Here is a 1153433-nt window from a genome sequence, read left to right on the forward strand (position 1 = left end):
GTCTAAGCGGTAAATGTAATTGGTGAGGGTTTCATTTGGCTCTTGATAAGTTTGATTTAATCTAGATAGAAGGTCCCCTACATCTTCCAGAGTTCCAAAAGAATAGTCCAATGCTTCAAAATAATCTTTCAAAGTTGATTTAGGGTTACTTATCCTGGTAGCATGAATTATTCCCATAGCGGGTCCCCTTAAACTTTCCACGATTCTTTGTTGTTTAATATGCTCTGGACATCTCCACTCCTCTGAATGTTGTACCACTGCCTCTCTCCAGACTTCATAACTCTCTTCTCCGGTAGGAATGGGAGTTACTCCCGAAAAGATTCTCAGGGGGAAATTTACTAAGCTCCCGATTTTGACCGAGATGCCGTTTTTTCATCAAAGTGTCATCTCGGTAATTTACTAAACACTAATCACGGCAGAGATGAGGGCATTCGTAATTTTTTGCAAGTCCAAGTAAAAAATTACGAATGAATACACCATCGGTCAAAACGCGGCTGTTTAAGTATGAATCTTGGTCATTTACTAAGAAGTGCAAAGCAAAAAACAAACAAACACTGCCGTGAAAAATTACAACTCGTAAAAAAGTGCTAAAAAAAACAGACCTTTTTTTTTTATTCGTGATTGGATAGGCATGCACGGATCCATGAGATCCGTGCATGTATATCAGTGGGAAGGGGTGGGTAAGTGCTTATTTTTTCAAAAAAAATTGCGTGGGGTCCCCCCTCCTAAGCATAACCAGCCTCGGGCTCTTTGAGCCGATCCTGGTTGCAGAAATATGGGGAAAAAAATGACAGGGGTTCCCCCATATTTAAGCAACCAGCATCGGGCTCTGCGCCTGGTCCTGGTCCCAAAAATACGGGGGACAAAAAGAGTAGGGGTCCCCCGTATTTTTAAAACCAGCACCGGGCTCCACTAGCTGGACAGATAATGCCACAGCCGGGGGTCACTTTTATATAGTGCCCTGCGGCCGTGGCATCAAAAATCCAACTAGTCACTCCTGGCCGGGGTACCCTGGGGGAGTGGGGACCCCTTCAATCAAGGGGTCGTCCCCCCAGCCACCCAAGGGCCAGGGGTGAAGCCCGAGGCTGTCCCCCCCCCCATCCAATGGGCTGCGGATGGGGAGGCTGATAGCCTTTGTTGTAAAAGAAAAGATATTGTTTTTAGTAGCAGTACTACAAGGCCCAGCAAGCCTCCCCCGCATGCTGGTACTTGGAGAACCACAAGTACCAGCATGCGACGGAAAAACGGGCCCGCTGGTACCTGTAGTACTACTACTAAAAAAATACCCAAAAAAACACAAGACACACACACCGTGAAAGTATAATTTTATTACATACATACACACATACATACATACTTACCTTAAGTTCCCACGCAGGTCGGTCCTCTTCTCCAGTAGAATCCAAGGGGTACCTGTTGAAGAAATTATACTCACGAGATCCAGGGGTCCAGGCTCCTCGGGAAATCCAGGGGTAATCCACGTACTTGAAAAAAATAACAAAACGGTGTCCCGACCACGAACTGAAAGGGGACCCATGTTTGCACATGGGTCACCTTTCCACGAATGCCAGAAACCCACTTTGACTTCTGTCTAAGTGGGTTTCTTCAGCCAATCAGGGAGCGCCACGTTGTAGCACTCTCCTGATCAGCTGTGTGCTCCTGTCCTCACTGACAGGCAGCACACGGCAGTGTTACAATGTAGCGCCTATGCGCTACATTGTAACCAATGATGGGAACTTTCTGCCCTGCGGTTGACCTAAAGTGACGTCACCGCTGAGCAAGAAAGTTCCCAGCATTGGTTACAATGGAGCGCATAGGCGCTACATTGTAACACTGCCGTGTGCTGCCTGTCAGTTAGGACAGGAGCACACAGCCGATCAGGAGAGTGCTACAACGTGGCACTCCCTGATTGGCTGTAGAAACCCACTTAGACATCAGTCAGATTGGGTTTCTGGCAGTCGGGAAAAGGGGATCCATGTGCAAACATGGGTCCCCTTTTAGTGCGTGGCTCGAGTGTCCGTTTTGTTATTTTTTTCAAGTACGTGGATTACCCCTGGATTTCCCGAGGAGCCTGGATCCCTGGATCTCGTGAGTATAATTTCTTCAACAGGTACCCCTTGGATTCTACTGGAGAAGAGGACCGACCTGCGTGGGAACTTAAGGTAAGTATGTATGTATGTGTGTATGTATGTAATAAAATTATACTTTCACGGTGTGTGTGTCTTGTGTTTTTTTGGGTATTTTTTTAGTAGTAGTACTACAGGTACCAGCGGGCCCGTTTTTCCGTCGCATGCTGGTACTTGTGGTTCTCCAAGTACCAGCATGCGGGGGAGGCTTGCTGGGCCTTGTAGTACTGCTACTAAAAACAATATCTTTTCTTTTACAACAAAGGCTATCAGCCTCCCCATCCGCAGCCCATTGGATGGGGGGGGACAGCCTCGGGCTTCACCCCTGGCCCTTGGGTGGCTGGGGGGGGGACCCCTTGATTGAAGGGGTCCCCACTCCCCCAGGGTACCCCGGCCAGGAGTGACTAGTTGGATTTTTGATGCCACGGCCGCAGGGCACTATATAAAAGTGACCCCCGGCTGTGGCATTATCTGTCCAGCTAGTGGAGCCCGGTGCTGGTTTTAAAAATACGGGGGACCCCTACTCTTTTTGTCCCCCGTATTTTTGGAACCAGGACCAGGCGCAGAGCCCGATGCTGGTTGCTTAAATATGGGGGAACCCCTGTCAATTTTTTTCCCATATTTCGGCAACCAGGATCGGCTCAAAGAGCCCGAGGCTGGTTATGCTTAGGAGGGGGGACCCCACGCAATTTTTTTTTAAAATTTTACAGTGTTTAATTAAAAAAAAAAAAAAATAGAACCCCAGCACGGATCACACAGATCCGGCCGAGATTAATTGTAAAAAAGTCGGCAGTGTTTTGCTAATCACTGCCGTAAAAAACACAAAAAAAACACGAATGACATCGACATCGGAAGAAAAGAAAAACCCGAATACGACAGCTTAGTAAATCCATCGTAACAAATTCAAAAAGTTGCAGTTTTACACTTTCGATGTCATTCGTGATTGAACTTTGACCTGACACGGGAAAATACGAATCTTAGTAAATTTACCCCTCAGTCTCCTATATCCCCCCTCATAATGCCAGCGTTCAAAATGACTAACCACTTTATCCATCACATTCTCAACTTGGGGATCTATTTTATCAATACTTAAGGAATCTTCTTCAGATGTATGACTATTGTTAGGATAACGTCCTGCACTAGCACTCTCTACTTTACTATCTTCTTTAATTATAGCCTTCTCCCCTCCTTCCGCAAACCTCTCCACAGGCCACATTATTTTCCATTCCTTACCAGGGGCCTTTTCAATTAAAATTTTAGCTGGGATTACAGTAGGATCAAGTTGATTATCATTACTAATTAAAATGGCTCATATTTAATCATTAACTCCTCTCCATTTATCTACAATATATGGTTGTTTGATTCCATACATTTTCTTTACTTCACTGACAATATCTTCATCTAGTATCTCCATAAAATTTCCCAAAATGCTTACACTTTTCTGTGCATCTACACCTTTGCTTCTACACCAGCTATATATATCTTCTCCTTTTATAAACTCCATTTCTATTTATTGTTTCGGATCTCAGTTGCAGTTCCTCCAAATGTAACCCTTATCTCTGGGGTGATTATGCTAATTTGTGTAAATCTTAAGGTTGTGCCTCCACCCAATCTTTATCCTATTCACTTACAGTAATTAGGCTCAGGGTAGATTTGGGAATACCCTGTATTACCAATGAAGATATATATATATATATATATATATATATATATATTAGTGATGTGCACCGGACATTTTTCGGGTTTTCTGTTTTGGTTTTGGGTTCGGTTCCGCCGCCGTGTTTTGGGTTCGAACGCGTTTTGGCAAAACCTCACTGAATTTTTTTTGTCGGATTCGGGTGTGTTTTGGATTCGGGTGTTTTTTTCAAAAAACCCTAAAAAACAGCTTAAATCATTGAATTTGGGGGTCATTTTTATCCCATAGTATTATTAACCTCATTAACCACAATTTACACTCATTTTCAGTCTATTCTGAACACCTCACACCTCACAATATTATTTTTAGTCCTAAAATTTGCACCGAGGTCGCTGGATGGCTAAGCTAAGCGACACAAGTGGCCGACACAAACACCTGGCCCATCTAGGAGTGGCACTGCAGTGTCAGGCAGGATGGCCCTTCCAAAAAATACTCCCCAAACAGCACATGACGCAATGAAAAAAAGAGGCGCAATGAGGTAGCTGTGTGAGTAAGCTAAGCGACCCTAGTGGCCGACACAAACACCTGGCCCATCTAGGAGTGGCACTGCAGTGTCAGGCAGGATGGCCCTTCCAAAAAATACTCCCCAAACAGCACATGACGCAAAGAAGAAGAAAAAGAGGCGCAATGAGGTAGCTGTGTGAGTAAGCTAAGCGACCCTAGTAGCCGACACAAACACCTGGCCCATCTAGGAGTGGCACTGCAGTGTCAGGCAGGATGGCCCTTCCAAAAAATACTCCCCAAACAGCACATGACGCAAAGAAGAAAAAAAAGAGGCGCAATGAGGTAGCTGTGTGAGTAAGCTAAGCGACCCTAGTGGCCGACACAAACACCTGGCCCATCTAGGAGTGGCACTGCAGTGTCATGCAGGATGGCCCTTCCAAAAAATACTCCCCAAACAGCACATGACGCAAAGAAGAAGAAAAAGAGGCGCAATGAGGTAGCTGTGTGAGTAAGCTAAGCGACCCTAGTGGCCGACACAAACACCTGGCCCATCTAGGAGTGGCACTGCAGTGTCACGCAGGATGGCCCTTCCAAAAAATACTCCCCAAACAGCACATGACGCAAAGAAAAATGAAAGAAAAAAGAGGTACAAGATGGAATTGTCCTTCGGCCCTCCCACCCACCCTTATGTTGTATAAACAGGACATGCACACTTTAACCAACTTATCATTTCAGCGACAGGGTCTGCCACACGACTGTGACTGAAATGACTGGTTGGTTTGGGCCCCCACCAAAAAAGAAGCAATCAATCTCTCCTTGCACAAACTGGCTCTACAGAGGCAAGATGTCCACCTCATCATCATCGTCCGATTCATCACCCCTTTTACTGTGTACATCCCCCTCCTCACAGATTACTAATTAGTTCCCACTGGAATCCACCATCTCAGATCCCCGTGTACTTTCTGGAGGCAATTGCTGCTGGTGAATGTCTCCATGAAGGAAATGATTATAATTCATTTTAATGAACATCATCTTCCCCACATTTTCTGGAAGTAACCTCGTACGCCGATTGCTGACAAGGTGAGCGGCGGCACTAAACACTCTTTCGGAGTACACACTGGAGGGAGGGCAACTTAGGTAGAATAAAGCCAGTTTGTGCAAGGGCCTCCAAATTGCCTCTTTTCCCTGCCAGTATACGTACGGACTGTCTGACGTGCCTACTTGGATGCGGTCACTCATATAATCCTCCACCATTCTTTCAATGGTGAGAGAATCATATGCAGTGACAGTAGACGACATGTCAGTAATCGTTGGCAGGTCCTTCAGTCCGGACCAGATGTCAGCATCAGTAGTCGCTCCAGACTGCCCTGCATCACCGCCAGCGGGTGGGCTTGGAATTCGTAGCCTTTTCCTCGCACCTCCAGTTGCGGGAGAATGTGAAGGAGGAGATGTTGACAGGTCGCGTTCCGCTTGACTTGACAATTTTCTCACCAGCAGTTCTTTGAACCCCTGCAGATTTGTGTCTGCCGGAAAGAGAGATCCAACGTAGGTTTTAAATCTAGGATCGAGCGCGGTGGCCAAAATGTAGTGCTCTGATTTCAACAGATTGACCACACGTGAATCCTGGTTAAGCGAATGAAGGGCTCCATCCACAAGTCCCACATGCCTAGCGGAATCGCTCTGTTTTAGCTCCTCCTTCAATGCCTCCAGCTTCTTCTGCAAAAGCCTGATGAGGGGAATGACCTGACTCAGGCTGGCAGTGTCTGAACTGACTTCAAGTGTGGCAAGTTCAAAGGGAAGCAGAACCTTGCACAACGTTGAAATCATTCTCCACTGCGCTTGAGACAGGTGCATTCCACCTCCTTTGCCTATATCGTGGGCAGATGTATAGGCTTGAATGGCCTTTTGCTGCTCCTCCATCCTCTGAAGCATATAGAGGGTTGAATTCCACCTCGTTACCACCTCTTGCTTCAGATGATGGCAGGGCAGGTTCAGGTTTTTTTGGTGGTGCTCCAGTCTTCTGTACGCAGTGCCTGCATGCCGAAAGTGGCCCGCAATTCTTCTGGCCACCGACAGCATCTCTCGCACGCCCCTGTCGTTTTTTAAATAATTCTACACCACCAAATTCAAGGTATGTGCAAAACATGGGACGTGCTGGAATTTGCCCAGATGTAATGCATGCACAATATTGCTGGCGTTGTCCGATGCCACAAATCCCCAGGAGAGTCCAATTGGGGTAAGCCATTCTGCGACGATCTTCCTCAGTTGCCGTAAGAGGTTTTCAGCTGTGTGCGTATTCTGGAAAGCGGTGATACAAAGCGTAGCCTGCCTAGGAACGAGTTGGCGTTTGCGAGATGCTGCTACTGGTGCCGCCGCTGCTGTTCTTGCAGCGGGAGGCAATACATCTACCCAGTGGGCTGTCACAGTCATGTAGTCCTGAGTCTGCCCTGAGTCTGTCCACATGTCCGTGGTTAAGTGGACATTGGGTACAACTGCATTTTTTAGGACACTGGTGAGTCTTTTTCTGACGTCCGTGTACATTCTCGGTATCGCCTGCCTAGAGAAGTGGAACCTAGATGGTATTTGGTAACGGGGGGCACACTACCTCAAGAAATTGTCTAGTTCACTGTGAACTAACGGTGGATACCGGACGCACGTCTAACACCAACATAGTTGTCAAGGCCTCAGTTATCCGCTTTGCAACAGGATGACTGCTGTGATATTTCATCTTCCTCGCAAAGGACTGTTGGACAGTCAATTGCTTACTGGAAGTAGTACAAGTGGTCTTCCGACTTCCCCTCTGGGATGACGATCGACTCCCAGCAGCGCCAGCAGCAGTAGGCGTTACACTCAAGGATGCATCAGAGGAATACCAGGCAGGAGAGGACTCGTCAGACTTGCCAGTGACATGGCCTGCGGGACTATTGGCTTTCCTGGGTAAGGAGGAAATTGACACTGAGGGAGTTGGTGGTGTGGTTTGCGCGAGCTTGGTTACAAGAGGAAGGGATTTACTGGTCAGTGGACTGCTTCCGCTGTCGCCCGAAGTTTTTGAACTTGCCACTGACTTATTATGAATGCGCTGCAGGTGACGTATAAGGGAGGATGTTCCGAGGTGGTTAACGTCCTTACCCCTACTTATTACAGCTTGACAAAGGCAACACACGGCTTGACACCTGTTGTCCGCATTTCTGTTGAAATACTTCCACACTGAAGAGCTGATTTTTTTGGTATTTTCACCAGGCATGTCAATGGCCCTATTCCTCCCACGGACAACAGGTGTCTCCCCGGGTGCCTGACTTAAACAAACCACCTCACCATCAGAATCCTTCTTGTCAATTTCCTCCCCAGCCCAAGCAACACCCATATCCTCATCCTGGTGTACTTCAACACTGACATCTTCAATTTCACTATCAGGAACTGGACTGCGGGTGCTCCTTTCAACACTTGCAGGGGGCGTGCAAATGGTGGAAGGCGCAAGCTCTTCCCGTCCAGTGTTGGGAAGGTCAGGCATCGCAACCGACACAATTGGACTCTCCTTTGGGATTTGGGATTTCGAAGAACGCACAGTTCTTTGCTGTGCTTTTGCCGCAAGTCTTTTCTTTTTTCTAGCGAGAGGATGAGTGCTTCCATCCTCATGTGAAGCTGAACCACTAGCCATGAACATAGGCCAGGGCCTCAGCCGTTCCTTGCCACTCCGTGTCGTAATTGGCATATTGGCAAGTTTACGCTTCTCCTCAGACGCTTTTAATTTTGATTTTTGGGTCATTTTTTTACTGATCTTTTGTGTTTTGGATTTTACATGTTCTCTACTATGACATTGGGCATCGGCCTTGGCAGACGACATTGATGGCATTTCATCGTCTCGGCCATAACTAGTGGCAGCAGCTTCAGCACGAGGTGGAAGTGGATCTTGATCTTTCCCTATTTTTTTAACCTCCACATTTTTGTTCTCCATATTTTGCGCACAACTAAAAGCCACCACAGGTATACAATGTAGATGGGTGGATAGTATACTATTATTACTTATACTTATGGACGACGAGTGATGACACAGAGTTATGTACAGCCATGGCCTACCGTACTGCTGCTTATATATATATAATATACTGTATAACGGACCTGGTGGACACCGTCAGCAGACTGCTAAACTAGTATGAAGAAAAAAAAAAAAACACCACAGGTATACAATGTAGATGGATGGATAGTATAGTATTATATTACTTATGGACGACCAGTGACGACACAGAGGTAGGTACAGCCGTGGCCTACCGTACTGCTGCTTATATATATATAATATACTGTATAATGGACCTGGTGGACACTGTCAGCAGACTGCTAAACTAGTATGAAGAAAGAAAAAAAAACACCACAGGTATACAATGTAGATGGATGGATAGTATAGTATTACTTATACTTATGGACGACGAGTGCACTGACGACACAGAGGTAGGTACAGCCGTGGCCTACCGTACTGCTGCTTAGTGCTTATATATATAATATACTGTATAACGGACCTGGTGGACACTGTCAGCAGACTGCTAAACTAGTATGAAGAAAGAAAAAAAAACACCACAGGTATACAATGTAGATGGATGGATAGTATAGTATTACTTATACTTATGGACGACGAGTGCACTGACGACGGAGAGGTAGGTACAGCCGTGGCCTACCGTACTGCTGCTTAGTGCTTATATATATAATATACTGTATAACGGACCTGGTGGACACTGTCAGCAGACTGCTAAACTAGTATGAAGAAAGAAAAAAAAACACCACAGGTATACAATGTAGATGGATGGATAGTATAGTATTATATTACTTATGGATGACGAGTGCACTGACGACACAGAGGTAGGTACAGCCGTGGCCTACCGTACTGCTGCTTAGTGCTTATATATATAATATACTGTATAACGGACCTGGTGGACACTGTCAGCAGACTGCTAAACTAGTATGAAGAAAGAAAAAAAACACCACAGGTATACAATGTAGATGGATGGATAGTATAGTATTATATTACTTATGGACGACGAGTGCACTGACGACACAGAGGTAGGTACAGCCGTGGCCTACCGTACTGCTGCTTAGTGCTTATATATATAATATACTGTATAACGGACCTGATGGACACTGTCAGTAGACTGCTAAACTAGTATGAAGAAAGAAAAAAAAACACCACAGGTATACAATGTAGATGGATGGATAAGTATAGTATTATATTACTTATGGACGACGAGTGCACTGACGACACAGAGGTAGGTACAGCCGTGGCCTACCGTACTGCTGCTTAGTGCTTATATATATAATATACTGTATAACGGACCTGGTGGACACTGTCAGCAGACTGCTAAACTAGTATGAAGAAAGAAAAAAAAAAACACCACAGGTATACAATGTAGATGGATGGATAGTATAGTATTATATTACTTATGGACGACGAGTGCACTGACGACACAGAGGTAGGTACAGCCGTGGCCTACCGTACTGCTGCTTAGTGCTTATATATATAATATACTGTATAACGGACCTGGTGGACACTGTCAGCAGACTGCTAAACAAACTAGCATGAAGAAAGAAAAAAAAAAACACCACAGTGTTTTTCAGGCAGACAAACGTATACTGGACTGGTGGTCACTGTCAGCAAAACTGTGCACTGTACTCCTGCTATAACTGCTCCCCAGTCCCCACAATTAGGCAGTGTGAGCAGAGCAGTGCACTCAGCACAGATATATCATGCAGCAGTGCAGCACACTGAGTGAGCACAGCCACAGATATGGTGTAGCGTTTTTTTCAGGCAGAGAAACAAAGGATTAAAATCACTGGTGGTATAATCAAAACCCTGCACTGTACTCCCTAACAGCTGCTCCCCGTCCCCAATCCTCCCCACAATTATAACAATGTCACTCTTAGTCTTTTCTATTACGGAGAGGACGCCAGCCATGTCCTCTCCCTACCAATCTCAATGCACGTGTGAAAATGGCGGCGACGCGCGGCTCCTTATATAGAATCCGAGTCTCGCGAGAATCCCACAGCGGGATGATGACGTTCAGGCGCGCTCGGGTTAACCGAGCAAGGCGGGAGGATCCGAGTCGCTCGGACCCGTGTAAAAAAAGGTGAAGTTCGGGCGGGTTCGGATTCCGAGGAACCGAACCCGCTCATCACTAATATATATATATATATACATATTGCTATCCTAGGTTACAATATTCCCTCCTAATATTTTATACCTCTCTTCTTTTCTTTACAGATTACCTGCTTCTCTGAAGGGGATCGACTCCTCTCCACTTTACAGACCAAGGTAAGTAATGTACTAGACAACATATGTTTTTTAGAGTTTACTGAAATACCTTAGCAATACATTTCATATGGATAAAAAGATTATCCTATAATGCATACAAACCCCAATGGGTAGTTAACTCATATTAGCTGATACACTTGAAATAACATCATTAATAACCATACTCTATTATTTATAGCTATAAAGAATTATATATTACAACAATTAAAATATACAGCTCTACCAATACAGAAATATATGTCAGTCCCATAGTAAACTATAGTTCACAATAGTTATGTTGAATCCACCCTTGAACCAGCTGGAGTTATCCTCTGCAATTATCCGTTGAGTGCGTAGGTTATTAAATATATATGCATATATATTCTACAGGTTTCGGTACAGAGCAAAGTTGTTTTATTTTCTTATGAGTTAAACTTTCAGAAACTCGGTAATGACTAACTCTCCTTTTTATGATACCGTAATACTGCTGGTACTCATTGGAAGTAGAGGCCTAGATCCACTGTGTATATTGTCAAACTGCATCAAGAATAGTAAACTAGATAGCATCCCCCTGCCGCTGGCCCACACTTTGTGCCATCATCTGCACCCTGCCTCCCTGCCCTGCCGGGCCCGCTACTGGGGGCACTTTTCAGAGAACTGGGGACCGTTTGGGGAGCTCCGGAGCCCGGCGGCCTACATCGCCTCCACAGGCCGGGACCTAAAGTTTTGCCGCGACCCGCCGCGGACTTCCAGGGCGGCGGAGCGGAAGATCCGGCTTCGCCCGCGACGGACTCACACACGCGCTGTACCCCCTGGGAAGGCGGCCACTGACCTGTCAGGTCCCCCTCTGGCGATCCCTGGGCGCTGGGTGGCCCGGAGGAATACTCTTCTCCTGCTGCAACACATCTCCCCCCGAACCCGGCGGCCATCTTGGAGGAGGCGAGCAGGAGAGCCTGAGATCCCTAGCATAGGCAGTCGGCTGTGGTCACTGGCAGGTCCGTGATCTCTGCTGGCTGTCCTCTCTAGCCTAGCTGGAACCCACTAAAAGGGACCTGGGATCTCAATCCCTTTTCTTATCCTGCCTCCGGTATTTATATTTATATTTTATTTCTTGAAGGAATATTATTCAGTCATATTACATCTAATATTCCAATTCATCTGCCGAACTACCTCTACTGGTGGAACTTTATATTGCGACTCATATTATTATATATCTCCAGCTATCTACTGCTGCACTCACTGCTGTTATTATCTCACTATCCCGATGGATAAATTTGCGGCCAAGCAGGAGCGGGGTACTCGTGGCAATCAGTCGGGAAGAGGCCGAGGCCGTGATAACTCCTCGGTCGATAGCCCTACTTCACCTCCATTGGGCTCGCATGCCAGTCCCCGTGCCCGATCTGAGTCTGCATCTGCAATGGATTCTGCAAAATCCTGCACGACGAACGAGATAACAGATATCCTATCCCAGTTATTGGACCAAAAACTGGCTCCTCTAAAGGATTCGCTTGACTCCGCTCTTACTCAATTGAACCAACATGCTCAGCGACTCACTGAGGCAGAACAGAGAATTTCCGACCTAGAGGATGATCTCACCACGGCTAAGACGGCTCTTTCTGACCAAGAAAAATTTACGGCATCTATTCAGGATAAGCTTGAGGACCTTGAAAACCGAAATAGGAGAAATAATGTGCGCCTCATCGGCCTACCGGAGTCGGTGAAACCCCGTGACCTCATGACGCTCGTTTCTCAGTGGATGCCCCGGGAGCTGGGCTGTGTTTCGAGTTCAGGATCCATTGTAGTGGAACGTGTACACCGTATAGGCCCGGAGCGGCAATCCACAAATGATAGACCCCGGCCCGTCATACTGAGAGTCCTTAACTACGCTGACAAGGTCATGCTACTGGATGCCTACAGAAAATGTGCCGACTTGAAATACCAAGATGCTAAATTGTTGCTTTTCCAGGATTTTTCCTATATGGTGGCTTTTCAACGGAGAGAATTCTCGCCCATCTGCAAGAGACTTTTCGAACTGGGCCACCGCTTTGCGCTTCTTTATCCGGCCAAATTGAGAGTCAATCATGCGGGAAAGGCCTACTTCTTTGAGAATCCGAAGACGGCCAAGAACTTTGTAGACTCACTATTCCCACACTCCTCTGCCGGGATGGACGATGATGACTGATACCTCATGGCCTTGTTTCTCCTCATCTTCTTGAATAGTACACATTCAGGTTCTTAGTAATTACTAAGAGTGGGTCCTACCACTGGTTGATATATATTTTGCCTATAGTATATGTGGGTATATTGTCATCTATACCGTATTGTATTTACCGAATCATTCCTTCTTTCTATGACCACGTATCTTACTGTTCTCAACTCTTCTCGAACTGCTCTCCTCCCTCTCTGACCCTCTCTCTTCCTCCCCCTCTCCGACTTAACCCCACCCCCCCCTTTTCTCTTTACTTATTTGTTATTGTTATGTTTGATTGTTGTATGGTCTTTTGGCACGGTTCCCCGCTACACGCATGTGTTCAGTTGGAATCTATTTGGCGTCTTGGTGGACCGGCCCATAGACCCGTACGCTTTGGTTCGTATAATATTTAAAATATTTTTGAGTAGGGATTTTGATTTAGAAGCTGTTCAAATTTTTTATATGTCATTGTCACTGCTGCTCCTTTTATCCTTAAGCTGCTTAGGTACAGGCATCAGGCTCACTAGCCCGCTCGCTGGGACGGGCTGGCTGGGTTTCTCCTTATTAGTTAAATGGGAATCTTGGCCTAGAGCAGGTATAGGCTAAATGTCATTGAATGTTGCCACTTCCACTAGAGTACAGTCCCATATCAAATTAGTAACCTGGAATGTTGAGGGCCTCAACACCCCAGTCAAAAGAAGAAAGATCCTCTCCTATCTTAAACGTCTAAAACCTGACATAGCCCTCTTGCAAGAGACTCATTGGAAAAATACGGATCCTAATGTTGTGAGAGATTCTTGGATAGGGGAATTTAAATCGGCCTCTTACACAGCCAAACGAAGAGGTGTACTGATTCTTTTTAGTAAACATCTCACGTACCAAATAAATGATAGTCTTAGTGACCCTGAAGGTCGCTATTTATTCATTAAAATCACTATTTTTGGTGTTCTTTACACCTTAGCCACTATATACGCGCTCAATGGTCCCAACTCACTCTTTTTCTCTAACATTTACAACAAGCTGCAAAAATGGGCGGAGGGGGAGATTATTTTAGGCGGAGACTTCAATACTGTCCAGTCTTCATGTTTGGATAGATCCACCTCTGCTAGATCGCATATTTCTACACCGCCCCAATCCCTATCCCTATTGACTGATTCGCTGCGACTCTGCGACCCCTGGAGATGCCAACACCCTGACTCCCGGGAGTACACATTTTACTCCCATCCACATCACTCCTCCTCTCGCCTTGACTATTGGTTAATAGCTGACACCCTATTACAGCGTGTGGCTGATACTAAAATAGAACCCATATCATTGTCTGACCATGCCCCAGTGTGGTTTACCCTTAACCTACAGTCCCCAGTCTCTCAATCATACAATTGGAGATTTCCAGCGTATCTCACGAAATCCTCTGATTTTTGCACCCACCTGGAACAAACATTCCAGAACTATGTAGCAGATAATAGTACACATATGGAGGATATCAATTTGTTTTGGTCGGCTTCGAAGCCAGTGATCCGAGGACATATTATGGAATATGTCTCTAGGAGACGCAAGCGGCTCGCGACCCAAATACAGGACCTCGCTTGTAACCTGACCAAAACCTATGACACACTTTTGTTGCAGGACTCACCCGGCAACAGGCAGGCCTATCTTGCTGCTAAGCAAATGTACGACTCACTATGTACGGAGCGGGCGAGATTCTCGTATGATCTACAACAGAATAGATTTTTTCGAGGGGGAAATAAATCCGGGAGGTTATTGGCGAACCTGGTACGGTCATACTCCGCTCCTTCTCGTATCCCCCAACTAATCACAGACTCGTCTACAACCATCTTTGATACCCCCTCAATATCTGAGGCCTTCTTACAATATTATAACACTCTCTATGAAGCCCCCCCGGATCATCCGACTCTTGGAACGCAATTCCTTTAGAGGGCAAAACTACCTGTTTTAACGGAAGAGGAAAGACAATCCTTAACTGAACCGGTCACAGAACCGGAACTACTTTCCCTGATTAACTCATTACTCAATGGTAAGTCCCCTGGCCCGGATGGATTTGGGGCGGAGTATTATCGAATTCTGGCCCCCCATCTGGCACCTCATTTATTATCCCTTTTCAATGCACTGTTGGAGGGAAAACCTCCCCCTATGGGATTTGGAGATGCCAGAATTGTGTTGTTTACGAAACCGGGAAGAGATCCCCGATATACTCAATCTTACAGACCAATATCATTATTGAATCAGGACCTGAAGCTTTTCACAAAACTAATTTCAATGAGACTTCAACCAATCCTGAATAGGGTCCTACATCCTGCCCAAACAGGGTTTGTCAAAGGTAGAACCTCAGTTCATAATATCCACACACTCAGACCCGGCCTTAGGCATAGGCAAACTAGGCAAATGCCTAGGGCATTTGGTATGCTTAGGGGCACCAGCAGCTTCTGCTGATTAAAATGATATGCAGCATGCCTATATTCTGTGTGTGACTGCGGCTGTATCTACATACGAAATGCTACGTTGCAGTGTGATCCAGGAAATCACTGTAATGTAGTATTTCGTATGCAGATACAGCTCCATACAGAATATAGGCATGCTGCATATCATTTTAATCAGCAGAAGCTGCTTGTGCATCCTAGCCACATAGCAATGCAAATAATATGATGCATTTTCATAAACAAAAGGCGCCCAACGTTAGCAGAGCTGCCAGCTGACTCATACCAGGCATCTCCTGCAGAACTAGCGGCGGTGCTAGGGGGCACCAGCCAAAATTTTGCCTAGGGCATCATAATGGTTAGGGCCGGCTCTGCGCACACTGATTGCAGCAATGTATAGTGCACAACATACTGCCTGCCCCGACGCCCTTATTGTTAGTTGTGACGCCGATAAGGCGTTTGATCGTGTCTCTTGGTCTCATTTGCTTCGTATTTTTCATGCCCAACAATTCGGTGAGGAGTTCATTCATCTGTTCAAAATGTTATATACACTACCTCAGGCACATCTGACTGTAAATGGCTTAAACTCGTCTGCCTTTACGTTAGGTAGAGGGACCCGTCAGGGATGCCCTCTTTCCCCCCTGCTATTCAATCTAGCCTTAGACCCATTGATACGTCATTTTATACAAGATCCTACTTGGCAAGGTATTAGGGTAGGTAACAACGAAGTTAAGGTATCTGCTTTTGCAGACGACCTGTTATTATATTTTGCTGACCCCAAACAGGCATTTCCATCGTTACTGACCAAACTGCATGACTTTAATTTAATTTCTGGATTTCTTATAAATTTTGATAAGACAGAGGCGCTGGCGTTGGGAGGGGAGGCGGCACGGGATTGGGGCGATTTATTTCCCTTCAAATGGGCCCACAGTTACTTAAAATATTTGGGTCTTCGCATCCCGCCACTCCTCACTGACCTATATACGGTGAACTTTTCTTACCACATTACCCAAATGACGAATGATTTTTTGAAATGGCAACATCTCCCTATTTCTTATCTGGGTCGGTGTCATCTATATAAGATGATCTCCTTCCCTCGACTACTCTACCCAATCCAGATGCTCCCATTTATATTGTCCAAACAAGATGTCCATTCTATTAACAAAGCCCTTACTAAATTTATTTGGGCAAACAAACGTCCCCGCATCTCACTTATTAAACTAAAACAACCCCTCTCACTTGGTGGTATTAATCTCCCCTGTCCTGAAGACTATTCCCTAGCCGCCAACTATAGATATGCTCTGGATTGGATATGGGATTGTGACAATTTCGTTAATAGAGCTTTGGAACAGGCTCTCTCACCTCAACACACTCTAGTACACTTGTTGCATTTTGCTGCTATTCCCCATCAACATGACAGACTTCATAATCCATTAATATATACGCCATGTATAGCTTGGCGTAAACTCAGGAAACGCCTAGGCCTATCCCTAACGGATTCTTTATTTCAGCCTTTGTGGTGTAATCCGCGCTTTCAGGTTGGAGAAGATAATAGGATTGTTCACGGTTGGCATCTCCAGGGCCTCTCCCTTCTATATCAATTTTTGAATACAGAATGCTCCGCAATATTGACTATAGCACAACTAAAAGAAAAATTCCCCACTCTTCATTTTCCCCTGTTTGCCTTTTTCCAAATCCGTAGTTTCGCCACTAGCATAATATCACGACTACACCCTCCTGATCGCACCTTTCCCCTGGATGGTCTGGTACGACAGTCCCCAGGAGCACCGTATAACACTTCTTTAATATATTCTCACACTAGGCGGAGGTTGGATCTATCTAAGCTCACAACAGGGATGGCCAAATGGATAGACGACTTCCCAGACACCGATCTTCTGACGGTGATTCAGTGGTATGGTTTACTAAATAAGCAACTAGTCTCATCTTCCTATGCAGAGATGCACTTTAAGACATTACATAGAGCCTACTACACCCCTAGACTTAGGTTCCTCACTGGAGTATCTGACAACTCTTTATGTTTTAAATGTAACTCCCCCGATGCCGATATTATTCATTGTCTCTGGACATGCCCGGTAGTACAGTCATTTTGGATGGCAGTCCAAACCTATATTAATATGGAACTTCGCATCTCCTTTAATATCACTATGGCCTGGGCTTTCTGGAACTCCGTGCAGACTCAGGATCCCTCACATTCCAAAGGAATGAAATTACTGTTGGCTCGTGTGGCCGCTGCAGCAAAGAAAACTATTCTATCCCAATGGATAAATTCGGAGCCGATACCCCTTTCCCTCATGCTACCACGTTTAACGTATCTCTATCAAATGGACTGGGTTGATTGTTCCCTGGATGCGGAGTCCCGCGCCCCAAAATTTTCTGCCATTTGGTTACCCTACTTACATACGCTGCCAACTGCTACCAGGGATATGTGCGCAGAGTAGTTAGGTTAACAACGTGGTATAATACGGAATCTCTCATTCAAGGCTCACTCCCCTTTTAAATCTGTCAACTGTTATTGCATTCCCCCGTTTGATATGTATATGGTTGATTGTCCTCTTAACCTTGCCTATACTGACTAAAGTTTTGGCTCAGCTTTTTGATTGATAATATCTGTACACCGCAGTGATTGATGCATTCTCGCAAACATTGTGACATATGACCTGTATTTTATTACATGTTCCCTTCTCAATAAATATATATATTAAAAAAAAAAAAAGAATAGTAAACTGAGAGCAGAAAGATGATTCATCCACCCATATCACTTTGATACTTTTGCTAGAATATGTATCCAGTAAATGATGCACTGCACTAATACTGCTACAAATAATGCAACTGTATCCTTTTAGTCTATGCTGAAAGAATTCCCTTAGTTGAATTCCTATTTTTATGCTTGTCAGTAACTTAAATCCTCACATGTAGTACTCTCCTGTGGATCTCTAGTAGGTTGTAGCAGAGGTAACTATAGACAGCCAATAATAATGCTTAGCTGATAAAGATAATCTCCATAATGTTCCACGGTAAGCTTTGTTTTGTCCACAGCCAGTATTTTTCTATAGCTTCCTATTAACAGTTAAATAAACTTGGCTGTAAGCAGGTAGTGTATGATATCTAATAGACAGTATATATATAGCTGCCACTACCGTACTCTGTGTGCATATATGGGAAGGCTATAGTGAAGAGGTGCACAATATAAATAGAGTTACAGACCTTCGATGTCTTCGGTGAGTGCCTCCTGACACTCACTAAATTAATGGTTTAGCCCCGCCCACCTGGTGTTGTATTGGTGGGCAGTGGATCGGCTTTACTATACTTGACAGCATTGACTTGAATGGGGATCAGCGGCGTTGCTGGGTTTGGCTGTTACACTGACCTCGGCCAGCACGGAATAGATGATGCTATCTGCCATGCCTTGATGCCGGTAACTACTGCTTTGATCTTCACGGCTCCCGCTGATCTCCGCTGGCCGCGCCGGTCTCCGCTTCCCCGGCTGTCACTCCCACTGATCACCGCTGGCCGCACCTGGATCTTCTCCGACTTTCAGCTCGTCACGGCTCCCGCTGATCAACGCTATCCGCGCCGGTCTCCGCTTCACTGACTCTCCTCAGCACTCGGCTCCCGCTGATAGAGGGTGATCGCGCCGAGCTCCGATCCCCCGGCTCACTTATAGCTCACGGCTGAGGGCTGAGGGCTCCGATCTCCGCTTCTCTCTCTGGCTATATGCTGTACCGGCTTCCTGTAGCTCACCGCTGATAGCGCCGAGCTCCGCTTCTCTGGCTCTCCGCTGCTCCGGCTCCGGCTTCTTGCCAGCAGCCGCAGGTATCTTCAGTAAGTTCAGTGTGCTATCGTTCGTTTAGAGAAATCCCTCATCTCCCCTGCACCGCCAATGTCTACAGCACAGCTCTTTGAGGCGGGCAGGGAGAGATAGGAGCATCTCCCTCAGAGGCGCACACAGTAGTCCCGCTCAACGCTTCAGCTCCCCTTTTTATACAGGAGCCCCAGGGGCCACGAGAGCATTTTCTGTCCTCGTGAATGCTCCTTTTTCCCGCCGACAGCACGAGCTGTTTCTAAATGTTCCTCGTGCCCTCCTGTTTACTAATTTACCTCCATATTCAGAGGGGTCTTTATACGGTCAACAAAGACATCATATAACACAGCATATTAATGTGAACAACAAAGGTGGTCATTCCAATTAATGTGAACATTTAACACCCTCAGTTAGTAATCAAAAACGGGTCCTTCAATTACCTCATGACTTTCTCATATTTACACCATTACTGACAATAATATCATGTTAGTATAGCGGACACTATTATACCCACGATTATTATACATATATATAAATATATGCTTATATAAATGTGGTCTTTACATCTAGCTATACAACTAGAGCCGGATATCCACACATTTTGGGTTACAATCATAAACAAAAGGTTACATTTCTCCCCCTGGTGATCTGAATTACTTATTTCTAGAAACTCAGAGCACCACTTTTTAAACCTTTATACTATAACATTTAAAACATAGGGAGTGATTTACTTCCCATATAACCAAAGTAAGGCCAAGTATATATTATGCTAGGATAAACCACTCTAGGTTCATTGCAAGACTGTCCCAGCTGATCATAAGTGAGAATCAAAGGTGGTCTTCGTTCTCTTTGAGGTCTGAAGTGTTCATTAAGGTCCACATTACTCGAAGGAGTAGGTACTTCAACTTCAGGGCTGAGATAGGATGATGTATCCTCCCAGGGAGGATCATTAGGTTCATTTATATTCCATGGTTCTGTTCTTAATTCAGTTATAGAATCAGATTGTTGAGAAGGATTGTCTACTGGCTCATCTAGGTCCCCAGTTGTGCTAGTTGGAACTTCTTTATAGAAAAATCCCAGATCGATTCTTTTTGCTTCAGAACAATCAGGTTGGGGATGATCTGGAGACTTGGAAATGTTTGTATTTGAATTTCCATCTATGTTGTTACACAAACTATCATTTTCCACCATGAAAGAAATATCTTGACTTATGGGCAACAAATGTGTTATGATACCAGTACGTCTGACCAGAGGTGATCTTATGACGGAGGTCAGAGTACTGGAATGGAATGCTGGTTACGGGAGCAGGATAGCCTAGTAACCCCTGGCGCCCTAACTCCGTTGTCTCGCCCGTGTTATCAGAAATCCCCTGCGAGACTATGGTTGCTTGAGCCCATGGCAGCCGCGTTTGAAGGGCGGATTATGTCTGCCCAACTCCGATGCCCCCTCAGGTCTTAATGGGAGACAAAGGGAAATCCGAGACAGGGTGATAACAAGGGGCCCTCTGACTAAGCAACCAGGCCAGGGGCTACAAGCTAACTAACTTAAACCAGAAGTATGTGCGGACAAACCGCCAGGGAAAAGGACAACCAAAAATCCACGAATCCGTTACTCCTATCCAGCACCGCTGGATACCAGAGTGGATTTGTGGGAGCGGAATCCTCCGCAAAAGCTCCGAAACACAATATAACCAAATAATAAATAGTAAGCGGTCAAGCCGCAACACACGGCTACGCCGCGACTCACGAACACCACAGGATGTTAAAGGTGCTCGGTCAGGACTCCAGGAAAAGATGACAACTTCCGAGTATTGGACCACTGAGGACAAGAACGACCGGATAGACAGGACTGGAAAACTCTCTGCAACAGACACAGCAAACAGGAAGCTATTACCGGCGTCTGTGAGAAGTCCAGAGAGTGCTTTTAACTGGGAGCTCTCCAATCAGGAGCCAGACAGGGTAATTAACAATCATGCCGTGCAGCTGCATGCTGCACGGCCAGGATACCAATGAGGTGATTAATCTAGACCCAGCAACGGGGAACGCGGTCCGACAGTGGCGTCCCCGTTGCTAGGGTCTGAGCGGCTCCGTGCGCCCGGCGTCTAACGTTGCTAGGGAGCCGGCGGCTGTCCGCATGCGGCGTCCCTAGTTGCTAGGCGCCGGGCCGCACTGACGGGCGGACCCTCGGCGCCTAACAAAATGTTGGCGGTGGTATGTTAGTATGGGCCCATCTTTATCCTCAGGTACCAGTTGATAAACAGGAATGTCAGGTAATTGCTTTAGTACTCTATAGGGAATTTCTTTCCATCGATTAGATAATTTTTTGTCTTCTAGGAGTCCCAAGTCGTCTCAATAGAACTCGATCACCAGGAAGTAACACGTGTTCTTTGACTTTAGCATCATACCGCTGTTTATTCTTTTCACCATGTCGTTCGGATGCTCTCTTAGCAACTTCATGAGCAGCTTTTAGTTCCTTCCTCAAATTGTTGACATAGGTATTATAAGTGGAAGGCTTTTTAGGGGAAACAGAAAGGCCCAAAGAAACGTCTATAGGCAGTCGTGCTTCTCGTCCAAACATAAGTGAATAAGGTGAGTAACCAGTCGACTCATTTCGAGTACAATTGTTAGCATGAACAAGTTGATTGATGTAACGTTTCCATTGGAGCTTGTGCTTGGGATCCAAAGTTCCTAACATATCGAGCAGAGTTCTATTAAATCGCTCAGGTTGCGGGTCCCCCTGTGGATGATAAGGTGAGGTTCGTGACTTCTTTATCCCGCAACAAATGCACAGCTCTTTAATCAACTTGCTTTCAAAGTCTCTTCCTTGATCTGTATGAATGCGGGCGGGAAGTCCATAATGTACAAAGAAATGATCCCAAAGGGTCTTAGCTACTGTCAAAGCTTTTTGGTCCCGAGTGACATAGGCTTGTGCGTAACGTGTGAAATGATCAGTGATCACCAAAATATTACTTTCCCTCCCATTGGGCCCTTCTAATTATAGAAAATCAATGCAGATCAATTCCATAGGCCCAGAGCTACTTAAATTGACCATGGTGGCTGTAGGAGTGGGTAATTTTTTCCTAAGAACACAATTCTTACAAGTTTTACAATAGTATTCAATATCCTTACTCATATAAGGCCAGTATACTCTCTCTTGTATTAGGTGTAATGTCTTCTCCACACCCAAATGTCCATGTTTATCAAGCAGAGAATGGAGAATCATAGGAATATGAATATTTGGAAGAACAAGTTGATATTTATCATGCCCCTCTCTTGTAGTAGTTTTTCTAAACAGTATTCCTTGCTTGAATACCAATCTCTTTCTCTGCCGCAGAAAACTTTGCTTGTGAAAGAAACATTGCATCCCATAGCTCTTTTAGAATCTCTTAAATATTCCATTACAATAGCAATCTCTGGGTCCTGGTGTTGATCTTCTCTCAATTGATCTTTAGAAATGAGGGGTAAGTCTTCTAACTCCGGAGTGTTAATCCAACAATACATGGAAGGAATTGAGGTTTCAGTGGCTCCCAACGAGTGTACTGCTCCAGAGGAACTACTAGGTAGCAATCTAATTTGATGACACAATCCTTGAAAAGCAGGAGCCGGTATTTCCACCCAATCATCATTTGGACTCACAAAAAGAGGATGGGGGAGTCTGGATAGAGCATCAGCATTTATATTCTGCGCGCCAGGCTTATATTTTAATGAGAACTGGTAATTGGAAAGGGCGGCTAACCACCTATGTCTGGTGGCATCCAATTTAGCTATAGTATTAATGTATGTTAAAGGATTATTGTCCGTGAGCACAGTGAAATGTACACCATACAAATAATCATGGAACTTATCCACTACCGCCCACTTTAGTGCTAAAAACTCTAATTTATGGACAGCATAGTTTTTCTCACTTGTGGATAGACCTCGGCTAACATAGGCAATGGGTTTTAACTCAGTTTCTTGTTGTTGGTATAAGACTCCCCCTATTCCTTCAAATGAGGCATCGATATGTAGTTCATAAGGAATTTCAGGATTCGCATAGGCCAGAACTGGAGAATGAGTTAGATGAAATTTTAATTTTTCAAAAGCCTCCTCACAGGTTGGCGTCCATCTATCACTGAAAGCTTCTTGTGGCTTATGATAGTCTTTCAGATTGTTTTTTAGATTCTTTAGTTGTCTATGTTGGTTAGAAGGGTATCCTTTCGTTAAATCATTTAAAGGACGGGCAATTCTGGAATACTGTGGCACAAACCTCCGATAGTACCCACAGAAGCCTAGAAATGATCGAAGGTCCTTCAAAGTATTGGGGCGTGGCCAATTCTGTACAGCCGCAACCTTATCAGGATCAGTAGAGATTCCATCTCGACTAACAACATGGCCCAGATATTGCACAGTGGTTTGGCAAAATTTGCATTTGTCAACAGATAGTTTTAATCCTTTTTTCTGTAGCCTGTCCAAAACTTTCAACAATCGGTTGTTATGTTCTTCCAGAGTTTGTCCAAATACAATAAGGTCATCTAGATATACTAGGACTTCTCTATAGCACATGTCCCCTACCGTTTGTTCCATGGTTCTCTGAAAAGTGGACGGGGCTCCTTTTATCCCTTGAGGCATCTTGAGAAACTGAAAGAATCCAATAGGACAAATAAAAGCCGTCTTAGGTCGGTCATCAGGATGCATTGGTATCTGATAATAACCACTTCGCATATCCAGAACAGAAAACCATATACTGCCCTGCAAACAATCCAAGGCTTCCTCCACTTTGGGTACCGTGTACTGATCAGGAAGGGTACGATTGTTTAACGTACGATAATCCACACATAATCTGATATCTCCATTCTTTTTTCTAGCTACTACGATGGGAGATGCGTAAGGACTATCTGAATCAGCAATGACTTGATTTTCCAATAAACCTTTCAAATGCTGCCGGACATCATCAAAATCGGCGGGAGCCAGATGGCGAGATCTTTCTCTAAAAGGGGCCTCATTGGTCAGTTGTATGCGATGTTCAATTCCAATGGCTGTGCCCAAATCCCATTCATGTAAAGAAAAAACAGGCTTTCTAGTCATTAATTGGGAAATTAATTGATTTTTCTCATCCATAGTAATATCGCTGTTCTGAAAACACTCGAATACTCTAGTAATAAATTCAGTTTCAGGGTCATAGGTATTAATGAGGTGGTGGTGTTTTCATCACACTCTACCCGGTTTACTTTCCCCTAATCTAGCTCCTGGACACAAGTGGATGCTGGGGTATATATCTTTTGTTGTTCCAAACACCAATCAGATAGCATCTTAAACAAATTTGAATTAGTGCCTACAATTACTGATAATACTCCTTTATCTCCAGGGGAGTCAGGGCATACCAATGCCAAAAAAGGTAATGGGTCATGAGATCCAGATGGTTGTTGAGGAAATTCTATCTGAGTAATTACATATCCTAGATAGGGATACTTCTGCTCACTTAATCCCCAAATAGTTAATCCATCAAAGGGCATTAAGGGAACATCAGACAGATATTGAGTATACCAGCTTTCAAAAATAATGGAAACTTGAGATCCACTATCAAGCAAAGCGGTACACAGTTGTCCATTTATTAACACAGGCATCAAAGGGGCCTGCCCCATCATTCCATTTGGAATAATAGTAGGCCACTGGGTACTCCCCATTGTGCAGACAATTATGGGTTGGGAGTCGGTGCGGGGTTCATCGACCTCCCTTCTACGTTTTCCGACTGTCCAGGCTGACGTCTATCAATGGTAGCTGGGAGTGAAGTGAAACTTCTTCATTGACTACACTCAAAGGACCTATGTCCTAATTGTCCACATTTGAAACAGGTGATATTAGAATTATCCACGGGTCTCCTACTGAATCCTCTGCCCCGACCAGAAGAGGATACTCTTGACGTGGCAGATGGTGTATTTTGTAGAGAAATAAGCTGATCTAATTTCTTAGTTTGTTCCTCGATTAGCTTTAGCAATTGATCATTTACTGAAGGAACGTCAGGGGTAGGAACAATCACTTTAACCCGTTTTAAGTTTTTCTCTCGGTTTTCAATTTGTACCTCTTCTAGTTTTACTTCTTTTATTAAGTCACCTAAAGTAGGAGCAGGCACCCTGGGCAAACTACACCTTAAACGTTGAGCTACGGGGTTAGTAGTCAAAGCCCCTCTCAAAATATGCTTTAATCGCCTCTCATCAATTTTGTGTGGATTAATCCCTCCTTTGTCCAGAAGCTTGTATAGAATTTTGTCTAAGCGGTAAATATAATTGGTGAGGGTTTCATTTGGCTCTTGATAAGTTTGATTTAATCTAGATAGAAGGTCCCCTACATCTTCCAGAGTTCCAAAAGAATAGTCCAATGCTTCAAAATAATCTTTCAAATTTGATTTAGGGTTACTTCTCCTGGTAGCATGAATTATTCCCATAGCAGGTCCCCTCAAACTTTCCACGATTCTTTGTTGTTTAATATGCTCTGGACATCTCCACTCCTCTGAATGTTGTACCGCTGCCTCTCTCCAGACTTCATAACTCTCTTCTCCGGTAGGAATGGGAGTTACTCCCGAAAAGATTCTCAGTCTCCTATATCCCCCCTCATAATGCCAGCGTTCAAAATGACTAACCACTTTATCCATCACATTCTCAACTTGGGGATCTATTTTATCATTACTTAAGGAATCTTCTTCAGATGTATGACTATTGTTAGGATAACATCCTGCACTAGCACTCTCTACTTTATTATCTTCTTTAATTATAGCCTTCTCCCCTCCTTCCGCAAACCTCTCCACAGGCCACATTACTTTCCATTTCTTACCAGGGGCCTTTTCAATTAAAATATTAGCTGGGATTACAGAAGCATCAAGTTGATTATCATTACTAATTAAAATGGCTCATATGTCATCATTAACTCCTCTCCATTTATCTACAATATATGGTTGTTTGATTCCATACATTTTCTTTACTTCACTGACAATATCTTCATCTAGTATCTCCATAAAATTTCCCAAAATGCTTACACTTTTCTGTGCATCTACACCTTTGCTTCTACACCAGCTATATATATCTTCTCCTTTTATAAACTCCATTTCTATTTATTGTTTCGGATCTCAGTTGCAGTTCCTCCAAATGTAACCCTTAACTCTGGGGTGATTATGCTAATTTGTGTAACTCTTAAGGTTGTGCCTCCACCCAAATCTTTATCCTATTCACTTACAGTAATTAGGCTCAGGGTAGGTTTGGGAATACCCTGTTTTACCGATCTAGATATATATATATATATATATATATATATATATATTGCTATCCTAGGTTACAATATTCCCTCCTAATATTTTATACCTCTCTACTTTTCTTTACAGGTTACCTGCTTCTCTGAAGGGGATCGACTCCTCTCCGCTTTACAGACCAAGGTAAGTAATGTACTTTACAACATATGTTTTTTAGAGTTTACTGAAATAACTGTTAGGGTCTCCTGCCCTGTGCTGCCACGTCGTCATGGCAACCGGGAGACAAGTGCTAGTGGAGTGGCCTGAGCGCAGCTGATACTCCGGTTCGGGTCTTTTGCTGTGCAGTGGTTACAGGCTTTGTGCACGGCAGGGGATCCGGTGCTGGTTTTTGTGCTCACAGTCTGTGAGGTCTGAGTGGGGCGTGGACAGCACCTGCTAAATAAGGCCTCTTCTCAGGTTAAGCAGATGCTGCTGAATCTTTGTTGGTTAGTCAGTTCCTGAAAGTTAGCCAGTACTGTGTAGCTTTGTATTTGTTTGTTGCTTACTGCAAATAGGCCTTGGGATTTGGTACTACACTCTGCCAATCCAGACCGAGCAGTAAGACTGGAGTCAGTCGTTTAACTTGCTGGGGTTCTTTTGCTACTCTGTGAACTTAGCAAGTTTGCGGCTGTATTCTCCGACTTGCCTGCCAAAATCCTTTCTCACTGTGCAAGGTGTTCTGGTGTCAGTTTAGTGGCAGTAAGCTGAACCAGTGCACTGCAAGTGAGGACTAGGATTGTGGAGACTCTCCTTGTGTCTATTATTCCATCTCTGACCAAGGAGTTTACTGCCACACCCGTTGGTAACCCTTTAGGGTTTTGCTGTTGCCCTTAGCAACAGCATTTCGGGTTCTCTACGTATTAAAACACAACATCTTGCTTCTTTCCATCTGAGCACTCCTAATACTAGGGAGACACCCAGTTTCTTAGCCTCTGGGCTTCTCTGTTCACTTTGTGTTTATTTTATTACCCTATCACCTTCTGTGTACGTAATGTCATATTCCCCAGTCTGTCTGTGAGTTAATTTGTTTTGCATCCCTATCCGTTCAGACACCAGTACATTCCTGCAGGCACTGGTGTGCATAACATATTCAGCAGCCCAATACTCCTGTTGAAATTTTGTGGGAATATGGAGCATACCCCTCAAAATACTTTGCAACAGGTGGTCGATCAGGTGCAGGTCTTGACTCGAGAATTTAATGATTTGTCCATTAAAATGCACACCTCCCAGGCCGCTGGCGGAGCTTCCGCAGCAGCAGCACCTTCAGGGGTTAAGGAGCCGAAAGTAAATCTCCCGGATCGTTTTTCTGGAGATCGCTCGCAGTTCTTTTGTTTCAAGGAGAGCTGCAAGCTATATTTCCAGCTTAGGCCTCAGTCTTCTGGGTCAGAGATTCAGCGGGTGGGCATAGTGATTTCCTTGCTACAAGGAGACCCACAGGTCTGGGCATATGGGTTGCAGCCTGACTGTCCGTCGCTTAAAAGTGTTGATGTTTTTTTTTTACGGCACTGGGCATGTTGAATGATGACCCTGACAAGACGGCCTTAGCCGAGGCTCAGATTTCGATCCTTAAGCAAGGGCGAAGGCCAGTTGAGGTTTACTGTACGGAGTTTCGGAGGTTGGCCCATGATACCCAGTGGAATGACCCAGCCCTGAGACACCAGTACCGAAGAGGTCTTTCTAACCAGATAAAAGACCAACTGGTACAATATCCCTTGCCTGATAGCTTGGATCAGCTCATGCAGTTATCCATCCGGGTGGATAGACGGCTGAGAGAGCGTAGGCTTGAAAGGGAGACCGAGGTTTCCTTCTTTCCCAAGGGAACCTCAGACTCTGAGGAATTTTCCGAGGAGCCTATGCAGATTGGGGCTACCCGCCTCTCCTCGCGTGAGAAGACGCGGAGGAGACAGCAGGGGTTGTGTTTGTACTGTGGGAATAAAGGTCATGTGGTAGTATCATGCCCAGAAAAGCCAGAAAACTTCAGGGCCTGAGGGTGATGGGAAATATCCTGTCAGGCCAGAAGTCAGAATTTCCCAAGAAGACTTTTATCATTCCGGTGACCTTGAAGATCCTCGGTCAAACTGTCAAGACTGAGGCCTTTGTGGACAGTGGGGCCGACGGGGTTTTTATGGACCGCCAATTCGCCCTGAAACACTCTGTTCCCTTAGTACCCTTGGCATCGGAAATTGAGATCTGTGGGTTAAACGGGGAACCATTATCCCAGGGTAAAATTACCTCTTGCACTAGCCAGATTTCTTTGTTTATTGGAGCCACACACTCTGAAAAATTGTCCTTTTATGTGACTGTCTGTACTTTTGCCCCATTGGTGTTGGGGTTACCCTGGTTAAGGGCCCACAATCCTCAATTTGACTGGGTCTCTGGGGAGATTCTTAGTTGGGGTACTGATTGTTTCAGGAGTTGCTTGAGCCTTCCAGTCAGGCTTTCGCAGCTAAGTTTGCCAGGATTGCCAGGATGTTATGCAGATTTTGCGGACGTGTTCTCCAAAAAAGTTGCAGAGGTACTACCTCCCCATCGCCCCTATGACTGTGCCATTGATTTGTTGCCGAATGCTAAGCTTCCCAAGAGAAGGTTGTACTCCCTGTCACGTCCTGAGACTCAGGCTATGGCAGAGTACATTCAGGAGAACTTGGCTAAAGGATTTATCAGACCTTCACAGTCTCCAGTTGGGTCGGGGTTCTTCTTCGTGGGTAAAAAGGACGGTTCGTTGCGACCCTGCATCGACTTCAGGGTATTGAACCGTATCACGATTAAAAACTCATACCCACTGCCTCTCATTTCGGTCTTGTTTGACCAGCTTCGTACTGCCACCATTTTTTCTAAGATTGACCTACGCGGTGCGTACAATCTAATCCGAATAAGAGAGGGGGATGAATGGAAGACTGCCTTTAATACCCACTCAGGGCATTATGAATATTTGGTGATGCCTTTTGGGCTCTGTAATGCTCCGGCAGTCTTCCAGGATTTCATGAACGATGTGCTCAGGGAATATTTGGATAGATTCTTAGTTGTATACTTAGATGACATCCTAATCTTCTCCCATTCCCTGGAGGAACATCGGAAGCATGTACGCTTAGTCCTCCAGAAACTCAGAGACCACCGACTTGGGGCGAAGCTGGAGAAGTGCGAATTTGAAGTTCAGCAAATCGCATTTCTAGGATATATTATCTACCCAGAAGGTTTCCAAATGGAGGGTTCCAAGGTACAGGCAATCCTGGATTGGGTGCAGCCCACTAGTTTGAAGGCGCTTCAGCTTTTCCTGGGCTTTGCGAATTTTTATAGACGATTTATCGCTGGATTTTCGTCAATAGTGGCGCCCTTGGTGGCACTCACTAAGAAAGGGGCGGATGTTGCTCACTGGTCTTGTGAGGCCAAAGTGGCTTTTGCCCGTCTCAAAAGGGCATTTGTCTCGGCCAAGGTGCTGCGACACCCAGATCCAGAGCGTCCTTTTGTGGTGGAGGTGGATGCCTCTGAGATGGGTATTGGGGCAGTGCTCTCTCAGATGGGAGTGTCTGATAATCGCCTTCATCCCTGTGCTTACTTTTCCCGTAAATTTTCGCCTGCCGAGATGAATTATGACGTGGGTAACCGGGAATTGTTGGCTATTAAGGATGCACTCGAGGAGTGGAGACACTGGCTTGAGGGGGCTAAGTTTGTGGTCTCAATTCTCACCGACCATAAGAATTTGGCATATTTAGAGTCAGCGAAGCGTCTCAATGCCAGACAGGCACGATGGGCTTTGTTTTTTGCTCGCTTTAATTTTTTGATAACATATCGCCCTGGGTCAAAAAGCATCAAGGCTGATGCGCTCTCGCAGAGTTTTGCTCCAATCCAGGAGACCACCGAGGAGCCATTGCCCATTGTGTCCCCATCATGTATTAAAGTGGGCATTACCCAGGACCTCTTGTCATTAGTCCTTAGAGCACAGGAGCAGGCTCCTCCAGACCTTCTGGTAGGTCTTTTGTTTGTGCCTCCTAGGTTAAGACAGCGAGTGTTCCTGGAATTCGATGCCAAGAAGTCGGCAGGTCACCCGGGTATTGCCAGAACTCGGGAGTTGCTATCTAGGGCGGTGTGGTGGCCCTCGGTGGCTAGGGATGTGGATCAGTGGGTTCGGGCATGTGACATCTGTGCCCGAAATAAGACTCCTAGAGGGGTTCCTGTTGGCCCATTACATCCACTCTCTATTCCATCTAAGCCATGGACCCACATTTCAATGGATTTTGTGGTGGATTTGCCCAAATCCTCGGGGATGACAGCCATCTGGGTTGTCGTGACAGGTTTTCGAAGATGGCGCACTTCGTTCCACTGGTTGGGCTGCCATCGGCCAGACGCCTGTCTGAATTATTTATGCTGCATGTTGTGCGCCTCCACGGGTTGCCACTTGATGTGGTCTCTGACCGCGGATCCCAGTTTGTGGCCAAATTCTGGAGGGCATTTTGTTCCGATCTCCAGATTTCTGTCAGCTTATCGTCAGGCTACCATCCGCAGTCTAATGGGCAGACTGAAAGGGTGAACCAGTCCTTGGAGCAGTTCCTCAGGTGTTATGTCTCCAAGTGTCAGACTGACTGGGTTGCTCATCTGTCCATGGCGGAGTTTGCCTATAACAACGCGGCTCACTCTGCTACTGGGATCTCTCCCTTCCTTTGTGTGTATGGGCATCATCCTAAGGCCAATTCTTTTGACCCCCTGGACTCCACGCCTGGTGGTTCCTCTGTGGTTTCGGTCCTTAGGGGTATTTGGAGGAAAGTGAAGAAAGCCCTTGTGTCTGTGTCATTAGTGACCAAAAGGGTTTTTGATAAGCGGAAAAGACCCTGCAGCTTCAAATTAGGAGACTTCGTCTGGTTGTCTACCAAGAATTTGAAGTTGAGACAGCCATCTCATAAGTTAGGCCCCCGGTTCATCGGCCCTTATAAGATCACTAGGGTTATCAATCCGGTGGCATTTCAGTTAGATCTGCCCCGTTCTTTGGGTATCAATAAAACATTTCATTGTTCCCTTTTAAAACGGGCGATTAGTAATCCTTCTTCCAGTGGAAGACCTTCTCCTCTTCTGATACGTGGCCAGAGGGAGTTTGTTGTTGAAAGGATTCTTGACTCCAAGATGGTTCGGGGTCGGCTGTCATTTTTGGTGCACTGGAAGGGGTATGGCCCGGAGGAGCGGTCGTGGGTGCGCAGTTGTGATCTTCATGCCCCCAGACTGATACGCTCTTTCTTCTCGCAGTTCCCCGATAAACCCGGTGGTAGGGGTTCTTTGACCCCTCGTCAGTGGGGGGGTACTGTTAGGGTCTCCTGCCCTGTGCTGCCACGTCGTCATGGCAACCGGGAGACAAGTGCTAGTGGAGTGGCCTGAGCGCAGCTGATACTCCGGTTCGGGTCTTTTGCTGTGCAGTGGTTACAGGCTTTGTGCACGGCAGGGGATCCGGTGCTGGTTTTTGTGCTCACAGTCTGTGAGGTCTGAGTGGGGCGTGGACAGCACCTGCTATATAAGGCCTCTTCTCAGGTTAAGCAGATGCTGCTGAATCTTTGTTGGTTAGTCAGTTCCTGAAAGTTAGCCAGTACTGTGTAGCTTTGTATTTGTTTGTTGCTTACTGCAAATAGGCCTTGGGATTTGGTACTACAATCCAGACCTAGCAGTAAGACTGGAGTCAGTCGTTTAACTTGCTGGGGTTCTTTTGCTACTCTGTTAACTTAGCAAGTTTGCGGCTGTATTCTCAGACTTGCCTGCCAAAATCCTTTCTCACTGTGCAAGGTGTTCTGGTGTCAGTTTAGTGGCAGTAAGCTGAACCAGTGCACTGCAAGTGAGGACTAGGATTGTGGAGACTCTCCTTGTGTCTATTATTCCATCTCTGACCAAGGAGTTTACTGCCACACCCGTTGGTAACTCTTTAGGGTTTTGCTGTTGCCCTTAGCAACAGCATTTCGGGTTCTCTACGTATTAAAACACAACATCTTGCTTCTTTCCATCTGAGCACTCCTAATACTAGGGAGACACCCAGTTTCTTAGCCTCTGGGCTTCTCTGTTCACTTTGTGTTTATTTTGTTACCCTATCACCTTCTGTGTACGTAATGTCATATTCCCCAGTCTGTCTGTGAGTTCATTTGTTTTGCATCCCTATCCGTTCAGACACCAGTACATTCCTGCAGGCACTGGTGTGCATAACAATAACTTAGCAATACATTTCATATGGATAAAAAGATTATCCTATAATGCATACAAACCCCAATGGGTAGTTAACTCATATTAGCTGATACACTTGAAATAACATCATTAATAACTATACTCCGATTATTATTTATAGCTATAAAGAATTATATATTACAACAATTAAAATATACAGCTCTACCAATACAGAAATATATGTCAGTCCCATAGTTAACTATAGTTCACATTCACAATAGTTATGTTGAATCCACCCTTGAACCAGCTGGAGTTATCCTCTGCAATTATCCGTTGAGTGCGTAGGTTATTAAATATATATGCATATATATTCTACAGGTTTCGGTACAGAGCAAAGTTGTTTTATTTTCTTATGAGTTAAAGTTTCAGAAACTCGGTAATGACTAACTCTCCTTTTTATGATACCGTAATACTGCTGGTACTCATTGGAAGTAGAGGCCTAGATCCACTGTGTATATTGTCAAACTGCAATAAGAATAGTAAACTGAGAGCAGAAAGATGATTTATCCACCCATATCACTTTGATACTTTTGCTAGAATATGTATCCAGTAAATGATGCACTGCACTAATACTGCTACAAATAATGCAACTGTATCCTTTTAGTCTATGCTGAAAGAATTCCCTTAGTTGAATTCCTATTTTTATGCTTGTCAGTAACTTAAATCCTCACATGTAGTACTCTCCTGTGGATCTCTAGTAGGTTGTAGCAGAGGTAACTATAGACAGCCAATAATAATGCTTAGCTGATAAAGATAATCTCCATAATGTTCCACGGTAAGCTTTGTTTTGTCCACAGCCAGTATTTTCCTATAGCTTCCTATTAACAGTTAAATAAACTTGGCTGTAAGCAGGTAGTGTATGATATCTAATAGACAGTATATATATAGCTGTCACTACCGTACTCTGTGTGCATATATGGGAAGGCTATAGTGAAGAGGTGCACAATATAAATAGAGTTACAGACCTTCGATGTCTTCGGTGAGTGCCTCCTGACACTCACTATATTAATGGTTTAGCCCCGCCCACCTGGTGTTGTATTGGTGGGCAGTGGATCGGCTTTACTATACTTGACAGCATTGACTTGAATGGGGATCAGCGGCGTTGCTGGGTTTGGCTGTTACACTGACCTCGGCCAGCACGGAATAGATGATGCTATCTGCCATGCCTTGATGCCGGTAACTACTGCTTTGATCTTCACGGCTCCCGCTGATCTCCGCTGGCCGCGCCGGTCTCTGCTTCCTCGGCTGTCACTCCCGCTGATCACCGCTGGCTGCACCTGGATCTGCTCCTCCGACTTTCAGCTCGTCACGGCTCCCACTGATTACCGCTAGCCGCGCCGGTCTCCGCTTCACTGACTCTCCTCAGCACTCGGCTCCTGCTGATAGAGGGTGATCGCGCCGAGCTCCGCTCCCCCGGCTCACTGCTGTCCGGCTTCTTACAGCTCACGGCTGAGGGCTCCGATCTCCGCTTCTCTCTCTGGCTATATGCTGTACCGACTTCCCTTAGCTCACCGCTGATAGCGCCGAGCTCCGCTTCTCTGGCTCTCCGCTGCTCTGGCTCCGGCTTCTTGCCAGCAGCCGCAGGTATCTTCAGTAAGTTCAGTGTGCTATCGCTCGTTTAGAGAAATCCCTCATCTCCCCTGCACCGCCAATGTCTACAGCACAGCTCTTTGAGGCGGGCAGGGAGAGATAGGAGCATCTCCCTCAGAGGCGCACACAGTAGTCCCGCTCAACGCTTCAGCTCCCCTTTTTATACAGGAGCCCCAGGGGCCACGAGAGCATTTTCTGTCCTCGTGAATGCTCCTTTTTCCCGCCGACAGCACGAGCTGTTTCTAAATGTTCCTTGTGCCCTCCTATTTACTAATTTACCTCCATATTCAGAGGGGTCTTTATACGGTCAACAAAGACATCATATAACACAGCATATTAATGTGAACAACAAAGGTGGTCATTCCAATTAATGTGAACATTTAACACCCTCAGTTAGTAATAAAAAAAGGGTCCTACAATTACCTCATGACTTTCTCATATTTACACCATTACTGACAATAATATCATGTTAGTATAGCGGTCACTATTATACCCACCGATTATTTTATATTTATATATATATATATATATATATATATATATATGTATATATATAAATATATGCTTATATAAATGTGGTCTTTACATCTAGCTATACAACTAGAGCTGGATATCCACACATTTTGGGTTACAATCATAAACAAAAGGAAACATTTCTCCCCCTGGTGATCTGAATTACTTATTTCTAGAAACTCAGAGCACCACTTTTTAAACCTTGATACTATAACATTTTAAACATAGGGAGTGATTTACTTCCCATATAACCAAAGTAAGGCCAAGTATATATTATGCTAGGATAAACCACTCTAGGTTCATTGCAAGACTGTCCCAGCTGATCATAAGTGAGAATCAAAGGTGGTCTTCGTTCTCTTTGAGGTCTGAAGTGTTCATTAAGGTCCACATTACTCAAAGGAGTAGGTACTTCAACCTCAGGGCTGAGATAGGATGATGTATCCTCCCAGGGAGGATCATTAGGTTCATTTATATTCCATGGTTCTGTTCTTAATTCAGTTATAGAATCAGATTGTTGAGAAGGATTGTCTACTGGCTCATCTAGGTCCCCAGTTGTGCTAGTTGGTACTTCTTTATAGAAAAATCCCCGATCGATTCTTTTTGCTTCAGAACAATCAGGTTGGGGATGATCTGGAGTCTTGGAAATGTTTGTATTTGAATTTCCATCTATGTTGTTACACAAACTATCATTTTCCACCATGAAAGAAATATCTTGACTTATGGGCAACAAATGTTGGCGGTGGTATGTTAGTATGGGCCCATCTTTATCCTCAGGTACCAGTTGATAAACAGGAATGTCAGGTAATTGCTTTAGTACTCTATAGGGAATTTCTTTCCATCGATTAGATAATTTTTGTTTTCTAGGAGTCCCAAGTCATCTCAATAGAACTCGATCACCAGGAAGTAACACGTGTTCTTTGACTTTAGCATCATACCGCTGTTTATTCTTTTCACCATGTCGTTCGGATGCTCTCTTAGCAACTTCATGAGCAGCTTTTAGTTCCTTCCTCAAATTGTTGACATAGGTATTATAAGTGGAAGGCTTTTTAGGGGAAACAGAAAGGCCCAAAGAAACGTCTATAGACAGTCGTGCTTCTCGTCCAAACATAAGTGAATAAGGTGAGTAACCAGTCGACTCATTTCGAGTACAATTGTTAGCATGAACAAGTTGATTGATGTAACGTTTCCATTGGAGCTTGTGCTTGGGATCCAAAGTTCCTAACATATCGAGCAGAGTTCTATTAAATCGCTCAGGTTGCGGGTCCCCCTGTGGATGATAAGGTGAGGTTCGTGACTTCTTTATCCCGCAACAAATGCACAGCTCTTTAATCAACTTGCTTTCAAAGTCTCTTCCTTGATCTGTATGAATGCGGGCGGGAAGTCCATAATGTACAAAGAAATGATCCCAAAGGGTCTTAGCTACTGTCAAAGCTTTTTGGTCCCGAGTGACATAGGCTTGTGCGTAACGTGTGAAATGATCAGTGATCACCAAAATATTACTTTCCCTCCCATTGGGCCCTTCTAATTATAGAAAATCAATGCAGATCAATTCCATAGGCCCAGAGCTACTTAAATTGACCATGGTGGCTGTAGGAGTGGGTAATTTTTTCCTAAGAACACAATTCTTACAAGTTTTACAATAGTATTCAATATCCTTACTCATATAAGGCCAGTATACTCTCTCCTGTATTAGGTGTAATGTCTTCTCCACACCCAAATGTCCATGTTTATCAAGCAGAGAATGGAGAATCATAGGAATATGAATATTTGGAAGAACAAGTTGATATTTATCATGCCCCTCTCTTGTAGTAGTTTTTCTAAACAGTATTCCTTGCTTGAATACCAATTTCTTTCTCTGCCGCAGTAAAGCTTTGCTTGTGAAAGAAACATTGCATCCCATAGCTCTTTTAGAATCTCTTAAATATTCCATTACAATAGCAATCTCTGGGTCCTGGTGTTGATCTTCTCTCAGTTGATCTTTAGAAATGAGGGGTAAGTCTTCTAACTCCGGAGTGTTAATCCAACAATACATGGAAGGAATTGAGGTTTCAGTGGCTCCCAACGAGTGTACTGCTCCAGAGGAACTACTAGGTAGCAATCTAATTTGATGACACAATCCTTGAAAAGCAGGAGCCGGTATTTCCACCCAATCATCATTTGGACTCACAAAAAGAGGATGGGGGAGTCTGGATAGAGCATCAGCATTTATATTCTGCGCGCCAGGCTTATATTTTAATGAGAACTGGTAATTGGAAAGGGCGGCTAACCACCTATGTCCGGTGGCATCCAATTTATCTGTAGTATTAATGTATGTTAAAGGATTATTGTCCGTGAGCACAGTGAAATGTACACCATACAAATAATCATGGAACTTATCCACTACCGCCCACTTTAGTGCTAAAAACTCTAATTTATGGACAGCATAGTTTTTCTCACTTGTGGATAGACCTCGGTTAACATAGGCAACGGGTTTTAACTCAGTTTCTTGTTGTTGGTATAAGACTCCCCCTATTCCTTCAAATGAGGCATCGATATGTAGTTCATAAGGAATTTCAGGATTCGCATAGGCCAGAACTGGAGAATGAGTTAGATGAAATTTTAATTTTTCAAAAGCCTCCTCACAGGTTGGCGTCCATCTATCACCGAAAGCTTCTTGTGGCTTATGATAGTCTTTCAGATTGTTTTTTAGATTCTTTAGTTGTCTATGTTGGTGAGAAGGGTATCCTTTCGTTAAATCATTTAAAGGACGGGCAATTCTGGAATACTGTGGCACAAACCTCCGATAGTACCCACAGAAGCCTAGAAATGATCGAAGGTCCTTCAAAATATTGGGGCGTGGCCAATTCTGTACAACCGCAACCTTATCAGGATCAGTAGAGATTCCATCTCGACTAACAACATGGCCCAGATATTGCACAGTGGTTTGGCAAAATTTGCATTTGTCAACAGATAGTTTTAATCCTTTTTTCTGTAGCCTGTCCAAAACTTTCAACAATCGGTTGTTATGTTCTTCCAGAGTTCGTCCAAATACAATAAGGTCATCTAGATATACTAGGACTTCTCTATAGCACATGTCCCCTACCGTTTGTTCCATGGTTCTCTGAAAAGTGGACGGGGCTCCTTTTATCCCTTGAGGCATCTTGAGAAACTCAAAGAATCCAATAGGACAAATAAAAGCCGTCTTAGGTCGGTCATCAGGATGCATTGGAATCTGATAATAACCACTTCGCATATCCAGAACTGAAAACCATCTACTGCCCTGCAAACAATCCAAGGCTTCCTCCACTTTGGGTACCGTGTACTGATCAGGAAGGGTACGATTGTTTAACGTACGATAATCAACACATAATCTGATATCTCCATTCTTTTTTCTAGCTACTACGATGGGAGATGCGTAAGGACTATCTGAATCAGCAATGACTTGATTTTCCAATAAACCTTTCAAATGCTGCCGGACGTCATCAAAATCGGCGGGAGCCAGACGGCGAGATCTTTCTCTAAAAGGGGCCTCATTGGTCAGTTGTATGCGATGTTCAATTCCAATGGCTGTGCCCAAATCCCATTCATGTAAAGAAAAAACAGGCTTTCTAGTCATTAATTGGGAAATTAATTGATTTTTCTCATCCATAGTAATATCGCTGTTCTGAAAACACTCGGATACTCTAGTAATAAATTCAGTTTCAGGGTCACAGGTAGTAATAGGTACTAATGAGGTGGTGGTGTTTTCATCACACTCTACCCGGTTTACTTTCCCCGAATCTAGCTCCTGGACACAAGTGGATGCTGGGGTATATATCTTTTGTTGTTCCAAACACCAATCAAATAGCATCTTAAACAAATTTGAATTAGTGCCTACAATTACTGATAATACTCCTTTATCTCCAGGGGAGTCAGGGCATACCAATGCCAAAAAAGGTAATGGGTCATGAGATCCAGATGGTTGTTTAGGAAATTCTATCTGAGTAATTACATATCCTAGATAGGGATACTTCTGCTCACTTAATCCCCAAATAGTTAATCCATCAAAGGGCATTAAGGGAACATCAGACAGATATTGAGTATACCAGCTTTAAGAAACAATGGAAACTTGAGATCCACTATCAAGCAAAGCGGTACACAGTTGTCCATTTATTAACACAGGCATCAAAGGGGCCTGCCCCATCATTCCATTTGGAATAATAGTAGGCCACTGGGTACTCCCCATTGTGCAGACAATTATGAGTTGGGAGTCGGTGCGGGGTTCATCGACCTCCCTTCTACGTTTTCCGACTGTCCAGGCTGACGTCTATCAATGGTAGCTGGGAGTGAAGTGAAACTTCTTCCTTGACTACACTCAAAGGACCTATGTCCTAATTGTCCACTTTTGAAACAGGTGATATTAGAATTATCCACGGGTCTCCTACTGAATCCTCTGCCCCGACCAGAAGAGGATACTCTTGACGTGGCAGATGGTGTATTTTGTAGAGAAATAAGCTGATCTAATTTCTTAGTTTGTTCCTCGATTAGCTTTAGCAATTGATAATTTACTGAAGGAACGTCAGGGGTAGGAACAATCACTTTAACCCATTTTAAGTTTTTCTCTCGGTTTTCAATTCGTACCTTTTCTAGTTTTACTTCTTTTATTAAGTCACCTAAAGTAGGAACAGGCACCCTGGGCAAACTACACCTTAAACGTTGAACTACGGGGTTAGTAGTCAAAGCCCCTCTCAAAATATGCTTTAATCGCCTCTCATCAATTTCGTGTGGATTAATCCCTCCTTTGTCCAGAAGCTTGTATAGAATTTTGTCTAAGCGGTAAATATAATTGGTGAGGGTTTCATTTGGCTCTTGATAAGTTTGATTTAATCTAGATAGAAGGTCCCCTACATCTTCCAGAGTTCCAAAAGAATAGTCCAATGCTTCAAAATAATCTTTCAAATTTGATTTAGGGTTACTTCTCCTGGTAGCATGAATTATTCCCATAGCGGGTCCCCTCAAACTTTCCACGATTCTTTGTTGTTTAATATGCTCTGGACATCTCCACTCCTCTGAATGTTGTACCGCTGCCTCTCTCCAGACTTCATAACTCTCTTCTCCGGTAGGAACGGGAGTTACTCCCGAAAAGATTCTCAGTCTCCTATATCCCCCCTCATAATGCCAGCGTTCAAAATGACTAACCACTTTATCCATCACATTCTCAACTTGGGGATCTATTTTATCATTACTTAAGGAATCTTCTTCAGATGTATGACTATTGTTAGGATAACATCCTGCACTAGCACTCTCTACTTTACTATCTTCTTTAATTATAGCCTTCTCCCCTCCTTCCGCAAACCTCTCCACAGGCCACATTACTTTCCATTTCTTACCAGGGGCCTTTTCAATTAAAATATTAGCTGGGATTACAGAAGCATCAAGCTGATTATCATTACTAATTAAAATGGCTCATATGTCATCATTAACCCCTCTCCATTTATCTACAATATATGGTTGTTTGATTCCATACATTTTCTTTACTTCACTGACAATATCTTCATCTAGTATCTCCATAAAATTTCCCAAAATGCTTACACTTTTCTGTGCATCTACACCTTTGCTTCTACACCAGCTATATATATCTTCTCCTTTTATAAACTCCATTTCTATTTATTGTTTCGGATCTCAGTTGCAGTTCCTCCAAATGTAACCCTTATCTCTGGGGTGATTATGCTAATTTGTGTAACTCTTAAGGTTGTGCCTCCACCCAAATCTTTATCCTATTCACTTACAGTAATTAGGCTCAGGGTAGATTTGGGAATACCCTGTATTACCGATGAAGAGATATATATATATATATATATATATATATATATTGCTATCCTAGGTTACAATATTCCCTCCTAATATTTTATACCTCTCTTCTTTTCTTTACAGGTTACCTGCTTCTCTGAAGGGGATCGACTCCTCTCCGCTTTACAGACCAAGGTAAGTAATGTACTAGACAACATATGTTTTTTAGAGTTTACTGAAATACCTTAGCAATACATTTCATATGGATAAAAAGATTATCCTATAATGCATACAAACCCTAATGGGTAGTTAACTCATATTAGCTGATACACTTGAAATAACATCATTAATAACCATACTCCGATTATTATTTATAGCTATAAAGAATTATATATTACAACAATTAAAATATACAGCTCTACCAATACAGAAATATATGTCAGTCCCATAGTTAACTATAGTTCACAATAGTTATGTTGAATCTACCCTTGAACCAGCTGGAGTTATCCTCTGCAATTATCCATTGAGTGCGTAGGTTATTAAATATATATGCATATATATTCTACAGGTTTCGGTACAGAGCAAAGTTGTTTTATTTTCTTATGAGTTTGGTACTAACAAACAATGGGGATTTGGTATCAGGTATTATAGTAGGGGAACCCATAGGAAACAGCGACCACAATATGGTCACATTCAATATCAGTTTCTACAAACAGCCCTATACTGGCTCAACTAGGACTTTAAACTTTAGCAAAGCAAATTTTGAAAAGATGAGGGTATTTTTCAGGGATATTGAATGGGAAGGTTTGTTTTTAGGAAAAAATACTACGGAGAAATGGGAGGTACTAAAATTCCTGCTAGCTAAAAATACACTCAAATATATTCCTATGAGTAGCAAAAAAGGGAATAAAAATCATAAACCGATGTGGCTTAACAAAAAGATTAAGGAACTTATGGGCAAGAAAAGGCGAGCATTTAAAAAATACAAATCTGACGGGGAAGCAGAGTCATTTCAGCACTATAAGGAATGTAACAAAATTTGCAAAAAGGAAATAAGAGCGGCTAAAGTAGAAACTGAAAAACTAGTAGCAAAGGAAAGCAAAGCGAATCCCAAAAAAATCTTTAAATACATTAATAGCAAGAGATTAAAGAAGGAGAGTATAGGCCCTTTAAAAGACAAGTTGGGAGTCTTAAGCAAAAATGATAATGACATAGCGGACACACTAAATTAGTTTTTTTCAACAGTATTCACTAGAGAGGACCCAATTCAGGGACTGACACACAATCTCAATAATGAGAATATCACACTGATAGGTACTTATTTAAGCGAGGAAGTAGTCTGTGACCGATTAAAACATTTAAAGATTAATAAATCACCAGGGCCCGATGGTATTCATCCAAGGGTTCTAATGGAGCTTCACTCTGAACTGGCAAAACCGCTATCTTTGATCTTTGAGGATTCAGTTATATCAGGTATGGTTCCCAAAGACTGGTGTATAGCGGAAGTAGTGCCTATATTCAAAAAGGGAAGTAAAGCTGAACCAGGTAATTATAGACCAGTTAGTCTTACATCTATAGTGGGGAAAGTATTGGAAGGTATTCTAAGAGATAGTATTCAGAAGTTCCTTGAAACCAATAATGTCATTAAAAGGAATCAACATGGGTTTATGAAGGACAGATCCTGTCAAACCAACTTACTTGGCTTTTATGAAACAGTAAGCGCAAACCTAGATCAGGGTAAAGACGTGGATGTAATCTTTTTAGACTTTGCCAAAGCGTTCGATACTGTACCACACATGAGACTTATCTACAAGCTACAAGAATCAGGGCTAGGAAGCACAATATGCACTTGGGTCAAACACTGGTTAGATAATAGGAAGCAGCGCGGTGTGGGTAATGGATCTTTTTCAACTTGGACTGAAGTGCTAAGTGGTGTGCCTCAAGGCTCAGTATTAGGACCGCTATTGTTCAATATTTTCATTAACGACCTAACAGAAGGTCTAGAGAGCATGGTGTCAATTTTTGCAGATGCTACCAAATTGTGTAAGGCTATAAATACAGAGGAGGATGCCGAGTCTCTTCAGAACAACTTAGTTAAATTAGAAGCATGGGCAGCCAAATGGAGAATGCGCTTCAACACAGACAAGTGTAAGGTAATGCACTGTGGTAACAAGAACAAAAATTACACCTACCTACTAAATGGGGTAAAATTAGGGGATTCTGTACTGGAAAGGGACTTAGGTGTCCTCATAGATAGCAAGCTAAGCAGTAGTACCCAAAGCAGGACTGCAGCAAAGAAGGCTAATAAGATATTAGCATGCATAAAACGGGGTATTGATGCTAGGGACGAGAGTATTATACTCCCGTTATATAAATCACTAGTGAGGCCACACCTTGAATACTGTGTACAATTCTGGGCACCGTACTACAAAAAGGATATCCTGGAGCTTGAAAAGGTACAGAGGAGGGCGACCAAACTAATTAAGGGCATGGAGACGATGGAATACAAGGAAAGGCTTGAAAGACTAGGCATGTTTACATTGGAAAAGCGGAGACTACGAGGGGATATGATTAACATCTACAAATATATAAGGGGACAATACACAGAGCTTGCGCCGGACCTGTTTTTGGTTAGATCAACACAGAGGACTCGTGGACACTCGCTCAGGTTAGAGGAGAGGAGATTCCGCACAATACGGCGTAAAGGCTTTTTCACGGTAAGGACAATACGTGTTTGGAATTCCCTGCCCGAGGGAGTTGTAATGGCAGAATCTGTCAACACCTTTAAGAATGGGTTAGATAAATTCCTATTGGATAAGGATATCCAGGGGTATGGTGCATAGTCATGCATTATAGTTACTATAAATAGGGATAAAATGCAATGGCTGACAGCAGCATCAGTCAGAAATTTTAGTCAAATCATCATGCATAGGACACCACAAATAGATTGAACTCGATGGACAATTGTCTTTTTTCAACCTCAGATACTATGTTACTATGTTACTTTCAGAAACTCGGTAATGACTAACTCTCCTTTTTATGATACCGTAACACTGCTGGTACTCATTGGAAGTAGAGGCCTTGATCCACTGTGTATATTGTCAAACTGCATCAAGAATAGTAAACTGAGAGCAGAAAGATGATTCATCCACCCATATCACTTTGATACTTTTGCTAGAATATGTATCCAGTTATACCCCTTTTACACTCGCACTCCCGGGTCACTCCCGGGTTTCTTCCCGGGATGCGTCCCAGGATGCCTTCCCGGGACTGACCCCTTTCACATTGCACTAAGACCTGGGATCGACCCGGGACAGCCCCATTTACACTGATCCCGGGATATTCCTGCAAATGCACATGTATGTCATTAGAAATTGCCTTTTCTGGCTCACATAGATGAGGTCACACTAGTCAACAAAGGGAGGGGTGGTGCCTGCTCACACCATTGCTGCAGTCATGGTCGACGGAGTACCAGTGTGTATGCCTGAGCTCATGATTCTTTCTGGTTTGCAGATGTTTCATACAGCCACTGACAGCATGATGCAGCTTGTCACACTGTGCAGTATACTGCACATATATTTTATGAGGAGGAGGAGGGCGCAATTTATGCTGGATAGGGCTGCTAGTCGCCACCAATATTTGCGCAGGAGGAGAGCCCTCATATCATCCAGGATGAGTACCATACCGAGCGTGACTATGGGCCCTAACAGCTCATTTTGGTCCAGAGATCGCCGGCACGGAGAAGCCTTTATGAGGATCGTGGAAGCTTACCAGGATGAGGAGTGGATGGCTAACTTCCGTGTGTCTCGTGCAACCTTTAACTACATCCTGGAATTACTTACCCCAGCACTTGACATGCAGACCACCAGGCTTAGGAGACCCATCGAGGCACGCAGGAGATTAGCTATTGCATTGTGGTGGTATGCTACCCCAGGAGAGTACCGCTCAGTCTCATGCTTGTTCGGTGTTGCGATCTCCACCTGCTGTGTCATAGTCCACCAGGTGACTAAAGCAATTGTATCTACCTTATACAAGCGCTTCATATCTCTACCACAAGGACAGCGCTTACAGGATACCATCATTGGATTTGTAAAGCGAGGCTATCCACAGTGTGGAGGAGCGATTGATGGGACACACATCCCCATTATTGCCCCATGTGACAACCATGCTGACTATTTTAATAGGAAGGGCTGGTACTCCATCATATTACAGGCTGTTGTGGACCACAAATATTGGTAAGTGTTTATTTTTGGGGTGGTGGAATGAGTTGCATGTGTGAGTTTTACATTCTAACTTTTTTCAATTTTACTGTTCTTTAGTTTCCTAGATGTGTTTATTGGCTGGCCAGGCCGATCTCATGACTCCCGAGTTCTTGCCAATTCTGACCTGTACAACATCGTAGAGGAGAAGCAGGGAGGCTGGCTGTACCCCAAAGAGTGTGCAAAGATTGTGAATGGGGTGGAGATCCCTGTCTACATCATCGGGGATGCTGCATACCCTTTACGCCCCTGGATTATGAAAGGCTACACCCAACAGGTCCAGTTAACCCTAGAGCAACAAACCTATACTCACACCCTGAGTTCAGCAAGGATGGTGGTTGAGAACGCCTTTGGCAGGTTAAAAGGAAGATGGCGTTGTTTGATGAAGCGCAATAATGTGGACCTAAAGAATATGCCTAATGTAGTAGCTGCGTGCTGTATACTGCACAACATCTGTGAACTGAAAAATGAGCTATTCCTTCCTGAGTGGACTGTGCAGGACCCTGAGGTTATAAACCCACATGTGGAAGGTGCTTTGTTTGTGACTGCCTCAAACTCCGCTGCAGAACAAATACGCCACACTATTACGTCCAACCTTGCAGCACTGGTACAATAGTGTTCAGCACAACATGTTTGGTGAATTAAAATTTTTTTATTTTGTATTCCACCTTTGATCTTTGGTTTCAATATTTATGTTTTTCCAAAAAAACCACATTGCCACAAACTTTGTATATATGCAGAAACAATGTAGAAAACACTGAAAACATGGTCTACTGTTACGCACAAATGGGAATGTTATGCATAGATTTGCAAACAAGTTTTGATTGGCATAAAAAAAAAAACACTGGTAGGCTTGTAGATACAACACCATAATCCACAGTGTCCCTGCAGTATATTATTACTGTGTAAAAAATAAATAAAAAGTGCTTTAATGTAGACACTATACAAAACAGAACATAGAAAAAAAATTAAAGAAGGCACAAACAGTTGTGCATAAACAATGACCACACTGTGGTTATTTAACAACAAATAACAACAATAAGAAATTCACTGTGTTTCACGGCAAATTGCGCAATACAGTAAACTCTGTGCTTTGCGCACTAGATGGTGCAGTATTTGGGGCATAGTATGGGCCAGGATTAAATGATGAAAAACCCTGCTCAGGGTATTGTGAGTTGTGGTTTTGGATTGGTGCTCTAGAGGTATTGGTCATACGCTCATAGAACGCCATGTTCATTTGGTGCAATTCCCTGTGGCGGTCATACTGCTCTCTACTCATGCGTTCCTGCATTGTCATGACTTGGGAAAGAAATGCATCATGCATTTGGCGTTCTGCCTCTAGAAACCTGTCGAGCCTTGCATCCTCCTGTGCGGACATTGTAGCTTCCATCTCTCGGAGTTGGTCGACAAAGACATTTGACATGGCTTTAGCCACTTGCTCTGCTCTGTTCAATATCTTCCTTCTAGGCGGTACGGTGTAAACTGTGAAGAGAAGAAATACAAAATGAGCGTATATAAAAATAGCAGCGTTAGCAAACATGTGTTTGTGGCATTAATCCACCTACACACTAGCTACTCTGCAACATTGAACTATTTATAAAAATGCAAAGCACCCCTGGGTGGGGGCAGAAATTGCAAAGCGTGCCACCGTGCCAGCAGCGTGCTGAGCGCAGTGATCCTGCAAGGGGCTCATTTGCACTCGCCACGCTGCCGCCACACTGGCCACTCATACTACACACATAACCGGAAGATTAACAATTGTGGATTTGTGCTATGAGTGTTAATTTCTAAACATGTACTTACGGTTTTTCTGTAAAGTTGGGGTGATGGTGACTGCACTTTGTACAGTCCCACTGTCACTGGTCTGAGCATCCACGACGTCTTCAATGGTTGCAGTTATGCTGTCGTCGTTTCTGGATGTGTTTATGGATGGCTGGGAGGATGTGTCACTGTCCTCAGGTGTGTCGTCAATTAACAACGGGGATGACGGACAGACGTCACTGCTTGTCTGGGTCTCTTCTGGAGTGCCTTCTGTAGCAGTGTACTGTGAACTGGAAGACAGACTCACCGGACTGCATATAGCTGTGTTTCCAAAGATATTGGCACAGATGTCATAGTACTGCCAGTCGATACGGCCAACACCGCTTTTTTTCTGTTGTTGTCATGCACCTTCAGGAACTGCTTTTTAAGAGTTTTCATTTTGTTTAACACTTGCTGCTGTGTGCGGATGATTCCCCTGGCTTCCAGCATCTTGGAGATGTTTTTATAAATCACTGCATCTTTAACTGTGCCTGTGATCTGCCTCATTATTTCCTCCTCTCCCCTAATGCTCAGCAACTCTCTAACCTCCTGGTCTGTCCAGGTCGCCATGCTGCCTTCCTCACACGCATCAAGGACGCTCCCCAGGGCTCTGAAAGATGACATCATCTTTTCTGAGCCCATGAAAGCTCCAATCGGAGGCCTTTTAACAGCCCCGGGTAGTGAATCCTGGGACGGGCCCTTTCACACTACCCAGCTTCCCGGGACCAACCCTGGTCGAGACCAGGGTTGAAATCCCGTGATGCTCGACCCGGGAAATTGTCCCTGTACCCTTTCACACTGACAGAAATCCCGGGATGATGCGCGTTCACGTGCAATATCCCGGGATTTTCATGCGAGTGTAAAAGGGGTATAAATGATGCACTGCACTAATACTGCTACAAATAATGCAACTGTATCCTTTTAGTCTATGCTGAAAGAATTCCCTTAGTTGAATTCCTATTTTTATGCTTGTCAGTAACTTAAATCCTCACATGTAGTACTCTCCTGTGGATCTCTAGTAGGTTGTAGCAGAGGTAACTATAGACAGCCAATAATAATGCTTAGCTGATAAAGATAATCTCCATAATGTTCCACGGTAAGCTTTGTTTTGTCCACAGCCAGTATTTTTCTATAGCTTCCTATTAACAGTTAAATAAACTTGGCTGTAAGCAGGTAGTGTATGATATCTAATAGACAGTATATATATAGCTGCCACTACCGTACTCTGTGTGCATATATGGGAAGGCTATAGTGAAGAGGTGCACAATATAAATAGAGTTACAGACCTTCGATGTCTTCGGTGAGTGCCTCCTGACACTCACTATATTAATGGTTTAGCCCCGCCCACCTGGTGTTGTTTTGGTGGGCAGTGGATCGGCTTTACTATACTTGACAGCATTGACTTGAATGGGGATCAGCGGCGTTGCTGGGTTTGGCTGTTACACTGACCTCGGCCAGCGCGGAATAGATGATGCTATCTGCCATGCCTTGATGCCGGTAACTACTGCTTTGATCTTCACGGCTCCCGCTGATCTCCGCTGGCCGCACCGGTCTCTGCTTCCTCGGCTGTCACTCCTGCTGATCACCGCTGGCTGCACCTGGATCTGCTCCTCCGTCTCTCCACTCTTCACGGCTCCCGCTGATCACTGCTAGCCGCGCCGGTCTCCGCTCCTCCGTCTCTCAGCTTCTTCACGGCTCACGCTGATCTCCGCTGGCCGCGCCGGTCTCCGCTTCCCCGGCTGTCACTCCCGCTGATCACCGCTGGCCGCACCTGGATCTTCTCCTCAGACTTTCAGCTCGTCACGGCTCCCGCTGATTACCGCTAGCCGCGCCGGTCTCCGCTTCACTGACTCTCCTCAGCACTCGGCTCCCGCTGATAGAGGGTGATCGCGCCGAGCTCCGCTCCCCCGGCTCACTGCTGTCCGGCTTCTTACAGCTCACGGCTGAGGGCTCCGATCTCCGCTTCTCTCTCTGGCTATATGCTGTACCGGCTTCCTGTAGCTCACCGCTGATAGCGCCGAGCTCCGCTTCTCTGGCTCTCCGCTGCTCCGGCTCCGGCTTCTTGCCAGCAGCCGCAGGTATCTTCAGTAAGTTCAGTGTGCTATCGCTCGTTTAGAGAAATCCCTCATCTCCCCTGCACCGCCAATGTCTACAGCACAGCTCTTTGAGGCGGGCAGGGAGAGATAGGAGCATCTCCCTCAGAGGCGCACACAGTAGTCCCGCTCAACGCTTCAGCTCCCCTTTTTATACAGGAGCCCCAGCAGCAGCTTACTTACAAGTCAGTCACTCACTGACACTGACAGTCGCAGACTAGTACTGCTGCTGGAAAAATGAGTGACGGGTCAATGCTGCTGCCGGCCGTCTGCCAGTATTGAATTTGTCTTCCTAAGAGGAACGCTGGCTGCATGCTGATCCTCATCAGTGGCTGGTGTTGGCATAACATACAATGAGAGAGTTGTATATGTGGCGGGTGTGACGGGTGAGCATGACGTAATCACGTCACATCACACTGTTTTTGTACATGGAGGTGGAGCTATGAATTTGAAAGCCGGTGGCAGTGGCACCCTTGATTAACCCAGGCGTCCCGTCAGTAATGCGGTTCTGACAGGGTGCAGCGCAGAGGGGAGAGTAATCAGCCTGCTCGGCGATCACTGCATCAGGCATGTGAGATCGGGGTGTCAGACATTAGGGGGTGCCTGTGCGCACCAAGCACCCCCCCTGCGCACACCTATGGACTTGCTGTATAACATCAGTGCCGTTTCTAGCGGCGGGCGAGCCGTGCAACCGCACGGGGCGCCTGCCGCGGCACTTTGTGACTACTCCTCTCCTTTCTCTCTCTCCCCCAGAGCGCTCCTGCTCGGCGGGCGGGGCTTCGCGGAATGACGCGTTTGCGTTGTGACGTCACGAAGCAAATGAGGGAGGAGAGGACTGGAGATAACCATCGAAGGAGGAGGCGGCCGGCGCGAGGGACGTGAGTTGGCGGGACCCGAAGAGCGGCAAGATGTAAGTATTCTCTCTCTCTCTCTCTCTCTCTCTCTCCCCCTCTCCCTCCCCCTCCCCCCCCACTTGACACCTGCCGCACTGTGTAAAATGGAGATACCTGCCGCACTGTGTAAAATGGGAATACCTGCCGCACTGTGTAAAATGGGGATACCTGCCGCACTGTGTAAAATGGGGATACCTGCTGCACTGTGTAAAATGGGGATACCTGCCGCACTGTGTAAAATGGGGATACCTGCCGCACTGTGTAAAATGGGGACACCTGCCTGCGTACTGTGTAAAATGGGGATACCTTCCGCACTGTGTAAAATGGGGATACCTGCCGCACTGTGTAAAATGGGGATATCTACCGCACTGTGTAAAATGGGGACACATGCCTGTGTACTGTGTAAAATGGGGATACCTACCGCACTGTGTAAAATGGGGACACATGCCTGCGTACTGTGTAAAATGGGGGCACGTGCCTGCGTACTGTGTAAAATGGGGACACCTGCCTGCGTACTGTGTAAAATGGGGATATCTGCCTGCGTACTGTGTAAAATGGGGATACCTGCCTGCCGTACTGTGTAAAATGGGGACACCTGCCTGCCGCACTTTGTTAAATGGGGACACCTGCCTGCCGCACTTTGTTAAATGGGGACACCTGCCTGCCGCACTTTGTAAAATGGGGACACCTGCCTGCCGCGCTGTGTAATATGGGGACACTTGCCTGGTGTAATGTGTAAAAAGGGGACTTTTTTATTTTTATTTTTTTCCCCTGTGGTGGGTGTGATATCAGACGAGGCCACGCCCACTGTAATGAGACCACGCCCATTTTAATCAGGCCACACAGCCTTGTTGGGAGCGCGCGCGCCTTCGACGCGCGCATGCTTTTTTTCTGGCTATATGGGGGGGGCACGCAATTTTTTTTAAAGCAATGGGGGGGGGGGGCATTTTAAAATCTCGCACTGGGAGCCAAATTGTCTAGAAACGCCCCTGTATACCATAGACAATTTTTTGAAAAAACAAAACACTTCATCTAACTGTGATTGTGCTGTTCATTAAATCATGTTTTTCATACTGTATTGTACTGTAGGAGAGTGCAACAAATTGTGGAGGAACTAACTCGTGAGGATGATGAGCGTACTGCTTTGCACATAAAACAAATTCTCCATTCCAAGTATGACCTGGACATATCGGCCACCAGCGTCAGAAGGATGCCACGGAAAATGGGATGGACCTTTAGCGCAACAAGGTAAAATACTGAAAGCAGTATAAACCATACAGTAGATGCACACTTATTCACTGTTAATAATCCCTTGATAAGTGATATAACAATGCCATAAATCATTATACAGAGTGTGTACTTTATACTATATACAGTATGTGTGTGTGTGTGTGTGTGTGTGTGTGTGTGTGTGTGTGTGTGTGTGTGTGTGTATGTATGTATGTATGTGTATAGAGGAAGGGGAATAATACCCCGAAACGTTACTAATAAAGTGGCCCACTGGGGTCTTTTTTTGCACTTTAAAACTTTGGTTGCAAGTCTCTGAGTGCCGCCCATATAAAGGATTTATGTGTGTATATATATATATATATATATATATCCCAAAAGAGATACCTACTGTATAGGCACTCAGAGACAGCGATGAAGCATTGCCGGCTTATTGTGATGATTACATACTGTATACTGTGTTTGTGTGTGTGTATGTATGTATATATATATATATATATATATATATATATATATTACTCTGTATATACTGTAATGTATGTACAGTTTAATGTATACAGTAGGTATATAATACAGTATACTGCACCTACAGTCTAATGTATATACAGTAATCTGTAAATCAGTAATTTCATTACTGTATCTGATTTCCTTATTTTTGGCTCTTCACAGGATATCTCCCATGATAAGAGATGTGAATAAAGAAAAGAGAGTGGAACAGGCACGGCGATGGATTGAGAGTGGTGAAACATTTCATGATGTCATTTTCACAGATGAATCGTCTGTTGCCCTTGAGCGGTTCTCCAGAATGTCATTCCAGAAACGTAACCATATCTCATTAAAACCACGCCCAAAGCATCCATTGAAAGTCCATGTACAGTATGGGGAGGCATAACACGATTAGGAGCTGATCCCCTATTATTTTTCGAAGGTACAGTACTATACTTTATTCTGTGCCTGTGTTCTGTAAAAATACATGCTGTACTGTAGAGTACATGTAACTGCACAATAAAATGAGTTGCTTATTAATGAACAATTTTTTTTTATTTCTGTAGGGATCATGGATAAGACATTTTTCCAATAAACAATAGTAGAGGGATGTATGGTGCCATTTGTGAATAAATATTACCCAACTCACCATAGGATATTCCAAGACAATGATCCTAAACACTCCGCCTCAGCCAAATTTATGGAAGAGAAAGGTATGAATTGGGAACGCACACCACCAGAGTGAGTATTCTTTCAACAGTGTACAAGTAAAATTTTGGATAGCACTCTAGTACTGTAAATATATTTTTTGGTTTAATAAACAGTACAATACCGTATGTTTAATTTTCTCTATTTAATGTCATTAATTGACTAACTTTTTTTCTATACTCTTTTTATTTTATTTTTTTATAGATCACCAGACATGAATCCAATTGAATTAGTGTTAGGCGCCGGGGTCCGCTCGTCGGTGCGGCCCGGAGCCTAGCAACCAGGGACGCCGTACGCAGACAGCCGCCGGCTCCCTGGCAACGCTGGACGCCGGGCGCACTGAGCCGCACGGACCCTAGCAACGGGGACGCCACTGACGGACCGCGTTCCCCGTTGCTGGGTCCAGGGTTTAATGAACCTACACCTGTTTCCTGGCCGTGCAGCAAGGCAGCTGCACGGCATGTAGGTAATTAGCCCTGTCAGCACCTGATTGGAGGACTCCTGTTCATATGCACTCTCAGGGCTTCTCACAGACGCCGGTAATAGCTTCCTGCATGCTGTCTCTGTTGCTGAGAGTCTGTTCCAGTCTTGCTGTATCCGGTCATTCCAGTATTCGGAAGTCCTGAACTCGGAAGTTGTCATCTTATTCCTGGAGTCCTGACTAATCACCGTATAACATCCAGTGGTGTTCGTGAGTCGCAGCTTTGCCGTGTGTTGCGGCTTGTCCGCTTTATTATTTATTATTTGTGTTTTGGAGCATTTCGCGGAGGGTTCCGCTTCCACAGGTCCACTCTGGTATCCAGCGGTGCTGGGTAGGAGTATTGGACAAGTGGATTTTGGTTGTCCTTTTCCCTGGCGGGTTTCCGCACATACTTCAGGTTTTGTTAGTTAGCTTGTTGCCCCTGGCCTGTTGTCAGTCAGAGGTCCTCTTGTTATCATCCTGCCTCGGATTTCCCTTTGTCTCTCACTAAGACCGGGGGGCACCGGAGTTGGGCAGACATAATCCGCCCTTCAAACGTGGCTGCCAGGGGCTCAAGAAACCATAGTCTCGCAGGGGATTTCCGATAGCACGGGTGAGACAATAGAGTTAGGGCGCCAGGGGCAACTAGTCTTTCCTGCTCCCGTTACCTGCATTCCATTCCAGCTCTCTGGTCCTTGTCATAAAATCTCCTCCGGTCAGGAGTGCTGGAATCATAACATTATTACCGGCCATACCAAAACTTAAAATTAAACGGAGTTTAATTTTTTCTTATTCAGTTTTTGTAAGAAATTGTCGGCCTCATGAATCCAACAGGGTTAGGACCAAATCCTGGTCAGCTCTTAGTCAGTCAGATTCAAGAACTTACTCAGATGGTTCAGGATCTTTCCCTTCGGGTGAAGTCGCAGGAAGATCTTTTACGAACTTCCCCGAGGGTAGTTCCTGAACCAAAAATGCATTTGCCTGACCGTTTTTCTGGTGATAGAAAAGAGTTTTTTTAATTTTAAAGAATCCTGTAAACTTTATTTTCGTTTAAGACCGATCTCCTCGGGTACTGAATCTCAGCGGGTCGGGATTATTATTTCTTTGCTCCAGGGGGATCCCCAGACTTGGGCATTTGGTTTAAAAGCAGATGATCCGGTGTTTTTGTCAGTAGACGCTTTTTTGGGGTCTTTAGGACTGTTATATGATGACCCTGATAGAGAGGCATCCGCTGAAGGTCAATTGCGCGCTCTCAGACAGGGTAGGAATCCTGCAGAGGTTTATTGTACGGAGTTTCGCCGGTGGTCGAACGACTGTGGCTGGAATGACCCAGCCCTGCGCAGTCAGTTTCGCCTCGGCTTATCAGAATCTATTAAAGACAGTCTCCTCTAGTATCCCGCTCCTGAGACTCTCGATAAACTCATGGAGCTTTCTATTAAGATTGATCGTCGTCTCAGAGAGCGGAAGGCTGAAAAAGGAGCATCGGTCAGGTCATCTCCATGTGTATATTCCATCCCTGAGGACATAGAGGAGCCCATGCAGATGGGTCTCTCCCGGTTGTCTCCTGAAGAGAGAGCCAGAAGGCAAAACTCTGGTCTTTGTTTGTACTGTGGGGGTAAGGGACATTTTGCTCGTAATTGTCCGAATAAGTCGGGAAACGCCTTGACCAGGTGAATTGTGAGGGGGTTCACCTAGGTCTGCAGCTTATCTCCTCGAATAACTCCCTTTTAGTCCCAGCTAAGGTTTCCTTTGGCAGCCTCAGTTCCTCGGTGACGGCTTTTGTCGACAGTGGAGCCGCAGGAAACTTTATGGATTTAACTTGGGCTAAGGCCTTAGGCATTCCTCAGTTATCTTTGGGTAGGTGTGTTACCATGCATGGCTTAGATGGGAGTCCACTGTCCAATGGGGTTATTTCCCTCTGTACACCCCCTGTACTACTTACGGTAGGAGCTCTTCATTCTGAAAAAATCGAGTTCTTCCTTACCCATTGCCCAGCAGTTCCAGTGGTTCTGGGTCACCCTTGGCTGGCCTTTCACAATCCCACCATTGATTGGCGGTCAGGGGAGATTTCTCAATGGGGTGCCTTCTGTGATAAGGAATGTATTTCGTTTCCAGTCAGAATAGCTGCTGCCATTCCTGAACTCATTCCCGTGGAGTACCAGGAGTTTGCTGATGTGTTCTCCAAGGGCAATGCAGACATTCTGCCTCCCCATCGGCCTTATGATTGCGCCATTGAGCTAATTCCTGGTGCCGCATTGCCAAAGGGAAGGTTATATGCTTTATCCGGGCTAGAAACTGCGGCCATGAATGACTATGTTAAAGAGAGCCTAGGGAAAGGATTTATTAGGCCATCTAAATCTCCTTTAAGTGCAGGCTTCTTCTTTGTGGAGAAAAAGGATGGCTCGCTCAGACCTTGCATTGACTATAGAGCCCTAAATAAAATCTCAGTTAAAAATACTTATCCTCTGCCGCTGATTTCTGTCCTCTTTGATCAGCTGCGTTCGGCTGTGATTTTTTCCAAAATTGATCTAAGAGGAGCGTATAACCTCATCCGAATCAGGTCCGGAGATGAGTGGAAGACAGCCTTCAGTACTCAGTCGGGTCACTACGAGTACCTAGTGATGCCGTTCGGCTTGTCTAACGCTCCAGCAGTTTTCCAGGACCTCATTAACGATGTGCTCCGTGACTTCCTAGGGAAATTCGTGGTCGTTTACTTAGACGACATCCTGATTTATTCTGACTCTATTGAACAACATGTTACCCAGGTGCGTCAGGTTCTTCAAAAGTTACGTGAGAATCATCTATATGCCAAACTGGAAAAATGCGAGTTTCATGTCACGGAGGTATCTTTTTTAGGGTACATTATTTCCCCTCGGGATTTTTCATGGAACCAAAGAAGCTCCAGGCCATCCTTAGTTGGGCGCAACCCACCAATTTAAAAGCAATTCAGCGCTTTTTAGGGTTTGCGAATTATTACAGGAGGTTCATTCATTCTTTTTCCCAACTGGTTGCTCCCATTGTGGCCCTGACAAAGAAAGGAGCGGATCCTACCAACTGGTCGCGTGAAGCGGAGTTGTCCTTTCGGGCCTTGAAACAAGCTTTTGTCTCGGCTCCAGTCCTCAGACATCCCAATCCAGGATTGCCCTTCGTTGTGGAGGTTGATGCCTCGGAGGTTGGAGTAGGGGCTATACTATCTCAAAAGGATCCAGAGTCTCTGGAACTACATCCTTGTGCCTTTATGTCCAGGAAATTCTCCTCCGCTGAATCCAACTATGACGTTGGTAACCGGGAATTACTGGCAATAAAATGGGCTTTCGAGGAGTGGAGGCATTGGCTGGAGGGAGCAACACATACCATTTCAGTATTGACTGACCATAAGAATCTGCAATACATCGAATCAGCTAAGCGGCTGAATGCCCGGCAGGCTCGTTGGGCTTTGTTCTTTACTCGTTTCAAATTTATTATAACTTTCAGGCCAGGTTCCAAGAATACCAAGGCAGATGCTCTGTCACGCAGTTTTCTTCCGGTTCATGATAACAGTCCTGTTACTCCCATACTTCCATCTTCAGTCATTTGGGCAGGCCTCACACAAGATTTATTTACCCAGTTAAAACAGCTTCAACACCAAACTCCTGGAAATACTCCTGCTGGTCGTCTTTACGTCCCTGAGTTCTTGAGAGCTACTGTTTTGACTGAGTTCCATGATAACAAAGTATCCGGGCATCCAGGGATCTCTAAGACATTGGAGTTAGTCTCCCGCTCAGTATAGTGGCCTGGTCTTTCTAAAGACGTTAAGGAGTTTGTTTCTTCATGTCAGGTTTGTGCACAGCATAAGGTTCCCCGTTCCTTGCCTATCGGGCAACTTATGCCCTTGAATGTCCCTCTCAGGCCATGGTCTCATATTTCCATGGATTTTGTGGTGGACCTTCCCCTTTCAGCTGGATGCAGAGTCATTTGGGTGGTAGTAGACCGTTTTAGCAAGATGGCTCATTTCATTGCCCTTCCCTGACTGCCATGTGCCCAAGGATTGGCAGTGTTGTTTCTCCGCCATGTTTTCAGACTTCATGGGTTGCCCACTGATATTGTTTCTGATCGGGGTCCACAATTCATTGCACAATTCTGGAAGTGTTTTTGTGCTTCATTAAAGATGAGATTGTCATTAACATCTGGTTACCACCCACAGTCCAACGGGCAAACCGAGCGAGTTAACCAATCATTGAAACAGTATTTGCGTTTGTACTCAGCCAAACTCCAGAATGATTGGTCCGAGTTTCTTCCATTGGCGGAGTTTGCTTACAATAATTCTTGTCATTCCTCCACCAACGTGTCTCCATTCTTTTCAGTTTTTGGTTTTCACCCCAGAGCTAATTCTTTTTTTCAACATTCCTCAGTTTCCTCGCTAACCTTAACCTCCCATCTCAGAGCCATTTGGAAAAAAGTGCACCTTGCTCTCAGAAAAGCGGCCTTTCGAGAGAAAAATTTTTCTGACCGGCTCCGACGTCCTTGCAATTTTAAGGTGGGAGATAGGGTATGGTTGTCGACTCGTAACATTAGACTTCGACAATCTTCAGCTAGGTTGGGACCCAAATTTATTGGACCATTTCATATCATTAAAAAAGTTAACCCAGTTGCTTTCCGGTTACGTTTACCAACATCTCTTCGGATTGGTAATACGTTTCATTGCTCCCTGTTGAAGCCATACATTTCTTCCAATAAATTTCCTCGGAAGATCTCTCAGGGAAGATCTCCAGTGGATGTACAGGGACAACAGGAGTTCCTGGTGGAGAAGGTTCTCGATTCCAAGTTGTCCAGGGGCCGGCTTTATTTTCTGGTTCACTGGAGAGGTTATGGTCCAGAGGAAAGGTCCTGGGTCCTGGATAAGGATCTTCATGCCCCAAGGCTCAAGAGGGCATTTTTTCGGGAATTTCCTTGGAAGCCTGGCTTTAGGGGTTCCTTGACCCCTCCTCAAGGGGGGGGTACTGTTAGGCGTCGGGGTCCGCTCGTCGGTGCGGCCCGGCGCCTAGCAACCAGGGACGCCATACGCGGACAGCCGCCGGCTCCCTGGCAACGCTGGACGCCGGGCGCACTGAGCCGCACGGACCCTAGCAACGGGGACGCCACTGACGGACCGCGTTCCCCGTTGCTGGGTCCAGGGTTTAATGAACCTACACCTGTTTCCTGGCCGTGCAGCAAGGCAGCTGCACGGCATGTAGGTAATTAGCCTGTCAGCACCTGATTAGAGGACTCCTGTTCATATGCACTCTCAGGGCTTCTCACAGACGCCGGTAATAGCTTCCTGCATGCTGTCTCTGTTGCTGAGAGTCTGTTCCAGTCTTGCTGTATCCGGTCATTCCAGTATTCGGAAGTCCTGAACTCGGAAGTTGTCATCTTATTCCTGGAGTCCTGACTAATCACCGTATAACATCCAGTGGTGTTCGTGAGTCGCGGCTTTGCCGTGTGTTGCGATTTGTCCGCTTTATTATTTATTATTTGTGTTTTGGAGCATTTCGCGGAGAGTTCCGCTTCCACAGGTCCACTCTGGTATCCAGCGGTGCTGGGTAGGAGTATTGGACAAGTGGATTTTGGTTGTCCTTTTCCCTGGCGGGTTTCCGCACATACTTCAGGTTTTGTTAGTTAGCTTGTTGCCCCTGGCCTGTTGTCAGTCAGAGGTCCTCTTGTTATCATCCTGCCTCGGATTTCCCTTTGTCTCTCACTAAGACCGGGGGGCACCGGAGTTGGGCAGACATAATCCGCCCTTCAAACGTGGCTGCCAGGGGCTCAAGAAACCATAGTCTCGCAGGGGATTTCCGATAGCACGGGTGAGACAATAGAGTTAGGGCGCCAGGGGCAACTAGTCTTTCCTGCTCCCGTTACCTGCATTCCATTCCAGCGCTCTGGTCCTTGTCATAAAATCTCCTCCGGTCAGGAGTGCTGGAATCATAACAATTAGTGTGAGCTCAATTGAAGAGGTACATTAGGAGTGTTGCGAAGCCAACAACAAAACAGCAGCTGTTGGATGGGATAAATAAATTTTGGCTAGAAGTACTCACACCTGAGCATTGTAATAATTATATAAATCACCTGTATAAAGTATTACCTGTTATAGTCGAAAGAAATGGTCAAGCCACAAATATGTAGTTCTGTACTGTATTTTCTGTTTAAAATTTTTAATTGGTGCATTATTAAAAATGTTTATAAAATTGCCTTTGATTATTGCATAAACTAATGTAGAATATTATACAGTAGTAATGTTATTGATGTGTATGAACAGTTATTTTCTGTTTTATAAGTCCTGAATAAGAGTACTGTACATTTTGATCAGTACAGTACATGCAATCGGATGTTGTAATAAATACTTTTTTTTACATTAATATTGATTTTTTTTCCAATAAATATTACCTTATACAGTATGGTACGGTACAGTACATGGGGGTAACTGTACAGTATGATGTGCCGTTATGGGGGAGAAATACTGTATCCACTAAATGTACAGTCAAATGTTTTTTTTTTATTACAAAAACACAAATGCATCCCAGATGGAAATCTGCTATACACAGCAGACAGCTTATGGTGACAGAACTTACCTACTGTATCCCCACCCATAGTTATGGTATATTTTAGATTGCCTAATGAGACCCTCCTGCAGCATTGCCAATGATTCATGTAAAACCTGTGTGCAAACAGTATCTCTATTGAATGCAAAGTACAGTATTACCAGTGCCGTCCCTAACCAACATGATGCCCTAGGCTACATTTTGGCTGATGCCCTCTTGCACAGATGCTAGTTCCGCCTCTAACCCTGCACCCCTTTCCCAGCACCATCACCCATTTTGGCGCCATCACCCCCTATAATTTAAATACTGTAGGAACAATGTGCACATTTAGTGCCAGCCCAAAACAGCGCATGTTCTTGCTGGGAAGGGGCATGGTAACACAATAATACCCCCAGATGAAATGACACAACACAGTACTGCAACTTTATTCACATTATATCATGCAGTAGTGTCTCTTATTCTCGTTACATCATATGATAGTACCACATTACTCCTAACAGTATTGCCCCTTATTCACATTACACCCCACCACATTGATCTTTATTTACATTAGACCACAGGTTCTCAAACTCAGTCCTCAGGACCCCACACAGTGCATGTTTTGCAGGTCTCACAGAATCACAAGTGAAATAATTAGCTCCACCTAATGTATGGACCTTTTAAAATGTGTCAGTGAGTAATTAATACAGTACACCCAGAGCCGGCCTTAGCTATAGGCAGGCTAGGCATTTGCCTAGGGCATTCAAGCATGTCTAGGGGCATCCAAGCATGTCCCTGCAGCATCTCATGCTGAGAGGGACAGTCTGCAAACTAACTGTTACTTTCCAAATGTATTCAATCAGTACTTGTATACACTGCTGTTTACATTTGTCAAAAAAAATGCACACTGTGCCTTAAACTTCCTCTGACATGCTTGAATGCCCCTGACTTGTGAGACCTCAGACAGACAGCAGAAGCCCAGTAAATGCAATTCCTGGACCTGTGACATTTTTACTGACTATATAAGGTTATTACTGGATGGCTTCTTATGATAACACATGTGTATTTTGGAAGACTGCTTCACAGAAACCTGACATCACCTATACTGCTTGTGCACATGGGGGAGGGGGACCCTGCCATCCTGTGTGTGTCCCTTATCCCTGTGCAAACCCCAGGTGTCTGCACTGCAGGGACATAACATGGGCAGTGTTCTCCCCACACTTTATTTCCTAGTCAGTCCATGCCGTAAAATTCCCCTGCCATCTAGCACTGTAACGTGGTCAGTAAGTTGCGTTGTGCTATTTCTATATGAAACATCAGTGCAGCGTGACTTTCGGACACATCAGACTGGAGGGCAGAGCATTTAGCTCCCACAGTATAAAGTAAAGGGCATGCAGTTAACGGGAGTAACAGACACCAGCAAACACACTGAATAGTGAAGAGAATGGACAGTTTCTACATGTTTGATACTGATCTTTTTGTATAACCAGCAAGTGTGGCCGTATCTGTGGCAGTATATGTGTATTATGGGCATTACTAATGTGGGGCATATGTGTAAGGTGCATTACTGTGTGGCATTATGTGTATTATGGGCATTACTAATGTGGGGCATATGTGTAAGGTTCCTTTACTGTGTGGAATTATATGTATTATGGTCATTACTGTGTGGCATTGTGCAGAGTTGAACTGGCCCACAGGGTAACCCCCCGGTGGGCCCCACTACCTGAGCGTTGCAGGTACAGATGCAGAACTAGCGGCGGAGCTAGGGGGCACCAATAGGGCATCAAATTGGCTAGGGCCGGCTCTGAGTACACCTGTGCACTTGCTGGTTTACCTGCAAAACATGCATTGTGTGGGGTCCTGAGGACCGAGTTTGAGAACCACTGCATTGATCCATGCAGTAGTGCCCTTTCCTCATGTTACGCCAGAAAATATTGTAGCTCACCTTATACACATAATGCTGCACATTAGTAATGCATTTCATATTTACATTTTCAGATTTAATTTCATATAGCCGCAGTCACACACAGAATATAGGCATGTACTGTAGCATCTCATTTTATTCAGCAGAAGCTGATTATTCCCGTTTGGCTAGTTTGCCGCCTCTGTATATTACAATAGAAAAAAATAATAGTGTCAGTGAAATAAACACCTCATGACAGATACTGTACACAAGCTCATGTCACATGGTATATGCAATTGCGGTCGAATTCCGGCTGGAATTCGACCATTTTTAAATTCGACGGAATTCAACAGTCGAATTCCGTCCCCCGGGGCCAGAATTCAACATATTACATAAAAAACGGATTCGACAGTCCCGCTGTCGAAAAACGGACCAATTGACGGATATGTGCGTCCTGGATTCGACTTTTTGGACGGCAGAAAGGTATTTTTGGCACCAGGACCGGACGCAGAGCCCGGTGCTGGTTCTAAAAATACGGGGGATCTCCTGTCATTTTTTTCCCCGTATTTTGGCAACCAAGACCGGCTCAGAGCCCAAGGCTGGTTATGCTTAGGAGGGGGGACCCCACACATTTTTTTTTCTGATTTTTAACCCATTCCATAAAAAAAATATATATATATTTAAAAAAATATATAAATAATACCTGTGCCTCCTAAATAGACAAACCAAGTACCTAATCCCTTCTGATATAAATAGATATGCTATTACCAATAAAAAAACACAAAACAAAATGTTTTTAAAAAATGTGATTAGATTCCGCCAGCAAAGTGAGGCGGATTGAAAATGAAGAATTTACTGTCTAAAAGCACTGTTGCGAATTTACAATCTTCAATTGAATATACTTTTGTCGAAATGCCGAATTTGTACCATTGCAGAAATGTCGAATTTGTCAAATGTCGAATTTCAAAAAGTCGAATTTGGAAAGTCCGGTTTTTTGATGGAAAAGTACTGAATTGCATTGTCAAATTTTTTCCAGTTTTTCGACATTTTCGGGAATTCGACCGCCTGCCACGTGGTGGGAGTTTAGGGGCGACGGCCATTTTGACAGTGGATCGAGTCTGGTGTACCGTAATGATAGACCTCGCTTATCCCTATCGCTTTAGCGAGGGGATTGTGACACTTCTTCAGCATTGCCCCGTAGCATTCAAGACTACTGCTATCTCTCACTCTACAACTATCTCTCACTCCATCTCCGAGCTCTGGTTGCCACGTAGTGGGGGTTCAGGGGCGACGGCCATTTTGACAGTGTGCTATGCGATCAAGTCCGGTGTACCGTAATGATAGACCTCGCTTATCCCTATCGCTTTGGCGAGGGGATTGTGACGCTTCTTCAGCATTGCCCCGTAGCCCTCATGACTACTGCTATCTCTCACTCTACTGCTATCTCTCACTCCATCTCCGAGCTCTGGCTGCCACGTAGTGCAACGGCCATTTTGACAGTGTGCTATGCGATCAAGTCCGGTGTACCGTAATGTGCATAGACCTCGCTTATTCCTATCGCCCCTATGTATTGTAGCGAGGGGATTGTGACGCACCTTCAGCACTGCCCCATTGTCCGCAAAATCTATGTCAGCACTCGCTCCATAGCTGAGGGCCTCCATGGAGTCACAGGCAGTAGCCATTTCAATTGAGTCTGCCCTGCTACAGAATTGTATGTGTACCGTATGGTGCATAGAACCTTAACAGTACATCTGCTGCAGCTTTGCCCTGGTTTATGTGAATAAAAAAAATTATAAAGTGTCTGGAAAAAACTAACATGCGTTCGTACTGTACTTTAGGAATCGAACACGAGACTCTAAGTATAGGAAGCGGAACACTTCACCACTTCGCCGCAGACAGATTAATAAATCCATTAGTTTTGATTAAGCCTAATGGCTACGGGATTAGGATGCTAACATACTGTACAATATTCCTAATATCATTAGGCAATAATGAACTTCTAACACGTCCATTTGCGTCAGTGTACACTACTGGTTTTAGGTTTCTTTGGCTGCGGGATGCAGCGTAACGAGACGCACTAGTAAAGTAGTCCTTACTATACAGTATACAGTATTTCAGTATTATATTTTACGGGAGCCCACACGCATGCGCAGTGGTGATTGTAAAAAGCGACATCTGGTGGATGATCGCAGGTATTACACGTACAGGTAATGTCAAACGTCTGTCTCTGTGCGATTAGATAACCTCTCTGTGACTAGGCGCGCCTCCCTACGCCCCAGTACGCTGCGTATGCTCGAACGGGACAAACGCCTCAGCCACTCAAGATAAAGGTGGCTACATCTGTATAGCACAACTTGATACCCCTTTACAAGTTTTTGCATAAAATCGCGGTATCATTAGCACTGTGTAGAGCATACGCAAGCGTGATTTGTGTAAGTCAAAAAGGGAAGTTTTCGCTGGTCTCTCAGGAAAATCTTCAACGGTGGATATTCACTGGAAAAGGTAAATTATTCCTAAAACTTCCAGTAAATAGAAGCCAGTTAGTGCCTCACTGGGTACGCAATGGTCACTATTGGAGTGAGTCGTGGTACGTCAGCGGAGAAGGAGCGAGTGAAAGCGTTAGCTGTCTTTCACCGTCTACTGTGTTGTGCATTTGGGGATTGCGTTTATAGGCAAAAAGTCTGCGATGGGATCCAATTGCACAAGCAGTGGGCGTTTGGTAACTAGGGTTCAGGCTGAAGAGTTGGGACCGAGAAGGTCAGAATTGCAGCCAAGAGGGTCAGCGAGGTTTATTAATGTGTGAGAAATATGGCTCACACACGGAGGCTTTTTGCAATGAATGGGTACCTATGACTGCTAATGATAGGGCATCATTCCCAAGGATGGGCAGCTTTGAACCAGAGGTACTGCAGAATGTAGGTAGTAGAATATGCCTGATCAAATCTAGAAAACAAAGGGTCAGACATACAAATTGTTTAAACCTGTGACAGCAAGAGGAGTTGGTGAGTTTGATACTAAGGTATTGCAGGTGGCATGTCTAACCAAAGTCATGTAAGACAAGAATGGGAATATAAGAACTGTTTGAACTTGTAGCAACATAAAATAAGTAGGAAGAAAAAGAGAAAGCAAGTATACCGCCATATGTAGATGTGGAAGCAGTTACGGCCAGCATACAAACTATAGAAAATAATAAAGCAATAAGGTATTGAGGGTCAGGGTGCAGACTTCTTTGCCAAATTGGAAAGTGGTCACAGTAGCTAATCTTAGAGAGTGCGCTATTGAACATCACAAGAATATTGCTAGGCGCAGAGAACAACAGGTGGAGAGGTTGAAGACGGTAAGTATACAGGCACATACAGGAAAGACCCATCAGTCCAAACCCCAGATCCCTAATGGTAAGTCAAGGTCAATAATATGTTACACTTGTAGGAAGGAAGGGCATTTTGCCAGAGATTGTAGGAGTAGTAGGACACATAGTCAATATAGACCCCCTAGACAGAAAACACAAGCCACATTATTAAACACATAGACGGGACCAAGGGACATATAGTAAGGAATCACAAGCCATATAGAAAACACAGATTCGGCTAATGGGAAGAACAAAATAAATGCAACATTACCCTTTGACAAAACTTGCTGGGGTTAAGATGGGGCCTCTAAACTTTTGCTTCTTTTTCCTAGCAGAAATGGCCCCTGATTAACTTTATAGGAGCTCCCGCTCAGGAAGTACAAAGTATGTTAGACACCCACGAAGACTAATGTTACATTTCACTGTTCTAGATGCATGTCCATCACAGGTAGAGGAAATTATCTCACAGATACCGTGTTCCCTATGAACTTAGGATGGGCAGGACACTGGATTGATGGCTGGGATAGCCCCAATAGCGATACAACAAACACAGAATTTTTTTAAGGGGAGTAGACCAAGTAGAGAATCACCTCCCCGTAGTGCCCAATCCAGTTGTACAATTTTAATAAAATCTTCTCCACCTCTACAAACTTATCTGTCACCAACCTCTATTCTGTTTCTCCACAGTTTCCTCTTCATCTTTTGCGTTCACACAGGGTGGTACAATACATGGACCCGATTACAGTTCAAACACTACATCCCTAATTGGTCCTTCAGAGTTCTGCCCGAACCCAGTATATCTCACCAGCTTGATAACACCAGTATTATTGCAGTGTGCCTTGTCATGCACAAAGGGTGGAGGAAGGATGAGTATACTGGTGAAGGGAAATTTTGTATAGACACTGATATGCCTGTTGGTGAATGGCAAACCTGACATTTTTCTTTTTCATTCTCTCCTTCTTTCTCTCCTCTAGAGATGTTTTTTTTTTGAGTTATGCTCATCATACTCTACATTGCAAACACACAACAGTTTCGTACAGTTAACACCCTTTAGGAATTATTGTTATGTATTGGTGTGCACTGATGTTTTCTCAAACTGGGTAGAGGCATTTCCTGCCGCCACGGATGCTGCTGTGTTTAGCGCAAAGAAAAATTGCGCAGAAATTTGTGTGTAGATAATGGTACCCCTAGAAGTAGGAGCAAAGCTTGGAATTGGACTATTGTGATCATAGATACTGCCACTAGTATTATGTAGCATCGGAACCACTCCCAGATCTTCACTTAATGAATCACTCTCTTCGAAATTTGTTTTTGTTTTGGTATTTGTGTCTTTTTTTTTTGGAAGATAACCTAATGTCATGATTGATCCGCACAATGATCAGAAATACACCAATGAGGTGACAGTACAGTACCTTATTGAGATGAGACAGCATTTGAGAACTTGACAAAAGAACTTGAAACTGTTGATTCCTGGTATGCCAAATACTGTCTTGATTGTGGACTAAGATTGTGTGATTGTTCTTATGCTCAGGTTGCCTAATAGAAGGACCATACCAAGTTTTGTTGACAGCACTATCCCAGGGAAAGTAGCCGAGAGAGAGACTTGGGTCCATGATTCCCATTGCAGGAAAGTCGGTAGTCCGGAAGGAACTCGTAAATGGAGTGAGATCGCAAAAGTATCACCAGAGAGTCTGTTCCGTGAAGACTGGGAGGCGGCACTGTTGAACACTACCTGAACATACTAAAGGATTGCAGAAAGACCAGTCATTGTAATTGACTTGCTATGAACAAGAGTTGTTTTGTTCTATTTCTCTTTTCTCTCGTTCCCGCTGACAAACATTTTTTTTCAGGACCTTCTATTTTTGCAAGGTTTTTCATGAGGAGTCAAGTGTGGGACTGGGACTGGTTCTGGAGGAAGGAGTGATTTCCTTATAGGATCCCAGGATTAGCCGATCAGTTTGTTATAGCCAGAGAAAAATAAAAGGACTAGTAGTTACGGAGTTCAGAGGTAACGTGATAGGCTATTGTCTGAGGAATACTGTATTTTGTAGTTATTGTGACCCCATATTTGAAGATGAGAGCATCCAGAGATGTCAGTCTAGCAATAAGGTGACAGACATCCCTTGAGTGATTACCACTCACTAGTAGGGTAAAGGTCTTAAACCAAAAGGAATGTTGGATGTGCTCACAGGTACCTCTAAGACGAAAAGATGCAGGATTAGTGCCATATTTTTTTTTGAGTTAGCTGAGGTACTTGAATTACATGGAAGGGGGAGGGGACCAGTGGACAAAGAATATAATATAACTAGACCCCCTAGCCTTAAGATCCACCAGTACCAAAGATAAATCCTTGGAATGTTTAAATCTCACCAATTTCAGGAAATTGGGAGGTAATCAGGAAAAATCAGACAATGGCTATTCACACATTGATGAGTGGCTCTCCCCGAACTCCGAAGGTTTATGTTATTTAGGAAGGACACTACTTATAACCCTTGTTCAATGATTAAACAGACCTAGCATATGTACCAGAAATGGAAACAATGTTCATAAAATGATAGGAATATGTAAATCATGAGAATTTTATATGTCACTTTCACGATTTGTTTGTGTCTTCTTCCTCTACCCAGCAGAACCTCAATCGAATCCAAACATCAGTGTACAAAGATGTAGGTACATGTATGTGTGAAATGTTCATCCAATTCAGACATTATAGGCCAAAGCACTGTCCCAGCATACTCTATAGGCTGAATGTTGTCCCACACCCAACCAGTGGTCCTGTGCCCGCCAAGTGCATATAGAGGATGTCTCGTCCTCCTCCCTGTCTTCCCCAAATATAGCCAAATGTCTGATTTGCAAAATGAATACATACGTTTGTCTAGGTCACCGATTATTGTCTGAAATATTTTTTCTTATGTTAATAATTGATGGCAGTTATTGTTTACTGCCAAAGGGTGGACTGTCGAAGTCAAAAATATTATATAGAGAGAACATACAGACTCCACACAAATGAGTCACTATGCTTGCAAATACACGCAGCAAGCACAGCAATATACTGTACCGTACGCATTTACACAGACATGTGTTATGAACCACAGGTTCATTCCTATTTTATGTTTATAAAGTTGTCTTGCATGCCAGGATTTCCTGTTGCTCTGTTTTAGAATACTCTTGTCTGCTGCCGCTGGTGAGTCTGTGTAATTGCAGCTTGTTCCCTTGTGTTCAGCCTCACCTGGCTGCTAATTGCATCTGGTCAGTTTGGAATCATGCAACAAGGCAGCTGCATGGGATTATTAATTAGGCCTCTCTGTTATATGCTGGCTGTTTGCAATTCACAGATGCTGGTGATATTCCTTGGTTTGCAGTCTGCTTGAGTTCTGAGCTTGGTTCCTGCTAGTTCCTGAGCTTCCTGTGTCGATTCCTGTGTCAGTCCCTGTGTCGATTCCTTTGTCTGATCCCGTGTCCTGCCGTGAGGCGTTCCTGTCCTGAGGTCCAGTACCGTTGCCTGTGCAAGTTTCTGGCTTCTTGGTGTCCACCGGTCTGTCATTTGGGATTCTGCCTGTCCTCCAGTTCTGAGAGTCTGTGTCAGCAGCATTGGGAGTTCCTGTCCGTTTGCCAGTATTCGTACCGGTTCCGTGAGTAGCGGCACGGCCGCGTCCGTCGGCCTAGGCCGCTGTATTCCCTTATTATTTCTGTCACTGGTGTTTTGCAGAGGGTTCTGCTTATGCTGTCACCGCCTGTACACAAAAGTATTGTGTCGGCGTGTGGTCAGCATTTCCTTTGTTGTTCTTTTCCTTTGGTGGCAAGCCGCACATACTTTGGTTTTAGGTTTGTTAGTAGCCCCTGGCCTTGTTGTTTAGTCAGAGGGCCCCTTGTTATCACCCTGTCTCGGTTCACTCTTTGTCTCTCATTAAGACCTGAGGGGGCATCGAAGTTGGGCAGACGTAATCCGCCCTTCAAACGCGGCTGCCATGGGCTCAAGCAACCATAGTCTCGCAAGAGTGTACTGACAGCACGGGTGAGACAACGGAGATAGGGCGCCAGGGGCTATTCCCTTTCCATTCCCCTTTCCCAGCATTACGTCCTGGTGCTTTGGACTCACTTCATAACATCTCCCTTGTTCTGAGCACCAGGAACCTAACAACATGCCACAGAGATAGATTCAACACATATTTCATACAGCACATAATTTGAACATATCAAGCGCCAGACATCATAATGTTTTAAATGTATTTAATGGAGTAACGTCATGTATGTGTCTTATTGGAACAAAGGAAGATAGACATGTCGTGTTTGGTATGAAAGCTACCAGATTAATGTGTATATCAATTTGATGCCTGTTATTAAGTTGTAGCTCATTGCAACAAGTAGATATGATTAAATGTATGAAAGCTAAAGGCTCTCTTATTAGAACAATGGATTTCCTGGAAGACAGCATGCTTGACCAGTGGCTATCTCCTGTAATTTGTCCATCAAGGCTGAACCTTGTTTGCATATGAATTGACCAGTGACTCATCATGAATGAGAATGTTCCCTCCCTTAGACTAGTCTGTGCACTTCCCCAAACTACATAATATATTGCCGAAGAGACACACAGAAGTCTCTGTCCTTTTTCTCCTGGGTCCTGAGCGAGATGGAGTGTTGGCAATATTTTGCTTCTGTTAGCTGGAGTTGAGAGCTAAAGATAGAGAAACTGGAGCGTAGAAAGCATTGACCAAAATATGGTAATTGTATCGCTGGCCTGTAACTGTATGTATTTGATTTAGTTTGTATTAACTGCTTACTGTATAAATTGTAACCATGTAACTATATATATATATATATATATATATATATATACTGTACATTGTTATATACTGAATACATATCCTTTTAATAACAAATATATACATCAATGAGCTTTGGAACTCAGACAATGTGTGGGTGTATTGTTTTGCGACGTACAGCACACTTTTATAGTATATGGTAATAAGATGCACCTGGCGACCGCAGTATATATTAGAGCGGGCATTTTAAATATTTGTTAGAAAGCAATTTGGCATTTACACTGGTAAACCCCACCCGGCTTAGAAATATGGTGTACCCATGCTACTGGGTAGACTCCAGCTGCTTGATGGTTGGAGAACTCACCACCCGACTGACAGAGTATACACATGCCTATTGGCAGCCCACGGATCCCTATTTAGAATTGACTATGTTCTAGTCTCGGCCTCTCTGTTTTCTAAAATGAAAGAGGTAGAGATCTCCCCTATCTGTATATCAGACCATGCCATGGTGTGGCTGACACTACGCACTACTATAGATTTAGACCCCTACATTCAATGGTGCTACCCCACTTCTTTTGCCTCATCCATCAAATTTTGTAGTAAGGTTCAGGCCGCATGGGCAGATTATGAATTAGTCAATATAGATTCCCTATCCATTGATCCCTCATTATTCTGGCAAGCATCCAAGTCAGTCCTTAGAGGAACAATCATAGCTTATGTCCATTCTTTCAAAAAGAAAATAGCAACTGATTACCTATCTCAACAATCTCATCTCACTACCTCTTATCAGCTCTTCATGTCTGATCCCTCCCCCACCATTACATCAACCTATTCCCTCGCTAAAACCCATTTCTCATACGTCCTAGAGGATGCTGGGGTCACCAATAGAACGATGGGGTATAGACGGGATCCGCAGGAGACATGGGCACTTTAAGACTTTAAGGGTGTGAACTGGCTCCTCCCTCTATGCCCCTCCTCCAGACTCCAGTTTTAGAATTGTGCCCAGGCAGACTGGATGCACTCTGAGGAGCTCTACTGAGTTTCTCTGAAAAAGGCTATTGTTAGGTTTTTTATTTTCATGGAGACTGCTGGCAACAGTCTCCCTGCTTCGTGGGAGTAAGTGGAGAGAAGTATGACCTACTTCCAGTGAGTTCAAAGGCTCTGCCTCTGGCTACAGGACACCATTAGCTACTGAGGGTTTGATCGCTAGGTACGCCTAGATGCTCGTTCCCAGAGCCAGCCGTTACCCCCCTTACAGAGCCTGAAGTCAGAAGACAGGTGAGTAGAAGAAGATCAAGAAGACTTCAGTGACGGCATTCGGAGGTACTGCACAGTGATCGCACGCTGCGCGCCATGCTTCCACACACACAGCAGCACTACAGGGTGAAGGGCGCGGGGGGGGGGGGGGGGGCCCTGGGCAGCAGAAAAGCCTCAAAATAAACTGTCAAGAGGGGACACTAGGCACTGTCCTAACCCCCGCCAGTATAAATATATATTTAAAAAAAGCGGGACTGAAGCGCGCCATTAAGGTGGCGGAGCTTCGTCCTCACAGCTCACACAGCTCAGCGCCATTTTCCTCTACACAGGCTGCAGAGACGCTGGTCCTTCCTCACACTTCTGAATAAGTATCAGGGTGCAAAACGGGGGGGGGGGGGGGGCACATAAATATTGGTGCAATATATATTTAATATAAAAGCGCTGCAGGTCTGGGGCATTCTTTAGTGTTTCAGAACCCGTGATTAGGCGCTGGGTTGTGAGCTGGCAAACTCCCTCTGTGTCTCTCTGACAGACTTTACTGTGGATCTGTACCCTATATGACCGGTGTGTCTGTGAGTGTTTTGCAGGGACGTGCAGTCAGGGGAGGCAGGGGAGGCAGGGCCTCCCCTGTCATAACGATTAAAATACTATAAAGAAGATGCTTATGACACATATTCTGTCTCATAAGTATCTGCATTACACTTTATATTATTTTAATCATCTCTACACGGTATAAAAACTGTTTTAAAAGCATTTCGGAGGCACCGCTCTGGGGTGCCTCCCGCTGTCTGTGTGAAAGGGCCGGAAGAGGGGGGCGGGGCCAAATGTCGGGCAGGAAAAAGCCATTGAAAAAGTCCCAATAAGCGGCACTGTTAGAAGTGCCTCTTTGGCAGGGGCGTGCTTTCAGCCCATATGAAAGCACGCCCCTGTCTCTGTGATTGTGCAGTAGCTGTTCGGTGTGGGGAGAGGAAGGGGTAAGCGGCCACCAAGGGTGTAAAACCCTATCTGTTATCTAGGATATTTTTTTATTAGAAATATTTAAATGTATTTACAGGGTCCCTGCCCGCCCGCCCGTCCTCTAGCCCATCTAGCAGTCCGCAACCCCCCCCCCTCCTTTGTACCAGGTAGAAGTGGGAGCCGCTGGTCAGGAGAGTCTGCAGGACTTGGGGGTTACCGCTGCCTGGGAGACCTGTCGCCGCAGCCTCCGCCGTGTCTCCCCCGGGCCTGGCCGGTGACAGCAGCGAATCAGCGCCAGCTGCCCGGGCTTCGTGTGCAGCAATCAGTGAAGGAAGAGCCGGAGCCGGATGCGAGGTGAGCAGCAGCTGGCTCAGGGCTGTGGGTGAGGACTGCTCCCGGGCCATCAGTAGCGCACGCAGGGGTGGGGGGGTGGGGGGTTCGGGCCCTGATGGACCAAATTCTATTTTTTAATGATGGAGACAGACGGGTGTCCGTCTTAAACATAGCCGCGTTCGCGTTCGCAGCTCCCGCTGCACAGAGCTCTTGCGGTCAAAGCTCTGTGCTGGCCTAAATAGTGTCCGGCTCCTGGAAATGTCTTCTCTGCAGCTCAGGTGCAGTGTGTATCTATATCTATATATCTATATATCTATATATCTATATATCTAGATAGATAGATAGATAGATAGATATCTATATATATATATATATATATATCTATATATATATATATATATATATATCTATGTGGTTATGTATGTGTGTATAGTCTGTGTCTGTATTCTTTTATACACACACACAGACACAATATATATATTTTATTTTTATTATCTGTTACAAATACTGCTCCAGTGCAAAAATCAGTGTTTAAACAATGTTTGCAGTGTATCCTGATGACGGGGAGACAGTACCTGAAACATTGATAATTAAACACTGATTATTTTTTTTTACAGTGCCGCCTAACATTATATGTATATATATATATATTGTAACACTGTAGGGGTGCAAGGTGCCTTTTCCTGGGGAATATGGCAGCCCGCAGCAGCTGAGGAACAACACAAGTCCAGTTTCTGGTACAACTGACCCCGGCCAGTTTTATTGAAACAGAAAATAAAACAAACCCCAAAATAAAAATACCTTGCCTGTCCGGCACTAACTAAACATAAGATGTTCCTAACTGTCACTAAACAAAACACAGAGTTCTTCAGTACATACTGTATAGCTTACTTGCATCAGAAAGCGTGTCTCTCACACACAGATCCTGCAGCCTTCCCAGGCAGTCTGCCCATACTAATCAGGTTAGAAGCACTATATCACTCTTACACAGCTGAAACCCTGATTAGCCCTCTGTGAGGCCAAAGACCCGAACTGGGCCCAATGTCTAGAACTCGCCTTATCTCTCTCTCAGAGCCTTTACCCAGCTTTTACAGCAAACTGAAAAGGTTCAGACAAAACAAAAAGCATTTTTCCTAGAAGTTAACATTTTCTAAAACATGTAAGACAAGAACCTGGGACAAATATACCTGCCCTCAAACACTATCCCAGTGTTCTTGTCACATATCCCCCTCCCCTGTTTCGACCTAGGGGCCGGAACACTTGTAGCCCCCAAACAGAAGATGCGAGACAATGCATCTGCGTTGGCCAATTGTGTTCCCGGTCTATGTTCGACAGTAAACTTAAAGTCCTGCAACGCTAGAAACCATCTAGTTACACGAGCATTCTTGCCTCTATTTACATACATCCATTTTAAAGGGGCATGGTCTGTCACTAGTCTGAATTGTCTACCCAAGAGGTAATATCTCAAGGTATCTAGTGCCCACTTAATGGCCAAAGCCTCCTTTTCCACAATGGCATACCTTTTTTCATGCTCATTGAGTTTCCTACTCAAATAAATGATAGGGTGTTCGTCCCCATCTCTGGTTTGGGACAGCACAGCACCTATCCCAACCTCTGAGGCATCTGTCTGTACCACAAATTCTTTTGAAAAATCTGGTGTTATCAACACCGGTTGTGAACACAAAGCCACTTTTAACGCTTGGAACGCCTTTTCTGCATCAGGGTTCCATTTCACCACATTTGACTGCTTCCCTTTGGTAAGGTCTGACAACGGCACCGCTGTTGTCGCAAAATTAGGAATAAACCGTCTATAGTACCCAGTAATTCCCAAAAAAGCCCTTACCTGTTTTTTATTCACTGGACGAGGCCAGTTTTGAATAGCATCAACTTTATTCAATTGGGGCCTAATCAGACCTCTGCCTATGGTGAAGCCCAAGTATTTGACCTCCTCCATTGCGAGGCAGCACTTCTTTGGGTTAGCAGTTAACCCTGCCTCTCTGATTGAGTCCAGTACTGCTTGTACTTTAACCAAATGTGACCCCCAGTCTGTACTGTGAATTACCACATCATCCAAATAGGCAGCTGCATATTTTCTATGGGGCCTCAAAATTTTATCCATCGCCCGTTGAAAGGTTGCTGGAGCCCCATGCAACCCAAAGGGTAACATCTTATACTGGTACAGCCCCTCCGGAACCGAAAAGGCTGTTTTTTCTTTGGCGCTATCAGATAAAGGTATTTGCCAGTAACCTTTGGTCAGGTCCAATGTGGTGAGAAACCTGGCTGTTCCCAGCCTTTCTACAAGCTCATCCACACGGGGCATGGGGTATGCGTCAAACTTGGACACCTCATTTAACTTACGAAAGTCATTACAGAAGCGTATGCTACCGTCGGGCTTCGGGATGAGCACTATGGGACTGGACCACTCACTGTTAGACTCCTCTATGACTCCAAGTTCTAACATGGTTTTAACTTCCTTAGAAATAGCTTCTCGCTGAGCTTCAGGAATCCTATATGGCTTTAAATGAACCCTGACCCCTGGTTCTGTGACAATGTCATGTTTTATTATGGTCGTTCGGCCAGGCAGTTCTGAAAATACCTCCCTATTTTGGATGAGAAATTCTTTAACCTGATTGTTCTGATCAGCTGATAATGTCTCTGACACCTTCACTGCGGGAAGCAACCGGGGTGAAGACACCGAAGGGCAAGGCTCCGCTGACAGAGACAACCTATCTTTCCAGGGTTTGATTAAGTTAACATGGTAGATCTGTTCGGGTTTTCTCTTTCCCGGCTGGTATACTTTGTAATTAACCTCATTCACTTTTTCCCTAATCTCAAATGGACCCTGCCATTTAGCTAGGAATTTGCTTTCCACAGTGGGTACCAAAACAAGAACTCTATCTCCAGGAGCAAATTCCCGTATCTTGGCACTCCGGTTATAGACCCTCTGTTGAGCACTTTGGGCCTGTTCCATGTGCTCTCTGACAACAGGTACCACGGCTGCAATCCTATCCTGCATTTGTGTTACATGCTCAATAACGCTTCTATAAGGAGTGGGCTGTCCTTCCCACGTCTCTTTGGCAACATCCAACAGCCCTCTGGGGTGTCTACCATACAACAAATCAAATGGAGAAAACCCCGTAGAGGACTGAGGAACTTCTCTGATGGCCATTAACAAGTAGGGCAACAAACAATCCCAGTTTTTCCCATCTCTCTCAACAACCTTTTTTAACATACTTTTTAATGTTTTATTAAACCTTTCCACCAACCCGTCAGTTTGGGGATGGTAGATGGACGTCCTGAGGTGAGTGACCTTAAATAACTTGCACAATTCTTTCATGATCCTTGACATAAATGGAGTACCTTGGTCAGTCAAAATTTCTTTTGGTATTCCCACTCTACTAAATACCTGCACCAGCTCCCTAGCTATCGCCTTGGTTGTGATAGTGCGTAAAGGGACAGCCTCAGGATATCGAGTGGCATAGTCCATAATTACCAGGATATACTGATGGCCCCGAGCAGACTTTAACAAGGGCCCCACGAGATCCATGGCTATTCTGTCAAACGGGACCTCTATAATAGGCATGGGAACTAGTGGGCTCCTGAAATGGGGTCTAGGGGCATGATACTGGCATTCAGGACAGGAAGAACAATATTCAGACACTTCTTTATAAACCCCTGGCCAAAAGAACCTTTGTAAAACTCTTTCAGTGTTTTTTTCTGCCCCTAAATGTCCTGCGGTAACGTGACTGTGAGCTAAATCTAGTACCGTTCTCCGATAAGGCTGGGGAACTACCAGCTGTTCCACCACATCCTCACCCCTTTTGACAATGTGGTACAAGAGCTCATTACAGATGGCCATGTGGGGATACGTAACCCTGTCACCTGGTACCACAGGTTCCCCATTAACAATCTTAACATTCTCTCTAGCCTTTATTAAGGTAGGATCCTTTAACTGTTCAGACGCAAACAGATCCTTCTTTACCTCCAGGTCAGGCACGCTTTCAGTTCTAACTACTATGTCTCTGTTCCCGGCAAGAGGGTCCTCACTGGACTCCCCATCTGTCACTTCCCCAGCCAAACTAGCAAAAGGCAAAGGGCCAGAAAGTTCCGAAGACCCACGTACATCCATAAAATCACCGGTATTATCAACTGGCTTTTTACTTCTCACATCTGTTGATAACCGTGATTCCCACAGTTTCCAAAAATGAGGAAAATCCCTCCCTATTATGGCCTCATGCACCAAGGTAGGGACCAGTCCCACTTTAACCATTGCTGACCCACAACAAGTTTCTATATTCACCTCAGCAGTGGCATAATATTGGGTATCCCCATGTATGCAAGTTACCCCAATAGGTATTTGCTGGACCTTTAAGGGGTTCACTAACCCAGCTTTCACGAGGGTAACTAAACTTCCTGAATCTAGCAAGGCCTCTACCCGGTTACCTTCTAAGAACACATCACACATTTGTTTTTCCAGCTCAGGTGAAGGTACCACAGTACAGGCTAACCTAGCAAAGAAAGACATTCTGCGACATTCAAAGGCAGCATCACATTGCGTGGGTTCTTGCGTGACTGGGCAATTGGCAATAACATGACCTGGCATACCACACCTAAAACATTTAACCACACGATTATCAACCCATTTGGGCAGCATAGACCGTCCTAGCCCCATTGGCCTGTTTCCAGGGCCAGTGTTTACAGTCTCTCCAGCCTTGCGTTCTCTTAACCGCCCAGCAACGTTTTCCCACGGAACAGTCTTACCAGTCTTTACTGAAGGGCGCTGTCGAGGATCTATGGGTTGCTGGGTGGTCATCAGTAGTTCCTCTGCTGCCAAATACCTCTCTACCATGTCCACTAATTGGTCAGCAGTACCCGGGTTTCCATGGCTCACCCACTTGCGCAGGACCATGGGCAAAGATCTCAAGTAGCGGTCCATGACGACTCTTTCCACCATCTGGGGACCAGTTAATGTCTCTGGCTGCAGCCATTTTTTTGTTAGCTGAATAAGGTCGTGCATCTGGGAGCGCGGAGGCATCTCCATGGCGTACAGCCAACGGTGCACCCGTTGTGCTCGTACTGACAGCGTGACTCCCAGGCGGGTCAGGATCTCAGTCTTTAGTTTATCATAGTCCCGAGCCTCAGCAGGGCTTAAATCAAAGTAAGCTTTTTGGGGCTCACCTGACAGGAAAGGTGCCAGCAGACTGGCCCACTGTGCTTTCGGCCAGTTCTCACGCTCGGCAGTCCTTTCAAACGTGGTCAGATAGGCCTCCACATCATCAGCCTCTGTCATTTTCTGCAGGAAGTGACTGGCTCGTATAGAACTAGAGCTGGTTGGAGCACTGACGGCCACATCTCCAACCCGAGCTGCAAGTCTCTGCACCACTTCTGCTAAGGCCTCTCTATCCTGACGCTGTTGCCTGTAAAGTTCATCAACAACTGCCTGCTGTTGTCTCTTATTTTCCTCCATTGCCACCTGCTGCTGCTGTCTGTTGGCCTCCTGCTGTAGTCTCCAATTTTCCTCCATTGCCACCTGCTGTTGTCTCCTATTTTCCTCCATTGCCACCTGCTGCTGTCGGTTGGCCTCCTGCTGAGCCGCTGTAGCTTGCAGCAAGGCTTTAAGCAGATCCTCCATGTCAACAGATTTTTCAGGCGGCTTTGCAGCTGCTTTCACCCAGGACATATATCAAACCCTCAGGGGTGAGTCTCAGTAACTTCACACTGGGCTGTATCTGCATAAACCACCGTTTTCTGCAGGCCTCACAAAGCTGCTGCTTTCACTTATGCGCAGAACGGCCTGCTCGCATTCTCCACCAAGTTGTAACACTGTAGGGGTGCAAGGTGCCTTTTCCTGGGGAATATGGCAGCCCGCAGCAGCTGAGGAACAACACAAGTCCAGTTTCTGGTACAACTGACCCCGGCCAGTTTTATTGAAACAGAAAATAAAACAAACCCCAAAATAAAAATACCTTGCCTGTCCGGCACTAACTAAACATAAGATGTTCCTAACTGTCACTAAACAAAACACAGAGTTCTTCAGTACATACTGTATAGCTTACTTGCATCAGAAAGCGTGTCTCTCACACACAGATCCTGCAGCCTTCCCAGGCAGTCTGCCCATACTAATCAGGTTAGAAGCACTATATCACTCTTACACAGCTGAAACCCTGATTAGCCCTCTGTGAGGCCAAAGACCCGAACTGGGCCCAATGTCTAGAACTCGCCTTATCTCTCTCTCAGAGCCTTTACCCAGCTTTTACAGCAAACTGAAAAGGTTCAGACAAAACAAAAAGCATTTTTCCTAGAAGTTAACATTTTCTAAAACATGTAAGACAAGAACCTGGGACAAATATACCTGCCCTCAAACACTATCCCAGTGTTCTTGTCACAATATATATATATATATATATATATATATATATATATTATATATATAAATATATAAATATGCAGCTGCTCCGGCACTCCAAAGATCCCCTTTGGGACGGTGTCCTCCCCAGGGAAGAGCCCCTATGTAAATTTGCAGCAATGAGAGGCGGCCGTCGAAGACTTACAAAATCAGTAAACGTGTATTAAAGTGCTACACTTTAATACACGCTTGTTGATTTCCGAAGTCTCCGAGTGCCGCCTCTCATTCCTGCAAATATATATATATACGCAAACCAGTGGACGGGACTTGGAGGCTCATGTGGTACAAAATACACTGAAACTGCAAGTTTAAATGACGTTTCATAACTGTGGCCCTTTTATTACGATGATGGGCCACAGCTCTGAAACTTTGTCATTTAGACTTGCTGTGTCAGCGTATTTTGTACCACATGAGCCTCCAAGTGCCATCCACTGGTTTGCGGTTACTACTATTTACAGAAGGGGCGCAGATGGTTGCTGCTACATTACTGGGAAGACCCCCCCCCCCCCCCCCCCCCCCCCCAGTAAATCCTGCGTTTGCCCCTGACAGGACTGTAAGTGGGAAGAGTAATGAGTATAGAGGGGAGGAATCTGTATTCATTCTTAAACTGCCCCCCCCCTTAAAAGTAAAGTCTAGATCCGCTACTGCTCTGACTTACTATGGTCACTCTGAGTGCAGTCTGTGCAGAGGAGCCGCGCTGCAGTTCTAGGACCAAGACCTGGTAAATAAAAAGCAATATCATTGTCATTCACTGTCTGTTCCCATCACCCTTTCCTTCTCTCTGTCACACTCTCACCAACTGCTACTGCTGTCACCCTATCCCTGGCGTCACGGTCTTCCTGTCACCCTCAACCTTGTGTCACCCTCTCTCTGGCGTCACTCTCTCCCTGGCATCACCCTCTTCCTGTCACCCTCTCCCTGACATCAGGTTCTTCCTGTCACCCTCTTCCTTGTGTCACCCTCTCTCTGGCGTCACATTCTTCCTGTCACCCTCTCCCTTGTATCACCCTCTTCCTGTCATCAGCTCCCTGACATCACGCTCTTCCTGTCACCCTCTTCCGTGTGTCACCCTCTTCCTGGCATCACATTCTTCCTGTCACCCTCTCCCTTGTATCACCCTCTTCCTGTCACCAGCTCCCTGGCATCACACTCTTCCTGCCACCCTCTGTTGGCTATTTTGTTGTCCAGGACTTTCATTAACTTAATATTTCATTAATATTTATTTTTTATTTGATAAAAATTGACAATGTATTAGTCGTCAGCTCATCACAAGTTTAATGAGCAGGAAGGCTGCGTGTATTGGCAGTATTGGACTGAGATGCAAATTAGTGGTGGGGGGTCGGGGTAGTTGATGGCGATTTTGTAAGCCATTGGTGGATGCAGTGAACTTTAGTGGCAGGAGCAGCGGGCATAAGGGGCGGCGGTAGCTGGCATTGGCTCAGGTGCAGTAGTGGACGGTGGTAGGGGTCATCGACGGAACTCAGTGTACATTATGGCTGCAGTGCCTCACCAGCCACTGAGCTCACCGCACGCCACTGGTGTTTTGTACAAGTGTGTTGGCATGTCTGAGGCTGAAGACTCTTCCCAGGAGGAGACTGCCAACTCCTGATTGGGTAAATATTTTGAATGCTTTGAATGCAAATGTGGCTCTTATTTATTAGTAAGAGATTAGATAAATCTGAATCTCAGAACCAGGCATGGAAGAAATCTGTGGAGGATGTGTTATTACAAGTCCAGACCCCATCAGGGTCACAAAAACGTTTGTTTGCCCAGTTGGTAGACACTGATACTGATACGGACACTGACTCCAGGGTCGACTATAGTGATGCCAGACTGGATCCAAAATTAGCAAAGAGCATTCAGTACATGATTGTGGCGATAAAAGACGTATTACATATCTCCGAGGACCCTGCTGTTTCTGATAAAAGGGTCTGTATGTATAAGGAAAAGTAACCTGTGGTAACGTTTCCTCCCTCTCATGAACTGAACACTCTTTTTAAAAAGGTTTGGGAAAGCCCTGATAAAAAGTTTCAGATTCCCAAAAGGATTTAGGTGGTGTATCCGTTTCCCTCTGGGGATAGGGAAAAGTGTGAGTCTCCCCCCATTGTGGACAAGGCCCTATCTCGGTTGTCTAAAAAGGTGGCTCTCCCGTCTCCTGACACGGCAGCCCTTAAGTACCCTGCAGATCGTAAGCAGGAAAATACATTAAAATCCATTTATGCCACCACGGGTACGCTGCTCAGACCAGCCATTGCATCAGCGTGGGTGAGTAGTGCTATCGAACAGTGGCCAGATAACTTGTCATCTGACATAGATACCCTAGATAGGGATAGCGTCCTTATGACACTGGGTTATATCAGAGATGCTGCGGCTTACCTAAAGGAAACAGCGAGAGATATTGGCCTTTTGGGGTCAAAGGCCAATGCTATGGCAGTTTCAGCTAGGCGAGCATTGTGGATCCATCAATGGAATGCTGAGGCTGACTCCAGGAAGAATATGGAAGCTCTGCCATATAAAGGTGGTGTCTTGTTTGGTGACAGTCTCGCTGATTTGGTATCTACGGCTACCGCGGGTAAGTCATAATTTTTGCCTTACGTTCCTTCACAACAGAAGAAAACACACCACTATCAGATGCAGTCCTTTCGGCCCAATAAATACAGGAAAGGCCGAGGTTCTTCCTTCCTTTCTACTAGAGGAAGGGGAAGGGGTAAAAGATCACCGGCCTTGGCAGGTTCCCAGGAGCAGAAGTCCTCCCCGGCTTCTGCCAAATCCACCGCATGACGCTGGGGCTTCTCTGCAGGAGTCCGCACCGGTGGGGGCACGTCTCAAACTCTTCAGTCAGTTCTGGGTTCGTACGGACCTGGACCCATGGATTTTAGAAATAGTGTCCCAGGGGTACAAACTAGAGTTTCAGGACGTTCCCCCTCGCCGATTTTTCAAATCGGCCTTACCAGCTTCTCTTCCAGACAGGGAGGTAGTATGCAACGCAATACAAAAGTTGTGTCAAAATCAGGTCATTATCAGGGTTCCCCCGTCACAACAGGGAGAAGGCTTTTATTCCAACCTGTTTGTGGTTCCGAAGCCGGACAGCTCGGTCAGACCAATTCTGAACCTAAAATCCCTCAATTTCTACCTAAGAAAATTCAAATTCAAGATGGAGTCTCTCCGAGCAGTGAACTCCAGTTTGGAGAAAGGGGATTTTATGGTGTCGGTGGACATAAAGGATGCCTACTTTCATGTTCCCATTTATCCTCCGCATCAGGCTTACCTGAGGTTTTCAATTCAGGATTGTCATTACCAATTTAAGACGTTGCCGTTTGGTCTGTCCATGGCTCCGAGAACTTTCACCAAAGTGATGGCAGAAATGATGGTTCTCCTTCGCAAGCAAGGAGTCACAATTATACCATACTTGGACGATCTCCTGATAAAGGCGAGGTCCAGGGACCAACTGGTGCAGAACGTTACACTCTCCCTGGCAGTTCTGAAACTAAATGGTTGGCTTCTAAACTTGCCAAAATCACAGTTGATTCTGACGACACGGCTGTCATTTTTGGGAATGATTCTGGACACCGAATTACAGAGAGTTTTTCTTCCAGTGGAAAAGGCTCTGGAAATTCAGAGCCTGGTCAAACAAATTCTGAAACCAGCAAGAGTGTCAGTCCATCAATGCACTCGTTTGCTGGGGAAGATGGTGGCGGCCTACGAGGCTATTCAGTTTGGCAGGTTCCATGCCAGAGTGTTCCAGTGGTCCAGATCCCACCTGCACATGCACTGAAGAATAATTCTGTCTGCCAAGTCCAGAATCTCACTCCTGTGGTGGCTGCACAGCTCTCACCTCCTAGAGGGGAGCAGGTTCGGGATCCAGGACTGGATCCTAGTAACCACGGATGCGAGTCTCCGAGGCTGGGGGGCAGTCACACAGGGGGGAAACTTCCAGGGAAGATGGTCAAGCCAGGAGACTTGTCTACACATAAACGTTCTGGAGTTAAGGGCCATTTACAACAGCCTTTTTCAAGCGGAACATCTACTTCGCAATCTGCCCGTCCTGATCCAGTCGGACAATATAACAGCAGTAGCGTACATAAACCGCCAGGGCGGAACAAAAAGCAGAGCGGCAATGGCGGAGGCCACGAAGGTTCTCCGCTAGACGGAAAGACATACAAGCGCCCTGTCAGTGATTTTCATTCCAGGAGTGGACAACTGGGAAGCAGACTTCCTCAGCATACACGATCTCCATCCAGGAGAGTGGGGTCTTCATCAAGAGTTTTTGGGGGAATTTCTCAAATAGACATGATGGCGTCTCATCTCAACAAGAAACTTCAGAGATATTGTTCCAGGTCGAGGGACCCTCAAGCAATAGCAGTGGACACCCTAGTGACACCATGGGTGTTTCAGTCAGTGTATGTATTCCCTCCACTTCCTCTCATTCCAAAGGTACTAAAGATCATAAGAACAAAGGTTTAGGCGATCCCCATTGTTCCAGACTGGCCAAGGAGGGCTTGGTATCCAGATCTTCAGGAGTTACTCATAGGAAATCCCTGGCCTATTCCTCTACGAGAGGATCTGTTACAGCAGGGGCCATGCGTGTATCCAGACTTACCGCGGCTGCGTTTGATGGATTGGTGGTTGAACGCCAGATCCTATCCCTAAAGGGTATTCCCAGTGAAGTCATTCCCACACTTCTTCAGGCTAGGAAAGAAGTATCCTGTGCAAGTCATGAGTATCCAGGTTTGAAGGGATAGTGTGGTAAGCCTAAATAGGTGTACAAATCGGAGGAAGACCCAGTGGGCACCTAACAAGTGCAACCAATAATAGAGTTTGTGCAGTGCATGAATACTACCAAAACACAGGCAATTCACACTACATATACAATTGTAGTCTCCACTGGATGATCATGAGCATGTAGAATAAGCGCAATTGTTCAGTAACTTCCACAGCCAGTTGGATCACCCATCTTCAGTACTGGGCCGACACGACCGTTACATCGTGGAGAGTACCATATGTGGAGGGTGCTGCCGCTGCCTTCTCATTACCTCCCGAGGTGTTCTCACACCCCTGCTGCATTGCCCAAAGAGAGAGCCTGGATCACAGGGTGAGATCCATCTGGTAGAAGATCCATCTACGACGAGTCTTGGGAAGACTGTACATCGCCTTGATATATAAAAGCTAAGGAAAGTCTCCACCATTCACTTACATAGTTAGCGCCTGTGCACAAATTGCTCACTATACATTTATATACCTACAATTCAGGAGTTTTGGAGAAATTCTCCTACTAGCAATTGTCGAAGTAAAAAAAATATTACATAAAGAGAACATACAAACTACACACATATAAATTGCTATACTTGCAAATACGCGCAGCAAGCACAGCCATATATGGTAACACACGCATTTACACGGACATGCCACAGAGATGGATTCGACACTTATTTCATACAGTACATAATTATAATAATATCAAGCGCCAGACATCATAGTGATTTAAAATTATATATATTGAAGTAATGTCATGTATGTGTATTATTTGAAACCAGAAACCAGATGGACCAGTCATATTTGCTATTGAAGCAACCGGATTGATGTGTAGATTCATTTGATGCTTGTTGTTAAGTTGTGGGACATTGCAGCGGATAGTTATGATTGAATGTATAAAAGCTAAAATCACTCTTATTAGGACAGTGTACAGGAAACTCAGGCCAGCCCTTTGGATGTCTTCAGGGCTGAATCTGATTAGCATATACAACGGGACTGGTGACTCATCGTGAACCCCTCCCCCCAGAAACTATATAACACATTGACCACACAGGAGCTCAGTTCCTGTTTTGGTCTCAGAGGATGATGGACTTGCTGCCAGTTCAGTTCCTGTATTTTTTTACAGAGAGAGAGAGACATAAGATGCATTGGAGGGAATGGTAATTGCATCGCTGGCCTGTAACTGTATGTAATTGTATGTAACTGTATGTTTTAACTGCTTACTGTGTGAGTGTAACCCTGTAACCATAGGTATACTGTACTTTGTAATATATATTGAATCCATATCCTTTTTAATAACAAATATATACATCAATGAGCTTTGGAACTCAGATAATGTGTGGGTGTATTGTTTTCTCTTATGGGATGCAGTGTTGTGCGATGTATAGCGCACATTCATGGGATATGGTAATAAGAGGTGCAGGCGTTTACAATATATATTAGAGAGGGCATTTTAAATATTTGTGAGAAATCAATTTGGCATTCTTACAATCATTTACGGGCTGCTAACAATAGCGCACATTAGGACACACTAACACTCTTTTACAGGAAAGGAGTAACGTCTAAACATTAGCACCGTATTTAGAGAAAATATGTGTCTTGGTGTGAATCTAAGAAGGCTCCTACGTAAGAATTTCAGTTAGGACGTTTTCTCCATTTTCTACAAGCTGATGTGGATGCGGGCTTAAAGTTGGGCTCAATTAAAGTACAAATTTCAGCCTTATCGGTTTTCTTTCAAAAATAATTGGCCTCCCTTCCAGAAGTTCAGACTTTTGGTGCACCCAGTGGCACCATGGGATCTTAACGTGGTGTTGCAGTTCCTTCAATCACATTGGCTTGAACCTTTAGAGAAGGTGGAGTTGAAATTCGTCACTTGGAAAGTGGTCGTGCTGTTGGCATTGGCATCCGCAAGGCGGGTATCGGAGTTAGCGGCTTTGTCCCACAAGAGCCCTTATTTGATCTTCCATGAAGACAGAGCAGAGTTGAGGACTCGTCAGCAATTTCTGCCGAAGGTGGTTTCATCGTTCCACATAAACCAACCTATTGTGGTGCCAGTGGGTACTGACGCCTTAATGGAGTCGAAGTTTCTCGATGTGGTCAGAGCTTTAAAAGTTTATGTCGCCAGAACAGCTCAGATTAGGAAAACGGAGGCTCTGTTTATCCTGTATGATCCCAACAAGATTGGGGCTCCTGCTTCCAAGCAGACTATTGCACGCTGGATCTGTGGTACAATTCAGCAGGCTCATTCTACGGCTGAATTGCCGGTATAGAAATCGGTGAAGTCCTATTTTACCAGAAAGGTGGGCGCGTCCTTTGCCGAGCAGCTACTTGGTCGGGTTCAAACACTTTTGCAAAGTTTTACAAGTTTGATACTCTGGCCGAGGAGGACCTCATGTTTTGTCAATCGGTGCTGCAGAGTCATCCACACTCTCCCGCCCGTCCTAGAGCTTTGGTATAAACCCTATGGTTCTATTAGTGACCCCAGTATCCTCTAGGACGTATGAGAAAATAGGATTTTGGTACTTACCAGGTAAATCCTTTTCTTTGAATCCATAGGGGGCACTGGAGTACTCTTGGGATATGGAAGGCTTCCACAGGAAGAAGGCACTGAATAAATTAATTTTGAAACTACTCCTCCCCTCCATATCCCAGAGTACCTCAGTGTTTTTTACTGAGCCGAACAGGAGCTATAGAGAGGTTGAAAATGGAGAATTACATATAACATAACGGACAACAAAAAAGTTGACACAACATTACTGACAACTAACAGTTGACACCATAACCGATTAGAACTTGTTAATTTGAACCAGTCGGTGAGAATGTGTTACCATAAGATCTACTGAACTTACCCCAAACCAGGTAAAAACTGCTCTGGGTGGGCGTCCAGTGCACCCTATGGATTCAAAGAAAAGGATTTACCTGGTAAGTACCAAAATCCTATTTTCTTTTTCATCCACTAGGGGTCACTGGAGTACTCTTGGGACGTACCAAAGTTTCCCCCGTGGGCGGGAGAGCTGTTTGGCACCTGTAACACCAGGCGGACAAAGCTAGATGCTGATGCCGCAAATGTATCAAACTTGTAAAAGCGCACACACGTGTGCACCGAAGACCATGTAGCCGCACGGCAAAGCTGTGTCGTAGAAGCTCCACGACTCGCTGCCCATGACGTTCCCACAGCACGTGTGGAATGAGCTGTTACTGATGAAGGCGGCTGTAACCTAGCATGAAGGTAAGCCTGACGTATGGTCAGTTTAATCCATCTGGATAAGGTCTGCTTAGAAGCTGGCCAACCCATCTTGGCAGCATCATAGAGAACAAACAACGTATCCGTCTTACGAACTGTCGACGTTCAGGATACATAAACGCGTAATGCGCGTTCCACATCCAACGTTCCAGAATCTTCTGTTAACACAGGAACTACTATTGGTTGATTGATGTGAAAAGATGACACTACCTTTTGCAGGAAAGCGGGATTCGTCCGAAGTTCCGCTCTGTCATCATGAAACACCAAATATGGTGGCTTGCACGACAAGGCACCCAAATCTGAAACACGCCTTGCTGAAGCTAAGGCTAAGAGAGAGATTGTTTTCCAAGTGAGAAATTTAATATCCACTTGTTGTAAGGGTTCAAAGTATGACTGTAAGAAATCTAAAACTAGATTCAAGTCCCATGGCGCTGTAGGTGGAATGAATGGAGGCTCTACTTTGAGGACACCCTGCAGAAACGTGTGTACCGATAGCAATAGAGCCAATTTTCTTTGAAAGTAAATTGACAACGCAGATATCTGCACTTTTAGTGTGGATAGACGCAGTCCTCCATCTAACCCCATCTGTAGAAATAACAAAAGACGAGATAACTTGAAAGATGATGTCGGAAACTTTCGAGCCTCACACCAACCTATATAGGCACGCCAGATTCTGTAATAATGAGCTGCCGTAACCGGCTTCCTAGCACGTAACATGGTTGGTATAACCGATTCTGGAATGCCCTCTCTTCTTAAGAGGGCGGTCTCAACAGCCACCGCGTCAAACGCAGCCGCGCTAAATTGGGGTAAAGGAACGGACCCTGTTGTAATAGGTCTGGATGTAGTGGGAGTGGCCAAGGATCGTCTGCGAGTAGTCCACGGAGATCCGAGAACCAAGCTCTCTGAGGCCAATGAGGCGCCACTAGTATGACTGTGACGGACTCTCTCTTGATCCGTTTTAGTAACAGAGGGAGCAGCGGAAATGGTGGAAACAGATACACAAGGCTGTACGGCCACGCGATTGTGAGAACATCCACCGCCACCGCCTTTGGATCTCTCGTTCTGGACACATACTGGGGCATTTGGTGATTGTGGCGAGATGCCATCAGATCCACCTGAGGGTAACCCCACCTCTGGACCAACATGTGAAACACTTCTGGATTTAATGCCCATTCTCCTGAATGAAAATCCCGACGGCTGAGATAATCCGCCTCCCAGTTGTCTACTCCCGGAATGAACACTGCCGACGATATCACTTGATGATACTCGGCCCACCTGAGGATCCGAGCTACTTCCCGCATTGCCATGCGGCTTCTCGTTCCTCCTTGCTTGTTGATGTATGCGACCGCCGTCGCATTGTCTGACTGCACCTGAACAGTCTAAAACCGAAACATGTGCACTGCTTGTCGTAGCGCATTGTAAATTGCCCGGAGTTCCAGGACTTTTATAGACAGCAATCTTTTGTGATCTGCCCAGAGACCCTGGAGCCGATAACTTTGAACTACATCCCCAGCATCTGAGACTTGCGTCTGTCGATAGAATTATCCAATTCCAGGCGCCGAATCGTTTCCCTGTGGTTAGATTGTGTACTTTGAGCCACCAGAGAAGAGACTTTGGCCTGTGGCGACAACTTCACCCTGTGGTGAATCTGCAGATGCGAGCCCTACCACTGTGCTAGCATCTAGTTGAAAAGGACGTGAGTGAATCTTCCGAACTGAAGCGCTTCGAAAGCCGCCACCATTGTGCCTAAGAGGCGAATGCACAAATGTACCGAGACTGTGCGTGGCTTGAGCACTAATTGTACTAGGTGACGAATGACCTGTACTTTCTGTTCTGGTAGGTAAATTCTTTGATTTACCGTATCGAAAATCATACCTAGGAATTGAAGTTGTTGAGATGGAATCAGATGTGATTTCTTGAAATTGACTATGCAACCGTGCCGAACTAGTACATTGAATGTTAGCAACGCCTGTTGGAGAAGCATCTGTTGAGACGGAGCCTTGATGACCAAATCGTCCAAATATGGAACAATTATTACTCCCAGGGATCTGAGATGAGCTATCATCACAGACATCACATTGGTGAATACTCGAGGCGCTAACGATAGGCCAAACGGTAGAGCCTGAAACTGGTAATGGCCTTGCCATATTGCAAACCGCAAGAACCTCTGATGAGGAGGCCAAATCGGAATGTGTAGGTACGCATCTTTGAGATCCAGTGCAATCATGAATTCCTGTAGCTCTAAACCTGCAATTACTGACCGCAGAGATTCCATCTTGAATCTGTAGTAAGTGACGTACTGATTGAGACCTTTTAAGTTCAATATTGGCCTGACCGAGCCATCCGGCTTTGGTACCACAAATAGACTGGAATAATAACCCTGACCCTGTTGTTGTACAGGGACCGGAATCAAAACTGATGCATTCAGCAGAGACTGAATGGCAATCTGCAGAACCGCCTTCTTGTCGTCCGACACAGGCAGACCTGTCTTGAAAAACCGCATTGGCGGAAGACAATCGAACTCTATTTTGTAACCCTTTAACACTAAATTGCGGATCCACCCATCTGTGGACATCTGAAGCCACGCCCCCTGGAACGTCTGAAGGCGTGCTCCCACAATTGGAGATCCGGGATGGGCTGGGAGCTACTGGCTTGTTGGCGACCTTAGCATCCTGACGACTTGTGTTGGTTTGTTGGAAACCACGTCCCCGACCTCTTCTACCAAGTGTGGCCGCTCCTCTGCCGCGCCCACAAATGGACTGAGGTCTAAAGGATTTGAACGCCGGACCAGAGTATTTGCGTCTAGGTACCGTTGGAGGCAATGGTAAGAAAACAGACTTTCCTCCAGTGGCCTCAGAAATCCATCTGTCCAATTCAGGACCGAACAGCTTCTCGCCCCCGTAAGGTAACGCCTCTATACCTTTTTTGATCTCCGCTTTCGCTTGCCAAGAACGCAGCCAGAGTGCTCGTCGTGCTGTAACTAGCAATGATGAAAGGCGAGAAGTGAGCTGACAGACGTCAGTAGAAGCTGTACATAGATAATCAGCAGCTTCCCAGATTTGATCAGCGAGAAGTATAAGATGATCGTCCTGTAGAGCAGACTTTAGCTCTTTTATCCATACCATTAGCGCCTTAGTTACCCAAATGCCAACCAACCCAGGTCTCAGCAGCACTCCTGCTGCTATATACATGGACTTTAGCATAGCTTCTATTTTACGGTCTGAAGGGTCTTTAAGCGTAGTTGCAGCTGGTACTGGTATGGTTAATTTCTTTGTAAGTTTAGATACGGACGAATCCACCAATGGCGGATTCTCCCATGTAGCTGTCATGGACTCTGTAAACGGGTAACTCGATTTAAATCTGCGAGGTATAGAAAACCGTTTATCCGGATTCTTTCATGTTTCTAGTAACATTTTATTAAGAGATTCCGAAACAGTAAAACACATCGGAGATCTCTGTCATTTAGTAAAGACGACTTCATCATTTGTTAGAGGCTCCTCAGTTTCTGTAAACTTCAGAGACTGACGCACCGCTCTGATGAGATTATCAATGCCTGGGCTGTCAAAATCATCACTATCTGACTGCTGGTCTATTTCGCCCTCCTCACCCTCATCCGCAGTGAGGTCTAGCATAGCAGAAACTGGCAAATCATAAGACAAAAGAAACCTATCCTTTCCACCCGAGGTGGACTTGGACTTTTTGTAAGATTGAGACCCCTCCGGTAACTCTAGCGATCTCATCTTAGACTCGGATCTTGCCGCTTCCCGTTCTTGATGAGTAGCGGCCAATTCTGATTGCAATCCAACCAGGACATTTGCAAGCATAGCCCATGGAGGGTCCGGAGATGAAACTGGCTTTAAAACCGGAGTGGAAATTGTATTTGTAGCTGAATTCACAAAACATACTGTGCATGTGGTAGATCCATCAGGCAACACACTTTTACAGACATGGCAGGGAAATTGCTTTTTAGTCTTTGCAGGTGCCTTACTCATTATGCAGACAGACAATACAAACTACAAACACAGACAATTTGCATGACTCAGTAAATAGCACTAAGGTTCTAGTATATATATATATATATATATATATATATCTGGCTAAGTGCAGTGCACGCCAGCAATATGAAAAACCTGATCCCAAATTCCCCTAACACCCCTGCGCCTTTAGTGAAGTAGAGATGTAGTATAGAAACTCTGGAAACAGACAGGAAAAACAAACAGGAAGCATGGTTAAATATGCAAAATCTCCAGTATCACACAAAATGCAGATTATTCCACACTAAACTGCATATTCCTGTAGCCAAGGCTTAATAGCCTAAAAAACCCCTGCAGCGCTGCTACTGCTAAGGGCATTCTACTGCCTTCCCTCTATGTGCCCCCCCCCCCCCCCCCCGTGCTCCGTGTACCGCTCTCTGTACACGGAGCCGGGCTTACTTGCCGAGAAGAGGCCGAGAGGCGGCTAGCGGGAGCCAGGGAGCGCACAGCATAGAGCCGTGGAGCGGCCTATGCATGCGGCTCAGGGCAGCGGCGGGTACTTGAAAGTGGCGGCGGCGCTGGATGCGGCGGCCGGGAGGCGGCTAGCGGGAGCCGGAGAGCGCACAGCATAGAGCCATGGAGCGGCCTGTGCACGCGGCTCAGGGCATCGGCGGGGACTTGTAAGCGGCGGCGCGGGCAGCTCTCCCCAATACAGTTCCCCACACAGCGGGGCGGCAGCATGAGCTGACCGCCCCAACCCAACATACCTGGACTCCCTGTAGTGAGGGCTATGACGGGGCTTCTTGTTCAAGCTCCGTCCAGCTTTCTGCAGGCAGCCTGCACGTGGTGTGAGGGAGCTCTTTTTAGAGAGGCCCGACACCCACAGCTGCTAGTAGCAGCTTCCACTCCCGGACCCACGCCTATTGGAAGGGGGGAAGGGATGTGGCAATTGTTGAAAAAACTTAGAAAAAAATCCAATGAATGTGGACAAACTCCCCAAGCCTTCTTGCTGCGATGAGCACAGAAAAAACACTGAGGTACTCTGGGATATGGAGGGGAGGAGTAGTTTCAAAATTAATTTATTCAGTGCCTTGTTCCTGTGGAAGCCGTCCATATCCCAAGAGTACTCCAGTGACCCCTAGTGGATGAAAAAGAAAATAGGATTTTAATACCTACCGGTAAATCCTTTTCTCTTAGTCCGTAGAGGATGCTGGGCGCCCGTCCCAGTGCGTACTGTATCTGCAGTTATTAGTTATGGTTACACACAGGTTGTGTTACATTTATAGTCAGCCTGTTGCTGACATTGTTCATGTCGTTGACTTGAGTTCTGTCGAATGCCACGTTGTATGGCGTGTTTGAGGTGTGAGCTGGTATATATCTCACCTTAGTTTAACAATAAATCTTTTCCTCGAAATGTCTGTCTCCCTGGGCATAGTTCCTATAACTGGAGTCTGGAGGAGAGGCATAGAGGGAGGAGCCAGTTCACACCCCTTTCAAAGTCTTAAAGTGTCCATGTCTCCTGCGGATCCCGTCTATACACCATGGTTCTATTGGTGACCCCAGCATCTTCTACGGACTAAGAGAAAAAGGATTTACCGGTAAATATTAAAATCCGATTTTTGATGCCTTACTTACTAAATTAGAATCCACATACTCTTTCCGCAAAGATCACCTTTTCGTTTAGTTCGGTAACAAAGTTGGTAAACTACTGACAAATCTCTTGCGTAGCCAATCCCCACCTATGGTGATCCATCCAATAAAACTCCCTGATGGTTCATTGGAATCCCATAGTGCGCACATTGTCAATATTATGACAGACTTCTACACCTCTTTATACTCTGCCCCCTCACATAACACCATGATCGATGATTCCTTCTGGGAAAATCTGACTGTTTCATTGCTCCCATCCTCCGCTACTGATTTTCTCACAGCTCCGATAACTGAATTGGAAGTTAAGAATACTATCTCTAATTTAAAATCAGTTAAGGCCCCAGGACCAGATGGCCTGACGACCCAATATTACAAACTCTTAGCCCCTTCCATAATTCCTGTTTTAACAGATCTGTACAACCAAATTACCACCCACACCCTCCCCAAATATTTTAATTCAGCCCTAATTAAACCGATTCCTAAACCAAGAAAAGACCATAGCAACCCCTCCTCTTATCGACCAATATCACTTCTTAACCTGGATTATAAAATCTTGGCTGATAGACTAAAAATATTTCTCCCTTCTATAATCCACAAGGACCAATCTGGATTTGTTGCTGGTCGACATTCTGTCACTAATGTTCAAAGAGTCTTCTCGGCTATCTTTTCTGTTTCCCAATCAGACTCCCAATTGCCTAGCGCCATACTCTCCCTTGATGCTGAGAAGGCCTTTGACATGGTGCTCTGGAATCATCTTTTCTACACCATGTCCAAATTTGGTTTCCCTGAAAGTTTTATTATGATTATAAAAACTCTGTATTTTTCCTCTGTCTCCCAAATATAATGTAATGGCTACCTACCAAACCCTATCCCCATACTGAGAGGTACCAGGCAGGGCTGCCACCTATCCTCCCTGCTTTTTGATATTGCACTGGAGCCGTTAGCAATAACATTGCGTAACTCACCCCTTTATCAAGGCATCCGCATAGGATCGTTTGACCTACGAATTTCCTTATTTGCAGGCGACATGCTTTTGTTTTTATCCCATCCTGAACATTCCCTATCAGTAGTGATGGTCATTATTGCCCGATTCAGCACTTTTTCAGGGTACAAAATAAATATAGACAATTCGGAAATTATGCCCCTGTCAGGTTCCCTGGACTTTATGCGCTCTGACCCATCTCTACATGCCATGACTATCGTCCCCTCACATTATATATTCAGGCATCCAAATCCCAGCTAAACTTTCAGATCTATATGGTCTAAATTTCACCCCTTTAATATCACACATTTCCAATCTCTAGAAGGACGGAATTCCCTTCCTCTATCCTTACTGGGTAGAGTGGTGGTTAAAAAACATATTATTTTTCCTAAATTACTTTATTTAATGCAGATGCTCCCAATACGCATGTCTCACAAGGACATCTCTTCTTTAAATACCATTTTCCAAAAATTTCTTTGGAAAGCTGGGAAATCCCGTATTGCAAGGAAAAAACTACAAATGTCTCGCAAGCATGGTGGTTTGGGCCTCCCTGACATATTGCTTTACACTTACTCAATTTTCTTCCGCTATGCCTCTGACTGGCTCTTAGAAAAAAAGCGTATACACTGACTACGAGTTAGACTCGTTATTTCAACCACTGTCCCCTAATGCCCTTCTCCATACTCCAAGAGCAAAAATACCCCCCAAACTGTTACTCAATCCACTCTTTATGGACACTTAAATATCCTGGCTGTCTATTAATAAAAAATGTAAATGTAACCATAGATACACTAAGCATATCTCTTTTTGGGGCAACCCCCTTTTTGAGCCGGGAAGGGACACTTCTATATTTCAGACTTTTTCTGAAGGGCATCAGAGCTACCTCGGATGTGTTTGACCCGGGAGGCAAATTATATACTTTTACCTCTCTTCAGGAAAAGTTTGGACTCACCCCGCAGTATATCTATCCCTATATGCAGATTCAGCATTTTGTTTCCTCTTTAACCCAATTCAAGTCATCCAGATCCCCCCCCTGACAAGATAGATGCATTGTTGCATTAACTAGGTCAACATACTTACAGATTGAAGTTCCTCTACCTTCCTTTACTAACCCTTTACAAAGATAAGATCTGTACCTCAGTAGAATCCCAGTGGTCTACAGACCTCCCTATGAGAGGAACGACTGCAACTATTTTTCAACATTATGACCGATCCATGAAATTGCTGCGTTCCTCCTTGCTACAAGAGGTTCATACCAAGACGATACATAGAGCTTATATCACACAAATGCAACGTAAGCACTACATACCCTCTGAACTCAAATGTTGTTTGAAATGTTCTATTGCTTCTGCGACATTTATACACTGTATGGCACTGTCATAAAGTCCGATAATTTTGGAACAAGGTTGTATATTTTATTAATAATACTTTAAAATTACAGCTGCAATTGGACCCAATCCCTTGTCTTTTTGCTAACTTTCAATCTTGGATACGTCAGGGCATGCTACCAAGCATGATCCCTTTACTCACGATCCTGATATCCGTAGCGAAAACCGTTATTATGAGGCATTGGATTTCGTCAACTTCTCCCTCGCTATGTGAGGTGAAAACCCTACTTCTCAAGATTCTCTATTTCGATAGAGAATCAACTATTCCTGATCTAGAAAATGGTGTTGTCCACTTTTATCGAAAATGGGGTATATATATTGACACACTTGATGAGGTGACTTATTCCAACATTTTCAAGCTTTATGAAAACACTGACTTGGTGGCACTACAAACGGTTGACAGATCTTATCTAGCCAAAATATTCTTTCTGGTCATCTTATGTGATACTTTGTCCCCTTATTCTTCTGACCCCTGCCCCTGCTCTATTCAGTCTTAAGGTATTCATACTAATTACTACACCCCCTTCTCGATTTGAATTATAGCCTCAATGCTGAGCCTGTCTTTTGATATTAACACCCCCCCTCCCTCACCCTCACCCTATATCCTTGTTAGATTGTATGCTAAGTTTTTATGAGAGAGAAATTTCTATGATATTGGAGTTCTTTATATACACCAAAGAAGACAGCCACAATTTTCGTTCGCTGAAATGTTTGTTTTTGTTGTTTATTTTGTATACTAGTATGGTGTATTTTGCTATGTCATTTTCTTTTTTTTTTACTTAATGTCATGTTCATGAATACTATCATCTCATAACACTCAGTGTTATGTCCGGTTGTCTGATATTTAGACAGACTTGTATGATGACTATGCGCAGTGTACAACGATGGCTTCTTCTCTGATTTAACTTTCTCTCTCTTTTTCTGTCATGATTATTATTGTTGTTATCCTGAAAGAAAACCCAATAAAAATATGTTATAAAAAATGTTTTTCAAAAAGGATTTTAAATACAGAAATGTCAGCCCTCTGAAAAGTATAATCATGAATATGTACTCAGTACTTGGTTTGGGCCCCTTTTGCATGAATTACTGCCTCAATGCGATGTGGCATGGATTCTATCAGCCTGTGGCACTGCTGAGGTGTTATGGAAGACCAGGATATTTCAATAGCGGCCTTCAGCTCTTCTGTATTGTTCGGTCTCATGGCTCTCATCTAGTCAGATTGCTTAGATTTTAAGCACGGATCGTTCTGTGTGTACCCCCTTAAGGAATTACATATCTTACGTGCTTTCTTTTGCTGCAGAGCTGAACTATGGGGGTCATTCAGACCCGATCGCAAGCTGCAGTTTTTTTAAGCCGTATGATCAGGTCTGAGCAGCGCATGCGTACGGGCCACAATGCACAGGTGCGGCGCTGGCCGTCACAAGGCAGCGCCAAAAAGAACAAAGAAAGCGTTCGCAGCGGCGAACGCAAGAAGATTCACAGGAAGAGGCCATCCGGGGGTGTCAACTCACCGCTTTCTGGGAGAGTCAAGGAAAACGCAGGCGTGCCCGGCCATTTCCAGGGAGGGATCCTGACGTCGGCTCCAGCAAGGATCATCGCAGTGGCTGAGAAAGTCTTGAGCTGTGCAGAGACTGCTCAAACTGTTTGTTTGTACAGCTCTCTGCATAAGCGAACGCATCACTGCAAAGGCATAAAACCCTCCCCTGTAGGCGGTGATTACCTGGTTGCAGCAGTGCAAAAAATAGCCTGCATGAGACCAGGTCTGAATTAGGCCCTATGTGCACACCGTTTATCTGCTACTAACTGTGCTTAACAAATTGCTGTTATCTTATTGCAATGTGATAGTATATGCCTTTCCAGCTGTTACTGCATTTCATTATTTAACCTAAGTTAAATCCACAGCGGTTATCTTTCCAGTTAAAAACATATTCAGTCACCGTCCTAACGTGGTGATTATTTGGAGGTTATTTCTTTAGGTTCCTGATCCTTCTGCCTGAAGCTGGTAAATGGGATCTGGAGGAAGCCGATATCGTCGGGGAATCAGGTATGACAAACGACCAACATCTGCACAGTCACTCTAGTTCCCTTACCTGTCATTACATTCTCTTACCCAATCTGGCACCTATGGACACACGGGCACTCGTTGGAAAGAGGGGAGTCCTGTTTATCATATTATTTGCACCTTACAGGTTACATTCTGGTGATCACCTGCATCATTTATGATCTGTGGAAATTACCTATGCCTACCACAACACTGATTTCTTGTCTCTGGAGGTACGGAGTCCAATTAGCCCCTTAGTGTTCACCAAAAACTGCTGCGGGGTGGACTTCATGGCAAATTAGCGGATGAGATTGGTGAGGGATGTAGAAACGCTTGCAAACTTGAGAGATGAAGTGAAGGTACACTCACACAAGAGGGACTGTACAACAGAGCAAGGATTAATGCCCAGATTATGCTGCAGGACTGCTGGAGTGGTGTGAGACTGCATAGGAGATGCTGAGAGGCGAAAGTGGAAACTAGCAGCAGTTTGGCTCTAAGGTGCTTAGTCAGAATTGGCTGCAACCACTCTGACAATTGTAGATCTAGGAATGAGATTGGCCTGAGGGGAAGCAAATTCAAGATGGTGTCACTTATGAACGGAGGTTACGGAGACAGGCGATGCTGCAGCTTTGCAAGAGCAGTGTGAGACTATGCACAGGAGATGCTGTAGCCAAGACACTGAGATATCCACAGAGAGATTCCAGGAAGAGACACAAATGCAACTGAAAATCAGGAAAGCCAGTAACTGTATACTGCACCGAAGTTGCAGAGTCATCCAGGAGGAGACGCAGGAACAATGAAGCACTAAGCTATCCAGGAATCTGGGAGCTGTAGATCTGCTGACCATAAAGGTTAGATGAAGCCCAGGCAAAGTAGTGTATTGGAATAATCTAAATAGACTTTCTCTAAGGTGCTTAGTAAGGATTGGCTGGCACCACTAAGGTGATCGCAGAGGGCAAGTGAATCCAAGATGGTGGTACCCATGAACCAGCGCCGTTACACAGGATACTGACAGACACCACTGAGAGGTGCCAGTGGGGAGGAGCTGCAATGGAGAGGAGGGACCAGTGACTGACACGGTGGTTTGCAACTCTAATTTCCTGTGCATTAAAGTCTGCTAACTCTGCGATAATATACCATATTTAACACTAACAACACTGTACCTATCCAGGGCCGTCTTTTCGTATGGGCTCAATGGGCTCTTGCCCAAGGGCCCCAGGAGTAAAAGGGCCCTAGGCTGATAGCTGAGGGTCCCCTCTTTCCAGGGGTACCAGATTTTTGAAAATCGGCCTTGGGGAACCAGAGATATTTGACTTCAAAGCAGTGGTCCCCATCCAAGCCTGTTAATTGCTTTTCCCAGCCAGATATCTCAGGTTCTGTCTAACTTAGAGTTTTTCTGAGGGTATGTTCCAAAAGATTGGACTCTCCCCTTTCGGTGGACACTCACAGCTTGTCTCTACTATGCCCAGAACCAGAGATATCAGCCTTCAAGCAGCTGGTCCCTGCTCCAGCTCCACATGCCTAATGTGCAGTTTTATATTTTTGTTGGTGGATTGCTCTGGCTTCTGAAATCTGATACCCAAGTCCCCAGTATCTCCTGAAATGTGGGACTTTCTAGTGTTTTTTTTAAAAATCCCATTAAAGCTAAGAAATCTATTTCCAGGAACTGGAGATATCTACAGACAAGCAAGCTGGCCTCCCACCTTAAAATTATGAATTATAAGCCCACACCATACTTGCCTACTTTTGAAAAAGCATTTCAGGGAGATTGTGAAAGTAACAACTAAAAGCGCGGACGCGTACTGCTACATCGGGGAGGCGTGTTATGAAAATTACTTAGATCCAAATGTAAATGAGCCCCAAATTTAGTAAGATTTATTTGCTGAAGAAAAGACACTGACATTTTTCAGGATTTGTCTGTGTATTGTGATTTACAAGAGGTTCCAATGTAGGGAAATGGCACTGATGTTCCCATTTGAATGTATTTATCTCTTTTTTCTTTTTCCCCCCAAGAATGTAATAGCTACAATGAGGATAACGTGCAATCAGGGAGATTGATGGACTATTCAGGGAGTGAGGGAGATTGCTTCTATTTCAGGGAGTCTCCTGCAGAATGAGGGAGGGTAGGCAACTATGGCCCACACTACTATTGACCCCTCCCCTACGCATTAAACACCCCCTACCACCCTGGAAGTCATGTACCAGGGCCCCTTATTTCAGCCCAATGTCCCCTTCTACAGTTTAGTGTTCTCCTTCCCGCCCCATCTGTGCAGTAAAGGAGTAATTAGCAGAAATTACTGCTCCAGGTTCTACATGCTGAGCAAAAGATAGAACCCCCCCTACCGCCCGCGGGACATCAAAGCTGCCGCTGAATGCACCCTCCACCCCTACCACTGATGGGTGGGTAGGGGCCCCAGTGCATTGCTGTGCCCAGGGGCCCACACTGCTGTTAATATGGCTCTGTACCTATCCCCACAATTTTTATCCTTATCCTAATCCTTTATGCTTTGCTGAAATTGTTGTTATCCATGCTTTCTCTCACATACATTTTATTAAATGTACAGATAGGAATCATTGATATTACACTTGCACCCATTCTTTCCATTTTATGCTTACCACTTGCACTTATAATTATATACACAGAAAATAAACCCTGGAACTATATACAGTACACAACAGTAATTAATTAAGGGATGTGGTCACGATGCCGCCAGACGGAATCCCGGCGGTCGAAATACTGACGCCGGAATCCCGACCGCCACATTCCCGGCATATTCTCCCTCGGTGGGTGTCCACGACACCCATAGAGGGAGAATATAATAGTGTCCGCAAGGGACTGCGTTCCGCTCGCCACCCCTGTTGGGATTGTGTGGTCGGGATTCCGGCGTCGGTATTTCGACCTCCGGGATTCTGGCCGGCGGCATTTAGTACTGATCCCTTAATTAAACCAAAGCAAATATAACATAGGAACAGAAAATGGTTAACATTACTGCATATAAAGTGAATTGGTGGCAGTGTACATCCTACTACAGTATGATTTATATAGACCATCTGTGAGAATGAAGTTATCTTTGTGAAGTAAAAGATATTGTAACTGAATCAGAGTTGGATGCAAATTCCGCCGCCGTGTTCAAACTATACTTTTCCTAGTGTCCATTTACATCTCATTATAAATCTTTTAAATTGATGCTGTCAACCTTCAAATGGACATTAATAAAACAAACTTTTGGCTGAGCGACTTGCATGTAAGTCAGGAATTTAAAGGCTCTAGCATAGGGAAGTTTCCAGCGGTTTCACTGTACTTTCAGTATTTGACCATATTAGTTATTGCCCATGACTAAACAAGTAAAAACTACTCCTCTCACTGAATAAATCAGTGGCCACATTTATAATACTTTCTAATTTGATATCAGACCGTACAAACAATAGCAGATACACTCTGCTTCTGTCACGGTCTTGGATTTCTGTAGATCTGTTTTGGGATCTTTGGGCTTAACAGGAACAAAAGGTGAAAAGTGGAGACTAAGCAATTCTTGCTCATGGAATAATTATAGGTACTCAAGAAACAGTGGTGATGCAGTAAGGAAACCACAGACTGGAGTAATGCTGGGATACGGAACTGGAACCTATGGATGTCAACCTGGGCCGTCTGTAAGAAACTTTGCCCATTGACTCAATATTGGTTGGCAGAGCCAAGTACCCACTATAGGGACTCAGGAATCTTACCAAGGAACTCAGCACAATACAGTACTGGGATAGAGTTGAAACAGAATTCAGGCAAGAGATCAGAGTCTTATGTATCCAAGACTGAGGCTGTTGCAGCTAACTAACCTGGACTGGAACACGGATTTAGAACTCAATGGGTGGAATTCAATTGTTTGAAAAGTCAGTTGGGTGTCCGTTTTTTTCCTAACAATTGAATACCCCCCAATAACTGAAAAATAGTAGCTGTCGATCACGTAGGTTCACAGCCCTGGAACCAGGACCAGCCCTAGATATAAACACACAGTGCAGGGAGACCTGTTCCAGCCAACAAGATAGTGGTATAGATGTATAAACTGGTATAGATGTAATGTCATGGTCCGGGTTGCAGGGACGCTCCCGTGTCTGGACTTACCGGTTTGGGCGCTCTGGCAGGTGGCACCTGGAGGTGGCTTGTGGTACTGGCGACGGGCGAGAGTGGCTGTCAAGGGTCTCTGGACTCAGTAGGGGGATCCGTTTTGAAAACCGGAAGTGCCGCAGTCGCTAGAGTATCTTGGATTTGGGCCAAGGGTCTGTTTTAAAACCAGAAGTGCTGTGCCCACCATTTTGGATTTTCCTCAGGTGACTTGTTTGCTCCAATCGTCTGTTGACTGCTGCTTCCACTAGACAATCAGGAAGTATTTTGCTGGCCTCTGCTCAAGCAGCAAGTGCATGGTCTACCCTAAGGAGCTGTGTCCTAGTCCCTTTGCAGTCTTGTGCTTCAAAGCTCATCCCAGCAGCTGATACTACTTCCACAAATCTTAGTTCAGCCTCACTTCCTGAGAGGATTCCGTACTGCTGTGAGACCTACAGCTTGCCTTCTGTCTCGTTGCCATACCGCTTGCACCCTCCGTACTCCTGTAAGAGACCGGATCTCTGTATTTGTGACACAAGCGCTCCAGCCTGTCGACCTTCGGTGCTTTTCCAGTTGTGCCTGGCTATTGTATTTCTCATTAATAAATCTATGAAAAGGACGTTTATACGACCGGATCGGCTATTGTTTAGAAGCACCACCGACTCCTTATCTCACAACTCGGATTCACTGCAAACCTCAGTCTTGAAATGTATGAAACAGTAAGGCGCATGTGCAGAAACTGCAGAAGCAAACATCAGAGACAGAAATAATAGGAGTGAGGGAGAATGTGGTTCACACACACAGGTGAGTTAACACTCTCCCTCAGCAGAAAAAATAGGATTTTAATACCTACCGGTAAATCCTTTTCTCTTAGTCCGTAGAGGATGCTGGGGTCACATCAAGAATCATGGGGTATAGACGGGATCCGCAGGAGACATGGGCACTTTAAGACTTTGGATGGGTGTGATCTGGCTCCTCCCACTATGCCCCTCCTCCAGACTCCAGTTATAGGAACTGTGCCCAGGGAGACGGCCATTTAGGAGGAAAGGATTTAATGTTAAACCACGGTGAGCATCTTACCAGCTCACACCTCAAGCATGCCGCAGAACGTGGCATTCCACAGAATACAAGCCAACGGCATGAACAATTGCAGCACCTGGCTGACAAGAAACGTAACACAACATGTGTGTAACCACAACTAATAACTGCAGATACAGTACACACTGGGACGGGCGCCCAGCATCCTCTACGGACTAATAGAAAAGGATTTACCAGTAGGTATTAAAATCCTATTTTCTCTTACGTCCTAGAGGATGCTGGGGACTCCGTAAACACCATGGAGTATAGACGGGCTCCGCAGGAGACATGGGCACTATAAAGAACTTTAGAATGGGTGTGCACTGGCTCCTCCCTCTATGCCCCTCCTCCAGACCTCAGTTAGATCCTGTGCCCAGAAGAGACTGGGTGCTTTCAGGGGAGCTCTCCTGAGTTTCTCTGTAATAAAGAATTTTCTTAGGTTTTTTATTTTCAGGGAGTCCTGCTGGCAACAGGCTCCCTGCACCGTGGGACTGAGGAGAGAGAAACAGACCCTAGAGATGTGCGGCTGGCACTTTTCGTGTTTTGTGTTTTGGTTCTAATTCCATTTTCGTGTTTTGGTTTTGGCTTGGTTTTGCCAAAACCACCCTTTCGTGTTTTGGTTTTGGGTCTGGATGATTTTTGGAAAAAAACATAAAAACAGCTAAAATCACAGAATTTGGGGGTAATTTTGCTCCTACGGTATTATTAACCTCAATAACATTCATTTCCACTCATTTCCAGTCTATTCTGAACACCTCACAATATTGTTTTTAGGCCTAAAAGTTGCACCGAGGTGTCTGTATGACTAAGCTAAGCGACACAAGTGTGCGGCACAAACACCTGGCCCGTCTAGGAGTGGCACTGCAGTTGCAGACAAGATGGCACTATTCAAAAACTAGTCCCCAAACAGCACATGATGCAAAGAAGAAAAAGCGGCGCAATGAGGTAGCTGTATGACTATTCTAAGCGACACAAGTGTGCGGCACAAACACCTGGCCCATCTAGGAGTGGCACTGCAGTTGCAGACAAGATGGCACTATTCAAAAACTAGTCCCCAAACAGCACATGATGCAAAGAAGAAAAAGTGACGCAATGAGGTAGCTGTATGACTATTCTAAGCGACACAAGTGTGCGGCACAAACACTTGGGCCATCTAGGAGTGGCACTGCAGTGGCAGACAGGATGGTAGATTTAAAAAATAGGCACCAAACCGCACATGATGCAAAGAAGAAAAAGAGGTGCAATGAGGTAGCTGGATGGCCAAGCTAAGCGACACAAGTGGCCGACACAAACACCTGGCCCATCTAGGAGTGGCACTGCAGTTACAGACAGAATGGCACTTAAAATAACTAGTCCCCAAACAGCACATGATGCAAAGAAGAAAAAGAGGTGCAAGATAGACTTGTCCTTGGGCCCTCCCACCCGCCCTTATATTGTATAAACAGGACATACACACTTTAACAAACCCATAATTTCAGCTACATTGTCTGCCATACAACTGTGGCTGAAATGACTGGTTTGTTTGGGACCCCACCAAAAAAGAAGCAATCAATCTCTCCTTGCACAAACTGGCTCTACAGATGCAAGATGTCCACCTCATCATCATCCTCCGATTCCTCACCCCTTTCACAGTGTAAATCCTCCTCACTGAGTATTAATTTGTCCCCACTTGCAGGGGTTGTGCAAATGGTGGAAGGAGCCACCTCTTACCGTCCAGTGTTGGGAAGGTCAGGCATCGCAACCTCTGACACACTTGGACGCTCCTTGGGGATTTGTGATACCATCTCAGAGCACACAGTTCTTTTCTGTGCTCTTTCCAGCTTAACTATTTTCATTTTTCTAGCGGGAGGATGAGGGCTTCCATAGTCATGTGAAGTTGAACCACTAGCCATGAACATAGGCCAGGGCCTCAGCCGTTCCTTGCCACTCCGTGTGGTAAATGGCATATTGGCAAGTTTACGCTTCTCCGACAACGATTTTAATTTAGATTTTTGAGTCCTTTTTTTACTGATCTTTTGTGTTTTGGATTTTACATGCTCTGTACTATGACATTGGGCATCGGCCTTGGCAGACGACGTTGATGGAATTTCATCGTCTCGGCCATGACTAGTGGCAGCAGCTTCAGCACGAGGTGGAAGTGGATCTTGATCTTTCCCTATTTTTGGAACCTCAACATTTTTGTTCTCCATATTTTAATAGGCACAACTAAAAGGCACCTCAGGTAAACAATGGAGATGGATGGATACTAGTATACTTATGGATGACGAGTGACTGACGACACAGAGGTAGCTACAGCCGTGGACTACCGTACTGCGTCTGCTAGTATAGAGATGATAATGATATAAAAAATATATATATATCACTACTGCAGGTATATATAATATAATGACGGACCTGCTGGACACTGTCAGCAGACTCCTAAACTACTAGTATGAAGAAGATAGAAAAAAAAACCCCACCACAGGTAGGTATACAATTATGGACGAGCACTGACGACACAGAGGTAGCTACAGCCGTGGACTACCGTACTGCGTCTGCTAGTATAGAGATGATAATGATATAAAAAATATATATATATCACTACTGCAGGTATATATAATATAATGACGGACCTGCTGGACACTGTCAGTAGACTCCTAAACTACTAGTATGAAGAAGATAGAAAAAAAAAACCCCACCACAGGTAGGTATACAATTATGGACGAGCACTGACGACACAGAGGTAGCTACAGCCGTGGACTACCGTACTGCGTCTGCTAATATAGAGATGATAATGATATAAAAAATATATATATATCACTACTGCAGGTATATATAATATAATGACGGACCTGCTGGACACTGTCAGTAGACTCCTAAACTACTAGTATGAAGAAGATAGAAAAAAAAAACCCCACCACAGGTAGGTATACAATTATGGACGAGCACTGACGACACAGAGGTAGCTACAGCCGTGGACTGCCGTACTGCGTCTGCTAGTATAGAGATGATAATGATATAAAAAATATATATATCACTACTGCAGGTATATATATAATATAATGACGGACCTGCTGGACACTGTCAGCAGACTCCTAAACTACTAGTATGAAGAAGATAGAAAAAAAAACCCCACCACAGGTAGGTATACAATTATGGACGAGCACTGACGACACAGAGGTAGCTACAGCCGTGGACTACCGTACTGCGTCTACTAGTATAGAGATGATAATGATATAAAAAATATATATATATCACTACTGCAGGTATATATAATATAATGACGGACCTGCTGGACACTGTCAGTAGACTCCTAAACTACTAGTATGAAGAAGATAGAAAAAAAAAACCCCACCACAGGTAGGTATACAATTATGGACGAGCACTGACGACACAGAGGTAGCTACAGCCGTGGACTGCCGTACTGCGTCTGCTAGTATAGAGATGATAATGATATAAAAAATATATATATCACTACTGCAGGTATATATATAATATAATGACGGACCTGCTGGACACTGTCAGCAGACTCCTAAACTACTAGTATGAAGAAGATAGAAAAAAAAACCCCACCACAGGTAGGTATACAATTATGGACGAGCACTGACGACACAGAGGTAGCTACAGCCGTGGACTACCGTACTGCGTCTACTAGTATAGAGATGATAATGATATAAAATATATATATATATATATATCACTACTGCAGGTATATATAACATAATGAATGACGGACCTGCTGGACACTGTCAGCAGAATGCGTTTATAGAATTAAAAAAAAAAAGACCCCAGTAGCAGACACTGATACCGACACGGATTCTGACTCCAGTGTCGACTATGATGATGCGAGGTTGCAGCCGAAATTGACAAAAAGTATTCATTATGTGATTATTGCTATAAAAGATGTGTTGCATATCACAGATGACCCCTCGGTCCCGGACACGAGGGTGCGCATGTATAAGGAAAAGAAACCTGAGGTTACTTTTTCCCCTTCACATGAGCTAAATGAGTTGTTTGGAGTTTCCCAAGCCTTTTCAGACACGAAACTGCAGATTCCCAAAAGGATTCTTATGGCGTATCATTTCCCGGCTAAGGACAGGACACGAGTGTTTAACTTTTTCAGGCAGACAATATACTGGTGGTCACTGGTCAGTCACACTGGCAGCAAAAGTGTGCACTGTTATGTACTCCTGCTATAACTGCTCCCCAGTCTCCCCCACAATTAAGCTGTGTGAGCAGTGAGCACTCAGCACAGTCAGATATATATAGATGATATTATCATCATGCAGCACACTGAGGCTGAGCACAGATATGGTATGTGACTGTGTATCGTTTTTTTTCAGGCAGAGAACGGATTATATTAAATAATAAATAAAACTGGTGGTGGTCACTACTAACTATCAGCAAAACTCTGCACTCTGAGTACTCCTAATGCTCCCCAAAATTACTAAGTTAGTACTGTAGTAAATCAACTCAAGTGTCTCTATCTAAACGGAGAGGACGCCAGCCACGTCCTCTCCCTATCAATCTCAATGCACTTGTGAAAATGGCGGCGACGCAGGGCTCCTTATATAGAATCCGAGTCTCGCGAGAATCCGACAGCGGGATCTTCCAAGGCTGGAAGATCCGAGTCTGCCTCGGACCCGTGTAAAAAGGCTGAAGTTCGGGGGGGGTTCGGATTCCGAGGAACCGAACCCGCTCATCTCTAACTTCAGTGATAGGCTCTGTTTCTTAGGCTACTGGACACCATTAGCTCCAGAGGGATCAGAACGCAGGTCTCACCCTTGCCGTTCGTCCCAGAGCTGTGCTGCCGTCCTCCTTGCAGAGCCGGAAGATTGGAGCCGGGTGAGTATACGAAGAAAGAAGACTTCATAGGCGGCAGAAGACTTCGGATCTTCACTGAGGTAATGCTGCGCGCCATTGCTCCCGCACACACACACACACGGATGGGTGCATGGCGCAGGGTGGGCGCCCTGGGCAGCAATAATCCTCTTGGCTGGCATTATAGGTATAATCAAGCTATGGCAGTATGATATACAACCCCCGCCAGGTTATTTGGTATTTTGAGCGGGATCGAAGCCTGCCGCTGAGGGGGCGGAGATTGATCCCACAGCACTAACCAGCGCCATTTTCTCCACAGCACGATGCTGAGAAGCTGGCTCCCCGGACTCTCCCCTGCTGAACACGGTGAGAGGGCTTTGAAGGAGGGGGGGCGGCACATAATTTGAGCGCAGTCAATATATTTATATATAAAACAAAAAAGCGCTGTGTATTGCTGGTACTTGTGTTTCCAGGGTCATTGGCGCTGGGTGTGTGCTGGCATACGCTTTCTCTGTCTCTCCAAAGGGCCTGGTTGGGGGAACGGTCTCCAGATTAGAGATTTCCCTGAGTGTGTGGGGTGTCGGTACACGTGTGGCGGCATGTCTGAAGCGGAAGGCTCTTCTCCGCCGACACCTGATTGGTTGGATATGTGGAATGTTTTAAATGCAAATGTGAATTTATTGCACAAAAGGTTGGACAATGCAGAGTTCAGGGGAAACACAGGGAGTCAATCCCTGCCTTTTACTATGTCCTTCTGGGTCTCAAAAGCGCCCATTATCCCCAGTAGCAGACACTGATACCGACACGGATTCTGACTCCAGTGTCGACTATGATGATGCGAGGTTGCAGCCGAAATTGACAAAAAGTATTCATTATGTGATTATTGCTATAAAAGATGTGTTGCATATCACAGATGACCCCTCGGTCCCGGACACGAGGGTGCGCATGTATAAGGAAAAGAAACCTGAGGTTACTTTTTCCCCTTCACATGAGCTAAATGAGTTGTTTGGAGTTTCCCAAGCCTTTTCAGACACGAAACTGCAGATTCCCAAAAGGATTCTTATGGCGTATCATTTCCCGGCTAAGGACAGGATACGGTGGGAATTCTCTCCCAGAGTGGACAAAGCGTTGACGCGCTTATCCAAGAAGGTGGCGCTGCCGTCTCAAGATACCGCAACCCTCAAGGATCCTGCTGATCGCAGACAAGAGACTACGTAAGTCAATTTACACACATACTGGTACATTACTCAGACCGGCGATAGCGTCGGCTTGGGTTTGTAGTGCTGTAGCAGCGTGGACAGATACCTTGTCTGCTGAAATTGATACAATGGATAAGGATACCATTTTATTGACCTTGGGTCATATTAAGGATGCTATCCTATATATGAGAGACGCTCAGAGAGACGTTGGCCTACTGTGTTCCAGAGCCAACGCCATGGCGATTTGTGCTAGACGAGCCCTGTGGACGTGACAATGGACGGGTGATGACGACTCAAAGAATCATATGGAGGTTTTGCCTTACAAGGGTGAGGATTTATTTGGGGACTGTCTCACGGACCTGGTTTCCACAGCTACTGCAGGTAAATCCACTTTTTTACCTTATATTTCCTCACAGCAAAAGAAAACGCCACATTATCAGATGCAGTCCTTTCGGTCGCATAAGTCCAGAAGAGGTAGGGGTTCTTCCTTCCTCGCCAGAGGTAAGGGTAGAGGGAAAAGAATGCCTGCTACGGCCAGTTCCCAGGAACAGAAGTCCTCCCCGGCTTCTACTAAATCCACCGCATGACGCTGGGGCTCCACTGAGAGAGTCCTCTCCGGTGGGGGCACGTATTCGACTCTTCAGCCACATCTGGGTGCAGTCGGACGTGGATCCTTGGGCGATAGAAATTGTATCCCAAGGCTACAAGCTGAAATTCGAAGAGGTGCATCCCCGCCGATTCTTCAAATCGCCTTTACCAACGTCTCCCCCAGAGAGGGAAATAGTTTTAGCTGCAATTCAAAAGCTGTGTCTACAGCAAGTGATTATCAATGTTCCCTTAATACAACAGGGAAAAGGGTACTATTCAACCCTATTTGTGGTCCCGAAACCGGATGGCTCGGTCAGACCAATTCTAAACTTAAAATCCCTGAACCTGTACTTAAAAAGGTTCAAGTTCAAGATGAAATCGCTCAGGGCAGTGATCTCCAGCCTGGAAGGGGGGGATTTTATGGTGTCACTAGACATAAAGGATGCATACCTTCATGTCCCCATTTATCCTCCTCATCAGGCGTACCCGAGATTTGCTGTACAGGACTGTCGTTACCAATTTCAGACGTTGCCATTTGGGCTTTCCACGGCCCCGGAAAGCCCCAATGGTTTTCTCCAAGGTAATGGCGGAAATGATGGTACTCCTGCGCAGGCAAGGAGTCACAATTATCCCATACTTGGACGGTCTCCTGATAAAAGCGAGATTAAAGGAACAGTTGCAGAAAAGCGTGTCGCTCTCCCTGGGAGTGCTGCAGCAACATGGCTGGATTCTAAATCTACCAAAGTCACAGTTGGTTCAAACAACTCGACTGTCTTTCTTAGGCATGATTCTGGACACAGAACAAAAGAGGGTTTTTCTCCCGATGGAAAAAGCCCAGGAACTCCAGAACATGGTCAGAGACCTGTTAAAACCAAAAAGAGTGTCAGTCCATCAATGCACTCGAGTACTGGGGAAAATGGTGGCGACCTACGAGGCCATCCCCTTCGGCAGGTTTCATGCGAGGACTTTTCAGTGGGACCTTCTGGACAAGTGGTCCGGGTCCCACCTTCAAATTAATCAGAAAATAACCCTGTCCCCCGGGGCCAGGGTGTCTCTCCTGTGGTGGCTGCAGAGTGCTCACCTTCTAGAAGGTCGCAGGTTCGGCATTCAGGACTGGGTTCTGGTGACCACGGACGCGAGCCTCCGAGGATGGGGAGCAGTCACACAAGGAAGACATTTTCAGGGACTGTGGTCAAGCCAGGAGGCTTGGAATTAAGGGCCATATACAACGGCCTACGACAAGCGGAGAATCATCTTCGCGACCTACCGGTTCTGATTCAATCAGACAACGTCACAGCCGTGGCTCATGTAAACCGCCAAGGCGGGACAAGGAGCAGAGTGGCAATGGCAGAGGCCACCAGGATTCTTCGCTGGGCAGAAAATCCCGTAAGCGCTCTGTCAGCGGTATTCATTCCGGGAGTGGACAACTGGGAAGCAGACTTCCTCAGCAGACACGATCTCCATCCAGGAGAGTGGGGACTTCATCAAGAAGTCTTTGCAGAGATAACAAGTCTTTGGGGAATTTCTCAAATAGACATGATAGCATCACGCCTCAACAAGAAGCTTCGGAGGTATTGTGCCAGGTCAAGGGACCCTCAGGCAGTAGCGGTGGACGCCCTGGTGACACCATGGGTGTTTCAGTCGGTCTATGTGTTCCCTCCTCTTCCGCTCATTTTAAAAATATCGAGAATAAAAGACGAAAAAGAGTACAGACAATACTCATTGTTCCAGATTGGCCTCGAAGGGCCTGGTATTCAGATCTTCAGGAGATGCTCACAGAAGATCCGTGGCCTCTTCCTCTCAGGGAGGACCTGTTGCAGCAGGGACCCTGCGTTTTCCAAGACTTACCGCGGTTACGTTTGACGGCATGGTGGTTGAACACCGAATCCTAGCGGGGAAGGGTATTCCGGAAGAAGTCATCCCTACTCTGATAAAGGCTAGGAAGGAAGTGACGGCGAAACATTATCATCAAATCTGGAGGAAGTATGTATCTTGGTGTGAAGCCAAGAATGCTCCTACAGAAGATTTCCACTTGGGCCGTTTTCTTCACTTTCTACAGACAGGAGTGGATATGGGCCTAAAGTTAGGCTCCATTAAGGTATAGATTTCGGCCCTATCTATATTCATCCAGAAGGAATTGGCTTCTCTCCCAGAAGTCCAAACTTTTGTAAAGGGAGTGCTACACATCCAGCCTCCTTTTGTGCCCCCAGTGGCACCATGGGACCTTAACGTGGTGTTACAGTTACTAAAATCTCACTGGTTTGAACCTCTTCAAACAGTTGAATTAAAGTTTCTCACTTGGAAAGTGGTCATGTTGTTGGCCTTGGCATCTGCAAGGCGGGTGTCCGAATTGGCGGCCTTATATCATAAGAGCCCCTATCTCATTTTCCATGAGGATAGAGCAGAGTTGAGGACTCGTCCTCAATTTTTGCCGAAGGTGGTGTCATCGTTTCATATGAACCAACCTATTGTGGTGCCTGTGACTACGGGAGACTTGGAGGATTCCAAATCCCTTGATGTAGTAAGGGCCTTAAAAATTTACGTAGCCAGGATGGCTCGGGTTAGGAAAACAGAGGCACTGTTTGTCCTGTATGCAGCCAACAAAGTTGGCACTCCTGCTTCTAAGCAGACTATTGCTCGCTGGATCTGTAACACGATTCAGCAGGCTCATTCTATGGCTGGATTGCTATTACCAAATTCAGTAAACGCCCATTCCACTAGGAAGGTGGGCTCTTCTTGGGCGGCAGCCCGAGGTGTCTCGGCCTTACAGCTTCGCCGAGCAACTACTTGGTCAGGTTCAAACACTTTTGCAAAATTCTACAAGTTTGATACCCTGGCTGAGGAGGACCTCGTTTGCTCAATCGGTGCTGCAGAGTCTTCCGCACTCTCCCGCCCGGTTTGGAGCTTTGGTATAATCCCCATGGTCCTTATGGAGTAGTCCCCAGCATCCTCTAGGACGTAAGAGAAAATAAGATTTTAAACCTACCGGTAAATCTTTTTCTCCTAGTCCGTAGAGGATGCTGGGCGCCCGTCCCAGTGCGGACATATTTCTGCATGACTTGTATATAGTTATTGCTTACATAAGGGTTATGTTACAGTTAAGATCAGTTGTTAGCTGATGCTGTTTTGTTCATACTGTTAACTGGTTGCGTATATTCCAGGTTATACGGTGTGAGCTGGTATGAATCTTGCCCTTGGATTAACAAAAATCCTTTCCTCGTACTGTCCGTCTCACTCATACTCTAGTTTTCCAGTCACATATGAGGATTTTATGCTGCCAGGGCACCCCGCCCCCCACAGTGCCGCTGTGTGTGGGAGCATGGCGCGCAGCGCGATCGCTGTGCGGTACCTCAGAAGCCATCACTGAAGTCTTTTCTTCTTCTACTCACCTGCCTTCTGACTTTGCAAGTGGGGTGACGGCGGGCTCTGGGAATGAACCCCTTGGTGTACCTAGTGTTAGAAACCCTCAGGAGCTAATGGTGTCCTGTAGCCAAAGAAGCAGAGCCTTTAAACTCACTAGACGTAGGTCTGACTTCTCTCCCCTAAGTCCCACGAAGCAGGGAGACTGTTGCCAGCAGTCTCCCTGAAAATAAAAAACCTAACAAAAGTATTTTTCCGAGAAACTCAGTAGAGCTCCTCAGAGTGCATCCAGTCTGCCTGGGCACAGATCTAAACTGGAGTCTGGAGGAGGGTCATAGAGGGAGGAGCCAGTTCACACCCATTCAAAGTCTTAAAGTGCCCATGTCTCCTGCAGATCCCGTCTATACCCCATGGTTCTTGATGTGAACCAAGCATCCTCTAGGACGTATGAGAAACATCTTATAATACATTCTGCCGATGTCTAGACCTGCTTCATCATGATGATTGCAGCAGGTCCATACAAGTAACAAACTTTAAGCACACAATCATACATCTAACCCTAATGTAACTGGCAGCCTGTATGAACTCTCGGCAAGCAGTCTGGTGGCCGATGTACAGAATAGCCAGTAAGCCAAGAGTCTGCTGGATAAACCGGATACCTTAGATGCTGAGAGATACAAGCGGAGCAGTGGTTAAAGGTTACAGCATCTGTATAATACAGATACTGGAGGTGAAGACAGGCACAAACAGCAGTGGTGACTGGTGAGGCTCACAGCGTCAGGTAGTAAGCAGGCTCACGGATGTAATAGCAGCATCAGAGGGCACTGGAGACATATGATTAAAGGTACAGGAGAACACGGATGATATAGAGGTTACAATAGCAAACAGTATACTGTAAGGATAGAGACCTGGAGCCCAAAACAATCCCTGGTAGGCATGTATTGTTCTATCTCCAGGTGCAGGTTTAAATAAGGAGTAGTTCAGGCTCATTGGTACAGCATCACCTGACTGAGTCCAACATGGCTGCACCCATGTTTTGTTTGTTTACATTTTGGAAGTTTAGCGGATGCTTTGAGAGCAGAGATGTATGACCACTGCACTTGTGATGCTAAGACCCCAATGTGTGAGTATTTTTTTTTCCAGAGTAAAGTCTCTTATACACCTAAAGCCCATTTCCCCCGTCCCGACCTGTACTGCCGATCGGGAAAACGGGTTATTCTTAGTTTTAGAAATCCACGATTTGATAATCGTTTTTGGTCAGGATTGCGGAATCGAGATTTTTATTTTATTTTTATACATCTTTCATTTTCCCAATTCCCTGACCAAGCCGTAGGGAGGATCGGGACATTGCAGCAATTTGTCAGTAATGTATGGGGGCCTTTAATCAAATGCTGTGCGTGTATCTAAGGGTCCGAGCGCCCCTGGCAGAGTAAGGGGCTGGCGCCCCCCCTACACACATTTGGAATAAGGTGTGAGTATTGGAAATGGGGCATGGTCTTGTGGGGGAAGGGCGTGGACACAATATTACTTCCAATTCAAATTATGCCACACAGTAGTGTCCCTCATTCACATTACACTGCACAGTAGTGTCTCATATTCACGTTACACCATCCCTCCCCCCTAACCCACCTTTCCCACAGCCTGACCTTAACCTGCCCCCCTCCCCCAAAAGCTTCTTCAGTGGTGCCTAACCCCAACCCACCCTTCCTAATCTCCCTCCCTGCAGCCTAACCCTAGCCCTCCTGCCCTCGCAGCCTAACCCTAACCCTCCCACGTGCCTTGCCAGTACAGACTTTGGCACCAACTCAATCCGGATTTTGCCATTCTGCATCACTATCTATGTTGGGATGCCAGCATCAGCATTCCGAGCAGTTTAGGGATGCTGGCGTCAGCTTTCCGATCGCCAGGATGCCAAATGCCGGCATCTTGACTGCATCCTGAATGAAATGCTAATGAGCTGCAGTGAGATGAGCCTCAACTTAACCCAGCCATTAACCAAACACCATTAGTTGGATGGTAGAAGTACTTCCTGTTAGAAAAAACATCAGGGTGCCATCACTTCCAAGATAACATGATACAATTAACTGATATACATTTCCTTGAACCTGGCATTAAAATAGGTAAGATATGTATTTTCTTTATTACACTCAACAAGTTAAAGTTTTCACTTACTTACTACTTACATACATCCAACATGCATGAAAATCGTGTAGATTTCCAGATTCTACAGTCCCTTCTCCCAAACACTGACACTTTTTTATTATTGTCAACAACAAATAGATCTATAGCACTGTGCTATATAACAATTGCTGTGTACCTGGTGAGAGTCTGTTACTGCCGCCACCGCGCCAGTGGTCAGCACCGCACTGCACTAGTGATCAGACTAGTGTCCGGCAGCACCGCATTTGTAATCAGACTCACAATAAACTACAGTTCCCAGCAGCCCTTGCTGCCAGGAGCTCCCAGCAACAAGGGCTGCTGGGAGCTGTAGTTTATTTTGAGTCTGTTTACAAGTGCGGTGCTGCCGGACACCGGTGCCGCTCCAGCAGTAACAGACTCTCTCCAGGTACAGTCTGACAGTACTGCTTTTCTATCTTTTGGCTGCGGGTGGCACAGCCTGGTGGCGCCCCCTCCTTGCCTGGCGCGTGCCATCCTGGCCAATAGGTAGATACACCCCTGTCTGCAGTATAAGTGTGGTTGCCCATATTGAGTCCGTGCAGCTGCACACAGGGCCCAAGCACCCTCTTTTTTTTGTTTCCAGTTATAAACTTCTCTATCCCTCTAGTGCAGTGATGGGTTACAAGCAGCCCTCAATGCCTTCACTTGCATGCCCTGCCCCTTCCAGATTTGTTGTTTCCTGTACTGCTTGTTTGAAAGGTTTGCTATAGGTGTTTCTTTCATTGATTAATAGTATCAGTTTAACTGTCTGCCCTATAACCTCAAAAAGGGCTGCACATTACTCTTAAGCTCAAAGGTGGTCCCAAATTATATCCAGGTGCATATCAACGGGTAGTCATCAGCAGCAAGGAGACTCATCACTTCTACCCAGAAAGCTCCCATTACAATATGTGGATATTGTCCAGAAACTCAGGAATAATATCCAGCAACATGCCAGATGTTGAGTCATCCATATCTGAAATGCTTGGGCCAAAATGTATTTGGGATTTTTCCATATTTTCATACCATACTGATATATCTTGGGGATGGGATCAAAGTCTAAACGGTAGGCAGTCATTGGGTCGACATGTAAAAGGTCTACATGAGTTTTTCACAATTTTCTTTTCATTTTTCACCTTTTTCATACTTAACGATCCACGTGGACTACAATTGGGAATGGTAACCTGCTTGCCTGAAGCATGGCGAGCGAAGTGAACCATGCAAGGGAACGCGGTGTTCTAATTGGGGTTCCCAGTCATTTTACGAAGAAACCACCACCAAAAACAGTCAAAAGCCTCATGATTTCTCTGAATAGCGATCCTTGCTGAATTAGGCCAATAGCCTGAAGGCAATCTTATACAATATTTTCATCATTTTGTGTATGAAACAATGTTTGTGTACCCTGAACCATCAGAAAGCAAATGTGTCAATATCTTAGTCATGCTTAAACAAAAAAAATCCATATTTCATATTTTGGAGATGGATGACTCAGCCTGTAATAAGAGCAATAGCTTGAACAGCTGGTTGTAAATTTTCCCTGGTAATTTTGACAAGCAATTACAATAATTATCTAAATATACACAGCATCGTCTCCTTATGTATTTCAGTCCCAACTGTTTATCCAGTATTCCAAATCTAATGGTGCCCATACACTTGTGAGATTATTGGTACCAGCCTTCACTTTCGACCACATCTGAGAGAGAAATCGAAGGATTGTATGCACATTTTAGGTACCTTGAGATGCGACGCGCGGGCACGCCGCTCGAATATCACGTCTCAAGATATTATGTGCGGCACTTAATATTTCTCGCATCGCAGTGCGATCGCGTGGTTTTAAACCCACATGAGATATATCACACTGCGATGTGCAGCCATCGCATGGTAGTCACTTTGGCAGTTCAGGTGCGATTTCATTGCACCTGAACTGCCGGTGCGATGCGTCGTGATGTCCCGTCACGGGGCATCGCACAAGTGTATGGCCAGCATAACAGACATCCTCATAATCTTATCTCAAATAACAGGGTGTTTAAGGGCTGCAAATGTCTCCTTATTCTTATTTTAGCCTAAAATAATGTGAAGATAAACAGGTTTTGTTTGTTTATTAAATGGAAAGGTTTATTTAAGGGTTGCTATTATACCGGCAATTTGGTTATCGTACTGTATTTTGCTCTCCATCAGAATGTCCTGATCAATAGCAGATCTTCGAGAGAGGGGTTTGTGGGAGCCGCACCGGTCATACAATAATTTTTGTATGAATAGAAATATGAGTAATGTCCTCTGAGAAACTGAAATTTATATTATAGAATTGCTTCAGATTAAGGTAACTGTGCATATAGAAAGATACTGTATCTTTTCAGGTGCACTATGTTTAGTTACCATTCAGTGGTGCTCCCATGAGTAAGACGTATATTGAAGAAAATACCAAATAAGAAAAATGGAAAAAGAAGTAGACTCTATTTTGGGAGCACTCTACCTCAGAGGAACTAAAAAGTATCAATGTCTTATACTGGTAAAATCATGATTTTAACAGATTATTAATAAAATATGTAGAATTGTCGGAGTTCAAAAAATATATGTGATTCAAGACTATTATGCAAAAATATTTATATCAATTAAAGTGAATAATTAGCAAAAATCGCTATAGTATAGTGTAAGCCGGAGAAGCTTTAAAATTATCAAAAAGGAAGTCACCTTCTAGTCTCAGTAGTGTCCGTCAAATGAGTATATGACCATCATTCATACTGCAAGAATCCCAAGTGGAAAAAGTGGTTGCAGAGAATTAAATCATAGGTCATATGGGTCCGAGTACCTATCTGTGACTTAAGATTAGGCAGCAAAATTTGTTTGCAGTACCAGGATGTTCCAAGGTGGTCTCCCATCCAAGTACTGGTCCAGCCCTCCACTGCTTAGCTCGGAAGAGATTGGGCATCTCCAGTGGGGTATGTCTGCAATTTTTTAAGCTGGCCTTTTCATTTGTCTCCTTGATTTGGAAAAGGCATTGGTCATATTTTCAACAAGAAAAAGGGGACGGACACACGTGACAAGCAGGCTCAAAAAATGTACAGATTGGATATAACAATTATATGGCAAGAAATTATCAAGGCCATAGATATCCAATCAAGGTAAATCCTTCCTTATTTGTATTATACTGTGCACCAGTCAATAATGAATAGATAATAAACTCATTCTTGGTTGTGCTGTCTAAATAAGACAAAAATAGACATGAATTTATCACCAAGAAAGATCCCAAAACTGCTACAAAGATTCCTTTATAGTTATTGGGTTAACATCTCTATCTTTCTTACAACCATAGATCCACCATTGGTATATATATCTCTGAAGTATACAAATGAAAGCAAATGTTGCAGTAATAGGGTGTTCCAAATTGGTCTCCCATCCAAGTACCGGCCCTGTACACCACTATATAGCAGTCATGCTCAGATGCAATTATGCACCATTAGTGGGGTACATCCGCAATTATATGCTTATCACTGATTGGTATAATCACCTTCAATTGGTGAGTGACCAGGTAGCTCATTAATGATTTCTGCAGAGATGGATTAGGTGCATTTGATACCTAGTATACAGATTTAAACTGGGTGTTTCTCAACACAATTTATGGTTTCAAAAAAACATATATTTTGACAGCAAGTAGTAAATGGATAAGTAAACCATCTATGTATGCAGCTGGTTTGTTACCGCAGCATATAGCGTCTTTTCTTGCAAAAGAGTGTATGGTCAAAATGCAACAGGTGTCAGCTTATAAGGCAAAGAGATCATCAGTCATTCTGTAATGATCAAAAACCATGGGTACAAGCCTGACAGGCTTAGTGATATATCAATTTGAAATAGCATTACCACTAAACAGTAATATGGCAGAAAACGATTTGCTAATCATCCTAGGTAAGGTTACTAGATATTTAAACGTGACAAATGCTGTTATATTTAACCAGGTACTCTGGTATTTCATACGATACCAAGCTGTAGAATTTTGGTGTCCCCAGGTTTTCTGGTGCGGGTGGTGAGAGTATGGGTAGCGGGATAGATGCAGCTAATCCCCGCTGCTCCTGCCCAAGATCGGGCTCCAGCAGGTGGGGGGGAAAGCCGCTACGTCCCGCCGTGTATACCCGCAAACGGGTTCCAGACGATAGGGGATAATTCGGGTGAGTACCCGCCACTCTTGTGCCCGTGGTTGAGCTCCGGCGAGTGAGGGGAGCCGCTGACTTCCACGGGTTCTGTGGTTGCCTGGTGACAGGCTGTGATGATCCGGCTTCCAGGTCACGTGTGCGCACGTGACCATGTAGGTCCTGACGTACGTTTCGCTGATAGGCTTGATCACAGGACGTGAGCCGTCACTGTGAGTTTTAGTTTATAATGGAAAGTCTGATTGCTGATAGGAGATTCAGATCTGATGGACAGTTCCCTGGATCTATCCAATTGATTCATTTTTCTTATAGTGACGAAAGCTTTGTAGATTAACTTATTTTTAAAGAAAATGCAATTGCGTTGCAATTCCATTGTTAGGTATTACTGCTGATGCATTTAATGTGCTTATTAAAATCCCATGATTGGATATATAATAGAGGTATGTAATTTACAGGAATTGAAAGTGGGGGAGTAATAAATACTTAATAGAAGAGAGGAGGGACAGTGGAAAAGGCATTAATTTTATATGTAGAGGATCTTTTATATTCATTACATATGGGTAGTGCAAATAATACTGGTATACTAAAGATAGCAAAATTAAGTGAAGATTGTGTAGTTAATAATAACCTGATTAGTGAAATTCAATAGAATAATTAAACCATGATGAATAATGAAATGTGAAATAAGAGTGAAAGGAGAGACTGTGATAGGTGATAAAAAGAAAGTGACAACGGTGAAGATATAAAATATGAATGTGTGGACACAATAGAGGGCAGAGTATGAAGAAATATATGAAATTAAGAGCCCATGGTGAAAACTATATAGTAGTGGCAGGTGTAAGTATATCTTATATACAGCTAGGTAGACTTTCCAATTAGAGAGTAACATTAAATCAATGAATTATATTCACAGCGAGTGAGCCTTCCAAGTGTAAAAATAATATAAATAAATGTGAAAAGGAGAATTACTAAAAAGTGAAAGGAATTATAAAGTGGGTTGCCGTTAACAGGAAAATACCGGGACCCTACTGAGTGTTGACCGGGCAAGTATTAATCCAAGACGTTAGCCAGCAATCTAATTCAGAAAGGCCCCATAATTTATATTTTCATTCATACCGGCGGGGTAAATGGATCCTATTTTAAAAATCCATTCACTCTCTTTTTGCAGAAGGACATTTGTAAGTTTTCCTCCTCGTATACCAAATTTAATCTTTTCCAGGCCAAACACTTTTAATTCTTCCCATCTGTTGTTATGGTGAGTGTGGAAGTGGCGAGCGACTGATGTCAGTTGCTTCATTTTTGCTTTATCCGAAATAGCATTGCGTATTGATCCTATGTGTTCTAGGATCCGCTGTTTTAATGGGCGAGTGGTCATGCCGATGTATTTCTGGTTACAACTACATTTGATGCAATAGATGACACCTTCCGTCTGACAGTTCATGTAGTCTGAAATTTTGTGTTTTTTTTCCCAAACTTATCCTCTATTTCCTTGGTTGGGTCAATGAATTTACAGGCTTTACACTTGCCGGAGGGGTATGTTCCAGTTGTTATTGGTTTCTTATTCGGCAGTCTTTGGAAATGGCTCTGTACAAGTTGGTCTTTCAAATTTCTAGACCTACGCCAGCTCATGGAGACTTTGGGGCCTAGTTTGGCTGATAGAGTAGAGTCTACAAGCAGAATATGCCAGTGTTTTTGTATGGCATCATTAACTTTTCTCCATTCCTGACAGAAATTGCCAACAAATCGGATGGTTGTGTTGGCATTTGTACGAATCAGAACTTTTTTGAAGATTATGTCGTCTCTGTTGGTAATTTTGGCAAATGTCATAGCTTTCTTCACTGAGGTGTTGCTTTATCCCCTAGTTCGTAATCTCTGGGCTAACTCCAAACTCTGTCTCAAATTTCTTGTTGTCTGAGCAGTTTCTGCGGAGACGGAGAAATTCCCCCTTAGGAATGTTTTCTATGGTAGGGGGGAAATGGGAGCTGGTTTGGTGTAGGAGTGTATTAGTTGCTGTGGTTTTCCGATATAGACTTGTTGCCACCATTCCCTCGGAGTCTTTGTAAATCATGAGATCTAGGAATGGTAGTTCTAGCAGACTGATGCTGTGGGTAAGGCGAATGTTCAGATCGTTTGTATTGAGATGTTCTATAAATTGATGTACTAGCTGTAAATCGCTCTCCCATATCAGGAAGATGTCATCTATATATCAATTCCACATAATGACATGTGATGTATATAAGTCATTGCCATTATTAAAGACAACCTCTTTTTCCCACCAACCAAGAAATATGTTGGCATACGTGGGCGCACAAGCAGCCCCCATTGCGGTGCCCCTTGTTTGGAGAAAAAAACTTGTCATTAAATGTGAAAAAGTTGTAATGTAATACAAAATGAAGTAGTCGAAGAAGGAAAAGATGGAACTCGTCCATTCCTTCTGTGTGTAGAAAATATTCTACTGCTGCTATTCCATCTTTATGGCCTATGGAGGTATATAGCGCCTCTACGTCTAGTGACACTAGATATTATCCTCTAGTTTTATGTCATGTAGTTTCCTCAGGATATCTGTTGTGTCCTGAACGTATGAGGGGAGGTCTAGAACAAAGTGTCTTAGATGTAGGTCTAGAAAGATACTCGCCTTTTCGGTCAGTCCCCCTATGCCGGACACTAAAGGTCTTCCGGGTGGAGTCTGAATGTTCTTGTGTACCTTCGGCAATAGGTAATATGTGGGAACTTTTGGATATTGAGTATGTAGATAATCAAATTCCTGTTTTGTGATTATACCTTGTGAAAATGCTTGATTTATTATATTGTAAAAGATTGTACTATAATTTTGTAATGGATTCAGCAGTCTCTTATAGCATTCTACAAACAAGAATAACCAAAATAAGACAGCGCTGACTGAGATGGATTGTCAAAAAAATTAGTTATTTAATGATTAAAATTACAATAAAATAGGAAATAAAATAAAACTCACTGCACTGATGAGCTCATAGTCACCATACATATGTTATTCACTTGCCGCTTGGTCAAATGTCCCTTATCCTGGGGTTGTGGCACAATCCCCGGGCCGAAAAATTTGTAATAATGCTGGAGGAATAGCTGTCCCAGTAGTGTGGCAATACAACAGGAAGGTCCTCACCAGTAATGCGTAGTAATCATAGTATTCGGTCCTTGTTAGTGGATGTGGGTGCAAATCGCGCTATTTTGCGGAGTCCTTAGAGGTCCAAGCGGTGGTAGATATCCAGTGAAGGTGACACAGGCTCACACTTGACGCGTTTCACAGCTGACTGCTGCTTTATCAAAGGTGACTGGTCTTTACTGGCAGTGTATTTATATCTAAGTTAATTACTCTATTCATTACAGCTGATTAGGCAATCCATCTCATAACATGTGTATAAAATATTAAAAACATCATTATATGTGGATAGACTCAAGGCAATATAGGAAATTCAGTATAATCCATGAACCTTATTAGTTTAAAAACTGTACTTAAATTCAGTTTGCTGGTGCTGGAACGCACGCGGACTACCGGCTAATGACCCGCATTCGTTACCATGGGGACGGATCTTCTCCAATTGTGTATCTCGGACAAGATTATGTTCCGGTCCGTGACGCACACGAGTTGCCGTGGAGATAGAGTCCGTCTCCCCTCCAATTAAAAAGTGAGTGTAAGGTCACGTGACCGGCGCTCAGTGGGGCGCATAGTGTATTAAATTATTTCTGGTCTGTGACTCGCACAGGTTGCTATGGAGAGAGTATCCCTCCCTCCTCCAATCGTATTGCGTGCACACTGCCACGTGATCGGCACCAGTGGAACGCATAATATACTGAGAAGCCCATTCATATTAGTCTTATTGGTAACTTAATGCAGTTTAGATCAATTACAAATCAATTATATTAACAGAAGGAGTTTTATTTGGTAAAATATAAAGAGAACGATCCTATCTGGCTAATAACATTATATAATTAAATAGATTATCTATTTCCCATCATTATTGTAAGTGTGGGAAATTATCTTATCAGTCCTCCAATGATTTAGCCATTGATATAAACAAAGTGCAGATACTTCATACACTGATCAAGTGAATATCTATGCATAATAATCTTAAAGCATATCGGTATACAGACATATCATGAAGAACATATCTAATTACCAATTAGTGTGTAGTTCCTAGAGGGCATAGGGCAGATGGTTCTTATTTCAATTATGTTTAGAGGAAAACTCATAGGTTATAGCAGTAGATTCTATTCTATCAATGAAACCTGTTAATATATCGGTTGTAATTATTAGCACTGAGAGAACATGGGATGTGAATAAGGGAGGGGTGGAAAGAGAAGATGGTGGAAAAAGAAATAAGGAGTTGATTGCATATCGGGCAGATATCTATGGTTTAAATCACACAGTTGAGTTCTACCGACTCGTTTAAACCTGCTGGAAAAAAACTATTCATTTTAAGCATCCAGAATACTTCTTGTTTACAGAGGGTCTTATATCGATCACCCCCTCTTGTCGTCTTACTAATAAATTCTAAGCCTGTCAGCCTCAAACATTTGGGGTTTCCTTTATGGAAATCCGCATAGTGTTTTGATACACTATGTGTTAGCACTTTTTTCAGGATATTCCTGCGGTGTTCAAGGAATCTTACTTTTAAGGGACGTGTAGTCCTACCAATGTATTTTAGATTACAACCGCAGGTCAACATATAGATTACATAAGATGTATTACAGTTCATATGTTTTTATTTCATATGGTTTCTCTTCCCCATCTGTGTTAACCATTATAGTACGGTCAGCTGTAAAATTGCAGGTTAGGCATCTATTCCTACCACATTTGAAGAACCCTTTGGTTTTATTTCCCAACTGTGTGAGCCAATCTGTTCTTTATGTGTTTCTTTTAAGGTTATTCTTCTCCTCAATTCTTTTAAGGTGGCTGGGGGCAAATATATTTTTGATAGATTTTTTTCTTTCGAAAGATAAAGTTTGGTGCTTTCGGAAGAATATTGTATACCACAACTATATGCCAATAAAGAAAACATCTTTCCTGAAGCACAAAGAAATACAGATAGAATGGAAATTACAACACCCACTACCCCAAGAACATCATCAAGAGTAGAAGAAACAATATCAACACATCTGGACTTCTCTCTGGCTGAACAAGAAGCCCTTAGTGCTTTACAAGAACTTGAACAGGAACAAAACACCTCAGCAGATAGGTCTAGTAGGAAATCTAGATTCCATATGTGTAAAAAGAAATCCACATACTTTCCTCAGGAAAACATATGCCCAGAAGTACAGGTCTTCATGAAACTTGTGGCTAATGAATTTGATCAAATTCATAAGAACAAAGACAAATATTTCAGACAATCCAATCTCACACGGCATGAAATACTGGCTTTGAGAGAAATACGATCATGGCAAGATGTCGTAATAAAGCCATCGGACAAAGGGGGTAATGTCATAATCTGGTCCAAAACAGATTATATCAAAGAAGCTCAACAACAACTACATACAACAGAATGCTATAAGAGACTGCTTCTGAATCCATTACAAAATTATAGAACAATCTTTTACAATATAATAAATTAAGCATTTTCACAAGGGATAATCACAAAACAGGAATTTGATTATCTACATACTCAAAATCCAAAAGTTCCCACATATTACTTATTGCCGAAGGAACACAAGAACATTCAGACTCCACCCGGGAGACCTATAATGCCCGGCATAGGGGGACTGACAGAAAAGGCGAGTATCTTTCTAGACCTACATCTAAGACACTTTGTTCTAGACCTCCCCTCATACGTTCAGGACACGACAGATATCCTGAGGAAACTACATGACATAAAACTAGAGGATAATCAATATCTAGTGTCACTAGACGTAGAGGCGCTATATACCTCCATAGGCCATAAAGATGGAATAGCAGCAGTAGAATATTTTCTACACACAGAAGGAATGGACGAGTTCCATCTTTTCCTTATACGACTACTTCATTTTGTATTACATTACAACTTTTTCACATTTAATGGCAAGTTTTTTCTCCAAACAAGGGGCACCGCAATGGGGGCTGCTTGTGCGCCCACGTATGCCAACATATTTCTTGGATGGTGGGAAAAAGAGGTTGTCTTTAATGATGGCAATGACTTATATACATCACATGTCATTATGTTGATTTGATATATAGATGACATCTTCCTGATATGGGAGGGCGATTTACAGCTAGTACATCAATTTATAGAACATCTCAATACAAACGATCTGAACATTCGCCTTACCCACAGCATCAGTCAGCTAGAACTACCATTCCTAGATCTCATGATTTACAAAGACTCAGAGGGAATGGTGGCAACAAGTCTATATCGGAAAACCACAGCAACTAATACACTCCTACACCAAACCAGCTCCCATTTCCCCCCTACCATAGAAAACATACCTAAGGGGGAATTTCTCCGTCTCCGCAGAAACTGCTCAGACAACAAGAAATTTGAGAGACAGAGTTTGGAGTTAGCCCAGAGACTACGAACTAGGGGATACAGCAACACCTCAGTGAAGAAAGCTATGACATTTGCCAAAATTACCAACAGAGACGACATAATCTTCAAAAAAGTTCCGAATCGTACAAAAGCCAACACAATCATCCGATTTGTTGGCAATTTCTGTCAGGAATGGAGAAAAGTTAACGATGCCATACAAAAACACTGGCATATTCTGCATGTAGACTCTACTCTATCAGCCAAACTAGGCCCCAAAGTCTCCATGAGCTGGCGTAGGTCTAGAAATTTGAAAGACCAACTTGTACAGAGCCATTTCCAAAGACTGCCGAATAAGAAACCAACAACAACTGGAACATACCCCTGCGGCAAGTGTAAAGGCTGTAAATTCATTGACCCAACCAAGGAAATAGAGGATAAGTTTGGGAAAAAAACACAAAATTTCAGACTACATGAACTGTCAGACGGAAGGTGTCATCTATTGCATCAAATGTAGTTGTAACCAGAAATACATCGGCATGACCACTCGCCCATTAAAACAGCGGATCCTAGAACACATAGGATCAATACGCAATGCTATTTCGGATAAAGCAAAAATGAAGCAACTGACATCAGTCGCTCGCCACTTCCACACTCACCATAACAACAGATGGGAAGAATTAAAAGTGTTTGGCCTGGAAAAGATTAAATTAGGTATACGAGGAGAAAATCTTACAAATGTCCTTCTGCAAAAAGAGAGTGAATGGATTTTTAAAATAGGATCCATTTACCCTGCCGGTATGAATGAAAATATAAATTATGGGGCCTTTCTGAATTAGATTGCTGGCTAACGTCTTGGATTAATACTTGCCCGGTCAACACTCAGTAGGGTCCCGGTATTTTCCTATTAACGGCAACCCACTTTATAATTCCTTTCACTTTTTAGTAATTCTCCTTTTCACATTTATTTATATTATTTTTACACTTGGAAGGCTCACTCACTGTGAATATAATTCATGGATTTAATGTTACTCTCTAATCGGAAAGTCTACCTAGCTGTATATAAGATATACTTACACCTGCCACTACTATATAGTTTTCACCATGGGCTCTTAATTTCATATATTTCTTCATACTCTGCCCTCTATTGTGTCCACACATTCATATTTTATATCTTCACCGTTGTCACTTTCTTTTTATCACCTATCACAGTCTCTCCTTTCACTCTTATTTCACATTTCATTATTCATCATGGTTTAATTATTCTATTGAATTTCACTAATCAGGTTATTATTAACTACACAATCTTCACTTAATTTTGCTATCTTTAGTATACCAGTATTATTTGCACTACCCATATGTAATGAATATAAAAGATCCTCTACATGTAAAATTAATGCCTTTTCCACTGTCCCTCCTCTCTTCTATTAAGTTTTTATTATTACTCCCCCACTTTCAATTCCTGTAAATTACATACCTCTATTATATATCCAATCATGGGATTTTAATAAGCACATTAAATGCATCAGCAGTAATACCTAACAATGGAATTGCATTTTCTTTAAAAAGAAGTTAATCTACAAAGCTTTCGTCACTATAAGAAAAATGAATCAATTGGATAGATCCAGGGAACTGTCCATCAAATCTGAATCTCCTATCAGCAATCAGACTTTCCTTTATAAACTAAAACTCACAGTGACGACTCGCGTCCTGTGATCAAGCCTAACAGCGAAACGTACGTCAGGACCTACATGGTCACGTGGTGCGCACACGTGACCTGGAAGCTGGATCATCACAGCCTGTCACCAGGCAACCACAGAAGCTGCGGAAGTCAGCGGCTCCCCTCACTCGCCAGAGCTCAACCACGGGCACAAGAGTGGCAGGTACTCACCCGAATTATCCCCCATCATCTGGAACCCGTTTGCGGGTATACACGGCGGGACGTAGCGGCTTTTCCCCCCACCTGCTGGAGCCCGATCTTGGGCAGGAGCAGCGGGGATTAGCTGCATCTATCCCGCTACCCATACTCTCACCACCCGCACCAGAAAACCTGGGGACACCAAAATTCTACAGCTTGGTATCGTATGAAATACCCGAGTACCTGGTTTAAATATAACAGCATTTGTCACGTTTAAATATCTAGTAACCTTACCTAGGGTGATTAGCAAATCGTTTTCTGCCATATTACTGTTTAGTGGTAATGCTATTTCAAATTGATATATCACTAAGCCTGTCAGGCTTGTACCCATGGTTTTTGATCATTACAGAATGACTGATGATCTCTTTGCCTTATAAGCTGACACCTGTTGCATTTTGACCATACACTCTTTTGCAAGAAAATATGCTATATGCTGCGGTAACAAACCAGCTGCATACATAGATGGTTTACTTATCCATTTACTACTTGCTGTCAAAATATATGTTTTTTTGAAACCATAAATTGTGTTGAGAAACACCCAGTTTAAATCTGTATACTAGGTATCAAATGCACCTAATCCATCTCTGCAGAAATCATTAATGAGCTACCTGATCACTCACCAATTGAAGGTGATTATACCAATCAGTGATAAGCATATAATTGCGGATGTACCCCACTAATGGTGCATAATTGCATCTGAGCATGACTGCTATATAGTGGTGTACAGGGCCGGTACTTGGATGGGAGACCAATTTGGAACACCCTATTACTGCAACATTTGCTTTCATTCGTATACTTCAGAGATATATATACCAATGGTGGATCTTTGGTTGTAAGAAAGATATAGATGTTAACCCATTAACTATAAAGGAATCTTTGTAGCAGTTTTGAGATCTTTCTTGGTGATAAATTCATGTCTATTTTTGTCTTATTTAGACAGCACAACCAAGAATGAGTTTATTATCTATTCATTATTGACTGGTGCACAGTATAATACAAATAAGGAAGGATTTACCTTGATTGGATATCTATGGCCTTGATAATTTCTTGCCATATAATTGTTATATCCAATCTGTACATTTTTTGAGCCTGCTTGTCACGTGTGTCCGTCCCCTTTTTCTTGTTGAAAATATGACCAATGCCTTTTCCAAATCAAGGAGACAAATGAAAAGGCCAGCTTAAAAAATTGCAGACATACCCCACTGGAGATGCCCAATCTCTTCCGAGCTAAGCAGTGGAGGGCTGGACCAGTACTTGGATGGGAGACCACCTTGGAACATCCTGGTACTGCAAACAAATTTTGCTGCCTAATCTTAAGTCACAGATAGGTACTCGGACCCATATGACCTATGATTTAATTCTCTGCAACCACTTTTTCCACTTGGGATTCTTGCAGTATGAATGATGGTCATATACTCATTTGACGGACACTACTGAGACTAGAAGGTGACTTCCTTTTTGATAATTTTAAAGCTTCTCCGGCTTACACTATACTATAGCGATTTTTGCTAATTATTCACTTTAATTGATATAAATATTTTTGCATAATAGTCTTGAATCACATATATTTTTTGAACTCCGACAATTCTACATATTTTATTAAGAATCTATTAAAATCATGATTTTACCAGTATAAGACATTGATACTTTTTAGTTCCTCTGAGGTAGAGTGCTCCCAAAAAAGAGTCTACTTCTTTTTCCATTTTTCTTATTTGGTATTTTCTTCAATAGCAGATCTCCAAGGGGATTGAAAATTATTTTTGAGAACAGAAGGAAGGACAATGGTACACTGTAGAGCCAAGGGAGAAGAATGCATATTATTTGTGATATACTAATCACATGACCTCCGATTAGGCCTTTCCTCATACTGAGGAAGTGATCCCAGGGCTGCCATCAGAAATGATGGGTCCCGGGACTGACAAATTTGGAAGGCCCCCCAACCCGTAGCTCCCCCAAAGCTTACCAGAGGGGCCCAGTGTGGCAGCAATGCAGATCGCCAGGACAGGCCAGCTGCCTGCACATGGGCAGGTAGCCAAGGAGGCACGCAGAGCAGCAGTGTGCATTCTTTCTATTGAGCCGGCTGTGAGCCAATCGGAGCTCCTAATTGGCTGCCGGTCCGTGAGCTCCGATTGGCTCACGGCCAGCTGAATAGAAAGAATACACACTGCTGCTCTGTGCATCCATGGCTGCCTGCCCTGCTGGTGCGCACTGCACAGGCAGCTAGCCTGTCCCTGCAATCCTCGTTGATGCCACCCGGGCCGCCTCTCAGCCAGGGCCCAGTACTGTAGTCCCCACCGTGCCCCCTTGATGGCAGGCCTGGGTGATCCCATTGAACATCAGTTCACATTCATCTGCCTCACGTGCTATAAGAAAAAAAATACATAAAAGTAGTTTCAAGGTGCTCTAATGAGTACTAGTAACCTCAGTGTGTGCAGGTGCTAGGCCAGGCATGGCCAACCTGTGGCTCTCCAGCTATTGTAAAACTACAAGTCCCATCATGCTTTGCTACAGTTTCGCGATTAGGAAATGCTAAAACTGTGGCAGGGCACACTGGGATGTGTAGTTTCACATCATCTGGAGAGCCACAGGTTGACCAGGCCTGTGCTAGGAGTATTCAGTGTTTACACATTGAGGATGATCTGTGTAGTGAACCTGGTTTTGGCTTATGCGACAGCTAATTGTGACTTTTTGTAACACTACATTTCCATAGTCACCGTTCAAGGAGGATCAGTCGAATTAAATGGATGTAACTTTTACTTCATTTTTTTTTACCATTAGATACAGTAGTGAAACCATAACACCTTTATAAGAGCTGTCGTCTTATTTTCCAACTGCACCCGCTGCATCCCTATAGGCAAGCTAAACAAATGCCTTCAATGTACAAACCATATGGAGATGCAAAACAGTACGTTCTAATTCTGTTACTAAGATGTTCAGCACAGACTTACTCACGGTTGAATGAAATGAGGGACATATGCTCCAAGGCTTATAAGAAAGTTGCTGTGCCTGCAGGTTTCACATTCAGTTCCCAATGCTATGGAGGCTCCACTATAAGATGCATCCTGCTTTGTGTAATCGCCACTTGAGTTAGGTTGTATTGAAATATGACAGTGCAGCTAAGAGGTGGTCAGCACTGACATAGTACGGTTTTTGTGGTAGCTAAAGTAAGGCTGCTTCTTAATCAATAACCTCCATCCACTTGGATCGACAATGTGAAGAAAGTTTCTGTGTTTTCAATCTACAAACCTATTATCTATCATGGAATCAATTAGCTACAAATTAATAATCCTGGCATAGTAGCGGATGACAGATGTATGACTGTCTGTTATACCAAAACAAAAAAACAAAAAGAAGACACAAATTTGACAATCTTTATTTGAATAAAAGTCTCCAGACTCTCCAAACTGAATTATTTTTTTTATTGTACTTGTAACAACACGAGATCTGTGAATTTAGGACCAACACTAGGGTTAGGGGAAGGAATGGATCGTTTGCACTAATTATAGTGATAGCATACAATTACTAAACATTTTGTAGCCAAAATGTAGCAAATAATTCCTGGAGTTTAAACTACCTCTAGATAACACAGCTTTACCCAGCAGCCAAATATCTGTAAATGTGGCGCTAATGGATATAATATAATGGTATGGTGATGTAATTCTGGTGTCACAGCATATGGTACAGTATATCAGCACTTACGCATTATTTCTGATAACTTTCTTGATATACACAATGATCTTTGCATATTTCCTCAAACATTAGGATAAAAGTCTTCCCTTGTCTCAGCATCATGAGATAACAATACAAGTTATAAAAAAAAAAAAAATATTTCCCCATAGATGGGAGTGAGAAATTTAGGTTTATGATCATTACTGGAGTGCAAGTTCATTGGACAGCTCTGTAAAGTATTTGTGCGTTGGTCGGTCCCTCCTGTAACACTGTCAGTCTCCATTGATACATTACACAGACATTTTAGTGATGCTTCAAATAAATCCCCCTATTTGCTCCCCTTATGCTATCCATTGCAGGGTTCTTTAACAAAAGGTCCATTAACTCTTAAGTACTAACAACTTCTGTGTTTACTCCTTTATTTAGGACTATAGAAAATGGTGAAATTGTTTCTTCTGCATGTCACCCACTGCATATATTGCTGCATGCCACCTGAAGATCACAGAACAGAAAAAACATTCAGTATGTCATTAGCGGATAGGCAGATTCCGGGAGGCAAGTAGTGTTATTTGCAGAAAATGGTAAACAGAAAAAGTGATTTCCAATACAGAAAATTAAGATAATCTTAAAGTGGGTTCACACTTAGCGATATAGTGAACTATATCGCTCATTTTCCCCCTCCTGATTGCCCAGTGTGCATGCCACCACTGCCGAGCTCAATTTGTACTCCTTGTCCAAAGCTGCATGCTCCGGCTGGCTGCGGCATGACGTCACTGTGCAATATCATTAGTGATATCACACAGTGTGTATGCCCGGGAAGGAAAACACCAGGCAATGTCTCACACCGAGCACATCGCCTAGGTGTGTACCCACCTTTAGTTTAACATGATCAACATAGTAAATGAAAACACAAACCAAAAAATAGGATTTTGGTAACCTACCGGTAAATCCTTTTCTCGTAGTCCGTAGAGGATGCTGGGGTCCATATTAGTACCATGGGGTATAGACAGGTCCACCAGAAGCCATTAGCACTTTAAGAGTTTAATAGTGTGCGCTGACTCCTCCCTCTATGCCCCTCCTACCAGACTCAGTCTAGAAACTGTGCCCGAGGAGACAGCATACTTCGAGAGAAGGAATTACACAGATAGTGGCGAGATTCATACCAGCTCACACAACAGGCAAATCCGGCCAACATGCCGGAACAACTCAGCAACAGCTGAAACAGTACTGAAACCGTAAACAACGCAGAACTTACCTAGGAACCAGACAGTACTGAACTATAAAAACCAATGCAGGAAAACGAAGCGGTGGGCGGGCGCCCAGCATCCTCTACGGACTACGAGAAAAGGATTTACCGGTAGGTAATTAAAATCCTATTTTCTCTTACGTCCTAGAGGATTCTGGGGTCCATATTAGTACCATGGGGATATACCAAAGCTCCCAGTACGGGAGGGAGAGCGCGGAGGCTCCTGCAAGACTGCTTGACCAAACTTGAGGTCATCAGAGGCCAAAGTATCAAACTTGTAAAACTTGGCAAAGTTGTACAGCCGAGACACCCCGGGTAGCCGCCCAGGAAGAGCCCACTTTACGAGTAGAATGGGCCTTTACAGATTTTGGACACTGCAATCCTGCCGTAGAATATACATGCTGGATGGTGAACCTGATCCAGCGTGAAATCTACTGCTTTGAAGCAGGACAACCAATTTTCTTGGGATCATAGAGGACAAACAAGGAGTCAGTCTTTCGATGACGAGCTATCCTCTTCATATAAATCTTCAAAGCCCTCACAACATCCAAGGCCTTTGATGCAATTGAGGAGTCAAAAGCCACTGGCAACACAATAGGCTGGTTGATATGGAAAGCCGATACAACCTTAGGCAGGAACTGTGGACGAGTCCTAAGTTCCGCCCTATCTTCATGGAAGATCAGATAGGGACTCTTAGAAGACAGAGCCCCCAATTCTGACACGCGTCGAGCAGAAGCCAAGGCCAACAAAGTGACCGCCTTCCACGTGAGAAACTTGATATCAGCCTCCAGCAGAGGGTCAAACCCCAGCAGATTGCAGGAACTGCAGCACTACGTCCAGATCCCTGGGAGCCGTAGGCGCTACAAAGGGAGGCTGGATGTGCAGAACCCCTTTTAAAAAGGTCTGAACCTCAGGGAGGACAGCAAATTGCTTTTGGAAGAAGTTGGACAAAGCAGACATCTGGACCTTGATGAAGCCCAATCTCAGGCCCATATCCACACCTGCAGGAAAAGGAGCAAACGTCCAAATTGAAACTCCACCGCAGAAAATTTCTTGGATTCACACCAAGAAACATTTTTTTACAAATACGATGGTAATGTTTAGACGTTACCCTCTACCTAGCCTGTATCAGGGTAGGAAAAACCTCACTCGGGATACCTTTCATAGCTAAGATCTGGTGTTCAACTGCCATCACGTCAAACGTAGCCGTGGTAAGTCTTGATAAGCGAACGCCCCCTGCAGTAGCAGATCCTCCTGAAGAAGTAAGCGCCTTGGATCTTCTAACAGAAGATCCAGCAGATCCGCGTACCAAGCCCTCCTAGATTAGTCCGGAGCAATGAGGATTGCCAGAACACATACACTGACTTGAACACCCACAGTGTTACCAATGCGTCCACAGCCACTGCCTGCAGGTCTCTCGACCTGGAACAGTACCTCCCCAGCTTGTTGAGGCGGGAGGCCATCATGTCTATGTGAGGAACCCCCGACCAACCGGTAACCTCCTTGAACACATCCGGGTGGAGGCCCCTCTCTCCCGGATGGAGATCATGGCGGCTGAGGAAGTCTGCTTCCCAGTTGTCTACTCCCGGAATGAAGATTGCTGACATCGCCACCGCGTGTCTTTCTGCCCAGAGGAGAATTCTTGACACCTCTGGCATGGCAGCCCTGCTCTTCGTTCTGCCTTGTTGGTTTATGTAGGCCACTGTGGTCACGTTGTCCGACCGCACTTGAACAGCCCGATCCTGTAGAAGGTGTGCTGCTTGTAGAAGGGCGTTGTACATGGCCCTTAACTCCAGGATGTTTATTGGGAGAAGAGAATCTTGATTCGACCACCTTCCCTGGAAGGTATCCCCTAGTGCGACTGCCCCCCAACCTCTTAGACTTGCATCTATAATTAGAAGGATCCAGTCTTGAATTCTGAACCTTCTCCCTTCCAGAAGGTGTGGAAGTTGCAGCCACCAGAGGAGTGAAATCCTGGCTTTCGGAGACAGGCGTATCCTCTTGTGCATGTGTAGGTGAGAGCCCGACCACTGGCCCAATAGGTCCAGCTGAAAGGGTCGAGCATGAAACCTGCCGTACTGCAGAGCTTCGTAGGCAGCAACCATCTTCCGCAGAAGGTGTATGCATTGATGAACAGATACCCGGGCAGGCTTTAGGACCTCCCGGGACCATTGCTTGAATCACCAACGCTTTCTCCACCAGGAGAAATACCCTCTGCACTTCCGTGTCGAGGATCACTCCCAGGAAAGACAGCCGCCTTGTCGGCTCCAGATGAGATTTTGGAAGGTTCAGGATCCAACCGTGCCTCCTGAGCAGCCGTGTCGTGAGTGCGATGGAACACAAGAGCCATGGAACCCAGGTCCTTCATGGAATCCACCAGGAACCCTGCAGAATCCTGAATATTATGTAAAAATTAATCAACGTCACCTTTATCCAGCGTAGTCGATCCCTCCTGCAGAGTGATTGACCACCTGGCAATAGCTTTAGCAATCCAAGCACAGGCAATAGTAGGCCGCAATATAATTTATAAAAAAATTGATACACCAATAAGACTTTGTACACAATATCTAAAAATAAATTTATAAATTTGTATATACTCTGAAAAAACCGTACATATTTTCAATAGGCAAATAACAGTATCCACAAAATGAATTTGTTATTAAATCTGTGCAATTTAAATTGGTGATGCTGTTAAGAATTGTAACATTCGTGTAACATTAAAGTAACTACTCACAAGAAATGTATCACTCCAGGAATTGATCTGTATTGATCTGTTAGGCTCCTCCCACTTTATACTCTGATCACCAATCTTATTATACCGGCACTGCTCACCAACGGGGACGATCCCCGTCACTCATCAGAGGACTCTGCTAATCACCAGAGGCTGTCCCGGCTAGCGCTTTCATTCAGCGCCTTTTCTCCGATGCCAGCGGCTGTCATCACTTATGTGGAAGCTCCTGCCTCTGGTGAGAGGACTTTCCCTGTAATTAACGGCGGCTCCAGCTGGCGTCACTGCACGGTGCCTCCAGCTATTAGCGGCCATCAGCGGCACTCCTGACTGGCGATACCGGACAGCACATCCCTCTCCTGATTCTAGTGGGCACACTAAAGGATTTCCACCAGCCCTCTGGAGACCGGAGGAAAGCCTCGGTAATTGACATAAAGACGCCGGTTACTACATAAGAACAGCCCCTGTTAGATCAATTGTGCTCATTTCCTCTCCCTCACCAACACTATTAGCGGGCTATAATGGACTGCACCGAGGACACTCGGTGTTAATAGCCCAGGAGAGGTAATTATTTACTTTTCTTTCATCAATCTACTTGCTGCCGGGATTTTCATTAACTTAGCTACCAAGTGCATGTTGCCTCTGCACTTACAGAAAGCTTGCAGATTCTTTATTATCTATATACAGATCAATTCCTGGAGTGATACATTTCTTGTGAGCCGTTACATGAATGTTACAATTCTTAACAGCATCACCAATTTAAATTGCACTGGTTTAATAACAAACTCCTTTTGTGGATACTGTTATTTGCCTATTGAAAATATGTACGTTTTTTTCAGAGTAAAAAGTCCCCGTCCCCCCCATTCTACAACCCCCTGGTACCGTACAGATAGCTGGAGTTGAGCAGGAGGGACCAGGCATCCACTTGAGCTGCAGGCTGGAAAATGGCACTAAACGCTGCTGGGTCCGCTCTGAGTAGAAGCTCCACCCCCTCAATGGTGCTGTCTTCCCGCTCTATGCAGATTATACTGGCCGGAGGAGTTCAAGTTGGCTTGGATCCTTAGACCCCGACAGGCTGCTTGTGGTAAGTTTTGGGTCCGGAGTTGGCCCAGGGTGCCCCCCTCCCTAGCGTCGCACTGCAGTACCGCTGGGCCTTCCAGGAGCGTGGTAAAGACCACGGTCCTACCCTCTAGCCGCCTACATTCACACTGTCCCCCGCTTGCAAGGGAGAGAAAGTGACTCGCTCGCCTATTTTCAGCATCCTGAGGGAGTGGCAGCTGGCTGCCAAGGCGAGCTTTCCCCTGCGGCGGGACGCAATCAGACCCCTCTGGAGCTCAACGTCCAGTCAGCGGGGGCAGTGGCTCAAGACCCCGCAGGGCGGACACTGCTCCCCCCTCAGCTCCACGCTGCAGGGAGGCTGTCGCCAGCAGCCTACCTGTAAAAAAACAAACTCTGAAATAAAGAAACTAAACTATGTAGAGCTCCCCTAGCTGTGACCGGCTCCTCCGAGCACATTTTCTAAACTGAGTCTGGTAGGAGGGGCATAGAGGGAGGAGCCAGCCCACACTCTTAAACTCTTAAAGTGCCAATGGCTACTGGTGGACCAGTCTATAACCCACGGTACTAATGTGGACCCCAGCATCCTCTAGGACGTAAGATAAATTTCAATATACAGTAGTCCCATTGATAAAAACATATTACAAGCATACCAAAAATATAACATTTATGAGCTTAAGCTGGGTACACACACACACATTTATATATATTTTTTTTTATTACCACAAGGCCATGTGACTACCATGGCAACCAGTGCCGAAGCCACAACAAAAAAAAAAAAAAAAAAAAAAAAGAGGGGGGTGGGTCAGTGTGTCTGAGGGGATGTGGCCATACAGCTGTATTTGCCTTGCTGCCGCTGGGGAGTACGTATGCTGTTCTGGCAGTCCATACAATTGCTGGGTTAATCAAAACAGAATACTTGACTGTACTGTTCTGGTGCATAAAGATAAAGTTATAGGGACCCCTACCCTAAAATTATATTGTAAGATAAAGGATTATACCAAAAGCATATTGTAGATTAAATGGCACAATTGTAACTTTGTTCCTCTTGCACAGCCTTCACGTGTGACATACTGGTGTTCACAATGATGATCAGTACAGAGAGCACCACAATGGCTGGCATACAGTACAGAAAGCATCAAAATGACCACCATATCACACAAAGTATCCCAGTGATCACCATGATACGCACACGGCATACCAGTGAATGCCATTCAACGCAAACAGCATGCCACTGCCATGTGCCTTTTATTATGACTCAAAAATTGCCATTTATATTTAAAGAAAATACATTTACACTGCAGCCTTTACAGTGTTTCTTTGCATTTTTTTTTTTTTTACTTTTTAGTTATCACTGTGTATTCAACTTGAAGCTTACAATTTAGCCTTCATGCCCACTGCCTGATGTTCGTATGTACAACTCAGATTTTAAAGGTACATTCTGAGCAGTGTATTTGTTGGCACAATTATTTTTGCCAGTCTTACTACTATTTTTTGTCATTGTGAATGCTTTTATAAGGACTTTCCATCATGTTTTTTTTTTTTTTTTTTTACCGATTGAGGGACTTTTTAAACATCCATGAGAATATTTATGGACAATATGCAAATAGGATACAGTACTGTGTAGTTTAAGGCAGGTGTGGAAAAAACACTGCAAAGTAAGAATGCTTACAAAAATAGAAGTGTTAATAGTTTATTTTTACCAATTAACAAAATGCAAAGTGAATGAACAGAAGAGAAATTTAAATCAAATCAATATTTGGTGCGACAACCCTTTGCCTTCAAAACAGTATCATTTCTTCTAGGTACACTTGCACAAAGTCAGGGATTTTGTAGGATTATAGTCAGGTGTATGATTAACCAATCATACCAAACAGGTGATAATGATCATTTTAATATGTAGGTTGAAACACAGTCATTAACTGAAACAACTGTGTAAGAGGCTGGGTGAGGAACAGCCAATCTCTGATACAAAAGGTGAGTTTGTGGAAGACCGCTTTATGTCACAGGTCATGCACCATGGCAAGACTGACCACTGCAACAAGACAAAAGGTAGTTATATCAGAAAGGTCTCTCCCAGGCAAGTGATATGTTCCCGACATAGGGGTATATTCAATAATAGTCGGATTCATTCCGACATGCAGTTGTCGGAATGGATCCAACAACCGCTATTCAATGGACGGCCAAATCCAACTGTCGGATTTGGCCGTACACAGGGTCCCGTGCTGCTGCTGTCAGCGGCTGCGCTGACAGCAGCGGCTAGGGGTGCAGATGGCGGACATGAGCGGGACGGCGGCGGGGGAAGGCGCTGCAGGGAGAGAGGTGTGGCAGGCACCTCTCTCCCTGCAGCGCCTCCCCGCGCCGCTGCAGACATGTCCCCCCGCAGCCAGCTCCTCCCGCCAGGTCGCAGATCTCAGCTCCCCCAGCCGCCTACAGCACCGCTCATCTCCTCACCTCAATCTGACTTGTTTTCAAGTCAGATTGAGTTTGTCGGAAAGGGGGCCAAAACCTGTCGGATTTGGCCCCATTTCCCACAGAAGCACACGGATCGATGGCTATTCCGCCGATCCCCGTGTTTTCCGAGAAGTCGAGAATTCCCTTATGGAATAGGTCGGAAACCCTTCAGACCTATTTCTGATGGAAGCTGCAGTCTTTCCGACAAGACGGCAGCTTCCGATAGTTATTGAATACACCCCATAGCCCTGATCTCAACATCATCAAGTCTGTATGGGATTACATGAATAGCCAGAAGGATTTGAGTAAGAAAATCTGTGGTTAGTTCTCAAAGAAGTTTGGAACAGCTTCCCTGCTGAATTCCTTCAAAAACTGTGTGCAAGTGTACCTAGAAGAACTGATGCTGTTTTGAAGGCAAAGGGTGGTCACACGAAATATTGATTTAGATATTTCTGTTCATTCACTTTGCATTTTAATAAATAAGAAAAATAAACACTTCTATTTTTGAAAGCATTCTAAAGGTCCGTACACACTTAACGATTAAATGAGCGACGTCGCTCATTTTCAACCCTCCTTGAGTGACGTCGCTCATTTTATCGTTAAGTGTGTATGCCGCCAGCGACGAACGATGCGCTGCCCCGCGGGTCGGCAACGATCGTCGCTGTCGGTAGGGCATGCATGAAGGATGTGGACTGTCGTCCACGACATTCATGCAGGGCTGGCGGGGGCGTGACGTCACTGAGCGATATGAGCTGTCATATCGCTCAGTGTGCATAGTCGGCCGCCGGCCCGGGAGGGGGAAACATTAGACGATGTCGCTCACAGAGCGACATCGTCTAATGTGTATGGGCCTTTACTTTGCATCGTTTTTTTTCCACAGCTGCTTAAAACTTTTGCACAGTACTGTATCCTATTTGCATATTGCCCATAAATAGTCACATTTGTGTTTAAAATGTTCTACAAGAGCTACAAAAAAATATGGGGGGGGGGGGGGGGGGGGAATTCCTTGTAAAAGCATTCACAATGACAGAAAATAGTAATAACACAGGCAAAAATAATTGTGCCAAACAAATTAACTGCTGAGATGTACCCTTATAATCTGAATTGTACACACAAACAGCAGGCAGTGGGCATCAAGGCTAATTGTAAGCCTCAAGTGAAATGCCAAATTATTACCAAAAAGTAAAATTAATTGCTAAAGAAACACTGTAAAGGCTGCAGTGTAAATTATTTCCTTTAAATATAAATGGCAATTTTTGAAAACATAAAAAAGGTACATACATGGCAGTGGCATGCTGTTTGCACTGAATGGTGGTCACTGGTATGCCGTTTGCACATTATGGTGCTCTCTGCACTTCATGATGGCTCTTGGGATGCTCTCTGTACCTATCATCATTGTGAACACCAGTATGTCACACGTAAAGGCTGTGCAAAGGGAACAAAATAAAAAAAAATTGTAATAATTTACAATATCCTTTTTGTGTGCTCATTTATCCTACAATATCCTTTTAGGGTAGGAGTCCGTATACCATTAGCTATATGCACCAAGACAGTACAGTTAAGTATTCTGTTTTGAATTACTACAAGATTCACCAAGCAATTGTATAAACTGCCAAAACAGCATACTCCCCAGAAGCGGCACAGCAAATACAGCTGTATGGCCACATCCCCTCAGACACTTTGCCACAAACAACCACCCCAGACCCTCCAACATGACCCGCCCCACAAGGTACAAAATGCTCTGCTCCTGGACTTCCCTCTTAATTTATGATTTCCATCACCTGTGCTGAACTAGTTACATGATAAGAAAGCTGTTTCTTCACAGGTGATGGCAATAATAAATGAAGAGGGAAGTCCAGAAACAGAGCATTCTGTACCTAGTGGGGCGGGTCATGTTGGAGGGTCTGCCACCCATCACAACAGTGCCCCCTCTCATATCTCTGTGGCTGCGGCACTGGTTGCCATGGTAGTCACATGACCCTGTGGTAACACAGCAGAATTAAAAATCATTAGCAAGAAAAAATAATTACAAAGTTGTTTCTTATAGCCTGCCGTCTTATCATGGGATTGTCTATATCAGTGGTTCTCAAACTCGGTCCTCAGGACCCCACACTGTGCATGTTTTGCAGATAACCCAGCAGGTGCACAGGTGTATTAGTTACTCACTGACACATTTTAAAAGGTCCACAGGTGGAGCTAAGTATTTCACTTGAGATTCTGTGAGGAGACCTGCAAAACATGCACTTTGTGGGGTCCTGAGGACCGAGTTTGAGAACCTGTGGTCTATATTGAAATTTTACTAAATAATATTAACATGTTGAAACCATTCAAAGAAAGCGTAAAAATGTTACATTACTGAAAAATGTAAAACATCTTACTCATTGCTTGAACTGTGTGGTACTGGATGACTTCAGCTTCCCTGTTTCTGTTAAATGCTGCACAAGGCTTGGAACGTTAACTCCTAAAAAAATAAATAAGAGAGAAGTGTTTAATCTTAAACATATAGAATTACAAATAGTTCACATTTCATTACTAGTACAGTTGCAGCAATGCAACTACAGTATATGCATGCATTTTTCACCCATGCAAGTCACAATTTTACATTCAATTTTAGTATTAGTTTTCAATGTTTTAAATATACAAAAAAATAAAATCTTTTTTTTTTTTTTTTAAAGGGTAAAGCTAATAAACTGGTCAAAAACTGAAAATAAATTGTGCATTATTACAGGCATCACAAAGAATTATCTACAGGGTGATGCAGAATTAAAAATAGGATTTTAATTACCTACCGGTAAATCCTTTTCTCATAGTCCGTAGAGGATGCTGGGGTCCATATTAGTACCATGGGGTATAGACAGGTCCACCAGGAGCCATTGGCACTTTAAGAGTTTAATAGTGTGGGCTGGCTCCTCCCTCTATGCCCCTCCTACCAGACTCAGTCTAGTAACTGTGCCCGTGGAGAAAACATACTTTGAGAGAAGGAATTACAGAGATAGTGGCGAGATTCATACCAGCTCACACAACAGGCAAATCCGGCCAACATGCCAGAACAACTCAGCAACAGCTGAAACAGTACTGAAACCGTAAACAACGCAGAACTTACCTAGGAACCAGACAGTACTGAACTATAAAAACCAATGCAGGAAAACGAAGCGGTGGGCGGGCGCCCAGCATCCTCTACGGACTACGAGAAAAGGATTTACCGGTAGGTAATTAAAATCCTATTTTCTCTTACGTCCTAGAGGATTCTGGGGTCCATATTAGTACCATGGGGATGTACCAAAGCTCCCAGTACGGGAGGGAGAGTGCGGAGGCTCCTGCAAGACTGCTTGACCAAACTTGAGGTCATCAGAGGCCAAAGTATCAAACCTGTAAAACTTGGCAAAGTTGTACAGCCGAGACACCCCGGGTAGCCGCCCAGGAAGAGCCCACTTTAAGAGTAGAATGGGACTTTACAGATTTTGGACACGGCAATCCTGCCGTAGAATATACATGCTGGATGGTGAACTTGATCCAGCGTGAAATCTACTGCTTTGAAGCAGGACAACCAATTTTCTTGGGATCATAGAGGACAAACAAGGAGTCAGTCTTTCGATGACGAACTGTCCTCTTCATATAAATTTTCAAAGCCCTCACAACATCCAAGGCCTTTGAAGCAATTGAGGAGTCAAAAGCCACTGGCAACACAATAGGCTGGTTGATATGGAAAGCCGATACAACCTTAGGCAGGAACTGTGGACGAGTCCTAAGTTCCGCCCTATCTTCATGGAAGATCAGATAGGGACTCTTAGAAGACAGAGCCCCCAATTCTGACACGCGTCGAGCAGAAGCCAAGGCCAACAAAGTGACCGCCTTCCACGTGAGAAACTTGATATCAGCCTCCAGCAGAGGGTCAAACCCCAGCAGATTGCAGGAACTGCAGCACTACGTCCAGATCCCAGGGAGCCGTAGGCGCCACAAAGGGAGGCTGGATGTGCTGAACCCCTTTCAAAAAGGGCTGAACCCCAGGGAGGACAGCAAATTGCTTTTGGAAGAAGATGGACAAAGCAGAGATCTGGACCTTGATGGAGCCCAATCTCAGGCCAATATCCACACCTGCAGGAAAAGGAGCAAACGTCCAAATTGAAACTCCACCGCAGGAAATGTCTTGGATTCACACCAAGAAACATTTTTTACAAATACGATGGTAATGTTTAGACGTTACCCTCTACCTAGCCTGTATCAGGGTCACTCGGGATACCTTTCAGAGCTAAGATCTGGTGTTCAACTGCCATGCCGTCAAACGTAGCCGTGGTAAGTCTTGATAAGCGAACGGCCCCTGCAGTAGCAGATCCTCCTGAAGTAGTAAGCGCCTTGGATCTTCTAACAGAAGATCCAGCAGATCCGCGTACCAAGCCCTCCTTGGTTAGTCCGGAGCAATGAGGATTGCCAGAACCTTTGTTCTTCTTACCAGCTGAAGAACCCTTGGTATCAGAGGAAGTGGAGGGAACACATACACTGACTTGAACACCCACGGTGTTACCAGTGCGTCCACAGCCACTGCCTGCAGGTCTCTCAACCTGGAACAGTAGCTCCCCAGCTTGTTGAGGCGGGAGGCCATCATGTCTATGTGAGGAACCCCCCACCAACCGGTAACCTCCTTGAACACATCAGGGTGGAGGCCCCTCTCTCCCGGATGGAGATCGTTGCGGCTGAGGAAGTCTGCTTCCCAGTTGTCTACTCCCGGAATGAAGATTGCTGACATCGCCACTGCGTGTCTTTCTGCCCAGAGGAGAATTCTTGACACCTCTGACATGGCAGCCCTGCTCTTCGTTCCGCCTTGTCGGTTTATGTAGGCCACTGTGGTCATGTGGTCTGACTGCACTTGAACAGCCCGATCCTGTAGAAGGTGTGCTGCCTGCAGAAGGGCGTTGTACACGGCCCTTAACTCCAGGATGTTTATTGGGAGAAGAGAATCTTGATTCGACCACCTTCCCTGGAAGGTATCCCCTAGAGCGACTGCTCCCCAACCTCTTAGACTTGCATCTGTGGATCCTTCTAACCAGTCCTGAATTCCAAACCTTTGGCCTTCCATAAGGTGAGGAAGTTGTAGCCACCAGAGGAGCGAAATCCTGGCTTTTGGAGACAGGCGTATCCTCTAGTGCATGTGTAGGTGAGAGCCCGATCACTGGTCCAAGAGATCCAGCTGAAAAGGTTGAGCATGACACCTGCTGTACTGCAGAGCGTCGTAAGCGGCAACCATCTTCCCTAGTAGGTGGATATACTGATGAACTGATACCCGGGTAGGCTTTAACACCTACCGGCACATTGTTTGAATCACCAATGCTTTCTCCACCGGGAGAAATACCCTCTGCACTTCCATGTCGAGCACCATTCCCAGGAAAGACAGCCGCCTTGTCGGCTCCAAATAAGACTGTGGAAGGTTCAGGATCCAACCGTGCTTCCTTAGCAGCTGTGTCGTGAGCGCGATGGATCGCCCAGATATGGAATTATGTACACCCTCTGCTTGCGGAGGAGAACCATCATCTCCGCCATCACCTTGGTGAAGATCCTTGGTGCTGTGGAGAGGCCAAACGGCAGCGCCTGGAACTGATGGTGATCGTCCAACAGTGCAAAACGGAGATATGCCTGATTGGCTACCAAATGGGAATGTGGAGGTATGCATCCTTGATGTCCAGAGACACCAGGAACTCCCCCTCCATCAGTCCTGAGATGACAGCTCTCAGAGATTCGATCTTGAATTTGAACTCCCTGAGATAAGAGTTCAAAGATTTTAAGTTCAGAATAGGCCGTACCGAACTACCCGGTTTTGTTACCACAAAAAGGTTTGAATAATAACCTTTGTTCCACTGTTGAGGTGGAACTGGAACAATAAACACTGACAGCACCAATTTTCTGATGGCCTCCAGAAGAACTGTTCTGTCTGCCAGAACCCAGACGTGGCTGAACTGCCGGAGTCTTGCCCCCACCTGACCTTCCCCCAGGCCTAGCAGTCCACCGTCATGCAGAGGACTTAGGGGTATCAGAAGCGGGCTTCCGGGCTTGGGAACTTGCGGGAGCAGGTTTCTTTCCTTTGGCATGACCACCTCCGAAGAAGGTGTTCGAAGACTTGTTCTTTCTAGACCTCGCGCGCCGAAAGGACTGTGACATGGCTGGTGTGAAAGGCTTCTTCGTAGCTGGTGCAGCTGATGGGAGAAAAGTAAACTTACCCACGGTAGCCGTGGCAATCTATGCATCCAGCGCCTCCCCAAAGAGAGCCTGACCTGTATTCCGCGTCTGCAGACCATTGACGCAGCCAGAGACCTCTGCGAGCCGAGACGGACATGGAGGAGATCCCCGCAGCCATGGAACCCAGGTCCTTCATGGAATCTACCAGGAATCCTGCAGAATCCTGAATATGGCGTAAAAACAAATAAACGTCACCTCTATCCATCGTAGTCGATGCCTCCTGCAGAGCAATTGACCACCTGGCAATAGCTTTTGCAATCCAAGCACAGGCTACAGTAGGCCGTAATATAGCCCCGGAAGATGTGTAAATGGATTTTAGCGTAGCATCCACCTTGCAATCTGCCGGGTCCTTCAACGTGGTAGATCCCGGGACTGGCAACACCACCTGTTTAGACAGCCTGGAGACAGAGGTGTCGACTATCGGCGGGGACTCCCATTTCTTTCTATCTTCCTCTGGGAAGGGAAAAGCAACCAAGACCCTCCTAGGGATCTGAAATTTCTTTTCCGGAGTTTCCCAGGCCATTTCAAAGATAGCGTTTAATTCTTTGGATGCCGGAAAGGTGAGGGGGGGCTTCTTATTACTGTAAAAAAGACCTCCTCCACCTGTTCAGGAGCTGTGTCAGAAATATGTAAAATATCCCTCACAGCTTCAATCAGCAACTGCACCCCCTTAGCAAGTGATGCTGTCCCCCTCGACACATCCCCGTCACCGTCTGCAGTGTCAGAGTCGGTGTCCGTGTCATCCTGTGTAAGCAATGCAAGTGCACGTTTTTGAGAATGTACCGTAGGGGACCCCGAGGAAGCAGTATCAGACCACACAACCATAGAGGATTGTAGGATCTGAGTGGCATGCTCAGTCCTAGCAACCCTGTCAGAAATCTGAGAAATAGTCCCCCTCAGAGAGACTAACCATTCTGGCTCTCTAGCAGGGATCTGCACTACAAAAGTGCAATCCTGATTACATGGTATGGAGTGTTCCTGGGAAGACAAATCCTCTGCAGCATATGAAACAGTGTCCCTAGACATGTTGTCACACACACCAAACACCCCACAAACACACAGGGTATTTACTAGACAGAGTTTCCCCCCAAGAATGGCAGAGACACACAGAGATTGGAGCCAACCCACACACAGCGCTATTAGAGGTATAGGGAGACCCCAACACGCGCTGACTGTGTCCCTTAATAGGTGACACAGCCTATAACACAGCCTTACCCCCCTTCTACAACCCCCTGGTACTGTACAGATAAGATGGAGTTGCACTGGAGGGACCTGGACACCCACTAGTAGTGATTGCAGGCAGGAAAAATGGCGCTGAACGCTGCTGGGTCCGCTCTGAGGAGAAGCTCGGCCCCTTCAATGGCGCTGTATTTCCGCTCTTAGAAGATTATACTGGCCTGAGGAATTTTGTGCTGGCTGAGATCCGCGGACCCAGACGGGCTGGAGTTGGTCAGTGTAGGGTACCTTGCTGGCTCAGGGCGCCCCTCACAGCGCCGCACTGCAGTACCGCTGAGACATCCGGGAGCATGGTTAATACCGCGCTCCCACCCATAAGCCGCCCTCTACACACTGACCCCCCGCTTGTAAGGGGGTAAAGTGACTAACTCGACACACTTCAGCTTATTGAGGGGGTGGCGGCTGGCTGCCGGGGTGAGCGTTTACCTGTGGCGGGGCGCAATCTCTCCCCTCTGGAGCTCAATGTCCAGTCAGCGGAGGCAGTGGCTCAAGACCCCGCAGGGCGGACGCTGCCCCCCCTCAGTCCCTCGATGTAGGGAGGCTGTTGCCCACAGCCTCCCTGTAAAAAAACAAACTTTTCTAAAGAAGATCTGTAGAGCTCCCCTAGCTGTGACCGGCTCCTCCGGGCACATTTTCTAAACTGAGTGTGGTAGGAGGGGCATAGAGGGAGGAGCCAGCCCACACTATTAAACTCTTAAAGTGCCAATGGCTCCTGGTGGACCTATCTATACCCCATGGTACTAATATGGACCCCAGCATCCTCTAGGAAGTAAGAGAAAATCCCCTTATATTTTTCATCTGGATGACACTGAACCGTGGGACATTCAAAAATTGTCTCCAGGGGAGGAAACGCTCAAGCTGCCCGACAGGAAAACTGTATGCCCAAAGTGGGTATCGCCGGAGGTAAAAACATGAAATTGATAATAACGAGCCATGCTATGCAAGGTAGCTACAGAGGTAGCCATACTCATCTTATTGTGATGCAGCATGCTGCAACATGGACTGCTGCATGGCTTGCCAGGCTGCGACTATTCTCAACCGGCAAACGTTTCATTAATTCCTTTAGCAATTGCTGGCTGTGAATAGTTTCAACCTGGCACGCCATGCAGCATGCTGTGATGAAGTATCGCAGTAAGAAGAGCATGGCAACATCTGTAGCTGTCTTGCATGGCTGATCCGCAGAAGTTCCTTGCTGTGCCACCCAGGAGGTTGCCACTGCCCTGATATGTGCCAACACCTGGTTTGGTGCCGGTCACCCTGCATTAGAGTAACGGTAATTGAACAGATCTACCTTGCAATGATCTGCTTTGTAGGAGGAAAACCACTTTTCTGAGAATCAGAAAACCAAAAGAGAATCCATACGACAAATGTAACTTGTCCTGTTCAAGTACATCAGCAGTGCTTGGACTACGTCCAACTAAGCCAGACCTTCCCGAGCCTAGTATGTCAGTGAAGGTCAGTCAACCTGAGGTTGGAAGGAAGAAACGTACGCAAAACCGCCCTATCATCTTGAAAGCTAAGAAAAAGGCAGCTTGCAAGACAAAGCACCCAACTTGGAAACCTGAAGAGCTGAGGCAATGACCATAAGGAATACCAGCTACCAAGTGACAAAGTTTAGTTCCAAAGCATCCAACCATTCAAAAGAGAAGCAGAGTACCAGATTAAGATCCCATGGAACTACCGGCGGGCAAAACAGTGGCTGAACTCGCAAACAACTTGCAAAAAAGTACAAAGTTCTGGAATAAAGGCCAGACGCTGCTGAAAATAAATCGTGAGAGATGAAATTTGTGTTTTTAAAGAACGCAGCCGTAAAACTCTCCTTCAAACCTCCCTGAATCAAGGAAAATTATGATTTTCATACCATACAGTGTAAATCCTCCATACCCTGTAGTAATTACAAGATAAAACTGTTTTCCAGGCCTGCAACATAGTTTATAGCACTGACCGAGAAAACCTCCTAGACAAAGATAACAAAAGGATGTACACACCTTTTACCGCGTAGTGAGGGGGATACAGAGCTGCCTCATATATACCATGAAGGAAAGAGCACTCAATTCCACATCTGGTTCAAAAAAATACAAAGTAGGTATATATGTTGGAGCTAGTATTTCAAATCAGAGTACCCATGTAAATTAAAAATACACTTTATTTAATACAATAGTCATACAATCCAGAACAAACGATTACATTTATAAAGTGACACAGTGCAGTCTGGTGAATCACAGTACCATGATAAAGTGACAGTGCATGGGGATCATCAATTATGCATCAGTCTCTCACCCTAAGAAGGAGTCAATCACCCTAAGAAGGAGTCAACGCACCTTGGACAAACACAGGAGGGGAAGGCTTCAGATTAGTCTGAATAAACTTCCTGCGGTGGTGCCGAGATTTTCAGCCCGGGACCTGCATTGCCTTACAGCTAGCCCACCGCAGCATCTTCTTTGGGTGAGAGACTGATGCATAATTGATGATCCCCATGCACTGTGTCACCTTATTATGGTACTGTGATTCATTGCACAGTGTCACTTTATCAATATAATCGTTTGTCCTGGATTGTATGACTATTGTATAAAATAAAAAGTGTAATTTAATTTACATGGGTACCCTGATTTGAGACACCTAGGGGAGAAAAACTCCTAGCCGTTAAAAGCTCTGTTTCAGAAGCCAGGACGTTAATGTTAAGCGAGGGAGGTCTTCGCGTAGAAACAGACCCTGCTGGAGTAGTTCTGGTAGTAGTGGAAGATGCCACCCTGGGCCTACTTACAGTTTGAGAACAGTGGGGTATCAGGACCTGCACGGCCAGTCTGAAGTTGCTAGGATTACCGCCAACCATTGATGCTTGATCACCCGAAGCAACATTGGGATCGGTTGAAAAAAATACACCAGACGGAAGTCCCATAGTCATGGCATCCAACTCAAAAGCCAGTGACCTGGACCTGGCACAAAACTGGGGAACCTTAAAGACCCCACCTCTGAACAAACAGTTGGTTCAACCCAAATGTGAACGTGAGGGAATGATGACCATTCCAAATAGGAACGCAAAGTATGCGTCCTTGACATCAAATTACACCAAGAATTTGTTGGCCTCCATGCCGTAGATCACCGATTGAACAGATTTCACGTGAAAATAATATGCCCAATGTCTGGTTTTCAAGGCGCTAAGAAAAAAAACTGTCAGTAGGTGCTGTTTGGTTTTCTGAAAAAGGAATAGTTTGAAGTAAAATCTTGGTTTTCCTTAAGACACTGGAACTGCAGCAATCACCCTGACCGAAAGAAGGAAATTTAAAGCGTGGTCTAAGGCCAATCTCTTTCCCGCATCCCTGGAAAGAACGGAGGCGAAGCAACGTTGTGGTGGGCGACCTCTGAGGTCAATCATGTAACCCCTGAAAGCAATGCCCAGCAAACAGGCTTCTGAAGACAATTTCAACCGCCGGTCTTGTAACTGCAGCAAGTGGCCACCCACTTGCGAATGGCTTGGATGGGGAAAGACCATGTCAGGCACTAGGTTTCTCAGGAACTTTGGCCCCCAAATGTTATTAGCTTCAATAAACCTGCCTTGTGGTGCTGAACCATTTCCGGGGAACAACAGGCCTCTGGTTGAATGACTGCTAGCAGATAACCCTCCCCGAAAGGAAGTGTGGAAAGCCTTAAACCACAGCCCCAGCGGTTTTGTGGCACCAGTAAAAAAAAAAAAAAAAAAGAAGTGCTTATCCCACTAGTAGCCTGGGTACTAACAGTATCCAGGATGGGCCCAAAAAGAACACCCCCACCAAAGTAAGGACAGGAAGATATTCCAAGGAACATTTGGACTCAGCATCCCAGTCACAGAGCCCTCCGAGCCGAAACAGTCGCAGCAGAGACCTTAGATGCCATCTGAGCTCTACCCTGAACGGCCTCACAAACATACTCTGCTGTGACATGGAGTTTCTCCACTAAATCTCTGACAAATCACTCTGGAACCCTGCGACAAGTTTGTTAGTCCATGACTCCATTGCTTGGGCAACCCATGCAGAGGCCAGTAAGTGGTGGATAACCACGCACAAACCCATAAAGACAGAAGACAAACCCTTCAGTTTCTTCTCTAAAGGGGCCGCACCATTTACTGAAAGCGCAATGTGCCTAGCCAAGCAAAGCACTTGGGCAACCAACTTGGGAGACTGTTCACAGTTGGACACATGCTCTGCGGGAAATGCCTACAGAGATGAAAACTTGTAAACTACAGAAAATGGCTCTCTTTTTCCAGGCATCCTCAATGAGATCAGAGAGACCCGAAGAAGAATGGGAAGTGACAACTCTCCTGTGCTTGAAAGGACTCACTGCTTCTGATTGGGCATCCAAATCTAAGCAGTCCAGAGTCTGACGGACTACCATAATAAAGGTCTTCAACACCTTGCCCTGAGTAAGACACTAACTGGGAAAAAATTTTAAAGGTTAATTTTATTTTTTGCGAAAAAGATGCAAATTGCTATTTTACTAAGGCTTCATTTGCATAAAATTTGCATGTTAAATGCACTTTATATTCCAAGTCGCGGCAAATCACCACTGGCGCAGACACCAACCAAATAACATTAGTATCATTGGAAATCAAAACGCTCCACTCCAAAATCACGTCAAAGCGCTAAATCAATGCACTGGATTTCTTTGAGCACGTTCACATGGAACAACCATTTTCTTACCTAAGACCAATCAAAAGCACCAACGTCGCATCAAATTTGCATCAATGCACCTGCAACATAAGCATGTTTGACAGAAGCATGCACGGATCTCACTGAACTATTCATACTGTAAAAGTAAAGAAAGCATTAAAAATAAAAAATAATAAAAAAATAATCTGGAAACCCTTTCAAATCCAGATGCCGTGCGCGCCACAGTATAGTACCAAAGAGGATCCGATACCGGTGGAAGCAGGGAAGCTAGCCCTTGTGCTGAGGAAGAAGTCACGACTAAGGCCCGAATCTGATCTTCTCACTGTTGTGCCATTAACTTATCCAAATCTAATACCGACCGGCCAAGGGACTGAGGGCAAGCCGTTTCCACCATGGCAGACACAGCACCCTCCTTACACCTGCACATCACTTGGCCCTGCCTAACAAGTTGTGCACAGTGTCCCAGAGTCCAGCTGTCCGTATGACAATTTAACGCGCATTGAGCACAAGTAAACACCACCATAGTAGTGCTGTTAGACTTAACAGCCTTTGCTCAGTGCAGTGGTGGGAAAGCAAACTTTTTACAGATAAGACTCGGATTTACTGAAACACTGAAAAACAAGAAAACGTAATAAAATAAAACAGGGTACTTAGTCTTCCAGGAGAGGCTCACACCCGGAGCCACAGAGGAGAAGAGCTGATGTTATGTCCCCGCAGCAGAGATACCACTGGCTATCAAGCAGAAGCTGTGCAAGAAGCCAGTGAGTTATGCTTGCACAACATGGATGTTTGCCACAGAGTCCTGCGCTGCAAGCAGCACTCACACACAGTGGGAGAAAGGCCAGCCATGAAAAGCTCCAGCCCACCCCATTTGCGCTCCCCCCACCCCACCCCACCTCAGTGCATCCACTCTCCCTAGCCCTGGGCACTTCCTCTTGTCACGGGGAAAGCCCAGGGACTGGCCGCTGACACGGCTATCTGGCGCATGCACACTCCTGTGAAGGAGCCACGACTGTCGAATCGCAGTAGAAAGGAAAATAGGATTTTAATACCTACCGGTAAATCCTTTTCTCTTAGTCCGTAGAGGATGCTGGGGTCATCATAGAACCATGGGGTATAGACAGGATCCGCAGGAGACATGGGCACTTTAAGACTTTGAAAGGGTGTGAACTGGCTCCTCCCTCTATGCCCCTCCTCCAGACTCCAGTTATAGGAACTGTGCCCAGGGAGATGGACATTTCGAGGAAAGGATTTATTGTTAAACTAAGGTGAGATTTATACCAGATCACACCTCAAGCATGCCGCACAACGTGGCAGTCAACAGAACACAAGCCAACGGCATGAACAATAACGTAACACAACATGTGTGTAACCACAACTAATAACTGCAGATACAGTACGCACTGGGACGGGCGCCCAGCATCCTCTACTGACTAAGAGGATGCTGGGGTCATCATAGGACCATGGGGTTATACCAAAGCTCTAGAACGGGCAGGAGAGTGCGGATGACTCTACAGCACCGATTGACCAAACTTAAGGTCTTCATCGGCAAGGTGTCAAAATTGTAGAACTTTGCAAATGTGTTTGACCCCAACCAAGTAGCTGCTCGGCAAAGTTGCAATGCCGAGACCCCCCCGGGCAGCCGCCCAGGATGAGCCCACCTTTCTAGTAGAATGGATTGCCGTTACCGGAATCGGTGAAGGCCCAGCCATGGAATGAGCATGCTGAATCGTGTTACAGATCCAGAGTGCAATGGTCTGCTTGGAAGAAGGACACCCAACCTTGTTGGGGGCATACAGGACAAAAAGAGCCTCTGTTTTCCTAATCTGAGCCGTTCTGGCGACATATATCTTCAAAGATCTGACCACATCCAGAGATTTTGACTCAGCGAAGGCGTCAGTAGCCACAGGTACCACAATAGGTTGGTTTATGTGGAAAGAGGAAACCACCTTCGGTAAAAATTGCTGACGTGTCCTCAATTCAGCTCTATCTTCATGGAAGATCAAATAAGGGCTCTTGTGAGACAAGGCCGCTAACTCAGACACCCACCTTGCAGATGCCAAGGCCAATAGGATGACCACTTTCCAAGTGAGGAATTTCAACTCCACCTTCCGTAAAGGTTCAAACCAATGTGATTGAAGGAACTGCAACACCACTGGAGGCACAAATGGAGGTTGGATGTGCAACATGCCTTTCAAGAAAGTCTGAACTTCTGGAAGGGAGGCCAATTGTTTCTGAAAGAAAACCGATCAGGTTGAAATCTGTACCTTAATTGAACCCAATTTTAGGCCCGCATCCACACCTGCTTGTAGAAAATGGAGAAAACGTCCTAGGAGAAACTCTTCCGTAGGAGCCCCCATGGATTCACACCAAGAAACATATTTTCTCCAAATACAGTGGTAATGTTTAGACGTTACCCCCTTTCTGGCCTGAATAAGTGTGGGAATGACTTCACTGGGAATACCTTTACGGGCTAGGATTTTGCGCTCAACCGCCATGCTGTGAAACGTAGCCGCAGTAAGTCCTGATACATGCACGGCCCCTGTTGTAACAGGTCCTCACGCAGAGGCAGGGGCCAGGGATCTCCCATGAGTAATTCCTGGAGATCTGGATACCAGGCCCTCCTTGGCCAGTCTGGGACAATGAGGATCGCCCGGATCTTTGTTCTTCTTATGATCTTTAGAACTTTTGGAATGAGAGCAAGTGGAGGGAATATACACCGACTGAAACACCCACGGTGTCACCAGTGCATCCACTGCATTTGCTTGAGGGTCCCTTGACCTGGAACAATATCTCTGAAGCATCTTGTTGAGATGAGATGCCATCATGTCTATTTGAGGAACTCCCCAACGACTTGTCACCTCTGCGAAGACTTCTTGGTGGAGGACCCCACTCTCCTGGATGGAGATAGTGTCTGCTGAGGAAGTCTGCTTCCCAGTTGTCCACTCCTGGAATGAATATTGCTGTCAGGGCGCTTGTATGTTTTTCGGCCCAGCGGAAAATCCTTGAGGCTTCTGCCATTGCTGCTCTGCTTTTCGTTCCGCACTGACGGTTTATGTACGCTACTGCTGTTACATTGTCCGACTGGATCAGTACAGGCAGATCTCGAAGATGATGTTCAGCTTGCAGAAGGCCGTTGTAAATGGCCCTTAACTCCAGAACATTAATGTGTAGACAAGTTTCCTGACTTGACCATCTTCCTTGGAAGTTTTCTCCCATTGTGACTGCCCACCCAGCCTCGGAGGCTTGCATCCGTGGTCACTAGGATCCAGTCCTATATCCCAAACCTGCGCCCCTCTAGGAGGTGAGAGCTGTGCAGCCACCACAGGAGCGAGACCCTGGTCTTGGAAGACAGGATTATCCTCCGGTGCATGTGTAGGTGGGACCCGGACCACTTGTCCAACAGGTCCCACTGGAACACTCTGGCATGGGACCTGCCAAACTGAATGGCCTCGTAGGCAGCAACCAAATGCATTGCTGGTTTCAGAATTTGTTTGACCAGACTCTGAAGTTCCAGAGCCTTTTCCACTGGAAGATAGACTCTCTGTAGTTCTGTGTCCAATATCATCCCCAAAAACGACAACCGCGTTGTCGGAATCAACTGTGATTTTGGCAAGTTTAGGAGCCAACCATGTTGCTGTAGAACTGTCAGGGAGAGTGCAATGTTTTGCACCAACTGGTCCCTGGATCTCGCCTTTATCAGGAGATCGTCTAAGTATGAGATAATTGTGACTCCTTGTTTGTGAAGGAGAACCATCATCTCCGCCATCACTTTGGTGAAAATCCTCAGAGCCGTGGACAGACCAAACGGCAACGTTTGAAATTGGTAATGACAATCCCGAATTGCAAACCTCAGGTAAGCCTGATGTGGAGGATAAATGGGAACATGTAGGTAGGCATCTTTTATGTCCACCAACACCATAAAATCCCCTTCCTCCAGACTGGAGATCACTGCTCGGAGAGACTCCATCTTGAATTTTAATTTCTTTAGGTAGAAATTTAGGGATTTCAGGTTTAGGATTGGTCTGACCGAGCCGTTCAGCTTCGGGACCACAAACAGGCTCGAATAAAAGCCTTCTCCCTGTTGCGACAGAGGAACCCTGATGATAACTTGATTTTGACACAACTTTTGTATTGCATCGCAAACTACCTCCCTGTCCAGAAGAGAAGCTGGTAAGGCCGATTTGAAAAAACGGCGAGAGGGAAAGTCTTGAAACTCCAACTTGTACCCTTGGGAAACTATTTGTAAAACCCATGGGTCTAGGTCCGAACGAACCCAAAACGGACTGAAGAGTTTGAGACGTGCCCCCACCGGTGCAAACTCCCGCATAGGAGCCTCAACATCATGCGGTGGAATTGGCAGAAGCCTGGGAGGACTTCTAACCCTGGGAGTCTGACACGGCTGGTGAACGTTTACCTCTTCCCCTTCCTTTAGTAGCAAGGAAGGAAGAGCCTCGGCCCTTTCTGTATTTATTGGGCCGAAAGGACTGCATCTGATAGTGGGGCGTTTTATTTTGTTGTGGAGGAACATAAGGCAAGAAGGATGACTTACCCGCGGTAGCTGTAGATACCAAATCATCAAGGCCGTCACCAAACAAGGCCTTACCTTTATATGGTAGAGATTCCATACTTTTCTTGGAATCCACATCAGCATTCCATTGGTGAATCCACAACGCTCGCCTAGCTGAGACTGCCTTTGACCCCAAAAGACCAATATCTCTAGCAGCTTCCTTAAGGTATGCGGCAGCGTCCTTAATATAACCCAGCGTCAAGAGGATGCTATCCCTATCTAGGGTATCTATTTCATAAGACAAGTTGTCTGCCCACTTTTCAATAGCACTACTTACCCACGCATACGCAATGACAGGTCTGAGTAGCGTACCTGTGGTCGCATAAATGGACTTTAACATAGTTTCTTGTTTACGATCCGCAGGATCCTTAAGGGCCGCCGTGTCAGGTGACGGGAGAGCCACATTTTTAGACAAACGTGACAGGGCCTTGTCTACAGTGGGGGGTGATTCCCACTTTCCCCTATCCGCCGAGGGAAACGGATAAGCTACCGTAATTCTCTTGGGAATCTGAAACATTTTGTCTGGACCTTCCCAGACTTTTTCACATAGTGCGTTCAGTTCATGAGAGGGAGGAAACGTTATCACAGGTTTCCTTTCCTTATACATGCAGACCCTTTTATCAGGGACAGGCGGGTTCCTCAGTGTATTTAATACCTCTTTCACTGCCACAATTATGTACTGAATGCTTTTTGCCAATTTTGGATCTAATCTGGAATCGCTAAAGTCGACACTGGAATCAGAGTCCGTGTCGGTAGCAGTGTCTGTCAACTGGGCCAACGCACGTTTCTGTGACCCTGAGGGAACCTGACTTTGCAATAACATATCTTCCACAGATTTCTTCCATGCCTGGGTCTGAGACTCAGACTTATCTAGCCTCTTACTAATAAGGGCCACATTAGCATTTAAGGAGTTCAACACATTTACCCAATCAGGCGTCGGCTGTGTCGACAGGGTTACCCCCCCCGCAGCCGTTTGTGTCCCTAATACAGCCTCCTCCTGGGAAGAGCCTTCAGCCTCAGACATGTCAACACACGTGTACCATACACCCACAGACACACTGGGCATATAGGGGACAGACACACAGTAAAGTCTGTCAGAGAGACACAGAGGGGATTTGCCAGCTCACAACCCAGCGCTAAAACTACGGGTCTGAAATCACCAATAAATTGCCTCAGACCTATAGCGCTTTTTCTATCACACATATTGCACCAATTGATATGCCTCCCCCTGTTTAGCAACCCTGGTACTTGTCAGTGTGAGGAGGACCAGCGTCTCTGCAGCTTGTAGAGAGGAAATGGCGCCGTGAGCTGTGAGGAAGAAGCTCCGCCCCCCTAATGGCGTGCTTCTCCCGCTTTTTCTAATATTTATACTGGCAGGGGTTAGGACAGTGCCGTGGCACTAATGTCCCCTCTTGCCAGTTTAATAATGAGGATGATTTTTAGCTGCCCAGGGCACCCCCCCCCCTCCCCCTCCCCCTGTAGTCCTGTAGTGCTGTGTGTGGGAGCTTGGCGCGCAGCATCTGCCCGCTGCATGGAAAATGCAGTCACTGAAGAAGAAGTCTTCTTTTCTTTGGTTACTCACCTGTCTTCTGACTTCTGGCTCCGTAAGAGGGTGACGGCCGGCTGCGGGAGTGAGCATCTAGGCGTACCTAGCGATCAGCACCCTCAGGAGCTAATGGTGTCCTGTAGCCAGAAGCAGAGCCCTTGAACTCACTGGAAGTGGGTCATACTTCTCTCCCCTAAGTCCCACGAAGCAGGGAGAGTGTTGCCAGCAGCCTCTCTGAACATAAAAAAAACCTAACAAAAAGTATTTTTTCAGAGAAACTCAGTAGAGCTCCCTGTAGTGCGTCCAGTCTCACTGGGCACAATTCTAAAACTGGAGTCTGGAGGAGTGGCATAGAGGGAGGAGCCAGTTCACACCCTTTCAAAGTCTTAAAGTGCCCATGTCTCCTGCGGATCCCGTCTATACCCCATGGTTCTATGATGACCCCAGCATCCTCTAGGACGTATGAGAAAATAAATGTAATTACAAATAAACACAAAATACTATATAAAACCGGAGCTGCCCAACAGCTCCTACAAAACATGCCCACTCCCACAGGAACCTAAGAAACATTGGCCTTCTTTGTGTTGCAGAGGGAGGAGCTAATGTTTTAAAATAAGATTTTAAACCTACCGGTAAATCTTTTTCTCCTAGTCCGTAGAGGATGCTGGGGACTCAGTAAGGACCATGGGGTATAGACAGGCTCCGCAGGAGACATGGGCACCTAAAATAACTTTTAGTATGGGTGTGCACTGGCTCCTCCCTCTATGCCCCTCCTCCAGACCTCAGTTACAGAACTGTGCCCAGAGGAGAAGGACAATAAGAGGAAAGGATTTTGTTAATCTAAGGGCAAGATTCATAACAGCCCACATCAATCATACCATATAACCTGGGATGCACATAACCAGTTAACAGTATGAACAAAATAACAGCATCGGTCCAAGACCGATTCTAACTGTAACATAACCCTTATGTAAGCAACAGCTATATACAAGTCTTGCAGATTTATCCGCACTGGGACGGGCGCCCGGCATCCTCTACGGACTAGGAGAAAAAGATTTACCGGTAGGTTTAAAATCTTATTTTCACTTACGTCCTAGAGGATGCTGGGGACTCCGTAAGGACCATGGGGTTTATACTAAAGCTCCCAATCGGGCGGGAGAGAACGGATGACTGAGCAAATGCTAGGTCCTCATTAGCCAGGGTATCAAACTTGTAGAATTTAGCAAACGTGTTTGAACCCGACCAAGTTGCTGCTCGGCAAAGCTGCAATGCCGAGACGCCCCGGGCAGCCGCCCAAGAAGAGCCCACCTTCCTAGTGGAATGGACCTTTACTGAATACGGTAACGGCAATCCAGCCGTAACATAAGCCTGCTGAATCGTGTTACAGATCCAGCGCACAATAGTCTGCTTCGAAGCAGGTGCGCCAATCTTGTTGGCAGCATACAGGACAAACAATGCTTCTGTGTTCCTAATTCAGCCGTCCTGGCTACATACATTTTTAAGGCCCTGACTACATCCAGGGACATGGAATCCTCCAAGTCACTCGTAGCCACAGGCACCACTATAGGTTGGTTCATATGAAATGAAGACACCACCTTAGGTAAAAATTGTGGACGAGTCCTCAATTCCGCTCTATCCACATGAAAAAGCAATTAAGGGCTCGTGATACAAGGCCACCAATTCTGACACACGCCTCGCAGATGGCCAAGGCTAACAACATGACCACCTTCCAGGTGAGAAATTTCAACTCCACCGTTTTAAGGGGTTCAAACCAGTGTGATTTAAGGAACTGCAACACCACGTTCAGGTCCCATGGTGCCACAAAAGGAGGCTGGATGTGTAGCACTCCTTTTACAAAAGTCTGGACTTCTAGAAGAGAAGGCAATTCCTTCTGAAAGAATATCGACATGGCCGTAATCTGTACTTTAACGGAGCCTAACTTTAGGCCCATATCCACTCCTGTCTGTAGGAAGTGGAGAAAACGACCCAGATGGAAGTCTTCCGTAGGAGCATTCTTGGTTTCACATATTTCCGCCAGATACGGTGATAATGTTTTGCCGTCACCTCCTTCCTAGCCTTTATTAGAGTAGGTATGACCTCCTCCGGAATACCTTTCTCAGCTAGGATCCGGCCTTCAACCGCCATGCCGTCAAACGTAACCGCGGTAAGTCTTGGAACATACAGGGCCCCTGCTGTAACAGGTCCTCTCTAAGAGGAAGAGGCCAAGGATCTTCTGTGAGCATCTCCTGAAGATCTCAGTACCAGGCCCTTCGAGGCCAGTTTGGAACAATGAGAATTGTCTGTACTCTTTTGCGTCTTATGATCCTCAATATTTTTGGGATGAGAGGAAGAGGAGGAAACACATAGACCAACTGGAATACCCATGGTGTTACCAGAGCGTCTACCGCTTTTGACTGAGGGTCCCGGGACCTGGCACAATACCTCCGCAGATTCTTGTTGAGGCGTGACACCATCATGTCTATTTGAGGAACTCCCCAGAAACTCGTTATCTCTACAAAGACTTCTTGATGAAGTCCCCACTCTCCTGGATGGAGATCGTGTCTGCTGAGGAAGTCTGCTTCCCAGTTGTCCACTCCCGGAATGAAGACAGCTGACAGAGCGCTAACGTGATTTTCCGCCCAGCGAAGAAGCCTGGTGGCTTCCGCCATCACGACTCTGCTTCTTGTCTCGCCATGGCGGTTCACATGAGTCACTGCTGTGACATTGTCGGATTGAATCAGAACCGGTAGGTTGCGAAGAAGACTCTCCGCTTGTCGAAGGCCGTAGTATATGGCCCTTAGTTCCAACACGTTGATGTGTAGACAGGACTCCTGGTCTGACCACAGTCCCTGAAAATTTCTTCCTTGGTTGACCGCTCCCCATCCTCGGAGGCTCACGTCCGTGGTTACCAGGATCCAGTCCTGAATGCCGAACCTGCGACCCTCTAGAACAGGGCTGGCCAAACCAGTCCTCGAGATCTACCAACAGTACACATTTTCCAGACCACCTAGCTGGTGCACAGGTGTAGTCATTACTAATTAAGATGTGCTGCATTCATTCCTAACTGACAATTCTACAGATCTCCAGGAGGCCATGAACATGAACTGTTGGTAGATCTCGAGGACCGGTTTGGCCAGCCCTGCTCTAGAAGGTGAGCACTTTGCAGCCACCATAGTAGAGACACCCTGGCCCTGGGGAACAGTGTTTTTTTTTTTTTAATGTAATTCAAGATGGGACCCGGACCATTTGTCCAGAAGATCCCATTGAAACGTTCTTGCATGGAACCTGCCGAAGGGAATGGTCTCGTAAGCTGCCACCATTTTCCCCAGAACTCGAGTGCATTAATAAACTGACACTCTTTTTGGCTTTAGCAGGTCTCGGACCATGTTCTGGAGGTCCTGGACTTTTTCCAACGGGAGGAAAACTTTCTTTTGTTCCGTGTCCAGCATCATGCCTAGGAACGCTAGTCGAGTTGTCGGAACCAACTGTGACTTTGGCAGATTGAGAATCCAACCATGTTGCTGAAGCACTCTCCGAGAGCGACACGTTCTCCAGGAATTGCTCTCTTGATCTCGCTTTTATCAGGAGATCGTCCAAGTATGGGATAATTGTGATTCCTTGCTTACGCAGGATCACCATCATTTCCGCCATTATCTTGATGAAAATCCTCGGGGCCGTTGAAAGCCCAAACGGCAACGTCTGAAACGGATAATGACAATCCTGTACCGCGAATCTCAGGTGCTCCTAATGAGAGGGATATATGGGGACATGAAGGTAAGCATCCTTTATGTCCAGTGACACCATAAAATCCCCCTCTTCCAGGCAGGCTATCACCGCTCGGAGCGATTCCATCTTGAATTTGAATCTTTTCAAATACAGGTTCAGGGATTTTAGATTTAAAATGGGCCTTACCGAACCATCCAGCTTCAGGACCACAAATAGGGTTGAATAATACCCTTTTCCCTGTTGGCTCAGGGGAACCCTGATAATGACTCGCTGTTGACACAGTGTTTGAATTGCATTTAACACTACTTCCCGCTCTGGGGTAGAAGCTGGTAAGGCCGACTTGAAAAATCGGCGTGGGGGCACCTCTTCGAACTCCAGCTTGTAGCCCTGGGAGACTATTTCAATCACCCAAGGGTCCACGTCTGACTGAACCAAGACTAGGCTGAATAGTCGAAGGCATGCCCCCACCGGTGTGGACTCCCGCAGGGGAGCCCCAGCGTCATGAGGTGGACTTAGCGGAAGCCGGGGAGGACTTCTGCTCTTGGGAACTAGCTGCAGCAGGTGTTCTCTTGCCTCTACCCTTACCTCTGGCGTGGAAAGAGGAGCCCCAACCTCTTCTGGATTTATGCGACCGAAAGGACTGCATCTGATATTGTGGAGGTTTCTTTTGCTGTTGGGGTACAAAAGGTAAAAAGGTAGACTTACCCGCGGTAGCTGTGGAAACCAGGTCCGCGAGACCGTCCCCAAACAATACATCACCTTTATAAGGTAAAACCTCCATATGCTTTTTTGAGTCCGCATCCCTCGTCCATTGGCGGATCCATAAGGCTCTTCTCGCCGATATAGCCATAGCATTGGCTCTTGAACCCAGTAATCCAATGTCTCTTTGAGCATCCCTCATATAATAAGAATTTACTTACCGATAATTCTATTTCTCGGAGTCCGTAGTGGATGCTGGGGTTCCTGAAAGGACCATGGGGAATAGCGGCTCCGCAGGAGACAGGGCACAAAAGTAAAGCTTTTACAGGTCAGGTGGTGTGTACTGGCTCCTCCCCCTATGACCCTCCTCCAGACTCCAGTTAGGTACTGTGCCCGGACGAGCGTACACAATAAGGGAGGATTTTGAATCCCGGGTAAGACTCATACCAGCCACACCAATCACACCGTACAACTTGTGATCTAAACCCAGTTAACAGTATGATAACAGAGGAGCCTCTGAAAGATGGCTTCCTAAACAATAACCCGAATTAGTTAACAATAACTATGTACAAGTATTGCAGATAATCCGCACTTGGGATGGGCGCCCAGCATCCACTACGGACTCCGAGAAATAGAATTATCGGTAAGTAAATTCTTATTTTCTCTATCGTCCTAAGTGGATGCTGGGGTTCCTGAAAGGACCATGGGGATTATACCAAAGCTCCCAAACGGGCGGGAGAGTGCGGATGACTCTGCAGCACCGAATGAGAGAACTCCAGGTCCTCCTTTGCCAGGGTATCAAATTTGTAAAAATTTACAAACGTGTTCTCCCCTGACCACGTAGCTGCTCGGCAGAGTTGTAATGCCGAGACCCCTCGGGCAGCCGCCCAAGATGAGCCCACCTTCCTTGCGGAATGGGCCTTAACAGATTTAGGCTGTGGCAGGCCTGCCACAGAATGTACAAGTTGAATTTTGTTACAAATCCAACGAGCAATCGACTGCTTAGAAGCAGGTGCACCCAACTTGTTGGGTGCATACAGTATAAACAGCGAGTCAGATTTTCTGACTCCAGCCGTCCTTTAAATGTATATTTTTAAGGCTCTGACAACGTCCAACAACTTGGAGTCCTTCAAGTCGTCTGTAGCCGCAGGCACTACAATAGGCTGGTTCAGGTGAAACGCTGATACCACCTTAGGGAGAAAATGCGGACGCGTCCGCAGCTCTGCCCTATGTCGAATGGAAAATTAAATAAGGGCTTTTATAAAACAAAGCCGCCAGTTCAGATACTCTCCCGGCCGAAGCCAGGGCCAGTAACATAGTCACTTTCCATGTGAGATATTTCAAATCCACATTCTTTAGTGGTTCAAACCAATTGGATTTGAGGAAATCTAAAACTACATTTAGATCCCACGGTGCCACCTTAGGCACCACAGGAGGCTGTATATGCAGTACTCCTTTGATAAAAATCTGGACCTCAGGGACTGAGGCCAATTCTTTTTGGAAGAATATTGATAGGGCCGAAATTTGAACCTTAATAGATCCCAATTTGAGACCCATAGACAATCCTGATTGCAGGAAATGTAGGAAAACGACCCAGTTGAAATTCCTCCATCGGAGCACTCCGCTGCTCGCACCACGCAACACATTTTCGCCAAATACGGCGATAATGCTTCGCGGTGACTTCCTTCCTTGCCTTTATCAAGGTAGGAATGACTTCTTCTGGAATGCCTTTTCCTTTTAGGATCTGGCATTCAAACGCCATGCCGTCAAACGCAGCCGCGGTAATTCTTGAAAAAGACAAGTACCCTGCTGAAGCAGGTCCCTTCTCAGAAGTAGAGGCCACGGATCGTCCGTGACCATCTCTTGAAGTTCCGGGTACCAAGTCCTTCTTGGCCAATCCGGAGCCACTAGTCTTACTCCTCTTTGCCGTATAATCCTCAATACCTTTGGTATGAGAGGCAGAGGAGGAAACACATATACCGACTGGTACACCCAAGGTGTTACCAGCGCGTCCACAGCTATTGCCTGCGAATCTCTTGACCTGGCGCAATACCTGTCCAGTGTTTTGTTGAGGCGAGACGCCATCATGTCCACCATTGGTTTTACCCAACGGTTTAATAGCATGTGGAAAACTTCTGGATGAAGTCCCCACTCTCCCGGGTGAAGGTCGTGTCTGCTGAGGAAGTCTGCTTCCCAGTTGTCCACGCCCGGGATGAATACTGCTGACAGTGCTATCACGTGATTCTCCGCCCAGCGAAGGATCCTGGCAGCTTCTGCCATTGCCCTCCTGCTTCTTGTGCCGCCCTGTCTGTTTACATGGGCGACTGCCGTGATGTTGTCCGACTTGATCAACACCGGTCTTCCTTGAAGCAGAGGTTCCGCCTGGCTTAGAGCATTGTAGATTGCTCTTAGTTCCAGAATGCTTATGTGAAGAGACTTTTTCAGGCTCGACCACACTCCCTGGAAATTTCTTCCCTGTGTGACTGCTCCCCAGCCTCTCAGGCTGGCCTCCGTGGTCACCAGGATCCAATCCTGCATGCCGAATCTGCGGCCCTCCAATAGATGAGCCTCCTGCAACCACCACAGAAGGGATACCCTTGTCCTCGGCGACAGGGTTATCCGCAGGTGCATCTGAAGATGCGACCCTGACCATTTGTCCAACAGATCCCTTTGCATGGAATCTGCCGAAAGGGATTGCTTCGTAAGAAGCTACCATTTTTTCCCAGGACTCTTGTGCATTGATGTACAGACACCTTTCCTGGTTTTAGGAGGTTCCTGACCAGGTCAGATAACTCCTTGGCTTTTTCTTCGGGAAGAAAAACCTTTTTCTGAACTGTGTCCAGAATCATCCCCAGGAACAGCAGACGAGTTGTCGGCATTAATTGGGATTTTGGAATATTCAGAATCCATCCGTGCTGCTTTAGCACCTCTTGATGCTAAACCCATCTCTAGCTGTTCTCTGGACCTTGCCCTTATTAGGAGATCGTCCAAGTATGGGATAATTAATACGCCTTTTCTTCGAAGAAGAAATATTATCTCGGCCATTACCTTTGTAAAGACCCGAGGTGCCGTGGACAAACCAAACGGCAGCGTCTGAAACTGATAGTGACAGTTTTGTACAACGAACCTGAGGTACCCCTGGTGTGAGGGGTAATTGGAACGTGGAGATACGCATCCTTGATGTCCAAGGATACCATAAAGTCCCCTTCTTCCAGGTTCGCTATCACTGCTCTGAGTGACTCCACCTTGAACTTGGACTTCTTTATGTACAGGTTCAAGGACTTCAGATTTAGAATAGGCCTTACCGAGCCATCCGGCTTCGGTACCACAAAAAGAGTGGAATAATACCCCTTCCCTTGTTGTAGAAGAGGTACCTTGACTATCACCTGCTGAGAATACAGCTTGTGAATGGCTTCCAAAACCGTCTCCCTTTCTGAGGGGGACGTTGGTAAAGCAGACTTCAGGAAACGGCGAGGTGGCTCTGTCTCTAATTTCAACCTGTACCCCTGAGATATTATCTGCAGGATCCAGGGATTTACCTGCGAGTGAGCCCACTGCGCGCTGTAATTCTTGAGACGACCGCCTACCGCCCCCGAGTCCGCTTGCGAAGCCCCAGCGTCATGCTGAGGCTTTTGTAGAAGCCGGGGAGGGCTTCTGTTCCTGGGAAGGAGCTGCCTGTTGCTGTCTCTTCCCTCGTCCTCTGCCTCGTGGCAGATATGAATAGCCCTTTGCTCTCTTATTTTTAAAGGAACGAAAGGGCTGCGTTGAAAGGTCGGTGCCTTTTTCAGTTGGGGAGTGACTTGAGGTAGAAAGGTGGATTTCCCGGCCGTAGCCGTGGCCACCAAATCCGATAGACCGACCCCAAATAACTCCTCTACGCATCGCCTGTCCACTGTCGTGTCCATAAAGCTCTTCTGGCCGAAATGGACATAGCACTTACCCGTGATGCCAGTGTGCAGATATCTCTCTGTGCATCACGCATATAAAGAAATGCATCCTTTATTTGTTCTAACGACAGTAAAATATTGTCCCTGTCCAGGGTATCAATATTTTCGATCAGGGACTCTGACCAAACTACCCCAGCACTGCACATCCAGGCAGTCGCAATAGCTGGTCGTAGTATAACACCTGCATGTGTGTATATACCTTTTTGGATATTTTCCATCCTCCTATCTGATGGATCTTTAAGTGCGGCCGTCTCAGGAGAGGGTAACGCCACTTGTTTTGATGAGCGTGTTAGCGCTTTGTCCACCCTAGGAGGTGTTTCCCAGCGCTCCCTAACCTCTGGCGGGAAAGGGTATAAAGCCAATAACTTCTTTGAAATTAGCAGTTTTTTATCGGGGCACCCCACGCTTCATCACACACGTCATTTAATTCTTCTGATTCGGTAAAAACTACTGGTAGTTTTTTCACACCCCACATAATACCCTGTTTAGTGGTACCTGTAGTATCAGCTAAATGTAACATCTCCTTTATTGCCAAAATCATATAACGTGTGGCCCTACTGGAAAATACGGTTGATTCGTCACCTTCACCACCGGAATCAGTGCCTGTGTCTGGGTCTGTGTCGACCGACTGAGGCAAGGGGCGTTTTACAGCCCCTGACGGTGTTTGAGGCGCCTGGACAGGCACTAATTGAGTGTCCGGCCGCCTCATGTCGGCAAACGACTGCTTAAGCGAGTTGACGCTATCCCGTAATTCCACAAATAAAGGCATCCATTCTGGTGTCGACCCCCTAGAAGGTGACATCCTCATATTTGGCAATTGCTCCGCCTCCACACCAATAACGTCCTCATACATGTCGACACACACGTACCGACACACAGCAGACACACAGGGAATGCTCTATACGAAGACAGGACCCACTAGCCCTTTGGGGAGACAGGAGGGAGAGTCTGCCAGCACACACCAAAAAGCGCTATATATGACAGGGATAGCCTTATGATTAAGTGCTCCCTTATAGCTGCTTTTATATTTATATATTGCCATTTATTTTGCCCCCCCTCTCTGTTATACCCTGTTTCTGTAGTGCAGTGCAGGGGAGAGACCTGGGAGCCTTCCTGACCAGCGGAGCTGTGACAGAAAATGGCGCCGTGTGCTGAGGAGATAGGCCCCGCCCCTTTTCCGGCGGGCTCGTCTCCCGCTATTTAGTACATTTAGGCAGGGGTAAATATCTCCATATAGCCTCTGGGGCTATATGTGAGGTATTTTTAGCCTTTTTAAAGGTTTTCATTTGCCTCCCAGGGCGCCCCCCCCCCAGCGCCCTGCACCCTCAGTGACTGCCGTGTGAAGTGTGCTGAGAGGAAAATGGCGCACAGCTGCAGTGCTGTGCGCTACCTTAAGAAGACTGCAGGAGTCTTCAGCCGCCGATTCTGGACCTCTTCTTGCTTCAGCATCTGTGAGGGGGCCGGCGGCGTGGCTCCGGTGACCATCCAGGCTGCATCTGTGAGGGGGCCGGCGGCGTGGCTCCGGTGACCATCCAGGCTGTACCTGTGATCGTCCCTCTGGAGCTTCATGTCCAGTAGCCAAGAAGCCAATCCATCCTGCACGCAGGTGAGTTCACTTCTTCTCCCCTCTGTCCCTCGTTGCAGTGATCCTGTTGCCAGCAGGAATCACTGTAAAATAAAAAACCTAAGCTAAACTCTCTAAGCAGCTCTTTATGAGAGCCACCTAGAATTGCACCCTTCTCGGCCGGGCACAAAATCTAACTGGAGTCTGGAGGAGGGTCATAGGGGGAGGAGCCAGTACACACCACCTGACCTGTAAAAGCTTTACTTTTGTGCCCTGTCTCCTGCGGAGCCGCTATTCCCCATGGTCCTTTCAGGAACCCCAGCATCCACTTAGGACGATAGAGAAATAAGACTGCATCTTTAATATGAGCTAATGTTAACAAAATGGTATCCATATCAAGGTCAGCTGACAGGGTATCTGTCCAAGCTACTTCTGCACTACATACCCATGCCGACGCAATTGCCGGTCTCAGTAAAGTACCAGTATGTGTGTAAATCGACTTTAATGTAGTCTCCTGCCTGCCGTCCGCAGGGTCCTTGAGGGCCGCTGTGTCAGGGGACGGTAGCGCCACCTTCTTGGACAGGAGTGTTAAGGCCTTGTCCACTGTGGGAGAGGATTCCCAACGTACCCTGTCCTGTGTAGGGAAAGGGTACGCCATAAGAATCCTTTTGGGAATCTGCAGCTTCTTATCTGGAGTTTCCCAAGCTTCTTCACATATCTCATTAAGTTCATGGGAAGGAGGAAAGTTTATAACCTGTTTCTTCTCCTTAAACGTGTTTATCCTCGTGTCGGGCACCAAGGGTACATCAGTGATATGTAAAACATCTTTTATTGCAAGAATCATGCACTGAATACTTTTTGTTCCCCTAGGGTGCAATCTTACTTCATCATATTCGACACTGGAATCAGAGTCCGTGTCGGTATCTGTGTCCCTTATTTGTGAGAAGGGACGTTTCTGAGACCCCGATGGGTCCTGTGAGTCGGTGAAATACGTAGATTGACCACCTGTTGACACCCTGGACTCTGCTTTGTCCAGCCTCTTATGCTGTGAAGCTACACTTGTATTCAACATATGCCACATATCCATCCAATCCTGAGTTGGCACCGCCGACTGGGACACACCACTCATCTGTTCCACCTCCTCTTTGGATAAGCCTTCCGCTTCAGACATGCCGACACACACGTACCGACACCCCATACACCGGGATATAGCTATAAGGGGACAATTCCCTAAAGCAGGCCCTTTGGAGAGACAGAGAGAGTATGCCAGCACACACCCAGCGCCAAACTGACCCTGGAGAAAAAACCCCAGATAGCGCTTTTATATAATATATATATTGCTTTCCCAACTCACTGCGCCAATAATGTGCCCCCCTCTCCTTTTTCCAGCCCTCTGATGTGTTCAGCAGGGGAGTGTCCTGGGAGCCAGCGTTCTCTGCAGCCTCTGTGAAGAAAATGGCGCTGGTTAGTGCTGAGGGATCAAGCTCCGCCCCCTCCAGCGCCAGGCTTCGGTCCCGCTTCTATATTTGAAATAATGGCGGGGGATCGTTCATTTACTGCCTCCGCAGCCTAACAACATAGTTTTGTGCCAAAACGAGGTTTATTGCTGCCCAGGGCGCCCCCCCTGCGCCCTGCACCCATCAGTGCCATGTGTGTGTGTGTGTTGTGTGGGAGCAATGGCGCGTAGCTTACTGCTGCGCGCTTACCTCAGGAAGATCTGAAGTCTTCTGCCGCCTGACGTCTTCTTATTTTTCTCATACTCTCCCGGCTTCTTTTTTCCGGCATCTGTGAGGAGGATGGCGGCGCGGCTCCGGTACGAACCCCAGGGTGAGACCTGTGTTACGACTCCCTATGGAGCTAATGGTGTCCAGTAGATAAGGAAGCAGAGCCCTTAACTCTTAAGAAGTGGGTCTGCTTCTCTCCCCTCAGTCCCACGATGCAGGGAGTCTGTTGCCAGCAGAGCTCCCTGAAAATAAAAAAACCTAACAAAATTCTTTTACAGAAAACTCAGGAGAGCTCCCTGTAATGCACCCTATCTCCTCTGGGCACAAGATCTAACTGAGGTCTGGAGGAGGGGCATAGAGGGAGGAGCCAGTGCACACCCATACTAAAAGTTCTTTTAGGTGCCCATGTCTCCTGCGGAGCACGTCTATACCCCATGGTCCTTACGAAGTCCCCAGCATCCTCTAGGACGTAAAAGAAATATATATTGCAATTCAAGTGCCATCTCCTACACACCCATCAGCAATTGAACTACAAATGCGCAAGCGTAGTAGTAAATATTGATTTTTACTTTTTTTTTTTAAATCATTTTGGTCATACGTGACCTCTGAATAGGGCTGCCCATTAGCATCAGTGGTCTATGGCCAATGGCATGTGATTTTTGCAATGATGCTGCACCATCAATGGTGGCTCCCGTTGCTGAGGGAAAACATTGGTGGCACAGTGCCGATGGACAAAGTCTGCACATGTGCAGCACTCAACCATCGATGGCTGATCATAAATGGTTTTCTGTCGATGGATTGAATAAGCTACCAAATGATGGTAGAGCCTCTGATGGCCATCACTAGTTTAAATTTCAAGTCCATGCACAGTATACCATAAAAAATGTGTTGCGTTAGTTTTGAATAGATGTTCTTTGTTGTTTAGTCAACAGTTAAACTAATCTATAGAGCCCCGCCAGTGCAAGGTTACGTGATTGGAAAAAGGTAAAGTGATTTATCTAATGACCACTGGACAATTGTAGTGGCTAGCCATGCTTTCAAGTTTTGGCAGACAAGGTAAGGCTGAAATTACATAGCTTATTATATCTACTTTTATCTTCTATTTTAATAAAGCTTTGCTAATACTAAATCGCTACAACAAGTGGTACATACTGTTACACATTAATAATGGCTGCAGATTTTACTGGCTGGCCATTTTAAAACTGAAAATAACAAGATTTTAATACCTACCGGTAAATTCTTTTCTCCTACTTCGTAGAGGATGCTGGGGTCCACTTCAGTACCATGGGGTATAGACGGTTCCGCAGGAGCCATGGGCACTTTAAGACTTTTCAAGGGTGTGAACTGGCTCCTCCCTCTATGCCCTTCCTCCAGACCTCAGTATAGGAACTGTGCCAAGGGAGACGGACATTTCGAGGAAAGGATTTACTTTTAAACTAATGGTGAGATTCATACCAGCTCACACCTCAACCATGCCGCACAACATGGCATTCAACTTAACACATGCCAACGGGCATGACCAATTTCGGCAACATGCTGAAAATAATCTTAACACAACACTCGTGTAACTACAAAACTAACAACTGCAGGTAAAGTACGCACTGGGTCAGGTGCCCAGCATCCTCTACGGCAAGGGGAGGGGAAATTTTTTTCTACCAAGGGCCATTTGGATATTTATAAAATCCTTCGAGGGACATACAAAAATCATCAACTTAAAAATTAGCCTGCCCCCAGTCAGTAGTTATGCCCATTAGATATGCCCACTGTCAGTTGTTTTGGCCTATTAGATATGCCCCGTCAGTTGTTAGGCCCCATTAAATATGCCCCCTGTAGTTATGCCCCATTAGATATGCCCCCTGTAGTTATGCCCCATTAAATATGCCCCCTAGTAGTGCCGCTTACCACACACACACACACACACACACACACACACACACACACACACACATACAAAGAAAGAAAAAAAAACACAATGCTCACCAGCCCTGCTCCTGCTTCCGGACCGTTGGCCCCCCTCTCCTCGAAACTATGGGAGATGTCATGACGTCTCTCCCATAGCGCCGCACAGCCACACATGTACACTGCCTGAGCAAGAAGCTGGAGCTCAGGAGTGAGCTCCTGCCTCTGGCTGCTGCTGAGGAGCCGGGCGCCCGCTGGTGGTAAAATCTCAGCAGGCGCTCTGCATCTCCTCTTGTTTAGGTGAGCCTGGCTAGGCCGGATCAAATGGCTTTGAGGGCCTTATACGGCCCTCGGGCCTGAGGTTCCCCACCCCTGCTCTACGGACTAGGAGAAAAGGATTTACCGGTAGGTATTAAAATCCTGTTTTCTCATACGTCCTAGAGCAGTGGTTTCCAAACTTTTGAATCACTGCGCCCTAGAATATCAGAATTTTTTCACGGCACCCCAAGGTCAAAAATTTCTTATTGAGAAATTTAGAAAGAAATATTAAATTAAGTAGATCGCGTTTATATGTCATCCTTAGGGTCAGTTCTGTGGGACAAGATTTGCTTCTGTTTGGCCAGATATTTTATGACTGGCAGCCACCAGCACTGGTTTTGCCTATTATATAGACCACAGGTTCTCAAACTTGGTCCTCAGGACCCCGCACAGTTCATGTTTTGCAGATCACCTGTAGATTTTTAAAATGTGACAGTTGGTGATGCACAGTGCACCTGCTGGGTGACATGGAAAACATGAACCGTGTGGGGTCCTGAGGACAGAGTTTGAGAACCACTGATATAGGCGATGAATAATTTGAATTGGTCCAGGACCACCAACCGAGGGTACGGCACACCGTTTGGGAACCTCTGTCCTAGAGGATGCTGGGGTCCACTTCAGTACCATGGGGTTATACCAAAGCTCCAGTACGGGCCGGAGAGTGCGGATGACCCTGCAGCACCGATTGACCAAACCTGAGGTCCTCATCGGCCAAGGTGTCAAACTTGTAAAACTTTGCAAACGTGTTTGCTCCTGCTCGGCAAAGTTGTAACGCCGAGACCCCCTGGGCAGCCGCCCAGGATGAGCCCACATTTCTAATAGAATGGGCATTTACTGACTTCGGTATCGGCAATCCTGCCGTGGAATGAGCGTGCTGAATAGTCAATCTGATCCAGCGCGCAATGGTCTGCTTAGAACCAGGACACCCAATCTTGTTGGGAGCATACAGGATAAACAGAGCCTCTGTTTTCCAAATCCTAGCTGTTCTTGCGACAAATTTTCAAAGCTCTAACCACATCAAGATGCAGTGAAGGTGTCAGTAGTGTCAAAGTCAGAAAAATATCGCGCTGCACGTTGCCATATATTCACCTCATGCGCGTGCTCGCTGCACATGCACTTTCACTGGCGTGCGTGCACATACTCGCAGATGCGTGACGACGCTTCTATGAGCGTACGCTCGAGCGCATGGTATGTGCACTTACGGTAGAGTTTGTGCGCGTCTAGCGAGCGACTCAATCGCTCGTAAATAAATTCATATAGCAGGTTTTGTTGGTAATGTTCCCTTTAGTGATAAATGTAAGTTTGGTTAATGTAACTTGTTCACGGACTTGGGAATCCCTCTTTACGTGGTACAAAGGGTCTGATTAAGGTAGAACAGTTGTGTCTGGTACCTAACCGAAGAGTATTTTAATAGCAATAATCCGGTGTTGGTTAGGTACAGATTAATCGCTCCTGCATATAGTTATGGCCATTAGTAGTTTCTGGACATTTCATATATTTGCAGTTCATTATCCATGCGGCGGTAATTCGGAGATTCCCTCCCACCTGAGCTGATTGTAATAGCCACAGCCCACCTGTTCAAACTAACCTATGACCTTTTGTTATGATGCGAGGAGACATTCCTGTGTCCAATGAACAATGAGATTATAGGTCCCTTTGTAGTATACTGTATGCAGTGTATATAAGGACAAGCCGACCTGGGCCAGCTCCATTCTCTACTCTATTCAACGGTTCTCATCACTGATAATCGGGAGCTGGATATCCGGGAAGGCGCATGCGATTGTTCCCCTTTGTGCGCAAGTTCTCTGCAACCATTTTACCTCATGTTTATTGTAAGCCACTCTCTCTCTCTCCTTTCCCTTAAATGTAATTGTGCCACAACTGTATATTTCTGTCTAGATAACCTGTTAGAATTATATGTTAGTGTGTAGTGTATGACTTGTTAACTGTTTCTCTTTTAATATAACTTAAAACTCTTGTTAGTAAAGGCGTTGGAAACCTTAGCACGGTATTGTGTGTTCAATATATTGCAAAGGGTAATAAGAGCGTCTTGATCGCTCAAACAGCTTTAGTGTTATTAAGGTTAAGCAGCGTTATATCGCTACAGTGTTTCAGAACAAGGTTTACAGCATAAGAGTGTCCTTTCTGTGTGTTACATTCAAGGTTTACTGATTGGTATATTGTGAGCGTCTGCGCCGCTTGTGATCTCCTCGTGGTCTCGAGCGTCCGCTACGCTGGTAGCGTATAATTACGTTAGTCAGCAGCCTATAGCGTGCTTACGCATTTAGCCGTGAGTGAACGTGCCGCTCGTGCGTCTCGACCTCAGATAAGTGTCCGCTACGCTAAGTGCGTACCCTTACGGTATCTCTTACGCCAATTGCGCATTTAGTCTCTTACCCATATAGTGAAGGTTATAAGGTAATCAATATCAGCATTATCAATTGGGGCCTCATCCGTCCTCCACACATCCATCTGCGCTAGCGAACACAGACTTTATCTGTCAGCAAAGGGCGGGAACGCAGTATCCTTTCGTATCCGTATTGGTGGTGAGGGATACAGTGGTGCTGACTAGATAAGCGTCTGTTTCGCTACGTCGTAGTAGTGCTGGTGGAATCCGGACCCGGAGGTAAGAACGGTACGCTATTGTCTTTTTAAACCTGTTTCATTTCTGTCTTGCGTACGCACGCACGCACGCACGCATACATCTGCATTTCTTTTCATTAGTGTAATTTCACATCTCACTCTCCTGGTTGCCATTTCACAATTGATAACGTGCTAAGAAAAATTTGTGGCTATTGGTAGTTAAAGAGTAAAAATAATACATTAAGGGGTAATTTGTAAAACACGCACACAGCTTTGCCTAAAGACATAAGGAAAGACCTGCGTGGTGCTCGGTAGATGATTACAGTTAAAGATCATCTACATTGATATAAACGTGTTAATTGTGTTTCTGTGGACATATCCGGCTGGCATACACGTGTCTCTAACAAAAGGGTGAGACTAGTGTACGCAACACAAGGGCCGACGCACGGAGCGTATATTACGCAACGGAGCGTCTGGGTACGCCCACATAATACAAATCACACGATAGTATTATTTTAAATAGGCGAAAAGGAGGTAACGCGAGAATAGCGCAAGTCAATTTTAGTGTCCAAAATTTTAAGCTAATAGATCCTTCTCTAATTTGCGACTCATCTGGTCTAGACTGTGGTACTGAATGAAAGGGATTTCTGCGCAGAAATAAAAGTAAAAAAGTGTACATGTGGTGAGAGTGTGTATATATATATATATATATATATATATATATATATATAAGTTTCTACAATTTTTGGGTTGAACCACAGGAAATCGAGTTCTCGTGAGGTACATACGTGTAAGTGACATGCATGGTGGCTTGGGAGGCATCCCTTGTTAAACATACAAAGAGCATTAGAGTATAGCAGACCAGGAGGTCTACTGTAGAACAGACCAGGAGGTCCAGACAGACCAGGAGGTCTAGGTACAGCAGACTAAGAAGTCTGCTATAGATAAAAACAGCACAACACCAGAAAGGGTTGGTGCGGAACCCATATAGGCCATTAAAGCTCAGGCTGAAGGAATTCGCAGCCGCAATTTTCGATTCCACTGGTCGCTCCGCACATAAGATTAGTTGCTTATGTGCCGAACGATTGTACCGCACGTAATTGTGTGCATTAGTTAGTAATTTGACCCAGTACCATTTGCGTACGCTAGAGGGGTCATAAACGCTATTTGTACATTCTAACGTGATTTGTGTAATTTTTTTTATTTTAAGGGAGGTTCGCTGGTCACTCAGGAGCTATCCAACAACCAATAGTTACTGGAAAGGGTTAAGTGCTCTGCGGATCACACTCACATGTTCCAGTAAATAGAGGTTCAGGTCGCAGGGGCCCTAGGTCGAGTACGCCAGCGCTAAGGCAGTGTGTGGGCGTATTGGTCGGCGTGGGCGAGTGAGTGGAGTACTCGGTAAACTTCGCCGCCGGCCTATCTCGAACATCTTGGTTTTTGTAAGGTTTAGCTGAAGACCCTGATTTGAAGGTCAGAGGTAGTGAAAGCAACACCTGCAAGAGATGGGGGCCAGTTGTTCAGGTAGGGGGCGATCAACCTCGGTTCGGGTTGATTTAGTAAACCGACCAATCGGGTCGGCAAGGTATGTAATGTGTGAGAAATACGGTCCACACACAGAGGTTTTATGTGATGAATGGGGAAAGAATGACTGTGCATGACGGGGAGAAGTTCCCAAGAGTGGGCAGTTTTAGCCCAGATGTGTTACAAAATCTAAGGAGAAGGATATGTCTCATTAAATCTACAAAGAGACGGATCAAACATTATGACTATTTACAGTTATGGCAACAGGAGGGTGAAATACAGAGAGGATTGGCTCAGGCGGCCGGATCTAACCCTATCAGGAAACTGATAGCCACCGCGCCGCCGCCACCATACATAACAGGGGAGAGAGTGGTTGCAGAGAAAGACACACTGGGGTATGATAAACAGGCACTTAGTAACTGTGTAAATGTTAAGAATAATGTAACCAAGATTATAGATGCAAATACTAACCCGTGCAAGCTGTACCCTGTTTTAAACTTTCCCCAGGAGTGTGATCAAGAGGACGAATCAACAACAATATCGGCGCCCTCTCTAGCAGCCACCATAGCAGAAACAACAGTGGGCACGGCCCAACCCGTAAGATTAGCATCAAAGGCCCCTAGCGGAGGGACAGGTGAGGTCGTATCAACTGGTAAGTACGGCACCATACACTATGCTGAAACCATTTCACCACATGCTGTAGAATCTACTCAGAATGATGTTATTGGACTTAATCCCGTTAGGGTAATAGCAGTGCCAAATGGGAAAACTGACGCTTCAGGAGCCACTCCTATCAGAAACATCGCCATGCACTGTCCTTTTACCCGAATGGAATTAAGAGCAATAGTGTCTGAATTCCCTGATCCTAGAAAAGATCTAGTTGCTAGCCAGAAGTACATTAGAGAACTAGGAAATACTGTAGAGCCCAATAACAAAGACTGGCAGATAGTGCTGAGGGCATGTTTACCTTCCAATGTCGACTCAGCAAGATTTTTAGCCGACTGTAAATTAGATGAAGATGTACCCCTTACGGATGTGTACAACCAAGACAATGTAAAGAGGATAAATTTACAGTTAAAAGAGTATTTTCCAACTGTTGCCAAATGGAACAAAATTTTCTTCATTAAACAAAAAGAGGCAGAAACCGCTGCTGATTATTTCCATCGGGCACTACAGGAAATGGCTAAATATACAGGTATAGAAGACATTAAGACAAATGTAAACCATAAAGAAGTAGCAGTATCTGTGTTAATGGATGGCTTAAAAGAAGTATTGAGGACGAGGGTACAGACCACGCAACCATGTTGGTGAGGTCTGTCGGTGGCTACTTTGAGAGAGGCTGCTATTGATCACGATCGGAATATCACCAGACACAGGGAGTCACAAAGTGATAAGTTAATGGCCGTAAGTATACAGGCCCTGACCACAAGGCAACCTCTGTATAAATCTCCGACCCCTGTGGGTAAGTCAAATGTGGTAACTTGTTATTTCTGTCATAAAGAGGGACATTTTGCACGAGACTGTAGAGTGAAAAATGCACAAAAATCATATCAACCCCCTATACAACGGCATGACACACGAAATTGGGATCAGGGACCGCAGAAACGGAGTTATGAGCCACATGCAGGGGAAACAAGAAGGTATCCCCCAAAACGAGACTGGCAAGTCTCTGGTATTCCCCATTTACCCCCTTCACAGGTAATAGCGGCCACTGCAATACAGGGAGGTAACCACACACCATAGGGGTGTGGCCATACCTGTAATCTGCAGCCAGTGAAATTAATTGCGAATCTTGGAAGTGAACCCGAGGTTACAATTGATGTAGCTGGTAAATCTTTAAATTTCCTTGTAGATACGGGGGCGGCCAAGTCAGTGATAAATTCGACCGTGGGCATGAGAACCACTGGTAAAACAATTCCAGCCATGGGAGTAACAGGAGTAGTACGACAATACCCTTTAAGCAAACCAACAGAGGTTACGATAGGGCCTTTGCATACCAAGCATTCTTTCCTGCTGGCTGCATCGGCTCCGACTAATCTCTTAGGGAGAGATATACTGTGCAAAATGGGATGCGTCATATACTGTACTCCTGAAGGTGTGTTCTTGGACATACCCGAAAACCACGCTCAGGAAGCACAAGATATGCTAGACTCCCCAACAAGATTAATGTCACACACTGTTATTGTAAATAGGTGTCCGTCCAAGATTATCGAAATGACGTCCCAGATACCAGATTCACTGTGGACCAAGGACGGACAAGACACTGGATTGATGGCAAATGTAGCCCCAGTAGTTGTGCAAGTAAAAGATGGTAGGATAGCTCCAAAAATCCCACAGTACCCTCTGAAGCCAGAGGTGGAGTTAGGAGTTTACCCTGTAATAGAGCGCTTGCTACAACAGGGCATTCTGGTAAGAACGTCCAGCACTGCCAATAGCCCCATCTTCCCTGTTAAAAAGAGTGGGGGGAGGGGTTACAGATTAGTGTAGGATCTAAGGGGGGTCAACAAAATAGTTGAGAGTCAATTCCCCGTAGTGCCAAATCCAGCTGTTATCCTAATGCAAATCCCTCCCACTGCCAAATTTTTCACTGTGATTGACCTCTGCTCCGATTTCTTCTCGGTACCCCTGCACCCTGACAGTCAATACTTATTTGCATTTACATACAGAGGAGTCCAATATACATGGACTCGCTTACCACAAGGTTTCATAGACAGTCCAAGTATCTTTTCACAGGCTTTGCATGATTGTTTACAGTCTTTCCAACCAGAGAGTGGATCAGTATTGATACAGTATGTAGACGATTTACTACTGTGTTCAGATTCACTGGAAGCGTCCCTGAAAGATACGAAACAGCTCCTGTTTCATCTTTCAGACACAGGACACAAGGTTTCCAAGGACAAATTACAATTATGCCAGGCCCGGGTGAAGTATTTGGGACACTGTCTGACACAAGGACTGAGACACCTTACCGCTGATAGAATTCAAGCAATTCGTGACATGACACGGCCACAAACCCACCAACAGATTAGAACGTTTTTAGGAATGTGTGGGTATTGCCGTAACTGGATCCCAGGTTTTTCCATACTAGCCCTACCTTTGCAGGAAATGGTCTCATCAAGTAAACCTGACCGGATTTCGCACACAGACGAATCTGAAATGGCATTTGAGAGACTAAAGCAGTGCCTAACGCAGGCACCAGCATTAGGTATGCCTGACTATGGGAAACCCTTTGAGCTATACGGAACAGAGAGTGCTGGGTGCGCAGCAGGTGTCTTAACCCAGAAGCATGGTGATGCCAGCAGGCCGGTAGCTTACTACAGCGCTCAGCTAGATACAGTAGCGCGATCCCTCCCCACATGCTTGCGAAGTGTTGCAGCGATAGCATTGCTAGTTACAAAAAGCGAAGATGTAGTGCTAGGACACAACCTCACAATTCATACGCCACATGCAGTGTCAGCCTTGCTGAATTCTGCCCAAACCAGGCACGTCTCATCAGCGCGGTTTACAAGATGGGAATTGGCATTAATGGCCCCCGTAAACATCACCATAAAGAGATGCAGTGCATTAAATCCTGCAACGTATCTCCCAGGTGTGCCTGGACAGGCACAAAGGGTGGAGGATGAGAGTGATGGGGAAGGAGGATTTAATACAGGAGATGACATGCATGATTGTATGGAATATTTGACCCAAAATTTCACGGCAAGGCCTGACATCAGTGACAACCCACTGGAAGATGTAGATTTTACTTTCTACACTGACGGTAGTTGTCACAGACAGACGGACTCGGGAGACTTGTGTACTGGATACGCAGTCGTAGATGACCAAGGCACCATAGAAGCAGAACCGCTAGGCCCACCTCACTCAGCACAAATTGCTGAACTGGTTGCCCTAACCAGAGCATGTGAATTGGCTAAGGGCAAGTCAGCCAATATCTACACAGATTCTAGGTACGCCTTCGGAGTAGTCCATGATTTCGGAGCCCTATGGCGCCTCAGAAATTTCATGACGGCAGCTGGTACACCCGTAGCGCATGCAGCCCACATGAAAAGACTTCTAACAGCGATACAGGAACCCGACAGAGTGGCTGTTATCAAGTGTAAAGCACACACATATAGCCAAGACCCGGTATCACTTGGTAACAGCCGAGCAGATGAAGCTGCTAAGTTAGCAGCCGGTACCCCCAGACAGACAGACATCACACAACTGATGGTATTCAATACTGTAAACACACAGAAATTGTGTGAAATGCAAAACTTGTGTTCCCCACAGGAAAAGGCAGTCTGGAGGTCAAAAGGATATAGCCAGGAGTCCTCAGGACTCTGGACAGATGGACAAGGTAAACCAGTGGCACCAAGAGCATACCTTCCAAGTCTAGCGGAAGCAGCACACGGGCTGACTCATCTGGGCAAAGAAGGGATGTGTAAGCTAGTAAGAGCTTATTGGTGCGCCCCAGGATTTTCCTCCCATGCGGGTAAGAGAGCAATGACATGTCTTACCTGCTTGAGGAAGAATATCGGAAAGGCAATACCGACAGAACCATCTCATATCCCTCCGACAGATGGCCCTTTCCAAGTAATACAAATTGATTTCATACAATTGCCACCTTGTAGGAATTTGAAGTATGTTTTGGTCTGTATTGATGTGTTCTCAAATTGGGTCGAAGCATTTCCCGCGGCCACAAATACCGCTGTATTTACTGCAAAGAAAATTGTGCAGGAATTTGTGTGTAGGTACGGTATCCCTAGAATAATTGAAAGTGATAGGGGTACCCACTTTACAGGTGAAGTTTTTCAAACAATGTGTAAGTTAATGGGAATCAATAGTAAGCTGCACACTCCGTACCGCCCCCAGGCGAGTGCGAAGGTGGAAAGAGTAAACAGCACTATTAAAAATAAATTGAGCAAGGTAATGACCGAGACAGGATTGTTGTGGCCTGAAGCTTTGCCAATTGTATTATACAGCATCAGAACCACTCCCAGGTCCCCTCTTAATCTGTCTCCTTTTGAAATTCTGTTTGGTCGACAACCGCATGTTATGATTAACCCTCAGGATGATTTGAAGTGTAACAATGAAGTAACTGTAAAGTACTTGGTTAAAATGAGTAAACAGCTAAGAAATCAGAATGACAATTTGAAGTTGGTGATTCCTGATCTGCCAGATAGTAATTGTCATGACATTGAACCTGGGTATTATGTAATGATACGGAATTTTCTACGCTCAGGTTGCCTTATTGACAGATGGGAAGGACCTTATCAAGTCTTATTGACCAGCACAACTGCTTTGAAGGTTGCCGAGAGAGAGACTTGGGTCCATACGTCTCATTGTAAAAAGGTTGCGGATCCAGAGAGGTCCCGTGACAAAGAACAGACGGTAGAGGTTGTATCACTAGAGTGTCTGTTCGGGGAAGATTGAGACGACACCTGAACGTAGAGGATAATAAGACCTGAAGCTTGTCGAGCCAGATTTCTTTCTCCCATTTGTTATTTTCTCCAGTTCCCACCTCCCTCATATTTCCCTTCCCCCTTCTTATTTTCTCCTTTTACTCCTCTAAGATGGACTTGCCCCAAGAGATTGTGATATGGATTTTCCTGTTAACCATGATGTTGACCAGAGCAGTCTGTTTCGGTGAGAGTACCATGGAAGTCGAGAGAGGATCTGGAATGGGTTCAGATGACCAGAATGGAGGCGTAGTTTTCCAAGAACAACATAAAGGCGAGTATCAGAAAACGATCTGATAGCATTGACCATAAAAGGAATTGTGAAGGATTGTTAGCTGAAGAAAACTGCATCTGTAGACATTGTAATAACGTAGTTGAGGATGGGTGCATCAAGAAATGTCAATCCAGTTTTAATATCCATATGGATAGGCATCCATTGAGTGACTATCACTCCTTAGTGGGTAAAGTACTAAATCAGACAGACTGTTGGGTATGCTCTCAAGTACCTCAAGGCCATAGCAAATCAGGGCTAGTGCCATTCCCTTTAACGGTAGGAGAGGTACTTGAGCTAAGTGGTGGGAGGCCGGTGGACAGGAGGTTTAATATCTCCAGTCCTCCTAGTTTGAAGCTCCACCAATATCATGTGGATAGGTCCTTAGTGTGCTTTAACATTTCCAATCCCCGAAAGCCGGGAAATTGGGAAGTGTCATGGAGTAATCAGACCATGACATTCTCACATAGAGCTGACAGATTGCCAATAGACACAGAACTTATACGCCAGATAGCTGACCATGGAAGATTCTTCCGGTATAGGTACACCTTAGGAAGTAGGACCATGCGAGTTGGAGAAGTATCACCAGGATACTGTGCACATGTCGTACAAACAGATATGTGTACTAAACAGATGGGAGAATTAGGGTTAGGAGATTTCATATGGAAAATTTGTAATATGGTTATGTCACACTCCGTCCCATATGTTCTCCCCGATGATGCATATTTCATATGCGGGAGGAAGGCGTATAAGTGGCTTGCCCCAAACTCAGAAGGGTTATGTTATATTGGAAAAGTACTGCCTGAGGCAATGACTGTATCCCACACTAAAATGAAAGATATTCACCGTGGTGCCCAAGCTCCTTACACTCACACTCATTACGAGCACGTCGTTAAACGGCACTTGATAGAAAGAACAGAGCATCCGGCCTCTGACCTGATCCATGAATCCACCGGGATTCAAATACTACTCGCGTTAGATATCACTCGTACCGCCAGAGGAGTGATGAATTATAGATATATATCTGCGCTTGCAAATTTATTAGACAATATCACTGAAATGTATGATGACACATTCAGGTATACTGGGAGAGCGTTACAAGCCTACAAAACAGAACTGGTTCAGCATAGGATGATTCTCAATTATCTCACGGCTGTGACGGGCGGGTATTGTGTTACCCTAGCGACTCAGTATGGAATAAAGTGTTGCACGTATATTACAAACAGCACTGAGGACCCGGTCGAGGTCATAGATCAAAAGATGGATGACATTTTGCAATTAAAGTGGGAGTTCCGAAGGAATCACAATCTCACCCTCGCCGCTGTGGGTAATGAGCTGACCGGTTGGGTGTCATGGTTGAACCCACGAAATTGGTTCTCTGGTTTAGGAGAATGGGCCCAAGGTATTATCATGGATGTAGGGAAATTTCTTTTGTGTATTCTGGGTGTCATCATATTGGTCGGTCTGATATTTAGATGCGTTCGGGTTTTAACGAAGTGTAAACGTAGTGCCCGAGTGATGAGTTTAAGAAGTGAGGACACTGTAATAACAACGACTAATGTGATTTATGACCCAACGATAGAGACAATGTTGTGATGAAAATGTGATTCCACGGTCCGTTTCTTTCACCCGTTTCTCCTTTGTTTTCCTCCAAGGAACAAAGACATCCGCTTGGAAGAAGAATTTGACAACCTTTTATACAGACTACTGATGGACAATGCCATAGACCCCCCAATATCCCTAGTGACTTTTACACTTTACGATAGCCCAACACTTTAAAGATTGTAAGTCTATGGACATTGAGAAAGCTTTTTGCACACCGTTTATAGCAAAAGCATCGGGAGACTACAGTCAACATGTACATCGAGACAAGACACAAGACAAGACTTCAATCAACAAATGTATATTAAACTCACATAGTTTATCACTGCATTTACCATAATTGTTTCTTATCTTCATCTCTACAACCTTCAGGTAATGACACACATAGTCGGTAGGGAATATAGGCACAGATATCAGCAATCACATACCCCCCCATTCATGTATCATCAACTAAAATGTGCTCCCCCATTTTGTTACAACCAAAAGCCGAAGAGAGCTCGGTAAAGTTTGACAGCCCATCCACAGACCCTTAATACGGGATAAGAAGGAATTCAAATGTATACTTCGCAATACCTCGAAGCTTGATCTACAACACGTACGGCACGATGATACATGACCCCTCAAACATGGACTCATACATACATACTTCTACTATCTCACTAGGTCATACCTTTTTCCCACCTTCCTCTCTCCTCCCTTACCCAATCATAGAAATGTATTCACATATGACATATATTTTTCTATTTTTGAACTGTTTTAGGAAGTGGCAGTTATTGGTGACTGCCAAAGGGTGGACTGTCAAAGTCAGAAAAATATCGCGCTGCACGTTGCCATATATTCACCTCATGCGCGTGCTCGCTGCACATGCACTTTCACTGGCGTGCGTGCACATACTCGCAGATGCGTGACGACGCTTCTATGAGCGTACGCTCGAGCGCATGGTATGTGCACTTACGGTAGAGTTTGTGCGCGTCTAGCGAGCGACTCAAACGCTCGTAAATAAATTCATATAGCAGGTTTTGTTGGTAATGTTCCCTTTAGTGATAAATGTAAGTTTGGTTAATGTAACTTGTTCACGGACTTGGGAATCCCTCTTTATGTGGTACAAAGGGTCTGATTAAGGTAGAACAGTTGTGTCTGGTACCTAACCGAAGAGTATTTTAATAGCAATAATCCGGTGTTGGTTAGGTACAGATTAATCGCTCCTGCATATAGTTATGGCCATTAGTAGATTCTGGACATTTCATATATTTGCAGTTCATTATCCATGCGGCGGGAATTCGGAGATTCCCTCCCACCTGAGCTGATTGTAATAGCCACAGCCCACCTGTTCAAACTAACCTATGACCTTTTGTTATGATGCGAGGAGACATTCCTGTGTCCAATGAACAATGAGATTATAGGTCCCTTTGTAGTATACTGTATGCAGTGTATATAAGGACAAGCCGACCTGGGCCAGCTCCATTCTCTACTCTATTCAACGGTTCTCATCACTGATAATCGGGAGCTGGATATCCGGGAAGGCGCATGCGATTGTTCCCCTTTGTGCGTAAGTTCTCTGCAACCATTTTACCTCATGTTTATTGTAAGCCACTCTCTCTCTCTCCTTTCCCTTAAATGTAATTGTGCCACAATTGTATATTTCTGTCTAGATAAACTGTTAGAATTATGTTAGTGTGTAGTGTATGACTTGTTAACTGTTTCTCTTTTAATATAACTTAAAACTCTTGTTAGTAAAGGCGTTGGAAACCTTAGCACGGTATTGTGTGTTCAATATATTGCAAAGGGTAATAAGAGCGTCTCGATCGCTCAAACAGCTTTAGTGTTATTAAGGTTAAGCAGCGTTATATCGCTACAGTGTTTCAGAACAAGGTTTACAGCATAAGAGTGTCCTTTCTGTGTGTTACATTCAAGGTTTACTGATTGGTATATTGTGAGCGTCTGCGCCGCTCGTGATCTCCTCGTGGTCTCGAGCGTCCGCTACGCTGGTAGCGTATAATTACGTTAGTCAGCAGCCTATAGCGTCCTTACGCATTTAGCCGTGAGTGAATGTGCCGCTCGTGCGTCTCGACCTCAGATAAGTGTCCGCTACGCTAAGTGCGTACCCTTACGGTATCTCTTACGCCAATTGCGTATTTAGTCTCTTACCCATATAGTGAAGGTTATAAGGTAATCAATATCAGCATTATCAGTAGCCACTGGCACCACAATAGGCTGGTCTATATATGGAAAGACGAAACCACCTTCGGAAGAAATTGTTGGCGAGTTCTCAACTCTGCCCTATCTTTATGAAAGATCAGGTAAGGGCTCTTGTGAGACAAGGCCCCCAACTCAGACACCCGCCGTGCGGATGCCAAGAGCCAATAGCATGACCACTTTCCAAGTGAGAAACTTCAATTTTATCTCCTGTAGAGGTTCAAACCAATCCGATTGAAGGAATTGCAACACCACATTAAAGGTCCCAAAGGGCACAAATAGGAGGTTGGATGTGCAGCACCCCTTTTACGAACGTCTGAACTTCTGGAAGAGAGGCCAATTGTTTTTGAAAGAAAACCAATAAGGCCGAAATCTGGACCTTGATTGAACCCAATCTTAGGCCCGCATCCACACCCGCCTGCAGAAAATGGAGAAAACGTCCAAGTGAAACTCTTCCGTAGGAGCCTTCTTGGATTCACACCAAGACACATTTTCTCAAATACGGTGGTAATGTCTAGACGTTACTCCTTTCCTGGCCTGAATAAGAGTGGGGGTGACTTCTTTGGGAATACCCTTACGGGCTAGTACCGGCGCTCAACAGCCATGCCGTCAAAATGTAGCCGCGGTAAGTCTTGATACACGCACGGCCCCTGCAGCAGCAGGTCCTCAGGAAGAGGCCGAGGATCTTCTACGAGCAACTCCTGAAGATCTGGATACCACGCCCTCCTTGGCCAGTATGGGACAATGAGGATCGCTCGAACCCTTGTTCTTCTTATGAGCTTGAGAACTTTTGGTATCAGTGGAAGTGGAGGGAAGACGTACACCGACCGACACCCACTGTGACACCAGTGCATTCACTGCTATTGCTTGAGGGTCTCTCGACATGGAACAATATCTCTGAAGCTTCTTGTTGAGACAAGATGCCATCATGTCTACTTGAGGAACTCCCCAAAGACTTGTCACCTCTGCAAAGACTTCTTGGTGGAGGCCCCACTCTCCTGGATGGAGATATTGTCTGCTGATGAAGTCTGCTTCCCAGTTGTCCTCTCCCAGAATGAAAATTGCTGACAGAGCTTTTGCATGTCTTTCTGCCCAGAGTAGGATCTTTGTCACCTCTGCCATTGCCGCTCTGCTTTTCATTCCGCACTGACGGTTTATGTACGCGACCGCTGTTACATTGTCCGACTGGATCTGCACGGGTTGATCTTGAAGAAGATGCCCTGCTTGTAGAAGGCCGTTTAAATGGCTCTCAATTCCAGAACATTTATGTGAAGACAGGATTCCTGACTTGACCATTTTCCTTGGAAGCTTTTTCCATGTGTGACTGCTCCCCAGCCTCGAAGACTTGCATCCGTGGTTACTAGGACCCAGTCCTGAATCCCGAACCTGCGTCCCTCTAATAGGTGAGAACTGTGTAGCCACCACAGGAGCGAAATCCTGGCTTTTGAGGACAGGATTATCTTCTGGTGTAGGTGGGATCCGGACCACTTGTCCAACAGGTCCCACTGGAATACTCTGGCATGGAATCGGCCAAACTGTATGTCCTCGTAGGCCGCTACCATCTTTCCCAACAACCGAATGCATTGATGGATCGACACTTTTGTTGGCTTCAGAATCTGTTTGACCATTCTCTGAATTTCCAGAGCCTTTTCTACTGGAAGAAATACCCTCTGTACTTCTGTGTCCAGTATCATCCCCAGAAAGGACAATCTTGTCGTCGGTTCCAACTGCGACTTCGGAAAATTCATGATCCACCATGTTGTTGGAGTATTGACAGGGAGAGTGCAATGTTCTGTACCAACCGTTCCCTGGATCTTGCTTTTATCAGGAGATCGTCCAGGTAAGGAATGATATTGACTCCTTGTTGTCGAAGGAGGACCATCATCTCTGCCATCACCTTGGTGAATACCCTCGGTGCCGTGGAGAGTTCGAACGACGTCGTCTGGAACTGGTAATGGCAATCCTGTACTGCGAATCTCAGATAAGCTTGATGAGGAGGATAAATGGGAACATGCAAGTAAGCATCTTTTATGTCTACTGACATGAAGTCCCCTTCCTCCAGACTGGAAATCACTGCCCTCAGAGATTCCATTTTTAACTTGAATCTTTTCAGGTAGAGATTCAGAGATTTCAGGTTTAAAATTGGTCTGACCGAGCCGTCCGGCTTCGGAACTACGAAGAGGCTCGAATAAAAACCTTCTCCCTGTTGTGACAAGGGTACCAGGACAATGACCTGATGCTGACATAATTTTTGAATTGCAGCTGTTACTACTTTTCTGTCCGGAAGAGAAGCTGGCAAGGTCGATTTGAAAAATCGGCATGGGGGGGGGGGTGTCTTGAAACTCCAGTTTGTATCCATGGGACACTATTTGCAAGACCCATGGGTCCAGGCCAGATTGAACCCAGAGCTGACTGAAAAGTTTCAGACGTGCTCCTACCCGAGCGGACTCCCGCACGGGAGCCCCAGCGTCATGCTGCCGATTTGGCAGAAGCAGGGGTTGATTTCTGCTCCTGCGTTCCTGGAGACACTGTGGACTTTTTTCCTCTTCCCCTCCCTCTACCTGCAAAGAAAGGGGAACCTTTACCCTTTTTGTATTTGTTGGGCCGAAAGGACTGCATCTGAGAGTGATGTGTCTTTTTTGCCGGCGCAGAAGCATAAGGCAAGACTGTCGACTTACATGCGGTAGCCGCAGAGACTAAAGCATCCAGCCCATCTCCAAACAAGGCCTCACCTTTATATGGGAGAGCATCCATATTTCTCTTGGAATCTGCGTCAGCATTACATTGGCGAATCCACAACGCCCTCCGAGCTGAGACTGCCATAGTAGCGGCTTTTGAACCCAAGAGCCCAATATCTTTCATGGCTTCTAGCATGTATGCAGCAGCGTCTTTAATATGACCTAAGGTTAGGAGTATCTCGTCTCTATCTATCATGTCAATTTCAGATGACAAGTTGCCTGATCATTTTTTGGTAGCTCAGGCCCACAATGGTGGGCCTGAGTAGCGTACCATTGGACACGTAAATAGATTTCAACGTAGTCTCCAACTTGCGGTCTGCCGGCTCCTTTAGTGAAGTTGTCCCAGGTGCAGGGAGAATCACCTTTTTAGTTAAACGTGACAGGGCACTGTCTAGAACGGGAGGCGACTCCCATCTTTTCCTGCCCTCTGCCGGGAAGCGATAAGCAACCTGAATTCTTTTGGGAATCTGAAATGTATTTTCAGGGTTTGCCCAAACTTCCTCAAAGAGTATTTAGCACGTGAGAAGGAGGGAAAGTTATGTTAATTTTCTTTTCCTTATAAAAATAAGCCCTGAGACTCAGACTTATCCAATCTCTTACTGATATGATTCATACTATTACGTAATTCTTTCACCCATTCAGGCTCGTGGTGTGCCGGCAGCGCCACAACATTACAACTCTGTGTCCCTAAAATGGCTCCCTCAGGGGAAGAGCTCCCTGCCTCAGACATGTCACACACGTGCACAACCACACCACAGACACTCCGGGACTTATAGGGGACAGACCCACAGTAAAATCTGTAAGAAGGACACAGAAAAGATTTGCCAGCTCAGAACCCAGCGCTAGTGATAAAAACCCTGTGTAACACAAAACTGCCCACAATCCTGTAGTGCTTTTATAATGATAAATTCACAATACAGCACCAATTTATACTGTGCTCAACCCTGTTTTGCACCGATACTTGTTCAGAAGTGGAGGAGGACCAGCATTCTTCCCTGCAGCTTGCTTGGAGAAAATGGCGCTGAGCAGTGTGCTGGCTGACTGAGGAGGAAGCCCCGCCCCCCTGCAATGGCACGTTTCTCCTCAGCAATTTCAATACTAATTTTTATACTGGCGGGGGTAGGACTGTGCCTCAGCAACTTATGCCCCCTTATTAGCCAGGTTTTATTAGGTTTCATGCTGCCCAGGGTGTCACACCCTTGAAAAGTCTTAAAGTGCCCAGCCCATGGCTCCTGCGGAACAGTCTATACCCCGTGGTACTGAAGTGGACCCCAGCATCTTCTAGGACAGGCCTGGCCAACCTGTGGCTCTCCAGATGTTGTGAAACTACACATCCCAGCATGCCGTGCCACAGTTTTAGCATTCCCTAATAGCAAAACTGTGGCAAAGCATGATGGGACATGCGGTTTTACAACAGCTGGAGAGCCACAGGTTGGCCAGGCCTGTTCTAGGACGTATGAGAAAATATGATAATAATACACACACCATAATAAAATAAAAGCAATTAATCTTCCTACGCTTTAATCAAGAAATCAAGAGAATTATTACCTTTAAAAGCTGGGTTTGTAGTAGTTATTTTGTTCAGTGTTGAAACTACTTCTGAAACATCCATGGTCTTGATGCTTTCAAAGAATTGAGAAGTAATCTCATCCTGTGCCACAGGCAATCTCGGTTGTACAGCTCTTGATGCAGTTTGATTTATCAGCATATGTGGAAATGGAACTCTGGGAGGGGCAGAACCAGTTCTTTTAGGCTGTGCCACGACATTGGACTGCTGGTGTTGAGACATGTGTTGTGACTGTCCACTCGGAAAAGGATACCTTGGTTGTGTGGTGGGAGCACCTCTGTTTACCTTGAGAGATGAAAAACTCTGTTGCTTAAGCTCTGTAAAAAAAACAAAAACCAACACGTATGAATACAGGTATTTCAGAAGTATGCTTAATGTTATAAAACACAGGTAATTCATTATAGTAAAAGAACTCAGAAGTTCATGCCCCCTGCCATTTCCTTTCCCTCTAACACTAATTCGAGTCTTGGGGCTAGATGCATCATCGCTTCAAAAGTGGTAAAATGGAAGACTAAAAAGTACCAGCCAATCAGGTCCTACCTGCCATGCCACAGGTGTACTTTTTCACTCTTCATTTTATCACTTTCCAAGCGATGATGCATCTAGCCCTCATCATACTGAAGCATCTCTCTTAATGCCTATACAACAGAATTAAGGAGTGATTTTTCCAGTGATAGCCAAAGGTCGGTTACTTGAAAACTGCTGGGGTTCTGTACACGGCAACACTGTAGTTCCGCCAGATTGGGTGAGATCTGATCTACAAAGCATAGTTCTCATTTATAAGGTGAGCTCATGGAGAACAAACACCTCCCGTACAGCAGAATCAGTGAATAGGAATTCATCTAAGGGCTGCCATTACCAATGCACAGATAAGAATGTCACCATCAAAAAAGTCAACACAAGACTAATTTGCACTTTCAACCAACTTACATGAGGGATAGCATAAGAACACATGTGGCATTTTAATTGTGAATAGTCTAAAAAATAAAAAAATAAATGAAAACAAAAAAATTATGCAAGAAGCAGAAGTGCTTAAAATTAGATATTGCCTGATATTACCATAGTTTATGGTCAATCGTTTTAATTGTATTGAATGTCCTGCTTTTCCTGGGCAAAGCAATATACACACACACAGAAACAGAAAATTAAGCACTCATCATAGCAAGCTCGCTTCTCCTCACATCATCAATAAATAAATGATGGGGGTTTAGTTAGTGAATTGGCCAATGCACGGAAGCCTGCAAATGTATCGCCAAGGTACCCCACCTTCTTGCAGGTCCTACACTATCACAGATTCTTAAAAATTAAAACCTGGCAACTGTATCACACATAATATAACTGCAAATATGCTCACTTTATTCAATGTGCACCTGCCACATACCCTATGGCTTTTAAAGGTACACTAGTCACCTGACACTGGCTGATAAATTACTAAGTAACAGCTGACACAGGTTTAGGACAATTGAGTTTACATAGGGGTGCATGAAAAAACTTGTGGCCACAGTTAATAAGGGTTAACCAAAGATTGGTGGGGTACCTTGGTGATCGGTTTGCAGGCTTCTGTGCACTGGCCAACTAAACCCCCATCATTTATTTATTGATGTTGTGAGGATAAGTGAGCTTGCTATGGTGAGTGCTGAATTTTCTGTTTGTATATAGTTAAGTAGATGGCCATGGGCTACATGCACTCCACCCTGAGTGGTGAGTGCAGACAATTGCACCCCGCTTCTGGGGTGGCGAGTGCTGTGGTTTTGTATTTGTTTGTATATTATATATTTTATAAATATTCTAGAACAATATAGACAGGTTTGTCTGCTTCTTTTGTTTTCTACATCCAGTATAGACAATTGCCCCCTCATGTCTGAAATGTTTCTTTTCTTTAATAGTAAGCTCAACAGGCAAAGCATATAAACACAATTCAATTTTGTTTAATGTGAATGTTATCTTCCCTTGATAAGAAATGTAATTATACCCAGAGGTTTTGCTGATGCTGGCAAAGAGGAAGTATGTGATCCGGAAATATACTCTTTGTTACCAAACCAAGGGAACTTCTGGTTTTCGTAGTAGTTGTTAGCATATAGGTTTATTATTAAAAAACAGCAATTCATTATTTTTTGATAATTTATTTTTATCCTACTAAATATATATTTAAATTATTACATTATTTAAAATAGCATAAGTTAATGGTTATCTGTGTGCCGTGGCACCTTGGGGTGCTTCAAGACACTTGGAGCAGTGCCTTGAATTGGTGGTCCAGGAACAATTACATTTATTTATGGTGACATATATATAGCGCACACATATTCTGCAGCGCTTTACAGAGAATATTTTGCCATTCACATCAGTCCCTGCCCCAGAGGAGCTTACAATCTATATTCCCTATCACATGTACACACATTCACACTAGGACTAATTTTTGTTTTTAAGCCAATTAACCTACCAGTATATTTTTAGATTGTGGGAGGAAACCGGAGTACACAGAGGAATCCCACCCAAGTACGGGGAGAATATACAAACTCCACACAGTTAGGGCCATGGTGGAAATCGAACCCATGACCTCAGTGCTGTGAGGCAGTAATGCTAACCATTACACCATCTGTGCTGCCCATGTAATGTAATAGGCAGAACCAGTGCTGGTGGCTGTAAATCAAAGTATGTGGACGAACAAATCTCATCCCTTACCACACAATTGAACCTAAGGATGACATATAAACACAATTTACTTAATTTATATTTCTTTCTAAATTTCACAATAAGAAACTTTTGGCCGATCTTCTGCTATATATCTCGGATCCGGAGGCTTCATTGACACATATATTTAATCTACTACAGGCTTACGGTCAAGTTTCAGGCTTTAATGTTAACTGGGCAAAATCGATGGCACTCAGATTGGGGAATGGTTCATTTTTGAGGCAGGGGGCGATGAATCTACCATTACAATGGAGTTCGGATCACATAACATATTTAGGGATTCGAATATCGAGAAAGCCTGAGCGACTATACGCCCTAAATTTTACCTCGGCCATTCGAACAATTGAAACAGAACTTGAGACTTGGAAAGCTATGCCTTTATCATACTTGGGGAGGGCTAGCTTGATCAAGATGATATCATTCCCCCATCTGATGTATTTCATTCAAGCCATGCCACACATACTTCTACCTAGAGACGTTCAACGTCTCAATTTTCTCTTTAGGAGATTCATCTGGCAGGGAGGGAGACCGCGTATAGCGCTAATCAAACTACAGCAGACTGTAGGGAATGGGGGAATTAATTTCCCTAATATCTTATGGTACTCCCAGGCGGCCCAACTACGTTACCTACACGACTGGATGCAAAACAATAACACATACACAAATACAGACATAGATAGAGAATTTATACAAGAGGGGGATCTCATTACATTTCTACATCTGCATGATCAAGAGGTGTCCGAGGAGCTGAGGGTAAACCCTTTACTGTGGAACGTAAAAAAACTATGGAAGGAAATGCGACATAAACTAAATCTGAATGCCCACAAATCATTACACCTTCCTTTCGTGGTTAATCCTGACTTCCAAGAGGGTCAGGCACATTACCCGTTTACTATATGGAGGCTGGGGGGGGTCTAGAATCGGTGATTTAGTGGACATGCGGGGCTCGAGGCCGCTCACGTTCCAGGAGGCCACTACTAAATACCCAACTCTGAGGGCCTTTCCTGTAGCCTTTCTTCTGACGCAACACTATATTTTATCCACTATCAGATGTTTTTCAACTGGGGATTGGGATAATCCGATGGATAGAATGTTGAAACAAACCCCTAGTGTTAAGAAAGCAATCTCGAATGCGTATGGGTACTTTCGGAACGTCCTGGACTATTCGAGAGGTCCGGGAGGGGTCATGTCTTGGAAAGAATGTCTTCCGACCGTTGAAATCACTGACCTACTGGCGGCACATGTTAAAACATGCAAATTAAAGAAATTTCTCTCAATATTTTGCATAGGACTTATCTATCGCCCCATAGACGACACTTGATAGGACTTGCTGACACACATACTTGTTGGAAATGTGGCACTCCTCAGGCAGATATGTTTCACTGTCTGTGGACATGTCCCTTAATCAGACAATTTTGGATTCAGATACGAAATTACTTGACGGCCAATCTGGTAAATTATTGGAGCTTGTCTCCGGAGTGGGCGCTCTTTGGTATTATACCACCGAATCAGCGCCTCTCGTTGGGCAGTGAAAAACTGTTGCTGGCAGTTAGTTTGGCGGCTAGAAAAGCCATCCTGCAGGTGTGGATAGCGAAGGATCCACCAACTCTGTCATTATTTAAAGCCAAATTATTATACCTTTTTAGAATGGAGTGGATAAGTGTCCTGCTAGAAAAAGACACCAAGATACACAATTTCTTTGAGGTTTGGGAGAGTTATATAACGACCCTGTCAACAGCGGTTAGGAAACAGCTCCACGACTCGTTGTCCAACACAGAATGGTTTCTCACTAGAATGGCTGCGGGGGACCCGCCGATTGTACTTTAAAAGTTAATTGACGAACAGGGCGCTGTGGGCGGGTTGGGGGGGAAATCGGGTACGGCACGGGTATTGCGCATACGTGTAAATACATGTGTGTGTATATTTGTTTTATTTTTTTTTCTTATTGTAATTTCCTTTTATTATATTCGAAAGTACAAATATGGGTCAGTCGACTGAGTTGGATTTCAGATCAGTAAGATAGATGATCTTCAGAGGTCTTGTTACATATCATTGTGATGCTGTTGACTGCTTATAACAGATTTATCTCTTGACTAAGGACTCAAAAGTATTCTTCTTGCTCTGTTTTCTTATAATACCCTTATATCAAAGATTTGAAACACACTGAACATCTATGCATGTATAACATGTATTGCTTCAATAAAAAAATTTATGTTAAAAAAAAGAAACTTTTGGCCTAGGGGTGCCGTGAAAATAATTCTGATACTCTAGGGTGCTGTGATTCAAAAGAGTTTGGGAACTACTGGCCTAAATAATTTAATCTCCACTGCAAAAGTTTGACATTACTCTCACAGAAATACTTTTTCCTTTATGTGCGATGCCAGGTGCCACCATTGGCGAGCAAGCACAGGTGATCAGCGTACATAATCAGTAATTCTTGATCCACAATTAGGGAAATAAGGGCAGGGAAGCCACCTCATACCCCTATCAGATATAAGACCTGGGAAATACATGGGTACAACCCAGGTTTATAAACCCAAAATTTCCCAAATCTCAGTCTGAGTCCCTCATTCAATTTCCTGGGTCAGATGCATTCACACTGAACCCAGGTCTGCCCTGGAGTTTGATGGGGATGCTTTTATTATTGCAAATATTTATAAGTCGCCACAAGTATTTTGCAGCGCCATACATTCAATACACATTAGAACAATACAGGGTATACAGATCATCTGGAAAGTGTTCACATGCGCTTCACCTTTTCCACATTTTATGTTACAGCCTTATTCCAAACTGGAATAATTTATTTTTTTCCCTCAAAATTGTACACACAAAACCCCATAATGGCCACGTGAAAAAAGTTTTTAAAAAAATAAAAAAACTAAGAAATGACATGTACATAAGTATTCACAGCCTTTACTCAATACTTGTTGATGCACCTTTAGTAGCAATTACAGCCTCAAGTATTTTTTAATTATGATGCCACAAGCTTGGCACACCTATCTTTGTGCAGTTTCGCCCATTTCTCTTTGCAGCACCTCTCAAGCTCCATCAGGTTGGATGGGAAGTGTCAGTGCACAGCCATTTTCAGATCTCTCCAGAGATGTTCAATCGGATCCAAGTCTGTGCTCTGGCTGGGCCATTCAAAGAGTTGTCCTGAAGTCACTCCTTTGATATCTTGGCTTAGGGTCTTTGTCCTGCTGAAATATGAACCTTCGGCCCAGTCTGAGGTCAAGAGTGCTCTGGAGCAGGTTTTCATCCAGGATGTCTCTGTACAGTGCTGCATTCATATTTCCCTCTATCATGACTAGTCTCCCAGTTGCTGCCACTGAAAAACATCCCCTCACCATACTTCACTGTAGAGATAGTATTGGCCTGGTGATGAGCGGTGCCTGGTTTGCTCCAAACATGACGCCTGGCATTCACACCAAAGAGATCAATCTTTGTCTCATCATACCAGAGATATAGTTTCTCATGGCCTGAGAGTCCGTCAGGTGCATTTCGGCAAACTCCAGGCGACTGTAATGTGCTTTTTTTTTTTTTAAACTAAGGAATGGCTTCCATCTGGCCATTCTACCATACAGGCCTGATAGGTGGATTGCTGCAGAGATGGTTGTCTTTCTGGAAGGTTCTCCTCTCTCCACAGAGGAATGCTTGTAACTCCGACAGAGTGATCATCGGGTTCATGGTCACCTCCCTGACTACGGCCCATCTCCCCCGATCACTCAGTTTAGACGGCAGCTCAGCTCTAGGAAGAACTCTGGTAGTACCAAACTTCTTCCATGTACGGATGATGGAGGCCACTGTGCTCATTTGGAGCTTCAAAGCAGCAGATACTTTTCTGTACCCTTCCCCAGATTTGCGCCTCAAGACAATCCTGTCTCAGCGGTCTACAGACAATTAATTTGACTTCATGCATGGTTTGTGCTCAGACATGCACTGTCAAGTGTGGTACCTTATATAGGCAGGTGTGTTCCTTTCCAAATCATGTCCAATCAACTGAATTTAGCACAGGTGGACTACAATTAAGCTGTAGAAACATCTCAAGGATGATCAGTGGAAGCAGGGTGCACCTGAGCTCAATTTTGAGATTCATGGCAAAGGCTGTGAATACTTATGTACATGTGATTTCTTAGTTTATTATTTAAAAAAAAATTGCAAAAACTTCAAAATAACTTTTTTCACATTGTCATTATGGGGTATTGTGTGTGAATTTTGAGGGGAAAAAAATTAATTTATTCCATTTTAGAATACGGCAATAACATAACAAAATGTGGAAAAAGTGAAGCGCTGTGAATACTTTCTGGATGCACTGTATAGAACAAACAATGGTTCCCTAATGCACACTGAGTGAATAATATTCCTACATAATAGTCAGATAATACGGAGATCTTGGTTGCGTATATCTGCAGATATAGGGTTAAGCCCCCAGGCCGATCGACAAGGCCTCTCCGTCACTGGGGGTCCCTAATATTAGGTATGGGTCCGGGGTGCAGGACCCCATAATGTCGGCACAGGTCGGCTACCCCAGGTCAGCACACAGGTGAGAGTTAATAGGGTTAATAAGAAGCACAGAAGTGCTATGTGAGTGGTGTGATTAAAATAATACAAAAATATATACAAAGTGATAGGGAAACTCATAAGTGTTAATAAAGTGTTAGGGTGTGCCGACCTGAAGCAGCCCAGCGATACCGACACAGGGGCCACCACACCCCACACCCACCCCACAAATAATTCCAAATATGTCTGGGTTGAATTCCCAGTGTAAGGCCACATGGTAATGGCTCCTACAGCATCTGAGAGCCAGCTTACCTGGGGATACCCCTGACTTCCCCCTATGGCAGTCTAGAGTCAGCAATCCCTCCTAATGCTGACCCGTTCATGCCTCTCAATAAAATGCAAAAAAATGGTGAACTGCTCAATCAGATAGTGATGTCACTCAGGTGCTAAAAGGGAGGGGTAATTCTGTGAAGGAAAAAACAATGGTTCCCTAATGCACACTGAGTGAATAATATTCCTACATAATAGTCAGATAATACGGAGATCTTGGTTGCGTATATCTGCAGATATAGGGTTAAGCCCCCAGGCCGATCGACAAGGCCTCTCCGTCACTGGGGGTCCCTAATATTAGGTATGGGTCCGGGGTGCAGGACCCCATAATGTCGGCACAGGTCGGCTACCCCAGGTTATTTTATTATTTTAATCACACCACTCACATAGCACTTCTGTGCTTCTTATTAACCCTATTAACTCTCACCTGTGTGCTGACCTGGGGTAGCCGACCTGTGCCGACATTATGGGGTCCTGCACCCCGGACCCATACCTAATATTAGGGACCCCCAGTGACGGAGAGGCCTTGTCGATCGGCCTGGGGGCTTAACCCTATATCTGCAGATATACGCAACCAAGATCTCCGTATTATCTGACTATTATGTAGGAATATTATTCACTCAGTGTGCATTAGGGAACCATTGTTTTTTCCTTCACAGAATTACCCCTCCCTTTTAGCACCTGAGTGACATCACTATCTGATTGAGCAGTTCACCATTTTTTTGCACTGTATAGAACTTAACACCACAGAAAACTAAAACCGCACAGGTATCAATTAGTACCACAGTTCTCTGTACACAATACAGCTGAGATAAAGGAAGCAAAGGAGTAATCGGCATACTACTGGGGGAGGGAAACTGTTGGAAGAGATGAACAGTCACAAGCAAGAGGAAATGCAGGTATAGACTGTCACTGAGTGGGAGAGAGCTGTAATTGAAGTGAAAGAGAGGGCTGTGAGAATGGCAGGGAAGAGGGCCCTGCTCTAAGAAGCTTACAATCTAGGGGGAGAGGGAGACCGGTGACATGATGTACAAACAAAGTGGAAGGTGGCCTGGTGTCAGGAAGTAAGCGAGGCAGAGATGGCCAAGGCATGAGGATGGGAGAGCAGCCTCAAGACTAGGTTATGCAGAAGGGTACGCTTTGATGAACAGGTGAGTTTTCAGTGCCCATTTGAAGCTTTGCAAGATCGGGGAGAGACTAATAGAGCAAGGGAGCTTGTTCCAGTGAAGAAGGGCAGTGCGGGCAAATAACGAGATTTATGGTAAGAAATCACCGTTGTTAAATCTTTCTGCGAGGTACACTAGGCTCCACAGGGAATGACATTGGTGTGTACAGTAGGATCCTGATCCTAGGCACCAACAGGCTAAAAGCTTTGACTGTTCCCAGAATGCATAGCGCCGCCTCCTCTATAACCCCGCCTCTGTGTACAGGAGTTCAGTTTTTTTTAAACCAGTCCAATGCAGCAGCAGGTAAAAGAGACGACAACCGTTAGTAGCCACATACACCACATTCTCTCAACAGGAAAAAGTGTCAGCGGCTAATACCATACCAACCCAAAGAAGCTAAGTGCGTCAGGGAGGGCGCCCTGTGGAACCCAGTGTACCTCGCAGAAAGATTTAACAACTGAAAGTTCTTACCATAAATCTCGTTATCTGCTGCGGGGTACACTGGGCTCCACAGGGAATTACATTGGGGATGTCCTAGAGCAGTTCCTTATGGGAGGGGATGCACTGTAGCGGGCACAAGAACCCGGCGTCCAAAGGAAGCATCCTGGGAGGCGGAAGTATCAAAGGCATAGAATCTTATGAACGTGTTCACAGAGGACCAAGTAGACGCCTTGCACAATTGTTCAAGGGTCGCACCACGGTGGGCCGCCCAAGAAGGTCCAACCGACCGAGTAGAATGGGCCTTTATGGTAGCAGGAGCTGGATGACCAGCCTGTACATAAGTATGTGCAATCACCATTCTAATCCATCTGGCCAGGGTCTGCTTTTGAGCAGGCCAGCTACGTTTGTGAAAACCAAACAGTACAAAAGAGAGAATCCGCTTCCGAAGGGATGCAGTTCTCTTCACATAGATACGGAGAGCCCGTACCACATCCAAAGACCGCTCTTTGGAAGACAATTCAGGAGAGGCAAAGGCTGGAACCACAATCTCCTGATTAAGGTGGAAAGGCGGCATCATCTTAGGTAAATACCCGGGACATGTTCTAAGAACCGCCCGATCACGGTGAAAAATCAGATATGGTGACCTACAAGACAAGGCACCCAAATCCGACACCCGTCTAGCAGAAGCAATAGCCAGCAGAAACAATACCTTAAGAGAAAGCCACTTAAAGTCTGCAGATTCAAGAGGCTCAAACGGAGACCCTTGCAATGCTTCCAGAACCACCGACAAGTCCCAAGGAGCCACAGGCGGGACATAAGGAGGTTGAATCCGCAACACACCCTGAGTGAACGTATGCACATCAGGTAAAGTCGCAATTTTTCTGTGGAACCAAACCGACAAGGCAGAAATTTGAACCTTGATGGAGGCCAGATGAAGGCCCAAGTCCAGGCCCTGTTGTAGAAAAACCAAAAGTTTGGCCGTACCAAACTTGTAAGCGTCATGATTGTTAGATACGCACCAAGCAAAGTAAGAATTCCAGACCCTATGGTAAATCCGAGCAGAAGCCGGTATCCGGGCCTTCAACATGGTTTGAATGACCGCCTCAGAAAATCCTTTGGCCCTCAAGACGGAAGCTTCAAGAGCCACGCCGTCAAAGCCAACTGGGCTAAATCCTGATATACACAGGGGCCCTGATCGAGGAAATCTGTTGCCCGTGGAAGTAGAAGGGGACGCTCTATCGAGAGACCCTGAGGGTCTAAGAAGCAATGCCGTCTGGGCCACGTGGGAGCGATCAGAAGTAAGATTCCTATTTCTTGCTTGAACTTCCTTATTACTCTGGGCAGGAGTGACACCGGAGGGAACACGTATGGCAGCTGAAAGTTCCATGGAATTGCCAGTGCATCCACGAACGCTGATTGAGGATCCCTTGTCCTTGCTCCGAAGACCGGAAACTTGTGATTGTGCTGAGACGCCATCAGGTCCACATCTGGAAGGCCCCACCTGTCCACGAGGAGTTGAAACACTTCTGGATGGAGGCTCCACTGTCCGGCGTGTTCGTCCTGACGACTGAGGAAGTCCGCTTCCCAGTTTAGGACCCCCGGATTGAATACTGCCGATATGGCTGGCAGATTGCGTTCCGCCCACTGAAGAATACTTCCCTCATTGCCATGCGGCTTCGAGTGCCGCCTTGATGATTTATGTATTGCCACCGTGGTGGCGTTGTCAGACTGTACTTGAACAGGTCTGTTCAGTATTAAATGCTGGGCCAAGTTCAGTGAGTTGAACACCGCCCGCAGTTCCAGAATGTTTATTGGGAGGAGAGACTTCTCCCTGGTCCACCGACCCTGAAGGGAGTGTTTCTCAAAAACCGCGCCCCAACCTCTCAGACTGGCATCCATCGTCAGAAGGACCCAGTTGGAGACCCAGAAGGGACGACCCCTGCTCAATCGTTGGTCCTGAAGCCACCAGCTCAGTGACAGACGGACCTCCGGAGACAAGGAGATCATATGAGACCTGATCCGGTGAGGCAGGCCATTCCACTTGGAAAGAATCAGCTTCTGCAGAGGACGTGAATGGAACGGAGCGTACTCCACCATGTCGAAGGCCAACACCATGAGACCTAGCACTTGCATCGCCGAATGTATCGACACTTGCGGACGAGATTGGAAGCATCGAATCCTGTCCTGAAGCTTCAGGGCCTTCTCCTGAGACAAGAATAACTGCTGATTGTGAGTGTCCAACAACACCCCCTGGTGCACCATTCTCTGAGCAGGGACCAGGGAAGATTTCTTCCAGTTGATGAGCCACCCGTGGGCTTGCAAGAATTGGATAGTCAGATGGCTTAGGAGAATTTCTGGGGAATTCGCAAGGATCAACAAGTCGTCCAGATACGGTAGGATCCTGACCCCTTGACGGCAGAGCACAGCCGTCATTACCGACATGACCTTGGTGAAGACTCACAGAGCCGTGGTCAAACCAAAAGGTAACGCCTGAAATTGGTAATGAAGAATGCCAACCGCAAACCTCAGGTACTGCTGATGCGACATTGCAATGGGAATATACAGGTAAGCATCCTGTATGTCCACAATAGAGCTAATAGTTTCCATATGAAACTTACAGACCCTCACAAATCTGTTCAATGACTTGAGGTTGAGAATGGGCCGAGAGGACCCATTTGGTTTCGGGACTAGGAACAGCGGTGAATAGTACCCCTTGCCTCTCTGAGCCAGAGGCACCTGTACTACCACTCCTGTGTCCAGGAGGGACTGTACCACCGACTGAAGAGTATTTGCCTTCACCTGATCCAAAGGGACGTCTGTCAGGCAAAATCGATGAGGGGGACAATTCTTGAAGGATACGGCATAACCGCGAGTGACAACTTCCCGTACCCAGGCATCGGAAGTGGTCTTCAACCATTCCTGGGTAAAGCCTAGAAGTCAGCCCCCCACCCTGGGATCCCCCAGAGGGAGGCCCGCCCCGTCATGAGGAAGGCTTGTCAGTCTTGGAAGCAGGCTGACTGGCAGCCCAGGCCTGTTTGGGTTTAGGCTTAGTAGGTTTGGAAGTGCGAGCCTGTTTCGGGTACGTCTGACATTTTGCTTTCCCTGAATGACAAAAGGAGCGAAAGGAAGTACTCTTAACCTTCTGTACCGAAGGAGCAGTACTAAGTAGACATGCTGTTTTAGCAGAAGCTAAGTCAGCCACTATCTTGTTGAGGTTTTCTCCGCAAAGAACGTCTCCCTTAAAAGGGAGCACCTCCAGCGTTTTCTTAAGAGTCCAGATCCACAGACCAGGAACGAAACCATAGAATCCGGCAAGCCAAAATGGACGTAGTAGAAGCCTTGGCCGCCAGAATAACGGCATCAGAAGCCGCCTCCTTAATGTAATGAGAGGCTGTGACAATATAAGAGAGACATTGTCTAACATTATCAGAAAAGTTGGAAGGCAGCCCCGCTTCCACCTCCTGAGCCCACGCTTCAATAGCCTCTGCAGCCCAAGTTGCTGCAATAGTGGGCAGATGCACAGCTCCTCCTAGGGTGTAAATCGGCTTTCAGCAACCCTCCACATGCTTATCAGCCAGTTCCTTCAGAGAAGTGACGGTAGTTACAGGCAGAGCTGAGGATACCACCAGCTGCACCACATATGCAAATCCACTTTGGGGGGGGGGGGGGTGTGTTCCCCAATTTTTACTTAGCTCCGCAGCGAGGGGATAGCGAGCCAGCATTTTCTTGTGAGGTGTGAATTTCTTTCCAGGATTTTCCCAGGATTCATGACGTATGTCAACTAAATGGTCAGAGTGAGGTAAAACTTGTTTAACTATCTTCTGACGTTTAAATCTGTCCAGTTTCTTAGAGGTAGCATCAGGCTCCGGGTCACCAGTAATTTGAATTATTAGCCTGATTGTCTCACAGGTGGATGTTTCCAACTTATTGGAGGCTGATTCCCCATCAGAAGTATCTGGATCAGAGTGTGTGGGGTCAGTATACACGCCATCCTCATCAGATGAAGTGTCTGGGACGTGGGTGGATTGTGAGGAAGTAATGGCCCGCTTAGAAAAACCCTTGGTCTTAGGCGGGCGAGGGTTAGATTTCTGTTTAGTCAGTGAGTGGTTCAATTGCTGTAACTGAGTGGACAGGAGATCTGGCCATGGCGAATTAACCGCAGGAACAATGTGTGGCTGTACCGACACGCGAGATCCCATAGGGTGCGTTTGGTCTAGTTACCAGCGAATTCAGTAAAGTAGAGAAAGTAGCCCAAGGTGGATCATTGTGAACCCCCGTTGCTACGGCCCTACTGGGGGGCAAAGAACCCCCAAGAACCTGAACCCTCCGCTGCTATGTTTTCCTCAAATGTGTCTGTAGCGTCACCACCACGTGTTGTGGGATCAGCCGCAGGCCCATTGCCCTGAGAAGATGACATAATATCAGAGTGAACCACGGGCAACACAGTACAATATCAGCAGAATAATACCTGACCAAGAACTCCCTGTGCAGTGAAAGCACAAACAGAAGATTCAAGAGGTATATGCTGACTGAAAATCACAGGGAAAAATACACAAAGAGTATATCCTGTGAGACACCTATATTAACTAGAAACCCTGAGGCACTTAGTCCCCTCAGGGTTAAGAATATAGGGATAGCAATCTGAGTGAGATACACAGAATGGAAGTCACGCAGCAGCTGTATATGCACACACACACAGTCACATGTACAATGCAGAAATTATGACCGGCAATAAAACTGCACTGGACTAGCAATACGAAGTAACACTAAGTAAAGCTATACAGATTAACAGATATATCAATGCACAGTAAAACACTGGATGTATATCACAGGCAGGGCCGAAACTAGGGGGGGGCTAGGGGGGCAGGCGACCTGGGCGCCAGATTGGAGGGGGCGCCGAGACCCCCTAACACCCGCCGCGGCACTTTTAAACCCCCTTCTCCCGAGTGCCCAGCTCGGGGGGCGGGGTTTCGCGGAATGACGCGATTGCGTCGTGACGTCACGGCGCAAACGCGTCATTCCACGAAACCCCGCCGGAGGAGGGAGAAGGGGGAGCCCGGAGCCGCGCAGACGAGGAGGGAGAGGCGGCTGAAGAGCGGCGAGAACCGCTTCAAATGTAAGTCAGCCCCTCTCCCTTCCTCTCACTCTCTCTCTCCCTCCACCACCTGCCGCAATGTGTAAAATGGGGACCTGTGCCTGCCGCTATGTGTAAAATGGGGACACTTGCCAGCGTAGTGTGTAAAATGGGGACCTGTGCCTGCCGCAATGTGTAAAATGGGGACACTTGCCAGCGTACTGTGTAAAATGGGGACCTGTGCCTGCCGCAATGTGTAAAATGGGGACCTGTGCCTGCCGCAATGTGTAAAATGGGGACACTTGCCAGCGTACTGTGTAAAATGGGGACCTGTGCCTGCCGCTATGTGTAAAATGGGGACACTTGCCAGCGTACTGTGTAAAATGGGGACCTGTGCCTGCCGCTATGTGTAAAATGGGGACACTTGCCAGCGTACTGTGTAAAATGGGGACCTGTGCCTGCCGCTATGTGTAAAATGGGGACACTTGCCAGCGTACTGTGTAAAATGGGGACCTGTGCCTGCCGCTATGTGTAAAATGGGGACACTTGCCAGCGTACTGTGTAAAATGGGGACCTGTGCCTGCCGCTATGTGTAAAATGGGGACACTTGCCAGCGTACTGTGTAAAATGGGGACCTGTGCCTGCCGCTATGTGTAAAATGGGGACACACTTTCCTGCCGCAATGTGTAAAATGGGGACACCTGTCTGCCGCAATGTGTAAAATGGGGACACCTGTCTGCCGCAATGTGTAAAATGGGGTCACCTGTCTGCCGCAATGTGTAAAATGGGGAATGGGGACACTTGCCTGTCGTACTGTGTAAAATGGGGACACTTTTTCCTGGATATGAAATTTATGTTAGAAAAGGCAGTTTTTCAGGTAAAAAAGTTCTGAAAGATATATAAATATTTTTATTCATTTATTTTTTTATTTATTTTTATTTTATTTTATTATTTTTATTTATTTATTGTAAAATATTTTTTTTATTTTTTTTGCGGGGGGGGGGGGGGGGGGGGGGGGTGTCAAATGACTACCTTGCCCCGGGTGACAAATATCCTAGTTTCGGCCCTGTCACAGGGCACTTGCACTACATTACCCTGAATAAATGCACTGTTTCTTTACTAACACTGTCAACAGACATGTAGAATACTGAAGTGTCCTGTAAAATGCACAGCGCTGACATGCAGGCGGCTTTACAGAGGAGGATTTGCCCAAGCAGTTCCAGCAACAGCTCAGCATGTGAAAATGGTGCCCAAACGCTGACAGCGACTGAGGGAGACAGAGATGCATCTCCAGGGCGGGAACATTTACTCTAAATGGCGCCCTGGGGCTGCAGGTCAAAGCCTTATCCCCTTGCTGGACTTCATCACCGGGTACTGTGGGCCATATAACAAAGTTTTTTGCCAAAACCGACCTATGCCCTTGCCCTGGTGGTCTAGTGGGGTCCCTGTACTGCCACAGTGTCGATGCCAGCGCGCGCGTACCGCCTCCCACCGGACGCGCCAGATCGCGATTTCCAGCGGGTCTCGCCTGGGGGCCCCTCTTACCTCCTCCCTGATTGCGGCCACGCGATTCTTGGAGACTGCGGTGGTGTGCCTGTATGTTGAAACAGGAGCCTCCACTGTAAGTACCCGGCAACCAGGGCGTGGGAATATACAGCACCGCTGGGGGAGATGATGGAGCTGCAGTAGGAGATGTCTGACTGACATCTATCACTCACAGTGTCTCTGCTGCAGCCCTTGAAGTCTTCAATTTTCACTTAAAAAAAACTCTTCTGAGGGCTACTTGGAGCAGCCCTGCCTGTTGTCTGCCTGCACTACAGGCACCAACTACAAAACTGAGTTCCTGTGCACGGAGGCGGGGATATAGAGGAGGCGGTGCAGTGCATCCTCGGAACAGTAAAAGCTTTTAGCCTGTTGGTGCCTCGGATCAAGATCCTACTCTACACCCCTCGATGTTATTCCCTGTGGAACCCAGTGTACCCCGCTGCAGAAAACCCTGGTAAAAAACAGGGTCGTGGACCCGGGTCGTTTCTGTTCACATATTGCAAAAACCCAGGTCGATGCTCATTCACGGGTAAATAAAACAAGTTTTTGCTTTGCTGCTCCACAACAGTACACAATGAGATGAGGTTCTTGCATCCTCTCTATGTTTTACATTAGGTCAGAGCACTTTGTACCATATTTTTCTAATATACATATCAGATGCAAAATGTATACATACAAAATGGAAACTATCCACGGGTATGTTCAACTGGATTAAGATCAATAATTATTTTTTTCTTTGAATGGAACCATATATTCTTATCCAAAGTGATCTCTCTCATGCTTCGACCTACAAGGTGTATTTTAATTAAGCTCACAATTCTGGTATTCAAGTAGCACAGTGGACAGGGTCTGACAAGCGTATGCTTTACACATTCCAACAAAAAAGCAAATTAAACACCATAAAAATATAAACTGTACCTTGAGGCTGTCTTATAGCAGAGCTAAATAAAGGTCTGGGATTATTAAACGCTCTTCTGTCCTCAAACTTGTTGTCGCGATTCTGCTGAATTGGTTGTTGTGATGCAGAAGCTGTAAAAAAAAACAAAAACACACACATACATTTATGCATAAATTGTTCTTGAAAAAAAATCCCCATTTTAGACACTCCATCCAGGGAATTTAGGTGTCAATATAACAGAAGAAAATATGCTCTTTACAAACTTACTCTCATGTACACAAACATTAGCATATCTCCGTATCATGCTTTGTTTGTCTCTAATACCCCTTTTCCACTAACGAGCACGGGTCGCAGCCGGGAGCCTGACACGGGAGCTGCCCCCTGCTGCGACCCGTGCTCGGTCCCTTTCCCATTAGCAGTCACAACCCGGCAAATGCCGGGTTGGTGACGCTTCTAGTGACACGGCAGGGGCGGCGCAGGGAGATCACATGATCTCCCAGCGCCGCCTTCCCTATGCACTGTGAACGGGAGCCGTGTCACCTCGACACGGCTCCCGTTCACACTAGACAGCTAGCCGGGTTGAACACGTGTTCAACCCGGCTAGCTACCAGGGTAGGATTCCCGGATCACTTGATCCGGGTTTACCCTTTTCCACTTGCAAAAAACACGGGTAAATGCGCGCCCGCGTGCATTTACCCGTGTTTTTTGAGCTAGTGGAAAAGGGGTATTACTAAACTCAAGTTAATCAGAGAGCAAAGGAAAATCATTGTGTACTCTTGAAGAACTGTGGGGTCAGATAGGAATGGACAGAGAAAACAGTAACTAACACTTCAAAGTACTACATATATCATTCACATTTTCAAATTATCCTCTGCAAATACTGCTTATTCCAATCTAGGTCTTATGATGTATTTATATGCTTTTAAAGTAATTATAACTATATTTATAACTTGTCCCTTCTGTATTTTAATTGCATGAGGAATTGTGTGGTTAACAGCTATAGTGGTAGAACAGAATGTTTGTTTGGATGACCACACATCAAATAAGCTCTAAGCTACCTGGGCTGGACCATACACAGTATAAAAAAACCTGAACAATATAAATGATGTAGTGTTAATGGCAAATTTGTGGTTCTATTTCCTTTTTAAATACATTTTACTTTAAAGCTGATCTGCTTACTAGATAATTATATTTTGCTACTAAGGTGCCCCCACTCACATTCCCCCTCCGGCACACAGCTATCAGCCAGTATTACCATTCCTCAGTTTCAGATCTGCCCTTTTCATGTATGAACTTCTAGTAAGTATACAGAATTTGCATAGTCTACTGTGTAATAGTCTAAACTTAGCCGGGTTATGTTATAGCAATTAGCTGAACAGCCAATCAGGCACTTTACTTCCAACTCAAGTCTAAAAACCCAGGTTGTATGTGTTCACACAACGGGTGACCTGGGTTACACCCAGGAAAAACCCTGGTAAAAAGCAAGGTCGTGTACCCAGGTAATTTCTGTTCACGCATAGCGAAAACCCGGGTCGATGCCATGTTCACTGGCAAAAAAAAATAAGAATTTACTTACCGATAATTCTATTTCTCATAGTCCGTAGTGGATGCTGGGGACTCCGTCAGGACCATGGGGATAGCGGCTCCGCAGGAGACAGGGCACATCTAAAGAAAGCTTTTAGGATCACATGGTGTGTACTGGCTCCTCCCCCCATGACCCTCCTCCAAGCCTCAGTTAGGTACTGTGCCCGGACGAGCGTACACAATAAGGAAGGATCTTGAATCCCGGGTAAGACTCATACCAGCCACACCAATCACACTGTACAACTTGTGATCTGAACCCAGTTAACAGTATGATAACAAACGAAGTAGCCTCTGAAAAGATGGCTCACAACAATAATAATAACCCGATTTTTGTAACAATAACTATGTACAAGTATTGCAGACAATCCGCACTTGGGATGGGCGCCCAGCATCCACTACGGACTATGAGAAATAGAATTATCGGTAAGTAAATTCTTATTTTCTCTAACGTCCTAGTGGATGCTGGGGACTCCGTCAGGACCATGGGGATTATACCAAAGCTCCCAAACGGGCGGGAGAGTGCGGATGACTCTGCAGCACCGAATGAGAGAACTCCAGGTCCTCCTTAGCCAGAGTATCAAATTTGTAAAATTTTACAAACGTGCTCTCCCCTGACCACGTAGCTGCTCGGCAAAGTTGTAATGCCGAGACCCCTCGGGCAGCCGCCCAAGATGAGCCCACCTTCCTTGTGGAGTGGGCCTTTACAGATTTAGGCTGTGGCAGGCCTGCCACAGAATGTGCAAGTTGGATTGTGCTACAGATCCAATGCGCAATCGTCTGCTTAGACGCAGGAGCACCCATCTTGTTGGGTGCATACAATATAAACAACGAGTCAGATTTTCTGACTCCAGCTGTCCTTGAAATATATATTTTTAATGCTCTGACAACGTCCAGTAACTTGGAGTCCTCCAAGTCGCTAGTAGCCGCAGGCACCACAATAGGCTGGTTCAAGTGAAAAGCCGAAACCACCTTAGGGAGAAAATGAGGACGTGTCCGCAGTTCTGCCCTGTCCGAATGGAAAATCAGATATGGGCTTTTGTACGATAAAGCCGCCAACTCTGAAACTCTCCTGGCTGAAGCCAGGGCCAGTAGCATGGTTACTTTCCATGTAAGATACTTCAAATCATTGGTTTGAGAGGCTCAAACCAATGAGATTTGAGAAAATCCAAAACTACGTTTAGATCCCACGGTGCCACTGGGGGCACAATCGGGGGCTGTATATGTAGTACACCCTTGACAAAAGTTTGTACTTCAGGCACTGAAGCCAATTCCTTCTGGAAGAAGATTGATAAGGCCGAAATTTGAACTTTAATAGACCCCAATTTTAGGCCCATAGACAATCCTGCCTGCAGGAAATGTAAGAATCGACCCAATTGAAATTCTTCCGTTGGGGCGTTCTTGGCTTCACACCACGCAACATATTTTCTCCAAATGCGGTGATAATGTTGTGCGGTCACTTCCTTCCTAGCCTTAATCAAGGTAGGAATAACTTCCTCTGGAATGCCCTTTTCTTTTAGAATCCGGCGTTCAACCGCCATGCCGTCAAACGCAGTCGCGGTAAGTCTTGGAACATACAAGGTCCCTGCTGAAGCAGATCCCTTCTTAGAGGTAGAGGCCACGGATCCTCCGTGAGCATCTCTTGAAGTTCCGGATACCAAGTTCTTCTTGGCCAATCCGGAGCCACTAGTATTGTTCTTACTTTCCTTTTCCGAATAATTCTCAGTACCTTTGGTATGAGAGGCAGAGGAGGAAACACATACACTGACTGGTACACCCATGGTGTTACCAGAGCGTCCACAGCTATTGCCTGAGGGTCTCTTGACCTGGCGCAATATCTGTCCAGTTTTTTGTTGAGGCGAGACGCCATCATATCCACCTTTGGTTTTTCCCAACGGTTCACAATCATGTGGAAAACTTCCGGATGAAGTCTCCACTCTCCCGGGTGAAGGTCGTGTCTGCTGAGGAAGTCTGCTTCCCAGTTGTCCACTCCCGGGATGAACACTGCTGACAGTGCTATGACATGATTTTCCGCCCAGCGAAGAATCCTTGCAGCTTCTGTCATTGCTCTTCTGCTTCTCGTGCCGCCTTGTCTGTTTACGTGGGCGACTGCCGTGATGTTGTCCGACTGGATCAACACCGGCTGAAGCAGCGGTTTTGCCAAGCTTAGAGCATTGTATATCGCTCTTAGCTCCAGTATATTTATGTGAAGAGACGTCTCCAGGTCTGACCATACACCCTGGAAGTTTCTTCCCTGTGTGACTGCTCCCCAGCCCCGTAGGCTGGCATCCGTAGTCACCAGGACCCAGTCCTGTATGCCGAACCTGCGGCCCTCTAACAGATGGGCACTCTGCAACCACCACAGGAGAGACAACCTTGTTCTTGGTGACAGTGTTATCCGCTGATGCATGTGCAGATGCGATCCGGACCATTTGTCCAGCAGATCCCACTGAAATGTTCGTGCATGGAATCTGCCGAATGGAATTGCTTCGTAAGAAGCCACCATCTTTCCCAGGACTCTTGTGCATTGATGTACTGACACAGTTCCTGGTTTTAGGAGGTTCCTGACCAGTTCGGATAACTCCCTTGCTTTCTCCTCCGGGAGAAACACCTTTTTCTGAACCGTGTCCAGAATCATTCCCAGGAACAGCAGACGTGTTGTCGGGGTCAATTGAGATTTTGGAAGATTCAGAATCCACCCGTGTTGCTGAAGCACTACTTGGGTTAGTGCTACACCGACTTCCAGCTGTTCTCTGGACTTTGCCCTTATCAGGAGATCGTCCAAGTAAGGGATAATTAATACGCCTTTTCTTCGTAGAAGAACCATCATTTCGGTCATTACCTTGGTAAAGACCCGAGGGGCCGTGGACAAACCAAACGGCAGCGTTTGAAACTGATAATGACAGTCTTGTATCACGAACCTGAGATACCCTTGGTGTGAGGGGTAAATTGGGACATGCAGATAAGCATCTTTTATGTCCAGGGACACCATGAAGTCCCCTTCTTCCAGATTCGCTATCACTGCTCTGAGTGACTCCATCTTGAACTTGAATTTCTGTATGTACAGGTTCAAGGATTTCAGATTTAGAATAGGTCTTACCGAACCGTCCGGCTTCGGTACCACAAATAGTGTGGAATAATACCCCTTTCCCTGTTGTAGGAGGGGTACCTTGACTATCACCTGCTGCGAATACAGCTTGTGAATGGCTTCCAATACCGTCGTCCTTTCTGAGGGAGACGTTGGTAAAGCAGACTTTAGGAACCGGCGAGGGGGAGACCTTTCGAACTCCAACATGTAACCCTGAGATACTATCTGCAGGATCCACGGGTCCACCTGTGAGCGAGCCCACTGATTGCTGAAAATCTTTAGTCGACCCCCCACCGCTCCTGAGTCCGCTTGTAAAGCCCCAGCGTCATGCTGATGGCTTTGTAGAACCCGGGGCGGGCTTCTGGTCCTGGGCAGGGGCTGCTTGCTGCCCTCTCTTACCCTTTCCTCTGCCTCGCGGCAGATAAGACTGTCCTTTTGCTCGCTTGTTTTTATAGGAGCGAAAGGACTGCGGCTGAAAAGACGGTGTCTTTTTCTGTTGGGAGGGGGTCTGAGGTAAAAAAGTGGATTTGCCGGCAGTTGCCGTGGCCACCAGATCCGATAGACCGACCCCAAATAATTCCTCTCCTTTATATGGCAACACTTCCATATGCCTTTTGGAATCCGCATCACCTGACCACTGTCGCGTCCATAAACTTCTTCTGGCAGATATGGACATCGCACTTACTCTTGATGCTAGAGTACAAATATCCCTCTGAGCATCTCGCATATAAAGAAACGCATCCTTTAATTGCTCTAGAGTCAATAAAATACTGTCCCTATCCAGGGTATCAATATTTTCAGTCAGGGAATCCAACCACACTACCCCAGCACTGCACATCCAGGCTGAGGCTATTGCCGGTCGCAGTATAACACCAGTATGAGTGTATATACTTTTCAGGTTAGTTTCCAGCCTCCTATCCGCTGGATCCTTGAGGGCGGCCGTATCAGGAGACGGCAACGCCACTTGCTTTGATAAACGTGTGAGCGCCTTATCCACCCTAGGGGGTGTTTCCCAGCGCGTCCTAACCTCTGGTGGGAAAGGGTATAATGCCAATAACTTCTTAGAAATTAGCAGTTTTCTATCTGGGTTAACCCACGCTTCATCACACACGTCATTCAATTCCTCTGATTCTGGAAAAGCTACAGGTAGTTTTTTCACCCCCCACATAATACCCCTTTTTGAGGTACCAGCAGTATCAGAGATCTGCAAAGCCTCCTTCATTGCCGTGATCATATAACGTGTGGCCCTGTTGGAAAATACGTTTGTTTCTTCACCGTCGACACTAGATTCATCTGTGTCGGTACCCGTGTCGACTGACTGAGGTAAGGGACGTTTTACAGCCCCTGACGGTGTCTGAGACGCCTGAGCCGGTACTGACTGGTTTTCAGGCCGTCTCATTTCGTCTACTGACTTTTGTAATGTACTAACATTATCACGTAATTCCATAACTAAAGCCATCCATTCCGGTGTCGACTCCCTAGGGGGTGACATCACCATTACCGGCAATTGCTCTGCCTCCACACCAACATCGTCCTCATACATGTCGACACACACGTACCGACACACAGCAGCCACACAGGGAATGCTCTAATCGAAGACAGGACCCCCTTAGCCCTTTGGGGAGACAGAGGGAGAGTTTGCCAGCACACACCAAAAGCGCTATAAATGTATATAAACAACCCTAAAAGGTGTTGTTTTTGTTATAAGCGCTTTTAATATATAAATATCGCCAATTTATGCCCCCCTTCTCTTTGTTACCCTGTTTCTGTAGTGCAGTGCAGGGGAGAGTCCTGGGAGCCTTCCTCACAGCGGAGCTGAGCAGGAAAATGGCGCTGAGTGCTGAGGAGAATAAGCTCCGCCCCTTTTCCGGTGGGCTTTTCTCCCGGGTTTTGAGAAATCTGGCCTGGGTTAAATACATACATATAGCCTTAATGGCTATATGTGATGTATTCTTTGCCACTAAAGGTATTTAATATTGCTGCCCAGGGCGCCCCCAGCAGCGCCCTGCACCCTCCGTGACTGGTCAGTGAGAAGTGTGTAGCAACAATGGCGCACAGCTGCCGTGCTGTGCGCTACCTTCATGAAGACTGAAGAGTCTTCTGCCGCCTGTTTCCGGACCTCCGATCTTCAGCATCTGTAAGGGGGATCGGCGGCGCGGCTCCGGGACGAACCCCAGGATGACCTGTGTTCCGACTCCCTCTGAAGCTATGTCCAGTAGCCTAAGACTCCAATCCATCCTGCACGCAGGTGAGTTGAAAATCTCTCCCCTAAGTCCCTCGATGCAGTGAGCCTGTTGCCAGCAGGACTCACTGAGATTTAAAACCTAAAAAAACTTTTTCTAAGCAGCTCTTTAAGAGAGCCACCTAGATTGCACCCTGCTCGGACGGGCACAAAAACCTAACTGAGGCTTGGAGGAGGGTCATGGGGGGAGGAGCCAGTACACACCATGTGATCCTAAAAGCTTTCTTTAGATGTGCCCTGTCTCCTGCGGAGCCGCTATCCCCATGGTCCTGACGGAGTCCCCAGCATCCACTAGGACGTTAGAGAAATAAGATTTTACTTACCGGTAAATCTATTTCTCGTAGTCCGTAGTGGATGCTGGGGACACCGTAAGGACCATGGGGAATAGACGGGCTCCGCAGGAGATAGGGCACTTTAAGAAAGCTTTGAATTCTGGGTGTGCGCTGGCTCCTCTCTCTATGTCCCTCCTCTAGACCTCAGTTAGAGAAACTGTGCCCAGAGGATATGAACAGTACGAGGAAAGGATTTTTGTAATCTAAGGGCGAGATTCATACCAGCCACACCAATCACACCGTATAACATGTGATAAACTACCCAGTTAACAGTATGAACAATTAACATAGCCTCGGTTCAAGACCGACCAACTATAATATAACCCTTATTGAAGCAATAACTATATACAAGTCTTGCAGAAGAAGTCCACACTTGGGACGGGCGCCCAGCATCCACTACGGACTACGAGAAATAGATTTACCGGTAAGTAAAATCTTATTTTCTCTAACGTCCTAGTGTATGCTGGGGACTCCGTAAGGACCATGGGGATTATACCAAAGCTCCCAAACGGGCGGGAGAGTGCGGATGACTCTGCAGCACCGAATGAGCAAACACAAGGTCCTCCTCAGCCAGGGTATCAAACTTATAGAACTTCGCAAAAGTGTTGGAACCTGACCAAGTAGCCGCTCGGCAAAGCTGTAATGCCGAGACCCCTCGGGCAGCCACCCAAGAAGAGCCCACCTTCCTAGTGGAATGGGCCTTAACAGATTTAGGTAATGGCAATCCTGCCGTAGAATGCGCCTGCTGAATCGTGTTACAGATCCAGCGAGCAATAGTCTGCTTTGAAGCAGGAGCGCCAACCTTGTTGGCCGCATACAGAACAAACAGAGCTTCCGTTTTCCTGATCCTAGCTGTTCTGGTCACATAAATCTTCAAAGCCCTGACCACATCCAGGGACTCAGAGTCTTCCAAGTCCCGAGTAGCTACAGGCACGACAATAGGTTGGTTCATATGAAAAGATGAGACCACCTTGGGCAGAAATTGAGGCAGAGTCCTCAACTCTGCCCTATCCACGTGAAAAATTAGGTATGGGCTTTTATATGAAAGCCGCTAATTCTGAAACACGCCTTGCAGAAGCTAAGGCCAACAACATGACCACTTTCCAAGTGAGGTATTTCAACTCCACTGTTTTGAGTGGTTCAAACCAAGGTGACTTGAGGAAACTTAATACCACGTTAAGATCCCAAGGCGCCACCGGAGGCACAAAGGGAGGCTGAATATGCAGCACGCCATTCACAAAAGTCTGTACTTCAGGAAGAGAAGCCAATTCTCTGTGAAAGAAAATGGATAAGGCCGAAATTTGGACCTTTATGGACCCTAATTTTAGGCCCAAATTCACTCCCGTTTGAAGGAAGTGAAGCAAACGGCCCAAATGGAACTCCTCCGTAGGAGCAGCTCTGGCCTCACACCAAGAAACATATTTCCGCCATATACGGGGATAATGTTTCGATGTCACATCCTTCCTAGCCTTGGTCAGTGTAGGAATGACCTCCTCTGGAATCCCTTTTTCCGCTAGGATCCGGCGTTCAACCGCCATGCCGTCAAACGCAGCCGCGGTAAGTCTTGGAACAGACAGGGCCCCTGCTGCAGCAGGTCCTGCCTTAGAGGAAGAGGCCACGGATCTTCTGTGAGCAACTCTTGCAGATCCGGATACCAAGCCCTCCTTGGCCAATCTGGAACAATGAGAATTGCTATGACCCTTCTTAGTCTTATTAATCTCAACACCTTGGGTATGAGAGGTAGAGGAGGAAACACAGACCGATCTGAACACCCATGGTGTCACCAGAGCGTCTACCGCTACCGCCTGAGGGTCTCTTGACCTGGCGCAATACCTCTTTAGCTTTTTGTTGAGACGAGACGCCATCATGTCTATTTGAGGCAGTTCCCACCGATCCACAATCTGTGTGAAGACTTCTTGATGAAGTCCCCATTCTCCCGGATGCAGGTCGTGCCTGCTGAGGAAGTTCGCCTCCCAGTTGTCCACCCCCGGGATGAACACTGCTGATAACGCGCTTACATGGCCTTCCATCCAGCGCAGAATCCTGGACGCCTCTGCCATGGCCACTCTGCACCTTGTGCCGCCCTGGCGGTTTACATGAGCCACTCCCGTGACATTGTCCGACTGAATCAGAACCGGTTTATTCTGAAGCCATTCCTCTGCCTGGCGTAGGGCGTTGTAAATGGCCCTTAACTCCAGGACATTGATGTGGTGACCTTGGAAATTTCTTCCCAGTGCGACAGCTCCCCAACCTCGAAGGCTCACATCCGTGGTCACCAGGATCCAGTCCTGAATGCCGAACCTGCGACCCTCTAGGAGGTGAGCACTGTGCAGCCACCACAGGAGAGATACCCTGGCACTGGGAGACAGGGTGATCCGTTTCTGCAAATGTAGATGGGACCCGGACCATTTGTCCAATAGGTCCCATTGGAAGGTCCTCGCATGGAACCTGCCGAAGGGGATGGCCTCGTATGAAGCCACCATCTTCCCCAGAACTTTTGTGCAATGATGCACAGAAACCTTTTTTGGCTTTAAAAGGTTCCTGACCAGGGCTATGAGCTCCTGAGCCTTCTCCACCGGAAGAAAAACTCTTTTGGTCTGTGTCTAGAATCAAGCACAAAAATGTCAGACGCATTGCAGGTACTAGCTGGGATTTCGGTAAATTGAGAATCCAACCGTGCCTCTGCAACGTCTTCACGGACAGAGACACGCTGTCCAGCAACTTCTCCCGAGATCTCGCCTTTATAAGGAGATCGTCCAAGTACGGGATAATTGTGACTCCCTGCTTGCGCAGGAGCACCATCATTTCCGCCATTACCTTGGTGAAAATTCTCGGGGCCGTGGAAAGACCAAACGGCAACGTCTGAAATTGGTAGTGACAATCCCGTACTGCAAATCTCAGAAACGCCTGGTGAGGGGGGAAAATCGGAACATGAAGGTACGCATCCTTTATGTCCAGGGACACCATCCAATCCCCTCCCTCCAGGCTGGCGATGACCATTCTTAGCGATTCCATCTTGAACTTGAACCTCTTCAAGTACAGGTTCAGGGATTTTAGATTTAGAATGGGTCTGACCGAACTGTCCGGTTTCGGTACCACAAACAGGAATGAATAATAACCCTCTCCTTGCTGGAGATGAGGAACCTTGATTATCACCTGTTGAATGTACAATTTGTGAATTGCCGCTAACACTAGCACCCTCTCTGACGGGGAAGCTGGCAGAGCCGTTTTGAAAAACTGGCGAGGGGGCATGTCTTCGAATTCCAGTCTGTATCCCTGGGAAACAATCTCTATTGCCCAGGTATCCACCTGCGATTTAACCCAGACGTGGCTGAAAAGACGAAGACGTGCCCCCACTTGGTCTGACAACCCCCACTTGATCTGACAAACCCCCCCCCCCCCCCCCCCCCCGGAAAGCCCCAGCATCTGTGGACTTTGCGGAAGCAGGGGAGGACTTCTGCTCCTGGGAACTAGCTGAGTGCAGCCGTTTTCCCTTGTCTTTACCTCTGGCAACGAAGGACGATCCACGTACCTTCTTGTTTTTATTGGAACGAAAGGACTGCATTTGATAATGCGGTACCTTCTTAGAATGCTGCGGGGGAACATAAGCTAAAAAAATAAGATTTTACTCACCGGTAAATCTATTTCTCGTAGTCCGTAGTGGATGCTGGGAACTCCGTAAGGACCATGGGGAATAGCGGCTCCGCAGGAGACTGGGCACAACTAAAATAGGATTTTGGTACTTACCAGGTAAATCCTTTTCTTTGAATCCATAGGGGTATGGACGGCTTTAGCAGAACAAAGGCACTGAATATTTAAATTTAGAACTCTCCACCCCTCCATATCCCCGAGTACCTCAGTGTTTTTTACTGAGCCGAACAGGAACTATAGAGAGGTTGACAATGGAGAATTACCTATAACATAACGGACAACAACAAAGTTGACACATAACGTTACTGACAACGTAACAGTTGACACCATAACCGATAGAACCTTATAATTTGAACCAGTCGGTGAAAATGTGTTACCATAAGATCCCCTGAGCTTAATACAACCCAGGTAAAACTTCTCTGGGTGGGCGTCCAGTGCCCCCTATGGATTCAAAGAAAAGGATTTACCTGGTAAGTACCAAAATCCTATTTTCTTTTTCATCCACTAGGGGTCACTGGAGTACTCTTGGGACGTACCAAAGCTTCCCCCTTGGGCGGGAGAGCTGTTTGACACCTGTAACACTAGGCGGCAAAAGCTAGATGCTGATGCCGCAAACGTATCAAACTTGTAAAAGCGCACAAACGTGTGCACTGAAGACCATGTAGCCGCACGGTCAAGCTGCGTCGTAGAAGCTCCACGACCAGCTGCCCATGACGTTCCCACAGAACCTGTGGGATGAGCTATTACTGATGTTGGCGACTGTAACCTAGCCTTAAGGTAAGCCTGACGTATAGTCAGTTTTATCCATCTGGATAAGGTCTGCTGAGAAGCTGGCCAACCCCACTTGGCAGCATCAGAGAACAAACAACGTATCCGTATTACGAACTGTAGACGTTCGGGACACATAAACGCGTAATGCGCGTGCCACATTCAGAGTTCCAGAATGTGCTGTCAACACAGGAACTACTATTGGTTGATTGATGTGAAACGATGACACTAGCTTTGGTAAGAAATCGGGATTCGTCCGAAGTTCCGCTCTGTCATCAGGAAACACCAAATACGGTGGCTTGCATGACAAGGCACCCAAATTTGAAAAACGCCTTGCCGAAGCTAAGGCTAGAAGAAAAATCGTTTTCCAAGTGAGAAACTTAATATCCACTTGCTGTAAGGGTTCAAAATATGAAGACTGTAAGAAATCTAAAACCAGATTCAAGTCCCATGGCGCTGTAGCTGGAATAACTGGAGGCTGTACTCTGAGGACACCCTGCAGAAAAGTGTGTACCGACGGCAATAGAGCCAATCGTCTTTGAAAATAAATTGACAACGCAGATACCTGCACCTTTAGTGTAGACAAACGCAGTCCTCCATCCAACCCCGTCTGTAAAAATAACAGAAGACGGGATAACTTGAAAGATGATGTCGGAAACTTCCGAGCTTCACACCAACCTATATAGGCACGCCAAATTCTGTAATAATGAGCGGCCGTAACTGGCTTCCTAGCACGTAACATGGTTGGTATAACTGATTCTGGAATGCCCTCTCTTCTTAAGAGGGCGGTCTCAACAGCCACCCCGTCAAACGCAGCCGCGCTAAATCGGGGTAAAGGAATGGACCCTTTTGTAACAGGTCCGGACGAAGCGGGAGCGGCCAAGGATAGTCTGCGAGTAGTCTGCGGAGATCCGTGAACCAAGCTCTCCGAGGCCAATGAGGCGCCACTAGTATGACTGTGGCGGACTCTCGTTTGATCCGTTTTAGCAACAGAGGGAGCAGCGGAAACGGTGGAAACAGATACACGAGGCTGTACGGCCACGCGATTGTGAGAGCATCCACCGCCACTGCCCTTGGATCTGTCGTTTTGGACACATACTGGGGCGTTTGTAATTGTGGCGAGATGCCATCAGGTCCACCTGAGGGAAACCCCACCTGTGGACCAACATGTGAAACACCTCTGGATTTAATGCCCAGTCTCCTGGATGAAAATCCCGACGGCTGAGATCATCCGTCTAGCAGTTGTCCACTCCCGGAATGAACCCAGTCGACAATATCACCTTGTGGTATTCTGGGCAATTGAGGATTCGAGCTACTTCCCGCATTGCCATGCGGCTTCTCGTTCCTCCCTGGTTGTTGTGTATGCGACTGCCGTCGCGTTGTCTGACTGCACTTGGACAGTTTGAGAGCGAAGCATGTAGTGCATTGTAAATTGCACGGAGTTTCAGGACATTTATAGACAGCAATCTGTCGTGATCCGTCTAGAGACCCTGTCGCTGACCATTTTAAACTACAACTCCCCAACCTCTGAGACTCTCGCCCAGAGTAGAGACACCCTCGCCCCCCTGTGGGGAATCTGCCTATGTGAGGGCGACCACTGCTGTTGAAATGGACGCGAGTGAAAACCTCCGAACTGAAGCGCTTCGAAAGCCCATCATTGTTCCTAATAGGCGAATACACAAATGTACCGATAGTGTGCGTGGCTTGAGTACTAATTGTACCAGATGGCGTATAATCTGTACTTTCTGGTGTAGTAGGTAAATTCTTTGATTTACCGTATCTGGAATCATACCTAGGAATTGAAGTCGTTGAGACGGAATTACATGCTATTGTTTTTGAAGTTGACACTGCAACCGTGGTGTACGTTAGCAGCGCAAGTAGGAGGAGCATCTGTTGAGAAGGAGCTCTTATGAGCAGATCGTCTAAGTATGGAACGATTGTCACTGCCAGGGATCTGAGATGAGCTATCATCACAAACATCACTTTGGTGAATACCCGAGGCGCTGACAAGAGGCCAAACGGTAGAGCCTGAAACTGTTAATGGTTGTGGCGTATTGCAAAACGCAAGAACCTGTGATGAGGTGACCAAACCGGAATGTGTAAGTACGCATCCTGGAGATAAAGCGCAATCATGCAATCTTGTGGCTCCAAATATGCAAATACTGACTGCAGAAATTCCATCTTCAATCTGTAGTAAGTGACTTACTAATTGAGACTGTGACGGAGCCTTCCGGCTTCGGTACCACAAACAGACGTGAATAATAACCCTGACCTTGTTGGTGTACCAGGCCTGGAATTAAAAACTGCTGAATCCAGCAGAGACTGAATGGCAACCTGCCAAAACGCCTTCTTGTCGTCCGACAGAGGCAGTCCTGTCTTGAAAAACCGCAGTGGCGGGAGACAGCTTTCTTTTAACCCTAAATAGCGGATACATCCATGAGTGGATGTCTGGAAACCCGGCAAATGTAACGTGTAAAGGCGCGCTCCCATAATTGGAAATCCGAGATGGGCTGGGAGCCCGTCAAGCCACTGGCTTGTTGGTAATTGTAGCGCCCTGGCGTTACAAGGCGTGACTGTTTTTGTACCACAGCCTTGAAAAGACTGAAGTCTAAAGGCTTTAAACGCCGGACCAGAGTATTTCCGTCTTGATACCGGAGGAGGCAATGGCGGGAAACTAGACTCCCCCCCCCCCCCTCCTCCTCCTCCTCCTCCCCCCCCCCCCTCCTCCTCCTCCTCCCCCCCCCCCCCCCCCGTCTTGGCCTGAAAAATGCATTTGTCAGATTTAGGACCAAACAACTTCTGGCTTTGTCGTGCTGAAACTAGCGACGATGAAAAGCGAGAAGCGAGCTAACAGGCGGCAGGAGAAGCTGTACAGAGATACTCAACAGCTTCTCAGATGTGATCGTCATTGTTTCCATACATAGAGCGCCCTAGTGACCCAAATGTATCTTGGGTCTTTATAAGGTTTGACACAGACGAATTCACCAATAGCGGATTCTCCAATTTAGATGTCACTGTGTGGAAACGGGTAAATAGACTTAAATCTTAGTAAGATATCCTAAATAAGAAGCCCATTGAAGATCTGTCGTTTAGTAAATACGACAGATTAGATGTTAGAGGCTCCTTAGTCTCTGTAAATTTCAGAGACTGACTCACTGGTCATTAGCAATGTATGGTTGTCAAAACCCGCACTATCTGACTGCTGGTCTAATGTGCCCTCCTCACTCGTATTTAGCGCTGTGAGGTTTGACATAGAATTGTCAGACTGCAACATAGCAGAAATGTTTAAATTATAAGACCAGTTAAATTAACACCCTGGTACCCAAAGTGAAGTTGGACCTTTGGAAAGGCTGAGACTCCTCCGTTAGAGCTGGCGGAGTAACTTCCGAGACTCCGATCTTACCGCTCCTGTCGAGCGGAGTCAATTTGAATTGCCAATGCTTAACATAGGATCTGGGAATGAACCGGCTTCCGGAGTGGAAACCTACAAAACATACTGAACATGTGGCAGATTTATGTACAGACATTGTAGTAAAACTTATTTTTAGTCTGTGCTGGAGCCTTACTCCTTATGCAGACAGACAACACAATAGCCAAAGAACAGACACTTGCACGACTCAGTAAAATTTTTACTTAAGGTGTGTATATATATATATATATATATATATATATATATATATATATATTTATGGCCGAAATACAGTTCACAAGGCCAGCCTATGTGAAACCTGAACCAAAATTCCCACTAACACCCCTGCGCCTCCGGTGGAGTAGAGATGTAGGGCAGGAATGTTCTGGAATTACAAACTGGAAGAAACAGGAAGCATGGTTAAAATGGCCCCCATGCCATGCTTACACTGATAATCACAGGACAGGTTACAATACCTGCTGCAGTGTTAATATAGGCTCAATAGTCTATTATACAGTGATAATCACAGTCTAGTATACAGTGATAATCACAGGCAGGTTACAATACATGCCTCCAGTGTTAATATAGGCTCTGCCTGCAGTTTAATATAGACTCTCTATTAATACCACCTATAGATATGGCAGCCTTTCATGCTATTCTTTCCCTTTATATTTTCCCCCTTGCAGCCGCGCTGTAGTCAGCCAGGTGCCCCTCCCCTTCCCCCTGTACTCCCTGTAGCGCTGTGTCTCAGCGGGGAGCGCAGGGAAGCTCATTGCAGGGAAGCGAGGGACACGTATTACAGAGCAGCGGAGGTCGGCTGGCCGGAGCAGCGCGTAGCAGCTTCCGGCGTCGCTAGCCGAGCTGCGGCGGTTCTCCCCCTCTCAGCGCTGGCACTTGCAATACAGCGCTGACGGAGAGTCTGGGTCGGGCGGACGGAGCGGCCGGACGGAGCGGCTGGTTGCGGGCTGGCTGTATGAGCGGCGGGAGCGGGTGGCATTACAACACGGACCCCACACAGCGGGGCGGCAGCCTGCGCTGACCGCCCCCTTTCCCCAGCATACCTTGTTGTAGGGAGGCCTGCGACGGGCTTCTATCTGTAAGCTCCGATCTCTTCAGTTTATGGCTGCGACGGGGCTTCTATCTGTAAGCTCCGTCCAGCTGTTGCAGTAGGCAGTGGGCTGCCTGTGGCTGTGAGGGTGCTCTTTGTGAGGACCGACACGCCATGCGCTGCTCCGTGCAGCGGCACTATCCCGGACCCATGTTTTTACAGAAACTGGGAAGGGATGTGCTAAGTGAAAAAGTAAAAATTTAATTAATAAAATCTTCAACCAAGTGTGGGAACTCCACACAAGCCTTGTTAGTGCTGTGAGCACAGAAAAAACACTGAGGTACTCGGGGATATGGAGTGGTGGAGAGTTCTAAATTTAAATATTCAGTGCCTTTGTTCTGCTAAAGCCGTCCATATCCCAAGAGTACTCCAGTCAGGGCCGGCGCTACCCGCTCAGCAAGGTCTGCAAAGCAGGGAGGCGCTGGGGTAGAGAGGCGCTGTCCCTGCTCCGCAACCATGCTGACGCGCAGCGCGTGTCACACTGTAGTATTGTATCTGGCTGCGGCGCCGCCAGGCTGCCAGCCGTACACAGAGGCTCTTAATCTCCTCCTGCGTTCGGGCCCTCCCCCCTTCCTGCTTGCTCCTCCCCACTGCACTTGTGTTGCCCACTTCTCTTCCCTCCCGTCTATGACTGAAGACACAGCACAGTCTTCAGCACCGCCCACCTCTCTCAACTCCCTGTCCGTCAGTGGTGGAATTTAGTCTGGGCTGTGCAACCACTACACAGGAAGACGTGATGCACACTGACCTGTGTGTAGGGGAGGAGCAAGCAGCCATGAGAAGAGAAACAGCACTAACAGCCAGCCACACGAGGAGCCAAGGCTCAGGTTAGTGCTGCTGCAGATAAACAAAGGGGGGAGAAACTGTCCTATTTATGTGTGCTTGGGAGTGGGAGGGGTGTTCTATTAACCTGTGCTTAGGAAGGGGGAGGGGGGTGTCCTATTACTGAGTGCTGGGGAGGGGGGTGTCCTATTAACCTGTGCTTAGGAAGGGGGGGGGGGGGGGGTCCTATTACTGTGTGCTGGGGAGGGGGGTGTCCTATTAACCTGTGCTTAGGAAGGGGGGGTGGGGTGTCCTATTACTGTGTGCTCGGGGGGGAGGGGTGTCCTATTACTGCGTGCTGGGGAGGGGGGAAGGGGTGTCCTATTACTGTGTGCTGGGGAGGGGGGGGGGGTCCAATTAACCTGTGCTTGGGGAGGGGGGGGGGGTCCTATTACTGTGTGCTGGGGAGGGGTGTTCAATTAATCTGTGCTTGGGGGGGGGGAGGGTGTCCTATTAACCTGTGCTTAGGAAGGGGGGGGGGGGTCCTATTACTGTGTGCTGGGGAGGGGTGTCCTATTACTGAGTGCTGGGGAGGGGGGTGTCCTATTGACCTGTGCTTAGGAAGGGGGGGTGGGGTGTCCTATTACTGTGTGCTTGGGGGGGGGGGGGGGGAGGGGTGTCCTATTACTGTGTGCTGGGGAGGGGGGAAGGGGTGTCCTGTTACTGTGTGCTGGGGAGGGGGGGTGTCCAATTAACCTGTGCTTGGGGAGGGGGGGTCCTATTACTGTGTGCTGGGGAGGGGTGTTCAATTAATCTGTGCTTGGGGGGGGGAGGGTGTCCTATTAACCTGTGCTTGGGGAGGGGGGGTCCTATTACTGTGGGAGGGGGAGGGGTGTTCTATTAATGTGTGCTTGGAGAGGGGGTCCTATTAATGTGTTCTAGGGAGGGGGAGGGTGTCCTATTAATCTGAGCTTGGGGAGGGGGTCCTATTAATGTGGGAGGGGGAGGGGTGCCCTATTACTCTGTGCTTGGGGATGGGTGTCATTAATGTTTGCTGGGGAAAGGGGTCATACTAATGTGTGCTGGGAAGGGAGGGGGTGTCCTATTAATGTGTGCTGAAGGAGAGCTGTCATTGTAATGGGGAGGGGGTTCATATTAATGTGTGCGGGGAGGGGGATACAGGCTAGCAGCGATGTAGTGTGTGGGGTGCAGGGTAGCGGTGGGAGTTTCGTGTGTGAGGGGAGGGGGATGCGGGGTAGTGGCAATGTAGTGTGTGGGGAGTGTGGTTCAGGGTAACAGCTACAGTGTAATATGCGTGGAAGGGGGGCAGGGGTAGTACCAAGGCCGGCGCTACCCGCTCAGCAAGGTCTGCAATGCAGGGAAGCGCCGTGCTGGATAGGCACTCTCCCTGCTCTACAGACCTTGCTGATGTGCGATGGTGCTGCCTTTTGCCGCTGCACCTATCACTCTGTGTGACAGGCAGCGGTGCCGGCAGAATGGAGAGCGGCTCCCCTCCCTGCCTCTGGAGCCTTGCGTGAGGGCAGCTTCATGACATGCAGTGCAGTGGTAAGGAGGCAGGGAGGGGGAGCCGCTCTCCATTCTGCTGGTGGAGCCTTGCTTGAGGACAGGTTGCGCTGTCAACTAGACCCTAACAATCCGGCAGATGGGGGTGGGGCCTGCGGCACTCACAGCCGGGTGCAACTGCTGGGGAACACAGGCACGGCGTCCCAGGGCTGCATCATTTACAGGGTGCCTCAGGCTAATCATGCGGTGACACAGGGGGCTGATAAGGGGCTGAGTCTTGGGACAGATTATGGAATGACACAGGGGACAGATTATGAGGTAACACTGGGGACAAATAATGAGGTAACACTGGGGACAAATTATGGGGTGACAGTGGGGACAAATAATCAGGTGGCACAAGCGCCAGGGCTGGTTACAGGTAATGTGGTAGCACAGGTGCCAGGACTGGGGACAGATAATATAATATTCTGTAGTCACGCCCCTTCCCATGAAGCCACACCCCTAAATTTTCGGTGCGTGCCTGCGGCACGCATCTGTCCCTATTAGATGTATGTGAGGAAGGGCGCAAATTCATTTTTTTGCAGGAGGGCGCCGAACACCCTAGCACCGGCCCTGACTCCAGTGACCCCTAGTGGATGAAAAAGAAAAGAAAGCTTTTAGACTACCTGGTGTGCACTGGCTCCTCCCACTATGACCCTCCTCCAGACCTCAGTTAGGATACTGTGCCCGGAAGAGCTGACACTATAAGGAAGGATTTTGAATCCCGGGTAAGACTCATACCAGCCACACCAATCACACCGTATAACTCGTTATACTATACCCAGTTAACAGTATGAACTATAACCTGAGCCTCTCAATAGATGGCTCACAACAATAACCCTTTAGTTAGGCAATAACTATATACAAGTATTGCAGACAATCCGCACTTGGGATGGGCGCCCAGCATCCACTACGGACTACGAGAAATAGAATTACCGGTGAGTAAAATCTTATTTTCTCTGACGTCCTAGTGGATGCTGGGAACTCCGTAAGGACCATGGGGATTATACCAAAGCTCCCAAACGGGTGGGAGAGTGCGGATGACTCTGCAGCACCGAATGAGAGAACTCAAGGTCCTCCTCAGCCAGGGTATCAAATTTGTAGAATTTAGCAAACGTGTTTGCCCCTGACCAAGTAGCAGCTCGGCAAAGTTGTAAAGCCGAGACCCCTCGGGCAGCCGCCCAAGATGAGCCCACTTTCCTCGTGGAATGGGCTTTTACTGACTTAGGATGCGGCAGTCCAGCCACAGAATGCCCAGCTGAATTGTGCTACAAATCCAGCGAGCAATAGTCTGCTTAGAAGCAGGAGCACCCAGTTTGTTGGGTGCATACAGGATAAAAAGCGAGTCAGTTTTCCTGACTCCAGCCGTCCTGGAAACATAAATTTTCAGGGCCCTGACTACGTCCAGCAACTTGGAAACCTCCAAGTCCCTAGTAGCCGCAGGCACTACAATAGGTTGGTTCAAGTGAAAAGTCCTCAATTCTGCCCTATCCATATGGAAAATCAGATAAGGGCTTTTACATGACAAAGCCGCCAATTCTGACACACGCCTGGCCGAAGCCAAGGCCAACAACATGACCACTTTCCACGTGAGATATTTCAGATCCACGGTTTTAAGTGGCTCAAACCAATGTGATTTTAGGAAACTCAACACCACGTTGAGATCCCAAGGTGCCACTGGAGGCACAAAAGGGGGCTGAATATGCAGCACTCCCTTTACAAATGTCTGAACTTCAGGCAGTGAAGCCAGTTCTTTCTGGAAGAAAATCGACAGAGCCGAAATCTGGACCTTAATGGAACCCAATTTTAGGCCCATAGTCACTCCTGACTGTAGGAAGTGCAGAGATCGACCCAGCTGAAATTCCTTTGTTGGGGCCTTCCTGGCCTCACACCACGCAACATATTTTCGCCAAATACGGTGATAATGCTTTGCGGTTACGTCTTTCCTGGCTTTAATCAGCGTAGGAATGACTTCATCCGGAATGCCCTTTTCCTTTAGGATCCGGTGTTCAACCGCCATGCCATCAAACGCAGCCGCGGTAAGTCTGGAAACAGACAGGGCCCCTGCTGTAGCAGATCCTGTCTGAGCGGTAGAGGCCATGGGTCCTCTGATATCATCTCTTGAAGTTCTGGGTACCAAGCTCTTCTTGGCCAATCCGGAACCACGAGTATCGTTCTTACTCCTCGTCTTCTTATTATTCTCAGTACCTTTGGTATGAGAGGCAGAGGAGGGAACATGTAAACCGACTGGTACACCCACGGTGTCACTAGAGCGTCCACAGCTATTGCCTGAGGGTCCCTTGACCTGGCGCGATATCTCTCTAGTTTTTTGTTTAGGCGGGACGCCATCATGTCCACCTGTGGCCTTTCCCAACGGTTTACCATCAGTTGGAAGACTTCTGGATGAAGTCCCCACTCTCCCGGGTGTAGGTCGTGTCTGCTGAGGAAGTCTGCTTCCCAGTTGTCCACTCCCGGAATGAACACTGCTGACAGTGCTAAGACTAGATTTTCCGCCCATCGGAGAATCCTTGTGGCTTAGGCCATCGCCATCCTGCTTCATGTGCTGCCCTGTCGGTTTACATGGGCGACTGCCGTGATGTTGTCTAATTGGATCAGTACCGGCAGGTTTTGAAGCAGGGGCCTTGCCTGACTTAGGGCATTGTAAAAGGCCCGCAGTTCTAGAATATTTATGTGTACCTGTTTTGGTTTCAGGAGGTCTCTGACTAGAGATGACAGCTCCTTGGCCTTCTCCTGCGGGAGAAACACTTTTTTCTGTTCTGTGTCCAGAACCCTCCCCAGGAACAGTAGGCGTGTGGTAGGAACCAGCTGTGACTTTGGAATGTTTAGAATCCATCCGTGCTGTTGTAGCACTTCCCGAGATAGTGCTACTCCGACCAACAACTGCTCCTTGGACCTCGCCTTTATAAGGAGATCGTCCAAGTACGGGATAATTAAAACTCCCTTTTTTCGAAGGAGTATCATCATTTTTGCCATACCTTGGTAAACACCCTCGGTGCCGTGGACAGTCCAAACGGCAGTGTCTGGAATTGGTAATGGCAATCCTGTACCACAAATCTGAGGTACTCCTGGTGAGGATGGTAAATGGGGACATGCAGGTAAGCATCCTTGATGTCCAGGGATACCGTGTAATCCCCCTCGTCTCGCTTGCAATAACCGCCCTGAGTGATTCCATCTTGAACTTGAATTTTTTTTATGTATGTGTTCAAGTATTTCAAATTTCAAATGGGTCTCACCGAACCGTCCGGTTTCGGTACCACAAACAGTGTGGAATAGTAACCCCGTCCTTGTTGAAGTAGGGGCACCTTGACTATCACCTGCTGGGAATACAGCTTGTGAATTGCCTCTAGCACAGCCTCCCTGCCTGAGGGAGTTGTCGGCAAGGCAGATTTGAGGAAACGGCGGGGGGGAGACATCTCGAATTCCAGCTTGTACCCCTGAGATACTTCTTGAAGGACCCAGGGATCCACCTGTGAGCGAGCCCACTGATCGCTGAAATTTTTGAGGCGGCCCCCCACCGTACCTGGCTACGCCTGTGGAGCCCCCGCGTCATGCGGTGGACTCAGAGGAAGTGGGGGAAGAATTTTGATTCTGGGAACTGGCTGACTGGTGCAGCTTTTTCCCTCTTCCCTTGTCTCTGTGCAGAAAGGCAGCGCCTTTGACCCGCTTGCTTTTCTGAAGCCGAAAGGACTGTACCTGATAACACAGTGCTTTCTTAGGCTGTGAGGAAACCTGAGGTAAAAAATTTTCTTCCCAGCTGTTGCTGTGGATACGAGGTCCCAGAGACCATCCCCAAACAATTCCTCACCCTTATAAGGCAGAATCTCTATGTGCCTTTTAAAGTCAGCATCACCTGTCTAGTGTCGGGTCTCTAATACCCTCCTGACAGCATGGACATTACATTAATTCTGGATGCCAGCCGGAAAAATATCCCCCTGTGCATCCCTCATATATAAGACGACGTCTTTAATATGCTCTTATGTTAGCAAACTAGTATCCCTGTTTGACAGGGTCACAGACCACGCTGCAGCAGCACTATCCATGCTGAAGCAATTGCAGGTCTCAATCTAGTACCTGAGTGTGTAAATACAGACTACAGGATAGCCTCCTGCTTTTTATCAACAGGTACCTTCAAAGTGGCCGTATCCTAAGACGGCAGTGCCACCTTTTTTGACAAACGTGTGAGCGCCTTATCCACCCTAGGGGATATCTCCCAACGTGAGCTATCCTCTGGCAGGAAAGGGTACGCCATCAGTAACTTTTTAGAAATTACCAGTTTCTTATCGGGGGAGCCCACGCTTTTTCACACACTTCATTCACTCATCTGATGGGGGAACAAAACACTGCCTGCTTTTTCTCCCCAAATATAAAACCCTTTTTTAGTGGTACTTGGATTAATGTCAGAAATGTGTAACACATTTTTTTTATTGCCGGGATCAAGTCACGGATGTTCCTAGTGGATTGTGTATATGTCTCAACCTCGTCGACACTGGAGTCAGACTCTGTGTCAACATCTTTGTCTGCCATCTGAGGGAGCGGGCGTTTTTGAGCCCCTGATGGCCTTTGAGACGCCTGGGCAGGCGCGGGCTGAGAAGCCGGCTGTCCCACAGCTGTTTTGTCATCCAGCCTTTTATGTAAGGAGTTGACACTGTCGGTTAATACCTTCCACCTATCCATCCACTCTGGTGTCGGCCCCACAGGGGGCGACATCACATTTATCGGCATCTGCTCCGTCACCACATAAGCCTCATCAAACATGTCGACACAGCCATACCGACACACCGCACACACACAGGGAATGCTCTGACTGAGGACAGGACCCCACAAAGCCCTTTGGGGAGACAGAGAGAGAGTATGCCAGTACACACCAGAGCGCTATATAATGTGGGGATTAACACTATAACTGAGTGAATTTTCCCCAATAGCTGCTTGTATATACAATATTGCGCCTAAATTTAGTTCCCCCCCTCTCTTTTTAACCCTTTGAGCCTGAAAACTACAGGGGAGAGCCTGGGGAGCTGTCTTCCAGCTGCACTGTGAAGAGAAAATGGCGCCAGTGTGCTGAGGGAGATAGCTCCGCCCCTTTTTCGCGGACTTTTCTCCCGCTTTTTTATGGATTCTGGCAGGGGTATTTATCACATATATAGCCTCTGGGGCTATATATTGTGATTATTTTGCCAGCCAAGGTGTTTATATTGCCATCAGGGCGCGCCCCCCCCCCCCTCCCCCCCCCCAGCGCCCTGCACCCATCAGTGACCGGAGTGTGAGGTGTACATGAGGAGCAATGGCGCACAGCTGCAGTGCTGTGCGCTACCTTGGTGAAGACTGAAGTCTTCTGCCGCCGATTTTCCGGACCTCTTCTTGCTTCTGGCTCTGTAAGGGGGACGGTGGCGCGGCTCCGGGACCGAACATCAAGGATGGGTCCTGCGGTCGATCCCTCTGGAGCTAATGGTGTCCAGTAGCCTAAGAAGCCCAAGCTAGCTGCAAGCAGGTAGGTTCGCTTCTTCTCCCCTTAGTCCCTCGTTGCAGTGAGCCTGTTGCCAGCAGGTCTCACTGTAAAATAAAAAACCTAAAATATACTTTCTTTCTAGGAGCTCAGGAGAGCCCCTAGTGTGCATCCAGCTCGGCCAGGCACAAAGATCTAACTGAGGTCTGGAGGAGGGTCATAGTGGGAAGTGCCAGTGCACACCAGGTAGTCTAAAAGCTTTCTTTTAGTTGTGCCCAGTCTCCTGCGGAGCCGCTATTCCCCATGGTCCTTACGGAGTTCCCAGCATCCACTAGGATGTCAGAGAAATGCGATTTACCAGCCGTAGCAGTAGAGACTAGGTCAGAGAAGCCTTCTCCAAACAACTCCTCCCCCTTGTACGGCAATGACTCCATATGCCACTTCGAGTCGGCGTCTCCCGTCCACCGTCGGGTCCACAAGAACCGCCTAGCAGAAATAGACAGCATTTATTCTAGACTCGAGCTTAGTAAACAAATGTCTCTGAGCATCCCTCATATACAAGGCAGCATCTCTGATATGCACCATGGTCATTTGGATGGTATCCCTTTCTAAGGTGTCAATCTCCGTAGATAAGGAGTCTGCCCATGCCACGACAGCACTACAAACCCAGGCCGACGCCATGGCCGTCCTAACTATAGTTCCTGAATGTGTGTAAATGTGCTTCAGGGTGATTTCTTGCTTGCGATCAGCAGGATCCTTGAGGGAAGCTGTATCCGGAGAAGGCAGTGCCACCTTCTTGGATAAGCGTGTCAGCGCCTTGTCTACATTAGGCGCAGATTCCCATCGTATCCGATCCTTCTGTGGAAAAGGATACGCCATGAGAATCCTTCTGGGAACTTGTAGTCTCCTATCCGGAGATTCCCAAGCCTTTTCGCATAATTCGCTTAGCTCAAATGAGGACAGAAACGTGACCTCAGGCCTTTTCCCTTTATACATGTGAACGCTCGTGTCAGGGACAGGGGGTTCCTCCGTGATATGCAAAACCTTCTTTATGGCAATAATCATGTACCTAATACCTTTTGCCACCTTCAGCTGTAATTTTGCATCTTCATAGTCGACACTAGAGTCAGTATCCGTGTCAGCGACCTGGGATATGGGGCGCTTTTGAGACCCTGAAGGTCCTGGCTCCCCAGGGACAGGCACGGGCTGGCTACCTGACTGATTCCTAGCTTCAGAATTGTCTAATATTTTATGCAGCAGATTTACATTTGCATTCAAGACATTTAGCATATCCACCCAGTTCGGTGTCGGCGTTGCCGACGGCGACCTGACATTCAAGCACTCCCCCTCCACATTTAGCGAGCCTTCCTCATCAAACATGTCGACACACCGGAACCGACACTGCACACACCCAGGGAAACTTTTTCTGAAGACAGTATCCCTTGTAAGGCCCTTTGGAGAGACAGAGAGAGTGTATGCCAGCACACACCCCAGCGCAACAACCTGGAGACCAACACAGAATGTTTTTCCCCAGTAGCGCTGTATTATATTGTATCCGCCAATTACGTGCCCCCCCCCCCTCTCTTTTTAAACCCCCTTTACCGTGTGTAAGCAGGGGGAGGAGTCCGGGGAGCTTCCTCTCAGCGTTCTGTGGAGAGAGAAATGGCGCTGGTGAGTGCTGAGGGAGAAGCCCCGCCCCCTCGGCGGCGGGCTTCTATCCCGCTCAAAATCGTGAAAAAATGGCGGGGGCTCAAATATATACATGTACAGTGCCCAGCTGTACATGTATATACCTATTTGCCATCCAAGAGGTGTTACTATTGCTGCCCAGGGCGCCCCATCCTGCGCCCTGCACCCATACAGTGACCGGAGTGTGTGAGGTGATGTGGAGCAATGACGCACAGCTGCAGTGCTGTGCGTTACCTCTGTGAAGCTGAAGGCTTCAGCCGCCTGAGACGTCTTCTTGCTTCTGCTCTTCTGGCTCTGTGAGGAGAACGGCGGCGCGGCTCCGGGGGTGGACGCCCAGGACGAACCTGTGTTCACCCCCTCTGAAGCTAATGGTGTTCAGTAGCCGAGGCAGCAGATCCTATCAGTAAAGTAGGTCTGCCCCTCTCTCCTCAGTCCCTCGATGCAGGGAGCCTGTTGCCAGCAGCGCTCCCTGTAAAAAAGTGAAAATCCAAAACAAAAATGCTTTCTATAGCAAAGAACTCAAGAGAGCTCCCTGCAGTGCGCCCTTCATCCTCTGGGCACAGGATCTAACTGAGGTCTAGAGGAGGGACATAGAGGGAGGAGCCAGTGCACACCCAGAATCCAAAGCTTTCTTAAAGTGCCCCATCCCCATGTCCTTACGGAGTCCCCAGCATCCACTAGGACATTAGAGAAAAACAAGTTTTTGCTGTATGTCTGATACCCCTTTTACACCGCCGCTATAAACCTGAGTTATTACTGTGATTACCCGGGAGTGGCTAGGTGTAAAAGGGTTTACCCGGATCCAGTTACCCAGGAATCTAACCCTGCTACCTTTGAGTGTTGGTCCTGGGAATGACCCGGGTCGCAGCAGTGTTAATGGGCTAGCCAGGTCGATGCATAGAGAAGATGTGGCTCTGATCTCCAAGTGCCAATTCCGCACTCATCAGCGGTGACATGACCAACCCAGTATATTGCCGGGTAGTGTCACCTGTCTGTAAGAGAGCTCACGAGTCGCAAGCGGGAAGAAGCCATGCACAAATCCCGAGTGCTATTCGGACGTTAGGCATAAAATCAGTATTAAAGGAGTATGAGAGTTGGGAGGCGAGATTCATTTTTTTGCTACTCCACAACAGTACACAATGAGATGAGGTTCTTACATCCTCTCTATGTTTTACATTAGGTCAGAGCACTTTGTATAAAATGTATACATACAAAATGGAAAATATCCACGGGTATGTCCAACTGGATTAAGAATAATTCTTTTTTGTTTTGAATAGAACCATATATTCTTATCCAAAGTGATCTCTCTCATGCTTCGACCTACAAGGTGTATTTTAATTAAGCTCACAATTCTGGTATTCAAGGTAGCACAGTGGACAGGGTCTGACAAGCGTATGCTTTACACATTCCAACAAAAAAGCAAATTAAACACCTTAAAAACTATAAACAACTGTACCTTGAGGCTGGTTTATAGCAGAGCTAAATAAAGGTCTGGGTTTATTAAACGTTCTTCTGTCCTCAAACCTGTTGTCGCGATTCTGCTGAATTGGTTGCTGTGATGCAGAATCTGTAAAAAAAAAAAAAAAAACACACACACATACATTTATGCATAAATTATGTATAAATTGTTCTTGAAAAAAATCCCCATTTTAGACACTCCATCCAGGGAATTTAGGTGTCAATATAACAGAAGAAAATATGCTCTTTACAAACTTACTCTCATGTACACAAACATTAGCATATCTGCGTATCATGCTTTGTTTGTCTCTAACTAAACTCAACTCAATCAGAGAGCAAAGGAAAATCATTGTGTACTCTTGAAGAACTGTGGGGTCAGATAGGAATGGACAGAGAAAACAGTAACTGTAACACTTCAAAGTACTACATATATCATTTACATTTTCAAATTATCCTCTGCAAATACTGCTTATTCCAATCTAGGTCTTATGATGTATTTATATGCTTTTAAGTACCGTATATACTCGAGTATAAGCCGACTTTTTCAGCACCTTTTTTTGTGCTGAAAAAGCCTCTTCGGCTTAAACACGAGTGAGTATTTAGGAGGAACATGGGAGGGCACAGTGCGCGGCTCTCCTGTGTCCCTCCGGCGGCAGCGGCGTGTGTGTGTTAAAGGAGGGACACGGAGGGCACAGCGCGCGGCTCTCCTGTGTCTCCGGCGGCAGCGGCGTGTGTGTGTTAAAGGAAGTGCCGGAAACCGGCTGGACCATACACAGTATAAAAACTCCTGAACAATATAAATGATGTAGTGTTAATGGCAAATTTGTGGTTCTATTTCCTTTTTAAATACATTTTACTTTAAAGCTGATCTGCTTACTAGATAATTATATTTTGTTACTAAGGTGCCCCCACTCACATTCCCCCTCCGGCACCCAGCTATCAGCCAGTATTACCATTCCTCAGTTTCAGATCTGCCCTTTTCATGTATGAACTTCTAGTAAGTATACAGAATTTGCATAGTCTACTGTGTAATAGTCTAAACTTAGTCGGGTTATGTTATAGCAATTAGCTGAACAGCCAATCAGACACTTCTTCCAAACCAGGTCTAAAAACCCAGGTTGTATGTGTTCACACTAGGGGTGACCTGGGTTACACCCAGGAAAAACCCTGGTAAAAAGCAAGGTCGTGGACCCAGGTCGTTTCTGTTCACGCATAGCAAAAACCCGGGTCGATGCATGTTCACAGGCAAAAAACCCCCAAGTTTTTGCTGTATGTCTGGTACCCCTTTTACACCGCCGCTATAAACCTGGGTTATTACCGTGATTACCCGGGAGTGGCTAGGTGTAAAAGGGTATACCTGGATCCAGTTACCCAGAAATCTTACCCTGCTACCTTTGAGGGTTGGTCCTGGGAATGACCCGGGTCGCAGCAGTGTTAATGGGTTAGCCAGGTCGATGCGACGCGGTACCCGCTCACTGCATAGAGAAGAGGTGGCTCTGATCTCCAAGTGCCAATTCCGCACTCGTCAGCGGTGACATGACCAACCCGGTATATTGCCGGGTTGTGTCGCCTGTCTGGAAGAGAGCTCACGAGTTGCACCCGGGAAGAAGCCATGCACAAATCCAGAGTGCTATTCGGAAGTTAGGCATAAAATCAGTATTAAAGGGGTATGAGAGTTGGGAGGCGAGAGTAATTTCTTTGCTGCTCCACAACAGTACACAATGAGATGAGGTTCTTACATCCTCTCTATGTTTTACATTAGGTCAGAGCACTTTGTACCATGTTTTCTAGTATACATATCAGATGTAAAATGTATACATACAAAATTTAAAATATCCACGGGTATGTTCAACTGGATTAAGAATACCGTATATACTCGATTATAAGCCGACTTTTTCAGCACGTTTTTTTGTGCTGAAAAAGCCACCTCGGCTTATAATCGAGTCAGCGTTGAGGGACACAGAGAGCGCAGCGCGCGGCTCTCCTGTGTCCCTCCTGCATCTCCAGCAGCAGCGGCGTCTGAGTGTTAAAGGAAGTGCACGAACCGGCACTTCCTTTAACACACGCCGCTGCCGCCCGAGATGCAGGAGGGACACAGGAGAGCCGCGCGCTGCGCTCTCCGTGTCCCTCATTCAGAAGACAGCGCGGGAGCGACGGAGGGTAAGTATCTGGCACTGTGGGGCATATCAGGTACTGTGGGGCATATCAGGCACTGTAGGGCATATCAGGCACATCTGGCACTGTGGGGCATATCAGGCACTGTGGGGCATATCAGGCACATCTGGCACTGTGGGGCATATCAGGCACTGTGGGGCATATCAGGCACATCTGGCACTGTGGGGCATATCAGGCACATCTGGCACTGTGGGGCATATCAGGCACATCTGGCACTGTGGGGCATATCAGGCACATCTGGCACTGTGGGGCATATCAGGCACATCTGGCACTGTGGGGCATATCAGGCACATCTGGCACTGTGGGGCATATCAGGCACATCTGGCACTGTGGGGCATATCAGGCACATCTGGCACTGTGGGGCATATCAGGCACTGTGGGGCATATCAGGCACATCTGGCACTGTGGGGCATATCAGGCACATCTGGCACTGTGGGGCATATCAGGCACTGTGGGGCATATCAGGCACTGTGGGGCATATCAGGCACTGTGGGGCATATCAGGCACTGTGGGGCATATCAGGCACATCTGGCACTGTGGGGCACATCTGGCACTGTGGGGCACATCAGGCACTGTGGGGCACATCAGGCACTGTGGGGCACATCAGGCACTGTGGGGCACATCAGGCACTGTGGGGCACATCAGGCACTGTGGGGCACATCAGGCACTGTGGGGCACATCAGGCACTGTGGGGCACATCAGGCACTGTGGGGCACATCAGGCACTGTGGGGCACATCAGGCACTGTGGGGCATATCAGGCATATCTGGCACTGTGGGGGCATATCAGGCATATCTGGCACTGTGGGGGCATATCTGGCAGTATGAGGGCATATCTGGCAGTATGAGGGCATATCTGGCACTGAGGGCTGTGTACGGCTAGAGCTGCATTTCCCACCCTAGGCTTATACTCGAGTGAATAAGTTTTCCCAGCTTTTTGGGGTAAAATTAGGTGCCTCGGCTTATATACGGGTCGACCTATACTCGAGTATATACGGTAATTCTTTTTTGTTCTGAATGGAACCATATATTCTTATCCAAAGTGATCTCTCTCATGCTTCGACCTACAAGGTGCATTTTAATTAAGCTCACAATTCTGGTATTCAAGGTAGCACAGTGGACAGGGTCTGACATGCGTATGCTTTACACATTCCAACAAAAAAGCAAATTAAACACCTTAAAAACTATAAACAACTGTACCTTGAGGCTGGTTTATAGCAGAGCTAAATAAAGGTCTGGGATTATTAAATGCTCTTCTGTCCTCAAACCTGTTGTCGCGATTCTGCTGAATTGGTTGCTGTGATGCAGAATCTGTAAAAAAACCACATATTTATGCATAAATTGTTCTTGAAAAAAATCCCCATTTTAGACACTCCATCCAGGGAATTTAGGTGTCAATATAACAGAAGAAAATATGCTCTTTACAAATTTACTCTCATGTACACAAAAATAAGAATTTACTTACCGATAATTCTATTTCTCGTAGTCCGTAGTGGATGCTGGGGACTCCGTCAGGACCATGGGGAATAGCGGCTCCGCAGGAGACAGGGCACAAAAGTAAAAGCTTTAGGATCAGGTGGTGTGCACTGGCTCCTCCCCCTATGACCCTCCTCCAAGCCTCAGTTAGGATACTGTGCCCGGACGAGCGTACACAATAAGGAAGGATTTTGAATCCCGGGTAAGACTCATACCAGCCACACCAATCACACTGTACAACCTGTGATCTGAACCCAGTTAACAGCATGATAACAGCGGAGCCTCTGAAAAGATGGCTCACAACAATAATAACCCGATTTTTGTAACAATAACTATGTACAAGTATTGCAGACAATCCGCACTTGGGATGGGCGCCCAGCATCCACTACGGACTACGAGAAATAGAATTATCGGTAAGTAAATTCTTATTTTCTCTGACGTCCAAGATGAGCCGCCCAAGATGAGCCCACCTTCCTTGTGGAATGGGCATTTACATATTTTGGCTGTGGCAGGCCTGCCACAGAATGTGCAAGCTGAATTGTACTACACATCCAACTAGCAGTCGTCTGCTTAGAAGCAAGAGCACCCAGTTTGTTGGGTGCATACAGGATAACAGCAAGTCAGTTTTCCTGACTCCAGCCGTCCTGGAAACCTATATTTTCAGGGCCCTGACAACATCTAGCAACTTGGAGTCCTCCAAGTCCCTAGTAGCCGCAGGTACCACAATAAGCTGGTTCAGGTGAAACGCTGACACCACCTTAGGGAGAAACTGGGGACGAGTCCGCAGCTCTGCCCTGTCCGAATGGACAATCAGATATGGGCTTTTGTGAGACAAAGCCGCCAATTCTGACACTCGCCTGGCCGAGGCCAGGGCCAACATCATGGTCACTTTCCATGTGAGATATTTCAAATCCACAGATTTGAGCGGTTTAAACCAATGTGATTTGAGGAATCCCAGAACTACGTTGAGATCCCACAGTGCCACTGGAGGCACAAAAGGGGGTTGTATATGCAGTACTCCCTTGACAAACTTCTGGACTTCAGGAACTGAAGCCAATTCTTTCTGGAAGAAAATCGACAGGGCCGAAATTTGAACCTTAATGGACCCCAATTTGAGGCCCATAGACACTCCTGTTTGCAGGAAATGCAGGAATCGACCGAGTTGAAATTTCTTCGTGGGGCCTTCCTGGCCTCACACCACGCAACATATTTTCGCCACATGTGGTGATAATGTTGTGCGGTCACCTCCTTCCTGGCTTTGACCAGGGTAGGAATGACCTCTTCCGGAATGCCTTTTTCCCTTAGGATCCGGCGTTCAACCGCCATGCCGTCAAACGCAGCAGCGGTAAGTCTTGGAACAGACATGGTACTTGCTGAAGCAAGTCCCTTCTTAGCGGCAGAGGCCATGAGTCCTCTGTGAGCATCTCTTGAAGTTCCGGGTACCAAGTCCTTCTTGGCCAATCCGGAGCCACGAGTATAGTTCTTACTCCTCTACGTCTTATAATTCTCAGTACCTTAGGTATGAGAAGCAGAGGAGGGAACACATACACCGACTGGTACACCCACGGTGTTACCAGAACGTCCACAGCTATTGCCTGAGGGTCTCTTGACCTGGCGCAATACCTGTCCAGTTTTTTGTTCAGGCGGGACGCCATCATGTCCACCTTTGGTCTTTCCCAACGGTTCACAATCATGTGGAAGACTTCCCGATGAAGTCCCCACTCTCCCGGGTGGAGGTCGTGCTGAGGAAGTCTGCTTCCCAGTTGTCCACTCCCGGAATGAACACTGCTGACAGTGCTATCACATGATTTTCCGCCCAGCGAAGAATCCTTGCAGTTTCTGCCATTGCCCTCCTGCTTCTTGTGCCGCCCTGTCTGTTTACGTGGGCGACTGCCGTGATGTTGTCCCACTGGATCAATACCGGCTGACCTTGAAGCAGAGGTCTTGCTAAGCTTAGAGCATTGTAAATTGCTCTTAGCTCCAGTATATTTATGTGGAGAGAAGTCTCCAGACTTGATCACACTCCCTGGAAATTTTTTCCTTGTGTGACTGCTCCCCAGCCTTTCAGGCTGGCATCCGTGGTCACCAGGACCCAGTCCTGAATGCCGAATCTGTGGCCCTTTAGTAGATGAGCACTCTGCAGCCACCACAGGAGAGACACCCTTGTCCTTGGAGACAGGGTTATCCGCTGATGCATCTGAAGATGCGATCCGGACCATTTTTCCAGCAGATCCCACTGAAAAGTTCTTGCGTGAAATCTGCCGAATGGAATCGCTTCGTAAGAAGCCACCATTTTTCCCAGGACCCTTGTGCAATGATGCACTGACACTTTTCCTGGTTTTAGGAGGTTCCTGACTAGCTCGGATAACTCCCTGGCTTTCTCCTCCGGGAGAAACACCTTTTTCTGGACTGTGTCCAGAATCATCCCTAGGAACAGCAGACGTGTCGTCGGAGACAGCTGCGATTTTGGAATATTTAGAATCCACCCGTGCTGTCGTAGAACTACTTGAGATAGTGCTACTCCGACCTCCAACTGTTCTCTGGACCTTGCCCTTATCAAGAGATCGTCCAAGTAAGGGATAATTAAGACGTCTTTTCTTTGAAGAAGAATCATCATTTCGGCCATTACCTTGGTAAAGACCCGGGGTGCCGTGGACAATCCAAACGGCAGCGTCTGAAACTGATAGTGACAGTTTTGTACCACGAACCTGAGGTACCCTTGGTGAGAAGGGAAAATTGGGACATGGAGGTAAGCATCCTTGATGTCCAGGGACACCATATAGTCCCCTTCTTCCTGGTTCGCTATCACTGCTCTGAGTGACTCCATCTTGATTTGAACCTTTGTATGTAAGTGTTCAAATATTTCAGATTTAGAATAGGTCTCACCGAGCCGTCTGGCTTCAGTACCACAATATAGTGTAGAATAATACCCCTTTCCTTGTTGTAGGAGGGGTACTTTGATTATCACCTGCTGGGAATACAGCTTGTGAATTGTTTCCAATACTGCCTCCCTGTCGGAGGGAGACGTTGGTAAAGCAGACTTCAGGAACCTGCGAGGGGGAGACGTCTCGAATTTCCAATCTGTACCCCTGGGATACTACTTGTAGGATCCAGGGGTACACTTGCGAGTGAGCCCACTGCGCGCTGAAACTCTTGAGACGACCCCCCACCGCACCTGAGTCTGCTTGTACGGCCCAAGCGTCATGCTGAGGACTTGGCAAAAGCGGTGGAGGGCTTCTGTTCCTGGGAATGGGCTGCCTGCTGCAGTCTTCTTCCCTTTCCTCTATCCCTGGGCAGATATGACTGGCCTTTTGCCTGCTTGCCCTTATGGGGACGAAAGGACTGAGGCTGAAAAGACGGTGTCTTTTTCTGCTGAGATGTGACTTGGGGTAAAAAAGGTGGATTTTCCAGCTGTTGCCGTGGCCACCAGGTCCGATGGACCGACCCCAAATCGACCCCAAATAACTCCTCCCCTTTATACGGCAATACTTCCATGTGCCGTTTGGAATCTGCATCACCTGACCACTGTCGTGTCCATAAACATCTTCTGGCAGATATGGACATCGCACTTACTCTTGATGCCAGAGTGCAAATATCCCTCTGTGCATCTCGCATATATAGAAATGCATCCTTTAAATGCTCTATAGTCAATAAAATACTGTCCCTGTCAAGGGTATCAATATTTTCAGTCAGGGAATCCGACCAAGCCACCCCAGCGCTGCACATCCAGGCTGAGGCGATCGCTGGTCGCAGTATAACACCAGTATGTGTGTATATACTTTTTAGGATATTTTCCAGCCTCCTATCAGCTGGCTCCTTGAGGGCGGCCGTATCTGGAGACGGTAACGCCACTTGTTTTGATAAGCGTGTGAGCGCCTTATCCACCCTAAGGGGTGTTTCCCAACGCGCCCTAACTTCTGGCGGGAAAGGGTATAACGCCAATAATTTTCTATCGGGGGAAACCCACGCATCATCACACACTTCATTTAATTTATCTGATTCAGGAAAAACTACAGGTAGTTTTTTCACACCCCACATAATACCCTCTTTTGTGGTACTTGTAGTATCAGAAATATGTAACACCTCCTTCATTGCCCTTAACATGTAACGTGTGGCCCAAATGGAAAATACGTTTGTTTCTTCACCGTCGACACTGGAGTCAGTGTCCGTGTCTGTGTCGACCGACTGAGGTAAATGGGCGTTTTAAAGCCCCTGACGGTGTTTGAGACGCCTGGACAGGTACTAATTGGTTTGCCGGCCGTCTCATGTCGTCAACCGACCTTGCAGCGTGTTGACATTATCACGTAATTCCCTAAATAAGCCATCCATTCCGGTGTCGACTCCCTAGAGAGTGACATCACCAATACAGGCAATTGCTCCGCCTCCTCACCAACATCGTCCTCATACATGTCGACACACACGTACCGACACACAGCACACACACAGGGAATGCTCTGATAGAGGACAGGACCCCACTAGCCCTTTGGGGAGACAGAGGGAGAGTTTGCCAGCACACACCAAAACGCTATATTATACAGGGACAACCTTATATAAGTGTTTTCCCTTATAGCATCTTAATATATAATAATATCGCCAAATAAGTGCCCCCCCTCTCTGTTTTAACCCTGTTTCTGTAGTGCAGTGCAGGGGAGAGCCTGGGAGCCTTCCTAGCAGCGGAGCTGTGTAGGAAAATGGCGCTGTGTGCTGAGGAGAATAGGCTCCGCCCCCTTTTCGGCGGGCTTCTTCTCCCGTTTTTCTGACAACCTGGCAGGGGTTAAATACATCCATATAGCCCCAGGGGCTATATGTGATGTATTTTTAGCCAGCATAGGTACTTTCATTGCTGCCCAGGGCGCCCCCCCAAGCGCCCTGCACCCTCAGTGACCGTTGGTGTGAAGTGTGCTGAGAGCAATGGCGCACAGCTGCAGTGCTGTGCGCTACCTCATGAAGACTGAGAAGTCTTCAGCCGCCGATTTCTGGACCTCTTCTCTCTTCAGCATCTGCAAGGGGGTCGGCGGCGCGGCTCCGGTGACCCATCCAGGCTGTACCTGTGATCGTCCCTCTGGAGCTAGTGTCCAGTAGCCTAAGAAGCCAATCCATCCTGCACGCAGGTGAGTTCACTTCTTCTCCCCTAAGTCCCTCGCTGCAGTGAGCCTGTTGCCAGCAGGACTCACTGAAAATAAAAAACCTAACAAAACTTTTACTCTAAGCAGAAAGCTTTTACTCTTAGGAGAGCCACCTAGATTGCACCCTTCACGGCCGGGCACAAAAACCTAACTGAGGCTTGGAGGAGGGTCATAGGGGGAGGAGCCAGTGCACACCACCTGATCCTAAAGCTTTTACTTTTGTGCCCTGTCTCCTGCGGAGCCGCTATTCCCCATGGTCCTGACGGAGTCCCCAGCATCCACTTAGGACGTCAGAGAAATAGGATTTTGGTACTTACCAGGTAAATCCTTTTCTTTGAATCCATAGGGGGCACTGGAGTACTCTTGGGATATGGACGGCTTTAGCAGAACAGGCACTGAATATTTAAATTTAGTAACTCTCCTTCCCTCCATATTCCCAGAGTACCTCAGTGTTTTTTACTGAGCAGAACAGGAGCGGTAGAGAGGATGAACAATGGAAAATTACATATAACATTATAACTAGAGATGAGCGGATTCGGTTTTACTCGTTTCTCAAAACCGAATCTTATTGGCTATCCAAAACACGTGACATCCGTGAGCCAATAATATGTCGTTTTGAGAACAGAGTAAAACCGAGTAAAACCGAATCCGCTCATCTCTAATTATAACACAACGGACAACAAAAAAGTTGACACATAACGTTACTGACAACTAAACAGTTGACACCATAACTGATAGAACTTGAAAATTTGAACAAATCGGTGAGAATGTGTTACCATAAGAACCACTGAACTTACCACAAACCAGGTTAAACTGCTCTGGGTGGGCGTCCAGTGCCCCCTATGGATTCAAAGAAAAGGATTTACCTGGTAAGTACCAAAATCCTATTTTCTTTTTCATCCACTAGGGGTCACTGGAGTACTCTTGGGACGTACCAAAGTACCACTAGGCGGCCAAAGCTAGATGCTGATGCCGCAAACGTATCAAACTTGTAAAAGCGCACAAACATGTGCACTGATGACCATGTAGCCGCACGGCAAAGCTGCGTCGTAGAAGCCCCACGACCAGCTGCCCATGAAGTTCCCACAGAACGTGTGGAATGAGCTGTTACTGATGTAGGCGGCTGTAACCGAGCATGAAGGTAAGCCTGACGTATCGTCAGTTTAATCCATCTGGATAAGGTCTGCTTAGAAGCTGGCCAACCCATCTTGGTAGCATCATAGAGAACAAACAACGTATCCGTCTTATTAACTGTAGACGTTCGGGATACATAAACTCGTAATGCGCGTACCACATCCAAGGTTCCAGAATCTTCTGTTAACACAGGAACTACTATTGGTTGATTAACGTGAAAAGCCGACACTAACTTTGGCAAGAAAGCGGGATTCGTCCGAAGTTCCGCTCTGTCATCATGAAACACCAAATATGGTGGCTTGCATGACAAGGCACCGAAATCTGAAACACGCCTTGCCGAAGCTAAGGCTAGGAGAAAAAAATTTTCAAGTGAGAAACTTAATATCCACCAAATGGTTCAAAATATGAAGACTGTAAAAAATCAAAAACCAGATTCAAGTCCCATGGCACTGCAGGTGGAATGAATGGAGGCTGTACTCTGAGGACACCTTGCAGAAAGGCGTGTACAGACGGCAATAGAGCCAAACGTCTTTGAAAGTAAATTGACAAGGCAGAGACCTGCACCTTTAGTGTAGATAAACGCAGTCCTCCATCCAACCCCGTCTGTAGAAATAACAAAAGATGGGATAACTTGAAAGATGATATCGGAAACTTCTGAGCTTCACACCAACCTATATAGGCACGCCAAATTCTGTAATAATGAGCGGCCGTAACTGGCTTCCTAGCACGTAACATGGTTGGTATAACTGATTCTGGAATGCCCTCTCTTCTTAAGAGGGCGGTCTCAACAGCCACCCCGTCAAACGCAGCCGCGCTAAATCGGGGTAAAGGAATGGACCCTTTTGTAACAGGTCCGGACGAAGCGGGAGCGGCCAAGGATAGTCTGCGAGTAGTCTGCGGAGATCCGTGAACCAAGCTCTCCGAGGCCAATGAGGCGCCACTAGTATGACTGTGGCGGACTCTCGTTTGATCCGTTTTAGCAACAGAGGGAGCAGCGGAAACGGTGGAAACAGATACACGAGGCTGTACGGCCACACGATTGTGAGAGCATCCACCGCCACTGCCTTTGGATCTCGCGTTCTGGACACATACTGGGGCGTTTGGTGATAGTGGCGCGATGCCATCAGACCCACTTGTGGGTAACCCCACCTCTGGACCAACATGTGTAACACATCTGGATTTAATGCCCATTCTTCTGGATCAAAATCCCGACGGCTGAGATAATCCACTTCCCAGTTGTCCACTCCCGGAATGAACACTGCCGACAATATCACTTGGTGATGCTCGGCCCAATTGAGGATTCGAGCTACTTCCCGCATGGCCATGCGGCTTCTCGTTCCTCCTTGTTTGTTGATGTACGTGACCGACGTCGCATTGTCTGACTGCACCTGAACAGTCTGAGACCGAAGCATGTGCACTGCTTGTCGTAGCGCATTGTAAATTGCCCGGAGTTCCAGGACATTTATAGACAGCAATCTTTCGTAATCCGCCCAGAGACCCAGGAGCTGACAATTTTGAACCACAGCTCCCCAACCTCTGAGACTCGCGTCCGTCATTAGAATTATCCAATTCCAGACGCCGAACCGTTTCCCTGCGGTTAGATTGTATACTTTGAGCCACCAGAGTAGAGACACTCTGGCCCGTGGAGACAGCCTCACCCTCTGGTGAATCTGCAGATGCGAGCCCGACCACTGTGCGAGTACATCCAGTTGAAAAGGACGTGAGTGAAATCTTCCGAACTGAAGCACTTCGAAAGCCGCCACCATTTTGCCTAACAGTCGAATGCACAAATCAAATGTACAGAGACTGTGCGTGGCTTGAGCACTAATTGTACCAGATAACAAATACTCTGTACTTTCTGTTCTGGTAGGTAAATTCTTTGATTCACCGTATCGAGAATCATTCCTAGGAATTGAAGTCGTTGAGACGGAATCAGATGTGATTTCTTGAAGTTGACAATCCAACCGTGCTGAACTAGCACACTGTATGTCAGCAAGGCATGTTGTAGGAGCATCTGTTGAGACAGAGTTTTGATGAGCAGGTCGTCCAAGTACGGAACTATTATCACTCCCAGGGATCTGAGATGAGCTATCATCACAGACATCACTTTGGTGAATACCCGAGGCGCCGACGAGAGGCCAAACGGTAGAGCATGAAACTGGTAATGGTTTTGCCGTATCGCAAACCGCAAGAACCTCTGATGAGGTGGCCAAATCGGAATATGTAAGTACGAATCCTTGAGATCCAACGCAATCATGAATTCCCGTGGCTCTAAACCTGCAATTACTGACCTCAGGGATTCCATCTTGAATCTGTAGTAAGTGACGTACTGATTGAGCCCCTTTAAGTTCAATATTGGCCTGACCGAGCCATCCGGCTTTGGTACTACAAACAGACTGGAATAATAACCCTGACCTTGTTGGTGTACAGGGACCGGAATCAAAACTGCTGAATCCAGCAGAGACTGAATGGCAATTTGCAGAACCGCCCTCTTGTCGTCCGACACAGGCAGTCCTGTCTTGAAAAAACGCAGTGGAGGGAGACAGTCGAACTCTATCTTGTAACCTTTTAACACTAAATTACGGATTCACCCATCTGTGGATGTCTGGAACCACACCAAATGGAACGTCTGAAGGCGTGCCCCCACAACTGGAGATCCGAGATGGGCTGGCAGCCGGTCATGCCACTGGCTTGTTGGTGACCTTAGTGTCCTGACGACTGGTGGTGGTTTGTTGAAAACCACGTCCTCGACCTCGTCTACCAGGCGTGGCTGTTCCTCTACCACGGCCTCGAAAGGGCTGAGGTCTAAAGGACTCAACGCCGCCTCAGAGTATTTCCGTCTAGGTACCGTTGGAGGCAATGGTAGGAAAACAGACTTCCCTCCCGTGGACTCAGAAATCCATTTGTCCAATTCAGTACCAAACAACTTCTCGCCACCGTAAGGTAACGCCTCAATACCTCTCTTAACCTCTGCCTCCGCTTGCCAAGAACGCAGCCAGAGTGCTCGTCGTGCCGTAACTAGCGACAATGAAAGTCGAGACCTGAGCTGACAGACGTCAGTAGAAGCTGTACAAAGATCATCAGCAGCTTCACAGATTTGATCAGCGAGAAGTATAAGGTGATCGTCATGTAGGCCAGACTTGAGTTCTGTTATCCATACAATTAGAGCCTTAGTAACCCAAATGCCAACCAACCCAGGTCTAAGCAACACTCCTGCTGCTATATACATGGACTTTAGCATAGCTTCTATTTTACGGTCTGAAGGGTCTTTAAGCGTAGTAGCAGTTGGTACTAGTATGATTAATTTTTTTGTAAGTTTTGACACATACGAATCCACCATTGGCGGATTCTCCCATGTAGATGTCACAGACTCTGGAAACGGGTAACTAGACTTAAATCTGCGAGGTATAGAAAACCGTTTTTCCGGATTCTTCAGTGTTTCTACTAACATCTTATTGAGATTCCGAAACAGGAACACACACTGGAGATGTCTGACGTTTAGTAAATACCACCTCATCATTTGTCAGAGGTTCTTCAATCTCTTTAAACTTCAGAGACTGACGCACCGCCCTGATTAGATTATCAATGCCTGGGCTGTCAAAATCATCACTATCTTACTGCTGGTCCAATTCGCCCTCCTCACCCTCATCTTGCGCAGTGAGGTCTGGCATAGAATCGTCAGAATGCAACATAGCAGATACTGGTAAATCATAAGACAAATGAAATGTATCCCTTCTACCCAAAGTGGACCTTTGCAAAGGCTGAGACCCCCGTGGTAGTTCTGGCGGTCTCACCCAAGACTCAGATGTTGCCGCTTCCCGTTCGTGTCGAGCGGCGGGCAATTCTAATTGCAACCTAGCCATTAAATCTGCTAGCATTGCCCATGGCGGGTCCGGGGACGAAACCGGATTCGAAACCAGAGCAGAAATTGTATTTGTAGCTGAATTCACAAAACATACTGTACATGTGGTAGAACCATCCGGTAACACACTCTTACAGACATTGCAGTGAAACTGCTTTTTTGTTTTTGCTGGTGCCTTACTCATTATGCAGACAGACAATACAATAGACAAGGACAGACAACTTGCATGACTCAGTAAAATTGTTACTAAGGTGTGTCTATATATGGCCGAAGTGCAGTGCACGTGGCCAGTACTATATGAAACCTGATCCCAAATTCCCACTAACACCCATGCGCTATCCGGTGGAGTAGTGTTGTAGGACAGGAATGTTCTGGAATCAGAAACAGAAAGAAACAGGAAGCATGGTTACAAATGGCCCCCATGCCATGCTTACAGTTAGAATCATAGTCTAGGTTATTTACAATGATAGCCTGTAACTAACCCCCTGTTTAAATAAGCTGAATAGCCTATTACTTATTAACCCATGCAGCCTTGCTATATGGTGCTGCTATGGGCATTTACTCCCCCTCACCCCCCCTGCAGCTGCGCTGCTTGTGAGAATAGCTTCTCCCCCCTACTGCTCCCCCCGTGTACCTCCAGCGGACGGGAGCGGGTGCAGGGAGCCGGGGAGCGCTGTGCATAGCGATGGGGAGCTGCGGTCCGGAAGAGCAGCCGGCGTCTCTGAGTGACGTGCGGCCGCTCCGAGCGGTCTCCCCGTATACAGCGGCGGTGTAGAGCGGCTGGATCGGGCGGCCTCGTAACAGCGGCGGCCGGGTAATCAGCGGCGGGAGCGGGCGGCCTGTAATCAGTGGCGGAAGCGGGCGGCGGTAAAGGAGCACTTTCCCCACACAGCGGGGCGGCAGCGTGAGCTGGCCGCCCTGTTCCCCCAGCATACCTGGTCTCCTGTAGTGAGGGGCTATGACGGAGCTTCTTCTGTAAGCTCCGTCCAGCCTTTCCAGCAGGTCTGAGGTGCGGGTGGCTGTGAGGGTGCTCTTTGTGAGGGCCGAGACGCCATGCGCTGCTTCTGTGCAGCGGGCACTATCCCGGACCCAAGTTTCTTGATAAACTGGGAAGGGACGTGCATAAGTCGAAAAAGTGAAAAGTAAAAATAAAAATAGCAAAGTAAGTGTGGAGACTCCATACAAGCGTGTCACTGCTGTGAGCACAGAAAAAACACTGAGCTACTCTGGGAATATGGAGTGCCTGTTCTGCTAAAGCCGTCCATTATCCCAATAGTACTCCCGTGACCCTCTAGTGGATGAAAAAGAAATAACATTAAAAAATAAGGGACAACAATAAAGTTGACACCTAACATAACTGACAACTAGAAAGTTGTTACAGGTTGAGTCTCCCTTATCCAAAATGCTTGGGACCAGAGGTATTTTGGATATGGGATTTTTCCGTATTTTGGAATAATTGCATACCATAATGAGATATCATGGTGATGGGACCTAAATCTAAGCACAGAATGCATTTATGTTACATATACACCTTATACACAGAGCCTGAAGGTCATTTTAGCCAATATTTTTTATAACTTTGTGCATTAAACAAAGTGTGTCTACATTCACACAATTCATTTATGTTTCATATACACCTTATACACACAGCCTGAGGGTCATTTAATACAATATTTGTAATAACTTTGTGTATTAAACAAAGATTGTGTACATTGAGCCATCAAAAAACAAAGGTTTCACTATCTCACTCTCACTCAAAAAAGTCCGTATTTCGGAATATTCCGTATTTCGGAATATTTGGATATGGGATACTCAACCTGTACTACCATAGATAACAATCACTATAACATCAGAATGAGTTGGTGATAATGTGTTACCATAAGGTTTCTTGAACTTACCACAAGCTAGTGAAAAACTGCTCTGGGTGGGCGTCAAGTGCCCCCTATGGATTCAAAGAGAAGGATTTAACTGGTAAGGACCAAAATCCTATTTTCTTTTTCATCCACTAGGGGTCACTTGAGTACTCTTGGAACGTACCAAAGTTTCCCCCGTTGGCGGGAGAGCTGTTTGGCACCTGTAACACTAGACGGCCAAAGCTAGATGCTGATGCCGCAAATATAGTAAACTTGTAAAAGCGCACAACGTGTGCACTGATGACCATGTAGCCGCACGGCAAAGTTGAGTCGTAGAAGCTCCACGACCTGCTGCCCATGACGTTCCCACAGAACATGTGGCATGAGCTGAAAAACTGATGTAGGTGGTTGTAGCCTAGCACGAAGGCAAGCGTAACCCACCTGACTAAGGTCTGTTTGGGAACTGGCCAACCCAACTTGACTAGATCACAGGGAACAATGTATCCGTTTTACGTACTGCTGATGTTCGGGCTATCTAAACGCGTAGTGCGCGTACCACCTCCAAAGTAGCTGTTCCTGCACTTTCTGATAATACTGGTACTACGATTGGCTGATTGATGTGAAAAGATGATACTACCTTTGGTAGGAAAGTGGAATTAGTCTGAAATTCCGCTGTTACTCATGAAACATTAAAAATTATGGCTTCAAAATCAAGGCACCCAATTGTGAAACATGCCTTGTCAAAGCTAAGGCTAGGAGAAACTGTTTCCCAAGTTAGAACTTAATCTACACGTGTTATAAGGGTTCAACTTTTGAAGACTGTATGAAATCTAAAACCAGATTGAAGTTTCCCCAAAACGAGAAACCTAAAAGAAATCAGCCACTTCTGAACTTCACACCACCCTATATAAGCTCGCCAAGTACTGATAATGAACTGCTGTAACTGGCTTCCAAGCACGTAACCTGGTTGGTATAACCGATATTGGAAAGCCCTCTCGTCTAAACCGCGACTGTCAAACTCCGCCGCGCTAAATTTGGCAAAAGGAACGGACCATGTTGTATTAGGTGTGGACGTAGCGGCAGCAGCCACAGATGGGCTGCGAGTAAACCACAGAGATCCCAAACCACGCTTTGTAAGGGCAATGAAGTACCACTAGCATGACAGTTGTTGTCTATCGTTTGATCAGTCTCAGCCACCTAAAGTAGCAGCGTAAGAGGTGGAACAGATACCCAAGGCTGTACGGCTTCGCTATTGTTAGAGCATTCATTGCCACTGCCTTTGTTGTTTTGAACACATATTGAGTGTTTAATGATGGTGAGAAGCCACTAGATCCAGCTGTGGGTTGCACCGTTGGACTAACATTTGTAAAACCTGTGAATTTTTCGCCCATTCCGGTGGATGAAAATCCTGAAGGTTGAGATAAACCGTTTTTGAGTAGTCAGCTTCTGGAATGAACACTGCCGACAATATCACTTGGTGATGCTCGGCACAATTTAGGATTACAACAACTTGTTGCATAGCCATGTGACGTCAAGTACCTTTTGTTTGGTGATTTATGCGACTGCCGTCGTGCTGTCTGACTGAAGAACCACCTGAGACTGGAAAATGTGAACTTCCTGTCACTGTGTATTGTAGATTGACTTGAGTTCTAGGACATTTATTGTCAGGAATCTTTCCCGGTGTGATGATACACTATGCAGTATCACTACTCCCCAACTGAATGAGGTAAATCTAGACTCGGAACAGTATCTCCACGGTGAGATTGAGTATGTGGTGCCACGAGAATAGCGATACACTGCTCTTAAATATAAGCACACTATGTGATGAATATCTGACCACAGTGCGAGAAGATTCAGTTGAAGAGAACGTGAGTGCAACTTCCGAAAGAGTGCTTCTAAAAACGTCCGTATGTTTTCTAACAGTCGCAAGCACAAGTGCACAGAGACTTCCTTTGGATCGAGCACAAATTGTACTAGCGAACTAATACTTTGTGCTTTTTGTATCTTAGGAATGTAATTCCTTGACACGAAACCTGGCTTGATTTGCAGAAGTTGACCATCCAATCGTGCTGAACTAGCACATTGTACGTTAGGTGAGCTATTTTGAAGGAGTATCCCGTGAGACAGAGTTTTGATGAGAAGGTTGTCCAAGCACAGAAGTATCACTACCAGGGATCTGAGAATAGATATTATCACAGACATCTCCCGTGTGACTACCCGAGGCGCTAACAAGAGGCCAAATAGTAGTGTCTGAAAATGATAATGGTTTTGTTGTACTGCAAACCTTGAAGTATGCCTGATGTGACAAAAAAATTGAATGCGTAAGTACGCGTCCTTGAGCTTCAGTGAAAGGACGATTTCTGTTGTAACTCGCAATCACTGACCGCAGGAATTCCCTTTTAACTATGTAGTAAGGCACATACTGATTAAGCCTCTTTAGGTTCAATATGGTTATGACCGAGCAGTCCGGCTGTGGTACTACAAAAAAAACACAAAAAAAAACATTGTAATAATAACAACATTGAATGTACAAGAGACTGAATTGCGGTCTACAGGACTGCCTTTGTGTGTTCTGACACAGGCAAGCTTGTTTTGGATGTTGCCTTGGAAAAACCACTGCAAAAGGTGGTAAACAATGGAACTCTATTTTAAGCGCTAAATTGTGGATCCACAGCTCTGTGGATTTCCGCAATCACGTGAAATGCAACATCTAAAGATAAGTACCACAAAAGGCGAATCAAGACAGTTGAAAGCTCACCATGCCACTGGCTTGGCAGACCGAAGGACATTTAGTGGTTCATTGAAAACCACATCCTCTAGGATAGCCCCGAAAAGGCTGAGACCTAAAAGATTTGAACGCTGATGTTTCCATTAGGAACTGGTATGTAAATGGTTGGAAACAGACTTTCACGCCGTAGGCTGAGTATTAACTTTCCTAATTTAGGAGTAAATAACATATTGCCCGTGCATGGCAATGTTTCTGTTTTTTTTTTGTTTTGATTCCGTGTCCACCTGTGTAGGCAAAGTGCTTGCCAACCACAATGATTGATGCTGAAATCAGAGACTAACCTGGCTGACATCTATAGCAGCCATGCGTAAATACTCCGCCGTAATTAGCGAGAAGTAGAAAACTCTTCAAAGGCAATATCCGGCTACCAACTACGTTGCCCATGCAACTATAACGTCGTTAATCCAACCCCCAACTGCATCACGCTATGGGCAGTATAAAAGGAGGGAGTACCTTGCAGGAAAGTGTAACCTGTTGGCCAAAGGCCAAATGCCTTGAAAGTAAATCGACAAGGCAGCGACCTGCACTCTTAGTGTCGATAAACGTAGTCCTCCATCGCACCTAGTCTGTAATCATAGTGTATATGGCCTGTAGCATAGCTTGAAAGTACGCTTTGACGGTTCATTAAGTGTAGTCGCAGCTGGGACCGAATAGTTAACGTATTGGAAGGTTTTGACACTGAGGAATGCACTCTTGGTGTATTCTCCCCCTGAATTGTCATATACTGTGGAATAGAGAATGGCTTAATTAGCTAATTGGAAAAAAGAAAAAACACACACCCGCACAGGTGCTCGCTGCGTTTTATCCAATAAAAACTCCAGTATTTGAAATAGGTTCCGTAGTAAAAATCCAGAACCTTGCGCTGGCCTTTGAGCATTCTGAATAACTTCACTGTGTGACTCGTGGCCTTGTGTGGGTGAAAGATATAAGATCTGGCATTGAATCGTCAGGTTGCAACATAGTTGAAACTGTTAACCTGCGCCCAATGATGGCTACTGTTAGGAATAGGGCAAGACTTGGACTTTGGTAAACCTTGCAAAGTCCTTGACATAACATGCGCTCACTCTAGCAGCTCAGACGGTCATATATAGAGTTAGATATAGCCGCCGTACTACTTTTCAAATGAAATCCGGGTAGATGTCCGTATGCGGACTGGTATTCACACTGTGTTCGTGGATGCCATTAGGTAACACTCACACAGACATTGACTAAAGTGTGTATAAACCAGAATCTGACACACCGTAAGAAATTCCTAACACCACCCTTGCACCCTCCAGTGGCAGAGTGTTGTAGGCTACATGAAATTCCTGGAAGAAGAACCAGGAAGTTGCTGATAAAATGTCCCCCAGCCATGTGGCTAATTATATAGAAGTTCAGTGCAATAAAGAAATTTGTTTATATACACACACATTACACACATATATATGCACAAAAGTAAAGCTTTAGAACTACCTGGTGTGCACTGGCTCCTCCCCCTATGACCCTCCTCCAAGCCTCAGTTAGGATACTGTGCCCGGACGAGCGTACACAATAAGGAAGGATTTTGAATCCCGGGTAAGACTCATACCAGCCACACCAATCACACCGTATAACTTGTGATCTAAACCCAGTTAACAGCATGATAACAGAGGAGCCTCTAGAAAAGATGGCTCACTACAGCAATAACCCGATTTTTTTGGTAACAATAACTATGTACCAGTATTGCAGACAATCCGCACTTGGGATGGGCGCCCAGCATCCACTACGGACTACGAGAAATAGAATTATCGGTAAGTAAATTCTTATTTTCTCTAACGTCCTAAGTGGATGCTGGGGACTCCGTAAGGACCATGGGGATTATACCAAAGCTCCCAAACGGGCGGGAGAGTGCGGATGACTCTGCAGCACCAAATGAGAGAACTCCAGGTCCTCCTCAGCCAGGGTATCAATTTTGTAGAATTTTACAAACGTATTTGCTCCTGACCAAGTAGCTGCTCGGCAAAGTTGTAAAGCCGAGACCCCTCGGGCAGCCGCCCAAGATGAGCCCATCTTCCTTGTGGAGTGGGCATTTACAGATTTTTGGCTGTGGCAGGCCTGCCACAGAATGTGCAAGCTGAATTGTACTACAAATCCAACGAGCAATAGTCTGCTTAGAAGCAGGAGCACCCAGCCTGTTGGGTGCATACAGGATAAACAGCGAGTCAGATTTTCTGACTCCAGCCGTCCTGGAAACATATATTTTCAGGGCCCTGACAACGTCTAGCACTTGGAGTCCTCCAAGTCCCTAGTAGCCGCAGGCACCACAATAGATTGGTTCAGGTGAAACGCTGAAACCACCTTAGGGAGAAACTGAGGACGAGTCCTCAATTCCGCCCTGTCCGAATGGAAAATCAGATAAGGGCTTTTACAGGATAAAAGCGCCAATTCTGACACGCGCCTGGCCCAGGCCAGGGCCAACAGCATGACCACTTTCCATGTGAGATATTTTAACTCCACAGATTTAAGTGGTTCAAACCAATGTGACTTTTGGAACCCAAAAATTACATTGAGATCCCAAGGTGCCACTGGAGGCACAAAAGGAGGCTGTATATGCAGTACCCCTTTTACAAACGTCTGAACTTCAGGGACTGAAGCTAGTTCTTTTTGGAAGAAAATTGACAGGGCTGAAATTTGAACCTTAATGGACCCCAATTTCAGGCCCATAGACACTCCTGTTTGCAGGAAATGTAGGAATCGACCCAGTTGAATTTCCTCCGTCGGGCCTTACTGGCCTCGCACCACGCAACATATTTTCGCCAAATGCGGTGATAATGTTTTGCGGTTACATCCTTCCTGGCTTTGATCAGGATAGGGATGACTTCATCCGGAATGCCTTTTTTCCTTCAGGATCCGGCGTTCAACCGCCATGCCGTCAAACGCCGCCGCGGTAAGTCTTGGAACAGACAGGGTCCTTGCTGGAGCAGGTCCCTTCTTAGAGGTAGAGGCCACGGATCCTCCGTGAGCATCTCTTGAAGTTCCGGTTACCAAGTCCTTCTTGGCCAATCCGGAGCCACGAATATAGTGCTTACTCCTCTCCATCTTATCAATCTCAGTACCTTGGGTATGAGAGGCAGAGGAGGGAACACATACACTGACTGGTACACCCACGGTGTTACCAGAGCGTCTACAGCTATTGCTTGAGGGTCCCTTGACCTGGCGCAAAACCTGTCGAGTTTTTCCCAACGGTTTATAATCATGTGGAAGACTTCTGGGTGAAGTCCCCACTCTCCCGGGTGGAGGTCGTGTCTGCTGAGGAAGTCTGCTTCCCAGTTGTCCACTCCCGGAATTGCTGACAGTGCTATCACATGATTTTCCGCCCAGCGAAGAATCCTTGCAGCTTCTGCCATTGCCCTCCTGCTACTTGTGCCACCCTGTCTGTTTACGTGGGTGACTGCCGTGATGTTGTCCGACTGGATCAACACCGGCTGACCTTGAAGCAGAGGTCTTGCTAAGCTTAGAGCATTGTAAATGGCCCTTAGCTTCAGGATATTTATGTGAAGTGATGTCTCCAGGCTTGACCATAAGCCCTGGAAATTCCTTCCCTGTGTGACTGCTCCCCAGCCTCGCAGGCTGGCATCCGTGGTCACCAGGACCCAGTCCTGAATGCCGAATCTGCGGCCCTCTAGAAGATGAGCACTCTGCAACCACCACAGGAGGGACACCCTTGTCCTTGGTGACAGGGTTATCCGCTGATGCATCTGAAGATGCGACCCGGACCATTTGTCCAGCAGGTCCCACTGAAAAGTTCTTGCGTGGAATCTGCCGAATGGGATTGCTTCGTAGGAAGCCACCATTTTACCCAGAACCCTTGTGCATTGATGCACTGAGACTTGGCTCGGTTTTAGGAGGTTCCTGACTAGCTCGGATAACTCCCTGGCTTTCTCCTCCGGGAGAAACACCTTTTTCTGGACTGTGTCCAGGATCATCCCTAGGAACAGAAGACGAGTCGTCGGAACCAGCTGCGATTTTGGAATATTGAGAATCCAATCGTGCTGCCGCAACACTACCTGAGATAGTGCTACACCGACCTCCAACTGTTCCCTGGATCTTACCTTTATCAGGGAATCGTCCAAGTAAGGGATAACTAAAATTCCCTTCTTTCGAAGGAATATCATCATTTCGGCCATTACCTTGGTAAAGACCCGGGGTGCCGTTGACCATCCATACGGCAGCGTCTGAACTGATAGTGACAGTTCTGTACCATAAACCTGAGGTACCCTTGGTGAGAAGGGTAAATTTGGACATGAATGTAAGCATCCTTGATGTCCCGAGACATCATGTAGTCCCCTTATTCCAGGTTTCTTAATCACTGCTCTGAGTGACCCAATCTTGAATTTGAACCTCTGTATGTAAGTGTTCAAAAATTTTAGATTTAGAATCGGTCTCACCGAGCCGTCCGGCTTCGGTACCACAACAGTGTGGAATAATACCCCGTTCCCTGTTGCAGGAGGGGTACCTTGATTATCACCTGCTGGGAATACAGCTTGTGAATGGCTTCCAAAACTGTCTCCCTGTCAGAAGGAGACATCGGTAAAGCCGACTTTAGGAAACGGCGAGGGGGAGACGTCTCGAATTCCAATTTGTACCCCTGAGATATCACCTGAAGGATCCAGGGGTCTACTTGCGAGTGAGCCCACTGCGCGCTGAAATTCATTGAGACGGGCCCCCCACCGTGCCTGATTCTGCTTGTAAAGCCCCAGCGTCATACTGAGGGCTTGGCAGAGGCGGGAGAGGGTTTCTGTTCCTGGGAACTGGCTGATTTCTGCAGCCTTTTTCCTCTCCCTCTGTCACGGGGCAGAAATGAGGAACCTTTTGCCCGCTTGTCCACGAAAAGACTGCGCCTGATAATACTGCGTCTTCTCATGTTGAGAGGCAACCTAGGGTACAAACGTGGATTTCCCAGCTGTTGCCGTGGCCACCAGGTCTGAAAGACCGACCCCAAATAACTCCTCCTTAATAAGGCAATACTTCCAAATGCCGTTTGGAATCCGCATCACCTGACCACTGTCGTGTCCATAACCCTCTACTGGTAGAAATGGACAACACACTTATACTTGATGCCAGTCGGCAAATATTCCGCTGTGCATCACGCATATATAGAAATGCATCTTTTAAATGCTCTATAGGCAAAAATATACTGTCCCTATCTAGGGTATCAATATTTTCAGTCAGGGAATCCGACCACGCCAATCCAGCACTGCACATCCAGGCTGAGGCGATTGCTGGTCGCAGTATAACACCAGTATGTGTGTAAATACATTTTAGGATACCCTCCTGCTTTCTATCAGCAGGATACTTAAGGGCGGCCATCTCAGGAGAGGGTAGAGCCCTTACAAACGTGTGAGCGCTTTATCCACCCTAGGGGGTGTTTCCCAACGCACCCTAACCTCTGGCGGGAAAGGATATAATGCCAATAACATTTTAGAAATTATCAGTTGTTATCGGGGGAAACCCACGCATCATCACACACCTCATTTAATTTCTCAGATTCAGGAAAACTACAGGTAGTTTTTCCTCACCGAACATAATACCCCTTTTTGGTGGTACTCGTATTATCAGAAATGTGTAAAACATTTTTCATTGCCTCAATCATGTAACGTGTGGCCCTACTGGAAGTCACATTTGTCTCTTCACCGTCGACACTGGAGTCAGTATCCGTGTCGGCGTCTATATCTGCCATCTGAGGTAACGGGCGCTTTAGAGCCCCTGACGGCCTATGAGACGTCTGGACAGGCACAAGCTGAGTAGCCGGCTGTCTCATGTCAACCACTGTCTTTTATACAGAGCTGACACTGTCACGTAATTCCTTCCAACAGTTCATCCACTCAGGTGTCGACCCCCTAGGGGGTGACATCACTATTACAGGCAATCTGCTCCGTCTCCACATCATTTTTCTCATCATACATGTCGACACAAACGTACCGACACACAGCACACACACAGGGAATGCTCTGATAGAGGACAGGACCCCACTAGCCCTTTGGGGAGACAGAGGGAGAGTTTGCCAGCACACACCAGAGCGCTATATATATACAGGGATAACCTTATATAAGTGTTTTTCCCCTTATAGCTGCTGTATTGTTAATACTGCGCGTAATTAGTGCCCCCCTCTCTTTTTTAACCCTTTCTGTAGTGTAGTGACTGCAGGGGAGAGCCAGGGGAGCTTCCCCTCCAACTGAGCTGTGAGGGAAAATGGCGCCAGTGTGCTGAGGAGATAGGCTCCGCCCCTTTTTTGCGGACTTTTCTCCTGCTTTTTTATGGATTCTGGCAGGGGTTAAAATTGATCCATATAGCCCTGGGGGCTATATGTGATGTATTTTCGCCAGCCAAGGTGTTTTTATTGCTGCTCAGGGCGCCCCCCCCCCCTAGCGCCCTGCACCCTCAGTGACCGAAGTGTGAAGTGTGCTGAGGAGCAATGGCGCACAGCTGCAGTGCTGTGCGCTACCTTGGTGAAGACAGGACGTCTTCTGCCGCCGATTTTCCGGACCTCTTCTGTCTTCTGGCTCTGTAAGGGGGCCGGCGGCGCGGCTCTGGGACCCATCCATGGCTGGGCCTGTGATCGTCCCTCTGGAGCTAATGTCCAGTAGCCTAAGAAGCCCAATCCACTCTGCACGCAGGTGAGTTCGCTTCTTCTCCCCTTAGTCCCTCGATGCAGTGAGCCTGTTGCCAGCAGGTCTCACTGAAAATAAAAAACCTAAAACTAAACTTTCACTAAGCAGCTCAGGAGAGCCACCTAGTGTGCACCCTTCTCGTTCGGGCACAAAAATCTAACTGAGGCTTGGAGGAGGGTCATAGGGGGAGGAGCCAGTGCACACCAGGTAGTTCTAAAGCTTTACTTTTGTGCCCAGTCTCCTGCGGAGCCGCTATTCCCCATGGTCCTTACGGAGTCCCCAGCATCCACTTAGGACGTTAGAGAAATATATATATACATATACACACCCACATGTACACACAGATTACTGTATCAAATTTTAGGGAGCTTATACAGTAAGTATCTTGTTTAGAAATATGCTCCCTGCACCCTCTGTGCGTCTCACCACAAACATAGGCTGTACCAAGGTGATAAGAGTGTACAAGAAAGACCACGCTCCATGCACCCCTCGCGTGCCGGGAGCGGCGGCTCTGTTTGTATTCAGCTTATGTGAACTTAATATTGAATACACTCGCTGCACCGTCAGTACTGGGAGCGCTTACCTAGAGCAGGCTCCCTGCCCTTTGTGCTCTGTGAGCGACGTGCTGGGAGCTGCGTGTGAGAGCGGATGGCAGTGCGCTGGTATGCCCTAAAGAACACGCTCCCTGCACCTGCTGTGTGCTGGGAGCGGCCGGCGGTGCGCCCTATAGAACACGCTACCTGCACCTGCTGTGTGCTGGGAGCAGTGTGTGGGAGCGGCCGGCGGTGCGCTGGAAGCGGCGCTGCGATGCCCTATATAACACGCTCCCTGCACCTGCTGTGTCTGGGAGTGACGGGCGCTTCTGTATGCCGGGAGCAGTGCACTAACCTTGCGGCAGCTGGTGGAAGCTAACCGTATGCGGCTTCCCCGCTCTGTTCTCCAGTCGGCAGCGGCGCTTTAAAGCACAGTTTTTTTTAGAAAAACACTCCCCTTTGAAGATGGGCCGCTCAATCCCGGACCCTCACTTCTCAGCAAGTGGGGAAGGGATCGTATGCTGCCTGGCTGACACGGCCGTGCTTCTCCTGCAAGAGCCCACGTGTCAGCAGTGGCTGAAGGCAGTACAATCCCGGACCCACACTTTTTAGTAAGTGGGGAAGGGATTGCCTGTAAAATAAAAATTAAAAAGGTAAAAGTAAAATAAAATGGGGCCTTGAGCCCATGACGTGCTTCCCTGAGGCACATAAAAAACACTGAGGTTCTTGGGAGTATTGAAGAGGGAAGAGGAGGGTTACACATTTAAATTTTTAAATGTGCCTTCCCTGCTAATGCACCGTCCATATCCCAAGAGTACTCCAGTGGCACCTAGTGGATGAAAAAGAACATTAGCATATCTGCGAATCATGCTTTGTTTGTGGTCCTATTTCCTTTTTAAATACATTTTACTTTAAAGCTGATCTGCTAACTAGATAATTATATTTCTCTTACGTCCTAGAGGATGCTGGGGACTCCGTAAGGACCATGGGGTATAGACGGGCTCCGCGGGAGACATGGGCACTCTAAGACTTTAGATGGGTGTGACCTGGCTCCTCCCTCTATGCCCCTCCATCAGACCTCAGTTAGATCCTGTGCCCAGAGGAGACTGGATGCACTGCAGGGGAGCTCTACTGAGTTTCTTCGAAAAAGACTTGTTAAACTGAGGGGAGAGAAGCAGACCCACTTTCCTGTACTACTACTTAGGCTACTGGACACCATTAGCTCCAGAGGGTCAGAACACAGGTGTCGTCCTCGCCGCCGTCCTCCTCACAGAGCCGGAAGATAGTAGCCGGGTGAGTATATGAAGAAAGAAAACTTCAAAGGCGGCAGAAGACTTCAGATCTTCAGAGAGGTACCGCGCAGCGCGCCACTGCTCCCACACACACACACACAAGGCACAGCAAGGGTGCAGGGCAAGCGCCCTGGGCAGCAATAATTACCTCAAATAAGACTGGTACCAGTATCAGATACTGCGGAGGCAGTATATTATAAAACCCCCGCCAGTATAAAAAATGAGCGGGACCGAAGCCCGCCGTCGAGGGGGCAGCGCTTGAACCTCCAGCACTAACCAGCGCCATTTTCTCCACAGGCAAGCTGCAGAGTAGCTGCTCCCGGACTCTCCCCTGCTGTACATGTAACAGAGGGCAAAAACAAGAGGGGGGGGGGGGGCACATTTAGTTGGCGCAAAGTATATTATATATATATATATATATATAGTTAGATATATATATATATATATATATATATATATATGTTATAAATAAATAAATAGAGCGTTGTACAGGATGGGATTTTGTTTCCAGTGGCGCTGGGTGTGTGCTGGCATACTCTCACTCTGTCTCTCCAAAGGGTCTTATTGGGGGGGGCTGTCCCATATTCATATATCCCAGTGTGTGTGGGGGTGTCAGTACGTGTGTATCGGCATGTCTGTAGCGGAAGGCTCGTCTAGGGAGGATGCAGAGCAGATGGCGGTGGTGTCTCCGTCGGCACAGCCGACACCAGATTGGTTGGATATGTGGAATGTTTTAAATGCAAATGTGACTATTACATAAAAGATTGGACAAAGCAGAGTCCAGGGAAAAAGTAGGGAGTCAAGCCACGGCTTTGACTGTGTCACAAGACCCTTCGGGGTCTCAAACGTCCCCTTTCCTAGATAGCAGACACTGATACCGACACAGATTCCGACTCCAGTGTCGACTATGAAGAGTATTCATTATATGATTATTGCAATAAAAGTTGTTTTTGCATATCACAAAGGACCCCTCTGTCCCTGATACGAGGGTCTGCATGTTTAAGGAAAAGAAACATGAGCTGAACGCTTTATTTGAAAAAGCTTGGGAAACTCCAGACAAGAGACTGCAGGTTCCCAAGAAAATTATTATGGCGTATCCTTTCCCCTCACAGAACAGGTTACGGTGGGAATCCTCGCCCACGGTGGACAAGGCTTTGACTCACTTGTCCAAAAAGGTTGCACTACCGTCCCTGGACACGGCAGTCCTCAAGGATCCTGCTGATCGCCGAAAACTACCTTAAAATCAATTTATACGCATACGGGTGCCCTGCTCAGACCGGCAGTAGCGTCGGCATGGGTGGGTAGCGCGATTGCAGCGTGGGCAGATAACTTGTCATCTGACACCCTAGATAAAGATAGTATTTTGTTGACCTTGGGTCACATTAAGGACGCAGCGTTATATATGAGAGAGGCTGCGAGAGATATTGGGCTGTTGGGTTCAAGAGCCAATGCCATGGCAGTTTCTGCTAGAAGGTCCCTGCGGACCAGTCAATGGACAGGTGATGCTGATTCAAAGAGACATAAGGAGGCTTTACCTTACGCGGGTGAAGTTTTATTTGGGGAGGACCCCGCGGATCTGGTTTCCACAGCTACCGCGGGTAAGTTTTCTTTTTTGCCTTACGTTCCCCCGCAGCAAAAGAAAACACCTCAATACCAGATGCAGTCCTTTCGGTCGCATAAGTTCAGAAAGGGTCGGGGCTCTTCCTTCCTCGCCAGAGGTAGAGGGAAAAGAAAGTCAGCTATGGTTAGTTCCCAGGAACAAAAGTCCTCCCCGGCCTCTACAAAATACACCGCATGATGCTGGGACTCCGCTGAGGGAGTCCGCACCGGTGGGGGCACGTCTTCGACTCTTCAGCCAGGTCTGGGTTCAGTCGGATTTGGATCCTTGGACGGTAGAAATTGTATCCCAAGGCTACAAACTGGAGTTTGAAGAGGTGCCTCCTCACCGATTTTTCAAATCGGCTTTGCCAGCTTCTCCCCCAGAGAGGGAAATAGTTTCAGCTGCCATACAAAAGCTGTGTCAACAGCAAGTGATTATCGAGGTTCCCCTAATGCAACAGGGAAAGGGGTTTTATTCAACCCTATTGTGGTCCCGAAGCCGGATGGCTCGGCCAGACCGATTCTGAATCTAAAATCCCTGGACCTATATTTGAAAAGGTTCAAATTAAAGATGGAATCTCTCCGGGCAGTGATCTCCAGCCTTGAAGGGGGGGGGGGGGGGATTTTATGGTGTCACTAGACATAAAGGATGCATACCTTCATGTCCCCATATATCCGCCTCATCAGGCGTACCTGAGATTTGCTGTACAGGATTGTCATTACCAGTTTCAGACGTTGCCGTCTGGGCTTTCAACGGCCCCGAGAATTTTCACCAAGGTAATGGCGGAAAATAAGAATTTACTTACCGATAATTCTATTTCTCGTAGTCCGTAGTGGATGCTGGGGACTCCGTCAGGACCATGGGGAATAGCGGGCTCCGCAGGAGACAGGGCACATCTAAAAAAGCTTTTTGGTCACATGGTGTGTACTGGCTCCTCCCCCTATGACCCTCCTCCAAGCCTCAGTTAGGTACTGTGCCCGGACGAGCGTACACAATAAGGAAGGATCTTGAATCCCGGGTAAGACTCATACCAGCCACACCAATCACACCGTACAACTTGTGATCTGAACCCAGTTAACAGTATGATAACAAAACGAAGTAGCCTCTGAAAAGATGGCTCACAACAATAGTAATAACCCGATTTTTGTAACAATAACTATGTACAAGCATTGCAGACAATCCGCACTTGGGATGGGCGCCCAGCATCCACTACGGACTACGAGAAATAGAATTATCGGTAAGTAAATTCTTATTTTCTCTAACGTCCTAGTGGATGCTGGGGACTCCGTCAGGACCATGGGGATTATACCAAAGCTCCCAAACGGGCGGGAGAGTGCGGATGACTCTGCAGCACCGAATGAGAGAACTCCAGGTCCTCCTTAGCCAGAGTATCAAATTTGTAAAATTTTACAAACGTGTTCTCCCCTGACCACGTAGCTGCTCGGCAAAGTTGTAATGCCGAGACTCCTCGGGCAGCCGCCCAGGATGAGCCCACCTTCCTTGTGGAATGGGCATCTACATATTTCGGCTGTGGCAGGCCTGCCACAGAATGTGCAAGCTGAATTGTACTACAAATCCAGCGTGCAATAGACTGCTTAGAAGCAGGAGCACCCAGCTTGTTGGGTGCATACAATATAAACAGCAAGTCAGACTTTCTGACTCCAGCCGTCCTAACTATATATTTTTTTAGGGCCCTGACAACGTCTAGCAACTTGGAGTCCTCCAAGTCCCCAGTAGCCGCAGGCACCACAACAGGTTGTTTCAGGTGAAAACGCTGACACCCCTTTAGGAAGAAACTGGAGACGAGTCCCAGTTCTGCCCTGTTCAAATGGAAAATTTTAATATGGGCTTTTGTAAGACAAAGCCGCCCATTCTGACAATCGCCTGGCCGAGGCCAGGGCTAACACATGGTCACTTCCCATGTGAGATATTGGTCAACAGCATGGTCACTTTCCATGTGAGATATTTCAAATCCACAGATTTGAGCTGTTCAAACCAATATGATTTTAAGAAATCCCAACACTATGTTGAAACCTCACGGTGCCCCTAGAGGCACAAAAAAGCTGTATATGCAATACACCCTTTACAATCTGGACTTCAGGAACTGAAGTCAATTCTTTCTGGAAGAAAATCTACAGGGCCGAAATTTAAATGTTAATGAACCCCAATTTGAGGCCCAAAACACTCCTGTTTTCAGGAAGTGTAGAAATCGACCTAGTTGAATTTCCGTCGTGGAGCCTTCCTGGCCTCACCCACGCAACATATTTTCACCACATGTGGTGATGACGTTGTGCGGTCACCTCCTTCCTGGCTTTGACCAGGGTAGGTATGACCTCTTATGGAATGCCTTTTCCCTTCAGGATCCGGCATTCAACCGCCATGCCGTCAAACGCAGCCGCGGTAAGTCTTGGAATAGACATGGTACTTGCTGAAGCAAGTCCCTTCTTAGCTCCCCAGGCCCTTAGTCCTCTGTGAGCATTTCTTGAAGTTCCGGGTACCAAGTCCCTCTTGGCCAATCCGGAGCCACTAGTATAGTTCATACTCCTCTATGTCTTATAATTCTCAATACCTTGGTTATGAGAAACAGAGGAGGGAACACATACACTGACTGGTACACCCACGGTGTTACCAGAACATCCACAGCTATCGCCTGAAGGTCTCATGACCTGGCGGAATACCTGTCCCGTTTTTTGTTCGGGCGGGACGCCATCATGTCCACCTTTGTACTTTGCCAACGGTCCACAATCATGTTGAAAAACTTCCCTATGAAGTTTCCACTCTCCCGGGTGGAGGTCATGCCTGCTGAGGAAGTCTGCTTCCCAGTCGTCCACTCCCGGAAAGAACACTGCTGACAGTGCTATCACATGATTTTCCGCCTAGCGAAAAATCCTTGCAGTTTTGTCACTGCCCTCCTGCTTCTTGTGCCGCCCTATCTGTTTACGTGGGCGACTGCCGTGATGTTATCCCACTGGATCAATACCGGCTGACCTTGAAGCAGAGGTCTAGCTAAGTTTAGAACATTATAAATTTGCTCTAAGCTTATTTATGCGGAGAGAATTCTCCAGACTTAATCACACTTCCCTGGAAATTTTTTCCCTGTGTGACTGTTCCCCAGCCTCTCAGGCTGGCCTCCGTGGTCACCGGCATCCAATCCTGAATGCCGAATTTTCGGCCCTCTAGAAGATGAGCACTCTGTAATCACCACAGGAGAGACACCCTTGTCCTTGGATATAGGGTTATCCGCTGATGCATCTGAGGATGCGATCCGGACCATTTGTCCAGCAGATCCCACTGAAGAGTTCTTGCGGGAAATCTGCCGAATGGAATTGCTTCGTAATAAGCCACCATTTTTACCAGGACTCTTGTGCAATGATGCACTGACACTTGTCCTGGTTTTAGGAGGATCCCGATTAGCTCGGATAACTCCCTGGCTTTCTCCACTGGGAGAAACACGTTTTTCTGGACTGTGTCCAGAATCATCCCTAGGAACAGTAGACGTGTCGTCGGAAAAAGCTGCGATTTTGGAATATTTAGAATCCCCTCGTGCTGTCGTAGAACTACTTAAGATAGTGCTACTCCGACCTCCAACTGTTCTCTGGACCTTGCCCTTATCAGGAAAGCGTCCATGTTTCTTTTAAGTAAAATCATCATTCCTGTCATTACCTTGGTAAAGACCCGGGGCGCCGTGGACAATCCAAACGGCCGCGTCTGAACTGATAGTGACAGTTCTGTACCAGGAACCTGAAGTACCCTTGGTGAGAAGGGCAAATTTGGACCTGTAGGTAAGCGTCCCTGATATCCAGTGACACCATATCGTCCCCTACTTCCTGGTTCGCTATCACTGCTCCGAGTGACTCCATCTTGATTTGAACGCTTGTATGTAAGTGTTCAAATATTTCAGATCTCACCGAGCCGGTTGGCTTCAGTACCACAATATAGTGTGGAATACTACCCCCTTCCTTGTTGTAAGAAGGGTACTTTGATTATCACCTGCTGGGAATACAGCCTGTGAATTGTGTGAGGGGGAGACGTCTCGAATTTCCAATGTACACCTGGGATATTACATGTAGGATCCCGGAGTTCCTTTGCGAGTGTTGCTGAAACTCTTGAGATGACCCCCTACCGCACCTGAGTCCGCTTGTACGGCCCCAGCGTTATGCTGCGGACTTGGCAGAAGCCGTGAGGAGCTTCTGTTCCTGGGAATGAGCTGCTTGCTGCAGTCTTCTTCCCTTTCCTCTACCCCTGGGCAGATATGACTGGCCTTTGCCCGCCTGCCCGTATGAGGACGAAAGGACTGAGACTGAAAGACTGTGTCCTTTTCTGCCAATATGTGACTCGGGGTAACAAAAGGTGGATTTTTCAGCTGTTGCCATGGCCACCAGGTCCAATGGACCGCCCCTTTATACGGCAATACTTCCATATGCCGTCTGGAATCTGCCTCACCTGACCACTGTCGTGTCTTCGTCTGGCAGATATGTACATCACATTTACTCTTGATGCCAGAATGCAAATATGCCTCTGCGCATCACGCATATATAGAAATGCATCCTTAAAATGCTCTATAGACAATAAAATCCTGTCCCTGTCAAGGGTATCAAAATTTTCAGTCAGGAAATCCGACCAAGCCCCCTCAGCGCTGCACATCCAGGCTGAGGCGATTGCTGGTCGTAGTATAACACCAGTATGTGTGTATATACTGTTATGATATTTTCCAGCTTCCTATCAGCTGGCTCCTTGAGGGCGGCCGTATCTGGAAACGGTAACGCCATGTTTTTTATAAGCGTGTGAGCGCCTTATCCACCCTAAGGTGTGTTTTCCAACTCGCCCTTACTTCTGGCGGGAAAAAGGGTATACCGCCCATAACTTTCTATCGGAGGAACCCCACGTATCATCACACACTTCATTTAATTTATCTGATTCAGGCAAAACTACAAGTAGTTTATTCCCACCCTACAAAATACCCTTATTTGTGGTACTTGTGGTATCAGAAATATGTAACACCTCCTTCATTGCCCTTAACATGTAACTTGTGGCCCTAAAGGAAAAATACGTTTGTTTCTTCACCGTCGACACTGGGGTCAGTGTCCGTGTCAGTGTCTGTCGACCGACTGAGGTAAATGGGCGTTTTTACAAGCCCCTGACGGTGTCTGAGACGCCTGGACCGATACTAATTTGTCCGCCGGCTGTCTCATGTCGTCAACCGGCTTGCAGCGTGTTGACATTATCACGTAATTCCCTAAATAAGCCATCCATTCCGGTGTCGACTCCCTAGAGAGTGACATCACCATTACAGGCAATTTTCTCCGTCTCCTCACCAACATTTTCCTCATACATGTCGACACACACGTACCGACCTACTGCACACACACAGGGAATGCTCTGATAGAGGACAGGACCCACTAGCCCTTTGGGGAGACAGAGGGAGAGTTTGCCAGCACACACCAAAAGCGCCATAATGTATATAACAACCCTAGAAGGTGTTGTTTCTATATATATACGCTCTTAATATATAATTATATCGCCAATTTATGCCCCCCTTCTCTTTAACCCTGTTTCTGTAGTGCAGGGGAGAGTGGGAGCCTTCCTCACCAGCGGAGCTGGTCAGGAAAATGGCGCTGAGTGCTGAGGAGAATAAGCTCCGCCCCTTTCTCGGCGGGTTTTTCTCCCGGTTATTAGGAAAACTGGCCTGGGTTAAATACATACATATAGCCTTAATGGCTATATGTGATGTATTTATTTGCCTCTAAGGTAATCTATATTGCTGCCCAGGGCGCCCCCAGCAGCGCCCTGCACCCTCCGTGACCGAGATCAGTGAGCCGTGTAGCAACAATGGCGCACAGCTGCAGTGCTGTGCGCTACCTTCATGAAGACTGAGGAGTCTTCTGCCGCCTGTTTCCGGACCTCCGTTCTGCCGTTCTTCAGCGTCTGTAAGGGGGATCGGCGGCGCGGCTCCGGGACGAACCCCAGGCTGACCTGTGTTCCGACTCCCTCTGGAGCTCAGTGTCCAGTAGCCTAAGACTTCAATCCTCCTGCACGCAGGTGAGTTGCAAGTCTCTCCCCTAAGTCCCTCGTTGCAGTGATCCTGTCGCCAGCAGGAATCACTGATTAGAAACCTAAAAAAAAACTTTTCTAAACAGCTCTTTAAGAGAGCCACCTAGATTGCACCCTCTCGGACGGGCACAAAAACCTAACTGAGGCTTGGAGGAGGGTCATAGGGGGAGGAGCCAGTACACACCATGTGACCAAAAAGCTTTTTTAGATGTGCCCTGTCTCCTGCGGAGCCCGCTATTCCCCATGGTCCTGACGGAGTCCCCAGCATCCACTAGGACGTTAGAGAAATGATGGTGCTCCTGCGCAAGCAAGGAGTCACAATTATCCCATACTTGGACGATCTCCAGATAAAGGCAAGTTCAAGAGTTCAGTTACTGAAGAGCGTGTCTCTCTCCCTGAGAGTACTACAACACCACGGCTGGATTCTAAATCTACCAAAGTCGCAGTTGGTTTCCGACAACTCGGCTGTTATTTTTGGGCATGGTTCTGGACACGGAAAAAAAAGTGCGTCTTTCTCCCTACGGAAGAGGCCCAGGAACTCCAGAACATGGTCAGGGACCTGCTAAAACCAAAAAGTGTCAGTTCATCAATAATCTCAAGTATTGGGAAAGATGGTGGCGGCCTACGAGGCCATTCGGTTCGACAGGTTTCATGCGAGAACTTTTCAGTGGGACTTTCTGGACAAGTGGTCAGGGTCCCATCTACAAATACATCAGAGAGTAAGCCTGTACCCCAGGGCAAGGGTATCTCTCCTGTGGTGGCTCCAGAGTGCTCACCTTCTAGAGGGTCGCAGGTTCGGCATTCAAGACTGGGTTCTGGTGACCACGGACGCGAGCCTCCGAGGATGGGGAGATGTCACACAAGGAAGAAATTTTCAAGGAATATGGTCAAGCCAGGAGGCTTGTCTACACATCAATGTGCTGGAATTAAGGGCCATATACAACGGCCTACAACAAGCGGAGAATCTTCTTCGCAACCTACCCGTTCTGATTCAGTCAGACAACGTCACAGCCGTGGCGCATGTAAACCGCCAGGGCGGGACAAGGAGCAGAGCAGCAATGGCAGAGGCCAGCAGGATTCTTTGCTGGGCGGAAAATCATGTAAGCGCTCTCTCAGCAGTCTTCATTCCGGGAGTAGAAAACTGGGAAGCAGACTTCCTCAGCAGACACGATCTCCATCCAGGAGAGTGGGGTCTTCATCAAGAGGTCTTTGCAGAGGTAACAAGTCGTTGGGGACTTCCTCAAATAGACATGATGGTGCCACGCGTCAACAAAAAGCTTCAGACGTATTGTTCCAGGTCGAGGGACCCTCAGGCTGTAGCTATGTGTTCCCTCCACTTCCACTCAGCTCAAATATTGAGAATCATAAGACGAACAAGAGTGCAGACAATACTCATTGTCCCAGATGGGCCTCGAAGGGCCTGGTATTCAGATCTTCAGGAAATGCTAATAGAAGATCCGTGGCCTTTTCCTCCCAGGGAGGACCTGTTGCAACAGGGGCCCTGTGTGTTCCAATACTTACCGCGGTTACGTTTGGCGGCATGGCGGTTGAACACCAAATCCTAGCTCGGAAAGGTATTCAGAGGGAAGTCATCCCTACTCTGATCAATGCTAGGAAGGAAGTAACGGCGAAACATTATCACCGTATCTGGAGAAAATGGGTGTCTTGGTGTGAAGCCAAGAATGCTCCTACGGAAGATTTTCAGCTGGGTCATTTTCTCCACTTTCTACAGACAGGAGTGGATATGGGCCTAAAGTTAGGCTCCATTAAGGTGCAGATTGCGGCCTTATCTATATTCTTTCAGAAGGAATTGGCTTCTCTCCCAGAAGCCCAGACTTTTGCACATTTGTGCCCCCAGTGGCACCTTAACGTGGTGTTACAGTTCCTTAAATCACACTGGTTTGAACCTCTTCAAACAGCTGAATTAAAATTTCTCACTTGGAAGGTGGTCATGTTGCTGGCCTTGGAATCCGCGAGGCGGGTGTCAGAATTGGCGGCTTTGTCTCACAAGAGCCCCTATCTGATTTCCATGTGGATCGATCAGAGTTGAGGACTCGTCCTCAATTTCTACCTAAAGTGGTTTCGTTGTTTCATATGATCCAACCTATTGTGGTGTCTGTGGCTACGGGTGACTTGGTGGATTCCAAGTCCCTTGATGTGGTCAGGGCCTTAAAAATGTATGTAGCCAGGACGGCTCGGGTTAGGAAAACAGAGGAACTGTTTGTCCTGTATGCGGCCAACAAGGTTTGCGCTCCTGCTTCTAAGCAGACTATTGCTCGCTGGATCTGTAACACTATTCAGCAGGCTCATTCTACGGCTGGATTGCCGTTACCAAATTCAGTAAAGGCCCATTCCACTAGGAAGGTGGGCTCTTCTTGGGCGGCTCCCCGAGGCGTCTCGGCATTACAGCTTTGCCGAGCAGCTACTTGGTCGGGTTCAAACACTTTTGCAAAATTCTACAAGTTTGATACCCTGGCTGATGAGGACCTCATGTGTGCTCAATCGGTGCTGCAGAGTCATCCGCACTCTCCCGCCCGGTCTGGAGCTTCGGTATTATCCCCATGGTCCTTACAGAGTCCCCAGCATCCTCTAGGATGTAAGAGAAAATAAGATTTTAAACCTACCGGTAAATCTTTTTCTCCTAGTCCGTAGAGGATGCTGGGCGCCCGTCCCAGTGCGGACTATTTCTGCAAAGCTTGTATATAGTTGTTGCTTACATAAGGGTTATGTTACAGTTGAGATCAGTCTCTGGCTGATGCTGTTTTGTTCATACTGTTAACTGGTTTGCTATATTCCATGTTGTACGGTGTGTACGGTGTAGCCCGGTGTGTATGTCGCCCTTAGATTAACAAAAATCCTTTCCTCGTACTATCCTTCTCCTCTGGGCACAGTTCTTTAACTGAGGTCTGGAGGAGGGGCATAGAGGGAGGAGCAAGTTCACCCATCTAAAGTCTTAGAGTGCCCATGTATCCTGCGGAGCCCGTCTATACCCCATGGTCCTTACAGAGTCCCCAGCATCATCTACGGACTAGGAGAAAAAGATTTACCGGTAGGTTTAAAATAAGAATTTACTTACCGATAATTCTATTTCTCGTAGTCCGTAGTGGATGCTGGGGACTCCGTAAGGACCATGGGGAATAGCGGCTCCGCAGGAGACTGGGCACATCTAAAGAAAGCTTTAGGACTATGTGGTGTGCACTGGCTCCTCCCCCTATGACCCTCTTCCAAGCCTCAGTTAGGATACTGTGCCCGGACGAGCGTACACAATAAGGAAGGATTTTGAATCCCGGGTAAGACTCATACCAGCCACACCCATCACACTGTACAACTTGTGATCTGAACCCAGTTAACAGCATGATAACAGAGGAGCCTCTAGAAAAGATGGCTCACTACAGTAACAACCCGATTTTTTTGGTAACAATAACTATGTACCAGTATTGCAGACAATCCGCACTTGGGATGGGCGCCCAGCATCCACTACGGACTACGAGAAATAGAATTATCGGTAAGTAAATTCTTATTTTCTCTAACGTCCTAAGTGGATGCTGGGGACTCCGTAAGGACCATGGGGATTATACCAAAGCTCCCAAACGGGCGGGAGAGTGCGGATGACTCTGCAGCACCAATAAGAGAACTCCCGGTCCTCCTCAGCCAGGGTATCAAATTTGTAGAATTTTACAAACGTATTTGCTCCTGACCAAGTAGCTGCTCGGCAAAGTTGTAAAGCCGAGACCCCTCGGGCAGCCGCCCAAGCTGAGCCCACCTTCCTTGTGGAGTGGGCATTTACAGATTTTTGGCTGTGGCAGGCCTGCCACAGAATGTGCAAGCTGAATTGTACTACAAATCCAACGAGCAATAGTCTGCTTAGAAGCAGGAGCACCCAGCTTGTTGGGTGCATACAGGATAACAGCGAGTCAGATTTCCTGACTCCAGTCGTCCTGGAAACATATATTTTCAGGGCCCTGACAACGTCTAGCAACTTGGAGTCCTCCAAGTCCCTAGTAGCCGCAGGCACCACAATAGGTTGGTTCAGGTGAAACGCTGAAAACCACCTTAGGGAGAAACTGAGGACGAGTCCTCAATTCTGCCTTGTCCAAATGGAAAATCAGATAAGGGCTTTTACAGGATAAAGCCGCCAATTCTGACACGCGCCTGGCCCAGGCCAGGGCCCAAAGCATGACCACTTTCCATGTGAGATATTTTAACTCCACAGATTTAAGTGGTTCAAACCAATGTGACTTTTGGAACCCAAAACTACACTGAGATCCCAAAGTGCCACTGGAGGCACAAAAGGAGGCTGTATATGCAGTACCCCTTTTACAAACGTCTGAACTTCAGGGACTGAAGCTAGTTCTTTTTGGAAGAAAATTGACAGGGCCGAAATTTGAACCTTAATGGACCCCAATTTCAGGCCCATAGACACTCCTGTTTGCAGGAAATGTAGGAATCGACCCAGTTGAATTTCCTCCGTCGGGCCTTACTGGCCTCGCACCACGCAACATATTTTCGCCAAATGCGGTGATAATGTTTTGCGGTTACATCCTTCCTGGCTTTGATCAGGATAGGGATGACTTCATCCGGAATGCCTTTTTCCTTCAGGATCCGGCGTTCAACCGCCATGCCGTCAAACGCAGCCGCGGTAAGTCTTGGAACAGACAGGGTCCTTGCTGGAGCAGGTCCCTTCTTAGAGGTAGAGGCCACGGATCCTCCGTGAGCATCTCTTGAAGTTCCGGTTACCAAGTCCTTCTTGGCCAATCCGGAGCCACGAATATAGTGCTTACTCCTCTCCATCTTATCAATCTCAGTACCATGGGTATGAGAGGCAGAAGAGGGAACACATACACTGACTGGTACACCCACGGTGTTACCAGAGCGTCCACAGCTATTGCCTGAGGGTCCCTTGACCTGGCGCAATACCCGTCGAGTTTTTCCCAACGGTTTATAATCATGTGGAAGACTTCTGGGTGAAGTCCCCACTCTCCCGGGTGGAGGTCGTGCTGAGGAAGTCTGCTTCCCAGTTGTCCACTCTCGGAATGAATACTGCTGACAGTGCTATCACATGATTTTCCGCCCAGCGAAGAATCCTTGCAGCTTCTGCCATTGCCCTCCTGCTTCTTGTGCCACCCTGTCTGTTTACGTGGGTGACTGCCGTGATGTTGTCCGACTGGATCAACACCGGCTGACCTTGAAGCAGAGGTCTTGCTAAGCTTAGAGCATTGTAAATGGCCCTTAGCTTCAGGATATTTATGTGAAGTGATGTCTCCAGGCTTGACCATAAGCCCTGGATATTCCTTCCCTGTGTGTCTGCTCCCCAGCCTCGCAGGCTGGTATCCGTGGTCACCAGGACCCAGTCCTGAATGCCGAATCTGCGGCCCTCTAGAAGATGAGCACTCTGCAACCACCACAGGAGGGACACCCTTGTCCTTGGTGACAGGGTTATCCGCTGATGCATCTGAAGATGCGACCCGGACCATTTGTCCAGCAGGTCCCACTGGAAAGTTCTTGCGTGGAATCTGCCGAATGGGATTGCTTCGTAGGAAGCCACCATTTTACCCAACCCTTGTGCATTGATGCACTGAGACGTGGCTCGGTTTTAGGAGGTTCCTGACTAGCTCGGATAACTCCCTGGCTTTCTCCTCCGGGAGAAACACCTTTTTCTGGATTGTGTCCAGGATCATTCCTAGGAACAGAAGACAAGTCGTCGGAACCAGCTGCGATTTTGGAATATTGAGAATCCAATCGTGCTGCCGCAACACTACCTGAGATAGTGCTACACCGACCTCCAACTGTTCCCTGGATCTTACCCTTATCAGGGAATCGTCCAAGTAAGGGATAACTAAAATTCCCTTCCTTCGAAGGAATATCATTTCGGCCATTACCTTGGTAAAGACCCGGGGTGCCGTGGACCATCCATACGGCAGCGTCTGAACTGATAGTGACAGTTCTGTACCATAAACCTGAGGTACCCTTGGTGAGAAGGGTAAATTTTGACATGAAGGTAAGCATCCTTGATGTCCCGAGACATCATGTAGTCCCCTTCTTCCAGGTTCGCAATCACTGCTCTGAGTGACTCAATCTTGAATTTGAACCTCTGTAAGTAAGTGTTCAAAGATTTTAGATTTAGAATCGGTCTCACCGAGCCGTCCGGATTCGGTACCACAACAGTGTGGAATAATACCCCGTTCCCTGTTGCAGGAGGGGTACCTTGTTATCACCTGCTGGGAATACAGCTTGTGAATGGCTTCCAAAACAGTCTCCCTGTCAGAAGGAGACATTGGTAAAGCCGACTTTAGGAAACGGCGAGGGGGAGACGTCTCGAATTCTAATTTGTACCCCTGAGATATCACCTGAAGGATCCAGGGGTCTACTTGCGAGTGAGCCCACTGCGCGCTGAAATTCATTGAGACGGGCCCCCCACCGTGCCTGATTCTGCTTGTAAAGCCCCAGCGTCATACTGAGGGCTTGGCAGAGGCGGGAGCGGGTTTCTGTTCCTGGGAACTGGCTGATTTCTGCAGCCTTTTTCCTCTCCCTCTGTCACGGGGCAGAAATGAGGAATCTTTTGCCCGCTTGTCCATGAAAAGACTGCGCCTGATAATACTGCGTCTTCTCATGTTGAGAGGCGACCTGGGGTACAAACGTGGATTTCCCAGCTGTTGCCGTGGCCACCAGGTCTGAAAGACCGACCCCAAATAACTCCTCCCTTTAATAAAGGCAATACTTCCAAATGCCGTTTGGAATACGCATCACCTGACCACTGACGTGTCCATAACCCTCTACTGGTAGAAATGAACAACGCACTTAGACTTGATGCCAGTTGGCAAATATTCCGCTGTGCATCACGCATATATAGAAATGCATCTTTTAAATGCTCTATAGGCAATAATATACTGTCCCTATCTAGGGTATCAATATTTTCAGTCAGGGAATCCGACCATGCCAACCCAGCACTGCACATCCAGGCTGAGGCGATTGCTGGTTGCAGTATAACACCAGTATGTGTGTAAATACATTTTAGGATACCCTCCTGCTTTCTATCAGCAGGATCCTTAAGGGCGGCCATCTCAGGAGAGGGTAGAGCCCTTACAAGCGTGTGAGCGCTTTATCCCCCCTAGGGGGTGTTTCCCAACGCACCATAATGCCAATAACATTTTAGAAATTATCAGTTGTTATCGGGGGAAAACCACGCATCATCACACACCTCATTTAATTTCTCAGATTCAGGAAAACTACAGGTAGTTTTTCCTCACCGAACATAATACCCCCTTTTGGTGGTACTCGTATTATCAGAAATGTGTAAAACATTTTTCATTGCCTCAATCATGTAACGTGTGGCCCTACTGGAAGTCACATTTGTCTCTTCACCGTCGACACTGGAGTCAGTATCCTTGTCGGCGTCTATAACTGCCATCTGAGGTAACGGGCGCTTTAGAGCCCCTGACGGCCTATGAGACGTCTGGACAGGCACAAGCTGAGTAGCCGGCTGTCTCATGTCAACCACTGTCTTTTATACAGAGCTGACACTGTCATGTAATTCCTTCCAACAGTTCATCCACTCAGGTGTCGACCCCCTAGGGGGTGACATCACTATTACAGGCAATCTGCTCCGTCTCCACATCATTTTTCTCCTCATACATGTCGACACAAATGTACCGACATACAGCACACACACAGGGAATGCTCTGATAGAGGACAGGACCCCACTAGCCCTTTGGGGAGACAGAGGGAGAGTTTGCCAGCACACACCAGAGCGCTATATATATACAGGGATAACCTTATATAAGTGTTTTTCCCCTTATAGCTGCTGTTTTATTTAATACTGCGCGTAATTAGTGCCCCCCCCCCCCCTCTTTTTTAACCCTTTCTGTAGTGTAGTGACTGCAGGGGAGAGACAGGGAGCTTCCCTCCAACGGAGCTGTGAGGGAAAATGGCCCCATTGTGCTGAGGAGATAAGGCCGCCGATAAGGGGGCGGAGCCTATCTCCCGTTTTTCTATGTATTTTGGCATGGGTTAAATGCATCCATATAGCCCAGGAGCTATATGTGATGCATTCTTTTGCCATCCAAGGTGTTTATTATTATTGCGTCTCAGGGCGCTCCCCCCCAGCGCCCTGCACCCTCAGTGACCGGAGTGTGAAGTGTGCTGAGAGCAATGGCGCACAGCTGCAGTGCTGTGCGCTACCTTGTTGAAGACAGGACGTCTTCTGCCGCCGATTTTCCGGACCTCTTCTGCCTTCTGGCTCTGTAAGGGGGCCGGCGGCGCGGCTCTGGGACCCATCCAGGCTGGGCCTGTGATCGTCCCTCTGGAGCTAATGTCCAGTAGCCTAAGAAGCCCAATCCACTCTGCACGCAGGTGAGTTCGCTCCTTCTCCCCTTAGTACCTCGATGCAGTGAGCCTGTTGCCAGCAGGATTTTACTGAAAATAAAAAACCTAAACTAAAACTTTCACTAAGAAGCTCAGGAGAGCCCCTAGTGTGCACCCTTCTCGTTCGGGCACAGAGATCTAACTGAGGCTTGGAGGAGGGTCATAGGGGGAGGAGCCAGTGCACACCACATAGTCCTAAAGCTTTCTTTAGATGTGCCCAGTCTCCTGCGGAGCCGCTATTCCCCATGGTCCTTACGGAGTCCCCAGCATCCACTTAGGACGTTAGAGAAAATCTTATTTTTTTTTACTAAAGGTACCCCCACTCACATTCCCCCTCCAGCACCTAGCTATCAGCCAGAATTACCATTCCTCAGTTTCAGATCTGCCCTTTTCATGTGTGAACTTCCAGTAAGTATACAGAATTTGCATAGTCTACTGTTTAATAGACTAAACTTAGCTAGGTTATGTTATAGCAATTAGCTGAACAGCCAATCAGACACTTTTCTTCCAACCCAGGTCTAAAAACCCATGTTGTATGTGTTCACACTAGAGGCGACCTGGGTCACACCCGGGATAAACCCTGGTAAAAAGCAAGGTCGTGGACCAGGGTCGTTTCTGTTCACACACAGCAAAAACACGGGTCGATGCACGTTCACGGGCAAAAAAAAATAAGATTTAAACCTACCGGTAAATCTTTTCTCCTAGTCCGTAGAGGATGCTGGGAATCGACGGGCTCCGCAGGAGACATGGGCACTAAGAAAGAACTTTAGGTATGGGTGTGCACTGGCTCCTTTCTCTATGCCCCTCCTCCTTTCTCTATGCCCCTCCTCCAGACCTCAGTTAGAGAAACTGTGCCCAGAGGAGACGGACAGTACGAGGAAAGGATTTTGTTAATCCAAGGGCAAGATTCATACCAGCCCACACCATTAACACCATATAACTAGGGATATATACGAACCAGTTAACAGTATGAAACAACACAGCATCAGACCGATACTGATGAAACTGTAACATAAGCCTTATGTAAGCAAAAACTATATACAAGTCTTGCAGAAGCAGTACGCACTTGGGACGGGCGCCCAGCATCCTCTACGGACTAGGAAAAAAAGAAATTACCGGTAGGTTTAAAATCTTATTTTCTCTTACGTCCTAGGGGATGCTGGGGACTCCCTAAGGACCATGGGGATTATACCAAAGCTCCCAAACGGGTGGGAGAGTGCAGATGACTGCAGCACCGACTGAGCAAACATGAGGTCCTCCTCAGCCAGGGTAATAACTTGTAGAACTTTGCAAAGGTGTTTGACCCCGACCAAGTAGCAGCTCGGCACAATTGCAGTGCCGAGACCCCTCGGGCAGCCGCCCAAGAAGAGCCCACCTTCCTAGTGGAATGGGCCTTAATCGATTTTGGTAACGCCAATCCAGCCGTTGAATGAGCCTGCTGAATCGTGTTACAGATCCAGCGAGCAATAGTCTGCTTTGAAGCAGGAGCGCCAACTTTGTTGGCAGCATACAGGACAAACAATACCTCTGTTTTTCTGACCCTAGCCGTTCTGGCTACGTAAATTTTCAAAGCCCTGACCACATCAAGGGACTCTGAATCCTCCAAGTCTCGTGTAGCCACAAGCACCACAATAGGTTGGTTCATATGAAAAGATGAAACCACCTTAGGCAAGAATTGAGGACCGGTCCGCAATTCCGCTCTATCCATATGGAAAACCAGATAGGGGCTTTTATGAGACAAAGCCGCCAATTCCGACACTCGCCTAGCCGAAGCCAAGGCTAACAACATGACCACTTTCCAAGGGAGATATTTTAATTCCACTGTTTTAAGTGGTTCAAACCAGTGCGACTTAAGGAAACTCAACACTACGTTAAGGTCCCAAGGCACCACCGGAGGTACAAAAGGAGGTTGAATATGCAGCACTCCCTTCACAAAAGTCTGTAATTCTGGGAGAGAAGCCAATTCCTTCTGAAAGAAAATGGATAGGGCCGAAATCTGAACCTTAATGGAGCCTAATTTTAGGCCCAAATCCACTCCAGTTTGTAGGAAGTGAAGGAAACGGCCCAGATGGAATTCTTCCGTAGGAGCATTCCTGGCCTCACACCAAGAAACATACTTTCGCCATATACGGTGATAATGTTTAGCTGTCACGTCCTTCCTAGCCTTTATCAGAGTAGGAATGACCTCAACCGGAATGCCCTTTTCTGCTAGGATCCGGCATTCAACCGCCATGCCGTCAAACGCAGCCGTGGTAAGTCTTGGAATAGACAGGGCCCCTGTTGTAACAGGTCCTGTCTTAGAGGAAGAGGCCACGGATCTTCTGTGAGCATTTCCTGCAGTCCGGATACCAGGCCCTTCACGGCAAATCTGGAACAATGCAAATTGTCTGTACTCATCTCATTCTTATTATTCTCAACACCTTGGGGATGAGAGGAAGGAGGAGGAAACACATAGACCGACTGGAACACCCACGGTGTCACTAGGGCGTCCACTGCCACCGCCTGAGGGTCTCTTGACATGGCACAATACCTCTGTAGTTTTTTGTTTAGGCGGGACGCCATCATGTCTATCTGGGGCAGGCCCCACTGACTTGCAATCTGTGCGAAGACTTCCTGATGAAGTCCCCACTCTCCTGGATGTAGATCGTGTCTGCTGAGGAAGTCTGCTTCCCAGTTGTCCACTCCCGGAATGAACACTGCTGACAGTGCGCCTACATGATTTTCCGTCCAGCGAAGATTCCTGGTGGCTTCCGCCATTGCCACTCTGCTCCTTGTGCTGCCTTGGCGGTTTACATGAGCTACTGCGGTGATGTTGTCTGACTGGATCAGAACCGGTAAGTCGCGAAGCAAAGTGTCCGCTTGACGAAGGGCGTTGTGTATGGCCCTCAGTTCCAGGACGTTGATGTGGAGACAAGTCTCTTGACTTGACCAAAGACCTTGGAAGTTTCTTCCCTGTATGACTGCACCCCAACCTCGGAGGCTTGCGTCCGTGGTCACCAGAACCCAGTCCTGAATGCCGAATCTGTGACCCTCCAGAAGGTGAGCACTCTGCAGCCACCACAGGAGAGACACCCTGGAACTGGGGGACAGGGTGATCAACTGATGAATTTGTAGATGTGACCTGGACCACTTGTCCAGTAGGTCCCATTGGAAGGTCCTCGCATGGAACCTGCGAAAGGAATGGCCTCGTAAGATGCCACCATTTTTCCCAGGACTCGAGTGCAGTGATGCACCGACACCTGTTTTGGCTTCAATAGGTCCCTGACCAGAGTCATGAGTTCCTGGGCCTTTTCTATTGGAAGATAAACCCTTTTCTGGTCCGTATCCAGAATCATGCCTAAGAAGGTCAAACGGGTTGTAGGAACCAACTGTCACTTCGGGATATTGAGAATCCAGCCGTGTTGCACCTTCAGTGAAAGTGACACGCTGTTCTTGAACTTGAACCTTTTCAAGTATAGGTTCAAGGATTTTAAATTTAAAATTGGTCTGACCGAACCGTCCGGTTTCAGGACTACAAATAGGGTTGAGTAATACTCCCTCCCTTGTTGAAGGAGGGGAACTTTGACCACCACCTGTTGAAGACACAATTTTTGAATTGTAATTAAAACTACCTACCTTTCTGGGGGAGAAGCTGGTAGGGCCAATTTGAAAAACCGGCGAGGATGCATCTCTCCGAATTCCAGCTTGTAACCCTGGGAAACAAATTTCTATTGCCCAGGGATCCACCTGTGAGTGAACCCAGATGTGGCTGAAAAGTCGAAGACGTGCCCCCACTGGGGCGGACTCTATCAGTGGAGCCCCAGCGTCATGTGGTGGATTTTGTAGAGACCGGGGAGGACTTCTGCTCCTGGGAACTAGCGGTTGGCAGCTTTATCCCTCTGCCCTTACCTCTGGCAAGAAAGGACGATCCTCGTGCTCTCTTGTTTTTATTTGACCAAAAGGACTGCATTTGATAATGTGGCGCTTTCTTAGGTTGTGAGGGAATATAAGGCAAAAAATGTGATTTACCTGCCGTAGCAGTGGAGACCAGGTCCGAGAGACCTTCCCCAAACAATTCCTCACCCCTGTAAGGCAAAATCTCCATATGCCTCTGAGTTGGCATAACCTGTCCATTGTCGGGTTCATAGGACTCGTCTAGCAGAAATCGACATAGCATTGACTCTAGAACCCAGCAGGACAATGTCTATTTGAGCATCTCTCATATAAAAGACAGCATCTTTAATATGACCCAGGGTTAATAAAATGGTATCCTTATCCAGGGTATCCAAATCCGCCAATAAGGTATCTGTCCACGCTGCTACAGCGCTACAAATCCATGCCGACGCTATCGCCGGTCTGAGTAAAGTACCAGAATGTGTGTAAATGGACTTTAAAGTCACCTCCTACTTGCGATCAGCAGGATCCCTGAGGGTAGCCGTATCTTGGGATGGCAGCGCTACCTTTTTGAAAAAGTGTGTCAACGCTTGGTCCACCCTAGGGGAGGATTCCCACCGTATCCTGTCCTTAGCCGGGAAAAAATACGCCATAAGAACCCTTTTGGGAATCTGCAGTTTCTTGTCAGGAGATTCCCAAGCTTTTTCACATAACTCGTTAAGCTCATGAGAGGGGGGAAAGGTTACCTCAGCTTTCTTTCCCTTAAACATGAGTACCCTCGTGTCAGGGACAGAGGGCTCATCAGTGATATGCAGTACATCCTTTATTGCAATAATCATATATTGAATATTTTTAGCCAATTTTGGCTGTAACATTGCATCTTCATAGTCGACACTGGAGTCAGAATCCGTGTCGGTATCAGTGTCTACTATTTGGGATAGTGGGCACTTTTGAGATCCCGAAGGTCCCTGCGACATAGGGGCAGGCAGGGGTTGAATCCCTGCCTATTCCCTGGCTTCAGCTTTGTCCAACCTTTTGTACAATAAATTCACATTAACACTTAAAACATTCCACATATCCACCCAGTCAGGTGTCGGTGTTGCCGACGGAGACACCACATTCATTTGCTCCACCTCCTCACTAGGAAAGCCTTCTACCTCAGACATGCCGACACACGCGTACAGACACACCACACACTCAGGGAAACCTTTATCTGAAAACAGTTCCCTCACAAAGGCTCTTTGGAGAGAGAGAGAAAGAGAGAGAGTATGCCAGCACACACCCAGCGCTGATGACCCAGGAAAAAAAAACACTATATGTTTTACCCAGATAGCGCTGTAATAATAAGAATTTACTTACCGATAATTCTATTTCTCATAGTCCGTAGTGGATGCTGGGGACTCCGAAAGGACCATGGGGAATAGCGGCTCCGCAGGAGACTGGGCACAAAGTAAAAGCTTTAGGACTAGCTGGTGTGCACTGGCTCCTCCCCCTATGACCCTCCTCCAAGCCTCAGTTAGGATACTGTGCCCGGACGAGCGTACACAATAAGGAAGGATTTTGAATCCCGGGTAAGACTCATACCAGCCACACCAATCACACCGTACAACTTGTGATCTGAACCCAGTTAACAGCATGATAACAGAAGGAGCCTCTGAAAAGATGGCTCACAACAACAATAACCCGATTTTTGTAACAATAACTATGTACAAGTAATGCAGACAATCCGCACTTGGGATGGGCGCCCAGCATCCACTACGGACTATGAGAAATAGAATTATCGGTAAGTAAATTCTTATTTTCTCTAACGTCCTAGTGGATGCTGGGGACTCCGAAAGGACCATGGGGATTATACCAAAGCTCCCAAACGGGCGGGTGAGTGCGGATGACTCTGCAGCACCGAATGAGAGAACTCCAGGTCCTCCTCAGCCAGGGTATCAAATTTGTAGAATTTAGCAAACGTGTTTGCCCCTGACCAAGTAGCTGCTCGGCAAAGTTGTAAAGCCGAGACCCCTCGGGCAGCCGCCCAAGATGAGCCCACTTTCCGTGTGGAATGGGCTTTTACAGATTTTGGCTGTGGTAGGCCTGCCACAGAATGTGCAAGCTGAATTGTACTACAAATCCAACGAGCAATCGTCTGCTTAGAAGCAGGAGCACCCAGCTTGTTGGGTGCATACAGGATAAACAGCGAGTCAGATTTTCTGACTCCAGCCGTCCTGGAAACATATATTTTCAGGGCCCTGACTACGTCCAGCAACTTGGAATCCTCCAAGTCCCTAGTAGCCGCAGGCACCACAATAGGTTGGTTTAAGTGAAATGCTGAAACCACCTTAGGGAGAAATTGAGGACGAGTCCTCAATTCTGCCCTGTCCGTATGAAAAATTAGGTAAGGGCTTTTATAGGATAAAGCCGCCAATTCTGATACACGCCTGGCTGAAGCCAGGGCTAACAGCATTACCACTTTCCATGTGAGATATTTCAAGTCCACAGTGGTGAGTGGTTCAAACCAATGTGATTTTAGGAATCCCAACACTACATTGAGATCCCAAGGTGCCACTGGAGGCACAAAAGGAGGCTGTATATGCAGTACTCCCTTGACAAACGTCTGAACTTCAGGAACAGAAGCTAATTCTTTTTGGAAGAATATCGACAGGGCCGAAATTTGAACCTTAATGGACCCTAATTTGAGGCCCATATACAGTCCTGTTTGCAGGAAATGCAGGAATCGGAAAAGATGTATAGGGTGGGCAGCGCTATAGTTGAAGTGATTGAAATAAACAGTTTTTTACAATACAGGTTGAGTATCCCATATCCAAATATTCCGAAATACGGAATATTCCGAAATACGGACTTTTTTGAGTGAGATTAAGATAGTGAAACCTTTGTTTTCTGATGGCTCAATGTACACAAACTTTGTTTAATACTCAGTTATTAAAAATATTGTATTAAATGACCTTCAGGCTGTGTGTATAAGGTGTATATGAAACATAAATGATTTGAGTGAATGTAGACACACTTTGTTTAATGCACAAAGTTATAAAAAATATTGGCTAAAATTACCTTCAGGCTGTGTGTATAAGGTATATATGAAACATAAATGCATTCTGTGCTTAGATTTAGGTCCCATCACCATGATATCTCATTATGGTATGCAATTATTCCAAAATACGGAAAAATCCGATATCCAAAATTGCTCTGGTCCCAAGCATTTTGGTTAAGGGATACTCAACCTGTATATGTTAAAAATTCTTTGTCAATTTATTAAAAAACAAATAAAATATGAATATTATTCACTCCTCAAAATTATTGGTAAAAATACAAAATGTGCACCTGGATCAGTTCCTTCTGCACCACTTCAGTTCTCCAAGACCGCCACTTTGTGTCTGAACCAGCCCGGAACCCACCAGCAAAACTTCCACCTACCCTAATGAGGACAACCACAGCAATCACCATCTAAATGAGGACATCCATTTCCAGCATGGAAGCACCATCATGGAAGCCTTTCCACCTCTAATACGGTGATCGGTAACTATCTAATAACCGAACTGTGTCAATTTGTGAACAAACCTCTAAAGGGACTTGTGGACTTACCAGGGCATTAACTCAGGAACAGACACTTATGGTCTAACATATAGATGGAGATGAACTGATCCAGGTGCACATTTGTATTTTTACCAATAATTTTGAGGAGTGAATAATATTCATATTTTATTTGTTTTTTAATAAATTGACAAAGAATTTTTAACATATATTGTAAAAAACTGTTTATTTCAATCACTTCAACTATAGCGCTGCCCACCCTATACATCTTTTCCGTTACCCTCAGGAGTGACTCTCCTGTCCATTGGCAGCAGCTTGGTGCAGCAACTCTTACTGAGCGCCTGTTCTTCTTTTTAGAAGTTACTCCTTGCAAATGCAGGAATCGACCCAGTTGAAATTCCTCTGTAGGGGCCTTCCTGGCCTCGCACCACGCAACATATTTACGCCAAATACGGTGATAATGTTGTACGGTTACATCCTTCCTGGCTTTGATCAGGGTAGGGATGACTTCATCCGGAATGCCTTTTTCCTTCAGGATCCGGCGTTCAACCGCCATGCCGTCAAACGCAGCCGCGGTAAGTCTTGGAACAGACATGGTCCCTGCTGGAGCAGGTCCTGTCTTAGAGGTAGAGGCCACGTGTCTTCCGTGAGCATCTCTTGAATTTCCGGGTACCAAGTCCTTCTTGGCCAATCCGGAGCCACGAGTATAGTCTTTACTCCTCTCCTTCTTATGATTCTCAGTACTTTTGGTATGAGAGGAAGAGGAGGGAACACATACACTGACCGGTACACCCACGGTGTTACCAGAGCGTCCACAGCTATTGCCTGAGGGTCCCTTGACCTGGAGCAATATCTGTCCAGTTTTTTGTTGAGGCGAGACGCCATCATGTCCACCTTTGGTTTTTCCCAACGGTTTACAATCATGTGGAAGACTTCTGGGTGAAGTCCCCACTCCCCCGGGTGAAGATCGTGTCTGCTGAGGAAGTCTGCTTCCCAGTTGTCCACTCCCGGAATGAACACTGCTGACAGTGCTATCACATGATTTTCCGCCCAGCGAAGAATCCTTGCCACTTCCGTCATTGCCCTCCTGCATCTTGTGCCGCCCTGTCTGTTTACGTGGGCGACTGCCGTGATGTTGTCCGACTGGATCAATACTGGCTGACCCTGAAGCAGAGGCCTTGCCTGACTTAGGGCATTGTAAATGGCCCTTAGTTCCAGGATATTTATGTGAAGTGACGTTTCCGTGCTTGACCACAAGCCCTGGAAATTTTTTCCCTGTGTGACTGCTCCCCAGCCTCTCAGGCTGGCATCCGTGGTCACCAGGACCCAATCCTGAATGCCGAATCTGCAGCCCTCTAGGAGATGAGCACTCTGTAACCACCACAGGAGAGACACCCTTGTCCTTGGAGACAGGGTTATCCGCTGATGCATTTGAAGATGCAATCCGGACCATTTGTCTAGCAGATCCAACTGAAAAGTTCTTGCATGGAATCTGCCGAATGGAATCGCTTCGTAAGAAGCAACCATCTTTCGCAGGACCCTTGTGCACTGATGCACTGACACCTGGCCTGGTCTTAGGAGTTTCCTTACTAGGTCGGATAACTCCCTGGCTTTCTCTTCCGGAAGAAACACCTTTTTCTGTACTGTGTCCAGAATCATCCCTAGGAACAGCAGACGTGTCGTCGGAATCAGCTGCGATTTTGGAATATTTAGAATCCATCCGTGCTGTCTTAGTACTATTTGAGATAGTGCTACTCCGACCTCTAACTGTTCTCTGGACCTTGCCCTTATCAGGAGATCGTCCAAGTAAGGGATAATTAAGACGCCTTTTCTTCGAAGAAGAATCATCATTTCGGCCATTACCTTGGTAAAGACCCGGGGTGCCGTGGACAATCCAAACGGCAGCGTCTGAAACTGATAGTGACAGTTCTGTACCACAAACCTGAGGTACCCTTGGTGAGAAGGGCAAATTGGGACATGGAGGTAAGCATCCTTGATGTCCAGAGACACCATGTAGTCCCCTTCTTCCAGGTTCGCTATCACTGCTCTGAGTGACTCCATCTTGAACTTGAACCTTTTTATGTAAGTGTTCAAGGCTTTCAGATTTAAAATGGGTCTCACCGAGCCGTCCGGCTTCGGTACCACAAACAACGTGGAGTAATACCCCTTTCCCTGTTGTAGGAGGGGTACCTTGATTATCACTTGCTGGGAATACAGCTTGTGAATGGCTTTCAATACCGCCTCCCTGTCGGGGGTAGACGTTGGTAAAGCAGACTTCAGGAACCGGCGAGGGGGAGACGTCTCGAATTCCAATTTGTACCCCTGAGATACTACCTGCAGGATCCAGGGGTCCACTTGCGAGTGAGCCCACTGCGCGCTGAAAATCTTGAGACGGGCCCCCACCGTGCCTGAGTCCGCTTGTAAGGCCCCAGCGTCATGCTGAGGACTTGGCAGAAGCGGGGGAGGGCTTCTGTTCGTGGGAAGAAGCTGTCTGTTGCAGTCTTTTTCCCCTTCCTCTGCCCCGGGGCAGATATGAGTGGCCTTTTGCCCGCTTGCCCTTATGGGGACGAAAGGACTGAGCCTGAAAAGACGGTATCTTTTTCTGCTGCGAGGTGACTTGGGGTAAAAAGGTGGATTTTCCAGCCGTTGCCGTGGCCACCAGGTCCGATAGACCGCCCCCAAATAACTCCTCCCCTTTATACGGCAATACTTCCATATGCCGTTTGGAATCCGCATCCCCTGACCACTGTCGCGTCCATAATCCTCTTCTGGCAGAAATGGACATCGCACTTACTCTTGATGCCAGAGTGCAAATGTCTCTCTGTGCATCTCGCATATATAGGAATGCATCCTTTAAATGCTCTATAGTCAATAATATATTGTCCCTGTCCAGGGTATCAATATTTTCAGTCAGGGAATCCGACCAAGCCACCCCAGCACTGCACATCCAGGCTGAGGCGATTGCTGGTCGTAGTATAATACCAGTATGTGTGTATATACTCTTAAGGATATTTTCCAGCTTTCTATCAGCTGGTTCCTTTAGGGCGGCCGTATCAGGAGACGGTAACGCCACTTGTTTTGATAAGCGTGTGAGCGCCTTATCCACTCTAGGGGGTGTTTCCCAACGCGCCCTAACCTCTGGCGGGAAAGGGTATAATGCCAATAATTTTTTAGAAATTAGCAGTTTCTTATCGGGGGAAACCCACGCTTCATCACACACCTCATTCAATTCATCTGATTCGGGAAAAACTACGGGTAGTTTTTTTCACACCCCACATAATACCCTTTTTTGTGGTACTTGTAGTATCAGAAATGTTCAAAACCTCCTTCATTGCCGTGATCATGTAACGTGTGGCCCTACTGGAAAATACGTTTGTTTCCTCACCGTCGACACTGGAGTCAGTGTCCGTGTCAGTATCGACCTGAGGTAACGGGCGTTTTATAGCCCCTGACGGTGTTTGAGACGCCTGTACAGGTATCAACTGATTTGCCGGCTGTCTCATGTCGTCAACAGTCTTTTGTAAAGTGCCGACACTATCACGTAATTCTTTCCATAAGACCATCCAGTCAGGTGTCGACTCCCTAGGGGGTGACATCACTAACACAGGCAATTGCTCCGCCTCCACACCATTTTCCTCCTCATACATGTCGACACAGCGTACCGACACACAGCACACACACAGGGAATGCTCTGATAGAGGACAGGACCCCACTAGCCCTTTGGGGAGACAGAGGGAGAGTTTGCCAGCACACACCAGAGCGCTATATATATATATATATATATATATATATATATATATATACACATATATAGGGATAACCTTATATAAGTGTTTTTCCCTAATATAGCTGCTGTATATATTAATATGCCAATTTAGTGCCCCCCCTCTCTTGTTTTACCCTGTTTCTGTTGTGCAGGACTGCAGGGGAGAGTCAGGGAGCCTTCCTCCAACGGAGCTGTGAGGAAAAAATGGCGCTTGTGTGCTGAGGAGATAGGCTCCGCCCCTTTTTCGGCGGCCTTTCTCCCGCTTTTTTATGGAAAACTGGCAGGGGTTAAATACATCCATATAGCCCAGGAGCTATATGTGATGTATTTTTAGCCATTTAAGGTATTTTCATTGCGTCCCAGGGCGCCCCCCCCCCCAGCGCCCTGCACCCTCAGTGACCGGAGTGTGAAGTGTGCTGAGAGCAATGGCGCACAGCTGCGGTGCTGTGCGCTACCTTATTGAAGACAGGACGTCTTCTGCCGCCGATTTTCCGGACCTCTTCACTCTTCTGGCTCTGTAAGGGGGCCGGCGGCGCGGCTCCGGGACCCATCCATGGCTGGGCCTGTGATCGTCCCTCTGGAGCTAATGTCCAGTAGCCTAAGAAGCCCAATCCACTCTGCATGCAGGTGAGTTCGCTTCTCTCCCCTTAGTCCCTCGATGCAGTGAGCCTGTTGCCAGCAGGTCTCACTGAAAATAAAAAAAACCTATTTAAACTTTTACTCTAAGCAGCTCAGGAGAGCCACCTAGATTGCACCCTTCTCGTTCGGGCACAAAATCCTAACTGAGGCTTGGAGGAGGGTCATAGGGGGAGGAGCCAGTGCACACCAGCTAGTCCTAAAGCTTTTACTTTGTACCCAGTCTCCTGCGGAGCCGCTATTCCCCATGGTCCTTTCGGAGTCCCCAGCATCCACTAGGACGTTAGAGAAATCTGTTTTGCACCAAATTATGTGCCCCTCCTTCTTTAAAACCCTCTTTCACCGTGGTTAAGCAGGGGAGAGTCCAGGGAGCTTCCTCTCAGCGGTGTGCTGTGGAGAAAATGGCTTTGGTGAGTGCTGAGAAACAAGCCCCGCCCCCTCATCGGCGTGCTTCGGTCCCGCTTAAAATTTAAAGACATGGCTGGGGATCTCTTTTATATACAGTGTCCAGCCTGTATATAAGTTTATTGCCATCTGTGGAGGTCCATATTGCTGCCCAGGGCGCCCCCTGCACCCTTACAGTGACTGCTGTGTGTGTGTGCTGTGTGGGAGCAATGGCGCACAGCGCTATCGCTGCGCGTTACCTCAGTGAAGATCTGAAGTCTTCTGCCGCCTTTGAAGTGTTCTTTCTTCACATACTAACCCGGCTTCTATCTTCCGGCTCTGCAAGGAGGACGGCGGTGCGGCTCTGGGACGAACTGCGCGGTGAGACCTGCGTTCCGTTCCCTCTGGAGCTAATGGTGTCCAGTAGCCTAAGAAACAGAGCCTAACGTTAAAGTAGGTCTGTTTCTCTCCCCTCAGTCCCTCGCTGCAGGGAGTCTGTTGCCAGCAGTGCTCCCTGAAAATAAAAATACTTTCTTTTTCAGTAAACTCAGGAGAGCTCCCTGTAATGCACCCAGTCTCCTCTGGGCACAGTAATAAACCGAGGTCTGGAGGAGGGGCATAGAGGGAGGAGCCAGTGCATACCCATACCCAAAGTTCTTTCTTAGTGCCCATGTCTCCTGCGGAGCCCGTCTATCCCCATGGTCCTTACGGATTCCCCAGCATCCTCTAGGACGTAAGAGAAAACAAGTTTTTGCTGTATGTCTGATACTCCTTTTACACCGCCACTATAAACCCGAGTTATTACTGTGAATACCCGGATCCAGTTACCCAGGAATCTAACCCTGCTACCTTTGAGGGTTGGTCCTGGGAATGACCGGGTCGCAGCAGTGTTAATGGGTTAGCCAGGTCGATGTGGCTCTGATCTCCAAGTGCCAATTCCGCACTCATCAGCGGTGACATAACCAACCCGGTATATTGCCGGGTAGTGTCACCTGTCTGGAAGAGAGCTCACGAGTCGCACGCAGGAAGAAGCCATGCACAAATCCAGAGTGCTATTCGGACGGTAGGCATAAAATCAGTATTAAAGGGGTATGAGAGGTGGGAGGTGAGATTCATTACTTTGCTGCTCCAAAACAGTACACAATGAGATGAGGTTCTTACATCCTCTCTGTTTTACATTAGGTCAGAGCACTTTGTACCATGTTTTCTAATATACATATCAGATGCAAAATGTATACATACAAAATGGAAAATATCCACGGGTATGTTCAACTGGATTAAGAATAATTCTTTTTTGTTTTGAATGGAACCATATATTCTTATCCAAAGTGATCTCTCTCATGCTTCGACCTACAAGGTGTATTTTAATTAAGCTCACAATTCTGGTATTCAAGGTAGCACAGTGGACCGGGTCTGACAAGCGTATGCTTTACACATTCCAACAAAAAAGCAAATTAAACACCTTAAAAACTATAAACAACCGTACCTTGAGGCTGGTTAATAGCAGAGCTAAATAAAGGTCTGGGTTTATTAAACGGTCTTCTGTCCTCAAACCTGTTGTCGCGATTCTGCTGAATTGGTTGCTGTGATGCAGAATCTGTAAAAAAAAAATCCCCATTTTAGACACTCCTTCCAGGGAATTTAGGTGTCAATATAACAGAAGAAAATATGCTCTTTACAAACTTACTCTCATGTACACAAACATTAGCATATCTGCGTATCATGCTTTGTTTGTCTCTAATACCCCTTTTCCACTAGCTCAAAAAACACGGGTAAATGCACGGAGCGCGCATTTACCCGTGTTTTTTGCAAGTGGAAAAGGGTAAACCCGGATCAAGTGATCCGGGAATCCTACCCTGGTAGCTAGCCGGGTTGAACACGTGTTCAACCCGGCTAGCTGTCTAGTGTGAACGGGAGCCGTGTCGAGGTGACACGGCTCCCGTTCACAGTGCATAGGGAAGGCGGCGCTGGGAGATCATGTGATCTCCCTGCGCCGCCCCTGCCGTGTCACTAGAAGCGTCACCAACCCGGCATTTGCCGGGTTGTGACTGCTAATGGGAAAGGGACCGAGCACGGGTCGCAGCAGGGGGCAGCTCCCGTGTCAGGCTCCCGGCTGCGACCCGTGCTCGTTAGTGGAAAAGGGGTATAACTAAACTCAACTCAATCAGAGAGCAAAGGAAAATCATTGTGTACTCTTGAAGAACTGTGGGGTCAGATAGGAATGGACAGAGAAAACAGTAACTAACACTTCAAAGTACTACATATATCTTTTACATGTTCAAATTATCCTCTGCAAATACTGCTTATTCCAATCTAGGTCTTATGATGTATTTATATGCTTTAAGTAATTATAACTATATTTAGAATATGTCCCTTCTGTATTTTAATTGCATGAGGATTTGTGTGGTTAACAGCTGTTGTGGTAGAACAGAATGTTTGTTTGGATGACCACACATCAAATAAGCTCTAAGCTACCTGGGCTGGACCATACACAGTATAAAAACTCCTGAACAATATAAATGATGTAGTGTTAATGGCAAATTTGTGGTTCTATTTCCTTTTTAAATACATTTTACTTTAAAGCTGATCTGCTTACTAGATAATTATATTTTGCTACTAAGGTGCCCCCACTCACATTCCCCCTCCGGCACCCAGCTATCAGCCAGTATTACCATTCCTCAGTTTCAGATCTGCCCTTTTCATGTATGAACTTCTAGTAAGTATACAGAATTTGCATAGTCTACTGTGTAATAGTCTAAACTTATCCGGGTTATGTTATAGCAATCAGATGAACAGCCAGACACTTCTTCCAACCCAGGTCTAAAAACCCAGGTTGTATGTGTTCACACTATGGGTGACCTGGGTTACACCCAGGAAAAACCCTGGTAAAAAGCAAGGTCGTGGACCCAGGTCGTTTCTGTTCACGCATAGCGAAAACCCGGGTCGATGCATGTTCACAGGCAAAAAAAAAAAATAAGAATTTACTTACCGATAATTCTATTTCTCGTAGTCCGTAGTGGATGCTGGGGACTCCGTCAAGACCATGGGGAATAGCGGCTCCGCAGGAGACAGGGCACAAAAGTAAAAGCTTTAGGATCAGGTGGTGTGCACTGGCTCCTCCCCCTATGAACCTCCTCCAAGCCTCAGTTAGGATACTGTGCCCGGACGAGCGTACACAATAAGGAAGGATTTTGAATCCCGGGTAAGACTCATACCAGCCACACCAATCACACTGTACAACTTGTGATCTGAACCCAGTTAACAGCATGATAACAGCGGAGCCTCTGAAAAGATGGCTCACAACAATAATAACCCGATTTTTGTAACAATAACTATGTACAAGTATTGCAGACAATCCGCACTTGGGATGGGCGCCCAGCATCCACTACGGACTACGAGAAAGAATTATCGGTAAGTAAATTCTTATTTTCTCTGACGTCCTAACTAAGTGGATGCTGGGGACTCCGTAAGGACCATGGGGATTATATCAAAGCTCCCAAACGGGCGGGAGAGTGCGGATGACTCTGCAGCACCGAGTGAGAGAACTCCAGGTCCTCCTCAGCCAGGGTGTGCCCCTGACCAAGTAGCAGCTCGGCAAAGTTGTAAAGCCGAGACCCCTCGGGCAGCCGCCCAAGATGAGCCCACCTTCCTTGTGGAATGGGCATTTACATATTTTGGCTGTGGCAGGCCTGCCACAGAATGTGCAAGCTGAATTGTACTACACATCCAACTAGCAATCGTCTGCTTAGAAGCAAGAGCACCCAGTTTGTTGGGTGCATACAGGATAACAGCAAGTCCGTTTTCCTGACTCCAGCCGTCCTGGAAACCTATATTTTCAGGGCCCTGACAACATCTAGCAACTTGGAGTCCTCCAAGTCCCTAGTAGCCGCAGGTACCACAATAAGCTGGTTCAGGTGAAACGCTGACACCACCTTAGGGAGAAACTGGGGACGAGTCCGCAGCTCTGCCCTGTCCGAATGGACAATCAGATATGGGCTTTTGTGAGACAAAGCCGCCAATTCTGACACTCGCCTGGCCGAGGCCAGGGCCAACATCATGGTCACTTTCCATGTGAGATATTTCAAATCCACAGATTTGAGCGGTTTAAACCAATGTGATTTGAGGAATCCCAGAACTACGTTGAGATCCCACAGTGCCACTGGAGGCACAAAAGGGGGTTGTATATGCAGTACTCCCTTGACAAACTTCTGGACTTCAGGAACTGAAGCCAATTCTTTCTGGAAGAAAATCGACAGGGCCGAAATTTGAACCTTAATGGACCCCAATTTGAGGCCCATAGACACTCCTGTTTGCAGGAAATGCAGGAATCGACCGAGTTGAAATTTCTTTGTGGGGCCTTCCTGGCCTCACACCACGCAACATATTTTCGCCACATGTGGTGATAATGTTGTGCGGTCACCTCCTTCCTGGCTTTGACCAGGGTAGGAATGACCTCTTCCGGAATGCCTTTTTCCCTTAGGATCCGGCGTTCAACCGCCATGCCGTCAAATGCAGCCGCGGTAAGTCTTGGAACAGACATGGTACTTGCTGAAGCAAGTCCCTTCTTAGCGGCAGAGGCCATGAGTCCTCTGTGAGCATCTCTTGAAGTTCCGGGTACCAAGTCCTTCTTGGCCAATCCGGAGCCACGAGTATAGTTCTTACTCCTCTACGTCTTATAATTCTCAGTACCTTAGGTATGAGAAGCAGAGGAGGGAACACATACACCGACTGGTACACCCACGGTGTTACCAGAACGTCCACAGCTATTGCCTGAGGGTCTCTTGACCTGGCGCAAAACCTGTCCAGTTTTTTGTTCAGGCGGGACGCCATCATGTCCACCTTTGGTCTTTCCCAACGGTTCACAATCATGTGGAAGACTTCCCGATGAAGTCCCCACTCTCCCGGGTGGAGGTCGTGCTGAGGAAGTCTGCTTCCCAGTTGTCCACTCCCGGAATGAACACTGCTGACAGTGCTATCACATGATTCTCCGCCCAGCGAAGAATCCTTGCAGTTTCTGCCATTGCCCTCCTGCTTCTTGTGCCGCCCTGTCTGTTTACGTGGGCGACTGCCGTGATGTTGTCCCACTGGATCAATACCGGCTGACCTTGAAGCAGAGATCTTGCTAAGCTTAGAGCATTGTAAATTGCTCTTAGCTCCAGTATATTTATGTGGAGAGAAGTCTCCAGACTTGATCACACTCCCTGGAAATTTTTTCCTTGTGTGACTGCTCCCCAGCCTTTCAGGCTGGCATCCGTGGTCACCAGGACCCAGTCCTGAATGCCGAATCTGTGGCCCTTTAGTAGATGAGCACTCTGCAGCCACCACAGAAGAGACACCCTAGTCCTTGGAGACAGGGTTATCCGCTGATGCATCTAAAGATGCGATCCGGACCATTTTTCCAGCAGATCCCACTGAAAATTTCTTGCGTGAAATCTGCCGAATGGAATCGCTTCGTAAGAAGCCACCATTTTTCCCAGGACCCTTGTGCAATGATGCAGTGACACTTTTCCTGGTTTTAGGAGGTTCCTGACTAGCTCGGATAACTCCCTGGCTTTCTCCTCCGGGAGAAACACCTTTTTCTGGACTGTGTCCAGAATCATCCCTAGGAACAGCAGACGTGTCGTCGGAGACAGCTGCGATTTTGGAATATTTAGAATCCACCCGTGCTGTCGTAGAACTACTTGAGATAGTGCGACTCCGACCTCCAACTGTTCTCTGGACCTTGCCCTTATCAGGAGATCGTCCAAGTAAGGGATAATTAAGACGCCTTTTCTTTGAAGAAGAATCATCATTTCGGCCATTACCTTGGTAAAGACCCGGGGTGCCGTGGACAATCCAAACGGCAGCGTCTGAAACTGATAGTGACAGTTTTGTACCACGAACCTGAGGTACCCTTGGTGAGAAGGGCAAATTGGGACATGGAGGTAAGCATCCTTGATGTCCAAGGACACCATATAGTCCCCTTCTTCCTGGTTCGCTATCACTGCTCTGAGTGACTCCATCTTGATTTGAACCTTTGTATGTAAGTGTTCAAATATTTCAGATTTAGAATAGGTCTCACCGAGCCGTCTGGCTTCAGTACCACAATATAGTGTGGAATAATACCCCTTTCCTTGTTGTAGGAGGGGTACTTTGATTATCACCTGCTGGGAATACAGCTTGTGAATTGTTTCCAATACTGCCTCCCTGTCGGAGGGAGACGTTGGTAAAGCAGACTTCAGGAACCTGCGAGGGGGAGACGTCTCGAATTTCCAATCTGTACCCCTGGGATACTACTTGTAGGATCCAGGGGTCCACTTGCGAGTGAGCCCACTGCGCGCTGAAACTCTAGAGACGACCCCCCACCGCACCTGAGTCCGCTTGTACGGCCCCAGCGTCATGCTGAGGACTTGGCAAAAGCGGTGGAGGGCTTCTGTTCCTGGGAATGGGCTGCCTGCTGCAGTCTTCTTCCCTTTCCTCTATCCCTGTGCAGATATGACTGGCCTTTTGCCTGCTTGCCCTTATGGGGACGAAAGGACTGAGGCTGAAAAGACGGTGTCTTTTTCCGCTGAGATGTGACTTGGGGTAAAAAAGGTGGATTTTCCAGCTGTTGCCGTGGCCACCAGGTCCGATGGACCGACCCCAAATAACTCCTCCCCTTTTTACGGCAATACTTCCATGTGCCGTTTGGAATCTGCATCACCTGACCACTGTCGTGTCCATAAACATCTTCTGGCAGATATGGACATCGCACTTACTCTTGATGCCAGAGTGCAAATATCCCTCTGTGCATCTCGCATATATAGAAATGCATCCTTTAAATGCTCTATAGTCAATAAAATACTGTCCCTGTCAAGGGTATCAATATTTTCAGTCAGGGAATCCGACCAAGCCACCCCAGCGCTGCACATCCAGGCTGAGGCGATCGCTGGTCGCAGTAAAACACCAGTATGTGTGTATATACTTTTTAGGATATTTTCCAGCCTCCTATCAGCTGGCTCCTTGAGGGCGGCCGTATCTGGAGACGGTAACGCCACTTGTTTTGATAAGCGTGTGAGCGCCTTATCCACCCTAAGGGGTGTTTCCCAACGCGCCCTAACTTCTGGCGGGAAAGGGTATAACGCCAATAATTTTCTATCGGGGGAAACCCACGCATCATCACACACTTCATTTAATTTATCTGATTCAGGAAAAACTACAGGTAGTTTTTTCACACCCCACATAATACCCTCTTTTGTGGTACTTGTAGTATCAGAAATATGTAACACCTCCTTCATTGCCCTTAACATGTAACGTGTGGCCCAAATGGAAAATACGTTTGTTTCTTCACCGTCGACACTGGAGTCAGTGTCCGTGTCTGTGTCGACCGACTGAGGTAAATGGGCGTTTTAAAGCCCCTGACGGTGTTTGAGACGCCTGAACAGGTACTAATTGGTTTGCCGGCAGTCTCATGTCGTCAACCGACCTTGCAGCGTGTTGACATTATCACGTAATTCCCTAAATAAGCCATCCATTCCGGTGTCGACTCCCTAGAGAGTGACATCACCATTACAGGCAATTGCTCCGCCTCCTCACCAACATCGTCCTCATACATGTCGACACACACGTACCGACACACAGCACACACACAGGGAATGCTCTGATAGAGGACAGGACCCCACTAGCCCTTTGGGGAGACAGAGGGAGAGTTTGCCAGCACACACCAAAACGCTATATTATACAGGGACAACCTTATATAAGTGTTTTCCCTTATAGCATCTGAATATATAATATCGCCAAATAAGTGCCCCCCCTCTCTGTTTTAACCCTGTTTCTGTAGTGCAGTGCAGGGGAGAGCCTGGGAGCCTTCCTAGCAGCGGAGCTGTGTAGGAAAATGGCGCTGTGTGCCGAGGAGAATAGGCCCCGCCCCCTTTTCGGCGGGCTTCTTCTCCCGTTTTTCTGACAACCTGGCAGGGGTTAAATACATCCATATAGCCCCAGGGGCTATATGTGATGTATTTTTAGCCAGCATAGGTGCTTTCATTGCTGCCCAGGGCGCCCCCCCAAGCGCCCTGCACCCTCAGTGACCGTTGGTGTGAAGTGTGCTGAGAGCAATGGCGCACAGCTGCAGTGCTGTGCGCTACCTCATGAAGACTGAGAAGTCTTCAGCCGCCGATTTCTGGACCTCTTCTCTCTTCAGCATCTGCAAGGGGGTCGGCGGCGCGGCTCCGGTGACCCATCCAGGCTGTACCTGTGATCGTCCCTCTAGAGCTAGTGTCCAGTAGCCTAAGAAGCAAATCCATCCTGCACGCAGGTGAGTTCACTTCTTCTCCCCTAAGTCCCTCGTTGCAGTGAGCCTGTTGCCAGCAGGACTCACTGAAAATAAAAAACCTAACAAAACTTTTACTCTAAGCAGCTCTTTAGGAGAGCCACCTAGATTGCACCCTTCTCGGCCGGGCACAAAAACCTAACTGAGGCTTGGAGGAGGGTCATAGGGGGAGGAGCCAGTGCACACCACCTGATCCTAAAGCTTTTACTTTTGTGCCCTGTCTCCTGCGGAGCCGCTATTCCCCATGGTCCTGACGGAGTCCCCAGCATCCACTTAGGACGTCAGAGAAAACCAAGTTTTTGCTGTACGTCGGGTACCCCTTTTATACCGCCGCTATAAACCTGGGTTATTACCGTGATTAACCGGGAGTGGCTAGGTGTAAATAAGAATTTACTCACCGGTAATTCTATTTCTCGTAGTCCGTAGTGGATGCTGGGTACTCCGTAAGGACCATGGGGTATAGACGGGCTCCGCAGGAGACTGGGCACTCTTAAAAGAAAGATTAGGTACTATATCTGGGGTGCACTGGCACCTCCCTCTATGCCCCTCCTCCAGACCTCAGTTAGGGAAACTGTGCCCGGAAGAGCTGACATTACTAGGAAAGGATTTGGAATCCAGGGTAAGACTCATACCAGCCACACCAATCACACCGTACAACTTGTGATAACCATACCCAGTTAACAGTATGAACAATAACTGAGCCTCATTTAACAGATGGCTCATAACAATAACCCATTAGTTAAGCAATAACTATATACATGTATTGCAGAGAGTCCGTACTTGGGATGGGCGCCCAGCATCCACTATGGACTACAAGTAATAGAATTACCGGTGAGTAAATTCTTATTTTCTCTGACGTCCTAGTGGATGCTGGGTACTCCGTAAGGACCATGGGGATTATACCAAAGATCCCAAACGGGGGGGGGAGAGTGCGGATGACTCTGCAGAACCGAATGAGCAAACTCAAGGTCCTCCTCAGCCAGGGTATCAAACCTGTAGAATTTTGCAAAAGTGTTTGAACCCGACCAAGTAGCAGCTCGGCAAAGTTGTAAAGCCGAGACCCCTCGGGCAGCCGCACAAGAAGAGCCCACCTTCCTCGTGGAATGGGCTTTCACTGATTTAGGATGCGGCAGTCCAGCCGCAGAATGTGCCAGCTGAATCGTGCTACAGATCCAGCGAGCTATAGTCTGCTTTGAAGCAGGAGCACCCAGCTTGTTGGGTGCATGCAGGATAAATAGCAAGTCCGTTTTTCTGACTCCAGCCGTTCTGGAAACATATTTTCAGGGCCCGGACTACATCCAGCAACTTGGAATCCTCCAAGTCCCGAGTAGCCGCAGGCACCACAATAGCTTGATTCAAATGAAACGCTGATACCACCTTAGGAAGAAATTGGGGACGAGTCCTCAATTCTGCCCTGTCCATATGGAAAATCAGATATGGGCTTTTACACGACAAAGCCGCCAATTCTGACACCCGCCTGGCCGAAGCCAAGGCCAACAGCATGACCACCTTCCACGTGAGATATTTTAACTCCACGGTCTTAAGTGGCTCAAACCAATGTGATTTTAGGAAATCCAACACCACGTTGAGATCCCAAGGTGCCACTGGGGGCAGGATATGCAGCACTCCCTTAACAAACGTCTGAACTTCAGGCAGTGAAGCCAGTTCTTTTTGAAAGAAAATAGACAGGGCCGAAATCTGGACTTTTATGGATTTTAATTTTAGGCCCATAGTCACTGCTGACTGTAGGAAGTGCAGAAATCGACCCAGCTGAAATTCCTCTGTAGGGGCCTTCCTGGCCTCACACCAAGCAATATATTTTCGCCATATGCGGTGATAATGTTGTGCTGTCACATCCTTCCTAGCTTTTATCAGCGTAGGAATGACTTCATCCGGAATGCCCTTTTCCATTAGGATCCGGCGTTCAACCGCCATGCCGTCAAACGCAGCCGCCGTATGTCTTGGAACAGACATGTCCCCTGCTGTAGCAGGTCCTGTCGGAGCGGCAGAGGCCATGGGTCCTCTGAGATCATTTCTTGAAGTTTCGGGTACCAAGTTCTTCTTGGCCAGTTCAGAACGATGAGTATAGTTCTTACTCCTCTCTTTCTTATTATCCTCAGTACCTTGGGTATGAGAGGAAGAGGAGGGAACACATAAATCGACTGGTACACCCACGGTGTCACTAGGGCGTCCACAGCTATCGCCTGAGGGTCCCTTGACCTGGCACAATATCTTTTTAGCTTTTTGTTGAGGCGGGACGCCATCATGTCCACTTGTGGTCGTTCCCAGCGGCTTACAATCAGCTTGAAGACTTCTGGATGAAGTCCCCACTCTCCCGGGTGGAGGTCGTGTCTGCTGAGGAAGTCTGCTTCCCAGTTGTCCACTCCCGGAATGAACACTGCTGACAGTGCTAGCACGTGATTCTCCGCCCATCGAAGAATCCTTGTGGCTTCTGCCATTGCCATCCTGCTTCTTGTGCCGCCCTGGCGGTTTACATGGGCGACCGCCGTGATGTTGTCTAACTGATCAGCACCGGTTGATTTTGAAGCAGAAATACTGCTTGACTCAGGGCATTGTAAATGGCCCTTAGTTCCAGAATATTTATGTGTAGGGAAGTTTCCTGACTCGACCATTGTCCTTGGAAGTTTCTTCCCTGAGTGACTGCCCCCCAACCTCGGAGGCTTGCATCCGTGGTCACCAGGACCCAGTCCTGTATGCCGAATCTGCGGCCTTCGAGCAGATGAGCACTCTGCAGCCACCACAGCAGAGACACCCTGGCCCTCGGGGACAGGGTGATCAACCGATGCATCTGAAGATGCGATCCGGACCACTTGTCCAATAGATCCCACTGGAAGATCCTTGCATGGAACCTGCCGAAGGGAATTGCTTCGTAAGAAGCTACCATCTTTCCCAGGATTCGCGTGCAGTGATGCACCGACACCTGTTTTGGTTTCAGGAGGTCTCTGACCAGAGATGATAATTCCTGGGCCTTCTCCTCCGGGAGAAACCCCTTCTTCTGTTCTGTGTCCAGAATCATGCCCAGGAACAGCAGACGCGTTGCAGGAATCAGCTGTGACTTTGGGATATTCAGAATACAGCCGTGCTGATGCAGCACTTCCTGAGATAGTGCTACGCTGACTAGCAACTGCTCTTTGGACCTCGCCTTTATCAGGAGATCGTCCAAGTACGGGATAATTATAACTCCCTTCTTTCTGAGGATTATCATCATTTCGGCCATTACCTTGGTAAATACCCTCGGTGCCGTGGACAGACCAAACGGCAGCGTCTGGAATTGGTAATGACAGTCCTGTACCACGAACCTGAGGTACTCCTGGTGAGGTGGGTAAATGGGGACATACAGGTACGCATCCATGATGTCCAATGACACCATAAAATCCCCCTCTTCCAGGCTTGCAATAACCACCCTGTGCGATTCCATCTTGAACTTCCTTATATAAGTGTTCAAGGATTTTAAATTTAGGATGGGTCTCACCGAACCGTCCGGTTTCGGTACCACAAACATTGTGGAATAGTAACCCCGTCCCTGTTGAAAGGGGGGTACCTTGATTATCACCTGCTGGAGATACAGCTTGTGAATAGCTGCCAGTATTACCTCCCTTTCTTTGGGAGCAGCTGGCAAGGCTGATTTGAGGTAACTGCGAGGGGGAGTCGCCTCGAAATCCAGCTTGTATCCCACCTGTGAGCGAACCCACTGGTCGCTGAAGTTCCGGAGACGCGCCCCCACCGCACCTGGCTCCGCCTGTGGAGCCCCAGCGTCATGCGGTGGACTTAGAGGAAGCGGGGGAGGATTTATGTTCCTGGGAACTGGCTGTCTGGTGCAGCTTTTTCCATCTTCCCTTGCCTCTGGGCAGAAAGGAAGCCCCTCTGACCCGCTTGCCTTTTTGGGGCCGAAAGGACTGTACCTGATAATACGGTGCTTTCTTAGGCTGTGAGGAAACCTGAGGTAAAAATGTCGACTTCCCAGCTGTTGCTGTGGATACGAGGTCCAAGAGACCATCCCCAAACAGTTCCTCACCCTTATAAGGCAAAACCTCCATGTGCCTTTTAGAATCAGCATCACCTGTCCACTGCCGGGTCCATAATACTCTCCTGGCAGAAATGGACATTGCATTAATTCTAGATGCCAGCCGGCAAATATCCCTCTGTGCATCCCTCATATATAAGACGTCTCTAATATGCTCTATGGTTAGCAAAATAGTATCCCTGTTGAGGGTATCAATATTATCGTACAGGGTATCGGACCAAGCTGCTGCAGCACTACACATCCATGCTGAAGCAATTGCAGGTCTCAGTATAGTACCTGAGTGTGTATATACAGACTTGAGGATAGCCTCCTGCTTTCTATCAGCAGGCTCCTTTAAGGCGGCCGTATCCTGAGACGGCAGTGCCACCTTTTTTGACAAGCGTGTGAGCGCCCTATCCACCCTAGGGGATGTCTCCCAACGTAACCTGTCCTCTGGCGGGAAGGGGTACGCCATCAGTAACCTCTTAGAAATCACAAATTTCTTATCGGGGGAACCCCACGCTTCTTCACACTTCATTCAACTCATCCGATGGGGGAAAAACCACTGGTTGCTTTTTCTCCCCAAACATAATACCCTTTTTTGTGGTAGCCGGGTTAATGTCAGAAATGTGTAACATTTTTCATTGCCGTAATCATGCAACGGATGGCCCTTGTGGATTGTACATTTGTCTCATCGTCGTCTACACTGGAGTCAGACTCCGTGTCGACATCTGTGTCTGCCATCTGAGGTAGCGGGCGTTTTTGAGCCCCTGATGGCCTTTGAGACGCCTGGGCAGGCACGGGCTGAGCAGCCGGCTGTCCCACTGCTGTTACGTCATCTAACCTTTATGTAAGGAGTTGACACTGTCGGTTAATACCTTCCACATATCCACCCACTCTGGTGTCGGCCCCGCAGGGGGTGACATCACACTTATCAGCACCTGCTCCGCCTCCACATAAGCTTCCTCATCAAACATGTCGACACAGCCGTACCGACACACCGCACACACACAGGGAATGCTCTGACTGAGGACAGGACCCCAAAGTCCTTTGGGGAGACAGATAGAGAGTATGCCAGCACACACCACAGCGCTATATAATGCAGGGATGTACACTATACAGAGTGATTCTTCCCTTATAGCAGCTTATATACACAGAATTGGGCCTGAATTTATGTGCCCCCCTCTCTTTTTTACCCTAGAAGTCTGGAACTGCAGGGCAGAGCCTGGGGAGCGTCCTTCCAGCGGAGCTGTGAAGAGAAAATGGCGCTGGTGTGCTGGTGAAGATAGCCCCGCCCCTTCATCGGCGGGCTTCTCCCACGTTTTTAAATGTATAATGGTGGGGGTTAATGCACATATACAGTTTATTAGACTGTATTATGTGCTTTTTGCCAAGTAAGATACTCTAACTGCTGCCCAGAGCACCCCCCCTAGCGCCCTGCACCCATCAGTGACCGGAGTGTGTGGTGTGCTAAGGGAGCAATGGCGCACAGCTGCAGTGCTGTGCGCTACCTTAATGAAGACCGGATTCTTCAGCCGCCGATTTTCAACTTCTCTTCGTTCTTCTGGCTCTGCAAGGTGGACGGCGGCGCGGCTCCGGGACCGGACGACCGAGGCTGGGCCTGTGTTCGATCCCTCTGGAGCCAATGGTGTCCAGTAGCCTTAGAAGCCCAAGCTAGCTGCACGCAGGTAGGTTCGCTTCTCTCCCCTCAGTACCACGAAGCAGTCTGTTGCCAGCAGATCTCACTGAAAATAAAAAACCTAATACTTTCTTTTCTAGGAAGCTCAGGAGAGCCCCTAGAGTGCATCCAGCTCTGGCCGGGCACAGGTATTAACTGAGGTCTGGAGCAGGGGCATAGAGGGAGGAGCCAGTGCACACCAGATATAGTACCTAATCTTTCTTTTAAGAGTGCCCAGTCTCCTGCGGAGCCCGTCTATACCCCATGGTCCTTACGGAGTACCCAGCATCCACTAGGACGTCAGAGAAAAAGGGTTTACCCGTATCCAGTTACCCAGGAATCTAACCCTGCTACCTTTGAGGGTTGGTCCCGGGAATGACCCGGGTCGCAGTGATGGTTAATGGGTTAGCCGTGTCGATGCGATGCGGTACCCGCTCACTGCATAGAGAAGAGGTGGCTCTGATCTCCAAGTGCCAATTCCGCATTAGTCAGCGGTGACATGACCAACACGGTATATTGCCGGGTTGTGTCGCCTGTCTGGAAGAGATCTCACGAGTTGCACGCGGGAAGAAGCCATGCACAAATCCCGAGTGCTATTAGGACGTTAGGCATAAAATCAGTATTAAAGGGGTATGAGAGGTGGGAGGTGAGATTAATTTCTTTGCTGCTCCACAACAGTACACAATGAGATGAGGTTCTTGCATCCTCTCTGTGTTTTACATTAGGTCAGAGCACTTTGTACCATGTTTTCTAGTATACATATCAGATGTAAAATGTTTACATACAAAATGGAAAATATCCACGGGTATGTTCAACTGGATTAAGAATAATTCTTTTTTGTTTTGAATGGAACCATATATTCTTATCCAAAGTGATCTCTCTCATGCTTCGACCTAAAAGGTGTATTTTAATTAAGCTCACAATTCTGGTATTCAAGGTAGCACAGTGGACAGGGTCTGACAAGCGTATTCTTTACACATTCCAACAAAAAAGCAAATTAAACACCTTAAAAATATAAACAACTGTACCTTGAGGCTGTCTTATAGCAGAGCTAAATAAAGGTCTGGGATTATTAAACGCTCTTCTCTCCTCGAACCTGTTGTCGCGATTCTGCTGAATTGGTTGCTGTGATGCAGAATCTGTAAAAAAAAAAACACACACACATATACATTTATGCATAAATTGTTCTTGAAAAAAATCCCCATTTTAGACACTCCATCCAGGGAATTTAGGTGTCAATATAACAGAAGAAAATATGCTCTTTACAAACTTACTCTCATGTACACAAACATTAGCATATCTGCGTATCATGCTTTGTTTGTCTCTAACTAAACTCAAGTTAATCAGAGAGCAAAGGAAAATCATTGTGTACTCTTGAAGAACTGTGGGGTCAGATAGGAATGGACAGAGAAAACAGTAACTGTGACACTTCAAAGTACTACATATATCATTCACATTTTCAAATTATCCTCTGCAAATACTGCTTATTCCAATCTAGGTCTTATGATGTATTTATATGCTTTTAAGTAATTATAACTATATTTAGAACATGTACCTTCTGTATTTTAATTGCATGAGGATTTGTGTGGTTAACAGCTATAGGGGTATATGCAATTGCGGTCGAATTCCCGAAATTGTCGAATTTCGGGTCATTTTCGACCAAAAAAAAAAATCGCCTATGCAATTCAGTGCTTTCCGACCAAAAAACGGACTTTCAAAATTCGACTTTTTGAAATTCGAATTTTTGCAAATTCGACTTTTCTGCAATGATACAAGTGCTGCAATTCGACCAAAGCATATTCAATTCAAGTTTGGAAATTCGACAGCAGTGCTTTTAGACAGCAAATTCGTCATTTTCAATCCGCCACACTTTGGAGGGTGAAAACAAATAAAAAAATTTTAAACATGTTTTTTTTTGTGTTTTTTTTTGGGGGGAATAGCAGATCTATTTATATTAGAAGGGATTAGGTACTTTTTTTTTTTTTTTTGGAGGCACAAATATTATTTATATATTTTTTAAAATATTATTATTATTTTATTTTTTATTTTTTTGCTGGAACGGTGAAATCATAAAAAAAAATGGCGTGGGGTCCCCCCTCCAAAGCATAACCAGCCTCGGGCTCTTCGAGCTGGTCCTGGTTCTAAAAATGCGGGGAAAAAATTGACAGGTGATCCCCCGTATTTTTAAAACCAGCACCGGGCTCTGCGCCTGGTGCTGGTGCCAAAAATACGGGGGACAAAAAGAGTAGGGGTCCCCCGTATTTTTAACACCAGCATCGGGCTCCACTAGCTGGACAGATAATGCCACAGCCGGGGGTCACTTTTATGCCGTGCCCTGCGGCCGTGGCATTAAATATCCAACTAGTCACCCCTGGCCGGGGTACCCTGGGGGAGTGGGGACCCCTTCAATCAAGGGGTCCCCCCCCCAGCCACCCAAGGGCCAGGGGTGAAGCCCGAGGCTGTCCCCCCCCATCCAATGGGCTGCGGATGGGGGGGCTGATAGCCTTTTGTGATAATAAAAAGATATTGTTTTTTCCAGTAGTACTACAAGTCCCAGCAAGCCTCCCCCGCAAGCTGGTACTTGGAGAACCACAAGTACCAGCATGCGGGAGAAAAACGGGCCCGCTGGTACCTGTAGTACTACTGGGAAAAAAATACCCAAATAAAAACAGGACACACACCGTCGACAGTAAAACTTTATTTCATACGTCGACACACACATACTTACCTATGTTCACACGCCGACATCGGTCCTCTTCTCCATGTAGAATCCACGGATACCTGAAAAGAAAAGATCAATATACTCACCTCAGCCATGGTCCAGAGATAAATCCACGTACTTGGCAAAAAAACAAACCGAACACCCGCTCCATGCCGGACTGAAAGGGGTCCCATGCTGACACATGGGACACCTTTCCACGAATGAGACCTGTCAGTGACAGCTGTCACAGAAAGGTCTCTAAGCCAATCAGGAAGCGCAACTTCGTTGCGCTCACCTGATTGGCTGTGCGCTGTCTGTACTGTGACAGCACATCGCAAAGCCGCTCCATTACTTTCAATGGTGGGAACTTAGCGGCTAGCGGTAAGGTCACCCGCCGGTCAGCGGTACCAAGTACCAGCTTGCGGGGGAGGCTTGCTGGGACTTGTAGTACTACTGGAAAAAACAATATCTTTTTATTATCACAAAAGGCTATCAGCCCCCCCATCCGCAGCCCATTGGATGGGGGGGGACAGCCTCGGGCTTCACCCCTGGCCCTTGGGTGGCTGGGGGGGGGGACCCCTTGATTGAAGGGGTCCCCACTCCCCCAGGGTACCCCGGCCAGGGGTGACTAGTTGGATATTTAATGCCACGGCCGCAGGGCACGGCATAAAAGTGACCCGCCGGCTGTGGCATTATCTGTCCAGCTAGTGGAGCCCGATGCTGGTGTTAAAAATACGGGGGACCCCTACTCTTTTTGTCCCCCGTATTTTTGGCACCAGCACCAGGCGCAGAGCCCGGTGCTGGTTTTAAAAATACGGGGGATCCCTGGCCAATTTTTCCCCGGATTTTTAGAACCAGGACCAGCTCGATGAGCCCGAGGCTGGTTATGCTTTGGAGGGGGGACCCCACGCCATTTTTTCCCCCGGGTTTTTCCCGTTTTTTACCGTTTTTTAAAATCGCGGCAAAATCCGCCAAATCGGCCGATTTTCGCCCGCGACTCTGGCGAATCCGTTTTTCATTGAATATGGTGAATTCCGGAAGCCACCTTCCGGAATTCACCTGGCGAATTTAGTCGAATTAAAAAACGGCGAAAAATTGCCGCGATCCGCCGTGAATTGCATATACCCCATAGTGGTAGAACAGAATGTTTGTTTGGATGACCACACATCAAATAAGCTCTAAGCTACCTGGGCTGGACCATACACAGTATAAAAACTCCTGAATAATATAAATGATGTAGTGTTATTTTATATGGATGGTGGGCAGCAGCGCAACTACCATATCAACATGCTGAAGGCATACCACAAGCATGTGGAATAGGTGGTTTGCTGCTTACCAGAGAAAAAACCAGATCGTGATTCCCAACTTTACCTCCTCAAGGAAGGCAAAAGGTGACAGTGCTCTAGAGGAAGTGCTTTGTGATGAGTCATTTGGTACACAATAAAAGGCCGCCACTAGAGTCACTGGAAAATGGTGAGAATAGGTCAATAAAACAGCCCACTTGCTGGGTCACTCTAGAGGAGAATGAGAAAATACACATCGTTCAGCTGATGGTAGAATACACAAAACTGTGTTTTCATGTTCCTCTTTGGAACTAACTCAGTGGAGGATTCTTTTGGGTGCAAAGTGCCTGGATATCTTTTACTTTGCAGTGTGCAGTTTTGAAGAAATTTTCTGCCAGAAAAAGCCTTTTCAGGGTTGCCCAGTGCAGCCAACCTGTTAAGTGACCTGCTGCTGCAGACACCAACTGAAACTGAGCTATCAGTGCCTGGAGGTGGGTTTATAGAGGAGGCTCAAATGCATCCTGGGACAATCTAAAGCTTTAGGCTGTTGGTGCCTTTGGATCAAGATCCACTCTACACCACTGATTTCTCCCTGTGGAAACCAATGTTTCCATAGAAATGAACACACTGTATGAATGTTAACTTCCCTTGATAAGAAATAATAACAAGACAGTATATCCAGAGGTTTTGTTGAGGAAGTATGTGATCCAGAAATATACTCTGTTACCAAACCAGGAGGACCCAGGGAACTTCTGATTTTTGTTGTAGTTGTTAGGGGATTTGTTTACATGAAAACCCCACAGGAGTTGGCACTTAACCTAAAATGTAAATTCTATTCATGACCTTTTCATTGCAGAACAACTCAATATGCTAGCTATAAAAGAAACATGGCTCACACAATTAGATACACAAAAGAAAGAAGGAAAGGGCCGTATTGTCGGTGCACATAAGGAAGACTAGATCTGGTTATCACATCTGCCTATATTTAATTAAAATGTAACTTTTATTGGTATCTATTTAAATAGACGACGTCTTTTATATGTTCTAAGGTTAGCAAAATAGTATCCCTGTCGAGGGAATCAATGTTGTCTGACAGGGTATCAGTCCATGCTGCTGCAGCACTACACATCCAGGCTGAAGCAATAGCAGGTCTCAGTCGAGTACCAGAGTGTGTATACACGGACTTCAGGATAGCTTCCTGCTTTCTATCCGCAGGCTCCTTTAGGGCGGCCGTATCCTGAGACGACAGTGCCACCCTTTTCGATAAGCGTGTGAGCACCTTGTCCACCCTAGGGGATGTTTCCCAACGTAACCTATCCGTTGACGGGAAAGAGTACGCCATCAGTAACCTCTTAGAAATCACTAGTTTCTTATCAGGGGAACTCCACGCTTCTTCACACAATTCATTTAATTAATCAGATGGGGGAAAAGTCACTGGCTGCTTTTTCTCCACAAACATAATACACCTCTTGGTAGTAACCGGGTTAACGTCAGAAATGTGCTATACATCTTTCATTGCAGTAATCATGCATCGGATGGCCTTTGTAGACTGTACATTTGTCTCATCCTCATCTACACTGGAGTCAGACTACGTGTCGACATCTGTGTCCACCATCTGAGCTAGCGGGCGTTTATGAGCTCCTGAAGGCTTCAGAGTCGCCTGGGCAGGCGCGGGCTGAGACCCCGGCTGTCCCAAGGCTGCTGCGTCATCGAACCTTTTATGTAAGGAGTTGACACTGTCGGTTAAGACCTTCCACATATCCATCCAATCAGGTGTCGGCCCCGTCGGGGGCGACACCACACTTATCTGCTCTTGCTCCGCCTCCACGTAACCCTCCTCATCAAACATGTCGACACAGCCGTACCGACACACACAGGGAATGCTCTGACTGAGGACAGGACCCCACAAAGTCCTTTGGGTAGACAGAGAGAGTATGCCAGCACACACCACAGAGCTATATAACACAGGGATTTACACTATAATAAGATTTAACTCACCGGTAAATCTATTTCTCGTAGTCCGTAGTGGATGCTGGGAACTCTGTAAGGACCATGGGGAATAGCTGCTCCGCAGGAGACTGGGCACAACTAAAGAAAGATTTAGGACTACCTGGTGTGCACTGGCTCCTCCCACTATGACCCTCCTCCAGACCTCAGTTAGGATACTGTGCCCGGAAGAGCTGACACAATAAGGAAGGATTTTGAATCCCGGGTAAGACTCATACCAGCCACACCAATCACACCGAATAACTCGTGATATTATACCCAGTTAACAGTATGAAATATAACTGAGCCTCACTACAGATGGCTCATAACAATAACCCTTTAGTTAGGCAATAACTATATGCAAGTATTGCAGACAATCCACACTTGGGATGGGCGCCCAGCATCCACTACGGACTACGAGAAATAGATTTACCGGTGAGTAAAATCTTATTTTCTCTGACGTTCTAGTGGATGCTGGGAACTCCGTAAGGACCATGGGGATTAGACCAAAGCTCCCAAACGGGCGGGAGAGTGCGGATGACTCTGCAGCACCGAATGAGCAAACTCAAGGTCCTCCTCAGCCAGGGTATCAAACTTGTAGACTCTTGCAAAAGTGTTTGAACCCGACCAAGTAGCAGCTCGGCAAAGTTGTAAAGCCGAGACCCCTCGGGCAGTCGCCCAAGAAGAGCCCACTTTCCTCGTGGAATGGGCTTTTACAGATTTAGGGTGCGGCAGTCCAGCCGCAGAATGCGCAAGTTGAATCGTGCTACAGATCCAGCGAGCATTAGTCTGCTTAGAAGCAGGAGCACCTAGCTTGTTGGGTGCATACAGGATAAATAGCGAGTCAGTTTTCCTGACTTCAGCAGTCCTGGAAACACATATTTTCAGGGCCCTGACTACGTCCAGTAACTTGGAGTCCTCCAAGTCCTAAGTAGCCGCAGGCACCACAATAGGTTGGTTCACATGAAAAGCTGATACCACCTTAGGAAGGAATTGGGAATGAGTCCTCAATTCCGCCCTATCCATATGAAAAATCAGATAAGGGCTTTTGCATGACAAAGCCGCCAATTCTGATACACGCCTGGCCGACGCCAAGGCCAACAGCATGACCACTTTCCACGTGAGGTATTTTAGCTCTACGGATTTAAGTGGCTCAAACCAATGTGACTTCAGGGAGTCCAACACCACGTTGAGATCCCACAGTGCCACTGGAGGCACAAACGGGGGCTGAATATGCAGCTCTCCCTTAACAAAAGTCTGAACTTCAGGCAGTGAAGCCAGTTCTTTTTGGAAGAAAATGTACAGAGCCGAAATCTGGACCTTAATGGAACCCAATTTTAGGCCCATAGTCACTCCTGACTGTAGGAAGTGCAGAAATCGACCCAGTTGAAATTCCTCCGTTGGGGCCTTCCTGGCCTCACACCAAGCAACATATTTTCGCCATATGTGGTGATAATGTTTTTGGTCACATCTTTCCTAGCCTTAATCAGCGTAGGAATGACTTCCTCCGGAATGCCTTTTTCCTTTAGGATCCGGTGTTCAACCGCCATGCCGTCAAACGCAGCCACGGCAAGTCTTGGAACAGACAGGGCCCCTGCTGCAGCAGGTCCTGTCTGAGCGGCAGAGGCCATGGGTCCTCTGAGATCATTTCATGAAGTTCTGGGTACCAAGCTCTTCTTGGCCAAACCGGAACCACGAGTATAGTTCTTACTCCTCTCCTTCTTATTATTCTCAGTACCTTGGGTATGAGAGGCAGAGGAAGGAACACATACATCGACTGGTACACCCACGGTGTTACCAGAGCGTCCACAGCTATCGCCTGAGGGTCCCTTGACCTGGCGCAATATCTTTTTAGCTTTTTGTTGAGGCGGGACGCCATCATTTCCACCTGTGGCCTTTCCCAACGGTGTACAATCATTTGGAAGACTTCTGGATGAAGTCCCCACTCTCCCGGGTGGCGGTCGTGCCTGCTGAGAAAGTCTGCTTCCCAGTTGTCCACTCCGGGAATGAACACTGCTGACAGTGCTAACACATGATTTTCCGCCCATCGGAAAATCCTTGTGGCTTCTGCCATCGCCATCCTGCTTCTTGTGCCGCCCTGTTGGTTTACATGGGCGACCGCCGTGATGTTGTCTGACTGGATCAGCACCGGTTGGTGTTGAAGCAGGGGTCTTGCCTGACTTAGGGCATTGTAAATGGCCCTTAGTTCCAGAACATTTATGTGTAGGGAAGTCTCCTGACTCGACCATAGTCCTTGGAAGTTTCTTCCCTGTGTGACTGCCCCCCAGCCTCGAAGGCTGGCATACGTGGTCACCAGGACCCAGTCCTGTATGCCGAATCTGCGGCCCTCTAGAAGATGAGCACTCTGCAGCCACCACAACAGCGACACCCTGGCCCTTGGAGACAGGGTTATCTGCCGATGCATCCGAAGATGCGACCCGGACCACTTGTCCAACAGATCCCACTGGAAGATCCTTGCATGGAACCTACCGAATGGAATTTCTTGGTAAGAAGCTACCATCTTTCCCAGGACTCGCGTGCATTGATGCACCGACACCTGTATTTGTTGTAGGAGGTCTCTGACTAGAGATGACATCTCCTTGGCCTTCTCCTCCGGGAGAAACACTTTTTTCTGTTCTGTGTCCAGAACTATACCCAGGAACAGTAGACGCGTCGTAGGAACCAGCTGCGACTTTGGAATATTCAGAATCCAGCCGTGCTGTTGTAGCACTTCCCGAGATAGTGCTACTCCGACCAACAACTGCTCCCTGGACCTCGCCTTTATAAGGAGATCATCCAAGTACGGGATAATTATAACTCCCTTTTTTCGAAGGAGTATCATGATTTCGGCCATTACCTTGGTAAATACCCTCGGTGCCGGGGACAGACCAACGGCAACGTCTGGATTTGGTAATGACAGTCCTGTACCACAATTTTGAGGTACTCCTGGTGAGGAGGGTAAATGGGGACATGCAGGTAAACATCCTTGATGTCCAGTGATACCATGTAATCCCCTTCGTCCAGGCTTGCAATAACCGCCCAAAGCGATTCCATTTTGAACTTGAACCTTCGTATATAAGTGTTCAAGGATTTCAATTTTAGAATGAGGCACACCGAACAGTCTGGTTTCGGTACCACAAACATTGTGGAATAGTAACCCCGGCCTTGTTGAAGGAGGGGTACCTTGATTATCACCTGCTGGAAGTACAGCTTGTGAATTGCCGCCAGTACTACCTTCCCTCTCTCCGAGGGCAGCAGGCAAGGCTGATTTGAGGTAACGGCGAGGGGGATTCGCCTCGAACTCCAGCTTGTATCCCTGTGATACTACTTGCAGAACCCAGGGATCTACCTGTGAGCGAACCCACTGATCGCTGAAGTTCCCGAGACGCGCCCCCACCGCACCTGGCTCCACCTGTGGAGCCCCCGCGTCATGCGGTGGACTCAGAGGAAGCGGGGGAAGATTTTTGATCCTGGGAACTGGCTGTCTGGTGCAGCTTTCCCTCTTCCCTTGTCTCTGTGCAGAAAGGAAGCGCCTTTGACCCGCTTGCTTTTCTGAAGCCGAAAGGACAGTACCTGATAATACAGTGTTTTCTTAGGCTGTGAGGAAACATCAGGTAAAAAAATTTCTTCCCAGCTGTTGCTGTGGATACGAGGTCCCAAAGACCATCCCCAAACAATTCCTCATCCTTATAAGGCAAAATCTCCATGTGCCTTTTAAAGTCAGCATCACCTGTCCACTGCCGGGTCCCTAATACCCTCCTGGCAGAATGGACATTGCATTAATTCTGGATGCCAGCCGGCAAATATCCCTCTGTGCATCCCTCATATATAAGACAACGTCTTTTAATATGCTCTATGGTTAGCAAAATAGTAGCCCTGTCCTGACAGGGTAACAGACCCCGCTGCAGCAGCACTATCCATGCTGAGGCAATTTCAGGTCTCAGTATAGTACCCGAGTGTGTGAATATAGACTTCAGGATCACCTCCTACTTTTTATCAGCAGGCTCCTTCAAAGTGGCCGTATCCTAAGACGGCAGTGCCACCTTTTTTTTGACAAACGTGTGAGCGCCTTATCCACCCTAGGGGATATCTCCCAACGTGACCTATCCTCTGGCGGGAAAGGGTACGCCATCAGTAACTTTTTAGAAATTACCAGTTTCTTATCGGGGGAACCCACGCTTCTTCACACACTTCATTCACTCATCGGATGGGGGAACAAAACACTGGCTGCTTTTTCTCCCCAAACATAAAACCCTTTTTTAGTGGTACTTGGGTTAATGTCAGAAATGTGTAACATTTTTTTATTGCCGAGATCATGCTACGGATGTTCCTAGTGGATTGTGTATATGTCTCAACCTCGTCGACACTGGAGTCAGACTCCGTGTCGACATCTGTGTCTGCCATCTGAGGTAGCGGGCGTTTTTGAGCCCCTGATGACTTTTGAGACGCCTGGGCAGGCCCACAGCTGTTACGTCATCCAGCCTTTTATGTAAGGAGTTGACACTGTCTGTTAATACCTTCCACCTATCCATCCACTCTGGTGTCGGCCCCACAGGGGGCGACATCACATTTATCGGCATCTGCTCCGCCTCCACATAACCTCTCTCCTCAAACATGTCGACACAGCCGTACCGACACACCGCACACACACAGGGAATGCTCTGACTGAGGACAGGACCCCCACAAAGTCCTTTGGGGAGAGAGAGAGTATGCCAGCACACACCACAGGGATTAACACTATAACGGAGTGATTTTCCCAATAGCTGCTTGTATACACAATATTGCGCCTAAATTTAGTGCCCCCCCTCTCTTTTTAACCCATTGAGCCTGAAAACTACAGGGGAGAGCCTGGGGAGCTGTCTTCCAGCTGCACTGTGAAGAGAAAATGGCGCCAGTGTGCTGAGGGAGATAGCCCCACCCCTTTTTCGGCGGACTTCTCCCGCTTTTTAATGGAATTCTGGCAGGGGTATTTTTCACATATATAGCCTCTGGGACTATATATTGTGATTTTTTGCCAGCCAAGGTGTTAATATTGCTGCTCAGGGTAAGGTAAGTAAGGTTGCTTGACGCAGGGCGCCCAGCATCCACTACGGACTACGAGAAATAGAATTATCGGTAAGTAAATTCTTACTTTCTCTAACGTCCTAAGTGGATGCTGGGGACTCCGTAAGGACCATGGGGATTATACCAAAGCTCCCAAACGGGCGGGAGAGTGCGGATGACTCTGCAGCACCAAATGAGAGAACTCCAGGTCCTCCTCAGCCAGGGTATCAATTTTGTAGAATTTTACAAACGTATTTGCTCCTGACCAAGTAGCTGCTCGGCAAAGTTGTAGAGCCGAGACCCCTCGGGCAGCCGCCCAAGATGAGCCCACCTTCCTTGTGGAATGGGCTTTTACAGATTTTGGCTGTGGCAGGCCTGCCACAGAATGTGCAAGCTGAATTGTACTACAATTCCAACGAGCAATAGTCTGCTTAGAAGCAGGAGCACCCAGCTTGTTGGGTGCATACAGGATAAACAGCGAGTCAGATTTCCTGACTCCAGCCGTCCTGGAAACATATTTTTAGGGCCCTGACTACGTCCAGCAACTTGGAGTCCTCCAAGTCCCTAGTAGCCGCAGGCACCACAATAGGTTGGTTCAGGTGAAACGCTGAAACCACCTTAGGGAGAAACTGAGGACGAGTCCTCAATTCCGCCCTGTCCGAATGGAAAATCAGATAAGGGCTTTTACAGGATAAAGCCGCCAAATCTGACACGCGCCTGGCCCAGGCCAGAGCCAACAGCATGACCACATTCCATGTGAGATATTTTAACTCCACAGATTTAAGTGGTTCAAACCCATGTGACTTTTGGAACCCAAAAACTACATTGAGATCCCAAAGTGCCACTGAAGGCACAAAAGGAGGCTGTATATGCAGTACCCCTTTTACAAACGTCTGAACTTCAGGAACTGAAGCTAGTTCTTTTTGGAAGAAAATTGACAGGGCCGAAATTTGAACCTTAATGGACCCCAATTTCAGGCCCATAGACACTCCTGTTTGCAGGAAATGTAGGAAACGACCCAGTTGAATTTCCTCCGTCGGGCCTTACTGGCCTCGCACCACGCAACATATTTTTGCCAAATGCGGTGATAATGTTTTGCGGTTACATCCTTCCTGGCTTTGATCAGGATAGGGATGACTTCATCCGGAATGCCTTTTCAGGATCCGGCGTTCAACCGCCATGCCGTCAAACGCAGCCGCGGTAAGTCTTGGAACAGACAGGGTCCTTGCTGGAGCAGGTCCCTTCTTAGAGGTAGAGGCCACGGATCCTCCGTGAGCATCTCTTGAAGTTCCGGTTACCAAGTCCTTCTTGGCCAATCCGGAGCCACGAATATAGTGCTTACTCCTCTCCATCTTATCAATCTCAGTACCTTGGGTATGAGAGGCAGAGGAGGGAACACATACACTGACTTGTACACCCACGGTGTTACCAGAACGTCTACAGCTATTGCCTGAGGGTCCCTTGACCTGGCGCAATACCTGTCGAGTTTTTCCCAACGGTTTATAATCATGTGGAAGACTTCTGGGTGAAGTCCCCACTCTCCCTGGTGGAGGTCGTGCTGAGGCAGTCTGCTTCCCAGTTGTCCACTCCCGGAATGAATACTGCTGACAGTGCTATCACATGATTTTCCGCCCGGCGAAGAATCCTTGCAGCTTCTGCCATTGCCCTCCTGCTTCTTGTGCCACCCTGTCTGTTTACGTGGGTGACTGCCGTGATGTTGTCCGACTGGATCAACACCGGCTGACCTTGAAGCAGAGGTCTTGCTAAGCTTAGAGCATTGTAAATGGCCCTTAGCTTCAGGATATTTATGTGAAGTTATGTCTCCAGGCTTGACCATAAGCCCTGGATATTCCTTCCCTGTGTGACTGCTCCCCAGCCTCGCAGGCTGGCATCCGTGGTCACCAGGACCCAGTCCTGAATGCCGAATCTGCGGCCCTCTAGAAGATGAGCACTCTGCAACCACCACAGGAGGGACACCCTTGTCCTTGGTGACAGGGTTATCCGCTGATGCATCTGAAGATGCGACCCGGACCATTTGTCCAGCAGGTCCCACTGGAAAGTTCTTGCGTGGAATCTGCCGAATGGGATTGCTTCGTAGGAAGCCACCATTTTACCCAGAACCCTTGTGCATTGATGCACTGAGACTTGGCTCGGTTTTAGGAGGTTCCTGACTAGCTCGGATAACTCCCTGGCTTTCTCCTCCGGGAGAAAAGCCTTTTTCTGGACTGTGTCCAGGATCATCCCTAGGAACAGAAGACAAGTCGTCGGAACCAGCTGCGATTTTGGAATATTGAGAATCCAATCGTGCTGCCGCAACACTACCTGAAATAGTGCTACACCGACCTCCAACTGTTCCCTGGATCTTACCCTTATCAGGGAATCGTCCAAGTAAAGGATAACTAAAATTCCCTTCCTTCGAAGGAATATCATCATTTCGGTCATTACCTTGGTAAAGACCTGGGGTGCCGTGGACCATCCCTACGGCAGCGTCTGAACTGATAGTGACAGTTCTGTACCATAAACCTGAGGTACCCTTGATGAGAAGGGTAAATTCTTGACATGAAGGTAAGCATCCTTGATGTCCCAAGACATCATGTAGTCCCCTTCTTCCAGGTTCGCAATCACTGCTCTGAGTGACTCAATCTTGAATTTGAACCTCTGTAAGTAAGTGTTCAAAGATTTTAGATTTAGAATCGGTCTCACCGAGCCGTCCGGCTTCGGTACCACAACAGTGTGGAATAATACCCCGTTCCCTGTTGCAGGAGGGGTACCTTGTTATCACCTGCTGGGAATACAGCTTGTGAATGGCTTCCAAAACAGTCTCCCTGTCAGAAGGAGACATTGGTAAAGCCGACTTTAAGACGTCTCGAATTCTAATTTGTACCCGAGATATCACCTGAAGGATCCAGGGGTCTACTTGCGAGTGAGCCCACTGCGCGCTGAAATTCATTGAGACGGGCCCCCCACCGTGCCTGATTCTGCTTGTAAAGCCCCAGCGTCATACTGAGGGCTTGGCAGAGGCGGGAGAGGGTTTCTGTTCCTGGGAACTGGCTGATTTCTGCAGCCTTTTTCCTCTCCCTCTGTCACGGGGCAGAAATGAGGAATCTTTTGCCCGCTTGTCCACGAAAAGACTGCGCCTGATAATACGGCGTCTTCTCATGTTGAGAGGCGACCTGGGGTACAAACGTGGATTTCCCAGCTGTTGCCGTGGCCACCAGGTCTGAAAGACCGACCCCAAATAACTCCTCCCTTTAATAAGGCAATACTTCCAAATGCCGTTTGGAATACACATCACCTGACCACTGACGTGTCCATAACCCTCTACTGGTAGAAATGAACAACGCACTTAGACTTGATGCCAGTCGGCAAATATTCCGCTGTGCATCACGCATATATAGAAATGCATCTTTTAAATGCTCTATAGGCAATAATATACTGTCCCTATCTAGGGTATCAATATTTTCAGTCAGGGAATCCGACCACGCCAACCCAGCACTGCACATCCAGGCTGAGGCGATTGCTGGTCGCAGTATAACACCAGTATGTGTGTAAATAAATTTTAGGATACCCTCCTGCTTTCTATCAGCAGGATCCTTAAGGGCGGCCATCTCAGGAGAGGGTAGAGCCCTTACAAGCGTGTGAGCGCTTTATCCCCCCTAGGGGGTGTTTCCCAACGCACCCTAACCTCTGGCGGGAAAGGATATAATGCCAATAACATTTAGAAATTATCAGTTGTTATCGGGGGAAAACCACGCATCATCACACACCTCATTTAATTTCTCAGATTCAGGAAAACTACAGGTAGTTTTTCCTCACCGAACATAATACCCCTTTTTGGTGGTACTCGTATTATCAGAAATGTGTAAAAACATTTTTCATTGCCTCAATCATGTAACGTGTGGACCTACTGGAAGTCACATTTGTCTCTTCAACGTCGACACTGGAGTCAGTATCCGTGTCGGCGTCTATAACTGCCATCTGAGGTAACGGGCGCTTTAAAGCCCCTGACGGCCTATGAGACGTCTGGACAGGCACAAGCTGAGTAGCCGGCTGTCTCATGTCAACCACTGTCTTTTATACAGAGCTGACACTGTCATGTAATTCCTTCCAACAGTTCATCCACTCAGGTGTCGACCCCCTAGGGGGTGACATCACTATTACAGGCAATCTGCTCCGTCTCCACATCATTTTTCTCCTCATACATGTCGACACAAATGTACCGACCTACAGCACACACACAGGGAATGCTCTGATAGAGGACAGGACCCCACTAGCCCTTTGGGGAGACAGAGGGAGAGTTTGCCAGCACACACCAGAGCGCTATATATATATACAGGGATAACCTTATATAAGTGTTTTTCCCCTTATAGCTGCTGTTTTATTTAATACTGCGCGTAATTAGTGCCCCCCCTCTCTTTTTTAACCCTTTCTGTAGTGTAGTGACTGCAGGGGAGAGACAGGGAGCTTCCCTCCAACGGAGCTGTGAGGGAAAATGGCGCCAGTGTGCTGAGGAGATAGGCTCCGCCCCCTTATCGGCGGCCTTATCTCCCGTTTTTCTATGTATTTTGGCAGGGGTTAAATGCATCCATATAGCCCAGGAGCTATATGTGATGCATTCTTTTGCCATCCAAGGTGTTTATTATTATTGCGTCTCAGGGCGCTCCCCCCCAGCGCCCTGCACCCTCAGTGACCGGAGTGTGAAGTGTGCTGAGAGCAATGGCGCACAGCTGCAGTGCTGTGCGCTACCTTGTTGAAGACAGGACGTCTTCTGCCGCCGATTTTCCGGACCTCTTCTGCCTTCTGGCTCTGTAAGGGGGCCGGCGGCGCGGCTCTGGGACCCATCCAGGCTGGGCCTGTGATCGTCCCTCTGGAGCTAATGTCCAGTAGCCTAAGAAGCCCAATCCACTCTGCACGCAGGTGAGTTCGCTTCTTCTCCCCTTAGTCCCTCGATGCAGTGAGCCTGTTGCCAGCAGGTCTCACTGAAAATAAAAAACCTAAACAAACTTTCACTAAGAAGTTCAGGAGAGCCCCTAGTGTGCACCCTTCTCGTTCGGGCACAGAGATCTAACTGAGGCTTGGAGGAGGGTCATAGGGGGAGGAGCCAGTGCACACCACATAGTCCTAAAGCTTTCTTTAGATGTGCCCAGTCTCCTGCGGAGCCGCTATTCCCCATGGTCCTTACGGAGTCCCCAGCATCCACTTAGGACGTTAGAGAAAATAACCTTTGTTGTGTAGGTGAAGAGGAACTGGAACAATGACTTGAGTATGTACCAGTTTTTGAATTGCTGCCTGTAAGGTCAAACTTGCTTCCGGAGAAGCTGGTAAGCCTGATTTGAAGAATCTGGGAGGTTGGAGTTTCAGGAACTCCCGTCGGTATCCCTGGGTGATAAGATCTTTTACCCAGGGATCTTGGCAAGATTTTGCCCATATGTGACTGAAGTAACCGGACTCCCACATGCCTGTCTTCCAGGCAGTGTGCGCCACCGTCATGCTGAGGGTTTGGAGGAAGCAGTCGCCTAGGCCTGATCCTGACAACCTGCAGCTGCAGGTTTTCTGGGTTTACCTCTTACCTTTGAAGGTTGTAGCAGATCCCTTGGATTTGCCTTTACATTTTGCTGTTAAAAGGACTGCAGTGTTGGGGCTGAGTAGATTTTCCTAGCTGGCGCTGCTGCGGAAGGAAGGAACGTAGACTTACCCGCCGTAGCTTTGAATATCCACGTATCCAGTTCATCTCCAAACAGAGCCTCACCCTTAAACGGCAAGCTTTCCACGCTCAGTCAGGAATCCCCAGTCAACTGGCGTAGCCATAGGCCCCTGCGTGACGACACTGCCATGACAGTGGTGCATGCGTTGAGTAGACCAATTTCTATGATGGCTTCAACCATAAACCTAGCAGAATCCTGGATATGTTGCAGGAGTAAAACAACGTCATCCCTAGGTAAGGAATCTAAATAATCAATTAGAATACCTTACCATTTTGCAATGGCCCTAGTGATCCATGCACAATCAATAGTGTGTCTCTGGGCCACCCCAGTCGAAGTGTATAAAGATTTGAGAGTGGTCTCAATCTTGCGGTCTTTTAAGGACACTGCCCCAGGAACCGGTAAGACCACCTTACGCGCCAACCTGGATACAGATGCATCCACAATCGGTGGGCTTTCCCATTTCTTCCTATCCTCTGCAGGAAAGGGAAAGGAAGAAATCAGTCTCTTAGGGATTTGAAACTTCTTTTCAGGGTTTACCAATGTTTCTTCAAAGAGGGCATTTAATTCCTTTGAAGCTGGGAAAGTAACAGAGGATTTCTTTTTTGTATTAAAGTAAGATTCCCCTTCAGCCTCCTCAGACTTGTCCGGGATGTGTAACACAATTCTGACAGCTTCAATAAAAGCCTGAATACCCTTTGACAAGACGGCATCACCCCCACTTGCATCTATTTCCCCCTACTCATGATCTGATGTATTCTGTCACCCTGTATGATTTGGGCCAGGTTACATTTTTGTGGGCAAATGGCTGGAGTGTGGGGTGCAGGTATGGGAGCTGAATCTCTATTTATCAGGTCATCCATAGACTGCCTTAAGAATTGTGTTTCCTTTTCATTATTAAACAGCTTTGTGGAAATATTTGAAATCATCCCTTTAATGGAAGCCAACCACGGGGATTCAGCCCCACTGGACTGGGAGTGCACACTATCCCGAGTACAGGGTAGTGAGTCTCCAGGAGATGAGACATTCAGCTGTACAGAGACATTCAGCTGTACAGAAACAGTCGCAAGTTGGGTCGCAATATATGTGCACCAGTGTAGTGTTAATAACAACCACACTGCTCCCCTCCCTTAACTACGACCCCCTGGTACCACAGTGAAACGTAGGGTCCGGTCAGAGGAGCTGCGCGTCTGCAGCAGTGCTGCCTTACTCAGGGCTGCAGAGAAAATGGCGCCGGAGCCCCGCTGGAACCGCTCAGTAGGAAGCCCCGGCCCTTAATATGGCACGCAGCTAACTACATGTCCAAACACTGTTAGCCCTGCATGTTGTTGCCAGTGTGGGTAAAGTGGGAGATCCAGTGCGCCCCTCACAGCGGGACCCCGCCGCAGCGTGTCCGTCTGAAGCTCCCCTGGTGCAGAGCCTGTAATGAGAGCTGCACTCCTACCCTACTGCTGCCATACCCGCCGACGACCCTTACCGGGACGCCAGCATTGTACTAGCCACTCTTCTTTCTTCAGGCTCTGTTAGGGGGTGGTGGCCTGCTGCGGAAGGGTACGCTGCACCATGGTGTGGCTTGCTAATAGTTCCCTCAAGACCTCAGTGTCCTTCCAGCATGAGAAACGGGACCATTAACTCTTCAAGAAGTTGGCCCGTTATCCCCCCTAAGTCCCACGTAGCAGTCAGGAGCTCTCCAAAGCGTGACCGGCTCCTCCGGGCACATTTTCTAAACAGAGTTTGGTAGGAGGGGCATAGAGGAAGGAGCCAGCCCACAAAATTAATTTCTTAAAGTGCCCATGGCTCCTAGTGGACCAGTCTATACCCCATGGTACTAATGGACCCCAGTATCCTCTAGGACGTAAGAGAAAGAGATAGGTCTGCAAACGCGGTCCTCAGTGCATGTTTTGCAGGTAACCCAGCAAGTGCACAGGTGTATTAATTACTCATAGACACATTTTAAAAGGTCTGCAGGTGGAGTTAATTATTTCACTTGTGATTCTGTGAGGAGACCTGCAAAACATGCACCGTGTGGGGTAATGTGGACTGAGATTACAGACCTATGCTCTAGGACAGTGATGGCGAACCTTGACACTCCAGCTGTTGATGCCCTGCATCAGTTTTAGCATGGACAAATAGCAAAACTGTAGCAGGGCATGCTGGGATATGTAGTTCAACAACAGCTGGAGTGTCAAGGTTAACCATCACTGCTCTAGGACATAACAGAAATATGGTTTTATAACTATTGTGCAACCTTAATTGTATGTACAATTAATTTTTGTTTTAGGCTTTATTGGGCTAATTAAGCCACCATTTCTTGCACTGTCTAAAGAAAATTGTATAGATCAGTTGTGTATATCTCACTGATTACACTTGGTATGTATAAAAGATGCAATATTATTACTGCTCCTTTTTATGTACAGTACATATCTTTCACCCTCAGCCTACTTGTTCACCATATCACTCAACGCGTAGGATGTTCCAGGTGTTTGTATTCATAAGCTATCTGTAAGGCTCCTGCCTGTGAGCTCACACCCGTAAGCGTGAAGGCGGGGTAAACGCCTCATCTGCTTACCTGCCAATGGATAAGCATACACGTTGCATGTAAGCAAGTTTATGTATTATTATTGTAAATGTATGTCATTGTATCAAAATTAAAAATACTGATATATTTTGTTGGGTGAATCCTTCTTGGTGAGTGGGTATATTTGTAGGTCATACAACTTCATTCTATTGGTGTATTACTGCCATCAACACAGAAGATTGACCCCAAATGATAAAGTCATTCCACTGTGTGTGAACCCTGGAATCTATATATGGATACTTGTTTTCCATCTGGACACTGTTCATGTCCTCCAATATTATTTTTGTCAATACACATATATTTGTCTATTTTCTACTTTAAAATTTTATGTTATACGCATATATTGTTTGATGTTATAGATTTATAACTTTAAATAAATCTATATTCCACTAATTGAACGCCAGAACCCACGCACATTTATGCATCACACTTGCATGGGTTTCTTAAAAATAAGATTTTAAACCTACCGGTAAATCTTTTTCTCGTAGTCCGTAGAGGATGCTGGGGACTCCGTAAGGACCATGGTGAATAGACGGGCTCCGCAGGAGACATGTGCACTTTAAGAAAGAATTTGGTTTTGGGTGTGCACTGGCTCCTCCCTCTATGCCCCTCCTCCAGACCTCAGTTAGAGAAACTGTGCCCAGAGGAGACTGACAGTACGAGGAAAGGATATTGTTAATCCAGGGCAAGATTCATACCAGCCACACCAATCACACCGTGTAACTTGTGATAACAACCCAGTTAACAGTATGATAAAACAACATAGCATCAGTACAGGACCGATGCAACTATAACATAACCCTTATTGAAGCAATAACTATATATAAGTATTGCAGAAGTAGTCCGCACTTGGGACGGGCACCCAGCATCCTCTACAGACTACGAGAAAAAGATTTACCGGTAGGTTAAAAATCTTATTTTCTCTAACGTCAAAGAGGATGCTGGGGACTCCGTAAGGACCATGGGGATTATACCAAAGCTCCCAAACGGGCGAGAGAGTGCGGATGACTCTGCAGCACCGATTGAGCAAACATGAGGTCCTCCTCATCCAAACTTATAGAATTTTGCAAAGGTGTTTGAACCCGACCAAGTAGCAGCTCGACACAGCTGTAGTGCCGAGACCCCTCGGGCAGCCGCCCAAGAAGAGCCCACCTTACTAGTGGAATGGGCCTTAACCGATTTTGGAAACGGCAATTCAGCCTTGAATAAGCTTGCTGAATTGTGTTACAAATCCAGCGAGCAATAGCTTGCTTTGAAGCAGGGGCACCAATCTTGTTGGATGCATACAGGACAAACAGCGCTTCAGTTTTCCTGACCCTAGCCGTTCTGGCCACGTAAATTTTCAAAGCCCTGACTACATCAAGTAACTCTGAATCCTCCAAGTCAGTTGTAGCCACAGGCACCACAATAGGTTGGTTCATATGAAAAGATGATACCACTTTTGGCAGAAATTGAGGACGGGACCGCAATTCCGCTCTATCTATATGGAAAACCAGATAGGGGCTTTTATGTGACAAAGCCGCCAATCCTGACACTCGCCTAGCCGAAGCCAAGGCTAATAACATGACCACAATTCCACGTGAGATATTTCAATTCCACCGTTTTAAGTGGTTCAAACCAGTGTGACTTTAGGAAACTTAACACCACGTTAAGGTCCTAAGGTGCCACCAGAGGCACAAAAGGAGGCTGAATATGCAGTACTCCCTTCACAAAAGTCTGTACTTCTGGGAGAGAAGCCAATTCTTTTTGAAAGAAAATGGATAGGGCCGAAATCTGGACCTTAATGGAGCCTAATTTTAGGCCCAAATTCACCCCAGTTTGTAGGAAGTGAAGGAAACGGCCCAGGTGGAATTCTTCCGTTGGAGCATTCCTGGCCTCACACCAAGAAACATATTTTCACCATATACGGTGATAATGTTTTGACGTTACGTCCTTCCTAGCCTTTATCAGCGTAGGGATAACCTCAACCGGAATACCTTTCTCTGCTAGGATCCGGCGTTCAACCGCCATGCCGTCAAACGCAGCCGCGGTAAGTCTTGGAACAGACAGGGCCCCTGCTGCAACAGGTCCTGTCTTAGAGGAAGAGGCCACGGATCTTCTGTGAGCATCTCCTGCAGATCCGAATACCAGGTCCTTCGTGGCCAATCTGGAACAATGAGGATGTTCTCCCTCCTTTTCTTCTTATTATCCTCAACACCTTGGGTATGAGAGGAAGAGGAGGAAATACATAGACTGACTGGAACACCCACGGTGTCACGAGGGCATCTACAGCTACTGCCTGCGGGTCTCTTGACCTGGCGCAATACCGCTGTAGCTTTTTGTTGAGTTGGGACGCCATCATGTCCACCTGTGGCCGTCCCCACCGACTTGTAATCTGTGTGAAGACTTCCTGATGAAGTCCCCACTTTCCCGGGTGTAGGTCGTGTCTGCTGAGGAAGTCTGCTTCCCAGTTGTCCACTCCCGGAATGAACACTGCTGACAGTGCGCTTACATGATTCTCCGCCCAGCGAAGAATTCTGGTGGTTTCCGCCATCGCCACTCTGCTCCTTGTGTCACCTTGGCGGTTTACATGAGACACTGCGGTGATGTTGTCTGACTGGACCAGAACCGGTTGGTCGCGAAGTAAGGTAAGTAAGGTTGCTTGACGCAGGGCGTTGTATATGGCCCTTAGCTCCAGGATGTTGTAAGTGAAGACAAGTCTCTTGACTTGACCAAAGACCTTGGAAATTTCTTCCCTGTGTGACTGCTCCCCAACCTCGGAGGCTTGCGTCCGAGGTCACCAGGATCCAGTGCTGAATGACGAATCAGCTGCCCTCGAGAAGGTGAGCACTCTGCAGCCACCACAGGAGTGACACCCTGGCCCTGGGGGACAGGGAGATCAACCGATGTATCTGTAGATGTGACCCGGACCACTTGGCCAGTAGGTCCCATTGGAAAGTCCTCACATGGAACCTGCCGAAGGGAATGGCCTCGTATGATGCCACCATCTTTCCCAGGACTAGAGTGCAGTGATGCACAGACCTGTTTTGGTTTCAATAGGTTCCTGACCAGGAGTTCCTGGGCTTTTTCTATCGGGAGATAAACCCTCTTCTGGTTCGTGTCTAGAATCATGCCCAAGGAAGGCAGACGAGTCGTAGGAACCAACTGCGACTTTGGTATATTGAGAATCCTGCCGTGCTGCTGTAGCACTTCCACGCTGTTCAGCAACTGCTCTCTTGTTCTCGCTTTTATGAGGAGATCATCCAAGTACGGGATAATCGTGACACCTTGCTTCCACAGGAGCACCATCATTTCCGCCATTACCTTGGTGAAAATCCTCGGGGCCGTGGAGAGACCAAACGGCAACGTCTGAAATTGGTAATGACAATCGTGTACTGCAAATCTGAGGTACGCCTGATGTGGTGGATAAATGGGGACATGAAGGTATGCATCCTTTATGTCCAGGGACACCATAAAATCCCCCCCTTCCAGGCTTGCGATGACCGCTCTTAGCGATTCCATCTTGAACTTGAACCCTTTCAAGTATAGGTTCAGGGATTTTAAATTTAATATGGGTCTGACCGAACCGTCCGGTTTTCGGGACTACAAACATGGTCGAGTAATAACCCTTTCCTTGTTGAAGGAGGGGAACCTTGACCACCACCTGTTGAAGATACAATTTTTGCATTGCATTTAACACTATCTCCCTTTCTTGGGGAGAAGCTGGTAGGGCCGATTTGAAAAATTGGCGAGGAGGCATCTCTTCGAATTCAAGCTTGTAACCCTGAGAAAAATTTCTATTGCCCAGGGATCCACCTGGGAGTGAACCCATATGTGGCTGAAAATCCGAAGACGTGCCCCCACTGGGCAGGACTCCGCCAATGGAGCCCCAGCGTCATGCAGTGAATTTTGTAGAGGCCGGGGAGGACTTCTGTTCCTGGGAACTAGCTGTGTTGTGCAGCTACTTTCCTCTGCCCCTACCTCTGGCAAGAAAGGACGCACCTCACACTTTCTTGTTTCTTTGTGAACTAAAGGACTGCATTTGATAATGCGGTGCTCTCTTAGGCTGTGAGGGAATATAAGGCAAAAAAATTGATTTTCCAGCTGTAGCTGTGGAGACTAGGTCCGTGAGACCTTCCCCGAACAATTCCTCACCCCTGTAAGGTAAAACCTCCATATGCCTTTTTGAGTCGGCATCTCCTGTCCATTGCCGTGTCCATAGGACTCTTCTGGCAGAAATCGACATAGCGTTTATTCTAGAACCCAGTAGACTGTCTCTTTGAGCATCTCTCATATATAGGACAGCCTCTTTAATATGCCCCAGGGTCAATAAAATAGTATCCTTATCTAGGGTATCAATCTCCTCAGATAAGGTATCCATCCATGCCGCTACAGCACTACACACCCAGGCCGACGCAATTGCCGGTCTCAGTAAGGTACCTGAATGTGTATAAATGGACTTCAGGGTAACCTCTTGTTTGCGGTCAGCAGCATCTTTGAGGGTAGCCGTATCCTGGGACGGTAGGGCTACCTTCTTGGATAAGCGTGTTAATGCTTTGTCCACCCTAGGGGAGGATTCCCATCGTAACCTATCCGTTGGTGGGAAAGGATAAGAATCCGTTTGGAAATCTGTAGTCTTTTATCCGGAGATTCCCAAGCCTTTTCACATAACTCGTTCAGCTCGTGTGAGGTGGGGAAAGGTTACCTCAGGCTTCTTTCACTTATACATATGCAACCTCGTGTCAGGGACAGGGGGTTCCTCTGTGATGTGCAAAACATCCTTTATTGCTATAATTATATATCGAATGGTTTTAGCTAGTTTTGGTTGTAACTTTGCATCATCGTAATCGACATTGGAGTCAGAATCCATGTCGGTATCTGTGTCAACAATTTGGGATAGTGAATGCTTATGAGACCCTGACGGTCCCTGCGACATAGGATCAGGCCTGGGTTGAGACCCTGACTGTCCCAAGGCTTCTGCCTTGTCTAATCTTTTATGAAATGAGTTTACACTAGCATTTAAAACCTTCCACATATCCATCCAGTCAGGTGTCGGCGCCGACACCCCATTCATTTGCTCCCGCTCCTCCCCAACATAGCCTTCCTCAGACATGTCGACACACGCGTACCGACACACCACACACACAGGAAATGCTCTTCCTGAAGACAGTTCCCCCACCAGGCCCTTTGGAGAGACAGAGAGAGAGTATGCCAGCACACACCCCAGCGCTATATAACCCAGGAATAACACAGTAACTTAATGTTAACCCAGTAGCTGCTGTATGTACTTTTTTGCGCCGAATTATGTGCCCCCCCCCCCTCTCTTTTTCAACCCTCTTCTACCGTGTATAAGCAGGGGAGAGTCCAGGTGGCTTCCTCTCAGCGGTGCTGTGGAGAAAAAATGGCGCTGGTGAGTGCTGAGGGAGAAGCCCTGCCCCCTCGGCGGCGGGCTTCTGTCCCGCTTAAACTGTAAATTTGGCGCGGGCTCATACATATATACAGTGCCCAGCTGTATATATGTTACACTTTTGCCAAAAAGATGTCTAAATTGCTGCCCAGGGCGCCACCCCTGCGCCCTGCACCCTTACAGTGACCGGAGTATGTGTGGAAGCAATGGCGCACAGCTGCAGTGCTGTGCATTACCTCAATAAAGATCATGCAGTCTTCTGCCGCCTCTGAAGTCTTCTTTTCTCCTCATACTCACCCGGCTTCTATCTTCCGGCTCTGCGAGGGGGACGGCGGCGCAGCTCCGGGACGGACTGCTAGGGTGAGATCCTGCATACCAATCCCTCTGGAGCTAATGGTGTCCAGTAGCCTAAGAAGCAGGACCTAGCACTCAGAGTAGGGCTGCTTCTCTCCCCTCAGTCCCTCGATGCAGGGAGTCTGTTGCCAGCAGAGCTCCCTGAAAATAAAAAACCTAACAAAATACTCTCTCTCAGCAAGCTCAGGAGAGCTCCTGAATAGCACCCAGTCTCCACTGGGCACAGTATCAAACTGAGGTCTGGAGGAGGGGCATAGAGGGAGGAGCCAGTGCACACCCAGAACTAAATTCTTTCTTAAAGTGCCCATGTCTCCTGCGGAGCCAGTCTATTCACCATGGTCCTTACGGAGTCCCCAGCATCCTCTAGGACGTTAGAGAAATTACAGTTTAAGTGCCAACTCCTGTGGACCTCATCGCAACCTTATTGTTCCCAAACCTTGCTGGCACAGAAAGATACAGTGCATCCGGAAAGTATTCACAGCGCTTCACTTTTTCCACATTTTGTTATGCTACAGCCTTATTCCAAAATGGAAAACATTCTTTTTTTTCCATCAAAATTTTACACACAATACCCCATAATGACAATGTAAAAAAACAAGTGTTTTTTTCTTAGATTTTTGCACATTTATAAAAAAAAGAAAAAAAAAAAAAAAAAAGTATTTGGATACCTACCGGTAAATCCTTTTCTCCTAGTTTGTAGAGGATGCTGAGGACGACATTAGGACCATGGGGTATAGACGGGATCCGCAGGAGACATGGGCACTCTAAAGACTATTTATTGGGTGTGAACTGGCTCCTCCTTCTATGCCCCTCCTCCAGACCCCAGTTGTAGTAACTGTGCCCAGGGAGACTGGCATTTCGAGGGAAAGAATTACTTAAACTAGTGGTGAGATATCTACCAGCTCACACCCTCAACCATGCTGCACACATGGCTTTCAACATAACACGCCAACAGGCATAAACCAATTGCAGTAACATGCTGAAAACTAAGATAACACATTTTGTATAATTCTAATAACTAAACTGCAGGTAAAGTACGCACTGGGACGGGCACCCAGCATCCTCTACGGACTACGAGAAAAGGATTTACCGGTAGGTATCAAAATCCTATTTTCTCATACGTTCTAGAGGATGCTAGGCACGACATCAAGACCATGGTGTCTATACCAAAGCTCCAGTACGGGCGGGAGAGTGCGGATGACCCTGCAGCACGGATTGACCGAACTTGAGGTCTTCATCGGCCAAGGAGTCAAACTTGTAGAATTTAGCAAATGTGTTTGACCCTGACCAAGTAGCTGCTCGGCAAAGTTGCAATGTCGAGAACCCCCGGGCAACCGCCCAGGATGAACCCACCTTCCTAGTGGAATGAGCCTTCACCGACGTCGGTAATGGCAATCCAGCCGTAGTATGAGTGTGCTGAATCGTACTTCTGATCCATCGCGCAATAGTCTGCTTGGAAGCAAAACACCCAATCTTGTTGGGAGCATACAGGACAAACAATGACTCCGTGTCCGTATTCGAGCTGTTCTAGTGACATAAATCTTCAAAGCCCTAACCACATCTAGAGATTTTGACTTCGTGAACGTGCCAGTAACTACTAGCACCACAACGATTGATCCCAATTGTAGGCACGCCTCCACACCAGCCTGCAGAAAATGGAGAAAACGTCCCAACTCAAACTCTTCCGTAGGAGCCTTCTTGGATCCACACGAAGACACATATTTTCTCCAAATACAGTGGTAATGTTTCAACGTTACTCCTTTCCTGGCCTGAAAAAGGGTGGGGATGACTTCCTTGGGAATACCCTTTCGGGCTAGGATCCGGCGCACAGTAGCCATGCTGTCAAACGTAACCGCGGTAAGTCTGGATACACGCACGGCCCCTGCTGCAGCAGGTCCTCGCGAAGAGGCCGAGGATCTTCTATGAGCAACTCCTGAAGATCTGGGTACCAAGCCCTCCTTGTCCAGTATGGGGCAATGAAGATTGCTCGAACTCTTGTTCTTCTTATGATCCTGAGCACTTTTGGGATCAGCGGAAGTGGAGGGAAGACATACACCGACCAGAACACCCACTGGGTCACCAGCGCATCCACTACTATTGCTTGAGGGTCTCTCGACCTGGAACAATATTTCTGAAGCTTCTTGCTGAGATGAGATGCCATCATGTCTACTTGAGGAACTCCCCAAAGACTTGTCACCTCTGCGAAGACTTCTTGGTGTAGGCCCCACTCTCCTGGATGGAGATCGTGTCTGCTGAGGAAGTCTGCTTCCTGGTTGTCTACTCCCAGAATGAAAATTGCGGACAGAGCCTTTACATGTCTTTCTGCCCAGAGGAGGATCTTCGTCACCTCTGCCATTGCCGCTCTGTTTTTCGTGCCGCCCTGCCTGTTTATGTACGCGACTGTTGTTACATTGTCCGACTGGATCTGCACGGGATGATCTTGAAGATGATGTACCGCTTGTTGAAGGCCGTTGTAAATGGCTCTCAATTCCAGCACGTTTATGTGAAGGCAGGCTTCCTGACTTGACCATTTTCCCTGGAAGCTTTCTCCTTGAGTGACAGCTCCCCAGCCTCGGAGACTTGCATCCGTGGTTACCAGGAGCCAGTCCTGAATCCCGAACCTGCATCCCTCTAGTACAGGGATTGGGAACCTTCGGCCCTCCAGCTGTTGTTGAACTACACATACCAGCATGCCTTGCTACAGTTTTGCTATTTGGCTGGGCAAAAACTGTTGCAGGGCATGCTGGGATGTGTAGTTCAACAACAGCTGGAGGGCCGAAGGTTCCCCATTTCTGTTCTAGTAGGTGAGAACTGTGTAGCCACCACAGGAGCGAAATCCTGGCTTTTGACGACAGGATTATCTTCCGGTGCCTGTGTAGGTGGGATCCCGACCACTTGTCCAATATGTCCCACTGGAATACCTTGGCATGGAACCTGCAAAACTGTATGGCCTTGTAGGCCGCCACCATCTTCCCCAACAGCCGAATGCACTGATGGATCGACACACTCGATGGTTTCAATATCTGTTTTACCATTTTCTGGTTTTCCAGAGCCTTTTCTACCGGAAGAAATACCCTCTGTACTTTTGTGTCCAGAATCATCCCGAGAAAAGACAATCTTGTCGTCTGTTCCAACTGTCACTTTGGATAATTTATGATCCAACCGTGTTGTTAGCGAGTATTGACAGGGTGTGTGAGATGTTTTGTAACAACTGCTCCCTGGATCTCGCCTTTATCAGGAGATAGTCTAGAAAAGGAATTATATTGACTCTTGACGCAGGAGAACCATCATCTCCGCCATCACTTTGGTGAATACCCTCGGCGCCGTGGAGCGACTGAAAGGTAACGTCTGGAATTGGTAATGGCAATCCTGAACCGCGAATCTCAGATAAGCCTGGTGAGAAGGATAAATGGGAACATGCAGGTAAGCATCTTGAATGTCTACCGACACCATGTAGTCCCCCTCCTCCAGACTGGAAATCACTGCCCTCAGTGATTCCATTTTGAACTTGAATCGTTTCAAGTAGAAATTCAGATTTTTCAGGTTTAAGATCGGTCTAACCGAGCCATCCGGCTTCGGAACTACAAAAAAGGTTTGAATAAAACCCCTCCCTTTTTGTGACAAAGGTACCAGGACTATGACCTGATCCTGATATAATTTTTGGATTGCCGCTGTTACTGCTTCCCTTTCTGGAAGAGAAGCTGACAAGGTCGATTTGAAAAATCGGCATGGGGAAACGTCTTGAAACTCCAGCTTGTATCCCTGGGACACTATTTGCAACACCCAGGAATCCAGGTCAGACAGAATCCAACCTTGGCTGAACAGTTTCAGACGTGCCCCCACCCGAGCGGCCTCCTGCAAAGGAGCCCCAGCGTCATGCTGAAGATTTGGCAGAAGTAGGGGTAGACTTCTGCTCCTGGAAACTTGAAGCTGCTGTGGACTTCTTTCCCTTTCCCCTTCCCCTACCGGCAAAGAAGGGGGAACCACTCGCTTTTTTGTATTTATTGGGCCGAAAGGACTGCATGTTCGGGTGATACGTTTTTTGCCGGTGCAGGCGCAGAGGGCAAAAATGTTGACTTACCTGCGGTAGCCAACCAGACTAACGCATCCAGTCCTTTGCCAAATAATGCCTCACCTTTATATGGGAGAGCCTCCATATTTCTTTTGTAATCTGCATCCGCGTTCCACTGGCGAATCCACAACGCCCGTCGAGCAGATACTGCCATGGTAGCGGCTGTGAACTCAAGAGTCCAATATCTTTAATCGCTTCCAGCATGTATGCGGCAGCGTCTTTGGATATTTCCTAACTAAAGGAGTATCACCTCTTTATCAATCGTGTCAATTTCTGATTAAACGCTTTCTGACCATTTTTCAATAGCGCGACTCACCCACGCGCAAGCAATTGTGGGCCTGAGCAGCGTACCATTGGCAACATAAATTTCAATGTAGTTACCATCTTTCGGTCTGCCGGCTCTTTTAGTGAAGCCGTGCCAGGTGCAGGGAGAATTACCTTCTTTGTCAACCTGGACAGTGCACTGTCTAAAACAGGGGGTGACTCCCATTTTTTCCTGTCCTCCACCGGGAAAGGATAAGCTATCTGAATTCTCTTGGGAATACAAAATTTAGGAGATTTAAGAGTGTATTAAGCTCGTGGGAAGGAGGGAAAGTGACCTTAGATTTATTTTCTTTATAGAAATAAGCCTTTTCCTGAGGTACAGGAGTGGCTTCCGTGACTTCCAGAATTTCCCTTATAGCCACAATCATTTATTGTATATTTTTTGCCAATTTATGATCTATTTCCCTGGAGTCACTATCGTTGACACAAGAATCAGTGTCAGTGTCGGTATCAGTATTCACAATATTTGCAAATGGTCTCTTATGTGACCCAGAGGGGTCGCCTGCGGATGGAAGAACAGAACACTGAAAAATCACATCCTCCACAGATTTTCTCCAGCACTCAGCATGAGATTCAGACTTATCTAATCTCCCATTGATATGATGCATACTATCACGTATTTCTTTCACCCATGCAGGCTCTTGGTGTGCCGGCAGCGTCACCACATTACACTTCCGTGTCCCTAAAATGATTTCCTCCGGGGAGGAACTCCCTTTCTCTGCAGCCTGAGGAGAGAGAACATGGCACTTAGCACTGAGGAAGAAGCTCCACCCTTTTTACCTCAGAAACTTTTCATAATATTTATACTGGCGGGGGTAGGGCTGTGCATGGGCATCTTATGCCCCCTTTTTGGCAGTTTATAGAGGTGTTTTTTATACTCACCTGTCTTCTGGCTCTGAGAGGGGGGTGACGGCGTTCTGTGGGAGTGAGCATCTAGGCACGGCTAGCGTTCAGTACCCTTCAGGAGCAAATGGTGTCCTGTCAGCCAGAAGCAGAGCCATGAAACTCTTCAGGAAGTTGGTTCCTACTTCTGCCCCCTCAGTCCCACGAAGCAGAGAGTCTGTTGCCAGCAGTTCTCCCTGAAAATAACAAACCTAACAGAAGTCTTTTCAGAGAAACTCAGTAGAGCTCCTCAGAGTGCATCCAGTCGACCTGGGCACATGTCTAAAACTGGTGTCTGGAGGAGGGGCATAGAGGGAGGAGCCAGTTCAAACCCAATGAAAAGTCTTTAGAGTGCCCATGTCTCCTGCGGATCCAGTCTGTACCCCATGGTCTTGATGTCACCCCCAGCATCCTCTAGGACGTATGAGAAAAGAAAAAAAAAGAAATCACATGTACATAAGTATTCACAGCCTTTGCTCAATACTTTGCTGATGCACCTTTGGCAGAAATTACAGCCTCAAGCCTTTTTGAATATGATGCCACAAGCTTGGCACATCTATCTTTGGTCAGTTTCACCCCTTCCTCTTTGCAGCCACACTCAAGCTCCATCAGGTTGGATGGAAGTGTCGGTGCACAGCCATTTTCAGGTATCTCCAGAGATGTTCAATCGCATTCAAGTTTGTGCTCTCGCTGGGCCACTCAAGGACATTTACAGAGTTGTCCTGAAGCCACTCCTTTGATATCTTGGCTGCGTGCTTAAGGTCGTTGTGTCCTGCCGACAGATGAACAGTTACCCCAGTCTGATGTCAAACGCGCTCTAGAGCAGGTTTTAATCCAGGATGTCTCTGTACATTGCTGCATTTATCTTTCCCTCTATCCTGACTAGTCTATCCAAGTTACTTTTGCTGAAAAAAAACACCCCCACAGCATAATTGCTGCCACCACCATGTTTCACTGTAGGGATGGTATTGGCCTGGTGATGAGCGGTGCATGGTTTCGTCCAGACATGATGCCTGGCATTTACGCCAAAGAGTTCAATCTTCATCTCATCAGACCAGAGTATTTTGTTTCTCATAGTGTAAGAGTTCTTCAGGTGCATTTTGGCAAACCGTAGGTGGGCTGCCATATGCTTTTTACTAAGGAGCGGCTTCCATCTGACCACTCTGCTATACTGGCCTGAATGGTGGATTGCGACCGATATGGTTGACCCTGTGGTAGGTTCTCCTCTCTCCACAGAAGAATGCTGTAGCTCTGAAAGAGTGACCATCGGGTTCTTGGTCACCTCCCTCACTAGGGCCTTATTCCCCGATCACTCAGTTTAGACGGCCGGCCTGCTCTATGAAGAGTCCTGGTGGTTCCGAACTTCTTTCCTTTATGGATGATTGAGGCCACTGTGCTCATTAGGACCTTCAAAGCAGCAGATATTTTTCTGTACCCTTCACCATATTTGTGCCTCGAAAAAAATCCTGTCTCGGAGGTCTACAGACAATTCCTTTGACTTCATGCTTGGTTGGTGCTCACACATGCACTGTCAAGTGTGGGACCTTATTTAAACAGGTGTGTACATTTCCAAATTCATGACCAATCAACTGAATTTAGCACAGGTGGACTCCAATTAAGCTGTAGGTACATCTCAAGGATCAGTGGAAACATGCACCTTAACTCAATTTTGAGCTTCATGGCAAAGGCGGTGAATACTTATGTACATGTGATTTCTTAGTTTTTTTATTTTTAATAAATGTGCAAAAATCTTTTAAAAAAACAAGAAAACAACAACTTTTTTCATGTTGTCATTATGGGGTATTGTGTGTAGAATTTGGAGGGTAAAAAATAAGATTTTACTCACCGGTAAATCTATTTCTCGTAGTCCGTAGTGGATGCTGGGAACTCCGTAAGGACCACGGGGAATAGCGGCTAAAGAAAGCTTTAGGACTACCTGGTGTGCACTGGCTCCTCCCACTATGACCCTCCTCCAGACCTCAGTTAGGATACCGTGCCCGGAAGAGCTGACACAATAAGGAAGGATTTTGAATCCCGGGTAAGACTCATACCAGCCACACCAATCACACCGTATAGCTCGTGATACTATACCCAGTTAACAGTATGAAATATAACTGAGCCTCTCAACAGATGGCTCAACAATAACCCTTTAGTTAGGCAATAACTATATACAAGTATTGCAGACAATCCGCACTTGGGATGGGCGCCCAGCATCCACTACGGACTACGAGAAATAGATTTACCGGTGAGTAAAATCTTATTTTCTCTGACGTCCTAGTGGATGCTGGGAACTCCGTAAGGACCATGGGGATTATACCAAAGCTCCCAAACGGGCGGGAGAGTGCGGATGACTCTGCAACACCAAATGAGAGAACTCAAGGTCCTCCCCAGCCAAGGTGTCAAATTTGTAGAATTTTGCAAACGTATTTGACCCTGACCAAGTAGCAGCTCGGCAAAGTTGTAAAGACGAGACCCCTCGGGCAGCCGCCCAAGAAGAGCCCACCTTCCTTGTGGAGTGGGCCTTTACAGATTTAGGATGCGGCAGTCCAGCCGCAGAATGCGCCAGCTGAATTGTGCTACAAATCCAGCGAGCAATAGTCTGCTTAGAAGCAGGAGCACCCAGCTTGTTGGGTGCATACAGGATAAAAAGCGAGTTAGTTTTCCTGACTCCAGCCGTCCTGGAAATATAAATTTTCAAGGCCCTGACTACGTCCAGCAACTTGGAATCCTCCAAGTCCCTAGTAGCCGCAGGCACTACAATAGGTTGGTTCAAGTGAAAAGCTGATACCACCTTAGGGAGAAACTGGGGGCGAGTCCTCAATTCTGCCCTATCCATATGGAAAATCAGATAAGGGCTTTTACACGACAAAGCCGCCAATTCTGACACACGCCTGGCCGAAGCAAAGGCCAATAGCATGACCACTTTCCACGTGAGATATTTTAGATCCACGGTTTTAAGTGGCTCAAACCATTGTGATTTTAGGAAACTCAACACCACGTTGAGGCACATAAGGGGGCTAAATATGCAGCACTCCCTTTACAAATGTCTGAACTTCAGGCAGTGAAGCCAGTTCTTTTTGGAAGAAAATCGACAGAGCCGAAATCTGGACCTTAATGGAACCCAATTTTAGGCCCATAGTCACTCCTGACTGTAGGAAGTGCAGAAATCGACCCAGCTGGAATTCCTCTGTTGGGGCCTTCCTGGCCTCACACCACGCAACATATTTTCGCCAAATACAGTGATAATGGTTTGCGGTTACTTTTTTCCTGGCTTTAATCAGCGTAGGAATGACTTCCTCCGGAATGCCCTTTTCTTTTAGGATCCGGTGTTCAACCGCCATGCCGTCAAACGCAGCCGCGGTAAGTCTTGGAACAGACAGGGCCCCTGCTGAAGCAGATCCTGTCTGAGCGGCAGAGGCCATGGGTCCTCTGATATCATTTCTTGAAGTTCTGGGTAGCAAGCCCTTCTTGGCCAATCCGGAACCACGAGTATCGTTCTTACTCCTCGTCTTCTTATTCTCAGTACCTTTGGTATGAGAAGCAGAGGAGGGAACACATAAAACCGACTGGTACACCCACGGTGTCACTAGAGTTCCCACAGCTATCGCCTGAGGGTCCCTTGACCTGGCGCAATATCTTTGTAACTTTTTGTTGAAGCGAGACGCCATCATGTCCACCTGTGGCCTTTCCCAACGGTTTACCAGCATTTGGAAGACTTCTGGATGAAGTCCCCACTCTCCCGGGTGGAGGTCGTGCCTGCTGAGGAAGTCTGCTTCCCAGTTGTCCACTCCTGGAATGAACACTGCTGACAGTGCTAACACGTGATTTTCCGCCCATTGGAGAATCTTTGTGGCTTCTGCCATCGCCATCCTGCTTCTTGTGCCGCCCTGTCGATTTACATGGGCGACTGCCGTGATGTTGTCTGATTGAATCAGTACCGGCTGGTTTTGAAGCAGGGGTCTTGCTTGACTTAAGGCATTGTAAATGGCCCTTAGTTCCAGAATATTTATGTGTAGAGAAATCTCCTGATTTGACCATAGTCCCTGGAAGTTTCTTCCCTGTGTGACTGCCCCCCAGACTCGAAGGCTGGCATCCGTGGTCACCAGATGAGCACTCTGCAGCCACCACAGCAGAAACACCCTGGTCCTTGGAGACAGGGTTATCAGCCGATGCATCTGAAGATGTGATCCGGACCACTTGTCCAACAGGTCCCGCTGAAAAGTTCTTGCATGGAACCTGCCGAATGGAATTGCTTCGTAGGAAGCTACCATTTTTCCCAGGACTCGCGTGTAGTGATGCACCGATACCTGTTTTGGTTTCAGGAGGCCTCTGACTAGAGATGACAGCTCCTTGGCTTTCTCCTCCGGGAGAAACACTTTTTTCTGTTCTGTGTCCAGAACCATCCCCAGGAACAGTAGACGTGTCGTAGGAACCAGCTGTGACTTTGGAATGTTTCGAATCCAACCATGCTGTTGTAGCACTATCCGAGATAGTGCTACCCCGACCAACAACTGCTCCCTGGACCTCGCCTTTATCAGGAGATCGTCCAAGTACGGGATAATTATAACTCCCTTTTTTCGAAGGAGTATCATCATTTCGGCCATTACCTTGGTAAATACCCTCGGTGCCGTGGATAGACCAAACGGCAGCGTCTGGAATTGGTAATGACAATCCTGTACCACAATTCTGAGGTACTCCTGGTGAGGATGGTAAATGGGGACATGCAGGTAAGCATCCTTGATGTCCAGGGATACCATGTAATCCCCCTCGTCCAGGCTTGCAATAACCGCCCTGAGCGATTCCATCTTGAACTTTTTTATATATGTGTTCAAGGATTTCAAATTTAAAATGGGTCTCACCGAACCGTCCGGTTTCGGTACCACAACATTGTAGAATAGTAACCCCTTCCTTGTTGAAGTAGGGGCACCTTGACTATCACCTGCTGGGAATACAGCTTGTGAATTGCCTCTAGCACAGCCTCCCTGCCTGAGGGAGTTATCGGCAAGGCAGATTTGAGGAAACGGGGGGGTCGACGTCTCGAATTTCAGCTTGTACCCCTGAGATACTACTTGAAGGATCCAGGGATCCACCTGTGAGCGAGGCCACTGATCGCTGAAATTTTTTGAGGTGGCCCCCCACCGTACCTGGCTCCACCTGTGGAGCCCCACCGTCATGCGGCGGACTTGGAGGAAGCGGGGGAGGACTTTTGCTCCTGGGAACCGGCTGTTTGTTGCAGCTTTTTTCCCCCTACCTCTGCCTCTGGGCAGAAAGGACGCGCCTTTTCCCCGCCTGCTTTTCCTGGCAGAAATGGACATTGCACTTATTTTAGATGCCAGCCGGCAGATATCCCTCTGTGCATCTCTCATGTATAAGACTGCGTCTTTTATATGCTCTATGGTTAGCAATATAGTGTCCCTGTCTATGTCAATATTTTCCGACAGGGAATCTGACCACGCAGCTGCAGCACTGCATGCTGAAGCAATAGCTGGTCTCAGTATAATGCCTGAGTGTGTATATACAGACTTCAGGATAGCCTCCTGCTTTCTATCAGCAGGCTCCTTTAGGGCGGCCGTATCCGGAGACGGTAGTGCCACCTTCTTTGACAAGCGTGTGAGCGTTTTATCCACCCTAGGGGGTGTCTCCCAACGTGACCTATCCTCTGGCGGGAAAGGGTACGCCATTAGTAACCTTTTAGAAATTACCAATTTTTTATCGGGGGAAGCCCCGCTACTTCACACACTTCATTTAATTCTTCAGAAGGGGGAAAAACCACTGGTAGTTTTTTTTCTCCCCAAACATAATACCCTTTTTTGTGGTACCTGGGGTAATATCAGAAATGTGTAACACATTTTTCATTGCCTCAATCATGTAACGAGTGGCCCTATTGGACATTACATTAGTCGCTTCGTCGTCGACACTGGTATCCGTGTCGACATCTGTGTCTGCCATCTGAGGTAGCGGCCGTTTTAGAGCCCCTGATGGCCTTTGAGACGCCTAGGCAGGCACGAGCTGAGAAGCCGGCTGTCCCGCATTTGGCATGTCGTCAAATTTTTTTATGTAAGGAGTCGACACTTTCACGTAATTCCTTCCATAAGTCCATCCACTCAGGTGTCCGCCCCGCAAAGGGTGACATCACATTTATAGGCATCTGCTCCGCCTCCACATAAGCCTCATCAAACATGTCGACACAGCCGTACCGACATCGCACACACACAGGGAATGCTCTGACAGAGGACAGGACCCCACAAAGCCCTTTGGGGAGACAGAGAGAGTATGCCAGCACACACCACAGCGCTTTATAATACAGGGACTAACTGAATTATATCCCCTATAGCTGCTATATATATATATATATATATATATATATATATATATATATACTGCACCTAAATTTAGTGCCCCCCCCTCTCTCTTTAACCCTTCTGTAGCTTATAGACTGCAGGGGAGAGCCAGGGAGCTTCCTTCCAGCAGAGCTGTGAGGGAGAAATGGCGCCAGTGTGCTGAGGGAGATAGCCCCGCCCCTTGTTCAGCTGACTTCTCCCGCGTTTTTGAAACTCTGGCAGGGGTATTAATTTACACCTATATAGCCCCCCCCAGCGCCCTGCACCCATCAGTGACCGGAGTGTGAGGTGTACATGAGGAGCAATGGCGCACAGCTGAAGTGCTGTGCGCTACCTTGGTGAAGACTGAAGTCTTCTGCCGACGATTTTCCGGACCATCTTCATGCTTCTGGCTCTGTAAGGGGGACGGCGGCGCGGCTCCGGGAACGAACACCAAGGACGGGTCTTGCGGTCGATCCCTCTGGAGCTAATGGTGTCCAGTAGCCTAAGAAGCCCAAGCTAGCTGCAAGCAGGTAGGTTTGCTTCTTCTCCCCTTAGTCCCTCGCTGCAGTGAGTCTGTTGCCAGCAGATCTCACTGTAAAATAAAAAACCTAAAATACACTTTCTTTCTAGGAGCTCAGGAGAGCCCCTAGTGTGCATCCAGCTCGGCCGGGCACAAGATTCTAACTGAGGTCTGGAGGAGGGTCATAGTGGGAGGAGCCAGTGCACACCAGGTAGTCCTAAAGCTTTCTTTAGTTGTGCCCAGTCTCCTGCGGAGCAGCTATTCCCCATGGTCCTTACGGAGTTCCCAGCATCCACTAGGACGTCAGAGAAATTAATTTATTCCATTTTGGAATAAAGTTGTAACATAACAAAATGTGGAAAAAGTGAAGCGCTGTGAATGCTTTCCGGAAGCACTGTATATGCTGTTCAAATAAGAGCAATTCATTATGTGATAATTAACTTTCATTCTATAACTATACTAGTCAAGAGGGTTGTTAAACTTTCTGAGGGAATTCAATTAGTTGAGGGGTTTACCCTGCAGCTAATTGATAATGGTGTCTGAATAAATTAGCTGTGGGAACCTCGCACGCTAATCCCTGGGAGACAGTTTTTTCCCCTCAAGGCCTCAGGAGCTGCAAAGAAAAATCTGAGTTAAATGAAACCTTCTGCATTTAATATGTGGGGAAACGCACTTGATTACACAGGTTACGTGGAATCAGTTTGTTTCCGCGCATCAAACCATTGTTTAGCACATGGGGAAAAGGCTAATTGAATAGCTTTTCCCTGTGTGTTGTGATCTATTAGCTGTGAGTAAACCCTGCAGCTAACTAAATTACTGCTTTATTTTTCCTTTGATAATTAATATTGACAAACTAAATTATACCTAGAGGTTTTGTTGATGCTGACAAAGAAGTAGCATGTGATCCGGAATTATGGCCTTTGTCACCAAACCAGGAGGACCCAGGGAACTTCTGATTTTGGTTGTAGTTCTTGGGAGACTCTGCAAAGAAAAAAAAAGAAAGAAAGAGCAGTTAGGAGCAGCAATTATATAAGAGCGGCAATTCATTATTTTCGGATGATAAACTTTCATCCTACGCAAGACTTTATTTTGAAAGTACTATATTAGGATTTTAATTACCTACCGGTAAATCCTTTTCTCGTAGTCCGTAGAGGATACTGAGGTCCACATTAGTACCATGGGGGTATAGACGGGTCCACTAGTAGCTATGGGCACTTTAAGAAATTAATAGTGTGGGTTGGTTCCTCCCTCTATGCCCCTTCTACCAGACTCAGTCTAGAAACTGTGCTCGCGGAGTAGGACATACTTTGAGAGGATTTAACTGAATAGTGGTGAGATTCGAACCAGCACACACAAACTAGAGGAAAGCCAAGCTAACCAAAACTTTAACATGAACAGCAACAGCTGAACCAATACCTAACCAGGTAACAGTGCAGAAAAAAGAAATACCGGGTGGGTGCCCAGTATTCTCTACGGACTACGAAAAAAGGATTTACCAGTAGGTAATTAAAATCCTATTTTCTCTCACGTCCTGGAGGATACTTGGGTCCACATTAGTACCATGGGGATGTACCAAAGCTCCCAAACCAGGTGTGAGAGTGCGGAGGTTCCTGCGGAACTGATTGACTAAATTGAAGGTCCTCAGCGGCCAAAGTGTCAAACTTGTAGAACTTCGCAAATGTGTTCGAACCCGACCAAGTAGCTGCTCGGCAGAGCTGTAAAGCCGAGACACCCCGGGCAGCCGCCCTCAGGAAGAACCCACAGACCTAGTAGAGTGGGCCTGTACTTTCAAAACCGGCAATCCTGCTGATGAATAAGCCTGCTGGATAGTAAGTCTGATCCAGCGAGCAATAGACTGCTTTGAAGCAGGACACCCCATTTTCTTGGGATCATGGAGAACAGCGAGTCAGAATTTCTGTGACCAGCCTCTTCACGTAGATCCTCAAAGCCCTTACCACATCCATGTATTTAGAGGTAGCAGAGGTGTCCGTAAACATCGGAACCACAATAGGTTGGTTGATATGAAAAGCAGACACCACCTTCGGAAGAAACTGCTGACTAGTTCTGAGTTCAGCACGATCTTTATGAAAAATAAAGTAGGGGCTCTTGTGAGACAATACCCCCAGTTCAGACACACGCCTGGCCGAAGCCAGAGCCAATAGTGTAACCAACTGTCTTCCACGTAAGAAACTTTACATCCACTGCCTGTATGGGCTCAAACCAATCCGACTGGAGAAACTGCAACACCACACTGAGATACCAAGGTGTTGTAGGAGGCACAAAGGGCAGTTGGATGTCCAGAACACCTTTCAAAAAAGTCTGAACCTCAGGAAGAGACGCCAATTGCTTCTGGAAGAAAATGGACAAGGCCAAAATATGGACCTTCAAGGAGCCCAAACGTAGGCCCACATCCACTCCAGCCTGCAGAAAAAGGAGAAAACGCCCCAGCTTAAATTCCGCCGCAGGAAGTTTCCTGGTCTCACACCAAGAGACGTACTTCTTCCAAATACGGTGGTAATGCTTTGACGTTACCCCTTTCCTGGCTTGGATCAAGGTTGGAATAACCCTATCCGGAATCCATTTTCCGGGCTACAATCTAACGCTCAACCTCCATGCCGTCAAACGTAGCCGCAGTAAGTATTGATATACAAACAGACCCCGTTGTAGAAGATCCTTGCGAAGAGGTAGAGACCACAGGTCCCCCAGGAGCAACTCCAGTAGATCCGCGTACCAGGAACGTCTTGACCAGTCCGGAGCAATGAGAATTGCTTGAACCTTTTCCCTTTTTAGAATCCTTGGGATTAATGGAAGAGGTGGAAACACGTACACCATCTCGCTTCACCAGAGCGTCCACCGCCACTGCTTGTGGGTCTCTCGACTTGGAACAATAGCGCTTGAGCTTTTTGAGACGAGAGGTGGTCATGTCGATTTGAGGAATTCCCCACCGACGTGTCAAGGAATCTAACACCTGTGGGCGAAGGCTCCACTCTCCTGGATGGAGGTCGTGTCTGCTGAGGAAGTCTGTTTCCCAGTTGTCTACTCCCGAAATGAAGATTGCCGACAACGCCACCATGCGCCTTTCCGCCCAGAGGAGAATTCTTGTGACCTCTCACATTGCTGCTCTGCTCTTCGTTCCGCCCTGATGGCTTATGTAAGACACCGCCGTCACGTTGTCCGACTGGACCTGAATGGCTCAATCTTGAAGAAGATGAGACGCCAGCAGGAGAGCGTTGTATATCGCCCTTCGTTCCAGAATGTTGGGAATAGGAAGGATAGCTTCCTGACTTGACCACTTTCCTTGGAACTGTACCCCTTGGGTGACTGCTCCCCAACCTCTAAGGCGTGCCCTACAACAGTTTTAGCATGTGCAAATAGCAAAACTGTAGCAAGATATGCTGGTATGTATAGTTCAACAACAGCTGGAGGGCCGAAGGTTCCCCATCCCTGCTCTAAGGCTTGCGTCTGTGGTTAGCAGAATCCAATTTTGAATTCCGAACCTCCGGCCTTCGGTCAGGTAATATGTCTGAAGACACCACAGAAGTGAGATTCTAGCTTTTGGGGACAGATGAGTCCTCTGGTGCATGTGAAGAGGCGATCCGGACCACTTGTCCAATAGATCTAGCTGGAAGGGCCTTGCGTGAAACCTTCTGTACTGTAGTGCCTCGTAAGAGGCCACTATCTTTCCTAGGAAGCGACTGCAAAGATATACCGATATCCGGGACAGTTTTAGGACATCACGCACCATGGACTGGATTACCAATGCCTTTTCCATTGGAAGGAACACCTTCTGTGCCTCCGTATCCAGAATCACCCCCAAAAAATCGAAGCCTCCGAGTTGGTTCCAGGTGAGATTTCGGCAGGTTCAGAATCCACCCGTGATCCTGGAGTAAACGAGTCGACAGGGCAATGCTGTGCAACAGCTTCTCTCTGGACGGCGCCTTGAGCAGCAGATTGTCCAGGTACGGTATTATGTTCACTCCCTGCATGCGGCGAGAAACATAATTTCTGCCATTACCTTGGTGAACACCCTCGGTGCCGTGGAGAGGCTAAATGGCAGGGCCTGGGACTGGTAGCGACAGTCCTGTAACGCAATCCCTAGATAAGCCTGGTGAGGCGGCCAGATTGGAACATGAAGGTACGCATCCTTGATGTCTAGAGACACCAGGAACTCCCCTTCCTCCAGACCAGAGATCACCGCTCTAAGAGATTCCATCTTGAATTTGAACACCCGTAAGAACGGGTTCTGTGACTTGAGATTTAAAATGGGCTTTACCGAACCGTCCGGTTTCGGTACTACAAATAGGTTGGAATAATAACCTTTGTTGTGTAGGTGAAGAGGAACTGGAACAATGACTTGAGTATGTACCAGTTTTTGAATTGCTGCCTGTAAGGTCAAACTTGGTTCCGGAGAAGCTGGTAAGCCTGATTTGAAGAATCTGGGAGGTTGGAGTTTAAGGAACTCCCGTCGGTATCCCTGGGTGATCAGATCTTTTACCCAGGGATCTTGGCAAGACGTTGCCTATGTGACTGAAGTAACCGGGCTCCCACCTGCCTGTCTTCCAGGCAGTGTGCGCCACCATCATGCTGAGGGTTTGGAGGAAGCAGTCCCGGAGGCCTGATCCCGAGAACGTGCAGCTGCATGTTTTCTGGGTTTATCTTTATTACCTTTGAAGGTTGTAGCAGAACCCTTGGATTTGCCTTTAAATTTTGCTGTTCGAAAGGACTGCAATGTTGGGGCCGAGTAGCTTTTTCTAGCTGGCGCTGCTGCGGAAGGAAGGAACGTAGACTTACCTGTCATAGCTTTGAATATCCACGTATCCAGTTCATCTCCAAACAGAGCCTCACCCTTAAACGGCAGGCTTTCCACGCTCCATCTGGAATCCGCATCCGCAGTCCACTGGCGTAGCCATAGGCTCCTGCGTGCCGACACTGCCATGGTAGTGGTGCGTACGTTGAGTAGACCAATTTCTTTGATGGCTTCAACCATAAACTTAGCAGAATCCTGGATATGCTTGCAGGTGTAAAACAACATCATCCCTAGGTAAGGAATCTAAATCATCAATTAGAATACCTTACCATTTTGCAATGGCCCTAGTGATCCATGCACAAGCAATAGTGTGTCTCTGGGCCACCCCAGCAGAAGTATATAAAGATTTGAGAGTGGTCTCAATCTTGCGGTCTTTTAAGGACACTGCCCCAGGAACCGGTAAGACCACGTTACGTGACAACCTGGATACAGATGCATCCACAATCGGTGGGATTTCCCATTTCTTCCTATCCTCTGCAGGAAAGGGAAAGGAAGAAATCAGTCTCTTAGGGATTTGAAATTCCTTTGAAGCTGGGAAAGTAACAGAGGATTTCTTTTTTGTATTAAAGTAAGATTCCCCTTCAGCCTCCTCAGACTTGTCCGGGATGTGTAACACAATTCTGACAGCTTCAATAAAAGCCTGAATACCCTTTGACAAGACGGCATCACCCCCACTTGCATCTATTTCACCCTACTCATGATCTGATGTATCAGGATCTGTGTCACCCTGTATGATTTGGGCCAGGTTACATTTTCGTGGGCAAATAGCTGGAGTGTGGGGTGCAGGTATGGGAGCTGAATCTCTACTTATCAGGTCATCCATAGACTGCCTTAAGAATTGTGTTTCCTTTTCATTATTAGACAGCTTTGTGGAAATATTTGAAATCATCCCTCTAATGGAAGCCAACCACGGGGGTCCAGCCCCACTGGACTGGGAGTGCACACTATCCTGAGTACAGGGTAATGAGTCTCCAGGAGATGAGACATTCAGCTGTACAAGAAACAGTCCCTGGACATTGTAAGGGACACCTACACACACACCCACACATCAATGGGGAAAAACAGTATATGCAGGCAGAGTCTACGAGAGACACAGAGCTTAGAGCCAGCCACACAGCGTTCTGTCAGCAGTAGTAAACTAAGCTGGGTCACAATATATGTGCACCAGTGTAGTGTTAACAACAACCACACTGCTCCCCCTCCCTTAACTATGACCCCCTGGTACCACAGTGAAACGTAGGGCCCAGTCAGAGGAGCTGCGCATCTTCAACAGTGCTGTCTTACTCAGGGCTGCAAAGGATATGGCATCGGAGAGCCACTGGAACCGCTCAGTAGGAACCCCCGCCCCCTAAAATGGCGCGCAGCTAACTAGATGTCCAAACACTGTTAGCCCTGCGTGTTGTTGCCAGTGTGGGTAAATTGGGAGATACAGTGTGCCCATCACAGCGGGACCCCGCCGCAGCGTGTCCGTCTGAACCTCCCCTGGAGCACAGCCTGTAATGAGAGTTGCGCTCCGACCCTAGTGCTGCCATACCCGCCGGCGACCCGCTTACCGGGGCGCCGGCATTGTACTAACCACTCTACTTTCTTCAGGCTCCGTTAGGGGGTGGCGGCCTGCTGCGGGAGGGTACGCTGCACCATGGTGTGGTTTGCGATTAGCTCCCTCAGGAGCTCAGTGTCCTGCCAGCATGAGAAACGGGACCATTAACTCTTCAAGAAGTTGGCCCGTTCTTCCACCTAAGTCCCACGAAGCAGTCAGGCTGTTGCCTAAACAGCCCTGACTGAAAATAACAAAAAATCCTCCGGGCACATTTTCTAAACGGAGTTTGGTAGGAGGGGCATAGAGGGATGAGCCAGCCCACACTATTAATTTCTTAAAGTGCCCATGGCACCTAGTGGACCTGTCTATACCCCATGGTACTAATGTGGACCCCAGTATCCTCTAGGACGTAAGAGAAAGAGACATAATTCTGCAAACGCGGTCATCATTACCACACACAGTGCATGTTTTGCAGGTAACCCAGCAGGTGCACAGGTGTATTAATTACTCACAGACACATTTTAAAAGTTCTGCAGGTGGAGTTAATTATTTCACTTGCGATTCTGTGAGGAGACCTGCAAAACATGCACCATGTGGGGTAATGAGGACCGAGATTGCAGACCTATGCTCCAGGACGTAAGAGAAAATAAGAATTTACTTACCGGTAATTCTATTTCTCGTAGTCCATAGTGGATGCTGGGGACTCCGTAAGGAGCATGCGGAATAGACGGGCTCCGCAGGAGACTGGGCACTCTAAAGAAAGATTAGGTACTAGCTGGTGTGCACTGGCTCCTCCCTCTATGCCCCTCCTCCAGACCTCAGTTAAGGAAACTGTGCCCGGAAGAGCTGACATTACAAGGAAAGGATTTTGGAATCCAGGGTAAGACTCATACCAGCCACACCAATCACACCGTACAACTAGTGATAACATTTTTCCCAGTTAACAGTATGAACAACCACCGAGCATCACTCAACGGATGGCTCATAACAATAACCCTTTATTAAGCAATAACTATATACACGTATTGCAGAAAGTCCGCACTTGGGACGAGCGCCCAGCATCCACTACGGACTACGAGAAATAGAATTACCGGTGAGTAAATTCTTATTTTCTCTAACGTCCTAGTGGATGCTGGGGACTCCGTAAGGACCATGGGGATTATACCAAAGCTCCCAAACGGGCGGGAGAGTGTGGATGACTCTGCAGCACCGAGTGGGCAAACACAAGGTCCTCCTCAGCCAGGGTATTAAACTTGTAGAACTTAGCAAAGGTGTTTGAACCCGACCAAGTAGCTGCTCGGCAAAGCTGTAAAGCCGAGACCCCTCGGGCAGCCGCCCAAGAAGAGCCCACCTTCCTTGTGGAATGGGCTTTTACTGATTTAGGATGTGGCAATCCAGCCACAGAATGAGCCTGCTGAATCGTGCTACAGATCCAGCGAGCAAGTTTGCTTTGAAGCAGGAGCACCCAGCTTATTGGGTGCATACAGAATAAACAGCGAGTCAGTCTTCCTGACTCCAGCCGTTCTGTTTACATAACTCTTCAATACCTGGACTACGTCCAGCAACTTGGAGTCCTCCAAGTCCCGAGTAGCCGCAGGCACCACAATAGGTTGGTTCAAATGAAAAGATGACACCACCTTTGGCAGAAACTGCGGACGAGTCCGCAATTCTGCCCTGTCCATATGGAAAACCAGATCGGGGCTTCTACATGATAAAGCCGCCAATTCTGACACCCGCCTAGCCGAAGCTAAAGCCAACAGCATGACCACTTTCCACGTGAGATACTTTAGCTCCACAGCCTTAAGTGGCTCAAACCAGTGGGATTTCAGGAAACCCAACACCACGTTGAGATCCCAAGGTGCCACTGGTGGCACAAAAGGGGGCTAAAATATGCAGTACTCCCTTAACAAATGTCTGAACCTCAGGCAGTGAAGCCAGTTCTTTTTGGAAGAAAATAGATAGGGCCGAAATCTGGACCTTTATGGACCCTAATTTTAGGCCCATAGTCACACCTGACTGTAGGAAGTGCAGGAATCGACCCAGCTGGAATTCCTCTGTAGGGGCCTTCCTGGCCTCACACCAAGCAACATATTTTCGCCATATACGGTGATAATGTTTTGCTGTCACGTCCTTCCTAGCCTTTATCAGCGTAGGAATACCTTCATCCGGAATGCCCTTTTCTGTTAGGCTCCGGCGTTCAACCGCCATGCCGTCAAACGCAGCCGCGGTAAGTCTTGGAACAGACAGGGAACCTGTTGCAACAGGTCCTGTCTGAGGGGTCCTCTGTGAGCATTTCTTGTAGTTCTGGGCACCAAGTCCTTCTTGGCCAATCCGGAACAATGAGTATTGTCCTCACTCCTCTTTTTCTTACTATTCTCAGACCCTTGGGTATGAGAGGAAGAGGAGGAAACACATAGACCGACTGGAAAACCCACGGTGTCACTAGTGTGTCCACAGCTATCGCCTGAGGGTCCCTTGACCTGGCGCAATATCTTTTTAGCTTTTTGTTTAGGCGGGACGCCATCATGTCCACCCTTGGCAGTTCCCACCGATTGACAATCTGGTCGAAGACTTCTTGATGAAGTCCCCACTCTCCCGGGTGGAGGTCGTGTATATGGCCCTTAGCTCCAGCATATTTATGTGCAGACAAGTCTCCTGACTTGACCACAACCCTTGGAAGTTTCTTCCCTGAGTGACTGCCCCCCATCCTCGGAGGATTGCATCCGTGGTCACCAGGACCCAGTCCTGTATGCCGATCCTGCGGCCCTCGAGAAGGTGGGCCCTCTGCAGCCACCATAGTAGGGACACCCTGATCCTGGAGGACAGGGTGATCAAGCGATGTATCAAAAGATGCGATCCGGACCACTGGTCCAGCAGATCCCACTGAAAGATCCTCGCATGGAACCTGCCGAAGGGAATGGCCTCGTATGACGCTACCATGCAGTGATGCACCGATACCCGCTTTGGTTTCAGGAGATCTCTGACCAGCGTCAGGAGCTCCTGAGCCTTCTCCTCCGGGAGAAACACCTTCTTCTGTTCTGTGTCTAGAATCATGCCCGGGAAGGGCAGACGCGTCGCAGGAATCAGCTGCGACTTTGGAAAATTCAGAATCCAGCCGTGCTGTTGCAACACTGCCTGAGAGTGTGCTACGCTGATCAACAACTGCTCCCTGGACCTCGCCTTTATGAGGAGATCGTCCAAGTATGGGATAATTGTAACTCCTCGCTTCCGAAGGAGTACCATCATCTCCGCCATCACCTTGGTAAATATTCTCGGTGCCGTGGACAGGCCAAACGGCAACGTATGGAACTGGTAATGACAGTCTTGTACCACGATTCTGAGGTACTGCTGACGAGTGGGATAAATGGGGACATGCAAGTAAGCATCCTTGATGTCCAGAGATACCATAAAATACCCCTCTTCCAGGCTTGCAATGACCGCTCTGAGCGATACCATTTTAAACTTGAATCTCTTGAGATAGATCAGGCATGTCCAAACTGAGGCCCTCCAGCTGTTGTGAAACTACATATCCCAGCATGGCCTGACACAGTTTTGCTGTCAGAGAATGCTAAAGCTGTGTCAGGGCATGCTGGGATGTGTAGTTTCTCACCAGCTGGGGGGCCGCAGTTTGGACATGTCTGAGATAGATGTTCAGGGAATTTAAATTCAGAATGGGTCTTGCCGAACCGTCCGGTTTCGGTACTACAAACATAGTGGAATAGTAACCCCTTCCTGGAGGGGAACCTTTACTATCACCTGCTGTAGGTATACCTTGTGAATTGCCGCCAGTACTACCTCTCTTTCCATGGGGGAAGCTGGCAAGGCCGATTTTAAGTAACGTTGAGGGGGCGCCACCTCGAATTCCGGCTTGTATCGCTGAGATACAATTTTTATAACCCAAGGATCCACCCGTGAGCGCACCCACTGGTTGCTGAACTTTCGGAGACGTGCCCCCACCGCTCCTGGCTCCGCCTGTGGAGTCCCAGCGTCATGCGGTGGATTTAGTGGAAGCTGGGGAGGACTTTTGGTCCTGGGAACTGGCTGCGCGGTGCAGCTTTTTCCCTCTACCCCTGCCTCTGGCAAGAAAGGGTGCACCTCTGACTTTCTTGTTCCTTTGTGAATGAAAGGACTGCATTTGGTAATACGGTGCTTTCTTAGGCTGTGGAGGTACATAAGGCAAGAAATTTGACTTCCCAGCCGTAGCAGTGGAAACTAGGTCCGAGAGGCCGTCCCCAAACAATTCCTCACCCTTATAAGGTAAAACCTCCATGTGTTTTTTAGAGTCGGCATCCCCTGTCCATTGCAGAGTCCATAAGACCCTTCTGGCAGAGATGGACATAGCATTTACTCTAGAGCCCAGCATGCAAATGTCCCTATGGGCATCCCGCATATATAGGACCGTGTCCTTGATATTTGCCAGGGTCAGCAAAAAGGCGTCCCTGTCCAGGGTATCAATCTCCTCAAAAAGGTATCCGTCCATGCCGCTACGGCACTACACATCCATGCCGAAGCAGTGGCTGGCCTCGGCAGTGTACCAGAATGCGAGTAAACAGACTCCAGGATAGCTTCCTGCTTTCTATCTGCAGGATCCTGAAGGGAGGCCGTATCCTGAGACGGTAGGGCGTCAAAGCGCGTCAACGCCTTGTCAACTCTAGGCGAGGATTCCCAGCGTAACCTGTCCGTCGGCGGAAAGGGATACGCCATCAATAATCTTTTGGAAATCATTTGCTTCCTATCCGGGGCATCCCACGCCTTTTCACACAATTCATTCAATTAATGCGACGGGGGAAAAGTCACTTCTCTCTTTTTCTCCCCATACATATAAATCCTTTTGTCAGGGACAGGATTTTCCTCAGAAATGTGCAATATTTCCTTCATTGCCACAATCATGTAGCGGATAGCCTTAGTCATTTTAGGCTGCAATTTTTCCTCATCGTCGTCGACACTGGAATCAGAGTCCATGTCGACATCTGTGTCAACTAACTGGGATATTGGGCGCTTTTGAGACCCTGACGGCCTCTGTGCTGTGGGAAAAGGCATGGGTGGAGACCCTGACTGTCCCAAGGCAACAGCTGTATCCAGTCTGTTATGTAAGGAGTTTACATTATCATTCAACACCTTCCACATATCCATCCAATCCTGTGTCGGCACCGTCGGGGGCGACACCACATCTGTTTGCACTTGCTCTGCCTCCACGTATCCTTCCTCCTCAAACATGTCGATACAGGCGTACCGACACACCGCACACACACAGGGAATGCTCAGCTGAGGACAGGACCCCACAAGGGCTTTTGGGGAGACAGAGAGAGAGTATGCCAGCACACACCCCAGCGCTATATAACCCAGGAATTACACAGCACTTTAGTGTTGACCCGGTAGCTGCCGTTTTGTATATATATATGTATGCGCCTAAATTTATGTGCCCCCCCTTTCCTTTTTATCTAAAGACACCTGTATACAGCAGGGGAGAGCCTGGGGAGCGTCCTTCCAGCGGAGCTGTGAAGAGGAAATGGCGCTGGTGTGCTGATGAAGAAGGCCCCGCCCCCTCAGCGGCAGGCTTCTGTCCCGCGTTTCTTGTGTAGAAATGGCGGGGGCTCGCACATATATACAGTGCCCCCCCCCCCCTGCACCCAACAGTGACCGGAGTGTGCGGGTGTGCTGTGGGAGCAATGGCGCACAGCTGCAGTGCTGTGCGCTACCTGTAGTGAAGACAGGAGTCTTCTGCCGCCGATTTCAACGTCTTCTTGCTTCTGCACTTCAGGCTCTGCGAGGGGGACGGCGGCGCGGCTCCGGGAACGGACGATCAAGGTTAGGGTCCTGTGTTCGATCCCTCTGGAGCCAATGGTGTCCAGTAGCCGAAGAAGCGCAACCTAGCCACAGTTAGTAGGTTTGCTTCTCTTCCCTCAGTCCCACGTAGCAGAGAGTCTGTTGCCAGCAGATCTCACTGAAAATAAAAAACCTAACTAAAATACTTTCTTTACTAGTAACTCAGGAGAGCCCACTAGGAGCACCCAGCTCTGGCCGGGCACAGATTCTAACTGAGGTCTGGAAGAGGGGCATAGAGGGAGGAGCCAGTGCACACCAGATAGTACCTAATCTTTCTTTAGAGTGCCCAGTCTCCTGCGGAGCCCGTCTTTTCCCCATGGTCCTTACGGAGTCCCCAGCATCCACTAGGACAATAGAGAAATATGGTTTTAAAACTATTGTGCAGCCTCAATTGTATGTACAATTAATTTTTGTTTTAGGCTTTACTGGGCTAATTAAGCCACCATTTCTTGCACTGTCTAAAGAAAATTGTATAGATCAGTTTTGTTTATCTCACTGATTACACTTGGTATGTATAAAAGATGCAATATTATTACTGCTCCTTTTTATGTACAGTACATATCTTTCACCCTCAGCCTACTTGTTCACCATATCACTCAACGCGTAGGATGTTCCAGGTGTTTGTATTCATAAGCTATCTGTAAGGCTCCTGCCTGTGAGCTCACACCCGTAAGCGTGAAGGTGGGGTAAACGTATCATCTACTTACCTGCCAATGGATAAGCATACACGTTGTATGTAAGCAAGTTTATGTATTATTGTAAATGTATGTCATTGTATTAAAATTAAAAATACTGATATATTTTGTTGGGTGATTCCTTCTTGGTGAGTGGGTATATCTGTAGGTCATACAACTTCATTCTATTGGTGTATTCCTGCCATCAACACAGAAGATTGACCCCAAATGATAAAGTCATCCCATTGTGTGTGAACCCTGGACTCTATAGGGTGTAGTATGGTATGCCGGCGGTCAGGCTCCCGGCGACCAGCATACTGGCGCCGGGAGCCCGACCGCCGGCATACCGACAGTGTGGCGCTTGCCACGCTGCGGGCACGGTGGCGTGCAACGCTATTTTATTCTCCCTCCAGGGGGGTCGTGGACTCCCACGAGGGAGAATAAGTGTCGGTATGCCCGCTGTCGGGATTCCGGCGCCGGCATACTGTGCGCCGGGATACAGACAGCCGGCATACTGAAGAACACCCACTCTATATATGGATACTTGTTTTCCATCTGGACACTGTTAGTGTCCTCCAATAATGTTTTTGTCTATTTTCTACTTTAACATTTGATGTTATACGCATATACTGTTTGATGTTATAGATTTATAGCTTTAAATAAATCTATATTCCACTAATTGCACAGCAGAACCCACACACATTAATGCATCACACTTAATTCTACACACAATACCCAATAATGACAATGTGAAAAAAAGTGATTTTTTTTGAGATTATTGCACATTTATTAAAAATAAAAGAATTCACATGTACATAAGTATTCACAGCCTTTGCGCAATACTTTGCTGATGCACCTTTGGCAGAAATTACAGCCTCAAGCCTTTTTGAATACGATGCCACAAGCTTGGCACACCTATCGTTGGTCAGTTTCACCCCTTCCTCTTTGCAGCCACTCTCAAGCTCCATCAGGTTGGATGGGAAGTGTCGGTGCACAGCCATTTTCGGGTATCCCCATAGATGTTCAATCACAATCAAGTTTGTGCTCTGGCTGGGCCACTCAAGGACATTCACAGAGTTGTCCTGAAGCCACTCCTTTGATATCTTGGCTGTGTGCTTAGGACCGGTGCGTCCTGCCGAAAGATGAACCGTTACCCCAGTCTGATGTCAAACGCGCTCTAGAGCAGGTTTTAATCCAGGATGTCTCTGTACATTGCTGCATTTATCTTTCCCTCTATCCTGACTAGTCTCCCAGTTCTTGTCGCTGAAAAAAACACCCCCACAGTATAATGCTGCCACCACCATGCTTCACTGTAGGGATGGTATTGGCCTGGTGATGAGCAGTGCATGGTTTCCGCCAGACATGATGCCTGGCATTCACGTCAAAGAGTTCAATCTGTCTCATCAGACCAGAGAATTTTGTTTCGCATGGTCTAAGAGTCCTTCAGGTGCATTTTGGCAAACTGAATGGTGGATTGCTGCAGAGATGGTTGACCTTCTGGAAGGTTCTCCTCTCTCAGAGAGGAATGCTGTAGCTCTGAAAAGAGTGACCATCGGGTTCTTGGTCACCTCCCTCACTAGGGCCCTTCTCCCCCGATCGCTCAGTTTAGACGGCCGGCCTGCTCTAGGAAGAGTCCTGGTTGCTCCGAACGTCTTTCCTTTATGGATGATTGAGGCCACTGTGCTCATTGGAACCTTCAAAGCAGCAGATTTTTCTGTACCCTACCCAGGATGTGTGCCTAGAAACAATCCTGTCTCAGAGGTCTACAGACAATTCCTTTGACTTCATGCTTGGTTTGTGCTCAGACATGCACTGTCAAGTGTGGGACTTTATATAGACAGGTTTGTACCTTTCCAAATCATGTCCAATCAACTGAATTTAGCACAGGTGGACTCCAATTAAGCTGTAGGTACATCTCAAGGATTATCAGTTGAAACATTCACCTGAGCTCAATTTTGAGCTTCATGGCAAAGGCTGTGAATACTTATGTACATGTGATTTCTTAGTTTTTTTATTTTTAAAAAATGTGCAAAAATCTTTAAAAAAAAAAAAAAAAAAACAATAACTTTTTATCATGTTGCCATTATGGGGTATTGTGTGTAGAATTTGGAAGGAAAAAATTAATTTATTCCATTTTGGAATAAAGTTGTAACATAACAAAATGTGGAAAAAGTGAAGCGCTGTGAATGCTTTCCGGAAGCACTGTATATGCTTTTCAAATAAGAGCAATTCATTATGTGATAATTAACTTTCATTCTATAACTATACTAGTCAAGAGGGTTGTTAAACTTTCTGAGGGAATTCAATTAGTTGAGCGGTTTACCCAGCAGCTAATTGATAATGGTGTCTGAATAAATTAGCTGTGGGAACCTCGCACGCTAATCCCTGGGAGACAGTTTTTTCCCCTCAAGGCCTCAGGAGCTGCAAAGAAAAATCTGAGTTAAATGAAACCTTCTGCATTTAATATGTCGGGAAACGCACTTGATTACACAGGTTACGTGGAATCAGTTTGCTTCCGCGCATCAAACCATTGTTTATCACATGGGGAAAAGCCTAATTGAATAGCTTTTCTCTGTGTGTTATGATCTATTAGCTGTGGGTAAACCCTGCAGCTAACTAAATTCCTGCTTTATTTTTCCTTTGATAATTAATAATGACAACTAAATTATACCTAGAGGTTTTGTTGATGCTGACAAAGAAGTAGCATGTGATCCAGAATTATGGCCTTTGTTACCAAACCAGGAGGACCCAGGGAACTTCTGATTTTGGTTGTAGTCCTTGGGAGACTCTGCAAAGGAAAAAAAAAAAAAAAAAGAGCAGTTAGGAGCAGCAATTATATAAGAGCAGCAATTCATTTTTTTCGGATGATAAACTTTCATCCTACGTAAGGCATTACTTTGAAAGCATTATACAGGTCGAGTATCCCATATCCAAATATTCCGAAGTACGGAATATTCCGAAATACAGACTTTTTTGAGTGAGATAGTGAAATCTTTGTTTTTGATGACCCAATGTACACAAACTTTGTTTAATACACAAAGTTATTAAAAATATTGTATTAAATGACCTTCAGGCTGTGTGTATAAGGTGTATATAAAACATAAATGAATTGTGTGAATGTACACACTTTGTTTAATGTACAAAGTTATACTTTTTTTGGCTAAAATGACCTTCAGGCTGTGTGTATAAGGTGTATATGAAATATAAATGCATTCTGTGCTTATATTTAGGTCCCATCACCATGATATCTCAGTATGGTATGCAATTATTCAAAAATACGGAAAAACCCGATATCCAAAATATCTCTGGTCCCAAGCATTTTGGATAAGGGATACTCAACCTGTATTAGGATTTTAATTACCTACCGGTAAATCCTTTTCTCGTAGTCTGTAGAGGATGCTGGGGTTCCATTTAGTACCATGGGGGTATATATGGGTCCACTATGAGCTATGGGCACTTTAAGATATTAAGTGTGGGCTGGCTCCTCCCTCTATGCCCCTCCTACCAGACCCAGTCTAGAGGCTGTGCCCGAGGAGACTGACAACTTGGAGAGAAGGATTTTACACAGGTAGGGGCGAGATTCACACCAGCTCACACAAACAAGGCAAACCAAGCTAACTATCTTGAAGACTCAACAATAGCTGAACATTACTGAACCAAGCAACAACGCAGTACTTAACTAAGAACAAAGCAGTACTAAACCAAGTAACCAATGCAGGAAAACGACGCGCAGGGCGGGCGCCCCAGCATCCTCTACGGACTGCAAGAAAATAAGATTTTACTCACAGGTAAATCTATTTCTCGTAGTCCGTAGTGGATGCTGGGACTCCGTAAGGACCATGGGGAATAGCGGCTCCGCAGGAGACTGGGCACAAAAAAATTTTTTTTTAGTACTACCTGGTGTGCACTGGCTCCTCCCACTATGACCCTCCTCCAGACCTCAGTTAGGATACTGTGCCCGGAAGAGCTGACACAAAAAGGAAGGATTTTGAATCCCGGGTAAGACTCATACCAGCCACACCAATCACACCGTATAACGCGTGATACTATAACCAGTTAACAGTATGAAATATAACTGAGCCTCTCAACAGATGGCTCAACAATAACCCTTTAGTTAACAATAACTATATACAAGTATTGCAGACAATCTGCACTTGGGATGGGCGCCCAGCATCCACTACGGACTACGAGAAATAGATTTACCGGTGAGTAAAATCTTATTTTCTCTGACGTCGTAAGTGGATGCTGGGACTCCGTAAGGACCATGGGGATTATACCAAAGCTCCCAAACGGGCGGGAGAGTGCGGATGACTCTGCAGCACCGAATGAGCAAACTCAAGGTCCTCCTCAGCCAGGGTATCAAATTTGTAGTATTTTGCAAAAGTGTTAGACACTGACCAAGTAGCAGCTCGGCTAAGTTGTAAAGCAGAGACCCCTCGGGCAGCCGCCCAAGAAGAGCCCACCTTCCTCGTGGAATGGGCTTTTACAGATTTAGGATGCGGCAGTCCAGCCGCAGGATGCGCAAGCTGAATTGTGCTACAGATCCAGCGAGCAATAGTCTGCTTCGAAGCAGGAGCACCCAGCTTGTTGGGTGCATACAGGATAAATAGCGAGTCAGTTTTCCTGACTCCAGCCGTCCTGGAAATATATTTTCAAGGCCCTGACTACGTCCAGTAACTTGGAATCCTCCAAGTCCCTAGTAGCCGCAGGCACCACAATAGGTTGGTTCAATGAATAACTGATACCACCTTAGGGAGAAACTGGGGACGAGTCCTCAATTCTGCCCTATCCATATGGAAAATCAGATAAGGGCTTTTACATGACAAAGCCGCCAATTCTGACACACGCCTGGCCGAAGCCAAGGCCAACAGCATGACCACTTTCCACGTGAGATATTTCAAATCCACGGTTTTAAGTGACTCAACCAATGTGACTTTAGGAAACCCAACACCACGTTGAGATCCCAAGGTGCCACTGGAGGCACAAAAAAGGGGCTGAATATGCAGCACTCCCTTAACAAATGTCTGAACTTCAGGTAGTGAAGCCAGTTCTTTCTGGAAGAAAATCGACAGAGCCGAAATCTGGACCTTAATGGAACCCAATTTTAGGCCCATAGTCACCCCTGACTGTAGGAAGTGCAGAAATCGACCCAGCTGAAACTCCTCCGTTGGGGCCTTCCTGGCCTCACACCAAGCAACATTTTTCCACCATATGCGGTGATAATGTTTTGCGGTTACATCTTTCCTGGCTTTAATCAGCGTAGGAATGACTTTCTCCGGAATGCCCTTTCCTTTTAGGATCCGTTGTTCAACCGTCATGCCGTCAAACTCAGCCGCGGTAAGTCTTGGAACAGACAGGGCCCCTGCTGCAGCAGGTCCTGTCTGAGCGGCAGAGGCCATGGGTCCTCTGAGATAATTTCTTGAAGTTCTGGGTACCAAGCTCTTCTTGGCCAATCCGGAACCACAAGTATAGTTCTTACTCCTCTCCTTTTTATTATTCTCAGTACCTTGGGTATGAGAGGCAGAAGAGGGAACACATAAACAGACTGGTACACCCATGGTGTCACTAGAGCGTCCACAGCTATCGCCTGAGGGTCCCTTGACCTGGCGCAATATCTTTTAGCTTTTTGTTGAGGCGGGACGCCATCATGACCACCTGTGGCCTTTCCCAACGGTTTACAATCATTTGGAAGACTTCTGGATGAAGTCCCCACTCTCCCGGGTGGAGGTCGTGCCTGCTGAGGAAGTCTGCTTCCCAGTTGTCCACTCCCGGAACACTGCTGACAGTGCTAACACGTGATTTTACGCCCATCTGAGAATCCTTGTGGCTTCTGCCATCGCCACCCTGCTTCTTGTGCCGCCCTGTCGGTTTACATGGGCGACCGCCGTGATGTTGTCTGACTGAATCAGTACCGGCTGGTTTTGAAGTAGGGATCTTGCTTGACTTAGGGCATTGTAAATGGCTCTCAGTTACAGAATATTTATGTGTAGGGAAATCTCCTGGTTTGACCATAGTCCCTGGAAGTTTCTTCCCTGTGTGACTGCCCCCAGCCTCGAAGGCTGGCATCCGTGGTCACCAGGACCCAGTCCTGTATGCCGAATCTGCGGCCCTCTTGAAAATGAGCACTCTGCAGCCACCACAGCAGAGACACCCTGGTCCTTGGAGACAGGGTTATCAGCCGATGCATCTGAAGATGCGATCCGGACCACTTGTCCAACAGGTCCCACTGAAAGGTTCTTGCATGTAACCTGCCGAATGGAATTGCTTTGTAGGAAGCTACCATTTTCCCCAGGACTCGCGTGCAGTGATGCACCGACACCTGTTTTGGTTTCAGGAGGCCTCTGACTAGAGATGACAGCTCCTTGGCTTTCTCCTCCGGGAGAAACTTTTTTCTGGTCTGTGTCCAGAACCATTCCCAGGAACAGTAGACATGTTGTAGGGACCAGCTGTGACTTTGGAATATTTCGAATCCAACCGTGCTGTTGTAGCACTTCCCGAGATAGTGCTACCCCGACCAACAACTGCTCCCTGGACCTCGCCTTTATCAGGAGATCGTCCAAGCATGGGATAATTAAAACTCCCTTTTTTCGAAGGAGTATCATTATTTCGGCCATTACCTTGGTAAATACCCTCGGTGCCGTGGACAGACCGAACGGCAACGTCTGGAATTGGTAATGACAATCCTGTACCACAAATCTGAGGTACTCCTGGTGAGGATGGTAAATGGGGACATGCAGGTAAGCATCCTTGATGTCCAGAGATACCAAGTAATCTCACTCGTCCAGGCTTGCAATAACCGCCCTGAGCGATTCCATCTTGAACTTGAATTTTTTTATATATGTGTTCAAGGATTTCAATTTTAAAATGGGTCTCACCGAACCGTCCGGTTTCGGTACCACAAACATTGTGGAATAGTAACCCCGGCCTTGCTGAAGGAGGTGTACCTTGATTATCACCTGCTGGAAGTACAGCTTGTGAATTGCCGCCAGTACTACCTCCCCTTTCTCCGAGGGCAGCAGGCAAGGCTGATTTGAGGTAACGGCGAGGGGGAGTCGCCTCGAACTCCAGCTTGTATCCCTGTGATACTACTTGCAGAACCCAGGGATCTACCTGTGAGCGAGCCCACTGGTCGCTGAAGTTCCCGAGACGCGCCCCCACCGCACCTGGCTCCACCTGTGGAGCCCCCGCGTCATGCGGTGGACTCAGAGGAAGCGGGGGAAGATTTTTGATCCTGGGAACTGGCTGTCTGGTGCAGCTTTTCCCTCTTCCCTGGTCTCTGTGCAGAAAGTAAGCGCCTTTGACCTGCTTGCTTTTCTGAAGCCGAAACGACTGTACCTGATAATACAGTGTTTTTTTAGGCTGTGAGGAAACCTGAGGTAAAAAAAATTCTTCCCAGCTGTTGCTGTGGATACAAGGTCCCAGAGACCATCCCCAAACAATTCCTCACCCTTATAAAGGCAGAATCTTTTTAAAGTCCGCATCACCTGTCCACTGCCGGGTCCCTAATACCCTCCTGGCAGAATGGACATTGCATTAATTCTGGATGCCAGCCGGCAATATCCCTCTGTGCAGCCCTGATATACAAGACGACGTCTTTTAATATGCTCTATGGTTAGCAAAATAGTATCCCTGTCCTGACAGGGTAACAGACCACGCTGCAGCAGCACTATCCATGCTGAGGCAATTTCAGGTCTCAGTATAGTACCTGAGTGTGTATATACAGACTTCAGGATAGCCTCCTGCTTTTTATCAGCAGGCTCCTTCAAAGTGGCCGTATCCTAAGACGGCAGTGCCACCTTTTTTGACAAACGTGCAAGCGCCTTATCCACCCTAGGGGATATCTCCCAACGTGACCTATCCTCTGGCGGGATAGGGTACGCCATCAGTAACTTTTTAGAATTTACCAGTTTCTTATCGGGGGAACCCGCGCTTCTTCACACACTTCATTCACTCATCGGATGGGGGAACAAAACACTGGCTGCTTTTTCTCCCCAAACATAAAACCCCTTTTTTAGTGGTACTTGGGTTAATGTCAGAAATGTGTAACACATTTTTTATTACCGAGATCATGCTACGGATGTTCCTAGTGGATTGTGTATATGTCTCAACCTCATCGACACTGGAGTCAGACTCCGTGTCGACATCTGTGTCTGCCATCTGAGGTAGCGGGCGTTTTTGAGCCCCTGATGACCTTTGAGACGCCTGGGCAGGCGCGGGCTGAGAAGCCGGCTGTCCCACAGCTGCTACGTCATCCAGCCTTTTATGTAAGGAGTTGACACTGTCGGTTAACCTTCCACCTATCCATATTGCCGTGTCAACACGGGTCAGTGTGCGATGTGAAAGCACTCTGCCGGAATTAGCGGGTCGCCGGACCAGGTATAAAAGAAGGATTATACCCGGGTTGAATACCGGGTGCGGTGCAGTGTGAATGGGAGCCGCGTCGATGCGACACGGTTCCCATTCACAGCGTAGGGAGAGACGGCGCAGGAGATGAGCTCATCTCCCAGCGCCGCCTCCACCCCCTGCTGCTATGGCAACCGACCCGGTATATTGCCGGGTCGGAAAGCCAGCAGAGGGGAGCAAATGCCGGATCCCACCCGGTAAGTACACATTTCTTTTACCGGGTGGGATCCGGCATTTGCGATCTGAATGCGGTATAACTGACTTGGCTACGTCCAAGATTGCGTGTCTCCCAAAAACTAATCCTCCTGCTCCGAAGGCTAAAATCACCACCTTTCGTTCCTTTCGACCTCCAGGGAAAGCAAAGGGTCAAGCATATCCGCGACAGGCTCGTGCTTCCAACACCACTAAGCCTAAATCTAAACAATCCTGGGCTGCTCGTCAGCCTGCTTCTAAACAAGACAAGCCTGCTGCATGACGGGGAGAGCCTCCCCCTGGGAAACCCCAGGGTGGGAGGCCGACATCGCAAGTTCGCCCAGGCCTGGTTAAAAACCACTTCAGATGCCTGGGTGCGTGAAGTTGTCCCTCACAGGTACGCAATCTCTTTCAAGAGCCATCCCCATCGCCAGTTCTGTTCAACGGTAATCCCCTTGGATCAGCTGAAAGCGCAAGCTCTATACCTGGTTGTACAATCCCTCCTGGAAACAGGATTGCTAGTGCCGGTATCTCTGTCCCAGAGAGGCAGGGGTTACTATTCGACCCTATTTCTTGTTCCGAAACCAAAGGGGTCTTTCCGGCCTATCCTCTACCTCAAATCATTGAACAAGTTTGTGGGTGTGTCCAAATTTTGTACGGAAACCCTGCACTCTTGTGCTGGCCATATAACCCGAGGACAATATGGTATCCCTGGACATACAGGATGCTTACCTGCACATACCTATTGCCATTTCGCATCAGCAATATCTGTGGTTTGCTATTGGCAACCTTAATTTTCAATTCCAGGCTCTGCCATTTGGACTGGCCACGGCTTTTCACCAAGGTCACGGCCTTGATGACGGCTTTCCTCCGTCGTCAGGGAATCAGGATCCTGACGATTCTGCCGAACTCCCAAGATGTCCTCCTCAGTGAACTGGAGTTGTCGGTCCAATTCCTACAAGCCCACGGGTGGCTCATCAATTGGAAGTCCTCGCTGGTCACTGCTTGATGCATGGTGCACCTGGGGGCGCTGCTCGCCACACAGCCAAAGACTGTTTGTCTCCAGAGAAGGTCCTGAAACTTCAGGACAAGATCAGATACTTCCTCTATCGCCACAGGGTGTCGATACACTCGGCGATGCAAGTACTAGGCCTCATGGTGTCGGTTTTCGACATGGTAGGGTACACACAATTTCATTTCCGCCCACTGCAGCGGTTAATCCTTTCCAAGTGGGACGACCTGCCTCATCGGATAAGGTCTCAAATGATTTCCTTGACTCCGGAGGTTCATCTGTCACTGAGCTGGTGGCTACAGAACCAACAGTTGAACAGGGGCCGTCCCTTCTGGATCTCCAACTAGGTTCTCCTGACAACGGACGCCAGTCTGCGAGGTTGGGCTGCGGTGTTGGAGCAACACTCCCTCCAGGGTCAGTGGACCAGGGAGGAATCTCTCCTCCTGATAAACATTCTGGAATTGTGGGCAGTATTCAATGCGTTGACACTGGTCCTGCCTCTGGTACAGAACAGGCCTGTTCAAGTACAATCCGACAACGCCACGGTGGCGTACATAAATCATCAAGGCGGCATTCGAAGCCGCATGGCAATGATCCAAGTGTCAAAAATCCTCCAATGGGTGGAACACCATCTACCAGCCTTATCGGCAGTGTTCATTCTAGGAGTCCTCAATAAGATGTTACAAAACATAGCAGAAAAATATATAGAAACAGTATACAGGGTTTGTATAGTAAGCTCTGCAAAATGGTAAAGAACTACAAACCATTTCCTTTTCTTAGCCTTGTCTTCTGGTTTTCCTTATTTCTATTTTTCCCTGTAATGATTCCTAACCACAGCTACCTTCTTATACTTTATCTTTAGTCCTTTTGTTGCCCTGCCCTTTTTCAGTTATTCTCCTCATATTTTATATTTTTAATATTAAATCTACTCCACTTCCAAGAATCATTATCCTCCTTCCACAATATCCTTTACCTCCAGATGATTAATCACAATATGCACTTTCCTCTTATATTCTGTTACCTTGTAGCCTCTCTGGACTTGATGCATTAGTAGGTGTTTTGTCATTCACTTTAAAAGCTGGAAACTTCTGGCTTTGGTCACCCTTTGTTACAGAGGGGCAGATGTTTTAACCTGGAGAAGGCATAAGGAAGTGATAAACCAGTGATAAGGCAAAGGTGATAAAGGCACCAGCCAATCAGATCCTGTTAATTTGCATATTGGAAATGATTGGCTGGTGCCTTTATCACCTTGCACATATCACTGGTTTATCACTTCCATATGCCTTCTACAGGTTAATACATCTGCCCCAGAGTCTGTAAATATTTTCCAAAACACTTAATAATGTAGTATAAAAACAAAACAAAATAAAAAAACAGAACTTCATAAACAGATTTCTTTCAAAGTACCTTGGGGAATATGTGATGGTGTACCACTAGGCACCAGCTGTTTTTTTGCAATGAGGGATCCCATTTTATTCAACTGTTCTGCTGGAAATAACGGTTTTGTGCTTCTCCTCTCAGGAACTGTGGATTAAACCACAAATTTAAATGTGAAATTATTCAGTATTACAGGGTCTGCTTTAAAACAAATTCTTTAAACTAAAAAAAAAGTAAATTGGTCTTATTTAAAACATTTTTTCTCTATCTGAAACCAGATACCTGGATGTATCTTGTCTGTGGCGTGTGTTGGGAAGTAAGTTGATTGAGTGGTTGAGTCTGGAACCTGTATCTGGCAGTAAGTTGTGGTTTCTGCAACAGAGTAATTCAGTAAGCAAAATGTTAAAACTAAAATTTCAAATAAGTCTTTCACATTTGAAGATGGATAAGAAAAATAATCTGAATAAGATTCTGGGTAGCAGGTGTCAAACTATTTTTACTTAATATTAGGCTTAATGAATTAGCCACTAAAAATGAATTTATGAAATTGAACTCATTCGTTTAGTCTCACTACTCTCCTGCACTAAAATTTGGGAGCAGGAGAAAAACGAGATTTATGGTAAGAACTTACCATTGTTAAATCTCTTTCTGCGAGGTACACTGGGCTCCACAAGGAATGACATTGGGGTGTAGAGTAGGATCTTAATCCGAGGCACCAACAGGCTCAAAGCTTTGACCTTCTTCCCAATATGCATAGAGCCGCCTCTTATATCACCCCGCCTCCGTGCACAGAAGCTCAGTTTTGTTAACCAGCCCAATGCAGTAGCAGGTAAGAGAGACGACAACCGCTAGTAGCCACATATACCACACTCTCACGACAGGAGAAAGTGTCAGTGGCTAATGCCATACCAACCCAAAAAAGTGAAGTGTGTCAGGGCGGGCACCTTGTGGAGCCCAGTGTACCTCACAGAAAGAGAATTAACAATGGCAAGTTCTTATCATGAATCTTTGCTGCTGCGGGGGTACACTGGGCTCCACAAGAAAAGACATTGGGCATGTCCTAATGCAGTTCCTTATGGGAGGGGACGCACTGTAGCGGGCACAGGAACCCGGCGTCCAAATGAAGCATCCTGGGAGGCGGAAGTATCTAAGGCATAGAACCTTATGAACATGTTCACTGAGGATCACGTAGCTGCCTTGCACAATTGTTCAAGGGTCACACCACGGCGGGCCGCCCAAGAAGGTCCAACCGACCAAGTAGAATGGGCCTTGATGGTAGCAGGAGCTGGAAGTCCAGCCTGTACATAAGCACGTGCAATCACTATTCAAATCCATCTGGCCAGGTCTGCTTGTGAGCAGGCCAGCCACATTTGTGAAAACCAAACAGAACAAAGAGAATCTGACTTCCTAATGGAGGCAGTTCTCTTCACGTAGATACAGAGAGTCCGTACCACATCCAAAGACCGTTCTTTGGAAGACAAATCAGGAGGACAAAGGCTGGAACGACAAGCTCCTGATTAAGGTGGAAAGAAGACACCACCTAAGGTAAATACCTGGGACGTGTTCTAAGAATCGCAGATCACTGTGAAAAATCAGATATGGTGACCCACAAGAGAAGGCACCCAAATCTGACACCCGTCAAGCAGAGGCAATAGCTAGCAAAAACAATACCTTAAGAAAAATCCACTTAAGGTCTGCATATTCAAGAGCTCAAATGGAGACCCTTGCAATGCCTCCAGAACCACCGGAGCCAAGGAGCCACCGGCGGTACATAAGGAGGTTGAATCCGCAACACACCCTGAGTGAACGTATGCATATCAGGTAATGTCACAATATTTCTTTGAAACCATACCGACAAGGCAGAAATATGAACCTTGATGGAGGCCAGACGAAGGCCCAAGTCCACGCCTTGTTGTAAAAAGGCCAAACGTTTGGGCATACTAAACTTGTAAGCGTCATGATTGTTAGATGCGCACCAAGCAAAGTAAGAATTCAAGACCCTATGATAAATCAGAGCAGAAGCCTGTTTCCGGGCCTTCAACATGGTTTGAATGACCGCCTCAGAAAATCCTTTGGCCTTAAGACGGAAGCTTCAAGAGCCATGCCGTCAAAGCTAATCGGGCTAAATCCTGAAACGATTCAGGGGCCCTGAACGATGAGATCTGGGAGCTGCGGAAGTAGAAGGACACACTATCGAGAGACCCTGAAGGTCTGAGAACCAGTGCCGTCTGGACCACGCTGGAGCGTTCAGAAGTAGGATTCTGCCTTCTTGCTTGAACTTCCTTATTACTCTGGGTAGGAGTGACACCGGAGGGAACAAGTATGGCAGCCGAAAGTTCCATGGAATTGCCAGTGCGTCCACGAACGCTGCTTGAGGATCCCTTGTCCTTGCTCCGAAGACCGGAACCTTGTGATAGTGTCGAGACATCAGGTCCACATCTGGAAGACCCCACTTGTCCACTAGGAGTTGAAACACTTCTGGATGGAGGCTCCATTCTCCGGCATGTACGTCCCGACGACTGAGAAAGTCTGCTTCCCAGTTTAGGACCCCCGGAATGAACACTGCCGATATGGCTGGCAGATGGCATTTTTCCCACTGAAGAATCCGTGATACTTCCCTCATTGCCATGCGGCTTCGAGTGCCGCCTTGATTTATGTACGCCGACTATACTTGAACAGGTCTGTTCTGTATCACAACGCTGGGCCAAGTTCAATGAGTTGAACACCGCCTGAAACTACAGAATGTTTATCGGGAGGAGACACGCCCCCTTGGTCCACCGACCCGGAAGGGAGTGTTGCTCCAACACCACGCCCCAAACCCTCAGACTGGCGTCCGTTGTCAGAAGAACTCAGTTGGAGATCCAGAAGGGACAACCCCTGCTCAAGTCGTTGGTCCTGAAGCCACCAGCTCAGTGACAGACGGACCTCCGGAGACAATGAGATCATATGAGACCTGATCCGGTGAGGCAGGCCATCCCACTTGGCAAGAACCAGCCTTTGGAGAGGGTGGAAATGGAATTGAGCGTACTCCACCATGTTGAAAGCAGACACCATGAGACCAAGCACTTGCACTGCCGAATGTATCGACACTTGCAGACGAGATAGGAAGCATCGAATCCTGAAGCTTCAGGACTTTCTCCTGAGACAAGAACAACCGCTGGTTGTGATTGTCAAACAACGCTCCCAGGTGCACCATGCTCTGAGCAGGGACCAGGAAGGATTTCTTCCAGTTGACGAGCCACCCGTGGGCTTAGAGAAACTGGATAGTCAGACTCAGATGACGTAGGAGAATCTCTGGTGAATTTGCCAGGATCAACAAGTCGTCCAAATACGGTAGGATCCTGACCCCTTGACGACAGAGTAGAGCCGTCATTACCGCCATAACCTTGGTGAAGACTCGCAGAGCCGTGGTCAAACCAAAAGGTAACGCCCGAAACTGGTAATTGGAGGTTACCAACCGCAAACCTCAGGTACTGCTGATACGACACTGCAATGGGAATATGCAGGTTAGCATTCAGTATGTCCAGAGAGACCATATAGTCACCTGGCTCCAAGGCCAGAACAATAGAGCGAAGAGTTTCCATACGAAACTTGGAGACATTCACAAATTTGTTCAAGGACTTGAGATTGAGAATGGGCCACGAAGACCCATTTGGTTTCGGGACTAGGAACAGCGGTGAATAGTACCCCTTGCCTCACTGAGCCACCTGTACTACCAACTCCTGTGTCCAGGAGGGACTGTACCACCGAATGAAGAGTATTTGCCTTCACCTGATCCGAAGGGACGTCTGTCAGGCAAAATCGATGAGGGGGATGATTCTTGAAGGATACGGCGTAACCTTGAGTGACGACTTCCCGTACCCAGGCATCGGAAGTGGTCTTCAACCATTCGAGGGTAAACCCTAGAAGTCGGCCCCCCACCCTGGGTTCCCCCAGACGGAGGAACACCCCGTCATGCGGCAGGCTTGTCAGTTTTGGAAGCAGGCTGACGGGCAGCTCAGGCCCGTTTGGGTTTGAGCTTATTGGATTTGGAAGAGCGAACCTGTTTTGGGTACGCCTGACCTTTTACTTTTCCTGAAGGACGAAAGGAAGTACTCTTAGCCTACGGCACCAAAGGAGCAGTAATAGGAAGACATGCTGTTTTAGTAGATGCTAAGTCATCCACTATCTTGTCAAGATTTCCTCCAAAAAGAATGTCTCCTTTGAAGGGGAGTACCTCCAGGGTTTTCTTAGAGTCCATGTCCACAGACCAGGACTGTAACCAGAGAATTCGGTGAGCCAAAATGGACGTAGTAGAAGCCATGGCCGCTAAAATACCAGCATCAGAAGCCGCCTCTTTAATGTAATAAGACGCTGTAACAATATACGACAGGCATTGTCTAGCATGATCAGAAGCATTGGAAGGCAACTCCGCCTCCAGCTCTTGAGCTCACGCTTCCAAAGCTTCTGCAGCCCATGTTGCTGCAATAGTGGGCCTATGCACCACACAGTTTAGGGTGTAGATTGCCTTCAAACAACCCTCCACACACTTGTCCGTCGGCTCTCTCAAGGACGTGTCGGCAGAGCTGAGGATACTACCAGCCGCGCCACTTGCGTAACCACTGGCGTAACCACTGGCGGAGGGTGTTTACCAATTTTTACTAAGCTCCTCAGTGAGGGGGTAGCGAGCCAGCATCTTCTTGTGAGGCGTGAACTTCTTTCCTGGATTATCCCAGGACTCCTGACAAATGTCAACTAAATGGTCAGAGTGAGGTAAAACTTGTTTAACAACCTACTGACGTTTAAACCTGTCCGGTTTCTTAGGGGCAGTTTCAGGCTCCGGTTCATCATCAACCTGAAGAATGAGCCTGATAGCCTCTAACAAGTCAGGAACATCCACCTGAGAAACAACTTCCCCCATCAGAAGAATCAGTATCAGAATCTGTGGGGTCCGTATAAGCGCCATCCTCATCAGACGAGGTGTCTGGGATGTGGGTGGATTGTGAGGAAGTAATTGTCCGCTTAAAGAACCCATTGGTCTTAGGCTGGTGAGGGTTAGACTTTTGAACAGTCAGTGATTGGTTCAATTGCTGTAACTGATTGGACAGTTGATCTGCCCATGGTGGGTTAACCGCAGGGACCATAAGCGATTGTACTGGTACAGGAGGGTCCATAGGGGGCTTTAGACTAGTTACCAGCGTATTCAATAGCGCGGAGAAGGTAGCTCAAGGTGGGTCATTTTGCATCCTCGTTGCTACAGTCCCACTGGAGGGTAATGAACCCCCAGAACCTGAACCCTCAGCTGCTATGTTATCCTCAAAGTGTCTGCAGCGTCAACACCACGCAATGTGGGATCAGCCCCAGCTCCGTTGCCCTTTGTAGCGGACATAATCAAAAGCTAAATGCAAGGCAACATAGTACAATATCAGCAGCACAATATCTGGCAAGAACCCCCTGTTCAGTGTATTAGCACAAACAGGGAATTCGAGAGGTGTATGGTGACTAAAAATCACAGAGGAAAATACACACTGAGTATATCCTGTGAACTGCCTATATTATGATAAACCTGACACACTTAGCCCACTCGGGTTATAAAATATAGGTATAGCAATCTGAGTGAGAGACACAAAATGGAGGTCACACAGCAGCTATATGAACACACAGTCAGAGTTTGTACAATGAAGAAATTATGAAATGCAATAAAACTGCACTGGATTAGCAATACAGAGTAGTAATATGTATACCTATACACTTAATAGATATAACAATACACAGTAGAGACTGGATGTATATCACAGGGTACTTGTAGTAAATAACTGACTAAATGCACTTTTTCTTAACTAATACTGTCAGTAGACATGTAGAATACTTAAGTGTCTTGTAAAATGCACAGCACTGACAGGCAGCCGGCTTTACAGAGGAGGATTTGCCCAAACAGTCCAAGGATTAGCTCTGCTTGCTATAATGGCGCCCAAACGCTGACAGGGAGTGAGGGAGAGAGAGAGATATGCAGTTCCAGGGCGGGATCATTTACTCTAAATGGCACCCTGGCGCTGAAGGAGGGGCTACAGGTCAAAGCCTTATACACCTGCTGGACTTCTCCACCGGGTACTGGGGGCATAGCAAAATGGTTTTATGAGAGAAAACCGACCTGTACCCATGCCCTGGTGGTCTAGTAGGGTCCCTGTACTACCAGTGTCCACGCTGGCGTGGAATCCAATTTTCAGCGGGTCCCGTTGAGGGCACCCCTTATCTCCTCCCTGTAGTGCGGCTACGCGATCCCGTAGAGCAGCGGTCGTGTGTGTGACTAACAATGAAGAAAGCCGGAGCCTCCGCTGTAGGTACCAGGGCGCGGGAGTGTACAGCGCCGCTGGGGGAGGTGATGGAGCTGCAGCAGGAGATGTCTGACTAACATCTAACACTGTCAGTGTCTCTGCTGCAGCCTTGAAGTCTTCAAAATTATTTAAAAGCTTCTCTAAGGGCTGCTGGAGCAGCCCCGTTAAGTGCCTGCTCACTGCATGGCACCAACTACAAAACTGAGCTCCTGTGCATGAAGGTAGGGGTGATATAGGAGGCGGCGCTTTGCATCTTGGGAAGAAGGTCAAAGCTTTTAGCCCGGTGGTGCCACGGATCAAGATCCTACTCTACACCCCAATGTCATTCCATGTGGAGCCCAGTGTACCCCGCAGCAGAAATAGGATTTTAATTACCTACCGGTAAAACCTTTTATCGTAGTCCTTAGGGGATACCGCAAATCCACTTAGTACCATGGGGTATAGACTGGTCCACTAGGAGCCATGGGCACTTAAAGAATTTGATAGTGTGTGCTGGGTCCTCCCTCTATGCCCCTCCCACCAGACTCCGTTCAGAAACTGTGCCCGAGAAAATGGACATACGTTGAGAAAAGATAGATAAGAAAAGTGGTAAGATTACGAACAAGCATACACAGAACAATAGGAAAGCCATGCTAACCAAACTTGAAACCAGGAACAGCAACAGATGAACCACACAACATTACTGAACCAAGTAACAGTGCAGGGCGCCCAGTATCCCCTATGGACTACGAGAAAAGGAATTATCGGTAGGTAATTAAAATCCTATTTTCTCTTACGTCCTGGGGGATACTGGTAAATCCATTTAGTACCATGGGGAAGTACTAAGGCTCACCAACTGGGTGGGAGAGTGCCGAGGTTCCTGCAGAACTGATTGACCAAACTGAAGGTCCTTAGAGGCCAAAGTATCAAACTTGTAAAACTTAGCAAACGTGTTTGAACCTGACCAAGTACCTGCTCGGCAGAGCTGTAAGGCAGAGACACCCCGGGCAGCTGCCCGAGAAAAACCCACCGACCTAGTAGAGTGGGCCTGTACAGATTTTGGGACCGATAAGCCTGCTGGATATAGTGAGCCTGATCCAGCGAGCAAATTGACTGCTTCGAAGCAGGACACCCAATTTTACTGGGATCATAGAGAACAAACAGCGAGCACGATTTCCTGTGACGAGCTCTGCTCTTTACATACACTTCAAAGCCTTAACAACATCCAAAGACTTTGAAGTAGCAAAGGTGTCTGTAACAACCGGAACCACAAAAGGTTGGTTGATGTAAAATGCAGACACCACCTTAGAAAGAAATTGCTGACGAGTTCGGAGTTCAGCTCTGTCCTCATGGAAAATCAAATATGGACTTTTGCGAGACAAAGTTCCCAGCTCCGACACACGTCTTGCTGAAGCCAAGGCCAACAGTGTGACGGTCTTCCATGTAAGATATTTTACGTCCACCTCCTGCAGAGCCTAAAACCAGTTCGATTGGAGGAAATGCAGTACCACATCGAGATCCAAAGGTGCCGTGGGAGGCACGAAGAGGGGTTGGATGTGCAGAACACCTTTCAAGAACGTCTGGACCTCAGGGAGAGAAGCCAACTGTTTCTGAAAGAAAATGGATAAGGTCAAAATCTGTACTTTTATGGAGCCCAGACACAGGCCCACATCCACTCCAGCTTGTTGAAAAAGCAGGAAACGTCCTAGATGGAAATCTACTGCAGAAAAATTTCTGCTCTCAGACCAAGAGACGTAATTCTTCCAAATGCTTAGACATTACCACCTTTCTGGCTTGGATCATAATCGGGATAACCTTGTTAGGGATCCCTCTCCTGGCTAGAATCAGCCGTTCAACATGCCATTAAATGTAGCCACGGTAAGTCCTGATAGACGAACGGGCCCTGTTGCAGAAAATCCTTGCGAAGAGGTAGAGGCAACGGATCTTCAAGGAGCATCTCCAGAAGATCCGCGTACCAGGCCCTTCTTGGCCAGTCCAGAGTAATTGGAATTGCTTGAACCTTTTCCCTTTTTATTCTTTTTAGAATTCTTGGATGCAGAGGAAGTGGAGGAAACACATACACCATCTGATAGACCCATGGAGTCGTCAGGGTGTCTACCGCCACCGCCTGTGGGTCTCTTGACCTGGAACTATACCGCTTGAGCTTCTTGTTGAGATGAGGCCATCATGTCGATCTGTGGATATCCCCATCGACTTGTCAAGCACCTGAACACCTCCGGGTGCAGGTTGTGTCTGTGGAGTTGGTCTGCTTCCCAGTTGTCTACTCCCCGAATGAAGACAGCTGACAACGCCACAACATTTTTTTCTGCCCAGAGGAAAATTCTTGACACCTCCGACATTGCCGCTGTGCTTTTTCGTTCCGCCCTATCTGTTAATGTACGTCACATTGTCCGACTGGACCTGAATGGCCCGATCTTAAAGAAGATGTGAGGCCTACAGAAGGGCGTTGTATACGGCCATGAGTTCCAGAATATGGATTGGAAGGACGACTTCCTGACTTGACCAACTTCCTTGAAACTGCACCCCGAGTGACTGCTCCCCCAACCACTGAGGCTTGCGTCTGTGGTTAGCAGAATCCAGTTCTGAATTTCGAACCTCTACGAGGTGAGAAGTCTGTAGCCACCACAGAAGGGAGATCCTGGATTTTGGAGACAGACGGATCCTCTGGTGCATGTGAAGATGCGATCCGGATCATTTGTCCAACAGATCGAGCTTGAAGGGCCTTGCGTGAAACCTTCCGTATTGAAGATCCTCGGAAGAGGCACCATTTTCACCAGAAGACAAATGCACAGATGCACCGATATCCGGGTTGGCTTCAGGACATACCGAACCATCGACTGGATTACCAATGCTTTTTCCAACGGAAGGAACACCTTCTGCGACTTCATATCCAGTATCATTCCCAGGAATGGAAGCCTCAGTGTTGGCTCTAGGTGAGATTTCGGAAGATTCAGAATCCACCCATGATCCTGGGGAAGTTGGCGGAGAGAGCAATGCTGTCCAGCAACCTTTCCCTGGACGGTGCTTTTATCAGGAGATCGTCCAGGTACGGAATTATGTTCATCCCCTGCTTGCGGAGGAGAAACATCATCTCTGCCATCACCTTGGTGAACACCCTCAGTGCCGTGGAGAGACCAAATGGCAGGGCGTGGAACTAGTAGTGACAGTCCTGCAGTGCAAACCGTAGATAAGCCTGATAAGGCGGCCAGATCGGAATGTCAACGTATGCATCCTTGATATCCAGAGAGACTAGGAATTCCCCTTCCTCCAGACCTGAGATCACCGCTCTCAGAGACTCCATCTTGAATTTGAACACTCGTAAATACAGGTTCAACGACTTCAGGTTAAAAATCGGTCTTACCGAACCGTCCGGATTCGGTACTACAAACAAGTTGGAATAGTACCCCTTGTTTAACTGATGAGATGGAACTGGAACAATGACGTGAGTCTGTTCCAGTTTCTGGATGGCATGTTGTAAACTGGCAAGCCTGACTTGAAGAATCTGTGAGGTGGGAGCTCTAGGAACTCAAGCCTGTAGCCCTGGGAAAAAAGATTTACGACCCAGGGACCCTGCCACGAATTTGAAAAGATCCGACTGAAGAATAGCTGGCGTGCTCCCCCTGACAGCCTTCCAGGCATTGCGGTCCACCGTCATGCTGAAATCTTTGAGGAAGCATAGCCTGAGCTCTGTTCCTAAGCACCTGCTGTTGCTGGTTTGCGTGGTTTACCTCTTGCGCCGCTGGAGGACGCAGAAGCACCTCTGGATTTGCTCTTGAACTTGGCCGTCCGAAAGTACTGTAACTTAGAAGCTGAATAAGTCTTCTTTGTTGGGGGGCTACGGAAGGAAAATACGTAGACTTAACCGCAGTAACAGCGGAGATCTTAGTTATCGTGTTGAGCCAATAAAGAAAAGTGGGTCCCAGTGACCCCTAACTTTTAAAAATTGGGGTCCTACCTGTGCATTTCTGGGTCCCATCAATGAAGGTTCTTATTAATCTTATTACTGATTCAAATATAAAAATACAGACTTTATTTGGACATTAAAAAAAAGTGTTGCAAGGGGAGGGGGGAGACATTGCTGCTGGGCTGTGTAGCATACAGCACCAAAGCTGCACAGTAACTATACATTTTGGTGCCCTACGTCAGAAAGTGAATTGGTGCTCCCCCTCTAAGACGGCAAAGCACGGATAGTGCACGCCAAAGGCGTGCTACAAAAATTTAGGGGCATGGCTTCGTGAGGAGGGGGTGTGGCCCCATAAAAATGCCAATTCACATTACAACACAGTAGTGCCGCTTATACACACTGCGCCAGGTGGAACCTCCTATACACACTGTGTCAGATAGAGCACATTATACTGTACATATTGCGCCAGATATAGCATGTTCTACACTTTGCGCCAGGTAGAGCACACTAGACACACTGCACCAGCTAGAGCACGCTAGACACACTGCACCAGCTAGAGCACGCTAGACACACTGCACCAGCTAGAGCACGCTAGACACACTGCACCAGGTAGAGCACGCTAGACACACTGCACCAGGTAGAGCACGCTAGACACACTGCACCAGGTAGAGCACGCTAGACACACTGCACCAGGTAGAGCACGCTAGACACACTGCACCAGGTAGAGCACGCTAGACACACTGCACCAGGTAGAGCACGCTAGACACACTGCACCAGGTAGAGCACGCTAGACACACTGCACCAGGTAGAGCACGCTATACACACTGCACCAGGTAGAGCACGCTATACACACTGCACCAGGTAGAGCACGCTATACACACTGCACCAGGTAGAGCACGCTATACACACTGCACCAGGTAGAGCACGCTATACACACTGCACCAGGTAGAGCACGCTATACACACTGCACCAGGTAGAGCACGCTATACACACTGCACCAGGTAGAGCACGCTAGACACATGGCACAAGGTAGAGCACAGACTGGCGGGCAATAAAGGGAGACACCGCAGGCTATTACTGGCTGGAAAGTGTTCTAGAAAAGGAGTGTGACCTTGCTAAGAGGAGGAGTGGCCTCAAGACATGTATGTATCCCTTTCCATCACTCAAACAGAAAAGGCGACAGATAATTATTGAATTATTAAAAATGAGCCATAAACATACAATAATGTGGGCCCAGTGTGACCTCACATACTAAAGAAATGCAAGAGAACACAGGAAACACAGTAAGGCTACCCACATTCATGGCATGGCACACAGTAGGATACTAAATAGCAACCTCCTGTAGCATACAGAATAAGAGTTCTGTTGCAGGGAAGGGCCACTTACATCAGCTGCAAATTTAGGTGTAATCTGTGTGGGGACACTCCTGGATAAACCAGATGTTACAGGAGTTTGGAGGTGGGAGCAGAGCTGGGACAATAAGTAATGACTCAGCCTGTTGCAGGAGGTGGGAGACCTTATGGGTAACCCCCGGGTACAGGACACTAAACAAGAGGCTGTTGCAGTTAGCAGGCTGGGGGACAGCCAGATCACAGCACTGTGTGATGGAAGAGACTGTCACTCAGAGCCTACGGCTGCCAGAGGGTAAGTGTTAGAATGCAGCTTAGCAGGGCAACGTGTTGGTGTGCTGAGCAGCCTCCGCTATGCAGTTGTACAGGCCAGTGTCCAGTGGGGTTGGTTGCGGAACTTCTGTTGAGCTGTGGCGGGATGTGAAGCAGGGATCGCGAGGTGCAACAGCGGAAAGTCAACACCAGTTACAGAAGAGGGACTGCAGTGACGGGGTTATGTCCGGCTGATCCCCCAGAGGACTGCGGGTCAGCCGGGCAGGTGAATGAGAAGAAACTGCTGGAATTGGTGTCAGGCAGTGGAGAATCTCTCGTGGGCTGATGCAGAAAACTACATGAAGACGCGCACTTCTGTATCCAGGCCACGCCCCCTCCCTTTATTCTAATAGTGCCTTTCATTTTCTGAACAGTGTGTGCCGGCCCTGCCTCCTGTGGGCTGGGTTGTGGCCAGGCACCTAGCCCTTCTCTATGCCTTCCCCCTGTTTGTCGGCTTGCCTAGCTCCGCTTAAGTGCAGATGCACGCAAGGCGCACCGGCATTTCAAAAACGGCAAGGTGGATATCAACGTGTAAAAATCAGATTCAGATGAGCGCGTCCTGTGGGACCTGCTCATCTTGTAAATGTGAGGCCCAGGTGGCTGTTTTGGGGTAAAATACGCACCATAGCGCGTTTTTGCGATCCCTGGATCCATTTGTCTAATTCATCTCCGAACCAGGCCTCTCCTGTGAATGGCAGGACTTCCGCGCCTTTCCTAGAATCCGCATCAGCAGTCCACTGGAGTAGCCACAGACCCCTACGTGCCGACACCGCCATAGCAATAGTGCGTGCGTTAAGCAAGCCTATTTCCTTTATGGCTTCCACTATAAAGTTCGCAGAGTCCTGTATATGCTGCAGGAGTAAGACGACATCCCCCCTAGATAAGGAATCTAACCCCTCAATTAGCTTACCTGACCATTTAGCAATAACTTTAGTGATCCACGCACATGCAATAGTGTGTCTTTGGGCAGCTGTGTACAATGATTTGAGAGTAGTCTCAATTTACAATCAGCCATGTCTCTCAGGGAGGCTGCACCAGGAACAGGCAATACAATTTTACGTGACAGCCTAGACAATGATGCGTCCACTATAGGTGGATTTTACCATTTTTTCCTATCCTCCAGAGGAAAAGGAAAAGATGAGAGCAACCTTTTAGGGATCTGAAACTTCTTATAAGGATTAACCCATGGCTCTTTGAACAGGGTATTCAATTCCTTTGACGTAGAAAAAGGGACTGAGGACTTCTTTTTTACATTAAAATAAGATTCCTCACACTCCACCGACACCTTATCAGGAATATGCAGAACATCTCTGATAGCCTCTATTCCTTGTGACAGAGCTGCATTCCCCCCCCCCCCCCTCCCCCTCCACCATGTCTGACCTGTCAGTCAGACTGCAGGATATGGGTCAGAGACCGATTTTGCAGACAAATGGGAGGGGACCGAGTCTCTATTCATAAACTCAACCACGGTTTGTTCTAAGTCTTCTTTCTCACTGCGGGACAATTTTGAAGAAAGAGTTGAGATCATTCCCTTAAGAGAATTAACCAATTCCGGTTCAGCCCGGCTAGTCTGTGAACCCTGAGTACCCAGTAGTGAGCCCCCTGGTGAAGAGGAAAACTCTGAGGTACAAGACACACACTCTCTGCCTGACATAATGTAATGCGACAGTACATACACAGGAAAGGTTAAGCACAATTAACCCACAAAGCGCCCTTCAGGGGGAGACATGTTTGGAGCCAGCCCCCACCGCGCCCTTATCGCTAATGCCAAGCTTAGCCGGGTCGCAGACTAAGTACCCCGATAGGGGACTTGGTACACTAATAGTCGCTCCCCCCTTCTATGACCCCCTGGTACCACTAAGGTAATCTTGAGTCACACAGGAGGAGCTGCTAGTCCCTGTCCTGTCAGCGTGTGTCCACTGCAGAGTAAAATGGTGCTGGTGAGCTGCTGGATCCTCTCGTAGTGAAGCCCCGCCCCTTCAATGGCGCACGGTCTTCCCGCATTTTTTATACTGGCTGAGGAATCTGGTGCTTAAAATGGAGAAAACTATTTCAAGGCTGTAGTGCCAGTGTGGGTACTGGTACAGTGTACGGGGACGCAGTCGTGTACTGTGTCCGGAGACGTATTCCGCCCCATGTAGAAGCCGTGCGTCTCCGTACTCTCATGCCGCCATAATGGCCGGCGTCCCGCTAGCCGGGTTGCCGGCTTATTACTCACCACTCTTCATTCTTCTGGCTCTGTTAGGGGCGGCGGCAAGCTGCGGGACTGTGCGCTCGCCGTGGTGGGACTTGCCAATAGGTCCCTCAGGAGCTCAGTGTCCTGTCAGCGGGGAACGGGACCATTAACCCCCCCTAAGTCCCACGAAGCAGGCAGGCTGGTGCCAACCAGCCCTACCTGAAAACAACAAACAAAAAGAAATGCAGAAAACTCTTCAGGAGCTTCCTTCGGCGTGACCAGATCCTCCAGGCACATTTTCTAAACTGAGTCTGGTAGGAGGGGCATAGAGGGAGTAGCCAGCCCACACTATCAAATTCTTAAAGTGCCCATGGCTCCTAATTGACCAGTCTATACCCCATGGTAATAAATGGACCCCAGTATCCTCTAGGACAGTGTTTCCCAACAGCGGTCCTCAACACTAACAGTGCAGGTTTTAGTGATAATCAGGCTTGAACACAGGTGACTTAATTAGTAGCTCATTTATTTTGATTTAACCATCTGTGCTGAAGCCTGGAAATCACTACAACCTGCACTGTTGGTGTGCCTTGAGGACCGCGGTTGGGAATGCCTGCTCTAGGACATAAGAAAAATATATACGTTATGGTAATAACTTACCGTTGATAATTGTATATAGGTTCAACAGGATAACAATGGGATATGATGGAGCGACAGCGGATTGGCACAAGTTTTCAGGCCTCCCAGGATGAAACGGGCCCGTCCATATATCCCTGCCCACTGGCTCAGGCAAATCAGTTGGATTCCAAAGCATCTAGGCAGAAGCATCATGTAGAGCCCTAATCAGGCGAGGAAAACACACATGCACACCATTCCGTACATGAAGGAAGAGGTTAGTGAATAGTAAGATCCTCAAATCAGGTGCGTCAGGGTGGGATCCCTGTGGTACCTGTGGACATAGGAAAAATACCGTTATCAATGGTAAGTTCTTACCATAACGTATATTTCTCCGGTAGGGTCCACAGGTTATCCACAGGATAACAATGGAATTTCCCAAAGCAATTTTATTGGTGGGGACGCTCCTGATTGGACAGGAGAACCATGTGCCCGAATTCAGCATCATGAGAGGCAAAAGTATCCAAGCATAATGTCTAATGAGTGAACAGAGACATTAGCCAAAATAGGGAGATCTGCTTGAGAGTATGCTTTCGAAATCGACATTCGAAGCCCTCTAGCGTCTATTTAGTAGCAGGCCATCCTCTCTTGTGAATTCCGTAGAAAATTAAGAGAATCTGTCTTTCTGATGGCACTTGTGCGATCCACGTAGATCCTTAATGCTTGGACTACGTCCCGCGATGCATCTCCCACAGAAAGTCCCGATACCTGAAAAGCCGGGACTACATTTCCTTCATTAAGGTGGAATTTAGACACCACCTTAGGAAGATACCCAGACACAGTTCTGAGAACTGCTTTATCTGGATAAAAAAACAGAAATGGAGAACATGACAGCGCTCCTAAATCTGACATTCTTCTAGCTGATGCCATAGTCAGTAGAAAGAGAACTTAAGCTGTGAACCATTTACTGCTCTCATTAATTCAGCTATATTCACTGAGCTGATACCTTCTACACGAAGAAGAGTATATAGAGCTTTCATCGTCTGATGAATCATCCTGTGTAGCCTGTGCAGTTGATTTCTCAGCTTGTTTTATTGGAGAAGCTGTTGGGGATACCGTAGGTAGAGAGCTGCCTGTATAGGTTAATAATGAACCATATTCCTGGTATCGAAGCAGTAGGAATAAACCTTTCAGCTATACTGGACAAGGTCTGTGCAAACATCGCCCCAAAGGGGATTTATCTGTACTTGACGTAGATCAGGGACCTGCCTTGTATTATGCGGACAAGCAAACTATTTTACACATCAATCATCCTGTACCAGATCAGAGAGGATAATACAGTTTTGCAAGACAACATGATATGAGTGTTGGTGTTACTGTAAGTGTACTCTCGTCACCTTTGCCGCTCTTAGACATGATAAATAATCAGCACTTTTACAGTGTACTACACAATTTGTGACTCTAACCACTTTATCGTTCTAAAGTGATATCCATCTGACCCCTACCCATGCACCAGCATTGAGGATCAGAAGACCAACTGACACATATATTAAAGTCAGCAATAAACTATAGCAGTCAGTCACATGTTATATATTAGTCATATGAGCAAATCAACTACAAACACATTTTAAAGTATGTAGGAGTACATATTACTGAATTCTGTTTTATACAGATCTTAACGTATTCAGACGCATTGTGAAGAAAACCACAGTAATGTACACAGACTCATATGCAATAGGCACTTAAACTTAACTATTCATACTGACAAAAGTAGATAGAAATTTAGTGCTGTATAACCCGTACTCTGTAGAGTGGGATACAGGGAGACTCACCTCACTTCCAAGATCGATCAATACATTAGCGAAATCTGAGTGGATCCAGACGCTACTAGTGTACACTGCCGCTCCGGGAACTTTAAGTGAACACAGACGCACTGTGCAAACAGACGAACCGGCCATACAGACGCCTGTACTGAGACCGGGTCTCCTCACGGTAGCGCTTAGTGAACACAGACGCAGCGGCCTATGCTGCGACCGAGACTCCTCGTGGTAGCGTCTGAGATGGAAGCGAGGCAACAGTTCATGGCGGGAGACTCGCAGAAACTGGTCATGAACTGGGGGAGGAGCGACCAGGAGAGCGTCTAACTCCCCACCACTGACATCAACCGTAGGGATCGCAGCCTCATACTATTCCTGGTGCCTTATTATCCCTAAGGCCTAGCGCTGGAGCACCCGTGGTGGCGGCGCGTCAGCTACTGTTTGGTAGTCTCCTTCCAATACAGTGTGGCTGTGTCCGTATTCCCCGACTACGGGAAACCGATGCCTTACCTTCTCCCCGTGCTCCGGCCACAGCCCGATAACGTCTGCTGGACCTGCTAGTATATCCAACACAGACGCCCACCAAGACAGCACTGTACACATGGGTAAGCGTTGTTGCGACCCGGCGGAGAGTTGTTGGAGCGACTTTCCAATATGCGTATAAGACGCTGTTAAGAAAGATCGCTCAAAAACATGGTAAGACTATAAAAATAAAATGAGAAAGCTTAGGGCTGCCATAGAACCGCAGCCCTCTGACCATGGTCCGGCTCCTGCCGAACGAAACAAAAAACTGATTTGCCTGAGCCAGTGGGTGGGGATATATGGACGGGCCCGTTGCATCCTGGTAGGTTTGAAAGCTTGTGATCGTTTGGTGCCAATCCGCTGTCGCTCCATCATATCCCATTGTTATCCTGTGGACCCTGCCGGAGAAATTATTAATTCCTACAGATCAGTCATTGTCAACAGTCCTTTTCCCTCTACGTTATTGACTGCAACCCCCCTTCCCCCGCATACCTTGCTACTTACACTACAAGGGTACACATCGCTAGGTGGCACAATTGTATTATTTTTGAGAAAAGGTGGGTACACACTAGATGATTTTGATATAATAAAAATAAGGATTTCCCTTGAAATGTCCCAGGCAGCAGAATTAATTATATAGAGCACGATACCCTCCCATTCCTGAACATGCAATCATGAAAGATATAGCCTAAATTGGACTACTTTATCAGTTGATAAAGAGAAACTATAACAATCCACTGGACCGCGCATTGTTATAGTGCATACACACTTGACGATATGCATGATAAGATCCGTTTCGTGCATATCGTCCACTGTGTATGCCCCTTAAGTCACTTTGCGACTCCTTTTCTAGTTTAAATGGGAGATGGGTCTCTAGGTCACGCGGAATCATAGTGATTGGGAATATCTCTTCCTAGGAGGTTTTAAACATGTAAACATGTTCATTAAAATCCTCCACGGGATGTACAATGTGTGGTTATTAAAAAACGAGACTGATGCTATAATGTGTTTAATTATATTCAGTGATCGCAAAAACGCGCTATAGCGCGTATTTTACCCCATAATGAGAATCGGGGACTCGCTTTTACAAAATGAGTGCGTCCCTGGGGACGCGCTCCGTTGTTAGCAGTCCTGTAGCTCCTTTGATCTCTCCGCCCGGTCCCGCTGCCAATCTTGTGGCTTCTTTGAAGTTTCTGGGTCCAGCGGCCAATCCTGTGGTGCCTTTTAGGTCTCCTGGTCCAGCGGCCAATCACAATAGTCTCCCTCTCATACCCCTCCAATAGCGAGGCTTCCAGGAGGACTGTTTGTTAGACGGGGAGGAGGAGCTGTTGCTACCTTTCACTCCCATATGCAGCTGCGGCACCCGGCGTACTCAGAAGGCTGACCGAACTGCAGCGTTAACAGGCTTTATCGGCGGCCACCTGTCTCATCCCCATCCCGGCGCTGCTATGCACTTCTACCCCTCACCGCCGCGGCCACTCAGAACTCGGCGTTGTGGATGCCGCGCCTAGCCTTGGAATTTACTGGCGCATGCCCCCGCATCCTGAGTGGCCGTGAGGGGGAGAAGTGCATAGCAGCGCCGGGATGGGGAGGAGACAGGTGGCCACCGAGAAAGCCTATTAACGCTGCAGTTCGGTACGCCGGGTGCCGCAGCTGCATACGGGAGTGAAAGGCACCAACAGCTCCTCCTCCCCGTCTAACAGTCCTCTGTCATTGACCACCTCTCTCTCTTGTGGAGGGACAACATGCTCCAAGTGCTAGCAGAACTCAGGGGCAGCCCTTGTTGGGAGAGAAATGACACTGTCAGTGATAACCGGGCTATTGGAGGGGTTTGAGAGGGATGGTGAGAGCAGTGCCCAGCATTCACCAACACATATTGACCAGCATAGTTACCCCACCCCCATATACCCACACCCTCCAAAGCCACACAGTGCCATCACATGCACCCCACCAACCACACAGTGCCCATTACACACACCCCCAATACCCACACAGTGCCCATTACACACTCTCACAGTGCCAATCATACGCACTCCCCACAACGTGTTCCCGTGATCACTGTGTCTGGGGACGACAACTGGGGGTCCGAGATGGTGGCTATAGTGTGTAACGTGCTCTGCCTGGCGCAACGTGTGTAACGTGCTCTGCCGGGCGCAACGTGTGTAACGCGCTCTGCCGGGCGCAACGTGTGTAACGCGCTCTGCCGGGCGCAACGTGTGTAGCGTGCTCTACCGGGCGCAACGTGTGTAACGTGCTCTACCGGGCGCAACGTGCTCTACCTTGTGCAATGTTTATATTTGCTTTACCTGGTGCAATGTGTCTTAAGTGTTCTACCTGGTGCAATGTATATAACGTGCTCTACCTGGTGCAATGTATATAACGTGCTCTACCGGGCGCATTGTGTGTAACGTGCTCTACCGGGCGCATTGTGTGTAACGTGCTCTACCGGGCGCATTGTGTGTAACGTGCTCTACCGGGCGCATTGTGTGTAACGTGCTCTACCGGGCGCATTGTGTGTAACGTGCTCTACCGGGCGCATTGTGTGTAACGTGCTCTACCGGGCGCATTGTGTGTAACGTGCTCTACCGGGCGCATTGTGTGTAACGTGCTCTACCGGGCGCATTGTGTGTAACGTGCTCTACCGGGCGCATTGTGTGTAACGTGCTCTACCGGGCGCAGTGTGTATAACGAGCTCTACTGGGCGCAATGTGTATAATAATGTGCTCTAACTGGCGCAATGTGTATAAAGTGCTCTACCTGGCATAATGTGTATAACGTGCTCTGCCTGGCGCAATGTGAATAACGTGTTCTACCTGGCACAATGTGTATAATGTGCTCTACTTGGAGTAAAGTTTATGACGTGCTGTACCTGGTGCAATGTGTATAACGTGCTGTACCTGGTGCAATGTGTATAACGTGCTGTACCTGGCGTAGTGTGTATAGGAGGTTCTACATGGTGCAATCTGTATAAGCGGCACTACTGTGTGGTGTAATGTCAATTGGCACTAATATGTGGCCACACCCTTTCCCCATGAAGCCACGCCCCTCAAATTTTGAAGCGCGCCTTCGGCGCGCACTGCCTCTGCTTTATGGTCTAGTAAGGTGGAACACCAATTCACTTTCTACCTAAGGGCACCAAAATGTCTAGTTACAGCTCTGGTGCAGGGTGTCCTGCATGCTACACAGCCCAGCAGCACTGTCACCCCATCCCCCCCATCTTGCAACACTTTTGTAGTGTCCAAACAAGATTAAGATTAATAAGAACCTTCTTTCCGATGGGACCCAGAAAAACACCGGTAGGACCCCAATTTTTGAAAGTGAGGGGTCCCTGGGACCCACTATTTTTTGGGATCAGCGCGATCACTGATATTAAGTATAGTACATTTTCATTCCGTTCACTTTCTATGTACTCCCCCTTCTGCATCCACAAACCGCTGCATTCTTATTTTCCATTGGTCAGAGCAACGGTGTAGCTAATTATCTGCCAGCTGTCTCAACAATTCCGTTGTTTTCTTCTGTACCTCAGTAAGTAAAGCAAACCAGGTTTCCTTGAACACAGATCTGGAAAAGAAAGAGGTCACTCTGCGCTAGGTCTGGTGAGTATGGAGGGTCTTCTAGCACTGCAATCTGTTCCCCGACCAAAATATGCTGTGCAGAGAGCTCAGTGGCTGGTGTGTTGTCCTGATGGAGTATTTCCACAACTCGGGCCTCTTTCTTTTGATTCTTTCCCGCAAAATTGCTAGAACATTTTTTATAGTAAAGTTGATTACCATTGTGCCTTCTGGTAACCAGTTTTCCAAAAGAACACCCTTGATATCCAAGAAAACAATTAACATGGCTTTGAAATTGGATTTGCTTTCATGTGCTTTCTTCATTCATGGTGATGATGGTGTTTTCAAGTGCATGGACTGACGTTTTGTCTCGGGATCGTACAGGAAGATCCATGTTTCATCACAGGTAATGTACATTTATCTAAAAATGTGAATCCGCTTGAAAAGTGTTCCAAAATGTCAGTACAAACTCATTTTCGATTTTATTTCTTCTAGGTAGTAAGAAGCCTTGAAACCATCTTAGTTTCTTTATTAAAGTTTACCATTTTGGCTATCATTCGGATGAGTCAACTGTAAATTCGAACAATTTTCTTAATGTTTTCCACAATTTCATTTGGTTTTTAAAGCGCAAGCCCTTCCGGGACGTTCATCTTCAACATCTCCCAGACATCATTAAATCTTTTGTGCCACTCAAACACACGTGCATGTGACAGACAATCTGCTTCATAAGCTTCGGTTAACATGCAGAAAGATTTGGTGGTCATTCTGTTCAATTGAACTAAATATTTTAAGTTAACATCTTGCTCTACTTTTGAACTAAACATTTCTATGACTCACGGGTGAAACACAACTTCTTTAACCACGATGACAGCAAACTATATGTGAGAGGGGTAAAACTTGCAAAAGTGTTTTGGGATAGTCCAAGCTCAATGTTCCCTCACTCCCTTTTAACTCACGCAGTATGATTTATTTATTACAAATACAGTCTCGTTATTTTAAAGCCACGTCTTGTACTTCACTCTAGAGTAATAAAAGATGTGTCTAGTTCAATCAAAAGTTTCTTAGCAAAACTATGGAGTTGTTGATATCTTACATATTTTCTGGCCTTGCCCTGGGGATTGGCATTTCCGGAGTGTACTGCAGAACCCAATCCTCCACAATGTGGACCCCCCATACCTGGTTCTGACTGCAGTAGCTCTCCTCCACTTATATGTGCCTTCTGTCCCATCTCACAATATACATCTACTGGGACACATCCTTGTTGCTGCAAATGCTACTATTGCCAAAATGTGGAAGCAACCCTCTCCCCCCTTCAATTTCATTAGTTGCACTCAAGGCCCACAAAAAAATTGGTCTAAAAACAAATAAGTGCCTTTATTTCACTTCCTCCTCTTCTTCACTTATGAAATGGTTTAGGTGGCATGGGTTTGAGACGGACGACTCAGGGAAACATCTCTAACCTAGAGACAGGGGTTTCTGTGTGTCAAATGTCCTTTACCATCTTTATGATTTGTCTTATTTATTTAGTAGTTACCACAACATAAAAATTACAGATCATAACAGTAATGTCAGCGCAGACGTTTGTATACGCCCAAATAGATCAACACTTCAATTGTTTCCTTGGGTGTCATCTAGTGGCTGCTGGGGTGCAACCAAAGGCGGATTGGGCATAGGGTTCACAGGGAAGATTACCGGTGGGCCGACGCACACGAGGGGCCTGTTTTGTTTGAGGACATGTGGGCCTTTTTATAGACATAATGAATAAGATGCAAAATAATTTGCATATATGAAAATGACTTTGCCACTTAGCCTGTGATTGCAGATGATCTAGTGCACAGGTTCTCAAACTCGGTCCTCAGGACCCCACACGGTGCATGTTTTGCAGGTCTCCTCACAGAATCGCAACTGAAATCATTTGCTCCACCTGTGGTCCTTTTAAAATGTGTCAGTGAATAATGAATACACCTGTGCACCTGCTGGGTTACCTACAAAACATGCACTGTGTGGGGTCCTGAGGACCGAGTTTGAGAACCACTGATCTAGTGTATGCTCTGTCTGCCTGCTTGGCTGACATATAAGATTGAGTGAATATTGATTGAGATACGGTTGGTGTAATAAGCAAGAAAATATATCTTTCTAAAGAATGATATAGTTTCCTAAATTCTGAAGGTGTATCATATAATGTGCTCATAATATTTATTTTTATATCTTTTTAACTTCCCTCTTGATGCTGGACATGCCCACTATCTGGAAAGTCTTGGGGGGAGGGTGCTGCTGCCATGGCCCATGGCTAGACCTTACACCTCTGGTGCTGCCCATGTGGGGCCACTAGTACAAATTTTTCCAGGGCCGCTTTTTGTTCCCAATCCGCCCCTGGGTGCAACACACGAACTACCCCCATAGAGGTGAGGAGCAGCGTTAGCCTTTTAATATATAGGATTTTTTTTCAACCCTACAGTCTCAACACCTTTCCTATTGTCAGATTAATTTTTATGTTAACTGTATTTGTTGTGCCAAATGTTGCTGCTTTTAATGACTGTACTGCATTTGCATATCCCAGCCCCGTTTGATCACCTTCCCTTTGTCCTGTACCCTTCCTGTTTTTTTCTGCTTAAAATGTAATAAATTACCAAAAAACAACCAAACATACATATACAGTTATATGGTGTACTCCTGTACAATGCATAATACAAAAAGGGCAGTTATAAATCACTTAAGAAATTCAGAGTCTTCACAAAACAAAAGCAAAAACAATTATGAGGTGAAGCAGAATGGTTCTGAGAAAATAGGATTTTAATTACCTACCGGTTTATCCTTTTCTCCTAGTCCGTAGAGGATACTGGGATCTATATTAGTACCATGGGGTATAGACGGGTCCACCAGGAGCCATTGTCACTTTAAGAGTTTAATAGTGTGGGCTGGCTCCTCCCTCTATGCCCCTCCTACCAGACTAGTCTAGAAACTGTGCCCGAGGAGACGACATACTTCGAGAGAAGGAATTACACAAATAGTGGCGAGATTCATACCAGCTCACACAAAAGGCAAATCCGGCTAACATGCCGGAAAAACTCAGCAACACCTGAAACGGTAAATAACGCAGAACTTACCTAGGAACCAGGCAGTACTGAACTATAAAACCAATGCAGGAGAACGCAGCGCTGGGCGGACGCCCAGCATCCTCTACGGACTAGGAGAAAATAAGAATTTACTCACCGGTAATTATATTTCTCGTAGTCCGTAGTGGATGCTGGGGACTCCGTAAGGACCATGGGGAATAGCGGGCTCCGCAGGAGACTGGGCACTCTAAAAGAAAGATTAGGTACTATCTGGTGTGCACTGGCTCCTCCCTCTATGCCCCTCCTTCAGACCTCAGTTAGGGAAACTGTGCCCGGAAGAGCTGACATTACTAGGAAAGGATTTGGAATCCAGGGTAAGACTCATACCAGCCACACCAATCATACCGTACAACTTGTGATAACTATACCCAGTTAACAGTATGAAACAACAAATGAGCCTCAGTAACAGATGGCTCATAATAAAAACCCTTTAGTTAAGCAATAACTATATACATGTATTGCAGAGTGTCCGCACGTGGGACGGGCTCCCAGCATCCACTACGGACTACGAGAAATAGAATTACCGGTGAGTAAATTCTTATTTTCTCTGACGTCCTAGTGGATGCTGGGGACTCCGTAAGGACCCTAGGGATTATACCAAAGCTCCCAAACGGGCGGGAGAGTGCGGATGACTCTGCAGAACCGAATGAGCAAACTCAAGGTCCTCCTCAGCCAGGGTATCAAACCTGTAGAATTTTGCAAAAGTGTTTGAACCCGACCAAGTAGCAGCTCGGCAAAGTTGTAAAGCCGAGACCCCTCGGGCAGCCGCCCAAGAAGAGCCCACCTTCCTCGTGGAATGGGCTTTCACTGATTTAGGATGCGGCAGTCCAGCCGCAGAATGTGTAAGTTGAATCGTGCTACAGATCCAGCGAGCAATAGTCTGCTTTGAAGCAGGAGCACCCAGCTTGTTGGGTGCATGCAGGATAAATAGCGAGTCAGTTTTCCTGACTCTAGCCGTCCTGGAAACATAGATTTTCAGGGCCCTGACTACGTCCAGCAACTTGGAATCCTCCAAGTCCCGAGTAGCCGCAGGCACCACAATAGGTTGGTTCAAATGAAACGCTGATACCACCTTAGGAAGAAATTGGGGACGAGTCCTCAATTCCGCCCTATCCATATGGACAATCAGATAAGGGCTTTTACATGACAAAGCCGCCAATTCTGACACAAGCCTGGCCAAAGCCAAGGCCAACAGCATGACCACTTTCCACGTGAGATATTTTAGCTCCACAGTTTTAAGTGGCTCAAACTAATGCGACTTTAGGAAATCCTAAACCACGTTGAGATCCCAAGGTGCCACTGGAGGCACAAAAGGGGGCTGAATATGCAGCACTCCTTTAACAAATGTCTGAACTTCAGGCAGTGAAGCCAGATCTTTTTGAAAGAAAATCGACAGAGCCGAAATCTGGACCTTAATGGAACCCAATTTGAGGCCCATAGTCACCCCTGACTGTAGGAAGTGCAGAAATCGACCCAGCTGAAATTCCTCCGTTGGGGCCTTCCTGGCCTCACACCAAGCAACATATTTCCGCCATATGTGGTGATAATGATTTGCGGTCACATCCTTCCCAGCTTTAATCAGCGTAGGAATGACTTCCTCCGGAATGCCCTTTTCCTTTAGGATCCGGTATTCAAACCGCTATGCCGTCAAACGCAGCCGCGGTAAGTCTTGGAACAGACAGGGCCCCTGCTGCAGCAGGTCCTGTCTGAGCGGCAGAGGCCATGGGTCCTCTGAGATCATTTCTTGAAGTTCTGGGTACCAAGCTCTTCTTGGCCAATCCGGAACAATGAGTATAGTTCTTACTCCTCTCCTGCTAATTATCCTCAGTACCTTGGGTATGAGAGGAAGAGGAGGGAACACCTAAACCGACTGGTACACCCACGGTGTCACTAGAGCGTCCACAGCTATCGCCTGAGGGTCCCTTGACCTGGCGCAATATCTTTTTAGCTTTTTGTTGAGGCGGGACGCCATCATGTCCACCTGTGGCCGTTCCCAACGATTTACAATCAGCTGGAAGACCTCTGGATGAAGTCCCCACTCTCCCGGGTGGAGGTCGTGCCTGCTGAGGAAGTCTGCTTCCCAGTTGTCCACTCCCGGAATGAACACTGCTGACAGTGCTATCACGTGATTCTCCGCCCATCGAAGAATCCTTGTGGCTTCTGCCATTGCCACCCTGCTTCTTGTGCCGCCCTGTCGGTTTACATGGGCGACCGCTGTGATGTTGTCAGACTGAATCAAAACCGGTTGGTTTTGAAGCAGGGGTTCTGCTTGACTCAAGGCATTGTAAATGGCCCTTAGTTCCAGAATATTTATGTGTAGGGAAGTTTCCTGACTCGACCATTGTACTTGGAAGTTTCTTCCCCGGGTGACTGCCCCCCAACCTCGGAGGCTTGCATCCGTGGTCACCAGGACCCAGTCCTGTATGCCGAATCTGCGGCCTTCGAGAAGGTGCGCACTCTGCAGCCACCACAGCAGAGACACCCTGGCCCTCGGGGACAGGGCGATCAATCGATGCATCTGAAGATGCGATCCGGACCACTTGTCTAACAGATCCCATTGAAAGGTCCTCGTATGGAACCTGCCGAAGGGAATTGCTTCGTAAGAAGCTACCATCTTTCCCAGGACTCGCATGCAGTGATGCACCGACACCTGCTTTGGTTTCAGGAGGTCCCTGACCAGAGATGATAATTCCTCGGCCTTCTCCTCCGGGAGAAACACTTTATTCTGTTCTGTGTCCAGAATCATGCCCAAGAACAGCAGACGCGTCGCAGGAATCAGCTGTGACTTTGGGATATTTAGAATCCAGCCGTGCTGAAGTAGCACGTCCTGAGATAGTGCTACGCCTGAGCGATTCCATCTTGAACTTGAACTTCCTCATATAAGTGTTCAAAGCTTTCAAATTTAGAATGGGTCTCACCGAACCGTCTGGTTTCGGTACCACAAACATTGTGGAATAGTAACCCCGTCCCTGTTGAAGGAGGGGTACTTTGATTATCACCTGCTGAAGGTACAGCTTGTGAATAGCCGCCAGTACTACCTCCCTTTCTCTGGGAGCAGCTGGCAAGGCTGATTTGAGGTAACGTCGAGGGGGAGTAGCCTCGAACTCCAGCTTGTATCCCTGAGATACCACTTGCAGAACCCAGGGATCCACCTGTGAGCGAACCCACTGGTAGCTGAAGTTCCGGAGACGCGCCCCCACCGCACCTGGCTCCGTCTGTGGAGCCCCAGCGTCATGCGGTGGACTTAGTAGAAGCAGGGGAGGATTCTTGTTCCTGGGAACTGGCTGTCTGGTGCAGCTTTTTCCCTCTCCCCCTGCCTCTGGGCAGAAAGGAAGCGCCTTTGATCCGCTTGCCTTTCTGAGGCCGAAAGGACTGTACCTGATAGTACGGTGCTTTCTTAGGTTGTGAGGGAGCCTGAGGTAAAAAAGTCGATTTCCCAGCTGTTGCTGTGGATACGAGGTCCGAGAGACCATCCCAAAACAATTCCTCACCCTTATAAGGCAAAACCTCCATGTGCCTTTTAGAATCAGCATCACCTGTCCACTGCCGGGTCCATAATACCCTCCTGGCAGAAATGGACATTGCATTAATTCTAGATGCCAGCCGGCAAATATCCCTCTGTGCATCCCTCATATATAAGACAACGTCTTTAATATGCTCTATGGTTAGCAAAATAGTATCCCTGTCGAGGGTATCAATATTATCTGACAGGGTATCAGACCACGCTGCAGCAGCACTACACATCCATGCTGAAGCAATTGCAGGTCTCAGTATAGTACCGGAGTGTGTATATACAGACTTCAGGATAGCCTCCTGCTTTCTATCAGCAGGCTCCTTTAAGGCGGCCGTATCCTGAGACGGCAGTGCCACCTTTTTTGACGAGTGTTAGCGCCTTATCCACCCTAGGGGATGTCTCCCAACGTGACCTGTCCTCTGGCGGGAAAGGGTACGCCATCAGTAACTTTTTAGAAATTACCAGTTTCTTATCGGGGGAACCCTACGCTTCTTCACACACTTCATTCAACTCATCTGATGGGGGAAAGAACACTGGCTGCTTTTTCTCCCCAAACATAATACCCTTTTTAGTGGTACCTGGGTTAATGTCAGAAATGTGTAACACATTTTTCATTGCCGTAATCATGCAAAGGATGCCCCTGGTGGATTGTGTATATGTCTCATCCTCGTCGACACTGGAGTCAGACTCCGTGTCGACATCTATGTCTGCCATCTGATATAGCGGGCGTTTGTGAGCCCCTGATGGTCTTTGAGACGCCTGGGCAGGTACGGGCTGAGAAGCCGGCTGTCCCACGGCTGTTACGTAATCTAGCCTTTTATGTAAGGAGTTGACACTGTCTGTTAATACCTTCCACATATCCACCCACTCTGGTGTCGACCCCGCAGGGGGTGACATCACACTTATCGGCACCTGCTCCGCCTCCACGTAAGCCTCCTCATCAAACATGTCGACACAGCCGTACCGACACACCGCACACACACAGGGAATGCTCTGACCGAGGACAGGACCCCACAAAGTCCTTTGGGGAGACAGAGAGAGAGTATGCCAGCACACACCACAGCGCTATTTAATCAGGGATTTACACTAACACAAAGTGATTTATCCCTATAGCTGCTTTACATATACAGTTTGCGCCTAAATTTAGTGCCCCCCCTCTCTTTTTTACCCTTTGAGCCTGGAAACTGCAGGGGAGAGCCTGGGGAGCTGTCTTCCAGCGGAGCTGTGAAGAGGAAATGGCGCCAGTGTGCTGAGGGAGATAGCCCCGCCCCTTTCTCGGCGGACTTCTCCCGCTCTTATATTTATATTATGGCAGGGGATTTTTGCACATATATAGTTTTTTAGACTATATTATGTGCTGTTTGCCAATGTAAGGTACTCTAATTGCAGCCCAGGGCGCCCCCACCCCCAGCGCCCTGCACCCATCAGTGACCGGAGTATGTGGTGTGCATAGGGAGCAATGGCGCACAGCTGCAGTGCTGTGCGCTACCTTAATGAATACCGGAGTCTTCAGCCGCCGAATTTCAGGATGTTCTTCTTGCTTCTGGCTCTGCAAGGGGGACGGCGGCGCGCTCCGGGACCAGACGACCGAGGCTGGGCCTGTGTTCGATCCCTCTGGAGCTAATGGTGTCCAGTAGCCAAAAAAGCACAAGCTAGCTGCAAGCAGGTAGGTTCGCTTCTCTCCCCTTAGTCCCTCGTAGCAATGAGTCTGTTGCCAGCAGATCTCACTGAAAATAAAAAACCTAACAAATACTTTCTTTACTAGAAGCTCAGGAGAGCCCCTACTGTGCAACCAGCTCGGGCCGGGCACAGATTCTGAGGTCTGGAGGAGGGGCATAGAGGGAGGAGCCAGTGCACACCAGATAGTACCTAATCTTTCTTTTAGAGTGCCCAGTCTCCTGCGGAGCCCGCTATTCCCCATGGTCCTTACGGAGTACCCAGCATCCACTAGGACGTCAGAGAAAAGGATTTACCGGTAGGTAATTAAATTCCTACACTGCTCAAAACAATAAAGGGAACACTTAAACAACACAATGTAACTCCAAGTCAATCACACTTCTGTGAAATCAAACTGTCCACTTAGGAAGCAATACTGATTGACAATCAATTTTACATGCTGTTGTGCAAATGGAATAGACAACAGGGGGGAATTATAGGCAATTAGCAAGACACCCCCAATAAAGGAGTTGTTCTGCAGGTGGTGACCACAGACCACTTCTCAGCTCCCATGCTTTCTGGCTGATGTTTTGGTCACTTTTGGGAGCTGGTGGTGCTTTCACTCTAGTGGTCTACAACCAACACAAGTGGCTCAGGTAGTGCAGCTCATCCAGGATGGCACATCAATGCGAGCTGTGGCAAGAAGGTTTGCTGTGTATGTCAGCGTAGTGTACAGAGCATGGAGGTGCTACCAGGAGACAAGTCAGTACATCGGGAGACGTGGAGGAGGCCATAGGAGGGCAACAACCCAGCAGCAGGACCGCTACCTCCGCCTTTGTGCATGGAGGAACAGGAGGAGCACTACCAGAACCATGCAAAATGACCTCCAGCAAGCCACATATGTGCATGTGTCTACTCAAACGATCAGAAACAGACTCCATGAGGGTGGGATGAGGGCCCGACGTCCACAGGTGGGGGTTGTGCTTACAGCCCAACACCGTGTAGGACGTTTGGCATTTGCCAGAGAACACCAAGACTGGCAAATTCGCCACTGGCGCCCTGTGCTCTTCACAGATGAAAGCAGGTTCTCATTGAGCACCTGTGACAGACGTGACAGAGTCTGGAGACGCCAAGGAGAACGTTCTGCTGCCTGCAACATCCTCCAGCATGACCGGTTTGGCAGTGGGTCAGTAATGGTGTGGGGTGGCATTTCTTTGGGGGGGCCGCACAGCCCTCCATGTGCTCGCCAGAGGTAGCCTGACTGCCATTAGGTACCGAGATGAGATCCTCAGACCCCTTGTGAGACCATATGCTGGTGCGGTTGGCCCTGGGTTCCTCCTAATGCAAGACAATGCTAGACCTCATGTGGCTGGCGTGTGTCGGCAGTTCCTGCAAGACGAAGGCATTGATGCTATGGACTGGCCCCGCCCATTCCCCAGACCTGAATCCAATTGAGCACATCTGGGACATCATGTCTCGCTCAATCCACCAACGCCACGTTGCACCACAGACTGTCCAGGAGTTGGTGGATGCTCTAGTCCAGATCTGGGAGGAGATCTCTCAGTAGACCATCCGCCACCTCATCAGGAGCATGCCCAGGCGTTGTAGGGAAGTCATACAGGCACGTGGAGGCCAAACACACTACTGAGCCTCATTTTGACTTGTTTTAAGGACATTACATCAAAGTTGGATCAGCCTGTAGTGTGTTTTTCCACTTTAATTTTGAGTGTGACTCCAAATCCAGACCTCCAGGAGTTAATAAATTTGATTTCCATTGATAATTTTTGTGTGATTTTGTTGTCAGCACATTAAACTATGTAAAGAACAAAGTATTTAATAAGGATATTTCATTCATTCAGATCTAGGATGTGTTATTTTAGTGTTCTTTATTTTTTTGAGCAGTGCATTTTCTCTTACGTCTTAGAGCAGGCCTGGCCAACCTGTGGCTCTCCAGATGTTGTGAAACTACACATCCCAGCATGCCCTGCCACAGTTTGAGCCTTCCGTAATAGCAAAACTGTGGCAAAGCATGATGGGACTTGTAGTTTTACAACAGCTGGAGAGCCACAGGTTGGCCAGGCCTGTCTTAGAGGATGCTGGGGTCCATATTAGTACCATGGGGATGTACCAAAGCTCCCAGTATGGGAGGGAGAACGCGGAGGCTCCTGCAATACTGCTTGACCAAACTTGGAGGTTATCAGCAGCCAAACTATCGAACCTGTAAAACTTGGCAAACGTGTTCGACCCAGACCAAGTAACTGATCGGCAAAGTTGTACAGCTGAGGCAGCTGCCCAGGTAGAGCCCACTTTACAGATCTTGGACACGGCACTCCGGCCGTAGAATAAGCATGCTGGATAGTGAACCTGATCCAGCGTGAGATCAACTGCTTAGAAGCAGGACACCCAATTTTCTTGGTATCAGAGGACAAACAGAGAGTCACTTTTCCTATGACGAGCCGTCCTCTTCACATATATCTTCAAGGCTCTAACAACATCCAAGGCCTTTGAAGCAATTGAGGAGTCAGTAGCCACTGGCACCACAATGGGTTGGTTGATATGGAAGGCCGATACAACCTTAGGCAGAAACTGTGGACGAGCCCTAAGTTCCGCCCTGTCTTCATGGAAGATCAGATAGGTAATTTTACAAGATAAAGCCCCCAATTCCGACACACGTCATGCAGAAGCCAAGGCCAACAAAGTGACCGCCTTCCATGTGAGAAACTTGATATCAGCCTCTTGTAGAGGCTCAAACCAAGCTGATTGCAGGAACTGCAACACCACATCAAGATCCCAGGGAGCCGTTGGCACCACAAAGGGAGGCTGGATGTGCAGAACCCCTTTCAAAAAGGTCTTAACCTCAGGGAGGACAGCCAATTGTTTTTGGAAGAAGATGGACAAAGCAGAGATCTGGACCTTGATGGAGCCCAATCTCAGTCCCATATCCACCCCTGCTTGCAGGAAAAGGAGAAAACGTCCAAGTTTAAACTCCAAACGCAGGAAACTTCTTGGACACGCACCAAGAAACATTTTTTCCAAATGCGATGGTAATGTTTAGACGTTACCCCCTTCCTAGCCTGTATCAGGGTAGGAATGACCTCACTCGGGATACCCTTCCGAGCTAAGATCTGGCGTTCAACCTCCATGCCATCAAACGTAGCCGTGGTAAGTCTTGAGCAGTGCATTTTCTCTTACGTCCTAGAGGATGCTGGAGTCCATATTAGTACCATGGGGATGTACCAAAGCTCCCAGTATGGGAGGGAGAACGCGGAGGCTCCTGCAATACAGCTTGACCAAACTCGGAGGTTATCAGCAGCCAAACTATCGAACCTGTAAAACTTGGCAAACGTGTTCGACCCAGACCAAGTAAGATCCTCCCGAAGCAGATCCTCCCGAAGAGGTAAGGGCTTTGGAACCTCCAGCAGAAGGTCCGCGTACTAAGCCCTTCTTGGCCAGTCCGGAGCAATGAGGATTGCCAGAACCTTTGTTCTTCTTATCTGTTGAAGAACTCTTGGTATCAGAGGAAGTGGAGGGAACACATACACTGACTTGAACACCCACGGTGTTACCAGTGCGTCCACCACCACTGCCTGTGGGTCTCTCGACCTGGAACAGTACCTCAGCAGCTTCTTGTTGAGGTGGGAGGCCATCATGTCTATGTGAGGTACCCCCCACCAACCGGTTACCTCCTCGAACACCTCCGGACGGAGGCCCCACTCTCCTGGATGGAGATCGTGTCTGCTGAGGAAGTCTGCTTCCCAGTTGTCTACACCCGGAATGAAGATTGCCGACATCGCCACCACGTGTCTTTCTGCCCTGCTCTTCATTCCGCCTTGTCGGTTTATGTAGGCCACTGTGGTCACGTTGTACGACTGCACATGAACAGCTCGATCCTGTAGAAGGTGTGCTGCTTGCAGAAGGCCGTTGTACACGGCTCTTAGTTCCAGAATGTTTATTGGGAGAAGGGATTCTTGATCCGACCACCTTCCTTGGAAGGTTTCTCCCTGAGCGACTGCTCCCCAACCTCTTAGACTTGCATCTGTCGTTAGAAGGATCCAGTCCTCAACTAAGAAACCTTCGGCCTTCCAGAAGGTGTGGTAGTTGTAGCCACCAGAGGAGCGTAATCCTGGCTTTCGGTGACAGACGTATCCTTTGGTGCATGTGTAGGCGAGATCCCGACCACTGGTCCAAGAGATCCAGCTGAAAGGATCGAGCATGAAACCTTCCGTACTGTAGAGCCTCGTAGGAGGCATCCATCTTCCCCAGAAGTCAGAAGCACTGATGAACTGAAACCCGGGAAGGCTGTAAGACATCCCGGACCATTGACTGTATCACCAATGCTTTCTCCACCGGCAGAAACACCCTCTGCACCTCCGTGTCTAGGATCATCCCCAGGAAAGACAGCCTCCTTGTCGGCTCCAGATGATACTTTGTAAGGTTCAGGATCCAACCGTGCTCCTTGAGCAGATGTGTCGGTAGAGCAATGGATTGCAACTTCTCCCTGGACGACTCCTTGATCAGGAGATCATCCAGAAACGGAATTATGTTCACCCCTTGCTTGCGGAGAACCATCATCTCCGCCATCAACTTGGTGAAGACCCTTGGTGCTGCGGGGAGGCCAAATGGCAGCGCCTGAAACTGATAGTAATCGTACAACAGTGCAAACCTGAGATATGCCTGATGCGGTGACCAGATGGGAATGTGGAGGTATGCATCCTTGATGTCCAGGGACACTAGGAACTCCCCATCCATCAGACCGGAGATGACAGCTCTTAGAGATTCCATCTTGAATTTGAACTCCCTGAGGTAGAGGTTCAGAGATTTTAAGTTCAGAATTGGCCGTACCGAACCATCCGGCTTCGGTACCATGAAAAGGTTTGAATAGTAACCTTTGTTCCACTGATGAGGTGGAACTGGAACAATGACCCTGGACACCACCAATTTTTGGATAGCTTCCAGAAGAATTGTTCTGTCTGCCGGCAGAGCTGGCAAGCTCGACGTGAAGAAACGGGTGAGGTGGGGGATCTTGAAACTCCAACCTGTACCCTCTGGACACTATATCCAGTAGCCAGGGGTCCAGTCCAGACAACACCCAAACGTGGCTGATATGCTGGAGTCTTGACCCTGCCTGACCTTCCTCCAGGCCTAGCTGGACACCGTCATGCAGAGGACTTAGGGGTATCAGAAGCAGGCTTCTGGTTCTGGGAGCAGGTTTTTTTCCTTTAGCAAGACCACCTCTGAAGGTGGTGTTCGAAGGCTTGTTCTTTCTAGGCCTCGCGGGCCGAAAGGGCTGTGACGTAGCTGATGCAAAAGGCTTCTTCGTACCCGGTGCAGCTGAGGGGAGAAAAGAAGACTTACCCACGGTAGCCGTGGCAATCCACGCATCCAGCGCCTCCCCAAAGAGAGCCTGACCTGTATATGGTAGGCCCTCCACACACTTCCTGGATTCAGTGTCCGCAGACCATTGGTGCAGTCAGAGACCCCTGCTAGCCGAGACGGACATGGAGGAGATCCCCGCAGCCATGGAACCCAGATCCTTAATGGAATCTACCAGGAACCCTGCAGAATTCTGAATAATGCGTAAAAATAAATCAACGTCACCTTTATCCATTGTAGTCGATTCCTCCTGCAGAGTGATTGACCACCTGGCAATAGCTTTAGAAATCCAAGAACAGGCTATAGTAGGCCGCAGTATAGCCCCTGACGCTGTGTAAATGGATTTAAGCGTAGCGCCCACCTTGCGATTTGCCGGGTCCTTCAACGAGGTAGATCCCGGGACTGGTAATACCACCTGTTTGGACAGCCTAGAGACAAAGGCGTCGACTATCGGCGGAGACTCACACTTTTTTGTATCTTGCTCTGGGAAGGGAAAAGCAACCAAGACCCTCTTAAGGATCTGGAATTTTTTCTCCAGGTTTTTTCCCAGGCTTTTTCAAAGATAGCATTTAATTCCTTAGATGCAGGGAAGGTGAGGGGGGTGGGGGGGGTGTCTTTTTACGGTCCGTGAAAAAGGCCTCCTCAACCTGCTCACTAGTTGTGTCAGTAATGTGTAACACCATCCCTCACGGCTTCAATCATCAACTGCACCCCCTTAGCAAGTGATGCCGTCCCCCTCGACACATCTCCATTGCCGTCTGCAGTGTCAGAATCAGGGTCCGTGTCATCCTGCATAATCTTGGCAAGTGCACGCTTGTGAGAATGTACCGCAGGGGACCATACAACCATAGACGATTGCAGGACCTGAGTTGCATGCTCAGTTCTAGCAATCCTATCTGAAATCTGAGAAATAGTCCCCCTAAGAGAGGCTAACCATTCCGGCTCTCTAGCAGGGATCTGCGCTTCAACAGTGCAATCCTGATTACATGGGATGGGATCTTCATGGGAAGATAAATACTCTTCAGCATATGAAACAGTCTCTAGACATGTTTGAAAATACACACCAATCACCCCACATACACACAGGGTACTGGGTAGACAGAGTTTCCCCCCCAAGAATGGCAAAGAGACAGAGAGATTGGAGCCAACCCACACACAGCACTATTATAGGTATAGTGAGACCCTAAACCAGCAGTGACTGTGTCTCTTAATAGGTGACACAGTCTTTACACAGCCTCCCCTCCCTTCTACAACCCCCTGGTACCGTACAGATAGCTGGAGGGGCTCTGGAGGGACCTGTTCTTCCACTGGCAGTGTGCTGCAGGCAGGAAAATGGCACTGAACGCTGCTGGGACCGCTCAAAGGAGAAGCTCCGCCCCCTTAATGGTGCTGTCTTCCCGGTCTTCTGAGATTATACTGGCCTGAGGATTTTTTTGCTGGCTGAGAACCGCAGACCCCGATAGGCTTGATTTGGTCAGTGTAGGGTCAGGTGCTGGCTCAGGGCGCCCCTCACAGCGCCGCACCGAAGTACCGCTGAGCCGTCCTGGAGCGCAGGTAAAACTGCGTTCCTACCCTTAAGCCGCCATCTTCACACTGAACCCCGGCTGGCTGCTGGGGCGAGCATTCCAGTGTGGCGGGGCGCAATCAGACCCCACTGGAGCTCAATGTCCAGTCAGCGGAGACAGTGGCTCAGACCCCACAGGCTGGGCATTGCTCTCCCCCTCAGTCCCTCGTTGCAGGCAGGCTGTTGACCTTTGATAAAGCTGCCAAACGCCAGCGAAACGCGTAAGAAACCAGCCCTGACCCAGACACCCTAAAGCCACCTTCAGGATACCATTGCAGTCATCACCATCTTGGACATTCTTCAATCTATGGACGTGGAAAATTAATAGAGGGAAAACCACCAAACATCTGCGTCGGATCGGAGACAGCCTCTGGACCCTGGCTAGGTGGGATACCCGGCCAATCCACTGTAAGTCCGGTAATTATACCACAAGATTGGACATACCTGCATATTTCAAACTAAGGATTCTGTTGATATTGTGACCGGTCACAGGGACATTACTGATACCAAGAGGTGTGCATATTTATATCAAAACGTCGGTGGTCAGAGACTGGCTTTACAGGCTCTATCATTTATGGTTCACATTTGTGAAAGCATTTTTTATATGTATGTTGAATAACATTAAAACGTATGTGATTTATTTTAAGGAAACACCTGTTTTTTAGATTATTAGCGCTGTTTTTATGTTTTACATGTTGCCAACAGCCCCCTGTAAAAAAATAAACTCTAAATTTAACCTTTTCTAAGAAAGCTCTGTAGAGCTCCCTTAGCTGTGACCGGCTCCTCCGGGCACATTTTCAAAACTGAGTGATAGGAGGGGCATAGAGGGAGGAGCCAGCCCACACTATTAAACTCTTAAAGTGCCAATGGCTCCTGATGGACCCCTCTATACCCCATGGTACTAATATGGACCCCAGCATCCTCTAGGACGTAAGAGAAAAAAAGGTAATTTCAATATAGTCCAATGGTTCCCAAACTTAGTCTACAAGGATCCCTAACAGTCCATGTTTTAAGGATACTCATGGCTGAGCACAGGTAGTTAAATCAAATTGACTAAGGTACTAATTAAGTCAATTGTGCCCACGGTTGGCCTTAAAACCCGGACCGTTCGGGTGCCTTGAAAACAGAGCTTGGGAACCTCTGCTATAGTCTATTAAGTGCAGTGCTAGCAAGTACGAACATTTTGAGTATACTACAGATGTGTCCACATACATCTAGCTTACTGGCACGATAAACAGCCCTTGTAGTGACGACACACAGTGGAGTGACTCGACAGCGTCTTAACGTGCCAATTTTTTCATTAAAATGTGTCTTATTCACTTCGCTATGCAAATGGGACGCAAGAGCAGCTTATGCTTTAAATGCATATGAAATGCTACGCTACAGTGTTTTCTATACCATTTTGTATGCAGATACCACAATAACACAGATTATAAGCATGCCGCATATAATTTTGATCAGCATAAGCTGCTTGTTCATCTTATTCACATAGCCAAGAGAATAATATGCATTTTAAGTAAAAAAAAGTCACCATACGCTAATGGAGCTGCACAGGACCTGTCAACTCACTCACGCAAGGCATTTCCGGCTGAGTGGCGTATTGAGGCAAGATGTAAGGGGTGCATAAAGTATGACATTGATTGAGCTAAAAATCAGTATTTTTAAATACCGTAATTGAACCAGATGAAAACAATGGTGAAGCATTCCAATTTTCCTGATAAAATTTACACTTCATGATGATTCTACAAGAAAATACAGAGATGTCCTCTCACATCCTTGCTGCAGTCACGCTAAACAGCCCTTGAAGTCACACCAAGTCGTGGTGGGACTCGGTAGAGCTGAGCATCTTTTTTTCCATTTTTCCCCACGAAAATGCGTCTCAGTCGTAAAAGTAATACAGTAGGACGCATTACTGAATCTGAAATGCCGCATTACAGTATTTTCCAGGAAAACAATGTAGCATAGCATTTTGAATGCAAATACAGACACAATTACACATTGAATATAAGCATGCTGCATATCATTGCGTGCGTCCTATTGCATTACTTTGCGACTAAGACGCATTTTTGTGGATAAAATGCAAACGGAAAAAAAGACACTTGGCGCTACCGAGTCACACGGCACTCATGCGTTACGTCGACTTGCAGCACACGGAGCAAAGATGTAAGAGGACAAATCTGTAGGACAACCTACGATTACACAAAAAATCAAACAGCTGTGGACCATGAATGCCGACTACTGTCAATTACCTTGATCTGCATAGGTGTGCCGCAGTGAAGGCAATTCATCCATGTTCATATGCATTTCTTCTTCATCATCGACAGCTTGGACATCATCGACAGCTTGGACATCATCGAGAGCTTGGACATCATCGAGAGCTTGGACATCATCGACAGCTTGGACATCATCGACAGCTTGGACATCATCGACAGCTTGGACATCATCGACAGCTTGGACATCATCGACAGCTTGGACATCATCGACAGCTTGGACATCATCGACAGCTTGGACATCATCGACAGCTTGGACATCATCGACAGCTTGGACATCATCGACAGCTTGGACATCATCGACAGCTTGGACATCATCGACAGCTTGGACATCGACAGCTTGGACATCATCGACAGCTTGGACATCATCGACAGCTTGGACATCATCGACATAGTCAACAGCTTCGACATAGTCAACAGCTTCGACATAGTCAACAGCTTCGACAACATCAACAGCTTCGACAACATCAACAGCTTCGACATCATCAACAGCTTCGACATCATCAACAGCTTCGACATCATCAACAGCTTCGACATCATCAACAGCTTCGACATCATCAACAGCTTCGACATCATCAACAGCTTCGACATCATCAACAGCTTCGACATCATCAACAGCTTCGACATCATCAACAGCTTCGACATCATCAATAAATGCAGAATTAGATACATTCTACAGGGAGAAAGGAATTATACAAGTCATAACAAGTTTTATTTGCAACAATGTTCAAAATAATAGTATTTTAATTACCTACCGGTGAATCCTTTTCTCGTAGTCCGTAAAGGATGCTGGGGTCCACATTAGTACTATGGGGGTATAGACGAGTCCACTAGGAGCCACTGGCACTTTAAGAGTTTGAGAGTGTGAGCTGGCTACTCCCTCTATGCCCCTCCTACCAGACTCAGTCTAGAAACTGTGCCCGAGGAGATGGACAACTTTGAGATAAGGATTTTACACATGGCTCACACATACAAGGCAAGCCAAGCTAACTAGCTTGAAAACACAGCAACGGCTGAACAAGTTTACTTAACCAAGTAACAAAACAGTACTTAACCAAGAACTAAGCAGTACTGAACTAAGTAACCACTGCAGGATCAGGAAGCGCTGGGCGGGCACCCAGCATCCTCTATGGACTACGAGAAAAGGATTTACCGGTAGGTAATTAAAATACTATTTTCTCTTATGTCCTAGAGGATGCTGGGGTCCACATTGGTACCATGGGGATGTACCAAAGCTCCTAGAACAGGAGGGAGAGTGCGGAGGCTCCTGCAGAACTGACTGACCAAACTGATTGACCAAACTTCAGGTCCTCAGAGGCCAAAGTATCGAACTTGTAGAACTTAGCAAACGTGTTCAACCCAGACAAAGTAGCCGCTCGACAAAGCTGTAAAGCAGAGACACACCGGGCAGCCGCCAAGAAAGAACCAACCTTACGAGTAGTGGGCCTTAACACATGTAGGACACGGCAATCGTGCCGTAGAATACGCATGCTGGATAGTGAACTTGATCCAGCGAGAGATAGTCTGCTTAGAAGCAGGACACCCAAGTTTATTGGGATCATACAGGACAAACAGAGTCCGATTATCTGTGACGAGCAGTCCTCTTCACATAGAGTTTCAGAGTCCTTACAAAATCCAAGGACTTTGATGAAATTGAGGAGCCAGTAGTAACTGGCACCACAATAGGTTGGTTGTTATGAAATGCCGACACAACCTTCGGAAGGAACTAATGGAGGCTGGATGTGCAGAACCCCTTTCAAAAAAGTCTGAACTTCAGGGAGGGAAGCCAATTGTTTCTGCAAGAAAATGGATAGGGCCGAAATCTGGACCTTTACGGGTCCCAACCGCAGGCCCATAGACCAAATCTGCTTGCAGGAAGAGGAGAAAACGTCCCAGTTGAAACTCCACAGTAGGAAACTTCTTGGACTCACACCAAGATACATACTTTTTCCAAACGAGATGGTAATGTTTAGACGTTACTCCTTTCCTAGTCTGTATCAGGGTAGGAATAACCTTGTTTGGAATGCCCTTCCGAACTAAGATCTGGCGTTCAACCATCATGCCGTCAAACGTATCCACGGTAAGACTTGATAAGCGAACGGTTCCTGCTGCAACAGGTCCTCCCGAAGAGGAAGAGGCCTCGGCTCTTCCAGCAATAGATACAGAAGATCCGCGTACCAAGCCCTTCTTGGCCAGTCCAGAGCAATGAGGATTGCTTGAATTCTTGTTCTTCTAATGAGCTTTAGAATTCTTGGAATTAGTGGAAGTGGAGGAAACACGTACACTGACTGGAACACCCACGGACTTACCAGGGCGTCCACCGCCACTGCTTGTGGGTCTCTTGACCTTGCAAAATACCTCCGAAGTTGGTTGAGGCGGGAGGCCATCATGTCTATTTGAGTAACCCCCCAAAGATTTGTCACCTCCATGCTTTTCCACCCAGAGGATGATTCATGTCACCTGACACTGCAGCTCTGCTCTTTGTTCCGCCTTGATGGTTTATGTAGGCCACTATCGTTACATTGTCCGACTGCACTTGAATGGGTCGATCTCGCAGAAGGTGAGTCGCTTGGAGAAAACCGTTGTATTCGGTTCTTAGTTCCAGAATGTTTATCGGAAGACTGGATTCCAGACTTGACCACCTTCCATGGTAGGTTTCCCCTTGAGTTACTGCGCCCCAGCCTCTGAGAATTTCATCCGTGGTTAAACGGATCCAGAACTGAATCCCGAACCTGCGGCCCTCCAGAAGGTGAGGCTACTGTAGCCACCAGAGGAGTGAAATTCTTGCTTTCGGCGACAGCCATATCCTCAGGTGCATATGTAGATGAGAACCCGACCACTTGTCTAGGAGATCCAACTGGAAGGATCGAGCATGAAATCTTACGAATTGTAGAGCCTCGTAGGAAGCAACCATCTTCCCCAGAATGTGAATGCACTGATGAGCCGAAACCCGGGCTGGCTTCAGGACATCTCAGACCATTGTTTGTATGACCAAACGCTTTCTCCTCCGGTAGAAACACCCTCTGCACTTCCATGTCGAGGATCATCCCCAGGAAAGAATCTCCTTGTCGGCTCCAAATGTGACTGTAGAGCGTTCGGGATCCAACCATGGACCCTGAGCAGATTAGTCGTGAGAGCAATGGACTGCAACAACTTCACCCTGCACGACACCTTTATCAGCAGATCGTTCAGGTATGGAATTATGTTCACTCCCTGTCTGCGGAGGAGAACCATCATCTCTGCCATCACCTTGGTGAACACCCTCGGTGCCGTGGAGAGCCCGACAGGCAGTGCCTGAAACTGATAGTGACTGTCTAACAGTGCAAATTATGAGATAAGCCTGGTGCGGAGGCCAAATCAGAATGTGGAGATACGCATCCTTGATATCTAGGGATACCAGAAACTCCCCCTCCTCCAGACCTGAGATCACCGCTCTCAGAGACTCCATTTTGAATTTGAACTCCCTTAGATAAGGGTTTAGCAATTTCAAGTTCAAAATTAGTCTGACCGAATCCATCCGGTTTCGGTACCATGAAGAGGTTTGAATAGTAACCCTCGTTGTGCATATGAGGTGGAAATGGAACAATGACCTCTGACTCTTCCAATTTTTGGATAGCTTCCAGTTGGACATTTCTGTCTGTCAGTAAATCTGGCAAGCCTGATTTGAAGAATCGGTGAGGTGGGTTTTCTTGAAACTCCAGTTTGTACCCCGGGGACACAATATCCTGTACCCAGGGGTCCAGGCCAGACAACACCCAGACGTGGCTGAAACATCTGAGTCTCACACCCACCAGCCCATCCTCCAGGCTGTGTGGTCCACCATCAGTGGTGTCTGTCAGGCAGCACACGGCACAGATACAATGTAGCGCCTATGCGCTCCATTGTAGCCAATGGTGGGAACTTTGCGGTCAGAGGTTGACCGAAAGTAACCTCACCGCTGACCGCAAAGTTCCCACCATTGGCTACAATGGAGCGCATAGGCGCTACATTGTATCTGTGCCGTGTGCTGCCTGACAGACACTACAGGAGCACACAGCCAATCAGGAGAGTGCCACGACGTGGCGCTGCATGATTGGCTGAAGGGACCCTCTTTGACAGGAGTCAGGGGGGGGTCCTGGCAGTCGGGGAAAGGGGTCCCATGTGTAAACATGGGACCCCTTTCAGTGCGTGGTCGGGTTTCCGTTTTATTTTTTTGCCAAGTACGTGGATTATTCAAAGGTCGGATTCTACACTGGATTATGCGAGTATAATTTTTTTCACAGGTTCCCCAAGGATTCTACATGGAGAAGAGGACCGAGCCTTGTGGGAACATAGGTAAGTATGTGTGTATGGAGGTGTGAATGTATGTAATAAACTTATACTTTCACGGTGTGTGTCCTGTTTTTTTGGGGGTATTTTTTTAGTAGTACTACTACTACTACTGGTACCAGAGGACCCGGTTTTCCACTGCATGCTGGTACTTGTGGTTCTCCAAGTACCAGCTTGCGGGGGAGGCTTGCTGGGACTAAAAATAATATTCACATTTTTTCACAAGGCTATCAGCCCCCCATCCGCCGCCCGTGGATGGTGGGGGGGGGCAGCCTCGGGCTTCACCCCTGGCCTTTGGGTGGCTGGAGGGGGGGACCCCTTGATTTACACTCCTCCAGAGTACCCCGGCCAGGGGTGACTAGTATGGTATGTAATGCCAGGGCCGCAGGGACCAGTATAAAAGTGTCCCCCGACTGTGGCATTATGTACCTGGCTAGTGGAGCCCGGTGCTGGTTTAAAAAATACGTGGGACCCCTACGCTTTTTGTCCCCCGTATTTTTGGAACCAGGACCAGGCGCAGAGCCCGGTGCTGGTTGATTTAATATGGGGGAACCCCTGTCATTTTTCCCCCCATATTTTTTCAACCAGGACCGGCTCAATGAGCCAGAGGCTGGTTGTGCTTAGGAGGGGGGACCCCACACAATTTTTTTCAGATTTTTTTAGACTTTAATCAACTTTTTAAGGTACACAATGAAGCCCTGCACGGATCTCACAGATCCGGCCGGGATTCCTTGTGTTTTGTCAGGCAGTGTTTTACTCATCACTCCCGTAAAAAACTGCCTGATATTACGAATCACATCGACATCGGAAAAAACGATTGTGAAAAACTCGGCAGCTTAGTGAATGATCGTATCAGGATTCAAAAAGTTGCAGTAAAATGCACCCGATACCATTCGAGTTCAAACACCCTTCAAAACGGACAAAACACGAATCTTTGTAAATATACCCCTCTGTCTGCAACTTCAAAACTAAACTCATGGAAAGCATGAACAAAACATGGTCTGTTATATATATTAAGGTTATATTGCTGTTTTCCAAAACTTTATAATACACTGTCTGCAAGTGAGAATTTTGTATCATTTAGCTGCCTGTTTGTCAGTAAATTATTGTTATCGCATTATCCCATGGGAGTCCCAAAGTGAAATTTGGTACATGTTTAAATGAAATATGGGAGAACTCAAAAATAAATTATAAAAAAAAAAAATCCCTTTGTAAAAAAAATTGAGGTCAAAGGTCATGGTCAAAGGTTATTAAACTTTTAGTACTACCATACTAAATTAAAATTGAAGTAAAAAGATCTAGTCATAATCAAGTTATAGGCAAACGAAAAGACCCCAGCGGCAGTAAAATTGCATATTTTGTTCATTTTTAAATGTCTCCACCTCCAAACATATCCAACCTATGATGTTGAAATTTGGTGTAAAATAGTTTCTCGTCAGACCTAACAATCACAGCAAATTTCATTGAAATCGGTGATGGTCATGAAAATGGCTGTGTTGATTTGATGTGGAATGACCCCAATGAGTTGTGTGCAGGTGTTGATTAGGCACACACCACTTATGTGGTATAACTGGTTTGTGCCTAATCAACACCTGCACACAACTCATTTCCAATAATGGTAACACAGCGACCACTGCCCTGTCTGTGAGAAGACTCCATTTCTGGTGCTTTCCTCAGGTTCAGCACTTGGTCTAGGAGGCTCTGACAGGTCAATTACACTGGCCATGAGCGGACTTTAAAGGAAGTACGCATCTAGGTGGCAAACTGATGCGGCTGCGCACACACACACACACGGTAAAACCCACCTACCTGAGGTAAGGGGCAGGTTCCCCAGGCAGTGGGGCCCACCTTGCTCCCTTTGCTGAGCAAGACGTCTGACTTATTTAAAATGGCTGTGCGATAGCCTATGGGAAAACTTACTGCTAGTCATAGGGGTCTATTTACTAAGCCTTAGAGAGAAAAACTGGACAGAGAAAAAGTACCAGCCAATCAGCTCCTAACTGTCATGTTACAGGCTGCGTTTGAAAAATTACAATTTGGTTGATATTTTACCTCCATCAACTCTATCTCTTTGCAAGGATTAGTAAATAGATTCCTTAGTCCCCAGGTTTATCCTGGATTAAAGGGACAACCCTTGTCAAAGTGAGAGCTTTGGAGCCACCACAGCAAGGATTGACACATCTCCTGGCATAGTATGATTGTCTGAGACCTGAGTTGAAGGTGGGAGCGTTTCCAGCTGGATAGGAGCTCCAACTGAGGAGGTCTGGAATGAAACTGGGCATAATCCGCCATGTCAAAGGTGGATACTAGCTTGCCCAGAACATGCAAACGTAAGTGGATCGACACATGTTGTTGATGAAGAAAGAACAAATCATGATCTGCAGCAAGACCAGCTTGTCTCTGGGCAGAAACACCTATCAGAGCACTTCTTAAAATGGAGAAAGGCTGGATTTGCGCCATTTGATCAGCCACTCATGGATCTGTAGTAACTCCACAATAAACCATAGATGTTCATGAAGAGCGTCCGGAGATTGAGCAATAAAGAGAAATGAATCCAGATACAGAATAATGTGGATCACATTGCACATTAAAGGCTTGCTGCCATTAGACATGACTTTCGTGAGCAGAAAAGAAGCCATTGAAAGACTAAACCGCATTACTCAAAAATGGAAGTGATCTGCCTGCACCACAAATCTGAGATTATACAAGTAGGCATCCTAGATATCTGAGGTCATGAAAGCCCCCAGCATCAGGGTTTGGATCATCAAAGGAAATGATTTCATACTAAACCAGAGAACCTTGAGTAATAGGTTAAGAATAGGGTGGAAGAAGCCATCTGGTTTCAGAAATAGAGACATTCTCTGCTCAGAGAGGAAGTCTCCATCCTAAACAGCTTACTCTTGGCTAGACTATCAGAGTACCAGGCCCTTGTTGGTTAATCAGGAGCTACTATGATAACCCCTCCCCCTTTATCTTTTTCCGATCCTGTAGGAGCATTGGAATAGGAGGAAACAAATATCCCAGTTGAACAGTTCATGGAACTGACATGGCATCTACTACAGCTGCCAATGGGTCCTGTAACCAGGAACAAAAGTGGGTCACTGTGATTTGACTTGATGCCATCAGGTCTTAACCTGGCAGTCTCCCTTTACACTAAATTACTTAAAATTGCTTTTAATTCCAAAAATAGGATTTTAATTACCTACCGGTAAATCCTTTTCTCGTAGTCCGCAGAGGATGCTGGGGCCCAGCATCCTCTACGGACTACGAGAAAAGGGTTTACCGGTAGGTAATTAAAAGCCTATTTTCTCTTACATCCTAGAGCAGAGGTTCTCAAACTAGGTCCTCGGGGGCCCACACAGTGCATGTTTTGCAGGTCTCCTCACAGAATCACAAGTGAAATAATTAGCTCCACCTGTGGACCTTTTAAAATGTGTCAGTGAGTAATTAATACACCTGTGCACCTGCTGGGTTACCTGCAAAACATGCACTGTGTGGGCCCCCGAGGACCGAGTTTGAGAACCTCTGTCCTAGAGGATGCTGGGGTCCATATTAGTACCATGGGGATGTACCAAAGCTCCCAGTACAGGAGGGAAAGCACGGAGGATCCTTCAACACTGCTTGACCAAACTTGAGGTCATCAGAGGCCAAAGTATCGAACTTTTAAAACTTGGCAAACGAGTTCGACCCAGACCAAGTAGCCGCACGGCAGAGTTGTACAGCCGAGACACCCCGGGCAGCCGACCAGGAAGAACCCACTTTACGAGTAAAGTGGGCCTTTACAGATTTTGCACACGGCAATCCTGCCATGGAATAAGCATGCTGAATAGTGAACCTGATCCAGCGCAAAATCGACTGCTTAGAAGCAGGACACCCAATTTTCTTTGGATCATAGAGGACAAACAGTCACACTTTTCCTATGACAAGCTGTCCTCTTCACATAAATCTTCAAAGTCCTCACTACATCCAAGGACTTTGAAGCAATTGAGTCAGTAGCCACTAGCCCCATGTTGTCCGACTGCACCTGAAATGCTCGATCCTGTAGAAGGTGTCCTGCTTTCAGAAGGGCGTTGTACACGGTCCTTGGCTCCAGGATGTTTATTGGGAGAAGGGATTCTTGATCCGACCACCTTCCCTGAAAGGTTTCCCCCAGAGCGACTGCTCCCCAACCTCTTAGACTTGCATCTGTGGTTAAAAGGATCCAGTCCTGAATTCCGAACCTTCGGCCTTCCAGAAGGTGCGGAAGTGGCAGCCACCAGAGGAGTGAAATCCTGGCTTTCGGAGACAGCCGTATCCTCTTGTGCATGTGTAGGTGAGAGTCCGACCACTGGTCCAATAGGTCCAGCTAAAAAGGTCGAGCATGAACCCTGCCGCACTGCAGAGCCTCTTAGACGGCAACCATCTTCCCCAGAAGGCGGATGCATTGATGAACGATACCCGGGCAGGCTTTAAGACATCCCGGACCATTGTTTGAATCACCAATGCTTTCTCCACCGGGAGAAAAACCCTCTGCACTTCCGTGTCGAAGATCATTCCCCGGGAATAGCCTCCTTGTCGGCTCCAGATGAGACTTCAGAAGGTTCAGGATCCAACCGTGCTTCCTGAGCAGCTGTGTCATGAGCGCGATGGATCGCAACAACCTCTCCCTGGACGACGCCTTAATCAGGAGATCGTCCAGATACGGAATTATGTTCACCCCCTGCTTGCGGATGAGAATCATCATCTCCGCCATCACCTTGGTGAAGATCCTTGGTGCTGTGGAGAGGCCAAATGGCAGCGCCTGGAACTGAAAGTGATCGTCCAACAGTGCAAACCTGAGATATGTCTGATGCAGCGACCGAATGGGAATGTGGAGGTAAGCATCCATGATGTCCAACGACACCAGGAACTCCCCCTCCGTTAGACCTGAGATGACAGCTCTCAGAGATTCCATCTTGAATTTGAACTCCCTGAGATAAGGATTCAAAGACTAAGTTTAGAATAGCTTGTACCGAACCATCCGGTTTTGGTACCATGAGAAGGTTCGAATGATAACCCATGTTCCACTGCTGAGGTGCAACTGGGACAATGACCTCTGACACCATCAATTTTCTGATGGCCTCCAGAAGAATTGTCCTGTCCGCCAGCAGGCAAGCTTGACTTGAAGAAACTGTGAGGTGGGGGATCCTGAAACTCCAGTCTGTACCCCCTGGACCCTATATCCAGAACCCAGGGGTCCAGGCCAGACGACACCCAGACATGGCTGAACTGCCAGAGTCCGGCCCCCACCTGACCTTCCTCCAGGCCTAGCTGTCCACCGTCATGCGGAGGACTTAGGGGTATGAGAAGCGGGCTTCTGGGCTTGGGAACCTGCAGGTTTCCTTCCTTAGGCACGACCACCTCTGAAGAAGGTGTTCGAAGGCTTGTTCTGTCTACACCTCGCGGGCCAAAAGTACTGAGACGTGGCGAGCGTAAAAGGCTTCTTTGAAGCCGGTGCAGCTGAGGAGAGAAAAGGAAACTTACCCGCGGTAGCCATGGCAATCCACGCATCCAGCACCTCCACAAAGAGCCTGACATGTACAGGGTAGGCCCTTCACACACTTCCTGGATTCCGCGTCCGCAGACCATTGGCGCAGCCAGAGACCCCTGCGAGCAGAGATGGACATGGAGGAGATCCCCGCAGCCATGGAACCCAGGTCCTTCATGGAATCTACCAAGAATCCTGCAGAATCCTGAATATGGCGTAAAAATAAATCAACGTGCCTGTCACGGACCCCGGCCGCCTCACTCTCCGGATACACCAATCCGAGAGTTGCGCCAGCGCCGTGCGAATCTCCGCTGCCACCAGCAAAGACTGTATCGCTGGATACAAATTAATGTCCCATTTGCCACATTCCCGCCAGTAAATTGAAGCATATGGGGACTAGTGACACACGTCACAGTCCTACTTGTGCGCCACTGACCACCTGCTCATTTTGGCGTGAAAGCCCATCAGCATTTCCGTGCTGTGCACCCTTCCTATGCTGAATAGTGAAGTTGAATTGTTGGAGCACCAGACTCCATCTTAGGAGTTTGCCATTATCTCCGGAAACTCTGTTCAACCAAACGAGTGGATTGTGGCAAATGGGACATTAATTTGTATCCAGCGATATAAGAATTGTATGTAATGTCTACATGTATATTGTAATGGAGTCTGTGACACAAAATGGTTTCCAACCTGTCCTTTAAATGAACCCATAGTTACATAGATATGGGAGTGGAGGACACTGATGTATAGTGGGAGAGTCAGAGGTTAGTTTATGGCTCTTACCTTATCTAAGAAGCTATAAACAACATTACCACAAGCCAGGCCAGGCCAAGAAACCTGACCTCTTGAAACTTAAAAGGAAGACAGTTGTTGAAAGTGAAACCAAATGAAGTCTGGTTGTTACTGCCCAGGTACCCAGCATTGAGAGTTAAAGAAAGGGTGGGAGGCCTGCAGCTATGAGGGGGCTATATCTGTCCCTCACACACACACACACACTGTCTTGTTCATTCTCTGAGGGAAGCAGCCAGGAGCTGGGAATGCACCATATATATCTTCCATTGTGAGATCCCTCCACACAAAAAGCTAACTGAGGTTGAGTAAGTTAGGCTTCTGAAATTATTCTCTTTTTGTTTATTGAGACTGCTAGTAACCTGTATATCTTTTCTAAACTCCTTATATTCTTTGTAATCTTTTTACCATTGTAAACCCGAAGATATTTCTTGATTATAATAAACATATAATTAGATCTGACTGCTGTGTTCTTGAACCCAAGTCAAGCCAAGTGAAGTACGTTACCTATGGTTTTCATGAGATATTGAGATTGGTGATCACAGGTGAAGCTAAAGACACCTGCAACGTCCGCAATACGTTGAAAAGTCTTTGCTGGTGGCAGCGGAGATTCGCACGGCGCTGGCGCAACTCTCGGATTGGTGTATACGGAGAGTGAGGCGGCCGGGGTCCGTGACAAAGTGGTGGTGCTCCCCGCAGCCATGGAACCCAGGTCCTTCATGGAATCTACCAAGAATCCTGCAGAATCCTAAATATGGCGTAAAAATAAATCAACGTGCCTTTTATCCATCGCAGTCGATTCCTCCTGCAGAGCGATTGACCACCTGGCAATAGCTTTTGCAATCCAAGCACAGGCTATAGTAGGCCGTAATATAGCCCCGGAAGCCGTGTAAATGGATTTAAGTGTAGCATCCATCTTGCGATTTGCCGGGTCCTTCAACGCGGTAGATCCCGGGACTGGAAACACCACCTGTTTAGGCAGCCTGGAGACAGAGGCGTCAACTATCGGCGTGGACTCCCATCTCTTCCTATCTTGCTCTGGGAAGGGAAAAGCAACCAATACCCTCTTAGGGATCTGAAATTTCTTTTCCGGAGTATCCCAGGCATTTTCAAAGATAGCATTAATTCATTGGATGCCAGGAAGGTGAGGGGGGCTTCTTGTTATCTGTAAAAAAAGGCCTCCTCCACCTGCTCAGGAGCTGTGTCAGAAATATGTAAAATATCCTTCACAGCTTCAATCATCAACTGCACCCCCTTAGCAAGTGATGCTGTCCCCCTCGACACATCCCCGTCACCGTCTGCAGTGTCAAGAGTCGTGTCCCTGTCATCCTTCGTCAGCAATGCAAGCGCACATTTATGAGAATGTACCGCAGGGGACCCCGAGGAAGCAGTATCAGACCACACAACCATAGAGGATTGTAGGATCTGAGTGGCATGCTCAGTCCTAGCAACCCTGTCAGAAATCTGAGAAATATAGTCCCCCTCAGAGAGACCAACCATTCTGGCTCTCTAGCAGGGATCTGCGCTACAACAGTGCAATCCTGATTACATGGTATGGAGTCATCCTGGGAAGACAAATCCTCTGCAGCATATGAAACATTGTCCCTAGACATGTTGTCACACATACCAAACACCCCACAAACACACAGGTATTGGGTAGATAGAGTTTCCCCCCAAGAATGGCAGAGAGACAGACTGGAGCAAACCCACATGCAGCGCTATCAAAGGTATAGGGAGACCCCAAACCGCGCTGTGTCCCTTCATAGGTGTGACAGCCTATAAACAGCATCACCCCCCCTCCCCCATTCTACAACCCCCTGGTACCGTACAGATAGCTGGAATTGCACTGGAGGGACCTGGACATCCACTAGTAGTAATTGCAGGAAGGAAAATGGGGAACACTGCTGGGTCCGCTCTGAGGAGAAGCTCCGCCCCTTCAATGGAGCGGTCTACCCACTCTTAGAAGATTATACTGACCTGAGTATTTCATGCTAGCTTGGATCCGCAGACGCCGACAGGCTTGATGTGGTCAGTGTAGGGTCAGGTGCTGGCTCAGGGCGCCCCTCACAGCGCCGCACCGCTGAGCCGTCCAGGTATTAACCGCGCTCCTACCCTTAAGCCGCCTTCTTCACACTGCCCCCCCCCCCCGCTTGTAAGGGGGGACAGTGACTAACTCGCCATACTTCAGCTCATTGAGGGGGTGGCGGCTGGCTATCGGGGTGAGGGTGGCGGCTGGCTGCCGGGGTGAGCGAACCCCAGTGGAGGGGCGCGATCTGTCCCCTCTGGAGCTCAATGTCCAGTCAGCGGAGGTAGTGGCTCAAAATCCCGCAGGGCGGACACTGCTCCCCCCCCCCTCCCCGCCCCTCAGTCCCTCGATGCAGTGAGGCGGTTGCCAGCAGCCTCCCTGTAAAATAAACTAAAAAAACTTTTACTAGAGAAGCCCTGTAGAGCTCCCCTAGCTGTGACCGGTTCCTCCGGGCACATTTTCTAAACTGAGTCTGGTAGGAGGGGCATAGAGGGAGGAGCCAGCCCACACTATTAAACTCTTAAAGTGCCAATAGCTCCTGGTGGACCAGTCTATACCCCATGGTACTAATATGGACCCCAGTATCCATTAGGACTGAAGAGAAATATTAATTAACCAGCAAAGAAAAATAGGATTTTGGTACTTACCAGGTAAATCCTTTTCTTTGAATCCACAGGGGGCACTGGAGTGCTCTTGGGATATAAACGGTTTCCGTAGGAACAAGGCACTGAATATTAAAATTTAGAACTCTCCTCCCCTCCATATCCCAGAGTACCTCAGTGTTTTTTACTGAGCCGAACAGGAGCGATAGAGAGGTTGACAATGGAGAATTACATATAACAGAACGGACAACAATAAAGTTGACACATAACGTGACGGACAACTAAACAGTTTGCACAATAACAGATAGAACTTGAAACTTGAACCAGTCGGTGAGAATGTGTTACCATACGATTCCCTGAACTTACCGCAAACTAGGTAAAACTGCTCTGGGTGGGCGTCCAGTGCCCCCTATGGATTCAAAGAAAAGGATTTACCTGGTAAGTACCAAAATCCTATTTTCTTGTTCATCCACTAGGTGTCACTGGAGTACTCTTGGGACGTACCAAAGCTTCCCCCGTGGGCGGGAGAGCAGTTTGGCACCTGTAACACTAGGCGGCCAAAGCTAGATGCTCATGCCGCAAACGTATCAAACTTGTAAAAGCGCACAAACGTGTGCACTGATGACCAGGTAGCCGCACGGCAAAGCACCGTCGTAGAAGCCCCACGACCAGCTGCCCATGAAGTTCCCACAGAACGTGTGGAATGAGCTGTTACTGATGTAGGCGGCTGTAACCTAGCATGAAGGTAAGCCTGACGTATGGTCAGTTTAATCCATCTGGATAAGGTCTGCTTAGAAGCTGGCCAACCCATCTTGGCAGCATCATACAGAACAAACAACGTATCCGTCTTACGAACTGTAGACGTTCGGGACACAAACGCGTAATGCGCGTACCACATCCAAGGTTCCAGAATTTCCTGTCAACACAGGAACTACTATTGGTTGATTGATGTGAAAGAATGACACTACCTTTGGTAGGAAAGCGGGATTCGTCCGAAGTTCCGCTCTGTCATCATGAAACACCAAATACGGTGGCTTGCATGACAAGGCACCCAAATCGGAAACACGCCTTGCCGAAGCCAAGGCTAGTACGAAAATTGTTTTCCAAGTGAGAAACTTAATATCCACTTGGTGTAAGGGTTCAAATATGAAGACTGTAAGAAATCTAAAACCAGATTCAAGTCCCATGGCGCTGTAGGTGGAATGAATGGAGGCTGTACTCTGAGGACAGCTTGCAGAAAAGTGTGTACAGACGGCAATAGAGCCAATCGTCTTTGAAAGTAAATTGACAAAGCAGATACCTGCACCTTTAGTGTAGATAAACGCAGTCCTCCATCTAACCCCGTCTGTAGAAATAACAAAAGACGGGATAACTTGAAAGATGATGTCGGAAACTTCCGATCCTCACACCAACCTATATAGGCACGCCAAATTCTGTAATAATGAGCTGCCGTAACTGGCTTCCTAGCACGTAACATGGTTGGTATAACCGATTCTGGAATGCCCTCTCTCCTTAAGAGGGCGGTCTCAACAGCCACCCCGTCAAACGCAGCCGCGCTAAATCAGGGTAAAGGAACGGACCCTGTTGTAACAGGTCCGGACGAAGTGGGAGCGGCCAAGGCTCGTCTGCGAGTAGTCCTCGGAGATCCGAGAACCAAGCTCTCCAAGGCCAATGAGGCGCCACTAGTAGGACTGACGGACTCTCTTTTGATCCGTTGATCCGTTTTAGCAACAGAGGGAGCAGCGGAAACGGTGGAAACAGGTACACGAGGCTGTACGGCCACGCGACGGTGAGAGCATCCACCGCCACTGCCTTTGGATCTCGCGTTCTGGACACATACTGGGGCGTTTGGTGATTTTGGCGAGATGTCATCGGGTCCACTTGAGGGTAACCCCACCTCTCTGGGCCAACATGTGAAACACTTCTGGATGTAATGCCCATTCTCCTGGATGAAAATCCCGACGGCTGAGATAATCCGCCTCCCAGTTGTCCACTCCCGGAATGAACACTGCCGACAACATCACTTGGTGACGCTCGGCCCAATTGAGGATTCGAGCTACTTCTCGCATTGCCATGCGGCTTCTCGTTCCTCCTTGTTTGTTGATGTATGCGACCGCCGTCGCATTGTCCGACTGCACCTGGACAGGCTGAGACCGAAGAATGTGCACTGCTTGTCGTAGCGCATTGTAAATTGCCCGGAGTTCCAGGACATTTATAGACAGCAATCTTTCGTGAGCCGCCCAGAGACCCTGGAGCTGACAATTTTGAACTACAGCTCCCCAACCTCTGAGACTCGCGTCCGTCGTTAGAATTATCCAATTCCAGGCGCCAGTTTCCCTGCGGTCAGATTGTGTACATTGAGCCACCAGAGTAGAGATACCGTGGCCCGTGGCGACAACCTCACTCTGTGGTAAATCTGCAGATGCGAGCCCAACCACTGTGCGAGCACATCCAGTTGAAAAGAACGTGAGTGAAGTCTCCCGAACTGAAGCGATTCGAAAGCCGCCAACATTGTGCCTAAAGGCGAATGCACAAATGTAACGAGACTGTGCGTGGCTTGAGCACCAACCGAACCAGATGACGAATGATCTGTACTTTCTGTTCTGGTAGGTAAATTCTTTGATTTACCGTATCGAGAATCATACCTAGGAATTGCAGTCGTTGAGACGGAATCAGATGTGATTTCTTGAAGTTGACAATCCAACCGTGCTGAACTAGGACATCGTACGTTAGCAACGCATGTTGGAGGAGCATCTGTTGAGACGGAGCTTTAATGAGCAGATCGTCCAAGTACGGAACTATTATCACTCCCAGGGATCTGAGATGAGCTATCATCACAGACATAACTTTGGTGAATACCCGAGGCGCTGACGAGAGGCCAAACGGTAGAGCCTGAAACTGGTAATGGTTCTGCCGGATTGCAAACCGCAAGAACTTCTGATGAGGTGGCCAAATCGGAATGTGTAAATACGCATCTTTGAGATCCAGCGCAATCATTAATTCCTGTGTCTCTAAACCTGCAATTACCGACCGCAGAGATTCCATCTTGAATCTGTAGTAAGTGACGTACTGATTGAGGCCCTTTAAGTTCAATATTGGCCTGACCGAGCCATCCGGCTTCGGTACCACAGACTGGAATAATACACCTCTGCCCTTGTTGGTGTACAGGGACCGGAATCAAAACTGCTGACTCCAGCAGAGACTGAATGGCAAGTTGCAGAACCGCCCTTTTGTCGTCCAACACAGGCAGTCCTGTCTTGAAAAACCGCAGTGGCGGGAGACAGTCGAACTCTATTTTGTAACCTTTTAACACTAAATTGCGGATCCACCCATCTGTGGACGTTTGGAACCACGCCAAATGAAACGTCTGAAGGCGTGCTCCCACAACTGGAGATCCAAGATGGGCTGGGAGTCCGTCATGCCACTGGCTTGTCGGTGACCTTAGCGTCTTGACGACTGGCGTTGGTTTGTTGGAAACCACGCCCTCGACCTCGTCTACCGGCCGTGGCTGGTCCCCTACCACGGCATCGAAAGGGCTGAGGCCGAAAGGATTTGAACGCCGGGCCCGAGTATTTCCGTCTATTGGAGGCAATGGTAAGAAAACAGACTTACCACCCGTGGCCTCAGCAATCCATTTGTCCAATTCAGGACCAAACAACTTCTCGCCACCGTAAGGTAACGCCTCTATACCTCTTTTGACCTCTGTCTCCGCTTGCCAAGAGCGCAGCCAGAGTGCTCGTCTTGCTGCAACTAGCGACGATGAAAGGCGAGATGTGAGCTGACAGACGTCAGTAGAAGCTGTACATAGATAATCAGCAGCTTCCCAGATTTGATCAGCGAGAAGTATAAGGTGATCGATATGTAGGGCAGACTTGAGTTCTGTTATCCATACCATGAGCGCCTTAGTTACCCAAATGCCAACCAACCCAGGTCTAAGCAACACTCCTGCTGCTATATACATGGATTTTAGCATAGCTTCAATTTTACGGTCTGAAGGGTCTTTAAGCGTAGTAGCCGTTGGTACTGGTATGGTTAATTTCTTTGTAAGTTTAGACACAGACGAATCCACCAATGGCGGATTCTCCCATGTAGCGGTCACAGACTCCGGAAACGGGTAACTAGACTTAAATCTGCGAGGTATAGAAAACCGTTTATCCGGATTCTTTCGTGTTTCCAGTAACATCTTATTAAGAGATTCCGAAACCGGAAAACACATTGTAGTCCTCTGTCGTTTAGCAAAGACGACTTCATCATTTGTCAGAGGCTCCTCAGATTCTGTAAACCTCAGAGACTGACGCACCGCTCTGATGAGATTATCAATGCCTGGGCTGTCAAAATCGTCACTATCGGACTGCTGGTCTACTTCGCCCTCCTCACCGTCATCTTGCGCAGTGAGGTCTGGCATAGAATCATCAGACTGTAACATAGCAGAAACTGGTAAATCATAAGACAAAGTAAATTTATCCCTACTACCCAAAATGGACTTTGACTGTTGGCAAGGCTGAGACCCCTCTGGTAGTCCTAGCGGTCTCACCCTAGACTCAGATCTTGCCGCTTCCCGCTCCTGTCGAGCGGCAGCCAATTCTGATTGCAATCCAGCCATGACATCTGCTAGCATAGCCCATGGAGGGTCCGGGGATGAAACCAGCTTAGACAGCGGAGCAGAGATTGTATTCGTAGCTGAATCCACAAAACATACTGTACATGTGGTAGATCCATCCGGTAACACTCTGACAGACATGGCAGTGCTTTTTTGGTTTTGCCGGTGCCTTACTCATTATGCAGACAGACAATACAACATACAAAGACAACCTGCACGACTCAGTAAATAGTACTAAGGTGTCTCTCTCTCTCTATATATATATATATATATATATATATATATATACATATACATACATATATCTGGCAAAGTGTAGTGCACGTGGCCAGTACTATATGAAACTGATCCCAAATTCCCACCAACACCCCTGCGCCTCCGGTGGAGTAGAGATATAGTACAGGAACGTTCTGGAATCACAAACTGAAAGACAGGAAGCAAGATTAAAATGGCCACCATGCCTCACAGTGCAGGGTATATGTAACAAGTGCAGCCAACCCTGTAATATAGACTTAACAGCCTATTTCATCAATGTCACCCCCCTTATGCAGCCCTCCGCTAATGTCATCTCCCCCCCCCCCCCCCCCTTCTGCTCCCTCCCCCGTGGCCCGTGTACCGCTGTCTGAGCGGGAATTACCGGGGCGCGGGTATCTCACTCCCAGCGCAATCAGGGCGCAGGAAGCGCTGTAATGGAGCGCGGTCCTACAGCGGCGGCCGGCGGATCTCAGCGATGGAGGCGGCGCTGCTCGGAGCGGTTGCCGGGGCGGCCTGTCAGGAGAGGCGGGTGCAGTGAGAGCGGCGCCAGTGAACAGTGTCCCCACACAGCGGGGCGGCAGCGCCCGTACCCCAAGCATACCTGACTCCAGAGGCGAAGGCTGTGACGGGGCTTCTATCTGTAAGCTCCGTCCAGCTCTAGCAGCAGTCAATGAGTGAGCTGCGTGTGGCTGTGAGGGTGCTCTTTGTGAGGACCGACACGCCATGCGCTGCTCCGTGCAGCGGCACTATCCCGGACCCACGTTTTTACAGAAACTGGAAAGGGATGTGCTGTGAGCAAAAAATGTAAAAGTAGAAAGAAAATTTTTTTTAAATAAAAATATTCAAAGTAGTGTGGTTAAGCTCCACACAAGCCCTGTTGCTACGAGAAGCACAGAAAAAACACTGAGGTACTCTGGGATATGGAGGGGAGGAGAGTTCTAAATTTTAATATTCAGTGCCTTGTTCATACGGAAACCGTCCATATCCCAAGAGTACTCCAGTGACCCCTAGTGGATGAACAAGAAATAGTTAGAACCAAATCCTCTAATAAGAATGAACACATATATACAGTATAAGGACATTAAATATAGAGTCCCATATGTAAGCGCATATTGGGTTATAACTAACCCATGAAGCAGTGTCTCAGTGCAAGTGCTGCCATGAACACAAAACAACAAAGGCACCCCACATACACACACAAACTATTCTAAATCTGCAGACAGGAGTCTGTCTCACTCACAAAAATAGAGAAGAAAATTACGCTGACTATACTCAACCTTGCTATCCTTGCAGCAATTAAATAAAACTGAGATGGGGGTATACAGGATCAGGTTGTATGCCATCATAACTAACTCAAAGTTTTTTTTAATGCCCTTACCTATCCTCTTTGGTGTTCAGTGTTCCCCATAGGAGAAGACTATCAAATGTTGTATACGAATAAAGACCTACCTTTTCCTCCATTTCTTCACAGCATTTCTGGTATCGGACTAAAGCATTTGCCATTTTCTCAATCGCTTTCAAAAGAAATGAAACATCATCTTGTTTACGAATCTTAATACTACCCTGCAAGATATAATAGAGCGACATTTGTAATTAATAGACAAACATGGATACAAATTTATATACTATCTTTTTAAAAAGTAGAAAAAAAAATAAACAGGAAAAAAAGGAGATTTATGGTAAGACTGGGTACCACAGGGATAACATCAGGGTGTAGAGTTGGATCTTGATCCTCCGTGCACAGCAGCTCAGTTTTGCCAACCAGTCCAATGCAGTAGCAGGCAATAGAGACTACAACCGTTAGTAGCCACACATACCACATTATTGCGACAGGAGAAAGTACCAGCAGGTAAAGGCCATACAAACCCAAAGAAGCTAAGTGCTTCAGGGTGGGCGCCCTGTGAAACCCAGTGTACCTCGCAGAAAGATTTAACAAAAGGTAAGTACTTACCATAAATCTTTTTTTCTGCAGCGGGGTAGCATGGGGTTCCACAGGGATAATATCGGGGATGTCCTAAAGCAGTTCCTTATGGGAGGGGACGCACTGTAGCGTGCACAAGAACGTAGCGTCCAAAGGAGGCATCCTGGGAGGCGGAAGTATCGAAGGCATAGAACCTTATAAACTTGTTCACTGAGGACCACGTAGCCGCCTTGCACAATTGTTCAAGGGTCGCCCCACGGCGGGCCGCCCAAGAAGGTCCAACAGACCGAGTGGAATGGGCTTTGATGGTAGCAGGAGCTGGAAGTCCAGCCTGTACATAAGCTTGTGCAATCACCATTCTAATCCATCTGGCCAAGGTCTGCTTATTAGCAGGCCAGCCACATTTGTGAAAACCAAAAATGACAGAGGGAATCAGATCTCCTAGGAGAAGCTGTCCTCTTCACATAAATACGGAAAGCCGGGACCACATCCAAAGACCGCTCTTTGGAGGATAAACCTGTAGAGGTAAATGCCGGAACCACAATTTACTGGTTAAGGTAGAAATACGACACCACCTTAGGCAAATAAGCAGGACGAGTTTTAAGAACTGCCCGGTCACTGAAAAATCAGAAAGGGAGACCTACAGGATAAGGCACCCAAGTCTGAAACTAGTCTAGCAGAGGCAATAACCATCAAGAACAAGACCTTTAAGAGTAAGCCACTTAAGGTCCACAGACTCAAGAGGTTCAAACGGAGACTCTTGTAAGGCGTCCAGAACAACCGACAAATCCCAAGGAGCCACAGGCGGGACATAGGGAGGTTGAATCCGTAAAACACCCTGAGTGAATGTATGAACATCAAGCAGAGTCGCAATCTTTCTCTGAAACCATATCGACAAGGCAGAAATATGAACCTTGAGAGAGGCCAGACGAAGGCCTAAGTCCAGGCCCTGTTGCAGGAAATCCAAAAGCTTGCCAGTACTGAACTTGTATGCGTTGTAATGGTTAGTCGCACACCAGGCAAAGTAAGAATTCCAGACCCTATAATAAATCCGAGCAGATGCCAGTTTACGGGTCTTCAACATAGTTTGAACGACCTCCTCAGAAAATCCTTTGGCCCTCAGTGCGGAAGCTTCAAGAGCCACGCCGTCAAAGCCAGCCGGGCCAAATCCTGGTAGACACAACGGCCCTGAACGAGGAGGTCTGGGCGCTTTGGAAGTAGAAGAGGACGCTCTATCGAGAGACCATGCAGGTCTGAGAACCAATGCAGTCTGGGCCACACTGGAGCGATTAGAAGTAGTATTCCTCATCCTTGCTTGAACTTCCTTATCAACCTGGGCAGAAGCGACACCGAGGGGAACACGTACTGCAGCCGAAAGTTCCATGGAGTTGCCAGTGCGTCCACGAATGCTGCTTGAGGATCCCTTGTCCTTACTCCAAAGACCGGAACCTTGTGATTGTGTCGAGACGCCATCAGGTCTACATCTGGTAGGCCCCACTTTTCCACTAGGAGTTGAAAGACTTACGGATTTCCGGATGAAGACTCCACTCTCCGGCATGTACGTCTTGACGACTGAGGAAGTCCGCTTCCCAGTTGAGGACTCCCGGAATGAACACTGCAGATATAGCTGGCAGATGACGTTCCGCCCAACAAAGGATTTTTGACACTTCCATCACTGCCATGTGGCTTCGAGTGCCGCCTTGATGATTTATGTACGCCACCGTGTTGGCGTTGTCCGACTGTACTTGAATAGGCCTGTTCTGTACTAGAGGCAGGGCTAGTGTCAAATGCATTGAACACTGTCCGCAATTCCAGAATATTTATAGGGAGGAGAGATTCCTCCCTGGTCCGCCGACCCTGAAGAGAGTGTTGCTCCAACACCACGCCCCAGCCCCGCAGACGGGCATCTGTCGTCAAAAGGACCCAGATGGAGATCCAGAAGGGACGACCCCTGCTCAGTTGCTGGTCCTGTAGCCATCAGCTCAGTGACAAGCGGACCTACGGAGTCAAGGAGTTCACTTGAGTCCTGATCCAGTGAGGCAGGCCATCCCACTTGGAGAGTATCAACCTCTGCCGAGGGCGGGAATGAAATGGAGCGTACCCTACCATGTAAAAAGCAGACACCATGAGGCCTAGTACTTGCATCACCAAGTTTATAGACACACGTGGGCGAGAGAGGAAGCATCTTATCCTATCCTGAAGTTTCAGTACCTTCTCCGGAGACAAAAACAATTGTTGGTTGTGGGTGTCCAATAGTGATCCCAGGTGCACCATGCTCTGAGCAGGGACCAGGGAAGATTTCTTCCAGTTGATGAGCCACCCCGTGGGCTTGCAGGAATTGAACAGTCAGTTCCAGATGACAGAGGAGAACCTCTGGAGAGTTCGCCAGGATCAACAAGTCGTCCAGATACGGCAGGATCCTGATACTCTGACGGCAGAGTAGAGCTGTCATGACCGCCATTACCTTGGTGAAAATTCTTAGAGCCGTGGTCAGGCTGAAAAGTAAGGCCTGGAATTGAACACGTAGGTTGCCAATAGCAAACCGCAGGTGTTGCTGATGCGACACTGCAATTGGAAAAATGCAGGTAAGCATCCTGTATGTCCAGGGATACCATATAGTCCTTGGGCTCCAAAGCCAGAACAATAGAGCAAAGTGTTTCCATACGGAATTTGGAAACTTTCACAAATTTGTTCAAAGACTTGCGGTTGAGAATGGGCCGAGAGGAACCATTTGGTTTCGGGACTAGGAACAGCGTGGAATAATACCCCCCTGACTCTCTGAGCCAGAGGCACCGGCACTATCACTCCCGTATCCAGGAGAGATTGTAGCACCAAATGGAGAGTTTTTGCTTTTACCTGATCCGAAGGGATGTTTGTTGAGCAAAACCGGCGAGGGGGACGTTTCTTGAAAGAGATGGCATATCCGTGAGTGACGACTTTCCTTACCCAGACGTCCGAAGTGGTCTGTAACCATGCCTGAGCAAACCGTAGAAGTCTGCCTCCCATCCTGGGATTCCCCAGGGGGAGGCCCGCCCCGTCATACAGCAGGCTTGTCTGTTTTGGAAGCAGGCTGACGGGCAGCCTAGCCACGTTTAGGTTTGGGCTTAGAGGTCTTGGAAGTGCAAGCCTGTTTCGGGCACGCCTGTCCCTATGCTTTATCTGGAGGTCGAAAGAAATGAAAGGAAGTACTCAGCCTTCGGAGCCGAAGGAGAAGTACTAGGCAGACATGCCGTCTTAGCTGATGCCAAGTCAGCAACAATTTTGTTGAGATTTTCCCCAAAAAGAATGTTTCCCTTAAAAGGGATCACCTCCAAGGTCTTTTTAAAGTCCAGATTGACAGACCAGGACCGCAACCAGAGAATTCTGCGAGCCAGAATGGACGTAGTAGACGCCTTGGCTGCCAGGACACCAGCATCAGATGCCGCCTCCTGAATATAATGAGAGGCTGTAATAATATGTGAAAGACATTGTCTAGCATTATCAGGGAAATCCGACGGTAGTTCTGCTTCAACTTCCTAAACCCAGGCTTCAATAGCTTTTGCCGCCCGAGAAGCCGCAACAGTGGGCCTATGCACAGCTCCAGCAAGAGTGTAAATGGACTTCAAGCAACCCTCCACACGCTTATCCATCGGTTCCTTCAGCGAGGTGACGGGAGTGACAGGCAGAGCAGTGGGCACCACCAGACACGCGACTTGAGAATCCACCGGTGGAGGTGTTTCCAAATTTTTACTCAACTCTGCAGCGAGGGGATAACAAGCTAGCATCTTTTTAGACAGGTAATATTTCTTTCCTGGATTTTCCCAGGATTCCTGACGAATGTCAACCAAGTGGTCAGAATGAGGTAAAATTAATTTAGCAACCTTCTGATGTTTAAACTTATCTGGTTTCTTAGAGGTAGCTGGAGGCTCTTCGTCATCATCGATTTGAAGAATCAGCCTGATAGCTGCCAAGAGGTCAGGAACATCCACCCATGTCAGAGATTCCCCATCAGAAGCATGTGCATCAGTGTCTAAAGGGTCAGTGTCAACGCCATCTTCAGCGGATGAGATATCCTAAACATGTGTGGATTGTGAGGAAGTAATGGCCCGTTTAGATGACCCCTTGATCTTAAGCGGGCAAGAGTCAGGATTTAGCTTAGCCAAAGACTGATTTAATTGCTGTAATTTAGAGGACAGTGCATCTACCCGTGGCGGATTAACTGCAGGTACAATATGTGGCTGTAATGGCACAGGAGGTCCCATAGGGGGCGCAAGTCTAGTTACTAGCGTAGTCAGCAAATTAGAGAAAGCAGCCCAAGGTGGGTCTTGATTTGCCCCGGTTGTTGCAGACTGACCATGGGGTATAGAACCCCCAGTACCTGAACCCTCAGCTGCTATGTTTTCCTCCGAGTAGTCCGTGGCAGCAGCACTGCATGGTGCAGGATCAGCCATGGATCTACCACCCTGTTTAGCAGACATTATATGTAAGCGTAACCTTAGGGTGTAATAGCACAATATAAGTAGATAAATTACCTGACAAAAAAACCCTGTATAGTGTGACTGCAAAGCAGAGCAGAAACAGAGGATTTAAGATGTATGTGGTGACTGTAAAACGCAGAGAAAAATACCAAAGTAGTATATCCTGTGAAACACTATTAAATGAGAACCGTGACGTACTTAGCCCCCCCTCTGGGTACAGAATATAGGGATAGCAATATGTGTGAGATGCACATAATAGAGATAACAGAGCAGCTATTGGCACACAGTCACATATACAATGCAGCAGAAATTATTACAAACAATAAAACTGCACTGGACTAGCAATACTAAGTACAAACTGTACCACTAAGTAAAGCTATATAGGTATATAGCTATAACAATGGACAGTAAAGACTGGATGTATATCACAGGGTACTCGTACTAAATATCCCTAAAGTAATGCACTTGCTCTTAACTAACCCTGTCTAAAGGACATGTAGTATACTTAAGTGTCCTGTAAATGCACAGCGCTGATGATGCAGGCGGCTTTACAGAGGAGACATTGCCCAGCAGTCCCAGAATCAGCTCAGCATGTGTGTAATGGCACCCAAACGCTGACAGGGAGTGAGGGAGACAGAGAGATGCAGCTCCAGGCCAGGAACATTAGCAGTAAATGGCACCTGGGGCTGGGGGAAGGGCTAAAGGTCAGAGCCTGATCTCCTGCTGGACTTCACCACCAGGTACTGCGGGGCCTATTAAAGTGGATTATGAGGTAATCCGACCTATGCCCCTTGCCCTGGTGGTCTAGTAGGGTCCCTGTACGGCCAGTGTCCACGCCAGCGCGCCCGACCCATCTCCTAGAGACTGCGACGGATCACGATTTTCAGCGGGTCCCATCTGGGGGACCCTCTTACCTCCACCCTGTAATGAGGCCACATGATCCTGGAGAGCAGGGGCGCATGTGTGTGCCTGAAGAGAAACCGGAGCCCTCCGCTGTAAGTACCTGGCAACCAGGGCGCGGGAGTATACAGCGCCGCTGGGGGAGGTGAGGGAGCAGCAACACGATATGTCAGAATGATATGTAGCACTTTTAACTGCCTGTGCTGCGGCCCTTGAAGTCTTCAGTCTTCTGAAAAAGATCTTTTCAGGGCTGCCTAGTGCAGCCCTCTCTGTTAGCTGCCTGCACTGCAGGCACCAACTTACAAACTGAGCTCCTCTGTACAGAGGCAGGGTTATAGAGGAGGCAGCAGTGCATCTTGGGAACAGTCAAAGCTTTTAGCCTATTGGTGCCTCGGATCAAGATTCAACTCTACACCCCGATGTTATCCCTGTGGAACCCCAGTGTACAATGCTGCAGAAAAAGCCAAATCTTTCACATTTGTTATGTGTAATATAGACGCCGGAATCACAAACTCGTGTAGCGTGTCTATTCGGCACGCTTTGGGCCCTGTGGCGACCGATCTTTTCCCCTCGGGTAGTAGCACGTACCACCACCCCAGTGAGGATTATGGCAACACCGACCACCGGCATTGGAACGGGTGTCGGGATTCTGGCGCCGGTCCATCTTTATGACATCAGCCAAATTATTTCTGAAATCGTACTGTAGCTTGGTCACATTACCAGCAAAACAGTACAACACTATTTTACTCATAATCCATTTTAGAAGCTCCTTGTAAGAAAACACAGTTTGCTCTTCATACACCAAGTCTCATTGTATTTTCTGTTTAATAACTAGTGTTGGCTTCAATCCTTAACATTTGCAAACATGTACGTATGTATACGAAGCACAAAAAACACAGACCGAGCAAGCACATCATGGTACAAAATATATTAGTAAGGAGATATTTCAGTTATTGCAGTAAATTATATTAGAGACTGCTTGTTAATTTGTTGGGTTGTAATTCATAGTTGCAATTTTTTCATAAAGTTAGGCTATGTACACACTAGTACGATGTGCGGCCCATACGAAATTGTAAACAAATTACCCGACATACGATATTATTTCTCGTAGTCCGTAGAGGATGCTGGGGTCCACATTAGTACCATGGGCTATAGACTGGTCCACTAGGAGCCATTGGCACTTTAAGAGTTTGTGGACTGTGGGCTGGCTCCTCCCTCTATGCCCCTCCTACCAGACTCAGTTTAGAAACTGTGCCAGAGGAGACGGACAACTTCGAGAGAAGGATAATACACAGACAGTGGTGAGATTCACACCAGCTCACACAAACAAGGCAAACCAAGCTAACGAGCCTGAAAATTCAGCAATAGCTGAAAACATTACTGAAGTTATAACGCAGTACTTAACTAAGAACAAAGCAGTACTGCACCAAGTAACCACTGCAGGATAACAAAACGCGGACTACGAGAAAATCCTATTTTCTCTTACGTCTTAGAGATGCTGGGGTCCACATTAGTACCATGGGGATGTACCAAAGCTCCCAGAACGGGAGGGAGAGCGCGGAGGTTCCTGCAGAACTGCGACCAAACTTAAGGTCCTCAGAGGCCAAAGTAGCGAACTTGTAGAACATAGCAAACGTGTTCGACCCAGACCAAGTAGCCGCTCGGCAAAGCCGAGACACCCCGGGCAGCAGCCCAGAAAGAACCCACCTTACGAGTAGAGTGGGCCTTAACAGATGTAGGACACGGCAATCCTACCGTAGAATATGCATGCTGAATAGTGAACCTGATCCAGCGAGAAATCGTCTGCTTAGAAGCAGGACACCCAATTTTCTTGGGATCATACAGGACAAACAGAGTCCGATTTTCTCTGACGAGCCGTCCTCTTCACATAGAGCTGCAAAGCCCTCACAACATCCAAGGACTTTGATGTAATTGAGGAGTCAGTAGCTACAGGCACCACAATAGGTTGGTTGATATGAAAAGCCGACACAACCTTTGGAAGGAACTGCTGATGCATACTGAGCTCAGCTCTATCTTCACGGAAGATTAAGTAGAGGCTTTTACAGGACAAAGCCCCAATTCCGACACACGTCGAGCAGAAGCTAAGGCCAACAAAGTGACAGCCTTCCACGTGAGAAACTTGACCTCAGCCTCCTGTAAAGGCTTAAACAAATACGATTGCAGGAAATGCAACACCACGTTAAAATCCCAGGGTGCCATCGGCGCCACAAAGGGAGGCTGTATGTGCAGAACCCCTTTCAAAAAAGTCTGAACGTCAGGGAGGGCAGCCAATTGTTTCTGGAAGAAAATGGATTAAGCCGAAATCTGGACCTTTATGGATCTCAAACGCAGGCCCATATCCACACCTGCTTGCAGGAAGAGGAGAAATCGCCCCAGTTGAAACTACACCGTAGCAAATTTCTTGGATTCACACCAAGATATTTTTTCCAAATGTGATAATGTTTAGACGTTACACCCTTCCTAGCCTGTAACAGGGTAGGAATAACATTGCTCGGAATACCCTTGGCGTTGAACCTCCATGCTGTCAAACTTAGCCGCGGTAAGTCTTGATAAGCGAACGGCCCCTGTTGCAGAAGGTCCTCTTGAAGAAGAAGAGGCCTCGAATCTTCCAGCAATAACTCCAGAAGATCCGCGTACTAAGCCCTTGTTGACCAGTCCAGAGCAATGAGGATCGCCAGAACGCTTGTTCTTTTTATTAGTTTGAGAATCCTTGGGATGACTGGAAGTGGGGGGAACATGTACACTGACTTGAACACCTACGGAGATACCAGGACGTCCACCGCCACTGCCTGAGGGTCTCTCGACCTGGAACAGTACCTCCGCACCTTCTTGTTGAGAAGGGAGGCCATCATGTCTATTTGAGATACACCCCAAAGACTTATCACCTCTGCGAACACCTCCAGACGAAGGCCCCACTCTCCTGGATGGATATCGTGCCTGAGGAAGTCCGCATCCCAGTTGTCCACTCCCGGAATGAAGATTGCTGTCAGCGCCACTGCGAGCCTTTCTGCCCAAAGGAGGATTCTGGTCACCTCTGACATCGCCGCTCTGCTGTTCTTTCCGCCCTGTCGGTTTATGTAGGCCACCGTCGTGACATTGTCCAAATGCACTTGTATGGGCTGATCTTGCAGAAGGTGTGCTACTTGTAGAAGACCGTTGTACACGGTTCTTAGTTACAGGATGTTTATTGGAAGAAGGGATTCCTGACTAGACCACCTTCCTTGGAAGGATTCCTCTTGGGAGACTTGCATCCGTGGTTAGAAGGATCCAGTTCTGAACCCCCGAACCTGCGTCCCTCCAGAAGGCGAGGCATTTGCAGCCACCAGAGGAGTGAAATCCTTGCTTTCGGCGACAGACGTATCCTCTGGTACATGTGCAGGCGAGATCCCGACCACTTGTCTAGGAGATCCAGTTGGAATGACAGAGCATGAAATCTTCCGTACTGTAGAGCCTCGTAGGAGGCAACTATCTTCCCCAGAAGGCGAATGCACTGATAAACCGATACCCGGGCTGGCTTCAAGACATCCCGGACCATCGATTGCATCACCAAACGATTTTAACACCGTCAGAAACCACCTCTGCATGTCCGTGTCGAGGATCATCCCCAGGAAAGAATCTCTTTGTCGGCTACAAATGTGACTTTGGAAGGTTCAGGATCCAACCATGTTCCCTGAGCAGATGAGTCGTGAGAGCAATGGACTAACAACGTCTCCCTGGATGATGCCTTTATCAGCAGTTCGTCCATATATGGAATTATGTTCACTCCCTGTCTGCGGCGGCGAATCATAATCTCTGCCATCACCTTCGTAAACCCCCTCCATGCCGTGGAGAGACCGAAAGGCAGTGCCTGGAACAGATAGTGACTGTCTAACAGTGCAAATCTGAGATAAGCCTGGTGAGGCAGCCAAAACGGAATGTGGAGGTACGCATCCTTCATATCCAGGGATATCAGAACTCTTCCTCCTCCAGACCTGAGGTCACCGCTCTCAGACTCTTTTTGAATTACGATCAGCCGGTTCTTTTAACGCAGTAGAACCAGGGACAGGTAACACCACCTATTTTGACAGTCTGGAGACAGATGCGTCAACTATGGGTGGGGTTTCCCATTTTTTTCTATCCTCCTCACGGAAGGGAAAAGCAACCAGAACACTTTTCGGGACCTGGAATTTTTTCTCCGGGGTTTCCCAGGACTTTTCAAATAATGCGTTTAATTCCTTAGACGCAGGGAAGGTTAGCGACGCAATCTTATCGTCTGTGAAGTAAGCCTCCTCAACCTGCTCAGGTGGTTTGTCAGTAATGTGTAACACATCCCTAATCGCCTCAATCATGAGCTGCACTCCCTTTGCAAGGGATGCCGACCCCTCAGCACGTCCCCATCACCGTCCGCCATGTCAGAATCGGTATCAGTGTCAGCTAGCATAATCTGGGCAAGTGCACGTTTCTTTGGGTAAATGCCAGGGGACTTAGAAGTAACAGGGACAGAACCTGACCAAACTTCCATAGATTTCTATAAAACCTGAGTTTCAGCCTCAGTATGGGCTACCCTAGTAGAAATCTGAGATATCATTCCCTTAATGGAAGCCAGCCACTATGGCTCAGATTCAGGAGTACATGGAATGGATTCCTCTGCAGCATAAGACACAGAGTCTCTGGACATGGCTATGTGAGAAACTCGCGTACACCCACATACACACAGGAAAATGTCAGACAGTTTCCCCCAAGTACCTTCAAAGGAACATAGAGTTTGGAGCCAGCACACAGACAGCGCTATATCAGGCAGTTATAAATTAATACCTGGCGCTGACTGTGCACCCTTAATAGACACAATAAACTACCGCCTCCACCCCCCCACCCCCCTTCAACAACCCCCGGTACCGCACAGGGTAGTTGGGAATCGTGTGGAGGTACAGCGCTCCCTGTCAGCGTCTCAGTCTACAGATCTGTAGGGAGAAAATGGCGCTGGTGAGCTGCTAGGTCCGCTCTGAGGAGAAGCTCCGCCCACCAAACATGGCCCGTCTTCCCGCACTTTGAAATCTTTATGCTGGACGGAGATATGGTGCTAGCAGCGTTACAGAGGTCCCTGATAGGGTATGTGCGCTGGCTCAGGGCACCCCTCCTAGCGCCGCACTGTGTACTGCTGAGCCTCGGGAGCGCAGTGTCAGTACTGCGCTCCCACCCTGTTGCCACCATCACAATCGTCACCAGAATTTTCTGGCACTGTTAGGGGGTGGCGGCATGCTGCGGGAGTGAGCGGTCGCCTCGGGCGGCTAACTATCATCACCCTCAGGAGCTCAGTGTCCTGTCAGCGGAGATAGTGGCCATTAACCTCTCTGGGTTGGACAATACTCCCCCCCCCCCCCCCCCCTAAGTCTAGGAGATCCCTTAGCTGTGATCGGCTACTCTGGGCACATTATCTAAATGGAGTCTGGTAGGAGGAGCATAGAGGGAGGAGCCAGCCCACACTATTAAACTCTTAAAGTGCCAATGGCTCCTAGTGGACCAGTCTATACCCTATGAGACTAATGTGGACCCCAGCATCCTCTAGGACGCAAGGGAAATCAGGCATACACACTATATGATAAAACAATAAGAGAAGATGAAATGATCTCATGGGGCTGGAGTTGTTTTTTTATAAGCTCTTAAGATAACATTATTACATGCCAGCCTGGCCCCTCCTCTTCCTTGCTGTGTGACAGGACATCTGTAGAGAAGAGCAGAAAGTACAGGAAGCCAGCCAGTGTTTCTTAAAATATATATATATAAACCTTTGAAGAATGTTTTCGGTATGTTTTTAACTTATAAAAAAAGTATTTTGCTGCTGCTTACTAATGTAATGTTTGTAATGTTTTTCTGTCCAGGTCTGTGCATGCATTGTTTGCGCATCTGCTGTAAAACTACAAGTTCCAGCATGATCTGACACAGATGTGCTGTCAGGGAAAGCACATCTGAGGCAGGGCTTGCTGGCATGTTTAGTTTCACTTTTTATGATTTTTAAAAGTTGAGGAAGTCCAGGGGGTATTTATCACTTATCTGCATCAGCAGCGGCATATGCGATTAAGTATATCTCTTTAGGAGCCAGTCCTTTGTCCAACCCGACCTTCTCGCTCTTTTACAACTATGCGTACTCTCCATATTTTCATATTCCACTAACACAGCAGCAACAGCATAACATACTGCTACTTGTTGATTGAAGGAAATCATCAAAGCAGTATGTGAACACCAAGGCCAATCAAGACACTGAGCAGTTCTGTGGAGAGTTCAGCTAAGCCTCACTTGCCACACAGCACAACTACACAGACCTAAAATGGTGGACAATTCATATAACATAATAGTCCAGCCCCTTACATGAAAAATTCTAGCCCCCTATTTTAATTAGTATATGGTTGTTTTGTTTTTTTGTACAGGGTATACGACGTAAGATACATAGTATAGTGTGTACATAAGAAATCACATGTCCGGTAGAGCAAGGGAAATTATATACAATATCTTATCACATCCCATCGTTCTAATGTGTACATAGCCTAACGTAGCCCGTAAACTTGTGAGATATCAGGTACAACCCTTCGATTTCAACCGCATCTGAGATAAATTGAAGGGTTGTATGCACATTTTAGGTACCTTGCGATGCAATGCGCGTGCACGCCAGTCGAATCTCTTGTCTCAAGATAGTATGGGCTGCACTTAATATTTATCTAATCGCGGTGCGATTGCATGCTGGTTTTTACCACTTTCGATTTATCACACTGCGATATGAGAAGATAGGAGCCGACTTCCTGGACACTCCCCTTCCCCCAAATGTGCACATGACTGGAGAGGAGGCTGCAAGCACGCTGCTGAGCTCCCAAACAGCGGACAAGGTAGGCAGGCAACACCACTGGCCACCAATGACTATTATGATGTTTTACCACCACTGCCCACCATTGTGCTGCTCTACCCATAATTATACTGGCCCACTGCCATGCCATGCATGCTATGCGCTCGCATTCGATCATACGATTCACCTGATTTCTGGTCGTAAGGGGCATGCGATAAATCGCAGGATTGTATGAACATCGAATGCACCAAAAAAGCACTTTTGATGCGATTTATCTCAAGGTGAGCTTCAATGGAAATCGAGCCCGATATCGCATCGAATGCAGTCGCACAAGTATATGAGGAGCATAAGGGAGCACAAGCAGAAGGAGGAGGAGAATGGTCCAGGCTGATGTCAACACCCTAAAATCATATGGTATGTACACACTACAAAAAAAGCTCATGATATTGGCCCTCATTCTGAGTTGATCGCTCGCTAGCTACTTTTAGCAGCCGTGCAAACACATAGTCGCCGCCCACGGGAAAGTGTATTTTCGCTTTGCAGGAGTTCAAACCCCTGTGCAGCAGAGCGGCTGCAAACACATTTTGTGCAGAACAAGACCAGCCCTGTAGTTACTTATTCTGTGCGATGAAGGTCCCGGTATTGACGTCAGATACACGCCCGGCCACGCCTGCGTTTTTCCAAACACTCCCAGAAAACGGTCAGTTGACACCCAGAAACTTCCACTTTCTGTTAATCTCCATGCGATTTGCTGTGCGACTGAAAGCGTCGCTAGAACCTGTGTGCAAAACCACAGTGCAGTTTTGCCATTTTTTTAACTAATCGCTACGCAGCGAACAGCAGCAGCTAGCGATCAACTCGGAATGAGGGCCATTGTACAATCCAGACTGCATGCAGGTCAAATGTTGGATGTCCACGGGAGCGCGCATCATATGATAAATCGTGTGTACACACTATGCGATATTGTATGCAATCATACAATATCAGCAATATTGCATGCAATATCTCAGTGTGTATGCAGTTTTAGGTCAGATGTCTTGTTACAGTATACTTAACAAGTTTAATGACAGAAAGATAATTTTGATAAAAGAAAGTAGAGATTTACCATGAAATCAATAATCTCCTTGATGTTTGTAAATTCCTCAGGGTCACGATAAGCAAGTTCCTACAGTGAAGAACAGAAGTTATATCACATATTAGTAACAGGACTATAAATTATATTTATAGTGTCCAGATATTTACCATGCTGCACACTTCTTTGTTTTTGCCATTATTTTCCTCTTTCCCACCATCTCCAGGTATTTCTTTATTGTTCTGGTCTTCTTCCTTAAAAACATATAAAAAGTAATGTTTTAACTAGGAGTCTACCAGCATAAATTAGACTGTAATGTAGAATATGAAGAAACAACATTACTGTAAAAACTATGGAAAGCCGGGAACACCCACAATGAACAGGTAATATACCATGTGGATGGGTCTCATGGGCATTACAATGGTCATATTAGGAGGTCGGAGGGTGCATGCAGGGGTCTGATGGGCATTTTTCAAGGCACATGAGGAGGACAGCGCATTAAGGGGGGGGGGGTGCCTAAAGGGCATTAACTGGTGCGTGGGGAGGTCTGAGTGCATGGGGGGGGGGGAGACGTCATAAAAACATTATGTGAAAAGACCTGAAATCTTGTGGAAGATTTGATGGGCAAATAAATGCATGTGTGAAGATCTGAGGAAATGCTGGATGTGATCTGTTGAGCATACAAATGGTCTGAAGGTATGGGGGGGGGGGGGGGAAAGAGAGCCATGTATCATCTCATCCACACCATAACCAGCAATACAGGCTTCATACCAGTATGGCAGGAGGATGAGGATGATACATACACAGAGTCTGTACAAGACAAACAAACTGGCTGGACAGGCAAAAAGAGAGGGAGACTTAAGCACATGGAGGCAATACATGAGAAAAGAGGGGGAAGCAGGAAAGCGGGGGGAGAGAGAGAGGGAGAGGAGATAAACATGTTATAGAAGGGACAAAAAAAGAATAAGGTGAGAGAGATGGGAGAAAGAGGGGAAATATTCCTCAGATACAGTCCCCACCACATGCTGTGAACAAAACAATACTGTCAATGGTGTTACCACATATGTAATCAAATCTGAAAAACATCATTTAATCGGTACTAGATTTGGATCACATATGTAATCAAATCTGAAAAACATCATTTAATCGGTACTAGATTTGGATCAAAATTCTAACGAATATAATAAGTGTGATATTCAACCATGATTAGGATTGTACATATATTTTGTAGTAAGGGAATAGATAAAATAGGCTAGTATATATCAGTTGAATGTTTAGACAATTTAGTCACTTCAAAGGCACACAGGTAATGACATGCGCAAGGAAGTGCCTAAGACTACAATCAGGAATCTGCATATCCTGAGCAATGTATGTTATTCGGCCTTCTGCTTTGAGACAATGACTCCTAGGATCAATTGAATTAACGAAGTCTCAAATGTTGATGAACACTAGCAGTATTTACACTCCAAAATAACCAAAGGAAAACCTTGATAGACAAACAAATATCAGACGCTATGACTCCAGAATTCACCCCCTGCTCGTCACTGTTGAACAAATTATCTGATATGTTTTACAACACCTTTGAATATGTAAATTGGGATTGTTAAAGTTGGGATATAAGACAGACAGGGTTTGGAGCAGTCTTTAGTTAGTGCAGAGGGAAAGAGACAAGGAAGGATCCTAAGACATCAGAAGAAGGTAGCTATGCATTTAACCCTCAATAATTCTTGCAAGTGTACAGTATGTGTGTTAATTGTTTAAGTTTGTAATATTGTTTGTGTTTGTTTAATATGTACTGCAGTTAATAATAATTATAGGATTTATTATCATTGTGTTTTTCATATCTTGTATTTTGTATACCTAGAATAAAGTGTTATTGAAATAGAGCTATTATTCCATGGTTCAAACTCATTTTTTGGAATCTCTAAATCATACAAATCTGCATATATTATATAAGGCTCTGCAAAGTTGGACAATATATTTATACCCCTAAGGTATAGAGCATTGATATATCAAATGAGCCAGAAGGATACATCCCTGCATAAAGTATATTTACCATGTGCACAGATGTATTGCTTGGACAGTAATTGTTTTCAGTAGCTATATTCATACCCACATAGTCAATGAGCCAGGATTATATATCTCTGTAAAGTATAATTACACTTTACCTTGACATATCTCTTGGACAAGTAGATATATAATTCCTAAACCCAAATGAGCCAATCACATGCATATGTATAGGAATGTTCATATAATGTACATTGCTGTGTGATTGGACTAGTGCTAATCTCTGCCCCTTTAGCTATGAGCCAACCTAATTTGTAAGCCTATTATAATATATTTGCAGATGTAAGATACATAAAGCATAAATCAATATATGATATAATAAATATATATTATATAAGATTCCACACTTCAATAATTGGCACCCCAGATGGGACCATGGAATAATTTGGTATCTATTTTAAACTAACATAATATCTATTAGGAAGCAGCACCAATGGCTATAAGCCTGCTGGCAAAGTACAAGATCACAGTGGAATAGGTTACAAATGAGAATAAAGAATTTAAAGGCCTAGAATAGAAAATGTGCACAGTGGAAATGAGTATTTCCAAATAAATGTACCAGGTATTAGAGTTTAACCTTAAGACACCGGTCAATCTTAAGGAGAGGATACCTTCAGTACTAAAAACAAAGAATATATAAATTTAGCATTGTAATGTTAAATATGCAAAAAGTTGCAGCAGCATTAAGAAAAATGCGCAAAACTGCGGCTTTAGAAGCCAAACAGAAATGTAAAGAAGAATCAGGTTCACGTCTTCGTAAGGCGTGCCTGACCATTAATGCAAAAATGCATTCATTATTTAAGTCCCTTAAACAGAAAAATAAACAGAAAAAGTTTGGGGCAGAAGCAAAAAGCCTGGCAGATTGTAAGCAAACTGTCATGACCTCTCAGGAGGAGATAAAAGAAAGTACAAGGGAGAACATTGTAGATGTAGGTGAGACTCAGGACAGCATTGTCCATGTGCAGCACACAGAGTCTGCTATGGTCACACAGACCACCAGCAGAACAGCCTCTTTGGTAAAGGAAGAAAGTAGCAATGTGCAGGATGTGTCTATCATCAGACAGCACATTAATGTAAAGGAGGTAGCAGCAATAGGAGATGTCCCCTATACTGTGTCTAGTAAGGGGGAAGATCAGTGTAATTCAGATTATGAGTATTCTGCTGAATACACTCTCAGAGTTCCCAATGTAAATGAAGAATTTGTTATGCCTTTAGGCAAAGGTGAATTGTCAGCAGATTTAAACACTGATAGCAGCAGTACAGTGCACACAGGGGTGGGGAAGTTCCCCATGGTGAAAACTCCCATGGCAACCAGAGTTGCAAACTTTGAAATGTATTCACCTGGAAACACGTTTAAAGGGAAAATCCATGAAATTAATTCAGGAATGCATGTTTACAAACAAAGTTCCCAAACCTTTGTAACCCCGACACAACACTCAGAGAAATCTAGTGATGGTGCAAATGTTTGCATGCTCTCAGAGAGACCACATGCAGAGTGTCATTCTGCAACCCACACACCAATTAACAATGACAAAAAGGATCACCAGGATGAAAATGTTTTTATGCCCTGGTGCCATAACCATTTTATTACAGGTGTGGAAAGACAGAAAGCCCTGGGACCTGCAATACATATTTGGCAAAGTCTAACAAGTTTCTCTCCCCACAAAAGTAGGTTTTTTCAGAAGCTCCAAGTTTCTTCCAGACTAAGGAGCCACAGCAAGCAGCAAACGCTATGGTTGGGGACAGCCTGGGCCCAGGCTGCATCACAAGGGAGTATGGTCACAAGTGAATACGGTAGTATCATTCCTTTACTTGTTAGATCCAATGTAGCCATTGTTTGCTTTGATGTTCAAACAGCCACAGTTTCCAAATTAAACCTGCATCATATCTGCAGCGACAATTGTGCTGTCATTGACACACAATGTGACAGGAAAGATTGGCACAGGCCAGAAACAATTGTTTGTTTGTTTGTTCTTCAATCTCTAAAGACACATTTGTAAATTCTGTACCTGATAACATGCAGCAGATAGGACAGAATGCATAGCAAGCTATGTTAAATCACTGTATAAATATCTGTGATATTCATTGTATGTATTTTTGTTTGATTCATAGTAATCCTGGCAACCTGTATACAGAATGGTGCAAGACTCCAAAAAGACTCCAATTTACAAGGGAAAAGGTCTTCATTAACCCTTTCATCGCTGCTATCCAGCAAATTCTACATAGCATCCCTAAAGACTGATATATGGACAAATCCTCAAGGAGTTTTCCAGTTTCACAAGAAAGGGGAAGGTTTTCATTAACCCTTTCATCACAAGTAATCATTACTTGTCTTTCAAACTACATGTACACCCCCACAACAGTGTACAGCACATCTCATCACTGTGATTATACAGAACTGTCTCATCCCTTCATATACCTTAATCAAATATATGTAAACATTTGTCTGATATATATATATATATATATATATATATATATATATTATATCATGGTATTATATACCTTGTAAATATTTTATGTTTTTTTTTATATTACACAGTAGATACTACCTATGCTTCCTTCGTAAAAGCTTCAAAAGTAATTAAATATCTAATACTGGATGGAATTAGATTTAGTCAAAGCCATTCCTAAATGATATTTAATATCTGTTTGAAGCAAAATTGTATTCATTTATTGTATTGATAGGATGTTACTATATACACATCAAAAGCATTTTAAATAATTATTAGTCAAAATATAGGTAGGATAGAAAACGCCTTTATATGGGTTAAACTGGTATAGGGTTATTTAAGATTGAGATGTATAAATAGGTTCAAGGTAGAATAAGGAGACTTAAGACTGCATGGTAATTTATTCAGTGAGGAAATACAGAACAGAGTAGGTGTACTACTCACAGCCATTTGTGGTACTATTGCCCGAAGACAATTAAGACCTACTATTAACAAGCAAAGAAAGAAAGAAAGAAAGAAAGAAAGAAAGAAAGAAAGAAAGAAAGAAAGAAAGAAAGAAAGAAAGAAAGAAAGAAAGAAAGAAAGAAAGAGAAAAAAAAAAAGACTGTTTCATATATGCCTGTTCTATTCAAAATCACAACCTGTTTGTGCAAAAGCAATATGGACACTTGTCACAACTGCGGCATTGGAAAAACATTTAAAGGACGCACAAGGCTAAAGACCATTACTGAGGGTCGTCACAAGTACTGAATGTTCAAGACACAGCACTCGACGTACACAGCCCTCTGCCTCAAACAGCGAAATGGCAAGCAAAGGAGCAGCTGCTATGAAGAATTCTACTTCAACTGCCTTCATGATGCAAACGTAATACGTCTCCAATGGCAAGCAAACCACGCAGATGACATTACTCTCCCAGTAAATTGCTACAGCCAAGAACAGCAAAAATGTCCAAACGTACTGATCCAGATACAGAAAAAAAAAAAAAAAGGTCTACAATTGGGCTATGGTATTCCAAATGTCTGTAGAAATTAGTTTTCCTCATGAATACTGAATAAAAACCTCAGTCTTGTCTGCTTTAGTTAAAAAGTAGAATAAGGTTAGGTAAGCTAAGAATTTTTATAGATTTTTAAAATCATAATGGTTATTATTATTACACTTATGGTATATATTATGGTTACAACAAAAGTTATGTTTTGAAGAAATTTTGAAATGTATTTGGAAGCAATTACGCTAGTTTAATGTGTGGCCAATCAAAATAATTTCTCATGGCCACAAGGGGGCGACTGTTACCACATATGTAATCAAATCTGAAAAACATCATTTAATCGGTACTAGATTTGGATCACATATGTAATCAAATCTGAAAAACATCATTTAATCGGTACTAGATTTGGATCAAAATTCTAACGAATATAATAAGTGTGATATTCAACCATGATTAGGATTGTACATATATTTTGTAGTAAGGGAATAGATAAAATAGGCTAGTATATATCAGTTGAATGTTTAGACAATTTAGTCACTTCAAAGGCACACAGGTAATGACATGCGCAAGGAAGTGCCTAAGACTACAATCAGGAATCTGCATATCCTGAGCAATGTATGTTATTCGGCCTTCTGCTTTGAGACAATGACTCCTAGGATCAATTGAATTAACGAAGTCTCAAATGTTGATGAACACTAGCAGTATTTACACTCCAAAATAACCAAAGGAAAACCTTGATAGACAAACAAATATCAGACGCTATGACTCCAGAATTCACCCCCTGCTCGTCACTGTTGAACAAATTATCTGATATGTTTTACAACACCTTTGAATATGTAAATTGGGATTGTTAAAGTTGGGATATAAGACAGGGTTTGGAGCAGTCTTTAGTTAGTGCAGAGGGAAAGAGACAAGGAAGGATCCTAAGACATCAGAAGAAGGTAGCTATGCATTTAACCCTCAATAATTCTTGCAAGTGTACAGTATGTGTGTTAATTGTTTAAGTTTGTAATATTGTTTGTGTTTGTTTAATATGTACTGCAGTTAATAATAATTATAGGATTTATTATCATTGTGTTTTTCATATCTTGTATTTTGTATACCTAGAATAAAGTGTTATTGAAATAGAGCTATTATTCCATGGTTCAAACTCATTTTTTGGAATCTCTAAATCATACAAATCTGCATATATTATATAAGGCTCTGCAAAGTTGGACAATATATTTATACCCCTAAGGTATAGAGCATTGATATATCAAATGAGCCAGAAGGATACATCCCTGCATAAAGTATATTTACCATGTGCACAGATGTATTGCTTGGACAGTAATTGTTTTCAGTAGCTATATTCATACCCACATAGTCAATGAGCCAGGATTATATATCTCTGTAAAGTATAATTACACTTTACCTTGACATATCTCTTGGACAAGTAGATATATAATTCCTAAACCCAAATGAGCCAATCACATGCATATGTATAGGAATGTTCATATAATGTACATTGCTGTGTGATTGGACTAGTGCTAATCTCTGCCCCTTTAGCTATGAGCCAACCTAATTTGTAAGCCTATTATAATATATTTGCAGATGTAAGATACATAAAGCATAAATCAATATATGATATAATAAATATATATTATATAAGATTCCACACTTCAATAATGGCAATGCTAGGAGGAAAGAAAGACTCTGTGTTGAGTTGGCATGTCCTCACAGGGGCATTGTAGGTGATGTAGTTGGCATCTCGACATTTGTAATACAGTCAGCTGACATCCCGAACGTAAGTATTCTGGGGAGGGTTAGGCAGCAGGGAGAGGTGGTGTGGTTAGGCTGTAGGTAGGGTAGGTTAGGGCTAGGCTGCAAGAAGGGAGGGTAGGGATTAGTATACCCACCTACTAGGTGTCGGGATTCTAAGTGTTGGAATGCCACTGCCAGTCATCTGGCATTCTGAGCTCCAGGTCACCTATACCCAGTCCCATTGTAGCTCTGCCCACCTCAAGATGCTGTCATTATAGTGGTTTCTACTAATAATCACATCTCTAGATTAGTGATAGATTATTCCTAGAACTATCACTGGTAGTGTGTGGGAGGCACAAAAGGAGGTTGGATGTGCAGAACACCTTTCAAGAACGTCTGGACATCAGGGAAAGAAGCCAATTGTTTCTGAAAGAAAATGGACAAAGCCAAAATCTGGACATTTAAGAAGCCCAGACACAGGCCCACATCCACACCTGCCTGTAGAAAAAGCAGGAAATTTACCAGATGAAATTTCACCGCAGAATAATTTCTGCTCTTACACCAAGAGACGTATTTCTTCCAAATACGATGGTAATGCTCAGACGTTACCTCCTTCATCACTTGGCTCGTAGTCGGGATAACCTTGTTAGGGATCCCTCTCCTGGCTAGAATCAGCCGTTCAACTTCCATGCCATCAAATGTAGAAGCGTAAGTACTGATAGACGAACGGGCCCTGTTGCAGAACATCCTCGCGAAGAGGTAGAGGCCACGGATCTTCAAGGAGCATCTCCAGAAGGTCCACATACCAGGACTTTCTAGGCCAGTCCGGAGCAATGAGAATTGCTTGAACCTTTTCCCTTTTTATTCTCTTTAGAAATATTGGGATCAGAGGAAGTAAAAACACGTACACCATCTGATAAACCCATGGATTCGTCAGGGTGTCTACCGCCACCGCCTGTGGGTTTCTCGACCTGGAACAATACCGCTTGAGCTTCTTGTTGAGCCGAGGCGCCATCATGTCGATCTGTGGATATCCCCATCGACTTGTCAAGCACCTGAACAATTCCGGGTGAAGGCCCCACTCCCCCGGGTGTAGGTCGTGTCTGCTGAGGAAGTCTGCTTCCCAGTTGTCTACTCCCTGAATGAAGACCGCTGACAACAGCACAGAGTTTCTTTATACCCAGAGGAGAATTCTTGACACCTCTGACTTCGCTGCTCTGCGCTTCGTTCCGCCCTGTCGGTTTATGTACGTCACTGCTGTCACATTGTCCGATTGGACCTGAATGGCCCGATCGTGAAGATGTGAGGCCTGCAGAAGGGCGTTGTATATGACCCCGAGTTCCAGAATGTTGATTGGAAGGACGACTTTCTAACTTGACCATCTTCCTTGAAACTGCACCCCCTGAGTGACTGCTCCCTAACCTCTGAGGCTTGCGTCTGTGGTTAACAGAATCCAGTTCTGAATAACGAAACCTCCAACGAAGTGAGAAGTCTGTAGCCACCACAGAAGGGAGATCCTGGCTTTTGGCAACAGACGGATCCTCCGGCGCATGTGAAGATGCGATTCGGACCACTTGTCCAACAGATCGAGCTGGAACGGTCTTGCATGAAACCTTCCGTATTGAAGAGCCTCGTAAGAGGCCACCATTGTTCCCAGAAGGCGAATGCAAAGATGCACAGATACCCGGGTTGGCTTCAGGACATCCCGAACCATCGACTGGATTAACAATGCCTCTTCCAAAGGATGGAACACTTTCTGAGACTCCGTGTCCAGTATCATTCCCAGGAATGGGAGCTTCCGTGTTGGCTCTAGATGAGATTTCGTAAGGTTCAGAATCCACCCGTGATCCTGGAGGAGTTTGGTTAAGAGACCAATGCTGTCCAGCAACCTTTCCCTGGACAGTGCTTTTAATCAGGAGATCGTCCAGGTACGGAATTATGTTCACTCCCTGTTTGCTGAGAAGAAACATCTCGGTCATCACCCTGGTGAACACCCTCGGTGCTGTGGAGACACCAAATGGCAGGGCCTGGAACTGGTAGTGACAGTCCTGCAGTGCAAACCGTAGATAAGCCTGATGAGGCGGCCAGATTGAAATGTGGAGGTGCACATCCTTGATATCCAGAGACACTAGGAATTCCCCTTCTCCAGACCTGAGATCACTGTTCTCAGAGACTCCAACTTGAATTTGAACACTCATAAGTACGGGTTCAACGACTTGAGGTTCAAAATTGTTCTTACAGAACCGCCCGGTTTCGGTGCTACAAACAAGTTGGAATAATATCCCTTGTTTTGCAGATGAGATGGAACTGGAACAATGACTTGAGTCTGTACCAGCTTTTGGATGGCATGCTGTAAACTTATACAGTACTTGCCTCTTGCGAAACTGGGAAGTCTGATTTGAAGAATCTGTGAAGTGGGAGCTCTTAGAACTCCAGTCTGTAGCCCTGGGAAATAAGATCTATGACCCAGGGATCCTGGCACGAACTTGACCAGATCTGACTGAAGAATCGTAGTCAGGCTCCCACCTTACAGCCATTGAGGTCCACAGTCATGCTGAAGGCTTTGAGGAAGCAGAGCATGAGCTCTGTTCCTGAGCACTGGCAGTTGCTGGTTTGCATGTTTTACCTCTTGTGCCGCTGGAGGACATAGAAGCAAGGATTTGCCCTTGAACTTGGCAGCCCTAAAGGACTGCAACTTTGAAGCTGAATAAGTCTTCTTGGTTGGGGGGTCTGCGGAAGGAAGATACGTAAACTTACGCGCAGTAGCTGTGGAGATCCATCTTTCTAATTTATCTCCAAATATGGCCTCTCCTGTGAATGGAAGGCCTTCCACATCTTTCCTGGAGTCCGCGTCAGCAGTCCACTGGCGTAGCCACAAGCCCCTGCGTGACAACACTGCCATAGTGGTGGTGCGTGCATTAAGCAAGCCTATTTCTTTTATGGCTTCCCCCATAATGTTTGCAGAGTCCTGTATATGCTGCAGGAGTAAAAGAACTTCCCATCTAGACAAGGAATCTAATTCCTCAATTAGGTTACCTGACCGTTTTGCAATGGCTTTTGTGATCCACGCACATAGTGGGTCTTTGGGCCACCCCAGCAGCTGTGTACAATGATTTGAGTGTAGTCTCAATTTTACGATCAGCCGTGTCTTTCAGGAAGGCTGCACCAAGAAGAGGCAATACAATTTTACGTGACAATCTAGAGACTGATGCATCCACTATCGGGGAATTTTCCCATTTTTTCTTATCCTCCAGAGGAAAAGGAAAGGATGAAAGCAACCTTTTAGGGATCTGACATTTACCCGTGTTTTTACCTAGTGGAAAAGGGTCCCCCGGGCAAATTCCCGGATCAAGTGATCCGGGAATCCTACCCGGCTAGCTGTCTAGTGTGAATGGGAGCCGTGTCGAGGCGACACGGCTCCCGTTCACAGTGTATGGGAGGGCGGCGCCCATTGCCGGGTTGGTGAGCGCTGCCTGAAGAGGGCTGTAGCAGGGGTCACAGCCGTGTCAGGCGACACACGGCTGCGACCCGTGCTACAGTGGTGGAAAAGGGGAATTAGCTAGCACTTCAGTTCTTCTGGCTCCTATAAGGAGGACAAAAAGATACTGTACTCCATTGTTGGTCCTTAATTCTACGTAATCAGGAAAGATACTAATCAAAGGGTTCCTTTACCTATAAAGCTTGTAGCTCGCTTACTGCCTTGTCAGATCTAGCTGAGAGAACAAAATTTCACGAATGTAAGGGGAGACTAATGGTTCAGAGGGGAAGACATCAGGTAATCTAGAATTAAGATTCAAATCACACGGGGAAATAAAGCATCCATCTGAGAATGGATTCTTTTAACCGCCTAAAAAAAAAGATCAAATTACTTATTTGTCTGTAAATAGTTATTTATTTATTCTTTCTATAAACCAAAGAGCAGAACCTAAATTGGAAGTTCAATATTGCAGTACTTGGTGATAGTGAGGTTTGTTTGTTTTTTTAATTTTGTTTTTTTAAAACAGGACTTTTCCCCAAACCAAGATATAAACTTGTTCCAGATTTTACAATAAGCTTCAGAAGAAACTTGCTTTCTTGTCTGTAACTAGATTTTTATCACTTGTACTAATATCTTTATTTCTCAAACACACCAGCATTAAATTTAAACCTGTCAGGGGTGGATGGATTACTAGCCCTTGATGTAATAGATATTGATGGAATGGCAGAATCCAGAGGGCACCTGGGCCAAAATGGTAATCATTATAATGTATGCCTTTCTTTTCTGGATTGGAATGGTGGTGGGGGAAGGTGAATATATTTGCCAGGTGGGAGTTCCATAGTACTAAGAGGGCATCTACTCTTCAGCTCCTAGATTTTTGTGTGGGAAAATATAGGTAGTTTCACACTTTGTTTGGATGCCATTAGATCCAACTGTGGGCAATTGAAACTTTTTATTAACAGCTGTGGCAGGATCAGCTTCTGGCTGAGGATATCTGCCAGGAAATTATGTTCAGCTGAGTCATGGCGAGCTGAAAGTTAGCACAAGTTTTTCTCTGCCCAATTCCGCCATCATGGGTTGTCCAACTGCCGTCATGTTGTTGGACAACACCTAGAGCTGTCTGCAATGTAACTTTGTTTGGCCTATTATTAATTTGGCAGTCAAGATGCTTTAGACAGCTTCATTTCCAACATGAATAACTACTCTTGAGTTCACAACGACATACAGCAAAAGTGTGGTGGTATTCCATGACCTCGAAATCTACAAAAAATAAAATTAAAATTCAAACAAGAACCCACATCAAAATAATGAGCAGCAATCACCACAGAAACTAGATTGAATATATTCCAGGAGCCCAGTTCAGATGGATATGGAGAAATTGCACAAAAAAATTAAATCTTCACCAAGCAAAATGAAGAGATGGAGATAGAGTCATTGAAAAGGATACAAAGACAATAGCATTACAGGAACTGGTAAAAATAATAACCCTGGAAAGGAAAGACTTTATAACATATACAGAAAACAACATATGGCACCATCCTTTACAACCTTGTGGAGACCATGCACCCTGATAAAGAAAGAATACTAAACAATCATTGCCACATACTCTTGCTACATGAAGAACTAAAGAAGGCCATACCAAACAGACGAAAAATCATATATAGAAGGGCAAAAAATTTGACACAACGACTAACTAGGAGCTATATCCCCACACATCCCATACATACCGAATCACATGAATTCCAATACTGCACAGATTGCAAGGGATGTAATACAAAAGCAGGAACCAAAACATTTGTATCAAACATAACCAAAGAAGAATTAAAAAAAAAAAAAAAAAACAGCTATCGTAACAGTAAAGGAGTTCTCTAATAGAAAGTCCATGTGGGCCAAACAAAGAAAAATAAAAGTAAGAATTTCAGAGCATTTTTATATCAACAAAAGAGGACTTAAGACCCACAGTCTATCAGACACTTTCTAGAAAAACATATGAAAGACCCAAATGAACTCAGATTCATCAGCATTCAAAAAGTGAAAGACTGGAGAGGAGGAGACTTTCGTAAACCTACTCAAAAAATAAGATTTTACTCACCGGTAAATCTATTTCTCGTAGTCCGTAGTGGATGCTGGGGACTCCGTAAGGACCATGGGGAATAGACGGGCTCCGCAGGAGACTGGGCACTCTAAACAAAGATTTAGTACTACCTGGTGTGCACTGGCTCCTCCCTCTATGCCCCTCCTCCAGACTTAAGTTAAGGAAACTGTGCCCGGAAGAGCTGACATTACAAGGAAAGGATTTTGGAATCCAGGGTAAGACTCATACCAGCCACACCGTATAACTTGTGATAACATACCCAGTTAACAGTATGAACAATAACAGTGCATCAACCAATGGATGCCAACATAAAATAACCCTTTATTAAGCAATAACTATATACACGTATTGCAGAAAGTCCGCACTTGGGACGGGCGCCCAGCATCCACTACGGACTACGAGAAATAGATTTACCGGTGAGTAAAATCTTATTTTCTCTAACGTCCTAGTGGATGCTGGGGACTCTGTAAGGACCATGGGGATTATACCAAATCTCCCAAACGGGCGGGAGTGTGTGGATGACTCTGCAGCACCGAATGGGCAAACACAAGGTCCTCCTCAGCCAGGGTATCAAACTTGTAGAATTTTGCAAATGTGTTTGAACCCGACCAAGTAGCAGCTCGGCAAAGCTGTAATGCCGAGACCCCTCGGGCAGCCGCCCAAGAAGAGCCCACCTTTCTTGTGGAATGGGCTTTCACTGATTTTGGATGCGGCAAACCAGCCGCAGAATGAGCCTGCTGAATCGTGCCACAGATCCAGCGAGCAATAGTTTGCTTTGAAGCAGGAGCACCCTCTTGTTGGATGCATACAGGACAAACAGCGAGTCAGTCTTCCTGACTCCAGCCGTTCTGGTCACATAAATCTTCAAAGCCCGGACTAAGTCAAGCAACTTGGAATCCTCCAAGTCACAAGTAGCCGCAGGCACCACAATAGGTTGGTTCAAATGAAAGGATGACACCACCTTTGGCATAAATTGCGGACGAGTCCGCAATTCTGCCCTATCCATATGGAAAACCAGATAAGGGCTTTTACATGACAAAGCCGCCAATTCTGACACACGCCTAGCCGAAGCTAAGGCCTACAGCATAACCACTTTCCACGTGAGATACTTTAGCTCCACAGTTTTAAGTGGCTCAAACCAGTAGGATTTCAGGAAACTCAACACCACATTAAGATCCCAAGGTGCCACTGGTGGCACAAAAGGGGGTTGAATATGCAGCACTCCCTTAACAAACGTCTGAACCTCCGGTAGTGAAGCCAATTCTTTTTGAAAGAAAATGGATAGGGCTGAAATCTGGACCTTTATGGACCCTAATTTTAGGGCCATAGTCACTCCTGACTGTAGGAAGTGCAGGAACCGACCCAGCTGGAATTCCTCTGTAGGGGCCTCCCTGGCCTCACACCAAGCAACATATTTTCGCCATATACGGTGATAATGCTTTGCTGTCACGTCCTTCCTAGCCTTTATTAGCGTAGGAATAACTTCATCCGGAATGCCCCTTTCCGCTAGGATCCGGCGTTCAACCGCCATGGCGTCAAACGCAGCCGCGGTAAGTCTTGGAACAGACAGGGCCCCTGTTGTAACAGGTCCTGTCTGAGAGGCAGAGGCCATGGGTCCTCTGTGAGCATTTCTTGCAATTCCAGGTACCAAGTCCTTCTTGGCCAATCCGGAACAATGAGTATTGTTCTCACTCCTCTTTTTCTTACAATTCTCAGCACCTTTGGTATGAGAGGAAGAGGAGGAAACACATAGACCGACTGGAACACCCACGGTGTTACTAGTGCGTCCACCGCTATCGCCTGAGGGTCCCTTGACCTTGCGCAATACTTTTGTAGCTTTTTGTTGAGACGGGACGCCATCATGTCCACCTGTGGCAGTTCACTTCGATTTGCAATCTGCGTGAAGACTTCTTGATGAAGTCCCCACTCTCCCGGGTGGAGGTCGTGCCTGCTGAGGAAGTCTGCTTCCCAGTTGTCCACTCCCGGAATGAACACTGCTGACAGTGCTAGTACGTGATTCTCCGCCCAACGAAGAATCCTGGTGGCTTCTGCCATTGCCACCCTGCTTCTTGTGCCGCCCTGGCTGTTTACATGGGCCACTGCAGTGATGTTGTCTGACTGAATCAGCACTGGTTGGTTTCGAAGCAGAGGCTCCGCTTGACTCAGGGCGTTGTATATGGCCCTTAGCTCCAGGATATTGATGTGCAGACAAGTCTCCTGACTTGACCACAGCCCCTGGAAGTTTCTTCCCTGAGTGACTGCCCCCCATCCTCGGAGGCTTGCATCCGTGGTCACCAGGACCCAGTCCTGTATGCCGAACCTGCGGCCCTCGAGGAGGTGAGCACTTTGCAGCCACCACAGAAGAGACACCCTGGCCCTGGGGGACAGGGTGATCAGCCGATGCATCTGAAGATGCGATCCGGACCACTTGTCCAACAGACCCCACTGAAAGATCCTCGCATGGAACCTGCCGAAGGGAATGGCTTCGTATGACGCCACCATCTTTCCCAGGACTCGCGTGCAGTGATGCACCGATACCTGTTTTGGTTTTAGGAGGTCTCTGACGAGAGTCACGAGCTCCTGAGCCTTCTCCTCCGGGAGAAACACCTTTTTCTGGTTTGTGTCCAGAATCATGCCCAGGAAGGGCAGACGCGTCATAGGAATCAGCTGCGACTTTGGAATATTCAGAATCCAGCCGTGCTGTTGCAACACTTCCTGAGAGTGTGCTACGCTGATCAGCAACCGCTCCCTGGACCTCGCCTTTATGAGGAGATCGTCCAAGTATGGGATAATTGTAACCCCTTGCTTCCGAAGGAGCACCATCATTTCCGCCATCACCTTGGTAAATATTCTCGGTGCCGTGGACAAGCCAAACGGCAACGTCTGGAATTGGTAATGACAGTCCTGTACCACAAACCTGAGGTACTCCTGATGAGGTGGATAAATGGGGACATGCAAGTACGCATCCTTGATGTCCAGAGACACCATAAAATCCCCTTCCTCCAGGCTTGCAATGACCGCTCTGAGCGATTCCATCTTGAACTTGAATTTCTTCAGATAAATATTCAGGGATTTTAAATTCAAAATGGGTCTGACCGAACCGTCCGGTTTCGGTACCACAAACATGGTGGAATAGTAACCCCTGCCCTGTTGAAGGAGGGGGAACCTTCATTACCACCTGCTGGAGATATAGTTTGTGAATTGCTGCCAACACTACCTCCCTTTCCATGGGGGAAGCTGGCAAGGCCGATTTTAGGTAACGGTGAGGGGGCGTCACCTCGAATTCCAGCTTGTATCCCTGAGACAATTTCTATAGCCCAAGGATCCACCCGTGAGCGAACCCACTGGTGGCCGAAATTTCGGAGACACGCCCCCACCGTTCCTGGCTCCGCCTGTGGAGCCCCAGCGTCATGCGGTGGATTTTGTGGAAGCCGGGGAGGACTTATGTTCCTGGGAACTAGCTGCATGGTTCAGCTTTTTTCCTCTACCCTTGCCTCTGGCAAGAAAGGATGCCCCTCTGACTTTCTTGCTTTTTTGTGAACGAAAGGACTGCATTTGGTAATACGGTGCTTTCTTTGGCTGTAAGGGAATATATGGCAAGAAATTTGACTTCCCAGCCGTAGCTGTGAAAACTAGGTCCGAGAGACCGTCCCCAAACAATTCCTCACCCTTATAAGGTAACACCTCCATGTGTTTTTTTTTAGAGTCGGCATCACCTGTCCATTGCCGAGTCCATAGGACCATTCTGGCAGAAATCGACATTGCGTTTATTCTAGAGCCCAGTAGGCAAATGTCCCTCTGGGCATCCCGCATATATAGGACAGCGTCTTTAATATGTCCTAGGGTCAGTAAAATAGTCTCCCTGTCCATGGTATCTAACTCCTCAGACAGAGTATCTGTCCATGCTGCTAGAGCACTACACATCCCGGCCGAAGCAATTGCTGGCCTCAGAAGAGTACCAGAATGTGTATAGACAGACTTCAGGATACCTTCCTGCTTTCTATCCGCAGGATCCTTTAGGGCGGCCGTATCATGTGACGGCAGGGCCACCTTCTTAGATAAGCGTGTCAACGCTTTGTCTACCCTAGGGGAGGATTCCCAGTGCAACCTATCCGTTGGCGGGAAAGGATACGCCATAAGTAATCTTTTGGAAATCAGTACTTTCCTATCAGGGGAATCCCACGCTTTTTCACATAACTCATTTAATTCATGTGAAGGGGGAAAAGTCACTTCTTGCTTTTTCTCCCCAAACATATAAACCCTCTTGTCCTCCGATATGTGCAATACATCCTTCATTGCTATAATCATGTATCGGATGGCTTTAGACATTTTAGGCTGCAACTTTGCATCATCGTCATAGACACTGGAGTCAGAATCCGTGTCGACATCTGTGTCAACCAACTGGGATAGTGGGCGCTTCTGAGACCCTGACGGCCTCTGAGCTGCAGCATCAGACATGGGTTGAGACCCTGACTGATTATCCAACCTTTTATGCAAGGAGCTTACGTTATCATTTAACACCTTCCACATATCCATCCAATCAGGTGTCAGTGGCGACACCACATTCACTTGCACTTGTTCTGCCTCCACGTAACCGTCCTCGTCAAACATGTCGACACAAACGTACCGACACACCGCACACACACAGGGAATGCTCTAATTGAGGACAGGACCCCACAAGGCCTTTTGGGGAGACAGAGAGAGACAGTATGCCAGCAAACACCCCAGCGCTATATAACCCAGGGATTACACAGTAACTTAAGTGTTTACCCAGTAGCTGCTGTATTATGATAATTTGTGCCTAAATTTATGTGCCCCCCCTCTCTTTTTTACCCTTTTTATACCTTGATACTGCAGGGGAGAGCCTGGGGAGCTTCCTCTCAGCGGAGCTGTGGAGAGAAAATGGCGCTGGTTAGTGCTGAGGAAGAAGGCCCCGCCGCCCCCTCAGCGGCGGGCTTCTGTCCCGGGTCTGTCAGTGCCCAGCTGTATATATGTGTCCTTTTGCCAAGAGGTATCCTAATTGCTGCCCAGGGCGCCCCCCACTGCACCCTACAGTGACCGGAGTGTGCGGGTAGTGTGGGCGCAATGGCGCACAGCTGCAGTGCTGTGCGCTACCTCATGTGAAGACAGGAGTCTTCTGCCGCCGATTTCGATGTCTTCTTGCTTCTGCCGGCTTCTGACTTCTGGCTCTGCGAGGGGGACGGCGGCGCGGCTCCGGGAACGGACGACCAAGGTTAAGATCCTGTGTTCGAACCCTCTGGAGCTAATGGTGTCCAGTAGCCTAAGAAGCACTACCTAGCCGCAGTTAGTAGGTTTGCTTCTCTCCCCTCAGTCCCACGTAGCAGAGAGTCTGTTGCCAGCAGAAGCTCTCTGAAAATAAAAAAACTAACTAAAATACTTTCTTAAAAGCAAGCTCAGGAGAGCTCACTAAAAGCACCCAGCTCTGGCCGGGCACAGATTCTAACTGAGGTCTGGAGGAGGGGCATAGAGGGAGGAGCCAGTGCACACCAGGTAGTACTAAATCTTTCTTTAGAGTGCCCAGTCTCCTGCGGAGCCAGTCTGTTCCCCATGGTCCTTACGGAGTCCCCAGCATCCACTAGGACGTTAGAGAAAATAATGAAGCACAGTGGAATTCTAAACTAAAAACACTAACCTGTGGGATCGAATATCGATATCGAGCTGAAAGCATTCTTACACTAAACCATGCATCTTACACGTATCCCTAAAACTGCCCCCCCCCCCCCCATTTTTATTTATTTTAGCTTTTTTTTATTTTGCTTATTATTTTATATATTTGATTTAATTTACTTATTTTATCCATTACACATTTTTTTCTATTTTGCTTTAACACTTTTTTGTTTGCATACTGAAAATCAGTTGCCAAGTATTATTATTAAGAATGAAAGGAACATGCGACCGCCGTCAAAAGGCGGACTTCCGGATTTGGCCAGTTCCGGTTTTAGCAATAAAGAACATAGTATTTAAACAGCACCAAATGAGCCACCCCCATAATGAGCACACCCCCATTCTTAAAATAGAATCCCTTTGGGATTTCAAACACGCTGGGGAGAAGGGCAGCACAAGGACCCGCTAACAGCCAAACATTGATCAGTAAAGATTATTCCCAACGGCATCTGACATCAACTAGATAGCTGCCAAACGTGCTGTATGTGAATCAGCTTTCGAACCACATGTGGTGGAAGTGAACAAGGATCTTGTTCTGTTTTTCATTCTTGGCTCTCCAATTGAGATCTTTTTAGGCTGGAATCTTTCAAATAAATCTAGGTGATCTAAATTTTTCTTCTGGTGTCTTCTCATGCACAATTGTAGCTATACCACTGTGCCCCCCCCCCCCCCCCCTTAAAAAAAAAAGACCTGTCAGGAGAGGAGTTCTGAGCTGTATATGGGCCATAATTTACATTTCCAGTGATCCTACCATGTTTTGTAGTGTATCAAATTGTACCCCAATAAACTTTAACTGCTATATTGGATTTGATTGACTTTTCCTAGTTTAGGAATCATCCATAATGTTAAAGGAAATGCACATGATTTACTTTAGCATGCACCAGTTGTTTTGTTTCCCTGCAGTGAAAAGATACAGTAATATTGTTAGGTCTAGTCTGCACAATTCCGCTATGAAAGTTACAAGCATCTTGGTGAATGTTCTCTGTGCTGTTGCCAATCCGAAGGTGACGCAGGTGCACGGATTGTGATTGCCCAGTGCATAGAATATGAGAAACGTTGGATTGCTTTCTATTATGGGAATATAGAAACAGGCATCCTGGAGATCTATTGACACCAGGATATCCACCTTGCTAAGGCCATCGGGAACTGTCTTCAGTGCCTCTTTCCTGAAGTCTCTTATGTGGATATGCTTTTTTTTTTAATGGTCTGATAGCAAATATTGTTCTGAAGGACATCAACAACAAAAAATGTTTATTTATTTTTTTTACAAGGAACAGACCTTAATAATATCATGTTCTCTCTTTTGTAGGAGGTACACATAATGTCTGCTCCGGTTTTGTACAATTTTTGCAGACTGTCGATACTTTTTCTTGAATACAAATTGTGGATCCTCTGACATCTCTTGTGGGTGTCTTATTTTGTATCCACTTGAGAATTTCCAACAACTAGTTGTCCACTACTGAAGACTTGGCAAAGTCAGTTAGATAACATTCTACATACTATTGTATTGGCAAAATGACTGTCTGGACAGACCTACCATACAGATACTGTATTAGTGTTCACTCTAGGATTTTTTTAGGGCAGGGTGCTGACCTTGGGGAGGGCACATTTTTGATTCGGGGAGGGCACATTTTTGATTCGGGGAGGGCACATTTTTGATTCGGGGAGGGCACATTTTAATTTAGAAGGGCAAAATGGTGTACATACTGTAATATGTATGCAGGTGTCTTAAACTTGCAGCACATTGTAGCTTATAAACCATCCTGGGACACCTTCGCTTCAATCTGACAGCACATTTTAAGTTTAAATGTGCCGTCAGATTGAAGTGAAGGTGTCCCAGAATGGTTTATATATCATTAATGTGCTGCCAGTTTATTTCTGAAGTGTCTCAATAGGGTTTATATAGTTTATTAAACTATATAAATCCTATTGAGACACTTCAGAGTTAAACTGGCAGCACATGTTTCTATATAAACCCTATTGAGACACTTCAGAAAAAAAACTGCCAGCACGTGTTGCTATATAAACCCTATTGAGACACTTAAAAAAAACCTGCAGCACATATTGCTATATAAACCCTATTGATACACTTCAGAGTGAAATTGGCAGCACGTGTTGCTATATAAACCTGATTGAGACACTTCAGAAATAAACTAGCGCACATCGTATTTTAAATGTGCTGTCAGATTGAAGCGAAGGTGCCCCAGGTTGGTTTATATAACATTCATGTGCTGCCAGTTTATTTCTGAAGTGTCACAATAGGGTTTATATAGTTCATTAAACTATAAGATTAGTTGAATGCTGCCAGATTAAAACTAAAGGGGCACCAGGCGACCCATATACAGTAGGATAAATAGCTTAGTGTGGCAGCACTAGTCTTAGATGATGTTTGTGTGTCAATTCAACTTACTGGGGGCTGATGCTGCAGGAGTGATCGCGCTGGTCCCCCGTCACACACCGCGGAGCTGGAAGAAAATGCCCGCCACACTGATCCTACCCGGCATCCTCTTTTATTGGGTCATGTGCACAGAGGAGGGCTGGGTTTGCCTCGGCAGGAGAGGCAAACCCAGCCCTCCTCATCTCACCAGCAGCCTACAGTATTGCCGAGACCCGAGTGCTGTGAGCGCATTAGCGCGACAAGCCTGAGGCAGCGGCAGGGAGGCGTGGCAGCATGGCGGGAGCAGTGGCAGCGTAGCGGGAGGAGTGACGGCGCTGACAGCGATGCGAGAGGAGTGGCAGTGCGGAGAGAGGAGTTTCAGTGCGGCCCGGCGCAGCAGTCCTTTAGTAATCAGCAGGGCGGCAGGGCGGGCACAAACGGGCAGGGCGCATTCTGACACTTGGAAAAGGGGCAGGGCGCAGCGCCCCGCGAAAGAAGGCTAGAGTGAACACTACTGTATGCCATAATTATGTCCTTATCTATAACGTCTAGCTTCTTGTTTAGATTACACAGAATCTAGAATTTGTACTTTATCAATGAACAGAAAATAATCTTAAAAACGTAAAGAAGCTAGCCTATTTCTATATGTATCTGCTGCCCAACGATGGAATCATGGGGCTCTTTGTGTTACTGTTGCAAAATGTAGAGTAGAGCTACATACTCTAAGCCAGGCATGTGGGCCGCAAGAAGAAAAAAAAAACCCAAAACACATTTCTTAGATATATACATGTCGAGTATTCCTTATCCAAAATGCTTGGGACCAGAAACATTTTGGATAACGGATTATTCCGTATTTCGGAATATTTTTATGTCCTCAGTTACACATAATGTCCCCCATATAGTACCAGTTACACGTAATGCTTCCAGTATAGTGTCAGTTACACATAATGTCCCCAACTATAGTGCCAGTAACACAATGTCAACCAGTACAGTGCCAGTTACAGATTATGTCCCCTAGTATAGTGCTTGCTACACATAATGACCCCCAGTATAGCGCCTGCTACACATGTCACCCAATGCACCGCCATCCCCTATGCAGCATGCCCCAGAGACTTACATTAGCAAGATAGTCCTTCGTGGGCATGCTGCTTCAGGGGTCAGGGCTCCAACTGGAAGGGCTTCAGCTTTAAGGGCACCAGCGGTCATGGCTGTGGCTTGAAGTGCTGTGGCTGTCTGTCAGGGCTCCCTGCTTAACACCGCCGCATGGGTGCCAGTGGGCGAAGCAGGCAGCAGGCCAATGTAACCACAGGCAGACGGAGGTGGAATGCCAAGGACACAGATCCACTCTTTCCAATGTGCCGCAAAAGGACACCTGCCCACAGGCTGCCAAAGGATGCGATAGGGGCCGTGAGTTTGACAATCCCTGCTCTAAGCACATAGGGTTTTGTTTTCTCACTCTACATATCTGGAGAACCAGTTTACCCAGGCATGGGCTTAGTCAAACATGTAGTTCCAAGTATGCCGCAGATTTTTGACCATTTTTTAACTTCATAGAGAGGATACAACTTTATGGATATCTCCCTTACTTGTGAGTGCCTTCAGTTTGCAATTCTCCAAGACTGCTATTATTCCCATCACTGGTGCTGTGTTCATTAAGGATAGTGCAGATTGGAGGTTGAGACAACTTTAGTACATTTTGCGATGGAGTCTTAGCATGCATGGTTCCTGTGTGCTTGATTGAGGCGGTGGACAAGTCTAGAGACTTACAGTCTAGACCAGAAGCAGAGTTGTTTATCTTGGTGTCACATCCTGTAGTTTTAGGTGCTAGTCATGTGGGAACATTTTTTTTAAATCTTTTTTGTTGTTGTTGCTTGACATTTCAGTGCCTTCATTCTCTTTGCTCATTCTGCACTATCCATCCCTGCAGAGCATGGCTAACCATAACTGAAGTGCTCTGGGCAGGTATGGTTTGTAGCACATACAAGTAATCTAGATTTAAAGTGCCCACACTCCTCTTGTATCCAGTTTTCCCCCCACCCGATGATGGGTAAGAAATGGCGACAGTTGATATGGACATTAAAATGTCAACATGGTCGTTTTGGCCATGTTGACATTCATCATGTAGACATTGATGAAATGTTGACATCTTAGACCCAGCGGTGACTTTCCATCTCCTGGCAACTGCAGCCGGCTCTTCCGTCATGTCATGTGAACTTCTCTTTCGGGTCAGACCTGAGAGCCTCTGGCATTCAGGTATTTCTTTTCTGTCACGAATCCCTACCATAAACTTCCCCTCCGGATCCTATTGTTACCAACCTTCCACATCCTAACTCTAACCTCCCTCTGCAGCCTAACCCTATAACCATCCCTACAGTAGTCAAACCCTAATGTCAACATTATGTAAATGTTGGCATTTTATCTGTCGGCAATCGCAGAATGTTGACATGTTGCCAGTCAGCATTGTGGTATCAACATTTTGAATGCCAACAGTGTTATTGTTGACCTTTTGACTACATTTCCCATACCCCAACATTACCCCAGTGCAGTGGTTCCCAAACTCTGTGCCTAGGCACCTTGAGATGCCGCAAAGCTCTTGCAGGGGTGCCTTGGTGTTGGTGGTCCAGTACCAACTCAAATTATTTATGGTCAAAGTGATTGGCAGCACTAGCACTGGTGTTGCCTATCATAAAATATGCGGACAATCAGAATCACAGCTGTACACCACTACATAACTGAACCTAAGGAACAATTTACTTAGTTTAATATTTTTTTCCAAATTTATCAACACTAAGAAGTATATTCAATTGAAGATGGCAATTTTCAACTTTTTTAGGTCGGAAGGGGTTCCGACCTATTTAATATAACCACAAATTTTTCGACAAGTGGAGGAATTCGACTTGTCGAAAAGCACGTGGACCGGCGGAATAGCTGCCGATCCACGTGCTTGTGTCCAAAACGGGGCCAAAACCTTTTCGACCATCTCAATTCGACTTTAAAAAATGTAAACGTGAGATGGGGAGAGCAGCGCCGGAGACGCGGTGAGCAGCTTTGGAGGATGTCACAGCAGCGTACACCCGGTTTCAGCAAGCGAGTCCTCGCGGCTCTCCCCGTCTCCCCTCCAGCATCTCAGTTCGACTTTTTTAAAAGTCGAAATTGCGATTTCATTGAATAGCCCAGGTTGGATCCATTCCGACAAATGAACGTCAGAATGGATCAGACTTCAATTGCATATACCCCTAAACCTTTATTCTCTGAGTTCTGTGGAAAAAAAAATAGGATTTTGGTACTCACCGATAAATCCTTTTCTCCAAGTCCGTAGAGGATGCTGGGGACTCCAAAAGGACCATTGGGGGGGTATAGACGGGATCCGCAGGAGCTTGGGCACACTGAAAAGACTTAATCTGGGTGTGTACTGGCTCCTCCCTCTATGCCCCTCCTCCAGACCTCAGTTATAGGAACTGTGCCCAGGAGAGACGGACATTTCGAGGAAAGATTTTTGTTTAAACTAAGGGCTACCAACCTACCAGCCCACACCACAAACATACCGTACAACCAGAGTAACCTTAAACCAGATAACAGTATGAATTAACAACAGCAACAAGCTGAAACAAGAAATACACAACCCGTGTATAAACTAGTTAAACTAGCAAGAAAAAACTGCAAGTAACAGTCCGCACTGGGATGGGCGCCCAGCATCCTCTACGGACTAAGAAAAGGATTTATCGGTGAGTACCAAAATCCGATTTTCTCTTGCGTCCTAGAGGATGCTGGGGACTACAAAAGGACCATGGGGTTTATACCAAAGCTCCAGAACGGGCGGGAGAGTGTGGACGACTCTGCAGCACTGAGCAAACGCAAGGTCCTCATCAGCCAAGGTATCAAACTTGTAGAACTTAGCAAAAGTGTTTGAACCCGACCAAGTAGCTGCTCGGCAAAGCTGTAACGCCGAGACGCCTCGGGCAGCAGCCCAAGATGAGCCCACTTTTCTGGTAGAAAGGGCTTTTACTGACTTTGGCACCGGTAGTCCGGCCGAAGAATGAGCCTGCTGAATCGTACTACAAATCCAGCGTGCAATAGTCTGTTTTGAAGCAGGATGACCAATTTTGTTGGACGCATACAAGACAAAAAGCGCCTCAGTTTTTCTGGCAACAGCTGTCCTATTGACGTAGATCTTCAACGCTCTTACAACATCCAGAGATTTTGGAATCGCCACAGCCTCCGTAGCCACCGGGACCACAATAGGTTGGTTAATGTGAAATTAAGAAACCACCTTAGGCAGAAATTGTTGACGAGTCCTCAATTCCGCCCTATCCGAATGAAAAATCAAGTACGGGCTCTTATGAGACAAGGCCGCCAACTCTGACACCCGCCTGGCAGACGCCAGCGCCAACAGCATAACTACCTTCCAAGTGAGAAATTTAAATTCAACCTTACGCAAAGGTTCAAACCAGGAAGACATGAGAAACCGTAAGACCACATCCAGCTCCCATGGAGCTACAGGAGGCACAAACGGAGGATTGATATGCATTACTCCTTTCACAAAAGTCTGAACCTCTGGGAGGACAGCTAATTATTTTTGAAAGAAAATAGACAAAGCCGAAATCTGCACTTTGATGGAACCTAATTTCAGGCCTGCATCTACTCCCGCCTGTAAAAAGTGGAGAAAGCGCCCCAAGTGAAAATCTTCTGCAGGAGCCATTTTAGACTCACACCAGGAAACATACTTCCTCCAAATACGGTGATAATGTTTCGCCGTAACCTCCTTCCTAGCCTTAAAGAGAATTGGAATGACCTCCCTGGGGATACCCTTAACTAGCTAAGATCTGGCGCTCAACCTCCATGCCGTCAAACGCAGCAGCGGTAAGTCTGGAAACACGCATGGACCCTGCAACAACAGGTCCTCTCTTAGGGGAAGCGGCCAAGGATCTTCCACCAGTAATTCCTGAAGATCCGGGTACCAGGCCCTTCTTGGCCAATCTGGGACGACGAGCCTGAACCCTTGCTCGTCGAATGATCCTCAGTACCTTTGGAATGAGAGGAAGTGGAGCGAACACATACACCGACTGGAACACCCACGGAGACACCAGGGCATCCACTGCACTGGCTTGGGGGTCCCTTGACCTGGAACAATACCTCGGGAGCTTCTTGTTGACACGCGACACCATCATGTCTATCAACGGAATTCCCCAACGTTTTGTCACCTCTGCAAATACCTCTTGGTGAAGAGCCCACTCTCCCGGATGGAGATCGTGTCTGCTGAGGAAATCTGCTTCCCAGTTGTCCACTCCAGGTAGGAAGACTGCTGACAGGGTGCTCACGTGTTGTTCCGCCCAGCAAAGGATTCTTGTGGCCTCCGCCATTGCCGCTCTGCTCCTTGTTCCGCCTTGACGGTTTATATGTGCCACCGCTGTGATGTTGTCTGACTGTACCAGGACAGGTCGACCCTGAAGAAGGCTTCTTGCTTGCAGCAGGCCGTTGTAAATGGCTCTTAACTCGAGAACATTTATGTGGAGACAAGCTTCCTGGAGCTACCATTTCCCCTGGAAGTTCCTTCCTTGGGTGACTGCGCCCCAGCCCCGGAGACTTGCATCTGTTGTCAGAAGCACCCAATCCTGGATACCGAACCGGTGTCCCCCTAGGAGGTGAGGACTGTGTAGCCACCACACGAGAGAAATTCTGGCTCTGGGAGATAGACTTATCTTCCGGTGCATGTGCAGGTGAGACCCAGACCATTTGCTTAGCAAGTCCCACTGAAACACCCGGGCATGAAACCTGCCAAATGGAATGGCTTCGTACGCCGCAACCATTTTCCCCAGAACCTGAGTACAGTGATGGATCGACACACTCGTCGGCCTCAGAAGTTCCCTGACCATCGTCTGCAGTTCTTTCTTCTGGAAGAAACTTTCTGTAACTTCGTGTCCAGAATCATGCCCAGAAAAGGCAGCCGAGTGGTCGGAATCAACTGAGATTTTGGCAAATTGAGTACCCAACCGTGCTGTCGCAGAACCGACAGTGACAAATTTACACTTCTCAGTAACCGTTCCTTGGACCTCGCCTTTATCAGGAGATCGTCCAAGTACGGGATAATTGTAACCATCATTTCCGCAATGACTTTGGTGAAAATCCCCGGAGCCGTGGAAAGCCCAAACGGCAACGTCTGAAATTGGTAATGAGAATCCTGTATCGCAAACCTGAGGAAGGCCTGATGTGAAGGACATATCGGGACATGTAAGTAGGCATCCTTTATGTCGACTGACGCCATAAAATCCCCTTCAAGGCTGGCAATTACCGCTCGAAGAGATTCCATCTTGAACTTGAAAACTTTCAAGTATGGATTGAGGGATTTTAGATTTAGAATTGGTCTGACCGAACCGTCCGGTTTCGGCATAACAAAGAGGCTCGAGTAGAACCCCTCCCCCCGTTGGGACGAGGGAACGGTAACAATGACGCTCTGTAGACACAATTTTTGTATCGCTGCCAGCACCACCTCCCTGTCCGGAAGAGCTACTGGTAACGCCGAAATGAATAACCGGTGAGGGGGTATCTCCCGAAACTCCAGCTTGTATCCCTGAGACACAATCTCTAGGACCCAAGGATCCATGTCTGATTGAATCCAGACCTGACTGAATATTTGTAGACGGCCCCCCACCGGTCCGGATTCCCCCAGGGAAGCCCCAGCGTCATGCGGTGGACTTGGTAGAAGCAGGGGAGGACTTTTGGTCCTGGGCACCTGACACTGCAGGTGGTTTCCTTCCCCTTCCTCTACCTTTTGAAGCGAGGAAGGACGAACCTTTTCCACGCCTGTATTTATTGTGACGAAAGGACTGCATTTGCTGATGTGGTGCCCTTTTTTGTTGTGTGGGAACATAAGGAAGAAAAGAGGACTTACCCGCAGTCGCGGTCGAGACCAAGTCAGCCAAGCCGTCCCCAAACAAGACAGTACCTTGAAGGGTAACGCTTCTATCGCCCTCTTGGAGTCGGCATCAGCATTCCATTGATGGATCCACAACGCCCTCCTGGCTGATAGCGACATGGCATTGGCTCTTGATCCCAAGAGACAGACATCCCTCGCCGCATCCTTCAGGTAATCTGCAGCGTCCTTGATATAACCAAGAGTCAAAAGAACATTATCTTTATCAAGGGTATCCATATCATTAGCTAAATTCTCAGCCCATTTAGCAATAGCACTACTCACCCATACCGACGCCACAGTAGGTCTGAGCAATGCACCCGAATAAGTGAAAATGGACTTCAGAGACGTCTCCAGCTTGCGATCCGCCGGATCTTTGAGAGCTGCCGTATCAGGAGATGGAAGCGCCACTTTCTTAGACAAGCGAGAGAGAGCTTTATCAACATTTGGAGACACCTCCCATTTTTCCCTGTCATCAGAGGGGAAAGGATATGCCATGTAAATCCTCTTGGGAATCTGCCACCTCTTATCCGGCGACTCCCAAGCCTTTTCACAAAGAGTATTCATTTCATGAGAGGAGGGAAACTTCACCTCAGGTTTTTTTCCCTTAAACAAGCAAATCCTTGTTTCCTGTACCGCAGGTTCATCAGAAATGTGTAAAACATCTTTTATAGCCACAATCATGTACTGAATACTCTTAACTAATCGTGGATGTAAAACAGCCTCAGTGAAATCGACTTCGGAATCAGAGTCCGTGTCGGTATCCGTATCTACCACTTGAGTAAATGGCCGCTTTTGCAACCCCGATGGGGTCTGTACCCGAGACAAAGCCTCTTCCATGGACTTTTTCCACAGCTGTGTCTGTGACTCAGACTTATCTAACCTCTTTGATAAAGAAGCTACATTCGAATTTATCGTACTAAGCAATGCGAGTAAATCAGGTGTCGGCTGCGACAGTCCCAAATCTAGCCCCGCATCCGCTCACCCAATAACCTCCTCTGGTGAATAACATTCAGCCTCAGACATGCCGACACGTAGTACCGACACTCAGATACACACCAAACGTCCCAGCTAGGTGACAGGCCCACAATGAAGCCCAGATAGAGGACACAGAGGGAGTATGCCAGCTCACACCCCAGCGCGCATATATCCTGACAAAAGATATATGTACCCAGCGCTGCTTTTATAATGACAATAACCACCACACTGCGGCCACCCCCACTTCTGAATATGTCCCCGTTACTTGATAGAGGAATTGTGGAGGTCCCGGCAGCGTCTCCTTCAGCCGCGTGTTGGAGGAGAAATGGCGCATGTGAGCTGCGGGACGAAGCTCCGCCCCCTTCCCGGCGCGCTTCGGCCCGCCAAATTTGAAAAGCAAAAGATGCCAGCGGGGGTTTAGAAACGGTGCCAAGGCACCGAAAGCCTTCTGCTGGTCGTCCAACTTCAGTAACATGCTGCCTACCCCCCCCCCCAGCACCCTGTAACTAGCGTTGGTGAAGTGTGTGGGAGCATGGAGCACAGCGTTACTGCTGTGCTGTACCTTCCGTCACTGAAGTCTTCTGCTGTCCTGAAGTCTTCTGATCTTCTCATACTCACTCGACTTCTGTCTTCTGGCTTCTGTGAGGGGGCGACGGCGTGGCTCCGGGAACAAGCAGCTAGGCGCACCAAGTGATCGAACCCTCTGGAGCTAATGGTGTCCAGTAGCCGAGAAGCAGAGCCCTTAACTAAGAAGAAGTAGGTCTGACTTCTCTCCCCTCAGTCCCACGAAGCAGGGAGCCTGTAGCCAGCAGGTCTCCCTGAAAATAAAAAACCTAACCAAAAGTCTTTTCAGAGAAACTCAGGAGAGCTCCCCTGTGAGTGTCCAGTCAGTCCTTGGCACAAAGTCTAACTGAGGTCTGGAGGAGGGGCATAGAGGGAGGAGCCAGTTCACACCCAGATTAAATCTTTTCAGTGTGCCCAAGCTCCTGCGGATCCCGTCTATACCCCCCCCCCCCCATGGTCCTTTTGGAGTCCCCAGCATCCTCTAGGACGTAAGAGAAAAAGTGATTCAAGAAAGTTTGGGAACCACTGCCCCATTGTCTTAAACAAAAGGATTTATTGAAAGTAAAATCTTTACTTTTTTATTTATTATTTATTTCTATTATGTGTTTATAAATCCAGGAAGAGCTTACTACCATGGTGTCCAGAGTTTCCGGAAAACGAGGTCCACGACTGTCGAAAGAACAAAAATTAAATAAAATGTAGTTACTGACAAAAACAGTATTTTTTTTTAGAGTGCTTTAGCAATTTCAAAACACAGACAGTGTAGATACAGGTTGAGTATCCCATATCCAAATATTCCGAAATACGGAATAATCCGAAATACGGAATTTTTTGAGTGAGTGCGAGATAGTGAAACCTTTGTTTTCTTATGGCTCAATGTACACACACTTTGTTTAATAAACAAAGTTATTAAAACTATTGTATTAAATGACCTTCAGGCTGTGAGTATAAGGTGTATATGAAACAAATGAATTGTGTGAATTTACACACACTTTGTTTAATGCACAAAGTTATTAAAAAATATTGGCTAAAATTACCTCAGGCTGTGTGTATAAGGTGTATATGAAACAAATACATTCCTGTGCTTAGACTTAGGTCCCATCACCATGATATCTCATTATGGTATAGAATTATTCCAAAATACGGAAAAATCCGATATCCAAAATAATTCTGGTCCCAAGCATTTTGGATAAGGGATACTCAACCTGTACTACTAATTACTAATGAATGATCAACTTCCCAACTTTTAACAAAAAGTTACTATAATTGTTATTTTTTTTTAAACTAAAACATCCAATAATTATTACAATTCCTTATTAGAATGTACAAGGTCATCACCCAAACTTACCAAGGTCCTATCATCATCAGATCTGCCTTGGCTGCCTTTATTTCTGCAAGTAATAAAATGCACACAAGCATGTTTCCAGAGGCAAGTATAGTTGGTCATTTTGCAAAAAGCACTGTTTATTTATTTTTAGCTGTAATAGCTATGAATAAAATTGTTAGCTTACTACTAATACTAAATAGAAAATAGCGAACAGTGAAGTCCCAAGGAGAGGATCATTTTTTTTTTTTTTTTTTTTTTAACTTTTTAGCAACGGTATCCAGTCCAGCAACTTTTATAGATATGTCCTCATACATCTAGACTCAATATGCCAAACAACGCAAGATGCCTGGTGCGAGTGAGGCAACAGGTCTCAAGCAACTCTGTTAGCTTCAGGGAGACTGCTGATTAATTTGATATGCAATATGAGGCCCAAGGTACCTGAAGCAGCTTCTGATTCCATACTGCCCCACTCAATTACTGCGATCTGTAGATGAAGGACTTTTAACAGTACCTAGAATCTCCCATTTTTCATCTGGGAGTCAAGCATTTAGTCATGCGCTCCGACTCTATGGAACTCAACTTCCCCGCACAGTGCGAGAGGCCCCAACTTTAGAATCCTTAAAAAATAGACTCAAGACGTTCCTATTTTCTCAAGCACTTCCATAATGTCCCTTTAGTATCTACAGGTTTCTGTATTTTATGTAAAGCTGTTCTGTAGTTCATTGTTTCTATACTATATTATGCTATGCATCTGTTAAGCACCTTGAGTCTTATTGGGCAAAGAGAGCTATATAAATAGAAATATTATTACTACTTATACAGTATACAATATCTGTGTGCAGCTGAGTTTGTGAACAAAGCACAACAGAACTACAGATTCAGAAGCTCAGTCGCTCAATGATAAATCAGCGCATTCTCCTGGTGAGTCCTAATCTTATCGCACTGCAACTATAACCCTTTTCACACTACTATGCCGGATCATACCCAGGATTTTGTAAACAGGTCCTTTAATGGGTGTTACTCGACTGAGACCACTTTCAGACTGGCGGCCTGACCCAGCTTATTGCCAGGTTGGTGATGTCACCACTGACGAGACCCAAGCGCCGTCTCTTCCTATGGTGTGAACGGGTCTAGGGTCGCATAGACCCGGTTTACGCGTTCACACTACGAGACAGGCTGAACCAGTGTTAAACCCTGCTCGCTCTCCGGTTTCAACAAAGTGTTTTCACACTGCACAATATTCCGGGGTTGCTGCGCATTCATGTGTAAAAACCCAGTATACGTATGGCAATGTGAAAGGAGTATAAGACGCATTTTTTACAGAAAAGACGCTAGCAGAATCTCAAAGGGCCTAGAGTACCAAGAGAGGCCCAACTCCAGCCATGATGTATGAGAACACATCTGTATATTATATAGCATGAAAGTTAAACAACTTATGAAACCTGACTATGCAGACCAACTTTTAGAATTAACATGGGCTTTAGATACAGTGCTGCCCCACTGTTGACTAAGAAATCATAATTTCGTTAAAACTAATTTGATGATAGTAAGGAACTTTTGCGATTGAAGAATACATATGTTCAAAGAAAGTACCTAGGTAAGTTAAAAAACGTTCCGAGTCTTTGGGTTTGCCATCTGTTCCAATTAAATCCTCATTGGTGAAGTCTATTTTCTGCAGATTGCTGTCTGGTCCGTAATTTATACTAGGAGGAGGGCCGGTTTCTAGGAACATAAAAAAAAAAAATTAAAGTTTGTTCAGTATATTACTAATGTACAGAAAGATATATGCTACCTGCTCACATTATGGATAATCCCATTAGAAAAAGAGGGGTAGATGTATGAAGTGGTGCACCGATATCGCTTACCCCCCTTTATTAATGCAGCAGTGTGCGCTCAGTGACGGGGCTCTATGCGCCCGTCATTATCGGCACGGCTATCTTTTAGTTAGCACGCCAATACGCAGAGCAATGTAAGAACAGTCAATGGCACCAACCATTCCGACACTTGTAGCTATTGATTTCGACAACTGCAAGTATCGTTGCCCTTACACCAAGCCAGGGACAGCGCTGTCCCTATCTTTGGTGGGTACAAGCTCCGGGCTGCTTGTGAGATCTCACATGAGTAGCAAAATCTCTAAAAATGCACCCTGGAGTCACAGCGCATCGGCACTAAGCTGATGGGCTGGGGTCTCGAGCAGGGATCACCAGAAGGGGGAGTGTTCACTTCCCCGCTTCAGCAGGAAGTGTTATAGTGGCATGATATTTGCTGCTATAAACCCCCCAACCTCTGAATATTTTACAACCTTGTTACTGAGGTCTGGCCTCAGTAACAAGTGGGGGAGATATATCAAATCTTGGAGAACTACAAACCAATAAGCATCTGTCATTTTACAGTCTGTGTTTGAAAAACGAAAGAAGCAGACTGCTTGGTTACTTTCTCTCTCTCTCCAAAATATGATAAATTTTCCCCTAATATTTGCTACTCTCACACCCTAATTATTCCAGTCTGCAGTGTGTTGTCAATGACTTGAAAAGATGAGGTCAACAAAAGTAGTAATGGGAGGAATTCAACTGCTAGTAAATGCCTTGGCCTAGCTAAATTAGCTCGGCAGCGTATCGCGCACAAAAGTGTTCGCTTTCAACAGGGTAGAAAGCACTTTTATCCGAACCAGGCATTTGAACAGCCAGGCAAAGTGTGCGGGAAAGGGTGCTGTTGCTCGCGTTTAAACACCGTGGCAACAGCAGTCCGCACCCCAAGTCTAGAACTGAATTGCCGCCAATGTCTTCCTAGTTCTTCGTAGAACCCCACCAGGCAAATTACTATTTGGGACTGAATTAGTTTGTATATTCAACCCAAAACTTGATTTTTGAAGGAACCACCCCTAAATGTCTACCATTAACAAGGGTTTGGCTATCTGGGCCAAGGTAAGTATATTTAATAAAGGTTATCCTCATAGCATATGTGCAAGATTCCTTGTGTACAATATCACATTACAGGTACTTACGGTATGTAGTCATGTGACCGGCGGTCAGGAGACAGCCGTTCACAATATAACCCCCTACATCCCGCTCCCTTAGAATCCAACAGTCGGCATAGAGTTGGTATAGAACCTGTGGCGAGTGCAGCGTGCCCACAAGAGGCTTGTTCCCGCACACGTCGGCTATCTCGCATACCCAACCCGTACTAGCAACATAAATGTAAAGGTCTGCTACCCAAGGTCACATTAGAAAAGAAAACACAGTAACAATGAGTTGAAGATTTATCAAAGCTTGGGGAATGAAAATGGAAAGAAATAAAGTACCAACCAATTCAGCTTCTGTCATTTTACAGGCTGAATTTGAAAAAGGACAGTTAGAAGCAGATTCATTGGTACTTTGTCTCTCTCCAAGCTTTGATAAATCTCCCCTAAATCAAATATAAGAAAATAAAATTAAAAGTATCTTTGTACCGATCTCATTAGTATCCCAGAAGAACCAGATTGGATTATAGTATAGCATATGTACATTCATTAAAAAAGGATTTATAAACTTCTATATACTGTAAATTGTGTAATATATTACAATCTGCAATAATATAGTTACAAGTAACAAAGCTTAACTTACAATCTTTCTTTTTTATATTATATATATATTTAAGCAAAGCCACGTTGACTCTGTCTGAACAGCAGCTATTTATGTAACAACTGTGGATATCAGACCAGTAAGATTTCTTTATAATTGAATCACCTTTATTTTAATTTAAAAAATGTAACCCGTAGTTTTTCAAACCGACATTGTAGATGGCAATGGGCATATGGTTTAGCACAAACGCCAGAAAATCTACAGTATATGGGCATGTGTGTGGGATGGCCCATTTGGGTTGATCTTGGTTTTCCGGTCCTTACAAAAAACAAAAATTATCCTTCTAAAAAGAACTAGAGGATAAGAAAGAGAACTGTTTTGGGGTACACTGTGTGCTCCCCCCCCCTTCCCAAAATCCAAAATGAGTCATCTTTCTTAAACTCTAGATCTTTTTAGAAGGATCACTTTGTTGTAACCAAATTCTAGACTCTTAGAAACATCACCAACCCAGATATTATATAGGAAATTTACGCACGAGAGAGAGAGAGAGAGAGAGAGAGAGAGAGAGAGAGAGAGAGAGAGAGAGAGAGTGTATGTATGTATATATATATATATATATATATATATATATATATATATATATATGTATACATACATACACGTCCACAGTTAGGGCAGCACTCCCATTAAAACATACATCTGCTCCGGTGCCCTCCTAGAAGCCCAAATAGGCCCACGACATACTTCCCGGTACGGCGGCACTCGGATATCAATCACGTCTTAAAGGCAGAAGTTACAACGTTTCGGAGAACTTTATTCACACTCCGTCATCAGGTAGTGATGACGGAGTGTGAATAAAGTTCTCCGAAACGTTGTAACTTCTGCCTTTAAGACGTGATTGATATCCGAGTGCCGCCGTACCGGGATATATATATATATATATATATATATATATATATATATATATATATATATAATAAGATTTTACTTACCGATAAATCTATTTCTCGTAGACCGTAGTGGATGCTGGGCTCCGACAGGACCATGGGGATTAGCGGCTCCGCAGGAGACGGGGCACAAAAATAAAAGCTTTAGGACTAGGTGGTGTGCACTGGCTCCTCCCCCTATGACCCTCCTCCAAGCCTCAGTTAGGATACTGTGCCCGGACGAGCGTACACAATAAGGAAGGATTTTGAATCCCGGGTAAGACTCATACCAGCCACACCAATCACACCGTACAACCTGTGATCTGAACCCAGTTAACAGTATGACAAACGTAGGAGCCTCTGAACAGACGGCTCACAACAATAACAACCCAATTTTTTTGTAACAATAACTATGTACAAGTATTGCAGACAATCCGCACTTGGGATGGGCGCCCAGCATCCACTACGGACTACGAGAAATAGATTTATCGGTAAGTAAAATCTTATTTTCTCTGACGTCCTAGTGGATGCTGGGACTCCGTCAGGACCATGGGGATTATACCAAAGCTCCCAAACGGGCGGGAGAGTGCGGATGACTCTGCAGCACCGAATGAGAGAACTCCAGGTCCTCCTCAGCCAGGGTATCAAATTTGTAGAATTTAGCAAATGTGTTTGCCCCTGACCAAGTAGCCGCTCGGCAAAGTTGTAAAGCCGAGACCCCTCGGGCAGCCGCCCAAGATGAGCCCACCTTCCGTGTGGAATGGGCTTTTACAGATTTTGGCTGTGGCAGGCCTGCCACAGAATGTGCAAGCTGAATTGTACTACAAATCCAACGAGCAATCGTCTGCTTAGAAGCAGGAGCACCCAGCTTGTTGGGTGCATACAGGATAAACAGCGAGTCAGATTTTCTGACTCCAGCCGTCCTGGAAACATATTTTCAGGGCCCTGACTACGTCCAGCAACTTGGAATCCTCCAAGTCCCTAGTAGCCGCAGGCACCACAATAGGTTGGTTTAAGTGAAATGCTGAAACCACCTTAGGGAGAAATTGAGGACGAGTCCTCAATTCTGCCCTGTCCGTATGAAAAATTAGGTAAGGGCTTTTATAGGATAAAGCCGCCAATTCTGATACACGCCTGGCTGAAGCCAGGGCTAACAGCATTACCACTTTCCATGTGAGATATTTCAAGTCCACAGTGGTGAGTGGTTCAAACCAATGTGATTTTAGGAATCCCAACACTACATTGAGATCCCAAGGTGCCACTGGAGGCACAAAAGGAGGCTGTATATGCAGTACTCCCTTGACAAACGTCTGAACTTCAGGAACAGAAGCTAGTTCTTTTTGGAAGAATATAGACAGGGCCGAAATTTGAACCTTAATGGACCCTAATTTGAGGCCCATAGACAGTCCTGTTTGCAGGAAATGCAGGAATCGACCCAGTTGAAATTCCTCCGTAGGGGCCTTCCTGGCCTCGCACCACGCAACATATTTACGCCAAATACGGTGATAATGTTGTACGGTTACATTCTTCCTGGCTTTGATCAGGATAGGGATGACTTCATCCGGAATGCCTTTTTCCTTCAGGATCCGGCGTTCAACCGCCATGCCGTCAAACGCAGCCGCGGTAAGTCTTGGAACAGACATGGTCCCTGCTGGAGCAGGTCCTGTCTTAGAGGTAGAGGCCACGGGTCTTCCGTGAGCATCTCTTGAATTTCCGGGTACCAAGTCCTTCTTGGCCAATCCGGAGCCACGAGTATAGTCTTTACTCCTCTCCTTCTTATGATTCTCAGTACTTTTGGTATGAGAGGAAGAGGAGGGAACACATACACTGACCGGTACACCCACGGTGTTACCAGAGCATCCACAGCTATTGCCTGAGGGTCCCTTGACCTGGAGCAATATCTGTCCAGTTTTTTGTTGAGGCGAGACGCCATCATGTCCACCTTTGGTTTTTCCCAACGGTTTACAATCATGTGGAAGACTTCTGGGTGAAGTCCCCACTCCCCCGGGTGAAGATCGTGTCTGCTGAGGAAGTCTGCTTCCCAGTTGTCCACTCCCGGAATGAACACTGCTGACAGTGCTATCACATGATTTTCCGCCCAGCGAAGAATCCTTGCCACTTCCGTCATTGCCCTCCTGCTTCTTGTGCCGCCCTGTCTGTTTACGTGGGCGACTGCCGTGATGTTGTCCGACTGGATCAATACTGGCTGACCCTGAAGCAGAGGCCTTGCCTGACTTAGGGCATTGTAAATGGCCCTTAGCTTCAGGATATTTATGTGAAGTGACGTTTCCATGCTTGACCACAAGCCCTGGAAATGTTTTCCCTGTGTGACTGCTCCCCAGCCTCTCAGGCTGGCATCCGTGGTCACCAGGACCCAATCCTGAATGCCGAATCTGCGGCCCTCCAGGAGATGAGCACTCTGTAACCACCACAGGAGAGACACCCTTGTCCTTGGAGACGGGGTTATCCGCTGATGCATTTGAAGATGCGATCCGGACCATTTGTCTAGCAGATCCAACTGAAAAGTTCTTGCGTGGAATCTGCCGAATGGAATCGCTTCGTAAGAAGCCACCATCTTTCCCAGGACCCTTGTGCACTGATGCACTGACACCTGGCCTGGTCTTAGGAGTTTCCTGACTAGGTCGGATAACTCCCTGGCTTTCTCTTCCGGGAGAAACACCTTTTTCTGTACTGTGTCCAGAATCATCCCTAGGAACAGCAGACGTGTCGTCGGAATCAGCTGCGATTTTGGAATATTTAGAATCCATCCGTGCTGTTGTAGTACTATTTGAGATAGTGCTACTCCGACCTCTAACTGTTCTCTGGACCGTGCCCTTATCAGGAGATCGTCCAAGTAAGGGATAATTAAGACGCCTTTTCTTCGAAGAAGAATCATCATTTCGGCCATTACCTTGGTAAAGACCCGGGGTGCCGTGGACAATCCAAACGGCAGCGTCTGAAACTGATAGTGACAGTTCTGTACCACAAACCTGAGGTACCCTTGGTGAGAAGGGCAAATTGGGACATGGAGGTAAGCATCCTTGATGTCCAGAGACACCATGTAGTCCCCTTCTTCCAGGTTCGCTATCACTGCTCTGAGTGACTCCATCTTGAACTTGAACCTTTTTATGTAAGTGTTCAAGGCTTTCAGATTTAAAATGGGTCTCACCGAGCCGTCCGGCTTCGGCACCACAAACAGCGTGGAGTAATACTCCTTTCCCTGTTGTAGGAGGGGTACCTTGATTATCACTTGCTGGGAATACAGCTTGTGAATGGCTTCCAATACCGCCTCCCTGTCGGGGGTAGACGTTGGTAAAGCAGACTTCAGGAACCGGCGAGGGGGAGACGTCTCGAATTCCAATTTGTACCCCTGAGATACTACCTGCAGGATCCAGGGGTCCACTTGCGAGTGAGCCCACTGCGCGCTGAAAATCTTGAGACGGGCCCCCACCGTGCCTGAGTTCGCTTGTAAGGCCCCAGCATCATGCTGAGGACTTGGCAGAAGCGGGGGAGGGCTTCTGTTCGTGGGAAGAAGCTGTCTGTTGCAGTCTTTTTCCCCTTCCTCTGCCCCGGGGCAGATATGAGTGGCCTTTTGCCCGCTTGCCCTTATGGGGACGAAAGGACTGAGCCTGAAAAGACGGTATCTTTTTCTGCTGCGAGGTGACTTGGGGTAAAAAGGTGGATTTTCCAGCCGTTGCCGTGGCCACCAGGTCCGATAGACCGCCCCCAAATAACTCCTCCCCTTTATACGGCAATACTTCCATATGCCGTTTGGAATCCGCATCCCCTGACCACTGTCGCGTCCATAATCCTCTTCTGGCAGAAATGGACATCGTACTTACTCTTGATGCCAGAGTGCAAATGTCTCTCTGTGCATCTCGCATATATAGGAATGCATCCTTTAAATGCTCTATAGTCAATAATATATTGTCCCTGTCCAGGGTATCAATATTTTCAGTCAGGGAATCCGACCAAGCCACCCCAGCACTGCACATCCATGCTGAGGCGATTGCTGGTCGCAGTATAACACCAGTATGTGTGTATATACTTTTAAGGATATTTTCCAGCCTCCTATCTGCTGGCTCCTTAAGGGCGGCCGTTTCTGGAGACGGTAACGCCACTTGTTTTGATAAGCGTGTGAGCGCCTTATCTACCCTAGGGGGTGTTTCCCAACGAGCCCTAACCTCTGGTGGGAAGGGATATAGTGGCAATAATTTTTTAGAAATTAGCAGTTTTTTGTCAGGGGTAACCCACGCTTCATCACACACTTCATTCAATTCATCTGATTCAGGAAAAACTACGGGTAGTTTTTTCACACCCCACATAATACCCCTTTTCGTGGTACTTGCAGTATCAGAGATGTGCAAAACCTCCTTCATTGCCGTGATCATGTAACGTGTGGCCCTACTGGAAAATACGTTTGTTTCTTCACCGTCGACACTGGAGTCAGTGTCTGTCTGGGTCCGTGTCGACCCACTGAGGTAACGGGCGTTTTATAGCCCCTGACGGTGTTTGAGACGCCTGGACAGGCACTAACTGAGCTGCCGGCTGTCTCATGTCGTCAACAGTTTTCTGTAACGTGCCGACACTGTCACGTAATTCCTTAATTACGGCCATCCATTCAGGTGTCGACTCCCTAGGGGGTGACATCACCATTATAGGCAATTGCTCCGCCTCCACATCATTTTCCTCCTCATACATGTCGACACACACGTACCGACACCCAGCACACACACAGGGAATGCTCTGATAGAGGACAGGACCCCACTTAGCCCCTTGGGGAGACAGAGGGAGAGTTTGCCAGCACACACCAGAGCGCTATATATGTATAGGGACAACCTTACAATAAGTGTCTATCCCTTATAGCTGCTTATATCTGTTATTTCGCCAAATAAGTGCCCCCCTCTCTTTTTTTTTTTACCCTGTTTCTGTAGTGCAGGATGCAGGAGAGATTCTGGGAGCCTTCCTACCAGCGGAGCTGTGTGGGAAAAATGGCGCTGTGTGCTGAGGAGATAGGCCCCGCCCCCTTCACGGCGGGCTCTTCTCCCGCTTTTTTCTGGAAAACTGGCAGGGGTTAAATACATCCATATAGCCCAGGAGCTATATGTGATGTATTTTTTGCCAAATAAGGTAAATTCATTGCTTCCCAGGGCGCCCCCCTTCAGCGCCCTGCACCCTCAGTGACCGAAGTGTGAAGTGTGCCGAGAGCAGTGGCGCACAGCTGCAGTGCTGTGCGCTACCTTATGAAGACAGGAAAGTCTTCTGCCGCCGATTTATGGACCTCTTCTTGCTTCAGCATCTGTAAGGGGGCCGGTGGCGCGGCTCCGGGACCCATCCATGGCTGGGCCTGTGATCGTCCCTCTGGAGCTTATGTCCAGTAGCCAAGAAGCCCAATCCACTCTGCACGCAGGTGAGTTCGCTTCTTCTCCCCTTAGTCCCACGCTGCAGTGAGCCTGTTGCCAGCAGAACTCACTGAAAATAAAAAACCTAAGTATACTTTTACTTCTAAGCAGCTCAGGAGAGCCACCTAGATTGCACCCTTCTCGGCCGGGCACAAAGATCTAACTGAGGCTTGGAGGAGGGTCATAGGGGGAGGAGCCAGTGCACACCAGCTAGTCCTAAAGCTTTTACTTTGTGCCCAGTCTCCTGCGGAGCCGCTGTTCCCCATGGTCCTTTCGGAGTCCCCAGCATCCACTAGGACGTTAGAGAAATAAGAATTTACTTACCGATAATTCTATTTCTCATAGTCCGTAGTGGATGCTGGGGACTCCGTAAGGACCATGGGGAATAGCGGCTACGCAGGAGACTGGGCACATCTAAAGAAAGCTTTAGGACTATCTGGTGTGCACTGGCTCCTCCCCCTATGACCCTCCTCCAAGCCTCAGTTAGGATACTGTGCCCGGACGAGCGTACACAATAAGGAAGGATTTTGAATCCCGGGTAAGACTCATACCAGCCACACCAATCACACCGTACAACTTGTGATCTGAACCCAGTTAACAGCATGATAACAGAGGAGCCTCTAGAAAAGATGGCTCACTACAGCAATAACCCGATTTTTTTTTTTGGTAACAATAACTATGTACCAGTATTGCAGACAATCCGCACTTGGGATGGGCGCCCAGCATCCACTACGGACTATGAGAAATAGAATTATCGGTAAGTAAATTCTTATTTTCTCTAACGTCCTAAGTGGATGCTGGGGACTCCGTAAGGACCATGGGGATTATACCAAAGCTCCCAAACGGGCGCGAGAGTGCGGATGACTCTGCAGCACCAAATGAGAGAACTCCAGGTCCTCCTCAGCCAGGATATCAATTTTGTAGAATTTTACAAACGTATTTGCTCCTGACCAAGTAGCTGCTCGGCAAAGTTGTAAAGCCGAGACCCCTCGGGCAGCCGCCCAAGATGAGCCCACCTTCCTTGTGGAGTGGGTATTTACAGATTTTTTGGCTGTGGCAGGCCTGCCACAGAATGTGCAAGCTGAATTGTACTACAAATCCAACGAGCAATAGTCTGCTTAGAAGCAGGAGCACCCAGCTTGTTGGGTGCATACAGGATAAACAGCGAGTCAGATTTCCTGACTCCAGCCGTCCTGGAAACATATATTTTCAGGGCCCTGACAACGTCTAGCAACTTGGAGTCCTCCAAGTCCCTAGTAGCCGCAGGCACCACAAATAGGTTGGTTCAGGTGAAACGCTGAAACCACCTTAGGGAGAAACTTAGGACGAGTCCTCAATTCCGCCCTGTCCGAATGGAAAATCAGATAAGGGCTTTTACAGGATAAAGCCGCCAATCCTGACACGCGCCTGGCCCAGGCCAGGGCTAACAGCATGACCACTTTCCATGTGAGATATTTTAACTCCACAGATTTAAGTGGTTCAAACCAATGTGACTTTTGGAACCAAAAACTACATTGAGATCCCAAAGTGCCACTGGAGGCACAAAAGGAGGCTGTATATGCAGTACCCCTTTTACAAACGTCTGAACTTCAGGGACTGAAGCTAGTTCTTTTTGGAAGAAAATTTGACAGGGCCGAAATTTGAACCTTAATGGACCCTAATTTCAGGCCCATAGACACTCCTGTTTGCAGGAAATGTAGGAATCGACCCAGTTGAATTTCCTCCGTCGGGCCTTACTGGCCTCGCACCACGCAACATATTTTCGCCAATTGCGGTGATAATGTTTTTGCGGTTACATCCTTCCTGGCTTTGATCAGGATAGGGATGACTTCATCCGGAATGCCTTTTTTTTTTTTTCAGGATCCGGCGTTCAACCGCCATGCCGTCAAACGCAGCCGCGGTAAGTCTTGGAACAGACCAGGGTCCTTGCTGGAGCAGGTCCCTTCTTAGAGGTAGAGGCCACGGATCCTCCGTGAGCATCTCTTGAAGTTCCGGTTACCAAGTCCTTCTTGGCCAATCCGGAGCCACGAATATAGTGCTTACTCCTCTCCATCTTATCAATCTCAGTACCTTGGGTATGAGAGGCAAAGGAGGGAACACATACACTGACTGGTACACCCACGGTGTTACCAGAGCGTCTACAGCTATTGCTTGAGGGTCCCTGGACCTGGCGCAATACCTGTCGATTTTTTCCCAACGGTTTATAATCATGTGGAAGACTTCTGGGTGAAGTCCCCACTCTCCCGGGTGGAGGTCGTGCTGAGGAAGTCTGCTTCCCAGTTGTCCACTCCCAGAATGAATACTGCCGACAGTGCTATCACATGATTTTCCGCCCAGCGAAGAATCCTTGCAGCTTCTGCCATTGCCCTCCTGCTTCTTGTGCCACCCTGTCTGTTTACGTGGGTGACTGCCGTGATGTTGTCCGACTGGATCAACACCGGCTGACCTTGAAGCAGAGGTCTTGCTAAGCTTAGAGCATTGTAAATGTCCCTTAGCTTCAGGATATTTATGTGAAGTGATGTCTCCAGGCTTGACCATAAGCCCTGGATATTCCTTCCCTGTGTGACTGCTCCCCAGCCTCGCAGGCTGGCATCCGTGGTCACCAGGACCCAGTCCTGAATGCCGAATCTGCGGCCCTCTAGAAGATGAGCACTCTGCAACCACCACAGGAGGGACACCCTTGTCCTTGGTGACAGGGTTATCCGCTGATGCATCTGAAGATGCGACCCGGACCATTTGTCCAGCAGGTCCCACTGGAAAGTTCTTGTGTGGAATCTGCCGAATGGGATTGCTTCGTAGGAAGCCACCATTTTACCCAGAACCCTTGTGCATTGATGCACTGAGACTTGGCTCGGTTTTAGGAGGTTCCTGACTAGCTCGGATAACTCCCTGGCTTTCTCCTCCGGGAGAAACACCTTTTTCTGGACTGTGTCCAGGATCATCCCTAGGAACAGAAGACAAGTCGTCGGAACCAGCTGCGATTTTGGAATATTGAGAATCCAATCGTGCTGCCGCAACACTACCTGAGATAGTGCTACACCGACCTCCAACTGTTCCCTGGATCTTACCCTTATCAGGGAATTGTCCAAGTAAGGGATAACTAAAATTCCCTTCCTTCGAAGGAATATCATTTCGGCCATTACCTTGGTAAAGACCCGGGGTGCCGTGGACCATCCATACGGCAGCGTCTGAACTGATAGTGACAGTTCTGTACCATAAACCTGAGGTACCCTTGGTGAGAAGGGTAAATTTTGACATGAAGGTAAGCATCCTTGATGTCCCGAGACATCATGTAGTCCCCTTCTTCCAGGTTCGCAATCACTGCTCTGAGTGACTCAATCTTGAATTTGAACCTCTGTATGTAAGTGTTCAAAGATTTTAGATTTAGAATCGGTCTCACCGAGCCGTCCGGCTTCGGTACCACCACAGTGTGGAATAATACCCCGTTCCCTGTTGCAGGAGGGGTATCTTGATTATCACCTGCTGGGAATACAGCTTGTGAATGGCTTCCAAAACTGTCTCCCTGTCAGAAGGAGACATCGGTAAAACCGACTTTAGGAAACGGCGAGGGGGAGACGTCTCGAATTCTAATTTGTACCCCTGAGATATCACCTGAAGGATCCAGGGGTCTACTTGCGAGTGAGCCCACTGCGCGCTGAAATTCATTGAGACGGGCCCCCCACCGTGCCTGATTCTGCTTGTAAAGCCCCAGCGAATACTGAGGGCTTGGCAGAGGCGGGAGAGGGTTTCTGTTCCTGGGAACTGGCTGATTTCTGCAGCCTTTTTCCTCTCCCTCTGTCACGGGGCAGAAATGAGGAACCTTTTGCCCGCTTGTCCACGAAAAGACTGCGCCTGATAATACGGCGTCTTCTCATGTTGAGAGGCGACCTGGGGTACAAACGTGGATTTCCCAGCTGTTGCCGTGGCCACCAGGTCTAAAAGACCAACCCCCAAATAACTCCTCCCCTTAATAAGGCAATACTTCCAAATGCCATTTGGAATACGCATCACCTGACCACTGACGTGTCCATAACCCTCTACTGGTAGAAATGGACAACGCACTTAGACTTGATGCCAGTCGGCAAATATTCCGCTGTGCATCACGCATATATAGAAATGCATCTTTCAAATGCTCTATAGGCAAAAATATACTGTCCCTATCTAGGGTATCAATATTTTCAGTCAGGGAATCCGACCACGCCGACCCAGCACTGCACATCCAGGCTGAGGCGATTGCTGGTCGCAGTATAACACCAGTATGTGTGTAAATACATTTTAGGATACCCTCCTGCTTTCTATCAGCAGAATCGTTAAGGGCGGCCATCTCAGGAGAGGTTAGAGCCCTTACAAGCGTGTGAGCGTTTATCCACCCTAGGGGGTGTTTCCCAACGCACCCTAACCTCTGGCGGGAAAGGATATAATGCCAATAACATTTTAGAAATTATCAGTTGTTATCGGGGGAAACCCACGCATCATCACACACCTCATTTAATTTCTCAGATTCAGGAAAACTACAGGTAGTTTTTCCTCACCGAACATAATACCCCTTTTTGGTGGTACTCGTATTATCAGAAATGTGTAAAACATTTTTCATTGCCTCAATCATGTAACGTGTGGCCCTACTGGAAGTCACATTTGTCTCTTCACCGTCGACACTGGAGTCAGTATCCGTGTCGGCGTCTATATCTGCCATCTGAGGTAACGGGCGCTTTAGAGCCCCCGACGGCCTATGAGACGTCTGGACAGGCACAAGCTGAGTAGCCAGCTGTCTCATGTCAACCACTGTCTTTTATACAGAGCTGACACTGTCACGTAATTTCTTCCAACAGTTCATCCACTCAGGTGTCGACCCCCTACGGGGTGACATCACTATTACAGGCAATCTGCTCCGTCTCCACATAATTTTTCTCCTCATACATGTCGACACAAAAGTACCGACATACAGCACACACACAGGGAATGCTCTGATAGAGGACAGGACCCCACTAGCCCTTTGGGGAGACAGAGGGAGAGTTTGCCAGCACACACCAGAGCGCTATATATATATATATATATATACAGGGATAACCTTATATAAGTGTTTTTCCCCTTATAGCTGCTGTATAGTTAATACTGCGCCTAATTAGTGCCCCCCTCTCTTTTTTAACCCTTTCTGTAGTGTAGTGACTGCAGGGGAGAGCCAGGGAGCTTCCCTCCAACGGAGTTGTGAGGGAAAATGGCGCCAGTGTGCTGAGGAGATAGGCTCCGCCCCCTTATCGGCGGCCTTATTGTCCCGTTTTTCTGTGTATTCTGGCAGGGGTTAAATGCATCCATATAGCCCAGGAGCTATATGTGATGCATTTTTTTGCCATCCAAGGTGTTTTTTATTGCGTCTCAGGGCGCCCCCCCCCCAGCGCCCTGCACCCTCAGTGACCGGAGTGTGAAGTGTGCTGAGAGCAATGGCGCACAGCTGCAGTGCTGTGCGCTACCTTGTTGAAGACAGGACGTCTTCTGCCGCCGATTTTCCGGACCTCTTCTGCCTTCTGGCTCTGTAAGGGGGCCGGCGGCGCGGCTCTGGGACCCATCCAAGCTGGGCCTGTGATCGTCCCTCTGGAGCTAATGTCCAGTAGCCTAAGAAGCCCAATCCACTCTGCACGCAGGTGAGTTCGCTTCTTCTCCCCTTAGTCCCTCGATGCAGTGAGCCTGTTGCCAGCAGGTCTCACTGAAAATAAAAAACCTAAACTAAAACTTTCACTAAGAAGCTCAGGAGAGCCCCTAGTGTGCACCCTTCTCGTTCGGGCACAGAGATCTAACTGAGGCTTGGAGGAGGGTCATAGGGGGAGGAGCCAGTGCACACCAGATAGTCCTAAAGCTTTCTTTAGATGTGCCCAGTCTCCTGTGGAGCCGCTATTCCCCATGGTCCTTACGGAGTCCCCAGCATCCACTTAGGACGTTAGAGAAATATATAAATATATAAAAATAAATAAAAACACAGGATGAGTTATTGTGAGATTATATACTAATACACCAAATGTACATAAAACTTTTTATAAAAAAAAATAAAATATTCAGAAATTAATTTTGGTATGCTCTTTCTTATTACTCCAAACAGATGTCAACAATTGGAGGGCTTGCAAGCCGCTATTACACGCGTGTGTGTGTGTGTGTGTGTGTGTGTGTGTGTGTGTGTGTGTGTGTGTGTGTGTGTGTGTGTGTGTATATATATATATATATATATATATATATATATATATATATATATATATATATATATATATATATATATATATATATACCGTATTTGCCGGCGTATAAGACGACTGGGCTTATAAGACGACCCCCAACATTTCCACTCAAAATATAGAGTTTGTTATATACTCACCGTATAAGACTACCCCCTTCCACACACCAAATAAAACGTAAAAGAACATCAGATTTGTGACATACTGTATATTATGACCTTATAAGAGATTTGGATAGGGAGTATTTATCAAGGTATGCATAAGAAGGGGGGAGGGGGCGAGGAGAAAGTTGTAAAATGTATAAAAGTATACCCCTGTGTGCATTTAGTGTTACCGGTTTCACATGAGTGCCATTAGTATTAGTATTCGTGCCATTACAGTACCTGTCATTGTCACCATTGTACGGCCACAACGCGACTGCAGCGCCTCCGGCCAGTCCCTGCATCTCCCTGTAATTGGCACTAGTGACCCGCCGCGGCCGCACTGGATATCGCACGATACTGGATGGTGAGTAGAATGAGGTGGGCGGGCATCGGGAGGCCACTATGGGCACCGGGCGAGTATCGGAAGGCCACTATGGCAGCTATGTCTATCCCAACTGAAGTGCACCCGGCGTATAAGACGACCCCCCCACTTGGAGGCATGTTTTTCAGGGCAAAAAAGTAGTCTTATACGCCAGCAAATACTGTATATATATATATATATATATACACACACACACACACACATACACACACACACACACACACATATATTCATAAATATACACACACATAGTGTACATACACACAGTCAGTTTATATACATATACAGACACTATACTATATTATATAAATGATACTTCGGCGCTAGCTGTACTATACTATTATTTTTCTGTGACACTGCCAGTCAGACTGCAGTAGTCATACACGTATTGAATTTGTGACACTGTAGGTTAAATTAAACCACAGTGTTGGATCACTATTTCTGACTCATACAAGTATGTGACACTGTAGGTGAAAGTGAACCACAGTGTAATATATATTCTGACTCGTACACATATTGTGTGACACTGTAGGTGGTAAATGTTTTTAACAAATTGTGGTGTGTGTTTCCAGGAAAACAGTGTAACAGCATTTTGTTGCAGATACAGCTGAAGTTGCACATAGAATATAGGCATGCTGCACATAATGTCATCAGCAGAGTCCCCTTGTGCGTCTTATCCGTATAGCAATGTGAATTTATTGTATTTCCGGAGAAAGAAAGAAAAAAAAAAAAAAAAAGCACAAAACGTTGCTCGGTAGAAAACACGCTCACAACTAGGCATTACTAGAAGAACTGTTTAAAGTGAATACAACAACGAGGGAGGACACATCTGTAGATGCTGGGTGAAGCTGGGCACTAAAATAAGAATTTACTTACCGATAATTCTATTTCTCGGAGTCCGTAGTGGATGCTGGGGTTCCTGAAAGGACCATGGGGAATAGCGGCTCCGCAGGAGACAGGGCACAAAAAGTAAAGCTTTAGGATCAGGTGGTGTGCACTGGCTCCTCCCCCTATGACCCTCCTCCAAGCCTCAGTTAGGATACTGTGCCCGGACGAGCGTACACAATAAGGAAGTTTTTATGAATCCCGGGTAAGACTCATACCAGCCACACCAATCACACTGTACAACCTGTGATCTGAACCCAGTTAACAGTATGATAACAGCGGAGCCTCTGAAAGATGGCTCACAACAATAATAACCCGATTTTTGTAACTATGTACAAGTATTGCAGATAATCCGCACTTGGGATGGGCGCCCAGCATCCACTACGGACTCCGAGAAATAGAATTATCGGTAAGTAAATTCTTATTTTCTCTATCGTCCTAGTGGATGCTGGGGTTCCTGAAAGGACCATGGGGATTATACCAAAGCTCCCAAACGGGCGGGAGAGTGCGGATGACTCTGCAGCACCGAATGAGAGAACTCCAGGTCCTCCTTAGCCAGGTTATCAAATTTGTAGGAGTTTACAAACGTGTTTGCCCCTGACTAAATAGCCGCTCGGCAAAGTTGTAAAGCCGAGACCCCTCGGGCAGCCGCCCAAGATGAGCCCACCTTCCTTGTGGAATGGGCATTTACATATTTTGGCTGTGGCAGGCCTGCCACAGAATGTGCAAGCTGAATTGTATTACACATCCAACTAGCAAAAGTCTGCTTAGAAGCAAGAGCACCCAGTTTGTTGGGTGCATACAGGATAACAGCAAGTCAGTTTTCCTGACTCCAGCCGTCCTGGAACCTATATTTTCAGGGCCCTGACCACATCTAGCAACTTGGAGTCCTCCAAGTCCCTAGTAGGCGCAAGACACCACAATAAGCTGGTTCAGGTGAAACACTGACACCACCTTAGGGAGAGAACTGGGGACGAGTCCGCAGCTCTGCCCTGTCCGAATGGACAAACAGATATGGGCTTTTTTTGAGAAAAAAACCACCAATTTTACACTCGCCTGGTCCAGGCCAGGTCCAAGAGCATGTTCACTTTTCATGTGAGATGCTTCAAATCCACAGATTTGACTGGTTTTAAACCAATGTGTTTTGAGGAATCCCAGAACTACGTTGAGATCCCACAGTGCCACTGGAGGCACAAAAGGGGGTTGTATATGCAATACTCCCTTGACAAACTTCTGGACTTCAGGAACTGAAGCCAATTCTTTCTGGAAGAAAAATCGACAGGGCCGAAATTTGAACCTTAATGGACCCCAATTTGAGGCCCATAGACACCCCTGTTTGCAGGAAATGCAGGAATCGACCGAGTTGAAATTTCTTCGTGGGGCCTTCCTGGCCTCACACCACGCAACATATTTTCGCCACATGTGGTGATAATGTTGTGCGGTCACCTCCTTTCTGGCTTTGACCAGGGTAGGAATGACCTCTTCCTGAATGCCTTTTCCCTTAGGATCCGGCGTTCCACCGCCATGCCGTCAAACGCAGCTGCGGTAAGTCTTGGAACAGACATGGTACTTGCTGAAACAAGTCCCTTCTTAGCGGCAGAGGCCATAAGTCCTCTGTGAGCATCTCTTGAAGTTCCGGGTACCAAGTCCTTCTTGGCCAATCCGGAGCCATGAGTATAGTTCTTACTCCTCTACGTCTTATAATTCTCAGTACCTTAGGTATGAAAAGCAGAGGATGGAACACATACACCGACTGGTACACCCACGGTGTTACCAGAACGTCCACAGCTATTGCCTGAGGGTCTCTTAACCTGGCGCAATACCTGTCCCGTTTTTTGTTCAGACGGGACGCCATCATGTCCACCTTTGGTAATTCCCAACGGTTTACAATCATGTGGAAAACTTCCCCATGAAGTTCCCACTCTGCCGGGTGGAGGTCGTGCCTACTGAGGAAGTCTGCTTCCCAGTTTCCATTCCCGGAATGAAACACTGCTGACAGTGCTATCACATGATTTTCCGCCCAGCGAAAAGTCCTTGCAGTTTTTGCCACTGCCCTCCTGCTTCTTGTGCCGCCCTGTCTATTTACGTGGGCGACTGCCGTGATGTTTTATCCCACTGGATCAATACCGGCTGACCTTGAAGCAGAGGTCTTGCTAAGCGTAGAGCATTATAAATTTACCCTTAGCTATATTTATGTGGAGAAAAGTCTCCAGACTTGATCACACTCCCTGGAAATTTTTTCCTTGTGTGACTGCTCCCCAGCCTCTCGGGCTGGCCTCCGTGGTCACCAACATCCAAAACTGAATGCCGAATCTGCGGCCCTCTAGAAGATGAGCACTCTGTAACCACCACAGGAGAGACACCCTTGTCCTTGGATATAGGGTTATCCGCTGATGCATCTGAAGATGCGATCCGGACCATTTGTCCAGCAGATCCCACTGAAAAGTTCTTGCATGAAATCTGCCGACTGGAATTGCTTCAAAGGAAGTCACCATTTTTTTTACCATGGCCCTTGTGCAATGATGCACTGATTTTAGGAGGTTCCTGACTAGCTCGGATAACTCCCTGGCTTTCTCTTCCGGGAGAAACACCTTTTTCTGGACTGTGTCCAGAATCATCCCTAAGCACAGGAGACTTGTTGTCGGGATCAGCTGCGAATTTGGAATATTTAGAATCCACCCCTGCTGTTGTAACAGTATCCGAGATAGTGCTACTCCGACCTCCAACTGTTCCCTGGACTTTGCCCTTATCAGGAGATCGTCCAAGTAAGGGATAATTAAGACGCCTTTTCTTCGAAGAAGAACCATCATTTCGGCCATTACCTTGGTAAAGACCCGGGGTGCCGTGGACAATCCAAACGGCAGCGTCTGAAACTGATAGTGACAGTTCTGTACCACGAACCTGAGGTACCCTTAGTGATAAGGGCAAATTTGGGACATGGAGGTTTTAGATTTAGAATAGGTCTCACCTAGCCTTCTGGCTTCAGTACCACAATATAGTGTGGAATAATACCCCTTTTCTAGTTGTAGGAGGGGTAATTTAATTATCACCTGCTGGGAATACAGCTCGTGAATTGTTTCCCATACTGCCTCCTTGTCGGAGGGAGACCTTGGTAAAGCAGACTTCAGGAGCCTGCGCAGGGGAAACGTCTCGACATTTCAATCTGTACCCCTGGGATACTACTTGTAGGATCCAGGGGTCCTGTACGGTCTCAGCGTCCTGCTGAGAGCTTGTCAGAAGCGGTGGAACGCTTCTGTTCCTGGGAATGGGCTGCCTGCTGCAGTCTTCTTCCCTTTCCTCTATCCCTGGGCAGATATGACTCTTATAGGGACGAAAGGACTGAAGCTGAAAAGACGGTGTCTTTTTCTGCAGAGATGTGACTTAGGGTAAAAACGGTGGATTTTCCAGCAGTTGCCGTGGCCACCAGGTCCGATGGACCGACCCCAAATAACTCCTCTTCCTTTATACGGCAATACACCTTTGTGCCGTTTGGAATCTGCATCACCTGACCACTGTCGTGTCCATAAACATCTTCTGGCAGATATGGACATCGCACTTACTCTTGATGCCAGAGTGCAAATATCCCTCTGTGCATCTCGCATATATAGAAATGCATCCTTTAAATGCTCTATAGTCAATAAAATACTGTCCCTGTCAAGGGTATCAATATTTTTAGTCAGGGAATCCGACCAAGCCACCCCAGCTCTGCACATCCAGGCTGAGGCGATCGCTGGTCGCAGTATAACACCAGTATGTGTGTATATACTTTTTATGATATTTTCCAGCCTCCTGTCAGCTGGCTCCTTGAGGACGGCCCTATCTATAGACGGTACCGCCACTTGTTCTGATAAGCGTGTGAGCGCCTTATCCACCCTAAGGGGTGTTTCCCAACGCGCCCTAACTTCTGGCGGGAAAGGGTATACCGCCCATATTTTCTATCGGGGGGAACCCACGCATCATCACACACTTCATTTAATTTATCTGATTCAGGAAAAACTACGGTAGTTTTTTCACATCCCACATAATACCCTCTTTTGTGGTACTTGTAGTATCAGAAATATGTAACACCTCCTTCATTGCCCTTAACGTGTGGCCCTAATAAGGAATACGTTTGTTTATTCACCGTCGACACTGGATTCAGTGTCCCTGTCTGTGTCTGTGTCGACCGACTAAAGTAAACGGGCGTTTTAAAACCCCTGACGGTGTTTTTGAGACGTCTGGACCGGTACTAATTGTTTGTCGGCCGTCTCATGTCGTCAACCGACCTTGCCGCGTGTTGACATTATCACGTAATTCCCTAAATAAGCCATCCATTCCGGTGTCGACTCCCTAGAGAGTGACATCACCATTACAGGCAATTTCTCCGCCTCCTCACCAACATCGTCCTCATACATGTCGACACACACGTACCGACACACAGCACACACACAGGGAATGCTCTGATAGAGGACAGGACCTACTAGCCCTTTGGAGAGACAGAGGGAGAGTTTGCCAGCACACACCAAAAACGCTATAATTATATAGGGACAACCTTATATAAGTGTTTTCCCTTATAGCATCTTTTTTATATATTTCTAACGCCAAATTAGTGCCCCCCCTCTCTGTTTTAACCCTGTTTCTGTAGTGCAGTGCAGGGGAGAGCCTGGGAGCCTTCCCTCCAGCCTTTCTGTGAGGGAAAATGGCGCTGTGTGCTGAGGAGATAGGCCCCGCCCCTTTTTCGGCGGCCTCGTCTCCCGCTCTTAACGGATTCTGGCAGGGGTTAAATATCTCCATATAGCCCCCGGAGGCTATATGTGAGGTATTTTTAGCCAAAAATAGGTTTTCATTGCCTCCCAGGGCGCCCCCCTCCCAGCGCCCTGCACCCTCAGTGACTGCCGTGTGAAGTGTGCTGAGAGGAAATGGCGCACAGCTGCAGTGCTGTGCGCTACCTTAAGAAGACTGAGGAGTCTTCATGCCGCCGATTCTGGACCTTCTTCTTGTTTCAGCATCTGCAAGGGGGCCGGCGGCGAGGCTCCGGTGACCATCCAGGCTGTACCTGTGATCGTCCCTCTGGAGCTAATGTCCAGTAGCCAAAGAAGCCAATCCATCCTGCACGCAGGTGAGTTCACTTCTTCTCCCCTAAGTCCCTCGTTGCAGTGATCCTGTTGCCAGCAGGACTCACTGTAAAATAAAAAACCTAAGCTAAACTTTTCTAAGCAGCTCTTTAGGAGAGCCACCTAGATTGCACCCTTCTCGGCCGGGCACAAAAATCTAACTGAGGCTTGGAGGAGGGTCATAGGGGGAGGAGCCAGTGCACACCACCTGATCCTAAAGCTTTACTTTTTGTGCCCTGTCTCCTGCGGAGCCGCTATTCCCCATGGTCCTTTCAGGAACCCCAGCATCCACTAGGACGATAGAGAAAACATTTAACTTTTTAGGGCAGATCAGACTCTTCCCTTCCCCATATCCCGCCCACTGCTGAGGCCAGTCAGTCTCTTAGTGCCCCAAGAGCAGGGCACATTTTTTTGAGCTATGCAGCAATTATCTACTTTCTGTATTTCTCAGGTCTGCCCCTATTGAATATTTGTGGGCTTTACATTAGATACTCCATATTGTTTTACTTTGCAGCCTTGTTTGTTACAACTTTTTGGGGGACAGTTTATTACTTTTTGTTTGCAATTTTGTACCTCTACCGTGTGCTATTTTATTAAAATGTGACTAAAGGCTAGCTCTATTCTTTCACAGAGTTTCTGATTACTCCAATTATTGCCCTTTTTCACACTGGCCATGAAAGTGTTCAGTTAGGTCGTATTTTGTAGTACTCTGTTATGTCGCAAAAAGGGGGTTCCAGAGCAGTTTCAAAGAAGTATGATTCATGCAAGTTCTTTTCCTGTAAAACATGTACGGATATGTTTGTGCCTTAAGCTACAGATCATGGGAGCTTGTGTGGTTCCTGCTCCACTGCACTCTTGTTCTCAGGTAATGGAGCTTCCCACCAGAACCAGCATGGGCATCAAACCTTTACCAAACAATGGCAGATTAACTTAAGCAGTTGTGTCCAGACAGCCTCCACATGGTCCTCACACTGAGTCTCACATCGGCTAAGCATGCGTTACCCACACCCCTACAGTCTATAAATCAGAAAAATGAACCCCACACAAAAGCGCAGACAACACTTCGTATGATTACAGCCCTTCAACAATTTCGAAGGTCTCTGTTGTTGTCCTAGGTGTTCCTCAATACCTCAGAATAGAGCAAACATATGGAAAATAGTGCAATACTGATAAATTAATTCAGCTTAACATATATAGAATCAATGACTTGTACCAGAACACACAGTCTACTAACAGTTGACAAAGTCCAGGGAGCTACGGAAGCACAACAGAATTTGCTGTGTTATATAAAAAAAACTGTTAGTAAATAAATAAGGTATTGATGAACACTCAGGAACAACAGAGACCTTCGAGATTACTAGAGGACTGTAATCATACGAAGTATTGTGTGGTGGTCCCTTTTCTGGACAACAAATTTTTCCAGAGAGTGTCGGTGACGCTTTATCCACATTAGCAGCCTTGTGCAATTGTGAGATTCCATCCTTTGTATGAGTCTACAAATCAGACTCCAACACGGTCTCTGTCAGATGAATATTTCCAGGAGGCGTCGGACCCGGGACTGTTCAAGAGGAGGAACACACCAGTTCCGTGGTCATGAAGTCCCTAATATCAGCGGTTCGAGCGGTGTTGCTCATTCAGGATGTCAAGGATACTTCCTCTCCAGATACATCCTTATTCAAGCGCAAGATGACCTTTCCTTCTTTAGTACAATTAAAGGATCGTCTCTCAGAACAATGGACCTTTCTACACAGAAGTTACAAATATCCAGGTGCCTTTTGACCTTGCATCCCCTGATGGTGTCCGATCAATCCAGATGGGAAACTATGCCGCTGGTGGATGCTCCCATAGCTCAGATTGCTAACCCACCACTCTTCCCCTTCCTAACATGGCCTCCTTAAAGCATACAATGTATAGGAAGTTTGAAGATTTTCTTAAAGCTATATTCTCTGCTGCTGGAGCATCCATGAATCCTGCAATGGTGGCAGCTTGGGTATCCAAAGCTTTGGAAAAAATGGGCTGACTCTACGTGGGTATTCATTCTGGAACATCAAATTCGGTATTGCCATCTTCTGTGGTGTATGCTGGAAAAGCAGCAACCTGTCTGGGAGACCGGTCCATAGTTTTGAGTATCCTATCAGCCCCTATTTCAGCTTTGGCGGTGGCAACCAGGAGAGTCTTCTGGCTTTGCACGTAGAAAGCAGACAATAAATCCAAAAAAGCCTTGGAATCTCTCAATGGCGAGATCATGTTTGGTCTTAAATTGGATAAAGATCTATGCTTCAGTGGCAGCCTCCATTGTCTGCATTTCTGCCGTCCACAGATATCAAACCTAAACTTCTACCCTTCCAGACCTTTTGTTCTCAAGGGCAACCAAGGTTCCATCCATCCTTTTGGGGTCACACGTCCTCCTCCCATGCTGGAAAACACACAGGAAAAGCAGCAATGGACAGCTACATAGCCTGCCCCCAAAGCCACCGACAAACCAGCAACATGAGGGGTCGGACATCCGCCCATGGAGATCCCAGGGTGGTAAGCTGTCTGCAGTTGTTCTGTGAGGTATGGTAGAAGGTGGTAAGCTGTCTGCAGTTATTCTGTGAGGTATGGTAGAATGCAACATATGAACATATGATCTTGGGTTCAGAGTGTGGTGAGTCAGGACTATGGGACTAATTCAGCAAGGATTGTAGTTGTGCGAAAAATCACACAACTACAACCCTTTACACTTACATGAGGGGGGGGGGGGCTCTGTAGTCTTCCATGCCCAAACCCCTATTTGTGCCCCAAGTTGGGATTTGCCCTTTGGCCTTTACAACATCGCTGTTTGCGAGTTTGGAGTCGGTCAACCTCAAATGGCTCACTTGGAAAATGTTTGTTCTGATGGCCCTTTCTTTGGCCCACTGGGTCTCAGAACTGAGTGCACCATTTCATAGATCTCCTTTAATTCTACATCTGGACTGGGCTGTGTTACACATTACTGGTTCTTGCCTATCAGAAGTTGTTTCCAAGTTCCATATTAACCAAGTAAAGAAAGTTATAGTAAAACCACAGCCCTGGAAAAACCTTTGTCCATTAGGAGGGTTGTCTCCAGAGCCACGCCTTGAAAGACAAGGTAGGCAGGTCCGGATGTAGGCAGGGAACCAGAGAGCAGGTCCGGACGAAGTAGCAGAGGGAAGGGCCCGACTATGGAGAGACACTGAAAATCCATGAACCAGTGGTGTCTGGGCCATGCCAGAGCTAAGAGGATAAGGGCGCCGCCGTCCTCCTTGAACTTGCAAATTACTCTGGGAATAAGAGATATGAGAGGTAAGATATAGGACAGATGAAAGGTCCATTGATCTGTGAGCGCATCCATATAGCTCTCTTCCCAATCGCGTGTCCTGGCCCTGTACACTAGGACTCTGTGGTTGCGTCTGGAGGCCATGACATCTACATCTGGAAGATCCCATTTGTGTACCAGATGCTGAATGACGTCTGGATGGAGAGACCACTCTTTGGCGTGAACATCCTGTTGACTGTGTAAGTCTGCTGCCCAGTTGAGGACTCCCGGAATGAATATTACAGATACAGCTGGAAGATGGATTTCTGCCCAGGCGAGAATCAGAGATACTTCCTGCATTGCTGCCGGACTGTGATTGCCTCCCTGGTCATTTATATAAGCCACTGCCGTGGCGTTGTCTGCAGATATGCAACTGTACTGCTGCCACCTTGACCTGAGGAAGGAACATGTGTTGTACATGGACATCCAGCATTGCAACTAGGTAGAGCATTCTTTGAGACAGGATAAGTAAGGATATGGTCCAACTGATCAGCCATCTGTGATTCTGCAGGAACAACATTGTCACCTGTAGGTGACATTACAGTACCTCCGGGGTTTGCACCAAAAGGAGGTGGTCATCTAGGTAATGGAGTATACGAATTCTCTGTCGCCGGAGATGAGCCGTCATCACAGCCATGAGCTTGGTGAACACCCTGGGAGCTGTGGACAGGTTGAAGGTTAGGGCTTGGAATTGGAGATACTGTAGGTGACAGGGTGCTATAGGTACATGTAGGTACGCATCCTGTATATCCAGGGAAACCATATAATCCCCAGGCTGCATAGCTAGAACAATGAAACAGAGATTCTATATACAGAATTTGGGTACCTTGAGGAATTTGTTGAGTAATTCCAGAATTAGAATGGGGCGGTATGACTCATTTGGTCTCTGAACCAAGAAGAGTGTAGAATAGAAACCCTAGCCCTGTTGAGACAGGGGAATAAGAATAATGACACCTGACATCTGTCGATGGAGTGGTAGGAAAGTACTGATTAGGGGGAAACCTCATTAAGGAGCGAGTGGACCTGTGAGAGACCACTTCATGGATTCATGTGTCTGTGGTGATTTGACACCATGCATGGGCGAAATGAAGTCGGCCTCCCTCCCTGGTAGGCCCATCCTGCAGTACTCAATGCAACAATGCAGTACTCAACTAAAACAAAGTTGTACTGAACCCAATAACAGCAGGAAACTAAGCGCTGGGCTGGCGCCCAGCATCCTCTATGGACTACGAGAAAACAATTTACCTGTAGGTACCAAAATCCTATTTTCTCTTACGCCCTAGAGGATGCAGTGGTCCACATTAGTACCATGGGGATGTACCAAAGCTCCCAGAACGGGAGGGAGAGCGCGGAGGCTCCTGCAGAACTGATTGACTGAACTTCAGATCATCAGAGGCCAAAGTATCGAACTTGTAGAACTTTGCAAACGTGTTCGATCCAGACCAAGTTGCAATGCCGAGACACTCCGGGCAGCCACCCAGGAAGACCCCACCTTACGAGTAGAGTGGGCCTTAACAGATTTTGGACACGGCAGTCCTGCCGTAGAATAAGTGTGCTAGATAGTGAACCTAATCCAGCGAGAAATAGTCTGCTTAGAAGCAGTACACCCAATTTTCTTGGGATCATATAGGACAAACAGAGAGTCCGACTTCCTGTGACGAAAAAAGTTCTCTTCAGATATATCTTCAGAGCCCTCACGACATCCAAGGACTTTGAAGTAATTGAGGAATCAGTAGCCACTGGCACCACAGTAGGTTGGCTGATATGAAATGCCGACACAATCTTTGGAAGGAACTGCTGACGAGTCCAGAGCTACGCTCTATCCTCATGGAAGATCAAGTAAGGGCTTTTGCATGATAAAGCCCCCAGCTTAGAGACACGCCTAGCAGAAGCTAAGGCCAACAAGGTGACTGCCTTCCATGTAAGAAATTTGAGCTCCACCTCCTGCTCAAAACAATCCGACTGGAGAAACTGCAACACCACGTTAAGGTCCAAAGGCACCATATGCGGTAGAAAGGGAGGTTGGATATGCAGAACTCCCTTCAAAAAGGTCTGAACCTCAGGGAGGGCAGCCAATTGTTTCTGAAAGAAATAGACAGGGCTGAATTCTGGACCTTTACAGATCCCAATCTCAGTCCCATATCTACTCCTGCCTGCAGGAAGAGTCGGAAATGTCCCAGTTGAAATTCCACCGCAGGAAATTTCTTGGACTCGCACCAAGAAACATATTTCTTTCAAATACGATGGTTATGTTTTGACGTTACCCCTTTCCTAACCTGTAGGAGGGTAGGAATAACTTTGTTCGGAATGCCTTGCCGAGCAAGAATCAGGCGCTCAACTTCCATGCCGTCAAACGTAGCCGTTGTAAGTCTTGATAGGCGAACGGCCCCTGCTGCAGCAGGTCCTCCCGAGGAGGAAGAGGACTCGGCTCTTCTTGCAGTAGATTCAGAAGGTCCACGTAACAAGCCCTTCTTGGACAATCTGGGGCAATGAGAATCGCTTGAACCCTTGTTCTCCTTATGAGCTTTAGGATTCTTGGGATGAGTGGGGGTGGTGGAAACACGTACACTGACTGGAACACCCACGGAGAGACCAGGGCATCCACTGCCACTGCCTGTGGGTCCCTCGACCTGGAACAATAACGCCGAAGCTTCTTGTCGAGACGAGAGGCCATCATGTCTATTTGGGGCAGTCCCCAAAGATCTGTTACCTCCTTGAACACCTCCGGATGGAGGTCCCACTCTCCCGGATGGAGATTGTTTCTGCTGAGGAAGTCCGCTTCCCAGTTGTCTACTCCCGGAACGAAGATGGCCGACTGTGCCAGCGCGTGCTTTTCCGTCCAGAGGAGTATTCTTGTGACCTCGGACATTGCCGCTCTGCTCTTCGTTCCGCCCTGTCGGTTTATGTAAGCCACTGTTACGTTGTCCGACTGCACTTGCATGGACGGGTTTTTTTAGAAGAGGGGCCGCCTGAAGAAGACCGTTGTAGACGGCTTAGTTCCAGAATGTTGATGGGCAGGCCTGCTTCCAGGCTTGACCACCGTCCTTGGAAGGTCACCCCTTGTGTGACTGCTCCCAAGCCCCGGAGGCTCGCATCAGTTGTTAGAAGGACCCAGTTCTGAAACCCGAACCTGCGGCCTTCCAGGAGGCGAGGCAATTGGAGCCACCAGAGGAGTGAAATTCTTGCCCTTGGTGACAGACGAATTCTCTGATGCATGTGGAGGTGAGATCCCGACCACTTGTCCAGGAGGTCCAGTTGGAAGGTCCGAGCATGAAACCTCCCGTACTGAAGAGCCTCGTAAGAGCCCACCATTTTTCCCAATAGGCGAACGCATTGATGTACCGACACCTGAAGTGGCTTCTAGACATCCCGTACCATGGATTGGATCACCAACACCTTGTACCGCGGAAGAAACACTCGCTGCACTTCCGTATCCAGGATCATTCCCAGAAATGACAATCTCCGGGTTGGTTCCAAATGTGACTTCGGAAAATTCAGAATCCACCCGCGACTCTGAAGCAGCCGCATTGTGAGAACAATGGACTGCAGCAGCTTCTCCCTGGACGATGCCTTTATCAGGAGATCGTCCTGATAAGGAATGATGTTCACACCTTGCTTGCGAAGTAGCATCATCATTTCCGCCATCACCTTGGTAAACAGCCTCGGTGCTGTTGAGAGCCCGAATGGCAGGGCCTGGAACTGAAAATGACAGTCCAGCAGTGCGAAGCGGAGATAAGCCTGATGAGGCAGCCAGATCGGAATGTGAAGGTACGCATCCTGGATATCCAGTGATACCAGGAATTCCCCCTCTTCCAGACCTGATATCACCACCCTGCGAGACTCCATCTTGAACTCCTTTAGAAAGGGATTCAATGATTTTAGGTTCAGAATGAGCCTGACCGAACCATCCGGTTTCGGTACCACAAAAAGGTTCGAATAGTAACCATTTGTCAGCATGTGCGGTGGTACCGGCACAATGACCTGTGCCTCCACCAGCCTTTGGACACGTCCTGAAGCACAGTGCCGTCCTCCAACAGAGTTGGTATGCCCGACCTGAAATAACGGTGAGGAGGTAGACTTTGAAATTCCAGCCTGTATCCCTGAGACACAATAGCTATTACCCCGGGATCCAGGCCGGACGATACCCAGCCTTTCTGGACTTGTTGGCCCTAAAGGACTACTGCGTAGCTGGGGAGAAGGATCTCTTCGGAGCAGGTGTTGCTGAGGGAAGATACGGAGACTTGCACGCTGTAGCAGTAGATATCGACGCGTCTAGGGCTTCCCCAAAGAGAGCCTGGCCTGTATAGGACAGCGACTCCACGCTCCTTCTGGATTCCGCGTCGGACGACCACTGGCGGAGCCACAGTCCCCGACGAGCTGAAACAGACATGGAAGAAACTCCCGCAGCCACGGAACCGAAGTCCTTCATGGATTCAACCATAAAACCTGCAGAATCGTGAATGTTGCGCAAGTACAATGCAACGTCATCCTTATCCAGTAATATGGTCCCTGAAGCAGAGTACCCGGATTTCAGAGTATTATCAATTTTCCTATCTGCCGACTCCTTTAAGGCGGTAGATCCCAGCACCGGTAAAACCACCTTCCAGGAGAGTCTGGATTCAGATAAGTCAATTGGCGGGTTTTCCCACTTTTTCCTATCCTCCTCCGGGAAAGGAAACGCTACCAGAATCCTCTTAGGAATCTGAAACTTCTTTTCAGGATTCACCCAGGCCTTTTCAAATATAGCATTCAGCTCTTGATGCAGGGAAGGTTAGCGAGGCTTTCTTGTTTTCAGTGAAGAAAGCCTCCTCAACCTGCTCAGGTGTGGTATCATTAACATTTAACACATACCTGATAGCCTCTATCAACAACTGTACCCCCCTTGCAAGAGATGCAGACCCCCGCAAAACATCCCCATCACCATCCGTAGTGTCAGAATCGGTATCCATGTCATTTTGTGTTACCTGCAAAAGCGCACGTTTGTGGGGGAATATAGTGGGGTGACCCGAGGTACCAGACAAGGGCCATATAGCCATAGAGGACTGCAATACCTGGGTTGCAAACTCATTATTGGTAACCCTGTCAGATATCTGAGAAATCCAAGTTTGATAGAGGAAAACTACTCTGGTTCCCTTGCTGGAATCTGTGCCAAACCAGTGCTAACCTGATTACATAGAATGGGATCATCCTGTGAGGATAAATCCTCTGCAGCATATGACACTGTATCCCTGGACATTGCTGCTGGTGACCATCAAACACACCACACACACAGGATTGGGTAAGACAGAGTTTCCCCACCAAGAATGGCAAGAGAGAGACAGACACCAGTGCTTAACACAAGGAGAAAACCCCTCATCAGCGCTGACTTGTGCTCCTTAATAGGACACAGTCAAACAATCAGCCTCCCCTCCCTTCTCCAACCCCCCGGTACTGTATTACAGTAAACTGGAGCTGCTGCGGAGGGACCAGGATCTTCCTTCAACTACAGCATGCAGGAAAATGGCGCTGGAACCCTGCAGGGTCCGCTCTGAGAAGCTCCGCCCCCTTCATGGCGCTGTCTTCAGAATTTGAAACTGGCCTGAGGATTAGTGCTGGCTGGGATTACGGGGGCCCGACAGGCTTGCTGACCAGTGTGAGGGGCAAGCGCTGGCCCAGGGCTCCCCTCACAGCGCCTGCACAGTGTGCCTCTGGTACCGTCCTGGAGCGCGGTTAATACCGCGCTCCCTCCCCTGTGACTAACTCACCACTTGCTTCAGCTCTGTAAGGGGTCGGCGGCATGCTGCTGGGGTGAGCGGTTCCCCTGCAGCAGAGACCGATCAGCCCCTCTGGAGCTCAGTGTCCAGTCAGCGGAGTCAGTGGCTCAGATCCCGCAGGGCGGACATTGCTCCCCCCCCCTTAGTCCCACGCTGCAGGGAGGCTGTTGCCAGCAGCCTCCCTGTAAAATAAAAAACTCTAAACTAAACTTCATTAGGAAAGCTCAGGAGAGCTCCCCTAGCTGTGACCAGCTCCTCCGGGCACATTATTTAAACGGAGTCTGGTAGGAGGGGTATAGAGGGAGGAGCCAGCCCACACTCTTAAACTCTTAAAGTGCCAATGGCTCCTGGTGGACCAGTCTATACCCCATGGTACTAATGTGGACCCCAGCATCCTCTAGGACGTAAGAGAAACAGAGTTAATAGTAAGTCTACCATAACTCCTATTTTCTCCTTCAGGGTCCACAGTAGTATCGACAGGATATACATTGGGATGACCCAAAGCAGTAATTAAGGGAGGGGATGCTCCTGATTGGACAGGAGAATCCTACACCCAAACGCAGCATCCGGAGAGGTAAGCGTGTCAAAGGCATGATGTCTAATAAATATATTTATGTAAGACCATGGGGTAAATTTACTAAGATGGGAGTTCTATTTAAGATGGGATGTTGCCCATAGCAACCAATCAGATTCTACTTCTCATTTATCTAGCACCTTCTAGACGATAATACCTGGAATCCGATAGGTTGCTATGGGCAGAGTTGCTCAGCTGAGGCATCACGGTGGACTGCCCATGGAGGACCTACTGAAAGGGTAGAATTGGCAGAGACATTATCCAGGATAGGGAGGAGATCAGCTTGAGAGTATGCTTCTGAGATAGTCATCGAAAGCCATCTAGCCAATGTTTACTTATTGGCAGGCCATTCTCTCCTGTGAAATCCGTATAGAAGAGAGTCTGTTCTTCAGAAGGCACTGCTACGATCCAAGTAGATCCTTAGCGCACAAACTACGACCAATGATGCATCTCCAACAGAGATCCAGCTATTGGAAGGCCAAAACTATTTCTTCATTAAGATGGAGCCTTGGAGACTGGCGTCTGTTGTCAGAAGCACCCAGTCTGAGATCCAAAATGGTCTGTAGCCACCAGGACAAATTTTCTGTGAAAGGGTCTTTGTCTGACTTTTTATTGTCTGATGCCATCCAACCCATGAGGAGAAAATCAGATGTTGAAAGGGTCTGAATGGAACTGGGCGAATTCTACCATGTCGATTGCAGAGACCATTGATCACAGATTCCGCATTGCTGCACGAATGGATACTCTCCGATTGTGCAGCAACCTGTGAATTCTCATCTGTATCATGGATATTTTGTCCAGAGGTAGAAAGATTCTCTGAATCTTTCTACCTCTAAATCCAATACAGCCTCTAGATGCATCCAATTTATGAGCCAACCATGAGCCTGTAGGAAGGCTATTGTCACTTGTAGATGGCAGTTGAGAGAGTTTCCTGGGATTGTGCCAGGATTAACAGGTTGTCTAGGTAATGGAAAATCCTTATTCCCGGACAACATAGGTGAGCTGCCATCACCACCATAATTTTGGTAAACACTTGTGGAGTGTGGCAAGTGGCAAAGGGTAGTGCCAGAAACTGAAAATGTTGCTGGAGGATTCAAACCTGAGATAGCACAGATGGGAAGGTGCTATTGGTACATGTAGGTAAGCATCCTGTATATCCAGGGACACCATGAAATCCCCCGTCTCCATAGCCAGGATAATGGTACATAATGTTTCCATATGGAATCGAGGCACCCAAATATATTTGTTCAGAGCCTTGAGACTGAGAATGGGCCGGTGAGACCAATTTGGTTTCTGAACCAGGAACAGGGTTGAAAAGAAACCTAGTCCTCGTTGTGCTGAAGGAACTGGTATTATCACTCCCGATTGTAGCAACTTCTGAATTGCATCTTGTAGAGCCCTGGCCTTCGTTGCCACTGTCAGCGAGCTGGTACAAAAGAACTGTTGAGAAGGACGCTTCTCGAAGAAGGCAGTGTACCCGTGAGACACAGCTTCCTGCACCCAGGTATCTGTGGTGGACTGCTGCCAACCTGTGCAAATTGAAGAAGTCGGCCTCCCACCCTGCGGTCCCCTAGGTGGAGGCCCGCGCCAACAGGTAGACTGCTTGTCTTCTGCTTTAGAAGCCTGGTTTTTTGTTGACCAAACTTTTTGGCCTTAGTCCTGACAGTTTTATCTGATTTGGACTGTGTACATAAGCCATTCCCTTTGCTTTAACTTGAGACCAAAAAGCAGGGAATCTAAGTTTTGAAGTAGATGTCGAAGGAAACCCAGCTTATCATAGAGTTTGAATCAGACAATAGAATATTGCCCAATTCTGTACCAAACAGAATATTTCAGAGAAAAGGTAGAGATTCAAATACCTTCCAGGATTCCGTGTCAGCCTTCCATGAACGTAGCCGTCATGACCACCGGCCAATTCTCCAGATACGCCTGAGAATCGCCATGCGTGACTACTGGATTACTTTAAACCTGAAACTGCAACCAGCAAATCCGTCTTCGCTTCAGCCTATAACCCAATTAACACGTCACAAAATGATAGTATGGCCATGAGGCCTTTGGGCATAAGAACACAGACCAGAACTAAAAATTAGATGTTTAATTTCAAGAATATTTTCAGAGCTTTTAGTTACAAAAAAAGTTACAAAAGATAAGTAATATTTAAAAGTACACACAGATCAGGATACAATTTCATATAAAAACAAAAGGGAGGATAATTTCAGAAAACCTAACTTACTCAACAGCAGATAAGCCTTCTGTGTGGAGGGATTTCACAATGAGATACATGGTGCATTCCCAGCTTTTGGCTGTTCCCTCGGAAATGAACAAACTACTGTAGTGTGTGTGTGAGAAGGGCAGATATAACCTCCTCACAGCTGCGGCCCCCACCTTTTCCTTAACTCTCTCAATGCTGTGTACCTGGGCAGTGAGAAACCAGACTTCCTTTTTAAACAGCTGTATTCTTAAGTTTCAATAGGTCAGGTTTCTTGACCTGGCCTGGCTTTTCTGTAATGTTTATTCTAACTATAGTTTATAGCTTCTTAGATAAGGTAAGGGCCATAATCTAACCTCTGACTCCTCACTATACATCAAGTGTCCTCTACTCCATTATATCTGTTTACCTAGAGAACAGTTTCAATGCAAAAAATAATGAAAAATTTATATCGACTTTTTGACCTGTCGACATTTTAAATGATGGTATTTTGACCTTGTCGGTATTTTAAATCAGTATTTTGACCATGTCCAGATTTTGTCCGTTGGTCAGTGATTGTCGGGATTTTGATTGCAGGTAAATTGAGCGCATACCCTTAAGATAACCATACATTTTTCTGTCTGTTGCATCATTTAATGATCTTGAAGGCAGAAGTAATGTAGAATTGCACACCAGTCGAACTACATGAGCATCGACCGTGGAATATACTTACCTCTTTACACAGTACACAGGTGGGAGAGGATAGTAAGAAACCAATCTTTTCGGGATCTTAAATTTTTCACTGGGTGTTAGCCATGCCTCTTGCATGATTTCAGTCAGCTGATCTGAGTTTGAAAATTCAGTTTTAACTGTTTTTGGACATTTAAAGATTGGAGCCATAGACTTTAGTACAGGCTCTACTACCTGTTCTATTCACAAAATGGATTTTACAGCACAAGATAACTTGGGTATATCTACTGAGGTACAGCATTCCTCTTCTCTTGAGGTAGACTCAGAGAGAGAGGACCCAGCTTTATTATCTGAAGTATCCTCGGATTCTGAAAACTGCGTAGATTGTGAGGGTGGCGGCCCATGGCCATCTGTTTTCAGATCCCTGGGCCTATCTGCCTGTAACAACTGCTGAAAGACAGCCGAGGTCTGGGCCAAATCTTGGACTTAGTGACAGCACATTCATTCATGGGGGTTGTATAGATGTAGTAAGATTATGTGGTTACCCCATCCCAGGAGATATAGCCGGAGCCGCCAAGCAATCTGCTACATTTGATAAAACCTGTGCAAAAGATGCCCAAAGGGGTTCTTGTGCTTGAACAGGTTCCTGGCCTAAGGCCTTGTTTGTTAACAAGTTGAAGGTTATTCACGTAACTGTAACAGTTTGCACATAAACCATCCTGCACCAAGCCCTGAGGGGTTAACCCTGCATTGCAGGACATATATATATTAATATGGACGCTGCATCGTTAACCTTGCCTCGTGAGGACATAGCAACAAAATTTTACACACAACAGTGTAACATTTCGCAGCAATGCGACAGCCTTCACTTAGTATGTTTAAAGTGAAGTACAATCAGAACCTACCATGCATTGCACCAGCACTGAGGGTATGAAACCAAGAGAGATAGAGAAAGACTGACAGAAAAAAGTTTTAAAGTCAGGCAGCAGCACTAGCAAACAGTCACATGCAGTAGCATACATATGCAAAATGAGCACATTTTCAACTACACAATACACTAAGGTAGGTAGGAAAAACAATACTGTATTACCTGGCTCTAGGGAGCGGGATACAGGGAGAGTAGTGTATCTAGACGCACAATGAATAATACGGTAATATATGTACACAGTTGCTCATTTGCATTAGGCACTTATTCAACTACGCAATACCCAGAGGCGTAGCTAGGGTATTTGGAGCCCAGGGGTAAGATGGAAAATGGTGCTGGCAGCGGCGGTGAGGGGAGGGAGACACGATGCGCTCTCCTCCCCTCACATTTCGGCGTGACAGGAGCGAGTGGGGCATGATGCCCTGGCCACCACCACCGCCCCTCCCGCCTCTCCTGGGCCTGCCAAGGCGCCCAGGGCACGTACCCCACTCGCCCTACCCTAGTTACGCCTCTGGCAATACCACAGATGTAGGTAGGAAATTAGCGCTGTATCACCTGCCTCCGGAGATTAGAACTCCACTTCCTTATTCAATAAAACCTCTAAAAAATTGCTATCAGTAACTGCCACATCAATAAAACACAGCCACACAGCCTCTCTGGAGTTCTAAGTGTACTAAATCTCAATGTGTCTTAGACGGAAGCAGGTAAATGCAGTTCATGGCGGAAAACTCTGAGGAAACTGGTCTTGAAATGGGGGGGTGGGGAGGAGACCAGGGCAGCGCCTTACTGAGGTTATAAGGAGGATAGACCGATGCATGCTGGGAGCTCCAATAGCTTTAAGAGTTTGCTGCCCGATCCTTTGACGCCACCTACAACCCAATGTATATCTTGTGGATACCACTGTGGACCCTGAAGGAGAAATGAACGTTATGGTAAGAACGTGATTTCTCTTATGTCCACAGGTATCCACAGGATAACATTGGGATGTTGTCGAGCGACAGCGAAAATGGCACCAACACGGTCACAAGCTTTCTGGCCTCCCAGGATGCATTGGGGCCTCCACTATATAGTCCCGTCCACTGACTCAGTCAGATCAGTTCTTTCCACAGCGACTTTAGGCAGGAACATTAGGTAGAGACCTGTACAGGCAATAAGAACACACATGCACACCCTTCCATACAAGAAGGAAGAGGTTTTAGTGATGTCTAAATCCTCAAGTCAGATGAGTCAGGGTGGGATCCCTGTGGAAACCTGTGGAAATAAGAGAAATCACGTTATCAACGGTAAGTTCTTACCATAACGTTCATTTCTCTGGCTGGGTCCACAGGATTATCCACAGGATAACATTGGGATTCCCAAAGCCATTTTAGTGGCACGGGAGGACCTTTTGCCCGAAGTCTGCGTCATGAGAGGCAAAAGTATCCAAGGCATAATGTCTGATGAATGTGTTTATGGAAGACCATGTGGCTGCCCTACATATCTATTCTGCTGGAGCACCCTGTTGTGCTGCCCAAGAAGGACCTACCTTACGTGTAGTGTGCGCAAAGACATTAGCCGGAATAGGGACATCTGCATGAGAATAAGCGTCAGATATTACCATTCGGAGCCATCTCGCCAACGTCTGTTTACTAGCAGGCCAACCTCACCTATGGAATCCGTAGAGCATGAAGAGGGAATCTGTTTTCCTGATGGCACTAGTACGATCTATGTAGATTTTTAAAGCCCGGACCATGTCCAGCGACGCTTCTCCCACAGATAGTCCCGATACCTGAAAAGCTGGGACTACAATTTCTTCATTCAGGTGAAACTTTGATACCACCTTTGGAAGATAACTAGATCTCGTTCTGAGAACTGCTCTGTCTGGAAAAAACTTAGGAAAGGAGACTTACAAGATAATTATCCTAAATCTGACACTCTTCTGGCTGACGCCATTGCCAGTAAAAAAAGAACTTTAACTGTTAACCACTTAAGATCTGCTCTCTCAAGTGGTTCAAACAGAGGACCCTGGAGAAATTTTAGAACTAAATTCAAATCCCAGGGAGCTGCAGGAGGAACAAATGGAGGTTGAATATGTACTACTCCTTGGAAAAACGTACGTACATCCTGTAGGTCATCAATCTTCTGCTGAAACCATACAGTCAACGCTGAGACTTGCACCCTCAAGGAAGCAACCTTCAACCCTTTATCCAATCCTGCCTGAAGGAAATCCAAAATCCTAGCTACTTTAAAAGATCTTGGATTGTAATTTTTTCCAGAACACCAATGAATATAGGCTTGCCATATTCTATGATATATACGGGACGAAGAAGGCTTTCTTGCTCTAAGCATGGTTTGGATTACTTGCTTTGAAAATCATTTAGCCTCTAAGATAGAGGTTTCAACAGCCATGCCGTCAAAGACAGACGATCCAGATGACTGACAACAAGGACACTGCATTAACAGATCTGGACGTTGAGGGAGCAGTATCGGTGCTTCCACGGACTTTCTCAACAGATCTGAGTAGCAATGCCTTCTTGGCCAAGCTGGAGCTATTAGAATGATTGCTCCTTTTGCCTGTTTTATCTTTCTCACTACTCTGGGTAACAGAGATATTGGAGGGAACAGATATAATAATAATAATAATAATAATAATAATAATTTTATTTATATAGCGCTCTTTCTCCAACAGGACTCAAGGCGCTTTATGCCAGCTGAAGCCTCCATTCTACTGACAGTGCGTCTACCAGGACCGCTCCTGGGTCCCTTGTTCTTGATCCGTACCTCAGAACTTTGTTGTTTAGACGAGACGCCATAAGGTCTATCTCCGGTAGACCCCATCTGTTCACCAGTGTCTGAAACACTTCTGGGTGTAGTGCCCATTCGGTTTCCTGAATGGTGTGCCGACTGAGAAAATCCGCTTCCCAATTTAGTACACCCGGGACAAATACTGCTGACAATGCCGGGAGATGGAGTTCCGCCCATTTTAGAATGGGAGTTACTTCCTCCATCAGACTCTTGCTGTGAGTTCCTCCTTGATGATTGAGGTATGCTACTGCCGTCGCATTGTCTGAGCGGATCTGGACTGGTCTTCCTTGTAGATTGTCCTTTGCCTGAACTAGGGCCAAGTAAATGGCTCTTATTTCTAACAGATTTATCGGCAGGCAACTTTCCCTTGCGGACCATTTTCCCTGGATCCATAGGCTTCCGAGTACCGCCCCCCAGCCTTGCAGGCTGGCATCTGTCGTCAGGACTTGCCACTCTTTTATCCAAAAGGGTCTCCCCTTGTTTAAATGGTCTGTCTGTAGCCACCACGCTAGAGACCTTTTTACATTTACTGGAATCTTTATCATCTGTTTCTTTATCGTTTGATGATTTCCGTTCCATTTGGTTAAAATGAGATGCTGCAACGGTCTAGAGTGGAATTGCGCATATTCCACCATGTCGAACGTTGATACCATCAGACCCAACAGTCGCATTGCTGCATGGACTGACATTGTCTGGGCTTGCAACGCTTCCTGAGCCATGACCTGCACCTCGACTATTTTTTTCTCTGATAAGAGAACTTTCTGTAGGTCTGAATCCAATATGGCCCCCAAATGTACCATCCGCTGTGATGGATTCAGGGACGACTTCTCCCAATTTATGAGCCACCCGTGTCTCTGTAAGCAAACTATCGTCTGTTGGAGATGGCTCAACAGTAAATCTTGCGACTGTGCTAAGATTAATAGGTCGTCTAGGTATGGGAATATTCTTATCCCTTGTTTGCAGAGACAAGCTGCCATAACCACCATAATCTTGGTAAACACCCTGGGTGCTGTAGCTAGCCCGAAGGGCAGAGCTTGGAACTGAAAGTGTTCCTTGAGGATGGCAGACCTGATGTAACACTGATGTGATAGTGCTATAGGCACATGTAGGTAAGCATCCAGTTCATCCAGAGATACCATATAGTCTCCCGGTTCCATAGCCAACATTATGGAGCGTAACGTCTATATGTGGAACTCGGGATCCATATGTAGTTGTTCAACATCTTCAGATTTAGAATTGGTCGATATGACCCATTTGGTTTCTGGATTAGAAACAGATTGGAGTAATACCCCTGTCCCTTTTGTCATGTACGTACTGGGACAATCACACCTGACTGCAGTAATTTTTGGACTGTTCTTGCAGGGCATTGGCCTTCGACCCTATACGAGACAGGCTGGTGCAAAAAAATCTTTGAGGAGGCTGCCTCCTGAATGGGAACCCATACCCCTGAGATACTACCTTCTGCACCCAGGCATCTGTTGTTGACTGTTGCCATATGTGTGCAAATTGCAGGAGTCGGCCCCCAACCCTGGAATCCTCCAGGCGGAGGCCCGTCTCTTCAGGCTGAGGGTTTCTGTTCAGGTTTGGAAGCTGGCTTCTTGCTAGCCCACTGCTTCCTACCCCTGGATTTAAACTGGGGTTGCTTAGGCTCCTCTTTAGCTTTCGCTTTACTTTGCCAACGAAAAGAGCAAAATTTTAAACCCTTGGACTTAGGGTTATAAGCAGCCGGAAATCTGACCTTTTTCGATTTAGCCTCTGATTCTAGGATATCCGATAAAGGTTTTCCAATTATATTACCCACAAAAGGCAATGCTTCCAATTCCTTCTTGGATTCCGCATCTGCCTTCCAGGTCCGTAGCCAAACTGCTCTGCGAGCGACTACTCTCAAGGCTGAAGCTTTAGAAGCAACAGTGCCTACATCGATTGCTGCTTCTTCTAAATACTGGGCAGATTGTCTTAAATGGCAAAAACGATCCTCTTGCTCCGTAGTAGGAGAGGGGATGCCATTCTCTAGTTCCTCTATCCATTCGCCCATTGCCTTTGCTACCCAGGCCGAAGCCATAGCAGGTCTTACCACTGCTCCTACAAGAGAAAAAATATTTTTCAATAGGCTCTCTACCCTTCTGTCTGTGACATCATTCAAAGAGGTAGATGACAGTGGTAAAGCAGATTTATGCACGAGTCGCAGAACATGTGCATCTACTTTTGGAGTAACTTCTCTCTTCGAACAATCCCCAGCAGGAAATGGATAATAAGAATCCCATCTCTTAGGAATCTTCTACTTTTTACTGGGCGCTGCCCAAGACTCATCCATCATTTCCGTCAACTCATCTGACGCTGGAAATTCAGCTTTCACTGACTTTGTTCGTTTGAAAACAGGTTCTTTTGCTATTAACGCTGTCTTAGCTGGTTCTTCCAGAGAAAGTACAGCCTTAACTGCATTAATAAGTTCAGCTACATCTTCTGAACTAAAGCTCTGCGACTGATCATCATACGGAGTTGAATCTATTGTTTCCGCATCATCATCATCCGATGTATCATCTTGTGTAGTCTGCCATACAGATGTATCTGTCTTAGTCTTACCTGCCCCTTGGTTGCTTGTAGAGGCTACTGGAACCAAACCATAGGAAGGGAGCTGAATGTATGGGTTCATAGTGTAACCTAACCCTTGAGGTGGTGCTACCGGAGCTAACCTGTCCGCTATTGAAGACAGAGTCTTTGCGAACATATTCCATGGTGGCTCTACTGGAGGTTGAACTAACTCCTGTTTTTTACTTAGCTGAAAAGCGAAACAGTTTGCACACAAATCCTCATAAGTGACCAATTGATTCATATCAATTACCCCTGACTTACAAGATAAGCATGTTAGGGCTATGGGAGTGCTTGACAAATTCTCCTCATCACTTTTGCCGCTCACAGACATTTTATCTGATATTGACTACACAATTTTGTGACTGAAAACACCCTATAATCGGTATATAGAGGTGAAATCAATCTGACCACAGTGCACCTGATTTGAGGGTCAAAACAGGACTGACATTACACAGAAAAGTCAGCACACATACTAGCAGTCAGTCACATGTTAAAGCATTAGACATTGTCATATGAGAATACAACCTCCATAATAACTTATACATAAGTAAGAAAATTGTACTTCGGTTTAACTGGTTCTTTTTTCAACATAACATGCAGAAAACACAGTAATTAATATACAGGTCTCATATGCAATAGGTACTAAAAATTAACAATGCATACTAAGAAGTAGAAGGAATTTTTAGTACTGTATACCCTGCCTCCAGAGAGCGGGATACAGGGAGACTCACCACACTTCCATATCCAAGCAAAGACGCTCGTTAGACGCTGAGTGGATTCAGACGCTACTGGTGTACACTGCCGCTCTTGGTAACCGATAACGGACACGGACGCTGAACGACTCCACGTGCATGCAGACGCTAAAGGCCTGCGACTCGGTCTGGGCGGGTTTATATCCAGTGTACACAACCGCAGCGTCTAAGCTGCGACAGAGTACCCTCGTGGTAGCGTCTGACCGGAAGTGAGGTCATTCAGTTCATGAAACGAGAGACACGCGGGAACTGGCCATAAACTCGGAGGAGGGGCGGCCAGGAGAGCGTCTGAAACCCCCTGTTGACTTAAACTCCCAGGATCGCGGCCTCTACCTAGTCCTGGTGCCTATGATCCCCGGAGCGTAGCGCTGTCACACACGAGATGTTCGGCGCATCAACACACTGTTTGTAGTCTCCACCAAATCAGTGTAGCTGTGTCCTGACCCCTCTAGTAAGAGGAAGTCCAAAGACTCACCGTCTCCCCATGCTCCGGCCACAGCCTGGTTACGTCTGCTGGACCTGCTAGAACATCCGACACAGACACCCGTCGAGACAGCACTGTACCGCGGAGGTAAGCGTTGTTGCGACCCGGTGGGGAGTTGTTGGAGCGACTCTTTCTAATATGCGTTTAAGACGCTGTTAAGAGAAGTCGCTCTAAAAAACATTATAGTAAGTCTATAAAAATAAAGTAATGAAAACTTGAGGCTGCTTTCACAGCAGCCCTGTGACCATGCGGCTTCCTGCCGCACCAAGCAAAAAACTGATCTGACTGAGTCAGTGGGCGGGACTATATAGTGGAGGCCCAAATGCATCTTGGGAGGCCAGAAAGCTTGTGACCATGTTGGTGCCATTTTCGCTGTCGCTCAACAATATCCAATGTTATCCTGTGGACCCAGCCAGAGAAAATAAGAATTTACTTACCGATAATTCTATTTCTCGTAGTCCGTAGTGGATGCTGGGGACTCCGTAAGGACCATGGGGAATAGCGGCTCCGCAGGAGACTGGGCACATCTAAAGAAACTTTAGGACTAACTGGTGTGCACTGGCTCCTCCCCCTATGACCCTCCTCCAAGCCTCAGTTAGGAAACTGTGCCCGGACGAGCGTACACAATAAGGAAGGATTTTGAATCCCGGGTAAGACTCATACCAGCCACACCAATCATAACTTGTGATCTGAACCCAGTTAACAGTATGATAACAGAGGAGCCTCTGAAAAGATGGCTCCAAACAATAATAACCCGATTTTTGTAACAATAACTATGTACAAGTATTGCAGACAATCCGCACTTGGGATGGGCGCCCAGCATCCACTACGGACTACGAGAAATAGAATTATCGGTAAGTAAATTCTTATTTTCTCTAACGTCCTAAGTGGATGCTGGGGACTCCGTAAGGACCATGGGGATTATACCAAAGCTCCCAAACGGGCGGGAGAGTGCGGATGACTCTGCAGCACCGAATGAGAGAACTCCAGGTCCTCCTCAGCCAGGGTATCAAATTTGTAGAATTTAGCAAACGTGTTTGCCCCTGACCAAGTAGCTGCTCGGCAAAGTTGTAAAGCCGAGACCCCTCGGGCAGCCGCCCAAGATGAGCCCACTTTCCTTGTGGAACGGGCTTTTACAGATTTTAGCTGTGGCAGGCCTGCCACAGAATGTGCAAGCTGAATTGTACTACAAATCCAACGAGCAATAGCCTGCTTAGAAGCAGGAGCACCCAGCATGTTGGGTACATACAGGATAAACAGCGAGTCAGATTTCCTGACTCCAGCCGTCCTGGAACATATTTTCAGGGCCCTGACAACATCCAGCAACTTGGATTCCTCCAAGTCCCTAGTAGCCGCAGGCACCACAATAGGTTGGTTCAGGTGAAAACGCTGGAACCACCTTAGGGAGAAACTGAGGACGAGTCCTCAATTCCGCCCTGTCCGAATGGAAAATCAGATAAGGGCTTTTACAGGATAAAGCCGCCAATCCTGACACGCGCCTGGCCCAGGCCAGGGCTAACAGCATGACCACTTTCCATGTGAGATATTTTAACTCCACAGATTTAAGTGGTTCAAACCAATGTGACTTTTGGAACCTAAACTACATTGAGATCCCAAATTGCCACTGGAGGCACAAAAGGAGGCTGTATATGCAGTACCCCTTTTACAAACGTCTAAACTTCAGGGACTGAAGCTAGTTCTTTTTTTGGAAGAAAATTGACAGGGCCGAAATCTGAACCTTAATGGACCCCAATTTCAGGCCCATAGACACTCCTGTTTGCAGGAAATGTAGGAATCGACCCAGTTGAATTTCCTCCGTCGGGCCTTACTGGCCTCGCACTACGCAACATATTTTCGCCAATTGCGGTGATAATGTTTTTGCGGTTACATCCTTCCTGGCTTTTGATCAGGATAGGGATGACTTCATCCGGAATGCCTTTTTTCCTTCAGGATCCGGTGTTCAACCGCCATGCCGTCAAATGCAGCCGCGGTAAGTCTTGGAACAGACAGGGTCCTTGCTGGAGCAGGTCCCATCTTAGAGGTAGAGGTCACAGATCCTCCGTGAGCCTCTCTTGAAGTTCCGGTTACCAAGTCCTTTTTGGCCCATCCGGAGTCACGAATATAGTGCTTACTCCTCTCCATCTTATCAATCTCAGTACCTTGGGTATGAGAGGCAGAGGAGGGAACACATACACTGACTGGTACACCCACGGTGTTACCAGAGCGTCTACAACTATTGCCTGAGGGTCTCTTGACCTGGCGCAATACCTGTCGAGTTTTTTAATCATGTGGACGACTTCTGGGTGAAGTCCCCACTCTCCCGGGTGGAGGTCATGCTGAGGAAGTCTGCTTCCCAGTTGTCCACTCCCGGAATGAATACTGTTGACAGTGCTATTACATGATTTTCCGCCCAGCGGAGAATCCTTGCAGCTTCTGCTATTGCCCTCCTGCTTCTTGTGCCACCCTGTCTGTTTACGTGGGTGACTGCCATGATGTTGTCCGACTGGATCAACACCGGCTGACCTTGAAGCAGAGGTCTCGCTAAGCTTAGAGCATTGTAAATGGCCCTTAGCTTCAGGATATTTATGTGTAGTGATGTATCCAGGCTTGACCCTAAGCCCTGGATATTCCTTCCCTGTGTGACTGCTCCCCAGCCTCGCAGGCTGGCATCCGTGGTCACCAGGACCCAGTCCTGAATGCCGAATCTGCGGCCCTCTAGAAGATGAGCACTCTGCAACCACCACAGGATGGATACCCTTGTCCTTGGTGACAGGGTTATCCGCTGATGCATCTGAAAATGCGACCCGGACCATTTGTCCAGTAGGTTCCACTGGAAAGTTCTTGCGTGGAATCTAACGAATGGGATTGCTTCGTAGGAAGCCACCATTTTTTCCCAGAACCCTTGTGCATTGATGCACTGAGACTTGGTTCGGTTTTAGGAGGTTCCTGATTAGCTCGGATAACTCCCTGGCTTTCTCTTCCGGGAGAAACACCTTTTTTTTTTTTCTGGACTGTGTCCAGGATCATCCCTAGGAAACAGAAGACAAGTTGTCGGAACCAGCTGCGATTTTGGAATATTGAGAACCCAATCGTGCTGCCGCAACACTACCTGAGATAGTGCTACACCGACCTCCAACTGTTCCCTGGATCTTACCCTTATCAGGGAATTGTCCAAGTAAGGAATAACTAAAATTTCCTTCCTTCGAAGGGATATAATTTCGTCCATTACCTTGGTAAAGACCCGGGGTGCCGTGGACCATCCCTACGGCAGCGTCTGAACTGATAGTGACAGTTCAGTACCATAACCTGAGGTACCCTTGGTGAGAAGGGTAAATTTTGACATGAAGGTAAGCATCCTTGATGTCCCGAGACATCATGTAGTCCCCTTCTTCCAGGTTCGCAATCACTGCTCTGAGTGACTCAATCTTGAATTTGAACCTCTGTATGTACGTGTTCAAAGATTTTAGAATCGGTCTCACCGAGCCGTCTGGCTTCGGTACCACAATAGTGTGGAATAATACCCCGTTCCCTGTTGCAGGAGGGGTACCTTGATTATCACCTGCTGGGAATACAGCTTGTGAATGGCTTCCAAAACTGCCTCCCTGTCAGAGGGAGACGTCGGTAAAGTCGACTTTTGGAAACGGCGAGGGGGAGACGTCTCGAATTCCAGTATGTACCCCTGAGATATTACCTGAAGGATCCAGGGGTCTACTTGCGAGTGAGCCCACTGCGCACTGAAATTCATTGAGAACGGGCCCCCACCGTGCCTGAGCTTGTAAAGCCCTAGCGTCATACTGAGGGCTTGGCAGAGGCGGGAAAGGGTTTCTGTTCCTGGGAACTGGCTGATCTCTGCAGCCTTTTTCCTCTCCCTCTGTCACGAGCAGAAAAGAGGAACCTTTTGTCCGCTTGCCAACAAAGGACTGCGCCTGATAATACGGCGTCTTATTTTGAGAGGCGACCTGGGGTACAAACGTGGATTTCCCAGCTGTTGCCGTGGCCACCAGGTCTAAAAGACCGACCCCAAATGTCCCCTTTCAAAGGCAATACTTCCAAATGCCGTTTGGAATCCGCATCACCTGACCATTTTACTGGTAGAATTGGACAACGCACTTATACTTGATGCCAGTCGGCAATTATTCCGCTGTGCATCATGCATATATAGAAATGCATCTTTTAAATGCTCTATAGGCCATAATATACTATCCTTATCTAGGATATCAATATTTCCAGTCAGGGAATCCGACCATGCCAACCCAGCACTGCACCTCCAGGCTGAGGCGATAGCTGGTCGCAGTATAACACCAGTATGTGTGTAAATACCTTTTTTGGATACCCTCCTGCTTTCTATCAGCAGGATCCTTAAGGGCGGCCATCTCATGAGAGGGTAGAGCCCTTGTTCTTACAAGCGTGTGAGCGCCTTATCCCCCCTAGGGGGTGTTTCCCAATGCATCCTAACCTCTGGCGGGAAAGGGTATGCAGCCAATACTTTAAGAAATTATTAATTGTTATCGGGGGGAAACCCACGCATCATCACACACCTCATTTTATTTCTCAGATTCAGGAAAACTACAGGTAGTTTTTCCCTCACCGAACATAATACCCCTTTTTTGGTGGTACTCGTATTATCAGAAATGTATAAAAACATTTTCCATTGTCTCAATCATGTAACGTGTGGTCCTACTGGAAATCACGGTCGTCTCTTCACCGTCGACACAGGAGTCAGTATCCGTGTCGGCGTCTGTATCTGCCATCTGAGGTAACGGCCGCTTTAGAGCCCCTGACGGCTTATGAGACGTCTGGACAGGCACAAGCTGAGTAGCCGGCTGTCTCATGTCAACCACTGTTTTTTTATATAGAGCTGACACTCACGTAATTTTCAACAGTACATCCACTCAGGTGTCGACCCCCTAGGGGGTGACATCACTGTTACAGACACTCTGCTCCGTCTCCACATCATTTTTCTCCTCATACATGTCGACACAAACGTACCGACACACAGCACACACACAGGGAATGCTCTGATAGAGGACAGGACCCCACTAGCCCTTTGGGGAGACAGAGGGAGAGTATGCCAGCACACACCAGAGCGCTATATATATATACACAGGGATAACCTTATAGAAGTGTTTTTCCCCTTATAGCTGCTGTATGTTTTAATACTGCGCCTAATTAGTGCCCCCCTCTCTTTTTTTAACCCTTTCTGTCTGCAGGGAAGAGCCAGGGAGCTTCCCTCCAACTGAGCTGTGAGGGAAAATGGCGCCAGTGTGCTGAGGAGATAGGCTCCGCCCCCTTTTCGGCGGCCTTATCTCCCGGTTTTTTGTATATTCTGGCAGCGGTTAAATGCATCCATATAGCCCAGGAGCTATATGTGATGCATTTTTTGCCATGTAAGGTATTTCTGTAATGTTTTATTGCGTCTCAGGGCGCCCCCCCCCAGCGCCCTGCACCCTCAGTGACCGGAGTATGAAGTGTGCTGAGAGCAATGGCGCACAGCTGCAGTGCTGTGCGCTACCTTATTGAAGACAGGAACGTCTTCTGCCGCCGATTTTTCTGGACCTCTTCGCTCTTCTGGCTCTGTAAGGGGGCCGGCGGCGCGGCTCTGGGACCCATCCAGGCTGGACCTGTGATCGTCCCTCTGGAGCTAATGTCCAGTAGCCAAGAAGCCCAATCCACTCTGCACGCAGGTGAGTTCGCTTCTTCTCCCCTTAGTCCCTCGATGCAGTGAGCCTGTTGCCAGCAGGACTCACTGAAAATAACAAACCTAAACTAAAACTTTCACTAAGAAGCTCAGGAGAGCCCCTAGTGTGCACCCTTCTCGTCGGGCACAGAAATCTAACTGAGGCTTGGAGGAGGGTCATAGGGGGAGGAGCCAGTGCACACCAGTTAGTCCTAAAGCTTTCTTTAGATGTGCCCAGTCTCCTGCGGAGCCGCTATTCCCCATGGTCCTTACGGAGTCCCCAGCATCCACTTAGGACGTTAGAGAAATACAATTTTAACCGCAATGGGCACTTAACTACTCAGCCATGTGGAGAAGGTTGGTAGGATGCAGCGCTGTATACAACCTGACAGTGAGGAGAGGTATACAGGTAGACTAAGCTCACAACTGGAGACCTGCAGTGCTTTCAGCTATGGCTGCCCAGCATCTCTGTGAAAGAGGATGAGGGAGGAGCAGACCAGGGTGGGAAGACCGCAGTGGAATGGCACCCTGGACTGGGGTAGGGGCTGCTGGTGAAGCACTAACCTCCCCTGTGCAGACTTCAACCACCTGTACTCCTGGTCTATAAAAAGTGTCCCCAGCACCAGTAAATATTAATGCCATGATGGACTAGTGCGCCACATGGCGCACCATGGTCCGGGAGCAAGTCAGCACTGCTAGTCCAATAAGGACTGCTCATCGTGTTGGTCGGGCAAGCACAAACTCATCTTACCTGTACCCCTATGCGTCTAATGCAGTCGCTTGGGGGTCCCGTGTCTCCTGCTAGTAGAAGTATGCCATGGGGCTCCGCCGAAATCACTAAACCAGTCGTGGTGTCGCAGCCCAGAGGGGGTGTAGGAGCATCAGCGCTGGTGTCCCTTGGACTGCCAAAAAAAAAATGTTGCAGCCACTGTTCAGTGGTGACCAGCTCCTGCTGTCACCGAAAAAAAACCCTGAAGTGCCTGAGCATGGGTGTGGGTTATAAGGGGAGAAGAGTCCAGTGCATTCCAGGAAGCTTACACGCTTAAGCTGTTCGGTGATAGTGCTGGTCCCCACCAGCCGTAACCAAGGTACTCCCCATTTAGACCATGAACCCCAAAGAAGAAATCATCGATCCGTCATTCCAGCAGGCCAGCAACTCGCAGTCATCCCTCAAGTGCTTGGATGTCGTATTGGCTCTCCGCATTTATGAGGAAAGATCTAACGATTTAATCCAATCAGACTCAGTTTTTGTTCTCTAAACAGTACACAAGCAGGGTTGGCTTGCCTCCAAACAGACCAGAGCTCATTGGATATGGAAAGTCATCTATCATACTTATTCTTAGTTGGGGTCTACTGGTACCTCACTTGGTTGCCACCCACTATCGGATTGGTCTGGTCTTTGTGGGCAGTTAGAGATGGTGCTTCGGCAGCGCAGATTTGCAGGGCCGATCCCTGGTCCTCAGCACACACTTTCATTTCGCTTTTACCGTTTCGACTCATTTGGACAGCTTTGGGACATCCAACTGTATTACTATGTGTCCCCCATCGCTGTAGGAGAGAACAAGATTTTGGTTCTTACCTAATCAAACCTGTTTCTCCGATGCCATGGGGGACATTGGACACCCTGCTGTTCACTCCTGGTTACACCAGGCTTTTACTCGATCTCAGGTTACTTATCCTATTGCATGCCTGGTTCCTCCTCCTCTTCCTGCTTCCTTGGGCTTTGGTAAGCGAAAACTACCTGGCTTCTACAAGTGGCTTGATATAGGGTAGGAGGAGCATGGACTGCCCTAAAAAGTTAACTCTTAATGCTCCGCCTCCTCCAGCACCTACTATACCACAGTGCACTCCTCCAGTGTCCCCGATGGCATTGGTGAAACTGATTTAACGTGTTAGAACTAAAATCTTGTTTTCTACACTATTCAATAAAATTAGAATTAAAATTAGTTTAGAATGAATAAAGTAATCCGTTTATAGTAAGGCATTTGTATTTACTGTGATTAGTAATTAGAAGCATATTCTTAAAATAATGTTATGCTATATTAATGTGTTGGGGTTATGTCCTAGTTATTTAATACAATGTACTTTATAAATGATAGCTACAGTAGTAGCTGATTGGTTGCAATGGACTTAATATATGTACATTAATAAATATAATGCTATGCCCATCATTTTTACATAAGGTTATTCTACTATATTAGATAGACAGGATGCATTCTTCTGTTGTACTGCATATTTAAAGGGGCACTTGGCATGGTTATTGAAATAACTTGTGACTTATAGCCTCAAAACATTTTTATCTTAAGCAAATTTACACTGTATAAATATATTATATATATATATATATATATATATAAATAAATAAATAAATAAAACACAGCTTACCATTTCCAAAATCCAAGGGCATGCATGGTCCATTCACAACCTGACCAATTAATGGGGGGAAAAAATGATAGTCAGAAATGAATACTTTTAAGGAACAAAAATGCAGAATTAAACAGAACACTGTTACACATAATTGAGAAATACATACCAAACTGCCATTGTTTGGCAGCAAACTAAAGAGACAATTAGAAAAAATGTTGCTAAAATTATGCACTGTTAAAAACGTATAATATCTATATCGCACGTCATGAATTATCTGGAGCGGATGCTAGATTAATTCATCACAATTAAATGCTTAGTATTTTTATTTTTGTTGTGTGATCCACGCTGTGTGTATCTGTGTAATATAACGTCACTGTGGTGAAGCTGTTCCCGTTACATGTTTAAACAAGGAAGTGCAGGGTGTTAACAGTCTATTGTTCATATTTGAGCAAACTGAAGTGACAATCTAGTAATACTAAAATTACAATTGCTGTACTATCATTTCAAATGTAATTTTTTTTCTAGCATTAGATAGTCATTATTAGTATGTGTGTACACACTGTATGACAATACAAATCTGAAAAACTCAAAACGCATTTAAAATATACTGGAAATAAATGACACCTTTTCATGACTACAGGCCGGATATAATGCTGTCCGAGTTGGCCGGAGGTGCTGGTTGCGGCCGAACGCGGACACTTTTTTTTAAGCAGCAATCAATTACAAGCCATGGTTTTCCCACACTTCCAGCCAACTCGTGCGGCATTACATCCGACACTATCTCTATTTAAAGAGAGCTGCTGTATCGCTGCTGGAAAATTAGAAATACTACATAAAAAAGATTTACACACACAAATCATGCAAGTATTTGGACGGTATCCAATTAGCTGCGGTGGATGGATCCGAAGCAGGCTATCCAATTAGCCCCAATAGCCAGTATTTATTGGGGATTATACTTTGCGTGCCTCAGGCACAGGAATCCTAATCCCAGATAACCAGCCCCCAGAGCCGCGATAACACATGGGTCCTGATATTTATCCCAGATCCCATGTGTTATCGTCCAAAATTGGGACATTCTCCAGAAAAAATAAGAATTTACTTACCGATAATTCTATTTCTCATAGTCCGTAGTGGATGCTGGGACTCCGTAAGGACCATGGGGAATAGCAGCTCCGCAGGAGACTGGGCACAAAAGTAAAAGCTTGAACTAGCTGGTGTGCACTGGCTCCTCCCCCTATGACCCTCCTCCAAGCCTCAGTTAGGATACTGTGCCCGGACGAGCGTACATAATAAGGAAGGATAGTGAATCCCGGGTAAGACTCATACCAGCCACACCAATCACACCGTACAACCTGTGATCTGAACCCAGTTAACAGTATGATAAACGAAGGAGCCTCTGAAAAGATGGCTCACAACAATAATAACCCGAATTTTGTAACAATAACTATATACAAGTATTGCAGACAATCCGCACTTGGGATGGGCGCCCAGCATCCACTACGGACTATGAGAAATAGAATTATCGGTAAGTAAATTCTTATTTTCTCTAACGTCCTAAGTGGATGCTGGGACTCCGTAAGGACCATGGGGATTATACCAAAGCTCCCAAACGGGCGGGAGAGTGCACCGAATGAGAGAACTCCAGGTCCTCCTCAGCCAGGGTATCAAATTTGTAGAATTTAGCAAACGTGTTTGCCCCTGACCAAGTAGCTGCTCGGCAAAGTTGTAAAGCCGAGACCCCTCGGGCAGCCGCCCAAGATGAGCCCACCTTCCTTGTGGAATGGGCTTTTACAGATTTTGGCTGTGGCAGGCCTGCCACAGAATGCGCAAGCTGAATTGTACTACAAATCCAACGAGCAATCGTCTGCTTAGAAGCAGGAGCACCCAGCTTGTTGGGTGCATACAGGATAAACAGCGAGTCAGATTTCCTGACTCCAGCCGTCCTGGAAATATATATTTTGAGGGCCCTGACTACGTCCAGTAACTTGGAGTCCTCCAAGTCCCTAGTAGCCGCAGGCACCACAATAGGCTGGTTCACGTGAAACGCTGAAACCACCTTTGGGAGAAATTGAGGACGAGTCCTCAATTCTGCCCTATCCGTGTGAAAAATCAGGTAAGGGCTTTTATAAGATAAATCCGCCAATTCTGAGACACGCCTGGCTGAAGCCAGGGCTAACAGCATTACCACCTTCCATGTGAGATATTTTAATTCCACAGTGGTGAGTGGTTCAAACCAATGTGATTTTAGGAACCCCAAAACCACATTGAGATCCCAAGGTGCCACCGGGGGCACAAAAGGAGGCTGTATATGCAGTACCCCTTTGACAAACGTCTGGACTTCAGGCACTGAAGCCAGTTCTTTTTGGAAGAAAATCGACAGGGCCGAAATTTGAACTTTAATGGACCCTAATTTTAGGCCCATAGACAGTCCTGTTTGCAGGAAATGTAGGAAGCGACCCAGTTGAAATTCCTCTGTAGGGGCCTCATTGGCCTCACACCACGCAACATATTTTCGCCAAATGCGGTGATAATGTTTTGCGGTTACATCCTTCCTGGCCTTTATCAGGGTAGGGATGACTTCTTCTGGAATGCCTTTTTTATTCAGGATCCGGCGTTCAACCGCCATGCCGTCAAACGCAGCCGCGGTAAGTCTTGGAACAGACAAGGTCCCTGCTGGAGCAGGTCCTTTCTTAGAGGTAGAGGCCACGGGTCCTCCGTGAGCATCTCTTGAAGTTCCGGGTACCAAGTCCTTCTTGGCCAATCCGGAACCACGAGTATAGTTCTTACTCCTCTCCTTTTTATGATTCTCAGTACTTTTGGTATGAGAGGCAGAGGAGGGAACACATACACTGACTGGTACACCCATGGTGTTACCAGAGCGTCCACCGCTATTGCCTGAGGGTCCCTTGACCTGGCGCAATATCTGTCCAGTTTTTTGTTGAGACGGGACGCCATCATGTCCACCTTTGGTTTTTCCCAACGGTTTACCATCTCTTGGAAGACTTCTGGATGAAGTCCCCACTCCCCCGGGTGAAGGTCGTGTCTGCTGAGGAAGTCCGCTTCCCAGTTGTCCACTCCCGGAATGAACACTGCTGACAGTGCTATCACATGATTCTCCGCCCAGCGAAGAATCCTTGCAGCTTCTGCCATCGCCCTCCTGCTTCTCGTGCCGCCCTGTCTGTTTACGTGGGCGACTGACGTGATGTTGTCCGATTGGATCAATACCGCCTGACCCTGAAGCAGGGGTTTTGCTTGACTTAGGGCATTGTAAATGGCCCTTAGTTTCAGAATGTTTATATGAAGAGATGTTTCCATGCTTAACCACAAGCCCTGGAAATTTTGTCCCTGTGTGACTGCTCCCCAGCCTCTCAGGCTGGCATCTGTGGTCACCAGGATCCAATCCTGAATGCGAGCACTCTGCAGCCACCACAGAAGAGACACCCTTGTCCTTGGCGACAGGGTTATCCGCTGATGCATCTGAAGATGCGATCCGCACCATTTGTCCAGAAGATCCCACTGAAACGTTCTTGCATGGAATCTTCCAAATGGAATCGCTTCGTAAGAAGCCACCATTTTTCCCAGGACCCTCGTGCACTGATGCACTGACACCTGGCCTGGTTTTAGGAGATTCCTGACTAGCTCGGATAACTCTCTGGCCTTCTCCTCTGGGAGAAACACCTTTTTCTGGACTGTGTCCAGAATCATTCCTAGGAACAGGAGACGTGTCGTTGGAATCAGCTGCGATTTTGGAATATTTAGGATCCACCCGTGCTGACGTAACACTAACTGAGATAGTGCTACTCCGACTTCTAACTGTTCCCTGGACCTTGCCCTTATCAGGAGATCGTCCAAGTAAGGGATAATTAAAACGCCTTTTCTTCGAAGAAGAATCATCATTTCGGCCATTACCTTGGTAAAGACCCGAGGTGCCGTGGACAACCCAAACGGCAGCGTCTGAAACTGATAATGACAGTTTTGTACTACAAACCTGAGGTACCCTTGGTGAGAAGGGTAGATTGGGACGTGGAGATAAGCATCTTTGATGTCCAGAGACACCATATAGTCCCCTTCTTCCAGGTTTGCTATCACTGCTCTGAGTGACTCCATCTTGAATTTGAACCTCTTTATGTAAGTGTTCAAGGATTTTAGATTTAAAATTGGTCTCACCGAGCCGTCCGGCTTCGGTACCACAAACAGCGTGGAATAATACCCCTCTTTCCCTGTTGTAGGAGAGGTACCTTGATTATCACCTGCTGGGAATACAGCTTGTGAATGGCTTCCAAAACTGCCTCCCTGTCAGAGGGAGACTTTGGTAGAGCAGACTTCAGGAACCGGCGAGGGGGAGACGTCTCGAATTCCAGTTTGTACCCCTGTGATACTACCTGCAGAATCCAGGGGTCCACTTGCGAGTGAGCCCCCTGCGCGTTGAAATTTTTGAGACGGGCCCCCACCGTGTCCGAGTCCGCTTGTAAAGCCCCAGCGTCATGCTGAAGACTTGGCAGAAGCAGAGGAGGGCTTCTGCTCCTGGGAAGAGGCTGCCTGGTGCAGTCTTTTTCCTCTTCCTCTGCCCCGGGGCAGAAATGAGTGGCCTTTTGCCCGCCTGTACTTATGGGAACGAAAGGACTGAGTTTGAAAAGACGGTGTCTTTTTCTGCTGAGAGGTGACCTGGGGTAAAAAGGTGGACTTTCCGGCCGTTGCCGTGGCCACCAGGTCCGATAGACCGGCCCCAAATAACTCCTCTCCTTTAAACGGCAATACTTCCATATGTCGTTTGGAATCCGCATCCCCTGACCACTGTCGCGTCCATAACGCTCTTCTGGCAGAAATGGACATAGCACTCACTCTTGATGCCAGGGTGCAAATATCCCTCTGTGCATCACGCATATATAGTAATGCATCCTTCAAATGCTCTATAGTTAGTAATATACTGTCCCTATCCAGGGTATCAATATTTTCAGTCAGGGAATCCGACCACGCCACTCCAGCACTGCACATCCAGGCTGATGCGATTGCTGGTCGCAGTATAACACCAGTATGTGTGTATATACCCTTCAGGATATTTTCCAGCCTTCTATCCGCTGGTTCTTTGAGGGCGGCCATATCAGGAGACGGTAACGCTACTTGTTTAGATAAACGTGTGAGCGCTTTATCTACTTTAGGGGGTGTTTCCCAACGCGCCCTAACCTCTGGCGGGAAAGGGTATAGTGCCAATAATTTATTAGAGATTAGCACTTTTTTATCGGGGGAAACCCACGCTTTATCACACACCTCATTTAATTCATCTGACTCAGGAAAAGCTACTGGTAGTTTTTTCACTCCCCACATAATACCCTTCTTTGTGGTACTTGTAGTGTCAGAAATGTTCAATGCCTCCTTCATTGTCGTGATCATGTAACGTGTGGCCCTACTGGACATTACGTTTGTCTCCTCACCGTCGACACTGGACTCAGTATCCGTGTCTGGGTCTGTGTCGACCCACTGAGGTAACGGGCGTTTTATCGCCCCTGACGGTGTCTGAGACGCCTGGACAGGCACTAATTGATTTGTCGGCTGTCTCATGTCGTCAACAGTTTTTTGTAAAGTGCTGACATTGTCACGTAGTTCTTTAAATACAACCATCCAGTCAGGTGTCGACTCCCTAGGGGGTGACATCACTAATACAGGCAATTGCTCTGCTTCCACATCATTTTCCTCCTCATACATGTCGACACAATCGTACCGACACCCAGCACACACACAGGGAATGCTCTGATAGAGGACAGGACCCCACTAGCCCTTTGGGGAGACAGAGGGAGAGTTTGCCAGCACACACCAGAGCGCTATATATATATATAGGGATAACCTTATATAAGTGTTACTCCCTTTTATAGCTGCTGTTTATAATTTAGCTGCCAATAGTGCCCCCCCTCTCTCGTTTTTACCCTGATTCTGTAGGGACTGCAGGGGAGAGTCAGGGAGCCGTCCTTCCAGCGGAACTGTGAGGGAAAATGGCGCTTGTGTGCTGAGGAGATAGGCTCCGCCCCTTCACGACAGCCTTATCTCCCGCTTTTTTCTGGAAAACTGGCAGGGGTTAAATACATCCATATAGCCCAGGAGCTATATGTGATGTATTTCTTTTGCCATCCTAAGGTATTTCTGTTTTTTATTGCGTCTCAGGGCGCTCCCCCCCAGCGCCCTGCACCCTCAGTGACCGGAGTGTGAAGTGTGCCGAGAGCAATGGCGCACAGCTGCAGTGCTGTGCGCTACCTTAGTTGAAGACAGGAACGTCTTCTGCCGCCGATTTCACCGGACCTCTTCGTTCTTCTGGCTCTGTAAGGGGGCCGGCGGCGCGGCTCCGGGACCCATCCAGGCTGAACCTGTGATCGTCCCTCTGGAGCTAATGTCCAGTAGCCTAAGAAACCCAATCCACTCTGCACGCAGGTGAGTTCGTTTCTTCTCCCCTTAGTCCCACGATGCAGTGAGCCTGTTGCCAGCAGGACTCACTGAAAATAAAAAACCTAAAATAAACTTTTACTCTAAGCAGCTCAGGAGAGCCACCTAGCATGCACCCTTCTCGTTCGGGCACAAAAATCTAACTAACTGAGGCTTGGAGGAGGGTCATAGGGGGAGGAGCCAGTGCACACCAGCTAGTTCAAGCTTTTACTTTTGTGCCCAGTCTCCTGCGGAGCCGCTATTCCCCATGGTCCTTACGGAGTCCCAGCATCCACTTAGGACGTTAGAGAAACATGGGCTTTAATTGGATAGCATGATAATGACCATAAACTTCTTTTTTTTTTTTCGGCCAAAAAGCTAGCACATCTACTCGGATACCCCCTTGTCTAAATTTTAAATAAAAGGAACAGTACTGTTATTTTTCTTCTTCCAGAGTTCTTATCAACTGCCATGCAGGTTTGCTTTAATCTTTTTAGCCTTCTTGGACCTTTTGGACCTTTCACTTTAAAATCGCTTGATATACCCAATGTAGGATGATGTTTACTCTATAAAAAAAAGAAAAGAAAATAGATAAATAAATATTATATATATATATATATATATATATATATATATATATATATATATATATATATATATACACACACACACACAGGTTGAGTATCCATTATCCAAAATGCTTGGGACCACAAGTATTTTGGATATCGGATTTTTCCGTACTTTAGAATAATTGCATACCATAATGAGATATCAAGTCTAAGCACAGAATGCTTTTATGTTTCATGTACATCTTATAGACACAACCTGAAGGTTATTTTAGCCAATATTTTTTATAACTTTTTGCATTAAGCAAAGTTTGTGTACATTCACACAATTCATTTATGTTTTATATATACCTTATACACACACAGCCTGAAGGTCTTATAATACAATATTTTTAATAACTTTGTGTATTAAACAAAGTTTGTGTAGATTGAGCCATCAGAAAACAAAGGTTTTACTATCTCACTCAAAAAATTCCGTATTTCAGAATATTTGGATATGGGATACTCAACTATATATATATATATATATATATATATATATATATATATATATATATATATATATATATATATATATATATATACATACATACATACACATACACACACCTAAATATATATACATATATATATATATATACACATATATATATATATATACATATATACACACGCACACACACATATATACACACACACATACACACTATCTATATATATATATATATATATATATATATATATATATATATATATACATACACATACATATACATACACACACACACATATACATATATATATATATATTAAAGCAGCATACATTGGTATTCTTCTTATCCTGAGACACCTTGAGTTGCTGTGTGATCAATCCCTCAACTATTTAGATAGGAGTGTTTAAACGCAACTCCTGAGAAATTTTTTAAAATAATTGGCAGAGATTTAAATAACTACCTAATCATCTACCTACTGAGAGTGATACTTGCTATACGATGAAGTGAAAATGTATGATATAATCTAACTATTTGAAATCTATCGCTGTTTTAAACCTGGCAAGAACAACAGACATATCATAGTGTGTACCATATCCATTTTCTGCTTCCGAGAATAATAAACTCTAAATTATTTGAATAGCAGGTCTAACAACTGTTCAATAATTGCCATACTCCTGGCACTAGTAGCTCTATACTACACTTGATAAATTATAATAAATACCCCTTTCATATCTAGAATATTTATAAGCTATATACTGCCTACATATACACAGAGCATGGTCTCTAGTACGACTTCTATTCCCCTTGGAATCATTGAGAATACCCCAATGAATAATATAAAACAACTCTGTAGGAGGAAAACATTACCAATAAAGTATCTGGGATAGGCAACGTTATATTGAATGAATAATAATAATAATAATAATAATAATAATAATAAAAGACAGACACAATTGGATGCGCTGTTGAGTTTAACACAGAACTTTTTTCTTTATTCACTTGATTATTTATTAACCAATATTTTGCACTTTTCATTTATGAGGATACATGAAATAATTTTAACATTGAATAAAAGGTAAATGTTAAACAAATTTATTCTGTTCAGTTCACCAGAATCAGATGCAATTTTCTTCTTTATCAACCTCAGAATTATGTACAAAGTACGTGAGTGAGATACGAGTTATGGTAGACTTCCCATTGTTATCTCTGTTTCTTCAAGGTCCCTAGGCTTCACAGGAATTACCATGGGGTATAGGTGGTTTGGAGAGAACCAGGCACCAAATAGTTAAACTTTCAGGTCCCAGAATGTACTGGGCCTTCCTCCCTTATACACCACCCCGAGTCACAGGCTATCCAGGTTAATGCTAAAAGCCCAAGGCAGGAGCAGTACAGATGAGAAGGAAGAATGAAACACTTAAGAAACACACTCTAATAATAAAAATAATAATAAATAATATTTTGAATACCTAACAGTAAATTATTTTATCGTAGTCCATTAGGGATATTGGGGACAGAATTAATACGATGGGGTATAGACAGGTCCAAAGGAGCCAGTGCACTTTAAATTTTTTCCACTGGGTGTGCTGGCTCCTCCCCTCTATGCCTCCTCCTACGGCTCAGTTAAAGGTAAAACATTGCCCAAAGGAGAATTACATACTTGAGAGAAGGAACATAACAGGTGTGGTGAGATTTGAACACCAGCACACCAATACATAACTTACCCAGCAAAGTCTGGCAACATTAACAGCAACAGCTGAACAGGACCACCTAACTGAGAACCTGCAGTAAGTCACCGCACAGGGGGCGCTCAATATCCCTTATGGACTACGAGAAAAGGATTTACCGGTAGGCATTCAAATTCCTATTTTCTCTAGCATCCATAAGGGATACTGGCGACAGAATTAGTACGATGGGGATGTCCCAAAGCTTCCAGAATGGGCGGGAATGTGCGGAGACAACTGCTGCCTCGCCTGCCCAAACTGGGTATCCTCTTTGGCCAGGGTATCAAACTTGTAGAACTTGACAAAGGTGTTCGTCCCCGACCAGGTAGCAGCTCTGCATAGTTGCAGGGCCGAGACTCCACGGGCAGCTGCCCAGGAAGAACCCATCGATCTAGTAGAGTGAGCCTTCAGACACTGTGAAACCGGTAAGGCTGGAGACGCATAGGCTTGTTGGATAGTAAGATTAATCCAACGAGCAATGGTCTGCTTTGAAGCAGGGCAACCCTCTTTCCGCGCATCATACAGCACAAACAAGGAATCAGTCTTTCTGATCCGAGCTGTCCTCTTGAAATAGATTTTCAAGGCTCGCACTGCATTCAATGCCTCCGGAAGAGCAGAAGTGTCATAATCGGACGGAATCACAATAGGCTGATTGAAGTGAAATGCGGAGACCTCTTTTGGCAGGAACCGCTGTCTAGGCCTGAGCTCCGCTCTGTTCTCGTAAAAGATCTTGTATGGACTTTTGCTCGACAAGGCCCCCAATTCTGAGACACGCCTAGCAGAAGCCAGGGCCAGTAACATTACCGTTTTCCACGTGAGGTACTTATCTTCGACAGTCATCAGAGGTTCAAACCAGGAGGACTGTAAAAAGCTTAACACTACATCCAGATCCCAAGGTGCCGAAGGCAGCACGAAAGGAGGTTGTATATGAAGCACCCCTTGCAAGAAGGTCTAAATTTCCGGCAAGAGAGCCATCTTCTTCTGAAAGAATATGGAAAGAGATTAAATCTGGACCTTAATGGATCCCAGACGTAAGCCTTTATCCACTGCAGCCTGCAAAAAAGGAGGAACCTTCCCAAGTGGAATTCCGCAGAGGGATATTTGCGTTCCTCGCACCATGAGACATATCTCCACCAGATATGATGATAGTGTTTTGACGTCACAGGTTATCTGGCTTGCACCTTAGTGGCAATGACCTTTTTGGAAAGCCCTTTGTGAACTAGGATGATGTTCCGCTCAACTTCCATGCTGTAAGTCCAGGTAGACAAACGGTCCTTGTTGAAGATCCCTTCTTAGTGGTAGAGGCCAAGGGTCCTCTATGGACAAGTCCAAGAGAGCCGTGTACCACACTCTTCGGGCCAATACGGGGCGATCAAGATTGCTTCCACTCTTTGATGTCTGATCTTTGATGCCCTTGCAGCTTGCACTATCCCGGACCTAAGCTTCTTATCTAAGCTGGGAAGGGAATGTGATTGGAAGTGAAGAAAAAGTATTAAAAAAATAAAAATAAAAAATGTGTGAAAGAATTCACTAGTGCTTTTATCCTGTGAGGCACCGAAAAAAAAACACTGAGATACTATGGGAGTATGGAGGGGAGGAGAGTTACTAATTTAAATATTCAATGCCTGTCCTGCTAACGCCCGTCCATATCCCTAAGAGTACTCCAGTGACACAGTGGATGAAAAAGAAAGGGAGGTTTTCCACGCCTTTCCTGGAATCCACGGTCCACTGGCGTAGCCATAGAATCCTGCGTGCAGACACTGCCATAGCCGTAGTGTGTGCATTAAGCAAGCCAATTTCTTTTATGGCTTCCACCACAAAACTTGCAGAGTCCTGTATATGCTGTAAGAACAAGATAACCTCCTCCTGAGGCTAGGTGTCTAACCCTTCAATCAGGTTACCCAACCATTTGACACTGGCTCTTGTAATCCACCCACATGCTATAGTGGGTCTCTGGGCCTCCCCAGCAGCTGTATACAAGGATTTGAAGGTAGTCTCAATTTTGCAGTCAGCCATGTCTTTTAGGAAGGCTGCACCCGGGACAGGCAATACAATTTTTCGTGAAAGCCTGGATACTGATGCATCCACTATTGGTGGATTTTCCCATTTTTCCTATCCTCAGGAGGAAAATGAAAGGATGATAACAGTTTAGGGATTTGAAATTTCCTATCAGGACTAACCCACGGTTCTTCAAACAGGGTATTTAGTTCTTTTGACACAGGAAAAGTGGCTGAGGATTTTTTTTTTATATTAAAATAAGATTCCTCACTCTACTCTGTCACCTTATCAGGGATATCTAGAACTTCTCTGATAGCTTCTATGAGAGCTTCTATTCCCTGCGACATAGTACCCTCCCCCACCTCCAAGTCCACCTCACCTTCCTCCATTTCTGACCCCTCATCGTTCGAGTCAGACTGCAGGATATGGGCCAAAGTGTGTTTATGCAGACAAATGGCAGAGGACTGAGGCGCTGGTTTGGGTACGGAGTCTTTTTTTATAAACTCAGTCATAGATTGTCTTAAGTATTGCTTCTCTTTCTCGGTCCGAGATATCTTAGTAGAGATTGTGTAAATCATTCCCCTAGTGGAGTCTGGCCATGCTGGTTCTGCCCCACTAGCCTGGGAGTCTATCGCCTTGTAACATTTGCTAAAAACCAAAAGACATTTGAGCCAAACTCTGTACAGAGTGGGAGATTCCATCCAGAGAGGATGTATAGGAGACATTTACCAAGCAGGTTATAATTGCTGAGGAAACCCCATTGCAGGAGAGAGTAAGAGCTGGAATCATGCAATCAACTAGCTGCATCATAACCTGAGAAAAGGAAGACACCCAAGGGGGTTCCTGTACAGGTGCTGGTGGGATGGCGTCTTTGTACATAACATTTCTAAAACAGAGACCATCCAATACAGAGACCCTCGCCTGCCTGAATGATAAACCAGCTGAGCAGATTTTTCAACAGTAGCTAGCAACAAGTCACATACAATGTATAAACAACTGGGAACAGAATCAACTACACAAGAATCAAAGGCTGTTAGGATAAGCACTGGATAATACACATGTAATTAGTGTAGGAGTACAAGCCTCCTTATTAGCTTTGCCTTTAGAAGACATAGTAATAAAGGCCATATAAGCACACAGTGTGTGTATAGGGTTCATCTTTCAAACAATGCAATGTGTCGCACGTTTTTCATACACGTTTTTCATACAATGCCTTTTCAATTGGGCACTGAATCAACTACACAAGCCTCAAAGGCTGTTAAGGTAAGTGCTGTATTCTTTTCATGTAAACAATGTAGGAGCCCCAGCCTCCTTATAAGCTTTGCCTTTGGAAGACATAGTAATACAGGCAGTATTAGCGCACAGTGCGTGTATAAGCCAAACAACAAAATGTGACACCTCACAAGTACAAATAAATGTGAGGCACAAAACCCTAAAACACCTGGAATGGGTTATAGATATAAAGTATAGCATGATTTAAAAGCACAAACAGCAGTAGCTAGCAACTAATCACATACAATGCATATACACTGGGCACTGAATCAGCTACATAAACCTTAGAGGCTGGTAAGATACAGTAAGTGCTGTATAACCTGGCCCACGGGAGAGGTATACAGGGGAGGGGTCCTGGGGTGCACACCGGTAATGAGAGGTGCGACCCTGCGGAGACCTTTCAGTAGAACTGCATACAAAGAAAAAGGTTGCAGGTGCACAATTCAAACATTACCAATTTATTAATAATAATAATTGCAATAAAATTTTGCATTTTAAGCGAGGTTCTTCGCATAGTTATGGCCATAAGTAACGGCTTGCCCACCGCGTCCAGGTGACCTCATTAGTTGGGCAAGTCCCACGGGAGAGGTACACAGAGAGGCTACACTAGGCTACTGATGCTTGCTGTGGCAATGGCTGCTGAGCATCTCACTGGGGGAGGGCAGAAGTAACCGCTCAAAAGGCAAGAAAATCCTCAGAGGAATCACACCCTGGGCTGGTGGAGGGGCTAATGGGGAGAGCCACCTCCCCTATGCTAACATCACCCCCAGAGCTGACCCAGCCTTCACAAGTGTCTCACGATACCAGATACATATTATAGTCTTGGTGGTTTAGCTGTGGTCTCCCGCACCAGAGGCTAATGGCCGTTGTGTACTGTAATACACGCGATTCACCGCAATCGCATAACCTGATTCCCTGTACATCCGGTTGCGGCCTGGGTCAAGGAGGAGCTGTTTGTTGGAAAGAGCCGCCGAGATCACTGGCCCAATCATCAGAGTCGCAGCGCCGGCAGGGATTGCTGGAGCAGTAGCACAGACGTCCTATGAGACGTGCCTGTACTTGCTCTGCTGATCAAATAAATAAAGATTAAAGAAGATGATAAAAGAAAGCTTGGAGCTGCTTAACAGCAGCTCCCTTGTCTAAAGATGCATCTGGCTCCTGCCGACACCAAACGAAAACTGGATAGACTGTTGCTGGAGGCGGAATATAAGGGAGGAAGGCCCAGCAAATCCCGGGACCTGAAAGTTTAACTGTTTGGGGCCTGATTCTCTCTAAACCACCTATACCCCATGGTAATTCTTGTGGAGCCTATGGACCCTGAAGAAGAAAAACGAATTACATTAAAGTGCTTTATTTCATATGCACATTCTTTTGAAAATAAATAAAAAATAAATAAAAAGTCTAGTTATAGAACAGAAAAAAATATAAAGCGGGAGTAATAGTTATATATGTAATCATAGTAAGTCAGTGGCTCCAGTATATTCTTGCAACATTTGTTATAAATTTAGACCATTCACCCTTTGCATGTAAAACAATGATGTTCAGTCATAGACTGTATGATAGTGGCTAAATAAATATCTTACCAAGTAATTAATTCTGTGTTTAGCTCCAACAATATGCAAGAATATGTGTGCTAGTGGTAGCCTTTCAGTGTCGCATAGAGTGCACGCAAATATGCTAAAGTCACCTTTTTGAAACTCATAAATGTACTGAAGACCTGGAAAATGAAAGAAAACAGTGTCAACATTATACAAATTTGATATTCCATGGATTGGAGGGTAGATCAAGTTCAGGGAGAGGCCAGTTGGAGTAAAATGCTTAGAAAGAGTTCTAAAATGGGACTTAATAAACTGAACAATAAGCATATATGTTGGGCCTATAAAAATAAAAAATAGCATATATCAGAAAGTAGTATTGGAGGTAAGTTTAAGCTTCTGTTCTCCAAATGCTCTCTTATTAGTATACTGACTACAGTATAGTTAAGCCTCTAACGTACCAGAGTATAACCAACCTGTAAGACAACTGGTATGCACAGCAACTGGCAAATTTAGTTAATTCAGCGTTAAGAATTAAAACAAAATCCAAGATAAAGCAGCTTAAAAAAATTTAAGATTTTAAACCTACCGGTAAGACTTTTTCTCCTAGTCCGTAGAGGATGCTGGGGACTCCGTAAGGACCATGGGGTATAGACGGGCTCCGCAGGAGACATGGGCACTAAAAAGAACTTTAGATATGGGTGTGCACTGGCTCCTCCCGCTATGCCCCTCCTCCAGACCTCAGTTAGAGAAACTGTACCCAGAGGAGATGGACAGTACGAGGAAAGGATTTTTGTTAACCTAAGGGCAAGATTCATACCAACCCACACCGTATAACATGGATATACGAACCAGTCAACAGTATGAAACAAAACAGCATCAGCCCAAGACTGATCAAAACTGTAACATAACCCTTATGTAAGCAAAAACTATATACAAGTCTTGCAGAATGTAGTCCGCACTGGGACGGGCGCCCAGCATCCTCTACGGACTAGTAGAAAAAGATTTACCGGTAGGTTTAAATTCCTATTTTCTCTTACGTCCTAGAGGATGCTGGGGACTCCGTAAGAACCATGGGGATTATACCAAAGCTCCAAAACGGGTGGGAGAGTGCGGATGACTCTGCAGAACCGATTGAGCAAACATGAGGTCCTATTCAGCCATGGTATCAAACTTGTAGAACTTTGCAAAGGTGTTTGAACCCGACCAAGTCGTTGCTCGGTAAAGCGGTAATGCCGAGACACCTCGGGCAGCCGCCCAAGAAGAGCCCACCTTCCTAGTGGAATGGGCCTTTACCAAATTTGGTAACTGCAATCCAGCCGTAGAATGAGCCTGCTGAATCGTGTTACAGATCCAGCGAGCAATAGTCTGCTTTGAAGCAGTAGCGCCAACCTTGTTGGCTGCATACAGGACAAACAGTGCCTCTGTTTTCCTCACCCGAGCCGTTCTGGCCACATAAATTTTCAATGCCCTGACCACATCAAGGGACTCGGAATCCTCCAAGTCCCGCGTAGCCACAGGCACCACAATAGGTTGGTTCATATGAAAAGATGAAACCACCTTGGGCAAAAATTGAGGACGAGTCCGCAACTCCGCTTTATCCACATGGAAAACCAGATAGGGGCTTTTGTGAGATAAAGCCGCCAATTTCGACACTCGCCTTGCCGATGCCAAGGCTAACAACATGACCACTTTCCAAGTGAGATACTTTAATTCCATCGTTTTAAGAGGCTCAAACCAGTGAGACTTAAGGAACCGCAACACCACGTTAAGGTCCCAGGGTGCCACCAAAGGTACAAAAGGAGGCTGGATATGCAGCACTCCCTTCACAAAAGTCTGTACTTTCGGAAGAGAAGCCAATTCCTTCTGAAAGAAAATGGATAGGGCCAAAATCTGAACCTTAATGGAGCCTAATTTTAGCCCAAATTCACTCCAGTCTGTAGGAAGTGAAGGAAACGGCCCAGATGGAATTCTTCCGGAGGAGCATTCCTGGACTCACGCCAAGAGACATACGTCCTCCAAATACGGTGATAATGTTTGGATGTCACGTCCTTCCTAGCCTTTATCAGAGTAGGAATGACCTCATCCGGAATGCCTTTTTCCGGTAGGATCCGGCGTTCAACCGCCATGCCGTCAAACGCAGCCGCGGTAAGTCTTAGAACAGACAGGGCCCCTGTTGTAACAGGCCCTCTCTGAGAGGAAGAGGCCACGGATCTTCTGTGAGCATTTCCTGCAGATTCGGATACCAGGCCCTTCAAGGCCAATCTGGAACAATGAGAATTGTCTGTACTCCTCTTCGTCTTATGATTCTCAATATCTTGGAGATGAGAGGAAGAGGAGGAAACACATAGACCGACTGGAACACCCACGGTGTCACCAGGGCGTCCACTGCTACCGCCTGAGGGTCCCTTGACCTGGCGCAATACCTTGGTAGCTTTTTGTGGAGTCGGGACGCCATCATGTCTATCTGAGGCAGTCCCCACTGACTTGCTATCTCTGCGAAGACTTCCTGATGAAGTCCCCACTCTCCTGGATGGAGATCGTGTCTGCTGAGGAAGTCTGCTTCCCAGTTGTCCACTCCCGGAATGAAGACTGCTGTCAGAGCGCTTACATGATTTTCCGCCCAGCGAAGAAACCTGGTGGCTTCTGCCATTGCCACTCTGTTCTTTGTTCCGCCTTGGCTGTTTACATGAGCCACTGTGGTGATGTCTGACTGAATCAGAACCGGTAGGTCGCGAAGCAAAGTCTCCGCTTGCCGAAGGCCGTTGTATATGGCCCTTAATTCCAGTACGTTGATGTGAAGACAAGCCTCCTGGCTTGACCAGAGACCTTGGAAGTTTCTGCCCTGTGTGACTGCTCCCCAACCTCGGAGGCTCACATCCGTGGTTATCAGAACCCAGTCCTGAATGCCGAACCTACGACCCTCTAGAAGGTGAGCACTTTGCAGCCACCACAGGAGAGATACCCTGGCCCTGGGGGACAGGCTGATCATCTGATGAATCTGTAGATGTGACCCGGACCACTTGTCCAGAAGGTCCCACTGAAAAGTCCTCGCATGGAACCTGCCGAACGGAATGGCCTCGTAAGACGCCACCATCTTTCCCAGAACTCGAGTGCAGTGATGCACCGACACCCTTTTTGGCTTCAAGAGGTCCCTGACCAAACTCATGAGTTCTTGGGCCTTTTCCATTGGGAGATCAACCCTTTTCTGGTCTGTATCCAGAATCATGCCTAAGAAAGGCAAACAGGTCGTCGGAACCAACTGTGACTTCGGAATATTGAGAATCCAGCCGTGCTGCTGCAACACCCTCAGTGAGAACGATCCGCTGTTCAGCAACTGATCTCTTGATCTCGCTTTTATTAGGAGATCATCCAAGTACGGGATAATTGTGACACCCTGCTGTCGCAGGAGCACCATAATTTCCGCCATTACCTTGGTGAAAATCCTCGGGGCCGTGGAAAGCCCAAACGGCAACGTCTGAAATTGGTAATGACAATCCTGTACAGCAAATCTCAGGAACGCCTGATGAGGCGGTTATATGGGGACATGAAGGTATGCATCCTTTATGTCCAGGGACCCCCTATAATCCCCCCCTCCCAGGCTGGCTATGACCACCCTGAGCGATTCCATCTTGAACGTGAACCTTTTTAAGTTTAGGTTTAAGGATTTTAAATTTAAAATGGGTCTGACCGAACCGTCCGGTTTCGGGACCACAAACAGGGTTGAGTAATACCCCATCCCCTGCTGAAGCAGGGGAACCTTGACCACCACTTGTTGAAGACACTATTTTTGAATTGCATTTAAAAAACTATCTCCCTCTCTGGGGAAGAAGCCGGTAGGGCCGATTTGAAAAACCGGCGAGCGGGCACCTCTTCAAATTCCAGCTTGTAACCCTGGGAAACAATTTCTATTGCCCAGGGATCTACCTGCGAGTGAACCCAGAAGTGGCTGAAAAGTCGAAGACGTGCCCCCACTGAGGCGGACTCACTCAGCGGAGCCCCAGCGTCATGCGGTGGATTTTGTAGAGGGCGGGGAGGACTTCTGCTACTGGGAACTAGCCGTAGTTGGCAGCTTTTTCCCCCTGCCCTTACCTCTGGCAAGAAAGGAAGATCCCCGTACTCTCTTGGTTTTACGCGATCGAAAGGACTGCATCTGATAATGTGGCGTTTTCTTAGGTTGTGAGGAAACATAAGGCAGAAAAGTTGATTTACCTGCAGTAGCTGTGGAAACCAGGTCCGTGAGACCTTCCCCAAACAATTCCTCACCCTTGTAAGGCAAAACCTCCATATGCCTCTTCAAGTCGGCATCACCCGTCCATTGTCGGGTCCATAGGGCTCGTCTAGCAGAAATCGCCATAGCGTTGGCTCTGGACCCCAGTAGGCCAACATCTCTCTGAGCATCTCTCATATATAAGACAGCATCCTTAATATAACCCAGGGTCAATAAAATGGTTTCCTTATCCAGCATATGTATATCAGCAGATAAGGTATCTGTCCACGCTGCTACAGCGCTACAAACCCAAGCCGACGCTATCGCCGGTCTGAGTAATGTACCAGTATGTGTGTAAATAGACTTCAAGGTAGTCTCCTGCCTGCGATCAGCAGGATCCTTGAGGGTTGCGGTATCTTGAGATGGCAGCGCTACCTTTTTGGATAAGTGTGTCAACGCTTTGTCCACCCTTGGGGAGGATTCCCACTGTATCCTGTCCTTAGCCGGGAAAGGATATGCCATAAGAATCCTTTTGGGAATCTGCAGTTTTTTGTCCGGAGATTCCCAAGCCTTTTCAAATAACTCGTTCAGCTCATGAGAAGGGGGAAAGGTTACCTCAGGTTTCTTTTCCTTATACATGCGCACCCTCGTGTCAGGGACAGAGGGGTCATCTGTGGTATGCAACACCTCTTATTGCAATAATCATATAATGAATACTTTTAGCCAATTTTGGCTGTAACTTCGCATCATCATAGTCGACACTGGAGTCAGAATCCGTGTCGGTATCCGTGTCTACAACCAGGGATAGTGGGCGCTTTTGAGACCCAGAAAACCCCTGCGACATAGTAAAAGTACATTCCCTGGACTCTGCTTTGTCCAACCTCTTGTGTAATAAATTCACATTTGCATTTAAAACATTCCACATATCCACCCAGTCAGGTGTCGGCGTTGCTGACGGAGACACCACACTCATTTGCTCCACCTCCTCCCTAGAAGAGCCTTCCGCTTCAGACATGCCGACACCCCATACACACAGGGAATCTCTAATTTGGAGACAGTTCCCCCACAAGGCCCTTAGGAGAGAGAGAGTATGCCAGCACACACCCAGCGCTAATAACTTTGGAAACCAAAATTCCCAGACAGCGCTATATATATATATATACCAAGAGATTGAAGAAGCAGGGAGCGCCAATAGTGCATTAAAAGAGTACAGCAATTTTATTTAAAAAATCCAGATCGGTCACAAGTAAAAAAAAACCCGTACCATAAAAGGCGGTCAAACCACCGCTCGTATAACCAGCATATGATTTTACCCCACTGTGCAAACCAGCATTCTCAGTTCCAAATCCAAAACGTCAGACCACGCCCATACGCGTTTCGTCATTCGACTTCGTCAGTAGGCTTGGTCTCAACTGACTGATACAAGCAGTCATTAATCAAATTAAAATGACTTGGCAAATCGTTCCTATATGCTTGAAAGAAAAACCCGTATGTCACTAGGGTTTACTGGTGGGCAAACGATCTGGCCTTCTGTGAATCTGCAGTGGAAGCTCAGTACCTGTGCGCATATATATATATATATATATATATATATATATATATATATATATATATATATATATATTTCCAAGAAGAGAGACGGCACTCATAGGATTTTGCAACAAACATATTGTATTCCAATAAAAGAAAGTTCCAGAGATTACAACAACGTTTCGGTGTAGAACACCGTCATCAGGATGTACAGAAATCACATACACGAACAATGGTGAACATACATATAACAGCAACTTACCACCCTTATAAAGACCAGTAAATGACAATATTACTAACACATGTGCCGCCGCGCCAGCATAGTGGGACGCATGCCAAAGACGTCATCCTCATGCACGCCCAGTCCGCGTCCCGCCGCCGTCATGACAGCGGTAGCGGTTACCATGGAAGCCCAAGACGCAGCCGCGTCATTGAGCTTAACGGCCCGCGTCACGCCGTCTTCAGAACTGGGAGCATGGCTAAGCCACGTCCCGACGCCGTCATGGCAACGGTCGCGGTTATCATAGAAGCCCAAGATGCAGCCGCGTCATTGAGCTGAACGGCCCGCGTCACACCGTCGTCAGAGCTGTGGGCATGGCCAAAGCGCGTCACCCATATAAACAGAAAAAGTTTAAAAACAACACTGGATCACCAGTGTGTAAAAGCAGAGAATCATGGAATCCACCGTAGGCACAGGACAGCCAGGACAACGTTTAAATCCCAGTACACATGTATTATATCGCAAATCACATGTTGATTTTAATTACCTAATCCAAAACCTCTAAAGGCTGATTATAAATTAGCAATCACATATATCAGAAAAGAAGATACATTATAAACACAACAGATGCAAATGGTATCAAGTAAGGCTGTTCCAACAAATTTTTTCATTTAAGCCCCGTGGGGCGACAGTGTCCAGCCGGACAATCCATCTTGCTTCCATAATAAGTAACTGTTTGTTTCTATCTCCACCACGTTTGAACTCAGGGAGATGATCGATGATCATGTACTTGAGACTAGCCAGGCTGTGCTTTCTATCAGCGAAATGTTGAGCTACCGGTTGTTCACTCTTACCAGAAATTAATGCTGCACGAATGGCTGACCGATGTTGATTGGCCCGTTCCTTGAATTGGCGGATGGTTTTTCCTACATAATAGTACCCGCAGGGGCACCGTATTATGTAGATGACAAATGTGGTTGCACATGTTACCACATGTCTAATTGGGATATATTTACCGCTGTGCAGATGTCTAAATGAACTTCCAACATCAAGATGATTACAGGTAGCACAATTGATGCATCTATAACATCCGGCCTTACGTCTGGACAACATTCTGGTAGATTCGTTTTTAAACCTAGAAATGTCGGTACGCACAACCAAGTCGCGAATATTTCTCCCACGGCAATAACAAGCCATAGGGGACTTGTTTATCAACCCACTTAACTCAGTGTCCGTTCTAATAATAGGCCATAACGCTTTAGGCCACATGATTCTGTTAGACTGATGTTTTTTACGGTTACTGGGAAGGAATAGGGTTTCACGAGGGATGTCAAGCACTTTCTTTTTCTGTTGTAACAGTAGTTTCTCCGGATATCCCCGACAAATTTTGAAACCATGTCATCTAGTTGCAGTTCTAACATTGCTCTATCACTATTAATTCTGGCCACACGCAACATTTGCGAATAGGGCAATCCTGCTCTCAACGCTGATGGATGATGGCTGGAAAATCTGAGCAGGGTGTTACGGTCTGTGGGTTTGGAGTAAACTGATGTCACCAAATGACCCTCCTGGTTGGTCAGTTTGACATCCAGAAATTCAATTTCCTGGTAGCTTGTTCTGTAGGTGAATTTAATAGAACCCTGAGCAGTGTTGATGCTGTCCATGACGCGGCTGCGTCTTGGGCTTCCATGGTAACCGCTACCGTTGTCATGACGGCGGCGGGACGCCTGGGCGTGCATGAGGAGGACTTTTTTGGCATGCTTCCCGCTATGCTGGCGGGCTGGCGCGGCGGCACAGGTGTTAGTAATATTGTCATTTACTGGTCTTTATAAGGGTGGTAAGTTGCTGTTATATGTATGTTCACCATTGTTCGTGTATGTGATTTCTGTACATCCTGATGATGGTGTTCTACACCGAAACGTAGATGTAATCTCTGGAACTTTCTTTTATTGGAATACAATATGTTTGTTGCAAAATCCTATGAGTGCCGTCCCTCTTCTTGGAACGATCTAATCATGGCTACCCCATGATAGGACTGGATCACAAAGGTATTTGTGTCTTTTTTTCGAGTGCCGATATACATGGTTATATATATATAAATCTTGATTGAGCCAAATGATGTGCCCCCCCCCCCCCTTCTTTAAAGCCCTCTGTCACCGTGTTCAGCAGGGGAAAGTCCGGGAGCCAGCTTCTCAGCGTGTGCTGTGGAGAAAAATGGCGCTGGTGAGTGCTGAGGATCAAGCTCCGCCCCATCAGCGGTGGGCTTCGGTCCTGCTCGAATCCGTTCAAAAACTGGTGGGGGATAACCATATACAGCCCACAGAGCCAATATATATATATAGTTTTACCAGTCCAAGAGGTGTAAATTGCTGCCCAGGGCGCCCCCCCTGCACCCTTACAGTGCCTGCCGTGTGTGTTTTGTGTGGGAGCAATGGCGCGCAGCGTTACCGCTGTGCGTTACCTCAGTGAAGATCTGAAGTCTTCTGCCGCCTCTGAAGTCTTCTATCTTCTTATACTCACCCGGCTTCTCTATCTTCCGGCTCTGTGAGGAGGACGGCGGCGCGGCTACGGGACGAACAGCTAGGAGAGACCTGCGTTCCGACTCCCTCTGGAGCTAATGGTGTCCAGTAGCCTAAGAAGCAGAGCCTAGCATTTAAGTAGGTCTGCTTCTCTCTCCTCAGTCCCTCGATGCAGGGAGCCTGTTGCCAGCAGGCTCCCTGAAAATAAAAAACCTAACTAAAATACTTTATTTCAGGAAACTCAGGAGAGCTCCCTGTAATGTACCCAGTCTCCTCTGGGCACAGTATCAAACTGAGGTCTGGAGGAGGGGCATAGAGGGAGGAGCCATTGCACACCCATATCTAGTTCTTTTTAGTGCCCATGTCTCCTGCGGAGCCCGTCTATTCCCCATGGTCCTTACGGAGTTGCCCAGCATCCTCTAGGACGTAAGAGAAATAAAAATAAAATAAGAAGTGAAGTGATTTCTCGGATTTCTTTCCGATTAGAACTTCAGCTGCATTAAAGACTGGCATAAAGGTAGTACAATATTTAATAAAGCTATTGAGAATAGGTATGACCCTCCGCATGCTAATTTTATCCAGCTCGTATCATGAACTGTGCTACCAATATAATGGTCAACAGTAATAAATGATCAGTCTTACAATGAATCACTTATTTTTATGAGCAACAGCATTCACAGATAGACCTTCGATTCTGCATCACAAAGTAATCAAATTCAGGGTGCAGAATGCAGGGTCTATTTTTTAAAACTTATGCGGCTACAAAGACATCTTTAATGAAACTGTCCATTTAAAAACTGTTTATACTTAATCTGCTTACCTACTGCAGGCTCAGTGTCTTTACATGCATTTAATTGATCCTCTAAGGATTCAGCAGGCTTTGTTGGAGTCTGTTCATTACCTAAACAAAATATTACATACAGAGCTATAAATGACACTCAAAACAGTCAAAAGATATGGTAAATATTAATTAGAAATTATTCTACTCAGCTGCTTTCAAGAGAAGTTATGAATGAGTTCTGAGACTGACACAACTACTCTTGCTGAAAGAAGGATAAAGGCCCATATAAACGGGCCGATGCAGGAGAGATGTGTGCTGAGCGAACCGCTCAGCACACATCTCTCCCGCCGCTCAGCACAGTGCAATCTGTGCTGAGCGTGTGTGGGTAGACGGGGTAGGGGGGCGCTCATTTCACCCAGCGGGTGAAATGAGCGACCCGCTAGATTGGTCTGCACGGCAGGCCAATCTAGCAGCAGCGATAGGGGGTACACACAGAGCGATAATGCTCAAATTCTAAGCAATCTAGTCAGATTGCTTAGAATATCGCTCCGTGAGTACCCCCCTTTAGGAAGGCTTTGCTTTCCTTAGGGCAAAATGTTTTATTTGTCTCCAGGAACACCACTGGTGAAAAAACAAAAGACTTTAGGAGGTCTATGGTGAGTCCTGGACTTACAATGTCTATCACCCCCAGGTTCTGTTGCGAGTCAAAGCACTAGTCCTGAAAAATAAGAGGCCGCCACCACAGGAGAAACTAGGCAGACAGCCAACCTGTCATACAAAGTGCTTGACAGAAAGCTTGGGAGCTAGACACCTGGCAGCCCAAGCCTGATTACATCTTTGCAGCCTTCAGAGGAGGACAGAGTACTGACCCCTGGAGATATGATTCCATGGTTGTCTGTTAGGAATGAAAAGAAAGAAACCTAGGACCCTCCGGTATAGGGTAACTGATCAAGAAAATCAATATTTTCACTGTGCGCTGAAAAATGACAGAGACAGACCTAAGGGGATAGATTGTGAGAGAAGGGGGAACAAAGATGAAAGAGGGAGACACTATGGAATCCGGTAAAGACAGGGACAGAGTAAAGTAGGGGGTATAGAGGGCAGATGGATGGAAAGGCGAGGGAATAGAAAGGGAGGGGGGGGGGGGGGGGGGGAGGGGACTGTAACCTGAGGGATACTTGAAACATGTGATCAGGTTTGCACACATTTCGTTAAGCATATCCTCCCCAGTTCAGTGTAATAGGATAGAGAAACCATCCATTTCTTTCATTTTAAACAGCAAAATGTCCAATTCCTCATAGTCTCAGAACTCTAGTGTTTGCAGACCCCAGAATATTCACTCCCACATTCCTATTAGAATCCTCACCAGTACACTAGGAAAGCCTTCTGTGACCACTGCTTCCTCCTTTGCGTTTCCCCTACAGCGATAGCGATGTGTGGCCCCGCACGTCATCGTCGCTGGTGCTAGATTGGCCTGCATGTAGGCACCATCTAGCAGGTCGCTCATTTCACCGCTGGGTGAAATCAGGGCGCCATTAGGGAGGCCAATCCCGGGGCATTTTTTCAATCCCGGGATTCGGGATTGAAAAATGCTCAATCCCAGGATTCCCGGGATCCCGGGATTGCAGTAGGGATCAGTGTAGGGAGCAGTGTAAGGAGCAGGGAAAGTATATGTGGAGGGCAGCAAGGCAGGGTGGATGTAGGGAGCAAAGGAGGGTGGGTGCAGGGAGCATATAAGGAACTGGAAGGGAGGGTGGGTGTAGGGAGCAGCGGGAGAGTGAGAGTAGGGAGCAGCGGGAGAGTGGGAGTATGGAGCAGCGGGAGAGTGGGAGTATGGAGCAGCGGGAGTATGGAGCAGCGGGAGAGTGCGAGTATGGAGCAGTGGGAGTAGGGAGCAGCGGGAGAGTGGGTGTATCGAGCAGAGGGAGGATGTCAGGAGCAGAGAGTGTGGGTGTAGGTAGTGATAGTACTTACTACTTGCGGGCACCAGCTAAGGACACACGTACTACTACTGACCGCGCTGGCAGCATTTCAAACGTAGCGCCGGCCGCCAGCCAGTCAGAACTGGCAGTCCGGCAGCCAATCAGGGGCCGCGGCTGCTGCCGCTTCCCTGATTGGCTGCCGGTGTCTGCCAGCTCTGATTGGCTGGCGGTCGGCGCTACGTTTGAAATGCCGCCAGCGCGGTCAGTACATGTGTCCTTAGCTGGTGCCCGCAAGTAGTAAGTACTATCACTACCTTAGCTGACAGCCGGGCAGCGCTGAGCTATAGTGCTCAGCGCTGTCCGGCAAAACTGCGCATGCGCACTGTAATCCCGTGAATCCCGGGATTGGAGGCTCCCATCCCGGGATTCAAATCCCGGCATTTTTGGGCCCAAATCCCGGGATCCCGCCGATCCCGGGATTGGCCTCCCTAGGCGCCATCACACCCCATCCACCCCACTCGCTCAGCACACGTCGCACTGTGCTGAGCGGGGGGAGAGATGTGTGCTGAGCAGTTACTGATTGATCTCTCAGCACACATCTCTCACAGTGTGTACGGGGCATAAGTCAAACTCTACAAAAGTCTTGGTAACCCCTGGAAACTATTGCTTTTGTGGTCTAGAAGTGTTGATGTCAGTAATAATAATCCTATCCAAAGAATAGGACTCCCGAAGATGACCCTGAACTAATTATGCAAAGCAAAAATGATCTGTTGCAGCCATAGGGCACTGGTAGGCGACACATGGAGGAGCAAGGTCACTTCCTGTGGCTCCCATGGGGGAAATAGACGAGGGAAAACCCCTGCTTCATAGTGTGTGACAAGCTGTGTCAGCTCTTCAACAGCCTTTGCCAGAGACTAGACCCAGGCTGGTGGCTGCAGCCACAAGCCAGCTGCATCACATGCATCCACCATACACTGGGCACAAGACAATTTGTAAGAACATCTGGAGCAGACAAACATTTTTGAAACTGATGCTCCTCCAGATTTAGCACTGAACATACTTACCTTTCCAGACAAAAGAAATGAAGGAAGAAAAGGGAAGGACAGCTGCAGTTGAAAAACCCAAGAAGAAACTACAAAAGCCAGGGCATATACAGGGAAGAGCCCACCGAAAACACGACACACTAATGCATCTCATCACTACCTCCACGCAGATACGAAAGCAGATGCGGAGTAGAAGAGCTATGTAAGTGGGCTGTTCCTTAAGATGGCCACTGTATCCATTTAATTACACAGTCAAAAAATTAGATTTATGGTAGACTGACAATAGTTAAATCTCTTTCTGCGAGGTATACTGGGTTCCACAAGGAATACATCGGGGTGTAGAGTTGGATCTTGATCCAGAGGCACCAACAGGCTAAAGCTTTGACTGTTCCTAGGATGCATTGCGGGGCTTCCTCTATAACCCCGCCTCCGGGCACTGGAGCTCAGATTTGTTAACCAATCCAATGCAGTAGCAGGTAAAAGAGAAGGCAGATGTTAGTCACATAGAACTACGTTCTCACGACAGGAGAAGGGACCAGCGGCAAATGCCATACAAACCCAAAGAAGCTAAGTGCGTCAGGGTGAGCACCCTGTGGAACCCAGTGTACCTCGCAAGAAGAGATTTAACTATGGTAAGTCTATCATAAATCTCCTTTTCTGCAGCGGGGTACACGGTGTTCCACAGGGAATACATCTGGGATGTCCTAAAGCAGTTCCCCATGGGAGGGGATGCACCACAGCGGGCACAAGAACCCAGCGTCCAAAGGAAGTATCCTGGGATGCGGAAGTAACAAAGGCATAGAACCTAATGAACATGTTCACCGAGGACCACGTAGCCGCCTTGCACAATCATTCAGCGGACGCGCCTCGGCGGGCCACCCAAGAAGGTCCGACAGACCAAGTAGAATGGGCTTTAATAGCAGCAGGAGCTGGAAGACCTGCCTGTGCATATGCTTGTGTAATCACCATTCTAATCCATCTGGCCAATGTTTGCTCACTCGCAGGCCAGTCACGTTTGTGAAAACCAAAAAGTACACAAAAAGGGTATCGGAGCTCCTGAGAGAGGCATTCAAAGACCGCTCTTTGGAGGACAAACCTGAAGAGATTAAAGCCAGAACCCCAAGCTCTTGGTTAAGATGGAAAAATTACACCACCTTAGGTAGATAACTAGGGCGAGTTCTAATAACTGCCTGGTCACAGTGAATAATCAGAAAGGCTGGACGGCAGGACAAAGCGCCTAAGTCAGTCAGCCTTCTTGCAGAGGCAATAGCCAGAAGAAACACGACCTTAAGCGTAAAGGCATTTAAAGTCCACAGACTCAAGAGGCTCAAATGGACACTCCTGCAGGGCATTCAAGACAACAGACAGATCCCATGGAGCCACAGGAGGGACATAGGGAGGCTGAATCCGTAAAAACACCCTGGGTGAAAGTATGAACGCCAAGAATAGACGCAATTTCCTCTGAAACCCCATAAACAAGGCAGATATATGAACCTTGAGGGAGGCCAGACGAAGGCCTATGTCTAGGCCTAGTTGCAGAAAAGCCAAAAGTCTGAAAGTCCTGAATACGTATGCATTGGAATTCTTTGCAGCACACCAGGTGAAGTAAAAATTCCAGACCCTATAATAAATCCGAGCAGAAGCCGGTTTGCGGGCCTTCACCATAGTTTGGATAACCGCCTCCGAGAATCCTTTGGCCCTCAGAAGTGAAGCTTCAAGAGCCACGCAGCCAAAGCCAGCCTGGTCAGGTCCGGGTAGACACAAGGGCCCTGAACGAGGAGGTATTGGCATTGAGGAAGTAGAAGAGGACGCTCTATCGATAGACCCTGCAGGTCTGAGAACCAATGCCGTCTGGGTCACGCTGGAGCTACTAGAAGTAGTATTCTTCCTTTCTAGCTTGAACTTCCGTAGTACCCTGGGCAGGAGCGACACTGGAGGGAACACATATGGCAACCGAAAGTTCTATGGAATTGCCAGTGTGTCCATGAACGCTGCTTGAGGATCTCTTGTTCTTGATCCGAAGACCGGAACTTTGTGATTGTGTCGAGACGCCATCAGGTCCACATCTGGGAGACCCCACTTGTCCACTAAGAGTTTAAATACTTCCTGATGAAGACTCCACTCTCCGGCGTGGACGTCCTGACGACTGAGGAAGTCCGCTTCGCAGTTGAGGACTTCGGGAATGAACACTGCCAATAACACTGGCAGATGGCGTTCCGCCCAACGAAGGATTTTTGACACTTCCATCATTGCCATGCGCGCTTTGAGTGCCGCCTTGACGATTTATGTATGCCACCGTGGTACCGCTGTCTGATTGTACTTGAACAGGCCTGTTCTTTATCAGAGGCAGGGCAAGAGTCAAAGCACTGAACACTGCCCGCAATTCCAAAATGTTTATTGGGAGGAGAGATTCCTCCTTGGTCCACCGACCCTGAAGAGAGTGTTGCTCTAGCACCAGGCCCCAACCCGAACACTGGCGTCCGTAGTCAGTAGTACCCAGTTGGGGATCCAGAAGGGACGGCCCTTGCTCAACTGGTGGTCCTGTAGCCACCAGCTCAGTGACAGACAAAGCTCCGGAGTCAAGGAGATCATTTGAGACCTGATCCGATGAGGCAAGCCATCCCACTTGGCAAGGATTAACCCCTGTAGAGGGCGGGAAGGAAATTGAGCATACTCTATCATGTCAAAAGCAGACACCATGAAGCCTAGTACTTGCATCACCGAGTGTATCGACACTCTTGGGCGAGAAAAGTAGTATCTATTCCTGTCCTGAAGTTTCAGGACTTTCTCTGGAGACAGAAACAGTCTTTGTCCAGCCGTGCCCCCAGGTGCACCATGTTCTGAGCAGGAACCAGCGAGGATTTCTTCCAGTTGATGAGCCACCCGTGAGCTTGTAGGAATTGGACAGTCAGCTCTAGTTGACTGAACATTTTTGGAGGTCGCCAGGATTAGCAAGTCGTCCAGTTAAGGCAAAATCCTGATTCCCTGATGGCGAAGGGCCATCATCACGGCCATGCCTTTTGTTAAGATCCGAGGGGCCGTGGCCAGTCCAAATGGCAGAATATAGATAGTGTAGGTTGCCAATTGCATACCGTAGATATTGCTGATGCGATATGGCAATAGGTATATGCAGGTAAGCATCCTGTATGTCCAGGGATACCATATGGTCTTCGGGTTCCATGGAAAGTACAATGGAGCACAAAGTTTGCACACAGAATTAGGACACACTCAAACTTGTTCAGTGATTTGAGGTTGAGTATAGGCCGGAAAGACCCATTGGGTTTCGGGACTAGAAACAGGGTTGAATAGTATCCCATGCCTTTCTGGGACAGAGGTACCGGCACTGATAGCACAACCAGGTGTACAACTTGCGCTTTCAATGGATCCGAAGGAATAATCATTGTGCAGAACTGGCGAGGAAAACGTTTATTGAAAGAAACTATGTACCCGTGAGAGACAACTTCTCAAACACAGGCGTCTGAAGTGGTCCTTAACCAGACCTGGGCAAATTTCAGAAGTCGGCCTCCCACCCTGGGATCCCCCAGGGGGAGGCCCGCCCCATCATGCAGCAGGCTTGTTTGAAAGCAGGCGGACGGGCAGCCCAGGACTGTTTTGGTTTGGGATTAGTGGTTTTGGAAGCACAAGCCTGTCTCGGGTTTGCATGACCCTTCGCTTTCCCTGGAGGCTGAAAGGAACAAAAAGCAGTACTCTTTGCCTTCGGTGCAGAAGGATTACTATTTGGGAGGAAAGTAGTCTTAGCAGCGGCTAAATTAGTCACAATCTTATTAAGATCTTCCCCAAACAGTATGTCGCCCTTAAAAGGGAGTACCTCCCAAGTCTTCTTGGAGTCCAGATACACCTTACATGACCTCAACCACAGAATACGGCGAGCCAGGATGGATATAGTCAACGCCTTAGCCACCATCACACCTGCCTCGGAGGACGCCTTCTGCATATAATGGGAGGCTGTGGCAATATAAGACAGATACAGTCTGGCAGTATCAGATATACTGAGGCAGCGCTTCCTCTAGAGCCTGAACCCATGCTTCGATACCTTTTGCGGTCCAGGAGGCTGCTATAGTGGGTCTATGTACCTTACCCATAAGGGAGTAAATAGACTTCAGGCATCCCTCCACGCACTTATCTGTCGGTTCCTTCAATGAAGTGACAGTGGTGACAGGCAGAGTAAATGACACCACAAGTCGGGTGACATGGGAATCCACCAGCGGTGATTTTCCCACTTGTTAAACAACTCAGCAGGGAAAGGATAACAAGCTAGCATCTCTTTAGGCAGGGAAAATTTATTTCCTGGAGTAGACATGGGGGCCTGACGTATATCAACTAAGTGGTCAGAATGCAGCAAGACTACTTTAGTTACCTTCTCACGTTTACATTTATCAGGTTTTTTAGACATACTAGTGGCATCTACATCATCATCGATTTGTAGAATCAGCTTAATAGCCTCCACTAAGTCAGGTACATCAACCTAGTTGCAGGTTCCTCGTCAGAAGCAACTGTATCAGTGTCTGACGGGTCAGTAAATTTCCCATCCTCATCAGAAGTAACATCTGAGATATTAGTAGATTGTGAGAAGGAAGCGGCCCGCTTAGATGACCCCTTGGCCCCAGAAGGACGTAAGGTATATTTTTGACTAAACAAAGATTGATTCAATTGCTGAATCTGGAGAGAGAGCGTATCTGCCCATGGCGGATTTACCACAAGGACAACATGTGGCTGTAATGGCACAGGAGGTCCCATAAGGGGCGTAAGGTGTGTATAAAGCATAGTTGAAAAAGACGCCCAAGGTGGCTCCTGATTGGCTACCAGAGCAGTGGGCTGAATGGGAGATGTATGGCACCAAGTACAGAGACCATCAGTCAAAACTTCCCCTTCAGGTGAATCCTTGGTGCAAGCACTGCAGGATGCAGGAGCATCTGCGGATTTCCCGCCCTTTGTGGCAGACATCACAGAGAATGTAGCCGCAGAGCGTGTCAGTGCAATAAAGCCAGACAAATACAATTACTACAAATAACTCCTTGATCTATGTGACACAAAACAGAATAAATGCGGTATGAGGTGACTTAAATACACAGTAAAAATAGGATTTTAATTACCTGAAACGGTAAATCCTTTTCTCGTAGTCCGTAGAGGATGCTGGGGTCCATATTAGTACCATGGGGTGTAGATGGGTCCACCAGGAGCCATTGGCACTTTAAGAGTTTAAGAGTGTGGGCTGGCTCCTCCCTTCATGCCCCTCCTACCAGACTCAGTCTAGAAACTGTGCCCCAGGAGACGACATACTTCGAGAGAAGGAATTACACAGATAGTGGCGAGATTCATACCAGCTCACACAAACATGAAAATCCGGCTAACATGCCAGAACAACTCAGCAACAGCTGAAACATTAAATAACGCAGAACTTACCTAGGAACCAGGTAACACTGAACCATAACCAATGCAGGAAAACAAAGCGCTCGGCGGGCGTCCAGCATCCTCTATGGACTACGAGAAAACGATTTACCGTTTCAGGTAATTAAAATCCTATTTTCTCTTACGTCCTAGAGGATGCTGGGGTCCATATTAGAACCATGGGGATGTACCAAAGCTCCCAGTACGGGAGGGAGAGCGCGGAGGCTCCTGCAACACTGCTTGACCAAACTGGAGGTCAGCAGAGGCCAAAGTATCGAACTTGTAAAACTTGGCAAACGTGTTCGACCCAGACCAAGTAGCTGCTCGGCAGAGTTGTATCACCGAGACACCCTGGGCAGCCGCCCAGGAAGAGCCCACCTTACGAGTAGAGTGGGCCTTTACGGATTTCGGACACGGCAATCCTGCCGTGAATAAGCATGCTGGATAGTGAACCTGATCCAGCGTGAAATCGACTGCTTAGAAGCAGGACATCCAATTTTCTTTGGATCATACATGACAAACAAGGAGTCACTTTTCCTGTGACGAGCCGTCCTCTTCACATAAATCTTCAAAGTCCTCACTACATCCAAGGCCTTTGAAGGAATTGAGTCAGTAGCCACTGGCACCACAATTGGTTGGTTGGTGTGGAAAGCCGACACAACCTTAGGTAGGAACTGTGGACAAGTCCTAAATTCAGCCCTGTCCTCATGGAAGATCAGATAGGTGCTTTTACAAGATAAAGCCCCCAATTCCGACACGCGTCGTGCAGAAGCCAAGGCCAACAAGGTGACCGCCTTCCACGTGAGAAACTTGAGATCAGCCTCCTGTAGAGGCTCAAACCAAGCAGATTGTAGGAACTGCAGCACCACATCAAGATCCCATGTAGCCCTAGGCGCCACAAAGGGAGGCTGGATGTGCAGAACCCCTTTCAAAAAGGTCTGACCCTCAGGAAGAACATCAAAAGAAGATGATGTGATTCTGCACCAGTCAGGTTCAAACAATATCGTAAGGTACCAGAATTATATCGGTATATAGGAATAATTCCTGATGATTATACCTGGTGGTGCACCCAGAGTCAGGAGGGACTAAGAGAAAAAATGGCTTGCAGAAGACTCTTGTGTGGGCGCACTCTTGTATTTCTATAGTTATACGACTAATTATTAAAACTTAACTTTTATTAGATAATCATTGTAAAATGAATCCACACTCTTATTCCACCCCCTTTTTTTCGTTTTACTCACCATTTGCTACACACATGGGTCTCCCAAGTAATTTTCCGGTTGATAATCACTAGGTTGATCATGAGCACATAATTTGAGGATTTGGTATGTTCACTTGACCCACACATGATTTCTCCTACTAACTGTCCTATAAGGGAATTTATTACTCACACAACCCATTTATATATGGGATTAATCAATCCATAAAAAAGTTGGATACAATACGAATGAGCCGACCATCCATCAATAAGAGGCATCCTCTCAAAGAGACAGGTTTTTTTCTCTCTCCTTTCCCTTTTTTTCTTCCTGATATCATGACTTTAACCTATAGATTTAAACTTGGTTGCACTTTGTGGTATATCCCTAGCCAATGTTTTAACATACTCATTATTGATTTATTTAACATTGGCTCAGACTAATTTATTATCCTAATACGTACTAAGTACAATTATCCCGCACGTATACGCAAACATACCCGGGTGCGGGATAACCTAAACAATTACCCCCAAACCCAGAATGATCAGTGGCTGAGCAACAGGACGCAAATGTGTCACGATAGGACACCATGCGACTGTTTCTGGCCAGCCACTCTGAGGACGGCGTATACAATGCCATCATGACTACCGGATGACAGGGTGCAGCACCTAGGATAGAGAGTGCAGCTGCCCGCACCGGCCTATCTCGTCCTAGCCCACTCCATATTAATGACCCCTGATAGCATTCATGCAACAACCATCCCTTACTCCTGGGTTACCTCTGAGATACGAGTGTCCAGTATTGAGACATATGATACCCAATACCGGACACTAGATTTCCAACACAGCCGAGACATTGATAATAATTTCGGCAATATTATGGGTACGGGTGGCTGGAAACACTCACTGATTGGCCCAATTACAATCATTATCTATACTCATCGCCATATGATCATGTCTCGCCTGATATATTGATTAGCCCCAACAATTTCCCAGACCCACTGTGGAGCAGGTAACAAACCCTCAGACTGGGAGATCGGGGTACCTTACAATGAAATGTAAGGTGTGGATTCGCCCCCAAATATAGAAGGGCATAGAAAGCAATCGGTTGCTTAGCAACGGAACGCATAGGTTCCAGCCGGACGTGACCGTCTCTGCCCTGGCCGGACGTGACGTGTCGTTTCTGCCCGGGTAGTGAGGGCAACGGCACGGACCTCACACCGGTACACTGGCCGACAGGCGACAGATCAGCGGCGGTGGGGAAATCCAGTAAACGGCCAGCACATGCGAGGCAATACAGCCAATCTGGGTTAGTACTTATTCTCTTTCCCCAGGGCCACTGCACGATAACCAGGGTTGCTTAGCAACCGGATATACAGCCCTACTTCCGCTGATCACAGTGGAGCCTCTGAAATCAATCTATCTAATCAATTAGACAACAGTGATTGGTTGTTTGGTACCTAACAGGTATTTAAATCTGGCTCATCACTCAAATGAAGTGAACAAGCCCGCAGGACGGGTGAAACGCGTTTTCCATCCTTTTATCTGGGACCAGGGACACTAGGAGTATCACTCAGATCCTGCTAACCCCAAACTGACCCAGGGACCTGGGCAGGGACCGGTATCTTTTGATTTTCCAGACTGGCACACCAATTGTAGTAAACAGTAATACATGTAATACTCTGCAGACAACAGTATTACATAACTGCACAGGGGTCTATCTTTCTATCTGGGACCAGGGACACTAAGAGTATCACTCAGATCCTGCTAATCCCAAACTGACCGAGGGACCGGTATCTTTTTGATTTTCCAGATTGGCACACCAATTGTAGTAACAGTAATACATGTAATAATCTGTAGACAACAGTATTACTTAACTGCACAGGGCATCTTAAATTAAAATCCCTATGAAATCGACAGGTTTCAGGGACACCGATATATTTTTCTGGACACATCCCGTCCTTTAGTGGCTGCCCATCCTAATACAAATAGCCCTGCATTGTGATTTGTCTATGCCTGCATGTGGGAACAGTGGTGCAATTGTGTCTGTGTGCTTCTGCAATAGATTTGTATTGAAGGTAGAATGTCAGAATACTGAATCTTCACACACGCCCCATGGAATGGTTTCCCGGAGGGTGTATCTAAATACAAAATCCAACCTCCATGCCTGTGTAAAAACAGGGTTCGGGGACACGAACAGTTTCTGGTTCTAACCTTTCACAGTGGCTGTCCATTATAATACAAACAGCCCTGCTTTGTGACTCTATTGACTTTGTGCCTGCATGTAGGAATAGTTGGTGCAAAAGAGCACCTACCTTTGTCTGTGTACCTCTGTAAATGATTTGTAATAAAGGTAGATTGTCAGAATATTGAATCTTCACACACTCCATGAAATGGTTTTTCAGTATAATATAGCATTGTGAATTGCTAGAGTGTGTTTTTAAATATAACATCTGAAGGCAAGTGCCTGCATAAAGCCCTAGGTATATACCCGATTTAGCTCTACCTTTGATCCTGTGTATTCTAATATTTTCCTATATCTGCAGACTCATCTATGATTCACAGGTTAACCCTGTGTCTAACGTAGACAGCAGATCTGCAACTTGTCTCTCTTTCCTCTTGAATCCTTACTAGGTGCACTCTCATGGTGAGTCGACCAATTTGTGTCTATTAATTACTACCATACCCCACCGACAGAGCCCGATCTCGTCCGATCTTGGAAGCAAAACGGTGGTGTGCTGGGTCAGTATCTGTGAGGGGTACCCCCAGAGAATACCTGGTGTGGTAAATGGTGACCTATCTCGACCGTATACCAACAGCAGGATCACCACATTTTGTATTTACTTTTCCTTCCATTTTCCTTTCCTTCTCCCCCCTTTTTCTTTGTCTATTTCCTCCATTTTGCCCCCTTCCCCCCTCCTCCACCTTCCCCCATAATTTCATCTTTGTTCCCCGTGGCTTTATTCTCCCATATCCAGGATAAATCCTTAAAGCCCGATATATACAACCACGAGGCACGATAGAAGACACCTCCCCAAGCATATGTAATTTATTAAGATTCATACCTTTGACAATATCTGTCCGGTTAATCATGACCCATTGAGGTCCTATTAAAACAAGCTCTGCTTGTGCTGGTTGGATAGGATTTGGGTGCAGAACCATAGTGTCTACATCTCCCTATAAGTCTATAAGGATAGACTAACCAGAACATTTCCAATTTTTATATGAATTTTTATATTAATTTTTCATTTCTTTAATCTTTATACTTATAGAAGTGTTTTCTGTTCCATTAATTAACTGTGGTGGAATAAGAGAGTGTGGATTCATTTTACAATGATTATCTAATAAAAGTAAAGTTTTAATAATTTGTCATATAACTATATAAATACAAGAGTGCGGCCACACAAGAGTCTTCTGCAAGCCATTTTCCCTCAGGAAGAACAGCAAATTGTTTTTGGAAGAAGATGGACAAAGCAGAGATCAGGACCTTGATGGAGCCCAGTCTTAGTCCCATATCCACCCTGCTTGGAGGAAAAGGAGAAACGTCCCAGTTGAAACTCCACCACCGGGAACTTCTTGGCCTCACACCAAGAGACATATTTCTTCCAAATGCGATGGTAATGCTTGGACGTTACCCCCTTCCTGGCCTGTATCAGGGTAGGAATAACTTTACTCCGGATATCCTTCCGCGAGATCTAAGATCTCACGTTCAACCGCCATGCCGTCAAACGAAGCCGCGGTAAGTCTTGATAAGCAAACGGCCCCTGCAGAAGCAGATCCTCCCGAAGAGGCAAAGGCCGCGGATCTTCCAGTAGAAGATCCAGCAGATCTGCGTACCAAGCCCTCCTTGGCCAATCCGGAGCAATGAGGATTGCCAGAACCTTTGTTCTTCTCACGAGTTGAAGAACCTTTAGTATCAGAGGTTGTGGAGGGAACACACATACTGACTTGAACACCCAAGGTGTTACCAGTGCGTCCACAGCCACTGCCTGTGGGTCTCTTGACCTGGAACAGTACCTCCGTAGCTTCTTGTTGAGGCAGGAGGCCATCATGTCTATGTGAGGGACCCCCCACCAACCGGTTACTTCCTCGAACACCTATGGATGGAGGCCTCACTCCCCTGGATGGAGATCGTGTCTGCTGAAGAAGTCTGATTCCCAGTTGTCTACTCCTGGAATGAAGATCGCCGACATCGCCATTGCGTGCCTTTCTGCCTAGATGAGGATTTTTGACACCTCTGCCATGGCAGCTCTGCTCTTCGTTCAGCTTTGTCGGTTTATGTAGGCTACTGTGGTCACATTGTCCGACTGCACCTGAACAGCCCGATCCTGTAGAAGGTGTGCTGCTTGCAGAAGGGCGTTGCAAACGGCCCTGAGTTCCAGGATGTTTATTTGGAGAAGTGACTCTTGATCCGACCATCGTCCTTGAAAGGTTTCCCCCAGAGCGATCGCTCCCCAACCTCTTAGACTTGCATCTGTGGTCAGAAGGATCCAGTCTTGAATTCCAAACCTTCGCCCTTACAGAAAGTGTGGAAGTTGCAGCCAGGCTTTTGGAGACAGGCGTATCCTCTTGTGCATGTGTAGGTGAGATCCCGACCACTGGTCCAAGAGGTCCAGTTGAAAAGGTCGAGCATGAAACCTGCCGTACTGCAGAGCCTCGTAGGCGGCACCCATCTTCCCCAAAAGGCGTATGCATTGATGAAAAGATACCCGGGTAGGCCGTAGGACATCCCGGACCATTGTTTGAATCACCAACGCTTTCTCTGCCGGGAGAAATACCCTCTGCACTTCCGGGTTGAGGATCATTTCCAGGAATGACAGCCGCCTTGTCGGCTCCAGATGAGACTTCGGAAGGTTCAGGATTCAACCGTGCTTCCTGAGCAGCTGTGTCGTGAGCGCGATGGACCGCAACAACCTCTCCCTGGATGACGCCTTGATCAGGAGATCGTCCAGATAAGGAATGATGTTTCCACCCTGCATGCGGAGTAGCATCATAATTTCTGCCATCACCTTGGTAAACACCCTCGGTGCTGTGTAGAGGCCAAATGGCAGGGCCTGGAACTGAAAATTACAGTCCAGCAATGCGAAGCGGAGATAAGCCTGATACGGCAACCAGATCGGAATGTGAAGGTACGCATCCTTGATATCCAATGACACCAGGAATTCCCCCTCTTCCAGACCAGATATCACCGCCCTGAGAGACTCCATCTTGAACTTGAACTCTTTTAAAAAGGGGTTCAATGATTTTAGCTTCAGAATGGGCCTGACCGAACCATCCGGTTTCGGTACCACGAAAAGGTTCAAATAGTAACCTTTCGTCAGCATGTGCGGTGGAACCGACACAATAACCTGTGCCTCCACCAGCCTTTGGACAGCGTCCTGAAGCACAGTGTCGTCCTCAAACAGAGTTGGTAAGCCCGACCAGGAATAACGGTGAGGAGGTAGACTTTGAAGTTCCACCCTGTATCCCTGAGACACAACAGCTATTACCCCGGGATCCAGGCCGGACGATACCCAGCCTTTCAGGACTTGTTGGCCCGAAAGGACTGCTGCGTAGCTGAGAAGAAGGATCTCTTCGGAGCAGGTGTTGCTGAGGGAAGATACAGAGACTTACACGCTGTAGCAGTAGATATCGACGCGTCTAGGGCTTCCCCTCCTCTCAGCCTTCAAATCTTCACACACATCCTCACATCTGAGTGCGCTGACCATATCCAATTCATCATTCCCCAAAGAGAGCCTGGCCTGTATAGGACAGCGACTCCACGCTCCTTCTGGATTCCGTGTCGGACGACCACTGGCGGAGCCATGGTCCCCAACGAGCTGAAACAGACATGGAAGAAATTCCTGCAGCCACGGAACTTCATGGATTCAACCATAAAACCTGCAGAATCGTGAATGCTGCGCAAGTACAATGCAACGTCATCCTTATCCAGTAATATGGTCCCCGAAGCAGTGTACACTGATTTCAGAGTATTATCAATTTTCCTATCTGCCGACTCCTTTAAGGCGGTAGATCCCAGCACCGGTAAAACCACCTTCCAGGAGAGTCTGGATTCAGATGCGTCAACAATTGGCGGGTTTTCCCACTTTTTCCTATCCTCCTCCGGGAAAGGAAACGCTACCAGAATCCTCTTAGGAATCTGAAACTTCTTCTCAGGATTCACCCAGGCCTTTTCAAATATAGCATTCAGCTCTTGATGCAGGGAAGGTTAGCGAGGCTTTCTTGTTTTCAGTGAAGAAAGCCTCCTCAACCTGCTCAGGTGTGGTATCATTAATATTTAACACATACCTGATAGCCTCTATCAACAACTGTACCCCCCTTGCAAGAGATCCGGACCCCCGCAAAAAACATCCCCATCACCATCCGTAGTGTCAGAATCGGTATCCGTGTCGTCTTGTGTTACCTGCAAAAGCGCACGTTTGTGGGGGAATATAGTGGGGTGACCCTAGGTACCAGACAAGGGCCATACAGCCATAGAGGACTGCAATACCTGGGTTGCAGACTCATTATTGCTAACCCTGTCATATCTGAGAAATTCAAGTCTTGATAGAGGAAAACCACTCTGGTTCCCTTGCTGGAATCTGTGCCAAACCAGTGCTAACCTGATTACATGGAATGGGATCATCCTGTGAGGATAAATCCTCTGCAGCATATGACACTGTATCCCCGGACATTGCTGCTGGTGACCACCAAACACACAGGATGGGGTAAGACAGTTTCCCCCCAAGAATGGCAAGAGAGAGACAGAGATTGGAGCCAACCCACACCAGTGCTTAGGACAAGGAGAATCCCCCTCATCAGCGCTGACTTGTGCTCCTTAATAGGAAACACAGTCAAACAATCAGCCTCCCCTCCCTTCTACAACCCCCTGGTACCGTATTACAGTAAACTGGAGCTGCTGTGGAGGGACCAGGATCTTCCTTCAGCTACAGCATGCAGGAAAATGGCGCTGGAACGCTGCAGGGTCCGCTCTGAGGAGAAGCTCCGCCCCCTTCATGGCACTGTCTTTCCGCTCTTCTGAATTTGAAACTGGCCTGAGGAGTTGTGCTGGCTGGGATCCCGACAGTCTTGCTGACCAGTGTGATGGGTAAGCGCTAGCCCAGGGCACCCCTCACAGCGCCGCACAGTGTGTCTCTGGTACCGTCCTGGAGCGCGGTTTATATCGCGCTCCGTCCCATGTTGCAGCCAGCTTGCTAGGGGGGGGGGGGGGGGGGGGGGTGACTCTCACCACTTGTTTCAGCTCTGTAAGGGGTAGGCGGCATGCTGCTGGGGTGAGCGGTTCCCCTGCGGCGGACACCGATCAGACCCTCTGGAGCTCAGTGTCCAGTCAGCGGAGTCAGTGGCTCAGACCACGCAAGCGGGCATTGCTCCCCCCCTTAGTCCCACGCTGCAGGGAGGCTGTTGCCAGCAGCCTCCCTGTAAAATAAAAAAAACTCTAAACTAAACTTCACTAGGAAATCTCAGGAGAGCTCCCCTAGCTGTGACCGGCTCCTCCGGGCACATTTTCTAAACTGAGTCTGGTAGGAGGGGCATAGAGGGAGGAGCCAGCCCACACTCTCAAACTCTTAAAGTACCAATGGCTCCTGGTAGACCCATCTATACCCCATGGTACTAATGTGGACCCCAGCATCCTTTAGGACATTAGAGAAAACAGTGAATAGTATATAAAACGTAGCACTATATAGGAGTCCCTGACACACCTAGCCCCCACAGGGTACAGAACACAGTGATAGCTATAGTTGGGATACACTGAAAGTGAGATCCACATAGCAGATGCAGGCACACACAGTCACAGTGACAATGCAGAAATGATTTCAGATAAACAATAAAACTGCACTGGACTAGTAAAAATACATGTATATATCAGAATACTTGTACTAAATATTAAGGTAGAGAGACAGACACTTGTTCTTAACCAACATGGTCTACTAAAATGATATGTAAAACACTTAAAGGACTGTAAATGCACAGCGCTGAGAAAGCAGGCGGATTTACAGAGGAGACCTTGCCCTTCAGTCCCGGAGACCAGACGAAGCTACTTGTGAAAAGATGGCGCCCAAATCTCAGTCAGGGAGTGAGGGAGAGCGAGAAGCAGCTCCAGGGCGAGAACACCAGCAGTAGATTGGGGGGGAGGCAGTTGTTGAACAATTTTATTAATGTGGGGCCCCCCACCATCCTTAATCCGGCCCTGGCCTTTGCAGATCTGATTACTTTCTTAGTCTCCTTCTAACAAGATATATCTGTTTGTCTTCATTATTTTGTGTCTGCTTATATTTCCTAAAAGCAATCTTTTTTTGCTTTCACAATACTTGCTTCTTTTCGCAAACCACACTGGCTTCCTTTTCCTTCTATTTTTCATAACCCTTTTTATACAAAGGTCTGTTGCCTTTAGTATTGCAGTTTTTCATTTTTCCAGCCTCTCCTGTACTCCATCCAAGTTCCTCCATTCTGCCAAAGAATCACTTACACATTTTCCCATCCCTACAAAATCAGCCTTCCTAAAATCTAACAACTTTGCTTTTGTATGGGATGAGTCAGTCTCTGTCTTTATATGCATCTTTCTGAGTGGGCTCTCTCACCATACTGCTCGATGATCACTGGACCCAAGGTTTTCACCCACATTTGTGTCAGATATTCCATCTCCATTTGTAAGTCTAATATTGCATCTTTCCAAATGGGTTGCATCACCAATTGGTGGAGGGATGCTCCCTGCAAGGAATTAATGTCCCTACTTCTAGTGGGAACTAGCAACAGACACCTTCCAGAAGATTAAAGTATCCAATGATTATTACCTCTCCTTTTAATACCATTTTAGTGATGTCCTGCAATAGGCTCTTGTCCAGTTCCTCTTCCTGACCCTGTGACCTGTATATCAGCCCAATACAAAAAAAAATCGACTTCTACCCTGTTTCTATGGTCACCTAAAGATGCTCCGTTTTTTCTTCAATTCTTATTAAGGTAGTTATGTCCCAGTCATTTTCACTGCACCATGACTCTGTAGTAGCCACAATATCAAGAATATCCATTGTCATTATTGCAATTAAGTCTAGGATTTTCTTTCCTTTGCTCCTAGCATTTGCACATATAGCTTTTAGAGTTTTGTTTCTTTTTTCCTGTTAGCTATGTTCATATCCCTGCCTATGTTCATTTTGTTTTGATCTGAATTATCTTCTGTTGCTGTGGATATGCTTCCTATTCCCTTTGCCTGCAGAAACAATACCTCAGGGTTGGGGTAGCAGATTGCTTTATTCATATTTGGTACCCTTCCCCCCCTTGATAGTTTTAATAGTTATTTATGAAGAATCCAAACTGTTCCGTTAGTATTCTCATTACCCTTGAAGATGGGTACAGGCCATTACTTTTGTATAAGCTATCTTGCCATATAGGGTAACTATGGTCTATAAAACAAAATCTCACCACGTCTTCAGCCACACATTGAAGTTTCTGATGCTATGAGTTCTATCTTCCCCTTTGTGTACTGGCAATATTTCTGAAAAAGTAACAGTGGTTGCCACCTGCTTCAGAGCAGTCCCTAACTTTCTAAATTTATCTTTTACAGCCATGACTTCAGCATTAGCCAGATCATTTGTCCCTAGATACTAGCCACACGCAACATGCCAGACGCCGTCAGCCGCACTCCGGCTTTCACTAGGCAGCATCGATTCACACTGGCCAGGGTAACTCCGCGACCAAACAGGAAACTGGGAAATCAGGAGGATCAGCACTCAATATACAGTCTTACACCAGAGTCCTAGCTATCTCCTGTGGATAACCTGTGGACCCTGCCGGAGAAACGTGGAATTTCAGCCGGGTTTATGTCTTTCCAGCACTCCCAATGATATACAAGAAACTCAAAAAGAAAAGGGAGGAGCAAGCAGATGTAATAGCAATCTTACCATATTGGCCAAGGAGGGCATGGTTTTCAATGGCATAAAAAATGTAGAGGAGCCTTGGATGTTACCCATACAATCAAATATGTTGACTCAGGATCCTACAATCAATAATCAGAACCCAGAATTTCTAAATTTAATGGCCTGGAGACTGAGCGGGAAAAATTGAAGCGAAAAGGACTTTCAGAACAAGTGATTCAGATCTTAATACAAGCAAGAAAGGAGATTATTCGCAAATATATTATAAGGTTTGGAAGACATTTATCGCATTCACTGGAGACCAGATGAAAGCTAAAGAAGCAGATATTGCGCAAGTATTGCAGTTTCTGCATGAACAATTCATTAAAGGTTTAGCAGTTTCTACTCTTAAGGTACACATATCAGCTCTAAGTGTACTTCTGGATGTGAAATTAGCAGAATTCAATCTAGTAAATACATTTTGTCAAACAATCAAAAGATTAAAGGCCACAGATTAGATTGGCTATGGCTCCGTGGGATCTTAATTTAATTCTAAAAGCTTTAATAGCTGCTCCTTTTGAACCTTTGGAGCAATCCAGCCTGAAGCATCTAACATGGAAAGTGGTCTTTTTATAGTGATTACATCTGCTAAGAGAGCGAGTTGGATACAGGCTTTAAAGCCATACATAAATTTAAGGCAGACAGAACAATACTAAGAACAAATCCGGAGATTGCTCCAAAGGTGGTGTCTATGTTCCATCTTAAATCAAGATAATACATTACCAGCACTCTTTCCAGAACCGAAAGATAAGGGCAATTTCCATATATTTGTCCAGGGTGAAAGACGTCAGAAAAACAAAATACCTAATTGTATTACCAGCTGGAGTTAAAGGACTGGTGCATACATGAGTGGAGGAGGAGACGCGTTGTGATGGATTGACGCTGCAATAGAGTGATGCATTGTGCTGACGCGACCCGGAACCAGAAGTGATGGGTGCCAGAGGCTCATGCGGGACGTGCACGGGCGGGAAGTAGGAACTGGGAGCCGGGTGGTACTGGGAGCCAGGAGCAGGGCAGAGGTGCTAGAGCCGGGAACAAGTTCAGCAAGTTCAGGACGGAGGTGCCGGGTGCACATGCATGACGGAGGTGCCGGGCCGGGAAGCCGTTGAACCGAGTACATGTGCAGGATGGAGGAAGTAGAGAGCAGGTACTGGTTACTCCTGAGGGTAAGCAGTGACCTGTGAGCAGGTGCTGCTGCAGGAGGTCCAGATACTTTCCGGACATGCAAGTATCAACTGTTATACACTGTTACACATTCCTTATAGGAGGACTGTAGTACTATACTGTACAGGAGGATTGTAGTGCTATAAGGGGTTTGTAGTGTCTTGGATGGTCTCTACACAAAGACATACATCAATTAAAGGTTAACTTCAGGTTAAAGGGAATTAGTTAATCCTTTTAGAGTAAGTGGGAACAAGATTGATGGCCTCACCCAACACGTCTTGTCAGATGTATGCATACCTGGAGCAATAGTTTCAGGGTGAGTACCTTTGCACAAGATGTAAGCAAATGGTATCTTCGGGAAGGCAAATAACTGATCTAAAGCAAACCATTGTAACACTGAGCGATATTGCCAATCATGTGCAAAGTTTTCAACTCACTGTGGATGCACTGGGGAGGGTAGAGTGGGTCTAACGAAGAGGAGAAGAACAGGTAGGTAGTTGGATTACAAGTAGAAGGGCTAGAGCAGGCATGTCCAAACTGCGGCCCTCCAGCTGTTGAGAAACTACACATGCCAGCATGCCCTGACATAGCTTTAGCATTCTCTGACAGCAAAACTGTGTCAAGGCATGCTGGGATATGTTGTTTCACAACAGTTGGAGGGCCGCAGTTTGGACATGCCTGGGCTAGAGGTTGGAAGAAGAGACCGGCCAGCACCGAGATGCCAAATCCCAGCAGCTACACCCGATTGAATGAAGATACTGTGAATGGCAGTACTGATCTGGCAGAACTGGCAGAGACTGTTTCCTCTAGCAATCAGAGGAACGGTCACTCCGGCACAGAGTGGAAAGTTGCTAGCAAGGTACCTAGTCAGATTGTGGTGGTAGGGGATTCAATTATTAGAAAGGCAGATAAAGTAATCTGCTAACGGGACTGAGATCGCCGTAAAAGTATGTAGTCTTCGGGTGCTTGGGTACAACACATTGCAGATCGGGTAGACAGACTGTTGGGAGGGGCTGGAAAAGACCTGGTGGTCTTGGTACACGTTGGCACCAATGACAAAGTTAGAAGCAGATGGGAATTCCTTAAAAACAATTATAGAAACCTAGGTCACAAACTTAGGGCAAAGACATCTAATGTAATATTCTCCGAAATATTACCTGCACCAAGCGCTAGCCCAGGGAGGCAGGGGGAGATTATGGAATTAAATGCATGGCTAAGAAATTGGTGCAGGAAGGAGGGATGTATTTGCTAGGAACATTGGGCAGATTTTCGATCAGGCACCATCTTTTTTTGTTGCGATGGATTGCAAATGAATGAGGGAGGGGCAGCAGTGCTTGGGGGAAGGATGGCTTGAAGGTTAGAGGGGATTTTTAATGAGGTGTCTTGGGGGGGGGGTGGGGGGGGGGGGGGGATTAGGAAGAATTAATAGGACGATCAGAGAGCAGAAAAAAAAGGAATGTATTAATTATAATTGGGGAAGAGAGAGGGAGGGGGACAGTCAGCACCCCCTTTCCACCCCAAGAGAGTGATATCAACAAAACATACAGATCAAGTAATTACAGGTTGAACTCTATGAACAATTTGTCTTTTTTCTGAGACTGATACCTTTATCCTCAGCAAAAAACAGCCAAACAAAAAAAATATTCTAGCTGTACCCCTAGTATTATCACAACTGTAAAAGCCATGCATTAGCAGAATATGTCAGTCTATAATTTTTTCAAACAGGCATAATTTTGAATAATATTCCAAACCTTCCCAACCTCTTCACACACACATACAATTTCCATCACCACATATGATCTCCATCTGTTTTCCAATTTCTCTCCGTCTCTGCTCATTTTGACACCCCTATTTGGTAGTCACAGCAAGCTGAAAGTCCTCGACAATTGAGGGAAACGCAGAAGAGTGAGCAGCATGAAGACCTCAGCCTTGGTGTAGTCATAAACAGGTCACGACCTATTCCCCGGATACCTCAGAGCAGTGAGGGGAGGTAAATGGCTGAGGCGGCACTGGCTAGTAACAGAGACAGATTTACAAACAAAACAGATGTAGGTGCGACTAGGTTGCCACGATGTGTGCGTACGACGGCATGCACGTGCGTATATACCTGCGATCCATATGCATTGTAGTGACGGGTCGCAGGCGCGAATGGGTGCAGCTAAATGTTGCCGCGATGCGCATGCACGTGCCTACACATCATGGCAACGATGAGCCTGGCTACATCTGTATATGAGCCCGAGTGTTCACGTGGGCATTATACAAAGAAGCAGCAGTACAGTATATACTGCTGACAATTTGGTCAGCTTTGATCAGAAATGTGCGGAAAAGATAGTCAGGTGAGACAGATATTTATAATATATTTGTTGTATTGTTCCTATAATTTATATAGTCAAAACTCTGGTGTATACAGAGTGTGACAGGAAAGGCTAAGCCTCACCTCACTGCATGCCACTGCAACTTCCCCAGAGACATGGACTCAAAAATGGGAGGCACTGGAAGGATGCTCCGTCAATCTGTTTGCATTCTATTGGCAGTCCCAGTGGGAACAGAGCAAGACATTAAGCAATGCCTTGGCCCAGATTCTCGTCAGAGCACATGCCTGCATCACACAGGCATGGATTCAAATACAGAATTCAAAGGGAGAGAGAGTTTTCCCCCAACATGGAGAAGATCCTCACATCATAATTTACTATGGTGGATGGGTACACGGCAGTAGAGACTTCCCAAAGTAATCTATATCCCTTCTTGAATTAATCAAATGTTTATTTTAGGCAATTCATAAAGTCTACAGGGGTATTCAATTAGCGCCAAATTTTCCGTCAGGCGGAAAATCTGCACTTTTCGGCCATTTTTAGGGCAAATTACATTTGCGCTATTCAATGCCCGTGCCGATTTTTCAACTGGTCGAAAAATGCAGCACTGGCATGAACCATGTGTATCGGGCGAATTCGCCGCAGATACACGTGTTTTGTCAAATTTGCGGGCGTTTGCACCCATTATACAATGCAAAAAAAGCTAAGTCTCTACTCTGCTACATTATAAATATCTTAAGGAAAACTATTTGTATATGTTTTAGAATTAAATCCTTCCAGAAATAATCAAATGCTAAATAAAAAACAAAGCCACAGCAGGCGTCAACAAAATGCAGGAAAACTAAATAGAGATTATAGACACTAACAATTGTACATTTAAAGAATTTTGTACTTACTATCATCTTCAGTTTGGAGTAGCTCCTCGGCCTAAAAAGCAAAAGACAAAATATAAAAGAATGCCCACGCTTTGACCATCATGTAAAACAAATACTAAAATGAACTGTGAAATGTGTAATATTGAACAATGACTTGTGGCTGCTCTGTATATCCTGTCACAAATATCACAAGTTACAGAATAAACAGTAAATAGGTCAGATGGGTTGATATTTTTGGCTGGTTTTCTGGTCTTAGGATCAATATGTTTAAGTCCTATATATATTTAATCTTCATGGATCAATCCTGACCCAGCTGTACCCACTCTGCCCTCTCCAATGGACTATAAGGTTTCCCTTGGGGGTCTGGGTGACACCTAAATCCACTGATTATCTTGAGTAAAAATATTGACATCATCACAACATATTTCAAACTTAAGGCACAGACCTGGAAAAAGCTAGCAATCCTGTTACTGGCCGAATCAATCTTGCTGATTATGCTACACTATTGCGTAAACAACTTCTAGTAAATTGAATAGCTCAAATTATTGTTTTATTAAAACCAAAGACCAACAACAAGTTACATGTTATTGTATAGTCTTACAACTTAAAACGTGACACTACAATTTTTACAAAAATGAACGCAACAGGATACACAGCTGGCTGCTTTCTTCTCAGCAAGATTTTACAAAAGGTAGATTGTCAATACAAAATACAAACATTTAAAAGGAGCTAAAGTTAATTTGCATAAAAAAAATGTCTAAAAATAATTATGCCACGGCATTTTTGACAAGTACCTAAAAACAGGAAGAATTAGGTCAGGCAGAGGGACAAGATAAGGGCATACTCTTTTCGCAGTAACCTTTTAATATAGGCTTGGACCTTTTTCTGTGTCATCTGAATAAAAATAAGGAATGGTCTAGAATATTGGTGGGAAAAGTTGAACTTAAAGTTTATGTATATAATCTTTTGTTTTATGTATATTATAAAAAAAATTAAAAAAACTCCCCCCATGCAGAGACTTATTCCATCCGACCCCACTCTCCTTGCTCATTGGGACAAGGAGAGGGGTTTTCTATTTCGAAATATCAGTTTATATACACTCCCTTGCTTATGTATCGGCTAATCAGAGTTTAGATCCCTTATCTACCGCCTCTACAAGTGTTTAATCACAGCTTAAGGTGGTCTCTTGGAACGTTGGCGGTCTCAACTTTCCCATAAAGCGCAAAAGAGTGGTTAAGCATTTAAAAACAATTAATCCCCCAAATTATATTTTTTACAAGAAACTCGCTGGCTAAAGGGTTAAGGGTCTGCTCCGAAGGCTCCTTGGACAGATGACTTTTTATCAGCCGACTATAAGAATAGATAGACTGTGCAGGCAAGTCAATCCTTGCTAGATCGGTGTACTATCTAGTTCATCTCACATGTCAATGACATCTCACATAAGCCAAAATCGTAAGCACACATGGTCCATATCTCAAGAAAAATCTGTGCTATCTGGGCTCCAGGGAGTTCAAGGGAAATCGCAAGTGAAAATCGGGCATAGCAAGGATCTCACCGTGTGTACACACCCTAAAAAAGATTTGACCTTTTCTCGCTACAAGTATCAGTTGGAAAACAAGACAGGACGTCCTTTAACGACTATGGTGAGGAGAAAGCAATGTAAACGCTTTATAACGGTTCTGAAGCATAGGCAGACTGGCCAGCTAATCACTGACACTCGTGCAATTGTGAATCATTTTGAATCGTATTTTACCGACCTGTATTCTGATCTACCCTTTGACAGAGAGGTGCAGGAGCTATTGATGAGAAAGGCAAATAAACCCTCCCTAACTACTACTCAAGCAGTTTCATCGATAGAACCAATCACTGCTCTAGACGTTGACAATGCAATATCAAAACTTCATCCGCACAAGTCTCCGGGACTGGATAGTCTATTGAATGAATTCTACAACATCTTACACCCACATATTGCCCTTACTTTACTTGAATTATTTAACGATATACTACGGCATCACACTACTTTTCATCACTTTAATACTGCACATACTATTCTGATCCCAAAACCTAATCAGGACCCTCAGCTGGTTGGATCCCATAGACCAGGGGTGGGGAAACCTCCGGCCCGTGAGCCGTATAAGGCCCGCAAAGCCGTTTGTTCCGGCCCACCTGCTTGTGGCCTCATCTATATTACACCCTGCTAATGCAGAACTTTCATCAAGATTTCTTTTCAATCTGACAACAGACCCACTGATTTGTATTTTATAAAATTATACCCAATTCAAAGGGATTATTATTGGACGTAAATAAAACTAACTGCGTTCGCTGATATCTAACTATATATATTGCAGACCCATCTAACTCATTGACCCATATATTTGTAATCTTTTACAATCATTTGGGTATCCAGTTATTGTATAAATTGGTCAAAATCAGTAGAGCTTCATTTGGGTCCTAATAATTAATAAATAATAAGAGCTGAAGATCTGAAGTACCTCGCCGCTGAGGCCAATTCGGGGCCACCAGAACCACAATTGCTGTTTCGAGCTTGATGCATTTCAGAACCAGAGGCAGAAGCGGATAGGTGAAAACAGATACACAAGACTAAACTTCCATGGCATGGACAGAGCGTCGGTCGCCTCTGCCCCCTGATTCCGTGACCTGGAATAATACCTGGGAAGCTTGTGGTTGTGCCGTGACGACATGAGATCAATTTCAGGCCTGCTCCAATACCAGACCAACTGCTGGAACAGCTCCAGGTGAAGGGCCCACTCCCCAGGAAATTCAGTTGATTCCAAAGCTCAAGGCAGGAGCAGATTTATCGAGAGGGAGAACTATTCAGGAAAGAAGAACATGCACACACTTCCATACCAGAAGGAAAGTGTAAAGATTCTCAAATCAGGCGTGTCAGGGTGAGACCCCTGTGGATACTGTGGACTTCAGAGAAACAGAGTTACAGTCATCGACAGTAAGTCTACCATAACTTTGGCTTTCTCCTTCAAGGAGAACAGCGATATCCTTAGGATATACCTTGGGATGTCCCAAAGCAGAAACTAAGGAAGGAGATTGCTCCTGATTGGACTGGAGAATCATTTGCCCGAAAGCAGCGTCCTGAGGCACAAAGGTGTCAAAGGCATAATGTCTAATTAATGTGTTAATTGATGACCATGTGCTGCCTTACATAGTTGCTCAGCTGAGGCGACACGGTGGGCTGGCCATGACAGACCTACCAAATGGGTAGAATGGGCAGATATATTATCCAGAATTGGGAGATCAGCTTGAGTATGCTTCTGAGATAGTCATCCAAAGCAATCTAGCCAGTGTTTGCTTATTGCCATTCCCTCTTGTGAAATCCATACAGGACAAAGTGTCTGACTTTCGGATGGCACTGGTACGATCCACGTAGATCCTTACAGCAAAAACTACATCCAATGGGTACGATCCACGTAGATCCTTAGAGCAAAAACTACGTCCAATGGTGCATCTCCCGCAGAAAGGTCCGGTACCTGAAAAGCCAGAACTACAAATTCTTCATTAAGGTGGAACTATAGAGACCACATTATGAAGATATCCAGATTAAGTTCGGATAACTGCTCAAGAATAAAACAGCAGAAATGGAGGACAACAGGATAACTCCACTAAATCAGATACTCTTCTAACTAGAAGAAAAATAACTAACTGTAAACCATTTGAGATCCAGATTATTCAGCATTTCAAATTGGGCAACTTAAAGTAGCCTGAGGACTATTTTTACACCCCGAAGGACTGTAGGGGTACTAAAGGAGGTTGCATGTGGAGCATTCCTTGGAAAAAAGTGCGAACATCCTGTAGGTTACCAATTTTCTTTTGGAACCATAAAGACAATGCTGACACTTGTACCTTCAACGAAACTAAGTGGAGACCTTTGTCCATTCCTGCTTGAAGGAATGCTAGAATTCTTGAAACTGAGCCATATTTTCTATGACAGTGCCCCTTTCCTGTTTGATTTTTCAAATCACCCTGGAGGAGATTGGTGGAAAAACATATGCCAGATGAAATTCCCATATCACCGACAGGGCATCCATGAAGATTGCTTTGGGATCCTTTGTTCATGACCTGTATGCTGGTACTTTGTTGTTCTGACGAGAGGTCTTGAGTCTTGCACCTTGAAAGACTTCTGGATGCAAATTCCATTTGCTTGCATGAATGTAGTTCCAGCTGAGAAAATCCGCTTTCCAATTTACGACTCCCAGTATGAATACTGAAGACACGGCAGGATGTTGAAGTTCTGCCGACCTTAACATGCAGCTTATCTTCTTCACTGCACACTCGGCTGCGAATGCATCCTTGGTGATTGAGGTAAGCTACTGCCGTAGCATTGTTCGAGTGAATCTATCTGAATCGGCTTGCCATGAAATATTTCTTTTGCCTGGGTGAGTGCCATGTATATGTCCTAAAGTTCCAGAACGTTGATTGGCAGGCAACTTTCTTTCTTGGTCCAATGTCCCCGGAAGTAGTACTGTTCTGACACGGCTCCCCAGCCCTGAAGACTAGCGCCTGTTGTCAGAACCCACCAATCTGAGATCCAGAAGGGTTGACCTTTTTCTGAACTAGAAACAGGTTGGAATAGACACCTCGTCCCTCATATGCTGAGGGAACCTGTACTATCACTCCTGATTGTATCAACTTCTGAACTGCCTCTTGTAGCACCTTGGCTTTTGTTTCCACCAGAGACAGGCTGGTACGGAAGAATTTTTGAGAAGAGTATTTCTTGAAGGAAAAAGCGTAACCATGGGACATCGCTTCTTGCACCCATCTGTGGTGGACTGCTGCCAAACCTATGCAAATAGAAGTCAGTCTCCCACCCGGAGGTCCCCTAGGAGGAGGCATGTGACTTCAGGCCAACTGCTTATCTTCTGGTTTAGAAGCCAGGCGTCTGTTTGCCCAAGCCTTGTTGGTCTTATCAGATTAATTTGATTGAGACTGGTTGCTGAAAACCTTTCCCTTTGCTTTACCTTGGGTCCGAAAGGACAGCAAGTCAGGGTTTAGCTGTATACTGTATGCCGAAGGAAACTTCACTTTTTTGGAGTCTGCTTCAGACACAAGAATGTTGTCTAATTCTGTACCAAAAAGAACATTTCCAACAAAAGGCAGAGATTCTAATACCTTCTTGGATTCTGAGTCAGCCTTCCATGTACGTAGCCAAACAGCTCTGCAAGCTGCTACTGAGGAAGCAGACACTTGAGAAGCTACTATACCCATAACCCTCTAGCTGCTTCTTCCATAAAAACAGCTGCCTGCTTTATATAAGCAATATGGGATAACTGTTCTTTCGCTGCCATGGAAAGATCATCTTCCAGTGATTCTGCCCACCCTGCCACTGCTTTAGCCACCCAAGCTGTGGCCATAGCTGGCCTAATAACTGCCCCCGTCAAGGAGAAAATAGTTTTAAGAAAATCATCCATCTTTGTCTGTTACATCATTTAATGATGTTGAAGGGAGAGGTAGTGTACATTTGCGCACTAGTCGAACTACGTCTGCACCTAGTTTGGGAGGAACGTCCGTTTTGAAACAGTCCACAGCAGGTAGAGGATAAAAAGAACCCCATTTCTTAGGAATCAAATTTCTTCCCTAGTGTAACCCATGCCGCTTGCATTATTTCCGTGAGATGCTCTGAATCTGGAAATTCTGCTTCAACAGTTTTTGGACGTCTAAACACAGGAGCCTTCAATTTTAACACGGGGTCTACTGCCTCCTCTAAAGACAGAATGGATTTACATGCATGAATTAACTCAGGTATATCTACTGAGGTAAGATATTTCTCATCTCTAAATGCAGACTCAGAATGGGAGGAAGCAGCTTCATTATCTGAAGTGTCCCCTGATTCTGAAACGTGTAGATTGTTAAGATGTTGCTTCAGGTCTATGTGATTTCAATTCCTTGGGCCTGTCAGCCTGTTTTTGCTGAAAGGCAGTGGATTCCTTAACTGGATATGACAATCCAGGGGGAATGTTGCATGAAAGGGTTAATTGGGTACCCCATACCTGGTAACGTAACTGGTGTCATTTGATCAGCTAAATTGGATAACATCTGTGCAAAAGATGCCCAAGGAGGTTCTGGTGTCGGAACTGGTGCCTGGCTTAAAATCTGATTATTAAGAAGGGTTTTATGGAAATCATAACAAATTTTCACATAACACATTTTGTACCAGATCTTGAGAGATTAACCCCACTTTGCAGAACAAACATGATGTTAATGAAGGGGCTGCCTGTTCACCCTTGCCTTTCTTGGACATAGCAACAATTTAATCAATGTGACAGTCCTCACTTTATATGATTTGTAAAGTACAATCAGATCCCATCCTGCTTTGCACCACCATTGAGGATCAGAATCAAGAGAAAAAGCAAAACTGACAGAAAATAAAGCAGCCGCACTAGCAATCAGTAACATAATTTGCATTAGTATACATTTGCAAAATTACCATATTTTTAACTACACAATACATTCAGTAGGTTGGAAAAAATATTACTGCATTTACATTATACCGGAGTAATAGCATATTCAGATGCACAGCAAATAATACAGCAGTAAATGTTCACAAACGCTCATTTGCATCAGGCACTTATTCAACTACTCAAAACCGCTAGGGTAGGTAGGACCTCAGTGCTGTATCACCTGCCTCAGGAGAGCTGGATACAGGGAGACTTAAATCCCGCTTCCGTATTCAACCATGCCACTAACAAACGGCTGAGAAGACACGGACACACCAGTAAACACTGCCGCACAGCCACTCAGCGAACTGTATAGTAAAAAGCATCTGAGACGGTAGCGGAAATATCAGTTCATGGCGGGAAACTCTGAGGAAACTGGCCATTAACTTGGGGGAAGGGGGGGCACACGACCAGGGGAGCGTCTTACACCACACTGCTGACATCAACCCCAGGGATCGCGTTCGCTGCCGTTCCCCAGAACCTATGAACCCTGCAGCCTAGCGCAGGTACACCCGAGGTGGCAACCGCATCAGCTCCACCCGAGACCGTAAGGCTGCGTTATACGAGTCTTAAACCACTAACTGGAAACAGAGGCCTTAGCTTCTCTCCGTTCTTGGGCCACACCCTAGGACCGTCAGCATGGACTTGCTAGCACATCCAGCTGGTGCCCGCTGAAACATCAGTGTACTCAAAGGTAATAGTTGTCGTGATGCGGCAGAGATGTTGAAGCGACTATCATTAAGTGTTTAAGATGCATAGAAAGTGCACTCAAAAAACAAAACCACACCTAAAAAACAACAAAGCTTGTGGCAGTAAAAACATTAGCAGCCCAACCGTTCTCAGTGGTCCGGCTCCTGCCGCACCAAACAAAAATGAGAATTATGGTAAGAACTTACCGTTGTTAAATCTCTTTCTGCGAGGTACACTGGGCTCCACTGGGGTAACATAGTATCTGAGGTTGAAAAAAGACAATTGTCCATCGAGTTCAACCTATTTGTGGTCTCCTATGCATGATGATTTGACTAAAATTTCTGACTGATGCTGCTGTCAGCCGTTGCATTTTATCCCTATTTATAGTAACTATAATGCATGACTATGCACCATACCCCTGGATATCCTTATCCATTAGGAATTTATCTAACCCATTCTTAAAGGTGTTGACAGATTCCGCCATTACAACTCCCTCGGGCAGGGAATTCCAAACACGTATTGTCCTTACCGTGAAAAAGCCTTTACGCCGTATTGTGCGGAATCTCCTCTCCTCTAACCTGAGCGAGTGTCCACGAATCCTCTGTGTTGATCTAACCAAAAACAGGTCCCGCGCAAGCTCTGTGTATTTTCCCCTTATATATTTGTAGATGTTGATCATATCCCCTCTTAGTCTCCGCTTTTCCAATGTAAACATGCCTAGTCTTTCAAGCCTTTCCTTGTATTCCATCGTCTCCATGCCCTTAATTAGTTTGGTCGCCCTCCTCTGTACCTTTTCAAGCTCCAGGATATCCTGGTGTAGAGCAGGATCTTGATCCGAGGGACCAACAGGCTCAAAGCTTTGACTGTACCCACGCTGCACAGCGCCGCCTCCTCTATAACCCCGCCTCCGTGCACAGGAGCTCAGTTTTTGTTAACCAGTCCAATGCAGTAGCAGGCAAAGAGATGACAACTGTTAGTAGCCACATACACCACATTCTCACGACAGGAGAAAGTGTCAGCAGCTAATGCCATACCAACCCAAAGAAGCAAAGTGCATCAGGGTGGGTGCGCTGTGCAGCCCAGTATACCTCGCAGAAAGATTTAATAACGGCAAGTTCTTACCATAAATCTCGATTTCTGCTGTGGGGTACACTGGGCTCCACAGGGAATGACACTGGGGATGTCCTAAAGCAGTTCCTTATGGGAGGGGACGCACTGTAGCGGGCACAAGAACCTGGAGTACAAAGGAAGCATCCTGGGAGGCGGAAGTATCGAAGGCATAGAACCTTATGAACGTGTTCACTGAGGACCACGTAGCCGCCTTGCACAGTTGTTCAAGGATCGCACCACGGCTGCCCGCTCAAGAAGGTCCAACAGACAGAGTAGAATGGGCTTTTGAAGTAGCAGGAGCTGGACGACCAGCCTGTACATAAGCATGTGCAATCACCATTCTAATCCACCTGGCCAAGGTCTGCTTGTGAGCAGGCCAGCCACGTTTGTGAAAACCAAAAGTACAAAAGAGAATCAGACTTCCTGATAGGAGCTGTCCTCTTCACATAGATACGGCAAGCCCGTACCACATCCAAAGACCGCTCTTTGGAAGACAATTCAGGAGAGGTAAAGGCCGGAACCACAATCACCCTGATTAAGGTGGAAAGAAGACACCACCTTAGGTAGGTACCCGGGACGTGTTTCAAGAACCGCCCGGTCACGGTGAAAAAATAAGAATTTACTTACCGATAATTCTATTTCTCGGAGTCCGTAGTGGATGCTGGGGTTCCTGAAAGGACCATGGGGATTAGCGGCTCCGCAGGAGACAGGGCACAAAAAGTAAAGCTTTAGGATCAGGTGGTGTGCACTGGCTCCTCCCCCTATGACCCTCCTCCAAGCCTCAGTTAGGATACTGTGCCCGGACGAGCGTACACAATAAGGAAGGATTTTGAATCCCGGGTAAGACTCATACCAGCCACACCAATCACACTGCACAACCTGTGATCTGAACCCAGTTAACAGTATGATAACAGCGGAGCCTCTGAAAAGATGGCTCACAACAATAATAACCCGATTTTTGTAACTATGTACAAGTATTGCAGATAATCCGCACTTGGGATGGGCGCCCAGCATCCACTACGGACTCCGAGACATAGAATTATCGGTAAGTAAATTCTTATTTTCTCTATCGTCCTAGTGGATGCTGGGGTTCCTGAAAGGACCATGGGGATAATACCAAAGCTCCCAAACGGGCGGGAGAGTGCGGATGACTCTGCAGCACCGAATGAGAGAACTCCAGGTCCTCCTTAGCCAGGGTATCAAATTTGTAGGATTTTACCAACGTGTTTGCCCCTGACTAAATAGCCGCTCGGCAAAGTTGTAAAGCCGAGACCCCTCGGGCAGCCGCCCAAGATAAGCCCACCTTCCTTGTGGAATGGGCATTTACATATTTTGGCTGTGGCAGGCCTGCCACAGAATGTGCAAGCTGAATTGTATTACACATCCAACTAGCAATAGTCTGCTTAGAAGCAAGAGCACCCAGTTTGTTGGGTGCATACAGGATAACAGCAAGTCAGTTTTCCTGACTCCAGCCGTCCTGGAACCTATATTTACAGGGCCCTGACAACATCTAGCAACCTGGAGTCCTCCAAGTCCCTAGTAGGCGCAAGGCACCAAAATAAGCTGGTTCAGGTGAAACACTGACACCACCTTAGGGAGAGAACTGGGGACGAGTCCGCAGCTCTGCCCTGTCCAAATGGACAAACAGATATGGGCTTTTTTTGAGAAAAAAACCACCAATTTGACACTCGCCTGGTCCAGGCCAGGGCCAAGAGCATGGTCACTTTTCATGTGAGATGCTTCAAATCCACAGATTTGACTGGTTTTAAACCAATGTGATTTGAGGAATCCCAGAACTACGTTGAGATCCCACAGTGCCACTGGAGGCACAAAAGGGGGTTGTATATGCAATACTCCCTTGACAAACTTCTGGACTTCAGGAACTGAAGCCACTTCTTTCTGGAAGAAAATCGACAGGGCCGAAATTTGAACCTTAATGGACCCCAATTTGAGGCCCATAGACACTCCTGTTTGCAGGAAATGCAGGAATCGACAGAGTTGAAATTTCTTCGTGGGGCCTTTCTGGCCTCACACCACGCAACATATTTTTGCCACCTGTGGTGATAATGTTGTGCGGTCACCTCCTTTCTGGCTTTGACCAGGGTAGGAATGACCTCTTCCGGAATGCCTTTTTCCCTTAGGATCCGGCGTTCCACCGCCATGCCGTCAAACGCAGCTGCGGTAAGTCTTGGAAACAGACATGGTACTTGCGGAAACAAGTCCCTTCTTAGCGGCAGAGGCCATAAGTCCTCTGTGAGCATCTCTTGAAGTTCCGGGTACCAAGTCCTTCTTGGCCAATCCGGAGCCATGAGTATAGTTCTTACTCCTCTACGTCTTATAAGTCTCAGTACCTTAGGTATGAGAAGCAGAGGATGGAACACATACACCGACTGGTACATCCATGGTGTTACCAGAACGTCCACAGCTATTGCCTCAGGGTCTCTTAACCTGGCGCAATACCTGTCCCGTTTTTTGTTCAGACGGGACGCCATCATGTCCACCTTTGGTATTTCCCAACGGTTTACAATCATGTGGAAAACTTCCCGATGAAGTTTCCACTCTGCCGGGTGGAGGTCGTGCCTGCTGAGGAAGTCTGCTTCCCAGTTTCCATTCCCGGAATGAAACACTGCTGACAGTGCTATCACATGATTTTCCGCCCAGCGAAAAGTCCTTGCAGTTTTTGCCATTGCCCTCCTGCTTCTTGTGCCGCCCTGTCTATTTACGTGGGCGACTGCCGTGATGTTTTTCCCACTGGATCAATACCGGCTGACCTTGAAGCAGAGGTCTTGCTAAGCTTAGAGTATTATAAATTTACCCTTAGCTCCAGTATATTTATGTGGAGAAAAGTCTCCAGACTTGATCACACTCCCTGGAAATTTTTTCCTTGTGTGACTGCTCCCCAGCCTCTCGGGCTGGCCTCCGTGGTCACCAGCATCCAATCCTGAATGCCGAATCTGCGGCCCTCTAGAAGATGAGCACTCTGTAACCACCACAGGAGAGACACCCTTGTCCTTGGATATAGGGTTATCCGCTGATGCATCTGAAGATGCGATCCGGACCATTTGTCCAGCAGATCCCACTGAAAAATTCTTGCGTGAAATCTGCCGAATGGAATTGCTTCGTAGGAAGTCACCATCTTTACCAGGACCCTTGTGCAATGATGCACTGATTTTAGGAGGTTCCTGACTAGCTCTGATAACTCCCTGGCTCTCTCTTCCGGGAGAAACACCTTTTTCTGGACTGTGTCCAGAATCATCCCTAGGCACAGCAGACTTGTCGTCGGGATCAGCTGCGATTTTGGAATATTTAGAATCCACCCGTGCTGTTGTAGCAGTATCCGAGATAGTGCTACTCCGACCTCCAACTGTTCCCTGGACTTTGCCCTTATCAGGAGATCGTCCAAGTAAGGGATAATTAAGACGCCTTTTCTTCGAAGAAGAATCATCATTTCGGCCATTACCTTGGTAAAGACCCGGGGTGCCGTGGACAATCCAAACGGCAGCGTCTGAAACTGATAGTGACAGTTCTGTACCACGAACCTGAGGTACCCTTAGTGAGAAGGGCAAATTTTGGACATGGAGGTAAGCATCCCTGATGTCTCGGGACACTATATAGTCCCCTTCTTCCTGGTTCGTTATCACTGCTCTGAGTGACTCCATCTTGATTTGAACCTTTGTAAGTGTTCAAATTTTTTTAGATTTAGAATAGGTCTCACCTAGCCTTCTGGCTTCAGTACCACAATATAATGTGGAATAATACCCCTTTTCTTGTTGTAGGAGGGGTAATTTGATTATCACCTGCTGGGAATACAGCTTGTGAATTGTTTCCCATACTGCCTCCTTGTCGGAGGGAGACCTTGGTAAAGCAGACTTCAGGAGCCTGCGAAGGGGAAACGTCTCGACATTCCAATCTGTACCCCTGGGATACTACATGTAGGATCCAGGGGTCCTGTACGGTCCCAGCGTCATGCTGAGAGCTTGGCAGAAGCGGTGGAACGCTTCTGTTCCTGGGAATGGGCTGCCTGCTGCAGTCTTCTTCCCTTTCCTCTATCCCTGGGCAGATATGACTCTTATAGGGACGAAAGGACTGAGGCTGAAAAGACGGTGTCTTTTTCTGCAGAGATGTGACTTAGGGTAAAAACGGTGGATTTTCCAGCAGTTGCCGTGGCCACCAGGTCCGATGGACCGACCCCAAATAACTCCTCTTCCTTTATACGGCAATACACCTTTGTGCCGTTTGGAATCTGCATCACCTGACCACTGTCGTGTCCATAAACATCTTCTGGCAGATATGGACATCGCACTTACTCTTGATGCCAGAGTGCAAATATCCCTCTGTGCATCTCGCATATATAGAAAATGCATCCTTTAAATGCTCTATAGTCAATAAAATACTGTCCCTGTCAAGGGTATCAATATTTTTAGTCAGGGAATCCGACCAAGCCACCCCAGCTCTGCACATCCAGGCTGAGGCGATCGCTGGTCGCAGTATAACACCAGTATGTGTGTATATACTTTTTATGATATTTTCCAGCCTCCTGTCAGCTGGCTCCTTGAGGACGGCCCTATCTATAGACGGTACCGCCACTTGTTTTGATAAGCGTGTGAGCGCCTTATCCACCCTAAGGGGTGTTTCCCAACGCGCCCTAACTTCTGGCGGGAAAGGGTATACCGCCCATAATTTTCTATCGGGGGGAACCCACGCATCATCACACACTTCATTTAATTTATCTGATTCAGGAAAAACTACGGTAGTTTTTTTCACATCCCACATAATACCCTCTTTTGTGGTACTTGTAGTATCAGAAATATGTAACACCTCCTTCATTGCCCTTAACGTGTGGCCCTAATAAGGAATACGTTTGTTTATTCACCGTCGACACTGGATTCAGTGTCCGTGTCTGTGTCTGTGTCGACCGACTAAAGTAAACGGGCGTTTTAAAACCCCTGACGGTGTTTCTGAGACGTCTGGACCGGTACTAATTGTTTGTCGGCCGTCTCATGTCGTCAACCGACCTTGCAGCGTGTTGACATTATCACGTAATTCCCTAAATAAGCCATCCATTCCGGTGTCGACTCCCTAGAGAGTGACATCACCATTACAGGCAATTGCTCCGCCTCCTCACCAACATCGTCCTCATACATGTCGACACACACGTACCGACACACAGCACACACACAGGGAATGCTCTGATAGAGGACAGGACCCACTAGCCCTTTGGAGAGACAGAGGGAGAGTTTGCCAGCACACACCAAAAACGCTATAATTATATAGGGACAACCTTATATAAGTGTTTTCCCTTATAGCATCTTTTATATATTTCTAACGCCAAATTAGTGCCCCCCCTCTCTGTTTTAACCCTGTTTCTGTAGTGCAGTGCAGGGGAGAGCCTGGGAGCCTTCCCTCCAGCCTTTCTGTGAGGGAAAATGGCGCTGTGTGCTGAGGAGATAGGCCCCGCCCCTTTTTCGGCGGGCTCGTCTCCCGCTCTTTAATGGATTCTGGCAGGGGTTAAATATCTCCATATAGCCCCCGGAGGCTATATGTGAGGTATTTTTAGCCAAAAAAGGTTTTCATTTGCCTCCCAGGGCGCCCCCCTCCCAGCGCCCTGCACCCTCAGTGACTGCCGTGTGAAGTGTGCTGAGAGGAAATGGCGCACAGCTGCAGTGCTGTGCGCTACCTTAAGAAGACTGAGGAGTCTTCTGCCGCCGATTCTGGACCTCTTCTCGTTTCAGCATCTGCAAGGGGGCCGGCGGCGAGGCTCCGGTGACCATCCAGGCTGTACCTGTGATCGTCCCTCTGGAGCTAATGTCCAGTAGCCAAAGAAGCCAATCCATCCTGCACGCAGGTGAGTTCACTTCTTCTCCCCTAAGTCCCTCGTTGCAGTGATCCTGTTGCCAGCAGGACTCACTGTAAAATAAAAAACCTAAGCTAAACTTTTCTAAGCAGCTCTTTAGGAGAGCCACCTAGATTGCACCCTTCTCGGCCGGGCACAAAAATCTAACTGAGGCTTGGAGGAGGGTCATAGGGGGAGGAGCCAGTGCACACCACCTGATCCTAAAGCTTTACTTTTTGTGCCCTGTCTCCTGAGGAGCCGCTAATCCCCATGGTCCTTTCAGGAACCCCAGCATCCACTAGGACGATAGAGAAATTAGATATGGTGACCTACAGGACAAGGCACCCAAATACGACACACGTCTAGCAGAGGCAATAGCCAGCAGAAACAAAACCTTTAGAGAAAGCCACTTCAGGTCTGCCGATACAAGAGGCTCAAACGGAGACCCCTGTAACGCCTCCAGAACCACAGACAAGTCCCAAGGAGACAAAGGCGGGATATGAGGAGGTTGAATCCGTAACACACCCTTAGTGAATGTATGAACATCAGGTAAAGTTGAAATTTTTCTCTGGAACCAAACCGACAAGGCAGAAATATGAACCTTGATGGAGGCCAGACGAAGGCCCAAGTCCAGGTCCTGTTGTAGAAAGGCCAAAAGTTTGGCCGAACTAAACTTGTAAGCGTCATGATTGTTAGATGCACACCAAGCAAAGTAAGGATTCCAGACCCTATGATAAATCCGAGCAGAAGCTGCCAAAGCCAATCGGGCTAAATCCTGATCTAAACAGGGGCCCTGAATGAGGAGGAGATCTGGGCGCTGCGGAAGTAGAGGGGGACGCTCTATCGAGAGACCCTGAGGGTCTGAGAACCAATGCCGTCTGGGCCACGCTGGAGCAATCAGAAGTAGGATTCCTCCTTCTTGCTTGAACTTCTTTATTACTCTGGGCAGGAGTGACACCGGAGGGAACACATATGGCAGCCGAAAGTTCCATGGATTTGCCAGTGCGTCCACGAACGCTGCTTGAGGATCCCTTGTCCTTGCTCTTAGGACCGGAACCTTGTGATTGTGTCGAGATGCCATCAGGTCCACATCTGGAAGGCCCCACTTGTCCATCCAGGAGGAGTTGAAACACTTCTGGATGGAGGCTCCACTCTCCGGTGTGTACGTCCTGACCACTGAGGAAGTCCGCTTCCCAGTTTAGGACCCCCGGAATGAACACTGCATATATGGCTGGCAGATGGCGTTCCACCCACTGAAGACTCCGTGATACTTCCCTCATTGTCATGCGGCTTCGAGTGCCGCCTTGATGATTGATGTACGCCACCGTGGTGGCGTTGTCCGACTGTACTTGAACAGGTCTGTTCAGTATTAAATGCTGGGCCAAGTTCAAAGAGTTGAACACCGCCTGCAATTCCAGAATGTATAATCGGGAGGAGAGATTCCTCCTTGGTCCACCAAACCTGAAGGGAGTGTTGCTCCAACACCGCGTCCCAACCCCTCAGACTGGCGTCCGTCGTCAGAAGGATCCAGTTGGAGATCCAGAAGGGACGACCCCTGCTCAATCAATGGTCCTGAAACCACCAGCTCAGTGATAAATGGACCTCCGGAGACCAGGAGATAATTTGAGACCTGATCCGGTGAGGCAGGCCATCCCACTTGGCAAGAATCAGCTTCTGCAGAGGGCGGGAATGGAATTGAGCGTACTCCACCATGTCGAAAGCAGACACCATGAGACCTAGCACTTGCATTGACGAATGTATCGACACGTGCGGACGAGATAGGAAGCATCGAATCCTATCCTGAAACTTCATGACTTCCTCCTGAGACAAGAACAGCCGCTGGTTGTGAGTGTCCAACAACGCGCCCAGGTGTACCATGCTCTGAGCAGGGACCAGGGAAGATTTCTTCCAGTTGATGAGCCACCCGTGGGCTTGCAGAAACTGGATAGTCAGATCCAGATGGCGTACGAGAATTTCTGGGGAATTTGCCAGGATCAACAAGTCGTCCAGGTACGGTAGGATCCCGACCCCTTGAAGGCGGTCATTACCGCCATGACCTTGCTGAAGACTTGCAGAGCCGTGGTTAAACCCAAAAGGTAACGCCCGAAATTGGTAATGGAGATTGCCAACCGCAAACCTCAGGTACTGCTGATGCGACACTGCAATGGGAATATGCAGGTAAGCATCCTGTATGTCCAGTGAGACCATATAATCCCCAGGTTCCAAGGCCAAAACAAAAAAGAGCGAAGAGTTTCCATACGAAACTTGGAGTCCCTCACAAATTTGTTCAAGGACTTGAGGTTGAGAATGGGCTGGGTGGACCAATTTAGTTTCGGGACTAGGAACAGCGGTGAATAGTACCCCTTGCCTCTCTGAGCCAGAGGCACCTGTACTACCACTGCTGTGTCCAGGAGGGACTGTACCACCGAATGAAGAGTTTTTGCCTTCACCTGATCCGAAGGGACGTCTGTCAGGCAAAATCGATGAGGGGGACGATTCTTGAAGGATACAGCGTAACCTCGAGTGATGACTTCCCGTACCCAGGCATCGGAAGTGGTCCTCAACCATTCCTGCGTATACCCTAGAAGTCGGCCCCCCACCCTAGGATACCCCAGAGGGAGGCGCGCCCTGTCATGTGGCAGGCTTGTCGGTTTTGGAAGCAGGCTGACGGGCAGCCCTGGTCCGTTTGGGTTCGGGCTTACTGGGTTTGGAAGTGCGAACCTGTTTCGGGTACGCCTGACCTTTTACTTTCCCTGAAGGACGAAAGGAGCGAAATGGAGTACTCTTAGACTTCGGCACCAAAGGAGCAGTACTAGGTAGATATGCTGTTTTAGCAGAAGCTAAGTAAGCCACAAATCTTGTTGAGGTCTTTTCTGAAAAGAATGTCTCCCTTAAAAGGGAGTACCTCCAGGGTTTTCCAGATCCACAGACCAGGACCGTAACCAGAGAATCCGGCGAGCCAAAATGGACGTAGTAGAAGCCTTGGCCGCCAGAATACCGGCATCAGAAGCCGCCTGTTTAATGTATTGAGATGCTGTGACAATATACGAGACACATTGTCTAGCATGATCAGAAGCGTTGGAAGGAAACTGCTTCCAGCTCCTGAGCCCACGCTTCAATAGCCCATGTCACTGCAATGGTGGGCCTATGCGCAGCACCAGTTAGTGTGGAAATTGCCTTTAAACAACCCTCCAGGCGCTTATCCATCGGTTATTTCAGAGACGTGACGGTAGTTACCGGCAGAGCTAAGGATACCACCAGCCACGCCACCTGCAAACCCACTGGCAGGGGGTGTTTCCCAATTTTTACTTAGTTCCGCTGCGAGGGGGTGCGAGCCAGCATCTTCTTGTGAGGTGTGAATTTCTTTCCTGGATTTTCCCAGGACTCCTGACGTATGTCACAACTAAATGGTCAAAATTAGGAAAAACCTGTTTAACCACTTTCTGAGGTTTAAACCTGTCCGGTTTCTTAGGGGTAGCATCAGGCTCCGGGTCATCAGGAATTTGAAGAATGAGCCTGACAGCCTCCAACAAGTCGGGAACATCCACCTGTGAAACAGATTCCCTATCAAAAGCGTCGGGATCAGAATCTGTGGGGTCAGTATAAACGCCATCCTCATCAGACGAGGTGTCTGGGACATTGGTGGATTGTGAGAAAGTAATGGCCCGCGTAGGGGACCCCTTGGTCTTAGGCAGGCGAGAGTTCGACTTCTGAGTAGTCAGTGATTGGTTCAATTGCTGTAACTGAGCGGACAGTTGATCTGCCCATGGCGGGTTAACCGCGGGGACCATAAGCGGTTGTACCGGCACAGGAGGTCCCATAGGGGGCGTTAGTCTAGTTGCCAGCGTATTCAATAGCATAGAGAAGGTAGCCCAAGGTGGGTCATTTTGAACCCCCATTGCTGAGGTCCCACTTGGGGGTAAGGATACCCCAGAACCTGACCCTCAGCTGCTATGTGATCCTCAAATGTGTCTGCAAAGTCACCACCACGCAATGTGGGATCAGCCCCAGCACCATTTCCCTTTGTAGCTGACATATCCGAAAGCTCAATGCAAGGCAACACAGTACAAGATCAGCAGCACAATACCCGACAAGAACCCCCTGAGCAGTATCAGCACAAACAGGGAAATCAAGAGGTATATGGTAACAAACTCCCAGAGAAAAATACACCCCGAGTATAACCTGTGAACTACCTATAATAAATTATAAACCTGACGCACTAAACCCCCTCAGGTTATAGAATATATGGATGGCAATCTGAGTGAGATACATGAAATGGAGGTCACACAGCAGCTATATGCACACACACAGTCACATTATACAATGCAGAAATTATGACATGCAATAAAACTGCACTGGACTAGCAATACAGAGTAGTACTATGTATAGCTATACACTCAATAGATATAACAATGCACAGTAAAGACTGGATGTATATCACAGGGTACTTGTACTACATAGCCCTAACTAAATGCACTCTTAACACTGTCAGCAGACATGTAGAATATTGAAGTGTCCTGCAAAATGCACAGAGCTGACATGCAAGCAGCTTTACAGAGGAGGATTTGCCCAAATAGTCCCAGGATCAGCTCAGCTTGTCCTAATGGCGCCCAAACGCTGAAAGGGAGTGAAGGAGAGAGAGATATGCAGCTCCAGTGCGGGAGCATTTACTCTAAATGGCGCCCTGGGGGAGGGGCTATAGGTCAAAGCCTTACCATCCTGCTGGACTTCACCACCGGGTACTGTGGGCTTATATAAACGGTTTATGAGAGAAAACCGACCTGTGCCCTTGCCCTGGTGGTCTAGTGGGGTAGCTGTACTACCACAGTGTCCACACCAGCGCGTGATTTACAGCGGGTCACGCCGGGGGGGGGCCCACTTACCTCCTCCCTGAGTGCGGCCACGCGATCCTGGAGAACAGCGGTGGTGTGTGTGACTAACTAGAAGAAAACCGGAGCCTCCGCTGTAAGTACCCAGCAACCAGGGTGCGGGAGTATACAGCGCCGCTGGGGGAGGTGATTGTGCTGCAGCAGGAGATGTCAGACTGACACCTAACACAGATAGTGCCTCTGCTGCAGCCCTTGAAGTCTTAATTTTTCTTATAAAAGCTCCTTCTCAGGGTTGCTGGAGAAAGCCCCCCTGTTGTATGCCTGCTTTCTACATTGCACCAACTACAAAACTGAGCTCCTGTGCACGGAGGCAGGGTTATAGAGGAGGCGGAGCTACGCATTCTGGGAACAGTCAAAGCTTTGAGCCTGTTGGTGCCTCGGATCAAGATCCTACTCTACACCCCAATGTTATTCCCTGTGGAGCCCAGTGTACCCCACAGCAGAAAAAATTGAATTTCCTGAGACGGGAGGCAGCGATATAGGGGGTTAGCCTATTGCAACCTGGGAGTCTTTAAAGCTTAGCTCGCTTTGTGCCCATTTCACTGTCGTTACCTAATATTCCAAGGTATATCCTGTGGATACCACTGGGGACCATGAAGGAGAAACATGCTTTTCTACCCACTCAAGGATGCAGGCAGATTCGCGCATAGCTAGACAGCTCCCCCTTGGCGATGTCAGATTACACTCGAATCGGACGTCCCTGAAGAAAGTTACATGCTGATGAGAGCACGTTGAAAACTGTCCTCAGCTTCAGAACATTTATTGGTAGAAGAGCCTCCTGTTGAGACAACAGACCCTAAAATTGAGTGTGTACCACCACCGCACACCAGCCTCTAAACCATGGTCACAAGACATCAACCCCATATTCTGAACAGATGATCCGCCCCGAGATGATAGAAGTTCAACCACCAAAGAAGGGAGAAACGGGTCAGAGGAGATAGACAAAACTCTGTGCATCTGAAGGTGGGACTTCGTCCACTGTGATATTAAGTTCAACTAAAAGGTTCCTGAGTTCCCTAAGCACTCAGAATCTTTCACCCTATAAGATGTTTGCACCGACCCCCTAGGTCCCACGAAGCAGGCAGGCTGTTGCCAATCAGCCTGCCTGAAAATAAGAAACAAAAAGTAAACTGAAGAAAAAAAATTCTGGAGCTCCAGAGGATGTTACTGGCTCCTTCGGAGATAGATAGATAGATAGATAGATAGATAGATAGATAGATAGATAGATAGATAGATAGATAGATAGATAGATAGATAGATAGATAGATAGACACACACAGTGCAGCTTTATTGTAATAATAATTTCTTGCATCTGCTGTGAGTTTCGCTTTCCGTGTGTCCCTGATGTAACTAATTATCACTATATTCTGTACCTTGGGCTAGGTGCGTTTCTTACAATATGGTTATACACAGTGTTTATCCATCTATCTATAGATAATAGGATTTTAATACTTTTCTCTTAGTCCGTAGAGGATGCTGGGGACACCATTAGAACCATGGGGCTATAGACGGGCTCCGCAGGAGACATGGGCACTTTAGGACTTTGAAAGGGTGTGAAGTGGCTCCTCCCTCTATGCCCCTCCTCCAGACTCCAGTTATAGGAACTGTGCCCAGGGAGACGTACATTTTGAGGAAAGGATTTATTGTTAAATTAAGGTGAGATTCATACCAGCTCACCCCTCAAGCATGCCGCACAACGTGGCATTCAACAGAACACAAGCCAACAGCATGAACAATTGCAGCAACCTGCTGACAATAAACGTAACACAACATGTGTGTAACCACAACTAATAACTGCAGATGCAGTACGTACTGGGACGGGCGCCCAGCATCCTCTACGGACTAAGAGAAAAAGGATTTACCGGTAGGTATTAAAATCCTATTTTCTCATACGTCCTAGAGGATGCTGGGGACACCATTAAAACCATGTGGTTATACCAAAGCTCTAGAACGGGCAGGAAAGTGCGGATGACTCTGCAGCACCGATTGACCGAACTTAAGGTCTTCATCGGCCAAGGTGTCAAACTTGTAGAACTTTGCAAATGTGTTTGACCCCGACCAAATAGCTGCTCGGCAAAGTTGCAACGCCGAGACCCCCCGGGCAGCCGCCCAGGATGAGCCCACCTTTCTAGTAGAATGGGCCTTCCCCGATTCCGGTAACGGCAATCCAGCAGTGAAATGAGCATGCTGAATTGTGTTATAGATCCAGCGTGCAATGGTCTGCTTGGAAGCAGGACACCCAACCTTGTTGGGAGCATACAGGACAAACAGAGCCTCTGTTTTCCTAATCTGAGCCGTTCTGGCGACATAAATCTCAAAGCTCTGACCACATCCAGAGATTTTGACTCAGCGAAGGCGTCAGTAGCCACAGGCACCACAATAGGTTGGTTCATGTGGAAAGAGGAAACCACCTTCGCTAGAAATAGTTGACGTGTCCTCAATTCAGCTCTATCTTCATGGAAGATCAAATAAGGGCTCTTGTGAGACAAGGCCGCCAAGTCAGCCACCCGCCTTGCAGATGCCAAGGCCAACAGGATGACCACTTTCCAAGTGAGGAATTTAAACTCCACCTTCCGTAAAGGTTCAAACCAATGTGATTGAAGGAATTGCAACACCACATTAAGATCCCATGGTGCCACTGGAGGCAAAAATGGAGGTTGAATGGAAGTCTGAACTTCTGTAAGGGAGGCCAATTGTTTATGAAAGAAAACTGATCAGGCTGAAATCTGTACCTTAATTGAGCCCAATTTTAGGCCCGCATCCACACCTGCTTGTAGAAAATGAAGAAAACGTCCTAGCTGAAACTCTTCCGTAGGAGCCTTCTTGGATTCACACCAAGAAACATATTTTCTCCAAATACGATGGTAATGTTTAGACGTTACCCCTTTTCTGGCCTGAATAAGTGTGGGAATGACTTCACTGGGAAAACCCTTACGGGCTAGGATTTTGCTCTTAACCGCCATGCCGTCAAACGCAGCCACGGTAAGTCCTGATACGCGCACGGCCCCTGTTGTAACAGGTCCTCGTGCAGAGGAAGAGGCCAGGGATCTCCCATGAGTAATTCCTGAAGATCTGGATACCAAGCCCTCCTTGGCCAGTCTAGGACAATGAGGATCGCCCGGATCCTTGTTCTTATGATTTTTGGAATGAGAGGAAGTGGAGGGAATACATACACCGACTGACACCCCCACGGTGTCACCAGAGCACCACTGCAATTGCTTGAGGGTCCTTTGACCTGGAACAATATCTCTGAAGCTTCTTGTTGAGACGAGATGCCATCATGTCTACTTGAGGAACTCCCCAACGACCTGTCACCTCTGCGAAGACTTCTTGGTGAAGGCCCCACTCTCCTGGATGGAGATCGTGTCTGCTGAGGAAGTCTGCTTCCCAGTTGTCGACGCCTGGAATGAAGATCGCTGACAGAGCGCTTGTATGCTTTTCCGCTCAACGGAAAATCCTTGTAGCTTCTGCCATTGCCGCTCTGCTTTTCGTTCCGCCCTGACTGTTTATGTACGCTACTGCTGTTACATTGTCCGACTGGATCAGTACAGGCATATCTTGGAGATGATGTTCCGCTTGCAGAAGGCCGATGTAAATGGCCCTTAACTCCAGAACATTTATGTGGAGACAAGTTTCCTGACATGACCATCTTCCTTGGAAGTTTACTACCATTGTGACTGCCCCCCAGCCTCTGAGGCTTGCATCCGTGGTGACTAGGATCCAGTCCTGTATCCCGAATCTGTGCCCCTCTAGGAGGAGAGAGCTGTGCAGCCACCACAGGAGTGATACCCCGGTCTTGGAAGACAGGATTATCCTACGGTGCGCATGTGTAGGTTAGGTGGGACTGGACCACTTGTCCAACAGGTCCCACTGGAACACTCTGGCATGGAACCTGCCAAACCGAATGCATTGATGGATTGACACTCTTGCTGGTTTCAGAATTTGTTTGACCAGACTCTGAAGTTCCAGAGCCTTTTCCACTGGAAGAAAGACACTGTAGTTCTGTGTCCAATATCATTCCCAAAAACGACAACCGCGTCGTCGGAATCAACTGTGATTATGGCAAGTTTAGGAGCCAACCATGTTGCTGAAGAACTGTCAGGGAGAGTGCAGCGTTTTGCACCAACTGGTCCCTGGATCTCGCCTTTATCAGGAGATCGTCCAAGTACGGGATAATCGTGACTCCTTGCTTGCAAAGGAGAACCATCATCTCCGCCATTACTTTGGTGAAAACCCTCGGAGCTGTGGACAGAACAAATGTCAACGTTTGAAATTGGTAATGACATTCCTGTATTGCAAACCTCAGGTAAGCCTGATGCGGAGGATAAATGGGAACATGTAAGTAGGCATCCATAAAATTCCTTTTCTCCAGACTGGAGATCACTGCTCGAGCTTGAATTTGAATTTCTTTAGGAAGAAATTTAGGGATTTCAGGTTTAGGATTGGTCTGACCGAGCAGTCCAGCTTCGGGACCATAAACAGGCTCGAATAAAAACCTTCTCCCTGTTTTGACTGGGGAACCCCGACGATAACCTGATTTTGACATAACTTTTGTATTGCGTCGCAAACTACCTCCCTGTCCGGAAGAGAAGCTGGTAAGGACGATTTGAAAAAACGGAGAGGGGGAAAGTCTTGAAACTCTAGCTTGTACCCTTGGGAAACTATTTGTAAAACCCATGGGTCTAGGTCCGAACGAACCCAAAACTGACTGAAGAGTTTGAGACGTGCCCCCACCGATGCAGACTCCCGCATAGGAGCCCCAACGTCATGCGGTGGAATTGGCAGAAGCCTGGGAGGACTGACAAGGCTGGTGATCGTTTACCTCTTCCTCTAGTAGCAAGGAAGGAAGAACCTCGGCCCTTTCTGTATTTATTGGGCCGAAAGGACTGCATCTGATAGTGGTGCGTTTTCTTTTGTTGTGGAGGAACATAAGGCAAAAAGGATGACTTACCCGCGGTAGCTGTAGATACCAAATCATCAAGGCCGTCGCCAAATAAGGCCTTACCTTTATATGGTAGAGATTCCATACTTTTCTTGGAATCAGCATCAGCATTCCATTTGGTGAATCCACAACGCTCGTCTAGCTGAGACTGCCATGGCACTGGCCTTTGATCCCAAAAGACCAATATCTCTCGCAGCTTCCTTAAGATATGCTGCAGCGCCCTTGATATAACCCAGCGTCAAGAGGATCCTTTCCCTATCTAGGGTATCTATTTCAGAAGACAAGTTGTCTGCCCACTTTTCGATAGCACTACTTACCCACGCAGATGCAATGACAGGTCTGTACCCGTGGTCACATAAATGGACTTTAACGTAGTTTCTTGTTTACGATCCGCAGGATCCTTGAGGTCCGCCGTGTCAGGTGACGGGAGAGCCACCTATTTAGACAAACGTGACAGGGCCTTGTCCACATTGGGGAGTGACTCCCACTTTTCCCTATCCGCCGAGGGAACCGGATAAGCTACCGTAATTATTTTGGGAATCTGAAACTTTCTGTCAGAACCTTCCCAGACTTTTTCAAATAGCGTGTTCAGTTCATGAGAGGGAGGCAACGTTATCTCAGGTTTCTTTTCCTTATACATACAGACCCTTTTATCAGGGACAGCCGGGTCCCCAGTGATATGTAATACCTCTTTGACCGCTACAATCATGTACTGAATGCTTTTTTGCCAATTTTGGATCTAATCTGGAATCGCTGTAGTCGACACTGGAATCAGAGTCCGTGTCCGTAGCAGTGTCTGCCAACTGGGCCAACGTACGTTTTTGTTACCATGAGGGAACCTGACTTTGCAATAACATATCTTCCACAGATTTCTACCAGGCCTAGGTCTGAGACTCAGACTTATCCAGCCTCTTACTAATAAGAGCCACATTAGCATTCAAGGCGTTCAACACATTTACCCAATCAGGCGTCGGCTGTGCCAACATGGTCACCCGCACATCCTTTTGTGTCCCTAATACAGGCTCCTCCTGGGAAGAGCCTTCAGCCTCAGACATGTCGACACACGTGCACCAAACACCCACAGACACACTGGGCATATAGGGGACAGACCCACAGTAAAACCTGTCAGATACACAGAGGGGATTTGCCAGCTCACACCCCAGCGCTCAATCAGTGGTTTTTGAAGCGCCCAATAAATGCCCCAGACCTGTAGTGCTTTTAATATAAAGCATATTGCACCAAATTAGCCAGTGCCCCCCCCCCCCCCCCCATTTTGCACCCTGATGCTTGTCAGTGAGAAGGAGGGACCAGCGTCTCTGCAGCCTGATGGGGAGGAAATGGCACAGAGTGAGTTGTGAGGACGAAGCTCCGCCCCCCTTAATGGCGCGTTTCTGTCCTGCTTCTTTTGCTATATGATTATACTGGCGGGGGTTAGGACAGTGCCTCGGCACTAATGTCCCCTCTTGCCAGTGTCCACTGAGGATTTTTTAGCTGCCCAGGGCGCCCTGCACCCTGCAGTGCTGTGTGTATGTGGGAGCTTGGGGCGCAGCATCCGCGTACTGTGCGGTACCTCCAAGAATGCCATCACTGAAGTCTTCTTTTCTTCAGCTACTCACCTGTCTTCTGACTTCTGGCTCTGTAAGGGGGTGACGGCCGGCTGCGGGAGTAAGCGGGAGTAAGCATCTAGGCGTGCCCAGCGATCAGCACAGTCAGGAGCTAATGGTGTCCTGTAGCCAGAAGGAGAGCCCTTGAACTCACTGGAAGTGGGTCATACTTCTCGCCCCTAAGTCCCACGAAGTAGGGAGACTGTTGCCAGCAGTGTCCAATTGGACACTATGAAACCGCTGACGTAAGCAAGGAGGCGGAGAAACGCGTCTGTCAGGATCTCTGGACACGGTGCGCAGCTGTCGGGATCTCCCTATACGGGGCACAGCTTGTTACACAGCACGACTATACCGGCCGGCCGGTGAGAGCATCGGAAAACCCCAGTGCTAAGGGTTTACTGGTGAGCGTCTATCCCCAAGTACCCACGGGACACCAGATAAGGCTAGAATTAAAAGTAATAGCCGGGAGGGGAACGGAGGTTTGCCCAGAGAAAATACGGGCAGAGAGACATTGCTACAAGGTAGCTATAACAACAAGTTATATGGTGCAGTGAAACAAAGATCGAGTTTTGTATAAGAGTTTTACAAGGCTGCATAAACATCATTATATGTGAATGGAAACTCACAGGTGTGAGAAAGCACGGACTTCCATATGTGCATAGGAATGCCTTAATTGCTTAATGAAATATAGAAATACACGGACTGCCTTAACATTGGTCATTTAAATAGGTTTTATTCCTGAAAGAATACATTTTAAGTGAATATATACCCTGAATTGCATTTGTGTATAGCAATTGTTTTTTAGATTTAAGATACTGGCCGGTATCAATGTGATGTATAATAAGAATTTACTTACCGATAATTCTATTTCTCGTAGTCCGTAGTGGATGCTGGGAACTCCGTAAGGACCATGGGGAATAGCGGCTCCGCAGGAGACTGGGCACAAAAGTAAAAGCTTTATGACTAGCTGGTGTGCACTGGCTCCTCCCCCTATGACCCTCCTCCAAGCCTCAGTTAGGATACTGTGCCCGGACGAGCGTACACAATAAGGAAGGATTTTGAATCCCGGGTAAGACTCATACCAGCCACACCAATCACACCGTACAACTTGTGATCTGAACCCAGTTAACAGTATGATAAACGTAGGAGCCTCTGAAAAGATGGCTCACAACAATAAACAACCCGATTTTTGTAACAATAACTATATACAAGTATTGCAGACAATCCGCACTTGGGATGGGCGCCCAGCATCCACTACGGACTACGAGAAATAGAATTATCGGTAAGTAAATTCTTATTTTCTCGGACGTCCTAGTGGATGCTGGGAACTCCGTAAGGACCATGGGGATTATACCAAAGCTCCCAAATGGGCGGGAGAGTGCGGATGACTCTGCAGCACCGAATGAGAGAACTCCAGGTCCTCCTCAGCCAGGGTATCGAATTTGTAAAATTTAGCAAACGTGTTTGCCCCTGACCAAGTAGCTGCTCGGCAAAGTTGTAAAGCCGAGACCCCTCGGGCAGCCGCCCAAGATGAGCCCACCTTCCTTGTGGAATGGGCTTTTACAGATTTTGGCTGTGGCAGGCCTGCCACAGAATGTGCAAGCTGAATCGTACTACAAATCCAACGAGCAATCGTCTGCTTAGAAGCAGGAGCACCCAGCTTGTTGGGTGCATACAGGATAAACAGCGAGTCAGATTTTCTGACTCCAGCCGTCCTGGAAACATATTTTCAGGGCCCTGACTACGTCCAGCAACTTGGAGTCCTCCAAGTCCCTAGTAGCCGCAGGCACCACAATAGGCTGGTTCATGTGAAACGCTGAAACCACCTTAGGGAGAAATTGAGGGCGAGTCCTCAGTTCTGCCCTGTCTGAATGAAAAATTAGGTAAGGGCTTTTATATGATAAAGCCGCCAATTCTGAGACATGCCTGGCTGAAGCCAGGGCTAACAGCATGACCACTTACCATGTGAGATATTTTAATTCCACAGTGGTGAGTGGTTCAAACCAATGTGACTTTAGGAGACTCAACACTACATTGAGATCCCAAGGTGCCACTGGAGGCACAAAAGGAGGCTGTATATGCAGTACCCCTTTGACAAACGTCTGAACTTCAGGCACTGAAGCCAGTTCTTTTTGGAAGAATATTGACAGGGCCGAAATTTGAACCTTAATGGACCCTAATTTTAGGCCCATAGATAGTCCTGTTTGCAGGAAATGCAGGAAACGACCCAGTTGAAACTCCTCTGTAGGGGCCTTCTTGGCCTCACAGCACGCAACATATTATCGCCAAATGCGGTGATAATGTTTCGCAGTTACATCCTTCCTGGCCTTGATCAGGGTAGGGATGACTTCATCTGGAATGCCTTTTTCCTTCAGGATCCGGCGTTCAACCTCCATGCCATCAAACGCAGCCGCGGTAAGTCTTGGAACAGACAAGGTCCCTGCTGGAGCAGGTCCTTTCTTAGAGGTAGAGGCCACGGGTCCTCCGTGAGCATCTCTTGAAGTTCCGGGTACCAAGTCCTCCTTGGCCAATCCGGAGCCACGAGTATAGTTCTTACTCCTCTCCTTCTTATGATTCTCAATACTTTGGGTATGAGAGGCAGAGGAGGGAACACATACACTGACTGGTACACCCACGGTGTTACCAGAGCGTCCACCGCTATCGCCTGAGGGTCCCTTGACCTGGCGCAATATCTGTCTAGTTTCTTGTTGAGACGAGACGCCATCATGTCCACCTTTGGTTTTTCCCAACGGTTTACAATCACGTGGAAGACTTCTGGGTGAAGTCCCCACTCCCCCGGGTGGAGGTCGTGTCTGCTGAGGAAGTCTGCTTCCCAGTTGTGCTTGACTTAGGGCATTGTAAATTGTCCTTAGTTCCAGGATATTTATGTGAAGAGACGTTTCCATGCTTGACCACAAGCCCTGGAAATTTCTTCCCTGTGTGACTGCTCCCCAGCCTCTCAGGCTGGCATCCGTGGTCACCAGAATCCAGTCCTGAATGCCGAATCTGCGGCCCTCTAGAAGATGAGCACTCTGCAACCACCACAGGAGAGACACCCTTGTCCTTGGAGATAGGGTTATCCGCTGATGCATCTGAAGATGCGATCCGGACCATTTGTCCAGCAGATCCCACTGAAAAGTTCTTGCATGGAATCTTCCGAATGAAATCGCTTCGTAAGAAGCCACCATCTTTCCCAGGACCCTTGTGCATTGATGCACTGACACTTGTCCTGGTTTCAGGAGGTTCCTGACTAGCTCGGATAACTCCCTGGCCTTCTCCTCCGGGAGAAACACCTTTTTCTGGACTGTGTCCAGAATCATCCCTAGGAACAGTAGACGTGTCGTTGGAATCAGCTGCGATTTTGGAATATTTAGAATCCACCCGTGCTGACGTAGCACTACCTGAGATAGTGCTACTCCGACCTCTAACTGTTCCCTGGACCTTGCCCTTATCAGGAGATCGTCCAAGTAAGGGATAATTAAGACGCCTTTTCTTCGAAGAAGAATCATCATTTCGGCCATTACCTTGGTAAAGACCCGTGGTGCCGTGGACAATCCAAACGGCAGCGTCTGAAACTGATAATGACAGTTTTGTACCACAAACCTGAGGTACCCTTGGTGAGAAGGGTAGATTGGGACATGGAGATAAGCATCTTTGATGTCCAGAGACACCATATAGTCCCCTTCTTCCAGGTTCGCTATCACTGCTCTGAGTGACTCCATCTTGAATTTGAACCTTTTTATGTAAGTGTTCAACGATTTCAGATTTAAAATCGGTCTCACCGAGCCGTCCGGCTTTGGTACCACAAACAGCGTGGAGTAATACCCCTTTCCCTGTTGTAGGAGGGGTACCTTGATTATCACCTGCTGGGAATACAGCTTGTGAATAGCTTCCAATACTGCCTCCCTGTCGGAGGGAGACGTTGGTAGAGCAGACTTCAGGAACCGGCGAGGAGGAGACGTCTCGAATTCCAATTTGTACCCCTGTGATACTACCTGCAGGATCCAGGGGTCCACTTGCGAGTGAGCCCACTGCGCGTTGAAATTTTTGAGACGGGCCCCCACCGTGCCTGAGTCCGCTTGTAAAGCCCCAGCGTCATGCTGAAGACTTGGCAGAAGCGGGGGAGGGCTTCTGATCCTGGGAAGAGGCTGCCTGCTGCAGTCTTTTTCCCCTTCCTCTGCCCCGGGGCAGAAATGAGTGGCCTTTTGCCCGCTTGCCCTTATGGGGATGAAAGGACTGAGTCTGAAAAGACAGTGTCTTTTTCTGCTGAGAGGTGACCTGGGGTAAAAAGGTGGATTTCCCAGCCGTCGCCGGGGACACCAGGTCCGATAGACCAACCCCAAATAACTCCTCCCCTTTATACGGCAAAACTTCCATATGCCGTTTGGAATCCGCATCACCTGACCACTGTCGTGTCCATAAACTTCTTCTGGCAGAAATGGACAGCGCACTTACTCTTGATGCCAGGGTGCAAATATCCCTCTGTGCATCTCGCATATATAGTAATGCATCCTTTAAATGCTCTATAGTCAATAATATACTGTCCCTATCCAGGGTATCAATATTTTCAGTCAGGGAATCCGACCAAGCCACTCCAGCGCTGCACATCCAGGCTGAGGCGATTGCTGGTCGTAGTATAACACCAGTATGTGTGTATATACCCTTTAGGATATTTTCCAGCTTTCTATCAGCTGGTTCCTTGAGGGCGGCCGTATCAGGAGACGGCAACGCCACTTGTTTTGATAAGCGTGTGAGCGCCTTATCTACCCTAGAGGGTGTTTCCCAACGCGCCCTAACCTCTGGCGGGAAAGGGTATAATGCCAATAATTTATTAGAAATCAGCAGTTTTTTATCGGGGGAAACCCACGCTTTGTCACACACCTCATTTAATTCATCTGATTCAGGAAAAACTATGGGTAGTTTTTTCACACCCCACATAATACCCCTTTTTTGTGGTACTTGTAGTATCAGAAATGTTCAAAGCCTCCTTCATTGCCGTGATCATGTAACGTGTGGCCCTACTGGACATTACGTTTGTCTCGTCACCGTCGACGCTGGAGTCAGTATCCGTGTCTGGGTCTGTGTCGACCATCTGAGGTAACGGGCGCTTTAGAGCCCCTGACGGTGTTTGAGACGCCTGGACAGGCACTAACTGATTTGCCGGCTGTCTCATGTCGTCAACAGTTTTTTGCAAAGTGCTGACACGGTCACGTAATTCCTTCCATACGACCATCCAGTCAGGTGTCGACTCCCTAGGGGGTGACATCACTATTACAGGCAATTGCTCCGCCTCCACATCATTTTCCTCCTCATACATGTCGACACAATCGTACAGACACACAGCACACACACAGGGAATGCTCTGATAGAGGACAGGACCCCACGAGCCCTTTGGGGAGACAGAGGGAGAGTTTGCCAGCACACACCAGAGCGCTATATATATATACAGGGATAACCTTATATAAGTGTTTCTCCCTTCTATAGCTGCTGTATTTGTATTATCTGCCAATTAGTGCCCCCCCTCTCTTGTTTTACCCTGATTCTGTAGCAGGACTGCAGGGGAGAGTCAGGGAGCCGTCCTTCCAGCGGAGCTGTGAGGGAAAATGGCGCTTGTGTGCTGAGGAGATAGGCTCCGCCCCCTTTTCGGCTGCCTTTTCTCCCGCTTTTTTTAGGAAAACTGGCAGGGGTTAAATGCATCCATATAGCCCAGGAGCTATATGTGATGCATTTCTTTAGCCATATAAGGTTTAAAACGTGTTTTATTGCGTCTCAGGGCGCTCCCCCCCAGCGCCCTGCACCCTCAGTGACCGGAGTGTGAAGTGTGCTGAGAGCAATGGCGCACAGCTGCAGTGCTGTGCGCTACCTTATTGAAGACAGGAACGTCTTCTGCCGCCGATTTTTCCGGACCTCTTCGCTCTTCTGGCTCTGTAAGGGGGCCGGCGGCGCGGCTCCGGGACCCATCCAAGCTGAGCCTGTGATCGTCCCTCTGGAGCTAATGTCCAGTAGCCAAGAAGCCCAATCCACTCTGCATGCAGGTGAGTTCGCTTCTTCTCCCCTTAGTCCCACGATGCAGTGAGCCTGTTGCCAGCAGGTCTCACTGAAAATAAAAAACCTATTTAAACTTTTACTCTAAGCAGCTCAGGAGAGCTACCTAGCATGCACCCTTCTCGGCCGGGCACAAAAATCTAACTGAGGCTTGGAGGAGGGTCATAGGGGGAGGAGCCAGTGCACACCAGCTAGTCAAAGCTTTTACTTTTGTGCCCAGTCTCCTGCGGAGCCGCTATTCCCCATGGTCCTTACGGAGTTCCCAGCATCCACTAGGACGTCAGAGAAATTGTTTTATATAATTATTAAAAATCATATCAGATTGAGGTAGCGCATTCTCATTTGTTTTTGTAAAAAAACATATTTCTCTTCTTTAAGACTCATACCAGCCACACCAATCACACCGTACAACTCGTGATACTATACCCAGTTAACAGTATGAATAACAACTGAGCCTCACGAACAGATGGCTCAGAACAATAACCCTTTAGTTAGGCAATAACTATATACAAGTATTGCAGACAATCCGCACTTGGGATGGGCGCCCAGCATCCACTACGGACTACGAGAAATAAAATTACCGGTGAGTAAATTCTTATTTTCTCTGACGTCCTAGTGGATGCTGGGAACTCCGTAAGGACCATGGGGATTATACCAAAGCTCCCAAACGGGCGGGAGAGTGCGGATGACTCTGCAGCACCGAATGAGCAAACTCAAGGTCCTCCTCAGCCAGGGTATCAAACTTGTAGAATTTTGCAAATGTGTTTGAACCCGACCAAGTAGTAGCTCGGCAAAGTTGTAAAACCGAGCCCCCTCGGGCAGCCGCCCAAGAAGAGCCCCTTTCCTCGTGGAATGGGCTTCTACAGATTTAGGATGCGGCAGTTCAGCCGCAGAATGTGCAAGTTGAATCGTGCTACAGATCCAGCGAGCAATAGTCTGCTTTGAAGCAGGAGCACCCAGCTTGTTGGGTGCATACAGGATAATAGCGAGTCAGTTTTCCTGACTCTAGCCATCCTGGAAATACAGATTTTCAGGGCCCTGACTACGTCCGGCAACTTGGAATCCTCCAAGTCCCGAGTAGCCGCAGGCACCACAATAGGTTGGTTCAAATGAAACGCTGATACCACCTTAGGAAGAAATTGGGAAAGAGTCCTCAATTCCGCCCTATCCATATGAAAAACAGATAAGGCTTTTACATGACAAAGCCGCCAATTCTGACACACGCCTGGCCGAAGCCAAGGCCAACAGCATGACCACTTTCCACGTGAGATAATTTTGCTCCACGGTTTTAAGTGGCTCAAACCAATGCGACTTTAGGAAATCCAACACCACGTTGAGATCCCAAGGTGCCACTGGAGGCACAAAATGGGGCTGAGTACGCAGCACTCCTTTTAACAAAAGTCTGAACTTCAGGCAGTGACGCCAGTTCTTTTTGGAAGAAAATCGACGGAGCCGAAATCTGGACCTTAATGGAACCCAATTTGAGGCCCATAGTCCGTGGGGCCTTCCTGGCCTCACACCAAGCAACATATTTTCGCCATATGCGGTGATAATGTTTTGCGGTCACATCCTTCGTAGCTTAAATCAGCGTAGGAATGACTTCCTCCGGAATGCCCTTTTCCTTTAGGATCCGGTGTTCAACCGCCATGCCGTCAAACGCAGCCGTGGTAAGTCTTGGAACAGACAGGGCCCCTGCAGTAGCAGGTCCTGTCTGAGCGGCAGAGGCCATGGGTCCTCTGAGATCATTTCTTGAAGTTCTGGGTACCAAGCTCTTCTTGGCCAATCCGGAACAATGAGTATAGTTCTTACTCCTCTCCTACTTATTATCCTCAGTACCTTGGGTATGAGAGGAAGAGGAAGGAACACAAGCTAACTGGTACACCCACGGTGTCACTAGAGCGTCCACAGCTATCGCCTGAGGGTCCCTTGACCTGGCGCAATATTTAAGCTTTTTGTTGAGGCAGGACGCCATCATGTCCACCTGTGGCCGTTCCCAACGGTTCACAATCAGCTGGAAAACTTCTGGATGAAGTCCCCACTCTCCCGGGTGGAAGTCGTGCTTGCTGAGGAAGTCTGCTTCCCAGTTGTCCACTCCCGGAATGAACACTGCTGACAGTGCTATCACTTGATTCTCCGCCATCGAAGAATCCTTGTGGCTTCTGCCATTGCCACCCTGCTTCTTGTACCGCCCTGGTGGTTTACATGGGCGACCACTGTGATGTTGTCTGACTGAATCCGAACCGATTGGTTTTGAAGCAGGGGTTCCGCTTGACTCAGGGCGTTGTAAACGGCCCTTAGTTCCAGAATATTTATGTGTAGGGAAGTTTCCTGACTCGACCATTGTCCTTGGAAGTTTCTTCCCTGGGTGACTGCCCTCCAACCTCGGAGGCTTGCATCCGTGGTCCCCAGGACCCAGTCCTGTATGCCAACTCTGCGGCCTTCGAGCAGAGGGGCACTCTGCAGCCGCCACAGCAGAGACACCCTGGCCCTCGGGGACAGGGTGATTAACCCATGCATCTGGAGATGCGATCCGGACCACTTGCCCAACAGATCCCACTGGAAGATTCTTGCATGGAATCTGCCGAAGGGAATTGCTTCGTAAGAAGCTACCATCTTTCCCAGGACTCGCGTGCAGTGATGCACCGACACCTGCTTCGGTTTCAGGAGGTCCCTGACCAGAGATGATAATTCCTGGGCCTTCTCCTCCAGGAGAAATATTCTGTTCTGTGTACAGAATCACACCCAAGAACAGCAGACGCGTCGCAGGAATCAGCTGCGACTTTGGGATATTCAGAATCCAGCCCTGCTGATGCTGCACTTCCTAAGATAGTGCTATGCTGACTAGCAACTGCTCTTTGGACCTCACCTTTATAAGGAGATCGTCCAAGTATGGAATAACCATGACTCCCCTCTTTCGGAGGAGCATCATCATTTTGGTCATTACTTTGGTAAATACCCGCGGTGCCGTGGACATACCAACGGCAACGTCTGGAATTGGTAATGACATTCCTGTACCACAAACTTGAGGTACTCCTGGTGGGTTGGATAAATGGGGACATGCAGGTAGGCATCCTTGATGTCCCATGACATCATAAAATCCCCCTCTTCCAGGCTTGCAATAACCGCTCTGAGCGATTCCATCTTGAACTTGAACTTTTTTATATATATGTTCAAGGACTTTAATTTTAGAATGGGTCTCACCGAACCGTCTGGTTTCGGTACCACAACATTGTGGCATAGTAACCCCGTCCCTGTTGAAGGAGGGGTACCTTGATTATCACCTGCTGAAGAAACAGCTTGTGAATTGCCGCCAGTACTACCTCCCTTTCTCCGAGGGCAGCAGGCAAGGCTGATTTGAGGTAACGGCGAGGGGGAGTCGCCTCGAACTCCAGCTTGTATCCCTGTGATACTATTTGCAGAACCCAGGGATCCACCTGTGAGCGAGCCCACTGGTCGCTGAGGTTCCGGAGACGCGCCCCCACCGCACCTGGCTCCGCCTGTGGAGCCCCATCGTCATGCGGTGGACTTAGAGGAAGCGGGGGAAGATTTTTGATCCTGGGAACTGGCTGTCTGGTGCAGCTTTTTCCCTCTTCCCTTGTCTATGTGCAGAAAGGAAGCGCCTTTGACCCGCTTGCTTTTCAGAGGCCGAAAGGACTGTACCTGATAATACAGTGCTTTCTTAGGCTGTGAGGGAACTTGAGGTAAAAAAAATTTTACTTCCCAGCTGTTGCTGTGGATACGAGGTCCGAGAGACCATCCCCAAACAATTCCTCACCCTTATAAGGCTCTCCATGTGCCTTTTAGAATCAGCATCACCTGTCCACTGCCGGGTCCGTAATACCCTCCTGGCAGAAATGGACATTGCCTTAATTTTGGATGCCAGCCGTCAAATATCCCTCTGTGCATCCCTCATATATAAGACGACGTCTTTAATATGCTCTATAGTTAGCAAAATAGTATCCCTGTCGAGGGTCAATATTATCTGACAGGGTATCAGACCACGCTGCAGCAGCACTACTGCAGGTCTCAGTATAGTACCTGAGTGTGTATATACAGACTTCAGGATAGCCTCCTGCTTTCTATCAGCAGGCTCCTTCAAGGTGGCCGTATCCTGAGACGGCAGTGCCACCTTTTTTGACAAACGTGTGAGCGCCTTATCCACCCTAGGGGATATCTCCCAACGTGACCTATCCTCTGGCGGGAAAGGGTACGCCATCAGTAACTTTTTAGAAATTACCAGTTTCTTATCGGGGGAAACCCACGCTTCTTCACACACTTCATTCAACTCATCTGATGGGGGAACAAAACACTGGCTGCTTTTTCTCCCCAAACATAAAACCCCTTTTTAGTGGTACTTGGGTTAATGTCAGAAATGTGTAACACATTTTTCATTGCCGAAATCATGCAACGGATGTCCCTAGTGGATTGTGTATATGTCTCAACCTCGTCGACACTGGAGTCAGACTCCGTGTCAACATCTGTGTCTGCCATCTGAGGTAGCGGGCGTTTTTGAGCCCTGATGGCCTTTGAGACGCCTGGGCAGGCGCGGGCCGAGAAGCCGGCTGTCCCACGGCTGTTACGTCATCCAGCCTTTTATGTAAGGAGTTGACACTGTCGGTTAATACCTTCCACATATCCATCCACTCTGGTGTCGGCCCCGCAGGAGGCGACATCACATTTATCGGCACCTGCTCCGCCTCCACGTAACCTTCCTCATCAAACATGTCGACCCAGCCGTACCGACACACCGCACACACACAGGGGATGCTCTGACTGAGGACAGGACCCTACAAAGTCCTTTGGGGAGACAGAGAGAGTATGCCAGCACACACCACAGCGCTATATAATCAAGGATTTACACTAACAAAAGTGCATTTTTCCCTATAGCTGATATATATATATATATATATATATATATATAAGAATTTACTTACCGATAATTCTATTTCTCATAGTCCGTAGTGGATGCTGGGGACTCCGTAAGGACCATGGGGAATAGCGGCTCCGCAGGAGACTGGGCACATCTAAAGAAAGCTTTAGGACTATCTGGTGTGCACTGGCTCCTCCCCCTATGACCCTCCTCCAAGCCTCAGTTAGGATACTGTGCCCGGACGAGCGTACACAATAAGGAAGGATTTTGAATCCCGGGTAAGACTCATACCAGCCACACCAATCACACCGTACAACTTGTGATCTGAACCCAGTTAACAGCATGATAACAGAGGAGCCTCTAGAAAAGATGGCTCACTACAGCAATAACCCGATTTTTTGGTAACAATAACTATGTACCAGTATTGCAGACAATCCGCACTTGGGATGGGCGCCCAGCATCCACTACGGACTATGAGAAATAGAATTATCGGTAAGTAAATTCTTATTTTCTCTAACGTCCTAAGTGGATGCTGGGGACTCCGTAAGGACCATGGGGATTATACCAAAGCTCCCAAACGGGCGGGAGAGTGCGGATGACTCTGCAGCACCAAATGAGAGAACTCCAGGTCCTCCTCAGCCAGGATATCAATTTTGTAGAATTTTACAAACGAATTTGCTCCTGACCAAGTAGCTGCTCGGCAAAGTTGTAAAGCCGAGACCCCTCGGGCAGCCGCCCAAGATGAGCCCACCTTCCTTGTGGAGTGGGCATTTACAGATTTTTGGCTGTGGCAGGCCTGCCACAGAATGTGCAAGCTGAATTGTACTACAAATCCAACGAGCAATAGTCTGCTTAGAAGCAGGAGCACCCAGCTTGTTGGGTGCATACAGGATAAACAGCGAGTCAGATTTCCTGACTCCAGCCGTCCTGGAAACATATATTTTCAGGGCCCTGACAACGTCTAGCAACTTGGAGTCCTCCAAGTCCCTAGTAGCCGCAGGCACCACAAATAGGTTGGTTCAGGTGAAACGCTGAAACCACCTTAGGGAGAAACTTAGGACGAGTCCTCAATTCCGCCCTGTCCGAATGGAAAATCAGATAAGGGCTTTTTTAGGATAAAGCCGCCAATTCTGACACGCGCCTGGCCCAGGCCAGGGCCAACAGCATGACCACTTTCCATGTGAGATATTTTAACTCCACAGATTTAAGTGGTTCAAACCAATGTGACTTTTGGAACCCAAAACTACATTGAGATCCCAAAGTGCCACTGGAGGCACAAAAGGAGGCTGTATATGCAGTACCCCTTTTACAAACGTCTGAACTTCAGGGACTGAAGCTAGTTCTTTTTGGAAGAAAATTGACAGGGCCGAAATTTGAATCTTAATGGACCCTAATTTCAGGCCCATAGACACTCCTGTTTGCAGGAAATGTAGGAATCGACCCAGTTGAATTTCCTCCGTCGGGCCTTACTGGCCTCGCACCACGCAACATTTTCGCCAATTGCGGTGATAATGTTTTTTGCGGTTACATCCTTCCTGGCTTTGATCAGGATAGGGATGACTTCATCCGGAATGCCTTTTTTCCTTCAGGATCCGGCGTTCAACCGCCATGCCGTCAAACGCAGCCGCGGTAAGTCTTGGAACAGACAGGGTCCTTGCTGGAGCAGGTCCCTTCTTAGAGGTAGAGGCCACGGATCCTCCGTGAGCATCTCTTGAAGTTCCGGTTACCAAGTCCTTCTTGGCCAATCCGGAGCCACGAATATAGTGCTTACTCCTCTCCATCTTATCAATCTCAGTACCTTGGGTATGAGAGGCAGAGGAGGGAACACATACCCTGACTGGTACACCCACGGTGTTACCAGAGCGTCTACAGCTATTGCCTGAGGGTCCCTGGACCTGGCGCAATACCTGTCGAGTTTTTCCCAACGTTTTATAATCATGTGGAAGACTTCTGGGTGAAGTCCCCACTCTCCCGGGTGGAGGTCGTGCTGAGGAAGTCTGCTTCCCAGTTGTCCACTCTCGGAATGAATACTGCCGACAGTGCTATCACATGATTTTCCGCCCAGCGAAGAATCCCTGCAGCTTCTGCCATTGCCCTCCTGCTTCTTGTGCCACCCTGTCTGTTTACGTGGGTGACTGCCGTGAGGTTGTCCGACTGGATCAACACCGGCTGACCTTGAAGCAGAGGTCTTGCTAAGCTTAGAGCATTGTAAATCTCCCTTAGCTTCAGGATATTTATGTGAAGTGATGTCTCCAGGCTTGACCCTAAGCCCTGGATATTCCTTCCCTGTGTGACTGCTCCCCAGCCTCGCAGGCTGGCATCCGTGGTCACCAGGACCCAGTCCTGAATGCCGAATCTGCGGCCCTCTAGAAGATGAGCACTCTGCAACCACCACAGGACGGACACCCTTGTCCTTGGTGACAGGGTTATCCGCTGATGCATCTGAAGATGCGACCCGGACCATTTGTCCAGCAGGTCCCACTGGAAAGTTCTTGCGTGGAATCTGCCGAATGGGATTGCTTCGTAGGAAGCCACCATTTTACCCAGAACCCTTGTGCATTGATGCACTGAGACTTGGCTCGGTTTTAGGAGGTTCCTGACTAGCTCGGATAACTCCCTGGCTTTCTCCTCCGGGAGAAACACCTTTTTCTGGACTGTGTCCAGGATCATCCCTAGGAACAGAAGACAAGTCGTCGGAACCAGCTGCGATTTTGGAATATTGAGAATCCAATCGTGCTGCCGCAACACTACCTGAGATAGTGCTACACCGACCTCCAACTGTTCCCTGGATCTTACCCTTATCAGGGAATTGTCCAAGTAAGGGATAACTAAAATTCCCTTCCTTCGAAGGAATATCATTTCGGCCATTACCTTGGTAAAGACCCGGGGTGCCGTGGACCATCCATACGGCAGCGTCTGAACTGATAGTGACAGTTCTGTACCATAAACCTGAGGTACCCTTGGTGAGAAGGGTAAATTTTGACATGAAGGTAAGCATCCTTGATGTCCCGAAACATCATGTAGTCCCCTTCTTCCAGGTTCGCAATCACTGCTCTGAGTGACTCAATCTTGAATTTGAACCTCTGTATGTAAGTGTTCAAAGATTTTAGATTTAGAATCTGTCTCACCGAGCCGTCCGGCTTCGGTACCACCACAGTGTGGAATAATACCCCGTTCCCTGTTGCAGGAGGGGTATCTTGATTATCACCTGCTGGGAATACAGCTTGTGAATGGCTTCCAAAACTGTCTCCCTGTCAGAAGGAGACATCGGTAAAGCCGACTTTAGGAAACGGCGAGGGGGAGACGTCTCGAATTCTAATTTGTACCCCTGAGATATCACCTGAAGGATCCAGGGGTCTACTTGCGAGTGAGCCCACTGCGCGCTGAAATTCATTGAGACGGGCCCCCCACCGTGCCTGATTCTGCTTGTAAAGCCCCAGCGTATACTGAGGGCTTGGCAGAGGCGGGAGAGGGTTTCTGTTCCTGGGAACTGGCTGATTTCTGCAGCCTTTTTCCTCTCCCTCTGTCACGGGGCAGAAAAGAGGAACCTTTTGCCCGCTTGTCCACGAAAAGACTGCGCCTGATAATACGGCGTCTTCTCATGTTGAGAGGCGACCTGGGGTACAAACGTGGATTTCCCAGCTGTTGCCGTGGCCACCAGGTCTAAAAGACCGACCCCAAATAACTCCTCCCCTTAATAAAGCAATACTTCCAAATGCCATTTGGAATACGCATCACCTGACCACTGACGTGTCCATAACCCTCTACTGGTAGAAATGGACAACGCACTTACTCTTGATGCCAGTCGGCAAATATTCCGCTGTGCATCACGCATATATAGAAATGCATCTTTCAAATGCTCTATAGGCAAAAATATACTGTCCCTATCTAGGGTATCAATATTTTCAGTCAGGGAATCCGACCACGCCGACCCAGCACTGCACATCCAGGCTGAGGCGATTGCTGGTCGCAGTATAACACCAGTATGTGTGTAAATACATTTTAGGATACCCTCCTGCTTTCTATCAGCAGGATCCTTAAGGGCGGCCATCTCAGGAGAGGTTAGAGCCCTTACAAGCGTGTGAGCGTTTATCCACCCTAGGGGGTGTTTCCCAACGCACCCTAACCTCTGGCGGGAAAGGATATAATGCCAATAACATTTTAGAAATTATCAGTTGTTATCGGGGGAAACCCACGCATTCATCACACACCTCATTTAATTTCTCAGATTCAGGAAAACTACAGGTAGTTTTTCCTCACCGAACATAATACCCCTTTTTGGTGGTACTCGTATTATCAGAAATGTGTAAAACATTTTTCATTGCCTCAATCATGTAACGTGTGGCCCTACTGGAAGTCACATTTGTCTCTTCACCGTCGACACTGGAGTCAGTATCCGTGTCGGCGTCTATATCTGCCATCTGAGGTAACGGGCGCTTTATAGCCCCCGACGGCCTATGAGACGTCTGGACAGGCACAAGCTGAGTAGCCGGCTGTCTCATGTCAACCACTGTCTTTTATACAAAGCTGACACTGTCACGTAATTTCTTCCAACAGTTCATCCACTCAGGTGTCGACCCCCTAGGGGGTGACATCACTATCACAGGCAATCTGCTCCGTCTCCACATCATTTTTCTCCTCATACATGTCGACACAAAAGTACCGACATACAGCACACACACAGGGAATGCTCTGATAGAGGACAGGACCCCACTAGCCCTTTGGGGAGACAGAGGGAGAGTTTTCCAGCACACACCAGAGCGCTATATATATACAGGGATAACCTTATATAAGTGTTTTTCCCCTTATAGCTGCTGTATTGTTTATACTGCGCCTAATTAGTGCCCCCCTCTCTTTTTTAACCCTTTCTGTAGTGTAGTGACTGCAGGGGAGAGCCAGGGAGCTTCCCTCCAACGGAGCTGTGAGGGAAAATGGCGCCAGTGTGCTGAGGAGATAAGGCCGCCGATAAGGGGGCGGAGCCTATCTTCCCGTTTTTCTGTATATTCTGGCAGGGGTTAAATGCATCCATATAGCCCAGGAGCTATATGTGATGCATTTTTTGCCATCCAAGGTGTTTTTTATTGCGTCTCAGGGCGCCCCCCCCCAGCGCCCTGCACCCTCAGTGACCGGAGTGTGAAGTGCTGAGAGCAATGGCGCACAGCTGCAGTGCTGTGCGCTACCTTGTTGAAGACAGGACGTCTTCTGCAGCCGATTTTCCGGACCTCTTCTGCCTTCTGGCTCTGTAAGGGGGCCGGCGGCGCGGCTCTGGGACCCATCCAAGCTGGGCCTGTGATCGTCCCTCTGGAGCTAATGTCCAGTAGCCTAAGAAGCCCAATCCACTCTGCACGCAGGTGAGTTCGCTTCTTCTCCCCTTAGTCCCTCGATGCAGTGAGCCTGTTGCCAGCAGGTCTCACTGAAAATAAAAAACCTAAACTAAAACTTTCACTAAGAAGCTCAGGAGAGGGGGCGTGGCCTGGCTAGCAGTGGGAGAAGCTGCACTTCATACTAGCTCCTGCTACCCAAGTGATTTAAACTTGGAATTACCCTCCATAAAGTGCCCTGGTGCCCCCAGCACTTGTTTCACTGCCTCCCCCGTCGGTGGCCTGACCTGGGGAAGCGAGCTGCGGAGTCGGGAGGCAGCCAGGCTGCCTTTGCGGACTGCGGCCTTCCCCCCCTCGTGAATCCGGGGCCTTGATTTTGGCGCCCTGCGGGACTGGGCTCCGGAGCCGCCTGCGGGAGCCGGGACTCTCTCTCCCCCCCTTCCAGACCGCCCGTCCCTGGCTGCGGCGACCTCGTCCCCCCCTGTCGGTCCCCCCAGCGGAGCTGTGTGGCTGGCGAGCCGGCCCTGCAGCCCTCAACTACCTCCGGCCGTTGAGGCCTACCCCGCGCCCCGCAGCCGGGACCTGGATTTTGGAGATACCCCGGCCGGGAGCTCCGGGACCGGAGCGCGGCCGCGACAGACCCACCAGGACATCGGATCTTACCCCCATAGTGTGGCTGGACACCCCCTGACGCCAGCAGAGAACCCACACGTCTCAACCGGCTCCACAGAAGATAGAAGAAGAATATCAGCAGCCCTGTCTGTGCTGCGGCGGCCATATTGGATCTCGGGGACTCTGCTGGAGAGGGTTGTGCAAATCTACAGGCAACCCTGAAAGGCTCTATAAATAACCAAGCCCGCTGAATTGTCTTCAGGGTCCAATCCACCTGGAATGTGGTGAGTACCTGCTGCTGCCATAGCCCCCAACCCTGATCTGTACTCCTGCTCCATAGAATTTTGTGACACGAGTCCAGAGCCGCCATTTTGCTTTCTGGCACGCAACCAGGGTGAAGATAACCTGCATTATACCACACACCCCTCACCCGTATAGGCCCATAAATTCTGCCCGCATCACTGCCTGCAGTGACGCTATGAAAGTGCTTTAATATCTACCGTGTGTGCCAGGGCCACAGGATGAAGGGTCGAGCTGCACTCTACCCCGACTACGGGATCGGTGCCTAGGAGGGTCAAGGCTTCGGCGTTATGACGCTCAGATTCATACGCCCCCGACCCAGCCTCAGGATGATTTAACACAAAATAATAAAACGCTACAAGTGCCATAACTAAGTAACTGGACTCTATTTATAACACTCTGGCGCATTATCCTCAACCCCGCGGCTAGCACACCTGAAGACGACAAATTTATCCTCCTCTGGAAGCCGCTACGGAGAGCTATTTGACCCACAAAAACAAGCGTCAGGAACACGTTATAATCTTGAATACCGATCAGCCTCTGCGCGGCAACCTGACCTCCTCGGACTATCCGATCATTATACGGACCCCGACCTGTGTCCATTCAGCAATAATTTTTCAATCCCCTATCTTTTTCACCTCCACCGTCATCCTCCCCCCCCCCCTTTTTTTTGTTTTTTTTCCTTTTGTTTTTTTTTATTGGTACATATATACCACTATGTCCAAAAACAAAAAAGCAGCACAAGTCCCGACTAACTTCTTTGGTTCCAAATCTAAAGGCCCGCAGAACTCCAACATGTCCGCAGGCTCCCCCCCCTCTCCGTGTGCCTCGGAAGCAGGAATTGACCCTCAGATACAGGCGGTCATGTCGAGCCTGCTGGAGGGGGTACAATCAGCATTCAAGCAGGAACTCTCGAACGCCATAGCTGATTTTAAATCGGACCTTACAGCCCTTGGCAATCGAACGGACACGTTGGAAACCAAGACGGATGATCTCTGCCGCTCCCAACACCGCCTAGACAGTGAGCTCACTAGACTACACGAGGAAATGGAGTCCCTCAAAGAGCGACAAGAGGACCAAGAAAATCGCTCGCGTAGAAATAATATACGCATACGCGGCGTTCCAGAATCGGTCCTCAGCCCATCGCTGCCGACATTCCTGAGAGAATTCTTCACGCATATAGTACCAGACCTCACAGACGAAGAATGCCTCTGCGACAGGGCACATAGGGCACTTCGTACAAAACCGTCTCCTGCCCAACCACCCAGGGATGTTATTGTCCGTCTCCATTATTTCCGTTCGAAAGAGAAAATTCTGTCCTCCGTTCGAGACACATCGGAAATTCTGTTTAAGGGTATGCAACTGCAGATCTATCAGGACCTGGCCCCCTCCACGATTCAGAAGCGTCGGGACCTACAGCCGGTCACCCGGATCCTGCGTCAGCATCAGATCAGATACAGATGGGGATTTCCCTTTCAACTTCACGTCTCGGTCAATAACTTTGTCCACTCAGTCAAGACCTTAAACCAAGGACAGGAACTATTGGCAAAGTTAGATCTCCTCCCAGCATCATCCGTAGTCGACACGGCGACTTCCTCTTCTAAACCAATGCACCCTCAGCCACCCCATCCCGACTGGACGAGGGTGACTCGACAGCGCAATGTGGACAAGGACCTTCCCTGACCTGGGGAGCCCCCCACTGTGGATTATATGCGTAATGTTGGCGCAACATCTCCGCGCCTCGAACTGAGCCAGTGACGTGGAGGCTCCGACCTCCACTTATACACCACTGTCGTAACTATCCTCTGTTATTGTTGTTACAATTTAGTCATGCTTGTTTGCATTTCTGTGGTATCTCCCCCTCTCTCCCTCCCCTCCCCTCAATAATTGTTTTTTTTTTCTTTTCTTGAATTTATGTTTAAGGTTCTTGTTGTCTGGACACAGTTCTTAATGTCCTAAATGGTACTATGTCCGATATAGAGGAAATAACGGCCAAGACCACTCTCGTCCCTTGTGGCCCGGGTGCCCCACGCCCTCCCACATGGTGCCATGGTTACCCCCCCACAATCCCTTACTGTTGCTTATAATGTTATTGATGCAATGCTTTCTCCCTGGCGGCCCCCGAATGGGACCCACACTCTTAGGGATGTTTCCCCGATTGGGGTATTTTTTCTTCTTCTCTATGTTTTTCCTTTTCTCTCTCTCCTGGTGGCCCCTGTTTGACCTTTCGCTCCTTTTCTTGCTCGGCCCAGAGGGGTGGCCCTCTCCTGGCGCGGATGGTGCGCTATTGGACCTTTTGGGCAACATGCCATATTCCCCCACGTAAATAGCCATGTCCCTTAAAATATTCTCGGCCAATGTTAATGGCCTAAACTCCCCTAGGAAACGTACCATGTTCCTGAACGCCTGCAGACGTGAGAAAGTCGACATTGCATTCCTCCAGGAAACTCACCTCACCGGTCCCCACACCCAGCTTAAGGGCAAATGGTTTTCCCAATCCTACTTCGCCTCGGCAGACTGTAAAAAACGGGGTGTGGCCATATTAATCCGCCGCAACATCCCGTTTACTTACTCTAGGACAGTGCAAGATCCAGAAGGACGGTTCCTTATGGTAATGGGTACCCTCCGATCTATGACTCTCACTCTGGTCTCCACCTATGCCCCCAACCAAGAACAGTCCTTTTTTTTCGACTCCCTCTCTAAACGCTTATCAAGAGAAGCACAGGGAAGCATTATTATAGGTGGCGATTTTAACACTATAATCGACCCGTTGCTAGATAGATCCGGCCCCCCTCCTCACGCCTCTATAACAACCCTTCCTCGGGCCTCTCGCACACTAACCGCCATCATGAAACATCACGGCCTCTGTGACACATGGCGTTCCCAACACCCTCATACCAAAGATTTCACGCATTTTTCAGCTCCACACCAACACTACTCCAGGATCGATATGATCCACATCTCCTCTGCCCTTATACCACTGATCTCGGACACTGGCATTACACCTCTATCATGGACGGACCACGCTGGGGTTTATCTCCTTATAGATATATACCGCGCGCCGCGTAGGAGATTTAAATGGCGTCTGGACGACTCACTTCTACAACATCCCTCAGCACTAGAGGAAACTAGACTAGCAATCACACACTACTTCACCGAAAATACATCTCCCGACATCTCACTCAATGTTCTCTGGGAGGCCCACAAAGCTACGATCCGTGGAGCCCTACTGGCAAAATCGTCAGCTCTTAGGAAAAAAGCTACACAGGAGATATCCTCCCTCGAATCAGAAATAGCCACCCTACTATCCCAACATAAAGCATCCCCCAATCCCTCCTTGCTCACCCAAATAGACTCCCTTCGGGGACAACTTAACACCCTTCTCTCCAACCGCGCGGCACTAATCCTTCGGAAACTGCAACAACGTTTCTATGATAAAATGGATAAAATAGATTCCTTACTGGCCAACAAACTACGCCGCAAGCAAGCGTTGGGGGCCATAGATAAACTGTATTCGTCACGAAGGGGAACCTATACATATGACCCTGAAGTGATGGCCGAAGACTTCCGTCTGTTTTATAGCTCCCTTTATAACCTACCCGTCCCACCCCAGCAGTCCCCTGACGATGCTGGGGGGGTGCGCTCATACTTATCTGATACCCCCCTCTCAACCCTTTCGGAAGCTCAGTTAGAAGCCCTTAATTGTCGAATCTCGGAGGAGGAGACAATAGCCGCCATACGATCTATGCGCTCGTCGGCCGCTCCAGGTCCGGACGGTTTCACAGCCCAATATTATAAACTATTTGTGAAGGAGCTGACCCCACATCTAACCTCCCTATTTAACGGTATCTTTGAGGGAGCCTCCTTCCTGCCAGAGACCACCCGGGCTGACATAGTGGTAATCCCAAAGCCCGACAAAGACCCGACTAGCTGCCAAAACTACAGACCGATCTCACTACTGAATGTCGACCTGAAGATATACGCGAAAATACTAGCTAACCGTCTGGGTCCTTTGATGCCCGGCCTGGTCCACCCGGACCAGGTCGGCTTCATCCCTGGACGCCAGGCACCTGACAACACTAGAAGGGCCATAGATCTAATATACTCAATTCAAAAAAGGAAATCTCCCTCTCTCATTCTAGCTCTCGACGCGGAAAAGGCCTTTGACCGTATATCGTGGTCCTTTGCCTTTGCAGTCCTTGATAAAATGGGATTCTCTGGAGAATTCTTGGAAGGGATCAAAGCACTTTACCGCTCCCCATCGGCCCAGGTTATGGTTAACGGTGTCTCCTCCTCCAGTTTTGGGATTGCCAACGGTACCAGGCAGGGATGCCCCCTCTCCCCTTTAATCTTCGCACTAGTCATGGAGCCCCTAGCAGCAAGAATCCGTAAAAACAACACTATCCGTGGAATATCCACAGGTCTATCTGAACACAAGATAGCGCTATATGCCGATGATGTCTTGATCTCCCTCTCAGACCCAGCCCAATCTCTCCCCGCCCTCTTATCCGAGATCAGCTTATATTCCCAATTCTCTGGATATAAGATTAACGTTAACAAAACAGAGGTCCTCAACTTTTACATCCCAGCAGCTCTCAAACAAGACCTTCAAAATACCCTCCCCTGTAACTGGTATACAAAGAAAATCAAATACCTCGGTGTGTACCTGACCCATCACCACCACCAACTTTTCCAAGCAAATTATCCCCGTCTGTTGCAGACAATTAAGGAGAATCTGGTGGAATGGTCCAGCTACTTTATATCATGGATAGGCAGAATTAACTCCGTCAAGATGAGCGTACTCCCCCGGCTTCTGTACTTATTTCAGACCCTCCCGATTTATGTCCCTCCCTATGTGTTTAAGACTCTGCAACGCCAATCCTCCCTTTTTATCTGGAATCATAAGCGCCCCCGCGTTAGACTTAAACTGCTTCAACGCCCCTCCAGAGGTGGAGGCCTGGGTATTCCGGACTTCAAGAAATATTTCTATGCCGCACAACTTGCTCAATGCGCACAATGGTGCAACGAGGGTGGGACACGAAAAGTCTGGGTGGGGATAGAGGCAGAGGAGTCGGGCCTAGCTACATTATCTTCCCTATTATGGCTTCACCGGAACCAGCGCCCGCGCGCGGCCCTCTTGCATCCCGTAGTAAGTCGCTCATTAGCGACCAGACAAATAGACGGTTCAGCTTAGCCCCATACCCGTCCCCACTAATTCCGTTATTTCATAACCCTGCCTTCCCGCCAGGCATGAGTAAAGCCTCGCACATATCTTGGCGCTTGAGTGGTATACTATATGTTAACGATATCACCACCGACGCTACCTTCCCACAATTCACAGATCTCCGTGAAGGAACAGTAATCCCCTCTTCGGACTTCTTCCGTTATCTGCAAATCAGACACTTCCACTCAACCATTACCACTACCCTCCTCCACAGACATTTATCCCCCTTCGAATACATTAGCTGGAAGCGCACCAACACTAGGAGCCTCATATCAGATATTTACACCTTACTTGACGACTACCCCAATACATCCAAGGCCCCCCACGAAGCGGCGTGGGAGGGGGAATTGGGAGTAACAATAGATAACGAGGATTGGGTAGATATATGGGACAATGCGGCTTCTAGTTCTATATGTGTGAGGATTAAAGAAAACATCTATAAATTACTCTACCGTTGGTACTATGTCCCTGCCCGTCTACACACTATGTTCCCTGACACTCCAGACTGTTGCTGGAGGGGTTGCTCAGACAGTGGTTCGTTCTTACACATATGGTGGGCCTGCCCCAAAATTCACAAAATATGGGGTGAACTCATTACATTGCTTTCGCGCTTATTCGACATCTCCATCCCCCCTGACCCCCAATACTTCTTGCTCCCCATGTCTCTTCCTTCCCTTAATAGACACCAAAACAAACTGTTCCGACATGTAGTTTCGGCAATGACGTGCCAAATTGCCACAGACTGGAAGAACCCGACCCCTTCACCAATACCGGTGATAATATCCCGGATTTGGTATGTCCACAAAATGGAATATATGACCGCAATCATACGTAACACCTCGAAACAATTTGATAAGGTATGGTCTCCGTGGCTAAACCTACAACAGGCCTCCTCCCCATTTATAACCTGACGCGGTAAGCCACAGTCCAACCCACCTCCTACCCCAGAGGGTCACCCCTCCACCCCCCCCCCCCCACCCCCCATTGCTTCTTTCTCTAACTGGAGGCGTCGAGCCTCGCCTGCTTTTCTGTCCCCTCTTACTCGACTTCCGAGTATTCTTTTCTTCTTATTGCCTCCACTGACTCTCCATGACGGACGGCTTCCCCGTTGCCGAGAGTCCCCCACCGTATACATTTTAACCTTACTCTCTCAAAATTAGGGGAAAACAAAAACAAAAAAAGGATCAATTATTTTCTGTTGTTGTAACAATTTATTGTAACTACATTTGTTTATATAACACCCAAAATGTTCGGGTGTTCCGTTACCAATGCAATCTTATTGTGATCCACCCAATAAAATGTGTTTAAAAAAAAAAAAAGAAGCTCAGGAGAGCCCCTAGTGTGCACCCTTCTCGTTCGGGCACAGAGATCTAACTGAGGCTTGGAGGAGGGTCATAGGGGGAGGAGCCAGTGCACACCAGATAGTCCTAAAGCTTTCTGTAGATGTGCCCAGTCTCCTGCGGAGCCGCTATTCTCCATGGTCCTTACGGAGTCCCCAGCATCCACTTAGGACGTTAGAGAAATATATATATATATATATATATATATATATATATATATATATATATATATATATATATATATATATATATATATATATATATATATATATATATATAGAGTTTGCGCCTAAATTTAGTGCCCCCCCCACTCTCTTTTTAACCCTTTGAGCCTGAAAACTACAGGGGAGAGCCTGGGGAGCTGTCTTCCAGCTGCACTGTGAAGAAAACATGGCGCCAGTGTGCTGAGGGAGATAGCCCCGCCCCCTTCACGGCGGACTTCTCCCGCTTTTTTGAGGATATTTCTGGAAGGGGATTTTACACATATGTAGTCCTACTGACTATATTATGTGTTTTATGCCAGTTAAGGTACTCTTATTGCTGCCCAGGGCGCCCCCCCCGCCCCCCCCAGCGCCCTGCACCCATCAGTGACCGGAGTGTGTGGTGTGCAGAGGGAGCAATGGCGCACAGCTGCAGTGCTGTGCGCTACCTTAATGAAGACCGGAGTCTTCTGCCGCCGATTTCCTGGACGTTCTTCTTGCTTCTGGCTCTGCAAGGGGGACCTCGGCGTGGCTCCGGGACCGGACGACCTAGGCTGGGCCCGTGTTCGATCCCTCTGGAGCTAATGGTGTCCAGTAGCCTAGAAGCCCAAGCTAGCTGCAAGCAGGTAGGTTCGCTTTTCTCCCCTCAGTCCCTCGTAGCAGTGAGTCTGTTGCCAGCAGATCTCACTGAAAATAAAAAACCTAACAAATACTTTCTTTTCTAGGAGCTCAGGAGAGCCCCTAGTGTGCAACCAGCTCGGGCCGGGCACAGATTCTAACTGAGGTCTGGAGGAGGGTCATAGAGGGAGGAGCCAGTGCACACCAGATAGTACCTAATCTTTCTTTTAGAGTGCCCAGTCTCCTTCGGAGCCCGCTATTCCCCATGGTCCTTACGGAGTTCCCAGCATCCACTAGGACGTCAGAGAAATGCCTTTTTTTTCTTGCTTAGAAATACCCCTCCCTTTCAAGCACATGAATGATATCACTAAGCTAATTGAGCATCTGCCACACTATATAGGATTGTATGTTATAGCACAGAATTTATAGAACAATGGACATTTTAGATATATCAGCTACTCTGACATGTCCCATAATTTAGTACATTATAGAAGTAATGGATATATAAATTGTTGCCATTTCTCACCTCCTTATGCTTCCGACCAATAAAATGACTTTGAAGATTGGTTGCAGACGCGCAGATAATTTTACAAAGCTGTAAAAGAAAAAGAAAACAATTATTTGTACATTAAACAATACAGATCATGCGCTATGAGAGAGCAAGTGCGAGCAAGCAAGTAGGTACAACACTTTAGACATAAACAGCATGAATCTTCAGACAGGAATAGCTTCTACTGTTTCAGCATTTATTTACTACGTTAGGGAAGACGGGTCTACTTGCTCTAAATTATTGGATTTGTTTATCATGTGAAGGCACCTGGCAAAGATAAATTTGCTACCATACCTACCAATCTCCGGTACATATGTACCGGGGATAGGATCACATATGATCCTGTCTGACTAATATTATGTGCACACTGGAAGATATATCATAATGATCAGCAGGATGTATACAAACTATATGTCTGAACAATGTATTTAACAGACATATCTAGTTGGTTGTGCAGCACAGCGGATTACCAATATATCTGAAAATATATTGGTGCATTGTGCTCTGTGTTTGGCCAAACCCACGATCATGTGATTGGTCGGTCATTCAGCACGTCACCAGAATGTTCTAGATTATTAAAATAACGTTCCTAGAGTCCTTGTGGGAGCAGCAGCTTCTGCACTGCAGCTGGTACACCGTGGAGTTGGCGTTGGTGCTCTGAACATGGGGTGGGGTTGATTTGTAGAAGACTGCGGGTGCTAAGTGCTTTGAGCACAAGGTTCCTTATTTCCGTGGCACCTGGAACCCCATTTCTGCTCAGGCTCCTACCCCCAGCACCTGAAAACTGCTTGCTGCTGTACATGCGTCAAACCGCTTTTGCCATACCTCCTGTCCAGTGTCAGTTGACCCCCACTAGAACTAGACCAGATCCAGTATGGTAGCCTAACAGTGCTGAACTTCGAGACACTAGGTTTACCCTGGACAGCCAGAGAACGGGACTGTTATTGGGCATTCTTGGGTGTCAGAAGATGGAAGGCAAACTATGTTTATTTGCGAAATAGTTCCAAAGAGAACTCCTCTGTTGCTAGGGGAAACAGCATACAATAGGATGCTCACATCAGAATGATGTAAGATGGTATACCCCACACAGGGCTCACAGCCCTTTTTATTTATTAAAAACACACTGTACCTCAGGAGGTGGTTCTGCCCTGGGTTCTTTTCCATCCAATCAGGATATCTTACAAAATATAAACAAATAAATTTCAAAAGTAGATAACTGCATTAATCAATTTCCTCCTTCCTCTCACACAAAGTTCTGTGTCATTTAAACTTATATCTGCATCCTAAATAATGCAGCCTAGGAAATCTTAAACCAAAATTGTTATTACATGAAACCTACTGGGCAGATGCCCTAGCTTGCATTTGTAAAACACAATTTCATTTAGCATCCACTTCGGTCTTTCACATCTCCATGCAAAACCAGTTTTGGCTTATCACACAGTAGGAGATTGTAAGAAGCACCAACGGTCTGCTCTCCAAACCTTAGTTTGTATCTCAAAGAAACTGTTTGCACGCCAAAAAGCCTGCTTATCGCCACATATCCCCTGCTGATAATGGAACTGATAATGAAAGTTGCCAATAGCAAACCGCAGATAATGCTGATGCGATATGGCAGATAGGTATATGCAGATAGGCATCTTGTATATCCAGTGATTCCATGGAACCCAGAGATTATATGGTAAGTACAATCGAACGCAGCGTTTCCATACGGAACTTGGACACTCACAAATTTGTTCAGTGATTTGAAGTGGAGTATAGGCCGGAAAGACCTATTGGGTTTCCGGACTAGAAACAGGGTCGAGTAGTAGCCTCCACCTCTCTGGGACACGAGTACCGGCACTACCACTCCTGTATCTAGGAGGGAAAGCACAACCAGGTGTAGAGCTTGCGCCTTCAACGGGTCTGAAGGGATAAATGTTGTTAGGAACTGGCGAGGGGGAAGTCTCTTGAAAGAGACTGCGTACCCGTGAGAGACGACTTCTCGTACCAATGCGTCTGAAGTAGTCTTTAACCAGGCTTGGGTGAATTGCAGAAGTCGGCCTCCCACCCTAGGATCCCCCAGGGTAAAGGCCCGCCCCGCAGCAGGCTTGTCTGGTTTGAAAGCAGGCTGACGGGCAGCCCAGGATTGTTTTGCTTTGCACTTAGTGGTTTTGGGAGCACGAGCTTGTCTCGGGTATGCCTGACCTTTTGCTTTCCCTTGAGGTCGAAAGGAACGAAAAGTGGTACTCTTTGCATTCTGTGCAGAAGGATTAGTATTTGTTAGAAACGCAGTCTTAGCAGCCGCTAAGTCGGTTGCAATCTTATTCAGATCCTCCGCAAATAGAATGTCTCCCTTAAAAGGGAGCACCTCCAAGGTCTTTTTGGAGTCCAGGTCCACTTTCCATGACCTCAACCACAGAATTTGGCAAGCCAGGATAGACGTAATAGACACCTACTGGAACTGGAAATGACAGCCCAGTAATGCGGAACAGAGATAAGCTTGAAACGGCAGCCAGATCAGAATGTGGAGGTAAGCATCCTTGATATCCAGTGATACCAGGAATTCTCCCTCTTCCAGACCTGATATCACCGCCCTGAGATACTCCATCCTGAACTCCTTTAGAAAAGGGTTCAATAATTTCAAGTTCAGAATGGGCCTGAACGAACCATCCGGTTTCGGTACCACGAAAGGGTTTGAATAGTAACCTTTGTTCTGCATGTGAGGTGGTACTGGCACAATGACCTGTGCCTCCACCAGTTTTTGGAAAGTGTCCTGTAGTACAGTGCTGTCTGACAGAGTTGGTAAGCCTGATTTGAAAATAGGATTTTACTTACCGGTAAATCTATTTCTCGTAGTCCGTAGTGGATGCTGGGGACTCCGTAAGTACCATGGGGAATAGACGGGCTCCGCAGGAGACAGGGCACTCTAAGAAAGAATTAGGACTACTGGTGTGCACTGGCTCCTCCCTCTATGCCCCTCCTCCAGACCTCAGTTAAGGAAACTGTGCCCGGAAGAGCGGACATTACAAGGAAAGGATTTTGGAATCCAGGGTAAGACTCATACCAGCCACACCGTATAACTCGTGATAACCTTACCCAGTTAACAGTATGAACAAAACAGAGCATCAGATAAACTTGATGCAACCATAAAATAGCCCTTATATAAGCAATAACTATATACCAGTATTGCAGAAGAAGTCCGCACTTGGGACGGTCGCCCAGCATCCACTACGGACTACGAGAAATAGATTTACCGGTAAGTAAAATCTTATTTTCTGTAACGTTCTAGTGGTTGCTGGAGACTCCGTAAGGACCATGGGGATTATACCAAAGCTCCCAAACGGGCGGGAGAGCGCGGATGACTCTGCAGCACCGAATGAGCAAACACAAGGTCCTCCTCAGCCAGGATATCAAACTTGTAGAACTTTGCAAAAAAGTGTTTGAACCCGACCAAGTAGCTGCTCGGCAAAGCTGTAATACCGAGACCCCTCGGGCAGCCGCCCAAGAAGAGCCCACCTTCCTTGTGGAATGGGCCTTTACTGATTTTGGTTGCAGCATTCCAGCCGCAGAATGAGCCTGCTAAATCGTGTTACCGATCCAGCGAGCAATAGTTTGCTTTGAAGCAAGAGCACCCAGCTTGTTGGATGCATACATGATAAACAGCGACTCAGTTTTCCTGACTCTAGCCGTTCTGGCTACATAAACCTTCAAAGCCCTGACTACATCTAGTAACTCGGAATCCTCCAAGTCACGAGTAGCCACAGGCACCACAATAGGTTGGTTCATATGAAAAGATGACACTACTTTTGGCAGCAATTGCGGACGAGTCCGCAATTCTGCCCTGTCCATATGGAAAACCAGATAGGGGCTTTTATGTGATAAAGCCGCCAATTCTGACACACGCCTAGCTGAAGCCAAGGCTAACAGCATGACCACCTTCCACGTGAGAAATTTTAACTCCACGGTTTTACGTGGCTCAAACCAGTGTGATTTCAGGAAACTCAACACCACGTTAAGATCCCAAGGTGCCACTGGAGGCACAAACGGGGGCTGAATATGCAGCACTCCCTTTACAAAAGTCTGAACTTCAGGAAGAGAAGCCAGTTCTTTCTGAAAGAAAAATAAGAATTTACTCACCGGTAATTCTATTTCTCGTAGTCCGTAGTGGATGCTGGGTACTCCGTAAGGACCATGGGGAATAGCGGGCTCCACAGGAGACTGGGCACTCTAAAAGAAAGATTAGGTACTATCTGGTGTGCACTGGCTCCTCCCTCTATGCCCCTCCTCCAGACCTCAGTTAGGGAAACTGTGCCCGGAAGAGCTGACATTACTAGGAAAGGATTTGGAATCCAGGGTAAGACTCATACCAGCCACACCAATCACACTGTACAACTCGTGATAACTATACCCAGTTAACAGTATGAAAACAATGAGCCTCATGAACAGATGGCTCATAACAAAACCCTTTAGTTACGCAATAACTATATACATTTATTGCAGAGAGTCCGCACTTGGGACGGGCGCCCAGCATCCACTACGGACTACGAGAAATAGAATTACCGGTGAGTAAATTCTTATTTTCTCTGACGTCCTAGTGGATGCTGGGAACTCCGTAAGGACCATGGGGATTATACCAAAGCTCCCAAACGGGCGGGAGAGTGCGGATGACTCTGCAGCACCGAATGAGCAAACTCAAGGTCCTCCTCAGCCAGGGTATCAAACTTGTAGAATTTTGCAAATGTGTTTGAACCCGACCAAGTAGCAACTCGGCAAAGTTGTAAAGCCGAGACCCCTTGGGCAGTCGCCCAAGAAGAGCCCACTTTCCTCGTGGAATGGGCTTTTACAGATTTAGGATGCGGCAGTCCAGCCGCAGAATGTGCAAGTTGAATCGTGCTACAGATCTAGCGAGCAATAGTCTGCTTTGAAGCAGGAGCACCCAGCTTGTTGGGTGCATACAGGATAATAGCGAGTCAGTTTTCCTGACTCTAGCTGTCCTGGAAACATTGATTCTCAGGGCCCTGACTACGTCCAGCAACTTGGAATCCTCCAAGTCCTGAGTAGCCGCAGGCACCACAATAGGTTGGTTCAAATGAAACGCTGATACCACCTTAAGAAGAAATTGGGAACGAGTCCTCAATTCCGTACTATCCATATGGAAAATCAGATAAGGCTTTTACATGACAAAGCCACCAATTCTGATACACGCCTAGCCGAAGCCAAGGCCAACAGCATGACCACTTTCCACGTGAGATATTTTAGCTCCACGGTTTTAAGTGGCTCAAACCAATGTGACATTAGGAAATCTAACACCACGTTGAGATCCCAAGGTGCCACTGGAGGCACAAAAAGGGGGCTGAATATGCAGCACTCCTTTAACAAATGTCTGAACTTCAGGCAGTGAAGCCAGTTCTTTTTGGAAGAAAATCTACAGAGCCGAAAACTGGACCTTAATGGAACCCAATTTGAGGCCCATAGTCACCCCTGACTGTAGGAAGTGCAGAAATCGACCCAGCTGAAATTCCTCCGTTGGGGCCTTCCTGGCCTCACACCAAGCAACATATTTCCGCCATATGCGGTGATAATGTTTTGCGGTCACATCCTTCCTAGCTTTAATCAGCGGAGGAATGACTTCCTCCGGAATGCCCTTTTCCTTTAGGATCCGGTGTTCAACCGCCATGCCGTCAAACGCAGCCGCGGTAAGTCTTGGAACAGACAGGGCCCCTGCTGCAGCAGGTCCTGTCTGAGCGGCAGAGGCCATGGGTCCTCTGAGATCATTTCTTGAAGTTCTGGGTACCAAGCTCTTCTTGGCCAATCCAGAACAATGAGTATAGTTCTTACTCCTCTCCTCCTTATTATCCTCAGTACCTTGGGTATGAGAGGAAGAGGAGGGAACACATAAACCGACTGGTACACCCAAGGTGTCACTAGAGCGTCCACAGCTATCGCCTGAGGGTCCCTTGACCTGGCGCAATATCTTTTTAGCTTTTTGTTGAGGCGGGACGCCATCATGTCCACCTGTGGTCGTTCCCAACGGTTTACAATCAGCTGGAAGACGTCTGGATGAAGTCCCCACTCTCCCGGGTGGAGGTCGTGCCTGCTGAGGAAGTCTGCTTCCCAGTTGTCCACTCCCGGAATGAACACTGCTGACAGTGCTATCACGTGATTCTCCGCCCATCGAAGAATCCTTGTGGCTTCTGCCATTGCAATCCTGCTTCTTGTGCCGCCCTGGCGGTTTACATGGGCGATCGCTGTGATGTTGTCTGACTGAATCAGAACCGGTTGTTTTTGAAGCAGGGGTTCTGCTCGACTCAGGGCGTTGTAAATGGCCCGTAGTTCCAGAATATTTATGTGTAGGGAAGTTTCCTGACTCGACCATTGTCCTTGGAAGTTTCTTTCCTGGGTGACTGCCCCCCAACCTCGGAGGCTTGCATCCGTGGCCACCAGGACCCAGTCCTGTATGCCGAATCTGCGGCCTTCGAGCAGATGAGCACTCTGCAGCCACCACAGCAGAGACACCCTGGCCCTCTGGGACAGGATGATTAACCGATGCATCTGGAGATGCGATCCGGACCACTTGTCCAATAGATCCCACTGGAAGATCCTCGCATGGAACCTGCCGAAGGGAATTGCTTCGTAAGAAGCTACCATCTTTCCCAGGACTCGCGTGCAGTGATGCACCGACACCTGCTTTTGGTTTCAGGAGGTCCCCAACCAGAGATGATAATTCCTGGGCCTTCTCCTCCGGGAGAAATATCTTCTTCTGTTCTGTGTCCAGAATCATGCCCAAGAACAGCAGACGCGTCGCAGGAATCAGCTGCGACTTTGGGATATTCAGAATCCAGCCGTGCTGATGCAGCACTTCTTGAGATAGTGCTACGCTGACTAGCAACTGCTCTTTGTACCTCGCCTTTATAAGGAGATCGTCCAAGTACGGAATAATAATGACTCCCTTCTTTCGGAGGAGCATCATCATTTCGGCCATTACCTTGGTAAAAACCCGCGGTGCCGTAGACAGACCAAACAGCAACGTCTGGAATTGGTAATGACAGTCCTGTACCACGAACCTGAGGTACTCCTGGTGAGGTGGGTAAATGGGGACATGCAAGTAAGCATCCTTGATGTCCAGCGACACTATAAAATCCCCCTCTTCCAGGCTTGCAATAACCGCCCTGAGCGATTCCATTTTGAACTTGAACTTCCTTATATAAGTGTTCAAGGATTTTAAATTTAGAATGGGTCTCACCGAACAGTCTGGTTTCGGTACCACAAACATTGTGGAATAATAACCCCATCCCTGTTGAAGGAGGGGTACCCTGATTATCACCTGCTGAAGATACAGCTTGTGAATTGCCGCCAGCACTACCTCCCTTTCCCTGGGAGCAGTTGGCAAAGCTGATTTGAGGTAACGGCGAGGGGGAGTCGCCTCGAACTCCAACATGTATCCCTGAGATACCACTTGTAGGGCCCAGGGATCCACCTGTGAGCGAACCCACTGGTTGCTGAAGTTCCGGAGACAGGCCCCCACCGCACCGGGCTCCGCCTGTGGAGCCCCAGCGTCATGCGGTGGACTTAGAGGAAGCGGGGGAGGACTTTTGTTCCTGGGAACTGGCTGTCTGATGCAGCTTCTTTCCTCTACCCCTGCCTCTGGGCAGAAAGGAAGCGCCTCTGACACGCTTGCCTTTCTGAGGCCGAAAGGACTGTAGTTGATAATACGGTGCTTTCTTTGGTTGTGAGGGAACGTGGGGTAGAAAAGTCGATTTTCCAGCTGTTGCTGTGGATACCAGGTCCGAGAGACCGTCCCCAAACAATTCCTCACCCTTATAAGGCAAAACCTCCATGTGCCTTTTAGAATCAGCATCACCTGTCCACTGCCGAGTCCATAACACTCTCCTGGCAGAAATGGACATTGCATTAATTCCCGATGCCAGTAGGCAAATATCCCTCTGTGCATCTCTCATATATAAGACTACGTCCTTTATATGGTCTATGGTTAGCAAAATAGTATCCCTGTCGAGTGTATCAATGTTATCTGACAGGGTGTCGGACCAAGCTGCTGCAGCACTACACATCCATGCTGACGCAATTGCAGGTCTCAGTATAGTACCGGAGTGTGTATATACAGACTTCAGGATAGCCTCCTGCTTTCTATCTGCAGGCTCCTTTAAGGCGGCCGTATCCTGAGACGGCAGTGTCACCTTTTTTGATAAGCGTGTGAGCGCTTTGTCCACCCTAGGGGATGTTTCCCAACGTAGCCTATCCATTGGCGGGAAAGGGTACGCCATCAGTAACTTCTTAGGAATTACCAGTTTCTTATCAGGGGAACACCACGCTTCTTCACACAATTCATTTAACTCATCAGATGGGGGAAAAGTCACTGGTAGCTTTTTCTCCCCAAACATAATACCCTTTTTAACGGTAACGGGGTTAATGTCAGAAATGTTCAATACATTTTTCATTGCCGTAATCATGCATCGGATGGCCCTTGTGGACTGTACATTTGTCTCATCCTCGTCGACACTGGAGTCAGACTCCGTGTCGACATCTGTGTCCGCCATCTGAAGTAGCGGGCGTTTTTGAGCCCCTGATGGCCTCTGAGACGCCTGGGCAGGTGCGGGCTGAGATGCCGGCTGTCCCAAGGCTGTCACGTCATCCAACCTTTTATGTATGGAGTTGACACTGTCGGTTAAAACCTTCCACATATCCATCCACTCCGGTGTCGGCCCCGTAGGGGGCGACATCACGCTTATCGGCTCTTGCTCCGCCTCCACGTAACCCTCCTCATCAAACATGTCGACACAGCCGTACCGACACACCGCACACACACAGGGAATGCTCTGACTGAGGACAGGACCTCACAAAGGGGAGACAGAGAGAGAGTATGCCAGCACACACCACAGCGCTATATAACACAGGGATGTACACTATAATGAGTGATTTTTCCCCTATAGCAGCTTATTTACACAGTATTGCGCCTAAATTTATGTGCCCCCCCCCCCTCTCTTTTTTACCCTTAAAGTCTGGAACTGCAGGGGAGAATCTGGGGAGCGTCCCTCCAGCGGAGCTGTGAAGAGAAAATGGCGCTGGTGTGCTGAGGAAGATAGCCCCGCCCCCTCAGCGGCGGGCTCCTCCCGCGTTTTTAAATGTATAATGGCGGGGGTTAATGCACATATACAGTTTATTAGACTGTATTATGTGCTTTTCGCCAATAAGGTAATCTAATTGCTGCCCAGGGTGCCGCCCCCCCCTCCCCCATGCACCCATCAGTGACCGGAGTGTGTGGTGTGCAGAGGGAGCAATGGCACACAGCTGCAGTGCTGTGCGCTACCTTAATGAAGACCGGAGTCTTCAGCCGCCGATATTCAACTTCTCTTCCGTTCTTCTGGCTCTGCAAGGGGGACGGCGGTGCGGCTCTGGGACCGGACGACCGAGGACGGGGCCTGTGTTCGATCCCTCTGGAGCTAATGGTGTCCAGTAGCCTTAGAAGCCCAAGCTAGCTGCAAGCAGGTAGGTTCGCTTCTCTCTCCTCAGTCCCACGTACCAGTGAGTCTGTTGCCAACAGATCTCACTGAAAATAAAAAACCTAACAAATACTTTCTTTTCTAGGAAGCTCAGGAGAGCCCCTAGGGAGCATCAAGCTCTGGCCGGGCACAGATTCTAACTGAGGTCTGGAGGAGGGGCATAGAGGGAGGAGCCAGTGCACACCAGATATAGTACCTAATCTTTCTTATAAGAGTGCCCAGTCTCCTGCGGAGCCCGTCTATTCCCCATGGTCCTTACGGAGTACCCAGCATCCACTAGGACGTCAGAGAAAATGGATAGGGCCAAAATCTGGACCTTTACGGACCCCAATTTTAGGCCCAAAGTCACTCCCGACTGTAGGAAGTGAAGGAAACGGCCCAGCTGGAATTCCTCTGTAGGAGCATTCCTGGCCTCACACCAACCAACATATTTTCGCCATATACGGTGATAATGTTTAGCCGTCACGTCCTTCCTAGCCTTTATTAGCGTAGGAATAACCTCATCCGGAATCCCTCTTTCTGCTAGGATCCGGCGTTCAACCGCCATGCCATCAAACGCAGCCGCGGTAAGTCTTGGAACAGACAGGGCCCCTGTTGCAACAGATCCTGTCTGAGAGGCAGAGGCCATGGGCCCTCTGCGAGCATTTCTTGCAGTTCCGGATACCAAGTCCTTCTTGGCCAATCCAGAACAATAAGTATTGTTCTCACTCCTCTTTTCCTTACGATTCTCAGCACCTTGAGTATGAGAGGAAGAGGAGGAAACATATAAACCGACTGGAACACCCACGGTGTCACTAGTGCGTCTACAGCTATCGCCTGAGAGTCTCTTGACCTGGCGCAATATCTCTGTAGCGTTTTGTTGTGGCGGGATGCCATCATGCCCACCTGTGGCAGTTCCCACTGCCGTGCAATCTGCGTGAAGACTTCTTGATGAAGTCCCCACTCTCCCGGGTGGAGGTCGTGCCAGCTGAGGAAGTCTGCTTCCCAGTCGTCCACTCCCGGAATGAACACTGCTGACAGTGCTCTTACGTGATTCTCCGCCCAGCGAAGAATTCTGGTGGCCTCCGCCATCACCACTATGCTCCTTGTGCCGCCTTGGCGGTTTACATGAGCCACTGCTGTGATGTTGTCTGACTGAATCGGCACAGTGTTTTTGCGAAGCAAGTTCTCCGCTTGACTTAGGGCGTTGTGTATGGCCCTTAATTCCAGGATATTTACGTGAAGGCAAGTCTCCTGACTTGACCTCCTCCCTTGGAAATTGTTTTCCTTGTGTGACCGCCCCCCACCCTCGGAGGCTTGCATCCGTGGTCACCAGGACGCAGTCCTGAATGCCGAATCTGCGACCTTCGAGAAGATGAGCACTCTGCAGCCACCACAGGAGAGACACCCTGGCCCTGGGGGATAGGGTGATTAACCTATGCATCTGAAGATGTGATCCGGACCACTCGTCCAGTAAGTCATAGAAACATAGAAACATAGAATTTGTCGGCAGATAAGAACCACTTGGCCCATCTAGTCTGCCCCTTATTTTTTTTTATATTATTTTTTATCACTAACCTTATTTGATCCTTATTTCTTTGTAAGGATATCCTTAGGTCTATCCCATGCATGTTTAAATTGCTCTACTGTCTTAGCCTCTATCACCTCTGATGGGAGGCTATTCCACTTGTCCACTACCCTTTCTGTGAAATAATTTTTCCGCAAATTTCCCCTGAACCTCCCCCCCTCCAGTCTCAGTGCATGTCCTCGTGTCCTATTGCTTCTCTTCATTTGGAGAATGTTTCCCTCCTGAACTTTGTTAAAACCCTTCATATATTTGAAAGTTTCTATCATGTCCCCCCTTTCCCTTCTCTGCTCCAAACTATACATATTGAGATTTCTTAGTCTTTCTGGGTACGTTTTGTGATGTAGGCCATGCACCATTTTAGTTGCCCTCCTTTGTACAGTTTCTAATGTATTAATATCCTTTTGAAGATATGGCCTCCAGAACTGAATACAGTGTTCTAGATGAGGCCGTACCAATGACCTATACAGTGGCATTATTACTTCTTTCTTTCTGCTGCTGATTCCTCTCCCAATGCAGCCAAGCATCTGACTAGCCTTCCTCATTGCCTTGTTACATTGCTTACCTGCTTTTAAGTCATCTGAAATAGTGACTCCTAGATCCCTTTCCTCCTCAGTAGTTTCCAGTATAGTGCCATTAATACTGTATTTAGCTTTAGGATTTTTGAGACCCAAGTGCATGATTTTGCATTTTTTGGCATTAAACTGTAATTGCCAGACTCTTGACCATTCCTCTAGTCTACCTAGATCCTCAATCATTTGTTTTACCCCACCTGGTGTGTCTACCCTGTTGCATACCTTTGTGTCATCTGCAAAAAGGCATACTTTCCCTTTAATGCCATTTGCAATGTCACCAATAAAGATATTAAAAAGCACTGGTCCAAGTACAGATCCCTGGGGTACTCCACTGGTAACATTTCCCTCCTGTGAATGCACTCCATTTACCACAACTCTGTTTTCTATCCTTCAACCAAGATCTTATCCATTCAATAATCCTAATATCCAATCCCAAACTTTCAAGTTTATTTAGCAGTCTGCGATGTGGAACTGTGTCAAAAGCCTTACTAAAGTCTAGATAAGCTATATCCATGGCTCCACCTTTATCCATCACTTTAGTCACACAATCAAAAAAGTCAATAAGATTTGTTTGACATGATCTCCCCCCAGTGAATCCATGCTGTTTGGGATCCAGTAAATTGCCGGATTTGAGATAATCTATAACTCTTTCTTTTAAGAGTGTTTCCATCAATTTCCCTACTACTGATGTAAGACTCACTGGTCTGTAGTTGTTTGCCTCTTCCTTGCTTCCACTTTTGTGCAGTGGGACTACGTTTGCTCTTTTCCAGTCCCCTGGAATTTCTCCTGTAGCTAATGACTGGTTGAATAATTCTGTCAATGGTGCTACCAGCACCTCTAAGTTCTTTTAGTATCCTTGGATGTATCCCATCTGGCCCCATAGATTTGTCCACTTTCAGCTTTGAGAGTTCTGTTAGGACCTTCTCCTCTGTAAATGTACTTGTTTCATTTTCCAGAATATCCCTGCAACTTAACTGTGGCCCCTTCCCCTCTCTTTCAGTAGTAAATACTGAGCAAAAATAATCATTAAGATGATCTGCTATTAAATTGTCTCCTTCAACAAGACTCCCAGTGTCCGTCTTTAGTTTTATAATTCCGCCTTTTGTTTTTCTCTTTTCGCTTATATACCTAAAAAAAGTTTTGCCTCCTTTACCCACTGACTGGGCCATTTTCTCCTCAGCTTGTGCCTTTGCACATCTGATTACCTTCTTTGTCTCCTGTCTAACAAGATATATCTTTTTGTCTTCATTATTTTGTGTCTGCTTATATTTCCTAAAAGCCATCTTTTTTGCTCTCACAATATTTGCTACTTCTTTTGCAAACCACACTGGCTTCCTTTTCCTTGTGTTTTTCCTAACAGTTTTGATACAAAGGTCTGTTGCCTTCAATATTGCACATTTGAATGTTTCCCACCTCTCCTGCACTGTTTCCAAGTTCCTCCACTCTGCCAAAGAATCGCTTACACATTTTCCCATCCCTACAAAATCAGCCTTCCTAAAATCCAACACCTTTGTTTTTGTATGGGACGAGTCAGTCTCTGTCTTAATGCTGAACCATACTGCTTGATGATCACTGGATCCCAGGTTTTCACCCACTTTTACGTCCGATAATCTGTCTCCATTTGTAAGTATTAAGTCTAATATTGCGTCTTTCCGAGTGGGCTCCCTCACCAATTGGTGGAGGGATGCTCCCTGAAGGGAATTTAAAATGTTCCTACTTCTAGTGGAACTAGCAACAGACACCTCCCAGTTTACATCAGGAAGATTAAAGTCTCCCATGATTATTACCTCTCCTTTTAATGCCATTTTAGTTATGTCCTGCAATAGGTTCTTGTCAAGTTCCTCTTCCTGACCTGGTGGCCTGTATATCACGCCAATACGAATAATCAACTTTTCCCCTGTTTCTATGGTCACCCAAAGGGCCTCAGTTTTTTCTTCAATACTTTGTATTAATGTAGTATTTATGGCATTTTTTACATACATTGCTACCCCTCCTCCGATTTTTCCAATTCTGTCCTTCCTAAATAAAGTATATCCCAGTATAGCTATGTCCCAGTCATGATTTTCATTGTACCATGACTCTAATTGCCACAATGTCTAGATCATCCCTTGTCATTATTGCAGTTAGTTCTGGGATTTTATTTCCTAAGCTCCTAGCATTTGCACACATAGCTTTTAGAGTTTTGTTTGTGCTTTTTCTGTTCCTAGCTATGTTCTTCTCTCTGCCTATTTTTATTTGGTTTTGATCTGAATTATCTTCTGTTGCTGTGGATATGCTTCCTATTCCCTTTGCCTGCAGAAACAATACCTCTGTGTTGGGGGAGCAGATTTCTTTATTCCTATTTGGTTCACTGCCCCCCTTTGTTAGTTTAAATAGTTCTTGATGAAGCATCCAAACTGTTCAGTTAGTATTCTCGTTCCCCTTGAAGATGGGTGCAGGCCGTCACTTTTGTATAAGCTCCTATCTTGCCAGATGGTGTGACTATGGCCTATAAATCCAAATCTCTCCTCATTGCACCATGTCCTTAGCCAAACATTGAAGTTTCTGATGCAATGAGTTCTGTCTTCGCCTCTGTGTACTGGCAATACTTCTGAAAAAGATACAGTGGTTGCCACCTGCTTCAGAGCAGTCCCTAACTTCCTAAATTCATCTTTTACAGCCATGAGTTCAGCATTTGCCAGGTCATTTGTCCCTAGGTGGACAATGACATCCACCTCCCCATCTTTTCTTGCTGCCTTTACAATTCTTAGCATGCGCTCTTTATCCCTTGGAGCTGTGGCTCCAGGTAAGCACCTTACTTGTTTCTCTACTTCATTTGCATTTCCCAGATGTATTCCTCTAATAATGGAATCTCCCAAGAGAAGTGCAGTCCTTTTTGGAGATTCAATTTTCCTGTTCCATTTCCTGTTCCTATAGTTGGTAGATATCCCCATATCCTCCTGTTCTGTAGTGCCTCTCTTAGTTGTATCTTCCAGCCCTGCAAGAGTAGCATACGAGTTTTTCAGTGTCACCGCTTGCGGGAGGTGTCTGTGTCCCTCTGAAAAATCTCTGCCCTTGAGAGCCCACAGTAGTCCAGGCAGAATGTCTTCTGGTGGTTCTCTGAGGCAGTGGAGGCTTCAAAGACACAGACATCCTACAAATCTCAGCATGCAGTTTTGCTATCTCCTCCTTCCCATTGGAAGGTCCTCGCATGGAACCTGCCGAAGGGAATGGCCTCGTATGATGCCACCATCCTTCCCAGGACTCGAGTGCAGTGATGCACTGACACCAGTTTTGGTTTCAATAGATTCCTGACCAGTGTCACGAGCTCCTGAGCTCTCTATATCGGGAGATAAACCCTTTTCTGGTCTGTGCCTAGGATCATGCCTAGGAGAGGCAGATGAGCTGTAGGAACCAACTGCGACTCTGGAATACATAGAATCCAGCCGTGTTGCCGTTACACTTCCAGAGAAAGTGATACGCTGTTCAGCAACTGCTCTCTCAATCTTGCTCTTATGAGGAGATCGACCAAGAACGTGATAATAGTGACACCTTGCTTCCGCAGGAGCACCATCATTTCCGCCATTACCTTGGTGAATATTCTCGGGGCCGTGGAGAGACCAACCGACCACGTCAGAAATTGGTAATGACAATTCCGTACCGCAATTCTGAGGTACACCGGATGAGGTGGATAAATGGGGACATGAAGGTATGCATCCCTTTTGCCCCGAGACACCATAAAATCTCCCCCTTTTTAGGCTTGCAATGACCGCTCTCAGCGATTTCATCTTGCACTTGAACCTTTCAAGGTATATGTTCAGGGATTTTAAATTCAATATGGGTCTGACCGAACCGTCCGGTTTCGGGACTACAACATGGTCGAATAATAACCCCTTCCTTGTTGAAGGAGGGGAACCTTGACCACCACCTGTTGAGGATACAACTTGTGAATTGCAGTTAACCATGTTTCCCTCTCGCAAGGGGAAGCCGGCAGGGCCGACAGTGAGGAGGCATCTTCTCCCAGTCCAGCTTGTATCCAGGAGACACAATATCTATTGCCCAGGGATATAATAGGGAGTGAACCCACTTGTGGCTGAACTTACAAAAGTGTGCCCCCACCAGGCCTAGCTCCGCCTGTGGAGCCCCAGCGACATGCGGTGGATTTTTGTAGAGGCCGGGGAGGACCTCTGTTCCTGGGAACTAGCTGTGTTGTGCAGCTTCTTTCCCCTGCCCCCGCCTCTGGCAAGAAAGGACGCACCTCGGACTTTGTTTCTTTGTTCGAAAGGCTGCATTTGATAATGACGTGCTTTCCTAGGCTGTGCAGGAATATAAGGCAAAATATCAGAATTACCAGCTATAGCTGTGGAGACCAGGTCCGAGAACCCTTCTCCACACAATCCTCAGCCTTCTATATGCCTCTTATGTCGGCATCCTCTGTCCATTGCATACTCTACAGGACACGTCAAGCAGAAATCCCCCACAAGGCCATTTGGAGAGACAGAAAGAGAGTATGCCAGCACACACCCCAGCGTTATATGACCCAGGAATCACACAGTAACTTAGTGTTAACCCAGTAGCTGCTGTGCGCCAATTTATGTGCCCCTCTTTTACTCTCTTCTATCGTCTATCGTGTGCAGGAGAGAGCCTGGGAAGCTTCTCTCAGCGGATCTGTGGAGAGAAAATGGAGCTGGTGAATGCTGAGGAAGAAGCCCCGACCCCTCAGCGGCGGGCTTCTGTCCCGCGATTTTGTGTAAAAATAATGGCGGGGGGCTCATGCATATATACAGTGCCCAGCTGTATATATGCCCTATTTTGCCAGGAGGTAATCAATTGCTGCCCAGGGCCCCCCCCCCTCTACACCCTACAGTGACCGGAGTGTGCGGGTTTATGTCGGAGCAATGGCACACAGCTGCAGTGCTGTGCGCTACCTCATATGAAGACAGGAGTCTTCTGCCGCCGATTTTGACGTCTTCTTGCTTCTCTCGCCGGCTTCAGTCTTCTGGCTCTGCGATGGGGACGGCGGCGCGGCTCCGGGAACGGACGACCAAGGGTGAGTTCCTGTGTTCAATCCCTCTGGAGCTAATGGTGTCAAGTAGCCTAAGAAGCACAACCTAGCCGCAGTTAGTAGGTTTGCTTCTCTCCCCTCAGTCCCACGTAGCAGAGAGTCTGTTGTCAGCAGAAGCTCTCTGAAAATAAAAAACCTAACAAAATACTTTCTTATTAGCAAGCTCAGGAGAGCTCACTAAAATGTACCCAGCTCCGTCCGGGCACAGATTCTAACTGAGGTCTGGAGGAGGGGCATAGAGGGAGGAGCCAGTGCACACCAGTAGTCCTAATTCTTTCTTAGAGTGCCCTGTCTCCTGCGGAGCCCGTCTATTCCCCATGGTCCTTACGGAGTCCCCAGCATCCACTAGGACGTTAGAGAAAAAACGATGAGGAGGGAGACTTTAAAATTCCAGCCAGTATCCCTGGGATACAATATCTATCACCCAGAGATCCAGGCCGGACGCTACCTAGACGTGACTGAAGTGTCTGCGTCTGGATCCCCCTGGCCCCATCTCCAGGCCGCGCGGTCCACTGTCATGCGGAGGACTTTGGCGTACCTGAAGCAGGCTTTTGCTCCTGGGAACCTGCAGGTTTCTTGGGCTTAACTCGACCTCCCCTAAAGAAGGTATTGGACGTTCTGGCCTTTCTAGGCCTGTTAGGCCAAAAGGACTGCGTTGCAGATGAAGAGAAGGACTTCTTCGGAGCAGGTGCTGCTGAGGGAAGAAACGGAGACTTACCCGTTGTAGCCGTGGATATCCACGCATCTAGAGCTTCCCCAAAGAGAGCCTGACCTGTATAGGGTAGGGCCTCCACACTTTGCCTGGATTCCGCGTCGGCCGACCACTGGCGCAGCCCCAGTCCCCGACGAGCTGAAACAGACATGGAAGATATTCCCGCAGCCATGGAACCCAGGTCTTTCATGGATTCTACCATAAAACCTGCAGAATCATGTATGTTGCGTAAATATAAAGCAACATCATCCCTATCCATCATATCCAAGTCCTCAAGTAAGGTAGCCGACCACTTTACTATTGCCTTTGCAATCCATGCAGTAGCAATAGTTGGACGGAATATGGCCACTGAAGCAGTATACATTGATTTAAGCGTGTTATCAATTTTTCCCATCAGCCTGCTCCTTTAAGGCAGTAGATCCTGGAACAGGCAAAACCACCTTTTTTGAGAGTCTGGACACAGATGCGTCAACAATAGGCGGGTTCTCTCATTTTTTCCTATCCTCCTCAGGGAAAGGAAACGCCACCTGGACCCTTTTAGGGACCTGGAATTTTTTATCAGGGTTTACCCATGCTTTCTCAAATATAGCATTCAATTCCTTTGACACAGGGAAGTTTAGCGAGGCTTTTTTATTTTCAGTGAAAAAGGCCTCCTCAACCTGCTCAGGTGGGGTATCATTAACATTCAACACATCCCTGATAGCCTCTATCAACAATTGCACCCCCTTTGCAAGAGATGCAGACCCCCGCAACACATCCCCATCACCGTCTGTGGTGTCAGAATCGGTATCCGTGACGTCTTGTGTGACCTGTACAAGCACCCGTTTGTGGGGGTATATAGCGGAGCGTCCTGAGGTACCAGAAACTGGCCATACTGCCATAGAGTTCTGTAATACCTGGGTTGAAGATTCATTATTTGCAACCCTGTCAGAAATTGGAGAAATCCAAGAGATGATGGAGAAAAACCACTCCGGTTCCCTTGCTGGTATCTGTGCTAAACCAGTGCTATCCTGATTACATGGAATGGGATCATCCTGGGAGGATAAATCCTCTGCAGCATATGACACAGTGTCCCTGGACATAGCTAAAGGAGACCACCAAACACTCCACACACACAGGTGAGGGCAGACAGAGTTTCCCCCCAAGAACGGCAAGAGACACACAGATTGGAGCCAACCCACACACAGCGCTTTTAGCAAAGGGAGACCCCTTGTCAGCGCTGACTGTGCACCTTAATGGGACACACAGTCTTATTACAGCCTCCCCTCCCTTCTACAACCCCCTGGTACCGTGTACAGATAGCTGGAGTTGCTGTGGAGGGACCTGTTCTTCCTCTCAGCGCTGTGCAGGCAAGAAAATGGGGCTGGAACACTGCTGGGTACGCTCTGAGAAACTCCGCCCCCTTAATGGCGCGGTCTTCCCACTCTTCATGGATTATACTGGCCTGAGGAAATTGTGCTGGCTAAGATCTGAGGACCCCGACAGGCTTGTGGACCAGTGTAGGGGGTAAGCGCTGGCCCAGGGCGCCGCACCATGTGCCGCTGAGCCTTTCCAGGAGCGCAGTTAATACTCCGCTCCCTCTCTGCTGCCGCCATCTTCACACTGGCCCCCCGCTTGCTAGGGGTGTCGGTGTCTCACTCACCACTTCTTCAGCTCTGTAAGGGGTTGGCGGCATGCTGCTAGGGTGAGCGGTCCCCCGCAAGGCGGACACTGTTCCCCCCCTTAGTCCCTCGCTGCAGGGAGGCTATTGCCAGCAGCCTCCCTCTAAAATAAACTCTAAAAATAAACTTTTCTAGAAAAGCTCTGTAGAGCTCCCCTAGCTGTGACCAGCTCCTCCGGGCACATTTTCTAAACTGAGTCTGGTAGGAGGGGCATAGAGGGAGGAGCCAGCCCTCATCCTCAAATTCTTAAAGTGCCAATGGCTTCTGGTGGACCCGTCTATACCCCATGGTACTAATGTGGACCCCAGCATCCTCTAGGACGTGAGAGAAAGTCCATGGTTTGCACGCCCTAACCAGAACTTTAGACAGGTTTAGTCGCTGTACACGGCTGAACCCAGTTTATTTGGCCATGATAAGCCTGATAATTGACAGGCTCCTGGAATAATTCAATTACTCTGTAGGACACCCATTAATTAAATTTGCTCACAAAAGGATTGAATTCCCCCCTAAGAGTCCAGATCATCTTTGGAATTTGTTTAGACTATTATTTAAGAAACACTGATAATTATTTACATTTCATATATTACCATAATTCTTGTTCTAGTTACATTAATTTATGAATATATATCAAACTTATTTAGAAGAAAATGTGTAAAGCATTACTTTGTGACATTATCAGCATTATAATGTATTTATTCTGTTCACTTAGTAGCAGCAGGGATTTTTTTATTTTGAGAGTTAAAGTAATACAAGTACCCTTTGATTTCTTGGTTTTGTTGTAATCCGACTTACTGTAGCACAATTTTGCCTGATAAATAATAAATGCCCTTGCGTTCAATGAAAACCAAAATTCTAAATAAGTAACTATTTCGGAATAATTATTAATACTTACATTGCAATAAAATGGTGTTAGTGCAGTCACATCTAGGGCTGGTACATCTTCCATCCTAATTTTTCTCAACTAAAAAGAGAACAAGCACAATCAAATGTCATGTCACAGAAATTTACTTTGTGCTATGTAAAACGCACATAATGCACAATTGAGTACATCTGCAACTATCGCCATTAAAAAGAGATGGCTATTCAAGTGATAATCGGATTATCAGCAAATATTTGCTTCATGCTAAACCTATTACAGGTTGAGTATCCCTTATCCAAAATGCTTGGGACGAGAGGTATTTTGGATATGGGATTTTTCCGTATTTTGGAATAATTGCATACCATAATGAGATATCATGGTGATGGGACCTAAATCTAAGCACATAATGCATTTATGTTTCATATACACCTTATACACACAGCCTGAAGGTAATTTTAGCCAATATTTTTTATAACTTTGTGCATTAAACAAAGTGTGTGTACATTCACACAATTCAGTTATGTTTCATATACACCTTATACACAAAGCCTAAAGGTCATTTAATACAATATTTTTAATAACTTTGTGTATTAAACAAAGTTTGTGTACATTGAGCCATCAAAAAACAAAGGTTTCACTTTCTCACTCTCACTCAAAAAAGTCCGTATTTCGGAATATTTGGATATGGGATACTCAACCTGTACATTATGTACAGAGACCAGCAACATTGCTGAAACAAAACAAAAAAAAGGGGTGATGGTTGACTACTCTTCTATAGCACTGAACAGGGAAAAGTAGGGTTGTGAAAGCTGGAACCACAATATTTTCAAACTGAAATACTTGTAGATATAGGTAAATATATGCAGCTACGAAGATATCTCCAAAAAAACATAAAATGAAATATACCAAAGGTCTTTAACAAAATTGCTACAGGATTAAATGGTAGTGTCCACGCTAGGCTGTTTTAGCAGGATGCCACACCCTGCCCTTTCAAACAGCCGCCCGCTTCCTGCCCTCCCAGCGTGTAAAGATGCTGCGCACATGCGCGTGGCATCCATTCCCACTGTGGGAGAAAGTTTGGGGGAAGCCCCCAACAGCGACGCCGCCGGCCGCACCGCCCACTTAAATGACGTGGCATGGTCACAACCCTTATTTTGCATGGCCATGTCTGTTTCGGCCGCACGCGCACACACATGCCCCCGGCGTCCTGCCCTCTACAATTTCTAGAGGTAACACTACGTATGTATAAACAAGAATAAACTGACCCGACAGCACAAGCTGTAACTATGGAGCTGTTACATGTAGAGGTGTAGCAATGCGCAATAGTGACACATGGGTCTATGTACAAAGGGGGTATACAATTAGCAGCGATAACACGGTTTAAAAATAAATTATCGCATTTGCGATAACTTGATATCAAATTAGCTGTGAAAAGTTATTGCAGAAGTCTCCATAGGGTTAATCACAAATCTTTCACCATCTGAGCAGAGAAGTAGTGAAAAATCCCTATTTTAAAAAGGTACAAATGTGGGGATTTGGTTAAGAACACCTGGGACAAACCCCTGAATGACTAATTAGACACTTAGATGTTTTTAATTGGCCAATAATAAGAATTTACTTACCGATAATTCTATTTCTCGTAGTCCGTAGTGGATGCTGGGGACTCCGTCAGGACCATGGGGGATAGCGGGCTCCGCAGGAGACAGGGCACATCTAAAAAGCTTTTTAGGTCACATGGTGTGTACTGGCTCCTCCCCCTATGACCCTCCTCCAAGCCTCAGTTAGGTACTGTGCCCGGACGAGCGTACACAATAAGGAAGGATCTTGAATCCCGGGTAAGACTCATACCAGCCACACCAATCACACCGTACAACTTGTGATCTGAACCCAGTTAACAGTATGATAACAAAACGAAGTAGCCTCCGAAAAGATGGCTCACAACAATAGTAATAACCCGATTTTTTGTAACAATAACTATGTACAAGCATTGCAGACAATCCGCACTTGGGATGGGCGCCCAGCATCCACTACGGACTACGAGAAATAGAATTATCGGTAAGTAAATTCTTATTTTCTCTAACGTCCTAGTGGATGCTGGGGACTCCGTCAGGACCATGGGGATTATACCAAAGCTCCCAAACGGGCGGGAGAGTGCGGATGACTCTGCAGCACCGAATGAGAGAACTCCAGGTCCTCCTTAGCCAGAGTATCAAAATTTGTAAAATTTTACAAACGTGTTCTCCCCTGACCACGTAGCTGCTCGGCAAAGTTGTAATGCCGAGACTCCTCGGGCAGCCGCCCAGGATGAGCCCACCTTCCTTGTGGAATGGGCATCTACATATTTCGTCTGTGGCAGGCCTGCCACAGAATGTGCAAGCTGAATTGTACTACAAATCCAGCGTGCAATAGACTGCTTAGAAGCATGAGCACCCAGCTTGTTGGGTGTATACAGTATAAACAGCAAGTCAGACTTTCTGACTCCAGCCGTCCTAACTATATATATATATATTTTTAGGGCCCTGACCACGTCTAGTAACTTGGAGTCCTCCAAGTCCCTAGTAGCCGCAGGCACCACAAGAGGTTGTTTCAGGTGAAAACGCTGACACCCCTTTATGAAGAAACTGGAGACGAGTCCCAGTTCTGTCCTGTTCAAATGGAAAATTTTAATATGGGCTTTTGTAAGACAAAGCCGCCCATTCTGACAATCGCCTGGCCGAGGCCAGGGCTAACAACATGGTCACTTCCCATGTGAGATATTTGTCAACAGCATGGTCACTTTCCATGTGAGATATTTCAAATCCACAGATTTGAGCGGTTAAAACCAATATGATTTTAAGAAATCCCAACACTATGTTGAGATCTCACGGTGCCCCTAGGGGCACAAAAAAGCTGTATATGCAATACATCCTTTACAATCTGGACTTCAGGAACTGAAGTCAATTCTTTCTGGAAGAAAATCTACAGGGCCGAAATTTAAATGTTAATGAACCCCAATTTGAGGTCCAAAACACTCCTGTTTTCAGGAAGTGTAGAAATCGACCTAGTTGAATTTCCGTCGTGGAGCCTTCCTGGCCTCACCCACGCAACATATTTTCACCACATGTGGTGATGACGTTGTGCGGTCACCTCCTTCCTGGCTTTGACCAGGGTAGGTATGACCTCTTATGGAATGCCTTTTCCCCTCAGGATCCGGCATTCAACCGCCATGCCGTCAAACGCAGCCGCGGTAAGTCTTGGAATAGACATGGTACTTGCTGAATCAAGTCCCTTCTTAGCTCCCCAGGCCCTTAGTCCTCTGTGAGCATTTCTTGAAGTTCCGGGTACCAAGTCCCTCTTGGCCAATCCGGAGCCACTAGTATAGTTCCTACTCCTCTATGTCTTATAATTCTCAATACCCTGGTTATGAGAAACAGAGGAGGGAACACATACACAGACTGGTACACCCACGGTGTTACCAGAACATCCACAGCTATCGCCTGAAGGTCTCATGACCTGGCGGAATACCTGTCCCGTTTTTTGTTCGGGCGGGACGCCATCATGTCCACCTTTGGTCTTTGCCAACGGTCCACAATCATGTTGAAAAACTTCCCTATGAAGTTTCCACTCTCCCGGGTGGAGGTCATGCCTGCTGAGGAAGTCTGCTTCCCAGTCGTCCACTCCCGGAAAGAACACTGCTGACAGTGCTATCACATGATTTTCCGCCTAGCGAAAAATCCTTGCAGTTTTCACTGCCCTCCTGCTTCTTGTGCCGCCCTTCTGTTTACGTGGGCGACTGCCGTGATGTTATCCCACTGGATCAATACCGGCTGACCTTGAAGCAGAGGTCTAGCTAAGTTTAGAGCATTATAAATTTGCTCTAAGCTTATTTATGCGGAGAGAATTCTCCAGACTTAATCACACTTCCCTGGAAATTTTTTCCCTGTGTGACTGTTCCCCAGCCTCTCAGGCTGGCCTCCGTGGTCACCGGCATCCAATCCTGAATGCCGAATCTGCGGCCCTCTAGAAGATGAGCACTCTGTAATCACCACAGGAGAGACACCCTTTTCCTTGGATATAGGGTTATCCGCTGATGCATCTGAGGATGCGATCCGGACCATTTGTCCAGCAGATCCCACTGAAGAGTTCTTGCGGGAAATCTGCCGAATGGAATTGCTTCGTAATAAGCCACCATTTTTACCAGGACTCTTGTGCAATGATGCACTGACACTTTTCCTGGTTTTAGGAGGATCCCGATTAGCTCGGATAACTCCCTGGTTTTCTCCACTGGGAGAAACACGTTTTTCTGGACTGTGTCCAGAATCTTCCCTAGGAACAGTAGACGTGTCGTCGGAAAAAGCTGCGATTTTGGAATATTTAGAATCCACTCGTGCTGTCGTAGAACTACTTAAGATAGTGCTACTCCGACCTCCAACTGTTCTCTGGACCTTGCCCTTATCAGGAAAGCGTCCATGTTTCTTTTAAGAAAAATCATCATTCCGGCCATTACCTTGGTAAAGACCCGGGGCGCCGTGGACAATCCAAACGGCAGCGTCTGAACTGATAGTGACAGTTCTGTACCAGGAACCTGAAGTACCCTTGGTGAGAAGGGCAAATTTGGACCTGTAGGTAAACGTCCCTGATATCCAGTGACATCATATCGTCCCCTTCTTCCTGGTTCGCTATCACTGCTCCGAGTGACTCCATCTTGATTTGAACGCTTGTAAGTGTTCAAATATTTCAGATCTCACCGAGCCGGTTGGCTTCAGTACCACAATATAGTGTGGAATACTACCCCCTTCCTTGTTGTAAGAAGGGTACTTTGATTATCACCTGCTGGGAATACAGCCTGTGAATTGTGTGAGGGGGAGACGTCTCGAATTTCCAATGTACACCTGGGATATTACATGTAGGATCCCGGAGTTCCCTTGCGAGTGTTGCTGAAACTCTTGAGATGACCCCCTACCGCACCTGAGTCCGCTTGTACGGCCCCAGCGTTATGCTGCGGACTTGGCAGAAGCCGTGAGGAGCTTCTGTTCCTGGGAATGAGCTGCTTGCTGCAGTCTTCTTCCCTTTCCTCTCCCCCTGGGCAGATATGACTGGCCTTCGCCCGCCTGCCCGTATGGGGACGAAAGGATTGAGACTGAAAAGACTGTGTCCTTTTCTGCCAATATGTGACTCGGGGTAACCAAAGGTGGATTTTTCAGCTGTTGCCATGGCCACCAGGTCCAATGGACCGCCCCTTTATACGGCAATACTTCCATATGCCGTCTGGAATCTGCCTCACCTGACCACTGTCGTGTCTTCGTCTGGCAGATATGTACATCACATTTACTCTTGATGCCAGAATGCAAATATGCCTCTGCGCATCACACATATATAGAAATGCATCCTTAAAATGCTCTATAGACAATAAAATCCTGTCCCTGTCAAGGGTATCAAAATTTTCAGTCAGGAAATCCGACCAAGCCCCCTCAGCGCTGCACATCCAGGCTGAGGCGATTGCTGGTCGTAGTATAACACCAGTATGTGTGTATATACTGTTATGATATTTTCCAGCTTCCTATCAGCTGGCTCCTTGAGGGCGGCCGTATCTGGAAACGGTAACGCCATGTTTTTTATAAGCGTGTGAGCGCCTTGTCCACCCTAAGGTGTGTTTTCCAACTCGCCCTTACTACTGGCGGGAAAAAAGGGTATACCGCCCATAACTTTCTGTCGGAGGAACCCCACGTATCATCACACACTTCATTTAATTTATCTGATTCAGGCAAAACTACAAGTAGTTTTTTCCCACCCTACAAAATACCCTTATTTGTGGTACTTGTGGTATCAGAAATACGTAACACCTCCTTCATTGCCCTTAACATGTAACTTGTGGCCCTAAAGGAAAAATACGTTTGTTTCTTCACCGTCGACACTGGGGTCAGTGTCCGTGTCAGTGTCTGTCGACCGACTGAGGTAATTGGGCGTTTTTACAAGCCCCTGACGGTGTCTGAGACGCCTGGACCGATACTAATTTGTCCGCCGGCTGTCTCATGTCGTCAACCGGCTTGCAGCGTGTTGACATTATCACGTAATTCCATAAGTAAGCCATCCATTCTGGTGTCGACTCCCTAGAGAGTGACATCACCATTACAGGCAATTTTCTCCGTCTCCTCACCAACATTTTCCTCATACATGTCGACACACACGTACCGACCTACAGCACACACATACAGGGAATGCTCTGATAGAGGACAGGACCCACTAGCCCTTTGGGGAGACAGAGGGAGAGTTTGCCAGCACACACCAAAAGCGCCATAATGTATATAACAACCCTAGAAGGTGTTGCTTCTATATATGGGCTCTTAATATATAATTATATCGCCAATTTATGCCCCCCTTCTCTTTAACCCTGTTTCTGTAGTGCAGGGGAGAGTGGGAGCCTTCCTCACCAGCGGAGCTGGTCAGGAAAATGGCGCTGAGTGCTGAGGAGAATAAGCTCCGCCCCTTTCACGGCGGGCTTTTCTCCCGGTTATTAGGAAAACTGGCCTGGGTTAAATACATACATATAGCCTTAATGGCTATATGTGATGTATTTATTTGCCAAATAGGTATTTATATTGCTGCCCAGGGCGCCCCCAGCAGCGCCCTGCACCCTCCGTGACCGTGTCAGTGAGCCGTGTAGCAACAATGGCGCACAGCTGCAGTGCTGTGCGCTACCTCTCTGAAGACTGTGAAGTCTTCTGCCGCCTGTTTCCGGACCTCCGTTCCGCCGTCTTTCTTCAGCGTCTGTAAGGGGGATCGGCGGCGCGGCTCCGGGACGAACCCCAGGCTGACCTGTGTTCCGACTCCCTCTGGAGCTCAGTGTCCAGTAGCCTAAAACTTCAATCCTCCTGCACGCAGGTGAGTTGCAAGTCTCTCCCCTAAGTCCCTCGTTGCAGTGATCCTGTCGCCAGCAGGAATCACTGATTAGAAACCTAAAAAAAAAACTTTACTAAACAGCTCCTTAAGAGAGCCATCCAGTTTGCACCCTTCTCGGACGGGCACAAAAACCTAACTGAGGCTTGGAGGAGGGTCATAGGGGGAGGAGCCAGTACACACCATGTGACCTAAAAAGCTTTTTAGATGTGCCCTGTCTCCTGCGGAGCCCGCTATCCCCCATGGTCCTGACGGAGTCCCCAGCATCCACTAGGACGTTAGAGAAAATGACATTATTTTGGGGGTCAAACATTGCAAAGTAATGGATATTGGGGTACATGGTATGGGACAGATATATTGGGAAGCTTTATGAGTGAGACAAGTGTTTTTAGATGGAAGTAATCGGTCTATTTACACTTTCCCTAAAATGATCCAAATATATACTGCTACCCATTTTTATGTACCCCGATTTTATATCCCTTTCAGAGCGCCTGAGGCGGGTCGCACCAGGGAGCCTGACACGGGAGCTCCCAGTGTGCGGCTCACCTCAGGAGCCCCGCTGCCTGTAATCCGGCATATTGCCGGGTTGGTGACTTCAGCGGTGACAGTGCTTGGAGATCACATGATCTCCAAGCGCCGCCCGTACACGGTGAACGGAACAGTTCACATCGACTCGGCTCCTGTTCACACCGCACAGTGTGCCGGGTTGAACACAATTTCAACGCTGCTCGCGACCAGGGTTGAAATAACGGGCCGCTAGACCTGGTATTTCAATCCTGGCACCTTTCAGACCACACCTGAAAACAGGTTATGCACACTCATGTGCCATTAACCCATGTTCATAGGTTGCTGTCTGACAGAGGTATTAATAAGAGCACTTATTTTGCTGAAAAAATAGCTTTCTATCATTTTTTAAATGAAATACAGTCATTTTACCCAATTTAAATACACCAAAGTTGTATTATGGCCACTAATAGATGGGGGGGGGGGGGGAGGGCGGTGCAGGCAGATTTCCCCATCTTCTCCTAAACTTATCTTTGGTTTTGCAAGCTATAATTATCAAGCAAATCCCGTTATCGCCATTTTGGAATAGTATAGGTGCGGAAAACAGGAGCACAGTCTCCAACCAGTTGTGCAATAACTTTAGTCGGGATCGCAGATCGTGTTATCGCTGCTAACTGCATACCCCTCTAAAACCGGGTAATGACGGGAGAGATGTGTGCTGAGCGATCTTAACACAGACCGCTCAGCACACTTGCTGAGCAAGGGGGGGCCGCTCACTTCACACAGCGCTGAAGTGAGCGACCCACTAGATTGAGCCTGTATGCTCAATTTAGCACCGGCGATAGCGATGCACGGCTATCGCTGGGGGGCATGCAAAAGGCAAATCCGTGCTTAAAATCTAAGCAATCTAGTCACATTGCTTAGATTTTAAAAACACAGATCTCTCCGTGTGTACCCCCTTAAGCCTTTGAGAGAGAGATAAACTGGATGGAGATGAAGTACCAGCCAAGCTGACCAGCTCCTATCATTTTTCAATGTAACATAGCAGTTAGGATCGGATTGGCAGGTACTTTATTATTGTCCACTTTATCTCTCTCAAAAATTAGTTCTTAAACCCCACTGTAAGCAGGGGTAGCGCTTGTCTGCTACAGGTGCTGCTTTATGGCGGCAGTACTGTCGGGAGCAGGCGACTATACAGGCGGGTGTACATAGCAGTAGGAGCATAGTACAGGGGGACAGGGCAGCAAGGGGACATAGTATAACACAGCAACGTGTGATTACACATAACATAAACACAGAACGTACCGCAGCTGCGTGTATCTGGCGACTGAGCTGGAATCACCAGGTCTTTATCTACAGGAGACACTCAGGGCTCACACAGCGCTGTGTAATTACTATCTGACGGTTCGAATACAATGCTCCCCGGCTCTCCTTGTAAGATCCCGCGGACTATGTGGCGTCAAGAACGGCAAGTGATCCACAAGCGGAAACGGAAGTGCAAAACAACAGGGCACGTCCACGTGCAGCGACACAGGAAGCAAATGCTGCGGCTGCTTCTCACACCTCCTGTGACGTCATTAGCCCGCAACACCATGTAACAATATCGCCATAAGGGTCTGCGGTTGAGTATATTTTCTCTTCGCCATAAGGACGTGGTCTTTATGATGAAGACAAATTATCTCAATCTATGCAGAGCAGTCTACTTTACCTTCGTGATAAGGACCTTTTTGCCACCTAGTGGTCAGGTCCTGCATATGAAAGTAAATCAACCACTTCTACTGACACTTGGCTATTTTCTCTTCGTAAAGGATCTTATTAGCCCTCTGATGGTCATGTCCTTACGGCGAAGAGAAACTAGCTAGATAATCCTAAAAACAGCTATTTTCTCTTCGCCATAAGGACATTATGGTCACGTTCTTATCCGAAAGGACCTTATTAGCCCTCTCATGGTTATGTCCTTACAGTGAAGAGAAACTATTCATATCTTTGAGGGAATACCGCACCGGTATGTAATAGATATCACAAATCAATATAATAACCAAAATAGAACGATATAAAGAAAACCCTGTTTTCTTATTTCTCTGACGTCCTAGTGGATGCTGGGAACTCCGTAAGGACCATGGGGAATAGCGGCTCCGCAGGAGACTGGGCACAACTAAAGAAAGCTTTAGGACTACCTGGTGTGCACTGGCTCCTCCCTCTATGACCCTCCTCCAGACCTCAGTTAGAATCTTGTGCCCGGCTGAGCTGGATGCACACTAGGGGCTCTCCTGAGCTCCTAGAAAAGAAAGTATATTTTAGGTTTTTTATTTTCAGTGAGGTCTGCTGGCAACAGACTCACTGCTACGAGGGACTAAGGGGAGAAGAAGCGAACCTACCTGCTTGCAGCTAGCTTGGGCTTCTTAGGCTACTGGACACCATTAGCTCCAGAGGGATCGAACACAGGGCCCGACCTCGATCGTCCGGTCCCGGAGCCGCGCCGCCGCCCCCCTTATAAAGCCAGAAGCATGAAGATGGTCCTGAAAATCGGCGGCAGAAGACTTCGGTCTTCAACAAGGTAGCGCACAGCACTGCAGCTGTGCGCCATTGCTCCTCATGCACACCTCACACTCCGGTCACTGATGGGTGCAGGGTGCTGGGAGGGGGGCGCCCTGAGCAGCAATATTAACACCTTGGCTGGCAAAATAATCACAATATATAGTCCCAGAGGCTATATATGTGAAAAATACCCCTGCCAGGATCCATAAAAAAGCGGGAGAAAGTCAGCCGAAAAAGGGGCGGGGCTATCTCCCTCAGCACACTGGCGCCATTTTCTCTTCACAGTGCAGCTGGAAGACAGCTCCCCAGGCTCTCCCCTGTAGTTTTCAAGCTCAAAGGGTTAAAAAGAGAAGGGGGGCACTAAATGTAGGCGCAAATATGTGTATTATAGCAGCTATAAGGGAAAAATCACTGTGGGTAGTGTGAATCCCTGCATTATATAGCGCTCTGGTGTGTGCTGGCATACTCTCTCTCTGTCTCCCCAAAGGACTTTGTGGGGTCCTGTCCTCAGTCAGAGCATTCCCTGTGTGTGTGCGGTGTGTCGGTACGGCTGTGTCGACATGGTTGATGAGGAGGCTTATGTGGAGGCGGAGCAGATGCCGATAAATGTGATGTCGCCCCCTGTGGGGCCGACACCAGAGTGGATGGATAGGTGGAAGGTATTAACCGACAGTGTCAACTCCTTACATAAAAGGCTTACATTCTCAGCCCGCGTCTGCCCAGGCGTCTCAAAGGCCATCAGGGGCTCAAAAACGCCCGCTACCTCAGATGGCAGACACAGATGTCGACACGGAGTCTGACTCCAGTGTCGACGAGGTTGAAACATATACACAATCCTCTAGGAACATCCGTTGCATGATCTCGGCAATGAAAAATGTGTTACACATTTCTGACATTAACCGAGGTACCACCAAAAAAAAAAAAGGGGGGGTTTTATGTTTGGGGAGAAAAAGCAGCCAGTGTTTTGTTCTCCCATCAGATGAGTGAATGAAGTGTGTGAAGAAGCGTGGGTTCCCCCGATAAGAAACTGGTAATTTCTATAAAGTTACTGACGGCGTACCCTTTCCCGCCAGAGGATAGGTCACGTTGGGAGATATCCCCTAGGGTGGATAAGGCGCTCACACGTTTGTCAAAAAAGGTGGCACTGCCGTCTTAGTATACGGCCACTTTGAAGGAGCCTGCTGATAAAAAGTAGGAGGCTATCCTGAAGTCTGTATATACACACTCAGGTACTATACTGAGACCTGCAATTGCCTCGGCATGGATAGTGCTGCTGCAGCGTGGTCTATTACCGTGTCAGGACAGGGATACTATTTGCTAACCATAGAGCATATTAAAGAGGTCGTCTTATATATGAGGGATGCACAGAGGGATATTTGCCGGCTGGCATCCAGAATTAATGCAATGTCCATTCTGCCAGGAGGGTATTAGGGACCCGGCAGTGGACAGGTGATGCTGACTTTAGAAGGCACATGAAGATTCTGCCTTATAAGGGTGAGGAATTGTTTGGGGATGGTCTCTGGGACCTCGTATCCACAGCAACAGCTGGGAAGGAAAAAAAAATTTACCTCAAGTTTCCTCACAGCCTAAGAAAGCACCGTATTATAAGGTACAGTCCTTTCGGCTTCAGAAAAGCAAGCGGGTTAAAGGCGCTTCCTTTCTGCACAGAGACAAGGGAAGAGGGAAAAAGCTGCACCAGACAGCCAGTTCCCAGGATCAAAAATCTTCCCCCGCTTCCTCTGAGTCCACCGCATGACTCTGGGGCTCCACAGGTGGAGCCAGGTGCGGTGGGGACGCGTCTCGGGAACTTCAGCGACTAGTGGACTCGCTCACAGGTGGATCCCTGGGTTCTGCAAGTAGTATCACAGGGATACAAGCTGGAGTTTCGGGGCGACTTCCCCTCGCCGTTACCTCAAATCAGCCTTGCCTACTGCCCTCGAGGAGAGGTAGTACTGGCGGCAATTCACAAGCTGTACTTCCAGCAGGTGATAATCACGGTACCCCTCCTTCAACAAGGCCGGGGTTACTATTCCACAATGTTTGTGGTACCGAAACCAGACGGTTCGGTGAGACCCATTCTAAAATTGAAATCCTTGAACACTTATATACGAAGGTTCAAGTTCAAAATGGAATCGCTCAGGGCGGTTATTCCAAGCCTGGACGAAGGGGATTACATGGTATCACTGGACATCAAGGATGCTTACCTGCATGTCCACATTTACCCTCCTCACCAGGAGTACCTCAAAATTGTGGTACAGGACTGTCATTACCAATTCCAGACGTTGCCGTTGGTCTGTCCCAGGCACCGAGGGTATTTACCAAGGTAATGGCCGAAATGATGAGGCTCCTTCGAAAAAAGGGAGTTATAATTATCCCGTACTTGGACGATCTCCTTATAAAGGCGCGGTCCAGGGAGCAGTTGTTCGTCAGAGTAGCACTATCTCGGGAAGTGCTACAACAGCACGGCTGGATTCTGAATAGTCCAAAATCGCAGCTGGTTCCTATGACGCGTCTACTGTTCCTGGGTATGGTTCTGGACACAGAACAGGAAAAAGGGTTTCTCCCGGAGGAGAAGGCCAAGGAGTTGTCATCTCTAGTCAGAGACCTCCCACAGGTGGACATGATGGCGTCCCGCCTCAACATAAAGCTAAAAAGATATTGCGCCAGGTCAAGGGACCCTCAGGCGATAGCTGTGGACGCTCTGGTAAACACCGTGGGTGTACCAGTCGGTGTAGGTGTTCCTTCCTTTGCCTCTCATACCCAAGGTATTGAGAATACTAAGAAGGAGAGGAGTAAGAACAATACTCGTGGTTCCGGATTGGCCAAGAAGAGCTTGGTACCCAGAAATTCAAGAAATGATCTCAGAGGACCCATGGCCTCTGCCGCTCAGACAGGACCTGCTGCAGCAGGGGCCCTGCCTGTTCCAAGACTTACCACGGCTGTGTTTGACGGCATGGCGGTTGAACACCAGATCCTAAAGGAAAAAGGCATTCCGGAGGAAGTCATTCCTACGCTGATTAAGGCTAGGAAAGATGTGATCGCAAAATATTATCACCGCATATGGCAAAAATATGTTGCTTGGTGTGAGGCCAGGAAGGCCCCAACGGAGGAATTTCAACTGGGTTGATTTCTGCACTTCCTACAGTCAGGAGTGACTACGGGCCTAAAATTGGGTTACGTTAAGGTCCAGATTTCGGCTCTGTGTGAGGCGGCGGGCGGCAGCGCGCCGGAGTCCGGAGGAACGAGGATCCGAAGGGATCCAAGTTCCTCCAATCAGCGGCGCCGGATTTGAAAAGAGCGCCGGACGCGAGCCAATCGCTGCTCGCGGCCCGGCGCCCAATGAGGAGTCGCCGCGGCGGACCAATGGGAGTCCGTCGCGTCATGGCCCCGCCTCCTCCCGGCGCCTTATATCAGGCGCTGGGCGGCGGCGGAGGTCATTAGTGAGCCGGAGACGGAGCGGAGAAGAGCTCCCGACGACGACGCCAGGAGGCCAGCGGCGACGAAGGAAGCGGCGCCGGAAGAGGCAGAAGACGACGCCAGAAGACGGGACGGAGGTGGCGGCGGCCCAGCAGCAACTGGAGATCAGCGGAGAGTGCTGTGTAGAGCGGGAAGCAAAAGAGCTAACGAAGCTCCCCTCCACAGCCTCTCCCACCGGTACTGGTAAGAGGCCTTGGGCCTGTACCACCCTCTTATGATCTCTCCTCCCTAGACCACCAGGTGTTCGGGCGCTAGGCCCGTGGGCACGTTCAGGCCCTCCCGGCCTGTGGGTATTTAGTCGGGCCCTCCCGGCCCGTGGGGCAAGCAAGTCGGTGTGTCTGGGCCGAGGCCACGCGCCGTCGGGGTTCCCCTCGGCCCGTGGCCTGAAGGCCCAGACCCGACCACTATCCTCCGGGGGTTCGGGCGTTAGGTCCGAATCACCCCCTTCCACACCGTAGGCGGGCACTAGGCCCGGGGGGTACAATCAGGCAATAGGCCTGTGGGATCGTTAGGGGGCATTAGGCCCAAGTGTGTGTTGCCATCAGAGGTACATCAAGGTGACCCTGGGTACTAGGCTCGTGGGTGAAGTCAGGCCTCCGGCCTGGGTACAGTTAGGGGGCACTAGGCCCAGGGGATAAGTCCCCGAGGTGAATAAGGTGGCACCGGGCACCAGGCCCGGACCACTCTGAGTTATTTGGGTAGGTAGGCCTGAGGCCCGTACAAGGGAAGGCGCAGGAGGTGGGTAGGCCGTGCGGTACTCACCCCCTTTATCCGGCGGGTAGGTATTTCAAAGGATAGCACCGTGTTATGTTCTATTCCGATGTGTGTTGTTACCGTGCATGGCGAATTGCTGTTATAATGTTTGTGCATAGTTATGTCGCACCACACCCACAGAGCTAGTTTGAGGGCTCTGCCGTTATAGTTAGTATAAGGTGTGACACTAGGTCTAGTTAGGCCCTGCACGGCTGTTTCTTTCTTTTGCCTCCTTACAGGGACCTGTACTGGAGAAGATCGGAGTACCGGAGTGTAAGACGGTGAGTAACCACGGTCTGAGTGTTTGGTTGTGTTTCTTTCTATCTCCCTTCCTTCAGGGCAACGGTGAGCCTTGCACGGCTGTGCAAGGCGGAATTTCCACCTGGTGCGAAAGTGCCGATAGGTGAAATTCGGGCTCTGAGGCGGACGCCGGTGATGACCCCCACCTAGCCCGAAGGCGCATTTCCCTCAGCCACATAGGGTATTGCGGTCCACGGTTGGGGGAACGGTATTCAACGGTCTTCTTCCTCTTAGGTCGTTGGTGCCCGGGTCGTCCAGAAGCGTTTCCAGGACTGTCGAGATTTCCGGCACCTGCGAGTGAGAGCGTGCGGCGTCCGGTAAGTGGTACGCCTACACCTGCACGGCAGCAGGCCCTATACGCCCCGACGTTGCCCTCTCACATTTGGCGTAGTCGGCAGGATGTCGAACGCAGAGAACGTCGCTCCTCCGTGGGCGGGAAACGACGCCCCTCCGGGAGTAGAGAGGAGATTCAATTTTGGACCGGCCTTGACACATACCCCTCGGTATGATGGTCAGAACATGCCGTTGGCAGACTGGAAGAAAAGACTGGAGGGGATCATCCAGCTGTATGGGGTGCCTCCAGAAATGCAGCTACACTTGGCCTTGAATACGCTGGATGGAGATGCCTGGCGATCGGTGATCCTTGTTCCGGAAGAGGAACGTAAGACGTTGGACGAGGTACTCTCGATCCTCGAGGGTACCTATGGGAACACTGCGTCGGCAGGAACCTTGCGTCAGCAACTGTTCAATCGGTTTCAGAGGGAGGACGAATCCATACCCCAATTTGCTAACGCGCTGCAGGACATGCTGAGCGAAATTACACGGCGTGATCCGGAAGGTCTGGGGTCCTTGGTCAACCCCAGCCTGATGCTGAGGGACCAGTTTGCGTTGGGCCTCCGGAGTATCCCCATCCGACAGATTCTGTTGGATAAAATCGCCAGCGATAAGACAATGACCTTCCGTCAGGTCCAAGTGGAGGCGGTCGCTAGAGACCGTAATGCTAATTTCGGACCTTACGCCATGGCCCCACAATGGTTGGCACCGGTGTCCGCGGTGACCAGCCGAGAACCCAGTCCCATGGAAGCCTGTGTCCAAGATCTGAAGGCGGCATTCGCCAAAGTCACTCTGGAAATGAAGGCAGAAATCTCCCAGTTGCGGGATGAGGTGCACAGGCAGAGAGGTCCGGAGGGGTCCGAGGATCGGGCACCGCATCGGCTGCCCAAGGAATCACGGCTCCATGTAGGAGGCGCCCGCCCCAGGGAAGGTAGGGGTCCCCGTTGTTACCGCTGCAATCGGTTTGGACATATTGCCCGGGACTGTAACGAGCCTGGGCAGGGTCCTTCGTTAAACTAGAGTCCCTCGCGGTAGCGGGACCACCCGCGGGGGAGGTGGTCGGGGGAGAAACCACTATAGTGGATTCCGCCGACATAGTGGGGGAGTGTCCCGTTGTGATTGGGTGTCTTGGGGGAAAGGAGCAGAAATGCCTGCTGGATACTGGCTCGCAGGTCACCACCATGTCGGAGGTTTGTTTCCTGGAACATTATTCTCATTTGAAGGATTCCATGTTGGAAAGCTGGGTCACCCTCACGGCGGCCAACAATCTTCCTATTCCGGTTGTCGGAGTTGTGTGGATGGAGATCTCGATCTGCGGACAGGCGTTGGGTAAGAAAGGAATACTGGTCATGGGGAGATTGGGCTTGAGTCACGGGCCCGTGATTGTGGGCATGAACGTCCTCCAGGATCTCAATCAGCTTTTGTTTCGGGAGAAGGGTCCGCAATACTGGAAGGAGATGGGTGTTCAGCGGCCGGTACAACAGGCATTTCAGCAGGTAGGGAGAATATGTGAAGCTGAACATCGAGAGGAGTCCCTGGGAGCGATTCGGACCGGTGGTCGGCAACAGATCGAGTTACCTCCCCGCCAGGAGATGGTCCTCCCCCTCGAGGTGCGGACTCACCAACATCTGGAGGAGTTAGAGGTCATGGTGGAACCCAATGGATACTTCGGAATGGACTCGGGGGTCATCCTGGCCCGAACCCTGGCAATAGTGAGGGACGGCCGGGTGTTGGTACGGCTGTGCAATCTTCTGGACGAAAGAAAAAAAATTCCGGCGGGAGCAACAATTGCCAACATAACGGCTGTCACCAGGGACGGGGTGTCCGGGGGGCGGCAGGTCTTGCTGCATGCGGACGAACCAGGGTCCTGGTCCATGGCGGTGAGCCTGGATAAGGAGGAAGAACCCAGTACGGATTGGTGCGGTCGGACTATTAGGGAGCAGATGGATGTCTGCCTGGACGAATGTAGCCCCAGCATGGTGCTGAAGTTGGAGCAGATGCTGTGGGAACGACGGAAGGCGTTCTCCCGTTATGAAGAGGATTTCGGATATACGGAAGATGTGAAACATGAGATACGCACTGGAGAGAGCCCTCCAATCCGTGAGAGATATCACCCCATCCCACCCAAACTCTACCAGGAGGTCAAGAAAATGTTGCAGCAGATGTTGGATAATCAGGTCATTCGGGAGAGCAAAAGTCCATGGGCTGCGCCCATCGTGTTGGTGCTGAAGAAGGATGGTTCCATTCGGTTCTGCGTGGATTATTGGCGGTTGAATAGCAGTACCGTGAGAGATGCTTACCCGTTGCCCAGGATAGAGGAATCTTTGGCGGCCCTGGGGAATGCTCGGTATTTCTCCACGCTGGACTTGGCCAGTGGGTATTGGCAGGTGGCGGTTAGCCCATCTGATCAAGAGAAGACCGCCTTCACAACTCCTATGGGACTGTTTGAATTCCTGCGCATGCCCTTCGGGCTCACCAATGCCCCGGCTACGTTCCAACGGATGATGGAAAGGTGTCTGGGAGATTTGAACTTCGAAGCCCTGCTGATATACCTGGACGATATCATAGTATTCGCCCCCACTCTGGAGGAACATTTGGCGCGCCTGGATGTGGTGTTGCAGCGCCTGGAGAAATATGGGCTCAAGCTCAAGCCCCGCAAGTGTCATCTTTTGCAACCAAGTTTGGAATACCTGGGACATGTGGTGTCCCGAGAAGGAGTCTGCCCGACGCCGAGCAAGATTTCAGCAGTCCAGGACTGGGAGACACCCACTACTACCACCGAACTGCGCGCGTTTCTGGGGTTGGTTGGATACTATCGGCGGTTTATCAAGGACTTCGCAAAAATCGCGGAACCCTTGCATGCCCTGCTGCGAGGGTTACCCACTACTAAGAAAACGCAGGTAGTGGCCTGGGGTGAGGCACAGGAGACGGCATTTCGGCGCCTGAAAGAGATGCTCACGGAGGCTCCGGTGCTGGGATATGCGGATTTCGAGAAGCCATTCCTGCTCTATACCGATGGCAGCCTACAGGGATTGGGAGCCGTTCTCTCCCAAATACAGGATGGCCGAGAACGAGTGATCGCCTATGGGAGTCGGAGTTTGAGGGAAACTGAGCGGAACCCGGACAACTACAGTTCCTTCAAGTTGGAGTTGTTGGCTGTGGTCTGGGCCGTGACTGAGAAGTTCGCCGAGTACCTGACCGCTACCCATGTGGAAATATACACGGATAACAACCCCCTGGCCTATCTGGAGACTGCGAAACTGGGCGCCCTGGAGCAGCGTTGGGTAGCCCGGTTGGCAAAGTTCAACTATAAAATACACTATCGCCCAGGGAAGAGTAACGGGAATGCGGATGCGCTGTCGCGACACCCTGTGTCAATGCCCCCGACTTCGAGGTACAGTGAGGACGAGGATACGGAGGTCCCAGACTTGACCAGGATTGAGTGTCCAGGTACACTGGAAGGGTCACGAGTGCTCGAATGCGCTGCCCTGCTCCAGAATACTGAACTAGAGTGGGCTTCTCTACAGCAGAGTGACCCAGGGTTGAGCGTCATTCGGCGATGGAAGCAGAAGGAACATTGGCCTAGCCAATGGGAGAGGAGTCGGCTGACCCCCTACTGCCGGAAGGTCCTGCGGAGTTGGGACCGATTACTCGTCCGCGACGGAACGCTGCGTCGACAGCTGTATCTCCGACACGAACTCAGGAGGGTGGAACAGATTGTGGTGCCGGAAGTATCCCTCCAGGCACTGGTGATGGAGGCGCACGATGGCAGAGCCCATTTAGGGGTAGCAAAGACCTTTCAGTGGATACAGCGCCAGTTTTTCGCCCCATAGCTATGGACATTGGTGGAGAAGGTGTGCAGGGAATGTCGGAGGTGCGGGGTGGTCAAACCGAACGAACAGCATGCGCCAGTACATACCGTTCAGACGAGTCGTCCCCTGGAGTTGTTGATGATTGATTACGTTCTGATTGGGGAGTCCGTTAGTGGCCATCAATATGCCCTGGTCATGACTGATCATTTCACTAAGTTCACGGTAGTGGTCCCCACCAGGGATCAGACGGCGGAGTCCGCAACCAAAGCCATTGTTGAGCATTTTGTCCGGCAGTTTGGGTGCCCTGAGAGGATTCATTCCGATCAAGGGGCTTGCTTCCAGGGGAAGTTGATGGAACAGCTTTGTCGACTCTACGGGATGCAGAAGTCCCGCACTACGCCGTATCATCCTCAGGGAAATGGTGCCTGCGAACGTTTCAATCGGACTTTGCTCCAAATGTTGCGGGTCTTGGAGGACACCAAAAGACGGAGGTGGCCCGAGTATGTGGCCGAGCTGGTATGGGCCTATAACAACCGGGTCCACAGCACCACTGGATACTCCCCCTTCTTTTTGATGTTTGGTCGTCCAGGGCGGGAAGCACAGGATTTGCACTTGACCGAGTTTCGGGAGGAAGGAGGGTTGCGGCCAACCGATTGGGTCACCGAACACCAGCAGCGGTTAAAAGTGGCTCACGAAGTGACTCGGAAGAGGATAGCCCACCACGCTCATACGCCCCATAGGACTCGAGGAGCAGAGCCTTTTGACGTGGGACAGCGGGTGCTGGTCCGCATGACGCGAAGCAACAGATGGATCGGGTCGGTTGAGCAACAGATGGATCGGGTCGGTTGAGAACCCTTCACCGGGATATGCTGCGTCCTTGTAGGTTCCCCGAAGACGTGGAAGTTGAAGGTGCCCCCGGTGTGAACACGGCTTCGTTGCCTGGGGATGACACTGTATTGGCATCCTTGCCCGGAGGGACTGACCCGGATGAAGATTGGTGGATCCCAGTGGTTCCGTCTCATGACAATAGCCTCCTGGATGCTGGGCCCCCCCGGCCTGGGTTATCTCCTTTGCCTCGGCGATCTCAGCGCTCCAACCGCGGTGTGCCTGGTCCCCGGTATGCGGACCCGGAGTATATTTGGTCTCAGTCTACCTTTGTCGGGACTACAAAGGACAAACGGGGGGGAAATGTGAGGCGGCGGGCGGCAGCGCGCCGGAGTCCGGAGGAACGAGGATCTGAAGGGATCCAAGTTCCTCCAATCAGCGGCGCCGGATTTGAAAAGGGCGCCGGACGCGAGCCAATCGCTGCTCGCGGCCCGGCGCCCAATGAGGAGTCGCCGCGGCGGACCAATGGGAGTCCGTCGCGTCATGGCCCCGCCTCCTCTCGGCGCCTTATATCAGGTGCTGGGCGGCGGCGGAGGTCATTAGTGAGCCGGAGACGGAGCGGAGAAGAGCTCCCGACGACGACGCCAGGAGGCCAGCGGCGACGAAGGAAGCGGCGCCGGAAGAGGCAGAAGACGACGCCAGAAGACGGGACGGAGGCGGCGGCGGCCCAGCAGCAACTGGAGATCGGCGGAGAGTGCTGTGTAGAGCGGGAAGCAAAAGAGCTAACGAAGCTCCCCTCCACAGCCTCTCCCACCGGTACTGGTAAGAGGCCTTGGGCCTGTACCACCCTCTTATGATCTCTCCTCCCTAGACCACCAGGTGTTCGGGCGCTAGGCCCGTGGGCACGTTCAGGCCCTCCCGGCCTGTGGGTATTTAGTCGGGCCCTCCCGGCCCGTGGGGCAAGCAAGTCGGTGTGTCTGGGCCGAGGCCACGCGCAGTCGGGGTTCCCCTCGGCCCGTGGCCCGAAGGCCCAGACCCGACCACTATCCTCCGGGGGTTCGGGCGTTAGGCCCGAATCACCCCCTTCCACACCGTAGGCGGGCACTAGGCCCGGGTGGTACAATCAGGCAATAGGCCTGTGGGATCGTTAGGGGGCATTAGGCCCAAGTGTGTGTTGCCATCAGAGGTACATCAAGGTGACCCTGGGTACTAGGCTCGTGGGTGAAGTCAGGCCTCCGGCCTGGGTACAGATAGGGGGCACTAGGCCCAGGGGATAAGTCCCCGAGGTGAATAAGGGGGCACCGGGCACCAGGCCCGGACCACTCTGAGTTATTTGGGTAGGTAGGCCTGAGGCCCGTACAAGGGAAGGCGCAGGAGGTGGGTAGGCCGTGCGGTACTCACCCCCTTTATCCGGCGGGTAGGTATTTCAAAGGATAGCACCGTGTTATGTTCTATTCCGATGTGTGTTGTTACCGTGCAGGGCGAATTGCTGTTATAATGTTTGTGCATAGTTATGTCGCACCACACCCACAGAGCTAGTTTGAGGGCTCTGCCGTTATAGTTAGTATAAGGTGTGACACTAGGTCTAGTTAGGCCCTGCACGGCTGTTTCTTTCTTTTTCCTCCTTACAGGGACCTGTACTGGAGAAGATCGGAGTACCGGAGTGTAAGACGGTGAGTAACCACGGTCTGAGTGTTTGGTTGTGTTTCTTTCTATCTCCCTTCCTTCAGGGCAACGGTGAGCCTTGCACGGCTGTGCAAGGCGGAATTTCCACCTGGTGCGAAAGTGCCGATAGGTGAAATTCGGGCTCTGAGGCGGACGCCGGTGATGACCCCCACCTAGCCCGAAGGCGCATTTCCCTCAGCCACATAGGGTATTGCGGTCCACGGTTGGGGGAACGGTATTCAACGGTCTTCTTCCTCTTAGGTTGTTGGTGCCCGGGTTGTCCAGAAGCGTTTCCAGGACTGTCGAGAGTTCCGGCACCTGCGAGTGAGAGCGTGCGGCGTCCGGTAAGTGGTACGCCTACACCTGCACGGCAGCAGGCCCTATACGCCCCGACATTGCCCTCTCACATCTGTACATTTTCTTCCAAAAAGAACTGGCTTCACTGCCTGAAGTTCAGACTTTTGTTAAGGGAGTGCTGCATATTCAGCCCCCGTTTGTGCCTCTAGTGGTACCGTGGGATCTCAACGTGGTGTTGGATTTCCTGAAGTCGCATTGGGTTGAGCTACTTAAATCCGTAGAGCTAAAATACCTCACGTGGAAAGTGGTCATGCGGTTGGCCTTGGCGTCGGCCAGGCGTGTATCAGAATTGGCGGTTTTGTCATGCAAAAGCCCTTATCTGATTTTAATATGGATAGGGCGAAATTGAGGACTCGTTCCCAATTCCTTCCTAAGGTGGTATCAGCTTTTCATGTGAACCAACCTATTGTGGTGCCTGCGGCTGCGTGGGACTTGGAGGACTCCAAGTTACTGGACGTAGTCAGTGCCCTGAAAATATATGTTTCCAGGACATCTGGAGTCAGGAAAACTGACTCGCTATTTATCCTGTATGCACCCAACAAGCTGGGTGCTCCTGCTTCTAAGCAGACTATTGCTCGCTGGATCTGTAGCACGATTCAACTTGCACATTCTGCGGCTGGACTGCCGCACCCTAAATCTGTAAAAGCCCATTCCACGAGGAAAGTGGGCTCTTCTTGGGCGGCTGCCCGAGGGGTCTCGGCTTTACAACTTTGCCGAGCTGTTACTTGGTCGGGTTCAAACATTTTTGCAAAAGTCTACAAGTTTGATACCCTGGCTGAGGAGGACCGTGAGTTTGCTCTTTCGGTGCTGCAGAGTCAACCGCACTCTCCCGCCCGTTTGGGAGCTTTGGTATAATCCCCATGGTCCTTACGGAGTTCCCAGCATCCACTAGGACGTCAGAGAAAATAAGGTTTTACTCACCGGTAAATCTATTTCTCGTAGTCCGTAGTGGATGCTGGGCGCCCGTCCCAAGTGCGGATTGTCTGCAATACTTGTATATAGTTATTGCCTAACTAAAGGGTTATTGTTATGAGCCATCTGTTAGTGAGGTTCAGATATATTTCATACTGTTAACTGGGTATAATATCACGAGTTATACGGTGTGATTGGTGTGGCTGGTATGAGTCTTACCCGGGATTCCGAATCCTTTTCCTTATTGTGTCAGCTCTTCCGGGCACAGTATCCTAACTGAGGTCTGGAGGAGGGTCATAGAGGGAGGAGCCAGTGCACACCAGGTAGTCCTAAAGCTTTCTTTAGTTGTGCCCAGTCTCCTGCGGAGCCGCTATTCCCCATGGTCCTTACGGAGTTCCCAGCATCCACTACGGACTACGAGAAATAGATTTACCGGTGAGTAAAATCTTATTTTTTTGATTTGGTGGTGCACCCTGAGTCAATGGCAACTTGAGACAACAGAAGGATAAAAAAGAGACTATTTTGTGGGCGCACTCTTAACTTGAATTAATATATGGAAAATTGATCTAAAAATGAACTTTTATTAGTATTACAACAATAAAATGTGTTCAGTGGTCAATGGCATCAAAATAGTAATCAAACAAGTGAACTTAGTAGCAGTAAGTTTGCTGATACTAGATAGAATAGTGCAGTACTATAATATAATCAATAATAATTGGATGCTAATTCTAGCATGATAAATTCCGGCTGCCGGTGTCCAAAGTCTTTATGGGGGATTAACCCAACCAGTTTAAGTGACAGATAAGACAATTAAATGCACTAGCCCAATATTAGTATGGTAAAGATGCCTGATGGCGTAATGTACCCAGCTGTCATAGGGAAAGAAAGGGAAAAGTAAGAAATGAGATGGCAGAGTGAATCTGCTGTCAGTGTTAGACTCTGAGCGTAATAGGCCAGTCTTTTCTCTACTAAACTGAGTATTCCTCAAGGGTCGCCCACTTGAGTACTGACCCAGCCCTACACAGATTAGCTTCCAAGATCGGACGGTTTTGGGCGTTACCAGTGTGGTATGATAGTAGAGACGAAAATGAATGATGATCCAATGCTTCTGGAATCACTGATGAGAGTTCACGAATTACATAGTATCCAAAGAGTATCAGAGATAAGATAGATCTGCTGCCAATGATAGACAGGGGCGAACCCTGAATCAGTGGTGAGAGTCCATGAAAGATAGAAAAGACTGAAACACATGAAAGAAAAGTATGCTCTATAATGCTATATAGAGAAACTATATCAGATCTGATTTGGAAATAACAGTTTATCGGCCGCTATAATCAAGCAAAATATAATGACATTCTTAGATGAGCTGGATAAGTTAATATCTGATATTATCTGGGGCAGTTGGTTCTGAAGCCAGATACAGAAGTCCAGCAAGTGGAAAACAATGATATATGCCCAAAATTGGAAAAAAAATAACAGTGTAGCAATTAAATAAAGCTGACTTTAAGCCTATAGTATTCTGTGCTGGGAGGTTTCAACAATAATGATACTTATGTAGCATGTAGCTGATAGTAATAAACATTGTAACAAATGCACAGACTGCCACTCAGAGGCTGAGATTGCATAAGGACAATATAAATAAATGTCTGAATAGGTGAATATAATCAAACATTAATTAAACAGATAGCTGCACACAGAGCACATATTTTTCTTAATAATTAAGTGGTGATAGGTACATAGGCATATATAAAAGAGTAATAATATTGCATGAGCTGACAAAAGCTACACAAATAATGATGAAATATGAGAAAATCCTGTCACAGTGAGCTGGATAGATTAAGAATGTGGGAAAAAGATGGTAAGGAAATACTGATATTACCAGTGGTGATTAACAGAAGAAATATCCTGAGTCCTGTTAAATTGAGTCACCATCGGTGAGAGGAGTAAATCTGGCGGCCGTGCTTGAGAAGTGCAGAACACGGGCGGGTGTGGACATCTCCTGCCGCGATCAGTCTGTGGCAGTTATTAGCCGGTGAGAAAAGTCCTAATTCCAAAGGCAGTAAGTCCAAGAGTAGGATACAGTAGATTGGCCACAAAGCAGTGTGGCGCCGTCCGTAGAGGACGGTACGTGGCCGCCCGGTGAACGTGCACAAGCCAGCGGGCTGATGTGGGCGTCTGGAACCAAAGCTGTGCAGTCTCTAAACACGGACGGGCGCAGGCGTCCCGTGGTGAAGTTGATGACAGACGTTCGGAGGATGAAATGTTGCTGGGCTGGAGAGGTGTCGGGCAGCGATAAGTGTGTAAGACCGAGAACGGGGATGCTTCAGGCAGCCGGAAAGAAAAGATTTGGAAGACGCATTTCACCCGTGTACCGGGCTTGATCACTTCCTGTCACGGGCTGGGTCCCTGCTGGTATTGATACGGTCTGAGCTAATACGTGTCCAATCAGTGAGTTGATGTGTTGCTCAGCAGCTGAATCCATTAGTATAATGCAGCCTAAATAGGCTGTATATTTAAGCCAAAAGGAATAGGACTCCGCAGGGAAACCCGTGTAGTTGTATGGCAAAAGTCATGAAAAAGGAAGAAAAATACATGGTTAAAAACCGAGTTCAAAACACAGCCATAATTTAAAACAAAAGGTATATAAATGCAAGACTATGAATACCTCGATGATAGAGGAAAATTAGAGGAAAGCATATAAGTTTAAGCAGTATATTAGTATGCCAAATATAACAAGGTGAGGGGTCAAAGTCACAATTACCAGCAGTAATTGCTTAATCGATTAGTGCTAAATTAGCCCTCTGTCAAAATTAGATAGATTGACACTACTTTGTAAAAGATTAAATTTATGAAACAAGTAAGATATTTAACAGATCTCATGGGAGTCCAGTAGCGGGTCTGATATGCAAGTAGTCAACTAGTAGGTGTAAAGATACTGTCATGCGGGGAATAGAAAACTACATGGCAAAATGAGTAGTTAGTAGAAAAGTATACTGGATCAGGGGTAATGGGCACGAGTAATTAAAATCTAGGTAACTGAATAAGAAAAATAAAAGAAAGTGGTTTGGTAACAAAGAAACCTGATGTAATGCCTGTGTTGTCAGGTAAGTATCATGGCAAAAATTAGTAGTTAGTAGAAAAGTATACTGAATCAGGGGAAATGGGCGCGAGGAATTAAAATCTAGGTAACTGAGTAAGAAAAATAAAGGAAAGTAGTTTAGTAACAAAGAGACCTGATGTAATGCCTGTGTTGTAAGGTAAGTATCAATGTCTGGAGCGTTTAACACACAGTAATAGGAAATTAGATGAACAAGTGTGAGACATAGGGGTAAATTTACTAACATTCGTAATTTTCCGTTTGAGGTCACAGTTCAATCACGAATGACATCGAAAGTGTAAATATGCAACTTTTTGAATTGATTACGACTAATTTACTAAACTGCCGTATTCTGCATTTTCGTTTTTTCCGATGTCGATGTCATTCGTTTTTTTAGGCAGTGTTTTACGTGAGTGACTTGTAAAACACTGCCGACTTTAATACAATGAATCTCGGCCGGATCTGAGAGATCCGTGCTGGGCTTCATTGTGCACCTTGTAAAAAAAAAAAAAAAGTTTAAACTTAAAAAAAATTGCGTGGGGTCCCCCCTCCTAAGCCAAACCAGCCTCGGGCTCTTTGAGCCGGTCCTGGTTGCAAAAATATGGGGAAAAAATTGACAGGGGTTCCCCCATATTTAAACAACCAGCACCGGGCTCTGCGCCTGGTCCTGGTTCCAAAAATACGGGGGACAAAAAGCGTAGGGGTCCCCCGTATTTTTGAAACCAGCACCGGGCTCCACTAGCTGGACAGATAATGCCACAGCCGGGGGTCACTTTTATACAGCGCCCTGCGGCCGTGGCATTAAATACCCAACTAGTCACCCCTGGCCGGGGTACCCTGGAGGAGTGGGAACCCCTTCAATCAAGGGGTCCCCCCCCTCCAGCCACCCAAGGGCCAGGGGTTAAGCCCGAGGCTGTCCCCCCCCCCCATCCAATGGGCTGCGGATGGGGGGCTGATAGCCTTTGTTGAAAGTTATGAATATTGTTTTTAGTAGCAGTACTACAAGTCCCAGCAAGCCTCCCCCGCAAGCTGGTACTTGGAGAACCACAAGTACCAGCATGCGGCGGAAAACCGGGGCCGCTGGTACCTGTAGTACTACTACTAAAAAAATACCCCAATAAAGACATAACACACACACCTTGAAAGTATAACTTTAATGCATACATACACACCACCATATACACATACTTAACTTATGTTCACACGAGGGTCGGTCCTCTTCTCCATGTAGAATCCATGGTGTACCTGTTGAAAAAATTCTACTCACCAAATCCAGTGTAGAGGGCTCCTCGGGTAATCTATTTGTAATCCACGTACTTGTAAAAATAAAAAAACGGACACCCGACCACGAACTGAAAGGGGCCCCATGTTTTCACATGGGACCCCTTTCCCCGAATGCCAGAAACACCCTCTGACTTATGTCTAAGAGGGTTTCCTCAGCCAATCATGGAGCGCCACGTTGTGGCACCCTCCTGATCGGCTGTGTGCTCCTGTACTGTCTGACAGGCGGCACACGGCAGTGTTACAATGTAGCGCCTATGCGCTCCATTGTAACCAATGGTGGGAACTTTGTGGTCAGCGGGTGACCGAAAGTAACCTCACCGCTAACCACAGAGTTCCCACCATTGGTTATAATGGAGCGCATAGGCGCTACATTGTAACACTGCCGTGTGCCGCCTGTCAGACAGTACAGGAGCACAGAGCCGATCAGGAGGGTGCCACAACGTGGCGCTCCCTGATTGGCTGAAGAAACCCTCTTAGACATAAGTCAGAGGGGGTTTCTGGCATTCGGGGAAAGGGGTCCCATGTGAAAACATGGGTCCCCTTTCAGTTCGTGGTCGGTTGTCCGTTTTTTTTATTTTTACAAGTACGTGGATTACAAATGGATTACCCGAGGAGCCCTCTACACTGGATTTGGTGAGTAGAATTTTTTCAACAGGTACACCATGGATTCTACATGGAGAAGAGGACCGACCCTCGTGTGAACATAAGGTAAGTATGTGTATATGGTGGTGTGTATGTATGCATTAAAGTTATACTTTCAAGGTGTGTGTGTTATGTCTTTATTGGGGTATTTTTTTAGTAGTAGTACTACAGGTACCAGCGGGCCCGGTTTTCCGCCGCATGCTGGTACTTGTGGTTCACCAAGTACCAGCTTGCGGGGAGGCTTGCTGGGACTTGTAGTACTGCTACTAAAAACAATATTCATAACTTACAACAAAGGCTATCAGCCCCCCATCCGCAGCCCATTGGATGGAGGGGACAGCCTCGGGCAGTGCCGTAACTAGACATTTCAGCGCTGTGTGCAAGAAACAGCATCGGCGCCCCCCCCCCCCCCATATACAAAAACAGGGCCAGTGCGCTCAAAATATAGGGGGCGTGGCTTCATGGGGAAGGAGCATGGCCACAGAGCTCCCTTTTACACATTACGGCAGGTATAGTACCCTTTTTACACATTACGGCAGGCAGTCCCCGTTTTACACATTACGGCTGCAGAGTCCCCCTTTTACACATTGAGGCAGCAGTCCCCCTTTTTACACATTATGGGAGATACAAGGAGGGTGAGTATAAGGGTGCTGAGGGGGAGACACAGGGAGGGTGAGGATCAAGGTGTTGAGGGGGAGACACAGGGAGGGTGAGGATCAGGGTGCTGAGGGGGAGACACAGGGAGGGTGAGGATCAGGGTGCTGAGGGGGAGACACAGGGAGGGTGAAGATCAGGGTGCTGAGGGGGAGACACAGGGAGGGTGAAGATCAGGGTGCTGAGGGGGAGATACAAGGAGGGTGAGGATAAGGGTGCTGAGGGGGAGACACAGGGAGGGTGAGGATCAGGGTGCTGAGGGGGAGACACAAGGTGGGTGAGGATCAGGGTGCTGAGGGGGAGACACAGGGAGGGTGAGGATCAGGGTGCTGAGGGGGAGACACAGGGAGGGTGAGGATCAGGGTGCTGAGGGGGAGACACAAGGTGGGTGAGGATCAGGGTGCTGAGGGGGAGACACAGGGAGGGTGAGGATCAGGGTGCTGAGGGGGAGACACAGGGAGGGTGAGGATCAGGGTGTTGAGGGGGAGACACAGGGAGGGTGAGGATCAGGGTGCTGAGGGGGAGACACAGGGAGGGTGAGGATCAGGGTGCTGAGGGGGAGACACAGGGAGGGTGAGGATCAGGATGCTGAGGGGGAGACACAGGGAGGGTGAGGATCAGGGTGCTGAGGGGGAGACACAGGGAGGGTGAGGATCAGGGTGCTGAGGGGGAGACACAGGGAGGGTGAGGATCAGGGTGTTGAGGGGGAGATGCAGGGAGGGTGAGGATCAGGGTGCTGAGGGGGAGACACAAGGTGGGTGAGGATCAGGGTGCTGAGGGGGATACACAAGGTGGGTGAGGATCAGGGTGCTGAGGGGGCGACACAGGGAGGGTGAGGAACAGGGTGCTGAGGGGGAGACAGAGGGAGGGTGAGGATCAGGGTGCTGAGGGGGAGACACAGGGAGGGTGAGGATCAGGGTGTTGAGGGGGAGACACAGGGAGGGTGAGGATCAGGGTGCTGAGGGGGAGACACAAGGTGGGTGAGGATCAGGGTGCTGAGGGGGATACACAAGGTGGGTGAGGATCAGGGTGCTGAGGGGGCGACACAGGGAGGGTGAGGATCAGGGTGCTGAGGGGGAGACACAGGGAGGGTGAGGATAAGGGTGCTGGGGGGAGACACAGGGAGGGTGAGGATCAGGGTGCTGAGGGGGAGGCACAGGGAGGGTGAGGATCAGGGTGCTGAGGGGGAGACACAGGGAGGGTGAGGATCAGGGTGTTAAGGGGGAGACACAGGGAGGGTGAGGATCAGGGTGCTGAGGGGGAGACACAAGGTGGGTGAGGATCAGGGTGCTGAGGGGGATACACAAGGTGGGTGAGGATCAGGGTGCTGAGGGGGCGACACAGGGAGGGTGAGGATCAGGGTGCTGAGGGGGAGACACAGGGAGGGTGAGGATAAGGGTGCTGGGGGGAGACACAGGGAGGGTGAGGATCAGGGTGCTGAGGGGGAGGCACAGGGAGGGTGAGGATCAGGGTGGTGATGGGCAGACACAGGGAGGGTGAGGATAAGGGTGCTGGGGGGAGACACAGGGAGGGTGAGGATAAGGGTGCTGGGGGGAGACACAGGGAGGGTGAGGATCAGGGTGCTGAGGTGGAGACACAGGGAGGGTGAGGATCAGGGTGCTGAGGTGGAGACACAGGGAGGGTGAGGATCAGGGTGCTGAGGGGGAGACACAAGGTGGGTGAGGATCAGGGTGCTGAGGGGGCGACACAGGGAGGGTGAGGATCAGGGTGCTGAGGGGGAGACACATGGAGGGTGAGGATCAGGGTGCTGGGGGGAGACACAGGGAGGGTGAGGATCAGGGTGCTGAGAGGGAGGCACAGGGAGGGTGAGGATCAGGGTGGTGATGGGGAGGCACAGGGAGGGTGAGGATAAGGGTGCTGGGGGGAGACACAGGGAGGGTGAGGATCAGGGTGCTGAGGGGGAGACACAGGGAGGGTGAGGATCAGGGTGCTGAGGGGGAGATGCAGGGTAATAGGAGGCAGGAGGAAACGGAGCGCAGCATCAGCGGCTGTGTGTATGTGCTGTCAGTGGGGACTCGGACTTTACTAACCAGAGTCGACAGCAGCACACAGGCTCTTCCAAGTTCCACGTTCTATAGGCTCCAGGGCTCCTCGCTGTGCAGCAGGAGAGTCACGGCGCAGGGCAGTGTGGGAGAGACGTCTGACATCATCACGTGACGTCTCTCCCGAATTGCAGGGGAGGGGGGCCGGGCTGCCGCTGGGCCATCTCTTATACTGACGCCGCAGCGCTGCACTGAGCTTACAGCAGCAGCAGCGGCTTGAAAACCTCCTTTGAAATGAAGTTGAAGCTGAAGCCGCCGCCGTCCGCCTGCCCGCCCGCCTGTGTCTAGCTGAAGCCGGCGGCTTCAGCTAGACACAGGCGGGCGGGCAGGCGGACGGCAGCGGATTCGGCTTCAACTTCAGTTTAAAGGAGGTTTTCAGAGGAAGTTGCGGGCGGGTGAGCGGGCAGTGGCTGCAGAGCGACACGGGTGGGCGGCGGCGGCAACTTCAGCAGGATCATGCAGGCGGCGCCGCCGTCCGCGGGACACAGGCGGCGCCGCCACCATCAGCAGTCAGTCGGAGCTAGCGGGTGTGATGGCCGATGGTGCGCCCTCAGTGCATTTGCGCTGTGGGCAAGGCACCATCGGCACACACCTAGTTACGGCTCTGGCCTCGGGCTTCACCCCTGGCCCTTGGGTGGCTGGAGGGGGGGACCCCTTGATTGAAGGGGTTCCCACTCCTCCAGGGTACCCCGGCCAGGGGTGACTAGTTGGGTATTTAATGCCACGGCCGCAGGGCGCTGTATAAAAGTGACTTCCGGCTGTGGCATTATCTGTCCAGCTAGTGGAGCCCGGTGCTGGTTTCAAAAATACGGGGGACCCCTACGCTTTTTGTCCCCCGTATTTTTCGAACCAGGACCAGGCGCAGAGCCCGGTGCTGGTTGTTAAAATATGGGGGAACCCCTGTCAATTTTTTCCCCATATTTTTGCAACCAGGGCCGGCTCAAAGAGCCCGAGGCTGGTTTGGTTTAGGAGGGGGGACCCCACGCATTTTTTTTTTTTAATTAAAACATTTCCCACCAAACACGGGATAAAAAAGCAGGTCTGTTTTTTTTTTAGCACTTTTTCACGATTTGTATTTCATCACGGCAGTGTTTGGCTATTGTCGGCAGTGTTTGTGTTTTGCACTTTTTAGTAAATGAACGATTTCTACCAAATTGCAGGCGTATTTGACCGATGGTGTATTGATTCGTGATTTTTTCCTAGGACTTCCAAAATATTACGAATGCCCTCATCACTGCCGTGATTTTTGCTTAGTAAATTACCGAGATGACACTTTGATGAAAAAACGGCATCTCGGTCAAAATCGGGACCTTAGTAAATATACCCCATAGTGGTATACGGGCATGAAGAAAGTATAAGGTAAAATCTACAATCAGGGGAGCTCTAAGTCCCTGAGTCAGAAACAATATGTATAAATATATATGTAGAAAAATAAATAATAATGTTGGGGGAGCAGGGAAGAAAAAGAGAAAGGTAAAAGGGAAAATGGACAAATGTGTTAGGGAAATTATATATATATATATATATATATATATATATATATGTAAATAATTAACTGAGTTAATTAAATGCCGATAGTGATGCACATGTGATGGTGATGATGAGATAAATACTGGGTGGGGAATAGGGTGGGTTGTGCTAGGGAAAATAGTAAGAGTATTAAACAATGGTGAAGTGAATAGGTAAAATAAATGAAAAATAAATAACAGAAGATAAGAGGTGGTGTGGTAATGGTATGTAATATAGCCTATGCGTATGAAAATAAAACCATAAAGTGACAGGAAGGTATGAGATGCAGTCTAGTGCTGCATTAAATAAGGAAAATGTAAATTATAAAGATGTACAGGTTGAGTATACCATATCCAAATATCCGAAATACGGAATATTCTGAAATACAGACTTTTTTGAGCGAGAGTGAGATAGTGAAACTTTTGTTTTCTGATGGCTCAATGTACACAAACTTTGTTTAATACACACAGTTATTAAAAATATTGTATTAAATGACCTTCAGGCTGTGTGTATAAGGTGTATATGAAACATAAATGAATTGTGTGAATGTAGACACACTTTGTTTAATGCACAAAGTTATAAAAAATATTGGCTAAAATTACCTTCAGGCTGTGTATATAAGGTGCATATAAAATATAAATGCATTCTGTGCTTAGATTTAGGTCCCATTGCCATGATATCTCATTATGGTATGCAATTATTCCAAAATACGGAAAAATCCCATATCCAAAATACCTCTGGTCCCAAGCATTTTGGATAAGGGATACTCAACTTGTATTAGTGAATCGTAGGTGTGTCAGATGTAGACAGGGTAATCATCTAAAATAGGAATGTCTAAGACAAATGTAGGGGAAAAAGAAGTGTTATGGAGATATAGAATAACGATGGGTTATTAACATGTGACGACTCCATATGTGAAGCTGGAAAACGAGATAACAAAAATGGGAAGAGGCAGGAAATAAGATAAGAGAATACTGGCATTATTTAGATTGTGGTGTACCAACATGGTGCTGGTGAAGAGAAACTAGCCAGATAATGCTAAAAACAGCTATTTTCTCTTCACCATAAGGATATTGCGGTCAGGTCCTTATTAGTAAGGAATTTCTTAGTCCTCTGATGGTCATGTCCTTACGGCGAAGAGAAACTAGCTAGATAATCCTAAAAACAGCTATTTTCTCTTCGCCATCAGGACATTATGGTCACGTTCTTATCCGAAAGGACCTTATTAGCCCTCTCATGGTTATGTCCTTACGGCGACGAGAAACTAGCCAGATAATCCTAAAAACAGCTATTTTCTCTTCACCATCAGGACATTATGGTCACGTTCTTATCCGAAAGGACCTTATTATCCCTCTCATGGTTATGTCCTTACGGCGAAGAGAAACTAGCCAGATAATGCTAAAAACAGCTATTTTCTCTTCACCATCAGGACATTATGGTCACGTTCTTATCCAAAAGGACCTTATTAGCCCTCTCATGGTTATGTCCTTACGGCGAAGAGAAACTAGCCAGATAATCCTAAAAACAGCTATTTTCTCTTCACCATCAGGACATTATGGTCACGTTCTTATCCAAAAGGACCTTATTAGCCCTCTCATGGTTATGTCCTTACGGCGAAGAGAAACTAGCCAGATAATCCTAAAAACAGCTATTTTCTCTTCGCCATAAGGACATTATGGTCACGTTCTTATCCGAAAGAACAATGGGGCAGATGTATTAACCTGGAGAAGGCATAAGGAAGTGATAAACCAGTGATATGTGTAAGGTGATAAAGGCACCAGCCAATCAGATCCTAACTGTTAATTTACATATTGGAGCTGATTGGCTGGTGCCTTTATCACCTTGCACATATCACTGGTTTATTACTTCCTTATGCCTTCTCCAGGTTAATACATCTGCCCCCTTATTAGCCCTCTCATGGTTATGTCCTTACGGCGAAGAGAAACTAGCCAGATAATGCTAAAAACAGATATTTTCTCTTCGCCATAAGTACATTATGGTCACGTTCTTATCCGAAAGGACCTTATTAGCCCTCTCATGGTTATGTCCTTACGGTGAAGAGAAACTAGCCAGATAATGCTAAAAACAGCTATTTTCTCTTCACCATAAGGACATTGCGGTCAGGTCCTTATCAGAAAGGAAGTTCTTAGTCCTCTGATGGTCATGTCTTTACGGCAAAGAGAAACTAGCTAGATATTCCTAAAGACAGCTATTTTCTCTTCGCCATCAGGACATTATGGTCACGTTCTTATCCGAAAGGAGCTTATTAGCCCTCTCATGGTTATGTCCTTACGGTGAAGAGAAACTAGCCAGATAATCCTAAAAACAGCTATTTTCTCTTCACCATCAGGACATTATGGTCACGTTCTTATCCGAAAGGACCTTATTATCCCTCTCATGGTTATGTCCTTACGGCAAAGAGAAACTAGCCAGATAATGCTAAAAACAGCTATTTTCTCTTCGCCATAAGGACATTATGGTCACGTTCTTATCCGACAGGACCTTATTAGCCCTCTCATGGTTATGTCCTTATGGCGAAGAGAAACTAGCCAGATAATCGTAAAAACAGCTATTTTCTCTTCGCCATAAGGACATTATGGTCACGTTCTTATCCGAAAGAACCTTATTAGCCCTCTCATGGTTATGTCCTTACGGCGAAGAGAAACTAGCCAGATAATGCTAAAAACAGCTATTTTCTCTTCGCCATAAGGACATTATGGTCACGTTCTTATCCGAAAGGACCTTATTAGCCCTTTCATGGTTATGTCCTTACGGCGAAGAGAAACTAGCCAGATATTCCTAAAAACAGCTATTTTCTCTTCACCATAAGGACATTGCAGTCAGGTCCTTATCAGAAAGGAATTTCTTAGTCCTCTGATGGTCATGTCCTTACGGCGAAGAGAAACTAGCCAGATAATTCTAAAAATAGCTATTTTCTCTTTGCCATAAGGACATTATGGTCACGTTCTTATCCGAAAGGACCTTATTAGCCCTCTCATGGTCATGTCCTTACGGCGAAAAGAAACTAGCCAGATAATCCTAAAAATAGCTATTTTCTCTTCGCCATAAGGACATTGTGGTCAGGTCCTTATCAGAAAGGAAGTTCTTAGTCCACTGATGGTCATGTCCTTACGGAGAAGAGAAACTAGCCAGATAATCCTAAAAACAGCTATTTTCTCTTCGCCATAAGGACATTATGGTCACGTTCTTATCCGAAAGGACCTTATTAGCCCTCTCATGGTCATGTCCTTACGGCGAAGAGAAACTAGCCAGATAATCCTAAAAACAGCTATTTTCTCTTCACCATCAGGACATTATGGTCACGTTCTTATCCGAATGGACCTTATTATCCCTCTCATGGTTATGTCCTTACGGCAAAGAGAAACTAGCCAGATTAATCAAAATAATGATATTTTCTCTTCACCATAAGGACCTCTTTGCTACTTATACCTCTTTCAGACATGCTCTAAATTCCCGGGGTTTTGCACATGAACGCGCATCAACCCGGGAATTTGGTATGTCTGAAAGGCACCGACCCAGGAACGTGATCCAGGTCGCCAACCCTGCAATTAACTGTGGTTTGTTTTTTTGTGTCCCGGGAAGACAACCCAGTTTAGGTCTGAAAAGTGCTCCCAGGTCGCACCTGATTGGCGTGGCTGCCTATAGGAGGCCAGAGTGAAGAGAGGGCGTGCGCCGGCTGCTGGAGTCCGTGCTGCTGTGAATAGTTGAAGCAGCCGGCGCAACCAAAAACAGGCCTGTTGGAGTGAGTGAGTGAGTGAGTGAGTGAGAGTGTGTGTGTGATTGAGTGTCAGTTTGTGTGTATATATGAATTTGGCATGTGTGTATGTATTACATGTATGTGTGTTTGAGTGTGACATGTTAACCACCTAGGAACATCCTCCCTTATACGTCACCTGCTGCGCATTCATCAGAAGTCAGTGTCAAGTTGTGAAACTTTGGTTAAGAGCGTAAGCCGTCCACTGACACCTAAATCCCTTCTTCCTCCTGTACCCAAGCTCCTGCAAGCTATACCACCAACTCCCTCAATGTAAACTTACTCCTCAGTCAGGAACGTCAGTAGTCCTGCAAGCCATGTCACTGTCAAGACTAAGGAGTCCTCCCCCAACCGGGATTCCTCTGGAAGATCTTTGAGTGTAACGCCTACTGCTGCTGGCGCTGCTGTTGTTGCTGCTGGGTGTCGATCGTCATCCCAGAGAGGAAGTCGGAAGACCACTTGTACTACTTCCAGTAAGCAATTGACTGTCCAACAGTCCTTTGTGAGGAAGATGAAATATGACAGCAGTCATCCTTTTGCAAAGCGGATAACTCAGGCCTTGACAGCTATGTTTGTGTTAGACGTGCATCCGGTATCAACCATTAGTTCAGTGGGTCTTAGAGAATTGTTTGGAGGTACTGTGTCCCTGGTATCAAAAACAATCTAGGCAGGCGATGCAGAGAATCTACACAGACATAAGAAAAAGAGTCACCAGTGTCCTACAAAATGCGGTTGTATCCAGTGTCCATTTAACCACGGACATGTGGACAAGTGGAACAGGGCAGACTAAGGACTATATGACTGTGACAGCCCACTGGGTAGATGTATGGCCTCCGGCAGCAACAACAGCAGCGGCACCAGTAGCAGCATATCGCAAACGCCAACTTGTTCCTAGGCAGGCTACGCTATGTATCATCGCTTTCCATAAGAGGCACACAGCTGACAACCTCTTACGGAAACTGAGGAACATCATCACAGAATGGCTTACCCCAATCGGACTCTCCTGAGGATTTTTGATATCGGACAACGCCACCAATATTGTGCGTGATTTACATCTGGCCAAATTCCAGCATGTCCCATGTTTTGCACATACAATTAATTTGGTGGGGCAGATTTTTTTGAAAAATGACAGGGGTGTGCAGGAAATGCTGTCAGTGGCCCGAAAAATTGCGGGACACTTTCAGTATTCTGCCACTGCGTACCGAAGACTGGAGCGCCAGCAAACACTCCTGAACCTGCGCCGCCATCAACTGAAGCAAGAGGTGGTAAAGAGGTGGAATTCAACACTCTATATGCTCCAGAGGATGGAGGAGCAGCAAAAGGCCATTGAAGCCTATACATCCACCTATGATATAGGCCAGGAGTTTGGGAACCTCAGGCCCAAGGGCCATATAAGGCCCGCAGAGACACTTGATCCGGCCCGGCCAGGCTCACCTAGCTGGGCGCCCGCTGAAATTGTGTTACTAGTGGGCGCCTGGCTTCTTACCCTCAGTACCAGCCGGAGGCAGGAGCTCACTCCTGAGCTCCGGCTTCTGGCTCTGGCAGTGTGCGTGTGCTGCCGTGCATTGTTATGGGAGAGATGTCATGACGTCTCTCCTATAGTTCTGAGGAGTGAGTGGCCAGGCGGAGGGCAGCGGTCCAGAAGCAGGAGCGGGGCTGGCGAGTATTGTGTTTTTTCTTTTAATGTGTGTGTGTAAGCATCGCTACTAGGGGGCATATCTAATGGGGCATAACAAGTGACTCGGGGCATATCTAATGGGGCATAACAAGTGACTGGTGGCATATCTAATGGGGCATAACAAGTGACTGGTGGCATATCTAATGGGGCATAACAAGTGACTGGTGGCATATCTTATGGGACATAACAACTGACTGGTGGCATATCTAATAAGGCATAATAACTGACTGGTGGCATATCTAATGGACCATAACAAGTGACTGGGGGCATATCTAATGGGGCATAACAAGTGACTGGGGGCATATCTAATGGGGCGTAACAAGTGACTGGGGGCATATCTAATGGGGCGTAACAAGTGACTGGGGGCATATCTAATGGGGCGTAACAAGTGACTGGTGGCATATCTAATAGGGCGTAACAAGTGACTGGGGGCATATCTTATGGGGCGTAACAAGTGACTGGGGCATATCTAATGGGGCGTAACAAGTGACTGGGGGCATATCTAATGGGGCGTAACAAGTGACTGGGGGCATATCTAATGGGGCATAACAACTGACAGGGGGCATATCTAATGGGGCATAACAACTGACTGGGGGCATATCTAATGGGGCGTAACAAGTGACGGGGCATATCTAATGGGGCATGACAAGTGACTGGTGGCATATCTAATGGGGTGTAACAAGTGACTGAGGGCACATCTAATGGGACATAACAAGTGACTGAGGGCACATCTAATGGGGCGTAACAAGTGACTGGTGGCATATCTAATGGGGCGTAACAAGTGACTGGTGGCATATCTAATGGGGCATAACAACTGACTGGTGGCATAACTACTGGGGGCATAACAACTGACTGGGGGCATATCTAATGGGGCATAACAATTGACTGGGGCATATCTAATGGGGCATAACAACTGACTGGGGGCATATCTAATAGGGCATAACAAGTGACTGAGGGCACATCTAATGGGGCATAACAAGTGACTAAGGGCACATCTAATAGGGCGTAACAAGTGACTGGTGGCATATCTAATGGGGTGTAACAAGTGACTGGTGGCATATCTAATGGGGCATAACAACTGACTGGTGGCATAACAACTGGGGGCATAACAACTGACTGGGGGCATATCTAATAGGGCATAACAATTGACTGGGGCATATCTAATGGGGCATAACTACTGACTGGTGGCATATCTAATGGGCATAACAACTGACTGGTGGCATATCTAATGGGGCATAATAACTGACTGGTGGCATATCTAATGGAGCATAACAAGTGACTGGGGGCATATCTAATGGGGCATAACAAGTGACTGGGGGCATATCTAGTGGGGCGTAACAAGTGACGGGGGCATATCTAATGGGGCGTAACAAGTGACTGGGGGCATATCTAATGGGGCGTAACAAGTGACTGGGGGCATATCTAATGGGGCGTAACAAGTGACTGGTGGCATATCTAATGGGGTGTAACAAGTGACTGGGGGCATATCTAATGGGGCGTAACAAGTGACTGGGGCATATCTAATGGGGCGTAACAAGTGACTGCGGGCATATCTAATGGGGCGTAACAACTGACTAGGGGCATATCTAATGGGGCATAACAACTGACTGGGGGCATATCTAATGGGGCATAACAAGTGACGGGGCATATCTTATGGGGCGTAACAAGTGACTGTTGGCATATCTAATGGGGTGTAACAAGTGACTGAGGGCACATCTAATGGTGCATAACAAGTGACTGGGGGTATATCTAATGGGGCGTAACAACTGACTGGGGGCCTATCTAATGGGGCATAATAACTGACTGGAGGCATATCTAATGGGGCATAACAAGTGACGGGGCATATCTAATGGGGCGTAACAAGTGACTGGTGGCATATCTAATGGGGTGTAAAAAGTGACTGAGGGCACATCTAATGGGGCATAACAAGTGACTGAGGGCACATCTAATGGGGCGTAACAAGTGACTGGTGGCATATCTAATGGGGTGTAACAAGTAACTGGTGGCATATCTAATGGGGCATAACAACTGACTGGTGGCATAACTACTGGGGGCATAACAACTGACTGGGGGTATATCTAATGGGGCATAACAATTGACTGGGGGCATATCTAATGGAGCATAACAACTGACTGGTGGCATATCTAATGGGGCATAACAACTGACTGGGGGCATATCTAATGGGGCATAACAACTGACTGGGGGCATATCTAATGGGGCATAACAACTGACTGGTGGCATATCTAATGGAGCCTAACAAGTGACTGGGGGCATATCTAATGGGGCGTAACAAGTGACTGGGGGCATATCTAATGGGGCGTAACAAGTGACTGGGGGCATATCTAATGGGGCATAACAACTGACTGGTGGCATATCTAATGGAACATAACAACTGACTGCTGGCATATCTAATGGACCATAACAAGTGACTGGGGGCATATCTAATGGGGCATAACAAGTGACTGGGGGCATATCTAATGGGGCGTAACAAGTGACTGGTGGCATATCTAATAGGGCGTAACAAGTGACTGGGGGCATATCTTATGGGGCGTAACAAGTGACTGGGGCATATCTAATGGGGCGTAACAAGTGACTGGGGGCATATCTAATGGGGCGTAACAAGTGACTGGGGGCATATCTAATGGGGCATAACAACTGACAGGGGGCATATCTAATGGGGCATAACAACTGACTGGGGGCATATCTAATGGGGCGTAACAAGTGACGGGGCATATCTAATGGGGCATAACAAGTGACTGGTGGCATATCTAATGGGGTGTAACAAGTGACTGAGGGCACATCTAATGGGACATAACAAGTGACTGAGGGCACATCTAATGGGGCGTAACAAGTGACTTGTGGCATATCTAATGGGGCGTAACAAGTGACTGGTGGCATATCTAATGGGGCATAACAACTGACTGGTGGCATAACTACTGGGGGCATAACAACTGACTGGGGGCATATCTAATGGGGCATAACAATGGACTGGGGGCATATCTAATGGGGCATAACAACTGACTGGGGGCATATCTAATAGGGCATAACAAGTGACTGAGGGCACATCTAATGGGGCATAACAAGTGACTGGGGGCATATCTAATGGGGCGTAACAAGTGACTGGGGGCATATCTAATGGGGCATAACAACTGACAGGGAGCATATCTAATGGGGCATAACAACTGACTGGGGGCATATCTAATGGGACGTAACAAGTGACGGGGCATATCTAATGGGGCATAACAAGTGACTGGTGGCATATCTAATGGGGTGTAACAAGTGACTGAGGGCACATCTAATGGGACATAACAAGTGACTGAGGGCACATCTAATGGGGCGTAACAAGTGACTGGTGGCATATCTAATGTGGCGTAACAAGTGACTGGTGGCATATCTAATGGGGCATAACAACTGACTGGTGGCATAACTACTGGGGGCATAACAACTGACTGGGGGCATATCTAATGGGGCATAACAATTGACTGGGGGCATATCTAATGGGGCATAACAACTGACTGGGGGCATATCTAATAGGGCATAACAAGTGACTGAGGGCACATCTAATGGGGCATAACAAGTGACTAAGGGCACATCTAATGGGGCGTAACAAGTGACTGGTGGCATATCTAATGGGGTGTAACAAGTGACTGGTGGCATATCTAATGGGGCATAACAATTGACTGGGGCATTTCTAATGGGGCATAACTACTGACTGGTGGCATATCTAATGGGCATAACAACTGACTGGTGGCATATCTAATGGGGCATAATAACTGACTGGTGGCATATCTAATGGAGCATAACAAGTGACTGGGGGCATATCTAATGGGGCATAACAAGTGACTGGGGGCATATCTAGTGGGGCGTAACAAGTGACTGGGGGCATATCTAATGGGGTGTAACAAGTGACTGGGGGCATATCTAATGGGGCGTAACAAGTGACTGGGGGCATATCTAATGGGGCGTAACAAGTGACTGGTGGCATATCTAATGGGGCGTAACAAGTGACTGGGGGCATATCTAAAGGGGCGTAACAAGTGACTGGGGCATATCTAATGGGGCGTAACAAGTGACTGGGGGCATATCTAATGGGGCGTAACAAGTGACTGCGGGCATATCTAATGGGGCGTAACAACTGACTGGGGGCATATCTAATGGGGCATAACAACTGACTGGGGGCATATCTAATGGGGCATAACAAGTGACGGGGCATATCTAATGGGGCGTAACAAGTGACTGGTGGCATATCTAATGGGGTGTAAAAAGTGACTGAGGGCACATCTAATGGGGCATAACAAGTGACTGAGGGCACATCTAATGGGGCGTAACAAGTGACTGGTGGCATATCTAATGGGGTGTAACAAGTAACTGGTGGCATATCTAATGGGGCATAACAACTGACTGGTGGCATAACTACTGGGGGCATAACAGCTGACTGGGGGTATATCTAATGGGGCATAACAATTGACTGGGGGCATATCTAATGGAGCATAACAACTGACTGGTGGCATATCTAATGGGGCATAACAACTGACTGGGGGCATATCTAATGGGGCATAACAACTGACTGGGGGCATATCTAATGGGGCATAACAACTGACTGGTGGCATATCTAATGGAGCATAACAAGTGACTGGGGGCATATCTAATGGGGCGTAACAAGTGACTGGGGGCATATCTAATGGGGCGTAACAAATGACTGGGGGCATATCTAATGGGGCATAACAAGTGACTGGTGGCATATCTAATGGGGTGTAACAAGTGACTGAGGGCACATCTAATGGGACATAACAAGTGACTGAGGGCACATCTAATGGGGCGTAACAAGTGACTGGTGGCATATCTAATGTGGCGTAACAAGTGACTGGTGGCATATCTAATGGGGCATAACAACTGACTGGTGGCATAACTACTGGGGGCATAACAACTGACTGGGGGCATATCTAATGGGGCATAACAATTGACTGGGGGCATATCTAATGGGGCATAACAACTGACTGGGGGCATATCTAATAGGGCATAACAAGTGACTGAGGGCACATCTAATGGGGCATAACAAGTGACTAAGGGCACATCTAATGGGGCGTAACAAGTGACTGGTGGCATATCTAATGGGGTGTAACAAGTGACTGGTGGCATATCTAATGGGGCATAACAATTGACTGGGGCATATCTAATGGGGCATAACTACTGACTGGTGGCATATCTAATGGGCATAACAACTGACTGGTGGCATATCTAATGGGGCATAATAACTGACTGGTGGCATATCTAATGGAGCATAACAAGTGACTGGGGACATATCTAATGGGGCATAACAAGTGACTGGGGGCATATCTAGTGGGGCGTAACAAGTGACTGGGGGCATATCTAATGGGGCGTAACAAGTGACTGGGGGCATATCTAATGGGGCGTAACAAGTGACTGGGGGCATATCTAATGGGGCGTAACAAGTGACTGGTGGCATATCTAATGGGGCGTAACAAGTGACTGGGGGCATATCTAATGGGGCGTAACAAGTGACTGGGGCATATCTAATGGGGCGTAACAAGTGACTTGGGGCATATCTAATGGGGCGTAACAAGTGACTGCGGGCATATCTAATGGGGCGTAACAACTGACTGGGGGCATATCTAATGGGGCATAACAACTGACTGGGGGCATATCTAATGGGGCATAACAAGTGACGGGGCATATCTAATGGGGCGTAACAAGTGACTGGTGGCATATCTAATGGGGTGTAAAAAGTGACTGAGGGCACATCTAATGGGGCATAACAAGTGACTGAGGGCACATCTAATGGGGCGTAACAAGTGACTGGTGGCATATCTAATGGGGTGTAACAAGTAACTGGTGGCATATCTAATGGGGCATAACAACTGACTGGTGGCATAACTGCTGGGGGCATAACAACTGACTGGGGGTATATCTAATGGGGCATAACAATTGACTGGGGGCATATCTAATGGAGCATAACAACTGACTGGTGGCATATCTAATGGGGCATAACAACTGACTGGGGGCATATCTAATGGGGCATAACAACTGACTGGGGGCATATCTAATGGGGCATAACAACTGACTGGTGGCATATCTAATGGAGCATAACAAGTGACTGGGGGCATATCTAATGGGGCGTAACAAGTGACTGGGGGCATATCTAATGGGGCGTAACAAGTGACTGGGGGCATATCTAATGGGGCATAACAACTGACTGGTGGCATATCTAATGGAACATAACAACTGACTGGTGGCATATCTAATGGACCATAACAAGTGACTGGGGGCATATCTAATGGGGCATAACAAGTGACTGGGGGCATATCTAATGGGGCGTAACAAGTGACTGGGGGCATATCTAATGGGGCGTAACAAGTGACTGGTGGCATATCTAATGGGGCGTAACAAGTGACTGGGGGCATATCTTATGGGGCGTAACAAGTGACTGGGGCATATCTAATGGGGCGTAACAAGTGACTGGGGGCATATCTAATTGGGCGTAACAAGTGACTGGGGGCATATCTAATGGGGCATAACAACTGACCGGGGGCATATCTAATGGGGCATAACAACTGACTGGGGGCAGATCTAATGGGGCGTAACAAGTGACGGGGCATATCTAATGGGGCATAACAAGTGACTGGTGGCATATCTAATGGGGTGTAACAAGTGACTGAGGGCACATCTAATGGGACATAACAAGTGACTGAGGGCACATCTAATGGGGCGTAACAAGTGACTGGTGGCATATCTAATGGGGCGTAACAAGTGACTGGTGGCATATCTAATGGGGCATAACAACTGACTGGTGGCATAACTACTGGGGGCATAACAACTGACTGGGGGCATATCTAATGGGGCATAACAATTGACTGGGGGCATATCTAATGGGGCATAGCAACTGACTGGGGGCATATCTAATAGGGCATAACAAGTGACTGAGGGCACATCTAATGGGGCATAACAAGTGACTGGTGGCATATCTAATGGGGTGTAACAAGTGACTGGTGGCATATCTAATGGGGCATAACAACTGACTGGTGGCATAACAACTGGGGGCATAACAACTGACTGGGGGCATATCTAATAGGGCATAACAATTGACTGGGGCATATCTAATGGGGCATAACAAGTGACGGGGCATATCTAATGGGGCGTAACAAGTGACTGGTTGCATATCTAATGGGGTGTAAAAAGTGACTGAGGGCACATCTAATGGGGCATAACAAGTGACTGAGGGCACATCTAATGGGGCGTAACAAGTGACTGGTGGCATATCTAATGGAGTGTAACAAGTGACTGCTGGCATATGTAATGGGGCATGACAACTGACTGGGGGCATATCTAATGGGGCGTAACAACTGACTGGTGGCATAACAACTGGGGGCATAACAACTGACAGGGTACATATCTAATGGGGCATAACAATTGACTGGGGGCATATCTAATGGAGCATAACAACTGACTGGTGGCATATCTAATGGGGCATAACAACTGACTGGGGGCTTATCTAATGGGGCATAACAACTGACTGGTGGCATATCTAATTGGGCATAACAAGTGACTGGGGGCACATCTAATGGGACATAGCAACTGACTGGGGGCATATCTAATGGGGCATAACAATTGACTCGGGGCATATCTAATGGGGCGTAACAAGTGACAGGGCATATCTAATGGGGCATAACAAGTGACTGGTGGCATATCTAATGGGGTGTAACAAGTGACTGAGGGCACATCTAATAGGGCATAACAAGTGACTGAGGGCACATCTAATGGGGCGTAACAAGTGACTGGTGGCATATCTAATGGGGTGTAACAAGTGACTGGTGGCATAACTACTGGGGGCATAACAACTGACTGGGGGCATATCTAATGGGGCATAACAATTGACTGGGGGCATATCTAATGGAGCATAACATCTGACTGGTGGCATATCTAATGGGGCATAACAACTGACTGGGGGCATATCTAATGGGGCATAACAACTGACTGGTGGCATATCTAATGGGGCATAACAACTGACTGGTGGCATATCTAATGGGGCATAACAACTTACTGGTGGCATATCTAATGGGGCATAACAAGTGATGGGGCATATCTAATTGGGCATAACAAGTGACTGGGGGCATATCTAATGGGACATATCAAATGACAGGGGGCATATCTAATGGGGCATAACAATTGACTGGGGGCATATCTAATGGGGCATAACAACTGACTGGTGGCATATCTAATGGGCATAACAACTGACTAGGGGCATATCTAATGGGGCATAACAACTGACTGGGGACAGATCTAATGGGGCATAACAACTGACTGGTGGCATATCTAATGGGGCATAACAACTGACTGGTGGCATATCTAATGGGGCATAACAAGTGACTGGGGGCATATCTAATGGGGTATAACAAATGACTGGTGGCATTTCTAATCGGGCATAACAACTGGCTGGGGGCATATCTAATGGGGCGTAACAAGTGACTGGTGGCATATCTAATGGGGCGTAACAACTGACTGGGGGCATACTTACTGGGGGCATATCTACTGGGGCATAACAACGGACTGGTGGCATATCTAATTGGGCATAACAAGTGACTGGGGGCACATCTAAAGGGACATAGCAACTGACTGGGGGCATATCTAATGGGGCATAACAATTGACTGGGGGCATATCTAATGGGGCGTAACAAGTGACAGGGCATATCTAATGGGGCGTTACAAGTGACTGGTGGCATATCTAATGGGGTGTAACAAGTGACTGAGGGCACATCTAATAGGGCATAACAAGTGACTGAGGGCACATCTAATGGGGCGTAACAAGTGACTGGTGGCATATCTAATGGGGTGTAACAAGTGACTGGTGGCATAACTACTGGGGGCATAACAACTGACTGGGGGCATATCTAATGGGGTATAACAATTGACTGGGGGCATATCTAATGGAGCATAACATCTGACTGGTGGCATATCTAATGGGGCATAACAACTGACTGGGGGCATATCTAATGGGGCATAACAACTGACTGGTTGCATATCTAATGGGGCATAACAACTTACTGGTGGCATATCTAATGGGGCATAACAAGTGACGGGGCATATCTAATGGGGCATAACAAGTGACTGGGGGCATATCTAATTGAACATATCAACTGACTGGGGGCATATGTAATGGGGCATAACAAGTGACTGAGGGCATATCTAATGGGGTATAACAAATGACTGGTGGCATATATAATGGGCATAACAACTGGCTGGGGGCATATCTAATGGAGCGTAACAAGTGACTGGTGGCATATCTAATGGGGCGTAACAACTGACTGGGGGCATACTTACTGGGGGCATATCTACTGGGGCATAACAACTGACTGGGGGTATATCTACTGGGGGCATAACTACTGACTGGGGGCATAACTAATGACTGGGGGCATATCTACTGGGGCATAACAACTAACTGGGGCATATCTAATGGAGCATAACAACTGACTGGTGGCATATCTAATGGGGCATAACAACTGACTGGGGGCATATCTAATGGGGCATAACAACTGACTGGGGGCATATCTAATGGGGCATAACAACTGACTGGTGGCATATCTAATGGGGCATAACAACTGACTGGTGGCATAACTACTGGGGGCATAACAACTGACTGGGGGCATATCTAATGGGGCATAACAATGGACTGGGGGCATATCTAATGGGGCATAACAACTGACTGGGGGCATATCTAATAGGGCATAACAAGTGACTGAGGGCACATCTAATGGGGCATAACAAGTGACTGGGGGCATATCTAATGGGGCGTAACAAGTGACTGGGGGCATATCTAATGGGGCATAACACCTGACAGGGAGCATATCTAATGGGGCATAACAACTGACTGGGGGCATATCTAATGGGACGTAACAAGTGACGGGGCATATCTAATGGGGCATAACAAGTGACTGGTGGCATATCTAATGGGGTGTAACAAGTGACTGAGGGCACATCTAATGGGACATAACAAGTGACTGAGGGCACATCTAATGGGGCGTAACAAGTGACTGGTGGCATATCTAATGTGGCGTAACAAGTGACTGGTGGCATATCTAATGGGGCATAACAACTGACTGGTGGCATAACTACTGGGGGCATAACAACTGACTGGGGGCATATCTAATGGGGCATAACAATTGACTGGGGGCATATCTAATGGGGCATAACAACTGACTGGGGGCATATCTAATAGGGCATAACAAGTGACTGAGGGCACATCTAATGGGGCATAACAAGTGACTAAGGGCACATCTAATGGGGCGTAACAAGTGACTGGTGGCATATCTAATGGGGTGTAACAAGTGACTGGTGGCATATCTAATGGGGCATAACAATTGACTGGGGCATTTCTAATGGGGCATAACTACTGACTGGTGGCATATCTAATGGGCATAACAACTGACTGGTGGCATATCTAATGGGGCATAATAACTGACTGGTGGCATATCTAATGGAGCATAACAAGTGACTGGGGGCATATCTAATGGGGCATAACAAGTGACTGGGGGCATATCTAGTGGGGCGTAACAAGTGACTGGGGGCATATCTAATGGGGCGTAACAAGTGACTGGGGGCATATCTAATGGGGCGTAACAAGTGACTGGGGGCATATCTAATGGGGCGTAACAAGTGACTGGTGGCATATCTAATGGGGCGTAACAAGTGACTGGGGGCATATCTAATGGGGCGTAACAAGTGACTGGGGCATATCTAATGGGGCGTAACAAGTGACTGGGGGCATATCTAATGGGGCGTAACAAGTGACTGCGGGCATATCTAATGGGGCGTAACAACTGACTGGGGGCATATCTAATGGGGCATAACAACTGACTGGGGGCATATCTAATGGGGCATAACAACTGACTGGGGGCATATCTAATGGGGCATAACAAGTGACGGGGCATATCTAATGGGGCGTAACAAGTGACTGGTGGCATATCTAATGGGGTGTAAAAAGTGACTGAGGGCACATCTAATGGGGCATAACAAGTGACTGAGGGCACATCTAATGGGGCGTAACAAGTGACTGGTGGCATATCTAATGGGGTGTAACAAGTAACTGGTGGCATATCTAATGGGGCATAACAACTGACTGGTGGCATAACTGCTGGGGGCATAACAGCTGACTGGGGGTATATCTAATGGGGCATAACAATTGACTGGGGGCATATCTAATGGAGCATAACAACTGACTGGTGGCATATCTAATGGGGCATAACAACTGACTGGGGGCATATCTAATGGGGCATAACAACTGACTGGGGGCATATCTAATGGGGCATAACAACTGACTGGGGGCATATCTAATGGGGCATAACAAGTGACTAAGGGCACATCTAATGGGGCGTAACAAGTGACTGGTGGCATATCTAATGGGGTGTAACAAGTGACTGGTGGCATATCTAATGGGGCATAACAATTGACTGGGGCATATCTAATGGGGCATAACTACTGACTGGTGGCATATCTAATGGGCATAAAAACTGACTGGTGGCATATCTAATGGGGCATAATAACTGACTGGTGGCATATCTAATGGAGCATAACAAGTGACTGGGGACATATCTAATGGGGCATAACAAGTGACTGGGGGCATATCTAGTGGGGCGTAACAAGTGACTGGGGGCATATCTAATGGGGCGTAACAAGTGACTGGGGGCATATCTAATGGGGCGTAACAAGTGACTGGGGGCATATCTAATGGGGCGTAACAAGTGACTGGTGGCATATCTAATGGGGCGTAACAAGTGACTGGGGGCATATCTAATGGGGCGTAACAAGTGACTGGGGCATATCTAATGGGGCTAACAAGTGACTGGGGGCATATCTAATGGGGCGTAACAAGTGACTGCGGGCATATCTAATGGGGCGTAACAACTGACTGGGGGCATATCTAATGGGGCATAACAACTGACTGGGGGCATATCTAATGGGGCATAACAAGTGACGGGGCATATCTAATGGGGCGTAACAAGTGACTGGTGGCATATCTAATGGGGTGTAAAAAGTGACTGAGGGCACATCTAATGGGGCATAACAAGTGACTGAGGGCACATCTAATGGGGCGTAACAAGTGACTGGTGGCATATCTAAAGGGGTGTAACAAGTAACTGGTGGCATATCTAATGGGGCATAACAACTGACTGGTGGCATAACTGCTGGGGGCATAACAACTGACTGGGGGTATATCTAATGGGGCATAACAATTGACTGGGGGCATATCTAATGGAGCATAACAACTGACTGGTGGCATATCTAATGGGGCATAACAACTGACTGGGGGCATATCTAATGGGGCATAACAACTGACTGGGGTCATATCTAATGGGGCATAACAACTGACTGGTGGCATATCTAATGGAGCATAACAAGTGACTGGGGGCATATCTAATGGGGCGTAACAAGTGACTGGGGGCATATCTAATGGGGCGTAACAAGTGACTGGGGGCATATCTAAAGGGGTGTAACAAGTAACTGGTGGCATATCTAATGGGGCATAACAACTGACTGGTGGCATAACTACTGGGGGCATAACAACTGACTGGGGGCATATCTAATGGGGTATAACAATTGACTGGGGGCATATCTAATGGAGCATAACATCTGACTGGTGGCATATCTAATGGGGCATAACAACTGACTGGGGGCATATCTAATGGGGCATAACAACTGACTGGTTGCATATCTAATGGGGCATAACAACTTACTGGTGGCATATCTAATGGGGCATAACAAGTGACGGGGCATATCTAATGGGGCATAACAAGTGACTGGGGGCATATCTAATTGAACATATCAACTGACTGGGGGCATATGTAATGGGTCATAACAAGTGACTGAGGGCATATCTAATGGGGTATAACAAATGACTGGTGGCATATATAATGGGCATAACAACTGGCTGGGGGCATATCTAATGGAGCGTAACAAGTGACTGGTGGCATATCTAATGGGGCGTAACAACTGACTGGGGGCATACTTACTGGGGGCATATCTACTGGGGCATAACAACTGACTGGGGGTATATCTACTGGGGGCATAACTACTGACTGGGGGCATAACTAATGACTGGGGGCATATCTACTGGGGCATAACAACTAACTGGGGCATATCTAATGGAGCATAACAACTGACTGGTGGCATATCTAATGGGGCATAACAACTGACTGGGGGCATATCTAATAGGGCATAACAACTGACTGGGGGCATATCTAATGGGGCATAACAACTGACTGGTGGCATATCTAATGGGGCATAACAACTGACTGGTGGCATAACTACTGGGGGCATAACAACTGACTGGGGGCATATCTAATGGGGCATAACAATGGACTGGGGGCATATCTAATGGGGCATAACAACTGACTGGGGGCATATCTAATAGGGCATAACAAGTGACTGAGGGCACATCTAATGGGGCATAACAAGTGACTGGGGGCATATCTAATGGGGCGTAACAAGTGACTGGGGGCATATCTAATGGGGCATAACAACTGACAGGGAGCATATCTAATGGGGCATAACAACTGACTGGGGGCATATCTAATGGGACGTAACAAGTGACGGGGCATATCTAATGGGGCCTAACAAGTGACTGGTGGCATATCTAATGGGGTGTAACAAGTGACTGAGGGCACATCTAATGGGACATAACAAGTGACTGAGGGCACATCTAATGGGGCGTAACAAGTGACTGGTGGCATATCTAATGTGGCGTAACAAGTGACTGGTGGCATATCTAATGGGGCATAACAACTGACTGGTGGCATAACTACTGGGGGCATAACAACTGACTGGGGGCATATCTAATGGGGCATAACAATTGACTGGGGGCATATCTAATGGGGCATAACAACTGACTGGGGGCATATCTAATAGGGCATAACAAGTGACTGAGGGCACATCTAATGGGGCATAACAAGTGACTAAGGGCACATCTAATGGGGCGTAACAAGTGACTGGTGGCATATCTAATGGGGTGTAACAAGTGACTGGTGGCATATCTAATGGGGCATAACAATTGACTGGGGCATATCTAATGGGGCATAACTACTGACTGGTGGCATATCTAATGGGCATAACATCTGACTGGTGGCATATCTAATGGGGCATAATAACTGACTGGTGGCATATCTAATGGAGCATAACAAGTGACTGGGGACATATCTAATGGGGCATAACAAGTGACTGGGGGCATATCTAGTGGGGCGTAACAAGTGACTGGGGGCATATCTAATGGGGCGTAACAAGTGACTGGGGGCATATCTAATGGGGCGTAACAAGTGACTGGGGGCATATCTAATGGGGCGTAACAAGTGACTGGTGGCATATCTAATGGGGCGTAACAAGTGACTGGGGGCATATCTAATGGGGCGTAACAAGTGACTGGGGCATATCTAATGGGGCGTAACAAGTGACTGGGGGCATATCTAATGGGGCGTAACAAGTGACTGCGGGCATATCTAATGGGGCGTAACAACTGACTGGGGGCATATCTAATGGGGCATAACAACTGACTGGGGGCATATCTAATGGGGCATAACAAGTGACGGGGCATATCTAATGGGGCGTAACAAGTGACTGGTGGCATATCTAATGGGGTGTAAAAAGTGACTGAGGGCACATCTAATGGGGCATAACAAGTGACTGAGGGCACATCTAATGGGGCGTAACAAGTGACTGGTGGCATATCTAAAGGGGTGTAACAAGTAACTGGTGGCATATCTAATGGGGCATAACAACTGACTGGTGGCATAACTGCTGGGGGCATAACAACTGACTGGGGGTATATCTAATGGGGCATAACAATTGACTGGGGGCATATCTAATGGAGCATAACAACTGACTGGTGGCATATCTAATGGGGCATAACAACTGACTGGGGGCATATCTAATGGGGCATAACAACTGACTGGGGGCATATCTAATGGGGCATAACAACTGACTGGTGGCATATCTAATGGAGCATAACAAGTGACTGGGGGCATATCTAATGGGGCGTAACAAGTGACTGGGGGCATATCTAATGGGGCGTAACAAGTGACTGGGGGCATATCTAATGGGGCATAACAACTGACTGGTGGCATATCTAATGGAACATAACAACTGACTGGTGGCATATCTAATGGACCATAACAAGTGACTGGGGGCATATCTAATGGGGCATAACAAGTGACTGGGGGCATATCTAATGGGGCGTAACAAGTGACTGGGGGCATATCTAATGGGGCGTAACAAGTGACTGGTGGCATATCTAATGGGGCGTAACAAGTGACTGGGGGCATATCTTATGGGGCGTAACAAGTGACTGGGGCATATCTAATGGGGCGTAACAAGTGACTGGGGGCATATCTAATTGGGCGTAACAAGTGACTGGGGGCATATCTAATGGGGCATAACAACTGACCGGGGGCATATCTAATGGGGCATAACAACTGACGGGGGGCATATCTAATGGGGCGTAACAAGTGACGGGGCATATCTAATGGGGCATAACAAGTGACTGGTGGCATATCTAATGGGGTGTAACAAGTGACTGAGGGCACATCTAATGGGACATAACAAGTGACTGAGGGCACATCTAATGGGGCGTAACAAGTGACTGGTGGCATATCTAATGGGGCGTAACAAGTGACTGGTGGCATATCTAATGGGGCATAACAACTGACTGGTGGCATAACTACTGGGGGCATAACAACTGACTGGGGGCATATCTAATGGGGCATAACAATTGACTGGGGGCATATCTAATGGGGCATAGCAACTGACTGGGGGCATATCTAATAGGGCATAACAAGTGACTGAGGGCACATCTAATGGGGCATAACAAGTGACTGGTGGCATATCTAATGGGGTGTAACAAGTGACTGGTGGCATATCTAATGGGGCATAACAACTGACTGGTGGCATAACAACTGGGGGCATAACAACTGACTGGGGGCATATCTAATAGGGCATAACAATTGACTGGGGCATATCTAATGGGGCATAACAAGTGACGGGGCATATCTAATGGGGCGTAACAAGTGACTGGTTGCATATCTAATGGGGTGTAAAAAGTGACTGAGGGCACATCTAATGGGGCATAACAAGTGACTGAGGGCACATCTAATGGGGCGTAACAAGTGACTGGTGGCATATCTAATGGAGTGTAACAAGTGACTGCTGGCATATGTAATGGGGCATGACAACTGACTGGGGGCATATCTAATGGGGCGTAACAACTGACTGGTGGCATAACAACTGGGGGCATAACAACTGACAGGGTACATATCTAATGGGGCATAACAATTGACTGGGGGCATATCTAATGGAGCATAACAACTGACTGGTGGCATATCTAATGGGGCATAACAACTGACTGGGGGCTTATCTAATGGGGCATAACAACTGACTGGTGGCATATCTAATTGGGCATAACAAGTGACTGGGGGCACATCTAATGGGACATAGCAACTGACTGGGGGCATATCTAATGGGGCATAACAATTGACTCGGGGCATATCTAATGGGGCGTAACAAGTGACAGGGCATATCTAATGGGGCATAACAAGTGACTGGTGGCATATCTAATGGGGTGTAACAAGTGACTGAGGGCACATCTAATAGGGCATAACAAGTGACTGAGGGCACATCTAATGGGGCGTAACAAGTGACTGGTGGCATATCTAATGGGGTGTAACAAGTGACTGGTGGCATAACTACTGGGGGCATAACAACTGACTGGGGGCATATCTAATGGGGCATAACAATTGACTGGGGGCATATCTAATGGAGCATAACATCTGACTGGTGGCATATCTAATGGGGCATAACAACTGACTGGGGGCATATCTAATGGGGCATAACAACTGACTGGTGGCATATCTAATGGGGCATAACAACTGACTGGTGGCATATCTAATGGGGCATAACAACTTACTGATGGCATATCTAATGGGGCATAACAAGTGACGGGGCATATCTAATTGGGCATAACAAGTGACTGGGGGCATATCTAATGGGACATATCAAATGACAGGGGGCATATCTAATGGGGCATAACAATTGACTGGGGGCATATCTAATGGGGCATAACAACTGACTGGTGGCATATCTAATGGGCATAACAACTGACTAGGGGCATATCTAATGGGGCATAACAACTGACTGGGGGCAGATCTAATGGGGCATAACAACTGACTGGTGGCATATCTAATGGGGCATAACAACTGACTGGTGGCATATCTAATGGGGCATAACAAGTGACTGGGGGCATATCTAATGGGGTATAACAAATGACTGGTGGCATTTCTAATCGGGCATAACAACTGGCTGGGGGCATATCTAATGGGGGGTAACAAGTGACTGGTGGCATATCTAATGGGGCGTAACAACTGACTGGGGGCATACTTACTGGGGGCATATCTACTGGGGCATAACAACGGACTGGTGGCATATCTAATTGGGCATAACAAGTGACTGGGGGCACATCTAAAGGGACATAGCAACTGACTGGGGGCATATCTAATGGGGCATAACAATTGACTGGGGGCATATCTAATGGGGCGTAACAAGTGACAGGGCATATCTAATGGGGCGTTACAAGTGACTGGTGGCATATCTAATGGGGTGTAACAAGTGACTGAGGGCACATCTAATAGGGCATAACAAGTGACTGAGGGCACATCTAATGGGGCGTAACAAGTGACTGGTGGCATATCTAATGGGGTGTAACAAGTGACTGGTGGCATAACTACTGGGGGCATAACAACTGACTGGGGGCATATCTAATGGGGTATAACAATTGACTGGGGGCATATCTAATGGAGCATAACATCTGACTGGTGGCATATCTAATGGGGCATAACAACTGACTGGGGGCATATCTAATGGGGCATAACAACTGACTGGTTGCATATCTAATGGGGCATAACAACTTACTGGTGGCATATCTAATGGGGCATAACAAGTGACGGGGCATATCTAATGGGGCATAACAAGTGACTGGGGGCATATCTAATGGAACATATCAACTGACTGGGGGCATATGTAATGGGGCATAACAAGTGACTGAGGGCATATCTAATGGGGTATAACAAATGACTGGTGGCATATATAATGGGCATAACAACTGGCTGGGGGCATATCTAATGGAGCGTAACAAGTGACTGGTGGCATATCTAATGGGGCGTAACAACTGACTGGGGGCATACTTACTGGGGGCATATCTACTGGGGCATAACAACTGACTGGGGGTATATCTACTGGGGGCATAACTACTGACTGGGGGCATAACTAATGACTGGGGGCATATCTACTGGGGCATAACAACTGACTGGGGCATATCTAATGGAGCATAACAACTGACTGGTGGCATATCTAATGGGGCATAACAACTGACTGGGGACATATCTAATGGGGCATAACAACTGACTGGGGGCATATCTAATGGGGCATAACAACTGACTGGTGGCATATCTAATGGGGCATAACAACTGACTGGTGGCATATCTAATGGAGCATAACAAGTGACTGGGGGCATATCTAATGCGGCGTAACAAGTGACTGGGGGCATATCTAATGGGGCGTAACAAGTGACTGGGGGCATATCTAATGGGGCATAACAACTGACTGGTGGCATATCTAATGGGGCATAACAACTGACTGGGGGCATATCTAATGGGGCGTAACAAGTGACAGGGCATATCTAATGGGGCGTAACAAGTGACTGGTGGCATATCTAATGGGGTGTAACAAGTGACTGAGGGCACATCTAATGGGGCGTAACAAGTGACTGGTGGCATATCTAATGGGGTGTAACAAGTGACTGGTGGTATATCTAATGGGGCATAACAACTGACTGGTGGCATATCTACTGGGGGCATAACAACTGACTGGGGGCATATCTAATGGGGCATAACAATTGACTGGGGGCATATCTAATGGAGCATAACAACTGACTGGTGGCATATCTAATGGGGCGTAACAAGTGACTGGTGGCATATCTAATGGGGTGTAACAAGTGACTGGTGGCATATCTAATGGGGCATAACAACTGACTGGTGGCATAACTACTGGGGGCATAACAGCTGACTGGGGGCATATCTAATGGGGCATAACAATTGACTGGGGGCATATCTAATGGAGCATAACAACTGACTGGTGGCATATCTAATGGGGCATAACTTGTGATGGGGCATACCTAATTGGGCATAACAAGTGACTGGGGGCACATCTAATGGAACATAGCAACTGACTGGGGGCATATCTAATAGGGCATAACAATTAACTGGGGGCATATCTAATGGGGCTTAACAACTGACTGGTGGCATATCTAATGGGTATAACAACTGACTAGGGGCATATCTAATGGGGCATAACAACTAACTGGGGGCATATCTAATGGGGCATAACAACTGACTGGTGGCATATCTAATGGGGCATAACAACTGACTGGTGGCATATCTCATGGGGCATAACAGGTGACTGGGGGCATATGTAATGGGGTATAACAAATGACTGGTGGCATATCTAATGGGGCATAACAACTGACTGGGGGCATATCTAATGGGGCGTAACAAGTGACTGGTGCATATCTAATGGGGCGTAACAACTGACTGGGGGCATACTTACTGGGGGCATATCTACTGGGGCATAACAACTGACTGGGGGTATATCTACTGGGGGCATAACTACTGACTGGGGGCATAACTACTGACTGGGGGCATATCTACTGGGGGCAGGCTCATTTTGAAGTTGAAAATTTTTGTATGTGCCCCGAAGGATTTTATAAATATGCAAATGGCCCTTGGTAGAAAAATGGTTCCCCACCCCTGATATAGGCAAAGGAGGGATAATGCAACTGTCTTGTGCAAGGTTCTACAACCCTTCGAACTTGCCACACGTGAAGTCAGTTCAGACACTGCCAGCTTGAGTCAGGTCATTCCCCTCATCAGGCTTTTGCAGGTGCAGCTGGAGAGATTGAAGGAGGAGCTAAGATAGAGCGATTCCGCTAGGCATGTGGGACTTGTGGATGGAGCCCTTCATTCGCTTAACCAGGATTGACGGGTGGTCAATCTGTTGAAATCAGAGCACTACATCTTGGCCACCGTGCTCGATCCTAGGTTTAAAGCCTACTGTGTATCTCTCTTTCCAGCAGACACAAGTCTGCAGATGTTCAACGACCTGCTGGTGAGACAATTGTCAAGTCAAGCGGAACGTGACCCGCCAACAGCTCCTCCTTCATTTTCTACCGCCACTGGAGCTGCCAGGAAAAGGATAAAATTTCCAAAAACCACCCGCTGGCGGTGATGCAGGGCAGTCAGGAGCAAGTGCTGACATCTGGTCCGGACTGAAGGACCTGCCAACGATTACTGACATGTCGTCTACTGTCACTGCATATGATTATGTCACCATTGAACAAATGGTGGAGGATTTTATGAGTGACAGCATCACTGTAGGCATGTGTTATGCACACCAGTGCCAGCAGGAATGTTCTGGTGTCTGAACGGTGAGGGATGCAAAACAAATGAACTCACAGACAGACTGGGGAATATAACATAACATACACAGAAGGTGATAGGGTAACAAAATAAACACAAAGTGAACAGAGAAGCCCAAAGGCTAAGAAACTGGGTGTCTCCCTAGTATTAGGAATGCTCAGATGGAAAGAAGCGAGATGTAGTGATTTAATACGTAGAGAACCCGAAATGCTGTTGCTAAGGGCAACAGCAAAACCCTAAAGGGTTACCAACGGGTATGGCAGTAAACTCCTTGGTCAGAGATGGGATAATAGACACAAGGAGAGTCTCCACAATCCTAGTCCTCACTTGCAGTGCACTGGTTCAGCTTACTGCCACTAAACTGACACCTGAACACCTTGCACAGTGAGAAAGGATTTTGGCAGGCAAGTCTGAGAATACAGCCGCAAACTTGCTAGGTTCACAGAGTAGCAAAAGAACCCCAGCAGGTTAAACGACTAACTCCAGTCTTACTGCTAGGTCTGGATTGGCAGAGTGTAATACCAAATCCCAAGGCCTATTTGCAGTAAGCAACAAACAAATACAAAGTTTACACAGTACTAGCTAGCTTTCAGGAACTGACTAACCAACAAAGATTCAGCAGCATCTGCCTAACCTGAGAAGAGGGTTTATATAGCAGGTGCTGTCCATACCCCACTCAGACCTCACAGACTGTGAGCACAAAAACCAGCACCGGATCCCCTGCCGTGCACAGAGCCTGTAACCACTGCACAGCAAAAGACCCGAACCGGAGTATCAGCTACCCTCAGGTTATTCCGCTAGCACTTGTCTCCCGGTTGCCATGACGACGTGGCAGCACAGAGCAGGAGACCCTAACAGTACCCCCCTCTGACGAGGGGTCAAAGAACCCCTACCACCGGGTTTATCGGGGAACTGTGAGAAGAAAGAGCGTAACAGTCTGGGGGCATGAAGATCACAACTGCGCACCCACGACCGCTCCTCCGGGCCATACCCCTTCCAGTGCACCAAAAATGACAGCCGACCCCGAACCATCTTGGAGTCAAGAATCCTTTCAACAACAAACTCCCTCTGGCCACGTATCAGAAGAGGGGAAGGACTTCCACTGGAAGAAGGATTACTAATCGCCCGTTTTAAAAGGGAACAATGAAATGTTTTATTGATACCCAAAGAACGGGGTAGATCTAACTGAAATGCCACCGGATTGATAACCCTAGTGATCTTATAAGGACCGATGAACCGGGGGCCTAACTTATGAGATGGCTGTCTCAACTTCAAATTCTTGGTAGACAACCAGACGAAGTCTCCTAATTTGAAGCTGCAGGGTCTTTTCCGCTTATCAAAAACCCTTTTGGTCACTAATGACACAGACACAAGGGCTTTCTTCACTTTCCTCCAAATACCTCTAAGGACCGAAACCACAGAGGAACCACCAGGCGTGGAGTCCAGGGGGTCAAAAGAATTGGCCTTAGGATGATGCCCATACACACAAAGGAAGGGAGAGATCCCTGTAGCAGAGTGAGCCGCGTTGTTATAGGCAAACTCCGCCATGGACAGATGAGCCACCCAGTCAGTCTGACACTTGGAGACATAACACCTGAGGAACTGCTCCAAGGACTGGTTCACCCTTTCAGTCTGCCCATTAGACTGCGGATGGTAGCCTGACGACAAGCTGACAGAAATCTGGAGATCGGAACAAAATGCCCTCCAGAATTTGGCCACAAACTGGGATCCGCGGTCAGAGACCACATCAAGTGGCAACCCGTGGAGGCGCACAACATGCAGCATAAATAATTCAGACAGGCGTCTGGCCGATGGCAGCCCAACCAATGGAACGAAGTGCGCCATCTTCGAAAACCTGTCAACGACAACCCAGATGGCTGTCATCCCCGAGGATTTGGGCAAGTCCACCACAAAATCCATTGAAATGTGGGTCCATGGCTTAGATGGAATAGAGAGTGGATGTAATGGGCCAACAGGAACCCCTCTAGGAGACTTATTTCGGGCACAGATGTCACATGCCCAAACCCACTGATCCACATCCCTAGCCACCAAGGGCCACCACACCGCCCTAGATAGCAACTCCCGAGTTCTGGCAATACCCGGGTGACCTGCCGACTTCTTGGCATGGAATTCCAGGAACACTCGCTGTCTTAACCTAGGAGGCACAAACAAAAGACCTACCGGAAGGTCTGGAGGAGCCTGCTCCTGTGCTCTAAGGACTAATGACAAGAGGTCCTGGGTAATGCCCACTTTAATACATGATGGGGACACAATGGGCAATGGCTCCTCGGTGGTCTCCTGGATTGGAGCAAAACTCAGCGAGAGCGCATCAGCCTTGATGTTTTTTGACCCAGGGCGATATGTTATCAAAAAATTAAAGCGAGCAAAAAACAAAGCCCATTGTGCCTGCCTGGCATTGAGGCGTTTCGCTGACTCTAAATATGCCAAATTCTTATGGTCGGTGAGAATTGAGACCACAAACTTAGCCCCCTCAAGCCAGTGTCTCCACTCCTCGAGTGCATCCTTAATAGCCAACAATTCCCGGTTACCCACGTCATAATTCATCTCGGCAGGCGAAAATTTACGGGAAAAGTAAGCACAGGGATGAAGGCGATTATCAGACACCCCCATCGGAGAGAGCACTGCCCCAATACCCATCTCAGAGGCATCCACCTCCACCACAAAAGGACGCTCTGGATCTGGGTGTCGCAGCACCTTGGCCGAGACAAATGCCCTTTTGAGACGGGCAAAAGCCGCTTTGACCTCACAAGACCAGTGAGCAACATCCGCCCCTTTCTTAGTGAGTGCCACCAAGGGCGCCACTATAGATGAAAATCCAGCGATAAATCGTCTATAAAAATTTGCAAAGCCCAGAAAACGCTGAAGCGCCTTCAAACTAGTGGGCTGCACCCAATCCAGGACTGCCTGTACCTTGGAACCTCCATTTGGAAACCTTCTGGGGAGATAATATATCCTAGAAATGCGATTTGCTGAACTTCAAATTCGCACTTCTCCAGCTTCGCCCCAAGCCGGTGGTCTCTGAGTTTCTGGAGGACTAAGCGTACATGCTTCCGATGTTCCTCCAGGGAATGGGAGAAGATTAGGATGTCATCTAAGTATACAACTAAGAATCTATCCAAATATTCCCTGAGCACATCGTTCATGAAGTCCTGGAAGACTGCCATGGCATTACAGAGCCCAAAAGGCATCACCAAATATTCATAATGCCCTGAGTGGGTATTGAAGGCGGTCTTCCATTCATCCCCCTCTCTTATTCGGATTAGATTGTACGCACCGCGTAGGTCAATCTTAGAAAAAATGGTGGCAGTACGAAGCTGGTCAAACAAGACCGAAATGAGAGGCAGTGGGTATGAGTTTTTAATCGTGATACGGTTCAATTCCCTGAAGTCGATGCAGGGTCGCAACGAACCGTCCTTTTTACCCACGAAGAAGAACCCCGACCCAACTGGAGACTGTGAAGGTCTGATAAATCCCTTAGCCAAGTTCTCCTGAATGTACTCTGCCATAGCCTGAGTCTCAGGACGTGACAGGGAGTACAACCTGCTCTTGGGAAGCTTAGCATTTGGCAACAAATCAATGGCACAGTCATAGGGGCGATGGGGAGGTAGTACCTCTGCAACTCTTTTGGAGAACACGTCCGCAAAATCTGCATAACATCCTGGCAATCCTGGCAAACTTAGCTGCGAAAGCCTGACTGGAAGGCTCAAGCAACTCCTGAAACAATCAGTACCCCAACTAAGAATCTCCCCAGAGACCCAGTCAAATTGAGGATTGTGGGCCCTTAACCAGGGTAACCCCAACACCAATGGGGCAAAAGTACAGACAGTCACATAAAAGGACAATTTTTCAGAGTGTGTGGCTCCAATAAACAAAGAAATCTGGCTAGTGCAAGAGGTAATTTTACCCTGGGATAATGGTTCCCCGTTTAACCCACAAATCTCAATTTCCGATGCCAAGGGTACTAAGGGAACAGAGTGTTTCAGGGCGAATTGGCGGTCCATAAAAACCCAGTCGGCCCCACTGTCCACAAAGGCCTCAGTCTTGACAGTTTGACCGAGGATCTTCAAGGTCACCGGAATGATAAAAGTCTTCTTGGGAAATTCCGACTTCTGACCTGACAGGATATTTCCCATCACCCTCAGGCCCTGAAGTTTTCCGGCTTTTCTGGGCATGATACTACCACATGACCTTTATTCCCACAGTACAAACATAACCCCTGCTGTCTCCTCCGCGTCTTCTCACGCGAGGAGAGGCGGGTAGCCCCAATCTGCATAGGCTCCTCGGAAAATTCCTCAGAGTCTGAGGTTCCCTTGGGAAAGAAGGAAACCTCGGTCTCCCTTTCAAGCCTGCGCTCTCTCAGCCGTCTATCCACCCGAATGGATAACTGCATGAGCTGATCCAAGCTATCAGGCAAGGGATATTGTACCAGTTGGTCTTTTAACTGGTTAGAAAGACCTCTTCGGTACTGGTGTCTCAGGGCTGGGTCATTCCACTGGGTATCATGGGCCAACCTCCGAAACTCCGTACAATAAACCTCAACTGGCCTTCGCCCTTGCTTAAGGATCGAAATCTGAGCCTCGGCTGAGGCCGTCTTGTCAGGGTCATCATACAACATGCCCAGTGCCGTAAAAAAAGCATCAACACTTTTAAGCGACGGACAGTCAGGCTGCAACCCATATGCCCAGACCTGTGGGTCTCCTTGTAGCAAGGAAATCACTATGCCCACCCGCTGAATCTCCGACCCAGAAGACTGAGGCCTAAGCTCGAAATATAGCTTGCAGCTCTCCTTGAAACAAAAGAACTGCGAGCGATCTCCACAAAAACGATCCGGGAGATTTACTTTCGGCTCCTTAACCCCTGAAGGTACTGCTGCTGCGGGAGCTCCGCCAGCGGCCTGCGAGGTGTGCATTTTAATGGACAAATCATTAAATTGTCGAGTCAGGACTTGCACCTGATCGACCACCTGTTGCAAAGTATTTTGAGGGGTATGCTCCATATTCCCACAAAATTTCAACAGGAGTATTGGGCTGCTGAATATGTTATGCACACCAGTGCCAGCAGGAATGTTCTGGTGTCTGAACGGTGAGGGATGCAAAACAAATGAACTCACAGACAGACTGGGGAATATGACATAACATACACAGAAGGTGATAGGGTAACAAAATAAACACAAAGTGAACAGAGAAGCCCAAAGGCTAAGAAACTGGGTGTCTCCCTAGTATTAGGAATGCTCAGATGGAAAGAAGCGAGATGTAGTGATTTAATACGTAGAGAACCCGAAATGCTGTTGCTAAGGGCAACAGCAAAACCCTAAAGGGTTACCAACGGGTGTGGCAGTAAACTCCTTGGTCAGAGATGGGATAATAGACACAAGGAGAGTCTCCACAATCCTAGTCCTCACTTGCAGTGCACTGGTTCAGCTTACTGCCACTAAACTGACACCTGAACACCTTGCACAGTGAGAAAGGATTTTGGCAGGCAAGTCTGAGAATACAGCCGCAAACTTGCTAGGTTCACAGAGTAGCAAAAGAACCCCAGCAGGTTAAACGACTGACTCCAGTCTTACTGCTAGGTCTGGATTGGCAGAGTGTAATACCAAATCCCAAGGCCTATTTGCAGTAAGCAACAAACAAATACAAAGTTTACACAGTACTAGCTAGCTTTCAGGAACTGACTAACCAACAAAGATTCAGCAGCATCTGCCTAACCTGAGAAGAGGGTTTATATAGCAGGTGCTGTCCATACCCCACTCAGACCTCACAGACTGTGAGCACAAAAACCAGCACCGGATCCCCTGCCGTGCACAGAGCCTGTAACCACTGCACAGCAAAAGACCCGAACCGGAGTATCAGCTACGCTCAGGTTACTCCGCTAGCACTTGTCTCCCGGTTGCCATGACGACGTGGCAGCACAGAGCAGGAGACCCTAACAGCATGTCAGACAGTCCGTATGTATACTGGCAGGAAAGAGGCAATTCGGATGCCCTTGCACAAACTGGCTTTATTTTTCCTAAGTTGCCCCCCCTCCAGTGTGTACTCTGAAAGAGTGTTTAGTGCAGACGGTAACCTTGTCAGCGATCGGCGTAGGAGGTTACTTCCACTAAATGTGCAGAAGATGATGTTCATCAAAATGAATTATAAATTCCTCCGGGAAGATCTTTGCCAGCAATTGCCTCCAGAAAGTACACAGGAACCTGTGATGGTGGATTCCAGTGGGGACGAATTAATACTCTGTGAGGAGGAGGATGTGGGTAAAAGGGCACAAGGACAATTCCATCTTGCACTTCTTTTTCTTCTTATCATCATGTGCTGTTTGGGGACTAGTTTTTTAATAGTGCCATCCTGTCTGACACTGCAGTGCCACTCCTAGATGGGCCAGGTGTTTGTGCCACACACTTGTGTCGCTTAGCTTAGTCATACAGCCACCTCGGTGCAACTTTTGTGCCTAAAAACAATATTGTGAGGTGTTCAGAATAGACTGGAAATGAGTGGAAATGAATGTTATGGGGGTTCATAATACCGTAGGTGCAAATTTACCCCCAAATTCTGTGATTTTAGCTGTTTTATGTTTTTTTCAAAAATCATCCAGATCCAAAATACGAAAGGGTGGTTTTCCCAAAACCAAGCCAAAACACGAAAGTGGAATTTGGAACCAAAACACCAAAAGTGTCCACCGGACATCTATAGCAGGGACGTGCAGTCAGGGGAGGCAGTGCCTCCCCTGTCATTAATGATTAAGATAATAGAAGGAAGATACTTATGACACATATTCTGTGTCATAAGTATTTTCATTGTATTATTATATTCATTGTAAGCCCTGAAAGTAGGTTAGAAGGCACCGATAACAGTGCCTCCCGTTGTGAATGAGAATGAGGATAAAGTGGGGGGCGTGGCCAAGCACTGGGCTGTAAAAACCCATTGCAAATCGACGAGAAAGCGGCACTCTTATAAGTGCCTCGTCGATAGGGCCAGTGTGATTGGACAGCGGATCCAGGGCTGGATCCGCTGGTCCAATCACCCATACGCTGAAGGATGAGTGCTCACCTCCCTCTCCGTTACCCGCGCGGCCGCTTCCTGGTCAGCCACAGTCCCCCTCCTGCCGCATGTTTTCCCTCCTGTGTCTCTGTGTCCACGTCGGTGGATTCTGAAATGAGCTGCTGGCAGACCTGCTCCCTCCGCCTGCAACAGAAGGCCACCCACACCTGATGCATGTTCCCCCTTCCTGTGCGTCTCTGTGTCCGCGCTGGGGTGTGCTGAAATGAGCCGCTTGCAGACCTGCTCCCTCCGCCGGCAACAGAAGGAGCAGCTGGAGGCCGGAATCTACAGCTTCATCCAACGTGTGTGTCTCCCTCTCCCAAAACCTGAATTCTATCCTGAGTGTATAGGGAGGGAAGTCTTTTACCATACCTCCCAACTGTCCCGATTTTCGCGGGACAGTCCCGTTTTTTGGGGACTGTCCCGCTGTCCCACCCACGGGCCGCAGTGTCCCGCGGTGGGGGGGGGCAGTTGGGAGGCTCCTGCACGCGCTGCTCTGCTTAGCAAAGCAGCGATGAATAGACGCTGTGCGCATGCGCACAGCGTCTATTCAGTGCAGACAGAGGGAGAGAGGGCATGCCAGCAGCTCACGGAGCGCTGGGCATGCCCCCTCAATGACGAAATCGGGGGCGTGGCTCGCGATCGCGGGTCCTCCCGCGAGGCCACGCCCCCTCTCCCATAGGCCACGCGCATGTGTCCCTCTTTACAAGCGGCTAAAGTTGGGAGGTATGCTTTTACAAAGCAAATTGTGTGCCCTCTCTCCTCTACAGGTACCCCTATTGAATTCTACTGGACAAGTGGACGTGATCGGCGTGGGATGTAGGTAAGTAATCTCTCATTTTTACAGGTACCCCTATTGGATTCTACACGGACAAGTGGACGTGATTCTCGGCGTTGGATGTAGGTAAGTATGTGTGAATGCGTAAGTGTGTTTTAATAAATTTGTACTTTCAAGGTGTGTGTGTGTTGTGTTTTTATTTGGGTATTTTTTTTTGTTATAGAACTACAGTTACCAGCGGGCCCATTATTTCCCCGCGTGCTGGTACTTGTTGTTCTCCAAGTTCCAGCAAGCGGGGGAGGCTTGCTGGGCCTTGTAGTTCCACAACAACAACAAAATATCTTTTTTTTTTTAACACACTTATGCCTATCAGCCCGGCACCCACCACCCAGAGGTGCTGAGGTCAGCCTCGGGCTTCACCTCTGGCCCTTGGGTGCCTGGAGGGGGGGACCCCTTGATTAAAGGGGTCCCCACTCCTCTAGGGAACCCCAGCCAGGGGTGACTAGTTAGAGGGGGGGGGTAATGCCACAGCCGCAGGGAACAATATTGAAGTGTCCCCCGGCTGTGGCATTATCTCCCTGGCTAGTGGAGCCAGGTGCTGGTTTTGAAAATATGGGGGACCCCTACGTCTTTTGTCCCCCATATTTTTGGAATCAGGACCGGTCTAATAGCCTGGTGCTGGTTGTCCAAATACGGGGAACCCCTCTCCATTTTTCTCCCCTGTATTTAAACAACCAGTACCGACTCAAAGAGCCCGAGGCTGGTTATACTTAGGAGGGGGGACCCCACGCATTTAAAAAAAAAAAACTTTTTACCCATTCACACCCTTTTCCACAGATAAGCATGCACGGATCTGACTGATCCATGCATGACTATCACAACACACCAGCAAAAATCAGGTCTATTTGAAAGCTCCATTGTTTTTACAAATTCCATCCTTTCCTGGCAGTGTTTGGCTATTGTCGGCAGTGATTGAGAATACAAATTCTTTGTAAATAAAGAGTCCTATTAAATAACAGCCATGTTTGACCGATGGTCTATTGATTCGTATTTGTGTGGTCGGCAGTGTATCTCAATACAAATAGCCCCAACACTGCCGAGATTGGTGTTTAGTAAATTACCGAGATCACACTTAGAAAAAAAAAAGCAAACTCGAATGAAGGGGGTAATTCCAAGTTGATCGCAGCAGGAAATTTTTTAGCAGTTGGGCAAAACCATGTGCACTGCAGGGGAGGCAGATATAACATGTGCAGAAAGAGATATATTTTGGTGTGGTGAGTTAAATCTGCAATCTAAATTGCAGTGTAAAAGTAAAGCAGCCAGTATTTACCCTGCACAGAAACAAAATAACCCACCCAAATCGAACTCTCTCTGCAAATGTTATATCTGCCCCCCTGCAGTGCACATGGTTTTGCCCAACTGCTAAAAAATTTCCTGCTGCGATCAACTTGGAATTACACCCAAAATCGGGACCTTAGTAAATATACCCCAGTCAGTCCAGTCTGGCCAGAGGGGCCACAATCTCCCGCTTCTCTCACTCTCTCTCCCGACCCCAGATTCCTGTTCAGGCTGCTCTTGTCACGGGCGATCCCCGCAGTTCTAGGCCCATGTAAGTAAATACCAATATAATGGTCATTCACTGTCTGTTCCCATTACCCTTAACTTCTCTCTTTTACATTCTCACCCGCTGCTACCCTATCCCTGGCATCACCCTCTCCCTGTCACCCACTACAGCCACCCTTGCCCAAGCATCACCCACTGCTGCCACCCTCTCCCTGGCGTCACTCACTGCTGTCACCCCCTTCCTGGCATCACTCATTGCAGTCACCCTCTCTCTGGCATCATCCTCTCCCTGCTGTCACCCTCTCCCTGGTATCACCCACTGCTGTCACCCTCTCCTTGGCATCACCCACTGCTGTCATCCTCTCTCTGACATCAGCCTCTCCGTCACCTTCTCCCTGGCATCACCCACTGCTGTCACCTTCTCCCTGGTGTCACGCTTTTCCTGTCACCCTCTCCCTGTCGTCACTCACTCCCTGTCACCCACTGCCGTCACCCTCTCTCTGGCGTCACCCTCTGCTGGCTATTTTGTTGTCCAGGACTTCCATTAACTTAATAGCGCTGCATCCACGATGCTATTAAGTTAATGGAAGCCCTTGGCAACAAAATTGCATTCATGTCCTCCTCCCACTCCCTTCCCAGTCCCAAACACTAATTTTTATTTTTCTCTAAAAATGTACAATATATCACAAGTATGGTGAGCAGGCAGGCAGCGGGCATTGGTGGTAGGGGTCATCGGCAGGATTCGGCGGACATTATGGTTGCAGTGCCTCACCAGCCACTGACCTCACCGCATGCCACTGATCTATAGAGTGAAAATCCCATGTCTGAAGCAGGGAAATTACCCGGGTCTTATGTCTGAAAAGGGTATTAGTGGTCAGGTCCTGCACATGAAGTGAAATTAACCAACCAAGCACAAAACATGTTCTTTACCCTTTGAGGAAAGGACACTTTTTACCCACCTGATGATTCTGTGCTTATGACTAAGGGGAACTAAGCAGCTATAAAGAAATGCTATTTTAACTTCAACCTTAATGATTTTTTTACACTCCCAAGAGCACAGGTTCTCAAACTCTAGAGCAGTGTTTCTCAAACTCTGGGGAAGATCTATTAACCTTGAGAAGGCATAAGGAAGTGATAAGCGCAAGGTGATAACATACCAGCCAATCAACTCCAATATGTAAATTAACAACTTGGAGCTGATTGGCTGGTACGTTTATCACCTTGCACTTATCACTGGTTTATCATTTCCTTATGTCTACTACAGGTTAATACATCTGCCGTTCTCAGGACCCCACACAGTTCATATTGCAGGTCACCTGGCAGATGCACAGGTGTTTGCATTACTCACTGACACATGTTAAAACATCCACAGCTGGAGCAAATTAGCGCTTTTGACTCTGTGGTAAAACATTAACTGTTTGTAGTCCTGCGGGCAGAGTTTGAGAATCACTCTCCTAGAGGATCAGCTCCTACTTGTCAGGTTCTTACGATGAAGGGGAACTAGCCAGCTTCATTTGAAGGCCATTTTCCCTTCAATGTAAGATTTTTTTTTTAGAGCACTAGTGTTCATGTCCTGCATACCAAGGTAGAATGACCGGCTACAATGTAAAACATGTTTCCAAGTCTCTTTGAACCCCGATATCTCCGGAACCAGGGGGTCTATAAAAATTCCGAGATATACGTTTTGTTCAGCTGAGCCCATCTTGAGTTTCCAGCACCCCAGGAACGTTAGATATTCCGTGTGATGTTTTTTGTGGGGGGGTCGGTTTTGGGGTGCGATTGCTCGGTCCAGGGGGGGTATATCGAAAATCCGATATATACATTTTGTAGGGCACTTTATGGGCTACCCTTCACCCATAGGGGTCAGGGTCAAAGGTCATGACCCCTGACCTGTGTAGTGATCTAAACGATTTGGACCCAATTTTGGGGTACCCCGAAATGTCCTGGAGCTTAACCCTCAATGTAACATAGGTAGCCCCAACTATGGGCTACCCCAAAATCATGACCCCAAGTCTCTAGACCCCAAATTGGGGGTGCTAGGGCCCGGGGGACACTGCCCCCCACAGCTTTCGAACCATGCACCCAATTTTGAAACTTGGTGGGCTGGTTCAGAAACACCCCTTCTGTCCACGTGCCAAATTTGGGGTCTCTAGCACCCCCAGAAACCGTTAAACTCGACTTTGAGTTAGCACCATCTGAGCTAGAGTCAACCTGGGAAGCTTGTCTGCAATAAGCTTTCTTGAATTAAGAGCTATTTTCAATGAACATATGCTTCATGATCTGCCCATGTTAATTCTGTCGGACGATTTGACAGCAATGGTGTAAGTAAGCCGCTAGGGCGGAACAAGGAGCAAAGCGGCAAGGGCAGAAGCCGAAAAAGGTTTTTACGCTTGGTGAAAAGACTGGTAAACGCTATATTTGCAACCTTCGTTCCGGATGTGAACGACTGAGAAATAGATTCCTCTGCAGACGTGATCTCCATCCGGGAGAAATACAGTCGTCGTCGAGAAGTTTTCACTGAAGTGACAAGTCTTTGAGGAGTGCCTCAAGTCGACATGCTGGCGCCTCGTCTCAATGAGAGATCTCAGGGATATTGTTCCGGGTCAAGGGACACTCAAGCTATAGCAGTGGACGTCCTCGGGACTTCTTGAGTGTTTTCAGTCGGTCTATGTGTCCCCTCCGGTTTTACACTTCGGAAGGTGATAAACGTATGAAGAACAAAGGTTCAGGAGATCCTCATTGTTCCGGTCTAACCAGGGAGGGCTTGGTATGCGGTTCTTCAAGGTATACTCATAGAAGATCCATGGCCTCTTCCTCTACGTGAGGAACTGTTACAGCAAGATCTGGGCGTGTATCAAGACTTACCACGGCTGCGTTTGACGGCGTGGCGGTTGAACGCCATATACTAACCAGAAAGGCTATTCCCAGTGAAGTCATTGCTACGTTTCTTCAGGCTTGAAAAGAAGTAATGGCAAAGCCTTACCACCGTGTTTGGAGACAATATGTGTCTTGGTGTGAATCCAAAAAGCCTACTACGGAAGACTTTCAGCTGGGTCGTTCTTCTCCATTCTTTGCAAGCAGGTGTGGGGGCAGGCCTAAACTTAGACTCCATTTAAGTGCAGTTTTGGCCTTATACATTTTCTTTCAAGAAAGAATTGGCAACCTTTCCGGAAGTTCGGACCTTCGTGAAAGGAGTACTGCGCATCCAACCTCCATTTGTGCCCCCGTTGGCACTGTGCGACCTTGACGTGGTGTTGCGTTTGTGAAAGGTTGTGTTAAAATTTCTCTTTTAGAAAGTGGTCATGCTATTGGCTTTGACGTCCGCAAGGCGGGTGTCCGAAGTAGCGGCTTTGTCTCACAAGAGCCCTGTTTGATCTTCCATGTGGATAGAGAGGAATTGAGAACTCGGTTAATAGTTCTGCCAAATGTGGTTTCTGGGTTTCGCAGAAATCAGCCTATTTTGGTGCCGGTGGTTACTTCGGCATTAGCTGATTCAAAGTCTCTCGATGTAGGCAGGGCTTTGAATATTTAGGTCGCCCATTTGGCTCAGATTGGGGAAACAGAGGCTCTGTTTGTCTGGTATGCTCCCAGCATGATTGGGGCGCCTGCGTGTATGCAATCTGTTACACGCTGGATCTGTGATACGATTCGGCGTGATCATTCTACAGCTGGATTGTCATTACCAAAGTCGGTGGAGACCCATTCTACTAGGAAGATGGGCTCTTCTTGGGCGGTTGCCCGAGGAGTCTCGGCGGTTCAACTTTGCCGAGCGGCTACTTGGTCGGGTTCAAACACTTTTGCTATGCTCTACAAGTTTGATACCCTGGCTGATGGGGACCTTTTGTTTGCTCAATCGGTGCTACAGAGTCGTCCGCACTCTCCTGCCCGGTCTGGAGCTTTGGTATAAACCCCATGGTCCTTACGGAGTCCCCAGCATCCTCTAGGACAGGCCTGGCCAACCTGTGGCTCTCCAGATGTTGTGAAACTACAAATCCCAGCATGCCCTGCCACAGTTTTAGCATTCCCTAATAGCAAAACTGTGGGAAAGCATAATGGGATTTGTAGTTTTACAACAGCTGGAGAGCCACAGGTTGGCCAGGCCTGCTCTAGGACATATGAGAAAATAGGATTTTAATACCTACCGGTAAATCCTTTTCTCATAGTATGTAGAGGTTGCTGGGCGCCCGTCCCAGTGCGTACTGTGTCTGCAGTTATTCGTTACGGTTACACTCTTATGGTGTTTCTCTTCTGTCAGGTTGTTGCTGACGTTGTTCATGCCATGGCATGCGATGTCTCATTATTGGTTGTGTTGACACACAGGTTGTGTTACATATTCTCTCAGCATGTGGCTGTATATTTTTTCATGCCGTTGGCTGGTATTCTTTTGAATTAGTGATGAGCGCCTGAAATTTTTCGGGTTTTGTGTTTTGGTTTTGGGTTCGGTTCCGCGGCCGTGTTTTGGGTTCGACCGCGTTTTGGCAAAACCTCACCGAATTTTTTTTGTCGGATTCGGGTGTGTTTTGGATTCGGGTGTTTTTTTAAAAAAAACCTAAAAAACAGCTTAAATCATAGAATTTGGGGGTCATTTTGATCCCATATTATTATTAACCTCAAAAACCATAATTTCCACTCATTTTCAGTCTATTCTGAATACCTCACACCTCACAATATTATTTTTAGTCCTAAAATTTGCACCGAGGTCGCTGGATGACTAAGCTAAGCGACCCTAGTGGCCGACACAAACACCTGGCCCATCTAGGAGTGGCACTGCAGTGTCACGCAGGATGTCCCTTCCAAAAAACCCTCCCCAAACAGCACATGACGCAAAGAAAAAAAGAGGCGCAATGAGGTAGCTGTGTGAGTAAGATTAGCGACCCTAGTGGCCGACACAAACACCGGGCCCATTTAGGAGTGGCACTGCAGTGTCACGCAGGATGTCCCTTCCAAAAAACCCTCCCCAAACAGCACATGACGCAAAGAAAAAAAGAGGCGCAATGAGGTAGCTGTGTGAGTAAGATTAGCGACCCTAGTGGCCGACACAAACACCGGGCCCATCTAGGAGTGGCACTGCAGTGTCACGTAGGATGTCCCTTCCAAAAAACCCTCCCCAAACAGCACATGACGCAAAGAAAAAAAGAGGCGCAATGAGGTAGCTGTGTGAGTAAGATTAGCGACCGTAGTGGCCGACACAAACACCGGGCCCATTTAGGAGTGGCACTGCAGTGTCACGCAGGATGTCCCTTCCAAAAAACCCTCCCCAAACAGCACATGACGCAAAGAAAAAAAGAGGCGCAATGAGGTAGCTGTGTGAGTAAGATTAGCGACCCTAGTGGCCGACACAAACACCGGGCCCATCTAGGAGTGGCACTGCAGTGTCACGCAGGATGTCCCTTCCAAAAAACCCTCCCCAAACAGCACATGACGCAAAGAAAAAAAGAGGCGCAATGAGGTAGCTGTGTGAGTAAGATTAGCGACCGTAGTGGCCGACACAAACACCGGGCCCATTTAGGAGTGGCACTGCAGTGTCACGCAGGATGTCCCTTCCAAAAAACCCTCCCCAAACAGCACATGACGCAAAGAAAAAAAGAGGCGCAATGAGGTAGCTGTGTGAGTAAGATTAGCGACCCTAGTGGCCGACACAAACACCGGGCCCATTTAGGAGTGGCACTGCAGTGTCACGCAGGATGTCCCTTCCAAAAAACCCTCCCCAAACAGCACATGACGCAAAGAAAAAGAAAAGAAAAAAGAGGTGCAAGATGGAATTGTCCTTGGGCCCTCCCACCCACCCTTATGTTGTATAAACAAAACAGGACATGCACACTTTAACCAACCCATCATTTCAGTGACAGGGTCTGCCACACGACTGTGACTGATATGACGGGTTGGTTTGGACCCCCCCCAAAAAAGAAGCAATTAATCTCTCCTTGCACAAACTGGCTCTACAGAGGCAAGATGTCCACCTCATCATCATCCTCCGATATATCACCGTGTACATCCCCCTCCTCACAGATTATCAATTCGTCCCCACTGGAATCCACCATCTCAGCTCCCTGTGTACTTTGTGGAGGCAATTGCTGCTGGTCAATGTCTCCGCGGAGGAATTGATTATAATTCATTTTAATGAACATCATCTTCTCCACATTTTCTGGATGTAACCTCGTACGCCGATTGCTGACAAGGTGAGCGGCGGCACTAAACACTCTTTCGGAGTACACACTTGTGGGAGGGCAACTTAGGTAGAATAAAGCCAGTTTGTGCAAGGGCCTCCAAATTGCCTCTTTTTCCTGCCAGTATAAGTATGGACTGTGTGACGTGCCTACTTGGATGCGGTCACTCATATAATCCTCCACCATTCTTTCAATGGGGAGAGAATCATATGCAGTGACAGTAGACGACATGTCCGTAATTGTTGTCAGGTCCTTCAGTCCGGACCAGATGTCAGCATCAGCAGTCGCTCCAGACTGCCCTGCATCACCGCCAGCGGGTGGGCTCGGAATTCTGAGCCTTTTCCTCGCACCCCCAGTTGCGGGAGAATGTGAAGGAGGAGATGTTGACAGGTCGCGTTCAGCTTGACTTGACAATTTTCTCACCAGCAGGTCTTTCAACCCCAGCAGACTTGTGTCTGCCGGAAAGAGAGATCCAAGGTAGGCTTTAAATCTAGGATCGAGCATGGTGGCCAAAATGTAGTGCTCTGATTTCAACAGATTGACCACCCGTGAATCCTTGTTAAGCGAATTAAGGGCTCCATCCACAAGTCCCACATGCCTAGCGGAATCGCTCCGTGTTAGCTCCTCCTTCAATGTCTCCAGCTTCTTCTGCAAAAGCCTGATGAGGGGAATGACCTGACTCAGGCTGGCAGTGTCTGAACTGACTTCACGTGTGGCAAGTTCAAAGGGCAGCAGAACCTTGCACAACGTTGAAATCATTCTCCACTGCGCTTGAGACAGGTGCATTCCACCTCCTATATCGTGCTCAATTGTATAGGCTTGAATGGCCTTTTGCTGCTCCTCCAACCTCTGAAGCATATAGAGGGTTGAATTCCACCTCGTTACCACTTCTTGCTTCAGATGATGGCAGGGCAGGTTCAGTAGTTTTTGGTGGTGCTCCAGTCTTCTGTACGTGGTGCCTGTACGCCGAAAGTGTCCCGCAATTCTTCTGGCCACCGACAGCATCTCTTGCACGCCCCTGTCGTTTTTTAAATAATTCTGCACCACCAAATTCAAGGTATGTGCAAAACATGGGACGTGCTGGAATTTGCCCATATTTAATGCACACACAATATTGCTGGCGTTGTCCGATGCCACAAATCCACAGGAGAGTCCAATTGGGGTAAGCCATTCCGCGATGATCTTCCTCAGTTGCCGTAAGAGGTTTTCAGCTGTGTGCGTATTCTGGAAAGCGGTGATACAAAGCGTAGCCTGCCTAGGAAAGAGTTGGCGTTTGCGAGATGCTGCTACTGGTGCCGCCGCTGCTGTTCTTGCGGCGGGAGTCCATACATCTACCCAGTGGGCTGTCACAGTCATATAGTCCTGACCCTGCCCTGCTCCACTTGTCCACATGTCCGTGGTTAAGTGGACATTGGGTACAGCTGCATTTTTTAGGACACTGGTGACTCTTTTTCTGAGGTCTGTGTACATTTTCGGTATCGCCTGCCTAGAGAAATGGAACCTAGATGGTATTTGGTACCGGGGACACAGTACCTCCAACAAGTCTCTAGTTGGCTCTGCAGTAATGATGGATACCGGAACCACGTTTCTCACCACCCAGGATGCCAAGGCCTCAGTTATCCGCTTTGCAGTAGGATGACTGCTGTGATATTTCATCTTCCTCGCAAAGGACTGTTGGACAGTCAATTGCTTGGTGGAAGTAGTAAAAGTGGTCTTACGACTTCCCCTCTGGGATGACCATCGACTCCCAGCAGCAACAACAGCAGCGCCAGCAGCAGTAGGCGTTACACGCAAGGATGCATCGGAGGAATCCCAGGCAGGAGAGGAATCATCAGAATTGCCAGTGACATGGCCTGCAGGACTATTGGCATTCCTGGGGAAGGAGGAAATTGACACTGAGGGAGTTGGTGGGGTGGTTTGCGTGAGCTTGGTTACAAGAGGAAGGGATTTACTGGTCAGTGGACTGCTTCCGCTGTCACCCAAAGTTTTTGAACTTGTCACTGACTTATTATGAATGCGCTGCAGGTGACGTATAAGGGAGGATGTTCCGAGGTGGTTAACGTCCTTACCCCTACTTATTACAGCTTGACAAAGGGAACACACGGCTTGACACCTGTTGTCCGCATTTCTGTTGAAATACCTCCACACCGAAGAGCTGATTTTTTTGGTATTTTCACCAGGCATGTCAACGGCCATATTCCTCCCACGGACAACAGGTGTCTCCCCGGGTGCCTGACTTAAACAAACCACCTCACCATCAGAATCCTCCTTGTCAATTTCCTCCCCAGCGCCAGCAACACCCATATCCTCCTCATCCTGGTGTACTTCAACACTGACATCTTCAATCTGACTATCAGGAACTGGACTGCGGGTGCTCCTTCCAGCACTTGCAGGGGGCGTGCAAATGGTGGAAGGCGCATGCTCTTCACGTCCAGTGTTGGGAAGGTCAGGCATCGCAACCGACACAATTGGACTCTCCTTGTGGATTTGGGATTTCGAAGAACGCACAGTTCTTTGCGGTGCTACTGCTTTTGCCAGCTTGAGTCTTTTCATTTTTCTAGCGAGAGGCTGAGTGCCTCCATCCTCATGTGAAGCTGAACCACTAGCCATGAACATAGGCCAGGGCCTCAGCCGTTCCTTGCCACTCCGTGTGGTAAATGGCATATTGGCAAGTTTACGCTTCTCCTCCGACAATTTTATTTTAGGTTTTGGAGTCCTTTTTTTACTGATATTTGTTTTTTTGGATTTGACATGCTCTGTACTATGACATTGGGCATCGGCCTTGGCAGACGACGTTGCTGGCATTTCATCGTCTCGGCCATGACTAGTGGCAGCAGCTTCAGCACGAGGTGGAAGTGGATCTTGATCTTTCCCTAATTTTGGAACCTCAACATTTTTGTTCTCCATATTTTAATAGGCACAACTAAAAGGCACCTCAGGTAAACAATGGAGATGGATGGATACTAGTATACAATTATGGACGGACTGCCGAGTGCCGACACAGAGGTAGCTACAGCCGTGGACTACCGTACTGTACTGTGTCTGCTGCTAATATAGACTGGTTGATAAAGAGATGTAGTAGTATGTATGTATAAAGAAGAAAGAAAAAAAAACCACGGGTAGGTGGTATACAATTATGGATGGACTGCCGAGTGCCGACACAGAGGTAGCTACAGCCGTGAACTACCGTACTGTACTGTGTCTGCTGCTAATATAGACTGGTTGATAAAGAGATGTAGTAGTATGTATGTATAAAGAAGAAAGAAAAAAAAAACCACGGGTAGGTGGTATACAATTATGGACGGACTGCCGAGTGCCGACACAGAGGTAGCTACAGCCGTGGACTACCGTACTGTACTGTGTCTGCTGCTAATATAGACTGGTTGATAAAGAGATGTAGTAGTATGTATGTATAAAGAAGAAAGAAAAAAAAAACACGGGTAGGTGGTATACAATTATGGACGGACTGCCGAGTGCCGACACAGAGGTAGCTACAGCCGTGAACTACCGTACTGTACTGTGTCTGCTGCTAATATAGACTGGTTGATAAAGAGATGTAGTAGTATGTATGTATAAAGAAGAAAGAAAAAAAAACCACGGGTAGGTGGTATACAATTATGGACGGACTGCCGAGTGCCGACACAGAGGTAGCTACAGCCGTGGACTACCGTACTGTACTGTGTCTGCTGCTAATATAGACTGGTTGATAAAGAGATGTAGTAGTATGTATGTATAAAGAAGAAAGAAAAAAAAACCACGGGTAGGTGGTATACAATTATGGACGAACTGCCGAGTGCCGACACAGAGGTAGCTACAGCCGTGAACTACCGTACTGTACTGTGTCTGCTGCTAATATAGACTGGTTGATAAAGAGATGTAGTAGTATGTATGTATAAAGAAGAAAGAAAAAAAAACCACGGGTAGGTGGTATACAATTATGGACGGACTGCTGAGTGCCGACACAGAGGTAGCTACAGCCGTGGACTACCGTACTGTACTGTGTCTGCTGCTAATATAGACTGGTTGATAAAGAGATGTAGTAGTATGTATGTATAAAGAAGAAAGAAAAAAAAACCACGGGTAGGTGGTATACAATTATGGACGGACTGCCGAGTGCCGACACAGAGGTAGCTACAGCCGTGAACTACCGTACCGTACTGTGTCTGCTGCTAATATAGACTGGTTGATAAAGAGATGTAGTAGTATGTATGTATAAAGAAGAAAGAAAAAAAAACCACGGGTAGGTGGTATACAATTATGGACGGACTGCCGAGTGCCGACACAGAGGTAGCTACAGCCGTGGACTACCGTACTGTACTGTGTCTGCTGCTAATATAGACTGGTTGATAAAGAGATGTAGTAGTATGTATGTATAAAGAAGAAAGAAAAAAAAACCTCGGGTAGGTGGTATACAATTATGGACGGACTGCCGAGTGCCGACACAGAGGTAGCTACAGCCGTGAACTACCGTACTGTACTGTGTCTGCTGCTAATATAGACTGGTTGATAAAGAGATGTAGTAGTATGTATGTATAAAGAAGAAAGAAAAAAAAACCACGGGTAGGTGGTATACAATTATGGACGGACTGCCGAGTGCCGACACAGAGGTAGCTACAGCCGTGAACTACCGTACTGTGTCTGCTGCGACTGGATGATAAATAATGATATAAAAAATATATATATATCACTACTGCAGCCGGACAGGTATATATTATATAATGACGGACCTGCTGGACACTGTCTGTCAGCAGAATGAGTTTTTTATAGAATAAAAAAAAAAACACCACACAAGTGAAGTCACACGACGAGTGTTTAACTTTTTCAGGCAATCACAATATAGTATACTACTAACTATACTGGTGGTCAGTGTGGTCAGGTCACTGGTCAGTCACACTGGCAGTGGCACTCCTGCAGCAAAAGTGTGCACTGTTTAATTTTAATATAATATGTACTCCTGGCTCCTGCTATAACCTATAACTGGCACTGCAGTGCTCCCCAGTCTCCCCCACAATTATAAGCTGTGTGAGCTGAGCACAGTCAGATATATATACATAGATGATGCAGCACACTGGGCTGAGCAGTGCACACAGATATGGTATGTGACTGAGTCACTGTGTGTATCGTTTTTTTCAGGCAGAGAACGGATATATTAAATAAAACAAAACTGCACTGTCTGGTGGTCACTGTGGTCAGTCACTAGTAAACTCTGCACTCTCTACACTTCTACAGTACTCCTAAGCTCCAGTAAATCAGGTCAATCTCTCTCTCTCTCTCTCTCTTCTAATCTAAATGGAGAGGACGCCAGCCACGTCCTCTCCCTATCAATCTCAATGCACGTGTGAAAATGGCGGCGACGCGCGGCTCCTTATATAGAATCCGAGTCTCGCGAGAATCCGACAGCGTCATGATGACGTTCGGGCGCGCTCGGGTTAACCGAGCAAGGCGGGAGGATCCGAGTCTGCTCGGACCCGTGAAAAAAAACATGAAGTTCGGGCGGGTTCGGATTCAGAGAAACCGAACCCGCTCATCTCTATTTTGAATGCCACGTTTTGCGGTATGTTCGTGGTGTGAGCTGGTATGACACTCACCGTGTTTTAAACAATAAATTCTTTCCTCGAAATGTCCGTCTCCATGAGCACAGTTTTCTAACTGAGGTCTGGAGGAGGGGCATAGAGGGAGGAGCCAGTTCACACCCATTCAAAGTCTTATAGTGTGCCCATGTCTCCTGCGGATCCCGTCTATACCCCATGGTCCTTACGGAGTCCCCAGCATCCTGTACGGACTAAGAGAAAAGGATTTACCGGTAGGTATTAAAATCATATTTTTAAATTGAATAAAAAACAGGTGGTGACTTTTCCTCCGTCTAAGGACTTAAATGCATTCTTTGAAGAATCCTGGTCTAACCCGGAAAAGAAGTTTACTATTCCTAGAAGGTTGCGGGTAGCGTACCCTTTCCCTGAAGAGGACAGGCATAAGTGGGAGTCGCCCCCAATGGTAGACACCTCAGTCTCTAAGTTGTCGAAGAAAATAATTTTGCCTTCCCCAGGGTCAGCTTCATTAAAAGAACCTGCTGACCGCAAGTTAGAGACGACTTTAAAGTCCATCTATATAGCTACGGGTACGTTACTCAGGCCCACAATTACTTCTGCGTGGGTCGGTAATGCAGTGGAAAAATGGGCAGACACCTTGATTATTAATATTGACACTGTCGATAAAGATGATATGCTTCTAATTCTAGGTCATATCAAAGATTCTGCAGGTTACTTAGTTGAGGCTATGAAGGATGTTGGCTTACTGGGTTCAAGATCCTCTGCTATGGCGATTTCAGCACGCAGGGCACTCTGGATCCGCCAATGGAATGCTGATGCAGAATCCAAAAGAAATATTGGGGCGCTCCCCTACAATGGTGAGGCCCTCTTTGGTGAAAAGCTGGATGCCATGATATCAACTACTACTTCTGGCAAATCAGCATTTCTGCCGTCTGCAGCTGCACCGGCTAAAAAAGTATATCATTCTCATACTATGCAGTCCTTTCAGCCCAACAAGTACAAAAAGGCAAAGGGTACACCTTTCTTCGCTGGAAGAGGGAGAGGAAGAGGTAGAAAACCTACAACACCCTCAGGCTCGCAGGAGCAGAAGTGAACAACTACTTCTGCTAAAGCCACAGCATGACGCTGGGGCTCCCCTGCGGGAGTACGGGAGTACGATCGGGTGGGGGCACGTCTACTGTTTTTCAGCCAGGTCTGGGTTCACTCAGATCTGGATCCTTGGATATTACAGATAGTATCCCAGGGTTACAGGCCGGAATTTCAAGACCTTCCTAATGCCAATTTATTTAAATCAGCCTTGCCAGTTTCTGTTCTTGGCGCGTGCGCAGAACAGCCGGTTTTTAGCCTGATCGCTATGCTGCGAAAAACGGCAGCGAGCGATCAACCCCGCTGCAGGGGGGTGAGATGTAACATGTGCAGAGAGAGTTATATTTGGGTGGGGTGTGTTCAAACTGAAATCTAAATTGCAGTGTAAAAATAAAGCAGTTAGTATTTACCCTGCACAGAAACAAAATAACCCACCCAAATTTAACTCTCTCTGCACATGTTATATCTGCCATACCTGCAGTGCACATGGGTGGTCATTCCGAGTTGTTCGCTCGTTGCCGATTTTATCTATATTGCGATTAGTCGCTTATGCGCATGCGCAAGGTTCGCAGAGCGCATGCGCTTAGTTATTTTACACAAAAGTAAGGTATTTTACTCACGGAATAACAAGGATTTTTCATCGTTCTGGTGATCGGAGTGTGATTGACAGGAAGTGGGTGTTTCTGGGCGGAAACTGTCCGTTTTCTGGGCGTGTGCGAAAAAACGCTGGCGTTTCTGGGAAAAACGCGGGAGTGGCTGGAGAAACGGGGGAGTGTCTGGGCGAACGCTGGGTGTGTTTGTGACGTCAAACCAGGAACGAAACTGACTGAACTGATCGCAATGGCTGAGTAAGTCTGGAGCTACTCAGAAACTGCTAAGAATTTTCTATTCGCAATTCTGCTAATCTTTCGTTCGCAATTCTGCTAAGCTAAGATACACTCCCAGAGGGCGGTGGCTTAGCGTGTGTGATGCTGCTAAAAGCAGCTAGCGAGCGAACAACTCGGAATGAGGGCCATGGTTTTACCCAACTGCTAACAAATTTGCTGCTGCGATCAACTCTGAATTACCCCCATAGATATAAGCTTCTGGGTAAGCATAACTTCTCTTCTGATTTTTATAAGCCAGTTTCTTCTTCCTGTCTGGCTCCTCTTCTCTCCCATGCTGCTTTTTCTTCAGGACCAGCTTGTTCCTGAAATTTCTTCAAATCCTGTAAATCAGGCATTTGAGGCTTTACTTCCTTTGTTTCTTCTGTCTGTGTAGTGTAGATTGCTACCTTCACTGGTTGTTTGGTTGCTTTCTTTTTTTCCCAGGCTACTTTCTTATTCTCTCCTACTTGGTTCTGAAGCTTAATCAGTATAGCATAATCAGGCATTTGGTCTGGCACTGGAATAGTTGCTGTATAGGCTTGCCTTTTCTGCTGGGGGGCATTTTGCTGACCTCTTAGGGTGTGTACACACGGTGAGATTCGGACTTAACCGATTCTCACTGTGCGACAGGGGCCGGGTCGGCACTTAGCCAGTATCGCAAGCACATAATGAGTATGCTTGCGATCCTGGTTCTGTGCGATTTTGGCTAAGTGTCAATCTTAACTATCTCTTCTATAGAGATAGTCAAGATTGACTTGCCTGCACAGTCTATTTTCTCTGCCGATGCCGAACACGCGGGGCCGCGTATCGGCATTGAATCGGGATCGCAAGGTGACTGTCACCTTGCGATCTGCACTATCTTTTCTTCCGATTCTGACTATATAGTCAGAATCGAAAGAAAAGATCTCACCATGTTTACACACCCTAAGTTTCTGCATTTGCCAGATTGTTGACTCTTGTTTCTGCAGTATCGTTACTTGAGTGTGCCTGGATCTTAATTACTGCCACTTTGTGTGATCCTTGCAGAGCTCTGAACCGGTGCCTGATCAGTGAAGCATGTTGTATATCTTTGCCACTTGCTGTCTCGAAGTCACTGCTTTTCCATATTTGGGCATAATCTTGTGCTGGGATGGTAAGGATCCTGAATCCACAACTTCAGTTTCAGTAGTTACTGCATATCCTGTATAAGGAATCCCATCCTCATAGTATCTTGAACCATCCACATATAGGTCATGCTGAGCATTTGGTAGGGCTGTATCTGTAACATGTGTCAAAGGTTGAGTTTCTTGTTCCATTAAAGCCACACAATCATGGGAAAAAGAAAAAATTTGATTGTTAGATTATGATTGTTAGAATTATCCTCTTCTTCCATTTCTGGACCATTTTCCTGGTCCTCATCATCATCACCATCTCCTTGATGATCCATGAATAGAGAAGATAATCTGTTATTCCCTGCTTTTGAATCTTGAGATTCAACACCTTTACTTATTAATGCTGGGAAAAGGGTGGCTGGGTTGAGGGTAATACATCTTCTGATGATCACATTTGTTGCACTTAGCAGTGCTACTTCATACTTGGTTAGTCTTGCTGCTGATAGATGCAGAATGATCTGACTTGCTTCACAGTAGTTGACATTTTTGCTTGCAGTATGAGCCTTTTCCTGTCCTCTGTCAGGTGCCTGGTGCCTTGAGAAATACAATGTCCTAAGAAGATTATCTTTTGTTTTGCTAGCTGCAATTTCTCCTTTGAGGCTCTGCAGTCTTGTTCTTCCAGAAACTTCAATAAGGACACTGTCTCTTCTTGGCACTTCTTTTCAGTGGTGGTGGCCAGGGCCGTAACTACGTGTGTGCCAAGGGGGCTTGGCACACAGCGCAGTTGCCCTGAGGGCGCAACGGCCAGCGGCATGTAATGAGTCAAATTGACTCATTACATGCCGCCTCTGTGTGCGCCGCCGCGCTGTGGAGGGGAAGAGACCAGCGCAGCGGAGAGAAGGAGGAGGAGGGAGGGGGAGCAGGGAGCAGCAGCAGCGCTATTTGATTGGGTGTAAGCGCCGCTGCAGCATCCCCCTCTCCTCCTGTATTGGCTGCCCGGCGCTGCTAAGGATGCTGGGATGCGGTTCCCCAGCATCCACAGCAGCTCCAGGCAACCAATACAGGAGGAGAGGGGGATGCTGCAGCGGCGCTTACACCCAATCAAATAGCGCTGCTGCTGCTCCCTGCTCCCCCTCCCTCCTCCTCCTTCTCACCTCACACAGCCTGCACCGAGAGGAAGCTGCACGAGGAGCCTGCCAGCGGGGAGAAGGTAAGTATATCCCCCCCCCCTCTCTCTCTCTCTCTCTCTCTCTCTCTCTCTCTGGGACACCGTCTGCCGCAATGTGTAAAATGGGGTCTCGTCTGCCGCAATGTGTAAAATGGGGTCTCGTCTGCCGCAATGTGTAAAATGGGGTCCCGGCTGCCGCAATGTGTAAAATGGGGTCCCGGCTGCCGCAATGTGTAAAATGGGGTCCCGGCTGCCGCAATGTGTAAAATGGGGTCCCGGCTGCCGCAATGTGTAAAAATGGGGACTGGCTGCCGCAATGTGTAAAAAGGGGGCCTGGCTGCCGCAATGTGTAAAAAGGGGGACTAGCTGCCGCAATGTGTAAAAAGGGGGACTGGCTGCTGTAATGTGTAAAAAGGGGGACGCTGTCTATTGTAATGTATAAAAGGGGCGCTACTGTGCAGCGTAATTTGAATAATGTAGACTACTGTGCACCGTAGTATGAATTGCTATTATTTTTTGGTCACGCCCCTTCCACATTAAGCCACGCCCCTATAAATTTTTGACGCGCCTACGGCGCGCACTGCCCCAATCTTACATTGGGGGGGGGGCGCCACTATCGTTTCTTGCACACAGCGCTAAAATGCCTAGTTACGGCACTGGTGGTGGCAATTAGCAGGTCATCCACATACTGTATCAGCTGTGTGTTTTCTGGATAGAGGGGTCTCCATGCTTGTAATATTGTAGACATGGCTTCATTAATATCCCTTGGTGATGTGGCCCCCCATGGGGCAGTCTTGTCCAGCAGTATTGTTTTCCCTTATGTGTGAAAGCAAGAATCCTGTGCTGGGGTAAGGGGGTACTGTGATGGACACTGGTACTGTTCTTTTTTTCAGTTGCAGATGTACTGGCAGTACCTTAAGAAGGCCCACATTCATTTTTCCTCAGACTATAATATATCAGGAACTGATGATGTCCATGCTGGGAGTTGCTGTTCCTCTTCATCTTTCTCTTACGTCCTAGAGGATGCTGGGGACTCCGTAAGGACCATGGGGTATAGACGGATTCCGCAGGAGACATGGGCACTTTAAGACCTTTCATGGGCATGAACTGGCTCCTCCTTCTATGCCCCTCCTCCAGACCCCAGTTAGATCCTGTGCCCAGAGGAGACTGGTCACACACTAGGGGAGCTCTACCGAGTTTCTCTAGAAAATAGACTTTGTTAGGTTTTTTATGTTCAGGGAGCACTGCTGGCAACAGACTCCCTGCTTCGTGGGACTGAGGGGAGAGAAGCAGACCCACTTTCCTGGACTGATGGGCTCTGCTTCTTAGGCTACTGGACGCCATTAGCTCCAGAGGGTCTGAACACTGGTGTCGTCTAGCTGTTCATTCCTGGAGCCGCGCCGCCGTCCTCCTCACAGAGCCGGAAGATAGAAGCCAGGTGAGTATAGGAAGAAAGAAGACTTCACAGGCGGCAGAAGACATCAGAGCTTCAGAAGGTACCACGCAGCGGTCGCGCTGCGCGCCTTTGCTCCCGCACACACACGAGGCATTGCAAGGGCGCAGGGTGGGTGCCCTGGGCAGCAAAGATTACCTCATAAAAACGACTGGCAAGCTATATACACTGCATTGTAGGGTATTTAAGACCCCCGCCAGTATAAATATTAGCGGGACCGAAGCCCGCCGTCGAGGGGGCAGGGCTTCGTCCCTCAGCTCTAACCAGCGCCATTTTTCTCCACAGCTTGGCTGCAGAGACGCTGCTCCCGACCCCTGCCATGATTTCTACAAGTAACAGGGTGCAAAACGAGGGGGAAGGCACAATATTTGGTGCTGATTTGATATATATATATATATATTATATATAAAACGCACTATACAGGTCTGGGGTATTGTTATATTTATATTATATTTTATGGGGTATTGTTATATTATGTTGGGTGTGAGCTGGCAAACTTCCTCTCTGTCTCTCCAAAGGACCTCCTTGTGGGTCTGTCCCCTATAATTCAGTGTGTGTGGGGGTGTCAGTACGTGTGTGTCGACATGTCTGAGGCGGAAGGCTATTCGAGGGAGGAAGAGGAGCAAAATGTGATAGTGACTACGTCGGCACCGCCGACTGCTGATTGGGTAGACATGTGGAATGTTTTGAATGCAAGTGTGGCTTTATTGCATAAAGATTGGACAAAGCTGAGTCTCAGAACCAAGCATGGAGTCAATCCATGGATATTGCTGTGTCTCAGAACCCACCAGGGTCACAGAAACGTCCCTTTACCCAGATAGCAGACACTGATACCGACACAGATTCCGACTTCAGTGTCGACTATGATGAGGCGAGATTACACCCACGGGTGGCCAAGAGTATTCAGTACATGATTGTAGCAATAAGGGATGTATTACATATCACAGAGGACCCTTCTGTCCCTGACACAAGGATCTTTATGTTTAAAGAGAAGAAACGTGAGGTAACGTTTCCCCCATCTCATGAACTGAACGCTCTATTTGAAAAGGCTTGGGAAACTCCAGACAAGAGGCTGCAGGTTCCCAAGAGAATTATTATGGCGTATCCTTCCCCTCACAGGACAGGTTACGGTGGGAATCCTCTCCCTCGGTGGATAAAGCCTTGACGCGGTTATCCAAAAAAGTGGCCCTACCGTCCCCGGAAATGGCGACACTAAAGGATCCTGCGGACCGCAAGCAGGAAACCACTTTAAAATCAATTAATGCGACTACGGGAGCCCTCCTCAGACTGGCAGTTGCGTCGGCATGGGTGAGTAGCGCTATTGCAGCTTGGGCAGATAACTTGTCATCTGACATGGACACCCTCGACAGGGATACTGTTCTGTTAACTTTGGGTCACATAAAAGACGCAGCGTTATACCTAAGAGAGGCTGCGAGGGATATTGGCCTCTTGGGATCAAGGGCCAATGCAATGGCAATTTCAGCTAGGAGGTCAATGGACTGGTGATGCTGACTCCAAGAGACTTATGGAGGCTCTGCCTTACAAAGGTGAAGTGTTGTTTGGGGATGGCCTTGCGGACCTGGTTTCCACAGCTACCGCGGGTAAGTCTTCTTTTTTGCCTTTTGTTCCCCCACAGCAAAAGAAAACGCCTCAGTACCAGATGCAGTCCTTTCGGTCTCATAAATTCAGAAAGGGGCGTTGATCATCTTTCCTCGCCAGAGGAAGAGGGAAAAGAACACCAGCTACGGCTAGTTCCCAGGAGCAAAAGTCCTCTCCGGCTTCTGCCAAATCCACTACATGACGCTGGGGCTCCCCCGCGGGAGTCCGCACCGGTGGGGGCACGTCTTCGGCTCTTCAGCCAGGTCTGGGTTCAGTCGGACCTGGATCCTTGGGTGCTAGGAATTGTGACCCAAGGGTACAAACTGGACTTCGAAGACGTGCCTCCACACCGATTTTTCAAATCGGCCTTACCAGCTTCTATTCCAGAGAGAACAATAGTTACAGCGGCAATACAAAGCTGTGTCAACAGCAAGTGATTATCATGGTTCCCCGGTTACATCAGGGGAAGGGGTTTTATTCAACTCTGTTCGTGGTCCCGCAGCCGGACGGCTCGGTCAGACCGATTCTAAACCTAAAATTCCTAAACCTGTATTTGAGATTCAAATTCAAGATGGAATCTCTCCGAGTGGTGATCTCCAGTCTGGACAGGGGGGAGTTTATGGTCTCACTGGACATAAAGGATGCATACTTTCATGTCCCCATATACCCTCCTCATCAGGAATTCCTGAGATTCGCTGTGCAGGATTGTTATTACCAATTTCAGACGTTGCCGTTTGGGCTTTCCACGGCCCCGAGAATTTTCACCAAGGTAATGGCAGAAATTATAGTGCTCCTGCGCAATTATCCCATACTTGGACGATCTCCTGATAAAAGCGAGATCAAGAGAACAATTACTGAAAAATGTGGAGCTCTCTCTGAAGGTGCTACGACAACACGGCTGGCTTCTAAATTTGCAAAAGTCGCAGTTGGTTCCGACAACTCGGCTGTTGTTCTTGGGCATGATTCTGGATACAGAAAAACATAGGGTTCTTCTTCCAGTGGAAAAAGCTCAGGAAATCCAGAACATGGTCAACGCTCTGCTAAAACCAAAAAGAGTATCGTTTCATCAATGCACTCGAGTGTTGGGAAAGATGGTGGCGGCCTACGAGACCATTCCGTTTGGCAAGAGCTTTTCAGTGGGACCTACTGAACAAGTGGTCAGGGTCCCATCTCCAAATGCATCGGTTGATATGCCTGTCCCCCAGGGCTAGGATCTCTCTCCTGTGGTGGCTCCAGGGGGCTCACCTTCTAGGGGGTCGCAGGTTCGGAATTCAGGATTGGGTTCTCGTGACCATGGACGCGAGCCTCCGAGGATGGGGAGCGGTCACACAGGGAATAAACTTTCAGGGAATATGGTCAAGCCAGGAGGCTTGTCTGCACATAAATGTGCTGGAATTAAGGGCCATATACAACGGCCTGAGGCAGGCGGAGCACCTTCTTCGCAACCTACCGGTTCTGATCCAGTCAGACAACGTCACAGCCGTGGCGCATGTAAACCGACAAGGCGGAGCAAGGAGCAGAGCAGCAATGGCAGAGGCCACCAGGATTCTTCGCTGGGCGGAAAATCACGTGAGCGCCCTGTCAGCAGTATTCATTCCGGGAGTGGACAACTGGGAAGCAGACTTCCTCAGCAGACACGATCTCCATCCAGGAGAGTGGGGACTTCATCAAGAGGTCTTTGCAGAAGTGACAAGTTGCTGGGGACACCCTCAAATAGACATGATGGCGTCACGCCTCAACAAGAAGCTTCGGACGTATTGTTCAAGGTCAAAGGACCCTCAGGCGATAGCGGTGGATGCGCTGGTAACACCATGGGTGTATCAGGCGGGGTATGTGTTCCCTCCGCTTCCACTCATCTCAAAAATATTGAGAATCATAAGAAGAACAAAAGTTCATATGATACTCATTGTTCCAGATTGGCCTCGAAGGGCCTGGTATCCAGATCTTCAGGAAATGCTCACAGAAGATCCTTGGCCTCTTCCTCTCAGAGAGGACCTGTTACACCAGGAGTAGTGTGTATTCCAGGACTTACCGCAATTACGTTTGACGGCATGGCGGTTGAACACCAGATCCTAGCTAGGAAAGGTATTCCAGGCAAAGTCATCCCTACTCTACTTAAAGCTAGGAAGGAGGTAACGGCGAAGCACTATCACCGTATCTGGAGGAAGTATGTGTCTTGGTGTGAATCCAAGAATGCTCCTACGGAGGATTTTCAGCTGGGTCGTTTTCTCCATTTTCTACAGACAGGAGTGGATATGGGCCTGAAGTTAGGCTCCATTAAGGTGTAGATTTCGGCCTTATCAATATTCTTTCAGAAGGAATTGGCTTCTCTTCCAGAAGTGCAGACTTTTGTGAAGGGAGTACTACACATCCAACCTCCTTTTGTGTCCCCAGTGGCACAGTGGGACCTTAACATGGTGTTACAGTTCCTTAAATCACATTGGTTTGAACCTCTTCAAACTGTTGACTTGAAATTTCTCACTTGGAAAGTGGTCATGTTATTGGCCTTGGCTTCGGCAAGGCGGGTGTCAGAATTGGCGGCTTTGTCTCACAAGAGACCCTATCTGATTTTCCATGTAGATAGAGCGGAATTGAGGACTCCTCCTCAATTTCTACCCAAGGTGGTTTCGTCGTTTCACATGAACCAACCTATTGTGGTGCCGGTGGCTACGGATGTCTTGGAGGATTCCAAGTCCCTTGATGTGGTCAGGGCTTTAAAAATCTATGTAGCCAGAACGGCTTGTATTAGGAAAACAGAGGCACTGTTTGTCCTGTATGCGGCCAACAAGATTGGCGCGCCTGCTTCCAAGCAGACTGTTGCACGCTGGATCTGTAACACGATTCAGCATGCTCATTCTACGGCTGGATTGCCATTACCAAAATCGGTAAAGGCCCATTCCACTAGGTAGGTGGGTTCTTCTTGGGCGGCTGCCCGTGCTGTCTCGGCGTTACAGCTTTGCCGTGCGGCTACTTGGTCGGGTTCAAACACTTTTGCAAAATTCTATAAGTTTGATACCCTGGCTGACCTCATGTTTGCTCAATCGGTGCTGCAGAGTCATCCGCACTCTCCCACCCGGTCTGGAGCTTTGGTATAAACCCCATGGTCCTTACGGAGTCCCCAGCATCCTCTAGGACGTAAGAGAAAATAAGATTTTAAACCTACCGGTAAATCTTTTTCTCCTAGTCTGTAGAGGATGCTGGGCGCCCGTCCCAGTGCGGACTGAAATCTGCAATAATTATACATAGTTATTGATAAGATTACACACGGGTTGTGTTACTGTTGAAATCAGGCTGTTGCTGTTTTCTGTTGTTGTTCATACTGTTGACTGGTTTACTTATATACCATGTCGTACGGTGTTTGTGGTGTGAGCTGGTATGTGTCTCACCCTTGATTAACAAAATCCTTTTCCTCGAAATGTCCGTCTCCTCTGGGCACAGTTCCTATAACTGGAGTCTGGAGGAGGGGCATAGAGGGAGGAGCCAGTTCACACCCATTAAAGGTCTTAAAGTGCCCATGTCTCCTGCGGAGCCCGTCTATATACCCATGGTCCTTACGGAGTCCCCAGCATCCTCTACGGACTAGGAGAAAAAGATTTACCGGTAGGTTTAAAATCTTATTTTCTTTTCCTGTGAGAGGTAGACTTGTATAGCAGCTTCTATTTCAGGTTGCATCTTTGCTGGAATGTTGCTGGTATACTTAATGCCTTTTGGGGTGTACTGGATTGTTGCTTGCATTAGGGCTAGGATATCTGCTCCCAAAAGGTTGACTGGACAGGTGGGTTGTGGTCAGAAATGCCACTGTAACAGGTGTGGCTTCATCATTGATGAGTAAGGGCATCATCTTGCTTTCCTGCAGGGGTAGGGCTTGACCTCCCAATCCAGTTGATCCGATGGCCTGATCTGTAAGTAAATGTGGAGGAATCTGGTTGTGCACAAAAACAGTTCTTGAAGCCCCTGTGTCTATTAAACAATCAAGTTCTTGTCCTGTGGGTAAAGTCACTGTAATGGCACCTTTTGTTGAAATGTCAGTTGCCGCAGGATATACAGATACTGTCGCTGACACAGGGGTTGCGCACCTTCATGCTCTGTCATCTTGTACATGTTGGTTTACATATGGCTGGTCAGAAGCCTGTTGCTGTCCTTGGGTGTGTTTAAGGTATTTTCTGCAATCCTTTTCTAATGTCCTGGAAGTTTACACCAAAAACATTTGGCAGTCATGTCATTACCTTGTGCATCAAATTGTTTCCTGGCCTGGAAAGGTTTTCCTTCTTGTCTTCCTCTAGGCTTGGGGTTCCAGGTTCTCTGGGGACCCTGTACCAGATGGACCATCACTGCAGGGACTTTTGACATGCGCTTCTCATTTTTTTCTTTCTCCACATCTTCAAGGCCTTCCAGTACCTGTAGTATAGCTGTTATAGGCATTGTCATGGCTTCAGGTCTGATCTGGAAAAGCTGAGATCTTAATTCATTCTTTAAACCATTTAAAAATGTTGTCTTTAAAATTTTTGCTACTGCAGCGCCACCTACTGGGTATCCTTCATCTTCCTGTCTTACAACAAGCTTATCATAATGTGTAGGGCAAAGAGTATTCCCGCACCAGCCAAGATTTTTCAGAATGATTGTTCTCTTTCCCTTATGACAAGTTTATAGTGTGATATACACAACTTATTTCTGTCCGGGAGTGCTACCCCTGGCCTGGGAGAATATAGTACAAACACACAGAAAAAGGAGCCGTTTTTTGGGGTGCACTGAGATTCTAACAATTTATCAATTAATATATAACTTTTATTAGATCATTAAAAAAAAAAAATTTCAGCCATATGAAATATAAAAAGAATAGGTGAAAATAGAATTAGAAATTGTGAAATTAAAAATAATTATTTTCCACAGAGACTGCTGCTACTGTGATGAAGATTTCTCTTCTCATAAAGGCTTAATAGCCCCTGCCGCTAATTTATTGCTTAATTTCAGTTGTCAAGCTGATTATCAATATTTCTATTCAGTTGGACATGAATTCTAACCAAAGTTCTGTTATAATAAAGCTTTCTTATAGATGGAAAGAACAATCATTTGTTTCAACACCTTAGTTACACGGTTGCTCTCAATGTGTCTGCATGATTTATTTACAGATTTGTAGCAACAGTTGAAAAATAGAAATGTATGTTTATAAATGTTAGTTCCAAATATCAGCAATGCTCTCAGTCTATTTTAACCCGGGTGCTGGGCTATATTAGCTGTGCCTGGCTTATATAATACATTTTCAGTCACACCACATAATACTAATGCAATACAATATGTATATTGTACATGTATCTATAGCCAGACTGGTACTAATACAGTAATTATAGCTATATATAACTTGGGCCGCCTATAGCGGCTCTGGTTACCTATTGCGGGCGGCTGACTAATACTCTTAGCCTGCACGTCCCTGCACCCTCTTCTGATCCTGTTCCCGAGTGCTGGATAGATAATAATTGAGCACTCTCACTGTCCTGACCATCACTCGGTCTGACGGGAATCAGTTCATTTCAGAAGAGCATTATATACATGACTTTAAATGGACACTAAGTGGAACATTCACTTATTCCACATATGCTATAATCACACTGTTGCTCTTATTCATTCAATGTATATGTGCGGTTTATCAGTATGTTTAATTGACTATGTCTGTGTCCTGCAGATCGCTATTGACACAACATAATATACTATGCCCACCACATATATAAATTCATCTTTTAATGGCAGCAGTGTATAAATGGAAATATGTGTATATTATGTAATCCCAAGTGCCAGCGCTGCTCTCTATCTTTTTGAACGGGTGCTAAGCTGCATGTACTTCACCTAGCTATATAGTAAATTATGGATTAACACATTATTACTATTGCAGTGCAGTGTGTATGTTGTAAATTCATATGTAGCCAAACTAGTGCTTATACAATGATTGTACTGATTTGTAACACAGGCCGCGTGCAGCGGCTCCGGATACCCGCCACATGCGGCCGGCCTACTCACTCAGCCTGCACGTCCCTGCACCCGCTCCTAATCCCGCCGCTGAGTGACGGGTGGTTGTTCTACGAGCACTCTTACTGCCCTAACCATACACTCAGTCTAGCAGGGATCAGTTAACCATTAAAGAGCATTAGATAAATTACATATTTTTCAATAAAAATAGCAGCAGTAAAATCAGTCTCCAGCAGTTCTCTGAGAAACGCCAACGCACGTTTCACAGAGGCTGCTTCGCCCTCAGAGAACTGCTGGAGACTGTGATTTTACTGCTGCTATTTTATTGAAAAATATGTAATTTATCTAATGCTGTTTAATGATTAACTGATCCCTGCTACACTGAGTGTACGGTTAGGGCAGTGAGAGTGCTCGTAGAACATCCACCCGGGTGAAGATAAATCTTCATCACAGTAGCAGCAGTCTCTGTGGAAAATAATTATTTTTAATTTCACAATTTCTAATTCTATTTTCACCTATTCTTTTCATATTTCATATGGTTGAAATTTTTTTTTTTAATGAACTAATAAAAGTTATATATTAATTGATAAATTGTTAGAATCTCGGTGCACCCCAAAAAATGGCTTCTTTCTCTGTGTGTTTAAGCTTATCATAATACTGCCATACATTGTCTGCTTTCAGTACAATGTCTGGTGCCGCGGGTGCGGTTTCCTGTATTTGGATACATCTTCACTTGCTATAGTATATCTCTCTTCTGCTGCTGGCCTGTCTGCAATTTTCTCTCTACCGTCTGCTGCATCTTGGGCAGCCATTTGCTCCATAAGGTAGTATTCTCCAGAGCCTACAGCAGTTCTAAGAATTTGCACTAAATCTATCCAGCAAGGTCTGTATATACCACATACTTGTGACAGTTGCTTAGAAAATTCAAGATGGAATCTCTCCGAGCGGTGATCTCCAGTCTGGACAGGGGGGAGTTTATGGTCTCACTGGACATAAAGGATGCATACTTTCATGTCCCCATATACCCTCCTCATCAGGAATTCCTGAGATTCGCTGTGCAGGATTGTCATTACCAATTTCAGACGTTGCCGTTTGGGCTTTCCACGGCCCCGAGAATTTTCACCAAGATAATGGCAGAAATTATAGTGCTCCTGCGCAATTATCCCGTACTTGGACGATCTCCTGATAAAAGCGAGATCAAGAGAACAATTACTGAAAAATGTGGAGCTCTCTCTGAAGGTGCTACGACAACACGGCTGGCTTCTAAATTTGCAAAAGTCGCAGTTGGTTCCGACAACTCGGCTGTTGTTCTTGGGCATGATTCTGGATACAGAAAAACATAGGGTTCTTCTTCCAGTGGAAAAAGCTCAGGAAATCCAGAACATGGTCAACACTCTGCTAAAACCAAAAAGAGTATAGTTTCATCAATGCACTCGAGTGTTGGGAAAGATGGTGGCGGCCTACGAGGCCATTCCGTTTGGCAAGAGCTTTTCAATGGGACCTACTGAACAAGTGGTCAGGGTCCCATCTCCAAATGCATCGGTTGATATGCCTGTCCCCCAGGGCTAGGATCTCTCTCCTGTGGTGGCTCCAGGGGGCTCACCTTCTAGGGGGTCGCAGGTTCGGAATTCAGGATTGGGTTCTCGTGACCACGGACACGAGCCTCCGAGGATGGGGAGCGGTCACACAGGGAATAAACTTTCAGGGAATATGGTCAAGCCAGGAGGCTTGTCTGCACATAAATGTGCTGGCTATTAAGGGCCATATACAACGGCCTGAGGCAGGCGGAGCACCTTCTTCGCAAACTACCGGTTCTGATCCAGTCAGACAACGTCACAGCTGTGGCGGAACAAGGAGCAGAGCAGCAATGGCAGAGGCCACCAGGATTCTTCGCTGGGCGGAAAATCACGTGAGCGCCCTGTCAGCAGTATTCATTCCGGGAGTGGACAACTGGGAAGCTGACTTCCTCAGCAGACACGATCTCCATCCAGGAGAGTGGGGACTTCATCAAGAGGTCTTTGCAGAAGTGACAAGTTGCTGGGGACACCCTCAAATAGACATGATGGTGTCACGCCTCAACAAGAAAGCTTCGGACGTATTGTTCAAGGTCAAAGGACCCTCAGGCGATAGCGGTGGACGCGCTGGTAACACCATGGGTGTATCAGGCGGGGTATGTGTTCCCTCCGCTTCCACTCATCTCAAAAATATTGAGAATCATAAGAAGAACAAAAGTTCAGATGATACTCATTGTTCCAGATTGGCCTCGAAGGGCCTGGTATCCAGATCTTCAGGAAATGCTCACAGAAGATCCTTGGCCTCTTCCTCTCAGAGAGGACCTGTTACAACAGGGGTAGTGTGTGTTCCAGGACTTACCGCAATTACGTTTGACGGCATGGCGGTTGAACACCAGATCCTAGCTAGGAAAGGTATTCCAGGCAAAGTCATCCCTACTCTACTTAAAGCTAGGAAGGAGGTAACGGCGAAGCCCTATCACTGTATCTGGAGGAAGTATGTGTCTTGGTGTGAATCCAAGAATGCTCCTACGGAGGATTTCCAGCTCGGTCGTTTTCTCCATTTTCTACAGACAGGAGTGGATATGGGCCTGAAGTTAGGCTCCATTAAGGTGCAGATTTTGGCCTTATCAATATTCTTTCAGAAGGAATTGGCTTCTCTTCCAGAAGTGCAGACTTTTGTGAAGGGAGTACTACACATCCAACCTCCTTTTGTGCCCCCAGTGGCACAGTGGGACCTTAACGTGGTGTTACAGTTCCTTAAATCACATTGGTTTGAACCTCTTCAAACTGTTGACTTGAAATTTCTCACTTGGAAAGTGGTCATGTTATTGCCTTGGCTTCGGCAAGGCGGGTGTCAGAATTGGCGGCTTTGTCTCACAAGAGACCCTATCTGATTTTCCATGTAGATAGAGCAGAATTGAGGACTCGTCCTCAATTTCTACCCAAGGTGGTTTCGTCATTTCACATGAACCAACCTATTGTGGTGCCGGTGGCTGCGGATGTCTTGGAGGATTCCAAGTCCCTTGATGTGGTCAGGGCTTTAAAAATCTATGTAGCCAGAACGGCTCGTATTAGGAAAACAGAGGCACTGTTTGTCCTGTATGCGGCCAACAAGATTGGCGCGCCTGCTTCCAAGCAGACTATTGCACGCTGGATCTGTAACACGATTCAGCATGCTCATTCTACGGCTGGATTGCCGTTACCAAAATCGGTAAAGGCCCATTCCACTAGGAAGGTGGGTTCTTCTTGGGCGGCTGCCCGTGCTGTCTCGGCGTTACAGCTTTGTCGTGCGGCTACTTGGTTGGGTTCAAACACTTTTGCAAAATTCTATAAGTTTGATACCCTGGCTGACCTCATGTTTGCTCAATCGGTGCTGCAGAGTCATCCGCACTCTCCCGCCCGGTCTGGAGCTTTGGTATAAACCCCATGGTCCTTACGGAGTCCCCAGCATCCTCTAGGACGTAAGAGAAAATAAGATTTTAAACCTACCGGTAAATCTTTTTCTCCTAGTCCGTAGAGGATGCTGGGCACCCGTCCCAGTGCGGACTGAAATCTGCAATAATTGTACATAGTTATTGATAAGATTACACACGGGTTGTGTTACTGTTGAAATCAGGCTGTTGCTGTTTTCTGTTGTTGTTCATACTGTTGACTGGTTTACTTATATACCATGTTGTACAGTGTGTTTGTGGTGTGAGCTGGTATGTGTCTCACCCTTGATTAACAAAATCCTTTTCCTCAAAATGTCCGTCTCCTCTGGGCACAGTTCCTATAACTGGAGTCTGGAGGAGGGGCATAGAGGGAGGAGCCAGTTCACGCCCATTAAAGGTCTTATAGTGCCCATGTCTCCTGCGGAGCCCGTCTATCCCCCATGGTCCTTACAGAGTCCTCAGCATCCTCCACGGACTAGGAGAAAAAGATTTACCGGTAGGTTTAAAATCTTATTTTCTTTTCCTGTGAGAGGTAGACTTGTATAGCAGCTTCTATTTCAGGTTGTATCTTTGCTGGAATGTTGCTGGTATACTTAATGCCTTTTGGGGTGTACTGGATTGTTGCTTGCATCAGGGCTAGGATATCTGCTCCCAAAAGGTTGACTGGACAGGTGGGTTGTGGTCAGGAATGCCACTGTAACAGGTGTGGCTTCATCATTGATGAGTAAGGGCATCATCTTGCTTTCCTGCAGGGGTAGGGCTTGACCTCCCAATCCAGTTGATCCGATGGCCTGATCTGTAAGTAAATGTGGAGGAATCTGGTTGTGCACAAAAACAGTTCTTGAAGCCCCTGTGTCTATTAAACAATCAAGTTCTTGTCCTGTGGGTAAAGTCACTGTAATGGCACCTTTTGTTGAAATGTCAGTTGCCGCAGGATATACAGATACTGTCGCTGACACAGGGGTTGCGCACCTTCATGCTCTGTCATCTTGTACATGTTGGTTTACATATGGCTGGTCAGAAGCCTGTTGCTGTCCTTGGGTGTGTTTAAGGTATTTTCTGCAATCCTTTTCTAATGTCCTGGAAGTTTACACCAAAAACATTTGGCAGTCATGTCATTACCTTGTGCATCAAATTGTTTCCTGGCCTGGAAAGGTTTTCCTTCTTGTCTTCCTCTAGGCTTGGGGTTCCAGGTTCTCTGGGGACCCTGTACCAGATGGACCATCACTGCAGGGACTTTTGACATGCGCTTCTAATTTTTTTCTTTCTCCACATCTTCAAGGCCTTCCAGTACCTGTAGTATAGCTGTTATAGGCATTGTCATGGCTTCAGGTCTGATCTGGAAAAGCTGAGATCTTAATTCATTCTTTAAACCATTTAAAAATGTTGTCTTTAAATTTTTTGCTCCTGCAGCACCACCTACTGGGTATCCTTCATCTTCCTGTCTTACAACAAGCTTATCATAATGTGTAGGGCAAAGAGTATTCCCGCACCAGCCAAGATTTTTCAGAATGATTGTTCTCTTTCCCTTATGACAAGTTTATAGTGTGATATACACAACTTATTTCTGTCCGGGAGTGCTACCCCTGGCCTGGGAGAATATAGTACAAACACACAGAAAAAGAAGCCGTTTTTTGGGGTGCACTGAGATTCTAACAATTTATCAATTAATATATAACTTTTATTAGTTCATTAAAAAAGTAATTCAGCCATATGAAATATAAAAAGAATAGGTGAAAATAGAATTAGAAATTGTGAAATTAAAAATAATTATTTTCCACAGAGACTGCTGCTACTGTGATGAAGATTTCTCTTCTCATAAAGGCTTAATAGCCCCTGCCGCTAATTTATTGCTTAATTTCAGTTGTCAAGCTGATTATCAATATTTCTATTCAGTTGGACATGAATTCTAACCAAAGTTCTGTTATAATAAAGCTTTCTTATAGATGGAAAGAACAATCATTTGTTTCAACACCTTCGTTACACGGTTGCTCTCAATGTGTCTGCATGATTTATTTACAGATTTGTAGCAACAGTTGAAAAATAGAAATGTATGTTTATAAATGTTAGTTCCAAATATCAGTAAATGCTCTCAGTCTATTTTAACCCGGGTGCTGGGCTATATTAGCTGTGCCTGGCTTATATAATACATTTTCAGTCACACCACATAATACTAATGCAATACAATATGTATATTGTACATGTATCTTTAGCCAGACTGGTACTAATACAGTAATTATAGCTATATATAACTTGGGCCGCCTATAGCGGCTCTGGTTACCTATTGCGGGCGGCTGACTAATACTCTTAGCCTGCACGTCCCTGCACCCTCTTCTGATCCTGTTCCCGAGTGCTGGATAGATAATAATTGAGCACTCTCACTGTCCTGACCATCACTCGGTCTGACGGGAATCAGTTCATTTCAGAAGAGCATTATATACATGACTTTAAATGGACACTAAGTGGAACATTCACTTATTCCACATATGCTATAATCACATTGTTGCTCTTATTCATTCAATGTATATGTGCGGTTTATCAGTATGTTTAATTGACTATGTCTGTGTCCTGCAGATCGCTATTGACACAACATAATATACTATGCCCACCACATATATAAATTCATCTTTTAATGGCAGCAGTGGTTAAATGGAAATATGTGTATATTATGTAATCCCAAGTGCCAGCGCTGCTCTCTATCTTTTTGAACGGGTGCTAAGCTGCATGTACTTCACCTAGCTATATAGTAAGTTATGGATCAACACATTATTACTATTGCAGTGCAGTGTGTATGTTATAAATTCATATGTAGCCAAACTAGTGCTTATACAATGATTGTACTGATTTGTAACACAGGCCGCGTGCAGCGGCTCCGGATACCCGCCACATGCGGCCGGCCTACTCACTCGGCCTGCACGTCCCAGCACCCGCTCCTAATCCCGCCGCTGAGTGACGGGTGGTTGTTCTACAAGCACTCTTACTGCCCTAACCATACACTCAGTCTAGCAGGGATCAGTTAACCATTAAAGAGCATTAGATAAATTACATATTTTTCAATAAAATAGCAGCAGTAAAATCACAGTCTCCAGCAGTTCTCTGAGAAACGCCAACACACGTTTCACAGAGGCTGCTTCGCCCTCAGAGAACTGCTGGAGACTGTGATTTTACTGCTGCTATTTTATTGAAAAATATGTCATTTATCTAATGCTGTTTAATGATTAACTGATCCCTGCTACACTGAGTGTACGGTTAGGGCAGTGAGAGTGCTCGTAGAACATCCACCCGGGTGAAGATAAATCTTCATCACAGTAGCAGCAGTCTCTGTGGAAAATAATTATTTTTAATTTCACAATTTCTAATTCTATTTTCACCTATTCTTTTCATATTTCATATGGTTGAAAAAAATTTTTTAATGAACTAATAAAAGTTATATATTAATTGATAAATTGTTAGAATCTCGGTGCACCCCAAAAAATGGCTTCTTTCTCTGTGTGTTTAAACTTATCATAATACTGCCATACATTGTCTGCTTTCTGTACAATGTCTGATGCCGCGGGTGCGGTTTCCTGTATTTGGATACATCTCCACTTGCTATAGTATATCTCTCTTCTGCTGCTGGCCTGTCTGCAATTTTCTCTCTACCGTCTGCTGTATCTTGGGCAGCCATTTGCTCCATAAGGTAGTATTCTCCAGAGCCTACAGCAGTTCTAAGAATTTGCACTAAATCTATCCAGCAAGGTCTGTATATACCACATACTTGTGACGGTTGCTTAGAAAATGCAGCAGGATTTTTCCTCATATCTGGTAATTAATTTACAATTCTTAACATATCAGACTGAAACCACGGTGTGTAATGTTCCTGATCAATATGTCTGGGGTTGTAAAGTCTGTTTCATTTTCCCCTACATCAAAACTGCATTACAGAAACTTCTAGTATTTCAGATACAAAGTACAGTAGTAATGTGAATTCTAACGTCTTTTTCTAATGATGTTAAACTCTTTGGGCAGACAGGAATAAATTCAGGTGGCAAATGATTAATAGGTAAAAAGCATAGACAATAGGGGTAAGCCCCGCCAACAAACTGTGGTAATATATCAGGATGAATATGACAACCTATAACTGAAGCAAAACCTGTTTTAACTGTACCAACAAAATTCAAATCACTCTTTTGCAATATACCCTTAAATTCACAATAATCGGACTCAATAGCAGGATTATACCACAACAATATTGAGCATTTGCAATTCTGACATGTCATTTAAAAATAAAACCAAATTTTATCTTGCAAAAGTGAAACTGAAACTTATGTACGTACTTTATCAGAAAATACAGAAAAACAACAAAATGTGCACCTTTAGACAGACAAGTGGGTTAAAAAAAATAATCACGCACGTTTCACTACCTGCACATAGATGAACAGACTAGTAGATAGTATACAGACACTGCTAGAGTAATCAAGTTGAAAATCAATCTTTAGATTACTCACCTGGGGTTTTGTCAGTGGTTGTATATGAGCATCAGCCACGTTGTCATCTGCTGGCAGGAGCATTTAGCGATCCCTGACACTGGCCCCCATGTATTGTTGGAGATATCCTCCTGTGCCAACGGCCTTCAGTTGTCTGTCTAATACCGTTACCAATCGATTGGGAGACTAACAAAGTAAGCATGACACGAGGTAATGCTTAGCAAAATTAGACTGCCTTCAGATTATTATTCTAGGATTTTATAGGCAAACACGGTGATTATACAAGCATTTTTTACATCACATACAAAACATAAGATTCATTTCTGAAAGACAAGGGACCTTGGTAGATGCTCTTGTGCTTGTCCCCCTCCTTTCTGTCCTTGGAAAGTGAGTCTATACTCCCCCAGTAGACTGTATGTTTTAGTAAATCAACCTAACCTTGGAGAGACAGATAATTCTTTCTAACTTATGAAATGTCAGCATTACTTATAACTCACTATGAAGGCTGAAGCATCTGTAAAATGGCTACTGTTGTACAAGATGGCTGATAGCTGCTTTAGCATAATACTGTCTCTCTCAATACATTGGTGGTTAGTGTGATTACATTGATGGTCAATGTGATTACATTGGTGGACAGTGTACTAGGTGGACAGTGATTGGCGGTCAGTGTGGAAATACATACTTGGGCCAATAAAATATACAATTTTATTGGATTTATCTGATGAGCTCTCCTGCTGCGTCGCTACTGCCCCTGCCGCTGATGGGAGTGTCCTGAGAATGCCAGTCTAACTTCCTATGATATATTGCAGGTGATATATCGCAGGCACAAAAACACACCTTACTGCTGCGGGGTACACTGGGCCCCACAGGGAATGACATTGGGGTGTAGAGTAGGATCTTGATCCGAGGCACCAACAGGCTCAAAGCTTTGACTGTTCCCAGAATGCCTAGCGCCGCCTCCTCTATAACCCCACCTCCGTGCACAGAGCTCAGTTAGTTTTGTAGTTGGTGCCATACAGTAAGCAGGCACTTAACAGGGGGGCTTCTCCAGCAGCCCTGAAAGAAGCTTTTAAAGTATTTTGAAGACTTCAAGGGCTGCAGCAGAGACACTGACTGTGTTAGTTGTCAGTCAGACATCTCCTGCTGCAGCTCCATTACCTCTCCCAGCGGTGCTATACACTCCCGCACCCTGGTTGCCGGGTACCTACAGCGGAGGCTCCGGTTTTCTTCATTGTTAGTCACACACACGACCGCTGCTCTCCCGGATCGCGTGGCCACACTACAGGGAGGAGGTAAGGGGTCCCCCCAACAGGACCCGCTGTTAATCGTGATCCCGCGCGGCCAGTGGAAGGCGGGCCACGCGTGCTGGCATGGGTATTGTGGTAGTTTAGGGACCCACTAGACCACCAGGGCAGGGGCACAGGTCAGTTTTCTCTTATTAAACCATTTTAGTGTGTCAGGTTTATCATATAGGCAGTTCACAGGATATACTCAGTGTGTATTTATCACTGACCTGGTTTGGGAGTGTTGTGGACTCGGGGCTTCTTCCGATGACCGGGAAGAGGAACCGCCACTGGGTCGTAGTAGAGATGGCCGGATGTAGGTCTTCCTCATGCAGAACTAAGACGGCAGGCGGGAGGCCCAGAGGAATTCTTGTAGGTCTCCTGTAAGACAAGACTTGTAGAAATAATGAAGGCTGGGGTACTGAGATATTGGAGACACTGTGGTATTGAAGGCACTGAGGTACTGGGAGTACAGGGAGTGCTGGGAGACCCTTGGAGGCACGGAGGTGTTTGGAGGCACGGAGGTGCTTGGAGGCACGGAGGTGTTTGGAGACACCGAGGTGTTTGGAGGGACGAGGTGCTTGGAGGCACGAGGTGCTTGGAGACACGGAGGTAACTGGAGGCACGGAGGTGCTTTGAGGCGCGGAGGTGCTTGGAGGCACGGGGTGCTTGGAGGCACGAGGTGCTTGGAGGCACGGAGGTGCTTGGAGGCACGGAGGTAACTGGAGGCACGGAGGTAACTGGAGGCACGGAGGTAACTGGAGGCACGGAGGTGCTTGAGGCGCGGAGGTGCTTGGAGGCACGAGGTGCTTGGAGGCACGAGGTGCTTGGAGGCACGGAGGTGCTTGGAGGCACGGAGGTGCTTGGAAGCACAGGTTGCTTGTAGGCACAGGATGCTTGGAAGCACAGGTTGCTTGTAGGCACAGGATGCTTGGAAGCACAGGATGCTTGCAGGGACAGGATGCTTGGAAGCACAGGATGCTTGCAGGGACAGGATGCTTGGAAGCACAGGATGCTTGCAGGGACAGGATGCTTGGAAGCACAGGATGCTTGCAGGGACAGGATGCTTGGAAGCACAGGATGCTTGCAGGGACAGGATGCTTGGAAGCACAGGATGCTTGCAGGGACGAGGGAGCTCTGGATCATAGCTTCCACAGGAGAAACGAAGATACTCAGGCATCGGATCTCTGCCTGGTATCTGATTTTAAATTCCCCGCCCTAGCCTGATTGGCGGAGCAGGCAGGTGACGTCAGACCTGCTCCGCCTCCTTGCCCTTGCTTGTGATGGCGGCGCCCTTGCTTCCGGGAAGCCGCCGGAGAGCAGCGCCGACCCGCCGCTGAAGCCGGAGACTGACAGGGGAAGAGAGGCGCCGGGCAGACCAGGCCACCCGCAGGGACAAGCGCGGTCGCCGCTGCCCGAGGTTCGTGACAGTACCCCCTCCTCCAGGAGTGGCCCCTGGACACTTCCCGGGCTTAGTCGGATGTCTGGAGTGGAAGATCCGAATCAGACGAGGAGCCGTTACTTCAGTAGCCCCAATCCAACTTCTCTCCTCAGGTCCATAACCCTTCCAGTCCACCAAGTACTGTAATTTTTTATGAAGATAACGAGAGTCCAGAATAGCTTTGATTTCAAACTCCGCTCCAGCTTCTGCCACTACGGACGTTGGCCTTGGGAGTGCTGAGTGGAATCGATTCAGTATGAGGGGACGGAGTAGAGAAACATGGAAGGCGTTAGGTATGCGAAGATGGGCAGGCAAACCCAGTTTACAGACCACAGGATTTAAGACTTGTAGCACAGGGTAAGGACCGATGAACCTTGGAGCGAATTTCATGGTGGGCACCTTCAACCGGAGATTCCGTGTGGACAGCCATACCCTGTCCCCAACTTTATATTGAGGTGCGGCTTGCCGTTTCTTATCTGCAAAGAACTTGTACCGAACAGAAACCTGCTTAAGATTAGCATGAACCTTTCTCCAAATTTGTCCAAAGTGTCGTAGAGTGGACGCTACAGCAGGAACCTCTATTATCGGAAGGCTTGGAAATTCCGGAACACGGGGATGGAACCCGTAGTTGACGAAAAATGGTGATTCCCCAGTGGAAGAATGAAACAAATGGTTATGGGCAAACTCCGCCCAAGGCAACAACTCCACCCAGTTGTCCTGTGAAGGAGAGAGATACAACCGAAGAAAAGTCTCTAGATCTTGATTGACTCGTTCCGTTTGTCCATTTGTTTGGGGATGATAAGCCGACGAAAACTTAAGTTTAATGTGTAGAGTTGAACAAAGGGCTTTCCAAAACCTGGCGGTGAACTGTACTCCACGGTCAGAAACAATCTCTTGTGGCAACCCATGCAAACGAAAATGTTCTCGGATAAACAATAGAGCCAGTTTCGGTGCTGTCGGAAGACCAGTCAAGGGCACAAAGTGTGCCATCTTCGAAAAACGGTCAACGATAACCCAAACGGTGTTGCAACCCTTGGAACAGGGCAAGTCAGTGATGAAGTCCATGGAAATGTGAGTCCAGGGTCTCACAGGGATAGGCAGAGGACGAAGTAACCCTGCAGGAGGCAGACGAGGAGATTTATGTTGTGTACATTGGGGACATGAATTAACGCAATCTTGTACATCCTTCCTCATGGTGTTCCACCAGTAAGACCTTTGCAGAAACTTGTACATCTTCTGAGCGCCGGGATGACCGGAAAACTTGGAGTTATGGACCCACCGTAGTATTCCTGGGCGGAATCTAGCTGGTACGGACATTCTTCCAGGAGGAGGAGCTGGAGTAGTTAAAGCAGCAGAGACAGAAACTGGATTCAGAATTAAACCCCGCTCCGGAGGTTCATCCTCGTCTGTGGGAACCTGTGAACGGGAAAGCGCATCTGCTTTAATATTGAGAGTCCCGGCACGGTACTTGATAATGAACGAGAATCGGGAAAAGAAAAGTGCCCATCTCGCCTGGCGAGGATTCAAACATTGTGCGGATTTGATGTACAGTAAATTCTTGTGATCCGTGTAGATGGTAAACACATGTTTAGCCCCTTCTAGAAGATATCTCCATTCTTCCAAGGCAGATTTGATTGCCAAGAGTTCCTGGTCTCCAATAGAGTAATTTCGTTCGGCTGGAGAGAATTTACGAGAGTGGAAGCCACACGGATGTAATTTCTTATCAGAGGAATGCTGGGAGAGGACAGCCCCCACCCCGACTGAAGATGCATCAACTTCTAAGAAGAAGGGTTCCTCGAAATTTGGTTGTTGGAGAACTGGAGCCGTCGTGAAAGCTAACTTTAAGCGAGAAAAAGCTACAATGGCTTCCGGAGGCCACAAACTAGGATTAGAACCCTTTCTCGTCAGGGCAGTAATGGGTGCAACAATGGTGGAGAAACCTTTAATGAATTTCCTGTAGTAGTTCGCAAAGCCCAGGAACCTTTGTATTGCTTTCAGGGAAAGAGGCTGAGTCCAATCACGAATGGCCGACAACTTTTCCGGATCCATGCGAAGCTCCGTCCCCGAGATGACATAACCGAGGAACGGAATAGATGTTACTTCAAAGGTACATTTGGAAAGCTTGGCGTAGAGATGATTCTCTTGTAAACGGTGTAGCACCTCTTTGACTTGAGTCCTGTGTTCGACAAGATTCTTGGAAAAAATCAGTATGTCGTCCAGATATACCACAACGCTCTGATACAGCATATCACGAAAGATTTCGTTGACGAATCCCTGGAAAACCGCGGGAGCATTACTAAGACCAAACGGCATCACCAAGTATTCGTAATGCCCATCTCGGGTATTAAAGGCAGTCTTCCATTCATCCCCCTCTCGGATGCGTATAAGATTATAAGCTCCTCTCAAGTCGAGTTTTGAAAAAATGCGGGCACCACGAACCCTATCAAATAACTCTGTGATTAGTGGCAAGGGGTATTTATTCTTAATAGTAATGTCGTTTAGGCCGCGGTAGTCGATGCATGGTCTCAACCCCCCGTCCTTTTTCTTCACGAAAAAGAAGCCTGCACCAGCAGGGGAGGAAGAGGGGCGAATGAATCCCTTGAGCATATTGGACTTAATATACTCCGACATGGCTTGAGTCTCGGGAAGAGACAGAGGATATGTGCGACCACGAGGTGGCGTCTTCCCTGGGACAAGGTCAATAGGGCAGTCCCAAGGCCTGTGAGGTGGTAACAGGTCAGCAGCTTGTTCCGAAAATACGTCCTTGTACCCTTGATATGCCTCCGGAATGTGCTCTTCATCCGTTTTGGAGGTAACACGGAGCGGACAAACAGGAGTAAGACAATTAGTGTGACAAAAGGAACTCCAGGACAGAATTTGTGACGACTTCCAATCGATGTGGGGGTTATGACTTTTCAGCCAAGGCATTCCAAGAACCAGATCATGGGGCATTTCTGGGATTACCAAGAGTTCCAAATCTTCCTGATGTAGAGCCCCGACCCGCAGCTTAACTGGCCCCGTGCGCCACATTATGAGACCTTTGGAAATTCTAGTCCCGTTGATAGCCGTCAGTGAAATTGGCCGCTCGATAGGCCGTAACTTTAAACCCAAACTTTGGGCACAGAAGGAAGAAACGAAGTTCCCTGCAGCTCCGGAATCCAATAGGGCTTCACAAGACCTGGAGACTGAATTGGAGACTAGAGTTACTGGAAGCAAGCAGTCCGAAGTTGGAGAAGCTTTTGTCGTAACTCCCAGCTTGACTCCTCCGGAACAAGCTAGGTCTGCCCGTTTCCCGGACGGACTTTACAAGATTTAAGAAAATGATCTGCGGCTCCACAGTAAAGGCAGAGTTTACCCTCACGACGACGCTGTCGTTCTTCCGGAGACAGTCGGGAGCGGTTAATTTGCATGGGCTCATCTGAGCTAGGTGAGGCCACCGGCCTAGGAGTAGGATTCCGGAACCTGGAACGATCCGAACGGTTACGTTCTCTTCCACGCTCCTGCATCCGAAGATCCACCTTGACGCAAAGGGAAATCAAATCTTCTAATGGATCCGGCAGATCTCTAGTAACCAGCTCGTCTTTCAGCCGGTCGGAAAGACCGTTCCAGAAGGCAGCTCTCAGGGCATCATTATTCCAGCGTAGTTCGGAAGCAATGGTCTGGAAATGAACCACGTACTGGCCCACGGAACGGGCGCCCTGCCGAACACGGAGCAAATCGGAAGAAGCAGTGGTCATTCTGCCGGGCTCGTCGAAAATCCTTCGAAAGGACGAGATGAAGTTGGTGTAGTTGGAAACCATGGGATCAGATCGTTCCCATAATGGAGACACCCAATCCAAAGCAGAACCTTCCAACAGAGAAATAATATATGCTACCTTGGACCGGTCTGTAGGAAAGTTGTGTGCAAGTAGCTCGAAATGTACCTCGCACTGGTTCAAGAAACCACGACAATTTTTGGGATTCCCATTATAGCGGGACGGAGTAGGCAACTGAAGGCGTGGAGTGACACCGGCCGATGGTTGAACATTGCTGGCAACGGCAACTGGTGCGACTGCTGGAACAGGAGCCGGAATTACTGAGGCCAGAGACGCCTGAATCTGATCCAGACGCCCGGACAACTGCTGGAGGTACTGCATCACCTGACCTTGTGCTGCTTCCTGACTTTGCACTCGAGAAGCCAGGTTCTGGATGGCACTAGAGTCCGTGTTCCGATCCCCCGAGTCCATGAGGCCTGAGTATACTATCACTGACCTGGTTTGGGAGTGTTGTGGACTCGGGGCTTCTTCCGATGACCGGGAAGAGGAACCGCCACTGGGTCGTAGTAGAGATGGCCGGATGTAGGTCTTCCTCATGCAGAACTAAGACGGCAGGCGGGAGGCCCAGAGGAATTCTTGTAGGTCTCCTGTAAGACAAGACTTGTAGAAATAATGAAGGCTGGGGTACTGAGATATTGGAGACACTGTGGTATTGAAGGCACTGAGGTACTGGGAGTACAGGGAGTGCTGGGAGACCCTTGGAGGCACGGAGGTGTTTGGAGGCACGGAGGTGCTTGGAGGCACGGAGGTGTTTGGAGACACCGAGGTGTTTGGAGGGACGAGGTGCTTGGAGGCACGAGGTGCTTGGAGACACGGAGGTAACTGGAGGCACGGAGGTGCTTTGAGGCGCGGAGGTGCTTGGAGGCACGGGGTGCTTGGAGGCACGAGGTGCTTGGAGGCACGGAGGTGCTTGGAGGCACGGAGGTAACTGGAGGCACGGAGGTAACTGGAGGCACGGAGGTAACTGGAGGCACGGAGGTGCTTGAGGCGCGGAGGTGCTTGGAGGCACGAGGTGCTTGGAGGCACGAGGTGCTTGGAGGCACGGAGGTGCTTGGAGGCACGGAGGTGCTTGGAAGCACAGGTTGCTTGTAGGCACAGGATGCTTGGAAGCACAGGTTGCTTGTAGGCACAGGATGCTTGGAAGCACAGGATGCTTGCAGGGACAGGATGCTTGGAAGCACAGGATGCTTGCAGGGACAGGATGCTTGGAAGCACAGGATGCTTGCAGGGACAGGATGCTTGGAAGCACAGGATGCTTGCAGGGACAGGATGCTTGGAAGCACAGGATGCTTGCAGGGACAGGATGCTTGGAAGCACAGGATGCTTGCAGGGACGAGGGAGCTCTGGATCATAGCTTCCACAGGAGAAACGAAGATACTCAGGCATCGGATCTCTGCCTGGTATCTGATTTTAAATTCCCCGCCCTAGCCTGATTGGCGGAGCAGGCAGGTGACGTCAGACCTGCTCCGCCTCCTTGCCCTTGCTTGTGATGGCGGCGCCCTTGCTTCCGGGAAGCCGCCGGAGAGCAGCGCCGACCCGCCGCTGAAGCCGGAGACTGACAGGGGAAGAGAGGCGCCGGGCAGACCAGGCCACCCGCAGGGACAAGCGCGGTCGCCGCTGCCCGAGGTTCGTGACAGTATTTTTCTCTGTGATTATTAGTCACCATATACCTCTTGAATTCCCTGTACTGATACACTGCACAGCGGGTTCTTGTCAGGTGTTGTGCTGCTGATAGTGTACTGTGTTGCCTTGCATTGAGCTTTTGATTATGTCAGCTACAAAGGGCAATGGAGCTGGGGCTGATCCCACACTGCGTGGTGTTGACGCTGCAGACACAATTGAGGATAACATAACAGCTGAGGGTTCAGGTTCTGGGGGTTCCTTGCTCCCCAGTGGGACTGTAGCAACGGGGGTGCAAAATGACCCACCTTGGGCTACCTTCTCCACACTAGTGAATACGCTGGTAACTAGACTAATGCCCCCTATGGGACCTCCTGTGCCAGTACAACTGCTTATGGTCCCCACGGTTAAGCCTCCGTGGGCAGATCAGCTGTCCAATCAGTTACAGCAATTGAACCAGTCACTGACTACTCAAAAGTCTAACCCTCACCCGCCTAAGACCAAGGGGTCCTCTAAGTGGGCAATTACTTCTGCACAATCCACCCACATCCCAGACACCTCGTCTGATGAGATGACGCTTATACGGACCCCACAGATTCTGATCCTGATGCTTCTGATGAGGAAGTTGTTTCGCAGGTAGATGTTCTTGACTTGTTAGAGGCTATCAGGCTCATTCTTCAGGTTGATGATGAACAGGAGCCTGACACTGCCCCTAAGAAACTGGACAGGTTTAAACGTCAGAAGGTGGTTAAACAAGTTTTATCTCGCTCTGACCATTTAGTTGACATACGTCAGGAGTCCTGGGAAAATCCAGTAACGAAGTTCACGATTCACAAGAAGATGCTGGCTCGTTACCCCCTCACTGCGGAGCTTAGTAAAAATTGGAAAACACCCCCGTCAGTGGATTCGCAAGTGGCGCTGCTGGTAGTATCCTCTGCTCTGCCTGTAACTACTGTCACGTCCTTGAGAGAGCCGACGGACAAGCGTGTGGAGGGTTGTTTGAAGGCAATCTATACCCTAAATGGTGCAGTGCATAGGCCCACTTTTGCAGCAACATGGGCTGCAGAAACTGTGGAAGCGTGGGCTCCAGAGCTGGAGGCGGAGTTGCCTTCCAATCATGCTAGACAATGCCTGTCATATATTGTTACAGCGTCTCATTACATTAAAGAGGCGGCTTCTGATGACGTTATTCTGGCGACCAAGGCTTCTACTACGTCCATTTTGGCTCGCCGAATTCTCTGGTTACGTTCCTGGTGTCTGGACATGGACTCTAAGAAAACCCTGGGTACTCCCCTTCAAAGGAGACATTCTTTTCGGAGAGAACATTGACAAGATAGCGGCTGACTTAGCGTCTGCTAAAACAGCATGTCTTCCTAGTACTGCTCCTTCTGTGCCGAAGGCTAAGAGTACTTCCTTTCGCTCCTTTCGTCCTTCAGGGAAAGCAAAAGGTCAGGCATACCGAAAACAGGTTTGCACTTCCAAACCCAATAAGCCCAAACCCAAACGGGCCTGGGCTGCCCGTCAGCCTGCTTCCAAAACTGACAAGCCTGCCATATGGTGGGGCGAGCCTCCCTCTGGGGGATCCCATGGTGGGGGGCCAACTTCTAGGGTTTACCCAGGAAAGGTTGAAGACCACTTCCGATGCCTGGGTACGGGAAGTCATCACTCGAGGTTACGCCGTATCCTTCAAGAATCGTCCCCCTCATCGATTTTGCTTGACAGACATCCCTTCGGACCAGGTGAAGGCAAAGACTCTTCATTTGGTGGTAGAGTCCCTCCTGGACACAGGAGTGGTAGTACAGGTGCCTCTGGCTCAGATAGGTAAGGGGTTCTATTCACCGCTGTTTCTAGTCCCGAAACCAAATGGGTCTTCCCGGCCTATTCTCAATCTCAAGTCCTTGAACAAGTTTGTGAAGGTCTTCAAGTCTCGTATGGAAACTCTTTGCTCTATTGTTCTGGCCTTGGAGCATGGGGACTATATGGTCTCACTGTACATACAGGATGCTTACCTGCATATTACCATTGCAGTGTCGCATCAGCAGTACCTGAGGTTTGCGGTTGGCAACCTTCATTGCCAGTTTTGGGTGTTACCTTTTGGTTTGACCGCGGCTCCGTGAGTCTTCACCAAGGTTATGGCAGGAATGACGGCTGTACTTCGCCATCAAGGAGTCAGGACCCTACCATACTTGGATGACTTTTTGATCCTGGCAAATTCTCCAGAGATTCTCCTACGTCATCTAAATTTGACTATCCGGTTCCTGCAAGCCCACGGGTGGCTCATCAACTGGAAGAAATCCTCCCTGGTCCCTGCCCAGAGCATGGTGCACCTGGGAGCGTTGTTGGACACTCACAATCAACGGTTGTTCTTGTCTCAGGAGAAAGTCCTGAAGCTTCAGGACAGGATTTGATGCTTCCTATCTCGTCCGCAAGTGTCAATACATTCTGCGATGCAAGTGCTAGGTCTTATGGTGTCGGCTTTCGACATGGTGGAGTACACTCAATTCCATTCCCGCCCTCTCCAAAGGCTGATTCTTGCCAAGTGGGACAGCCTGTCTCATCGAATCAGGTCTCATATGATCTCATTATCTCCGTAGGTCCGTCTGTCACTAAGCTGGTGGCTTCAGGACCAACGATTGAGCAGGGGTCGTCCCTTCTGGATCTCCAACTGGGTCCCTCTGACGACGGACGCCAGTCTGAGGGTTTGGGGCACGGTGTTGGAGCAACACTCCCTTCGGGGTCGGTGGACCAAGTAGGAGTCTCTCCTCCCGATAAACATTTTGGAATTGTGGGCGGTGTTCAACTCATTGAACTTGGCCCAGCGTTTGATACAGAACAGACCTGTTCAAGTACAGTCGGACAACGCCACCACGGTGGTGTACATAAATCATCAAGGCGGCACTCGAAGCCGCATGGCAATGAGGGAAGTATCAAGGATTCTTCAGTGGGCAGAACGCCATCTGCCAGCCGTATCGGCAGTGTTCATTCCGGGGGCCTTAACTGGGAAGCGGACTTTCTCGGTTGACAGGACATACACGCCGGAGAGTGGAGCCTCCATCCAGAAGTGTTTCAACTCCTCGTGGACAAGTGGGGTCTTCCAGATGTGGACCTGATGGCGTTTCGACACAATCACAAGGTTCCAGTCTTCGGAGCAAGGACAAGGGATCCTCAAGCAGCATTCGTGGATGCATTGGCAATTCCATAGAACTTTCGGCTGCCATACATGTTCCCTCCGGTGTCACTCCTGCCCAGAGTTATAAGGATGTTCAAGCAAGAAGGAGGAGTTCTACTTCTGATCGCTCCAGTGTGGCCCAGACAGCATTGGTTCTCAGACCTTCGGGGTCCCTCGATAGAGCGTCCCATTCTACTTCCACAGCGCCCAGATCTCCTCGTTCAGGGCCCCTGTGTATATCAGGATTTAGCTCGATTGGCTTTGACGGCGTGGCTCTTGAAGCTCCCGTCTTAAGGGCCAAAGGATTTTCTGAGGTGGTCATTCAAACCATGTTGAAGGCCCGGAAACCGTCTTCTGCTCGGATTTACCATGTGTTCTGGAATGTTGCGGATTCAACCTCCTTATGTCCCGCCGGTGGCTCCTTGGGACTTGTCGTGGTTTTGGAGGTGTTGCAAGGGTCTCCGTTCGAGCCTCTTGAACCTGCAGACCTTAAGTGGCTTTCTCTTAAGGTGTTGTTTCTGCTGGCTATTGACTCTGCTAGACGGGTGTCGGATTTGGGTGCCTTGTTTTGTAGGTCACCATATGTAGGTCACCGTGATCAGGCGGTTCTTAGAACACGGCTTGGATATTTACCTAAGGTGGTGTCTTCTTTCCACCTTAATCAGGAGATTGTGGTTCCGGCCTTTGCCTTTCCTGATTTGTCTGCCAAAGAACGGTCTTTGGATGTGGTACGGGCTCTCCGTATCTACGTGAAGGGAACTGCCTCCATCAGGAAGTCGGATTCTCTCTTTGTTCTGTTTTGTTTTCACAAACATGGCTGGCCTGCTCACAAGCAGACCCTGGCCAGACGGATTAGAATGGTGATTGCACATGCTTATGTACAGGCTGGTCTTCCAGCTCCTGCTACCATTAAGATCCATTCTACTAGGTCAGCTGGACCTTCTTGGGCGGCCCACCGTGGTGCGACCCTTGAACAATTGTGCAAGGCGGCCATGTGGTCCTCAGTGAACACGGTCATAAGGTTCTATGCCTTTGATATTTCCACCTCCCAGGATGCTTCCTTTGAACGCCGGGTTCTTCTGCCCGCTACAGTGCGTCCCCTCCCATAAGGAACTGCTTTAGGACATCCCCAATGTCATTCCCTGTGGAGCCCAGTGTACCCCGCAGCAGAAAACGAGATTTATGGTAAGAACTTACCATTGTTTAATCTCTTTCTGCGAGGTACACTGGGCTCCACAGGGCGCCCACCCTGACGCTCTTAGCTTCTTTGGGTTGGTATAGCATTAGCCGCTGACACCCTCTCCTGTCGTGAGTATGTGGTGTTTGTGGCTACTAGCAGTTGTCGTCTCTTTTACCTGCTACTGCATTGCACTAGTTAACAAAAACTGAGCTCCTGTGCACGGAGGCAGGGTTATAGAGGAGGCGGAGCTAGGCATTCTGGGAACAGTCAAAGCTTTGAGCCTGTCGGTGCCTCGGATCAAGATCCTACTCTACACCCCAATGTAATTTCCTGTGGAGCACAGTGTACCTCGCAGAAAGAGATTTAACAATGGTTCTTTCCATAAATCTCGTTTTTTCCATACGATTCCAGGCGATTATGATATATCACGAATGCAGCACTAGCGACCTAGGGGATCCGATCTGATGCTCACGGGAATGCGGATTGGAAATTGGGCATTATCGTTCTAGTGTATGGGGCCCTTTTGGGGGGGGCGGCCCAACCTCTCTCAGGATTAATGGTCCCGTTCCCCGCTGATGGGACACAAGCTCATGAAGGAACTATTCGCAAGCCCCACCATGGCGAGGGTATATTTCCGCAGCACTCCGCCACCCCGAACAAAGCCAGAAGCATGAAGAGTGGTGAGTACTAAGCCGGGGTCCCAGTTAGCGGGTCGCTGCCCATTATGGCGGCATGAGAGTATGGAGACGCACGGCTTCTAAACGGGGCAGACTGCGTCTCCTGATGTGTACGGACACAGACGCTGAACAGCGGACACAGTACCCAGACTGGCAACAAAGCCATAAAAGGAGTCTGTCTCCATTTTATGCACAGAGACACATACAGCCAGTATAAAAAAGAGCGGGAAAGACCGTGTGCCATTGAAGAGGCGGGGCTTAGCTGTGAACGGATCCAGCAGCTCACCAGCGCCATTTTCCCTCTGCAGCTGACACAGACGCTGGCTGACAGGGATGCGCAGCTCCTCCGGAGAGACTCCAGATTACCTCAGCAGTACCAGGGGGTCATAGCAGGGTGGAGCAGTTATTAGTGTACTAAGTCCCTAATCTAGGTAGGCTAAGCTTGGCATTAGTGGTAAGGGCGCCGTGTGCTGCTTCCATACTATCTCTGTGTCTCCCTGGAAGGGATCTTTGTGGTTTAATTGTGCATTTAACCTTTTCCTGTGAGTGTGTGCGTGCGTGTGTGCTGTCACTGTTACAGTATGTCAGTGAAAGAGTGTATTTCATGTAAGGCACAGTGTTTCTCTTCTCCAGGGGGTTCACTAATGTGTACTCAGTGTAGTATCCCCAGGCTAGTGGGGCAGAACCAGCATGGCTGGATTCCATTAGGGGAATGATTTCCACCATTTCTACTAAATTGACCCACTATAGCATGTGGGTGGATTACAAGAGTCATTGCTAAATGGTCGGGTAACCTGATCGAAGGGATAGACACCTTAACTCAGGAGAAGGTTATCTTGTTCCTGCAACATATACAGGACTCTGCAAACTTTATGGTAGAAGCCATAAAAGAAATAAGCTTGCTTAATGCATGCACTACAGCTATGGCAGTGTCGGCACTAAGGGGCTTATGTCTACGCCAGTGAACTGCGGGCAAGGACTCCAGGAAAGGCGTGGAAGGCCTACCCTTCACAGGAGAGGCCTTATTTGGAGATGAACTAGACAAATGGATCTCCAAAGCAACTGCGGGTAAGTCCACATACCACCATCTGCAGCTCCCCCAACTAGGAAGGCCTAATCAGGACGGACCCAATTTACAATCCTTTTGACTGCCAAGTTCAAGGTCAAGGCCAGAGGTTCTTCTAACGTTGTCATAGGTAAACCACGTAAGCCAGCAAATGCTGGTTCACAGGAACAGGGCTTTGGCTCTGCTTCCTCAAAACCTTCAGCATGACAGGACTGTAGCCCTGGGCTTATATCCCAGGGCTACAGACTGGAGTTCCAGGAGCTCCCACCTCACAGATTCTTTAAATCAGGCTTACCAGTTTCACAGGAGGCAAGTATAACCTTACAGGACGCCATTCAAAAACTGGTACAGACTCAGGTCATTGTTCCAGTTCCACCTCAACTACAAAACAAGGGTTACTATTCCAACTTGTTTGTAGTACCGAAACCGGACGGTTGGGTAAGACCGATTTTGAACCTCAAGTCGTTAAACCTGTACTTACGAGTGTTCAAATTCAAGATGGAGTCTCTGAGAGCGGTGATCTCAGGTCTTGAGGAAGGGGAATTCCTAGTGTCCCTGGATATCATGGATGCGTACCTTCACATTCGGATCTGGCCGCCTCATCAGGCTTATCTAAGGTTTGCTCTGCAGGACTGTCACTACCAGTTCCAGGCCCTGCCATTTAGTCTCTCCACATGTCAAAGTCAGAAAAATATCTCTATGCACACTACCATATTTGCACCTCACACAGGTCCGTGCTGCGCATGCGTGCGCTCTCCCGTACGTGCGCATACTCACAGTCGCGGGCACCCGCAGGCGCACGGTATGCGTATTTACGGTAGAGTTTATGTGATCGTAGCGTGCGACTCAATCATTACATATTTTCACTATATAATGTATTTTGTAGATCATGGTCCCTTTGATAGATTCTGAAAGTTTAGTTAACATAGCATGTTCCTGAACAGAGAGATCCCTCTTTGTATTGTACGAAGGGTCTAACAGGGGTCATACAGTGGTGTTTGGTACCCATCGGAAGAGTATTTAAATAGCAATATTCCGGTGTTGGTTTGGAGCGGATTAATCGCTCGTGCGAATAGTTATGGACATAAGAAGTTTATGTCCATTTACTATTATTTGTTCTTATTTAGTCATGCGGCGGGAAACCCAGTATCCCACCCACCTGAACAGTTGGAAGCAGTCACAGCCCACCTGTATGAATCAACCTATGACCTTTTGTTATAATGCGAAGCCGAATTCCTGTGTCCAATGAACAATGAGATTGTAGGGACCATTGAATTGTATTGTGTGAGGGGCATAAATAGGCAGGCCGACCATATCCAGTTCACTCTCTTCAACGGTTCTCATTGCTGATAATCGGGAGCTGGATATCGAGGCGCATGCGATCGTTTCCCCTTGTGCGTAAGTGTTTCTCCGCAACTATATTGATCTTCTTGTTATTGTGGGCCAATTTCTCTCTCTCTCTCTCTCTCTCCTCCTCTTTTTCTCTTATTTTCCCTTAAATAGTAATTGTATTATATTTCCTGTGTAGTTATCTGGTTAGGTAGTCTATGTTATGTTGTAGTGTATGATTTGTATTTGTATTAATTCTTTTGCAAGTATATCATTCAAAATATATACATATTAGGCGTTGGACCCTAAGCCCAGGTATCTGTGTATTTCTTATAGTGTCTAGTATTCTCAGAGCGTCGGTGACGCTCAAACAGCTTTTAAGTTAATAAGGTTACACTAGGTTGCATCTACACCCTATCTCTACACTAAGGTTTTACAGCATATTTCATTGTTTATGGTTTAGATATAAAGGTTTAACATTGTGAGCGTCAGCGCCGCTGGTGATCTCCTCGTGGTCCCGAGCGTTCGCTACGCTATAGCGAATCATTACGTTAGTCAGCAGCCAATAGCGTGCCTGCCTGTGATCTCTTGGCCGTGAGCGAACGTGACGCTTGAGCGTCTCGACTACGGCTAAGCGATTGTTACGCAGCGAGCGTACCCTTACGGTACTTCATACGTAATTAGCGTACAGTGTTCTTAGACCTCATAAAGGGTTTTATATACGATAAATATCTAGCTTTATCAATTGGCGGCTCGCCCGTCCTTCACATATCTGCACTAGGTAATTTCAGCAGACATTATCCAGCAGCAAAGGGCGGGAGATCATATTCCTCGTAGTGCTGTTTGGATAAGCGTCTGCTTCTCTTAGTAAAGGGTGCTGAAGGAATCCGGGAACCGGAGGTAAGAACAAAACGATAGTCTCATTTAAAACTGTTTATTTTTCTGTCTTGCGTACACACGCACGCACATATATATCTGCATTTCTTTTTCATTTGTGTATTTTCGTATATCACTCTCCTGTTTGCCAGTTTTATAGTTGATAAACGTGCTAAGAGAGATTTGCCGCTATTTCATAGTTTAAGAGTAAAGGTAATATAGTTAAAGTATAGACAAACACACAGCTGTGCCTGAGAGACAAGGCGAAGTCAGTGTGGTGCGTGGTAGATGATAAAGGATCATCTACATTGATAAAACGTATAAATTGTGTTACGGTGGATCTTTGCTTTGCGTACACGTGTCTCTAACAAAGGACTGAGACTTGTGTACGCAACCCAAGGGCCGACGCACGCAGCGTATATTACGCAACGGAGCGTACAGGTACGCCCACGTAACTCAAATCACAAGCGTTAATTTTTTTTCAACGCGATAAATAGCGCAACGCGGTAAATAACGCAAGGCGATAAATCGCGCAAATCTATTTTAAAAATTCGAAATTTAAATTAATAGATCCTTCTCCTAATTTGTAACACATCTGGTCTAAAGAGAAATTTCTGCGCAGAAATAGAAATAGAAACAAAAGTGTATATGTGGTGAGTGAGTGTTTGTTTTTACAATTTTTGAGGTTGAACCACAAGAAAAGTCGAGTTCTCGTGAGGTACATGCGTGTAAGTGACGTACATGGTGGCTAGGGAGGCATCCCTGGTTAAAACATACAATTTGAGCATTAGAGTGTAGCAGACCAGGAGGTCATACTGTAACCGACCAGGAGGTCATAGCAGACCAGCAGGTTCAGGTACAGCAGACAAGGAAGTCCGCTATACAGTCCACAGGCACAACACCAAGAAAGGGTTGGTGCAACACCCATATAGGCCATACAAGCTCTGGCTGAAGGAATTCGCAGCCGCAATTTTCGATTCCACTGGTCGCTCCGTACATAAGATTAGTTGCTTATGTGCTGAACGATTGTACCGCACGTAATTGTGTGCATTAGTAAACCTGACCGGTACTATTTGTGTACGAAGGTCATAAACGCTATTTGTACATTCTAACGTGATTTGTGTAATTTTTTTTATTTTAAGGGAGGTTCGCTGCTCACTCAGGAACTATCCAACAACCAATAGTTACTGGAAAGAGTAAGTGTTCTTCGGATCACCCTCACAGGTTCCAGTAAATAGAGGTTCAGGTCGCAGGGGCCCTAGGTCGAGTACGCCAGCACCATATCGGTGTGATCAGGTCGTATTGGTCGGCGTGGGCGAGTGAGTGGGGTACTCGGTAAACCGCCACCGTCAGCCTATTTTGAACATTTTGGTTTGCGTAAGGGTTGGTTGAATAAAGCAACACCTTCGAACTATGGGGGCCACTTGTTCAGGTAGGGGGCGATCAACCTCGGTTCGGGTTGATTCGGTGAACCGACCAGTCGGGTCGGCAAGATACGTAATGTGTGAGAAATACGGAAGTCACACAGAAGCTTTATGTGATGAATGGGAGAAAATGACGGTACATGACGGGGAGAAATTCCCAAGAGTAGGTAGCTTCAGCACAGAAGTGTTAACGAATTTAAGGAGAAGGATATGTCTCATTAAATCAGCCAAGAGACGAATCAAACATTATGATTATTTACAGTTGTGGCAACAGGAGGGTGACATACAGAGAGGATTGGCTCAGGCGGCGGGATCTGGCTCGATCAGAAAACTGATAGCCACGGCCCCACCGCCACCATATATATCGGGAGAAAAATTGGTTGCGGAGAATGACGCACTAAGGTGTAACACACAAACACTTAGCAACTGTGTAAATGTTAAAGATAATGTTAACCAATTAACCAATGCAAATATTAACCCGTGCAAGTTGTACCCTGTTTTGAACTTTCCTCAGGAGTGTGATCAAGAGGACGAATCGGCAACAATTTCAGCGCTCTCTCTAGCAGCCACCATAGCAGAGACCACTGTAGGCACAGCTCAACCCCCGAGATTAGTAACGAAAGCCCCTAGCGGAGGGATAGGTGAGGTCGTATCAACGGGTAAGTACGGCACCATACACTATGCTGAAACTATTTCACCACAGCCTGTAGAATCTACACAGGATGAGGTTGTTAGAGTTAATCCTGTTAAGGTAATAGTAGTTCCAAATGGGAAAACAGACACTTCAGGAGTCACTCCTGTTAGGAACATTGCCATGTACAGCCCATTTTCCCGAATGGAATTAAGGACCATAGTGTCGGAATTCCCTGACCCTAGAAAAGACTTAGTTGCCAGCCAAAAATACATCAGAGACCTAGGTAACACTGTAGAGCCCAACAATAAAGACTGGCAGATATTGCTGAGAGCATGTTTACCCTCCAATGTCGACGCAGCTCAATTTTTAGCTGACTGTGGATTAGATCAGGATGTACCTCTTACAGAAGTGTACAACAAAGACAATGTAAAAAGAATAAGTTTACAGTTAAAGGAGTATTTCCCAGCCGTAGTTAAATGGAACAAAATATTCTCCATTAAACAGAAGGAGTCAGAAACAGCTGCAGAGTATTTTCACAGAGCATTATCAGAAATGGCAAAATACACAGGCATACAGGACATTAAAACAAACATAAACCATCGAGAAGTAGCAGTATCGGTACTGATGGATGGTTTAAAAGAGTCATTGAAGACTAGGGTACAGACCACACAACCATGTTGGCGAGGTCTGTCTGTGGCTACTTTGAGAGAGGCTGCTATTGATCACGATAGGAACATCACCAGACACAGGGAACAACAAGGTGATAAGTTAATGGCAGTAAGTATACAGGCCCTGACCACAAGGCAGCCTTTGTTTATACCACCAAACCCTGTGGGTAAGTCAAATGTGGTTACTTGTTATTCTTGTCATAAACAGGGACACATGGCACGAGATTGTAGAATGAAGAATTCACGAAACTCATACCAACCCCCTAGACAACGACACGACACACGACATTGGGAGCAAGGTCCGCAGAAACGGAGTTATGAGCCACATACAGGGGAAACAAAAAGATACCCCCCGAACAGAGACTGGCAAGCCTCTGGTAGCTCCCAATTAACTCCATCACAAGTAGTTGCTGCCAGCGGGATTCAGGGAGGTCACCATACCCAATAGGGGTGTGGCCATACCTGTAATCTGCAGCCAGTAAAATTGATTGCAAGCCTTGGAAGTGAACCAGAAATTGCAATCAATGTAGCTGGTAAATCATTAAACTTTCTTGTAGACACAGGGGCGGCCAAATCAGTGATAAATTCGACAGTGGGCATGAGAACCACTGGTAAGACAATTCCAGCCATAGGGGTAACGGGAGTAGTCCAGCACTACCCTGTTAGCAAACCAGCCGAGATTACAGTAGGGCCTTTACATACCAAGCATTCCTTTTTGCTGGCTGCATCGGCACCGACTAATCTCCTGGGAAGAGACTTACTGTGTAAAATGGGGTGCGTCATTTATTGTACTCCTGAAGGTGTATTCTTGGACATACCTGAGAATCACGCTCAGGAAGTGCGAGACATGTTAGACTCCCCGTCAAAATTAATGTCACATACCATTATGACAAATAGGACTCCCTCCCAAGTAGAAGAAATGACATCTCAGATACCAGAGTCACTTTGGACTAAAGATGGACAGGACACTGGATTAATGGCAAACGTAGCTCCGGTAGTTGTACAAGTAAAAGATGGTAGGATAGCTCCAAAAATCCCACAGTACCCTCTGAAGCCAGAGGTGGAGTTAGGAGTGTATCCCGTAATAGAGCGCTTGCTACAACAGGGCATTCTGGTAAGAACGTCCAGCACTGCCAATAGTCCCATCTTCCCTGTTAAAAAGAGTGGGGGGAGGGGTTACCGGCTAGTGCAGGATCTAAGGGGGATTAACAAAATAGTTGAGAGTCAGTTCCCCGTAGTGCCAAATCCAGCTGTCATTCTAATGCAAATCCCTCCCACTGCGAAATTTTTCACTGTTATTGACCTCTGCTCCGCTTTCTTTTCGGTACCTCTGCACCCTGACAGTCAATATTTGTTTGCATTTACATACAGAGGAGTCCAATACACATGGACTCGATTACCACAAGGATTCATAGATAGCCCAAGTATATTTTCTCAGGCTTTGCATGATTGTTTACAGTCTTTCCAACCAATGAGTGGATCAGTATTAATACAGTACGTGGATGATCTACTACTGTGTTCTGATTCATTGGAAGCATCCCTGAAGGATACAAAACAGCTCCTGTTTCATCTTTCAGACACAGGACACAAGGTTTCCAAAGACAAGTTGCAATTATGCCAAACTAAGGTAAAATATTTGGGACACTGTTTAACACAAGGACTGAGACACCTGACCGCTGATAGAATTCAAGCAATTAGAGACATGACTCTGCCACAAACCCAGCAACAGATCAGAACATTTTTAGGAATGTGTGGGTATTGCCGTAACTGGATCCCAGGGTTTTCCATCCTAGCGTTACCCTTGCAGGAGATGGTCTCCTCAAACAAACCTGATCGGATTTCGCATACAGACGAGTCTGAGACAGCATTTGAGAGACTTAAACAGTGCCTAACGCAGGCACCAGCATTAGGTATGCCTGACTATGGGAAACCCTTTGAACTATACGGAACAGAAAGTGCTGGTTGCGCGGCAGGCGTACTAACCCAAAAGCACGGTGATGCCAGCAGGCCGGTAGCATATTACAGCGCTCAGCTAGATACGGTAGCGCGATCCCTCCCCACATGCTTGCGAAGCGTTGCTGCGATAGCATTGCTAGTAACGAAAAGCGAAGACGTCGTGCTAGGTCACAACCTCACAATTCATACACCACATGCAGTGTCAGCCTTGTTGAATTCTGCCCAAACCAGACACGTCTCATCAGCGCGGTTTACAAGATGGGAATTGGCACTAATGGCCCCCGTAAACATCACCATAAGGAGATGCAGTGCATTAAATCCTGCAACATATCTCCCAGGTGTGTCTGGACAGGCACAAAGGGTGGAGGATGAGAGTGGTGGGGAAGGAGGATTTAATACAAAGGAAGACACTCATGATTGTATGGAATATTTGACCCAAAATTTTACCGCAAGGCCTGACATCAGTGACAACCCACTGGAAGATGTAGAACTTACGTTCTACACGGACGGTAGTTGTCATAGACAGTCAGACTCGGGAGACTTGTGTACTGGATACGCAGTCGTAGATGACCAAGGCACCATAGAAGCGGAACCGCTAGGCCCACCTCACTCAGCCCAGGTTGCTGAACTGGTCGCCCTAACCAGAGCATGTGAATTGGCTAAGGGCAAATCAGCCAATATCTACACCGATTCTAGATACGCATTCGGGGTAGTCCATGATTTCGGAGCCCTATGGCGCCTCAGAAATTTCATGACGGCAGCTGGTACACCGGTAGCGCATGCAGCTCACATAAAAAGGCTTCTAACAGCGATACAGGAACCCGACAGAGTGGCTGTTATCAAATGTAAAGCACATACATATAGCCAAGACCCAGTATCACTTGGTAACAGCCGAGCAGACGAAGCTGCTAAATTAGCAGCTGCTACCCCCAGACAGACAGACACCACACAACTGATGGTATTTAATACCATCAACACACAGAAGTTGTGTGAGATGCAAAATTTGTGTTCCACACAGGAAAAGGCAGTCTGGAAGGCAAAGGGATATGGTCAGGAGTCCTCAGGACTCTGGACGGATGGACACGGTAAACCAGTGGCCCCCAAAGCATACCTTCCATGCTTAGCTGAGGCAGCTCACGGGCTGACTCATCTGGGCAAGGAAGGGATGTGCAAGTTGGTAAGAGCATATTGGTGTGCCCCAGGATTTTCTTCTCATGCGAGTAAAAGGGCAATGTCATGCCTTACCTGTCTGAGAAAGAACATCGGAAAGGCAATACCTACAGAACCATCTCATATCCCACCTGCCGGCGGCCCTTTCCAGGTAATACAGATTGACTTTATTCAATTACCCCCTTGTCGAAATTTGAAATATGTACTTGTTTGTATAGATGTTTTCTCAAATTGGGTCGAAGCATTTCCGGCGGCCACAAATACCGCTATGTTTACTGCTAAGAAAATTGTGCAGGAATTTGTATGTAGATATGGTATCCCTAGAATTATCGAAAGTGATAGGGGTACCCATTTTACAGGTGATGTCTTTCAAGGAATGTGTAAATTGATGGGAATTGATAGCAAGCTGCACACTCCATACCGTCCACAGGCGAGTGCGAAAGTGGAAAGAGTGAACAGCACTATTAAAAATAAACTGAGTAAAGTGATGGCAGAGACAGGATTGACATGGCCAGAAGCTTTACCCATTGTACTGTACAGCATCAGAACCACTCCCAGGTCCCCTCTTAATCTGTCTCCCTTTGAAATCTTGTTTGGTCGACAACCGCATGTTATGATTAACCCTCAGGATGATTTGAAGTGTAACAATGAAGTGACTGTAAAATACTTGATTAACATGAGTAAACAGTTGAGGAATCAAAATGATAATCTGAAGTTAGTGATTCCTGATTTACCAGATAGTAATTGTCATGACATTGAACCTGGGGATTATGTAATGATACGGAATTTTCTACGCTCAGGTTGCCTTATTGACAGATGGGAAGGACCATACCAGGTCTTATTGACTAGCACTACAGCATTGAAGGTTGCTGAGAGGGAGACTTGGGTTCATTCGGCCCACTGTAAGAAGGTTGCTGATCCAGAGAGGTCCCGTGATAAGGAACAGACGGTAGAGGTTGTATCACTGGAGTGTCTGTTCCAGGAGGATTGAGGCGGCACCTGAGCATTGAAAATCACAAGACCAAAAGCAGTTGTCGATCCCCTGTTCCCTTTTATTGTTTTTCTCCAACTTCCCATCCCCTCTCCCTCAAATTATTTTTTTCCCCCTTCTCATTCTTCTCCGTTTCCTCCTACAAGATGGACTTGCCCCAAGAGACTGTGATCCGGATTTTCCTGTTGACCATGATGTTGACCAGAGCAGTCTGTTCCGGCGAGAGTACCATGGAGGTCGAGAAAGGTTCTGGAATGGGTTCTGATGACAGAGATGGAGGCGTAGTTTTCCAAGAACAACATAATCAACAAGCAAAGGCGAGTATCAGAAAACGATCCGATAGCATTGACCATAGAAGGAATTGTGAAGGATTGTTAGCTGAAGAAAACTGTATCTGTCGGCTCTGTAACAATGTCATTGAGGATGGGTGCATAAAGAAATGCCAATCCAGTTTTAATATCCATATGGACCGGCATCCATTGAGTGACTATCACTCCTTAGTGGGTAGTGTGTTAAATAAAACAGATTGTTGGGTATGCTCTCAAGTACCTCAAGGTCATAGCAAATCAGGGCTAGTACCATTTCCTTTAACGTTAGGGGAGGTACTTGAGTTAAGTGGTGGGAGACCGGTGGACAGGAGGTTTAATATCTCCAGCCCTCCTAGTTTGAAGCTCCACCAATACCATGTGGATAGGTCCCTATTATGTTTTAACATCTCCAATCCCCGAAAGCCGGGAAATTGGGAAGTGTCATGGAGTAATCAAACCATGACCTTTTCGCATAGAGCAGATAGAATGCCTACAGATACAGAGCTTATACGCCACATAGCCAGTAGAGGAAAATCTTTCCGGTATAGGTATACCTTAGGAAATAGGATTACGAGAGTTGGAGAGGTATCACCAGGATACTGTGCACATATCGTACAACCTGATACGTGCACTAAGCAGATGGAAGAATTAGGGTTAGGAAATTTCACATGGAAGGTGTGTAATATGGTTATGTCCTACTCCGTCCCATATGTTCTCCCCGATGATGCATATTTCATATGCGGGAGAAAGGCGTATAAGTGGCTTGCCCCAAACTCTGAAGGATTGTGTTATATTGGAAAGGTACTGCCTGAAGTAATGACTGTATCACATGACAAAATGAAAGACATACACTGTGTTGCCCAAACTCCTTATACTCACACCCATTACGAGCACGTAGTTAAACGACACCTGATAGAAAGAACCGAGCATCCGGCCTCTGACATGATCCATGAATCCACCGGGATTCAGTTTCTAATCGCGTTAGACATCACTTGCACCGCTAGAGGAGTGTTGAATTATAAATACATATCTGCGCTCGCCAATTTGTTAGATAATATCACTGAAATGTATGATGACACGTTTAGGTATACTGGAAGAGAACTTCAGGCTTATAAAACAGAACTGGTACAGCATAGAATGGTTCTTAATTACCTCACAGCAGTGACAGGTGGATATTGTGTCACACTGGCAACACAATACGGCGTGAAATGTTGCACATATATTACGAATAGCACCGAGGACCCGGTCGAGGTCATAGACCAAAAGATGGACGATATTCTCCAACTGAAGTGGGAATTTCGCAGGAGACACAATCTCACTCTTGCTGCTGTAGGTAATGAGCTGACTGGTTGGGTGTCATGGTTGAACCCGCGAAATTGGTTCTCTGGTTTAGGAGACTGGGCTCAAGGAGTCATAATGGATGTTGGGAAGTTTCTCCTATGTATCTTAGGTGTTATCATAACGATTGGTTTGATATTTAGATGCGGTCAGGCTTTAATGAGGTGCAACCATCGTACTAAGGTAATGAGTTTAAGGAGTGAGGAAACTGTAATTCCAATGGACTTGATTTATGACCCGAATGTAGAAACAATGATGTGATGAAAATGCGATTTCTACGGTCCGTTTCTTTCACCTGTTTTTCCGTTTCCTCCAAGGTAAAAAGACCCACTTGGACGAGGAATTTGATGAGCCGATATACAGACAACAGAGAGATTAAAGAAGAAGTTTTGACAACCTGATACACAGATTTTTGATGAACTATGCCATGGATCCCCAGTTTCCCTAGAAATTTTAAAATTACGCTAGCCCAACACTTTTGTAAATCTATGGACATTGACAGCTTTTGCTCGCACCTTATGGGCAAAAGCACAAAGAAGACTGCATTCAACAGACACCAAACAAGACCTCAATCGACGAATGTACATCTACCTGACATAGAATACCACCGCATTTACCGTAATTATGTCTTTTCTTCATTTCTACAACCCTCAGGTAATGACACACATAGTCGATAGGGAATACAGGCACAGATATCAGCAATCACATATCTCCCCCATTCATGTATCATCAACTAAAATGTGCTCCCCATTTTGTTACAACCAAAGCCGAAAAGAGCTCGGTAAAGTTTGACAGCCCATCCACAGACCCATACCACGGGATAAGAAGGAATTCAAATGTATACTTCGCAATACCTCGAAGCTTGATTTAAAACACGTACGGCACGATGATACATGACCCCCAAGCACGGATTCATACACACATGCTTCTGCTATCTCACTAGGTCATACCCTTTTCCTACCTTCTCCTCTCCTCCCCTACCCAACCATGTAAATGTACTAACCCCTGACATATATTTTTCTCTTTTGAAATGTTTTAGAAGGTGGCAGTTATTATTGACTGCCAAAGGGTGGACTGTTAAAGTCAGAAAAATATCTCTATGCACACTACCATATTTGCACCTCACACAGGTCCGTGCTGCGCATGCGTGCGCTCTCCCGTACGTGCGCATACTCACAGTCGCGGGCACCCGCAGGCGCACGGTATGCGTATTTACGGTAGAGTTTATGTGATCGTAGCGTGCGACTCAATCATTACATATTTTCACTATATAATGTATTTTGTAGATCATGGTCCCTTTGATAGATTCTGAAAGTTTAGTTAACATAGCATGTTCCTGAACAGAGAGATCCCTCTTTGTATTGTACGAAGGGTCTAACAGGGGTCATACAGTGGTGTTTGGTACCCATCGGAAGAGTATTTAAATAGCAATATTCCGGTGTTGGTTTGGAGCGGATTAATCGCTCGTGCGAATAGTTATGGACATAAGAAGTTTATGTCCATTTACTATTATTTGTTCTTATTTAGTCATGCGGCGGGAAACCCAGTATCCCACCCACCTGAACAGTTGGAAGCAGTCACAGCCCACCTGTATGAATCAACCTATGACCTTTTGTTATAATGCGAAGCCGAATTCCTGTGTCCAATGAACAATGAGATTGTAGGGACCATTGAATTGTATTGTGTGAGGGGCATAAATAGGCAGGCCGACCATATCCAGTTCACTCTCTTCAACGGTTCTCATTGCTGATAATCGGGAGCTGGATATCGAGGCGCATGCGATCGTTTCCCCTTGTGCGTAAGTGTTTCTCCGCAACTATATTGATCTTCTTGTTATTGTGGGCCAATTTCTCTCTCTCTCTCTCTCTCCTCCTCTTTTTCTCTTATTTTCCCTTAAATAGTAATTGTATTATATTTCCTGTGTAGTTATCTGGTTAGGTAGTCTATGTTATGTTGTAGTGTATGATTTGTATTTGTATTAATTCTTTTGCAAGTATATCATTCAAAATATATACATATTAGGCGTTGGACCCTAAGCGCAGGTATCTGTGTATTTCTTATAGTGTCTAGTATTCTCAGAGCGTCGGTGACGCTCAAACAGCTTTTAAGTTAATAAGGTTACACTAGGTTGCATCTACACCCTATCTCTACACTAAGGTTTTACAGCATATTTCATTGTTTATGGTTTAGATATAAAGGTTTAACAATGTGAGCGTCAGCGCCGCTGGTGATCTCCTCGTGGTCCCGAGCGTTCGCTACGCTATAGCGAATCATTACGTTAGTCAGCAGCCAATAGCGTGCCTGCCTGTGATCTCTTGGCCGTGAGCGAACGTGACGCTTGAGCGTCTCGACTACGGCTAAGCGATTGTTACGCAGCGAGCGTACCCTTACGGTACTTCATACGTAATTAGCGTACAGTGTTCTTAGACCTCATAAAGGGTTTTATATCCGATAAATATCTAGCTTTATCACACAGCACCGAGGGTGTTCACCAAAGTGATGGTAAAGATGATGTTACTTCTCCGCAAAAGAGAAGTGAACATAATTCCATACCTGGACGATCTTCTGATAAAGGCACCGTCCAGGGAGCAATTGTTGGAGAACATTGGTCTCTCAACCAGACTAGTGCTGGATCATGGGTGGATTTTAAACCTACCAAAATCTCACCTAGAACCAACGCAGAGGCTTAATTTCCTGGGAATGATACTGGACACAGAGACTAGGAAACTATTCCTTCCCTTGGAAAAGGCAATGATAATCCAGTCGATGGTTCGGGCTGTCCTGAAGCTATCTCGGATCTCAGTGCATCTCTGCATACACCTGGGGGAAATGGTAGACTTTTACGAGGCGATTCAGTACGGAAGGTTTCATGCAAGGCCCTTCCAGCTGGATCTGTTGGACAAATGGTCCAGATCGTATCTTCACATGCATTAGAGGATTCACCTGTCGCCAAAAGCCAGGATCTCCCTCCTGTGGTGGCTACAAACTTCTCACCTAGTCAAGGGTCGGAGGTTCGGGATTCAGAATTGGATTCTACTAACCAGAGACGCAAGTCTCAGAGGTTGGGGCGCAGTCACCCAAGGGACACAGTTTCAGGGACGATCATCAAATCTGGAGGTCGTGCTTCTGATAAACATCCTGGAACGCTACAATGCTCTTCTGCAGGCCTCGTCTCTTCTTCAGAATCAGGCCATTCAGGTCCAGTCGGACAATGTGACGGCAGTCACATACATAAACCGACTGGGCAGAACAAAAAGCAAAGTTGCAATGTCAGAGGTGTCAAGGTGTCAAACTGGGAAGCAGACTTTCTCAGCAGACACGATCTGCACCCGGGGGAATGGGGCCTCCACCCGGAGGTATTCCAGTGGCTGCAGCATCTGTGGGGTTACCCACAAATCGACATGATGGCATCTCGATTCAACAAGACGCTCAAGAGGTATTGATCCAGGTTGAGAGACCCACAGGCAGTGGTGGTGGACGCCCTGACAACTCCATGGGTTTACCAGCTGCTGTACGTATTTCCTCCAATTCCACTGATCCCAATAATTCTAAAAAGAATAAAAAGGGAAAAAGTTCAAGCAATCGTCATTGCTCCGGGCTAGCCAAGAAGGGCCTTGTATGCGGATCTTCTCGAGATGCTGGTCGAAGATCTGTGGCCTCTGCCTCTTCGAGAGGATCTTCTGCAACAGGGCCCATTCGTCTTTCATGACTTACCGCGGCTACGTTTAACGGCATGGATGTTAAATGGCTAATTCTATCCAGGAGAGGGATTCCTGACAAGGTCATCCCGACTATGATCCAAGCCAGAAAGGGGGGTAACATCTAAACATTACCATCGTATCTGGAAGAAATATGTCTCTTGCTGTGAGAGCAGACAATGGTGGTCATTCTGAGTTGTTCGCTTGCTGCCGATTTTCACAGTGCAGCGATCAAGTGTAAAAATGACAGGAAGTGGGTGTTTCTGGGCGGAAACTGGCCGTTTTCAGGGAGTGTGCTGCAAAATGCAGGCGTGCCGGATAAAAACGCAGGAGTAGCTGGAGAAACGGGGGAGTGGCTGGGCGAACGCAGGGTGTGTTTGTGACGTCAAACCAGGAACTAAACGGACTGAGGTGATCGCAGTCTAGGAGTAGGTCTGGAGCTATGCAGAAACTGCAGCAAATTAGTAGCAGTTCTGCTAATCATTCGTTCGCTATTCTGCTAAGCTAAGATACACTCCCAGAGGGCGGCAGCCTAGCGTTTGCAATGCTGCTAAAAGCAGCTAGCGAGCGAACAACTCGGAATGACCACCAATATTCTGTAGTGGAATTTCATCTGGGACGTTTCCTGCTTTTTCTGCATTTGGGAGTTGATGTGGGCCTACGTCTATTGGCCCTCATTCCGAGTTGATCGCTCAGTTTTTCGTTCGCACAACATATTCGCAAAGTTGCGTTAGTGTAGTAAATTTGCGAACATCCGCCCCCAACGTATTTTTGCACAATCGTACGCAGTATTACACAAAGTGGGCGTACGCCAAATGAGAACGCAGCAATGCGAAACCATCGCAGCAATGCGAAACCATCGCATTAACACATACTACATCGTAAAAATACAAAGTTTTAGTAGATTTACACATTCATCTTAAAAGTGCACACTTTTGCGGACAAACGCACCACAATGGTTTTTTTTCCCTATTAAGTGGAATAACACCTTTCAATTAAAAGTCCACAAGCCCTCCTCAATTACGAATCCAATTAGTGAAATGATTTGTAATGTTCATGATCAATTAAGTATTTTTCAAATACCTGAAGAGCACTTTGTAGCCATAATTGGACATCAACATTTAATATTTTTAACTATAAATATAGATGTTTGAAATGTGCCTGGTCTAATGTTTTATGTTTATTTTGGGTGTAGAGTTTTAGTATGTGAATGAAGGTGTTTGCATGTTTATTTAGACAATAACAACATATGTATTTTTAATGTTTTAAACAAACTTACGTTAGATGTATGAAATGTTTAAGGTAATAAATGTCTGATAGGCAATCTGCTGTTCCTTTATTGCATTAATAAATAATAAACACCCGCTTAACTTGAAATATATATTTTTTTATTTATTTGTCATATTTTTTATAATAATAAAAATAGAAAATGTAAAATGAATTTTAACAGTAATTAAGCAAATTTTTGTAGCTGGTCAACATGATCCAGCAAGGCAAGAAGATTTTGGCGCATGTTGGCCAGAATGCCCGCAAAAGTTGTGGGATCTCCAACGGCAACATCTGAAATTAAGAGGTAACATAAACATTAATAACTTACTCACATTACTTATTATACAAGCAAGGCACAAAGCACACTTTAATGCAGGCATGTCCAAACTGCATCCCTCCAGCTGTTGTGAAACTACATATACCAGCATGCCTTGACACAGTTTTGTGGTCAGGGAATGCAAAAGCTGTGTCAGGGCATGCTGGGATGTGTAGTTTCTCAACAGTTGGAGGGCCGCAGTTTGGACAGGCCTGCTTTAATGGCAAAGTTACTACATCATGGCTGTTTTATGGTACAATCATTAGCAGAACAACACACAAGCCTGCTCAGCCTTTTTTTTTTAATTTAAAAGTGTACCAGACCATGGGGTACATTTACTACTATGTGAGTTCTATTTAAGATGGAACGTTGCCCATAGCAAACAAGCAAAAATAAGAATATTATCTTGTAGAAGTGGTTCCAAAATTTTAAAGTATAATCTTATTGGTTGCTATGGGCGACAGCCCATGTTAAAGATAACTACCATCTTCGTCAATGTTACACCATGTTGGCATTCATTCACATCTGGAGTGACGTTTTTTTTTTTTTTAGGGGGTTGGTCCTGCATCATCACACTGCATATCAACATCTTCAGAAGGACAACATATCCTAGCATGACCACACTCCCTGAAAGCTGCCCTTACTAAATAAGGTCAAACAGGTTTGACTTTATCCAATAATCATTTTGTGAGTGTAACTTTCACACCACAAATCATTGTGTCGTTAGGCTGCCTAACAAAGTGAAGCATGTGATTTGTAAGTGCAAATATTAAGAATACACAGGCACAAGTGTAAAACACCAACAACATACTAAACTCCACTCAGGTCTAACTGTTTACCAGAAAACCTAACACATATAAACCCTGTTGTCCTGGCAACCCTGTCGACCTAATGAGTGTCGACCTAGAGTGGACACAAAAAACATTGCACACATAAACACTGTACATATAATGACACTCACAAAAATGTAAATGCAACATGTAGACCATGAAGAATAACTCAAATATTTTTCCTTGGTACAAGAATTCCAACAGTACAACACTGCATGTTTTGTCATTGTAAGTGTAAGTAGGTAATCTTTTTTTTTAAAATGTTAAAACACTTACTTTCCTCTGCAACATGATGACTCCCAGAAATGTCTTCAGGGGCTTCTTCTGCCCATTCACTGGGTGGGGAAGGCGGCTGGATGGGGGAAGGCGGCTGGATGGGGGAAGGCGGATGGATGGGGGAAGGAGGAGGGATTGGGGAAGGAGGAGGGATGGGGGAAGGAGGCTGGATGGGGGAAGGCGGAGGGATTGGGGATGTTATTTCAGAGGGTGGGTCTGATTGAGAGGGCGAGGGGGGCGGAGAGAATGTTAGGCCAATAGAGGGTGAGGGGGGCTGAGAAGGTGATTTGGAAGTAGAAGGAGAAGGGGTATGGGAAGGAGGAGAAGGGGTCACAGAAAGAGAAGGAGAGGTGGGCTGAGAAGGGGAGTGGAAAGTGGAGTGGGCCTGGGAAGCTGAGGGTGACTGGGAAGCTGAGGGGGATTGGGAAGCTGAGGGGGACTGGGAAGCTGAGGGGGACTGGGAAGCAGAGGGGGATTGGGAAGCTGAGGGGGACTGGGAAGCTGAGGGGGATTGGGAAGGGGAGGGGGAGTGAGAAGGGGAGGGGTACTGGGAAGTGGAGGGGGAGTGAGAAGGGGAAGGGGGCTGAGATGGTGCCTCATGTGTTGCTTGCCGTTGTGGTCGTCCTATAATGATATTTGTGTTAAAATTTAATTTGCATGTTAAATTACATACTAAACAATTGTAAATTTCACTGTTCTGTTCCATGTAAAAGACACAGTGTTTTAAAAAAAAAAAAAAAAAAACATTTTAAAAACCTCTTCATGTTGCCCACAGCAAACAAAATGAGTCCAAACAATTATTTGGACGATCATTCCTTAATCTATTCCATTGAGTCATATTGATTGGTCTAGGCAACATCACCAGATCACTATTCAAGCCACCTTATTATATAGACAGCACTGATCAAGTTTTTGGGTACAGTTTCCTGCCTGGTTATTTTTTCTGGAAAACATGCACTTGTTTGGTGACATTTTGCTACAGTCAGTACTGTTTGCCCTAACCACACACACTGTCCTATTGTAAAAAAATGTTCACTCAGTGTTGCAATTAGCCTACCACTTAGTGTAAATTTGCACAATTTATGCTAATAATCTTATGTAATGTAACTTACTGCGTGCATGCATTGCGCGGATTTGCTGCCGGATCTCCGCCAACAGCTCTGGAGTCCTCCTGCGGAGATCACTCCATCTCCTCTCCAACTGTATTATTGTCCGCCTGCTGCGGACGCGAGACCGCAGCAGGCGGCGGACCTCCGCGTAGGCCTCGCGCTTAACCCGATTTGGGATGAAGCGCCCAACGCGGCCTACGCGGCGGTCCATCACCGCAACCAGGACGCGGAGCTCCCGCCTGGTGAAAGGTGCCGCACGCATCATGGCAATGGCGTTTTCCTTATTTGGGCATATATTTATAGTGTCTGCTAGCATGTGATTGGTCCAAAATCTATGCTGTAATTTCTAATAACTTTATTGATCTTTGCAATGCTGGGAAGAGCAGAGTGTTAATTAGCACGAGCGGAAATACGCATTCGCAGAAGGAATTTTAAAAACATTAAAACATAAAACCAAACAAACAGACACAGACACACACACAGTTTTGGGTAAATTTAGATACATATCTGTGTACTCACCACAGTTTGTGTGATCATTCAGCTGGACAGTCACAAAGTGGACAACATTAAGTTTCATTTGTTTGTGTGTTTGTTGAAATAAACAGGATTTTAGGATAGAAAACAAATAAGGACACTATTTAGCAACATGACAGTATTGTTTTTGCAAATAACACATTGTAAGCTTAACGTGTTAACGGATTTTGTGGCAAATAAATATTACATATTCCAACGCAAAAAAATAATTACACAATGGCCTTACAATAGCAAACCAAATGACAAAATTATTCAAAAAACAAAAGCATACTGTGGTTTTATTTTGATTAAAAAAGAGAATCTTAAAACACTATACCTGAAATATTCCGCAACAATGCTTGCCCTGACTTGGCTCCCCCTCCGTGTAACACTCCCCCCACCGAAGTGTCGGACAACCCCTGGCTCCTCATCAGGCAATTCCTCTGTCTGAGGAAGCTCTACGCTACTCCTTACCGCGATGTTGTGTAGTATAGCGCACAGGACCACTAGTTTACTTGCCATCTCCGGCGAATACATGATGTCGCCACCAGTGCGGTGGAGCACACGAAACCGCCCTTTAAGGACCCCAATTGTGCGCTCCACCAGCTGCCTAGTGGCAGTAAGCGCGGAGTTAAATGCCGTCTGTGGTCCTGGCCTGGGATTACGGTAAGGAGTCATGAGCCAGGGGGTGCAAGGATATCCACGGTCTCCTGTTTGATGAGAATAACAAATTAGAAAGAGTATATTTTTTTAAAATTAGTAATTTCAGGCCAAAAATAGTGGGCCAACTCACCCAATAACCACATGTCTGCTCGTTGCCTTGATCTTAATCTGTGCCATATCCCTGATTGTCTAATGACATACGCATCATGGGAGTTTCCGGGAAACTTTGCATTCAGGGAAAGGATCTGGAGGGATGGCCCACAAACAACCATTACATTCAGAGAATGAAACAGTTTCCTGTTTCTAAAAATTTCTTCATTATGTCTTGGTGGCTGAATAGCTACATGTGTGCCATCCACAACCCCAATAACATGTGGGAAGCGACTACCACCTTCCTCAAATTGCCGCTTCACCACATCTAGGGCACCAACATCCAAAGGCATAGCAATAAATTGCTTCACACGCTTTAGGAAAGCACGGCAGACACGCCGCAGGACCTTACTGAACTGGCCCTGCGACATGCCAGCCAGGTCTCCAACCACATGCTGATAAGAGCCTGTAGCCAAAAAATGTAACACAGCAAGGAATTGTGTCAATGGTGGTATTGCTGTAGGATACCGAATTGAAGACTCCAGATCACTCTCTATTATGGAGAGAGTGTCTAGGATTAGATGTGGTGGCAGCCTGTATCTACGCACAACAACATCATCTGGCATCCCAAAAAGTAGGACACGGGGTTGGAAAATTGGTGGCCTAGCACGCCTCCGTTGCCTTGGTTGATGAGGAGCCGGTTGTGGTTGTGGGGCTGGCGGTTGGGGTGGGAGTGCTGCCGTGGGTTGGGGAGGTAGGGCTTCTGCTGCGATAAACACTGACATCACACACTTTAAAAAAATATAACAGATATGTTGAATAAGACAAAAGCAAACCTCAAAAAATATACAACAAAACATTTATTAAAAAAGGGAGTGTCAACTTACTGCAGGAGCATAAGACATATTTTCTGTGTTCAATTCCGGATCAAAATGAAAATGTTAACAAAAAGGGTATAAAAAATATAAAAGTTAGAAAGCTACATATTTTAACAACATTTTAATATAAATATCAAAAAACAATATACTCAGAGCATCAAACACATCACAAACACCTTCAAACAAATAAAGCAAAATAGGCAAAAAAAACCTTACAACACAACAACCAAAGTTATCCCTTTAGTAGCTAGTACAGGCAAGAACAGCACTACTTTGCCCAACAATCCTTGAAATATATTTAACATTTCTTATCAAGATGGCAGACAAACATAAGCAAAACACTTTGAACAAACACAAACAGGCACCAACACAGGCCAAGGGCACTTACCTGCTCCAAAGAAAACAACAGTCAAATTAGTGTTCAAAATCACACTCTTTGAAAACAAAAAAAAGGGGTTACTTCACCCAGATAAATACACCTACAAGAGAACAAAAATGACATTAAAAACAACATAGAGACCATTAACACAAACAGGCACCAACACAGGCCAAGGGCACTTACCTGCTCCAAAGAAAACAACAGTCAAATTAGTGTTCAAAATCACACTCTTTGAAAACAAAAAAAAGGGGTTACTTCACCCAGATAAATACACCTACAAGAGAACAAAAATGACATTAAAAACAACATAGAGACCATTAACACAAACAGGCACCAACACAGGCCAAGGGCACTTACCTGCTCCAAAGAAAACAACAGTCAAATTAGTGTTCAAAATCACACTCTTTGAAAACAAAAAAAAGGGGTTACTTCACCCAGATAAATACACCTACAAGAGAACAAAAATGACATTAAAAACAACATAGAGACCATTAACACAAACAGGCACCAACACAGGCCAAGGGCACTTACCTGCTCCAAAGAAAACAACAGTCAAATTAGTGTTCAAAATCACACTCTTGGAAAACAAAAAAAATGGGTTACTTCACCCAGATAAATACACCTACAAGAGAACAAAAATGACATTAAAAACAACATACTAACATTAGTCCACACAACAGCAACACTGAAGCACAGGTTTAGTTTAAAAAATTGAGAAACCAAATATATATGTGTAAAAAATATTTACAAATAATCTTCAAAAATATAATTTTTAAAAAACATTAGGAACCAGACGAATGCACGAATACTCACAAATGGATTTTCGCAAAAATACTGCTATACCGTCTATATTCTAAACGCGAACAAACGGACAAATGTATGCTTGACAATTACTCACTCTGAAAAGCACAATAGCACCTTAACGCACAGCACAACAAAATCCAAACTGACAAATACAAACTCCAAACTACCAACACTCACAGCGTGCAAAGTAGGCCCTTAAATAAGCAGTGCAATCATTACCAAGATTAACACTGTACACCTGTGTGAATGAATGCCCCGCCCGTAGGTATAAATAAGCACACACCTCGGCGTACACACGTCATCGCAAACATGGCTTCTCATGAGGAAATAGCAGCAGAGATGGCCCGCATTGCAGAGCAGCAGATGGCATTGGCGAAAAAACGCCTAGAGTGCCAGAAACGGATGATGGAATACGCCTCTGCGGATTGTGAAGAGGCAGGACCTAGTACTCTGCAAATGTCTGCTTCTGAGCCCCAACAATTGAGTGGGGATACCCTGCCACACACACATACTGGACAAACTGAGGAGGAATCAGCATTAGCCACACAAACACAACAGACAGAAGCTGCTAGTGAGGAGGAAGATGGTGAGGAGCAGCAGGAAGAAACCTCACAGGCTACCTCCAGACGTAAGAAAAGACAGCCAGCATTCACTAAGAGGGAGTTGCGTGTCTTGGTCACGCAAGCCATGTCCAAAGTACATAGAGGCCCCAAAAACATGGGTGCTGCTACAAAAGATCGCATCTGGAGGGACATCACACATTCTGTGAATGAAGTTGGCTCTGTCGTCAGAACCTCGCAGGAAGTCAGACGACGGTAAGTGCATCTTGCCAGTCCTTTTTCGGTGCTAAGTTGTCTTAAAAATGTAGTGACATGTGATGTTATGTATAGCAAACAGAAGCAGAACATGTGTCCTAGATATTTACATACACAAATAATAATACTCTACTTTGCCCCTCTTTCACAATACATATGTAGGTGGGCCGACTTCAAATCCCGCCTGAAGGCAAAGAGGTCTGCGGAGTGGAATGCCTCAAGGGCTACAGGGGGAGGACCATCTGTCGCTGTGGAGTTTACAGACTTGGAGGAGATGGCGATGGCCTGTGTCAGTTATGAGGAGAGCCAAGGGGTGTCTAATATGGACACGGACCTGCCTGAGATCCTGACGGGACATGACTTGCCAGGTAAGTTTACAGATGTTATAGGGTTTATCTGCGCACTGAGATCCTCAGTGTGTGGACGAGCTGCTAACACTTGCAGGTGACCAGACTACAGATTGTGGAAACAGTTGAGTTACAGTGTAGCGCTCAGTCCTAACTTTTAGTTTTTAACTTAGGTTGAAGTGATATATTCTATGAGTGTGCTTGGTTTAGTTCAATGGGTGTTTTGGATATCTCCAATGGTATATTTTAATACTAAATAATTAAATCCCATAAATGAAATGTCCACATACAGATAATAAATGATAACGTAGGTTTATTATTGTCAATGTTACTAACGGTGAGAGTTATGAGTAACTCTTTGTCTTTATGTAGATTGAGTGTGTGTTGTAGCCTGCGGCGTCCCGCACGGCTGCTGACACTCGTTACTGTTCAAGTCCGTGTTGAAAATATATATAAAAAAGATATAGTGTGTGAAATAAAATAATATATATATATATATATAGCGAAAAAATGTCAAAAAACTGGAACAAAAACAAAAAGCAAAAACAAAAACAAAGCAAAACCCCAGTCGTGGGTTTCTTCACGGTTTGGGTGTCTGGGGTTAATCAGGAAAGCGTCGGTTGCTCCGGACTAGTCTTTCTCTCTAGACTCCGCTTCACATGGCGTGTCCTTGTTCAGACACGCCTGGAAGCCGGAGGGTTCGAGAGGCTGACCTGTCTAGGGTGAAGGGGAAACTCTGTCAGTGCTCTGCGGAGCGACTTCAGGAGTGACCCCCGCCGCATACGGAGACTCACCTTCAGTTTCCTTCTGTTCCCCCGTCGCACCTCGTCACCGACTTCTTCTCTTGGTTTCTCTTCTGTTGCTAGGCAGCGTGGTTGGTTTCCGGGTTTCCCCGATCACGTGACCGGGACTCTGCTCCGTAGTAAGCGCTTGTAGTGATCTTTGTCTGTTTCAGTATTCAGATAGCAGTGTTAGCTCCAATGCGTTTCAGCCTCTAGGGCCTTCCTCTGGGAGAAGTGGATGATTGGAATGGTGTTTTCCAAGTTTTTAAAGGCACATTAGTGTGACATCATAGGTCATGTGATTAAAGTTCCTGCTCGTCATTGGTCTCCTTATTCCTGACCAATGTGTTGCTGTCACATTAGCAAGATATGCTTTCTGTTAGTTTTAGTTTTAAAAGTCAGCAAGGTCTGTATGGATATTGCATTTGTGCAGAAAAAAGTTGCATTTATGCAGAAAAAGTTACTAACTTAAACATATGGACAATATTTTTTGTGACGTTTGGTGTAATTGGTGTATATGTTATGAGGATCATGTTCTGATCAGGGTTGTTTGATTATAGGTAAATTAAGGTATAATTGATGTAGTAGATGAAAGCTTTCTATGACAAAATGGAACAACATCCTGAATGAATGCTCAAAGAATCTAATTACACTACTTGTAGAGACAAACACATCAGAGCTAGAATCCATTGCCAAGACTATTGAAACACTAGATATCCAACTAGAGCCCTACAAACAGGAACAAGAATTTATCAATCTCTCTGAAATCACTGCACAAAGAATTCTAAGACGAGAGGGTGAACTAATAGAAACTAAAAAAAGAAAAATTCTCAGAGACAAATTTGGAGTTAGAAAACCACAGAAAGCCAACAATAAAATCTCAAAGCAAGGGAATGAAAAGTCTAGAGTCAATTTAAAACCCATCCCAAAAGGGAAAAACAACAGAACCCCAATCTACAAAAGACTCAACCTAACATACCAGCAGTACATGTCAAAAATTCACAAGACTGAAACAAACACTGAAATAGATGCAAATCTAGAACAGGACTCATCTATCTCCTCAACAGAAGCCGCAGAGTCATTAGTTTCATTTTCAATCTATGAGATAGAGGAAGATCCACAATACGAGGAAGTAGCAAGACTATCACTAGAGAAAGGGTGGGACAATCAGAACCAGGCAAGCACCTTTATCACAGAGAGGGTACACACAACCCTTAGAAAGATACCCATAGACCCACAGGTCACCAAGTCCCTGCAAGTACCACACGGACCAATAAAGTTGTCAGACCCAATTTCAAACAAACCACTAGAAGAACAGGATATAGAATCATGTGCATCAAACCAGTCTTTTTTAGGGGTCAGCCACCCAAAGGGACACGACAAGAACACCAACAGCACACCGACAAAAACAGGGAAACGAAAACTAGAAGAACAAGAAGGGGATGCAGGGGGGGAGAAAAGAACAAAGACAAACCACCTGTAGTGACAGAAGAATTGGGGAAAGGAATATTTAACCTTAGCGACACTATACTGACAAACAATGACTTAAAACTCCTAGACAAAGGCCTCAAATTCGCACCCACAGCCAAACTTGACAAATTTAACACCTACCTTGACCTCCATAAATTTGCTCGGAAACTAACCCTTAAGAAATACTATGCAACAACAACACCAGCCCCGGTTAGAAATCAAGGAGATACAGACAACATTAGACATAGCAAACTTAAACCACCATCCACATTCTACCCTAGTCATCTAAAAGGAACACAAATAGATGCATTCATTAAGATGATAGAAAGTGACATAGAGAAACTCAACACAAACAATCCCAAGAGTAACTTATCTAAACAGGAAAAGAGAGCACTACAAGAACTACAAGACAACCACTCATTGATCATAAAACCAGCCGATAAAGGGGGGGGTATAGTCATCCTCAACAAATCCCAATACATCAACGAGGCATACCGCATCTTAGGTGACACCAACACATACCGAAAACTAGGCGGAGACCCAACCACTACATTTCAGAAGGAACTAGACCACCATCTACAAAAGGGAGCAAATACTGGTATCCTCAACCAATCTGAACACCAATACATACAGACTCCCCACCCCATCATTCCAGTCTTCTATTACTTGCCAAAACTACATAAAGATCCACAAAACCCACCAGGAAGACCCATCATATCCGGCATTGGTTCATTAACTTCACACTTGTCAGAGTATATAGACACAAATCTACAACCATATGTACAGAAACAAAAATCATATTTACGAGACACAACACACATATTAAACAAAATTAAAGGATTAGAGTGGGACGAAGAAATGTGGCTTGTAACCTCAGATGTAACATCGCTATACACAGTGATAGACCACGATCAAGGGATCTCAAGTATCAAATACCATCTAGAAAAAGACGAGAACCTGCCAGACACACAGAGACAGTTTATCATTGATAGTATTTACTTCATACTCAAACACAACTACCTATGGTTTGAGGATGAATTCTACCTACAGATCAAGGGTACCGCGATGGGCACGAGATTCGCCCCCAGCTACGCCAATCTCTTTATGAGTTGGTGGGAAGACCATCACGTGTGGGGGAGCCCAGGGCTGAGGGCGAGTCTCGTGCTCTGGACACGCTACATAGATGACATATTTTTCATATGGCGAGGAGAGGAGGAAACACTAAAAGAATTCATCCAGTCAATGAACCAGAACACGAATAACCTACACTTCACAACCACCTATAGCAAGAACAATGTGAATTTCCTTGACCTAAACATCTTTTCAGAAAATGACCAACTACACACAAAAACCTTTAGGAAAACTGTTGACGTAAATAGTTATATCATATCCACCAGCGGACATCATCCCAACTGGCTTAAATCCATTCCAAAGGGACAATTTACAAGACTAAGGAGAAATTACTCAAAGAAAACGGACTACATGACCCAAGGCAGAGAAATGATGACAGAATTTAAAGAGAAACAATACAAAGAGGAATTGCTAGAGGAGGCATACGGTGCAGTGGGGGAAACAGACAGAAGCCATTTACTTCAGTATAAAAACAAGAAAGACAGGGAATACTCGGATCAGGTTCTATTTATCACGAACTACACACAACAAGCCAGAACCCTACAACACATCCTTAAAAAACACTGGCCACTTCTCATGGAAGATGAAATCCTGAACGACATACTAGACACAAAACCGAAAGTCATATTTAGAAAAGCACCTGATTTGAAGCAAAAACTGGTACACAGCTACATGAAACCAAACAAAATGACCCAATCCCATATTAATAATTCCAAACCTTTGTCAGGATTCTATTACTGTGGTACATGCATGGGATGCAAAAACAGCAAAATGCGCAGCACAAAACCAGCCACACAATTTAGCTCCACCAACACAAAAAGAACTTACAACATCAAAGAGAGGATAACTTGTAACAGTAAAGGTGTCGTCTACCTACTAGAGTGTGGATGCCCCAAACAATATGTAGGACGCACCATATGCCCCTTGAAAACAAGAATTAGTGAGCATATTCGGAACATCAAAAAGGGGCTAGAAGACCACAACCTATCAAAACATTTTAAGGACCATCATGACAGTAACCCATTATCCCTCAAATTCATAGGGATTCAGGAAATACACCCTAATTGGAGGGGAGGGGACTATAGCACAAAAATTAACACCATGGAATTAAGATGGATGTATGAGCTAAAGACACTAGCTAGCATGGGACTTAATCGTGACAATGAAGTGAAATCATTGATATGCAAAAAATAAAAAAGACCAAAATATTTTGATATAGGAATAAACATATCGATGTTTCTTTAAGGTACACAAACCACTTGCAGGGACGGGCCAGACGCACATATCCATTTGAAGTCCTATGCAAAATAATTACCTAGAAAGCTTTTATCTACTACATCAATTATACCTTAATTTACCTATAATCAAACAACCCTGATCAGAACATGATCCTCATAACATATACACCAATTACACCAAACGTCACAAAAAATATTGTCCATATGTTTAAGTTAGTAACTTTTTCTGCATAAATGCAACTTTTTTCTGCACAAATGCAATATCCATACAGACCTTGCTGACTTTTAAAACTAAAACTAACAGAAACCATATCTTGCTAATGTGACAGCAACACATTGGTCAGGAATAAGGAGACCAATGACGAGCAGGAACTTTAATCACATGACCTATGATGTCACACTAATGTGCCTTTAAAAACTTGGAAAACACCATTCCAATCATCCACTTCTCCCAGAGGAAGGCCCTAGAGGCTGAAACGCGTTGGAGCTAACACTGCTATCTGAATACTGAAACAGACAAAGATCACTACAAGCGCTTACTACGGAGCAGAGTCCCGGTCACGTGATCGGGGAAACCCGGAAACCAACCACGCTGCCTAGCAACAGAAGAGAAACCAAGAGAAGAAGTCGGTGACGAGGTGCGACGGGGGAACAGAAGGAAACTGAAGGTGAGTCTCCGTATGCGGCGGGGGTCACTCCTGAAGTCGCTCCGCAGAGCACTGACAGAGTTTCCCCTTCACCCTAGACAGGTCAGCCTCTCGAACCCTCCGGCTTCCAGGCGTGTCTGAACAAGGACACGCCATGTGAAGCGGAGTCTAGAGAGAAAGACTAGTCCGGAGCAACCGACGCTTTCCTGATTAACCCCAGACACCCAAACCGTGAAGAAACCCACGACTGGGGTTTTGCTTTGTTTTTGTTTTTGTTTTTGCTTTTTGTTTTTGTTCCAGTTTTTTGACATTTTTTCGCTATATATATATATATATATATATATTATTTTATTTCACACACTATATCTTTTTTATATATATTTTCAACACGGACTTGAACAGTAATGAGTGTCAGCAGCCGTGCGGGACGCCGCAGGCTACAACACACACTCAATCTACATAAAGACAAAGAGTTACTCATAACTCTCACCGTTAGTAACATTGACAATAATAAACCTACGTTATCATTTATTATCTGTATGTGGACATTTCATTTGTGGGATTTAATTATTTAGTATTAAAATATACCATTGGAGATATCCAAAACACCCATTGAACTAAACCAAGCACACTCATAGAATATATCACTTCAACCTAAGTTAAAAACTAAAAGTTAGGACTGAGCGCTACACTGTAACTCAACTGTTTCCACAATCTGTAGTCTGGTCACCTGCAAGTGGTAGCAGCTCGTCCACACACTGAGGATCTCAGTGCGCAGATAAACCCTATAACAGCCTTCTCTACCAAGTGACCATTATCTGCAGCAAGGGATCACATATGGGATTGATCGAAATAAGGAACACTAGAGATGATAGGGCCAGAACAGCCTTCCAGGCTTTAGTAATCCCCAACACACAAACAAATGACAAAAACACATTTTGCAACACCTTCCTTCAACTAGAAAAACTGATTAACAAAGAAACCAACCTATGGTGGGACACACATACACTTAACTGGTACCTCAAGAATGAACTGATCCCCAGAGGACTTAAACTGAAAAAAAAACCCACACACAACAGAGAAAATATACCCTTTATGACAAAATGGAACAACATCCTGAATGAATGCTCAAAGAATCTAACTACACTACTTGTAGAGACAAACACATCAGAGCTAGAATCCATTGCCAAGACTATTGAAACACTAGATATCCAACTAGAGCCCTACAAACAGGAACAAGAATTTATCAATCTCTCTGAAATCACTGCACAAAGAATTCTAAGACGAGAGGGTGAACTAATAGAAACTAAAAAAAGAAAAATTCTCAGAGACAAATTTGGAGTTAGAAAACCACAGAAAGCCAACAATAAAATCTCAAAGCAAGGGAATGAAAAGTCTAGAGTCAATTTAAAACCCATCCCAAAAGGGAAAAACAACAGAACCCCAATCTACAAAAGACTCAACCTAACATACCAGCAGTACATGTCAAAAATTCACAAGACTGAAACAAACACTGAAATAGATGCAAATCTAGAACAGGACTCATCTATCTCCTCAACAGAAGCCGCAGAGTCATTAGTTTCATTTTCAATCTATGAGATAGAGGAAGATCCACAATACGAGGAAGTAGCAAGACTATCACTAGAGAAAGGGTGGGACAATCAGAACCAGGCAAGCACCTTTATCACAGAGAGGGTACACACAACCCTTAGAAAGATACCCATAGACCCACAGGTCACCAAGTCCCTGCAAGTACCACACGGACCAATAAAGTTGTCAGACCCAATTTCAAACAAACCACTAGAAGAACAGGATATAGAATCATGTGCATCAAACCAGTCTTTTTTAGGGGTCAGCCACCCAAAGGGACACGACAAGAACACCAACAGCACACCGACAAAAACAGGGAAACGAAAACTAGAAGAACAAGAAGGGGATGCAGGGGGGGAGAAAAGAACAAAGACAAACCACCTGTAGTGACAGAAGAATTGGGGAAAGGAATATTTAACCTTAGCGACACTATACTGACAAACAATGACTTAAAACTCCTAGACAAAGGCCTCAAATTCGCACCCACAGCCAAACTTGACAAATTTAACACCTACCTTGACCTCCATAAATTTGCTCGGAAACTAACCCTTAAGAAATACTATGCAACAACAACACCAGCCCCGGTTAGAAATCAAGGAGATACAGACAACATTAGACATAGCAAACTTAAACCACCATCCACATTCTACCCTAGTCATCTAAAAGGAACACAAATAGATGCATTCATTAAGATGGTAGAAAGTGACATAGAGAAACTCAACACAAACAATCCCAAGAGTAACTTATCTAAACAGGAAAAGAGAGCACTACAAGAACTACAAGACAACCACTCATTGATCATAAAACCAGCCGATAAAGGGGGGGTATAGTCATCCTCAACAAATCCCAATACATCAACGAGGCATACCGCATCTTAGGTGACACCAACACATACCGAAAACTAGGCGGAGACCCAACCACTACATTTCAGAAGGAACTAGACCACCATCTACAAAAGGGAGCAAATACTGGTATCCTCAACCAATCTGAACACCAATACATACAGACTCCCCACCCCATCATTCCAGTCTTCTATTACTTGCCAAAACTACATAAAGATCCACAAAACCCACCAGGAAGACCCATCATATCCGGCATTGGTTCATTAACTTCACACTTGTCAGAGTATATAGACACAAATCTACAACCATATGTACAGAAACAAAAATCATATTTACGAGACACAACACACATATTAAACAAAATTAAAGGATTAGAGTGGGACGAAGAAATGTGGCTTGTAACCTCAGATGTAACATCGCTATACACAGTGATAGACCACGATCAAGGGATCTCAAGTATCAAATACCATCTAGAAAAAGACGAGAACCTGCCAGACACACAGAGACAGTTTATCATTGATAGTATTTACTTCATACTCAAACACAACTACCTATGGTTTGAGGATGAATTCTACCTACAGATCAAGGGTACCGCGATGGGCACGAGATTCGCCCCCAGCTACGCCAATCTCTTTATGAGTTGGTGGGAAGACCATCACGTGTGGGGGAGCCCAGGGCTGAGGGCGAGTCTCGTGCTCTGGACACGCTACATAGATGACATATTTTTCATATGGCGAGGAGAGGAGGAAACACTAAAAGAATTCATCCAGTCAATGAACCAGAACACGAATAACCTACACTTCACAACCACCTATAGCAAGAACAATGTGAATTTCCTTGACCTAAACATCTTTTCAGAAAATGACCAACTACACACAAAAACCTTTAGGAAAACTGTTGACGTAAATAGTTATATCATATCCACCAGCGGACATCATCCCAACTGGCTTAAATCCATTCCAAAGGGACAATTTACAAGACTAAGGAGAAATTGCTCAAAGAAAACGGACTACATGACCCAAGGCAGAGAAATGATGACAGAATTTAAAGAGAAACAATACAAAGAGGAATTGCTAGAGGAGGCATACTGTGCAGTGGGGGAAACAGACAGAAGCCATTTACTTCAGTATAAAAACAAGAAAGACAGGGAATACTCGGATCAGGTTCTATTTATCACGAACTACACACAACAAGCCAGAACCCTACAACACATCCTTAAAAAACACTGGCCACTTCTCATGGAAGATGAAATCCTGAACGACATACTAGACACAAAACCGAAAGTCATATTTAGAAAAGCACCTGATTTGAAGCAAAAACTGGTACACAGCTACATGAAACCAAACAAAATGACCCAATCCCATATTAATAATTCCAAACCTTTGTCAGGATTCTATTACTGTGGTACATGCATGGGATGCAAAAACAGCAAAATGCGCAGCACAAAACCAGCCACACAATTTAGCTCCACCAATACAAAAAGAACTTACAACATCAAAGAGAGGATAACTTGTAACAGTAAAGGTGTCGTCTACCTACTAGAGTGTGGATGCCCCAAACAATATGTAGGACGCACCATACGCCCCTTGAAAACAAGAATTAGTGAGCATATTCGGAACATCAAAAAGGGGCTAGAAGACCACAACCTATCAAAACATTTTAAGGACCATCATGACAGTAACCCATTATCCCTCAAATTCATAGGGATTCAGGAAATACACCCTAATTGGAGGGGAGGGGACTATAGCACAAAAATTAACACCATGGAATTAAGATGGATGTATGAGCTAAAGACACTAGCTAGCATGGGACTTAATCGTGACAATGAAGTGAAATCATTGATATGCAAAAAATAAAAAAGACCAAAATATTTTGATATAGGAATAAACATATCGATGTTTCTTTAAGGTACACAAACCACTTGCAGGGACGGGCCAGACGCACATATCCATTTGAAGTCCTATGCAAAATAATTACCTAGAAAGCTTTTATCTACTACATCAATTATACCTTAATTTACCTATAATCAAACAACCCTGATCAGAACATGATCCTCATAACATATACACCAATTACACCAAACGTCACAAAAAATATTGTCCATATGTTTAAGTTAGTAACTTTTTCTGCATAAATGCAACTTTTTTCTGCACAAATGCAATATCCATACAGACCTTGCTGACTTTTAAAACTAAAACTAACAGAAAGCATATCTTGCTAATGTGACAGCAACACATTGGTCAGGAATAAGGAGACCAATGATGAGCAGGAACTTTAATCACATGACCTATGATGTCACACTAATGTGCCTTTAAAAACTTGGAAAACACCATTCCAATCATCCACTTCTCCCAGAGGAAGGCCCTAGAGGCTGAAACGCGTTGGAGCTAACACTGCTATCTGAATACTGAAACAGACAAAGATCACTACAAGCGCTTACTACGGAGCAGAGTCCCGGTCACGTGATCGGGGAAACCCGGAAACCAACCATGCTGCCTAGCAACAGAAGAGAAACCAAGAGAAGAAGTCGGTGACGAGGTGCGACGGGGGAACAGAAGGAAACTGAAGGTGAGTCTCCGTATGCGGCGGGGGTCACTCCTGAAGTCGCTCCGCAGAGCACTGACAGAGTTTCCCCTTCACCCTAGACAGGTCAGCCTCTCGAACCCTCCGGCTTCCAGGCGTGTCTGAACAAGGACACGCCATGTGAAGCGGAGTCTAGAGAGAAAGACTAGTCCGGAGCAACCGACGCTTTCCTGATTAACCCCAGACACCCAAACCGTGAAGAAACCCACGACTGGGGTTTTGCTTTGTTTTTGTTTTTGTTTTTGCTTTTTGTTTTTGTTCCAGTTTTTTGACATTTTTTCGCTATATATATATATATATATATATTATTTTATTTCACACACTATATCTTTTTTATATATATTTTCAACACGGACTTGAACAGTAACGAGTGTCAGCAGCCGTGCGGGACGCCGCAGGCTACAACACACACTCAATCTACATAAAGACAAAGAGTTACTCATAACTCTCACCGTTAGTAACATTGACAATAATAAACCTACGTTATCATTTATTATCTGTATGTGGACATTTCATTTGTGGGATTTAATTATTTAGTATTAAAATATACCATTGGAGATATCCAAAACACCCATTGAACTAAACCAAGCACACTCATAGAATATATCACTTCAACCTAAGTTAAAAACTAAAAGTTAGGACTGAGCGCTACACTGTAACTCAAAAGTTTACAGATGTATTTGTCTGCAATTTAAACAGTATTTATAAACTTAAATCTAATTTTTTATTGTACTCTTTTCCCACACATTCTTCTATTTGCTTGCCACTAAACACAGCACAGGGGGATGATCAGTTTGAGTCACAGGAGGGTTATGTGGCTGAGGCTGAGGTGGAGGGACCTAGTGGGTCTGGCAGTGTGGGGACACAAATCCCACCTCTGCAGGTTCCTACTGGCCCCCCCCACCCAACCCTCTGCTATCCCGGAGATCCTGCTTGAAATCGCTAGGTATGGTGAGAGCCTAAATGCGTTTCAAGACGGGATCCTCCGGGAGGTAAGCCAGATAGCTGTCCGGCTCACTGAGCACCGAACCAGTGTTGAGCAAGGTGTTGCTCAACTCTGCCAAGGTCTGGCAGAGATCAGGCAGGGCCAAGAACAACTTGCCTCCTCATTCCAAACCCTTGCAAATAACATCTTGCAAGGGCTCCAGGCCATCGCTGTCTCCCTTGCCCACAGTGGCAGAGAGCCACCCACATCGGCTCCCTCCCCTGCCCCTGCCCAGGAAGAACAGGCCACTGGGCAGGCCCAACGAAGGTCGCTCCGCAGACCAAGTCAAGAAGAACAGCCTCAGGCGGGGAGAAAAAAAAGAAAGTGATGTCTCTCCAGATGGCCAGCACCCATGTTTTTGATGTTGCCTCTATGTTATTTTGGAGTTGGCTTGTGTGGCCAGAATGGATAACTCCCTCTTAGTGAAATGTATTATTTATGTTTGGAGGTATTGTAGCCTGTGAGTTTTTGGGTATAAACACCTGAGCCATCTTCCTCTTACTAGTGTGCTATGTATTGTTGTGTTTGTGTGGTGGATCCTAATTCTTTCTCAGTTGTGTCAAAATGTTTGTGTGGCAGGGTGTGTAATATGTATTATTTATGATTACAAATTATAATTTAGTCAGAAGCTGATTTTTGCAGAGTACTAAGTTCTGCTCTATCATTTGTGTCAGTGCCATATGCTTGCTGCTTGGTCCATCTCTGCCTGTGAGACTCACGTGTATCCATGTTTTCATGTTGTTAAATCTTACTACATTAATAAAAAAAAAAAATAATTGTGCTATTTCTTCAAGGTAATGCATCAGGTAAATGTTAGTTCCAGAAAAATTAGGTCAGCATATAGACACTTGTGGACCAATCTGCAATTTCGCCAACAAAATTGCATCATCCAACAAATACAGGTATGCTTTGCACCACACTTTAATGTCCATATTAAGTAAACTGACACAACACTTTTTAGATTTATGTATTGATCAACAGGACATCATTTAAAACATTGTCAAATATTATAAACCCAAAATAATGTTACATTTCTGACAAAATGAAAGAGTATGCTGCATTATTTGGTTGTCGGTTTCTTTAGCAAAAATGTTGCAGCTTTACATTTAAATTTTTATTTCACTTGTTTGTATTTGTTATTCTTACAAACATTTTTAAGAAAAAAAAAAAGGTTACACACCAACAATAACACTACAAACAACCTTATTTGGCAGTGTGTGTGATTTATATGTGAGTAGAATAAACATGTAATGTGGGTTCAGACAATTGCTATTTGCTAACTTTCATCTGCGCAGTAATTAGCTAGTAATTGTCCATCAGATGAATGTGCTCTCCAATTAACAGCTAATTACTGCATACACACTTGGTAACAGTACTTCGCAAATGTAGAGTAACTGCAGACCTACTCGGCTGCTGCGTGAAGGTTGCTACGGTTTCCTATGTTAGATTTAACAGCGACAAGGTATAATTGCGAAAAACACGCCCATTGCGAGTTGCATACTGCCACACTGTACGCCCACTTTCACGCCCATGTCGGAGCATTGCGAAGTCTCGCCTCCGCCACGCCTCCGCCACTCCTCGTTTTCGTTTGCCAGTTACGTGTTGGTTTAAAATTGGCAGTTTTGCACTAATGTCGTACGTATGTACTCGCGCATGCGTATTTACGCTTTTGCGCATGCGCAGACACTTAGTTTTCGTACATTTGCGATGCGATGAATCTTAGCGATCAACTCGGAATGAGGGCCATTGTCCATAAAAGTCCAGATTTTGGCCCTATCTATTTTCTTTCAGAAGCAATTGGCTTCTCTCCCTGAGTCCCTGACATTCTTGAAAGGTGTTCTGCACATCCAACCCCCCACAGCACCTTGGGATCTCAATTTGGTGCTCTGCAGTTCCTCCAATCAGACTGGTTTGAACCGTTACAGGAGGTAGACGTAAAGTATCTTACGTCACACTGTTGGCCTTGGCTTCAGCAAGACGTGTGTCAGAACTGGGGGCGTTGTCTCACAAGAGCCCCTACTTGATTTTCCGTGAGGACAAAGCTAAACTCAGGAATCGTCAGCAATTTCTTCCGAAGGTGGTGTCCGCGTTTCACATCAACCAACCTATTGTGGTTCTGGTTGTTACGGACACCTTGGCTACTTCAAAGTCTTTAGATGTTGTGAGGGCTTTGAAGCTATATGTGAAGCAAACTGCTCGTCTCAGGAAATCAGACTCGTTGTTCGTTCTCTATGATCCCAATAAGATTGGGTGTCCTGCTTCAAAGCAGTCTTTTGCGCACTGGATCAGGCTTACTGTCTAGCATGCTTATTTAACGGCAGGTTTGCCTATTTCAAAATCTGTACATGACCACTCTACTATGTCGGTGGGTTCCTCTTGGGCGGCTGCCCGGGGTGTCTTGGCTTTACAGCTCTGACGAGCAGCTACTTGGCCAGGTATGAACACGTTTGCTAAGTTTTACAAGTTCAATACTTTGGCTTCTGAGGACCTTCAGTTTGGTCAGTCAGTTCTGCAGGAATCTCAGCACTCTCCCACCCGGTTTGGGAACTTTGGTACCTCCCCATGGTTCTAAATGGATTCCCAGTATCCCCTAAAACGTAAGAGAAAATAGGATTTCTCTTATGTCCTAAAGGATGCTGGGGTCCACATTAGTACCATGGGGTATAGACGGGTCCACTAGGAGCCACTGGCACTTTAAGAGATTTATAGTGTGGGCTGGCTCCTCCCTCTATGCCCCTCCTACTAGACTCAGTTTAGAAAATATGCCCGGAGGAGCCGGTCACAGCTAGGGGAGCTCCATAGGAGTTTTTCTAGTTTTATATTTTTCATTAGAGTTTAGGCACAGGGAGGCTGCTGGCAACAGGGACTTAGGGGGGAGTAGTGTCCAACCCTGAGAGGTTAATGGCCACTATCTCCGCTGACAGTACACTGAGCTCCTGAGAGTGATGGTCATTAGCCGCCCGAGGCGACCGCTCACTCTCGCAGCATGCCGCCATCCCCTAACAGAGCCAGAAGATTCCGGTGGCGAGTGAATCACCGGCGACCCGACAAGCGGGGAGCCGGTGTGAATGTCGGCAACAGGGTAGGAGCGCAGTACTAACCGCGCTCCGGAGAGCTCAGCGGTACACAGTGTGGCGCTATGAGGGGCGCCCTGAGCCAGCGCAAATACTCTACACTGGTCACTTAAGGCTATCAGGGACCTCGTTAACACTGCTAACAAAATCCTCAGGCCAGTATAATCTTTTGAAAATGCGGGAAGAGACGCCATTTCCAGGGGGCGGAGATTCTCCTCAGAGCGGACCCAGCAGCATTCAGCGCCATTTTCTCCCTGCAGATGCAGCTCCAGAGACACTGAAAGGGAGTGCTGTCCTTCCACACGACTCCAGCTATCCTGTGCGGTACCAGGGGGTTGTAGAAGGGGGGGGAGGCTGTGTATTATCTGTGTAATCTATTAAGGTACACAGTTAGCGCCAGGTTAGTTTTACTACCTAATTGAGCGCTGTGTGTGTGCTGGCTCCAAGCTCTGTGTTTCTCTGAAGGTACTTGGGGGGAAACTGTGTTTGACATTTTCCTGTGTGAGTGTGGTGTATGTTTTCTCACATAGCCATGTCCAGGGACTCCGTGTCTTATGCTGCAGAGGACATTTCAACCCCAGAAGAATCCATTCCATGTACCCAGGAATGTAATGTATTGTCTCAGATTCCTATTACTGAGCCAGAATGGTTGACTTCTATTAAGGGAATGATCTCTCAGCTTTCTACTAGGGTAGCTCATACTGAGACTGAAACTCAGGTTTTAAAGAATTCTATGGCAGTTTGGTCAGGTTCTGTTCCTATTCCTTCTAAACCCCCTAGCATATACCCGAAGAAACGTGTACTTGCCCAGATTATGCAAGATGACACGGATACCGACTCTGACACGGCAGACGGTGACGGGGATGTGCTGAGGGGGGCAGCATCCCTGGCTAAGGGGGTGCAGCTCATGATTGAGGCCATTAGAGATGTGTTAAACATTACTGACACAGCACCTGAGCAGGTTGAGGAGACTTACTTCACAGACAATAAGAAAGCCTTGTTAATCTTCCCTGCGTCTAAAGAATTAAATGCTTTATTTGAAAAATCCTGGGAAACCCCGGAGAAAAAATTCCAGATCCCCAGGAGAGTTCTGGTTGCTTTTCCCTTCCCTGAGGAGGATAGAAAAAGATGGGAAAACCTACCCATAGTTGATGCATCTGTTTCCAGATTGTCTAAATAGGTGGTTTTACCTGTCCCTGGATCTACCGCGTTAAAAGAACCGGCTGATCGTAAGATTGACACTATGCTCAAATCCATATACACTGCTTCAGGGGTGGCGTTAAGGCCTACTATTGCCTGTGCATGGATCTAAAAAGCTATAGTAAAGTGGTCAGGCACGTTACTAGACGACTTATATACAATGGATAGAAGTGACATTGAAATGTTTTTACGTAACATACAGGATTCTGCCGGGTTCATGGTGGAATCTATGTAGGACCTGGATATGCTGAATGCAAGGATACCTTCCATTTCTGTCTCAGCTCGCAGGGGATTCTGGCTATGCCAATGGTCGGCAGATGCAGAATCAAGGAAAGGTGAGGAGAACCTACCCTACACAGGTCAGGCTCTATTTGGGGAAGCGTTGGATGCTCAGATTTCCGCAGCAACCGTGGGTAATTCACCTTTTCTTCCCTCAGCTACGCCTTCTATGAAGAAACCCCTTTCTTCATCTGCATCGCAGTCCTTTCGGTCCGCTAAGACAAAAAAGTCCAAGCCTCCTACCACCTTCTTTAGAGGTGGGCATGTAAAATCCAGAAAGCCTGCACCTGCAGGCTCCCAGGACCAGAAGCCTGCTTCTGATCCCTCAAAATCCTCAGCATGATGGTGGACCGCACAGCCTGGAGGATGGACTGGTGGGAGCGAGGCTCAAATGTTTCAGCCACGTCTGGGTGTCCTCCGGCCTGGATCCCTGGGTACTGGATATTGTGTCCCAGTGGTACAGACTGGAGTTTCAAGAACTCCCGCCTCACTGGTTCTTCAAATCAGGCTTGCCAGCTCTACTGACAGACAAGGCTATCCTACAGGAAGCCATCCAAAAATTGGAAAAGTCAGAGGTCATTGTTCCAGTTCCACCTCATATGCAACACATGGGTTACTATTCAAACCTTTTTGTGGTACCGAAACCGGATGGTTTGGTCAGACCGATTTTGAACTTGAAATAGTTAAACCCTTATCTGAGGGAGTTCAAGTTCAAAAGGGAGTCTCTGAGAGCGATGCTCTCAGGTCTGGAGGAGGGAGAGTTTCTGATATCCCTGGATATCAAGGATGCGTACCTCCACATTACGATTTGGCTGCCGCACCAGGTTTATCTCAGATTTGCACTGTTAGACAGTCACTATCAGTTCCAGGCACTACCATTCGGTCTCTCCACGGCACCGAGGGTATTCACCAAGGTGATGGCAGAGCTGATGGGTCTCCTCCATCGCCAAAAGCAAGGATTTCACTCCTCTAGTGGCTGCAAATACCTCACCTTCTGGAGGGCCACAGGTTCGGGATTCAGGACTGGATCCTTCTAACCACGTATGCAAGTCTCCAGGGATGGGGCGCAGTCACTCAAGGGGAAACCTTCCAAGGAAGGTGGTCAAGTCTGGAATCCAGTCTTCCAATAAACAGTCTGGAACTAAGAGTCGTGTACAACGGTCTTCTCCAAGCAGCTCATCTTCTGTGAGATCGAACCATTCAAGTATAGTTGGACAATGTAACGACGGTGGCCTACATAAACCGACAGGGTGGAACGAAGAGCAGAGCTGCAATGTCAGCGGTAACAAGAATCATCCTCTGGGCAGAAAAACACACACTGGCGCTGTCGGCAATTTTCATTCCGGGAGTAGACAACTGGGAAGCGGTGTACGTGTTTCCTCCACTTCCACTCATACCAAGGATTCTAAAGCTCATAAGGAGAACAAGAGTTCAGGCAATCCTCATTACTCCGGACTGGCCAAGAAGGGCTTGGTACGCGGATCTTCTGGGTCTACTGCTGGACGATCCGAGGCCTCTTCCTCTTCGGGAGGACCTACAACAACAGGGGCCGTTCACTTATCAAGACTTAACGCGGCTACGTTTGACGGCATGGAGGTTGAACGCCAGATATTAGCTCGGAAGGGCATTTAAAATAAGGTTATTCCTACCCTGATACAGGCTAGGAAAGGAGTAACATCTAAACATTACCATCGCATTTGGAAGAAGTATATATCTTGGTGTGAATCCAAGAGGTTTCCTACGGTGGAGTTTCAACTGGGACGGATTCTCCTCTTCCTGCAAGCAGGTGTGGATATGGGCCTTAGGTTGGGATACATAAAGGTCCAGATTTCGGACTTATCCATTTTCTTCCAGAAACAGCTGGCTTCCCTCCCTGAGGTTCAGACTTTTTTGAAAGGGGTTCTGCACATACATCCTCCCTTTGTGCCGCCTACGGCACCCTGGGATCTTAATGTGGTGTTGCAGTTCCTCCTATCGGATTGGATCGAACTTCTACAGGAGGTTGAGGTCAAGTTTCTCACGTGGAAGGCTGTCACTCTGTTGGCTTTAGCTTCTGCTAGACGTGTGTCAGAGCTGGGGGCTTTGTCTTGTAAAAGCCCCTTCTTGATCTTCCATGAAGATAGAGCTGAGCTCCGGACATGTTAGCAGTTCCTTCCAAAGTTTGTATCGGCTTTTCATATCAACCAACCTATTGTTGGGCCAGTTGCTACTGACTCCTCAATTCCTTCAAAGTCCTTGGATGTTGTAAGGGTGCTTAAAATATATGTGAAGAGGACTGCTCGTCACACAAAATCGGACTCTCTGTTTGTCCTGTATGATCCCAAGAAACGTGGGTGTCCTGCTTCTAAGCAGACGTGGATTAGGTATACTATCCAGCATGCGTATTCTACGGCAGGATTGCCGTGTCCAAAATCTGTTAAGGCTCACTCTACTCATAAGGTGGGTTCTTCCTGGGCGGCTGCCCGGGGTGTCTCGGCTTTACAGCTTTGCCAAGCAGGTACTTGGTCTGGGCCGAACACGTTTGCAAAATTCTACAGGTTCGATACTTTGGCCTCTGAGGACCTTAAGTTTGGTCAATCAGTTCTGCAGGAGCCTCCATGCTCTCCCTCCCGTTCTGGGAGCTTTGGTACATCCCCATGGTACTAATGTGGACCCCAGCATCTTCTGGGACGTAAGAGAAAATAGGATTTTAATTACCTACCGGTAAATCCTTTTATCGTTGTCCATAGAGGATACTGGGTGCTTGCCCAGCGCTTCGTTATCCTGCAGTGGTTACTGTTAGGCGCCGGGGTCCGCTTGATGGTCTGCACGGCCCGGCGCCTAGCAACTAGAGACGCCGTGCACGTACAGCCGCCGGCTCCCTAGCAACGCTAGACGCCGGGCACGCTGAGCCGCACGGACCCTAGCAACGGGGACGCCACTGGCGGACCGCGTTCCCCGTTGCTAGGCTTTAGGAAATTAAGATATTCACCTGCTCTCTGGTCGTGCAGCAAGGCAGCTGCACGGCATTTATTCTAATCAGCCTTTAGCAGCTGATTGGAGGACTCCTTGTTAAATACACTCCCAGGGCTTCTCACAGACGCCGGTAATAGCTTCCTGCATGCTGCCTTTGTTTGCTGAGAGTCTGTTTCCAGTCCTGCTGTATCCGGTCATTCCAGTCCTCAGAAGTCCGGTATTCGGGAGTTGTCATCTCATCCCAAGAGGTCGTTTGGTTCCCTGGAGTCCTGACTGATCACCGTTTTATATCCAGTGGTGTTCGTGAGTTGCGGCTCTGCCGTGTGTTGCGGCTCAGCCGCTTTACCTTTTATATTTTGTGTTTGGAGCATTTGCGGAGGGTTCCGCTTCCACAAGTCCTCTCTGGTACTCGGCGGTGCCGGGTAGGAGAATTGGACAAGTGGATATTTTGGTTGTCCTTTTCCCTGGCGGTTTCTCCGCACATATTATAGTTTTGAGTTTGCTTAGCCCCTGGCCTGGTTGTTTAGTTAGAGGGCCTCTTGTTATCACCCTGTCTCGGGTTTCCATTTGTCTCTCATTAAGACCGGGGGGCATCGAAGTTAGGCAGACATAATCCGCCCTTCAAACGCGGCTGCCAAGGGCTCAAGAAACCATAGTCTCGCAGGGGATTTCTGACAACACGGGTGAGACAACAGAGTTAGGGCGCCAGGGGCTATTTTCCTGTCCTGCTCCCTTCCCCAGCATTCCGTTCCAGTGCTCCGGTCCTTGCCATAAGATCTCCTCTGACCAGAGTGCTGGAATCATAACATTATTACCGGCCATACCAAAACTTAAAATTAAACGGGGTTTAATTTTTTCTCATTCAGTTTTGTGAGAGTTTATCGGCCGCATGAATCCAACAGGTTTAGGGCCAAATCCTGGTCAGCTCTTAGTCAGCCAGATTCAAGAACTTACTCAGATGGTTCAGGATCTTTCTCTTCGGGTGAAGTCGCAGGAAGATCTTTTGCGAGCTTCCCCAAGGGTAGTCCCTGAACCAAAGATGCATTTGCCTGACCGTTTTTCTGGTGATAGAAAAGAGTTTTTTAATTTTAAAGAATCCTGTAAACTTTATTTTCGTTTAAGACCGACTTCCTCGGGTACTGAATCTCAGCGGGTCGGGTTTATTATTTCTTTGCTCCAGGGGGATCCTCAGACCTGGGCATTTGGTTTAAGAGCAGAGGATCCGGCATTGTTGTCAGTTGACGCTTTTTTTGAGTCTTTAGGGCTCTTGTATGATGACCCTGATAGAGAGGCGTCCGCTGAAAGTCAGTTGCGCGCTCTCAGACAGGGTAGAAATCCTGCGGAGGTTTATTGTACGGAGTTTCGCCGTTGGTCGAACGACTGTGGCTGGAATGACCCAGCCCTGCGCAGTCAGTTTCGCCTCGGCTTATCAGAGTCTATAAAAGACAGTCTCCTTCAGTACCCCGCTCCTGAGACTCTCGATATACTCATGGAGCTTTCTATTAAGATTGATCGTCGTCTCAGAGAGCGGAGGGCTGAAAAAGGAGCACCTGTAAGGTCAAGTCCGTGTGTATATTCCATTCCTGAAGACGTAGAGGAGCCCATGCAGATGGGTCTCTCCCGGCTGTCTCCAGAAGAAAGAGCCAGAAGGCAAAATTCTGGTCTTTGTCTGTACTGTGGGGGTAAGGGACATTTTGCTCGTAATTGTCCGAACAAGTCGGGAAATGCTTTGACCAGGTGAATTGTGAGGGGGTTCACCTAGGTCTGCAGCTTATCTCCTCGAATAACTCCCTTTTAGTCCCAGTTAAAGTTTCCTTTGGCAGCCTCAGTTCTTCGGTGTCGGATTTTGTTGACAGTGGAGCTGCAGGAAACTTTATGGATTTAACTTGGGCTAAGGCCTTAGGCATTCCTCAGTTACCTTTGGGTAGGTGTGTCACCATGCATGGCTTAGATGGGAGTCCGCTGTCTAATGGGATTATTTCTCTCCGTACACCCCCTGTACTACTTACAGTAGGAGCTCTATATTCCGAGAAAATTGAGTTCTTTCTTACACATTGCCCAGCAGTTCCAGTTGTTCTGGGTCACCCTTGGCTGGCCTTTCATAATCCCACCATTGATTGGCGGTCGGGGGAGATTTCACATTGGGGTACTTTTTGTGATAAGGAATGTATCACGTTTCCAGTCAGAGTAGCAGCTATCATTCCAGAACTCATTCCGGTGGAATACCAGGAGTTTGCTGATGTTTTCTCCAAAGGCAATGCAGACATTCTGCCTCCCCATCGGCCTTATGATTGTGCTATTGAGTTAATTCCTGGTGCCGCATTGCCAAAGGGAAGATTATATGCATTATCCGGGCCAGAAACTGCGGCTATGAATGATTATGTAAAGGAGAGCCTTCAGAAAGGATTTATTAGACCATCAAAATCTCCTTTAAGTGCAGGCTTCTTCTTTGTGGAGAAAAAGGATGGCTCGCTTAGACCTTGCATTGATTTTAGAGCCCTGAATAAGATCTCAGTTAAAAACACCTATCCTTTGCCGTTGATTTCTGTACTCTTTGATCAGTTACGTTCTGCTGTGATTTTTTCTAAAATTGACCTTAGAGGAGCGTACAACCTCATCCGAATTAAATCTGGAGATGAGTGGAAAACGGCCTTCAGTACTCAGTCGGGTCACTACGAATACCTGGTGATGCCGTTCGGCCTGTCCAATGCTCCGGCAGTTTTTCAAGACCTCATTAACGATGTGCTCCGTGACTTCCTAGGGAAATTTGTGGTCGTTTACTTAGACGACATCCTGATTTTTTCTGAATCAATGGAACAACATGTTACCCAGGTGCGTCTGGTTCTTCAAAAGTTACGTGAGAATCATTTATATGCCAAGCTGGAGAAGTGTGAGTTTCATGTCACGGAAGTATCTTTTTTAGGGTACATAATTTCCCCTCAGGGATTTTCCATGGAACCAAAGAAACTCCAGGCCATCCTTAGTTGGGCGCAACCCACCAATTGAAAAGCAATTCAGCGCTTTTTAGGGTTTGCGAATTATTATAGGAGGTTCATTCATTCTTTTTCTGACCTGGTTGCTCCCATTGTAGCTCTGACAAAGAAAGGAGCGGATCCTACCAACTGGTCGCGTGAAGCTGAGTTGTCCTTCCGGGCCTTGAAACAAGCCTTTGTCTCGGCTCCAGTCCTCAGACATCCTAATCCGGAATTGCCCTTTGTGGTGGAGGTTGATGCCTCGGAGGTTGGAGTGGGGGCTATCCTTTCTCAAAAGGATCCGGAGTCTCTGGAGTTACATCCTTGTGCCTTTATGTCCAGGAAATTCTCCTCCGCTGAATCCAACTATGACGTTGGTAATCGGGAGTTACTGGCGGTAAAGTGGGCTTTCGAGGAGTGGAGGCATTGGCTGGAGGGAGCAAAACATACTATTTCGGTATTGACTGACCATAAGAACCTGCAATACATTGAATCGGCTAAGCGGCTTAATGCCCGGCAGGCACGTTTGGCATTATTTTTTACGCGTTTCAAATTTATAATCACTTTCAGGCCTGGTTCCAAGAATACTAAGGCTGATGCCCTGTCACGTAGCTTTCTTCCGGTTCACAATAACAATCCTGTTACCCCCATACTTCCATCTTCGGTCATCTGGGCGGGCCTCACACAAGATTTATTTACCCAGTTAAAACAGCTTCAACACCAAGCTCCTAGAATTACTCCTGCTGGTCGTCTTTACGTCCCTGAGTTTTTGAGAGCTACTGTTTTAACGGAATTCCATGATAACAAAGTTTCAGGGCATCCAGGAGTCTCTAAGACATTGGAGTTAGTCTCTCGCTCAGTATGGTGGCCTGGTCTTTCTAAAGACGTCAAGGAATTTGTTTATTCATGTCAGGTTTGTGCACAGCATAAGGTTCCCCGTTCCTTGCCCATCGGGCAACTTATGCCCTTAAATGTTCCTCTCAGGCCGTGGTCTCATATTTCCATGGATTTTGTGGTTGACCTTCCCCTTTCAGCCGGATTCCGAGTCATATGGGTGGTAGTGGACCGTTTTAGTAAAATGGCTCATTTTATTGCTTTTCCCCGATTGCCTTCTGCCCAAGGGTTGGCAGTTTTGTTTCTCCGCCATGTATTCAGGCTTCATGGGTTGCCTACTGATATTGTTTCTGATCGGGGTCCACAATTCATCACACAATTCTGGAAATGTTTTTGTGCCTCATTGAAGATGAAATTGTCGTTAACATCCGGTTACCACCCACAATCCAACGGGAAACCGAACGAGTTAACCAATCATTGAAACAATATTTGCGCTTGTATTCAGCCAAACTCCAGAATGATTGGTCCGAGTTTCTTCCGTTGGCTGAATTTGCTTACAATAATTCTTGTCATTCCTCCACTAAAGAGTCTCCATTCTTTTCAGTTTTTGGTTTTCACCCCAGAGCTAATTCTTTTTTTCATCATTCCTCAGTCTCCTCGCTTACCTTAACCTCCCATCTCAGAGCCATTTGGAAAAAGGTGCACCTTGCTCTCAGAAAAGCGGCCTTTCGAGAGAAGAAATTTTCTGACAGGCTCCGACGTCCTTGCACTTTTAAGGTGGGAGATAGGGTGTGGTTGTCGACTCGCAACATCAGGCTTCGACAATCCTCGGCTAGACTGGGACCCAAATTTATTGGGCCATTTCTTATTATTAAAAGAGTCAACCCAGTTGCCTTTCGGTTACGTTTACCAAGATCTCTCAGGATTGGAAATACGTTTCATTGTTCCCTGTTGAAACAATACGTTTCTTCCAGTAGATTTCCTCGGAAGATCTCTCAGGGTAGATCTCCAGTGGATGTACAGGGACAACAGGAGTTCTTGGTAGAGAAGGTTCTCGATTCCAAATTGTCCCGGGATCGGCTGTATTTTCTGGTTCACTGGAAAGGCTATGGTCCGGAGGAAAGGTCTTGGGTCCTGGATAAGGATCTTCATGCCCCGAGGCTCAAGAGGGCATTTTTTTGGGAATTTCCTCAGAAACCTGGCTTTAGGGGTTCCTTGACCCCTCCTCAAGGGGGGGTACTGTTAGGCGCCGGGCTCCGCTTGATGGTCTGCGCGGCCCGGCGCCTAGCAACTAGAGACGCCGTGCACGTACAGCCGCCGGCTCCCTAGCAACGCTAGACGCCGGGCGTGCTGAGCCGCACGGACCCTAGCAACGGGGACGCCACTGGCGGACCGCGTTCCCCGTTGCTAGGCTTTAGGAAATTAAGATATTCACCTGCTCTCTGGCCGTGCAGCAAGGCAGCTGCACGGCATTTATTCTAATGAGCCTTTAGCAGCTGATTGGAGGACTCCTTGTTAAATACACTCCCAGGGCTTCTCACAGACGCCGGTAATAGCTTCCTGCATGCTGCCTTTGTTTGCTGAGAGTCTGTTTCCAGTCCTGCTGTATCCGGTCATTCCAGTCCTCAGAAGTCCGGTATTCGGGAGTTGTCATCTCATCCCAAGAGGTCGTTTGGTTCCCTGGAGTCCTGACTGATCACCGTTTTATATCCAGTGGTGTTCGTGAGTTGCGGCTCTGCCGTGTGTTGCGGCTCAGCCGCTTTACCTTTTATATTTTGTGTTTGGAGCATTTGCGGAGGGTTCCGCTTCCACAAGTCCTCTCTGGTACTCGGCGGTGCCGGGTAGGAGAATTGGACAAGTGGATATTTTGGTTGTCCTTTTCCCTGGCGGTTTCTCCGCACATATTATAGTTTTGAGTTTGCTTAGCCCCTGGCCTGGTTGTTTAGTTAGAGGGCCTCTTGTTATCACCCTGTCTCGGGTTTCCCTTTGTCTCTCAATAAGACCGGGGGGCATCGAAGTTGGGCAGACATAATCCACCCTTCAAACGCGGCTGCCAAGGGCTCAAGAAACCATAGTCTCGCAGGGGATTTCTGACAACACGGATGAGACAACAGAGTTAGTGTCACAACTGAGGGCCTGAGCTGACGGGAGGCAGCCTCAGTTGTAGGGGCTGAGATGTACCGGAACCTGGGAGGTTGTATCAGACCCCTGGACATGTAAGTAACATGAATAATAACTGCCCGAAGGCGTGACCACGACAACTTGGATAAAAGTCAATGATGTTTATTATGACAACTCCGCAACACAGCAGCAGTAAAAGAAAACGTAAAAGTCAGCAAAGAATAAATACAGTTCCTGGGTACTACAGGATGGCAGGAGCCACAGGGCACTGGTAGTGTGAGATAGTTCTTATGATCTTCTAGATGGAAAGTCCTTACCAGGCCCGACTGTAGCAATGGAGATAACCCAGGATTGTGCCAGCTGGTGTTCCAGGAAAAGCTGGGTTGCTGAAGATAAAACGGCTGCTGTGGATACTGGCTGGAACCAGACTGTTGTTAGCACGGAGTGGATACTGGCTGGAACCAGTTAAATAATAAATGAACTTGGGAGCGATGAAATATGAACTGAAATGTAGAACTTGAGAGCGGAGAAATAATAATACCGGTGGAGAGTGGTAAAGTGTAGAAAGGACACCGGCCCTTTAAGAGAAGCTGTACTCTGCTGGAAGCTGAGCTGGAAGCAGGTAATGTTGTAGCTGGAAACAGATGAATCCACAATGGATTGGAGAGTCAGGCTACACCGCAGGTGGAATGCTGGTGCGGGTCTCTATGGTGGAAGTCTTGAGACAGGAGCTGGAACCTGGAAGACAATCACAGGAGAGAGACAAACAGGAACTAGGTTTGACAACCAAAGCACTGACGCCTTCCTTGCTCAGGCACAGTGTATTTATACCTGCAGCAAGGAAGGGATTGGCTAGGCAATTATGCAGATTATCAATACTGAGAACAGATTGGTGGAAATGATCAGCTGACAGAATCCAAGATGGCTGCGCCCATGCAGACACTTGGAGGGAAGTTTGGTTTGTAATCCATGTGGTAATGAAAACAGTAATGGCGGCGCCGGCCACCGGAGACAGGAGGCGCCAGGCTGACAGATGCACATCCAACCACGCGGACACAGCGGAGGCCGCGGCTGACGTAATCGCCACTCAGACACTCTGCATGCAGAAGTTCAGGGACGGCGGCGGAGGCCGCGGGAGACGCCATGCCAGGTGTAATATGGCGTTTACTGTGACAGCGTCCCAGAGTGACAGGAGAGGATACAGGAATGTACACATCAGGATAACAGATGAGATCCGGTCCTGGAGCGCTGAGCCAGCCTTAGGAGGCATCTGATGGGTAAGAAATGGCGTCCAGATACCCGGATCGTGACAGCACCCCCCCCTTTAGGAGTGGCCCCAGGACACTTCTTTGGCTTTTGAGGAAACTTGGAATGGAATCTCCGGACCAAGGCAGGAGCATGGACATCAGAAGCATTGGTCCATGAACGTTCCTCAGGACCATAACCCTTCCAGTCAATAAGATATTGTAGTTGACCGTAACGGTGACGTGAGTCCAGGATCTTGGCCACTTCATACTCAACGCCTCGTTGAGTTTGGACTTTCGGAGTTGGAGGAAGTGAGGAATGAAACCGATTCAAGATCAGCGGTTTCAACAGGGAAACATGGAATGTCCTGGGTATTTTTAAGAAGGGAGGCAACTGGAGTCTGTAAGCAACAGGATTGATGACTTGTTCAATCTTGAAAGGACCGATATAGCGAGGTGCAAACTTCATACTGGGAACTCTTAACCTCAAATTCTTCGTGGATAACCATACCCGATCACCCACCTTGAGAGCAGGAACTGCTCGACGCTTCTTATCCGCAAACTTCTTGTACCTGAACGATGCCTTGAGCAGAGCTGATCGTACGCTCTTCCAGATATTGGCAAACTGATGCAAGGTGATATCCACTGCGGGAACAGAAGTTGCTGGAAGCGGTTGGAACTCAGGGACTTTAGGGTGGAATCCAAAGTTAGTGAAGAATGGTGTTGAAGCAGATGAAGAATGATACTGGTTGTTATGACAGAACTCGGCCCAGGGAAGTAATTGAACCCAGTCATCTTGAGAGGAGGACACATAGATGCGGAGGAAGGCCTCCAAGTCCTGATTCACCCTCTCGGTTTGACCATTGGTCTGAGGATGGTAAGCCGTGGAAAACTTTAGCTTGACTTGGAGGACTTGACATAAACTTCGCCAGAATTTGGCTGTGAATTGAACTCCTTGATCTGAGATAATTTCTTCAGGAAGACCGTGGAGTCGGAAGATCTCTTGTATGAATACTTGAGCCAACTTGGAAGCTGACGGAAGACCGGTGAGAGGAATGAAGTGTGCCATCTTGGTGAACCGGTCAACTACCACCCAGATGGTATTGAACTTGTTGCACATGGGTAAATCTGTAATAAAATCCATCGACAAATGGGTCCAAGGTCGACGGGGAACTGATAGTGGAACCAGTTGCCCCGCAGGCGACTGGCGGGATACCTTATGTTGAGCACACTTTGGGCAAGATGCAATAAACTCCAAGACGTCCTTTTTCAGAGTTGGCCACCAATAGGACCTAGAGATAAACTCCAGGGTTTTTTGGATACCTGTATGTCCGGCAAAACGGGAAGCATGGGCCCAATGCATGAGCTTCTTCCTTAGCATCGGTTTCACAAAACTTTTCCCTGATGGGGGCGTAGAGTCCATCCCTACCGTGGAGAATGCCAACGGATTTATAATAGGATGCTTGTCTGAAGACTCTGACTCATTTTCTTGCTCCCATGAGCGGGAAAGGGCATCGGCCTTGCGATTCTGAGAGCCCGGACAGAACTGGAGTTTAAAGTCGAACCTGGAAAAGAAAAGTGCCCATCTGGCCTGACGAGGGTTAAGACATTGTGCGCCTTTCAGATATAAAAGGTTCTTGTGGTCTGTAAGTATGGTGATTGAATGAGAAGCTCCCTCCAACAGATACCTCCACTCTTCTAGAGCGAGCTTGATGGCTAGCAACTCCTGGTCGCCAATGGCATAGTTGCGCTCAGCTGGGGAGAACTTCCGGGAGAAGAAACTGCAAGGGTGTAAATGGCCATCTTTAGCCCTCTGAGATAACACCGCTCCTACTCCAACGGAGGAGGCATCCACCTCTAAGATGAAAGGAGAGTCGATGTCAGGCTGTTTCAGAACAGGCGCAGAGATGAACCTTTGTTTTAAAAGATGAAATGCTTGCATGGCTTCTTCAGACCACTTGGATGGGTTAGCACCCTTCTTAGTGAAAGCAGTAATAGGCGCCACAATGGTGGAAAAGTCTCGTATAAACTTTCGGTAATAGTTGGCGAACCCTAAGAACCTCTGGACCCCTTTGAGGGTTAAGGGTACCGGCCAATTTTGGATTGCTTGTAGTTTCTCAGGATCCATCTCTAGTCCGGAACCGGACACAATGTACCCTAGAAACGGAATGGACTTGACTTCAAAGACGCATTTTTCTAATTTGCAATAGAGATGATTGACACGGAGACGGGACAGAACCTCTTTAACCCAAAAACGATGTTCCTCTAAATCGTTGGCAAAAATGAGGATATCGTCTAGATAGACCACGACATGACGGTATAGAATGTCTCTGAAGATCGGTATTCGGGAGTTGTCATCTCATCCCAAGAGGTCGTTTGGTTCCCTGGAGTCCTGACTGATCACCGTTTTATATCCAGTGGTGTTCGTGAGTTGCGGCTCTGCCGTGTGTTGCGGCTCAGCCGCTTTACCTTTTATATTTTGTGTTTGGAGCATTTGCGGAGGGTTCCGCTTCCACAAGTCCTCTCTGGTACTCGGCGGTGCCGGGTAGGAGAATTGGACAAGTGGATATTTTGGTTGTCCTTTTCCCTGGCGGTTTCTCCGCACATATTATAGTTTTGAGTTTGCTTAGCCCCTGGCCTGGTTGTTTAGTTAGAGGGCCTCTTGTTATCACCCTGTCTCGGGTTTCCCTTTGTCTCTCAATAAGACCGGGGGGCATCGAAGTTGGGCAGACATAATCCACCCTTCAAACGCGGCTGCCAAGGGCTCAAGAAACCATAGTCTCGCAGGGGATTTCTGACAACACGGATGAGACAACAGAGTTAGTGTCACAACTGAGGGCCTGAGCTGACGGGAGGCAGCCTCAGTTGTAGGGGCTGAGATGTACCGGAACCTGGGAGGTTGTATCAGACCCCTGGACATGTAAGTAACATGAATAATAACTGCCCGAAGGCGTGACCACGACAACTTGGATAAAAGTCAATGATGTTTATTATGACAACTCCGCAACACAGCAGCAGTAAAAGAAAACGTAAAAGTCAGCAAAGAATAAATACAGTTCCTGGGTACTACAGGATGGCAGGAGCCACAGTGCACTGGTAGTGTGAGATAGTTCTTATGATCTTCTAGATGGAAAGTCCTTACCAGGCCCGACTGTAGCAATGGAGATAACCCAGGATTGTGCCAGCTGGTGTTCCAGGAAAAGCTGGGTTGCTGAAGATAAAACGGCTGCTGTGGATACTGGCTGGAACCAGACTGTTGTTAGCACGGAGTGGATACTGGCTGGAACCAGTTAAATAATAAATGAACTTGGGAGCGATGAAATATGAACTGAAATGTAGAACTTGAGAGCGGAGAAATAATAATACCGGTGGAGAGTGGTAAAGTGTAGAAAGGACACCGGCCCTTTAAGAGAAGCTGTACTCTGCTGGAAGCTGAGCTGGAAGCAGGTAATGTTGTAGCTGGAAACAGATGAATCCACAATGGATTGGAGAGTCAGGCTACACCGCAGGTGGAATGCTGGTGCGGGTCTCTATGGTGGAAGTCTTGAGACAGGAGCTGGAACCTGGAAGACAATCACAGGAGAGAGACAAACAGGAACTAGGTTTGACAACCAAAGCACTGACGCCTTCCTTGCTCAGGCACAGTGTATTTATACCTGCAGCAAGGAAGGGATTGGCTAGGCAATTATGCAGATTATCAATACTGAGAACAGATTGGTGGAAATGATCAGCTGACAGAATCCAAGATGGCTGCGCCCATGCAGACACTTGGAGGGAAGTTTGGTTTGTAATCCATGTGGTAATGAAAACAGTAATGGCGGCGCCGGCCACCGGAGACAGGAGGCGCCAGGCTGACAGATGCACATCCAACCACGCGGACACAGCGGAGGCCGCGGCTGACGTAATCGCCACTCAGACACTCTGCATGCAGAAGTTCAGGGACGGCGGCGGAGGCCGCGGGAGACGCCATGCCAGGTGTAATATGGCGTTTACTGTGACAGCGTCCCAGAGTGACAGGAGAGGATACAGGAATGTACACATCAGGATAACAGATGAGATCCGGTCCTGGAGCGCTGAGCCAGCCTTAGGAGGCATCTGATGGGTAAGAAATGGCGTCCAGATACCCGGATCGTGACAGTTAGGGCGCCAGGGGCTATTTTCCTGTCCTGCTTCCTTCCCCAGCATTCCGTTCCAGTGCTCCGGTCCTTGCCATAAGATCTCCTCTGACCAGAGTGCTGGAATCATAACATTATTACCGGCCATACCAAAACTTAAAATTAAACGGGGTTTAATTTTTTCTCATTCAGTTTTGTGAGAGTTTATCGGCCGCATGAATCCAACAGGTTTAGGGCCAAATCCTGGTCAGCTCTTAGTCAGCCAGATTCAAGAACTTACTCAGATGGTTCAGGATCTTTCTCTTCGGGTGAAGTCGCAGGAAGATCTTTTGCGAGCTTCCCCAAGGGTAGTCCCTGAACCAAAGATGCATTTGCCTGACCGTTTTTCTGGTGATAGAAAAGAGTTTTTTAATTTTAAAGAATCCTGTAAACTTTATTTTCATTTAAGACCGACTTCCTCGGGTACTGAATCTCAGCGGGTCGGGTTTATTATTTCTTTGCTCCAGGGGGATCCTCAGACCTGGGCATTTGGTTTAAGAGCAGAGGATCCGGCATTGTTGTCAGTTGACGCTTTTTTTGAGTCTTTAGGGCTCTTGTATGATGACCCTGATAGAGAGGCGTCCGCTGAAAGTCAGTTGCGCGCTCTCAGACAGGGTAGAAATCCTGCGGAGGTTTATTGTACGGAGTTTCGCCGTTGGTCGAACGACTGTGGCTGGAATGACCCAGCCCTGCGCAGTCAGTTTCGCCTCGGCTTATCAGAGTCTATAAAAGACAGTCTCCTTCAGTACCCCGCTCCTGAGACTCTCGATAAACTCATGGAGCTTTCTATTAAGATTGATCGTCGTCTCAGAGAGCGGAGGGCTGAAAAAGGAGCACCTGTAAGGTCAAGTCCGTGTGTATATTCCATTCCTGAAGACGTAGAGGAGCCCATGCAGATGGGTCTCTCCCGGCTGTCTCCCGAAGAAAGAGCCAGAAGGCAAAATTCTGGTCTTTGTCTGTACTGTGGGGGTAAGGGACATTTTGCTCGTAATTGTCCGAACAAGTCGGGAAACGCTTTGACCAGGTGAATTGTGAGGGGGTTCACCTAGGTCTGCAGCTTATCTCCTCGAATAACTCCCTTTTAGTCCCAGTTAAAGTTTCCTTTGGCAGCCTCAGTTCTTCGGTGTCGGCTTTTGTTGACAGTGGAGCTGCAGGAAACTTTATGGATTTAACTTGGGCTAAGGCCTTAGGCATTCCTCAGTTACCTTTGGGTAGGTGTGTCACCATGCATGGCTTAGATGGGAGTCCGCTGTCTAATGGGATTATTTCTCTCCGTACACCCCCTGTACTACTTACAGTAGGAGCTCTACATTCCGAGAAAATCGAGTTCTTTCTTACACATTGCCCAGCAGTTCCAGTGGTTCTGGGTCACCCTTGGCTGGCCTTTCATAATCCCACCATTGATTGGCGGTCGGGGGAGATTTCACATTGGGGTACTTTTTGTGATAAGGAATGTATCACGTTTCCAGTCAGAGTAGCAGCTATCATTCCAGAACTCATTCCGGTGGAATACCAGGAGTTTGCTGATGTATTCTCCAAAGGCAATGCAGACATTCTGCCTCCCCATCGGCCTTATGATTGTGCTATTGAGTCAATTCCTGGTGCCGCATTGCCAAAGGGAAGATTATATGCATTATCCGGGCCAGAAACTGCGGCTATGAATGATTATGTAAAGGAGAGCCTTGAGAAAGGATTTATTAGACCATCAAAATCTCCTTTAAGTGCAGGCTTCTTCTTTGTGGAGAAAAAGGATGGCTCGCTTAGACCTTGCATTGATTTTAGAGCCCTGAATAAGATCTCAGTTAAAAACACCTATCCTTTGCCGTTGATTTCTGTACTCTTTGATCAGTTACGTTCTGCTGTGATTTTTTCTAAAATTAACCTTAGAGGAGCGTACAACCTCATCCGAATTAAATCTGGAGATGAGTGGAAAACGGCCTTCAGTACTCAGTCGGGTCACTACGAATACCTGGTGATGCCGTTCGGCCTGTCCAATGCTCCGGCAGTTTTTCAAGACCTCATTAACGATGTGCTCCGTGACTTCCTAGGGAAATTCGTGGTCGTTTACTTAGACGACATCCTGATTTTTTCTGAATCAATGGAACAACATGTTACCCAGGTGCGTCTGGTTCTTCAAAAGTTACTTGAGAATCATTTATATGCCAAGCTGGAGAAGTGTGAGTTTCATGTCACGGAAGTATCTTTTTTAGGGTACATAATTTCCCCTCAGGGATTTTCCATGGAACCAAAGAAACTCCAGGCCATCCTTAGTTGGGCGCAACCCACCAATTTAAAAGCAATTCAGCGCTTTTTAGGGTTTGCGAATTATTATAGGAGGTTCATTCATTCTTTTTCTGACCTGGTTGCTCCCATTGTAGCTCTGACAAAGAAAGGAGCGGATCCTACCAACTGGTCACGTGAAGCTGAGTTGTCCTTCCGGGCCTTGAAACAAGCCTTTGTCTCGGCTCCAGTCCTCAGACATCCTAATCCGGAATTGCCCTTTGTGGTGGAGGTTGATGCCTCGGAGGTTGGAGTGGGGGCTATCCTTTCTCAAAAGGATCCGGAGTCTCTGGAGTTACATCCTTGTGCCTTTATGTCCAGGAAATTCTCCTCCGCTGAATCCAACTATGACGTTGGTAATCGGGAGTTACTGGCGGTAAAGTGGGCTTTCGAGGAGTGGAGGCATTGGCTGGAGGGAGCAAAACATACTATTTCGGTATTGACTGACCATAAGAACCTGCAATACATTGAATTGGCTAAGCGGCTTAATGCCCGGCAGGCACGTTGGGCATTATTTTTTACGCGTTTCAAATTTATAATCACTTTCAGGCCTGGTTCCAAGAATACTAAGGCTGATGCCCTGTCACGTAGCTTTCTTCCGGTTCACAATAACAATCCTGTTACCCCCATACTTCCATCTTCGGTCATCTGGGCGGGCCTCACACAAGATTTATTTACCCAGTTAAAACAGCTTCAACACCAAGCTCCTAGAATTACTCCTGCTGGTCGTCTTTACGTCCCTGAGTTTTTGAGAGCTACTGTTTTAACGGAATTCCATGATAACAAAGTTTCAGGGCATCCAGGAGTCTCTAAGACATTGGAGTTAGTCTCTCGCTCAGTATGGTGGCCTGGTCTTTCTAAAGACGTCAAGGAATTTGTTTATTCATGTCAGGTTTGTGCACAGCATAAGGTTCCCCGTTCCTTGCCCATCGGGCAACTTATGCCCTTAAATGTTCCTCTCAGGCCGTGGTCTCATATTTCCATGGATTTTGTGGTTGACCTTCCCCTTTCAGCCGGATTCCGAGTCATATGGGTGGTAGTGGACCGTTTTAGTAAAATGGCTCATTTTATTGCTTTTCCCCGATTGCCTTCTGCCCAAGGGTTGGCAGTTTTGTTTCTCCGCCATGTATTCAGGCTTCATGGGTTGCCTACTGATATTGTTTCTGATCGGGGTCCACAATTCATCACACAATTCAGGAAATGTTTTTGTGCCTCATTGAAGATGAAATTGTCGTTAACATCCGGTTACCACCCACAATTCAACGGGCAAACCGAACGAGTTAACCAATCATTGAAACAATATTTGCGCTTGTATTCAGCCAAACTCCAGAATGATTAGTCCGAGTTTCTTCCGTTGGCTGAATTTGCTTACAATAATTCTTGTCATTCCTCCACTAAAGAGTCTCCATTCTTTTCAGTTTTTGGTTTTCACCCCAGAGCTAATTCTTTTTTTCATCATTCCTCAGTCTCCTCGCTTACCTTAACCTCCCATCTCAGAGCCATTTGGAAAAAGGTGCACCTTGCTCTCAGAAAAGCGGCCTTTCGAGAGAAGAAATTTTCTGACAGGCTCCGACGTCCTTGCACTTTTAAGGTGGGAGATAGGGTGTGGTTGTCGACTCGCAACATCAGGCTTCGACAATCCTCGGCTAGACTGGGACCCAAATTTATTGGGCCATTTCTTATTATTAAAAGAGTCAACCCAGTTGCCTTTTGGTTACGTTTACCAAGATCTCTCAGGATTGGAAATACGTTTCATTGTTCCCTGTTGAAACAATACGTTTCTTCCAGTAGATTTCCTCGGAAGATCTCTCAGGGTAGATCTCCAGTGGATGTACAGGGACAACAGGAGTTCTTGGTAGAGAAGGTTCTCGATTCCAAATTGTCCCGGGATCGGCTGTATTTTCTGGTTCACTAGAAAGGCTATGGTCCGGAGGAAAGGTCTTGGGTCCTGGATAAGGATCTTCATGCCCCGAGGCTCAAGAGGGCATTTTTTTGGGAATTTCCTCAGAAACCTGACTTTAGGGGTTCCTTGATCCCTCCTCAAGGGGGGGTACTGTTAGGCGCCGGGCTCCGCTTGATGGTCTGCGCGGCCCGGCGCCTAGCAACTAGAGACGCCGTGCACGTACAGCCGCCGGCTCCCTAGCAACGCTAGACGCCGGGCGTGCTGAGCCGCACGGACCCTAGCAACGGGGACGCCACTGGCGGACCGCGTTCCCCGTTGCTAGGCTTTAGGAAATTAAGATATTCACCTGCTCTCTGGCCGTGCAGCAAGGCAGCTGCACGGCATTTATTCTAATCAGCCTTTAGCAGCTGATTGGAGGACTCCTTGTTAAATACACTCCCAGGGCTTCTCACAGACGCCGGTAATAGCTTCCTGCATGCTGCCTTTGTTTGCTGAGCGTCTGTTTCCAGTCCTGCTGTATCCGGTCATTCCAGTCCTCAGAAGTCCGGTATTCGGGAGTTGTCATCTCATCCCAAGAGGTCGTTTGGTTCCCTGGAGTCCTGACTGATCACCGTTTTATATCCAGTGGTGTTCGTGAGTTGCGGCTCTGCCGTGTGTTGCGGCTCAGCCGCTTTACCTTTTATATTTTGTGTTTGGAGCATTTGCGGAGGGTTCCGCTTCCACAAGTCCTCTCTGGTACTCGGCGGTGCCGGGTAGGAGAATTGGACAAGTGGATATTTTGGTTGTCCTTTTCCCTGGCGGTTTCTCCGCACATATTATAGTTTTGAGTTTGCTTAGCCCCTGGCCTGGTTGTTTAGTTAGAGGGCCTCTTGTTATCACCCTGTCTCGGGTTTCCCTTTGTCTCTCATTAAGACCGGGGGGCATCGAAGTTGGGCAGACATAATCCGCCCTTCAAACGCGGCTGCCAAGGGCTCAAGAAACCATAGTCTCGCAGGGGATTTCTGACAACACGGGTGAGACAACAGAGTTAGGGCGCCAGGGGCTATTTTCCTGTCCTGCTCCATTTCCCAGCATTTCGTTCCAGTGCTCCGGTCTTTGCCATAAGATCTCCTCTGACCAGAGTGCTGGAATCATAACAGTTACTTGGTTCAGTACTGCTTTGTTTTTAGTTAAGTACTGCTTTATTACTTGGTTCAGTAATGTTATTCAGCTGTTGCTGAGTTTTCAAGCTAGTTAGCTTGGTTTGCCTTGTTTGTGTGAGCTGGTGTGAATCTCACCACTATCTTTTTTTTTGCAAATAAATTTTTATTGAAAATTAAAAAAAAAAACAACAACTAAACATCACATAGTAACATCAGAGATACAGCGTCAAAAAGTTCTCAAAACCGTGTACATTAAAGAGACCCGTAAAGGGAATATCGCATATCCAAAGCAAAGAGATAAGGAGTAAAGTTACTCCCAGAATAGAGGAGGAAAGAGAAAGATAGCGTAAGCAAAAAGATTTAGAGAGGGGGGGGGGGTTCTCTCCTCCCAACTTAAGGAGCCTTAACGTATCTTCAGGGGACTACTTGAGATTGATAAAAAAAAAAAAGGGGAGGTATCTCTTAAAGAGAAGATTTATAATGGGTTGTCGCTTTATATTCCAGCCATGGGCTCCAAGTAGCAGTAAAGGATGTGTTTCTCACTTCCAGTGACAAAATTAGGTCCTCCATTGCCATATAGTGATCTAGGTGGGCGGTCCACTCTTTCATAGTGGGAGTCACTGTAGATTTCCAGTGTACTGGGATAACTGCCTTAGAGGCAGTTCTTGAGTTGATATCTGGGTGTACGCGTAAGATTTAATAACCAAAAACTAGGACAGGAGGGTAAATCCTCACCAAGAATAATGCTAGCTGTCTCCACCACTTTGTGCCAATATGGTTGAAGGAGAGAGCATTCCCACCATATATGAAGGGGGGTGCCCACTGATATCCCGCATCTCCAACATGTGTTGGGTACTCCGGGGTAAATTTTCGCAAGGAGATTTGGGCATCTATACCACCTTGTAAGCACTTTGTAGTGAGTCTCCAAAACCAACACATTGGTAGTTAATGAGAAAGTATTATTATAGATATCTTCCCAATCATCTGTGGTCACTAAACCCGCAGGATCTAATTCCCAATCCTTGACATATTTAGGTTGGGAGGAAAATCTGTGGTTTATTATCCATTTATAAAACGTAGAGAGAGTGTGCCTGGGGTATGTGTGGGAGAGACACAGCTGCTCAAACAAAGTCAGTGCTCGTAAACCTTTCCCAGAAGAGCAAAAAGTCTTTAGGTAATGTTTAACTTGGAGATATCTCCAAATTTCTTTATTTGGTAGATTCCATTTAGTTTGCAGTTCAGGAAATGATATTATGCCAGATGTGTCTAGCAGCTGGCTTGCTCTCAGGATGCCTCTTTCTCGCCATAAACAGAACGACAAGGAGTGGCATCCTGGGGGAAACTCAGGATTCCCAAACAGCGGCGAGAGTGGAGAAGGAGGCGCTGAAACATGAGGAAGGGAGCGTAAGAGGCGCCAACACAAAAAAATGGGGCCAGCTAGCGGGTGCAACACCCGGGGGACTTTGGAGAGCCAAGGGGAGTCCGCGCTAAGAGAGGGGAGAGAGGCCAGTTCAATGTCTACCCATTGTTTCCTGTGGAGTTCACGACTCCACTCCATTACTCTCGTAAGGAGTACTGCTTGGTAGTAGGAGAAAAAGTGGGGAAGTTGGAGACCTCCCTGGTGTTTTCGTCTAAAGAGAATCTCATGCTTAAATTGGGGTTTTCGTCCCGCCCAAATGTAGTCTCTAATCTTTCGTTGCAGTAAGGTAAACCATGATCGGGGAACAGCGACGGGTAAAGTTTGTAGCAGGTAAAGGATTCTGGGTAAAATATTCATTTTGATAACTCCTATTCTACCTATCCATGAAATTTTTTTCCACCCCATTTGGAGAGGTCAGATTGGAGTTTTGATAAGAGTGGGGGGAAATTCAATTGGTAAATCTGGGAAAGATCCCTATGGAGGATCACCCCTAAATATTTTAATTGTGTTGGGTGCCATGCAAAGGGCGAGATGGATTGGAGAACTTGGAGGCTCGTCTGGTCCAATGTTAAATTCAATGCTGTAGATTTAGATAAATTAATTTTAAAATTGGAGAGAGTTCCAAAATGTTTAAATTCTTTAAGAAGATTGGGTATAGAGGTCAGAGGGTTAGATATCACTGCAAGGAGATCATCAGCAAACAAGGCAAGCTTATACTCTGTCTTTCCCACCTGCAACCCTGTGATGTTAATGTTCTGACGAATGGCCCTCGCCAGGGTCTCCATGCAGAGTACAAAAATAAGCGGTGACAAAGGACAACCCTGACGAGTGCCATTCCGTATCTGGAACGGGTCCGACAGTTCTCCATTAATACGAACACGAGCCGCGGGCCCAGAATACAGGGCCCTAATTCTCTGGAAGCCCACTCGGCCCAAGCCCATGTGCTCCAACACCCCCAACAGAAAATCCCAGTCAACTCTATCGAACGCTTTTTCCACGTCTGTTGAGAGGAGGATGGAAGGAGATTTGCAAGTCGATGCGTAATAAATTAAGTCCAGAACCTTCGTTGTATTATCCCTGGCCTCACGGCCCGGAACAAAACCCACTTGGTCCGAGTGTACCAGTTTTGGAAGGAAGAGTTTTAGGCGATTTGCCATTAATTTGGCGAAGAGCTTCAAGTCTACATTTAACAGGGAAATGGGCCTATAACTGGAACATTGGGCCGGATCCTTACCCTCCTTATGGATCACCGTAATATGTGCGAGCATAGACTGGGGAGAGAAGGGTGACTGGTCCGAAACCTGATTAAAGGCTCTAAGCATCAAAGGCAACAAAACATCTCCAAATGTCTTATAATACGCTAAAGAGAAACCGTCAGGGCCCGGACTCCTGCCATTAGGGGTAGTTTTAATAGCTTCTTCAAGCTCTGAAAGAGTGTAGGGGTCCTCGAGTGATTCGACTTCTTCAGGGGTAAGTGTGGGGAAATTAATTTCACGCAAGAACTCTGCAATAGAGGCCTTTCGGAAGAGGTCAGGTTCGGCCTCAGTAGAACCTCTTAGATTATATAACTGAGTATAATAATGTCAGAAGGCTGCCGCTATCTCTTTCGTGGTATTCTGTGTTGTTCCAGTATGCGATTTAACTTTAGATATAAAAGATGCTGCACGTTGAGCCTGGAGAGCCCGCGCCAGCAGCTTCCCATGTTTATTCCCCCATAGAAAATAACGACTACGGCATTTTCTTGCCTCCAATTTCAATCTATGGGACATAAGCGAGTTTAGTTCCTTCCGAGTCAATAATAAAGGTTGAAGGGTATCATCTGACACGGTGGATTTATGGAGAAGTTCTAAGGCCTGAATTTTTTGTATCAAGGCCACCCGTGCCGCCATGTGTTGTTTTTTCCTATGGGCGCCCAGTTGAATGAGTTTTCCCCTTATTACACATGTGTGGGCCTCCCACTTTAGAGATCTCCGCAGTGTCGTTAACGTCAATATAGTCAGTTATAGCCTCCCTGATCTGCTGTTGGCAATAAGGATCCTGAAGGATCAGCTCGTTTAATCTCCACGTGTAAGAATTCGGGCGGGCAGGGGACAAACGAACCCCCAAAGAGACAGGAGCATGATCAGCCCAGGATATGTTACCCACAGCAGAGGCCTCAGCCAGGTGCAAAAATCTATGCGGGATAAATAAGTAGTCAATCCTAGTGTAAGTGTTGTGAGGGTGTGAATAGAAAGTAAAATCACGAGTAGAGGGGTGTTGTATCCTCCAGACATCAATGAGTTGGAAGTTATGTAGAATTCTTCGGACCCTACGATGGAGTTTATCCGAATACCTAGGGGAGGGGTTTGAGGAGTCCAATCGAGGCTCCAAAGACCAATTTAAGTCCCTGCCAAAGAGCAAAATCCCATTAATATGGGGTTGGGCTAGGGTAAGGACTCTTTCTAAAAAGCCCGGTTGTACCTTGTTCGGGGCATAAACATTAAGAAATGTGAGAACTCTATTGGCGATAGTGCAATTTATAAGCAGTGCCCTGCCGGGGACAAGTTGATGGCAGACAACATCAGCAAGGGCAACATGTTTGGCAAACAATATTGCTACACCCAAAGTCTTACCATCAGCGTTATTGGAAAAATACCCTGTAGGGAAGTCTCGATTCCTGAGAGAGGGGGCCACCCCCTCTTTTAAAGTGGGTTTCTTGCACAAAGGCAACGTCTGATTTTTCGGCCTTCAGTTCTCGCAAGGCCCTTCACCGTCTCTCAGGAATATTGAGTCCCCGGGCGTTAATAGAAACCACTTTTAATAGCGCCATTTACTTGTTCCAAAAAGAAATAACGAATCTAGTCTCATAGAGATCCCAGCAGCTTAAAATGGGTTCGGGCATTAGTGAATCCAGGTAATTCTGGAAGGGAGGAGAGAACCAGAAGGAAAAAAGGGGAAAGAGAAGAGGACAGAGGAAGAACAGCAGGACAGAAAAACATGACAATATAGAACAATTGAACAAGTAACCAAAGTAAAGACATAACACCGCTCCTGGTGTTACGAGCAGTGGGAACGGTGTTCCCACCGTTCGGTCCGGGACCAAACATTGCGGTGCAAATGGGGCAACAAGGGAGGAACGGATCCACCCTCCGACACAAACCACATCATTGGCATAAAAAGAGAAAAAAAATGATAAAAAATAGTAGAACACAATTAGCGACCACAAGATTGTGAACACAACATATCAAAGTAATAGGAAAAATACGTTACCCAAACTATGTTAAGGCAGTATAGACCATGACAAAGTTGCTAAGTCACCACTCTATTCGGGAAATAAAATGTCCAGGCCCTTCGAACAAAAGGCAACTATCAAATAAAGAGACGGGGCTTGAGAAACATTACGCCCTCCGACTACAAGGTGCCTTAAGGGGGGAATCTACTTGAAGGGACAGTGGCCCCACCCGCAGAGTCTCAGCATAATGATGCAGTCATCTATGGGCCAATAAATCCCACGTAGTAAGTAAGAGTTACAAATCAGAAAGTTGGGTAATCAGGTCTTCGCAGCCGATGAGGAAGATGAAGAGGACGGAAAGGAGCGGTTCCGTTTTTGTGACGCTGAAGGAGAGCCCATTGTTTGGAAAGGAGTGTCAACCCGAGGGGGTTGTGGGGGGGCGAATCCTCGAGCGCACGGATTGCCACTCAGGGACTTGCACCGGGTCAATAAATAGGGTGGAGCAGAAGAGGGCGACATCCTCAGGGGTCCGAATCGTGGCAGACCGACCTTCATTGGTAGCTGTAATGCTGAAAGGAAATCCCCATCTGTATTTGATATTGCTCTTACGAAGGGCATCTGTTAAGAGCTTTAATTGATGTCCAGACTGTAGGGTGTGACGAGAAAGATCTTGGAAAACCTGGATAGGCGAGCCATTGAAGTCCAGGTCTCCGGAGTTCCGGAGTTTCCTAATTATCTCGTCTTTTTGGCTATAGTAGTGAAGACGGCAAATAATATCTCTCGGTCGTTCAGACTGCAGGCCTCTAGGACGCAGCACCCTGTGTGCCCTGTCGAAGACGATGGGGTCATTTGGATCGGTTTCCAAGACTGCACCGAAAATCTTGTTAAGGACATCTGGGATGCTTTGCTGCGGTATGTCTTCAGGGATGCCCCTCACTCGCAGGTTGTTTCTGCGTCCCCTATTGTCTATATCATCAAGATGGTTGTGCAGGCTCTGAATCTCTTCTGCTTGGAGTCTAATGGTATCTACCAATGCGTGATGGAAAGCGTTGGATTCTTCTCCACTAGTCTCCAATGTTTCGATACGAGAGCCCAGCTGAGTCAGTTCGGACCGAAGTGAGGACACCTCGGAGTGTACCACGTCCCGAAGTTTACTTTCCAAGGATGTGAAGTCCGCCTTAGTGGGCAAGGACTGTAAGAGGTTGAGGACTTTCTGCATATCCTGCTGTCCAACGGAGCTCCTATCTGGTGGGGTCGCCCTGGTTTCAACTTGCGTCTCCAACCCCTCGGATTGAGCAGGAGAGGTGGGCGTCGACGGGGGCGACATGTCTGTATCTTTCCGGAGATTGAGATACCGCCTGAGGTCTGAGCGGGGGTAACTTCAGACTGACGGATAGAGGTTTTCACTCCCTTACGTTTCCTGCGACTCATGAAAAGGCAGCTTTGAAATCCAGAGAGGGCAGCCCAACGAGGGTAACAAGAAGAGGATGGGAGCGTCAGAACCTGCACGACAAGAGCTGAAGCAGGGGAACAGGGCGACTCAGTGCCACAAATCACACGATAACCACTTCCCCGTTCCCGTCTCCCACAGCTAGGGACTGATATTCAAAGAGCACTACGTCGCAACCATGTAGAAGAGAGTGTCAGGTGCAGTGATGGGTACAGATAGCAAATTGCATGGTTGCGGGCATGTCGGAGTGGCTGTGTTATCGTGTCGGGTCTAGCAGAAGAATGTAGGATCAGCGAAACAAATCCGTGGTCGTTTTGTCGGTAGTACGTGTCAGAAGGTGCCAGCCATTACTCCTCGAGACGGCCTTAAATAATTGTTGAAGGAGGCATCTACTCCCTTTAATGTGGGGACAAGGTGTTCACATGGCAGTGACTACTCCATTGTATGCAAGCTGTTTTGTTATAATACAAGCAAGTATGACAGAAGGGAAGGCGAGATTCAGCAAGGACCCACAAGGGGGAGCTTCGGTTCCCTAGGTCAGGCGAAGAGTGTGCATGCAGGCTTGTCTCATCCCATACAACTAGTGAAGTGGCAGGAATTCTGCACAATAGAGCACCACGGTGCTATTAAATAAACGGAAGTCACAGTACACACTATGATGTAGGGTGAGAGTAGTGGGATGTCGGCAGCTGTAGACCACTTCTAAATACACCTCTCCCCCCAATAGTGCCTAGTAAAGGTAGCCAACTTCCATAAGAACAGAAGGGAGAGGGTGCCCAGCAGCATCTGTCACCAATGTTAGAGGTGCGAGCAGGGCAGTGTCTCCCCACAGGACAGCGTTTCTCAGTGTGGGCACCTTTCCAGTAGTTAAGATGGCGCCGCCAGGCTCCCGCTCCAAGCTCCAGTAACCTGGGCACTTGCGGCCCCAGCCAGCGGGGAAGACTCGGTGGCAACAGTGGGTTTCCCAGCAGCCAAAGGCTCCCCTCCTCAAAGGGGCATCAGAGAGCGGAGGACGGGCGTTGGAGGCAGCGGCGGCCGCGTCTGGTCCCGAGAGTGGCACCACGTGACCAGCGCCGCACTCTCCTGTACTACGGAGCCACCCGCCGGGCTCCGCGGTCAGCGGGGGAACCGCTGCACAGAGCCGCCCCACCAGGGGGGGAGACTGAGATGGCGGTGTGAGGACTCCAGGGAAGGAGGGGAGAGGTCCGTCGCAGCCCGCGATCGTAGGGCACTTCGCTTCCGGTCTGGGGCAGGAGGCACCCGCCGGCTCCGCAACCCACTCACCCAGTGCAAGGGAGCCCGAGCAGTTGAATGGTAGGTCACAATTTCACAGGTAGAAGGGTCAGTGAGTAGCAAAAACTACAACTAGGGCAGGAGCTCAATTCCAGCACAACCTCCTGCATTCACAGCTAAGCAATCTCATCACTATCTGTGTATAATCCTTCTCTCGAAGTTGTCCATCTCCTCAGGCACAGTTTCTAGACTGAGTCTGGTAGGAGGGGCATAGAGGGAGGAGCCAGCCCACACTATTAAACTCTTAAAGTGCCAGTGGCTCCTAGTGGACCCGTCTATACCCATGGTACTAATGTGGACCCCAGAATCCTCTATGGACTACGAGAAAAGGATTTACCGGTAGGTAATTAAAATCTTATTTTTACCTACCTACCGGTAAATCCTTTTCTCGTAGTCCGTAGGGGATACTGGGCGCCTACCCGGTGCTTTGTTCTTCCTGCACTGTTACTTGGTTAAGAATTCTGGTTTGGTTCAGCTGTTGCTGTTCTTGTTTTCAAGTTTGGTTAGCATGGCTTTTCTCTTGTTTTGTGTGTGCTGGTTCGTAATCTCACCACTTTCCTTATCTATCCTTCTCTCAAAGTATGTCCGTCTCCTCAGGCACAGTTTCCTAGACTGAGTCTGGTAGGAGGGGCATAGAGAGAGGAGCCAGCACACACTATCAAATTCTTAAAGTTCCCCTGGCTCCTAGTGGACCCGTCTATACCCCATGGTACTAAATGGATTCCCAGTATCCCCTACGGACCACGAGAAAAGGATTTACCGGTAGGTAATTAAAATTCTATTTTTACATTCACTCACAAAAATGGGAAAAGGGTTACATGTGCTTTTTATCCCCATGATTCCCTTGCTGACAGTAGTGGTGTACCCCCAGCCAGACTATTTGGTGTAATCATTTATTATTAGACCTTAGTATATGTGACAGATATGATGAGTTGTAGTATTACAATCAAATGCTTTATTAGTGTTAAGTTGAACAAAGGTGGTTTTACCTTCCAAAAATGGGTGTTGTGGAAGAGCTTAGGTAAAAACCGGAACGGTCCAAATGCTGGACTGGACTGGCTCCCTGCAGCAGACTCTGCCATTCTGGAGCTTGTAGCGCTCATCCCAGTCCCCTGACAGCTGTCTCCAGGGAGGTGGGGAGGGAGAGATTACAGCCTCCCGTATAATCCGGACCGTTCCGGTTATTACCACAGACCATTCAGAGAGGCTGTAATCTCTCCGTCCCTCCCTCCTGACATCTCCTCACCACTTTACCCTCCCACCCTTTCTGCCTTCTCCCCCATAACTAAGGGAGAGGTCCATATTCTCCACCTGCAATCTGATGCCAGTGACCTCATTTGCTCTCATCTTTTATGCTCTCTATCTACTGATGATTGCTCCCATCGTTTCAACCTCTCCCTTTCTTCTGGATCTCTCCCTTCTTATTTCAAACTTAACATAGTCTCAACCATCCTCAAGTAAACCTCACTTGATCCAAACACTTTTTTGGCTACCTCTCTATGGGGTCTATTTACTAAGCCCTGAATGGAGATAAAGTACCAGCCAGTCGGCTCCTAACTACCATGTCACAGGGTGGGTTTTGAAAAATGACAGTTAGGAACTGATCCTGGTACTTTATCTCTGTACACTTTATCTCCATCTAAGGCTTAGTAAATAGACCCCTATATTTCTTTTACCCTATGCCTCCAAGATCTTAGGATGATTTTGTATCTCTACTTCTCTTCTCTCAATCACTTCTTGACCCTCAAGCCGTTCCCCACCCCCTCCAGTCCACTGAAACTGTAATCACCAATGTTGTCTTTTGGCCTACTATAAGGGCTCAACCTGTTAGGGTCTCCTGCCCTGTGCTGCCACGTCATCATGGCAACCGGGAGACAAGTGCTAGCGGAGTAACCTGAGCGCAGCTGATACTCCGGTTCGGGTCTTTTGCTGTGCAGTGGTTACAGGCATGGGATCCGGTGCTGGTTTTTGTGCTCACAGTCTGTGAGGTCTGAGGGGGGCGTGGACATCACCTGCTTTATAAGGCCTCTTCTCAGATTAAGCAGATGCTGCTGAATCTTTGTTGGTTAGTCAGTTCCTGAAAGTTAGCCAGTACTGTGTAGCTTTGTATTTTGTTATTGCTTACTGCAAATAGGCCTGGGCATTTGGTACTACACTCTGCCAATCCAGACCTAGCAGTAAGACTGGAGTCAGTCGTTTAGCCTGCTGAGGTTCTTTTGCTATTCTGTGAACCCAGCAGGTTTGTGGCTGTACTTTCAGACCTGCCTGCATAATCCTCTCTCACTGTGCAGGGCGTCCATGTGTCAGTTTAGTGGCAGTAAGCTGAACCTGGGCCCTGCAAGTGAGAATTAGGATTGTGGAGACTCTCCTTGTGTCTATTATTCCATCTCTGACCAAGGAGTTTACTGCCACACCCGTTGGTAACCCTTTAGGGTTTTGCTGTTGCCCTTAGCAACAGCATTTCGGGTTCTCTACGTATTAAAACACAACATCTTGCTTTTTCCATCTGAGCATTTCTAATACTAGGGAGACACCCAGTTTCTTAGCCTCTGGGCTTCTCTGTTCACTCTGTGTTGGTTTTGTTACCCTATCACCTTCTGTGTACGTTATGTCATATTTCCCAGTCTGTCTGTGAGTTCATTTGTTTTGCATCCCTCTCTGTTCAGACACCAGTACATTCCTGCAGGCACTGGTGTGTATAACAGTTCAAACACCAGTACATTCCTGCAGGCACTGGTGTGCATAACATATTCAGCAGCCCAATACTCCTGTTGAAATTTTGTGGGAATATGGAGCATACCCCTCAAAATACGTTGCAACAGGTGGTCGATCAGGTGCAGGTCCTGACTCGTCAATTTAATGATTTGCCCATTAAAATGCACACCTCCCAGGCCGCTGGCGGAGCTCCCGCAGCAGCAGCACCTTCAGGGGTTAAGGAGCCGAAAGTAAATCTTCCGGATCGTTTTTCTGGAGATCGCTCGCAGTTCTTTTGTTTCAAGGAGAGCTGCAAGTTATATTTCCAGCTTAGGCCTCAGTCTTCTGGGTCAGAGATTCAGCGGGTGGGCATAGTGATTTCCTTGCTACAAGGAGACCCACAGGTCTGGGCATATGGGTTGCAGCCTGACTGTCCGTCACTTAAAAGTGTTGATGCTTTTTTTACGGCACTGGGCATGTTGTATGATGACCCTGACAAGACGGCCTCAGCCGAGGCTCAGATTTCGATCCTTAAGCAAGGGCGAAGGCCAGTTGAGGTTTACTGTACGGAGTTTCGGAGGTTGGCCCATGATACCCAGTGGAATGACCCAGCCCTGAGACACCAGTACCGAAGAGGTCTTTCTAACCAGATAAAAGACCAACTGGTACAATATCCCTTGCCTGATAGCTTGGATCAGCTCATGCAGTTATCCATCCGGGTGGATAGACGGCTGAGAGAGCGTAGGCTTGAAAGGGAGACCGAGGTTTCCTTCTTTCCCAAGGGAACCTCAGACTCTGAGGAATTTTCCGAGGAGCCTATGCAGATTGGGGCTACCCGCCTCTCCTCGCGTGAGAAGACGCGGAGGAGACAGCAGGGGTTGTGTTTGTACTGTGGGAATAAGGGTCATGTGGTAGTATCATGCCCAGAAAAGCCGGAAAACTTCAGGGCCTGAGGGTGATGGGAAATATCCTGTCAGGCCAGAAGTCAGAATTTCCCAAGAAGACTTTTATCATTCCGGTGACCTTGAAGATCCTCGGTCAAACTGTCAAGACTGAGGCCTTTGTGGACAGTGGGGCCGACGGGGTTTTTATGGACCGCCAATTCGCCCTGAAACACTCTGTTTCCTTAGTACCCTTGGCGTCGGAAATTGAGATTTATGGGTTAAACGGGGAACCATTATCCCAGGGTAAAATTACCTCTTGCACTAGCCAGATTTCTTTGTTTATTGGAGCCACACACTCTGAAAAATTGTCCTTTAATGTGACTGTCTGTACTTTTGCCCCATTGGTGTTGGGGTTACCCTGGTTAAGGGCCCACAATCCTCAATTTGACTGGGTCTCTGGGGAGATTCTTAGTTGGGGTACTGATTGTTTCAGGAGTTGCTTGAGCCTTCCAGTCAGGCTCTCGCAGCTAAGTTTGCCAGGATTGCCAGGGTGTTATGCAGATTTTGCGGACGTGTTCTCCAAAAAAGTTGCAGAGGTACTACCTCCCCATCGCCCCTATGACTGTGCCATTGATTTGTTGCCGAATGCTAAGCTTCCCAAGAGCAGGTTGTACTCCCTGTCACGTCCTGAGACTCAGGCTATGGCAGAGTACATTCAGGAGAACTTGGCTAAAGGATTTATCAGACCTTCACAGTCTCCAGTTGGGTCGGGATTCTTCTTCGTGGGTAAAAAGGACGGTTCATTGCGACCCTGCATCGACTTCAGGGAATTGAACCGTATCACGATTAAAAACTCATACCCACTGCCTCTCATTTCGGTCTTGTTTGACCAGCTTCGTACTGCCACCATTTTTTCTAAGATTGACCTACGCGGTGCGTACAATCTAATCCGAATAAGAGAGGGGGATGAATGGAAGACTGCCTTTAATACCCACTCAGGGCATTATGAATATTTGGTGATGCCTTTTGGGCTCTGTAATGCCCGGCAGTCTTCCAGGATTTCATGAACGATGTGCTCAGGGAATATTTGGATAGATTCTTAGTTGTATACTTAGATGACATCCTAATCTTCTCCCATTCCCTGGAGGAACATCGGAAGCATGTACGCTTAGTCCTCCAGAAACTCAGAGACCACCGGCTTGGGGCGAAGCTGGAGAAGTGCGAATTTGAAGTTCAGCAAATCGCATTTCTAGGATATATTATCTCCCCAGAAGGTTTCCAAATGGAGGGTTCCAAGGTACAGGCAGTCCTGGATTGGGTGCAGCCCACTAGTTTGAAGGCGCTTCAGCGTTTCCTGGGCTTTGCAAATTTTTATAGACGATTTATCGCTGGATTTTCGTCTATAGTGGCGCCCTTGGTGGCACTCACTAAGAAAGGGGCGGATGTTGCTCACTGGTCTCGTGAGGCCAAAGCGGCTTTTGCCCGTCTCAAAAGGGCATTTGTCTCGGCCAAGGTGCTGCGACACCCAGATCCAGAGCGTCCTTTTGTGGTGGAGGTGGATGCCTCTGAGATGGGTATTGGGGCAGTGCTCTCTCAGATGGGAGTGTCTGATAATCGCCTTCATCCCTGTGCTTACTTTTCCCGTAAATTTTCGCCTGCCGAGATGAATTATGACGTGGGTAACCGGGAATTGTTGGCTATTAAGGATGCACTCGAGGAGTGGAGACACTGGCTTGAGGGGGCTAAGTTTGTGGTCTCAATTCTCACCGACCAAAAGAATTTGGCATATTTAGAGTCAGCGAAGCGTCTCAATGCCAGGCAGGCACGATGGGCTTTGTTTTTTGCTCGCTTTAATTTTTTGATAACATATCGCCCTGGGTCAAAAAACATCAAGGCTGATGCGCTCTCGCGGAGTTTTGCTCCAATCCAGGAGACCACCGAGGAGCCGTTGCCCATTGTGTCCCCATCATGTATTAAAGTGGGCATTACCCAGGACCTCTTGTCATTAGTCCTTAGAGCACAGGAGCAGGCTCCTCCAGACCTTCCGGTAGGTCTTTTGTTTGTGCCTCCTAGGTTAAGACAGCGAGTGTTCCTGGAATTCCATGCCAAGAAGTCGGCAGGTCACCCGGGTATTGCTAGAACTCGGGAGTTGCTATCTAGGGCGGTGTGGTGGCCCTCGGTGGCTAAGGATGTGGATCAGTGGGTTCGGGCATGTGACATCTGTGCCCGAAATAAGACTCCTAGAGGGGTTCCTGTTGGCCCATTACATCCACTCTCTATTCCATCTAAGCCATGGACCCACATTTCAATGGATTTTGTTGTGGACTTGCCCAAATCCTCTGGGATGACAGCCATCTGGGTTGTCGTTGACAGGTTTTCGAAGATGGCGCACTTCGTTCCACTGGTTGGGCTGCCATCGGCCAGACGCCTGTCTGAATTATTTATGCTGCATGTTGTGCGCCTCCACGGGTTGCCACTTGATGTGGTCTCTGACCGCGGATCCCAGTTTGTGGCCAAATTCTGGAGGGCATTTTGTTCCGATCTCCAGATTTCTGTCAGCTTGTCGTCAGGCTACCATCCGCAGTCTAATGGGCAGACTGAAAGGGTGAACCAGACCTTGGAGCAGTTCCTCAGGTGTTATGTCTCCAAGTGTCAGACTGACTGGGTTGCTCATCTGTCAATGGCGGAGTTTGCCTATAACAACGCGGCTCACTCTGCTACAGGGATCTCTCCCTTCCTTTGTGTGTATGGGCATCATCCTAAGGCCAATTCTTTTGACCCCCTGGACTCCACGCCTGGTGGTTCCTCTGTCGTTTCGGTCCTTAGAGGTATTTGGAGGAAAGTGAAGAAAGCCCTTGTGTCTGTGTCATTAGTGACCAAAAGGGTTTTTGATAAGCGGAAAAGACCCTGCAGCTTCAAATTAGGAGACTTCGTCTGGTTGTCTACCAAGAATTTGAAGTTGAAACAGCCATCTCATAAGTTAGGCCCCCGGTTCATCGGCCCTTATAAGATCACCAGGGTTATCAATCCGGTGGCATTTCAGTTAGATCTGCCCCGTTCTTTGGGTATCAATAAAACATTTAATTGTTCCCTTTTAAAACGGGCGATTAGTAATCCTTCTTCCAGAGGAAGACCTTCCCCTCTTCTGATACGTGGCCAGAGGGAGTTTGTTGTTGAAAGGATTCTTGACTCCAAGATGGTTCAGGGTCGGCTGTCATTTTTGGTGCACTGGAAGGGGTATGGCCCGGAGGAGCGGTCGTGGGTGCGCAGTTGTGATCTTCATGCCCCCAGACTGATACGCTCTTTCTTCTCGCAGTTCCCCGATAAACCCGGTGGTAGGGGTTCTTTGACCCCTCGTCAGAGGGGGGGGGTACTGTTAGGGTCTCCTGCCCTGTGCTGCCACGTCATCATGGCAACCGGGAGACAAGTGCTAGCGGAGTAACCTGAGCGCAGCTGATACTCCGGTTCGGGTCTTTTGCTGTGCAGTGGTTACAGGCATGAGATCCGGTGCTGGTTTTTGTGCTCACAGTCTGTGAGGTCTGAGGGGGGCGTGGACAGCACCTGCTTTATAAGGCCTCTTCTCAGATTAAGCAGATGCTGCTGAATCTTTGTTGGTTAGTCAGTTCCTGAAAGTTAGCCAGTACTGTGTAGCTTTGTATTTTGTTATTGCTTACTGCAAATAGGCCTGGGCATTTGGTACTACACTCTGCCAATCCAGACCTAGCAGTAAGACTGGAGTCAGTCGTTTAGCCTGCTGAGGTTCTTTTGCTATTCTGTGAACCCAGCAGGTTTGTGGCTGTACTTTCAGACCTGCCTGCATAATCCTCTCTCACTGTGCAGGGCGTCCATGTGTCAGTTTAGTGGCAGTAAGCTGAACCTGGGCCCTGCAAGTGAGAATTAGGATTGTGGAGACTCTCCTTGTGTCTATTATTCCATCTCTGACCAAGGAGTTTACTGCCACACCCGTTGGTAACCCTTTAGGGTTTTGCTGTTGCCCTTAGCAACAGCATTTCGGGTTCTCTACGTATTAAAACACAACATCTTGCTTTTTCCATCTGAGCATTTCTAATACTAGGGAGACACCCAGTTTCTTAGCCTCTGGGCTTCTCTGTTCACTCTGTGTTGGTTTTGTTACCCTATCACCTTCTGTGTACGTTATGTCATATTTCCCAGTCTGTCTGTGAGTTCATTTGTTTTGCATCCCTCTCTGTTCAGACACCAGTACATTCCTGCAGGCACTGCTGTGTATAATAGTTCAAACACCAGTACATTCCTGCAGGCACTGGTGTGCATAACACAACCCCAGTTGTTCTTTCTCATTCTTTCCCTCCGACTCCATCTCCCGAGTCCCGCCTCATTACCCCTATCAATTGGAGTCCCCACATGCCCCCCTTCTTTTCTCCTGTAGCACATCCTTCCTTGGAAATGTAATCAGCTCCTTTGGCCTCCAACACCGTCACTGTCATTACTGATGAAGCTCAAATCTACCTCTGATTCCCTGACACCTCTCTCCATCCTCTCATTTCTCTGTCTCTCTCCTAATGGGTGTATTAATGTATCAGCGCTTTCTGAAATTTAGCATGGCCAATACTAAACTAATTCGTTTTCAAGCCCCCACTCCCTGTTAATAGTATCACCCTCTTTTTTCCCCAACACTGCTGACTCAGGTCAGGTCATCATTCACTCTGTTCTCTCCTTCACTCCTGACTTCTCAGCAATCTCTAGAATCCTTGCCTTCCTAACCATGCTCTCATAATTTCTCATATGTCCTAGAGGATGCTGGGGACTCCGTAAGGACCATGGGGTATAGACGGGATCCGCAGGAGACATGGGCACACTATAAGACTTTGAATGGGTGTGAACTGGCTCCTCCCTCTATGCCCCTCCTCCAGACCTCAGTTAGATTCTGTCCTCAGGAGTGACTGGACACACACTAGGGGAGCTCTACAGAGTTTCTCTAAAGACTTTTTAGTTAGGTTTTTTATTATCAGGGAGACCTGCTGGCTACAGGCTCCCTGCATCGTGGGACTGAGGGGAGAGAAGTCAGACCTACTTCTTCTTAGTTCAAGGGCGTTGCTTCTTAGGCTACTAGACACCATTAGCTCCAGAGGGTTCGATCACTTGGTGCGCCTAGCTGCTTGTTCGCGGAGCCGCGCCGTCACCCCCCTCACAGAAGGCTTCAGACGGCAGAAGACTTCAGTAACGGAGGTACAGCGCAGCGGTAGCGCTGCGCTCCATGCTCCCACACACCAACGGCACTCACAGGGTGCAGGGCGCTGGGGGGGAGCGCCCTGGGCAGCAGTTACTGAGGGTCTCTTTTACACTGGCAAGAAAGCATATTTGGGGCCCGGGCACCGTGTACGATACCCCCGCCAGTATAACAGTATAAAGCAGCGGTCGCGCTGCGCGCCATTGCTCCCACACACCAACGGTTTTACATGAGAGCAGGACGCAGGGGGGGGCGACCTGGACAGCAATATATATATCAATTGAGTAGGTATACAGTGCGTAGACACTATATACGGTCCCCTGCCTGCATTAAAAACTATATTCATAACGGGGCTGAAGCGCGCCGAAAAGCGGCGGGGCTTAGCCCTCACAACAGTGTTCAGCTGCATTTTCTCTCTGTCCCCGCCAAAACTGTGTACAGTGCAAACGAGGGGGGGCACAGTGTTTTAGTGTTATATTGAGGGAAATATAGCACTATTTTGTAGAAATGGGCATGTAATCATTGTTGTGCATATATCTCTGTGTGTTCCCTGTCAGATATACCCACTATAGTCCACATGTGTCGACATGCGTGAGTGCTCTGTCACAAACAGCTATGGGGATTACTGTCGGCATCACCGACGCCTGTTGGTACTTGATACAGTAGATGCAGAGTCAACAGGTCGGTAGTTGTATGCTTGTCAAAAGTAACACTGTATGGGAGACACAGTAGTATGTGGGTGACCCTGTCGGCACCAACTGTTATTACTGGGTGTAAATTAACATGCTGTAACTGCCTTATACCTGTATACAGTATATATTTATATGTATATCTATGGTACGGTTCCATGGGCCTGTAGCTCGAGCACAGACATGGTAGTATATGTGGGGGAGTGTTATTAAAATGATTTAGCTCGTGCACAGACATGGTAGTATATGTGGGGGAGTGTTATTAAAATTATTTATGTATACTTCCCTCGGACCCCTCAGGGTCGCAAGAATGTTATTTTGCCTGGTTACTACTCCCTGCTGTCAATGACTACTGGGGTTTCTGTCGACCATAAGGTTTCCTGTTAGATCCACAATTGGGGCATTCAGTACATGGTCATACACATACAGAACACATTAATGTCACTAGGGACCCGACGGTACCGGACAATCCGCTTATATGTATGATATATATATATATATATATATATATATAGTCCCTCTATTGCTGAATGAGCAAATGGCTGCACATTTAACTATTGCTTGACCATGTAATTTGTCATGGACTATTAAAATCCTTTTTTCAGTAACCTGGAGTGACGTGCCATTTGCTCATTCAGCAATAGAGGGACTATTCAAACATAGCACGGGCACCCAGGCCACTGTTTTTTCCCATATCAGGAGTGCCGGATGATTTGAAGATACATATATATATATATATATATATATATATATATATAAAAGATATGTGTGTATTTGTGTATTACATTATGTATATTCATATCATGATTTATAATAAAAGTATTCCTTCCCATGTGCTGGTCGCTTTGTTGATAAAGCTCTAGGTCGGACGTGACGAGTTGGTCTCAGATCCTCACAAGGAGTCCGAATGTTTATTCTTTTCCCGCCGCGGATAGAATACTGTGAAAGTCAACTCCTGGTCGACACGGGGCCCTGTCACGAATGATCGTACACAGGAAGCTAAGTGATATTTTATTTTTATGCTTTGTAGTTATTTGCATTACATGCACATGGGGGAGTGTTTATATTCGGAAAGGCATCCGATAGAATTACCCTAAAGAGAGAGAGGAGGTTTCTTATGTTGATTTTTCTCTATAACATTGCAGCAGGCTGCCGTGCAACGGCAGGAGGTGTGGCCGGGGGAATGCTGAGGCTTACTCCGAGAGATACTGGCGTTTCTTCCTGGGACGGTATACAGCTGTTTGCGGATGCCTCAGTTCAGTCAATCTCGGCGGATACCACTGGTAAATCTAACTTCATGAGTTAGCCTCCTTCACAACGGTTGGTGACGCATTCTGTTGTGGGATGCAGTCATTTTAACCGGTTCGATACCTTTCTTTTTTCCCTTTCGGTGCAGATAGTGGAAGGTGAAAAGGTAAGAGTTCTGCAGCCTTGTTAGGTTCGCGGAAGCGGATGTCGTTTTCTGTTTCTACCACATCCATTGCATGTCGCTGGGTCTATCTGGCTGGAGCCCACTCCGGTGGGAACTCGTCTACTACTTTTCAGTCAGTCCGGGAATGGACTAGGACCTGTGAGTTAATTATAGAATCCAAAGGGGACATTCTGGCGTTTACAGATGTTTCCCCTCACTGATTTTTCAAATAGATCTTGCCGTTTCCCCTCTGGAAGGTGAGGTAGTACGAGACGCCATACCGAGTTGTGTCAGGTTCAGGGCATTGTCCTGCTGTCCCTGTTTAAAAAAAAAAAGGGAAAACAAAGATTTCTCCTTACGAAATTAAACTACAGGATGGAATCTCTCAGACCAGGGAGCTCCAGCACGTAAAGATAGAAAGGGGTTTAAATGCGTTTTTCTCCGCATTCAGCTTACCTGGGTGGATATCCAAGGATTGTCTTTGCCATTTCACCGGAGTGATGGCAGTAGGATGGTATTCTTTCAATAGTAAGAGCCATCGTTATTCTGTATTGGGACACTCTCCTGATTAAGGCGAGGTCAAGACACAAGTGGTGCAAATCGTTGTTCTCTCTCTGACTGTTCTTCAACACAGGGGAAGCCTGTTATTCCCAACGACGCAGACGTCGGAGGTGGGTATCAGAGTAGATACGGAACGGTTGAAGTTCTGTGTGTTCCTGTGGAAAGAGGTCTGAGGATCCGGAGTCGGATCAGATTTGCAGTGACAATCCATCAATATGTTCCGTTCAAGGGCCCTCATTCCGAGGTGTTCGCTCGCTAGCTGCTTTTAGCAGCATTGCACACGCTAAGCCGCCGCCCTCTGGGAGTGTATCTTAGCATAGCAGAATTGTGAACGAAAGATTAGCAAAATTGCGAATAGAAATTTCTTAGCAGTTTCTGAGTAGCTCGAGACTTACTCCTACACTGCGATCAGTTCAGTCAGTTTCGTTCCTGGTTTGACATCACAAACACACCCAGCGTTCGCCCAGACACTCCCCCGTTTCTTCAGACACTCCCGCGTTTTTCCCAGAAACGCCAGCGTTTCTCCGCACACTCCCAGAAAACGGTCAGTTTCTGCCCAGAAACACCCACCTCCTGTCAATCACACTCCGATCACCAGAACGATGAAAAAACTTTGTTACTCCGTGAGTAAAATACCAAACTTTTGTGCTAATTTACTTGGCGCAGGCTCACTGCGAACATTGCGCATGCGCAGTTTGCGACTAATCGCTCCGTAGCGGAAAAAAAAGGTGGCCCTCTCCTCTGGAACTCAATCACCCAGTAAGACTCTCTTTCAGTCTCAACACTCCCAACAAACAAACCAAGATAATTTTCTGATTTTTAACAGGAATTACAGACAGGCTGATGGGGTACAGATATTGATATATTGATTCTAGCTTTTATATGCATCATACTTAAATGTGTTACTGTATCCTTAAATGGTTTGTAGAGACTCTGTGTAAGAATTGCATATTTTGCAAGAAGCAAGAGACAGGATGTTCTGAAGGTCACACAGCTGTATGTGTTTCAGTACATACACACTGGGCGTTTTTGCCCAGTGTGTATGCACAGCGATGATCACTGACATCGCTGGGATGAGAAGCGCTCAGTGCATACACCAAGCGCTTTTCCTCCCTGCCCAGCGATGTCAGCGGGGGTGAACGGCTTTCCATAACAGTACGCTATGGAAAGCCGTTCATCCTGCTGCTCATCTGCTGGTAAGGCAGGCACAGGTGACGTAGCAGGGGCACGCATCAGCGCTCACCGCTCATCGCCGGGGCATACACACTGGGCGGTTTTGGGCTGAAAGCAGCTCAAAACACCAAAAGTGAGCTGCTTTCAGCTCAAAATCGCCCAGTGTGTATGGGCCTTTAGACTTCTGAACTTATGATGTCTGTAAAATAACCATAACAATGATGGCTTATGGCTACAGGATACGATAAGGAAAAGACCTTCAAGAGAAAGCTGATAAGCGGGAAACCATAAAACATGTTCTGGAATGTTTTAATTAGTCTCGCAGAGAATTGTTGAAGTATACATTTTGCAATGACATATTCTAAAATATATTACTTTTATGCACACTACATATTTTGATTGGTTAAGACCACTTTACCTTATGCTTTTTGGGTATAAAATAAAGCTTGTAATGAGCCACTCCACAGATCAGAAATTTCTGTTGAGTTCAATCATACTCTGTGTGTTGTCTCTCCATTTCTGGTCTCCAGCCGGCTGATAGAAGCAAATGTTCTGACTGATGATCGAGTTGTGTTCAGACCACCAGTGGTCCCTGAACTCCAACACAGGCCAAAACACTTATTTTCATGTAGGTTGAATCGTCCAGTGAATGAACAATTAAGGGAGTTCTCCTGTTTAAGAAGATGGTGTATGTAGCAGATACAACATAAATTAAATTTAGTGATATGTACCTTCATCATTAATATATCTACTTTTGAAGAAATTGTGGTTTAAAGACTGTAGTAATAGACAGTGGATTGGTTGTGGGAGAAAAAAGCGCACTGAGCTACCCTTATATAGGTATAGTGTACATATGAGCCGGAATACAGAAAAACAATATCTTATAATTCAATGATACCAACTTCCTATGGGGAAGATAAAATTCTGAATTAGCAAATAGAAAAGCCGTCGGTGCTCCCTTGAGTTGTGAAGAACAAATCAACTAATATGCACAGAGAAAAGACAACTCCTTTTTATGGGGCACTCTTACTAATAATCTAAAACTTAACTTTTATTGAAATCGGACTCACATTGACATACTACATATAACATATATTCAAATGAGACAATTAGTGGTGTAACTAGCTATGCCTCCAGAGATATCTCCCTGTAACATCCTTCTAGCTGTATAGATTGTAATATCCTAATTATTACAAATTGTCTATAATTGTTTATTTATACTGCTGTAGATGATTGTTTGTAGAGAAACTGATCTATGGCCTGCTGCCAGAAACAAAGTTTCAAAATACTTATGTAAACGTTTATCCTATGTAGCACAAGTGATTTGTATAATAAAGCTGGTGATAATCCCCAAAGAAAAATATCTAGTGGTTCAAGCAGCTATCACAGTACACATATAAATAAACATATATTATGGCTGAGTTTTTTAGTCAGTCATAGGTGCACAAGTATTAAGCAGGTAAACGTATTGGACAATTGTAAAAGTAGAAAAAGAAAACAAGAAAAAGAGAAATGTCAGAAGGAAGACGGGGAAGAATAGGTGACTAAATGCCTGGTTTCTGCTTTTGGAAATCTGCTAAAAAGCATCGAATTTCCAATGAGAGAACCACCTGGAGCATATGCACCAATCCCAAGACCTGTATCTGCTGTTAACTTTTTCTGCCCAATTGGGGGCAAAGTTAATGAGAGTGCAGGGGAGAGGTCCCTAGCCAGTATATAACACCTGTATTGCTGACTTCTTATAGTCCCATTAATGAAATTATTAACAACAATTGTTTAAAATATCAATTTACTATCTAAATTCACAATTAAATCTGTGGCATACATGAAAAACACTCAAACATAAAAGAAGAGACGAAATTCCTTCTATAATGATTATGGACATGAAACATAGCTATTAGATTTAAATAGACAGTTTCTATGAAATACAGATTTCATATGCAGTAACAGCCAGGATTTCTACTGTCCTCAATCATGTCCATCGACATCAAATTAAAGATGAGAGGATCCTTAGGGCGTTTGTGCAACATGAAAAAAGCGTGCTTCTGCTGTCGGTATCTCAATAAATGAGTTAAGCCGATGAGAGAGCACTGAAATGGAAAGAAGAAAAAAGATCATATAATTGATATGGATATGTCCTTATGAGTGTATCCACAGCAGGTCTCACTGCGTATTAAGTAGCCAAGTATCTAACCATTGCGCCCCCACATAGTTTGTACTTAATTGTAAATGAACACCAAGTTGATATTCCCGAGAATAGAGGTTAATAGGTTAGAAAAACATTTTTTTGTGATAAACTTGGTACATGCGTAATGATAATGTCACAGTTGCATCATATTTACGATAAAAGATTGCATCATATTTGCGGTAATATCAAAATTGCATAATATTTGCAAGCGGTGTCTTATATGTACGTCACCAAATTAGCACACATATAGACTGGAGATTATATTTCCCTTATTTCTATATACATTTTTCCGTTTCCATTACACAGTTGGGAAATGAATCGCCATAAATTCTTGTGCTATTTACTGCTATAGGATATTAAATGAAGTAAAGATAGTTTTTACTTATCTGCTCTATATTCTCCTGAATAAATCATTGGTATATATATCCTCAGTTATGATTACCCGGATTATTTATTCCCACAGTCCAACTCCTTTATGCGGGATAATGGAGGCTATTTGTCACTCAAGGTAACAGGTGTGATAGTCTGTATCTCACCCCACCACTCCGATCACGTCTGTAGGGGCCGCAGGAGTGACCAAGGTAACCGTCGCTCCAAAATATTCACAACGGGTCTGGTAGCAGTGAATCACCGCTCACAGTCAGTTCAAGCAGCATGTGAAGCCGCTGCTAGCAGCGTGCGGCTCACCGCTGATCACCGGGTCCGTGTTGAAAAGCAGCATGTAAAGCCGCTGCTAGCAGTGTGCGGCTCACCGCTAGTCACCAAGTCCGTGTAGGGAAACAGCGTGTGAAGCCGCTGATAGCAGCGTGCGGTTCACCGCTGATTTTGCTAATCATCTAATTAATATAATGATTTTTTATTAATTAATGTATATCTTTATTTTATTTTTACTAATTTATTCATCTACATCGGATTTATTAATATACCTGTCTGGTATGGATATATGTCTTGATCAGGTTGCTTAATTTATTTTGATACCATTTTTGTTTGTTGTTCTCTGTTATTTTTAAATTGTATTCATAATTACGTTTTCTCTGGCTGTTTGGGCTATGATTTATATTAACTCACTAAATTGGCTAATGAATTGAAACTACGTACCCCAGAATTCAACCTGGTTAGACCGTATTGGAGCAGACCAGAGGTATGCTGTGATTGGCCAAAAGAGCTATACCTGTTCAGGTAAATATCGTGGCCAGTAGGTAGAGCATCACAATCCCTGACGAAGCCGCCCAGGTGAAACGTGCACGTCGGATACACGGCGCACGTGCACGTCACCTTTACTGCCTCTGCTGCCTCTCCACACGGACCCGGTGATCAGCGGTGAACCGCACGCTGCTATCAGCGGCTTCACACGCTGTTTCCCTACACGGACTTGGTGACTAGCGTTGAGCCGCACACTGCTAGCAGCGGCTTTACATGCTGCTTTTCAACACGGACCCGGTGATCAGCGGTGAGCCGCACGCTGCTAGCAGCGGCTTCACATGCTACTTGGACTGACTGTGAGCGGTGATTCACTGTTACCAGACCCGTTGTGAATATTTTGGAGCGACGGTTACCTTGGTCACTCCTGCGGCCCCTACAGATGTGATCGGAGTGGAGGGGTGAGATACAGACTATCATACCTGTTACCTTGAGTGACAAATAGCCTCCATTATCCCGCATAAAGGAGTTGGACTGTGGGAATAAATAATCCGGGTAATCACATCTGAGGATATATATACCAATGATTTATTCAGGAGAATATAGAGCAGATAAGTAAAAACTATCTTTACTTCATTTAATATCCTATAGCAGTAAATAGCACAAGAATTTATGGCGATTCATTTCCCAACTGTGTAATGAAAACGGAAAAATGTATATAGAAATAAGGGAAATATAATCTCCAGTCTATAAGTGTGCTAATTTGGTGACGTACATATAAGACACCGCTTGCAAATATTATGCAATTTTGCTATTACCGCAAATATGATGCAATCTTTTATCGTAAATATGATGCAACTGTGACATTATCATTACGCATGTACCAAGTTTATCACAAAAAAATGTTTTTCTAACCTATTAACCTCTATTCTCGGGAATATCAACTTGGTATTCATTTACAATTAAGTACAAACTATGTGGGGGCGCAATGGTTAGATACTTGGCTACTTAATACGCAGTGAGACCTGCTGTGGATACACTCATAAGGACATATCCATATCAATTATATGATCTTTTTTCTTCTTTCCATTTCAGTGCTCTCTCATCGGCTTAACTCATTTATTGAGATACCGACAGCAGAAGCACACTTTTTTCATGTTGCACAAACGCCCTAAGGATCCTCTCATCTTTAATTTGATGTCGATGGACATGATTGAGGACAGTAGAAATCCTGGCTGTTACTGCATATGAAATCTGTATTTCATAGAAACTGTCTATTTAAATCTAATAGCTATGTTTCATGTCCATAATCATTATAGAAGGAATTTCGTCTCTTCTTTTATGTTTGAGTGTTTTTCATGTATGCCACAGATTTAATTGTGAATTTAGATAGTAAATTGATATTTTAAACAATTGTTGTTAATAATTTCATTAATGGGACTATAAGAAGTCAGCAATACAGGTGTTATATACTGGCTAGGGACCTCTCCCCTGCACTCTCATTAACTTTGCCCCCAATTGGGCAGAAAAAGTTAACAGCAGATACAGGTCTTGGGATTGGTGCATATGCTCCAGGTGGTTCTCTCATTGGAAATTCGATGCTTTTTAGCAGATTTCCAAAAGCAGAAACCAGGCATTTAGTCACCTATTCTTCCCCGTCTTCCTTCTGACATTTCTCTTTTTCTTGTTTTCTTTTTCTACTTTTACAATTGTCCAATACGTTTACCTGCTTAATACTTGTCCACCTATGACTGACTAAAAAACTCAGCCATAATATATGTTTATTTATATGTGTACTGTGATAGCTGCTTGAACCACTAGATATTTTTCTTTGGGGATTATCACCAGCTTTATTATACAAATCACTTGTGCTACATAGGATAAACGTTTACATAAGTATTTTGAAACTTTGTTTCTGGCAGCAGGCCATAGATCAGTTTCTCTACAAACAATCATCTACAGCAGTATAAATAAACAATTATAGACAATTTGTAATAATTAGGATATTACAATCTATACAGCTAGAAGGATGTTACAGGGAGATATCTCTGGAGGCATAGCTAGTTACACCACTAATTGTCTCATTTGAATATATGTTATATGTAGTATGTCAATGTGAGTCCGATTTCAATAAAAGTTAAGTTTTAGATTATTAGTAAGAGTGCCCCATAAAAAGGAGTTGTCTTTTCTCTTTGCATATTAGTAGACTGTAGTAACAGTTAGAATTTTATAACCAAAAACACAGGAGAGCTGCAGAAATGACCAATGATTGAACACACAAAGCCAGTGAACACAAGACCAGTGAATCTAAACTGTAGCTTAAGTTAATAAAACAAAGGCAACATGTCGGAATACATAGATGGTATGTTATATCAAAGTATGAGATCCTACAAGTAGATTAATAATAATTGAAGAAAGCGATAATTTGATGTTTGAATGCTGTTAAGCATCTTAATGTATCATATCCTGTCCTCTTTCTAGGGCCATTATTAAGAAGTCACATTTGACATGGTCATGGTGCTTAGTTACTTCAACTTGGTTATAGATTTTCTCTTTCACTATTCCTGGCTAAAACTTCCCCTCATATTCTACAATAACATACTCAATAATAAATTAAGTTTTGACCATGTGTTAGCCTCCATTTATATTATCTTCATTACAGTTCTTGCTTAAATTTTCAGGTGGAAATTCAATTGTTTTGAGAGCAGCAAAAAGCAATGAGAGCCAGACAGAGCAATTCAGTTATTTTGGGTGCCCATTAATTATCACACTTGTCACCTAAAAAACATTGAGTTTAGCTGCGTATAGAGGCTAAAACCGTCTGAAGTCCTCATGGACTTTTCGATCACCATCTCAGTAAGCAGCAAGCTGAAATGTGGATACCCCAGAAATTCATGCCCGATCCGATAATCAAATGAATGGCTCCATCGGACACCCATTTGCTAAATGCTTACCCTCTCAATGTCACCCCTTGACTCAGGTAGTAAAAATTCATCAGTCAGTTGATGCTCAGTAGTTTTACGTTTCCTAGACGTTTTCACTTGGATTTTTGAGCTTGCATTTGACACAGTTTAGCCTTCTCTTTTTCCCCCCTAATTCCTGCATTATAGCTGCCTCAATATGGCTTCTTCTTTGGTTGTTCTTGTTTTGTCGTTTTTTTGTTTTGTTTAGTTTTTCCTGTGCTTTCAAATCAAAGTAAGAGCTCCTTTTTGGTGATGTAATAGCAGATGATGAAAAAAATAATGTTTTAGTTCCAAAGTGGATGGGGACAACCATCTTATAGTGTATATAACCAATCCATCATTTTAAGCTGTCATTCTTCAAATAGTTGCATCTGATATGCTGCACTTCAGATAGTAGAATGCACTGTAGGATGTGGTGCACATGGGAGCTGATTCTGATGTGCACAGAGGTGCTGCACATAGCACAAAGTACCAATATTCTGTATTTTGCACATGCACCAGACCCGTACTGCACATGTGCAGTATAGGTTTGTGACGTTGGTTGCACTATGGCCGCAGACTGTCAGCGATTGACCATCCACTGTTGTTTGTGGCCAAGGAGGAAACGGAGGCCGTGTGTCACTTCAATTTTGGGGGCGTGATGAGGTCAGTATCTCCATTGGAAGACTGAGATTTCCTGGCCTCTTTGTTGTATCTGCGGCAGGAAACTTGTGCTACCCAACGGGTCAGGCAGCCGGCCGATGGTGTCCCAGGTGGTAAGATGCTACAGCCTACGACGCAGCGTAGATCACTTATGCAAGCAGGAGGCAACTACTTATATCAGATGCCTCGTGTTACATTAGGTTGTGATACAGAAGACAGACATTAAAAAGATAGACAGTCATTAAGTCATCAGTAAAAGGTCGACAGGATCAAAAAGTCAGCAGACAAAAGGTCAACAGGATCAAAAGGTCGGCACAAAAAATGTGGGTGTTGTTTTGTGTTTTTAAACATTTTTTATCCCAATTTGTTGAATTTGTGTAGCTGTCCTATGCATCACGGAGAATCACCCATTTATTATTCTTTATTTACAGTAGTTGAATTTAAATACTTGCTAACAAATTATGCATTTTATTTGTATTAATACATTATACATTTTAATAGATTTGCAATCTCACAATGCACTCTCAAATATAGATCCACTTTTCTTGCATTTCTAGGAATATTCAGTACATCTTTGCCAGTCTCTTAAGCATGGAACTTGCACATAAAATGTAAACTCTTGTCTCTAATTACCAATTATCAATGTATGAGAAACTGAGAGAAATAAAAATGGCTAGTAAAGGACCATTTAAGTGAGTACAGATACTAGACGAATTGCAGTGGCGTCTCTAGAGAGGAGGGGACCCGTGTGCAGACTCCGTGTGTGGGCCCCCTCCTCTCCCATAGCTGTCGCGCCGCTGCTAGCGCTCTGAGTGCTGTAGACTCTGGCACAGTGCCAGAAACTACAGCGCAGGCCGCCGCGCCATTTTTTTGGAGTCCTGCGCATGCGCTGTAGACTTTGGCACTGTGCCAGAGTCTCTAGTGGTCAGTGCACTAGAGGCAGCGCGACGGCTACGCGAGAGGAGGGGGCCCACACACGGTCAGCGATGGACTCCGGAAAGGTAAGTATAGGAGAAATGGGTGCAGTGTGTGTGATGCACGCGGGCCCCTGAGTCCCGGGGGGGGGGGGGGGGGGGTAACACCGCACACACTGCACCCATTATAGAAACGCCAATGACGAATTGGTTCCTTTACAGCCCTTTAGCAAGAAGAATCTTGCATCTGATGAATTGCTGATGCTGTCTCTAAATAGGTCCAAAAAGTGGTCAAGTCAGGTTGTGTAGTTTTGACACATTTTGCTGTGGTAAATACCCACAGCTTCCTCAGTGATGTAACACATACCCTAAAGTATCCTATATACCTACACAGGAGCGGATCCAGAAGAAAATGATAGGGGGGGCACCATGGAAGGGGCAAGTACATTTGCGTGCGGCTTCGGTGCATGGTGCAGTGTGCAGAAGGCAGCATTTGAGGGGCAGGGGGCAGCGTGTGAGGGTCAAGGTACAGGGGGCAGTGTGTGAGGGGCAGGGGGCAGCATAATAATGCCCACAGTAGTAGCACCCCGTAATACACATAATGCCCACCACAGTAGTGCTTCTTATACAATGCCTACAGTTGTAGCGCTCATTATGCAATATCCACTGTACTGATAGTGCCCCTTATATAGCCCCCATAGTAGTGGTGCCCCTTATGCAATGCCCGTATTGCCCCCAGTAGTAATGTTGCCTGTAATAATACCCCCAGTCATTTATCGCCCTAGTAGTTATGCCCCCAGTGGTAATGCGCCTGCAGTGATGACCCCAGTAGTTTACCCCCCCTTTAGTTTAGCCTCCCAGTAGTAATGCCCCCAGTAGTTTGCCTGCTTGTAGTTTAAGTTAAAGAGACTCCCGTACCAGATTATAAATAAATGATCCTATGTAGGGAATATTTATAATATAACATATTGTGTTGACCAAACAAATATTTCAACACAAGTGTATTAAAGTGGTGCTGCTTGTTGCTATAAATATATAGGTTTGAAGAAGAAAAAAGCAAATCAACTTTTTGTAGCAGCACTCATTCCCTAGATTCTTTTTTAATTAGAAATATGATACATTCAGATATTTTATTATTAATAATGTAAACTACAAGAAAGATTCTCAATACCCACATGTGATATAAGTGCCTTTATTATTACCACATATGATGTATTATATGTCTCCTTATTATAAAGGGGACATGTAGAGTGAAATATTAAAACAATAGAGACAGAATAACGTGTAAGAAAAAATAAATTAAATTTATGTGTATAAAGATGTATTTAAAAGAAAATGCTGGTACGCTGTCTTGATTTGTAAATCAGTAAATACCTGTGATTCAAAGAATTATTGAATAATTTATTTAATTTTTTGAAACAACCACTAACTCCTTTTGCGAGTGATGTTTATACAGGGTTAAATGTATCAGTGTTGTAACATTCCTGATGAATTCTCAATCCTGTAGATCACAATGCAACATTTGTTGCTATATAGTTATGTGATAAGAATGTTAAGAGCAACACTGCAAATATCCGGATGATAGTTTATCTGTCTGATTATTTATAAATATGAGGCTCTTATTGCCTTCAATAATACCGATATATGATCACATGCTGACAAATTGTTCTTTAATATTGGGTATTATGGGTTGCCCCTGTTGGGGTGTATGCTCACTAACCAATACCCCTAATTGATATCCTGCTATTACTGAAATATCCTTGATGAAACTGCAAGTTCGCACAGTACTAGCTTAAAAATAAGCTTGCTTTAGCACCTCTTTATTAGATTATATAAGAAGGAGACATAGGATTTATATATGGATATTGATACTACTGCAGATAATGCTGTCTTAAATGTACAGCTAATCCAGACACATATGATTCACGAGTTGGTAATACCATCCTTACACAACCACTGTTTATTGTGATCCCAGTGATGTGTGCTCACAATAAATCAAGCATGCCAAATTTTTCAGAGGTATAAATGGCTTATTTTGATCTCTCATATATTGATGTAACAATTCCAGGACCTGTTGTTGCCTCAGTATCTAGCTGGTATTGCAATGCGGCACAGGCACACATTGATAATTAACACTTTGATGTATATTGTGAAGCTTTTTACAAACAAGCTTGATTTATTCACAACCTTCTTAATTGATATCCTGCAATCACAGCAGTATCCTTAATAAAAACTGCAAATTCGCACAGTACTAGCTTGAAAGTGAACCTGCTTTAGCACCTCTTTATTGGATTATATAGGAAGGAGACATAGGATTTATATATGCATATTGATAGTTACTACTGCAGATAATGCTGTCTTGAATAAACAGCTAATCCAAACACATATAATTCCCAGATTGGTAATTACATCCTTACACAAACACTGTTTGTTATTATCCCAGTGATGTGTGCTCACAATAAATCGAGCATGCCAAAATTTTCAGAGGTGTTAATAGCTTGTTTGAATCTCTCATATATGGATGTAACAATTCAAGCCCCTGTTGCTGCCTAAATGTCTGGCTGGTATTGTCATTCAGCACAGGCACACGTTAACAGTTAATACTTTGGTATATATTGTGAAGTTTATTACAAACAAGCTTAATTTATTCACAACCTCAAATAGCTCTCCTTACTCATAAGAAAGCCATCATATTCAATATGTCTCTCATATACATGATGTCTCGCAGGTGGCTAGCACTTGGAGGAAACCCTCCTATCTTTTGTATACACTATGCCAGCATGTGTCTTTTATTCTAAGTAGTAACCCTTACTAATAATTTTGATATACACAGGATATTAATACATGATAATGTTAGTACTGACAGCGCACAGCAAAGCCGATGCGCATTTCACTTTGTTAGGTTTCGTCAGCCCTGGGACAGCTGCTGCTGGCTACAGGACAGGGCCGGCTCCAGGCTCCAACATGGTGGCGCCAGCATGTGGCGCCCTTTAAGGGTGGAGCCCTGCGCGGGCGCTCGAGTCGAACATGCCTGATTCACAGTCAGACATCCTGGACTAATATTATTCTTTGTTAGATGATTCCTTAAGAAAGGCCTCTGCGTCAGCGGGGGTAAGGAAATCCTTGAAAGAAGAGCCATTAAATAAGCGCAAACGCGCCGGGTAAAGCAATGCAAATTTCTTATTTTCCTGTATGAGCCGTGAACAGAGAGGTGCAAAGTCCCTTCTTGCTTTTGATAATTCCGCAGAATAGTCCTGGAATATTAAAATCTTATGACTTTCCCATGATATATGTTTATCTTTATGGGACGCTGACCAGAACAGTTCCTTATGTAGAAAATTAAGTGGTTTGAAAATAACTGCTCAAGGTCTAGCGCCCTCTTGTGGCCTCAAAGGGCCAAGTAGGTGAGCTCTTTCTATTATGAGATCAGAGCATTGATTTGTTATGTGGAGTAGAGCGGGCAAAGATATTTTTATAAAGTCAAATAAAGCTTGGCCTTTTACTGACTCTGGTAATCCTATTATCCAAAGATTTCCTCTTCTGGATCTAGTTTCTAAATCTTGTATCTTGTTATGAAGATGTAGGATTTCCTTAGAATTATGGGATGTGGATTTTTTGAGGTTGGCCACATCAGCAAATGTGTCACCCATCCTTTGTTCCACAGTAAGTACTCTCTGGAAAAGCTGAGCCAGTTGCTTATTAATATCTGCGGTCTGCTGTTTAAACATGGGACCAATGGCAGCTGTAATGGCACTGATCATAGCTGTATGTGAGAACTGCGTGTCTGCAGGTGATAATACCTTCTCAGAGGCTGGCAGGGAGTCAGGGAGTGAGTCTCCATCCGAGGAATCCTCCTGGACTGCTCCACTAGCTGTATCACCCATGTGGGGGAGGGCATCATCATGCTGGCGGTGGCGGAAGACGAGGTCCAGCGCCATCTTGTCTTGTGTGCGGCACCTGTCCTTCTCCTTCTGGGTGCACGCTCTGCTGCCGGGCATCAACGGAAAATGCTTTTCCATACAGCAGGCCCGGGGATGCAGGTAAGCGGGTGGTCAGAGCTTACAATGTGAGGCTCAGAGCTGTGGAAAGAGGCAAGCGGGCAGGTTGGTCAGCGGAACTCCTCTGCTCAGCTGCCATCCATGTAGGAGACAGAAGTGGAAGTCTTCTAATGCATAGTTAGTTGCTTGGTGAGAGGAAGACATGAAGGAAGGTCATATGGGATAGGATGACATATACAGGCTGTATCTGTTTCTTTTGTAACAGTAATTCTGTAATACTTACCTAGGCTTATACTTGTTATACTGAATGATATACTGTACATATGTTATTTTGTATGCATAACTTTTAATATCAAATACATATATATCTCTGAGCGTTGGACCTCAGTATACCATGTGTATGAGTACTTGCTTTCTGCTAAGGAACATAGTGCTGCGACGTTCAGCGCTCTATTATCGTATATGGTAATAAGATGCACCTTGCGTCCGCAGTATATATTAACACTGGTATTTAAATGTTTATTTAAAATAATGGAAATTCACAGTCGGGGGCTACGTCCTGGATATCACGTACTTAATGATGCGCAGTACAGACGCGCTGTGGTCTACCGGCTAAGGATGGACGCATCTAATGCCGATGAACCACATCCGTTTTTGGCGCTATCAGTAAGGCGCTGATATGAATCAAGGGACAATAGATTTCTTTCTTGCCTGTGTGACAAAAATGCACAATATTAGAAATGTAACAGTAGATTCTTTATTGTTGCTAACGAGGTTCAATAAGTCATATTGTGTTTGATACAGATTGGATTGTTTATCTGTTAAGTAAATTTAAAGAGCATTTAAAAGTTGGTGCATGCATCTAATTCGCATAGTACGGATATAGCTTGGTTACCATGCTGCATCCTATTCGCATAGTGCTAACACAGGCCTGAAGTAACAAAGCTTCGTTCATGCTGAAAAAGCATGTGGAAGTTTTGTTACCATGCAGTGGGAATTGTCCATCAGGGCGACTTCCGGTGCTTGTATAATTTGGGCTTTACTTGTGACAAAAGAGAGTGTTTGTGTGTTCTGGCCGCATGGCTTGGACTCCATTTTGTGTCCAAGCACATGGGTTGGTGGGGGGAGGAGCAGTGGCTATTTTAGGTCTAATGTAGTTACAGCTGCACAATCAGCATTTGTCTCATCAAAACCAACATAATTTAAAGTCACTCCCTACCCACCTAGCTAACAGCTAACTTTCACAAGTAAACAATAGCCTTTGTCACAAGTAAACAATATATATGTACAAATCCATCACCATTTAAAAGCTAGAAATGAATTTAACTAACCCATGCCATAGTCAATTATAGTGTTTCAATTAGACCTAGTGAGATTAATACTTAGCCTGATGTAAGAAAAACAGACAGATGAGAACGTTTTTCCATGATTTGTTTTAGAACTGGAAGATAAGGAGTGTGCAAAATGAGACACTTTGCTTGTTACAAGACCTAGGGGTATATTTACTAAAATTCGTATTTGCAGTGATTTGAAGGGAGTTTTAACTAGAGATGAGCGGGTTCGGTTCCTCGGAATCCGAACCCGCCCGAACTTCAGGTTTTTTTACACGGGGCCGAGCGACTCGGATCTTCCCGCCTTGCTCGGTTAACCCGAGCGCGCCCGAACGTCATCATCCCGCTGTCGGATTCTCGCGAGGCTCGGATTCTATCGCGAGACTCGGATTCTATATAAGGAGCCGCGCGTCGCCGCCATTTTCACACGTGCATTGAGATTGATAGGGAGAGGACGTGGCTGGCGTCCTCTCCGTTTAGAGTGACTAGAGTACTAGAGAGAGACACAAATTTTGGGGAGCATATAGGAGGAGTACTACTTGCTGCTGATAGTGTGACCAGTGACCAGTGCCACCAGTTTAATTAATCCGTTCTCTGCCTGAAAAAAAACGATACACAGTGTGACACAGTCTGTTGCCTTATAGGTAATTGTCTGCACTTAGTATAATATTAGGGCAATGGATATTGTCTGAATCAAAATATAATTCATTATAAATAGGCGATGTTACCATAGTGGACAGTATACTGGATATATATAGTAAGGAATAGATATGAAATAAGTTTGAATGTATGAGGTAATGTTTAGCTGATTTAAGAGATTAGGTTTGTGTATGTGTTTATATAGATATACTGTATATTTGTGTTTTACAGCAAGATGGTAAAAAATAGTGTAGGGAACAGGTTTATTCTGCTCTAGTCATAAATAAGGCCAGAGAGGTTACAGTAAGATCAAGAGTCATTGTAGAGAAAAGGTATTAGGCCATAAATGATAATAGGTATGTGACAGAGCTCTGTTGGTCATTGGAATTCACAGGTGTGCTTACAGTAGATCAGAATCTACTGGTTTGTCTATTGTCCAGTGAAGGTTAAAAGCTAGGGAGTATAAATTAACTACTATGAAAAGAGATCACATCCATTGATAAAACATTGTGTAACCGACCCCAGGAAAACTTGTCAATACAACAGAACTTTGGATGAAAAGACATTCCAGATTTTACAATACTATACTTGCTTAAGGCAGTGTGGACACCACACTTTTATGACACCATGCCTCCGTGAACAGGACACGACAGCCCAGTTCAATGTTTGTTTTATTACACCTTGGAATCTGACAAACCTATAATTACCTATTCCATTGGAAACTATGAGAATATGATAGTTTGAATTGGTAAAATATGAGATAAAAGGACCAGACTTGTAGTTAGGAGTTAGAAGGAAGAGGGAGAGGGAGAAGAAGAAGGAGAAGGAAGGAAGTCAGTCAGGAGGAGAAGTCATGGAGAACATGCAGAAGGAATGATTCTTGGGATGGCAATCTTTAACTTGCAAGTATACATTTTATGTTAGCAATTGAAACTGTTTGTGAAACTTATGTCATGTTGTTTTATGTTATGTAACGAAGGAAGCATATATAATTATAATTAGTATATATATCACTACTGTGTATATCTTATTCTGTACGATTTGATCTGCCTGTAAATAAAGAATCATATAAAAAGAGCGGTAATATTCAAGCTTGAACTCTCTTTAAGGAATCTTAACTTAATAACTTCATAAGTCATATGTATAAGGACTGCATATATGTATCAGCCAATTAGTTTGTAAGCCTGACATAATATATTTGCAGATATATATGATAAATGCATATTAATTGAAATATATCCATATATTAAATACCATATATGATATATTAAATATTAATATTCATAAATATGATTCCATAAAGCAATATTGGCGACCACGAAGGGACTTGTTATTACTGAATCTGATTATCTGATTTATAATATTTATGAGGAGTAGCAAATGCTATAAGCTGGCTACCAAATCTGCAGAATCACGGTGGGGATGTATCTATGAAAATTTATTACCATTGTGTAATGTCAATTTTGTATTCTGTATAACCTAGGATAAATGTGTTAGTGCAATATACGTTATTTTAACTAACCTAATATCTATTAGGAAGCAGCACCAATGGCTATAAGCCTGCTGGCAAAATACAAGATCACAGTGGAATAGGTTACAAATGAGAATAAAGAATTTAAAGGCCTAGAATAGAAAATGTGTACAGTGGAAAAGAGTATTTCCAAATAAATGTATAAATGTACCAGGTATTAGAGTTTAACCTTAAGACACCGGTCAATCTTAAGGAGAGGATACCTTCAGTACTAAAAACAAAGAATATATAAATTTAGCATTGAAATGTTAAAAATGCAAAAGTTTTCTGTAGCATTTAGAAAAATGCGCAGAACTGCGGCTCTAGAAGCCAAACAGAAATGTAAAGAAGAATCAGGTTCACGTCTTCGTAAGGCGTGCCTGACCATTAATGCAAAAATGCATTCGTTATTTAAGTCCCTTAAACAGAAAAATAAACAGAAAAAGTTTGGGGCAGAAGCGAAAAGCCTGACAGTTTGTAATCAAATTGTCAAGATCTCTGATGAAGAGATAACATCCAGCAAGCAAGCTGAGATAGAAACACCAAACAGGAATAGTGTTGAGGTATGTGAAACTCTGTACACAGAGTCTACAGGAGTCAGAAATGACTTAATCAGTCAAGATCCTAAAATTAAGGAAAGTTACATGTTGCAGGACTGCATCAATGTGCAGCGCATGGAGTCTGCTATGGTCACACAGACCACCAGCAGAACAGCCTCTGTGGTAAAGGAAGAAAGTAGCAATGTGCCGGATGTGTCTATCATCAGACAGCACATTAATGTAAAGGAGGTAGCAGCAATAGGAGATGTCCCCTATACTGTGTCTAGTAAGGGGGAAGATCATTGTAACTCAGATTATGAGTATTCTGCTGAATACACTCTCAGAGTTCCCAATGTAAATGAAGAATTTGTTATGCCCTTAGGCAAAGGTGAATTGTCAGCAGATTTAAACACTGATAGCAGCAGTACAGTGCACACAGGGGTGGGGAAGTTCCCCATGGTGAAAACTCCCATGGCAACCAGAGTTGCAAACCTTGAAATGTATTCACCTGGAAACATGTTTAAAGGGAAAATCCATGAAATTAATTCAGGAATGCATGTTTACAAACAAAGTTCCCAAACTTATGTAACCCCCACAGAGCACTCAGAGACTTCTAGTGATGGTGCAAATGTTTGCATGCTCTCAGAGAGACCACATGCAGAGTGTCATTCTGCAAACCACACACCAATTAACAATGACAAAAAGGATCACCAGGATGAAAATGTTTTTATGCCCTGGTGCCATAACCATTTTATTACAGGTGTGGAAAGACAGAAAGCCCTGGGACCTGCAATACATATTTGGCAAAGTTTAACAAGTTTCTCTCCCCACAAAAGTAGGTTTTTTCAGAAGCTCCAAGATTCTTCCAAACTAAGGAGCCACACCAAGCAGCAAACGCTATGGTTAAAGACAGTCTGGGACCAGGCTGCATCACAAGGGAGTATGGTCACAAGTGAATACGGTAGTATCATTCCTTTACTTGTTAGATCCAATGAAGCCATTGTTTGCTTTGATGTTCAAACAGCCACAGTTTCCAAATTAAACCTGCATCATATCTGCAGCGACAATTGTGCTGTCATTGACACACAATGTGACAGGAAAGATTGGCACAGGCCAGAAACAATTGTTTGTTTGTTATTCAATCGTTAAAAGACACATTTGTAAATTCTGTACCTGATAACATGCAGCAGATAGGACAGAATGCATAGCAAGCTATGTTAAATCACTGTATAAATATCTGTGATAGTCATTGTATGTATTTTTGTTTGATTCATAGTAATCCTGGCAACCTGTATACAGAATGGTGCAAGACTCCAAAAAGACTCCAATTTACAAGGGAAAAGGTCTTCATTAACCCTTTCATCGCTGCTATCCAGCAAAATCTACATAGCATCCCTAAAGACTGATATATGGACAAATCCTCAAGGAGTTTTCCAGTTTCACAAGAAAGGGGAAGGTTTTCATTAACCCTTTCATCACAAGTAATCATTACTTGTCTTTCAAACTACATGTACACTCCCACAACAGTGTACAGCACATCTCATCACTGTGATTATACAGAACTGTCTCATCCCTTCATATACCTTAATCACATATATGTAAACATTTGTCTGAGATATATTTTATATCATTGCATATATACCTTGTAAATATTTTATGTTTTTTTTATATATTACACAATAGATACTACCTATGCTTCCTTCGTAAAAGCTTCAAAAGTAATTAAATATCTAATACAGGATGGTATACCACGTTATAACAAATTGGGCCGAGATTATTAAGTGGGATGAATAATTCTCTTAATAAAGACTGTCACAAGTCTAAGATAATTATTTGTAGCATAACAGGGTCACTGTATATGCACATGGCTGCATATAAAATAATATTGGATGGAATTAGATATATTTAAAGCCATTCCTAAATGATATTTAATATCTGTTTGAAGCAAAATTATATTCATTTATTGTATTGATAGGATGTTACTATATACACATCAAAAGCATTTTAAATAATTATTAGTCAAAATATAGGTAGGATAGAAAACGCCTTTATATGGGTTAAACTGGTATAAGTTTATGTAAGATTGAGATGTATAAATAGGTACAAGGTAGAATAAGGAGATTTAAGACTGCATGGTAATTTATTCAGTGAGGAAATACAGAACAGAGTAGGTGTACTACTCACAGCCATTTGTGGTACTATTGCCCGAAGACAATTAAGACCTACTATTAACAAGCAAGGAAAGAAAGAAAGAAAGAAAAAAAAAAAAAAGACTGTTTCATATATGCCTGTTCTATTCAAAATCACAACCTGTTTGTGCAAAAGCAATATGGACACTGGTCACAACTGCGGCATTGGATAAACGCAAAGGAAACAGAACTGCTAAAGACTGTATAAAGACTATTACTATTACTGAGGGTCGTCACAAGTACTGAATGTTCAAGACACAGCACTCGACGTACACAGCCCTCTGCCTCAAACAGCGAAATGGCAAGCAAAGGAGCAGCTGCTACGAAGAATTCTACTTCTAGTAATGGTGCAAATGTTGCAAACGCAAGGCCATAATGCAAACGCAAGGCATCTCCAATTGCAAGCAAACCACGCAGATGACAGTCTTATCCCAGTAAATTGCTACATACAAGAACAGCAAAAATGTCCAAACGTACTGATCCAGATACAGAAAAAAGGTCTACAATTGGGCTATGGTATTCCAAATGTCTGTAGAAATTAGTTTTCCTCATGAATACTGAATAAAAACCTCAGTTTTGTCTGCTTTAGTTAAAAAGTAGAATAAGGTTAGGTAAGCTAAGAATTTTTAGAGATTTTTAAAATCATAATGGTTATTATTATTACACTTATGGTATATATTATGGTTACAACGAAAGTTATGTTTGAAGGAATATTTTGAAATGTATTTGGAAGCAATTACGCTAGTTTAATGTGTGGCCAATCAAAAGAATTTCTCATGGCCACAAGGGGGCGACTGTTGCCTTATAGGTAATTGTCTGCACTTAGTATAATATTAGGGCAATGGATATTGTCTGAATCAAAATATAATTCATTATAAATAGGCGATGTTACCATAGTGGACAGTATACTGGATATATATAGTAAGGAATAGATATGAAATAAGTTTGAATGTATGAGGTAATGTTTAGCTGATTTAAGAGATTAGGTTTGTGTATGTGTTTATATAGATATACTGTATATTTGTGTTTTACAGCAAGATGGTAAAAAATAGTGTAGGGAACAGGTTTATTCTGCTCTAGTCATAAATAAGGCCAGAGAGGTTACAGTAAGATCAAGAGTCATTGTAGAGAAAAGGTATTAGGCCATAAATGATAATAGGTATGTGACAGAGCTCTGTTGGTCATTGGAATTCACAGGTGTGCTTACAGTAGATCAGAATCTACTGGTTTGTCTATTGTCCAGTGAAGGTTAAAAGCTAGGGAGTATAAATTAACTACTATGAAAAGAGATCACATCCATTGATAAAACATTGTGTAACCGACCCCAGGAAAACTTGTCAATACAACAGAACTTTGGATGAAAAGACATTCCAGATTTTACAATACTATACTTGCTTAAGGCAGTGTGGACACCACACTTTTATGACACCATGCCTCCGTGAACAGGACACGACAGCCCAGTTCAATGTTTGTTTTATTACACCTTGGAATCTGACAAACCTATAATTACCTATTCCATTGGAAACTATGAGAATATGATAGTTTGAATTGGTAAAATATGAGATAAAAGGACCAGACTTGTAGTTAGGAGTTAGAAGGAAGAGGGAGAGGGAGAAGAAGAAGGAGAAGGAAGGAAGTCAGTCAGGAGGAGAAGTCATGGAGAACATGCAGAAGGAATGATTCTTGGGATGGCAATCTTTAACTTGCAAGTATACATTTTATGTTAGCAATTGAAACTGTTTGTGAAACTTATGTCATGTTGTTTTATGTTATGTAACGAAGGAAGCATATATAATTATAATTAGTATATATATCACTACTGTGTATATCTTATTCTGTACGATTTGATCTGCCTGTAAATAAAGAATCATATAAAAAGAGCGGTAATATTCAAGCTTGAACTCTCTTTAAGGAATCTTAACTTAATAACTTCATAAGTCATATGTATAAGGACTGCATATATGTATCAGCCAATTAGTTTGTAAGCCTGACATAATATATTTGCAGATATATATGATAAATGCATATTAATTGAAATATATCCATATATTAAATACCATATATGATATATTAAATATTAATATTCATAAATATGATTCCATAAAGCAATAGTCACACATACCATATCTGTGCTCAGCCCAGTGTGCTGCATCATATACTGTATATCATTATCTGACTGCTGAGTGCTCACTGCTCACACAGCTTAATTGTGGGGGAGACTGGGGAGCAGTTATAGCAGGAGTACATTTAAGTACAGTGCACACTTTTGCTGCCAGAGTGCCACTGCCAGTGTGACTGACCAGTGACCACTGACCACCAGTATTGTGATTGTCTGCTGACCACCAGTATATTGTGATTGTCTGCCTGAAAAAGTTAAACACTCGTCGTGTGGTGTTTTTATAAACGCATTCTGCAGACAGTGTCCAGCAGGTCCGTCATTACATAATATATACCTGTCCGGCTGCAGTACTAGTGTGATATATATATATATTTTAATTTTATCTCATTATCATCCAGTCTATATTAGCAGCAGACACAGTATGGTAGTCCACGGCTGTAGCTACCTCTGTGTCGGCAGTCGCTCGTCCATCCATAATTGTATACCACCTACCTGTGGTTTTTTTTTTCTATCTTCTTGATACTAGTAGCTTACTTTAGGAGTCTGCAGTGCTGAGTCTGACAGACAGTGTCCAGCAGGTCCGTCATTACATAATATATACCTGTCCGGCTGCAGTACTAGTGTGATATATATATATATATTTTAATTTTATCTCATTATCATCCAGTCTATATTAGCAGCAGACACAGTACGGTAGTCCACGGCTGTAGCTACCTCTGTGTCGGCAGTCGCTCATCCATCCATAATTGTATACCACCTACCCGTGGTTTTTTTTTTTTTTCTATCTTCTTGATACTAGTAGCTTACTTTAGGAGTCTGCAGTGCTGACAGACAGTGTCCAGCAGGTCCGTCATTACATAATATATACCTGTCCGGCTGCAGTACTAGTGTGATATATATATATATATTTTAATTTTATCTCATTTTCATCCAGTCTATATTAGCAGCAGACACAGTACGGTAGTCCACGGCTGTAGCTACCTCTGTGTCGGCAGTCGCTCGTCCATCCATAATTGTATACCACCTACCCGTGGTTTTTTTTTTTTTCTATCTTCTTGATACTAGTAGCTTACTTTAGGAGTCTGCAGTGCTGACAGACAGTGTCCAGCAGGTCCGTCATTACATAATATATACCTGTCCGGCTGCAGTACTAGTGTGATATATATATATATTTAAATTTTATCTCATTATCATCCAGTCTATATTAGCAGCAGACACAGTACGGTAGTCAACGGCTGTAGCTACCTCTGTGTCGGCAGTCGCTCGTCCATCCATAATTGTATACCACCTACCCGTGGTTTTTTTTTTTTCTATCTTCTTGATACTAGTAGCTTACTTTAGGAGTCTGCAGTGCTGACAGACAGTGTCCAGCAGGTCCGTCATTACATAATATATACCTGTCCGGCTGCAGTACTAGTGTGATATATATATATATATTTTAATTTTATCTCATTATCATCCAGTCTATATTAGCAGCAGACACAGTACGGTAGTCCACGGCTGTAGCTACCTCTGTGTCGGCAGTCGCTCGTCCATCCATAATTGTATACCACCTACCCGTGGTTTTTTTTTTCTATCTTCTTGATACTAGTAGCTTACTTTAGGAGTCTGCAGTGCTGACAGACAGTGTCCAGCAGGTCCGTCATTACATAATATATACCTGTCCGGCTGCAGTACTAGTGTGATATATATATATATTTAAATTTTATCTCATTATCATCCAGTCTATATTAGCAGCAGACACAGTACGGTAGTCCACGGCTGTAGCTACCTCTGTGTCGGCAGTCGCTCGTCCATCCATAAGTATACTAGTATCCATCCATCTCCATTGTTTACCTGAGGTGCCTTTTAGTTGTGCCTATTAAAATATGGAGAACAAAAATGTTGAGGTTCCAAAAACAGGGAAAGATCAAGATCGACTTCCACCTCGTGCTGAAGCTGCTGCCACTAGTCATGGCCGAGACGATGAAATGCCAGCAACGTCGTCTGCCAAGGCCGATGCCCAATGTCATAGTACAGAGCATGTAAAATCCAAAACACCAAATATCAGTAAAAAAAGGACTAAAAAATCTAAAATAAAATTGTCGGAGGAGAAGCATAAACTTGCCAATATGCCATTTACCACACGGAGTGGCAAGGAACGGCTGAGGCCCTGGCCTATGTTCATGGCTAGTGGTTCAGCTTCACATGAGGATGGAAGCACTCAGCCTCTCACTAGAAAAATGAAAAGACTCAAGCTGGCAAAAGCACAGCAAAGAACTGTGCGTTCTTCGAAATCCCAAATCCACAAGGAGAGTCCAATTGTGTCGGTTGCGATGCCTGACCTTCCCAACACTGGACGTGAAGAGCATGCGCCTTCCACCATTTGCACGCCCCCTGCAAGTGCTGGAAGGAGCACCCGCAGTCCAGTTCCTGATAGTCATATTGAAGATGTCAGTGTTGAAGTACACCAGGATGAGGAGGATATGGGTGTTGCTGGCGCTGGGGAGGAAATTGACAAGGAGGATTCTGATGGTGAGGTGGTTTGTTTAAGTCAGGCACCCGGGGAGACACCTGTTGTCCGTGGGAGGAATATAGCCATTGACATGCCTGGTCAAAATACCAAAAAAATCAGCTCTTCGGTGTGGAAGTATTTCAACAGAAATGCGGACAACATTTGTCAAGCCGTGTGTTGCCTTTGTCAAGCTGTAATAAGTAGGGGTAAGAACGTTAACCACCTCGGAACATCCTCCCTTATACGTCACCTGCAGCGCATTCATCATAAGTCAGTGACAAGTTCAAAAACTTTGGGCGACAGCGGAAGCAGTCCACTGACCAGTAAATCCCTTCCTCTTGTAACCAAGCTCACGCAAACCACCCCACCAACTCCCTCAGTGTCAATTTCCTCCTTCCCCAGGAATGCCAATAGTCCTGCAGGCCATGTCACTGGCAATTCTGACGAGTCCTCTCCTGCCTGGGATTCCTCCGATGCATCCTTGCGTGTAACGCCTACTGCTGCTGGCGCTGCTGTTGTTGCTGCTGGGAGTCGATCGTCATCCCAGAGGGGAAGTCGGAAGACCACTTGTACTACTTCCAGTAAGCAATTGACTGTCCAACAGTCCTTTGCGAGGAAGATGAAATATCACAGCAGTCATCCTGTTGCAAAGCGGATAACTGAGGCCTTGACAACTATGTTGGTGTTAGACGTGCGTCCGGTATCCGCCGTTAGTTCACAGGGAACTAGACAATTTCTTGAGGTAGTGTGCCCCCATTACCAAATACCATCTAGGTTCCACTTCTCTAGGCAGGCGATACCGAGAATGTACACGGACGTCAGAAAAAGACTCACCAGTGTCCTAAAAAATGCAGTTGTACCCAATGTCCACTTAACCACGGACATGTGGACAAGTGGAGCAGGGCAGGGTCAGGACTATATGACTGTGACAGCCCACTGGGTAGATGTATGGACTCCCGCCGCAAGAACAGCAGCGGCGGCACCAGTAGCAGCATCTCGCAAACGCCAACTCTTTCCTAGGCAGGCTACGCTTTGTATCACCGGTTTCCAGAATACGCACACAGCTGAAAACCTCTTACGGCAACTGAGGAAGATCATCGCGGAATGGCTTACCCCAATTGGACTCTCCTGTGGATTTGTGGCATCGGACAACGCCAGCAATATTGTGTGTGCATTAAATATGGGCAAATTCCAGCACGTCCCATGTTTTGCACATACCTTGAATTTGGTGGTGCAGAATTTTTTAAAAAACGAGAGGGGCGTGCAAGAGATGCTGTCGGTGGCCAGAAGAATTGCGGGACACTTTCGGCGTACAGGCACCACGTACAGAAGACTGGAGCACCACCAAAAACGCCTGAACCTGCCCTGCCATCATCTGAAGCAAGAAGTGGTAACGAGGTGGAATTCAACCCTATATATGCTTCAGAGGTTGGAGGAGCAGCAAAAGGCCATTCAAGCCTATACAATTGAGCACGATATAGGAGGTGGAATGCACCTGTCTCAAGCGCAGTGGAGAATGATTTCAACGTTGTGCAAGGTTCTGCTGCCCTTTGAACTTGCCACACGTGAAGTCAGTTCAGACACTGCCAGCCTGAGTCAGGTCATTCCCCTCATCAGGCTTTTGCAGAAGAAGCTGGAGACATTGAAGGAGGAGCTAACACGGAGCGATTCCGCTAGGCATGTGGGACTTGTGGATGGAGCCCTTAATTCGCTTAACAAGGATTCACGGGTGGTCAATCTGTTGAAATCAGATCACTACATTTTGGCCACCGTGCTCGATCCTAGATTTAAAACCTACCTTGGATCTCTCTTTCCGGCAGACACAAGTCTGCTGGGGTTCAAAGACCTGCTGGTGACAAAATTGTCAAGTCAAGCGGAACGCGACCTGTCAACATCTCCTCCTTCACATTCTCCCGCAACTGGGGGTGCGAGGAAAAGGCTCAGAATTCCGAGCCCACCCGCTGGCGGTGATGCAGGGCAGTCTGGAGCGACTGCTGATGCTGACATCTGGTCCGGACTGAAGGACCTGCCAACGATTACGGACATGTCGTCTACTGTCACTGCATATGATTCTCTCCCCATTGAAAGAATGGTGGAGGATTATATGAGTGACCGCATCCAAGTAGGCACGTCAGACAGTCCGTACTTATACTGGCAGGAAAAAGAGGCAATTTGGAGGCCCTTGCACAAACTGGCTTTATTCTACCTAAGTTGCCCTCCCACAAGTGTGTACTCCGAAAGAGTGTTTAGTGCCGCCGCTCACCTTGTCAGCAATCGGCGTACGAGGTTACTTCCAGAAAATGTGGAGAAGATGATGTTCATTAAAATGAATTATAATCAATTCCTCCGTGGAGACATTGACCAGCAGCAATTGCCTCCACAAAGTACACAGGGAGCTGAGATGGTGGATTCCAGTGGGGACGAATTGATAATCTGTGAGGAGGGGGATGTACACGGTGATATATCGGAGGATGATGATGAGGTGGACATCTTGCCTCTGTAGAGCCAGTTTGTGCAAGGAGAGATTAATTGCTTCTTTTTTGGTGGGGGTCCAAACCAACCCGTCATTTCAGTCACAGTCGTGTGGCAGACCCTGTCACTGAAATGATGGGTTGGTTAAAGTGTGCATGTCCTGTTTATACAACATAAGGGTGGGTGGGAGGGCCCAAGGACAATTCCATCTTGCACCTCTTTTTTCTTTAATTTTTCTTTGCGTCATGTGCTGTTTGGGGAGTATTTTTTTGAAGGGCCATCCTGCGTGACACTGCAGTGCCACTCCCAGATGGGCCAGGTGTTTGTGTCGGCCACTAGGGTCGCTTACCTTACTCACACAGCTACCTCATTGCGCCTCTTTTTTTCTTTGCGTCATGTGCTGTTTGGGGAGTGTTTTTTGGAAGGGCCATCCTGCGTGACACTGCAGTGCCACTCCTAGATGGGCCAGGTGTTTGTGTCGGCCACTAGGGTCGCTTATCTTACTCACATAGCTACCTCATTGCGCCTCTTTTTTTCTTTGCGTCATGTGCTGTTTGGGGAGTGTTTTTTTGAAGGGCCATCCTGCGTGACACTGCAGTGCCACTCCTAGATGGGCCAGGTGTTTGTGTCGGCCACTAGGGTCGCTTATCTTACTCACACAGCTACCTCATTGCGCCTCTTTTTTTCTTTGCGTCATGTGCTGTTTGGGGAGTGTTTTTTGGAAGGGCCATCCTGCGTGACACTGCAGTGCCACTCCTAGATGGGCCAGGTGTTTGTGTCGGCCACTAGGGTCGCTTACCTTACTCACACAGCTACCTCTTTGCGCCTCTTTTTTTCTTTGCGTCATGTGCTGTTTGGGGAGTGTTTTTTGGAAGGGCCATCCTGCGTGACACTGCAGTGCCACTCCTAGATGGGCCAGGTGTTTGTGTCCGCCACTAGGGTCGCTTACCTTACTCACACAGCTACCTCATTGCGCCTCTTTTTTTCTTTGCGTCATGTGCTGTTTGGGGAGTGTTTTTTGGAAGGGCCATCCTGCGTGACACTGCAGTGCCACTCCTAGATGGGCCAGGTGTTTGTGTCGGCCACTAGGGTCGCTTATCTTACTCACACAGCTACCTCATTGCGCCTCTTTTTTTCTTTGCGTCATGTGCTGTTTGGGGAGTGTTTTTTTTGGAAGGGCCATCCTGCGTGACACTGCAGTGCCACTCCTAGATGGGCCAGGTGTTTGTGTCGGCCACTAGGGTCGCTTAGCTTAGTCATCCAGCGACCTCGGTGCAAATTTTAGGACTAAAAATAATATTGTGAGGTGTGAGGTGTTCAGAATAGACTGAAAATGAGTGGAAATTATGGTTTTTGAGGTTAATAATACTTTGGGATCAAAATGACCCCCAAATTCTATGATTTAAGCTGTTTTATAGTGTTTTTTGAAAAAAACACCCGAATCCAAAACACACCCGAATCCGACAAAAAAAATTCGGTGAGGTTTTGCCAAAACGCGGTCGAACCCAAAACACGGCCGCGGAACCGAACCCAAAACCAAAACACAAAACCCGAAAAATTTCAAGTGCACATCTCTAGTTTTAACTCGAATTACATCGTTCGTGTTTTTTTCAAACTTTTTGAAAAAAGTGCATATAATTTACTAAGCTGCCGAGTTTGCTTCTTTTGTATTTTCCGATGTCGATGTGATTCATATTTTTTTTTCTAAGTTTATGGTTGTGTTTTAAGTTTGCGGCCGTAATATTTAGATTTTGATTACGGATTTGTATTTGTCTTTCGCGGCAGTGTTTTTATGTAGTTCACGTACGCGTTTTTTGCGGCTTCCGTTTTTGTCACTCAAACATGATTGGTTTTGTTTGTGTTGGAGGAGTGTCTGCTGATTAGTATAAAACCGCCCCAAACCGGCCGGACCTCGTGGGTTTAGCTAGAGGAGAGGGGAGAGGAAGTGGTGTTAGTTTGTGGAGAGTTGGATTGCGTTTTTGGAGTGAGAAATCGATTGGTGAGTGGTGTATTGTGTGTGTGAAAAGTCCTGTGATTATTGTTGTATAGTATTTTTAAAGTTTATCTAATTTTTGGTCTTTGTTGTTTTTTTAAAGTCTGTTGTTTTTGTTTGTGTGTGTGTGTGTGTGTGTGTGTGTGTTGTGTAGTGGTAGAGGAGGAGTGTGTTTTGTGTTTTTTTTTCATCTGTGTTAATTGTTGTTAGTGTCTATTATTTCCCAGTCAGAGGTGAGTGAGGTGGAGGAGGTGAGTGAGAAGGAGGAGGTGAGTGAGGTGGAGGAGGTGAGTGAGAGGGAGGAGGTTAGTGAGGCGGAGGAGGAGGGTAGGATTGCTGCTGCGGCCTCCAGTGAGAGTGATGATGATGTCGCTCCGCAGCCACGCACCACTATGAAAACAGGCAGAAATGTTACATTTAGTCACGCAGAAAATGTGGCATTGGTGAATGAGTTAATGCGGCATCATCGGCACCTGTTTGGTCCTCAGGCCTCCAAGGTGACATCTCGCAGAAAGGCTGTGCTGTGGGGTCAAGTAGTTTCGGCAGTGAACTGCGAGGGTGTGGTGAGGCGGACTGAGGACACTTGTCGAAAGAGAGTTTATGACATAAAGCGCAGGGTAAAGGCAAAAATGGCCAAGGAGGCAAAGTCAGCCCGACAAACTGGGGGTGGCCATCCTTTCATTGCCACATATGCTGAGTGGGAGGAGCCCGTGCGTCGTATTATTCCACACGAAGTCGTCCGTGCCACTCATGTCAGAGATTCTGATTGGCACAGGCAGGATGGTGAGTATTGTTTTGTTTGTTGTTATCAGTGTAATTGTTTTAAAAATGTGTTTTAATGTGGACAAAACTGTTTTTAGGCCTTTGCACACGTTAAGCCGCCGCCTACTGGGAGTGAATCTTAGCTTATCAAAATTGCGAACGAAAGATTAGCAAAATTGCGAATAGACACTTCTTAGCAGTTTCTGAGCAGCTCCACACTTACTCGGCATCTGCGATCAGTTCAGTGCTTGTCGTTCCTGGTTTGACGTCACAAACACACCCAACGTTCGCCCAGACACTCCTCCATCTCTCCAGCCACTCTCGCGTTTTTCCCAGAAACTGTAGCGTTTTTTCACACACTCCCATAAAACGGCCAATTTCCGCCCAGAAACACCCACTTCCTGTCAATCACATTACGATCACCAGAACGAAGAAAAAACCTTGTAATGCCGTGAGTAAAATATCTAACTGCATAGCAAATTTACGTGGCGCAGTCGCACTGCAAACATTGCGCATGCGCATTAGCGACTAATCGCTCCGTTGCGAAAGAAAAATAACGAGCGAACAACTCGGAATGACCCCCTTAGTGTTTGGCATATTTGTTGCTTTGAGGATGTGTTGTTTTCATGTGTTTGTGTGTGAGGTATATGTATTATGAAATATTACATGTTTGTGTGGGGTTTTTTTTTTCTGCATCATTTTCATTATGTAAAAGGAAAGATTATGTGTGCCATATGTGGATCAGACAATACTGTAATTATTGCAATTTGTATGCTCCCAGATTTATAGTTTTATGTTTAAACCTATTAATATTGCATAACGTTGTCTGGTATAAATTGTTTAAGTAGTGATGTGTGTAAAACGTTGTGTTCCTAGTTGTAACCATTACCTTTAGCCATTTATGTTGAATGTGCTTAGTATGGTTTTTGTTTTCAGTATCAGATGGTATATTTGCTGCAGCTGATTTTTGTCAGTTCTACTGTATGTATAAGTTGTAAGCATATGTGGTATTTGAATATAGCATTTGTTATGTAGTGTTTTACTGCACATTCCTTGTTTGTGGCAACCATCTATGTTGTAGTAAGCATAGGTGTTTTTGGTAAAGTAAGCAGGTGTGGTCATGTTGTTGTATTTTTAGATGTATATTATATCTGTACTTGCTGACGACAATATATGGCGGACTATTTTTGATATCAAATGTCAAAACACAGGTATGGTTTTGCTTTTCCTAATGGCTACATGGCTAATGTTGATTATCATGTTGTAATTGCTTTCTGAAAAATACATACCATAATGCTAAATATTTTTCAGTGTCACAAAGAAGAGCAGGCCATAGTAGCAGGACAAATGTTGCACAGGAGGATGCTGGTGCTACAGGTAAAGTATCCTTTATGGGTTTTTTGTCCCAAAATATATTTATAAAAATACACTAATGTCTTACGTTTTCCCATCCAGGCCACACCTTAGTCCGTAAATGCGCACAGGACAACCAACATTCATCCGCAAACACGTGGCGTTGAAAAGACCACGCCCAGATCTGCCGATGCCCACATCTGCATCTCCCCCTCACAGACGCATCTCTACTGTGTCCTCAAGGCCACCATCAGATTTTCTAGCACCTTCCCCAACATGCGACCCAGAATCCCCTCATCTGGCTGGTGAGTCCATAAAATAACACATCAGAACACTTACAAACACAGTGTACTTCTGATAATTATGTCAACGAAACAAACACACAGTAATGCAGCGTCAGTATAATTTTGTTGCCAAATAAAACAAACATTAATGTAAAGGCCTGAACACCTCCTCACTAAAGCAACCAAACTACATGAGTGCACACTTGCAGTATACAGTAATTTAATGCTTACTAAAGTACACAACATAATCTGCTGGGCAAGCTTCAGCACATGAGTATCATTGCTTATTGGGTTTTAATCTTATTATTAAAATTTTCCAAGATTTATATGTTGCCACAAGGGATCCGCAGCGCCCATAACACAGTACATAATAAAATCACCAAACCTTGAAAAGCACAGTTAGACTACAGGACAAAAATGGACAGGTTTATAAAAGCCGGTGTTATGTGCCATCAAAGGGAGTATGGAGTTTAAGATAGTGTAAGTAAGAAAAGAAAAGGAACATGAGGAAAGAAGTCCCTGTTCCTGCGACCTTAAAAAATAAAAGAAAAACTCTGTTGGTCTACTATTCCATTCAAGTTGTGTTTTCTGCCTCATCTTACTTCAACAGGATTTGTAAATGATTGTTTTTTTGTCTATTCCTGATTGTCAAAGGTTTTAAAATCAAGCAAAAACACGAACCTAAAACAAAATAGGGTCTTCCGTTAAGCTAAATATTTGTTGTGGCTTTTGTTACAAACATATGTGTGTTTTTTTTTAGCAAAAAATAATCATAAATGCAATGCTATATGATAGAAGTATAACATACATGTTGCATATTAATACAATGTTGTATCATTTTACCACACACAGATGATGACAGCATGCCCACGGACCAGCACACACTGCAAACTGATGCCACGTTTGTTCTGGATCTCCGCCCATTACAGACAACGCCACCTAGCACGGTACCTGTGGCCACGCCTCCACAACAAACAAGTCCGCAAGCAATAATGAGCCCAAGTACACCACTGGCTCAAACTGAAGAGCAGACATTTTGGTCCAGCTGGGCAAACCACCAGAGGCTCAATTCAGAGTGTCTCCAAAGACAAAATCAGCTGCTGACAAGTCTGCCACATTACATGCCACGCATAAGTAGAAATCTCAGCAGAGAACATTTGGAAACCAGACGTGTGGCGACTTGTCTGGAGCAAATGCGGGCAGAAAACAGCACCAGGATGACCACTTTACAGCGAATTATGGATGACCAAATGAGGCTACACCAAAACTACCAGCATCTCCTTGAAAAGAACAATAGCCTTACAGAAAGCCTGGGTAGAATTACAGACAATAACACGGCCTCCAATAATCAATTAAATGCTACACTCAGTAACCTAAGCCACAACATAAGTATTTTACACTCCCAACAAGTGAGCACTAGCTCAGGAACTACAACCTCAATAAATACCCCAGTGAACTCCCCAATAAGGAGGTCAAGCAGATCACGAGCTCATGTACCTGGCCCCGCCTCTGAAGCCTCCAAGGCTACACGTAAAAAATAAAGCCAGCCTCTGCAGATGGCAGATGCGTAAGTGGGGTTAACAATGTCTGTTGACGTTTGCAATGTACACACTTTACACTCTAATAAACATATTTGTGGTTTAAACATAAAAATGTTGTGGATAATCGTTATTTCTTCCATTTCTGAGGGTGAGATGTTAATCATTGACTTATTGACCTTTTAAAGTATCACAATTATAGGTGTAATTTTTGGTGAGGGTGCAACACATGTAAACACGCTTTCAAAAGCAGGTCTATTTTTTGGGCGTATTGTTTTACGAATTTATCTTTAAAACGAACGTAATGGACCTTTCACGGGGAAAAATACAAATACAAATTCTTGGTAAATAACCGAGTTGTATAAAATAACAGTCGTATTTGACCGATGGTGTATTCATTCGTACTTTTTTACTTTGACTACAAAAAAAATACGAATGCCCTCATCACTGCCGAGATTTGTGTTTAGTAAATTCCCGAGATGACACTTTGAAAAAAAAAACACCATCTCGGTCAAAATCGGGAGCTTAGTAAATATACCCCCTAGACTATTGAAATGTTAATGAACTTGTTCAACTACTCTGGAACAGGGGTAGAGTATAGTATGTGGACATCTGTTGAGATGCAAAGTAGGCTGCTGTGGAAACTACATTCAGTATATGTGTATAAATATATATGCTGTGTGAGGGTTTCATAGAGTGTAATAAATAATGTATATATATATATATATATATATAACTTATATATATATATATATATATATATATTATTATTATTATTATTATTATTATATGGATATATGTATATTTATATCATTGTAGGTTCTGCAAGATAGCTATCCAATCTGAATCATAGCATTTAAATTATAGTCAATAGCCATATTGAATTGAAGTGTAATACCTCTAGGGGGATGTTATCAATCACTGGTAAATTATTCCTTTTTCTGTACAGAAAATATTGTGAATTTGTGTGGGTTGAAAATAAGTGTGAGTGGATTGAACCCCGAAAAGCGGGATCCCGTCGGTGAGGCACTGTGTAAGCAGAGGCTTGGTGGCGTGGAGGTTAGCGACCTCACGTATTTATTGGTATTGAGGCACGTAGTGTGTGTGTTTTTAAAGGCAAAACGTGTGGAGGAGCGTGCTTTCTGGTGTTATGCTCCGGCTGTGGAGTGCAGCTAGTGAATTCGACTCCCGTGATCGTAGGGCGTATAGATAACAAGTATCTATAAGCCATGCGATTGGACCGCACGTGTGTGTATGTGATACACGGCGCAACATGATACCATTTGCATAATTTTGCGCAATTACGGCATCATACGCGCTGTGTTAGCATATGCAGATGTGATTTGTATTAAGAGAAGGAATTTTCACTGACTCTCAGGAAATATTCCTGGTGGAACTCCATAGGAAGGCTTGGTGACGTTTCCCAAGTGGAATTCCTGCGGAAAGAAACCAATAAGATCAGGCTTTTAACCTCCACTGAAAAAGGCGGGGTATTAATTTTAATACTTCATACTTCCAGTGCTGAGGGGTCTGGTAGGGTCCTCACTGGGTACGCGGGGAAATCACTACAGGAGTGGACCGTGGTACTGTCCAGAGGAGATAGAGTGGGTGAAAAGCGCTCAAAGGACTTTTCACCATCGTCTTGCATTGCCCACTTAGTGCTTGTGTTTAAAAAGTCCACAACAGGGACGTGCAGTCAGTGGAGGCAGGGGAGGCAGTGCCTCCCCTGTCATTAATGATTTGCAGTAATACAAAGAAGATACTTATGACACATATTCTGTGTCATAAGTACCTTCTTTATATTATTCAAATTATTTTAATACATCAGAATTAGCTTGGGAGGCACCGATAGCTTGGGAGGCTGTAAAAGCCCTTTAAATAAAGTGGAGAAAGCGGCACTAGTGTGAGTGCCTCGTTGACAAGGACGGGCTATCAGCACACATTAAAGCACGCCCCTGTCAACGAGACTGATGTGATTGGACAGCGGTTCCAGTGATCTCCAATCACTCACACCACGGCGCGGGGAAGCAGCGGGACAAGAAATCAGCTGACATACACACCAGGCAGCAGAGGATGTGTACTTCAGTGGGCGCTGCCTGGCAGACAGTGTCCCAGACAGTGTTGTAAGTAAGCTTATGCAAGCAAGTGCATATTGGGGGTGGCAATGTGTATCTACCCGGCTCCTTGTGTACACTCAGGACACAGAGCTCTGGACTCAGCCTCTTACTACCGCCGCCGGCACGATTACTGCAGGAGAGCCGAGGCCCCGCCCCATGCCAGATAGGCATATTGAGACCGGCAATGGCGCAGCCTTCTCCCTCTCCGCGGAAGCAGCGCCCAGCAGCGATGTGTGTCTGTGACCTGCAATGAGGGGTAAGAGAAGCGGAGGCTGCAGGAGACACAGACACACAGAGGCTAGGGAAATGAAGTTGTCAGCACGGGGGGGGGGGGGGGGGCACTGGGCAGACAGCAGCACACTAATGCTCCCATCTATGTGAGAAAGACCGGCTTTGTTTATTTAACAAGACCCCGCAGCGCTGTTTTAAGTCAGTACTATATTTTTCTTCCCCTAATTGATCTAATTCCCCTCATTCTTTCTAGCAGAGGGCATCAAGATGTCTAGGTAGTGCTCTGGTCCTGGGTCACATTACAATGAGTCCCATCAGCTAACCTCCCCTCATTCCCCCTGAATTGCCTGGTGGTGATAGGAGCCTGGCAGCAGCTGCAGCCCGATGATCTCTCTCCATTACCCCGCCACAGCTGGCACTGGGGATGGGGGCTGAGCCAAGTGCAGCTAATATGCAGCTGACCCTGAGGCAACGAGAAGCCCAGATCTGGGAGTGCATGCAGTTGCCGGCGCTTTTTCTCTTCTTCCTCCTCCTACGCCCTCCCAGCCAGCAGCAGCACTGGGGCCTGCACTCTCCCAGACTGGGGACTCTACACAGGGCACATCTGCCCAGGACCCAGGTGAGAAGGGGGCAGCTGAGCTGGGTGGGAAGTGACTGGGCAGCTCACCCTCAGATCCTCTACACCCAACGGGTAACATGGGCTGCACGGAGATATTGGGGAGTGGGATTCAGAAGCCAATTGGTGATGCTACCCATACCATCCTGTGCAGATCTGTACTTAGGGGTTAATCTGCGACCAGGGGGAGGGGGTAAGGGCTTTGCAGGGGTGCGATGGGCAGTGCAGTGAGTTTGTTCAGTTTCTGCACAGCCCAGGACTTACTCACCCGCTGCAATGATCCAGGAAGCAGCTGACGTCAGGGACCTCCTCTGCAATGGCCGGCCACGCCCTTGTTTCTTCCGATACTCCCAGATAATGGTGAGTTGCCGCCCAGGAACGCCTTCTGCCTGTCATTCTTCTCGCTTTCTTCGACGCACCTACGCATTGCTGCTCACATGCATGCACAGTTCAGACACGGTTTCAAAAAAAGCAGTGTGTGAACGGGTCTGAACAACCCCCTATAACCACAGTATATATACAAGGCTTCAGGAGCAGATCTCCCCCCCCCCGGGCACTCTATTGTATCTGCTGCTCCTACAAAGTGAGTTGAGATTTGTGTTCTTATGCTGTTGGGGATGTAGTGGAGAAGCCAGTGCCTCCCCAGCCATTGACCTCACCGCACGTCACTGGTCAACAATGGGAGCTAAGTGTGCATGCGAGAGGCGTTCAGGAGCCAGGGTTCAGGCTGAGGAAAAGGGCTGAAAGGGTCCGCTGGTTATATATGTGTAGGAAGAACAGGGGCCAAAAGGGTCCGCTGGCTTTGTGATGTGTAGGAAGTATGTTCCTTACACGGAGGCTTTTTGGTAATGATTGGGTAAAAATTACGATGAATGAGTTAATGTCAATTTCCAGTGATTGGTGGTTTTGATCCTGAGGCATTGCAGGTAGTATGAAAACAAATATGTTTAACCAAAGTCATATAAGATAAGAACAAAAACATAATAACTGTTTGAACTCGTAGCAGCAATAAGAAATAAAAAAGAGAAAGCAGGTACACCACCACCGCCATATGTGGATGTGGAAACAGTTACAGCCAGTATACAAACTATAGAAAATAAAAATATGAAAAATATGAATGTAACCTATAATATGTACTAATGAATGTCAAAAATTTTATTCAGGAGGAGATGGTGACCCGACTGGTTTCAGCCATTTCTCATGCACTCAGAGGAGTAATATCCAACAGGTAAAAGAGGAGCTGTAGCCTGCAGAGGAAGTGGCTGAGAACAGTGGAACTGGTAAGTATGGTGCCATTTAAGAACATATTTATTAAGACCCAAAAATAAATAAAAAATCAGGAAAGTAATAACATGAATGGAGAATATCCTGTCCGCACATTAGTATTACCCAGTAGGAAAGTGGACAGAGAAGGAGTAACCCCCAGGGTACTTCTTTATAGCTATCACATAAGAAGCATTCAGTTCTAGGAAATAGGTCATCGAGATGAGGGCAGCTAGAAATGCCCTTGTATAGATTAGCTCGGAAATATTTGTTGGACCATGTAAAGACCCTTAATACAAGAGGAGGATTAAATAAATACTTTGCATGACCTAGAAGCTTTTTTTTTGTAGTACTAGAAAATTCTCTGTTAGGAAAAGATCACAGGTAAACACTAATTCGGCAAATGGGTGTAACGAGAGAAGTGCAACATTACCTTTTGACAAAACCTGCTGAAGTTACGACTGGGACTCTATGATGCTAAACCTTTTTCTTTTCTCTTAGCAGCAGTGGCCCATGACTAACTTACTCAACAGAGATTTTGTTGTGTAAATTTAAATGTGTAATACATATATTGTACTCCCGCTCAGGAAGTACAAGTTATGTTAGATACTCCTCAAAGACTAATGTTGCATTCCACTGTTCTAGATTCAGGTCCATCACTGGTAGAGGAAATTATCTCACAGATACCGGGTTCCCTATGAACTTAGGATGGACAGGACACTGGATTGATGGCTGAGGTAGTCCCAGTAGTGACACAACAAGCACAAGATTTAAGGAGGGTAAAACCAAGTAGTTATGAATCAATTCCCCATAGTGCCCAATCCAGCTGTCATTTTTTTTTTTTAAGTTTTTTTATTGACAAGTGGAATATTGACAAGTCAGAATAAGAACGACATGCATTGTATACAGAAGTCGGTAAATACATACAATAACAATATGGGTACACCAAGTGAGCCCTAAGTAATATCAAAGCTGAACATTAGAGGAAATAAACAAACCTTGTAGCAAGAAAAGAACAAAGTGGGGTATGTAAACAGCAGGGGATCTTGAAATCAAAAGGGGGCCACTGTGTCAAGGGACTCCAATAAGTACCATTTAGTGTCTTTAAAACATTTCCGTAGGGCCTCTTTTACAACCGGGGGAAGTATTTGGACATAGGGTAGCCAAATTTGGAAGTATTTTTCAGTCAACTTATCCTTCTGTAAAGCATAGGAGACCACAAATAGGTTGAACCCGATGGACAATTGTCTTTTTTCAACCTTAGATACTATGTTACTATGTTAGTATTGGTCCAGTCTAGGTGAAAGAGGTGTGAGATCCTAGGGTGTAGTAGTGAAATGGGAATGGGGTCAGTGGAGATCCATTGGGAGAGGATCGTCTTCTTAGTGTCAGCTGCCAGTTTAATTAATAAAATGCGTTGCCCTTTGGATAATCTGTTGGTCGTGGGTTTCGGGTATATACCCCAAAATGCCCATGTCTTGGTAATTGTGAATTGTAACTGTAGATCTGTTACAATGTACGCTTGAAGTGCCTGCCAGAGTGCCTGCACCTTAGGGCAAGACCACAGACAGTGTACAAGATCCGCGTCCGGCGCAGTGCACTTAAAGCAGTGAGACGAAGGGTCGGCTCCTATAAGATGTCGTAGCTTGGGGGTGACATAGGCTCTGTGCAGGATTTTTTGATGCATTTCTGAGTATGAGACTGAGCCCAATGTTTTATCTAGATATGTGTTGGCCTCAGTGGCGTAACTACTGCCCCCGCAGCCCTCGCGGTGGCTTGGGGGCGAGGGGCTGCGGGGGCGCCGCCACTGATTTAGAGCAGATTGACATGCGGACGAGCGTCCGCATGTCAATCTGCTGTCTCCTCTCCCTCCCTGCTGTAAGGAGGGACACGGAGGGAGCAGCGCGCCGCGCGCGCCTCTCCCGTGTCCATCCTGCGTCTCCGTCTGTCTGGTCTAATAAAGGAAGTGCCGTTCGTGAGCTCTGATTGGCTCACGAACCGGCACTTCCTTTATTAGACCAGAGAGACGGAGATGCAGGAGGGACATGAGAGAGGCGCGCGCTGTGCCCTCCTTGTCCCTCCTTCACAGCAGCGAGGGGGGGGGGGGGACACTGAGGGGGCATGTATGGTACAGGGGACACTGAGGGGGCATATATGGCACTGAGGCGGCATGTATGGGACAGGGGGCACTGAGGGGGCATATATGGCACTGAGGGGCATGTATGGCACAGGGGGCACTGAGGGGGCATATATGGCACTGAGGGGGCATGTATGGCACAGGGGGCACTGAGGGGGCATATATGGCACTGAGGGGGCATGTATGGCACAGGGGGCACTGAGAGGGCATATATGGCACTGGGGGGCACTGAGGGGGTATATATGGCACTGGGGGGGAAGTGTGGGAGCATATATGGCACTGAGGGGGCATATATGGCACTGGGGGGGTACTGAGGGGGATATATGGCACTGCATGTGTACATGGCACATGGGGGGGTGCTATATTTGGCACTGGGGGCACGTGAGCACCTGGCACTGTGGGGGAATATCTGGCACTGGGGGCATATGTGGCACTGGGGGGGGGGCTATATTTGGCACTGGGGGCATGTGAGTACCTAGCACCGTGGGGGAATATGTGGCACTGGGGACATATGTGGCACTGGGAGCACAGCCCTAGCAACAAGCACTACCCCCTAGCAACGAGCATGACACCCAGTGCATGAAACCCCTGGCGATGAGCATGACACCCAGTGCATGAAACACCTGGCAACGAGTATGACACCCTGAGCATGAAAACCCCTGGCACCGTGCATGGAACCAAGAGCATGAAACCCCTGGCAACGAGCAGGTAATTTAAAAGTAATTAGAAGCCTTACTGTAGGACTTAATGTGTAATGGGCATTACGGTGTGTGGCATAATGTATCACGGACATTGCGGTGTGTGTCATAATGTGTCACAGGCATTACGGTGTGTGGCATACTATATCACGTGCATTGTGGTATGTGGTATAATGTCTCAGGAGCATTGCAGTGTGATATAATGTATAACGGGCAATGCGGTATGTGTCACAGGTATTATGGTGTATGGTATACTATATCACGGGCATTGTGATATGTGGTATAATGTCTCAGGGTCATTGCAGTGTGTGGCATAATGTATCACGGACATTGCGGTATGTGTCATAATGTGTCGGGCATTACTGTGTGTTGTATACTATATCACGGACATTGTGGTATGTGGTATAATGTCTCAGGGTCATTGCAGTGTGTCATAATGTGTCACAGGCATTGTATGTGCTATCTATCAGGGGCATTGCAGTGTGTAGCATAATGTATAACGGGCAATGCGATTCCTGTCGTCATGTGTCACAGGCATTACGGTGTGTGGCATAATGTGTCACAGGCATTACGGTGTGTGGCATAATGTGTCACAGACATTGTATGTGCTATAATGTATCAGGGGCATTGCAGTGTGCAGCATAATGCATAACGGGCATTGCGATTCCTGTCGTCATGTGTCACAGGCATTACGGTGTGTGGCATAATGTGTCACAGGTATTACGGTGTGTGGCATAATGTGTCGGGGGCATTATGGTGTGTGCATATTGTGTCATGTGCATTATTGTGCGTGGAATAATGTCTAAGGGCCATTGCAGTATGTGGCATAATGTATACTGGGCATTACTATAAGGAGGAAAAATTACAAATAATGTAAGGGGCATGAATCAGGATTATTTTTCTTTCCAGTGGTGGCTAACGTCTGGGCGTGCAGGTTGCAAAACTGGGGTATAAGGAAGTCTTTTCCTGCAATACCACGCCCCTTTATGCAAAGCCACGCCCATTCCAATGAAGCCACACACCCTTTTTGGCGGCGCACGCATGTTTGTCCCTTTCATAGTGCCAATTATGGGGGATGGGGGATTAGGGGGGGGGGCGCCGAAGAATTTTTTGGCTTGGGGGAGAAAAACTTCTAGTTACGCCACTGGTTGGCCTCTAAAATCAGTTTCAAAGTGAGATCTGGGAATTCCAGTTTCCATTTCTGGAGACCTACGGAGCCAGATTCTATGTTTAGTATGGTGCGAGAATGTGAGTGTATGAGTGCCGTAGGGAAATTACTATTGTGAGGCGTAATGTTTTGTCCAGGGTATGTGAGGTATCCTGTGGAGATAACAAAGATAGGACCTTCTGCACATAGCTGCATGCTTGAAGAAAGGGAAAAAATGGGATTTGTAAAGACGGGAAACGTGTCATAACCTGTGAATGTGTGAGTAAGGCTAAAGTCTCAATGTTTAGAAAGTGATATATATTTTAGACCTCCGTCATAACAAGTCTGAAATATAGGAGAGGTAGTGTGAGGCGTAAAGTCTGGGTTACCCCAGAGAGGTAAGAATAATGATATGCGTCGTGATAATTTTAGCCTTGAGCGGACTTGTCGCCAGGCAGCACAGGTACAGGACATAAGTATGTTGTCTTTTACACAGTGTGGCATGGAGGCAGGAGTAGTGTGTAAAAGGGACACCAAAGGCCGAGAGGGTATAAAAGATTGTTCCAGGGATATGTTAGCATAGATGCTTTGTCCGCCAATCCAGTCCAGGGCAACCCTATAATTGGCTGCCAAGGCATAGGTATGAAGGCATGGTAAATTTAAGCCACCAAGGGAACGAGGTTGGCGTAATTTAAATAATGAGAATCTAGGGCGTTTACCTGCCCAGATAAATTTGGATAGTGCCTTGTCCAATTGAGTTAGTATGTTCTTGGGCGGAATCAGCGGGAGCATCTGCAGCACATATAAGAAGTGCGGGAAGCTGATCATTTTATACAGGTGACTTCTGCCAGTATATGTGAGAGGAAGGTGGGCTCATCTGGCAAAGTCCACATATGTCCTAGTAAATAGTGAGGGAAAATTAAGAGAATATAGTTTGGAAGGGTGATCAGGGAATATGATCCCTAAATAAGTAATACAATTATTTGTGGCCCAGTGAAATGGGAATGTGTCGCCCCATCCCAGTTTAGCTGAAGGGAAGAATGCCAAGGCCTCTGTTTTGGAATAATTAATTTTAAAACCAGAAACTGTTTCGAATTAATCCAAAATATCAAGTAAATGTGGTATGGCCATTTGGGGGTAGCTGAAGTAAAGTAAAATGTCAGCAAATGCTGAGAATTTGAGTTCTTGGTCAGTCAACCTTATACTGTGCCACCTTTTTTCTTTTAGAAAGTGACGAAGAAGGGGGTCCAGGGCCAGATTTAATAAGAGAGGGGATAAAGGGCAACCCTGCCTGGTACCCCGGTGTAGGGAGAATAGTCTAGAATTATAACCATTAATCGTCAAAAAGGCTTGGGGAGTTTGGTAAATAGTGTGAAATACTGTGATAAAATCAGGTTCGAAATTTTGAATACTAAGTGTTCTGGCCATGTGAGCCCAAGAGACTCGATCAAAGGCCTTGTCTGCATCGCAACTCAAGACCATATTTCCCGTCTCCTGTGAACCATGTGTTTTAAACATGGCCGCTAACAATGAGCGGACATTGTGTATCGAATGCCTATTACGCATAAATCCTGCCTGAGCAGGATGAAGTAGTTTAGGTAGGACCACTTGGAGGCGGGAAGCAAGAATCTTCGTGAATATTTTAAAATCCTGGTTCAATAACGAGATTGAGACTAGGGTATGATCTTTATTGGGTTTAGGGAGTACTATGACTCGGGCCGTCTTAAACCCCGGTGGGGCTGGGTGGCCTGCTAGGAGTGCATTATATAATTTTCTAAGGTGTTCACTTGTATGTGGAAGTAGTAGTTTATAATAGGCTGCCGACAGGCCATCTGGGCCTGGAGATTTCCCATTGGCCAAGGATTTGATGGTCGGTTCCAATTCCGCTTCAGTAACGGGAGTAGTGAAAAATTCTCTATCGTCTTCAGAGAGGGTAGGGAGATCAGCATGTGTCAGAAAGTCCATACCAGCTGCAGGTTGGTCGGGTGGTGCAGTGCAAAGAGTCTCAAAGAAAGTCAGAAAGGTGTCACTGATCTTTTCTTGTGTTAGTGAGGGGGGACTGTGAGTGTCTCTAATTGTGGAAATATATTTAGGTGTTGCATGAGCTTTAACCATGTTCGCCAATAATTTTCCGGGGCGATTGCCCCAACAGAAATATTTATTAGAACGATAGGAAAGGAATAATTTGGCCTGTTCAGCACAGAGAGTATCGTGAATTGATTTGGTGTCTTTATATAATATTCTGTTAGACTCGGATGGATCGGCCAATAATCGAGAATAAGCAGAGGCAACCTGGAGGGATGCCTCGGCCAACTTCTCCCGAATTTGCCTCTTCTTGGCCACTACACATGAAATTATCTGCCCTCTAAGAACAGGTTTTGATGCCTGCCAGAAAAGATTTATGTCATCGATATGTATGGCATTATCATGTGTGTAGTTAAGATATGATTGTGTCAAATAAAGTTTAAAGTCCTCAGAGAGGGCTAGGTGTTCCGGAAACTGCCATATGGAAGAGTAGGAGCGGGGTGTAGTCAGGGCAATTGTCAGGGTGATGGGGGCGTGGTCGGACAGGAGAATATTGGCTATGGTGGAATCCACTATTCTATGAGTCAATGAAGCAGATATTAGCCAGTAGTCCAATCTGGAGAATATTTTATGTGGGTGCGAGAAAAAGGAGTATTCTCTTGAGTCAGGGTGGAGAAATATCCAGGGGTCCAGAAGCTGTAGGGAATCCAAGACAGTGGGGGTGGCGTGGATCTATGTAAACTCAACTGTCTAGGGCCACCTGACACATCTAATAATGGGTCTAGAACAACATTGAGGTCTCCCCCTAAAACCAAAAACCCCTCCATCCAGCCCTGTAAAAAAAACAAAGATATCTGAAAAGAAGGAAGCATTTCGCCCTGTGGGGGCGTAAATACATGCTGTATCGGTCCTTCAAAATTCTGTCCGAACCCAGTATGTCTCATCAGCACAAAAGGGAGCTGTCACTGATTACACCAGTATATTACTGCATGTGCCTTGTAATGCACAAAGGGTGGAGGATGAGAATACTGGTGAAGGAAAATTTTGTATGGACACTGTTAAGTTCATTTAACTTACAGGAAAAAGCAATACAGAAATACAGAAATGTTCAGGCCGCTGCGACCGCTAAGCGTGTGTGTGATAACCCTCTATGAAATGCGTACACATTGCGTAAGCACGCTGTCACGCTGTAAGCACAAAATAGCTACATGTGCGGCCGAATATATTTGAAACCCCTAACAGGAAAGGAATACGACACCAATTGTATATCTTATGTTGTGGTCCAACGCAGCAACAAATATTTACTTAAAAGGGGGTTCACAGAGAAATACAACAATACAAGAGAAAAGCTACAACCAATGGATACATACCACCCGGATCCGGTCTTCAGTCAATCTGGAAAGATGACCTTCAGAGAATAGACTGAGGCCGGCCAGGAGGCTTGGTTTTTATACAATAGTCCAAAGCATGAAACAAAGGAAACTGTAATCTCTTCTTTCATAGGTCAAAGGGCTGGTCATTTACAGTACATGAGGGGTCATAGGTCGGTTTGAATAGATGGGCGATGCCTTGTCCAGGTGCACTTGCAGGTGTCCTCCACTGGGTTCCCGCCGAATATCACGAGTACAGTAAATACAATGTGATATTAATAATATATTCCTGCGCATATCTATGTGCAGGAGCGTGCTACTTTCTGCAAACTGCCATCGGAATATTGCCCTTGAAATACTGTACAGCTGGATACCAAACACCACATCCTAACATAATTCTGTCCCCTCATATCCTGTAAAGTTGAATCCCTCTGTTGTTATACTTCCAAAGTAAATGTAACTTGCTGGTGTGTTGCGTGTAGGCTATGTGTAAATTATGCATTATGTGGATTAAATATCAGATATGTCTTTGTGGCTTTTCCATGCGAATGCATATGCTACCGTATTTACTTATACCACGCGTTAATACGCAGGACTTCGTGAGCCAATAAACGCAACCTGCGGGCATGCGCACGCACGGCAGAATAAGCACACGCACGGGGGCCACTCTGTGTGGTGTTTGCACGTGATGCGTGTGGGTATAATATTTTCGACTTTGACAACACTGATATGCATGATTGTATGGAATATCTGAATCAGACTTTTATTATGAGACCAGACATAAGTGACAGCCCGTTGGGCAACGCAGACCTGATTTTTTTCTAGACTGATGGTAGTTACCACAGACAGACAGACAGACAGACTTATGCACAGAATATGCTGTTGTAGATGACCAAGGTGTTATAGAAGCTGAAAGCCTTTGGGCAGACCACATGCAGCACTGGTCGCTGAGCTAGTCTCACTGACAAGGGCATGAGAGTTTGCAGAAGATACGTCAGCCATTATATATACCGACTCTAGAGATGTTTTTGGAGTGATGCTCATGGTACTCTACATTGCAAACACACAACAATTAAATTAAGATGCAAATTTGTGTTCCCTACAGGAAAAGGAGGTATGGATGGAGAAGGGGTATGGTCATGAGTCCTCAGGAGAGATGGACAAGGTAAGCCAGTAGCCCCCAGGGCGTATCTCCCAATCCTAGCTGAAGCAGCACATGGTCTGACTCACCTAGGGTAAGGAAGGTATGTGCAAATTGGTAAGAGCTTACTGGCATGCACCAGGTTTCTCTTCTCAGGCAAGCAGGAAAGCAATGACCTGTCTTACTTGCATGAGGAAGAACATTTGGTAAGGTAGCAACAACAGAGCCATCCCATATTCCTCCTGCAGACGGACCTTTTTCAGGTAATACAAATCAACTTCATACAGTTAACACCCTGTAGGAATTTGAAGTATGTATTGATGTGCACTGATATTTTCTCAAACTGGGTAGAGGCTTTCCCTGCTGCTACAAATACTGCTGTGTTTACCGCAAAGAAAATTGTGCAGGAATGTGTGTGTAGATATGGTATCCCTAGGATTAGAAACAAAGTGATAGCTGAAACTGGACTATTGTGGTCATAGACACTGCCACTAGTGTTATGTAGCTTCGGAACCACTCCCAGATCCCCAATTAAATAATCACCCTCTTTGAAATGTTTTTTTTTTTTTTTGGAAGACAACCTCAAGTCATGATCGATCTCCACCATGATAAGAAATACACCAATGAGGTGACAGTACAGTACCTTATCAAGATGAGAGAGCATTTGAGAACTTAGCAAAAGAACTTGAAACTGTTGATTCCTGATATGCCAACTACTAACTGTCTTGATTGTGAATCAAGAGACTGTGTGATTATTCTTACGCTCAGGTTGCCTAATAGACAGGTGGGAAGGACCGTACCAAGTTTTGTTGACAGCACGATTTCAGTGAAAGTAGCCAAGAGAGAGACTTGGGTCCACGAATTCCCATGACAAGAAAGTCGTTAGTCCGGAAGGAACTCATAAAGGGAGTGAAATCGCAGAAATATCACTTGAGAATCTGTTCCGTCAAGACTGAGAGGCGGCACTGTTGAACATTACCTGACCATACTAAAGGATTACAAAGAACCTGTCGTTGTAATGGATTTGCTCTAAGCAAGATTTGTTTTGTTCTATCTTTCTTTTTCTTTTGACAAACATTTTTTTCAGGACATTCTATTTTTGTGAGGTTTCCTAAGGAGTCGAGCGTGGGACTGGAACTGGTTCTGCAGAAAGGAGTGATGTCTTTATAGGATCCCAGGATCAGCCTATCACTTTGTTTAAGAGAAAATCAAAGGTCTAGTAGTTACGGAGTTCGGAGGCAATGTGATAGACTATTGTCTGAGGAATACTGCATTTTGTAGTTACTGCGACCCTATAATTGAAGATGAGTGCATCCAAAGATGTCAGTCTAGCAATAAGGCAGAATTTGACAGACATCCTCTGAGTAATTATCATTCATTAGTGGGTAAGGTTTTAAATTAAACTGAATGTTGGCTGTGCTTACCAAAATAATGTAGGATTAATGCCGTACTCTTTAGTTAGCTGAGGTACTTACTCGAATTACACGGAGTGGGGGGGGGGGGGGGGACCGGTGGACAAGCAATATAATATAACTAGACCCCCTAGTCTTCAGATCCACCAGTACAATAGATAAACTCCTGGTGTGTTTAAATCTCACCAATTTCAGGAAATCAGGAATTGGGAGGTAATCAGGAACAATCAGACAATGGCCTATTCGCACATGGCAGATAAGGAGCTAATTAATACCATGACTGTACAAAAAATTGTTATATGTGGAAGAAAAGTATATGAGTGGCTCTCCCCGAACTCCGAAGGTTATGTTATCTAGGAAGGATACTACTCAAAATAAAAACCCTTGTTGAATGATGAAACAGATTTGGTATACGACCCAGAAATTGAAACAATGTTCAGGGGGTGATAGGAATATATACCATGAAAATTTTAAATGTCTCTTTCACAACTTGTTTGCTTTTTCTCCCTCTACCCAGCAAAACCTCTATCGAATCTGAACATCAGTGTACAAAAACGTAGGTACATGTATGTATGCAACGATTGTTCGGATCAGACATAGGCTATAGTACTGTCCCAGCATACTAGAGGTTGAATGCAGACCCACATCCAACCAGTGGTCTCATGACCACCGAGCGCATATAGAGGATGTCCCGTCCTCTTCCCTGTCTTCCCCAACTATAGTCAATGTCTGATTTGCGAAATGGATACATGCGTTTGTCTAGATCACCAATTATTGTTTGAAATATTTTAATCATGTTTAGTGTGACAGTTATGATAGTTTTGTTGACTATCAAAGGGTGGACTGTCGAAGTTGAAAAAAATAGACATACAAACTACACACAGATTGTCGCTTCTCGATGGTGGCGTAAGGACACAGTTGACGTATATGGATGCACCATGCTTCTTTACCGTACATCATGCATAGAGTCGCACGGCGTGGTGGGTGTATATACGGTAAAAGGCGCAATCACTGAGAAGCACCGTAAAGATGCACACAAACACATATTCATACAACACATAAATTACACATAGACAAAACATATCCAGCAACAGACTTGATTTATATTGTATTTATATAATAGAGTGTAAAACCAGATATATATGTATTATTTGGACAGAACAAGTTAATTATATCATGCTTAGTGTCAAAATGGTCAGGAGAATGTGTGGATTAATAATAGCTATGGGTAAATTAGAGCACATTGCAACAATTAGTTATGATCCAATGTATGAAAATAAAGTCATTCTTATGAGAACAAAGAATTTACTGAGAAAGCATGTGGGCAGAATCCCAGTGGTTAATCCCTGTATCTGCATCTTCAAACTGGACAATGCTTACATATGAACTGACCAATAACACACAATGAATCAGAAACCTCCCTCTCCTGGGCCAATGGAAGGAGACCGAAACCAACAACCTGTTAACTCCCACTGTTTGATATATGCAGTTTTCTATGGCATAAATAGTTGCTTGCTGAGAGGAAGACATGGAGGAAGGTCATATGGGATAGGGTGACGTATACTGGCTGCATCTGTTTCTTTTGTAACTGTAATTCTAGGCATATACATGTTATACTGAATGATATACTGTACATAAGTTATTTTGTATGCATAACTTTTAACATCAAATACATATATATCTCTGAGCGTTGGACCTCAGTATACCGTGTGTGAGTACTTGCTTTCTCTTAAGAGAAATAGTGCTGCGACGTTCAGCGCACTATTATCGTATATGGTAATAAGATGCGCCTTGCGTTCACAGTATATATTAACGCTGGTATTTAAATGTTTATTTAAAATAATGGAAATTCACACAGTATCCCCTATTGAGTCTGCAGTATAAGTGTGGTGGCCCATATTGAGTCTGTGCAGTTGCACACAGGGCCCAAGCGCCATCTTTTTTTGTTTCCAGTTATAAACTTTACTATCCCTCTAGTGCAATAATGGGCTACAAGCGTTCGTCAATGCCTTCACTTGCATGGCCTGCCCCTTCCAGATTTGTTATTGCTAATAAGTAAAATAGGTGTTTCGTTCATTGATTAAATGCATCAGTTTAACTGATAATGCTGATTTATCCTTAGGAATGAAAGCTATACCTTAAACACACCTTAAATACACTTTACCATGGAGCCGCTGCGGCCGCTGTACTTAATACACACTCTACGTACTTGGCACGCTATTAGCGTACAAAGTCCCGTGCTGTGTACGGACTTAGCGTACAAATGCTGCGCTGACGGTACAAAGTACACACAGCGCGTACACACCCAATGAACACACTTTAAACCTTATACAGCAATGTGATGCATTACTAATACACTTTAAACCTTATACAGCAATGCAATGCGATAGCAATTCACCTTTAAACCTTAGCAGGGAAAGGAAGACACAACACCGGCTTGTAATTTACGGCTGGGTTCCGACACCACAGCGTATTATTGCTGAAAGGGGGTTACAATACAAACAATACAATATAACAGAGTAAATGGCTACAGTCAATGTTACATACGTGCATAGGCGTGCGCAGCACATTTTATTAGGGGGTGCACCATCGGAGGGGTGTGTCTAGCACCGCCTCTTGGGCGTGTCTTGCACATCTATTGACATCAACGCAATATAAAATATCCACCCTTGTACCAATCCTAATAATGCAGATGCATTGTCAGATGTTGTGGTGTGCACCAAACAAACACCCCTGATGGCACTCACTGCAATTACACTGCTCCTCCTCAGCCTGGTCTGCCTCCCCCTCTGTTTCCCCTGCAAGCTGCAGCAGCTTACTTACAAGTCAGTCACTCACTGACACTGACAGTCGCAGACTAGTGCTGCTGCTGCTGGAAAAATGAGTGACGTGTCAATGCTGCTGCCGACCGCCTGCCAGTATTTAATTTGTCTTCGTAAGAGGAACGCTGGCTGCCTGCTGATCCTCATCAGTGGCTGGCAGTGGCATGGCATAGAAGGAGAGAGGTGGGCATGTGGCGGGTGTAACGGGTGGGCGGTGGCATCCTTGATTAACCCAGGTGTCCGGTCAGTAATGCAGTCCTGACAGGGTGCAGCACAGAGGGGACATTAATCAGCCTGCTCGGCGATCACTGCATCAGGTATGTGAGATCGGGGTGCCAGACATTAGGGGGTGCCTGTGCGCACCAGGAAACCCCCCTGCGCACACCTATGCATACGTGAGTGGATTCGCTGCTCTACCCAGTCTGGTCCTCCGTCATCTGATAGATAACGTTGTGAGTCTTGTGTCTGACCAGGCCTGCTGCAGGCTCTCTTTATACACTTCATCCAAAACATAACACAATGGATACTGTAATCTCTTTGTCCATTGGACACAGGGATGGTCATTTACAGTACAGGAGAGGTCATAGGTCAGTTTGAATAGGTGGGCGATGTCTGTTCCAACTGCTCTTGTGGGTGGTCTCCTCTGGATTCCCGCCGCATACATAATGTACAGTAAATACAGTTTATATCTATATTCTGCTCCTGCACATAACTATCCGCAGGAACATGCGATCTTTCTCAAACCAACACTGGAATGTTACCCTTAAAATACCCTACAGCTGGATACCAAACATCATCTTGTAACCTTGTTCTGTCCCCTCCTATCCTGTAAAGGTGAATCCCTTTGTTCTGTTACCATTTAAACTGCTGTTACTTTCTGGTGTGGTGCAGGGAGACTATGTGTACATTGTGCACTATTTGGATTAAATATGTAATGTGTTTTGATAGCCTTCCATGCGTTCACAAACTCTACCGTAAATACTCATACCACGCGCTAATGCGCAGGACCATGGGAGTGACCATACGCAAATTGCAAATATGCGCACGCACAACAGAGCAAGTATGCGCACGGAGGCCATCTGTGTGTAGTTTGTACATGATGCGTGTACTGCAATATTTTTGACTTTGACATAACTCTGAGCTTAAGAGTAATGGGGGTGATTCCGAGTTGTTCGCTCGCTAGCTGCTTTTAGCAGCATTGCACACGCTAAGCCGCCGCCCTCTGGGAGTGTATCTTAGCTTAGCAGAAGTGCGAACGAAAGATTATCAGAATTGCAAATAGAAATTTCTTAGCAGTTTCTGAGTAGCTCCAGACTTACTCAGCCATTGCGACCAGCTCACTCCTTTTCATTCCTCTTTTGACGTCACAAACACACCCAGCGTTTGCCCAACCACTTCCCCGTTTCTCCAGCCACTCCTGCGTTTTGCAACTCGAACGACTGCGTTTTTCCGCACACTCCCATAAAACGGCCAGTTTCCGCCCAGAAACACCCACTTCCTGTCAATCACACTACGATCAGCACAGCGATGAAAAAGCTTTGTTATGCCGTGAGTAAAGGGGGTCATTCCGAGTTGTTCGCTCGGTAAAAATCTTCGCATCGCAGCGATTTTCCGCTTAATGCGCATGCGCAATGTCCGCACTGCGACTGCGCCAAGTAAATTTGCTATGCAGTTAGGATTTTTACTCACGGCTTTTTCTTCGTTCTGGCGATCGTAATGTGATTGACAGGAAATGGGTGTTTCTGGGCGGAAACAGGCCGTTTTATGGGCGTGTGGGAAAAAACGCTACCGTTTCCGGAAAAAACGCAGGAGTGGCCGGAGAAACGGGGGAGTGTCTGGGCGAACGCTGGGTGTGTTTGTGACATCAAACCAGGAACGACAAGCACTGAACTGATCGCAGAAGCCGAGTAAGTCTGGAACTACTCAGAAACTGCTAAGAAGTGTCTATTCGCAATATTGCGAATACATCGTTCGCAATTTTAAGATGCTAAGATTCACTCCCAGTAGGCGGCGGCTTAGCATGAGCAAATCTGCTAAAATCCGCTTGCGAGCGAACAACTCGGAATGACCCCCAAAATACCTAACTTTTGTGTAAAATAACTAAGAGCATGCGCTCTGCGAACCTTGCACATGCGCAGTAAGTGACTAATTGCAGTGTAGCGAAAATCAGCAACAAGCGAACAACTCGGAATGACCCCCAATGTGCAGCCCTTTTGGAGGTTATAGTGCAGAGAAAGTCAGTCCCAAATTATATCCAGGTGCATATCAACGGGTAGTCATCAGTAGCCAAGGAGACTCACCAATTCTACCCAGATAGCTCCCATTACAATATGTGGATATTGTCCAGAAACACAGGAATAATATCCAGCAACATGCCATGCTTAGGCCGAAATTTTGGTTTTTTTAATATTTTGGAATATTTGCATACCATAATGAGATATCTTGGGGATGGGATCCAACTCTAAACGTAAACTGCATCTATATTTCCATCTTATACACAAAGGGCTTTATTCAGCATGGATCGTTATTCTGAGAAATTGCAGTTGTCTGCAAGTAGTGAGGCGCCAACCCGACAGGAAGAAAAAAGGAGATTTATGGTAAGAATTTACCCTTGTTAAATCTCTTTCTGAGAGGTACACTGGATTCCATAGGGAATAACATCGGGGTGTAGAGTAGGATCTTGATCCGGAGGCACCAACAGCTAAAGCTTTGACCTTCTTCCCAGGATGCATAGGGCCACCTTCTCTATAACCCCGCCTCCGTGCACAGGAGCTCAGTTTGTTAACCAGTCCAATGCAGTAGCAGGTACAGTTAGTAGCCACAGACATCACATTCTCACGAAAGGAGAAGGTATGAGCGGGTAATGCCTTATCTACCCAAAGAAACCAAGTGCGTCAGGTTGGGCGCCCTGTGGAATCCAGTGTACCTGGCAGAAAGAGATTTAACAAGGGTAAATTCTTACCATAAATCTCCTTTTCTGCAGCGGGGTACGCTGTATTCCACAGGGAATAACATCGGGGATGTCCTAACGCAGTTCCTCATGGGAAGGGATGCACCTGGGAGGCGGAAGTATCGAAGACATAGAACCTTATGAATGTGTTCACCGAGGACCATGTGGCCGCCTTGCACAATTGTTCCACAGTCGCACTATGGCGGGCCGCCCAAGAGGGTCCAACTGACCGAGTAGAATGGGCTCGGATGGTAGCAGGAGCTGGAAGACCAGCCTGTACGTAAGCTTGTGCAATCACCATTCTAATCCATCTGGCCAGGGTCTGCTTATTTGCAGGCCAGCCATGCTTATGAAAACCAAACAGTACAAAGAGAGAATCAGATTTCCGAATGGAGGCAGTTCTCTTCACATAGATACGGAGAGCCCGTACCACATCCAAAGACCGCTCTTTTTAGGACAGATTGGGAGAGCTAAGGGCCGGAACCACAATCTCTTAGTTAAGGTAGAACAAAGACACCACCTTAGGAAGATAACCAGGGCGCGTTCGAAGAACTGCCCGGTCACGGTGAAAAATCAGAAAGGGAGACCTACAGGATAAGGCACCAAAGTCTGAAACCTGTCTAGCTGAAGCAATAGCTAGCAAAAACAAGACCTTAAGTGTAAGCCACTTGAGGTCCACAGTCTCAAGAGGTTCAAGCGGAGCCTCTTGTAGGGCATTCAGAACAACCGACAAATCCCAAGGAGCCACAGGAGGCACGTAGGGAGGTTGAATCCGTAGAACACCGTGAATAAACATGTGAACATCAGGAAGAGTCGCAATTTTCCTCTGAAACCACACCGATAAGACAGAAACATGTACCTTGAGGGAGGCCAGACGAAGGCCTGAGTCAAAGCCTCGTTGCAGAAAGGCCAAAAGATTGGCAGTACTGAACTTGAACGCATCGCAATTCCTATCGTCACACCAGGTGAAATAGGAATTCCAGACCCTATGATAAATCCAAAACAGAAGCTGGTTTACGGGCCTTCAACATCGTTTGAATAACCGCCTCAGAAAAATCTTTGGCCCTCAGGACGGAAGCTTCAAGAGCCATGCCGTCAAAGCCAGTCGGGGCAAATTCTGGTAGACACAGGGGCCCAGAGCGAGGAAGTCTGGGAGCTGTGGAAGTAGAAGAGGACGCTCTAAAAAGAGACCCTGGAGGTCTGAGAACCAATGCCGTCTGGGCCACGCAGGAGCGATCAGAAGTAGGATTCCTCCTTCTTGCTTTAACTTCCTTATTACCCTGGGCAGGAGTGACACCGGAGGGAACATGTACGGCAGCCGAAAGTTCCATGGAATTGCCAGTGCATCCACGAACGCTGCTTGAGGATCCGTTGTCCTTTCTCCGAAGACCGGAACCTTGTTGTCGTGTTGAGACGCCATCAGGTCTACATCTGGTAGGCCCCACTTGTCCACTAGGAGTTGAAATACTTCTGGATGAAGGCTCCACTCTCTGGCGTGTACGTCCTGATGACTGAGGAAGTCCGTTTCCCAGTTGAGGACTCCCGGAATGAACACTACCGATATGGCTGGCAGATGGCGTTTCTGCCCATTGAAGAATCTTTGACACTTCCATCATCGCATACGGCTTTGAGTGCCGCCTTGATGATTTATGTACGCCACAGTGGTGGCGTTGTCTGACTGTACCTGAACAGGCCTGTTCCGTACAAGAGGCAAAGCGAGTGTCAGCGCATTGAACACTGCCCGCAGTTCCAGAATATTTATCGAGAGGCAAGACTCCTCCCAGGTCCAACGACCCTGGAGGGAATGCTGCTCCAAAACCGCTCTTCAACCCCTCAGACTGGCGTCTGTCGTCAGAAGGACCCAGTTGGAGATCCAGAAGGGATGGCCGCTGCTCAGCTGCTGGTCCTGGAGCTACCAGGTCAGTGACAGACGGACCTCCAGAGACAAAGAGATCATTTGAGACCTGATCCGGTGAGGCAGGCCATCCCACTTGGCAAGAACCAGTTTCTGTAGATGGCAGGAATGAAATTGAGCATACTCTACCATGTCGAAAGCCGATACCATGAGGCCCAATACTTGCATCGCCGAGTGTATCGACACTCGTGGACGAGACAGGAAGTATCGTATTCTGTCCTGAAGGTTCAGGACTTTCTCCTGGGACAAAAACTACCGCTGGTTCTGAGTGTTCAACACTGCTCCCAGGTGCAACATGCTCTGAGTTAGGGACCAGGGATGATTTCTTCCAGTTGATGAGCCACCCGTGGGCTTGCAGAAACCGGACCGTCAGTTCCAGATGACAGAGCAGAACTTCTGGCAAGTTGGCCAGGATCAGCAAGTCATCCAGATACGGCAGGATCCTGATACCCTGATGGCGTAGTACAGCTGTCTTACACCGCCATGACTTTGGTGAAGATTCGCGGAGCTGTCGTTAGTCCAAAAGTCAAGGCCCAGAATTGATAATGGAGGTTGCCAATAGCAAACCGCAGGTATTGCTGGTGCGACATGGCAATATGAATAAGCAGGTAAGCATCCTGTATATCCAGGGATTCCATATAATCCCCTGGCTCCAAAGCCAGAACAATAGAGCGGAGAGTCTCCATACGGAATTTGGATACCCGCACCAATTTGTTCAAAGACTTGAGGTTGAGAATGGGCCGCGAGGACCCATTTGGCTTTGAGACTAGGAACAGCGTGGAATAGTACCCCCTGCCCCTCTGAGACCGGGGCACTGGTACTACCACTCCTGTGTCCAGGAGGGATCGTACCACCACTTGCAGAGCATTTGCCTTTGTCAGATCTGAAGGGATATCTATTGAGCAAAACCGACGAGGGGGATGTGTCTTGAAGGAGATGGCGTACCCTTGAGTGATGACTTCCCATACCCAGGCATCCAAAGTAGTCTTTAACCATGCCTGAGCAAGCCATATAAGTCGGCCTCCCACTCTGGGGTCCCCTAGAGGGAGGCCCGCTCAGTCATGCGGCCGGCTTCTCAGATTTGGAAGCGGGCTGACGGGCGGCCCAGGCACGTTTAGGCTTGAGCTTACTGGGCTTGGAAGTGCAAGGCTGTTTCGAGAATGCTTGAGCCTTCGCTTTACCTGGAGGCCTGTAGGAACGAAAGGAAGTACTTTTAGCCTTTGACGTTGAAGGAGCAGTACTAGGTAGAAATGCAGTCTTAGCAGAGGCCAGATCAGCAACAATTTTGTTGAGATCTTCCCCAAACAAAATGTTTCCCTTAAACGGGAGAACCTCCAGAGTTTTCTTAGAGTCATTGTCCACAGACCAGGACCGTAGCCAGAGAATCCGACGAGCCAGAATGGACGTAGTAGCTGCTTTGGCTGCCAGAACACCAGCAGCGGAGGTCACCTACTGAATGGATTGAGAAGCCGTAACAATATAGGAGAGGCATTGTTTCGCATTGTCAGGAAAGTTGGACGGTAGTTCCTCCTCCACCTCCTGAACCCAGGCCGTAATGGCCTCGGAAGCCCATGAGGCCGTAATAGTGGGTCTATGCACTGCTCCTGCCAGAGTATAAACAGACTTCAAGCAGCCCTCAACACATTTATCCGTCAGTTCCCTCAGAGAAGTGACGGTAGTGACCGGCAGAACAGAGGATACCACCATCCGTGCGACATGTGAGTCCACTGGAGGTGGTGTTTCCCAATCTTTAGTCAGCTCTGCAGAGAAAGGATAGCGAGCAAGCATCTTCTTATGAGGTGTAAACTTTTTCCCTGGATTTTCCCAGGATTCCTGACGTAAGTCCACTAGGTGGTCAGAATGAGGAAAAACCAGTTTGGTCACCTTCTGATGCTTGAACCTATCAGGTTTATTACAAGCATCCTGAGGATCAGTATCAGAGATCTGAAAAATCAGCCTGATGGCCTCCAGGAGATCAGGCACATCCACTTGAGAAACCGATTCCTCATCAGAAACATCTGTATCAGTGTCTGCGGGATCAGTATATGTGCCGTCTTCGTCAGAAGATGTATCCGGCGCAGGAGTGGATTGAGAGGAAACAAGGGCCCGCTTAGAGGGCCCCTTTGCCTTTGGCGGGCGAGGGTCAGTTTTCTGTTTTGCCATAGTCTGCTGAAATTGCTGTAACTGAGAGGACAGAGCATCTGCCCATGGTGGGTTAATGGTAGGGACAAAATGTGGCTGCAGAGGCACAGGTGGTCCCATAGGGGACATGCTATTAGCCACTAGCTTACTCAGCAAGGCAGAGAAAGTAGCCCAAGGTGGTTCCTGATGGGCCCCCGCTGCTACAATCTGACTGGGGGGCAAGGAACCCCCAGCACTGGACCCCACGGCTGCAATATTATCCTCTAATGGGTCTGTGATGTCAGCACAGCGCACTACGGGATCGCCCCCCGAACCATCACCCTGCGTAGCTGACATGATGTGGAGACTATACCCAGAGCAGTATACACAGTACAAGAAATGCAGAAAGAAATACCCCACAAGATTCCCTGTGCAATGTAAAACACAAACAGAGGATCCGAGAGGTATGCGGTGACTGGAACATACAGGGAAAAATACTATGTCAGTATATCCTGTGAAACGCCTATGGGGGTCATTCCGAGTTGATTGCTAGCTACCGTTGTTCGCAGCACAGCGATCAGGCTAAAAATCAGCATTTCTGCGCATGCGTATGGGCCGAAGTGCGCACGCGCGACGTACTTTCACATAAAACTATGCTGTTTCACACAAGGTCGAGCAACGCTTTTCAGTCACTCTGCTGATCGGTGAGTGATTGACAGGAAGTGGGTGTTTCTGGGTGGTAACTGAGCGTTTTCCGGGAGTGTGCTAAAAAACGCAGGCGTGTCAGGTAAGAACGCAGGCGTGCCTGAGGAAATGGGGGAGTGGCTGGCCGAACGCAGGGCGTGTTTGTGACGTCAAAGCAGGAACTAAACAGACTGAAGTGATCGCAAGCAAGGAGCAGGTCTGCAGCTACTCTGAAACTGGTTGAAAAAATTTCAGCACTATTCTGCTAATCTTTCGTTCGCACTTCTGCTAAGCTAAGATACACTCCCAGAGGGCGGCGGCTTAGCGTTTGCACTGCTGCTAAAAGCAGCTAGCGAGCGATCAACTCGGAATGAGGGCCTATATTACACTAAAAACCCTGATGCTCTTAGCCCCTCAGGGTATAGAATATAGGGATAGCAGTAGGAGTGGGATACACGGAATAGATATATCACACAGCCGCTATATGCACACACACACAGTCACATGTACAATGCAGAAATAATGACAAGCAATAAACTGCACTGGACTAGCAATACTAAGTAATAACCAGTAAAGCTATATATGTCTAGAGATATAATAATGCACAGTAAAGACTCATAGGCGTGCGCACGGGGGGTGCCTGGTGCGCACAGGCACCCCCTAATGTCCGGCACTCCCCGCACTCCACGCCTGCTGCACTGACCAACTGGGCTGCTGCGCTTGCTGGCCGTCGCCGCGCACATGCTGCTGTCACTAGAGGCTGCCCAGCGGCGCAGAGGGGGTGATTGAAGTTCAAGTTCCGCCTTCCGCCCGTGCTCACCAGTCTCCTCCCGCGGCTACGCGAACGCTGGGGGGGTCCTCAGGTATTTCCCTGGACGGATGCAGCGTCTCCTCTCCTGTCTGCAAGAATTAGATGCATGTCAGGAGTGCCGGTGGTAGTGGCGGGTCCGGTGGGGGGGATCGGTACACAGGCGGCTTTAATTAAAGATGCTGGCCAGACGGACTCTCACTGACCTGGCAGGGGCTGGCAGCAATTATGGTGGCTGTGTTTTATTTTTTGGGGAAAGATATGTGTGTGTACAGTATGTATAGTGTCTGCTGTGTATCTGTATGCTACTCTGTGTCTACTGTATATGCATGTTGTGTACTGTGTATGTTAGTATATCATGTATGTGTATCTATACTATTATATGAGTCTCCTATGTGTATGTATTGTATATATATATATATATATACATATATATTATATGTGTGTATACATATGTGTATGTGTGTATATATACAGTAACAGTATATATATATGAGTGTGTGTGTGTGTACGGAACCCCCCTCCCCATAAAAATCCTGCAACTGCCCCTGTGCCATGTCCTCACTGTCCTGCAACTGCCGCCACCAGCCACGCCAACATTACAGTCCCAGCCCAGGCAGCGTTCCTCTCAGGAGGAATCGGAGCCGCCGCCGGAGCAGAGGACACAGCTGAGCAACCCTGAGACAGTTCAGCACTCAGCAGAGAGGGTAAGACACGCTATCTGTCTGTGTCACTGAGACATCTCTGTTTAATATATGTTCAATTTGGATTTTTTATTACTATGGATTATTTATATCCCTCAAAATATTTATTATTAATAGTGTGTTATACTTTTATAATAACTGTGAGCACTACGGGGGTATTATGTGTATCTGGCACTGCTGGGGGAATACTGTGTGCCATAGTGTGAATTCCGGGTCATACTGTGTGACATAATGTGAGTTTTGGCTAATACTGTGTGGTGTAACGTTAATTTCATCTCATACTGTATGTCATAAAGTTAATTTTGGCTCATACTGTGTGGCGTTATGTGAATTTCGGCTCATACTGTGTGGCGTTATGTGAATTTCGGCTCATACTGTGTGGTGTGGTGTAGTGTGAATTTCGGCTCATACTGTGTGGGGTAATGTGAATTTCGGCTCATACTGTGCGGCATAATGTGAATTTCGGCTCATACTGTGTGGCATAATGTGAATTTTGTCTCATACTGTGTGGCATAATGTGAATTTCGGCTCATACTGTGTGGCGTTATGTGAATTTCGGCTCATACTGTGCGGCATAATGTGAATTTTGTCTCATACTGTGTGGCATAATGTGAATTTTGGCTCATACTGTGTGGGATAATGTGAATTTCGGCTCATACTGGGTAGCATAATGTGAGTTTCGTCTCATACTGGGTGGTGTAATGTGAATTTCGGATCATACTGTGTGGCATAATGTGAATTTCGGCTCATACTGTGTGGCATTATGTGAATTTTGGCTCATACTGTGCGGATTAATGTGAATTTTGTCTCATACTGTGTTGCATAATGTGAATTTCGGCTCATACTGTGTGGCGTTATGTGAATTTCGGCTCATACTGTGCGGCATAATGTGAATTTTGTCTCATACTGTGTGGCATAATGTGAATTTTGGCTCATACTGTGTGGGATAATGTGAATTTCGGCTCATACTGGGTGGCATAATGTGAGTTTCGTCTCATACTGGGTGGTGTAATGTGAATTTCGGCTCATACTGTGTGGCATAATGTGAATTTCGGCTCATACTGTGTGGCATTATGTGAATTTCGGCTCATACTGTGCGGCATAATGTGAATTTTGTCTCATACTGTGTTGCATAATGTGAATTTCGGCTCATACTGTGTTGCGTTATGTGAATTTCGGCTCATACTGTGCGGCATAATGTGAATTTTGTCTCATACTGTGTGGCATAATGTGAATTTTGGCTCATACTGTGTGGGATAATGTGAATTTCGGCTCATACTGTGTGGGATAATGTGAATTTCGGCTCATACTGGGTGGCATAATGTGAGTTTCGTCTCATACTGTGTGGTGTAATGTGAATTTTGGCTCATACCATGTAGCATAATATGAATTTTGTCTCTCACTGTGTGGCGTAATATGAATTTTGGCTCATACTGTGTGACGTAATGTGTATTTCGGCTTATACTGTTTGGCGTAATGTGAATTTTTACTCATGCTGTGTGACGTAATGTGAATTTCGGCTTATACTGTTTGGTGTGATGTGAATTTTTACTCATGCTGTGTGACGTAATGTGAATTTTAGCTCATGCTGTGTGGCGTAATGTGAATAAGGGGCACTACTGTCAGTGACTGGTGAGCATGGGGACATTTGTGACAAATGCTGGTGTCCTGCAGAGGATTAGTCTGATGGCAAAGAAAGAGGCAAATGTGGCTCTGATTGCACAAGTGTAAATTATAAACTTGTTTTATATTAAAATGGAAATGTTTGTCCTGGAATATATACCTCTTACAGGCGGCCGGGATCCTGGCTGTCATGATCCCGACAGCGGGATACCGGCCACCAGTATGCTGGCAGCGGAGCGAGCGCTAGAAAGCCCCTTGCAGGCTCGCCGGGATCGCCACGCTAGAAGGCCCCTTGCGGGCTCACTGCACTGGCCACGCTGCGGGTACGGAGGCTCACTGCGCTCGCCGCAGGATCTATTCTCCCTCTGTGAGTGTCGTGGACACCCACAGAGGGAGAAAAGCCTGTGGCGCCGGTATTCCGACATGCGGTCTCGTGATCGCCTCCCATTTGGCTCAATAAATCTCCTGTACTTTTCAGAGTGACCCACTCAAAATTAGGGTGTAGTGCTGGGGGGTGCAAGGGGTGTGTGTGGGGTGGAGAGGGGATTGCATATGCACCTAGGCACACCACTCTCTAGTTCCGGCACTCGGTCAGGGATATATTGGGGAAGTGTAAGCAGTGAATAGGGTACAGCGGCAGCTAGCACTCAGGGTTATGTCGTAGTGGACCGTCAGTACTGCCTGGTGATTGCACCATTATGTTTAATTTTTTTTCTCTGGGGTGTATTATATCTACTTTATTATTAGGGAGAAATTAGATTAAACTATGTGATTTTACTAAGAGCATGTAAAATAGTTTTAGACATGTCCCTGGGTGATGCTAGACAGTAGACACGCCCAAAAGGTGGTGCTAGATACGCCCAAAAGGCGGTGCTAGACATGCCCCTCTGGGGGTGCACCCCCTAATAAAATTAGCTGCGCACGCCTATGTAAAGACTGGATGTATATCACAGTGGAACTTGTACAAAATAACCCTGACACAATGCACTATTTCTTAACTAACACTGACAAAATGCATGTAGAATACTTAAGTGTCCTCTAAATGCACAGCGCTGAGGAACAGGCGGCTTTACAGAGGAGGATTTGCCCATGCAGACTCAGAATAGCTTCAGCATGTATTTATGGAGCCAAGCTGCAGCAGGGAGGGAGAGTGTATGCAGCTCCAGGGAGGGAACAGTTATGTAAAATGGCACCCGGTGCTGGGGGAGGGGCTACAGGCGGAGCAGATTCCTCTTGCTGGGCTTCCACCACCAGGTACTGTGGGCCGCATAAAATGGGTTAATATCCGACCTGTGCCCTGCCCTGGTTGTCTAGTGGGGTCCCTGTACTATCACAGTGTCCATGCCAGCACGCGCGAACCGTGCCAGATCGCGGTTTGCGGCTGGTCCCTCCGCGGGAACCCTTTTACCTCCTCCCTGTACGCGGCCACGTGATCCTGGAGAGCTGCGGCGAAGTGTGTGTGTGCCTGACAGATACCGGAGCATCCGCCGCAACTACCCGGCAACCAGGGCACGGGAGTATGCGGCGCTGCAGGGGGAGGTGATGGAGAAGCAGCCAGCAATGTCAAACTGACATCCAACACTGGCTGCTGCCCTTGAAGTCTTCTTTCTTCAAAGAAAAAGCTCTTTTCAGGGCTACCAGGAGGAGCCCTGCTGTTGAGATGCCTGCTAGTGCAGACACCAACTACAAACTGAGCTCCTGTGCATGGAGGCGGGGTTATTGAGGAGGCGGCGCTATGCAATCTGGGAAGATGGTTAAAGCTTTAGCTGTTGGTGCCTCCTGATCAAGATCCTACTCTACACCCCAATGTTATTCCCTGTGGAGTTCAGTGTACCCCGCTGCAGAAAAGGACTCGTGCAAAATTGTGAATGCATCGCAGATCGCTACCCACTTGCAGATGCATATGCAATTCCCGGAACATCGTAGAATCTTGTGAGTAGGTCTGAGGCTGCCAGTAATCTGTGACTGAAACGGCCTGGAAGTGGTCTGCGCTGGTGTCAGAGACCCTCTCCAAAAACGACGGAGCACGCCTGCATTTTTTTTGACACACCGAAAAAACATCAGGTTTCCACCCAGAAACACCGGATTCCTGTCAAACAGCGACTACATTGCGATTATCTGAAATCAATTTCTGTCGCTATTACCACTCACGCATGCACAATGCGAACGCTACGCATGCAGTTGTTCGATAATCACTCAGTTTGGGATTTCTCTGAATAGCGATGCATGATGAATTAATGTTCCATGATGGAACATTGACGGGATACCTTGAGCATATCAATTAAGGGACTGCTTTATTGGAACAGGTGTGAACTGTCTATGCATTTATATCAGGACTGAGAGTGACACAACGATTGGACACTTCATTGTGTCCCCTATTATATTTATTTCCTACAGTGTTACAATTTTTTAACCATTTTTAAAGTTCATTTTTATCCAAATAAATGTGCATTTTCATGTGACCTTTTGCTCTCATATTTGACCATTTTAGCGCTTTAATCCTTTCTCACCCACTTATGTTTTTGGGGGTCTGACCAACCCCTTTTGTTATAGCTGCTGTGGTGCACCTCCCTCATCAGCGCCTGGAGAAAATCCACCTTAGGGTGTTTTTTCCTCACTAATTAGAGCAACAGCTTGTTCAGCTGGCTGAAATTTTCCGCTGGTAATATTGACAAGCATACAATTACCGCAATTGGGATGAAGTCAGGATCCCGGCTGTGAATGCAGACACCGGCATCCAGAAGGGTACAGCATCCGGGTGCAGAACAACAGCCAGAATCCCGAACGAAAAAAATAAGATTTTAAACCTACCGGTAAATCTTTTTCTCCTAGTCCGTAGAGGATGCTGGGGACTCCGTAAGGACCATGGGGTATAGACGGGCTCCGCAGGAGACATGGGCACTCTAAAGACTTTAGATCGGTGTGCACTGGCTCCTCCCTCTATGCCCCTCTTCCAGACCTCAGTTAGAGAACTGTGCCCAGAGGAGACGGACAGTACGAGGAAAGGATTTTTGTTAATCTAAGGGCAAGATACATACCAGCCCACACCATCCACACCGTACAACTTGGAACATACAAACCAGTTAACAGTATGAAACAAAACAGCATCAGCCAGAGACTGATCAAAACGGTAACATAACCCTTATGTAAGCAATAACTATATACAAGCCTTGCAGAATTTAGTCCGCACTGGGATGGGCGCCTAGCATCCTCTACGGACTAGGAGAAAAAGATTTACCGGTAGGTTTAAAATCTTATTTTCTCTTACGTCCTAGAGGATGCTGGGGACTCCGTAAGGACCATGGGGATTATACCAAAGCTCCAGACCGGGCGGGAGAGTGCGGATGACTCTGCAGCACCGATTGAGCAAACATGAGGTCCTCCTCAGCCAAGGTATCAAACTTGTAGAATTTAGCAAAAGTGTTTGAACCCGACCAAGTCGCCGCTCGGCAAAGCTGTAATGACGAGACGCCTCGGGCAGCCGCCCAAGAAGAGCCCACCTTCCTAGTAGAATGGGCCTTTACCGAATTTGGTAACGGCAATCCAGCCGTAGAATGAGCCTGCTGAATCGTGTCACAGATCCAGCGAGCAATAGTCTGTTTAGAAGCAGGAGCGCCAAGCTTGTTGGCTGCATACAGGACAAACAGTGCCTCTGTTTTCCTAACCCGAGCCATCCTGGCTACAAACATTTTTAAGGCCCTGACTACATCAAGGGACTTGGAATCCTCCAAGTCACCTGTAGCCACAGGCACCACGATAGGTTGGTTCATATGAAAAGATGAAACCACCTTAGGCAAAAATTGAGGATGAGTCCTTAATTCTGCTCTATCCACATGGAAAATCAGATAGGGGCACTTGTGAGATAAAGCCGCCAATTCGGACACCCGCCGTGCAGATGCCAAGGCCAACAACATGACCACCTTCCAAGTGAGAAATTTTAAATCCACCGTTTGAAGAGGCTCAAACCAGTGAGATTTTAGGAACTGTAACACCATGTTAAGGTTCCATGGTGCCGCTGGGGGCACAAAAGGAGGCTGGATGTGCAGCACTCCCTTTACAAAAGTCTGGACTTATGGGAGAGAAGCCAATTCCTTCTGAAAGAAAATTGATAGGGCCGAAATCCGTACCTTAATGAAGCCTAACTTTAGGCCCATATCCACTCCTGTCTGTAGAAAGTGGAGAAAACGGCCCAGATGAAAATCTTCAGTAGGAGCCTTCTTGGCTTCACACCAAGATACATACTTCCTCCAGATGCGGTGAAAATGTTTCGCCGTCACCTCCTTCCTAGCCTTAATCAGAGTAGGGATGACTTCCTCCGGAATACCTTTCCCCGCTAGGATTTGGTGTTCAACAGCCATGCCGTCAAACGTAACCGCGGTAAGTCTTGGAACACGCAGGGCCCCTGCTGCAAAAGGTCTTCCCTGAGAGGAAGAGGCCACGGATCTTCTGTGAGCATTTCCTGAAGATCTGAATACCAGGCCCTTCAATGCCAATCTGGAACAATGAGTATTGTCTGCACTCTTTTTCTTCTTATGATTCTCAGTATTTTTGAGATGAGCGGAAAAGAAGGGAACACATAGACCGACTGAAACACCCATGGTGTCACCAGGGCGTCCACCGCTACTGCCTGAGGGTCCCTTGACCTGGCACAATACCTCCGAAGCTTCTTGTTGCGGCGTGACGCCATCATGTCTATTTGTGGAAGTCCCCACAGACTTGTTATCTCTGCAAAAACTTCTTGATGAAGTCCCCACTCTCCTGGATGGAGATCGTGTCTGCTGAGGAAGTCTGCTTCCCAGTTGTCCACTCCCGGAATGAAGACTGCTGACAGAGCACTTGCGTGATTTTCCGCCCAGCGAAGAATCCTGGTGGCTTCCGCCATTGCCACTCTGCTCCTTGTCCTGCCTTGGCGGTTTACCCTAGCCACAGCTGTGACGTTGTCTGATTGTATTAGAACCGGTAGGTCGCGAAGAAGATTCTCCGCTTGTCATAGGCCGTTGTATATGGCCCTCAATTCCAGTACGTTGATGTGTAGACAAGCCTCCTGGCTTGACCACAGTCCCTGAAAATTTCTTCCTTGTGTGACTGCTCCCCATCTTCGGAGGCTCGCGTCCGTGGTTACCAGAACCCAGTCTTGAATGCCGAACCTGCGGCCCTCTAGAAGGTGAGCACTCTGCAGCCACCACAGGAGAGGCCCTGGGGGACAGGCTTATTTTCTGATGTATTCGTAGATGGGACCCCGACCACTTGTCCAGAAGGTCCCACTGAAACGTCCTCGCATGGAACCTGCCGAAGGGGATGGCCTCGTAGGTCGCCACCATTTTCCCCAGTACTCGAGTGCATTGATGGACTGACACTTTTTTCGGTTTTAACAGGTCTCTGACCATGTTCTGGAGTTCCTGGGCTTTTTCCATCGGGAGAAAAACCCTCTTTTGCTCCGTGTCTAGAATCATGCCTAAGAAAGATAGCCGAGTCGTTGGAATCAACTGTGACTTTGGTAGATTTAGAATCCAGCCATGCTGCTGCAGCACTCTCAGTGAGAGCGACACGCTTTTCTGTAATTGATCTCTCGATCTCGCTTTTATCAGGGGATCGTCCAAGTACGGGATAATTGTTACTCCCTGCCTGCGCAGGAGCACCATCATTTCCGCCATTACCTTGGTGAAAATCCTCAGGGCCGTGGAAAGCCCAAACGGCAACGTCTGAAACTGGTAATGACAGTCCTGTACAGCGAATCTCAGGTATGCCTGATGAGGGGGATATATGGGGACATGAAGGTATGCATCCTTTATGTCTAGTGACACCATAAAATCCCCCCTTCCAGGCTGGAGATAACTGCCCGGAGCGATACCATCTTAAATTTGAACTTTTTCAAGTACAGGTTTAGGGATTTTAGATTTAGAATGGGTCTGACCGAGCCATCCGGTTTCGGGACCACAAACAGGGCTGAATAGTACCCCTTCCCCTGTTGAACTAGGGGAACCTTGACAATCACTTGTTGTTGACACAGTTTTTGAATTGCAGCTAAAACTATCTCCCTTTCTGGGGGAGAAGCTGGTAAAGCCGATTTGAAAAATCGGCGAGGAGGCACGTCTTCGAATTCCAGCTTGTAGCCTTGGGATACAATTTCCATCGCCCAAGAATCCACGTCTGACTGAACCTAGACGTGGCTGAAGAGTCGAAGACGTGCCCCCACCAGCGCGGACTCCCTCAGTCATGCGGTGGATTTAGTAGAAGTCGGGGAGGACTTCTGCTCCTGGGAACTAGTCGTAGCAGGCATTCTTTTCCCTCTACCCTTACCTCTGGCGAGGAAGGAAGAGCCCCGACCTCTTCTGAACTTATGCGACCGAAAGGACTGCATCTGGTGTTTTCTTTTGCTGTGGGGGAACATAAGGTAAAAAAGTAGATTTACCCGCGGTAGCTGTGGAAACCAGGTCCGCGAGACCTTCCCCAAACAAAACCTCACCCTTGTAAAGCAAAACTTTTAGATGTCTCTTTGAGTCGGCATCACCCGTCCATTGGCGGGTCCACAGGGCTCGCCTAGCAGAAATCGCCATGGCGTTGGCTCTCGAACCTAACAGCCCAACGTCTCTGCGTCTTTAATGTGACCTAAGGTCAATAAAATGCTATCCCTATCTAGGGTATCAATGTTGTCAGATGACAAGGTATCTGCCCAAGCTGATACAGCGCTACAACCCCAAGCCGACGCTATTGCCGGTCTGAGTAAGGCACCCGTATGTGCATAAATTGATTTTAAGGTAGTTTCCTGTCTGCGATCAGCAGTATCCTTGAGGGCTGCCGTGTCTGGAGACGGTAGCGCCACCTTTTTGGACAATCGCGTTAAAGACTTGTCCACCCTGGGCGTGGATTCCCACCGTAACCTGTCCTGTGCAGGGAAAGGATACGCCATAAGAATTCTCTTGGGAATCTGCAGTTTCTTGTCTGGAGTTTCCCAAGCCTTTTCAAATAACGCGTTCAGCTCATGAGATGGGGGAAAGGTTACCTCAGGTTTCTTTTCCTTAAACATGCATACCCTCGTGTCAGGAACAGAGGGGTCATCTGTGATATGCAAAACATCTTTTATTGCAATAATCATATACTGAATACTTTTGGCCACCCTTGGGTGTAACGTCGCATCATCGTAGTCGACACTGGAGTCAGAATCCGTGTCGGTATCAGTGTCTGCTACTTGGTACAGGGGACGTTTTTGAGACCATGGAGGGCCCTGTGATACAGCCAAAGCCATGGATTGACTCCATGTCTTTTCTCTGGACTCTGCTTTGTCCATTCTCTTATGTAATAAAGACACATTTGCATTTAAAACATTCCACATATCCAGCCAATCAGGTGTCGGCGTCACCGACGGAGACACCACAATCATCTGCTCCCCCTCCTCCTTAGATCAGCCTTCCGCTTCAGACATACCGACACACACGTACCGACACCCCCAGACACTCAGGGATAGATATATATATATATATATATATATATATATATATATATGGAGACAGTCCCCCAATAAGGCCCTTTGAAGAGACAGAGAGAGAGTATGCCAGCACACACCCAGCGCCACCGGACACTGGAATAAAATCCCAGTCAGTACAGCGCTTTTATAAATATACTCACTGCGCCAATTAAATGTCCCCCCCCCCCCTCTTTTTTGCCCTCTGTACTTGTGTTCAGCAGGGGAGAGTCCGGGGAGCCAGCTTTTCTGCAGCGTGCTGTGGAGAAAATGGCGTTGGTTAGTGCTGAAGAATCAAGCTCCGCCCACTTACCAGCGGGCTTCGATCCCGCTCAAATCTTTATACTGGCGGGGGTTTTTGCAATATACTGCCTCCGCAGTATATATCCATGCCAGTGTCCCTAGAGGGTTAATAATTGCTGCCCAGGGTGCCCCCCCTGCGCCCTGCACCCATACAGTGCCGCCAGTGTGTGTGTTGGGAGCAATGGCGCGAAGCGTTACTGCTGCGCATTACCTCATAGAAGATCAGAAGTCTTCTGCCACCTTTGAAGTCTTCTATCTTCTCATACTCACCTGGTTTCTTATCTTCCGGCTCTGTGTGGACGGCGGCGCGGCTCCGGGACGAACGGCGAGGGTGAGAACAGCGTTCCGACCCTCTGGAGCTAATGGTGTCCAGTAGCCTAAGAAGCAGAGCCTATCATTTAAGTAGGTCTGCTTCTCTCCCCTCAGTCCCACAATGCAGGAAGCCTGTTGCCAGCAGTGCTCCCTGAAAATAAAAAGTCTTTTTTCAGAGAAACTCAGTAGAGCTCCCCTGCAGTGCACCCAGGTGGTCATTCCGAGTTGTTCGCTATTTCTTTCGTTCGCACAAGGTATGAGCAAATTTGCGAACATGTTGCAAAATTGCGAATATCCGCCCCCAACGTATTTTTGCCAATTCGTTCGCAGTATTACACAATGTGGGCGTACGCCAAATGACATCGCAGCAATGCGAAGGCATCGCATTAACACAAACCACAACGTAAAAATACTAAGTTTTAGTAGATTTACACATTCTTCTTAAAAGTGCACACTTTTGCGGAAAAACGCACAACAATGGGTTTTTTTTTTCTATTAAGTGAAATTACACCTTTCAGTTTAAAGTCCACAAGCCCTCCTCAATTACGAATCCAATTAGTGTAATGAATGACAATGGTCCTGACCAATTAAGTCTTCAAAGAATACCAGAAGAACACTTTGTAGCCATAATTGGCCATAAACATTGATGTGGAAAAATTACAAATATAGATATTGGAAATGTGCCTGGTCTAATGCAAATGTTTGAAGTATGGGCCCTCATTCCGAGTTGTTCGCTCGCAAGGCGATTTTAGCAGAGTTACACACGCTAAGCCGCCGCCTACTGGGAGTGAATCTTAGCTTCTTAAAATTGCGAACGATGTATTCGCAATATTGCGATTACAAACTACTTAGCAGTTTCAGAGTAGCTTCAGACTTACTCGGCATCTGCGATCATTTCAGTGCTTGTCGTTCCTGGTTTGACGTCACAAACACTCCCAGCGTTCGCCCAGACACTCCCCCGTTTCTCCAGCCACTCCTGCGTTTTTTCCGGAAACGGTAGCGTTTTTATCCACACGCCTATAAAACGCCGTGTTTCCGCCCAGTAACACCCATTTCCTGTCAATCACACTACGATCGCCAGAGCGAAGAAAAAGCCGTGAGTAAAAATACTATCTTCATAGCAAAATTACTTGGCGCAGTCGCAGTGCGAACATTGCGCATGCGTACTAAGCAGAAAAACGCTGCGATGCGAAGATTATTTCCGAGCGAACGACTCGGAATGAGGGCCATTGTGTAGATGTGTAGTGTGTGAATAAATGTGTTTACATGTATTTATAATCCATAACCTCCTAATGATTTTTAATTAAAAATTATTGTTGATGTATTTTTATGAAATTATTCTTAAGTAAGATGTGTGAACTGTTTAAGGTCCCCAATTTCTGCACGCCAATGTGCTGTCCTTTATAGCATAAATAAACACAACACCCGCTTAACTTCAACAATTTTTTTTTTTTTTAAAGAAATTAAATTGTGAAACAAATTAAAAATATAATTTAAAATGTTTTTTTCAATGGCCTCAATGTCCTCAATTACAGCTCGTAAATTGCCTTTTAGCCGTATCAAAAGTTCTGGCAAACTGGTGGGATCTCCAACTGCAGCATCTGAAAAGAAGAGTCATAGAAAACATTACTAACTTACTCACATTATCTATTATACTAGCAAGGCACAAAGCACACTTTAATGCAGGCATGTCCAAACTGAGGCCCTCCAGCTGTTGTGAAACTACATACACCAGCATGTCAAGACACAGTTTTGGGGTCAGAGAATGCAAAACTGTGTCAGGGCATGCTGGGATGTGTAGTTTCTCAGCAGCTGGAGGGCCGCAGTTTGGACAGGCCTGCTTTAATGCCTAAGTGATTACATCATGTCTGTTTTAAGGATAAATCAGTAGCAGAACAACACAGAAGCCTGCTCAGCAATGTTTGTTTTTAACTATTATTTTTAAATAAAGTGTACCACACCATGGGGTAAATTTACTAATATGGGAGTTCTATTTAAGATGGGACGTTGACCATAGCAACCAATCAAATTCAACATATTATCTTGTAGAAGGGGCCACAAAAATTACAAGTATAATCTTATTGGTTGCTATGGGCAACATCCCATCTTAAAGAGAACTACCATCTTAGTAAATGTAACACTATGTTGGCATTCATTCACATCTGGAGTGAAGCCGACTTATCTTTTTGGGGGTTGGCCCTGCATCATCACACTGCATATCAACATCTTCAGAAGGACAACATATCGTAGCATACCCACACTCCCTGAAAGCCTGCCTTACTTACTATATAAGGTTCAACATGTTTTTAAATTAAATGTTCTTTATTTTTGAGTGTAAATTTCACAACAAAAATCACTGTGTCCTTAGCCAGCCTAATAAAGTGAAGCATGCGAATTCAATGTGCAAATATTGGAATATCCAACCACAAGTGTAAAAGTCCAACAACATACTACACTCCACTCACGTCTAACTGTTTAGCAGATAATGTTGCACATACAAACCATGTTGTCCTGGGCAACCCTGTCGACATAATGAGTGTCGACCTAGAGTGTGCATCCTCAACATTGCAGACGTAGACACTGTACATCTAATGTTCCTCACACAAATGTAAATGCAACATCCATACCATGATGAAGAAGACAAACATTTGACCTTGGCAAAAGATTTTACCCAGTACAACACTGCATTTATTAGAATGTGTAGTTAAATTCAGTTAAAAATTAAATGTCAATGAGTGTCAACTTACTGTCCTGTGCCACTTGATCACCTCCCAGAAGTGCCTCTGGGGCCTCTGCTGCCCATTCCGAAGGTGGGGATGGCGGCTGGATGGGGGAAGGAGGCTGGATGGTGGTAGGAGGCTGGATGGGGGAAGGAGGCTGGATGGGGGAAGGAGGCTGGAAGGGGGAGCTTGGTACAGAGGGTGGGTCAGATTGAGAGGGGGAGGGTGGCGGAGAGGTGGGTTGGGTCACAGAGGGGGAGGGGGCCAGAGAGGGGGAATGGGAAAGAGAGGGTGAGATGGGCGGAGTGGTGGTTTGTCCTACAGAGGTGGAGGGGGACAGAGAGGGGTATTGGTAAAGAGAGGTGGAGGGGGGCTGAGAAGGGGACTGGGAAGGAGAGGGGGATTGGGTGACAGAAGGGGAGGGGGGCTGAGAAGGGGACTGGGAAGGAGAGGGGGATTGGGCGACAGAAGGGGAGGAGGGCTGAGAAGGGGACTGGGAAGGAGAGGTGGAATGGGTGTGAGAAGGGGAGGGGGGCTGAGAAGGGGACTGGAAAGGAAAGGGGGAATGGGTGTGAGAAGGGGAGGGGGGCTGAGAAGGGGACTGGGAAGGAGAGGGGGAATGGGTGTGAGAAGGGGAGGGGGGCTCAGAAGGGGACTGGTCGGGGCTCCCAGCAGCAGCAGCTTGCCGTTGTGCTCGCCCTAGAATGACATATGTAATATTTTGGTTGTAGCATGAAAATTTTTAACAACAACATTTTTCTATTACTCTGTTCTGTCCCATGTTATAGACACAGGGGTAACATTAATAGGTTTTTCTAATTTTGAAACTGGTGAGGTTGCCCATAGCAACCAGATTATATGTAACATTTATTAAGCTGCATCTAGAATATAATAGATTGAATCTGATTGGTTGCTATAGGCAACATCACCAGTTCTAAAAAAAAACCCCACCTTATTAAAATTACCACACTGAGCAAGTTATTGGGTTCAGTTGACAGCCTGTGTAGCAACTCTGTACAACATGCACTTTTTCCAGAAGCACCTTGCTACACAGTCAGTACTGCTTGCCCTACCCACACACACTCATGTTTATTCTACAAGTTTATTGTAAGTGTGCTAATTTACACACTATCACTTAGTGAAAGTATGCAAAGTATTTGCTAAAAATCTGTTATGTACTGTAATATTTTACTTACTGCGCCTACGTAGAGTACGGATTTGTTGGCGGAGCTCCACCAACAGGTCCGGCGTACGCCTGCGGAGATCGCTCCAGCGCCTCTCCAACTGGATTACGGTCCTCCGGCTGCGGACGCGGGTCCGCAATAAGCGCCGGACCTCCGCGTAGGCCTCGGGTCCGCAATAAGTTAGCCGTTCCCCTCCATCTGCTCCTGGCCCCCCCCCCCCCCCGTAGACCCATGGGCACCTCCCACCATCTCCCTCTCCGACATCTCTCTTTATTCCAGCTCCTCTCTTTCTCTATCTTCTCATTCACCTTTGCCTTCTCTGTCTTCGTCTCCTTTCTGATTCCCCTCCTTCCCTTTATTCTGATCTTGTTGCTCTCACGATATATATTATATATGGATACTAATGTGGTTCTCCCCCACCCTTGTTCCCCTCCTCCTCCCTCCCCCCCCCCTTTGAACCCCATGTTTGAACTCGATTGTTCTTCCCTCACCGATTAACCCTGTTATTTATCTGAAAATTTGTGGTCTATCTTGGACACTGGCTATGTTGGCCGCCTGTCCCATGTATTTCTATAATCCCTTCTCTATGTACCTGACCACGTACAAATAAAGAATTTAAAAAAAAAAGTAACTTAGATGTGATGTTGCCTATAGCAACCAAATGCATAGCATGTGTACTATATATTAAAGCAGGTTTCCAAAATTTAACACTACCTTGCCCCTGTTTTTCACCACATATGTAGTTGGGCTGACTTCAAATCCCGCCTGAAGGGCAAGAGGTCTGCGGAGTGGAATGCCTCGAGGGCAACAGGGGGAGGACCAGCTGCCACTGTGGAATACACAGATCTGGAGGAGATAGCGATGGACTGTGTGAGCTACGAGGAGGGGGTTGGGGTGTCTTATATGGACACGGACCTGCCTGAAATACTCCATGCACATGACTTGCCAGGTAAGTTTACACACATATTTTTTTTTTTTTTTTAAACAAAAATCTCATATTGTTTTTTTTGTATAATCTGTTTTTATTTATTTAGAACAACATAGCAGTATAAAGATTGCATCACATTTTGACAGATGGGGGAGAAAATCATCAGGGCACCAACATAGGACTAGTACATCATAGCCTTAAAAAGTAGGGAAGTATATCATCCCCATTGCTGGGGGGTTAGTATAGGCATTAGCGTAAGTAGGTGTTTTGCATAACATTCGTCTAGTATCCCTTCGTCCCTTATCCATATTATAGTATAATTGCAATCTCAAATGGCATTGTATAGAAGCTGTAGAGAGAGGAGGGAGAAGAAATGAGAAAAATAGTAGAGAGAAAATAGGGTGTGACCAAACAAGAGGGGACAATTGAGTTGAGTAGGGGATGAGGTACAGACTATCCATCCCGTCAATTGTGCGATGAGATCATTTGGCAGCATAGACATAATTCTTGTAATCCTTAGAGGACACATACTCTATCCAGGGCATCCACATGGTCATAAACTCAGATAGTTTATCTCTGGAGACCAGAAGAATGTTTTCCATATTCATGTAATGATTAATTCTGTTAAACCATAGTTTCCTAGTGGGTGTTAGTTGTGATCTCCATAATGTGGGGATGACCGCCCTCGCCGCATTAGACAGGTGTCGGAGTAATGACGTATTATGCTGAGCCAGTGAGATAGAGGAATGGGAGAGTAGCCAGAATGCTGGATCTATGGGGACGGGTGTATGAAGTATATCTTGGGAAGTGGATATAACATCCTTCCAGAATGGTTTTAGTAGGGGACAGTCCCACCAGATATGCATCAAGGTGCCCGTAGCGCCGAGATATCTCCAGCATCTGTCAGTCACTCCAGGGTACATGAGGTGGAGGAGAGAGGGGTGCCTGTACCATCTCATTAAGAGCTTGTATTGGGTTTCCCTAACGTGTATGCAGACTGAGCTTTTGTGGGATTTGAGAAATATCGTCTGCCAGTCTTTATCTGTCAGGGTGATCCCTAGATCTCTTTCCCAGGCCAGCTTAAAGGGTATGGGTGTCTGGGCGTTTGGGGTCTGTAGTAGTTTATAAAGTGAGGAGATAGCATGCTGGGGGGGGGCATGTGGCTACACACATCCTCTCAAACTGTGTTAACTCGCGCGAGGCTCGGAGATACCTACGCTCTGCGTGTAAAAAGTGTCTAAGCTGTAGGTATTTCCAAAAGTCGCGTTGTGGAACTTCCCATTTCAACCGTATCTCTGAGAATTGCTTAACTCCTGTGGAAGTTGTCATCTGGCCTACTCTAAAGAGGGTTTCAAGGGCCCATTCACGAAAGTGGGAGGGAGTCAAACCAGGCTGAAAGTCGGGGTTTGCTAAAAAAGAGGTCAATGGGCCAAAATCGGAAGAGAGAAAGGGCCAGCGGCACGCCTTTTTCCAAAACGATAAGGTCGCCGTAATAGTTGGGTGGGGGGATGGGGGTTTGGGCAGGGATGGGAGCCAGGGAAAAATCTCTGGGAATTGTTGCATATATAGCCCCTCTATATCCACCCATTGCTTTGTTTCCCGACTCCTTGTCCAGTCCAGAACCCTATTGAGCATGATTGCCCAATAGTAGCCTCTGATGTCAGGCAATTGGAAACCACCATTTCGGGTAGAGCGGATCATAAAGGATCGGCTTATTCTTGGCCTTCTCTGAGACCAGATAAATTGTTGTATTGACAGTTGGATGGATCTGAACCAGGAGTCCGGAATCTGTATGGGAAGGGTCTGTAATTTATAGAGTAGTTTGGGGAGGGTATTCATCTTTACAGCGTTCACCCTTCCCAGCCAGGAAAGTGGTTTGAGGTACCATCTGCTATAATCAGCCCTGAGTGTTCTAAGGAGGGGGGTAAAGTTTAAGGTGAATAGGCGAGATAGGTCATTTGGCAACTGTATTCCTAGGTAAGACAGATGAGAAGTGTTCCAATTAAAGGGGAAGGATCTTTTAAGATTGGCAACGGTTTCAGGGGGGGAGGAGATGTTCAAGGCGCATGATTTGGACATGTTGATTTTAAAGTTAGAGAGTGTACCGAAGTGGGAGAGCTCTCGCATAAAGTGGGGGAGGGAGGAGATCGGGTGCGTTATTGTGGCTAGCAGGTCATCTGCGAATAGGAAAAGTTTGTGTTCCGTATCGCAGATCGTCAAGCCCGTAATACCGTCATTAGCTCTAATGGCTCTAGCGAAAGCTTCGATACAGAGAACAAACAGTAGAGGGGATAGTGGACAACCCTGTCGCGTCCCATTGCCTATGGGGAAAGAGTCGGACAAGGATCCGTTTACTCGTACCCGTGCTGTGGGGGATCTATAAAGGCTCATTATCCTGTTAAGCATCTGGGGACCCAATCCAATATGCTCCAGCACAGACCTCATAAAGCCCCAGCCAACCCGGTCAAAAGCCTTTTCGGCGTCAGTGGACAGTAGCACTGTGGGCTGGCCGCCCCGGGACGCGATATGAATCAAGCTCAGTACCTTAGTGGTATTATCTTTGGCCTCGCGGCCTGGGACAAACCCCACCTGGTCGTTGTGGATCAGGGAAGGCAAGAATGCGTTCAGTCTGTTTGCCATTAATTTTGCAAAGAGCTTGACATCGACGTTGTCAAAGTCAGAAAAATATCACTATGCACACTGCCATATTTGCACCTCATGCGAGTGCCTGTTGCACGTTCATGAGCCCTGCCGTGCATGCGCATACTCGCCGTTGCGGGCACCCGCAGGTGCACGGTGTGCGCATTTACGGTAAAGTTTATGTGCGTCTAGCGGGCGACACGTTCATAACATATTTTAACTGTATAACGTATTTTGTAGATCATGGTCCCTTTGATAGATTCTGAAAGTTTAGTTAATATAGCATGTTCATGGACAAAGAGATCCCTCTTTGTTTGATACAAAGGGTCAGACAGGGATTATACAGTGGTGTTTAGTATCCATCGGAAGAGTATTTAATTAGCAATATTCCGGTGTTGGTTTGAAGCGGATTAATCGCTCGTGCGAATAGTTATGGACATAAGAAGTTTATGTACTTTACTATTATTTGCACTCACTTATCCATGCGGCGGGAAACCTAGTTTCCCACCCACCTGAGCAGTTGGAAGTAGACACAGCCCACTTGTATGAATCATCCTATGACCTTTTGTTATAATGCGAAGACGAATTCCTGTGTCCAATGAACAATGAGATTGTAGGGACCATTGAATTGTATTGTGTGTGGGGCATAAATAGACAAGCTGATCATTTCCAGCTCTCACTCTTCAACGGTTCTCATTGCTGATAATCGGGAGCTGGATATCCAGAGGCGCATGCGATCGTTCCCCTTTGTGCGTAAGTTTTCTCCGCAATCATATTGTCTTTCTTGTTATTGTGAGCCATATCTCTCTCTCTCTCTCTCTCTCTCTCTCTCTTCTCTTTCTCTCTCGTTTCTCTTATATAGTTATTGTACTGATATTGTATTTCATGTGTAGTTATCTGGTTAGGTAGTCTATGTTATATTGGTAGTGTATGACTTGTATTGTATTATTCTTTTGAACGTTCATTCATTTCCTTAAAAGGCGTTAGACCCTTAGACCGGTATTGTGTGTTCATTATATTGCAGTGGGTAAATAGGAGCGTCTCTATCGCTCAAACAGCTTTAGTGTAAACCCGCTTACACAGTGTTGTATTCTCATCTTATCACTACACCAAGGTTTACTGTATAATACACTGTTTTATGGTATAGTTATAAAGGTTTAACATTGTGAGCGTCTGTGCCGCTGGTGATCTCCTCGTGGTCCCGAGCGTCCGCTACGCTATAGCGAATCATTACGTTAGTTGGCAGCCAATAGCGGGCCTGCCTGTGATCTCTTGGCCGTGAGCGAACGTAACGCTTGAGCGTCTCGACTACGGCTAAGCGATTGTTACGCAACGTGCGTACCCTTACGGTATTCCATACGTTAATAGCGTACAGTGTTCTTAGACCTCTTAAAGGGTTTTAAGTAAGATAAATATTTAGCTTTATCAATTGGCGGCTCGTCCGTCCTTCACATATCTCTGCTAGGTAATTTCAGCAGACATTATCCATCAGCAAAGGGCGGGAGATCATATTCCTCGCAGTGCTGTCTGGATAAGCGTCTGCTTTGCTTAGTAAAGGGTGCTGAGGGAATCCGGAACCGGAGGTAAGAACAACACGCTAGTGTCTTTTAAAACTGTTTATTTCTGTCTTGCGTACGCACGCACGCATATATCTGCATTTCTTTTCATTTGTGTATTTTCATATATCACTCTCCTGTTTGCCATTCTATAATTGATAAACGTGCTAAGAGAGATTTGCCGCTATTTCATAGTTAAAGTATAGAAGAAATACATTAAGAGATAAATTGCAAAGCACACACGCAGCTCTGCCTAAGATACAAGGAGAGATTGGTGTGGTGTTCGGTAGATGATCGAGGATCATCTACATTGATAAACGTTTACATTGTGTTACGGTGGATATTTGCTTTGTGTACACGTGTCTCTAACAAAGGGTGAGACTCGCGTACGCAACTCAAAGGCCGACGCACGCAGCGTATATTACGCAACGGAGCGTCCGGGTACGCCCACGTAACTCAAATCACATGCTAGTGTTATTGTAACAGGCGAAAAGGTGGCAACGCGATAAATAGCGCAAATCTATTTTAGTGTCTGAAATTTAGACTAACAGATCCTTCTCCAAATTTACAACACATCTGGTCTAAAGGAAAGAAAATTTCTGCGCAGAAATAGAAATAGAAACAAAAGTGTACATGTGGTGAGTGAGTGTTTGCATATATAAGTTTATACAATTTTTTGAGGTTGAACCACAAGAAGTCGAGTTTTCGCAGGGTACATACATGTAAGTGACGTGCATGGTGGCAAGGGAGGCATCCTTTGTTAAACATAAAATCTGAGCATTAGAGTATAGCAGACCAGGAGGTCTATTGTAGCACAGACCAGGAGGTCCGGAATTGACCAGGAGGTCCAGGTACAGCGGACAAAGAAGTCCGCTATAAATAGAGAAAAGAGCACAACCCAGGGGGTTGGTGCAGAACCCATATAGGCCAATAAAGCTCATGCTGAAGGAATTCGCAGCCGCAATTTTCGATTCCACTGGTCGCTCCGCACATAAGATTAGTTGCTTATGTGCTGAACGATTGTACCGCACGTAATTGTGTGCATTAGTTAATCTGACCAGTACCATTTGTGTACGAAACGGGTCATAAACACTATTTGTACATTCTGACGTGATTTGTGTAATTTTTTATTTTCTGAAGGGAAGTTCGCTGGTCACTCAGGAATTATCCAACAGCCAACAGTTACTGGAAAGGGTCAATGCTCTGCGGAACACACTCACATGTTCCAGTAAACGAAGGTTCATAGGGGCCCTGGGTCGAGTACGCCAGCACTAGGGCAGTGTGTAGGTCGTATTGGTCGGCGTGGGCGAGTGAGTGGGGTACTCGGTAAACCGCCACCGTCAGCCTATCGTGAACATTTTGGTTTTTGTAAGGGTTCGCTGAAGACCCTGATTGAAGGTCAGAGGTGGTGAAAGCAACACCTGCAAGTTATGGGGGCCAATTGTTCAGGTAGGGGGCGATCAACCTCGGTTCGGGTTGATTCAGTAAACCGACCAATCGGGTCGGCAAGGTACGTAATGTGTGAAAAATACGGTTCACACACAGAGGTTTTATGTGATGAATGGGAGAGAATGACTGTGCATGACGGGGAGAAGTTCCCAAGAGTAGGCAGCTTTAGCCCAGAAGTGTTACAAAATCTAAGGAGGAGGATATGTCTCATTAAATCAACAAAGAGACGAATCAAACATTATGATTATTTGCAGTTATGGCAACAGGAGGGTGAAATACAGAGAGGATTGGCTCAGGCGGCGGGATCTAATCCTATCAAGAAACTGATAGCCACGGCCCCGCCGCCACCATACATATCAGGAGAGAAATTGGTTGCGGAGAATGACGCATTAGGGTGTAACAAGCAAACACTTAGCAACTGTGTAAATGTTAATAAGTTAACCAATGCAAGTATTAACCCGTGCAAGTTGTACCCTGTTTTGAACTTTCCCCAGGAGTGTGATCAAGAGGACGAATCGGCAACAATATCGGCACTCTCTCTAGCAGCCACCATATCAGAAACAACAGTAGGCATGGCCCAACCCTTAAGATTAGTAACAAAGCCCCCTAGCGGAGGGACAGGTGAGGTCGTATCTACGGGTAAGTACGGCACCATACACTATGCTGAAACCATTTCACCACAGGCTGTAGAATCTACACAGAACGATGTTATTAAACTTGCTCCCGTTAGGGTAATCGCAGTTCCCAATGGGAAAACGGACACCACAGGAGTCACTCCTATCAGAAACATTGCCATGTACAGCCCGTTTTCCCGAATGGAATTAAGAACCATAGTGTCTGAATTCCCTGACCCTAGGAAAGACTTAGTTGCTAGCCAGAAATACATCAGAGACCTAGGGAACACTTTAGAGCCCAATAACAAAGACTGGCAGGTATTGCTGAGGGCTTGTTTACCCTCCAATGTCGACTCGGCTCAATTTTTAGCTGACTGTGGATTGGATCAGGATGTACCTCTTACAGATGTGTACAACAAAGACAATGTAAAAAGGATAAGTTTACAGTTAAAGGAGTATTTTCCAGCTGTAGTTAAATGGAACAAGATTTTCTCCATTAAACAAAAAGAGTCAGAAACAGCTGCAGAGTATTTTCACAGGGCATTACTAGATATGGCAAAATACACAGGCATAGAGGACATTAAAACAAACATAAACCATCGAGAAGTAGCAGTATCTGTACTAATGGATGGTTTAAAAGAGGCATTAAAGACAAGGGTACAGACCACGCAACCATGTTGGCGAGGTCTGTCGGTGGCTACTTTGAGAGAGGCAGCTGTGGATCACGATCGGAATATCACCAGACACAGGGAGTCACAAAGTGATAAGTTAATGGCCGTAAGTATACAGGCCCTGACCACAAGGCAGCCTTTGTATAGATCACCAAACCCTGTGGGTAAGTCAAATGTGGTAACCTGTTATTCCTGTCATAGAGAGGGACACTTTGCACGAGACTGTAAATCGAGAAACATACAAAAGTCTTATCAACCCCCTAGACAACGACACGACACACGACATTGGGAGCAGGGTCCGCAGAAACGGAGTTATGAGCCACATGCAGGGGAAACAAAAAGATACCCCCCGAACAGAGACTGGCAAGCCTCTGGTAGTTCCCATTTAACCCCTTCACAAGTAGTTGCTGCCAGCGGGATCCAGGGAGGTCACCATACCCAATAGGGGTGTGGCCATACCTGTAATCTACAGCCAGTAAAATTGATTGCAAGTCTTGGAAGTGAACCCGAAATTGCAATTAATGTAGCTGGTAAATCATTAAACTTTCTTGTAGATACGGGGGCGGCCAAATCAGTGATAAATTCGACAGTGGGCATGAGAACCACTGGTAAGACAATTCCAGCCATGGGAGTAACGGGAGTAGTCCAGCATTACCCTGTTAGCAAACCAGACGAGATTACAATAGGGCCTTTACATACCAAGCATTCCTTTTTGCTGGCTGCATCGGCACCGACAAATCTCCTGGGAAGAGACTTATTGTGTAAAATGGGGTGCGTCATTTATTGTACTCCTGAAGGTGTATTCTTGGACATACCTGAGAATCACGCTCAGGAAGTGCGAGACATGTTAGACTCCCCATCAAAATTAATGTCACATACCATTATGACAAATAGGACTCCATCCCAAGTAGAAGAAATGACATCCCAGATACCAGAGTCACTTTGGACTAAAGATGGACAGGACACTGGATTGATGGCAAACGTAGCTCCGGTAGTTGTACAAGTAAAAGATGGTAGGATAGCTCCAAAAATCCCACAGTACCCTCTGAAGCCAGAGGTGGAGTTAGGAGTGTATCCCGTAATAGAGCGCTTGCTACAACAGGGCATTCTGGTAAGAACGTCCAGCACTGCCAATAGTCCCATCTTCCCTGTGAAAAAGAGTGGGGGGAGGGGTTACCGGCTAGTGCAGGATCTAAGGGGGATTAACAAAATAGTTGAGAGTCAGTTCCCCGTAGTGCCAAATCCAGCTGTCATCCTTATGCAAATCCCTCCCACTGCAAAATTTTTCACTGTTATTGACCTCTGCTCCGCTTTCTTTTCGGTACCCCTGCACCCTGACAGCCAATATTTGTTTGCATTTACATACAGAGGAGTCCAATACACATGGACTCGATTACCACAAGGTTTCATAGACAGTCCAAGTATATTTTCCCAGGCTTTGCATGATTGTTTACAGTCTTTCCAACCAGAGAGTGGATCAGTATTGATACAATACGTGGATGATTTACTACTGTGTTCTGATTCAGTGGAAGCATCCCTGAAGGATACGAAACAGCTCCTGTTTCATCTTTCAGACACAGGACACAAGGTTTCCAAAGACAAGTTACAATTATGCCAAACTAAAGTAAAGTATTTGGGACACTGTCTAACACAAGGACTGAGACACCTGACCGCTGATAGAATTCAAGCAATTAGAGACATGACTCTGCCGCAAACCCAGCAACAGATCAGAACATTTTTAGGAATGTGTGGGTATTGCCGTAACTGGATCCCAGGATTTTCCATTCTAGCATTACCTTTGCAGGAGATGGTTTCCTCAAACAAGCCTGATCGGATTTCGCATACAGACGAGTCCGAGATGGCATTTGAGAGACTTAAACAGTGCCTAACGCAGGCACCAGCATTAGGTATGCCAGACTATAGGAAACCCTTTGAGCTGTACGGAACAGAAAGTGCTGGTTGCGCGGCAGGCGTCCTAACCCAAAAGCACGGTGATGCCAGCAGGCCAGTAGCATACTACAGCGCTCAGCTAGATACGGTAGCGCGATCCCTCCCCACATGCTTGCGAAGCGTTGCTGCGATAGCATTGCTAGTAACGAAAAGCGAAGATGTAGTGCTAGGTCACAACCTCACAATTCATACACCACATGCAGTGTCAGCCTTGCTAAATTCTGCCCAAACCAGGCACGTCTCATCAGCGCGGTTTACAAGATGGGAATTGGCACTAATGGCCCCCGTAAACATCACCATAAGGAGATGCAGTGCATTAAATCCTGCAACATATCTCCCAGGTGTGCCTGGACAGGCACAAAGGGTGGAGGATGAGAGTGGTGGGGAAGGAGAATTTAATACAAAGGAGGACACACATGATTGTATGGAATATTTGACCCAAAATTTTACCGCAAGGCCTGACATCAGTGACAACCCACTGGAAGATGTAGATATTACCTTCTACACGGATGGTAGTTGTCACAGACAGTCGGACTCGGGAGACTTGTGTACTGGATACGCAGTCGTAGATGACCAAGGCACCATAGAAGCTGAACCGCTAGGCCCACCTCACTCAGCCCAGGTTGCTGAACTGGTCGCCCTAACCAGAGCATGTGAATTGGCTAAGGGCAAATCAGCCAATATCTACACCGATTCTAGATACGCATTCGGGGTAGTCCATGATTTCGGAGCCCTATGGCGCCTCAGAAATTTCATGACAGCAGCTGGTACACCGGTAGCGCATGCAGCTCACATCAAAAGGCTTCTAACAGCGATACAGGAACCCGACAGAGTGGCTGTTATCAAGTGTAAAGCACACACATATAGCCAGGACCCAGTATCACTTGGTAACAGCCGAGCAGATGAAGCTGCTAAGTTAGCAGCTGGTACCCCCAGACAGACAGACACCACACAACTGATGGTATTTAATACCATCGACACACAGAAGCTGTGTGAAATGCAAAATTTGTGTTCCACACAGGAAAAGGCAGTCTGGAAGGCAAAAGGATATGGCCAGGAGTCCTCAGGACTCTGGACGGATGGACAAGGTAAACCAGTGGCCCCCAGAGCATATCTTCCATGTTTAGCTGAGGCAGCACATGGGCTGACTCATCTGGGCAAGGAGGGAATGTGTACGTTGGTAAGAGCATATTGGTGCGCCCCAGGATTTTCATCCCATGCAGGTAAGAGAGCAATGTCATGCCTTACCTGTTTGAGAAAGAATATCGGAAAGGCAATACCAACAGAACCATCTCATATCCCACCTACAGGCGGACCTTTTCAGGTAATACAGATTGACTTTATTCAATTACCCCCTTGTCGAAATTTGAAATATGTACTTGTTTGTATAGATGTGTTCTCAAATTGGGTCGAAGCATTTCCTGCGGCCACAAATACCGCTATGTTTACTGCTAAGAAAATTGTGCAGGAATTTGTATGTAGATATGGTATCCCTAGAATAATTGAAAGTGATAGGGGTACCCATTTTACAGGTGATGTCTTTCAAGGAATGTGTAAGTTGATGGGAATTGATAGCAAGCTGCACACTCCATACCGTCCACAGGCGAGTGCGAAGGTGGAAAGAGTGAACAGCACTATTAAAAATAAACTGAGCAAAGTTATGCAGAAACAGGATTGACATGGCCAGAAGCTTTACCCATTGTACTATACAGCATCAGAACCACTCCCAGGTCCCCTCTTAATCTGTCTCCCTTTGAAATCTTGTTTGGTCGACAACCGCATGTTATGATTAACCCTCAGGATGATTTGAAGTGTAACAATGAAGTGACTGTAAAGTACCTGATTAACATGAGTAAACAGCTAAGGAATCAAAATGATAATTTGAAGTTGGTGATTCCTGATTTACCAGATAGTAATTGTCATGACATTGAACCTGGGGATTATGTAAAGATACGGAATTTTCTACGCTCAGGTTGCCTTATTGACAGATGGGAAGGACCATACCAAGTCTTATTGACTAGCACTACAGCATTGAAGGTTGCCGAGAGAGAGACTTGGGTTCATTCGTCCCATTGTAAGAAGGTTGCTGATCCAGAGAGGTCCCGTGATAAGGAACAGACGGTAGAGGAAGTTGTATCACTGGAGTGTCTGTTCCAGGAGGACTGAGGCGGCACCTGAGCATTGAGAATCACAAGATCAAAAGCAGTTGTCGATTCCCTGTTCCCTTTTATTGTTTTTCTCCACTTCCCATCCCCTCTCCCTCAAATTATTTCCCCCCCCTTCTCATTCTTCTTCGTTTCCTCCTATAAGATGGACTTGCCCCAAGAGACTGTGATCCGGATTTTCCTGTTGACCATGATGTTGACCAGAGCAGTCTGTTCCGGCGAGAGTACCATGGAGGTCGAGAAAGGTTCTGGAATGGGTTCTGATGACAGAGATGGAGGCGTAGTTTTCCGAGAACAACATAATCAACAAGCAAAGGCGAGTATCAGAAAACGATCCGATAACATAGACCATAGAAGGAATTGTGAAGGATTGTTAGCTGAAGAAAACTGTATCTGTAGGCTCTGTGACAATGTAGTTGAGGATGGGTGCATCAAGAAATGCCAATCCAGTTTTAATATCCACATGGACCGGCATCCATTGAGTGACTATCACTCCTTAGTGGGTAGTGTGTTAAATCAAACAGATTGTTGGGTATGCTCTCAAGTACCTCAAGGTCATAGCAAATCAGGACTAGTACCATTTCCTTTAACGATAGGGGAGGTACTTGAGCTAAGTGGTGGGAGGCCGGTGGACAGGAGGTTTAATATCTCCAGTCCTCCTAGTTTGAAGCTCCACCAATATCATGTGGATAGATCCCTAATATGTTTTAACATTTCCAATCCCCGAAAGCCGGGAAATTGGGAAGTGTCATGGAGTAACCAAACCATGACCTTTTCATACAGAGCCGACAGAATGCCAACAGATACAGAGCTTATACGCCACATAGCTGGTAGTGGAAAATATTTCCGATATAGGTATACCCTAGGAAGTAGGATTACGAGAGTTGGAGAGGTATCACCAGGATACTGTGCACATATCGTACAAACTGATACGTGTACTAGACAGATGGGAGAATTAGGGTTAGGAGATTTCACATGGAAGATGTGTAATATGGTTATGTCCTATTCCGTCCCATATGTTCTCCCCGATGATGCATATTTCATATGCGGGAGGAAGGCGTATAAGTGGCTTGCCCCAAACTCTGAAGGATTGTGTTATATTGGAAAAGTACTGCCTGAAGTAATGACTGTATCACATGCCAAAATAAAAGATATACACCGTGGTGCCCAAGCTCCTTATACTCACACTCATTACGAGCACGTAGTTAAACGGCACCTGATAGAAAGAACAGAGCATCCGGCCTCTGACATGATCCATGAATCCACCGGGATTCAGGTTCTACTCGCGTTAGACATCACTCGCACCGCCAGAGGAGTGTTGAATTATAAATACATATCTGCGCTCGCAAATTTGTTAGACAATATCACAGAAATGTATGATGACACTTTTAGGTATACTGGAAGAGAGCTTCAAGCTTATAAAACAGAACTGGTTCAGCATAGGATGGTTCTTAATTATCTCACGGCAGTGACAGGTGGATATTGTGTCACACTGGCAACGCAGTACGGCGTGAAATGCTGCACATATATAACGAATAGTACCGAGGATCCGGTCGAGGTCATAGACCAAAAGATGGACGATATTCTCCAATTAAAGTGGGAATTTCGCAGGAGACACAATCTCACCCTTGCTGCTGTGGGTAATGAGCTGACTGGTTGGGTGTCATGGTTGAACCCGCGAAATTGGTTCTCTGGTTTAGGAGAATGGGCTCAAGGAGTCATAATGGATGTAGGGAAGTTTCTCCTATGTATCTTAGGTGTTGTCATAACGATTGGCTTGATATTTAGATGCGGTCAGGCTTTAATGAAGTGCAAACGTAGTACCAGGGTAATGAGTCTAAGGAGTGAGGAAATTGTAATTCCAATGGATTTGATTTATGACCCAACGGTAGAAACAATGATGTGATGAAAATGCGATTATACGGTCCGTTTCTTTCACCTGTTTTTCCGTTTTCTCCAAGGTAAAAAGACCCACTTGGACGAGAGATTTGACGAGCCTGTATACAGACAACAGATGGATTAAAGAAGAAGTTTTGACAACCTTATACACAGATATTTGATGAACTATGCCATAGACCCCCAGTTTCCCTAGAAATTTTAAAATTACGCTAGCCCAACACTTTTTGTCTATGGACATTGACAAAGCTTTTGCTCACACCTATTGGCAAAAGCCCAAAGAAGACTGCATTCAACAGACACCGAACAAGACTTCAACCGACAAATGTTCATTAACCTGACATAGAATACCACTGCATTTACCATAATTGTGTCTTATCTTCATCTCTACAACCTTCAGGTAATGACACACATAGTCGATAGGGAATACAGGCACAGATATCAGCAATCACATATTCCCCCATTCATGTATCATCAACTAAAATGTGCTTCCCCATTTTGTTACAACCACAGCCGAAAAGAGCTCGGTAAAGTTTGACAGCCCATCCACAGACCCGTACCACGGGATAAGAAGGAATTCAAATGTATACTTCGCAATACCTCGAAGCTTGATTTAAAACATGTACGGCACGATGATACATGACCCCCCAAACATGGATTCATACACACATGCTTCTGCTATCTCACTAGGTCATACCCTTTTCCTACCTTCTCCTCTCCTCCCCTACCCAACCATAGAAATATTTACACTTGACATATATTTTTCTCGTTTTGAAATGTTTTAGGAAGTGGCAGTTATTGTTGACTGCCAAAGGGTGGACTGTCAAAGTCAGAAAAATATCACTATGCACACTGCCATATTTGCACCTCATGCGAGTGCCTGTTGCACGTTCATGAGCCCTGCCGTGCGTGCGCATACTCGCCGTTGCGGGCACCCGCAGGCGCACGGTGTGCGCATTTACGGTAAAGTTTATGTGCGTCTAGCGGGCGACTCGTTCATAACATATTTTAACTGTATAACGTATTTTGTAGATCATGGTCCCTTTGATAGATTCTGAAAGTTTAGTTAATATAGCATGTTCATGGACAAAGAGATCCCTCTTTGTTTGATACAAAGGGTCAGACAGGGATTATACAGTGGTGTTTAGTATCCATCGGAAGAGTATTTAATTAGCAATATTCCGGTGTTGGTTTGAAGCGGATTAATCGCTCGTGCGAATAGTTATGGACATAAGAAGTTTATGTACTTTACTATTATTTGCACTCACTTATCCATGCGGCGGGAAACCTAGTTTCCCACCCACCTGAGCAGTTGGAAGTAGACACAGCCCACCTGTATGAATCAACCTATGACCTTTTGTTATAATGCGAAGACGAATTCCTGTGTCCAATGAACAATGAGATTGTAGGGACCATTGAATTGTATTGTGTGTGGGGCATAAATAGACAAGCTGATCATATCCAGCTCTCACTCTTCAACTGTTCTCATTGCTGATAATCGGGAGCTGGATATCCAGAGGCGCATGCGATCGTTCCCCTTTGTGCGTAAGTTTTCTCCGCAATCATATTGTCTTTCTTGTTATTGTGAGTCATATCTCTCTCTCTCTCTCTTCTCTTTCTCTCTCGTTTCTCTTATATAGTTATTGTACTGATATTGTATTTCATGTGTAGTTATCTGGTTAGGTAGTCTATGTTATATTGGTAGTGTATGACTTGTATTGTATTATTCTTTTGAACGTTCATTCATTTCCTTAAAAGGCGTTAGACCCTTAGACCGGTATTGTGTGTTCATTGTATTGCAGTGGGTAAATAGGAGCGTCTCTATCGCTCAAACAGCTTTAGTGTAAACCCGCTTACACAGTGTTGTATTCTCATCTTATCACTACACCAAGGTTTACTGTATAATACACTGTTTTATGGTATAGTTATAAAGGTTTAACATTGTGAGCGTCTGCACCGCTGGTGATCTCCTCGTGGTCCCGAGCGTCCGCTACGCTATAGCGAATCATTACGTTAGTCGGCAGCCAATAGCGGGCCTGCCTGTGATCTCTTGGCCGTGAGCGAACGTAACGCTTGAGCGTCTCGACTACGGCTAAGCGATTGTTACGCAACGTGCGTACCCTTACGGTATTCCATACGTTAATAGCGTACAGTGTTCTTAGACCTCTTAAAGGGTTTTAAGTAAGATAAATATTTAGCTTTATCAACGTTTAGGAGAGATATGGGTCTGTAGCTAGAGCACATCGAGGGGTATTTGCCGGGTTTTGGCAGTACGGAGATATGTGCCTCCAAGGATTGGTTGGAGAAGTGGGTATTTGCGGATATTGAATTAAAGGCCTGGAGGAGATAGGGGGCTGTGAGGTCCTTGAATTGTTTATAATAGGCGAGGGTGAAGCCGTCTGGTCCTGGGCTCTTACCAGACGGGGTCATGGCCAGGGCATTCTCCAGTTCTTGTTGGGTGAAGGGTAGTTCCAGAGCCTCCCTGTCCAAAAGGGGCAGAACGGGGTAGGATACTTTTTCTAGGTATGCCTTTGCCCGTGATAAATCACAAGGAGAGGCGGTATTATCTGGCCGATTTTCTAGATTATATAAAAGGGAGTAGTACTGTTTAAAGCTTGCCGCAATTTCTGGAGTTTTGAATCGGGGGATATTCCCGAGATCTTTTACGTTGTTAATATACAGGGATGCACGCTGGGCCTTGAGGGCCTGGGCCAAAAGGCGACCAGGTTTATTACCCCACTGGTAGTATTTAGAGTTACATTTTCGGACGGATAGTTGGATGCTATCGGTAAGGGTTTTCTTTATTTGGGCCCGTGTATCTAGGAGAGTTAAGTAATCAGTCTCCGAAAGAGTTGATTTGTGTAGGGACTCGAGGCAGTGTAGTTGGCCTAATAATTTGGTGAGTAGTGCTGACTTCTGCTTCTTAACAAATGACCCCAACTGTATGAGTTTACCTCGTATGGTGCATTTGTGCGCTTCCCATAGGGTGATTTTTGAGACATCTGCAGTGTCATTTATAGAGAAGAATTCAGCTAGAGCCTTTTCTATTTCGCCCCTGCAGTACTGGTCTTGCAACAATGATTCATTGAGACGCCAGGTCCATTGACCTGGGGTAGTCTGCGGGGTCGAGAGTGTCAAGTGCACAGGGGCATGGTCGGACCAGGTTGTTGGGCCTATGGAGGAGTCTATCAATAAGGGGAGATGTCTGTGATCTAGAAATAAATAATCGAGGCGGGAGTATGTTTTGTGTGGAGGGGAGAAGAAGGAGTAGTCTCTAGTTGAAGGGTGAAGAACCCGCCAGGAATCAGCCAGTTGGAGGTCATGGAACAGTCGTCTAACCTGTCGGTACTGACGTTGTGAGGTCCGAGGGGCACTGGAAGATGAGTCCAATGATGGATCCATTATCCAGTTCAGGTCACCTCCAAGAACTGTCACCCCTGAAAGGAGTGGTTCAATTTGGGAGAGTGCATTGCGGAAGAATGGGACCCGATCCTTGTTTGGGGCGTAAAGTGCAATAAATGTGTATGGGCAGGAACCTATCCTACAACGCACCATCAGAAGGCGGCCTGGGATCAATTTATGGACTGACACATCTGACAACTGGAGGGTCCTGGAGAACACTATCGCCACACCCTTTGATTTAGAGTCTGGGTTGTTATTGTAAAAAGCCTGGGGGTAACGGTAGTTGGTCAAAGGGGGGTTCTTAGCTGAAATTTTAAAATGCGTCTCCTGGACCATTGCAACATCTACTCTATCAGCCCATAGGGACCTCAAAAGGGATGATCTTTTCTCCGGTACATTGAGACCCTTTGCGTTGATTGAGGTGACTTTAATTTTGCCTGCGGACGTCATGGGGGGTATGTGCTATGGTGGAATGCGTTGAGTCCAGAATGGTCATGGAAAGGGGAGAAAGAAGGATAGGAAAGAAGAAAAGGGAGACAGAGCATGGAAAAAAAAGGATCAATGAGAACATTCAAAAAGCATACAAAAAAAACCTGCATTGGGATAACCATTCCGTCTAAGGGTTGGGTATCCAAGAGGCTAATCAGCCAGGGGGAGGGTGTGGGGCGAGCAAGGGAGCTACCGCCAAAGGTATAATGAAAATGAGGGAAGACATCATATTAAGCAATATGCTCATATAAGTTGAACTGAGTGTACATAATAAACTGTAAACCTTATACCTCGTCAACAAGAGGAAATCTTCAAATAGTGAAAAATGTAATAAATCACGTGTTAATGGAACAAAAACCAGTAACAATAATAATCAACGACCCAAAACGTGCGGGGGAAATGAGGCCGGAGCCTCTGTTACAGCTGAAGGTCACGTGTTAGTTCTTCAGTAGCGTGTAATGAGATTGCACTACAATCTACGAACAGTGACATTTCGTAACCTGTAGTGACATCCAAAGTAGGACTTGGACGAGCGGAGGTCCAGGATAGTCATTTAGGAGGCATGTGATTCCTTGTTGGGGGGTGGGCTTTTAGCGCCCTTCCCTCCACCTCTCCGCACCACCTGCCAAGGCGGTCCCAGGTTCAGGGTGTTGGTATGCCAAGTCCTGTGCAGAACTCTGGGAGATCCGAGTAGGAGTTGAGGGTGTGGGTTTTTCCGGATGAGGAGACCTGGAGACTGAAGGGGAAGCCCCACCTATATTTCAACTGACGTTTGCGAAATTCTTCTGTCAGAGGTTTGAGGGCTTTTCGTTGTTGTAGTGTGTGCCAGGACAAGTCTTGGTAAATTTGTATCACGGAACCGTTGAAGTCTACTCCATCAAGTTGACGAACTTTGCGCATGATATCCTCTGTTTGGGAGAAATAATGCAGCCTGCATATGACATCGCGTGGTCTATCCGCGGAGAGGCCTCTTGGTTTCAGGGCACGATGGGCCCTGTCAAAGGTGATATTTTCATTGGGATCGTTGCCCAGGATCTCGTTGAAGATCTTCGTGAGGGCATCGATCAGTCCCGTTGGAGGAACCTCTTCCGGTAGGCCCCGCACGCGGATATTATTCCGTCTCCCTCTGTTATCCAAATCTGTCAGCCGCAGCTGTAGGGAGCGGATCTCCGACGTTTGGGTTTCGATAACAGTCGTCAGTGATTGCAGAAACGTATCAGAGGAGGTTTGGTGTTCTTCCAGGTTCGCTACTCGTTCAGATATGTGTGTAATGTCCTGTCTCATAGCAGCTAACTCGCGTCTCACCGTATCTTGTAAATCTTGTTTTGTGGGTAGGGTCTTCATATAAGCCAATATGTCTTGCAGATCCTTGCTACCCGATGAGAGAGCTTGCGGTGTATCCGCGCTTGGGAAAGTAGTATGAGGGGCTGGTGAGAGAGACGGGGGGATTGCTGCAGGGAGGTTATCAGTTGGAGCGGGAGAGGTAGGTTGTAGAAAGGGCCTCAATGCAGATTGCGACATGTTCCCCCGGAGAGTTGGTTTGCCTGTCTTCTGAGAAGATATCTTATTCTTGGGCATCGCTTAAGTAGCTTTATTTCCCTGTATCGAGTTGACGAGGTGACATATGGTCACATGATTAGCATGAGAGTGCCTTCAGCGGTATAGCTCCCCGTGGGTTGGCTTCAGCAGCGCATTACGGCATCAATGGTCACGGCAGCTAGTTCCGGTGCATATCTTATAACGTCGTAGGCCCTGAGATATTGAGGTGGGATCATTTAGTATCTTTTATACAAGCAGAGATATTTTCCACCAGTGATTTACCCCAGGTTAGCCACTGGGGGGAGCCCTTAGCTTGGGTTTTGCTGTGGAGCTTATGATTTGGTGGGCCCTGACGTCAGCCAGGCAATGTGCCCAAAGGGAGTCCCTGGACTCTGGATGGGGGCTAGGCCGCAGCCTGCAGGAAGGTGGTGGGGATCTCTACCAGGTCTGAAACTCCGGCCTCAGATGCAGAGGGGTGATTAAACCCCTTTAGTATTTATGCGGGAGTGAGGTGGTAGGAGGAGAGAGTGTCCTCGTGTGCCCGACGGATCGGCGAGGCAGCGCTCTCCGGCCAGGACAGGTGTCTGGGAGTGTAGCGGGTCCAGAGGTCCGCGCGGCGTGTGACGGGAGAGGTCAGCGCGTCTCCCCCTTAAGGTGAACTGGCAATCAGGCGGTTCGGGCGGGTGAGGCCTCCGCGTCTCGGGGCTGCGGGCGGGGAGCGGTAGTTCAATATGGGTAGCTGGCGCGATAGTCACGGGGTGAGCTCCGGCTGTGGAGCAAACTCACCGCTGCGGGAGGGTCCGTCTCCAGGTCCTGTGAGCAGGTCCCGATGCATGCAGGTAGGGATGCCCGGTCTCAGCAGGGTGCTCGTGTGCGCCGGGCGAGCTCATCCAGCTTCCGCTCCACTCTAGGCCCCGGCTTCCGTTTGGGGAGGTAGGCCGCAATCCGCAGGAGTGCTTAAAAGCGCTCCCCGACTCCGCGGGCTCCCCAAATGTCGGCAGTAGGATCAGGCAAGCCTAAGGGGTGTTTTATGGCTGGATTGGGATGCGGGAACAGGGGGTAAAGAGGCTTTATGAGTGCCGTTTAGGGAGAGCTGAGGTACTGCACGTCTTCTCAGGTTGCCAGCCAAGCCACACCCCCCCTCATATTGTTTTTATCTACTCTTTTTCCTCTCATTCTTCTATTTGCTTTGCACATAACACAGCACAGGGGGGTGAGCAGGTAGAGTCACAGGAGGGTTATGTGGCTGAGGTGGAGGGACCTAGTGTGTCTGGCAGTGTGGGACCACAAATCCCACCTATCCAGATTCCAACTGGCCCCCCCACCCAACCCTTTGCTATCCCGGAAATCCTGACTGAAATAGCCAGTTATGGTGAGAGCCTGAATGCTTTTCAGGACAGGATGCTCCGGGAGGTAAGCCAGATACCTGTCCGGCTCACTGAGCACAGAACCAGTGTGGAGCAAGGTGTAGCTCAACTCTGCCAAGGTCTGGCAGAGATCAGGCAGGGACAAGATCAACTCGCCTCCTCCTTCCATGAACTTGCCAATTCCATTCGGCAAGGGCTCCAGGACATCGCTGTCTCCCTTGCCCACAGTGGCAGAGAGCCAGCCACATCGGCTCCCTCCCCTCCCCAGGAAGAACATCCCACTGGGCAGGGCCCTCGAAGGTCGCTCCGCAGACCAAGCGAAGAAGAACATCATCAGGCGGGGAAAAAAAAAGAGAAAGTGATGTCTCTCCAGATGGGCAGCACCCATGTTTTACATGTTGCCTCGATGTATTTTTTTATTTTGGCTTGTGTGGCCAGAATGTAGAACTCCCTCAAAGTGAAATGTTTTCTTTAAATTGTAGCCTGTGAGTTATTTGTGCCTACACCTGAGCCATCTTCCTCTTCCTAGCGTGCTGTGTATGTTTGTGTTTGTTCCGGAATCTACCTCAGTTCCCCTAAAAGTTTAGTCTGGCTGGGGGTTCACTTACTTAATTGAAAAAAACAAATTCTGTCAGAATAAGGGGTTACCATAGTACTGGGTTCTGCTATGTGCATTTGCCCAATGCCATCTGCTTGCTGCTATGTCCATCTCTGTATGTGATGCTCATTTGTAGCCATGTTGTGTTGATTTTGAACTTTATTTGAAGTAAAAAAAAATTACTTTACAATTGTTTGTTTGTTTTATTAAAGGTTATGCACTCATGAAAACTGTGCCCTGGAAACTTGAACATGGCATATTGACATTTGTGGAACAAGGGAACAATCAGAATATTAAGACAAACATTGCACAGTGTAATTTTAAATCTGTATGCCTTGCACAACACTTAATTTAACATATACAAAAAAATTAACCCAAAAAAAACTTGGGTTACTAGGAGCAACATGCCATAGTATTAGATATGGACACATATTCTTTAAAAAAAATTAAAAAAAAAAAAATTAAAATAAGTCACATTAAATGTAGGCTGCATTATGGTGATGTTATTTGGTATGTACAAAGGAATATGTCTATGTTGAGAAGATTTAGCTGATGTAGTTTATTAGTTAGTTTAGTCACATTTGAGATTATAAAACAAATAATTAAAACATGCATTTAACATCAGTTTATTTTTATTAGTTCAAAAAATACAGTGCATTATTTGTGAGTGTGTCAGATTTGTTTGTGCTAACAATACAAATATGAAGTGGCCATATAATTGCTGCTTGCATTATTTTGTAAGAGCAGTGTTTTGCAAGTAAATGCTCAACAGGTGAATTCAGTTGCTAATTAATTGCTAATTAGAGCAGACACACACTTGTAACAGTACTTCGCAAGTGCTGAGTAGCTGCAGACTCACTCTTCTGCTGCGTGAAGATAGCAAAAATTTGTTCTGTACTTTTAACATAGGATACGCATTTTTGCCAAAAACACGCCTACTGCTGGATGCATACTCCCACAATAGCCGCCCACTTTCACGCCCATATCGTAGGATTGCGAAGCCGTGCCTCTGCCACGCCTCCGTCACTCCCCGCTTTCGTTTGTGTATTACGAGCAGTTTTCTTTGTAGTAATTATGCACAAGTGTCGTATCGCTATGCTTGCGCATGCGTATTTCCGCTTTTGCGCAGTTTGTGGTTTTCCTGCCGTTTGCGATGCGATGATCCGCTGCGGACAACTCGGAATGAGGGCCCCAGTCTCCTCTGGGCACAGGATCTAACTGAGGTCTGGAGTAGGGGCATAGAGAGAGGAGCCAGTGCACACCCATCTAAAGTCTTTAGAGTGCCCATGTCTCCTGCGTAGCCCGTCTATACCCCATGGTCCTTACGGAGTCCCCAGCATCCTCTAGGATGTAAGACAATTTGAAAGCGCTGTCCGATATTAGAGAGTATTTGTTAAACAGTTACGATCAACCATAAAATCACATAAAAGAACACATATACTCAATGGAACTAATAATTCGTACTCTTTCCAAAAATCATGTGAAACAATAGTAGCACTTCATATAACAGTTGAATAAATTGAAACCATTAGATTGGGTCCAGCTGTATGAAGTGGATACACTTGAAATATTTAATCAGCATACTATGTTGCAAATTAATTAAATGTAACCACACCAACAAAATTATCCACCAGAATCCCGAACGAACATCCAGCGGGATGTGAAGCAGGTAAGGGGTGTGTGTGTGTGTATGGTTAGATTTAGGCTGCGGGAGGGTTAGGCTGCATCCTGGAGGGGTTAGGCTGCGGGGAGGGTCAGTTAGGTTTAGGCTGCGGGAAGGGGGGGGGGGGGAGGGGGAACCCCCCTTACTCACTAGTTGGCTTCAAAAACTTTGAGATCTTCAGGAGCTGGCAAATCCCACTGTTCCCCAGCAATTATCTAAACGTACACAGCAGCGCCTCCTTATGTATTTGAGTCCCAACTGTTTATCCAGTATTTCCACCAAATCTACCCAACATTCTCATAATCATACCTCAAATAACCACATGATGTTTAAGGGCTGCAAATGTTTCCTTACTCTTATTAAAGCCTAAAAAAATGTGAAGATTAACAATTTTTGTTTTTTAAGAAAATGGAAAGGTTTATTTAAGGGTTGCTATTATACAGGCAATATGGTTATCGTACTGTATTTTGCTTCCTTGCCACACATCAAAGGCTACTTTGTGGAAGGTGTTCCCAAGTGAGTGCACTGTGTGGACCATTTAAGTGCAATTTAGCATACATACAACAAACTATGTGCCCCACCCATTAATCAGAATGGCCTGATCAATAGCACATCTCCAAGGGGATTGAAAAGAATTTTTGAGAACAGAAGGAAGGACAATGGTACACTGTAGAGCCAAGGGAGAAGACTGTCTTAATAAAAACAAATGAGATTGCTCTTTAAAACATAGTTGTGAATAAATGTGGGCCATTACCACTAATGGCAAAAGGAGAGGGTACTAATTGCCCAGGCTTGTTGGAGGGACCTGTCTGCCTCCAAAGTTCCAGAGTCATTGCCCTCTAGTGAATATCACCAGGAAGATTGCGCTGGCCAAAGAGGAAGGACCCGCTTCCTGGAGCAAGCCTGGTAAAATGATCTTCAAAGCAACCCCCCTGTGGAGTATACTAATCACATGGTCACCGATTAGGCCATTCCTCATACTCTTGAACAGTGCTCCCATTGAACACTCATCTGCCTCAAGTGCTATAAGAAACAATACATAAAAGTCATTTCAACGTGCTCTAATGATTATCCGTAACTTCAGTGTATGCAGGTGCTAGGAGTATTCAGTGTATGCACATTGAGGATGATCTGAGTAGTGAACCTGGTTTTGGCTTATGCGACAGCTAATTGTGACTTCTGCTAACACTACATTTCCATAGTCACCGTTCAAGGAGGATCTGCATTAAATGGATATAACTTTTACTTCATTTTTTCACCATTAGATACTATAGTGAGACCATAACACCTTTATAAGAGCTGTCATCTTATTTTCCAACTGCACCCGCTGCATCCCTATAGGCAAGCTAAACAAATGCCTTCAATGTACAAACCATATGGAGATGCAAACAGCCAAAAATATGTTCTAATTCTGTTACTTTGTTACTAAGATGATCAACACAGACTTATAGGTCCTACACACTGGCAGATATGCCGCCGAGGTGCCTGACGGACTCCCCAGTGGCAGCATGGTGGTGATGGGGGAGTGAAGTTTCTTCACTTCCCCCGTCACCATAGACCTGCATGCTAATATTGACGAGATTGTCCATATTGGCTTGCATGTTTAAACGAGCCGGCACCAACGATGAACGAGCGCAGGACCGCACATCGTTCATCAATGGTGCATACACACTGAAAGATATGAACAATATCTCGTTCATTAATGAACAAGATCATTCATATCTTTCAGTGTTATCGCTTAGTGTGTAGGGCCCTTTACTGTAACAACTAGGAAACAAAGAACATGATGCATGGTTGAACGAAATGAGGGACAACTTCCAAGGCTTATAAGAAAGTTGCTGTGCCTACAGGTTTCTCATTCAGTTCCCGATGCTAAGGTGGCTCCACTATAAGATGCATCCTGCTTTGTGTAATCTCCACTTGAGTTAGGTTGTATTGTAATATGACAGTGCAGCTAAGAGGTGGGCAGCACTGACATAGTACGGTTTTTGTGGTAGCTAAAGTAAGGCTGCTTCTTAATCAATAACCTCCATTCACTTGGATCGACAATGTGAAGAAAGTTTCTGTGTTTTCAATCTACAAACCTATTACCTATCATGGAATCAACTAGCTACAAAATCTGGAGTTATGGTAAACTGACCGTCGATAACTTTCTCAAGTCCACAGGATCTACCTTGGGTTGTAGGTGGTGTCAAAGCTTTTGCGCTCCCAGAATGCAACGGATCAGCCTCTCTATAACCTCACATCCTGGCTCAGGGAATTCAGTTGGATCCAAGCTCAAGGCAGGAGCAGACTTTATCGAGAGGGAAGCCTTATTCAGGCGAGAAGAACATACACACTTCCATACCAGAGGGAGAAAAGAGGTTAGTAAGTGTAATGATTCTCAAATCAGGTGCGTCAGGGTGGGTTTCCTGTGGACTTCGGAGAAACTGAGTGATCAACGGTAAGTCTACCATAACTCCTGATTCCTCCTTAAGGGTCCATAGTAGTCCACAGGATCTAGCTTGAGATGTCCCAAAGCAGCGACTAAGGGAGGGGACGTACCTGATTGGACAGGAGAATCCTTCACCAAAATAGCATCCTGAGAGGCAAAAGGTATCAAAGGCATAATGTCTAATGAATGTATTAATAGATGACATGTGGCTGCCTTACAGAGTTGCTCAGCTGAGGTGCCATGGTGGACTGCCCATAAAGGACCAACCAAACAGGTAGAGTGGGCAGAGACATTATCCAGGATAGAGAGACCAGCTTGAGAGTATGCTTCTGAGATAGTCATCCAAAGCCATCTAGCCAGAGTTTGCTTATTGGCAGGCCATCCTCTCCTGTGAAAATAGGATTTTGGTACTTACCAGGTAAATCCTTTTCTTTGAATCCATAGGGGGCACTGGAGTACTCTTGGGATATGGACGGCTTAGCAGAAACAAAGGCACTGAATATTTAAATTTAGAACTCTCCACCCCTCCATATCCCAGAGTACCTCAGTGTACGACCTCAGTGTTTTTTACTGAGCCGAACAGGAACTATAGAGAGGTTGACAATGGAGAATTCCTATAACATAACGGACAACAACAAAGTTGACACATAACGTTACTGACAACTAAGCAGTTGACACCATAACCGATAAACCTTTATAATTTGAACCAATCGGTGAAAATGTGTTACCATAAGCTCCTCTGAGCTTAATACAACCCAGGTAAAACTGCTCTGGGTGGGCGTCCAGTGCCCCCTATGGATTCAAAGAAAAGGATTTACCTGGTAAGTACCAAAATCCTATTTTCTTTTTCATCCACTAGGGGTCACTGGAGTACTCTTGGGACGTACCAAAGCTTCCCTCGTGGGCGGGAGAGCTGTTTGACACCTGTAACAGTAGGCGGCCAAAGCTAGATGCTGATGCCGCAAACGTTTCAAACTTGTAAACGCGCACAAACGTGTGCACTGAAGACCATGTAGCCGCGTCGTAGAAGCTCCACGACCAGCTGGTCATGACGTTCCCACAGAACCTGTGGGATGAGCTATTACTGACGTAGGCGACTGTAACTTAGCCTTAAGGTAAGCCTGACGTGTAGTCAGTTTTATCCAACTGGATAATGTCTGCTGAGAAGCTGGCTAACCCCACTTGGCAGCATCATAGAGAACAAACAACGTATCCGTATTACGAACTGTAGACGTTCTGGACATATAAACACGTAATGCGCGTACCACATTCAGAATTCTAGAATGTGCTGTCAACACAGGAACCACTATTGGTTTATTGATGTGAAAAATAAGAAATCGGAATTCGTCCGAAGTTCCGCTCTTTCATCAGGAAACCCAAATACGGTGGCTTGGAATACAAGGCACCCAAATTTGAAAAACGCCTTGCCGAAGCTAAGGCTAGAAGAAAAAACGTTTTCCAAGTGAGAAACTTAATCCCCACTTGTTGTAAGGGTTCAAAATATGAAAACTGTAAGAAATCTGAACCCAGCTTCAAGTCGCATGGCGCTGTAGGTGGGATAAATGGAGGCTGCACTTTGAGGACACCCTGTAGAAAGGTGTGTACCGACGGCAATAGAGTCAATCGTCTTTGAAAATAAATTGACAACACAGATACCTGCACCCTCAGTGTAGATGAACGCAGTTCTCCATCCCACCCCGTCTGTAAAATAACAGAATACGGGTAACTTGAAAGATGATGTCGGAAACTTCCGAGCTTCACACCAACCTATATAGGCACGCCAAATTCTGTAATAATGAGCTGCCGTAACCGGCTTCCTAGCTCGTAACATGGTTGGTATAACCGACACTGTAATGCTTTATCTCTTTTCTTAAGAGGGCGGTCTCAACAACCACCCCGTCAACCGCAGCCGCGGTAAATAGGGGTAAAATAACGGTCCCTGTTATAACAGGTTGGACGTAGTATGAGTGGCCAAGGATCGTGTGCGAGTATTCCTTGGAGATTCGAGAAGCAAGCTCTCCGAAACCCATGAGATATCACTAGTATCACTGTGACGAACTGTCTTATGATCCGTTTTAGCAACGGAGAGAGCAGCGGAAAACGGTGGACCCAGATACACGAGGCTGTACGACCGGAATGAACCCAGTCGACAATATCACCTTGTGGTATTCTGGGCAATTGAGGATTCGAGGTACCTCCCGCATTGCCATGCGGCTTCTCGGTCCTCCCTGGTTGTTGTGTATGCAACTCCTGTTGCGTTGTCTGACTGCACTTGGACAGACTGAAAGCGAAGCATGTAATGCATTGTAAATTGCACGGAGTTCCAGGACATTTATAGACAGCAATCTGTCGTGATCCGTTTTAGAACCCCTGTCGCTGACCTTTTTAAACTACAACTCCTCAACCTCTGAGACTCTTGCCCAGAGTAGAGACACCCTCGCCCCCCTGTGGGAAACGCGAGTGAAACCCGCCGAACTGAAGCGCTTCGAAAACACATCATTGTTCCTAATAGGCGAATACACCAATGTAGCGCTAGTGTGCGTGGTTTTTGCACTAATTGTACCAGATGGTATAATCTGTTCTTTCTGGTGTAGTAGGTAAATATTTGATTTACCGTATCTGTAATCATACCCAGGAATTGAAGTCGTTCAGACGGAATTAAATGCGATTGTTTTTGAACTTGACACTGCAACCGTGGTGTACGTTAGCAGCGCAAGTAAGAGGAACCTCTGTTGAGACAGAGCTCTTATGAGCAGATCGTCTAAGTATGGAACGATTGTCACTGCCAGGGCTCTGAGATGAGCTATCATCACCAACATCACTTTGGTGAATACCCGAGGCGCTGACAAGAGGCCAAACGGTAGAACCTGAAACGGTTAATGGTTGTGGCGTATTGCAAAACGCAAGAACCTGTGATGTGGTGACCAAACCGGAATGGGTAAATACGCATCCTGAAGATCAAGCGCAATCATGCAATCTTGTGGCTCCAAATATGCAAATACTAACCGCAGAAAATCCATTTTCAATCTGTAGTAAGTGACTTGCTGATTGAGACTGCGACGGAGCCCTCCGGCTTCGGTACCCCAAACAGAGGGAAATAAATAACCCTGACTCTGTTGGTGTACCAGGCCTGGAAATAAAAACAGCTGAAACCAGCAGAGACTGAATGGCAACCTGCCAAAACGCCTAATTTCGTCCGACAGAGGCAGTCTTGTCTTTTAACCTTTAAATGGCGGATACATCCATGAGTGGATGTCTGGAAACCCGGCAAATGTAACGTGTAAAGGCGCGCTTCCACAATTGGAAATTCGATATGGCCTAAGAGGCCGTCAAGCCACTGGCTTGTTGACTTTAGCGCCCTGGCGTTACAAGTCGTGACTGTTTTTGTACCCCAGCCTTGAAAAGACTGAAGTCTAAAGGCTTTAAACGCCGGACCAAAGTATTTCCGTTTTGATACCGGAGGAGGCAATGGCTAGACATTTACCCCCCCCCCCCCGCCTTGGCCTGAATATCAAATTTAGGACCAAACAACTTCTGGCCTTGTCGTGCTGAAACTAGCGACGATGAAAAGCGAGAATCGAGGTAACAGGCGTCAGCAGAAGCTTTACAGAGATACTCTGCAGCTTCTCATTAACGATAAGTCTAACGTGATCGTCATTGTTTCCATACATAGAGCGCCTAGTGACCCAAATGTATCTTGGGTCTTTATAATGTTTGACACAGACGAATTCACCAATGGCGGATTCTCCCATTTAGATGTGGAAACGGGTAAATAGAGTAAATCTTAGTCAGATATTCTAAATAAGAAACTCATTGAAGATCTGTCGTTTATTAAATTCGACGGATTAGATGTTAGAGTCTCCTTAGTCTCTGTAAACATTGAGACATTGACTCACTGGTCATTAGCAATGTATGGTTGTCAAAACCCGCACTACCTGCTGGTTTAATGTGCCCTTCTCACTCGTAGTTATCGCTGTGAGGTTTGACATAGAATTGTCAGACTGCATTAAATTATAAGACCAGTTAAATTAACAGGGAAGTTGGACCTTTGGAAAGGCTGAGACTCCTCCGTTAGAGCTGGCGGAGTAACTTCCGAGACTCCGATCATACCGCTCCTGTCGAGCGGAGTCAATTTGAATTGCCAATGCTTAACATAGGATCTGGGACTGACCCGGCTTCCGGAGTGGAAACCTACAAAACAACTGAATCTGTGGTAGATTTATGTACAGACATTGTAGTAAACCTTATATTTAGTCTGTGTTGGAGCCTTACCCCTTATACAGACAGACACCACAATAGCCAAAGAACAGACACTTGCACGACTCAGTAAAATCTTTACTTAAGGTGCGTAATATATATATATATATATATATATATATATATATATATATTTATGGGCGAAATACAGTTCACATGGGCAGCCTATGTGAAACCTGAACCAAAATTCCCACTAACACCCCTGCGCCTCCTGTGGCGTAGAGATGTAGGGCAGGAATGTTCTGGAAATACCACTGGAAGAAACAGGAAACATGATTAAAATGGCTCCTATGTGTTACACTGATACTCACAGGTCAGGTTACAATACCTGCTGCAGTGAATATAGGCTCAATAGACTATTATACAGTGATAATCGCAGTCTAGTATACACTGATAATCAGTCTAGTATACACTGATAATCACATGCAGGTTACAATACAATCACAGGCAGGTCACCTTTAATATAAGCTCTGCCTGCAGTTAATTTTGTATTAATATCTTCTATAGATATGGCAGCCTGTTAATATTAACATCTTCTATAGATATGGCAGCCTGTTAATATATATATAGGCTCAACAGCCTATTATACCGTGATTTTTCCCCTTGCAGCATTAATACCTTCTGGCAGCTGCAGCCACGCTGTAATCAGCCAGGTCCCCCCCCCCCCCCCCTTCCCTGTACTCCCTGTAGCGCTGTGTCTCAGCGGGGAGCCGGGAAGCTCATTGCAGGGAGGCGAGGGACACATAGTTCAGAGCAGCTGAGGTCGGCTGGCCGGAGCGCGGCGTCGCTAGGCAAGCTGCGGCGGGTCTCCCTCTCTGAGCGGTATACCGCTGACGGAGCGCCTGGCGGGAGGACGGAGCACCTGGGGCGGGCGGAGCGGCAGACGGAGCGCTGGGGCGGCTATCACGGCAGTGAGCGGTCGGCTTTACCCACGGACCCCACACAACGGGGCGGCAGCCTGCGCTGACCGCCCCGTTTCCCCAGCATACCTTTTGTAGGGAGGTCTGCGACGCTTTCCGGTCATGGCTGCGACGGGGCTTCTATCTGTAAGCTCCGTCCAGCTCCTCAGGTCATGGCTGCGACGGGGCTATTATGTGTAAGCTCCGTCCAGCTCCTCAGGTCATGGCTGCGACGGGGCTTCTATGTGTAAGCTCCGTCCAGCTGTTGCAGGAGACAGTGGGCTGCCTGTGGCTGTGAGGGTGCTCTTTGTGAGGACCGACACGCCATGCGCTGCCCGTGCAGCGGCACTATCCTGGACCCATGTTTTTCCAGAAACTGGGAAGGGATGTGCTAAGTGTAAAAAGTAAAAATTAATAAAATCTTCCACCAAGTGTGGGAACTTCCCACAAGCCTTGTTATTGCTGTGAGCACGGAAAAAACACTGGGGTCGTACACTGAGGTACTCTGGGATATGGAGGGGTGGAGAGTTCTAAATTTAAATATTCAGTGCCTTTGTTTCTGCTAAGCCGTCCATATCCCAAGAGTACTCCAGTGACCCCTAGTGGATGAAAAAGAAATCCATATAGAACAAAGTGTGTCTGATCTTTTGATGGCACTGGTATGATCTACTTAGATCCTTAAGAGTACAAACTACGTCCAATGATGCGTCTCCCACAGAGAGGTCCGTTACCTAAAAAACTACTATTTCTTCATGAAGGTAGAATTTAGAAACCACCTAAGGAAGATATCCAGATTTAGTTTGGAGAACTGCTCTATCTGGATGAAATACCAGAAATGGGGTGACGACTCGATAGTGCCCCTAAATTTGATACTCTTCTAGCTGAAGCAATTGATAGAAGAGAACTTTAGCTGTCAACCATTTGAGAGCCACACAATGCAGTGGTTCAAATAGGGCAACTTGAAGCGCCTTGAGAACTATATAATTGGAAGTGAACAAGCCCGGTCTACGGGGGAAACGAGTATTCCATACTTCATTCACAGTACCTTTATCTCTTATCCCCTACAATGGATTTTACATTCCACTCCTCATGTTAGGTACTTCTGATACAGACTCCAGAGTATTTTCAGTGCCTTTTGAACTTATAACCACCCCGGGACCTGGGTGGTAACCGGTATTTTCCTTGTTCTCTTCCTTGACCTGAGTTATTGTTACTTGACATTCATTTTCTATTTACTTAAATCAATAGAACTAATACTCTGTAGAAGCCTGCATTTGTCCCCTTTCCCTTTGGGCATTGAATGTCTTTTTTGCATTCCAGTTGATTCACATAACTTACCTTTTCTATACGATAAGCTTCCATAAAGTGAAAACATCTGTGTGATATATAACAAAATTATGCCCTGGTATTCACTTTTCTCAGTATGTGTATGATTTTCATATTATAACTTTGATACTATGGACATTAGGGATCGGTGTTATCAGTACTTTCATCATATATCTGTAAGTCAAAGTTCCTAATACACTTATTGTGGGAAGGTTATTGATTGCTGTTTGGACTACATACCAATACACCCAGAAATCTGTAGCAAATCTAGTTCCTACTTTGTGGACTCTCATCCGTGATTCAGAGGACACTCTCTGTCTAATGCGGACAGCAGATCCACGCTTCACAATTCTGTGATTCTTTACTTTATACTATTCCTGCCCCAAGCATTTGACTTGGAGTAGTATTTCAGGTGCACTCTCATTAGTGCGTCAGGTGATGTGTCAATTTTCTACTATCACACCACACTGCATACACCCAATCTCGCCTGATCTTGGAAGCTAAACAGTGTTGGGCTTGGTCGGAATCTGGAGGGGTGACCACCAGAGAATACTAAGTTTAGTAGTATGACACTATTATCAACCCTGACCAAGCACTAACAGCAGGATCACCACTATTTTCTTCCTTCCTACTTAATCTTTTATTGCTGCCTGGCCTTAGTCATTTACCTATACCAGAGTCACGGAGGATAATAATAACATTGTTCTCTCCTTCCCTGCATTTTCAATGTGAATATCTGATAAACATTAATGATGATGGATAACAGATATAATAAGGTCCTAAAATTTCAACTGCGTCTCTAACCTATTCAGGTTTCATTAATACAAGTATTTCTTGTACTGGTGTGATGAAATACGGCTACAGTACTGTTGGTGGCTGTAGCCTCTCATCAAGCTATAAACGGATATAGATAAACCAGAACACTCTCTTTATTTTTAAGAAGGTTATCTCCTTTTTCCATCCGCTATGCAGTCTCATTAATTTTGGATACTAAATTATTTTTAATTAACTAATAAAAATTGTGCTCTTAATTCACCAAAAATCATACTTTTTCACTATTATTTGTAAATAAGAGTGCACCCACACAAGAGTCTTCTTTTTCTTTTTTTACTGTCAACTATCCCAAAGTCCCATGGAGTTGTAGGGGGTACAAAAGGAGGTTGAATGTGAAGCATCCTTTGAAAAAGAGTGCGAACATCCTGTAGGTTTGCAATTTTTTTTTGGAACCATAAAGTTAATGCTGACCCTTGTACCTTCAAGGAAACTAGGTAAAGACCTTTGTCCATACCTGCTTGAAGGAATGCTAGAATTCTTGAAACTCTTAAAGACCTTGGATCAGATTTCTTGACAACGCACCTCTGAAAATACGCATGCCATATCCGGTAATAGATGCTTTCCTTGCTTTAAGCATTGTTTGGATTACCTCTTGTGAAAAGCCTTTCACTATTAAGATGGATGTTTCAAGAGCCATGCCATCAAAGACAGACGATCCAAGTGTTCGTAGCGACAAGGACCCTGGATCAGTAGATCTGAAAGTTGAGGCAGAAGAAACGGCGTTTCTGCGGACAGCCTCTACAGATCTGTGTACCAAATTTCTTCTGGGCCATGTCAGAGCTTTTAATATCACAACGCACCCTTCCTGTTGAATTTTCAAATCACCCTGGGTAACAAGGAGATTGGCAGAAAAACATACGCCAGAAGAAAGTTCCATATAACTGACAGAGCATCCACAAAGATCGCTTTTGGATCCTTTGTTCTTGACCCATATGCGGGTACTTTGTTGTTCTGACGAGAGTCCACTTCCTGCAGTCCCCAATTGTTTACCAGAATCTGAAAGACTTCTAGGTGCAAGGCCCATTCGCTTGCATGAATGTTGTGCCGGCCGAGAACGTCTGCTTCCAAATTTAGGACTCCTGGTATGAATATTGCTGGCACGACTGGATGTTGAAGTTCTGGCCACCTTAACGTGCGGCTTACCTCCTTCATTGCTATTCATATGCGAGTACCTCCTTGGTGATTGAGGTACGCCACTGCTGTGGCATTGTCCGGCCAAATCTTAATTGGCTTGCCATAAAGTATTTATTTTGCCTCGGTGATTGCCATGTATATGGCCCGAAGTTCAAGAATGTTGATTGACAGGAAACTTATTTACTTGATCCAGTGTCACTGGAAAAAGCACTATTCTGTTACAGCTCCCCAGCCCTGAAGACTGGCGTCTGTTGTCAGAACTATACAGTCTGGGATCCAAAAGGGTTGACCTCTTTCCAGATGGGATGTCTGTGGCCACCAGGCTAACGACCGATGCACTTCCTGATGTCTGATACTGTCCATTCCATTTGGAGAATATCAGCTGTTGAAGGGGTCTTGAATGTACTTGAGCATATTCTACCCTGTCGAATGTCGAGACCATTGATCCCAGTACTCGCATTGCTGCATGGATGTATACGCTCAGTCTGTGTAGCAATACCCGAATCCTCGTCTGAATTCTGGATATTTTGTTCAGAGGTAGAAAAATTTTCTGAAGACTGGTATCCAATACAGCCCCCCAGATGTGTCATCCGCTGTGATGGAACTAAGGAAAACTTTGCTCAATTTATGAGCCAGCTGTGAGCCTGTAGGCAGGCTATTGTCACTTGAAAATGGCAGTAGAGAATTTCCTGTAATTGTGCCAGGATAACTAAGTCATCTAGATATGGGAAAATCCTTATCCCCTAATGACGAAGGTGAGCTGCCATCACCACCATAATCTTGGTAAATACCCTTGAAACTGTAGCCAGTCCAAAGGGTATAGCCTGAAACTGAAAATGTTAGCAAACCTGAGATAGCACTGATGGGAAGATTTACCGGTAGGTTTAAAATCTTATTTTCCCTTGCATCCTAGAGGATGCTGGGGACTCCGTAAGGACCATGGGGATTATACCAAAGCTCCAAAACGGGCGGGAAAGTGCGGATGACTCTGCAGCACCGAATGGGCAAACATGAGGTCCTCATCAGCCAGAGTATCAAACTTGTAGAATTTCGTAAAGGTGTTTGAACGCGACCAAGTCGTCGCTCGGCACAGCTGTAAAGCCGAGGCGCCTCAGGTAGCCGCCCAAGAAGAGCCCACCTTCCTAGTGCAATGGGCCTTTACTGAATTTGGTAACGACAATCCAGCCGTAGAATGAGCTTGCTGAATCGTATTACAGATCCAGCGAGCAATAGTCTGCTTAGAAGCAGGAGCGCCAACCTTGTTGGCTCAATACAGGACAAACAGTGCCTCTGTTTTCCTAACCCGAGCCGTTCTGGCTACATAAATTTTCAATGCTCTGACCACATCATGGGACTCGGAATCCTCCAAGTCCCGCGTAGCCACAGGCACCACAATAGGTTGGTTCATATGAAAAGAGGAAACCACCTTAGGCAAAAATTGAGGACGAGTCCGCAACTCAGCTCTATCCACATGGAAAATCAGATAGGGGCTTTTGTGAGACAAAGCCGCTAACTCAGATACTTTCCTAGCAGATGCCAAGGCCAACAACATGACCACCTTCCAAGTGAGATACTTTAATTCCACCATTTGAAGATGCTCAAACCAGTGAGACTTAAGGAACCGTAACACCACGTTAAGGTCCCATGGTGCCACTGGAGGCACAAAGGGAGGCTGGATATGCAGCACTCCCTTCACAAAAGTCTGGACTTCTGGGAGAGAAGCCAATTCCTTCTGAAAGAAAATGGATAGGGCCGAAATCTAAACTTTAATAGAGCCTAATTTTAGGCCCAAATTCACTCCAGTCTGGAGGAAGTGAAGAAAGCGGCCCAGATGGAATTCTTCCGGAGGAGCATTCTTGGACTCACACCAAGACACATACTTCCTCCAAATACGGTGATAATGTTTCGCCGTCACCTCCTTCCTAGCCTTTATCAGAGTAGGAATGACCTCATCCAGAATGCCCCTTTCAGCTAGGATCCGGCGTTCAACCGCCAAGCCGTCAAACGCAGCCGCGGTAAGTCTTGGAATAGACAGGGCCCCTGTTGAAATAGGTCCTCTCTGAGAGGAAGAGGCCATGGATCTTCTGTGAGCATTTCCTGCAGATCCGGATACCAGGCCCTTCGAGGCCAATCTGGAACAATGAGAATTGTCTGTACTCCTCTTCGTCTTATGATTCTCAATATCTTTGAGATGAGAGGAAGAGGAGGGAACACATAGACCGACTGGAACACCCACGGTGTCACCAAGGTGTCCACTGCTATCACCTGAGGGTCCCTTGATCTGGCGCAATATCTCGGAAGCTTCTTGATGAGATGTGACGCCATCATGTCTATTTGAGGCAGTCCCCACTGACTTGTAATCTCTGCAAAGACTTCTAGATGAAGTCCCCACTCTCCTAGATGGAGATCGTGTCTGCTGAGGAAGTCTGCTTCCCAGTTGTCCACTCCCGGAATGAAGACTGCTGTCAGAGCGCTTACATGATTTTCCGAACAGCGAAGAATCCTGGTGGCTTCTGCCATTGCCACTCAAGCAAATTCTCCGCTTGACGAAGGCCGTTGTATATGGCCCTTAATTCCAGTACGTTGATGTGTAGACAAGCCTCCTGGCTTGACCACAGACCTTGGAAGTTTCTTCCCTGTGTGACTGCTCCCCATCCTCGGAGGCTCACGTCCGTGGTTACCAGAACTCAGTCCTGAATGCCGAACCTGCGACCCTCTAGAAGGTGAGCACTCTGCAGCCACCACAGGAGAGATACCCTGGCCCTTGGGGACAGGCTGATCATCTGATGTATATGTAGATGTGACCCGGACCACTTGTCCAGAAGGTCCCACTGAAAAGTCCTCGCATGGAACCTGCCGAATGGAATGGCCTTGTAAGAAGCCACCATCTTTCCCAGAACTCGAGTGCATTGATGCACAGACACCCTTTTCGGCTTCAACAGGTCCCTGACCAAGCTCTGGAGTTCCTGGGCCTTTTCCATCGGGAGAAAAATACTTTTCTGTTCTGTATCCAGAATCATGCCTAAGAAAGGCAAACGGGTCATTGGAACCAACTGTGACTTTGGGAGATTGAGAATCCAGCCGTACTGCTGCAACACCCTCAGGGAGAGTGATACGCTGTTCAGCAACTGCTCTCTTGATCTCGCTTTTATTAGGAGATCGTCCAAGTACGGGATAATTGTGACTCCCTGCCTGCGCAGGAGCACCATCATTTCCGCCATTACCTTGGTGAAAACCCTCGGGCCGTGGAAATCCCAAATGGCAACGTCTGAAATTGGTAATGACAATTCTGTACAGCAAATCTCAGGAACGCCTGATGAGGATATATGGGGACATGAAGGTATGCATCCTTTATGTCCAGGGACACCATATAACCCCCCCCCCCCCCCTCCAGGCTGGCGATGACCGCTCTGAGCGATTCCATCTTGAACTTTTTTAAGTATAGGTTTAAGGATTTTAAATTCAGAATGGGTCTGACCGAACCGTCTGGTTTCGGGACCACAAACAGGGTTGAGTAATACCCCATCCCCTGCTGAAGCAGGGGAACTTTGACCACCACTTGTTGGAGAGACAATTTTTGAATCGCATTTAAAACTACCTCCCTCTCTGGGGAAGAAGCCGGTAGGGCCAAATTGAAAAACCGGCGAGAAGGCACCTCTTCGAATTCCAGCCTGTAACCCTGGGAAACAATGTCTATTGCCCAGGGATCTACCTGTGATTGAACCCAGACATGGCTGAAAAGTCGAAGACGTGCCCCCACTGGGGTGGACTCCCTCAGCGGAGCCCCAGCGTCATGCAGTGGATTTTGTAGAAGCCGGGGAGGACTTCTGCTCCTGGGAACTAGCTGTAGTTGGCAGCTTTTTCCCCTTGCCCTTACCTCTGGCAAGAAAGGAAGGTCCCTGTACTCTCTTGGATTTATGCGAACGAAAGGACTGCATCTGATAATGTGGCGTTTTCTTAGGCTGTAAGAAAACATAAGGCAAAAACGTTGATTTACCTGCAGTAGCCGTGGAAACCAGGTCCGTGAGACCTTCCCCAAACAATTCCTCACCCTTGTAAGGCAAAACCTCCATATGCCTCTTCGAGTCGGCATCACCCGTCCAATGTCTGGTCCATAGGGCTCGCCTAGCAGAAATCGCCATAGCGTTGGCTCTGGAACCCAGTAGGCCAACGTCTCTGTCAGCATCCCTCATATATAGGACAGCATCCTTAATATGACCCAGGGTCAATAAAATGGTTTCCTTATCCAGCGTATCAATATCAGCAGATAAGGTATCTGTCCACGCTGCTACAGCGCTACAAACCCAAGCCGACGCTATCGCCGGTCTGAGTAATGTACCAGTATGTGTGTAAATTGACTTCAAGGTAGTCTCCTGCTGCTATCAGCAGGATCCTTGAGGGTTGCGGTATCTTGAGATGGCAGCGCTACCTTTTTGGATAAGCGGCTTTGTCCACCCTTGGGGAGGATTCCCACTGTATCCTGTCCTTAGGCGGGAAAGGATAAGCCATAAGAATCCCTTTGGGAATCTGCAGTTTCTTGTCTGGAGTTTCCCAAGCCCTTCCAAACAACTCATTTAGCTCATGTGAAGGGGGAAAAGTAACCTCAGGCTTCTTTTCTTTAAACATGTGGACCCTCGTGTCCGGTACAGAGGGGTCATCTGTGATATGCAACACATCTTTTATTGCAATAATCATATAATGAATACTTTTAGCCAATTTTGGCTGCAACTTCGCATCATCGTAGTCGACACTGGAGTCAGAATCCGTGTCGGTATCTACTTGGGATAGTGGGCGCTTTTGAGAACCAGAAGGTCCCTGCGACATAGTGAAAGGCAGGGCTTGACTGCCTGTACATTCCCTGGACTCTGCTTTGTCCAACCTTTTGTGTAATAAATTCACATTTGCATTTAAAACATTCCACATATCCAACCAGTCAGGTGTCAGCGTTGCCGACGGAGACACCACACTCATTTGCTCCACCTCCTCCCTAGAAGAGCCTTCCGCTTCAGACATGCCGACATGCGTACCGACACCCCCCACACTCAGGGAAATCTCTTATCTGGAGACAGTTCCCCAACAAGGCCCTTTGGAGAGACAGAGAGAGAGTATGCCAGCACACACCCAGCGCCAACGACCTTGGAAAAAATTCCCAGATAGATATAGCGCTTTTATTATATATATTTACTGCGCCAAATTATGTGCCCCCCCACCCTTCTTTAAAACCCTCTGTCACCGTGTTCAGCAGGGGAGAGTCCGGGGAGTCAGCTTCTCAGCGGTGTGCTGTGGAGAAAATGGCGCTGGTTAGTGCTCAGCCTCAGTCCTCAGCGGTGGGCTTCGGTCCCGCTCGATTTCTTTAAAAAACTGTCGGGGGATTTCCTATATACAGCCCTCAGAGCCTATATATATATATTCTGGCCAGTCCTAGAGGTTTAAAATTGCTGCCCAGGGCACCCCCCCTGCGCCCTGCACCCATCAGTGCCTGCCGTGTGTGGGAGCAATGGCGCGCAGCGTTACCTCAGAGAAGATCTGAAGTCTTCTGCCGCCTCTGAAGTCTTCTATCTTCTCATACTCACCCGGCTTCTATATTCTGGCTCTGTGAGGACAGCGGCGCGGCTACGGGACGAACTGCGAAGGGAGACCTGCGTTCCGACTCCCTCTGGAGCTAATGGTGTCCAGTAGCCTAAGAAGCAGAGCCTAGCATTTAAATAGGTCTGCTTCTCTCTCCTCAGTCCCACGATGCAGGGAGCCTGTTGCCAGCAGAGCTCCCTGAAAATAAAAAACCTAACAAATTTCTTTCTTTCAGAGAAACTCAGGAGAGCTCCCTGTAGTGCACCCAGTCTCCTCTGGGCACAGTATCAAACTGAGGTCTGGAGGAGGGGCATAGAGGGAGGAGCCAGTGCACACCCATATCTAAAGTTCTTTTTAGTGCCCATGTCTCCTGCGGAGCCCGTCTATTCCCCATGGTCCTTACGAAGTCCCCAGCATCCTCTAGGACGTAAGAGAAACAAAGTCAGCAGCCGCACTAGCACACAGTCACATAAAATGCATTAGTATAAATTTGCAAAAGGAGAACATTTTTCAACTACACAATACATTTAAGTAGGTAGGAAAAAACATTACTGCATTTACCTTATACCGGAGAACTAGCGTATTCAGACGCACAGCGAATAATACAGCAGTAATTGTTCACAAACGCTCATTTGCATCAGGCACTTATTCAACTACACAATACCGCCAAGGTAGATACTATTCTCCAGAGCCTATGATCCCTGAATTCTAGCGCTGGTGCACCCAAGGTGGATGACCACGGCAGCGACTGTCCGGTAGTCTCCTCCCGAGAAAGTAGGGTTGCTTTATATGCGTCTTAAACCGCTAACCGGAAACAGACTCCTTACCTTCTACCTGTTCTACGGACGCAGCCTGGGATCGTTAGTATGGAGTTGCTAGTACATCCAGTTGGCACCCGCCGAAACAGCAGTGTTAACACAAAGGTAACCGTTGCCGCGACCCGGCGGGAAGTTGTTGGAGCGAATTTTCCTTTATGCGTTTAAGACGCATAGAAAAGCCGCTCACAAAAGAAAAAAAAGACTATATAAAATAATAAAAGCTTGTGGCTGCAAAAAAGGACAGCCACACCGTTTCTACAGTGGTCCGGCTCCTGCTACACCAAACAAAAAATAAGAATTTACTCACCGGTAATTCTATTTCTCGTAGTCCGTAGTGGATGCTGGGAACTCCGTAAGGACCATGGGGAATAGACGGGCTCCGCAGGAGACTGGGCACTCTAAGAAAGATTTAGGACTACCTGGTGTGCACTGGCTCCTCCCCCTATGACCCTCCTCCAAGCCTCAGTTAGGACACTGTGCCCGGAAGAGCTGACACAATAAGGAAGGATTTTGAATCCCGGGTAAGACTCATACCAGCCACACCAAATAACTCGTGATAGGAACCCCGGTTAACAGTATGATAACAATGGAGCCACTGAACAGATGGCTCGCCATAACAACCCGATTTTTGTAACAATAACTATGTACAAGTATTGCAGACAATCCGCACTTGGGATGGGCGCCCAGCATCCACTACGGACTATGAGAAATAGAATTACCGGTGAGTAAATTCTTATTTTCTCTAACGTCCTAGTGGATGCTGGGAACTCCGTAAGGACCATGGGGATTATACCAAAGCTCCCAAACGGGCGGGAGAGTGCGGATGACTCTGCAGCACCGAATGAGAGAACTCCAGGTCCTCCTCAGCCAGGGTATCAAATTTATAGAATTTTGCAAACGTGTTTGCCCCTGACCAAGTAGCAGCTCGGCAAAGTTGTAAAGCCGAGACCCCTCGGGCAGCCGCCCAAGATGAGCCCACCTTCCTTGTGGAATGGGCTTTCACATTTTTAGGCTGCGGTAGTCCCACCGTAGAATGCGCTAGCTGAATAGTGCTACAAATCCAGCGCGCGATAGACTGCTTAGAAGCAGGTGTACCCAGCTTGTTGGGTGCATATAGAACAAACAGCGAGTCAGTTTTCCTGACTCCAGCCGTCCTGGAAACATAAATTTTCAGGGCCCTGACTACGTCCAGAAACTTGGAATCCTCCAAGTCCCTAGTAGCCGCAGGCACCACAATAGGTTGGTTCAAGTGAAAAGCTGACACCACCTTCGGGAGAAACTGAGGACGAGTCCTCAACTCTGCCCTATCCATATGGAAAATCAGATAGGGGCTTTTACAGGACAAAGCCGCCAATTCTGACACCCGTCTGGCTGAAGCCAGAACCAACAACATAACCACTTTCCACGTGAGATATTTTAAATCCACAGTCTTAAGTGGCTCAAACCAATGTGATTTTAGAAATTCCAAGACCACATTGAGATCCCAAGGTGCCACTGGGGGCACAAAAGGAGGCTGAATATGCAGGACTCCCTTGACAAAAGTCTGAACTTCAGGCAGTGAAGCCAGTTCTTTCTGGAAGAAAATCGACAGGGCCGAGATCTGGACCTTAATGGACCCCAATTTAAGGCCCAAAGTCACACCTGCTTGCAGGAAGTGTAAGAAACGACCCAGTTAAAATTCCTCCGTTGGGGCCTTCTTGGCCTCACACCAAGCAACATATTTCCGCCAAATGCGGTGATAATGCTTTGCGGTGACATTCTTACTGGCTTTGATCAGGGTAGGGATGACTTCCTCCGGAATACCTTTTCCCTTCAGGATCCGGCGTTCAACCGCCATGCCGTCAAACGCAGCCGCGGTAAGTCTTGGAACAGACAGGGTCCCTGCTGCAGCAAGTCTTGTCTGAGCGGCAGAGGCCAAGGGTCCTCTGCAAGCATCTCTCGAAGTTCCGGGTACACCAAGTCCTTCTTGGCCAATCCGGAGCCACGAGAATAGTTCTCACTCCTCGCCTTCTTATTATTCTCAGTACCTTGGGTATGAGGGGCAGAGGAGGAAACACATAAACCGACTGGTACACCCACGGTGTCACTAGAGCGTCCACAGCGATCGCCTGAGGGTCCCTTGACCTGGCGCAATACCTTTTTGTTTAGGCGGGACGCCATCATGTCCACCTGTGGTTTTTCCCAACGGTTGACCAGCATTCGGAAAACTTCTGGATGAAGTCCCCATTCTCCCGGGTGGAGGTCGTGCCTGCTGAGGAAGTCTGCTTCCCAGTTGTCCACTCCCGGAATGAATACTGCTGTCAGTGCTAACACATGATTCTCTGCCCATCGGAGAATCCTTGTGGCTTCTGCCATTGCCCTCCTGCTTCTTGTGCCGCCCTGTCTGTTTACATGGGCGACCGCCGTGATGTTGTCTGACTGGATCAGCACCGGACGGTTCTGAAGCAGGGGTCTTGCTTGACTTAGGGCATTGTAAATGGCCCTTAGCTCCAGAATATTTATGTGAAGTGAAATCTCCTGATTTGACCATAGTCCTTGGAAATTTCTTCCCTGTGTGACTGCCCCCCAGCCCCGAAGGCTGGCGTCCGTGGTCACCAGGACCCAGTCCTGTATTCCGAATCTGCGGCCCTCTAGTAGATGAGCCGTCTGCAGCCACCACAGCAGCGACACCCTGGTTCTTGCCGATAGGGTTATCCGCTGTTTTATCTGGAGATGGGACCCGGACCATTTGTCCAACAGGTCCCACTGGAAAGTCCTTGCGTGGAACCTTCCGAATGGAATTGCCTCGTACGAAGCTACCATCTTTCCCAGGACTCGTGTGCATTGATGTACCGACACCTGTCCCGGTTTTAGGATGTCTCTGACTAGAGATGACAACTCCTCGGCTTTTTCCACTGGAAGAAACACTCTTTTCTGGTCTGTGTCCAGAATCATTCCCAGGAACAGAAGACGTGTCGTCGGGACCAGCTGTGACTTTGGAATATTGAGAATCCAGCCGTGCTGTTGTAGCACATCCCGAGCAAGTGCTACCCCTACTATCAACTGTTCCTTGGACCTCGCCTTTATCAGGAGATCGTCCAAGTACGGGATAATTGAAACGCCTTTCTTGCGAAGGAGTATCATCATTTTGGCCATTACCTTGGTAAAGACCCTCGGTGCCGTGGATAACCCAAACGGCAGCGTCTGGAACTGATAGTGACAGTCCTGTACCACAAATCTGAGGTACTCCTGGTGAGGAGGGTAAATGGGGACATGTAGGTACGCATCCTTGATGTCCAGGGAGACCATGTAGTCCCCCTCCTCCAGGCTCGCAATAACCGCCCTGAGTGATTCCATCTTGAACTTGAACCTTTTGATATGTGTTCAAGGATTTTAAATTTAAGATGGGTCTCACCGAACCGTCCGGTTTCGGTACCACAAACATTGTGGAATAGTAACCCTTTCCTTGCTGAAGGAGGGGTACCTTGACAATCACTTGCTGTGAATACAGTTTTTGAATAGCCACCAACACTGCCTCCCTGGCAGAGGGAGTTGCCGGTAAGGCAGATTTTAGGAAACGGCGGGGGGGGGGGAGACGTCTCGAGTTCCAGTCTGTACCCCTGAAGTACTACTTGAAGGACCCAGGGATCCACCTGTGAGAGAGCCCACTGTGTGCTGAAATTTTTGAGACGGGCCCCCACCGTACCCGGGTCCGCCTGAGCAGCCCCAGCGTCATGCTGTGGACTTACCGGACGCAGGGGAGGACTTCTGCTCTTGGGAACTAGCTGTGTGTTGCAGCTTTTTTCCTCTACCTTTGCCTCTCGGCAGAAAGGATGAGCCTCTAGCCCTCTTGCTTTTCTGGGGCCGAAAGGACTGTACCTGATAATACGGTGCTTTCTTTTGCTGTGGGGCAGCCTGTGGCAAAAAGGTAGATTTCCCAGCAGTAGCTGTGGACACGAGGTCCGAAAGACCATCCCCAAACAGTTCCACCCCCTTATAGGGCAAAACCTCCATGTGCCGCTTCGAGTCGGCATCGCCAGCCCATTGCCGAGTCCATAACCCCCTTCTGGCGGCAATGGACATAGCGCTTATTCTTGATGCCAGCCGGCAAATATCCCTCTGTGCATCACGCATGTATAAGACTGCATCTTTTATATGCTCAATCGTCAGCAAAATATTGTCCCTATCCATGGTATCGATATTATCTGACAGGGAATCTGACCACGTAGCAGCAGCACTGCACATCCAAGCTGATGCAATCGCTGGTCGTAATATAATGCCCGTGTGTGTGTAAATAGCTTTTAGGGTAGCCTCCTGCTTTCTATCAGCAGGTTCCTTCAGGGTGGCCGTATCCGGAGACGGTAGTGCCACCTTCTTTGATAAGCATGTCAGCGCCTTATCTACCCTAGGGGGAGTTTCCCAACGTGACCTATCCTCTAACGGGAAAGGGTACGCTGCCAATAATCGTTTTGAAATTATCAATTTCTTATCAGGGGAAGTCCACGCTTCCTCACACACCTCATTTAATTCCTCAGATGCAGGAAAAACTACTGGTAGTTTTTTCTCACCAAACATAATACCCTTTTTTGTGGTACCTGGGGTATTATCAGAAATGCGTAAAACATTTTTCATTGCCTCAATCATGTAACGGGTGGACCTATTGGAGGGTACACTTGTCTCATCATCGTCGACACTGGAGTCGGTATCCGTGTCGACGTCTGTATCTGTCACCTGAGTTAGCGGGCGTTTTAAAGCCCCCGATGACATTTGAGATGCTGGAACAGGCACAAGCTGTGTAGCCGGCTGTCCTATGTCGTCAAACCTTTTGTGTGAGTTGACACTTTCACGCAATTCCTTCCATAAGTCCAGCCACACAGGTGTCGACCCCGCAGGGGGTGACATCACATTCACAGGCATTTGCTCCGCCTCCACATCATTTTCCTCCTCATACATGTCGACACAGCAGTACCGACACACAGCAGACACACAGGGAATGCTCTTACAGAGGACAGGACCCCACAAAGCCCTTTGGGGAGACAGAGGGAGAGTATGCCAGCACACACCAGAGCGCTATATATCACAGGGATATCACCTATAGAAGTGTGTTTTCCCTTTATAGCTGCATAAATATAGTTATACTGCGCCTAATTTATGCCCCCCCTCTCTTTTTTTACCCTTTTCTGTAGTGCAGGACTGCAGGGGAGAGCCAGGGAGCTTCCTTCCAGCGAAGCTGTGAGGGAAAAATGGAGCCAGTGTGCTGAGGGAGATGGCTCCGCCCCTTTTTCGGCGGGCTTTTTCCCGCTAATGTAAAAGTTCTGGCAGGGGTTAAAAAGCACCTATATAGCCCCTGGGGCTATATATGGTGCCAGTTTGCCAGCCAAGGTGTTCGTATTGCTGCTCAGGGCGCCCCCCCCCAGCGCCCTGCACCCATCAGTGACCGCAGTGTGTGGTGTGCATGAGGAGCAATGGCGCACAGCTGCAGTGCTGTGCGCTACCGTGGAGAAGACAGAAGTCTTCAGCCGCCGATTTTCTGGACCACCTTCTTGCTTCTGGCTCTGTAAGGGGGACGGCGGCGCGGCTCCGGACGACGAGGACGGGTCCTGTGTTTGATCCCTCTGGAGCTAATGGTGTCCAGTAGCCTAAGAAGCCCAAGCTACCACCACTTAGGTAGGTTCGCTTCTTCTCCCCTTAGTCCCTCGATGCAGTGAGCCTGTTGCCAGCAGGTCTCACTGAAAATAAAAAACCTAAACTATACTTTCTTTCTAGGAGCTCAGGAGAGCCCCTAGTGTGCATCCAGCTCGGCCGGGCACAGAAATCTAACTGAGGCCTGGAGGAGGGTCATAGGGGGAGGAGCCAGTGCACACCAGGTAGTCCTAAATCTTTCTTAGAGTGCCCAGTCTCCTGCGGAGCCCGTCTATTCCCCATGGTCCTTACGGAGTTCCCAGCATCCACTAGGACGTTAGAGAAAATGTAATTTCCTGAGACAGGAGGCGGGGTTATAGGGTGGCTGGACTGTTGCATTCTGAGAGCTCAAACGCTTTTGACCGTTTGGTGCCCGTTCCTCTGACGCCACCTACTACCCAAATTAGATCCTGAGGGAGAAACTGTGGATCCTGAAGGAGAAATTATAATCCTGGCATAGTAATGGTAGACAAATGTATAACTAAGGCATCTCTACACCTGTCTGTTATACCAAATCATTAAACCTGAAACACACAAAAAAAAGACAGAAATTTGACAATCTTTATTTGAATAAAAATCTCCAGACACTCCATACTGAATTTTTATTTTTTTATTTTACTTGTAACAACACGAGATCTGTGAATTTAGGACCAACACTACGGTTAGGGGAAGGAATGGATAATTTGCACTAATTATAGTGAGAGCATAAAATTGCTAAAACAATTTGTAGCCAAAATGTAGCAAATAATTCCTGGAGTTTCAACTACCTCTAGATAACACAGCTGTACCCAGCAGTCAAATATCTGTAAATGTGGCGCTAATGGATATGATATAATGGTATGGTGATGTAATTCTCTGTGTCACAGCATACGGTCCATCAGCACTTATGCCTTATTTCTGATAACTTTCTTGCTATACACAATGATCTTTGCATATTTCCTCAAACATTTGAATAAAAGTCTTCCCTTGTCTCAGCATCATGAGAAAACAATACAAGAGTTAAAAAAATATTTCCCCATAGATGGGAGTGAGAAATTGAAATGTATGATCATTACTGGAGTGCAAGTTCATTGGACAGCTCTGTAAAGTATTTGTGCGTTGGTCGGCCCCTCCAGTAACATTGTCAGTCTCCGTTGATACATTACACAGACATTTTGGTGATGCCTTGAATAAATCCCCTATTTGCTCCCCTTATGCTATCTACAGTATTACAGGGTTCTTTAAACACAAAGACCATTAACTCTTAAGTACTAACAACTTCTGTGTTTACTCCTTTATTTAGGGCTATAGAAAATGGTGAAATTGATCTCTCTGCATGTCTCCCACTGCATATATTGCTGCATGCCACCTGAAGATCACAGAACAGAAAGAACATTCAGTATGTAATTAGCGGATAGGCAGATTCTGGGAGGCAAGTAGTGTTATTTGCAGAAAATGGTAAACAGAACAAAGTGATTTCCAATACAGAAAATTAAGATAATCTTAAAGTGGGTTCACACTTAGCGATATAGTGAACTATATCGCTCATTTTCCCTCTCCTGAGCAATATAGCTTACTAGATCGCCCAGTGTGTATGCCGGTGTTGCCAAGCAATGTTTGGCCCAGCGGGTCATTAACGACCCTCGGTCTCAACTGTGCATGCAGCACAATTTGGAAACATAATCCAAAGCTGCATGCTCCAGCCGGCCACGGCATGACGTCACTGTGCGATATCATTAGTGATATCGCACAGTGCCTATGTCCGCCGTCAGATGGCCTGGCCAGGAAAACATATCTATTTGGCTGCGGCACTGGTTGCCATGGTAGTCACATGACCCTGTGGTAACACGGCAGAATTAAAAAGCATTAGCAAGAAAAAATAATTACAAAGTTGTTTCTTATAGACTGCCATCTTATCATGGGATTGTCTATATTGAAATTTTATTAAATAATATTAACATGTTTAAACCATTCAAAGAAAGCGTAAAAATTTTACATTACTGAAAAATGTAAAACATCTTACTCATTGCTTAAACTGTGTGGTATCGGATGACTTCAGCTTCCCTGTTTCTGTTAAATGCTGCACAAGGCTTGGAACGTGAATTCCTTAAAAAAATAAAATAAAAATAAAATAAAAGAAATTGGAAGTGTTTAATCATAAACATATACAATTACAAATAGTTCACATTTACCAGTACAGTTGCAGCAATGTAACTACAGTATATGGATGCATTTTTTTCCACCCATGCAAGTCACAATTTTACATTCAATTTTAGTATCAGTTTTCAATGTTTTAAATACTAGAACGCTTAAAAATATACTAAAAAAGCACAAAGCAAAAAACAAACAAACAAACAAGCTAATAAATACTGGTCAAAAACTAAAATAAATGATGTATTATTACAGGTATCACAATGAATTATCTGCAGGGTGAAGCAGAATTGAAATAAGAATTTTAAACGATAAATACACTGCTCAAAAAAATAAAGGGAACACTAAAATAACACATCCTAGATCTGAATGAATGAAATATTCTTATTAAATACTTTGTTCTTTACATAGTTGAATGTGCTGACAACAAAATCACACAAAAATTATCAATGGAAATCAAATTTATTAACCCATGGAGGTCTGGATTTTGAGTCACACTCAAAATTAAAGTGGAAAAACACACTACAGGCTGATCCAACTTTGATGTAATGTCCTTAAAACAAGTAAAAATGAGGCTCAGTAGTGTGTGTGGCCTCCACGTGCCTTTATGACCTACCTACAATGCCTGGGCATGATCCTAATGAGGTGGTGGATGGTCTCCTGAGGGATCTCCTCCCAGACCTGGACTAAAGCATCCGCCAACTCCTGGACAGTCTGTGGTGCAACGTGGCGTTGGTGGATGGAGCGAGACATGATGTCCCAGATGTGGTCAATTGGATTCAGGTCTGGGGAACGGGCGGGCCAGTCCATAGCATAAATGCCTTCGTCTTGCAGGAACTGCTGACACACTCCAGCCACATGAGGTCTAGCATTGTCTTGCATAGGAGGAACCCAGGGCCAACCGCACCAGCATATGGTCTCACAAGGGGTTTGAGGATCTCATCTCGGTACCTAATGGCAGTCAGGCTACCTCTGGCGAGCACGTGGAGGGCTGTGCGGCCCCCCAAAGAAATGCCACCCCACACCATTACTGACCCACTGCCAAACCGGTCATGCTGGAGGATGTTGCAGGCAGCAGAACATTCTCCATGGCGTCTCCAGACTCTGTCACGTCTGTCACATGTGCTCAGTGAGAACCTGCTTTCATCTGTGAAGAGCACAGGGTGCCAGTGGCGAATTTGCCAATCTTGGTGTTCTCTGGCAAATGCCAAACGTCCTGCACGGTGTTGGGCTGTAAGCACAACCCCCACCTGTGGACGTCGGGCCCTCACACCACCCTCATGGAGTCTGTTTCTGATCGTTTGAGTAAACACATGCACATTTGTGGCTTGCTGGAGGTCATTTTGCAGGGCTCTGGCAGTGCTCCTCCTGTTCCTCCTTGCACAAAGGTGGAGGTCCTGCTGCTGGGTTGTTGCCCTCCTACGACCTCCTCCACGTCTCCTGATGTACTGGCCTGTCTCCTGGTAGCACCTCCATGCTCTGGACACTACGCTGACAGACACAGCAAACCTTCTTGCCACAGCTCCCGTTGATGTGCCATCCTGGATGAGCTGCACTACCTGAGCCACTTGTGTGGGTTGTAGGGAGGTCATACAGGCACGTGGAGGCCACACACACTACTGAGCCTCATTTTGACTTGTTTTAAGGACATTACATCAAAGTTGGATCAGCCTGTAGTGTGTTTTTCCACTTTAATTTTGAGTGTGACTCCAAATCCAGACCTCCATGGGTTAATAAATTTGATTTCCATTGATAATTTTTGTGTGATTTTGTTGTCAGCAGTGTATAATCTCATGAGGCACAGATATCTAATATAGTATCCATCTGAGAAAGCCAGATCCCTGGGCATTATGGTAGTAAATAATTATATGTGGTCTAGGATGTTTTGACCAAGCAGATGTAATGTAGTATTCAACTAATAATGTAGGGTTGTTAACGATGTACTGTATCTTCAGTTTTCACCTTGATATCTAAAGATATTGTACAAGACTGGATGTGGCCAGGCGCAGTCACCCAATATAGCAATTGATATTGTTCAGTGTGTATGAACAATATTGTTAGTGGAAGGAAATCTTGCACGATGTCACATCTGATTTTTCCTGTAGTTGTTAAGTACCAGGTTTCTTATCAAGAGAAGAAAAAAAAGTTTGTTCTGTAGCATTCCTGATCCTACTGTATGTTCTACTAATATTATACAATCCAGCATATGAGTCAATTAAAGTAAAATATTTCACCTCCTAAAAAACGTTCAGGACCCTGACAAAATGGTGCTGGATAAAATTGGTTCCTATTGGACCCATAAACAATTTACAAATGTATTATTTATTGGTATACATTCTGGCCTGGCGCTACCTGCTCAGCAAAGGATGCAGAGCATGCAGGCGCCAGGCTGCAGAGGTGCTTGCCCTCCTTGCTGCTGCTGCGCCTGTCACAATGTTTGACAGGCAGAGGCGCTGGCAGTATGAAGCCTACTCTCCCTCCCTGGTGACAGCGGCAGAGTTGCTGGACATAGAAAAGTGGAGGCGGCGGGGCTACACGGACTCAGGTGGCGGAGCTACATGGGACCAGCAGGAGACTGAACAAAGGAGGACATGCTGCTCCAGATCCTGCCGGCCAGACTGATAGGTAAGTGGAGGGAGACTGAGTAAGTATATATATATATATATATATATATATATGTGTGTGTGTATCTATCTATGCATATATGTGTGTGGAGGCCGGGGGGGGGTATGACAAAATGTGAATAAGCTGCACTTCTGTGGGCGCTAGGTGCAAGCGGCGCTACTACTGGGGCATCAGGTGCAAGCGGTGCTACTACTGGGGCGTCAGGTGCAAGTGGCGCTACTACTGGGGCGCCAGGTGCAAGCGGCGCTACTACTGGGGCGACAGGTGCAAGCGGCGCTACTACTGGGCTGTCAGGTGCAAGCGGCGCTACTACTGGGCTGTCAGGTGCAAGCGGCGCTACTACTGGGGCTGTCAGGTGCAAGCGGCGCTACTACTGGGCTGTCAGGTGCAAGCGGCCCTACTACTGGGCTGTCAGGTGCAAGCGGCGCTACTACTGGGCTGTCAGGTGCAAGCGGCGCTACTACTGGGCTGTCAGGTGCAAGCGGCGCTACTACTGGGGCGCCAGGTGCAAGCGGCGCTACTATTGGGCTGTCAGGTGCAAGCGGCGCTATTACTGGGCTGTCAGGTGCAAGCGGCGCTACTACTGGGCTGTCAGGTGCAAGCGGCGCTACTACTGGGCCGTCAGGTGCAAGCGGCGCTACTACTGGGGCTGTCAAGTGCAAGCGGCGCTACTACTGGGCTGTCAGGTGCAAGCGGCGCTACTACTGGGGCTGTCAGGTGCAAGCGGCGCTACTACTGGGCTGTCAGGTGCAAGCGGCGCTACTACTGGGCCGTCAGGTGCAAGCGGCGCTACTACTGGGCCGTCAGGTGCAAGCGGCGCTACTACTGGGCCATCAGGTGCAAGCGGCGCAACTACTGGGCCGTCAGGTGCAAGCGGCGCTACTAATAGGGGCGTCAGGTGTAAGCGGCGCTACTACTGGGGGGCGTTAGGTGTAAGCGGCGCTACTACTGGGGGGCGTTAGGTGTAAGCTGCGCCACAACTGGGGTCATTATGAATAAGCAGCACTAATACTGGGGGCACTGTGTGTATAAGTAGCACTACTACTTGCAGTGTAATGTGAATAAGACTATGCTACTGTGTGGTGTCATTTTAAATGGAGGTACTTTTGTGTGGACACGCCCATCCATGTGAGTCCACACCCTTTTTGACACACCCTGTCCCTTTGTATAGTATTGGAGGACGCAAATTTATAGTTTGCAGGGGGGCGCCGAACACCCTAGCACTGGCCCTGTATACATTACACTTTTTTTTTTTTTACAGAGCAATAACATTTTACAGCAAAATATTCAAAATTGGAAAAACATCAAACAAAATCAAATTTAAAGGCAATGGGGCTTGGAATAGTACTGGTGATTTAAAACATGAATCTTTCAATGACAATGGGCTTGTGAATTTGGTGTCTTGAACCTCTTAATGTGTTTTGTCTTATATTTTATACTAATAGAATATTAATGGGACTGTCACCATCTTGGTATAGAAGTGCTTCAAGCTGGGTACACACTGAAATAATGTGTCCCTAGCTGATATGTTAAGCTGATATGTTAGCCCAAAGGGACAACATATCGTATCCTCGGTACACAATGAGCGATGTAATGAAGGTTAGAGCGACATATTGCTCCTACCTTCATTACACATGCCATGGTCGCCAGCGTTCCCGCTATGTTTGATGTGTCTGATGTGTAGTTTGATGTGTAGCATACCTGGCGACGTTGCTAGAGACTACGAGCATCCACTAATCGGACATACGCACTGGGCAGATATGTTGTTCTCAATCAGCCCAAAACGACATATCGGGCACATATTGGGCCAGTGTGTACCTAGCTTCAAATGAATGACCCCTATAGATTCACAGAAAGTTTTCCAATTGTGATACACTGTAGCAAAGAAGCATATAGATGTGTCCATCCTCATCTAGCCTCTGTATGTAATTAGGCGCAGCACACAGGAAACATGAGAGCCGCCAGCTCCCGTGAGACTCTGCCAACAGTGTCTTTAGTCCCCCGAAAATTTGTGTTATTCACATATGTAGATTATGATGATTAAAATGATAAGTGGCATGACTATACTCTGTGTGCGACTACAACTGTATCTGCATTCCAAATGCTATGTTACAGTGTTTTCTAGTATTTCACATTGCGATACAGCTGCAGTCACATTGTATGGATTCCTGTGTTTGCAAAATGAAGCGTCTACACTTGATATTATCGCATTAAGGCACCATATATCAGGGTCACTGGTAATGCTCAAGAGTAACGCAATGCTGCTAGGATTACATAACCAAGTTGATTGTATGTACTTTATTAGGTTTGCGTCATGCCTCATGAGAAGTATGTTGTGTCAAAGTCGAAAAAATATCATGATGCATATGCTTTGCACTAACCCCATGCACATGCCCGCTGCTCGTGCACCCACTCCCCCGTGCGTACACATCCCCGCAGGTTGCGTAGGGGACGCACCAGCGTCTCGTGCTCATACGATGTGTATTTACGGTAGAGTTGTGAGCGTGTAGCGTGCGACTCGATCATAGCATATTTAACCCATATAGTGCATTTTGTAGTTAATATTCCCCTAGACCATGTCAGCGAGTATGTTTAGTTTAAACAGTTCCTGGACAGAGAGATTCCTCTTTGCATGATAGGAAGGGTCAGATAAAGGTTGAAAGGTGGTGTCTAGTATCCAGCTGTAGGGTATTTTAAGGGTGACATTCTAATGTTACTTAGGAAAGGATCGCTTGCTCCTGCGTATAGTTATGTACAAAAGTAGAATATGAACATTGACTGTGTTTACTGTGTATTGTGTATGCGGGGGGGGGGGGGAATACAGAGGATACCACCCACTACAGCAGTTGGGGAGAGACACAGCCCACCTTTTCAAATCCACCTATGACCTCTCCTGTAAATGTAAATGAACATCTCTGTGTCCAATAGACAAAGGGATTACAGTGACCATTGTATTGTTTTGGATGAAGTGAACAAATAGAGCTTGCAGCAAGCTTAGACACACAAGACTCTGAAGGCTTTCTCCCTGATAGCTGAGGACTGATATCAGGTTGCGCCTGCGAAACATTCTCACGTATGTATATTTCTCTGTAGCCATTATTCTCCATTATTCTGTTTAGATTTACTTGTTAGCCTGTAGTGTATAAACTGTACTGTTTTTACCTTTTATTGGAATCAATCCACGGAGGCCTTAGAATCCTGTGGTTTCAAATACAAATCAGTGTTGTGTTTTCACTTTCCTGCATAGGCTTTGTAAAGTGGTTTAACCTGTTTAAAGTGTATAAGCATTGTTAAGGTGTATGCACTGCGGATACTTTGCATCACCAGCGATACTTAAGGTTTAAAGGTATTAACATCGTTGCAGTGCTTTGCTGTTAAGGTTTAAAGTATAAGCATATCATTACATTGTTTCATTAATAAGGTTTACAGTATTTCAATCAGTGTGCGTACGTGCCGCGTGTACGTTGTACCCACGGCACGGCGTTTGATACACTAAGTGCGTATCAAATACATTACTCAGTACGCAAATAGCGTACTTAGTCCGTAGTGTGTGTAATAAGTCAAGCGCCCATAGCGGCTCCACGGTAACAGTGTATAGCTTTATGTTTTAAGATAATAATCTGACATTATCAATTGGGGGCAATCGTCCGGTTCTCTTCATATCCGCAGCCTAGCAGGACAAGGCAGACTTTTATCTATCAGCAAAGGTCGGGAAGGTAGTATCCCCTGTTAGCCGTTTTGTGGTCGGGGATACATTGATGCTGATTAGATAAGCGTCTTCTCCGCTTGGTTTGTAGGGATGCTGGTGGGATCCGGAAGGTAAGAACGTAAAGCTATTGTTTGTTTGTTTTTTAATCTGTTTAATTTCTGTTTGGTGCCAACTGCGCACGCAACACACGCACACACCTGTACTCTGCATATCTGATCATATTGTTGCAAAACAAGGTAAAATAACTTCAGGGGCTTGCATGGTGATTTTTTTTGTGACAAAGGAAGCCGCATGGTCTGTCCTCCATTTTGTGTAACCCTCATGGATGTGGAAGGGGGAGGAGCAGCGGCCATTTTGGGAAGGTCATTTTTTTTTCTAAATGGCTGATTTTCAGTCTGCTCAGGAATAATCAGCCATCCTTGGTTAAAAAGAAATCACCATTTATGAGTTACCAATGCATTTATTTAACCCATGCCATAGTCAATTACAAATAGATTCAGATGGGGCTTAATAAAAGTTAATAGTAAGATGAATATTTGATGTAAGAACCACATACAGATAAACAAAGTTTTTTTTTTCTCTTTACCTCTAGGATTCAGTTAAACTCTGCTTGTTGTAAAATAGCCATTGAAATGCAAATTAACCTGTGTGGCTGCTTTTTCCTGGCAGTGAAAAACCACCTTCACAGACAGTCAAAAGCACATTCATATGCAAATTAGAAGCACTTAATGAGTAAATGAGTCTCAGGAGACCAGTAAATGGTACATAGATATAATATTATAATTATGTGTGTGTGTTTATATCAATGTATGTTCTGCAAGATAGCTCTCCAATATGAATCATACTATTGGAAGCATTGATTAGTAGATTAATTTATACCTGTATTTTGTGTATTCTGCATATCTATTCGCTTGTTGCCATTAGCATTGATTATTAGATACATTTTGACCCGTGCTGAGAAATTTGTTGCTATTTAGTTAAAAATATAAAGTAATATTTAAGGGAGTACATGTAAAACACACACGCAGCCTGGCCCAGTTATAAAGGTTTATACAGGAGATACTGTGTGGTGTGGGAAAGCGATTATAGTTAAATATCGTTTACATTTATAGAAGCGTGTTATTTGTATTGTTGCGGACATATCCGGCCTGTGTACACGTGTCTCGGGCAGCGTGCAAGACTGCGTACGCAACGCAAAGGCCTACACACGTGGCGTATTTTACGCAACGTGCATACAGATACGCCCACAAAATACAAATCACACAATAGCATTGTTTTAGTTTAGGCGATACGGTAGCCACGCGATAATAGCACAAATTTGTTCAGTTTCCAATATTTAGTTTAAATACCCTCTGGGGAGAGCTATCAGTTAACAGGAAATTATTTTTCTGATCAGAAAACTATAGAATGATTGTGTGGGCTGAAAAAAAAAGGTATGAGTGTATTGAATCCCGCTTGGTGGTCTTGGTGAAGCACGGTCTAGGTGAAAACGTGCGAGCACGGTCCAGGTGTACACGTACGACGGAGTGTGATAAAGTTTTCATGGTATTACGCTCCGGCTGTTGTGGAGCACAGTAGGGAGACTCCATGATCCTACCATTTATAGACAACAAGTGTCTATAAGTGGTACGATTGGACCGCACGGTTGTATGTGTAAACCCGTGACGCAACGTGATATGAGGTTGCATATTCATGCGTAAATTGCCCTCATACGTGTTGTAGGAAGCACATGCAAGCGTGATTTGTGTAAAATAAAGGTAGGGAATTTTCGCTGGTCTCTCAGGAAAATCCCTAGAGGTAGGGCCTGCAACGGCTACACGAGTCTGCTAGAAGGCAGACCGGGGATACTCGGAGCAGAAGAAGCTGGTGGGAGAGCTTGGAGAACTTCCACCGTAGACTACTGTGTTTGGTGCATTTTAGGAAGTTTTTCTGTGTTAAAAAGGTCCACAATGGAAGCCAAGTGCACAACACAGGGACGTTACTCCGCCAGGGTTCAGGCAGAGAATTTCAGACCCCGGGGGTCTGCTCGGGTAGTAATGTGGGGGAAGTATGGTCCCCACACTGAGACCTTTTGTGATGAATGGACACGAATGACTGTGGGGGATAAAGCACCATTTCCTGGGATAGGTAGTTTTGACTCAGAGGTATTGCATAATCTAAAGCTTATGATCTGTCTGTTAAAGTCCCAAAAACAAAGGATCAGACACACAAACTGTTTACATTTATGGCAACGAGAGAGTGATATACAGAGGGAATTAGCTTACACAGCTGGTTCCAACCCTAGCAGGAAACTGATGGCAACTGGAGGGACAATGGCTACAGAGAATGGCATACTGGGATATGATGATAATAGGGCACTTAATAAATGTATTAATGACAATAAGAGTAAACGTAATAAATGTGTTAATGACGATAGGAGTAAAACTGATAAATGTACAAATTCTAACCCGTGCAAGTTGCGCCCCATGTTAAACTTCCCTCAGGATTACAAGCAAGAAAGTGAGCCCAGCACGATGTCGGCACTTTCTCCAGCAGCCACCATACAAGACACCCAGGTGGGCATGGCCCAATCGGTAAAGGCAGTAGTAAAGCCCCCTAACGGAGGGTCAGGTGAGGTCGTGTCCACAGGTAAGTACGGTATTGTATGTTATGCACAGACAATTGCACCTCACATTGTAGAGTCAACACAAGATGATGTAGTTGAACTTAATCCTGTCAGGGTGATTGCAGTCCCAAATGGAAAGACTGACGCTCTGGGAGTCACTCCCGTCAGGAACATTGCAATGCATTGCCCCTGGTCCCGGACAGAATTAAGGACAATTATGTCTGAATTTCCTGATCCCAGGAAAGATCTAGCCGCATGCCAAAAGTTTATTAAAGAACTAGGAAATGCCGCCGAACCCCATAATAAAGATTGGCGGACATTGCTGAGGGTATGTCTACCCTCCAATATTGACCCTGCGAAATTCATCACTGATTGTAAGTTAGACGCAGAAGTACCTCTCATTGAGGAATACAATCAGGAGAATGTTAAACAGATCAACCTGCAATTAGGAGTATATTTCCCAACTGTTGTCAAGTGGAACAAAATTTTCTCCATTAGACAAAAAGAAGGTGAAACTGCTTCTGATTATTTCAATCGAGCACTGCAGGTAATGGCTAGATACACTGGGATCGCGGACATTGAGGAAAGTGTACATCATAGAGAGGTAGCGGTGTCCGTATTAATGGAAGGTTTAAAAGAAGTGTTGAGAACAAGGGTACAGACCACTCAACCTAACTGGAGAGGTATCTCGGTGGCTGCATTAAGGGAGTCCGCTATCGAGCATGACCGTAATATCCAAAGAACCAGGGAAGCACAGGGAGAGCGGTTGATGGTGATGAGCATCCAAGCAATAGAAGAGGCATCAAATCGACCAAAACCCCCAGCCCCTGGCAAATGGAGGAAGCCACGGGTTTGTTATCTGTGTAAAAGGGAAGGGCATTATGCCAGCAACTGTAACAGCACACATAAAGTCAGACCTCCTAAACAAGAACACGAGCAAAGTTATGACACACTGTATGACACACGTAATTGTAATCAGGGATCATATAGGAAAAATTTTGGGCCGCACCTATAGTCTGCAGCCAGTGAAGTTGATTGTTAGCCTTGATATTAAGCCTGAGGTTACAGTCGATGTAATTGGTAGGTCATTCCTTGTAGACACAAGGGCGGCCAGGTAAACTCTGTGATTTATCTTTAAATGTTTCCTCTTCATCTCTGACGTTCACCAGCAGAACTACAGCTCAAACGTCACAGGTCTACTCGGTCTTGTCAGAGGTCTGCCCAACCCCAGTATGTCTTACCAGCATCATTGTGCCTGGCCACGCACAGAGGGTGGAGAGTGGAAATACTGGTGGGGGAGACTGTGCAGAGATACCGATAGACATGTTGGTGTGACAGCCTGATGGTGAACGGAAATCTGACAATTTTTCTCTTTTTCTATTATTCTCTCTCTTTTTGTTCTTTCATGTTTTACGGATGGTAGGTCACACAACAGTTAGACAAATGGTAATGCAAGATTTATGCTCCTTACAGAAAGGTCGCTGATTCGGAAAGAATATCGTATCACTGAAGTGTTCGTTTTGGGAAGACTGAGAGGCAGCACTGTTGAGACGGCATCTGAGCAAGAAGAACAAAAAGACTAGAGGACAATTATCGTAACAATTTTCTTTCCCTCCTAATTATTTTCTTTACCCCCATTACCACTCTTTCTTTCTCCTCCTGCAAGATGGACTTGCCCCAAGAGACTGCATTCCGTGTTTTCCTGTTGACCCTGTTGTTGACCAGAGCAGTCTATTTCGGTGAGAGTACCAGAGAGGTCGAGAAAGGATCTGGAATGGGTTCTGATGACAAGGATGGATTCGTAGAATTCCAAGAGCAAACAATCACAGAGTAAAGGCGAGTATCAGAAAACGATCTGATAGTCATGACACTAGGAGACATTGTGAAGGATTGCTAGCTGAAGAGAACTGTATCTGTAGGAATTGTGAAAACATAGTTGAGGACAGGTGCATCCAGAGATGTCAGTCCAGCCTTAATATCAACATGGACCGTCATCCATTGAGTGACTATCACTCATTAGTGGGTAAGGTTTTAAACCAAACGGAATGCTGGGTGTGCTCACAAGTACCTCAAGGTCAGAGCAAGTCAGGACTAGTGCCATACTCTAACACTAGATGAGGTACTTGAATTAAGGGGTGGGAGACCGGTGGACAAGAAATTTAATATATCTAAGCCTCCTAGTTTGAAGCTCCACCAATATCATGTGGATAGGTCCTTAATATGTTTTAACATTTCCAATCCCCGAAAGCCGGGAAATTGGGAAGTGACATGGAACAACCAAACCATGGCATTTTCCGATAGAATGCCCGTAGATTCAGAACTTATACGCCAAATAGCCGACGGTGGGAGATATTTTCAGTATAGGTATACTTTAGGAAGTAGGACCATGCGGGTTGGAGAAGTATCACCAGGATACTGTGCACATATCATACAGCCTGATACGTGTACTAGACAAATGAGAGAGTTAGGGATAGGATTTTTCACCTGGAAGGTTTGTAATATGGTGATGTCATATTCTGTCCCATATGTCCTCCCCGATGATGCATATTTCATATGTGGGAGGAAGGCGTATAAGTGGCTTCCCCCAAACTCAGAGGGATTGTGTTACATTGGAAGAGTGTTGCCAGAAGTAATGACCATTACCCATGAAAAGATGAAAGACGTTCACCGCAATGCTCAAGCTCCTTACACTCACACTCACTACGAACACATTGTTAAGAGACACCTTATAGATAGGACAGAGCACGCAGCCTCTGATTTGATCCACGAATCCACCGGGATTCAATTCCTGCTCGCGCTAGATATCACCCGTACCGCCAGAGGAGTTATAAATTTTAGGTATATATCTGCGCTAGCGAACCTGAGACAATATCACCGAGATGTATGATGACACCTTCAGGTATACTGGGAGAGAATTGCAAGCTTACAAAACGGAACTAATCCAGCACAGGATGGTTCTCAATTACATCACAGCGGTGACAGGCGGGTATTGTGTCACCCTAGCAACTCAGTATGGTGTGAAGTGCTGTACATATATCACAAACAGCACGGATGACCCCACCGAGGTCATAGATCATAAGATGGACGATATCTTGCAATTGAAGTGGGAGTTCCGAAGGAGGCACAACCTTACCCTTACTGCTGTGGGTAATGAACTGACCGGCTGGGTTTCATGGTTGAACCCATGCAATTGGTTCTCAGGTTTAGGAGAATGGGCTCAAAATGTTATCGTGAATGTAGGGAAAATAGGATTTTGGTACTTACCAGGTAAATCCTTTTCTTTGAATCCATAGGGGGCACTGGAGTACTCTTGGGATATGGACGGGCTTCCGTAGGAACAGCACTGAATATTTAAATTTAGAACACTCCACCCCTCCATATCCCCGAGTACCTCTCAGTGTTTTTTACTGAGCCGAAACAGGAACTATAGAGAGGTTGACAATGGAGTATTACATATAACATCACGGACAATAACGAAGTTGACACACAACGTTACTGACAACTAAACAGTTGACACCCTAACCAGCACTTGTAATTTGAACCAGTCGGTGAAAGTGTGTTACCATAAGATCCTCAGAACTCACCACAACTAGGTAAAACTGCTCTGGGTGGGCGTCCAGTGCCCCCTATGGATTCAAAGAAAAGGATTTACCTGGTAAGTACCAAAATCCTATTTTCTTTATCATCCACTAGGGGTCACTGGAGTACTCTTGGGACGTACCCAAAGCTTCCCTTGTGGGCGGGAGAGCTGTTTGGCACTTGTAACACTAGGCGGCCAAAGCTAGATGCTGATGCCGCAAACGTATCAAACTTGTAAAAGCGCACAAACGTGTGCACTGAAGACCATGTAGCCGCACGGCAAAGCTGCGTCGTAGAAGCCCCACGACCCGCTGCCCATGAAGTTCCCACAGAACGTGTGGAATGAGCGGTTACTGACGTAGGCGGTTGTAACCTAGCATGAAGGTAAGCCTGACGTATGGTCAGTTTTATCCATCTGGATAAAGTTTGTTTAGACGCTGGCCAACCTATCTTGGCAGCATCATAGAGAACAAACAACGTATCCGTCTTACGAACTGAAGACGTTCGGGATACATAAACGCGTAAAGCGCGTACCACATCCAGAGTTCCAGAATGTGCTGTCAACACAGGAACTACTATTGGTTGATTGATGTGAAAAGATGACACTACCTTTGGTAAGAAGGCGGGATTCGTCCGAAGTTCCGCTCTGTCATCATGAAACACCAAATACGGTGCCCTGCATGACAAGGCACCCAAATCCGAAACACGCCTTGCCGAAGCTAAGGCTAGGAGAAAAATTGTTTTCCAAGTGAGAAACTTTATATCCACTTGCTGTAAGGGTTCAAAATATGAAGACTGTAAGAACTCCAAAACCAGATTCAAGTCCCATGGCGCTGTAGGTGGAATGAATGGAGGCTGTACTCTGAGGACACCTTGGAGAAAAGTGCGTATAGACGGCAATAGAGCCAATCGTCTTTGAAAGTAAATTGACAACGCAGATACCTGCACCTTCAGTGTAGATAAACGCAGGCCTCCATCTAACCCTGTTTGTAGAAACAACAAAAGGCGGCATAACTTGAAAGATGCTGTCGGAAACTTCCGAGTTTCACACCAACCTATATAGGCACGCCATATTCTGTAATAATGAGCTGCCGTAACCGGCTTCCTAGCTCGTAACATGGTTGGTATAACCGAATCTGGAATGCCCTCTCTTCTTAAGAGGGCGGTCTCAACAGCCACCCCGTCAAACGCAGCCGCGCTAAATCGGGGTAAAGGAACGGACCTTGTTGTAACAGGTCTGGACGTAGTGGGAGCGGCCAAGGATCGTCTGCAAGTAGTCCTTGGAGATCCGAGAACCAAGCTCTCCGAGGCCAATGAGGCGCCACTAGTATGACTGTGACCGACTCTCTTTTGATCCGTTTTAGCACCAGAGGGAGCAACGGAAACGGTGGAAACAGATACACAAGACTGTACGGCCACGCGACAGTGAGAGCATCCACCGCCACTGCCTTTGGATCTCTTGTTCTGGACACATACTGGAACGTTTGGTGATTGTGTCGAGACGCCATCAGGTCCACCTGAGGATAACCCCATCGCTGAACCAACATGTGAAACACTTCTGGATTTAATGGCCATTCGCCTGGATGAAAATCCCGACGACTGAGATAATCCGCTTGCCAGTTGTCCACTCCCGGAATGAACACGGCCGACAATATCACCTGGTGGCATTCCGCCCAATTGAGGATTCGAGCTACTTCCCGCATTGCCATGCGGCTTCTTGTTCCTCCTTGTTTGTTGATGTATGCGATCGCCGTCGCATTGTCTGACTGCACTTGGACAGGCTGAGAGCGAAGCATGTGCACTGCTTGTCGTAGCGCATTGTAAATTGCGCGGAGTTCCAGGACATTTATAGACAGCAATTTTTCGTGATCCGCCCAGAGACCCTGGAGCTGACAATTTTGAATTACCGCTCCCCAACCTCTGAGACTGGCGTCCGTAGTTAGAATTATCCAATTCCAGCCTCCGAACCATCTTCCTGCGGTTAAATTGTGTTCCTTGAGCCACCAGAGCAGAGATACTCTTGCTCTTGGCGACAACCTCAGCCTGTGGTGAATCTGCAGATGCGAGCCCGACCACTGGGCAAGCACATTCAGTTGAAATGGACGAGAGTGAAATCTTCCGAACTGAAGCGCCTCGAAAGCTGCCACCATTGTGCCTAAGAGGCGAATGCACAAGTGTACCGACACTGTGCGTAGCTTGAGCACTAATTGTACGAGATGGCGTAGAATTTGTACTTTCTGCTGTGGTAGGTAAATTCTTTGATTGACCGTATCGAGAATCATACCTAGGAACTGAAGGCGTTGAGACGGAATTAGATGTGATTTCTTGAAATTGACAATCCAACCGTGGTGAACCAGTACATCGTATGTTAGCAGCGCATGTTGGAGAAGTATCTGTTGAGACGGAGCTTTGATTAGCAGATCGTCTAAATATGGAACTATTGTCACTCCTAGGGATCTGAGATGAGCTATCATCACAGACATCACTTTGGTGAATACCCGAGGCGCTGATGACAGGCCAAACGGTAGAGCCTGAAACTGGTAATGGTTCTGGCGTATTGCAAACCGTAAGAATTTCTGATGAGGCTGCCAAATTGGAATGTGTAAGTACGCATCCTTGAGGTCTAGCGCAATCATAAATTCCTTTGGCTCTAAACCCGCAATCACCGAACGCAGAGACTCCATCTTGAATCTGTAGTAAGTTACGTAATGATTGAGCCCCTTTAAGTTCAATATTGGTCTGACTGAGCCATCCGGCTTCGGTACCACAAACAGACTTGAATAATAACCCTGACCCTGTTGGTGTACAGGGACCGGAATCAAAACTGCCGAATCCAGTAGGGACTGAATGGCAATTTGCAGAACCGTCCTCTTGTCGTCCGACAGAGGCAATCCTGTCTTGAAAAACCGCAGCGGCGGAAGACAGTCTAACTCTATTTTGTAACCTTTTAACACTAAATTGCGGATCCACCCATCCGCGGATGTGTGGAACCACGCCAAATGGAACGTCTGAAGGCGTGCTCCCACAATCGGAGAACCGAGATGGGCTGGTAGCCCGTCATGCCACTGGCTTGTCGGTAACCTTAGCGTCCTGGCGAGTTGTGTTGGTTTGTTGGAAACCACGTCCGCGACCACGTCTAGCAGGCGTGGCTGATCCTCTGCCACGTCCTCGAAAGGGCTGAGGTCTAAAGGATTTGAACGAAGGTCCAGCGTACCTTCTTCTTGATACCGGTGGAGGCAATGGTAAGAAAACAGACTTACCTCCCGTAGCCTCAGCAATCCATGCGTCCAATTCAGGACCAAACAACTTCTTGCCATCGTAAGGCAACGCCTCTATACCTCGTTTGACCTCTGCCTCCGCATGATAAGCACGCAGCCAGAGTGCTCTTCGTGCCGTAACTAGCGACGATGAAATACGAGAAGTGAGCTGACAGACGTCAGTAGACGCTGTACAGAGATACTCTACAGCCTCAATCATTTGATTTACAAGAATTATCAGGTTTTCGTCATGTAAAGCAGATTTGAGTTCTGTAAGCCATATTATGAGCGCCTTAGTGACCCAAATGCCAACCAATCCAGGTCTCAGCATCACACCTGCTGCTACATACATGGATTTTAGCATAGTTTCTATCTTGCGATCTGAAGGATCTTTAAGCGGTGTAGCTGCTGGCACTGGTATGGTTAATTTCTTGGTAAGCTTTGACACTGAAGAATCAACTATTGGTGGATTCTCCCATGTACGTTACCGAGTCTGGAAACGGGTAACTAGACTTAAATCTGCGAGGTATAGAAAACCGTTTATCTGGATTCTGTCGTGTTTCTACTAACATCTGATTAAGAGATTCCGACACAGGAAAACTTATTGGAGTTTTTTTGTCGTTTAGTAAATACGACCTGATCATTTGTGAGAGGCTCCTCAGTTTCAGTAAACTTCAGAGACTGACGTACCGCTCTGATGAGATCATCAATGCCGGAACTGTTAAAATCCTCGCCATCTGACTCCACTTCGCCCTCCTCACCCTCATCTTGTTCCGTGAGGTCTGGCATGGAATCGTCAGAGTGCAACATAGCAGAAACTGGAAAATCATAAGACATATGAAATTTATCCCGTTTACCCAAAATGGATTTAGACCTTACGCAAGGCTGAGACGCCTCCGGTAGTTCTGGCGGTCCCACCCTAGACTCAGATTTTGCCGTTTCCCGCTCTTGACGAGCGGCGGTCAATTCTGATTGTAACCTATCTAGTACATTTACTAACATACCCCACGGAGGGTCCGGTGAGGACATTGGTTGTAAAACAGGAGCAGAAATGGTATTCTGAACCGAATTCACAAAACATACTGTACATGTGGTAGATCCATCCGGTAATACACTGTTACAGACTTTGCAATTATGCTTTTTAGTTTTTGCTGGTGCCTTACTCATTATGGCGACAGACAATACAATACACAAAAAACAGACACCTGCACGACTCAGTAAAATAGCAGTAAGGTGTCTCTGTATATATATCTGGCCAAGTGCAGTACACGTGGCCAGTACTATGAAATGTGATCCCAAATTCCCACTAACACCCCTGCGCCTCCGGTGGAGTAGAGATGTAGGACAGGAACGTTCTGGAATCACAGAGGAAGACACAGGAAGCATGTTAAAATGGCCCCCATGCTTATACATATAATCACAGTGCAGTTTCATGCTGATATTATAAACAGCCTGTGTAATCATGATAAAACCTCCTCCCTGGCAGTATAAACATTATTATATAGTTATATGCTATACTACCAACAGCCTGTTGCTGCTGTTCTTTCTCCCTCCCCCTCGCATCTGCTCCATAGCGTGCAGTGCGGGTAGCGGGCACCCCGGGACCTGGGAGCGCGTGTTAGCGCTATGAGACCCGGGCAGCAGCGGTCAAGCGGCGGGCGGAAGTGCAGGAGAAGCGCGGGCGGACCCGTTGAGAGACACGGGTATCCTTCTTCCCCCTGTAAGACGCGCCGGAGCAGCGGAGAAGCCGACTTCAGAGACGCGGGAGCGGGAGCAGTGTAGACTCAAGCGGCGGGCGGAAGCGGGCTATGTTACCCGGCGGCCGGAGCAACTGCGGCGGGCGGCAGACACTTCCCCACACCTCGGGGCGGCAGCGGAAGCTGACCGCCCCGTTCTCTCCCCTCACATACCTGTTATGTAGAAACGTCTGTGAAGAGGCTCCGACGGGGCTTCTTAGTAAGCGCCGGCCAGCCTGTGTGTGTGTGTGGCTGTGAGGGAGCTCTTTCAGAGAGGCCCGACACGCCCCTGCTGCTATCAGCAGCTGCACTATCCCTGACCCTGCCTTTTGGAAGGGGGAAAGGGATGTGTAAAATAGAAAAAATAAAAATCAAATAAAAAGAAAATTCTTCAATAGTAATCGTGACTTGAGTCACCTAGCTGTTGCTACGTTGAGCACAGAAAAAACACTGAGAGGTACTCGGGGATATGGAGGGGTGGAGTGTTCTAAATTTAAATATTCAGTGCTGTTCCTACGGAAGCCCGTCCATATCCCAAGAGTACTCCAGTGACCCCTAGTGGATGATAAAGAAATTTTTCTTGTGTATCCTAGGAGTTGTCCTAATGATTGGCTTGATATTCAGATGTGTTCGGATTTTAATGCATTGCAAGCGCAGTACCAAATTGATGAGTTTGAGGAGCGAGGGCATTGTTACAACAACTGGTTTAATTTATGACCCATCAATCGAGACAATGTTGTGATAAGACGTGATTCCACGGTCCGTTTCTTTCACCCGTTTCTCCTTTGTTTTCCTCCAAGATAAAAAAAAGACATCCACCCGGAAGAAGATTGTGATGCACATTTATACAGACCATTGATGATCATCTCTACAGACATTTGATGAACTTTTAGAGACTTTAACTTTCTATGGACACTTGAAAAACTTTGCTTACCACTTACAGCAAAGATACAGCAATCCGGACAAGACTTCAACAAGACATCCAAAGACAATCACACATATCATATGAATGCATTTATAACACGTTTCATATCTTCATCTCTACGATCTCCAGGTAGTGACACACATAGACGACAGGTGATATAGGTACATATATTAGCACTCACATATTTTCTCCCCTCCATGTATCATCAACTAATGTGCACCCCATTTGTTGGAACTAAAAGCCGAAAAGAGCTCGGTAGAGTTTGTTAGCCCACTTACAGACCCTTAATACGGGATAAGAAGGATTCAATGTATACTTCGCAATACCTCGAAGCTTATTTAGAACATGTACGGCACGATGATACATGACCCCTCAGACATGAATATCCTACATACATGCTTTTACTATCCCACTAGGTCATACATTTCCCACCTTCTCCTCTCCTCCCTACACCCAATCATTTATAGGTGTTTCACGGTATTATATATTTTTTCGCTTAATTGTTTAGATAGTGGCAGTTATTGTTGACTGCCAAAGGGTGGACTGTCAAAGTCGAAAAAATATCATGATGCATATGCCTTGCACTAACCCCATGCACATGCCCGCTGCTCGTGCACCCACTACCCCGTGCGTACACATCCCCGCAGGTTGCGTAGGGGACGCACCAGCGTCTCGTGCTCATAAGATGTGTATTTACGGTAGAGTTTGTGAGCGTGTAGCGTGCGACTCGATCATAGCATATTTAACCCATATAGTGCATTTTGTAGTTAATATTCCCCTAGACCATGTCAGCAAGTATGTTTAGTTTAAACAGTTCCTGGACAGAGAGATTCCTCTTTGCATGATAGGAAGGGTCAGATAAAGGTTGAAAGGTGGTGTCTAGTATCCAGCTGTAGGGTATTTTAAGGGTCACAATCCGATGTTAGTTAGGAAAGGATCGCTCGCTCCTGCGTATAGTTATGTACAAAAGTAGAATATGAACATTGACTGTGTTTACTGTGTATTGTGTATGCGGGTGGGGGGGGGGGAATCCAGAGGATACCACCCACTACAGCAGTTGGGGAGAGACACAGCCCACCTTTTCAAATCCACCTATGACCTCTCCTGTAAATGTAAATGAACATCTGTGTCCAATAGACAAAGGGATTACAGTGACCATTGTATTGTTTTGGATGAAGTGAACAAATAGAGCTTGCAGCAAGCTTAGACACACAAGACTCTGAAGGCTTTCTCCCTGATAGCTGAGGACTGATATCAGGTTGCGCCTGCAAAACATTCTCACATATGTATATTTTCTCTGTAGCCATTATTCTCCATTATTCTGTTTAGATTTACTTGTTAGCCTGTAGTGTATAAACTGTACTGTTTTTACCTTTTATTGGAATCAATCCACGGAGGCCTTAGAATCCTGTGGTTTCAAATACAAATCAGTGTTGTGTTTTCACTTTCCTGCATAGGCTTTATAAAGTGGTTTAACCTGTTTAAAGTGTATAAGCATTGTTAAGGTGTATGCACTGCGGATACTTTGTATCACCAGCGATACTTAAGGTTTAAAGGTATTAACATTGTTGCAGTGCTTTGCTGTTAAGGTTTAAAGTATAAGCATATCATTACATTGTTTCATTAATAAGGTTTACAGTATTTCAAATCAGTGTGCGTACGTGCCGCGTGTACGTTGTACCCACGGCACGGCGTCTGATACGCTAAGTGCGTATCAAATACATTACTCAGTATGCAAATAGCGTACTTAGTCCGTAGTGTGTGTAATAATTCAAGCGCCCATAGCGGCTCCACGGTAACAGTGTATAGCTTTATGTTTTAAGATAATAATCTGACATTATCAGTTGTAAGTTCCTATGCTGTATCATGAGCACGAGGGAGCCACCAGGTCCTGTGCAACTCTGCGTCAGTCATCTCTTTTTTGCTAAATATTTTATTTTTTGCATAATGAACCACTTGCCTGTCATCAGATGCGACCAAGCCAGGCTGACCTTTTCCCCCCAACATGACTGCATTTCATGCGACCAGTCAGAAAGATTTACTGGCCGGTTGCTGAAAGTTGATCTTCCAGCAGCAGACAATCTCAGATGGACTTCTTTGTCCATCTGCACCCATGGCTCCTCCCCCAGTGTCTGCTGATCACTGCTGGGCACAGAGTGTGACTTTCATCACTACCGATATTTTGAATAACCAATATAAAGGGATTCTTGGTACTTTACCTAAAAGCGAGAAGCAGTAACCGAGTGAAATAGGGAAATGACTGTCAAGACAAAACACTGCACGGCTGAGCGTGAGGGAGGGAACGCAGTGTCCCCCAGGCGGATTAAGAGAAAAGGATTCAATGATAAGTACCAAAAATCCCCTTTTCTCTTTCATCTGGGCTGGGGGGACACTGAACTGTGGGATGTTCAAAAACTGCCCCATGTGAGGAAACGCTCAAACTGCCGACAGGAAAACTGTAAGCCCAAAGTGGGTATCGTATCGCCAGAGGTAAAAACATAAAAATTGACAATAACGAGAGAAAGTATGGACTGAGGACCAGGTAAAGATGTAGCCCTACTCATCTTACTGTGATACAGCTTGCTGCAACATGGCCTTTTGCATGGCATGCCAGGCTGTGACTATTAGCAGCCGGCGAACGCTTCATTAATTCCTTTAGCGATCGCTGGCTGTGAATAGTTTCAACCTGGCACGCCATTCAGCATGATGTGATGCAGCATCAAAGTAAGATGAGCATGGCTACATCTGTAGCTGGCTTGCATTGCTGATCCTTGCATTGCTGATCCCATGCTGTGCCACCCAGGAGGTTGCCACTGCCCTAATAATATGTGCCAACACCTGGTGTGGTGCCGGTCACCCTGCACTAGAATAACGTGACGGAATGGATCTAGCGTGCAATGATCTGCTTTGTAGGAAGAACGCCACTTTTCTGAGCATCGTTCAAAACCAAAAGAGAATCCATGCGACAGACGTAACTTGTTCTGTTCAAGTACATCAGCAGTGCTTGGATTGCGTCCACCAAAGCCAGACCTTTCCGGGCCTGGTAAATCGGTGAAGGAGAAAAAAATCTGAAAGTCAATTTCCTGGTTGATGTGAAACAACTTTAGTTTGGAATAAAGAAATGTTCGCAAAACCGCCCTATCATCTTGAAATCTAAGAAAAGGCAGCTTGCAAGACAAAGCACCAAACTTGGAAATACGCAGAGCTGAAGCAATGACCATAAGGAATACCAGCTTCCGAGTGACAAACTTCAGTTCTAAAGAATCCAACAATTCAAAAGAGAAGTAGAGAGGATCAGATTAAGATCCTTTGGAACTACCGGCGGGCGAAACGGTGGCTGAACTCGCAAACACCTTGCAAAAGGTACCAAGTTTTGGAATAATTTGTGTTCTCAAAGAACACAGCCATAAACATGCCGCCAAACCTCCCTGAATCGAGGAAACTTATGATTTTTACATCATACAATGTAAATCCTCCATACCCTGTAGTAATTGCGTGACAAAACTGTTTTCTGGGCCTACAACATAGTACATAGCACTGACGGAGAAAAACGGCAAGCCATTAAAAGCTCTGTTTCAAAAGCCAGGACGTTAAAGTCAAACGAGGGAGGTCTTCGTGCAGAAATGGACCCTGCTGGAGTAGTTCTGGCTGTAGTAGAAGACGCCACCCTGGACCAAGGGTCCTTTCAAAAGGTCTTTTCAAATGTGGGAATTGCCTTGGATGTAGAAATGTGAAAAGCGAAGGCAAAAATATGATCGAAAATATCGCTATCAACAGTAAACTAGTACCAATCAAAAACTTTAAAACTTGTGATACAAAAAATGGAATCTATGCCATTAAATGTGTATGTGATGTAGTTTACATTGGACGTACGTCACGTCCACTTAGTAATAATGGGAGAGCATGTCAGAAATATAAGAAAGGGGCTTGACACCCACTCCCTCTCCTCACACTTTAAAATGAAACACAACTGTTCAGTCAGGGGCATAAAAGGTTTTAATGGAATCAAACATGTAAAGAAAAAGCATGAGAAAGTGACATACACTATCAACCCAACTAGCTAGAACAGAGATGCAGTGTATATATAATTACAGCACTTTAAGCCCTTCTGGACTGAACTGTGATTTTGAGCTGAAATGGTTCTTATAAATATCTGAAATAAGGATTTTTTTTAGACATGCAATATTTTTCCCATTTTAGCCTATTTGATACATCCATTTAGAAATGTATATGATAATTATCGATAAATGGTGGGGAATATAAGATGATCATATAAAAGGAGATTTATGGTAGACTTACCATTGTTAAATCTCTTTCTGTGAGGTACACTGGATTCCACAGGGAATAACATTGGGGTGTAGAGTTGGATCTTGATCCGAGGCACGAACAGGCTAAAAGCTTTGACTGTTCCCAGGATACACTGCACCACCTCCTCTATATAACCCCTCCACCATGCAAAGGAGCTCAGTTTTGTTAATCAGTCCAATGCAGTAGCAGGTAAAGAGACGGTAGATGTTAGTCACATAGAACCACGTTCTTATGACAGGAGAAGGGACTAGTGGCTAATGCCATAAAAACCCAAAGAAGCTAAGTGCGTCACGGCTGGCGCCCTGTGGAATCCAGTGTACCTCGCAGAAAGAGATTTAACAGTGGCAAGTCTACCATAAATCTTCTTTTCTGCAGCGGGGAACACTGGTATTCCACAGGGAATAACATCGGGGATGTCCTAAAGCAGTTCCTCATGGGAGGGGACACACTGTAGCGGGCATAAGAACTCGGCGTCCAAAGGAGGTATCCTGGGAGGCGGAAGTATCAAAGGCATAGAATCTGATGAACGTGTTCACTGAGGACCACGTAGCCGCCTTGCACAATTATTCTGCGGACGCGACACGGCGGGCCGCCCAAGAAGGTCTAACAGACCGAGTAGAATGCACCGTGATAGCAGCAGGAGCTGGGAGACCAGCCTGCGCATAAGCTTGTGCAATCACCATTCTAATCCATCTGGCCAAGGTTTGCTTGTTTGCAGGCCAGCCACGTTTGTAAAAGCCAAACAGTACGAAGAGGGAATCAGACCTCCGAACAGAGCCAGTCATCTCCACATATATATGGAGAGCACGTACCACATCCAAACACCTTTCTTTGGAAGACAAACCAGGAAAGATGGCCGGAACCACAATCTCTTGGTTAAGGTGGAACGATGACACCACCTTAGGCAGATAACCAGGGCGAGAACGGAGAACTGCCCGGTCACAATGAAATATCAGGAAGGGCGGATGACAGGACAAAGTGCCTAAATCCGACACCCTCCTAGCAGAGGCAATAGCCAACAGGAACAGGACCTTAATAGTAAGCCATGTCAGGTCCACAGAATCAAGGACAACGGACAGATCCCATGGAGCCACAGGAGGGACACAGTGAGGTTGTATCCGCAAAACACCCTGAGTGATTGTATGAACGGAAATCCGCTTCCCAGTTGATGACACCCGGAATGAACACTGCCCATATGGCTGGCAAATGGCGTTCCGACTATTGAAGAACTCTGGATACTTCCATCATTGCTTGTCGGCTTTGAGTGCCGACTTGACTTATGTACGCCACCGCAGTGGTGTTGTCCATCTGTACTTAAACAGGCCTGTTCCTTAACAGAGGTAGGGCTAGTGTCAACGCATTGAACACTGCCCGCAGTTCCAGAATGTTTATGGGGAGGAGAGACTCCTCCTTGGTCCAGCGACCCTGGAGAGAGTGCTGCTCGAACACCGCGCCCAGCCCCTCAGACTGGTGTCCACTGTCAAGAGGACCCAGTTGGGAATCCAGAAGGGATGGCCCCTGCTCAACTGTTGATCCTGGAGCCACCAGGACAGAGACAGGTGGACCTCCAGAGTCAGGACAATCATATGAGACCTGATCCGCTGAGGCAGACCGTCCCACTTGGATAGGATTAACCATTGGAGAGGACGAGAATGGAATTGAGCATACTCCACCATGTTGAAAGTCGACACCATCAGGCCTAGTACTTGCATCGCCGAGTGAATGGACACTTTTGGGCGAGAGAGGAAGTATCTGATCCTGTCCTGAAGCCTCAGGACCTTCTCTGGAGACCGAAAAAGCCGCTGGCTGTGCATATCCAGTAGAGCCCCCAGGTGCACCATGCGCCGCGCAGGGACCAGGGAGGACTTTTTCCAATTGACCAGTCACCCATGGGCTGTGAGGAATTGCACCGTCAGCTGGAGATGGCTCAGGAGGACATCTTGGGAGTTTGCCAGGATCAGCAGGTCATCCAGATAAGGCAGGATCCTGATTCCCTGTTGAAGGAGATGAGCTGTCATCACGGCTATGACCTTGGTGAAAATCCGAGGGGCTGTGGTCAGTCCAAACGGCAGTGCCCTGCATTGATAATGGAGGTTGCCAATAGCAAACCGCAGATATTGCTGATGTGAAATGGCAATAGGAATACGCAGGTAAGCATCCTGTATATCCAGGGATACCATGTAGTCCCCAGGTTCCATGGGCAGTACAATGGCGCGCAGTGTTTCCATACGGAAATTGAAACTCTCGCAAACTTGTTCAGTGACTTGAGGTTGAGAATAGCCTGGAAAGACCTATTGGGTTTCGGTACTAGAAACAGGGTCGAGTAGTAGCCCTTCCCTTTTTGAGAGAGAGGCACCAGGAGGGATTGGACAACTAAGTGTAGAGCTTGCGCCTTTAACGGGTCTGATGGGATGACTGTTGCGCAGAACTGGCGAGGGGGACTTCTCTTGAAAGAGACCGCATACCCGTGAGAGACAACTTCCCGCACCCACGCGTCTGAAGTGGTCCTTAACCAGACTTGGGTGAACTGCAGGAGTCGGCCTCCCATCCTGGGGTCATGTTGCAGGCTTGTCCCGTTTGGAAGCAGGTGGACGGGCGGCCCGGGATTGTTCAGAGTTGGGCTTACCATCCTTGGAAGTACGAGGCTTGCTCGAGTACCCCATGCCCTTTGATTTACCTGAAGTCCGAAAGGAATGAAAAGTAGTACTTTCAGCTTTCAGAGCAGGAGTAGTAGTATTAGGAAGGCACGCAGTCTTAGCAGAGGCTAAGTCAGTCACGAACCTATTAAGATCTTCTCCAAATAGGATGTCACCGTTAAAAGGGAGCACCCTCCAGAGTCTTCTTGGAATCTAGGGTCCACCTTCCAGGACCGCAACCATAGAATCCTGCGAGCCAAAATAGACGAAGTGGACACTTTGGACGCCAGAATATCTGCCTCAGAGGACGCCTCTTCAATATAATGGGAGGCGGTGGTAATATGAGACGGACACTGTTTGGCAATGTCAGAAATGTCCTGAGGTAGCTCCTCCTCCAATAACTGGACCCACGCATCAATAGCTTTTGCAGCCCAGGAGGCCGCAATAGTGGGCCTGTGAATTGCCCCAGTTAGGGAATAAATACACTTCAGGCATCCCTCCACACGCTTATCGGTCGGTTCCTTCAGGTGGTGACAGGCGGCGGTGGAGTTTCCCACTTGTTAGTCAACTCCGCAGGGATAGGAAAACGGAACCAACATCTTCTTGGACAGATAGATTTTGGGTAGGTAAATACCAAATAACTGCGCTCGACCCTTGAGTGTTGAGTGCTTAAGGTTTCCCTAAATGGTGGTCTGGTGGGAAAACCCATGTATTCTGAACAATACAGACTAATATGTCAACTTAATACTTGGTTTTTATTGGATATGCCAGTTTAACCATGAAAAATGAGTCTGTTAAAATATACAGATTCCCAAATAAGCAGTGGGGATGTGTGATTTCATCCTTTGCTACTCTGGGCTAAAAACTCAGTGACCTGGAATTGAAAAACACTTGTTCTGGTTGGGTAACATATGCTCCCATGGTCTGTTGTTTTGTACCGACACTTTAAGTGCAGGTGTCCTTATTCATTTTAAGGTTTTTAACAATAAAAAGTCTCTTTCGTTCCGAACTTGAACAGAGAACGGCGCCCTGTATCTCTGTATGTGGTTGAGTGTTAGCAGAAAGTCAGAGTGATTACCGTTGTGGTCGTATCCTGTAAGGAGTCCAGGTGTGGGTCAGCGTCGGGATCCTGCAGGGGCTCCGGACTGATCAGCCTCCGGTAGCCGTGCTTGCTACCTTGGTTCGTCCCTGTGCGGACCTCTCTGGGAGCCTGCTACGTCCGCTGGGCGGTGTCTAGGGAAGGGACGCTCTGCCACTCATCTTGTCAGGATCTGCAGCCGGGCGCACCGCTTCACTACAGAAAACTCACCTGTGGTTCCCTCTTGCTGCCCGTCCGTCTCTCTTACTTCCCGATGTTGCTGGTGTATCTTGCGCTGGAGCTCCGGAGTTGTTCTAATGTTCCCTGCTGGGCACTTGTATCGAGTGTAATTCTCCTTGTTATTCTTTGTCTGGCAAGACGGAATGGACACCCCCAGTAATTAGCAGCATGCCCCTAGCACTTGTACTCCTTTACCACAGCGCAGATGATCTTTTTTCAACTAATCTTCTTGGATAGGGCAAACTTCTTTCCTGGGAAGACCCAAGCCTCTTGACGTATGTCAATTAAAAGGTCAGAGTGAGGAAAAACTACTTTTGCCACTTTCTGACGCTTGAATTTATCAGGCTTTTTTGAAGCAGTAGTGGGATCAGCTTCATCTTAAATCTGGAGAACCATTTTGATAGCTTCCACTAATTCAGGTACATCAATCTAAGGTACATGCTCCCCATCAGAGGCCGCTGAGTCAGAATCAGTCGGATCAGTATAGGCCCCATCTTCATCAGAAGAAGTATCTGAAACATGAGTGGATTCAGAGGAGGAAACCACACGCTAAGAGGGCCCCTTAGCCCCAGAGGGCTGAGGTTTAGACTTCTGTCTAACCAAGGATTTATTCAAAATCTGTAACAGGTTATATAGTGTGTCCGCCCAAGGCGGGATTAGCTACAGGGACAATTTGTGGCTGCAAAGGCACAGGTAGTCCCATAGGGTGCGTTAGACGTGTTATCAAAGTATGTTACATACAAGAGAAGGTAGCCCAGGGTGGCTCTTGGTTGGCCACGAGGGCCATAGGTGGAGTGGGAGAGGTAAGGGACCCAGCACCCACATCCCCAGCAGCAGGTTTCCCTCCTGGTAAATCCGTGGGAGCAGCACTGCCTGACCCAGGCGCGACCGCGGAATTCCTGCCCTGTGTGGCAACATTATGAGGAATGTAGCCGCGGGGCACACAGTACAATATAGCCAAACAATAGGAATACCGTAAACCCCTGATTTGTGTGCTAATAAAAGCAGGACTCAAACAGAGAATATATATATATATATATATATAAAAATAAATGTGGACCCTCACGCACTTATCCTCACAGGGCTCAGAATATAGTGATAGCAAGGGTGTGATACACTTAAAAGGAGAGCACACACAGCAGCTATATGGCACACTCAGTCACAAACACAATGCAGGAGTAATGTACACAACAATAATACTGCACTGGACAGGCAATTCACATATAATAGCAGATATGTATATGCAGAGACATATAACAATGCACAGCAATACTGGATTTCTATCACAGAATAATTGTACCACCTATTCTGTTAGAAGCACACTTATTTCTTAACTAACGCTGTCTATATGACATGTAGAATACGCAAGTGTCTGTATAAGCACGGCGCTGTGACAGGCGTCTATACAGAGGAGACAGCATCCAGCAATCCCGTGTAGAGCAGCCCTGAAGTAGAAATGGCGCCTGGTCTCAGCAGGGAGTTGAGGGAGAAAGTGAAAGCAGCTCCAGGGCGGAACATCTGCGGGAGATGGCGTCGGAGCTGGGGGGAGGGGCTACAGGTTAGCGCTCTATCCCCCTTTTGATGGACTTCACCACCGGTATAAACGGAGCCTGTATAAAAAAGTTACCTGTGCTCCTATAGCCCTGGTGGATATAATAGGGTCCCTGAGCCGTAGTGTCCACGCCAGCCGCGCGGTCCGTCTCCTAGAGACTGCGCGGGATCGCAATTTCAACCCGGCGGGTCCCACCTGCAGATGAACAGCAGCGATGTGCCAAGATACCTGTGCAGCATGTACAGCAAGATGGAGGGACAAGGTACCAGACAGTACCGTCCTGACCAAAACATGGAAGGCCTGGACCCTGAAGTCCAACAGAAATGTTCTCTGAAGATCAATGCTGCTACCAACATGATTTTCAAGAAAATGTGTTGGGACGTAGCTAGGCCGAAAGGCAGGGCTTGGAATGGATAATAAGCCGACCCACATGTAAACCTAAGGGAATGATGACTGGGCCAAATAGGAATGTGAAGTATGCATCCATGACATCGAATGACACCAAGAATTTGTTGGCCTTCATGCTGTAGATCACCGATTGAAGAAATGTGAAAATGATCCACCCAATGTCTGGTTTTCAAGGTGCTAAGATAAAGAAACTGCCAGAAGGAGCGGTTCGGCTTTCTGAACAAGGAATAGGTTGAAGTAAAATCTTGGTTTCCTTCTGACACTGGAACTGCAGCAATCACCCCGTCAGAAAGTAGGGAATTTAAAGCGTGGTCTAAGGCCAATGTCTTTGCCGCTTTCCTGGAAACAGCGGAGGCGAAGAAACGTTGTGGTGGAGGACCTCTGAGGTCGATCATGTAACCCCCCTGAAAGCAATGCCCAGCAAAACAGGCTTCTGAAGACAATTCCACCCACCAGTCTTGTAACTGCAGCAAGCGTCCACCCACTTGCATCTGGCTTGGATGGGGAAAGACCATGTCAGGCACTAGGTTTCTCAGGAACTTTGGCCCCCAAATGTTTTTAGCTCCCGTAAACCTGCCTTGTGGTGCTGAACCACTTCCCGGGGAACAACATGCCTCTGGTCGAATGACTGCTAGCAGATAACCCTCCCTGAAAAGAAGAGTGGAAAGGCTTAAACCACGGCTCCAGTGGTTTGGTGGGACCAGAAAAAAAAAGTGCTTATCCCACCAGTATCCAGGGTACTAACAGTATCCAGGTTGGGCACAAAAAGAACACCCCCACTAAAAGGAAGCTATTCCAAGGAACATTTGGACTTCACATCCCAGGCAGAGAGCCAAAGAGCCCTCCGATCCCGAAACGGGAGCAGCAGAGACCTTAGTTGCCATCTGAGCTCCATTCTGAATGGCCTCACAAACATACTCTGCTGTGACATGGAGTTTCTCCACTAAATCCAGCAGGGAATCCCCTGACGAATCACTCTGGAACCCTGCGACAAGTTTGTCAGTCCATGACTCCATTGCCCGGGCCACCCATGCAGAGGCCAGTAAGGGGTGGATAACCACCCCTGAACCCATAAAGACAGAAGACAAACCCTTCAGTTTCTGGTCTAAAGGATCCTTAAAAGGTGCAACACCATTCACTGAAAGCGCAATGTGCCTAGCCAAGCGCGACACTGGGGCATCCAACTTGGGAGACTGTTCCCACTTGGGACACATGATCTGCGGGAAATGGGTACAGAGAAGGAAACTTGCAGGCATCCTCAATGAGATCAGAGAGATTTGAAGACAAAAAGAAAGTGACAACTCTCCTTTGCTTGAAAAGACTCACTGCTTCTGATTGGGCATACAAATCTAAGCAGTCCAGAGTCTGACAGACTACTATAATAAGGTCTCCATCACCTTGCCCCGAGTAAGACACTCTAAAAAATTTTTTTTGTTAAAAAAACAATGTGAATTTGAAAATTGATAATTTACTAATGATTCATTTGCATAACATTTGCATGTTAAATGAGACTTTTTATTCCAAATCGCGGCAATTCACCATCGGTCCAAACATCAACCAAATAACATTGGTATCATTGGAAATGGCAATTTACTAAAAATAGATTTTGTCAAAACGTTCCACCACAAAACTGTGTCGAAGCCGCACCTCAATGCACTGAATCAATGCACTGATTTTTTGAGGGTGTTCACATGGAACATTCATTTTCTTGCCTGAGACCCATCCAAAGTTGCATCAAAATCACATTAATGCACCGGCAACATATGCATGTTTGACAGAAGCATGCATAGTTCAGTGAGATCCGTGCATGCTTCTATCTGTAAAAGTGTTAAAAATGTATACAAAAAAAAATGACGTGGAAACCTTTTCAAATCCCGATGCCATACGCTCCACAATATGGTGCCATAGAGGTTCCGAGACCAGAGGAGGCAGGGAAGCTAGCCCTTGTGCTGAGGAAGCAGTCATGACTGAAGCCCAAATCTGATCTTCTCACTGTTGCACCATTAACTTATCCAAGTCAGATACCAACCGGCCAAGGGCCTGAGTACAAGCCGGATCCCACCATGGCAGACACAGCGTCCTCCTTACACCTGCACATGACTGGGAGCTGCTGTGTACAGTGTCCCTGAGTCCAGCTGTCCATATGACAGATTAACATGACAGAGCACAAGTAAACAACGCCATAGTAGTGCTATTAGACTTACACACAGTGGAAGAAGAGGAAGAGGCCTCAGATCTTCCAGCAGAAGACCCAGAAGATCCGCGTACCAAGCCCTTCTTGGTCAGTCCGGAGCAATGAGGATTGCCTGGACTCTTATTCTTCATATGAGTTTTAGAACTCTTGGAATGAGTGGAAGTGGAGGAAACACGTACACCGACTGGAACACCCACAGAGAGACCAGGGCGTCCACTGCCACAGCTTGCGGGTCCCTAGACCTAGAATAATACCTCTGAAGCTTCTTGTTGAGACGGGAGGCCATCATGTCTATTTGAGGTACACCCCAATGATCTGTCACCTCCGTGAACACCTCCGGATGGAGGCCCCACTCTCCTGGATGGAGATCGTGTCTGCTGAGGAAGTCCGCTTCCCAGTTGTCTAGTCCCGGAATGAAGACTGCTGATAGCGCCAACACGTGTTTTTCTGCCCAGAGGATGATTCTTGTTACCTCTGACATTGCAGCTCTGCTCTTTGTTCCGCCATGTCGGTTTATGTAGGCCACCATCGTTACATTGTCCGACTACACTTGAATGGCTCGATCTCGCAGAAGATGGGCCGCTTTGAGAAGACCGTTGTAGACGGCTCCTAGTTCCAGAATTTTTATTGGAAGGCTGGATTCCAGGCTTGACCATCTTCCTTGGAAGGTTTCCCCCGGAGTGACTGCGCCCCAGCCCCAGAAACTTGCATCCGTGGTTAGAAGGATCCAGTCCTGAATACCGAACCTGCGGCCCTCCAGAAGGTGAGGTATTTGTAGCCACCAGAGGAGTGAAATCCTGGCTTTCGGCGACAGACGTATTCTCTGGTGCATGTGTAGATGAGATCCCGACCACTTGTCCAGGAGATCCAGTTGGAAGGACCGAGCATGAAACCTTCCATACTGTAGAGCCTCGTAAGAGGCCCCCATCTTCCCCAGAAGGCGAATGCACTGATGAACCGATACCCGGGCTGGCTTCCGGACGTCCCGGACCATTGTTTGAATCAATCACCAACGCTTTCTCCTCTGGCAGAAACACCCCTTGCACTTCCGTGTCGAGGATCATACCCAGAAAAGACAATCTCCTTGTCGGCTCCAAATGTGATTTTGGAAGTTTCAGGATCCAACCATGTTCCCTGAGCAGATGAGTCGTGAGAACAATGGACTGCAACAACGTTTTCCTGGACGATGCCTTTATCAGTAGATCGTCCAGATATGGGATTATGTTCACCTAGTCTGCGGAGGAGAACCATCATCTCTGCCATTACCTTGGTGAACACCCTCGGTGCCGTGGAGAAGCCAAATGGCAGCGCCTGAAATTGATAGTGACTGTCTAACACTGCAAATCTGAGATAAGCCTGGTGCGGCAGCCAAATCGGAATGTGGAGGTACGCATCCTTGACATCCAGGGATACCAGAAACTCTCCATCCTCCAGACCGGAGATCACTGCCCTGAGAGACTCCATTTTGAATTTGAACACCTTCATATGAGGGTTCAGCGATCTCAAGTTCAAAATTGGTCTGAACGAACCATCCGGTGTCGGTACCACAAAAAGGTTCGAATAATAACCCTTGTTTTGCATATGAGGTGGAACTGGAACAATGACCTGTGACTTTTCCAATTTTAGAATGGCTTCCTGTAGGATAGCCCTGTCTGTCAGCAAGGCTGGCAAGCCTATTTTGAAGAATCAGTGACACGGGAGTTCTTGAAACTCCAGTCTGTACCCCTGGGACACAATATCCTGTACCCAGGGATCCAGGCCGGACGACACCCAGATGTGCCTGAAACGCCCGAGTCTCGCACCCACCAACTCTTCCTCCAGGCGGTGCGGTCCACCATCATGCTGAAGATTTTGATGAACCAGAAGCAGGTTTCTGGTCCTGGGAGCAGGCTTTTTGGATTTCGCACAACCACCTCTAAAGAAGGTGGTAGGAGGCTTGGACTTTTTGGCCTTAGCGGTCCGAAAGGACTGCAAAGCAGCTGAAGAAAATGGTTTCTGTGTAGGAGGTGTAGCAGAGGGAAGAAAAGGTGACTTACCCGCAGTTGCCGTGGAAATCCACGCATCCAATGCTTCCCCAAATAGAGCCTGACCTGTGTAGGGTATGTTCTCCACACTTCTCCTGGACTCCGCGTCTGCAGACCATTGGTGTTGCCAGAGTCCCCTGGGAGCCGATACCGACATGGAAGATATCCGCGCAGTCAACGTACCCAGGTCCTTCATGGATTCTACCATGAACCCCGCAGAATCCTGTATGTTACGTAAAAACAATTCAATGTCACTTCTATCCATTGTATCTAAATCCTCTAGTAATGTGCCTGACCACTTTACTATGGCTTTAGAAATCCATGCACAGGCAATAGTGGGCCTTAACGCCACCCCTGAAGCAGTGTAAATGGATTTGAGCATAGTGTCAATCTTACGATCAGCCAGTTCTTTTAACGCGGTAGATTCCAGGGACAGGTAAAACCACCTTTTTAGACAGTCTGGAGACAGATGCGTCAACAATGGGTGGGTTTTCCCATTTTTTCCTATCCTCCTCAGGGAAGGGAAAAGCAATCAGAACCTTTTTTGGGATCTGGTATTTTGTCTCCGGGTTTTCCCAGGATTTTTCAAATATAGCGTTTAACTCTTTAGACGCAGGGAAGGTTAGTGAGGCTTTCTTATGGTCAGTTAAGTAAGCCTCCTCAACCTGCTCGGGTGGCGTGTTAGTAATGTTTTACACATCTCTAATAGCGTAAATCATGAGCTGCACACCCTTAGCAAGGGATGCCAACCCCCTCAGCACATCCCCATCACCGTCTGCAGTATCAGTATCCGTGTCATCTTGCATAATTTGGGCAAGTGCATGTTTCTGTGGGAACATGCTAGGGGATTTTGCATGAATAGGAACAGAGCCTGACCAAACTGACAGACTTCTTCAACACCTGAGTTTCAGTTTCAGTATTAGCTACCCTAGTAGAGATCTGAGAGATCATTCCTTTGATAGAAGTTAACCACTCAGGCACAACAATAGGGATCTTAGACAAAGCATTACATTCCTGTGTACATGGAATGGATTCTTCCTGAGACGAACCATCTTCAGCAGCATATGACACAGAGTCCCTAGACATGGCTATGGAAGATATTAAAGATCCACACACACAGGTAAATGTCAGACACAGTTTCCCCCCAAGTATGCCACAGAGAGACACAGAGATTGGAGCCAACCCCCACACAGCACTTTCTGAGGTAGAACTAACAAAACTACCAGTGCTATCTGTGTACCTTAATAGGCTACACAGACTTTACACATCCTCCGCCCCCTTCTACAACTCCCTAGTACCGCACAGGATAGCTGGAGTTGCTTCGAGGGACAGCTCTCCCTGTCAGCGTCTGTGTACAGGAACTGCAGGCAGGAAAATGTCGCTGAACGCTGCTGGGTCCACTCTGAGAAGCTCTGCCCCCCCCTGAACATGGCCCTGCTTCCCGCTCTTAATTTTATTATACTGGCCTGAGGATGTCTGCTGGCAGTGATCCTGGGACCCTGACAAGCTTGTTGGTCAGTGTAGGGTATAGGCGCTGGCTCAGGGTGCCCCTCACTATGTACTGCTGAGTCCAGGAGCACAGTTAGTACTGCGCTCCCTACCCTGTTGCCGCCATCTTCACACCGGTTCCCCGCTTGCCAGGGGGGGCAGTGACTCACTCGCCACCGAAATCTTCTGGCTCTGTAAAGGGGTGGCGGCATGCTGCGGGAGTGAGCGGTCTCATGGAGCGGCTAACGATCAGCACCCTCTGGAGCTGCGTGTCCTGTCAGTGGAGGTAGTGGCTCAGACCCCTCAGGGCGGACACTACTCTCCCCCCCTTTAGTCCCACGAAGCAGGGAGGCTGTTGCCAGCAGCCTCCCTGTGCCTACACTAACTCTTAGAAAACAATAAAACTTAGAAGCTCTAGGAGCTCCCCTAGCTGTGACCGGCTCCTCCGGGCATTTTCTAAACTGAGACTGGTAGGAGGGGCATAGAGGGAGGAGCCAGCCCACACTCTCAAACTCTTAAAGTGCCAATGGCTCCTGGTGGACCCGTCTATACCCCATGGTACTAATATGGACCCCAGCATCCTCTAGGACGTAAGAGAAAAGTAAAATGATTTACATACCTCCCAACCTCCCGAAAAAACACAGGAAGGGCCATGGGCATTTTTTTGTGTATTCCAGCTACCCCATCTAAACATGATCTTTGTTTTCATTCTATCGCTCACATAATAAAATGCCTATAAAATGTAATTCAGACGGCTTTTTTGCTATACTGCTATCCAGGAAAGAATGTCCTGTGCTTTCTCCTTAAATATATTTAATAAAATATCTAGGATGTGTTCTTATTTTACATACAATTGTTCAGTGAATAATTTCAAAGTGTGAGCGCAATAGTTTGCTTAACAACTAGGTATAGTGCAAGCCTAAGGAGACCTTTAAATCCAGGTAATTGCCTTTTCCATTCTCAAATTGCAGATCTGACCACTGGACAATTGTAGTGGCTAGCCATGCTCTCAAGCTTTGCCAGACAAGATAAGGCTGAACTTAAACCACTGAGGAAGCTGCCGACACCAATTTGTAGGCAGAGAAACGCGTTTGGGAGAGGAGAGGACACTATTGCAGACTCTGCAGCATTTGTCTGCTTACGAAAAAAAACTTCGTAGCCGGCTGGCTAAAGTTATTACCAGCAGACCCTATTGCGCAGGGGAAGGAACCAGAGGTCATATCCACCAGCTGACCAGCCCAGGAGAAAAGCTGTTTGCTACTGGGAGAGGGATCATTAATGATTGCATCGCACGGTGCTTTCTACATTATCTGCTGGCATTTGTTAGTTTCTGCTGGTCTATTTTGCATGTGCTATTGCATGAACTGTGAGGTTCAATACGAACCACTGTGGAAGTTTTAACACATTGGAATTAGCTGTGTTGATACAACAAAAGTGCTCATTCAATTCATCGCATGGTGCTTTTTATTCTATCTGCTGGACTGTTTTGTGGAAGTGCTAACACACTGGAAAAAGCTGTGTTGTTACATCAAAAGTGCTCATTGAAGTTTTAAAGTGGATTACAGTTTCATTTCATTATAGTGAAACCTTCATGGGACTGTTGATTATCTACTATTATAAATAGGACTTTTTAGCCCTGATTATTTATGCATAGATCTATGTTTATATATTGCTGCAGCAAGGGTATATTAATTTTTTTTTATATTGTATGTATATTAGAGGGTACTGGCCGGTATCCGTGTATTTAAGTTGTTTATTGTGATTATATATAAATACATTTAAGTCAGAAGCGCAGTCTCACTTTTTTCTGTGTAAGGCTGAAATTACATAGCTTATTATATCTACTTATATCTTCCATTTTAATAAAGCTTTGCTAATACTAAATCGCTACAACAAGTGCTACATACTGTCACACATAAATAATGGCTGCAGATTTTACTGGTTGGCCATTTTAAAACTGAAAATAATATAATTATACACACACACACACCTTAATAAAATAAAAGCAATTAATCTTCCTAAGCTTTAATCAAGAAATTAAGAGAATGATTACCTTTAAAAGCTGGGTTTGTAGTAGTTATTTTGTTCAGTGTTGAAACTACTTCTGAAACATCCATGGTCTTGATGCTTTCAAAGAATTGAGCAGTAATCTCATCCTGTGCCACAGGCAAGCTCGGTTGTACAGCTCTTGGTGCAGGTTGATTTAACAGCATATGTGGAAATGGAGCTCTGGGAGGGGCAGAACCAGTTCTTTTAGGCTGTGCCACGACATTGGACTGCTGGTGTTGAGACATGTGTTGTGACTGTCCACTCGGAAAAGGATACCTTGGTTGTGTGGTGGGAGCACCTCTGTTTACCTTGAGAGATGAAAAACTCTGTTGCTTAAGTTCTGTAAAAAAACAAAAACCAGCACGTATGAATACAGGTATTTCAGAAGTATGCTTAATGTTATAAAACACAGGTAGTCATTAAAGTTGGTAAACAGAACTCAGAAGTTCATGCCCCCTGCCATTTCCTTTCCCTCTAACACTAATTCGAGTCTCGGGGCTAGATGTATCATCGCTTCAAAAGTGGTAAAATGGAAGACTAAAAAGTACCAGCCAATCAGGTCCTACCTGCCATGCCACAGGTGTACTTTTTCACTCTCCATTTTATCACTTTCCAAGCGATGATGCATCTAGCCCTCATCATACTGAAGCATCCCTCTTAATGTCTATACAATAGAATTAAGAAGTGATTTTTCCAGTGATAGCCAAAGGTCGGTTACTTGAAAACTGCTGGGGTTCTGTACACGGCAACACTGTAGATCCGCCAGATTGGTTGAGATCTGATCTACAAAGCATAGTTCTCATTTATAAGGTGAGCTCTTGGAGAACAAACACCTCCCGTACAGCAAAATCAGTGAATAGGAATTCATCTAAGGGCTGCCATTACCAATGCACAGATAAGAATGTCACCATCAAAAAAGTCAACACAAGACTAATTTGCACTTTCAACCAACTTAAATAAGGGATAGCATAAGAACACATGTGGCATTTTAATTGTGAATAGTCTAAAAAATAAATAAATAAATAAAAAAAAAAAAAAATTATGCAAAAAGCACAAGTGCTTAAAATTAGTTTGTCCAGGCCTTGACAACCTGTCTCCAGGAGTTACGGAATACAAGTCCCAGAATGCTCTATAAGCTGAGTGCTTTCAGTGTACGATGGGACTTGTAGAGGTTTACTCCAGTCCTGATTTAGTCTAGTAGGATGAAGAAATATAAACTTGACTAGATGATATTACCATAGTTTATTGTCAACAGTTTTAATTGTATTGAATGTCCTGCTTTTCCTGGGCAAAGCAATTAACAATAAATAGGATAATGGGTTTGTCATTATCTGCATAAGGCTTAGCCTATTTACATAATTGTCATTTATCTTAGAACCTTTAATTTGGAGCAAAATACATAGGTTTGTTAGACTTATAGTCGACAACTCTAGTTCTCCTAAGTCCACAGTATCTACCGGTAAAGCGCAACGAAAGTTGCTGCGCTATATAAGAAACTTGTTAATAAATAATAAATAATATGAGGTAGCGTCAGCGGATTGGCATTAACGATCAGAAGCTTTCGGCCTCCCAGAATGCAACGGGCCAGTCCCCTATATCCCCGCCTCCTGGCTCAAGCAATTCAGTTGTTTTCCAAAGCTCAAGATAGGAGCATCATAGGGAGCCCTAATCAGGTGAGAAGAACACACATGCACACCCTTCCGTACAAGAAGGAAGAGGTTAGTAGGTGTAAGGATCCTCAAATCAGGTGCGTCAGGGTGGGATCCCTGTGGATACTGTGAACTTAAGAGAAATAGAGAGTTATCGACGGTAAGTCTACCGTAACTACATATTTCTCCTGCAGGGTCCACAGGATAACACTGGGATGTCCCAAAGCAATATTAGTGGAGGGGACACTTCTGATTGGACAGAAGAATCCTTCGCACAAATTCAGCGTCCTGAGAGGCAAAGGTATCAAAGGCATAATGTCTAATGAATGTGTTAATGGAAGACAATGTGGCTGCCTTACATATCTGTTCAACTGAAGCACCATGTTGTGCTGCCTATGAAGGACCTACCTTACAAGTAGAGTGAGCAGACACATTAGTCGGAACAGGGAGATCAGCTCTAGAATATGCTTCTGAAATAGTCATCCGAAGCCATCTCGACAGTGTCTGCAGGCCATCATCTCTTGTTAAATCCGTAGAGAGCAAAGAGTGTTTCTGTCTTTCCGATGGCACTGGTACGATCCACGTAGATCCTCAAATCATGGACTATGTCCAAAGATGCATCTCCCGAAGAAAGATCCGGCCCTTGAAAAGCTCTATCTGGATGAAATATCAGAAAAGGAGGGCGACATAACAATGTCCCTAAGTCTGACACTCTTCTAGCTGAAGCAATAGCCAGTAGAAAGAGAACTTTAGCTGTCAACCATTTAAGATCCACTTGCTTCAGTGGTTCAAATGGGAAAACTTGAAGCGCCTTTAGGACTAAACTTAGATACCAAGGAGCTGTAGGAGGAACAAAAGGAGGTTGGATGTGAAGCATTCCTTGGGAAAAAAAGTGCGAAAATCCTGTAGGTTAGCAATTTTCTTTTGAAACCATATAGTCAGTGCGGACACCTGAACTCTCCAGGGAGCCACCCGTAGACCTTTGTCTGGGTGGCTCTGGGAGACTTAGGCTCAAATTTCCTGTCACTGCACCATTGAATACAAGCTTACCATATTCTGTAAAAAATGCGAGCGGAGGATGGTTTCCTTGCTCTAAGCATTGTTTGAATTACCTGTTGTGAGAATCCTCTTGCTTACAGGATGGAAGTCTCAAGAGCCACGCTGTCAAAGACAGCCGATTCAGGTGCTTGTAATAACAAGGACCATGAGACAGTAGATCTGGACGTTGAGGTAGAAAGAACGGAGTATCCACCAACAGCCTCTGCAGATCTGTGTACCAATGTTTTCTGGGCCAAGCCGAAGCTATTAGTATCACGGCGCCCTTTCCCTGTTTTACCTTTCGCATCACCCTGGGTAACAGGGCGATCGGTGGAAACACAAACTAAACGAAAGACCCATCTTAGGGGGCATCCACAAAGGTCGCTTTGGGATCCTTTGTCCTTGACCCGTATGTGGAAACTTTGTTGTTCTGATGGGAAGTCATGAGATCTATCTCCAGCAACCCCCACTTGTCTGCCAGTCTGGAAGACCTCGGAGTGTAAAGCCCATTAGTTTGCATGAATGGTGTGTAGACGGGATCGGTATGAAATACCTCCAAACAAAATGCCGACGTTCAAAATCGTAAAATGCGTAAGTGTAAAGGTTTCTGTAAGAAGATTATTAAGAATATTTTAAAAACACACACAGAATACAGCAATCTCAATAAATGAAAAGGAAATAAAAACTTACAGAAACCTTTACACTTACGCAAACAAGTTTTAAGTATTTCTGTTGTGGGGGCTTTACAGAATAACTCAGGTCACCTCCAGCATACTAGCTGTCCCCAAGAGATCACAACTCCTATTTTCATGAGTGGGACAGATATAGTCTCCAGCTTCATCAGGCCCCCTCCCTTGGGATTTTTAACCACTTTCCTGCTGGACAAAACACCTACACCAGGTTTTACATACTTGGTGCTTGGCAACAGCCAAGGGGGGAGGTAATGGGTGTACTGTAGGAATCTCTTTCAAAGAAAGCAAGGTTTATGACATTAGCCAGGAAACAGGATTCCTGGTCTGTTTACAGCCCCTCTGTTGACACAACAACAAATGGCCTTATCAGCCCTCAATGTCCAGAGCTTGCAAATCTCTGCTTTTGAAGTAGGAATGTCATCTCAAACTTTATGGTCTGCAGATCTCTCTTGGCCTGGACCTATGGGGGTCAAATGCAGGACATTGCATGTCAGCCATGTTGTCACATCTCGGTTGAAAAGAATACAAAAATATATATATACAGTCACTTGAAAACATTATTGGTGATTATTCCTGCAGGTAATCACCACACCTTAGATCACATATAATTTGTGATCCTCCTTTCTCTATTCAAACGTGACATGCGGTTTACCTCCTTCATTGCTTTTTGGCTGCAAATTCCTCCTTGATGACTGAGGTACACTACGGACACTGCATTGTCCGAGCAAATTTGAACTGGTTTCCCCTGAAGAATGTCCTTTGCCTGAATGAGTGCCATATATATATATGGCCTGAAGTTCCAATATATTTATTGGCAGGCAACTTTCTTTCTTGGTCCACTGCCAATGGAAGCAACTTCTTTCTGACACTGCTCCCCAGCCCTGAAGACTGTCATCTGTCATCAGAACCTCCCAATCTGAGATCTAAAAGGGTCTCCCTTTGTCCAGATGGGATGTCTGTAGCCACCAGGCTAATGACCTCTTTACCTTCCGAGGGAGGACCATAGTCTGTTTTATTGTCTGATGTAACCCACTCCATTTGGAATGGATCAGACGTTGCAGAGGCCTCGAGTGGAATTAAACATACTCCACAATGTTGAATGTTGACACCATAGTTCCCATCACACACACATCGCTGCATGAATGGATACCCTTTGACTGTGTAGCAGCTCCTCGACTGTATTGTGGATATTTTGTTCAGAGGTAAAATTACTTTCTGAAGACCCGAATCCAATACAGCCCCCAAGTGCATCATCCGTTGTGACGGAACCAGGGACGACTTTGCTCAATCTCTGCAAACAAGCTATTGTCTGGTGCAGATGACACTGAAGTAATTCCTGAGACTGTGCCAGGATTAATAAGTCCCTGTCGAAGGAGATAAGCCGACATTACCACCATCATTTTGGTGAACACTCTTGGAGCTGTGGCCAGTCAAAATGGTAGAGATTGAAACTGAAAGTGTTGCTGGAGGATAGCAAACCTGAGGTAGTACTGATGGGACTGGATATCCAGGTAAGCATCCTGGATATCCAGGGATACCATAAAATCCTCCGGATCCATGGCCAAAACAATAGAACGTAAAGTCTCCATATGAAAACGAGGCTTCCAAATGTACCTGTTCAGCACTTTGAGATTGAGTATGGGCCGGAATGACCCATTTGGCTTCTGAACTAGAAACAGGTTGGAATAGAAACCTTGTCCTCGTTGCGCAGGAGAAACTGGAATTATCATTCCAATTGAAGCAATTTCTGAACTGCCTCTTGCAAAGCCCTGGCCTTCGTTTCCACTGAAGATGGACTGGTACAAAATAACCTTTGTGGAGGGTGTTTCTTGAAGGCAAACGCATAACCGTGAGATACAGCTTCTTGCACCCAGGCATCTGTGGCGGACTGCTGCCAGATCTGTGCAAAATGAAGAAGTCGGGCTCCCACCCTGGGATCCCCCAGGTGGATGCCCGCACAATCAGGATGATGGCTAATCTTCTGGTTTGGAAGCAGGCCCTCTGGTAGCCCAATGCTTTTTAGTCTTACCAGACATGTCAGATTGAGGCTGATTGCCATAACCCTTTCCTTTTGCTTTTCTCTGGGTTTCGAAAGGGCTGAAAAGCTGGAAATCTAGGTTTGGATTTGTGTGTTGAAGGAAACTTCACTTTCTTGAAGTCTGCTTCTGACTCCAAAATACGGTTTAATTCTTTACCAAAAAGAATATCTCCAGTAAAAGGCAAAGACTCTAGAACCTTTTTGGACTCTGAGTCAGCCTTCCCTGTACGTAACCAAACAGCTCTGCGAGCTGCTACTGATGAGGCTGATGCTTGAGAGGCAATAGTACCCATATCCAAGGCTGCTTCTACCATAAAAATATCTGCCTGTTTAATATGTGCAATATGGGATTTTTGCTCTCTAGATGCCAATGAAAGATCATCCTCTAATGCATCAGCCCAGGCTGCCACTGCTTTGCCATCCAGGCTGAAGCCATGGCTGGTCCTACAATTGCCCCACACAAGGAGAAAATAGACTTTATAGTAAGAACTTCTTGTTGATAACGTGATTTCTCTTATGTCCACAGGTATCCACAGGATAACATTGGGATATGCCGGAGCAACAGCGGAAATGGCACCAAACGGTCACGAGCTTTCTGGCCTCCCAGGATGCATCGGGGCTTCACCATATAATCCCGCCCACTGACTCAGTCAAATCAGTTATTTCCACAGCGATTAAGCAGGAGCATCAGGTAGAAACCTATTTAGGCGATAAGAACACACATGCACACCCTTCCATGCAAGAGGGAAGAGGTTTAGTGATTGTCAAGATCCTCAAATAAGGTGCGTCAGGGTGGGACCCCTGTGGACATAAGAGAAATCACGTTATCAACGGTAAGTTCTTACCATAACGTCTATTTCTCTGGCTGGGTCCACAGGTTATCCACAGGATAACATTGGGATTCCCAAAGCCAGTTTTAGTGGTGGGGATGCTCCTGATTACACAGGAGGACATTTCGCCCAAATTCAGCATCATGAGAGGCAAAAGTATCTAAGGCATAATGTCTGATGAATGTGTTCATGGAAGACCATGTGGCTGCCTTACAAATTTGTTCTGCTGAAGCACCATGTTGTGCTGCCCATGAAGGACCTACCTTACGTGTAGAGTGTGCAGAGACATTAGATGGAGTAGGGAGATCAGCACGAGAATAAGCTTCTGATATTACCATTCGGAGCCATCTTGCCAGCCTGTTTACTAGCAGGCCATCCTCTTCTATGAAATCCGTAGAGGATGAAGAGAGAATGTTTTTCTGATGGCACTAGTACGATCTATGTAGATTCTTAATGCTCGGACTACGTCCAGCGACGCTTCTCCCGCAGACAGTCCCGATACCTGAAATGCTGGGACTAGAATTTCTTTGTTAAGGTGAAACTTTGAAACCACCTTTGAAAGATAACCAGATTTAGTTCTGAGAACTGCTCTATCTGGAAAAAAACTTAGGAAAGGAGACTTACACGACAGTGCTCCTAATTCTGACACTCTTCTGGCTGATGCCTTTGCCAGTAGAAAAAGTACTTTAGCCGTTAACCATTTAAGATCTGTTCTCTTAAGTGGTTCAAACGGAGGTCCCTGAAGGATTTTAAGAACCAGATTCAAATCCCAGGGAGCTGCAGGAGGAACAAATGGAGGTTGAATATGTACAACTCCCTGAAAGAAAGTACGCACATCCTGTAAGTCAGCAATCTTTCGCTGAAACCACACAGTTAATGCTGATACTTGAACTCTCAAGGAAGCTACTTTCAAACCCTTATCCAATCCTGCTTGAAGGAAATCCAAAATCCTGGATACTTTAAAAGATATCGGATTCAAACGTTTTTCATTACACCAATGAATACAGGTATGCCATATTCGATGATAAATACGAGCTGATGAAGGCTTTCTTGCTCTAAGCATAGTTTGAATTACTTGCTTCGAAAACCCTCTAGCTTCTAGGATAGAGGTTTCAACAGCCACGCCGTCAAAGATAGACGATCCAGATGGCTGTGACAACAAGGACCCAGCATTAGCAGAGCTGGACGTTGAGGGAGCAGTATCGGTGCTTCCACGGACATTGTCAGTAGACCTGTGTTCCAATGCCTTCTTGGCCAAGCTGGAGCTATTTGAATCATGGCTCCCTTTGCTTGCTTTATTTTTATCACCACTCTGGGTAACAGAGAGATTGGAGGGAACAGATATGCCAGATGAAATTTCCAATTCACTGACAATGCATCTACAAGGACCGCTCCGGGATCCTTTGTTCTTGATTCGTACCTCGGAACTTTGTTGTTTAGACGAGACGCCATGAGATCTATCTTTGGTAGACCCCATCTGTTCACTATTGTCTGAAACACTTCTGGGTGTAATGCCCAGTCTGTTTCCTGAATGGTGTGTCGACTGAGATAATCCGCTTCCCAGTTCAGCACACCTGGAACAAACACTGCTGACAATGCTGGAAGATTGAGTTCTGCCCACCTTAGTATGGGAGTTACTTCCTCCATCAATCTTTTGCTGTGAGTTCCTCCCTGATGATTGAGGTACGCTACTGCTGTTGCATTGTCTGAGCGAATCTGGACCAGTCTTCCTTGCAGACTGTCCTTTGCCTGGACTAGAGCCATGTAAATGGCCCTTATTTCCAACAGATTTATTGGCAGGCGACTTTCCCTTATGGACCATTTTGCCTGGAACCATAGGCTTTCGAGTACCGCTCCCCAGCCTTGAAGACTGGCATCTGTTGTCAGGACTTGCCATTCTTTTATCCAAAAGGGTCTCCCCTTGTTTAAATGGTCCGTCTGTAGCCACCACGCTAGAGACCTTTTTACGTTTACAGGAAACTTGATCATCTGCTTTTTTATTGTCTGATGATTTCCGTTCCATTTGGTCAGAATAAGGTGCTGTAATGGTCTGGAGTGGAATTGTGTCGAACGTTGATACCATCAGACCCAACAGTCGCATTGCTGCATGGACTGACATTGTCTGAGCGTGCAACGCTTCCTGAGTCATGACCTGCACCTTGACTATCTTTTTCTCTGGTAAGAAAACTCTCTGTAGACCTGAATCCAATATGGCCCCCAAATGAATCATCCTCTTTGACGGATTCAGAGACGACTTTTCCCAATTTATGAGCCACCCGTGTCTCTTTAGACAAACTACTGTCTGTTGAAAATGGCTCAAATGTAACTCCTGCGAATGTGCTAGGATTAACAGGTCGTCGAGGTATGGAAATATTCTTATCCCCTGCTTGCGGAGATAAGCTGCCATCACCACCATAATTTTGGTAAACACCCTGGGTGCTGTTGCTAGCCCGAAGGGTAAGGCTTGGAATTGAAAATGTTGCTGGAGGATGGCAAACCTGAGGTAACATTGATGAGACCTTGCTATAGGCACATGTAGGTAAGCATCCTGTATATCCAGAGATACCATGTAATCTCCCGGTTCCATAGCCAACATTATGGAGCGTAACATTTCCATGTGGAACCTTGGAATCCAAATGTATTTGTTCATCATTTTGAGATTGAGAATTGGTCGGAATGACCCATTTGGCTTCTGAATCAAAAATAGATTGGAGTAAAAACCCTGTCCCCATTGTGATGGGGGTACTGGGACAATTACACTGGACTGAAGCAGTTTCTGAACTGCTTCTTGCAGGGCATTGGCTTTCGACTCTATACGAGACGGGCTGGTGCAAAAAAATCTTTGAGGAGGCTGCCTCCTGAATAGGAACCCATACCCGCGAGATACTACCTTCTGCACCCAAGCATCTGTTGTCAACTGTTGCCATATGTGTGCAAAATGAAGGAGTCGGCCCCCAACCCTGGAATCCTCCAGGCAGAAGCCCGTCTCTTCAGGCTGAGGGTTTCTGTTCAGGCTTGGAAGCTGGCTTTCTATTAGCCCATTGCTTCCTACCCCTGGCTGATCTATTGAACTGGAGTTGCTTAGACTCCTCTTTAGCTTTCGCTTTGCCTTGCCATCAAAATGGCCGAAACTTTGAACCCCTAGTCTTAGGGTTATAACTAGCTGGAAATATGACCTTTTTGGATTCAGCTTCCGATTCTAGGATATCAGACAATTGTTTTCCAAACAATATATTACCAATGAGAGGCAATGCTTCCAATTCTTTCTTGGATTCAGTTTCTGCTTTCCAAGTGCATAGCCAAACTGCTCTATGAGCAGCTACTGTCAATGCTGATGCTTTAGAAGCAATCGTACCCATATCAATTGCTGCTTCTTCCAAATATTGAGCAGCTTGTCTTAAATGGCTTAAATTATACTTTTGCTCCCTATTAGGAGGAGAGAGGCCATTCTCTAGTTCCTCTATCCATTCGCCCATTGCCATTGCTATCCAGGCCGAAGCCATAGCAGGTCTTACCACTGCTCCTGAGAGAGAAAATACACTGCTCAAAAAAATAAAGGGAACACTAAAATAACACATCCTAGATCTGAATGAATGAAATATTCTTATTAAATACTTTGTTCTTTACATAGTTGAATGTGCGGACAACAAAATCACACAAAAATTATCAATGGAAATCAAATTTATTAACCCATAGAGGCCTGGATTTGGAGTCACACTCAAAATTAAAGTGGAAAAACACACTACAAGCTGATCCAACTTTGATGTAATGTCCTTAAAACAAGTAAAAATGAGGCTCAGTAGTGTGTGTGGCCTCCACATGCCTGTATGACCTCCCTACAACGCCTGGGCATGCTCCTGATGAGGTGGTGAATGGTCTCCTGAGGGATCTCCTCCCAGACCTGGACTAAAGCATCCGCCAACTCCTGGACAGTCTGTGGTGCAACGTGGCGTTGGTGGATGGAGCGAGACATGATGTCCCAGATGTGCTCAATTGGATTCAGGTCTGGGGAACGGGCGGGCCAGTCCATAGCATCAATGCCTTCGTCTTGCAGGAACTGCTGACACACTCCAGCCACATGAGGTCTAGCATTGTCTTGCATTAGGAAGAACCCAGGGCCAACCGCACCAGCATATGGTCTCACAAGGGGTTTGAGGATCTCATCTCGGTACCTAATGGCAGTCAGGCTACCTCTGGCGAGCACGTGGAGGGCTGTGCGGCCCCCCAAAGAAATGCCACCCCACACCATTACTGACCCACTGCCAAACCGGTCATGCTGAAGGATGTTGCAGGCAGCAGAACGTTCTCCTTGGCGTCTCCAAACCCTGTCACGTCTGTCACATGTGCTCAGTGAGAACCTGCTTTCATCTGTGAAGAGCACAGGGCGCCAGTGGTGAATTTGCCAATCTTGGTGTTCTCTGGCAAATGCCAAACGTCCTGCACGGTGTTGGGCTGTAAGCACAACCCCCACCTGTGGACGTCGGGCCATCATCCCACCCTCATGGAGTCTGTTTCTGATCGTTTGAGTAGACACATGCACATATGTGGCTTGCTGGAGGTCATTTTGCAGGGCTCTGGCAGTGCTCCTCCTGTTCCTCCTTGCACAAAGGCGGAGGTCCTGCTGCTGGGTTGTTGCCCTCCTATGGCCTCCTCCACGTCTCCTGATGTACTGGCCTGTCTCCTGGTAGCGCCTCCATGCTCTGGACACAACGCTGACAGACACAGCAAACCTTCTTGCCACAGCTCGCATTGATGTGCCATCCTGGATGAGCTGCACTACCTGAGCCACTTGTGTGGGTTGTAGGGAGGTCACACAGGCACGTGGAGGCCACACACACTACTGAGCCTCATTTTTACTTGTTTTAAGGACATTACATCAAAGTTGGAACAGCCTGTAGTGTGTTTTTCCACTTTAATTTTGAGTGTGACTCCAAATCCAGACCTCCATGGGTTAATAAATTTGATTTCCATTGATAATTTTTGTGTGATTTTGTGGTCAGCACATTCAACTATGTAAAGAACAAAGTATTTAATAAGAATATTTCATTCATTCAGATCTAGGATGTGTTATTTTAGTGTTCCCTTTATTTTTTTGAGCAGTGTATATTTTTCAAGAAGCTATCTACCCTTCTGTCTGTGACATCATTTAGTGAGGTAGATGACAGTGGTAAAGCAGATTTATGCACAAGTCGCAGTACATGTGCATCTACTTTCGGAGGAACTTCTCTTTTCGAACAATCCGCAGCTGGAAATGGATAATAAGAATCACATTTTTTCGGAATCTTATACTTTTTGCTGGGCGTCGCCCAAGATTCTTCCATCATTTCCGTCAGATCATCTGACGCTGGAAATTCAGTTTTAACTGTCTATGTTCGTTTAAACACAGGTGCTTTAGATTTTGATACTGTTTTGTCTGATTCCTCCAAAGAGAGAACAGCCTTCATGGCATCAATAAGTTCAGCTACATCCTCTGAACTAAAACTCTGCGACTGATCATCATACTGAGTATTTTAATATACTGTACCATCATTTGTTGTATCATCTTGTGTAGTCTGCAACATAGACGCATCTGTCTTAGTCTTACCTGTCCCTTGGTTACTTGTAGAGGCTACTGGAACAAAACCGTAGGAAGGGAGCTGCATGTATGGGTTAATAGTGTAACCTATCCCCCGGGGTGGTGCTGCCGGAGTTAACCTGTCCGCTATTGAAGACAAAGTCTGTGCGAACATACTCCATGGTGGCTCTGCTGGTTGTTGAACCAATTCCTGTTTTTTTACTTTGCTGAAAAGCAAAACAGTTCACACATAACCCCTCATAAGTGACCAACTGGCCTATACCAATTAACCCTGTTTTATAAGATAAACATGTTAGGGATGTAGGAGTGCCTGATAAATTCTCCTCGTCACTTTTGCAGCTCACAGACATGGTAAAATTCTGTTTATGACTACACAATTTGTGACTGAAAATTACCTATATATAGAAGTGAGATCAATCTGACCACAACCGTGCACCTGAAGTGAGGTTCAGAAAAGGACTGACAACATAAAAAAGTCAGCACACATACTAGCAATCAGTCACATGTTAAAACATTAAACATTGTCATATGAGACTACAATCACCATCATAATAACTTACAAGTAAGTAGGAAAATTGTATTTCTGTTTTTAACTGTTTTTTTTCAAACATAACATGCAGAAACAACAGTAATGTTCAGGTCTCATATGCAATATGTACCAAAATTAACAATTCATACTAACAAGTAGAGAGAATTTTTAGTACTGTATAGACCTTCCTCCATAGAGCGGGTTACAGGGAGACTCACCACACTTCCATATCCATCAAATATGCTCGCAAGACGCTGAGTGGATTCAGGCGCTACTGGTGTACACTGCCGTTCTGATAACTGATGAAAGACACGGACGCTCACTAACGGACACGGACCCTCAGTGAATGCCACGTGTATGCAGACGCTAAGGCCTGCGACTCGGTCCGGCATCTAGTGTACACAACCGCAGCGTCTAAGCTGCGACCGAGTACCCTCGTGGTAGCGTCTGAGACGGAAGTGAGGTCATTCAGTTCATGGACGGGAGACGCGCAGAAACTGGTCATTAACTTGGGGGAGGGGCGGCCAGGAGAGTGTCTAATTCCCCCTGTTGACTTAAACTCTAAGGATCGCGGCCTCTACCTAGTCCTGGCGCCTATGATCCCTAAAGCGTATCGCTATCGTACCTAAGAGTGGTCGGCGCATCAACACACTGTTTTTAGTCTCCACCAATATAGTGTAGCTGTGTCCGGAACCCCTAGTAAGAAGAAATCCATAGACTTACCATCTCCCCATGCTCCAGCCACAGCCTGGTTACGTCTGCTGGACCTGCTAGAAACATCCGACACAGACGCCCATCGAGACAGCACTGTACCGCGAAGGTAAGCATTGTTGCGACCCGGTGGGGAGTTGTTGGAGCGACTCTTTCTAGTATGCGTTTAAGACGCTATTAAGAAAAGTCACTCAAAGAAACCATAGTAAGACTATAAAAATAAAATAATAAAAGCTTCAGGCTGCTATTAACAGCAGCCCTGTGACCATGGTCCGGCTCCTGCCGCACCAAACAAAAAACTGATTTGACTGAGTCAGTGGGCGGGATTATATGGTGAAGCCCCGATGCATCCTGGGAGGCCAGAAAGCTTGTGACCGTTTGGTGCCATTTCCGCTGTCGCTCCGGCATATCCCAATGTTATCCTGTGGATAACCTGTGGATCCAGCCAGAGAAATGGTTATTAAAAAAACATCTATTTTTCTATCCGTATCATCATTTAATGATGTTAAAGGGAGAGGCAATGTAGATTTTCACACCAATCGAATGCATGCATATCTACTTTGGGAGTCACCTCCCTTTTTAAATAGTCCCCAGCTGGCAAAGGATAATGGGAATTCAATTTCTTTAGAATTCTAAACTTCTTACTGGGTGTTACCCAAGCCTCTTGCATAAACTCAGTCAGCTGTTCTGACCCCGGAAATTCAGTCCTGACTGTTTTGGGACGTTTAAACACATGGGGGTTCAACTTGAACCTGTGCCTGCCTTGGATTATTCAGTTATTCAGGAGGCTTTGGGGAAAGGTAAAACAATTTGCACATAATCCATTTTGAACCAGATCCTGAGAGGTTAACCCAGCTTTGCAATACAAACATGAAATCATTGTTGGTGTTGCTGTGGAGAGTGCATCCTCCTCACCCTTGCCTCTCTTAGACATGATAAACAAATCACACACCTGTACAGTGTTAACTACACAGTTTGTGACTTAAATCACTTTAAAAGAAGAAGAAAAGAAGGCTGCGCTACCAGAGGAAAGACCAATAAGTACACTAAATGTGTAAAATTTTAAGACAATTTATTAAAAAACAATAACTCATTAAAAAGCAACAATATTCTGTGCAGTGATATTATGCGCCATGTGCATACATAAAAGGATAAAGTTTACCCAACGTGATGGTTCAGGACATATAGTATGTAAATTCTGTGGGATCCGTTCCAAGTTTTGCCCTTAAATGATGTAAATGTCCAGTTATAATCCACTATGGAGAGTCCCTTTTAGATGGTATTTAGAGAGTCCAATACAAATTCCATATGCCGCTAGAGGATTGAATGCAATGTCCCATAAATGATGAGTACCTCATGCAGTGCGGTGATTGGATGGTGCCTCTCTAGGATAGCTAGGATTGGATGGTGCCTCTCAGGATAGCTGGAAGATGGTGAGGGCTGGTTCGGATCCAATTGAAAGCTGTCCTGCTCCAAAGGGTAAATGCCTAACGCGTTTCGCTGCATGAACCTTGCAGCTTTTTCAAAGCTTTTGAATAAGCTGCAAGGTTCATGCAGCGAAAATGTATACCTTTGGTTATTATTTATTACCTTTTTTTGCATTAAATCACTTTAAAACTTGTTAAAGTGACATACAGTCCGATCCCTCCCTGCCTTGCGCCAGCATTGAGAATTGGTATATACACAGAAACTGACAGAAATAGTAGTTAGCAAACACACTAGCAATCAGTCACAAGTTCTACATTAGTATAATAAGCAATATGAGCACATAGTCAACTAAAGATACATTTAAAGTATGTAGGAGAAACGTTGCTGCATTACCTTATATAGGACTTTAAATGTATTCAGTCGCACAGCGAACAATAGTTTACAGACTCATATGCATCAGGCACTTATCCAACTACTCGTACTTAATGGTAGGTAGAGACTTAGGGGGACATTTACTAAGCAGTGATAAGAGCGGAGAAGTAAGCCAGCGGAGAAGTTGCCCCATCAACCAATCAGCAGCTCTGTACCATTTTATAGTATGCAAATTATAGATGTTACTTCAGTGCTGATTGGTTGCCATGGGCAACTTCTCCGCTCTAATCACTGCTTAGTAAATGTCCCCCTTAGTGCTGTATTACCGAGCTCAGGAGAGTGGGATACAGGGAGACTTCACCCCGCTTCCAGGATCGATCAATTCGTTAGCGAACGCTGAGTGGATCCTGACTACAATAGTGTACACAAAAGCCCAGTGAACCTACAGTGAACACAGACGCCCAAGTGAACACCGATGTACCAGTCATACAGCCGCCTATGCTGCGACTGGGTCCTTTAGATACATAGCATCTCAGACGGAAGCAGGAAATCAGTTAATGGCGGGAAACTCAGAGGAAACTGGTCATGAACCTGGGGGAGGGGCAACCAGGGCAGCATCTTACTCCACACTGCTGACATCAACCACAGGTATCACGGCCTCACACTAATCCCTGGAGCCAAGCGCTGGTGCACCCGAGGTGGCAGCCACATCAGCGACTGTTCGGTAGTCACATTCCCGAAAACCGTGTGGCTGTGTCTTGCGTCTCCCCCGCTAAGCGGAACCGACGCCTTACCTTCTCCCTGTGCTCCGGCCACAGCCTTGTAACATCAGCTGGACTTGCTAGTACAGCCTACACAGACACCCACCGAAACAGCACTGTACACATGGCTAAGCGTTTTCGCGACCCAGCGGAAAGTTGTTGGAGCGACTCTTTCTAAGGTGCATTTAGAAAACTCTCTCAAAAAATGTAAGCCTGTAAAAATAAATTAAAATAACAAGCTTATGGCTGCCAAAATCAGCAGCCTAAAGATCGTGGTCTGGATTCTGCCGCACCAACAAAAAAACTGAGTTGCCTGAGCCAGGAGGCGGGGATATAAGGGACTTGCCCATTGCATTCTGGGAGGCCGAAATCTTTTGATTGTTGGTGCCAATCCACTGGCACTACCTCATATTCCAATGTTATCCTGTGGATAATCTGTGGACCCTGCAGGAAAAAGTTGGAATATATATATATATATATATATATATATATATATATATATATATATATATATATATATATATATATATATATTCTGGAACAATATATAGCCAGGCTTGTCTGCTTCTTTTATTTTCAACATCACACAATTGCTCCCTCATATCTGAAAATGTTTTTTTTTTTAATTGTAAGCCCTTACAGGCAGAACATATAAACCAAGCTGGCCAAACCAGTCCTCGAGATCTACCAACAGTTCACATTTTCCAGTCCGCCTAGCTGGTGCACAGGTGTAGTCATTACTAATTAAGATGTGCTGCATTCATTCCTAACTGACAATTCTACAGATCTCCAGGAGGCCTGGAAAACATGAACTGTTGGTAGATCTCGAGGACCGGTTTGGCCAGCCCTGATATAAACAAAACAATTCAAATTTTGTTTAATGTGAATGTTAACTTCCCTTGCTAAGAAATAAGAACAAACTGAATTATACCCAGAGGTTTTGCTGATGCTGGCAAAGAGGAAGTATGTGATCCGGAAATATACTCTTTGCTACCAAAACAAGGGAACTTCTGATTTTCGTGGTAGCATATAGGTTTATTATAAAAAAAAAAGCAGCAATTCATTATTTTTTGATAATTTATTTTCATTCTACTCAATATATATTTTTAAACTGTTACATTATTTAAAATGGCACAAGTAATTTAATCTACACTGCAAAAGTTTAACATGACTCTCACAGAAATACTTTTTCCTTTATGTGCCATGCCAGGAGCCACCATTGTCGAGCAAGCACAGGTGATCAGCGTACATGATCAGTAATTCTTGATTCACAATTAGGGAAGTAAGGGAAGGGAAGCGGCCTCATACCCCTTTCAGATATAAACCCAGGTCTATCTACCCGCAAATTTCACGGGTCTCAGTCTGAGTCCCCCATTCACACTACACCAAAAACACAGGAATTGCCTGGGTCAGATGCATTCACACTGAACCCAGGTCTGCCCTAGAATTTGATGGGGAAACTTTTATTATTAATATTACGTAAGTGTTTTGCAGAACAGTATATACAACACACTAGAACGATACAGGGTATTACGAACTTAACAACACATAAAACTAAAACAGAGCACAGGTAACAATCAGCACCACAGTTCTCTGTACACAATACAGCTGAGATAAAGGAAGCAAAGGGGTAATCGGCATACTACTGGGGGAGGGCAACTGTTGGAAGAGTTGAACAGTCACAAGCAAGAGGAAATGCAGGTATAGACTGTCACTGAGTGGGAGAGAGCTGTAATTGAAGTGAAAGAGAGGGCTGTGAGAATGGGAGGGAAGAGGGCCCTGCTCTAAGAAGCTTACAATCTAGGGGGAGAGGGAGACCGGTGATATGATGTACAAACAAGTGGAAGGTGGCCTGGTGTCAGGAAGTAAGCGAGGCAGAGATTGCCAAGGCATGAGGATGGGAGAGCAGCCTCAAGACTAGGTTATGCAGAAGCGTACGCTTTGATATGCATACAAGTTTTCCATGCCTGTTTGAAGCTTTGCAAGGTCAGGGAGAGTCTAATAGAGCAAGGGAGCTTGATCCAGCGAAGAGGGGCAGTGCGGGCAAAACCTTGGATTCGCAAATGGGATGTAGTGACCAGGGTAAACAAGAGGTGACTGTCACTGGCTGACCACAGCGGGCGGGAGTGTGTAGGGAGATGAGGTTGGAGATGTATGGTGCACAGGAATTAGAGATGGCCTTGTATGTGAGGGTGAGGAGTTTGAAGAGGATTCTCTGGGGGAATGGAAGCCAGTGAAGGTTTTGTTGAAGGGGAGTGGCAGATGTGGAGCGGCGGGAAAGGAAGATAAGTCTAGCTGCGGAGTTGAGAACAGATTGAAGTGGAGCGAGATGGGAGAGTGGGAGGCCAGTGAGGAGAATGTTACAATAGTCGAGCAGTGATATGATTAGTGAGTGGACAATAAGTTCAGACACTCTGGAAGAGGAATGGCCTGATGTGAGCGATGTTGCGTAGCTGGAATCGCCAGGATTAAGCAAGAGATTGGATGGGCGGGGGTGTACGTCGGGGGTAGTAGGGGGAGTCAAGAGTGATGCCCAGGCAGCAGAGTTGGGGAACAGTGACAGAAATATTGCGGGGGGGGGGGGGGGTTGGAGACTCTGCATGGGGGAAAGATGGTAGCTTCGGTTTTGTTCAAGTTGAGCTTCAGGGATTGCTCAGACATCAAGGAGGAGATGGCAGAGAGGCAGCTGGATATCAGAGAGAGCACAGAGGGAGGGAGGTCAGGAGAGGTATAGGGGGTAATTCAGACTGGATCGCTGCAGTGTCTGAATTACTTTGCGTGCACCCCAGGAGCCCAGTGAGATGCTATCAGAGTAAATGATCATAGATGTGCTAAATTTGGCACATCTACGATCAACTTTGAATTACCCCCATAGTTGAGTATCATATGCTTTCATGTGTATTATTCAGCCTTTGATATTTGTTAATGGCGTTCCTCAGTTTCAGATATGCCCTTCTCATGTATGAACTTCTAGTAAGTATACAGATTTTGCATAGTCTACTGTATAATAGTCTAAACTTAGCCGGGTTATGTTATAGCAATTAGCTGAACAGCCAATCAGACACTTTTCTTCTAACCCAGGTCTAAAAACCCAGGTTGTATGTGTTCACACTAGAGGCGACCTGGGTCACACTCGGGAAAAACCCTGGTAAAAAGCAAGGTCGTGGACCCGGGTTGTTTCTGTTCACACATAGCAAAAACCTGGGTCAATGCACATTCGCGGGTAAAAAAAAAAGAAAAAAAAAAAATTTTTAAACCTACCGGTAAATCTATTTCTCCTAGTCCGTAGAGGATGCTGGGGACTCCGTAAGGACCATGGGGTATAGACGGGCTCCGCAGGAGATAGGGCACCTAAAAAGAACTTTGACTATGGGTGTGCACTGGCTCCTCCCGCTATGCCCCTCCTCCAGACCTCAGTTAGAGAACTGTGTCCAGAGGAGATGGACAATACAAGGCAGGATTTAGCAATCCAAGGGCAATATTCATACCAGCCCACACCAATCATACCATGTAACCTGGAACATACATAACCAGTTAACAGTATGAATAAAAACGACAGTAACGGTCCAAGACCGATGTCAACTGTAACATAACCCTTACGTAAGCAACAACTATGTACAAGTCTTGCAGAGTTTCCGCACTGGGACGGGCGCCCAGCATCCTCTACGGACTAGGAGAAATAGATTTACCGGTAGGTTTAAATCTTATTTTCTCTTACGTCCTAGAGGATGCTGGGGACTCCGTAAGGACCATGGGGTTTACACCAAAGCATCCAATCGGGCGGGAGAGTGCGTATGACTCTGCAGCACCGACCGAGCAAACGCTAGGTCCTCATCAGCCAGGGTATCAAACTTGTAGAATTTAGCAAAAGTGTTTGACCCCGACCAAGTCGCTGCTCGGCAAAGTTGTAATGCCGAGACGCCTCGGGCAGCCGCCCAAGAAGAGCCCACCTTCCTAGTGGAATGGGCCTTAACCGAATTTGGTACCGGCAATCCAGCTGTAGAGTGAGCCTGCTGAATCGTATTACAGATCCAGCGAGCAATAGTCTGCTTCGAAGCAGGTGCGCCAATCCTAATTCTAGCCGTCCTGGCTACATAAATCTTTAAGGCCCTGACTACGTCCAGGGATCTGGAATCCTTCAGGTCACTTGTAGCCACAGGCACCACAATAGGTTGATTCATATGGAACGAAGAAACCACTTTAGGCAAAAATTGCAGACGTGTCCTCAATTCAGCTCGATCCACATGAAAAATCAAGTAGGGGCTCTTGTGTGACAAAGCCGCCAATTCTGACACTCACCTTGCTGATGCTAAGGCCAACAACATGACCACCTTCCAGGTAAGAAATTTCAACTTAACCTTGTTAAGCGGTTCAAACCAGTGTGATTTTAGGAACTGCAACACCACGTTCAGGTCCCATGGTGCCACTGGAGGCACAAAAGGGGGCTGGATGTGCAGCACTCCCTTTACAAACGTCTGGACTTCTGGAAGAGAAGCCAATTCCTTCTGAAAGAAAATCGAGAGGGCCGAAATCTGTACCTTAACAGAGCCTAATTTCAGGCCCATATCCACTCCTGTCTGTAGGAAGTGGAGAAGATGACCCAGATGAAAATCTTCCGTAGGCACATTCTTGGTCTCACACCAAGACACATACTTTCGCCAGATACGGTGATCATTCTTAACCGTTACCTCCTTCCTAGCCTTTATTAAGGTAGGGATGACCTCTTCCGGAATCCCCTTTTCCGCTAGGATTCGGCGTTCAACCGCCATGCCGTTAAACGTAACCGCGGTAAATCTTGAAATACACAAGGCCCCTGCTGCAACAGGTCTTCCCTCAGAGGAAGAGGCCAGGGATCTCCTGTGAGCATCTCTTGTAGATCCGAGTACCAGGCCCTTCGAGGCCAGTCTGGGACAACGAGTATCGTCTGTACTCTTCTTCGTCTTATGATCCTCAACACTTTTGTGATGAGAGAAAGAGGAGGAAACACGTAGACTGATTTGAACACCCACAGTGTTACCAGAGCGTCTACTGCTACTGCCTGAGGGTCCCGAGACCTGGCGCAATACCTCCGAAGTTTTTTGTTGAGGCGTGACGCCCTCATGTCTATTTGAGGAGTTCCCCAAAGACGTGTTACGTCTGCACAGACTTCTTGATGAAGACCCCACTCTCCTGGATGGAGCAGTTTTAGTCTCACACCACGAAACATACTTTCTCCAAATACGGTGATAATGTTTCGCCGTAACCTCCTTCCTAGCCTTAAGGAGAGTGGGAATGACCTCCCCGGGAATACCTTTTCGAGCTAAGATTTGGCGCTCAACTTCCATGCAGTCAAACGCAGCCGCGGTAAGTCCGGAAACACGCATGGACCCTGCAATAACAGGTCCTCTCTTAGAGGAAGCGGCCAAGGATCTTCCACAAGTAATTCCTGAAGATCCGGATACCAGGCCCTTCTTGGCCAATCTGGAACGACGAGAATCGCCTGAACCCTTGCTCGTTGAATGATTCCCAGTACCTTCGGAATGAGAGGAAGCGGAGGGAACACATACACCGATTGAAACACCCACAGAGTCACCAGGGCGTCCACTGCACTGGCATGGGGGTCCCTTGACCTGGAACAATACCTCGGAAGCTTCTTGTTGAGGCCATCATGTCGATCAGCGGAAATTCCCCAACGCTTCGTCACTTCTGCAAATACCTCTTGGTGAAGTCCCCACTCTCCCGGATGGAGATAGTGTCTGCTGAGGAAGTCTGCTTCCCAGTTGTCCACTCCCGGAATGAAGACAGCCGACAGAGCGCTTACGTGATTTTCCGCCCAGCGAAGAATCCTGGTGGCTTCTGCAATCACGACTCTGCTTCTTGTCCCGCCTTGGCGGTTCACATGCGCCACTGCTGTGACATTGTCTGATTGAATCAGAGGTTTCGAAGAAAACGCTCCGCTTGTCGAAGGCCGTTGTAAATGGCCCTGAGTTCCAACACATTGATGTGTAGACAGGACTCCTGGTCTGACCAAAGACCCTGAAATTTTTTTCCCTGTGTGACCGCTCCCCATCCTCGGAGGCTCGCGTCCGTGGTAACCAGGATCCAATCCTGAATTCCGAACCTGCGACCCTCCAGGAGGTGAGCACTTTGCAACCACCACAGGAGGGACACTCTGGTCCCTGGGGACAGAGTTATTTTCCGATGTAAGTGCAGATGAGACCCAGACCACTTGTCCAGAAGGTCCCATTGAAAAGTCCTTGCATGGAACCTTCCAAAGGGAATGGCCTCGTAGGCCCCCACCATTTTCCCCAGAACTCGAGTGCATTAGTGAACCGACACCCTTTTCGGTTTTAGCAGGTCTCTGACCATGTTCTGGTTGTCTTGGGCTTTCTCTACTGGGAGGAAGACCTTCATTTGTTCCGTATCCAGTATCATACCTAGGAACGGTAATCGAATTGCCGGAATCAACTGACTTCGGTAGATTTAGAATCCAACCGTGTTGCTGGAGCACTCTCAGAGAGAGCGCCACACTGCTCAGCAATTTCTCCCTTGAGCTCGCCTTTATCAGGAGATTGTCCAAGTATGGGATAATTGTGACTCCATGCTTGCGCAGGACCACCATCATTTCCGCCATTATCTTGGTGAAAATCCTCGGGGCCGTGGAGAGTCCAACGGCAACGTCTGAAATTGGTAATGACAATCCTGTACAGCGAATCTCAGGTATTTCTGATGGGGGGCATATATGGGGACATGAAGGTACGCATCCTTTATGTCCAGAGACACCATAAACTCCCCCTCCTCCATGTTGGCTATTATCGCTCTGAGAGATTCCATTTTGAATTTGAATCTTTTTATGTACAGGTTTAGGGATTTCAGATTAAAAATAGGTCTGACCGATCCGTCCGGTTTCGGGACCACAAATAGGGTTGAATAGTAACCTCTTCCCTGCTGCTGCAGGGGAACCTTGATTATCACTTGCTGTATACACAGCGTTTGAATTGCAGCTAACACTACATCCCTTTCCGATGTGGAAGCTGGTAGGGCCGATTTGAAAAATCGGCTTGGGGGCACCTCCTCGAATTCCAATTTGTAACCCTGGGAAACTATTTCCAACACCCAGGGATTCAGGTTCGAACTGAACCAGGCCTGACTGAAAAGTCGAAGACGTGCCCCCACCAGTGCGGACTCCCTCAGGGGAGCCCCAGCGTCATGCTGTGGTTTTTGGAGCAGCCGGGGAGAACTTTTGTTCCTGGGCACCTGCCGAAGCAGGTGCTCTCTTGCCTCTGCCCTTTCCTCTGGCGAGGAAAGAGGATCCCCGACCTCTTTTGGACTTGTGCGACCGAAAGGACTGCATCTGATAGGGTGTTACTTTCTTTTGCTGTTGGGGAATATATGGTAAAAAATTTGATTTACCTGCTGTGGCTGTGGAAACCAGGTCCGTCAGCCCATCCCCAAACAATACATCACCCTTATAGGGTAGTACTTCCATGTGTTTCTTGGAATCCGCATCACCCGTCCATTGGCGAGTCCATAAGGATCTTCACGCTGAGACAGACATGGCATTGGCCCTAGAAGCTAGCAATCCAATGTCCCTTTGAGCATCCCTCATAAATAAGACTGCGTCTTTAATATGAGCTAGAGTTAGGAATATAGTATCCTTATCCATATTATCAAATTGATCTGTCAGCTGATCTGTCCAAGCTGCAATTGCGCTGCACACCCATGCCGACGCAATTGTCGGTCTTAGCAAAGCACCCGTATGAGAATAAATACACTTTAATGTAGTTTCTTGCCTGCGATCTGCAGGGTCCTTAAGGGCCGCTGTGTCAGGAGACGGTAGCGCCACTTTCTTTGACAAGTGCGCCAGGGCCTTGTCCACAGTGGGGGATGATTCCCAAATCTCTCTGTCCTGTTTAGGGAAAGGGTATGCCATATAAATTCTTTTGGGGATCTGCGGTCTCTTATCCGGAGTCTCCAAAGCTTTTCCAAAGAATTCATTTAATTCATGAGATGTGGGAAAGTTAATAATCTGTTTCTTTTCCTTAAACATGTGTACCCTTGTGTCGGGGACCGAGGGTTCATCCACAATATGCAACACATCCCTTATTGCCACAATCATACACTGAATGGTTTTAGTCACCCTAGGGTGCAATTTTACTTCGTCATAGTCGACACTGGAATCAGAATCCGTGTCGGTAGTAGTGTCTTGTGTTGAGGGACGCTTTTGAGACCCCGACGGGCCCTGTGAGTCGGTCCAATCTGAGGATTGACCCCCTGATGTTCCCCCTAAATCAGCCTTATCAAGCCTTTTATGTAAAGATGCCACACTTGCATTCAACATATGCCACATGTCCATCCAATCTGGAGTCGGCACAGCCGACGGAGACACACCACTCATTTGCTCCGCCTCCTCCTTGGAGAAGCCTTCCGCCTCAGACATGTCGACACACACGTACCGACACCCCACACACACAGGGATTAACCTATAAGGGGACAAAACCCCAACCAGGTCCTAAGGAGAGACAGAGAAGGAATATGCCAGCACACACCAGCGCTTAAAAACACTGGTAAAGTATGTCCAGATAGCGCTTTTTATATATATTATTCCAATTCTCACTCACTGCGTCGCCAATGTGCCCCCCTCCTCTTTTTTCCAGCCTGTGTAGTTCAGCAGGGGAGAGATCAGGGAGCCAGCGTTTTCCTCATGCAGCCTCTGTGGAGAAAATGGCGCTGGTTATTGCTGAGGACCAAGCCCCGCCCACCCGACGGCGGGCTTCGGTCCCAGTGATTTTTCAATAAAATGGCGGGGGATCGTGGATTTACTGCCTCCGCAGTCTAATCCAACTATATTTGTGCCAAAATGTGAGGTTTATTGCTGCCCAGGGCGCCCCCCCCTGCCCCCTGCACCCTTCAGTGCTGCTGTGTGTGTGTGTGGACTGGGAGCAATGGCGCGCAGCCTTACCTCATGAAGATCTGATGTGTTCTGCCTTCTTTATCCGGCTTCTATCTTCGGTATCTGTGAGGAGGACGGCGGCGCGGCTCCGGGACGAACCCCAGGTGAGACCTGTGTTCCGACTCCCTCTGGAGCTAATGGTGTCCAGTAGCCTTAGAAGCAGTGCCCAACTCGACAAGCCAGCTCTGCTTCTCTCTCCTCGGTCCCACGATGCAGGGAGCCCGTTGCCAGCAGGACTCCCTGAAAATAAAAAACCTAACAAAATTCTTTTTCCACAGAAAACTCTGGAGAGCTCTCTGCAGTGCACCCATTCTCCTCTGGGCACAAGATCTAACTGAGGTCTGGAGAAGGAGCATAGCGGGAGGAGCCAGTGCACACCCATAGTCAAAGTTCTTTTTAAGTGCCCTATCTCCTGCGGAGCCCATCTATACCCCATGGTCCTTACGGAGTCCCCAGCATCCTCTAAGACGTAAGAGAAAAAGGGTTTGCTGTATGTCTGATACTTCTTTTACACCGCCGCTATAAACCTGGGTTATTGCCGTGATGACCTGGGAGTGGCTTATACCCCTTTCACATCTCCAATGCCGGATCCCACCCGGGAATTAGAAACGGGTCCTTCCCGGGTGGGATCTGGCATTTGAGACTCTCCTACCTCTTTCTGCTAGCTTCCAGACCTGGCATATTGCCGGGTCGGTTGCCATAGCGGCAGGGGGCGGAGCCGGCAGCTTAGGCGGCGATGGGAGATAAGCTCATCTCAGGGCCGCCTCTCCCTATCTTACATATGGGTCCCTGATCATCCGTTTACAGAGCCACTGACCCGGTATTCAACCCGGGTATAAACACTGCTTATAACCCGGGGTGAATTGCCGGGTCAGGCAACCCGGGAATTCCGCATGGCGATTTCACACCGCACACTGACCCGTGTCAACCCGGCAATATGCCGGGTCGATACCGGGTTATTTGTGCGGTGTGAAAGGGTTATAAGTGTAAAAGGGTTTACCCGGGTCCAGTTACCCGGGAATCTAACCCTGCTACATGTTAACTGCATAGAGAAGAAGTAGTGGCGGGAGTGCACAGAGAGGCTCCCATTGAGAGCATCTTTGTCTAGGCGCGCGGACGGAGACGCTCTCTATTCAAGTGAATGGCGTCACAGATGGCTCTCGGCGTCACAGACGGTGCCACAACTAGCGTGGCTCCATCTGTATTGCCGGGTTGGGTCGTCTGTCTGGAAGAGAGCTCACGAGTCACACGCGGGAAGAAGCCATGCACAAATCCTGAGTGCAATTCGCACATTAGGCATAAAATCAGTATTAAAGGGGTATGAGAGTTGGGAGGCGAGAGTAATTTCTTTGCTGCTCCACCAGGGCCGAAACTAGGATTGCTCTCACCCGGGGCAAGACAGCAAATTTGCGCCCCCTCCCCCCCCCCAAAAAAAAAAAAAAAAGATAAGAAAATAATTATACTTAAAGTACAATTATATATAATCCCACACGTTACACCACAGAGGATCTACTTGTACAGGTTACACCACAGTACAGCCGCTTATAAATGTTACACCACAGTACAACAGCTTATACACATTACACCGCAAAGGAGACACTAATGCACATTACAGCACAGAGAAGCCGCGTATACACATTACACAGATTGTATAGGGGGCACACTGACACACATATGGTGCAGGTCCCAGGGGTACACTGTCACCCACACACAGACCAGAAGCACACGGACACAAAAACAGATTGTACATGAACACTTTGACACACACACACACACGGTATAGGGACCAGATGCACATTGACACACACACTGTATATGGACCAGATGCACACTGACAAACACACACACACACACACACACACACACACACACACACACACACACTGTATAGGGACCAGATGCACACACACACACACTGTATAGGGACCAGATGCACGCGCGCACACACACACACACACACACTGTATAGGGACCAGATGCACACTGACACACACACACACACACACACACACACACACACGTTGCAGAGGGGGAGCTGTCTGCCAGGCAGAGAAAATAAGATTTTACTCACCGGTAAATCTATTTCTCGTAGTCCGTAGTGGATGCTGGGACTCCGTAAGGACCATGGGGATTAGCGGCTCCGCAGGAGACTGGGCACAACTAAAGAAAGCTTTAGGACTACCTGGTGTGCACTGGCTCCTCCCACTAAGACCCTCCTCCAGACCTCAGTTAGGATACTGTGCCTGGAAGAGCTGACACAATAAGGAAGGATTTTGAATCACGGGTAAGACTCATACCAGCCACACCAATCACACCGTATAACTCGTGATACTATACCCAGTTAACAGTATGATAACAACTGAGCCTCTCAACAGATGGCTCAACAATAACCCTTTAGTTAGGCAATAACTATATACAAGTATTGCAGACAATCCGCACTTCGGATGGGCGCCCAGCATCCACTACGGACTACGAGAAATAGATTTACCGGTGAGTAAAATCTTATTTTCTCTAACGTCCTAAGTGGATGCTGGGACTCCATAAGGACCATGGGGATTATACCAAAGCTCCCAAACGGGCGGGAGAGTGCGGATGACTCTGCAGCACCGAATGAGCAACTCTAGGTCCTCCTCAGCCAGGGTATCAAACTTGTAGACTCTTCCAAGAGTGTTTTAACCCGACCAAGTAACAGCTCGGCAAATTTGTAAAGCCGAGACCCCTCGGGCAGCCGCCCAAGAAGAGCCCACTTTCCTCGTGGAATGGGCTTTCACAGATTTAGGGTGCGGCATTCCAGCCGCAGAATGTGCAAGTTGAATCGTGCTACAGATCCAGCGAGCAATAGTCTGCTTAGAAGCAGGAGCACCCAGCTTGTTGGGTGCATACAGGATAAATAGCGAGTCAGTTTTCCTGACTCCAGCCGTCCTGGAAACATATACTTTTCAGGGCCCTGACTACGTCCAGAAAACTTGGAATCCTCCAAGTCCCAAGTAGCCGCAGGCACCACAATAGGTTGGTTCACATTAAAAACTGATACCACCTTAGGAAGGAATTGGGAACGAGTCCTCAATTCCGCCTTATCCATATAGAATACAGATAAGGGCATTTGTATGACAAAGCCGCCAACTCTGATACATGCCTGGCCGACGCCACGGCCCACAGCATGACCACTTTCCACGTGAGGTATTGTAGCTCCACGGATTTAAGTGGCTCAACTCAATGCGACTTCAGGAAATCCAACACTACGTTGAGATCCCACGGTGCCACTGGAGGCACAAACGGGGGTTGACTATGCAGCACTCCCTTAATAAAAGTCTGAACTTCAAGCAGTGAAGCCAGTTCTATTTTGGAAGAAAATCGATAGAGCCGAAATCTGGACCTTAATGGAACCCAATTTTAGGCCCATAGTCACCTCTGACTTGTAGGAAGTGCAGAAAACGACCTAGCTGAAATTCCTCCTTTGGGGCCTTACTGGCCTCACAGCACGCAACATATTTCCGCCATATGCGGTGATAATGGTTTGCGTTCACTTCTTCCCTAGCTTTAAATAGCGTAGGGATAACTTCCTCCGGAATGCCCTTTTCCTTCAGGCTCCGGCGTTCAACCGCCATGCCGTCCAACGCAGCCGCGGTACGTCTTGGAACAGACAGGCCCCCTGCTGCAGCAGGTCCTGTCTGAGCGGCAGAGGCCATGGGTCCTCTGAGATCATTTCTTGGAGTTCTGGGTACCAAGCTCTTCTTGGCCACCCGGGACAATGAGTATAGTTCTTACTCCTCTCCTTCTTATTATTCTCATTACCCTGGGTATGAGAGGCAGAGAAGGGAACACATACACCGACTGGTACACCCATGGTGTTACCAGAGCGTCCACAGCTATCGCCTGAGGGTCCCTTGACCTGGCGCAATATCTTTGTAGCTTTTTGTTGAGGCGGGACGCCATCCTGTCCACCTGTGGCCTTTCCCCACGGTGTACAATCATTTGGAAGACTTCTGGATGAAGTCCCCACTCTCTCGGGTGGAGGTCGTGTCTGCTGAGAAAGTCTGCTTCTCAGTTGTCCACTCCGGGAATGAACACTGCTGACAGTGCTAACACATGATTTTCCGCCCATCGGAGAATCCTTGTGGCTTCTGCCATCGCCATCCTGCTTCTTGTGCCGCCCTGTCGGTTTACATGAGCGACCGCCGTGATGTTGTCTGACTGGATCAGCACCGGCCGGTGTTGAAGCAGGGGTCTAGCCTGACTTAGGGCATTGTAAATGGCCCATAGTTCCAGAACATTTATGTGTAGGGAAGTCTCCTGACTTTTCCATAGGCCTTGGAAGTTTCTTCCCTGTGTGACTGCCCCCCAGCCTTGAAGGCTGGCATCCGTGGTCACCAGGACCCAGTCCTGTATGCCGAATCTGCGGCCCCCTAGAAGATGTGCAGTCACCACCACAGCGACACCATGGCCCTTGGAGACAGGGTTATCCGCCGATGCATCTGAGAATGCGACCCGGACCACTTGTCCAACAGATCCCACTGGAAGATCCTTGCATGGGACTTGGCGAATGGAAATTCTTCGTAAGAAGCTACCATCTTTCCCAAGGCTCGCGTGCATAGATGCACCGATACCTGTATTTGTATTAGGAGGTCTCCGTCTAGAGACGCCAACTCCTTGGACTTCTCCTCCGGGAGAAACCCTTTTTATCCTGTTCTGTGTCCAGAACCATACCCAGGAACAGTAGACGCGTCGTAGGAACCAGCTGTGACTTTGGAATATTCAGAATCCAGCCGTGCTGTTGTAGCACTTCCCGAGATAGTGCTACTCCGACGAACAACTGCTCCCTGGACCTCGCCTTTATAAGGAGAACGTCCAAGTACGGGATAAGTACTTCGGCCATTACCTTGGTAAATACCCTCGGTGCCGGGGACAGACCAACGGCAACGTCAGGAATTGGTAATGACAATCCTGTACCACAATTTTGAGGTACACCTGGTGACGAGGGTAAATAGGGACATGCAGGTAAGTATCCTTGATGTCCAGTGATACCCTGAAATTTTCCAGGCTTGCAATAATCGCCCTGAGCGATTCCATTTTGAACTTGAACCTTCGTATATAAGTGTTCAAGGATTTCAATTTTAGAATGTGTTTCACCGAACCGTCTGGTTTCGGTACCACAACATTTTGGAATAGTAACCCCGGCCTTGTTGAAAGAGGGGTACCTTGATTTCACCTGCTGGAAGTACAGCTTGTGAATTGCCGCCAGTACTACCTTTCTCCGAGGGCAGCAGGCAAGGCTGATGTGAGACAACGGCGAGGGGGAATCGTCTCGAACTCCAGCCTGTATCCCTGTGATACTACTTGCAGAACCTAGGGATCCACCTGTGGGCAAGCCCACTGATCCCTGCAGTTCCCGAGACGCGCCCCCACCGCACCTGTCTCCACCTGTGGAGCCCCAGCGTCATGCGGTGGACTCAGAGGAAGCGAGGGAAGATATTTGATCCTGGAACTGGCTGACTGGTGCAGCTTTTTCCTTCTTCCCTTGTCTCTGTGCAGAAAGGAAGCGCCTTTGACCCGCTTGCTTTTCTGAAGCCGAAAGGACTGTACCTGAAAATACGGTGCTTTCTTTAGGCTTTTGTGAGGAAACCTGAGGTAAAATTTTTTCTTCCCAGCTGTTGCTGTGGATACGAGGTCCCAGAGACCATCCCCAAACAATTCCTCGCCCTTATAAGGCAGAATCTCCATGTGCCTTTTAAATGCAGCATCACCTGTCCACTGCCCGGTTTCTACTACCCTCCTGGCAGAATGGACATTGCATTAATTCTGGATGCCAGCCGGCAAATATCCCTCTGTGCATCCTTTATATATAAGACAACGTCTTAAATATGCTCAATGTTAGCAAATATTATTATCCCTGTCATAGCGTATTAATATTATCTGACAGGGTGTCAGACCACGCTGCAGCAGCACTATTTATGCTGAGGCAATTGCAGGTTTCAGTATATAACCTGAGTGTGTAAATACAGACTTCAGGATCGCCTCCTGCTTTTTATCAGCAGGTTCCTTCAAGGTGGCCGTATCCTAAGACGGCAGTGCCACCTTTTGACAAACGTGTCAGCGCCTTATCCACCCTAAGGGATATCTCCCAACGTGACCTATCCTCTGGCGGGAAAGGGTACGCCATCAGTAACTTTTTAGAAATAACCAGTTTCTTATCGGGGGAAACCACGCTTCTTTACACACTTCATTCATTCATCTGATGGGGGAACAAAACAGTGGCTGTTTTTTCTCCCCAAAAATAAAACCCCTTTTATGTGGTACTTGGGTTTATGTCAGAAAATGCGTAACACATTTTTCATTGCCGAGATCATGTAACGGATGTTCCTAGTGGATTGTGTATATGTCTCAACCTCGTCGACACTGGAGTCAGACTCCGTGTCGACATCTGTGTCTGCCATCTGAGGTAACGGGCGCTTTTTTGAGCCCCTGATGGCCTTTGAGACGCCTGGGCAGACGCGGGCTGAGAAGCTGGCTGTCCCACAGCTGTTACGTCATCCAGCCTTTTATGTAAGGAGTTGACACTGTCGGTTAATACCTTCCACCTATCCATCCACTCTGGTGTCGGCCCCACAGGGGGCAACATCCCATTTATCGGCCTCTGCTCCGCCTCCACGTAACCTTCCTCATCCAACATGTCGACACAGCCGTACCGACACACCGCACACACCCAGGGAATGCTCTGACTGAGGACAGGACCCCACAAAGTCCTTTGGGGAGACCGAGAGAGAGTATGCCAGCACACACCAGAGCGCTATATAATGCAGGGATTAACACTATAACTGAGTGATTTTTCCCCAAATAGCTGCTTGTATACATATATTGCGCCTAAATTTAGTGCCCCCCCCTCTCTTTTTAACCCTTTGAGCCTGAAAACTACAGGGGAGAGCCTGGGGAGCTGTCTTCCAGCTGCACTGTGAAGAGAAAATGGAGCCAGTGTGCTGAGGGAGAAGCCCCGCCCCCTTTTCGGCGGACTTTCTCACGCTTTTTCTGTGATACTGGCAGGGGTAATTTTACATCTATATAGCCTCTGGGACTATATATGATGTATATTTTGCCAGCCAAGGTGTTATTTATTGCCCTCAGGGCGCCCCCACCAGCGCCCTGCACCCATCAGTGACCGAAGTGTGAGGTGTACATGAGGAGCAATGGCGCACAGCTGCAGTGCTGTGCGCTACCTTGGTGAAGACCGAAGTCTTCGGCCGCCGATTTTCCGGACCTTCTTCGTGCTTCTGGCTCTGTAAGGGGGACGGCGGCGCGGCTCCGGGAACGAACACCAAGGTCGGGTCCTGCGGTCGATCCCTCTGGAGCTAATGGTGTCCAGTAGCCTAAGAAGCCCAAACTACCACCTGTTAGGTAGGTTCGCTTCTTCTCCCCTTAGTCCCTCGCTGCAGTGAGTCTGTTGCCAGCAGATCTCACTGAAAATAAAAAACCTAAATATACTTTCTTTCTAGGTGCTCAGGAGAGCCCCTAGTGTGCATCCAGCTCAGCCGGGCACAGAAATCTAACTGAGATCTGGAGGAGGGTCTTAGTGGGAGGAGCCAGTGCACACCAGGTAGTCCTAAAGCTTTCTTTAGTTGTGCCCAGTCTCCTGCGGAGCCGCTAATCCCCATGGTCCTTACGGAGTCCCAGCATCCACTTAGGACGTTAGAGAAACATACCTCGTAAATCTCTTCTCTCTGTCACAGCTCCCCCTCGTTCAGAGTCAACGCTGCTGCACTGTGTCCCTCCCCCTGTTCCCAGGTACGGGGGAGGCCTGTGTGCACTGTTCAGGGCTGCTGGAGACTGCTGCGAAAGTTTCCCGTCAGAGGAGCCTGCCGAGGGGAGACCCACAGATCCCGTTCAGAGGTCGGACCCCGAGTCCAGCGTCAGAAAGGGGGAGCAGCTGGTGGAAGCCGCGGTAGGTGGAAGGACACTGGCGGAAGCCGCAGTGGGTGGAAGGGAGCCGGGCGGAAGCCGCAGCGGGTGGAAGGGAGCCGGGCGGAAGTCGCGTCGGGTGAAAGGGAGCCGGGCGGAAGCCGCGGCGGTCAAAGTGGGTGAAAGCCACGGCGGGTGGAATGAAGGAGTGCGCCGTCTCATCGCCCTCTCAAATCCGGCGCCAAGGGTACGTGCCCCCCTAGCCCCCCCCCCCCCCCCTCTAGTTACGGCCCTGTGCTCCACAACAGTACACAATGAGATGAGGTTCTTACATCCTCTCTATGTTTTACATTGTACCATGTTTTCTATTATACATATCAGATGCAAAATGTATACATACAAAATGGAAAATATCCACGGGTATGTTCAACTGGATTAAGATCAATAATTATTTTTTGCTTTGAATGGAACCATATATTCTTATCCAAAGTGATCTCTCTCATGCTTCGACCTACAAGGTGTATTTTAATTAAGCTCACAATGCTGGTATTCAAGGTAGCACAGTGGACAGGGTCTGACAAGCGTATGCTTTACACATTCCAACAAAAAAGCAAATTAAACACCTTCAAAATATAAACAACTGTACCTTGAGGCTGGCTTGTTGCAGAGCTAAATAAAGGTCTGGGATTATTAAACGCTCTTCTGTCCTCAAACCTGTTGTCGCGATTCTGCTGAATTGGTTGTTGTGATGCAGAATCTGTAAAAAACCACATATTTATGCATAAATTGTTCTTGAAAAAAATCCCCATTTTAGATACTCCATCCAGGGAATTTAGGTGTCAATATAACAGAAGAAAATATGCTCTTTACAAACTTACTCTCATGTACACAAACATTAGCATATCTGCGTATCATGCTTTGTTTGTCTCTAACTAAACTCAAGTCAATCACAGAGCAAAGGAAAATCATTGTGTACTCTTGAAGAACTGTGGGGTCAGATAGGAATGGACAGAGAAAACAGTAACTGTGACACTTCAAAGTACTACATATATCATTACATTTTCAAATTATCCTCTGCAAATACTGCTTATTCCAATCTAGGTCTTATAATTACTTAAAAGCATATAAATACATCATAACTATATTTAGAACTTGTCCCTTCTGTATTTTAATTGCATGAGGATTTGTGTGGTTAACAGCTATTGTGGTAGAACAGAATGTTAGTTTGGATGACCACTCATCAAATAAGCTCTAAGCACTGGCGTACGCAGCACATTTTATTAGGGGGTGCATGGTCGGAAGGGTGTGTCTAGCACCGCCTTTTGGGCGTGTCTAGCACCATCTATTGATGGCCAACGCAATATAAAATATCCACCCTTGTACCAATCTTAATAAAGCAGATACATTGTCAGATGTTGTGGTGTGCACCAAACAAACACCCCTGATGGCACTCACTGCAATTACAGTGCTCCTACTCAGCCTGGTTGGCTCCCACTCTCTTTCCTCTGCAAGCTGCAAGCAGCTTACTTACAAGTCAGTCACTCACTGACAGTCGCAGACTAGTATTGCTGCTGCTGGAAAAATGAGTGATGTGTCAATGCTGCTGCCGGCCGTCTGCCAGTATTGAATTTGTCTTCCTAAAGGGAACGCTGGCTGCATGCTGATCCTCATCAGTGGCTGGCGTTGGCATAGCATAGAAGGAGAGAGGTGGGCATGTGACAGGTGGGCATGCGAGCAGCATGACGTAATCACGTCACATCACACTGTTTTTGTACATGGAGTGGAGCTGGGAATTTGAAAGCCGTTGTCAGTGGCACCCTCGATTAACACAGGCGTCCGGTCAGTAATGCAGTACTGACAGGGTGCAGCGCAGAGGGGACAGTAATCAGCCTGCTCGGCGATCGCTGCATCAGGCATGTGAGATCGGGGTGCCAGACATTAGGGGGTGCCTGTGCGCACCAGGCACCTCCCCTGCGCACACCTATGGCTCTAAGCTGCCTGGGCTGGACCATACACAGTATAAAAACTCCTGGGCAATATAAATGATGTAGTGTTATTTTATATGGATGGTGGCCAGCAGCGCAACTACCATATCAACATGCTGAAGGCATACCACAAGCATGTGGAATAGGTGGTTTGCTGCTTACCAGAGGAGGAACCAGATCGTGATTCACAACTTTACCTCCTCAAGGATGGCAAAAGGTGACAGTGCTGTAGAGGAAGTGCTTTGGGATGATTAATTTGGTACTCAATAAGAGGCCGCCACTAGAGTCACTTGAAAATGGTGAGAATAGGTCAATAAAGCAGCCCACTTGCTGGGTCACTCTAGAGGAGAAGGAGAAAATACACTGCAAAGTAAAAGAAATCCAGGCACTTCGCACCCAAAGGAATCCACCAATAAGTTAGTTCCAAAGAGGAACATGAAAACACAGTTTTTTTGTATACTACCACCAGCTGAACAATGTGACTGTCTCATGCCTTGTTAGAGGAGATGGCTGGAGCAAAGCACATTTCAGATCTTGATTTTAAGGTGATGATGAAAAAAAGCTAGTCATGGAATCAATTATCACCTATAACTGAGGGCAACAAAGTGGTGAGTAACTGGCACTTACAGTAAATCCAGTTATTAACAATGGATTATAGATGATTATAGACAATAAGCAGAACCACCAAACAAATCTGTAAAACCTATACCTATGACAGGGTGGTAAATTAAGCCCATCCTCCACAGCATGTGACAGCACCGTGGGTGTGAATCTGTGGCTCTTTCACAAATCACTTGTTCTGCTTCAGTCAAAATGATCAAAACCTATTCTTCTTTCAGGCGCTAACAAATGTCTAAAGCCATACATACCTTATTATTGTCCTGATCCATAGATTACTGGCAGATGGAGACAATAACTGGATATTGTATGGCTGCGACCAATCAGCAATGAATGCACGGTTGGACATAAAAAATCTTCCAACATGCCCAAATGATCCAATAACTGGGTACTAATTGCCTCTGGCACTGTAGGAGTTGCTGCTCCGACCACCCAATATTTCCCGTTTCTACACAGGGAAAGAATGGGGAAAATGTCTTCTCCCCAGTGGAGGAAACCACAGTGTGGCCATACACTGTAAAACATCTCACAGGTGTATGGTCATGATATTTACTGGTTTCAGACATTTTATCTGACAATGTATGCCCAACATACGTTTTATACAGCAGTTTATTGTCAACAGTTTTAATTGAATTGCTTTGCTTTTCCCGGGCAAAGCAATCAACAATAAAGAGGAGAATGGGTTTTTACTTGAATGGGGTTGGTTGTAATGCTTTACCTATTTACTTAGTTATAACTTACCCTAGTACCTTTAATTTGGAGCAAAAGTTGGAATATACAGTAATATACAAAAGTTTGAAAAAATGCAGCAAAGTAAGAATACTTTTTTGAAAAATAGAAGTGTTAATAGTTTATTTTTATCAATTAAACTGCAAAATGAATGAACAGATGAATCTAAATCAGATCAATATTTGGTGTGACCACCCTTTGCCTTCAAAATAGCATCAATTCATCTAGGTGCAATACAGACAGACTTGTCTGCTTCTTCTTTTTCAACATCCATTATTCACACTTGCCAAAGCATGTCTGAAATATTTTTATTTAATAGTGAGATCTTAAAGGCAGAACAACTAAAAATGAACATACTGTATGAATGTTAACTTCCCTTGATAAGAAATAATAAAAACAAGACGGGTGTGGATTATTAGATCTACACTAAAAAGGTCAACAGTCCATAGGTCTACCACTAATGGTAGACATGCATTAGGTCAAAAGGTCCACACACAATAGGTAGACAGTAGGAATGGTCGACAGGGTCAAAAGAGCGACAAAAAAGGTAGACTTTTTTTTTTTTTTTTACTTTTTGGGGTGTTTTGTCCCTTTTATGCCACAAATAAGCCCCATTAGTGTACTGTGTCCCCTCGCATGGCTCGCAAACTGGCAAGGTGCCTTGTTCTGCTACCGCTGCGCTTGGCACAGGTTACTATTCCCAATCGTAGTCCATGTGGATGGTAAAGTATGAAAAAGTTGGATTTTTTTTTTAAAATAAATAAAAACTTGTGTCTACCATCTTTTAATGCCTGTCGACATGTTGAACTGTCTACCTTTTGACCCTGTTAACCTAATGCATATCTACCATAAGTGGTAGACCTATTGACTGTATACCTTTTTAGTGTAAATCTATAGTCCAGATACTGAACAAGACCGTTGTCAGGAGTGATACAAAAATCTAAGTTTCACTATTATCAATCTCATGTTTTCAGGTGTTTTAGCACCAATTCAAAGTACAACTTAAGTAAACATACTGAAGACAGTACTAGTTAGCCATTACATGTCAGGTTGTATATTGGCTATACACAATTCATGTTTTGAACTTCATTTGATTATTATATGAGTGCTTTATTTTGTATCTTAAGAAAGGTGGTTGGAGTCTGTTATGAATATAATATGGTGATTTTAGTAGGACAAGAAGGGGGATATATATATATATATATATATATATTTTTTTTTTTTTAATTACAGAGAAATATATACTGCTCAAAAAAATAAAGGGAACACTTAAATAACACAATGTAACTCCAAGTCAATCACACTTCTGTGAAATCAAACTGTCCACTTAGGAAGCAACACTGATTGACAATCAATTTCACATGTTGTTGTGCAAATGGAATAGACAACAGGTGGAAATTATAGGCAATTAGCAAGACACCCCCAATAAAGGAGTTGTTCTGAAGGTGGTGACCACAAACCACTTCTCAGCTCCTATGCTTTCTGACTGATGTTTTGGACACTTTTGAAAGCTGGCGGTGCTTTCACTCTAGTGGTAGCATGAGACGGAGTCTACAAACCACACAAGTGGCTCAGGTAGTGCAGCTCATCCAGGATGGCACATCAATGCGAGCTGTGGCAAGAAGGTTTGCCGTGTCTGTCAGCGTAGTGTCCAGAGCATGGAGGCGCTACCAGGAGACAGGCCAGTACATCAGGAGACGTGGAGGAGGCCGTAGGAGGGCAACAACCCAGCAGCAGGACCGCTACCTCCGCCTTTGTGCAAGGAGGAACACTGCCAGAGCCCTGCAAAATGACCTCCAGCAAGCCACAAATGTGCATGTGTCTACTCAAACGATCAGAAACAGACTCCATGAGGGTGGTATGAGGGCCCGACGTCCACAGGTGGGGGTTGTGCTTAAAGCCCAACACCGTGCAGGACGTTTGGCATTTGCCATAGAACACCAAGATTTGCAAATTCGCCACTGGCGCCCTGTGCTCTTCACAGATGAAAGCAAGTTCTCACTGAGCACATGTGACAGACGTGACAGAGTCTGGAGACGCCAAGGAGAACGTTCTGCTGCCTGCAACATCCTCAAGCATGACCGGTTTGGCAGTGGGTCAGTAATGGTGTGGGGTGGCATTTCTTTGGGGGGCCGCTCAGCCCTCCATGTGCTTGCCAGAGGTAGCCTGACTGCCATTAGGTACCGAGATGAGATCCTCAGACCCCTTGTGAGACCATATGCTGGTGCGGTTGGCCCTGGGTTCCTCCTAATGCAAGACAACGCTAGACCTCATGTGGCTGGAGTGTGTCAGCAGTTCCTGCAAGACGAAGGTATTGATGCTATGGACTGGCCCACCCGTTCCACAGACCTGAATCCAATTGAGCACATCTGGGACATCATGTCTCGCTCCATCCACCAATGCCACGTTGCACCACAGACTGTCCAGGAGTTGGCGGATGCTTTAGTCCAGGTCTGGGAGGAGATCCCTCAGGAGACCATCCGCCACCTCATCAGGAGCATGCCCAGGCGTTGTAGGGAGGTCATACAGGCACGTGGAGGCCACACACACACTACTGCGCCTCATTTTGACTTGTTTCAAGGACATTACATCAAAGTTGGATCAGCCTGTAATGTGTTTATCCACTTTAATTTTGAGTGCGACTCCAAATCCAGACCTCCATGGGTTAACAAATTTGATTTCCATTGATAATTTTTGTGTGATTTTGTTGTCAGCACATTCAACTATGTAAAGAACAAAATATTTAATAAGAATATTTCATTCATTCAGATATAGGATGTGTTGTTTAAGTGTTCCCTTTATTTTTTTGAGCAGTGTATATATATTTATTACAAACTGATGTGTTTCTCTGTGTCACTGTTTCTGGCACAGGTATATTTTACAAGCAAGTGCAAAATCCATGTCTGATTATATGAAAACAAACAAGACAAATGTTTGGAGCTGGACATACAGTATGTAAACATTAGAATTTTAACATAATCTTAGGACAAAGGCATTTCAACTTGTGTGTTAATCTATATCATCTATGTTAAACATTGTGTGTGTGTGTATATATATATATATATATATATATATATATATATATATAAATATAATAAGAATTTACTCACCGGTAATTCTATTTCTCGTAGTCTGTAGTGGATGCTGGGAACTCCGTAAGGACCATGGGGAATAGACGGGCTCCGCAGGAGACTGGGCACTCTAAAGAAAAGATTAGGTACTATCTGGTGTGCACTGGCTCCTCCCTCTATGCCCCTCCTCCAGACCTCAGTTAGGGAAACTGTGCCCGGAAGAGCTGACCTTACAAGGAAAAGATTTTTGGAATCCAGGGTAAGACTCATACCAGCCACACCAATCACACCGTACAACTTGTGATAACCTTACCCAGTTAACAGTATGAACAACAACTGAGCCTCACTCAACGGATGGCTCATAACAATAACCCTTATTTAAGCAATAACTATATACACGTATTGCAGAAAGTCCGCACTTGGGACGGGCGCCCAGCATCCACTACGGACTACGAGAAATAGAATTACCGGTGAGTAAATTCTTATTTTCTCTGACATCCTAGTGGATGCTGGGAACTCCGTAAGGACCATGGGGATTATACCAAAGCTCCCAAACGGGCGGGAGAGTGCGGATGACTCTGCAGCACCGAATGAGCAAACACAAGGTCCTCCTCAGCCAGGGTATCAAACTTGTAGAACTTTGCAAAGGTGTTTGAACCCGACCAAGTAGCCGCTCGGCAAAGCTGTAAAGCCGAGAACCCTCGGGCAGCCGCCCAAGAAGAGCCCACTTTCCTTGTGGAATGGGCTTTTACTGATTTTGGATGCGGCAATCCAGCCGCAGAATGAGCCAGCTGAATCGTGCTACAGATCCAGCGAGCAATAGTTTGCTTTGAAGCAGGAGCACCCAGCTTGTTGGGTGCATGCAGGATAAACAGCGAGTCAGTCTTCCTGACTCCAGCCGTTCTGGAAACATATATTTTCAAAGCCCTGACTACGTCCAGCAACTTGGAGTCCTCCAAGTCCCGAGTAGCCGCAGGCACCACAATAGGTTGGTTCAAATGAAACGATACCACCTTTGGGAGAAATTGGGGACGAGTCCTCAATTCTGCCCTGTCCATATGGAAGATCAGATATGGGCTTTTACATGACAAAGCCGCCAATTCCGACACACGCCTAGCCGATGCTAAGGCCAACAGCATGACCACTTTTCACGTGAGATACTTTAGTTCCACGGTCTTAAGTGGCTCAAACCAGTGGGATTTCAGGAAATCCAACACAACGTTAAGATCCCAGGGTGCCACTGGTGGCAAAAAAGGGGGCTGAATATGCAGCATTCCCTTATCAAACATCTGAACCTCAGGCAGTGAAGCCAGTTCTTTTTGAAAGAAAATGGATAGGGCCGAAATCTGGACCTTTATGGACCCCAATTTTAGGCCCATAGTCACCCCTGACTGTAGGAAGTGCAGGAATCGACCCAGCTGGAATTCCTCTGTAAGGGCCGTCCTGACCTCACACCAAGCAACATATTTTCGCCATATACAGTGATAATGCTTTGCTGTCACGTCCTTCCTAGCCTTTATCAGCGTAGGAATAACTTCATCCGGAATGCCTTTTTCCGCTAGGATCCGGCATTCAACCGCCATGCCGTCAAACGCAGCCGCGGTAAGTCTTGGAACAGACAGGGCCCTTGTTGCAGCAGGTCCTGTCTGAGAGGCAGAGGCCATGGGTCCTCTGTGCGCATTTCTTGCAGTATCGGGTACCAAGTCCTTCTTGGCCAATTCGGAACAATGAGTATTGTTCTTATTCCTCTCTTTCTTACTATTCTCAGTACCTTGGGTATGAGAGGAAGAGGAGGTAACACATATACCGACTGGTAAACCCACGGTGTCACTAGGGCGTCCACAGCTATCGCCTGAGGCTCCCTTGACCTGGCGCAATATCTTTTTAGCTTTTTGTTGAGGCGGGACGCCATCATGTCCACCTGTGGCAGTTCCCATCGCTTTGCAATCTGTGTGAAGACTTCTTGATGAAGTCCCCACTCTCCCGGGTGGAGGTCGTGTCTGCTGAGGAAGTCTGCTTCCCAGTTGTCCACTCCTGGAATGAACACTGCTGACAGTGCTTGCACGTGATTCTCCGCCCACCGAAGAATCTTAGTGGCTTCCGCCATTGCCATCCTGCTTCTTGTGCCGCCCTGGCAGTTTACATGGGCGACCGCCGTGATGTTGTCTGACTGAATCAGCACTGGCCGGTTTCGAAGCAGGGGCTCTGCTTGACTCAGGGCGTTGTAAATGGCCCTTAGTTCCAGTATATTTATGTGTAGAGAAGTCTCCAGACTTGACCACAGCCCTTGGAAGTTTCTTCCCTGAGTGACTGCCCCCCATCCTCGGAGGCTTGCATCCGTGGTCACCAGGACCCAGTCCTGTATGCCGAACCTGCGGCCCTCGAGAAGGTGAGCACTCTGCAGTCACCACAGAAGAGACACCCTGGCCCTTGGGGACAGGGTGATCAGCCGATGCATCTGAAGATGCGATCCGGACCACTTGTCCAACAGATCCCACTGAAAGATCCTTGCATGGAACCTGCCGAAGGGAATGGCTTAGTATGAAGCCACCATCTTTCCCAGGACTCGCGTGCAGTGATGCACCGATACCTGTTTTGGTTTCAGGAGGTCCCAGACGAGAGATGCTAATTCCTGGGCCTTCTCCACCGGGAGAAACACCTTCTTCTGTTCTGTGTCCAGAATCATGCCCAGGAAAAGCAGACGCGTCGTAGGAATCAGCTGCGACTTTGGAACATTCAGAATCCAGCCGTGCTGTTGCAACACTTCCTGAGAGAGTGCTACGCTGATCAACAACTGCTCTCTGGACCTCGCCTTTATGAGGAGATCGTCCAAGTACGGGATAACTGTAACTCCCTTCTTCCGAAGGAGTATCATCATTTCGACCATTACCTTGGTAAATATCCTCGGTGCCGTGGACAGGCCAAACGGCAACGTCTGGAACTGGTAATGACAGTCCTGTACCACAAACCAGAGGTACTCCTGGTGAAGTGGGTAAATGGGGACATGCAAGTAAGCATCCTTGATGTCCAGCGACACCATAAAATCCCCCTCTTCCAGGCTTGCAATAACCGCTCTGAGCGATTCCATTTTGAACTTGAATTTCTTTATATAAGTGTTCAAGGATTTTAAATTCAGAATGGGTCTCACCGAACCGTCCGGTTTCGGTACCACAAACATTGTGGAATAGTAACCCCTTCCCTTTTGAAGGAGGGGGACCCTGATAATCACCTGCTTGAGGTACAGCTTGTGAATTGCTGCCAGTACTACCTCCCTTTCCATTCGGGGAAGCTGGCAAGGCTGATTTGAGGTAACGGCGGGGGGGGGGGGGGGGGGAGTCGCTTCGAATTCCAGCTTGTATCCCTGAGATACAATTTGTACAGCCCCGAGATCCACCTGTGAGCGAACCCACTGGTTGCTGAAGTTTCGGAGACGCGCCCCCACCGCACCTGGCTCCGCCTGTGGAGCCCCAACGTCATGCGGTGGACTTAGTGGAAGCAGGGGAGGACTTTTGTTCCTGGGAACTGGCTGCATGGGTGCAGCTTCTTACCTCTACCCCTGCCTCTGGCAAGAAAGGATGCGCCCCTGACCCTCTTGCCTTTCTGAGAACGAAAGGACTGCATTTGATAATACGGTGCTTTCTTAGGCTGTGAGGAAACATGAGGCAAGAAAGTCGACTTTCCAGCTGTCGCTGTGGACACGAGGTCCGATAGACCGTCCCCAAACAATTCCTCACCCTTATAAGGCAAGACCTCCATGTGTTTTTTAGAATCAGCATCTCCTTTCCATTGCCTAGTCCATAAGACCCTCCTGGCAGAAATGGACATAGCATTAATTCTAGAGCCCAGCAGGCAAATGTCCCTCTGAGCATCCCGCATATATAAGACGACGTCTTTTATATGGCCCAGGGTTAGCAAAACAGTATCCCTGTCGAGGGAATCTATGTCGTCTGACAGAGTATCTGTCCATGCTGCTACAGCACTACACATCCAGGCTGAAGCAATAGCAGGTCTCAGAAGAGTACCAAAGTGTGTATACACTGACTTCAGGATAGCTTCCTGCTTTCTATCCGCAGGCTCCTTTAGGGCGGCCGTATCCTGAGACGGCAGGGCCACCTTTTTAGATAAGCGTGTCAGCGCCTTGTCCACCCTAGGGGATGTTTCCCAACGTAACCTGTCCGTTGGCAGGAAAGGGTACGCAATCAGTAACCTCTTAGAAATCACTAGTTTCTTATCAGGGGAACTCCACGCTTATTCACATAATTCATTTAATTCATCAGATGGGGGAAAAGTCACTGGCTGCTTTTTCTCCCCAAACATATAAACCCTCTTGGTATTAACAGGGTTAATCTCAGAAATGTGTAATACATCTTTCATTGCAATAATCATGTATCGGATGGCCTTGGTCATTTTAGACTGTAAATGTGCCTCATCATCGTCGACAGTGGAGTCGGACTCCGTGTCGACATCTGTGTCAACCATCTGAGATAGAGGGCGTTTATGAGCCCCTGACGGTTTCTGAGTCGCCTGGGCAGGCACGGGCTGAGACCCCGGCTGTCCCAAGGCTGCAGCGTCATCAAACCTTTTATGTAAGGAGCTTACATTGTCGTTTAAGACCTTCCACATATCCATCCAATCAGGTGTCGGCCCCGACGGGGGCGACACCACACTTATCTGCCCTTGCTCCGCCTCCACGTAACCCTCATCAAACATGTCGACACAGCCGTACCGACACACCGCACACACAGGGAATGCTCAGACTGAGGACAGGACCCCACAAAGTCCTTTGGGGGAGACAGAGAGAGTATGCTAGCACACACCACAGCGCTATATAACACAGGGATTTTCACTTATAATAAGTGATTACCAAATAGCTGCCTTATATGTTTTATTTGCGCCTAAATTTATGTGCCCCCCCTCTCTTTTTTACCCTTCTTGTACCTGGATACTGCAGGGGAGAGCCTGGGGAGCTGCTTCCAGCGGAGCTGTGAAGAGAAAATGGCGCTGGTGTGCTGAGGAAGAAGGCCCCGCCCTCTCAGTGGTGGGCTTCTGTCCCGCTTTCTCTGTAAAAAAATGGCGGGGGTTTTTACATATATACAGTGCCAGACTGTATATATGTATTTTTATTGCCAAAAGGTACTTCAATTGCTGCCCAGGGCGCCCCCCCCCAGCGCCCTGCACCCTACAGTGACCGGAGTGTGTAAGTGTGCTGGGAGCAATGGCGCAAAGCTGCGGTGCTGTGCGCTACCTTAAATGAAGACAGGAGTCTTCTGACGACGATTTTGTCGTCTTCAAGCTTCTGTTCTTCTGGCTCTGCGAGGGGGGCGGCGGCACGGCTCCGGACGATCGAGGACAGGTGCCTGTTTTCGAACCCTCTGGAGCTAATGGTGTCCAGTAGCCCAAGAAGCACAAGCTAGCTGCAAGCAGGTAGGTTTGCTTCTCTCCCCTTAGTCCCACGTAGCAGTGAGTCTGTTGCCAGCAGAAGCTCACTGAAAATAAAAAACCTAAATAATACTTTCTTTACTAGTAAGCTCAGGAGAGCCCACTAGGAGCACCCAGCTCTGGCCGGGCACAGATTCTAACTGAGGTCTGGAGGAGGGGCATAGAGGGAGGAGCCAGTGCACACCAGATAGTACCTAATCTTTTCTTTAGAGTGCCCAGTCTCCTGCGGAGCCCGTCTATTCCCCATGGTCCTTACGGAGTTCCCAGCATCCACTAGGACATCAGAGAAATATATATATATATATATATATATATATATACATACATACATACACACACACACACACACACACACACACAATTTTATTTCTAACACTCAAAATTCAGGGAACAGTGCCCCCTACTGTTTCTTAGCATGTATGTATAATAATTCCTAATTTGAACCTTGTACCCATAAAATTGATTATTTATAAGTTTTCCAGCCTGTATAAGATATAAATTGGCAATGTTTAATCAGCCTTGATCTGCGTGGATGAAACACGGACTGCAGGATGATCTAAATATAATTAGAGATTTGAGGGAAAAGGGAAATCCTCTGCACTAGACTTTTGTCAAATTGTTAATAATATTTATAGTAAACCGATATGGTTCCCCAATTTTAGTATTATGGATCAATTCGCAATGCTGTTTAGGGGTGCTGCCACAGACAATGAAATGGAAGAAAAGTACTAGAAAGGAAAGAATTGTCTCTTTGTTGGCGCACTTGTTGAGAGAAAGATCAGTATATTTAAAATTTTACTTTTAATTTCATATAATTAAAATACCTGATAATGTGAAAAATCGCAAGACAATATTTACAAACAATACACTAAATAAAGATAATAAATATCAATTGCACCTGTGTGTCCTTATTATATTTTTGTGATTTTAAGTGTGTGCAAAAAGTATCTTGAAACCAACCGCAAATTGTTGACTATTCAAGTTGTACCTTTATTTGCTAAAATACCCTATTAATTATAATTTATGGGAGGGTACATCTCGTTATCTAACAATTAATCGAAGTATACAGTTGAACTCTTATTCAATATTCATGATTGTGCATACATGTTTTTTTTTGCCCTGATGAAGCTAATGTGAAACGTGCACGTGGGCGTTTCAGAGCGGCCTCAGTCCGCCAGCTCATTTACTATGTGTGAATACTGAAAACAATATGTGTGTGCAATGCTCTATTTAATTCATGTAATTCACAATACGAAGTGCACTATATGGAACGTGATTAATAGTTAGGTGTGCGGACAGGATAGGTGCTTACTGAATTAATTTGTATATATCAATATCCGCTCAATAGCGGGATCTTTATGTTAAGGCATAGCTATAATCCTGACACGCCAATACAAGCAGACCCTGCTGAATCAAGTTAATAACTATACAGATATACCCCAACACAGGTTGGGGAGATTTCGTGTAACAAATGCACACAGTGGATAGCTTATACCTATGTAATAGGAAAAAACTAATGTGGTGAAGTTATATTTCCGACGTGCAAATACGAGTATCTCACGCAGGAGTGTAATAGTATATTATATAGATTTACTCTGACATCTGCCTGAAGTACCTAATGCTATAAACAGACACAGGGATTAATTCATGACTGTGTAATAGAGCCGCAATTGCCATATTATATGAGATAGTAATTGCACATTAAGACTTTTTAAATGGCAAGCTTACGGCCCGACTAGTATTGATGTGTCATGACATGCCCATATCACAAATGTTAATAACCTGGATAAAAGTGCAACATTACCAAACCCACTGTATTTCTATACACTCTATATAACATAGGTATACCTTACAGTATTATACTAGCAGTGTGTATGGGTTTATTTGGATATCGGCCTGGAATACTTTACATAATAAACAGACACAGTAAAAAGAAGTCCATGCCTAACAAAAATTTTGCATATTAAGACTTTTTAAATGGCAAGCTGGCGGCCTGATCAGTACTTATGTGTCATGATATGCCCGTACTACAAGCGGTAATAGCTTGGATAAAAGTGCAGCATTACTAAACCCACTGTATTTTTATACACTCTATGTAACACAAGTATATCTTACAGTGTTACATTAGCAGTGTGTATAGGTTTATTTGGACATCAGCCTGATATACCTTATGTAATAAATAGACACAGTAAAAAGTCCATGCTTGACAACAAAAAAATTTGTAACATTGGCTGCAACTGCTGCAGCTCTTTGAGATAGCAACAGAATAGTTACATGTGAGAGATATAAATAAGTTGCAATTGTTAAACTATATGAGACAGGAATTGGACATTAAAAATTGTAAGTAACAAGCCTGTAGCATGATCAGGATTAATGTGTCATAACATAGCTCTACCATAGGCGACAACAGCTTTGATAGAGGTGTGGTATTGCCAGGCTTAAAATCACAAAAATATAATAAGGACACACAGGAGCAATTGATATTTATTATCTTTATTTAGTGTATTGTTTGTAAATATTGTCTTGCGATTTTTCACATTATCAAGTATTTTATTGATATGAAATTAAAAGTTACATTTTAAATATACTTATCTTTCTCTCAACAAGTACGCCAACAAAGAGACAATTCTTTCCTTTCTAGTACTTTTGATCTGAATATAACTCTGCCTCTAGACGCAGAGGGCGAGGCTCCGGAGTATGCTGATGTGATTGCTGTATTCAACATCTGTTGAACTGATCAATAACCTTAGCTAAGTATACAATAAATTCATATTAATATATTCAAGTTATTTGTTGAAGTAATTTTCTGAGAATCCACGTATCTTGGTCTCCTTGAACTTAACCCACCTGTAACCACTGTACAGTGCATCCGGAAAGTATTCACAGTGCTTCACTTTTTCAACATTTTGTTATGTTCCAAAACGGAAGATGTTTCTTTTTCCCCCTCAAAATTCTACAAACAATACCCCATAATGATAACGTGAAATTTTGTGTGTGCAATTTTATTAAGAATAAAAAAAAACTAAGAAAACACATGTACATAAGTATTCACAGCCTTTGCTCAATACTTTGTTGATGCACCTTTGGCAGCAATTACAGCCTCAAGTATTTTTGAAAATTATGCCACAAGCTTGGCATACCTATCTTTGGCCAGTTTGCAGCACCTCTCATGCTCCATCGGGTTGGTTGGGAAACGTCGGTGCACAGCCATTTTCAGATCTCTCCAGAGATGTTCAATCAGATTAAAGTCTGGGCTCTGGCTGGGCCACTCAAGGACATTCACAGAGTTGTCCTGAAGCGCCCTGGAGCAGGTTTTTATCCAGGATGTCTCTGTACATTGCTTCATTCATCTTCCTTGTATCCTGACTAGTCTCCCACTTCCTGCTGCTGAAAAACATTCCCACAGCATGATGCTGCCACCACCATGCTTCACTGTAGGTATAGTATTGGCCTGGTGATGAGCTGTGCCAGGTTTCCTCCAAACATAACGCCTGGAATTCACGCCAATGAGTTCAATCTTTGTCTCATCAGACCAGAGGATTTTTTTCCTCATGGTCTGAGAGTCCTTCAGGTGCGTTTTGGCAAACTCCAGGTGTGCTGCCATATGCTTTTCACTAAGGAGCGGCTTCTGTCTGGCCATTCTACCATACAGGTCTGATTGGTGGATTGCTGCAGAGATGGTGGTCCTTCTGGAAGGTTCTCTCTCCACAGAGGAATGCTGTAGCTCTGACAGAGTGACCATCGTGTTCTTGGTCACCTCCCTGACCAGGGCCCTTCTCCCCCGATTGCTCAGTTTACATGGCCAGCCAGCTCTCGGAAGGGTTCTTCCATTTACGGATGATGGAGGCCACTGTGCTCATTGGGACCTTCAAAGCAGCAGATATATTTCTGTACCCTTCCCCATATTTGTGCCTAGAGACAATCCTGTATCGGAGGTCTACAGATAATTCCTTTGACTTCATGCTTGGTTTGTGCTCAGACATGCACTGTCAAGTATGGGACCTTATATAGACAGGTATGTGCCTTTCCACATCACGTCCAATCAACGGAATTTAACACAGGTGGGCCCTAATTAAGCTGTAGGAACATCTCAAGGATGATCAGTGGAAACAGGATGCACATGAGCTCAATTTTGCGCTTCATGGCAAAGGCTGTGAATACTTATGTACATGTGATTTCTTAGTTTATTTTTAATAAATTTGCAAAAATCTAAAAAAAACTTTTTTGACGTTGTCATTATGGGGTATTGTGTGTAGAATTTTTGGGGGAAAAATGAATTTATTCCATTTTGGAATAAGGCTGTAACATAACAAAATGTTGAAAAAGTGAAGCGCTGTGAATACTTTCCGGATGCACTGTATATCCAGAAATATTCAGATTTTTGTTGTAGTTGTTGGGGGGCTCTGTTTACATTAAAAAACCCTCACACGAGTTAGCACTTTTTCTAAACTGGAACTTTAAGAAGCCTAAGCTCTTCTCTTCTGCAACCCCCAGCAGGCAGTACAACCTTAACAGTGCCCAGACAGAAGTAAAGGATCAGTCAGCACGACTGAGCATTAGGGAGGGAACGCAGTGTTCCCAGCCTGCTTAAGACAAAAGGATTCAATGGTAAGTGAGCAAAAAAAGTGTGCAAAAAAATGGACTTCAATTAGTGGAATATAGACATTCGAAGTCCGCACTTGGGGGAAACACATTGGTATGCCCTCTTCAAAACGTCAGACCTGTTACCACATCCAGTAGAGGAGCTCTGATCTCGAAACCAAGTGACCGCACAACAACGCATGCACTCCTGATACTGCACCAGGACCCAAGATGCTGGGAAGATACGGAGTAAGGGACAAACTAGCAGGTAATGTACGTATTAGGGCACTAACTATATTAGCAGCCGTGCAAGCAGCGCTGCATTTGGGAGCGAGTAGCACCTGCTCCAGCTAGTGCTGCTTGCGTAACGCCCACCTCCAAACACGCAAAGAGGGGCTGTATCTACATTTAACTATTACGAATACCAGGATCACCTTGACATTGTAAAAGGTATCCAATTAAGTGCTCATCTATTTTCATACATATGGACTGATTGAAAATGCACTAGGGGCCCGTTGTGCTTATTAATTTCCACAGTCTTCCTCACGTTACAATATAGAAAAAATGGACTCGGGAAACTTCCTTAGCTCAACATTTTAATTTCTGTATTGAAATTTTCATCAAGAGTTTCAGGTGAAAATCTTTAAACTGTTCCCTATTAATTCTTTTTGCTGGTTTTTTTAAAGATTGTTTTCACTTGAAAGTGATTAAACTTCCACTTAAAAGAGATAATATATGATTTTACAACTACAGTATTATGCAGCCTCATTTGTATGTACAATTAATATTTGTTTTAGGCTTTATTGGGCTAATTAAGACAATTTCTTGACACTGTCTAAAGAAAATTGTATAGATCAGTTGTGTATATCTCACTAATTACACTTGGTATGTATAAATGATGCAATATTATTACTGCTTCTTTCTATGTAGATGTGTTTCATCCTCAACCTACTTGTTCACCATATCACTCATTTTGTAAAGATTGTTACCCCTGATGAAGTCGGGAAGGGATGAAATGCGTAGGTTGTTTCGGGTGTTTGTATCCATAAACTATCTGTAAGGCTCCTGCCTGTGAGCTCATAATCGTAAGCGTGAAGGCGGGGTAAACGTGTAATTATTTACTTAGCAATGGTTACACATACACGTTTTATGTAAGCAAGTTTATGTATTATTATTGTAAATGTATGTCACTGTATCAAAATTAAAAAATACAGATATTTTTTAGGTGATTCCTTCTTGGTGAGTGGGTATATTTGTAGGTCATCCAACTTCATTCTATTGGTGTATTACTACCATCAACACAGAAGATTGACCCCAAATGATAAAGTCATCCCATTGTGTGTGAACCCTGGAATCTATGGGCGGTATTTAAATGATACATCACGCCCAATCTCCTTTCTAAAGTGATCCCCGTTATAACGCATATCTTGCCCATAAAAATCAGGTTTAGCTGCATAAAGGGTTTGGGTGCCTCCTACCCCAGGGGTTGCAAGCTGAAATGATGATAACACACCCGTCAGCAGAAACAGAATGGGTGTAGAAGGGGACAGAAAGAATTGAATATTGCTCTATATACGATACTTGTTTTCCATCTGGACACTGTTAGCGTCTTCCAATATTGTTTTTGTCTATACACATATGTTTGTATCTTTTTTACTTTAAAATTTGATGTTATACGCATATATTGTTTGAGGTTATTGATTTAGAACTTTAAATAAATGTCGATATACCACTAATTGAACACCAGAATCCACACATTTATGCACCACACTTGCGATGGAGTTACATAAAAATTTTGACTTAAAATCACATTGACTAGTAGGAGTTGCAGAGGGAATGAGCATGGGCTTCTTAAAATTACAGTCTAAGTGCCAACTCCTGTGGTCCCCATCGCAACCCTATGGTCCATTGTTCCCAAACCTTGCTGGCACAGAAAGTTATATGCTGTTTAAATAAGAGCAAATCATTATTTTCTGATAATTAACTTTCATTCTATAACTATACTAGTCAAGAGGGCTGTTAAACTTTATGAGGGAAATCAGTTGAGCGGTTTACCCTGCAGCTAATTGATAATGCTGGCTGAATAAATTAGCTGCGGGAACCTCACACGCTAATCCCTGGGAGGCTGTTTTTTCCCTCAAGGCCACAGGAGCTGCAAAGAAAAATCTGGGTGTTAAATGAAACCTTCTGCATTTAATGCGTGGGGAAACGGCTAATTGAATAGCTTTTCCCTGTGAGTTGTGATCTATTAGCTGCGTGTAAACCCTGCAGCTAACTGAATTCTTGCTTTATTTTCCCCTTGATAATTAATAAAGACAAACTAAATTATACCTAGAGGTTTTGGTGATGCTGACAAAGTAGCATGTGATCCAGGATTATACCCTTTGTTACCAAACCAGGAGGACCCAGGGAACTTCTGATTTTGGTTGTTACAAAAAAAAAAAAAAAAAGGATGTTTGTTTATTATATAAGAGCAGCAATTCATTCTTTTCTGATGATTAACTTTTATTCTAAAGTAGGCTTAATTTTGAATGTTATAACATAAAACAGTTAAATGACAACTACACTAGTCAAGAGGGCTGTTAAACTCTATTTGTACTAAAAAAAAGGATGCAAAGGCAAGAATGTGTGTATATATATATATATATATATATATATACACACACACACACACACACACATATGTATATGCATAATATTAGATGCGACAGGGTTCTTAGGTAGCGCTAGTTGATAAGTCCAGTGACTTTAGTGACACCTTTTTCTCTTTATATACATTTTGGTAATGGGCCCAACAATGGAGGTTTGCGATTTAGTGTTCTCAATTCTACAAGGAATTCAAAGCCACCACAGACAGAGTTTCTAATATTGTGTAGACAGTATGAACGTAATATTTTAAATAAGGGGAGAACATATATAGATTATAAATGACAACAAATAGGGTGAATCCGCAACACATCCTGAGTGAATGTATGTACATCAGGTAGGGTAGCAATATTTCTCTGAAACCAAACCAAACCAAACCGACAAGGCAGAGATGTGAACCTTGAGGGAGGCCAGACACAGGCCTAAGTCCAGGCCCTGTTGTAGAAAGGCCAATAGCTTGGCCATACTAAACCTGGAAACGTCATGATTGTGAGACACACACAAAGTAAAGTAAGCATTCTAGACCCTATGGTAAATCCGAGCAGAAGCCGGCTTACGGGCCTTCAACATAGTTTGAACGACCGCCTCAGAAAAACCCTTGGCCCTCAGGACGGAAGCTTCAAGAGCCATGCCGTAAAAGCCAGACGGGCCAAATCCTGGTAAACACAAGGGCCCTGAACGAGGTGGTCTGGTCGTTGTGGAAGTAGAAGGCGACGATCCCACGAGAGACCCATGAGATCGGAGAACCAGTGCCGTCTGGGCCACGCTGGAGCGACCAGAAGCAGGTTTCCTCCTTCTTGCTTGAACTTCCGTAGTACTCTGGGCAGGAGTGACACCGGAGGGAACACATACGGTAGCTGAAAGTTCCATTGAATTGCCAGAGCGTCCACGAACGCAGCTTGAGGATCCCTTGTCCTTGCTCCGAAGACCGGAAGCTTGTGTCGAGATGCCATCAGATCCACATCTGGAAGACCAAACGTGTCCACGAGAAGTTGAAACACCTCCGGATGGAGGCTCCACTCTCCGGCGTGTACGCCCTGACGACTGAGATAGTCCGCTTCCCAGTTCAGGATGCCCGGAATGAACACTGCGGATATGGCCGGCAGATGGCGCTCCGCCCACTGAAGAATCTGTGATACTTCCCTCATTGCCATGCGGCTTCGAGTGCCGCCTTGATGATTTATATACGCCACCGTGGTGGCATTGCCCGACTGTACTTGAACAGGTCTGTTCTGTATTAGATGCTGGATCATTGTCAACGCGTTGAACACTGCCCCCAGTTCCAGAATATTGATCGGGAGCAGAGACTCCTCCCTGGTTCACCGACCATGAAGAAAGTGTTGTTCCAACACCGCGCCCCAAACTCTCAGACTGGCATCCGTCATCAGAAGGACCCAGTTGGATATCCAGAAGGGACGGCCCCTGCTCAATCGTTGGTCCTGAAGCCACCAGCTCAGTGACAGGTGGACCTCCGGAGACAATGAGATCATGTGAGATCTGATCCGGTGAGGCAGGCCGTCCCACTTAGTTAGAATTAACTTCTGCAGAGGGCGAGAGTGGAATTGAGCATACTCCACCATGTCGAAAGCCGACACCATGAGACCCAGCACTTGCATTGCCGAATGTATCGACACTTGCGGACGAGATAGGAAGCATCAAATTCTGTCCTGAAGCTTCAGTACTTTCTTAATCTGTGATGGCCGCTGGTCGGGAGTGAAGGAGAGGAAAGCAGATCCAGGGCGGGAACATTCATAGAAATAGCGCCCTGGGGCGAGGGGCCACAGGTCCGACCTGCTCCCCCTGCTGGCATCCCCACCGAGCACTGCGGGCAGCTTAAATCGGGGTATTTGTACGATAAAATCCCCCCAGACCTGTGCCCATGAGTGTCCCTGGTGGCTAGTGGAGCAGCTGTCTCTGAGCCAGAGGCACCGGCATTACCACTCCCGTGTTCAGGAGGGATTGCACAACCAGATGGAGAGTCCTTGCTTTCACCGGATCCGAAGGGACGTTTGTTGAGCAAAACTGGTGAGGGGGATGTTTCTTGAAAGAGATGGCGTATCCGTGAGTGACAACTTCCCTTACCCAGGTGTCCGAAGTGGTCTGTAGCCATACCTGGCAAACCCTAGAAGTTGGCCTCCCACCCTGGGATCCCCCAGAGGGAGGCCCGCCCCGTCATGCAGCAGGCTTGACTGTTTTGGCAGCAGGATGACGGGCAGCCCAGGCACGTTTAGGTTTGAGCTTAGTGCAATTGGAAGCACGAGCTTGTTTTGGGTACGCCTGACCCTTTGCTTTACCTGGAGGTCGGGTGAGGGGGAGGTGTCCTGCACAACCTGTTTTGAATGGTAATGAAAAAGATGTAACAAACCAGCAATATGGAAGATATTTGTGGAGAATGCTCCGAGAACAAATTATCCTGCTGGTGGTGCTCCCCGAGGTCAAAGATAAATCAATCACAGGAGAAGGTTGTTCCTTGAAAGAGATCAGGGAACCTAGAAGTAAACCTCTTTGTGGGGGCACTCTTATTTAATTATTATGATTTAAAATATAACTTTTATTTAATCAATTTAAATGAATATAGTATTCAACCTTTCCCAAACATGATTTTTTTCAAATATAATTTTTTTAAATATGTATAAAAAGTAATTAGGTTCAAAATGCAATAAATATACTCAAAAAACTGAGAGTTTCTTTATCCTAATTAATCAGGCCCCAAAATGCGGGTCGCCCATGGGTGAAAATATAGTCTCTTACAATTTTGAAAAATAAGGTCAAGAAAAATAATAGTCTTATTCTGACCCAATGGCACGTCAGAATTTCCTAGCGGGACACCCGGCCTGCGGCTCATAAAAAAGTATCAAGATCATATGATGTCTAAGTGTTGGTGGTTACACATAAAACCACCAAAAGCCGCTAATTCTAACAATATCTCACACAGTCACATAGTGTTTATGTATGTCACTCCTGTTGGAGAAAAAGATGTGCTGTAAACATTAATGATTTCGCAGCAAGGAGATGTTCCCAAGTACCTGTAAATGAGAGAAACATGTATCTGTTTTTTGCAATTAATTGCTGTTTCCGATGAAAATAGAAACCGTCAAAACAGTCTTTGTGAATCAGAATCTCAGACTTTGTATTGCTAGTTACATTGGAAATATCAGACAATAACCAAAAAACAGAAAACAGGTAAGTAACTGAATGATGTCGATCTCCCTGTAAGAATGGTCATAGAATATAATTATGCCATACACATTAGGAGTTAAACACTCCACAAGGTTATGACAGTTCACTTTAGTAAGATATAGTAATATTTAAGTTGCAGCAAGAAGGAGTAACAGTGAGATTGAAGTCTCTCTGTGACTGATGCAGATATAAATTGACAGGATTGGATTTTCAAACAATTACAGGTTGAGTATCCCATATCCAAATATTCCGAAATACGGAATATTCCGAAATACGGACTTTTTTGAGTGAGAGTGAGATAGTGAAACCTTTGTTTTCTGATGGCTCAATGTACACAAACTTTGTTTAATACACAAAGTTATTAAAAATATTGTATTAAATGACCTTCAGGCTGTGTGTATAAGGTGTATATGAAACATAAATGAATTGTGTGAATGTACACACACTTTGTTTAATGCACAAAGTTATAAAAAATATTGGCTAAAATGACCTTCAGGCTGTGTGTATAAGGTGCATATGAAACATAAATGCATTCTGTGCTTAGATTTAGGCCCCATCACCATGATATCTCATTATGGTATGCAATTATTCCAAAATACGGAAAAATCCCATATCCAAAATACCCCTGGTCCCCAGCATTTTGGATAAGGGAGACTCAACCTGTATAGCTCAAAGACATGTAATGTGGAAAATACTGATCATTTTCTTTAGTGTTGTGAAATTTCTAAATCATCTCCTGCTGTAGATAGTACAGAGGCCCGTCCCATATGTCTAACCGACTTCTGCTACCTTCCCATATGTGTGCAAGCACACAGTGAATGAGAGGTGAGAGAGCCGGTCCGGCGGTAACGGGCTGAAGAAAGAAAGAAGTGTATCATCTGTCACCCGCTGCGGCGCCCTGCAACCCTGTTAACCGTGGTCAGCGCAGAGTTCACAGGAGCCGCCGTGCAGGTGATGAGAGTGCACTGAAATACCTAGTGGGGATGAGATGTCCCCATGTGCAGCGGCTGCGGCTGGTGTCCCCGTCAGTGCCGAAGTCCGGGCCCAGTGACGTATCTCGGGATTCCGGAAGTTGCGTCATGTGACGCGTAAGAACAGGAACGTACGTTTCACCCTAACAGCGGGCTTGATCACCATCTGCCTGACTGGTATACCCCTTCATGGAGATTTTAAACGGTAGTGACCCAATCACCATCAAGCTAAAGTAATGAATGACAGTTCGATCAACCAATGAGAGAGTAATTAAATCATTGGTTTCCATGTGTGATGTAGTCTGAGAATTTCACTAATTCAGCACAAAGAATAGGGAAAGATAGTCCCTATTGCTGATTTTTCTAATTCAGTTAATAAATAAATATAAAAAAAGAATAAGTAAAATTAACGGAAAAAGGGACAAAAATAAACAAATGAAAATATAATAATTGAAGATATAATTAAAGGTTATGTAAATAATGAAATTAAATGAAAAAATTATAATAATAATATGTAACATTTCTAAAAGAAATAGGAAATAAACTAAAAAAATATATATACTAAAAAATATTGTTGAGGATTAGAAATAAAATATAATAGGTAAATGAGATAGTGTAGATAAAAGATCAAATTACTGAGTGTGATGATTTTCTCTCTCACCTCTCATTCACTGTGTGCTTGCACACATATGGGAAGGTAGCAGAAGTCGGTTAGACATATGGGACGGGCCTCTGTACTATCTACAGCAGGAGATGATTTAGAAATTTCACAACACTAAAGAAAATGATCAGTATTTTCCACATTACATGTCTTTGAGCTATAATTGTTTGAAAATCCAATCCTGTCAATTTATATCTGCATCAGTCACAGAGAGACTTCAATCTCACTGTTACTCCTTCTTGCTGCAACTTAAATATTACTATATCTTACTAAAGTGAACTGTCATAACCTTGTGGAGTGTTTAACTCCTAATGTGTATGGCATAATTATATTCTATGACCATTCTTACAGGGAGATCGACATCATTCAGTTACTTACCTGTTTTCTGTTTTTTGGTTATTGTCTGATATTTCCAATGTAACTAGCAATACAAAGTCTGAGATTCTGATTCACAAAGACTGTTTTGACGGTTTCTATTTTCATCGGAAACAGCAATTAATTGCAAAAAACAGATACATGTTTCTCTCATTTACAGGTACTTGGGCACACCTCCTTGCTGCGAAATCATTAATGTTTACAGCACATCTTTTTCTCCAACAGGAGTGACATACATAAACACTATGTGACTGTGTGAGATATTGTTAGAATTAGCGGCTTTTGGTGGTTTTGTGTGTAACCACCAACACTTAGACATCATATGATCTTGATACTTTTTTATGAGCCGCAGGCCGGGTGTCCCGCTAGGAAATTCTGACGTGCCATTGGGTCAGAATAAGACTATTATTTTTCTTGACCTTATTTTTCAAAATTGTAAGAGACTATATTTTCACCCATGGGCGACCCGCATTTTGGGGCCTGATTAATTAGGATAAAGAAACTCTCAGTTTTTTGAGTATATTTACTGCATTTTGAACCTAATTACTTTTTATACATATTTAAAAAAAATTATATTTGAAAAAAATCATGTTTGGGAAAGGTTGAATACTATATTCATTTAAATTGATTAAATAAAAGTTATATTTTAAATCATAATAATTAAATAAGAGTGCCCCCACAAAGAGGTTTACTTCTAGGTTCCCTGATCTCTTTCAAGGAACAACCTTCTCCTGTGATTTACCTGGAGGTCGAAAGGAACGAAATGAAGTACTCTTAGCCTTCGGGGCCGAAGGAGTAGTACTAGGCAGACATGCAGTCTTAGCAGACGCTAAGTCAGCGACAATCTTGTTGAGATCTTCCACAAAAGAAAGTTTCTCTTAAAAGGGATCACCTCCAAGGTCTTTTTCGAGTCCAGATCTACCGACCAGGACCGCAACCAGAGGATCCGATGAGCCAGAACAGACGTGGTAGATGTTTTGGCCGAAAGGATACCTGCATCTGATGCCGCCTCTTGAATATAATGAGAGGATGTAACAATTTATGAAAGACACCGTTTTGCATTATCAGGAAAATTAGACGGTAGTTCCACTTCTACTTCCAGAACCCAGGCCTCTATAGCTTTAGCAGCACAAGAGGCCGCAATAGTAGGCCTATGCACAGCTCCAGCCAGAGTGTAAATGGACTTCAAGCAAACCTCCACACGCTTATCCGTCGGTTCCTTCAGAGAGGTGACGGTAGTGACAGGCAGAGAAGATGATACCACCATACGTGCGACTTGTGAGTCCACCGGCGGCGGTGTTTCCCAATTTTTGCTTAACTATGTAGCGAAGAATAACGAGCCAGCATTTTCTTAGACAGAGAGAATTTCTTTCCTGGATATTCCCAGGATTCCTGACATATGTAAACTAAATGGTCAGAATGGGGTAAAACTAATTTAGTAACCTTCTGATGCTTAAACTTATTTGGTTTCTTAGAGGTAGCTGGGGGGTTCTTCATCATCATCAATTTGAAGAATCAGCCGTATAGCCTTCAAAAGGGTTCCGGTATGAATGGTCGACCATGTTATGGTCGACAGTCATTAGGTCGACCACTATTGGTCGACATTGACATGGTCGACACATGAAAAGGTCGACACATTTTTTTGTGTGTCGTTTTTTGCGTAAAGTGACGGGGAACCCCAATTAGTGCACCGCTTCGCTCGCCATGCTACCGTTCTCTATCGTAGTCCACGTGGATTGTAAAGAATCGAAAAGTTACCCAAAAGAAAAAAACACCCTAAAAACACCATGTCGACATTTTCATGTGTCGGGCCACGTGTCCACGTCGACCATTAGTGGTCGGCCTAATGACTGTCGACCATAACATGGTCGACCATTCAAACGGATACCCTCCAAAAGATCAGGAACATCCACTTGGGTCAAGGATTCCCCATCAGAAGCATCTGCGTTAGTGTCTGAGGGATCAGTGTATGTGCCATCTTCATCCGATGAAGTATCTGTAACACGAGTGGACTGTGAGGATGTAAGGGCCCGCTTAGAGGACACTTTGGTCTTAGGTGGGCGAGGGTTATGGTTTTGCTTGGCCAAAGACTGATTTAATTGCTGTAATTGAGAGGACAGAGCACCTGCCCATGGTGGATTAACAGCAGGGACAATATGTGGCTGTACTGGCACAGGAGGTCCCATAGGGGGCGTAAGTCTAGTTACCAGCGTAGTCAGTAAATTAGAGACTGTAGCCCACGGTGGGTCAGTAGTTACCCCCGACGTAGGACACTGACTAAGGGGTACACAGCCCCCAGCACCTGAACCCTCAGCTGCAATATTTTCCTCAGAGACATCTGGGGCATGAGCACTGCCACCGAACCCTCACCCTGACGAGCTGACATTATATAAAAGCGTTACCTTAGGGTGGAATAGTACAATAAAAGCAAACCGAATACCTAACAAAAATCCCCCCGGATAGTGACTACAGGCAGAGCACACACAGAGGATTTAAGAGGTAAATGGTGAATGTAAAACAAAGAGAAAATACCAAAAAAAGTATATGCTGTGAAAACCACTATATTATATGAAAACCCTGACACACATAGCATCCTTCAGGGTACAGAATATAGGAATAGCAGTAGATGTGAGAAAATAAGAATTTACTCACCGGTAATTCTATTTCTCGTAGTCCGTAGTGGATGCTGGGTACTCCGTAAGGACCATGGGGAATAGACGGGCTCCGCAGGAGACTGGGCACTCTTAAAAGAAAGATTAGGTACTATATCTGGTGTGCATTGGCTCCTCCCTCTATGCCCCTCCTCCAGACCTCAGTTAGGGAAACTGTGCCCGGAAGAGCTGACATTACTAGGAAAGGATTTGGAATCCAGGGTAAGACTCATACCAGCCACACCAATCACACCGTACAACTTGTGATAACTATACCCAGTTAACAGTATGAACAGCAACTGAGCCTCATTCAACAGATGGCTCATAACAATAACCCTTTAGTTAAGCAATAACTATATACATGTATTGCAGAGAGTGCGCACTTGGGACGGGCTCCCAGCATCCACTACGGACTACGAGAAATAGAATTACCGGTGAGTAAATTCTTATTTTCTCTGACGTCCTAGTGGATGCTGGGTACTCCGTAAGGACCATGGGGATTATACCAAAGCTACCAAACGGGCGGGAGAGTGCGGATGACTCTGCAGCACCGAATGAGCAAACTCAAGGTCCTCCTCAGCCAGGGTATCAAACTTGTAGAATTTTGCAAAAGTGTTTGAACCCGACCAAGTAGCAGCTCGGCAAAGTTGTAAAGCCGAGACCCCTCGGGTAGCCGCCCAAGAAGAGCCCACCTTCCTCGTGGAATGGGCTTTTACTGATTTAGGATGCGGCAGTCCAGCCGCAGAATGCGCAAGCTGAATCGTGCTACAGATCCAGCGAGCAATAGTCTGCTTTGAAGCAGGAGCACCCAGCTTGTTGGGTGCATGCAGGATAAATAGCGAGTCAGTTTTTCTGACTCTAGCCGTCCTGGAAACATAGATTTTCAGGGCCCGGACTACGTCCAGCAACTTGGAATCCTCCAAGTCCCGAGTAGCCGCAGGCACCACAATAGGTTGGTTCAAATGAAACGCTGATACCACCTTTGGGAGAAATTGGGGACGAGTCCTCAATTCTGCCCTGTCCATATGGAAAATCAGATATGGGCTTTTACATGACAAAGCCGCCAAATCTGACACACGCCTAGCTGAGGCCAAGGCCAACAGCATGATTACCTTCCACGTGAGGTACTTCAACTCCACGGTCTGAAGTGGCTCAAACCAATGTGATTTTAGGAAATCCAACACAACGTTGAGATCCCAAGGTGCCACTGGAGGCACAAAAGGGGGCTGAATATGCAGCACTCCCTTAACAAACGTCTGAACTTCAGGCAGTGAAGCCAGTTCTTTTTGAAAGAAAATAGACAGGGCCGAAATCTGGACTTTTATGGAACCCAATTTTAGGCCCATAGTCACTCCTGACTGTAGGAAGCGCAGAAATCGACCCAGCTGGAATTCCTCTGTTGGGGCCTTTCTGGCCTCACACCAAGCAACATATTTTCGCCATATGCGGTGATAATGTTTTGCTGTCACATCCTTCCTAGCTTTTATCAGCGTAGGAATGACTTCATCTGGAATGCCCTTTTCCGTTAGGATCCGGCGTTCAACCGCCATGCCGTCAAACGCAGCCGCGGTAAGTCTTGGAACAGACAGGGCCCCTGCTGTAGCAGGTCCTGTCGGAGCGGCAGAGGCCATGGGTACTCTGAGATCATCTCTTGTAGTTCTGGGTACCAAGTTCTTCTTGGCCAGTCCGGAACGATGAGTATAGTTCTTACTCCTCTCTTTCTTATTATCCTCAGTACCTTGGGTATGAGAGGAAGAGGAGGGAACACATAAACCGACTGGTACACCCACGGTGTCACTAGGGCGTCCACAGCTATCGCCTGAGGGTCCCTTGACCTGGTGCAATATCTTTTTAGCTTTTTGTTGAGGCGGGACGCCATCATGTCCACCTGTGGCCGTTCCCAACGATTTATAATCAGCTTGAAGACTTCTGGATGAAGTCCCCACTCTCCCGGGTGTAGGTCGTGCCTGCTGAGGAAGTCTGCTTCCCAGTTGTCCACTCCCGGAATGAACACTGCTGACAGTGCTAGCACGTGATTCTCCGCCCATCGAAGAATCCTTGTGGCTTCTGCCATTGCCATCCTGCTTCTTGTGCCGCCCTGGCGGTTTACACTGGCGACCGCCGTGTTGTTGTCCGACTGAATCAACACCGGTTGGTTTTGAAGCAGGGGTTTTGCTTGACTCAGGGCGTTGTAAATGGCCCTTAGTTCCAGAATATTTATGTGTAGGGAAGTCTCCTGACTCGACCACTGTCCTTGGAAGTTTCTTCCCTGAGTGACTGCCCCCCAACCTCGGAGGCTTGCGTCCGTGGTCACCAGGACCCAGTCCTGTATGCCGAATCTGCGGCCTTCGCGAAGATGAGCACTCTGCAGCCACCACAGCAGAGACACCCTGGCCCTCGGGGACAGGGTGATCAACCGATGCATCTGAAGATGCGATCCGGACCACTTGTCTAACAGATCCCACTGAAAGATCCTTGCATGGAACCTGCCGAAGGGAATTGCTTCGTAAGAAGCTACCATCTTTCCCAGGACTCGCGTGCAGTGATGCACAGACACCTGTTTTGGTTTCAGGAGGTCCATGACCAAAGATGACAATTCCTGGGCCTTCTCCACCGGGAGAAACACCTTCTTCTGTTCTGTGTCCAGAATCATGCCCAAGAACAGCAGACGCGTCGTAGGAATCAGCTGCGACTTTGGGATATTCAGAATCCAGCCGTGCTGTTGTAGCACTTCCCGAGATAGTGCTACGCTGACTAACAACTGCTCCTTGGACCTCGCCTTTATAAGGAGATCGTCCAAGTACGGGATAATTATAACTCCCTTCTTGCGAAGGAGTATCATAATTTCGGCCATTACCTTGGTAAATACCCTCGGTGCCGTGGACAGACCAAACGGCAACGTCTGGAATTGGTAATGACAGTCCTGTACCACAAACCTGAGGTACTCCTGGTGAGGTGGGTAAATGGGGACATGCAGGTAAGCATCCTTGATGTCCAGCGACACCATAAAATCCCCCTCTTCCAGGCTTGCAATAACCGCCCTGAGCGATTCCATCTTGAACTTGAACTGCCTTACATAAGTGTTCAAGGATTTTAAATTTAGAATGGGTCTCACCGAACCGTCTGGTTTCGGTACCACAAACATTGTGGAATAGTAGCCCCGTCCCTGTTGAAGGAGGGGAACCTTGATTATCACCTGCTGAAGGTACAGCTTGTAAATAGCCGCCAGTATTACCTCCCTTTCCCTGGGAGCAGCTGGCAAGGCTGATTTGAGGTAACGGCGAGGGGGAGTCGCCTCGAACTCCAGCTTGTATCCCTGAGATACCACTTGTAGAACCCAGAAATCCACCTGTGAGCGAACCCACTGGTCGCTGAAGTGCCAGAGAAACGCCCCCACCGCACCTGGCTCCACCTGTGGAGCCCCAGCGTCATGCGGTGGACTTAGTGGAAGCAGGGGAGGATTTTTGTTCCTGGGAACTGGCTGTCTGGTGCAGCTTTTTTCCTCTACCCCTGCCTCTGGGAGGAAAGGATGCGCCTCTGACCCGCTTGCCTTTCTGAGGCCGAAAGGACTGTACTTGATAATACGGTGCTTTCTTAGGCTGTGAAGGAACCTGAGGTAAAAAAGTCGACTTCCCAGCTGTTGCTGTGGATACGAGGTCCGAGAGACCGTCCCCAAACAATTCCTCACCCTTATAAGGCAAAACCTCCATGTGCCTTTTAGAATCAGCATCACCTGTCCACTGCCGAGTCCATAATACTCTCCTGGCAGAAATGGACATTGCATTAATTCTAGATGCCAGCCGGCAAATGTCCCTCTGTGCATCCCTCATATATAAGACGACGTCTTTTATATGCTCTATGGTTAGCAAAATAGTATCCTTGTCGAGGGAATCAATGTTATCTGACAGGGTATCAGACCATGCTGCTGCAGCACTACACATCCATGCTGAAGCAATTGCAGGTCTCAGTATAGTACCTGAGTGTGTATATACAGACTTCAGGATAGACTCCTGCTTTCTATCCGCAGGCTCCTTTAGGGCGGCCGTATCCTGAGACGGCAGTGCCACCTTTTTAGATAAGCGTGTGAGCCACTGGCTGCTTTTTCTCCCCAAACATAATACACTTTTTAGTGGTAACAGGGTTAATGTCAGAAATGTGCAACACATTTTTCATTGCCGTAATCATGCATCGGATGGCCCTTGTGGACTGTACATTTGTCTCATCCTCGTCTACACTGGAGTCAGACTCCGTGTCGACATCTGTGTCTGCCATCTGAGGTAGCGGGCGTTTTTGAGCCCCTGATGGCCTCTGAGACGCCTGGGCAGGCGCGGGCTGAGATGCCGGCTGTCCCAAAGCTGTTACGTCATCGAACCTTTTATGTAAGGAGTTGACACTGTCGGTTAATACCTTCCACATATCCATCCACTCTGGTGTCGGCCCCGTAGGGGGCGACATCACACTTATCGGCACCTGCTCCGCCTCCACGTAAGCCTCCTCATCAAACATGTCGACACAGCCGTACCGACACACCGCACACACACAGGGAATGCTCTGACTGAGGACAGGACCCCACAAAGTCCTTTGGGGAGACAGAGAGAGAGTATGCCAGCACACACCAGAGCGCTATATAACAGAGGGATTTACACTAACAAAGAGTGAATTTTCCCCAATAGCTGCTTATATCACCTTTTGCGCCTAAATTTATGTGCCCCCCCTCTCTTTTTTACCCTTGTTGTAGTGTATACTGCAGGGGAGAGCCTGGGGAGCGTCCTTCCAGCGGAGCTGTGAAGAGAAAATGGCGCCGGTGTGCTGAGGGAGAAAGCCCCGCCCCCTCCGCGGCGGGCTTCTCCCGCTTTTTTAATAATGTCAATGGCGGGGGATTAGGCACATATACAGTTTATAAACTGTATTATGTGCAGTTTTGCCAAAAGGTATACTTATTGCAGCCCAGGGCGCCCCCCCCCCCCCCAGCGCCCTGCACCCACCAGTGACCGGAGCGTGTGGTGTGCTGTGGGAGCAATGGTGCACAGCTGCAGTGCTTTGCGCTACCTTGATGAAGACCGGAGTCTTCAGCCGCCGTTTTTCTTCTGATTCTTCCGACTTCTGGCTCTGCAAGGGGGACGGCGGCGCGGCTCTGGGAACGGACGATCGAGGTCGGGCCCTGTGTTCGATCCCTCTGGAGCTAATGGTGTCCAGTAGCCTTAGAAGCACAAGCTAGCTGCAAGCAGGTAGGTTTGCTTCTCTCCCCTCAGTCCCTCGTAGCAGTGAGTCTGTTGTCAGCAGATCTCACTGAAAATAAAAAACCTAAGAAATACTTTCTTTTCTAGTAAGCTCAGGAGAGCCCACTAGGTGCATCCAGCTCTGGCCGGGCACAGATTCTAACTGAGGTCTGGAGGAGGGGCATAGAGGGAGGAGCCAGTGCACACCAGATATAGTACCTAATCTTTCTTTTAAGAGTGCCCAGTCTCCTGCGGAGCCCGTCTATTCCCCATGGTCCTTACGGAGTACCCAGCATCCACTAGGACGTCAGAGAAATACGGAATGGAAATCACACAGCAGCTACTGGCACACACACACAGTCACATGCACAATGCAGAAATTATCACAAATAACCATAAAACTGCACTGGACTAGCAACACTGTAGTAACTGCACTACACAAGTAAAGCTAATTAGGTATATAAATATAGCAATGCACAGTAAACACTGGATGTATATCACAGGGTACTTGTACGAAATAACCCTGACAAAGTGCACTTGTTCCTAACTAAAACTGTCTAAAGACATGTAGAATACTTAAGTGACCTGTAAATGCACAGCGCTGATGATGCAGGCGGCTTTACAGAGGAGGCATTGCCCAGCAGTCCCAGATCAGCGCAACTGTGTGTGTAATGGCGCCCAAAAGCTGAGAGAGAGATGTAGCTCCAGGGTGGGAACATTAGCAATAAATGGCGCCCTGGGGCTGGGGGAGGGGATACAGATCAGAGCCAGATCCCCTTGTTGGACTTCACCACCGGTACTGCGGGCCTTAAAGAAACGGACTTATGCAAAAATCCGACCTGTGCCCTTGCCCTGGTGGTCTAGTGGGGTCCCTGCACAGCCACAGTGTCCACTCCAGCGCGCGAGATCCGCCTCCCAAGGACCGTGCCGGATCACGGTTTGCAGCGGGTCCCGCCTCTTACCTCCTCCTTTCAGCGGCCACACGATCCCGGAGAGCAACGGTGGTGTGTGTGTGCCCTTATGATAGAACAGGAGCCTCCACTGTGGTTACCCTTCAACCAGGGCGTGGGAGTGTACAGCGCCGCTGGGAGATGAGGGAGCCGCAGCATGATGTGTCAGAATGACACACAGCACTTTTACGTGCCTATGCTGCGGCTCTGAATTCTTCTTTCTTCACTTGAAAGCTCTTTTCAGGGCTGTCCACCGCAGCCCTCCCTGTTGTCAGCCTGCACTGCAGGCACCAACATACAAACTGAGCTCCTGTACACGGAGGCGGGGTTATAGAGGAGGCGGCGCTGTGCATCTTGTGAACAGTCAAAGCTTTTAGCCTGTTGGTGCCTCGGATCAAGATACAACTCTACACCCCGATGTTATCTCTGTGCAACCCCAGTGTACCCCACTGCAAAAATATATATAGAAATATATATATATATATATATATATATATATATATATATATAAAATATATAAAAGCAAAACTTTGTCCTTCCATACAAATCCACAGTTTACAAGCCAAGATCGTGAAATTTTCCATACGAGCATATTAAAACACGGCCGAGGCAACTTAAAAAATTTGCAATCGAAATGAATTAGGGGTGAGGCAGCAGCACTGAGTATTTCAGCAGACAACATAACTCTGGAATGCCTGCAGCAATTTACAACAAGCTTGGTACACATATGACTTACACTCTGGGAACAAACACTGTAGGGGTAAGACACCCCTAGGGATGGGACAGCAGCACAGAGTATGTCAGCAGACAGCATAACTGTGGAAGACCTGGAGACATTTACACCAAACTTGGTACACATATGACTTACACTCTGGGAACAAACACTGTTGAGGTAACACACCGCTAGCACCCCTACGGATGGCCCACAGACTACATCAGGACATGCATGATATGTCAGTGATGACAGGGCTGCATGTGACAGGGCCAGTGACATGATGTGAGGAGGGGAATGGAGGTAGCACGAACCCACACACTGACAGTTAGATAGTGGAAGTAGCACGGTGCCCCAGCAACACAGAGTATATCAGGAAATAGAAATGTGCTGCGCTATATAAGAAACTGTAAATAAATCGATAATTTCACAGGGGCACTGACATGATGTGAGGAGGGGAATAGAGGCAGCAAGGAAGCCACAGAGTTCTATAGTGGAAAGAGCAGTGTCCCTTAGGGGACAAAATAGGGGTCCGACCACTACAAAAAGTGCGTCAGGGAAGCAAGATATGCCTATATACTAGATCTCCAACCAATGTAAATTAACGAACTATAATTCTAATCTACCATCCTCATGCCATAGCAAAGCACGGGTATTCAGCTACTTTAGACAGACAGACAGTTAGATAATCACCTTGTGGTCTGTATGATGTTGGTGCTCTAGTAGGTGCTTTATTATCAACTTTAAAAGCTGGATATTCCACTCTTTGGTTGCCCTTTGCTGCAGAGTCTGTAAATGTTTGCAAAAATAGGATTTTAATACCTACCGGTAAATCCTTTTCTCTTAGTCCGTAGAGGATGCTGGGGATGCTTCAAGAACCATGGGGTATAGACGGGATCCGCAGGAGACATGGGCACTTTAAGACTTTAAAATGGGTGTGAACTGGCTCCTCCCTCTATGCCCCTCCTCCAGACTCCAGTTATAGGAACTGTGCCCAGAGAGACGGACATTTCGAGGAAAAGGATTTTTTTTTTTTTTAAACTAAGGTGAGATACATACCAGCTCACACCTCAACACGCCGTACAACATGGCATTCAACAACAACGCATGCAATGGCATGACTAACATCAGCCACAGGCTGACTGAACTCCACACAACATGTGTGTCACCATAAGCAATAACTGCAGATACAGCCCACACTGGGACGGGCGCCCAGCATCCTCAACTGACTAAGAGAAAAGGATTTACTGGTAGGTATTAAAATCCTATTTTCTCATACGTCCTAGAGGATTCTGGGGTCACATCAAGAACCATGGGGTTATAACAAAGCTCTAGAACGGGCAGGAGAGTGCGGATGACTTCGCAGCACCGATTGACCAAACAAGAGGTCCTCCTCAGCCAGGGTATCAAACTTGTAAAACTTTGCAAAGGTGTTTGAACCCGACCAAGTAGCCGCTCGGCAAAGCTGTAATGCCGAGACCCCTCGGGCAGCCGCCCAGGATGAGCCCACCTTTCTGGTAGAATGGGCCTTCACCGATTTCGGTAACGGCAATCCCGCCGTAAATGAGCCTGCTGAATCGTATTACAGATCCAACGTGCAATAATCTGCTTGGAAGCAGGAGCCCCAATCTTGTTGGGAGCCCACAGGACAAACAGAGCCTCTGTTTTCCTAACTTGAGCAGTTCTGGCGACATAGTTTTTCAAAGCTCTGACCACATCGAGAGACTTCGAGTCCGCCAAGGCGTCAGTAGCCACTGGCACCACAATAGGCTGGTTTACATGAAACAATGAAACCACTTTTGGCAGAAATTGCTGACGAGTTCTCAACTCCGCTCTATTAGCATGGAAGATTAAATAGGGGCTTTTGTGAGACAAAGCCGCCAATTCAGATACCCGCCTTGCGGATGCCAAGGCCAACAACATGACTACTTTCCAAGTAAGGAATTTCAACTCGACCTTACGTAAAGGTTCAAACCAATGAGATTGCAGGAACTGCAACACCACATTAAGATCCCATGGTGCCACGAAGGTCTGAACTTCTGGAAGGGAGGCCAATTCTTTCTGAAAGAAAATCGATAAGCCCGAAATTTGTACTTTAATGGAGCCTAACTTTAGGCCTGCATCCACACCTGCTTGCAAAAAATGGAGCAAACGCCCCACCTGAAATTCTTCCGTAGGAGCCTTCTTGGATTCACACCAAGACACATATTTTCTCCAAATACGGTGGTAAAGCTTCTTTTCTAGCCTGAAGAAGTGTGGGAATGACTTCACTGGGAATACCCTTCCGGGCTAGGATTTGACGTTCAACCGCCATGCCGTCAAACGCAGCAGCGGTAAGTCTTGATACACGCACGTCTTGATACACTGTAACAGGTTCTCTCGTAGAGGAAGAAGCCAGGGATCTTCTATGAGCAACTCCTGAAGATCTGGATACCAGGCCCTCCTTGACCATTCTGGAACAATGAGTATCGCCTGAACCCTTGTTATTCTTATGATCTTTATCACCTTTGGAATGAGTGGAAGTGGAGGGAACACATAGACCAACTGAAACACCCACGGTGTCACCAGGGCATCCACCGATATTGCTTGGGGGTCCCTTGACCTGGAACAATATCTCTGAAGTTTCTTGTTGAGGCGAGACGTCATCAGGTCTATTTGAGGAATTCCCCAACGACTTGTCACTTCTGCAAAGACCTCTTGATGAAGACCCCACTCTCCTGGATGGAGATCGTGTCAGCTGAGGAAGTCTGCTTCCCAGTTGTCCACTCCTGGAATGAAGACCGCTGACAGAGCGCTTGCATGTTTCTCCGCCCAGCGAAGAACTTTTGTGGCCTCCGCCATCGCCGCTCTGCTATTTGTTCCGCCCTGGCGGTTTATGTACGCCACTGCTGTTATGTTGTCCAACTGAATCAAGACGGGCAGACCGCAAAGATGATGTTCCGCTTGCAGAAGGCCGTTGTAAATGGCCCTTAATTCCAGAATGTTTATGTGCAAACAAGCTTCCTGGCTTGACCATTTTCCCTGGAAATTTTTTCCCCTGTTTGACTGCTCCCCAGCCTCGGAGGCTTGCATCTGTGGTCACCAGGATCCAATCCTGAATCCCGAACCTGCGTCCTTCTAGGAGGTGAGAACTGTGCAGCCACCACAGGAGAGAGATTCTGGTCCTGGAAGATAGGATTATTTTCTGGTGCATGTACAGGTGAGACCCGGACCACTTGTCCAACAGGTACCACTGAGACACTCTGGCATGGAACCTGCCGAACTGAATGGCCTCGTAGGCCGCCGCCATCTTCCCCAGCAACCGGGTGCATTGAAGAATCGACACTCTTGCCGGTTTCAGAATCTGTTTTACCATGTTTTGCATTTCAAAAGCATTTTCCACTGGAAGAAAAACTCTCTGTAATTCTGTATCCAGAATCATACCCAAGAACAACAGTCATGTTGTTGGAACCAACTGTGATTTTGGCAAGTTTAGGAGCCAACCATGTTGTTGCAGAATTGTCAGGGAGAGTGTAATGTTTTTCAGTAATTGCTCCTTTGATCTCGCCTTTATCAGGAGATCGTCCAAGTATGGGATAATCGTGACTCCTTGCTTGCGTAGGAGAACCACAATTTCCGCCATAACCTTGGTGAAAATCCTCGGAGCCGTGGACAGACCAAACGGTAACGTCTGAAACTGGTAATGACAATCCTGAACAGCAAACTTCAGATAAGCCTGATGTGGGGGATATATGGGGACGTGTAAGTAGGCATCCTTTATGTTGACAGACACCATAAAACCCCCTCCTCCAGACTGGAGATCACTGCTCGGAGAGATTCCATCTTGAATTTGAATATTTTTAGATAGAAATTGAGGGATTTTAGGTTCAGAATTGGTCTGACTGAGCCATCTGGCTTCGGGACCACGAACAGGCTCGAATAAAAGCCTTCCGCCTGTTGTGACGTGGGTACTGTGACAATGACTTGATTTTGACACAGCTTTAGTATTGCAGCGCATACTACCTACCTTTCTGGAAGAGAAGCTGGCAAAGCCGATTTGAAAAATCGGTGAGGGGGCACGTCTTGAAACTCCAATTTGTACCCTTGGGCTAAGATTTCTAATACCCAAGGATCCAGGGCCGAGTGAACCCAGACCTGACTGAAGAGTTGGAGACGTGCCCTCACCGGTGCGGACTCCCCCAGAGGAGCCCCAGCATCATGCGGTGGTTTTGGTAGAAGCCGGGGAGGACTTCTGCTTTTGGGAACTTGCCATAGCCTGTGACCTTTTTCCCCTTCCTCTTCCTCTCGTAGCAAGGAAGGAAGACCTTCGTCCTTTTTTTGTATTTATTGGGCCGAAAGGACTGCATCTGATAGTGGGGTGTTTTATTTTGTTGTGCAGGAACATAAGATAAAAATGATGACTTACCCGCGGTAGCCGTATATACCAGGTCAGCGAGGCCGTCACCAAACAAGACACTACCGTTAAACGGTAGAGACTCCATAGTCTGCTTAGAGCCAGCATCAGCATTCCATTGATGAATCCACAATGCCCTCCTAGCCGAGACTGCCATGGCATTGGCCCTTGATCCCAAAAGGCCTATAACCCTCGCAGCTTTTTTTAGATAGGCTGCAGCGTCCCTGATATGACCCAGTGTCAAAAGCACGCTATCCCTGTCAGATGACAAATTATCTGCCCACTTTTCAATAGCGCTACTCACCCATGCCGATGCCACGGCAGGTCTGAGCAGTGTACCTGTAGTGACATAAATGGATTTTAGTATATTTTCCTGCTTACGATCCGCAGGATCCTTTAGGGCTGCCGTGTCAGGAGACGGAAGCGCCAACTTTTTGGACAGTCGCGATAGAGCTTTGTCCACCGTGGGGGTTGACTCCCACTTTTCCCTGTCCCCAGAGGGGAACGGATATGCCACCGGAATTCTCTTGGGAAACTAACTTCTTGTGAGGATTTTCCCAAGCTTTTTCAAAAAGAGCGTTCAGTTCACGAGAGGGAGGAAACGTTACTTCAGGTTTCTTTCCTTTATACATACAGACCCTAGTATCAGGAACAGCAGGGTCTTCCGTGATATGTAATACATCTTTTATAGCCACACTCATGTACTGAATGCTCTTAGCCAGTTTAGGATTCAATCTGGCATCACTATAGTCGACACTGGAATCAGAGACCGTGTCGGTATCTGTATCTGCTATCTGGGTAAATGAACGCTTCTGTGACACCGAGGGGCTCTGAACTTGCGACAATGCATCCTCCATGGATTTTCTCCATGTCTGGGTATGAGACTCAGATTTATCTAATCTCTTATTCAACCGAGCCACATTAGCATTCAATCAGCCGTCTGCGGTGCCGACACGGTCACTCTCACAGTCTTTTCTGTCCCCACTCCAGCCTCTTCCTAGGAAGAGCACTCAGCCTCAGACATGTCGACACACGAGTACCGACACCCACAACCACACTGGGGCTATAGGGGACAGACCCACAGCAAAGCCTGTTAGAGAAAAACAGAGGGAGTTTTGCCAGCTCACAACCCAGCGCCTATCCCGGTACTGAAACGATTAAAATAATGCCTCAGACCTGTTAGCGCTTTTATAATAATAATACTAATAATAATAATAACAACAACGGCACCAAAATTACTGTGTCCCCCCCCCCCCCCCGTTTTGCACCCTGTTACTTGTATAGCAGTGTAGGAGGTCAGGACCAGCGTCTCTGCAGCTCTGTGATGAGAAAATGGCGCTGATTAGAGCTGTGAGGGCTAAGCCACGCCCCCTTAATGGGGCGCTTCAGCCCCGCTATTTTTAAAATATTTATACTGGCGGGGGTCTGGTTTTAGTGGCCAGGCACCGTAAGCCTCTTTTGCCAGTCTATTTATAGAGGTTTTATGCTGCCCAGGGCCCTGCACCCCGTAGTGCCGGTGTGTGTGAGGGAGCATGGCGCGCAGCCGCTGTGCGGTACACCTCAAAGCCGTCACTGAAGTCTTCTGATCTTCTTCTACTCACCCGTCTTCTGACTCTGCAAGGGGGGTGACGGCGCGGCTCCGGGAAGGAGCATCTAGGCGTACCTAGCGATCAGACCCTCTGGAGCTAATGGTGTCCAGTAGCCTAAGAAGCAGAGCCTTGAAACTCACAGAAGTCGGTCTGCTTCTCTTCCCTCAGTCCCACAATGCAGGGAGCCTGTTGACAGCAGGTCTCCCTGAAAATAAACCTCACATAAAGTCTTTTTCTGAGAAAATCTGGAGAGCTCCTCAGTGTGCATCCAGTCTCACTGGGCACAGAATCTAACTGGAGTCTGGAGGAGGGGCATAGAGGGAGGAGCCAGTTCACACCCCTTTTAAAGTCTTAAAGTGCCCATGTCTCCTGCGGATCCCGTCTATACCCCATAGTTCTTGAAGCATCCCCAGCATCCTCTAGGACGTATGAGAAATACAATTCATAATGAAGTCCATGAAACAACTAAAACCCCCCCCCCAAAAAAAAAAAAAACCAACAAAAAAAAACGGAAACCTCATAGACAAAAATGTTCTTACCCTGGGGTATAGAGAATGGTGCATGCCTATATTCTGTGTGTAACTGCGACTGTATTTGCATACAAAGTGCTATGCTACAGTGTTTTCCTAGAAAACACTAACATTTCATTTTGAATGCAGATAGAGCCACTATTACACAAAAGAATATAGGTATGCTGCATTGTGCGTCTTGTGGCGTCTGAGACGCATTTCAGTGTCAAAAGATGCAAAAGAAAGACGCTTGGCGCGACTAAGTCCTGCCACGGCATTGCGCGGCCTGAAGGTAAGAAGAAAAGTTTGAAAATAATAAACTTTTTTTAAATAATTCAAACGGTTAACAATTTTCAGAAATGAGCACCCAAAAGAACTGTGAAGGACATATATAGTAACCCTACAAGTAATTGTTCTGATTCTTACAGAAATTGTTACACTCAAGTAGAAGTGAAATATTTACAATCTTAAAAAAATAATAGTACATTACAAAATGTAATACAGAAACAAAAGGAGATTGAGTAACAAAAGAATCTATGGTCCAGATTCAAATGTTCCGACCCTCTCCTGCCCCCGGTATTCTAATGTTATTGCCAATGGGTGCAACAAATTAATTTCAGCTCGGTACTCCCGGAGGTAGCGAGCTGAAATGTGTGTCAAGAGTCTCTTCACGATCGCACCCATTACTTTAGTCGGATTTAGGCGCTTGACGTGCTCAAACCAAACTGTAATAAGCGCAATCAGCGCGATAACGGGGTACATTTTTAATATCGCCCCTCTATCTCCCGCCACTTTAGATGGAAGATAGCGGGTGCGATAGGATTTGAATCTGGCCCAATATTAGTGTCCACACTTGCGTGCTATAGTGTGTCTTTTAGGAGGGTCTTTGTGAAAATAAACTGGTCCCACAGGCCTCAATGCTGGCTGTGTCTCTACATCCAATTGCTGTCAGTCTAGTGGTTTCCCGCACTTTTGGGGTTATTCAGATCGAATAGTTAATTGACGAGACCATAATAACCTTGTTACAGGCGGCAATGTGCACGAACAGTTCCCGTCCTGAGCTAACAGCCAATGCCATCTGATCGAATTGGCTGCGAATGTCTCTGCCTGACTGAAAGGCAGAGGCATTCGCGCGGCAGTGACGGATCGTTGCGTGGGGTGTCACGATGGCTGTGTGACCTCAAACGCAGCCACCCCCAAGGAACAGATGGCAGCGGGACTCCTGTTGTCGTGACCAGGCTGGGGCGGCAGAAGGCTTCCCTAGTTTCTGTGACCACCCACTAATTGTGGTCCGATCGCAATTAGAGCACGGTCGCAGTTTGTGGGCGGCGGGTAGCCTTGCCCTGCGATGGGCGGCCCCAGCATGCATTTTTTAAGAGTAGCATATTCTGCTAAAAAGCAGAAACTGCTACTCTTACTGAATGAGGTCCTTTGTCTGACAACAGCTACCCGACGTGGACCCTATCGTCTCCTCCCAGCTTCAGTCCTCTTTGGTCATCCTAAGCAAGCTGTCATCTACTGGGTTGACTTGTGCTTACCCTACCCGAACAGTGCTGCAGATTTTGCAGTCAGTGTTGTTACCAAGGCATACATGCTCCCCATGCCTGAATCTGGAAGTAATGCGGATCGTTTACCTAACTTATCTGCTCACAGCCGTTCCTGCATCCAAGCTGACGCTACCTTCCCAGCTCTGATCCAATGATTGGTTGATGAACGGCAATCAACTGTCTCAATGGGGAAAAGCGCATCCGGTGCTGCCTGGAAGCACACACCTCAGCAGGGGCATTTTCAGCTTTGATACATGTAGTGTGGGTGTATGATTTAATGCCCCTTACGGTGCCCAAGCACGGTGCAATTCTCGCATGCTATTTTATCTTTTCAGTTCAAATAGCATCACATCTAGTTCAAATTGCGCAGTGTGTATTGTCCCTTGCGATACGATGCGCGCTACCATCTAGTCAATATCGCAAGGCAAAATAGTATGTGTAGGCAGGTATTTCTGATCTACATCGCATACATTACATATTGTAGTGTAGCCAAATTCGGGTGTAGTCCAAATCGCATACCACTAAAGTACAAATCGCACAGCGCAAACAGTATAGCTGAATGTGCACCTAGCACAGATAGCACCGTGTGTCCTATACTACATTGCAAACTTTTTTACAGTAAAGTTCCTGAAGGTTTGTACAGAACAATGGAGGTGAACACATTAACTGCAATGTAATGGTGTTCTGGGCATAAACAGTCAGTTCTAATACATAAAAAAACAAAAAAAAAACAAAAAAAACAAATTTTTTATAAATATATATATATATATATATATATATATATATATATATATAGAGAGAGAGAGAGAGAGAGAGAGAGAGAGAGATAATCACCTTGTGGTCTGTCTGATGTTGGTGCTCTAGTAGGTGCTTTATTATAAACTTTAAAAGCTGGATATTCCACTCTTTGGATGCCCTTTGTTGCAGAGTCTGTAAAGGTTTGCAAATAAAAATTCATAATGAAGTCCATAAAACAACTATAAAAAACACCAAAAAAATGGAAACCTCATAGACAAAGATGTTCTTACCCTGGGGTATCGAAAATGGTGCATGCCTATATTCTGTGTGTAACTGTGACTGTATTTGCATACAAAGTGCTATGCTACAGTGTTTTCCTAGAAAACACTAACATTTCATTTTGAATGCAGAAAGAGCCACTATTACAGAAAGAATATAGGCATGCTGCATATCATTTTAATCAGCAGAAGCTGCTTGTGCGTCTTATGGCGTCTAAGACGCATTTCAGTGTCAAAAGATGCAAAAGAAAGACGCTTGGCTCTACTAAGTCCTGCCATGGCATTGCGCGGCCTGAAGGTAAGAAAAATTTGAAAATAAACATTTTTTAAATAATTCAAACGGTTAACAATTTTCAAAAATGTGCACCCAAAAGAACTGTGTAGGACATATATAGTTACCCTACAAGTAATGGTTCTGATTCCTACAGAAATTGTTACACTCAAGTAGAAGTGAAATATTTCCAATATTAAAAAAATAATAGTACATTACAAAATGTAATACAGAAGCAAAAATAGGATTTTAGTACCTACCGGTAAATCCTTTTCTCCTAGTCCGTAGAGGATGCTGGGGACTCCAAAAGGACCATTGGGTATAGACGGGATCCGCAGGAGCTTGGGCACACTGAAAAGACTTTGACTGGGTGTGAACTGGCTCCTCCCTCTATGCCCCTCCTCCATACCTCAGTTATAGGAACTGTACCCAGGAGAGATGGACATTTCGAGGAAAGGATTTTTGTTTAAACTAAGGGCTAGAAACATACCAGCCCACACCACAACATACCGTACAACCGGAGTAACAGGAAACTAGATAACAGTACGAATTAACAGCAGCAACAAGCTGAAAACAACAAATGCACAATTCGTGTGTAAACTAATGTAACCAGCAAGAACACAATGCAAGTAACAGTCCGCACTGGGATGGGCGCCCAGCATCCTCTACGGACTAGGAGAAAAGGATTTACCGGTAGGTACTAAAATCCTATTTTCTCTTATGTCCTAGAGGATGCTGGGGACTCCAAAAGGACCATGGGGTCTATACCAAAGCTCCCACACGGGCGGGAGAGTGCGGACGACTCTGCAGCACCGATTGAGCGAACATGAGGTCCTCCTCAGCTAGGGTATCAAACTTGTAAAACTTAGCAAAGGTGTTTGAACCCGACCACGTAGCTGCTCGGCAGAGCTGAAGCGCCGAGACCCCTCGGGCAGCCGCCCAAGATGAGCCCACTTTCCTGGTAGAATGGGCCTTTACTGACTTCGGCACCGGTAGCCCAGCCGAAGAATGAGCTTGCTGAATCGTACTACAAATCCAGCGTGCAATAGTCTGCTTTGAAGCAGGATGACCAATCTTGTTGGAAGCATACAGGACAAACAGCGTCTCTGTTTTCCTGGCAACAGCCGTTCTGGCGACGTAGATTTTCAAAGCTCTCACAACATCAAGAGACTTTGGAACTGCCAAAGCATCCGTAGCCACAGGTACCACAATAGGTTGGTTAATGTGAAACGAAGAAACCACCTTCGGCAGAAATTGTTGACGAGTCCTAAATTCCGCTCTATCCGAATGGAAGATCAAGTACGGACTCTTGTGAGATAAGGCTGCCAACTCTGACACTCGCCTGGCAGACGCCAGAGCCAACAGCATGACCACCTTCCAAGTGAGAAACTTTAACTCAACCTTACGCAAAGGTTCAAACCAGGAAGACATAAGAAACTGCAAGACCACTTCAAGATCCCATGGTGCCACAGGGGGTACAAAGGGAGGATGGATATGCATCACACCCTTCACAAAAGTCGGAACCTCTGGGAGGACAGCCAATTCCTTTTGAAAGAAAATAGATAAAGCCGAAATATGCACTTTGATGGAACCCAATTTCAGGCCTGCATCGACGCCTGCCTGCAAAAAATGGAGAACCCGACCCAAGTGAAATTCTTCCACAGGAGCAGTTTTAGTCTCACACCACGAAACATACTTTCTCCAAATACGGTGATAATGTTTCGCCGTTAACTCCTTCCTAGCCTTAAGGAGAGTGGGAATGACCTCCCCGGGAATACCTTTTCGAGCTAAGATTTGGCGCTCAACTTCCATGCAGTCAAACGCAGCCGCGGTAAGTCCGGAAACACGCATGGACCCTGCAATAACAGGTCCTCTCTTAGAGGAAGCGGCCAAGGATCTTCCACAAGTAATTCCTGAAGATCCGGATACCAGGCCCTTCTTGGCCAATCTGGAACGACGAGAATCGCCTGAACCCTTGCTCGTCGAATGATTCCCAGTACCTTCGGAATGAGAGGCAGCGGAGGGAACACATACACCGATTGAAACACCCACGGAGTCACCAGGGCGTCCACTGCACTGGCATGGGGGTCCCTTGACCTGGAACAATACCTCGGAAGCTTCTTGTTGAGGCGAGACGCCATCATGTCGATCAGCGGAATTCCCCAACGCTTCGTCACTTCTGCAAATACCTCTTGGTGAAGAGCCCACTCTCCCGGATGGAGATCGTGTCTGTTGAGGAAGTCTGCTTCCCAGTTGTCCACTCCCGGATGGAAGACTGCTGACATAGCGCTCACGTGCTGTTCCGCCCAGCGAAGGATTCTTGTGGCCTCCGCCATAGCCGCCCTGCTCCTTGTTCCACCTTGACGGTTTATATGCGCTACCGCTGTGATGTTGTCCGACTGTATCAGGACAGGTCGACCCTGAAGAAGGCTTCTTGCTTGTAGCAGGCCGTTGTAAATGGCTCTTAACTAGAGAACATTTATGTGGAGACAAGATTCCCGGAGCGACCATTTCCCCTGTAAATTTCTTCCTTGGGTGACTGCGCCCCAGCCTCGGAGACTTGCATCTGTTGTCAGTAGGACCCAGTCCTGGATACCGAACCGACGCCCTCCTAGGAGGTGAGAACTTTGTAGCCACCACAGGAGAGAAATCCTGGCCCTGGGAGATAGACTTATCTTCCGGTGCATGTGCAGGTGAGACCCAGAACATTTGCTCAGCAGATCCCACTGAAATACCCGGGCATGGAACCTGCCAAACGGAATGGCTTCGTACGCCGCAACCATTTCCCCCAGAACCCGAGTACATTGATGAATCGACACACTTGTTGGCCTCAGAAGCTCCCTGACCATCGTCTGTAGTTCCAGAGCTTTGTCCTCCGGAAGAAACACTCTCCGTAACTCCGTGTACAGAATCATGCCCAGAAAGGGCAGTTGTCACAGAACGGACAGAGACAAATTCACATTTCTCAGCAACCGTTCCTTGGACCTCGCCTTTATCAGGAGATCGTCCAAGTACGGGATAATTGTAACCCCTTGCTTGCGAAGGAGAACCATAATTTCTGCCATGACTTTGGTGAAAATCCTCGGGGCCGTGGAAAGCCCAAACGGCAACATCTGAAATTGGTAATGAGAATCCTGTACCGCAAACCTGAGGAAAGCCTGATGCGGAGGATATATCGGGACGTGTAAGTAGGCATCCTTTATGTTGACTGACCCCATAAAGTCCCCCCCTTCTAGGCTGAAAATCAGAGATCGAAGAGATTCCATCTTGAACTTGAAAACTTTCAAGTATGGATTGAGGGATTTTAGGTTCAGAATCGGTCTGACCGAACCATCCGGTTTCGGTACCACAAAGAGGCTCGAGTAGAACCCCTCCCCCCATTGGGACGGGAACGGGAACAATGACCCTCTGTTGACACAACTTTTGTATTGCTGCCTTCACCACCTCACTGTCCGGAAGAAACACTGGTAAGGCCGAAATGAAAAACCGGTGAGGGGGCACCTCCTGAAACTCCAGCTTGTATCCCTGAGATACTATTTCTAGGACCCAAGGATCCAGGCCTGATTGAACCCAGACCGGACTGAAGATCCGCAGACGGCGCCCCACCGGTCCAGACTCCCCCATGGAAGCCTCAGCGTCATGCGGTGGACTTGGTAGAGGCAGGGGAGAACTTTTGGTCCTGGCCGCCTGATACTGCAGGCGACTTTCTTCCCCTTCCTCTACCCTTTGAAACGAGGAAGGACGAACCTTTTCCACGCTTGTATTTCTTTGGACGAAAGGACTGCATCTGCTGATGTGGTGTCTTTTTCTGTTGTGTGGGAACATAAGGAAGAAAAGATGACTTACCCGCTGTAGCGGTAGACACCAGATCAGCCAAGTCGTCACCAAACAAGACATTACCTTTGTAGGGGAGAGCTTCCATAGCTCTCTTGGAGTCGGCATCAGCATTCCATTGATGGATCCACAGCGCTCTCCTGGCCGAGATCGCCATGGCATTGGCCCTTGATCCCAAGAGACCAACATCCCTCGCCACATCCTTCAGGTAATCTGCAGTGTCCTTGATATAACCAAGAGTTAAAATAAGATTTTACTCACCGGTAAATCTATTTCTCGTAGTCCGTAGTGGATGCTGGGGACTCCGTAAGGACCATGGGGAATAGACGGGCTCCGCAGGAGACTGGGCACTCTAAAGAAAGATTTAGGACTATCTGGTGTGCACTGGCTCCTCCCCCTATGACCCTCCTCCAAGCCTCAGTTAGGAACTGTGCCCGGAAGAGCTGACACAATAAGGAAGGATTTTGAATCCCGGGAAAGACTCATACCAGCCACACCAATCACACCATATAACACGTGATAGGAACCCCGGTTAACAGTATGATAACAATTGGAGCCTCTGAAGAGATGGCTCACAACAAAACCCGATTTTTGTAACAATAACTATGTACAAGTATTGCAGACAATCCGCACTTGGGATGGGCGCCCAGCATCCACTACGGACTACGAGAATTAATAGATTTACCGGTGAGTAAAATCTTATTTTCTCTGACGTCCTAGTGGATGCTGGGGACTCCGTAAGGACCATGGGGATTATACCAAAGCTCCCAAAGGGGCGGGAGAGTGCGGATGACTCTGCAGCACCGAATGAGAGAACTCCAGGTCCTCCTCAGCCAGGGAATCAAATTTGTAGAATTTAGCAAACGTGTTTGCCCCTGACCAAGTAGCTGCTCGGCAAAGTTGTAAAGCCGAGACCCCTCGGGCAGCCGCCCAAGATGAGCCCACCTTCCTTGTGGAATGGGCTTTTATTGATTTAGGCTGCGGTAATCCTACCGCAGAATGCGCCAGCTGAATAGTGCTACAAATCCAGCGCGCAATAGACTGCTTAGAAGCAGGAGCACCCAGCTTGTTGGGTGCATACAGGATAAACAGCGAGTCAGTTTTTCTGACTCCAGCCGTCCTGGAAACATAAATTTTCAGGGCCCTGACTACATCCAGCAACTTGGAATCCTCCAAGTCCCTAGTAGCCGCAGGCACCACAATAGGTTGGTTCAAGTGAAAAGCTGAGACCACCTTCGGGAGAAACTGAGGACGAGTCCTCAATTCTGCCCTATCCATCTGGAAAATCAGATAAGGGCTTTTACAAGACAAAGCCGCCAATTCTGAAACCCGCCTGGCCGAAGCCAGGGCCAACAGTATGACCACTTTCCACGTGAGATATTTTAATTCCACAGTCTTAAGTGGTTCGAACCAATGTGATTTCAGGAATGCCAAAACCACATTGAGATCCCAAGGTGCCACTGGGGGCACAAAAGGAGGCTGAATATGCAGAACTCCTTTGACAAAAGTCTGAACTTCAGGCAGTGAAGCCAGTTCTTTCTGGAAGAAAATCGACAGAGCCGAAATCTGGACCTTGATGGACCCCAATTTGAGGCCCAACGTCACCCCTGCTTGCAGGAAGTGTAGGAATCGACCCAGTTGAAATTCCTCCTTCGGGGCCTTCATGGCCTCACACCAAGCAACATATTTCCGCCAAATGCGGTAATAATGTCTTGCGGTGACATCCTTCCTGGCTTTGATCAGGGTAGGGATGACTTCCTCCAGAATACCATTTTCCTTTAGGATCCGGTGTTCAACCGCCATGCCGTCAAACGCAGCCGCGGTAAGTCTTGGAACAGACAGGGTCCCTGCTGCAGCAGGTCTTGTCTGAGCGGCAGAGGCCAAGGGTCCTCTGCCAGCATCTCTTGAAGTTCCGGGTACCAAGCTCTTCTTGGCCAATCCGGAACCACGAGTATGGTTTTCACTCCTCGCATTCTTATTATTCTCAGTACCTTGGGTATGAGAGGTAGAGGAGGAAACACATAAACCGACTGGTACACCCACGGTGTCACTAGAGCGTCCACAGCGATCGCCTGAGGGTCCCTTGACCTGGCGCAATATATTTTCAACTTTTTGTTGAGGCGGGACGCCATCATGTCCACCCGTGGTCATTCCCAACGGTTTACCCGCATTTGGAAAACTTCTGGAAGAAGTCCCCATTCTCCCGGGTGTAGGTCGCCCATCGGAGAATCCTTGTGGCTTCTGCCATCGCCATCCTGCTTCTTGTGCCGCCCTGTCTGTTTACATGGGCGACCGCCGTGATGTTGTCTGATTGGATCAGTACCGGCTGGTTCTGAAGCAGGGGCCTTGCTTGGCTTAGGGCATTGTAAATGGCCCTTAGCTCCAGAATATTTATGTGAAGCGAAATCTCCTTGGAAATTTCTTCCCTGTGTGACTGCACCCCAGCCCCGAAGGCTGGCCTCCGTGGTCACCAGGACCCAGTCCTGTATTCCGAATCTGCGGCCCTCTAGTAGATGAGCCCTCTGCAGCCACCACAGCAGCGACACCCTGTTTCTTGCCGACAGGGTTATCCGCTGTTGTATCTGTAGATGGGACCCGGACCATTTGTCCCACAGGTCCCACTGGAACGTCCTTGCGTGGAACCTTCCGAATGGAATTATGCTTCGTACGAAGCTACCATTTTTTCCAGGACTCGTGTGCTTCCACTGGAAGAAACACTCTTTTCTGGTCTGTGTCCAGAATCATTCCCAGGAACAGAAGACGTGTCGTCGGGACCAGCTGTGACTTTGGAATATTGAGAATCCAGTCGTGCTGTTGTAGCACTTCCCGAGAGAGTGCTACCCCCACTACCAACTGTTCTTTGGACCTCGCCTTTATCAGGAGATCGTCCAAGTACGGGATAATAAAAACTTCCTTCTTGCGAAGGAGTATCATCATTTCGGCCATTACCTTGGTAAAGACCTTGGGTGCCGTGGACAACTCCAACGGCAGCGTCTGGAACTGATAGTGACAGTCCTGTACCACACATCTGAGGTACTCCTGGTGAGGAGGGTAAATGGGGACATGCAGGTACGCATCCTTGATGTCCAGGGAGACCCTGTAATCCCCCTCGTCCAGGCTCGTAGTAACCGCCCTGAGCGATTCCATCTTGAACTTGAATCTTCTGATATAAAAGTTCAAGTATTTTAATTTTAAGATGGGTCTCACCGAACCGTTCTGTTTCGGTACCACAACCATTGTGGAATAGTAACCCCTTCCTTGCTGAAGGAGGGGCACCTTGACAATCACTTGTTGTGATTATAGTGTTGAATAGCCACCAACACCGCCTCCCTGGCAGATTTTAGGAAACGGCGGGGGGAAGAACGTCTCGAACTCCAGCCTGTACCCCTGAGATACTACTTGAAGGACCCAGGGATCCATGTGAGAGAGCCCACTGGGCGCTGAAATTTCTGAGACAGGCCCCCACCGTACCCGGGTCCGCCTGAGCAGCCCCAGCGTCATGCTGTGGACTTACCGGACGCAGGGAGGACTTCTGCTCTTGGGAACTAGCTGTGTGCTGCAGCTTTTTCCTCTACCATTGCCTCTCGGCAGAAAGGATGAGCCTCTAGCCCTCTTGCTTTTCTGGGCCCGAAAGGACTGTACTTGATGATACGGTGCTTTCTTTTGTTGTGGGGTAGCCTGTGGCAAAAAAGTCGATTTCCCAGCAGTAGCTGTGGAAACGAGGTCTGAAAGACCATCCCCAAACAGTTTTACCCCCTTATAGGGCAAAACTTCCATGTGCCGATTCGAGTCGGCATCGCCTGACCATTGCCGAGTCCATAACCCCCGTCTGGCGGCAATGGACCTAGCGCTTATTTTTGATGCCAGCCGGCAAATATCCCTCTGTGCATCACGCATGTATAAGACCACGTCTTTTATATGCTCTATTGTCAGCAAAATATTGTCCCTATCCATAGTTATTTTCCGACAGGGAATCTGACCACGCAGCGGGAGCACTGCACATCCATGCCGAAGCAATGGCTGGTCGCAATATAATGCCCGAGTGTGTGACCATATCTTTCAGGGTAACCCCCTGCTTTTTATCAGCAGGTTCCTTCAGGGCGGCCGTATCCGGAGACGGTAGTGCCACCTTTTCTGATAAGCGTGTAAGCGCTGTATCTACCCTATGGGGTGTTTCCCAACGTGACCTATCCTCTGGCGGGAAAGGGTACGCTGCCAATTACCGTTTAGAAATTATCAATTTCTTACCGGGGGAAGACCACGCTTCCTCACACACCTCATTTAATTTCTCAGATGCAGGAAAAACTACTGGTAGTTTTCTCTCACCAAACATAATACCCTTTTATGTGGTACCTGGGGTATTATCATAAATGTGTAATACATTTTTCATTGCCTCAATCATGTAACGGGTGGACCTATTTGGAGGGTACACTAGTCTCATCGTCGTCGACACTGGAGTCGGTATCCGTGTCGACATCTGTTTCTGCCATCTGAGGTAGTGGGCGTTTTTAGAGCCCCCCATGACATTTGAGACGCTGGAACAGGCACAAGCTGAGTAGCCGGCTGTTCTGTGTCGTCGACCTTTTGTGTAAGGAGTTGACACTTTCACGTAATCCTTCCATAAGTCCAACCACACCGGTGTCGATCCCGCAGGGGGTGACATCACATTTACAGGCATTCGCTCCGCCTCCACATCATTATCCTCCTCATACATGTCGACACAGCCGTACCGACACACAGCACACACACAGGGAATGCTCTGACAGAGGACAGGACCCCACAAAGCCCTTTGGGGAGACAGAGGGAGAGTATGCCAGCACACACCAGGGCGCTATATATCACAGGGATATCACATATAAAGAGTGTTTTTCCTTATAGCTGCCTATATATATTGTATACTGCGCCTAAATTGTGCCCCCCCTCTCTTTTTAACCCTTTCTGTAGTGTATTGACTGCAGGGGAGAGCCAGGGAGCTTCCCTCCAACGGAGCTGTGAGGGAAAAATGGCGCCAGTGTGCTGAAGGAGATAGCTCCGCCCCTTTTTCGCGGACTTTCTCCCGCATTTTTATGGATTCTGGCAGGGGTTAAAAAGCACCTATATAGCCTCTGGGGCTATATATGGTGCCAGTTTGCCAGCCATGGTGTCAGTATTGCTGCTCAGGGCGCCCCCCCCCCCCCCCAGCACCCTGCACCCATCAGTGACCGCAGTGTGTGGTGTGCATGAGGAGCAATGGCGAAGACAGAAGTCTTCAGCCGCCGATTTTCCGGACCACCTTCTTGCTTCTGGCTCTGTAAGGGGGACGGCGGCGCGGCTCCGGGAACGGACGACGAGGTCGGGTCCTGTGTTCGATCCCTCTGGAGCTAATGGTGTCCAGTAGCCTAAGAAGCCCAAGCTACCACCACTTAGGTAGGTTCGCTTCTTCTCCCCTTAGTCCCTCGATGCAGTGAGCCTGTTGCCAGCAGGTCTCACTGAAAATAAAAAACCTAACAAACACTTTCTTCCTAGGAGCTCAGGAGAGCCCCTAGTGTGCATCCAGCTCAGCCGGGCACAGAAATCTAACTGAGGCTTGGAGGAGGGTCATAGGGGGAGGAGCCAGTGCACACCAGATAGTCCTAAATCTTTCTTTAGAGTGCCCAGTCTCATGCGGAGCCCGTCTATTCCCCATGGTCCTTACGGAGTCCCCAGCATCCACTACGACGTCAGAGAAAAGAACATTATCTTTATCAAGGGTATCCATATCAGCAGCTAAATTCTCAGCCCATTTAGCAATAGCACTACTCACCCATACCGACGCCACAGCAGGTCTGAGCAATGCACCCGTATTAGCGAAAATGGACCTCAGAGACGTCTCCAGCTTGCGATCCGCCGTATTCTTGAGAGCTGCCGTGTCAGGGGACGGAAGCGCCACCTTCTTAGACAACCGGGAGAGAGCCTTGTCGACATTTGGAGACGACCCCCATTTTTTCCTGTCATCAGAGGGGAAAGGATACGCCATGTAAATTCTCTTGGGAATCTGCCACCTCTTGTCCGGCGACTCCCAAGCCTTTTCACAAAGAGTATTCATTTCATGAGAGGGGGGAAACTTCACCTCAGGTTTTTTCCCTTTGAACAAACAAATCCTTGTTTCCTGCACTGCAGGTTCGTCAGAAATATGTAAAATATCTTTTATAGCCACAATCATGTACTGAATACTCTTAACTAACCGTGGGTGTAAAGCAGCCTCAGTGAAGTCGACATCGGAATCAGAATCCGTGTCGGTATCTGTATCTACCAACTCGGTAAACAACCGCTTTTGCGACCCTGATGGGGTCTGCACCTGAGACAAAGCATCCTCCATAGATTTCCTCCACACCTGAGTCTGAGACTCAGATTTATCTAACCTTTTAGACAAAGAGGCCACATTTGTATTAAGTGTACTTAACATTGCAAGTAAATCAGGTGTCGGCTGCGCCGACAGAGCTAATTCCAATCCCGCATCTGCGCCCCCAGCAACCTCCTCCGGGGAATAACACTCAACCTCAGACATTCCGACACGTAGCGTCGACACACCAACACACACACACACTGCCTCAGCTAGGGGACAGACCCACAAGGAAGCCTGGATAGAGAAACACAGAGGTAATATGCCAGCTCACACCACAGCACCCATATATGCCACCAAACAATATATGTTGAAAGCGCTGCTATAATTTTGCACCAAATATCTGCGTGGATGAGAGAAAATAGTGCTGGTGAGCTGTGCGGCTAAGCCCCGCCCCCTTCCTGGCGCGCTTCAGCCCGCTAAAATTTAAAAATGACGGCGGGGGTACGGAAAATGGTGCCAAGGCACCGAAAAGCCTTCTGCCAGCCTCTAAGACCCAGTAAGATGCTGCCCAGGGCGCTCCCCCCCAGCGCCCTGCACCCTGAGAGTGCCGTTGGTGAAGTGTGTGGGAACATGAAGCGCAGCGCTACCGCTGCGCTGAACCTAGTTACTGAAGTCTTCTGCCGTCACTGAAGTCTTCTGCCTTCTGCACACTCACCCGGCTTCTTTCTTCTGGCTTCTGTGAAGGGGGTGACGGCGCGTCTCCGGGAACAAGCAGCTAGGCGCACCAAGTGATCGAACCCTCTGGCGCTAATGGTGTCCAGTAGCCTAAGAAGCAGAGCCCTTAACTAAGTAGAAGTAGGTCTGACTTCTCTCCCCTCAGTCCCTCGATGCAGGGAGCCTGTAGCCAGCAGGTCTCCCTGAAAATAAAAAAACCTAACAAAGTCTTTTCTAGAGAAACTCAGGAGAGCTCCCCTAGTGAGTGTCCAGTCAGTCCTGGCCATAAAGTCTAACTGAGGTCTGGAGGAGGGGCATAGAGGAAGGAGCCAGTTCACACCCAGTCAAAGTCTTTTCAGTGTGCCCAAGCTCCTGCGGATCCCATCTATACCCCATGGTCCTTTTGGAGTCCCCAGCATCCTCTAGGACGTAAGAGAAAGGAGATTGATTAACAAAAGATTCTATGGTCCGGATTCAAATGTTCCGTCCTCCTCCCACCCCCGGTATTCTAATGTTACTGCCAACGGGTGCGACAATTTAATTTCAGCTCGGTACTCCCGGAGGTAGCGAGCTGAAATGTGTGTCAAGAGTCTCTTCACGATCGCACCCATTACTTTAGTCGGATTTAGGCGCTTGACGTGCCAAAACCAAACTGTAATAAGCGCAATCAGCACGATAACGGGGTACATTTTTAATATCGCCCCTCTATCTCCCGCCACTTTAGATGGAAGATAGCGGGTGCGATAGGATTTGAATCTGGCCCAATATTAGTGTCCACACTTGCGTGCTATAGTGTGTCTCTTAGGAGGGTCTTTGTGAAAATAAACTGGTCCCACAGGCCTCAATGCTGGCTGTGTCTCTACATCCAATTGCTGTCAGTCTAGTGGTTTCCTGCACTTTTGGGGTTATTCAGATCGAATAGTTAATTGACGAGACCATAATAACCTTGTTACAGGCGGCAATGTGCACGAACAGTTCCCGTCCTGAGCTAACAGCCAATGCCATCTGATCGAATTGGCTGCGAATGTCTCTGCCTGACTGAAAGGCAGAGGCATTCGTGCGGCAGTGACGGATCGTTGCGTGGGGTGTCACGATGGCTGTGTGACCTCAAATGCAGCCACCCCCAAGGAACAGATGGCAGCGGGACTCCTGTTGTCGTGACCAGGCTGTGCCGGCAGGAGGCTTCCCTAGTTTCTGCAACCACCCACTAATTGTGGTGCGATCGCAATTAGAGCACGGTCGCAGTTTGCGGGTGGCGGGTAGCATGCTGGGTGGCCTTGCCCTGCGATGGGCGGCCCCAGCATGCATTTTTTAAGAGTAGCATATTCTGCTAAAAAGCAGAAACTGCTACTCTTACTGAATGAGGTCCTTTGTCTGACAACAGCTACCCGACGTGGACCCTATCGTCTCCTCCCAGCTTCAGTCCTCTTTGGTCATCCTAAGCAAGCTGTCATCTACTGTGTTGACTTGTGCTTACCCTACCCGAACAGTGCTGCAGATTTTGCCGTCAGTGTTGTTACCAAGGCATACATGCTCCCCATGCCTGAATCTGGAAGTAATGCGGATCGTTTACCTAACTTGTCTGCTCACAGCCGTTCCTGCATCCAAGCTGACGCTACCTTCCCAGCTCTGATCTAATGATTGGTTGATGAACGGCAATCAACTGTCCCAATGGTGAAAAGCGCATCCGGTGCTGCCTGGAAGCACACACCTCAGCAGGGGCATTTTCAGCTTTGATACATGTAGTGTGGGTGTATGATTTAATGCCCCTTACGGTGCCCAAGCACGGTGCAATTCTCGCATGCTATTTTATCTTTTTAGTCCAAATGGCATCACATCTAGTTCAAATTGCGCAGTGTGTATTGTCCCTTGCGATACGATGCGCGCTACCATCTAGTCAATATCGCAAGGCAAAATAGTATGTGTAGGCAGGTATTTCTGATCTACATCGCATACATTACATATTGTAGTGTAGCAAAATTCGGGTGTAGTCCAAATCGCATACCACTAAAGTACAAATCGCACAGCGCAAACAGTATAGCTGAATGTACACCTAGCACAGATAGCACCGTGTGTGGGCACCTTTAGTGTCCTGTACTACATTGCAAACTTTTTTTTACAGCAAAGTTCCTGAAGGTTTGTACAGAACAATGGAGGTGAACACATTTAACTGCAATGTAATGGTGTGCTGGGCATAAACAGTCAGTTCTAATACATAAAAATAAATAAATATATATATATATATATATATATATATATATATATATATATAGAGAGAGAGAGAGAGAGAGAGAGAGAGAGAGAGAGAGAGAGAGAGAGAGAGAGAGAGAGAGAGAGAGAGAGAGAGAGAGAGAGAGAGAGAGAGAGAGATAATCACCTTGTGGTCTGTCTGATGTTGGTGCTCTAGTAGGTGCTTTATTATAAACTTTAAAAGCTGGATATTCCACTCTTTGGATGCCCTTTGTTGCAGAGTCTGTAAATATTAAAAATTAAATAATGAAGTCCATAAAACAACTATAAAAAAACACCAAAAAAATGGAAACCTCATAGACAAAGATGTTCTTACCCTGGGGTATAGAACATGGTGCATGCCTATATTCTGTGTGTAACTGTGACTGTATTTGCATACAAAGTGCTATGCTACAGTGTTTTTCTTCAAAACACTAACGTTTCATTTTGAATGTAGATAGAGACACTATTACACAAAGAATATAGGCATGCAGCACATCATTTTAATCAGCAGAAGCTGCTTGTGCGTCTTATGGCATTACATTGCGTCTAAGACGCATTTCAGTGTCAAAAGATGCAAAAGAAAGACGCTTGGAGCTACTAAGTCCCGTCACGGCATTGCGCGATTTGAAGGGCTGTTTTGCGTGACTGCAGCAAGGATGAAAGAGGACACATCTGTACCTTTAGAATTGAGAAGCTGGCAAACATTAGCACGACTTTAGATATTTATTAAGTAAATTTAATATGCCGCCACTGACAATCCATTCCTAGCTGGCAGTGTTCCCTGCAACCATCCCAGCTCTGTGTTCCTGGTGGGAAGGAGGTCTTAGGAGGCAGGGGAAGCTGCAGCAGCAGTGGCCACCTCCTACCATCAGCCTATCTTTCTGTGCAAGGTGCGCACCTCAGTATATGTCCTGTGCCACCCTGCCAATGTCCAACCCTGTCCTTTGCACCACCTGGTCCAGTTTTCCCTAATTTGTGACACCCCTAACCATGTCTAGCCACCCCTGTGCCCAAAACAGGTCCAGCTCTCCCTGTCCTGCACTTTTCCTTGACCTAGACTTCCCTGCCCGGCATCCCTAAGGTCCAGTTTTTCCTGTCCTGTGACCCTCCAGTTTAACCCCTCCCATATACAGACATCACTGGAGTCCCATATTTTGTCCCACCACCCATCTTCCCCATATACCCTTCACAGCCACGTTTCATCTTGCCATGCTTCTCATCCTTGCACTCCCTTTCATCTTCCAATTCTCCCTTCTTCATACCTTCCCATCCTCCTCCTCTTCTGTTGAAGGTGATGGGCAGTGCGAGACTAAGGTCCACATGGGCATGGAGATCCGATTTAGGAAGGGCCTATTATGTGCCGTCACAGGTAGTGTGATCAGGGCCACAGAGAAGTTCTCCTGGGTTTGAAGAGGGGGTGTGGTGACATACTATATCACTGCACTACCTCCTCACACTTCAACTCTAAGCTACCTTCCTGCACTACATCACTATGCTACATCCCCACACTGTCACTATGATACTAATTTGCAGTACATCCCTGCAGTATATCACTATGCTAGCTCCCCACACTACATCTCCAGACTATTTCACTGCACTACCTCTCCAAACTACATTAGTGCACTACAACTACCTACCCACACCACCATACTGCGCTACCTTCTTATACAACATTACTGTGCCACATTCCAACACAACCCTACTGCGCATTTCCCACCCCACATTTCTGCGCTACCTTCCCAAACCACATTACTGCATCTACTTCCCACACCACATTACTGAGCTACCTTCCCACAAATTACTGCACTACCTTCCCATACCACTGTACTGCGCTACCTTCCCACAACACCGTACTGCGCTACTTTCCCACACCACATTACTAGGCTACTCCGAAACGCATTACTGTGTTACCTCTTCACACACTATCATTACACTATCTACCAACACTACATCATTATACTACCTACCAATACTACATCACTCCGTTCCCACCCCCCACACACACATTACATAACAGCACAAACTCCCCACACACAATACAATCACTGCATTAGACTCAAGTAATCCTCCCTCTCATTACTTTAGAACATACCCAGCCTCCATAGGCATTTACCTTTAAGGAGGAGGTCTCTGTCTCTTTCCTCGGGTCCCTGCATGGTGCATGCACAGAAGCTCCGCCTCCGGATAAATAGAATTAGGGGGAGGCAGTCTCAGACAGGATAGGCGGTAAGGAGGGGAGGGCGAGTGAATGGGCGGAATATGCAAAAAAGAGCAAAGCAGCTGGTGGGGGGTGTAGAGGAGGAGTGAGGCGGGCTTGGCCTTGGAGGTGGGAGGGGCTATCTGGACAATGCAGCAACAGAGCCCATGGCTGGGGTAGGGACCAGCAACAGCATCCAAGCATGACAACTTTTTATTATTAGTTTATGCAACAATTGATGCCTCACCCCCATTATAGCTCCGCCCACACTTTCCACAGTGCCGTCCGCCTGTTTTATTTATTTTTCTTCTTTGGGGGTGGTGGGACCCACAATTTCTAATAACAGCCCTGTACTGGACTCAGGACACTGTATCAATGGGCCTAATTCAGACCTGATCGCTCGCTAGCTATTTTTTGCAGCGCTATGATCAGATAGTCGCCGCCTATAGGGGAGTGCTTTGCAAGTGTGCGAACGCATGTGCAGCCGAGAACTACAGAAAAGTTTTGTGCAGTTTCTGAGTTGCCCAGAACTTACTCAGCTGCTACGAACACTTCAGATTGTCAGGTCCCGGAATTGACTTCAGACACCCGCACCGCAAACGCTTGGATATGCCTGCGTTTCTCCAAATACTCCCAGAAAATGGTCAGTTGACACCAACAAACGCCCTCTTCCTGTCAATCTCTGTGCGAATGGATTCTTCGTACAATACATCGCTGGGCAACAATCCGCTTTTTACCTGTACGACGAGCCTGCGCAATGCAGTGCATACGCATGCGCAGTTCTGATCTGAACGCAGCGAAAAAACTTAGCATGCGATCAGGTCTGAATGACCCCCAATGTTATTTTACAATGTTTTATTTAAACACACTAAGGGCGGTATCCTATTACAGGAGATAAAACATCAGGTATGAAACCGTCAGTTTTTCTAATTTTTTAAGATGTATTATTTTTTTTTTCTTTAGAGGTTATCCATTTAGGATTGCCCGTAGAAATAACAGCTTTCCTCCAAAAAACACACAGATTTAGTGAAACGGTTTCCGGGGATTTGGATAAGATAAGCCGCGGTGACCTGTCAAGTGTCTCCTGCTCCCCGCAGCAGCAGTAGACAGGGACTGCCGTGAGGGTGCCGCGGTCCGGGAGCCGGCAGTCAGCGCCAAGACCGGAGTAGCGCCGCATCCCCCCTCTTTCCCTGCCCACGGCGGCGGTCATATGATCGGTCAGTACTGCACCGGGAGCTGCCAGGAGCCGGCACCTGGTGCATTAACAAATGCCCTGATAAGCTGCAACTCGTGCTGGCTTATATGGGTTAATAGGACAGCCCAGGGTGATATCATTACTTTGGGTAATGTACAGATGGAGCCACGCTAATCATGGCTCCGTCTGTGACTAGGTGCGACCTACCAGGAATGAATGGGATGTGCGTGTGTCGTAGACGTCCACATGCCGACTTCACTTTGAATGGGAGCGTATGTATATGCTTGGCGGTGGGCCGAGGCGCAGGTGCGCCGAGGCACGTCGCTTGCCCCGCCTGCGATGTAGCCACGCTCAATGAGCGTGGCTCAATCTGTACCGCCGGTAACTGGATATCGCCATGAATATTTGTCTCTTATGTGTGTGCCTGCAGTTACTCTACATCCTTTATTTTAATTAGTAACTACAATAACAGGATTTTAATTACATACCGGTAAATCCTTTTCTCGTAGACCGTAGGGGATACTGGGGTCCACATTAGTACCATGGGGTATAGACAGGTCCACTAGGAGCCTTGGGCACTTTAAGAAATCAATAGTGTGCACTTGCTCCTCCCTCTATGCCCCTCCTACCAGACTCTAGAAACTGTGCCCAAGGAGACGGACATATCTTGAAAGAACGATTCAGAAAAAGATAGTGGTGAGATTCGAACCAGTACACACAAACAAGAAGAAAACCATGTTAACACAAAATGAACAAGAACAGCAACAGCTGATCCAACAATAATACTTAACCAAGTAACCCTGCAGGAAACACGAAGCACTGGGCTGCGCCCAGTATCCTCTACGGACTACGAGAAAAGGATTTACCAGTAGGTAATTAACATCCTATTTTCTCTTATGCCCTAGAGGATACTGGGGCCCACATTAGTACCATGGGGATGTACCAAAGCTCCCAAACTGGGTGGGAGATTTATGAAAAATCAAATAGGGGTTCTTGTGAAACAAGGCCCCCAATTCCGAAACACGCCGTGCCGAAGCCAAGGCCAATAGCGTGACGGTTTTCCATGTAAGAAACTTTACATCCACCTCCTGTAAACGCTCAAACCGATCCGATTGCAGAAAATGCAACACCACATTAAGGTCCCATGGTTCCGTAGGAGGCACAAAGGGTGGTTGGATGTGCAGAATTTCTTTCAAAAAGGTCTGAACCTCAGGAAGGGATGTCAACGGTTTCTGGAGGAAAATGGACAAGGCCGAGGTCAGGACCTTTATGGAGCCCAGACGCAGACCCACATCCATACCAGACTGAGGAAAAGGCAGAAGACGACCCAGCTGAAATTCTACCGCAGGATATTTCCTGTTCTCACACCAGGAGACATATTTTCTCCAAATCCGGTGGTAATGTTTAGATGTTACCCCTTTCCTGGCTTGGATCAAGGTAGGAATTACCTTGTCTGGAATCCCTTTCCGGGCTAGAATTTGACGCTCAACCTCCATGCCGTCAAACGTAGCAAGTCTTGATAGACGAATGGGCCCTGCTGTAGAAGATCCTCCCGAAGAGGTAGTGTCCTCCAGAAGTAGTACCAGTAGTTCTGCATACCAAGCCCTTCTTGGCCAATCCGGAGCAATGAGAATTGCTTGAACCCTTTCCATTTTCATTCGGATTATGTACATCACCGCCGTCACATGGTCTGACTGAACCTGGATGGCTCGATCTTGAAGAAGATGAGACGCCTTCCGAAGGGCGTTGTATATTGCCCTTAATTCCAACACGTTGATTGGAAGAATGGCTTACTGACTTGTCCATCTTCCTTGGAAGCGTTCCCCTTGGGTGACTGCTCCCCACCCTCTGAGGCTTGCATCCGTGGTTAGAATCCAATTTTGAATCCCGAACCTTCGGCCCTCGGTCAGGTGAGAAGTCTGTAGCCACCACAGAAGAGAAATCCTGGCTCTTGGGGACAGACGGATCCTCTGGTGCATGTGTATGCGATCAGGACCATTTGTCCAAAAGATCCAGCTGGAAGGGTCTTGCGTGAAACCTTCCGTACTGCAGTGCCTAGTAAGAGGCTACCATCTTCCCCAGGAGGCGAATGCACAGATGTACCGATATCCGGGGCGGCCGTAGGACGTCCCTTACCATTGACTGAATTACCAATGCCATTTCCAGAGGAAGGAACACCTTCTATACCTCCATATCCAGTATCATCCCTAGGAACGGAAGCCTCCGTGTTGGTTCCAGGTGAGATTTTGGCAGATTCAGAATCCACCTGTGATCCTGGAGTAGTCGTGTGGAGAGGGCAATGCTGTGTAACAACATCTTCCTGGACGGTGCTTTTATCAGTAGATCATCCAGGTATGGCATTATGTTCACTCCCTGCTTGCGGAAGAGAAACATCATCTCCGCCATAACCTTGGTAAACACCCTTGAAGCCGTGAAGAGCCCAAAGGGCAGGGCCTGGAACTGGTTGTGGCAGTCCTGCAACGCAAACCTTAGATAAGACGGCCAAATCGGAATATCAAGGTACGCATCCTTGATATCCAGAGACACCAGGAATTCTCCCTCCTCCAGACCTGAGATCACCGCTCTCAGTGACTCCATCTTGAATTTGAACACCCGTTAATATGGGTTCAGTGACTTGAGGTTTAAAATGGGTCTTAGCGAAACATTCGGTTTTGGTACCACAAACAGGTTGGAATAGAAACCCTTGTTTTGTAGGTGAAGTGGAACTGGAACAATGACTTGAGTCTGTACCAGTTTTTGAATTGCTGCTTGTAAGGTCATACTTGCTTCGGGTAAAACTGGTAAGCCGAATTTGAAGAATCTGTGAGGTGTGAGTTCCTGAAACTCCAGTCTGTAGCCCTGGACGATAAGAACTTTTACCCATGGATCCAGGGATGAGGTGGTCTATACGTGACTGAAATATTGTAACCGGACTCCCACCTGCCTGTTGACCAGGCAGTGCGGTCCACTGTCATGCTGAAGGCTTTGCGGAAGCAGAACCGGAGGTCTGATCCTGTGAGACGCAAACAACAGAAAGCACATCTCAAGTCTTAGCCATCGCCCACTTCTTCAGCTGACCAAAGATCCCTGGTGCACAGGATATGTCCCACCCCCGAACCAATGGAAGAAAAGCACACAGTGTCTATTGTATTATGTTTTGATCTACTGTATAAAGAGCCAGCTGCATGCCAGGTCCCTATCACAGACTCTGAAGGTCATCACCCGTGATGACTGAGGACCGGACCGGGAAGCGCAGGCAAATCCAAAAGTATGTACCATTGACTGTAGCCATTATTCTTTTGTATTGTATTGCTTTATGATTGTAACCCCTTTTCAGTAATAATATGTTGTGGTGTCGGAACCCAGTAGTTTAAATACAACCTGGTGTCATGTTTTCCTTTCCCTGCTAAGGTTTAAAGTGTATACTATCTCATGCATAGCTGGTAAGGGTTTGCTGTGTAACTTTGGGTGTGTACGCGCTGTGTGTACTTTGTACAGTCAGCACGGTGTTTGTACGCAAAGTCCGTACACGGTACGGGACTCTATACGCTAATGGTGTAATAAGTACGTAGGTTGTGTATTAAGTATAGCGGCCGCAGCTGCTTCATTTAAAGTGTATGAAGTGTCTTTTTAAAGTGTTGCTTTTAGTCCTGTATGAATATCAGCATTCTCAAATCCGCATCAGCAGTCGACTGGCGTAGCCACAAGCCCCTACGTGCGGACACTGCCATGGCAGTAGTCCGCACGTTGAGCAAACAAAATCTCCTTTATGGCCTCCACCATAAAGTTAGCAGAATCCTGTATATGCTGTAGGAGTAAAATAATCTCCCCCCTGGACAAGGAATCTAACCCGTCAATTAGATTACCAGCCCATTTTTCAATGGCCCTAGTGATTCATGCACAAGCTTTAGTGGGTCTTTGGGCCACACCCGCCGCTGTGTACAGAGATTTGAGAGTGGTCTCAATTTTGTGGTCTGCAGCATCCTTCAACGAAGCTGCCCCAGGAACCGGTAAAACGATCTTACAAGACAGCCTGGAAACGGACGCCTCCACTATCGGCGAGATTTCCCCTTATTTTCTGTCATCCTGAGGAAACAGGAAGGATGTAATCAACCGTTTTAGAATCTGAAACATCCTGTCAGGACTAACCCAAGTTGCTTCAAAAAGGGAATTTAATTCCTTGGAAGCAGGAAAAGTAGCTGAGGATTTCTGTGCTAAAGCTGCACCCCCCCTTCCCCCCCCACTAAGTCCACCTCCACCTCATCTGTGTCTGATACATCATCATCAGTATCAGCCTGCATGATTTACGCTTCTTTGGACAAATAGCAGGGTTCTGAGAAGCCGGAACGACGAATGAATCTCTATTCATCAGGTCATCTACAGATTGCCTTAAATATTGCCTCTCCTTCTCATTTTGGGATAATTTATATGAAATAATTTAAATCATCCCTTTTAAAGAATCTAACGATACTGGTTCAGATCCACTAGCCTGAGAATGTGTACTATCCTGAGTACACTGTAATGATTCCCCCGATTGAGAAAAGCACTCTGCTGTGCATGATAACCAATCCTTTGACATGATAAATGCAAAAGAACACCCACCCACCCACAGAGTGAGAAATAGGTTAAAAGCACAGTTAACCCACACAGCTCTTCTAGGGAGACACAGAGAAATGGAGACAGCCACACAGCGCCCCTATAGCTAAGGTATAGACCTAGCAGGGTCGCCAACTAAAAACCCTTAATAGGGTTTAGTATACCAAATTATTGCTATGACCCCCTGGTACCACTGAGGTGCTTTGGAGTCCGCATGGAAAAGCTGTGCCGTCCAGTCAGGCTGCCTGTGTAAGCTTGCAGAAAGGAAATGGCGCTGGTGAGCCACTGGATCCGCTCATAATGAAGGCCCCTCCCCCTTAATGGCATGCGGCCTTCTCGCTTTTATATTGGCTGAGGTAACTTGAATTAAAAGGGTCACAGGGGTTCTAACCCATTGTAAACAGTGGCAGTCGTGGGTAATAAGCATGGCTTCAGCCGCCCCTCACAGCGGTCACTGCAGTGTTCCTGAAGCCGGAGCACAGTGTGCATGCAGCACTGGGCTCTACCCTCATGCCGCCAATACAGCAGACGACCCGCTAACCAGGATGCCGGCCACCTACTCACCACTCTTCAGCCTCTGTTAGTGGTGGTGGCGTGCTGCGGATATGTATGCTCGCCGTGGTGGGGCTTACGAATAGGACCCTCAGGAGCTCAGTGTCCTGTCAGCGGGGAACGGGACCATTAACCTCCCTAAGTCCCACAAAGCAGGCAGCCTCGTACCAACCAGAGCTGCCTGAAAATACTAATAAAGAAAATAAATGCAGAAAACTCTTCAGGAGCTTCCAACGCGTGACCGGCTCCTCTGGGCACATTTTCTAAACTGAGTCTGGTAGGAGGGGCATAGAGGGAGGAGCCAGTGCACACTATTGATTTCTTATAGAGCCCAAGGCTCCTTGTGGACCCGTCTATACCCCATGGTACTAATGGTCTTACGTCCTAGTATCGTCTAGGACGTAAGAGAAAAAAAGTTATCACTTATAATAAAAGTAGTTTTCATAAAAAATAAATAATTTAAAAAAATCACCTTGTGGTCTGTTTGATGTTGGTGCTCTAGTGGGTGCTTTATTATCAACTTTAAAAGCTGGATATTCCACTCGTTGGTTGCCCCTTGTTGCAGAGTCTGTAAATATTAACAAAATACAATTTATAATGAAGGCCACAAAACAACTAAAAAAACACCGAAATGGAAACCTCATACACAAATATATATATATATTTTTTTATTATTTTATTTGAAGCATGACAGAAATTATCAAACAAAACATATCTGCGTACATTCAACATGACAGATATTAGAAACATCCATGTAATGTGTAATAAAAGCTACACAAATATATTCTTACCCTGACAACAATGTTTTTATACTAACATATTTATACAAATGTGTTTCTACACTCCTAATTTGTTCCATTGTTTACATACCTCACAAAGCGCTCATTTATTATACTATTGGTGATACCTTAAGAATTGAGCAGCTAACAAAAATTAGCTCATCTTTAATATTTATTTAGTAAATTCAATATGCCGATGCCCATCCTACTCTGTGCAATACTACATCACTCAGTACCCCCCCCCCACACACATTACATAACATCACAAACTTCCCACACACAATACAATCACTGCATTAGACTCAAGTAATCCTCCCTCCCATTAGAACACACCCAGCCTCAACAGGTTTTTAACTTTAAGGAGGATGTGTCTGTCTCTTTTCCTCCGGTCCCCGCATAGTGCATGAACAGAAGCTCCGCCCCCAGAGAATAAGAATTAGGGAGAGGCAGTATCACACATGATAGGCGGTAAGGAGGGGAGGGCCTGTGAATGTGAATGGGCGGGAACAGACAAAAAAGAGGAAAGCAGTTGGTTGGGTGGGTGGGTATAGCAGCAGGAGGGGTGCAGGCCTGGCCCTGGAGGTGAGAGGGACTATCTGGATGTTTCTGCCTACTCACTCACAATGCAGCAACAGAGCAGCCCATGGCTGGGGGAGGGACCAGCCACTGCATCCAAGCATGTACACCAGCTGAGGTGAACAGCAGGGCGGATGGGACTTAAAAGTGGGGGTAAAGGAGGGGGTGTTGATGCCAGGGGGGGCGGGCCCTAGGACACTGCAGTCTAGGTTCCTATATAAAGCAGCAGCATAGAGATCTGCATAAGCTGTGGGCCTATTCTGGAGAGTGGGCCTGGAGCTGTAGCTTCATCAGCCCCATTGTTAATCCAGCCCCGGCGATGGGGACCTGCTAGACAATGATCAGAAGCAACATGGAGTAACAGAGCATGGCAGGTAAAATCCCCAGATTTAAATAATTTCCCCCCCCTCACTGCTATAGCTGGCAAAAACAGCAGTAAAATTTGCCAGTTTCTCGCCAGTGAAGGCTTCCACATATGAACAGCACACATTTTATGGTGGTACTTGTATCACCATAATATCTAGTTTATGTGGATCTGTTTTTCTTATGTGGATCCGGCCTTTATTTATATATTTAATATGGGGGGTAATTACAAGTTGATCGCAGCAGGAATTTTGTTAGCAGTTGGGCAAAACCATGTGCACTGCAGGGAAGGCAGATATAACATGTGCAGAAAGAGTTAGATTTGGGTAGGTTATTTTATTTCTGTGCAGGGTAAATACTGGCTGCTTTATTTTGACACTGCAAATTAGATCGCAGATTGAACACACCACACCCAAATCTAACTCTCTCTGCACATGTTATATCTGCCTCCCCTGCAGTGCACATGGTTTTGCCCAACTGCTAAAAAAATTCCTGCTGCAATCAACTTGGAATTACCCCCTGGTTTCTGATTTTCTGTGTATTTATTTACAGCAGTTTCCTCTCCTATATTTCTGTATTTGCATAGTTTACAAGTTATAACACACACTAGCCAAACTTTGACAACTTTCTTTTATTAGTTTACGCACCAATTGATGCCACACTATAGCTCCACCCACATTTTTCACAGCGTCGGCTAACCTGTTTTATTTATTTATCTTCTTGGGGAAGGCAGGGGGGACTGCATATTTTGTCAGTCCAGGGCCCCACAATTCTCATAACAGTCCTGTACAGCACTCAGGTTTATACTGTATCAATGGTGTTTTGGAACGTTTTATTTAAACACACTGAGGGTAATAAAATGTCTGGTGTGAAAACGTCCGTTTTTCAGTATTTTTTTTATTTTTTTTAAGGCTATCCAATTAGGATCGCCTGTAGAAAAAACAGCTTTCCTCCCAAAAACTCACAGGTTCAGTAAAACTGTTTCCGGGGATTTGGTTTTGCCTACCTGAGGTAGGTAAAACAAAAAGTAGAGAGTTATAGTAGACTTGTCATGGTTAACTCTCTTTCTGTGAGGTACATTGGGTTCCACAGGGAAACATAGTAACTAAGGTTGAAATAAGACAATTGTCCATCGAGTTCAACCTATTTGTGGTCTCCTATGCAGTCTTATTATAGGACTAGTTATTTTTATGTTAGGACTAGTTATATTAACTATAATGCGTGCTTACGCACCATAACCCTGAATATCTTTATCCAACAGGAATTTATCTAACCCATTCTTAAACGTGTTGACTGAGTCCGCTGTTACTACTCTCTCAGCCAGGGAATTCCAAACACGTATTGTCCTTACTGTGAAAAAACCTTTTTTGCCTCAATGTGCGGAAACTTCTCTCCTCTAACCTAAGCGAGTGACCACGTGTCCTCTGTGCTGATCTTATTGAAAAGAGGTCCCTCCCGAGCTCTGTGTATTGACGACTTATATATTTGTAGATGTTGATCATGTGCCCTCTTAGTCTCCTCTTTTCCAGTGTAACCATGCCTAGCCTTGCAAGCCTTTCCTCGTATTCCAACGTCTCCATGCCCTTGATTAGTTTGGTCGCCCGCCTCTGAACCTTTTCTAGTTCCAGGATATCCTTTTTGTAATATGGTGCCCAAAATTGCACACATTATTCAAAATGTGGCCTCACTAGTGATTTATATAATGGTAGTAAAATACTCTCGCCCCTTACATCAATTCCCCGTTTTATGCATGCTAATATCTTATTAGCCTTCTTTGCTGTACTCCTACTTTGGGTACTGCTGCTTAATTTATCTATGTGAACCCCTAAGTCTTTTTCCAGTACAGAATCCCCTAATATTACCCCATTTAGTATGTAGGTGTAATTTTTGGTCTTGCCCCCACAGTGCATTACCTTACACATGTTTGTGTTGAATCTCATTCTCCATTTTGCTAGCCATGCTTCGAGTTTAGTTAAGTCGTTCTGAAGAGACTCAGCATCCCCCTCCGTATTTATAACCTTACACAATTTGTTATCGTCTGCGAAAATTGACACCATGCTCTCTAGACCTACTGTAAGGTCGTTGATGAAAATGTTGAACAAAAGTGGTCCAAGTACAGATCCTTGTGGCACACCACTTAGTACTTTAATCCAATTTGAAAATGATCCATTGACCACAACGCATTGCTCCCTATTATCTAACCAATTACTGACCCAAGTGCATATTGTGCTCCCTAGCCCTATTTCTTGTAGCTTATAGATAAGACACGTGTGGTACAGTGTCGAAAGCTTTGGCAAAGTCTAAAAAGATTACATCCACCTCCTTACCCTGATCAAGGTTCGCACTTACTGTTTCATAAAAGCCAAGTAAGTTGGTTTGACATGATCTGTCCTTCACAAATCCATGTTGGTTCCTTTTAATGACCTTATTTGCTTCAAGGAACTTTTGAATACTTTCCCTTAGAATACCTTCCAATACTTTCCCCACTATAGATGTAAGACTAACTGGTCTATAATTACCTGGTTCAGCTTTGCTCCCCTTTTTGAATATTGGCACTACCTCCGCTATACGCCAGTCTTTGGGAACCATACCCAATTTAACCGAATCCATGAAGATCAAAAATAGAGCTCTTGCTAGTTCAGCGTGCAACTACAAACAACTCTCGGGTGAATTGCATCTGGACCAGGTGACTTATTAATCTTTAACTTTTTTAAACGGTCACAGACTACCTCCTCACATAAATAAGCATTTAGCAGTGGGACATTATCTTTGTTGACAGTTTGTGTTAGACCCAGCATTTGGTCCTCTCTGGTAAATACAGTTGAAAAAAAAAGTTGTTTAGTTTGTTTGCCATGTCATTATCATTTTTGATTAAGACTCCCCGCTTGTCTTTTAAAGGGCTTATACTCTCCTTTAGTCTTTTGCTGTTGATGTACTTAAAAAATATTTTGGGATTCACTTTGCTTTCCTTTGCTACTAGTTTTTCAGTATCTACTTTAGCCGCTCTTATTACTTTTTTGCATATTTTGTTACAGTCCTTATAGTGCTGGAATGACTCCGCATCCTCCACAGATTTGTATTTTTTTTTAAATGCTCATTTTTTTTGTCTATTAATTCCTATATATTTTTGTTAAACCACATTGGTTTGGGATTTTTATTCCTTTTTTTTTGCTGCTGGTGGGAATAAATTTACGAGTATTATTAATTACCAGTGATTTTAATACATCCAATTTCTCTGTATTTTTTCCTTGAAACAGAATTTCTCATTCAATGTCCCTTAACGCTTCCTTCATCACGTCAAAGTTGGCTTTGCTAAAGTTTAGAGTCCTAGTTGAGCCAGTATAGGACTGCTTATGAAAACTGATATTGAATGTGACCATATTGTGGTCGCTGTTACCTATGGGCTCTCCTACTTCAATATTTGATACCAATTCCCCATTGTTAGTTAATACCAGGTCTAAGATTGCATTGCACCTAGTTGGTTCCTCAATTGAACTAAGTAATTATCATTTAGCAGGTTTAAAAACATATTGCCCCGAGCAGTATCACATGAATTGATTTTCCAGTTTATATCAGGATAGTTAAAGTCTCCCATCACTACTACGTTTCCTACTCCTGCTGCTCTTTCAAATTGATTCAGTAATAATTACTCGTCAGACACATTAATACCAGGCGGCCTGTAGCATAACCCCAATAACTTCTTTATTCCTTTACCACCACATGCAATTTCTACCCATAATGGCGCAATAGTATTTACAGTCCCTTCTTGAATATCTTCCCGTATAACAGGTTTTAGAAATGGCTTTACGTAAAGACATACCCCTCCACCACGTTTATTTAGTCTGTCTCTCCTGTTCAGCGTGTAACCCTCTAGATTGCCTGTCCAATCGTGAGATTCGTCCATCACGTTTCAGTAATGCCTATAATATCATATTCCTTGCTTGCTGCGAGGATTTCTAGTTCCCCCTTTTTACCTGTAAGGCTTCTAGCATTTACATATATACTGTACAATTGAGATATGTATTTCCCCTTATGGTAGGGACATCATAATTCATATGCAGCAAAGATGACCCGTAATCGTCATTAGTTATTCTAAAACCCTTTTTAGTTCTCATGCTACTACCCTTGCCGAATGCTCTATTCCTCCCCCCTACTACTCCCCCGTTTTGTTCACTAACGCCACCCCTACTATTCTTACTGATTGACCCGTGATTTCTTGCTAAACCCTCCCAAAGGCACCTAGTTTAAAATCTCCCCCAACATTCTAACTATCCTTCCCCCCAGCACCGCTGCCCCCTCCTCATTCAGGTGCAATCCATCACGACAAAAAAGATGGCGCCTGACTGACCACATCAAGATCACAGGGTGCCAGCAGAAGATCCGCGTACCAAGCCCTCCTTGGCCAGTCCGGAGCAATGAGGATTGCCAGAACCTTTGTTCTTTTTACAAGTTGAAGAACTTTTGGAATCAGAGGAAGTGGAGGGTCCACCGCCACTGCCTGCGGGTCTCTCGACCAGGAACAGTACCTCCGCAGCTTCTTGTTGAGGCGGGAGGCCATCATGTCTATGTGAGGAACCCCCCACCAACCGGTTACCTCCTCAAATACATCCGGGTGGAGTTCCCACTCTCGTGGATGGAGATCGTGTCTGCTGAGGAAGTCTGCTTCCCAGTTGTCTACTCCCAGAATGAAGATTGCTGACATAGCCACTGCATGTCTTTCCGCCCAGAGGGGGATTCTTGACACCTCTGACATTGCAGTCCTGCTCTTCGTTCCACCTTGTCAGTTTATGTAGGCCACTGTGGTCACGTTGTACGACTGAACCTGAACAGCCCGATCCTGTAGAAGGTGTGCTGCTTGAAGGTCGTTGTATATGGCTCTTAGCTCCAGGATGTCCATTGGGAGAAGGGATTCTTGATTCGACCACCTTCCTTGGAAGGTTTCCCCCTGAGCGACTGCTCCCCAAACTCTTAGACTTGCATCCATGGTTAGAAGGATCCAGTCCTGAACTCCGAACCTTCGGCCCTCCAGAAGGTGTGGAAGTTGTAGCCACCAGAGGAGCGAAATCCTAGCTTTCGGTGACAGACGTATCCTCTGGTGCATGTGTAGGTGAGATCCCGACCACTGGTCCAAGAGATCCAGCTGAAAGGATCGAGCATGAAACCTTCCGTACTGCAGAGCCTCGTAGGAGGCAACCATCTTCCCCAGAAGGCGGATGCGCTGATGAACCGATACCCGGGCAGGCTTCAAGACATCCCGGACCATTGTTTGAATCACCAACGCTTTCTCCACCGGTAGAAACACCCTCTGCACCTCCGTGTCGAGGATCATCCCCAGTAAAGACAGCCTCCTTCCCGGCTCCAGATGAGACTTTGTTAGGTTCAGGATCCAACCGTGCTCCTTGAGCAATGGATATTAACAACTTCTCCCTGGTCAGTGCCTTGATCAGAAGATCATCCAGATACAGAATTATGTTCACCCCCTGCTTGCGGAGGAGAACCATCATCTCTGCCATCACCTTGGTGAAGACCCTGTGTGCCGTGGAGAGACCAAACGGCAGTGCCTGAAAGTGATAGTGATCGTCTAACAGTGCAAACCTGAGATAGGCCTGATGCAGCGACAAAATAGGAATGTGGCGGTACGCATCCTTGATGTACAGGGACACCAGGAACTCCCCGTCCGTCAGTCCTGAGATGACAGCTCTCACAGACTCCATCTTGAATTTGAACTCCGTGATAAGGGTTCAAAGATTTCAAATTCTGAATTGCCCTTATCGAACCATCCGGCTTCGGTACCACAAAAAGGTTCGAATAGTAACCTTTGTTCCACTGAAGAGGCGGAACTGGAACAATGACCTCTGACACTACCAATTTTCGGACAGCGTCCAGAAGAATCGCTCTGTCTGCCGGCAAAGCTGGCAAGCCTGATTTGAAGTAACGGTGAAGCGGGAGAGTTTGAAACTCCAGCCTGTACCCACTGGACACTATGGGGTCATTCTGACCCGATCGCATGCTACAGTTTATCGCAGCGGTGCGATCGGGTCAGAACTGCGCATGCGGCCGAAGCACGTCGGGCCGCTACGATCGCCTCTGTCTGATTGACAGGCAGAGGCGGTCGCTGGGCGGGCAGAACAGCAGCGTTTGGCTGCTATTTTGTGGGTGAGGTCCGGCCAACGCAGGCGTGGCCAGACCAAATGGGGGGCGGACCGCAGCGGCTGCGTGACGTCACACACAGCCGCTGCGGGCCGGGGAGCGATGAGTAGCTCCCGACCAGCACGCTAAAGCTGCGCTAGTCGCGAGCTACTCTTGAAGTGCAAAGGCATCGCCGCTGTCAAGTCCTAATTATGTTTAGTGTGACAGTTATGACAGTTTTTGTCTACTGTCAAAGGGTGGACTGTCGAAGTAAAAATATTACATACAGAAAACATACAAACGCCAAACAGATGAGTCGCTGTGCGTGCGAATACATGCAGCGTGCACAGCAATATATGGTAGCACACGCATTTACATAGACAAGCCACAAAGATATATTAAACACATATTTCATACCACACATAAATTAAACATGTAAAGCACCAGACATTATAATGTATTAAATTATATAATAGAGTATAACATCATATATATCTATTAATGGAACGGAACAAGATAAAAATGTAATGCTTGGTGTCAAAATAATCAGGGGAATGGGTGTGTTAATTTGATAGCTGAGGTTAGATTGTAGCACATTACAACGATGAGTTATGACCAAGTGTAGGAATATTTAGCCACAATTCTAATGAGAACAAAAGGACATTCCAAAGAAAGCATGTGGGCAGGATCCCAGTGGCCAACCCCTATGATGTCTGATTCAAGGCTGGATGTTGCTTGCATATGAACTGACCAATGACACATCATGAATGAGAGACCTCCCTCTCCTGTACCAATGGAAGGAGCCTGAAACCAACAACCGGTTAACTCCCACTGTTTTGATATATGCAGTTTCAAGGACTTAGAGAGTTAGTTGTTTTTGCTTGCTGAGAGGGAGAAATGGAGGAAATGTTCTATGGGAAAGGATAATGTATGTATGCTGGCTGTAATGGATTCTTTGTAACTATCTGCTTCTTGTGTAATTGTAACATTATAACTGAATGATATATACTGTACATGTGATATATTGTATACATATCCTTTTAATATCAAATATATACATCTATGAGCGTTGGAACTCAATGTGTGCGAGTGCTTGTTTTCTCTTAAGGGATGTAGTGTTTGCAACGTACAGCGCACTTTTATCGTATATGGTAATAAGATGCGCCTTGTGTCCGCAACATATATTAATGCTGGCATTTTAAATATTTATTAGAAATAATCTGAACTTCTCAGTTGGGGGCTCGCAAACGGGATATCACGTACTTAATGATGCACTGTACAGACGCCGCTGTGGTCTACCAGCTAACGATGGACGCATCTTGATGCTGCTGAACCACATGCAGTTTGCTTTTTTGTGTTATCAGTAAGGCGCTGATATGAAATTCAAGGGACAATATATAAATGCACAATATTAGAAAATGCTACAGCGTATTTTTATTGTTGCAAAACAAAGTTCAAATAAGTCATATTGTGTTTGATTCAGATTGGATTGTTTATCTGTTAAGTACATTTAAAAGAGCATTTAAAAGTTGGTGCATAGGTATGATATAGCTGTGTTTGCATGCTGCGTCCAATTCGCATACTGCTAACACAGGCCTAAAGTAGCAAACTTCCGGTGCTTGTATAATTTGTGATTTATTTGTGACAAAAGAGCTAGTGTTTGTATTCTGGCGGCATGGTGTCCACCATTTTGTCCATGCACATGGCTTGGAAAAGGGGGAGGAGCAGTGGCCATTTTAGGAAGGTCACTCTATCCACCTAGCCAACAGCTGACTTTCAGTCGGTTAAAGCAATCAGTTTCCTTTGTCACAAAGAAACAATATATATGTACAAATCCAAAACCATTTAAAAGCTACCAATGAATTTAACCACCCTCCTGAACAACAAGCATGTGAACCACCTGTTGATATGCAAATTAGAGGCACTGGAAGGGTGAGGAGTTTCATAGTAGTGTAGTAAATAATATATGTATATATATAAATATATATATATATATATATATATATATATATATATACACACACACAAATTAATTTATTTTATATGGGTATTTATATCAGCGTATGTTCTGCAAGATAGCTATCCAATCTGAATCATAGCATTTAAATAATAGTCAATAGTCATTATAGATCTGCATAGAATCGGATACGTTTATTTGCTATATATTCTGTGTATTTGTTTAAGTGGGTAAATTGTAACACACATACAGGACTCTGTTCCGGCCTAAAATTTTAGGTAGCACTCAAAGGAGGATTACCCGTGTGGGCAACTTCAAGCGGGTGTGAGGAACAAAGGTGTATTGTGTAGTGAGCAGTAGAATTTTGCTTACATTGATTATGATAAGTGTGGAATATTCAGTGCGAACGCACGGTGTACACATAGTACGGTAGAAAAAGTACGTGAGGTGAGTGTACGGAAACGCTCATGTGGCGCGAGAACACGCACGGTTGCGTGCTTACGCAAGGCTGCGTGAAGTAGCAAGCGCAAGTTTTACCACACAATAGGAAAAAATTTAACCGGTGGGATAAAAGATTTGTAGTTGTATAATTAACAAGTAACTATCCGATTTTAAAAACAGATTACTATAATATTTTGTTTAAAGTGTACTACCTCTGGGACAAGCTATCAATCAAAGGGAGTGATATTTTTCTGTACAGAAAACATTGTGTATTAGTGTGGGTTTAAAGTAAGTGTGAATGCATTGAACTCCATGACCAATTCGGGTACCCGTAGAAGACACTGAGTTAGCAGAGGCTTGGTGGCGTGATGGCTAGCGACCTTACATTATAGAGAAATAAGCCAGTAGTGAGGAAACTTGCGGAGGAGCGTGATAGATTGTGAAGTATTGATTTAAGGTTTTTGGCGTTACGCTCTGACTGTGGAGCGCAGCTGGTAGAATTCGACTCCTGTGATCGTAGGGCGTATAGATAACAAGTATCTATAAGCTGTGCGATTGGACCGCATGTCTGTGTGTGCAACACACGGCGCAACGTGATACCATTTGCGTTCTTTTGCGCAAATTGCATCATCATACGTACTGTGTGGAGCATACAGTATGCAGACGTGATTTGTGTAAAGAAGAAGAAACTTCACACAGGGAGTTTCTGGGTGGACATTCACTGGATAGGGTGATCGATAAGTTGTTTCTCATCCAACAAAATTCCAGTGGATAGAAACCCAAAAGTAAAGGAATTTTTCACTGAGTCTCTCTCAGGAAAACATTCCAACAGGCTTTCAACCTCCACTGGAAAAGGTGCGGTATTAAGCGCAGTTTATAATGTGTGGAAAGCATGGGTCCACACGGTGAGGCTTTTTGTGATGAATGGGTGCGAAAGACAGTGGACGATAGGACATCATTTCCTAGGGGTGGTGGTTTTAATCTTGAGGTATTGCAGGTAGTATGTTTAACCAAAGTCATATAAGACAAGAACGAAAACATAATAACTGTTTGAACTTGTAGCAACAATAAATAAGTAGAAAAAAGAGAAAGCAAGTACAACGCCATATGTGGATGTGGAAGCAGTTACAGCCAGCATACAAACTATAGAAAATAATAAAAATAAAAAATATGAAAAATATGAATGTAACCTATATATGTACTAATGTATGTCAAAGTTTTATTTAGGAAAAGAAGGCGGCCCGATTGGTTTCAGCCATTTCTCATGCACTCAGAGGAGTATCCAACCAGTAAAAGAGGAGCTGTAGCCTGCAGGGGAAGTGGCTGAGACCAGTGGAACTGGTAAGTATGGAGTCATTCAAGCACATATATAGTAAAAACCCAAAAATAAAATAAAAAAATCAAGAAAGGAATGTCATAAATGGAGAATATCCTGTCCGCACATTAGTATTTCCCAGTAGGAAAGCGGACAGAGATAGGGTAACCCCCAGGGTATTTCTTTTAATTACCACATAAGAAGTATTTATTTCTAGTAATGCCCTAGTCTAGATAAGCTCGGAAATGTTTGTTGGACCATGTACAGACCCTTAATACGGGATGAGAAGGATTGAATGACCTAGAAGCTTGTTGTTTTTTTTTTGCATTACTAGAAAATTCTCCGTCAGGATAAGATCACTGGTAAACACTAATTCGGCAAATGGGAAGAACGAGAGAAGTGCAACATTACCCTTTGACAAAACCTACAGAAGTTACGATTGGGCCTCTATGATGCGAAACCCTTTTCTTTTTTTCCCTAGCAGCAGTGGCCCCTGAATAACTTAATAGACAGAGATTTTGTTATGTAAATTAAAATGTGAAATACATATATTGTACTCCCGTTCAGGAAGTACACGGTATGTTAGATACTCCTCAAAGACCAATGCTGCATTCCACTGTTCGGATTCATATCCATCACAGGTAGAGGAAATTATCACACACATACCGGGTTCCCTATGAACTTAGGATGGACAGGACACTGGATTGATAGCCGAGGTAGTCCCAGTAATGACACAGCAAGCACAAGCTTTAAGGGGGGTAGACCAAGTAGTTAATTAATTCCCTGTAGTGCCCAATCCTGTTGTCATTTTAATAAAATCCCCTCCACCTCTACAAACTTATCTGTCACCAACCTCTATTCTGTTTTTCTTCACAGTTTCCTCTTCATCTTTTGCGTTGACAAAGGGAGTACAATACATGGACCCGATTCTCCCAAGGTTTCGAGTGACAGCCTGAGTATTTTCTCCCAAGCCCTACATGACTGTTCACAGTCCTTTCAGCCAGAGAATGGGTCGGTGCTGATACAATATTTTGATGACTTGTTGTGCGCTGATTGATTTGAGTCGTCCCTGGCAGATACAAAGCAGTTTCTGTTTCGTCTCTTCCAAACAGGACACCAGGTCTCAAGGGATAAACCGCAGTTGTGTAGGACAAGGGTCAAATACCTGGGACGTAATACTGGTACATGATTTGACAGTTCATACACCACATGCCGCACTGGTCCTTCAAAGTTCTGCCTGAACCCGGCATGTCTCATCAGCACGATGGCACCAGTATATTACTGCAGTGACCCTTGTCATGCACAAAGGGTGGAGGATGAGAATACTGGTGAAGGGAAATTTTGTATAGACACTGATATGCATGATGGTATGGAATATCTGAATCAGACCTTTACTACGAGACCAGACATAAGTGTCAGCCCGTTGGTGAACGCAGACCTGATATTTTTTTTCCTTTTTCCCTCTAGAGATGTTTTTTTTTTTTTTTTGAGTGATGACCATGGTACTCTACATTGCAACACACAACAGTTAAATTAAGATGCAAATTTGTGTTCCCTACAGGAAAGAGAGATCTGGAAGGCGAAGGGGTATGGTCAGGAGTCCTCAAGACTCTGTAGAGATGGACAAGGTAAGCCAGTGGACCCAGGACGTATCTCCCAAGCCTAGCTGAGGCGGCACATGGTCTGACTCACCTAGGGTAAGGAAGGTATGTGCAAATTGGTAAGAGTTTAATGGCGTGCACCAGGATTCTCTTTTCAGGCAAGCAGGAAAGCAATGACCTGTCTTACTTGCATGAGGAAGAACATTTGGTAAGCTAGTACCTTCAGAGCCATCCCATATCTATCCTGCCGACGGACCTTTTTCAGGTAACACAAATTGACTTTGTACAGAATTTGAAATATGTATTGGTGAGCACGGATGTTTTCTCAAACTGGGTAGAGGCATTTCCTGCTGCCACAAATACTGGCGTGTTTACCGCAAAGAAAATTGTGCAGAAATGTGTGTGTAGATATGGTATCCTTAGGCTAGGAGCAAAGTGATAGCTTGAAACTGGACTATTGTGGTCATAGACACTGCCACTAGTGTTATGTAGCATCGGAACCACTCCCAGATCCCCATTTAACGAATCACCCTCTTTGAAATTTTTGTTTTGTTTTTGTTCTGTTTTTGGAAGACAACCTCATGTCATGATCGATCCGCACCATGATCAGAAATACACCAATGAGGTGACCGTACAGTACCTTATCGAGATGAGCCAGCATTTGAGAACTTATCAAAAGAACTTGAAACTGTTGATTCCTGATATGCCAACTACTAACTGTCTTGATGGGTGTAGTACGGCTGACCGGCGGTCAGCTTACAGACGCCGGGATCCCCGGCAGCATACCGACGCCAGGATCCCGGCGGGGAGGGGCGAGTGCAGCAAGCCCCTTGCAGGCTCGCTGTGCTCGCCACGCTGGGGGCTCGGTGGCGACCTGCGGTCGCCACGGGTTCTATTCCCACTCTATGGGTGTCGTGGACACCCACGAGTGGAAATAGTCCCTGTTGGTCGGCATGCCGACCATCGGGATAGTGAGCGGTCGGGATGGTGGAGGAGGTCATGTGACTGTCGGTCACCCGACCGCCGGTCACATGAATACCACCCGTCTTGATTGTGAACCAAGAGACTGTGTTATTGTGTTACGCTCAGGTTGCCTAATAAGACAGGTGGGAAGGATTGTACCAAGTTTTGTTGACAGCACAATCCCAGTGAAAGTAGCTGAGAGACAGACTTGGGTCCACGATTCCCATCAGAGGAAAGTCGGTAGTCTGGAAGGAACTCGTAAATGGAGTGAGATCGCAGAAGTATCCCCCGAGAGTCTGTTTCGTGAAGACTGAGAGGCGGCACTGTTGAACACTACCTGACCGTACTAAAAGATTACAGAAAGACCAGTCATTGTAATGGATTTGCTACAGGCAAGATTTGTTTTGTTCTATCTTTCTTTTTTCCGTTGACAAACATTTTTTTTCAGGGCATTCTATTTTTGTGAGGTTTTCATGAGGAGTGGAGTGTGGGACTGTAACTGGTTCTGGAGAAAGGAGTGATGTCTTCATAGGATCCCAGGATCAGCCTATCACTTTGTTTAAAGCCAGTTAAAAATCAAAGGTCTAGTAGTTACGGAGTTCAGAGGTAACGTGATAGGCTATTGAGGAATACTGTATTTTGTAGTTATTGTGACCCTATAATTGAAGATGAGTGCATCCAGAGATGTCAGTCTAGCAGTAAGGCAGCATTTGACAGGCATCCCTTGAGTGATTACCACTCACTAGTGGGTAAGGTCTTAAACAAAACGGAATGTTGGATGTGCTCACAGGTACCTCTAAGACCAAATAATGCAGGATTAGTGCCATATTCTTTAGAGTTAGCTGAGGTACTTGAATGACACGGAGGGGAGGGGGGGGGGGGGGGAGACACCAGTGAATAAGGAATTTAACTAGACCCCCTAGTCTTAAGATCCACCAGTATCATAGATAAATCCCTGGTATGTTTAAATCTCACCAATTTCAGGAAAATCAGGAAATTGGGAGGTAATCAGGAACAATCAGACAATGGCTATTCACACATAACAGATAAAGAGCTCATTAATATATGTGGAAGGAAAGTTTATGAATGGATCTCCCCAAACTCCGAAGGCTCATGTTATCTAGGAAGGACACTGCCTGAAATAATAACCCTTGTTCAACGATGAAACAGATCTAGCATACAATCCAGAAATGGAAACAATGTTCAGGGAGTGATAGGAATATATACCATGAAAATTTGATATGTCTCTTTCACGATTTGTTTGTGTTTTTTCGCCCTCTACCCAGCAAAACCTCTATCGAATCCGAACATCAGTGTACAAAGACGTAGGTACATGTATGTGTGCAACGTTCGTTCAAATCAGACATCATAGTCCATAGCACTGTCCCAGCATACTCTATAGGTTGAATGTCGCCCACACCCAACCAGTGGTCCCGTGACCGCCGAGAGCATATAGAGGATGTCTCGTCCTCCTACCGGTTTTCCCCAAAAATAGTCCATGTCTGATTTGCGAAATGAATACATACGCGTGTCTAGGTCACCGATTATGTGTTTGAAATAAATTTTTTGTAATTATGTTTAGTGTGATAGTTATGACAGTTATTGTCTACTGTCAAAGGGTGGACTGTCGAAGTCAAAAATATTACATACAGAAAACATACAAACTCCAAACAGATGAGTCACTGTGCGTGCGAATACATGCAGCGTGCACAGCAATATATGGTATAATACGCATTCACACAGACAAGCCACAAAGATATATTCAACACATTTCATACCACACACAAATTAAACATGTCAAGCACCAGACATTAAAATGTATTAAAATACATAATAGAGTATAACATCATATATGTGTTTTTATGGAACGGAACAAGATAAAAATGTCATGCTTGGTGTCAAAATAATTAAGGGAATGAGTGTGTTAATTTGATAGCTGTGGTTAGATTCTAGCACACTGCTACGATGAGTTATGACCAAGTGTAGGAATATGAAGCCACAATTCTAATGAGAACAAAAGGACATTCCAAAGAAAGCATGTGGGCAGGATCCCAGTGGACAACCCCTATGATGTCTGATTCAAGGCTGGACGTTGCTTGCATATGAACTGACCAATGACGCATCATGAATGAGAGACCTCCCTCTTATGGAAGGAGCCTGAAACCAACAACCGGTTAACTCCCACTGTTTTGATATATGCAGTTTCTAGGACTTAGAGAGTTAGTTGTTTTTGCTTGCTGAGAGGGAGAGGGGGAGAAATGGAGAAAATGTTCTATGGGAAAGGGTAATGTATGTATGTATGTTGGCTGTAATGGAGTCTTTTGTAACTATCTGCTTCTTGTGTAATTGTAACATTATAACTGAATGATATATACTGTATATGTGATATATTGTATACATATCCTTTTAATATCAAATATATACATCTATGAGCATTGGAACTCATACAATGTGTGCAAGTGTTTGTTTTCTCTTAAGGGATGTAGTGTTTGCGACGTACAGCACACTTTTATCGTATATGGTAATAAGATGCGCCTTGCGTCAGCAACATATATTAAACGCTGGCATTTTAAATATTTATTAGAAATAATCTGAACTTCTCAATCCACCTTGCGATCTACCGGGTCCTTCAACGCGGTAGATCCCGGGACTGGTAAAACTACCTGTTTTGACAGCCTGGATACAGAGGCGTCAACTATAGGCGGAGACTTCCATTTTTTTCTATCATCTTCTGGGAAGGGAAATGCAACCAGGACCCTTTTAGGGATCTGGAATTTTTTCTCCGGGTTTTCCCAGGCTTTTTCAAATAGAGCATTTAATTCCATAGATGCTGGGAAGGTGAGAGGGGCTTTCTTACTGTCCGTGAAAAAGGCCTCCTCAACCTGCTCAGTAGGTGTGTCAGAAATATGCAACACATCCCGCATGGCCTCAATCATCAACTGCACCCCCTTAGCAAGTGATGCCGTCCCCCTCAACACATCCCCATCACCGTCTGCGGTGTCAAAGTTGGTATCCGTGTCATCCTGCATAATCTGGGCAAGAGCACGTTTGTGAGAATGCACCGCAGGGGGCCCTAAGGGAGCAGTATCAGACCATACTGCCATAGAGGATTGCAATACCTGAGTTGCATGCTCAGTCCTTGTAACCCTTTCAGAAATCTGAGAAACAGTCCCCCTAAGAGAGGTTAACCACTCCGCTTCTCTAGCTGGGATCTCCGCTACAACAGTGCAATCCTGATTACATTTGATGGGATCTTCCTGAGAAGATAAATCCTCTGCAGCATATGAAACAGAGTCTCTAGACATGGTTGCTACAGTAGTACACCCCACATACACACAGGGTACAGGGCATACAGAGTTTCCCCCCCAAGAATGGAAGAGAGACCCAGAGATTGGAGCCAACCCACACACAACGCTATTACAGGTATAGGGAGACCCTACACCAGCGAGATAGCTGGAGTTGCACTGGAGGGACTGTACACATCCACTTGCATCCGACTGCAGGCAGGAAAATGGCGCTGAAACGCTGCTGGGTCCGCTCTGAGGTGAAGCTCCGCCCCCTTAATGGCGCTGTCTTCCCGCTCTACTGAGATCATACTGGCCTGAGGATTTTGTGCTGGCTGAGATCTGCTGACCCAGACAGGCTTTTTTGGTCAGTGTAGGGTTCAGGCGCTGGCTCAGGGCGCCCCTCAAAGCGCCGCACCCAGGTACCGCTGAGCCTCCCCCGAAGCGGTTAGTACTGCGCTCCTACCCTGTAGCCGCCATCTTCACACTGGCCCCCCGCTTGCTAAAGGGGTCGGTGACTCACTCGTCCCACTTCAGCTCTGCAAGGGGGTGGCGGTATGCTACTGAGGTGAGCGTTCCCCTGCGGCGGGGAACGATCTATCCCTTCTGGAGCTCAGTGTCCAGTCAGCGGAGACAGTGGCTCAGACCCCACAGGGCGGACACTGCCCTCCCCCCCTCCCTCAGTCCCCCGATGCAGGGAGGCTGTTGCCAGAAGCCTCCCTGTAAAATAAAAACTCTGAAATAAACTTTTACTAAAAAAAAGCTCTGTAGAGCTCCTCTAGTAGCTGTGACCGGCTCCTCCGGGCACATTTTCTAAACTGAGAGTGCTAGGAGGGGCATAGAGGGAGAAGCAAAGCCCACACTGTTGAACTCTTAAAGTGCCAATTGTCTCCTGGTGGACCCGTCTATACCCCATGGTACTAATATGGACCCCAGCATCCTCTAGGATGTAAGAGAAACACTAAAAGTGAAACCCCACAGCAGATACAGGCACACACACTGTCACAGGCTATGCAGATATTTATTAAAATGACAATAACACTGCACTGGTCTAATATATATATATATATATATATATATATATATATATATATATATATATATATATATAAAACACAGCGCGGTCCTAGACCCAAAATACTCATACACTATATCCTGTAATTGGTACTTTTTCTTAACTACCGCTGTCTGTACAAAGACAAGTAGAATACACAGGTGGTTGTAAAGTCACAGCGCTGTATACAGGCGGCTTTACAAGGAAGACCTTACCCTGCAGTCCCATAGACCAGCCGCAGCTATGCTTATAAGATGGTGCCCAGCGTCTCAGTCAGGAAGTGAGGGAGAGTGTAAGGCAGCTGCAGGGCGGGAAAATCTGCAGTAGATGGCACCCTGGCAGGGGGAGGGGCTACAGGTCAAGTGTCACCTCCCTGGGTACTGTGAGCCTTATTAAATGGGGTGTTAGTACACCCGACCTGTACTCCATACGCTCCGGTGGTCTAGTGGGGTCCCTGCTCGGTGACAGTATCCACGCCAGCGTCACGGTCCAACTCCCTAGACAGCGATTCAATGGTGGGCCCTGCCTGGGAGACCCTCTTACATCCTCCCCGTAGCAGCCAAGCGAATCAGGAGAGTGTCTGCGACCGTGTGCCTAAAGCCAAAGCATTTCCGCCGCAAGTACCCGGGAACAGGCTGCTTAGAGTATGCAACGCCACTTGGGAGGTGATGGAGCCGCAGATTTGAATGTCACACTGACATATCAGCGCTGCGGCCCTTGAAGTCTTCTTAGAAAGCTTTTTCAGGGCTGCCCAGCGCAGCACCTCTGTTAGAAGACCTGCTGCTGCAGGCACCAACTCAAAAATGAGCTCAGTGTCTGGAGGTGGGGTTATAGAGGACGCCCCAATGCATCCAGGGACAGCCTAAAGCTTTAGCCTGTTAGTGCCTCTGGATCAAGATCCACTCTATACCCTGATGTTTCCCTGTGGACCACAATGTACCCTGCTGCAAAAATCCCTGAGAGCCAGCAGTCAGCGATGAGACCGGAGTAGCACCGCATCCCCCCCTCTTCCCCTGTCCCCGGCGACGGTCACATGACTGGGGTGCCGGAGGTCAGCGATGCACTGGGAGCTGTCAGGAGCCAGCACCTAATGTAGTAACAAATACCATGATAAGCTGCAGTTCGTGCCGGCTTATTGGGGTTAATAGGATAACCCAAGGTGATTTAATTACTCTCGGTAATGTACCACCAGTAACTGGATATCCCCCTGAATGTTTGTCTCTTATGTGTGTGCCTGCAGTTATTCTACATCCTTTATTTTAATTAGTAACTACAATAAATAGTTATCACTTACAATATAAGTAGTTTTCATAAAAAATAAATAAATATATGAAAAAATCACCTTGTGGTCTGTATGATGTTGGTGCTCTAGTGGGTGCTTTATGATCAACTTTAAAAGCTGGATATTCCACTCTTTGGTTGCCCTTTGTTGCAGAGTCTGTTAATATTTACAAAATACAATTCATAATGAAGGCCACAAAACAACAAATCCCCCCCCCCCTCCCCCCCACATCAAGATGGAAACTTCATAGAGAAAGATGTTCTTACCATGGGGTATAGAGAATGGTGCTGCCCTAGACACTAGTGGATCTGTTTCAGTAACAGGTTCGGACTGTGAAACAGGAACTGTTTTTTTGTTGTTTGGATATCTCTCAGGGTCTGTATTAAAAAAAAAAAAAAGATTTTTTTAACTCACACCTACACACCCCCAATGTCACAAACGCAAATACAAGTCACGAGTCACCAGAAAATTGTTCATTCACAATACACCAAAACGTGTCCTAGGTGAATTCTGACTGAGCGGAAAAAGGATTATGTGGTAGATGTGTTTATCCTGCGATATGGGGAAGAAGCAGTATCAGTGTACGTTATGTACGCTGATGCCACTTCTCCCCCATGTAAGACACTAGCGGTGCGGGCACATATACGCTCCTGTCCATATCGGCACTGCTATCTAATAGATAGAAGGTGGCAATGTATGAATGGTCAGCATCACTGACTGTTCCGACACCTGCAGCTTTCAATTTCGACAGCTGCACGTGGTGATGACAATAGACCACAGCAGGCGCTCACCTGCTTTGGCAGACAAGATGTTAGTGCATCTTGTCTATGTCCATTCCTGCTTCGCCACAGTAGTGAGATGAAGCAGGAAGTGTTAATACATTTACCCCACACTGATGATGAGGATTTAACATCCTTGTTCCTTGAAAAACATGGCCACATGATGACTGGTAGAGAACAAGCAGCTGATATCAATAGATCACGTTTACTACCTTCCCTTAGTAATGATACTCTGCCAGCAGCCGCAAACTCGTAGTTTGTTTTCTTGTACAAACCCACCAATCTCGGCAGTATTTGCTCAGATTCTACACCCTTTCCGTCTTCAGGTGTCTTCTTTCCCCTTTGACCCCTTCTGCACTCAATCCCACATCTCCCTCCCCACTTGTTCGATTAGTGTTATTCGTGTTACAGGACCAGGGCCGTCATCAAGGGGGCGAATACTTGTACGTCTATACCAGGCTTGGACAGAGAGGGGGCCCGGCAGCAGATCACAGACCAGCAGCAAGGCATGGATTGACATCGGCAGCATTTTGAATTTGGAGCCGCACGCAAGCCAAATGCAGTTCGCTGTCGCCACCCCTGATTGGCTGTTGGACTGCCAACTGCAACTGGCTTGTGTCCATCGCTAAATTCAATGAATATTAGAGGACAGCCTAAATTAGCTCAACGTTACGCAGTACAGCCATAGCCTGGGAAACACAGTGCTATACTATACAGCGACAGCTATCATAACCGCACAGATCTCTACAGTAACACATCATCAGCGTCTCCACTCAAACAAATTCTTACCCTGACAATGTTTTTATACTAATATATTTATACAAATGTGTTTCTACACTCCTAAATCATTCCATCCTCACAAAGCGCTCATTAATTATACTATTGGTAATACATTCTTTGAGCAGCTGACAAACATTAGCGCATCTTTACATATTTATTATGTAAATTCAATATACTGATGCCCATCCTACTCTGTGCCCCTGGTCTGGACTTCTCTGTCCTGTGCCCCCACTGGTCCAGTGTTCTCTGTCTTGTGCCACCCGTAACCATGTCTCGCCATCCCTGTGCACCTAATAGGCCCAGACCTCCCTGATCTGCACTTCGCCATGATCTAGACCTCCCTGCCCTGTGACCCCCCCATGTCGATCCCTCCCTGCCCTGCATCCCCAATGTCAAGTCTTTCCTGTCCTGTGACCCTCCAGTTTCAGCCCTCCCATATTCAGACATCACTGGTGTCCCATATATTGTCCCACCACCCACCTTTCCCCTATGCCCTTCACAACCACTTTTCATCTTGCCATGTCCCTCATCCTGCCACTGCCTTTCATCTTCCATATCTCCCTTCTTCATACCTTACCATCTTCCTCCTCTTCTGTTGAAAGCAATGGAGTCCTGCTAGCCAACGACCAGAAATAACGTGGTGTAACCGGAGCAAGGACGATAAGAACAAACTTCTGATTAAATATTTTTTTCCCCCTCACTGCTATCTCTGGCGAAATACCTGACGACAGTAACATTTGCCAGTTTCCTCATATGAACTGCACAAAAGTTTCTACACTTTTATATATTTAGTATGGATTCTGGTTTTCTGTGAATGTATTTACAGTAGTTTTCTCTTCTATATTTCTGTATTTGTATAGTTTTACAAGTTGTAAAACACACACTGGCCAAACTTTGACAATTTTTTAAAGTTAGTTTATACACCAATTGATGCCGCACTATAGCTCCACCCACATTAACCACAGCACCGTCCGCCTGTTTTATTTATTTATTTTTCTTCTTGGGGGTCTGCTGCCTATTTTGACAACCCCCGGGCCCAACAATTTCTGACAACAGCCCTTTACAGGCCAATACCGTATCAATGGTGTTTTCTAACGTTTTATTTGCAACACAATGAATATTTATCTTTGTGCCTGCTGTTACTCTACATCCTTTATTTTAATTTTTAATAACTACAATAAATAGTTATCACTTACAATAAAAGTAGACTTCATTTATAAAGAAAATTAAATATAAATAAATAAATTACCTTGTGGTCTGTCTGATGTTGATGTTCTAGTAGGTGTTTTATTATCAACTTTAAAAGTTGGATATTCCACTCTTTGGTTGCCCTTTGTTGCGTCTGTAAATATTTACAAAATACACTTCATAATGAAGGCCACCAAAAAAATACAACCCAAAACCAAACCTCAGACAAAACAAGACTTTGATTACTCACAGTAGAATAAATTCCTCTGAGTCTATCTGGGAATCACTGACACTAGGATATGAGGGAGGGTCCGAGGAGTATGCACTAAAATAATTGACTGAAATCCCCCTCCTTTATATACCCTCCCCTTCCCTTAGCTCCCCAGTTATCTGAGTAGCCAAGCCAAAGTAGAAAACTAAAGAATAAGAAATGAACATTAAAAAAAAATCACACACACACATCAGGGAGGAAATTCAATGATGGATCGGTATGAAATACCTACAATCAAAATCCCGACATCAATTGATCGACGGTCAAAATCCCGACGAGGTCAAAAGCCCGACATGGACAAAATACCGACATTTAAAATACTGACAAGGTCAAAATACCGACATGTAAAATATCGACAGGTCAAAATGCCAACATGAGTTTTTCATTGTTTTTTTTTGTGTATGTCGACATAGACACCATATAAGTGTACCGCGTCCCCTCGCATTGATTGCTGCGCTCGCCATGCTTCGGGCATGATGTCTCGCTGCGTCGGCACACTAGTATATCCCCCCTCCAGGTTCACTGGGATGGTAAAGTATGAACAAGTCGGTTTCAATGAAAAAATCATATTGGCATTTTGACCTGTCGGTATTTTATATGTCGGTATTTTGTCCGTGTCGGGATTTTGACCTTGTCGGAATTTTGACCATCGGTAAATTGACTGATTTCCTCCAGTGACTCCCAGCTGGACTCAGAGGAATTGATTCTACTGTGAGTAACCCAGAATCTTGTTTCCTCTTTTATCCTATCTGTGAAGCACCGATGCTAGGACTTGCCCAAGCAAGCCTTAAGAGGGAGGAGGATTACGCACAGGCAATGCTGTATGCAAAACATTGGGGTAGATGTATTAAGCCTGGAGAACTGATAAAGCAGTGATAATTGTAAGGTGATAACACACCAGCCAATGAGCTCCTAACTGTCAATTTACATATTGGAGCTGATTGGCTGCTGCGTTATCACCTTGCATTTATTACTACTTTATCACTTCTCCAGGCTTAATATATCTGCCCCGTTGTGAGCAAAACGGACATCTTTAGCCACAAATGTGTGGAACCGATAAAATGTGGTAATTGTGTGCACTGAGGACCAGGTGGCCACCTTGCACAGCTGCTCAACTGAGGCACCCTACTGAGCTGACCAAGAAGCACTCACAGTCGAATGTGCCCGAATGGTATCAGGTACTGACTCGCTCAAGGCTGTATATGCCTGCTTGATAGTGGAAGTAATCCAACGAGCAAGAGACTGTTTTGATGCTGGCCAGATTCCTTTATAGGCGTTATAAAGTACCAACAGGCTGTCCGTTTTACGTAAAACAGCAGTTTGTTCCACATATAATCTGAGTGCTCGTACCACATCTTTAAACTGGAAAGCATTTACTGTAGGTGAAATCTTGAAACCACTTTAGGAACAAAAGATGTCCGAGTGCGGAGAACCGCTCGGTCCGTATGCAAAAACAAAAGGGGGAAGCTAGCTGACAATGCTGCCAACTCAGAAACTCTGCAAGCTGAGGAGGTAGCCAAAAGAAAAGCTAATTTTCAAGTTAACCACCTTAATTCCACTGTATCAAATGGCTCAAATGAAGCATGCTGAAGAGCAGCAAAACTAAATAAAGTCCAATGGTGGGACTGGTGACACATAAGGTGGTTGGACATGCAATACTCCTTGCATGAAAGTTTTGACATCCAGAACAGACACCAGGGGGTTTATTTACTAAGGTCCCGATTTTGACCGAGATGGTGTTTTTTCTTCAAAGTGTCACCTCGGGAATTTACTAAACTCAAATCACGGCAGTGATGAGGGCATTCGTATTTTTTTGGAAGTCAAAGGAAAAAAATACGCATGAATACACCATCGGTAGAACTCGGTAACTTACTAAAAAGTGTAATTCACAAACACTGCCGGCAATAGCCAAACACTGCCGTGAAAAAATACAAATTGTAAAAAAAAGCGAAAATAAAACAGATCTGCTTTTTTTTACCGTGTTCTGATAGGCATGCACGGATCCATGAGATCCGTGCATGTTTATCAGTGGGAAGGGGTGGGAAAGTGTTCAATTTGCTGGAAAAAATGCGTGGGGTCCCCCCTCCTAAGCAAAACCAGCCTCGGGCTCTTTGAGCCGGTCCTGGTTCAAAAATATGGGGGGAAAAATGACCGGGGTTCCCCCATATTTCATAAACCAGCACCGGGCTCTGCGCCTGGTCCTGGTTCCAAAAATACGGGGGACAAAAAGCGTAGGGGTCCCCCGTATTTTTGAAACCAGCACCGGGCTCCACTAGTCAGGTACATAATGCCACAACCGGGGGACACTTATCTAGGTCCCTGCGGCCCTGGCATTACATACCCAACTAGTCACCCCTGGCCGGGGTACCCTGGAGGAGTGGGAACCCCTTAAATCAAGGGGTCCCCCCTCCAGCCACCCAAGGGCCAGGGGAGAAGCCCGAGGCTGTCCCCCCCATCCAAGGGCGGCGGATGGGGGGCTGATAGCCTTTTTGTAAAAATGTGAATATTGTTTTTAGTAGCAGTACTACAAGTCCCAGCAAGCCTCCCCCGCAAGCTGGTACTTGGAGAACCACAAGTACCAGCATGCGGTGGAAAACCAGGCCCGCTGGTACCTGTTGTACTACTACTAAAAAAAATAAGAATTTACTTACCGATAATTCTATTTCTCGTAGTCCGTAGTGGATGCTGGGGACTCAGTCAGGACCATGGGGAATAGCGGCTCCGCAGGAGACAGGGCACAAAAATAAAGCTTTAGGATTAGGTGGTGTGTACTGGCTCCTCCCCCTATGACCCTCCTCCAAGCCTCAGTTAGGATACTGTGCCCGGACGAGCGTACACAATAAGGAAGGATATTGAATCCCGGGTAAGACTCATACCAGCCACACCAATCACACCGTATAACTTGTGATCTGAACCCAGTTAACAGTATGACAAACGTAGGAGCCTCTGAACAGACGGCTCACAACAATAACAACCCGAATTTGTTTGTAACAATAACTATGTACAAGTATTGCAGACAATCCGCACTTTGGATGGGCGCCCAGCATCCACTACGGACTACGAGAAATAGAATTATCGGTAAGTAAATTCTTATTTTCTCTAACGTCCTAAGTGGATGCTGGGGACTCCGTCAGGACCATGGGGATTATACCAAAGCTCCCAAACGGGCGGGAGAGTGCGGATGACTCTGCAGCACCGAATGAGAGAACTCAAGGTCCTCCTCAGCCAGGGTATCAAATTTGTAGAATTTTGCAAACGTGTTTGCCCCTGACCAAGTAGCAGCTCGGCAGAGTTGTAATGCCGAGACCCCCCGGGCAGCCGCCCAGGATGAGCCCACTTTCCTTGTGGAATGGGCCTTGACAGATTTAGGTTGTGGCAAGCCTGCCACAGAATGTGCAAGTTGAATTGTGCTACAAATCCAACGAGCAATCGTCTGCTTAGAAGCAGGAGCACCCATCTTGTTGGGTGCATACAATATAAACAGTGAGTCAGACTTTCTGACTCCCGCCGTTCTTGAAATATATATTTTCAATGCCCGGACCACGTCCAACAACTTGGAATCCTCCAAATCGTTAGTAGCCGCAGGCACCACAATAGGCTGGTTCAGGTGAAACGCTGACACCACCTTAGGCAGAAAATGAGGACGCGTCCGCAGTTCTGCCCTGTCCGTATGGAAAATCAGATATGGGCTCTTATATGATAAAGCCGCCAATTCTGATACTCTCCTGGCTGAAGCCAGGGCCAGTAGCATGGTTACTTTCCATGTAAGATACTTCAACTCCACCGATTTGAGCGGCTCAAACCAATGGGATTTGAGAAAATCCAAGACTACATTAAGATCCCACGGTGCCACTGGGGGCACAACCGGGGGCTGTATATGTAGTACTCCTTTTACAAAAGTCTGGACTTCAGGAACTGAAGCCAATTCTTTCTGGAAGAAAATCGACAGGGCCGAAATTTGAACCTTAATGGACCCCAATTTGAGGCCCATAGACAATCCTGTTTGCAGGAAATGTAGGAATCGACCCAGTTGAAATTCCTCCGTGGGGGCCTTCCTGGCCTCACACCACGCAACATATTTTCTCCAAATGCGGTGATAATGTTGTGCAGTCACCTCCTTCCTGGCTTTTACCAGTGTAAGAATGACCTCTTCCGGAATGCCTTTTTCCCTTAGAATTCGGCGTTCAACCGCCATGCCGTCAAACGCAGCCGCGGTAAGTCTTGGAATAGGCACGGTCCCTGCTGAAGCAGGTCCCGTCTTAGAGGTAGAGGCCACGGATCCTCCGTGAGCATCTCTTGAAGTTCCGGGTACCAAGTTCTTCTTGGCCAATCCGGAGCCACTAGTATCGTTCTTACTCCCTTTTGCCGTATAATTCTCAGTACTTTTGGTATGAGAGGCAGAGGAGGGAACACATACACTGACTGGAACACCCACGGTGTTACCAGAGCGTCCACAGTTATTGCCTGAGGGTCTCTTGACCTGGCGTAATACCTGTCCAGTTTATCGTTGAGGCGGGACGCCATCATATCCACCATTGGTTTTTCCCAACGGTTCACAATCATGTGGAAGACTTCTGGATGAAGTCCCCACTCTCCCGGGTGTAGATCGTGTCTGCTGAGGAAGTCTGCTTCCCAGTTGTCCACTCCCGGAATGAATACTGCTGACAGTGCTATCACATGATCTTCCGCCCAGCGAAGAATCCTTGCAGCTTCTGCCATTGCTGTCCTGCTTCTTGTGCCGCCCTGTCTGTTTACGTGGGCGACTGCCGTGATGTTGTCCGACTGGATCAACACCGGCTGACCCTGAAGCAGGGGTTTTGCCAGACTTAGAGCATTGTAAATCGCTCTTAGCTCCAGTATATTTATGTGAAGAGACATCTCCAGGCTTGACCATACTCCCTGGAAGTTTCTTCCCTGTGTGACCGCTCCCCAGCCTCTCAGACTGGCATCCGTGGTCACCAGGACCCAGTCCTGTATGCCGAATCTGCGGCCCTCTAACAGATGAGCACTCTGCAACCACCACAGAAGAGACACCCTTGTCTGTGGCGATAAGGTTATCCGCTGATGCATCTGCAGATGTGATCCGGACCATTTGTCCAGCAGATCCCACTGAAAAGTTCGTGCGTGGAATCTGCCGAATGGAATTCGCTTCGTAAGAAGCCACCATCTTTCCCAGGACTCTTGTGCATTGATGCACAGACACTTTCCCTGGTTTTAGGAGGTTCCTGACAAGTTCGGATAACTCCCTGGCTTTCTCCTCCGGAAGAAACACCTTTTTCTGAACCCTGTCCAGAATCATTCCCAGGAACAGCAGACGTGTCGTCGGGGTCAACTGAGATTTTGGAAAATTCAGAATCCACCCGTGTTGTTGCAGCACTAGTCGGGTTAGTGCTACTCCGTCCTCCAGCTGTTCTCTGGACCTTGCCCTTATCAGGAGATCGTCCAAGTAAGGGATAATTAATACGCCTCTTCTTCGCAGAAGAATCATCATTTCGGCCATTACCTTGGTAAAGACCCGAGGTGCCGTGGACAATCCAAACGGCAGCGTCTGAAACTGATAATGACAGTTTTGCACCACGAACCTGAGGTACCCTTGATGTGAAGGGCAAATTGGGACATGCAGGTAAGCATCCTTTATGTCCAGGGACACCATAAAGTCCCATTCTTCCAGATTCGCTATCACTGCTCTGAGTGACTCCATCTTGAACTTGAATTTTTGTATGTACAGGTTCAAAGATTTCAGATTTAGAATAGGTCTTACCGAGCCGTCCGGCTTCGGTACCACAAATAGCGTGGAGTAATACCCCTTTCCCTGTTGTAGGAGGGGTACCTTGACTATCACCTGCTGAGAAAACAGCTTGTGAATGGCTTCCAATACCGTCGCCCTGTCTGAGGGAGACGTTGGCAAAGCAGACTTTAGGAACCTGCGAGGGGGAGACTTCTCGAATTCCAACCTGTAACCCTGAGATACTATCTGCAGGATCCAGGGGTCCACCTGTGAGCAAGCCCACTGTGCGCTGAAATTCTTGAGTCGACCCCCCACCGCTCCTGAGTCCGCTTGTAAGGCCCCAGCGTCATGCTGAGGGCTTTGCAGAACCCTGAGAGGGCTTCTGTTCCTGGGCAGGGGCTGCTTGCTGCCCTCTCTTACCCCTTCCTCTGCCCCGAGGCAGATATGACTGTCCTTTTGTCCGCTTGTTCTTATAGGACCGAAAGGACTGCGGCTGAAAAGACGGTGTCTTTTTCTGTTGGGAGGGGGTCTGAGGTAAAAAGGTGGATTTTCCGGCAGTTGCCGTGGCCACCAGATCCGATAGACCGACGCCAAATAATTCCTCCCCTTTATACGGCAATACTTCCATATGTCGTTTGGAATCCGCATCACCTGACCACTGTCGCGTCCATAAACTCCTTCTGGCAGATATGGACATCGCATTTACTCTCGATGCCAGAGTGCAAATATCTCTCTGAGCATCTCGCATATAAAGGAAAGCATCCTTTAGTTGCTCTATAGTCAATAAAATACTGTCCCTATCCAGGGTATCAATATTTTCAGTCAGGGAATCCAACCAGACGACCCCAGCACTGCACATCCAGGCTGAGGCGATGGCTGGTCGCAGTATAACACCAGTATGTGTGTATATACTTTTTAGGGTAGTTTCCAGTCTCCTATCAGCTGGATCCCTGAGGGCGGCCGTATCAGGAGACGGTAACGCCACTTGTTTTGATAAGCGTGTGAGCGCCTTATCCACCCTAGGGGGTGTTTCCCAGCGCGCCCTAACCTCTGGCGGGAAAGGGTATAATGCTAATAACTTTTTTGAAATTAGCACTTTTCTATCTGGGTTAACCCACGCTTCATCACATACATCATTTAATTCCTCTGATTCAGGAAAAACTACAGGTAGTTTTTTCACCCCCCACATAATACCCCTTTTTGTGGTACTTGCAGTATCAGAGATATGCAAAGCCTCCTTCATTGCCGTGATCATATAACGTGTGGCCCTACTTGAAAATACGTTTGTTTCATCACCGTCGACACTAGATTCAGTGTCTGTGTCTGGGTCTGTGTCGACCGACTGAGGTAAAGGGCGCTTTACAGCCCCTGACGGTGTCCGAGACGCCTGGGCAGGTACTAACTGGTTTGCCGGCCGTCTCATGTCGTCAACTGATTTTTGTAATGTGCTGACATTATCACGTAATTCCATAAACAAAGCCATCCATTCCGGTGTCGACTCCCTGGGGGGTGACATCACCATTATCGGCAATTGCTCTGCCTCCACACCAACATCGTCCTCATACATGTCGACACACACGTACCGACACACAGCAGACACACAGGGAATGCTCTTATCGAAGACAGGACCCCACTAGCCCTTTGGGGAGACAGAGGGAGAGTTTGCCAGCACACACCCAAGCGCTATAATATATATGGGAACAACCTTATATAAGTGTTGTTCCTTATAGCAGCTTAAATATATCAAAATATCGCCAAAAAATGCCCCCCCTCTCTGTTTTACCCTGTTTCTGTAGTGCAGTGCAGGGGAGAGTCCTGGGAGCCTTCCTCACAGCGGAGCTGAGCAGGAAAATGGCGCTGTGTGCTGAGGAGAATAAGCCCCGCCCCCTATTTCGGCGGGCTTTTCTCCCGGAGTTTTAGATATCTGGCATGGGTTAAATACATACATATAGCCTCAATGGCTATATGTGATGTATTCTTTTGCCATAAAGGTATTAAATATTGCTGCCCAGGGCGCCCCCAGCAGCGCCCTGCACCCTCCGTGACCGCTTGGTGTGAAGTGTGTGACAACAATGGCGCACAGCTGCAGTGCTGTGCGCTACCTTCATGAAGACTGAAGAGCCTTCTGCCGCCTGTTTCCGGACCTTCAATCTTCAGCATCTGTAAGGGGGGTCGGCGGCGCGGCTCCGGGACGAACCCCAGGGTGAGACCTGTGTTCCGACTCCCTCTGGAGCTAATGGTGTCCAGTAGCCTAAGAATCCAATCCATCCTGCACGCAAGTGAGTTGAAATTCTCTCCCCTAAGTCCCTCGATGCAGTGAGCCTGTTGCCAGCAGGACTCACTGAAAATAAAAAACCTAAAAACTTTTTCTAAGCAGCTCTTTAGGAGAGCCACCTAGATTGCACCCTGCTCGGACGGGCACAAAAACCTAACTGAGGCTTGGAGGAGGGTCATAGGGGGAGGAGCCAGTACACACCACCTAATCCTAAAGCTTTATTTTTGTGCCCTGTCTCCTGCGGAGCCGCTATTCCCCATGGTCCTGACTGAGTCCCCAGCATCCACTTAGGACGTTAGAGAAATACCCCAATAAAAACAGGAGACACACACCTTGAAAGTGTAAGTTTATTACATACATGCACACCACCATACATACATACTTACCTATGTTCACACGAGGGTCGGTCCTCTTCTCCATGGATTCTACATGGAGAAGAGGACCGACCCTCGTGTGAACATAGGTAAGTATGTATGTATGGTGGTGTGCATGTATGTAATAAACTTATACTTTCAAGGTGTGTGTCTCCTGTTTTTATTGGGGTATTTTTTTAGTAGTAGTACAACAGGTACCAGCGGGCCCGGTTTTCCACTGCATGCTGGTTCTTGTGGTTCTCCAAGTACCAGCTTGCGGGGGAGGCTTGCTGGGACTTGTAGTACTGCTACTAAAAACAATATTCACATTTTTACAAAAAGGCTATCAGCCCCCCATCCGCCGCCCTTGGATGGGGGGGGGGACAGCCTCGGGCTTCACCCCTGGCCCTTGGGTGGCTGGAGGGGGGGGACCCCTTGATTTAAGGGGTTCCCACTCCTCCAGGGTACCCCGGCCAGGGGTGACTAGTTGGGTATGTAATGCCAGGGCCGCAGGGACCTAGATAAAAGTGTCCCCCGGCCGTGGCATTATGTACCTGACTAGTGGAGCCCGGTGCTGGTTTCAAACATAAGGGGGACCAATAACCTTTTTGTCACCCGTATTTTTGGAACCAGGACCAGGCGCAGAGCCCGGTGCTGGTTTATGAAATATGGGGGACCCCGGTCATTTCTTTCCGCATATTTTGTGAACCAGGACCGGCTCAAAGAGCCCGAGGCTAGTGTTGCTTAGGGGGGGGGGGACCCCACGCATTTTTTTTTAAAGATTTGTGAAAAGGTTATTTTTTTTACGAAAGATGCACAATGAAGCCCTGCACGGATCTCACAGATCCGGCCGAGATTCATTGTGTTAATGTCGGCAGTGTTTTACTATTCACTCCAGTAAAACACTGCCAAAAAATACGAATGACATCGACATCGGAAAACACGAAAATGCAGAATACGACAGCTTAGTAAATTAGTCGTAATAAATTCAAAAAGTTGCAAATTTACACTTGCGATGTCATTCGTGTTTGAACTTTAACCTCATTCTGAAAAATACGAATTTTAGTAAATATACCCCCAGATGTCTCTGAAAAAGAATATATAAGACTGACACCTGACCCCTCAGGTACGAGAGGCGGAGGCCGATAAAGGCAATTGAGCTAAATTGGGATGGAGGAACGGGCCTGGTGACAGTAGATGATCTCTCAGTGGTAGCTTCCATGGTTGGTCGCCCACCAGAGACAGAAGATCCAAGTACCATGACCTCTGTGGCCAATCTGGCGTTATTAGAAGGACATGAGCCATTTCACGCTTCATCCTTCTGATTACATGTATGGTAATTGGCGGAAACATATTCCCGAAGTGGAAAGACCACCTGACAATTAGATCATCTACCAGAGTCGCTTGTGGATCTCTGGACCACATGTCCCATGCTATGGAAGCTTCCTGTTCAACCTGGACGCCATGAGGTCTATCTCTGGCAGACCACATTTCTCCATAATTGGGTTGAATATGTCCTGATGCAGGGACCATTCCCCTAGGTGAACCCTGTGCCAACTGAGAAAGTCGGCTTTTTAGTTGTCCATCCCTGGGATAAAAAACAAAAAAGGTATGGTAGACTTACCGTTGATAACTCTGTTTCTCCGAAGTCCACAGTATCCACAGGAAATACCCTGGGTTGTAGCTGGCGTCAGTGGAATGGGCACCAAACGGTTAAAGCTTTTTGTCTTCCAGGATGCAAAGGTCTAACCTCCCTATAGCCCCTGGCTCAGGGAATTCAGTTTGTTACAAAGCTCAAGGCAGGAGCAGAATTATATAGAGAAGGAAGACCTATTCAGGCAAGAACACACACACACACACACACACACACACACACACACACACACACACACACACACTTCCATACCAGAAGGAAGGAACAGGTTAGTAAGTGTAAAGATTCGCAAGTCAGGTGCATCAGGCTGGGTTACCTGTGGATACTGTGGACTTCGGAGAAACAGAGTTATCAACGGTAAATGTTCCATAGCTTCTGTTTTCTCCTTCAGGGTCCACAGTAGTATCCACAGGATATACCCTGGGATGTTCCAAAGCAATAACTAAGGGAGGGGATGCTCTTGATTGGACAGGAGAATCCTTCACCCAAATGCAACATCCTGAGAGGCAAAGGTATCAAAGGCATAATGTCTAATGAATGTATTATTGATGACCACATGGCTGCCTTAAAGATATGCTCAGCTGAGGCACCACGGTGGGCTGCCCATGAAGGACCTACTGAATGGGAAGAATGGGCAGAGACATTATCCGGGATAGGGAGATTAGCTTGAGAGTATGCTTCCAAGATAGTCATTCGAAGCCATCTAGCCAATGTTTGCTTATTGGCAGGCTCATGTGAAATCCGTATATAACAGAGTATTTTTCCTTCTGATGGCACTGATACGATCCATGTAGATCCTTAGAGCACGAACTACGTTCAATGATGCGTCTCCCACAGAGAGATCCGGTAACTGAAAGGCCAGAACTATTATTTCTTAATTAAGATGGAACTTAGAGACCACTTTAGTAAGATATCCAGATTTGGTTCGAGAGAATTGCTCAATCTGGATGGAATACCAGAAATGGAGGGTGACACAATAGTGCCTCAAAGTTTGATACTCCTCTAGCTGAAGCAATAGCCAGTAGAAAGAGAACTTTAGCTGTCAACCATTTGAAATTCACACGATGCAGTGGTTTAAATCGGGCGTATTGAAGTGCCCTGAGAACTATTCCTAGGTCCCAGGTAGCTGTTGGGGGTATAAATGGAGGCTGAATATGAAGCATTTTGTGGAAAAAAGTGCAAACATCCTGTAGGTTTTCAATTTTCTTTTGGAACCATGTGGTGAATGCAGACACCTGTACCTTCAGGGAAGTTAAGCGGAGACCTCGGTCCATTCCAGCTTTAAGGAATGCTAGAATTCTTGAAACTCTAAAAGACATTGGGTCATATTTACTAGCAGCGCACCATTGAAAATAAGTATGCCATATTCGGTAACAGATGAGAGCTGATGATGGCTTCCTTGCTTTAAGCATTGTTTGAATTACAACCTGTGAAAAGCCTTTTGCTTTTAGGACGGATGTTTCAAGCCACGCCGTCAAAGACAGTCGATTCAGGTGTTCGTAGAGACAAGGACCCTGAATCAGTAGATCGGACGTTGAGGCAGTGTCCACGGATAGCCTTTGCAGATCTGTGTACCAATTTTGTCTGGGATACGACAAAGCTATTGATATCATGGCGTCCCCTTCCTGTTTGAATTTTTTAATCACCCTGGGCAACAGGGAGATTGGTGGGAAGACATATGCCAAATTAACTTTCCATTTCAGTGACAGGGCATTCACGAAGATTGCTTCGGGATCCTTTGATCTTGACCTGTATGTAGGTACCTGGTTGTCCTGACGTCTCCCACCCTGGAGTCCCCAGGTGGAGGCCCGTGGCGTGCCTTCTGGTTTAGAAGTCAGGCATCTTGTTGACCAAGCCTGTTTAGTCCTACCCAATTTAGCAGATTGAGACTGCTTGTTATAAGCCTCTCTCTTTTCTTTACCTTGGGGCCGAAAGGACCGGAAAGCAGGAGACCTTGGTTTTGATGTAGATGTCGAAGGAAACCCAGCTTTTTTTGAGTTTGTTTCAGACAATAGAGTATTATCCAACTCTGTACCAAACATAATATTTCTGAAAAAAGGCAGAGATTCGAATGCATTCGGTGATTCCGAGTCAGCCTTCCAAGAATGTAGCCAAACAGCTCTGCGGGCTGCTACTGAAGAAGCTGATACTTGAGAAGCTAACATACCCATATCCAGGGCCGCTTCTTCCATAAAAGCAGCTGCCTGCTTTATATTAACTATATGGGTAACTGTTTTCTTGTTGCCAGAACGGAGAAATCATTTTCCAAAGCTTCCGCCCAGCTTGCCACTGCTTTAGCCACCCAAGCTGTGGTTATCGCTGGTCTTCCCTGTTAGGGAAAATACAGTCTTAAGACAGGTTGAGTATCCCATATCCAAATATCCGAAATACGGAATATTCCAAAATACGGACTTTTTTGAGTGAGATAGTGAAACCTTTGTTTTCTGATGGCTCAATGTACACAATCTTTGTTTAAGACACAAAGATATTAAAAATATTGTATTAAATGACCTTCAGGCTGTGTGTATAAGGTGTATATGAAAGATAAATGAATTGTGTGAATGTAGACACACTTTGTTTAATGCACAAAGTTATAAAAAATATTGGCTATAATGACCTTCAGGCTGTGTATAAGGGGGGTAATTCCAAGTTGATCGCAGCAGGAATTTTGTTAGCAGTTGGGCAAAACCATGTGCACTGCAGGGGAGGCAGATTTAACATGTGCAGAGAGAGTTAGATTTGGGTGTGGTGTGTTCAATCTGCAATCTAATTTGCAGTGTAAAAATAAAACAGCCAGTATTTACCCTGCACAGAAACAAAATAACCCACCCAAATCTAACACATGGTTTTGCACAGTTGCTAAAAAAATTCCTGCTGCGATCAACTTGGAATTACCCCCAAGGTGTACATGAAACATAAATGCATTATGTGCTTAGACTTGACCATGATATCTCATTATGGTAGGCAATTATTCCAAAATACAGAAAAATCCGATATCCAAAATACCTCTGGTCCCAAGCATTTTGGATAAGGTATACTCAACCTGTATCATTTTTTCAGCTTGTTGCATTATTTAATGATGATGAAGGCAGAGTTAATGTAGATTTGCGTACCAGTCGAACTACGTGAGCATATTTCTTGGAAGGCACTTCCCTTTTTATAAAGTCCACAGGTTGGAGAGGATAACAAGAACCCCATTTCTTTGGCATCCTAAATTTCTTACTAGGCGTTACCCAGTTCAAGCACAAGGGGGTTTTTGTGTTTGAACAGGTTCCTGGCTTAAAGCCGGTTGATCAAACAGTTTGAGTTTTTTTATGAACCTATAACAGTTTACACAAGACTCATCTTGTACCAGGTCCTGAGGGGTTAACCCTGCTTTGCAGAACAACTGTGATAATAATTTAAGTGCTGCTTCGCTACCCTTGCCTCCTGAGGACATAGCAACAATTTTATTCACACAACAGTGTAATACTATACATCAATGTGACAGTCTTCACTTTTGTGTGTTTAAAGTGAAGTACAATCACAACCTACCCTGCATGCACCAGCACTGAGGGAATGAACAAAGAGAGAGATAAAGAGAGACTGACAGAAAAAAAAGTTTAAAGTCAGAAAACCGCACTAGCAAACAGTCACATAATAATGCATTGGTATACATTTGCAAAATTAGCAAAATGTTCAACTAGACAGTACAATTGAGTAGGTAGGAAAACGAGATTTATGGTAAGAACTTACCATTGTTAAATCTCTTTCTGCGAGGTACTCATATGAACTGCACAAAAGTTTCTACACTTTTATATATTTAGTATGGATTCTGGTTTTCTGTGAATGTATTGTCAAAGTCAGAAAAATATCTCTATGCACACTACCATATTTGCACCTCACACAGGTCCGTGCTGCGCATGCGTACGCTCTCCCGTACGTGCGCATACTCACAGTCGCGGGCACCCGCAGGCGCACGGTATGCGTATTTACGGTAGAGTTTATGTGATCGTAGCGTGCGACTCAATCATTACATATTTCCACTATATAATGTATTTTGTAGATCATGGTCCCTTTGATAGATTCTGAAAGTTTGGTTAATATAGAATGTTCATGAACAGAGAAATCCCTCTTTGTTTGATACGAAGGGTCAGACAGGAGTAATACAGTGGTGTTTAGTACCCATCGGAAGAGTATTTAATTAGCAATATTCCAGTGTTGGTTTGAAGCAGATTAATCGCTCGTGCGAATAGTTATGGACATAAGAAGTTTATGAACATTTACTATATTTGCACTTACTTATCCATGCGGCGGGAAACCCAGTTTCCCTCCCACCTGAGCTGTTGGAAATAGTCACGGCCCACCTGTATGAATCAACCTATGACCTTTTGTTATAGTGCGAGGAGGAATTCCTGTGTCCAATGAACAATGAGATTGTAGGGACCATTGAATTGTATTGTGTGTGGGGCATAAATAGACAAGCCGATCACATCCAGCTCTCACTCTTCAACGGTTATCATTGCTGAAAATCGGGAGCTGGATGTCCAGAGGCGCATGCGATCGTTTCCCCTTGTGCGTAAGTGTTTCTCCGCAACCATATTGATCTTCTTGTTATTGTGGGCCAATTTCTCTCTCTCTCTCTCTTCTCCTCTTTCTCTCTTATTTTCCCTTAAAACGTAATTGTATTGTATTGTATTTCCTGTGTAGTTATCTGGTTAGGTAGTCTATGTTATATTGTAGTGTATGACTTGTATTGTGTTAATTCTTTTGCAAGTATATCATTCATAATATATATTTATTAGGCGTTGGACCCTAAGCCCAGGTATCTGTGTATTTCTTATAGTGTTTAGTATTCACAGAGCGTCGGTGACACTCAAACAGCTTTTGAGTTAATAAGGTTACACTAGGTTGCATCTACACCCTATTTCTACACAAAAGGTTTTACAGCATATTATACTGTTCATGGTTTAGATTTAAAGGTTTAACATTGTTAGCGTCAGCGCCGCTGGTGATCTCCTCGTGGACCCGAGCGTCCGCTACGCTATAGCGAATCATTACGTTAGTCAGCAGCCAATAGTGTGCCTGCCTGTGATCTCTTGGCCGTGAGCGAACGTGACGCTTGAGCGTCTCGACTACGGCTAAGCGATTGCTACGCAACGTGCATACCCTTACGGTACTCCATACGTAAATAGCGTACAGTGTTCTTAGACCTCATAAAGGGTTTTATATAAGATAAATATCTAGCTTTATCAATTGGCGGCTCGCCCGTCCTTCACATATCTGCACTAGGTAATTTCAGCAGACATTATCCAGCAGCAAAGGGCGGGAGATCATATTCCTCGTAGTGCTGTTTGGATAAGCGTCTGCTTCGCTTAGTAAAGGGTGCTGAAGGAATCCGGGACCGGAGGTAAGAACAAAACGATAGTGTCTTTTTAAAACTGTTCATTTCTGTCTTGCGTACACACGCACGCATATCTGCATTTCTTTTCATTCGTGTATTTTCATATATCACTCTCCTGTTTGCCATTGTATAATTGATAAACGTACTAAGAGAGATTTGTCGCTATTTCATAGTTAAAGTGTAAAAGTAAAGGGATAAAGTGTAAAGCGCACACGCAACTCTACCTAAAGGTATAAAGAGAGATTGGTGTGGTGCTTGGTAGATGATCAAGGATCATCTACATTGATAAAACGTGTTAGTTGTGTTACGGTAGACAAAGACTGGTGTACACGTGTCTCTAACAAAGGGAGAGACTCGCGTACGCAAAGGCCGACGCACGCAGCGTAAATTACGCAACGGAGCGTCTGGGTACGCCCACGTAACTCAAACAACACGCGATAAATAACGCAACAGGCGATAAATAGCGAAAATTTATTTTAACATTCGAAATTTAAATTAATAGATCCTTCTCCTAATTTGTAACACATCTGGTCTAAAGAGAAATTTCTGCGCAGAAATAGAAACAAAAGTGTACATGTGGTGAGTGAGTGTTTTTACATACAATTTTGAGGTTGAACCAAAAGAAATCATCGAGTTCTCGTGAGGTACATACGTGTAAGTGACATGCACGGTGGCTAGGGAGGCATCCTTGGTTAAACATAAAATTTGAGCATTAGAGTATAGCAGACCAGGAGGTCATACTGTAACAGACCAGGAGGTCATAACAGACCAGCAGGTTCAGGTACAGCAGACAAGGAAGTCCGCTATACAGTCCACAGGCACAACACCTAAAAGGGTTGGTGCAACACCCATATAGGCCATACAAGCTCTTGCTGAAGGAATTCGCAGCCGCAATTTTCGATTCCGCTGGACGCTCCGTACATAAGATTAGTTGCTTATGTGCTGAACGATTGTACCGCACGTAATTGTGTGCATTAGTAAACCTGACCGGTACTATTTGTGTACGAAGGTCATAAACGCTATTTGTACATTCTGACGTGATTTGTGTAATTTTTTATTTTTACAAAGGGAAGTTCGCTGGTCACTCAGGAATTATCCAACAACCTCACCTTTACTGGAAAGAGTAAGTGTTCTGCGGATATCCCTCGCATGTTCCAGTAAACAAAGGTTAAATAGGTGCCCTGGGTCGAGTACGCCAGCACCATATCGGTGTGATCAGGTCGTATTGGTCGGCGTGGGCAGAGTGAGTAAGGTGCTCGGTAAACCTTACCGTCAACCTATCGTGAATATCTTGGTTTTTTGTAAGGGTCCGTAACACCTGCAAATTATGGGGGCCAGTTGTTCAGGAAGGGGGCGATCAACCTCGGTTCGGGTTGATTCCATAAACCGACCAGTCGGGTCGGCAAGGTACGTAATGTGTGAAAAGTACGGAAGTCACACAGAAGCTTTATGTGATGAATGGGAGAGAATGACAGTACATGACGGGGAGAAATTCCCAAGAGTAGGTAGCTTCAGCACAGAAGTGTTAACGAATTTAAGGAGAAGGATATGTCTCATTAAATCAGCAAAGAGACGAATCAAGCATTATGATTATTTGCAGTTGTGGCAACAGGAGGGTGACATACAGAGAGGATTGGCTCAGGCGGCGGGATCTGGCTCAATCAGGAAACTGATCGCCACGGCCCCACTGCCACCATACATATCGGGAGAGAAATTGGTTGCGGAGAATGACGCACTAAGGTGTAACAAACAAACACTTAGCAACTGTGTAAATGTTAAAGATAATGTTAACCAATTAACCAATGCAAGTATTAACCCGTGCAAGTTGTACCCTGTTTTGAACTTTCCTCAGGAGTGTGATCAAGAGGACGAATCGGCAACAATTTCAGCGCTCTCTCTAGCAGCCACCATAGCAGAGACCACAGTAGGCACAGCTCCACCCCCGAGATTAGTAACAAAGGCCCCTAGCGGAGGGATAGGTGAGGTCGTATCAACGGGTAAGTACGGCACCATACACTATGCTGAAACTATTTCACCACAGCCTGTAGAATCTACACAGAATGAGGTTGTTAGAGTTAATCCTGTTAAGGTAATAGTAGTTCCAAATGGGAAAACAGACACTTCAGGAGTCACTCCTGTTAGGAACATTGCCATGTATAGCCCATTTTCCCGAATGGAATTAAGGACCATAGTGTCTGAATTCCCTGACCCTAGAAAAGACTTAGTTGCCAGCCAAAAATACATCAGAGACCTAGGTAACACGTTAGAGCCCAACAACAAAGACTGGCAGATATTGCTGAGAGCATGTTTACCCTCCAATGTTGACGCAACTCAATTTTTAGCTGACTGTGGATTAGATCAGGATGTACCTCTTACAGATGTGTACAACAAAGACAATGTAAAAAGAATAAGCTTACAGTTAAAAGAGTATTTCCCAGCGGTAGTTAAATGGAACAAGATATTCTCCATTAAACAAAAGGAGTCAGAAACAGCTACAGAGTATTTTCACAGAGCATTATTAGAGATGGCAAAATACACAGGCATAGAGGACATTAAAACAAACATAAACCATCGAGAAGTAGCAGTATCGGTACTGATGGATGGTTTAAAAGAGTCATTAAAGACTAGGGTACAGACCACGCAACCATGTTGGCGAGGTCTGTCTGTGGCTACTTTGAGAGAGGCTGCTATTGATCACGACCGGAATATCACCAGACACAGGGAACAACAAGGTGATAAGTTAATGGCAGTAAGTATACAGGCCTTGACCACAAAACAGCCTGTGTTAATATCACCAAACCCTGTGGGTAAGTCAAATGTGGTAACATGTTATTCTTGTCACAAACAGGGACACTTTGCACGAGACTGTAGATCGAGAAATATACAAAAATCTTATCAACCCCCTAGACAACGACACGACATACGACATTGGGATCAGGGTCCGCAGAAACTGAGTTATGAGCCACATGCAGGGGAAACAAAAAGATATCCCCCGAACAGAGACTGGCAAGCCTCTGGTAGCTCCCAATTAACTCCATCACAAGTAGTTGCTGCCAGCGGGATTCAGGGAGGTCACCATACCCAATAGGGGTGTGGCCATACCTGTAATCTGCAGCCAGTAAAATTGATTGCAAGCCTTGGAAGTGAACCAGAAATTGCAATCAATGTAGCTGGTAAATCATTAAACTTTCTTGTAGATACAGGGGCGGCCAAATCAGTGATAAATTCGACAGTGGGCATGAGAACCACTGGTAACATACCAAGCATTCCTTTTTGCTGGCTGCATCGGCACCGACTAATCTCCTGGGAAGAGACTTACTGTGTAAAATGGGGTGCGTCATTTATTGTACTCCTGAAGGTGTATTCTTGGACATACCTGAGAATCACGCTCAGGAAGTGCGAGACATGTTAGACTCCCCATCAAAATTAATGTCACATACCATTATGACAAATAGGACTCCCTCCCAAGTAGAAGAAATGACATCTCAGATACCAGAGTCACTTTGGACTAAAGATGGACAGGACACTGGATTAATGGCAAACGTAACTCCGGTAGTTGTACAAGTAAAAGATGGTAGGATAGCTCCAAAAATCCCACAGTACCCTCTGAAGCCAGAGGTGGAGTTAAGAGTTTACCCAGTAATAGAGCGCTTGCTACAACAGGGCATTCTGGTAAGAACGTCCAGCACTGCCAATAGTCCCATCTTCCCTGTTAAAAAGAGTGGGGGGAGGGGTTACCGGCTAGTGCAGGATCTAAGGGGGATTAACAAAATAGCTGAGAGTCAGTTCCCCGTAGTGCCAAATCCAGCTGTCATCCTTATGCAAATCCCTCCCACTGCGAAATTTTTCACTGTTATTGACCTCTGCTCCGCTTTCTTTTCGGTACCTCTGCACCCTGACAGCCAATATTTGTTTGCATTCACATACAGAGGAGTCCAATACACATGGACTCGATTACCACAAGGATTCATAGATAGTCCAAGTATATTTTCCCAGGCTTTGCATGATTGTTTACAGTCTTTCCAACCAGTGAGTGGATCAGTATTAATACAGTACGTGGATGATCTACTACTGTGTTCTGATTCATTGGAAGCATCCCTGAAGGATACGAAACAGCTCCTGTTTCATCTTTCAGACACAGGACACAAGGTTTCCAAAGACAAGTTGCAATTATGCCAAACTAAGGTAAAATATTTGGGACACTGTCTAACACAAGGACTGAGACACCTGACCGCTGATAGAATTCAAGCAATTAGAGACATGACTCTGCCACAAACCCAGCAACAGATCAGAACATTTTTAGGAATGTGTGGGTATTGCCGTAATTGGATCCCAGGGTTTTCCATTCTAGCGTTACCCTTGCAGGAGATGGTCTCCTCAAACAAACCTGATCGGATTTCGCATACAGACGAGTCTGAGACAGCATTTGAGAGACTTAAACAGTGCCTAACGCAGGCACCAGCATTAGGTATGCCAGACTATGGGAAACCCTTTGAACTATACGGAACAGAAAGTGCTGGTTGCGCGGCAGGCGTACTAACCCAAAAGCACGGTGATGCCAGCAGGCCAGTAGCATATTACAGCGCTCAGCTAGACACGGTAGCGCGATCCCTCCCCACATGCTTGCGAAGCGTTGCTGCGATAGCATTGCTAGTAACGAAAAGCGAAGATGTCGTGCTAGGTCACAACCTCACAATTCATACACCACATGCAGTGTCAGCCTTGCTGAATTCTGCCCAAACCAGGCACGTCTCATCAGCGCGGTTTACAAGATGGGAATTGGCACTAATGGCCCCCGTAAACATCACCATAAGGAGATGCAGTGCATTAAATCCTGCAACATATCTCCCAGGTGTGCCTGGACAGGCACAAAGGGTGGAGGATGAGAGTGGTGGGGAAGGAGGATTTAATACAAAGGAAGACACACATGATTGTATGGAATATTTGACCCAAAATTTTACCGCAAGGCCTGACATCAGTGACAACCCACTGGAAGATGTAGAACTTACGTTCTACACGGACGGTAGTTGTCATAGACAGTCAGACTCGGGAGACTTGTGTACTGGATACGCAGTCGTAGATGACCAAGGCACCATAGAAGCGGAACCGCTAGGCCCACCTCACTCAGCCCAGGTTGCTGAACTGGTCGCCCTAACCAGAGCATGTGAATTGGCTAAGGGCAAATCAGCCAATATCTACACCGACTCTAGATACGCATTCGGGGTAGTCCATGATTTCGGAGCCCTATGGCGCCTCAGAAATTTCATGACGGCAGCTGGTACACCGGTAGCGCATGCAGCTCACATAAAAAGGCTTCTAACAGCGATACAGGAACCCGACAGAGTGGCTGTTATCAAATGTAAAGCACACACATATAGCCAAGACCCAGTATCACTTGGTAACAGCCGAGCAGACGAAGCTGCTAAGTTAGCAGCTGCTACCCCCAGACAGACAGACACCACACAACTGATGGTATTTAATACCATCAACACACAGAAGTTGTGTGAGATGCAAAATTTGTGTTCCACACAGGAAAAGGCAGTCTGGAAGGCAAAAGGATATGGCCAGGAGTCCTCAGGACTCTGGACGGATGGACACGGTAAACCAGTGGCCCCCAGAGCATACCTTCCATGTTTAGCTGAGGCAGCTCACGGACTGACTCATCTGGGCAAGGAAGGGATGTGCAAGTTGGTAAGAGCATATTGGTGTGCCCCAGGATTTTCATCTCATGCGAGTAAAAGAGCAATGTCATGCCTTACCTGTTTGAGAAAGAACATCGGAAAGGCAATACCTACAGAACCATCTCATATCCCACCTGCCGGCGGCCCTTTCCAGGTAATACAGATTGACTTTATTCAATTACCCCCTTGTCGAAATTTGAAATATGTACTTGTTTGTATAGATGTTTTCTCAAATTGGGTCGAAGCATTTCCAGCGGCCACAAATACCGCTATGTTTACTGCTAAGAAAATGGTGCAGGAATTTGTATGTAGATATGGTATCCCTAGAATTATCGAAAGTGATAGGGGTACCCATTTTACAGGTGATGTCTTTCAAGGAATGTGTAAATTGATGGGAATTGATAGCAAGCTGCACACTCCATACCGTCCACAGGCGAGTGCGAAAGTGGAAAGAGTGAACAGCACTATTAAAAATAAACTGAGTAAAGTGATGGCAGAGACAGGATTGACATGGCCAGAAGCTTTACCCATTGTACTGTACAGCATCAGAACCACTCCCAGGTCCCCTCTTAATCTGTCTCCCTTTGAAATCTTGTTTGGTCGACAACCGCATGTTATGATTAACCCTCAGGATGATTTGAAGTGTAACAATGAAGTGACTGTAAAATACTTGATTAACATGAGTAAACAGTTAAGGAATCAAAATGATAATCTGAAGTTAGTGATTCCTGATTTACCAGATAGTAATTGTCATGACATTGAACCTGGGGATTATGTAATGATACGGAATTTTCTACGCTCAGGTTGCCTTATTGACAGATGGGAAGGACCATACCAGGTCTTATTGACTAGCACTACAGCATTGAAGGTTGCTGAGAGGGAGACTTGGGTTCATTCGTCCCACTGTAAGAAGGTTGCTGATCCAGAGAGGTCCCGTGATAAGGAACAGACGGTAGAGGTTGTATCACTGGAGTGTCTGTTCCAGGAGGATTGAGGCGGCACCTGAGCATTGAAAATCACAAGACCAAAAGCAGTTGTCGATCCCCTGTTCCCTTTTATTGTTTTTCTCCAACTTCCCATCCCCTCTCCCTCAAATTATTTTTTTTCCCCCTTCTCATTCTTCTCCGTTTCCTCCTACAAGATGGACTTGCCCCAAGAGACTGTGATCCGGATTTTCCTGTTGACCATGATGTTGACCAGAGCAGTCTGTTCCGGCGAGAGTACCATGGAGGTCGAGAAAGGTTCTGGAATGGGTTCTGATGATAAAGATGGAGGCGTAGTTTTCCAAGAACAACTTAACCAACAAGTAAAGGCGAGTATCAGAAAACGATCCGATAGCATTGACCATAGAAGGAATTGTGAAGGATTGTTAGCTGAAGAAAACTGCATCTGTCGGCTCTGTAACAATGTCATTGAGGATGGGTGCATAAAGAAATGCCAATCCAGTTTTAATATCCATATGGACCGGCATCCATTGAGTGACTATCACTCCTTAGTGGGTAGTGTGTTAAATAAAACAGATTGTTGGGTATGCTCTCAAGTACCTCAAGGTCATAACAAATCAGGGCTAGTACCATTTCCTTTAACGTTAGGGGAGGTACTTGAGTTAAGTGGTGGGAGACCGGTGGACAGGAGGTTTAATATCTCCAGCCCTCCTAGTTTGAAGCTCCACCAATACCATGTGGATAGGTCCCTATTATGTTTTAACATCTCCAATCCCCGAAAGCCGGGAAATTGGGAAGTGTCATGGAGTAATCAAACCATGACCTTTTCACATAGAGCAGATAGAATGCCTACAGATACAGAGCTTATACGCCACATAGCCAGTAGAGGAAAATCTTTCCGATATAGGTATACCTTAGGAAATAGGATTACGAGAGTTGGAGAGGTATCACCAGGATACTGTGCACATATCATACAACCTGATACGTGTACTAAGCAGATGGAAGAATTAGGGTTAGGAGATTTCACATGGAAGGTGTGTAATATGGTTATGTTCTACTCCGTCCCATATGTTCTCCCCGATGATGCATATTTCATATGCGGGAGAAAGGCGTATAAGTGGCTTGCCCCAAACTCTGAAGGATTGTGTTATATTGGAAAAGTACTGCCTGAAGTAATGACTGTATCACATGACAAAATGAAAGACATACACCGTGTTGCCCAAACTCCTTATACTCACACCCATTACGAGCACGTAGTTAAACGGCACCTGATAGAAAGAACAGAGCATCCGGCCTCGGACATGATCCATGAATCCACCGGGATTCAGTTTCTAATCGCGTTAGACATCACTCGTACCGCCAGAGGAGTGTTGAATTATAAATACATATCCGCACTTGCAAATTTGTTAGATAATATCACTGAAATGTATGATGACACGTTTAGGTATACTGGAAGAGAACTTCAAGCTTATAAAACAGAACTGGTACAGCATAGAATGGTTCTTAATTACCTCACAGCAGTGACAGGCGGATATTGTGTCACACTGGCAACACAATACGGCGTGAAATGTTGCACATATATTACGAATAGCACCGAGGACCCGGTCGAGGTCATAGACCAAAAGATGGACGATATTCTCCAACTGAAGTGGGAATTTCGCAGGAGACACAATCTCACTCTTGCTGCTGTAGGTAATGAGCTGACTGGTTGGGTGTCATGGTTGAACCCGCGAAATTGGTTCTCTGGTTTAGGAGAGTGGGCTCAAGGAGTCATAATGGATGTTGGGAAGTTTCTCCTATGTATCTTAGGTGTTATCATAACGATTGGTTTGATATTTAGATGCGGTCAGGCTTTAATGAAGTGCAATCGTCGTACTAGGGTAATGAGTTTAAGGAGTGAGGAAACTGTAATTCCAATGGATTTGATTTATGACCCAATGTAGAAACAATGATGTGATGAAAATGCGATTTCTACGGTCCGTTTCTTTCACCTGTTTTTCCGTTTCCTCCAAGGTAAAAAGACCCACTTGGACGAGGAATTTGATGAGCCGATATACAGACAACAGATGGATTAAAGAAGAAGTTTTGACAACCTGATACACAGATTTTTGATTAACTATGCCATGGATCCCCAGTTTCCCTAGAAATGTTAAAATTACGCTAGCCCAACACTTTTGTAAATCTATGGACATTGACAGCTTTTGCTCGCACCTTATGGGCAAAAGCACAAAGAAGACTGCAACCAACAGACACCAAACAAGACCTCAATCGACGAATGTACATTTACCTGACATAGAATACCACCGCATTTACCGTAATTATGTATTTTCTTCATTTCTACAACCCTCAGGTAATGACACACATAGTCGATAGGGAATACAGGCACAGATATCAGCAATCACATATCTCCCCCATTCATGTATCATCAACTAAAATGTGCTGCCCCATTTTGTTACAACCAAAGCCAAAAAGAGCTCGGTAAAGTTTGACAGCCCATCCACAGACCCGTACCACGGGATAAGAAGGAATTCAAATGTATACTTCGCAATACCTCGAAGCTTGATTTAAAACACGTACGGCACGATGATACATGACCCCCAAGCACGGATTCATACACACATGCTTCTGCTATCTCACTAGGTCATACCCTTTTTCCTACCTTCTCCTCTCCTCCCCTACCCAACCATGTAAATGTATTAACCCCTGACATACATTTTTCTCTTTTTGAAATGTTTTAGAAAGTGGCAGTTATTGTTGACTGCCAAAGGGTGGACTGTCAAAGTCAGAAAAATATCTCTATGCACACTACCATATTTGCACCTCACACAGGTCCGTGCTGCGCATGCGTACGCTCTCCCATACGTGAGCATACTCACAGTCGCGGGCACCCGCAGGCGCACGGTATGCGGATTTACGGTAGAGTTTATGTGATCGTAGCGTGCGACTCAATCATTACATATTTTCACTATATAATGTATTTTGTAGATCATGGTCCCTTTGATAGATTCTGAAAGTTTGGTTAATATAGAATGTTCATGAACAGAGAAATCCCTCTTTGTTTGATACGAAGGGTCAGACAGGAGTAATACAGTGGTGTTTAGTACCCATCGGAAGAGTATTTAATTAGCAATATTCCGGTGTTGGTTTGAAGCAGATTAATCGCTCGTGCGAATAGTTATGGACATAAGAAGTTTATGAACATTTACTATATTTGCACTTACTTATCCATGCGGCGGGAAACCCAGTTTCCCTCCCACCTGAGCTGTTGGAAATAGTCACGGCCCACCTGTATGAATCAACCTATGACCTTTTGTTATAGTGCGAGGAGGAATTCCTGTGTCCAATGAACAATGAGATTGTAGGGACCATTGAATTGTATTGTGTGTGGGGCATAAATAGACAAGCCGATCACATCCAGCTCTCACTCTTCAACGGTTATCATTGCTGAAAATCGGGAGCTGGATGTCCAGAGGCGCATGCGATCGTTTCCCCTTGTGCGTAAGTGTTTCTCCGCAACCATATTGATCTTCTTGTTATTGTGGGCCAATTTCTCTCTCTCTCTCTCTCTTCTCCTCTTTCTCTCTTATTTTCCCTTAAAACGTAATTGTATTGTATTGTATTTCCTGTGTAGTTATCTGGTTAGGTAGTCTATGTTATATTGTAGTGTATGACTTGTATTGTGTTAATTCTTTTGCAAGTATATCATTCATAATATATATTTATTAGGCGTTGGACCCTAAGCCCAGGTATCTGTGTATTTCTTATAGTGTTTAGTATTCACAGAGCGTCGGTGACGCTCAAACAGCTTTTGAGTTAATAAGGTTACACTAGGTTGCATCTACACCCTATTTCTACACAAAAGGTTTTACAGCATATTATACTGTTTATGGTTTAGATTTAAAGGTTTAACATTGTTAGCGTCAGCGCCGCTGGTGATCTCCTCGTGGACCCGAGCGTCCGCTACGCTATAGCGAATCATTACGTTAGTCAGCAGCCAATAGTGTGCCTGCCTGTGATCTCTTGGCCGTGAGCGAACGTGACGCTTGAGCGTCTCAACTACGGCTAAGCGATTGCTACGCAACGTGCGTACCCTTACGGTACTCCATACGTAAATAGCGTACAGTGTTCTTAGACCTCATAAAGGGTTTTATATAAGATAAATATCTAGCTTTATCAGTATTTACAGTAGTTTTCTCTTCTATATTTCTGTATTTGTATAGTTTTACAAGTTGTAAAACACACACTGGCCAAACTTTGACAATTTTTTAAAGTTAGTTTATACACCAATTGATGCCGCACTATAGCTCCACCCACATTAACCACAGCACCGTCCGCCTGTTTTATTTATTTATTTTTCTTCTTGGGGGTTTGCTGCCTATTTTGTCAACCCCGGGCCCAACAATTTCTGACAACAGCCCTTTACAGGCCAATACCGTATCAATGGTGTTTTCTAACGTTTTATTTGCAACACAATGAATATTTATCTTTGTGCCTGCTGTGACTCTACATCCTTTATTTTAATTTTTAATAACTACAATAAATAGTTATCACTTACAATAAAAGTAGACTTCATTTATAAAGAAAATTAAATATAAATAAATTACCTTGTGGTCTGTCTGATGTTGATGTTCTAGTAGGTGTTTTATTATCAACTTTAAAAGTTGGATATTCCACTCTTTGGTTGCCCTTTGTTGCGTCTGTAAATATTTACAAAATACACTTCATAATGAAGGCCACCAAAAAAAATACAACCCAAAACCGAACCTCAGACAAAACAAGACTTTGAATTACTCACAGTAGAATAAATTCCTCTGAGTCTATCTGGGAATCACTGACACTGGGATATGAGGGAGGGGCCGAGGAGTATGCACTAAAATAATTGACTGAAAATCCCCCTCCTTTATATACCCTCCCCTTCCCTTAGCTCCCCAGTTATCTGAGTAGCCAAGCCAAAGTAGAAAAATAAAGAATAAGAAATGAACATTAAAAAAAAAATCACACACACACATCAGGGAGGAAATTCAATGATGGATCGGTATGAAATACCTACAATCAAAATCCCGACATCAATTGATCGACGGTCAAAATCCCGACAAGGTCAAAAGCCCGACATGGACAAAATACCGACATTTAAAATACTGACAAGGTCAAAATACCGACATGTAAAATATCGACAGGTCAAAATGCCAACATGAGTTTTTCATTGTTTTTTTTGTGTGCATGTCGACATAGACACCATATAAGTGTACCGCGTCCCCTCGCATTGCTTGCTGCGCTCGCCATGCTTCGGGCATGATGCCTCGCTGCGTCGGCACACTAGTATATCCCCCCTCCAGGTTCACTGGGATGGTAAAGTATGAACAAGTCGGTTTCAATGAAAAAATCATGTTGGCATTTTGACCTGTCGGTATTTTGTCCGTGTCGGGATTTTGACCTTGTCGGAATTTTGACCATCGGTAAATTGACTGATTTCCTCCAGTGACTCCCAGCTGGACTCAGAGGAATTGATTCTACTGTGAGTAACCCAGAATCTTGTTTCCTCTTTTATCCTATCTGTGAAGCACCGATGCTAGGACTTGCCCAAGCAAGCCTTAAGAGGGAGGAGGATTACGCACAGGCAATGCTGTATGCAAAACATTGGGTCTGGAGAACTGATAAAGCAGTGATAATTGTAAGGTGATAACACACCAGCCAATGAGCTCCTAACTGTCAATTTACATATTGGAGCTGATTGGCTGCTGCGTTATCACCTTGCATTTATTAGTACTTTATCACTTCTCCAGGCTTAATATATCTGCCCCGTTGTGAGCAAAACGGACATCTTTAGCCACAAATGTGTGGAACCGATAAAATGTGGTAATTGTGTGCACTGAGGACCAGGTGGCCACCTTGCACAGCTGCTCAACTGAGGCACCCTGCTGAGCTGACCAAGAAGCACTCACAGTCGAATGTGCCCGAATGGTATCAGGTACTGACTCGCTCAAGGCTGTATATGCCTGCTTGATAGTGGAAGTAATCCAACGAGCAAGAGACTGTTTTGATGCTGGCCAGATTCCTTTATAGGCGTTATAAAGTACCAACAGGCTGTCCGTTTTACGTAAAACAGCAGTTTGTTCCACATATAATCTGAGTGCTCGTACCACATCTTTAAACTGGAAAGCATTTAGGTGAAATCTTGAAACCACTTTAGGAACAAAAGATGTCCGAGTGCGGAGAACCGCTCGGTCCGTATGAAAAAACAAAAGGGGGAAGCTAGCTGACAATGCTGCCAACTCAGAAACTCTGCAAGCTGAGGAGGTAGCCAAAAGAAAAGCTAATTTTCAAGTTAACCACCTTAATTCCACTGTATCAAATGGCTCAAATGAAGCATGCTGAAGAGCAGCAAAACTAAATGAAGTCATGCAATACTCCTTGCATGAAAGTTTTGACATCCAGAACAGACACCAGGGGGTTTATTTACTAAGGTCCCGATTTTGACCGAGATGGTGTTTTTTCTTCAAAGTGTCATCTCGGGAATTTACTAAACTCAAATCACGGCAGTGATGAGGGCATTCGTATTTTTTTGGAAGTCAAAGGAAGAAAATACGAATGAATACACCATCGGTCAAATACGCCTGTTATTTGGTAGAACTCGGTAATTTACTAAAAAGTGTAATTCACAAACACTGCCGTGAAAAAATACAAATTGCAAAAAAAAAGCGAAAATAAAACAGATCTGCTTTTTTTTACCGTGTTCTGATAGGCATGCATGGATCTATGAGATCCGTGCATGTTCATCAGTGGGAAGGGGTGGGAAAGTGTTCAATTTGCTGGAAAAAATGCGTGGGGTCCCCCCTCCTAAGCAAAACCAGCCTCGGGCTCTTTGAGCCGGTCCTGGTTCAAAAATATGGGGGAAAAAATGACCGGGGTTCCCCCATATTTCATAAACCAGCACCGGGCTCTGCGCCTGGTCCTGGTTCCAAAAATACGGGGGACAAAAAGCGTAGGGGTCCCCCGTATTTTTGAAACCAGCACCGGGCTCCACTAGTCAGGTACATAATGCCACAACCGGGGGACACTTATCTAGGTCCCTGCGGCCCTGGCATTACATACCCAACTAGTCACCCCTGTCCGGGGTACCCTGGAGGAGTGGGAACCCCTTAAATCAAGGGGTCCCCCCCTCCAGCCACCCAAGGGCCAGGGGTGAAGCCCGAGGCTGTCCCCCCATCCAAGGGCGGCGGATGGGGGGCTGATAGCCTTTTTGTAAGAATGTGAATATTGTTTTTAGTAGCAGTACTACAAGTCCCAGCAAGCCTCCACCGCAAGCTGGTACTTGGAGAACCACAAGTACCAGCATGCGGTGGAAAACCGGGCCCGCTGGTACCTGTTGTACTACTACTAAAAAAATACCCCAATAAAAACAGGAGACACACACCTTGAAAGTATAAATTTATTACATACATGCACACCACCATACATACATACTTACCTATGTTCACACGAGGGTCGGTCCTCTTCTCCATGTAGAATCCATGGGGTACCTGTTGAAAAAAAACGGACACCCGACCACGCACGTTTTCACATGGGACCCCTTTCCCCGTCTGCAGGGACCCCCCCTGACTCCTGTCTAAGAGGGTCCCTTCAGCCAATCAGGGAGCGCCACGTCGTGGCACCCTCCTGATTGGCTGTGTGCTCCTGTAGTGTCTGTCAGGCAGCACTCAGCAGAGATACAATGTAGCGCCTATGCGCTCCATTGTAACCAATGGTGGGAACTTTGCGGTCAGCGGTGAGGTTACTTTCGGTCAACCGCTGACCACAAAGTTCCCACCATTGGTTACAATGGAGCGCATAGGCGCTACATTGTATCTCTGCTGAGTGCTGCCTGACAGACACTACAGGAGCACACAGCCAATCAGGAGGGTGCCACGACGTGGCGCTCCCTGATTGGCTGAAGGGACCCTCTTAGACAGGAGTCAGGGGGGGTCCCTGCAGACGGGGAAAGGGGTCCCATGTGAAAACATGGGGCCCCATTAAGTGCGTGGTCGGGTGTCCGTTTTTTATTTTGCCAAGTACGTGGATTATACAAAGAACAGAAGAGGACCGATCTACACTGGATTATGCGAGTATAATTTTTTCAACAGGTACCCCATGGATTCTACATGGAGAAGAGGACCGACCCTCGTGTGAACATAGGTAAGTATGTATGTATGTATGTATGTATGTATGTATGTATGGTGGTGTGCATGTATGTAATAAACTTATACTTTCAAGGTGTGTGTCTCCTGTTTTTATTGGGGTATTTTTTTAGTAGTAGTACAACAGGTACCAGCGGGCCCGGTTTTCCACTGCATGCTGGTACTTGTGGTTCTCCAAGTACCAGCTTGCGGGGGAGGCTTGCTGGGACTTGCAGCACCGCTACTAAAAACAATATTCACATTTTTACAAAAAGATTATCAGCCCCCCATCCGCCGCCCTTGGATGGGGGGGGGGGGGGGGGAGACAGCCACGGGCTTCACCCCCCTGGCCCTTGGGTGGCTGGAGGGGGGGACCCCTTGATTTAAGGGGTTCCCACTCCTCCAGGGTACCCCGGCCAGGGGTGACTAGTTGGGTATGTAATGCCGGGGCCGCAGGGACCTAGATAAAAGTGTCCCCGGCCGTGGCATTATGTACCTGACTAGTGGAGCCCGGTGCTGGTTTCAAACATACGGGGGACCCCTACGCTTTTTGTCCCCCGTATTTTTGGAACCAGGACCAGGCGCAGAGCCCGGTGCTGGTTTATGAAATATGGGGGAACCCCGGTCATTTTCCCCCCCATATTTTGTGAACCAGGACCGGCTCAAAGAGCCCGTGGCTAGTTTTGCTTAGGGGGGGGGGGGGGGGGAGGGACCCAACGCATTTTTTTTTAAAGATTTGTGAAAAGGTTATTTTTTTTACGAAAGATGCACAAAGAAGCCCTGCACGGATCTCATAGATCCGGCCGAGATTCATTGTGTTAATGTCGGCAGTGTTTTACTATTCACTCCAGTAAAACACTGCCAAAAAATACGAATTACATCGACATCGGAAAACACGAAAATGCAGAATACGACAGCTTAGTAAATTAGTCGTAATAAATTCAAAAAGTTGCAAATTTACACTTGCGATGTCATTCGTGTTTGAACTTTAACCTCATTCTGAAAAATACGAATTTTAGTAAATATACCCCAGATGTCTCTGAAAAAGAATATATAAGGCTGACACCTGACCACTCAGGTACGAGAGGCGGAGGCCGATAAAGGCAATTGAGCTAAATTGGGATGGAGGAACGGGCCTGGTGACAGTAGATGATCTCTCAGTGGTAGCTTCCATGGTTGGTCGCCCACCAGAGACAGAAGATCCAAGTACCATGACCTCTGTGGCCAATCTGGCGTTATTAGAAGGACATGAGCCATTTCACGCTTCATCCTTCTGATTACATGTATGGTAATTGGCGGAAACATATTCTCGAAGTGGAAAGACCACCTGACAATTAGATCATCTACCAGAGTCGCTTGTGGATCTCTGGACCACATGTCCCATGCTATGGAAGCTTCCTGTTCAACCTGGACGCCATGAGGTCTATCTCTGGCAGACCACATTTCTCCATAATTGGGTTGAATATGTCCTGATGCAGGGACCATTCCCCTAGGTGAACCCTGTGCCAACTGAGAAAGTCGGCTTTTTAGTTGTCCACCCCTGGGATAAAAAACAAAAAAGTTATGGTAGACTTACCGTTGATAACTCTGTTTCTCCGAAGTCCACAGTATCCACAGGAAATACCCTGGGTTGTAGCTGGCGTCAGAGGAATGGGCACCAAACGGTTAAAGCTTTTCGTCTCCCAGGATGCAAAGGTCTAACCTCCCTATAGCCCCTGGCTCAGGGAATTCAGTTTGTTACAAAGCTCAAGGCAGGAGCAGAATTATATAGAGAAGGAAGACCTATTCAGGCAAGAACACACACACACACACACACACACACACACACACACACACACACACACACACACACTTCCATACCAGAAGGAAGGAACAGGTTAGTAAGTGTAAAGATTCGCAAGTCAGGTGCATCAGGCTGGGTTACCTGTGGATAATGTGGACTTCGGAGAAACAGAGTTATCAACGGTAAATGTTCCATAGCTTCTGTTTTCTCCTTCAGGGTCCACAGTAGTATCCACAGGATATACCCTGGGATGTTCCAAAGCAATAACTAAGGGAGGGGATGCTCTTGATTGGACAGGAGAATCCTTCACCCAAATGCAACATCCTGAGAGGCAAAGGTATCAAAGGCATAATGTCTAATGAATGTATTATTGATGACCACATGGCTGCCTTAAAGAGATGCTCAGCTGAGGCACCACGGTGGGCTGCCCATGAAGGACCTACTGAATGGGAAGAATAGGCAGACACATTATCCGGGATAGGGAGATTAGCTTGAGAGTATGCTTCCAAGATAGTCATTCGAAGCCATCTAGCCAATGTTTGCTTATTGGCAGGCTCATGTGAAATCCGTATATAACAGAGTATTTTTCCTTCTGATGGCACCGATACGATCCATGTAGATCCTTAGAGCACGAACTACGTTCAATGATGCGTCTCCCACAGAGAGATCCGGTAACTGAAAGGCCAGAACTATTATTTCTTAATTAAGATGGAACTTAGAGACCACTTTAGTAAGATATCCAGATTTGGTTCGGAGAATTGCACAATCTGGATGGAATACCAGAAATGGAGGGTGACACAATAGTGCCTCAAAGTTTGATACTCCTCTAGCTGAAGCAATAGCCAGTAGAAAGAGAACTTTAGCTGTCAACCATTTGAAATTCACATGATGCAGTGGTTTAAATCGGGCGTATAGAAGTGCCCTGAGAACTATTCCTAGGTCCCAGGTAGCTGTTGGGGGTATAAATGGAGGCTGAATATGAAGCATTTTGTGGAAAAAAGTGCAAACATCCTGTAGGTTTTCAATTTTCTTTTGGAACCATGTGGTGAATGCAGACACCTGTACCTTCAGGGAAGTTAAGCGGAGACCTCGGTCCATTCCAGCTTTAAGGAATGCTAGAATTCTTGAAACTCTAAAAGACATTGGGTCATATTTACTAGCAGCGCACCATTGAAAATAAGTATGCCATATTCGGTAACAGATGAGAGCTGATGATGGCTTCCTTGCTTTAAGCATTGTTTGAATTACAACCTGTGAAAAGCCTTTTGCTTTTAGGATGGATGTTTCAAGCCACGCCGTCAAAGACAGTCGATTCAGGTGTTCGTAGAGACAAGGACCCTGAATCAGTAGATCTGACGTTGAGGCAGTGTCCACGGATAGCCTTTGCAGATCTGTGTACCAATTTTGTCTGGGATACGACAAAGCTATTGATATCATGGCGTCCCCTTCCTGTTTGAATTTTTTAATCACCCTGGGCAACAGGGAGATTGGTGGGAAGACATATGCCAAATGAACTTTCCATTTCAGTGACAGGGCATTCACGAAGATTGCTTCGGGATCCTTTGATCTTGACCTGTATGTAGGTACCTGGTTGTCCTGACGTCTCCCACCCTGGAGTCCCCAGGTGGAGGCCCGTGGCTTGCCTTCTGGTTTAGAAGTCAGGCATCTTGTTGACCAAGCCTGTTTAGTCCTACCCAATTTAGCAGATTGAGACTGCTTGTTATAAGCCTCTCTCTTTTCTTTACCTTGGGGCCGAAAGGACCGGAAAGCAGGAGACCTCGGTTTTGATGTAGATGTCGAAGGAAACCCAGCTTTTTTGGAGTTTGTTTCAGACAATAGAGTATTATCCAACTCTGTACCAAAGGGTTCACTACGGCTGGCCGGCAGTCGGGCTCCCGGCGACCAGCATCCCGGCGCCGGGAGCCCGACCGCCGGCTTACCGACAGCTTGGCGAGCGCAAATGAGCCCCTTGCGGGCTCGCTGCGCTCGCCACGCTACGGGCACGGTGGCGCGCTACACTATTTTATTCTCCCTCTATGGGGGTCGTGGACCCCCACGAGGGAAAATAATTGTCGGTATGCCGGCTGTCGGGCTCCCGGCGCCGGTATACTGAGCGCCGGCAAACAGAAGACCACCCGTACCAAACATAATATTTCTGAAAAAAGGCAGAGATTCGAATGCATTCGGTGATTACGAGTCAGCCTTCCAAGAACGTAGCCAAACAGCTCTGCGGGCTGCTACTGAAGAAGCTGATACTTGAGAAGCTAACATACCCATATCCAGGGCCGCTTCTTCCATAAAAGCAGCTGCCTGCTTTATATTAACTATATGGGATAACTGTTTTCTTGTTGCCAGAACGGAGAAATCATTTTCCAAAGCTTCCGCCCAGCTTGCCACTGCTTTAGCCACCCAAGCTGTGGCCATCGCTGGTCTTCCCTGTTAGGGAAAATACAGTCTTAAGACAGGTTGAGTATCCCATATCCAAATATCCGAAATACGGAATATTCCAAAATACTGACTTTATTGAGTGAGAGTGAGATAGTGAAACCTTTGTTTTCTGATGGCTCAATGTACACAATCTTTGTCTAAGACACAAAGATATTAAAAATATTGTATTAAATGACCTTCAGGCTGTGTGTATAAGGTGTATATGAAACATAAATGAATTGTGTGAATGTAGACACACTTTGTTTAATGCACAAAGTTATAAAAAATATTGGCTATAATGACCTTCAGGCTGTGTATAAGGGGGGTAATTCCAAGTTGATCGCAGCAGGAATTTTGTTAGCAGTTGGGCAAAACCATGTGCACTGCAGGGGAGGCAGATTTAACATGTGCAGAGAGAGTTAGATTTGGGTGTGGTGTGTTCAATCTGCAATCTAATTTGCAGTGTAAAAATAAAACAGCCAGTATTTACCCTGCACAGAAACAAAATAACCCACCCAAATCTAAAATCTAACATTTGCTAAAAAAATTCCTGCTGCGATCAACTTGGAATTACCCCCAAGGTGTATATGAAACATAAATGCATTATGTGCTTAGACTTGACCATGATATCTCATTATGGTAGGCAATTATTCCAAAATACGGAAAAATCCGATATCCAAAATACCTCTGGTCCCAGGCATTTTGGATAAGGTATACTCAACCTGTATCATTTTTTCAGTTTGTTGCATTATTTAATGATGATGAAGGCAGAGTTAATGTAGATTTGCGTACCAGTCGAACTACGTGAGCATATTTCTTGGAAGGCACTTCCCTTTTTATAAAGTCCACAGGTTGGAGAGGATAACAAGAACCCCATTTCTTTGGCATCCTAAATTTCTTACTAGGCGTTACCCAGTTCAAGCACAAGGGGGTTTTTGTGTTTGAACAGGTTCCTGGCTTAAAGCCGGTTGATCAAACAGTTTGAGTTTTTTTATGAACCTATAACAGTTTACACAAGACTCATCTTGTACCAGGTCCTGAGGGGTTAACCCTGCTTTGCAGAACAACTGTGATAATAATGTAAGTGCTGCTTCGCTACCCTTGACTTGTGAGGACATAGCAACAATTTTATTCACACAACAGTGTAATACTATACATCAATGTGACAGTCTTCACTTTTGTGTGTTTAAAGTGAAGTACAATCACAACCTACCCTGCATGCACCAGCACTGAGGGAATGAACAAAGAGAGAGATAAAGCAAGACTGATAGAAAAAAAAGTTTAAAGTCAGAAAACCGCACTAGCAAACAGTCACATAATAATGCATTGGTATACATTTGCAAAATTAGCAAAGTGTTCAACTAGACAGTACAATTGAGTAGGTAGGAAAACGAGATTTATGGTAAGAACTTACCATTGTTAAATCTCTTTCTGCGAGGTACACTGGGCTCCACAAGGAATAACATCAGGGTGTAGGGTAGGATCTTGATCCGAGGCACCAAAAGGCTCAAAGCTTTGACTGTTCCCAAGATGCATAACGCCGCCTCTTCTATAACCCCTCCTCCGTGCACAGGAGCTCAGTTTTCGTTAACCAGTCCAATGCAGTAGCAGGTAACAGAGACGACAATCGTTAGAAGCCACACACACCACACACTCACGACAGGAGAGGGTGTCAGCGGCGAATACCATACCAACCCAAAGAAAAAAAGTGAGTCAGGGTTGGCGCCTTGTGGAGCCCAGTGTACCTCGCAGAAAGATTAAACAACGGTAAGTTCTTACCATAAATCTCGTTTTCTGCTGCGGGGTACACTGGGCTCCACAAGGAATAACATCGGGGATATCCTAAAGCAGTTCCTTATGGGAGAGGACGCACTGTAGAACGCACAAGAACCCGGTGTCCAAAGGAAGCATCCTGGGAGGCGGAAGTATCGAAGGCATAGAACCTTCACTTAGGACCACGCAGCCGCCTTGCACAATTGTTCAAGGGTCGCACCACGGCGGGCCGCCCAAGAAGGTCCAACAGACCGAGTAGAATGGGCTTTGATGGTAGCAGGAGCTGGAAGACCAGCCTGTACATAAGCATGGCAATCACCATTCTAATCCATCTGGCCAAGGTCTGCTTGTTAGCAGGCCAGCCACGTTTGTGAAATCCAAACAGTACAAAGAGAGAATGAGACTTCCTAATGGAGGCAGTTCTCTTCACATAGATACGGAGAGCCCGTACCACCATCCAAAGACCGCTCTTTGGAGGACAACTCAGGAGAACTAAAGGCCAGAACTACAATCTCCTGGTTAAGGTGGAAGGAAGACACCACCTTAGGCAAATAACCAGAACGCGTTCTAAGAACTGCACGGTCCCGTTGAAAAATCAGATAGGGGGACTTACAGGATAAGGCACCTAAGTCCGGGACCCTTCTAGCAGAGGCATTAGCCAGCAAAAACAAAACCTTAAGGGAAAGCCACTTATGGTCTGCAGATGCAAGAGGTTCAAACAGATACTCTTGCAAGGCCTCAAGAACCACTGACAAATCCCAAGTGGCCACTGGTGGTACATAAGGAGGTTGAATCCGTAACACCCCGAGTGAAAGTATGAACATCAGGCAGGATACCAATCTTTCTCTGAAACTATACAGACAAGGCAGAAATGTGAACCACGAGGGATGCCAGACGAATGCTTAAGTCTAGGCCCTGTTGTAGGAAGGCCAAAAGTTTGGCCGCACTAAACTTGTAAACGTCATGTTTACTAGACGTGCACCAATCAAAGTAAGAATTCCAGACCCTATGATAAATCTGAGCAGAAGCTGGCTTACGGTCCTTTTACATAGTATGAATGACCACCTCAGAAAAACCCTTGGCCCTCAAGACGGAAGCTTCAAGAGCCACGCGGTTAAAGCCAGTCGGGCCAAATCCTGGTAAACACAAGTGCCCTGAACGAGGAGGTCTGGTCATTGTGGAAGTAGAAGGGGACGCTCTATCAAGAGACCCTGTAGACCTGAGAACCAGTGCCGTCTGGGCCACGCCGGAGCGATCAGAAGCAGGGTTCCTCCTTCTTGTTTGAACTTCCTTAGTTGGGCAGGAGTGACACCGGAGGGAACACATATGACAGCTGAAAGCTCCATGGGATTGCTAGTGCGTCTACAAACGCCGCTTGAGGATCCCTTGTCCTTGCTCCGAAGACCGGAACCTTGTGATTGTGTCGAGACGCCATCAAGTCCACATCTAGAAGGCCCCACTTGTCCCCATCTGAAGCATCAGAGTCAGTGTCTGTGGGGTCAGTGTATGCGCCATCCTCATCAGAGGAAGTGTCTGGAACAGTGGTGGATTGTGAGGAAGTAGCGGCCCATTTAAGAGACGCCTTAGTCTTAGGTGGGCGAGATTTAGACTTCTTTTCAGTCAGTGATTGGTTCAAGTTCTGTAACTGAGATGAGATCTTATCAGCCCATGGTGGATTGACTGCAGGGATCATAAACTGCTTTACTGGCATAGGCGGTCCCACAGGGGGCGCAAGTTTAGTTACCAGCGTATTTAATAACATGGAGAAGGTATCCCAGGGCGGGTCATTGTGGACCCCCATTGCTACAAACCCACTGGGGGGCAAAGAACCCCCAGAACCTGAACTCTCTGCTGCCATGTTTTCCTCAAATGTGTCTGCAGTGTCACCACCACTCAATGTGGGATAAGCCCCAGTTCCGTTGCCCCTTGCAGCTGACATAATGAGAAGCTCCATATCAGGCAACTCAGTACAATGGGGGTCATTCCGACCTGTTCGCTCGCTGCGTTTTAACGCAGCAGAGCGAACGGGTCCCTGCTGCGCATGCGACGGCGCCGTAGTGCGCCTGCGGGATGGCCGAAGGCCGTAGCAGGACAGCGATCGCCTCTGCCTGATGGGCGGGAGGGGATGAAACGGCTGCGTTTGGCCGCCATTTCGTTGGCGCGGTCCGGCGTGGCGGACCGAACGGGGGGCGGGCCGCAGCGGCTGCGTGACGTCATACGCAGCCGCTGCGGGCCAGAGAGTGAGGAGAAGCTCCCGGCCAGCACGCTAAAGCTGCGCTGGCCGGGAGTTACTCCTGAAGTGCAAAGGCATCGTCAATGTGCGATGCCTTTGCACTTCTGCGAGGGGGTCTGGACTGACATGCGGGGCAGGCTAGCCCCGTGCTGGGTGTCCCCCCGCATGTCAGGAAAGATGATCATAGCTGTGCTAAATTTAGCACAGCTACGATCAACTCGGAATGACCCCCAATATTAGCAGCACTATATCTAGCAAGAACTCCCGGTGTAGTGTTATCAGCACAAACCAGGAATCCAAGAGATATATGGTGACCAGAAATCAGAGAAAAACACACAGTAAGTATATCTTGTGAAACACCTACAGTATATAGTCCTATAGTATATAACCTAGCCCCCTCAGGTTACAGAATATAGGGTAGCAGGCTGAGCGAAATACACGAAATGGCAGTCACTCAGCAGCTACATGCACACACACAGAAAATCACAATGTACAATGCAGAAGTTATATCATACAATAAAGACTGCACTGGACTAGCAATACAAAGTAATACTCAGTATAGCTATATATATATATATATATATATATATATATACACATACACACATACACACACACACACACACACACACACATATATATATATATACACACACACACAAACAGTAGATATAGCAAAACACAGCAAATACTGGATGTATGTCACAGGTTATTTGACCCACACAACCCTGACTGTATGCACTCTTTCTTAACCAAAACTGTCCACTGACAGGTAGAATACTTAAGTGTCCTGTAAAATGCACAGCGATGACGTACAGGCGGCTTTACAGAGGAGGATTTGCCCAAGCAGTCCCAGGAACAGCGCAGATCTGTGTAATGGCAGATGACAAGGAGTGAGGGAGAGATATGCAGCTCCAGGGCGGGAACATTTTCCTAAATGGCGCCCTGGGGCTGAGGGAGGGGCTACAGGTCAGGCCTTATCCCCCATGCTGGCTTCCCCACTAGGCGCTGCGGGCTGTCAAACGGTTTTATTAAGAAAACCGACCTGTGCCCAGTGCCCTGGTGTCTGGTGGAGCCCCTGCCCTTTACAGTGTCCACGCCAGCACGTACGGCTCGCCTCCCACCGGCCGTGCCGGATCGCGATTACAGCGGGCCAAAGAGACCCCCTTACCTCCCCCTGTATGCGGCCACGCGATCCGGGAGGACAGCGGCGAGGGTGTGACTAACCAGAAGAACACTGGAGTCTCCGCTGTGATTACCCGGCAACCAGGGCGCGGGAACTGATGGAGCTGCAGCAGGTGATGTCTGACTGACATCCAGACACTGCTGCAGCCCTTGAAGTCTTCAGATTTTCTATCCTTTTGAAATAGCTTTTTCTTTAGGGCTGCAGGTGCAGCCCCCCTGTTGACTGCCTGCTTACTGCAAGGCACCAACTACAAAACTGAGCTGCTGTGCACGGAGGCGAGGTTATAGAGGAGGCGGCGCTATGCATCTTGGGAACAGTCAAAGCTTTGAGCCTGTTGGTGCCTCGGATCAAGATCCTACTCTACACCCTGATGTTATTCCTTGTGGAGCCCAGTGTACCACGCAGCAGAAAAAACATTACTGTATTTACCTGGCTCCAATGAGCAGCATACCGGGAGACTAGCATATACAGCGAATAATACAGCAATATTTGTACACAGTCGCTCATTTGCATTAGGCACTTATTCAACTAGGCAATACCACCAAGGTAGGTAGGAAATCAGTGCTGTATCACCTGACCAGGAGAGCGGGATACAGGGATACTGGAACCCTGCTTCCATATTGAATCATGCCACTAACAAACAGCCAACAGAAACAGAGGCACCAGAGAACTCAGCCACACAGCGACTCTGTCTTAGTGTCTCAGACGGAAGCGGGAAATTTTAGTTCATGACGGGAAATTTGGAGGTCTGAAACTGGTCATGAACTAGGTGGAGGGGCAACCAGGTAAGTGCCTTACTACCTACTGCTGACATCCAACCCATGGATCACGGCATCTTACTAATTCCCAGAGCTTATGATCCCTGAGGTCTAGCGCTGGTGCACCCGAGGTAGACGACCGCATCAGCGACTGTCCAGTAGTCTCCCCCCGAGACAGTAAGGATGCATTATAGTAGTCTTAAACTGCTAACTGGAATTAGACACCTTACATTCACCCCGTGCTCCATCCACAGCCTGGGATCGTCAGTGTGGACCTTTGCTACTACATCTATCTGGCACCCGCCACAAAAACAGTGTTTACACAAAGGTAACTGTTGCTGTGAAACTGGTGGGAAGTTGTTGGAGCAACTTTTCCTTATGCGTTTATGACGCATAGAAAAGTAGCTAAAAAGAAAAAAAAAAAAAAAGACTATATAAAATAATAAAAGCTTGTGGCTGCAAAAAAAAAAAAAAAAAAAAAAAACAAAACAGCCGCACCGTTTTTCTACAGTGGTCCAGCTCCTGTCGCACCAAACAAAAAACTGAATTCCCTGAGCCAGGAGGTGGGGTAATAGGGAGGCTCGACCGTTGCATACTGGGAGTCCTAAAGCTTAAACCATTTGGTGCCCATTCCTCTGACGCCACCTACAACCCAGGGTATATCCTGTGGATACTACTGTAGACCCTGAAAGAGAAATGGCTCATATGGGCGGTACAAATTTCTCTGCTCACATCATAATCTGGGCAGTCTCCGCCACCTTATTTGATGATATATGCTACCGCCGTGGCATTATCCGACTGTATCTGTACGGGCTTGTCTCTGTAGAAGATCCTGTGCCTTTACCAGAACACAAAAGACTGCTTGCAGTTCTACCACACTGATGGACAACATTCTTTTTCCAATGACCAAATGCCCTGGAACTGGGAACCTAGAACCACTGCACCCCATCTCTGGAGACTGTCGTCTGTAATTACAGGAGTCCATTTCCAGGGAGAAAATTGACAACCTCTAGACATGATGTGCGTGCAGAGCCACCGAACCAGGGATTGGCATACTTGTACAGATAGGGGGAAAACAATGGTTGATCAAGACAGGGATCTCCTCCCCTCCCCTCCCCCCTCCAGTGCTGAAGAATGAAATGCTAAAGGAGTCTGGAATGGAAGCATACAAACGGAACCACTTCAAATGCAGCCACCCTTTTCCCCAGTAGCTGCTGTGTAGAATGGGCACCCTGAGTAGAGACAAACATCTGTACCAGAGACTGTTAGTCCCTGAACTTGCTCTCGGGCAGAAAAACCAGCTGAAACAGTGTGGCCCCGGCTCCTGTAAACACCGGATGCTTTAAGCAGATGTTCATACTTATGGTCCATAGCATCCTTCAAATGTGACTGCAGTAATCATTGGAAGATCGGTAGTCTTCCAATGGTCAAATGGGGCATCCACTGCTGGGGGTAACTCGCATGGAGCCTTATCCTTTTCAGCAAAAGGATAAGTGAACTTAAAACTTGCTGGAAGCTTAACACGTTTATCTGGCTTAGCCCAGGATTCTACCAGTACATCAAAAAAATGCATAAATGAAGGAAAATTCAAAACCTGCATTTTCTTTCTTTTAAATAACCCTGCAGATGCTGTTTCATCCTAATGTTCCTCGTCCTCAATCTTTAAAATCTGGTGAATGGCCTGGATAAACTCAGTAATGACCAAACAATCGGGAGAACTGTCTTCCCAACTAGAATGCTCTATCCATTCCTGGTTCAATACCTCTCTATCCTCAGCGGAAGATCCTTCCAATTCCTCCCCTTTCCCCAAGACATGCCCAGTCTGGGTAGGGTGTCGTTTACTGCTGAGCCTAAGACTGCTTCAAAGAAGAACAGACCCTGGAAGGTCTATCCAGCTGAACAGACATATCTCTATCCATCAGGCTACTAACTCACTCAGGGGAAGGAAACTGAGATGGTGGAACCTGCTGCAGAGTTATAGAGGCTGATGCACTAACATTAGCATGGCCACAATCATCTGGTACCTCCTTAGCCAGATCCACAATGAACTGAGAAACAACCTTTGACCATTCCGGTAAAAGCTCCTCTGACAGAGCATCCATGGATGAGCACAACACAGGCATCTCAACCTCACAATCTGTACACAGGTCTCCATGCACTCTACTCCTCTTAAGGAATTTTTCAGAACATTTAAAACATGTATAATGTAATGCAGACCCAGCTTAGCCTTAGGGGGATGGTCCCTCTTTGCAGACACACTGATACCAACAATGGTATCTCACACAGAACAAAAGACCTACAGCCTTAGTCTTTTATAGTGTGAGAGCAAGAGAAGAAAAGAGATGAAAAACAAAATAAAAAAAATAAAAATATTTTTACTCCTCTTAAACAAAAGAAAGTAACTTAAGTACTTATAAAGAAAAAAAAAATCCTCACTTTAACTACACTACTCTAGCAACTTCAACAAGAAACCATCGTAAGAAAAAACACACAGTTTGTTTCTTTCTACTGTACCACTTTTTCACAGCGTCCGGCCTCCTGCGCAGCATCAAGGAGAACCAGGTCTCTTCCCTTTTTCAATCCATCCTCCAAGAAGCAGCATGAAATCCTATTAACTGTGGGAGGTCCTTCCGTGTGGAGTGTGGGCAAGATGACATCCACCATTACCAAATGGAGACTAACATCCAGGTAAGCACCTTCTTTTAATTACTTCACTGTGCCTCCAGCGCCCCCTTATGGGTATATGGAGCTCCCATAGAGGGACCAAATCCGTTCCTGTGCGAAAGCCTATATACTCTTCTTGCCATCGCCTGCCTGCCACTAAAACAAAACTGGGGAGCTAAGGGAAGGGGAGGGTATATAAGTTTGGGGGTGTTTGAGTCAATTATTTTAGTGCCTACTCCACAGACCATCCCTCATATACAGTTCTAGCGTCAGTGTTTCCCAGATAAGACGAAAGAGGAAGATGTTCTTACCCTGGGGTATAGAGCACCTGCACCTATATTGTATTATTAAGTCCCAGCAAGGTAGCACATCACATTACAAGGAGCTATGGTGTGCAGTCCAGGCCCCCTCTCCACAAGGTATTCAATATTATGTGTGTGTATACACAGCTGAGGGCTTGGGACGCCCTCATCCTGGATTAGCACCTCACCCACTGCCGCTCAGGCTTTTAAACAGGGAACTAACATATGCTGACTGCACACAAGACATAGGTAAGATCCTTTTAATTATATAGAAAGTCAGTTTGTGGGTGAACTTTTGGGGCATGGGGCTCCTTGGATTGCTCTGACTGGGCCACTTTGGGAAATCACCACCTTATACTTATTTCTAACACCTACAGTGAATCTGGAAAATATTCACAGGGCTTCACTTTGTCAACATTTTGTTAAGTTACAGCCTTATTCCAAAATGGAATTAATTCATTTTTTCCCCTCAAAATTCTACACACAATAACCCATAATGACAACATAAAAAAAGTGTTTGAGATTTTTGCAAATTTATTGAAAATAAAAAACTAAGCTAATCACATGTACATAAGTATTCACAGCCTTTGCCATGAAGCACAAAATTGAGCTCATGTGCATCGTTTCCACTGATCATCCTTAAGATGTTCCTATAGCTTAATTGGAATCCACCTATGTTAAATTCCGTTGATTGGATATGATTTGGAAAGGCACACACCTGTCTATATAAGGTCCCACACTTGACTGTGCATGTCTGAGCACAAACCAAGCATGAAGTCAAAGGAATTGTCTGTAGACCTCCGAGACAGGATTGACTCGAGGCACAAATCTGGGGAAGGGTACAGAAAAATATTTGCTGCTTTGAAGGTCCCAATGAGCACAGTGACCTCCATCATCCATATATGGAAGAAGTTTGGAACCACCGGGACTCTGCCTAGAACTGGCCGGCCGTCTAAACTGAGTGATCGGGGGGAAAGAGCCCTAGACAGATGGTCACTCTGTCAGAGCTACAGCATTCCTCTGTGGAGAGAGGAGAACCTTCCAAAAGGACAACCATCTCTACCAGCAATCCACCAATCAGGCCTCTATGGTAGAGTGGCCAGACGGAAGACACTCCTTAGTAAAAAGCACATGGCAGCCTGCCTGGAGTTTGCCAAAATGCACCTGAAGGACTCTTAGACCATGAGAAACAAAATTCTCTGGTCTGATGAGACAAAGATTGAACGCTTTAGCGTGAATGACAAGCATCATGTTTGGAGGAAACCAGGCACCGCTCATCACGAGGCCAATACCATCCCCACAGTGGGGAGGCATTTGATATACCGGCTGTCAGGTTCCAGGCGCTCACCATACCGCCGCAATCCCGACAACCGCCATACTGACAACTATTTTCCCTTTTGGGGTGTCCACGACACCCCTGGAGGGAGAATAAATAGTGTGGCGCAAGGGGCTATTTTGCGCTCACCCGACTGCCTGCCGGCGGTCGGGATCCCGGCGCTGGTATGCTGGGCTCCCAAGCGCCGGCATAACATACTATACCCCTACAGTGAAGCATGGTGGTGGCAGCATCATGCTGTGGGGATGTTTTTCCATGGCAGGAACTGGGAGACTAGTCAGGTTAGCGGGAAAGTTGAATGTAGCAATGTACAGACATATACTGGATGAAAACCTGCTCCAGAGCGCTCTTGACCTCAAACTGGGGCGATGGTTCATCTTTCAGCAGGACGACCCTAAGCACACAGCCAGGATATCAAAGGAGTGGCTTCAGGACAACTCTGTGAATGTCCTTGAGTGGCCCAGCCAGAAACCAGACTTGAATCCGATTGAACATCTCTGGAGAGATTTAAAAATGGCTGTGCACCAATGCTTCCCATCCAACCTGATGGAGCTTGAGAGGTGCTGCAAAGAGGAATGGGCAAAACTGCACAAAGATAGGTGTGCCAAGCTTGTGGCATCATATTCAAAAATACATGAGGCTGTAATTGCTGCCAAAGGTGCATCAACAAAGTATTGAGCAAAGGCTGTGAATACTTATGTACACCTTAGTTTTTTATTTGTAATAAATTAGCAAAAAATCTCAAAAAAACACTTTTTCACGTTGTCATTATTGGGTATCGTGTGTAGAATTGTGAGGGGAAAAATGTATTTATTCCATTTTGGAATAAGGCTTAACATAAAATGTGGAAAAAGTGAAGCGCTGTGAATACTTTCTGGATGCACTGTATATCACCCCGTGTTTGTTTTTATTTATGTAGCATTTTTCACATAACTTTTACACTTGTAACACTGATCAGCTAACCTCACTTTCTAACAATGATACCTTACTGAGGTCCTCTTCCTAACACTCAGCAGCTTCCCTCACTTGCTTAACACTGATTTTTCACTTCTCTCTCTCATTTGTGTGATGCCCTGGGGTGGTACAGTATGGTTGGGGTGATTTTGGGGTACTCTGTGTCCCAGAGGCGAACCCCTATAATGTTAGGCACCTGTCCAACGAGGTCACCGTGAAGCAGGTGGGCAGGATCATATTGCCAGTATAGAACCTCGGATATGATGATTGATATAATTTAAGGGTGTATGGTGCACCTGCACCCTTGTTATGATATTGTAGAACTTTCCGTGGAGCCGTATCCTGTTCAGCAAAAGGATACGGCTCCATGATAGGACGAAAGAGTAAGATAGGATGAAAGTGGAAGATGTTCTTACCCTGGGGTATAGAGAATTGTGCTGCCTTAGGCACCAGTGGATTTATTTCAGTAATAGGTTCCAACATTGAAACAGGAAATAATGGGTGTTTGTCAATTCTTTGTCTCTTGGGGTCTGTAAAATAAAACAGACATTAGATTCACACCTGCACACCCCCATGTCACAAACGCAAATATAAGTCACAAGTGAGACTGAAACAGCAGAAAATTGTTTATGCATTAAGCTTTGACCTGCGATATACACCAGAATGTGGCCTAAATGATTCTGACAAAGCATCACTTTGAACTAGCTATAAGGCTGAAAAATACAGGCAATACCAAATTAATCTTATAGGTCTACCGAACATAAAATACAAGTTCTCTATATGTGAGCGACAAGCAACATACCCACCTACGCAAATGTAAAGGCTATGATGGAATGAAAAATGTCTAACATAAAACAATATATTTATAATTTTTACGATTCAGACCGGAAGCTTTTGTTCCTGAGGGGCTGGTTATTATGTGCATAAGGAAAAAAACCTTTCCTCACGATCACAGATTTATCTCAAATCTCGGTTACAATGAGCTCCTGACCACCCCCCCGGATAAGAGCCTTCAACCACATCAACTTAATTTTGAGAAGAAAAACCAGAATTAGAGGCCTTATATGTCTAGGGAATCCCTGGAAGCTGCCAATTCTGTGGACTAGAAGAGGCAGTGGCAGTCTTAACACTCTGTAAAGAGGACAGTTGCCGCAGACCCGGACCGAAGACTGAGCTGGGACATTAATTATCGGCAAAGTTGAAACTAAAAGAGGCCGACTAAATACCAAATTCAGAGCAGTGTCACTTTCCATGTGTGACTTCCATGGAGGTACACAGTTGGTAGAATCCCTGCTTAGCTCCAAGCAGGGATTCTATCAATAACCTAAGCCACCACAGGTGGTGGCATTGCTATGGTCAAACCCCCCCCCCCAACACACACACCACCTCAGTCTGTCTATCAGCAGAATGACAATCTTACCAGCTCCACTGGCCTCCCCCAGATAACTCCACCAAAGGAGTGTACGAGGCAAGCTGACTTGAGTAAAATAAAGGATTAAAGTAATGGTGCCCACACGGTTCCGGTATGAATGGTCGACAGTCATTAGGTCGACCACTATTGGTCGACATTGACATGGACACATGGTCGGCACATGAAAGGTCGACACATGAAAAGGTCGACATGAGTTTTTTTACTTTTTTTGGTGTCGTTTTTTGCGTAAAGTGACTGGGAACCCCAGTTAGTGCACCGCGTCCCCTCGCATGGCTCACTTCGTTCGCCATGCTTCGGGCATGGTGCCTTCGCTCCGCTAGGCACAGATTACCGTTCCAATCGTAGTCCACGTGGATCGTAAAGTATGGAAAAGTTCCCCAAAAAGAAAAAAAAAAGTTACAAAACTAATGTCGACACTTTCATGCGTCGACCTTTCATGTGTCGACCATGTGTCCATGTCGACCATGTCAATGTCGACCATAACATGGTCGACTATCTGAACGGATACCTGCCCACACACGGTGAGATCTGTGCTAGGTGCAATTTGAGACTATACAATGTGTGCTATGCGATTTGAACTACACCAGATTTTGACTGCACTACAATATGTAATGTATGTGATGTAGTATGAAAATACCTGACTAAACATAATATTTTACCTTGCGATATTGACCACACCGGAGCGTGCATCGCATGGGAAAATAAACACGGTGCGATTTGAATTAGACGCAATGCGATCTGAACTAAAGATCAAATCGCACACGATAATCGCACTGTGTGTGGGCACCATAAGCGTTATGGTAGACTTATTGTTAACTCTCTTTCTGTACATAGGTTCCACAGGGAAACATTGGGAGGTGTAGAGATGGATCTGGATCCAGGCACCAACAGGAAAAGCTTTAGCTATCCCATGGTGCATCGGATCCCTCCTCTATAACTCCGCCGCAAGGCACTGTAAGCTAAGTTTTGTTAACCAGTCAAATGCAGGAAACAGGCAAGAGAGAAAGAAGAGGTTAGTCACATAAGAACACAATCTCACAGACAGGAGAAGGAATCAGAGGCCAATGCCATACAAACTCAAAGAAGCTAGGTGTGTCAGGGTGGGTGCCCTGTGGAACCTATGTACTTCATAGAAAGAGTTAACAATGGTAAGTCTATCATAACTCTTAACTTTCTGCAGCAGGGTACATAGGTTTCCACAGGGAAACATCGGGTATGTCCCAAAGCAGTAACGCAAGTGACGCACCTGAGCGGATATGAGAATCCGGTATCCAAATGAAGCATTCTGGGAGGCGGAGGTATCAAAGGCATAGAACCCAAGAAACGTGTTCACTGAAGACCACGTAGCCGCCTTGCACAATTGTTTGGCGGATGCCCCATGGGGTGTTGCCCAATAAGGTCCTACAGACCGGGTAGAATGGGCATTAATCGTAGCTGGAACTGGAAAACCGGCTCCAGTATAAGCTTGTGCACTCATCATTCTAATCCATCTGGCCGGCGTTTGTTTATTAGCAGGCCAGCTACACTTGTGAAATCCGAAGAGGACAAAGAGGGCATCCGACTGTCTAATGGAAGTAGTACGGTCTACATAGACACGTAGAGCCCTAACCACATCCAAAAAACGTTCTTTAGCCGACAAGTCTGGAGAGATAAAAGCCGGAACTACACTCTCCTGGTTAAACCACCTTAGGTAGGTAACCAGGCCTAGTTCGGAGAACAGCAGTGTCACTGTGGAATATCAAAAAGGGTTGACGACAGGATCTAAGTCCAAAACCCTCCTCGCAGAGGCAATAGCCAGCAAGTAAAAAGGACCTTGGCCGTGAACCATTTGAGGTCCACAGATTCTAGAGGTTCGAATGGGGCTTCTTGATGAGCCTCCAATACAATAGACCGATCCCATGGAGCCACTGGAGGGACATAGGGAGGCTGAATACATATAACACCCTGAATGAACATGTGTACATCAGAGATGGAGGCAATCTAGCTTTGGAACCATACAGACAAGGCAGAAATATGTACCTTGAGAGAGAACACGAAGGTCTAGGTTCAAACCTCTTTGGAGAAAAAGCCCAAATTCTGGAAGTTCTGAATTTAGAGATATCATAATTCTTAGCAGCACACCAAGTGAAGTAAGCATGCCACAATCTGTAATATGATTGAGCAGAAGCCGGTTTCCGTGCCTTCAGCATAGTCTGAATGACAGCCTCAGATAACCTTTTAGCCCTCAGGAGTGATGCTTCAAGAGCCATGCTGTCAAAGCCAGTCTGGCCAGGTCCAGATGAAGACAAGGGCCCTGCTGCAGAAGGTCCTGTCACTGAGGAAGTAGAAGGGGACGCCCTACAGAGAGTCCCTGGAGATCTGAAAACCAGTGACGTCTGGTCCATGCTGGAGCGACCAGAATGAGATTTCCCCCTTTTAGTTTGAACTTCTGAAGAACCCTGGGCAGAAGTGACACCGGAGGGATTATGTAAGGCAAGGGAAGTTCCAAGGGACTGCCAATGCATCCAGGAATGCTGCCTGATGGTCCCTGGTTCATGATCCGAAGATCTGAACCTTGTGATTGTGTCGAAGACACCATGAGATCAACGCCCAGTATACTCCATCTGTCTAACAGGAGCTGAAAGACCATGGGTTGAAGAGCCCACTCTCCGGAGTGAACATATTGGCGACTGAGGAAGTCTGCTTCCCAGTTGAGAATGCCCGGAATGAACACCACAGATATGGCTGGTAGATGGCGTTCCGCCCATTGGAGAATCTTAGACACTTCCATCATTGCCATGTGGCTGCGAGTGCCGCCCTGATGGTTGATATAGGCCACTGTTATGGCCTGATTGTACTTGAACAGGCCTGTTCTGCAAGAGAGGATGAGCCAGAGACAGTGCATTGAACACTACTCTCAACTACACTATATTGATTGGAAGCAGATATTCTTACCTGATCCAATGTCCCTGAAATGAGTGTTGCTCTGTCACCGCTCCCCAGCCACAAGGACTGGCATCCGTCATCAGGAGGATCCAGAAGGGATGACCCATGCTCAATCGCAGCTCCAGCAGCCACCGGGACAGCGACAAGCGAACCTCCGGAATCAAGGAGATAATTTGAAATCTCATCCGATGAGGTAGGCCATTCCATTTGAAGAGGATCAATTGTTGTAGAGCGTAGGAATGGAACGGTGCGTACTCTATCATGTTAAATGACGATGCCATCAGACCGAGTATTTGCATTGACGAGTGTACTGACACCCGGAGGTAATGAAGGAAGTGACGTATTTTGTCCTGAATTTTCAGGACTTTATCTGGGGATACAAACTGTGAGTGTTCAGAAGTACCCCTAATTGTACCATGCTCTGAGGTGGAACCAGGGAAGACTTTTTCAAATTTATCAGCCAACTATGAGTCTGAAGGAAGGTTAGAGTCAGTTGGAGATGACGGAGGTGGACTTCCTGAGAATTTGCCAAAATCAGAAGATCGTCTAGGTATGGCAGAATTCTTATCCCCTGGTGACGGAGGTGAGTCGTCGTAAATGCCATGACCTTGGTAAAGATGCGAGGAGCCGTAGCCAGTCCAAACGGCAGAGCCTGGAATTGATAATCAAGGTTGCCAATAGCAAACCTCAGGAACTGCTGATGCGACTTGGCAATAGGAATATGGGAATATGCATCCTGTATATCCAGGGATACCATATAGTCTCCCGGCTCTATAGCCAGAACAATTGAGCACAAAGTTTCCATGCAAAACTTGGATACTCTCACAAACTTGTTCAACATTTTGAGGTTGAGAATAGGCCGGTGTGACCCGTTGGGTTTCGGAACCAGAAACAGTGTCAAGTAATAACCTCTGCCCCTCTGGGACAGATGGACCGGCAAAATAACTTTTGCGTGAAGAAGGAAGTTGACCACAGTTTGTAGATTTTGCGCCTTTATCGGGCCTGATGGAAGGCCGTGGTGAGGTACTGGTGAGGGGGACGTCCCTTTAACGAGATTGTGTACCTGTGAGACAACTTCTAGAACCAAGCATCCAAAGTGGTCGTGTGCCAAACCTGTGCGAAGTGCAGAAGTCGGCCTCCCACCTTGGGGTCCCCCCCAGGGGGAGGCCTGTCCTGTCAGGCTGCAGGCTTGTCAGTTTTTGTGGCAAGCTGACGAGCCGCCCAAGAGTGTTTGGCCTTGGAGTGTTTGGAATTGAGAGATTGCCTAGGGAATGACTGACCTTTTGCTTTTACCTGAGGCCGAAAGGAGTGAAAAGTGGAACTTTTAGCCTTTTGAGAAGGATTAGTGGGGGACAGAATAGCTGTCTTGGCAGCTGCCAATGCAGACACAATCTTATCCAGTTCGTACCCAAATAGAATATCCCTAGTGATGGGGAGTATTTCCAATCCAGGCCCACTTTCCTTGGTCTCAACCACAGAATATGGCACGCCAGAATGGACGTAGCAGACCACTTGGCGGCCAATGCTCCAGCCTCAGATGATGTTTCCTGAATGTAGAAAGAAACATTTTTAATATGAGACAGGTATTGTCTGCCTTCTTCAAAGATATCGTCGGGTAGCTCCTCCTCCAGCACATGAACACAAGCTTCTATTGCCTTTGCCCCTCATGAAGCAGCTATAGTGGGTCTATGAACAGCCCTTGTAAAGGAGTACATAGATTTCAGGCAGCCTTTAATACGTTTATCTGTTGGTTCCCTCAGAGAGGTGACAGTAGTAACAGGCAGAGGGGATGACACCACAAAACAGGTGACTTGAGAATCCACCTGCAGCAGATTTTCCCATTTGTTACAAATATCTGCAGGTAGAGGATACCGAGCAAAAGCCCTTTTAGAGACGGAGAACTTCTTGCCTGAATTAGTCCAGGTTTACCGTCGGATGTCCAATAAATGATCAGAATGGGGTAATTCAGTTTTAACCACCTTCTGTTATTTAAACTTATCAGTACTCTTTGCCACTGTAGTGGGTTCCTCCTCATCTGAGAGTTGTAGAATATGTTTAATTGCATCCACAAGGGCAGGGAAATCTATTAACATAGGCGCTTCTTCATCTGCAGCACAGGAGTCTGTGTCAGATAGAGACTTCTGAGTATTGTAGATTGTGAGAAAGAATTAGCACGCTTAGGGAGATTAGTGACACGTCTGTGTCCCGAGAGATCCTAATGTCTAGTCAGGGACTAACTGAGTTGCTGCAGTCAATTAGACAAATTATACGCACATGGCGGATTCACCATAGGGACTATTTGAGGAGGTAGTCTCACAGGGGGCGTAAGGCGTTCCACCAGAGTACCCAATAATGATGAAAAGGCTGCCCATGGTGGCTCATGAGGAGGGCAGGAGTAGCAGACTGGAAGGTGTATAACAAACAGTACAGAGACTGTCATGTAACATGTCCTCAGACAAACCAGCTGAGCACACTCTGCATGACAGCCAGTTTGCACCCTTTCTTGTTAGACATAATTATGTAAACAAAAGTGGACGTACACAGGGGGTAATTCACACCTAATCGCTAGAGTGTGTTTTTTGCATCCCTGCGATCAGGTAGTTGCCGCCTACAGGGGGAAGGGGAATTCGCTGTGTAGGTGTGGGATAGCATGAGCAGAGAGCTGCACAAACCAAATTTTGTGCAGTCTCTGTATAGCCCAGGACTAACTCAGCTGCTGCGGTGATCAGGTCCGAAGCTGATGTCAGAAACCCTCCGTCCAAACGCCTGGATCCTCCTGCCTTTTCCCAGACACTCCACTAAAGCTGTCAGTTGCCACCCACAAATGGCCTCTTGCTGTCAGTAACCTTGCAATCGCCAGTGCGATCGATTTGTTCGCATCATCCCGTCGCTACGGACAGACGCGCCTGCACATTGCGGTGCATACGCATGCGCAGTTCAGACCAGATCGCCCGCTGTGCGAAAACACACAGCAGCAATCGGGTCTGAATTACCACCACAGTACGTTAAATGTAACAGATATAATATACTTAAACAGTACATGCATATAGATAAAATCTGTGTTCACATGTAATTCTAATCCAAAATGCACCTCAGCCCACGGTATAGAATATCAGGGCTAGATATCCGAGATACACTGAAAGTGAAATCTGATAGCAGATTAAGGCACTCAGTCGCACACAGTGCAGAAACTATATTATCATTTATCATTAATACTGCAAAGGATCCTTATATCACAACACAGCCCTGAGGCTGGAGGATAATGCAGAAAAATCATACAAATTAACTTCAGGGAACATTTATCTCAACTATCACTGCCTTATGAGACAGGTAGGATACTTAAGCGTATGTAAAAAGCAGTCCTGTTCAGGCGTTTTTACAGGGAGAGATTGGCCAGCAATCCTGGAGACCTGCTGCTGCTATGCTGAAGAACGCTGCCCGGGTCTCTGTGAGGGAAGGTGGGAGAGTGAGGCAGGGCGGGAAATCTGCAGTCGATGGCGCCCAGAGCTGGGGGAGGGGCTACAGGTCAAGCACCTCCTCCCCTATGCTGGTCTTCTACCCCAGGTACTACAGGGCCTTATTAAAATAGGAATTTAATACCCACCGGTAATTCCTTTTCTCGTAGTCCGTAGTGAATACTGAGGTGACATCAGTACCATGGGGTATAGATCGGGTCCATTGGATCCTTGCACTTTAAGTAATCATTAGTGTGTGAGTAAAAAGTCCTTTGTTTGCAACGGAGGAAATACTGGAACAAAAACTCCAGTGGAAAGCAGTTTTTGAATGGCTTTTTGCAAGGTAACTCTTGCTACAGGTGAAGCTAGTAAGGAGGTAGTTCTGGAAATTCCAGCCGGTATCCTTGGGATATGAGCTCCCTCCCCCATGGATCCCGGCAGGACTTTGCCCACATATGGGCGACGTGCTGAAGGCGAGCACCTACCTGGAAGTTGCCTTGCTGCTGTGGCCAACCATCACGTGGAGGGCTTTGTGATGAGGATCTGGAGGCCTGGTCCAGAGCTCCAGCAGCTGCTGGTTTACTGGACTTACCGCGAGTTCCTTTAGCAGCACTGGATGCACCTCGGACTCTGCCTCTGAATTTTGCCACACGAAAGGACTGCAGAGAGGGCCCAGGGTAGGGACATCTAGCAGGAGGTGCGGCAGATGGCAAATAGGAAGACTTACCTGCAGTCGCCTGAGAAATCCACTTATTTAGTTCTTCTCCAAACAAGGCATCCCCTGTAAAAGGAAGGTTCTCAACACCCCTTTTGGAATCAGCATCTGCTGACCACTGTCGCAGCCACAAGGCTCTGTGAACCCAGACCGCCATAGCCATGCTACGGCCACTAATGAGACAAAATTCCTTAATTGCCTCACTCAAAGTTTGCAGCATCTTGTATATGCTGCAGAAGTGTAATGATCCCAAACCCATTTATTATATTATCGGACCATTTAACAATGGCCCTAGAGATACAGCTGCAAGCAATAGTGGGGCGTTGGGCTAAGCCCACTGCAGTACAGATTGATTTTAGTGTAGTCTCAATTTTGTGGTCGGCTGGGTCTTTGAGGGAGATAGCCCCAGGTACAAGCAGTACAATTTTACGTGACAGCCTGGACACTGAAGTATCCACAGTGGGTTTTCCCAAACTTTCCTATGCTCAGCAGGAAAGGAAAAGGAATTTAGTAACCGCTTAGGACAGTGATGGCTAACCTTGACACTCCAGCTGTTGTTGAACTACACATTCCAGCATGCCCTGCATCAGTTTTGCTATGTGGCCATGCTAAAACTGATGCAGGGCATGCTGGGATGTGTAGTTCAACAACAGCTGGAGTGTCAAGGTTAGCCATCACTGGCTTAGGAGTACTACATTTCTTGTCAGGATTCACACACGCCTCTTTGGAAAGGGAGTTTAATTCTTTTGAGATAGGGAAGGTGACAGAGGATTTTGGTTTAACATTAAAAAACAACTTCTCTTCTGGTTCTGTCTCCTTATCCTGTATGTTGAGGACTTCTCTAATAGCATAAATTAGGACCTCAACTCCCAGGGACAGAGTATTGTCATCTTCCACCTCCAGTTCTCTTTCATCTAACTCTGGTATTTCAGTATCAGAGTCAGACTGGAGCACCTGTGGGAGTGTGCGTTTATGAGAGATCACCAGAGGGGGCTGAGTAGCCTGTCTGCAGTCAACAGTCTTAACCAAGAAATCATGTACAGACTGTTTCAGGTCTGCCTTTCTTGCTGTGCGGCAGCTAACTCTGAATTTATATTAGTAATCATTGTTTTAAAT

General features: G+C 46.6%; 2 protein-coding genes, 1 long non-coding RNA gene and 1 pseudogene across 6 annotated transcripts in view; all 4 read right to left on the reverse strand.

Moving 5' to 3' along the window:
* Positions 1-128964: 128964 nt before the first annotated feature.
* On the reverse strand, positions 128965-639815 carry LOC134927808 (uncharacterized). 2 transcript variants are annotated; one of them, XM_063922785.1, is made up of 27 exons: positions 639535-639815; positions 630883-630951; positions 610914-610982; positions 560344-560374; positions 536534-536614; positions 527283-527416; positions 520083-520214; positions 513256-513295; positions 464117-464245; positions 462545-462587; positions 461829-461865; positions 432035-432118; positions 431898-431957; positions 418129-418242; positions 398573-399266; positions 360826-360915; positions 360574-360690; positions 352231-352347; positions 337577-337693; positions 300587-300697; positions 287056-287166; positions 233866-233976; positions 230491-230601; positions 203398-203508; positions 186717-187052; positions 139092-139174; positions 128965-129721 (listed from the first exon to the last, which is right to left on the reverse strand). In XM_063922785.1, the coding sequence occupies exons 2-26, from the start codon at positions 630934-630936 to the stop codon at positions 139092-139094; spliced, it is 3117 nt and encodes a 1038-aa protein (XP_063778855.1). In that variant the 5' UTR covers positions 630937-630951; positions 639535-639815; the 3' UTR covers positions 128965-129721. The 2 variants fall into 2 exon arrangements, with proteins under 2 accessions (XP_063778855.1, XP_063778854.1); XM_063922784.1 differs by having other exon boundaries at positions 461826-461865.
* A 14348-nt stretch (positions 639816-654163) lies between these two features.
* LOC134930570 (5S ribosomal RNA) lies at positions 654164-654282 on the reverse strand (annotated as a pseudogene).
* Positions 654283-762564: 108282 nt separating this feature from the next.
* On the reverse strand, positions 762565-764150 carry LOC134929079 (uncharacterized). The gene is made up of 3 exons (XR_010178262.1): positions 763966-764150; positions 763635-763656; positions 762565-762630 (listed from the first exon to the last, which is right to left on the reverse strand). It is a non-coding gene; the product is annotated as an uncharacterized LOC134929079 (long non-coding RNA).
* A 176161-nt stretch (positions 764151-940311) lies between these two features.
* LOC134927810 (mediator of DNA damage checkpoint protein 1-like) overlaps positions 940312-1153433 on the reverse strand; it is an 840332-nt gene continuing 627210 nt past the window's right edge. The window contains exons 23-35 of one of the 3 annotated variants that reach the window (XM_063922786.1): positions 1144207-1144320; positions 1124826-1124918; positions 1097994-1098086; positions 1095452-1095562; positions 1095246-1095341; positions 1075914-1076009; positions 1067047-1067142; positions 1053365-1053460; positions 1045186-1045281; positions 1011351-1011461; positions 978264-978599; positions 941719-941801; positions 940312-941064 (exon numbers count right to left, since the gene is read on the reverse strand). In XM_063922786.1, the coding sequence (XP_063778856.1) occupies positions 941719-941801; positions 978264-978599; positions 1011351-1011461; positions 1045186-1045281; positions 1053365-1053460; positions 1067047-1067142; positions 1075914-1076009; positions 1095246-1095341; positions 1095452-1095562; positions 1097994-1098086; positions 1124826-1124918; positions 1144207-1144320 (1421 nt within the window). In that variant the 3' untranslated portion in view covers positions 940312-941064. The remainder of the gene's footprint in view (positions 941065-941718; positions 941802-978263; positions 978600-1011350; positions 1011462-1045185; positions 1045282-1053364; positions 1053461-1067046; positions 1067143-1075913; positions 1076010-1095245; positions 1095342-1095451; positions 1095563-1097993; positions 1098087-1124825; positions 1124919-1144206; positions 1144321-1153433) is intronic. The other 2 variants (XM_063922787.1, XM_063922788.1) reach the window with 2 other exon arrangements.

This window comes from Pseudophryne corroboree, chromosome 5 (assembly GCF_028390025.1).
Source record: "Pseudophryne corroboree isolate aPseCor3 chromosome 5, aPseCor3.hap2, whole genome shotgun sequence".
Lineage (NCBI taxonomy): Eukaryota > Metazoa > Chordata > Amphibia > Anura > Myobatrachidae > Pseudophryne > Pseudophryne corroboree.

Coding starts and splice junctions, on each gene's coding strand:
- LOC134927808 (XM_063922784.1), bottom strand. CDS start 630,936: ATGGAAGATGTACCAGCCCTAGATGTGACTGCACTAACACCATTTTAT. Junction 432,119..461,825: donor AAACTCTGGACACCATGGTA/GTAAGCTCTTCC, acceptor TATGTTTTTAAG/GAAGAAGACCAGAACAATAA. Junction 360,691..360,825: donor CACAGACAAGATACATCCAG/GTATCTGGTTTC, acceptor TTTAATCCACAG/TTCCTGAGAGGAGAAGCACA.